The 1,072,316-nt window shown below is 39.3% G+C and overlaps 5 protein-coding genes, 1 non-coding gene and 3 pseudogenes across 13 annotated transcripts; 5 read left to right on the plus strand and 4 right to left on the minus strand.

Annotated features, from left to right (window-relative positions):
- Nucleotides 1-23,756: 23,756 nt before the first annotated feature.
- Nucleotides 23,757-735,475, minus strand: SMYD3 (SET and MYND domain containing 3). 2 transcript variants are annotated; one of them, XM_036829018.1, is made up of 12 exons: nucleotides 735,241-735,475; nucleotides 556,798-556,861; nucleotides 537,386-537,493; nucleotides 535,739-535,796; nucleotides 533,597-533,733; nucleotides 184,632-184,699; nucleotides 182,977-183,079; nucleotides 172,599-172,709; nucleotides 134,191-134,278; nucleotides 129,849-130,023; nucleotides 42,996-43,104; nucleotides 23,757-24,080 (listed from the first exon to the last, which is right to left on the minus strand). In XM_036829018.1, exons 1-12 carry the CDS (start codon nucleotides 735,402-735,404, stop codon nucleotides 23,979-23,981), a joined length of 1,287 nt encoding a protein of 428 aa, XP_036684913.1. In that variant the 5' UTR covers nucleotides 735,405-735,475; the 3' UTR covers nucleotides 23,757-23,978. The 2 variants fall into 2 exon arrangements, with proteins under 2 accessions (XP_036684913.1, XP_036684921.1); XM_036829026.1 differs by lacking the exons at nucleotides 533,597-533,733; nucleotides 535,739-535,796; nucleotides 537,386-537,493; nucleotides 556,798-556,861; nucleotides 735,241-735,475 and adding an exon at nucleotides 387,625-387,643 and having other exon boundaries at nucleotides 23,799-24,080.
- On the minus strand, nucleotides 169,773-170,127 carry LOC118901591 (annotated as a pseudogene).
- A 525-nt stretch (nucleotides 735,476-736,000) lies between the features above and the next one.
- On the plus strand, nucleotides 736,001-736,875 carry LOC118881892 (annotated as a pseudogene).
- A 13,979-nt stretch (nucleotides 736,876-750,854) lies between these two features.
- On the minus strand, nucleotides 750,855-766,598 carry TFB2M (transcription factor B2, mitochondrial). 4 transcript variants are annotated; one of them, XM_036849450.1, is made up of 9 exons: nucleotides 766,239-766,598; nucleotides 765,800-766,028; nucleotides 765,016-765,104; nucleotides 761,660-761,813; nucleotides 761,179-761,327; nucleotides 758,766-758,855; nucleotides 756,153-756,215; nucleotides 753,067-753,218; nucleotides 751,194-751,600 (listed from the first exon to the last, which is right to left on the minus strand). In XM_036849450.1, the coding sequence occupies exons 1-9, from the start codon at nucleotides 766,563-766,565 to the stop codon at nucleotides 751,423-751,425; spliced, it is 1,431 nt and encodes a 476-aa protein (XP_036705345.1). In that variant the 5' UTR covers nucleotides 766,566-766,598; the 3' UTR covers nucleotides 751,194-751,422. The 4 variants fall into 4 exon arrangements, with proteins under 4 accessions (XP_036705347.1, XP_036705345.1, XP_036705348.1 ...); XM_036849453.1 differs by lacking the exon at nucleotides 766,239-766,598 and adding an exon at nucleotides 766,116-766,228; XM_036849452.1 differs by having other exon boundaries at nucleotides 750,855-751,600; nucleotides 765,800-766,265.
- On the plus strand, nucleotides 766,533-894,756 carry CNST (consortin, connexin sorting protein). Of its 4 annotated transcripts, none has more exons than XM_036849445.1 (11): nucleotides 766,533-766,633; nucleotides 817,483-817,917; nucleotides 844,839-845,044; nucleotides 853,443-853,473; nucleotides 855,573-855,659; nucleotides 856,104-856,218; nucleotides 858,266-858,287; nucleotides 858,463-858,559; nucleotides 865,912-866,801; nucleotides 888,982-889,117; nucleotides 892,055-894,756. In XM_036849445.1, the coding sequence occupies exons 2-11, from the start codon at nucleotides 817,533-817,535 to the stop codon at nucleotides 892,258-892,260; spliced, it is 2,175 nt and encodes a 724-aa protein (XP_036705340.1). In that variant the 5' UTR covers nucleotides 766,533-766,633; nucleotides 817,483-817,532; the 3' UTR covers nucleotides 892,261-894,756. The 4 variants fall into 4 exon arrangements, with proteins under 4 accessions (XP_036705340.1, XP_036705342.1, XP_036705341.1 ...); XM_036849446.1 differs by having other exon boundaries at nucleotides 766,581-766,683; XM_036849447.1 differs by lacking the exon at nucleotides 817,483-817,917 and having other exon boundaries at nucleotides 766,540-766,633.
- A 13,871-nt stretch (nucleotides 894,757-908,627) lies between these two features.
- On the plus strand, nucleotides 908,628-910,983 carry LOC118881945 (annotated as a pseudogene).
- A 42,733-nt stretch (nucleotides 910,984-953,716) lies between these two features.
- On the plus strand, nucleotides 953,717-999,276 carry SCCPDH (saccharopine dehydrogenase (putative)). The gene is made up of 12 exons (XM_036868044.1): nucleotides 953,717-954,051; nucleotides 955,748-955,860; nucleotides 961,070-961,150; nucleotides 963,292-963,421; nucleotides 965,524-965,573; nucleotides 971,518-971,648; nucleotides 972,310-972,427; nucleotides 974,242-974,361; nucleotides 974,451-974,507; nucleotides 996,213-996,324; nucleotides 997,491-997,572; nucleotides 998,639-999,276. Exons 1-12 carry the CDS (start codon nucleotides 953,862-953,864, stop codon nucleotides 998,742-998,744), a joined length of 1,290 nt encoding a protein of 429 aa, XP_036723939.1. The 5' UTR covers nucleotides 953,717-953,861; the 3' UTR covers nucleotides 998,745-999,276.
- A 137-nt stretch (nucleotides 999,277-999,413) lies between these two features.
- On the minus strand, nucleotides 999,414-1,069,272 carry LOC118903204 (kinesin-like protein KIF28P). Its single transcript, XM_036868035.1, has 23 exons — nucleotides 1,069,224-1,069,272; nucleotides 1,062,983-1,063,177; nucleotides 1,058,618-1,058,821; nucleotides 1,048,430-1,048,465; nucleotides 1,044,072-1,044,296; nucleotides 1,042,276-1,042,430; nucleotides 1,038,775-1,038,886; nucleotides 1,037,017-1,037,084; nucleotides 1,035,001-1,035,110; nucleotides 1,032,479-1,032,585; nucleotides 1,030,928-1,031,018; nucleotides 1,029,551-1,029,605; nucleotides 1,027,843-1,027,966; nucleotides 1,026,661-1,026,805; nucleotides 1,021,153-1,021,271; nucleotides 1,020,403-1,020,510; nucleotides 1,010,436-1,010,710; nucleotides 1,008,784-1,008,918; nucleotides 1,007,834-1,008,000; nucleotides 1,007,476-1,007,582; nucleotides 1,007,068-1,007,215; nucleotides 1,006,590-1,006,780; nucleotides 999,414-1,001,902 (listed from the first exon to the last, which is right to left on the minus strand). Exons 1-23 carry the CDS (start codon nucleotides 1,069,254-1,069,256, stop codon nucleotides 1,001,750-1,001,752), a joined length of 3,063 nt encoding a protein of 1,020 aa, XP_036723930.1. The 5' UTR covers nucleotides 1,069,257-1,069,272; the 3' UTR covers nucleotides 999,414-1,001,749.
- LOC118887043 lies at nucleotides 1,015,207-1,015,310 on the plus strand. The gene has a single exon (XR_005017867.1). It is a non-coding gene; the product is annotated as a U6 spliceosomal RNA (small nuclear RNA).
- Nucleotides 1,069,273-1,072,316: the final 3,044 nt, after the last annotated feature.

Consider the following 1,072,316-nt stretch of genomic DNA (forward strand, 5'->3'; position numbering starts at 1 on the left):
GGAACCCTCCTGCACATTTGGCGGGAATGTAAATTGATACAGCCACTATGGAGAACAGTATGGAGGTTCCTTAAAAAACTAAAAATAGGACTACCATACGACCCAGCAATCCCACTACTGGGCATATAGTCTGAGAAAACCATAATTCAGAAAGAGTCGTGTACCAAAATGTTCATTGCAGCTCTATTTGCAATAGCCAGGACATGGAAGCAACCTAAGTGTCTATCAACAGATGAATGGATAAGGAAGATGTGGCACATATATGCAATGGACTATTATTCAGCCATAAAAAGAAACGAAATTGAGTTATTTGTAGTGAGGTGGATGGACCTAGAGTCTGTCATACAGAGTGAAGTAAGTCAGACAGAGAAAAACAAATACCGTATGGTAACACATATATATGGAATGTAAAAAAAAAGAAAAGGTCCTGAAGAACCTAGGGGCAAGACAGGAATAAAGACACAGACCTACTAGAGAATAGACTTGAGGATATGGGGAGGGGGAATGGTAAGCTGGGACAAAGTGAGAGAGTGGCACGGACATATATACACTACCAAACGTAAAATAGATAGGTAGTGGGAAGTAGCCGCATAGCACAGGGAGATCAGCTCGGTGCTTTGTGACCACCTAGAGGGGTGGCATAGGGAGGGTGGGAGGGAGGGAGATGCAAGAGTGAAGAGATATGGAGACATATGTATATATATAACTGATTCACTTTGTTGTAAAGCAGAAACTAACACACCATTGTAAAGCAATTATACTCCAATAAAGATGTTTAAAAATATCCCAATAGTAATAATGGTTAATATATTAGTTTACTAGGGCTGCAATAATAAAATACCACAGGTTTAAACAACAGAAATGTATCTTCATACTGTTCTGGAGACTGAAGTCCAAGATCAAAGTGCTGTCAGGGTTGGTTTCCTCCAAGGGCCTCTCCCCTTGGCTTGTAGATGCCCATCCTCTTGCTGTCTCTTCACATCATCTTTTCTCTGCACACATCCCTCTGATATTTCTTTGTATGTCCAAATTTCCTCTTATTTTAAGGACACCAGTCAGATTGGATTAAGGCCCATCCTAATAGCCTCATTTTAAGTCAGCCACCTCTGTAAAGGCCTGGTGTCCAAATACAGTCATATTCTGAGGTACTGGGGGTTAGGATTTCAACATATGAATTTGAGGGGGAGACAGAATTCAGCCCATAATAGTTAACTTCTTCACTGTCCTGACTCCTCTCTCTTAGAGTCAAATACCCTCTATTTTCTGGGGATTAGCAATGAAGAGTCTCTAGAAGGCTCATTCCATGTCTTCAGCACCCAGGAGATGGGTACTTAGTGACTGAAAATCACATATTATTGTTTTGCCTGCTCTGTGTCTTCACTACTGGACAGTGAGTTCTGATGGGCTCTGCAGTGTCTGTTTCCCAGTAGCCAGCACAGGGCCTTGCACAAAATAGATATATTTTCACTGGGTAAGTGGGTTCAGTAGTCACATAGCAGTTAATCTGAAGTTTTTTAAGAAAACCAGAACAGCAAAGAACTAGATAATATTTAACCTTGTGTAGTAGTTAGAAATGCATACTCTATACATAGGAAGTACAAACCCATAGAGTGAACTCCCAGAGCATGGTTTTCACATGTGCTTGAAATGTGATGAGTCCGTGTTCCCCAAAAACTCATGAAAATCCAGTAATAGCCCAATATTTAATGTATGAAAAAGCTACCTAAATCATAGGGGAATGTTGCACAATCAGTAGGGGCACAATCAATTTTCATATCTAATTCTTGTTTTTGTTTCACATTTGTGATTGTAAATGCATATGTAGCCATATGAACATCAACATCAATATGTGATTTCTATAGGAGATTCTCAAAAGGTAGGAAGCCTGTCTGTCTTACTAGCATTTTGCAAAACTCAGCACATTGCTATGTGCAGGGGCATTCAAATCATGAAATATCTCAGAAATTAGTCTATGGGTGATGCTTGTTATTTTTACAGGTTTTGCTTAGACTTTCTCACACTCTGTTATTCTAGAGGCACTGGTTTATTAAATGTGAGGAGTAAAATGCCTGCAGTAGAGTGGTTGATGCAGCAGAGAGAGAGAGAAGAGAAGAGAAGAAAAGAAAAAGAAGGGTGAGTAATTCCAATTCACTCATAGTGGGTCATGCTTCTTAACTCAGCTACAGGGAAATCCCAATTCATGCAAAAATAATTCTGTCTTTATTATTCCATAATCTAGGGGTGTCTATGGTGATTTGAGTCCTCCTTTTCTGAAAAGAGAAGATCAGCACACGTGTCTTAACAATACATTCCTCTTGTTCCTACTGAAATTTATATTAGTGACCACATTTGATTGCAGTATAACCTGGCTCAGGCCCCCTGCTGGGATCTTACAGACCATTGTTAATGCGGACTCCTTCAGGGGCTGTAATTTGGGACTCAATTTGCTGTAAAATTGTCCTGAGTGTCACCTTAGTAATCGAAGATCATATGACCCATGAAACACATTGAACTGAAAGATGGCACCTCTTGGAAATTAATGTCAAATTGTCTCCAATAGTAAAAAGGCCCTAGCCATTGTATATGAAGTGAATGTTGCTGTATCTGAGATGGTAAGGGGTGAAGAGAAGGGTGCTCCACCCACATGCCTTAAGCTGGGCCTACAGGGTCTCAGAGAAGAGCCTTCCCCAATAAATATCTCAAGGCTCAGCACACAGACTGGGCAGCCCAGCAAACCGTCTGGTTGATTTTGATGGCCCTTACCTTCTTTTTAACCAAAAATACACATGTGGTTTAGCAAAGGATTTTTATTCTGATTGTACGTATAAAGGCTGTTTAAATGTCAAATCTGGCCAAACAAAAGGCAGTTTGGCTGATCACTAGGGAAATGCAAATCAAAAGCACAATGAGATACCACTTCTCACCCATTAGAATGGTTAGTATTAGGAAGGAAGGGAGGAAAGGAAGGAAGGAAGGAAGGAAATAACAAGTGCTAGTTAGCAAGAATATGAAGAAGTTGGAACCCTTGTGCATTGCAGAGAGGAATGTAAAATGGTGCAGCTACTGTGAAAAACAGTACAGCAGTTCCTCAAAAAATTAAACATAGGATTATCATATGTAATTCCACTTCTGGGTATGTACACAAAAGAATTGAAAGGAAGTACTTGAAAAGAAATCTGTATGCCAATGTTCGTAGCAGCATTATTCACAATAGCCAAAAGGTTGAAACAACCCAAATGTCCATTGACTGAAAAACCAAATGTGATATATATGCAACACACACACACACACACACACACACACACGCACACTGGCATGTTTGTTAGCCTTAAAAAGGAACTAAATTCTGATACATGCTACAAGACGGATGAACCTTGAAGATGTGCTAAGTGAAATAAACCAGAAACAAAAGGACAGATATTGTATGATTCTATTTATACCTAGAATGGTCAAATTCATGGAGACAGAAAGTAAAATGGTGTTTTCAGGAGGCTGCAGGGAGAGAGGAATGAAGGGTTATTGTTTAATGGGTATAGAATTTCAGTTTTGCAGATGAAAAGAGTTCTGGAGATTGGTTGCACAACAATTGGAATGTACTCAATGTCACGGAACTTTACATTTAAAAATAGTTAAAATGGTGAATTGCTTGTTATATATATTTTACTATAATTTCTTTTTTAAAGTGGTAATTTGGTTGTCAAAATATTGGAGTTGTTTATGTGGACAAAAAAATAAACGTGTGAAATCTGCCCTGGAAAAACCTAGCCATTCAGATAGCCCCCTTGTAACTGTGTTATAGGTAAGACAACTCAAGACCAGGAGACCCTGGGGAGAAGCAGGCAGAACCATAGAGATGGAGAGAAGGGAGGGTGTCTGTCTATGTCCCTGGCATCATGTGCAGTGGTGACTTGCTCATCTTTACCTGATGGCTCTGGCTCCAGAGAAGGCCAGCCCTAGTGCCTTTGTCTATCCCAGAGGCTCTTTTGGAAACTTCAGCCAAATCAGCTCCTTTGCAACCTTATTCTACCGCAGGTACTTTTGTTGTTCCTTCTTTTCATGGTGACTCTGTTGATTCTGAATTTAGCCAAGCTGAGTGGGATGGCCTGCATAAGGGCCCTTGAATACATTGCCTTCATTCTCACATATGTCTTCCTTTCAACTCTCACCCCAGTACAAGGCACAGGCAGCAACATTCCCCCATGTGTTCTACAGCAGAGATCAGAGCCAAACTTAACCTGACAGTATTAGAACTTATAAGCCATAGCATACAGGCACTCTTAAGTGATTCTACTATAAAAAAATTTCCAATGATTTATCTGATCACTTGGAGGGACCAGATACAGTATGATAATGATCTTTTTACAAATGCGAGAGTACTTTTAATGAAGCAAAATCCCCTTGAGCGGAGATCAAGTCAATATATTTTATCCCATTATTCAAGGTATTTTATACTTTGGCTTCAACTCTTCCCACTACACTGATATCAAAAGAGACTGTGAGAAGCTGAAAAGCTGAGCAGCACTTTGGACAGCTTCATGGGAATATGGGACAAAAACTGGGTCTAGGGCTCAACAACAGGGACCTGATAATCCCCTCTACTTTGGGTTGTAACCCCAAAGGGCTATACCCTAGGAGTAAGGGTGAACTGGGGTAGACTGAAATTCAGCACAAATCATCTCAATTCTTGAAAATAGACTAAAGTTATCTAAGATTGCTACTTTGCATAGCCAAGATAACATTTTCCAATGTCTTATTTCTATAACTTTTTATAACGATGTTAACACTCAATTAAAATATAATCAGGCATACAAAGATAAAAACAACTTGAAGGAAAACCAAAAGAAACAACATATACTTCAAACAAACAGTTACATGGAGGCCCAGATAACGGCATGATCAGATACAGACTTTCAAATAAATAAGCTTAATATATTCAAGAAGAAGAAAAACAAAATTAAGAATTTGTACAGAAACTGGCTATTCTAAAACAGAACTTCTGTAACTAAGAAAGTAGCACAAAGTAAGAACTAAGTAGTTAGGTTTAATAGCAGATTAGACTCAGAGAAAGAAAGAACTAATAAACTGGAAAAAAATTAAATGAAAATATTCAGGATGAAGTGACACAGTCAAAAGAACGGAAAATACAAGAGCGGGTAAGAGACAAGGGGGACACAGAAAGAAGGTCTAACATATACGGAATTGGAGTCTCTGAAGAAGCAAGATAATGAGTCAGAAGCAATAGTTGAACAGATATTTGCTGAGACTTTTCCATAACAGACGAAAGACATCAAACCACCACTGGTTTAAGGAGACCTACCAACTCCAATTAGGGTAAATGAAAAGAAATTGCAAATTGGACACGTCACAGTAACACTGCTAAAAAGGAAAAACAAAGAGCTGTATGGAGAAAAAACATTATCAAAGAAGCAACAATAGAACAATATATGACTTCTCAACAGAAACTATGGAAATTGAAGACAATAGAATAAAATCCTCAAGTGCTGAATGAAAGTATCTGCCACTTAGAATTCCAATGAAAATATACTTCAAAATTGAAGGTGAAATGAAGCCATTTTCAGACAAACAAGAACTGAGAGAATTCATTATCAGCAGATCCACCATTAAGAAAATACTAAAGGGAATTTTTTGCAGGAAAGTGACCCCAGATGGAAGTTCAGAAATGCAGAGAGAAATGAGCAAGAAATAGGGTAAACATGTGGAAAATCTAAGTGAACATTGATGCTATAAAACAACAATCTCATGGGATTTAAAGTATTTAAATAATACAAATACACAACAAAGATAGCATGCAAATCAGGAGAAATTAAATGAACATAAATTCTAAGATTATTGCATTGTTTGGGAGGCAAGTAAAAGTACTAGGAAATATTAGACATTGGTAAGTCAAAGACACATTTTGTAAGTTTTAAGTAATCACTAAAAAATAGTATGAGGGAGAGGGCAGGCAGCAGAAGCAAGAAGAGTGACAATTCTGCAGCCTGTGGAAAGAAAACCACATTCACAGAAAGATAGACAAAATGAAAAGGCAGAGGACTTTGTACCAGATGAAGGAACAAGATAAAACCCCAGAAAAACAACTAAATGAAGTGGAGATAGGCAACCTTCCAGAAAAAGAATTCAGAATAATGAGAGTGAAGATAATCCAGGACCTCGGAAACAGAATGGAGGCAAAGATCTAGAAGATGCAAGAAATGTTTAACAAACACCTAGGAGAATTAAAGAAAAAACACCTAGAAGAATTAAAGAACAAACACACAGAGATGAACAATACAATAACTGAAATGAAAAATACACTAGAAGGAATCAATAGCAGAGTAACTGAGGCAGAAGAACAGATAAGTGACCTGGAAGACAGAATGGTGGAATTCACTGGTGCAGAACAGAATAAAGAAAAAAGAATGAAAAGAAATGAAGACAGCCTAAGAGACCTCTGGGACAACCTTAAACACACCAACATTTGCATTATAGGGGTCCCAAAAGGAGAAGAGAGAGAGAAAGGACCAGAGAAAATGTTTGAAGACATTATAGGCGAAATCTTTCCTAACATGGGAAAGGAAATAGCCACCCAAGTCCAGGAAACACAGAGTCTCCCAGGCAGGATAACCCCAAGGAGAAACATGGAAGACACATAGATATCAAATTGACAAATATTAAAGACAAAAATTATTGAAAGCAACAAGGGAAAAACAACAAATAACATACAAGGGAACTCCCAAAAGGTTAACAGCTGACTTCTCAGCAGAAACTCTACAAGCCAGAAGGGAGTGGCACGATATTTTTAAAGTGATGAAAGGGAAGAACCTACAACCAAGATTACTCTACCCGGCAAGGATCTCATTCAGATTCAACGGAGAAATAAAAAGCTTTACAGACAAGCAAAAGCTAAGAGAATTCAGCACCACCAAACCAGCTCTACAACAAATGCTAAAGGAACTTCTCTAAGTGGGAAACACAAGAGAAGAAAAGGACCTACAAAAACAAACCCAAAACAATTAAGAAAATGGTCATAGGAACATACATATCGATAATTACCTTTAACGTGAATGGATTAAATGCTCCAACTAAAAGACACAGGCTCACTGAATGGATACAAAGACAAGACCCATACAAATGCTGTCTACAAGAGACCCACTTCAGACCTAGGGACATATACAGACTGAAAGTAGGGGATGGAAAAAGATATTCCATACAAATGGAAATCAAAACAGAGCTGGAGTAGCAATACTCATAGCAGATAAAATAGACTTTAAAATAAAGAATGTTACATGAGATGAGGAAGGACACTACATAGTGATCAAGGGAACAATCCACGAAGAAGATATAACAATTATAAATATATATGCACCCAACATAAGAGCATCTCAATACATAAGGCAACTGCTAACAGCTTTAAAAGAGGAAATCGACAGTAACACAATAATAGTGGGGGACTTTAATGCCTCACTTACACCAATGGACAGATCATCCAGACAGAAAATTAATAAGGAAGCACAAGCGTTAAATGACACAATAGTCCAGATAGATTTAATTAATATTTATACAACATTCCATCCGAAACCAGCAGATTACACTTTCTTCTCAAGTGGGCACGAAACATTCTACAGGATAGATCACATCTTGGGTCACAAATCCGCCTCAGTAAATTTAAGGAAATTGAAATCATATCAAGCATCTTTTCTGACCACAACGCTATGAGATTAGAAATCAATTACAGGGAAGAAAACGTAAAAAACACAAACAAACACATGGAGGCTAAACAATACATTACTAAATAACCAAGAGATCACTGAAGAAATCAAAGTGGAAATCAAAAAATACTTAGGGACAAATGACAATGAAAACATGATGATCCAAAACCTATGGGATACATCAAAAGCAGTTCTAAGAGGGAAGTTTATAGCCCTACAATCCTACCTCAAGAAACAAGAAAAATCTCAAATAAGCAATCTAACCTTACATCTAAAGGAACTACAGAAAGAAGAACAAACAAACCTCAAAGTTAGTAGAAGGAAGGAGATCATAAAGATCAGAGCAGAAATAAATGAAAAAGAAATGAAGGAAACAAAGGCAAAGATCAATAAAACGAAAAGCTGGTTCTCTGAGAAGATAAACAAAAGTGAGAAACCTTTAGCCAGACTCATCCAGAAAACGAGGGAGAGGACTCAAATCAATAAAATTAGAAATGAAAAAGGACAAGTTACAATGGACACCCCAGAGATACAGAGCATCATGAGAGACTACTACACGCAACTCTATGCCAATAAAATGGACAACCTGGAGGAAATGGACAAATTCTTAGAAAGGGATAACCTTCCAAGACTGAACCAGGAAGAAATAGAAAATATGAACAGACCAATCACAAGTAATGAAATTGAAACTGTGATTAAAAGTCTTCCAACAAACAAAAGTCCAGGACCAGATGGCTTCACAGCTGAATTCTATCAAACATTTAGAGAAGAGCTAGCACCCATTCTTCTCAAACTCATCCAAAAAATTGCAGAAGGAACACTCCCAAACTCATTCTATGAGGCCACCATCACCCTGATACCAAAACCAGACAAAGATACTACAAAAAAAGAAAATTACAAACCAGTATCACTGATGAATATTGATGCAAAAATCCTCAACAAAATAGTAGCAAACAGAATGCAAACAACACATTAAAAGCATCATACACCATGATCAAGTGGGATTTATCCCAGGAATGCAAGGATTCTTCAATATATGCAAATCAATCAATGTGATACACCATATTAACAAACTGAAGGAGAAAAACCATTTGATCATCTCAATAGATGCAGAAAAAGCTTTTGACAAAATTCAACACCCATTTATGATAAAAACTCTGCAGAAAGTGGGCACAGAGGGAACCTACCTCAACATAATAAAGGCCATATACGACAAACCCACAGCAAACATCATTCTCACTGGTGAAAAACTGAAAGCATTTCCTCTAAGATCAGGAACAAGATGAGGATGTACACCTTCGCCACTGTTATTCAACATAGTTTTGGAAGTCCTAGCCACAGTAGTCAGAGAAGAAGAAGAAATAAAAGGAATACAAATTGGAAAAGAAGAAGTAAAACTGTCACTGTTTGCAGATGATGACATGATACTATACATAGAGAATCCTAAAGAGGCCACCTGAAAACTACTAGAGCTAATCAATGAATTTGGTGAAGTTGCAGGATACAAAATTAATGCACAGGAATCTCTTGCATTCCTATACACTAACAACGAAAGATCAGAAAGAGAAATTAAGGAAACAATCCCATTCACCATTACAACAAAAATAATAAAACACCTAGGAAACATACCTAAGGAGGTAAAGACCTGTACTCAGAAAACTGTAAGACACTAATGAAAGAAATCAAAGAAAACACAAACAGATGGAGAGATATACCATGTTCTTGGATTAGAAGAATCAATATTGTGCAAATGACTATACTACCCAAAGCAATCTACAGATTCAATGCAATCCCTATCAAACTACCAGTGGCAGTTTTTATAGAACTAGAACAAAAAATCTTAAAATTTGTATGGAGACACAAAAGACCCCGAATAGCCAAAGCAGGCTTGAGGGAAAAAAACGGAGCTGGAGGAATCAGACTCCCTGACTTCAGACTATACTACAAAGCTACAGTAATCAAGACAATATGGCACTGGCACAAAAACAGAAATATAGATCAATGGAACAGGATAGAAAGCCCAGAGAGAAACCCAGACACCTATGGTCAACTAATCAATGACAAAGGAGGCAAGGATATACAATGCAGAAAAGACAGTCTCTTCAATAAGTGGTGCTGAGAAAACTGGACAGCTACATGTAAAAGAATGAAATTAGAACACTCCCTAACACCATACACAAAAATAAACTCAAAATGGATTAGAGAATTAAATGTAAGACTGGACTCTATAAAACTCTTAGAGGAAAACATAGGAAGAACACTCTTTGACACAAATCACAGCAAGATTGTTTTTTGACCCATCTCCTAGAGTAATGGAAATAAAAACAAAAATAAACAAATGGGACCTAATGAAACTTAAAAGCTTTCGCAAGTAAAGGAAACTACAAACAAGACGAAAAGACAATCCTCAGAATGGGAGAAAATATTTGCAAATGAATCAACGGACAAAGGATTAATCTCCAAACTATATAAACACCTCATTCAGCTTAATATTAAAAAAACAAACAACCCAATCAAAAAATGGGCAGAAGACCTAAATAGACATTTCTCTGAAGAAGACATACAGATGGCCAAGAAACACATGGAAAGCTGCTCAACATCACTAATTATTAGAGAAATGCAAATCAAAACTACAATGAGGTATCTCCTCACACCAGTTAGAATGGGCATCATCAGAAAATCTGATAAATGCTGGAAGTCTAAAGGGGGAAACAAACAATAAATGCTGGAGAGGGTGTGAAGAAAAGGGGATCCTCTTGCACTGTTGGTGGGAATGTAAATTGATACAGCCACTATGGAGAACAGTATGGAGGTTCCTTAAAAAACTAAAAATAGGATTACTGTATGACTCAGCAATCCCACTACTTGTCATATACCCAGAGAAAATCATAATTCAAAAAGACACATGCACCCCACAGTTCATTGCTGTACTATTTACAATAGCCAGGTCATGGAAGCAACCTAAATGCCCATCGACAGACGAATGGATAAAGAAGATGTGGTCTATACATACAATGGAATATTACTCAGCCATAAAAAGGATTGAAATTGGGTCATTTGTAGAGACGTGGATGGATCTAGAGACTGTCATAAAGAGTGAAGTAAGCCAGAAAGAGAAAAACAAATATCGTATATTAACGCATATATGTGGAACCTAGAAAAATGGTACAGATGAACCAGTTTGCAGGGCAGAAATAGAGACACAGATGTAGAGAACAAACATATGGACACGAAGTGGGGAAAGTGGTGGGGCGGGGGTAATGGTGGTGGGATGAATTGGGGGATTGGGATTGACATATATACACTAATATATATAAAATAGACAACTAATAAGAACCTGCTGTATAAAAAATAACTAATATAAAATTCAAAACAAAATAGTATGAGGGTGTTAACTTCTAGCTAATGGAGGGGATAAAACATATAAAAAATTTAAATGAAGACAAGAAAGGAATATAGATCAATTGATACAAATGAAAGCACATAGTAAAACGATAGATTTAAACCCAAATAAATCAGTAGTTATATTAAGCAAACTAAATGCTCCAATGAAAAAATTTATGAGAAAGAATTTTTAAGAAAAAACAAAACCCATCTATTTTATGTTGTGTATAAGAGATCTGAATGATTAAAAAAAAGTTTGAAATCAAAAGATGGGGAAGAGATAGCTTTAACATTACTGGTTAATTAGAAACTGCTTATCAAAGTGCTTATATACATTTTATTCCCTAACATAGTAGTTTTTGTCATCTATGGCCTGCTCAACACTTGTACTATCAGATTTTTAAAAACCATCCAGTCTGATGAATGCATAGTAATGTTTTATTGTGGGTTAAATTTGGATTTCTCTGATTACTAATGTTGTTGAGTGCAAGATCATATGCTTTTTTCAGGCCCTTGGATTTCCTCTTTTGCCTGTTTAGATTTTCTGCCATTTGAGTTATTTGCCTTTTTTTGTTGGTATATATTAATGAGTTTATTAAACGTGCTAGTCTTTTGTAACTTCATGGCTTGAATTTACATTTTTAAGTGTGTTTTTTCATCAAATCTTCCATAGGAGAATCACATACTGATGACTAATTCAGAGCACAAACCATGGCCATAGGACAGTACCCAACATCCTTTGCTTGTCTCTAAATTGGTGTTTTAACTGAAACTTCATTAGACCATCCACTATTCTGTCAGCTCAGTTACTTCTGGAAGATAAGGGTACATGATAAGAGTGGTATATTTCATGGACTTGAGCATGTTACCATATTTCTTTTGCTGTAAAATGAGTTTCTCAGAAGCAGTGTTGTGTAGGATACTGGGAAAGTAAGACATTCTGTGAGTCCATGGACAGTGGTTCTGGCAGAGACATTGTGGAGAAGGAAGGCTAATCATACAAGTACACACACATGTATATTTTACACATATGTATATAAATATATATTTACATAAATATAGATTATAGTATATATATTTGTGTGGAATATATATATTCTATTCCAGTAAGAACAAATAATTTTACCTTCATAATGAAAAATATCCAATATAATTAATCTCAGTTTGTCTCCAGATGACTGGCTGGTCTCTCTAGGAAATGGTGGACTTTTGGGGTCTCTGATATATTTATATATATGATACACTTATATTCATTTATATAAATATAAATGATATATTTATATCATTATAATGATTATATTTATTACATATTATTATATAATGCATAATATATAATTATTACTATATAATTTTAATGATTATAATGGTATAGTGATTATAATGATTAATAATGATTCTTAAATCTTTTATTTCTTTTTCTTGCCTTATTACACTGGCTAGGAGCTCCTGTACAATGCTGAGAAAATATTTCTTGATAGAATATTTCTTTTTTTTAAATGAAATATATTTGACATATAACATTGTGTAAGTTTAAGGTGTACAAAATATTGATATGATATATTTATATATGAATGCCATTGTAGTGCTAGCACCTCTATCACATCAAATAATAATCATTTCTTTTTTTGTGATGGGAACAATTAAGATTTAGTCTCTTAGCAAGTTTGGTGATTACAATACAGTATTTTTGTCTGTATTCACTATACTGTGCATTAGATGTCCAGAACTTATCTACTAATAAAGACGAACTTTCAATGTTCACTGTTAAGTATGATGCTTGTTATATGTTTTTGTAGATATCCTTCACCTTTTAAGAATTTTCCTTCTATTATTAAGTTGCTGAGATCTTAGTTAATCATGAAAAGATGTTGAATTTTATCAAATGCTTTTTCTGCACATCCTAAGATGTTCACATGATAACATCTCTCTAATGTGTTAATGTAGTGGATTTACTGGATGTGTTATCCCTTTTATTTGTGCTAACTTTGGCTTAGCAGTATATTAAGTATTGCTAACTTTGATTTGCTAATATTTGTTTAGGATTCTTACACCTATATTCTTGAGTGAAATTGGTTTGTGCTTTTCCCTTCTATACTGTCAGATTTTGGTACTAAGGCAAAAACGTGTAAATTAGTTGGGAAGTATTCCTTACTATTCTCTTCCTTGGAACAAAATTGTGAACGGTTGCATTTTTTTCTTCCTTAAATGTTTTGGTGGAATGCACTAGTGAAACCAACTCAGCTTTTCATTATCTTTTTAGGAAGAGTATGAAAGAGTATAAAGTGTTCATTGTTATTCATTAGTGGATATATAATTTTTCAGATTTTTAATCATTTTTTTGAGACAGCTTTGGTAAGTTGTATTCTTCTAGGAATTTGTTCATTTTCATATCTTTTCAAGAATTTTGGTTTAAAGTTGTTAAAAATTCTCTTATTTAATGCTGAGGCATCTGGATTGCTGTTCCCTTTTCATTTCGAATACTGCATATTTGTAGCTCCTCTTTTTTCTTCATTAATTTTGCCAGAGGTTTGTCAGTTTATTAGTCTTTTCAAAAAATAGACTTTTTATTGTTATTGATCCACTCTATTTTGTGCTTACTTTGTGTTTTCTCAAACTCTGCTCTGATCTTTATCATTTCCTTCCTTCTACTTTTGTTCAGTATATTTTCTGAGCTTTTTCTAAGCTCTTGAGATAGGTTCTTAGCTCATTTATTTTTGGCCTAATTTTCTCTTTGAACAATACAAGGACCTTAGAACATTTCTAATGTATATATTTATGACTATTAATATCTGATTAACTATGACTGATCATACAAGTTTTTGTTTGTTATCATTCAGTTAGAATATGTTTGTATTTCGATTGTAATTTTTTCTTTGATCTTTGAGTTAATATATCATTATCATTGTTGATATGTCTATTTCCATTAATAATTCTGTTCATTTCTACTTTATATATACTAATGCTATATTATTATGTGTCTACAAATTTTAGAATTGTTGTATCTTCCTGGTAGATAGAATATTTTACCTTGATTAATGTCTCTATGTTTGATAATACCTTTTGCCTTAAAGTCTATTATATTTATTAATTATTAATAGCCACACCAGATTTCTTTTGGTTAGTATGTGCATAACATATCTTTTTCTTTTACCTTAAAACTCTTTACCCCTATGTTTAGATGTCTCTCTTTAAGAGCATATAGTTGGACTTTTGAAATCCAATCTGATATTATTTTAGTGGAAACATTTACTGTGTATTTACTCTGTTTACTAAATTACATTTAGTGTAAATACTGATATATTTAGATTTAAATCTAATATCTTATTTTGTGCTTAAAATTTCCCTCTTATTTTAAAATTTCTGCCTCCCTGCTTCCCCCTCCCCTACTCTTTTGATAAGAGATGTCTGAGTATTTTTAAAAATAATTCCCTTTTCTCTTCTAAGAGTTTGTAAGTTATACACTCTGACTCTGTCCTGTTGGTGGCTACCCTAGAAATTAAAACATGCATAATTAATTTATCAAGGTATAAAGTTAATCAAACTCTTTACCCTTGTATGGTTTGGACCATACAAGGACCTTAGAACATTTCAACATTATTTACTCCCTCCTTGTATACTTTTATTGTTATCTAGTGTTTATGTCTCATTTTTTAACCCTAGTAGACATTATTATTACTCTTTTGTAAAGATAAACTTCATTTGTATTTGTCCAAATAGTAGCCATTTTCCTTCTTTTCCATTTCTTTTTGCAACTCTGACCTTCCATCTGTGATTACTTTCCTTCCGCATCATGCACATCTTTTAGGATTTTTTTTCCAGTAAGGGACTTTTAATAAACTCTCTTGGATTTTGGTTTTATAAATTTTTTTTTAATTAATTAATTTATTTATTTTTGGCTGTGTTGGGTCTTCGTTTCTGTGCGAGGGCTTTCTTTGGTTGTGGCGAGCGGGGGCCACTCTTCATCGCGGTGCGCGGGCCTCTCACTGTCGCGGCCTCTCTTGTTGCGGAGCACAGGCTCCCGACGCGCAGGCTCAGTAGTTGTGGCTCACGGGCCCAGTTGCTCCGCGGCATGTGGGATCCTCCCAGACCAGGGCTCGAACCCGTGTCCCCTGCATTGGCAGGCAAATTCTCAACCACGGCGCCACCAGGGAAGCCCCTGGATTTTGGTTTTAAATGTCTTCATTTCACCTTACTATTGAAAGATACCTTTGCAGGGTTTAATATTCTAGGGTGACCATTATTTTCTTTCATCAATTTCATTGATCAGTTTCATCAATGGAAAACAGCATTCCATTCTTTCTGACTTCTAGTGGTGCTGATGAGAAATCACCTGTGACTCTAACTGGCATTCTTTTGAAGGTAATCTGCCTTTTTACTTTGGTTGCTTTTAAGATTTTCTCTTTTTTCATTTTTCTTAAATTCACAGTGATGTACCTGTTGTGAATTTCTTGTTATTTATCATGCTTGAAATTCATTGGATCTTTTAATCTGTGGATTAATGCTTTTATCGGTTTTGAAAAATTTTCAACCATTATGTGCTGCGTATTCTTACTCCTCTATCCTTATGGGTCTTATTAGATCAAGTGTATGGTAGACCTGATTACTATTTCCTCCTCACCTTTTCACTTATTTACTATATTTTCCATGTTTTTCTCTCACTGTGCTGCATTATGAATAATTTCTTCAGACCCATCTTCCAGTCCACGAATTTTTTCTTCTACTCCGACCAAATGGCTACCAAGGGTATCCACTGCAGTTTTCATTTCAGTTATTGTATTTTTTATCTCTAGAATCTGTATGATTCTTTTTCAAATATACTGTTTCACTTCTTATTATTCCTTATTCTCTGTAGTTTAAAAATCTATCACTTATTAATTTAAATAGTGAATGTAATTGTTTTAAAGTACGTCTATGATATTTCTGTATTTGGGATGTGAGTGTGTTGCTGCTGTTTGTTGTTTTCCTGGTACATACCCGTGTCACCTGTGTTCTTCAGTTCCTGATTACCATTGACTGGTCAGTCACTGACCTTGAAAAATGACTTGAGGGCTTTCCCAGAGGCCAAGGATGAATGTACCCTTCTCCAGTGAGGTTTTTCATTTGTTTCTGCCAGAGATTAGGGGACATTATCAGCTGAGAATCATCCCAAGTCAGTTCACAACCTGAGGCTCCTTGGTCAGCCCAGACTTTGCCTGCTTGGATAGTAAATTCACATAAGGACTAGGCTTTAGGCACTAGAGTTACAGAGTCTTCTTTTTGCCTCCCCTTTCCTTTCATTTTTAATTTATTATTCTTTTCAACATGAAGACATTCCTGAGCCTATCTCCCCTTACAATAAGTATTTAGCCTTTTGGGGTCCCAGTTCAATATAAACAGAATCTCTCTTAAGTCTTACCACTTTAGGGATTTCATGAGACTTAACTTCTGTCCCCTTTTCCCCATACAGCCTCTGAAATCCAAGTATGCGGCACTGACAAATGCCTTTCATGGGCAAGCAGCTTTGGTTCTGATATCTAATAGTTCACTAACCTCTCTGTTACAGGCTTTCATCCAAAAATTAGCCTCGAGGTTCCTCAGTGTTTCTTACTCTCTTCAGTGTTTTAAACGTTATTCTTGTGTTTTCCCCCTGGCATTTTTCACTGTTCTTGATGAGAGAGTTGTGACACAAAACTCAGCATTCCATAATCAGAAGCCATAAAGTGTCCAATCAGTTTTTATGGAATCTTATTCTAAATTATGAATGGATAGCCAGTGGTCACCAGATATTTGAGAAAAAAATATTATATGAATGATTGATAGAGAATAAAACAAACAAAAAGAAAAGGTAATTTGGTAGAAACAAATTATGCAGAGAAAAATAAATTAACCTTCTCCCCACTATCATTATCTCTTTGTCCTTAGAGAGATAAGATACTGAATCCGTAAAACAAGAACAAGATGCTATTTTAAAAGAACACTGGAGAATAAAGCAAGAGCTCTTGAAAGTTAAAAAAATAATGCTAGCAGAAGTGAAAAAATTTCTATAAAAATTTGAGACTTAAAGTGGAGAGAATCTTTCATAAAGTAAGACAAAAATAGAAAAGATAGAAAATAGGAAAGAGAGAGAGACAAGATAAGAAAATTAGAGTATTAAAATCATTCAGTAGCTTCCTAAGAAAGTTTTCATTGGAAATACAATTTGGGAGACTTACAGTCCTTATTCTACATTTACTTTTTAAAAAAATTTATTTATTTAATTTATTTATTTTTGGCTGCGTTGGGTCTTTGTTGCTGCACATGGGCTTTCTCTAGTTGTGGCGAGCGGGGGCTACTCTTCGTTGCGGTGCATGGGCTTCTCATTGTGGTGGCTTCTCTTATTGCAGAGCAGGGCTCTAGGCACGCGGGCTTCAGTAGTCATGGCACGTGGGCTCAGTAGTCATGGCTTGCAGGTTCTAGAGCGCAGGCTCAGTAGTTGTGGCGCATGGGCTTAGTTGCTCTGCAGCATGTGGGATCTTCCCGGACCAGGGCTCGAACCCATGTCCCCTGCATTGGCAGTTGGATTCTTAACCACTGTGCCACCAGGGAAGCCCTGCATTTACTTTTAATATACTAGGTAGGTTGGCATTTATCTTTCAAATTGGGGGTTGTAAATAATATTCTCTCACAGTTACAGTTAATAATGCATTTGCAGATTTTTGCTTCCTATTCCTGTGACTTTTGGATCTGCTGGCTTAAATGTCTTTCTAAGGGAGGAATGATTCCTCAGGGAATGCAAAAGTGGCTCCATTATTATGGGAACTGAGACTGCCATGTAGTCTTTTGGGGCTCTTCATGCCTCTGAGTCAACAGGGGAAGAGCAGATTACTGATCTGGTTGAACTGACTGATCTCAGTATCAAATTGCTGCTATACAATGGGGTGAAGGAGGACCATGTCTGAACCCAGGGGATTCTCTGAAGTGCATCTTAGCAGTTGTATAACTAGTTTAATGAAGATTGACGCAACCCACAAAGGCAAAACCACTAAGGATCCGGACAGTTCAGGAATGAAAATCTGAATCATTTCACCAGGTCAGCACCTTGACAAGGCAAGGTGCTGACTGAAGACAAGAAGATCATAGAATGGGTAGTAGAAGAATGAATTTTAAAATATCAACCAACTCATGAATTTTTAAGTGTCAAGAACCATGTGAGGAAGGTTGGTAGTGCTTACTTTTATAACTGGAAGCTGGATTGTCATGGAATAGAGTTCTTATGGAATGCTTTTGAAAATCCTATCCAAAGGAACTCAGGGCAAAAAATTAAAGCAAAGTCAAAAAGCAAATGCCAAGCTGAGAGATTAAATATTATAAAGGGAAAATCTCCCTAATATATAAAGATCAAGAGGAAAAAAACCTTTAAAAATCTGGTAGAAAAATGGACAAAAGACATGGAAGGATAGTTCACAAAAGATAGGCAAAAGGCCTTTAAATATTTGAAGACATCCAACTTCACTAATAAGAAAAATGCAAACTTAAACTACGTTGAGATACCATTTCTCACCTATCAGCTTAGAAGAATCCACTCTGTTGGCAAGGCTGAGGGGAAACAGGCATTATTTTTTTTTTTAATTTTTTATTTATTTATTTATTTATTTTTGGCTGTGTTGGGTCTTCGTTTCTGTGCGAGGGCTTTCTCTAGTTGCGGCAAGCGGGGGCCACTCTTCATCGCGGTGCGCGGGCCTCTCACTATCGCGGCCTCTCTTGTTGCAGAGCACAGGCTCCAGACGCGCAGGCTCAGTAATTCTGGCTCACGGGCCTAGTTGCTCCGCGGCATGTGGGATCTTCCCAGACCAGGGCTCGAACCCATGTCCCCTGCATTGGCAGGCAGATTCTCAACCACTGCGCCACCAGGGAAGCCCCACAGGCATTATTTTATAACCCCTCTCAAGGTAAATTTGACAGTACCTAATAAAATTACATATACATTTACCCTTTGACTCAGCAATTCCACTTTTAGGAAATTATCCTGAAGATACATCTCTAGCAATATGAAAAAACATAGGTACAAGGTTTTTCATTATGGCATTATTTGTAATAGCAAAATATAATCTATGTTAATATATATTATATTGATATTTATATGCCAGCGTAAATCAGTAATGGGGCAAACCCTAAAGTTGAATAAAAAAAGAAACCTAATTGGATATCAAATTGATTACATAATCACACAGGAAAATTTAATTCAAATAATTTTTAAACAGTATTTTGAAAATACAACCTTTTTTTGCCTAAGAACAAAAAGCACTAGAAAAGAATCTTAAATTTCACTTAGTAGGTTTGCTGTTAGTAATGGTTGTAGTCATAATTTCAGAACTATTTTGTGTGTATGAGAGAAGTACAAATATGGAAGGAGAAAGAGGAAGAATACCCAGGATGCTGGATTTTAATTGGTGGTATCAGTGTGAGCTCACGATTTTAAAAAGGCCTAGAAAGCAGTGACTCCCTAGGAGCAATAAGCAAACACAGTGCCTGGATCAGGGCTTCTAAATACCATTCCTTAGTAAAAGAAACCAGAGCTCCTTAAAGAATGGTTAGTTCTAGGTCTAGAGTGCAGAAGTGTAAGGTGAGCCTGGAATATCTTGCTGCACCCCAAAGCAAAAAAGTGTTTCCCAAATCACAGCAACACAGGACACAGGATCCAGCTTGAAGACGATCCCAGTAGCCAAGGCTGATACAACTTGAGCATCAAAAAGAATAATTCTGCTTATAGACTATAACATATCTGAATGTTTTTTTTAAAAGAAAAAGGAAGAGGCTTGGGCTAGACCTTTGAGAATGGATTCAATTTAAATAGATGGAGAAGAAAGGTGGTTTAGTCAGTATGAACAAAAGAAGTGATAAAGAAGAGGGCATAATTCAGGAGCTCAGAGTGTGTGTGGGGGGGAGCAGTTGGTCCAGCTAGGTTGTCAGGGCCACACAGGGATCAGTAAGTGTAAGATTTGGTGGTTTAGACCATCAATGCCAATCTGAAGATTAGACTTCGAGTGTGGTGGCAATGGGGAGCCGCTGTAAGTTTTTGAGCAGAGGAGTTATATGAGGAAATGACGGAATAGGTGTTTTGGGGAGATGACTGGCAGCTAGATGGAGGACAGGGGACAGAGGGATGGCAAGCAAGGAGGTCAGCGAGGAAGTCTTTGCAGAGGTGCTGGGGGCCTGCGAAGAGCCTGGAAATGGATAAGGATAAAAATGGCTGAAATTTAAAAAAGCATTTCAGAGGATGAATAGACAGAACTTATTCCTCTGATAAGGAACAAGGGAAGAGTCAGTGGCTCTGAGTTTCTGTGCTGAAGGGTAGAAGGACGATGATGGAGCTGAGCTAAATATGAAGAACAGAGAATTGAGTTTTGATATATTTTGAACTGGTTTTGAATATAGTGACTGTGAACCAATAGCATTTTGATGTTTACAAACCTCAAAAAGGTCGAGTGTCCCACTTTGGGCGGGGGGTACTGCTGGGCTTTCTCAGTCAGCTTGATCTCTTACAGAGCTCAGGTGAAAGCAGGGCTCTGGTGTCTTCCCAAAGCTGCTGCCAGTGATAGGATTTTGTACTGCTTCACAGACAATGCTCAGAACCATGTCCCTGTGGAATCCCAGTGGGCTACTCTCAGTGAGTATAACATCACCTCCTGGTTGGGCCAGAAAAGAATTTTCAGGGCGTAACTCGAGGCGGGGGGCTCCCACGTATGAAATTGCTCTTTCATCCCTGCAGTGAAGCTTGAATGAGGGGACTCTGTGCTTTGCGGCTGTCCTGAGCTCTCATAGTGAGCAGGCTTCCCAGGCAGCCTTCCTCCCCTGCACTCTTGGCATTCACATGGCATGGCCATAAATTATGCCCAGCGTGTTCATTTTCAGTTTAAATGTGTTCTCATCCCAGAGGAGCAACTAATGGCGTCAAGTTACTGATGTGAAAAAAGCCTGCCGCTACAGTGACTATGGATTAATGAAATAGCAGGCATGGAGGCTGGGGCAGCAATAAATTGTCAGCCACCGGTGACATGGATTTTAAATTATATTCTCCATCTCCTTTCCCCTTCTCCAAAATTATTTAGCTGTAGAGTTGTTTGGTAAATGTTTACCATTGCTTAAATATTTGCTTTCTATTAGAAGTTGGCGCAGGCTGGGCCCCTTCCTTTAAAGGAGCTTTGCTCAGAAAACTGGAGGTGGGCTGAGAGGGATTTAAAAGCCTATCATGCTTTCTCTAGGAGGCGTGAAGGCAAATCTCTTAATCCAGGATCATCACTGACTGATAACTTCCATTCAGAATACTGGCAAACATGGGGCTCTATCGGTGAACTCTGCTCATTTGGCACGTAAGTTACTACCTCTACCTTCTGTTATGGCCTTTTTCTTTTCCTAATGAGTTAAAAATTAGGAACCAATACAATTCACAGTGTTTTTGAAAGGCAGCAAGTCTATTTTTCATTAGATGAAGGACCCCAGGGAATCCATTGATGGGCCGTAGGAAGTTCAAGAATCCCTGATCCTACAAGCAAATGTGAACAAGCAACTTGCTCATGTGTATATATGTTTTTCTAGAAAGAAGGTCTGTGGGTTTCATCAAATTCATTAAATGTTCCATAACACCAAGATAGCTTAAGGGCTGCCATGGGGGACTGCATAAACGTCTACAACGTCTTTCTCTCCCAAGATCTATGCCCTTGTGATAGACTTTGTGGCCCCTCTGACTGAGTCTATCCACCCTTGACTCTGGGCCAGCACTGTGATTGGCTCTGGCCCATGGGACATAGTAAAGGTGATACAAGCAGATTTGAAAAGTGCTTGCACTTCGGGGCTTGCCTACTTACTGTTCCTGGAACCCTGCTGCAACGTCAATAAGGCTGGGCTAGCCCAATGAGCTACATGGCCCCAGTCACCCTTGTTTCCCCAGCTGACCCCCCAGTAACTGCAGACAGTGAGTGTGCCCAGCTGAGACCAGCCAAGCCAAGGTCTATGGATTTCATTAAAATCACTAAACGTTCCAGAATGCCAAAAGAGTGCAAGGGCTGCTATGGTGGACTGCATACATGGCCACAGCTTCTTCCTCTCCACACATCCATGCTCTTGCAGTGGGACTTTGCAAGGGCTGGGGTATGTGGAGCCTGGGCCAAACCAGAAGCAGTTGTCCAGCCAAACTGCTGACATACAGAATAGTGAACAAAATAAGTGTTATTTGGGGATAGTTTATTATGCAGTTAAAGCTAACTGATACAAATACCATATCACACAGTGTGCATTTTGAGGATGAGGGGCACACCTTATTCAGCCTTTATATCTCTTTTTCCTAAAAACACAATAACCATTCAATATGTATTTGTTGAATTGGGTAGAACTGGTCTCTCAAAAAGACTGAGATTCAGCCACTTTCTCAAGGTCACTTAGTAAATCAGGAGCGATCCCAGAGCATCTAACTCCAGGCCTCAGTTTCCTTATAAAATGGGCTTCAAAACACCTACCTCGTTGGGCGACTGTGGCCATTAGAGATACTGTGTGCTTTAGAGGTGCCTGATAACTTGATGGACAGTAGCCCGAGCCAAGCAAGCTGACGAAACGGCTGCAGAACTCATCAGCGTGCGGGAGATCAGGCACGTTTCAGTGATCACAGTGACCGCCAGGTGTTCACGTGGATTCCAGTTTCTAGGCGTCAGCTTTCTCTGCTGCAAAATGAGGTTGGTTCCTTCTGGCTCGACCAGACGTCCATGTGTCATTCTGACACGGCTGCTGCCGCAGTGCGGCCACGTGGCCGGAGGACGTGCCACTCCTTCTGGGGTGGTGGGGGAAGCTCCTGAGTTGCTGCTCTGGATTCTGCCGTCACTCCCTGTATCTCATTTTCTCGCTTGTAAAATAAGGTGTGGGTGACAGGAAGCTGAGAATCCTGTCAGCTGCAGGAATCAAGGGCTTCAGTAATACTACTGGAGTCTTCTCTAAGCCTGAGGGACTAAACTGCTCACAGGGTCACGGAGCCATGAAAGAAGTTATTATTTGCTAGAGGAAAAGAAAAGGTTTCTGTATTTGTCTAAAGCAGAAAGTGGAAAAGCAGGCCGTAGAATTGGGGAATAATAGCAAGAAAAAAGAAAAGAAAGCAAACCTGATTTGAGCTGGGATGTTAGAACCCTGCCTTCTGCAGGATAATGGAGCCCCATGCTATGTAGATCACAGGGTCGAACCTTAGACATAGAGATTTATAGAAGAAAATTCCCCTCCAAAAAGCATGACATACACAAAGGGTTATAAAGTGCTCAGAATGAGTTACACAAAGAGCCATGAGACGTATGAAAAAGTTTTTTTTTTCATTAAGAAGACCTCCTGTCCTTTTCTAATAAAACCTAACAAACATGACGTCTTTCTAGGATTTAGAGTAAAACTTCTTGTGTTGGAGATGATGTATCTGGAAGTGAATAATGCACACACATATCGTTTACTGCAAGCAGTGAAGACAACATCTGAAAATCCTGCTTCTTGCCAAAATGGACATTAAGTTTTTGCTTGGAAGCAAATATGAAAACATTGATTTTTATCCAACTATCCCTCCGTATATCTAAGGAGAAAGTTACAACTTATTCTGTTACGCTTTTAATAGGATTTTCTATCTTTAATGCTGCGATCTTAAACATTACCAGTGAGTAAGCAAAGAAAACAATTACCAGATGGCATTTTCAAACAAATTTTTTATATTTATTATAATCGTGCTTCTCTACAACTAAAGATTCATGTGGTGTGCAAACCATATGTCTGACTTTATTTACCAAAGTAAATACAGAACAGCATTCCCAATAGGGGAGGTTCACACAACAAACAAAATACAGTGTGTGACCTCAATAAGGCATTCAGTAAAGGTATAAGCTGTCTCTCCCTCTATGGGGGGTTCCCTCAGGGTGCTCTGATGTTGGCATCACATTCTTCTAAGAGCAGAATCAAATCTTCAATCAGGCTGTGCTCCCTGCCATGTGTCACTCTCATAATATCAAAAGCCTAAAGGGAAAAGAAAGAAGACGGATTAGAACCCCAGATTAGGCAGGTCCCTGCCTGCTCCTCGTCGTTTCCCACGACACCAGGAGCCCGAAGAAACCCAGGGTCTGCAGTGTGAGCGGCGCGGTGGTTCTCCACACGAGCAGGGAAGTGACAAGGCTGATTTTGTAACGTGGTGCTTGGAAAGCAGACTGACTTACTACTTGAGTCATGCTGGGCCTGGTGTCCAACAACAATCTTCAGGGATTATTAGAGCTTAGGTTTGGTGTAGGTAAAGAGGTTTAAGAAGAGTTACTAAAACGATTAGGTAATATTAAAGATGAGCTACTATGCTGCTATCACCTTAAAATACAATTTTCATTTTTGCATGCTGCATTTAATTCTCATCTATAAGCACTGTGATACATATAATGTATACATATAATTTTTGTATTCTTTTCATGTCATATGACATTATAACATTGGCATTTTGACAGTCCCTGCCTTCACTCCCCATGTTCAATCTTCACTAAACCTTGCCAGTTCTACCTCCAAAATATTTCTGAAATCTGGATGGGTTTGTGACTACTTCAGTAATAGCGTGTGATGGAATTAATGCTACTGACTTCCAAAGCTAGGTCAGAAAGGCCATGCAGCCTTTGCCTTGTCCACTAGTACGTCTGCTCCTGGAACCATGAGCTTCCGTGCTGTGAGGAAGCCCAAGCCACATGGGGAAGCCAAGTGGAGATGCTCTGGTTGATAGTCCTAGCTGAGTCCATCTTCAAAGTCATCCTAGCCTAGACCCAGAAATGTGCATAAAGAAGTCTCCAGATGATTTCAGCCATCAGCCAGAAGATAGCCAGATTCCAGTCTTCCCAGCTGACACTGTGGAAAAGAGGCATTATGGAAAAGAGGCAAGCCATTCCTCTTGTGATCCGTTTGAATTCCTGATTCAAATCATCTGTGAGCATAATAAAAGGGTGGTTATTTTACTCTGCTAAGTTTTGGGATGGTTTGTTATCGAGCAATAAATAGCCAGAATATCCTCAAAAATATTTTTGCAATAAATTAGAGATAAACAGTATCATCCTGCACTGCCCAAATTGGGGGCTCCCCAGCGGGGTGGGGGCACCAGACCCATTGTCTTCAATATGAATGTGCCTCGAGAGATAGGTAAAGAGACTTTGGGGCTGTTAAGCACCCAGAAAAGCACCTGCCTCGCAGTACCATGCTCCCAGCCTTGGCTGCACAGTAGTATCAACTGGGGGCTTTCAAAGGTACCAGCGTCCAAACCCCACACATGGTCAACTGAAGCCTATTCTCTGGGGGTGAGGCCTGGGCTCAGGAGATTCTAATGTGCCCTGAGGGTTGAGAACAACTGATACAGTAAGCTCTCACCAAATAATAACAACTATTTATTATTCAGTGGTGACTTATAGCCAACATAATTACTGTTTTAATGGCTGTGTACAATTTTTTTTTTAACATCTTTATTGGAGTATAATTGCTTTACAATGGTGTGTTTCTGTTTATAACAAAGTGAATCAGTTATACATATACATATGTTCCTATATCTCTTCCTTCTTGTGTCTCCCTCCCTCCCACCCTCCCTATCCCACCCCTCTAGGTGGTCACAAAGCACCGAGCTGATCTCCCTGTGCTATGCGCTGCTTCCCACTAGCTATCTATCTGTTTTACATTTGGTAGTGTGTATATGTCCATGCCACTCTCTCACTTCATCCCAGCTTACCATTCCCCCTCCCCGTATCCTCAAGTCCATTCTCTAGTAGGTCTGTGTCTTTATTCCCATCTTGCCCCTAGGTTCTTCATGACCTTTTTTTTTTTCTTAGATTCCATATATATGTGTTAGCATACGGTATTTCTTTTTCTCTTTCTGACTTACTTCACTCTGTATGACAGACTCTAGGTCCATCCACCTCACTACAAATAACTCAATTTCGTTTCTTTTTATGGCTGAGTAATATTCCATTGTATATATGTGCCACATCTTCTTTATCCATTCATCTTACAATTCTACTCTTAGAAATTTAGATCACTACCAATTTTTTGTTATGATGTAGCTCTTCTAGCATAGGACTTTTTTGCCTTTGCTGAATATTTGCTTAAGATAAATCTCTGGAGGTGGGATTCTTGGGTATGAACCTCTTTAAAACCATAGAGACTTTAGAGCTGCGGAGCACCCCTTCATTCTACTGGGTGTTCAGGATTAGGAGTGCTTTTGGCCTGTGTTCCTGGCTTTTTGGCCTCTTTAAAAATGTTCCCTTTAGCTGGGATAAAGGGAAACAGGCAGACAGACGGGGTCTAGATTTAGCTGCCGAGAGAGAGAAAAAAGGGAAAGGCCCACCACCTCAGGTTCTGGTGTCCCAGCCTGGAAAAGAACTCTGCCCATGGAGCTGGCTGTAATCCCGCACTGGCCCATCACCTGTGACATCCCAGCTGGAAACCCAGAAGGGGGCTGTGATGAGTCAGCACCGTGAGGATTTGGTTCTTAGTAACCTGAGTGGGTCTGCCCTGTGGGTGCAGAGCGTCTGCAAGCAAATCCCGAGGTGCAGTGGGGCAGGGTGAGGGGTGTTCGAGATGGAGGGGAGGAGTTGGGAGTAGATCAACAACAAATGTTTGATGCCATTCAGGGAACAAATGTCTCCTGTCTCCCTCCTGCCCCACTCCCCCCGGTCCTCTGTTGTTCTAGACATCTCAAGGTCCCAGGCAGGGGCCTGCATGAGAGTGCGATTGTAAAAAGAGACTGGAGAGGTGCTTCAAGCCCTTCATGGGAAATTCTCTCACTCGAAAGCTGCTTAGATGTTCTCTTCCCTTCCACTCGACAGAGGACCAGCTGTACTTGTGATCTGACAAAGGAGGGTGAATGGGCCAGGAGCACCACCTGAAAAGCTCTTTGCAGAAAGAGAAATAACGCTCCTCCCAGCCCCATGGACAGGTCTGCTGGAGAAAGGCCTGCCTGACCTGTGAGGGCTCTCGCCCTCCCGGCCCCTCACCGCTCTCTGCTGGGTGAGGGCTGGCCTCGTTTCTCAGGAGAACTCCCAGACCAGCTTCTCTGTGTCCTCCTGTTTTATTTCTCCAGGTTCCTCATCTGGAGAACGCTCTGTGCTTCTCAGGGACTTGATTCAGAGGCTATATGACAGTCATCTTCATACCACTCTGAAGGGTAAGGTCGATCTGCATGTTTTTTGTTTTTAAACTTTTTTTTTTTTAACATCTTTATTGGAGTATAATTGCTTTACAATGGTGTGTTAGTTTCTGCTTTATAACAAAGTGACTCAATTATACATATACATATGTTCCCATATCTCTTCCCTCTTGCGTCTCCCTCCCACCCTCCCTATCCCACCCCTCTAGGTGGTCACAAAGCACCGAGCTAATCTCCCTGTGCTATGCGGTTGCTTCCCACTAGCTATCTATTTTACGTTTGGTAGTGTATATATGTCCATGCCACTCTCTCACTTTGTCACAGCTTACCCTTCCCCCTCCCCGTATCCTCAAGTCCATTCTCTAGTAGGTCTGTGTCTTTATTCCCGTCTTGCCACTAGGTTCTTCGTGACCTTTTTTTTTTTTTCCTTAGATTCCATATATATGTGTTAGCATACTGTATTTGTTTTTCTCTTTCTGACTTACTTCACTCTGTATGACAGACTCTAACTCCATCCACCTCACTACAAATAACTCCATTTCGTTTCTTTTTATGGCTGAGTAATATTCCATTGTATATATGTGCCACATCTTCTTTATCCATTCATGTGTCGATGGACACTTAGGTTGCTTCCATGTCCTGGCTATTGTAAATAGAGCTGCAATGAACATTTTGGTACATGACTCTTTTTGAATTATGGTTTGCTCAGGGTATATGCCTAGTAGTGGGATTGCTGGGTCGTATGGTAGTTCTATTTGTTGTTTTCTAAGGAACCTCCATACTGTTCTCCATAGTGGCTGTATCAATTTACATTCCCACCAACAGTGCAAGAGTGTTCCCTTTCCTCCACACCCTCTCCAACATTTATTGTTTCTAGATTTTTTGATGATGGCCATTCTGACCGGTGTGAGATGATATCTCATTGTAGTTTTGACTTGCATTTCTCTAATGATTAATGATGTTGAGCATTCTTTCATGTGTTTGTTGGCAATCTGTATATCTTCTTTGGAGAACTGTCTATTTAGGTCTTCCACCCATTTTTGGATTGGGTTGTTTGTTTTTTTGTTATTGAGCTGCATGAGCTGCTTGTAAATTTTGGAGATTAATCCTTTGTCAGTTGCTTCATTTGCAAATATTTTCTCCCATTCTGAGGGTTGTCTTTTGGTCTTGTTTATGGTTTCCTTTGCTGTGCAAAAGCTGATCTGCATGTTTTCAAACGTATTGTAGCTCCAGCTTCCTTCCTCGCTGCCTTTCTTCCAGTCATACGTTTCCCTTTCTCTTCCCTTCCAGCTTTAAGAATAAGGCCTACTCCTCAAGAGACAAAGTTAACTGTGGCTGATCTGGAGTCTTCCTGTTCATTCCTGCTCATCCCACAGCACGGCAGGTGCCTGAGCGTCAGAAGGAGGCTTCTGGCCCTGCAGCCCTTCACGAACTGCAGAGCCACAGCCAGGAAGGGAAGCCACCTGGCCTTCCCCAGGCCTCACTTCCATACCTCCCAGCCTGCTTCCTTGCGGGAGGGCCATAAAGACCATCCGGTGCAATGTCCTCATGTCTGGCCTGAGAGGGAGCCCAGGGTGAACCCAGGGTTCATTCCGTGACTGCACAGTGCAGCCTCCACCTGCAAACAGTCTTGGTGACCAAGGAGAGGGCCTGGAGGGTCTCAGAAATGTGGCTTCTGGGACACCCTGAGGAGCCATGAGGTCTTCCTAGTCAAGATGCTGCTGGTTGTGACCTACGTTCTCGTATTCGGTGGTGGATGCAGCACCGGTAGCAAAAGTGGGGCGGGAGCAACCCCTGGGTGTGTATGTGTAGGATTTGACATACTAAGATTAGAGGATCCTATCCACAGGGGTGGCTAGAAGCAGAGAGGAAATGGGCATAGCTGGGAGCAGAGGACCACATTGAAGAGACTGGAAAAAATCCATATCATTTGTCTAGAAGGTAAAACCAAGTATAAATAGGATTAACAAGTAAACACTGTAATTTTCTCTGAGTGATGGGTTGGGTAGAAGAGAAAAGGAGAGAAAGAAAGAAATAGGATTTAGTAATGTGCAAAATATGGCGATAACTATGTTCCCTGTGTGTGTGAGCGTGTGTGTGTGTGAGAGTAATACAGCAGGTTGAGTATACAGGACGGGAAGGCACAACTCAAGACTTGGTCCGGCGGGATGTCTGGTCCTTGTCTTGGACATCACCTGGGCTCACAGGTGATCTGGGGCAGCAGTTCTCAGCAATGTAGGAAGGGAGCCCTATGTAGCTGTCAGCACAGGCTGCCTCTGCATGGTGGCCACAGCCCCTCAGCCCAGCAAGAAGATGAGGAGGTCTTTTTTTCCCCCCCAAAACAAAGTTACAGTAAATCTCTGACAAACCAGGACAATTGTTTGCTGTAGGTCTATGTCTCCCTTCTCTCAGCCCCTCCCAACTGCCACACATGCACATGTCAGAGAGAACAATTTTGATTTAATTTCCTGCAGCAATATGTACAACAGACTAAGGAAATATAAAATCAGAGCCAGCCTGTGCTGGGAAAAGCTTATCTCTTTCCATTAAATTTTATTTTTTTAATGGTAGCATTTAAAAAGAGCCTGCCTGTAATCTTCCACAGAGGACCTATTTGAAGCCTTCAAGGGGGCGTTGCTGCCCCCCGTGTACTGACTCTAAATGTCACACGAGAAATGGAAGCACAGATTGTCTGCCACATGACAGGCATGGCTCACTCAGGAGTAAAGATAGGGTCTTTGAAAGATCGGGTCCCCAGAACTGATTTCAATCTCATCACAGCTTTTTTTTTTTTTTTAAGTAATTGTAGAATTGTGGGTCATATATTAAATAAAATGAATTAAATTATGATTTAAAGTTGCAAACAATATAGCTTATTAATTTTTAATAAAAATATATTAAGCTTATCAAGGATCTCATATACTCTCTACCAAAAGCCTGAGGGAATCCAGTAATGACTTCCCCAAGAAGGATTTAAATATGGATATAAATCAGAGGGAAAAGAAATGTATGCATGATAAAAACCTCTGGAATCAGATCACAAGAGAGGAAAATGCAGGCAAGTTTTCTCACTCTGCCCACCTCAGGATGAAAGCAGAGTAGAGGGGTGGGAGGTAGTGGGCCTGCACTGGGGCATCCAAAGCAGGACATGTAAGAAGACAGACCTACAACCCATCAAGCAGCTCCAGAGCTACGACAGCCCTTCACAAGGGGCAGCAGGAAATCCCAAAGCCTTGGATGACCTTCCTGAGCTCACAGCACCCCTGCTGACTCCACTGTGCTCTACACCTTGTACAGAATCCACTGGAAGGACCTGTCCTCCTGGGAGGCAAGATTCCTTAAAGAAAAGATCTATCCATTCATACACTAAATATTGGCTAAGCAGCTGTCATGAATAAGACTTGGTCCTTGCCCTGGGAGGAGCTCTGGCACAGCCAGAAATCAGGTTTCTAGCAGGACAGTGTGTGATAAAGGGAGATGTAAGGTGCTGGGGGGTCCAGAGGAGAGACCCCCAGAAGGGGTTACAGATGTGGTGAGCTCAGGTCTGTGCCTTCCAGTGGGAGTAGCTATTCCAGAAAGAGTTGCTGTTGTGTTGTTATGTTTAACTAATCAATCGATCCAATGCATATTTATTGAGCACCTGAGAGACCCTGAAGACATCATGTCTCCTCCCTGAGCTCCGGTTTCCTCACTTGAATAATGAGGAGATTGGACTAGATAAATTCTATGGACAAACCAAGTCCCAGACACAGAGCTAGGAGGTGCAGGTTTGGTTTCATTTCAAAATGTGTTATTGATTTCTAATTTAACTCCACGGGGGTCAGAGAATTTACTTTGTATGACAGGAATCCTTTTACATTTATTGAGACTTGTTTTATGGCCCAGAATATGGTCCTTCTTGGTATACAGTTTGTGGGTACTTGAAAAGAAGTGTATTTTGCTACTGCTGGGTGGAGTTTTATAAATGTCAATTTGATCCTGTTGTTTGATGGTGTTGTTGAATTCTTCTATATCCTTGCTGGTTTTCTGTCTAGTTGTCCTGTCAGTAGTTGACAGGGAGTGTTGATGTCCCCAGCAATACTTGTATCCATAAGTCTATTGTCTATTTCTTCTTTTAGTTCTATCAGTTTTTGTTTCCCACATTTTGCAACTGGGTTGTTTGGTGCATACACATTTAGAATTGCTATGTATTTGTGGTAAATTGACCTTTTTTTCCCATTATATAATGTCCTTCTCTGTCTTTGGCAACATTTTCTTTGCTCTAAAATCTACTTTATCTGATATTAATATAGCCACTCCAGCTTTCTTTTGATGAATGGTGTTTTCATGATATATCTTTTTCCATCGTTTTACTTTCAACGTGCCTATATCACTGTATTTAAACTGAGTTTCCTATAGACAGCATACAGTTGGGTCATTAAAAAAATCCATTCTAATAATCTCTGTCATTTAATTAGTATATTTTAGGCAATTTATATTTTTTACATAGATCACTTGCATAATTAATGTGGTTATTCATATATTAGGGTTTTAAGTTTGCCATTTAAAAAAATTTTCTGTTCTGTTTTTTTCTTTTTTGCTTCTATTTTCTTTTTCTTGCATTTCCAATGGATTACTTCTTTTTTTAGAATTCTGTAATGTTTTTGAGTGTATTTGTTTGTGTGTGTACATATATATATATATATATAGACATAGACATATAATTGTCAAATATAATTGACCTAAATATTTCCACTATGTACATTTAGAACCACAGAAGACAGTGTTATAAATTTTGTTTCAACTGTCAAAGATTATCTAAAAAACTCAGGAGGAGAATGAAAGTCTATTTTACTTACCCTTACTTTTGCTTACCATGTTCTTTCTTCCTGATGTTCAAAGATTCCTGCCTTTATTATTTACTTTCTGTTTAGAGAATTCCTGTAGTGATCCTTTTAGAATAGGTCTGCTGGTGACAAATTCTCTTACTTTTCCTTCATCTGAAAATGTTTTGATTTTCCCTTAACTCTTGAAGGCTATTTTGCTGAGTATAGGTTTTTGGCTCAACAGTTCTTTTCTTTCAGTGCTTGAAAACTGCCACTTTCATCTGGCCTCCATGTTTGTTTGTTTGTTAATATTTATTTATTTGTTTGGCTGTACCGGGTCTTAGTTGCAGCACGCAGGATCTGTTTTTAGTTGCGGCATGCGGGATCTTTGTTGTGGCATGCGGGGTCTAATTCCCTGACCAGGGATTGAACCCAGGCCCCCTGCATTGGGAGCACAGAGTCTTAATCACTGGACCACCAGGGAAGTCCCTGGCCTTCATTGCTTTTAATGAGAAAGCCACTGTAACTCAAATTGTTTTCCTCCTATAAGCAAGATGTCATTTTTCTCTTGCTGCTTTTTTTAAAAATTTTTTTAATTTTTAAAATTTTTTGCTGTGTTTGGTCTTTGTTGCTGCGCGCAGGCTTTTCTCTGGTTGTGGCAAGTGGGGGCTACTCTTGCGGTGTGCAGGCTTCTCATTGTGGTGGCCTCTCTTGTTGTGGAGCATGGATTCTGGGCACGTGGGCTTCAGTAGTTGTGGCACGTGGGCTCAGTAGTTGTGGTGTACAGGCTTAGTTGCTCTGCAGCATTTGGGATCTTCCTGGACCAGCGCTCGAACCCGTGTCTCCTGCAGTGGCAGGCAGATTCTTAACCACTGCGCCACCAGGGAAGCCCCTCTCTTGCTGCTTTTAAGATATTTTTGTTGTCTTTAGTTTTCAGAAGTTTGTCTAGGATGAGTCTTGATGTGCATTTCTTTGGATTTTTCTTATTTGGATTCACTTAGTTTTTTTTTTTTCCTTTAAGTTCTTGTAGTTTTTTTTTAAAATTTATTATTTTTTTATACAGCAGGTTCTTATTAGTCATCAATTTTATACACATCAGTGTATACATGTCAATCCCAATCTCCCAATTCATCCCACCACCACCACCACCCCCCTGTGGCTTTCCCCCCTTGGTGTCCATATGTTTGTTCTCTACATCTGTGTCTCTATTTCTGCCCTGCAAACCGGTTCATCTGTACCATTTTTCTAGATTCCACATATATGCATTAATATACGATATCTGTTTTTCTGACTTACTTCACTCTTTATGACAGTCTCTAGGTCCATCCACGTCTCTACAAATGACCCAATTTCGTTCCTTTTTATGGCTGAGTAATATTCCATTGTATATATGTACCACATCTTCTTATTCCATTCATCTGTCAATGGGCATTTAGGTTGCTTCCATCACCTGGCTATTGTAAATAGTGCTGCAATGAACACTGGGGTGCATGTGCCTTTTTGAATTATGGTTTTCTCTGGGTATATGCCCAGTAGTGGGATTGCTGGGTCATACAGTAATTCTGTTTTTAGTTTTTTAAGGAACCTCCATACTGTTCTCCATAGTGGCTGTATCAATTTACATTCCCACCAACAGTGCAAGAGGGTTCCCTTTTCTCCACACCCTCTCCAGCATTTGTTGTTTGTAGATTTTCTGATGATGGCCATTCTAACCGGTGTGAGGTGATACCTCATTGTAGTTTTATTTGCATTTGTCTAATAATTAGTGATGTTGAGCAGCTTTTCATGTGCTTTTTGGCCATCTGTATGTCTTCTTTGGAGAAATGTCTGTTTAGGTCTTCTGCCTATTTTTTGATTGGGTTGTTTGTTTTTTTAATATTGAGCTGCATGAGCTGTTTATATATTTTGGAGATTAATCCTTTGTCCATTGATTCATTTGCAAATATTTTCTCCCATTCTGAGGGTTGTCTTTTCGTCTTGTTTATAGTTTCCTTTGCTGTACGAAAGCTTTTAAGTTTCATTAGGTCCCATTTGTTTATTTTTGTTTTTATTTCCATTTCTCTAGGAGGTGGGTCAAAAAAGATCTTGCTGTGATTTATGTCAAAGAGTGTTCTTCCTATGCTTTCCTCTGAGAGTTTTAGTGTCTGGTCTTACATTTAGGTCTCTAGTCCATTTTGAGTTTATTTTTGTGGATGGTGTTAGGGAGTGTTCTAATTTCATTCTTTTACATGTAGCTGTCTGGTTTTCCCAGCAACATTTATTGAAGAGACTGTCTTTTCTCCATTGTATATCCTTGCCTCCTTTGTCATAGATTAGTTGACCATAGGTGTGTGGGTTTATCTCTGGGCTTTCTATCCTGTTCCATTGATCTATATTTCTGTTTTTGTGCCAGTACCATACTGTCTTGATTCCTCCAGCTCTGTTTTTTCCCCTCAAGATTGCTTTGGCTATTCGGGGTCTTTTGTGTCTCCATACAAATTTTAAGATTTTTTGTTCTAGTTCTGTAAAAAACGCCATTGGTAATTTGATAGGGATTGCACTGAATCTGTACATTGCCTTAGGCAGTATAGTCATTTTCACAATCAGTTACCTTCTTGAATCCCCAGGTAGATTTTTTTTATGTTCAGTGGCATTAATTGCATTCACATTGTTGTGGAACCACTACCACTATCCATTTCCAGAACTTCTGTGTTATCCCAAACTGAAACTGTGTACCCACTAAACAATAATTCTCCATTCCCTTCTCTCTCCAGCCCCTGGTTATCACTATTTTACTTTCTGTCTACTCTGTCTACTCTACTCTACATACCTCATATAAGTGGAATCATACAATATTTGTCCTTTTGTGACTGGCTTATTTCACATAATGTCTTCAAGGTTCATCCATGTGGTTTCATTTTTAAGGCTGAATAATATTTCATTGTCTGTATATTCCACATTTTATCTATTCATCTGTCCATGGACATTTAGGTTGTTTCCACCTTTTAGTTATTGTTAATAATGCTTGCTATGAACATTGGTGTACAAATATCTGTTCAAGTCCTTGCTTTCAATCCTTTTGTGTATATACCCAGAAGTGGAATTGCTGGATCAAATAGTAATTCTATGTTTCATATTCTTGAGGAAGTGCTATACTATTTTTCCACAGTGGCTGCCCCATTTTGCATTCCTGCCAGTAATGCATAAGGGTTCCAGTTTCTCCACATCCATACCAATACATGTTGTTTTCTGTTTTTTTCCTTAATAATAGCCATCTTAGCAGGTGAGTAGTATCTCATTGTGGTTGTGGTTTGCATTTCCCTAATGATTGGTGATGTTAAGCATCTTTTTATGTGATTTTTGGCTATTTGTATATCTTCTTTGGAGAAATGTCTATTCAGGTCCTTTGCCAATTTTTGAATTGGGCTGTTTTGGTATTGTTATTGAAGTTTAGGCATTCTCTCTATATTCTGGATATTATTCACTTATCAGATACGTGATTTGCAAATATTTTGTTCCATCCTGTGGGTTGCCTTTTTACTCTGTTGATAGCGTCCTTTGATGCACAAACATTTAAAATTTTGATGAAGTTCAATTTGTCTATTTTTTCGTTGTTGCCTGTGCCTTTGGTGGCACATCCAAAAAAATCATTGCCAAATCCAGTCTCATGAAGCTTTTCTTCTGTTTTCTTCTAAGAGTTTTATAGTTTTAGCTCTTATATTAGGTCTTTAATCCATGCATTAATTTTTTTAAATATAGTGTTAGGTAAGGGTCCAACTTTATTTTTTGCATGTGGATATCCAGTTTTCTCAGCACTGTTTATTGAATGGACTGTCCTTTCCTCACTGAGTGGTCTTGGCACCCTTGTCAAAAATTATTTGACATATATCTGAGAGTTTATTTCTGGCTCTCTATTCAATTTCATTGGCCTACATGGCTGTCTTTATGCCAGTACCATGTTGTTTCGATTACTGTAGTTTTGTAGCAAAATTTGAAATCAGAAAGTGTGAGTCCTCCAACTTTTTTTTTTTCTTTTTCAATATTGTTATGCTGTTGGGGTCTTGAGGTTTCATATGGATTTTAGGATGGATTTTTCCAATTCTAAAAAAAAATGTCAGTGGGATTTTGACAGAGATTGCATTGAATCTATAGATTGCTTTAGGTTGTATTGACATCTTAAAATGATATTAAATCTTTCAGTCATGAACATGGAATATTATTCTGTTTATGTCATCTTTAATTTTTTTCAGCAATGTTTTATAGTCTTCAGCGTATAAGTCTTTTACCTCCTTGATTAAGTTAATTACTAATTATTTTATTCTGTAAGATGCTATTATAAGTGGAACTGTTTTCTCAATTTCTTTTTGGAATCATTCCCTGTCAGTGTATAGAAACACAACTGACTTTTGCATGTTAATTTTACATCCTCCCACTTTGCTGAATTTCTTAGTTGAAACAATTTCTTTTGTGGTATCTCTAGGGTTTCCTACATATAAGATCATGTCATCTATGAAGAGAGAGAATTTTACTTTTTTTCAATTTGAATGCTTTCACTATTATTTCTTCAAGTACTTTTTCCACTCTGCCCTCTTTCTCTTCTCTTTCTGGGACTCCACTGTTTGTTAGATCTTTTGTTATAGGTACCATGGGTCCCTGAAGCTCTGTTCAATTTTACCTTTTTTAGTCATTTTATCTCTGTTTTTTAGATTGGACAGCTTATATTGTTCTATCTTCAAGTTCATTATTAACTCATTCCTCTATCCTTTCCATTCTGTTGTTAAGCTCCAGTCTGTATATTCTGGTAATTGTATTTATCAGTTCTTAAATTTCTGTTTGCTTCTTCTTTCTATCTACTATTTATTTGCTGAGGTGTTCTGTTTTTTCATTTGTTTTGAGGATGTTTGTAATTGCTTGTTTGAGCACATTTATGATTGGCTTTAAAATCTTTGTCAGATAATTCTAAAATCTGTTATCTTGGAGTTGCAATCTGTCGATTGTCTTTTTTTCCATGAAGATTGAGCTCTTCCTTGTTCTTGGTATGGTGAGTGATTTTCAGTTGAAACCTGGACATTTTGAGTATTATGTTGAGATTCTGAATTTTATGTAAACTTTCTGTTTTAGCTGGCTCTCTGCAATATTGCTCCAGCAGGAGTATGGCAGATGACACCATGTTACTGCCAGGTGGAAGTACAAGTCCAGGGTCCTCACTTGGTTCCTTGTCACTGCGGGGCTTACACTTTCTGGTAGGTAAATTTCTGCTTGTTTCCTGTAATGTGACTTAATCATTATGCTTTCGTTTTATGATTATTCTCTTAGTTGTTATCTTCTCATTTTTTGGTTCAGAAACATACTCTTGAAACTGATATTCTCTATTTTAAGTCAGTAGGGGACAGTCATAAATATCAGAGCCAGGGACTGCCAAACAGTCCTTTGAAGGCACTACTGATGATATGGCACATCACCTCTGCATGCCCTCTTGTCCTCCCCCTCTCCCTCCCATCTGTCCACATGTTAAGGTGATGTTATGCATTTACAGGAGAGCTTTTTAACCTTGAGACCGCGGGCCTATAGAAAGTCCATGGAGAGGCTTCAGGTGGTCCCTAAAACCCCCTTCCCCACCAAATATAAAAAAAAATGTTGTGCAGTGTGGATACGGGGTGGGGGGCAGGGAGGTGGGATGAATTGGGAGATTGGGATTGACGTATTTGCACTGCCATGTGTAAAAGAGATAGCTGGTGGGAACCTGCGGTATAGCACAGGGAGCTCAGCTCAGTGCTCTGGGGTGACCTAGATGGGCGGGATGGGGGGGTGAGGTGGGAGGGAGGTCCAAGAGGGAGGGGATATATGTATACATATAGCTGATTCACTTCATTGTACAGCAGAAACTAACACAACATTGTAAAGCAACTATACCCCAATTAAAAAAAAATGTGTGTATGTTCATTTTCTCTGGTGAGTCAGTGGTCCTCACACAATTCCTAAATAAGAGCATGACCAAAGAGGTTAAAAATCATTGTAGCAGATTAAGAAATGGGAGCAATAGACTTGCAGGCTCTAAATCATCCATTTAGAGGGATGTGAAATCGGGGTGCAGGCTGGAGTAGAGAGAGACCAGCATGTGCTTGAAGCTTTCCGTGGATGAGGTGGAATAGCTAATAACCACGAGGGTATGAGAGGAGCTATGTTGGGGACTGGGCCTGAGCTCCCTATTCAGGTGCAGAAAAAGCTAAAAAGATCCTCAAAGTGTACAATGCTTCAACATAATGAAATTAGAAGAGAAAAAACATTACAGTGTAATATAAGAAATTTACATCTAAATAAAAAATGGTTATTGAGGGGGAAGAAGTTTGACTTTTTCCAGCCTGACTTCAGTTAACAAGGCACTACTAACAAAGCAGGTAGTCTAGCCCAGGGTGAGGGAGCTGGCAGCGTGCAGAGCTCACAGAAAAAAAGCAGGCTCACTGACAAGACAGGCCAGATGAGAATGGTTGCCCCTGAGGTCCAAGAAGTCAAATTAGTGGCTAACAAAATTCTTCTAAGAAATAAATGGAAAGAAATGAAAATAGATTAGAGACAGGAGAAAGCAAGAGGGAGGTACTGTGAAGGGACCCCAGGACTGTCCTGTGGCAGCAATCACAAGAATTTCAGCTGAGCCCAGGGGAGATGGGAGCCTAAACCAAATCAGAGCTGGGCTAAGAGGATTCCTTTCCTGGAGGAGGCTGGGCCTAATTGAATCTGTAACTAATTTTTGTTTCTGAAGCTTTTCTCATTTTTGTTCCAAACTCAGCCTTTGAAACCCTTATTCAAACTCTGTCTTTCATCCTGTTATTTCCAGAGTTTCTAAGAAAGAATGTCTGGGGGTGCCAGTCTAAAGAGAACATCAGTTTAAAAAGGCAAGAATATATCTTCCCTTGCCCCTCTCTGGGTTACCTGAGCCCTGAGAAAGCTCAGGAGGAGAGGCTTTCTGCAGAACGAAACTGCCCTGCTTCTAGACTCACAGGTCCTATGAACTTGCAAAAAGACGGAGGTGTGCAGGCTGTCCCTCTGTGTGACACTGTGATGTATAATAAGAAATACATACTTGGTCTTCATCCCTATTTCTGGCACTGAGTTCCTAAAGCCCTTGGAATTTCCTAAGTGATGAAAATGATCAAGGTGTCTTTATTATTTTAATACGGTGACTTTTAGAAGCACCTAAGGATGGGGGCTGGTTGCTAGGATAACCAACCATGTGATTAGAGGGTTGGAACTTTCAGGGAAGAGGAACTGGAGGTTGAATCAATCACCAATGGCCAGTGATTTAACCAGTCATGCCTCTGTAGTGAAGCCTTCATAAAAACCCACAAGGACAGAGTTTGAAAGCTTCTAGGTTGGTGAACACATGGAGATTCGTGGAAAGTGGTGAACTCGGAGAGATGCCCTATATGCATCTCTTCCATCTGGCTGCTCCTGATTTATAGCCTTTTATAATAAACTGGTGATCTAGTAAGTAAAATGTTTCTTGGAATCCTGTGAGCTGCTTTAGCAAATTAATCAAAACCATGGTGGCATCCTTGGAACCTCTAAGCTATAGCCAGTCAGTCTGAAGCATATGTGACAACCTGGGCTTGTGACTGGCATCTGAAGTGTGGAAGGCGATCTCGTGGGGCAGTGGGATCTGATACCATCTCCAGGTAGATGGTGTCAGAATTGAGTTGAACTACAGGACACCCAGCTGTGTCTGAGAATTGCTTGTTGAAGTGGGAAAACCCCTGCCACACATTGGAATTGGGTGAGCAGAACCTTACCCTGCTAGTAAATGGTCAGCATATGTCCTGAGAAGATCTGGTCCACTAGCCACATACGTAGTACATATACATATTAGCTAAAAGAACAGGGCCAGGGTGGTGCTTTTAAAGACCTCTCCTCATTAAAAAAAATCCATTCATTCAAGTAGGTACTTGATAGAACTTGCTGTGTTCAGGGCATGTGTCTAGGTTTGGTAGCCCCAGGAGATACAAAAGGTATCCTGTGGAATTCCCACTCACCTCCAGGAAATGGAACACACCCATGTGAACTGCTGGGGAGCAGTTCTATAATATAATTGTTCAACAGAGGAAACACTGTATAACCCCAAGCTCCAAATTCAAGTGCTAAAGGGACTGGGTAGTGAGGGAGTGATCAGAACAAGGGTTCCTACACAATAATAATCCTTTATACTCTCAAAACACTTGGGACTCAGCTAAACACACCCTTACACACTACCTTATCTACTTCTAAAATAACTCTATGGGGTAGGTATGATCCTCATCTTTAAAATAAGAAAATTATATTCAGAGGGATTGAGACTTGCTTCAAGTCATAAAAGTAGTAAATGACGGGACTGGAACCTGAACTCTGAATCCGAGTGTCTTCCTACTACGTGACATCTGCTTTCTGGTCGATAATCAGAACCCAGGAGACTCCGTGTCTTTTCCAGAGCCAAGCAGGAAGTTTGGGTAAGGCCATGACTAACCCCAGGCCTCACGACAGACGTTCTGATGCTGCTCCGAGGTCTTTCATTTGGCAGCTGTCAGGGTCCATATGTGGGCTTATCTTTGGTACCAGGAGCAGAAGATGCTACAACAATCACCAAGGGAGGCTTCTGGAGGAAATGAGGCAAGCTCACAAGAAGGACGCAAGGAAGACAGAATGGAACAGGGCACGAAGGGTATAAAAGGGCAATAAGAGTATCATAAGAAGGGCTGGTGATCCGCCTGGCCCACAAATATCCCATAAATCTGTATCTAGACGTCAGTGTGGGTTCGTTCATGCTTGTCTTTGCAGCTGAGGGTATGAGATGTCTCCACCAAGAGTCCTGCATGTGATGGCAATGATAAAGCCTCACGTAAAGAGCAGAAAAGATCCAAATCCCCTCACATTTCTCCTTCACATCCTCCTCGGAGTTGGCACCAGGACCTCAGCGGGATCTGAAGGGATTTCTATACTGAGTGTTACTAGAGAGTCTCAGTTATTTGCTGGGCCAGTCTAGAGCCTTGGATTCCAGTCTGGATCTAATGACTTGTTCACGTCTCTGTTTCCTCCACTAAACTGTGAGGACAACACTGGGCCTTATTCAGATTCATAGAAGCATTTAATCAACACATGTTAGATTAAATCGAACAGACTGGACCTGGCTCTGGTTCAGTGTGACTCCAAGCCTTAGCTCCTTCAGTTTTCAGATGGATACGAAAATGCCTGGCCCACTGGCCTCAGATGGCTGTCATCTGTCATGAGGGCCAGATCAGTCATGTACGTTTGAGCAGTATTAATACTTTCTAGTCCCATAAAACATCAAGGACTAATTTGATCACTTATAAAATACCTACTTGGAGGTGACCCTGGGTTGGGTCCATCATATACTTGGGAAATTTCCTCCACGTTGTTTTTCTGTCAGAACATTCACATAGTAGACCCTCAATGAGTCTTTTCTCTTCTGCCCAACTGATTGGACTGGCTGACAACCATTAGCCAGACCAGAAAAGGAAAGTTCTCCTGAGACTGCAGGAGGCTTCCAGTGTCCTTCCATCAGTCTGGTAAAGATGTCAGACAAGGCAAAGAGAACAGGAAGAGCTGAACACCTTCAGGAATCCTAGGGTTCTTCCTGTTGACCACGGGCTGATTTCAGTTAGAGATCAGGAAGAGGCGACAGGGCTAGCATTCAACAAAAACCAGCATTGGGGAATCTCCCTTTTAAGAATCCCTTAGGCATTTGTTATTTTCCTCATCTAAATGTGGATCAGGCAGCCCCTAGACACTCCCTGAGAGATCCTGATTCAGGGCCCGGGTCTCTCCACCCTTCTGCGGACAAGGGCATCGTGGCCCAGAGGACCCGGGAAAGTGCCAGGCGCTGCCCATGAGACCCCACACACCAGCTCTCCATACCCGCCACCAGTGCCTGGACCAGATAAGCACATGAGCTCTGCCTTTGGAAGCCACGGTTTGGGTGAGGGGGAGCTCTGCCAGGGTGGAAAGGCCAAGACAGCAGAGAGCCCTGGGCCCTAGTGGCAGAGGAGACTCACGGAGAGGGTGAGGACAGGCGTCACTCTTTAACACTGCATTCCAACGCGGACCCAGTTCTCCCACTTAGTTTCTCCGCACTTACTGCTAGCACTGTATTGACCTCTCGGCCTCGCTCCCTTCCTCCCTTCTTCCTCCTTCCTCCAGCAGTGACTACTTCCTAAGTCCCAGACCTCACAGCCTCCTGGGGGGCGGGGCAGCAGGTATTCCTGCTGCCCTGTGATGAGTGCTCAGCCGGCAGAGTGAGCGGAGTTGTAGTGGGGCAGGGAGGACACAACATTCCAGCTGGGCCTTAAAGGGTCAGTAGAGTTCTGCCAGGCCCAGGGGCTGGGGTCGGGGGAGGGCATGTAAGGCAAAGGAGACAGCTTTGAAAGGACCATGCCTGGGCAACAGTGAGCGGCTCAGTGTACACCAGCTGTGTGTGTGTGTGTGTGTGTGTGTGTGTGTGTGTGTGTGTGTAGGTGGGCGGGGGGAGGCTGGAGGTGAGGAGGCTGCAAAGGTGGTCTGCAGACAGGTGGTCAGGGGGCTGGGAACGTGGATTCTGTTCTGTGGGTGGGAAGGCATGGAGAAGGGTGGCCTGTCCACGGTGGAGAAGGGCACAGGCGCAGTGGTGTCTGAGCCCAGTTTGCACCAGTTAGTAGGAGTTGATTGTTAAATTTTACTGATTTTTGTGAACTGGTTGATTCGACATTGGTAGTTTAAAATCAGCAACGGTGGGCATGTTTATACCAAAGGAATCGGCAAACATCACAAATCATTTTTTTTTTTGAAGCTGGTTTTTAACATTTATGGGTACGTGTTTGTGTACAAATACGCGTGTGTGTCCATATGTGTGCTTGCACACGTGCATGCACACACGTGTGTAGTTGCTAGAAATCACAAGGAAGAGGCCTAGCAACAACCAGGAAAAAGTATTCCAGGCAGAACTACATGCGATCTTGGCACACTCACCAGCCTCAGATTCTTCATCGCTTGGGGAAACATGCCTTGATGTAACTGCAATTTGCCAACTTTCATTACCTGCACGCCTCTGACGGGATGGTTTCCTGGGAAAAAAATCCTGGAAGAAAACAAATGGCAAACAGTGTCAGTAGCTCTCCCTGGTGCAGTCAGCATAGTCAGGAGACTATGAAAGTGGGAGCAAACGCTGGCTGTGAATGCCAGTGAACCACTGAGAAGAATCAGCTTTGCCGCCGGGAGAACATGACACTGAGGGAAGAAGCACACTATTGGTCTCCTGTTCCCCAGAATGCCTTTTGCACTGGGGAAAAAAATGACAGGACTGGAATACCTCTCTAATAAACAATGAAAGAAGACAATCTGGACCTCTGCGTTTATATTTGGCAGGGGTTGTAGGGACCAGGTGCTAATCTTATCCTCCAACCTCTCCCATGAAGCTCCAACACCCAGGATAGCCTTGGACCAGAAGCTGGCCTCTCAGTATATAATTGTTAAGTAAATGAATGAAAGCTTTCAGGACTCGCCATCTAGAAACGCCCACACACTCCTTTTAACCGCAAAGCCCCCCGAGTCTCAGTGCAGAGACCATCGTTCACCACAGTGCACCTTCCTTACAGGCCCCGTGTATTTATTCTGTCATCACTGGACTCTGTTCCTTTGTTTGTTTTTGTTTTTAACATCTTTATTGGAGTATAATTGCTTTACGATGTTGTGTTAGTTTCTGCTGTATAAAAAAGTGAATCAGCTATACGTATACATATATCCCCATATCCCCTCCCTTTTGCGTCTCCCTCCCACCCTCCCTATCCCACCCCTCTAGATGGTCACAAAGCACTGAGCTGATCTCCCTGTGCTATGCAGCTGCTTCCCACTAGCTTTCTGTTTTACATTTGGTAGTGTATATATATATGTCCATGCCACTCTCCCACTTTGTCACAGCTTACCCTTCCCCCTCCCCGTGTCCTCAAGTCCATTCTCTACGTCTGCATCTTTATTCCTGCCCCTAGGTTCATCAGAACCATTTTTTTTTTTTTTTTAGATTCCATATATATATCACTGGACTCTTTGGATTCAGACACCCCATCTGTGTTTGCTGCCGTGTTGCATGTAGGAACTCTGTACATACTTGACCTCTTTCATACACAGCAGAATAGAACAGGGTGTTGCAGTGGACCGAAGAATGAAAACCCAGGGCTATGTTTCAGACCCAGTGTTATTTCAGCTCGATTCAACAAGAATGTATTATGTGAGATTCAACAAAGTGTGTACAGTTTGGCCTCTTCTGCCCCCCACATCCTCTAGCCTGAGAGTCTCCTGAGCTCCTGCTGTACGTGCAAGATCGATCCTGGGGCCGGGGGACATACTATACTGTAGATATATGATCTTTTTCCTCAAGGCCCAATAATCCCATGAGACACAAGGCAAACATTCATACCACAGTTGAAAAATATCACAGAATAGAGCATGATTTAGTGTCCCGATGAAGCCTACGTTAACTAGTAGACGGCAATGCTCAGTTCAAGTGTGTGGAATGAACTGAGAAAATGATACAGGAGTTATGAAAAAGGAGAGTTATGATGATGGGTTGGACCAGGGAAGGTTTCCTGGAAGAGGGAAAGAGGACTTAATCTGGCTCCCCAGGATCTGAGAAGGTTTGTCTCGGTGGGGAGAACAGAAACGCATCCAAACTGTTGGATGGCACGAGCGAGGGTGCATTCCAGATGCTCCCCGTCCAGAGAACATAGGTGCCTGCCTGTAGGCCTCCAAAAGATAACCCTGAGTCGTGACTTATACAGGGCTTACCATGTGCCAAGCACTGTTCTGCTCTTCATTTATGAACTCGTCATGGAACCCACATTTAGGCTCTACTGTGTAATAAAGATGAGGGAGCTTTATCAGGAGAGACATGTATGTTCTCTGATTAGTGTACTATCTTCAAACCATCCCCTCTCCCTGAACCCCAACTCTTCCCCACATGAAATGTGATATAGAAACCTTTTTCATTCAGGCTCTCAAAGAAGTGGAAAGCAGTACCTCAGAGAGAGGTATTTAAATTAATAGAAGGTCGGCCATGCTTCTTTTAAACAACTGAAAAGGGAGGGAAGGGGGGAAACAAAGGGGACACCTGGGTCCTGGATTTCCCATCGTCTTCTGAGCATGCCAAGAGATCAGTCACATCACCTCTCCCCCTTACAAAATGAACATCATTATCTACTTGTGTGGAAAGATTTAAGAGCCCCAGACAAAAGGCTTAAATATAGGACGCCACTGCCCTGTACTTAATTGCCTTGGACACTTTCCTTGAAAAGCACACCTGCATTTGGAACTTTATTTTATTGCTGTGAATGTGGCATAATTAAATTTAAAGGCCAAAATGTAATTTCATACTAATAATCATTCCATTAAGTGGATGTCTGTCACATCAGTTAGCAGAAGGAAAGAAAATCTTTGGTTCTATGGTGGCAGAGAAAGTGGTGCATAATTACTCCATGAAAGGTACTTGCTCTGGTTGCTTAAAGATATTAAAAAATGAAGTGGAGTTTAATCAGGAGAGGATGAGGAAGTGTCTGGGAGGGGGACTTCCACATAAATATTTACGGAGCAGCCTAACAGCTCTGGCAGGGGTGCTGAGTGTGTGCCTGGGTTGTTTCTGGAGGCCTCCCAGCTGACATATGGAATAAGCATCATGATTACTTGCTGGAATAGCACCCCAAGGAAAACTGGTGACGCTCACTCCTGCTGGGAGAAGTTCTCTACCCAGGGCATGGGCTTTCATCAACTTTACCGTGTGTGACAGTGATGAGAGGAGGCCTGCAAGAGGTCTTCAATCACAGGACTGTCAGGAATCAAGGCCAGGCCGAGAGGCTGAACCAGAGAAGGAATCAGGGATGCCTGAGGACTGCGAGGACTAAAACAGGAGTTTGAGTGGGAAGGTGAGGGGAAGGTGTAGTAGCTAGGAGAGGCCAGGTACTGTGCCCAGTGCACAAAGGATGCAAGAAGCCCACGGTGAGTCCCTGCCCTTGCTTAGTATACAGTCTAACTGCAGATATGAAGCAAACTGAGTTATGATACAGAGAGGACTGTGAGAGCTGCCAGGCCACGGCACAGACAATGGGTGCTCCAGAAGCAGTGGAGACCGCGGTGATCAGGGAGATTCCTTGGAGCAGCAGAGCTTGAGCTGGTTCAGACTGGAAGAGGGGATGGGCTGCTAGGACAGCATGTGGAGCATGGGAAGGACGGGTAGCTCTGGCAATGGTACAGGAGGCTGGAGACAAAGGGCCAGTGAATGCATGATCTGAGCGGCAGCGAAGAAGAGCGGGAGAGGAGGTGCACCTGAGGCCAGGCTGTGCAGCGGCATCCACGCCAAGCTAGGAGGTTTAGACTTTGCTTGCAGGCAGCTGGGCACTACAGAGGGGGCTGAGGGTGTTTCATCAGAATAGGAAACAGGATAGATTGGAAAAGAGACTCTAGAGGCAGAGAGACCTGAGTCAGGATGTGGTAATGAGAACAGAAAAGAAGGATCTGATGCAAAAAATGTCCTACAGCTGATTCAACGGGACTTGGAGACTTGCTGGGGTCTGGCAGTCAGAGCTGACTCCAAGATTCAGAAATTGAAATGCTGCCACAAAAAACACAAGCAAACTATGCAATAACAAAATCATTCAGCAAGGCATTCTACTTGTTTGGGTGTTATAAATTTTCTTTTCATGGGTACAGTGCTAGCAATCACATGGTCCAGGATGCTGGGCCTAGAATGGAAAAAGTGCCCTTGGTGTTTCTGTGGTGAGTAAGTGTATAGGAAGAAGGTGTTTAAACAAGCAGAGAAAAGGAGCAGCACACCTGCTAGTTTAATTCAGACCCATAAGCACCAAGATCTTGCTGCCATATTCTACAAGGAGGCTGAGGGTCAGGGAACTGGAACGTCTCAAGTTAAAAGGGGGTAGAGAAAAACATGGCAGGACCTATGCTGGCAGGACCTATGTTGTTGGTCTTGCTGAGGTTTTTCCACATGATGCAATTACCAATCACATTGCTTCATTACAGGTAGCAGTTTTGACATTTATATGACAGGAAAAACCATTTATTGTTAGGATTATTTTTTAGAACTGACATAAAATACATCACTGAATTTAAAACAAGAGCTTAACTTGACTGTATAAACTGTATTTTAGAGTAACCAAATAGCTATAATGTATGAATTTTAGCTGATTAATGTGAAATCTAATTCTAATGATGGAATTAGAAAAATCAGCATTTTGCAACTCTTGAAGAATCCACGAAAAAAGTATCACTAGATGAAATCAGTAGATCAAAGAATGATGGAAAATTTTTAAATGGATAAATTAGGTTGTTACCATCTGAACCCACTGATCAGCCTTAGCATCACTAAAGTGGGACAGCCAGACATTACATGCTATCTGATATGACGCAATAAGAAGGACTTTACACCACCTATAAAGGATCCTTGCCAAAAAACAAAAACAGAAACAAAGAAACTGAATTTAATCAAGCCCATAAAGTTAAATTCCATTTCATAGGAAAAACAAGTGATAGAGGAACAAATAAAAGCAACCAGCTAAATTCGAGATATGGGAAATCCTACAGGACCTTCACCCAGGATCTTCAACAGGTCAATGGCATGAAAAGAAAAAGATGGCAGGGGAGGAGAACACTCTAGATTAAAAGAGACTTAAGAGATACAACAGTCAAATGTAATTTGTAGACCTTTTGCATCTTAAAATAACTGTAAAAAGACATTTCTGATTCAATCTAGGAAATGTGAACCTGAAATGGCATTGTGGGTAAGAAAATGTCCACATTTTTCAGAGATACAAACTGAAGTATGCATGGATAAAATGATGTAATGACTGAGTTTTGATTTAAACTTCTTCAGCATAATTTCTCCTTCCAGCAATGGTGGGTTACCTTGTTTCAGACCAAACTCTGTGCTAAGAACAAGAAACATTAGACAAAATATTTATAAAAATCTGTTTGAAGGTGTCAAAGAACCACAGAGGGACAGGGGTCTGGATGTGTCAAAATGGCAGAAAGAACAGAAGCTCAAGTAGGTGATCCTTACATTTGTTGCTGCTTTTCCCTTTGCTGATTTGAAAGTAGAGGCAGATAGGCTAAACAGCTGAGCAGAAGTTTTGGCAGTCTCAAGGATATGGAGACACAGAATTTGGAGTTCAGGGCTTAGCAAAGATGAAAAGGAGCGCTAGTAAACATCCCTGACTTTCATTTGTGACCCCCACCAAAGGGCTACAATCCAGGAATAGTGGTAAGCCAGAAACAGACTGGCCCTCACAAAGACTGAATCATTTCAAACCCTGATTGGAGTAAGGTGATCTGTTTCTACCCTGACTGCCAAAAGCAAAAGTAAATTCTCTCTGAAGGAAGATAACATAATCCTGAATCTCAATTATCTCTCTAATTTTTCTATACAGTGTCCTGCATTCAGTAAAATTATAACCAGGCATACAAAAAGACAAGAACTGTCTGAAAACCAAGAGAAAAACATAGACAATGAAACAAACCTACAGGTTTGCAGATATTGAGGCTCTAATAAATCAATTAAGAAATAATTATAAGTATGTTTGCAAACTTAATAACAGAAAAGAATTTTAGCAGAAAAATGAAATTACATAAAACATAACCAATGAAAATTCTAGAACTGAAAAATAGAAAACTGAAATTAAGATCTCAATAGTTTAACATCAGACTTGTCACAGCCAAGGAAAGAATTAGAGAACTGGAAGGCAGGTCAAAAGAATATATCAGTTGCAAAAAAAAAAAAAAAAAAAAAGAATATATCAGTTGCAAAACAGAGAGATGAGGAAATGGAAAATAAAGAGGAACACAGGTCTCGTATAGGTAAACTGGAATCTCAAATGAGAGATGGGAGAGAATGGCAGAAGCAATATCTAAAGCCATAATGGCTGAGAATTTTCAAAAGTAATGAAAGCTAAGAACTGCAAAAAGAATAAAATAATTCAAATAAGGGGAAAGGAGGGGGAAGTAAGGTGAGAGATAAAATAAGTGTTGCAAAATCTTGATAATTATTGAAACTGGATAATAGATATATGAAGGTTCATTATATTCTATTTTTGTGTATGTTTGAAATTTTTCATAATTAAAAAAGCAGGACACTGGGTTTTAGTTTTTCACCTTCAGAAGTTATGGACTCTGGTAGATAACTGCCCCAAGTTTCAGAAGATTTTGGAATTTTACTTAATTCTAAGTCTTATATAGAAATGAAATGATACACACAATGAGTGGCATACAGTGGCCTTCCACACTGTCGAGACATCAGATCGACCCTACTTGATAGCTAGAAGTACAGCAGATGTAACAGCAGCTCACACTGAGCATTAAGAAGCTTTGCTCTAGGTCTTAAATCAAGTGTAGAAACTCATTGTCAAACACCATGGGTAACTGAGACAAGGAAGCATGAAAAGGCAGAGAGAGTCATAGGATGTTCCTTAGGGTCTGTTTGAGTTAAACCAGCTGCTGTATGGAAGTTATTTATGCCTTTGTGGTAGGGTAGCTTTATTTGAAATATGATACATTTTTGTTGTTGTTAGTTAAAAAAAAAATGATCCTAACATTGGGAAACAAAACCAAAGAAAAAAAGACAGACTATACTGGGAACTTCAGAACAAGGAGAACTATTTCTTACCATTTCTTAATTAATTCACACAGTTAGTCTGGAGAGGTGCTGTTCTCCAAGTGGGGTGATGAATCCTTACTTCTCCATTACCTCTACAGCTTGGTTCTGTTGGTGACAGGAGGATCAGGGCCATGAATTTGCACTTGTTTCCAAAAGAAAAAGGTCCTGGCTTCCAGCCTAGATTGAACCCTCACCTCTTGCTCCATCTGTGACATGTGCTGTCAGCCCCACAGCATTGAGAAAGATGGCTCTGCCACACACACCCCACCTCCTGCCACCTGAGTATAGGAAAATAAATTCATAGTGTTTCTTATAATCCCACCACACATTACAATGGGATTTTACAGTGTTACACTGAGACTTTGTCTCAGTGCAATGAGATTTTTCTTGGGTTTATTTTATTCCATAAAATGAGTAAGCAGGATCATTTCCTTACACAAAGAATGCATTTCTGCTTCTCTCAGTTTCCACCAAATAGGTCCTTCACTCACAAGGCAGAGCTTTCTTACTCTCAGAAAGAAGTTTGACAATTTGTAATTATTTGTATATGATCCATTGTTCGAAAGAATCTCTAAATCAGATAATAAGTACAAGAGAGCTTTTTGTTTATTTTAAATGCTCATGTAATTCAGCCTCTGGAGCAGAGGTTTTATGGTAGATAAATTAGAATGAGGGAGTTAGAGGAGATTTGGATTTAAGACCTGGTTCTTCCAAGCAGTTAGCAGAGTGACCACTTCACATCACAATTAACCTGAGGGTAAGAAAAGAGATGGGAGAATGTTTGGGACTGTCAACCACATATAAACACAAACTAGTATTATTAAGTTTCCAGGGATATTGGATGTAAGGTAATTAGTTGCAATGCACTTTTACATCCATATTGAGATAAACAATGGGAAAAAAAAAATCACTCAATTTTGTTGCAAAGTGTAAAAAGATAGCCTAATAGCACCAAAATAGTTACATTCCAAAAGCCAAAAGACCCACCTGGATCACCTGTATGTTTGCCTGTTTCTTTTTAAATGCAAGTTGAATATTTAGCAACACAAAGAGAAGCCTGGTGGGGTCTGGAGAAATTGAGAAGATACTGGCTGAGTAGCCAGGAGCTGCCTCCTTAAGGAAAGACTTATGATGCAGATAGGGTTAAGTGTCCAATTTTGAACCTAAAAGTTTGAGTTTTAGCTTTCTTTTTAGAAAAATGAACAGAGAAGACATTGCCCATTCTTATAACTTTCAACTTAGGTGTGCTTAGTTTCATTTAATGCTGATTTGTGCACAAATTTCCTCATGCTCTTTCCAGACCTGCTCATGTGCTGCCTGGCCCACTGGCAGTTTGGCTAACAGCAGGGAGACATCATAGGCCTGTCCATGCAGTTGGCCTTGCATGCAGCACAGTGGAAAGAACTGGTCAGACTCTTCCAGGCAGGCAGGATGGTACTCCACTGTATGCAAATAGTCCTTTTTAATACTCATAATGGTGAGAGTACTGTCCTTTGTCTGGCTTTTGCCTGTCTCATATCTTACAGCACTTTTTTTTTTAGGGTGTGGAATATTTAATACTATTTTGAAATATTTCAGAAAGGCCAGCCAGCATGACTGAATTATACTGTAACTCTAATTTAGTTATTAAGTCCTTAGGAAAAAAATGGCAGTGAGATTTTCATTAGAAAAGTTCCACTTGGGGATTTCCCTGGTGGTCCAGTGGATAAGACTCTGTGCTCCCAATGCAGGGGGCCTGGGTTTGATCCCTGGTCAGGGAACTAGATCCCACATGCATGCCGCAACTAAGAGTCCACATGCCGCAACTAAGAAGTCCGCCTGCCGCCACTAAAAGATCCTGCATGCTGCAACGAAGATCCTGCACACAGCAACTAAGACCTGGCACAGACAAAATAAATAAAAATAAAAATAAAAAATAAATTTTAAAAAAGTTTCTCCCTTTAAAAAAAAAAAGAAAAGTTCCACTTGTCCTGTATAATGTCTATTTGTCCACTTATATGGGCAATAAAAGACACCTCTGAAGTTCTGGATATGTACTCTAAATCCCCTAAATATCTGAATACACAGATGGTCATATCACTCTGAGATTATTTCCCAAAAGGAAGCCCTTGAGTAGAAATTTTAAAATTTATTTTCATAAATTATTTATTCATTTGGGCCTGTTCAGATTTATGAAAACTGTTTTAATGCTGTTTCTGGTAATATGGCAAGCTTAATAGCCATATTGATTATCTCACTGAAAACAATGTAAAATGCTAGATAAAATATTTTTAAAAGTAATAATGTGCTGGCAAGATAGTAAAGAACTGTCAGGCCAAAATATAAATGAAGAGGTACCCTTGAGAAGTAAGTAGGATTGTGAAACCACTGCTATACTGGTGTGCTGAAACCTCTGGCTTCATCTGCTTTTTGGAGCTTGTGGGGCAGAAGAGCAAGCTCAGTGTCTACCCAATGGTGAAGGGTCTAATAGGGAAGCTTCCCCTCTTGCCAATCATGGGAGACAGATTACATTCAAAAGAGTCACAGTAAGGCTGACAGTGGAAGCCAGAAGCCAGTAGAATGATACCTTCAATGTGCCTAGGAAAAATTATTCCTAGTCTAGTATTCTATATCCTCAAAAATATCTTTCAAGAATCAAGATGGAGAGGTAAAGGTTCAAGGTTACTTTTGGAGGTGATGAAAATGTTCTAGAATTGACTGTGGGGATGGCTGCACATATCTTTGAACATAATAAAAAACCAATGAATTGTACACTTTAAATGGATAAACTGTATGGTAAGTGAATTAATTACATCTCAACAAAACTTTAACAAAAAGAATGAGACATTAGCACCCACAAAATGAAATACTTAGGTATAAATCTAACGAAATATATAGAAGATCTATATAAGGAAAACTATAAAACTCTGATGAACAAAATCAGAATAAATGGAAAGATATTCCATGTTCACTGATAGGAAGAGTCAATATTGTCAAAATGTCAGTTCTTCCCATCTTGATCTATAGATTCAATGCAATCCCAATCAAAATTCTAGCAAGTTATTTTGTGGATGTCAACAAACTGATTCTAAAGTTTTATGGAGAGGCAAAAGACCCAGAATAGCTAGCACAATACTGAAGGAGAAGATTAAAACTGGAGGACTGACGCTACCTAACTTCAAGACTTAATGTAAAGCTACAGTAATCAAGACAGTGTGGTACTGTATTTGTGAAAGAAAAGACAAAATGGATCAATGGAATAGAATAGATCCACATAAATACAGTCAACTGACCTTTGACCAAGAAGCAAAGGCAATACAATGGAACAAAGGCAGTTTTTTTTTTTAACAAATGTTTCCGGAACAACTGGACATCCATATGCCAAAAAAAAAAAAAAAAAGAATCTAGACACAGCTCTTAACACCCTTCACAAAAAAGAACTCAAAATTGATCTTGGGTATGGTGGTGCCTTTTTAGTTACAACAACAAAGACATGATCCATGAAAGAAATAATTGATAAGCTGGACTTCATTAAATAAAAAACTTCTGCTCTGTAAAAGACAATGTCAAGAGAATGGGAAGATAAACCACAGACTGGGAGAAAATATTTGCAAAAGACACATCTGATAGAGGGTTGTTATCCTAAATATAAAAAGAACTCTTAAAACGCAACAATAGGAAAAAAACCAATTTAAAAAATGGGCCAAAAATCTGAACAGACACCTTACCAAAGAAGATACACAGATGGCAATTAAGGATATGAAAAGATGCTCCATATTATATGTCATCAGGGAAATGCAAACTAAAATAACAATGACATTATCAGTATACATCTATTAGAATAGCCAAAATCCAGAACACTGACAACACTAAATGCTGGCGAGGATGTGGAACAACAGTTTTCATTCATTGCTAGTGGGACTACAAAAGGGTACAGCCACTTTGGAAGAGTTTGGCAGTTTCTTGCAAAACTAAACATGCTAAACAGACTAAACCACAGTACCCAGGATTTGTGCGCCTTGGTATTTACCCAAAGGAGTTGAAAACTTAACATCCACACAAAAACCTACACATGGATATTTACAGCAGCTTTGTTCACAACTGCCCAAACTTGAAAGCAACAAAAATGTCCTTCAGTAGGTGAATGGATAAATAAACTATGGTACCTCCAGACAACGGAATATTATCCAGTGCTAAAAAGAAATGACCTATCAAGCTATGAAAAGACATGGAGGAACCTTAAGTGTATAATACTAAGTGAAAGAAGCCAATCTGAAAGGGCTACATTCCAACTCTATGACATTCTGGAAAAGGCAAAACTATGGAGACAATAAAAAGATCAGTGGTTCCCAGGAGTTTATAGGTGAAGGAGGGATGAAGAGCCAGAGCACAGAGGATTTTTCAGGGCAGTGAAATACTCTATATGATACCATAATGATAGATACACGTCATTATACATTTGTCCAAACCCATAAAATGTACAACACCAAGAGTGAACCCTAATGTAAACTATGGACTTTGGGTGACTGTGATGTGCCACTATCGGTTCGTCGATTGTAACAAATGTCCCACTCTGATGGGGAATGTTGATGATAAGCAAGGCTATGCATGTGTTGGGTAGGGAGTATATGGGAAGTCTCAGTACATTCCACTCAATTTTGCTGTGAACATAAAACTGTTTTTAAAAAAACTAAGCCTTAATTTAAAAAAAGGAATGAGGTTGAAATAAAGACATTTTTGGACAAAGAAAAACTGTGAATTTGTCATCTCAGATCTTAACAAAAGGAATTTCTAATTACGTACTTCTGGTAGAAGGAAAGTGAGCCAAGACGGGAAGTCTAAGGTGCAAGAAGGACTGAAGAATAAAGAGAATGCTTACATGGGTTAATCTACGAACACTGACAAAACAATTTTAGGGGGTTAAAAATATGGTAAAAATAAAACATACAATAAGCACATCATATATGTCAGCGGGGAAGAAAACAGGATTCAAGAATTCTAAAGTCCTTCTAAATCCCGGAAGAACTTACAGTGGTTACATGCATATTTACTTTATATTTCTTTAAGTAGTTCATCTATAATTTATATACCCTTTGGAAGGTAGGATATATTTAATAATAAAATAGTCTTAAATAACTGATTTAACATTCAGTTTTAATTTCTAGATACAAAGCCATTGTGTAAAGAACAATTTAATTATAACCTATGAACTTAATGATCTCAAGATTGAGTATTAAATCAAGAAGGGAACACTGTGGTTTTTAAATTTTTTTTAAATTTATTTATTTTACTTATTTTTATCTTTGGCTGTCTTGGGTCTTTGTTGCTGCGCACAGGCTTTCTCTAGTTGCAGTGAGTGGGGGCTACTCTTCGTTGCGGTGTGTGGGCTCCTCATTGAGGTGGCTTCTCTTGTTGCAGAGCACGGGCTCTAGACGCGCAGGCTTCAACAGATGTGGCACGCAGGCTCAGTAGTTGTGGCTTGTGGGTTCTAGAGTGCAGGCTCAGTAGTTGTGGTGCACGGGCTTAATTGCTCCGTGGCATGTGGGATCCTCCAGGACTGGGGCTTGAACCCGCGGACCCTGCATTGGCAGGCGGATTCTTAACCACTGAGCCACCAGGGAAGCCCGACACTGTGGTTTTTAAAATGTACATACTTTTCCTTTGTTTGGAAGGAAAAAATTAGATTTAGAAAAAATTAACAACTAGTAAAAAGTTGCACAAAGTAGTTTTAAATAGAAGATGAAATATAGTTTGCCATCAATAAGCTTAACCAAGTTGTATGTCTGTATCTATAATACAGTGTGTCTCTAACAAAACCAAGAGTGTTGCTGTTGACATGTATTCCAGAAGTGACAGGTACTTTTATTGAAATTAGCTGATACAGATGCCAAGCACTCAAGAGCCCCTAACTCTTGAAGAAGTCTTAAGCTCCCAGAGCACAGGTGTTGGGAAGAGCTGGAATGTGTGCTGAGAAGCAGAGATGTTCTCTTTTGCAGTGATTTCCAAAGGAAAATATAGTCTCTTGGGGCAGAGCAGATGGCACTGCTTAGATGTAGAATTGTGAGACAGTCAGTCTGTGGCAAGGGTTGGCAAACTATGGCCCGAAGGCCAAATCCCACCTGCAGCATGTTTTCATAAATAGTTTTATCGGCATACAGCAACACCTATTCATTTACATATTGTCTATGGCTGCTTTCGGGCTACAGAGCAGAATTGAGTAGGTGACGGTATGACTTGCAAAGCCTAAACGTTTACTACCTACCCCTTTACAGAAAAAGGTTGCAGACAGTTGGTCTAAATAGGAGTTTCTAGAAGTAAGAGGCTAGAGAGAGGATCTCATACAAAAAACACTCTACACAGACGGCAGACAGCAGAAGCAAAAAGAACTAAAGTTCAGCAGCCTGTGGAATGAAAACCACATTAACAGAAGGATAGACAAAATGAAAAGGCAGAGGACTATGTACCAGATGAAGGAACAAGATAAAACCCCGCAAAAACAATTAAATGAAGTGGAGATAGGCAACCTTCCAGAGAAAGAATTCAGAATAATGAGAGGGAAGATGATCCAGGACCTTGGAAAAAGAATGGAGGCAAAGATCGAGATGATGCAAGAAATGTTTAACAAAGACCTAGAAGAATTAAAGAACAAACAAACAGAGATGAAAATACAATAACTGAAATGAAAAATACTCTAGAAGGAATCAGTAGGAGAATAACTGAGGCAGAAGAACGGATAAGTGACCTGGAAGACAGAATGGTGGAATTCAAGGCCACGGAACAGAATAAAGAAAAAAGAATGAAAAGAAGACAGTCTAAAAGACCTCTGGGACAAAATTAAACACACTAACATTCACATTATAGGGGCCCCAGAAGGAGAAGAGAGAGAGAAAGGACCCAAGAAAATATTTGAAGAGAGTATAGTTGAAAACTTCCCTAACATGAGAAAGGAAATAGCCACCCAAGTCCAGGAAGCGCAGAGAATCCCAGGCAGGATAAAGCCAAGGAGAAACACACTGAGCCACATAGTAATCAAATTGACAAAAATTAAAGACAAAGAAAAATTATTAAAAGCAACAAGGGAAAAATGACAAATAACATACAAGGGAACTCCCATAAGGTTAATATCTGACTTCTCAGCAGACACTCTACAAGCCAGAAGGGAGTGGCACAATATATTTAAAGTGATGAAAGGGAAGAACCTACAACCAAGATTACCCTACCTGGCAAGGATCTCATTCAGATTCAACGGAGAAATAAAAAGCTTTACAGACAAGCAAAAGCTAAGAGAATTCAGCACCACCAAACCAGCTCTACAACAAATGCTAAAGGAACTTCTCTAAGTGGGAAACACAAGAGAAGAAAAGGACCTACAAAAACAAACCCATAACAATTAAGAAAATGGTCATAGGAACATACATATCGATAATTACCTTTAACGTGAATGGATTAAATGCTCCAACCAAAAGACACAGGCTCGCTGAATGGATACAAAACCAAGACCCCTATATATGCTGTCTACAAGAGACCCACTTCAGACCTAGGCACACATACAGACTGAAAGTGAGGGGATGGAAAAAGATAGTCCATGCACATGGAAATCAAAACAAAGTTGAAGTAGCAATATTCATATCAGATAAAATAAACTTTAAAATAAAGAATGTTACAAGAGACAAGGAAGACAGTACATAATGATCAAGGGATCAATCCAAGAAAAAGATATAACAATTATAAATATATATGCACCCAACATAGGAACACCAATACATAAGGTAAATGCTAACAGCTATAAAAGAGGAAATTGACAGTAACACAATAATAGCGGGGGACTTTAACACCTCATTTACACCAATGGACAGATCATCCAGACAGAAAAATAATAAGGAAACACAAGCGTTAAATGACACAATAGACCGGATAGATTTAATTAATATTTATAGGACATTCCATCTGAAAACAGCAGATTACACTTTCTTCTCAAGTACACGTGGACCATTCTACAGGATAGGTCACATCTTGAGTCACAAATCAAGCCTCGGTAAATTTAAGAAAACTGAAATCATATCAAGCATCTTTTCTGACCACAACGCTATGAGATTAGAAATCAATTACAGGGGAAAAAACGTAAAAAACACAAACACATGGAGGCTAAACAATACGTTACTAAATAACCAAGAGATCACTGAAGAAATCAAAGAGGAAATCAAAAAATACCTAGAGACAAATGACAATGAAAACATGATGATCCAAAACTATGGGATGCAGCAAAAGCAGTTCTAAGAGGGAAGTTTATAGCAATACAATCCTCCCTCAAGAAACAAGAAAAATCTCAAATAAGCAATCTAACCTTACATCTAAAGGAACTACAGAAAAAAGAACAAAGAAAACCCAAAGTTAGTAGATGGAAAGAAATCATAAAGATCAGAGCAGAAATAAATCAAATAGAAGCAAAGAAAAGAATAGCAAAGATCAATGAAACTAAAACCTAGTTCTTTGAGAAATAAACAAAATTGAGAAACCTTTAGCCAGACTCATCCAGAAAAAGAGGGAGAGGACTCTGAAATCAATAAAATTAGAAATGAAAAAGGGGAAGTTACAACAGACACCGCAGAAATACAAAGCATCATGAGAGACTACTACAAGCAACCCTATGCCAATAAAATGGACAACCTGGAAGAAATGGACAAATTCTTAGAAAGGTATAACCTTCCAAGACTGAACCAGGAAGAAATAGAAAATATGAACAGACCAATCACAAGTAATGAAATTGAAACTGTGATTAAAAATCTTCCAACAAACACAAGTACAGGACCAGATGGCTTCACAGGTGAATTCTATCAAACATTTAGAGAAGAGCTAACACCCATCCTTCTCAAACTCTTCCAAAATATTGCAGAGGAAGGAACACTTCCAACCTCATTCTATGAGGCCACCATCACCCTGATACCAAAACCAGACAAAGATACTACAAGAAAAAAAAATTCCAGACCAATATCACTGATGAATATAGATGCAAAAATCCTCAACCAAATACTAGCAAACAGAATCCAAAAACACATTAAAAGGATCATACACCATGATCAAGTGGGATTTATCCCAGGGATGCAAGGATTCGTCAATATATGCAAATCAATCAATGTGATACACTATATTAACAAACTGAAGAAGAGAAACCATAGGATCATCTCAACAGATGCAGAAAGAGCTTTTGACAAAATTCAACACCCATTTATGATGAAAACTCTCCAGGAGGTGGGCATAGAGGGAACTTACCTCAACATAATAAAGGCTATATATGACAAACCCACAGCCAGCATCATTCTCAATCGTGAAAAACTGAAGGCATTTCCTCTAAGATCAGGAATAGGACAAGGATGCCCACTCTCGCCATTATTATTCAACATAGTTTTGGAAGTCCTAGCCACAGCAATCAGAGAAGAAAAAGAAATAAAAGGAATACAAATTGGAAAAGAAGAAGTAAAACTGTCTCTGTTTCCAGATGACATGATACTATACATACAGAATCCTAAAGATGCCACCAGAAAACTAGCAAAGATAATCAGTGAATTGGGTAAAGTTGCAGGATACAAAATTAATGCACAGAAATCTCTTGCATTCCTATACACTAGCAACAAAGGATCAGAAAGAGAAATTAAGGAAACAATCACATTCACCATTGCAACAAAAAGAATAAAATACCTAGGAATAAACCTGCCTAAGGAGGACCTGTACTCAGAAAATAACAAGACACTGATGAGAGAAATCAAAGAGGACACAAACATGGAGAGATATACCATGTTCTTGAATTGGAAGAATCAATATTGTGCAAATGACTATACTACCCAAAGCAATCTACAGATTCAATGCAATCCCTATCAAATTACCAGTGGCAGTTTTTTTTTTTTTTTTTTAAATACAAATGCTCTAGTTTATTCATTTGAATTGCCATATAGCATTCCACAGACATTCTCTCCCTGGTGATCATTCAGGTTGTTTATAGGTTTTTACTACTACAAATCATGCTGCAGTGAACTTTCTTGCACATGACTCTTCATACACGTGGAGGATTCACTAGGGAATATATTTAGAAGTGGGATTTCTGGGTTGCAGAGTATGCATATCCTCTGTTTTACTTTGTGTGTGTGTGTGTGTGTGTGTGTGTGGTAACAACGTTTGACATGAGACCTACCCTCATGACAAATTTTGAAGTGTACATTTTTGTTGACTATAAGTACAGTGTTGTATAGTCACATCTCTAGAGCTTATTTCTCTTGCTTGACTGAAACTTTTTGCCCATTGATTAATAACTCCTGTTTACCCTCACCCCACCAGTCCCTAGCAACCACTATTCCACTTTTTGATTCTATGAATTTGAGTATTTTAGATACTCATATAAGTAGAATTGTGCAGTATTTGTTTTTCTGTGACTGGCTTACTTCACTTAGCATAATGTTCTCAAAGTTCATACATGTTGTCACATATTTCAGATTTCCCAGTGGCAGTTTTTACAGAACTAGAACAAAAAATCTAAAAATTTGTATGGAGACACAAAAGACCCCGAATAGCCAAAGCAATCCTGAGGGAAAAAAACGGAGCTGGAGGAATCAGACTCCCTGACTTCAGACTATACTACAAAGCTACAGTAATCAAGACAATATGGTCCTGGCACATAAACAGAAATATAGATCAATGGAACAGGATAGAAAGCCCAGAGAGAAAACCACGCACCTATGGTCAACTAATCTATGACAAAGGAGGCAAGGAAATACAATGGAGAAAAGACTGTCTCTTCAATAAGTGTGCTGGGAAATCTGGACAGCTACATGTAAAAGAATGAAATTAGAACACTCCCTAACACCATACACAAAAATAAACTCAAAATGGATTAAAGACCTAAATGTAAGACTGGACACTATAAAACTCTTAGAGGATAACATAGGAAGAACACTCTTTGACATAAATCACAGCACGATCTTTTTTGACCCACCTCCTAGAGTAATGAAAATAAAAACAAAAATAAACAAATGGGACCTAATGAAACATAAAAGCTTTTGCACAGCAAAGGAAACTATACACAAGATGAAAAGACAACCCTCAGAATGGGAGAAAATATTTGCAAACAAATCAACGGACAAAGGATTAATCTCCAAAATATATAAACAGCTCATGTAGCTCAATATTAACAAAACAAACAACAATCAAAAAATGGGCAGAAGACCTAAATAGACATTTTTCCAAAGAAGGCATACAGATGGCCAAGAGGCACATGAAAAGCTGCTCAACATCACTAATTATTAGGCAAATGCAAATCAAAACTACAATGAGGTATCACCTCACACTGGTTAGAATGGGCATCATCAAAAAATCTACAAACAACAAATGCTGGAGAGGGTGTGGAGAAAAGGGAACCCTCTTGAATTGTTGGTGGGAATGTGAATTGATACAGCCACTATGGAGAACAGTATGGAGGTTCCTTAAAAAACTAAAACTAGAATTACCATGACTCAGCAATCCCACTATTAGGCATATACCCAGAGAAAACCATATTTCAAAAAGACACATGCACCCCAATGTTCATTGGAGCACTGTTTACAATAGCCAGGTCACGGAAGCAACCTAAATGTCCATCGACAGACAAATGGAATAAGAAGATGTGGTACATATACACAATGGAATATTACTCAGCCATAAAAAGGAACGAAATTGGGTCATTTGTAGAGACGTGGATGGACCTGGAGACTGTCATACAGAGTGAAGTAAGCCAGAAAGAGATAAACAAATATTGTATATTAACGCATATATGTGGAATCTAGATAAATGCTGCAGATGAACCGGTTTGCAAGGCAGAAATAGAGACACAGATGTAGAGAACCAACGGATGGACACGAAAGGGGGAAAGTGGGGAGGGGTGGTGGTGGTGGGATGAATTGGGAGATTGGGATTGACATATATACACTAATATGTATAAAATAGATAACTAATAAGAACCTGCTGTATAAAAATAAATAAAATTAAATAAAAAAAGACCCTGTGTATATATGAAAATACATTTAGTTTATAAAAAGAATACTCTACAATGGGTAACTATGAATATGTATTAGATACGTGACTATATAGTTGTCTCTGTCAATAAGAAGAATAATGATAATTATACCAAATACTGCTAGAGTCCTTGCTACATACCAGGCACTGTTCTAACGACTTTGTTTGTTTCAGCTAAATTTATTCTAAAACAACCTATGCAAGTAAACTTTGGTAATGATGATGTGATTGGAGAGTCTCCTCTGCAAAAAACAAGTATAAAGCTGGACAAAACTGCCAAAAGCAACCACTTCAGGGCATGAGAAATTGACCAAAGTTAAACAACAAATTGAGAAGCTTTTATTCTCCAAGAAACAGCTAGAGCTTAGAGTAAGAAAAGCAGAAGTCTAGAGCCTGCTTGCCTGGGGCTGTTTGCATCCACCACCCCGACCTGAATGAGCCACAGAAGGACTGAGACAAGCTCTCCATATCACCTGGGTACCTGGGAAAGTGGACGTACATAAGGGAGACACGAGAAAGCCTGGCGAAAAGTAAAAGCCAAGGGAGACTTGAGAACTGGCTACAGTTTTGAATGCATACACCTCCCCACACACAGCAGCAGGTGGAAGGAAGCCTTACAGGTTCAAGGCCTTTGAGCAACACCTCTGCCCACATTACTGGCTGACCACTAAGCTATCCAGAACCCAGCAGTTTGCTTCTTGAATCTGTTCTCCTTCCCGTCTACCTCACTGCCTCGCCAAACCTCCCCAATCTAAGTTTTGCCTTAGATTAGCTCTGTGCACTTTGTTAACTTCTCATAATGCAACTAAAACGTTTCCAATCAATTCCAATAGCCCCTAATACACAACTCTGATTCCACTGAGTACAAACATGCCAGCAGCCTGACATTACCTCTCACCACCAGAAGCCTACTGGTGAAACCAAATTCATCACTTAACTGAAAAAAAAAGTGTTGAAAAAATGTGAAACCAATGAATTTGCCAACATGGTTGTTTCACATAGAGAACCGGGAATCCAGCATCCAAATAAACAGCAGAATACTGTTGCTACTAGCTGTGTTTCCTCTTAAGATGCCATTTGTGGAAAATATTTATCACAGTCTTCCATTTTCTCTGTGCAAAATCAAAGAGAATTGAGAAATGCCAAATTACATTGTCGTCACAAATCCTGCCATAGAGTATCTCAGCTCTTACAAGCTATTCTCCGAAGACATTATTGATGTTCTACCAAGTTGATGGAATGATATAATTTGCTAGCAGGAAGAAAGGCTGGCAAACAGAACTGTGTTCATTAGAGCAATATCTTTACAATGCCTTATTCCATTTTCATTATTTTTCAAGATCACACATCATATCACAGGGCAGAACGGGCACCTTGCTACGCCCTAGATTTTTCAGTATTTTTACAGTTGGAATTAGATTTTTTACACTTCTGCAAATTACAGCTATTCTTGCTATAAGGGGCTCTTTATGTTGCTAGGGAAGAGAACTCTCTCTAAAAGCCTATGTGGCCTTTGTTTACAGGCAGCTACCATCATTTTAGACATCATAAGTTCCTGTGGGGAGCAACCTCTTCCATAAGCAATTCATCAAGCCCAGTCCTGGTGCTGGACCAGGTCTAGAACTGACATTAAAGTTTTGCAGTAAGCACCATTTGTCTTCACTCTTTTCATCTCTCCTACTTCCTAGAAACTTTTTGTTTTTATCCAGGCTGGAGGACTCATCAGTGGTCTTCTCCGTGGTGCCTCACACACACTGCCTTCCCCAGTGCACCCCACTCCCCCAAAAAAGATCCCTCTTCACCCAATCAAAATTTGTAAGCTTCCTTTAGAAAAGTCTGATCTCATCAAGGTGTTAAAAGAAAGCCATCTTATTAGATTAAATTATAGTTGTTAATGATTGATAATTTCAGAGAGGCATTTGCATTTTGAAGGAGAAATTTTCATTAACTAGAAAGAATTTCAAATGGGTAAAATTCAAAACAATGTAACCAAGTGAATTTTCATCAGTGAGATGGAAAAGTATTTTTGGGCACAAGTACCTCACAGGATTTTAAAAAACCATGGTGAGTTGAGGTTCACAAGTGTGGTAGCTGACAACCAAGCATGGTACAGTCAAGGTGAGCAATGTGCTGGTCACACCCTCAGCCTTGCTACTGAAATGTCCATTTGATTGCTTAGTCCTGTGAGGTAAATGCAAGATGCCAGGAAGGGCTTAAAACCACCTGACCAGGCTCCACCACAGTGAATACCAACAACTACTTTCTAGTTGTCAGTATTTGAAAACTTAATACTGTGAGCTCTGTCATCTGCATTCCTCCCCTTCTACCAATCTTTCATAGGACTGGGATGCCAGATGATATTCTTGGTACATGCCTCAGAGAGTAAAGGGGTGGGAGGTGCTTTGCTTACAATTATTGAAATGAATCATAGACTGTTTAGAGCTAGAAGGCATCAGAGATCACCTACTTCAACTCCTTCAATTTAAAGATGCTGTAACAGCCTAGAAAAGTTACTCTAAGTCCACTGACTTGCTCTAGGTCTTGTAGCATGATAATGCACCATCCTTTGGGAACTGAAGGATATAACTCCTTTTAGAGATATTTTTGTAGGCAGCTCCCTAATGAGGCAAATGTCTCCATCACCACTCACCTATAAATGGAAAGCTGTTGCACAGAGGGGATGAGGGCCTTCTCAACCAAACACAGGGCAGGAATGGCACTAGAACCCAGTGCAATTTAGCATAGACCTGGTATTATTAGTAGTTTGCAACTTTTCAACCTATGGGCAAGCAAGGATTCCAATTAAAAAAAATCTTAGACCAATGGAAAATCTGTAGTCAACATTCAGTTATTTAATTGAATGGACAGAGAATAAGTGACTAGGGTAACAGGGAATGACCCCAAATCTTTTATTGAAACCCCAAATCTTTTATCGGCTATAGAATATTATTTTTATTTATATTTGAGTAGAATTGTGTGGTCTGTGTTTTGGAAATTTCCTTCAAACTAAATACTGGTGCCAGATAAGTGAGGTCTAGTGTAAAGAGAATTTCATAAGCTTTCCATTGTACCTATTTCCACCATTTTCCAATTCCACTCAACACTAATAGCTGGCTTCTCTTAGCCTCTCTCAGAATGTTGCTGCCACAAGGACTATCAATTAGCTAATGGATTTCCCTGCTCAGGGGTTTGAACTTTCTAGCTGGAAAGCAAAGCTCCTCATATATTCTTGATCAAAGTAAAATCCCCATCATTGATGTGGCATACACCCTGGGGGAGACACACCAGGAGAATCCACTTATCTATTTGTTCATTAGTTCATTCATTCATTCATTCATTCACCGTTACTGAGCACCCATTATATGCCAGGTATTATACAGATAAAGTGGGAAATAAGGCAGACAATGGTTTCTGTCCTATCACTGTGGATGGGCCAGACACTGAGAAGTACTGACAGGTCTAGTGAGTACCAGGTAGGCTTCTATAGGGGTCTACAGCAGGGGATCTAATCTAAACTGGAGGGTCAGGAAAAATTTCCGAGAAGAGGAAACATTTTAGTTGGTGGATGATAGATGAGTCAAAATTAGACTGATGATGAATATTCTGGACAGAAGGAACAGTAGGTGAGAAGGTCTTTGGGCACAAAACAACACTACATATTCCAGGAACTGATAAAAAGTCCAGAGTGTTCTGAGTACAGAATGAAGATGATATAGATAATACTGATTTGCAGTGAGGAAGAAAGGGTGCACTACTCTACCAGCCAGATCAGCTCAGTCAACCCTGGTGGTGAGTGAGGCAACATAAGACAGAGCCCGCCCTCATCCACCCACTCATGTGTCGGCTCCAAGCAAGGGAGCCTCGCCAGAGTCAGGGTCACGAAGCTCTTAGAGGGCAGGGCCTGGGGCTCAAGGGCGACTGTACCTTTCACACCTAGCTTCAAACCAGGCAGGCACCCAATAAATGTGAAGTCTACAAAAAAGGGAGAGAGGGGCACAAGCACATAATTAAAGACAGAGCAGCAGCTAAATTTTTGAAGCAGGAATTGCCACAGACAAGCCACAGTGGGAGGTGAATGTGCTCCGTGATTCTCTGGCACTGCTGCTTGAATCATTTGCATCGACACGGTTAACTTGAAGAAAGACATCTGAGCATCGTTATGGATCCACCAAAATTTGAGACTTAGCAAGAGGGCTGAATTTGAATCCAAGACTCTGGATGGCTCTCTGTTCCATCTTAACCATCTGGCCCCATTGTTTTCCACTATGGAGTAATGAATTTTTTGCCTAATTCACTGTATATTCCTGAGTAAAGTTTATTTTTCAGTTGAAAAAGTACTACACCTACCTCAAAAGCCCAGGGAATATAAACACAGGTGACACAAAAGAATCCATTCTGTAATTAGGGACATGAATTTGGTCTTTGTCATTAAGAAAAGATGCACGGAGACGGCAAGAAAGGAGGCAGCTGCAGTGAGCTATTCAGCCAGCCTCTATGTCTTTAGTGAGCTGTGTCATTAAAAAGTGATGTCCCGGGCTTCCCTGGTGGCGCAGTGGTTGAGAATCTGCCTGCCAATGCAGGGGACACGGGCTCGAGCCCTGGTCTGGGAAGATCCCACGTGCCGCGGAGCAACTGGGCCCGTGAGCCACAACTACTGAGCCTGCGCGTCTGGAGCCTGTGCTCCGCAACAGGAGAGGCCGCGATAGTGAGAGGCCCGCGCATCGCGATGAAGAGTGGCCCCCGCTTGCCACAACTAGAGAAAGCCCTCGCACAGAAACGAAGACCCAACACAGCCAAAAATAAATAAATAATAAAAAAAAAAAAAAAAAAAGGCTAAGTTGACAAGCCTTGTTTTAAAAAAAAAAAAAAAGTGATGTCCCTATCAGACAAGCAATTCCTCCCCAGCATCTAAGAACTCAGTCCTTTCCTCAAACTGGCCTTTTTTTTTGCTCATCCACAAGGGACGTCTTTATGAAACTGTTTGGGGCATTTTGCAGGGAATGAAATCAGCTGGGAAAAAGACAACGTGTTATTTCACCTAGGCAAAGAGGTCTGGCAAGCACAGCAAGAACCTTTCCAAATCCCTCTTGGGCACCAAAGTACTACTTGCAACACTTGTTAATGCAATGGATCAGTTTATCGTGCTAACTCGGTGACACTGCAGGACGGCGTACGGAACCAGCAGCAGTCCCAGCTCGGGGCGCTGTGACACACGTGTCTCTGTCGGTAACCGACGTTTATGCGCTTACTGTCTATGTTTTCCTTGAGTAGGGCTGTGGAGCAGGGCTCAGCCAGATGGATTATCATTTTCTATAGTTAATGAGTTTATCTGTCTCTTAGGAAAGAAATGGAGAGAGAGACAGAGACAGAGAGACAGAGAGAGAGAGAAAGGCGGGGGGAGGGAGGGAAACAGAGAGAATGTGTCCGTGCTCCTGTGAGCATGCTGGTCTTTTTTAGCCTCCAGCCAGATTGCTTCTGATAGCCAGAGGGTCACATGTGTTTGGAAGCCACTGAAGAAGTGACGCTGAGCAGCTTCTGCAGGACAGGCAGCCTCCTCCCCTCCCCTCTTGTTTCTTTCTCCAGAATCACTGCCTGACTCCTTTCTCTCCGAGCCGCTCCCTCCCCGCATCACCAGCTCGCCTCTCATTCTTTCTGATTAGTTCTCATTGTCAGGCCCAATGACAGTTGATTAGATTTTTAAAAACATTCTAATCTTAAACACGTATATGTGTGTGTGTTAGTGGCATATGAAATTTCTTCCCCAAAAGACTGCTCTAAGGAATTCTGTTTATGTAACTGTTCTTGGCTTTTTCTCAAAATATGGATAAAAGAGTGCTGTGTGCCTAGAGGCTTTACATCCCTCCCTCCCCTCGATTCCTTGCCCCCGCTTCCTTCCTTCCTGGAATACTGAGTACCAACAATTAGCCAAGCACTGTTCTAGGTGCTGGGTACTTTTCTAGAACAGCGTTACAATAATGTGTGGTTAACATTTTTATTTCCATTTTACATATAAGAAAACTGCAGCTCATAGAGGTTAAATAATTGTCCTAAATCACATAACTAGTACAGTGCAAAACTGGTCTGTCTCTAGCTGGTAATCGTTTTATAGTGCTATAAGCTATTTGCAGACAGGTCTCTCTCTTTGTAATCAGATCTGTAATCAAACATGCCTAATTCTTCATGCCACAGTAGACTCCAAAAATTGATTTGTTAACGATGACAACCCATGGGCAAGATCATGATCACTTTGGGAACAAGTCAAGAACGAGTTTCTAGACCTCTTCGCTTCTCAATAAGCATGGAACTTTGACATCCCATTTGCTTTGCCTTTTGGGGGTACCAAGCTCACGGGGAGCACAGGGAGCCTGTCAAAGTTACCTGCAGGCCACGACTCCAGAGAGATCTGAGAATTGTCTGTAGTTAACATACAGCTTCTTTACGAACAGGGGCCCTAGTAAACAGTTCAGAGTGCAGGAGCAGTCTGCAGGGTAGGGTTAGAGTGGAGGTGGGGTGGGCAAGAGCCGGAAATCAAAGTTCGAAGACAATGAAATCTTCGCAGGACTCCTCGCAGGCTCAGCTCGTTAATCTCAGCAGCTGCCCAGCGGCTACTGTCATCCAGTGCCATAATGATGACAAAATCTGCTTCCTTACGTTATAAATACTGTGTTAAAAGTAACAGCCTCTGATAAAGGCTTGAGTTTCAGAAGAGTCACCTCATGCCCTTTGCTGCATTTCTTGTCAGAAACCCTCTTCCACCTAGAGTCTCACTGTGCATCTTCTGGGGGTGGCAGACACGGTGCAGCACTAATTTGGCTGTGATTTCCAGACCAGACTCAGGTGGGAATGAAGAAGGTGGTAGCAATTTCCTTCCTACTGGCGAGGCTTCGGCTTCCTCCAAGCCCTCTCAAACCCCCATGCTGTCACACTGAGCGAATGCCACCCAGAGGTCCACACCTCTGCAGCATGCACTAGCTTACCAGCCCTCTTTCCTCCAAATAGGCCCTCCTGGCATCCATGAGACACACCTCTCAAGCCCTCAGCCCTGCTCGCCCCCCCATCTCTCAGCCTCTGCCCTGCCCTCCACACAGCTCTTGTCTGCAGTGACTGCCCAAGGAGGTCAGGCTGACATGCAAACTCCTAACCCTGGCCATGGGCCCCAGATGCCCTGGCTCATTCCTACCTCTCTTTCATAACTACACAGAATTTTATCCTTACTAATGCTTTTTTTTTTGCCTTAAACCTGCATTGCCTGATGATAGTTACCCTGCTTTCTTCAGGTTAATGTTGTCACGGTATCTCTCTTTCCATCTTACTACTTTTAGCCATTTGGTGTTGCTTTCTCCTTAAGCAGCATGTAACTTTGTTTTTATTTTTAAACCCATCTGATAATCTCTATGTTTTAATATTTAAATTTAATCACAATCCACTTATATTTATGGTGATACATGTGGATTTATAACCTTCTTGTCATTGTTATCTAGAATTTTGGTTTCACCTTTTGATAGAAACATGGGAAAAATAGTTACTTTGGTGGTCATTATTTATTATTTTTACTGACATTTCAATAATTTCTATACTCACTATTGTTGCATGCATCCTACAACTTCCCTCTGGGATTACTTTTCTTCTTGTAATATACATCATTTAACAATTCTTTTAGTGAGGTTCTTTGTACTTCCTAAAATATCTTTATTTCATTTTTGCTCTTGAAAGATAGTTTACCTACAGAGAATTCTTTCTCAACAATTATTTTCTTTAGCATGTTGAAGATATTCTTCCATGTGTTCTGGCATCAATGGCTGTTGTTGAGAAATGGCTGTCAACCTAACTGATATCAGGCTTTAAGATCATTTGTCCTTGATGTTTTGAAGTTTCACTACAATATGTCCAAGTTTGGATTTCTTTTATTGATCCTACTCAGTACTGGGAAGTATGCTTTAAATTTGAGGACTCATGTCTTTTAAAACTTCTGGCAAAATAAAAATTTGCTGGCTCTTTGTTCTGTTCTTTTGTTTAGAACCTCATATTAGAAGTTTACTGGAGAGTCTCCAAAATATACAAACAGCTCATACAACTCAACAACAACAAAAACAAACAACCCAATCGAAAAATTGGCAGAAGACCTTAAGAGACATTTCTCCAAATAAGACATACAGATGGCCAGTAGGCACATGAAGAGATACTCAACATCACTAATTGTTAGAGAAATGCAAATCAAACCTACAATGAGGTACTACCTCCCACTGCTGGAGAGGATGTGGAGAAAAGGGAATCCTCCTACACTGTTGGTGGGAATGTAAGGTGGTGCAGCCACTATGGAAAACAGTGTGGAGGTTCCTCAAAAAACTAAAAATATAATTACCATATGATCCAGCAATCCCACTCCTGGGCATATACCTGGACAGAACTGTAATTCCACAAGATACACGTGGGGTCAGAGTTAAGATGGTGGAGTAGGAGGACGTGGAGTTTGCATCTCCTCACAGGGTACAGCAGGGAGGCATCGGATCCGTTCTCGAGGAGCGCCTGCTGGGTGCTGGTGGAGGACCTCAGACACCTGGGGGGACAGGAGGGGGCCCCCGTGCAACCGGGTGGGGTGTGGTAGGGAAGGAGGAGGGGAAGAGGGTGGAGGCGGGATGGGACCAGCACCCCTGGGGGTGGGGGCTGGGGGAGAGGAGCTGTTTTCGCACTTGGAGGCACCCACTCATGGCGGGGGATCATCAGGGACTGGGGGGGACCTTTGGGGGCTCAGGGGGATGGAGAGGAGTGCGGCAACTGGTCTGCGGGGACTGGGATGAAGTGGGGCCTGTGCACGTGGTCCAGGCTGTGGACCTGTGCACTCTGGCCTGGGTGTGTGCCTCCTGGTGGGTGGGGGGAACTGGGTGCCAGACACTAGGTTTTGGAGGGTGGACCCTGGGTGGGGGGACAGCTGTTGGCGGTGAGGAGACGGCCTGGAATGGCAGGGGGAAGGGTTCCACGGCCAGAAGGTTGGTGGGGGCCTGGGCCACCAGGGAAGCGGGGCACCTGTGTTGACTGGCGTGCAGAGAGCAGGGCCACCATTGTGGTGCTCCTCGTTGCCCACCCTCCTTGGGCAGTGGCGGAGGCACACACCTGAGCAGGCTTGCCCACCCCTCAAGCCCCGGCAAGCCTGCTAGGGTCCCTGGCCTGAGCCCCGCCCCCGCCAAGGCTGCCTCTGTGGGCCGCATGGGTCCCAGTCCTGAGCCCTGCCCCCACCAAGGCCTCCTCTGGCTGCACAGGTCCCTGTGGACCCGAGCAACGCCCACCCAAAGGCTCTGTGGGCCATGCGGGTCCTGGCGGCACGCTTGCCGCCCCTGACAAAACCTCCTCCGGCTTTGTGGGTCCAGGTGGACCGAGCGCCACCCCCCTCCAAAGCCTCCTCTGGCTGTGCTGGTCCCTGCAGATATGCCCGTGGAAGCCTGCGCCCCAGCTGGCCCATGTGGGCATGTGTGCTCCGGGCCAGCTTCAGGAGCAGAGACTGGTGAAAGGAACACATGCAGAGCTGGGGCTGGCACAGTGGGTCGAGAGACCTACCTAGAGGTCTTGGAGGCCCTCCTGGGGAGGCAGGGGTTGGATGTAGCTCATGGGCGGGGCAAGGACACTGATTGCAGAGGCACCAGGGAATTATTATTTTATTTATTTATTTTTAATTTTAAAATTTTATTTTTCCTGTTGTGTTTTGTGGTGGTTGTTTCAATTTTATTTTTTCTAGTATATTTTTTATTTTTCTAGTTTTATTTAATTTTTTATTCTTTATTATCGTTCTGCTCTTTTTTATTTGTTGTCTTTTTGTTTTGTTTTGTTTTGTTTTGTTTGTTTTTGGTTTTTTTGCCACACAGTGCAGCTTGCAGGGTCCTGGTTCCCAGGCCAGCAATCGGGCTTGAGCCCTTGTGCGGGGAGTGCCGAATCCAGGCCACTGGGCTAACAGAGAACTTCAGGCTTCAGAGAATATTAATCGGTATGACTCTCCCAGGGGTCCTCATCTCGGCACCAAGACCCAGCTCCAACCAAATGCCTGCAAACTCCAGTGCTGGGTGCCTCAGGCCAAACAACCAGCAAGACAGGAACACAGCCCTACCCATCAACAAAAATGAGATCACAGAGAAATATGTTACAGATGAAGGAGCAAGGTAAAAACCTACAAGACCAAATAAATGAAGAGGAAATAGGCAATCTACCTGAAAAAGAATTCAGAGTAATGATAGTAAAGATGATCCAAAATCTCAGAAATAGAAAGGAGGCATGGATCAAGGAAATACAAGAAATGTTTAACAAGGAACTAGAAGAACTAAAGAACAAAAAACAGTGATGAACAACACAATAACTAAAATGAAAACTACACTAGAAAGAATAAATAGCAGAATAACTGAGGCAGAAGAACAATTAAGTGAGCTGGAAGATAGAATGGTGGCAATAACTGCCGAGGAGCAGAATAAAGAAAAAAAGAATGAAAAGAAATGAGGACAGTCTCAGAGACCTCTGGGACAACATTAAATGCACCAACAATTGAATGATAGGGGTCCCAGAAGAAGAAGAGAAAGAGAAAGGGTCTGAGAAAATATTTGAAGAGATTATAGTCAAAAACTTCCCTAACATGGGAAAGGAAATAGCTACCGAAGTCTAGGTGCAGAGAGTACCATACAGGATAAACCCAAGGAGAAACACACCGAGACACATATTGATCAAACTAACAAAAATTTAATTCAAAGAAAAAATATTTAAAGCAGCAAGGGAAGAGCAACAAATAACATACAAGAGAATCCCCATAAAGTTATCAGCTGATTTTTCAGTAGAAACTCTGCAGGCCAAAATAGAGTAGCAGGATATATTTAAGTGAAGAAAGGGAAAAATCTACAACCAAGATTACTCTACTCAGCAAGGACCTTATTCAGATTCGACAGAGAAATCAAAAGCTTTAGAGACAAGCAAAAGCTAAGAGAATTCAGCACCACCAAACCAGCTTTACAACAAACGCTAAAGGAACTTCTCTAGGCAGGAAACACAAGAGAAGAAAAAGACCTACAAAAACAAACCCAAAACAATTAAGAAAACGGTAGTAGAAACATACGTACTGATAATTACCTTAAATGTAAATGTATTAAATGCTCCAACCAAAAGACAGACTGGCTGAATGGATACAAAAACAAGACCCCTATATATGCTGTCTACAAGAGACCCAATTCAGACCTAGGGACACATACAGACTGAAAGTGAGGGGATGGAAAAAGATATTCCATGCAAATGAAAATCAAAACAAAGCTGGAGTAGCAATACTCATATCCGACAAAATAGACTTTAAAATAAAGAATATTACAAGAGACAAGGAAGGACACTACATAATGATCAAGGGATCAATCCAAGGAAAAGATGTAACAATTATAAATATATAGGCACCCAATGTAGGAGCACCTCAATACATAAGGCAAATGCTGACAACCATAAAAGGGGAAATCGACAGTAACACAATAATAGTGGGGGACTTTAACACCTCATTTACACCAATGGACAGATCATCCAGACAGAAAATTAATAAGGAAATACAACCTTTAAATGACACATTAGACCATATGGGCTTAATTGATATTTATAGGACATTACATCTGAGAGCAGCAGAATACACTTTCTTCTCAAGTGCACACGGAACATTCTCCAGGATAGATCACATCTTGGGTCACAAATCAAGCCTTGGTAAATTTAAGAAAACTGAAGTCATATCAAGCATCTTTTCCAACCACAACGCTATGAGATTACAAATCAATTACAGGAAAAAAAAACTGTAAAAAAATACAAACACATGGAGGCTAAACAATATGCTACTAAATAACCAAGAGATCACTGAAGAAATCAAAGAGGAAATTAAAAAATACATAGAAACAAATGACAATGAAAAAACGATGACCCAAAACCTATGGGATGCAGCAAAAGCAGTTCTAAGAGGGAATTTTATAGCAATACAATCCTACCTCAAGAAACAAGAAAAATCTCAAATAAACAACCTAACCTTACACCTAAAGCAACAAGAGAAAGAAGAACAAAAAAACCCCAAAGTTAGCAGAAGGAAAGAAATCATAAAGATCAGATCAGAAATAAATGAAAAAGAAATGAAGGAAACGATAGCAAAGATCAAGGAAACTAAAAGCTGGTTCTTTGAGAAGATAAACAAAATTGATAAACCATTAGCCAGACTCATCAAGAAAAAAAGGGAAAAGAGTCAAATCAATAGAATTAGAAATGAAAAAGGAAAAGTAACAACTGACACCGCAGAAATACAAAGGATCATGAAAGACTACTACAAGCAGCTATATGCCAATAAAATGGACAACCTGGAAGAAATGGACAAATTCTTAGAAAGGTACAACCTTCAAGACTGAACCAGGAAGAAATAGAAAATACAAACATACCAAACACAAATAATGAAATTACTGTGATTAAACATCTTCCAACAAACAAAAGTCCAGGACCACCTGGCTTAAGAGGTGAATTCTATCAAACATTTAGAAAAGAGCTAACACCCAACATTCTCAAACTCTTCCAAAAAAATTGCAGAGGAAGGGACACTCCCCAGCTATTCTACGAGGCCACAATCATCTTGATACCAAAACCAGATAAAGATATCACAAAAAAAGAAAATTACGGACCAACATCACTGATGAACATAGACGCAAAAATCCTCAGCAAAATACTAGCAAATGGAATCCAACAACACATTAAAAGGACCATACACCATGATCAAGTGGGATTTATCCCAGGGATGCAAGGCTTTTTCAATATATTTTGAAATATATTGAAAAAATATATTTTTCAATTATTCAATGCAAATCAATCAGTATGATACACCATATTAACAAATTGAAGAATAAAAAAACATATGACCATCTCAATAGATGCAGAAAGCTTTTGACAAAACTCAACACCCATTTATGATAACAACTCTCCAGAAAGTGGGCATAGAGGGAATCTACCTCAACATAATAAAGGCCATATATGACAAACCTACAGCAAACATCATTCTCAATAGTGAAAAACTGAAAGCTTTTCCTGGAAGATCAGGAAAAAGATAAGGATTTCCACTTTCACCACTGTTATTCAACATTGTTTTGAAAGTCCTAGCCACAGCAATCAGAGAAGAAAAAGAAATAAAAGAATCCAAATTGGAAAAGAAGAAGTAAAACTGTCACTGTTTGCAGATGACATGATACTATACATAGAAAATCCTAAAGATGTTACCAGAAAACTACGGGTGCTAATCAATGAATTTGGTAAAGTTGCAGGATATAAAATTAATGCACAGAAATCTCTTGCATTCCTATACACTAGCAACAAAAGATCAGAAAGAGAAATTAAGGAAACAATCCCATTTACCACTGCAACACAAAGAATAAAATACCTAGGAATAAAGCTACCTAAGGAGGCAAAAGACCTGTATTCAGAAAACTATAACATACCGATGAAAGAAATCAAAGAGGACACAAACAGATGGAGAGATATACCATGTTCTTGGATTGGGAGTATCAATATTGTACAAATGACTATACTACCCAAGGCAATCCACAGATTCAATGCAATCCCTATCAAATTACCAATGGCATTTTTCAGAGAACTACAACAAAAAACTTTACAATTTGTATGGAAACACAAAGACCCCGAATAGCCAAAGCAATCTTGAGAAAGAATAATGGAGCTGGAGGAATCAGGCTCCCTGACTTCACACTATACTACAAAGCTACAGTAATCTAGACAGTATGGTACTGGCACAAAAACAGAAATAAAGATCAATGGAATAGGATAGAAAGCCCAAAGATAAACCCATGCACCTAGTCTCTGACAAAGGAGGCAAGAATAAAATGGAGAAAAGACAGTCTCTTCAATAAGTTAGGCTGGAAAAACTGGACACCTGCATGTTAAAGAATGAAATTAGAACACTCCCTAACACCACACACAAAAATAAACTGAAAATGGATCAAAGACCTAAATGTAAGGCCAGACACTATAAAACTCTTAGAGGAAAACATAGGAAGAACACTCTGACAAATCACAGCAAGAACTTTTTGACCCACCTCCTAGGGTAATGAAAAAAAAAAACAAAAATAAACAAATGGGACCTCATGAAACTTAAAAGCTCTTGCACACCAAAGGAAACCATAAACAAGACGAAAAGACAACCCTCAGAATGGGAGAAAATATTTGCGAATGAAGCAACTGACAAGGGATTAATTTCCAAAATATACAAACAGCTCATGCAGCTCAATATTAAAAAAAATACAACCCAATCCAAAAATGGGCAGAAGACCTAAATAGACTTTTCTCCAAAGAAGACAGATGGCCAAGAGGCACATGAAAAGCTGCTCAACATCATTAATTATTAGACAAATGCAAATCAAAACTACAATGAGGTATCAGATCATACAGTTCAGAATGGCCATCATCAAAAAAAATCTACAAACAATAAATGCTGAAGATGGTGTGGAGAAAAGGGAACCCTCTTGCACTGTTGGTGGGAATGTAAATTGATACAGCCACTATGGAGAACAGTATGGAGGTTCCTTAAAAAACTAAAAATAGAACTACCATATGACCCAGCAATCCCATTCCTGGGCATTCACCTGGAGAAAACCATAATTCCGAAAGATACATGCACCCCAATATTCATTGCAGCACTATTTACAATAGCCAGGACATGGAAGCAACCTAAATGTCCATCACAGAGGAATAGATAAAAAAGATGTGGTATATATATACAATGGAATATTACTCAGCCATAAAAAGGAACAAAATTGTGCCATTTGCAGAGACGTGGGTGGACCTAGAGATTGTCATTCTGAGTGAAGTAAGTCAGAAAGAGAAAAACAAATATCATATATTGATGCATATATGTGGAATTTAGCAAAATGGTACAGAAAACCTATTTGCAAAGCTGAAATAGACACACAGACGTAGAGAACAAATGTATGGACACCAAGGGTGTTGGGGGGGTGGGATGGATTGGGAGATTGGGATTGACATCTGTACACTACTACGTATGAAGTAGATGACTGGTGAGTGCCTATAGTATAGCACAGGGGGGAAAAAAACAAGAAGATACGATCTGTTTGCAAGACATATATGAAGTTAACCTTAAAAATGCATTCCAATATACATTAGGTGCAGACAAATACTGTTTGATTCCACTTGTACGAGGTACCTAGAGTAGTTGAATTCATAGAGTCAGAAAGTACATCGATAGATGCCAGGGGCCAGGGGGTGGGGGATGGGGGCTGGGGAAGGGGGTAGGGGGAGTTAGTGTTAAAGGGGACAGAGTTTCAGTTTAGGAAGGTGAAAAATTCGGGAGATGGATGATTGTGAGAGTTGCAGAACAACATGAATGTACTTAGTGCCACTGAAATGTACAGTTAAATATGGTTAAAATAGTATGTTTTATATTATATGACTTTTACTACAAAAAAATTTTTTTAAAATACATGCACCCCTATGTTCACAGCAGCAGCATTCACAATAGCCAAAACACGGAAACAACCTAAATGTACATCAACAGATGAATGGATAAAGAAGATGTGGCACATATATACAATGGGATACGACTCAGCCATAAAAAAGAATGAAATAATGCCATTTGCAGCAACATGGATGCAACTAGAGATTATCATACTAAGTGAAGTAAGTCAGAAAGAGAAAGACAAATACCATGTAATATTTATATGTGGAATCTAAAATATGGCACAAATGAACCTATCTACAAAACAGAAACAGACTCACAGATACAGAGAATAGACTTGTGGTTACCAAGGAGGAGAGGCTTGGGGGAGGGAAGGACTGGGACTTTGGGATTAGCAGATGTAAACTATTATATACAGGATGGATAAACAACAAGGTCCTACTGTATCACACTGGGAGCTATATTGAATATCATGTGATAAACCATAATGGAAAAGAATATTAAAAAAAGAATGTCTCTATGTGTATAACTGAGTCACTCTGCTGTACAGCAGAGATTGACACAACATTGTAAATCAACTCTACTTCAATAAAATAAGTAAGTTAGTAAATAAATAAATAAGTTTTTATTGGAGAGTCTGAAAATATCTTTCATGCTCCTTAGCTGCTTTTTCATGTGTTAAAAAAGTTTTTTTTTCTCTCTGAGCTGTATTCGTTAAAATTTTTTAAATTAATTAATTTTGAAATATAGTTGATGTATAATGTTATGCTAAGTTTCAGGTGTACAACATGGTGATTTGACAATTAAATACATTACAAAATGATCACTACAATAAGTCTAGTAACAATATGTCCCAATAAAAGTTATTACTGCATTATTGATGATATTTCTTATGCTGTATATTACATCCCCATAACTTATTCATTTTATAACAGCACTTTGTACTCCTTAATTCCCTCCTATTTTGCCACCCCCCACCCTTCCTCTCTGGCAACAAGCCATTTGTTCTCTGTATCTGAGTCTTATCATTTTGTTTCACTTTGATTTTTTTTTTTTAATTTTTATTTATTATTTATTTATTATGTTTATTTTTGGCTGTGTTGGGTCTTCGTTTCTGTGCGAGGGCTTTCTCCAGTTGCGGTGAGTGGGGGCCACTCTTCATCGCGGTGCGCGGGCCTCTCACTATCGCGGGCTCTCTTGTTGCGGAGCAGAGGCTCCAGACGCTCAGGTTCAGCAGTTGTGGCTCACGGGCCCAGTTGCTCCGCGGCATGTGGGATCCTCCCAGACCAGGGCTCGAACCCGCGTCCCCTGCATTGGCAGGCAGACCCTCAACCACTGTGCCACCAGGGAAGCCCCACTTTGATTTTTTAAATTCCACATGTGAATAAGATTACACAGTATTTCACTCTGTCTGATTTGTTCACTTAGCCTCCAGAACCAATACCCTCTAGAAACATCCATGTCATCACAAGCTGCAAGATTTCCTTCTTTTTTATGGCTGAGAAATATTCCATTGTGTACATACACATACACACACACACCCCTCCCACATCCTCTTTATCCACTGATTTACTGTTGAACACTTAGGGGTGCATATATCTTTTATAATTAGTGGTTTTGTTTTCTTTAAGTAAATACTCAGAAGTGAAATTGCTGGATTCTATAGTAGTTAAATTTTTAATTTTTTGAGGAGTCTCCATACTGTTTTCCATAGTGGCTGCACCAATTTACATTCCCACCAACAGTGTATGAAAGGTTCCTTTTTCTCCTCAACTTCACCAAAATTTTTTATTCGTTATCTTTTTGATAATAGCCATTCTAATAGATGTGAGATGGTATCTCCTTGTTTTCACTTGCATTTCCCTGATGATTAGTAATATTAAGCATCTCTTCACATGCTTCTTGGTCATCTGTATGTGTTCTTTGGGAAAATGTCTATTCAGGTCCTCTGCCCATTTTAAAATTGGGTTGTATGGGTTTTTTTGACATTGACTTGTATTAGTTCATTGTATATTTTGGATCTTAACCCTTATCAGATGTACATAGTTTGAAAATATCTTCTCCCACTTGGCATGCTACCCTTTCATTTTGTTGATAGTTTCCTTCATTTGTGCAAAGCTTTTTAATTTGATATACTCTCATTTGTTTATTTTTGCTTTTGTTGCCCTTGCCTGAGGAGACATATCCAAAAAATATCGCTAAGACCAATGTCAAAGAATGTACTGCCTATGTTTTCTTCAAGAAGTTTTACAGTTCCAGGTCTTACATTTAAGCCTTTGATCCATTTTGAGTTTATTTTTGAATATGGTGTGAGGAAATGTTGTAATTTCATTCTCTTACATGTGGCTGCCCAGCTTTCCCAGCACCACTTCTTGAAGAGACTGTCTTTTCTCCATTTTATATTCTTGCCCCCTTTGTCATGGATTAATTTACTATATAAGTGTGAGTTTTATTTCTGGGCTCTCTATCCTGTTCTATTGATCTATGTGTCTTTTTTTTTTTTTTTGCCAGTGCCACACTGATTTGATTACTGTAGCTTTGTAGCATAGTTTGAAATCAGGATGCATGATACCTCCAGCTTTGTTCTTCTTACAGAAGATTGCTCTTCTTCATCTCATGTTACAGTCTTTATTTTAAAGTCTATTTTGCTCTATGTAAGTATTGCTACCCCAGCTTTCTTTTGTTTCCATTTGCATGAAATATCTATTTCCATCCCCTCACTTTCAGTTTGTGTGTGTCTTTAGCTCTGAAGTGAGTCTCTTATTGGCAGCATATACATGGGTCTTGTTTTTTTAATCCACTCAGCCACTCTGTGTCTTTTACTTGGAGCATTAAGTCCATTTACATTAAAGTAATTATTGATAGGTATGTAGTTACTGCCATTTTGTTAATTGTTTTCTGGTTGTTTTTGTAGTTCCTTTCTTCTCATGCTCTCTTCCTTTGTGATTTGATGACTGTCTTTAGTCTTATGTTTTGATTCCTTTCTCTTTATTTTTATTTATCTATTATCAATCTTTGGTTTGTGGTTGCCATGAGGGGTGTGTGTGTGTATATATATAAAATTATTATATGTATGATTAAGTTGATGATCTCTTAAGCTTGAACACATTCTAACAGCCCTATATTTTTACTCCCTCAGCACATTTTGTTTCTGATATCATATTTCACATTATTTTTTGGTGTATCCCATAACTACTTATTGTAGCTATGGATTATTTTACTACTTCTGTCTTTTAACTTTCCTACTAGCTTTATAAATGGTTGATATACTACTTTTACTGTATGTTTGCCTTTACCAGTGAGATTTTCCATTTCATAATTTTTTTTTATATATAGTTGTGGCCTTTTTTTCCCCACATAGAAAAAATATTTAACATTTCTTTTAAGGCCAATTGACTGGTGATAAACTCTTTTAGCTTTTGCTTGTCTGTAAAACTCTTTTTTATTTCTCTTTCAGTTCTGAATGGTAACTTTCTGAGTATTCTTAATTGTAGCTTTCTTTTTTTCTTTCAGCACTTTGAATACATTGTGCTATTGTCTTCTGGCCTGCAACATTTCTGCTGAAGTCAGGTAATTGTCTTATGGGAGTTCCCTTGTACATAACTAGTTGCTTTCCTCTTGCTGCTTTTAAAATTCTCTCTTTATCTTTAATTTTTGCCATTTTAATTATAGTGTGTTTTTGTGTAGGCCTCTTTTGCTTCATATTGTTTGGGACTCTCTTTGCTTCCTGGACCTGGATGTCCGTTTCCTTCCCCAGGTTAAGGAAATTTTCAGCTATTATTTCTTCAAAAGAGTTCTCTGCCTCCTTTTCTCTCTCTTCTCCTTTTGGGACCTCTATAATGTGGATGTTTATACACTTGATGTTGTCCCAGAGGTCCCTTAAACTATCTTCTTTTTTCATACTCTTTTTTTTCTTTTTCTGTTCAGCTTGATTTCCATTACCCTGACTTCCAGATTGCTGATCTGTTCTTCTGTATCATCGAATCTATTATTGATTCTCTCTAGTGATTTTTAAATTTGAGTTATTGTATTCTTTAGCTCTGATTGGGTCTTTTTATATTTTCTCTTTGTTGAAGTTCTCACTGTGTTCATCCATTCTCCCAAGATCAGTGAGCATCTTTATGGTCACTACCTTGAAATCTTTATCAGGGAGACTGCTTATTTCTGTTTTGATTAATTCTTTTTCTGAGGTTTTGTCTTGTTCCTTTGTTTGGAACATATTCCTGTTTCCTCATTTTGCTTAATTCTCTGTGTTTATTTTTGTGTATTAGGTAGGTCCATTATGTCTCCAAGTCTTGTCTTGGAGAAGTGGCTTTATGTTGGAGATGTCCTATTGGGCCCAGCAGCATGCTCTCCTGGCCACCCGAGCTAGGGTCGCATGTACCCTTCTGTTGTGGCAGGGCTGATTACTGTGGGCATACTGGTAGGTGGGGTTGACCCCCAGCCCAGTTGGCTGCCAGGTCCTGCCTTGTGCGGTTGTTGCTAGTCTTTAGGTCATTGTCACACATAGCAACTCTGTAAGTAGTTGTGATTTTGGCATATCTGTGGGAGAGGTGAGTTCGAGGTCTTCCTATTCTGCCATCTTAGTACCCCCCCACCTCTGAACTGCATTCTAAACAAATTCCTAAGTACTATTTTTAAATTCAATATATTTCTATGGTTTTCTAATTTTAGGGACTATAGTTTTCATTTCTAGGGTCTATAATTGGTTCTTTTCCTCTTCTCCTATCATATTTTCCCCAACCCTGGTAGATACTTTTTCTCTTTAAGGATTCAGAATATATTTAAAACTTTTATTCTATGATTTTATTTCCATATGGATTGAATTTATCTTCTGACTGTGGATTGGTTCACTTTCTTGATGTTATATTTCCTCATGTGTTTTGGAATTTTGGTGTGTAAATGCATTCTCAATGGGATGTTCCCTCTCATCTGTCTCTGTCCCTGTCTCTATTTGCACCATGTCACCACAAGTGCCCGGGCCCCCATCTTGAACAGAATCTTAAATGATAGCTCAGGGATCCTACTCTCAGTGACAGAAATATTGCAAATCCAGTCACCAAGCCAGCAGGTAGTTTGGCTCAGGTCCTGGTCAGGATCCTGTGTCTGGGATTCTATACGTCTGTAGAGATACAAGCTTCATTTAAGCCATCCTCCTAGGCATTGGTTAGCAGTCACTTTTGTCAGCCTCCTGTCATATAAGTGAGGATGCCCTCTCTCACTTATAAACAGCCCTGGTTTTAAGCAGTGAGCCTGACTCTGCTTCCCACTTCATAGAGAACATATCTAGTCTTTGATACATTGCAGGAGTCAAATTACCCGTCTTTCTGCCTGCTTTATCCCAGAGCTGGGCAGCCAGTGGCTTCAGCTCTGTACCTGCTTTGCATCTCCCTTCTTTTTCTGATCCACAGACCCTGGCAATAACATTTAAATTTCCCCTTGTTATATTTTGTCTCTTGTGGCTTAAAGCAGATCTAATAATGCCATCTTACCAAGAAATTCCCTGACTACCTTTATAACCTCATTTCATGCCCTTGGCCCATGTGTTCCAGTCACTTACTCTGGCATCTCCTCAGTTATCTGGTCAACCAAGATTTCTCCCACCTTAGGACCAGACACATGCCAGAGAGGAACAGCCAAGCACCAAAACCTCCGTGTTCCTCCTCTCCCCAAATGCCATTCTCACCTTTCCCATTTCAGCTTGAATACATCTTCTCAAAGAGTCCTTTTCTGACCACTGTATCTTAGACACTCCCCTGTCCCCTGCCAACGTATTTATTATGGTATCCAGTTAATTTTCTTCACACCAAAGTTGCAAACAGCCATAAGATCTCAAAAACAGTAGCCAAAGGCCACACTTCTGTCTTTTTGGCCAAAGTTACCTATACAACTCCCACTGACAGTAGTGCTATCTATGAATATAAAGGTCAAGATTATACATAGGAATGCCCTGATGTGAAAGGAAACATACTTCTTGGGTTGGGAAGCCTGATTTTCTTTTTGGGACTTAGATGATGGAATTACCTGGAACTTGGTATTATGTTTAATAAGCAAAGATTCTGTTGTTTCAACATTTTACAGAAAGAAAATATAATAAAACTTTGTTAGGACTAATTGGGCTGATGAAGCAACTTATTTATTAGAAATTTTAAATTCTGGATTCTTTTAGTAAAATAGAGACTGATTTTTTATAAGTCTGTATAATAACAGAGTAGTGGCTAATAGAATACTTCCAAATAGAGACTCTGCCAGGACCTACTTTAATAAATAGTGAGGAACTGCCTGTGATTAGTAATGTTTATTTGGGATAGCATGTTGTAAAGACAGCATGAATATTTCCCCTATAATTTCCTACATATTCATCATTTGCTTTTTAGTAAACATTTTTTTTCTTCTGTAGATACTGGAAATGTGAACATCAACCCAAGTCCTCTCTAAACTACCATAAATTCAAAACCAGTGAGGCCAGATCACTGGGATTTGATTTGCACAAAACTCTTGCATATTTTGATCTGAATTTGGAAGGGAATATAGTGTAGTCACTGCATGTACAGGGAGCTCTTTTACTACAACTCGATCATTGCCCCATTCTGCCAATTTCAATCAGGCAGCAAATATCAGTGAAGTGAGGAGACTCAGTGTTTCTTTCTCCTTCTTTCTCTCTCGCTCTCTCTACAGAAGGCATCACTATTCTGTTTAGTCAAAAATGAAAGGCCACGATTATAGTGCAAATCCCCTGAGAAATAATGATGAATTTGGAAGGACAGGAGAAGACATATCTACACCAGCTACTGCACTCAGGAGTCAGATGATGGAGGAAATTGCTTCTTTGTTAGTATGAGTGAACGTTTTCAAAACAGTCACTACAAGGAACTTTCTATTCAAGTACCAAATTGCCGGACACAGAATATGAGGGGATTTGGTGTACTTTTCTTCTGAACAGGGCCTTCCTTCAAATGACTGCTGATGCCAGTACAGGAAATGGCCAACTCTAAAGAGATTTCAGGTCTGCTGCAAATGTCCATTACTGGTAGCTTTTCAAAACTGTGCCAAGATGTGTCTCCTCATTTGCTTCTAGGTTCCAAAAGAGAGATGGACCAAGAGATTGCCAAGGCTCGTTACTATTGGTCTGTTTCCTGTGTGTTCTAGGGAATTCATTTTCAAAAGCTGTAAGACTTTTCATGATATGGGTTCAAGGATGCTCAGCATTTGAGATTAGTAGCTTGGGGCATAGAAAACAGATAAAGATTAGGCATAAATGTCCAATGTTTCCCTACGTAAATGAATCACGTTTCAGAAAGTAGAAATAATCTTACTTTTTTTTTTTAAGAAATTATCTTACCTTTAAATATATATACAACTCTTGGCTGTTACTGGGTAATTCAAATTCTAGGAAACCACATGTGAGGATTCTCACATCAAGTGGTTGCAGGTGAGCATGGCAGCCCCAGCTGCCCCATCCCTGCCCCACCACCCAGCCCAGGCTGTTACATCCCTGAGTAGAGGTGGTGCCGGACTTGACTTCAGTCCCTCAGCCCTGCACAGAGGAGGCAGTTTCCAGCGCAAGCCAGACGGGCCCCAGCCTGCAGGGAACTGCAGTCTGAGAAGCCTTTTGAGTGAGGAGCCTTGACTATTTAGTGTGCATACACATGCCACGTGCACACACCTTGAGCCTTCTCCATGCTCAAGTGTCACCAGCTTCTCAGCCTACCCACTCCAGAGCAAGCAAGAGAGGGGCAAGTATCAAGGGTCTCGGGCTACCTGTTTTCTCCAGGCTGGGCTTGTCCCATGTGAGGGCTGAACAAGAGCAGGGCAGGCATCCTTACTCTGCCACTTCTGGACTTTCGGTCGCTCCTGTGTTTCCATCTCTGGATTACCACTTAAAGCTTCACTCCTCACTCTCGTTGTTCGAGTCTCTTCAGATCACCATCCTGCCTTTGCTCCCTATTTTCTTACTTCTCCTACTTCTTTCTTTCACCTCCCCCCAAGGACGCAGTCAGCCCGAGTCCCGTTGTTCTCTCCCTCCCACAGCCTGTGCCACAGTGTCCCTCTCCCATCACGTCCTGCTCCCTCCACTTCCAACTTCTCTCCCTGACGACATCCTTGTGACTTTCCCACAGCCCACATGTCCATACATCCAACACCGTGCTCCCCGTCCCCCCAAGCTCCCAGCGCTCTCGCTACTCTGCAGCGCGCCCCGGCCCTTCAGGGTCAGAGGCCCTTCCACTCCTCGAAGAAACAGCAGCGTCCAGGAAGCAGGGCTGCATGCGAAAGCGCCCCCTTCAGGTCAGGTGCAGAGTGCGACGGGCGGGTGAGCATCCTCCAACACAGGTGCGCAAGGAGCACAGCAAGGAGGTCACAGCGCGGGGCCGAGGCAGCTACGGCTCGGCCGGAAGGTCCACCACGTCCTGCCTCATCCAAAGGCTCGGTTCTACACATTCTGCTTCTTACACCCAGACCCAACCTCAGATGTTCAGGACCCCAAAACTAGTTTCTGTGAACCGTCTGCCAGCAGCTCATCCACCAGAACCAGCAGGTAGTGCTGTCCTAGGCTGGAGGCACTATCTTCCACTCTAGAAGTCCCTCTCCTCTCCTTTCCAATGAAATGACAACTATAGGGGCTTGAATGCACAGAGTCTGGGATATTTATGACGAGAAGTAGATTTAGTGGCCCTGAAGCAGACTAAATGATGAGTGAGTTTATGCAGATGAACATTTTCATGCTTTGTCGGAACGCGTAAATAACGTTAATCATGGGAGTAAACTGTGCTCCGCACGTTGCTCTGCCTGCATCCTGGCGGCAGCGCTGACACGAGGCATCCATCCTGCCCTGGAATAGGTTCTCTGTGATGTCTGCTCGTGAACCAGTGAGCCAGAGAGGATTCCTGTGGCACCTCCAGCCCCGGGCTGCACCTGCCCACCTCGGGCTGCAGCGCAGGAATTCACACCAACCGCATGAGCAGCTGGCATCAACTCCAGACACCCCAAGGGGGCACCTGCACTTAATAACAAAAACCTGAGGCACCTACCAGGCAGCGGCTGGCCTAAGACACGTGCCCACTTTACCAGCCTCATTCAGGGCCATTCGTCCCTCCCCATCCTTCATCTCCCCATTGCCCCCAAGCACACTAGCCTCTGCACGAGTTCTTGAGTATCCCATATCCCTCCTGCCTCAGGACCTGCGGGCGAGCTTCTCTCCGAGGCTGGCCCATTGCCTCGGCTAATTCACATCACTTTCTCAGAACAGTGTACGTACCCTTCCCAACGCCACCTCTCTCCACCCCGGACCATGTCAGGTCCTTCCATCTTAAGCTCTCATAACAGTGTATCTTCCCTTCATAGCTCTAACACAGTGCCTAACTACATGCTGTATTTTTAGACTCATGTCATTAAGGTATGCCTCTCACACCAGGGTGTGAGCTGCCTGGTGGCAGGATTCATATATGCTTTAAAAAAAAAACCTATATCTAAGAGTGCTTGGTACGTGGGAGATAGATAATAAATAGTTAAATATTTAAGAAGCTGATGAATGAATGGTAGTAAGAATGCAGAGACCTTAGGTGAGACAGAGAGCCCTATCATGCCTGTGTAAACAAGCAGTGGACTGTTGTAGGGCATACTGGCTGAGAACAATGAAATCTATGGATAGCAATGGATGAAAACCTTGTTCTTAAAGACTATATTTTGTATAAAAGCATAGGGAAAGACTAGGATTTTTTTTTGTAATTAGTAATAAGGATCCTAAAACAAGCAGTAGACAACCCAGCACCACCCATGGGAGAATGAGAGACGCCCAGGGGCAGGTCCCCAGGACCTGGGAGGAGGGTTCAGTCTGGCTGATGAAAGAGACTCTTTCCTTGGACACTGTGGCTAAACATTAGCACTACCTTCCCGATGGGGAAGAGACAGAAACTAAGAACAGGGCACATTTGTGGTTAGTTGTACATCATTGAATGAATTTTATGTAGTTCTCATTACACAGCATGGGACTTAGTGATTCTCGGCAAATTCTTTGTTCATCACATAAAATCCTGTGTTGAAGAAGCCCTCTAGATATTATGATGTAGGGGTGCCAGAACTCACTAGGTCCAATTTGGCTTTTAAAGTCAAGTTTCTGGTGGACAAACCAAATAAACAGCCCCACTTAGAGAATTCGATCTTAAAGAAGTTTATTTTTGTCTGGGTGTGCTACATATTATACCAGAACCAATTACAAATGTTTAAAATAGCTAAACTTTTAAAAATGTGTTTGATGCTTTTATATGTAAAAGCATTTTCAAAAACAATAATAATGTCAATAAACAGAGTATCAGATTGACAAGGTAGATCACTAAGTGGTTGAAAAACTTCTCCCAGAGGATGTTGATTAACATTTCCCTCCGGCCTGGAGGGCACTGGAAACAGGCCATCCTTGGCCTGGATTTATTCAACGTCTGTAGCCACGATCTGGATAAAGATATTTATATAAGACATGTTTATCAAACCTGCAGCTGCTACGAAGTTCAGAGGTAGGGATAATAGTTCTATAATCTTGGCCATGTTACTTAATCCATTGGACTCTCCATTTCCTCATCTATAAAATGGGGATAATGATCCCTTTCTCAGAGAGTTAGTGTGAAGAATTAACGAGCTAAAAGTATGTAAAGTGAGCCAATAAAGTTAGTTATCCTCCTTCATGTGCAGAGTGGTGGCATCAGGATTAAAAAAAAGTCTCAAGTTGGAAAAATAGTCTGAAACTAACAATTATTATACCAAAATAAAAGGGGAACCCTACATTTAGTTCTCAAAAACATGACTTTAGGAAGGATCCACACGAAAACAATGGCACATGAAGAAAACAAATGAGTGGCAAACAAACAAACAAAAACAGAATATCAAAAAACAAACTTGGAATAATATCAAATCATGTTCTTCCAAAATATAACAATGTCATTTAGTCTTGATCAAGGCTTTGCTATAGCAGTCAGTCAGTCCTATCCGTTAAAGGAAGGTTGTGTGTTGTACAATTCAGTCCAATGATTCCTGGGGAACTGACTTCAGGAATGTATAAACATTGCTGTGAACATATTCCACTGTGTTTTATTTTATAATCATTTGATTTATTTAAAATATTTGAGTTACTTTCAGAGTACACCTGCATATAAGCAAAAACTTACTGAAAACTCACATAATGGGAGAGATCTGACCCAACAGTGTTCCTGGGATGGAGTTCTCCAAGTTTTCAGGGCCACCAGCCCAGCGGGCTCCTACAAGGCCACCACAGGCCTCAGCTACATGAGTCCTAGAGTCAGAGTCAAATACTAACCTCCCCTTCTCCCCAGATCATGAGCTGACTCTTTCTTCTTCTTTACTATAAATTGTAAAAATAGCTACTTGATAGTAAGACCAAAACTAATTTTATTTATTTATTTAATTTCTTGCAAATGATTCGTTGTTTTTAAGACAATTTTTTTTTAAACTTCTTATGCCTCCCAAAGCAGAAGGATTGCTATATTAGAGATGGAATTTGATCATGCTTTGGATACCCCAGGTCAGTGGCTACAGACTGTAGTCTAGGGCCTGGCTCTGGGCTCTGCAGCTTTCTGGCTTCTAAGGTGGTTCCAGTTTCTAGTGTTCCCTCATGGGTCTGTGTGTGACCTAAAATTCCAGAATTAAACAGAAAAATAACAAAAGTCAAGCTACGAAGAGGGCGGGGAACGGACTTGACTCCCCACTCTGGAAGGCCAGCATTGCTCTCTGAAATGATAGAATAAGAGGAAAAAGACAGGACCGGGAAGCCAGAGCCATGAGCCTTGTCCTGGTTCTGACCCTGGGCAAATTTCTTAACTCACTGAGATATGATCCTCTCATCTGTAAAGCAAGTTGGCTGCAGCTGGATTGTCTTCAGAATCCTCTCCAGCTCTGAAATTCTATGATCTGTTAACGGCCTTAGCACATAGGTAGATTGGCCTTTTGGGGATTTATGGATTCCCCCCAAATCCCCACCAAGAGTGGCAGAAATGAGTTAAAAATCATGAATGTTTAAGACTCACAGGGCTGGCAGTGAAGCGTTACAGTTTCTAAAAATGTCTCCTATCTTTCCTCATTATCTGATTCACAGAACCTAATTTAACGGTGAAATTCCGGAACAGCATGCCAGAACCTCCGACTGTGACATGAAAGATGGTCATCTTGGGCATGGGGCTCAGTTATGAATGACTTGCCATATGCTCAAGCACTCTGTCATTTGCCTCCAGCTGTTTGTACATTACACCGAGGCCAGGAGAAGTGCCAGTAACAAACCATCAGCAACAACAAAAATAGCAATTTATGCAAGGTTTTTGAGACACAATTGCTGCTGCTGCTGTAAAACATTTACCACTCCAAACTGGTATTTTAGGCTGAACTGTATGAACTTGCCAATTTCATAGATAAAAAATGATCAACTACCGGGCTTCCCTGGTGGCGCAGTGGTTGAGAGTCTCCCTGCTAATGCAGGGGACACGGGTTCGAGCCCTGGTCTGGGAAGATCCCACATGCCGCGGAGCAACTAGGCCCGTGAGCCACAACTACTGAGCCTGCACGTCTGGAGCCTGTGCTCCGCAACAAGAGAGGCCGCGACAGTGAGAGGCCCGCGCACCGCGATGAAGAGTGGCTCCCGCTTGCCGCAACTAGAGAAAGCCCTCGCACAGAAACGAAGACCCAACACAGCCAAAAATAAAATAAATAAATTAAAAAAAAAAATGATCAACTACCAATAGTTTCATATGGTTAAATCTACACAAAGATCCCTGATAGCTGGGGAAAGTAGAATTCTACAGGCCTCCCTCTGTGTGCAGTACAATAGAAGGAAGATAGATGACAGTCCAAACACAAAGCCAGGACATGTAGAGGCTAAATGGTTCTTATATAACAAAAGGACAATTATGGAGATGCCTTCTGGAAGTAGTGCAATTAGGTGAGGATTCAAGGAAAAGAACAAATTCACTATTTCTAGAGTTAACAAAAATTAATAGAAAAATGACAGAGTCACAAAGTTTCAAAAGTTTTTAAAAATTTGATGTACCTGATTATGAAGGCAACACAAGGGGAAACAGAGAGCTGGAGAGAAACAATGTTGTATCCTTTGAGCCCTGGATCCAGCTATGCCTGAAGCTAGATATTCCTGGACTTTTCAGTTACATGAGTCTTCCCATTACAAAACATAACTCACACATACACACAAATAAGAATTATGATATACACAAAAGCTTATGATGCTAGACCAGACTCTCTTAAAATGTTGAAATGAATCACAGAGAGGCAGGACCCATTTCATATCAAAAATTCAAAAAAGCTTAGGCTTCTAGTCTGATTCACAAATCCACGGGGTCAAGGCCCAGGTAGCTGAAAACTACAGAGATGAATTGTTTATCTAAGATTCTGGGTAAAAGAAAAAAGAATATGTTTCCTGTCAAAACAGGAGAAATGAAAGAGAAGCTTCTTACATCCATAGATTCGGCCAGTGTGTTAGTGTCTAATGCAGAGCTGAGAAGGAAAGAGTCAGGCTATTTCACAGTTAGGTCTTCAGAATATAAGACAGAAGCAAGCTTGTTATGCCCTCATTCATAGGCAAGAAGTTGGAAGTGAGGTGAACTGTGTAAAATTACACAAGCCAAGAGCTAAGATTTGATTAAAATGATCAAATTATTAGATTAAAACTATTAGAATATTCCCATATTATTCTAATAATAAAAATATTAGAATAGTACTCAATGTTCCAAGTCAATTTTGTCTCTTTTCTGAGCTGGTTAAACATTTGCGGATGTGCAATGCAGAAAGTAAAATCTGCTCATTTGTGTCCTAAGCCTTCCTGCCTACATGCTGCTCTTATAATTTACTGTTTCAGGCAAATGAAGATTGATTTTAATTTACTGCCAAAATTTGTGGCATGGGAAAAGGATAAGTTGGAACCAAAAACATATTTTGCTTTTTACCCTCTATTAGTCACCATTTGAAAATCAGCACTCAGTGTTCACCCGATTCGTGGCTCCAGACAACCAAACGAAAATTGTGTACTCTTCCCAATTCCGACGGATGATGCGTTGTGCCATTATCCTGTGAGCTAATACGAGATTCAGTAGCTGCTGTCTCACCTTACACATATGCCTTCAGAATCCAGGCTCGAGCACATTACTTGAAGAATCTGCAGCTAGGAGTTTAACATAACTTATACTCCCAAGTCCCTCACTACAGCTTCTGTATGCAGCATATGACTTGAGATAGAAGGGTAAAGAAACCAGAGAGTTTTTTTTTTTTTTCTTTCTTATCCCATCATCGAATTGGTTTTGGACATTCCTTCCATCCCTGTGGCCATCTATTACATATTGGGGGCCTACTATGTGCCTTGGAACAAGTTAGCTGCTGGGAAGACGGTGATGAGTAAGACAGTCTTTCCGGTGGTTCAGCTTCTTTGTTATTCATAGGGATGATCAAAGGAAGAGACAGAGAAGAGGAAGAATTCTAGTCCGGAGAGGTGTGAGAAAGTATTCTAAAAGTACTCCAAAGTGGGGATGCAGAATTAAAATGTACCCAAAAAAGAATGCCAATGCTCCATCCCATAGGTCGGTAATTAAAACATTAGCAGCTAATATTTGTTGAGTGCTCATTTTGTACTGTGCATTTTGCTAAGGTTTAACTCCTTTAATCCTTATTACAACCCTGTGAGGCAGGTACTGTCAATATACTCACTTTAGAGACGGGAAGAATGAGGCTCAGGGAAGCTAAGAAACCCAAGTCTAAAATAAGGGACCTCAAAAAAATAAAATAAAATAAAGTAAGGGACCTCAAGGCAATGGAGTTGCAGCACAGCCCTATCTGACTCCTATCTAAACTCTTAGCTGCTATGCTATACTGCACTAATTTACTGGTAAACTTATATCCTGCCAATTTGGGACACGTGGTATTTCTCAAGATGAGTTTTCAAAATGGGTTAAAAAAAAAAAAAAAAGCCATGTCTTCTCAAAAGTTAGAAATGAATCTGACTGAGGACAGGGCCTGAAGGTGGGCCTCTGCTACAAATCACGAGTGGGGTGTGGTCCAGCCTCTGCTGCCCACATCGACTCCCCTCCCAGCCAGCACCTGAGCACGTCCTGCTGCCGCAGCCGGGCTGCGGGCAGGTGGGAGCTCTGCTCCGGGTGCCCTCAGCTCGGCTTCTGGCCAGGGTCACTCTCCTCAGCACAGAGACCCGGGAGCTGACCAGGTCTCTGTGGGAACGCCGGCCTCAGATTAGAAGTCAAGAAATTACTCATGAGCACAGCCCTGCAATGCAAAGACATTTTTACCAACAAAGAGAAAAAAATGAGGAGAGCGACGAAGGGAAGGAGAGAGGGAAAAAACACTCGGCCAAGGCCAGACAGGGTCAACCAATTAAGCCTCCCAACTTCTGGCCAAATGTTGATTCCTTGTTCGCTGGTGACGTCAGGAATGGACTCTAAATTGTGCAAATCTATTTGAGGGGAGCGAGGCTGGCAGTGGCGATATCAGTACGGCACATGTTAATGAGAGCAGTAACAGCCAACTTGAAAATGGCCTTGCGTTCATGGACTGGTAGTATTTTCTGGTCTCTAAGAAACCAAATAAAATTAAAATGCACCATTAATAACAAAACAATACTATCCCCCTTCCCTTTCAGAGACCCATCAGTGACTGCATCTGATCAAAGCTGAATTATTAAATGTCTGTAGATTAATCCCATAACTCTCAAGGGCCTGGAGTTTGTAATTTCCCTGAAAAAACAGGCACAATCTATACCGTGAAAAATTTAATTGCACTTTAATTACCAGTTAGGCTGACTAGCAATGAGATATGGGTGCCTTCAATTCCTAACAGTCATTATGATTCCAAGAGAATTCTGAAGGGAAATAATTGAATCTCTGGGGAGTATTCTCTTCTTCTGCCACTGCCAAAATCAAAATGAGAGCAGGAAAAGATGTAAAGGGTGATTCAGATTCTTCCAGATCATAACCCAGGACGGCCCCCAGCAATAATAAACTGGCCGTTCCCAGGCAGCTGCACTACACATTTGGTAATAGGCTAAGACACAAATTGGTTTCCTGCAGTTGAGTTCTGGTACGTTAAACAGATAAAGGCTCTGGGCTGGGGTGTTTCTTTCCGTTTTTAAAATCAGATCCAAGATAGCACACTCGTTTCTTGGTTTCTCGGCGCTGGGCCCCTGTGTGGGCATGTGCCCTCCACCTCCACAGCACACGCCCACACACAGGATCCTCTCCCACCTGTTTCCACGATGTTTCAAAAACATGATTTCTAAAGGAACAAGGGAAGAAAGTAACACTATCACGGAAGTCTCTAGCAAAAATGGAAAATGGAAGAATTCAAGAGGGTACAAGTTGAGCCTTCTAACGCTTTCACTTTATCAGAGAACCGACTGCCTGGGGAAAGGGCAGCCTCCTGAGAGCTGGTGCAGGAGGTGAAGGGAGGTGAAGCCGACCACTCCTCTCCTGTCCTCAAGCCCATGTTGGCCTCCTAGACGCCCCAAGGTTCTTGAGGTGTCTGCCGTGTGTATGTGTGTTTTTCCATCTAGATTGCAGAATGCCTCGGCCTCTTCTGGGGGACACTGTCCCACGCCAGCACAAGACTTTTTATAATGGGAAGAAATGCAGCTGTGCTTTTTTAAAGTCAGGCTGGGGTCAAAATATGATCTTTCACAAGGTCTCCAAACAGCTTAGAGCTCTGTACTGACTGCAGCTGCTCTGTGCTGCCGGGTTCATCACCTCGGTGTTAGTGATCATTTGGTAGCTGGATTCCAATTTTGTCTGCCAGGTAAATGTTCAGATGTTCAGAATCATCTGCCACTTTTCTCTTCTCCAACTGTGTATCCGTTTGCCTTCTCCAAGCCTCTGTATCAAACCTGCACCAACATACAGTGCTGCACTGGGCTTGGGCGGGATTTGCATGTCCCTCTCTCAGGGACCCAGTAGCTGGGTTGAACAGCTCCCATCCCAGCCATGTGGGTCCCAATCTACAGAGGAAGCACAGGCCCTTTCTTACGGAGCCCCATGGTTCAAGAGGAGGAGGTAGCAGAGTGTAACTCTGCCATCAGTACTTAGAGGTACCCCTTCTCGGAGCGCCTGCCGTTGAGTTCCTTGGGGTGGCGGCTAGGCCCACGGACACAAGATACTCAGGTTAGGAACAAAGAGGGGGACAACGTCAGAACGCCATTCTACAGATCACCAAGTAAAGACTGCGAGCTTGTAGCATGAGGAAGCGAGACGCAGCAGACCTCCTAGCTCGGGCAAAGTGGACAGAAGGACAGCAGGGACGCCGAAGACAGGATCCAGGAAAGCCCAGCACAGAGCTGTTCTCAGGGCCACGCTGCTCAGGGATAACTCCTGAGTGGGAAGGAACGGTAGCAGAAACTCTTCCATATCCTTGACAATTTATTATTCCTAAGCATTTGGAGTAAACTATACTGAGTCTTCATTACAGGTGGCGAGCTCTCTCTCGCTGTCATCTTCACCAAGCCCCAAGATAAAGGAACCCTCTAGGTAGCTGATATGCCCAACTTACCATCAGAGCCAAGATTCTGGTCTCAGAGGAGGCAAACCTAGGTACGCAGGCTGCTTTGGGCGCTATCCTTTTCACCAGCAGAAGCCGATTTCGCCAGGTTTAACAGTTCTCCCTGCCGCCTGGGCAGAAGGAGGCTTTCCTCCCTCCATTCATGCTCTGCGGGTGGAAGCCAGGATAGCACAGCTCCTGAGTTAGAACGGCTCTTTTGAGCCAACACTGCCTCCTTTGCTGGGTACCAAGCAGAGGCCTCTCACCCAACAGGCTAGGAGAGGCTTGCGTTCACGGAACACAGAACCGAGAGTCTAGAACCCGTTCTGGAGCTCCTCAAGCAGGCCCGGCAACCTGGACTGGTGACCTGTCCCGGGACAAAGACCACCGCAACTGGGGGGCTCTAAGGGGGGGGCATCCAGTCCGAGTCTCCCCCAAATGTTCCGCACTCCATCTCCAGAACTGTAAAGGTCCTCGTACAGACAGGACTGGAACTGACAAATGAGTATGAGTGGTCAGGAGGTCATTCTGCAGCACCGCCTCCCCGTCACTCACCGAAAGATGTATCTCCACTCGAGCCACTCCTTCAGGCCGCGTGGGCCGGCTCGAGAACTGATCAACGCCCTGAGCTGCACTCCTGCTGGTCCGCTCTCTTCGGAGCCTTGAGGGGCTGCACGTCCGTGGACCTGATCAGCAGCATTAGGTGTGAGGAGGCTGGCAAGGGACAGCCATCAGGGTTTCTGTGTCTAGCCCGTAGGAGCCCCGGGGTCTGCATCAGAATGCTGCAATTTGAATGACGGAACTGACCTGGGAGCTGTGGAGAGAGGACCAGTTTCCAAAGAAGTCCTCAATGCAAAACTGAAATACGATGGCGGCAGGATGCTACAAATGGATCCAGCTGCTGAAGCCACGTGGCCTGGGAGACTGAGAAAATGCTGTTGCCAAATGGAGGCAGAGGGGAAAAAAAAAATTACTAGGGAAGATTTTTTAGTAGCTATTGAGATTCTCAGATATTCTGGCCAAAGTCCCCAGTGCTCGTTGTCCTTCCGATATTATTTTCTCGCCTCCCTTCAGGCTCGCTGGTGCATCCTCCAATTCAACAGGGCCTCCTGTCTCTGAACGGAGAACTAGTCCCTCTCGGAATTTCGAAGTGTGAAGGCTGCACTGCAGCTGTCACATTCGGGCAGGTCACCGATGCAGACGCCTCCGGCCTTCCCAGTATCCTGGTGTGACGCGAATGAACACCGTGCAGCAGGTAAACAGAGCGCTGAAGTGCAAAGCACAGCTCTAATTTATAGATCAAACACCTGCCATCAATTTAAACAGTGGCTATCTAACTTGAAAGTTGAGCAAGAGACTGAATGCCCCCTTGAAGCAAGCAATTTTGAAGCAGCAGTTCATGTATACAGATGTGTTTAAAGCCTACTTCATAATGCTGTAATTATCATCAAAAAGACAGATTCCATTAGATATCTGTTATGCTTTTAGTATCTGTACTCCCAGACAGATTTGAACAAATGGTAAAAGCCTCGGGTTTCTTAACACTATACTTTTAACATTATTTCTTTAAAGGACCGGGGCTTAGGATCTTCAGAATTTGGAAAACCATCTGATCAGAGGTGTTTGGAACAGATGATGATACAATTTGGCTGCTCCTATCATTTTGCCTTTTCAACCACAATTCTATGTCCAGCCTCTCTCTCTACCAGATACGTAACAAACTTAATATTTAGAGCAAGCTATCTTCCTAAACACAAATCAGTGAAGAGTGAAGGCATCTCTAATCACAAGCAAATAGTGGGGGCGGGGGGTGGGGTAGTGGTGGTGGGATGAATTGGGAGACTGGGATTGACATATATACACTAATATGTATAATATAGATAACTAATAAGAACCTGCTGTATAAAAAATAAAAATAAATCACAAGCAAATAATAACCATCATTTCTTGAATGTTAAAAATTAGGCGATATGCGCTACAGGTGCACCATGGATATTATTCCATTAATACTTTTGATGAACTCTTGAACGTTGGTATTATTACCTTCACGTCACAAATAATAAAAACTGAGGTTCTGAGAGGTTAAGTACACTGCCTGAGATCACCCAGCTAGTAAGTGGAAGAATTTGGATTTGACCATGGGTTGGCTCCAAAGCCCTTGTTCTTTCCTCTACATCATACTAGCTTAGAAAAAGGCCCTTCTTTTCTGCATAGATTGTCTCCAAATGGATTTTCCATTTACAGGGATATGGAACGTCCTTCTGGAAGTAGGTGATGGTTATGTTCAGTGGCTGGACATCGGTTTGACCTCTGGGACATGAGTCAGCCCAGGAACAGGATCCGGCTGCAGGCCACATCAGTCAGGCAGGTCATTTCCCTCAGTGATATTTCTTCTCCCCCCAGGAAATCATAAGAATGGATTGGAGACCTTTTACATTCCTTTCCTTAGGATTCTAAAATTCTGTATGTTTCTGAGTCATGACTGCTTTACCCTCTGCACTGATGGGGACAGGCTCGTGCTCAGAAGGACCTGTACGATTTCAGTTCCCTGAAAGTGCCAGCCCTCCTCAAGCAGGAGCTGGTCCCGTGGACTGTTAACGCCCTCCCCGCTCCACCAGGTACCTCGACTGCTGTGTGATGAGTGGACGAGGCAAGGCGTGAATGCAGACATGTCTTCGCTGTGCTCTGTGGACGGTGTGCCTCCCAGTTTCCTCCTTTCTGACCAACGTAACACCTACAGCCTGAGTCAGCCCTGAGTGAGGGAGGTACGTTGTCTGGGAAAACATGCTTGGGGTTGGGTCTAGAGAACCATCCCCTCATCAGGGTAACCTACAGAGAACATTCCCAGTCACCCGCCATGCATGAGAAACTCACCCAGTAGCAGGAATAAAAAAAGAGAGGCAGCCACTCAAAGGGGTGGGGTGATAGACAAGCACTACCCTGTTTATCAGGATATAATAATTAGCACCTCTTTTTTCTTTTTTGGTACAAGCTACTGTGAGTGAGTGAGTGAATCTGAAAAACGGGCAAGCCGGAGAGTTTGGTTTGAGCAAGGATGGAGAGGCCGCCTGGGTACGGAGGAAGATGAAGATGCAGAGTGGCAGTAATGGTGGTGAGACTGCTTCTTTCATTTGCAAAGGTCCCTGAGATAAAATTTACAAGGGTCAGGGCTTCCCTGGTGGCGCAGTGGTTGAGAATCTGCCTGCCAATGCAGGGGACACAGGTGCGAGCTCTGGTCTGGGAAGATCCCACATGCCGCGGAGCAGCTGGGCCCGTGAGCCACAGCTACTGAGCCTGCGCGTCTGGAGCCTGTGCTCCGCAACAAGAGAGGCCGTGACAGTGAGAGGCCCGCGCACCGCCATGAAGAGTGGCCCCCGCTTGCCGCAACTAGAGGAAGCCCTTGCACAGAAACGAAGACCCAACACAGCCAAAAATAAATTAATTAATTAATTAATTTAAAAAAAAAATTTACAAGGGTCAACACACAGCCTGAGAGGCGAACCTCCCTCCCCCAGGTGCAGCCTCAGCAGCTGGCCTCAGAATAAGATTAAACAAGTCCAACCCTTGAAGGAGGTAGGTTGCCCAGGCAGAAGAATCACACCTTATAGATGGCAAGAAAGGAAGCTACTCCCTAGCCTAAGGGCATTTGGGAGAAGTACATGAATAGTAATTATCTGAAAAGAGACAACCAAAAAAGATTTCAAAGGCCAAGCCCCAGTCAAACTAATCTACTCAACCTTTACAGCAAGGCTAAAGACTAGGTGGGTAATGGCCTACCCATCAAAGAGCTTATTATGATTTCTAGACGCTCCACAGAAGGGCTGCAAATAAGACCAGAGCTGGAGAAAGGCTCTGGAAACCACAAAGCAGAAGTGGGACCAGGAGTAGCTGTCCTCAGGAGAAAGGCAAAATTTAGAGTTTAGATGTCATCAGAATATTAGCACCGAAACTGTTCTTTCATTTGGGTTACCTCATGGGGCCTCATCTATGCGTAGATGAATCACCGGTATGAAATGAGCTAAAATATTAATTGTAGTTGCTTTTAGGTGATGGGGTTGTTTGGAGGAGTCCACTGTTGTACCTTTTTAAAAAAACAATGATAGCATAACTTTCATAATCAGAAGGGAAAAAAGGGAAAATAAACAGAAGTCCAACTGCTGTCCTTCAGTCCTGTGAAAGCTGCAAAAAGGAACCTAAGTCCAGGTCAGCACACTTACTGTCCAGCAAAGGAGTAAAACATGACTATTACATGAACTATTAAATACGGTTTGAACTGCAGTTCCAAGGGAAAGCACTCAGATTTCTGGGATCCTCCTGCTTTGAACAGAAACAATTTAATAATGTCATATGTAGCCATGTCCGATTGTCCAAACCACTGTCTTCACAGGAATATTAGAAAATTAAGGTGGAAAAATTTGTGAGGCAGCAGCAAGTGTAAGGACAGATACAGGTCAGCTTTTTAAAAGAAGATTCCTTCTTTCTTGATCTTCTCATTTAATTGGGGGCAAAAAGAGAACTTCCTTGTTACACCACACACTTGTTTCAAAGCCTTGTGCTTTTAGTACTGGACACGTGCAGCCCCAGAGACCTGTGGAATGGATACTACCGCAGCATTTTATTTAGACGACATGTTTGAGCTCCTGCGCTGTGTAACTGGCATTGCTGAGGAACTGCTCTTTCCAAAGGATTTGAGGTCACTTAGCTTGTACCGCCTCTGCCAGGAGCGCCAGTGAGGAAGACTTCGGGGCATTCCACCTGACAGAACTTTAGAATTCGCAGCAGGTATATTTTCCTCAGCTTCCGGATCCTTGGGAATGACCTTATACCATGGATTCCATCACTCATACACTCTCTTCACTGAAGGCTCCCAGGACATCTTCGTCACAAAAGGGCCTCGGTTAGTGCTTGAGATGGAGTGTAAACCAAGCTCACAGAGGACCAGGTTGGACGAGGCCAGAGCAAGACAATGGTCTTGATCCCTTCTCTGCATCTCCAGTTACAGCCTCCAAGGAAAACAGCTTTAAGGCAAGCCAGGCAACTGTTGTTACCAAATGGTGGGATCTTCAGTGTAAGAAACAGAAGACAGTCTTATATCCGTGATCCCCCCCCCACTATGCCCCAAGGCTCCTTCCCAGACGCGCAGGGATGAAGACTCCATTTGTGGCTAAGCATTCCCACTGACTTGCCACGGGTTGGGGGCTCTAGTTTGGGATATGCTCCAGTCTTCCTTCTAAAGTTATGAACAGATTCAAAACTTAACAATGGAAATCTGGGACCCAGCGTTGCTCCTTACCCACAACTACAAGAAGCCAAATATCCCAACCAGAAGAAAACAGGAACACAGAGAAGGCTCTTGCTGACAAATGGAACATCATGGTGGCAGAACCAGAAGAGCTGCTGGTTAGCTCAGCATGAAGTGTCCCTTCCTCCCACCCAAGGGTGCACGTGGACATCACACCTGTGTTCCCCTTCTTCCCTCGGTCACCCAGTCCCAGCGGCGTGCTCTAATTTTTCTTGAAGTGTAGCTTATGGATAACCTCCATCAGAATAGTTGGGGCCAACCAAGGAGATATTAGAGAGTTGGGGCCTAGGGAATCTGTATGCTTAATCCCCAAGTCACCCTGATGCATATTAACATTTGAGCATCACACCCAAGGAAGTACTCAGATCCTGTTGTCAACAGCAACCTGATGGGTGGTGGCAGAGGCCACTGTGTCCCTGCAGCGCCCCCTCTGTGTGGTGCTGCCCTCCTCGATGGCATTAGAATACCCCTCACGGATAAGGATGGTGACAAAAGGTAACATCTTTAGCACTCTGTAGCCTACAAAGTTTCTCCATAGCCACTGTCTCGTCACATCAACCCCTCTGAGGTATGAATTAGAATCTCTATTTTCACAAACTCAGAAATTATGTGCCCTAAAAATACTGCACAGCCTGCTGCTAAGTAGCTGAGTTGAGGCTGTGGACCTGGGTTTGGTGATTCTAAGGCCTATGATCCAGCCATTCGTTCGAGCTGCCCTTCAAGTGTCCAGTGGCTGCCCTGCACCGTTTACCTTCTCTGGGTGAGTGGGTAAGATGCGGCTCACGGTTCTTTTAAAAGAGCAGCGCACCTCTGTGGAAGAAGATGGGCCAGGGGTACCTCAAAGAGATTTGGGGCAAAGCCTTGGGGTGTGGGGAGGGGTCAGCACGTCCAGTGAAGCTTAAAGGGGACAAAACGACAGATCCAGGAGGTCCTTCCTACAGTCAGCCACTACCAGATATCTATGGCAAGAAACCAAGATTTTCTCCAAACGGATTACAATTGAGCAGAAGAGAAAATCAAGTCTGTCTCCTTGCAGACCTCAGTGGTAAACGCCCCACAGAGAGCGTTCCTTGGGGGCACAGCACCCTCACTCTGTCCAGACAGGCCAGGGGGAGTGGGGCTCACTCTGGCGTTGGCTGTAATCACGCTCAGCTAAGCCCGATCCTCAGACACACTTCGGAATGGGAGACTGAAACAGTGCGATATTCAGCTGAGCCAGTGCGAGGCCAGATATCACGTAATCCAAGGCGACCTCCACTGTGAGAGATCCCCTTTATCTGCGTAGAAAAAGCCATAGCCAAATGCCGCCAGCTGCTGCCCAGCCCCAGGGGCTCAGGCCGTTCACTGGGACACTATACGGATGCGGCATCCTTTGCACGGTGCTCACTTCCCCAGCTGAGGTCGAGGACTCAGCAACCTTCTCCGCGACCCCACGGACCTCCGGTCCATGCTGCCACTGCCGCTCTGCATGGCTCCTCCACCGGCCCACGTGGCACTTGGTCTCAATACCTCCTCTACTTCTTCGATCAAAAGACATTTGTACACATGTGGCATAAGGCCCATTTAAAAAAAATCCTCCAATGAGACTGTCCTCAAATCTACCAGAACAGGGCTGAGCCAACGTGAGTGTTTAATAAACACAACTGGAGGATGAGCAAGACATGCCCTGCTCCGCCAGCCCAGGGCGGGTGCCCAGCATCACCCAGATGCTGTGAGAGCAAAGGGGTTTTCATTCTCTGCCTCCCTAATTATTACAGTCTCTGTCTGCCACCCTCAGGCACCAGGGCCCTGCAGAGGGAGAGTTCAGCCCTTTGGTGTGAAATACAGAGTGACAGAGGCCTTCGGCTTCAGAAGAAAGGGGCTGGATAAGCAAGTACAAAAGGGAACACAGGAGCTTCCCAGGTGCCGCAGTGGTTAAGAATCCACCTGCCAATGCAGAGGACACAGGTTCGAGCCCTGGTCCGGGAAGATCCCACATGCCGCAGAGCAACTAAACCCGTGTGCCACAACTACTGAGACTGCGCTCTAGAGCCCGGGTGCTGCAACTACTGAAGCCGGCGCGCCTAGAGCCCGTGCTCCACCGCAATGAGAAGCCCGCACACCGCAAGGAAGAGTAGCCCCCGCTCGCCACAACTAGAGAAAGCCGGCGCACAGCAACAAAGACCCAACGCAGCCACAAAAAAAAAAAAAATTCTTAAAAAAAAAAAAAAAAGGGAACACAGGAATGGTATTTAGAGGACCTGATTCATATCTTCTCTTTTCCATCTTCTTTAGGACAATTTTTAAATCCATTTTTTCTCTCTCTTCCTCCCTCTCTGCCCCTTCCCTAAGCTTTTCTGTGCTTGAGCTCTCCCTCCCCTCCCGCCTCCCCCAACACACAGAAGTGCGGGTGCGCTCCTGTTTCCGAGGCTGTAGCATCTGTGCTCAGAGAAGCATACATTAGAAAGGCAGGGAAGGAAGAGGAGAAATAAAAGCAAGTATCCCTTAAACCTGAACCATCTAAATCCTACCACCAGTCTCGGTAGGATTTATCAAATTCAGCCATATCGCCAATTCTCACTGATGCTCATTCAAGAAGCTCTCACTGTGCCCACGTGCGCTTTATTGACTCTCTCATCTGTTTTTTTCCCCCAAGTCGTTCAATTAGGTGGTCGGGCGACCTTTCAGAGAAGCCTGGACGCGGGATTTCTGCTCTCCTTTTCCGCTGAAGAGAGGACGGGCACAGTGGCAAGAATGCCAAACGAGAAAAGAAACTTGGAATGACTTCCCCGATTCAGTCGCAGTCTTGTCCCGGGAGGAAACCGCACTGGCGCGGAAGCCCTGGCGGAGCCCCAGGCGCCGCGGGCCAGGCGAGGCTCCGTTCCGCGCTCCTCACTGCTGACTGCGCCGCGGGGAGCGGGGTGCGCGCCCGAATCACGGCGAGATGCCAGCCCTTCGCACGGAGGGACCCAGAGGCCCGGGGCCATGCTTTCCGTGACGCGGCGGCCTCCGCTCCCACTCATGTCCACAAGGGAGGCTCCTTGCTTTCGGCGCCGCCAGCTGATGAGCAGCGTCTGAAAGCGCCCGGGCCCAGGCCACTCAGCCCTGCTCCCGACGTGGGCGGAGACCGGGGGGAACCTGCACAGCCTTGGCCCTGGGGCGCCGCACACAGCTGGCCACTGACCAAAATACCTGTCACCATTTAGGCAAACGGCCTGAAAGAAGAGATGCTTCATAGCGGGGTATCTCCTCCATACTGGGCACCACTAAAGGTTTCCTGTATAAATGAACGGGGAGATGAAGGGGTGACAGGGCCAACAAAACGAAGTCATGGTTCTCTCAAACCGCAGGCGGAGCTTTCACTGAGGAACCTCTGACAATGAAGACCCACCAAGTGCTCAGCAGGGATCTGGATATGTCACCCTTAGGGAGGACCCCCGAGAAGCCACCCCAGACACACGAGAACACAGCTTTGCCATAAGGCAGACATTAAAGGAAGGAGTTCTACCACGACTCCTGGCAATTTGTGCCAGCACTTCCTAGCCATCACCCTTGGGAAGCCTTTTCTATTTCCCCACCTTTTCCTAGACTCAGAGCTCTCAGGGCGGCTCCCAATGACCCCCTCTAGAGGGCTTTCCACCTGCCTGTCGCCTAAGTCCTTCTCCAGTTGTTCCTGCCTGTCCCAGCCCCAGATCTAGAAGATTCTACCACTGGTAGTCACTGGGATGAGATTTCTAAGTGGCTGTATTAGTCTGCTGCGACCGTTACACCAAAATACTATAAACTGGGTGGCTTAAATGACAGACAGTTATTTCTCACAGTTCTAGAAGCTGGGAATTACAAATTCAAGGTGCCAGCTGATTCAGTTCCTGGTGAGAATCCTCTTCCTGGCTTGCAGACAGCCCTCTTCTTACTGTGTCCTCACAGCGGAGAGAAAGAGAGAGCTAGCTTTCTAGTCTCTTCTTATCATCCCATCACGAGGACCCCACTCTCATGACCTCATCTAAATCTAATACCTCCAAAGGCCCACCTTCCAACACCATCACACTGGGGGTTAGCGCTTCGACATATACAATCTGGGGGGACACAGACATTCAGTCTGTAACAGCTGCCCCTTCATCTAGTCTGCTTCCTGATCTCCAGGCCAGGAAGTGCTAACAACGTGGGATGAGGCCACCCTTGGTCTTCCCTGAACACCTCGCCCCTCCACCCACTTTTCTTACTGCCTTTGTGGCTTCTGTTGTGTGCTCACCTCTCCCATGAGAGTCGAAGCCCCTTTGAGAGAGGAATTGATGATAAAAGCACTTACTGAGCATGTGCCCACTGTTCTAAATACACTGTCACTTAATTCTTACGGCAATCTGTGAGAGAGACATGAATTGTTCCTATTTTACATCCACAGAAAGCTCAAGTTTGGAAGAAGTAAGTAACTTGCCCAAGGTCATGCCCCAGCAAAGGCTTATCTCAGACTAGAATTGAAGTCTCTCTACAAAACTCTCGGTTACTTTCTCCCCTGAAAGCAGGAACCTCCTTTTAGTTATCTTTGTATTCCTGCTCCTACTTGTAGCACCTAGCACAGTGCTGTATATGTTATATTTACTTATATACTCGTTAAATAAAAATTAAAGAATGTGCATCCTGCATTCACTCCATCAGATTTTTTAAAAGTGTACAGTTGAGTAATATTAAGTATATTCACATTGTTGTGGATGAGATCTCCAGAACTTTTTTTCATCTTGCAAAACTGAAACTCCGTACCCATTGAACAACTCCCCATTTCCCCTTCCCCCAACCCCTGGCAGCCACTATTCTACTTTCTGTTTCTATGAGTTTGATTACTTTAGATGCCTCATCTGAGTGGAATCATGCAGTATTTGTCTTTTTGTGACTCTCTTATTTCACTTAGCATAATGTCCTCAAGGTTCATCCATGTGGTCACAAAAGCAAGATTTCCTTCTTTTTTATGGCTGAATATTATTCCAACATATATTCCACTAGGTTTTATAAATGCCCTATCTCATCAAGTTGCTTTCTTAACACCCCTTCTTAATTTCACTTCACTCACAGAAGAGCTTTAATAATACAACCATTACCCCCACCAGCTGTCGAGCTCTGGCACTGTGCTAATTGATCCTCTCACTCTGTGCTCACGATAACCCTTGAAGGTCATTGTTGTGATCTGCACATGAGGAAACGGAGGGCAGGGAGGTGAAATAACATATTCAAGGTCACAGGACTTCAAAGTGCAGTAATCTGGATCTCTGATGCTCTTCCAGGCTCCTCTGACTCTACAGTGCGCCGTCCTCCATTAACCTGTACTTCCTCTCAGTGAGTGACATAACAGAAAGTGACACTGAGGACCAGACACATGAGGTGACACCAAGGATGCTCTGCCCATTGGCTGCAGAGGTGGGGTGGACCCCTGAATTCATGACTCCTGGCCCAGGGCTCTCTTCCCTGCTCACCTGCCACCCACCTCACCAGGCCATTCCCAATCTAGGTGACCTGTGGGTGTGACTTCTTCCTCAATCCAAATCCCATACCTTCCTCAAGGCCCAGATCAAGACTCACTTCTTCCTGACCAAATGCTCCCACTGACATTCCTCGTACTTTGCTTCCCTTTTGCTTTGCATGGACAAATCCAGTACATTCTCGCAGGTAGTGTTATATACTGCTTTATGATCCTCCAAGGAAGGCTGCACGCTTCCCTTCCCACCATACCACCTAACAGCATCCTGGGGGTGTGGTTGGCCCTTGATAAATGCTTTCTGACCGGATGCACCATAGAACTATGCAATTTACGAGCCTCCTTAGGGAACATCTGGCTTAACACTCTCATTTTCCAGTTGAGAAACTGGGTCCCAGAGACATGTAGTGACTTGTCTGGTTACAGAGCTAATTAGTGAAGACTCGGGCCCGGAACCCAGTCTTCTGTCTCCTGGTTGGTGCTCTCCTGCTGCTCTGGGTGCTGGGCCCCATCTAACCAGGAGACTTTTGTATTTCTCGGCATCAGAATTGTGTCCTAAGGCCCTAAGTGGGCAAACACAAGGAAAGAGAGGTTAAATCCTACATTCAGTCATTTTAAGGGGATATGAAAGTACTACTTTTTGATTTCTAGAGGGGAAGAAAAGATGAAAAGGAATACTGAACAGAGAAAAATAAAGACTAGTGAAAAATTCCCAGTTCTTATACAGATATTAACTAGCTGAAAGACAAGATAGACTCTCACGGTCCTTCTTCCTCTGCCCCCTCCCACCCCAATATTGCTTGCTTTTAAGGAAGGCCAAGGAGAATGCAATTCTCTCCAGGGTAAAGTGTGAAAATCTAGAGGGGACATTAACATTTTATGACCTCAACATTTTTAATAAATTAACTTTATTAAAGGATCGCTGGTTCTTTAGTACCTTGAAAATGAAAGGTACTACGCCTTCTAGAAAATATATATTCACCCCATTTGCAGGTTTGCTGCATTGCTGCAGCTACCCACATCTCTCTTTCCACTACAAGGAAAGGAAATCATACATTTCTGTAGCGTTTTATAGTTTATAAAATATCTGAACACATTATTTTTTTAAATGCTTATTCTGATAATAGACTTGGGGGATTATATAATGGAGGTATTATTTATTTAATCCACAAATGATTTTTGAGAGCCTACTGTGTGCTGGGCACTATTCTAGGCCCTAGGGATACAGGATTACACAAAGCAGAGGAAATTCCTGCTCTCCTGGAGATTATATTCCAATTAGCTCCCCTTTCATGGATGAGACAACTGAGTCTTAGCGGTTAAGTGATTTACCCATGGCTGCCTGGTTAATGAGCAAGAGGGCTGGGGCTTGGATCGAGGCTTAAGAGGCCAGCTCTAGCTCTCTCGGTTCCAGAATACTCCTGCTTTATGTGAACAGGGGTTTGTTTTCTCTGAAGTCAAGAGTCTCTATGTTCTCTATGTTCTTTCCCTCAACTGTGGGATACAGCTGTGCACAGCAGTTGGTCCTTAACACAACCTGAGTGACTGCCCAGAAAAGGCTTCTGTTTTTCTCTCTTAAAAGATGATATATAACAACTGGATATCTACATGAGATAGGTTGGGCCCCTACACCTCATTCCATATAGAAAAATTAACTCAAAATGGATCAAAGACCTAAATATAACAGCGTAAACTATAAACCTACTAGAAGAAAACACAGGCATAAATCTTCATGGCTTTGTATCAGGCAATGGTTTCTTAGATATGACACCAAAATACAAGCAACAAAAGAATACATAAATAAATTGAACATCATTAAAATTAAAACTTCTGTGCCTCAAAAAAAGAAAAGAAAAGATAACCCATAGAATGGGAGAAAATACATGCAAATCATATATGTGGCAAGGAACTTATCTCTAGAAATATATAAAAAACTATTACAATGTAATAATAATGTAAAAACAATAATGTAAAGACAAACAACCCAGTTAAAATACAGGCAAAGGATATGAATAGACATTTCTCTATAGAAGAAATAATAATAGGCAAATTGAAACCACAGTGAGATACCAATGCACACCCACTAGGTTGGCTAGAATCAAAAGACAGATAATAGCAAGTGGTGGAGAGGATATGGAGAAAGTGGAACCCTCATATATTACTGGTGAGAATGTAAAGTTATGTACCCACTTTGGAAAACAGTTTGGCAGTTCCTCAAAATGTTAAACACAGAGTTACCACATGATCTAGCAGTACCACTCTTAGGTATATATCTGAGAGAAATTTTAAAACGTCCCTATAAAAATCTGTGCAAATATGTTCATAGCAGTATTATTCTTAATAGCCAAAAAGTAGAAAGAGCCCAAATATCCATCAACCAATGAATGGATAAATAAAATTTGGCATATTCATAAAATGGAATATTATTTCTCAATAAAAAGAAATAGAGTACTAATACATGCTACAATATGGGTGAACCTTGAAAATATGCTAAGCGAAAGAAGCCAGTCACAAAAGGCCACCTACTGTATGATTCCATTTACATAAAATGTCCAGAATAGGCAAATATAGAGAGACAGAAAGCAGATTGCTAGCTGCCTAGGAACTGGAGACTGAGGGGATTGTGGTGTGACTGCTAATGAAAATGTCCTAAAATTGCATAAAAAAGATAGTTGCATTTTATAATCTGTAAATATACTGAAAGCCATTGAGTTGTACACTTTAAATGGGGAATTGTATACTATGTGAATTACTCTCAATAAAACTATTTAAAAAAGAAAAGATGATGCGTAACCTAGTATGAAGAAATACTGAGAGCGGGTGAAAGATGACCCCAATAGCTAGGTGTATAAGTGAGCAGGCAACTAGCCTGGGCACCACCTTACCTTTTATCTTCTGTAAACCTATAGAGAATGATCCTCTGGGGAACTTTCTGAGCCAAAAATGTGTGACAGAGTGTAGTCGGCAAATATTGCCCAGACTACCACAGAAAGTAGAAAGCTTAGAGATGACTGATTTTCCTGGCAAAACCCAGCCACTGATAAGGTTTACAACTCACTATGGTGGCACAAGCTGTATGCAGATTCACAGATCTTTCATTTGAGATTGCCAACACCTGCCTTTAAACTAGAAGAGACAGATACTTCTTTCTTCTTCCTCTCCAAATGTCACCCCCCAGCCTCACAATGCCTGGACTGAGTTTCAGAATTGTCCTTTAGAGTAAGATGTAGATTCTTGGTGGGTGGCCTCTTAGCCCACATCCCTGCCCTTCTTTCCCTCTTTACATCACAAGAGTTGGTTTCTCTCATCACAAACAGCAGTATCAACAACCCCGTCCAAATTCCACAGCTTCTTAACCAAACTTGAGCCAATCCCAAGTAAACAGTACTTGAACTTCAGAAGTCTGGGTCCACAGGTTTGTGTGAATGACACACTTCTCAGTATTTTAGCCAGGGCCCACCCTCAATTACTGTTTTTCTGTAATGACAGTACTCTACCTTATTGAGGGTAATAAATGCTTGTCCTTCTCAACAGAGCTACACACAGGACGGCAAATGATGAATTGGCTAAAATACAGCTGCCCTGTATAGAGTGATGGAACTCTAGCCATGACATATACAAAGAAACTAAGTGTCTTTCCTCATCTTCACCAGTGGGAAGGAGCTAGCACTTAGCTAAGACATCTATCTGATAAGTACCCTCCATCCATGGCTATTTTGGGGCAAAGCATGTGCCTCAGTAACTTTCTCTCTCATTTGTTATTCTGCCACAGCAGGGGCCAACGCTGCCCTTACCACCTTGCCCCAGAAGAGCCATTAATAACTTGAGGTTTCCATCAGCTAGAAACATACCTGTCATGCAGCCGCTTTACTGCATCACTCACACAAAGGTTGCCAAGGTCTGGACCGAGTCCAACAGAGTATTTTTCATTTGGGTGAAGTTGTTTTCAATGTTTTCTTGTTTCCCAGTGATTGAAGGTCAAGTCTGGAGCAGGAGACTGGATTAATAAAGCCCTGTGAGGGAAACTTCGGCAGTGACACGTTAACCCTTCATTCACCAGAGAAGAGAAAACTGCCAAGCAAGGCTCTGAGGACAACAACCTTCAAATGGGCCCTCAGTAACCTGGTGCTGATTCTGGAGAAGGCCAAGGTTTATGCATGTGTCTGTGTCTGTGATGGAGGCTCACAAGTAGGGCGTCTTGAATTGAAAACCTTGCCAGACATCACCCAAGCCAGTGTTATGGGAGCAGAGCTTGTTTCTTCCCTCAGTGATGGATGTGAGTTTCCTAGAGCTCACTGCTTTCCTTGAGGGAGGGAGGAAAGGCCTTGTCAACTCTGTGTACCTCCATGTTTTTTAGCCGTATTGTATAATGAATGGGCAGGTCTGGGGCACCCTTACCACATTCAAAGAAGCTGAAAAGGATCTTTATGTCTCATCTGACTTAATGCCTGGCTCAATAATCAGCCAAGAGGTTGGGTCTCACTTTTTAGGGGTCATTTACATGCGGAGCCCCTCTGGGTTCAGAAACTCTCAATAAATCAGTGTGTGTATAGCACACTCATTCCCAAACTTAACAGCTATAGTTTTGGTAGCCTTTAGGCTGAGAATTCGTCCTGTGTCAAATGGAGAGGCAGTAAATAGGGTAGAGCACTTTTACCCAAGTAATTTCCATGGAACCCCAGGGTTCCATGGGCAGTTAAGTACTTCACCTCTGCTTTATTCTGGGATTCTAAGGCATCGTCAATTGTAAGCTCCCCATTGATTTAACAGCAGTTTTTTGAAGGTATGGGGAGAAACATCTGATTACAAGAACAAGCAATTTGGTTTTAAATTATAAGAGCTTACATTTACCTATACAGGTACTTATAGACTCCCTTCTTCAATATCTCAGTAACAGTTTGTATCTAATCATTTTTGCCTTCAGATTCTAACGGTTTTCTGAGTCACTTTTGACCTTTAGAAGTTATCTTAAATATCACGGTGATGAATTGCTTTTTATAAACTTTTCATGATCTTGATTTCTTTTGCACCTTTAGGATAAACAACATAACTGAATCCTATAAAGGAATATTAGATTCACGTGCCTTTTCTTTTTGATAAGTTTATAGTTTCCTCTTTTCCTTAACTGAATAACATGTCACTAGAAGGTATCAACTTCCTTAAGTGTCAGCTGGAAGCTTTTGATAGATGCTTGGAGATGGAATTAAGGTTCTTCATAATGAAGGAATCATCATTTCAAGAATTGGCACACCGTCTTCTCATTTCGAAACTTCTATGATCCATTTCTTGAAATCTGGCAATTTCTATCACCTTTAACTACACTACCTGGGGTGTGGCAGAAAATTTGCCTTTACAATGCTACTTTATAACAGTCTTTTCTTTCTTTTTTTAAAAATTTATTATTTTTGGCTGCGTTGGGTCTTTGTTGCTGCACGTGGACTTTCTCCAGCTGCGGCGAGCGGGGGCTGCTCTTCGTTGCGGTGCGCGGGCTTCTCATTGCGGTGGCTTCTCCTGCTGAGGAGCACTGGCTCTAGGCGCGTGGGCTTCAGTAGTTGTGACGCACGGGCTCAGTAGTTGTGGCTCGCGGGCTCCAGAGCGCAGGCTCAGCAGCTGCGGTGCATGGGCTCAGTTGCTCCACGGCATGTGGGATCTTCCCGGACCAGGGCTCGAACCTGTGTCCCCTGCATTGGCAGGCGGATTCCTAACCATTGCGCCACCAGGGAAGCCCAGTCTTTTCTTTTTAAAAACACATTTTGTTTGGGGATAATTTTAGATTTATAGAAAAGTTGCAAAGATAGTACAGAGTTCCCATAAACCCTTCTCCAGTTTTGCCTGTTGTTAAGATCTTACATTACCAAGGAACATTTGTCATAACTAAGAAAGCTATGTTGGCATACTACTGTTAATTAAGTTCCAGACTTTATTTGGATTTTACTAGTGCTTCCGCCAATGTCCCCTCTCTGTTCTGGAATCCAATTCAGGGACAACAGTGCAGTCAGTTGTCATGTCTCCCCAGTCTCTTCTGGTCTGTAGCAGTTTCTCAATCTTTCCTAGACAGTCTTAAAGAGCATTGGCCAAGTATTCTGTACAATGTACCCGGATCTGGGTTTTTCTCATGACTACATGGGGCTTATGGGTTTTTGTAAACAGTATCAGAGGGGGCATGATAGGCACATGGGATCACTGATGACGCTCATCTACTTGGTTAAGGTGTTGTTTGCTTGGCTTTTTCCACTGCAAGTAATAGCCTTTCTTTCGTTCTTTCTTTTTTATATAACAATCTTTTAAAAGGCATTTTAAGAGTCAGTGAAAGGATCTAAGTTAAAATTTAACCTTGGTGCGCTATTTTAAGAACTCACTCGAGGGGCCATGAGATGAACAGGTCTCTGGGAAGAGTAAGTCCCGACATTCTGTGCAGGCGGGGCGGCCTCAGCACATCTGCACCCCCTGCTGGGTGCCAGGCAGGTTGTTCTGACCTGGGCCGGGAGGAGAGGGAGGCTCTGGGCACACGCACTCCTGGGTCTTACCTGCAGGACCCTGAGAATGAGCGCCTCCTTAAACCTTGCACCCTGCACAGTTCACTTGCCTCACCCTGCTTCTGACACTGATTCTAAGATTTACTCCAAGTTTAGACACGAGAATGTAGAAAGATGTGCTCTTTATTTTAGGATGAAGTGTACCGTAGAGGCTCTGGGATGTCCTGCAGTACCTTGTTTAACCCACTGCTTCTCGAATTAATTTGATCACTGAGTCCTTTTTTTCACTTAAGAGGCCTTTCTCCACCTAAACCTACGAATACTCTTGGGGAAATGAGAATAGAGGGGAAGGCAGTGGACCGGGTCCAGCCACCTGGGCTCTGGACCGGAATCTGCCTCTAGTGCCACCTGCCTGATGTGACCAAGTTTCCTCGTAAAGAAATGCTCTTCAGAGCCTCTGCCATCCTCAGTCACATTTCTGATGCGTTTAAATGGATTTCTTTGACCTCTCACTCACCCCAGGAAGGCTGTGCTTGCACTTCTGTGAGCTGTGGAAGGTCATGCTGACAGTCCTCTGGGAGTGGCTGACCCCTGTCACCATGCTGGGGAGTAAAAACCATCTAGATGGGCGGCCGAGCACTCAAAGGCTGACCCCTGCGAGAATCGTTATCAGAACCACTCGCTGCTCCACCGTGAAGGCCGGCGGGCTGCAGCTAAGCCCTGCCCTGCAGCCCAGCCCCCCATGAACCTCTCTGTGCTTTAACTGCCAGGACTCATACGCAACCTTAATAGAATGCACTCCTGTTCTCTGATACAGGATCTTTAACATCTTCTGAAGAACACTGTACCGGCAGGCTACTAGGCTGAAAATTGAGGAAGCAAATTACGATAGCCAACCTCATTTCACAGTTTTGAGTAGCCCCGATGGAGCAATCTTCCCTTTCAGAAGATCACAGCAACGTCCTGAGTAATGACGGTTCAGCCCACAAGCGGGAGACCAAAGAGGGGGATCTAATGTCAGGCTCTGTCTCGGCTACTGACGAGGACTTTTAGGACACGGGGTTATATTTTTCCTACTAAATGACAGTAGTATTTACCAGCATGTGTACATGCAGAAACAGGTGTAGAGGGCCATCCATCAAATGAACAACTCATACAGGGAGTCTCTGGGGGAAAATCCCACATTATGGGAATGGGAACCTTTTCAGCTATATGACAAGGTGAGCTTAGAGATCAACAAGGGCAGCTATTCACTTTATTTTTAAAAATCTGTCATCTTTTGTAAAAAGAAGAATGGTATGGTAGAAAAGATACGAGACTTGGAGTTGAATGGTCCATGATTTAAATCCTGTCTCCTGAGGCAAGTTTCTTAACTTCTCTGAGTTTCAGTTTTCTCATCAGTAAAATGGGGATAAGAACACAAGGACGACGGTAAGGATATCCTATCGACAGTGATACTCTAAGGATCAAATGAGGTAACTGGTCTAAACCGCTTTAGCCAGTGCCTGGCACAGAGAAGGTGAGTAGCAAGCACGGAATTTCCTTGCACTGCAAGCTTCCTTTTCACTGGGGATTATCTCATGGTTGACGTATATGGTATGGCCTCAATTCTGCATAAGCTGGATACTCCAATGCCCCAGCTTTGAGAAGGTCTCAGAGACAATCCAGAGAGGCAGGACGCCATTTAAAGCAGTCTCTGGACTGTGCAGCATGATCAGGACAGGCACCAGTGCCCTGAAGCAAGTTCAGCGGAACAACCCGCTATTACCCAGAGCTAAGGCGTCTCGCTCTCCCTCGACATTATCGAAGGCTCTTTCTCCCTCCTTCTCCTGTTCTCTCTCTGCCCACATTTTGTTAGCATTTATACTGCTCACAGGCAGGAATCAAAAGGGCAGCTAAGACTTGTATTACCCTTGTAGTCATACCCAGTCTGCTCTGAGCGAGGCGGGTTTTAAGCACAAGTGGGTAGATTAACGTGCATAGATTTCAAGGTCCAAGGTGGTCCAGGGATCGTTGCTCTGGATGGTGCCTGGTGACTAGACTGTGATCAACAATTAGCTTAAGGCTTTGATTTCTGCTAAATACAGGTGTCCTTGGGAAAGCCAGCTCATAGCTTGCCAGTCAAGAGACGCCAGCAGGGCAGAAGGATCTGAGGGTGGGTTTAGAAGGAGAGGGCTATAGGGAGACAGCAGCGAGGCCCTGGCCCCTTAGGGGCTACAGGAGCCACCAGTGGGGGAGAGGGGAAGGGGTACGAGAGGAATGGCATCAGATACGAAGGTGGGGATGCCACAGACTAAGTTTGCTGCACAGATGCGCCCAGCACCAGGATCAATGAAACTAATTCCTGAATTAACCTTCGGGGGAAGTGACAGACCTCGGTTCTTCATCCTTTCTGTTCTTCTCTCTCCAGGACTGCGGATGTAGGTGGCTTCTTGTTAGGCAGGGATGTCTCCCTGTTTTCACTGGTTTGGTCCTCTACACGGCATCTAGGAGGTGCCTTTGTAGCACAACACCTGAGCCCATGCGGTCAGGCTCCTTCGGGCCAGACCAGAAGCCCCCGGCTCCTGCCAAATATTAGCCACCCCGCAGGGTGTGACCCTCACAAGGGTCTCTAAAGCTACTGGGAAAATACCTTTTGTCAAAACCCAATTCTGGCCAATTTGGTTAGTTTAAATACTGCTGTGGCCAGGGGACAAGGATGACACCATGTGGGTTACATATAAACAGACGCCGGAGACCTAAGAGGTGAGACGGGATAAAGCCAAAGCCGTGACTCAGTCCAAGATGGCCTGGCTTACGCTGAGCTGAGCTGAGTGAGGCTGGCTTTCGACAAGGCTGGACCTGAATCCCCGCTGCTCCCTTACCTCGGCCCCTGCACTTTCCCCCTGCTGCCCGGCCTTGGACGCACACCCTGCAGCGTTCAGGGGCCGGCCCCGAGGAGTGATCTTTTCTCGCAGGACATCTTGAGAGCGATGTTTATGTGTTGATGCAGGTTAATTCCAGGCTCGTCCAAAGGCCACCGAAGGTGCTAACGCTCTGAGTCGGTGGGCTTTACGCGTTCCATCTGCTGCTGAGCACCTCGCAGTGGTGCACACTTCCAGTCGGCGGACTGGCCTAAATGTTTTCAGCTGCTGACAGATGAAAGCTGGCCTTGCTGGCGGCGTACATTCTTCCGTTCGCACACATGCTCTTATAAGGCAGTGGAGCTCAGCGCACACTCACTCATTCGCAGCTGGGGCGCCGCTACGGTGCTCGCAAGGATGCTCCAACTTGGACCCACGGGTGACTCCAGTGCCTCATTTTGTGTTTTTACTGTCACCAGTGTTAAGGAAACCTTGACAGAGCAAAGCCAAAAGAAAGGTGTGCCTTGAGAGAAGCCCTGAGAATCAACCTTTGAAGGGGCAACTTTGTCTCTGATTTGCCAAGGAACTGGGGCGTCAAATAGGAGCCTATTACCCAATTCGACCCCCATCCCAAGTGATCAGACTTTGTCAGGAGCTGGGGTGATTTTTCAAAATATTTAATAACCTGCAACATGGCGCAGTCCCTAACCAATCGGAACGATGCCAGCCTTAGTGATGGAGCAGGTCCCAGAAGGAGTGTAGTGCACCCCCCTTTTTGGTTCCTGGATGATGGGATAGTTTCAGGACAGGAGCCTGTGTAGCTGCACAGAGGGTCTGGGGCAGTGACTGCTTGCCAACTGGGAAGAAATTATTTTAATGCTATTACGAGCACTAGTCAGCACCAAGTCGAGGTGATTCTCAGGCCTATTAAGGGTTGGGGGTGAGGGTGTGGACACGAGGGAAGAAGCACCGAAGGAAGAAAGTCTCTATAACCTTCGCCTTTCTGATCACACCATGGTATTACCCATGGGAGTTTGGTCCCCGTAACTTGCTACTGGATCAATAACTTAAGAATAAGGAAGTTCTAGAGAGAATGAAACTCCCCCCAAGAGCCAAGTCTCACATTATTAGCCTGGAGGCTGGCAGGCCATCAGAGAGAGACTCAGACCTGAGACACTGGGAGATTTCTTCTCTGTCTCCGGGGAATTCAGTTCAATCCTCCAACAGACTGAGACCATCTCCTCCAGGCACCGCCAGCTTAGATTTCTACTCAAAACACATACACTTGTGTCTGGGGAAAGGCAAGCATGAAGTATATACTTCAGTGAAAAGTTGAAAAGCATGGAGGGTAAGTTAATTTTCAAAGAAGAAAGTCAGCGGCACAACACGATGGAATGCATGATTCACCTCTGCAGAGCAGACACTGATTCCCACCTGGGAGAATCACCGAATTAGTTGGCAGTTGAAAATATGATCTCTGACTTTTCATTAGATCTTACATTTTATTTTAAGACCGTGAAACAACACGGGATTAAAAGTCTTATTCAGAAACAGAAGTGGAAAGGAGAATTCGGTGTTTCTCTTTGTTCAGAGAAAATACTTTCAAAGGTACTTCATAACTAAAACTTAAACATGTAGGTGGAGGCGGGGGAGGATGCATGGCTTTCCTTGCTTGGTTCCTGTTGGATAGAGAGACAGCCTGTGAGCTGGGGGGCAACGGACACCTCCCATGTACAGTCCTCACCAGCTGCCCTGGGCCCAACCCTTGCTGACAGGTATTTGCAGAACGCTCAGGTCTGTACGGTTCCCTATGACTGGTGTCCTGGGAACAGGCACCAATCAGAAGCTGTACCTCTTGGGGGGGTGGGATGGGGGGCGAGAAGTAGTGGGAGACATCATTCAAGTATGAAATGCTCTGCCACTTACCAGATGTGGGACCTTGGGCGAGGTAGCCAGCTCTCTCAGCCACAGCTTTATAGCTATAAACTGGGGCTAATCACTTCTGCTGTTACCTAGAGAGGCAGATCTAGGTTCAGGTTTTCTCATGCCTGACACTACAAAACATAATTTTGTAGGCCTACTTTAAGGAAAAGAATGCAAAGTTAACAAATACAGGATTGAGAACAGGGTTTTAGAAGGGACTCATGCAAGTGGAGGATCCTACAATTTCAGTCTCATTAGCTCCACGGTAAGTCCACTTTTGCATACCTGCCTATCTCAGTAGAGATAAGAGATGAGGATACAAAAGTGCCTTGCAAATTGTAAGGCATTATATAAACAAATGACACTGAATTCTTCTACAAATAAATAATGTGTACTGTGTGCTAAATAGTATGCCAAGTGTAGGAGACAGAGCTACGAAGAAGACAGACATGTTCCCCCCCTCCCCTTATGGAACCCGGAGTCCAGAGGCACTGCATCATCATCTGTGGCAGGATGTCCTCTGAATCCTGAATACAGAAGTGAAGCTCTTGAATACAGAAGGTCTGACTGCTTACCTGCAACACTAGCCCCTCTCAGGGCTCTCCAAGGTCCTGATTCCTACACCCAGCTTTCTGGGACTTGGGTTCTACTCAATCTCAACCTCTGCCTTCTCCTCCTTCCCAACCATTGTCTTCTTACCGACTGCCATTTTAAAACCCCCAGAGCAACAAGCCAACCCTTCTAACCCCATATTTCCAAACGTGAATGGACAGTGGTTGCCAAGGTCAGGGGGGCAGTGGGGGTGAGTGAGATTACGGGACAGAGAACTAAGGAGCGTAGGGTTTCCTTAGAGGGAGACAGTGAAAATGTTCTAAAATTGATGGTAGTATTAGATGCAAAACTCTGTGAATATACTAAAAGCCACTGAATTGTAAACTTCAAATGGGTAAGCTACATGGTATGTGAATTACATCTCAATAAAGTTGTAAAAAACTATGAATGGAGAACCATTCAAGAAAAGTTTAGAACACAGAAAAAGACCAGAAAAAATAAACTGAAGAAAAAAAACTTGAAGAAACTGAGATTATTCAGAAAATGGGAGAGAATATTTTAAAAGACCAATTACCCTTAGATTCGAGAAGATGTTGAGTTCAAAAAAATAAGAATCGGGAGCTATGAAAAAGAAAATTTTCAAGAACGAGTTCTTATAAATTTATAAACAAAATTTCCTGAGATATAAAAATTCCAATAAAGGTCTGGAAGATTAAGTCAAGGATAACTCTCAGAACATAAAGCAAAAGGCCCAAGACACTGGAAATGGAAGGTTAACATCTGACTACCAGGACTTTCAGGACAAAAGAACAGAGAGAATAGAGGAAATGGAATTAAAAAGGAAAAAATAAAGAAAAAATTTCCCAGAGATAAAGGAAGACAGGAGCCTTTAAAATGAAAGGATCTAGCATAAATGAAAAAATACCCAGGCCTAGATATATCAATGTGAACTTTCAGAATATCAAGGAGAAGAGCAGAGCCTAAAAACTTACAGAAAGATGAAATGGTGATCAACAAAGAAACCCAAATCCAAGTAGAATCAGAAATGATAGATCTTAGAAGACAGGGTAGCAGGCTTTTAAAATAGCCATTGAAAGTGATTTTGAACTGAGAATTTTATATTCTAATTCTCCATTAAGAACAAGAGTACTAAATCTCCATCTAACATAGTGGGAAATCAAGGGACATTGCCTAAAGTTGACAGAATGAGAAATAGAGATTTTAGTATGTTGTCTGAAGTTTCACAGTTAGCCATTAAAAGAATTAAATAACCTTTATAATTTTTTAATGGAAAGGAAGAGGAAGGAGAGAGGATAGTACAAGCTAGAGCTTTATTTTTTCATAGTTAGGAGTAGACTATTTAGTTGATACACAAGAAACATAAATCAAAAAACTATTATTCAGAGGTATAAAAATAACTATCAGATGCGCTGAAAACGGAAATGTTTTTAAAGAGTTGCTCTTAAGAAGCAGCCTTGAAAGTGGGGAGGGGTGAGGCAGAAGCCTGTTGCTTTTTATTTTTAAAATGAGATATAAGGGATCAAACCCATGCCCACTGCAGTGGAAGCTCAGAGTCCTAACCACTGGACCACTGTGGAATTCCCTAAACTGCTCTTCCTAATAGCCTGGCATGAAATGTGCCTTCCTCTAATTCCAAGTCATATGTCCTAGTTCCTCCCCCTCTGGTCATGAGGAAGAGACTACCCCTGTCCTACACTACAGCCCTTTAAAGATTTGAAAACTTATATAACAGGTCTCCTTTTCCTTCTCAAAGTCTTTGCATCTTGTGGTAAAACATCTCCATTTCTCATCGGCCATTTCTCACATGATGTTGCTACAAGATTCTTCTCATTTCGGTCACTCTTAGCTAGGAACTCTCTAGACACAGTGCAATGGATGCGTGTATCCAGTCTCTTACAATTACTTACAATCATGCAACATAAGATTGCATTATCTTTCTTGGTGACTGCACTGCACTAGTCTCCTGCAACCCCCCATATATATTAGCTAGGAGTCTTTATGTGGTATGAACCAAGAAATCCAATTCAAACAGGTTGATAAAAAATGAAATTTATCAGCCTAAGTGTTGTGTAACTCAATACTACAGGGCTGAATTTGGTTTCAGGCAATTCTTGAACAATGGGACCAGGATCTGTCTCCATTCCTTGCCTCTGCTTCCTGAGTTTCATCTCCATTCTCACTCTTTGTGGTCCCAAGAGACCTAACAGCCTGCATCTCTTGTGGCCATATGCTTCCTCTATCATGAGCCATAGGAATGGGCAGTTTACTTTCTTAATATTGAGAATAGAAGTCTAAGAATAGACCATCATTGGCTCTAACTGGTCTGGCTTGAGTCAGGTGACCAGGCAAATATGATTCTCTAGCTTAAGCTAATCACGCACTGCCCCTGTGGTCAATCAATCACATACAAACTACATGGCTAGGATATTTGAGGTTCTACTAAGAAAGAGAATGGAGGAATTAATGCTAGTGGGACATCCAAACATAATCCACTACAAAACACTAGAAAAATTCTCCAGCCTGTTACTGAATTTTTAATCACAAATGCAGACTTTTCCATGTATCCCTGTTTAAGTTCATCTTGTTGATATCGGCCAAACGTTTCTTAATTAAGGAGATAATTTTGAAGTTTGGTTTATTCCCCCAAAGTATTAGTTATTCTTCTCAGCTTTGCATCCCTTGCAAATTTGATATACATAACATCTATGTATTCATCTCATTAAGTCTTTAATAAAAATGTTGACTCAGAACCAAAAAAGTGGAGCTTTGAGGCACGTGCCATTACATATTTCCCAAAAGGAGACTATCAAATCTGTTAACGGCTACAGTTCAGAAACAGCTATTTAAAAGGCATAAACAAACCTTACTAGCCCAATTTTTCCATCTATAGGAAATGTACCAGAAGACATTATCAAATACCTTGCTGAAATCAAGGTGCACTCTACCTGCAGCACTTCCAAAACAAATGCAGTCTTCTGGCTATGTTCCTTAGTGCCTACAGCCTGAAATAGGTAATGCACACTGGGACTGAAAAACCTTCACAAGATGTATCACACGCTGCCATCAGGCACACTTTCTTACACAACTTTTCTGCCTCAGGTAGGGCCTCACCGGCCTCCCGACCCATCCTTTCCTCTTACAGCGGACAGACTTCTTCTCAAGCAGCTTAGCTTGTGTCCTGGTCCAAGTGAATACTGCTGCCCCCTTTAAAATTCTAGGAATCTGTTCTTGCAGAACTTCATTCCTAATGCATAACTCTAATGGTACAATGCTGCTTTTGCTTTCTCTCCCATGTCATAGCTTTTTACTTATCAGCCTTTGGACTCTCTTTACCACCTGTGAATTTTTTTCTTTCCAGAATTTTTACTAGACTGAGTAGACTAGTACAGTGGACAACATCCTTCTGCTTTGTCCATCATCCACCTACTCTCCATCTTTTGAATACCTTCCATCCATTCCACACCCTGTTACTGGTAGGGCTGCCAGCATGTCATCTCCCTTAGTCCAGGCAGCGGTGGGCATGAGACCCAAAGAGGCCAAAGAAGTCCATCCAAAACACATATTTTAAAATTTGGAGCTACAGGAACTTCCCTGGGAGTCCAGTGGTTAAGACTCCACACTTGCACTGCAGGGGGGGACTCAGGTTTCATCCCTGGTCGGGGAACTAAGATCCCACATTCTGCATGGTGTGGCCAAAAACTTAAAAATTCAAAAAATTAAAACAAAAAATTGGAGCTAGAGGAAACAGAACCTTTTCTTTTGTCACAGAACTAGGAGAATGTGAACCGGAGGCTGCTGGAGGCCACCTTCTCTACCACATTGTGGGGAGACCACCTGGGTGGTAAAGAATGAAGACAACATAGAGGAATGAGCAGAGCAGAGAGAAACAGATCCAGGGAGAGGAGGAGGGAAGGGCTGAGAGGAAGAGAGACTGTACCCCTGAATCCTGTCACACCAATTCTGTCCCTGGCTGTGCAGTTACATGGGCGGCGAACCCCCTTTCATGCTCAGGCCGTCTGAGTTGGGTTTCTGTCACCTGTAACAAAAAGAATCTTGACAGATCCATGTAGTAGGAAGGCAGGGGGTAGCTGGAAAGACCACTCAGCCCGCCGTAGTGCAGTAACAATTCAGACCTTTATAACCGAGCAAACCTGGGTTCAAGCTGACTCAACTGCTCTTTTGGTAAATTACAACCAAAATAAAATAAATAAGCCTAAGGTTTGAACCCCAAACTCTGCCACATACTTCTCATCCTCAGTCCCCTCCCATGGAGGACAGGACAGGCTAACTCCCTCCTCACTGTGCTGGGAAGATTAGAAGGACAAGCGAGCTGCCTGGCCCACAGGAGGCTCTTAATAAATAATAGCAATTACTTTTCAGTTGAGGAAGGCTGAAAGGTAGAGGAGAGCTCTGACAGTCCTTTCACCCATTCCTCTCAAAAGATGACGCTAAAATAGCGGACAGATGCTTCTGCAGTGGCTGAACCCGATTTATCTCACTTTGGGAGGATATTACGGTGATAGTCCCCATTACAAGTGAGAGCAGATTTGTTCCTCTTTAATTCTGAAGGGCAGCGTGATAGTGTGATTGGTGTTCTTTGTGCGGGAAGAGCCATTTCCAGCAGCCTTGCATTCTTTGCAGAGTGAGCGCTGTCTCCACTCCCCTCGCTGCTCCCAGGGCCCCGCCCTCTGCCCTGGGCAAGGCCGCAGCCCGCTGCCCTCTTGCACTCCAGTTTCCTAGTCCCTGGTGGGGCCACTTCCCTTGAACATATTGCACATTTTTTCCAGCCAGTGTGCTCTCATGAGCTCAAGAGCTTTGTGCAATCTGGGCCGAAGGACATTTTTTCGAGCTCAAAATAACTTGGCTCTCTCAAAAACTGGGACCTATCATTTTCGGGGCCATTTATTCCCCACCTTTCATTTCTTTGAAGGACCTCTTACTGTTCCTTACAAGTGCTACCACCATTCTCTATAAGTGATCAAAAGCATGAGGCTTGATAAATCAGCTTTACTTGTGCAATTTAATTGAAGGTCCATTCATCTATCCTTGGAGAAGTTCTGAAAACCCAGTATGGACTTCACTCAAAATACACAAATAGCATGTGACCAAAAAAATTTTTTTTAATTACAAAACATGTATTTACATGAAATTGAAGTTGGTTTTAATCGATTCTTTTTGAGCCTTTCAAAGTTATGTCCATCATTCCCCATTTCTCAGGCCTGCCTGATTTTCTGTTGGCTCCCTACAGGGGAAAATGGGATATTTTTTTCTCTACTTTCTCTTCCAAGAGCTGAGAAAAAGGAAAAGAGAGAGCAGCTGTGTAGCTTCAGGGTCAGCCAAGCAAGAGATTGATTCAACAGGAGAAATTTAATGCATCCCAAAAGATTCCCTAGGATTTGATATCCTGCCGCTTAGGGTACAATCTATTGTAATAAGACACTGAAGATTTTCTGTCAGGAAAGTCAAAGTACTCAGTGATGGCTTGTGAAAGTTTAAAAAAAAAAAAAAGTGAAACGCAATAGGAAATGTTTTTATTCTGGAAATGCTTTCTTAAATAGGAGGATAGGAGACCATTTCTCAGAGAATATACATGGGTGAACACAGAAGATGAAATGCTTTCCTGTGCAGGTACCTAATCCCAGGGTGGAGCGTGGCTTTCATCTTGCTCCCCAGGGAGGCTGTTTACCGGGAATCAGACAAATGCAACAGACAAGAAGTATGTCCTGTGCCCCGACCTAGCCTGGGGTGTCTAGAGTCGAGGTAAGTGTGGGGATGGATGACGCTGGCCCGCGGCTGTGGGATTTTCTTGTCTGAGAGGAGGAATGTGGCTCTGGGCAATGTGCTGATCTAGCAATCCTAGCACAGGGGGAGTGGGCGGAATAAAGTTCAGCAGAGGATTTCAACACTATGACCCAAGATAAAGCAGAAGGTGGGGTCTCTGAACGATGGTCAGGTGGTGGCCCTCCGGTAGCCAGGAAAGACAAACATACAGAGCTGTGTGGCCAGGAGACAGCAGGAAGCATGGGTTTCACACGTGTCCTGCTGTGCACAGCATGTTGGGGGCAACGTGTGGGTCACCTTCCCCTCCCCAGCAGGGGTTGTACATATACCAGCAGCGCCCAGTCATCTGTGCCGCCCTTAAGTCAGGTGGGAAGACCCAGGTTGGATTAAGGCTTGGTCTGTGAAGCTGTCACCTAGGCCTGTCTGCTGTCACCGGGAGGTCTGTCAGAATCTGCAGCTCTTGTTCAAGGGCCAGAGGCCTGGGGTGGTGGCAATGGGCAGAGGAGCTGCGGCATCCAGGAGAATGGGTGGGCTCGTGGCCGCCCCTCCCCTCTTTCAGAGGGGCTGGAGGGTCAGAGCCTCATGCCAGTTCCATGCACAGACTACCCTTTATTTCTTTTTCGGAACTAAAGCCACAAAGCTGGGTCATTCTCTCGCAACTAGTGGGGTCAGGGCTGGAACCACCCAGCACACTGGTCAATAAATGTCTTTACCCAAACACACAGGTGGCATCTCCAGCAAGATGGTTAGAGCGAAAGGGAAGTTAGGGTGTTTTTAGAGGAGTGGACCACTGAAGGCAAGATGTTTTCATTTCTCTGCTGCCCCAAGTAAAGTGCAGTCAGAGAAATCACTCATCCTGCTCTTCTTTATTCTCCTACCAAAAGCCTCACACTAGCTCCAGGTTATCTGGACCTGGAAACGCGAGTAACTAGGAATGAGCTCAAGTCAGTAGTTTAATAAACACACGTGCACCTGAACTGCGGCATCTCATCATCTGCACTGTTCTCGCCTCCTTCCTCTTCCTCTTTTCTCTCCTTCGCCTTCTTTTTCCTTTTGTTGTATTTCTAGATTCTGAATTAAAAGCGCCCTTTGGAATTAAACGAAGGGGCTGATATTAAACAGGTTAAATTAAGAGTGCTTGGGCCTCGATGGGCCCCTACCCCAACTGCCAGGCGGGTGGTCACTGCCCCAGGGTCAAGACAAGGGGCCGTGACTAAGAAATAACCTCACAGAACTGGCAGCAAAGAAAGAGAGGCCCCGATTAGAGGTATCAGGTAACTCGGTATTTTACACAAACATGCACACAGAGCTCAAACTCTCATATAGGGGTTTGGCCACCAAAGATACTTTAATTGAAAATTACAGTGTGGAAAAAAAATGATTAAGTGGCTAAGGGATTACTGTCCACATCAGTAAGCAGAGAATAAAACATCTGTTCATTCACTGGGTGAAATAATTCTGTAAACCTCACCATGGAAGACAGATTGCAAACAAGGTGCGTGAACAGAACGCTAGGTGAAGCTCCGATTCTCAGGTCCCCTCCTGGCTGGAGACCCAGCTCTGCTTTACCTCTGGGGTCCTCCTCTGTGAGTCTGGCTGAGGAAATGTCCTACAGCTGATACCCCCAGCCAAGACCCTGCCCTCTAGGAATGAGCTTCACTGACAGGTATACGGACACAAGCATTCTCCTGGAGCAGCCTAACAAGGTCTGTGACACGGAGAGATGAGGCAACAGTAGAGCAGGCCCAGGTAAGTGCCGAGTGAGTGAGTGACTGCGCCCCGGGTAACGTGCACCCACATGCTCTGCTGGCTCTTGGACTAGACAGAGACCCACAGAAGACCAATTGTAAACGTCTTCAGAAGAAAAGCCAGCTTGAAAACAGTCGTAGAAGGTACTGCTATGATGAAACCTTACATTTCATCAACTTATCTGCTAAAGCTTCTGAGGGAAAAGTCAAAAAATTACTGGCAAAATCAAAACGGATACGGCTGCTATGTGATAACTGGCAATCTCTGAGTTACAAACACTTACTTGTAACTACGTCATGTACACAAACCACCAGCTGCATTTTACTGCCATTCTTCCCACCATTTTTTTTTCTGACAACAAAGCACAGAAAACGATGAGATAAAATCTTACTCTTTCACGATTTCTTCCCCTTGAGAAGGACTTCATACCCCTTGCGCACTCACGCGTAAGACCCATCGTCATTCCTGTTCTTCTGCTTCTTTCCAGGTAACTTACAAAATGTCATTCCCAGCACTATTTTTGGATAAGTAAATCAATACAAGCAAACCTCACTCTGTAAGAACAGACTTTGATCAGGAAAAGGCCCTTATATATTATGAAATGAATTTAAATCAGATATAATCAATATCATGCTATCCATTCTTAATTCTTTTGAGAAAAGAGGAACATTTTGGTGGATGGGGGACACAATTTGGTAACAGTTATCTACAGTGAAAATGTACATAACTTTTGATGCAGCAAGTTAGCATTTAGGAATTTATCATATGGATTCACCCTATGGCTTCAGTCACATCAGAACAAAAGGATGCAAGTACGTGGCCATTAATCATAGTATTGTTTGACATGGTAAACATACATGGAGACCAGAGGGACTGATGGACAAATTACGGTACATTCATGAGATGATATACTAGGTATCTGTTAAAAAGAATGAGGTAGACATGCAGGAGTCGATCTGCACAGATGTCCACACTTTGTAGTAAAGTGAAAAAAGCAAGTTATGGAACATGAGACAGAGAGCGACCCTATTTTTTCCTTCTCTCTCCCACTAAGGAGAATTCTTGGCTTCTCCATCCCTTTTCTCCTTGTCACCTTTCCTTACCCACCCACCGCGCCAGTAGGCATATTTAATAGATCAGGATTGGGACCAAGTCTCTCCCCAAGAAAGACAAGAAGAAGACAGAAAGTGAGGAAAGGAGGGAAAAGTGGGGCTTTGGAATATATTCAGACGAGTGCCTCACACATGGAAAAGTTCAGAAAGAAACTTACCATGGCTATCTTTAGGGAGTGGGACACGAGTGTGAAAGATGAGGATGATTTTTACCTTTCCGTCATTTTGAAAATGTCCTTTCCTAGGAGTATGTATTATTCTTACAACAAAAATTAACAGAACGTGTGAATATATTGAAATGGACTTGAGGTCACGGGGAGGGGGAAGGGTAAGCTGGGATGAAGGGAGAGAGTGGCATGGACATATATGCACTACCAAACATAAAACAGACAGCTAGTGGGAAGCAGCCGCATAGCACAGGGAGATCAGCTTGGTGGTTTGTGACCACCTAGAGGGGTGGGATAGGGAGGGTGGGAGGGAGAAGCAAGAGGGAGGAGGTATGTGGATATACGTATACGTATAGCTGATTCACTTTGTTATAAAGCAGAAACTAACACACCATTGTAAAGCAAGTATACTCCAATAAAGATGTTAGAAAAAAATTAACAGAACGTGTGAATATATTGAAAGTCCTCCTCGAAGCCTTAAGTACCTCCGTATCAGCCTCTGGTTCCTCAAGAAAATCAACTTTAATTTGTATTCAACATAATTTAAATCTTAGTTTTCAAAACTATGTTCAGTTTTGTTTTTGTATTTCTTTCTCCTTTTTTTTAAAAAAAAACTTATGGCCTACATTGATCATGCCGAGCAGACTTTGACGGGCTAGTCCAGGGGACCTCAGCGTGATCTGTCACACCTTCTTCAGTAAGAAAATGCTTTCCAAGTTCTAAACTACCAACTGGCAAACTAACTTTTGGAACCTAATTCGTCTTACAGCTGAGGTTTGACTGACTTGTATTTTTAAGTAAAATTTGGGAAATACCTTTACTTAATGTTGGTAGTGCTAACAGACAGATGACTGCATATATAATCACAGATACACACATAGATACTCTCAGGAGAAGTATTATGAGCTAATACTAAAGATTACACATTTTGTTGTATGTGAATTAATTCCAAATTGCTTTATGAAACATAAAGAACTTAATATTTTATGTTGCAGCATAAAAGGAACTTCTATTGAGTAAAAATAAATGATGGAGTGACAAGAAGGGAGCTGAGGGCAACGCGGTGATTTGGATAAAAATGGAATAATGGACACCTTCCCCTCTAAGGTCAGCAGTTAAGATTTAGCCAAGGTCAGCAGTGACAAAATCATCACTAGAGTCTTGACCTCAATCTAGTTGTTGAAAACAGTATATTAACACTGTAAAACTGTTACGGCAGATGGCAATCCAGTCACCTCTCAGTAACGCGTGCCTAACTGCCCGTGTCCTTGGCTACAGGTGGACAACAAGCCCACCCGGAGCATTTGCCGGGAGACCGTGTAGATGGGGGACGCCCACAGCGTGAGTTCCCTCGTGCACACCTGCGGGGTGTAAACCACTGCCCACCTCGGGATTCCTACCTCACGCTCTAAGACTGTTAAAGGGCTTGCAGGGCATCTGGCCCGTTAGTTCTTTATTTTCACTTTTGCCTGAGCTAAAGGGAAAAAAGGCCAAGTCTGTCGGCATCCACCCCTCTCATTTCTCTTAGCTCTGTTGGTCTGGATTACTGATAGCCCTTTCCTCTGCTGCAACTTTGAAAGCAAACAGTTCAGATCTCACTCGTTTGAAGTGGATCATTGCAGATTTGATTTCTTGAAATACAGAACACCACAGAGCAACTCCTTAATAAGCTCCAGGGAGGAGAAACGGAGGGAAGCTTGGAAATGTGTCACCCAGCGTAAGAACAGAGGGTAAATTTACAGAGAGATCATGACCTGCCCAACACCAGGGAAACAGAACCAAAAGTATTCCAAACAACATGGAGTACATTCCATGGACTTGGCCTCACTTACAAGAAAGGCCTCTTTGTTTGATTCAAGTTTAAGTCAGTGAAACTGCCAGTTAATTAAGGGGGTAAGAAAGTCCTTCAGAGAAGCCTTGGGGGCTATGGAGAAAAGAGGATTCAAAAGTACATGGAGAATGAGCTCCCTCAAAGGCATGCGGCTTTCTTAATGAAGCTGGGGGACCAACATATATTCCTGTGCCTGGGCGGCGGGCTCAGCGCACTTCCAGCCCCAGACGGCAGCGGGGCGAGCGGCCGCTGAGGGGGTCTGGAGGAAAGAGGATTTTCCGTCTTTGTCTCCTGGCCGGATTCCATCCGCTCACCGGGCAGCCTGTGGTTTGGCGTCCTGAGCCCGAGCCCTGAGTTCAGAGGGGTAACGCCAACTGTCCCCAACCTGCCTCTCATTGCAACACAGAGAACGAACGAAGCCTTATCTCTTTGTATTCAATTCATATTTTCTGAGAACCCACAAGATTCATCATACCTAACAGACATTTCACGCTCATGGGAAAGTCTACAGTCCCAGCCCTCAAGGCAATCTCTTATAAGTTTGATTAAAGCTGACTCACAGTCTGGATTCCGAAGCTGTTCAACCACAAGGCACTGGGAGAAACCACCTAGAGAAGTTCTGAAAAACACCCTCAGGGTCACCCTGGTGCCGTGGCTGGCCTATGGACCTCTGCCATGCACCTGGCTGGTGGGTCTATGCCATCTCTAGGCTATTCTCTGTCTGCACCGTGCTCCTGGCTTCCTGACCAAATGTATCATTTCCGGCTTCCTCCCTTTGCCCGGACTGACATCCCAGACCCTGGACTTGCTTCTGTTCTTATCGTGTTGATCCTGGTAACTTCCCAGCCCTGGTGTCTTCTGAAGCTCTTCCTCAAGTGGGGACAGATGGCGCCCTGGGCTCTGCCTCCCTCCCCTCCTTCCCTGAGGGCCACTCCCCTGCCTGTTGCCATGTTGCATAGGTCTAGACCTGGATCCTCCCTTTCCTCAGCCCCTTAGGGCTGACATCGTGTCTGCATGGTCTTCAGAGCTGGGAAACTCAGTATCTGCCTGGAATGGTGCCCCTCGTCCGCAGGGGCCTCCCCCAGCCTCCCCAGGTCCCAGATGCTTTCAGGGCACCTTCCCCGCAGTGAGTGACCTTGTTCTGTGCTGGAGGCGGCTATTGCAACCTCAGATGATGGTATATGCGTCTCTGTGCCCTTTCTTCTGGACTGATCTATCTCATCTTCCAAACGTATGTTCTTAGCCCACTGCAAACCAGGGTCCCACACCCACCAGCACCAAATTCTCAGCACTACACTTCAACACTGCGCTCCCTCCGAAAGCTCCCCTGAGTTACCAGAACCTCTAGGGGCAAAACAAGCACTGGTCTGGAGGAGCTGAGGCCGGTCAAGAAACAATTCATTACCAGTAGTTCCTTCCCCTGACTCAATGACATGTTTGAGCAGCGCTGTCTCCCTGCTCTCCTGCTTGGGTCATAAGGTGATTATGAGGTCAAATGGTTCAAGTGAAGGCACCCCAGGAACCATAAAGCCCTGAGAAATGGAAGAAACCAGTACTGCTGTCAGCCAGGTGGAGGGTCCCACACCGGTGTCCTCACCTAGATCGGCAGGGCTAAGGCCACAGGCCGCAGCCCCCAGGCTACGTCTGTGCCGAGCCCCTCTCTGCTCCCCCAAACTCTGTACTTGCCTCTGCCATGGCGAGCGCTGCACCTTATTACAAGCACTAGCTCCACGTGCAGACCGCATCTCATCAGTCCCTGCACACCCACAGTGCCTGACACACGGAAGGAACTTCACAAATGAGGAATGAACGCATCAATGAACCAAGGTGTGGTTTTACACACTGACTGAGAAGCAGATGGAACATTCTTACAAAGCAGCAGCGATCAGGATGATGTCAGGCTCTCTCGAGACTCTGCCCCAAGTAAAGACACCGTAGCCCTTACTTTAGCCCCTCCCCGGACTCACCTGTACGGCTCCATGGTCCGAATGCCGTAGAACAATGCCTCCTCCAGCAGCCCGAGGTTGATGCAGGCGTCCATGGCACAGTCGAGCACCTTCAGCTGGTAGATGTTGATATCGGGAAGCCGCTCAGCGTTGCTGCTTAGGATCGCCTGGCACATGGCCAGAACCTGTTCCCACTCTGTTATTAACCTTAGTTAAGGATTCATTGTCTTCATCAAGAAAAAACAAAAGTAAAATGAGATTCTCGAAAAGGCTGAAGAGCTCCCAGGCACAGGAGGGAAGGAAGCGCCCATTATTTTGCACAGATGAGAGCTGCCTGAAAACACACTTGAGAAACAAAAACATGTAAGTGGTGTCTCAGAGAAGGAAATTCTGTTTACATCAACAAACCATCTTCCAACCAAGCCTGTGCTTTGAGGGATTAGATTTCCAGAGAACCATTCTTCCTTCCTATTCCTACATGTATTCTCTTTAAACCTAGCCATGAAATAAATGCAGCTGTTTATTAAATGAGCTAAAGAGTAAGTTAGTTCAGTTTAAAATTATTTACTCTGTTAGCTTCTGTTTCAAAAACGATCTGAAATTAAAGAAGCTTTAGAGAGACTCCTTTTAAAAAAGGAGGACCTCATTTTTGCTTCCGTGTCATTTGAACCTTGGGCATATAAGAAACCAAAAACACAACCCCAGGCACACACTAGGGGAAACAACTTAAAGAAATCCATTTCCACTGGATCTCAAATTTAAGGTTTTTGATTATAAAACAAAAGTGATTCAAGTCTATACTTAACCAAATAAAGGTATTCTTATTTTAAACCCCCAAAGTAAAAGATAAATATTAAGAACATGTGGCTTATGTACATAAATTGCAGGCAGGGGGAAAGGATGCTTTAAAAAGGGTGGGGAGAAGACCCAATCTTCACTTCAGAGCCACTGTGACTTTCCGATTAACCGTGAGTCCATAACTTACTCTCATGGAGCCCAGTGTGACCTCACTTTTTAAAACTGAGGAGGCAGTCAGACGACTGAGGACGTGGTGTATGCAGCACACCTCGAGTCCTGCAGGTGAACTCCCTCAGAAGCACAGCTGCAGGTGAGAGAGAAGGCAGGCCCCAGGGACCTGACACAGTTTCTTCTCTTTGATGCTGTGTTAGGCACGGCCGAGGCCAAGGAGGACGCTAGGCTGGGACTGCCCAGCTCCCGCTCCTCCCTCACCTGCAACCTGTGTAGCTCCGACTTCATCTGCTGCCATAGGCTGGAATTCCACAGGGTGCAAGGTTTGCAGATTTACAGAAATGGCACAGCGTTTGACCGCAGAAGAAGCTGGATTTAAGATATACAGATTGCCAACAAACACATGAAAGGATGCTCAACATCACTAGTCATTAGAGAAATGCAAATCAAAACTACAATGAGGTATCATCTCACACCGGTCAGAATGGCCATGATCAAAAAATCTAGAAACAATAAATGCTGGAGAGGGTGTGGAGAAAAGGGAACCCTCTTGCACTGTTGGTGGGAATGTAAATTGTTACAGCCACTATGGAGAACAGTATGGAGGTTCCTTAGAAAACTAAAAATAGAACTACCATATGATCCAGCAATCCCACTACTGGGCATATACCCTGAGCAAACCATAATTCAAAAAGAGTCATGTACCACAATGTTCATTGCAGCTCTATTTACAATAGCCAGGACTTGGAAGCAACCTAAGTGTCCATCGACAGATGAATGGATAAAGAAGATGTGGCACATATATACAATGGAATATTACTCAGCCATAAAAAGAAACGAAATGGGAGTTATTTGTAGTGAGGTGGATGGAGTTAGAGTCTGTCATACAGAGTGAAGTAAGTCAGAAAGAGAAAAACAAATACAGTATGCTAACACATATATATGGAATCTAAGAAAAAAAAAAAAGGTCATGAAGAACCTAGGGGTAAGACAGGAATAAAGACACAGACCTACTAGAGAATGGACTTGAGGATATGGGGAGGGGGAAAGGTAAGCTGTGACAAAGTGAGAGAGTGGCATGGACATATATACACTACCAAACGTAAAATAGATAGCTAGTGGGAAGCAACCGCATAGCACAGGGAGATCAGCTCAGTGGTTTGTGACCACTTAGAGGGGTGGGATAGGGAGGGTGGGAGGGAGACGCAAGAGGGAAGAGATATGGGAACATATATATATGTATAACTGATTCACTTTGTTATAAAGCAGAAACTAACATACCATTGTAAAGCAATTATACTCCAATAAAGATGTTAAAAAAATTAAAAAAAATAAAAAAAATAAAATCTAAGCTAGTTCTGTCATTGGTCAGATTTGAGGTTCTGAGGGCGTCACGTGTGCTTTGAAGTAGGCCAGAAATAAAAATGCCTAATGTTGCTGTAAGAATTAAATAAGATACTGTATGTAAAGTTTTTAAAAACGCTTCACGTGTTCTCTCCTGAGCCAGGCAGAATTGTGTACCTGGGACACAGTGGGAGAACATTTAGTGTCTTGCACAAGATCATACTGCACAAATATCAGTGCCTTCCTCCTCCTTTTACTGTGCCATGACCTCCGAGTGTGACCAGCTTAAGGAAGATGGGTCAGTGGAGTAAGGCTGATGGCATTTCCCCGCCATACACCCACACCCTGCCCGACTCTCACACAGTCCAGGGCTCTCCGCCCCGCCTCCAGCTCAAAACCTCTTCCTCTGGTCCTAACACAGCATCCCCCATCCTGGACAGACGGCCCACCTGTCCTTTGCCCTCTCTCCGGCAAAATCTACCTTTTCCACCATTCAGACTCTCAGGGCACTGCTTTCCAACACATCAGTGAACACTTTTGATAAACCAATCAAGCCACTTGCGTGAGTGGGAGCTCCTATCTTTATTAACCCTCACAGGAAATATATTTTTCTTTCAGCGGGGGCCTCTGGTGTCATAATACCTTACCCCACAGGCCTGACTTCCTGGTTAGAACTTCAGGCCCCCTAACACATGGCTGAGGGCCTTTCTGTACATAACACTCTGTAATTTTAGGACGAGTCCTGTCTCTGAGGAGTTGCCTCTGGTCTCGGAAGAGGCACATTTATTGAAGAAAAGTGACTTGATGACTGTTGTACTCACCTGACGTGCATGTTTAAAGTTTGCTGCATGTGGCCCCCAGAGGCTGGGGGAAGCAGTATCTTAGTCTGTTTCGTAACAGACTGCCACGCTAACCTCTGTGGCTTTTCATCCTAGGATTAGATATTTGATGGATTGTCAGGAGGAATGCCTGTCTCTTACACAATGCCAGACATTTCTGTGGCAAGACTTTGACTCTATTTTAACATCATGTTGCATGACCTCCATAATTATTTGCCTGTTCATTTACATATGCTCCAACTCATTTTAAAGAGGTTTGAGGTGACAAGCCTTAGAAGTAAAAACCAGATGCAGCCGCTGACAGGAATACATCTACTTTATCCCCCAGCAAGCTGGGAGGGACCACATGACAACTTCCCTTCGAAACACTGGCAACAGTCACCTGGCAAACAAGGTAAACCTTTTCTGTAAAACACCTCAGTGAGCAAAAAAATGGAATAATTTTAGCTAAGAGGCTTTTCTCCCAAGCTAATGCTGACCTGTATTTGCTCATAAATTTAGTCCCTGGCATTTTCTGGGTGTTTACCACAGGTCACTCTGCTCCAGTGAGGGGAGCAGGGCGGACAGCCCACCCAAAGAGAACAGACTATCGATGACAGAACAGGCACCTTTCTGCACACTTTTCCATGACCATAAGACGATTGGGGGAAAAGAGAAAGGGGAACACAGTGAATCCACTTGGGAGTTAATCAACTCCTTGAGACTCAAAGACTGACAGACCACGGGCTCTTACAATCCTCCAGTGCTTACTGGGAGTGAGTCCTCCCGAGGTCCCCTCACTATTTACGCCAAGAAAATGTATTGTGAAGCAACTCCCATTGCCATTGCAGTCATGGTTGACTACAGTCATTAAATTATAAGGATTCCAAGTTATACTTTTTAGAGATGTAGGTTACGGGAGGAAGGGAATCCAGAAATTTGTTACCTTGTACACATAACGAGAGTACTACTTACTGTCCCACTAATCCTGCCTATAAATTTGGATTATCATCTAATGGTGGAGTGGAATTCATGCTGACCTTACCATATCTTCCTTAGCCATTACTGAAATTGTTGGCTGGGGTCAGGGATGCAACCTGTGACCACGGAACAGAATGAAGCTCTTTGGCTCGTGGAGAGGTCAAACCCTGGACATGGATTCATTAATACCAGGCTCCAACCAGTAAGGAAGCAATCCCACAAAACAACTCAATCCACAGGTAAAAGGATACTCCAATGTGCCTTCAGTTCTTCGATTTTTTTCAGGGATTCTTGAACTTCCTTCCATATTTGTTCATCACCAGTTAGCATATCAGCATCCTGTTCGGGCCAAATTAAAAGAACAGAGGAAGACAAATTCCTCAATTAAAAAATGGGCAAAGGATCTGAATAGATATTTCTCCAGAGAAGATATACAGATGGCCAATAAACACATGAAAAGATGCTCAATATTATTAGCCATCGGGGAAATGCAAATCAAAACCACAAGGAGATATCATTTCCTTACTAGGATGGTTATAATAAAAAAGATAATAACAAATGTTGGTAAGGTTGTGGAAAAATTGGAACCCTCATGCATTACTTGTAGAAATGTAAAATGGTGCAGCCACTTTGGAAAACAGTTTGGCAGTTATTCTAAAAGTTAAACACAGAGTTACTATACAACAATTCCACTCCATAGATGTATATGCAATAAAAATGAGAATATATGTTCACATAAAAACTTGTACATAAATGTTCACAGCAGCATTATTCATAATAGCAAATAAAGTAGAAACAACCCAAATGTCCATCAACCAATGAATGGATAAACAAAATGTGGTATAGTCATACAATGGAATATTAGTTGACAATAAAAAGAAATCAAGTACTGGGCTTCCCTGGTGGTGCAGTGGTTAAGAATCCGCCTGCCAATGCAGGGGACAAGGGTTCAAGCCCTGGTCCGGGAACTTCCCACATGCCGCGGAGCAACGAAGCCCGTGCACCACAACTACTGAGCCTGTGCTCTACAGCCCGCGAGCCACAACTACGGAAGCCCACATGCCTAGAGCCCGTGCTCCGCAACAAGAGAAGCCAACGCAATGAGAAGCCCACACACCACAACGAAGAGTAGCCTCCGCTCGCCGCAGCTAGAGAAAGTACGCACGCAGCAAGGAAGACCCAACGCAGCCAAAAATAAATAAATTAAAAAAAAAAAAAAAGAAATGAAGTACTAATACATGCTACAACATGGATGAACCTTAAAAAACATCATGCTTAGTGAAAGAAGCCAGTCACAAAGGACCACATATTGTATGATTCCACCCATACGAAATGCTCAGAATAGATAAATCCATAGAGACAGGAAAGTAGATTAGTAAATGGCTAGGGCAGGGGGTGGTGGGTAGGGAGAACGGGGGGGGGGGTGACTACTAATGAGTTTTTTGGGGGTGATGAAAATATTCTAAAATCAATCATGTTGATGGTTCCATAACTCTTTGAATACATGAAAAGCTATTGAATTGTACACTTTAACTGATTGAATTGTACCATATGTGAATTATATCTCAATAAAGCTTACATATATACATATATGTATGTATGTATTTATCAGGAAGGGGAACAGAGGCAAGAGGAAGAATCATTTGTCAGGAGACCAATGGATAACACTTTTTTTTTCCTTCAAATAAATTTATTTATTTATTTATTTATTTATGGCTGCATTGGGTCTTCGTTGCTGTATGCGGGCTTTCTCTAGTTGCAGCCAGTGGGGGCTACTCTTCGTTGCGGGGCGCGGGCTTCTCATTGCGGTGGCTTCTCCTGTTGCAGAGCACAGGCTCTAGGTGCACGGGCTTTAGTAGTTGTGGCACGCAGGCTCAGTAGTTGTAGCTCATGGGCTTAGTGACCCCATGGCATGTGGGAAGTTCCCGGACCAGGGCTTGAACCCTTGTCCCCTGCATTGGCAGGCGGATTCTTAACCACTGAGCCCCCAGGGAAGTCCCTACACTTCAATCAAATATTGAGTTATCAATCAAAATGAAGTTAGGTAAAAGATGAGCATAACTACACTCATGTGAACCAACGTTGACTTCTGCAAAAACTAAAAAAAAAAAAAATTTAAAAAGCAATTCAAAATGAAGGTAGGAGTTACCATTTACTCATTGTCTGTCCTCCTATTGAGTCCTCTATTTTTCCTGTATGTCCACATTTCAAGAGCTCAGTAGCCACGTGTGGCTGTGGCTACCATATTGGGCAGCACAGACAGAGAACAGTTCTATCATCACAGAAAGTTCTACTGGATGGCGCTGCTTTAAAGAGGCTAAGCAAAGGGTAAGAAATTCTCATCAGACTCTACTCAAAACCAGGTGTTCCATATCCACTAGATTCTCAGTGGATGTCAGGGAGAAGAACCATTCTAGAAAGTGATATCAAATCATGGCCACTGTGGGGTGATGGTAAAGGTGAGGGAGGGAAGACTTTTTCAAACTATATGTAGCTCCCTGGAGATTCTTACATGCCTACTAGGGGAGGTTTATAGAATGACCCCTGTGAGAACCACTGCCAGAGTAAGCCTATGTTACTGGTGGGAAGATACATGTCACTCAAGTGTGCCAGGGCAGAAAAAAACGAGGGCCACCTAGTACCACAGAAAAGAGATCTCAAGAATGGGAGAGGCAGTGGGTGTGTGTAGGAGGAAATGTGTGCATTTGTGTGAGTGTGTCTGTGTGACAGGGCTTTATGAGTCTCTGTGTACATGTGTTGTACATATGTGTAATATAATAGGGTGGTTTTTAAAAAGACACCATAAGTGGGCCCTACTTCTTTTAGGAAATTCTAAGTAAGAACCTAGTGTTTTTCGTGTATAAGAGGGAAATAAAAATCAATTGCTTTTAAAAGGTTAAACATCAATCTCCCTCTAAATACCTGCTCTAAGTCCGTCTCCATCTCCTGAAGCCACAGTTCCACTATATCACAAAAGCCTTTAGTAACTTCCTAGTGCCTCCCAGTTGAAGCCCCCATATTAAATCTTGACAACCATTCGACAGAGAAATTAAAACCTTTACAGACAAGCAAAAGTTAAGAGAATTCAGCACCACCAAACTCGCTTTACAACAAATGCTAAAGGAACTTCTCCAGGCAGGAAACACAAGAGAAGGAAAAGTCCTACAAAAACAAACCCAAAACAATTGAGAAAATGGTAATAGGAACATACATATCGATAATTATCTTCAATGTAAATGGATTAAATGCTCCCACCAAAAGACATAGGCTGGCTGAATGGATACAAAAACAAGACCCATATATATGCTGTCTACAAGAGACCGACTTCAGACCTAGGGACACATACAGACTGAAAGTGAGGGGATGAAAAAAGATATTCCATGCAAATGGAAGCCAAAAGGAAACTGGAGCAGCAATTCTCATATCAAACAAAATAGACTTTAAATAAAGACTATTACAAGAGACAAGGAAGGACACTACATAATGATCAAGGGATCAATCCAAGAAGAAGATATAACAATTGTAAATAGTTACACACCCAACACAGGAGCACCTCAATACATAAGGCAAATGCTAACAGCCATAAAAGGGGAAATCGACAGGAACACAATTACAGTAGGGGAATTTAACACCGCACTTTCACCAATGGACAGATCATCCAAATGAAGATAAAAAAGGAAACACATGCTTTAAATGACACATTAGACAAGATGGACTTAACTGACATTTATAGGACATTCCATCCAAAAAACAACAGGATACACTTTCTTCCCAAGTGCTCATGGAACATTCACCAGGATAGATCATATCTTGGGGCATAAGCCAAGCATCGGTAAATTTAAGAAAACTGAAATCATATCAAGTATCTTTTCCAACCACAATGCTATGAGACTAGATGTCAATTACAGGAAAAAAACTGAAAAAAACACAAACACATGGAGGCTAAACAATACATTACTAAACAACCAAGAGATCACTGAAGAAATCAAAGAGGAAATTAAAAAATACCTAGAAACAAAAGACAATGAAAACATGATGACCCAAAACCTATGGGATGCAGCAAAAACAGTTCTAAGAGGGAAGTTTATAGCAGTACAATCCTACCTCAAGAAACAAGAAATATCTCAAATAAACAACCTAACCTTACACCTAAAGCAACTAGAGAAAGAAGAACAAAAAAACCCCAAAGTTAGCAGAAGGAAAGAAATCATAAAGATCAGATCAGAAATAAATGAAAAAGAAATGAAGGAAACAATAGCAAAGATCAATAAACTAAAAGCTGGTTCTTTGAGAAGATAAACAAAATTGATAAACCATTAGCCAGACTCATCACAAAAAAAAGGGAGAAGACTCAAGTCAACAGAATTAGAAGTGAAAAAGGAGAAGTAACAACTGACACTGCAGAAATACAAAGGATCATGAGAGATTACTACAAGCAACTATATGTCAATAAAATGGACAACCTGGAAGAAATGGACAAATTCTTAGAAATGCACAACCTTCCAAGACTGAACCAGGAAGAAATAGAAAATATAAACAGACCAATCACAAGCAATGAAATTGAAACTGTGATTAAAAATCTTCCAACAAACAAAAGCCCAGGACCAGATGGCTTCACAGGTGAATTCGATCAAACATTTAGAGAAGAGCTAACACCTATCCTTCTCAAACTCTTCCAAAATATAGCAGAGGGAGGAACACTCCCAAACTCATTCTACAAGGCCACCATCACCCTGATACCAAAACGAGACAGAGATGTCACAAAAAAAGAAAACTACAGGCCAATATCACTGATGAACACAGATGCAAAAATCCTCAGAAAAATACTAGCAAACAGAATCCAACAGCACATTAAAAGGATCATACACCATGATCAAGTGGGGTTTACCCCAGGAATGCATGGATTCTTCAATATATGCAAATCAATCAATGTGATACACTATATTAACAAATTGAAGAAGAAAAACTGTATGATCATCTCAATAGATGCAGAAAAAGCTTTCGACAAAATTCAACACCCATTTATGATAAAAATCCTCCAGAAAGTAGGCATAGAGGGAACTTACCTCAATATAATAAAGACCATATATGACAAACCCACAGCCAACATCATCCTCAATGGTGAAAAACTGAAACCATTTCCACTAAGATCAGGAACAAGACAAGTTTGCCCACTCTTACCACTATTATTCAACATTATTTTGGAAGTTTTAGCCACAGCAATCAGAGAAGAAAAAGAAATAAAAGGAATCCAAATCGGAAAAGAAGAAGTAAAACTGTCACTGTTTGCAGATGACATGATACTATACGTAGAGAATCCTAAAGATGCAACCAGAAAACCACTAGAGCTAGTCAATGAACTTGGTAAAGTAGCAGGATATAAAATTAATGCACAGAAATCTCTTGCATTCCTATACACTAACAACAAAAAATCTGATAGAGAAATTAAGGAAACACTCCCATTTACCATTGCAGCAAAAAGAAGAAAATACCTAGGAATAAACCTACCTAAGGAGACAAAAGATCTGTGCACAGAAAACTATAAGACACTGAATAAAGAAATTAAAGATGATACAAACAGATGGAAAAATATACCATGTTCTTGGATTTCACAATCAACATTGTGAAAATGACTATACTACCCAAAGCAATCTACAGATTCAATGCAATCCCTGTCAAACTACCAATGGCATTTTTCACAGAACTAGAACAAAAAATTCCACAATTTGTATGGAAACACAAAAGACCCCAAATAGCCAAAGCAATCTTGAGAAAGAAAAATGGAGCTGGAGGAATTAGGCTCCCTGACTTCAGACTATACTACAAAGCTACAGTCATCAAGACAGTATGGTAGTGGCACAAAAACAGAAATATAGATCAAGGGAACAAGACAGGAAGCCCAGAGATAAACTCATGCACATATGGTCACCTTATCTTTGATAAAGGAGGCAAGAATATACAATGGAGAAAAGACAGCCTCTTCAATAAGTGGTGCTGGGAAAACTGGACAGCTACATGTAAAAGAATGAAATTACAACACTTCCTAACCCCGTGCACAAAAATAAACTCCAAATGGATTACAGACCTAAATGTAAGGCCAGACACTTTAAAACTCTTAGAGGAAGACAGCGGCTGAACATTCTATGACATAAATCACAGCAAGATCCTTTTTGACCCACCTCCTAGAGTAATGAAAATAAAAACAAAAGTAAACAAATGGGACCTAATTAAACTTAAAAGCTTTTGCACAGCAAAGGAAACTACAAACAAGAGGAAAAGACAATGGGAGAAAATATTTGCAAACGAAGCAACTGACAAAGGATTAATCTCCAAAATATACAAGCAGCTCATGCAGCTCAATATCAAAAAAACAAATGACCCAATCCCAAAATGGGCAGAAGACCTAAACAGACATTTCTTCAAGGAAGATATACAGATTGCTAACAAACACATGAAAGGATGCTCAACATCGCTAATCATCAGAGAAATGCAAATCAAAACTACAATGAGGTATCACCTCACACAAGTCAGAATGGCCATCATCAAAAAATCTACAAACAATAAATGCTGGAGAGGGTGTGGAGAAAAGGGAACCCTCTTGCACTGTTGGTGGGAATGTAAATTGATATAGCCACCATGGAGAACAGTATGGAGGTTCCTTAAGAAACTAAAAATAGAACTACCATAAGACCCAGCAATCCCACTACTGGGCATATACCCTGAGAAAACCACAATTCAAAAAGAGACATGTACTGCAATGTTCATTGCAGCACTATTTACAATAGCTAGGACACGGAAGCAACCTAAGTGTCCATCAACAGATGAATGGATAATGAAGATGTGGCACATATATACAATGGAATAGTACTCAGCCATAAAAAATAACGAAACTGAGTTACTTGTAGTGAGGTGGATGGACCTAGAGTCTGTCATACCGAGTCAAGTCAGAAAAAGAAAAACAAATACCGTATGCTAACACACATATATGGAATCTAAAAAAAAAATGGTTCTGATGAACCTAGGGGCAGGACAGGAATAAAGATGCAGATGTAGAGAATGGATTTGAGGTCACGGGGAGGGGGAAGGGTAAGCCGGGATGAAGTGAAAGAGTGGCACTGACATATATACACTACCAAATGTAAAACAGATAGCTAGTGGGAAGCAGCCGCATAGCACAGGGAGATCAGCTCGGTGCTTTGCGACCACCTAGAGGGGTGGGATAGGGAGGGTGGGAGGGAGATGCAAGAGGGAGGGGATATGGGGATATATGTATAGGTATAGCTGATTCACTTTGTTATACAGCAGAAACTAACACACTATTGTAAAGCAATTATACTTCAATAAAGATGTAAAAAAAAAATCTTGACATCCATGGCCATTCTTGATTAAATTTTTCTGTTTTATATTTCACTACTGGCAGCTCAAATCTTAGGCTCTAGGCAAAATGTCTCACTTGTTAGACTCTGTGGTAGGCAGACACATGCATCCCCAAAGATGTCCACGTCCTGATCCCCAGAACCTGTGAATATGTTAGCGTACATGGCAAAGGGGAATTAAGTTGCAAGTGGGATTCAGACTGTTGGTCAGCTGACCTTAAAATTAAGAGACTGTCCTGGACTACCTAGGTGGGCCCAGTGGAATCACAAGGGTCCTTAAAAGTGGAAGGAGGCAGAAGAGAATGTCAGAGCAATGTGATGTGAGGAGGACTTAACCTGCCTTTGCTGGCCTTGAAGACAGAGGAAGGGACCCACAGAGCCAAGAGTACAGGCAGCCTGCAGAAGCTGGAAAAGGCAGGGAAACGGATTCTCTCCTGGAGCCTCCAGAAAGAATGTAGCCCTGCCAAGACTTTGATATTAGCCCAGTGAGGCCTGTGTGAGGCTTCTGACCTCCAGCACTGTAGATAATAAGTTTGTGTTAAGTCACTAATTTTATGATAATTGTTACAGCTGCCGTAGGAAACTAATACAGTCCCTAACATGCTTCTGCTCTTCTGGCCACTGGGACTTGGTACATGCCCCTCCTGGTACCTGAAGGTAATTAATTCCATCACTCATCTATTCAATTAAAATTTACTGGGTGCCAACTGGGCATTGTTCTAGGCACTGAGGATAGAGCAGTGAAGACATCAGACAGTCACAGCGTTTACACTGAAGAGGGAGAAGGAGCATGGGATGACAGAAAACACACACACACACACACAAATTATATTTGTCAGAGGGAAAAACAAATAAACAGGGAAGAGCGATGGGGGGTACTAGTCCCAGGGAGTTTAGTGTGATCGGGGAAGGCATCGCTGAGAAGATGACTTATGAGTAAAGGAGGAGGTGAAGGAGCAGAGGTAAGAGTTCTAGGAAGAGGGAAAAGCCAGTCTTGAGGTGCAGAGGCAGAAGCAGGGCTGAATGTTCCAGGAATAGCAAGGAGGCTGGTGTGGATAGAGTTCCTGGGCTGTCGTTTGAGTGCATGTCATATTGTCCCCATTCCAACAGTAATATAGGTCTTATTCTTCTTTGACCCTACCTCTCCCAAACACCTACCACAGAACCATGTATGTAACAAAAGCTCAGTTAAATGCCTGTAGGATGGATTTGGAAGAAGAAAAGTAACATTTATTTGATAATGATCTGGATGACTCTTGTACATATTTCAATTATTCCTCACAACATCCTTGTAGGACATCAATACCTACAATTAACAAATGAGGCACAAGACCGTCTTAAAGCTTAAGTAACGGTTACAAATGTCCTTCTGCCCCTAGCTGCCAGGGGTAAGATTCAAATTCAAGTCTGTCTGGCTCTGGAGCCCGTGCTCTTTCTACTGTCTTCGTGTTGAATTTGAATTTGTCTTTCTCCTAGGCTTGCTTAAAAGGTGAAACTCATGTTTGTGAGACAGTTAAGTTCAACACATACTCAACTCATGGTCTCTATGGTCTTCCTAGTCTTAGCACTTGGAAAAGGGCAATAAAATCCTCCAACGTGGAACCCACAGTGGAACTTGTATTCTTCCACCAAGCAGAGTGAGACCATGGCCCAAGGCAGAGCAATTTCATATGGGAATTATATTCACAACAAAATCCCCACCATTATCTAATTAGCTGTTTTTTGGGTTGAGCCTAAGGCTTTATTTACTTAACACAAGAACAGGCAAGCTTTGAAATTGTTTCCAAACATTCAGAAACCATAGCTCTTGGGAGCACTTTATACTGGAGCTAGACAAAGCTACATTCGCTAACAGCTAGCCATCCACGCCAGGAGTGTTTCACCAAGGTGACAGTCTCCACTCGCAGGTTCCCAGCGCATCTTACCTCGTTGCCATGTCCTGACCCTCCCGTCCCATTCTGTCACTTCTTCTGTAACTGTCCCTATAACGGGGTCTACCTCCCCTCTTCCCACACCAACCAGGTAGGAGGAGACCATTCACAGGGGTGTGTGTGTGTGTGTGTGTACGTGTGTAACATATATACACAGAGAAACTACTTAGGGAAGCATAAATTAAATCTTCTACTTTTTCAATTTGCAAATATAAGAGTAAATTAGTGTGCTCTTTTTCACAGCCCCTGACGTATGAAATTAGTAAATTTATTTCATTATTTCTTATCCAAACGTATCAAAGATGCTTGCTATCAGTTAGGGAAAGAATTCCTTTTTGAACTTCAGCTTTACTATGTAAAAGGAGCTTGAATAGGTGAGTCCTGAAATTTGTTTTCAGTAGGGGGAGAACATTTTATATATATATATATATATATATATATATAAAATATATATATATATTTATATATTTATATATTATATATATTATAATATATATTATATATGTTATATATATGTTATATAATATGTATATTATATATGTTATATAATATATATAACATTATATATATATATATATAAAATAAAAGGTACTATTGCTGAGTTTTCTACAAACGATCAAGATAATTTGGACTACAAGCAAGATTCCTGAGAAGGTTCACTCTGCTGGGAAATGATGAAGAGAATGAGGAACGTGTTGGTCGCAGCAACAACAGCACTTCTGCCCTGACCCCTGTGTGTCCCTGGCAAGGCCTCCTTTGTCTGCCCTCAGCTTCCTCACTGGTAAAATGAGAAGGTGGTCTCATGACCACTTGAGCCTGGAGCAGTGCACAGCTAGTTCAGCTCTACTTCTGGTGACCACTCCCTCGCACAGCTCCAGTAAAGTCCTTTAAAAATGTGTCTTCATTTTAAACAACAAACTCATGGAAATCACTCATCTAAGGCAGGATTGTGCCAGCTGTTCTCAGAATCTTGGCAGGAATGAGTCTGCTGAATTTCTCCCTTCTCCCTTCGACCACTCAAGCTCCTCTACCTGTCCCACCCCCAGTGGCCAGGTGCAAACTCCCCACAACTGCAGTCATTGCTCTTGATATTGGATTCCTTCTCATTCGCCCCCTTTCTTTCCTCTCACAGCCCCCCGCCCTGCCCGAATCTGACCCATCCCCGGCTCCACCTTACTGCCAATACACCTATTCTTCCAAGTGGAATCTTTTCCCTTTGGATTCTGTCAGGACTAGGATGGCAGTTTCCTGCTCGTTTCTTGGATCTTTATTTCCAATCATTTCTCCTGCTTTCTTCCCATTTGTCCCTTTTGGACACAGCGTCGAATGTTCTCGATCAGGAAATGTTGTCTATCCGCCCTCTGAGGCAGCCCAGCCCTCCTGAGCCACCATAGCCACTCTGCAAACCTCTCTCTTAGCACCAAGCTGTCATTAATGATCTACTGTTTCCTCAACTAGCTCAGAACTCCCTGAGGGACCACGACCTAATCATAACTATTCCCAGTGCCATCATGGTAAGTTATTCAGTAAATGTTTGGGGACAAAGTAGATGAACGTAGAGAGAGGAGTGATCTTCTATAATCCATAGGTAACAGTACTGTAAGAAAAAAACCTTAATTCCACAAGAACAACAAGGACAATCTCAGCCAAGGAAACAGAAGATTGTTCTCTTCACTCCATACTCCTATCTTGACTTATTTCTAATATTACTATATCATGATTATGTTGGAAAATGATGTGTTCTCAATGTAACTGCTGGGATTTACCAAAGGCCCAGATACTGGTCTAGAAACTAAAGGTGACCGCTACCCACAGCATAAGAAGCCCCACGCGAGCTCAGGACCCGTGCTGTGGGACAGCAGCATCAAGGCCGTCTGGGAGGGAGCTCTGTTCACTCCCCTGGCTTCTATCTCCAACATCAGCCTGAGCCTCCCGCCATCACCTGGCAGAGAGGTCCCTGCCCCCAGCTACCCGCGGATGGGTCAGTGAGGCCATCTAAGTTCCCCCATGCACGGCTGCTAAATAAATACCCTAACTTTATTCCCTTAAGAGTGAAAAATAGGTACCAGATGATATGAGATACTCCACTACGTCAAAGGGTGTGCGTCCACACAATTACATTCAATTGGCCAAGTGCTTCCTCTAGGTTTCAAAGTAGGAAGCATCCCTGCCAGGTGCCCGTGGTTACTGTTAGAATTAGAAATCTGAGTTTCTTCAACAGGGCAAGGTTGGAGTCCAGCAAGACTGGCTGACCACATCCTTGGGAAAGTGACCAGTGGCTCTATCAGGCTCAACCATCAGAGGCAGCCATCCAGATCTACTTTGCATCTGGAACACTTAAACAGATGTGTTCACTTGGCTCACAAGTGTTTGATGTTGAAACTCTTGCACTGGGTTAATTTCAGATGGTTCACATTAAGAGGAAAAGGAGAAAGGCAATCTGCTTTCCAGTACTTCCTGTTACCCAATCCTCATGCAAACTCTAATTAGACTGGATTGGAGAGAGATGAGTACAGGCTAGGAAATAAAATTACTGAACACATAAACTTTTCCAGTAATTCAATAATTCTAGTGTCTTAAAAGAAGAGGAGGTTTGTTGTGTTTTGTTTTGTTCTGTTTCTAAAGCAAAATGAGGTTCAAATGTAGTGTCTGCACTTCAGACAGAGATTGGGAAGTCCTGAAATTCAAAACTATGAGGGAAACAAAGTATAATTTGCAGTGCTTTTGACCGAGGTACTCTAGTTCATGGACAATATACTGGGAACTAATAGATGAATATACAACATCATTCAAAAACCTTATGATGCACAGGAAACATCTCTGCTGGAACCAATTTCCACCTCCTCTGGAAAAAACTGAAAACATTTCAGATTTAACTTGAGGGGGAAAGTGGCTCTTCCATAAAGTGGAAAAAACAGTGGTTAAAAATAGAGCATTCACTATTATATCAACCACAAACCAGTCAATGGGCATTATGGACAGGGAAGAAGAATGTTCTCTCAATGAAGCATGTACAACTTGCAGAATGTTCTACTTAGCAATTAAGCAACGGTACACAATAATTGGAACTTAGTGAAAGGAACACTGGATTTAGTCCTAAAATGAATCTCTGCTCCATAGCTGTGTGATCTTGGCCAGATATTTAACCTCCCTGAAGCTAAGATTTTCAGTAGTAATAATTCTGCATAGATGCACTTTCTAACCCATTACCTTTGCACCCTCTAGAAGCACTAATGAATGTCATGAATGGCATAGTGGCCCGAGTTTTCAATAACCATCCTAGAGGGCAGGGGTCTGACTGGAGTCTGCTTTGCTTGGTGGGAGGGAGAAAAACAGTCTCAACCTAATATTAGGAGGAGGAGCGAATTACAACGTAATCAAGAACCACTCTGCCATGCCCCTGCATCTCTGCATATTTCATTCCCCCTGCCTGGAAGGCTCTTCCTCAACCGAGTCATCCAGACAAACTTCTCTCGTGCACCAAAACCCTCCAATCTTCACGGGCACAATCTGTCGTGTACCTTCCCCTGGGTTCCGTGATAACTGCAGCAATGGGTCACACTGATGCAGATGAAAAGGATGCCATCCAGATGCAGATAGAGTACAATCACCTTGCAAAGGTTCTTTCTTTCACCTACGTCATAAAATGGTGAAATCTCCGTGCCTGCAAGTGATGTGCACAAACAGTCTACAGCAGGGCTCAAAACTCTGCGTCTCCAAGACGCAGAAGCTCCAGCCTCCTGCCCCCTCGCAGCCCCCGAGCTGGCTGACCCCAGACTAGATGACTTCTTCTCAGGCTGGCAAGCCTTCTCCAGACACCCATCCTGTCACTGCCTTGGATCCAGGGGAGGAGCATTTGGGCAACCAGGAGCACTAAAGCCCAGTCCAAACAAGTGCTGATGCTGAGGGGGAGGCTCACGAAACCACCTGGGCCCCGGCAGCGCTCTTCCACTTCACCACCATTGAACTTTCTGTTACCGCTGCAGCTGTCAGCATTTGTCAATGCCCATCTAACCTGATGCCTCAGGACTCTACTGCAACTACAGATTGCCACAAGGCCATACACTAGAACCAACTGCGGGGTCAAGGTTAAATGTCCAGGAACACAGAATTGCCAGGAGGAAGGGGAATGTCCCTTCGGGGCTTCTAGGAAAGTGACCAAAGCCTTGAGTGTGCCTGAGAACCATCAGAGGCCTTTCCCAGCTACGACCTCAACACCTCCCCTCCCTCTGTGCTGGGTGTTCCCAAAGCAGTGACTAAAACTCCTTCTCCGAGAATTAAGCTCATTTGCTTATATGAGATCAGGTCAATTTAGAGGAAATAAAAAGCAGTTGGCATCCACACACTTGGGGGAGTCTGAGAGCCTACCCGTGCCAGTGGCGTTTGCTGCAAATCTGCCTTTAGTGCAACAGTGTGCGGATCAGCGTGACTGGCTGATATGCAAAGGCAGCCGAAGATTCAACGGAGACGCGGAAGCAGCAGACACTTCCTACCACCCTCCTCCATGAGGCAGACATGTCCCTGAGAATACAGAACGGGCTTACACGCAGCAGAAGGCTACTGGCTCTGTTTGCAAAAGCACATTTACGGAGACTCTGTCGCAACTCCCAGCAGAGTCCTGCCGATCTTGTTGTGTAAACACCACAAGGTGGAAGGTTTGAGACTGGGAAAAATGCAAACATTTTACAGGAAAAACTGTTGTAATGGCAACCCTCATTAAGGCGAAGTATACCCCCAAATTTCAGGGCAGGTTTTGTTTTAATGGAGATGCAAACCACAGCCCTCACCTCCTCCTGCCTGTCACACCTCCACCTCATCTTTCCTTCTTTGGGAACAGCTGCTTTCACTTTCCTCTGCAAACACAGAGGAAAACGCTCGGAACCGCAGCAGAACAGTTTCAAGTTAGGTCTAAGGGGCAGTGTTCTGAGTGCGACGGTTAGCATGACCTGGACATGGTTCCTCCAGAGACATTTATAAATAGGATGAACAACAGCAGGATGTGGGTTCTGTGCTCGTGGCATATGGGAGTGTGTGACAGGCAGCACCGTGAAATGGAAATAAGGAGGCTGGAGCCCCAAGCCCAGCTCTGTTGCTGGCCAGCTGTGCGCCCTGTAGGCTAACAATGCCTCCTGGCTCAGCTTCCCTAGGTGAGAACCTGACTAAGGTTACCATGGAGATGGAAACTAATCCTTGCACTCCAGTAGTCACCTGTGTATACAGTGTCTGTTGCGCGCGAAGAGAGACCTGAAATTCTGATGGGAGAGACTTTGGAATCTGTGGTTGTGCAACAGACTGCAAACACCTTCATTCTATTTTAAGCTGATTTTTCTCATGTATAAAATACACCAGTCAGAGCAGAGAGAGTATGCAGAGGACTGAACAAAGACTAGACCCAGCCCAGTACTGCACTCTGCCAACCAAAGAACTTGACAATGATTATTTAATCCACACATCTCCTCAAACACTTGCATGTATAACGATTAGAGTGGGCAACTTTCCAAACTCACACGAGAATACGGTATTTGCTTATCTGCTAAAGCAAGCACATCAGATTATTTAATCTGTGGTCTGAAACTGAGGGACTAGTTTAGTTGGGGTCCACACTAACGATTTCAGATAATGAGTCCTGGACAGAAGTCTAGACATGCTTTGTTAGGAGGTAATCGTAAGCGTAACCAAAGGAAATTATTTAATGTGACATCAGAATCTGTCCCTTAACACCAGTGAAGGCCATTTCTGCTAGCTTCCCCTACCTTTTCATAGCTGGCTTGTACCAGCTCTTCACCAGTTCTTACTAACACCCTGTAAGGAAGCACTGAAATCCACAGACCATGTGCCAGACGGGCAAAAAGTTCAAAAGAAATATGTCCCGGTTTGAGGGAAGAATTATCTTTAATATCTCAGTCATATTTTCAAAAAGAAAGCACTCAGAATTGCATTTGTCTCTCAGAGGAGAAACACCAGTGCTACTCCAGTTATTCTAAAACAATCCTGTCATCTGTGAGTTAATCCACACAGAGCTCTGTTCCTGGAAGCTGGCGGGAGTGGGCGGAAGGGTCATTCCAGAGGGCATCACTCATAAGCTGAGGGTCTGGCAGGGAGACCACTCCTTCTAAGGTCTGGGAGAGGAGGTGACCAAATTCCATGGTTCAGCTCTTTTTTGTACCCATGAGAGACCCCGCACAAAATCACCAGGACTCAGATGCTCTTCCTGGCAACTGTGCATGCTGTGGAAGTGAAGTGCTGGCCGAAGGCTCGGTGAGCATTCCCTGGCGCCCCACCAATAGAAAGCACACGTCTGCATTTTATATTGCAGGAAACTCCAATCTGGCCCTCAGCCAGGGGACCTTTTTATAATGTCAAAGATAAAAGCACTGACCATGTTTGGTACCCTGCCTCCACCTCCATTCTCTTGTAACCATCTCATAAACCAAGCAGGCACTACTGTTAACAGAGCCTTCCAGACAAAAGTCTGATGGAGCTTCATAAACATTACCAGATGATGATCAGAGATGTCTCCACTTCACAGGAAGAGAAAGAGGTACAGGAAGGGGCAAGTGATTCCACGGACGGCATGCTGGAAATCCTGGGGAGAACTGGAAACACACACTCAAGTATATACTCAGAATATTCCTGCTCCTAAAGAATACTCACTGAGTCATGGGCATCTTTCATTAGGACCTGGCATGTTGGCAACATCAAATCTCAAATCTGTCCGGAAATAGTATATGTATAATCTGTACACTGATGTCTCACAAGGTCCCTACCAAATTTCGGGTGTCCAAAATGTCATTTTGGGTGTACAAGATGGCCTAATTCTCTTTTCATAGCCCTTGACCCAGGGAATGCAATAATGCCAGCCACAGAGGATTTATAAAATCATTACCTCTTAATCAGTTTTTATTTTCTTTGTGAGTCATACTCTGTGGGTCAAAGTATATAGCTCCAGCTGTTTTCCTTTAACATTTCTGTTTTATTATTTGTTTAACTTCCCAGATTACTTGAAAGTAAGATTCTAATATTAGTCAATGCTCATCATCAATTAGAATATGCATGGAATTCTTTTCTGGAAGTAGACAAATATGAAAATCCCTCTTGCTCTGTACAAGTGTAGACAGAACTTCATTCAGAGAGTTTAACACATGAGAGAACCTGATTTTCATCACCAACGGGAGCTGAGCTCTTTGGGATATGCCTATTTTACATCTATCAGAGGCTGTAGCTCACTCTGGGAGGCTACAGAGCGCTGACTTTCTGACGCATCCTACCAATAACGTACAAACAGCAGATGCACCAGGAATGTGCTTTAAGGGATACCAAGGTCTCTCTGACTTTGTTCCAAACTCAGACCTATTGTTCCTCCAGCTTTGGTTCTCTTGCCTGCTGTCAGCGTCTGATGCAGTGGGTATATTTTTAGAATCACCTGAAGAACTTTTTAAAATACAGAGGCCCAGGTCTCCTCTGGGCAAATGATAGCAGAATCCCTCAGGGGCGGGCAGGTGTCTGCATTTTTTATAAGTTCCCCAGGTTATTCCACCACACAGCCAGGACCAAGGATCACACCTGGTCTTTGCTGCCTCAGTCATTGGTTCTAATCTCTTCGATCCTACTTGTCACTTTTCTTGCAAGACTCGCTGCAAGCGTTTAATGGTTTAGGCTTATTTTCCTGGTCTACTCAATCAACAGTTACATCTCCCATGCTCTCTGCTTCTGCACAGATGAGTTTGTTTAGAATAGACACAAAAAGTGACCAAGTCCACGGCACTATGATTGTCTTAAGCTCAACACATGCCAACGCTTCCAAATGTACCCTAGGGCTAGGCATTGGAACTGCAAAGATGTAGATGAGACGTGGCCTTAGCCTTGACGGGCTTATAAAGAGCCACTGTAAACATATTGTTCCCAAACACAGCATGTGAGAAGAGGGAGAGAAGCCCTGGGGTTATGAGCGCAGAGGCAGGGCCCTGTGCCCAACCAGGGTTAGGGAATGTATCCTAGAGAAGACGAGGCCTGAGCTCGCTCTCGAGGGCTACGCAAGTGTTAGCCGGGAGCAGGCAAGTGGGAGGGGCAGCACAAGCAAACAGGGGGCCCCAGGCCGCTCAGGGGTGGGAGGAGCCGGAGCCACAGGGCAGGCGTGCTGATGGGGAGGGTGGAAGCACACCTCGGGCCTCTCTTGCCCTACTGTGTCTTCGGGTACTTGCAGCTTGGGGGCTGTTTGTTCATAGCTCGAGGCTTTATTTCGGAGGGGTGGCAGGGTGGTGAACCTGGGGCCCTACTTCCAGATACATCCACAGACCTGAAAACATACGGCTGGATGAAACAGTTAACGGAGGGAAAGGGGAGAAAGTAAAGGTTTAGAGACGAGGACAAAGAGCAGGGCAGGGGCCACACAGAGACGTCGAAGGACCTGAAGTATAACCGCCGTGCTGTTCAAACATTTATGTGGGAAGTACACTGACTGAAGGTGGGAAGACCAGCTAGGCAGATATCGTAGCAGTTGAGAAGGAGGTGGCATGAACCCAAATAAGGCAATGGCCCCAGGGACAGAGGCAGAGGAGGGGACCAAGCTAAGGGAGCTGAAGAAGGCGATGACTTGGGGGGAAGTGGAGGAGACGCCAGGACCGTTGTCAAGCCTCTGCCTTCAGTGACCGAGTGCAGGATGAGGCTTCAGGTGAGATCAGGGATAGATTACGAAGGCGTTTAGAAAGGCAAGTTCCTTCTGGACACGCTGAATACGAAACGCCTGCAGGGAGCCCAGCCAGGGCTGCCCCACAGCGAGTTAGAAATACAAAACTAGACCCAGAAGTCAAGCACGGGTGAGAAGGATAGACCTGGAAGTCACTGCCACATAGGTGGAACCTGCAGATACGGGAGTGGAGGAGACCAGCCCATCCAGAAGAACCCCAACGTTTAAGGAGCAAAGGAGGGGAAGTGGAGGAGGGTGCAGGAGCGATGGGGGGGGGGAGTATTCCTAGAAGGAGGGAGGGAGGGCTCCACGGCTCGGAATGCAACACAGGGGCCAACGGGGAAGAGCCTCGCAGGAGGCCACTCGACTTGGAATCAGGGGCTCACTGATGACACCAGAGAGACAGTTTCAGCGGGTGACGATGGTGAAAGCCTATTTGAGGGAGTTAAGAGAAAACACGAAGAGACGGGGTCATTCCTTATGTGTGTAGATGACTCTTTCAAGGGGTTTCACAAACTGAAGAAAAGGAAACAGTGGTTAGAGGCAAAAGACAAGGTGGGGAAAGAGGTCGTTTTTTTAAATATTGGCAGGAGGTGCCGGGGGCAGCGGTGACTTGGCTTTGGCAAGGAGGCTGAAGAGGAAGACAGAGAAGGGTGACGCAGACATAGCTGCATGTGAAGAGGGTGGGATGGGACGGAAAGTTGAGGGACGTTATGCCTGATGGATTTTACTATGTAGTGAAATCAAGGGGGAGTAGGGACTGGGGGGCGGAACAGTGGTGACGGCTGGGACACTGTGGAGGAGCAGGAGGAAGGGGGCTGAGTGAGCACACACAGGACCGCTCGGCAAGGGGGGAGCCCTGCCGAGGGAAGGCCTGGAGCAGGCGCGGTGTCCAGCCGCAGGCTCCCGAGATCTGCGCCAGCGGGCTCTGTACTGCAGCCTCTGGAACTCAGCCGTGGGTGGGGACCATGGGGGCAGGGGTGGCAGAAAGAGGGGAGTTGAAGCAGATGTGAAGTTGCACAAGGAGGAGGGGAAGCCAGACATGGTGAGCTTTTCAAATGAGCAGATACATGACCTTTCTTCCTCCAGCTACAATTCAGCCAAGAAACCAACGCATGTTTGTTTAACCTCCAGGAATGACTGGTGACATTTCTGCAATCTAGGTTTCATGATGCTAATAACAGATTTTAGAACTGCTTGCCCATGTGTCCACTCCCATTTTTAATGCATTTTTGTTTTGTTTTGTAACAAAGCAGCCGCAGTCTTGATAATGAGTCGTCATGAAACTATTGGGAAACTATGAGCTTGTAAAATTCTTGACGGTAATTTAAGTTCGCATTTGCTTTATCCATCTCTACTCACACAATGGCGCCAGTTCACCTTCCAGAACAAAATCGGAGAGCATGATGCTAAAATAGGTGTTAAGCATTTCCCAACAGGAAACAGGACTAGAGGACCAACCTCACAGAGTCGGTATCAGGACTAAATGAAATATAACGTGTGTAAAGTGCTCAGCACAGTAACTGCTACACACACACACACACACACACACACACACACACACACACAAGCTGTATCATGGCAGAAGGTCAGACAAGAGCACACAACCCCCAGACAGTCCGAGAGAGGAGCTGTCACCTACGAGAAGACTGCGAGGAAGGCAACGCTGAATGACTGCGGCGTTGAGAAAAGGTTCCAGGCTCTGTGAGCAGGAAGCAAGCACGAAGGCGAGTCGCTGCTTGGGGCACGTGGTACAGAGTTAACAGATAACAGAAAGAACAGGGCTACATGATTCTGATTTTTCTCCCTTTCCTTTCTCCCCAAAGAAATTATTCTCAAACAGGACAGAGCAGAACAAGGTATTTTAGGAAAGTTCACATGTTTAATTCCAGACGAACTATATCCCGGGGTAATCAAAGAACTTTGCAGAGATAGTCATCAAAGTATTATTATTCTTCTGAGGAATGAGAGAAAGGGAGTGGCAGCGGAAGCCCAAAGAGGTGGCAAATACGGTCCCAAGAAAACATAAAATTAAAAGTTTGCATAATGAAGCCTCCTCCAATCAGATAACTCAGTGTCTTTCTCTGGCTAAGGCTTACTGCGACTTAAAAAGATAAAGTGGTCTCCACTAGAGGATACCAGCAGGGGAGCAGTGAGAACAAATCCAGCAGTCTGCACTCATCTTCTCACAGCGACTGTGCAAGTACACAGGGTGAATATTACTAACACCATACATTTCTACCTCAACAAGTATTTAACAAAGTCTTTCATGATATTCTGTGGGCAAGATAATAAAAATCGGAGACCTACTCTACAGCATACTGCCCATCACTAATAACAATACCGTATTGTATACTTAAAAATTTGCAAAGAGGGTAGATCTTACGTTAAGTGTTCTTATCACAAAAGATTAATATTAATAATAAAGACAGTAGAAGGAAACTTTTGGAGGTGATGGACATGTTTCTAGCATAGATTGTGGTGATAGTTTCATGGGTGTGTACTTATCTCCAAATTCATCAAGTTGTATACGTTAACTATGTACAGCTTTTCGGATGTCAGTCATATTTCAATAAAGTGGTTTTTTTAAAAAAGGTAATGAAACCTGGTTAGGATGAGAATGAATGTATATCTGCATGCAACCAGATTCCTGTCTCGCTGACCAACCAACCGTGTCTTAGGATTAACTGATGTCAACCTGGAACCACTCCTTGGTAGGAATTCTTTTCCTTATTTTACAGATGAGGCTGAATTTCAGAGAGCTGGCTAGCTACGGTTCAAAAAATAATAACCTTTATTGAGGTTTATTGAACTAGTTACTTGAAGTGCTTTATCTCATTAAATCATTTTGACAAGGTATAAGGTAAAAACCACTCAATCCCTAATTTATAGGTAAGACTGCAGCTGAGAAAGATGAAGTAACGTCCTTAAGTTCAAGTAGCTAGAGAGTGGTGGACATGGAGTTGAGCTCCTGGTTGTATAACTGACGGCCTGAGTGCTCCCTGCTAAGCTACGCCGCCTCCAGTACTCAGGCGGGTGATGTAAGGAGGCTATTTACTCTCCCCTGCTCCACGAGGCAGAACTAGGACCCTGATGTAAGTTTAAAATGGCAGGCTTGAGTTCATGAGGTTAACCAACAATCACAGGTGCCAGAGAGTGGAAGGATCTACCCAAAGACACTGAACGTGCTGAGCTCTCCACCAAAACTGTTCACATCGAGTCGGACGCCCACCGGCAGGAAGATCGCAGAGGAGGTGCCCTGGTCGGGTGGGACCTCTAAGGTCCCGTCCAATCCTGGGCTTATGGGTCCCTACGAAATAACTCTCTTATACTTCATTAATTGTAAAAACACAGATATCCAACAGGATAATGTGAATAATATTTATGCCCCTGATCAGACTCGAAAAATCACATACCTAGGTACACACCACCCCGGGTTACTTTCAAAGTCTGGCTTCACGCACGCTGGAAAATGTGTGCTTTCTCGGAAGAAAGCGTGCCAGGGGCACGGACTGCACATGAGAGGGGGTCTTCCAAGAAGGTCACCGGAACTATGCACCCCGTCTTTCTGGGTGGTTTACGTGCAGGTTTGTAAGTCTTGGTGTCGGGAACTGGGATAGGTCATGTTCAAAGCTAGAAACTGTTGGAGGAAGAAGGGCAAGAACATTCCCTCCTGACAGCCCATCATTTAAACTATTACGAATGAGCAAAAGTTTTATGTTTATGTTGTTTTATGAGCAAAAGTCATTTCAAAGCTTCCAGTAATGTAGTTACTTGGCATATCCTACAGCGCTTAACTCAACAGTAGGCAAACAGCAGTATTTATTGACTTATTCATTCATGCAATGCAAATTTGTTAAGAGCTATAATAATTATGGAAGCAGTGTGTTGGGCATTGAGGACACCACAGAAAACAAGACCGATCAGGTCTTTCTTACTTTCTTCACAAGTGAGCAAACAAGCAAATACAAATAATAATAATACGTAATGACTGTTTGTGCTACAATGGAGAGAAAGAGGGATCAGGAAATAACAAGGAAGGAGGCACCTGATTTTCACAGGGGAGTCGGGGATGATTTCCTGAGGAGGGGAGGCTGAGCTGAGAGCTGAAGAGTGATAAAGAGTCAGGCAGGCACCAGGAAGCCACGTGCGAGGACCCTGGGGCAGGAAAGCGCTTGGCACGTTCCAGCCAGGAGACGGGGCTGGGATTGGAAAGGTGAGTAGGAGCAGGACACACAGGGGTCTTGCCAGTGTCGCCCCGTCTCCCCTTTCAGCGCGTGGGGAGTGGCTGAGGGCCCTCCTGAAAACGTCCTTCTGGCTTCCGTGTGAAAGCTAAATTCTGGAGCAGCGGGGGAGAAAGAGGCAGCCCACTTAGCACACCCCTGCAGTGAAGCAGTCCAGGTAGGAGAGAACGCTGCTGAAGAAATCCCTGGAGAATCAGAGCTGTGAAGGACAGAAGTGACCACGGTCTGGTGTGGTCACGAGGTCTGGACTTGCCTCACTCTGGCGTGCCGGCCAGCAAACACAGCGGCTGCTAAACCTTCCGCAGGTTTGCAACCAGAGTCCCTGTTAGCTTCTGTATTCCCAACTCCCTTAGTCATCAAACCCTTATCTCATCTGAGAGACAGCCAATGGGCTCTCTATAGCTTGGAGTTATTACAATAAGCCCACAATGAATTGATAATCTCGGATGACTGCTCTAAACCTACTTTTAACCATAGGTGGAGGAGGGGGAAGGTAGCGATGCAAAAGAGAACAAAGTTTGGGAAATCTCCAACAAGGCCTCTCAGGCAACAGTTTAATGACTTAAAGTAAATAAATAAATAAATGTACTAGAGCACCCTGGGGCCCCAGTTCTCATTCAGATACACATCTGTTTGGCAATAGAATGAGGAAGCTAATTACTTTTCTATGACATGTATGTATTTTGTGAGACATCGCACTGTACCAGTTAATAATGATCTACCTTCTGTTGACACAAAATGTTTAAATTAATAAAAATCTAAATGCTACATCTCATAGCAAAGCATACTTAATTGAAAGGCTGGATGGCAAGAGTAGTAATTTTCTTGGGTAAAAATCATTGGGATGAGCTTATGGTAGCATGAAAAGCTCAATCAATAAAGGGACTTCTGTAGGCAAACTGTTTTCAAGCAGCTATACTTTATAGAAAGGGTAGGCTGGGCTTCTCTAATTGCTAACACAGTGGCACTGGGATTGTTACAGTAAGAAACTGAGGCTGATAGTCAGTCATTGCCCAGAATGGACAATATGAGTGATTTTACACTTAAACCTGTCTGTTCAATCTTTAAGGTATGAAATGACAAATGCAGAAAGGGCATAAACAATCCCTTAAAGCTCTCCTATGAATATTAAAAATCCTTCTACTCTTCATGAGTACACCCTTGATACTTAGATACTAAACCAACAGCACTACGAAAACAGTTTATTTTTTCCAGACTATAGAATGGTATTAGATTAGCTCAGAAAAATCCAGATAACATCTAAGGCAGGCTCCCGGCACTAAGACTGAGGGGCATACTCCAAATAAACTTGACAGGGATGTCTTGTTCAAACCCTGAAACCACCCAAAGAAAAGTCTGAAACCCAAGACGCTGTAATAATCCTGTTATTTTCCACTTATTTGGGGGTAAAGAACAAAATGGTCTACCACCTTTCTTTCATTTTTAAACTCCCCTTCTCACTTCTCTCTTTGCCACTCTATCGTGTTTAAAAAACAGAAAAAACAAACAAACAAACAAACAAAAATATTGGGACTGAAGTCCAGAAGTAAACTTTATTTCCTGTGTACCAATTTGTTTCTTTTTGAGTGCTGATGCTGGAGGACGAGGGAGGAGAATTGCTTCCTTCTGGCCACCCAGCATCTCTATCCCTGGAAACCAGCAGGACATCACGACACGCAGATGGGCCCGATATGGTAAGAATATAGGCAAAAACCTAACAGGCTTCACCCTCTTCTCATTCTTGCCTATTTCTGGCCTGCTTCCTGGGAGCTTCAGTTAACAGGGTCTTCTCTTAGCCCTTCGAGTACATGGCAGGTACTCAGCAAATGCTTGCTGATCACGTGTCATGCGAATCAGCAGATAAAGGTGAAAGGGCCCAAACCCAGAGTGGGTGATTTTAAAACACTCTAATTTTCAGGGTGAAATTCTTTTTTTAGTGGTAGTACGTGTGATTTTTAAAATCCTCCCTCCCCCACCTCCCCCCATCTAACTTATCCAGGAACCTCTTGGAATCAAAGGATTCCTGAACTTGAGGACTGGGAAGCTTCTTGGGAATTCAAGCGACAGACAGATGGGAAAGACTTTGTTCTTAGAAGATGCCCCACAGAGGAAATGTCACCATGTTTAAAAAAAAAAAAAAAAGTTCAGAAGGTCAGTACATCTATTCCAAATACCTGCAGTTTAAGTCTATTTCCCCAGGCTTAGTGACAACTAAACACTGCAGGTCACCCTGCCTGGATGCAGTCCCCACCCTTCCCTTGCAGGCCGGAGAGCCTTAGTCCCCTCATCTTTCCTTAACGTCTTATTTTTCTACAGCGCTTCTCTGAGCACATGGGAGGTTCTCCTTGTCCCTTTTTAAGTTACGTGGCTGCTGGACATGGTGAACTGCAGCTTCAGAAAAAAGCTGCTCTGGGCCTTTTGTTGAGCTGAAAAGCAGTGCTATGGATTTGCGGGTTAGTCTGCGCAATTTTTACAATGACTTTAATTGACCTTATTTGTAGCAAGAAGCGGTTGTAAAAAGTAGATAGTCACTGATATGATGTCAAACGCAGGGAATTTTTCTCATCTTCTGAGGCTGTGTGCTATTCCCACTGAGAAACTCTCCATCCATGTTGAATGCGGCCTAATTGTTTAGAAATAATTAACATGCTTTTATTTCATTTGTAGAAAACATAATTTATTAACCGGCTGCTACTTTATGTGTTTCACTTTAAGAGGCACAATAAATAAAGAAATTAGCATAAGAAGGCACTGAAAAAAATGCCAAGATTGACTAAACTCTGAAAAGAGCAAGATGATTCTAAATTAAGGATACGCAAATTTATCGCATAAAGGGATTTAATGACAAATGTGGAGATGACTTTTTATGGGCCCTTAGCTGCAGCTTTCAAATTTTAATTTCACAGACAGGAAAGCATTATCAATGCTTTAATAATTCCAGGGTTCCAATTTACATATCAAAATGAGAGACAGAGAAAGCCCACATCTTCCTTTACTTTTTAGAGTGCTCAGGGTCTGAAAATGACTTGGCAATAAAGGTTGAAAGAAAACAGCAGACATGCCGATGTCTGCATGTGAAACAATACAATATCCGAATTACCAAGAAGTACAGTTAGTTCAGAGAACCATCACACCCTCTCCTTAGCAATTAATACTCAGCACAATTGGTAAATATTCTAGTCTTTAACTGAAGCACCCAGACACAGCCCGTAAGCAGATGAGCACTGGAAACAGACCAGTTGCTATATCCCCTGGTATTAACTGGACCCGACAACATCTCATTCATTGGGGCGGTGAGGAGGGGGAACGGCTGCCATCACAAATATGCAAAAGCAGCTCTCAAAAAGCCCTTCTGGATGGAATAGTGTGAGAACCTCGCTAATTTCCTCACCTGTTTTTAGAGTGTATGATCCTCCTCCCTTGTGCAATAGTTTCTCACTCTGCTTCTACACACACTGCTATACTTTTTTCTGGCTGCTGCTGGTCAAAAGCCAACCCTCACTTTCTTCAATGGCTTCCCACCCTTCCATGATGAAAATCCAAACTCTGCTTGGCATACCTCTCCCCTCGCCCCCAATCACTACCCTTACCAGCCTTCATCCTCCAGAACACTGAACCATATGCAGCTCCCTGCTACACGATACTCTCCGAACCTCCGAGACATTTCCCGGGGTGTGTCCCCAGAAAACTCCTATATAACTTTTACATCTCAGGGCAGTGTCTCCTCCTCCGTGAAGTCTTCCCTGATTGTGCAGGGAGATTTTTTTTTTTTTTTTTTTTTCTCCTCTGTTCCCACTGCACTTAAAACAGGCTTCCATTAAGATAACTGCTGCACTGAACTGAACTGTGTGTCTGGTGTCTATCTCCACACTAGAATGTAGGCCACCTGTGGGAAGGGGAGATCTTTTTATCTTAGGATTCCCACAGTTGGTATATTACAAGCCTTACTTCATTAAACACTTGAGGAAGGAAGAAAGAAAGGGAAAAAAAAGGAAGGAGGGAAGGAAGCATTCAAGCAGGTTTGCTGAAAGACTGGAGATACATGGTGACTGTGGACGAGTGATAGGCAAAAAAGGAGACTTAGGTCCACGCTTAAGTCCTAAGCAATAGCAGAAGCCTGATTTCCTGAGGGTTAACGCTCAGGCTGGGAATAGAAAAGACCTGCTTGGGAATCACAGTCGTATCTGGGGGGGTGACTCCAGGCTCCTGGGATACCCCACAGTAGCTAGTGGTTTAATCTCTTCTTGTAGGCTTGACCTAGTCTCATCCTCCTGGTTGGGCAGTGAAAGCATTAGTGAATGTTAGCCCACGGTCTTGGACAGACATTCTAATTAAAATATGCTAAATTATCCAGACATTTATAATGAAAATATGCTACTATACACATTTTCTGTTTTAATTTCTATAGTTCTATTATCCAAAGGACTTGAGAAATTGGATAAAGACACTATTTTAAGAACTTTCAAATGAGGCGTGAACAAACAGAAATGATCTTTCAAGAGAAAGAGTCAAAGGGGAATTTCTAGCCAATTTACTCTTTAACCTTTGCCCCCATGCCCAGGTGCAGTAACCACAGTGCCTCATCAAAAGAGCACTGCCTCAGCATTAGGATACCTGGAAATCTCTGGTCCAGACTCTCCAATGTCACTCATCGTACAAGTCATACTTCCTCTCTATACAAGGAAGGTATTGAACCAGATGCCTAATGTTTCTTCCAGCTATTCAAACTGAATTGATTCCTTCTGACATACCACTTAGCCTCTGTGATATTTATGGATCTAAGTAAAAAGTATGCACTCTTGTGTCCAACTTTTAGGCTCTGAAGGTATGCACTCAACAACACGTAGGAAGAGCCCAATGTGACCATCATTTCAGCAGGTTTTGGGGAGAGAGTGTGGAGAAATGCAGGTGCTCGATATAACGTATTTACCTGGAGCTCTACAGCTACTTTTCAGAGCATGGGGCTAAGAAAGTGGAACCACAGTTGGCAGCCCCCCATCCCCAATTCACAGACCTGCACTATGTATTCTCCCGGAGCTCACCAATGGCACCAATTCCCCAGTTTCATCCCTTCAAGGAGGCAGTGTCACTGCAGGGGCCTGTCTATGACTACGCAAATAGTGAGCCCCAAATAGTTACCATGAAATTCACTACTTAGTTTACTTCTTCCCACATTACAACAGTGAGACGTTAGTGGAAGTTTGTGCGACCGAGACCTGCAGGATTCCAAAATTTTGTGAGGTCAACCACGTCATATTTTAAGGGCTTTGAGCAGGTACCATGGACCAAAAGTCTCAGCCTTCAAGTTTGCTGTTGAGCCCAGCAAACGTACTTTGCAAGTAGAACAAATAAAAGTTATTTTTGAATGGCATCATCTCCTCTTAATTTCTACTCAGATTAAGATAATTGAAGGGATTAGAATACCCCGTCTTCCCGCTCCTGACTTCTGGGACGTCCTTCCCGTTGTCACTGCTATGCTAGGTCAGCTACAGGTTTTAGGCACAGCCCTCTGCTGCCCACTCCCACTGCAAAATGAGCTGGTCTCCACCCACCTCGGAGCCCTGAAGCTGTTGCGACCACTAAAGAGGACTGTTCTCAGGCTCAGGGCTGAGGAAGGGTGAGTCACCCTCCCCTGCACTGTAGTAACAAAGAAACGGCAAGGGAAGCCTTGTCTGATCTCTGCTCCCATGGGGTTCCATTATTTGTTTCATTGTGGGCATAAGACTCCGTATGGTCACACTCAGAAAGGGAGAACAATTCCCATGTGGTAAACCCTAAAAGGAGCGTCATCTCCTTTGGGAGGGAACTTGACGAAAGAGAGTCCAGGATGACGTCTACTTTGTCCAGGGATCTGGGGAGAAGGGGAGAAATGGCCTGCACATCACTCTGTGCAGTGCCGCTCATGCGCTGCCTTCTTACTCAGTCTGAAAGTCCCCGCCCTAGTACACTTCCCCCCCCCCACACACACACACCTGGACACCCCTACATACAGCCTGCCCACACACCCCTCAGTATGAGCCATGTCAGGAACTGTAGGCGTGAACAGGGCAGCACGTGACGGAGGGCAGTGAGATACCCCAGTCTGGACACACGTCAGCTCCCCTCTCAGGACGGAGAGCCCAGGCTGGGGAGGGGGCTATGCCAGGGGGAATACAGGAGTGAAAAGCGCCAACCACTGCAACACAGTCAACACTGGAGCCGCAAAGAAGGGACAGGAAAGGGGAAGGAATCAGAGATTACGAAAGGTTGGAGTGGGAAGACTTTAAAAGCTATCAAGAAGATTATGTGAGCAGTTCGGAGAACCTGATCAGCAAATGATGGGAACTGAGGATGCTGTAATTCCTGGCACTTTCCATATAGACTATTTCCTCAGATCATTCAGTAACAATAATGGCTACCATCTCCCAAGCTAGACTTACGTTATCTAATTGAACCCTCCCAGCAGCTTTGCCAGAAATGGATTATTCTCATCTTACAAAAGAAAAAACTAAGGCTAATATAGGGAAACCTGCCAATATCAAATAGTTAGGAGGCAGCAGACCCTACATGCCTCTAAAGCATGTAGAGTTAACTGCCCTGGTACCCACCATTCAGACTTGATCTCTCTGGCTGACGTCACCAGTGTCATTGCTCCAAGACCAGAACCCAACTAATCCTATATCTAATTCTGCACTTTTTCTATAGTATCCAACTGTCTTACATAAGATATTGATTCAACAAATGGTACTGGAATAATGGGACATCTGTGTGCATAAATAAATAAATAAATCTTGTACCATATATAAAAGTTAACTCAAAGATGGATCAAACCTAAAACCTAAAACTATAAAATTTCTAATAGAAGACATAGGAGAAAAATCTTTATCCTCTTGGAGTAGGCAAAGATTTCTTAGATGTGCCATCAAAAGGCTGATCTGTTAAAAACAGATAATGAAAACTGGACTACAGCAAAATTTAAAACTTCCGTTCTTCAAAATACTCTTTCAAGAGAATGAAAAGCCAAGCCACAGACAGGAAGAAAAGATTTCTGAAACATGTACGTGATAAAAGACTTGTATACAGAATAAAGAACTCTCAAAACTCAAGAAGAAGAAAACACCTTTTTAAAATAGGCAAAAGATTTGAACAAATGTATCACCAAATAAGATATGCAGATGGCAAATAAGCACATGAAAAAAAATACATCATTAGTCATTAAGGAAATGCAAATTAAAAGCAGAATGTGATATCACTATAAATCTATTAGAATGATTAAACACAAAAACAAAAGCAAAACTGACAAAATCAAGTGATGGAAAGGATGTGAAGTAACTGGCACTTTCATTCATTGCTGGTGGGAATTCAAAATGGCGCAGCTACTTTGGAAAACAGTTTAGCAATTTCTTACAGAGTTTAACATATATTTACCACACAACCCAGGAATCCTACTCCTAGGCATTTACCCAAATGAAATAAAAATTTATATTCATACAAAAACCTGTATGTGAATGTTTAAAGTGGCTTCATTGATAACCACACCAAAAGCTGAAAAAGAACCCAAATGTCCTTCACTTGGTGAACAGATAAACAAACCGTGGGATAGCCACATAATAGAATAAAACTGGGCAATAAAAGGGAACCAAATACTGAGATTATATATTTACATGCGTGTAAAAATAACATGGCTGAATATCAAATGCATTACGCTAAATGAAGGAAGACAGAATCAAATGGTTGTTTGGATCAATTTATATGACATTCTGAAAAAGGTAAAGCTATAGTGACAGAAAGCAGATCAGGAGTTAGCAGGGGCTGGAAGCGGGAGTGGAGGCTGAATGTAAAGCGGTATAAAAGAATCTGGGGAAGGGTGATGGGGCTGGTCTGTATCTTGTTAGCGGTGGTGATAGACTGTATGCATTTGTCAAAACTCGTGGAACTGTGCACTAAAAAGAGTGAATTTTACTGAATGCAAATTATACTCCAATATTTAAAAACTAAGATAGGGAAAGTGTGTATGTTATTCATGAAATTATAGAGACGGTATAGTGGAGTGGTTAGGAATATAGCTCCTGAAGATACCTCGTTTGCAAAGTGGGAAGAAGAGCAACCACTCCCCTCATAAAATGACGGAGATTAAATGAGACGAGGTACATAATCCCCCAGTTCGCATGCCCAGCACACAGTCTAAGTGCCCCTGAAGCTCTGGCAGGCATCACGATGATAATATTCTCTGCGGAAGGGCACCTCATTCCACAGCACTCCTTGAACACCGTGTGCCATGTGCTGAGCGAGGTAATGTGCCTGCTACACAAGAATACATACTCCCATGTCACAGTAGCTGCCATCACTGAATCTGCTCCCCGAGCCAGAGCTTCTTGTACACCCAAAGCCAGGAGAAAAAAATTTTTATGCAACAATTGGAAAGGTTGTGAGTGGAATTCATGTCACCACAAATTACGGAGAGACCCTCTTCTTACCCCTGGCGTGGGCTTCTGAATAAACCAGAGTCACATGAAGCAGCCTGGGGGGTAAAGCTGTCTGCTCTCTGGGGAGAAGAGGGTGTTGAAGCGTTGTGTCCTGTGATGGGGGGAACAGCATATCCCAGGGCTAACACGGTAGCTACAGTGTTTATCTCCCAGCTGACTTTACAGCCCGCTGTGTCCACTGTGTCACGCCCAGAAGCCTCGCCCAGGCATTCACAGTGACACTGCAGCTGGGATTATGTGGTTATGAAATCCATAAACCCCTTTCCTCACTTTAACGTTAATGACAGCCAGCACTGCACCCACTCCTGGGAAACCCATTCTTCTGGTTGTTTGGAGAAGCAAGACAGGTAACACACAGTAATGTTAGGTTTGACTACTTAAAACTCACCACACGCACGTGCTCTCTCTTTCTCTCTCCTTCAATTCCCTGCCAAATCTTCCTAATCTTCCTGAAGATAATGTAATTCAGTTATGATGAAAACTTTAGAAACAGGAAACACATTCTGCTTAGATTGTTAAAACTTGAAATATAAAACAATTCAGAGCTGGCTGGACTCATCATCGCACCACGAGGCATTCCTGCTTACCATTAATTTAGCAAAACAGAGGAAGGCAGCAGAAAAAAATCTTGGTTTTCTAATGACCTTTAAGTAATTGCTCATATTTCAAATAGACTCAAGTTACCATAAAAACTTTTTCTTGGGCAGTAAACTCTCATTTCCTTTGATTACAGCTTTAACCCTACATTCCTTTACTCCTTCTTCAGACAATCATTGTTCCTTCCTTTGGTTCAACGCTGCCTCCTTTCCCCAGTCTTCCCGGTTTAACAGTGACAGCCTGGGGAAGATGCAGCACATACAGGAACCGAGGCCACTCTGGCCAGTATTAGTCGTGCCTCTGAGGGATGCTGGGCTACTTTGGGCTCCGTCACCCACAGATGCTGTGAAGGGTCTCATAGGGACCCAAGAAAGGTGACTCCATGTTACAAAAGAGAGTCCCTGAAAAGAAACTGAAATATTTACCAAAGACAATCATTAACATTGCTTTATTTCTACAAAAGAAAATGAGAGCGGGTGGACTTAGAACTGTAGCATCAAGGAATGAGAAGCTTCTTAGGGCGTTTTCTCCTATTGAAGTCTTTTTGAAATGGATACATTTTCAGAATGATTCTACTCAACTCTCCCTCCAAAGAAGGCCCAGGGATACAAGACACAGATCTCTGCTCCACAGACAGGCAGGTACTGGGTAAAAGTGCACACATGCTTGGAAGCCCTCAGGAGAATGAGATCATTGTTTATCCTCATATTTTCCTCTGCCGCCACAAGACTTGAATTCTTAGCTATGAAAAGCGAACAGCAGGCTTCCAACGCGATGTTCTAAGTTCAGACTTGGAGGTGCTCTCTTCTACTCCAAACCCGTAGTAATAATGAGTAAAATATAAAAAGAAAAACCAAAAGTGGCTTTACTAATTCAAAAAACAAGATAAACTTCTCCCTGGACCAGTAACAGAACAGAAACGCAGAGCACTCAGCAAAGCCGAAGTCAGGGCCTCAGGTCTAGAAGCTGGCATCACAGGCACGAGTTCAGTTCCAACGGTTAAAAGAGATAAAAATGCTTCACAGAAGAAAGGTGAGCAGAGTCTGCTTTAAAGCTTAAAGGCAGGGGATGAGGTGAGGCTCCCCTGGTAACAAAAAGAGGCTGAAAACATAGGTTGATGACATGTTTCCTTGGGATAAACATTTATAGAAACTATTGGACCTGGAAAGGCTAGAAGGCACAGATAGAGTCTCTCCAGGTACGGAGTCAGATGCCCATTGCCTAAGTAACCAGGTCTGCAATAGCCTCAGCATCGCTGCGGTGCAACACTTCCAAATGCCATTAAGTCTGGATTCTTTACTGGGGCCTGAGGAGCCTGAGGGAGGCACGTGCAAAGCTACCAGACAGAGCAGATGTGCAGAGAGGAGAAAAAGGAACAGAATAAAAAAACTTTCCACTAAAAATGGGCCTGCCATACAAAATTCCAGAACACACAGTGGAATGCAAGGCTAAGGAAGATAACCGACAAAAATCAAAAATCAACAGTCAGAACACAATTGCACTCCAGTAAAATAAACTATAGCATGGACTGACCAAGACTTGAAGTATGATTAGGGTGATCAAATAGATAAATAACAGAGGAGTATGCATTGGAAGTGAATAAGAAATTATGAAACGGAAACAGGTAGAAATAAAACCTAAACTGGAAGACATGGGAAAAAAATAAAAAGCAAATTTGAAATCCTGGAAATAAAAAATAGTCATTAAACCAACCCAATAGCAAAAAAAAAAAAAATCCCTAGGATGTGACTTAAGGGAACTTTAGTTTTAGAAACACGGAATAAATGCCAGAAGCTGAAAGGGGGCACCCTCTGCGGGGGCAGGACTCAGGCAGGAGCAGGAAAGAACGTACTAAAGTTTTCAACTTGGGTCTAGTACTTTGACTTCTCAAACTGTATACATGTGTAGCTTTAATAAAATTTTTTTTAAAAAATTAAAAGACTACAAGAAATAAGGAAGGATTACATGAAGGACATGCAGTCCTTGCTTTCTTCTACATGGTCTCAGTTTTATTCTTGAAATGAAGTAAACCATCAGAGAGATGAGAACATAGATGACATAAATTTTCACCTTCCTTACTTCTTTTATTAAGTTATAATGTGAAACTATGTCAATCAACCACACTGAAGAATATTATAAAAATCAGCTCTTCAAGTCATTGCGGATTCTGATAAGGGTATTGCTCATTCAGTCTCAGTGGGACCCTTGGTGAGTGCCTCGGGCCTCAGCTCCAGGAGAAACTGCTTCAGCTGAGAAGCACATATGTGTCCAGTCTTCCAGCTACTGTGCATTTTGAAATTAGTCTTTAGCTTTGGCTGCTGAGAAATTTAAAGCAAATTTGTGATTTATTTCTTGTCACCATATAGGATCATACGGCATGCATTCTGGGTTCTGACCTGCTTTTATCTTATTTTTTGTCACTCTTATTTCACAAGTCAATATAAAATTTATTGTTGTTGTATTGCATATACAGGTATATATTGATACATATATGTGCATATGTGTGCATGGGTGCCTGTAAGCCACTTCAGAATCTTTTGGGTGGGGAAATGGTATAATCAGATAAAACAATTTAGGTAAAACAAGTTGCAAAAGAGAGGAAAAAGGAAAAGAGAAAAAAAGCAACAAATATAGGCTGGATCTTGGGGTCATGACTTTGCAGGACACTGAACGCCAAGCTAAGAGTCTGAAGTTTATCCTGAAGACTAGGGATAATGCTGAATATTTTAAAAATTCTGAGCAAAGAACGGCATGGAAATGGTGCTATTTCAGAAAACTTAACGCCAAAACAGTGTGCAAAAGAGATGAAAGGAAAGAAACTGAGTGCCAGGTGACCAATTAGGGGCTATTTCAATAAACTAGGAATGAGGCAAGAGGGCTGTGAGTAAATTGACTGACATGGTGTTTTAAAAGAAGGATCATAGGTAACAGGCTTAGGAAAGAAAGTAAATACAGCTTTTTTTTTTTTTGCGATAAAGCATGTGACATTCAAGGAAGCACACTATGTACTATCCACAAACTTATGGAAACAATTAATTATCTTTGGTCTGTTCTGCTTCTACTGCCTTGGATTTTGACCTGCACAAGCCAAATCATCCCAAAACCTCCTCTAGAAGGTAAGTTTTATTTCTTCCAGAAATTAAGTTGTTGCTGATTACAAATGACAACTAACTCCACAAATGCAAATTACACCTGTTATTAAAAGGCCTCTTGCCTTCCTGAAACATGATACCATGCAAGTCCACTAACATACAGATGTGGCACGTAATAAATATTGCTTGATGCAGAAACCTGTTGAGATGAATTTTCTAGGTCCCAAGAAAAGCGGAAAAATAAGCTTGAAAACTTTAAATCTAGGAACTGAAGTAAATTTAATTTTTGAACTAATTTTTAATTTATGCTCTTTTGGGGATGGGCTAAGTTGAATTTACCTCAGTAGTATTTTTGCAAATCAAATCAACAGTATAGAGATTTCAGAAGGGATGTTTATATCACTAAATAGAACAAAATTCTCAGATAAATAGAAACTCAAAAATATAACTGATGAACTAACCGAAATCAAGTTTATATTTTCATCTAAATACATATCCTACTCATTTCCACTAGGAAACATTTCACAGAAATATGGGATAATAGAGCCGGAAGGGGCCTTAAGACCATCTTGTCTAATTCCCTTGTATTACAGATGATGGAGCAAACCAGAGAGGCTGAATGACTTGCCCAAGATCACTCAGTCTGTTAGATACAGAGTGGAGTGGAATCCAGCAGAGTAACTGAGCACTTTTTTTTTCATAATTGAGGTTTTATTGGTTGTTTTGAGGATCAGTACACAGACATTTCAATTTGTATATAATTCTTAAAATCTGAAAAATCACGTAGTTGTGATTCTTTTCTAAACAGTTATTCCAGAGACTTTCCAGTTTAAAATTTGAAGGCAAATTTTCCTTAATAGGATATCAAGTACCAATATCTTCAAATACTATTAAGCTGTTACATCATAAATACCACTAATTCACAATTTAATATCGTGTACATTACATACTCAAATTTTCAATCTTTTGCAATACATTACCAAAGTTATTAGGAAAACTGCACTACCAAGACCAAAGATGTTATGGAACGCACACAGTTCTGAAAGGGACAGCCAAGGTCAAGGGGTAGTTTTCTTTAGGAAACAATTCTACCAAAAACAACATGGGAATGGAAGTAATTTAAAATGTTCAAGACATAGTAAATGTACAATGTGACTCCAAATTGCCATCTAGTATGCTTTGTATTATAAGATATAAAAACTAATCCCCATCTATGGAACGTTAAGCTGACCCCCAAGACAATCAAAGCCTCCTTATTCAATATCCCATTATTTTCTGGTTGTACTAAAAAATAAACAACCAGCAAATGATTTCACCTCTTTAAAAAAAAACCCTTTACACTTAAAAAATGTGAGGATGTGGGACTCCCTCCTTAAAAATGTTTCTAGAGCTTCTAAAAAAACTTGCATTTACAAAATAGTTGATAAAAATATTCCTCTGGATCATGCAAGAAGGGAGACAGGAGCCACTGATAAGACATAGTAGATTATATTAATCAGACTTGGCTTTTTTTCTCCTGCTTCATCACAGGCTAGACTCACCTCATTTTTAGTTTCTCCATTTTCTCCAGGTAAATCTTTAGTTTCTTGCTTAGCCACTTCGACCTGTTTTCTCTTTGCTCCCCTTTTTCTCTTCTGTGTGCACTTTTTTGTCTGAAGATATATCCTTTCCTGCTGTCTTTTCTGGCTTCATTCCCACTTTTTCAGGAGCAGGCTTAGCTGACAACCTTGCTGATGATCTCCTCTTGGGCTCCCCATTCACCACCCACTCCGTGGAGTTGACCTTCCTCTTGGGCATCATGATGGTGGGGCAGGTGTGCACCAGGTGCCTGTGGGCTACTGCACACACCTTCCCAAAGCGGGATGCTGCCACTCCTCCCACCCTCAAGTACGTTTTTGATTATATAGCTTGGCCTGCCTCTAACACAATATTTGTGATGGCTAGCGGTATGTGTCAACTTGACTGGGCTGCAGGGTGCCCAGACATTTGGTCAGACCTTATTCTGGGTGTATCTGTGAGAGTGTTTTTGGATGAGATCAACATTTGGATAAATTGACTGAATAAAGCAGATTGCGCTCTCCAATGTGGGTGGGCCACACCCAATCAGTTGAAGCCCTGAAAAGAACAGAAGGGCTGACCCTACCACTAATAAGAGAGAACTCCTCCTCCCTGACTAGGTGGGACATCAGTTTCTTCCTGCCTTTTGACTCAGTCCAAAACACTGCCTTTCTTGGGTCTCCAGCCTGCCAGCTTTCAGACTGGAACTTAACACCATCAGCAATCCTGGGTCTCCTGCCTGCCAACTGCAGATTTTGGGACTTCTCAGTCCCCACAATCACATGAGCTAAATCCTTACAATCAATCAATCAATCTCTCTCTCTCTCTCTCTCCACACACACACACACACACACACACCCTGCTGGTTCTCTTTCTCTGGACAATCCTATCTCAAATAAACGTTGAACTCAAAGGAGTAAAGAAAATGGTCTTAACGGATATGATAGACACTGTATATCAGCTACCGAAAAGCTATCCACAGCTTTCTTCTCCCTTGCCTTCTTCTAGTGAAGAAGCTTCTAGTGAAAAGCTAAAATTCTGTTTCCTTGTCTCTTTTACACCTACAGTAGTATGTGACATAGCTCTGGCCCATAAGATATAGGTGGAAATCCCTAGGAGGATTTCCCTTTGTTCTTTGCATTTTATTACCCCTTCTTTTTTTTTTTTTTTTTTTTTTTTTTTTTTGTCTAGAGCTTGGATGCACTGACTGGGGCTGGTGGGCAGCAGTCATCCTGGCACCATGAAGACAAAAGCATATGCTAGGGCTAGCTAAGGAGGAACACAGGAGGATTCTGGGTCTGTGTTGAGACCTATGAGTAGCTGCTCCCATGTTGGACTGCTTTTCTAGAATTCTTGAGAAAAACACATCACACCTACTAAAGCCAGTTTTAGTCAGGTTATCTGTTATTTGTAGCCAAACTCTTTCCTAATATACTATTTTAGCCCAGATTTCAACTGTAACAATAAGTCAAAAGTGAACATGACCCCAGCTTTAATAAAACAATCACTTACTCAAAGAAAAAAAAACTGAGGGTCTGCCATATAGATGGCATGTAAGAGGCACTAAATCCAAAAACCTTCCCATTCCCAACCAAGGATGCTGATGGGAAGTTAGCTTGCTCCCTGCCATTCCAGGTTGTAATCTGAGGAGGAATCCCAGGGGATCCCCTATGATTCCTGGAATGTTTGTGAATGGCAAAACGGGAACACTGAAGTGGACTGAATCTTGGGGAACTATTAGCAATGGGTCCAACTTTTCCCGTTCAATTCACTTATTTCTAAAAGCTCTTTTTAATGAAAAACTAATCATGATCACTGACTCCTGCATCTTTAGAATGAGCTCATGGTCCTTTCGCATGCAGTGAAAGCAACTACCTCTCTCCATCGATGTCAGTGCCAGAAGTCACAGGTAGCTGTGGTACAGGGGAAGGAGCACTAGCTTTATCAAAAGATCTGTGCTTGGGACTTGGTGCTGCCACTTTTCCTTCATCCTCTCCCAGAGGCATATCTCTGAACCTTTCTGAGTTCTGTTTCTTAATTTATGAGTATTAAGTTCAAACGAGATAATGATTACAAAACAATTCCAACAAATGTAAAACACTCTACAAAAGTAAGATTTCACTAGATAACCTGATTGTGTGCAAACTAAGAGTAAATAGGTTCAATGTGAGGAATGTATAAGATTCATATGAGAAAAGTTTATTCATTATCTTTACGACATTTATTTTGGCTCTTCTTCATTTCTCAGAGAGTAAAAGTTGCTACATAAGTGGTCCCCATCTGATAAAGTAGTGCAGCAGAAAGGCTTACAGAAGAAATTTGAAAGAAATAAAAAGCTAGATAAAACTTGAGAGGTTTACCACTGAGCAATAGCTGTTACCAATCATCACATAATTAACCCTCCTGCCGCAGGCTCTAATAGCACTCTGGCCTTCAGTGTCCTTTTAATTACATGTTTTACACCTACATGCCCTCTAGGCTCTAAACTCCATGGATCCTTACCTGAGATTAAACCTCTTACTGCCTGGTGGGTGATAAGAGTTCCAGGAAATAAAACATATGCAGCACAATGTATTATTTTATTTACCTTTGTTTCCTACTAGGCACTGAGGGTCATTTACTTCTGGATTAATGAAATAAAAGCAGAGTTCTCTGAAAAACCATGCGGATATTGCCCAGGAGGTGTTCCAAGCTGGTTCCATACAACATACCTTGTCCTGGGTTTGACATCGGAAACAGTCACAGTCAAAGCAGTACTGGTCCCTCAGCTGCTTCCGGCGCTCCTCGCTGGTCATCAGCATATCCAGGTAGCAGATGGTGAGCTGCGGAGACCAGAGAGGGAGGGGTCACACGGCTGCTGTGATCATTTTCTTTAACCAATGGCTATTATTGTGAATCATTAAAGTAAAACGCGTTTTTATTGCACACCAAAAAAGTGTAAGTAAGAGAGAAGATACAACTTATGGTCTCTCCACCCAAATAATCACATGTAAAATTTTTAATGCATTACCTTCCAGTCTTTGTTATGTGGTGAGCACATGTGTATCATATATTTATTTTAAAGAATTGGGCTCATTAACTCTATATACTTTTGCACCTTATCTTTTATTCACTAAACAGTAAAATATCAAGAGCTGTTGTATGTTTGATATTACTAAGTTTTGGTAATAAATTTTGTAACCACTGGCAATCAGAGAAGCCAAATTAATCCTGGCAATCAAATGGGTGGCAGATTATGTAGCCAGATTGCTCTTAAATCCTAATCAATTCTATAGCTGCTTCATGGAATTTAGGGTCAACCAGATTTGGAATCCTGGAACTTAGGAGACAGTTCCCTTACTTCTGAGGCTTTCATTTATTTATTTTAAAAATAAATTTATTTATTTATTTTTGTCTGCACTGGGTCTTCATTGCTGTGTGCGGGCTTTCTCTAGTTGCAGCAAGAGGGGGCTACTCTTCGTTGCGGTGCGCGGGCTTCTCATTGCAGTGTCTTCTCTTGTTGTGGAGCGCAGTCTCCAGGCACACAGGCTTCAGTAGTTGTGGGACATGGGGCTCAGTAGTTGTGGCTCGTGGACTCTAGAGCATGGGCTCAGCAGTTGTGGCACATGGGCTCAGTAGTTGTGGCTGGTGGGCTCTAGAGCGCAGGCTCAGTGGTTGTAGCGCATGGGCTCAGTAGTTGCGGCATGCAAGCTCTAGGGCACGCGGGCTTCAGTAGCTGTGGCTCGTGGGCTCTAGAATGCTGCTCAGTAGTTGTGGTGCACAGGCTTAGTTGCTCCACGGCATGTGGGATCTTCCCAGACCAGGACTCAAACCCGTGTTCCCTGCATCGGCAGGTGGATTCTTAACCACTGTGTCACCAGGGAAGTCCCACTTGTGTAGCTTTTTTTAAAAAGGTGGAATACTTTCCCAAATAGGGAGAATTTCATGTCAGGATGCAATCACCGATGGAGGCTCCTAAATTGACTTCCTCGGACCCTTTTAAATGTTATAACTATGCCCTGCCTTGAATGGTAAAAGGTCATGGGTGAGAGGGCACACTTCAGGGACTTTTCCGGTTTCTCTCTAGCCCTAAGATTCCACTTCGAGACATAGGTCTTTAGGTAACATCATGAGGTTTAAACATTTCTCACTTGACTAGATCTCCTATGTACTGAAAGTCTAATTCAAAATTTACAAAACGTTACTCCCGATTTCCCCAATCTTTCCCTCCCAGCTGGAGCCTTCCCAAGATACTAAGTCGTCTTTTGTGTTATTCAAGCGGAAACCTCGGAGTCGCCCCTGACTTCTCTTCCTTTCACCACCCCCCAATCCACCAGGAAGCTCTGTGGGCTCAACCATAAAAATACACCCAGAACCAACCACACTCCACCCTCTCCCCCTGTTCTTTCCTGGTCGGATCCACCATCATGTCTTGCCAGTAAAATACAAGTCTCACCAGGTGTCCCTGCTTCTCCCCTTGGTCCCCTACACTCCATCCTCTAACCAGGATGATTCACTTAAAATGTCAGGTGGATCAAATCTTTCCTCTGCTCCAAATGCTCCCCCTTTTGCTTAGAGCAATGGCCAAGTCCTTATAATGGACTCCCACAGTGCAACTCACAGCGTGGGTCTGCGGTGTGGGTTACAGGTCTACGTCAAGATGAGAAAAGAAATGCAGAGTTCATATTTAGAAACTTTTACAGCAATCTGGTAAGAGAAATTTTAGATGGCTCTAATAATAAGACATTGGGCTCTTGTTTTATATGTTTTTTAAATGTCAATTTTCTAGTAATTCATTTCCATTAAGTCTTATAAAACTATTAGCCGGCAATGGATTAGGGAAAACAATAATAAAGAAACGGGTCCTCCGCGACAGGTACTGGGAGCAGCAGTGGCTTCACACCATCCAGGCCTGTTCCCTCTCCGCATCCATCTCCTCTCCCCTCCCGGCTGTCCCAGCCAGCCTGGCCTCACCCTGGGTTCACACACAGGCCTGCCTCAAGGCCTGCGCACTGGCTGTTTCTTCTGCCCTTCCCCCAGCTCTACCGCGGTGACCTCCCTCAGCTCCTTTGAGTTTCCATCAAATCTGACTTTCTCACTGAGGTCCAACCTCACTACCCTATTTACAATAACAACCCGACTCCCACCTCACCCAAGCACTCCTAATTCCCTCACCCCACTCTAGTTTTCCTTTTTCTGTAACTTAATCGGCTGGTGACATAACTGTGTAAATTACTTCTTCATTTGCTTTTACGTGTAGAAAGTAATTATGGGGGCCTGTGTGGTGGGGGAAGAAGGGGATATTGTAGGAGAGGAAGGAGGCGGGATTATCCACTGAGGGAGATGACAAAAACTCCCTAGAGCAAAACACTCCATGCGGTTTTCTTCGACTTGAAAGAAAGCATCTCATGTCTACAAAGCATGATCTTACTCGTTTGACAGCATGGTAGGGCAGAGAAGGCCATCCTCGGACAGAAAACACACCTTTGGGAGGCCTCGTTAAAGCGGTCAGTGGGGAAGAAGGTCAAGTCCACCCTGGCCGGTACCAGGGCGACAGAAGCCACCACCTCATCTGGCCGGCCATCTACAGACCCTTCACCTGTTAGGCAGCTATAACATGCTCTCCACACACAGAAATCAGAGTACCCGCCCTTTAGAAATGTACACTGACGTTACTGTACATTTACGATGTGCTGGGCACTCACCTAGTGAGGCAGCACGAGGCAGTGAAAACCAGCCAAGTCTTAGATCCATTCGGGATTTGCACCCACATCTATTGATTTAAGCCTGATGCTCTTTTTACAATAACACAGTTGCTTCTCATACCTCTGCTCGAGTGGTGGGAAGGGGAGAGGGGGGAAAGTAGGAGAGGCTGACTTCTTAAGGAGCTGCTGCGGCACCATCAGACCTAAGATCCTCAAGCCCACGCTAAGCAACAGTCAGTAACAACTGGGCTCCTGCAGCTGAGACCACAGCCACTTTTTAATTCCCTAAATCTTTCTTTTCCCTCATGATCTGAAGCCAGAGCTGCCTCTGAGGTACAAAGGGCCACCATATCAGGCAAGTTCCTCTTAAATTCCAAATAACCGATTTCTAAGCACACTTTTTGAAACAGCCCGTTAGTAAGTTTGGGGCAGCATACACATTCATCTTGAATTATCAGGCTCTCAGGGGCCCAGTTTCCTTGTATGAGATGAGATGGTAAAATGCGCTGATCTCTGTGTTCCCTTCTGGGTTAACTCTAGGACCCTAATTCTCAATCCAGACCAATGGCTCTTAGTCATCAGCCCCAGCTATCGGGTCAGATTAATCGGTAGTACTTATCGGGTGATTACAATGGGCCCAGTGTGAAGCCAACAAATCCAGGGCCTGTCACACCAGAGAAATATGCTTGACAAACCTAAGAGTTTATTACAAGGGCCAAAACTCATGAGTGATCATGCCAGGCAGTGAATGGGCAACAGGAGACTAGTTATTTCATTTAACCCCAAAAAGAGACTCCTACGGCCTCCCTCAGTGTTCTGTAACTGCCTGGAACCATTACCCGGACTGTGCAATGGCTTTCTAACTGGCCTCCCTGCTGCCGTCAGTCTACACTGCATCTTCTAGACTGCTTTAAGAGAGATCTTCCTAAAGCTCATATTTGATCATGTCATTTCTCTATGCAAAGAGTTCTGATGGTTTCTCCCTGCCTATAGGATAAGGATACACAAGGCTTCCCCAGAAGATCTTCTGTCTGCCTTTCTAGACTCCGCATCTCTCCCTACACCCTACCATCTGTCACCATTATGTACAACGCTACACACTGAAACAATGCACGCCATGCAACGTGTATGGTGTTGGCCTTCACCAGCCAACGCCCTTTCCTCCACTCTCAGCTTATTCAGAATTCTCTCCTCCTTCAGGCTTGGCTCAAATATGCCTCCTCCAATGAAGAATGTCCAGTTCCTCCCGTGCCTCTTTCACATCATTGAAGTCTGCAAAAATACACTGTATCAAAGCTGAAGTTCTCAAAGGCAAAAACATTTTTATTCATATTTTTTGGGGAAAAAAAAAGCGCCGGATTACTAACTAGTAATGACAGCTAAATCATTTTATCAACCAAAGATAAAAACCTTTATTAAAGACGCGTTGACTTGTACCAAAATGTTCATTGCAGCTCTATTTACAATAGCCAGGACATGGAAGCAACCTAAGTGTCCATCATCGGATGAATGGATAAAGAAGATGTGGGACATATATACAATGGAATATTACTCAGCCATAAAAAGAAATGAAACGGAGGTATTTGTAATGAGGTGGATGGAGTTAGAGTCTGTCATACAGAGTGAAGTAAGTCAGAAAGAGAAAAACAAATACAGTATGCTAACACATATATATGGAAGCTAAGGAAAAAAAAAAAAAGGCCATGAAGAACCTAGTGGCAAGACGGGAATAAAGACACAGACCTACTAGAGAATGGACTTGAGGATATGGGGAGGGGGAGGGGTGAGATGTGACAGGGTGAGAGAGTGTCATGGACATATATACACTACCAAATGTAAAATAGATAGCTAGTGGGAAGCAGCCGCATAGCACAGGGAGATCAGCTCGGTGCTTTGTGACCACCTAGAGGGGTGGGATAGGGAGGGTGGGAGGGAGGGAGATGCAAGAGATATGGGAACATATGTATATGTATAACTGATTCACTTTGTTATAAAGCAGAAACTAACACACCATTGTAAAGCAATTATACTTCAATAAAGATGTTTAAAAAAAAAAGAATAAAAGGATGTAAGACTCAGAATGATATCAAGATAATAAGGGCATATAAACAGTCTCTGAAAGGGGAAGGAAAAAAGAGGATATCCTAAAATTGCTCATAATAACAGAAAAATGCAGAGTATTGTGCGGGGAATGGTGTTCTTATCATAAAGTGCTAATAACATTGTTAGGTAATTCAGCCAAATAAAGCAGTATTTATGTACTCATCACTAGAAGATCACGAATCTTAAAAAAAAAAGACTCATTGACTCACTAGTTTTAATGGAGAATCTGCTCACTAAATGTAGGGCTCATTTAGTGGGAACATATATATGAAACTTTGCCATTGATCAGTGGATGTTTTAATGGCAAAGAACAAAACTGCATTAAAATATTAATGCTACTGACCGTTGCTTTGCCGTTTTACTGCAGCTCTTATGGAAAATGCAGTAAATCAATTCCAACATTAGAGTAATATCATGAAAGGTATTTGCTGGATATTGACTTTATTGCTTACTTGAAAATTTCAAGGCAAAGTGAACCCCTTTTCCCTGAAGCCCATCTTCTCATTATGTACTTTGGAGTGGATAATAAGATCAAATTAAAATTAGACTTGGTCAGGGCTTCCCTGGTGGCGCAGTGGTTGAGAATCTGCCTGCTAATGCAGGGGAAACGAGTTCGAGCCCTGGTCTGGGAAGATCCCACATGCCGCGGAGCAACTAGGCCCGTGAGCCACAACTACTGAGCCTGCGCGTCTGGAGCCTGTGCTCCGCAACAAGAGAGGCCGCGATAGTGAGAGGCCCGCGCACCGCAATGAAGAGTGGCCCCCGCTTGCCGCAACTAGAGAAAGCCCTCGCACAGAAACGAAGACCCAACACAGCCAAATAAATAAATAAATAAATAAATAATTAAAGGTGCTAATAATTTTTTTTAAAAAAATTAGACTTGGGCTTCCCTGGTGGCGCAGTGGTTGAGAATCTGCCTGCCAATGCAGGGGACACGGGTTCGAGCCCTGGTCTGGGAAGATCCCACATGCCGCGGAGCAACTGGGCCCGTGAGCCACAACTACTGAGCCTGCGCGCCTGGAGCTTGTGCTCCGCAACAGGAGAGGCCGCGATGGTGAGAGGCCTGCGCGTCTGGAGCTTGTGCTCCGCAACGAGAGGCCGCGACAGTGAGAGGCCCGCGCACCGCGATGAAGAGTGGTCCCCGCTTGCCGCAACTGGAGAAAGCCCTCGCACAGAAACGAAGACCCAACACAGCCAAAAATAAATAAATTAATTAAAAAAAAAAAAAAAAAATTAGACTTGGTCTTCATTTCTCGAATTACATTGTCACAGTTATAAATTTTTCTAATACTGGCTCTCAATTGAAAATAGACTTTGAAAAATCCTCCCTCTCTTTAAAGTCAAACCTGAGTGTTATTCATGTCTCTTCTCTTTGTCACACCCTCTGAGTCAGTCAATTTTCAAATTCTGCTAATTCTAGCTTATAAATATATTCTTCAGATCCCCCATCACAAGCCACCACCTGAATCTCCCGTCTTCAGGCTGCCACTGTCACCTCTTGCCTGGATTATGCATCATTCTCCCAATCTTGCCTACACATGGAAAAACTCATCGTGCCGTTCCTTTGCTTAAACTCTTCAGTGATGTCCCATTTCCTGTCCCCCTCCCTTCCAACAAATATTTAATGAGTGCATCCTATACACCAGGCACTGTTACAGACCCTTCAGGTGAACTGAGATCCTCAATAAGGCCCCCATGGGTTGCTTGGTCTGGTCCCTGCATATTCCCTCATCCGCTGGTCACATCTGAATTTGTCAGTCTATTGATGTGAACTGCTTCCTGTTCCTTGAAGTCACCATTCTGTCCCTGGTCCCTGTGTCTTTGTCTAGAATGCCTGCCCCTGTCTTAGCCAACTTTAACCCGCTGGATCCTTTAATAGTCTAGGAGTCACTTCTCTGGAAGCCTTCCTTATCCTCTCCCACAACCCCTGCTCCTTACCACCACCTGAGTGTCCCTGCTCTGAACTTCTAGAAAGCCCTGTGCCCATTTACACTATTTTAGTTTTCATATTCTATTACTGTGTTCTGTTCTGTGTCAGTTTCCTCAATTACACCTTGAATTCCTGAAGGCAAGGCAAGGTCTCACTCATCTTTGTATTCCCAACGCCCACCCCAGTACATGATACCAGTAAGCATGCAGTGAATTTGTTAAATGACTTAGCAAATAGAGATGGCTGGGAGAAGACAAAGACCGTTATGATCCCAAAACATTTTAGATGAAAACTGATACTTGGGGATACTGATATGCTCAATCTGTGCAAATCACATTTCTCTCAATTGCTGTGGCTCCAGAGAACACTGGCAGCCAATGGCATTATTTGTAACAGCTACAATCTCTTCTAACCAGGAAATCCCATGAGGGTGGCCTGGACTGTCCAGCTTTCTTCCATGATCCACGTTCTTGAAGACTGTCAGGTGATAACATGTGTTTCGTAGCTTAACAAAACCCAGAAGAGGCAGCCATCAGCAACCCAGCATGTGAGCCACGACTTAAACTATAATACACACATCTCCTGGTAGGAGGTGCTGGATGAGGAGACAAAAACCCAAACAAACAAACAAAACAAAAAACAGCCCCCACCCCCTGCTAGACACAAAACAGTCCCAGAACTCAACATCACAGTGAAAATCCTTAAACAGCAAAGTGTTATATGTGGTGCTGGTACGAAGGGAAATGGTCCAAAAAGTCCGAAGGATGACTTTATGTGGAGAGAAACAAAGGTAAGAAATTTCTGTTATGGTGGAACCCTGTGTAATTTTCTAGTTCTCCTTGTGTGAGGTTTGAAATGTTCTCATCTCAAACTGGCAATGCGTTGGCTTTCATGTTACTTTCTTTCCGGGGCCCATGGGACACACCTGAGGATTGGTGGTAGTTTCAAAATGGGTCTAAGGTTCTATTCCACCTCTGGTTTTGTCTCCAGCAAACCTCATTCATTCACTCAACAAATACTGACTGAGGAGTTTCTATATTACAGGCGCTATCCAGTCTTCTCTCATGCAGCCTACATTCTGGTACTTCCATCCCAAATAGCACATTTTAAAACTGGGGGTGCCCTAATGAGCAATAAAGCCAAAATGCAAAATTGATGCTATAATGCAAAATTTCTACATATCCTTCTTTATCCAATTTCACAAAAGCCAATATTTGCACAGTAAAAAGGAATTGTCCCTCTTAATTAACCTCAAAATGTCCTTTCTCCCTCTCCACTACCTCTACCACAAGGGGCCGGTTTTAAGTGTGCAGGATGTATTTTCAGTGTTGGGGTGGCTACAAGCATGAACTGAGCAGGGACTAGACACGGGAGTTCCTCACTGATGCAACCGTCGTACACAGCGAACAGCCATCCCATCTGGGATGCCAACAGCGCCCTCAGTGAGGAACACTGCTGGTCTTTACACTATGTATGCTCGATTTAACAGAAAGGCAACCCAACGAAGTGTTACTGAATGCCTCCTGGGGTGTAAGGCAAAGTGCTAGGTAGTAAAGGAGACACAGTAAGACACAACTGCCTGTCTTCATGAAGCTCACAGCTGAGTGGAGAAGTCACCAAAAGAGCCGGAATAAGTGCCAAAGAAATATTAATAACCGCTGTAAGAGAGAGCTCAGAAGAAAAGATACTTTAATTTGAGAAATCAGCAAAAGCTTTATAGAAGACATGATGTTTGAGAGGGCCTTGAGGGGTGGGTAATGTTAAGACAGGTAGAAATGGTGGGCAGACAGAGGGGGAGCAACTAAGCAGAGAAAACGTCATGCACCAAGACATGTATAATGGTAGGGCAAGAAATTTATTTTCTGAACAAGCTGGTATATAAAGGACTTATGGGGAGAATCCTCTCTTTGTTGAGAAGCCGCTTTGATAAGTACCATAGGGAAAAATATGAGTCTGCAGGGCCTGATGCGGAGCAGAATATTCTGTGTCAGGCAAGAGGAAGGATTTGCTTGTTGCTCCAGAGATGGAAAGAGAAGGACGTGAAATAAGCACCAAAAGACAGTGTTTTTTCAACTAAATGAAAAACAACCAAGGAGAAGAACTGGCAGCCAAGTCTAGAAAACAAGATATAAAGAGATTTCTTTGTTGTTTCTGAAAAGTCCAACTGTTTCCAATAGTTTTTCTGTTTGCTTGTCAAGTTACCTCTTTTTCAAAAAATTTAGTAAAACAACACCACCACCATCATTATCAAAAGGCAGCCATCCCTCAGCTCCCAAACTAATGTTGAAATTGGATAGTGGTCCCCACTTCTTACCTGCCTTGAAGTCACATACGACCCAAGGAAAAATATCTAAATTCTATATACTGTTGACAGATATCCCAGTGTACCAACTACACTGATCCTAAAAATTGGAAATTCAGTAAGTGGCTGTATAAGAGACAGCTTATTCAGTTGAAAATCAGTTTGGACTGAGCCAAATCCCTGTCTACATAAAATATGGTACCTCTGAGTTCAGGTTTTATTGGCTGAGTGCTGCATAAATGCAATAAAAGCTTATGATGGTCTGTTTTCCTTGCAATAAATATCCACTTTAGCAAATTGGAAGGTAGAAGGAAACTGGGTTCTAAAAAGCGTAAATATCTATAACCCAGAATTCCGGGTAGTAATTGTGTCAACCCTGTCAGGATCGGGTTCAGCAGCCCTGGAGCAGCCCACCTGCAGCTGCCTTGCGAGACCTCGGACTTCTCAGAAGGCTCCTCATCAAAAGAGGCTGGCTGGGCAGCCTGCAAAACTGCAAGGGTCAAGGCCAGTTCACTGCTGGAGGTCATACTTCCTGTCCCCTATTCCCTTCACATCTCTGCTTGGACAGTTACCCAGAGATGCTGACGCTGATAGATTTGTAAAGGTCCAACGACAACCTGAAAGAGTAAAACTCGTTTGCTTTCTTACCATGAAGGTAAAAACGAGTCACCTCTGAAATGCAATTAGGGACCTTGGGAATAAGTAAGCCCTTGGGATCTCATTCACAAGCTGGGCTGCCCTCCCTGCCTATGGAAGGATGACCACTTGCAGAGATGCGAGGGGCCGCTGAACTGTCACACACACAAAACACACACTCTGTCACACACACATACAACAGGAACTGTCATCATCCAGAAAAACGGTGATTAAAAAAAAAACGTTAGCTCATCTATAATCTGGGAGAGGTGATGGGTAAATCAGTCGCTGGGTAGAGGTGTTATACATCTGCTCCTTGGCAGAAGGACAACGAAAAGCTGCCCCTCAGGCACAACTGGCTTTAGGGCAGCGCCTTGCTGAGAGGGTCTCTGATGGAAAAGGAGGCCAGCCAGTGGGAAACACGGGTTCCTTACCTCCTCTCCGGCCTCAATGTCTCGGACTGCACGCAGTAAGAGGTGGGGTCCGTTGAACACAATTGAACAGTTGGGGTCACAGCTGTGATTGAGCAAAGACATACTGCAGGAAAGAAAAAAAAGGAGAGACCATCGTGGCCCAGAATATGGAATCAAATATCTAAACTTAACGACTATTGTGGGCAAAAGACACTTTAGCTTAGGGGCAGGGGGACAGGTAAGGTTGACAGTGTACCAGGGATTGAGTGCTCTAGGGCCACTAGCCCACTTCCTGTGAAGTGAAACGCTCCCCAAGACGGAGGCTCATTAGGGAAGTTTGTTAATAAAAATATTTTCTGAGTCCTTCGGGGGGGATGGGTGAGGGGAGGTAGTTGTCTCATTATACCAGCCAGTAAGGCAACCCAACATGAAGATGGGAAAAAAAAACTGACTTGCAAAGGAATAATTTCTGAGATAATGGGATACGGCAGTTAAAACCGCAGCCAAGACACCACTGAGCTTCCCACACAGGACCGCATTTGTCGATCTCCTTTGGAGGAACTGCCACCTTCACGAGAACATGCACAACTATGCTGAAGAATAATTAGGAGTACTTCCTCTTCAACAGAACGCTAGGTTATCTCGCTAACGAGACCCTCATGCATTCTGGGCCATGGCCAAGTCATTTTATTACCTTGGAGGCACATTTTTTTTTTCCATCTGGGGAGGGAATGGATTTAAGCTGCCACCACATTTACAGTTAGAAATAACTGTAAGTGAGCATCACCATGTAGAAACCACTTTCTTAGCACTTGAGCATGTTTATCAAATTTAACCATCACCATAATCTTCTGAGGATCATTTACTGATGAGGAAACTGACACATGGAAGTTAAATGACTTCCCCAAGGACACATAACTAGTAAATGGTGACTGAATTTGAACCAGGTGGTCTGAACTCAGAGCCCATGCTCTGAACTAGTCTATGTTACTGCTTTTTGAGGACCCATACCATAGACATGTAGTTGATAACATGTGAGAAATAAGAAGCTGAATTCTCAGACTCACAGTTAATTATAAGAAAGACCCTATTTGTATTAGGACCCTAATAGCATGAAAACAAAAGGAAACTAGGAGTGACCCTGGAGTGCTTGTGGAAGGACAGTCTAGTAGCTCAGTGATTCAGATCACCTCAGAGATAGCTGGAGAGAACACTTCAGAAGGCCAGAGCCTGAAAGTGTTCTCACCTCCTGGAGCAATGGGGCTCAGAGTATGCTAAGTCGAAAGACCAAATGAACCCAACTGGCGCAGTATGGCAAGTCTGGTGAAACGATCATGTGCATCAGCCCAGAAGGGTGGGGGAATAACAAAATCTCAGCCTGATGGTTTATTAGCACCCACAATCCCCAACTTTTTACCTCAAAGTTCCTGAGAACAAGAATTTAGATCTGAGGTATGCCTCTCTGTTAATACCATAGCATATAATGTGGTGATATAAAACGGTTTTTTTTTTTTTAACTTCACATTTTCCATTTTCTTGTAACTTATCATTAAGTTTCAAGCGTGGCTCTTGAACCAGCTGCTTGTAACAGCCTTTCAAACTACTTTTAAAAGGGTGAGGAGGTGGGTGGGAATTAAAGTTGCTTCTTCCAGTAAATGAAATGCCATCCACCATACCTAGGATACAGGCCAACACCAACTTCCTGCATCTCTGCATTACAGATGGTGAAAGAGTTGCAGATCACCTGTAAAAACAAGGGGGAGACAGGATTACCAGTCACCTAAGAAACTTCATAGGCAAGACAACAAAAATTTTCAAAATAAAATGTAGGATCCTTGGGACTTCCCTGGTGGCGCAGTGGTTAAGAATACACCTGCCAGGCTCCCTGACTTCAGACTACACTACAAAGCTCCAGTAATCAAGACAGTATGGTACTGGCACAAAAACAGAAACATAGATCAATCGAACAGGATAGAAAGCCCAGAGATAAACCCACGCACATATGGTCACCTTATCTTTGATAAAGGGGGCAAGCATATACAGTGGAGAAAAGACAGCCTCTTCAATAAGTGGTGCTGGGAAAACTGGACAGGTACATGTAAAAGTATGAAATTAGAACACTCCCTAACACCATACACAAAAATAAATAAACTCAAAATGGATTAAAGACCTAAATGTAAGGCCAGACACTAACAAACTCTTAGAGGAAAACATAGGCAGAACACTCTATGACATAAATCACAGCAAGATCCTTTTGACCCAGCTCCTAGAGAAATGGAAATAAAAACACAAATAAACAAATGGGACCTAATGAAACTTAAAAGCTTTTGCACAGCAAAGGAAACCATAAACAAACCAAAAGACAACCCTCAGAATGGGAGAAAATATTTGCAAATGAAGCAACTGACAAAGGATTAATCTCCAAGATTTACAAGCAGCTCATGCAGCTCAATATCAAAAAAACAAACAACCCAATCCAAAATGGGCAGAAGACCTAAACAGACATTCCTCCAAAGAAGATATACAGATTGCCAATAAACACATGAAAGAATGCTCAACATCATTAATCATTAGAGAAATGCAAATCAAAACTACAATGAGATATCATCTCACACCAGTCAGAATGGCCATCATCAAAAAATCTAGAAACAATAAATGCTGGAGAGGGTGTGGAGAAAAGGGAACACTCTTGCACTGTTGGTGGGAATGTAAGTTGATACAGCCACTATCCTCCACTATGGAGGTTCCTTAAAAAACTAAAAATAGAACTACCATACGACCCAGCAATCCCACTACTGGGCATATACCCTGAGCAAACCATAATTCAAAAAGAGTCATGTACCAAAATGTTCATTACAGCTCTATTTACAATAGCCAGGACATGGAAGCAACCTAAGTGTCCATCATCGGATGAATGGATAAAGAAGATGTGGCACATATATACAATGGAATATCACTCAGCCATAAAAAGAAACGAAATGGAGTTATTTGTAGTGAGGTGGATGGAGTTAGAGTCTGTCATACAGAGTGAAGTAAGTCAGAAAGAGAAAAACAACTACCGTATGCTAACACATATATATGGAATCTAAGGGAAAAAAAAAAAGGTCATGAAGAACCTAGTGGCAAGATGGGAATAAAGACACAGACCTATTAGAGAATGGACTTGAAGATATGGGGAGGGGGAAGGGTAAGATGTGACAAAGTGAGAGAGTGGCATGGACATATATACACCACCAAATGTAAAATAGATAGCTAGTGGGAAGCAACCGCATAGCACAGGGAGATCAGCTCTGTGCTTTGTGACCACCTAGAGGTGTGGGATAGGGAGAGAGGGAGGGAGGGTGATGCAAGAGGGAAGAGATATGGGAACATATGTATATGTATAACTAATTCACTTTGTTATAAAGCAGAAACTAACATACCATTGTAAAGCAATTACACTCCAATAAAGATGTTAAAAAAAAAAAAAAGAATCTGCCTGCCAATGCAGGGGACACGGGTTTGAGCCCTGGTCCAGGGAGATCCCACACGCCGTGGAGCAACTAAGCCCGTGAGCCACAACTACTGAGCCTGTGCTCCAGAGCCCACGAGCCACAACTACTGAGCCCATGTGCCACAACTACTGAAGCTCATGTGCCCTAGATCCCATGCTCTGCAACAAGAGAAGCCACTGCAATGAGAAGCCTGCGCACCGCAACGAAGAGTAGCCCCCGCTCGCTGCAACTAGAGGAAGCCTGCGCGCAGCAATGAAGACCCAACACAGCCATAAATAAATAAGTAAATAATAGGAATGGAGCAGGAAAGAGAAAGAGAAATTTTAAAGAATATGTGCCATGTGTTAGATTTACTTCTCTTCATTATTTTATTTATTTATTTATTTTTATAAATTTATTTATTTATTTTTGGCTGCGTTGGGTCTTTATTGCTGCGTGCGGGCTTTCTCTAGTTGCGGCGAGCAGGGGCTACTCTTCATTGCGGTGCACCGGCTTCTCATTGTGGTGGCTTCTCTTGCTATGGAGCGCGGCTTCAGTAGTTGTGGCTTGCAGGCTCTAGAGCACAGGCTCAGTAGTTGTGGTGCACGGGCTTAGTTGCTCTGCAGCATGTGGGATCTTCCTGGACCAGGGCTTGAACCCGTGTCCCCCTGCATTGGCAGGCGGTTTCTTAACCACTGCGCCACCAGGGAAGTCCCTGCAGTGTGTTATTTGAAATGTGCTGCAACCAGTTACCCAAAACCTTCTCTCTTACCTTGTCACTTAGAAACAGAATACAAAAATTATAAAATCTAAGCTGACTGGTTTTTTTTTTTTTAGCTGACTGGTTTTTAAAAAGTAAATGATAGTAACGGTAAACATCAGGTCATGAAACCATGATGCTATCTAAGGCCAAACCAAAAACATTCATTTAAAAATCTATGTGTTGATAAATAATGCTTTTTTTTGGTGGGGGGGTACAAAACTAATTTAAAGCAAATTAAACTATGTATACCACTTGTTAAATGGAAAAATTAAAATTCTGTCCTTATGTTATATGAATATTATTGATTTTGCAAATGTATTTTACTATACAAGCCAGGTAATAAATAAAATAATCTTACTTAAGTAAAGTACTTTATCACATCCCATATCACAATATACTGGGACATGTGTCCTTCTAGACCCTGGTACATTCAAGTACTGCTTCCACAACTTTAAAAGTGTCTGTCACATTTCAAGCTGTGGTCACAAATAGTGTTCACTAGACATATAGAATATTCAGTATTGACTTGCCAAGGCTAAAATCAACATCAAGGCCAATGTCATAACTGAGGGAACAGCAATCATAAAATTGTGCTTCCTATTTTACATGTTTTCCAAGGTCAAACTACCAAATGTTAGCAAATGAGGATTCACAGAATGAAGCCCCCTTAGATAAAATGTTTGCTTTCTAAAATCCACCCATATTTTCATTTTTCTAAGGGCTTTACTCACAGCAGAACTTATTATATCTTCAACAATTGTCCTTGATAATCGAAAGCAAAACAGGAATGATATTCACAAATTTGCTCATTGTTCTTTCCCTGAGGACATCACCTAGCATTTCACCTCCTTATAAGTCATCTGATGAAAAAAGCACTTACTATAGATGTCTGCCAAGTATGTATAAAAATATAAAGCCCTGGAACATGATTTCCATTGTTTAATTTCCCTCCCACATCCTGAGGCTCAGAACTACTATGATATTCTTAAATAACTTATTATAGAATATTGTTGTAGGTTTCCATAGCTCTGACGTAAGAGTCTTTTCTGTTAAAAATTGTATTTAGTCATGCTCCTATCCAAAAAGTTTATTATCACAATGAATTCAACTTTTTTCCATAGAGCATACTTAAAGATTCTTTTGTTCAACTTGAATCTCTAAAAATGTTCTCTTACATGATAATCCAGTTTCACCATTCTCTTTCCATGTAATTGGAGCAAAAATCTACCCGTGGGCAGTGCCAGTATTCCTCACTGTAACTTTTCTGAGTTCCAGTACTAAATTCCTAAATGACGTATGCTAGGTGGTGAGTATCACCTCACTGAGGCTGAATCGAATATAGCAGAGTGCGCCTCAAATCAAGTTAACTGATTTTCCATCAAGTTAATGGAGAAAAGAAAACTGCAGAAAAATATTCCATGTGAAAGATAATACTGAACACTAACCAACTGCTTAATGTAATCCCCAAACGAAGGATGAATTCAAGTGTGAGCTGAGGTTATGCTCACTATGTAGAAATTAAGGTGAATATTCTTTCCAGGAGAAAATTTGGCAGGCGAGGGTTTGTCATACTGATCGTACTTGACATCTCAGGGACTGAAACCCCAGAAGCATGTATTTCACATTAGAGCACGTGAAGTGTGCATGACTCATCTGCAAGCTGCACGGGCCTGCACCAGGGTGTTCTGGGGGCTATAGCGTCTGGAGCTGTTTCTGGCGAGCAGTGGCCACAGATGTGGGAGCACCTCAGTGGGTCAATCCTTCTGTGGCTTCCCATGCCTACCCAATCCCTGGACACTGCCCAATGACCCACGTGAGCGGGAGCCAGGAAGCAAAGGACACCAGACTAGACAGTCACAACTCTAGTTACGGAGTCCAGAGGATGCAAGAAACTAGGCTCTGAGGTTAGACAGTCCCTCTTGTGATCTCTCAAGGTGTGCTCCTTTATTTTCAGAAATACAGAAGCAAGTAAAAGAGAAAATAAACCATGGCTTCATTCCCACCCGCACCCCAACCCTTTCTCTAAGAGGTAATCAGCCCTTCCCCGCTTCCACCAGCCACTCTTACAGACAGACAGATACACAACAGATGGGTGGGACTTCAATGCAAGGACACGATGTGATTATTTGTCCTTTCTTCTGGTACCATATTAAATTAAACAGCATAATGAATACATAAATGGTACTCTTCCCAGCCTCTCTCCTGACCAGGCGCCTGAGTTGGTGATGATAAAACACCGGCACGCACCCTGCACCACTTCAGTAGTGACCTACAGAGATTCGTAAGGGAAGACCCCCTTGTCCCATTCAGAGTTCATCAGAATGTGAAGAGGAGGGGATTTGGAAAGGCAGATTAAATACATCTTTTCTTCTATAATGCGTATTGCTGAAAGTAAAGTCTGATGGACTCTTCTTGGTTAGTTAGAGGGACTCCTTAGTAGGAAAGCAATATAGAAGCACGAGCTTTAAAAAGATAGACAAGCCCCGGGCGAGGGAGAGTGGCTGACTGCTGGGCTTGGATCTGGTCCTGACCAAATCTTCCAGTCTCTTCCCGGCCTCTTCTGAAAAGTCTTCTCTCCTGGGAGGCCTCCGGTCTCAGCCAGCTGGGGAGGGAGACCCCTCGCCCTTTGCTCCTGCACGCTGTCCACATGCTCACGCCCACACTCGGCACACGATATTACAGCTATTTCTGTATACCTGACTTCCAAGAGAGTAGAACTTCTACTTTATTCTTTTTTTCCTCCTGGCTCAGACATGTCTGACACACTGCGTTCAAAAAATGTTTGTTTAATATCAGTGACTTTGTTAGCCTTTGTGACTTCTATATAGAATTGTTAATAAACCAAGGCAGGACTTCCCTGGTGGTGCAGTGGTTAAGAATCCGCCTGCCAATGCAGGGGACACGGGTTCGAGCCCTGGTCTGGGAAGATCCCACATGCCGCGGAGCAACTAAGCCCGTGCGCCACAACTACTGAGCCTGCGCTCTAGAGCCCGCGAGCCACAACTACTGAAGCCCGTGTGCCACAACTACTGAAATCTGTGCGCCTAAAGCCCGTGCTCGGCAACAAGAGAAGCCACCACAATGAGAAGCCTGTGCACCGCAACGAAGACCCAATGCAGCCAAAAATAAATAAATTTATTTTTAAAATGTAAAATATAAAATTATTTAAAAAATGTATAAATAAACCAAGGCAATCATCACCGTACAGCCAAAAAAAAAGTTCTCTTAATGTCCTCCTCTCCTTCCCACTTTTCTCTCTCTCCCCATCTCCATTCCTTCCTACAACAAAGTCAGAGTTGCAGGAAGTCACAGTGACTTACACAGACTAGGTTCTGGAACTATAAGAAGATACAAGGTCAGAACCCTGCCCTCAAGGACTCTGAGACCAGCAGGGGAGACAGCTGTATTAGTCAGTTAACAACATGCGAACTGTACTAGTGCCCAGCAGAGGGGTCACTAGCTCAGCTGGGGCAGGTCAGCGAAGGCTCACTGAAGAAGCAGATGCCAGAGGAGGTACCTGGAGTCTGGAGTCACGAGTGTAACTCAAACTTCTTATTCCTTATGTGACACAGTGGGAAAATATCAACTTAATTATAAACTCTAAAAATCTGGTTCCTTAGATTGAGGAAAACTGGCATAAACCTAATACCTACACAGACCCCTTTGACTTTCAAAAGTTAAAGGTGGTGACATCTGATAATAGTAGCTATTACAAAGTAAACACCAATAAGTAAAAGGAATAGGGGTCTAGGGTTTTGACACAGATTGTAGAAAATACCCACCACATTTCTTTCTTGGTTTAAAAAGACTCACAAACCTCTAAAATGTGTCTTCTTCTCACTCCATGTTGTGGAGAGGAGAAAAAAAGGCAGAGCAGTATTAAAGATAGTAGTACCTAAAATACCATGATTTAATTGTTTTTGCTGAAGAGCCAGGAAGGATATACTTCAATTTAAAAAAAAGAAAGAAAGAAAGCAAAGAAAAAGAACCAGAAAGGAGATGCAGGAAGGGCTGAATGCAGGCCAGGGTGACTCTCGGGAGGACAGCCGCCTGGGTAGGGATGACCTCAACGCCTTCCTCCACCACTTGCTGAGGCTGTGTGAAAATCATACTACTGAGCTCACAGTTTTCCAGCACAGAAAAGCCTTTACTAAACCCAAATGTGTAGCCTGAGAGACATCTGACATTTCTGTGGTGCCCTTTGAAGGACTTCTCATCTTATCTTGTCTACTTCTCCAGCCCCTCACCAACAAGCTATTAGTACTTTAGCTTCATTTTAAGGACGAGGAAAAGCAAGCTAAGAGAAATCCATGTGCTATCCTCTGGTACATATTCACCAGCTCTCACAAAGCAGCAGAATTTAGTTTGCCTTAGCAGAAAACTCAGGCCCGAAGGAATTATATACAGGACAGATTGGGAGAGGGGGTTAAGTGAAAGGCGAGGTCTGGAACAGTGTTGTAGCCGGGGCCTTCAGAGTTGGAGATTTATTCACTCATTTATTAAGGGCCTATTATGCACCAAGGCACCGACAGCAAGGAGCAAAAACTACCCCTTTCACCACTTTGCCTGGTGATCCAAGTGAAATAAGAATGTAAAAAACGTCACATTTCTCTCCAGTTCTGACAAAGTTTGGCCTTCCTCAGCCAAAGATTATTTTCCGGACTATTGGCCGTATCTCTTTGCAAGTCAGTCTGTCAAAATCCAAGTTGCAATGACGCAGGGCAGCACTCTAATCTGTCTGCTCAATTTAGAAACACATGAGACTGCTGGTCTTCCACGGCCCTGGGTGGCGCACTGGCCCCCCCCCCGACCCTCTGATCATTCACACGAAGGATTGCTGGGGATTACTGAAGACCAGCTGGGAGACGTAAATTAAAATGGGTGGCCTTTGAAGTTTCCACTCTTCCATTGTCTGACTGCAGCCAGCCGCCCTTACCAAATTAGTGCCACAAAGAAAGGGATACTCGCTCCCCAATACAGGCTGGAAAGATCAATCAGCTACAAAAGAGCAAGCAGCTAAAGGAAGAAGGAGAAAATGAGGCCTTGATACCTTGTCACGTGACTGTCACGGTATTTGTAGGCATTCACACAGGGAAGGATCAGAGACAGAATATGGAGAAAACTCCTCCTTCCCACATGGCCCTCCTGCCATCTTCCTCCCAAATAAGCATGATCGTGGTCTCTTGTTTCATGGATGCCTTCTGCCTTCCCACCTGATCACATTTAAAAACATAGGGAATCTGTATTTTTTATGTGGGGTGAAATGTGCTAAATTATGTGTCTGCATTTCTACACTATTGGCCAATTAGTTTAGATTAGGAAAAGCCAGAAATAAAAGAGCAGAATTTACCAGAAAGCTATAAACCTGAGGAATTGTGCAGATTTAGTGAGATAATACATGCAGGCCTCAGAATGGCTCCTGGCACACAGGAAGCTTGGTAAATAGTAGCAAGATCATTATTATTACCCAGTTCATCAACTATAAGACAAACTCGGTAATTAGTAAGATGCACCATTATATTTTGCACCACTAAGAAAAACCACTAACAAACTATATTATGCTATTAGTCGTAAAACAGATTCCAATTTCAGAGATGTGAAAGTGTGAAAAATATGAACCTTGGGATTAATGAAATACAACATCACTATGTACAGCTCCAGGTTCCCGGAGGAACGTAAATAGAGGTCTATACAGCTGGTATTGGAGGACATACAGGACGTCTGTGTCAGCACGGCCACATCAGGCCCTGAGCTCTGACCTCTCAGAACCCCTCCCACTAACAGACTGGGTTGGCTCTGGGTTGGGTGACTCTTAGCATCACCCAAAGGCATTCACCACTGTCAGTTCATTGTTTTCACCATCCTCTGAATCAGTCATCATAAAACAGACTATCATAAGTCACTCAAAACCCAAAGTACAATCCCGGTATGAAGTTACATCACTTGAGCCAAGTCAATGGTCTTGCCAAATTTGGCTATGCTCTGGAGGTGACCTAATGCACATATGTTCCCACTATCTTCTTTCCATACTCAGTTAAGCAGTGCAATTTTCCCTGGAATGGAATTTAAATTAGTTACTTTAAAATCCAAGTTCACATTTTTCCCCACCTACCACATAGCTCCCTCTAAATAACCAAGTGAAAGCGTTTATGAGGATACATTGGGTAGAGACACTGCAGACGGATTTCAAAGTCACTCATGATTATCCTGACAAGTCATACAGATAGGTATTGTATGCTCCGGAATCTTAGCTGGCTATTTTTCAAGGAGAGTACTGGCCTTCAAGACAACACGTAAGGAACTGAAGAAAGACATACAAAGACGTATACAGAAACTACACAGGACCTGAAGAAAAACAGGGCATGTTGTTTCTGCAACACCCTTGTTACCTAAATGCCAAGGAGTGGGTAATCGTCTATAGCACCAGCCAGAGTCTTTGGTGGCCAAGAGCCCACTGCATTCCTTGGTTATACAAGTATCTGAGAGTAAATTGTCCACTCAATGTTCATTTTATCACAATTTTCATATACTCTTCAGATATCTTTTTAAGAATATTTTTTCATGACCATAGACAAATCCTAACTATTAAAAATCAGATTATCCTGCCTGTGGTCTGGCCATTAAAACTCCCCACTTCCTTTGCATTGTCCTTTATAATGATCACTCTCAGAGTTGCCTCCACAAAGAAGAAACATCCGAACTTCCTAATTTGTGAGATTCAACAGTCCACCCTCATGATCACAAAAGAGTCAAGTTTTCCTTTTCTTAAGTTATACAGATTTAATTAGATTTTTTAAAATAAAAAATAAAATTCCAAATGATTCTTTCTTTCCCTCCAGCCTTATTTTGCATATACTCTCTCCTCATTTTCCAGCAACATCTAAATGCAAAACAGAACATATTCACTAAAGGAAACAGAGTTTGATAATTAAAGCAAATATAAATGAATTTGCATATGTGAGGTTTCCAACTTTGAATTCACAGACAATGAATAGCATAACAGTCCAACTGAGAATTAATCTGAAGTTTGTGGAAAAAAATTAGTCAAGTTATCAATGGCAGGAAAAGAAATTTGGTTTCAAAGAAAATAACACACAAATATCCCTAAGTGAAGATTATTACCGTAAAGCGTATCTGAAACGGAAAAATAAACCAAAGCATTATCAATAAAAGAGAAGTCCAAAAAAACTGAAATGCAAGGATCATTTTAGGAAATGGAGCAAAAATGAAATAGAAAAGTAAAAGGCATGAAAAGAAGATTAAGGAAACAGTAAGTTGACAATAAACAAGTTACAAAGACTCACAGTAAAGAGAAGTATGAGAATTACTGATTGCCAGTATGTATTTGGCTTGTCATGAAAAAAATAAAAGATTGACAAGGATAGAAAAAAGATATAATGATTTTACATGGCTGCCTGATAATAATTCAGTCCAATAAGTCAGAGAGTTTATTTTCAGAAGCAAATCAATAAAGAGGCAGCTTATAGGTAAGCGGGGAGAGTATTGGGTGATGGGCACCACTGTTACCATTGTTCTACTGAGCAGGTTGTGATACAGGCTCCCCAGATGCTCCTGCTAATGACTAAAGATAGGTGTCCCTCCCTGCTTCCACCATGGCTAGCATTCTGTGCAAAAGAAACATTGAAAGTCGACATGCTCCAATGATATGTTTCGTAGTATAGTGTAGACAGAGCAAGCTTTTACTAAGCTAAAGGCAGATAGAGCATTGGCTACACACAACAGCAGAGGGGTGTAAAAACTCTTCCTAAATGAGCCTCAACTCCCCAAATGCCCTCAACCACATATAGAGTGTCATGTCCCAACCAAAGCCTTCTTAATATATCCAACTACCTTTCCTTATGCAGGGGTCAGCACATACCTAGACGCTATATCAAGGTGAAGACTAAATATCTTTAGTTTTAGTAAGGCACTAGGATCAAAACAGAAAGGCAGTTATCAGATAGAGTAGGTAGCAATTAGAGGCTGAGCAGGAGGCTATAAGAATCTAAAACAAAGGAACTTGGTAGGCATGTAATCATGAAATCCCCAAAACATCCCAGAAAATGATAAAAATAAATACCTTTGGGTAAAGTGTTGTTTCCCCAAAGAGGAATTCAAGATTGTTAGACCTCTTTGGTCATAATATAAACTATTATCAGTGTATTAGGAGAAAGAAACAAAGTAAGGTGAGATTTTTTTTTTTTCTTCCATATTTAAATTTACTACATTGGGAAACTTGTCTACACATTGATATACTGGACTCCAACTATAAGAAATCTTTAAATAAACTAAAAATATTTTTCAGGATATTAGTCTGAGCAGAGGAGGTAGGGATAGAAAATTTAAGAAAACTAGCTCACATGTAGGGTTCAGTTTTAAAGAACGAACAGCAAAAATAACAAAAACTCTGCTTATAGTTTCTGAATTATATTCTGTGATTAGTTTGTGGCCTGTTCTTCAACCACAGTACTACACATCACAAATGAAGCCTAGAAGCTCAACACCAAGTAAGGTTAAAATGTGTTCAGTAAATTGTACCTACTAAGGCCAAGAGAACTTCAGAAACATTTTCAACAATGATTTTTGTTGAAATTTTAAAAAAGATTTTCTGTTTAATGTTTTTGGAACGCAATAATCCTCTTTACCTTGAATAATTAAAAATAAAAGAGCTAATGGATGTAATACTGATCTCGGGTGGCCTCGGCCTGCAGCGGCTTGAAGCAGGGTTTCAGTTCCCGGCCAGAGATTGAGGTCGGGTCGCGGCGGTGAGAGCGCTGAATCCCAGCCACTAGACCAGCGGTCAGTGACAAGGCCCTGGCCCTTCGGCTTTGCAGAAAAGAATCCCCACAAAGATGGAAAGTTGTGAAACAAGTAAAGTGTTTATTAGGAGGAAAAAAGAGTGTAGTATGTGTGGATAGACACACGGGCAGACTCAGGGAGAGAGTCGCGCCCTCGTGGTAGTTTAAGTCACTTATATGGGGCGTTTCTTCTGGGTTTCCTTTGGCCAATGATTTTGATTTGCCTGGTTCAGAGTCCGTATTTGGTCATGTCTCAGGATCCTCCCATGTGTGCGCGTGCATCTCTCAGCCATGATGGATTCTATCGAAGAGGCTTATGGGTAGTTAGCATCACTTACTATGGGGTGGCGCCCCCTCCCTTTTTGATCTCCAAGGACCCTTCTAGTCGGGAGGGTCTCCTTGACTTCAAGAATGATAAATATGTGGTCTCTTTATCTTCTATCTGGGCAGGGCCCAGCCTCCTCTCTCAATTGTCTTGCTATTCTCATCTTGGAGTATCGGTCCACAGGAAACCAATCTCCAGTTGCTTTCCCGGGGCGAGGCAGGGTGAAGGGAGGGGACCGACAATCTACCTTCTGCCTCAATACTTTTAAGGGAAAAGAAACTAACATGTAGCACATTAGGCATAATACCTTTACATGTTAATGCACGGATGTGATTAAATCAGAGATAAGTGGTCAAATCCTGAGAGATCCTGTAATTAGGAAAAGTATATTTCTCCTTAGTCTTTACACATTTGCCCTGGTATAAATACTTGTAGTGGTCACATACTGCTAATCTTTCCCAGACTAGTGTTTTAAAGATGCTAGGTAAAATGCAGTTGGTAACTCTTTTCCTGAGTTGCTGTTCAGTGGCAATTAAATAAATCAAAGATGCAGATCAAATGAGACAGATACAGGAGTCAATGTAGAACCAAGGCAAAAAGGTAAGCTAAGGAAAGTGGTAGATCATTCCAAATTCAATTACCAATCAGGTCATATCTCTGTATCACCTCTCACATTCATCCTTTTCTTCCCATTTCCACTACTTCTTGGACCTTCACAATCTTTTGCTTGCAACTTTCCAAGGTAGGCTCTCTGCATCCCCTCCCCCTCATCTTTTTCCAATCCATTCTTTAAACTGCCACCAGATAAAGAGAAATATGAGATCCACCTCGTGGCTGCAGAATAAAGACAAAATTCTTTAGCATGACATTAAAGGTCCTCAATCTAGCCTCCTCCCTCCTTTCCACCACACCCAGCCCTCACTGTCTGTTTCAGTTACACTGGTCTCTTTGTCATCCCTCAGTTGTGTCCTGCACTCAGGTGGTGTTACGTTTTTGTTAACAGTGTTTCCTCTTTAAACAAATTCTTCCATCATGATCTAAGTTGCTCATAATTTTATTCATCCTGCAAGATGCAGCTTAAATGGCACCTCCTTCAAGAAGCTTTCTTATAACCTATGAATTTTATTTCTCTATACTCTCATAGCACTTTATTCATACAGCACTTATCACATTCTACTTTGAATTGAAGCTAATTATGTAAAATCAATCTCTATACTAGACTATAAGCAACTGAATACGAGTTACATCTCTTAAGCACTTTGTGGCATTTATTTGCTAATATGTCTTTTCTATTTCAATAATCCCATAAATTTCTTGAGGTCATGATCCACACCTCCCTTTAAAAATATTTTAAATAAAAAATTAAATACATATTTAAAATATAAATATAATACTTAATATAAATCTATGTCAAGGTTCCATTTACCCACTGAATAAACAGAAATTACCTAGAGCTTCCCATATTGGTAGAACAGTACAATAGCTTTTGTACCCCCCCCATCTCACTCATTCCCTCTCCATCTTCCAGTGATAATCACAATCTTAATTTTGTGTTTCTTATTCCCTTGTTTTTATGATAGTTCATTCCATATGCATGTATCCCTAAACAACATATTGTTTATTTTTGCACGCTTCTGGTTTCTTATGAACAGAATCATACCACGTTTACGGTTGCAACTTGTACGTGTTTGTTTTTGTTTTTTTGGTTCAACATTATGCTCCTAAGATTCGCATGCATTGATGCATGTAGCTGTAGTACATTCATTTTCACTACTTAAGAGAACCTCCTGCAAAGGAGCTCTGGGAGGCACATATGTGAAAAATGTCCATAGTAACATCCTTTGTAAATGCAAAAACTGCAAATGACCCAAGTGTTCCTTATCAGGAGGCTATGCAAATAAATCATGATATTTTCTACACTTGCACTTACTAATGTGTCTGGCATACAGTAAGCCTCCATGAGTATTTTCTGAATAGATAAATAGACTTGAGGAAAGAAATACAACTGATTCACCATGGCCTCCTCCTCAGAGCCCAACACATGCTCAGAGGCTCAGTAAATATTTGAGATATTCATACACAAAACCATGTTAGCCCCTGAGGCTGGCACTGGAAAATACTCATAAACTGACAACTCAGATAATCTGCACTGAGCAAGTGAGAGAACAAAATGGAAACTGTGACGTGGGAATGCCTACCACAAGCTAGGCGGACGGAGTGTTACCTTTGATAGTGTTAATTCTACCTGCTTACTTTTGAGTTCCCACAAACCACTGTGGTTCATAAGTATCCCTCTCTCCCTCTGCAACCCTCCTTCTCCCCCACCTCCTCTATCTCCTTTGCTACTCCCTTCTTCTCGATGAATCTGCTCTGGTATACCTGGGAAGGATTTAGGGATGGTGGTAAGAATTGACTTTCAAATTTCCCTCCTCTGCCGACCCATCTCAAGCTCTGACTCAGTCCAATGATAATTACATTCTGTTGGGCAATGATTTGTCTCTCACTATGTCACCATTTGAACGTTGTGTACCCATTTTAAGGCAGTTGAGCTACCCTGCTTATTTCCTTTTTAACATATTTGATGTCAGCTCTTGAGCAAAACCAACCCCCTAGAAAAATGATCACCATCCCAGCATGCTATTAGTCTATTTCTCATTTTACTGAAATAGAAACTAATCCTCAGGATAACACTGCCAGTAAAGATGCCAGGGAAGACAAATTACACCAAACCAGATGAGTATGTGTTTATCTGCAGCGCTTAGTCAATTACTTTCAAAGAATTGGTATAGAAAATAATGAAAAGGAATTAAAGCCAAGACTTTAAAGACAGTAAAGACTGTCAACTACAGACAAGTTTTTCCATGAATTTGAGTATTATTAACAGAAGTTCATCTCACTTTGAGTTGCCTTCATCATTTTACCATGGTCATAATTTAGACCTGACTATTTAGCCAAAAAAAAAAAAAAAAAAAGGCAGGGGTGCCTGTGGAAAGAAAGGAAGGGAAAAAGCCATTATTCTGACACACTAGATATACAAATAAATGCTACACATCATCCTTTCCTTCACTTCTGCTTCGTCATTAAATCTCCCTCCTCTCCCTTTCCCATTGCTCCACTAGGCTCACTTCCTCTTCCACACTTCCCTTGCCTCTCTTGATAAAGACCCCTGGAAGGGGTTAAAGAGTGGCCAGTCCTTACTCTTTAACTTCAACTTTCCTCTGGGCAAGGCTTTTCCTTTCTAATTTGAGTTATGATTTCACTGCAAATAATTCAACTCTTTCTATTACACTCTGGATCTTTCCTAGGGTTGCTATATTTCTTACATGTGCTTTAGCTAACACACACCCTCTGCTCCCGATATATTGCTACTATATTTGGGTAGGTTCAAAATCCTTCTTCAAACAAAATATATCTGTCATATAAACACTGTCTCCTCCACATACTTCAGTCAAATCTAGTAGCTTCCCTGACCTTTTTGTCTGACTCTCCCAGAAATCCCCCTCATCTAACTCTCTTAGTTAGCCTGCTAAATGCAGGATATCTGGAAAAGTCATAACTTACCTTTCTAATTACTTTCTCTCTCAAAGCCTTAGGAAGTAATAAGCAAAATCTTTACTTTGGATTTAATTTCACTCCAAAATGTAGAATTGTGTGGTTAGGTAAAAATGACAGGATTCCTGCCAAAAAAAAAAAAAAAGGCCAGTCTAATGACAGAGTTCACAACAGCCAAGGTAGGGGCTCTTGATGTAATTATTACAGACACTTTAGGAAAAGAAGGGAAACTAATATTCTGAATAGCTACAGGGAGTCAGGCACTACGTGAGGTGCTTTCACTCATCCTTTTACTTATACAAAAGTTGGGAAAAGTTAATATCAACCTCACTTTACAGACGAGGAGACTAACGCTTAGAAAGGCCTAATACCGGTGTCAGGATTTGAATCCAGAGTTTTCTGATCCTCACATTCTGAAGCAGGACAAGTTAAATTTGACGGCATCTTAAGAGGGGTGCATGTAAAAGTATGAAATTAGAACACTCCCTGACACCATACACAAAAATAAACTCAAAATGGATTAAAGACCTAAGTTTAGGGCCAGACACTATCAAACTCTTAGAGGAAAACATAGGCAGAACACTCTATGACATAAATCACAGCAAGATCCTTTTTGACCCAGCTCCTAGAGAAATGGAAATAAAAACACAAATAAACAAATGGGACCTAATGAAACTTAAAAGCTTTTGCACAGCAAAGGAAACCATAAACAAGACCAAAAGACAACCCTCAGAATGGGAGAAAATATTTGCAAATGAAGCAACTGACAAAGGATTAATCTCCAAGACTTACAAGCAGCTCATGCAGCTCAATAACAAAAAAACAAACAACCCAATCCAAAAATGGGCAGAAGACCTAAATAGACATTCTCCAAAGAAGATATACAGATTGCCAACAGACACATGAAAGAATGCTCAACATCATTAATCATTAGAGAAATGCAAATCAAAACTACAATGAGATATCATCTCACACCGGTCAGAATGGCCATCATCAAAAAATCTAGAAACAATAAATGCTGGAGAGGGTGGTGGAGAAAAGGTAACACTCTTGCACTGTTGGTGGGAATGTAAATTGATACAGCCACTATGGAGAACAGTATGGAGGTTCCTTAAAAAACTAAAAATAGAACTACCATACGACCCAGCAATCCCACTACTGGGCATATACCCTGAGCAAACCATAATTCAAAAAGAGTCATGTACCACAATGTTCATTGCAGCTCTTTTTACAATAGCCAGGACATGGAAGCAACCTAAGTGTCCATCATCGGATGAATGGATAAAGAAGATGTGGCACATATATACAATGGAATATTACTCAGCCATAAGAAGAAATGAAATAGAGGTATTTGTAGTGAGGTGGATGGAGTTAGAGTCTGTCATACAGAGTGAAGTAAGTCAGAAAGAGAAAAACAAATACAGTATGCTAACACATATATATGGAATCTAAGGAAAAAAAAAAAAGGTCACGAAGAACCTAGTGGCAAGACGGGAATAAAGACACAGACCTACTAGAGAATGGACTTGAGGATACGGGGAGGGGGAAGGGTAAGCTGTGACAAAGTGAGAGAGTGGCATGGACATATATACACCACCAAATGTAAAATAGATAGCTAGTGGGAAACAGCCGTATAGCACAGGGAGATCAGCTCGGTGCTTTGTGACCACCTAGAGGGGTGGGATAGGGAGGGTGGGAGGGAGGGAGACGCAAGAGGGAAGAGATATGGGAACATATGTATATGTATAACTGATTCAGTTTGTTATAAAGCAGAAACTAACACACCATTGTAAAGCAGTTGTACTCCAATAAAGATGTTTAAAAAAAATAAAAAAAATAAAAAAATAAAAAAAAAGAGGGGTGAAGGCCTGACAACACAACGGCACACAATGCAGGCAGCTGCAAAGTCTGCTCCCACATTCCTCCCCACCTTCCCTCCTAGCACTTGCCATAAATCTCCCTTCCCCCAGCCATAGAGAACATAGTACTGTTCTCTAAAGTGATGTACTGATGAATGATTCTGTGCCTTCCCTCAGGTTGTTTCCTCTGTCTGAAATGCCCCTTCTTCTTTCTTCATCTACTCATCTCCTATTCCAGACCCCAGCTCAAGGGTCACCTCCTTCAGGAAGCTTTTCCTCACCTGGTTCCAGTCTGATTTAGATGTTCCTCCTGCATAGCAAGGTACACACCCCTCCAAAGCACTTATCCCGCTGGACCATAATTGCTCATTTATTTGATGGTTTCCCCTAGTAAGTTATAAAGTTACTCCTGGAGGGGAGGAGTCACATCTTATTCCTCTTTGTATCATTAGCATATAGTGAATGCCTGATACATCAAGGAAGAAAACTGGGACAACTGGACAGAAATCAGAGGATAGTCCAACTGGGATACGCATACAGAAAATCTGTAAGAGCTGGACTGTCCATCTCATGAACCAGCGTTCAAGCAGAAGCTAGATAATAACCCATCATGGGTGGTAAAGAACTCCTAACACCACGTGCGGAGTGGTGCAGGTGAGCTAGCACACCCATTCTAGCTCAGATGGTCTGTGGTTCCTGACGACTCCTGACCAAGTTCTCTGATGAAGATGAGTTGACGTCTCAGAAGCTATCGCGGCACAATAACAAGCAGACAGACACAGGAGTCAGAAAACCTGGGTCCTAGCCCTGACTCTATTGCGTGGCTTTAGGGAGATACGTCATTTCATCTCACTTTCCCCATTTATAAAATCAAAGGTGAAAAGAGAGTTGGGTAAAGGTGACCAACTGGATGGCCTCTCAAATGCCTTCCTACTCAGAGAAAGACTTCCTGTTCGTTTTCCCATCATTTGCTGTGTTCTTATGCGACATATGGATACCAGGGCCCAAAGCCCTCTGCCCATCTATCTTACACCAAAACTTTTTTCTCTGTCTGATGGCTCTTTTTCTAAACAATAAGGTATGATATGCATAGAAAGAAACTGAGTAAAACCTACGTATTTTATTTGAGTGCACTGGACAGGATGACTTCTGGAAAAAAAGTTAATAAAACGAATGCAGGTCAAATCCAAGTTCAAAGGGAAATCGGTATTGACTTTCAAAATTTAATCAGCTGCACTACAGTAGACACTTAGTATTCATGAATTTTACACTTGCATATATGATGCTGAAGGTACATGATACATGATCATTTTTAATTTTATTGAGAAAGATATTTGACTCCTTGCTCTAAGGCTGATGTCCACAGGAAAAGGTCCATTGCCTAGTGACTGAATCATAGGCTCTGTTATTCTTGGCTTTTGTAATGAAAGCAAAGACTTGGGTAAAATAGAACAAACTTTTTTCTCTCTGAAAATGATCCTGACATGAAAATTAATTGATAGTGTTGGTGACAGAAGTGAATCAGTCTAAAGAATAGCCAGAAATTAGCTTTATAAATTACTTTAATCCTGAATTTATGGAATCATTACATATCTGGCTTACTTAACTTTTTCAATTATACTTTACATTTTTCAGGGAGAGAAAAGGAGAATTACATGTTATATGGCATTTTTACATTTGGAGATTTGTAACTGCCCTGGGACATATTCCATATGAATGACAAAGGTCTCCTCTGTGGTATTTAGCCCCTTAAAATGGCAACAGTAAAAAAAAAAAATTCCCCCCTCCCAAATCAACTCAGTTTAGTGAAATGCTACCAGATGTCTTTGAAAATTACTGAGGGAAGGCAGAGTTAGATAAGGTTTAAGTGTTTGTAGGTATCTGAAAAGAACTGAAGATAATCACAAACTAAGGTTCATTATCTACTCAATTTTCTCTCAGGCACTACAACAAAGAAGTTTCAAATGCTTCTTTGCAGAGCTGCACAGGCTCATTCTAAACTGAGTCAACCCTGATTTCTAAGAACATAATTTTCAACCAAATGATTTTCTTGAGTTTGAGCTGCACAGGCTCATTCTAAATTGAGTCAACCCTGATTTCTAAGAACACAGTTTTCAACCAAATGATTTTCTTGAGTTTTCCACTTTCCCCCCATCAGCTGGCTAAGAGAAGATATCTGGGTTATAACTTCATTTTTAAGGAGAATGAGTCTTTAGAGAACACTTCATCTTGTCAGCATTTTGGATCTAAATTTCCTTCTCATCCTTTCACCCTACAGTATCAGCTTGCATAAGACACAAAGTAAGACGCACAGCTGTGAGCATACAAGATGGCTAAGGAGGGCAAAGCAGACAAGTTGCTAATTAGCTCTCCAAACTGGACACTCAAACATAGAAATCATCCTTCTCTCCTACCTGATATTTCTGGAAGAGTTTATGTCAGTAATGGAAAACTTAAATGCTGTCATATAATTCTACTTTTTTTCCCACTCTAGCTCGGAACAATGTTCTGGCTGTTAAGATGCATGACCTATTGCAGTAGTTTTCACACTGTGCCCTCAGGAACCCCTGGAGCCAAGGAGAGAGAGGAAGTAGAATCAGGAGAGGTCCCATGTCCCCTAAATCCATTTTACTACAATTAATCTTTATTATGAGAATGTAAGCTCCATGAAAGCAAGGATATCTACCTGTTTTCTTCACTGACATATTCAACAAAAACTTGTGAGTGTACAAGTGAAAGGATGGATGAATTGTATGCTTAAGATACCCGGACACTGTTTTGGTTGGTCTTCACAGCCACCCTCTGAAGCAGGTACAGTGGATATCCTCCTTTTACAGATGAGGCACCCAGGCAATGTAGTTTCAGAGTCTCAATTCAATCAAATACTACACCACACTATACAGCCTCCCACGTGGCCCAGCAGCTTTTTCTCATCTACTTCACAGAAGCTATTTCCCAGCACTAGACTAAAGAACGGGTGGGTGGTAGAGAAAAAATATGCCACAAAACCACTGACTTCGAGGTAAGATCCAAAGGCTGCAAGTAACAAATCTCACTGTTGCTCTGTTTTTACCACTACCTTTGGGACTTTAAGCAAGTGGTTGAATTTCTCACTGCTTTAGGTTCCCTCATCTCTCTTCATCATTTATCTTGCAAGGTTACCATACACAAAGTGATTAGAGAATCCTGATGTTGTCAGAAATACAATATTGCTAACATTGGTTCCAGAACTGTGAAACAAGGGGAAGGACTAGGTGATCACTACACTCCTTCTAAAGTTCAATGCCTCCATGATTAAAAGACTTTGTGCAGGGCTGTCCACATGGTTATTTTATTCTTGAACATCCTTTCTGACTGAACAAGCCATATGGCTTTTGGTTCGGTTGCCAGGCAGCCTGGCCAAGTTCCTATCAACGTGTCAAGCAGATGAGGTGGAGGGGGAGGAGAAACAGAACCCTGCATGTTGGTTGTGCTGAACACTAAAGAGAAAACAGAGACACAAAATCTTGGGCCAAGGTTTGACCTCAACAGCTGCAAATCCAATCATCTCAATGTTTCACTATGTTTCTAGAAACATCCATGGAGGAAAAATCACAGTAGCCTTTAATATATGATAATGCCTCCCATGGGCTTACTTCTGGTATGATGCTTTAAATACGTGACAAAACCCAAAAAGCTACAGTTTCAGATCTTGCCAGAAATTGGGATTTTACTTGAACTGTAAAAGAGTCATGGAGAGCTTACTGGGTAAGACACGAAGTCCTTCTTTATAAGCTCTTATAAAACTAGAAACTGCGGGACTGCTATACAGTTCCTGCTGCTGGCATTGTGTTCAGGAAAATAAAATGGTCCAAAGCCTGTTTTATTTATTTATTTCAATGCAGAGATACTTTTATTTTTAATTTTTTAAAATACATCTTTATTGGAGTATAGTTGCTTCACAATGCTGTGTTAGTTTCTGTTGTACAACAAAGAGAATAAGCCATATGCATACACATGTCCCCACATCCCCTCCCTCTTGAGCCTCCCTCCCACCCTCCCTATCCCACCCCTCTAGGTGGTCACAAAGCACCGAGCTGATCTCCCTGTGCTATGCAGCTGCTTCCCACTAGCTATCTATTTTACATTTGGTAGTGTATACATGTCTCACTTTGCCCCAGCTTCCCCTCCCTCTCCACCCGTATCCTCAAGTCCATTCTCTCTATGTCTGCATCTTTATAACTGCCCTGTCACTAGGTCCATCAGTACCTTTTTTTTAGATTCCATATATATGCATTAGCATATGGTATTTGTTTTTCTCTTTCTGACTTACTGCACTCTGTATGACAGACTCTAGGTCCATCCACCTCACTACAAATAACTCAATTTCTTTCCTTTTTATGGCTGAGTAATATTCCATTGTATATATGTGCCTCATCTTCTTTATCCATTCATGTGTCGATGGACATTTAGGTTGCTTCCACGTCCTGGCTACTGCAAATAGTGCTGCAATGAACATTGTGGTACATGTCTCTTTCTGAATTATGGTTTTCTCAGGGTATATGCCCAGTAGTGGGATTGCTGGGTCATATGGTAGTTCTATTTTTAGTTTTTTAAGGAACCTCCATACTGTTCTCCATAGTGGCTGTATCAATTTACATTCCCACCAACAGTGCAGGAGGGTTCCCCTTTCTCGACACCCTCTCCAACATTTATTGTTTCTAGATTTTTTGATAATGGCCATTCTGACCAGTGTGAGGTGATACCTCATTGTAGTTTTGATTTGCATTTCTCTAATAATTAGTGATGTTGAGCATCTTTTCATGTGCCTCTTGGCCATCTGTATGTCTTCTTTGGTGAAATGTCTATTTAGGTCTTCCATTCATTTTATCATTGGGTTGTTTGTTTTTTTGATATTGAGCTCCATGAGCTGTTTGTATATTTTGGAGATTAATCCTTTGTCCGTTGTTTCATTTGCAAATATTTTCTCCCATTCTGAGGGCTGTGTTTTCGTCTTGTTTATGGTTTCCTTTGCTGTGCAAAAGCTTTTAAGTTAATTAGGTCCCATTTGTTTACTTTTGTTTTTATTTTCATTACTCTAGGAGGTGGGTCAAAAAAGATCTTGCTGTGGTTTATGTCAAAGAGTGTTTTTCCTATGTTTTCCTCTAAGAGTTTTATAGTGTCTGGTCTTACATTTAGATGTTTAATCCATTTGGAGTTTATTTTTGTGTACGGTGTTAGGGAGTATTGTAATTTCATTCTTTTACATGTGGTTGTCCAGTTTTCCCAGCACCACTTATTGAAGAGGCTGTCTCTTCTCCATTGTATGTTCTTGCCTCCTTTGTCGTAACTTAGGTGACCATATGTGCGTGGGTTTATCTCTGGGCTTTCTATCCTGTACCACTGATCTTTATTTCTCTTTTTGTGCCAGTACCATACTCTCTTGATTACTGTAGTTTTGTAGTATATTTTGAAGTCAGGGAGCCTGATTCTTCCAGCTCCATTTTTCTTTCTCAAGATTCTTTTGGCTATGGGTCTTTTGTCCTTCCATACAAATTGTAAAGTTTTTTGTTCTAATTCTGTGAAGAATGCCATTGGCAGTTTGATAGGGATTGCAATGAATCTGTAGATTGCTTTGGGTAGTATAGTCATTTTCACAATATTGATTCTTACACTCCAAGAACATGGTATATTTCTCCACCTGTTTATGTCATCTTTGATTTCTTTCATCAGTGTTTTATAGTTTTCTGAGTACAAGTCTTTTGCCTCCTTGGGTAGGTTTACTCCTAGGTATTTTATTCTTTTTGTTGCGATAGGAAATGGGATCGTTTCCTTAATTTCTCTTTCTGAGTTTTCGTTGTTAGTGTATAGGAATGCCAGAGATTTCTGTGCATTAACTTTGTATACTGCAACTTTACCAAATTCATTGATTAGTTCTAGTAGTTTTCTGGTGGCATCTTCAGGATTTTCTATGTATAGTATCATGTCATCTGCGAACAGTGACAGTTTTACTTCTTCTTTTCCAATTTGTATTCCTTTTATTTCCTTTTCTTCTTTGATTGCTGTGGCTAGGTCTTTCAAAACTATGTTGAATAAGAGTGACAAGACTGGATATCCTTGTCTTGTTCCTGATCTTAGTGGAAATGCTTTCAGTTTTTCACAAAGCCCTGTTTTAAAAACAGGATGAGACTTCCTGTTTCTGGCCCAGCATGTAAGGAGCTTAGAGGTCGCCACTCCATCCTAACAACAAGCAAAAAGCTGAACAAATGAAAAATCAATGATTCTTCTCAAAACTGTCAGAGAAGTGAGGTCACAGGGCAGACTGCTGCCCCAAAACTGGAGAGACAGTTGTGGAGAATCACAACCTACAGGAAGCAGAAACCTCCACGGGAACCAGTGCTGGCACAGGAAAACCTAAACTGTAATTGACAAATTGCTGGAGGCTCAGTGTGGACAAATCTGAGACTGAAAAACTCCAGGGGACCCAGTGACAGGGGGCCCCATACCTTTGTGAGTTTTACCTCCAGGAGCTCTACCAGGTCCTCACAGTGCATATTGGAGAAAAATCCTTTCATGCTTCTGGCAGAGGAAGGGGAAAAGGAACCATTTTGAAAAACACCACGGAATTCTGTTCTTCACAAGGCCTGGCCTTGGGAGAAGCTATTTACCACAGCCTACCCCTGCTGGAGTTTTATCAGAGCCTAAATGCCCTGGGGAAGGGAAATAGCCTACTCCATCTTGGCTGAACACTTTAGCCGTCTTGTCCTACCTGGGAGGGGGGATAAAACTGAGAAGCACTGTGAAGTCCACAGCCCAGGGTACATGCTCACCCAAAGACTGAGACCTAACCACAGGGCTACAGAATGCTTCCCAGTCCCTCACACCTTATGAAAGGCCTATTTACAGCAGTTCCTTTTATCCTCTACAACATGTCTGCCTTTCAACAAAAAATGACAAGGCATAATCAAAAGCGAAAAACACAGTTTGAACAGACTGAACAAGCATGAGAACCAGAATCAGGTATGGTAGCTATATTGGAATTATCAGACAAGGAATTTTAAAATATTGATTAATATGCTAAGGGCTTTAATGGAAAAAGTAGACAACATGTTAGAATAGATGGATAATGTAAGCAGAGAGGTGGAAATTCTAAGAAAGAGTCAAAAAGTAATGCTAGAGATGAAACACAGTGTAACAAAAATGAAGAATGCCTTTGATGGACATAGCTAAGGAAAAAAAAAAAATCTCTGAACTTGAGGAAATGACAATAGAAACTTCCAAAATGGAAAAGCAAAGGAAAAAAAAAAGAACAGAATATCCAAGAATTGTGGGGCAACCATAAAAGGTGTAACAAATGTGTAATGGGAACACCAGAAGGAGAAGAGAGAAAGAAACAGAAGCAATCAATACTTGAAGCAATAATGAATGAGAATTTTCCCCAAATTAATGTCAAACATCAAACCACACCTCCAGAAGCTCAAAGAGCCCCAAGCAGGATAAATGCCCAAATAACTACTCCTAAACATACCATATCTAAGCTTGAGAAAATCAAAGAGAAAGAAAAAATCTTGAAAGAGCCAGAAGAAAAAAGAACCTTACCTATAGAGGAATAGGAAAAGAATTCATCTGACTTCTCCTCAGAAACCATGCAAGCAAGACAGTGGAGTTGAAATATTTAAAATATTGAGAGAGAAAAAAAATCACCAACCTAGGCTTTCTCAGACAAAGAAAAATTTAGGGAGTGTGTTTCCAGTAGACCCATCTTGCAAAAAATGTTGAAAGAGTCTTCAGAGAAAAGGAAAATGATGTAGGTCAGAAAATTGGATCTACATAAAAAAAGGGAGAGCCACAAGTGAAGGTAAAATAAAACTTTTATCTTTCTTATTTTTAATTGATTTAACAAACAAAAGTTTGTTCAAAATAATAACAACAATGTAGTCAATTATGTATGCTAATATATGTGATGTGAATGACAGCAATTACACAAAGAACAGGAAGGAGAAATCAGGATTATTTTGTTATTATAAGGGACTCATACTATCCATGAAGTGGTATAGAGTTATTTGAAAGTGGACTTGGATTAGTTGTTAAATATATATTGCAAACTCTAGGGCAACCACTAAAAAAAAAGTTTTAAAAGACATATAATTGATATGCTAAGAAAAGAGAGAAAAAAGTATCATATAAAATTCAGCTTTTTTTATAACTGCCAAAACCTGGAAGCAACCAAGATGCCTTTCAGTAGGTGAGTAGATAAACAAACTGTGGTACATCCAGACAATAAAATATTCAGTGCTCAAAAGAAATGAGCTATCAAGCCATGAAAGACATGGGGGAAAGTTAAATGCATATTATTTACTAAGCGATGAAGCTGATTTGAAAAGGCAACATGATGATTCCAACTATATGACCTTCTGGAAAAGGCAGAACTACGGAGACAGTAAAAAGATCAGTGTTGCCAGGGGTTAATGGGGAGGGAAGGATGAATAGGCAGAACACGTAGGGTTTTTAGGGCAGTGAATCTACTCTGTATGATACTATAATGGTTGATACATGCCATTAAACATCTGTCCAAACCCACAGAATGCACAACACCAAGAGTGAATGCTAAGGATGTGTCAGTACAGGTTCACTGACGGTAACAAATGTACCACTGCAGAGGGGGTGTCAGTAGTGAGGTTGTGCTTGTGTGGGGAACCCTCTGCACTCTCTGTACAATTTTGCCATGAACCTAAAACTGCTCTAAAAAATAAAGTTTGTTTAAAAAAGGTGATTTTCAGGAGCATATTCACTAAGCCTTGACAACCATTTTCCTCCTTCTTTCTTCTTCTTCATCACAATGATTATTTTCCTGCATCATTTAGCTATTTTTAGCAAGAAAATAATATATACATACTAAAATGTGAAAAACAGAGGAAAAAAGAAAAATTACCAAGAGTTTTCCAACTAGGACTACAATTATGGATTATTTTCTCCTAAGCTTTTTTCTAGGCATAGATTAAAAAAAAAAATCTGCTTAGCTCTGGCTGCTAAAGATCTGGCCCTTGGGGAGATAGACTTTTAGATAAGCCAACACCCCTATATCCTCCTCACCCTCAACCTCTGCTGCGCCTGAGGTCTGGGGCTCGCTCCAGAATCCGTAACTGCATATGACGGGGCGCTGCCCCTGGTTGAAGGGAGTAGAGGGGAGGATTTTATGCAGTCTCTCAAACACTCCTTCTCCTTCAAGCTCCCACATCAACCCATCCTCCTCAGTACCTGGCTTCTTTAATTTCTGAGCCTTTCCAGAGTTCTGCAGGAAATCTGCTTGCTTCTCTTTGGCAGCCATTGCTGTAAGCGCTTAGATCTCGCCGAGCCCTACCCTGTGAGTGCGGCCATCAGACCTCCGATGGCCTTCTGTCTTCACTGTTGGTGGACCAGTGTTGTAGGTGACTGCTGGTCTCATCAATTCTACTCCTCTCTCTTCCCATCATTGTCGGGTGATGGATGATTTTTGAGAGAAGACAGAGGCTGAAAGGTCTTTATCCCATCATAATTCTTAATCTTATATGATGTTCTAGTACTATATTCTCTGTATTATTATAGCTTTTTATATATTTCATTGTCTGTTAGGAAGATACCCATTTCAAATATGACTAAATGTCTCTGAAAGTCTTTTTTTTTTTTTGTAATTATGAATAAGTTGCCAAATAAATGAACTGGAAAAAAGTTCAAAATTCCAAATACCACTTTCATATGTGGAACTTCCTCCATCAGCTCCTAAGATAATGCCAGGCACATAGCTGGTGATCAATACCTGTTGAGTGATTATGAACAAGCTGTCTGGGAAAAGTCAATAGCATAGCAGCATTTATGGAAACCTGGGCTTGTCCCTGAAAATTTGTTGTACTGTGAATTGTTTCAGTCTGAGAAGCAAAATAGGTTGGCCCGTGACCACATCTGGTATGTATATGTACCTACTACGATGGGTGTTGGGCCATAAAAAATGAAGCATCTGTAACACAGACTTAGTTCATCTGGAGGGCCCACCACTGGGCTGCTTACTGTGTGACACAGACTTCCTGGGGCCCTCAGATCAGGGGCAGGCATAATTCAAGAATTTCTTCTTAATTAAAGCAACAGAGATCAAAGACCTAAACAGAGCAGTAATGACAGAGCATTAAATGCAAAGTAAACGCATCATTCCTTGAATAATTCCATTTGTGACTAATTTACCCAAATAGCCATAAGGAGAAATCAAGTTTCAGTGAAATGGTTGGTGTAAGGCAACAGGCAGGAAGAGTGGCATGAATTAACGTCTTCGTATCTCCACTGCTTATGCACCACTTCGAGGGAATGTTAAATTTTTAAGCATCTACCTTGTGGCTTAAGGGTGTTTCTTAACTTTCCCCAAACCTTGCATCCTGGACCAGTATAGTGCAGTATTTACTCATACCTCTGGGAAACATCTGTGACAAAGTTAATGTTCCCTGAACTCGATAAATGAAAACCCAGATTTCTCTAGCTCCGTAACAGCTTCTATGGATAATGTCACTTCTCCCTCAGTTTATTTCAACACTACTCCAATCTGCACACTGCTGTCAGAACAATCTTAGAACACAGTTCTGAGCGCGTTAATCCTCCCTTCAGAAACGGCCTCCTTCTGATTCCCAGCTCCTGGCCTAAAACCCTCACCTACTGAATCACTCAGATCTCCTCAAAATGAACTACTCTTTATTCCCTAACTAAGCCTGCAACTCTCTCACCTCCGTGCCTTTGCCCGTGTTGTGTCTTCTTCCTGAAGTGCCCTTCATCAGACAATTGAAATGGCAATCATCCTTCAAGGCCCCCACTCCTTTTTTAAGAAGGAATGGTTAAAACTTTTCATTTTAACAAAATCATTCAGAATTTGCCCTACGTTGAAAAAGGACACTATCTAAAACAGAGGGTGAAAGAAGTTCAAGGCCAAATAAATTTTGTTACCAATACATGTTACACAAACCACTCTTGAGGCAAAGCAGAAGGTACTCGATTTTGAAGTCAGATACATGTGGGTTTACATCCTGGCTCTGACATCTTTTAATCTCGTGACCTTGTTTAAGTTATTCAACCTTTCTGAAACTGAGCCTTCTCCACTATAGAACAGACATAAGGATATCTATGTCACAAGTGGAGATGGTAGACACAAAACACACGTTTCCCATATTCCAGTGAATAATTCTGTGCTGCCCGTGTCCCTCCTATGTTGTTACTTTGGGCCTTTTCAGGTCTCTTTCTCTTGCTAGTCACTAATGGAGGCTTAGTTCCAAGGGCTAGTGGAAGATGCCTCCACAGACTGTTGAGGAAACGTTCCCTCTCCGCATCCCTGATCTCGAGGGAAGCTGATAATATTCTACATTCGAAAACTCTGAGACTTCCAGACTTCAGGGATTGCTACTGTGTCCTGTGAAAGCAACCTCTAAAAAGCATGCAATTCTGATTGTTTTCTCAGTTAATAATGTGTTACCCTGGTAGTACTATGAAAACTGATCTATTTCTCCCAAAATATAAGTACTTGTGAATTCTCTTCATTAAGTCAGAAGGGGAGGCAAGATAAAATAAAAATAAATCTGCAGAATTTATTTCAACTAATAAATTGAGAGCCTTGGATGAATTAAAACTAACACAGGGTCACTGTGAAAATTCATCTCAGTAATTAATTAATGATTTCAGTAGACAGAACATAAAACATAGCAACAATGTGACAACTACAACCACTTCTTCCAACAGTAATGATGGGAATATTCTGCCAGAGCTTACAGTACACACGCTTTCAAGGCCTCAGCCAAGACCTCTCTCTACCATAGTCGGGGAAAAGCACAAGCAAAGTTCTCTCGTCTGAATCAGCTGAGCTTCTCAGCCAGGGTATCTGCCTGACCCTGTCCTCCCTGCTGAATTTGCCATCCTGTTGTAAATCAGTCAGCACGAACCCAGAAACGTACTCCGTTCATTTACTTAATAGCATACACCTCTTCACAGGGCAAAGAGTTTTGAGGAAATCCGAACTAACTGAGGAGGGAAAAAGGCCGGAAGTATGGATTCCTCTGCTGGAGATAAATGGTACCTATCAAATGCACACACAAATCCCTGAATAAATACCAAGAGCATTCCTCTGTGTTGTTTTAAAATTCAGACTACATTAAGAAAAGAGCAAGGTCACTTACTTTTCATCACACCACTAAGTCTTCACTCCGTCAGAACGCTATTAGCATTAATGGGAGATTTTATTACCTCTCAAAGTGTGTGTAAAAACCAAGTGTCTCTGAAAAGTATTATTTTGTTGGCATTTATCATAAGAACTATTAAAACAACATATAAAAATGTCAATGTTTCATCTGAATACCTAGTTGCACCCCAAACTGGCTATTGCACTATTTTAGTTTATTACGATCTATTAACAGAACACACACTCTAGTCTGATTAGAATGCATTATCCTTCCTGAGGGAACACCTGCAGCTACTTTGTGGTAGGCCCTTGGCTCACACAATCCGTGATCCTTAAAACGATGCTGTGGGATAGCTTTCACTAACCCCACTTTTCAGAGGACAAATCTCAAGCTTGGGAAGATTAAGAAACCTGTGCAAGGTGACACAGCTGGCAAGTGACTAAAAGAGATTCAGACTCCAAAGCCCAGCTGAAGTGAGCCATGCGCTGTCCTCTCCGTGTGGTCACCTCCGATCACCGGACCCCTTGCCCTGATGACTGCTGGTCTCCCGGGGCCTCGGGGCACCACTGACCCCTCACTTCAACAGACCCGAGTGAGCAGGGGGCACTGATCTGAATGTATTCTGACCCCAGGCCATGTCCTCGAACATCTTAATAAGTCCTGATATCAGATCGCTTTCTTGTCCTCACCTCTATCTCCTGAAAGCAGAGGTCAAGGAAATCAGATTTCGATTCATTAGGATTATGCTGTATTTTCATTCCACTACTAGGTCACGGGTACTTCAGCTGCTGGGTAAGTCTGGTTGGAGACATGCTTCTGAAGCCATAAGCAAGTTAATGTACGTGAAGCTCTACTGTCAACTCCGAAGGGTTCGAGGACAAGGACAAAGTGTTGGATGGCGATGGGATGGTGAGAAGAGCACGGATTTTGGAATCTAATAGTTAGGATCTGCGCCCTCCCCCTTCCAAGCTGGTGATCTCAGGCAAACAGGTTAGCTAACCTCTCAAAGTTCAGTTTCCTCATCTGCACGATGTACAGAATGATGCTTACACCGCAGGCTGTGTTGTTCACCAACATCTGTTCCCTCCTGTTCCCAGGCTCAGGACCGAACTAAGTTTCCAGGGCCAGGCTCGGTCATGTGGCTAAGCTTCTCCCCAGGGGAATGTAAGTGAAAGCTTGGGGAGCTACTTCTGGGTCTAAGCCTTGAGATGTGGGCTGGCCCCTCTGTGCTCTCTTTTCTCCTTCTTGATGGATAGAACCTACGACAAGCCCCTAAGGGATGGTGGAGAAACACCATGGAAGGAACCCGGAGCAGAGCCCCAGCCATCTACTGGTGAGAAACAAACAAGCGTCTTATCTCCTTCGAGCTGCTGAATTATTGCTGCATCCCTTTGTTACAGGAGCCTGGCCTTATGTTAACCAACAGAGTATTACCACCTATCACAATGCCTGGCACAAAGCAAGCACTCAATAGATAAATGATGACACCACTACTGCCTTGACTACCACGCAAAGCACCTCACTGCCCACACAGGTTGCGTGGCTCCACGGCCGCAGACCCCACTGCTGCCCTCAGCTACGGGAAGGAAGAGCTATGAGATGAGGAAGGCTTGGGGAAAAACAAAGACAAAACTTCCACCTGTAGAGGAAAGAGCTTTAAGTTGTTTTCAAAGTGCACAGCGCTGTGATAAAATAGCTATATTCTTTGCTGCTTTTGCTGGGGTGATCTTCATGTTTTTGAGGTTACAGCAGGAAAGTCTGCAGACACAGCATTAGAAGGAATTTCAGGAGGCCATATAACTGGGTGTGTCTGTGTTGTGCACAGGGTATTCACGCAATCTACAAATATCCATTAAACACCAACTGGGCACCAAGTGTTTGCTAAATGATGAAGGAATAGACATTAGTTCCTCCCTCTACTTTCACAAGAGTTTTATCCAAATAAAACCAGGTGAAGATAAATAGCTTATTGTATACACCTGGAAGGGGAAAGGAGTGTGGCAACAAGTACTCACTTCGTGAGGGCAAGAGACAGAGAACAAAAATGCCAGACTCATGTTTATCTTCTCAGTAAAAAGAGCCACATTCCACCCATCAGCTGCTCGTGTAACCAGACACTGTCCAAGTAGCATGGTGCCATTTGACGCAAGGACAATTGTCCCAGTGAGCCATGGCTAAGGAATACTTCCCTCAATAACATCCTTTGATCTGCACAAGGAACTATACTTATATTAGTCCTTCTTTGGTTCACAGAGTTGGCTACAGACCTATTTCTTACCAAATCATTCTGAAACTAAGTGCCCAGAAATGTACATTTTAAATACTATAGAACTTTCTGGATGTCAAGTTAATTCAATTTCAGAATAGTTTTTCACTTGAGAGTCATCCTGCAAAATAGACTTTGGCATCTTAACAAAGTCATCATCATCAGTACCTGTGCTTATAGATCTTTGAACAGTTTCAGTCACATTCCACACTAATCTCATGCCCCTCCCTCCAGATGCTGGCTTTTGCTAACAGGCGCCACTCTTTGTTCAGGTGTCCTCCTCTCCTCATGGCCCACACGTCTCTCAAAGCCACCTCTCTCACTGTGAGTGCCCGAGCTCTGACTCTCGTGCATTCTAGAATTGTTTTTCAGTGAGCCTAAGTCTCTTTTTAAAGCACATTTTTCAAATTTAACATCACCAAGTTCTACCCCCAAACCTATTCCTGCCTCATTCCCATCTCTTCAGCCCAAATGCTACCCCAGAAACCTGAGAGGGATTTTAATACCTTCCCCTTTCTCTCTCTTACCCATGACATCGGGCCCATCCGAGTCTTGACAATTCTGCCTTGCGAAAGTATCTTGCATTTATTCACTTCTTGCCGTCGTCCATGCCAACCTCCTAGTTAACGCCATCCTCTATCTCCTCTGACTGTAACAGCCTTGAACTCAGCTTATACTCTTGACCTCTTGGATCCGTTCTGTACGTATTGCAAACCTTTCGATGGTGTCCTACTGCTTTGGAATAAAATCTAAACTTCTTCACATGGCCTATGAGGCTCTGTTAGATCAGACCTGCCTGCTACCCAGAGCTCAGGCCTCTCCTCCTCCTCTTCTTCAGGCTCACTCCCTCACGGCAGCTCAAATGCCACCCGTGTAGGAGTCCATCCCTGACCACGAAATCTAAAGTAGTTCCCTCTTTAATTTTCTCTCTATTGCATGATAATATTTTCTTTCATTTGCTTCCATTTACCACAATTTGTAATAATGCCTTTATTTCTTTGTTGCTTGTTATTAGCATCTCTGAAGGGAAGCTCCAGCAAGGCAGGGATCCTGCTACTTTATAGCATAGGCTTGCTCTCAGTCTCTATGGACGTGCTCATTCAATCGTCACCAAAACCCTATGAGGTAAGCAAACACTAATATTATCCCCATTTTACAGATGAAGAAACCTGAGGCAAAGAGAGGTTAAGCACCTCCCTCAGGTCACACAGCCAGTGAGAAGCAGAGCCAAGCGCAAGCCCAGGCAGCCTTGCCTCAGACTGTGTGCTCAGCATGACTACAGCATGTAAACCCCCTGTATAAGCAGTGGGGCTGGCTCACTGTGGAGCTCTATAAACAATGGTTCAATGAACAATGAAGTAAAGTCTTCTAAGTCTGAACAACCAGAGCAATTGGGTAACTTTTATGTTCCCTTACCCACTCCCAATTCTATTATTTATGTTGGCATGCACTGTCTCTCCCCTACTATTTATAAGCTCCTCTAGGGCAAGAACCATATTTTATCCATCTTCATGTCTCTCATGGTATCCAATATAATGGTAGGGTGCTCAAAACTTTAATTTGTGCCGGCAAATTAAAAGTTAGCAGAAGTGAACCAGAATTGCAATAAACTAAAAGTTGCCTACGTGTTCCTATATAAAATAAGTACAACAGTCACCATTTATCATTTTAGTCACTTACAGAGTTGATTTGACCCTACAGGTATTCTTTGTGTTTCAAAATTAAAGAGCCATTTTATGGAGTGCGGCATTCTACTCCAGAGTTAAGTAGGAATCATCTCTTTTTTTTATAATTTTTGAATATTATTTTTTTTTTTATACAGCAGGTTCTTATTAGTCATCCATTTTATACACATCAGTGTATACATGTCAATCCCAATCGCCCAATTCATCACACCCCCCCCCCCAATTTCCCCCCTTGGTGTCCATACGTTTGTTCTCTACATCTGTAGGAATCATCTTTACTGGAAAAAATTTAGGTGTGGGGAAGGGAAGGGAGAACAATTTCAAAAGCCTGAATCCCCCACTGTTGGGCACATCCAGCATTTCACAGCGCGGCTGGTCCACCACAAGCCGTGCGGGGAAAGTCAGCGTGGCCTGACCCTCCAAGAGCCTTTGTTGTGTCTCATCAGCACTGCCCCCCGCTCCGCCCCTCTGCTCCTCCCTCCCTGCCTCCTCTCCCATTTCCTCCTGTTGCCTCCAACTTCTGCTAGATCCAAATTATGGTGCTCGGGGCTGAAAAGTCCTTTCCACCATATTCATAAAGAACTCTATTTCTGTTTGGTAAATAAGTTCATTTTGTGCCATTTGAACTCTTCTCAATACCCTGTAATGACCTATTTGGGAAAAGAATCTAAAAAAGAGTGGATATATGTATAGGTATAACTGATTCACTTTGCTGAACAGCAGAAACACAACATTTTAAATCAACTATACTTCAATTAAAAAAACACACAAAACTCTCTCCTGGGAAACACCTGGCAAAGGGACTACAAATTCAGGGCAGTACAGCCTAATCCGAAATACCCATCCTCTCACAATGGGTATGTATTTTTAAAGTAGATGGCCACTGTAATAAACTAGGGCTCCCTTTTATGGAATGTGCCTTTCTGCTCCATGAGAGGGTAGAAATGGTCCTTGGTGAAAAGAATAAACTCGGCTTCCTGTTGAAGGAAATCTAGATGACTGAAGGTTTGGCATTCAACACTTCTCTGTAACCACCACCATACCACCAAAGAGAAACATCTTGAGGGCAGGAACAGTCAACTCAAATGACCAAGGAGGCCAGAAGCAACAGATATTTGTGAACCTGTTCTAGAGTAAATGAATGTGAGTGAAGCGGGGGTGAAGAGGGCAGTGCCGTCCTGTCTAAAGGTGTCTGTTATGGGTGGAATTACGTCCCCCTCAAAAAAGATATGGTGAAGCCTCAGCCACCAGGACCTCAGAATGTGGCTTTCTTTGGAAACAGGGTCACTGTGGGTGGGATTAGTTAAGATGAGGTCACACTGGAGTCAGGGAGCCCCTAATGCAATACGAAAGGTGAGCCTTGTAAGAAGGATATATGAAGAGAGATGCAGGGAGAACTCCACATGCAGACGGGGGCAGAGGTTAGACAGATGCATCCACAAGCCAAGAAGCACTAAGGGTGGCCCGCCGTCACCCAGAGAGAGAGGAGTGGGCCAGCCTCCCCCTCAGAACGCTTCGAAGGGACTAACTCTGCTGACACCGTGATTTCAGACTTCTGTTCTCCAGAGCTGTGAGAAAATAAGCTTCTGTTGTTTTAAGCCACCCAGTCTGTGGTACTTTGTTTTTGTTTTTGTATTTTGCTTTGCAGCTGCAGGAAACTAATACAGTGTCCAAATTCAGATGTCTAAAAAACCTGCGTCGGCCAAACAACACATCTGTGGGCTGGATCCAAGCCCCAGCAGCCAGACGGCCTGTATTTCAGTGCTCACCATCCAGGGGGCAGTCACATTTCTGCTGAGAAACAGAAACGCTATTATAAAACTTTTTTTTTTTTTTGCCGGCCAAAATATTCAGTCTCCGGATGTTACAAATCAGCGTACGTACTTGTAAAGAGCAGAATTATCTTTCAGGGTTTGGAGGTTAGAAGCATGGGTTCAGGCTGCCTGGGCTCATGTGCTAGCCCTGTCGCTCACCAGCTGTGGGGTTCGGACGCTCTGCGCCTCAGTTTCCTCATCTGTACTAAATGGGGATGATATAACGTGCCTCACCAATGAATACACAGGGCACACTGGGCAGCCTTCTGAATGACACAGAGGAAGGAAAACTCAGCGATCCAAGCAGTGCACTTTCTTTTTCTTTTTCTTTTTTTTAACAATAAGACAAGGTTTTTTGGTTTTTTAAAATTATTTATTTATTTTTTTTGGCTGTGTTGGGTCTTCATTTCTGTGTGCAAGCAGTGCACCTTCTATCACAGGCTGGATCATTTGACTGCATTCTGCTGTGCATTATTTTCTGTTTGCTTTATTGTGAACTTGTCTAGGACAGGGCCTGTGTCTCGGGCATTTTCACCTTCCTTGCATGTTATGTGATAGACAGTCAAACACAGCTGGGGAAGGGCGGCAGGAATTTACTTCATCTCTTTGACCTCTGTGATTGTGAACTCCTTGAGGGCAAAACCTGAGTTTGGTATCATCCACAGTGTCCGGCATCAGCTAAAAGGTTACGCACAGAGTAAATGGAAGTCCTTCTGCGGGAGGGATGTCTGTGGCTGGGTCGCTCCGCTCTACCAAGCTGGAAAGGGAGCCAGAATTAAATGCTTCCTTCCAAGTTCAGTGCTTGGAGCTGAGTTTGCCTATTTCCTTTCTGCTCACCACCCACACATAACACGTAGAACAAATCAGGGTGATACTTCCGAACTGAGGACTCTGGGAAAACCTATTAAATCCAAGGCAGAGAAAACAATTTCAAAAACATGACAAATGCAGCAGTCAGTAATTCTGCAATAACCAGCAAATGCTGAGAAATGCACTTACTCTCTATGGCTGCCTGATGCTGATTGGACAGATGCCTTACAGTCTGGAGAACAAAAGCCTAGTCCAGACTGTGTGATATGGATGTTGCCCCACCAGATCGCGGGCATCATCTGGACAAACAGCCCCTGATACACCAGCCACCTGTTATAAAGTTTTATTGATACTCAGCCCTGCCCATTCACTTACATACTGTCTATGGTTGCTTGTTCAAGGACAGAGTAGGATGGTTATAACAAAGACCAGAAAACCTAGAAAGGAAGGCCCAGAAAGCCTAAAATATTTACTGCCTGGCTCTTTACCGAAGAGTCTGCCAACCTCTAATCTGAACCATCCTGCTGTGATTATACTGAAATTTAAGCCCTAATAGGACAGAAACCTTGCCTGTCTCACACAGACCTCTATCTCTGATGCTCTGAATACCTGGTTTATAGCAGGTACTCAATAAACCTTTGAGTATAGAATGAACACTTAAGCCAAACAAATGCTGAGATTCTATGACAGGTAGTAGCAACAACACACCAAGTACTAGTGGGATGCCTACAGGGCCAGGCCAGTGTCCAGAGGCTCTGTCCCCTTGGAGGGGGCAAACCATGAGTATCTTGGTGCAGCAACTGGATGTCCCTTGGTTAACTAAGTACCTAGGAGCCCTCTGGGAGCCCAGGCTGGACAAACAACCAGGATGTAATGATTACAAGAATTCGATAATGCTGGCCTGTCAGGACAGATTAAACCTAACTACGAAGAACCTTTCAAAACCCTTTTTCTATATATATACATTTACATTAGAAATGTTTTAAGGGAATAAACACTTGCAAAGCAGTTCAAATTTAAGGGTTCCCTTACACAGTTGAACCCAAAACAGCTGTCAGAAGCCAAACATTTATAAACACAAACGCTCAAGGTACTGAGGAAAAAAAAAGACTCTCAGATCTGAAAGAAAAAGCCCAATTTAACCTGCCATAACAAAAGCAAAGAAACAGAAAAATCAGACATTTCTGAGCAAGATCCTTTAGCGTTAATATTAAAAGCATGTGCAAGTTCTGGCTCCAATAAAATTGTTCATGGTTAGATTTAAAGTAAGAAAGGGTCCTTTAACTTGGAAAACGATCACATGGAACTTGTTCCATAAGGAAAGATTTTGATATTATTTTCCTCTTTCTATTTTTTTCCTCTCACTCAAAGAACCCTTGCTTCCATGCACGTCTTCAAGGCAGGCTTGGGTGGAAGACTCTCCCAGTCCTGCCTCCAGGAACTGGGGGCAAAATTCATGGTCACTGGGACCCTAAGCACTGTGGTGTCTTCTTTTTGGGAGGCCTATAGAGCTGTGACTCTCTCCTAATCCAGGCATATTCTCCCTTAAAATTTTTTGGGTAATACTGAATTACCATCTTTGAAGGCATTGGAAGTTTTAATTACTGTTATGATAGGATCACATTTAGATTTAAATAAAAGTGGCATTTGTTATCTCAGTTTCTGATGAAATATGAAACAATCAAAATATCATTCCGAAGGCTGACCTGACATAACAATTAAAGTATAATTTTAAGTTAAATACTGTATCAAAGAAATCTCAATATAACAAATTTTTAAAATTTAACTCCCTCCTAAGCCCACTTATTTCATATTTAATTCATATCCCCTATAACAAAAATACAGGTACTATGGGAAAATGTGCATGGTCCATATAAACTGTTTTTACAATGTTAAGAAAATTTACTTATTCCACAGGATGAGCACAAAATCAGACAAGGATTGACTCACTGGAGTTGCTTTGGGGAGTGCTGTATTCCATTTAGAAGGAGTACAATTTCTTTTGTAGTCACACCATGAGGGATGTGGTCAAGCGTTTCTTACAACAATCTCTAAAGCGCTGGCGCTCTGTCTGCGTGATGGTAGATGATGTCCCAATATGACCCTGCTCCCCTGCTATCAGCTGAGAACACCCGGTACTGAAGATCTAACAGACGTAACTTGTCCTCTCTTCCTTCCTTATCTTATTTTGCCACGACCTTCAGGACACTGTTTTCAGTGGTAGATTTTCAGACTCTCACCCTTAAGGGATTCTGTGCCTAGATTAGAACTAATATAAATGCATTTTCATCAAATGGAAAGAAAATAGCAAAAGAAAAGTAATGGCTAATTACAGCAGATCATTATTTTCTCAGGCATGTCAAAATGGTGCTTCTTTGTCAAAGTCCTTCACAATACTGATATGGTAAAATGAAAGGACAACCAACCACCTTTTCATGGCCAGCTAAGAAACATATTTGAGGAGATCAAAAGTCCAGCATATATGGGTCACCTGGACCCTTGACCAGACACCCACAGTAGATTTTTAAATTGTTCCACTTTTCTTCTTAAAAGAAAGGTTTAAGGTTTGACCATTTCAAACCTTCTGGGTGGGAGTGTTAATAAAATCTAACGTCTGTAAATCTCTCATATTGATATGATGGATCCTTGCTCAAGTTTTCTTCCTTATTCTGATTTTGAGTGATGTGACCTCAGCAATCTCCCAAAGTATCCAATGACTAAGACAATGATGTAAAAGCTCCACTGAAATCACAAACAAACAAAAAGCCCCAAACACCTAAAGACATAGTCTCCAAACATAATGGTGTGATGGGACAGTTTTGGTTGGAAGGAATCAGAAACCAGTAAGTAAAATAGTTTGCTCCTGGTGAGAAATGGCCAGGAGAAGGAATGGAATGACAGAAAGAATAAAGAGATATTTTAGCTTCCAATTAATCATATACTAGTTCAACTAGAAGGCAACACTTCCAAAACTTAAAGGTGTATTACATTAGGATGGACTCAGTCAAGCCTACTCTCATCCCAGATTCTTTCAGTAGACAAAGCCGCTGCCTATTTCTAAAAGGAAACTTATGCCATCACAAGCAACTTCACAACCATCCACCATGAATCTATTTGCACCTGAACCCTACAGACGTGTCTCCCCTCCTGTGCAAGGTGTGTGCACCCACCTGGGCTCTGGATCCCACCCCTCCTCTCCCTCTAGGACAGGAGTTCTCAAACTTGAGTGTGTATCAGAATCACCCGGAGGCTTGTTAAAACTGGCTGCTGGGGCCCAAACCCAGAGTTTCTGATTCAGTAGGTGTGAGGTGGGGGCTGAAGATGTGCTTTTCTAACAGATTTCCAGGTGATGTTGACACCGCTGGTCCCAAACCAGACTTTGAGCAACACTATTCCAGAACCCGTTACACTGATTATCCTCTCTTCCCAGATGCTTGAAACTCTCCCTCCATATTGCTTTTTTTCAAATTTCAAACTCCTCTCATCTTAAAATACAAACAAAAATCTTCCTTGACCTCATCGGGAATGGGAGTAGTATACTTCTCTCTCCTTTCTTACACATCCAAATTCTTAAGAGAATGTTCTCCACATATGACTTCTTCCTTTCCACTCGCTCCTCACTGCTCTGCAACCTGAGAGCTGCCTCTCAAGTTCACTGGACCCGCACAGCCTATAGTCCTGCGTGCACTAGAGTTTCCAGGTCGATGGGTGCTTCTTAGTCCCCATCTTACTCAATCTTTCCACGATGTCTGGCTTGCTCACCTGCCCAAATGGCATTCCCTTCTCCCTTGGATTCTGTAACACCTCTCTACCCTGGGTCTCTTACCACCTCTCTTGCTGTCCCTTTTTGGTCTCCTTTTTTAGGAATGTGTGCTTTTCACCATCCCCTTAAGTGTTAGTAATCCTTTGGGTCCTCTCCTTGGCCCTCCTCTTCTCGCTCTATACGTTTTGCCTGAGAATTCTCATCTGTGCTTGTATTTCAACTATCATCTATATCCTGATGACTCTCGAATCTAGACCTCTCTCCTAAACTTCAAATACATCGAACAGTCACCAACTAGACAATTCTATTTGTCCAACAGGCACCTCAAAGACATCAATGCCTAAAAGTGAACCCATTACCTTCAACCTCATTCCTGTTCCCCTCCCTTTATTTTCTCATAACATCCTCCCGCTCCATTACCTAGTCATGCAAGCCAGTCCTTAAGGACAAGCATGTCCTTATGTCTCATGACCAATCATATCCTAAGCCTGTCCAATCCACCTCCTATCTCAAAACTGGCCATTTGTTCCCATCCCCATCACCTCTGCCCCAACTTAGGTCAACATCATCCAGTCTGGACCAATGTAATGTCTACCATTCAGGTCTCCTTACTTCTAAGCTCTCCCCTTCCAGTCTCTACGTTGCAAACACAGTGATCTTTCAACCATATCTGATAATCCTCTATGCAAAATTATTCAATGGATCCCATTACCACTGAAATAAAGTTTTTAACTCTTCCATGTGGCATTCAGAGCTTTCAATATTTGGCTCTTCCCTATCTGTCTAACCTAATTTCTAGTCACCCCTTCCTCACATTTTAAGCTCTAGCAATACCAAACTATTTAATTACATCTTTGAACGTGTCACGTTCTCGCACATCTAAAAACTTCTGTATATCCTATTCCCCCTGCCTGGAAAACCATTTGTCCTTAAAATCCCTGCACTCGTACTCTCTCCTTTCCAAAACCTTCCCCAGTCCTCTTGGATTTAGGTCCCTTTCCTGCTCCCTTTCCACGTGGCACCTGCCTTCCACTAAAGCAATGATCTGTTCTTAAGGCTACCACTGCACCAGACGGTAGGGTTCTCAGAAGTAAATCTTTCAAGCTCCACTGCTGAGGGTAATACCAGGCTCAAAGTATGATCTTTACTAAAAATAAATTTTAACTAACATATCAATGACCCTGAACAAGGGGACATGTTCCTCTGGCAGAGCCACTGAAATACTAAATTTTAGACCACCAGTGTCTTGTACTTATTTCACCTCAATCTGAACGTGTTGATTTCTTGTTCACTTCATTTCTTCAAGGAACTGGGGAAGGAGACACTGAAACTGGATTTGGGGATGGTTAGGAGTCTGTTGAAAGATTTTTTGAAGAGTTTCTCTCATTACAAGAGTTTTTCTCCTCTAGTCATTAGAAGAATGAGGGGAGCTAAGGGACGCTGGTACCTGGGAATTTTCCATTTTCTGTAAGTACCTGAGTTTGTTTTCTGACATCTGAATCAAAGACAGCCAGCTCAGATTACATGTGGGCTGTATGAAACTGGGCTGTTACTCCTGCAGCTGGGCCGAGTACGACAGACTATCCACACAGCCCCTCAGGAAGCCCAACTGCTTTCACACTATTATGAGGCCAGAAATAAAATTACAAGAAATTTTAAGGCCAGTCGTAAATGCCCCAATTAACTGACTGAAACCGGTAGCCTCTGGGCACTTTCATGGTCTCCAGTGAAGGCTTTACTGCCCTGAAGAGCCCAACCGTGCACCATCAAAGAAGAACGTGCACCATCAAAGAAGAACGTGCACCATCAAAGAAGAACGGACACTCTGCACTCTCCACGCCCAGCTCTTCAGTGTGAGGCACCACCCACACCCACAGCAAGGCTGCAGCAGAGCACCCCTCAGAGAGGGTGAGCTGGGTGCTACCTCCATCCATTCTCAACAGCTACGGTCTTTTTTTTCAATTTATTTTTGGCTGCCTTGGGTCTTCGTTGCTGTGCGCGGGTTTTCTCCAGTTGCGGTGCGTGGGCTTCTCATTGCGGCGGCCTCCCGCTGCAAAGCACGGGCTCCAGGCGCGCGGGCCTCAGCAGTTGTGGCACACGGGCTTCAGTAGTTGTGGCGCACAGGCTCAGTTGCTCCACGGCATGTGGGATCTTCCCGGACCAGGGATCGAACCTGCGTCCCCTGCCTTGGCAGGTGGATTCTCAATCACTGCGCCACCAGGGAAGCCCAACAGTTACGGTCTTGCCTTAAGGGCATTTTAAAGAAAATCCGTTCAGATGGGCACAGCAAGCAAACATGGATTTGAGGATCAAGAAACAAACATAAATAGAACTAAATGAAGACACTTGCGTTTTATGTAAATGTCAATGCACACGTTGTGGGGTAAGGTGACTCTGCTGGAGAGGACACCTCATTCTCATGTTGAGTTAGTCGTAACTACAGCTGCAGAGGAAAATGCTGACAGATCTACACTAGAGAAAGTGGATCACAGCAGCCTTGGAAACAACCCACTTTTATGATGAAACCGACTCTCATATTATGCCTCCAAACACAGCTGAGGCCTGAAAGTAAGCAGAAGAGCATCCAAAAAATCTTGAAGAATCCAGATGTTCCTGTAATCGTCCACTGATAAATTTCCCAACAGAAGAGAACTTACACAAGTATGGGAAATTCCCAGATGTTTAATACCCAGAGGATATTTGCATGCAGAGAAATTTTGCACTCAGACCACAGGAAGTCACAGTCCTACTGTTTGCTGATGTGGTCAGACATCTAGAATTTTGTGCTAGCTTCGACACCCCCACTGCTACCCACTTTCTAAAGAAAATGGAAGGGATCATATTTTAAGAGAAAAATTAAAATGCACCAAAAATTAGGGGTGAAAGATAGGGATCTTGAAAATACATCGTTAAAAAGAGCTGAAGGAAGCAGGGGAGTTTAATAATTATTGATAACTAGTAATATCCACTGAACCCTTTCTGTGTGCCAGCACTGTGCTAAGAAATGTCGTGTGTTTTTTAAACTTATTCCTTGAAACAAATTTTTTAAATATCGGCTGCATTATTATTCCCACTTTACAAATAAGAAAACTAAGGCTTAGGGATAATAAGAAACTTGCCCAAAATATATGACTTAGAAACAGTGGAGAGGAGATTTGAGCTCAGTCTTTCTGATTCCAAAGCCCCAGCTCTGAAGCACCACATGAGAACCTGAAGCAAACGGCCATGGGAGACGGGACAGCAGTCTTAATATTTGAAGACATGTGATATGGAAGAGAGAAGAAATTGGCTGTGTTCCAAAGTAGGGGTTCCCAAACCTGTCTGTGCCAGAGAATCACCTCTGGAACTTAAAAAAAAAAAAAAAATTCCAAGGTCTCACCACCAGACTCTAATTCAGTTGAGCTGGCATAGAGGCCAGGGAACTGTATTTTTATAACGCTGTCCCCAAAGGACTACAACGCTCTGCTGGGCCTGAGAACTACTGCTCTGGACCTCAGAACTGGAATAAATGCAGAGGGGTTACCAAGAGGCAGGTTCGGCTTTACATTATTAAACAGACCAACCAAACCAAATCTCACTCACACACCAGCCTTAACAACCAGAGCTTCCCCAACATGGTAGCAGCTACGTCCTAGGGGATCACGACATACGGAAAAGAGCTCAATCCCTGCAAACACACACGGCTGGCTCCACTCCTGCTTCAGCCGTTTTCTAGGCGTGTAGTGGTCAAGTTATTTTCTCTCTCTGAGTCTGTTCTCTCAACTGGAAATTACGGAATATGACTTACCTCAAAAAACTCTTGTTACAAATTAGAGACAATTAGGTAAACTTCCAAGCACTGCGGCTGGCCTGAGGTGGGTGCTCAATAATGACACCCTTAATCTCTCATGAGCAAGTGACTCCTCGGCCCACTTGACACGCAGCCACCCTCTCTGGCTGCTGCAGGGGCCTCTGTCAGCATCCATTCCCCTTATCCCCACCATCACCCTTCCCGCGTGGGATGCAACGGAAGGGGCTCCAGCCTCAGTTTACTGTGGGCCCTGGTTGGCCCAATCCAATCAGCCGACACCTGGCCCCCTTGCCACAGCGATAGGCAATAAGAAGCCTAAACCAATCAGCAGATGGTGTTCCTCTGGCCACAGAGGCTGGTTTGGAAGGGAGGCTGCATATGTGCCCTAAATGGGGCCCATCAGAATGAACCCAAAGGCTTTTGTCTGAGAGAAGGAGGAGTACTTCCTCTCCCAGATTGTGGGGTATGCCAACACGAGACCTGACACTCAGCAGCTGTTTTGCTACCAAGAGCCTTTATCAAGCTATATCTAAACCTGAGCTAACTCTGTATTTTTTGAGATCTGTGTACCAATAAATTCCCTTTTACAATTTGAGTTGGTTTGAGGTTCTTTTTCTATTACTAAGACTGCAAACATTATAATTTATCCAGAATCACCTGCAAGGGAGTGGTGAGACAGAACCACTTGGATCATTTCTAACTTTACGATTCCATGACTTCTTAGACTATTTACATAATTAGTGCCTGTCGTAAAATTCACAACACTTACGATGACTGGTTTCTGCAGCCTGGAGTGCCCTGCCCCCCCTTCTCCTCCTAAAAATTCCTCCACATCTTTTAGGGCCCAACTTAAATGTGACCATGGCCCCAAGGCCTTTAAGAGAAACACTCTTCCTCTGTACTCCCACAAGCACTTTACTGTTCCTCTTTTATCCCTAATGTCGCTGTGAATTTTCCTCATGCTGATCTCCCCCTAAGTGTAGGTGGTGAGCACCTTGAGGACATCATCTCCAGGCATTATCTGCTTACAGGCAAACTGTGCAGCAAATAGCACAAATCTAGCTTATTTTGTGTGTTCGACGCCAGTACAGGGCTGGACCTGCAGAAGGCAGGCAATAAATTACTGCTGATTCATTAAATGCCAGGTGACTGGTTAGCTGGATACAGGAGAGGGGAAAAAAATGACGAAGGTTTCTGCCCTAGCCTTCTAGACGCCTTGCCTTGTGCCTCGAAGATATCAAAGAGAAGCATTTTCTATCTTGCACTGCCGATTTCCAATTACAAGTGTCCCCCCAACCCAAGCTTACAGGTCAATTTAGGTGTGATAGGGTTGTGGTGATAGATGTGGTTTATAGTCTTTTCCAACCTTATTAAACTTAATCAGAGCTTAACATGTACAATAAAGGCAAAAAATTCAAATCTTACAGATACCTTGCCTTAAGGTATGAAAATGCAGTTTTTTAAAATAAAATATTATATATGCCAAATGAAAGACATCTATTCAGTGATCTCTGACAGATGTAACGAAACTATCACCTCTTCTGTAAACTGTAAACATCACAACTCTAAATTCTAATATCATCCTGTATTACCTATGTGGGGAGATGCTCCTCCTACATTCGCTGTATTTAAATGAGAGAAGTGCTAAGAGAGAAGAACTCTCTCGTAGTCATAGTCTTAATTCAGTGTGGTCCAGGTCACTGGACCTTATGTAAAATCTCTGGATCTGACATGGTTTCAAAGGGCTATAATCACGAAGGAAACACGCAACAGTAAGTGGGAGTAGATCTGTTAATCCGACACTCCATCACATCCTCAGTGACCGGGAGCTTTCCTGCAACTCAGATTCTTTATTGGCATGCATCACCTTGGTCTGGAGGAATGCGGCCATAATCTAAGGAATGAGAGTGGTCTGTAGAAGCTGGAAAAGGTAAGGAAGCAGATTCTCCCCTAGTCTCCAGAAAGGAACCCAGCCCTGCCTACACCTTGATTTTTAGCCCAGTGTAACTTGTATCAAACTCCTGACCTACAGAACCATAAAATTACAAATGTGTGGTGTTTAAAGCTACTGGGTCAGTGGTAACTTGTTATGACAATATTAGAACACGAATACTTTGACTTTCCCATACAGGTGATTGCTACCTCTTTGGTATTTATAGCAGCTCCTTTCCAAATTGAGTGCTAATGTTTAAAACAAACTGTTAAGTTTCTCAAACACAGAGCATGGTAGTAAGTCATAGTCATAAGTTAAAGTTAGACTAGGAAAAAGAAAATATTGTTAAAATGTATCAAGGATCCAAACAAGAGGAAAATTCAGATAAGTGCCCAGATCTGAGCATCAAACATTCCTCTCGTATTTACAAAACAGACTTAAATAAGTAGATACTTTAACTTAAATGCCTTTTTCTCTTTATGTGGACAAAATGAATTAATTCATTAATTCAACACGGCATTTTACAGAGTCCCTTGCATGTACCGGGTGCTGTGAATGTCAGAGTCCTGAGGGTATTCTACCTTCAAGATTCTTACAATCTATGTGAGCAAGGGCAAGCACAGAAATAAATTCTTCACGTCTTAGCTCATCCACAGTAAAATAGGAAATTGGGGTAGAATCACACTTAAAAGTTATGTCATTATAACAAGCAAATTGAGAGCACGGCCATGTGTATTTGTGACCTACTGCTGCAGCTTAAAGCAACAAACGTCATTCCACAGTTCTGAGGCTCAGCAATCTGGATGTGGCTTAGCGGGCTGTGGCTCAGGGCGTCTCATGAGGTTGCAGTCAGGCTGTCGGCAGGGACCACAGGCGATTCAAGGATGGACGAAGGCTGGAGGGTCCACTCCCAAGCTCACTCGCGCGGTTGCAGGCAGGCCTCAGGTGCTCCCTGAGGCTCAGTTACTCGTGATGCGGCCTCTCCGTACGGCTGCTACAAGAAGGCGGGAGGCTTCTTCCCAAGCGAGGGACCCAAGAAAGAGAAGGACCAAACCAGAAGCCAAGGTCTTTAACAACCTAATCTCAGAAACGGCATACCATCTGTCATGCCATGTTCTATTGGTCACACAGACCAACTCCAGTCCAAGGTGGGAGGGGATTCTACACAAGGATGAGAACGTCTGGAGGCAGGAATCATCAGGGGCCATGTTGGAGGCTGGCTGTCACACCGTGTTCTTCCAAAACGTTTCAACAAAGGAAGCCAAAGAGCTTAACAAGCATGGCTCCAGAATGTGGTCACGAGGTCTGCGGTAGTCACGGGTCTGCTACTCTTCAGTATGTGTGACCCACCAAGGCTCAGTCTCCATAACTAAAATGTGAACGGAGTCCCAATTATTAATAACACTGGGTGGTAGCTGGGCTGCTCTTCCTGCCACTTTACATTTATTGAGTGTCTGTCACGTGCCAGACACAGCTGGAAGCATCACACCCTTATTAACTCATTTTCTCCTCACTACACCCCTATGAGGTGAGCAGAGTTTTTACCCCCAAGTGACAGCTGAGGAGACTGAAGCACAGAGAGGTTCATCCACTTGCCCAAAGTTGCATCACTAGGAAGAGGCAGTCAGGATTTGAACCTAGGTGCTTTAGTACCTGAATCCACGTTCTAAGTCACTGTACTCTACTGGTTCTCTAACAACAGAGAGTATGGAAATAATGCAAGTAAATACACTACTTATAAAACATTAGCAGTACTAAAACTTGAAAAAAAGAAATCACACTTTAAAATTTGGTTCAAAAATAGGCAGTATGATTCCACTTATATGAGGGACCTAGAGTAGTCAAATTCATAAAGGCAGGAAGTAGGAGAGTGGATGCCAGGGGCTGGGGGACGGAGGGATAGGCAGTTACTGTGTAATGGGTATAGAGTTTCAGTCTGAGAAGCTGAAAAAGTTCTGGAGCTGGAAGGTGGTGATAGTTGCACAACACTGTGAATGTACCTAATGCCACAGAATTGTATACTGTAAAATGGTAAAGTCTACGTTATGCATATTTTACCACCATTCAAAAAAACAGACATTAAACTCAGTATCTGATATTCCATTCGGAAACTCACACAAAATGAAGAATCCCATGTATTTAAGCACTTTAGATGCTTAGAAAATAGTTTAGTTGTAAAGCATGGAAAAGAAGCCAGAGGATTTGTCTGTTCTGGTTGGTTCATCATCTTTCTTTCACCCTCTTCTGGCTGCTCTTGCCCTCACACAAAAAATAAAATGTTAGAATCGTTTCCTTTACGCTTGTATCTCCCAAGTTGTATAAGCAGCAATTTTAAAGTGAAAATTGCAGCCCAATCCTAAACCCAGGAAAAATCTGCCCACACTATTAAGTGCTTCATAGCCTATACTTTAGGAACTACTCTGTGATTATCATTATTTACACTCTTCCCCAGATGTCTCCTGTGTGTTTCAAGAGTCAGAGACTGGCCCAGCAAACTGAAAGCACTGGAGTCAGGAGAGAGGGAGCTGGGAACTTGGGGGTAAAGATCCACAACAACAAACGGGCACCTGGCAGTCAGGGTTTCTTACTAAACTCCTGTTGTGGATGTGTTGGCTCGTCAGAGGGGACACGGGAAGGTTACTTTCTTCCCGGGTTGGCCCCTTGGATTAATGTTCTTCCCTCATCCTCATCCTCCGGCAGAGACACTTTCTCCTGGTGCATCTGGGAGCCCGGGGCTCACAGCCCAGGGCTTTGGCTACTTCCTCACCACCACGGTTGTCCTCCACGTTTGGGCAGCAGTTATACTTCCACGAGGTGTCTCAGGTCTCATTTCAGAAACAGGGAAGACCTTAGCCATAAATGAAGTTTTATGCCCTTAGTTAAGAGCACAAATTTGTAATTCACCAATCACTTCCCCTTATTATCCATCCATAGGCAGATCACAATATTTGGTGGTATGGAGTGAGATAAAGCAAAAGATACAGAAAATTTTTAAAAAAGAAGAAGATACTGTAAAAAGGACACAGTCTGTAAAACCCAACCTCCAAAAAAATTAAATTCTTAAAAAAATACAAATAAACAAATAAGTAAAACAAAGCATATCATTCACCTGAATGTTTCTGATGCCCACTTACCACACTAACTTTTGTGCTTGTGAACGCTACACACTGAAGGTGGCTTCGCAACCCTCAGGACAGCCTGAGAAGCCCTGAGCTGCAGAAAGGTCACTGCCAACTCCTGTACTGTCCCTGTGATTTCCGCTCGCGTGACAGTGCGTAACCTAAGCCTGTTCATGCACCTGAACGGCGGCGAAAACAGTAACAAACTCAGAGCTACTCTGAGCGTTAAATAGATGATTTATGCCAACAAGTTTGGTAAACCTTTACAGGTTAGGCAGATAGGAACTGTGGGGCTGGATGACATTTGGAGGCAGTAATCTGTACTCTCCTCTTTCTTTTTCTCCCAGGCAGCAGACTCTGCCCAGGGCCTCAGTGGAGGCGCTGGGGATGAGGGGGGCCGGGAGGTCTGAATGAACAGGGGCCTGGGCCCCGATTCTTGGTAGCGCTGACACCCTGGCAGCACAACTTCCGCAGGAGTAGGAAATGGGTAAATAGAGCCACACGCAACTTCACGTGAGCTTCCTGAGTCCTCTGTGCGGCGAGGAAGCAGCAGAGAGCTGCCAGCCCTGCGGCAGAGACGGCCGCGGAAAGACCCAAGCCCCCAACGGCTTGGCCCTGGGGTCACCCCAGGACCTCGGGAGGGAGGCTGTTCTCCACCACACCAGTGGAAAGAGGAATCTGAGCCAGAAACTGGGCAGCTTGAGAGAAAAAGTTTCAAGTGTTACTTCTTGCACACTGTAGTTTTTGGATTGAGATTATACTCATTACAATGTCTAATTTCCAACACTTAATATTTTTCTGTCAGTTAACAATGTTCAATGTAATGAATGTTTAATAAATTTTCTTGCTTTGCTTTACATATATATATATAAATAAAAGACGTCTTGTCTGACTAAAAAGAACATACGCATTATACTGCTTTAACAAAAAGGGCACTAGCAGGGCATATTCTGAAATGATTTTCTACATGCTGCAAGGTACACAGAAGATGCTCAATGAAAACCTGCTGGCTGATTGGTGATGAACCATCCAGAGCCGCTCCTAACTTCTCCAGATCCTTGAGATCAGTAGCACAAACCTGCCAACCAGGTGGCTGGAATGAGGGATGTGGGGTGTTGTGATGAATGGAACTTTTCTCTATGTAATGCTTATGGGTTTGCATAGAATAGAACTCAGGTTATGGACATTACTCTAAACACTGTGATCTAACCACTTGAGGATGGAACAAATAGATAAACCCATGTGGGCAAGACCTTGTCTATCTAGTTACATAATGCATTCACAGGGTCCAGAAGAGTGCTAGGCACGTAGTAGGAATTCAGTAAATACCTGACACATTTTGACAGATAGAAGACATAAGACCACTACCTCCAAGTATGAAATATATATATATATATTTCTAAAATATAAATATACAAGGTAGGGGTAGCTTAAATATAGCCAAACCCAGGATTCAAGAGTCCAACTAAATCATGAATAGCACTCAGAACAAGAGCTGGGTGGTTTTCCAGTATCCCCATCCAAACTGGGGACACCTCCCGAGACACAGAAAGCTCAAAGCCTGTGGTTGGGGGGCACAGGGGAGAGGGAAGAGCTATTTATCAGCCCCAGGCTTCAACTTCCTTCAGCTCTTTCCTATTGTTTAGCAAGATGCCTCTGTGCTTTGGATGAAGCAGTCTGCCCCAGATACTGAAGCCCTAACATGACCTACATTCCAGAAAAGTTCTGATTTATGAATTGGCACTGAGACTACATCAGTTGGTGCAGACCACCAGGGCGTCTGTTTTGGGGAGATGTATACACGGAGTGTTTTTCCACGGGTGCAGTCAGCTCTGGCTCTCGGGGCTTCTGAACTCAGTTCAGGGCATGCAGTTTAATCAAAGAAATGACAAAATTGGCCCGACACAACGAGACATTTAGTGAATTTATTTAACGGTGCCAAATATGGGGAGCTCCCTTTAAATGGAATAGCACAAGGAACGGGAAGAGAAAGATTGACTTGTTACAAGACATCTCAGAGCAACTGAGTCACCTGAGTGCTAATCAAAGGCAACTGGAAATGTCACTGGGCGGTGGATCCCTGGAAAACTGACTTCGCTGTGAAATCAGAAGTGTGAGCATCTTTCTTTCGGCGGGAATTTACTGAGCTTATGCTTTGTGCTGTAAGACACGGAAGACTCCATCTCTCCTCAAGAACCTGTTGAGAGATATTAACAACTAACATTTTTGGTGAGCAATGCACTAGCATCTCACACGATCTTATTCAATCTTAGCCGTGAATCAGTAGCGACAAGGGATTATTTTCCCTGAGAAAAACTGAGACGTGGGCTGGGACAGGGCAGGCAGCATGGTAAGGAACTCTCTCCAGGTCACTTAGCTATGCAAATGGCGCGGCATAAGCAAGGGCTGCAGCCCACACTCCTGATTCCCAGCGCCTTCCCAGAACCGCAGAGCATCCAGCAGCACCAGGAAAACCATACCCAACTCAAGGCAGCTGCGGTATGTGAGGACACAGGAGGAAGCACAAAGGCAACAGGTGAGGACGAGGGCCTTGCAGTCAGGGAGTGAACAGAAGGGCTGCGAGTGGGACTAGCCACTATGAGGTGCATCTCCAAGCCCTCAGCTGCCCTGAAGAGATGAGAGCTTTCTCTGGCAGGTGCTCAGACAAGAGGTCATGCGTAGGCACCATTCTGGCAGCACCCAGACAAACCAACCTCTCTCTGGTCCCAGCTGAAAGGCTGGACAATAACATAGTCTGTAGACAAGGAAATCCAAAGCGTGGCATTCCTCCAGGGAAAATGCTGCGCTGGACCTAGGCCAGGGCTGCCAACACCTGTGAGCGAGTGAATTCCAAAACGTACAGTCACAGGCTGGCTCCTCTGAGACTCGGCTCACAGTGTTTCTTCAAAAGACAAATGAAGAAGAGGAGGTATCTTTCTGCTAAGAGCCCCACTTAGGTAACATCCACCCTCTCCGAACTGCCTTTTGGGATGGTATGGAGATCATTAACCCTGGATAAAAAGTACAATGAAACATTCTTTTCTGAACTCTCACTGTTTTGAAACCTGATAGCTCTTATCAGAACATGATTCTTGTTGAATAAATAACTATAAGTCAGTGACCTAACCACGGGCTCATGTCTGAAATATAGTTTGATGTTTTCAATTTTTATGATAAATCAGTTTCATTTTATTTAAGAGCTATAATTTTAGTAAGGGACTATACGACAACCACAATGAGATAGCACTTCATACTTATTAGGATGGCTATAAGAAAGAAAGAGACACAGAGAGAGAGAAATGGAGGGGGGGAAGGAAGGAAGGAAGGAAGGAAGGAAGGGAGGGAGGAAGGAAGGGGAAAAAAGAAAAAAAAAGAAAAGAAAAGAAAAAGAAAGAAGAGGAAAGAAAAAGAAATATTGGTGAAAGACTGGCCTGGAGACACCATTTGCACATGTGTATTACTGAATAGTGAAGCCAGCAGCCCCAACAAGGGCAGGAGACCTGGCTGCGTGGCAGCTGGGTGTGGGGACCAGGCATGCCTCGGAGAGGTTGTGGGTTTGGTTTCAGATCACGGCAATAAAGTGGATATTACAATAAAGAGAGTCACATGAATCTTTTGGTTTCCCAGTGCATATAAAAGGGTCTTGGTGCTCCAGCAGGGTGTTAGGCCTGAGCCTCTGAGGTGGGAGAGCCGAGTCCAGGACATTGGACCACCAGAGACCTCCCGACTCCACGTAATATCAATCGGCAAGAGCTCTCCCATAAAGCTCCATCTCAACGCTAAGACCAAGCTCCACCCAATGGCCAGCAAGCTCCAGTGGTGGACGCCCCATGCCAAACAACTAGCAAGACAAGACCACAAACCCACCCCTGCCCAGCAGAAAGACAAGATCCAGCACCACCCACCAGAACACAGGCACCAGTCCCCTCCACCAGGAAGCCTACACGAAACACTCAACTAACCTCACCCAAACTGGGGACAGACACCAAAAACAACAGGAACTACAAACCTGCAGCCTGTGAAAAGGAGACCCCAAACACAGTAAGTTAAAATGAGAAGACAGAGAAATATGCAGCAGATGAAGGAGCAAGGTAAAAATCCACCAGACTAAATAAATGAAGAGGAAACAGGCAGTCTACCTGAAAAAGAATTCAGAATAACGATAGTAAAGGTGATCCAAAATCTTGGAAATAGAATGGAGAAAATACAAGAAATGTTTAACAAGGACCTAGAAAACTAAAGAGCAAACAAACAATAATGAACAACACAATAAATGAAATAAAAATTCTCTAGAAGGAATCAATAGCTGAATAACTGAGGCAGAAGAACAGATAAGTGACCTGGAAGATAAAACAGTGGAAATAATTGCCACAGAGCAGAATAAAGAAAAAAGAAAGAAAAGAATTGAAGACAGACTCAGAGATCTCTGGGACAACATTAAACACACCAACATTCGAATAGTAGGGGTCCCAGAAGAAGAAGAGAGAGAGAAAGGACCCAAGAAATTATTTGAAGAGATTAGAGTTGACAAATTCCCTAACATGGAAAAAGAAATAGTCAATCAAGTCCAGGAAGCACAGAGAGCCCCATACAGGATAAATCCAAGGAGAAACATGCCAAGATACATATGAATCAAACTATCAAAAATTAAATACAAAGAAAAAATATTAAAAGTAGCAAAAATATTAAAAATACAAGGGAATCCCCATAAGATTAACAGCTGATCTTTCAGCAGAAATTCTACAAGCCAGAAGGGGGTGGCAGGACATATTTAAAGAGGTGAAAGGGAAAAACCTACAACCCAGATTACCCTGCCCAGCAAGGATCTCATTCAGATTCAACGGAGAAATTAAAATCTTTACAGACAAGCAAAAGTTAAGAGAATTCAGTACCACCAAACCAGCTTTACAACAAATGCTAAAGGAACTTCTCTAGGCAGGAAACACAAGAGAAGGAAAAGACCTACAAAAACAAACCCAAAGCAATTAAGAAAATGGTAATAGGAACATACATATAGATAACTACCTTAAATGTAAATGGATTAAATGTTCCAACCAAAAGACATAGACTGGTTAAATGGATACAAAAATAAGACCCGTATATATGCTGTCTACAAGAGACCCAGTTCAGACTTAGGGACACATACAGACTGAAAGGGAGGGGATGGAAAAAGATATTCCATGCAAATGGAAATCAAAAGAAAGCTGGAGTAGCAATTCTCATATCAGACAAAATAGACCTTAAAATAAAGACTATCACAAGAGACAAAGAAGGACACTACATAATGATCAAGGGATCAATCCAAGAGGAAGATATAACAATTGTAAATATTTATGCACCCAACATAGGAGCACCTCAATACATAAGGCAAATGTTAACAGCCATAAAAGGGGAAATCGACAGTAACACAATAATAGTAGGGGACTTTAATACCCCACTTTCACCAATGGACAGATCATCCAAAATGAAAATACATATGGAAAAAAAGCTTTAAATGACACATTAGACCAGGAGGACTTAATTGATATTTATAGGACATTCCATCCAAAAACAACAGAATACACTTTCTTCTCAAATGCTCATGGAACATTCCCCAGGATAGATCATATCTTGGGTCACAAATCAAGCCTTGGTAAATTTAAGAAAATTGAAATTCTATCAAGTATCTTTTCTGACCACAACGTTATGAGACTAGAGATCAATTACAGGAAAAAAAACTGTAAAAAATACAAACACACGAAGGCTAAACAATATGCTACTAAATAACCAAGAGATCACTGAGGAAATCAAAAAATACCTAGAAACAAATGACAAAGAAAACACGATGACCCAAAACCTATGGGATGCAACAAAAGCAGTTCTAAGAGGGAAGTTTATAGCAATAAAATCCTACCTCAAGAAACAAGAAACATCTCAAATAAACAACCTAACCTTACATCTAAAGCAATTAGAGAAAGAAGAACAAAAAACCCCCAAGTTAGCAGAAGGAAAGAAATCATAAAGATCAAATCAGATATAAATGAAAAAGAAATGAAAGAAACAATAGCAAAGATCAATAAAACTAAAAGCTGGTTCTTTGAGAAGATAAACATAATTGATAAACCGTTAGCCAGATTCATCAAGAGAAAAAGGGAGAAGACTCACGTCAACAGAATTAGAAATGAAAAAGGAGAAGTAACAACTGACACTGCAGAAATAAAAGGATCATGAGAGATTACTACAAGCAACTATATGGCAATAAAATGGGACAGGCACGAATGGACAAATTCTTCGAAAAGCACAACCTTCCAAGACTGAACCAGGAAGAAATAGAAAATATAAACAGACCAATCACAATAACTGAAATTGAAACTGTGATTAAAAATCTTCCAACAAACAAAAGCCCAGAACCAGATGGCTTCACAGGTAAATTCGATCAAACACTTAGAGAAGAGCTAACACCTATCCCTCTCAAACTCTTCCAAAATACAGCAGAGGGAGGACCACTCCCAAACTCATTCTATGAGGCCACCATCACCCTGATACCAAAACCAGAGAAAGATGTCACAAAAAAAGAAAACTACAGGCCAATATCTCTGATGAACATAGATGCAAAAATCCCCAACAAAATGCTAGCAAACCGAATCCAACAGCATATTAAAAGGATCATACACCATGATCAAGTGAGGTTTATCCCAGGAATGCAAGGATTCTTCAATATATGCAAATCAATCAATGTGATACACCATATTAACAAACTGAAAAATAAAAACCATATGATCATCTCAATAGATGCAGAAAAAGCTTTTGACAAAATTCAACATCCATTTATGATAAATACCCTCCAGAAAGTAGGCATAGAGGGAACCTACCTCAACATAATAAAGGCCATATATGACAAACCCACAGCAAACATCGTTCTCAATGGTGAAAAATTGAAACCACTTCCTCTAAGATCAGGAACAAGACAAGGCTGCCAACTCTCACAACTATTATTCAACATAGTTTTGGAAGTTTTAACAACAGCAATCAGAGAAGAGAAAGAAATAAAAGGAATTCAAATCGGAAAAGAAGAAGTAAAACTGTCATTGTTTGCAGTTGACATGATACTATACATAGAGAATCCTAAAGATGTTACCAGAAAACTACTACAGCTAATCAATGAATTTGGTAGAGTAGCAAGATACAAAATTAATGCACAAAAATCTCTTGCATTCCTATACATTTATGATGAAAAATCTGAAAGAAAAATTAAGGAAACACTCCCCATTTACCACTGCAAGAAAAAGAATAAAATACCTAGGAATAAACCTACCTAAGGAGACAAAAGACCTGTATGCAGAAAACTATAAGACACTGATGAAAGAAATTAAAGATGATGCAAACAGATGGAGAGATATACCATGTTCTTGGATTGGAAGAATCAACATTGTGAAAATGACTCTACTACCCAAAGCAATCTACAGATTCAATGCAGTCCCTATCAAACTACCACTGGCATTTTTCACAGAACTAGAACAAAAAATTTCATAATTTGTATGGAAACACAAAGGACCCCAAATAGCCAAAGCAATCTTGAGAACGAAAAATGGAGCTGGAGGAATCAGGCTCCCTGACTTCAGACTATACTACAAAGCTCCAGTAATCAAGACAGTATGGTACTGGCACAAAAACAGAAATATAGATCAATGGAACAGGATAGAAAGCCCAGAGATACACCCATGCACATATGGTCACCTTATCTTTGATAAAGGAGGCAAGAATATACAATGGAGAAAAGACAGCCTCTTCAATAAGTGGTGCTGGGAAAACTGGACAGCTACATACATGTAAAAGAATGAAATTAGAACACTCTCTAACACCATACACAAAAATAAACTGAAATTGCATTAAAGACCTAAAAGTAAGGCCAGACACTATAAAACTCTTAGAGGAAAACATAGGCAGAACACTCTATGACATAAATCACAGCAAGATCCTTTTTGATCCACCTCCTAGAGAAAGGGAAATAAAAACAAAAATAAACAAATGGGACCTAATGAAACTTAAAGCCTTTGCACAGCAAAGGAAACCATAAACAAGACAAAAAGACAACCCTCAGAATGGGAGAAAATATTTGCAAATGAAGCAACGGACAAAGGATTAATCTCCAAAATTTACAAACAGCTCACGCAGCTCAATATCAATAAAACCCAATCCAAAAATGGGCAGAAGACCTAAATAGACATTTCTCCAAAGAAGTTATACAGATTGCCAACAAACAAGTGAAAGGATGCTCAACATCACTAATCATTAGTGAAATGCAAATCAAAACTACAATGAGGTATCACCTCACACCAGTCAGAATGGCCATCATCAAAAAAATCTACAAACAATAAATGCTGGAGAGGGTGTGGAGAAAAGGGAACCCTCTTGCACTGTTGGTGGGAATGTAAATTGATACAGCCACTATGGAGAAGAGTATGGAGGTTCCTTAGAGAACTAAAAATAGAACTACCATACGACCCAGCAATCCCACTACTGGGCACATACCTTGAGCAAACCATAATTCAAAAAGAGTCATGTACCACAATGTTCATTGCAGCACTATTTACAGTAGCCAGGACATGGAAGCAACCTAAGTGTCCATCGACACATGAATGGATAAAGAAGATGTGGCACATATATACAATGGAATATTACTCAGCCATAAAAGGAAACGAAATTGAGTTATTTGTAGTGAGGAGGATGGACCTGGAGTCTGTCATACAGAGTGAAGTAAGTCAGAAAGAGAAAAACAAATACTGTATGCTAACACATATACATGGAATCTAAAAAAAAAATGGTTCTAATGAACCTAGGGGCAGGATAGCAATAAAGTCACAGACTTCGAAAATGGACTTGAGCACGTGGAGAGGGGGAAGGGTAAGCTGGGACAAAATAAGAGAGTAGCATTGACACATATACACTACCAAATGTAAAATAGATAGCTAGTGGGAAGCAGCCGCATAGCACAGGGAGATCAGCTCGGTGCTTTGCAACCACCTAGAGGGGTGGGATAAGGAGGGTGGGAGGGAGACACAAGAGGGAGGGGATATGGGGATATATGTATCCATACAGCTGATTCACTTTGTTATACAGCAGAAACTAACAACACTGTAAAGCAATTACACTCCAATAAAGATGGTTAAAAAAAAACAAGAGAGACATGGGGACTTCCCTGGTGGCCCAGTGGTTAAGAGTCCACCTGCCAATGCAGGGGACATGGGTTCGATCCCTGGTCCAGGAGGATCCCACATGCCGCGGAGCGACTAAGCCCGTGGGCCACAGCTGCTGAGCCTGCGCTCTAGAGCCCATGAACCACAACTACTGAAGCCCACGTGCCTAGAGCCCATGCTCCGCAACAGGAGAAACCACTGCAATGAGAAGCCCAAGCACAGCGATGAAGAGCAGCCCCCACTCACCACAGCTGGTGAAAGCTCACGCGCAGCAACAAAGACCCAACGCAGCCAAAATGAATAAACAAACAAAGAAACAAATAAATAAATTTATCAAAAAAAAAAAAAGAGAGAGAGGGAGACACGTACCACAATGTCCATTGCAGCCCTGTTTACAATAGCCAGGACATGGAAGCAACCTAAGTGTCCATCAACAGATGAATGGATAAAGAAGATGTGGCACATATATACAATGGACAATTACTCAGCCATAAAAAGGAATGAAATTGGGTCATTTGTAGTGAGGTGGATGGGCCTAGAGTCCATCATTCAGAGTGAAGTAAGTCAGAAAGAGAAGAACAAATACCGTATGGTAACACATATACATGGAATCTAAAAAAATACGGTTCTGATGAACCTAGGGGCAGGACAGGAATAAAGATGCAGATGCAGAGAATGGACTTGAGGACACGGGGAGGGGGAAGGGTATGCTGGGACCAAGTGAGAGAGTGGCATGGACATATATACACTACCAAACGTAAAACAGATAGCTAGTGGGAAGCAGCCGCATAGCACAGGGAGATCAGCTCGGTGCTTTGTGACCACCTAGAGGGGTGGGATAGGGAGGGTGGGAGGGAGGCGCAAGAGGGAGGGGATATGGGGATATATGCGTACATATAGCTGATTCATTTTGTTATACAGCAGAAACTGACACAATATTGTAAAGCAATTATACTCCAATAAAGATGTTAAAAAAAAGAAGAAATATTGGTGAGGATGTGGAGAAACTGGAACCCTTGTGCATTGCTGGTGGGAATGCAAAGCAGTATAGCTGCTGTGAAAATCAGTTTGGCAGCTCCTCAAAGAATTAACATAGAATTAGCATATGATCCAGCAGTTCCACTTCTAGGTATATATCTAAAAGAATTAAAAGCAGGAACTCAAACAAATATGCCAATGTTCACTGCAGCACTAGTCACAGTACCCAAAAGGTAGAAACAACCCAAATGTCTATGGACAGATGAATGAATAAAGAAATTGTGGCATATGCATACAATGAACTATTATTCAGACATAAGAAGAGATAAAGTTCTGATAGATTCTACAATAGGGATGAATCTTGAAGACATTATGCTACGTGAAAGAAGCCAGCCATAAAAGGATAAATAGAATAGTCAAGTTCATAGAGATGAAAAGTAGATAAGAGGTTACCAAGAGCCGGGGAGAAGGCAATGGGGATTATTGATCAATGGGGTTCAGTTTCTGTTTCAGGTAATGAAAAAGTTTTGGAAATAAATAGTGGTGATGGTTGCACAATGTTGTCAATGTAATTAATGTCACTGAATTGTACATTTAAAGATGGTTAAAATGGCATATTCTACCACAATATAAACAACCAACCAAATATGAAACCAAAACATAAGGGAGAATACAATGTGGAAATTAAAAAAGATAACACAGAGAGCTTACTCAAAAAATATTTTTTAAAAACAGGGAGACTGTGATAATGACATACTCTGTTGTCATGAAGTTTATTTCCAAAGGTAGAAAAAATATAGGATAATGGTAATATTCACAATAGGGTTATATTAACTAATTTACATTATACTTATTCTATACCAGGAACTGTTTTAAGTGCTATACATATATCAACTCATATAATCCTCACAATAACCCCTTGATGTACCTTCTGTTATAATCCCTATTTTAAAGTTAGTGATTCTGAGATACCTAATGGTTAAATAACTTGCCCAAGGTCACACAGCTAATAAGTGGCAGATTTAAACTCAGGAAGTCTGGACCCAGAATCTATATTTTTCACAACTGAGCCTCTTGCCAGTATAAAAGACATAAGGATGAGGGCGCCCCCCCACCCCACAAAAAAGGAGGTTAAGGATAGGGATGTATAAAAAAATGATAGGTTAACTAAAGTAAAAGAGACAGATAAAGGCTGATGAAACTGACATAGTCCTCTTCTTTCAAAATCAAACATTAACTCTTGAATAAATAGCACAGGATACCACTGATCTTTTAGTCTCACCCAAGTCCCTTCCAGGAAGAGGAATAATAAAGCAGAAAGAGCACTGGACTTGAAGTTATAAAATCTGGTTTTAAATCCTGGCTCTATCACTTTACTTATTCATTTAGCAAATGTTTATCAATTGTCTCCTGGGCATGGGGCACAGCGCTGGCCAGTTCACTCAATGTTTTGAATCCTAGCTTCTCAGCCATAAAATGGGAATAATTATACCTACCTCACAAATTGTTAGGAAAGGTAAATGAAATAAGCTGTGACTGCAATCCCACTACTGGGCATACACCCAGAGAAAACCATAATTCAAAAAGACACATGCACCCCAATGTTCATTGCAGCTCTATTTACAATAGCCAGGTCATGGAAGTGACCTAAATGCCCATCGACAGACGAATGGATAAAGAAGATGTGGTACATATACACAACGGAATATTACTCAGCCATAAAAAGGAATGAAATTGGGTCATTTGTAGAGACATGGATGGACCTAGAGACCGTCATACAGAGTGAAGTAAGTCAGAAAAAGAAAAGCAAATATCGTATATTAATGTATATATGTGGAACCTAGAAAAATGGTACAGATGAACTGGTTTGCAAGGCAGAAATAGAGATACAGATGTAAAGAACAAACGTATGGACACCGAGGGGGAAAAGCGGTGGGGGAGGATGAATTGGGAGATTGGGATTGACATATATACACTAATATGTATAAAATAGGTAAGTAATAAGAACCTGCTGTATCAAAATAAATAAAATTCAAAAAAAATTTTTTAAAAAAGAAAGAAGCTGTGACTGTTCTTGACTCCCATTTACTCGCCATAATGGATGATTGAAGACATTTTCTCTCGCTTAACTCCTCAGAATAAAGATTCTTGGTAATGATCAGCTATATAAATCTTGGTGCTTGTTTTTCCAAGGAAGGAATTGTGTCTGCCAGGCTGCAGACAAATACGCACAAACAGCTACCTTGCTTCTTTTGCCCCTCCCTGTTTCTTACCCTCAAGCTAGCCAGACACAAGGCAGGGCGCTAATAAAAGTGTCAGTATATACTGTTCTATTTTTCCCAGAAGACGTGGGAAGAAGAGTGGAGAGGAAGGAGTGGGGAGAAAAAAGAACACGGAAAAAAAAAAAAGGAAACAGGATGTGAAGACAGAGATGGGATATTACTTCCTTCCCTTCCCTCCCAGCAGGGGAGGAGAGGCTGTGGTCTGTAGGAAGCTCCCACTTCCATTTCTCTCTAGAATGTCCCATAGCATCAATCATGCCCCCAAACTGAAGATGACAGGAAACTTATCTATACCCTCAAAACCAGGCCTGGGTCCAAAGGACTCCTCCCCATATCCCCCTCCCCCAGACACCACCACATGCACATTCACATTATGATTCTTTAGTTTGCAACAGGCCAAGCAGTCATTAAGGAGTTTCATTTTCTAAGATTCACTAATCAAGATAACAGAGAACTTAAATACGAGGTCAATAGGCCTTATGTTGATCACTGGTTATTCACTGAGTTCCTACTCTCTAGTAAACTGTAGGATTCTGGAAGGCAGAGAACATGTCTTACTACAATGTAACATCAGTGAGTATTTGTTAAATTCATCCTTGGTTTATCCAGTGTTGGAAAACAACAAGATCAAAGATTTCTTTGAAAAAAATATTCTACACAGATTGAATGTCTAGATAACTTAAACCGAGACTGCCTTATTTCACCTAAGTAAGATTTTACTTAATTTTTAAAGTCCCGTGGTGGCAAAAGAAAAGCCTCCCAACAAGCAGCAAATTTATTTACACTACTTCAACCAAGCCTTATGAAATGGGGCCACCGTCCTGCTCCTCTGACGGACAGGGGGGCAAGGTTAATGGAAATGGCACTCCTCAGGTCACCAGACAGAACCACATTTGGGGTCATTGTAAGCCAGTTGCAAACACTGCCTTCCAACCTATTCACCTGAACTTCATTGTAATTTGTTAGTGTGAATTAAATTACATCTGGCAAAATGTACTTCTGACTAGTGAGGAAGTTTTACTTCAAGAGAAGATGAATTGCACCCAAGAGAAAACATGCCAGGCAAGCCCATACATGTTCACCCACCTACAAGCTTGATTCCCATAAGCACCTCCTCCTCTTGCCAACCCATCTTCAACCTCATAGGGAGTATAGGTGTTTTGAAAGTTTCTCCTTGCTCTAAGTACTATAAAGAGACAGGTCTAGCTTCATTCTAGAAACCAAAAGAAATGAGGAATTCATCACATTTTGAAGGTGGGGAGATTTTACATTAGCCAACCTTGCCAAAATCTAAATCTGAGAAGCACGCTTGTTTCCCACCAGGTGATCCGTGGCTTTGCAAAGCTGTGGTTTGAAGCAGGAAACAGTTATAATCCCATACAGCAAAGGCAAACACTCTATGGGGATGACTGCAAATAGTTTAAATGTTTTTCATGATCCTCTTTTGAACTACAAATGATAGTCAAACAGAGGTCACTTCTCTGAGTAATCTTCAGAACTGCAGACCCTACAATAAACAACATTCACAGATGGTTCCCTTCCTTGCATATCAAGGCTCTTCCTCTTTGGAGCTGGCAGCTACTCAGAATAGAGCACTAAACTGACTGGGAGGAGACAGGATCCTCTGGAGGGATTTAGACGGAGGCCCTGGCAGCCCCCTTTCAGTCCTGGTTCTGAATGATGCCCTAGAAGATCACTATACTTTGTACGCCTCCCATGTTCTACACCCCATGCCAAAGCCTCTATCCTTCTTCTGACTGTATTTGCTAGAACCAAACACACCATTTTTGAGAAAGCACCAAATTCATTGTAGGGAAAAGCAGCAAGGTGGGCCCACCGAGGAGACCATGCAGATGTGAGGGAAGACTCCAGTCTGAAGAGCAAGATGACCATCTCCTTGCCAAGTAGCCCCAGTAGTTGGTCCCATTGCATGGCTCATAAAAGTCTCAGTCTGTCACCACACAATGTAAGTGTGTTGTACACCCTCAAAGAGAAAACGTGTATGCATAGCAAGGGAGAGAAGAGTGACGGTTCCAAGTAAAGAGGATTGGTGGGCAGGACTTACGAAGAAATGTTGAAGAGTTAGAGGGAAAGATGGTAAAAGGGCAAAGAAACACCAAGTGAAGACACGCACACACACAGAAGAAGAACTGGAACCTGAATAAGAAAAGTGGAGAAATTATATTATGCTGCGGGGCTCTAATTCACACTCCATTAGGCTTTGGGGCGTCCCAACAGAACAAAGTTCTTACCTGCTTTTCAAACCCATGGTGGGGCATTAGGCATATCCATGCTACCACAGCGCCATCTAGTGGAGTGGTGGGACCTGTAATGGACCTAATCAGAATTGTCTAGGACTAAGTCCATACTGAAAATATTCCAGGCAATAAATACAGGTGGCAGAACCTATTACTAAGAAATATGTACAACTTAAGTTCAAAATTTTTTATGTCCTGTGGGTTACCTCCTCTCAGAACAAGTGGAACACAACTTGACATTCCACATTCTGAAAGATCCACCCCTCCTTTTAAAATCAGCTCAGCTATCAATGACATTTTTAATGGAAAAAACATTGCTATTTTTTCTAATGATATCTATTTTAAGCCTTTAATAAAATTAGATAGAAATATATGTCATAAAACATGTTTATTATATTTAATACAAATATTTCATATATAGTCATTGAATAGTAATATACAATTTTATCGCTTATCTTTCTCCATAGTTTTCCTATGAAATTTCCTTAAAATTACAACAGTGTAAATCTCAGCGATTTATCGTACAACTGATTATACTAGCGATATTAGGACCCAGGACGTGGGGCCCCAGCAGTACTACTGACTTTTCTGTGGCGGCAGCTATGAGTTCTGGGAAGCAACATAGGGTGGTGGTGAAGAACATGCTTTGACTCCGCTCTCAGCCAGAGTTCAGGCACCACCACCTACTGAGTGACCTTGGGCTTATTATTTAATTTCTTGAGTCTGTATCATTCCTACCTGTAAAACGGGAATGCTAACATTTACTTCATTGGATTGTTGTAAGGACTCAATGGAAACAGGTACGTAAAATGGCCAGCCCAGTGCTGACATTTAGAAAGTGCTAAGTCATTCTTTTTCAGCTGCCCTTTCCTGAAGAGAGCCAACAGAGAAAGAACAAGTCTCATCTTCAGTCGAGCAACCACAGCAAGTGTCCTCACCTCTGACTTGTCTTATAAAAATACAGAGATGAGAGAGAAGAAGAAGCCTTCCAAGATCCTGATAGCCCTCACTCCAGTTTTCAGTTGAGAGTCAACCAGTTAATGAGCACTAGGGTGAAGACGGAATTCTGCCAGGCGTGGTACCTGGGAGAGTTCATAAAACACTTGACTTTAATTCATGTGCACTATAATCCTGTGGGTTAAAGGGCCATAAAAGTTGTTCTGTTTTTTCTTACACTTCAAAGGAAGCAATTTAATGGCCATGAATTACAGTTTCCTGATTACAGTGTAACTATGAAACACAACTGTTCTGGTATGATTTCCAGCCTGGCTCCCTCACCGAAGGAACTTCAAGGAAAGAATTTAAACAAAATAACCTTTCCAGGCTTTCATCCAGCTTCCTCCTGCAGGGGACTCTATCCTTGGGAGCCCAAGAACACACATGCACACAAAGGGTTACGTGGGGTTTGGGACTAGAACAGGGTAGGCCATAACGTGGAGTTGGGGACGACCCATGAAATCGGGAGCAAGTAAATACTGTTCCCTGGGAAAACCCATGTGATGACAAATGTTATCAGAAATAAAATAATGGGATAACAATGAAAACATTTAAAGGGAGGAGGGTCATATTAGGAATGGAAGGAAAGAAAGGCTTCACAAATGGGGGCTCTTCCTATCTTTCTAACCACTTATTAGCTAGGTTAAGGCAAGCCTAAGAGATTCCCATTGCCCTGAGACCCAGTAGACAAAGTATAAATCTTTTTCACAGCAGCAAAGCAAATGCTTACAGGAGGCAAGCAATCACACATGGTGGAGAGAAGACTACACTTGAAATTGGATTTAAACACTGGTTTCTCCGCTAACTAGCTGTCTGATCTTGGACAACTTCCCTGTACATTGGTTTGGTCATCTAAAATAGGGATAGTCACCTAGCTGTACGAGGGGCTGCTGTGAGGCTAAAATGAAAGGATGTGAGAAAGTCCGGCAAACCGCCTGGGAGGGCTCCATTCCTCATCTCCAGTTTTCCACAACTATCAATATGGCCACGGTTTAAGGATGCAAAGAGGCAACCTTAGAATGATACTGCAAAAGTAAAACATACGTATCTGCTTAGTACAGAGTCCTATGAAAACTGCAAAGGGGGTAACGAAAAGGCCAAGTCCCTCAAAGCTCCAGTCAGTCGTTCACTATCACTACCTGAGGTCCTCACTGAACCAGCCCTGGCGAGAGGTCAGCACACGTCCCTTGATATTTAAAGTTTATCTCCAGTCTGCCTCTATACAGAGCTGACCTCCATACCAGACGTGGCGTTTGAGAATCTAATTGTCCCCAAGCTCTGTGAGTGGGGTTTACGTACTCTAAAGACAACTGGGCAGTTAGAGGGTAAGGGAAAAGGAGAAACGGTGGGTCTTGACTGTACATTTGGGAATCAATTCTACTATAATGTTTTAAGATTAGTTTAAAAAACAAAGATTGTGCATTTGATGTTTGCATTAAAAGCACAAACATGCCCTGATTGTTAAAAGAAATCTAACTATATGCAATGGTCCCCCAAGGTAAATTTTAAAGTTGTTGGAACACACATATACTTTGTAGGGAAAGCAAGTCTTGCCATTCTGCATTATAACTGACTAGAAAGGGAAGGGGAGGGGGAGTTGATGGAGGGATGCGCGTGCGCACAGAGTGTTGGAGAGGCTGGGGTAGGAGAGGGGAGATAATACGTGTGGAGAGGGACAGGTCAGGAGTGTTCAGGCAGCCCCACCTACGTGGCTCTTCCTACCCAACGGCAGCTGAAGCCTGCTCCCCGCCTTCCCAGACGGAAACACTGGGCCGTGATATGGAAAGCCCTTCCCTCACATCTGCCTTTCCTCACATTTTTAGAAAATGTGTGAGAAAACTGCGCCATGATAAGCAACCCATGCATGATTCTGACTTACTCTGAGAAGATTTCTTGTGAATAAAAGAGATTGTGAACCAGGGAGAACCAGCTAGTTTCTATTGTTCTTGGGGGCTGTTCAAGTTTGGTCATTGCCAAAGACAGCAAGGTAAATCAAGGATATTTTAAGGTATCCTGAGGTTTGTTTTCAGGATACCTTAAAAAAAAAACAGAAGTAACCTGAATTCAGCTACAGCCTTCCCGGTGTGTGGCTCAACAGGTAAAGGCAACAGGTATGGCACACTGACCTGTCTCACATAGCAAAACACCTGTCCTTCCCGCCCGCAGAACACCGGTGGAGCACAGACAGCGTAGCGAGCTGTCTCTGAAGAAGCCCTCCACGTGCATCCCACTACTGTGTCAACTGTAATTAACATCGTGAGCACAGTGAACACACAGTGGCAGGGCTACTGGCGACTTGACAAGGAATGAGACAAAGGATCTGAAACCTCTAGAATATAAGAGCAATTAACACCACGAAATTCAAGAACAGGAACAGCCGGAGATCAAGAAAAGCAAGGGAGGGGAAGGGCTGGATTATTCTTTCCTGATCCAGAGGAAGAAAAGTGCCACGTCTTTCCCTTCCCCGCTTCTTTCCTGCTATCCCAGTTACATACTTAGAGGGGCTTTCCCTACTGGTCCAGAACTGAAGCTAAAGCCCAAAGCTGAGGACAAAATGCTAAATTCCCCATAGTCTAAGGAGACTGTTGGAGAAGGTGCCAACAGTTGGTACCAGACATCCTTCCCCCCAGGGCTTACTAAGCAGAATTCTTGCTATCAACTCTCTGTGACCACACTTGTCTTTCCCAGACTGTAGAATCTGAAAAATGTGAGTTTGTCTTTGGTCTTGTTTTCAAGATGAAGAGTGATTCCATGAGGGATGAGAGAGGGTGCTTTCCCTTCCAGAATGGAATGTTCTGGGGTACCTATAAGAAGTGAGTCTAACAGAGAACAGACTCATGGTTGCCAAGGGTGAGGGGGGGGTGGGTGGGGAAGGATAGACTGGGAGTCTGGGGTTAATATTACATATTACATACAGAATGGATAAACAACAAGGTCCTACTGTATAGCACAGGGAACTATATTCAACATCCTGGGATACACCATATGGAGAAGAATATAAAAAAGAATGTATATATGTATATTAACTGAGTCACTCTGCTGTACAGCAGAAATTAATACAACATTGTAAATCAACTACACTTCAATAAAAAAATAAATTTAAAAAAAAGAAGTGAGCCTAGTGTCAGTTCCCTGGTTAGGTGTCTACTTGAGCAGCCAATTTCCTGATCTCATCACCCCTGCCTACCTGAGCAGGGAATATGAGAAGGGGAGAGCTGATAAGAAGGCAGTGGCATAGCCCGTATGCTATCAATTGTTTTGTCACAAATACACATGTGTCCCATGGGACAGGTGGACACCACAGAATATAGCTGAGTTTAAGCCCTCTTGCTACTGCCTAACCCCAGAAGTGGCCAACGAAGCTGGACCAAAGCTTCCACATCCAGCACCTCCACCACGGTGGGAGGAAGACAGGGCGACAGGGCCCTCCAACTTACCCACATGCATGTTGCAACAGTCGGTACTTGGACTCTTGCAACAGAGGGTGATCTAGAGCAGCACACCTTCTCCATGAAAGAAAACAGCACTTGTCTTGAACCATCCCGACTGGCCCCCCAGGGCGCATGTGCCAAAGTGTATCATCAGAGGGAATGTGAAGCAAGGAAAAGAGAGGCTCCATATCCCCTCTACTCTAAGCTCCCTGAGTTTTAAGTCTAATGTGTGATGGGGAGAAAGAGATTTGAATCAGATATAAAATTGGATTTAAACTGGACTGGACTATTTTTAATAACCAAGGGAAAACCAACATAGTTGCCCAAAATCTCAGGAAGGTTCAAAAAAAAAAGGGCGGGGGAGTTAAACACAGAACAACTGTTAGCAATAAACACCTAAAGAAATAAGTAAATACCGTTAGGATTTGGGGCTCCTTAATAAAACAGATTCGTGCATCTAGCACTTTGGATGTTCATTCTACAGAGGGAGAGATGGAACAGTTAGGGGAAGAAAAGGTGATAAGGAAAGAACGGAAGATTCCACTTCTGGGTATTATCCAACAGAATTGAAATCAGGATCTCAAAGAGATATTAGCCCTGTGTTCACTGTGGCATCATTTACAGTAGCCTAGGTGTGGAGACAATCTAAATGTCCACTGAAGGATAAATGGATTTTTAAAATGTGGTATGTACATACAATGGAATATAATTCAGCCTTTAAAAAGAAGGAAATCCTGCAGTATGCGACAACATAGATAAACCTTGAGGACGTTATGCTAAGTAAAATAAGACATTCACAGAAGGCCAACTACTGCATGATTCCACTCATATGAGCTATCTAAAATAGTCAAACACATTGGACTTCCCTGGTGGCACAGTGGTTAAGAATCCACCTGCCAATGCAGGGCACACAGGTTCGAGCCCTAGTCTGAGAAGATCCCACATGCTGCAGAGCAACTAAGCCTGTGCACCACAACTACTGAGCCTGCGCTCTAGAGCCCGCGAGCCACAACTAGAGAAAAGCCCGTGCGCAACAACAAAGACCCAATGCAACCAAAAATAAATAAATAAATTTATTTAAAAAAAAATAGTCAGACACATAAAAGCAAAGAATAGAATGGTGGATGTCAGGGGCTAGGAGGAACGGCGAATTCCTAATCAATGGATATAAAATTTCAGTTATGGGAGATGAACAAGTTCTAGAGATCTGCTGTGCATGCAACATTGTGCCTCTAGATAACAATACTGTATTGTTCACTTAAAGATCTGTTCAGAGGGTAGATCTCATTGTTAACTGTTCTTACCACAATAAAATTCTTTTTTTAAAGAAAATAATGGAAGAAAAGGCAGAAGGGTAAGACAAGAAATACACTCCACGGCAATCTGTACTCAGAAGTGAGAAACAGGATTAAATTCATTAGAAGAGAATGAAACTGAAATTTTGAAAAATTTCAGTAATTAGTCAATTAACAAGCTATTACCCTATTACCAATGTCAAGGGGGTGATTTTATACCAAAAAAAAAAGCATAGTCATGGCCACTGTCCATACAACAAAGTTGCCAGGAAAAAAAAAGCCAAGCGATGCCACTAAATGAATGCTGTTCCCGGATGCTGGGTGTCTGGAGGGGGGATCATTGGTGCTGTGCTTGTGTGACAATAATGAAGTCCCTTCCCGTCTCCTGCCTTTCCTTATCTGTAAATAGCGCAAGAGAGGAGGGTCAAAACACTCAGGGCCTTTAAACTCTGAAGGTAATGAGGAGCCACAGGCTATGTTCAGTAGCTGGTCCAAGTGACCTCAGAGAAACGGTGGCAATCAGGCCCTTACGCACACATGCTCAGAGCCCGTGCGGGGAAAACATCAGTCACCACTCCCCTCTGTGATGTCTGAGGGCTCTTTCTATATTCCACAACTGCACATAAATAAGAAATAAGGGTGGGCCTCAGAGAGGCCAGCGCTCCTCTGAGCTGAGGGCTGGCTTAGCCTGAATTTCTGGGAACGAGGCTGCCCTCTCACCTCCCACTCCCTGGGCCCATGAACATTTCTGTGCTCGGAAGTCCGCCGGGATCCTGGAGGGAGTGAGGGCTGTATGAATGCCACCACTATTTTTCAAACTGTGAACAGCAAATACTAGAAGGTCTGGCAACAACAGTGCTTTGGGAGTAGTGCACCTCTGAAGTTTAACTTTCCTTTCTCTCCAGCCAACACGGGAAGGGGGCCGTTGCCAACAAACACATGAAAGGATGCTCAACATCATTAATCATTAGAGAAATGCAAATCAAAACTACAATGAGATATCACCTCACACCGGTCAGAATGGTCATCATCAAAAATTCTACAAACAATTAATGCTGGAGAGGGTGTGGAGAAAAGGGAACCCTCTTGCACTGTTGGTGGGAATGTAAATTGATACAGCCACTATGGAGAACAGTATGGAGGTTCCTTAGAAAACAACAAATAGAACTACCATACGACCCAGCAATCCCACTACTGGGCATATACCCTGAGCAAACCATAATTCAAAAAGAGTCATGTACCACAATGTTCATTGCAGCTCTATTTACAATAGCCAGGACATGGAAGCAACCTAAGTGTCCATCGACACATGAATGGATAAAGAAGATGTGGCACATATATACAATGGAATATTACTCAGCCATAAAAAGAAACGAAATTGAGTTATTTGTAGTGAGGTGGATGGACCTAGAGTCTGGCATACAGAGTGAAGTAAGTCAGAAAGAGAAAAACAAATACCGTATGCTAACACATATATATGGAATCTAAGGGAAAAAAAAAAAAAAGGTCATGAAGAACCTAGTGGCAAAACAGGAATAAAGACACAGACCTACTAGAGAATGGACTTGAGGATACGGGGAGGGGGAAGGGTAAGCTGGGATGAAGTGAGAGAGTGGCATGGACAGATATACACTACCAAATGTAAAATAGACAGCTAGTGGGAAGCAGCCGCATAGCACAGGGAGATCAGCTTGGTGGTTTGTGACCACCTAGAGGGGTGGGATAGGGAGGGTGGGAGGGAGGGAGACACAAGGGGGAAGAGATATGGGGGTATATGTATGTGTATAACTGATTCACTTTGTTATAAAGCAGAAACTAACACACCATTGTAAAGCAATTATACCCCAATAAAGATGTTAAAAAAAAAAAAAAATGAGGAGCGGCAACCCAGGGAAACAAAGCAGCAGTGTCAACACACAAAGCGAGGCGCTGGCAATTTTCTAGGCTTCGGTTTTCCATGAATGCCGAAGTCATTTGTTTAGAAAATAAGAGCCCTTCCTTTGCCCTCAGTATCCCTGTTAAAACATTAAACCACAGGGTTGACTGTGTTTTGGCCGGCAGACTGTGGGCAAATCCACTGAGACACCACAGCACCTTTTCCAGGTGAGATGGCAGAGGACAGGGGCGAAGAGCTTATTAGACCCTGGAGTCAAAGAGACCCAGGTTCAAGGACGAGCCAAGACACTTGCTGGCAATGCGACCTTGGGCAAGTCATTTAGTCTGTTGCTTCTCCTTAGCTGAAAACTAAGGAAACTAGGGTTGCTGTGAAATGCCTGACCCCCGCATAGTCCATATATAATAAATGTTAACTACATAAACCAGTGGCAAGATGAACAAAATACCTACAGGAGTGTGTAACTTTGCATTGCAATGAGATATTATACTCAAAGCCCTTAACGCACATCCGTCACGATGCTCTGGTGCTCCAGACGGTGGTGGTCAAGTCATAAACGCTCTATGGATCCTTGTAATGGGGGAAACACCACACCAACATATAGAAAGTTTAGGTGATACGTCAAGGTTGTTTTTGGTGCAGAACAGCCTGAAACTAGAGGACTTAATTAACCTACCCTTAAGTGTCCTTTCCATTCGTGGGAAGATTCTACAATCCTAACTTCAATGCATTCTCATCTAAGCTAGGAGTTTTCACACTTTTTGAAGTCACAGAAATATTTACGGATACACATGTACATGTGTGTACACACACACACATACATACACACACGTTTATACACACATATACGTGAACAGGTATCAAAGGAGAAAACAACATGGGTTTGTATGTATAACATAGTGGAAAGAATATTAGATTCCAAGTTAGACCACCTACTTCCAATACTGAGGATGGCAGGAATCTTCAGGCAAGCCTCAACCTTTCTGATCAGGTCTCAGTATTCTCATTATTTAAAAAAGGAAAGAAACATCAAACATGTTTTCTGTTTCATTAAAAATGAAAAAACCCTTCAGAATATTGTTGTGACCCCAAGAAGAATAAGTAGAATGAAGGGGAAGAAGCTACTGAGTGGTGGTGTTGCCTCATATAAGACCGTGCGTATCACAAAGTTTATTATTATCCCCAATAAGAATAAGAGCCTGAAATAATAATGATAACAATTTAAAAAATAACACTGGAAATGGTATTTGTGGGTGTTACAAGACTCTTCTCCCCTTTTTCTGGATTTCTGATGGGAACCAGAATTCAGAATCATATTTTCTATGTGGAGCAACAATTTGGTTGCAGTCAAAATCGTGAAATGAATAAAAATGGACTTTTAAAAATGGACGTCTACTCCTGTATTCTCCTTCCCTTCACCAGTTTACTACCAGGCCTCACACCAGTGATGAAGCTTCTCCATACAGAAGGTAAGGAGCATGAGGTATTCACCAATGAGAGTCGTGCCCAGCTTTTATCCTTGGGTAGAAACGTCCACTAAAGCAAGCAACCAGATCAACATGTATCCACACTAAGCAGAACTTAAGAAACTCCCTCGATGTTTTCTGCCTTTCCTACTATTTCGGTTTGCTCAAAAATGAGTTCTTACAGGGAAAATCTGAGTGCATTTTCGGCAAGCAGTTAAACTGAATTACCTTTGCTGACTTGTAGAATGAATAGTTATGACAGAGAAAATCCCAATAGGAGAAAGAACAGGAGATGGCAGAAACTTAATTTCCCCATCTTTAAATAGCCATCATAAAATATTTCTTAGATTAAAAAAAAATCTTATCCATGCTTAAGGTCTGGAGGTCTAAAATAACTTCCAAAGATAGCTGTTACAAGGCATCGGATATAAAATGTATGTCATCTATTTACTATGTATTAAAGGTCAAAAATATCAGGCTGAAGAGGGTTAAGGGAAGATGGTGTTTCCCCAAGGAAAGCTGTGTTTATCCTAGTTTATCTGTGAATCTTCTAGGAAAACTTTGGAGAATTTCTGTCACGGAAAACACGTAACTTTCTCCCAGAATCATGAGGCTAGAAGAAGGCTGGAGAGGTTATCCTGTCACCACATGTAATCCAGGGAAAGTAAAGTCTAATATTGCAACTGGACTAGAAATCTGCATTTTAAATCGGATTGTAAATTTATATATCTAATGGCATATTATAAGACAAATTCCAAATACAAACACATAGGTACAAGAAACCTCAAAATCTTCTTATCTGATTGGACTTGAATTTCCCATTTTATAGACAAGGAAATAAAGGCCCTAAGAGCTTAAGAACTTACCCAAGTTTAAGAAGCAGCCCTCAAACGTCTACTGTCTCCCATCTATTTACTGTTTCTACATTTTTTTTTTTTTTTACTACTCTCCCTGAGCTTTGGCTTTCTTGAGCTTAAAAAGCCAATATGAACACCACGGGTTGGTGTCAATCCTCAATAAGACAACTTAAAGTTTACCACTAGTAGTTTAGCAGGGTCAGAAAGTGAGCACTACATGTCTGGCCCATATGTCTGAAAAATTTAGAAAAGGAGTATGAGGAAGGGGGAGAATTCAGAAAGCCACTTAGGCCACTGTCTACCCTGTGGGTGGGAATCCCCACTCCCCCAGGCTCCAGTACAAGCTCCCTACAATTTAGAATGTTAAGAAATGGTCTAAAAAACAGCAGCAGCCTCAGAGACTGGAACACAGTAAGGTTATGTCCTTCACCTGGCCTTGGGTTGGTTGCCTTCTGACCTAGCTACCTGTTCCTAAACATAGAGTTCTTTCACTCCGTGAAAGCCACTGAATTATACCACGGTAAATTTGTACAGCGGGCCTTGGTCTCTTGCAATTAAAGTGGTCTGAAACCTACATGATCACACACCATCTGCCAGAAACTCCTGCTAAGTTCACATTTGCTCCACTACATACACTTAACACCAACTCTTAATGCCCTCAAGAGCTATACTGTTTTCCCCGCAGAAGGGTGAACACACAGTAATGGAGCAAGTCATCTGATACCCAAATGCGTCCATGTATGGACAGCAGTAAAAGCAATCAGTATTGGCCGTCACAAAACGTGGATTAGCTGCTTGCTGGATGATAGGATGCGACAGTAGTCTCAAGTACTTTCCTACTTTTTCATCCCATCCATCATTAGCAGCTGTAAGGAAGAGAAATTCCTCTTTTGTTTTTGTTTTCTTAAGGGAAAAAGCACCAAAAGGGAGAGCCTTAAGCTTCACCATGTGGAAGAAAGTGTTGAAAATCGCACAACGTAAACAAGGGCCAATGTATATTTTCAATTTAAATTATCTTCCCATACACTGTGAAAACCCATATTTGATAGCCTACTTTATAAGGAATGTATGAGATTGTAAATGAAGCACTGGAGTTTCCCCATGAGGAGACAAGAGAAAAGCTCCCCGGTGATCACTCCTAGCGTTTGCCCCCATATTTGTGCAACAGAACTTGAAGCTGTTCCCTGATTTAAACAACAGGTGGCACTGCCATTGCTACATTTTCCCTGGCAAGAAACCTTTGCAGTTTGTGATTTCACCTTCCAGGAGGCATCAACAGTTTCTGTAGTCACCTCTATCGACAGCGTGTACATATGTTCCTATGTGGTAAATGCAAACACGAGTAGGGAAACGTTGGAATTTGTGTAACTGCAGTTTTACCAATCGCCACCCTCCCATACTCATGCCCCTCCCCACACAATCATCTACACACAGGTATAATGTCCCTCAAGGACACACCACGGCAGGGAAGAAGCAGAAGGGAAATAGATTCCATCACGTTTGTTCTGATCTTCAATTACCATAGACATGTATATCTCCACCCTCCCCTGACGTGCACAAGAGAAGGGCAGCATCATAAGGTGCTGGGGCACATTCTAGGCAAATGACTGAGAAATCTAGGACCTGAGAAGTCTGTTGATTAATTCACATCAAGAAGAAACACTCTACTGTCCATTTTTCATAAGCACTTGTCTTCACTCTTCTGCACCAAAAGAGCATGGTTAATATTTAGAAGGAACAAATAGGTACACAAATTGTATTCCTACAAGGAAAACATAGAATTCAGGACTGTTCTCGAATGTGCCAAGAAGACAGATTACATTTCATAGGTTTTTTGTGTCTGCTTTAAATATGAGAAAACTGTTATGTCAAAGAATCTCATTCAACACCTATGGCTCCCTTTTTTATTCACATGCACAATTTTATTATGTAGCCGCAGTAACTATACAATTTCTAGACTATAATGTAACAGTTATTGGTTTGATATATTAAATTTATTTAATTTTGAGTTTGTGGGTTGCTTTTTTTTATTAGGACAAGTTAACAATGGAAATCTTGCCAATGAAGCAAGGCTGAGATCAAAACGACGGATGGGCAAGTCACAAGCCTAAAGGGACATGCCAGGTATGAGACAGTTTGGCATGTTTAGCTGCAGAAGTACTAAAAAGTTTATTTTTGTAAAAATGGATGAGTGGGTAAGAGGAAAATTACAAGGAAAATCATAGGCTGTACTGCAAAAAAAATAATGTGCTTCTGTTGTGCTGCCTCTGTCATATAGTATCAAATGTCCGTACTCTTGCTTTCCGAGAACAGAGAACCTGAAAATTCTACCTGAGAAGCCTTCTGGTGTACAGTTTACACTATCTTATTAATATTATCTATAAATACAAAAAGAAAGAGAGAAGAATGCAGAAAAAAGTCAAAATATATCTCCTAGAATTCAAAAGCATTATAAAAATTTGGCTTTCATTAGCAACTTTGTCATAAAGAGAAAGTACGTGTCCTAAGTAACAAACCATAAAGTTTAGCCCATATGATTTCCTGGTGATCAGGTAACATTTCATTTGTGCTTTCTGGAGGAACTGGGCTTTCATGAAACAGCATGAACTTTGAACCAAGAGGTGTGGGCTTACTCCTGACTCTACCACTTACTAGCTGGTTAACCAGTCATACTATTAACCTCTCTAAACCCTGCTTTTCCAGTGTTCAATGATAACATAACAAATCCTTTGTAAGGCTATTGTGAATATTTTAAAAGGATTATTTGTTTATAGCAGATGTTTAATAAAAGTTAATTTGAGGCCTTCTGGACTTCAGTAGGTATCTTCTTTTAATTTCCCATTAAAATACCCCTGAAAATGCATAGACTCTAGCCACAGTACTATCAACTAAAGATGACAGAAGATTCTTTACTCAACAATCTGAGGGGAGTTCCCTTTGAGGGCAGCACCAGTGAATGAATGTTCGAACTTCTAACTGGCTGGCATTTTGAAATCTAAGATCCAGAAGCCCAAGCAATTACCCCTGCTCACATGAAAAGCAGGCGTCTTGCGCTGCTCATGGCTGGGCCATCCTGTCTGTCTACTGGCAGATGCAGGTTAGAAAGAAAAAAGCATGAACACGGGTCTATACAGTACAAGGGAAAGAGAACGTAACACTAAAGTCAAAGAATAAGAGCACGCGTTTGAAAATGTTTCAACGCGGGAAACAGATGAAATGCTGTCCTCAGTGAGATGCAAGAGGGGGGCAGGGATAGGCTGAGATGAAGATGGAGTGGGGATGGGGGGGGATAGTGAGCTGGCTAACATAAAAGAAAAAAGAATATGAGGAAACTGAACTACCTTCATGGAAATAAAAATATATACTGAAAAAAAAAGTAATGGGGGCTTCCCTGGTGGCGCAGTGGTTGAGAGTCTGCCTGCCGATGCAGGGGACACGGGTTCGAGCCCTGGTCCGGGAACATCCCACATGCCGCGGAGCAACTGGGCCCGTGAGCCACAACTACTGAGCCTGCGCGTCTGGAGCCTGTGCTCCGCAACAAGAGAGGCGGCGATAGTGAGAGGCCCGCGCACCGCAATGAAGAGTGACCCCCACTTGCCGCAACTAGAGAAAGCCCTCACACAGAAACGAAGACCCAACACAGCCAAAAATAAATAAATTAATTAATTAATTAATTTAAAAAAAAAAACACTTTTCTAAGAGGTAGTAATATTTAAAAAAAAAAAAAGTAATGGGAAAACAGCTTAGCCAACGCGTGCCCATTCAGAGCTGACGTGAGGGGCTAACACTAAGAATAATGGTGAGGGGTCATTTCCAGTCTTTTAATGATATTTTTGTACACAGTAAAGAACCCACGGTATGTACTGCTTATTAATAGAACTTTTCCACTGAACACTATAATACAAGTATCTTTCCATTTTTTTTCCCTTTCTTTCCATAGAATAGAATACCAGATGTCAGTCAGGATATGAACATTTAAGGCTTTTGATACATATTGTTAATCTGCTATCCAAAGGGTTATATCAACAAGGTACGAGACTACCAGCACTGCCATTTTTAATTTTGTTATTTAATTTTTTTTTATTTCAAAAGAATATCAAACTTAAAGTTGCAAAAACAGGACAATTTATTTGTTCTGAACCCTTTGAGAGGTAGTTGCCTCATCCCCACCAAACTGTGTATTTCCTGTACACGACAACATTGTCCTACAACAGAGCCATGAAAATTAGGAAATTAACCCTGGCACATTACCGCCATCTAATCCTTAGACTCTATTTCAGGTTCATCAATCATTCCGTAACGACTTCTATGGCAAAAGGATCCAGTTCAAAGCATACATTTCCTTAACTTTCATGACTTTGACCCTTTTGAAGATTAGAGGCCAGTTATTTTGTAGAATGTCCCTCAATTTGGGTTTGCTTGATGTTTCCTCATGATTAGATTCAGGATATGCACCTTTGATGAGACTATCACAGTAATGATGCTGTGTTCTTCTCATTATAGCCTATCAGGTGGTACATAATTTCAATCAGTCCTATTACCGATGCTATTAACTTTGATCACTTGGCTAAGGTGGTGTCTTGCCAGCCTTCTCCACTGTGAAGTCACTCATTTTCCCTTTGTAATTAATTAGTATTCGAGGGTAGGGGAGTTACTTTGAGACTATGCAAATATCCCATTTCTCATCAAACTCAGACTTTAAGCATTGATTTATTTAGATCAGTAGGGGATCATGAATGCCCATTTTATTCAACGGGTTATAATCTATTACTATCATTATTTTGATGTTCAAACTGCCCCAGATTTGGCTAGTGGGAGCCCCTTTAAGTTTGCTCCTATGTCCTTTTGATATATTCCCTACTTTTCTTTGAGCACTTCCTTACAAGACATTCCAGGCTCATCTACTTTCTCTGTCTCAGCCCTAGTATCAGCCATTTGTCCAAGGAACACTTTTAAGTGTAGACAGTGTTTAGAAACCAAGGTCTAGGACTAGGTGTGCACTAGGTAGCACTGCTCACATACACAATGATTTGCATCCATGTCTATTTCTCCATCTCTCTCTTTCTACTTAATATCATGAGTTCACACCCATACCTTCAATGAACAGAGTTCATTCCAGTTTCCTCCCTCTCCATGCCTCTGTCATGCCTCTGTCGCTCTCCCCAAGTCCTGCTCCTTCATGTACTTGTGAATGTTCTCCTCACTTCCCCCGAGTTCTGACATTTGGCTCTGGGCCACTGTAGCTCTCCTCTCTCCCAGGACCCTTTCCTAACCAAGGCCCCTAATTTGCTCTGCTTCATCTAATAACTTTTACACTGAACTACAGAGAAACGCTGAGAACAAGAGACATTATGAGTTTTATATATGAGTTTGAACACTTCATGTTTGCCATTGTATTTCGGTGTGAGAATGGTTTCATGTGCTTTGCCTATTTCTCGAAATGGATCTTTGTCAATTTCCTGTTGATTAGCTTATGATCTTTGTATGGTAAAGGTACTTAATTTTTTGGCTTAACTGTTGCAAATAATTTCCTGATGTCTTCTTTAGTTCTTAATTTCTTTTACTTTTTAACGAGAACTTTTATTTTGTTGACTTAGAAAATGTGAACCCCTTGCTGCTTTTCTACTGCCTCTTGAGTCCCACTTTTTTTCTGAGTTCTTGGCATTTCTGTTATTCTCTATTCCAGTGGTTCTCAATCAGGGGTAATTTTGCCCCATAGGGGACATCTGACAAGGTCTGGAGACATTTTTGATTGTTGTTACCTGGGGAGGGGGAGTGTGATTGGCATCTAGTAGGCTGAAGCCAGGGGTGCTGCTAATCATCCTACAATGCACAGGACAGCCCACAACCAAGAATTAAACGTCAACAGTGCCCAGGTTTAAAAACCCTGCTCTATACTCTCTCCACTGCTTATAGGTAGTCTTTTGATTTCTTCCAAAACAAGATATTGGAGAAGAAAGACTAAAAAGGGAAGGATCTTTAATGTAGACAATGGTTTTCTCTAAATTTGATGTATAAATATTGGTCATAGAGCCTCCTATAATCCAAAGTCATTGTAAAAAAAAAAAAAAAAGCTGTTATTATTATTTCCACAAAGGATTCTCTTAGCTGAGGTCTTGACATAGACATTCACCTGCTTCATTAAGTCTTGAGTCTGTGTTTGCTATATTGTCAAGAATTCATATCAATTATCTGGGTACATTTGCTCTATCATAAATGGCCACAAAAAAAGGAAGGAAATGAATCATTTAATTTTTTCAAATCCTATAATGCCAAGGACCTTGGCAAGTACTAAAAAAAAATACTAATAAACATATATATTTTAAAATAAAGAGCAGTGTTAAAAATAAAATCCTTGCTTTCTTGGAACTCAGGTCCTTGAGAGAAAATATTTATATAGCAGAATAACAGGAAGAAATAAAACAAGAGTCAATTATACCTCAATAAAGCCAAGGGGGGAAAAAAAGAAATTTAACAAGCTATATAAGATATATTAGAAAGAAAGGAGATTTCAAAACATTTTTCTCTTCGCATACACAGCATGTATCTTCTTGCTTATAGAATCGTTACTGGCCTGCCAGAACAGTTTACTATCATTTTCACAAGTATCCAATTCTTAGAACCAAGGGATTTCATGAGCTCCTCTACCCAATCAGAGCAATGTCTTTGTCCCAGATCCATCTGAACAGAATCCTATCCTCCTGACAGATTTGACATCTACTTTCTGCCACCACTGCACAGGAATGGAGCAGAGTGCTGAGGCCAATAAGACTCATCGAGAGGCTAACAGCCAAACAAAACTCTATGCCGAATCCCTTTTCTTCAACACGATACCTTTAAAAAAGTACCACAGGTTAAACAGTATTTTCAGAAACTGTGATTTCCAGTGAGAAACTGCTAAACTCGATAGAGAGACTTCTTGTGGTCTTGATTCCCTAAGGAGCCGTGGGAACTTACACAATGAAGAGAATTCTTCTTAGCCTACGACATAGGTTAAAAGCCTACAAATTCTGTAACTTCTGTTTCCTCTCCTACAAGCACTAACCCTAGCTTTTGTTCAAATTTTTAACCACTCTATTTTAAATGGTTTGTCCCTTCCCTGACTTGTTACAAGAAAAAAGCCTGTGAGAATGACAAATAATTATTATTTAATAATAACAACAATCATAATAGTAGCTAACATTTATTGAATTGAGGGTTTTCTATGGTGTGACATACTATTCTAAATGCTTTACATGTGTTAACTCAATCCCATGACAACCTATGAAGTAGATACTATTATTATAATTATTAGTCCCATTTTATAGATAAGGAAACTGAAGCCCAGGGGTTTAAATAACTTTTTCTAGGTCAGAACCAGGATTGAAATCAGAAAGCCTGATTAGAAACATAGTATCAACCACTATTCTGCCTCTCTGATTTCCACCCTCCTCACAGCATTATGGTTTCTCTTTTAGGTTCATTAAGTTATATGCTAAAAGGAATGTTACTTTGTAATGGGGAAAAAAAAACTTTCTTCAACTTTTATTTTTGATTGAATCTGAAACTTCAACATTCATTACAGCATGAAACCCAGAGAGCCCCTTTTTTATAAGGCCTAACTGCATGAGCACGTTTACATAGTTGCCAGTACAATTCTTTATAGGTTTGTCTGAATCAATGGCACGTTTGATTGCAAAAATAAAAGCTAAAGAGAGCATCATTTGCTTTCTTAAGATGACAAGCAACTATTCTCAACACCTATGGCAGAAACATGTGACTATCACAAAGTAGTCACCAAATTATCTGAGAAAAAAAACGGAGTGCATCTCTCCAAACGCAGATGAAAGGCCTCTCTATCACCTTCTCTCTCCACCTGGGGCAAAGATCGGGAAGACCCTTCTGCTGCCCTTTCTGCCATCAGCAGAGTTCAGGGAAGACAGAGGAGCTCTGAAGGCTCGTGACATGGGTACAGAATTCCACTATGTCTTTCTACCTCAGTGCAAAATATAACTCCACCATGATGGGAAGTGTCCAGAATTGATCTTCCTGTGGTGGGATAGCATAGTCTGACTTCGGATCTACCCACACTATCCCACAAGCCTTTGCTACAGGGCAGCCTGTGGTCGGACAACAGAGTGTGGACTGAAGCCTAAGCTCGGAAGGACTGCAGCCTATGGGTCTGGAGTCCTACAACCACAAAGACACCTGCCTGGCCAACCAGCCACCCGATCTAGTATAAGGATCTGTCGGGTAGATATGAGGGAAAAAAGGTACAGGAGATGCGTCTTGGGAGGCAGAAAATTCACTGATCAATCATTATATTATTGATCAGCCTCAACATTCTCTGATGCAGTAATGAATCACTGTATTGATGAAAAGTCATCTCAGCTTTACAATTCTGTGGCTTTCTCAGCCATACAGGCAAAAAATTCACAGGCCAAGTTTTGTTTATTTTTTATTCTTTTTTTTAAGCAAATCTAAACCCATTCAAATGGAAAGTGGAAAAATGAAACTGCACTTTTCAGTGTGGTACTGAAAGACATAAGACATCAGTACCTCACTTTGTAAGTGTTGTATTACTTCAGTATTCTGCAGGGGACCTCTCTGAAGATTTGACTCCTGGCGAGTAAGTACGCCAAATTGTTAGATAATCAGGGTTTCCTCTCCTAGGCTTTGAATGACACTGATAGTTGAAAACATGGATTCCAGCAGCAATTGAGAGCCACTACCGCTGAACACAGCCGAAGACTGGTAGGCCTTGTAGTATTAGATAAATAAAAATCTAATAAAACAACAAAAGAATTGAAATTCATTGTCATTATCAAGACAATGCATTGCTATGCTTAAGGCATCAGCCCCTCTGGAGGTAGGCTGTAACCTCTTTGCACAAGTCAATATTATTAAAAAAAAAAAAAAAAAAGAGGTTGGCTCTCAAACATCAAAAGGTACATATCAAAGAGAAATATTTCACACACATCTATATACAAAGATGTTCACTATAGAAATATTTGTCATAGTGAAAAACGAGAGACCGAAGTCCGTTAGCAGGGGATTGGTAACATGAATTACAGTGCACACATGGATTCTGGGGCCACACAGCCTTGGTTTAAATTCTGGTTCCACCACATACTGACTGCGTGACCTTGGGCAAGTTACTAAATAAACCTCTCTGAATCTTGGTTTCCTCATCTGTATGTAAAGGGTTTAGTACAATACCGGACACAGAGTAAGAGCTCGACAAATGTTAGCAATCATTATTATACATTACTATTATGCTATGTATGTGACCATTAAAAAAAGGATAGGTCTGTATCTGTTAGCATATAAAGATGACCTTGAGTCATTGTTGCAAGCTGTAGATGAGTGTAAGGCGCATACCTCTGCGTGTGTGTGCACACGTCTCTGCGTGGGTGTGTGTGTGTGCACGCATGCAAGTGCACGTGGAAGGTCTGCAGGGACACGTACCAAATTGTAACATGGATCCCCTTGGAAAATGAGGAGTGACAAGGCGATAGAAGGCTTTCATTTTTACACTTTTCATGGTGCCAGGGTGATCCCACATCACAGTAGTAAACAGCAATCATAACAACCTTAACTCTAGATTTTCTTATCTAAATTTTAATTCTGTGAAGAATTTTCTGCTTCTTTTTCACATTAGGACAGTAAGATGTAATTTAGGAAGAGTGAGGCCACTTGTTAGCCCAGGAATTTTTACAGCAGCAATAAAGTATACCTCTCTACTTCTCTACCAACCCACTGTCTAAAATTCCCAGCCAGGATTGCCTCTCCACCTAGCACACAGGCCGATTTTTGCTCCTCTCAAACTCACTGGGTAATTGTCTTGGACTGAGTATAGTGGTGAATGAAAACAGCGAGGACGCACAAGTAATGGGAATTAAAGACGGACCTACTTAAAAAGCAAACTCTTGCTAACCACGGATCAGAGTCTCAAGAAATGATATGCTGAGAGCTCTGATGGAAAGCTTTGTTAGAATATGAGTCCAGGAAGAACTGTGGTCCTTTAAAATTAGCAATTAGAAAACAGAAGATTAGACAATATAGCAAGCTCTAACTGATCAATCAAATGTGTCTTGTTACTAGATTACGGAATTCAGATACGACAAGAGAAAGTTGAATCTGTGAAAATGACCAAGTGAAGCTGCCTGAATCATTTCCTCTTTTTCCCTGACGGTTTTCACTAGAAAAGGGTCATGCTTTGTCATTTTCCAAAGTCATTACTATTTTAGAATTGTCAAGAAAAAAGGATACATGTTTTTTCCTTTCAGTGTATAGGATGGTGCTGAGAATGAGCTGCTTCACTTCGGGTCCTGGTCTTGTTTGGAAAATAAAGCTGTGGCTTTCACTTTGAGACAAAGAGAAGCAGATAACATAGAAGAAAAGAGTCAACATGCTCAGGAGTTCAACTGCATGAGTGCAGACCCTGGCTCTCCACTTTTTAGTTACTCATGTTGGGCAAGTTATTTAACCTCTCTGGAGCTAAGTTTCTTCATCATGTAAATGAGGAAACTACTAGAATCCCCTTCAAAGGATTATTCTAAGGATCACATGAATTAATTCATGTAAAGTGCTTTAAAACAGTGCCTGGTTCTTAGTACAAACCGAGTAGCTGTTAGCTATTATTTCAGCGAGATCTTTGTGGATGGTAAATGCTGGTCATTTAGCGAAAATAAATAGAGAATAATGACAGATTAACTCCTTCAAATTACTATATGTATGACTACCACTATACTAGGTGGGAGGAGATAAAATGAGAAACTACAGAGATCATCAAATTGACAGACAGTCAAATGTCTTGGTCAGGTCATCTAGGAGTGAACTTGAGCTAAAATCAGGTCTCATATCACAGTTCAGTATATTTTCAACAACATCACACCATATTCTGCCTTCTGTGGAGTGATATGGAGGTGAGAAAATAGGAATCTCGGATACAGTAATAGATACAAAATATAGCTTAGTCTCTTTCCAGAAAAAGGAGAACCTCAGTATAATCTGTCTGAACAACAAAATGTTAAAGACTATATTGATGGACAGCATCTAGAAAGGAAATTATGACAGATCTGATCCAAGAGGAAAACAGATAAAGAAATAGAACAGATCACCTTGAATGTAAGAGCACCATCAGAAAGGATCTGTCCCCTCCATCCAAATGTTTGCCAAACAGATTCCTGACATCCCTCTATAAACCAAAAAGCAGTGCCAGTGAGTACACAGGTCAGGTCTCTGGAATTAACTGATTGAATCATAAAGGGAATGATGTTAGGTCTGAGCCTGTAGCTCAGAAGAGGCTGGCTAGGTATCCTGTACCCTCTGCTGGCCTAACCCACAGAGAGGACACAGACTCTCCAAGACTCAGAGCCTTTGGAGAGAGAGGGACTTGGGCCTGCCTGAAGCTTAGCGATATGCCATCTTGATAAAGACAGTGAGTATAATTTCTCCTTTTTGTCACCTGAGTAGATTTATGATTATATTATAGGTGGGCAGGTAGATGGGTGGATAGAGAGAGAATGAATGGACATGGTGATGTGACTAAGACAGAGCAACAGGAATTCCAATGAATGAAGGAGCTGTAAACTTTAAGCCCTAAGTGTTTGAAAGGGAGCCCTGTCCCAGGAATAAGGCTGCCCTTTCCTCAAAAACACAGAATCCTTCTAACCTTCCCTAAGTTCTACAGAAGAGGTAATAAGGAACTCTTAGATCATGTACTCTCAATTAAATCAGTGCTTTAAAATTAATTATCTGTTTATCTATAGGATATACGTAGTTTAACCACAGAACCCCGAAACACACGTTTGCCTAACAAAATTGTAGTTTTTCTGTTTATCTTTGGGAGAAGACAGGTTGGTTTTTTCTTTAAGTACATCTAGATTAATCATATAGGTAAAAATCAGAATCTTATAGGACATGCAAAATCAAGCAGATACTTAGCGCGCTCTACATCATATTCTAGATGGCCAATCCACTTAAGCAGTCTTTTATAAAAGCTTATAAGCTTCTTCAAACTTCCATTGTTGCCAGACTTGTCACACAGGAGATCATAAGGACGTACCCACACACAAATTATGTCATTTACTATGTATCATCGATGACAGAGCCCTAAGAAGCCTTATTAAGCATCTTGACTATAATTTTCAAACTTTTTTGCAGTGGAACCCTTACATCAACCAACACATTACATAAACCCCCCAAAACACAGAATCTCAAAATAAAAGTGATCTGATGTGACAGGAGGAAGACGTGTATGTGTGTTTGGGATGCGGGGGTTGGTGCACGAACATGTTGGTGTTTGTGGGGAGAGGACAGGGCTGCTTCGCCAGAATGCTTTTTGAAAATCACGGATGCAGTATAAGTTTCTCATTCCCAGACAAAATTAAACAGGTGATCACGCTCCAGGTAAGGAACTTCCTTATACATAAAAGCTTGTTTTCTCCTATAGGCTTCTAGCAACAGTATTTTATGACTCTATGATATAGGGTCCTCATAGGAAATCACATAAACAAAGAAAGGATCATTGGCACGATAATCACTACAATAGATCACACTAAACAATCCTGGTGGCAAATCACCTATCTGCCAAGAAAAGAGCTCAGACCACCCTGGAATCTCATTTATGTATTTATTATATATTAAATATTGAGATCTGAAACTGAGTGAAGAATTAACTGAGAAAATCTGTTATTATAATAGAAATAATGTTGACCTTTGGAAATAAACATTATTTCAGTTTACAAAGATGTTAAGTGTGGAAGAAGCTGATTTCAAAAGGCTTACTGCTATGAACATAAAATCAGGTCATTTTCATTCCAGCTTCATCATAGTCTGCAGGGACTAAACTGAAATCAGCCATTTTAATTCAGAAACATTATGTAGGTGGCAGAAAGCAGTGATAACCACCCTGCCTTTGTTTAAAATCTCTGAAACAAAAGGGATATTTCCTGTAATAGCATAAATTACACAGGCTCTAAAGTTATACGGAAAAGACCCTTTCACTCTTGCAGCAATGCGTAATTTTGTGGCTGCAAGTTTTTGAAACTGCTTCGTAAAACTTCCTCCTTTTTATCAGAAAGAAAGAAAGCAAAGTACCAAAAGTTCCATAACAGACGCCCAGGTAACATCACTCTACTTATCCAGAGCATGAAGTGTTAATAATTAACTGTTGGTCAGGCACACTGAGTAAGCACTCTTCTCCCAAAGGACAGTTTCCTGTCAAGATGTCACCCAGATCATGGACAAGAAAAAAAGAGAGCGGAAAACAGGCAATATTCAAATAAAGTGATTAGTTAACAGTACTGTATTAATGTTAATTTTCTGGCTTCAATATATATGTAAGATGTTAACCTTAGGAGAAACAAGGTGAAGAGTATTTAGGAACTCTGTACTATGTTTGCAACTTCGCAAAATAAAAAGTTTTAAAAAAGGCAGTGCCTGATGCCAAAAAAAAAAAAAAAAAAAAAGATGTCACCCAGAAATAACCCTTCAGATTACAGGAAGGGGCTGCAGTTCCCCACACTGCGTCTAACAACCATAAACACTGTCAGAGTTTCAGTAACCCGCCACGATCAGGTCATCCCGCACCTGGAACTGTCTCACTCCCCTCCCTCCTTCCTCCACTCACGTCTTTCCCACAAACACAGCAATAATTGATGGCATCTGCCTTTCTGAGGATCACCAGTCACCAGCTGCCTGCCCCAGCACTGAAGGATGTACAAGCTGAAAGAGACACGGCAACCAGACGGAAGAGGGATGGAGAGTTTATATCCATCCGAGCCCTGGCTCTGCCCTTGATTCACTGGACAAGTCCTTCAACCCTTCAGCAAAGCAGGGATTGTAAAAGTTGCTGCCTTTGCATTGAAATGCTAGGCGCTCTAATATAATAATGTCTATCATGGACTCTGGTCTCTTCTGTACTGATACTTGCTGTCTGCTCTCATGTACAGTAGCATAACCATTAAATCACTTCCTCGTTTTTAGGGACCCAAGGTCAGGTGGAAACAGCATCCTCAGTCTTCCATTCCAAACACTGTTACATGTAAAGACTACATACCGTATTAGAGTCCTTGACTGGAAAGGGTAGGGATTTGGAGAGTCAGACAGACCTGAGTTCAAGTCATAGCTCTGCTGCTTACTAGCTATGTGAGCTTGGGCAAGTCAACTAACTACTCTGAGCTTCAGTTTCTTCATCTGTGAATAATTAATACTAGTAGTAGTTGTAATAAACAAAGATAATGCATACTTTAGAGGATCACTGCAAGTTTCATACAAAACGTGCAACTACCATATAGCCTGGCAACTGTTCTCCTGAGCATTTATCCCAGAGAAATGAAAACTTATGTTTCCATAAAAACCTGTGCATGAATTTTTATAGCAACCTTATTTGTAACAGCCAGAAACTGGAAGCAACCCAGATGTCCTTCACTGGGTGAAAGGTTAAACTACTTAGTAATAAATGGAATACTACTTAGTAATAAACAAGGAAGAAACGATTAACACACACAAAAATCTGGATGAATCTTCAGAGAATTATGCTAAGTGAAAAAAACCAATCCAAAAGGTTACATAATATATGTTTCTATTTATACAACGTTCTTGAAATGATAAAATTATAGAAATGGAGTACAGGTTAGTTGTTGTTTGGGTTAAAGAGGGGTTGTTGTGGAAAGAAAACGGATGAAGCTATAAAAGGGCAACATTCAAGGGATCCTTGTGGTGAGGAAATGCTGTTTCTTTTTTTTCTTTAATAAATTTATTTATTTATTTATTTATTTATTATTTTTGGTTGCATTGGGTCTTCGTTGCTGCCTACAGGCTTTCTCTAGTTGTGGTGAGCGGGGGCTACTCTTCATTGCGGTGTGCGTGCTTCTCATTGCGGTGGCTTCTCTTGTTGCGGAGCATGGGCTCTAGGTGCATGGGCTTCAGTAGCTGTGGAACAAGTGCTCAGTAGTTGCGGCTCGCAGGCTCTAGAGCACAGGCTCAGTAGATGTGGCACATGGGCTTAGTTGCTTCACTGCATGTGGGATCTTCCTGGACCAGGGCTCGAACCCGTGTCCCCTGCATTGGCAGGCGGATTCTTAACCACTGCGCCACCAGGGAAGTCCCAAAATGCTGTTTCTTGGCTGTAGTAACGTCAATGTTCTGGTTGTGATACTGTACTATAGTTTTGTAAGATGTTATCCCTGGAGGAAACTAGGTAAAAAATACAGAGATCTCTCGTATTATTTATGACAACTACATGTGAATCTACAATTAACTCAAAATAAAAGGTTTAATTCAAAGAAATTTTTAAAATAATAATGCATATTTCAGAAGATCACTACAAGGATTAAGAAATATATGGAATTAAACAATACTTAAACAATAATTAAATAATTATTAAATATTATTAAATCTCCTAGCATGGCCAGTTCTTGGCAAAAACAAAGACTCACTAAATGTTCATTTCTTTCCTCTAGGAAGTTGTTCACAGTTAGAATGTGTTCTGGTGGATTTCTGTTTGTGGATCAAATGAAAATGTAACTCCATGAAAACGGTCTGATAATTATTGTATTATTGTATTATTAATTGTTTGTGACCTTTCTTGGCCTTTATTTCTGTAAATCCAGACTTTCAGGAATATTTGTATTATTTCATACCAAACAGAATCAGTCCAATTCCCATAGCAAAACTGTACAATTCAGAAACCACCAAGTTTTTTATCAAAAATGTGAATAGTGGGGCAGGCGGCAGTGGACTTTAATTCAGTTGGCCAAGAGCCACTGTCAAAAGAGAAAAACCATGGCTGAAAATCAATGTGTATGTTCTGTTCCAGACACTGAAGAAAGAAAATGGAAAGGATAAAACCTGGTTTCACATGCTCAAGAGTTCACATCTAGTTAAGGAAGGAAAAGTCTCACACACGAAGAGTCAGAGAACAAGTAAGTGGAGAACAGACCATCAGTGCAACACACCTGCCAAGAAGGGAGAGGTGAGCATGGTCCGGGGATCTGGGCATGTGGCTGGGAGGGGGCGGGGCATGTCTAAGCAGGACGTGCCACTCCTGGTACTGCCGGCTGTACCAGGTACCATGTACCTGGTACATGACCTTGGCCTCCTGAAGGACTGCAGCCATCCTTAGTACTTTGCTGATGTTGCAAAGTAATCCCACCTTTCCCAGAGATCTCTAGCCCCTTTGCCTGATCCTTGCTATATGAATTAGCTTGTATGAAGCTCCTAATTACAACACAGGAAAAGGAAAACACACACAAACGCATATGCAAAGAGGATGAAGCATCATCGTGTTCTAGCCTCAAAAATAGAATGAGGAGCAAAGTCTTTGGCAGTACAAACATTCCCACCCCTTTTCCTCCAGTTCACTGCCTCGGGATATATAATTACCAGGTGCCCTGTTTGAACTCTTCAACTCTAAATTAGGGTCTGAAATGGTCTACACACTGTCCAAATCTTTTTCATGCCAAAATTAAGGTGGTAAACATACCTTTATTTCAGTGATCAAAACCTGGCAATTTGTTACGTTAAACCCCTACTCCATAGCCATGTATTTGAGGGACATGTGTTTTCAGAATAGCATTTATTGTATAAATGCCATCTTGTCACAAGCCTTCCAGCTAGGAGAGTTCCCTGTAAGCTGCTGGTCCTGAGTAGAAATAAATGGAAGGGAATGAGGGTCACAGCCTACAGCAAAGTTCCCGGGATGACTCCTGTGCCACTCACTAAACGAGCCTTTTGACTGACTCCGACTTCAGGACAGTACTGTCATTTCATGAGGTGAGCTATCGGGCAGATGCCTCCGAATCACATTAATTGGAACCTCTTGTCTCAAGACAGCAGCATTTCAATTTCTCTGTGGATGCTTGTGTGCTACATGGTATCTGGCAGGTGTAAGAATCTCATCTCTGATTGCCTATATTCTCAATCTACTTTCTCTGCCTATTTTCGTACTGCAAGGCAATTACAGTTGAAAATTCGTTTGCAACATGCGCTCATCCATATTCAGTTCTTTCCACTTCAGGCAAATACTGCCCAGAAAAAAATAAATAAATAAAAGGAGACAGATTTGAGAAATCCAGATTTGTTCCTATATTTTGATTCTCTGATTGTCCAAATGTTTACTTGTTGATAATCCACAATTTTCTCCATGTCAAAATAAATATTCAAAAGACGTAGCTCCAAATAACTGAAGCATACATCTATCTTAAAGAGAGACGACACATGCACAGAAAAATCTCAATAAATCAGACCAATAGATGGGGGCAGGATGAATTAATTGAAAGCCCAATGATAGAGAACATTTTAAAAAATAAATAGTGTTAGTGATATCAAGCACGCTGAGGAAAACAAAGATTTAAGAGGCAGTACCAGGGACCAAGCCCAACGGGCCAGCGAAACTGGGCCGAGGAGACCCAGCGTCCTCACTGAAGCCTTAAGAGCCAGCACATCACACTGGATCTGCCAATCAGCTTCTCAGATCTTGTCTGTGAAATTATCAGAAGTCACAAGTCGGGGACTAGAATTTTGAGATTCCCCTAAATTAAATTTTCAGATGAAAGCTATCTAAGACTGCAACTAACTGGTCCACAAGATTATTCTTACTTTATTTTTAAACAGATAGGGGACACACAGTTTTCGAGGGCAGGAGCCCGCTGTGCCCCCCTTTGCCTGGCAAAGCAATAAAGTCACTCTTAAAAAAAAAAAAAGGTACATACACTGACATGAATCAAAATTGAAAAGGTTCAAAAACACATAAAAGGTCTCCCTGCCCCCAGCCCCCCCTCTCCAGAGGCATCCAATTTTATCAGTTCATGGGTTTTAAAATTTTGTGCATATGTAACAAAATGTTTATGTATTCTTTTCTTTCCTAATTTTCAAATGGGCATATACTACACACCCTATTTTCATTTTCTCTTCATGCTTAACAATATAACTTAGATTTAATTTCATATGAGGACATAAAGAGTTACCTCATTCTTTTTTATGACTTCTTAGTATTCCATTGAACGGATATAGCTTAATTTATATAACCAGTCTATTGGTAGACGTTAGGTTATTTCCATTCTTTTCATGTTACAAATAAGGCTGTAGTGAATAGCCCTATACATATGTCACTTCATGTATTTGCTAAAGTATCTATTGGAAAAATTCATAGAAGTGTAATTGCTGGGTCAAAGGGTATATGCATTTGTAATCTGAGAGATAATGTGTACACACACACACACACACACACACACACAGCTTGTTTCCCTGTACCCTTGCTAACACAGGGTACTAGCAAACACCTTGCTCTTTGCCAATCTGATTGGTAAAAAGGACATTTCAGTGTCGATTTCCCTTACACTGCTCCTATTACGAATGAGCTGAGGATCTTTTCATCTGTGCCCCAGGAGGCTGACTCCGGAGGACAGCATCACCTGGTCTCCCTTGCCTGGTGGGGTTCAGTAACCAGGAGGCACCAGGAGGGGACCGGAAGGTGGGAGCAGAGAGATGTCAGCGTGTTTCTTTCCTATTTCTGTCTCATTCCAATGCCATGTTTCTTATGGTGGCTACGTGCCCCCATACTCCCTTTGGGCAATCCGTCATCCCCTGCTGCGGTCTGAGTTCCTGGTAACACTCTTTTCTCTCTTTGTGCCTTCAATCCAAGGGATGGTAATGGCTTCCTGCCCTTGCTGGTCTGAGAGTCTCATCCTGCCTTGTGCATTCCCTTAATCTTGCCCCTTAATCTATGTCTCCTCATTTGAAAACTGTTTGCTGTTTTTGTGTTTTTTGCTGAGATATTAACATACAACCCCTTGCCTATTTTTCTGTCGAGCTGTTGGTCTTTTTCATATTGAGTTGTAGCTGTAGGAACTCATTATTCATTAGTGGAAGGGTGGGGGCAAACATTTTCTGTAAAGGGCCAGACAGTAAATATTTTTGGCTTTGTGTGCCATATGGTCTCTGTTGCAACTGCTCAACTCTGCCACCGTAAGGTGAAAGCAGCCCCAAACAAGATGCAAACGGATGGGCGTGTAAATCAAGTCCTAATAAAACTTGATTTACAAAAGCAGGCTGGATTTGGCCTTGGGCTGTAGTTAGAGACCAGCATTAGGGAATTATCCCTTCTCTAGGATATGAGCTGCAAATATTTTTTTCCCCAGTTTGGTTTTTAACTTTCTCATAGGGGTTTTGCCCTGCAGAATTTTTTAAATTTTATTTTAACATGGTGGAATTCATCTGCTATTTATGGCTTCAGATTTTTGTGTTACGCTTAGAAAAAGAACAAAGAGTTAGTAAAACCACAAGAAACTCAAGGCCGAAAGCCTGTATCTTAAACTCAGTCAGGTAGCTTGTGCTACCATCAATAGTCTTATTAATGAGACCACTCAGCCTTCTAAGACCAGAGTTTTAACAACATGTCTCAATTAGTGGAACCTAATAAAATCCTCCATGGAAGGAAGGCTGAATCATAAAATAGAGTGAGTGCCATGGCTGAGGCAAACTATCTACTCCCAAGCGCCTGAGGGGCCTCCCAGGCCACTAGATTCTGGACCTTAGAAGCCACTTCTCTACATGAATACTAAGGACCTTAGGAATCAGAAGAGTTTTCTACATCATATCCTTGTAACAATTCCAAGAATTTTCCATTGCATCATGTACAGAGGCAGATGGCATGCCCACCACCTGCTGTGGGTCTCACCATGAAGGCATCTCTCAGTGTTTCCATCTCAGACCCACACTCTCCTTCCTGTATAATTTTGCTCCAGGGTATAAGGGTTCTTAGCCTTAGTTTGTAGTGAATTTAGTGTAGTGAATTTCTGCCATCTACAAATTAAAAAACAAATACCTTCAGGAAATTTTGTAGAAGAAACAGGGCAATTAAAACATTGCCAATTTAAATACTGATTTGCATAAACTAAGATTGGTTTTTCTTGTAGGAAAAAATATTGGACATTCAAGTCTCTACCGGGATTTAATATTTTAAAGCCACAATTAGCTTTGCTTATTTTCTCCTACCATAAAGAAGCAAACACAGTTACAGGTAAAGGGACAAAACGCAAACTGGAAATCTGGAGGTTTCAACATGGATTTGCATTCTAAATAATAATACTAGCAATGAGTAATAACAATCTGAAATTTCTCAGTTGAGTTATAAAAATAATCCTTGAAATTGCGATCGGTTGCTCTGTCCATGGCAGAACAAATTTATTCATACTTAGATGCCCCTCTCTCCATATATGTGCATATGCAGATATATATATTATATGTTCATCCACATGTAAACATAGATACATGCAGATATATACCCACACCATCTCATTATCTTGCCTACAAAATATATATTAGAAAATATATATTTACAAAGGCCAACGTATAAAACCAAAATGGCCAAGGTAGATATAGGCTTTGGGGGACAAGAAAGACACAGCTCAATAATAAGTACAATACCTAGGATAATCTGAGGCAGCCTGTGAAATGTGACCATAATATCACTATATTCCTCAAAGGAATAACCAATGCTTACAAACTGGTTAGAGACCTCATGTCTCCATTCACTAATTGACTCAATAAATTTTACTAAGCGCCTCATGTGCAAGAATACCACGTGGGATTAAAAGGGTAGGAGTAATTAGTGACAGCTGAGTTGAGTCACAAGCTAACAAACATCAGTTATATGGCAGTAAAGAGAGGAGAACCCTCAAAAGAAAAGCTGTGGCCAGGAGTTTTCTCAATTGATTAGGTCATGCTGTAGTGGAAGCAAGGTCACAGGTTCAATCCTCTCTTTGCCAATTACCTTTTATTGTGCTTCAAAGACACAGCCCAGGCCTGAGACTTCTCAACATCTTACCACAAGATCAAAAGAGATTTGGGAAGAAAAGAGAGTGGCTAAGCCCAAATCCATCCCAAGTACTAGAAAAGCAACTTATACTAATTCAGGGTGAATCAGTACCATTGTCATCGTCTAAATTATAGTTAACGTCCAACATAATATGTGGCTATGTAAAATTAAGTAAAGCATCTCTCCTGGGTAGCGTAAAACTGAATTTATTCAATCACCTAACAAGACGCTATCATGAATCAGAAAAAGCATTCACTTTTCAAATGGATGTATTCTAATGCTTTGGTTTACAATTAATTTGGGGCTGTTTTGGATATTTACTGCATCACAATCTGAATGTTATTAACATGCAAAGATTAAAAAGGAGGAGGATTTATGTAGCTCCAACCTGAGGGGTTAAAGAAATAGGAAAACCACCAGGATTAAAAACTCTTGGCTTTTAATCCATCACAGTTTATTCAAAAATCAATTACTTGTGTTTTGCCACCACAGAACTAAGAAATGCTGTTGCTTATCTTTTCTCTCACACAAACATGAACTTGGGTTTGGAATGACTCTGACACAATGCTTTGCTTCTCTCAGATGAACTATCCCAATAAAGCTGACAATGCCCTCTGAACACTGCTTTCTGATACGAATTTGCCAAATTAATTCAAAATGCAGCTCCAGAAGACAGAAACACTCAGAGTTTAGCCATATTGGGATAAAGCTTTCTGGGTGTCAGGTTTCTCAGCTGGGGCTTATATTAACTCAGTAGTTACAAACTCTGCTTCCAAGAACCTCCCCAGAGTCCAGCAGGCTGGGTGGGGGGCAATCAAGGAAGAGGCGTCAGGCTCCTGGGGACCCCACTACCCTCAGTAAGCGTCTATATACTCTTACCAAAATGGCTTGGTGGGCTCCTATATCCTCTCTCATTTGAAGAAAGGGTTTTATGCTAAAATATTTTGACAACTCCTATACCAAGCTGATTCTTAAATTCTTACAGAGCTTTAACATCTTGCGGTCTACATTTCATTGATTCTACTGCATCCTAATATCCTGCTGCTTAGAGTTTTGTTTGAAAATTGTTAAATATTACACAAATGGCAAATAACTGAAAGACAGATGGTTGTGCTTTTTCCATTTCTGAAATAAAATTGTTGAAGAACTACACACTTGGAGCTATACTACTTCCTAATTAAGATATACCTATCATCCTGAGGGTGGGAATAAAATCTTTAAAGTCCCCACGCAGTGAAAAGATTTGGGGCTCCTTACTTTCTCCCCACAATGTAGATTTCAAAATAAAAACACTATACATCAAAAGAAAAAATGCTGCCCATGCTGAAATTAACCTACATCTTTATAGAGCTTCTTTCTAATAGTATATTTCTGGTTAACTTGTTCAGAGTTGACCTTTTTTTATGAAAGCAAAGTACACACATATGTGTGCCTATGCATGCATCTCAGTGCTGCTGGGGCATTAAGCATGCACGCAATAGCCTGAAATCTGCTTAGTGGGCAATTCAACAATGGTTATACTCTACAAGAAAGTAATCCTAAAGAGAGAACGAGTAAAACATTCATAACTAGAACAATAAAATACACTGGCTACATTAGAAAAATCTGAATTTCTGGTTCTGAAAGCCAGTTAGAGAGGTCATAATCTCTTTTCCAGTAGATTCAGATGGAGTTATATCTAGCTCAATTTAGGTGGTATGAAATCCTTATTTTTATAATAAAGATTTGACCAAATACATAGTTTGCATTCCTAGATGAAACTTCCAATAAGGATAGCTACTATTTCTTGGGCCCTTATGAGGTACTTTGTAACACTGTCTCTAACAGCCTCTCCTACAAAGTTAGTTTTAGTGTGTTCATTTCACAGTCAAGGAAATTGAGAATCAAAAGATTCAGAAATGCCTCTTAGGTCAAATGCCTCTTAGGTCAAATGTCTCTTAGGTCAAGTGACATTTTGAGGATGTGACACTGGGCCCATCTGATTCCAATGCCCACTTTCTCTCAACTACAACAGGCTGCTGAGGTAGGTAATCTGTGTGATCTATGGAATGCATAGCTAAAAAGACAATGGACAGCCAACTATTTTCCTCTAAAGTCTATCCTTATGCAGAACTTCCTTTGGATTTTTTATATTCTTCAATGCTAATTAATATTTCTAAGATGTTCCTCTGGATTCCAAGATATAGATTACATATTGTAAGAATGGGAAAAGTTAAGATTAGAAACAAATTAATATGACAAGAAAAAATTGGGGGGAAAATCTATAGGGAATTTTTGTAAAATAATCATAATTCAAGAACCATATGGTTGTCAGAGGAAGGAGGGTTGCACAGGGGGCTAACTGGGTAAAAGGGAGCAAGAAGGACAAACTTTCAGTTATAAAATAAATAAGTCATGGGGATGTAATGCACAGCATGCGGAATATAGTCAGTAATATTGTATTAACTTTGTATGGTGACAGATGGTAACTAGACTTATTGTGGTGACCATCTCACAATGTATACAAATGTCAAGTCACTATGTTATACACATGAAACTAATATAATAATGTATGTCAGTTATACTTCAATTAAAAAAGAACCACATACTCAAACCGTCTATAAATTCCTAGTTGATGGGCTTCCCTGGTGGCGCAGTGGTTGAGAGTCTGCCTGCCAATGCAGGGGACACGGGTTCGAGCCCTGGTCTGGGAAGATCCCACATGCCGCAGAGCAGCTGGGCCCGTGAGCCACAGCTACTGAGCCTGCGCGTCTGGAGCCTGTGCTCCGCAACAAGAGAGGCCGCAATAGTGAGAGGCCCGCGCACCGCGATGAAGAGTGGCCCCCACTTGCCGCAACTGGAGAAAGCCCTCGCACAGAAACGAAGACGCAACACAGCCATAAATAAAATAAATAAATAAATAAATAAATAAATAAATAATTATAAATTCCTAGTTGCAAGTTAAACAATAAGAACCACAGAACATTCAATGGCAACAGTTTTGCTCTTTGTATTGTTAGATTATCTATCCATATGAAAGAATTTAACATTATTAATGAACCAATTCTAAAACAGGCACCTAGTGTGATATCTTAAGTTCAAAATGTTTCTCCCCATCCTCCAAGAAGAAATGAAAGCTGTATTCATCAACCAGTCACGTCTGCTGTTTCCTTTGCATAAAGCCTCCCTTCCTCCCTTCTCTGTCAAGTGACCTCCTTAATCTTCAAGACTAAACCCAAGACTCACTTCTTGAAAGCCTTCTTGAATTCCACTCTAGTATGGAGGCCTTATTTTGTGCCTTGACCTGGGAACCCTGCCTTTACCAAAGCCTTGACCACGTATTTCCCTGCTATCTCTTCCTCTAGACTAAGTTCTCTGAGGCTGTCTCCAGGGCTCTGTATAGTTCCTGCTCTTAGTAGATGCTTAATAAATGCGTCTTGAGGGATAAAGGAAAAATCAAATGGCCTAAATGGCTTAAAACAATTTCCAGAACACAGTGGGAAACTTTTATCTATTTCTTCAGCAATTCTCACTACTTCTTTATCCTCACTCTTACCTACATACAGATAAATACATGCCAACATATGCACATAAGTACACACACAGAGACACACACACACACAAACACACACATCATCATCATCATCCATTCTGCCTTCTCCATGGACTAACACTGTCTCTGCTACCATTATTATCAAAAATAGGCAAAGAGGAATCAAGAAATCTAAGAATTTCCGATAACTCACACAAAATTGTATAATCCTTCAGTCTCACCATGCATTGCTGCCACTCAATCAAACAAATATTCATTGAGCTCATACTGCTATGTAAAGCACTAAAAGCAAGTCAATTAAGGCACTCACATATTCTGAACATGAAATGCCTGAACATCACAGATATTCAGAAAAGTCCAGAAAAGCAAAATTAGCTACTGCACATAATTAAAACATATCTTGCAATAGAACTAACACTATCAAAAAATAAGATGATTATTTTATTATGGGGGATGGCCTGAAACACAGGAAATAACTCAACGGGACATGGGGGTAACTCTCAGCCTTTGGACAGATAGTGGGACAAAAAATAAACACACATTCCCCTGCAGAGCACAGGTTTATGGTGAAAAATCAGTGCTGACTTAGAGTGGATAGTGATTTGATAATTTGATAAACGCTGTTTACCTTTAAAATGTGATTAAACAGCATTTATAATGAACATGCTTAGAAACTGATGAATGATGTATCACATGTACAGTAAAAGGATAATAAAGATAAAATAATTGTCTGAGGGGTTAGTTTTTCCCTGGCAACTTCCCAAAGCTATGACAGTATGTTCTTTTCTCAGAAACACTGGGATTAGAACTCTTCAAGAGGCAAAAATCCTGAACACAGACAGTAAATTGAATAACGATTCTCACCAAGGATTTCTGAGAAAGTAGAAGTAAAAGTAAAGGAAAACCGTCAGAACACTCAATTTAGGAAGATTCAGGGTTTATTATAACTGCTGCAGTGTCCTCAGGTGGTTCCCAGTGAGAAAGGATAGACCCTCTAGGTATGTTTCATTTTTCTCCCAGATCTCAATGATGTCTTTTTGCAGCCTCTTTTATCTATGACTTGTATTTAAAAAATGAAATCATTCTGCAAAATAAGATATATTCAAATTTTCTTTGAATTAGAATGGTTTTGTAAATAATTAAACACAGATCTAACTTCAATTGATACACAGTATATTTTTCTAAATTAGGGGGAGTTCATTGTGCAATAAAAATGCATTACTTGGGTTCAGTTCTTAGTGCAAGTTATAATGATTCATGGTTCAGTTTATAGGGAATAGCTTAAATAAGTCCACGTCCATACACACCAAAATAACATGTTCTAGATGAATACACAGCAGGAAAATGAAGATATCACATGATGTTCATTTTACTTTCAGGGAAATGGGCATAAACCTGTTAATACTTATGCCAGTATAAAGACTCTCATATGAATGGATGGTTTGGGGTAGAAATCATGTAGGTACATAAAAACAGAACTAATTTTAAGATGACAGAGGCTGTCTCATATTTGGCAGAGAGGCCAGAGGTCAGGTCACTGAGAAAAAGCTTCATCAAGTAAACTGATTTCCAGCCCTCCTCACCAGGCACAAAATTTTATGATGAAGAATTCTCTATTTGAATCAAGGCTGCAGAACAGGTAATGAGGCCCTTTATGGAGACCAGCATGTATACAACAAATTAGGTCGATAAATAAGTATATTAAAAATACTTAAATAGGGCTTCCCTGGTGGCACAGTGGTTGAGAATCTGCCTGCCAATGCAGGGGTCACAGGTTCGAGCCCTGTCTGGGAAGATCCCACATGCCGCGGAGCAACTAAGCCCGTGCGCCACAACTACTGAGCCTGCGCTCTAAAGCCCGCGAGCCACAACTACTGAGCCTGCATGCCACAAATACTGAAGCCCGGGTGCCTAGAACCCATGCTCCACAACAAGAGAAGCCATCAAAATGAGAAGCCCGCGCGCAGCAACAAAGACCCAATGCAGCCAAAAATAAATAAATTAATTAATTTTTTAAAAAAAACTTCAATAGGAAAGATGAAAATTACTTAAATATGATAAAGACAATTTAGCAAATTTCAATAGCAAACAGTGCTAAATGGTTAAGTGTTAAAGTCATTTTTATTAAAATGAGAAACAACACTGCTAAATATTTTCCAATATAAAAATGCATCAAATCAACATGTTGTACACCTTAACTTACACAATGTTATATGTCAACTATAGCTCAATAAAAATGCTTTAAATAATTATTTAATTAATTTAAAAAATAAATAAAATAAAATGAGAAACTCAACAAGGATGCCTGTCATTATCTCTTTTACTATATTGTTTTGAAGGTGAGGTTGATGTAAGAAAAATTTATATATATATAAATTTACATTTATATATATATATAAATTTTTATATATGCATACAAATAGTCTTTACTTGCAGATGATAAGATTACATACTTTGAAAATCCAACTCTAACTGAAAAAATAGTTAAACTAATAAGAGGATTTACTAAGATGCATAGATGTAAGATAAATATACCAAAAAATCATTAATTTTTCACAATAGTAGAAATAAACAGCTAGATATTTCATAAAAAATATTCAACAAAAAGTAGCAATACATATATGATACATAGGGTAAATGTAACAAGAAAAAATATAAGGTATATATGAAGAAATGTCAATAAGTAATACAAGTTAATTAGGCAGAGGGCAAACAGTGAGTGTGTTAATACAACCAATGGGCAGCCTTTCACAAAATGCATGGAGGTTAGGGCCATAAACTATAAGCCAATGTTCTTTTCACTTCAAAATGAAAGATTAGAGGTTTGGTATAGGCCTTCACTAGACCCATAGTCACGTCTAGAATTTTTATATCGTTCTTCAGAGGATCACCGAAAAGCCCTAGCCCCACAATGGTCTCTAGACAGGTAAGCCTGGTCCACTACACAAAAAAAATTTCATAGATATAATCTTAGCCAACTATGAATTCAAAGAGCATCAATGTACAATATAGCACTCCCTTGGTATCAGCCACGGATTGGTTCCAGTACCTCCCCAGCCCCCTGAAGATACCAAAATCTGTGGTGCTCAAGTCTCTTATATAAAATGGAATAGTATTTGCATATAATCGATGCACATACTCCTGTATACTTTTTTTTTTTTAATTTTTTTTTTTTATAGCTACTTTTATTTTTATTTATTTATTTATTTTTGGCTGTGCTGGGTCTTCGGTTCGTGCGAGGGCTTTCTCTAGTTGCGGCAAGTGGGGGCCACTCTTCATCGCGGTGCGGGGACCGCTCTTCATCGCGGTGCGCGGGCCTTTCACTATCGCGGCCCCTCCCGTTGCGGGGCACAGGCTCCAGACGCGCAGGCTCAGTAGTTGTGGCTCACGGGCCCAGCCGCTCCGTGGCATGTGGGATCTTCCCAGACCAGGGCTCGAACCCGTGTCCCCTGCATTAGCAGGCAGATTCTCAACCACTGCGCCACCAGGGAAGCCCCCTCCTGTATACTTTGAATCACCTCTAGGTTATTGATAATACCTAATACAATATAAATGCTATATAAATAGTTGCCAGCGCACAGCAAACAAGTTTTGCTTTTTGGAACTTCCTGAAATTGATTATTTTTTTCCTGAATATTTTTGATCTGTCGTTGGTTTAATGTGAGGATGCAAAGCCCATGGATATGAAGGGCATACTGTATATTTGTTAAGAGATAGCTACCAGGTAAACTAAGAGGAGGGCATCCTATATGGGAGGCTGGGCAAAAGGTAAGGGTCTCAAGAGCAGGCTAGATTGGGTGTGCTGTTCGAATAACCAAAGGTAGTCTACCTGGAGGAACAATATTAATCACTGTTGAGGAAGGAAACAAAAGCACATACAAGAGGTGGTTCTGAATGTCAGGTCCAATGTACATGATGAGATCATAAAAAGCAAAAGGATTCCAAGGCCAAACGTGAGGAAGATCAGGAGCTAAAGGGTATAGAGAAAGAAAACTGGATCTCTGTAAGCAGTTCAAAACCAAAATTATGAATACTGAGAGATGGATGGAGAATTTGTTATACTGTGCCAGTTCCATGGTGTGTTTGTGTGATTATGCAGGCCACACGTGGATACAAACCAACTGGGAGAGAGCAAGGGAAGTGCAGGTTTCGTGGCTTAAAGGAGGTGGGCAAGACCAAAGTTCCAACAGGACATTAACCATCAAATTATATTGTCTCTTACTGAATATTTTAATATTGTCTCTTACTGAATAACAATTCAGGATTGCTTGGGACCAACCACAGTTAAACTGATAGAATAAATTATCCAAGTGGGGAAAAGCTATGCATGTCATTAGGATCCCATGTTGAGAGCTAAAAGGATAAGGAAATTCAAGACCACAGACATACCTTGATTTAAAAATATAAAATTATGGAGAGGAACACATCCCAAGAACAATTCTTTAAAAAGATGAGATTTCTGTTAAGCACAGCTTAATATTAATTTCCTTTTTAATGTGATAGACTAGGGAGTCATGCAGAAGTCAGTATCATATCTGAAACAAATGGAGAGTAGAAGTACTCTCAAACCTTTATACAAATTATGTAACTAAGGCTAACATGAGTCACTTTCCCTTTTCAAATCAATTTCTAGCTTAGATACTTCTCTCTGACACTGGAAAAATTCAGCAATTAAACTGAAGACCAGAAAACTAATTTCTTCTCCAAAACAAAAAAACACAGCAAGCAAAATGCCATTTCTTCTCTTTTTGACCTAGATTATGCCAATTACTTTAGGTGTTTTATTTCCCATATGTACCAGGATGTTCAAATGATACATAGCCTTCTAAGAAGACTGTGCATGATTCCACAATGGTACTCTCTCTGAAACAACAAGCTTCACTTATTAATCATTCTGAAAACTGTATGCTCACAAAAACGTGAGCAAAATTGGAAGCAAGAACCTTTCAAAAATAAATAACCAACTAAATCAGATAGGCAGATTTGAAATTTTTTTTCATCAGGCACTGCTGGCATGATCACAAAATTTAAAAGACCCAGATGATTCTGCATAAATCTAACTCATCATCTTTCTTTTCAAAAGTCCAGCTCTAATGAAGTCCATAATGATCTGGATAAAATACATTTAATTAGATTATTAACTGCAACATAAAACAGCTGCACCATGCCTTTCAACATTTTCTTCTCTGAAGATCAGAGGATTGAAAAAGGGTTATAAAACAGCCCATTCATTTTTCTTGTCTTTTAAAAGGAGGAAGAAAGAGCCATTAGGCACAACCAAAGTTCCAGAAAACTTTTAACAAGTGAAATCCAAGTCTGCCATATTCTGAGACCTCACACATAGGGCATGATAATGGTACCAGGTGACCAACACATCAATGAGGTGGCATGCGATTAGACAACTTTCTAAAATTCTAATGATTTCCTATGTGATACTGATAGTATAAGACTTATTTTCTGCTTCCTGGTGTCTAGATGAGATAGACAAGAGAGAAAAAAAATCCAGGCTAATTAATTAAAATGCATTTCAGAGATAAACCTGACATGACTTTCCAGTGATATACAAGTCCACCATGAGTTTGAGATGGTGGACTAAAGACTTATCTATCCTTCCATGAATATATCTATCCACTCATATAGCTTACAGATTTATTTTAGGTTGGGAGAAATAGAAGGTGAGAAATAGGCATGCCAAAATTGCTAAGAATATCGTTAAATAAATATCTGTAGTTACCAAATATATTACCTTGACTAAGAGCACGGCCTCTGGAGCAAGCAGACCTCTCTTGAATCCCAGTTCCAATATTCATTAGCCCTGCGACTCTGGGCAAGTGACAACCTCTCTCAGTTGCAGTTGCCCCACTGAACATGGTGAGAACAATACATGCTTTAGGGTAATAACGGGGGATTAACTGTAATCTTTGTACTTTGCCTGGCCTAGAGCAGGTGTTCAATAAATTAAATCACAATCAAAAGAGATAGACACATTTGAGAGAAATTAAAGATGACTACTAGATGAATGAAGAGATTCACCATATTCATCAGGTTGGAAAATTCAATATTAACATGTCAAATCTCCCCCCAAATGATCTATATTCAATACCATTTCAATTAAAATATCAGCAGGCTTAAAAGAAAAAACCTAACAAAACTGATTCTAAAATTTATATGGAAAGGTAAACAACCCACAACAGCCAAATCAACTTTTAAAAAAGAAAGAAAAAGTTAGAGGGTGTAAACTACCTGACTTCAACCCGTACTAAGAAGCTATATGAATCAAGATGGTACAATATTGAAGAAAGGATAGACAGAATAGAGAATCTAGAAACAGAGCCAAATACATATATATATATATTCATTATATACGTGATCATCTTCCAACAAAGGAGAAGGTAATTCAATAGGAAGAGGAAAGTCTCTTCAACAAATGATGTTAGAACAACTGAATATCTGTATAGAAAAAAACATCAATCTTAACTTCACAATATGTGCAAAAATTAATTTAAAATAGATTATAAATCTTAACGTAAAAGCTAAATTTAAAACATCTATAAGAAAATCTTTGTGAATTTATGTAGTCCAAGATTTTTTAATAAGATGTAAAAAAAAATAAACCATAAAAGAAAAAATTGTTACACTGAACTTTACCAAAATTAAAACTTTTGCTCTTCAAAAGATACCATTAAGAAAACAAAAGGAAGATCACAGATAGGGAGAAAATGTTTGCAATGCATATCTGACAAAGTATTTGTATCCATACTATATAAAGAACTCTTACAATTTAATAACATGAAGAAAAAATATATAAAATGGGAAAAAGATATGAACAAATATTTCTCAAAAGAAAAATACAAACAGCAGAAAAGCTCATGACAAGATAATCAACATCATTAGCTAATCAGAGAAATGCAAATTAAAACCATAATGAGACACCACTACACACACATTAGAATGGTTACAATTAAAAGATTGGCCACACCAAGTGTTGGCAACGACGTAGAGCAATTGGAACTCTCATATCATGCTAGTGGGAATATAAAATTGTATAACCACTTTGGAAAGTGGTTTGGAAGTTTTTTAATAAAGTTAATCATAAACACCATGTAACCTAGCCACTATGCCCTAGGTATTTACCTAAAAGAAATGAAAACATAGTCCATACAAAGATTTGTATATGAATGTTCATAGCAGATTTATTCAGAGTAAATGTCCACCAATAGGTGAATAGAAAAACAATATGTGGTATGTCTACACAATGGAACACTACTCATCAATAAGTACGAGTGAATTACTGACAGTGCCAACAAAATGGGTGTATCTCAAGACCATTATGTTAAGTGAAAGAAGTTGGATACAAGGGTATATACCGAATGATTCTGCTTATATAAAATGCAAACTAAAGTACAGAAACAAAAAGGAGATCAGTGGTTGCCTAGGGCTGGGGATGGAAGGAGGGAGGGATGGACTAGAAAAGGGTTCAACTGCAAAGAAGATATACAGATGGTCATTATTATGCACATAAAAAGATGTTCAATATCATTAATCACTAGGGAAATGCAAATCAAAATCACAATGAGATACCACTTCATACCCATTAGGATAACTATTATCAAAAACAAAACAAAACAAAACCCAGAAAATAACAAGTGCTGGTAGGATGCAGAGAAACTGGAACCTTTGGGAATTGCTGATGAGAATGTAAAATGGTGCAGCTGCTGTGGAAAACATTACTGCAGTTCCTCAAAAAATTAAACACTATGTGATCCAGCAATTCCACTTCTAGGTAAATTAAGTAAAATGACTGAAAGCTGAGACTCAAACAGATATTTGTACACCAATGTCCAATGCAGCATTAATGACCACAGCCAAAAGGTGGAAATAACCAAATATCAAACTGATGAGTAGATAAACAAATTGTGGTATATACATACAATGGAATATTATTCAGTAACAAAAAGGAATAAGGTTCTCATAGTTGCTTCAATGTGGAATAATCTTGAAAACATTATGCTACGTGTAAAAAGCCAGACACAAAAGAAAAAATATTGTATGAATCCACTAACATGAAATATCTAGAATGGGCAAATTCATTGGGAAAGAAAGTAGGTGAGAGGTTACCAGAAGATGGAGGGAAGGAGAGAATGAGGAGTTATAGCTTTAGGGGTACAAAATTTATATTTGGGGTGATGAAAATTGTTGGAAACAGTGGTGATAGCTGTACAACATGGTGAATGTAACTAATGCCATGGAACTGTATACTTAAAATGGTTAAAATGGCAAATTTCATATTGTGTATATTTACTGCAATAAAAAATAGTATGAAGAAAAAAGCGGCACAGGAAATCTTCTTAGAGTAATGGAAATGTTTTGTATCTTGAGTGTGATTATGGTTTCATGGGTGTATAAAACTGTCAAAACTCATCCAATTAAATAGATTCATTTAATTGTATAAATTAAAGTTGATAAGGGAAGTAAAAGTAAAGTTGATAAGGGAAAAAAAGACACCCACAAATTAGCAAGAATATAATTTATCATGCCTTTCCTCCCTGCCTTCCCTCATTTCATCTTGCCATGCCTACTAGCCCCCAACCCCTGCCACTGCCATGACAAGCAGGAGGAAAAGGGAGAAAAATTCATTCATTCAACAAATATTTGGGGAGCATCTCTTTCATCTGTTACTCCAGTTAACAGGTTTATGGATGAGGAAACTAAGGTTTGGCATGGTAAAGTAATTTATCCAGGTCCCACAGAGAGTAAACAAACAGTAGAGCTCAATTTGCAAACACTGTCTGTGATTCAAAGTCTTCGCAGATGTGCACTGCAAAGATTTTCTCCCTATCTGTGATCTCACCAGGCCCACAGACGTGAGGGGAAATGATGCACGAGCAGGATCCTACATACAGGAGTGGAAGTGATAAGACGCAAGGCCATGACAATCTTGTGTTATCAATCAAAATAAAATGTGTGGAAAACAGATACCTCTGTTCACACTGAAGAACGTCTTGTAAAGAGTTCAAAACTTCTGTCTTTGGCAATTTCTCCTTACTTAAGTCAACATTTGAACATAGAGGTTAGGAGCACAAGCCCCAGAGTCACACTTCCCAGGTCCCAATCCTGGTGCTGTGTATTGATATGATCTCTTCCTGCTTCAGCTTTCTCAAAGGCAAAATGCAGATTATAATAGTATCCACCTCAAAAGGCTTTTGTGATGATTAAAAAAATAGATGTGACACACTTAGCATAATGTTGGGGACATCATGGATTCTCAATAAATATTAGCCTTCTTCTTCTTCCATAAACTTCACCTGTAATATCTAGGTACAGCAAGAATAGAGTTACATGCAAAAACGAAGAAGAAAAGGCAGCTTCTTAGATGGTGGTTTACATGCACTGCGTTTTTCCTCCCTCCCTCCCTCTCTCTTAATGCACCACTGTTCTTCAAATAAAGTTTTTGCATTAAAAATGTATGACGGAAACTATGAATGATAGAAGCAAACCCGTCAGTAACCTAAAGTAGGTTCTTATGGAAGAATAAATGATTCATTTCTCTTTGGCAGAACTGGGTCTTTTCCCTGCCTTTCTCTTTCTAGGGAAATAAAAATTTTACCCTTTCTCAAAAACTTGGGAGATCGCTTTTGAAAAGCCAGTGTGAGTAACCTTGAGGAAGTCTTTTATAGCCCAGTATAAACAGCTGGCAGTCTGAAGGGCCATATAAAACATTTTGCTGTTCTGTGGACTCAAATCCAAGCCCTCACAAAAGCAAAAACCATTTTATTGAGGAAACAATAAAAAATAGTTGGAAAATTTCAAGTCATGTAGTATAGAAAAGGACTTTTAGTGTAATAAAAAAATGTATAGATAATATTCCCTATAGTTAACAAAGGTAGCCACTTGCCTAGTCAAATCCTACATTTCTAATGGACTCCAAATTCACTAGTGGTAAAAGTAAATGAGAAAGGCAACAGATCCTTGGGGTATGATGTATAGCCAAGTCAGGTGGCACGCTGCTGCTAGGTTTCCAAAGTAGCAGAGTCTGGGATAATAAAAGACAGTCAGTTAGAAAAAGAAAGAAAAATAAAGAATATTCAGATTAAAATGATTATAAATATTCGACAATAATAGGAAGATTTAAATTAGAATTAATTGTGCTTCAAACTAAACAGCTATTTGACCAACTATAGGTGTTTCATCTGCTGCGACCCTGGAATTAGGATCCTTTTGCTCATATTTTATTAGCAGGTATGTTGAGCTGACCTTTGTCGTATCAGAATGTTGCACAGTCTTGAGAACCAAAACTAAAAGCAGTATCTCTCAGAAATTATAAGAAGTAATTTTAGACTTGAGGCTGAGGGATAGATGGATTTAAGAAAAACAACTGTTCCTTTCCTTTTAAGAGGTCTTTAACTTTTATAAGAAGCTTCAGGAAAAAGGCAAATAAGATAGTTATCCTGCGTCATAGTAATATTTCATTTTCGGAAACTCAATTAGGAGAACTAATGAAGAAGAAATGTGTTTCTTGCTTGTAGAAGCCAGCTAAAACTGGTAAAAAGCCTAATTACCAGCAATATTTGTTAAGCAAAATCCATTTATGTTGGAAAGGAGGCATATAAGTATTATCATGAAAGTTAAAATAGAGAAGACAGTGCAGAATACTTAAGTTATAATTTCAAATTTGGCAGTGCTAACAAACAGAGCTACTCCAGAGATCACTAAATTTACTGCTTTAAAAAAAAAAGTTTCTCTAAATAACATATTTCTGACTTGTAAATTTTAATGCATTTTTAGTTGTTGCTCCCATTTGCAGAATGAGTCATAGATCTGAGCTCTGACATAATCACTCAGCTCTCACCAAGAAAGACACCCAGGACCCATTTTATCTTCTTGTTGCTGTGCTAAGCCAGGCAGTCAGAAGCCTGGGGAGGTGGTCACTTTTACCAGTACCAGGAATAACCATCGGCTTAGTGTACATTACTGGTCACCAACCGGACATCCACTCCTTCTTTTTCATTTCTAACATAATCCTGATTTTATTCAGGTACCTACCCTCATTAGAAATAGATGTTTTAAACTTTTTAAAATGCGTACAGGTAAAATAACAGGGAAAGATAGCTGCAACAAGATATATAAGTGGGGAGTTGGGTACCATATGAGTGTTTCAGCAAAAAAAAACAACTGGAAAAAATGTGCTGATTCATGCTCTTTTAGGATCAAACGTGTGGCACTCCACATCAAAGCCACAAAAAGTGTTTTCAAATGTTAAATTTGGTAAAATAGAAAAAAACGCAACCTAACAAATAAAACCCCATACATAGTGGTTTGAGTATAACCCTCTTGATCCATTTGCAATCAAAGGAGACCTGCCTTGGCAGCCTGGCTCTGTCACAAAGATGTGCGCAGCCTCAGAAAGGAGCAGTACTGCTCAGGCGTTTTAAATCAAAGACTGAAGCAGGGAAGACTCTTAGTTCACCTCCACATCACTGACTTAGTGGTAACAGAAAGACCATCACCATGCATTGCTCATAAGTGGAAAAAAAACATCTGAAGACTATTTCCCTGAGACAATAAACAGGTCAGTCACTGATTTAGGGGACCTTTTAGTCCACCATCTGAGGGTGACTTGACCTCTCTTCAAGAAAAAATACCCATCAAGAGTAGCCTGAAAATGTGCTGAATTTAGGGCACTTATCTAAAGTGACTACCACTATACACCTCCTAAACCAGTGAAAAAGGCTCTGAGTCTTAGTTTTAAATATATTGTGACATCAGAAGAGGAGAAATATTGCTTGAGTGATGATGAACCTGATATGTGTGGCGTGTCCATTTTGAATCAAGTACAAGTTTCCTAATTTCATATACTAGTGCCCTGGACCACTAACAGAGGAACACTTAAGGTACTGTTTCCCTCAAAGACAAAAATATTTACATATTGAGATATTTCAGCAATTCATTTCTGAAATGAATGCCATTTTATTTTTCAAAGGCAAATACCTTATTTTCCAGTGCAATAACTTCTTTGAACACTCGACCCATATTCCAAAGCATCAATATGGCCTATAAAATGTCAACCAGTTCCAAACATTCAATACGGCTTTCCACAGATACTTGCTGAATGAATTAATGAATGAAGATATGTTGAAAAAAATTAATTTTTCCGATAAATTTTGAAATAGGCAACCCATAGTCAATAACTAAATGTCGGCTCAAAATAACTCTAATAAAGCAATACAAGAACTAAACTGGAAAACTTATAGTAGAACTTATCACTGCTCCCACCCCCAAACCTGCTACTCCTTTCACGTTCTTCATCTCTGTGAGAGGTACCACTACATCGAGAGATGACTGTGTCAGGAGGAAGCCAAGAACACCCCTGGTTTCGATGATTCACAGGAAGGACTCACAAGACCGCACAGTCATACTCAAAGCTATGACTTATTACAGTGAAAAGACACCAAGCAAAATCAGCAAAGGGAAAAGGCACATGGGGTAAGACCCAGCAAGTGTAAGTTTTCAAGGGTCCTCTCCCAGTGGAGTCTAAATTCCTCCAGCAAAGAACTGTGATAACATGTGTGAAATGTTGTCAACCAGGGAAGCTCGCAGAGACTCAGCGGCCAGGGTTTGCATTGGGAGCTGGTCACACAGGCAGCCTCTGTCTATTTCAGACTCCCAAAAAGACACTAGGTGCTCAGCATAAACCACAGTGTTTGTACAGACAGCTTGGCACAACTGATATAGGGAAAACCGTCCTGAAATCTAAGTTCCTGGATGTCAGGACCAACCTTGCAAGGAGGCCTTTCCAAGGACAGCAGTTCAGGCCTGCTACGTTAACTCTCTTCTGTTCAGTGACCATGCCCAAAGCCAAAGAGTAATCTCAGTGCCTACTTCTTCCTTGCTGTCCCTCATCTGTTGAAAGCCAAACCCATCAATTCTGCCCCTTAATAACTCTTGTATCCAGCCCCTTCTCTCCATCCTATCACCACTTTGGTCCAGACCTCTGTCATTTCTTATTTGAATCCCTGCAGGAACTCCCATCTATTTCCCTGCCTATGCTCCACTCCATTTGCCACAGGGCTTCCCGTGATGAAGAACCTGCTGTCTTCATCTCACTGCTCTCAATCTCCTGGGCAACAGCATCGCAGACCCTTTTCTCATGTGCCCAAGTTCTCTGTCTCATTTCTCAAGACTTTCTCCCTTTTGTACTCTCTGTTCCAGTCATACCGAATGATTATATACGATTCTCAGAAGGCATCACGCTTTCCTGCCTTGGCACTTTGTACAGAATACTTTGCCCTGTGTCCCTGGAACATTTTCTACTTTTGCCAGGGTTAAGAAGCACATATCCTTTAGCACTAGCTGAGGCATTAACTCCTCCAGAAACCCTCCCCAGATACGCTTCCTCTCCCAGGCTGGACTGTGTCGTGATACCTTGTGCCTCCCCGCCTCCACAGAACTTATTACACTGCACTGCAATGTCCAAGTCTATTTCACTTATTTATCCCCTCACGCTGTGTACTCCTTAAGGGTATGGTCTGTGCATCCTCAGTGGTCGGCATGGTAACTGACAAATTGTTCAGGTTCAAGAAATATTTGTTAATTGGTTGAATGTTACCCTTTTAGCAAGGTTCTCCTTAGATCAGCTTTATCTCTGAACCTTTGGGAGAGGACTCAACTTAGTTCTGGCACAGACACTGGGAGTGTTGCATTATTCATGTTATCCTCTTTGTACTGGCTTTGTTCAAAAGCCAGCAGCCAAATGTGTGGTCTACCTCTTGTGACTGTGTAGCTCTTCACAGCATGGAATTTGTATACTAATCCCCAATCTGCTTTCAACTTATCTTCCTTTCCTAACTTCTCAACCTGATTACTTTACTTATACTTTATCTGTTTTGTTTTGTTTTTTTAAACTTAGGTCCTTTCTAGAATAAGGCAGAATATAAATAAATATGCATAAGTCCCAGAGAGAGGAAACACACCACTATCCCATTTTTCTCTCGAGAAAGTGAGCCCTTGATATTTCTCGGCGACCCCTTCCTAGCTGAATCCAAAGCACATCTTACCAGAGGAAATATTTTCCTTCTGGTTCTCAGCTCAGCTTCATGCAATTAAGTCAGTCTAACAAAAGGCGTGCACAGGTGTGCCCATATTTTCCTCAGAGGATTTAGGAACAAAACTCAAAAAAGCGAGTCCAGATGTGCACCTTGCTTTATTCAGTCAATGCACTGCTGAAAAGCTATGTGTAAAATGAGTTGTGTAAACAGAATCAAAATTTAAATTTATTTGAGATGCTCACTTTCTAAAGGAATGCTATGGCAAATCAATGAAGTAACTCTGGGGAAAAGGGAGTAATCACCCCACAATTATACCTATTTTGTAATCCCAGATTTATATACTGAGGCTATTTAAAAATGTACTATGAGAAAATCCTCCTCAGATTCTACTGTGTATAAATACGCAATCCTTTTAATTTGTTTCATCACCTCTAAATGTAACTCAAGTTCAAAACCAGCCAGAAAAATCAAATTAACATTAAATACTGAAACACTGTTATCATTGAATTCACACCAGAAATTATTAGCACCTTAAATGTGAGAATGTGCTCAAAGCCCTGTTAATTTCTGCCCCCCCCCCACCCCCGTGACAAACATTCTTTAACAAAATCCTAAGTAAAACACTGTGCTAAGTGTCGAATGGGATTCAATGTAATTAAGGTACAGTTCTTGCCCTCAAGGAACTTTTATGCCTACTTAATGAGCAAACTCATTCTGTTCCTTCCCACCCCCCTTTTTTCATTATTACAAGAATATCTAACTATTACTGACATCAGACACTTTTTTCCAGGTTTTTTTTTCCCCTCCTTTATATCTGCTTTTGTTTTATAAACACCCAGGCAGGAGATAATTTTCATTAATTTGCTTTATAAAATTCCTAACAAATAACTACAAAGAGAAGGGAAAAAACAGTACATGCAGAGTTGGAAAAAAAAAAACCCTGAAGAAGACTCAAGGCTTGTCACCATAAAAATATCTAAATTTAATACTAAATCTTACTAGTTTTTTGTAAGGCAATTATACTCCAATAAAGATGTTAAAAAAAAATCTTACTAGTTTTAATTACTGGATGAAAACTCCTTCTGAATTAATTACAGATTTGAATTTTTAAAGCATTTCAGTTTAATTTGTCTCAAGTACAAAGACAGTAATTCAAACTGGGCTAATCAAAGTGGCTTAGTGGACACCGTAGGAGGTTTGATTTTAATGAATTAATAGATTTGTAATTCACTTCTCATCAACTTGCGTATAAACAAGACATTTTAGAAAGCATCTGAAAACTGTTCTTTACTGTCGGTTACGAATCAGTCTTAGTATGGTGACAGATGGAAACTAAATTTTTGGTGGTGAGCACACTGTAGTATATACAGAAGAAGAACTAAAATAAATGTATACATGAAACTTACATAATGTTATAAACCAATGTTATCTCAATTAAAAAAAGTTAATTAAAAAAAGATTCAGTCTTTTAATATTTTTTACATTACTTTTTTTTTAAATTATTTTTTACAAACAGTGAAAAGGTAAATTTTAGCCAGTTTATGTCCAAAATAACAGCTTCTAAATAAGTACAATCAGATGGAAACTATCTTATGAATGAATTTGACAATGAACCATGACTTACAAAGAAAAAGAAGACACTGTTGTTTAAGCTGCTCAATAAAATTTGAGCTAAATTCTAAGTTTACAAGCAAACACTTTCTAGAACATTTGATAGATCAGTGTTTTTAAACCCTTGTTAATTGTTTAAAGGTCCCTTATTTTGTTATCTGTCACACTGCATGTACTTAACCTACTCACAGGTATTTATGCTAATTCATTAGCTCCCTCAGGGTGGGAAAGGCAGACTTTATCATCTTAAAGCACTGATGCATGGCTTCCCAGGTCAGAGACAAATAAATCTTTTAGTATAATTGCACGTTGCTTTATGTGCTGCTGTCTCCCTGCTGGGAAAAATGTTAAAATATTTAAGGTTTACTATCTGGTGTGAGAGTGGTTTGATAATTAAAGTGTGGAATGGGAGAGGATGGCAGAATTTACTACTTTATTTTTGTTGGAATAATCTTTCTTGGAATTAGTAAACTTTCAGAGAGAGAGTCAATAACAGTAAAAGTTCTGGTGAATAAGAGCTGTTTAGAGTCGTTTTGAGATCACTGTAACAGCCATTTGGAGACAGGACAGTTCAATTAGGGCAGAGTTAGAAGAACTGGGGGACTCTGTATGTCACAAAGATCATGATTATTGTCAATGATAAACTAAATTACACCCTATCATCAGTGCTAAAACACACTAAGCTCTAATACCACAGCTGTTTTTACATATCTCCTCCTCCATACTTGTCCATATACCAGACAGCCAGTGGCAGAGCACAGTTTTGTTCTTAATTAGCACACTATTTTGAGCTAAACTACCTGATTGCAGGGGTTCTTAAATTCTAACGCTGCTCTGCAGACTTGTATAAATAATAGATACTCCTTCACTCACTAATGCCCTCCCAGGGCCCACAGCCTTGGGGGTCTCCAAGGAAAGTAGAGCTCAATACCATAACTAACTGAGGACAACTTACTACTGGATGTGAATCTAACGAGCAAGATTATTTTCATTTGACACATTGATTCAATAAATAACTTGATTTAAATCCACTCTATTATTTTGCTTGAATAAAAAGCATATGCATAACAGCAGCCTGGAAGAGAAACTGGAGCTTTCAGATGCATGTTATTGTATGTGCACCATGCTCAGGAGAGGTGTGGCTCAATCAGCATCATGTGGCAGGAAAACCACAAATAGTTGTAAGGCCACACACTCCAGTGCCGACTAAGCTGGTGCTGCTGGAAGAGGAGCAAATGGTCCTTAGCAAGACCCTATTTGCGGGAACAAGAGACTGTGTGGACGGTCCATGACAATGAATTTGTGCTTTGCAACTGGCTAGTCAATTCTCAACATAAGTGAATCCAACATATGTGACTGTTGAGAAAAACAATTAAGGACAGGTCAGTACTTCTTGGTTAATTGATTTTCATCTGGAGATGTGGTTGGAGGAGGGAGACTCCTGGAAACTAGGATCAGAAAGAAGTGTTTAGTGTGAAAAAAATCACTTCCAGATGATTTTGTTTATATCCAGACTCTTAAGTCTAGACACTGGAAATTAAACTATAGGTCAGCAAAAAAAGAACATCCAAGAGGTAAAAAGTTGTCATGTCACTTTGCCTTTATTAAAGGGGTGCAGTTTGCTTCCTTCAAATCAATGTTTTATAATTCTCTTCTTCATAACAAAACTTGTATTCTGGTGATACAAAGAATTGAAAAAAGAAAAATCAAAAGTAAAAATAAAACAAAACTGAACGCCTAAGCTTAATATGTCTGTGTTGATCAATGCAATGCTCAGGAGGAGGGTACGATTAGGAAGGAACATGAAAGGCTGGGGAAGAACAAGAGCAGAAGAGACAGTACCCTTCGGCCAGTCACACTTTCCTCATCTCTACTAAGAGTGTAATAATGCACATAAGTATATTGTCAGTAGTAATGAATTTCACAAGCATTTGTTAGTTACACTAATAGGAACCACAATAATAAATACCACTCATTAGTAACAAATCGAAGAATCTCCTTCATGTGGAATCAGTGTGAATGGCTCTTGGCAGGGAATCAGTTTTACAGGCATAACAGCCATACAATCTGCAAAGTCATCCATCCAGAATCACCACACCACAGAGAAAGGGCCAACATCTAACGTTCATGGTTAATGAAAAGGTGATCTCCTTATCAACAATAAAACACCAAAACCAACATGGGAAGAATCACTGACTAGGATATGTCTGAACTGGAAACAAAGTATCTCCCATCTGAAAATAAAATGAAAATGATCAACTACATAGAGTACCATTTTGACTGTTATCTCCATTTTTCAGATACTGCAACAGAGTCACAGAGATGGTAACTTGCCCAATGGCAAATTGCTAAGCAAGTGGTCTGGCTCTGGGCCCCCTATTCTTAATCTTGACACTGTAGCTGCCTCATCTTGTTCTGCCATGAAAAGAAAAATTTTGCAACAAAAATCTAAATCAAAATGTTTTAATATTTAATAAAAGAAAACAAACTATGAGAATTTGCTAGAGACATGAAAATTTTCTTCTGTGTAAGGAAAGCTTCATGTCAGATACCTTCAACTCAACATTAATATCCAACACATTTCACATAAACAAAAGGATATTGTCATGGTAATGATTATGTTCCGAAACTGGATAAAAATCTTGAAAACAAGTCTCTCTACAGAGTTAATATGCTAACCTACAATAATGCACCGTATTTGTTTTTGCAAATAAACCATGCAAAACATTTAAGGACAAATATGTTGTCAGCAATTAAACATAAGACAAGTTCCTAAATGCATGTATTATTTTCCTAATTATTTTAATGTTAGTAAGTCAAACAAACAATCTCAAATCAAGAAACAAAGCCAACATAAAGGAGAGGATGGCATTTGTAATCCCAAAAGATATCACCTCAAGCTTTTCATTATGGTATTTCAAACTCATCTCTATCCAACCCCAGAAGTATGTAGAACAGCTTTGTTGCTTCGAAACAAGAATTCAACATTCTCTGCAGGCTCATTCCTGAATCAGAGGCAGCAGTATTCTCTCCCTACTTCAGCCACCTGCTAAGGCCAAATTCCACTTGGAGTTAGCACTGGGCAGGCCCTGCATAGGGTACTGCCTCGGACCCCATCATTCTCCCCACATCCTCACGCTGTGTAGCCTCAGTTGTGAGAAGTGAATAACAACACCCCATTTCCCTATCATGCTCATGGATGTGGTGGTCACTTCTTAGGCCTGAATCTGTGCTCTGAGAGATGTTCACCCTCCCTTTCTTAACCTACTGTAAGGCAATGGGGACTTAAGAGTCACAAAAACCAGAGACACAGAAAACTGGCAAGGAGTGAACTAGCAATTCCTAAATACATGGCAATAGCACATGTCTCAGGTTCTCTTCCTTTCCTGTCCCCCTCCATCCCTGAGGGCTGCACTGATAACATCCACCTTACCTCTTTGTGTAAGATGAGGAAACTTGCCACAAGTGAGTTAAATTCTCAAAGAAGGAGAAACAGAAAGTCGTATTTTAAATTGATCAGGTCCAATTATACTTTCTTGATGTTTAGCCAGAAATACAATTGGGTATTTCTGTAGCAATCTGTAAGAGACTTTACAAATGTATCCATTTGAAAACACCCTTTACTCATTCCCATTTTATCTTTTGAAAGTTATATCCAGAATGTTTTTTTTTTAAAGTTTTAGGCTATTAGAGCACCAGAAGAGAAAGTCTCTGTCTGTGTTCCCTTCCCCTAACTACCCCAGGGATCAGGCCCAAGGGGAGTACCCCTCACCCAGGGATCTGTCAGAACTCTAATCAGAAAGTAACAGAACCAAGCAAGGCAGTGGGATAAAATGGAAAGTTAATGATTGTGTCTAACTTTACAAAGGCAGAGTCCTAATTAGTGACAAATCTGATTGTGGAATTATTTTAATGGCATGTACTTTTTATTGCTTTCAAATGCACAGAGTTAGCAGAACAAGCTACTACTTTGTTAGATAATGAAACATAAAAATTTATATGTAATCGGTACATTTTAAACTAGGGTTTAAAAGCAATTTATCTCTTAGTTAGAAAAATATATTCTTTTAAAGTCATTAATTGGCAACCATAAATTTTAATTCTATTCTTGGCCTAATTATCACAAATTTCAAGTAAGTAGGCTCCAAAACAATGAAGCTTTACTGGTTCAATTAAGAATACTAGTTGAAGGGTTTCCTAAGGAGATTACAATAGGATAAATTAACTCTATCTACAGAAACACTGGAGAATAGAATATCAAATGTAGTAGATCTGTATGTAGTAAACATGGAAAGATATCTAAGGCCTGTTAGTGAGTAAAAATAAGGATGTTACACACATACACACACACACACACACACACAAATATAATCCTACCTATCAAAACAGCACAGAACAATTCTCTATTTTTCTTATGGGACGTGTGTGTGTGTGTGTGTCTGTGTGATCTTGAAGATCACATGCCAACATGTTAGCACCTCTGGGAAGGTGCGCAGGACAGGTAGAAGGAGAGGAAATGGGGACGGAGAACAATGACTAAAGGGGGGTTTTAGCTTTGTATGGATTTTTTTAAATGAAATGATTGTGTTTACATTATTGTTTTTGCAACGAAAAATTAATTTTAAGATTTCAGATTATTTATACCTCACTGTAATTAATCACAAGCCATGACTGCTGGGTATTGTAGAAGCCTAGCGCCTAAAGGTACTAGGAAAGCATTATGGTAGATGCTGTAGAAATTCCTAAAGCGTATGACTCCATTAATGTTCCACCTTTTGAGATCCATGTCTCAGGCACAATTTCTGAAGAAGAAATCAAATGTAGTGACTGGCAAACTGATTGCGGTCTAGGTCTTTAATACCAGAGAAATATCTAGACAGGATCATACTAAATTAAGAAGTAGTCTGTACCTCCAAAGAATTTACTTTGATACTTCTGAGAATCAGACTAACTCTGAGTAAAACACATTTTGCAAATAAAAACAGGAGAAGAAAAAATTATCTTCCTTCTTTATTGGCTTGCCAAAAAAGCTATAAACATGCACTAGAAGTAAGTTATTAAAAGTTATAATAAGGCTTCTAGTAATGATGAAGTAGCTTCTAACCCTCCCAGATATAATGGCTATAAACTCTAGATAAAATATAAAAAAACAACTATCTGAAGGCACTGGAGAGTGATGAAAAGTAGGCAGAAACTGTAGGGGAGTTAACATTTGAAATAAATGAACAACACTTGGTGTTGTTTCTTGTTTTTAATGCCTTTTGACTGAAGGAAGATCTGTGCTGGGCAATGGAAACTTGAAGAAACAGAAGAAAGTGAGAAGAAACGTCCCAAGAAGCGCCACAGAGAGGAAACCCTAAATTGACTGCGTCAACTCCACCTGAATCTCTGGTTAATCCCTGAAATCCACTTGCATCAAGCAGATGACAAGCAGCCCAGCTAAGGGCAAAGGAACTGAAAGGCTCTCCTTCACAGAGTTAACAAACTTTGGAGCATGAGTTGAGCCAAGTGAATAGCTTCCTGAAACAAACAAACAAAAAAATTCAGTATTCCTCAGAGGAATATAACAGAATCCAAAATCCTATAGGAGATTCAAGATGACAGAGGAGTAGGAGGACGTGGAGTTCATCTCTCTCCATGGATGCATCAGGAATACATCTATAGATGCAACAATTCTCACAGAACACTGGCTGAAAACTAGCAGAAGACCTAGGACACTGGAAAGGACAATAAAGATCCCTGTATAACTGGGTAGGACAGAGAACAGACGGGAAAAGGAGAAGGAGAGGAAGTGGGATGGGACCTGCACCCCAGGGTGGGGGAGCTGAAGCAGAGGAGAGGTTCCCGAATTTGGGGAAACCCCATCTCCGATGGGGAAATCGATTGGGACAGAAGGGAAGTATTTGAGGCTGTCGGAAGAAGGTGAAGCGGCCAATCGGTGGCAGATGGGAGAGAGTGAGAAATACACAGACAGTCCCGGCCCTACATGCCCCGGACTGGGACGTGTGTTCACAGGTGTGCAAGGGGGCTGGGAGCTGGAGCGTGAGGACTGGAGAAAAGGCCCAGAGCGAGAACTGCTGTTGGGAAGATGCACTGACGGGACGGGAGGGAGGAAATCCACAGCAGAGAATGCCTACAGAAGAGGACCGCACTGCCATGGAAGGGGGGCGCTACTGCTGAGTCCCACGCAAGGGGAGGAGCCACTATTGTAGCCTCTCTCTCCCCACACGCCAGCGCCTGCCGATGACGATAAAAGAAGCCCGCTCAGGGCTGGCTCTCGTGGGCTGGCTGCCAGCAATAAAAAAAAGCCCCCTCAGGGCTGGGCCTCACACGCCTGCTGCCGGCTACCAGAAAAAGCCCTCCCAGGGCTGGCCCTCACACGCCTTATGCCAGGCGCCAGAACAGGCCCTCACTAGGGCCGTACCTCTTACGCCCGTGGCCGACGGCTTCCATGGGCATTTGGCGCCACTGGGGCTCCCGCGATCCAAGCAGTCAGACCACCTCTGCGCCCGGTCCTCACGGGGCAGACCCAAGAGCTCCAAGGCAGCCTCAGGACCAGACTCCTGTGGGTAGACCACATGCAGAGGTGGGGATAAAACCAAAGTTGAACCCCAGGGATGGGGCAACTAAGAAAGAAGATGGAAAATGTTTCCATCAGCAGTACAAGTTGCAGATTCAATCCCCACAATCAGCTAGGTAGACCCTGAGTCTATGGAATATCTGAGCAGACAGTGACTGCTCCCACAAATGGAAACGGTCTAGCTCTGGCAGTTGTGGCCTTCGGGGGCAGCACACATGGGAACTGGGCCACATCACAATCTGAGGGGTCCCCACAGGGCCCACAGCAGGTCCAGAGAGCAGCCCAGAGGCACAGGAGAGCCTCTTGGGGAGGCGGAGGTGGAGGTGGGCTGTGGCTCACAGCAAGTGCAAGGACACTTACAGCGGAGACCCCAGGGAAACATAATTATTACTATTAATTTTATTATGTTTTGATTCATTCTGTTGTTGGTTCTGGCTTTTTTTGTTGTTGTTTTTTCTTTCTGTCTTTCTTTTTGTTTGCTGTTGTTGTTTCAGTATTTTTTTTTTCTCTATTTAGTCTTCTGGGATCTTCGTGGTCTATAACATTTTTTTAAAATATATATTTCTAATTCTACTTTGTTTTTCTGTTGTTCTGTGTTCTTTTCCCTTATTTTTTTCTTCTTCTTTTTCTTTAACATATATATTTTTTATATTTCCATTTCTACTTTACTTCTCTGTTGTCCTGTGTTTTTTCCCTTTTAATTTTATTTTATTATTTTTTGTATCATTTTTATCAGTTTGTTCTGTTTCCTTGCTTTATTCTTCAGTTGGCACACTGCTTTGGTTTTGTTTTTAGGTTTTGTGTTTCTGTTAGTCTTGATCCTAATTGTTTGATTTCGTTTTTGAGTTCTTCTGTTTGTCTGGTTGTTCCCTTGTTTTTGTTTTATTTGGTTCTTTTTGTCTCTTTTGTGTGTGTGCGTGTTTCCTTGTTTCTGTTTTTGTTTCCCTGATTTTATTTTTAACCATTTGTCTGGGGTTTTCTTAGTCTTTTCTTTTCTTTTTTTTTAAATCCCCTTTATTGCCAGGATGAGTGACTTGCAGAGTGCTGGTTCCTCGACCAGAAGTCGGGCCTAAGGCTCTGGGGTGGGAGCACTGAGTCCAGGATGCTGGACCACTAGAGAATTCCCGGCGCCAGGGAAGATTAACTGCTGAGAGCCCTCACGGAGGCCTCTTTCTAAATCCAAACCCTGGCTCCACCCAACTGCCAGCAGCTCACAGTACTGGACGCCTCACACCAAAAAACAAGTAAGACAGGAACACAAACCCACCCATCAGCACACAGACTACCTAAAGTCATACTAAGCTCACAGACACCCCAAAACACACCACCCAACACGGCCCTGCTCATCAAAAGGAAAAGATCAGCTCCACCCACCCAGACTCAGTTCTCCACCCAGAACTCAGGCACTAGTCCCTCCCATCAGGAAGCCTACACAAGCCCCTGGACCAACCTCACCACCAGCGGCAGAGAACAGAAGCAAGAGAAACTACAACCCTGCAGCCTAGGGAAAGGAGACCTCAATTACTGTAAACTATACAAATTGAGAAGACAGAGAAATATCTTGCAGGCAAAGGAGCAAGATAAAAACCCACAAGAACAAATAAATGAAGAGGAAACAGGCAAACTACCTGAAAAACAATTCAGAGTAATGACAGTAAAGATGATCCAAAATCTCAGAAATAGAATAAATACAAGAAACGTTTAACAAGGACCTAGAAGAACTAAAGAGCAAACAAACAGTAATAAACAACACAATGACTGAAATTAAAAATACTCTGGAAGGAATCAATAGCAGAATAACTGAGGCAGAAGAACGGATAAGTGAGCTGCAAGACAGAATGGTGGAAATAACTGCCACAGAGAAGAATAAAGAAAAAAGAAAAAAATGGAGAACAGTCTCAGAGACCTCTGGGACAACAGTAAGCATACCAACATTAGAATTATACGTGTCCCAAAAGAAGAAGAAAAAAAGAAAGGGTCTGAGAAAAGTATTTGAAGAGATTATAGCCAAAAACTTCCCCAACATAGGAAAGGAAATAGTCAATCAAGTCCAGGAAGCAGAGAGAGTCCATATAGGAAAAATCCAAGGAGAAATATGCCAAGGCACATATTAATCAAACTATCAAAAATTAAATACAAAGAAAAAATATTAAAAGCAGCAAGGGAAAAGCAACAACTAACATACCAGGGAATCCCCATAAGGTTAACAGCTGATCTTTCAGCAGAAACTCTACAAGCCAGAAGGGAGTGGGAAGATATATTTAAAGTGATGAAACGGAAAAACCTACAGCCAAGATTACTCTGCCCAGCAAGGATCTCATTCAGATTCTATGGAGAAATCAAAAGCTTTACAGACAAGCAAAAGTTAAGAGAATTCAGCACCACCAAACCAGCTTTACAACAAATGCTAAAGAAACTTCTCCAGGCAGGAAACACAAGAGAAGGAATAGACCTACAAAAACAAACCCAAAACAATTAAGAAAATGGTAATAGGAACATACATATCAATAATTACCTTAAATGGAAATGTATTAAATGCTCCAACCAAAAGACACAGAATGGCTGAATGGATACAAAAATAAGACCCGTATATAGGCTGTCTACAAGAGACCCACTTCAGACCTAGGGACACATATAGACGGAAAGTGAGGGGATGGAAAAAGACATTCTATGCAAACGGAAATCAAAAGAAACCTAGAGAAGCAAAACTCATAGCAGACAAAACAGACTTTAAAATAAGGACTATTACAAGAGACAAGGAAGGACACTACATAATTATCAAGGGATCAATCCAAGAAGAGGATAGAGCAATTGAAAATATACCCAACATAGGAGCACCTCACTACACAAGGCAAACACTAACAGCCATAAAAGGGAAAATCGACAGTAACACAATAGTAGGGGACTTTAACACCCCACTTTCACCAATGGAAAGATCATCCAAACAGAAAATAAATGAGGAAACACAAGCTTTAAATGACACATTAGACCAAATGCACTAAATTAATATTTTTATGACATTCCATTCCAAAACAACAGAATACATATTCTTCTCAAGTAAACATGGAACATTTTCCAGGATAGATCACATCTTGGGCCACAAATCAAGCTTTGGTAAATTTAAGAAAACTGAAATCGTATCAAGCATCTTTTCTGACCACAACGTTATGAGACTAGATATCAATTACAGGGAAAAAAAACTGTAAAAAATAGAAACACATGGAGGCTAAACAATACGCTACTAAACAACCAAGAGATCACTGAAGATATCAAAGAGGAAATCAAAAAATACATAGAAACATATGACCGTGAAAACACAACACAAAACCTATGGGATGCAGCAAAAGCAGTTCTAAGAGGAAAGCTATAGCATTACAATACTGCCTCAAGAACCAAGAAAAATCTCAAATAAACAACCTAACCTTACACCTAAAGCAATTAGAGAAAGAAGAACAAAAAAACCCCAAAGTTAGCAGAAGGAGAGAAATCATAAAAATCACAGCAGCATTAAATGAAATAGAAATGAAGAAAATAATGGCAAAGATCAATGAAACTAAAAGCTGGTTCTTTGAGAAGATAAACAAAATTGATAAACCATTAGCCAGACTCATCAAGAAAACAAGGGAGAGGAGTCAAGTCAATAAAATTGGAAATGAAAAAGGAGAAATTACAACTGACACTGCAGAAATACAAAAGGTCATGAGAGACTACTACAAATAACTATATGCCAACAAAATGGACAACCACAAAGAAATGGACAAATTCTTAGAAAGGTATAACCTTCCAAGACTGAACCAAGAAGAAATAGAAAATATGAACAGACCAATCACAAGCACAGAAATTGAAACTGTGATAAAAAATCTTCCAACAAACGAAAGCCCAGGGCCAGATGGCTTCACAGGCGAATTCTATCAAACATTTACAGAAGAGCTAACACCTATCCTTCTCAAACTCTTCCAAAGTATAGCAGAGGGAGGAACACTCCCAAACTCATTCTACGAGGTCACCATCACCCTAATACCAAAACGAGACAAAGATGTCAGGATAAAAGAAAATTACACGCCAATATCACTGATGAACACAGATGCAAAAATCCTCAACAAAATACTAGTGAACAGAATCCAACAGCACATTAAAAGGATCATACAACATGATCAAGTGAGGTTTATCCCAGGAATGCAAGGATTATTCAATATACGTAAATCAATCAATGTGATACACCATATTAACAAATTGAAGGATAAAAACTATATGATCGGCTCAATAGATGCAGAAAAGGCTTTGGACAAAATTCAACACTGATTTATGATAAAAACTCCCTAGAAAGCAGGCATAGAGGGAACCTAACTCAACATAATAAAAGCCATACATGACAAACCTGCAGCCAACATCATTCTCAATGGTGAAAAAATGAAAGCATTTCCTCTAAGATCAGGAACAAGACAAAGGTGCCCACTCTCACCACTATTATTCAACAGAGTTTTGGAAGTCCTAGCCATGGCAATCAGAGAAGAAAAAGAAATAAAAGGGATACAAATTGGAAAAGAAGTAAAATTGTCACTGTTTGCAGATGGCATGATACTATAGAGAATCCTAAAGATGTCACCAGAAAACTACTAGAGCTAATCAATGAATTTGGTAAAGTAGCAGGATACAAAATTAATGCACAGAAATCTCTGGCATTCCTATACACTAACAATGAAAAATCAGAAAGAGAAATTAAGGAAACACTCCCATTTACCACTGCAACAAAAAGAATAAAATACCTAGGAATAAACCTACCTAAGGAGACAAAAGACCAGTATGCAGAAAACTATAAGACACTGATGAAAGAAATCATAGACGATACAAACAGATGGAGAGATATAACATGTTCTTGGATTGGAAGAATCAATATTGTGAAAACGACTATACTACCCAAAGCAATCTACAGATTCAATGTAATCCCTATCAAACTACCAATATCATTTTTCACAGAACTAGAACAAAAATTTTACAATTTGTATGGAAACACAAAAGACCCTGAAGAGCCAAAGGAATCTTGAGAAAGAAAAACAGAGTTGGAGGAATCAGGCTCCCTGACTTCAGACCATACTACAAAGCTACAGTCATCAAGACAGTATGGTACTGGCATAAAAACATAAATATAGATCAATGGAACAGGATAGAAAGCCCAGAGATAAACCCACACACATATGGTCACCTTATCTTTGATAAAGGAGGCAAGAATATACAATGGAGAAAAGACAGCCTCTTCAGTAAGTGCTGCTGGGAGAAATGGACAGCTACATGTAAAAGAATGAAATTAAAACACACCCTAACACCATACACAAAAATAAACTCAAAATGTATTAAAGACCTAAATGTAAGGCCAGACCCTATAAAACTCTTAGAGGAAAACACAGGCAGAACACTCTATGACATAAATCACGGCAAGATCCTTTTTTGACCCACCTCCTAGAGAAATGGAAATAAAAACAAAAATAAACAAATGGGACGTAATGAAACTTCAAAGCTTTTGCACAGCAAAGGAAACCATAAACCAGACGAAAACACAACCCTCAGAATGGGAGAACATATTTGAAAGAAAGCAACAGACAAAGGATTAATCTCCAAAATATACAAACAGCTCATGCAGCTCAATATCAAAAAAACAAATGATCCAATCCAAAAATCGGCAGAAGACCTAAATAGACATTTCTCCAAAGAAGACATACAGATTGCCAACCAACACATGAAAAGCTGCTCAACATCACTAATTATTAGAGAAATGCAAATCAAAACCACAATGAGGTATCACCTCACACTAGTCAGAATGGCCATTATCAAGAAATCTACAAACAATAAATGCTGGAGAGGGTCTGGAGAAAAGTTAACCCTCCTGCACTGTTGGTGGGAATGTAAATTGATACAGCCACTATGGAGAACAATATGGAGGTTCCTTAAAAAACTAAAAATAGAACTACCATATGACCCAGCAATCCCACTACTGGGCATATACCCTGAGCAAACCATAATTCAAAAAGAGTCATGTACCACAATGTTCATTGCAGCACTATTTACAATAGCCGGGACATGGAAGCAACCTAAGTGTCCACTGACAGATGAATGGATAAAGAAGATGACGCACATATATACAATGGAATATTACACAGCCATAAAAAGAAACGAAATTGAGTTATTTGTAGCGAAGTGGATGGACCTAGAGTCTGTCATACAGAGTGCAGTAAGTCAGGAAGAGAGAAACAAATATTGTATGCTAACACATATATATGGAATCTAAAAAAAAAAAAATGGTTCTGACAAACGCAGGGGCAGGAAAGGAATAAAGACGTAGAGAATGGACTTGAGGATACGGGGAGGGGAAAGGGTAAGCTGGGACGAAGTGAGGGAATAGCATTGACATATATACACTACCAAATGTAAAATAGATAGCTAGTGGGAAGCAGCTGCATCGTGCAGGGAGATCAGCTTAGTGTGTTTTGGCGACCTAGAGGGGCGGGATAGGGAGGGTGGGAGGGAGACGCAAGAGGGAGGGGATACGGGGATATATGTATTCATATGGCTGGTTCACTTTGTTGTACAGCAAAAGCTAACACAACATTGTAAAGCAATTATACTCCAATAAAGATGAAAAAAACAAAAAACAAAATCCTATAAAATATTTAAAATAATCAGGATAAAATTCAAAATTACTCAACATATGAAGACAGAGGAATAGATGATCCATTCTCCAGGGCAAAATGCAACCAGTGGAGACCAACCAAAGATGATATAGATGTTGCAGTAACTAGATAGGAATATTTTTATAACTATGCCTAAGGAAAGAAAGGATAATATGCTTGTTATAAATGAACAAATAGGAAATATCATCAGAAAGTTAATTTTTTAAAAACCAGAAAGAATCAAATGGAAATTCTAAAACTAAAAACTTCAATATCTCTAATAAAAAATTTATTGGATAGCTTAATAGCGGTGGCAAATAACAGAAAAAAGTCGGTAAAATCATCCATTCTAAAGAACAGAGAGACTACGATTGAAAAAAACTTTAAAAAGCCTCAAAGGCTTGTGAGGAAATATCAGAAGGTCTAACATGTGTAATTGGAGTCCAGAGAAGGAGCAGAAAGAGAGAAAGGGGAATAGGGTGGAAAAAGTTACTTGAAAACGCAATGACCAAAACTTTACTAAATTTGGCAAAAGAAAAAAAAACATTCAAGAAGTTCAGCAAACCACAAGCAGGATAAATACAAAAAAAAAAACAACCCACATTTAGGTTCATACTCAATCTGGTGGTAAAAAACAAACAGAATGAGAAAATCTTGAAGTAGCCAGAGAAAATCATATTACATACATACAGGGAAATGCTGATAAAATTATTCTGAGGGACTTTCCTGGTGGTCCAGTGGTAAAGAATCCGCCTTACAATGCAGGGGATGTGGATTCGATCCCTGGTCAGAGAACTAAGATCCCACATGCTACGGGGCAACTAAGCCCGTGAGCCACAACTACTGAGCTCATGTGCCTCAACTAGAGAGCCTGCGTGCCACAAAATACAGAGACCACGTGCTCTGGAGCCTGCACGCCACAACTAGAGAAGAGAAAACCCACACGCTACAACTAGAAAGAAGCCCGCATGCCGCAACGAAAGATCCCACATGCCTCAATGAAGATTCCACGTGCCGCAACTAAGACTTCGAAGAGGCCAAAAATAAATTAAATAAATAAATAACAAATCTTTTTAAAAAATTATTTTGAGCTCTCCTTAGAAACTGTGGAGGGTAGAAGGCAGTGGAACAATATCTTTAAAGTGCTGTGATAGGCAAATAATTGTCCCCCAAAGATGTTAAAATCCTAATCCCCAGAGTCAGTGACTATGTTATGTGGCAAAGAGAATTAAGGTTGCAGACAGAATTAAGGGTGCTTATCAGCTGACCCTAAAATGGGGAGATTATCCTGGATTATCTAGCTCGTCCCAATATTATTCCAAGGGTCCTTATAAATGGAAGAAAGAGGCAGACAAGAAAGAAAAAGAAATGGCAATGATAAAGCATCAGCCTGCTGGCTTGGATGATGGGGCCATGAGTCTAGAAATGCAGGCAGTCTCTAGAAGCTGGAGAAGCAAGGAAGCAGAGTTTCCCTTAGAACCTCTGGAAGGAACACAGCCCCTGCTGGCACCTTGATTTTAGTCTGCTGTGATCAATTTTGGACTTTTGACTTCTAGAACTGTAAGATAAAAAAATCTGTATTGTTCTATGCCACTAAGTTTATGGTAATTTGGTACAACAACAATAGAAAACTAAAACGTGTTGAGAGGGGAAGAAAACCCTGTCACCCGTAATTCTACACCTAGCAAAAATATTATTCAAGAATAGAAATAAAATAAAGACATTTTTATATAAAAGAAAGCTAAGAGAGTTCACTGCCTCCACACCTGCAAACTACAAGAAGTGCTAAAGAAAGTCCTTCAGGCTGAAGGAAAATGATATCAGATGGAAACTTCAAATTTCATGAGAGAATGAAAAGTACTAGAAATGGCAGTTATGTGGATAAACATAAAAGACTTTTTCCCCCTCTATATTTCTTCATAATACATATAACTATTTAAACAAAAAAGTAAAACATTGTATTGTGAGGTTTTTGAAATATGCAAATACTAACAACTGTGAACATTTAAGCATGTGTATTGTAAACCCTAAAAAATAATTCAGAGGTATAGCCAGAAGGCCAAAGGATAATATTCAAAAAAAATTTCTTTTTTTCAATTAACCCAAGGAGGGCAGGAAAGGAGGGACAGGGGAACAAAAAACAATAGGACAAACAGAAAAATATTGGTGAGATGGTACACCTAAAAGGTATAATAACCGCAGTAAAATAAAGCAGCATTTCCCAAAGTAAGCTGGTATGGACTAAATGTTTCTGCGTCTGCTAAGTTCCTGTGGTGAAGCCCTAATCACCAATGTGATGGTACTTGGAAGTGGGGCTTTGAGAGGCAATTAGGTCATGAAGGTGGAACCTTCTTAAATGGGATTAGTGCTTTTATAAGAGACACAGGAGAGAGTATCTCTTTCTCTACCATGTCAGGGTATGGCAAGAAGGCAGCCATCTGCAAACCAGGAAGTGGGCCCTCACCAGACACTGAATCCACCAGCTCCTAGATTTTGGACTTCTCAGTCACCAGAACTGTGCCAAATAAATATTTGTTGTTTCGGCTCCCCAGTGTAGGGTAATTTGTTATAGTAGCCCAAGCTGACTAAGACATAAGTGATAAGTGAAAAAAGTGTTCTATCATCGTACAAGTTTAAGAAACACAGGGATAAACAAAGTTAAACAAGTTTTTTTTTTGAGCAGAACTTCTCATCCTTTAATATGCAAATATACACTGGGACTCTCCAGGGGTTATACCACCCAAGCCCTGTACCTTGACACCATCACTTAGGATTAGTTTTTCATGGAAAATACTTTTGGCAATGCCATTATAAAGTCTCAGCCAGCAATCATCTCATTCATCCATTCCTTGCCAGTGTGGTCATTTGCATAAGAAGTGGTAAGAGACACACTGGCAGATTTAAACATGTACACAAACACATACATCCATTAAAATGTCTTAGTTCTCTACTTTTCATTCAATTAAAGAAGAATGAAACCATAGCATGAGACACCAAAAGGCAAAATAGCAAATCCATCTCTAGTTCTGCTGTGTCCATTCACAATTCCCACTATTCTTTGAAAAGCTGAAGAAAAGAAACAACTGAGCTGAGACTTCATGTCCTACATATGCAGCCAAGCAGTGTTTGTTTCTTCAGTGTAATCCACCCACTTAACCCACACTGAAAACACCCAGGGCAGAGAAACACTAGGTTAGGTTTCAGTGGCTTTCTAATAGATCCCCTTTTATTCAGGGCAGAATCAAATTTGATTCAGTGTAACTCTTCTGGGTTTAAAACAAACTTCAAAATCTTAGACTTTACTGCATGGTTGATTACTATATAAACTAATAATTGAAGACCATAAATGGTATTGACTAAAATACTAAAAAATAAGCCAAGAGTATGTCAGTCACTTGCCCTTTTTGGCTCCTTTATTTGAACTGCTTCCACTAGCATCCTATAATTTTTGCCATGGTCAAGGCAGATAAATGATTTGTCTGCCCTTCGGTTGAGGTAAAAACAGAAAAAGACACTGTGCTTCATAGTGAGTCTGCATTTATTAAATGTATTTATTGTAACACTATTTATTGGCAGGTAAGGACAGATCCACAGATGACTAAGACAGCCCTCATCCTCTAGGACTTAAGTGAAATACCTAAGCTATACACACAAACAGATAAAAAACAAGGCTGACTGTCATATGGAAGCAGATATGAGGAAACATTGTTTCCAGTCAGAGAATCAGGAGGAGCTGGTCCTTGATGAGTATTTCAGAGGTGAGATCAGAGTGGGGAAACTAAGGTAGAAATAAGAGAGCAGAGAAGTGTAGGGCATTTGAGCAAAAGGCAGGGGGGTAACCCAGTATGGCTGGAGTATACAGGTGACACAAGTGAAAGCTGTGTGAGAGAGAAAATGCTGGATATGTAATTTTGGGCCTTGTCGCCGAGCTAAAAAGCTCAGACCTTATTCGACAGGCAGTGGGGTTCACTGAAGATTATTATTTTTTTTTTTTGGAAAGGAAATATTAAAACTGTCTTTATTTGCAGAAAACATGACCCTGTATGCAGAAAATCCTAGGGAATCCACACACACAAAAACCAAGAACTAATAAACAAGCTCAGCAAGGTCTCAGCACCCAAGGTCACCATGCAAACGTCATAGTATGTGTAAATGCTAGCAATTAACAGTCCAAAAAGAAAATGAAGGGAATTCCCTGGTGGTTCAGTGGTTAGGACTCCACAATTTCACTGCCCAGGGCCTGGGTTCCATCCCTGGCTGGATGAAGATTTTTTTTAAACAATCAATTAGCATGCTTCTTCATTTACAACAAATATTCTTTGAGAGTCTATTGAGTGCCCAAAACTGTGCTAACAAGTAAGAGTACAAAACTGAATGCCACAAAGTCCCTCAAAAAGACTAAAGTCTAGTGTGGGAGCTAACTGTGTAAAGATAAATAATTTCCAAAGCAGCAGTGTGGAGAACAGACTGTAATATGGCTCTGCCCAGCAACTAAGCCAAGACTGGGATTGCCTTACCCAACTCATGCCCTCTGGGCGACATGTAACACAACATGCAAAACGGAGTAATTTAAAATAATAAAAAATAAAGAAGAGACTAGAGGAATCAATTTTTGCTGTAATCAGAATACCCATCATCTAGTAAAAGGTCATAAAATAGTGCAAAATAACACCACTAGCCTGAGAGAAGAAAGAGATTTTTTTTGTGGCAAAAATTATTGCAGAAACCTCTTTTGCACATGCTCTGGTGTTCCCTTCTTGTTCTGGTGATATTCTCATTTAAAAAAAGGAAATAATGGTTTGTCAAATGAAAACAAAAAACTAATGTTATCCCTTCTTTAAAGTTTCAAAATTAGCTCAAATAAAAATCTATATTGCCAGTGCTCAATAAAAGTGTATCTCGGCAGCTTCTTTTTAACTGTCCTCCATAAAACAAGCAGGAGATACACTCACAAACATACACACACATTTTTTTTTTAATTTGAGATAATATAAGTTGTTTTTTTTTTTTTTTTTTACTGTAAAGCATCTGGGCAACTTTTATTTGAGCCATTCAAATATTTTTTCCCCAAAACACTCCTTACTGGGCTATTGTTATCCCAATTTCACTCTTAGAAGGAGAAAAAAAAAAAGGAATGAAATGAAATGACTTAATGACTCAAATACCACACAGACCCAGATGCCCTCAATTCCCAGCGTTCCCTAAGACATGCATAGTTCATTTCTAACAACAGCAATAAAATGAACTCTTTTTTAGCTGGTTCCCCTCTACCCTACAACTATGATATTCTCTCACCTCTAATACTATTCAGTTCACTTTAGTCTTGAGAGTATATGAAGTCCATCCATCTGTCAAGTGGGACACTCAAGTCCCACTGAATTAGCCTTTCACTCATTCATTTAATATTTATTGCACACTCTATGTCAGACCTATGTTTGCTTCTAAAGTTATAAAAAATTCATCAGATAGGGTCCCTGGCCTCAGAAAAATAAAACAATACCAAGGGAGGCAGATAAGTAAACAGGCAATTTCAATACCATGGGATAAGCACTCTAATTAAAAAGAGAGAATCAGGACACTATGGGAGCATAAAAGTGTAGAAGTCTCCAACTGGGGAGTGCAAGGAAAGCTTCATAGAAAAGGAGCCAATGGGGGACGTCCTTGGTGGTGCAGTGGTTAAGAATCCGCCTGCCAATGCAGGGGACACGGGTTCGAGCCCTGGGCCGGGAAGATCCCACATGCCACGGAGCAACTAAGCCCATGCGCCAAAACTACTGAGCCTGCACTCTAGACCTCGCGAGCCACAACTACCGAGCCTGCGTGCTGCAACTACTGAAGCCCGCGTGCCTAGAGCCCGTGCTCTGCAATAAAGAGAAGCCACCGCAGTGAGAATCCGGCGCACCACAACAAAATGTAGCCCCTGCACGCCGCAACTAGAGAAAGCCCACGTGCAGCAACAAAGACCCAACACAGTCAAAAATAAATAAATAAATTAATTAATTAATTAATTTTAAAAAAAGAAAGAAAAGGAGCCAATGGCCATTGTGGGTGTGATTTCAGACATGCTCCTGCATCACTGAGAACATGAATTTTCTGAACTGTATCAAACTCAAGGACACCACCAGCCGTTCTCAAAACAGTATCTGCTAGCAGCTGCAACGTTATGGTCTCAAGGTCTCCCCTTCTAACTATGCAACCATTTCGGGCCCCAGCCAATCCTTGCTTAACAAGCACCCTTACTTCTTGCCAGCTCCAATCCTAATTCTTGACAAACAATTTATCTAACTTTGCGGTTTCTGCCTTTGTAATTCTCTCCCATTTTGTAATCCCATGGAACACAATTCAAGTGCTTCTTGAATCTGTGTTTTCCAGGGTACGGGCCTCAGTTTGGCTCAAATAAAACTCCTTTCTATTCCTATTATAGATTGTTTATTGATTATTTCCACTGACAAATGGGATCTCTAATGACTCACCGCAGAGCAGTTTAATGCCCAAATAATTACAAAAGAATGAGAGAGGTAGAATAAAGAAAGGGATGATCAAGTAAGGAAATAGTTTGGGAGAGGGTCTTTTCAGACCTTTTGGGGCAATTTGGAATATTAGTGCTGCACAGGAAAACACAACTGCAATAATCCTTAAATTATCTTTTACTTTCTTCATCAACTCTTAAGTCAGTGCCCTAGCAGAACCTTACCTTTGTAGGAAAAGTCCTTTAAGAAAGCTGGGGGATCTAGAAGGAAAGAGAACTATTATAAAAAGAAAGATTATCAGGGACTCTTTTCTTCTTGCCACACAAAGGGGGAAATCCTTAAGATACCTTGAACTTAATGTCCAAGTTCAGTGTACTCTTTCGCTACATAACACACACCTTTTTTTTACCATGTTTCTTGTCTATCTCTCAATTAGAACGTGAACTCTGTAAGGACAGGGAGCTACAAAAGAGATAGCATTTCTTACAAGCTATAAGCACAGTTAAATATAGGACTATTTTTTTTTTTTTCCTAGCTTCTGTCTCTTAATTACTAGTGTGCCAGCTGAGAATTGAATACACCTTTCCCTTTGCTAGAAAAATTTTTAAATAGATGTACTTCTCTCAAGTTGGCCTAAGGGCCAAATTGAGCTCCTGGATTTTTGAAGAGCTCCCTTCATACAGAATAAAAGCTCCAAACCAGTAACACAGCTGGTCTTGCTTACATTTCAGGTTAAGTCAAAATTATTAGCCCTTTCTTACTGGGTTCCAAGTTCCACTCCTTGATCCAAACAGATAAACAAACAAAAAAACAGACAAAACACAATGGTCACAATGTGGTATCTGCTTAAGAATCACATAATTCAATATAAATCAAAGCCAAACTAAACAAAAACCTTTGTTAGGAAAAATTATGAAAAACTTGGAAATAAGGATAACTTTGTGTCCTTTCAATGTCAGATTGGATCACTATCTCACAGGCCCAATCAAGGATTATTTAGCAGTGTAGGATACTGCACCTTTGTTTGGCTTACTATTTATTATCTATCAGGGTCCAGACTGCTGTTACTTGTTAACTTGTAGATTTTTGTCCATAGAGATGCAAATGATTGTTCTGTGGGAGAAAGATAACCCCAAAGATTACAGTTTCATTGCCCTATAAAATAATAACCCAATTTACTAACCTTACAAGCTTACTTCGGCATTCTGTAAGTGCTTATGTATACTTAGCCTCTGGATTTGGGGGAAATCAGCTTTACCATGCCGTTTGCCACACTCATTAGGCAAATGAATTTATGATGTGTTCACTTAGTATTTGTATGAGAATCTTATTTTCATGTATTTTTTGAAAAATACAGTTTGACATCTTAAAGTTTTGATATACTTTCTTCTCAGATGCCTACAGAATATAGGAAAGGTAAATTGTTACCGCCCTATCAGTGGCAACAAAAGAATGTAAATCAATTGCATTATTCATTCTTCAGCAGGCTGATTATTGATCCTATAGTGCTACTGTTGAATTATTTACTTAAAAAGTCTAGTAAGTAATTACAAATTATCAGTGACTATCTGTATTCTTTAGTGTACACTATTTTACCCCTAAAGATGCACATTAATATTTTATGATTAGAGTACCCAGAAGAATACATAAAAGAGAGTACATATTGTTGCTAAATGCTGCATCTACCTGTGTTTTCCTCCCAATGCAGCCTTAAGCTATATTTACGCTGTACTTACTAAAGAATACTGCATTTTCTCTTTTAAAACCACCCAATTTTATCTTCCAGCAAAGGCACTGTTACACTTTCTATAGTTAACTCTTAAGTACTTCAATACAGAAGTAGCACAGTGTGATTTATGTTTTAGTGAGTTTCAGTTCACACCCAAAAGGTATTAGTTAACATCTCAAGTACTTTAATGAGGAATTACTCCAGAAGTGGTTAGTTACAATCTGACACGCTCACTATGCCTCAGAGCCAGAAGTAGCTACAAAAAGGTTTCAAATATCTTTGTCTCTGGTCAACCTTAAAAGGTATGTTAATTTGCATCAAAGATGATAGAAATAATTTTTCCTTGGTGGAAACAATGAGTGTTTAAGACATGCGTATGGATAAAAACAGTTTGTAAATAGGTATTTTTGCTTTGCATGAGCAGCGTATGAGAATCTAGCCTGTCCAATGCTAGGATAACCATAGGTTCCAATTTGCGTGGTATAGTCCTGGTTTACACCACTTATCCCAGAATAATTACTAATAGCTCCTCCTTTTGTTCTCAAAAGTATTCTGGCTTGGACAATAAATAATATGGACACTGTACAATATAGCATACCCTTCTTAAAGGCCCCCTCTATTTAAAAATACGTTGGAACCTGAATGGACTTTTGTCAACCAACTAGGTTGAATAGCTGAGTCCTGAAGCTAAAATACCACTGCATCTGCCACTGGTGAATGGTCGTTGCAAGGTGCTTGTTACAGTACTAAAAGGACAAACTTCAAGAAGTTTACAGAACAGGCAGTGTGACAATTTTTGTGCCTGCTTGATAATAAATGTTCATATTTGTGCACGATCCCGTCTGAGACCTGTTTTCATTACAACACACTGCCTGGAACTGCCTGCAGGTGACAAGACCTTCAGTTTTCATTTACCTCTAACAGCTGGAGGCTACAGACATATTTCCAAATAATCAATAACAAATAAATTTGCTTAGGTCAGTTTGCAATACTGACCTAATTTGCATGACTTGAGGACGTCATGACGTTTGTCACTGTGCACATACCTCTGAAGACCCTGGAAAGAAAGCTGAATGGCAAAAATGGTGACATGAGAGGACTGTACAGTTACAAAAAAGTACAGTGAGGAAGGCAGTAAAATGCTTCAGTCCCTGAAACAACAATACGACAAGGACAAACAAAAGGAATTAAAGACTTTAAAAACTCCAGCTCTGGGAATCAAATCAACCTCCGAGCTGGAAACCCTGTGATGAGCTGGATAATAATAGACTCAAATACAGCACAAATGAAACACAGCGGAACTACTGAGAAGGTTTATAAAAGGTCATCTACGGAAATGGGGTTTTCTTTCATGTACAGGCTGAGGTGCTTCTCTCCTTCCCTCCTAGGGCTACAGAACACCTCAGAAGCAGTGCCAGCGGCATCATTCACTCACTTCTCTTTACTCTCCTCTTTGCTATTATTACCTATAAACATGACACAGCTTGCGCAGATGTGTTTTAAAGGCAAAGGTACTTCAGTACTTTTATAGCTTTGGAGCACAACACAGAGAACCAAAATGCATCCAAAAATTCCTCAGTTCCATCAACTTTTAATCACATTCTGTTATGGCAAGTGTATTAAGCTGTGTGCTGACACAAGGCCTAATCTTACATAAATATGAATATGTGTCTGTGTATAAAATCATTAAGGATATTGCCAAATACAAGAAGAGGAATAATATAAATGCAACTTACTTTTAAAAAGCAAAAAACATCAGAGATACAGCCTAAGAGGCGTTATCATTGATTTTCTTTTAAGTAGATTCCAACCTATGGGAACAACTAAACACAACCTAAAATTCCTCTCGATACACTGATCTCTAGAGCTGAACTTTGAGGTGGAGATCTTGTTCACAACTGGCTTAGGCAATAATGAGAAGCTCTGACAAGTTTTTTCTGGTCAGGACCCCAAGCAAAGCCTACCAGAGCTGCTTGCCAACTCCCACCCATGAGACCGGGATCAGCGTCCCCGGGTCTGAGGCTGTGGGCACATCCAGACAAAAGTAACCAATCATGTGGAACTAAAACCAAAGGTAAATGGGGTTAGGGAATATATAAGATCCTCAATGGCAAAATATTTCCTATTAATATTTGAAAAGAAAAATTGAGCATTTTCGAGATCTTTCTTAGGAATACCTGCTCAGCACAGAATAGCACAACTTGATGTAATACACTGTATAAAACACCTTTTTTTGTCTATCTATATGAAAGGGAAAGAGAGATCAAGAAAAACTAAGTAAGGAAAAGTTTATTGAGTATGTACATTTAATAGGCATCTTTAAAATATCTTCTTTAATTTAATCTCATTTTAAATTAGCTACTTTTGTAACTTATTTCTCAGACACACAAATACCATTATCCTCAGCTCCCAAAGAAGGGATCATTAGCCAGAATACCTTAGAAAGATGTCTTTTTCTTAAGAGTTAGTGCTTTCTATAGTGCACACGATGTCAATTTTAACCATTTTGCCAACTTCAAGATCATATAAGCTCTTGAAAATTTCTTATGACTCAAATGTTTTTAACAAAGGGATAAGTCCTCCACATATTTGCTAGAATAAACATAATAACTGAATGAAAATGGAGAGATCCTCAATATCAATACCCTCATATGAATGAAGAGTAAGAATTTCTAAGAATATCTGTCTCCCCCTGCCGCGATCCAGACCTTCAGTGGTCCTAGGGGGGAAACCACGTGACTGAGAAGCTCACATCCCCATCCATTCATGGACACCACTCTCAACTAGCCCTAAATTTCGTCTTGCAATTCTAGCCTCCCCATTCTCTCATGACTATTTCAGGTCTTTCTGACTCTCCTCAAACCCAAACTCCCCATTTACCCTGCCTGCAATTCCCAGCAGATGAATGCTCATCCTGTATCTCAGAGCAAATAGAGCTTTTGGCCAGAAGCACCCTCAAATTCTTGCCACCAAATCCACAAGTCCATTTGCCTATTTCCAGATGCATCCTGCCATTCTTGTTATAAGGGAATTAGAATCTTTTGCTACTTTTTATCACTTGTCCAATATCTTTTTTCCAACACTAGACTATAAGCTCCATAAAGTCAGTTGCGTTGCCTTTCTTAATCATCTCTATATCCCTGGATTCTAGCACATTTGGCATGTACTGATTAGTCAATAAATATTTGTTGAATGAGTAAATAAAAGAAAGATTTCCTGGTTTCTCCTTTAGACTTCAGTAGTTGCTTTTCTCCTTTTGAAACAATGGGAAAGCAATGGCAAGGAAAAAAAAAATCTGAGGATAGAGGCTCTTAGAAAGGTTGCAAGGGAAAAAAGTTTAGATAGTAGTCGTTTTCTGTGGCACCCATGACATTTTTCTCTAAACAAGCAAAGTGTTCTATACAAAATACTTTTACCCACTGACACAGCAACTCTACCTACAAATATGACATGACTGTACCTGCTTGTGCATCTTGATTTTAATTTTTAACGTGTAAAGCAAACCAACAAAACCCCTCAATTTGGCAAAGTCGAGTTCCAACATTGCTGTGATTGCAAGGTTAAAGTACCAATGATCAGGTCCACTCTGGATTCCACATGAAGATTTAAACTGGAGCCCCTCCAAATGTTAATCAAAACAGACTCCCAACTCTGACTAGACTTACAGCGAGTAAATGTTTAAATTTAAACTTAAAAAATAAAGTACTGTTTCTAATCTGTTTCATACACTGACTTTCTAACTAATGCCATACTCTTGTTCCTCTATGGATCCCTTTGGTACATGAGCTGCCAATTTCTGAAACCTCCAATGCAGACTGTCCCTATCTAAGGGAGGGGCCATGCACATTTTCAGCAGGAAATGCACATCTGACAAAGCCCAGAAATGCCACAGGAATGTAACCCATGTAAAAGCACATAAATATACATGCACACACATGTACTCTTCAGGAGTTCTCAAAAGTTGAGAGGAATGAGAGAAATTTCACAAAGCAATCTAGTTAAAATTTTATTTTACCCAAGAGGTAAGTCTGAGGAGACTGATGATCGCCCATTTCTGTTTTGAGTACGACATCACAAAACGTTTTGAAAAATTAGCTTTGTATAGGCCATAACATACTTCCTACATTGCATCCCATTTTAGTAACTTCAGAAAAGCTTGTAATTTCTACAGGAAGAGGTCACATTTTTTTAATTTTATGAATATGATGACAAATTAAAATTCTAATGAGGCAATTGTAGTTCAGGCATACAAAAATGGCGTCGGGTGGCCACAGAGCATCTGTTCTCAGACATGTCCCTGGGCCACTGGGAACCTGAATTTTCTCTGAACTGTATCAAACCAACCATGCCTGGAACAACATCGGCCAACTGCAACTTTATGGTTTCAAGGTCGCCCCCTTGTAACTATGCAACCATTTCCGACCCCAACCAATCCTTGCTTAACAAGCACCCTTACTTCTTGCCAGCTCCAACTATAATTCTTGACAAACAACTTACATAACTAACTGTGGCCTTGCAGTTTTTGCCTTTATAAGCTTCTTCCATTTTGTAGTCTGTATTCATGTGCTTCTTAAATCTGTGTCTCTTGGGCTATGGTCCTAGCAAACCCCAAATAAGTGCCTCTTTATTGCAGTCAGGTCTCTATTTCTGAAGTTTTGGTTAACAAATCTATATGTCTGTGTGCATTCATACTAAATACATATATGCTATGTCCAGAAGAGCTTTAACCACATTGTTCGTTTCAGAGGTTTTTGAATCCTTGGACTACTGTGTGAGTAATTACCTGATCTTATTTGAAATTTCAGTGCATAAAGATTATATTTTCCTAGTACAGTCCCTTCTCCTATAACTAAACATTAGGCACTGGGAGTTACATTCTCCATGTCCATAAATTATGATACTATATTTCCTAGTATGTATTTTAATTGTAAATATTTGATCCAGAGAATTATTTTTTTAGAAAGGATGTATATCCAACTCATCCATATGTCTAGTTGGAATCACTTAAACTGCCTCAAATCACTTAAACTGTTCCTTTAAGGCATCCAGAAAGGAATATTTCCAATCGTCATAAAACTTTCACAGAAGCTCGTTGAAGTTTAGCAGCTTCCAAAAACATTCCCATTTCACCTGATCATGATGTTCACATCTTTTGTACACCCATGAAAACAGGCTGATGACTATTCAACCAAAGCCTCTGGTAGAAAATGCCCCTTCATCTTCAGTAGTAGTAAAGGAGTTGAGGAGTCAAGGAGATGAGTAGACACAATGATAGACTTTTACTGACCACCTGTTCCCACTCCAAATGCCAGTCACCATACATACATTGTCTCATCCTCCAAATCGCTCAGAGTTTCTATGGTGCTGCTATTCAATACCTAACTCTGGATTAGTAGACTATTTTTTTTGGGGGGGGGCGATGTTTGTATAGGGAGATTGGGAGAAATGTGGGTAGGGAAAATTTTTTATTTCCAATTCCCAGCGGCTGAGACTAGAAGAAATCTAGTCTGTTTTTTCCCCTTGGTCCTGTAGGAGTTACACTCAGGAGTTGTTCCATCTACCATTGGATAAGGAATTATTTTCCCATCAAAGAAAAGGTAAAACTGTTTCAAATCAAGGCTTAAACTGCAGATTGATAAAATATCAAAGTTTAAAACAATTTTAGAAAAATGCATACAAACTGCAAAACTGACCAACACAGAAGCTTTTGCATGAGCACTGAATGTGTCCTAAGAGAAACCAGTTCTAGAAAAAAAAAGTTAATCACATACAAGAGGCTCTTCTTTTCTAGCCCCTCAGCGACAGCTACAAGTTGGTCATTAAATGGGCCCTGGGGAAACAGAGAGGATGGCGTGCTCTTTCTGAAGAAAAACCTGACGTCAGCCAAGAACTAAAATCAGTTCTGGCTTCACACTGGGAAAATGTGCTTTTAATTTGGCTGTGGTTGCTTTCTCCAATGGTCAAGGAGAGTATGCTAGTGATTTGTGCTTTGGCATTTCCATTGCACACTGACAGGCAGCTCTTTTGGAACACATACTTGAGTGATTTAGACAAAGCTCTGTGTATGACTGCAGCTTCACTAGAAATCCTAATAGTTCCTGGAAAAGCATGTGCTCACCGAGTGAGATATAGTGGCAGCAGGCATGAGTAATTAGCTTGGTGCTAACTCTACATCAGGAATATTAATTTTGTGCTTCAAATGCTACTTTCATCTTTAATCTCAAGGCATATTTATATAAACATCAATGTTCATAATACCTTTCATAATACCTGTAACCTTTCTATCGGGCATGGAAGACCAAACAGAGAAGAAAACAGGTGTTTTAACCAAGTTATCACTGTTCATCACCAGCAAAACTGGTAATAATCACAGAAACAGAGATACCTGGATACTTCCTCTAATCATTTAATACATTTTTTTCTTTAAAAGCATATACAGTCATTACTCATCTATGTTATACAAAATTCTGTCCTAATTATGCAGGTTATTTATTCAAATCTTACTTTAAGCATAAAAGATCAATTTAGATGAAAGGCCACGTGTGTACTATTATACTTTACTTATCATAAAATGTGATTAATTAAACTGCATAATTGTGGAGTTAATCTTACTTTTTTGGGGTTGGGGTCATTTTAAATGTTTATTTTTTTCCAAAAGAGAAAATGTTGAAATAACTTCAAAATCCTTACATGGCCCAGTGCAAACTTAAGCTGCTGTTTAAAATTATCCAAGACCCATCAGATAAGAGGAAACCACTGGAGAACCAGGAATAAACACATTCCTACTTTTTGGGGAAAAAACCCTGTACGTTAAAAATTTGAAGTTTCTAACACTAGAAAACAGTATCTTTGAGCAACAATTTTCTAGTTTATTTTTAAAATTCCAACAGAAATTATATCAGCATGAGGATAAAGTTCTAAAATGTTATCGGTGGACCCTGTGCCTATTTGGATTCATTTAAAACGTAAATAAATCTCATTTACTGGCATTTTCTCCTCCTCCCCCACCCCAAAATTTTTAAAAAAGAAGAAACACACAATCTATACAAATTTCTGGTTTATGTAACGTATGTGTGGTGTGTGCCCTGTCACCCAACATACGTTCCCCATCAGGACAGGGGCAGGACCGTCAAAACACCAAAACCCACTTGACCACAAGGAAGGGAGCTTCCAACAGGTCGGTTCCCACTGGGGAGGAGTTGTATTCTCACAGCAGAGACTTCTCTAGCCCCCATCACAGGGGCGACTGCCTGGGAGGGAGAGACCCCTAGGAGTACACAGGGGTTTTAACAGTCACGTTGTTTCTGGCCACAGGAAAAATACTACCACGAAGGCTGGTGATAACCTTATAATGCAACTAAGAAAGAAAGAGAAAGGGACTCAGATGCCAGGCTCTGAGCTGGGGCTTTCCATACGCCGCATCCTTTAATCCCCAATCTAATCCCCACACTGACTCCATGCCGGGATCACAGCCGTTGGTCCTAAGCAGCCTTCAGTATGGTACGTAATGTTCCTAAGCTTACGTGGTAAGAAATGGCACAGTGAAGGCCGGAACATCGGCGTTTCTGCTCACTGCACAACACTGCACCACCTACATCTGCGTAACTGTGACTTAGACTATATGTCTGGATACTTGGGCTTCCCCAAGTCGATCCTCTAGAGAGGGTTTTCCCTCCCACAGTCCATAACTTTCCATACTTTCAGACCTCTGGTTTGTCTGAGTTCAAAGAATCACCCTTCATGGCTCAGGCAGGTACACAAAGGTCCAGAGTAGTTGTTTTTTCTTTTCCAAAACAAAACTTACAGAGCTATTTCTGGCTGTCCCTTGGAGCTTTAAAGTCATATACACCACATGAGCCACACTGCATTTCTTCAAGTCTAAGTATCCCCCCAGAAATACCAGAAATTTGTTAACATAGCGCACCGAGCACATACCACGGTTCCCATTTTTCACATCTAATCAGCACCAAAATTGACTGAGTATATGTATCTCACCTCCACTCTGGCTCCTCCTTGCCGCACCCCACTCCCTGCCTTGGTTAGACCTTTCTCTTCTTTGGCCTTGGGTGTATTCAGGAAGCGCCTTATTGGTGAGACCCCTCCCCCCATCAACGGCTTCTCCACACTACAGCCCATGATCCTCTTCTACTCGGGCACCACCCTCTCCAAACAGCCTTTTCTGGTCTCTCAGTCCTCCCCTGGCCTTCTAAAGCCCCCTGTACACATTACCCTATCACTGACGCACAGTATTGTAATTTGATTCCTTGTCTGTCTCTCTGTACACCATGGGCTTCCCGGTGGCTAGTGCAAACACAACTTGACATGCCTGTCCTTAACAGGAAGAAAAGAAACTAAAAACATAGGTATGAGAAGAAGGAAGTACCCCACAGTCACTTAGTATCTCTTAATCTTTCTTAGGCTTTAGCTATTTAATAGTTCGTTTAACAAATACTTATTGAACTTATACTTTATGCCAGACGCTCTGCTAGGCACTACAAGTACAGAGATGATTAAGACACAGTGCCCTACGATATGTAAAGGAGTCAGACATGCAAACATAATTGTAAGAAGGTAAGGTAAGCACAAGGTTCTCTGAGAACACAGATGGAGAAGACAAATTATGCCTAAAGATTTGGAGAAGACTGCACAGAAACCTAGATGCCTGGGCTAACGACTGTCACACTGGTAGTTCACCAGCAAGAGACACAGGGAAGGGCATACCGTGAGACCAAAATCACCGGTCAAACCAATCAAGCCAATAACAGAGCCTTGGTGAACCAGCTCTGAAGGAGAAATGACCTGAAACATCGATTTCAATCCTACTGTTATTTTCATACATCCGGACCACCATTAAGACTCCTTTTAAACAAGCTAAACATTCAAAGATAGACACCTTCTATCAAACCATGATTATAGTAGTATTTCCCCAAACTTAGTGAAAATTATAAAATATTTTTCTATATGAATACTAGAAAGGCAATGCTGTGAGGATTCACTAAGCAAAACTTGTGGATATCAAACACCTCCTTCTCTACAAATGAGAAGTAAGCGGAAGCATCTTCTGTATAAAAAAAACCCCAAAATGTTAAAAAATAATGTAGAATATACATATGCACTCATGCTTATTTCTATTGGCTCAAGCGTCTAGGGCTGCTTTGTGTCTAGAGCTTGCTTTCTTCAATCAGCAAACTCTGAGCAAACAGAATAGACAATCTGAAACACTAAACCCTTAACTGGCCTTGCCAGAGGACTTAGCAGAAGCTCCATGTAGATGGTCTCTTATTACCCCCTGGTCAAGGCCTCTTTGCTAGCAAAATGTGTAAATGAATAAACAGAGAGACAAGGTCTGCAATGCCTCAGCACTCAGAAAACTATGACAGCGGGAAGAATGAAGATCTGAGGTCTCAATCCTTTAAACAGGAATAATCTTTGAGGAAATTTGGCAACCTCAGTCCACTGTATTTATGGGAATGCTTTCTAGATACTCTGATTAATACGAGTACTCTGAAGCAGGACCACAAAGACCCAACTAGAATACGCTGTAAACCAGAGCCTCAGTCTCCAAATGAGTTAATAAGAGTCTACTGGCCTGAGAAAACAACGTACGTGAAAAAGATACCAGAACCAGCTTTTGTTGAACAAAGGATTCATGGCTCTTGCAAGTGTTTATTGTCTAAACCGTACTTCCAATTACATGACAACAAGCACAGTTTATGAGAAGAGACACTTACAATAACTGCCACATGATCTGCCCATCTTATCAAAGGCAAGAAAAAGATGGGCTCTCTGCTAGTGCATGAACCCTTTTTATCCAAGTCTTTGATTTGTATGTGTTCAATCCATTTTCTCAAGCATAATCCAGGAATCTAAGGAGTTTCATAAGTACCAAGCATAGATATATAATTTAAAGTCGCCCTACTGGGCCAGTTAAACATTCTTGCATTACAAAGTATTCATTTCTAGAGTTCTTAAATATGTGGGAAATTTATAAAACATACGAAAAGATAGTTTTTCAAATAAAGAAACATCATTCTCATCTTCTTCTGTTTTCTCCCCAGGAACAGAATTCATTTCAACCCATTTCCTTTAAACCCACCGTTTTCCTAATTTGTGCAAAGCACTGAGCAGAAGTTGGGAGGGGGTGTAAACTATGGTGATTCCCTGTAGTACGCTGCACTCTGGGTGAGTCCAACCCTCTGAAGGGATAACAAAGGCAGGAAGTGCACAGCAAGCACCAGGCCTGCCGAAATGGTTCCAAGCCAGCTCACACTGGGCCCCAGGGGAGCCTCTCCACTATTCCCAGGCCACGGTTCTCTCCATGTAAGAAAGGCCCCCCCATGTTGCCAATGTGCCTGTGCAAACTCTACTGGCCTGACCAGAGTCAGCTGGAGAAGCAACAGGTCTTTATAACTCCAGGGTTCTCAAACAGACATGTCTAACTCCCCATCACTCCTTTCTTCCAACCTTCAAATCCAACTCCCCCTGCACCACACCCCAGTTCCCAACCAGTACTTCCCACTGGCGGGGCTGTGCCACTCCACTGGGTGTAGTCACACATCCCTCCCACTTCCTGCCCAAATCAGACTTCACCGTCCACCTCCTGACCTAGCATATTAATATGAAGTGAAGAAATATTTGGTGTCCGAGACCTAGCTCACCTTCTTAGGCACCTGCACTGACCTTCCTTGGAGACAAGCCTAAGTCTAGTTGGCTTTCCTTAAGAACTTATTTCTTTTTCAAGTATGCTTCTGTGATTGCAATTATATGGAATCAGAATTTTAGTCTCTATTACCTTTTATAGACACCGATTGGCATTAAGTTATACCTACTTGCTTTTCCACCATCCTTATAATTTTGTTTCTTTTTGTTATAATCTTGTTTTTCCTTCCTGTATCTACTTATTTCTAAATAAGTAGTGTTTGTTTCTTTTTGTTATAATCTTGTTTTTCCTTCCTGTGTCTACTTATTTCTAAATTACCATTAGACTCGTTTTAATATTTTATTTGTATCAAAAATATGAATAAGTTACAAATATATGCCCTCAAAAAATAATAAGCAATTGGGGGAAAACTGTATCTACACACGCATCCAAACAGACAATATAATTCAGTGCAAAGTTGTAAATCAAGAACAAGAAAGAAGACGGGATTAATTCTCAAACTACTGGTGTTCATATTCATTTGCTTGTTGCATGCCAATAAGCATATCTCAAATATTCGCTCACTGCCAACCTAAGAAAGTCCTAAGTTAAAAGCATTGTATGCATGACTTGAGTTCTTCCAGGTATCCTGCACATTCGAGAACTTAACCGTCTTAAGGGAGCTCATGAAGATCCAGAAACACCAACCATAGACTTTAGAAGAAAATACTTTCTATTTTGTGCACTTAGAGCCCACTGTCTGAACATTCAAATCTTAAAAGCTAATAAATAAGGAGTTATTATTTTCTTTTTAAAATATCTCTTTTCAAATTGCCCTGGAATATTTTGTATGCCATTTACAAAATAATTATATGCTGATAACAAAATATTAGAAAAATTTTCATGTTGAGTGACTTACTATCTATATTTTTCTGAATTTTACATTAAGAAACAAAACTACGTTCATCACTTAGAATATAACACTGTATTTCTTTAAACAGGTTCCCTTGTCCTATTAAAATAGTTTTTAAATTATAAAAAAATTTATTATACCCAACTTTTTAGAAACATTATTACATAAAGACAGGTATGTATGTGTATACACACACATCTGAACTTGAACCCTTTGATTAAAACATAAACCCATACGCATAAGTCTTATACATAAAAACGTTAAAATATTGAAAAAAAGTTCCAAAAATAACTAAAATGCCATTTGCCAAACTATTTCCAGGCAGTCTCTGAGCAAAGAAAAGTGGAATTCCAGCCAACCTCTTCCAACCAGGCTCAGTCTTCAAATAATACTAGAGATCGACAACAATTTTCAACTAACAGCTTTAGCCTGTCTGGTTTTGCGGGACTCCTGTGTTGAGAACAGAAGGCGGTAACCGCGCAGTTCGCGTGCTGGGACGCTCTGGAGACGGACACTGCCCTCAGACCCTCGTGGCCAACAGCCTCTAAACAAACGAGGTGGCGCCAAGCCTTCGCTTACCAAAATGTCTGATAAACTACTCTTCAGGCTCTTCATTGATGTGAAAGAGAATCCATATTCATCATTCACTGCTTGGTAAAGTGTCTCGAAAAAGTGTTGACAGGGCCTTGAACTGTGAATCGAGGTCCAAAACAAGTACTTAAGACTTCAGCAAAAAGTAGTTCTTATTATTAATATCCTTGGATCGAATAGGCAAATTAGTTCCTCAGAATAACATTCAATTTGACCTTTATTTTGACACAAACAATTATTCTGCCCCACGGCTGTCTGTGAAATAAACAGCTTTCTCTGAGTTATTGGTAAAGGGCTAGCAAAATTCGGCCACGTCATCTCCCCATCTGCCTCTCTGTGGCAACAAACTGATCTACGTGCAACACATGACTACAACAAATCTGTCTGTTCAAAAGAACAGAACGTGCCTGTAAGAAACAATGGAGCAAATACTGAAAACGAGCACTAAAAACTGTCACCAGTATCCACAATAATAAAGCTTTTAAACCCAAAAAGATGTAAAGAAAACCTAAAAGTGATTCTGGTTTGGTCCCTGTGGGGCTATGAAAAACTATTGTCTATTAAACACTGATTCACCGACAACTGGAGGGAAAAAAATATAAAAAATATAAATTCCAACAATTATGATGTTAATAATAATTTCATCTGCAGGAACATTCAGGAAGTTGATTAGATGATCCTAATGGGTGATTTAAAGTGAAAGGAAAACACCCTTAGCATAATTTAATAAGTTCTTCAGACTGAAGCATCTTCAAGAGTTTCATGAAAGACCTTCTTTAATAGCTCTTTCCAGGTCCAATTAACTTGTTAAATGCCAATTCTCATTACCTCATCAGAAATCTAAAGCCAGCCCTTTCTGATTAAATCATTAAATAACCATTAACAGCACAATGTCTAGTACGTATTTATGGACAGTCCAACACAGATAAGCAGTTTGTAATTTTTCATGCCAATAGATCAGAAAAGCTGGAGTTTTTCTCCAGTTAATAAAAAAAATCATAAATTTGTCTTCAATTTTGGGATGCACTAGGTTACATTTACCTAACATGTCACCCTTCCTAACTGTTTAGATTAGCATAACCTTTTTGTAGACCCTCAATACACAGTGCAGAAATGTTGATTAACAGAGAGTTCATTTACATGAAAACCCAGGTTGGTACTGAAGAAATCAGAAGGCACTTGTCAAGTGTGAGCTGCCATACCTGCCAGTGTGATGAGTAAAGTCACCCCACATATGAGTCACTCAAATGTCTGCAGACTTCTCCGCTGGGCAAGCACTACACTGACAAGCACTGCCGGCGTCAATCCTATATTAACACTCACTGTCTCCACAAATCTGCGGGCAACCTTCGCTTCCCCACCTCCCAGGCTGCGTGCTGCCCCTGAGGACTGGACAAGCCTGGCTCAAGGGACCAACAAGCACACCCAGGAGTCTGGTTCAAAGTTCAAGGTTGTGGGACTTCCCTGGTGGTCCAGTGGGTAAGACTCTGTGCTCCCAATGCAGGGGGCCGGGGTTCGATCCCTGATCGGGGAACTAGATCCCGCATGCATGCTGCAACTAAGAGTTCACATGCTGCAACGAAGAGCCCAAACGCCGCAACTAAGACTCAGCACAGCCAAACAAACAAACAAAAAAACTAGTAAAAAAAACAAAGTTCAATGTTGTGCCCACCATCCCAAGACAGAGGACACCTACCCACTGGACTGTGAACAGGTCAGCTCTGCTGCATCCTCTTTCCTTGGACTTTGATTTCTTGTGTTTGTGAGTAACCTCAGACACTGACCCTCTGAGAGGCTGACTCTGAATCCGCAGAGGAGGATCCACAGGTACTCAAACTTCCTTTGCTTACAGTATTATACACAGAAACTTCTAGTCTCTGTGTACCTTTTTTTCCCCCATGAAGCCTTACAGATATTATCATTGAGAAAACAAAATAAAACAAGATCAATAAAAAGTACTATTTAACTTACACTGTAGGTCACTATGCTGAAGCAAAGGATTTATTAAGTTTCAGTCTCTTCCAAACACCAGATAAATTGACAAAACTTATTTCAATGAATACGTTACTAATAACATTTTGATTTTTTTAGTTGAAATATAGTTGGTTTACAATGTCAATTTCTACTGTACAACAAAGTGATTCAGATATATATATATTCTTTTTTAATATTCTTTTCCATTATGATATGTCACAGAATATTGAATGTAGTTCCCTGTGCTATACAGTAAAACCTTGTTGTTATCCATTCCATATACATTTTGACATTTTTTATGGATTAAGAAGCTTGTAACGTGACGTCCTGTCAACTACTTCTTGAGATGCTAGGGTTGGTTCTGCTTAGAATTATACTTCTATTCAGAGGCAGCCAAAGATAAGACTGACTGTGAAAAAAAAAATAATTGCAGGGACTTCCCTGGTGGCACAGTGGATAAGACTCCGTGCTCCCAATGCAGGGCTCCTGGGTTCGATCCCTGGTCAGGGAACTAGATCCCACATGCATGCCACACTAAGAGTTCGCATGCCACAACTAAGGAACCCGTATGTCGCAACTAAGGAGCTGGTGAGCTGCAACTAAGGAGCCCGCCTGCCACAACTAAGGAGCCCACGTGCTGCAACTAAGGAGCTGGTGAGCCGCAATTAAAGGAGGCCACCGGCCGCAACCAAGGAGTCCGCCGGCTGCAACTAAGGAGCCTACATGCTGCAACTAAGGACCCGGAAAGCTGCAACTAAAGACCCCGCAAGCCGCAACTAAAGAGCCCACAAGCCACAACTAAGGAGCCCTCCTGCTGCGACTAAGACCTGGTGTAATCAAATAAATAAATAAATATTTTAAAAATTGCAGTGCAGTATATCTCTATATCTTCCAATTAAGGGCTAACATAAGCAAACAGGAACAAATATAACAGTATCACATTCATATCAATGGTTTAGTGAAGACAGGGTATTATCCTTTAAAAATTGTTAAAAATATTACTGGACTCTGCCGATTTATCCCTACCTCTTCCAACACAAGACCTGAAACAAAGTGGGCTCCTTAAATCTCTGCCAATACCCATCCACACATTCTACAAACAGCAGGGAATTTCCCTGATTAAATGCTACTTGCCGTATTTTTAACTTACTCTAAATCATCATAGTACTTAAATGCTTAGTTTATAGCTGTATCTTTTCATATTTTAAAAATATGGCTTATATAATTTTCATAACAATATTTTATGTGTAAATATGTTAATATATTGTTCCTGTTCTCAAATTATTTTGTGCTTACTTTTTTAAAAAATAAATAAATTTATTTGTTTGTTTGTTTGTTTTTGGTTGCATTGGGTCTTCGCTGCTGTGCGCGGGCTTCCTCTAGTTCTGGGAGCGGGGCCTACTCTTCGTTGTGGTGCGCGGGCTTCTCATCGTGGTGGCTTCTCTTGTTGTGGAGCATGGACTCTAGGCACGCAGGCTTCAGTAGCTGTGGCACGCGAGCTCAGTAGTTGTGGCTCGTGAGCTCTGGAGTGCAGGCTCAGTAGTTGTGGCGCACAGGCTTAGTTGTTCCTCAGCATGTGAGATCTTCCCGGACCAGGGATCAAACCCATGTCCCTTGCATTGGCAGGCGGATTCTTGACGACTGTGCCACTAGGGAAGTCCTCATGCTTACATTTTTAAAAATTTCTCGGGGCTTCCCTGGTGGTGCAGTGGTTGAGAGTCTGCCTGCCAATGCAGGGGACACGGGTTCGAGGCCTGGTCTGGGGGGATCCCACATGCCGCGGAACAACTGGGCCTGTGAGCCACAATTACTGAGCCTGCGCGTCTGGAACAGTGCTCCGCAATGAGAGGCCACGACAGTGAGAGGCCCGCGCACCGCGATGAAGAGTGGCCCCCGCTCGTCGCAACTGGAGAAAGCCCTCACACAGAAATGAAGACCCAACACAGCCAAAAAGAAAGAAATAAATTAATTAATTAAAAAAAAATTTCTCTAACTGTACAGTCCAAGGAAATTTCTCTAACTGTACAGTCCCCCCTTTTCTCCTTTAGTAGCTTTGCACTCCCCCTAGTAGATAAGCAAAAGATCAACACCAGCAGTTGCACTTAAATTGGCTTCTTTTGTCTTCTGAGGTCAATTCCCTATAAATTTTAATTAAACGATGGAGCAGTATGATGTTGTTTGACATTCCCTTAGCTCCGCCTGTGAAAACTCCTCCATTATCAGTTTAAACTACCTATTCCTACATGTTGGTGACTCCCCCCCTCCCCACCAAACCCTCGCTGGCTTCAATTTCTCCATAGTCTTCTCTCTACACATGAATATTTAGCTTCTTGCGACAGCTCCAGGTGTCCCATACAGTGTCTAAAGCTGAACTCATCGTCTTTCTCCTCAATATGATTGCCCCAGGCTCTTAGTGGTGGTCCCACCACTTATGTAGCTCAAGATCGAACTTGTGTCATCTCATACTCCTTCCTTCTCTCTCACTTTCTGACCCGAATCAACCTCTATGTCCTGTCAATTCTCCTTCTCTTTCTCATATTAACTCCTTATTCTATCCCCGATACTGCCTGTCTAGTTCAGATCCTGATCATTTCTCACTTGAGATACTGTAGTGTCTTGCAGCTGGTCTCCCTGATTCTGCCTTTGCAGGGTAGAACTTATACGCCGTTCTCCACAGTGGCCAGCATACTCTATCTAAGCCTTAATTTGTTCAGTTAACTCCTCCACTTCAACGTTTCAAAGGTTCTTCCTCACCTAAGCATAAATTCCCACATGTCATACTGGGTCTACAGGAATCTGGGCCCTGCCTACCTCTCCCTCTAACCTCTACACTCCCATCTTCTTAAAAAGTCCCTCTTACTTCTTTTCACCTAACATGAAGTCATCTCTTAAGACTATTTTCAAAACTCATCTCTTCCAGTGCCTTTCATGGTCCTCAGTCTTATTAGCAAGATTAGCCATCTCTCCTGTGAGCCTACTTGCCCAGACCATATTGCTGTCCCCGTATTTATCCTGTGAGCTCCCTAAAGGCAGGGCTTATATCTTACATTTATATGCCCAGCTCATAATCCAATGCTTCTCACAAGGTAGCCTTCAATAAATACTGAAGAATGAATGAACATGTGGAACTCAAAAGTGAGAGCTAAAGATCTATATCAGAAAATGAAAGTCAAAGATCCTAGCTGCTATATAATAAAGAAATCCCTACTACATTCTCTAGGGCAAATCTGTATTTTGTCCATTGTCCTCTATTTCAATTTTTACACTGCTTCTCCCATTCCTGAAGTAACCTCAATTATTTTGAGAATACCAAGACCATTGAAAGTGACACTTCTATCCTCTCTCCTCTTTGCTGCAAAAATCATTTGTATTTTCATCCACGGAAAAACGTGTCCCTCTGTGAATCAGTTTATCTATGTGAAGGAGCTCCTGACCCTCACCTATCCTCTCTCCTCCTGCATTCCACACCTTCACTTTCACCTCAGATACGGTCCTTAGGTTGATTCCCTCCTCTAAATTCCCAGAGCCAGGTCTTTATCACCTCTCACTAAGACTATTTCATTTATTTATTTATTTGGTTGTGCCAGGTCTTAGTTGCAGCAGGCGGGCTCCTTAGTTGTGGCACATAGGCTCCTTAGTTGCAGCTTGCTGGCTCCTTAGTTGCAGTACGTGGGCTCTTAGCTGCGGCATGCATGTGGGATCTAGTTCCCTGACCAGGGATCGAACCTGGGCCCCCTGCATTGGGAGCGAGGAGTCTTATCCACTGCGTCAGCAGGGAAGTCCCTCACTCAGACTATTTTAACAACCTCCTAACTAGTCTCCCCTCCCCTAGCCTCTCCTTTGAATAACCTACTCTTTATACTATCTGATCCCTACCCACAAATCTGGTCATGCTTTAAAATTGTCTCATGCGATCAAGAAACAAATGTGAACTTCTTAGCCTGAAATTCCAGGCCCTATACCATCTTGCCCCATCCTACCTTTCTAACCTCACCTGCCTTGGTGCATTCTAGAATCACACCCATCTGCCAATCACTGATCACTTCTTATCAAGCTATGGTCTGCCACATCTCTCCAAGTTTGCTCATGCTGTTCCTTTGACTTTATCCGTTTGTCAGTTTGAAAAATCCCTACTCATCCTTCAGGAAGACCCAGTTCAAATAAGCTTATCCTCTATTAAAACTTCCAACCTGCCCAATAACAAATTGTGCCTGTTTTCAGTGTTTCCATAGCATTTAGTTTATACACCTGTATGGCACACAAAATACTGAATCTATCTCTACTATAAAATGGAAACTCTTTGAAAAAAAAAGTCTGTGACTTACACATCTTTGAATATTCACTACCTAAGATAAAGCCTAAGGCAAAACGAGTGCTCCAAAAAAAAAGTAATAAAAATAATTAAGCTGTCTTCATTACACAGCAAATTCTCAAAGCCAGGAACAATGCCTATTCATCCCCGCATTTTTAGGAGCACCTATCACAGCTCCAAGATCAAGACGAACTTGCAGAATAAAAGAATGACCTGCTTTTGGGTCAAACACACAGAATAGGTAAATGAGCTAATGTGAAATATTTGGAAAACATAAATATTTCTGAAGTGATTTAAACACTTTTATTATGAAATATTTCTGGCATACAAAGCCTAGAGTGTGCCATTGACTAGGAACACAGTTATGGGTCTACTGTGAGATAAGAACTGAAATAAAGAATAATTGTTTAGAAACTTTTATAGCAACTTCACAAGGTTAACACATCCACATACACCATCCACGGGCTTGTCTTAAGGTACTGGCTGGGTCTCGTTGAACTTACGTGGTAAGTGGCACATACAGCAAGAGCTGAAGGCTAGTCACGGCTCAACAGGTCTGCATATCGGTCCGTGATAGATTGGAAGTGAAAGGAAAAAATGGTCTTTCACTAGAGACAGTGTGAAAAACACCAGCAAAGACAATAATATAACAATGTCCCATGTACCACAACCAATTTATATTCACCGTCCATATTCGCTTGAAACCTTTTCCCCCATGACATAAAATAATATAGACACAGTTGAAGCCATCTCTATGTCCTTCCCCAGTCCTTGTGTCCTGCTTTCCTCTCCGGAGGCGGCCTCCAATATGACTTTTTAAATAGGCTACTAAATCCTGTTTAGTCATGTGAAATTTTCCTGCTGAGGTTTACAGCAATGTTTCACTAAAAAAAATACTAATATTTACCCGTGATCGATGTTATTTTGAAGACTTCTGCCTATTGAACATCACTGTATGTGGAAACCTGTGTTGTGTCTCCTTATCTGTGATCCTCCAGCCACTGACAGACCTGAACTCCAAGTAAAGGGACATCTGCCACCTCAACCTTTAGAGGGAGAAAGACCTTCTTAAAACGCCCACAACTTGAAAAGAAAGATTAAATAGCACTGGGTAACAGTATAGAAAGAAAGAAATCAGTGGGAACACTGATTTCCACTAATAAAACAGGCTTTCTGAGAACACTGGGCTGGTGAGACTTAACTATAAAAGATGCATCTTTCAATGTTAGAGGTTAGCTTGGAGAAGACATAAGAGAGAGAAAAGATGCCTGACATGACAGGTGGAAAACACGCGCTTTCCACGGTTAATCAAATGGGCACTGCAAAGCCAATATACCTCCTGAAATTCAAACCTTTGATTTTTGCACGACTGCCAACTCATTTACAAAGTATCCACAGCTAATCAAACTTGTTTGGCTGCCTCCTTATCGAAACTTTACAAAACTTTAATTTCAGCCTCATGAGCCCTGCAGCTGTAAATTAATTGGATAAAATTTGCAAACATTATGCAGTGAAATAAAGCACTTTCAAAGTCTTTGCCTTGTTCAGGTGACTTAGCTGCCTAGCGCGCCAGTTTTGCTTGACGTAAGTTCAGAGTCCCTGGAAACCTTCCTAATCCTACTCTCTAGGCCTTGTGCCTATTCACGGAACCATGTTAACGCATATCCGGAAAATTAATAAACCTCAGATGGGTTTAAACACTCAGAAATATTCCTGATACTTCTTGCCATTCATTATATTAAGGCATCCTTTGCAATGGGAGAATCCTTCTCAAAAGACCACAGCAGCAGCAGATACAATCCCTGAGGTTATTAGCATGCAACAAAATATCTCATTTAAGATTTCTGTGGTCTAAAGCCGAGGCCAGGAATTAAATTTACTGAAGGTGAAATCGCTTATGCTTTGGTTTACTACAGGTATTCTCAAAACTGTTTTCTGAACGCATCCATCTCACAATGAGAGTGCAAAAATTATCACGAGTTTTCAAACAGCAAAGGGAGTAAAACTGCTCCCATGTCTGCCAACAAGCGAGCAGGTCACCAGTGCTTACATGACCCTACATCACACTGACAGAGAGAAGACAAAAGACTGTTGATTTCTTAAAATGCACAGTCCTAAATATACCAGGTACCATAATTAATTTATGATTTACGTGGTTACCAAGAAAGAGTTGAAATGTCCCCCTCTGGTTGACTTTCACAGCACGACTGCCTCCCCTTCCAAGGGAGGTCAAGTCTTTCAGCTTCTCAGAAGCTTCTGAGATGAGCTTCTCCCCATGGACGAAGACTTGGGTTTGAAACAACCTCTGATAACTAACCACTAAGGAAGTTTTGTAGATTTCGTAAGCTCTCTGAAACATTGTTCTGAACAGTAAAGTGAGGATAAAAATAGTGCTCAAGCAGGGTTGGTGTGAACGTGAAATAGGAGAAAGTAATGCAAGAGCTGGGCACAGGACAGGCTCTCAATGAGAAAACTTTTGAAATGTAAATATATCTATTTTTCCCTTCTTTAGACAATAAACCAAAAATAGAGCCAATTTATCCAACTGGTGATTGTACTTTAAAAATATGGCCCTTGCCAAGGGGTAGGGGGGTGAGGGGGATGGATTGGGAGTTTGGGATTAGCAGATACAAATACATCTTATATTATATATAAGATGGATAAACAACAAGGTCGTACTGTATAACACAGGGAACTATATTCAATATCCTGTGATAAACCATATTGGAAAAGAATCTGAAGAAGAATGCCGATATATATAACTGAATCACTCTGCTGTACCGTAGAGATTAACACATTGTAAATCAACTATAATTAAATAAAATAACTTAAAAAAAATTTATAGCCTTATACCAGAATCAAGCAAGTACACAAATTCTTAAAATTCAGTCACAGAAAAGATCAAAATATCAGGTGTTTGATCGCCATAAAAGTGACACCCCTGCCTCTGCCCTGCCAGGCGAGAACTGGATAGAGTAAGTCCTTGCAAGAGATGCTCATGACTCCCCTCAGAATTTTGGACAGTGGGAAAATTAGCTAACTCAAACAAAGTTCCTTAAATAAATAAAATTCCAACACTTGTCTCTTTAGACAAAAAACAGATGGAAACAGTACAAAAGACGGCTAATGCTCTGGCAAACTAATCATTCTTCCAAATGCCATATACCAAAGCCCACCAGACCGCCAGCTGTGGCCATGCCATGGGAACCCCCTACAGCGATTATAAGTGTATTTAACTCAAGACCATAAACACAAGACTGTTTTAAAAAAATACTCCCAAATAAACAAGTCTAGAAAAGAATTAGTTTATATCACAGAGTTATAGGTTCAAGTAGCCAACGTTAATGATGAAAAATATATATATGTATATATTTACACATGTATATTTTAGGGAGAAGGCAATCCACCCCCCACCCCGCCTTTCTTGAGCTCCTGTGGCTAGACTAATAATAAAATAGATACAATACAGATTAACAGAAGAGAAACAAATTTTAGTTCATGTGCACGAGGTCTCATGGAAATAGGACCTAAGATGTCGCCAAAGCAGGCAGTTTTTACACTTTTTAGACAAAGAAACATAAATTTATGAGGAATCAACAGGACAAAGAAACCTAGGCTTTGGATGCTTACTTAGTGAAGAATCTAAACAGAGTCTGGGCTTGGGGTAGTAAATTAAAGAAGTTAATAGGTTTGTTTATACAGGACTCTTGGCCCCAAATTCCCTATATCTGGCAATAAGGGGTATCCGTCTACCTTCAGATGCCCAGAGTATACCTTTCACATGACAGATTTATTTCCTGCTTCCAGGGGGACAGAGAGGAGGGTCAGAGTGTCCCTCTTGCATTGGCTGCTTCTTAAGGAACTCTAATTCAAAATAATCAATATGCCATTGAGGCATATTTTGGGGCTGCCTGTCCTGGGCCCCCATATATATATATATATATATATATATATATATATATGTCCTAAGAACTTTAGTGAGTTGTCAACAAGGAAACAGTCGGAGCTAAGAAGCCTGGGCAGTTTCTGGAAAATGCAAGTCCAGAGAAACTGGCTCATACACTGAAAATTATAACTGACTTTTAGAACTAGCTAGCCTTGTTTCTGACAAGAAACAAAAATCTTGGGCAAAGGAAGAATTCAAGAGAGGAATTCCTTATGCAGGCGGCTGATGCACCCATCAAAACATCCAAGTACTTACCAAGCACCTACTACACACCAAACACTGTACCAGGCGCTGCAGTAACAACAGCAACAGCAAAGTGAAACTGGTCCCTGACCTCACGCAGTTTATGGTCCAGGGGAACAACTGACAATGACAATACAAACAGCACAAGAGCTATGCCAGGGAGGGTCACAGGTTAGCTATGAATGCAGGAATCCCAGAAAACAACCTTAATTACAACCTCAACAATCACAGAGATTATGCCCTCCCATAATTAATGCCATCAACATTAACCTAGTCTCTAAAGTTCACCTCTTCTAAGCTCCTTGCTTTACTGAGTTCCAGATCTCCCTCTAAAACATCATCCAAACTGGTTCTGACATCACAGCCACTGCCTGCTTAACACACACCCTACACCTTCTGTTATAAATGCTTCTCCACCTGCGCCCTGACTTCCAGCAGACACACCCTTCGTTATTTACTAGTCAGCTACTAAAATATTTTCCGCAAACAAGAATCTGATTTCACTCCCTTTCTTAAAAGCCTCCGACAGTTCCTGATGGGTAGAGGCTGAAGTTCAAACTAACGAGTAGAGCTCAGCCCAACCAGCAAAGCAAATACTGGCTTTATTTCCCCCAAGCAAGCTGCCACAGAAGCAATAAGACTGAACTCAGTATTGACAGACCCCCCACATGCTCTATCAAGCCGCCAGTGCTTTGTACATGCTGTTCCCTTCCTTAGACGGCCCCTTCCCCTCGGCCTTGCCCAGCTAGTTCTTTCTCTTTCTTCTAATGTGCTGTCTTCTGTGTAGTCTCTTCTGTGTCATCTTCCTTGGCTCCGGGCAGATTTAACATCTGGCCCTGCACAGCTATAATACTCTGCATATGCCACAAAACTGTATTCAGTATATTGGAGTAATTTTATATGTCTTTTCTCTTCCTAGAAAAAGGCCATTTCTTAGTCATCTCCCAGAACCTAGCACGATATGCGATACAAAGAATATATCTGATAAAAATCTGATGAATAAACTAGGAGAATTACTAATCCATCCTAAATACAAGTCTAATAAAGGAAAATTACTGCCTATTAGGCTGGTACTGTACCATGTTAGAAAGATAAAATTATCCTGGGCCTGATAAAGAAATACTGTTATAGTCGTGGAAACAGCCGGAATGGGAGGCTGTTTATAAATGGATTCTTTACGATTCACCGCATCAGCCTCTAAGGCTGGCTTCACAGCCGTCACCTTGCAGTTCGCAATGCATTTGAGGTTTGAAGTTAGCTCAAGGGAAAAACAAGACTGGCTTCTGACAAACTTATTTTTAAGCTTAAGGTCAGATTTTATTATAAAAAAATAAATATAATGTGTTCTAAGAAGCAGAAGAATTTTTTTTAATCTCTCTTCAGCTGAAATCTCTGTATGGTCAAGAAAACATTAATTGTTTGCTTGCCTCCAGGAAAGTCATTAACCTACACTAAAAAAAATTCAGGTTTCATCGACAGCCTCACACACCCAGCTCTCAACAAAACATGAATAGAGCTCTCTTACCAAGTTCTCACTCACAACCGAACCGCTGATTATAGATGCCCTGGTCTCCAAGTTTGTTTTCTTCACTAAAACAAATGTCTCCTGAGGCTACAGATGCATACCAGGCTGCTGATCAGGTGGAAAGAGGCCGAGCCTCACGGTGAGGATGTCATTTTGCCACCTGGGAGCACGGAAGAGGAAGCAGAGCCTCGGGCGAGGGCACAGGAGTAAGTGCTTTCTGGCAAGGTCCCAGGACTCCCCATTAAATGCTACAGGAAGGCGGGACTCTTAGGATAAGAGTAGGAGCAGGAGACAAAACAAGGGGTGGTGATGCGTTCATACAGTCAGAGCTCCAGCTGCAGCCACAACAGGACACACATCCAAGCTGTTTCTCATTTGGCAATGTACACCTACTCCCGGGTAGACAGACTCTCAGAGGTGGCAGACCTCAGCAACAAGTAAACAGAAACTGCGAATTACACGCCACTGAGGAAGGGTCATGGGTCTAGAAATCAGAATCAGGTTCTGTCTTGGCTTAGTCTCTAGACGTGTGGCCTTGGACAAGTCAGTTAACGTTTGGGGGACTCAGTCTCTTATCTGTAAAATAAGAGTCCAATCAGATAATCGCTTAGGTCCCTTCCAGTTTTAAACTACTACAATTCCATGTAAGGATTCTAAACTATGAAAATTAAGATGTTATAATTTTAGATATTTTTCCAATACAAATTTAAGAAAGAACCTTCATTAGGATGTTTCCTCTTTCATTGTCTAAGAGATAAATCACCATATCCTCTCACAAAGAGAAACAAATATAAAATACAACAGAAATGACAATTAAGCCTCACCAAAGACCCTCACCCAGCACAGCATTTAAGCACAGCATGATATTCGAGCATGGTATTCATATGATAGAGACATGCCTGGAGCTTTCATACCCCCCTAATAGCTCATTAAGAAGTTTTAACCCCAAAAGAAGACAACTTATGTTTTTCTTAGTTAAGAGAATCCAGGTGTTTTCACCACTGATGCTCTAAGTGATCCCAGCCATAATAGCCAGTGTTCTACCAGTGTTACACCCATCTTAAGGTTTCCTAAGTTGAATGCCCTCCCTCTTATTTTGACTCAGGAGCAAATGATCTTGAAGGCAATCCACGTGGGCCAGTGCGGCTAGTAAAAGCCACACTGGGCAAGCAGAGGTTCCTTCCACGCCACACAAACAAGGAATGCCTACGGTGACAGAATTCAGTGCAGCCTGAAGAATCTTTTGCTTTTCCTTAACACGCTTCTGGATAGCTTTGCTCAAGAACAAGTTCACTTGAGCTCCATATCTATCATTCCTCTATATAAGCTCCTCTACATCAGGAGGACTGGTTTCCTTCAGGTGGGTAATGTCTCTATACAGCTCATGAGTGATCCTTCTTTCTGGGCTCCTCTTGACAAGGAGGAGTGCCCAACAGTCACCAAAACAGTGGACTTCCTCTTTGCATCCCCACAGCATTCTGCTCGTTTATGTAATATCACAATCACAGCCATCTATCTGGAGGGGATCAATGACAGTACTTTTTCCCACATTATTTTACTATGTAGGGTGAACAATATAGTTAGCAACAGGTCTGCTCAGTTTATGGCTAATACAAGATAGGCCATCAAGAGCTGCTTATTAACCAGCTCTTAATTTATACATACTGCACAGAAGTTAGTTTTGGAGGAATATTACTTGTACTATACTATGCTTAGGGAAAGGATTCTGTAGTATTCAATAAGGAGTACTTACCCTAGATAGAGTGGGTGCATACTCCCTACACACTTAAAATTGCTAATTACTAAGTCATCCTAGGATTAAGGCTGTATTGCATTTATAAACACTACCAAATTTACCCTTATGAGTTTATTCTTCAAAAGATAAGGTAAATTACCAGGCAGAAAGAGGAGCCAACCCTCATTTCCTTGTTGTTGCCAAAATTTGAGCTGTTTTCTCTAGGATTTCCATTGACTATTGTGAAAAAATTCAAAATTGGTCAATTTTGGAAGAAATTTAAAAGTGGCCAAATGTTCTAATAAATCTATGTTAAATTTTTGGTTCTACAATGACTGTACTATTGGATTACTTTATTTTGTTTCTCCCAAATCAATTCTTTACTAGAGTCTACTAAACTAGGTTAATAATTAGGTTTCTTTAAGAGAAATGACGATATTCATAGATTGCTACCAAGAAAAGGATCAGAGCTAAATAGGTCCAGTGTTTCTTCCTTCATGTGCAACGTTAAGACAAGGCTACTGAAAAATTTATATTGTGGATTATGTGTGCTTTGAAAACCCAAGCTTTGAGAAGTACTATTTTGTTTGTTTGTTTTGGTATCAAAAGACAAAACAAAGAAAATTAAAAGCTAGGTATACTAATGTACTTTTTCAAATATACCTGGAAAAGAAACTATTTCATTTAACAATATCCTGGAGAATAGCAATGCTTCTATAATGTATTTTTACAGAAATAATTCTGCTTCTTAAAGCACAGGTTAAAATACCAATGAAAACCCAACATCTCACAGTTGTTTTATAGAAAATAGAAGAGATTTAATAAAAAGAGACAATCCTATTTTTTCCACTAGAATTGCTGCCAAAGGGAATACATATTGAAAGATCAAGGCTTAGAAATGCTCCACATGGTAAACAGAATAAAACTCGTCACCAATCTGAAAAATTATATAAACAAACAGCAAATTCTACATAGATGACTACAAATTAGTAAACTGATAAAAAGTGTCACCCGGAGACAGTCTTGGTAAGAAGAAATGTTTAAAATATTTTTTTGCTCTTTGATGGTTTGTTGATAAATGATAAAATAGAGAACTTTGTTTTCACCAAGAAATCCAAAGTACATAAAAGCACCAGGATGGGTATTGTTCAGCTTATGTTAAAATGGTGCAAGGAACGACAGAGACTGTCTCTGTTGCCTAGGTCGTTAAATAAAAAAGCCACAGCTTATCACATTTTATTACAATTTAATATCTGCGTATTTGTTTCTCCCATAGACAGAGCTTCCCATGGACTAGGACATCTGCTTCTCACTCACCCTGTATCTTCAGCACCTGTACGGTCAAGACTGGCACACAGAGAGACTTTAAAAGTACGGCAACTTACAATCTCATTCTTGAACCTTTTCAAAAGAGTCTGTGGGGAGTAATAAACATATTTGCTTAGAAATGACCACCTCATTCTGCTCTTTTTCAGAATGTCCACTCCATGCTGAGTCACCATCAATAGGCAGAGACTTGGCCATCCTCTTGGCACTCCCTGTAAACCTGTTTAGGAATCCACAAAAGGAAGAGAAGTCCACTAGGCAGCATGGGGTTGGGACTTCTTGGGGATGCTGTGTAGTTTTCCAGGGTGGGACCTATATCTTAAACGTATACCAGTACTAACAGAACTCCATTATCAAGAGGAGAGAAAAAACACTAAGTTCAGATGGGTTCTGAACAGTGGATGGCATTAAGAATTTAGATAGAGAAACTCCACCTACCAGCCCAGATGGAGTAATAAGAATTGGATCTACCCTTCCACATGAAACAATAAAAAACCTGGACAAAGTATATGAAAAATATGAAAAAAAAAAAAGTTTTCATGACACTGAACATTAGGAGACGAAGACCAGGATCACTGAGAGACGGGAAAAGAACAAAAAGATGGCCCCAGTTTACTGAAGAGAGTTATGGTGCAAGAAGAGGGAAGCCTGGTGGATTCCTTGAGATAAGATGATGAAGTTGAGTGTAGAAGGAGACCAAAAGGGCTGGACCTCACAGGTCAGAACGCCAGAGAGGACAAAACTGCACAGTGGGAACTCTACAAATCTGCCAGTGCTCACCCTTCAGGACTCAACACGGTACTGATCAGTACAGGCACATGAGGACGCTACCCTAGCCTGGGGACACACCAACTGAAAGGACTGGAGGTAACAGTACCAGGCAGTCAAACAAGGCCAAAAATCTGCTCCCATCAGCCCAAGGAGAAAACCTCAAGATTCATAGGGCACTGGAAAAGGACTCAGAGAGTCTTGCTTCAGTGACTTAACCAAGACCAGACATTGATCTGGTACCATCCTGTAAATCTTGAAAGCAAGACTCCACAAAATCAGACTGTTTCCAGGTAACTTAACTATGTTCCAGAAAAACAGCTCAAGAATACTTTGAGGGAATACAAATATATCCAGCACTCCAAAAGGTAAAATAATGGCTGTCTAGCCTGCATTCAAACATTATTAGGCATAGATAGAATCAGGAAAATACAATCCATGAGGAAGAAAAAAGCTATCAATGAAATGGACCCAGAACCAACACAGATGTTAGCATGAACAGACAAGGACACTAAGAGATATTATAATTGTATTCCATATGTTCGAGAAATTAGACACGAGGAAGACATTTAAAAAGACCCAAATCAAACTCCTAGAGATGAAAACCACAACGTCTGAAGTGAAAAATGCACTGGATGAGGGGGCTTCCCTGGTGGCTCAGTGGTTAAGAATCCGTCTGCCAATGCAGGGGACACGGGTTCGAGCCCTGGTTCGGGAAGATCCCACATGCTGTGGAGCAACTAAGCCCGTGCACCACAGCTACTGAGCCCACGTGCCACAACTACTGAAGCCTGCGTGCCTAGAGCCCGAGCTCCTCAACAAGAAAAGCCACCGCAATGAGAAGCCCGTGCACCGCAACGAAGAGTAGCCCCAGCTTGCTGCAACTAGAGAAAGCTGCGTGCAGCAACGAAGACCCAATGCAGCCAAAAAATAAATAATAAATAAATAAATAAATAAATTTATTTTTAAAAAATGCACTGGATGAGATTCATGGAGGGTAACTTGAAGACACAGCAATAGAAAATATCCAAAATAGAACACAGACAGAAAAAAATAATTAAAAAAAAAACTAAAAAGGGAAAGAGCTCAGTGAGCTGTGACTTCAAGAGAGCAAATACACCTGAGAGGAAAGAGCAGTCTGGTGTCAGCACATGTGCACTAGACAGCTGTCCCATAATGTGGTCAAGGATGTGGTCTGGAGTCATAGATGACCACAAAGGTAACAACTGTTCCTTGATGAAGTCAGCCCCATTACTTCTGAACAATTAGCACTTACCAAATGACACCTTCCACACAGGGTTAGAGTGAGAAGGACTGGGGTCAAGAGGAGATGGACCAGATGAGCCACTGAGTGCTGTCGGTAAGAATGAACTGTAATCCTACGCATGAAGCACCTTGAGATTCAGACACACACATACACACTTCCTGTTTGACACTAGGCCATGGTACACATCGTAACCTTTAGAGCACAACTAACACTTCTCAATTGAGGCCACTTCCTTCACAGTTTATCTTATAAAATAGGGCTGTAACAATGAAATCAATAGGTTAAATTTACCACAATATAAAAACAACACACATAATAGATTTAGAACAGAACTGCAGCTTTATCTTCATTGGTTCCCTTGCAGAGGGAGATCCTGTAAAACTTTATGATTCCTCTTTTCACTTATAAACCAGATAAAAGAAGTACTAGTTACTTGTTAAGCACTAGACGCTGTTCTTTATCTTAAACACAGAATGCATCAAAATACCAGAGTGATGGTATTTTGATGGTATATCTCTTCTTTCAGAGAGAAGCCCTTAGCTCTGCTGTTTTACTGTCCTTCATCATAGGGAAAAAATATCAAATATTAATGAGAAACAAGGATAGATTTCATACACAGTAAATAAAACTAGTTAGCCAGGCCCATTGACAGGACTTAAGCCATCCTTTACAGAAAAATAGTATTGCTTCAATTAATTTGGTAACATATTTTCAAAGGTCAAGGGCATGAAAACAATCAGTCAGCTTAGACCTCATTCCTTGCAACAAATAGGAAAAAAAAAATTTTATGCAGGCAATATTTTTTAAATAAAACAACAAAAAATTAGATCTCTGACTCTAAAAATCAAAATTTGGTCAAACGGCATTAAGTTCCCCTTTGTTTTAACAAGAAATGAGATGGTTTTCCTTAGAAACTCTAACTCCAAAGGATAAACATATTAAAATAAACCACCAAAACCCACTGGAGCATCTGCTTTTCTATAAACACACAGGATATCTTGTGGGAAACAAGCCTCATCGAAAGCAGGACTGCATTAAATAACACACTCTACATTTGCTTGTCAGATTTTAGAACAACAACAAAACCCACAAATATTATATCTACTTTGCAACATATGTATAACTAAGCTAAAACTGACAAGTAGAAATCTAAATCATGTTATTTTAATTTTTTCTAATAATTTGTAGGTTTAAATAAATAAAGGGTATTAATTTCAACTTTCATTGCCTTTCAGCATATTTATATGGTACAACCACTTCTATTAGAAGGAAGCAAACCAGGCTGTTGACTTTCCAACTGATTTCTCTGCTGCCCCCTTCTGCTTCAACAGGACACAGGAAGCAGGTTCCCCAGATGACAAAAATATCTCGAAGCCAGGTTAACAGAATCCAAAATCCAGACTGGCATTAAGACTTGATTAACTCATTTTTTTTTAAAGGAGTTTTTCATTTTGCCACAGTACTCATTTCATGTACATCCTGAAATCCGATCCATGTGTCAGGTTATGCAAACCCAGTGCTGACAAGGCACTTATTCCGTTAAGTAGGAAGCAACTTAGGAATCCATTCTGTCATGCATGCAGCCAGCAACTTCACATTTACAGTAAAAAAATTACTCTTTAAAAATTGGGTTCCTTTATTCCTAAAAAACAGTGCAATAATAGTATTTCTCACCACTGGTCAAATGCATGTATTCTATGACAGGGTGTCTTTCTGTTAGGAACTTAGAAGCTAATAATTACGATAGCATGATTACTTCAAAGGCATAGGGCATGAGCCCTTGTTGGCTTCTCTGCCTTCTTCAGTGCAGAAACAATGGCTGATGCTCCAACAGCTGCCTTGAACCATGTAGGACCTGCAAGAAGAAAGCCAGGTGCAGCACGGCCAAAACAGACTCAGCCAGGACCTCTGAGGTCTTTCTAAAGCTGTTATTCCAGCCCTGCAATACTTGCCTGGTTTCCTTTATGTGCCTATATCTATGTCACTGTAGTTGGGTCTCTGTTTCTAGCAGCTAAGTGTTTTAACTAATACACTCTCTCCTGAATGACTCTCCATTACCCATCAGATGTCCCAAATCCTGCTCCACCTTCTGTCACATGCTTTCCAACTTCACCTCTGTCACAGGCTACACCATTTTTCCTAAGAATTCTATTCGCTACCATGCCCCAAATTTTCATAGATCAGGTTTCTCTGCCTGAAACCAGACCCCAATCCACCCACTATTGGCTTACTAAATTCCTAGCCCCCATCCTAAGCTCAAGGGTCACTCCCATGTGGTCTCTGCTGGCCCTTTCTTCCCCAGACCAAGTGAGGCTCTCCTTTTCTGTGTCTCCCTTCTCCCTCTGCCAGCATCCCACTCACAGCTCTCCTTGTTGAATTTTAATCATCTGTATATGTATCTGTCTTCTATAAAACCCTGTTTCTGAGAGCAGGGAGTATGTCATGTTCATCTCTATATCCTCAACATCTGGCATAGTGTCTGGCTCATGACCTTGACTAGAGGACCAACATCTTGATTTATAAATAATGGGTGACAGGCCAGCCAACCTTGAATGTGACTTGTTCTGTGAAATCATTATCCTCAACCCAACCTCTCCCTCCTGTGTGTCTCCAGAACACTCCACACACACTACTGAGTAAAGAACTGTGGTTAGCTATTCACATATTTGCCTCTCCTGCCAGACTGGGAGAACAAGAAAGGCAGGGACCACGTATCACACAGGTTTGGTACCAACACAGAGCACCATGCCTGACTTACAAAACTTGTTCAATAAGTATTTACTCAGTGTTGATACAGAATGACTAAATGAAGAATGGCCTTCTTTACTCTCCTGTTCACCACACTACTACAGTAGGGATACAAAATAATCAGTTAGAGTCCCTGCTTTGACTGAGCAGGGATCTCTGAACTGAGATTCCTCCCTCATGTTTGTTTGTTTGACTTTACTTTCCAGCATTATCATAAATTTTGAAACACCTCCCATTTTGTCAAGGACAACTGCTCTCCTAATTATTGTTCATTTTAATTCTAATCTTTTAAAAATGAAAGAGCACATCTCACTCCCTCTTGCGAGAACACCAGCATCACAACTAGCTGCTGGACAATCATCGAGAGGAAGACACTGGAACTCACCAAAAAAGATAACCCACATCCAAAGACAAAGGAGAAGCCACAATGAGACGGTAGGAGGGGCACAATCACAGTAAAATCAAATCCCATAACTGCTGGGTAGGTGACTCACAAACTGGAGAACACTTATACCACAGAAGTCCACACACTGGAGTGAAGGTTCTAAGCCACACATAAGGCTTCCCAACCTGGGGGTCCGGCAACGGGAGGAGGAATTCCTAGAGAATCAGACTTTGAAGCCTAGTGGGAATTGATTGCAGGACTTTGACAAGACTGGGGGAAACAGAGACTCCACTCTTGGAGGGCACACACAAAGTAGTGTGCGCATCGGGACCCAGGGAAAGGAGCAGTGACGCCAGGGGAGACTGAACCAGACCTACCTGCTAGTGTTGGAGGGTCTCCTGCAGAGGCAGGGGGTGGTTGTGGCTCACCATGGGGACAAGGACACTGGCAGCAGAAGTTCTGGGAAGTACTCCTTGGCATAAGCCCTCCCAGTCGGACATTAGCCCCACCAAAGAGTCCAGGTAGGCTCCAGTGTTGGGTTGCCTCAGGCCAAACAACCAACAGGGAGGGAACCCAGCCCCACCCATCAGCAGAAAAGTGGATTAAAGTTTTACTGAGTTCTGCCTACCAGAGCAACAGTCAGCTCTACCCACCACCAGTCCCTCCCATCAAGCCTCTTAGATAGCCTCATCCACCAGAGGGCAGACAGCAGAAGCAAGAAAAACTATAATCCTGCAGCCTGTGGAACAAAAACCATATTCACAGAAAGACAGACAAGATGAAAAGGCAGAGGGCTATGTACCAGATGAAGGAACAAGATAAAACCCCAGACAAACAACTAAATGAAGTGGAGATAGGCGACCTTCCAGAAAAAAAATTCAGAATAATGAGAGTGAAGATGATCCAGGACCTCGGAAAAACAATGGAGGCAAAGATCGAGAAGATGCAAGAAATGTTTAACAAAGACCTAGAAGAATTAAAGAAAAAACAAACAGAGACGAACAATACAATAACTGAAATGAAAACTACACTGGAAGGAATCAATAGCAGAATAACTGAGGCAGAAGAACGGATAAGTGACCTGGAAGACAGAATGGTGGAATTCAGTGCTGCAGAAGAGAATAAAGAAAAAAGAATGAAAAGAAATGAAGACAGCCTAAGAGACCTCTGGGACAACATTAAACGCAACAACATTCACATTATAGGGATACCAGAGGGAGGAGAGAGAGAAAGGACCAGAGAAAATATTTGAAGAGATTATAGTTGAAAACTTCGCTAACATGGGAAAGGAAATAGTCACCCAAGTCCAGGAAGCTCAGCGAGTCCCATACAGGATAAACCCAAGGAAAAACACGCTGAGACACACAGTAATCAAATTGACAAAATATAAAGACAAAGAAAAATTATTGAAAGCAGCAAGGGAAAAACGAAAAATAACATACAAGGGAACTCCCATAAGATTAACAGCTGACTTCTCAGCAGAAACTCTACAAGCCAGAAGGGAGTGGCATGATATACTTAAAGTGATGAAAGACAAGAACCTACAACCAAGATTACTCTACCCGGCAAGGATCTCATTCAGATTTGATGGAGAAATCAAAAGCTTTACAGACAAGCAAAGGCTAAGAGAATTTAGCACTACCGAACCACCTTTACAACAAATGCTAAAGAAACTTCTCTAGGCAGGAAACACAAGAGAAGGAAAAGACCTACAATAACAAACCAAAACAATTAAGAAAATGGTCATAGGAACATACATATCGATAATTACCTTAAATGTGAATGGATTAAATGCTCCCACCAAAAGACACAGGCTTGCTGAATGGATACAAAAACAAGATCCATATATATGCTGTCTACAAGAGACCCACTTCAGACCTAGGGACACATACAGACTGAAAGTGAGGGGATGGAAAAAGATATTCCATGCAAATGGAAATCAAAAGAAAGCTACAGTAGCTACACTCACATCAGATAAAACAGACTTTAAAATAAAGAATGTTACAAGAGACAAGGAAGGACACTACATAATGATCAAGGGATCAATCCAAGGAGAAGATATAACAATTATAAATATATATGAACCCAACATAGGAGCACCTCAATACATAAGGCAACTGCTACCAGCTATAAAAGAGGAAATCGACAGTAACACAATAATAGTGGGGGACATTAACACCTCACTTACATCAATGTACAGATCATCCAAAATGAAAATAAATAAGGAAACAGAAGCTTTAAATGACACAATAGACCAGAAAGATTTAATTGATATTTATAGGACATTCCATCCAAAAACAGCAGATTACACTTTCTTCTCAAGTGCGCACGGAACATTTTCCAGGATAGATCACATCTTGGGTCACAAATCAAGCCTCAGTAAATTTAAGAAAATTGAAATCATATCAAGCATCATTTCTGACCACAACACTATGAGATTAGAAATGAATTACAGGGAAAAAAGCATAAAAAACACAAACACATGGAGGCTAAACAATACGTTACTAAATAACCAAGAGATCACTTAAGAAATCAAAGAGGAAATCAAAAAATACCTAGAGACAAATGACAATGAAAACACGACAATCCAAAACCTATGGGATGCAGCAAAAGCAGTTCTAAGAGGGAAGTTTATACCTATACAAGCCTACCTCAAGAAACAAGAAAAATCTCAAATAAACAATTGAACCTTACACCTAAAGGAACTAGAGAAAGAAGAACAAACAAAACCCAAAGTTAGCAGAAGGAAAGAAATTATAAAGATCAGAGCAGAAATAAATCAAACAGAAACAAAGAAAACAAGAGCAAAGATCAATAACACTAAAAGCTGGTTCTTTGAGAAGATATACAAAATTGATAAAACATTAGCCAGACTCATCAAAAAAAGAGGGAGAGAACTCAAATCAATAAAATTAGAAATGAAGAAGGAGAAGTTACAACAGACACCACAGAAATACAAAGCATCCTAAGAGACTACTACAAGCAACTCTACGCCAATAAAATGGACAACCTGGAAGAAATGGACAAATTCTTAGAAAGGTATAACCTTCCAAGACTGAACCAGGAAGAAATAGAAAATATGAACAGACAAATCACAAGTAATGAAATTGAAACTGTGATTAAAAATCTTCCAACAGGGCTTCTCTGGTGGCGCAGTGGTTGAGAATCTGCCTGCCAATGCAGGGGACACAGGTTCGAGCCCTGGTCTGGGAAGATACCACATGCCGTGGAGCAACTAGGCCCGTGAGCCACAACTACTGAGCCTGCACATCTGGAGCTTGTGGTCCGCAACAAGAGAGGCCGCGATAGTGAGAGGTCCGTGCACCACGATGAAGAGTGGCCCCCGCTTGCTGCAACTAGAGAAAGCCCTTGCACAGAAACGAAGACCCAACACAGCCAAAAATTAATTAATTAATTAATTAATTTTTTAATTTAAAAAAAAAATCTTCCAACAAACAAAAGTCCAGGACCAGATAGCTTCACAGGTGAATTCTATCAAACATTTAGAGAAGAGCTAACACCCATCCTTCTCAAACTCTTCCAAAAAATTGTGGAGGAAGGAACACTCGCAAACTCATTCTATGAGGCCAACATCACCCTGCAACCAAAACCAGACAAAGGTACTACAAAAAAAGAAAACTACAGACCATTATCACTCATGAATATAGATGCAAAAATCCTCAACAAAATACTAGCAAACAGAATCCAACAACACATTAAAAGGATCATACACCATGATCAAGTGGGATTTACCCCAGGGATGCAAGGATTCTTCAATATATGCAAATCAATCAACGTGATACACCATATTAACAAACTGAAGAATAAAAACCATATGATCATCTCAATAGATACAGAAAAAGCTTTTGACAAAATTCAACACCCATTTCTGATAAAAACTCTCCAGAAAGTGGGCATAGAGGGAACCTATCTCAACATAATAAAGGCCATATATGACAAACCCACAGCAAACATCATTCTCAATGGTGAAAAACTGAAAGCATTTCCTCTAAGATCAGGAACGAGACAAGGATGTCCACTCTCACCACTATTATTCAACATAGTTTTGGAAGTCCTAGCCATGGCAATCAGAGAAGAAAAAGAAATAAAAGGAATACAAATTGGAAAAGAAGAAGTAAAACTGTCACTGTTTGCAGGTGACATGATACTATACATAGAGAATCCTAAAACTGCCACCAGAAAACTACTAGAGCTAATCAATGAATTTGGTAAAGTTGCAGGATACAAAATTAATGCACAGAAATCTCTTGCATTCCTATACACTAATGATGAAAAATCTGAAAGAGAAATTATGGAAACACTCCCATTTACCATTGCAAGAAAAAGAATAAAATACCTAGGAATAAACCTACCTAGGGAAACAAAAGACCTGTATGCAGAAAACTATAAGACACTGATGAAAGAAATTAAAGATGATACCAACAGATGGCGAGATATACCATGTTCTTGGATTGGAAGAATCAATATTGTGAAAATGACTATACAACCCAAAGCAATCTACCGATTCAATGCAATCGCTATCAAATTACCAATGGCATTTTTTACGGAACTAGAACAAATCATCTCAAATGTTGTATGGAGACACAAAAGACCCCGAATAGCCAAAGCAGTCTTGAGGGAAAAAAACAGAGCTGGAGGAATCAGACTCCCTGACTTCAGACTATATTACAAAGCTACAGTAATCAAGAGAATATGGTACTGCCACAAAAACAGAAACACAGATAAATGGAACAAGACAGAAAGCCCAGAGATAAACCCACGCACCTATGGTCAACTAATCTATGACAAAGGAGGCAAAGATATACAGTGGAGAAAAGACAGACTCTTCAATAATTGGTGCTGGGAAAACTGTACAGTTACATGTAAAAGAATGAACTTAGAACACTCCCTAACACCATCACAAAAATAAACTCAAAATGGATTAGAGACCTAAATGTAAGACCAGACACTATAAAACTCTTAGAGGAAAACATAGGAAGAACACTCTTTGACATAAATCACAGCAAGATCTTTTTTCATCCACCTCCTAGAGTAATGGAAATAAAAACACAAATAAACAAATGGGACCTAATGAAACTTCAAAGCTTTTGCACAGCAAAGGAAACCATAAACAAGACGAAAGACAACCCTCAGAATGGGAGAAAGTATTCGTAAACGAATCAACGGACAAAGGATTAATCTCCAAAATATATAAACAGCTCATTCAGCTCAATATTAAAGAAACAAACACCCCAATCCAAAAATGGGCAGAAGACCTAAATAGACATTTCTCCAAAGAAGACATACAGATGGCCAAGAAGCACATGAAAAGCTGCTCAACATCACTAATTATTAGAGAAATGCAAATCAAAACTACAATTAGGTATCACCTCACACCAGTCAGAATGGGCATCATCAGAAAATCTACAAACAACAAATGCTGGAGAGGGTGTGGAGAAAAGGGAACCCTCTTGCACTGTTGGTGGGAATGTAAATTGATACAGCCACTATGGAGAACAGTATGGAGGTTCCTTAAAAGACTAAAAATAGTATTACCATATGATCCAGCAATCCCACTACTGGGCGTATACCCAGAGAAAACCGTAATTCATAAAGACACATGCACCCGAATGTTCATTGCAGCACTATTTACAATAGCCAGGTCATGGAAGCAACCTAAATGCCCATCAACAGACGAATGGATAAAGAAGTTGTGGTACATATATACAATGGATTATTACTCAGCCATAAAAAGTAACGAAATTGAGTCATTTGTTGAGACGTGGATGGATCTAGAGACTGTCATACAGAGTGAAGTTAAGTCAGAAAGAGAAAAACAAATATCGTATATTAACACATGTATGTGGAACGTAGAAAAATGGTACAGATGAACCGGTTTGCAGGGCAGAAGTTGAGACACAGATGTAGAGAACAAACGTATGGACACCAAGGGGGGAAAACCGTGGTGGGGTGGGGATGGTGGTGTGCTGAATTGCGCGATTGGGATTGACATGTATACATTGATGTGTATAAAACTGATGACTAATAAGAACCTGCAGTATAAAAAAACAAACAAAAAAACAACTAATACTAAACTTTCTTTGGGTTATTTGTATGGAAATATGTTAATATAAATGTTTCAGACATTACATGAAATTTCTAAAAATCTTATCTGTTCTGGTATAATGTTATAAGTCATAATTCTAGTTATTACTTTAAAATGTATATCTCAGAAATAACTAAATTTCCTTGTCAATTGCATTATTATGAACTTTCATCAAATCTTTAACCGTGGTCATTTTTAAGTCTTTTGTCATTTACAGACAGTTCTGGGTGTACTCTGATGCTTTCGCAAAAATGTTCCTATAAAAGGGTTTCATCTTCAAGGAATTCATGGAAAAGACTCTGACAAGTACAGGTTTCTGGTAACTGACTATACTGCTGAACTGAATGAATAAGCATTTTCAGAACTCTAATGGAAAACTGATGAATTCATAAAAGTGCTAACAAAAGATCAAGATGAAAAAAAATTAATTACATGGGACTGAGTGAACTGATGAGGATGATTATAATGTTTGTGACTTTGTGTTTGAATAAAAAAAAAAAAAAGAAAGAGCACAAAATTCATCTAACTGTGTCTGTTAAAATAAACAGAGATTGACTTGAGATATAATGTATTTTTTGGTCTAGATACTTACTTTTCAGTTTATTCCCAGACAAGTAATATTGTTGATTATTTTTCTTTTTTAAAAAAATTTATTTATTTGTTTATTTTTGGCTGTATTGGGTCTTCGTTGCTGCGCATGGTCTTTCTCTAGTTGTGGCAAGCGGGGGCTACTCTTCATTGCAGTGCGCGGGCTTCTCATTGCGGTGGCTTCTCTTTGTTGCGGAGCACAGGCTCTAGGCGTGCAGGCTTCAGTAGTTGTAGCACGAGGCCTCAGTAGTTGTGGCATGAGCTTAGTTGCTCTGCAGCATATGGGATCCTCCTGAACTAGGGATCGAACCCGTGTCCCCTGCATTGGCAGGCAGAATCTTAACCACTGCGCCACCAGGGAAGTCCCAATTATTTTTCTTCCACTTCCTAAAATTAACTGCAGCTAACACCAGACTCTTTTAATAGATGGATAAAGACTTGCCCTATAGGGCAGTAACTACAAAATGACTGCTGTGGAAAGGAGGAAGGATGCATTCTGGAACTGGCCCTTAAATGAGTATCCAGTGATGTCACTCTGGGATAAAGAACACAGTGTTAACAATGGCATCTGGGAATATATTACCCATGACAGGAGCATCACAGCACAACAAAGAGATTTACTAAAAGATTTCTAATCAAACAAAATATAATAAGCAAATTAAAAATGTCCATGCTCAGAATAAGATACCAGTTAATACAATACCTATATCTTCTTTTACAGTAATATATATCACCTCCAGTGAGCTACCGTGATACTCGAAAATACTGAATATTTCCATTTCCAAGGGAAAATCCCCCTTTATTCTCTCAAATTTTAAAAAGAAACATATTTTATAGAATGTTTGGGAAGGAAAAACTGATACCACAGAAAGGAAGAAAAGAAAAAAGAATTTCCAGTATTTTATGGAGCCAAGGAGACACAATATCAAGAATATACATGTTCATCTCAATCACACACACCTACATCCTTATGAAAATGTATTCGTATAAGATGTTCCTAAGAATTCTGAAAACTACTCCTTACTGCCAAATGATAAACTGCTAAAGCCCCAAACATCTGTCATGTATTTCAAAAATGATTCACTAAATCCTATTACATGTTAATGAAATATCCCCAGTTGCCAAGTAATTTTCAAAAATGCACCAACTCATTAAAGAAAAAAATCACATACTTGACTAAAGGACATATTTCATTTAACTCTTACTGAACCTTGTCAATGAACTCTAGGTGGTCATTCTGATAAATCCAGCTTTATGACAGAGCTGGAACGCAGCAACCAAATGCAAGATGGCAGCGCGTGCTGTGATAGACCAAACTCAGCTGATGTCCTAACCAAGGAAATCAAGCAAACATTCTTCCTGCTATCCAGGACTATTTTCATATCTGTACTAAAAAAAACACAGTGTGGAATATAACAACTACTAACTTCAGGCAAATCCTATGGTTCCCAAAGGAGGCATAATTTTAGATCCATGGTTCATGGAATTTATTCACAGGAAGGTTCTGTCAAGAGAAAACACACTTTGAGTTTTTTGGTTTTTACTGTGATTTCCAGGGAACATCATCTCTGTAATACTCAGTGAAATGAAGTTAAAGAGAAAGATTAAAGGGGAGATAGCCGTTCTTCCCATCAATGACTCATGCAGGTCATCTCAGTCACCCCTCTCACTACCCCCTCTGTCACTGTCCATCTATAAATGCATGACGTTTTCTTTATTTTCAAATCTCTCTCCATTTAAGAGCCTTCTCAGAATCCAATTTTTGTCTTTGTGTATACCTCACTGCTAAAGCCTAGTATATTTTGCGCATAAAAATGGTCAATACATATTTGTTGAATTAATGATGAACTAGCCTACAACTGTCACTGTGAAAGCAGCAGTCACTTTTAATAAGTGAAAAATAATCTCTTCCTGAAGAACTTTAACCTATATTCTTTTTTTTTTTTTTTTTTTTTTTTTTTTTTTTTTTAAATTTTTTTATTTATTTTACTTATGGCTGTGTTGGGTCTTCGTTTCTGTGTGAGGGCTTTCTCTAGTTGTGGCAAGTGGGGGCCACTCTTCATCGCGGTGCGCGGGCCTCTCACTATAGTGGCCTCTCTTGTTGCAGAGCACAGGCTCCAGACGCGCAGGCTCAGTAATTATGGCTCACGGGCCCAGTTGCTCCGCGGCATGTGGGATCTTCCCAGACCAGGGCTCGAACCCGTGTCCCCCGCATTGGCAGGCAGACTCTCAACCACTGCGCCACCAGGGAAGCCCTAACCTATATTCTTGACTTAGTTCTCTTACTAACTGGCTAATGATGTAGGGCAAGTCACTAACCTCTCTAGTTTTCTGTTTCCCATTCCGTTAAACATGAAGTTGGCCAAGGTGATGTCTTTAAGAAATTCTTTCCAGCAGTAAAAGTCTACAATTCTATAATTTTTTTAAAGGCTACATTAACTGAACCAGTGTCTAAAAGTCTTTGAAAGTGATTAAAGAAACAGTGTAAAATTCAAAGATGCTGTGCTCTAATAAGAAGATGAAGCGGGAGCAGAGCCGATTTCCTAACACGTACTGATCACTGATTAAGTGTAACACACTGTGCTAGGCAATATGAGTGCACAGTACTGCATAAGACGATCCCTAGGGCTTCCTATCTAAAGGGGGGATGAATAAGTAAAAGACTAACTGTAATATAAGGCAGATGTCCTAAGGCTAGAGAGACACACAAACAGCATAATTTTAAAAAGAAAACCACTGGCTATGATGTCTCAAGCTAGAACACGTCTCATGGTCACACACAGAGACCTGGACAGGTCTCATCCCAGGCCACCCATGACACTGCAGTGGAGTGTGATCTTCTACTTAAAACAAAATCTGATCCTATTTCCTTTAACGGATTTCTGATGTGTCAACAATTATGAAAATTTACTCTAGTTGGTAAAGATGACGATAACAGCATATGTAAAACCTTGAATGATTTTCCTTAGTGCTCCATATATTGAAGTAGAATCAACATCCAATTTTTCTCAAAAAAATAAAAAAATCCACAAAAAACCCCCTGCAGAATGAATACAATTTAAGTCATTAGAATACAACTTTCATCATTTCAGTCATCTCAAGAACATGTACTGACTCTGTTGTCTGTCATATCAAATGAAAGACAAGGTCCTGCTGTGCCCATGTGGTAAATGTGATAACCATTACATACTAGAGGTTTCTATGACAAAGAAACCAGGGCTTTCTAGATCAACTCTTTTAGATATTTCTTATTCTGGTATAGATAGAATAAAAGAGGAGTAAACAAAAAACAAAATGAATTTTAAAAAACTAATATTAAAGAAGCGACCCCCGGGCTTCCCTGGTGGCGCAGTGGTTGAGAATCTGCCTGCCAATGCAGGGCACACGGGTTCGAGCCCTGGTCTGGGAAGATCCCACATGCCACAGAGCAACTGGGCCCGTGAGCCACAATTACTGAGCCTGCGAGTCTGGAGCCTGTGCTCCGCAACAAGCGAGGCCGCAATAGTGAGAGGCCCGCGCACCGCGATGAAGAGTGGCCCCCGCTTGCCACAACTAGAGAAAGCCCTCGCACAGAAACGAAGACCCAACACAGCCATAAATTAATTAATTAATTAATTAAAAAAGAAAAAAAACTAAAGCAGTAATATATTTAAAAAAAAAAAGAAGCAACCCCCAAGTTTACAGCAATGTTAAGAGTACAGCTGAGGACCATGATATTGATGATTAAGCGGAAACATCATAAAAGACGCTTTGGTAACGTTAAGAGGAACGAAAGAAAGAGAACAGCAACAGTGGTGACGATCATGATCAGACGTGGTGACAGGGATACTGAGCAACAGACACATGTCAGCACCTGACTGTGAAACTGAGATGACAACAGAAAGAAAAGCAGCCAGTCGGTCAATAGATCCTCAACAACAACAACAACTGGAACAACCACAATCAGAAAGGTGGTGAAAAGGAGTGAAAACTGCCAATCCGTTCTATTCCTTTTATACACAATAACTTTTGAAGAATCTGTAAAATGTAGCTGAAGAAAGGGGCTGGGGAATCAGGAGAATCAGAAGCCACCTGAACAGATTTCAGCATGCCCAGAAGCTACCAGCCAGCCATCTGGAAAGTGCTTCAAGCAGAACAGTTCCAGAGCACGAAGGGGCACTCACACATGGTGCAGCACGGTGCCAAGCTAAGTCATGAAGAAAAGAGCACTGCAGCTTGGGTTGGGCCCCACGCGGCACAAGAAGCGCAGAACAGCTTTAGACCAGTAGTTCTCACTGGGAGTGGTACCACCCCAGGGGCCATTTTGGGTGTTTTCAATTATCACAATGGCATTTGGTAAACCGGAGCCAGGCACGCTAGACAGGACGGTCTTCAATAACAGAGAATTACCCTGCATCCTGCAAGTCTTTCAAATGTCCCACTGGACTTTCTCGTAGAAGAAAAAGTCCTTCTTATAATTATCTAAATTTAGAGCCCAACCCCAATTTACTTATAGACACAAAGTTTCTTGCACATTTTAATATCTACTAAATTTTCAAAGACTACAATTTCCTTGAATCTAAATTGAGGAAGGACGGTACTTTGTTTTGTTTGAGGGATGTGTGTCAAGGGACTCACTAGAGGTTACATGAAGGGGCTGCCAGGAGAGGACTCATCTGTTCACACAAGAGGAATAATTTCTCCATCAGGGTTGAGGAAGTTCTGAACACATTTCTTTCTCTCTTTTTTAAGACTGAAAATAGAGATAATTCCACAGTACCTGTTAGCTGGTAAGGCAAAGACTGTACTAAACTCTTGACATATAAATATTCATGACCACGTAACAGTAAATTCTTCTTTGGTATGCCCTTCACTGAATTATCTCAAGTATTTCTAAAACTTAAAGTTCTGATGAACCACGTATGTGACTGTAGCTATGTCTACTCCTATTTAAAGGCACAGAAACTAGGAAACTAAGAACATAAAGTGATGCCACAATCCAAAGACAAGTTAAAAATGCAAAAAAAAAAACGAAAGAGTATCCCCAAGAAGATAGGTTCTCCAGAAGCAGGTGACCACAGCAAGTTACCTGCAGAATGACTCACGTGTTATTCGGTTTTTCTAGTACCAGAGAATTCATCACATCACTTTGGGACCCTCAACCGCTGTGCCACCAGGGAAGTCTAATGCACTGATTCTTACAGAGTGGTCACCCTTTCAAAATCAAAACTGCATCACTCAAAGAAAATTACAACCTGTATTTATTATTTATAAAGCAGCTAGAAATTTTAAGTAAAAACGATGCATTTTTGTTTTCAAAAATCCAATTTTTACTCTCCTTATAGAACAGAGAACTTGAAATCTCCTCCTAATCACAAGGAGAAAATGCTGTTTGGATTAAACAGCAATTACATGCCACTCACTGCACTTCAGATGGTTCTGACCTTTTTGAAAGAGACCAGTTTTGCATTTCCATTTCTCCTGCCTAAACCATTGCAAGGGCTTAATAGCTGGGTTCCTTCCCTCCAGCCCCTTGACTTTCTAATCTATCTTTGACACTATTACCAGAATTATCTTACTAAATCATCATAATCATGTTATTCTCCTGCTTAGAAACTTTAAATAGCTTCCTATTTACTACAGAATAAAGTCCAAACTTCATAAAAGAGCATTCAAGAACCGCACAATCAAAGCTGGTTTCACCTTTCCAGTCCCCTATATCACAACAAAGCTCAACAGCCCCAGGGCTCCGAGGAGTGGGTGCACACCGAGTCCTTTCATGGGTCCTTCCACTGGTCTGCCGCTGAAATTTAACATCAGCCTTACTCCACACATATTCTACTTCTTTCATGAAGATGTTCCTGATCCTCATAGTCAAAATTACTTGTTTCTTCCTTTGCATTCCTAACACACACAGGGTTTATCTCTAGAATGATGCTTAGTTTATCATGATTAGCATTATAGGTGGCTGCCTGCATTGCCCTCTTTCTTGCTACTGTATGAGATCAAAGATCCTGTCTAGTTTAACTGCAGATCATCAGAGGTATCTACCAAAGAACCATGTACATGGTGGTCGCCGTGCAGTGAATGCTTACTGAATGAAAGAATGAATGAATCATGCAATCACCCAATCAATCAGTAAGAAGGGGAAAAGATGAAGCTTTGAGTCAAAGACAGGGCTTTGAACACCTGCACTTACACATGTCATCACCACAGGTTTTTCAGGATGCAAGGTTAACTTACTGAAATCAAGTAAGAGTGTGTGTGTGTGTGTGTGTTTGTGCGCATGCGTGTACGCAAGAACACATGGACACACAAAATTTTAAAATCAATACCATTTATAATTGCTCAAAAATGAAATACTTAGTTATAAATCTAGCAAAACATATATAGGAGTTGTATGATGAAAACTACAAATTGATAAAGGACATCATAGAAAATCTACATAAATGGAGAGACTATCACGTTCACGGATTGGAAAACTCAACATAGTAAAAAATGTAGATTCTCCCCAAACTGATACACAGGTTTAATGTAGTTAGCATCAGAATCCCAGCAAGAAATTTTGTAGATATACACAAGATTATTCTAAAATTTATTTGGGGGATTTCCGTGGAGGTTCAGTGATTAAGACTCTGCGCTTCTACTGCAGGGGTTGCAAGTTCAATCCTTGATCGGGGAACTAGGATCCCACATGCCACATGGCACAGCCAAAAAAAAAAAAATAATAATTTTATTTGGAAAGGGAAAGGAGCTAGAATAGCTAAAACAATAATGAAAAAGAATAAAGGGAGAAGTATCAGTCTACATGATCTCAAGACACTACACAGCTTACAGTGACCGAGACTGTGTGGTATTGGTAAAGGGATAGACACACAGATCAATGAAACAGAACTGAGAGTCCAGAAATAATGATAAAGTCTTTTGGATCTAGGACTAGGCAAAGAGCTCTTAGACTCAACACCAAAAGCACTATCCAAAAGAATAAAATACTACTGATAAACTAGACTTCAACAAAATAAAAAGATGAGTTACATACTAGGAGAAACTACTTGCAAACCATGTATCTGATAAAGAACTAGAATCTAGAATATATAAAGAACACTCAAACCTCAACAGTTTGAAAACTTGAACATTTGATTTAATGCAGAAAAGGTAACTTTCCCAAAACATGTCAATTAAATCAACTCATGTAACCTGACTGAGGGAAAAGCAGCGTGAGCATTTGGCTCCCAGGCTCTGCAGTTACTGAAAATGTCAGTTGGTCCAATTCCTACAAAGTCAGGAAAGAATGAGAGTGTTTTCCATAGCATTTCACCATACTTTACTAAGTGGAGACGCTAGAAAGCTTTAAAAAAAAGAAAAAAAGAAAAGAAATACCTTCAAAAGGCCTGAATGTTATTAAACTTGCTAGCTGATGATAATAGCTCATTGCCCTTCAGTAGTTTTCAATTTTGTTTTCCTTAGTTGGGAATTTCTACAAAAAGAAGGACCTAAGGGGCCTGTTATAACCACTTTCCTGGTCTAAAACCTGATACTTGACTCATGTCATCATTATTGGCAGCTACTAATAGACGAGTGTACTATACTGGGAGCAGCATGAGGAAACATCTGCTTAAAGAAATTAAAACTTTCTCTCTTTCATGAATACATTTTTTAAAAAAACAGCAGAGAGAGCGGAGCGAGAGCACAATAAACTCAACTGCTACCAAAATAATACTTGAAAACATTTCATTATTTTAATAACAGCCAAAGCTAAGTTAGCAATTGACACCGCTATGGCTATTGTTATTATAATTAAAATTATACCCTAAGTTTTCATTTTAAACTCCATAATTAAACCATTGCCATCTCTAGGCTAAAAGTACTTCAAAAGGAACATATTATTATGATCAACTATTTAAAAATGCATGCTATTTGCACCAGAAGAACCCATTTCCATACACATGCAAAGGTAGCCCTGGGGAAATGACTAGTGAACCTTCAGATAAAATGACATTTTAATCTTCCTTTATAAACCACACCTCCTACCTGGCTTCATAAGCATGTCAGCTCACTTTGTCACTTGCTGTATTACACTAAGAAAAACGTTTTTATTTTCTCACCTTTCCTTCTAGAAGTGGCATATGACTGACATTTCAAGAGGAATAGCCTTTACTTGGAAATATTTTCCTTTAGAAATAGTACTCCAAAAGTATACTCCAACCTAAACTCCATTAAGACATAATTTAAATTGGGGCTTTTCATAAAAGCAGTTAATAAACATGTATATATTCAGCTCAGCTAGGTCATTTATATAATTTATAAATAACCTAGATAATTTATAAATGTAGGCAAAATTTAAATTATATATTTATAATATAACTTTCATAAGATAAATTAATACATACTATTTATATGCTCCTAGCAGGTCCACTAATGTGCTTCAGGATCCATGAACTCCTTGAAATTATATGCAAATTTTGTATGTGTGCTTAGTTTTAAACAGTTTCTCAAAAGAATCTGTGAATCACTGGTTTATTCCCAAATGACCATTATATTATTTAACTATAAGTAGCATCTCTGAACAGGAGACATAACGCCCTCTGACTTCTAGAGGACTTAATCATGTAGCTTTCCATTTACTTCTACACTTATATGCAATTGAAATGAGTTGGATTTACCAAATTTTCTTTTTTTTCTCACTCCTTTTTAATGACTCATTTTTAATTTCCACTCAAGCACTAAATAATAGCTACCTTTAAAAGATGCTGTTTGTACATTAAGCCGACCTAAAAATTGTGTCCCCTAGAAAACGTTCACAGTCAAATCACAAAGAAAATTGGGCACATATACTGGAGGGGCTATTTGGTCGCTGGGTAAGTGCTGAAGTAGGCAGTAAGAACTAGAAATGAAGAAGAGCTTCTCTGACTTAAAACTACATCAGTATTTGAGTGCAAAAACTTACTATCATTTAAAACTCTAATACGCTCATTAAAATCAAAAAGTACATCTTTCTTCTGCCGTGATATATTGAAGAGCTACAACAGTTCGGTAGTCTACCTGAAAGTTTCTCAATTCAAACCTTTTAAAATAGGTCTGTCTACGCTACTCCTCATGTGCTGCTTAGAGTAGGACCTTTGACTCATTCATCTTTCTATATCTAGTGTCAGACAAAGGGGCTGGTTAACACAGGCAATTAAAATAGTTTTTGATTAATTATAATACTGCATGACCTGATTAAATCCTATAATTTGAACTTTTGAAAGCTATCCAAATTTGGACAGCTTCAGTATGCTCTAAAATAATGGAGGGTCATAAATAAAATAAGTCATACTAGGGATATGTGTCAGTTTCTTCCATAGAACTATCACTTCTGGTAGCATTCCTTGAGTCATTTCATAACAAGTCAGTGGTAGTAAACATAGAAGTAATCGGGCAAAGAGCATAAACTTGCTTAAAATACAGAGACAATAAGTGATTCCAATATCAATCACCCTAAAGCTTCTTAATTAAATGAATGTGGGAATTTTCACCAAAATAATATACGTAAAAACAGAGTAGAAATACACAGTTGAAATTCTTTTCATGTTCAAGCCAAAGTGAAATTCTAAATAAAAGAGAAGCATATGAGATCACACAAGTAGAAGGAATTGCTAGGGGTTATCTCACTCAAAAGGTGTAAAGCTTTCCAAAATCATCCTTTGTTCACTTATGCAACCAGGAAAGAAAACTGGATGAGAAAAGCAGAGGGTTCTCAAATCTGGCAGTGCCCACTGATAACAATAGTACTCGGGTTTGTTAGATCAGTCACTGGTACTGGTTTCTCTATCATTCATATCCTTAAATCCTCTCAAATATGTCAGGAGTTACACGTGTTCCCAAATTACCATCTCAACATAGTTCCGAAAGACTGGAGTTGGGCATATACAGAACACTCTGCAGAGTTGAAAGCTTAGGCCAACTCTGATAAATATGCAGATCTTCCTTGATTTGTAGCTACCACCCAGCAATAGCAAAAAACCCAGGTGAGGGGTAGCTCCTCATTTTTTAGTTTGATATGTTATCAATTCTAAAAGCATAGGTTCCTCATACTCAGATCTGAAAGTTGAAAGAAAGGCAAATATCTGAGATACCTCATGGAGGAGTCTAGAGACAGCTGGGAAGAATGTATCTCCTGCTGTCTTCATTCCTACTTCGAGATAGAATCTTCTTTTGTTATTTATTGGGCACTTTACACAGAAGAAACACTGACTCTACAGTGGTAAAGAAAAGTAGCAGAGAAGTGGTGGGATGTAAGGAGGGCCTTGAGAATGCCTAGGAGTGAAGAAAAAAGATGGGAAGAGGGCTGGGATGAAGAAAAGAATGGGCTCTGCATCTCAGGCAGAGTGAACATACCAACTAGCAGGCAATTTTAAGATAAGGAATATAGTTTATCGAATGAACCAACCAACAAAGCAACCAATGAACTAATAAAATAAATAAGTGAATGAGTGAACCCATAAGTGAATGAGGTTGATGAATGGTAGGCTGGAACTAAGATACAGCTAGTCCTAAAGCAATGAGTTTGAATCTACCCTAAAAAGCAGGTAAGAAAGGCACTCCTTAGAGCTGTACAGTACACAGTATGCCCAACTGTATGCAGACTTGCCAAAACCAAGGAGAGTTCACTGAAAGTTTTTATCACTATGAAATAAGTGATTGAGGAAGATTAATTAGGAAGCAGTAGGTAAAATATAAGAAACAGAAGACTTACAACAGGTATAATAACTACAAGCTAAGCCACTACTTTGACTACACAAAACCAACATATGACATGCACATGATAACTAGAAATTTAGCATTAATAATCTCTTTAAAAATTGAGATATAATTCATATAGTATATCTGCAGAGTTATGCAACCTTACCACTATCTAATTCAAGAAAATTTCATCACTGTAGCTATTAGCAGTCACTCCCCATTCTCCCTCCCTGCAGCCCATGGAATTAACATGGTTTAATCTCGATATGAATTTCTATTTTTTTATATCTCCCCAAAGTGCATATATGGAGATTTGTACTTAAGAGTCTCAGTAGAAGATAAATGATTATTTACTAAAGAAATACTGTCAGAACTGAGGAAGTATCAAAGAAGAAAATTTTCTATCTACCTGATGTGGCATTTTTACTTTCACTTGGTAAATAACAATTTTCAAGGATCATTAAGTTTTTTAAAGTATCATTTGGTTTCCCAATTACAAAAGTTTAAGGATTTTTTCTCCCCTTTGGATATCATAACAATTTAAACATAGTGGCCAGGTCAAAAGATGGTTAAAGTAGATGGTGTACAACTAATCACCCACTGCAGTAACCACAGCCTTAGATCATAATTGATTTTTCCTCCAAGCCCCAGAATGAACTGAAGTTCGTCCAAGAATGCACCGATATTTCTCTGCAAGTCCCTAGATGGAATCAGTGGGTTATAATGTAACCGAGCAGGACCCTATGGGGCCGTCCCAGGACAGGCCTTTCCCCATATCCTCTGCTTTAGCTCCTTTCTGAAGTACCTAGATAACAGTATTTGCTGCACATTTCCTGAGTTGTTTTACAGATGTGAAAACCCCCCACCAAATGGAAGATGTTAACTACTTGATGACCATGAGCAGGCAGCCCCCAGGCCTCCTGGAGCCTTAAGGGCTGATAACATTAACCCCATTGATACCGCCCTGTTACCTCACCATCAGCCAATCAGAGAACTGTGCACAAGCTGATCCAAACCCTGAGACTCGCCCCCCCCCGCAACCCCGCCCTTTTAAAAATTGACCTGGCTTTTAAAAACCTTTGGCCAAAACCCTTCAGGGAGCTCGGGGCCTTTTAGGGCCTGAGCCACCTGTCTCCTTTCGTGGCCCTAAAATAAATCTTTCTCTGCTCCAAACTCCAGCGTTTTGGTGTTTGGCCTCACTGTGCATCTGGCACACAAACTTGCGCTAACAATAAGTTTAGCTGAATTCTTTTTTTCCATTTTAAGGTCAACTAACAATGAACTTCCATTAAATTTTGTACTTATAATTCTACTATTGGGTTTTGGGATTGTTCTTTAGTAGCACATTTTAAAATAAGCAAATCTCCAAATTTCTCTCAGAGATTATTACCATGAAGTTTAGAAGAAACCTCATTTGCCTTTATATGCCCCCGACACACATTCTTTTAAAGATGCAAAATATTTTCATTTAAAAAAATATTCCGGGCTTCCCTGGTGGCACAGTGGTTGCGAATCTGACTGCCAATGAGGGGGACACGGGTTCGAGCCCTGGTCTGGGAGGAGCCCACATGCCGCGCAGCAACTAGGCCCGTGAGCCACAACTACTGAGCCTGCGCGTCTGGAGCCTGCGCTCCGCAACAAGAGAGGCCGCGACAGTGAGAGGCCCGCGCACCGCGATGAAGAGTGGCCCCCGCTCGCCGCAACTAGAGAAAGCCCTCGCACAGAAACGAAGACCCAACACAGCCAAAAATAAAAATAAATAAATAAAAAATAAAAAAAAATAAAGGAAGTCCTTAAAAAAAAAAATTCCTCAAGTTAATGAAATCAGGCTGAACAAAAATAATATGGGGTTTTACTTATTTTCCCCATTCTATGAATATGGCCCAAGAGACTGAATTTACAAACAGGACAGGAGTTGTACACAGTTCTCATCTGCCCCATGCCCACCCTGCCTCCAGCTGCTGCCCTCTGAGGACCCACACCCCCTTTACACATGTGCACACACCAGTTGTAAAAGACATTAATATTAAAACAACTGTTTTAATGATATTTGCTTCTGGGACTGAAAAAATAAAACCCAAGCCAAAAAATATAAAGAATGTGTTTTGGTCAGTTCACCTTTTCCTATCAACTATTAGAAAAAAAAAACTATTTTCTTTTTTTAACAGTTTAGATACTTCCTACAAGGCCTACATTTCTTTGAACAGCTCTCTATAAACGAGCATACGTGAAACATTTTTTCAAAAGTGGTCAGGTCCATTACGTTTGCTGGGCACAGTCTAACCCTTTATGTCTCTTCCTGGCAACTCCAGATTTTGTAGGGCTGCAGGGTGGTTGAGAAAGCAGGGAGCCAGGGGAGGTGGCCTCCACAGGCACTGCGGCCACCAAGCCCTCGTCTGAGCATTCAAGGCAAGAGATTTTATTTTCTCCCTTCACAGCGCCTGAATACCCTGAGGGGACCTGCCATCAATAATTCACGAGCAGCAAGAAGAACATATGCTCTAATCAATAAGGAGCAATGGTGAAACTCACAGCAGGTTCCACAGGACTGATGGGGTATTATATTAATATCCGATTAAACTTCCCAGGAAGTTTAATTTTTCATAAACCAAAGACCTAAAATTAACCTTTTAACCTTATGTTTATAAAGGATCTTTCCCAAGAGCACAAACAAATGTTTTAAAAACATATCTTAACGAAAGCAGGAGGCTAAGAAGAGTATTTCAATACCTAGGAGATTTGCTCAGGATCACACAGAAAAAGAGAATTAGAACTTAGTTTACCTCATACTTACCTAAAACATTCTTAATTGGAGTATTTTTACACACCTTTAATGATTATTTTCAAATGCATGCTATAGGGGCTTTAAAATACACTCGAATTTTTCAATCACCAATTCCCTACATTCAAGAAAAGGACTTTGGAGTACTCTGCACCTTATTCCTCCTTTTCTAATAACTTCCCTGTCCGTTCATGGCAAAACAATCAAATCACATGCCTATGTGAATTGTCGTGAAGTCAAATTAGTAAAAGTCTAACTATGTATAAAATGAATAAACTACAAGGATCTATTGTACAGCACAGCGAATATAGCTGGTATTTTATAATAACTATAAATGGAGTATAACCTTTAAAAACTGTAAATCACCATGTTGTACACCTGAAACTTATATAATATTGTAAATCAACTGTACTTCAATAAAAAGAATTAGTAAAAGTCTAAATTCTCCAGATTTTGCTTATTTATGTTTGGGACCCCATAAGAAACTTCTCCCTGGGCACAATACTTCTCAAAGTTGACCTGGATCCCCCCATCAGGTGAGTAAGTCAATATCATTTATCTGCTCATCTGGAGGAACACCCAACTACATAACCCCACAGAAAGGTACTGGATGAAGATAATGAAATTTGATTTATTGCAGAAAAGGTAACTTTCCCAAAGCTTTCACAGTGGGCAGTCAGATGTTTTCATCCTCACAGAGCAGCAGCATGGTGAATAAATTGCTTCTAGAAGCTCCTGTAAAGATTTATAACTTTAGCTGGAAGAAAAGCTGGAGATTTCTTTTCCATTCCCTGACTGTACTTATAAACTACTTACTGCAGCCCAGCAAGGCTCTCCTTGCCCAGATCGACAGCATCCTTGTAGAGCTGACAAGTGGTGATGGATATACCCACCGGAGTATTACCGAGGATTTGAGAGGCTGTTACTGCCATGTGTAACAGAGGCTGTTACTCTTCGACACAATGCTGTGGACTACAATGTTTCCCCTCAGATACTCAAAATTCTGAGATGAAACCAGCCTTAAAATTCTAACCCAGCCCCATCTCAATTCAATTTCTTCTCTGGGTAACACTGAAGAAGCAATGTGTTTTTGGTATTTGAAGCTCATTTTTATGTTTGCAATAGTGTCAGTTTGACTGACCCATTATTATTAAACTACAGTTTTTAATGAAACTCCATTTCACCATAGCATCTAAAATACTACAACTGAAATTGATTAATTATACCCTAGAAGAGAGTAATAACAGACTTCCCTATTTGAAATACATAATGGGAAGCTGCTGTTTTATTTATTCTTCTAATTATATAAGAATGGACAAAGCAATACACCCTCCCTATCAACAAATTTCAAGAATCTGCTTTTAACTTTTTCTTTTTTTTCTCCAGTCAGAATTGCTATTAATGACAGGAGCATATCATAATTTAATTAGCTGACACTGACTGGCAATCTATCCATTTCTTTTTAATTGGAACCATTTCACAGAACTATCCATAAAGGCAGAGTCTGCATAACTAATAACCTTCATAAGTAAGACATTTAGAAATCTCATAGAAAGATATAAAATATTTGGACATAGTCACTATGTTGCCACATCACTGAAGACTAGGGGCACAGAATTTCCCCACAGCATACCTACATGGCTAGTTCTGAAAGCAAGAAACAGGTGCCCTGGGTAGCACAAAACTGCCAAAAAGTCAACTTGGCCACCACCTTACATAAGCATCACTTAACAATATACAGTGACTCAGAGGTGTGGCTCTGTTTGTGAGTGCTATGGAACGCATTTCAGGAGACTGAGTCCAACTAACCTGTCAAATCGAATTAAAGGGGGAGTAGCTGCATCTTAAAAACATGATGGGAAATGTGGTTACAGCCAAATGTCATTTTCACGGCCTTAAGATAAAATATACACTTAATCTGCCTGAAAATAGTTTGGAGACAATCTCTAGAACACATTATTCTGGTAACTGGTGTTAGGAAAGCATGGGTGTGTGGTGTGTATGGATATGTGACTCCTGAAAATTGTACAAGTATTTTCTTTTAGGAAACAAAGCCTGTGGAACTGAAAAATGATAAAGTAATTTTTAGGTTTAGGCTCACTCCTTTTATAAAATGTCAGGCTCCTTGGAAGTAGATTTTTTTAAACACAAATATCAATGAAATAATTGTTTAAAACATGAGTCCATTCTCAATTCACAACATTTTCATCCAACCACAACTTTGTAGGAATTGGACTAAGTCAAACTGGAGTCACCCTAGGCAACAGGGTTTTTCCCTTTATAGGATTATGGTAGTTTCACTGAGAAAGCTCCACAGGCGGTCAAATAGGCTGGCTCTCCAGTAACAGTCCTAATTAATTAGGTGTGTGTAGTGGAAAGAACATGGACTTGGGAATCAGATCTGAGTTTCAACCTGCGCTCTGCCACTGTAGCTACAATGTGACCTTGATCACTTTTCTTGACTTCTCCGAGCTTCAGGTTCTTATTTGTAAAATGAAGTCATGCTATGAACACCTAACTCACAAGGCTGTCATGAAAATTAGTTAAGTATGTAAAGTGCTCTGCAGTGAGTAGCTGCTCGATAAATAGCAACTTTTATTCTCACAATGATAATACATTAATTTTGGCTAATAATACTGAGTTGTTTAGGATCACAGTAAATAATTTTGTGCAAGTGCTTAGACAATTAAAGACACGGTAGGTATCTCAGCTTCACTGGATCAAGGACAATTTTTAAAGTGTAGTTCCTGCCCTTCATTTGTTTTGATTAGCAAAGTGTGGTTACTAAGTAACTGCTATATTCTTACCAAACATTCCTACCTTTAAGGAACCTGCAAGCTAAGGAGCACAGGCTCTGGAGTCAGATGACCGAGTATTAGCTTCTAGCTTGGCCACCTCCTTGCTGTGTAACCTTGAGTGAGTAACTTAAACTTCTTAAAGCCTTGTCTTTCTCATCTAAAAATAGCAGGTAAAAGGAAAACAGTATGGAGGTTTCTCAAAAAACTAAACATAGAGCTACCATATGACCCAGCAAGTCCACTCCTGGGTATACATCCAAAAAATAAAAAACACTAATTAGAAAAGATATATGCACCCCAATGTTCATAGCCACACTATTTACAATTGTCAAGGTATGGAAGCCACCTAAATGTCCATCAACCTAAGATGAACAGGTAAAGAAGAAATGCGTGTGTGTGTGTGTGTGTGTGTGTGTGTGTATACACACACACACATACCAGAATAATACTCAGCCATAAAAAAGAACAAAATTTTGCTTTGAAGCAACATGGATGGACTTGGAGGACATTATGCTAAGTGAAATAAGTCAGATGGAGAAAGACAAATACTATATGATATCACTTATATGTAGAATCTAAAAAATACAACAAACTAGTGAATAAAACAAAAAAGAAACGGTCGCAGATACAGAGAACAAACTATTGGTTACCAGTGAGGGGAGGAAAGGGGGAGGGGCAATACAGAAGTGGGGGAGAAAAAAGGGTTATTATTGGATTATATGAAATCATGTGTATGAAACTTCTGAAAATTGTAAAGCACTATAGAATTTAAAGAATCATTCAGTTAAAAAAATAAAAAATAAAGTGCTGAACTTATGACTATACAGACGCATCTATTATAAAATGGGCATACTGCACATAGATAAATGCTAGCAATTCTCTTATTCTTTTTATCATTGTAAATAAAGATATCTTTCCCACAAGCAGACAAAAACAAAAACAGCAGGCAATAATAACAGTACTCACCTCACAGACATCGTGAGGGTTGAATGAAACAATCCCTGTAGATTCCTTAGTACAAGGCCTGGCACGTAGTAAGTACCCCGTATATGTCAGCCATTACTATCCAATTAGTGACAATTCGGGATTATACCTGCTATAGAGGCTTGGAAAGGTCCAAGAGTCTTGCTGCTGCTAAGGAGTAGAGGTGGGAATTTTATCGCAGGTATGTCTGACTTATTATGATAATGAACAAGATGAAGGGTATACCTGGCCTCAGGGAGCTTACATATCCGGGAGAAACAGATAAGAGATTGGACATTACAAGATAGTGTGCCCTGCGATCTGACAGAAAAAATATCCGGGAGCACCACAGGGGAGAGACAGGGAAGTGAATAAACACGGGACTTTTTAGGAGACAAGAACACAGGTAATAAAAATGCTTACATGAACTCACACTTGACCTTTTCTTAAAACCAAAATTTCCAGAGATGTCCAGCAGCTCAGGACGTTTGAGTATCAAGGATTCAAGCTGCAGGTGTGCAAAGGCGCCAAAAAGAAGGAAAATGCTTATGGACTGAACTCAGTAGGGCAAGTATATGCAGGGTAACATCAGGGTTTGAGAAAGAGTCCCCTGCCAACCTTTTCAAACAAGGGGCAAAACTTCTTCTACAACTAAGGAAAAATGTAACAGCACACAGACCTGAGGCATGGTGAGGCATGAATGACTGATAGGAGACCTTTCCCGAAGGTGAGTTTTGAGGAGTAAGGAATCAAAGGGCCTGGAAGGGAAGCCGTGTAAAGAGAACTGGAAAAAAGCATTAACTGGGAAATAGGATTAACAGAAAGGAGGTAAACTAGCTGAGGAATCTAAACAATGGAGCCTCTACAGCAGAGCCACAGACCTATAATTAACCTATAATTAACAAGACAGAAAAATGCATTCTGAGAGGAGGAGAAAGAAGGATTGAGAAAGGGAGAGAAAAGCGAAAGAGGCAGCTTAACATTTCAAGCTCCAAACTGTTCCTAATCTAGTGAAGATTCATGGTGTTGTCCATCTATTCACTGAGGTAAACACACAGAGAACCCACAGACGGCCCTGTGTGGTTTTCAAGTTAGATTCGGGCCACTTTCTTGTTAATCTGCACACAAGGATGACAGTGCTTGGCACAGGACAATCTGTTCAAGAATAATTAGATTCCCCCTCACTTCTTGCCTTGGTGGCAGAAGCACCCGGTATATTTACAATATCCCATTTTGCTTCCATCTGAATCCATATGTTCACTGGTGAGGTTAAAGCTGGAGCTGCATGGCACATTTTTCACTGTAAACAAACTTTGCTTCGGCAAACCCTAAGGGAAAGTAGGGGATCCTGCTCTATTAATTTCCCACGCCTAGGAAAGGCTCACCTCCAGGAAGAGGGGCAGCTCTGCTGATTTATTGCTGGAAAAAGGCCATGCCTCAGAGGATTCATGTCATGAGCTGCAGGTACAGCCAGGGGAGCAGCCCTCATTTACGGTGAGACAGGAGAGAAAAGCAGGGAAACAGCCCCCATGAAGAATATGCCTTTATCGCATGTTGAAAGCAATGTGAATCAGGATGTGCTCCGTGGTTATAATTCCACGCTATGATTTAGAGGCCAAGACTAAAGGGTGGAGGAAAGATGGAAGGAGGAAAAAAAGATGGAGAAAACTCTTACAGGTATAGAGTGCCTGCTATTCAACTGCACAGTTCTAGGCACGCTACACAGGTGATCTCAAAGAACAGGTTACTTCGTGACATCTAAAGTTAAAAGCACAATTCCCATTCCATCCTCCAACAATCTCCTGGGATCAGCCCTTTACTTGTGCGGTAAGTGATAACTAATCCATCACAACTCTGCCATCAGGATGACGCTATGACAGAGACCCGCACCACCTAAGCAGCCAAGGGCACCTGAAGGCTTAGTCTAGTGTTCTCAGGTGGGTGCGCAGCAAGGAAACCCTACATCCCATGGCCGATCCTAGGACACATGCGTTGGGTTTAGCAATGTGGTTACCTTGACAGGAAGTCTCAGTGAGAGTGGTAGGGACCAAAGGGTGATGGAGTGAGTTTAAGAAAAAATGGGAGGACAAGAAGTAGACCAACAAGTAGGGACATCTCCTTTGAGACGTGTTTCTGTAAAGGAAACTAGGGGCAGTAGCTGGTCACGGGTGTGGGGTCAGAAGAGTTATGAAAATTAAACAAGGTGGAATTGAACAAAACACCTCCTGTTGCATTTGGATTAAATGATAAAAACAATTAGCACTGAAAAGAACCTCAGAGATCTAAATCGAAGCCCTTCTTTCTATATGAAGAAACCAAGACTCAGAGAGTGTAAATGACTTTTTGTTCAGAACACAGCCCTGATGAACATTCAGAATTTGGGAGCCCATCAGCATCACTTAGCCTGTGCTCCACCCACCACTGGCCATGCAATGCTACGTCCCTCCCTCCCTCCGCTGTGATTTTAGTTTTGGTTTTGTTTTCACTAAGATGTTTCAAAAGAGCTTGAAGACAAAGGTATCAGATTAACCAGAAGAAGTGAATTTTTTTCCTTTCAGAAGGGAAATTTTAACTCCCTTCACCAATAAAGGGATTAAGTCTGCTCTATGACAGAACTGCATTAAAAATAATGAGGCAGATAAAGAAAAGCTTTTATTATTTTAATGAATTCAAAAGCTGGAAGCATTATTGAGATGAGCAACGTGTTCATTGCCCTAATCCAATGTAATCATATTTAAAAAATTATTCTGCTTAGGAAGTTTTCTGCTACATCAGACAAAATCCAAAATGTGCCAAGTAGACAGAATATCAGAATTAACTTTAGATCCTGAGTGCCTTCAAAACAGAGATCAGTATTCTAAGGGCCATCTTTGAAAGTATCACACAGAAGACATGAAGCTTCCTGATATTCCAAGATGGTCCTACTGTCCACAGTTTAACCCAAAGATTTCTCTGTCTACCATTTAATTCATGTTCTGAGAAATGTATGATTCTATACATTTTTAAAATCTGAATCAACCATATACTTCTGTGTATAAGGAAGCCCATTTAACCTCTCTGTTCTTTTGCATCCGCAGCTCTCAAAAAAGAAATTCAGTTTTCTGACTCACCTTATCACTGGGATTGATTCTAAAGGAGAAAACACCATAGTAACTTTTAGCATAAACATAAATTTGCTACACAAATGTTTTAATCTTTTAAGTCACAGAAGAAAACATCAAAATCTTTTCTTTCCCAAACAACTTTAATGCCCAAAGAAATGTTACCCAAAGAAAGTTTAACATATAGGATAACTATAATAATACTCCCTTCTTTCTCAAAATACATCACATCTCTTGGCTATTAGGTTCTGCTACAATTTTGACACATTGAGCTTAGATATTAGTACTCAGGTAACTGGGGCAAAAATGACTTTGATGAAGCGAAGTTAATTGCATTTCACTTATTTTGAGGTTTTGTATTTTTTACTATAGCTCACTCATGCTGAACATATCATTTCAACAAAAAAAGTGAGTCACTAATCTCAGGTTCAGCTTTGATTTCAGGAAGAGCACAGCAGTAGTTATAATTAAACTTGGAAGAAGAGTTCAATTCATCTTCCTACAGATTTGTGATTAAAACCACTTACTGCAAATTATTCCAAAATTCTGTCCCAGCTATCATAAAATGACTATGCCATGTTCAACAACCCCCAAAACCTCACAAAAAATCCAATCTAGAATACAGCACATCAATCAGGCAAAATTCTCTATACCCAAAATTTGTAACAGAATATATATAAACTTAAAAATTAATATAAATATTAAATGAATGCGTGAATTTGTAATTCAGATTTTGTAATTAGGGGTCAACTACCTGGTTTATCATTTCCTAGAATCTCCCATTAACATCTTAACTGCCTACAGTCTGCTAATGCTGTTGGTCTGAGTTTCCACAGGAATAAGGGAAACAGACTATACTCACCCTCTAAGTAGCCTCTAAGTAGGGCTAGTAGGAAGGTCTGATGAAACATGTTTTACATCTATTGGTTAAAATAATGTAATACTATATTGCTAATTCTAGACATACTAATGTTTTTATCTGCATAAAGCATAAGAATAACCCATGTGGACAGACTGGGACCCAAACCAAGGATTTCTCCTCTGCAGCCATGGAGGGGACAGACTGAGACTGCTTGTCCAAGAAAGGAAAGGCCTGACCCAACCATGAAAGACAGCGGAGGTGGGGACACAGGGAAGAGGCCACAGGGAGACAGATCCAATAAAATCCTGTCCATGTTACCATGGTTATACCCCAATGGCTTATTTTCCTATCTAGAACCCTGCCAAAAAACCGAAAGATTTGGAAAATAATGTCCCCAGTTCACCAACCCGAAGGATATTGGAGAAAAAAAGGCTGGTTTAGAAGCTTGGCTCAGGCTGAAATGAAATTCCACGGAAGTTACAACGTAAAATATTCTTTAAGGGAAAATAATAGCCCTGTAACTCCCTATTTTCCATATGTCATTATGTCCTTCTCCATGCAGGATGGAGTTTCTATTTGCTGGTGAGTCTTTCTGAGACAGCAGGAGAAACACAGGGTTTGACGCCAAGCTGTTTAAAATCCTGGCTCTGCTACTTACTAAATACAGTGCAACAAACAAGTAACTTTAACCTCTGATCTTCAGTTTCCCAATTTGTGAAATGGAGATAATAAACCTGCTTTGAAAGACTACTGAAAGAATGAAAAAGTAAAATAAAATTTGAAAAGGACCTAGCCTAAGGCCTACATTCAATAGACACTCAATAATTATTAATTATTTGTTCATCTTTTTTCCACAATCTCCATTCTACCAAGAGACAGGTTCAAACATCACTTGATTAGATAAGCAAATATGTGGCTAGTTAAGAAAAATTATCTTTAAGGTCCATTTTAGCCCTGGAAGTATATTCAATACTCTACAAAGATATTTTAAGAGCCTACACTGTGTATACCCAAGGACTGAGATACATCTAGGCAGGTTTCACATTCTAGTACACTTCCTCTCCAACAATCTGCCAGTGAGAAGAACCTAGAATCTTCTGAAGAAAGTAGTCATCCTAAGGGGAAAAGCAGATGCTTATAAATTTGGTCAGAGAAGAGTGGAGCAGTAAAGAGAGGAAGAAGAAGAAAATTGTCAGACCTCAGGTCTGAGGTCAATGCCCTCAGATGTGGGGGGGAAACAACAATAAATGAAGAACTGCTTTACTGAAGTGGCTGTTTCTGGGTGCACAGTACAGCATGACTTCCTTTTGAGCCTACAAAGCAGAATAAAATCACCTGAGGTGAAGGGTTAAGCCTAATGGCTGCTGGAGCAGGACACGAAGATAAGAGAGCGTGGGTGATGGAGAGAAGAGGCTCCCAGCAGGTGGCCCACATCTTGACTAGAGAAAAGGTAGCTGAAGATGCCTTGCACCTAGAAGCAAGGATGATGAAACTAGAGAAGTGGAGGGAAGAGAGCGTCTATGAGCACATCCCGCAGGCACGGTGCACTTGACAGCCACAGGGCTTGCAGAACTGACGTGGAGGGAGGAACTTGCAGTTGGGTATGTGGAGACACAGCATCGCATTTTGTTGCTATTTTCATCCTTAACTAGTAATAACCTGGTAAACCAAGAGTTACATGCCTTTAATGTCATCTCAAACTAGGTGCTTATTAAGAGGGGAGTGGGGAGCAGAGGAAGGGAACCAATATTTTCTATGCACTTACTATATTTAAGCAGAGTGAGGCTTTTTCTCATTTAATTCCACGTAATTTCATTCTAAAGAACTGAATGTCAATTTTATTTGCTTAGATATACTTCTACCATAAAGGCTTTTGAATGAAAGCAGGTTTAATTTTGATGCTCAGGCTATATTCTTTGAATGCTATTACCAAAAAGATGACTTACCCTGGAACTCACATCAAGGATTTTTATTGATTTATTTGGAAAACATACCTACTATGTACACCAGTGGTTCTCAAAGCAGCTCTCAAAGACCCTTTCAGAGGATCTGAGAGGTCAACACTATTTTCATAATAATACTAAGATACTATCTGCCTTCTTCACACTTATCATCTCGTGAGTGGACAGAGGAGTTTTCCAGAGGGCACATGTTATGGGAGATCACGAGAGACTGAATGTGTAGGTAGATGTAAGAACTCAACTGTTGTCTACTAAGGCAGACATTAAAGAGATTTGCAAAACCATAAAACAATGTCAATTTTCTTACTCATTTTTTGTTTTTGAAAAGTTATTTTCCATAAAAATATTTTTATTAACATTTAATGGATTTATTATTTTAAATGAATTAATAAATACTTTAAATTTCTCAGTTTTAAATTCTAACATGGTAAAAATTGATAGATATAACCCATATAAAAATGTATCTTCGGGGTCCTCAATAATTTTGAAGAGTATAAAGGGATCCTGAGATGGAAAGTTTGAGAATCACTAGTGCATATCATAGTTCATCTTTCTCCGCCCTATCCTAACTACGGGAAATCAAGAAATGGTATGATTCTACCTCAGATCATGCTGACCTTGCCTGGGATGATCTGAAATCCAATTTTCTACAAAGAACAAGGAACACATGTCCTTTCTTCTTCTGCTCTTCCCAACCAAGCTGTATTTCTTTCTGAGTTATGTAGAAAGCATTTTTTAAATGAACAAGCTGTTAAATTTTGAGGGGGCCATATTTTTGCTATGAATTTCTGGGGTTTTTGTGCTGTAGTTATTGAGATTTTCTTTGGCCTAATGCATAATCAAATTTTGTAATTAGTTTTATGATCATGTAAAAGAACAAACGAACTCCTAAATGTTCCTTACTCAAAGCTGTTTTCTCTTTCTCTATAGATGCAATGTACTCTTGAATCTCACGGAAAAACAGTTTTAAAGTTTTCTCCTATTCCCTCAGCTGCTTTGGAGTGAGTCTGAGGGCTGCCAAGTCTCTTCATATGTAAAAAGACTTTTTAAAAATGTTGGCCTGTATTGTTTGGTATCGATATGCCCTTACAACCCACGTAAGTCACCGTTCAGTGTTCATACACTGTCCCCATTAGGGATTCCCTGTCTATAACGGGTGGGTGAAGAAGTCAGCCAGTGCATTTCACTCTGGGGGATCTAAAGGCCAAAAAGTTTTAATAAACTCATCACACAGTCCACTGTGCAACAGACCACATGAAGCAATGTTATTGCTTACAGTTTGTATTTCCCAACAGAGTGGTATTAGTGCCAGTACATTTCCTCCCTATTAATGCTGATACTCAGTTCCAAGTCTTTCGGATGGAATTTGAAATATCCCAAGTACTAAGCTCTACTTCTACTGGTAGCAAATTGTGTAGCGACTGATCAGTCAAAAATAGTGCCCATGGGCTTCCCTGGTGGCGCAGTGGTTGAGAGTCTGCCTGCTAATGCGGGGGACGCGGGTTCGAGCCCTGGTCTGGGAGGATCCCACATGCCGTGGAGCAACTAGGTCCGTGAGCCACAACTACTGAGCCTGCGCGTCTGGAGCCTGTGCTCCGCAAGAAGAGAGGCCGCGACAGTGAGAGGCCCGCGCACCGCGATGAAGAGTGGCCCCCACTTGCCGCAACTAGAGAAAGCCCTCGCGCAGAAACGAAGACCCAACACAGCCAAAAATAAAAAAATAAATAAATAAAAATTAAAAAAAAAAAAATAGTGCCCACAAGAACACCTAACGTGGCCAAAACTTTTTAAAGAAAACAGAATACCTCAGGAAAAGTAAACTTCCAAATGTATATTTTGGATGAAAACCTTACCCCACCCTCCAGACCCACTGTGACCCCCCTCCTATTATGTAACCACTCCCCTTGCACTCTGGTCCCCTGGGTACTCTGTTCTCCAAAGACACTAAACTCCTAAACCCACTCCAGCTCCACCCCCTTTCCCACCCTCCCAGACCCCAAGGGGCATCATTTAATTCCACATAACTTCAACCCTTCTATCAACAGCATCATCAACTCCTTTGCTTTTTGTATTTGTGTCTCATCTACCCAGCAGAATGCAACACGGAGTAGTCCACTGTGCACTTTTCTGCTCTAAGCCAGGAAAGCACAAGCGAGTGCAGGCTCCGGAACAGCACTGCCTGCACTTGGATGTCAGCTCTGCTACTTATTAACTGTAGAACATTGAGCAATGTATTTAACTTTCCAGTCTCATCTGCAAAATGCGGATGGTAAAAACAGGAGCTTATTTTATAGCATCGTTGTGAGGACTGAGTGAGTTACTACACATAAGGTGCCTGGCACAAAGTCAGCACTCAATAAATGTTTGCTATTTTTATTTGCTATAACACCTGGTTGCTAAGCTGTGATGGAGAGACTCGTGGAATTCTGTGGATTGGTGCTTCGACACATGGATGGTGCCTGGTTTACCCTTATAACTTGCACGTGACCCCGGAATCCTATCACAGGGTCCAGATTCATTCCCTCAGAGGTCCTCTCAAATCTTCAACCCTCTGCTCAAGCCCCAATCCTCTGTGTCTGCTCTTTCTCAAATGACAACCTTGCTCCCAATTTTACAACCTGCTATCAACTTCCTACCCAGCCCCCATGAACAGCATGTGTGCCCATCCTTTAAATTCTCCCCCTTTGAGAGAAACAGTCCTCCTCCTACTCGGACAACCCATTCTCCCGTGTTCTGCACTTTATCCTTCCTGCCTCCTTCCTGCTCCAGCAGTTATAACTTCTACTTCCTACCCCTTAGTTTCTTTCTCTCTCCACTGACTACTTCTCCTAAGCCTACAAACCTACTCAGAGCCTTCCATCTTAAAACAAGGTAAAACAAAGCCCTCCTCAACTCCATTCACCTCTAGCTACACTTTATTTCTCCCTTTATAGCCAAGTTGCTAAAAAAAAATCTCTACACTTGTTATCTCCGTTACCCAAATTTTCAATATTTTATAATATGTACCGTGACATCATTAAGCCCTCAATCTAATCTTGGTTTGGTTTCCAATGACCTCTTACATGCAAAGTCAGAGGATTTTAAAGTTTGTACTTTTTGCTTACTCTCCCACCCTTGAATCATTCTTGTACATTTTGGTGGCTTCACTACACTGTAAGTTCACTTGGCAAAGTGAACAATGGCAAAACAACGGCAAGGTTTTGTCTCTATATCCAAGCATATAATACAGTACCCAGACAGTACTGAATGAATCAATGAAAATAATCAGAGTCTTGGTGGCTCCAAAGCCTTTAGTGTGCTATCTCTGCTCATTTCACCGCCAGTAAAAACTTAAAAAGTGATTCAGTAAATGACTTTGTCGGCAAAGTGAGATATCAAGGAACCAAGGTTCTGCCTGATGCTACTCTATTCAGCTCTTGTTTTTTTCCTGGTGGGAAATACGTTTACTGGTATAGTGAGTGATCCAGGGCTTAAGTCTTCAAAGCCTTACCCTGGCTCACAGCACAGAAGGATGCCCAATACAAACTTCAAGGCCATATAGCTTTATCAGTAGTGTTACAATGATCTTGGAAGCTGAAGCCAGTACCCCTCCTAGTTAATCTTTCTTTTAATACAGTCTCAGGCCCAATGTTCTCTCCTTTCTTTTAAAAACAATAGGATGGTACCTAACAACATTTTGCAAGAAGCACTACAACACAGAAAGAGCTCTTCCTTTATTTTTTTAAACTTTTTTAGACTTTATACTTTTAGAGCAGTTGTAGGTTAACAGCAAAATTGAGGAGAAGGTACAGATATTTCCCATATATCCCCACCACACACACACAGGCACAGCCTCCACCATTATCAACATCCCCCATCAGAGTGGTACATTTGTTACAACTGATGAACCCACATTAGCATCATAATCACCCAAAGTCTGTAGTTTCCATTACTCTTGGTGTTGTACATTCTATGGGTTTGGATAAATGTACAATGACATGTATCCATCATTACAGTATCATACAGAGTATTTTCACTGCCCTAAAAACCCTCTGTGCTTTCTCCATTCATCTCTCCTCAATCCCTCCAACCTCTGGCATCCTACTTAATTTATGACAATGACAGTGTATTAAAGAAATGAAGTTACTACAAAATGAACATTACACTAACCAGTGAAATGAATTAATGAATTAGTTTTCTTCATTCCCAAACTCCTTTACCCTAAACAAACCATGCATCTGATGAAGAGAGTGAAAGGAACTAAGAAATTTATTTTATTATTATTATTGCAAATAGTCTGGTATTACTTTAAAAAGGAAAAGATTATTGCTTGATATTTAGCTTTTTCTCCATGGCAAATTCCAGTTCTTTGAAGATAATAAAAAACATAAAGCAGATAATCTTCATCCCTTTCATTCTATAATTTTCTTGATTCAAAACAGCAACCCAGTAGGAATAATCCACTGTTTCTATACGTTTTGATTAAATAAAAATATAAAGCTTTGAGCCCATCAACCAGCTCTTCTCTACAGTAATCAAAACCTACCTTCACTACAAAGAAAAAAGTTATCGAACCAAATAGCTTGATCAAATAATTTCTCATCAAAGCTGAGAAGGAAATATAATCATTCATTTACTGATTCATCTCTCACCAAACATTCATTACGCTAGCTGCTGGCAATACAGTGAATAAGATCCACTTCCTGCCCTCAAGATTGTCAGAGTCAGCGGGAGAGGTAGAACCCAAACTACAACATGGCAAGAATCTTACCTATCCTCAGCTATGACAGTTCTGAGTAGAGAATTTTTTTTTAAATTAATATTAAGTTCTGGGAGGTTTGCCTTGGCTCTTAACTTCAAATACTTAATTTGACTATTATGTGTTTACTACGCGCAAAAAGACTTCCTTAGGTGTGCTCATCATTTCAAGTAAATTTAGCTAAGACCCTTTCCTCAGACAGTCCTTACCCTTGGTCCCAGAAATCCAAGAATTGGTAACAAAAAAAGTGAAAGGAAATAAAACAACAACATGAAAAGGACTGTGAAAATCCTGCCACTGGATGTCGTTGATGAGGGCGACTGGCAATCCACCAGCACACAGAATCAAAATTTTTAAACAGTTTAGATGCTAAACTTAACAAAGGAACTTTTAGAATGCCATCTGCTAATACTCTAAAGCTTGTAACCCTAAGTTATTTTATTTTCCCATGAAGGTAAGTTCTACATCATGGTTAGGATCCCAGGTTAACTCACAAAGACCTATTTCTCTGATTCCTTCAATAAACATTAAATGCCTATGAGGTACTGTGTCAAGAATTAGGAATATAAAGTCAAATAAGGCCCAATCTCTGCCCCAACGAGCTTAGAGTCCAGCGGAGGAAATAATGCTTCCAGAAGAATGCTCGAAGTGTTTTCTAGAATATTCACAAGGCGTTTTGAAGAAAAGGGCCACCGAAATCAGACTGAAGAGGGAGAGCCCCAGAACACTTCCCTATCAGAGGTCATGTCTGAGCTGAATTTGAAGGTTGAACAGGAATTAGCTAGTAGGTAAAGGCAGAGAACACACCAGACTGGTGGCTGATTGCACGATGCAGGTGGGTGGCACAAAGGAGCCTGGAATGACTCAGGTGTCTGGTTTGGGTAACTGATTCATGGTGGGCACCCTTCATGGAGAAAGGAGTCACAGGAAAGATGAGGGCAAGGATGAAAAGTTCACATGCAGACCATGCAAAGTTTAAACCTCTGCCTTACATCTGTTTGGAACAGCAGGGAATTTCTATTTAGGGCTTATATCAGCGAAGCTGAGGAGTCACATGGTACGAGACAAAGGACAAGAGCTGCCCCAGGCACCCCTGCAGTGACAGTGCACAGGTGTCACCTGCCCCGTCCCCCCACGTGGCATTATGGACTCCACTTTTTTTGCCTGTTTGCAGCTTGTGCTTCGGCCTTGGCAGTAAAGCATGTCTCAGGAAGCTCTGGCTAGCCACAGTGCACAGATGAGAAAACTGAGGCACAGTCAATAACTTGCTCAAGAGCAGACACGTGGCCCTCTAGCCTCAGGGCCCAAGCTCCTCCCTAGGACACTATACTGCCTGGTTTAAGAAATAGCAGCCATTCCTTCTCTTGCGAACTCATGTTTTCCGAAGATGGGCTCTCAGCCACTAAGACACCATGTGTCGTCATCAAGGAAAGAGACGGTAAGAGGCATTCCCTTTCAAATGGTTCCTTTTGATCTCGTTCTTGGCTGCGTGCGAAAGGCCTGCGTGAATACCTGGACTCCTCTTTAGCCTTACAGGGTCATCTGGGTAGCCCATCCCAAAGGGCTGCGGTCTCCTGCCACAACAATAAGCTTGTCTTCTTTTCACAGGTCTTGCTTCCTTTTTTTTGTGTTCCGCTACAATCTGCTGTCGTGCTGAATCACACAAGAGATCAGCAACTCTATCAATCCCTACTGAAACTGCTTTGAGAATCTGCAAATCAGGCCATCTATTACAGGGCTTCTAACTTCTCGGTTGCCACAGAACCAAATGCTTCCAACCACTGCATTAAGGATCTGGACCCACGGTTCATATAAAAGATGAGCTTTATAAAAGAGACATATTGCCAATGAGATCCCAGTAGTTGAAGACTGCAGGAAACAGATGCTTAAATTATCCTGGTTAATAGGCTTCTTCTCCACTGGTTATGCATGGTAGATTGAACGGACAGTTGCAGGTGTAAACCGAGAGGTAAACAGACTTCTAAATAAGTAAAGGGCCAGGGAGCACCGGCCCAGGAAGCGCAGGTTTCAGAATGAATTATTTAATACTTGCACTGGTTCACAGTCAAGGGTACGACTGATTTCTAAGTGAGGACATCTTCTCCTGAATGCTGCGACTTTAAGGTAAAAACAGACTCATAATTCCCTTGGCTCTCTCTCTCTCTGTCATTGGTGAAAAATGAAATAGCTCCATTGGTCTGTAATTGATGCGTCTGACACTAAAATTTCATTCTCTGTACTGCCATCCTTTGAAATGCACAGTAAGGGAAGAAGAGTGTCTTGACATGCAAAATAGCATGTTTCTGACACAAAACCATTGAGATATATGTGAAATAGCATTTTCTACTGGGACAGAAATGCAGTTCTATTTCAAAGTTCACCACACATCTCAAACTTCACTTTGAGCAAACACTTTAGAATAAACAAATATACAGTGGTGAAAAGAGGAAACTGGTTTTACTTTTGTTTTTTAGAAATACCCAGGAAAGGTAGAGTGAGGTGTAAATTTTTATATTTTCTTTTTGTATACAAACTATGTATTGAAAAATATGAAAAGCTAGAAGGCGCTTTAGAATCCAAACCACATAATAAGTGCCCAATTTATTGATCTGAAGTACATAAAGATACGCACAAGCACAGACTATATAAATATATAGATATATAATCAGTCCAATACCATTCATTCTACTTCAATTTATTTTTCCTCTTCCCAACAAACTGACTAAATCAAAAAAGTTGCTCTTTGGGCTTCCCTGGTGGCGCAGTGGTTGAGAATCTGCCTGTCAATGCAGGGGACACGGGTTCGAGCCCTGGTCTGGGAAGATCCCACATGCCACGGCGCAACTGGGCCCGTGAGCCACAATTACTGAGCCTGCGCGACTGGAGCCTGTGCTCCGCAACGAGAGGCCGCGATGGTGAGAGGCCCGCGCACCGCGATGAAGAGTGGCCCCCACTTGCCGCAACTAGAGAAAGCCCTCGCACAGAAATGAAGACTCAACACAGTCATAAATAAATAAATAAAAGAACGTGAATTTCTTTAAAAAAAAAAAAAAGTTGCTCTTTAATCCACATAATACATTTTATATTCATTTAAGAAATATTTACTAGCGTCTACTTTGTATCAGACACAGTTCTTCATGCAGACAGGGCAGTGAATAAGATACACTAGGTCTTTATTCTAATGCAGCTTAATTCTACAGAAAGTGAGGTGTACAGTACCAAGAGGTAAAGAAACAAGATAATTCCACATAATGTTAACAATGTGATGATAATAAAACAGTGATGTAACAGGAATGTGAAAGGAAGTGCTATTCATGGGAGGACCAGGGAAGGCCTCTTTGTGGAGGTCGTTTTTAACTGAATCCCAAATGATGGGAAGGAGTTGGCCATAGCAATTAAAAAAAAAAAAAAGTGGTGGGGGAAGAACACATACAACAGTCAATCAAGTTCAGCTGCTTGCAACAGTAAAACAAAATGGTTTACCCAAAGAGGCAGTTCCTTTTCTCATAGCTTGGGCCTGCCATTGGAGACCCAAGCTCCCTTTAATGTTTCCTTTGCCACCCCTGGTGCGTATCTTCCCTCCTTATGCTCACCCAGAGGGCCACTCTACCACTTCACAGGAAATCAGCATCCTGGTGGGGAAGAATGGAGAAGGGTGAAGGGTGAAAGGCCCAGCCAGCCTAGTCAGTCCCTTCATATGGGAAAATAACAGCTTTCTCAGAAGCCCTGCCCATAAGCCTCAACTTACATCTGCTCTGAACACTGTACCACAGCTACTGCAAAGCAGCTTGGAAAGCTGCATGCCTTTAACGGGCCTGGGCCTTTTGCAGCTCCCAAACCTAGAACTTTGTTAGTAAGAAGAAAGCATGAATGGGTATTGGCCTGCGAGGAGCAGTGTCTGCTGTGCCTTGCTAGACAGGGCGGTGGCAGGTGCAAAGCCCCTGATATGACCACAGGCTTGGCTTGTGACATAGAAGACCAGTGTGTAGGAGTGTAGGGAACACCAGAGCACAGCCCAGGAACACGGTTAGTGAGATGAGAGCCGCTGGTACTGAGGGCCCTCAGGTCTTGGATGTGGTGAACTAGAGAAGTGTTTTTCATACACCATCTCATTTAAGTCTCCCCACAACCCCATGGGATGGGTATCACCTTTGTTTTACAAATAAGGAAGCAAACTCTTAGGTTAAGTGACTCACTTCAATTCACAAAGTTACAAAGGAGAGGAGACACAACTGCAACTCCTAAATTCAGGCTCATAACCCCGGTCCTCTTCCTCCGCCTTCATTTCCCTGTTTTAACTATGCCTCTGAATACACTGAACTGACAGAATTCATTCTTCCAAATCCATTCTGGTTATTACCACTGTCCTAGTCACTCACATTTATGAGAAATACTTCTTTATTTGTTCTAATATTTTCATTTATTTGGAATTCTAGATAGATTTCCATGTGATTCTTTACCTATCTAATATGTATGGGAAGAAAAAAAATTCTTAAACATCAAAACTGATTGTATCTCTTTCTGACATTGAGGTTTAGGGGTGCGAAACTCACATTACTGGGAAAGTAAATCTCTATACTGCTCCTTTTCACTCCAAGATACCCAGGGAGGCAAAAAGAAAAGAGTGAAATTTCAAAGCTCCTGCCAGCTCTTTAGTGCTGTGAAACATTAATGAGCTTTTAGATTTGCAAAGGTGGGCCCAGAGCCTAGGATGTTTGAGAGTTAAATTGCTCTGCATAATGAAATAAAGGTAATTGAGTTTCCCGAGGAATTGGAGAATGAGTTCTAGGGAAATGGAGAGAGCAGGGAGCTAGGGAGCCACCTGTTGTCCAACCTCACATTACACCTTGCAGGATTCCAGCACCACCCGTTTCCACAGGAGGGAAGTGGCCGCAGAGGGTGAGGATTCTGCAGGCGAATCCTGTGGGCAGGCACTGGGCAAACGCACAGAGATCACATCACACCCAGGACAAGCCATTATTTAAAAATCTGGAAAGATTAAAAGGAGATGCTGAGTCTTAAAGAAGGGCACGAGGCTGGCAGAGCTCCTCTGGTTTCTCCAGGGCAGAGACACACGGAAGAGGGGCTGTTTGCTTACACCTCTCGCCCAGAATGTTACTGCCCTGCACGCTGAGACCAAAAGACAATAACATCAGACAAGCCCCATGTTCTAGCAATCGCTTTAGGTGAACCTCATTCCTTCCCCCCGGGCACCGTGCCTCCACCCAGCACCTCCAAGCAGAGTCCTCTGCAAATGCAAATGCATCTGGCAGGGCACCTGGTGTAGTTGAACCCTGGTGGCCAAGCGTGACAGACTGTTTTCACTGTAGTGCTTAAAAAGGTCTGTTTTCCTCCAGAGACCTCTTCTTCTCTGGGCCCAACGGCTTTCATTGTAAACCTCAAATTCATGTAACTGTGTATTAAAATGCTTCTGAGCAGCCCTGCCTATGCTCTGGCCTCACCTTTTGCTGCTCTCCACCCGCCCCTGAGCACCAGGAAGACTGAGCTCCTTCTGTTTCCTCTGTGCCAGGTTACCTGCTCTCCCACCCTCACACACACAGGCTGTTCCCGCTCTTCCACGCTGCACCTGCTTTCACAAAACTATCTTCTATGGGGACTTCAAAACCCAATTCAGGCATTGCTGCCTCCAGCAAGCCTCCCCCAGCCTCCACATCTGACTCAGGTGGGCTCCTTCACCTCCCCTCCCCAACGCCCCCCATCACCCTTAGGCTACTCTATCCCAGCGCATCACGCTCTCCTGAAGTCATTAATTTACTTCCATGCCTCCCCCATAGTGGTATCCAGAGCCTAGTACTGTGCCTACAACATAGCAATTGTTCAATAAATTCTTGATGATAAATGTATGACCTAAAAGCTTTCATTCCAAAGCCTAAAAAGATAATCAGATACAGATCTGCCCTAGAAGAGTACATTTCAAATGGCTGTCAGGCAGGAATATGTCTTCCCAAATCCTGAGTTTTCCTTCAACACATAGCTATGACTCTTCTGGCCTCTCTCCAGACCCTTGTATTACTGTTCCCTAGTTAAACCAATAGCAGCCTTCAAACCAAAAGTCTGAATGCTATTTATGAAATGGTAATATTCTTTCATTCAACAAGTGTGTATCATGTGCTTCACACAGGAAGCTCTGGGAATACACTAGCGAACAAAACCGACATTAATCCCACCTCAATGGAATTAAAGCAATGAATAAATGTCTACAATATTACAATTGTGCTAAATGCTTTATGACGAAAATAACAAGGTTATTATGAAGAGTGTTAACAGCTTAGTAGGGGAACCTAATCTAGTCTGTGTCAAGAGGTGAGAGGTTTGCCAGTTATATGGATTAGGGTAGGTTTCCTTTCGAAGTAGGAGTTTGCCATCAACAGTGTCTGTGTGCATCTGTGGAAAGATGGTTATTACAGAGGTAAAAGCCTGTGTGCAGCCTGGAGGAGCTTAGAAAGTTTCGGGAACAGAGAAGAGGACAGTGTGGCTGGAGCCGAGAGCTCCCGGTATAAGTGAGTGAGGCTGAACCAAGCTGCAGCGTATCCAGCTGGCTAAGCTAAATTAGTTTTTCCTTGGTGAATCTGTCAGAGAAAGACTAACTGTTCAGGCTGCATCTGTAGGAGCAATGTATCTAAAGTGAAAAACAAGCATAATAGTGAAGTAACGCCAGACTGAAAAGACCATCAATTGAAGAGGCAGCATCTCCAAGTTGCCTAAATGAAGGGAGAGTCTTACCTCAGTTACTCCAAGAGAACCCTCCAGAACTAGGTTAGGCTAATGAGAATAAGTATATGGGGTTGGGGGTGTTTCTGGGAAAAGGAGTCTGTCAGACCCTGGCACAAGTAACGGCACAAGTTGCCTCAGACACAGCGTGGGCTAAAGCCCTATATAGACAGAAGTATTTCTGAAGATTGTAGCCAACCGATCGGAATGCTACTGCCACTCCAGGCACATTAATTCTTTTTAAACTAATAGAATGGTGTGAATGCTGTTGGATCATTTAAAATTCTTATCTCCTACTTATAAGGATCTGGAATTTTGTTTGTGTTACCTCTGTATTCAAATTTATACAAGGCTGAGGAGTCCATGATTTTCAGGCATCATTACAAAATAACCAGCACTTCCTAACAGCTGGTGGCAGCAAAAATCTGAATCTTGAGATCAGATTTCTTAGTTATGATGCCTAGCTATGAATCACCTCAAACGCTCAAGCACAATAACATGTGAGAATTATTCCAGATGTAGAGATTACTAGTATGTCAGGATTCCCTAAAAGGATATGAACTATACCATATACCTACACAGTGAAGGGCTTCAACTTCCTATTTAAGTGTTATAATTGCAATTCATGTTGAAGATCTTATGTTACTAGTATTTGCTTTATGCAAGGAAAAATTATTTTCAGCTGAAGTGGTAGGGTGCCAGCAGCTTACTTAATATTATATATATCCTAAATGGCTTAGGGGCTAAGTACATAATCCTTTCAGCTGGATGCCTCAATTACATTTATCTTATTGTAGCGACCTATTGCACAGTTAATCACCTTCATCTGTATTGTTAACCTGATGCTTTAAATATTCATACTCTCAGAACACATCAATTATTTTTTTGCCATTCTTTCATTTGAAAAGATGCTTGGAACATTAATGGCTGGTGAGATAATAGATGCCATGTTCCTGATATTATAAATTACTGTGACTTTTATACTCAGTGGCTGGTTGTAAGTTAGAAATTCAAAACCACAACTATATATGACTATAAAACGACAATGAAAATAGGAGTTCATTCTATACTTATAGGCTGCTTGACATTTTCCAGCTTGCCCTGATTTTATAAAAAGAAATGACCTTGAAAATAATTAAGCATATCAAGTGGTAAGGCTGCAGCTCACTGAAATATGACAATATGTTCATGTCTTTATAATGCTGCTAAGCATTCATGAAATAGAAGAAAATTTTATTGCTCTTTAACCAATTTATGCTTGTATTTTATAGGCTTATGCATATTCACCACAAGGCCATTCTAATCTTTGTTCACCTATATCCCTCTGAGCTTGGAAATAAAGGCAATCAGGTCTCAGCCTACTAGACTGGGAAAAAGATCAGATTTTCCAAGAGGCATAAGGGTCTGGCTGATGTTTTATAAGCCTGCATTTAATTAGAGTGCTCTCAGTAAAAACACAAATTCAGATTAGCTGCCTTTGCTCAATGTTTATTAATTTAGACACCCTTTAAAAGGGAACACGTAAGCATCTTGATAAATAAATTCAGCTGCTGTCACTTTATAAAAGGAACAAGTGCAACTATAACAACAAAAAAAATGACAGAGAGATGGAAAGAAAAGACCTATGACAGACACCTGGATGCTATCGGGCCCGCTGTGTCCGACTGAGAGTGCCCCCTGCAGGGCCGGGACGGGCTCAGGGAAGTCACCTTCGGCCACACGTCAGGACCTCAGGGTAGAGGGTACTCACAGAAGGTCCTAGGAAAGTCAGAATCTCCAAGAATGGAAGACCAAATACTCAGAGATCTAAAGAAGAGATCCTCCAAATAAAAGGAATACTCAGGAGAGAAGGTACTTTCCCTAATATAGTTCAAGTTCTCTTGGGGGGGCCTCCTCTTCTACTCCCACCCTGGCAGAGTCAATTCAGAGCACAAAGTTTAAATGTGCACACAGTGTTGAGCTGGTTTTTCCCAACAGGTCCCTCTGAAAAGGGCTTGAAGGAGGATGGTGTAAAAATAAGGCTGTTCTCTTGAGGTGAGGGGCTATTTTAGAGATTTTGTGAACAGATATGGTAGGAGGTCCCCAGAGAAAGAGAATCAGGCATGGCTCTCTTGACAGAAGAGAAGCCATTTTTGGCCTAAGCCATTTTGTGATCTAAGCCTGGTCACCATGCTTGCCCTTGAACAGGTCTCGGTAATGAATGGTCTTAAGGGAAGTGAGGGAAGACAGGAACAAAGGAAAAGCAGTCAAGAAACAGTAGTTCAGCAATAAAACAGAGTCCTAGTTCCTCCTCAAGGGATGTTCATAACAATCTGATACCTATCTTGAGCTCTGCAGGATCTAAGCCCCCCACCCAGGTGGAGAATGGTAACTACATGCTGAGACCCCAGACTGGTCAGAACCCAAGGAATGATGATTGTTTCTAAACTTCAATGACTTTAATCAACTAAAGCTTGGACTCTGGCAACCTTTGCCCCAATTCAATGCTGAATTCTCCCCTGCTCAGCCCCTTCATGACGATGCATATACCCTTAGCTTAAAGCTTCCCCAATCTAGCTGTTGTGGGAGACGTTGCTTTGGGAAAGATCTCTGGTGCTCTCCTTACTTGCTGCAAGTAGTAAATCCTTCCTTCTCCTGCTCTTTGGTTTGGTTGTGTCTTTTGCCTTGACACCCACCAAGAGGGGAACCCAGTTTTCAGGTAACAATCTGACGTTTTCAAGTGCCATGATGTCCGGCCCCAGTAAGCCAAACCCTTTATGCTTAATCCTTTCCTCTTTCCATGTGAAAAAAGTCGGGGGCGGGGGGGAGCGGGAGAAAGAGAAGGAAAGTTTCTTAGAAAACAGTCTGACTTTCTACTTAACATAGGCGGGGGCGGCACAAGTGGGACTGGGATGAAAAAAGAGTTCAGTAACCACAGTTCTCGGTGGTGTCCATGAGGAACGCACACAGATGGGAAAAAGTAACTGAGGAAGCCAGGCCCCCAGAGAAGTTGTTCCCACAACCAGGATCTTCCTGGGGGACCCACTCATTCACTTGCTCGTACTGAATGAGCATCTACCACGTGCCAAGCATACCATCCTTGCAGTGAACAAGACTGCCGATGTCTCTGCTCACATGAGGTTTACATTGTTATAAATGGTGACTAGCAATAATAATAATAATAATAATAACAGCAACAACAACAATAAATATCTTTGGGAGAGTAATCAGTGCTATTAGGAAAACATCTATCCATCAGTCTATTCATTCACTCAAAAAAGACTGACTGGGCTTTCCTGGTGGCGCAGTGGTTGAGAATCCGCCTGCCAATGCAGGGGACACGGGTTTGAGCCCTGGTCTGGGAAGATCCCACATGCCGCGGAGCAACTAGGCCCATGAGCCACAACTACTGAGCCTGCGCGTCGGGAGCCTGTGCTCCGCAACAAGAGAGGCCGCGACGGTGAGAGGCCCGCGCACCGCGATGAAGAGTGGCCCCCGCTCGCCGCAACTAGAGAAAGCCCTCGCACACAAACGAAGACCCAACACAGCCAAAAATAATAAACAAATAAATAAATAAATAATTCCCATTTAAAAAAAAAGACTGTCTGTTGTGCTGCCTGCTGGGAGTATACAAAGGGAATTAAAACACGGGCGAACTTTGGGGATCAGTCACACTTGGACAGTAAATGCGAATTAATGAGGTCGCCCAGAAAGAGTGTGTAGAGAACAAAGGAAGAGTGGAAAGGAGCCCACAAACGTGGAAGGTGGTGATGTAGGAAGTAAACTGGGAGAGTATGGTGTCTCTTAAACCAGGAAAAAGCATTTCGAGAAGGAGCCATCCATAGCACACACACAGTGACAAAGTTAAATACAAAGAGGACCCAGTACTCACTGGATTGAGCAACATGAAGACTGCTGGTGACATCAACTAGAGCAGTTTCAATGGAATTAACGGACCTGAACACCAGACTGCACTGGGCAGGTCAGCCAGTGAGAAGTGAAGGCTAAGAGTGCAGACAATTTCAGTTTTGATTGTGAAAGAAGAGACTGATTCAAAGATAAGTAGAGAAAGAGGTGGGGCAGAGGAGTTTTTCTTTTTCCCTCCCTTCCTTCCTTTCTCTCTTCCTCCCTTCCTAAAATAACCACATGTAAAGGCTGAAAAGAGAAAATAATGGAGAATAACTTGATGGAGTGAGGTCTTTGAAAGAATAAAAGAGTGGACTCTAGAAAGGAGGAGGAGGAGGAGGAGGAGGAGGAGGAGATATCCTTTCCCCTGGGAATTGAGGGACAGGAGGAGGAAAGATGCTGATGGGAGCAACGGTGGGGTGAGGAGCAGAAGTAGACAATTAAAAGTTGAAAGAATCTCCTACCTAACGCCTAAGGCCAGGTAAATTCTCAGGCAAGATTCAGTGCAAAGGTAAGAGGCCCCCAGAGATAGGAACATGTACTTTAGGTTAGGTTACTTAACAATTGGTAACAGTGAATGGGAAGTTCGAGAGAGGAGAAGGTGGGTTATAGTTTGATTAATAAATTTACTTAACAGAGGGACATATAAAATCTGTCCAACTAGGCAGAAATACTTGGGTAACACAATGATTCGCACATTTTTAAATAAACATTTCCATTTATAACTCCAAGTGTGGGGTAAAAAATCTGGAAATGTAGATATTGCCGAATCAACAAGTTCAGTAACCAAAGAGGACATCCACACGCGTACATCTGAACTGAAGAGGTGAGGAATTCAGCGAGACCAGGTTCATGCACCGCGAGGCGCAGCCCAGTTACCTAACCTCAGGCAAGCGGTTCCCCCTCGCTGTGTCCCCAGTTGTCCTTCTATTTTTTTTTTTTTTAAGAAAAGTACTATTTATTTTCTTTCAACTCCTCAGGGATACTGTGGAGATGAATGCAGCGTATATTTAAAGCTTCTGGCCAACTTAGCAAAGCACCTGAGAACATCAAAGGCCTGCACTGAACAGGAAGGATCTCTGGGCACAAGCTACCGCTCCCTTCACACTCAGGAAGATAAAGGTACGGATGTGCATAGGGTTCTTTCAGGAGCATTTCTCTCACCTGAATCATTTGTCCCAGTATGCATGACTGAAACCTACCCTAATTAGAAGAAAGATAACATCACGCTGTCTGAACATGCTTGAAGCCCTGTGACTCCCTTCTTACTTCTCACTGTGTGAAAAGGCGTATTAGTTCTTTGCTTACCCAAAATGTAAGCCTTTTATTTACCGAGTGTCAGCTCAATAAACGCAGAGTCTTCATATTTGTCTGCCCCTCTGTTAATTCTTGGAGATGGTAGGATCCTAGAGCCTGGGAACCATGTCAATCACTGTGCCCTGCGCATGTTAAGTACTCAACATAATGGTTGCTGGTGACAGTGCTTGCCTGCCTTGCTCTGCCATAGAACATGTGAGCATGTGCTCCATAAAAGCAGCAATAACTGCAGGCCAGGTGATGGGGGATAGCTGAGTCATTTTCATTTAATTTTTTATTAAGGTGAAATCCACATTACAAAAAATTAACATTTTAAAATGAACAAATCAGTAGCATTTAGTGCATTCACAACGTTGTACAAGCGCCACCTCTGCCTAGTTCTAAAACATTTTCATCACCCCAGAAGGACACCCTGTACCCATTAAGCAGTTGCTCCCGATTCCCCCTTCCCACAACTCCTGGCAACCACCAATCTGAGTTCTATCTCTGTAGATTTATCTATTTTGAACATTTCATATAAATGGAATCATACAATATGTGGGCTTTTGTGTCTGGCTTCTTTTATTTAGCATAATGCTTTTGAGGTTCATCCATGTTGTAGCAGGTATCAGCACTTCTTCCTTTTCATGGCTGAAAAATATTCCATTGTATGGATATAACACAACTGATTTACCCATTCATCCATTAATGAACATCTGGGATGTTTCTGTCTTTTGGGAATAGTGCTGCTACGAACATATGTGTAAATATATTTGTTAAGTATTGTTTTTCAGTTCTTTTGGGTATACACCTAGGAGTGGAGTCACTTAGTCACATGATAATTCTATGTTTAATTTTTTTAGAGGAACTGTTTTCCACAGTGGCTGCACCGCTTTGCATTCCTACCAGGAAATGTACAAGGGTTCTAATTTCTCCATATCCTCACCAACACTTGTGATTTTCCATTGTTTTGATTATAGCCATCCTAGTGAATGCTAAGTGGTACCTCACCGCGGTTTTGATTTGCATTTCCCTAATGACTAATGATGTTGAGCATCTTTTCATGTGTTCATTGGCCATTTGTATAACTTCCCTGGAGAAATGTCTATTCAAGCCCTTTGCCCATTTTTTAATTGGATTGTTTGTCTTTTAGTCATTTTTACGCAAGGTACTCGAATACTTGTCTCTAAACATACTGCTTTAAGCAGACAAGACGCAAAACAAGACATTAGCAGTGTAGTAGTTAAGAGGTTATGTTCTGAAATCGGATTGCTTGGGTTCACTCTGCAACTTACTACCTATGTGACCTTGACAAAGCTACCTCTCTGAGCCACAGATTCTCATCTGTAAAATGGAGACAGTAATATTAAACTTCATGGATGTGTGGTGAGCAGTAAATAATGGAATCAATGTAATATGCTTAACAATAGTGTCCAACACAAAGTAAGAACAATAAAATGTGTCAATAATTGTCGGGAACCAGCTGCAAGCTGACACAGTCCTTGCAGCTTAAAGCATGGCAAAGTCCTGCTTAATTCTTGACAGGACCTGAAAGAGTTATTAGAGAAGATAGGAGTCTTGGCCCGTGAGGTTGCTTGCGGTTTCTCTAACTATAGTTTGTCCTTGGCATGTTTCGGCAATCACAGTCTGTTCTCACGCATGTTTATATTCTGGTTCACAGAATGTTTTGTACTATAACTTCAACATTAAGGAAATACTGTCTGATGATTCTGTCTTGTGATTTTAACAAAAACATGTACTGCCTACTGCAATCTATAAAAAGAGTTTTGATGGGAAATAAAGTGTGTGTGTGCTTGTACACCATCCTCCTGACCCCGTCTGTTCTTAATCACCTCACCTGCTCTCAGGACTTGTTCCTCAGTCTAACAGCGACTGACAAATAATCAATATAGTTTGCAGGGATAGCACCCCATGTAATTACATATGTGTTCCCATAGAGTTGGGGGAAATGCATGGACCTCTTCCACATTCAGCCATGCGAGGGGAAGATGAACTCCAGGGAGGAAGTCGCAGTATTTTCCCTCCATGTTAAATATAAAATAGTCTCAAAATAATGAAAAGCGTTAGACAAAATATTGTTCTTTACACCTTTTTAACAACATAGGAAAAGCATTCTTACACTGTGGCACAGAAGGCAGAACCCACATGTGTGAAGACAGTTTAGTGACACAAACAGTAAACAAGGACCAAACCTTCTGTCCCATCATACATTCCTTAGAACAGAAAAGATGGAGAAAGTTTGCAGGCTGCTGTATTTTATAACTGTGATTTCTTTGAAATATCTATCCATCACTGTGAGCGAGAACAATAAACCATCATATACGGTTGAGAAGCATCAAGACTCTCTCCTTTCCATACAAAGAAAAACGTCATCGCACCCAGAGGAATCATGTCAAGCAATGCACCTGCTCACATCCAAAAGTCATATGCGTCTTTCTGCCAAGTCTATGTTACTGCTATTATGCTTTGCACAGTCTTTAGAAAGGAGCATTCAGTATAACATGTGACACCAATCCAAAGTCAATGTACAGGCTTCCCTGGTGGCGCAGTGGATACGAATCTGCCTGCCAATGCAGGGGACACGGGTTCGAGCCCTGGTCCGGGAAGATCCCACATGCTATGGAGCAACTAAGCCCATGCACCCCAACTACTGAGCCTGCGCTCTAGAGCCTGCGAGCCACAACTACTGAAGCCCGCACGCCTCGAGCCCGGGCTCCACAAGAGAAGCCACCGCAATGAGAAGCCCGCGCACTGCAACGAAGAGTAGCCCCTGCTCGCCACAACTAGAGAAAGCCCACGCACAGCAACGAAGACCCAACACAGCCAAAAAAAAAAAAAAATTCAAAGTCAATGTACAAAGGCCTCTATGCTCCAGTTCTATCCTAGATTTGATAAGTAACGGTTCTTCCAGGATAGGGGTTAAATATCACCTACTACATACTCTGGTCCAATTAAGTCTTCAATTTGTAATATACAATTTCATACCTGTAATTTTTCCTATCATTTTACATTGCTTTAGTAAGGAATGGAGTCCTGACTTCACGTGAATTCCTTAGGGAGCCCGGGTTTTCTAAAAGCTTATGTACGTCCTTCCCCACATCCTCCGCACCAGCAAATTAAAACCCTGACCTACTAATTAACTTGGATTTCAATCCATGAGCCCTGCAAAGGACAGATGCCAAGGAATAGAGTCATGGGTAAGTTCATATTTATTTGCAATACTAGAACAAATGAATAGGAAGGAAGGGGTGGTCAGAAATTAGTAACTCAAAGGGAAAAATGCCAAAATTAATTTACCAAGTAGAGAGAAGAGAAATTAGTGAAAGTCTGCAAAAAACTTTCTTTCTTTGAAAAACCTCTAGTAATATGACAAATGAAATGGGCAAGCTTAATAAGTGAACCTACTCTAAAAAATTATGTTCCTGGAAAAGCAAATAAATAACAATAAGTCCTGGATTAGACATCAAAATATTCTTGCTTGTCCCAGATCACAGTTAAAAAAAAACAGAATAGTACAATGCACAGTACTGGGAGTCCCAGGTTTGAGCTCCAGCTCTAAAGATATGACAGGTTACTTAAGGTCTAAAATGTACCTAGTAAGCTCATTTTTCACAGATTATTGAAATGATTTTGATTTTCAAGTTTGGTGACAACCAGAATTTGTTGCAGCTTGATTCTGGGTACTGCATTTTGTTTGTTTGTCTGTTTTCTAACCATTATAGAAGATATAGAAATCACAGAATAATATAAAGAAGAAAAAAGAGAATCTATATATACTACATATTATAATATATAGTATATATACTTTATCTTTTCCCTCTAATGCTATTTTTAATTGAGTTATAATCCACAAAGAGTAACATGTATAGATTTAGATATAATTTGACTAGATTTGAATATTGATAGGTATTCCTGTAACCTACACTCCCATCAGTACATAAAGTATTTCCATGACCATAAAAAGTATTACAATATTTTAATTTATAATACTATCATATGCCTAATTTTAAAATTAGCAGAGAACCATGGAGTAGCAATCAGAGAAAATCACATTTCAGTTTATTAGGTATTTACAACTTAAGAAAAGGAATATTTTGGGTATATTTCCTAATTATCAAAGGCGATGATTGATTATTTTGTGCCATCCTAAAGTAAGAATTTACATACTATGATTTCCTCCCTCTCAGAAATACCTCTGATAACAAAATATCAGAATGATGTTATACATACGTCATTCAACTAATATTGCACCATGGTTATTTTCCCATGTTATTAAGTAAGCTTAACGGTCTAAGTAACTTCTTTTTAGTTTTATTTATAATTCATTTAACCACTTCCACATTGCTGGACTTTTTCTTGTTTTGCCATTAAAAAAGTAAAATTACTAGTTGCACCAAATAGGATCATTATGAACTAATAATTTTAGACTCGATAAATATTTCTAAATTTGCTTTGTACCAATTATAAATCAATGTACAGAATAATAGTATTAATATGGAAGTAACTGCCTTACTAAGCTCTTGCTAACATTTCAGCATTAACATTTCTTGTTAATTTCTGCCAAATGGTATCTCCCTGTTTGCCTTTCTTTGACTATTAGTAAGATTAATTTTTTTTTCACACCTTCATAGGCTAAATTTTTTGTGGATTCTCTGTACAGTACACTATCTTGTCTATTCGTTCTTCGAGGTGAACACTAAATAATCATCTGGAAAAATGTCTCAAAAACATTTAGTTTGGAAAGACTGCCAACTTTATAATGCTTCGTCCTTCATCTATGAACATAGTATGTTTCTCTAATTAATCTTCTATCATTTCTTAAAGTTTGAAGATTTCTTTGTATTTTCCTTGTGGTATTTGTGGCCTCTAACGAGCTTATTGCAAGACTTCTCAGAGTTTTTTTGTAAGCAAAATATATAGCATTTTCCATATCACCCTCCAATCTTGTTTCTTTAAACCAGAAAATTTTTATGGTTGTGACATGGGAATGACTATTTTTAAATTATGAATTTCTGAGTACAATTTTGCCTGTTTTCTATAAGTGTTATGATTCCCTATTCTTATTTTCCAAAAACTTTTGACTTCCACTTTGGTCCAACAGTTACATTTTCTTAGTTCCCAAGCAATGGGTGCGGTTGAACTAATGTTTAATGTTGCCTATGTCGAACGAACAATCAATTTTAAAAAATGTTTCAAGGATTACTGAATAAACAGTATATTTCCTTTTTTAGGGAATATAGTTGACAAACAATATTATGTTAGTTTCAGGTGTACTAAGTAATGATTTGACATTTGCATACCTTAATTTGACATTGCATAAGTCTAGTAGCCATCTGTCCCCACACAAAGTTATTACCGTATTACTGACCATACTCCTTATGCTGGATATTACAACCCCGTGGCTTATTTACTATATAACTGGAGGTGTGTGCTTCTTAAATGCTTTCAAGGATTTCACCCAACCCCCCAACTCCCTCCCTCCTGGCAGCCACCCAGATTTATTTCCTTTATGAAAGATATAAAGTTTATTCCATTTAATTCTTTTTATCTTGAATTTTATTTATATGACATTGATATTGTACTCCCTTTCTTTTAGTTTAATGTACCTGATTCACCTTGCCTATCATTTTACTTTAATCACAAATTTTTGGGGGGGTGGGGGGGGGTGTAGTCACCTGTAAATATCTTAAAGTTTAGAGAATTTTTTTATTAATAGCAGATCTATTCTAGGAGCTAAAAGACACCTGCAAAGAACAGAGCCTCAACAACTATTAAGTTATTAATTTTAATACATCTGTTTTTTTCCATCATGCTTTCCTCTGGTAAGTACCTAATAAACTGAAATGAATGTTTTCTCTGATCACTACTCCAGGGTTCTCTGCTAATTTTAAAATAGGAATACTATAATTTTACAAATTAAAATATTATAATACCTTCTATGCTCAAGGAAATGCTTTATGTACTGATGGGAGTGTGAGTTATATGAATACCTACATATCAATATTCAAATCTCATCAAATTATATCTAAATCTATACACCTTATTGTTTGTGAATTATAACTCAATTTAAAAAAAGAGTATGGGAAAAAATATGAGTATGATTCAAGGAGTCATATAACCTGTGTAGAAGAGACACTGGTGATACAGACATAAACATCAATTTTATTTATAAAATCATACTTGACTAAAAAATACTATGTCATGGTATTTTGTGACAGGATAACTATCCTTTTGTTGCACCAAAACTTAAGGTTAGGTTTCAAGATGAATTATGATAATAAAATTAGTATTTTTCGACTGATACATGACAGTATCACAAACAAAACAAAAAGTATCCCTGAGAGAAGTTTATGAATCAAGCAAAATAATTGCTTTGGTCTTTGAGATTTAGAAGAACAATTATTCATGTATAAAAAAAAAAAAAAAAAAGGTTAGTTTTTTTCTTTTTTAAGTAACCTTTACACTGTATACTTACCCTAAACTCTAAAATCCCTTCACTACCTAAGGATTAAAATGCTATAAATATTCACATCTACCTACTTAAGTTGAACCACACTTTCCATCACAGATCCGGAAGTACTTCATAAACATCCAGGAAGACAGGGCATTACAGCATGAGCATTCATTCAATTTGTGGAAATAAAGTATCTTTCAGTCCCTTATAATTCTGCTGAATAACAATTGCTAAGGGAAGTTTCAAATATTTGTTGGAGATACTCCTGGAAAATAGAGGGCAATTTACTGGTGTGTGTGGTTGTCAAGTGGGAGAATATGTCAATCACCTAATTACCAACTATTCATTGAGGAAGGCTTTTAAATACATTGCAAATGAAACGTGTAAATTAGCCACAAATTCCAAATGTATTATACCGTATAAAACACAGAACAGAAAACTTTTTCAAGTATGTAATTTATTCAAAGGAGTTTCCATCTTAAATACATTCTCCGTGAAAAGCGATTTGCATTGACCCAAGTTACTACATCTTCCATGATCCTTTTAGAATAGATATTTATTCAAAAGCAGCACGATAATGGGGAACAAGTCTTCCAGTCTAAGCTAATGTTAGGCAAAGACACTAAGGAGATCATTTTTTATTCCACTCCAGTACCTTTTCCTTTCAATTGCCTCCTCCAGGCCCCCGCACAACCTCCATTACCAGTAACCACAAAATAATTCTTATTTTTTACATGACCCTTAGTCTCAGAAACAAAGTGCAGAGTTGCAAAATTGGAGATCAGTAAACAAAATGAGCCTCCCTCAACCACACTGATGCGTGCCAGTGTATAAAAGTCATTCCTAATTCCTCCCACTGCTATCCAGATCCAAAAAGGGAATCAAAATTTGGGGCCGTATTTGGCTTTTCAGAGCCCTCGGCAGAAAGAGAAAACATTATTTAAAAAAAAAAAAGCAGCATTTAAAACTGAACTGGGGACTTCCTTGGTGGCCTGCCAACGCAGGGGACACAGGTTCGAGCCCTGGTCCAGGAAGATCCCACATGCTGCGGAGCAACTAAGCCCATGCACCACAACTACTGAGCCTGCACTCTGGAGCCCACATGCCACAACTACTGAGCCCGCACACCTACAGCCCATGCTCCTCAACAAGAGAAGCCACCACAATGAGAAGCCTGCGCACCACAACGAAGAGGAGCCCCAGCTCGCCGCAACTAGAGAAAGGCCGCGCGCAGCAATGAAGACCCAACACAGCCAAAAAATAAATAAATTTATAAAAAAACAAACAAAAAAAAACTGAACTGATACGTGACCAAAAAGTAATTTTTTGTTATTTAAAGCAGAAATTACATACATGGTCTAAAATCAGCAACAGGAAAACATTTTCAAAGCAATGAGAGGAACAACTTATATTGGGCTTTTGACAATGATGCTGGTAAATGCTGGCTCTTCCCCTTAGGTGGTGAGGTTAGCCACTCTTGAGCTAAAAGAACACACAACATGGACCTGCCATATCGCACAGGGAACAACTATATTCAATATCTTGTAATAACCTATAATGGAAAAGAATCTGAAAAAAAAAAAAGTGTATGTGTGCATATACGTGTGTGTGCATGCATATATATATATGACTGAATCACTTTGCTGTACACCTGAAACTAACACATTATAAATTAACTATACTTCAAGCTAAAAACAGAAAAAAAAGAACACACACATAACAGATGAACATAAGGTATGAATCCCCAAATTACATACTTTAACCAAAATTGGTGGAAATACATAATATTTCTATTTAAATATAAAGTAAAAGGAAGAGAAGTTTTGAAATTTTTGTCAGGCTTATGCTTCGCATATTGTAGGAACCATTGTGATTCATATTTGGCCTGAGGGTACAAAGATCTCTGCTTATATCCATGACTTAGTCAGATCTTTCATAACATCAGATATACCTATTTCTGATATTAAGATCACTGCTTTCTTTTTTTTTTTTTTCGATGAAAATATAGATTCTTTATTTGAACTGTCTGTGATAGCCAACCAAAAAATGAAGATGAGGTAGAAGATAAATCTAAATCATTTGTTTTTTGTTTTTTTTTAAACATCTTTATTGAAGTATAATTGCTTTACAATGGTGTGTTAGTTTCTGCTTTATAACAAAGTGAATCAGTTATACATATATATATGTTCCCATATCTCTTCCCTCTTGCATCTCCCTCCCTCCCACCCTCCCTATCCCACCCCTCTAGGTGGTCACAAAGCACCGAGCTGATCTCCCTGTGCTATGCGGCTGCTTCCTACTAGCTATTTTACATTTGGTAGCGTATACATGTCCATGACACTCTCTCACCCTGTCACATCTCACCCCTCCCCCTCCCCATATCCTCAAGTCCATTCTCTAGTAGGTCTGTGTCTTTATTCCCATCTTGCCACTAGGTTCTTCATGACCTTTTTTTTTTTTCTCCTTAGATTCCATATATATGTGTTAGCATACTGTATTTGTTTTTCTCTTTCTGACTTACTTCGCTCTGTATGACAGACTCTAACTCCATCCACCTCATTACAAATACCTCCATTTCATTTCTTTTTATGGTTGAGTAATATTCCATTGTATATATGTGCCACATCTTCTTTATCCATTCATCTGATGATGGACACTTAGGTTGCTTCCATGTCCTGGCTATTGTAAACAGAGCTGCAATGAACATTTTGGTACATGACTCTTCCTGAATTATGGTATTCTCAGGGTATATGCCCAGTAGCGGGATTGCTGGGTCGTATGGTAGTTCTATTTTTAGTTTTTTAAGGAACCTCCATACTGTTCTCCATAGTGGCTGTATCAATTTACATTCCCACCAACAGTGCAAGAGGGTTCCCTTTTCTCCACACCCTCTCCAGCATTTATTGTTTCTAGATTTTTTGATGATGGCCATTCTGACCGGTGTGAGATGATATCTCATTGTAGTTTTTTTTTTTTTTTTTTTAAACATCTTTATTGAAGTATAATTGCCTTACAATAGTGTGTTAGCTTCTGCTTTATAACAAAGTTAATCAGTTATACATATACAATATGTTCCCATATCTCTTCCCTCTTGCATCTCCCTCCCTCCCACCCTCCCCATCCCACCCCTCTAGGTGGTCACAAAGCACCGAGCTGATCTCCCTGTGCTATGCGGCTGCTTCCCACTAGCTATCTATTTTACATTTGGTAGTGTATATATGTCCATGACCCTCTCTCACCCTGTCACATCTCACCCCATCCCCTCCCCATATCCTCAAGTCCATTCTCTAGTAGGTCTGTGTCTTTATTCCCGTCTTGCCACTAGGTTCTTCATGGCTTTTTTTTCCCTTAGATTCCGTATATATGTGTTAGCATACTGTATTTGTTTTTCTCTTTCTGACTTACTTCACTCTGTATGACAGACTCTAACTCCATCCACCTCATTACAAATACCTCCATTTCATTTCTTTTTATGGCTGAGTAATATTCCATTGTATATATGTGCCACATCTTCTTTATCCATTCATCTGTCGATGGACATTTAGGTTGCTTCCATGTCCTGGCTATTGTAAATAGAGCTGCAATGAACATTTTGGTACATGACTCTTTTTGAACTATGGTTTTCTCAGGGTATATGCCCAGTAGCGGGATTGCTGGGTCGTATGGTAGTTCTATTTTTAGTTTTTTAAGGAACCTCCATACTGTTCTCCATAGTGGCTGTATCAATTTACATTCCCACCAACAGTGCAAGAGGGTTCCCTTTTCTCCACACCCTCTCCAGCATTTATTGTTTCTAGATTTTTTGATGATGGCCATTCTGACCGGTGTGAGATGATATCTCATTGTAGTTTTGATTTGCATTTCTCTAATGATTAATGATGTTGAGCATTCTTTCATGTGTTTGTTGGCAATCTGTATATCTTCATTGGAGAAATGTCTATTTAGGTCTTCTGCCCATTTTTGGATTGGGTTGTTTGTTTTTTTGTTATTGAGCTGCATGAGCTGCTTGTAAATCTTGGAGATTAGTCCTTTGTCAGTTGCTTCATTTGCAAATATTTTCTCCCATTCTGAGGGCTGTCTTTTCGTCTTACTTATGGTTTCCTTTGCTGTGCAAAAGCTTTTAAGTTTCATTAGGTCCCATTTGTTTATTTGTGTTTTTATTTCCATTTCTCTAGGAGCTGGGTCAAAAAGGATCTTGCTGTGATTTATGTCATAGAGTGTTCTGCCTATGTTTTCCTCTAAGAGTTTGACAGTGTCTGGCCTTACACTTAGGTCTTTAATCCATTTTGAGTTTATTTTTGTGTATGGTGTCAGGGAGTGTTCTAATTTCATACTTTTACATGTACCTGTCCAATTTTCCCAGCACCACTTATTGAAGAGGCTGTCTTTTCTCCACTGTATATGCTTGCCTCCTTTATCAAAGATAAGATGACCATATTTGCGTGGGTTTATCTCTGGGCTTTCTATCCTGTTCCATTGATCTATATTTCTGTTTTTGTGCCAGTACCAAACTGTCTTGATTACTGTAGCTTTGTAATATAGTCTGAAGTCAGGGAGCCTGATTCCTCCAGCTCCATTTTTCGTTCTCAAGATTGCTTTGGCTATTCGGGGTCTTTTGTGTTTCCATACAAATTGTGAAATTTTTTGTTCTAGTTCTGTGAAAAATGCCAGTGGTACTTTGATAGGGATTGCACTGAATCTGTAGATTGCTTTGGGTAGTAGAGTCATTTTCACAATGTTGATTCTTCCAATCCAAGAACATGGTATATCTCTCCATCTATTTGTATCATCTTTAATTTCTTTCATCAGTGTCCTATAATTTTCTGCATACAGGTCTTTTATCTCCTTAGGTAGGTTTATTCCTAGATATTTTATTCATTTTGTTGCAATGGTAAACGGGAGTGTTTTCTTAATTTCACTTTCAGATTTTTCATCATTAGTGTATAGGAATGCAAGAGATTTCTGTGCATTAATTTTGTATCCTGCTACTTTACCAAATTCATTGATTAGCTCTAGTAGTTTTCTGGTAGCATCTTTAGGATTCTCTATGTATAGTGTCATGTCATCTGCAAACAGTGACAGCTTTACTTCTTCTTTTCCGATTTGGATTCCTTTTATTTCTTTTTCTTCTCTGATTGCTGTGGCTAACACTTCCAAAACTATGTTGAATAATAGTGGTGAGAGAAGATCACTGCTTTCTTAAATTAGATCCCATTGCTCACAATCCTTATATCATTTAAGAGTCTGTAAATTTCAAAGAAGAACAAGAACAAAAATGATAACAATTCATTATTATCATTATTATCAAAGGCAGAGTTGTGCCCAGAGGCATGGTGTCAATTTTCTAAATAAATTCTAGACTTATTAGTAGTCTATTGAATAAATAAAAGCAATTTATAATCCCAACTACTAACGACAGACTAAAATGTTCTTCCCAAACCTTGCTGAGTTTTAATTGCCCACTTACTACTCACCAAATGAGGTTAAAAGCAGCTAAAAAAGATAGCTAGTGGGAAGCAGCCACATAGCACAGGGAGATCAGCTCGGTGCTTTGTGACCACCTAGAGGGGTGGGATAAGGAGGGTGGGAGGGAGACGCAAGAGGGAGGGGATATGGGGATATATGTATACGTATAGCTGATTCACTTTGTTATACAGCAGAAACTAACACACCATTGTAAAGCATTTATACTCCAATAAAGATGTAGAAAAAAAAAAAAAGCAGCTACAGACCATCTAGTACTAGCTCTGTTCGCCATTAGTACATAATTTAAAAGGCATTCCTCCTATACTCTTTGAATTTACAACTTCAGTACTGCCATTAAGAATTTCTAAATAGTAGACATGATAGTGCCAGGCTAGACGCTCTATTGAGCAAGAAAAGTATGTTCACTCTTTAGTGGACCTCAAAGGCACAACGTAAAATCAAGAGACCACTCAGGAGAAGAATAAACATTTTCATGGCAGAAGCACATTGAATAGGTAAGGAATACACATGGAATTGCTGAAAATTAGATTCTGAAAAGGCTGTGAGTTGCATCCCAAGCAAAGCCTAGCACACAAAATGTCTTGTGACCAGACTGGTGTCCAGTCTTACTTGAAATATGGGGGAAAAAAAAGAGATAAGAAAAATATGTAGGGCCATGAGGAGAAAGTAGATGATGATAAATGCAGAGGAAAGTTGCTATTTCTAAGGATTTAGATTAAAATGGGGCAATTCAAAAATCAATCTCTCCAATTACATCTATCTCATCCAGACAGATTTTCTAAACATTCAACCTAGCAACTCTCCCAGACCTTCCACCAGTCTTCAGGGAGGGAGCACCCCCTTGTTTCCTGCTTTCAAAAGGGGTGCTGCCTCCACTTGGTGATGTTTATAAAAATGGCAGCAGTTTCCTATTTGAATGTTAATTACTGTTATGACACACAAGATAATTTAACTTGCTTCAGTAATTTATTCTTCCTTGTAATTAGATGTAGTAATTGGAAAATCTTCCAGAGTGTAACAACAGTTCCAAAGGTGAAATGGCAGGGGGAGGGAGCTTTCCCATAGGATCTCAACTATAAATCTGGAGCTGGCTGTTCAATGGGCAGTCACTGGATGAACCAGGCCAGGAATCAGAGAGGGTCCTTCTGGAATCAAGCAGGGGGCACCCACGACCTTTAGGAACTGGATGATTCAAGAGGAAGGCAAAGCCCCAGCAGATGGTTAGAGCTACCCTGTGACTAAACGGTAGTAACTGTAGTAATAAACTCAAGTTTATTAACGACTAAACTTGAATGAGTCCAGGCATGATACCACACAGTGCCTTTTTAAACCCTCTGGTCTGGGAGCTATTCACATTCAGTTCAGAGACTCTGTAGAATGAGTACAGGGCAAAAATACCACTGGGGTGTGATGGGCTCTATTCGTTTTACTCGATTTACAGAAGTATTGTAGTGCTTACCACATCATACATGCTCAATAAATATTTACTGAAATAAGCAATAGATTGTGTAAATGAATGGGTACATGCATGGCTTAGAAATAATTATAGCCAATACTTATTCAATACATAGAACATACCAGGTAACATGTTAAGCATTTTATATCTCTTTTCCTCCTCTCCCAATTTCCTTTTCATTGTACCCAAAGCTTTACTACATATCTTGACCTAAAATTCTTTTTTTTTGTTTGCTTGGTTTTTGTCTTGTTTTGTTTTGTTTTGTTTGGCTGTGCTGTGCGGGCATGCAAAATCTTAGTTCCCTGACCAGGGATCGAACCCATACCCCCTGCAGTGGAAGCATGGAGCCTTAACCACTGTGGACAGCCAGGGAAGTCCCTGACCTCAAGTTCTTTTTTAACAATATTCTATGACAGATTATTTCAAACATATACATAATTAGAGAGAATAACCCATGTACTCATCTTCCAGCTTTAATAATATTGACCAATCTTTCTTCATTTACACCCTGTATTATTAGCCTTCCTGTATTATTTTGAAGCAAATCCCAAATATCATATCATCTGTCAATAGTTATAGGGTTCATTTTTTAAAACTTCGACATAATAATTCCTTAAATATATTAACAAGAATTCCTTAATATCAGTCAGGCATTGTACCTTTTCCCCAATTGTATTATAATCTTTTACAGTTTGTATAAAATGGCATCCAAGAAAGATCTAGACATTAGGATTAGTTGACATATCCCGTAAATCCTTTTAATCTATAGATTTCCTCTCCATCTCTTTTTTAATTCTGTTGCATTTTTGCTGTTGTTGTTGTTAATGAAACAAAGTCATTTGTCCTGGAGAGCTGCCCAGTCTGGATTTTTTAAATTGTATTTTCATGTTATTTAATTCACTCTGTTCCCCTGCCCTCTGTACTTCCTGTTAATTGGTAGTCAGAGAAAGAGGTCAGATCAGATTACAGTTTGAAATTTTGGCGAGAACACTTTATAAACTGTGTACTTCATTAGCTGAGATAAAATCTCAGGTTGCCTTTCTTTGTGATGTCTATAGCAAGGGGTGCTCACCACTTGGATTCATCAACTCACTGGGGTTTGCAAAATAATGAATTCTGACTTTCCGAATCCTTCCTCTGTTGAGTGGGATTAAGTCTCCCTAAAGAGACTGTCTCATCAACTATTCGGTTAATACGAGGTACAATTTGTTAAGGAAAGCAAGTTACATACTTGATTCTTTCCTTTTATTTGTCAGTTTTCAAAATAAGGATCTGACTCCCTAATATCATTACAAAAAAAAACAATAAGGGTTTTATTTTTAACCCTGAAATTTCCTTGAGGGGAACATTCCCCGTAGCTGTGTCAGAAATCTAAAATTGTCCATTACCTAAGTATTTCTAGGGGTTGGAGTAAATAAAGATATAACCTGCTTTAGAATGGTCTGTCTCATTAGGTCCTCTTCAGCAAGCAGATCTTTTTTCTTAATTTGAACACCTCCAAGTAAGAAAGTTAAAAAATTCTGCGTCTTTATTTAAGAATATTAAATATCTAACACCTTCCTCTCAAAGTCCTGATGCAGACGCTTGCCACCTGATTTTAGAACCCCAAAGGGCAGAAGGGAATAGGGAGCAATCAATATACAGTTGTCCCTGGTATCTGCGAGAGACTGCTTTCGGGACCCCTGTAGATACTAAAATCCGGGGACGCTCAAGAATCCCTTATATAAAACGGTGTAGTATTTGCATAGAACTTACACACATCCTCCAGTATACTTTAAATCATCTCTAGATTACTTATAATACCTAAGACAATGTAAATGCTATGTAAATAGTTGCTGGCATGAGGAAAATTACACTTTTACTTTTTGGAACTTTCTGGAATTAAAAAAAAATTTTTTTTGATCCTCGGTTGAATTTGTGGACATGGAATCTGCAGATATGGAACCCATGGATAGGGAAGGCTGACTGCAGCTAGTTTCCAGCAAGAGATGCCTCCCTTTGCAAACATTCCTCAGAAGTGATATAAACAGAGTCTGTGATGTAAGGAGCCATAAAGAGACGTGATAAAAGCAACCAAATGCCACACAAGGAACATATTCTACTATGGTATGTACATCACATGGGTTCTATTTTTTCCCTAGAGATAAAGTGATCACTTAAACTATGACAATTACTATCGTCTCTCTCCCCACATGCATTTCCACACTTGAGAAGTGGTAGGAACTATAGGACTACATGGTGTGCAAACAAATGCTCTTGTGAACAGAGGAGAACTTGTTCCTAGAGGCTCCATTCCACCCAGAGGAATAACTATGCAAAGCAGTGCCTCAAGAGAGCAAGGCCGATGGAGGTTCACCGAGAGTACACTATAAACAATTAAAATACAGCTGACTGCAATGGAGGAAAATGTTTTTCCTGTATTCTTCCTATATCCCACCTTCAGACAGCCTCGTCTCCACTTCAGTGGAAAGGAGAGGTGTCCTTGAAATTATATGCAGATGTGATGTAAGCAGTCTCTCTACTTATAAAATTAATGAAAAGCATTTCAGACTATCAAGTGACATCCTCTCCACCCCTCAAAGCTGATACTGCTCAGGAACAGCAGTACATCTGACATCTTATCTGCCACATACAGAACTCAGGAAATTCAAGAAAATGTTCTGAATTATATCAATTCATGAACGGCACTATGGGCAACCAAAGATCCTCTCTACCCACGAACACAGGAAATCTCAGTATTTCTGTTCCCCAGGGTACAGATATTTTCTTAATTTGTATAATTTTATTTATGAGACAGAATTCAAGTTACAGTAAGTCCCCTACATACGAATGAGTTCCATTTTGAGAGTGCGTTTCGTAAGTCCAATTTGTTCATAAGTCCAACAGAGTTAGTCTACGTACCCAGCTAACACAATCAGCTATATAGTACTGTACTGTAATAGGTTTATAATACTTTTCACACAAATAATACATAAAAAACAAACACAAAAAATAAAGAAAATATTTTTAATCTTACAGTACAGCACCTTGAAAAGTACAGTAGTACAGTACAACACCTGGCATATGGGGGCTGGCATTGAGTGAACAGGCAAGAAGAGTTACTGACTGGAGGAGGGAGAGGAGGTAGGAGATGGTAGAGCCAAAAGATCATCAGCAATAGGAGACGAGGGCAAGCTGCAATTTCACTCACGCCTGACGTTGATGGCACAGGTTCTGGTTCCTTGCTGGATTCAATTCTATCTACCCTCTTGAAAATACCATCCAGTGATGTCTGGGTAGGACAATGTTCACATCTTTGAAAGTTCACAACTTGAAGGTTCGTATATAGGGGACTTACTGTACTGGATTATGAAACAAGGACATAGACTAAGGCGGTCTGGTTTGGGATCCATTCCCAAATATGAGTTCAAGAGGATGAAGGGCTCCTATCTTTGAGGTATAGTATTACTTCTGCTACCTGTGTGCCAAGCACCAGTTGTCTAAATAATATATCCTCCAGGTACCCACACACAGCTGAAAGCAGAGAAGCCTCATAGAGAGAGCTGAAAAACTGGATTCTAGTACTAGCATATTATTTCCTAAATAAATCGCTTAGCCACCTTACACCTTCATTTCTCCACTTTACGGAGATAACTATTGATACGTTTGCTTATTTTGTAGGGGTATTTTTGAATAACAACAACAACAAAATTCTTTGAAATCTTCAAAGAAAGAGCACAACTTTAACCTAATTATGAAGGAAACAGAAAGAAAACCTTGAACAAACACTCTCAAATCCTGCCCTATTAATCCAATTAAAGAGAGAGAGAGATCAACTTCTCAGACTAGGAAGAACCCATTACTGGTGGCCATAAACACTGTCTTCTTATCAATTCCTTAATGAAATTAAAACCTCCTCACCTCGCCTTTGCATCTCCTTCCTTCCTCCTTCTCCCATCACCACAGCCTTTCCCCAGGTACTCCTGCTATCCCTGGGACCCCATATCATTTCCATCTCCCCTATTTTAGCCTCTCTCCCTCAGCAATTATAACCTCCCTCCCACTGTCACCCATCAGAGTGAGCTGAAAGGGATCTGAGAATTCTAATCAAGCTCAGGCACAGTAAAAATGGAAAGGTGAGGCCTGAAGTGATGAAGGCACAGGCTCAGCGTCAGGCAACCGATTATTTGCAAAGCTGGGTCCTCATCCAGAGATCTGCCTCCTGGTGTAAGTGCTCTTTCCACTGCACCACACTACCTTCTACCTGGCACTATTGACTCTTACCCAAGAAAGGGATTTGAGGAATCAGCTGATGCATCCCATTGTTTTCTACCATAAGAAGGGCTTCCAGTCACAATTAGAAAAGTAAGATAAAACTGATCACATCAATCAGATTAGAATCCTCTATCTAGAGGAATCCTCCAAAGTTCAGATTTCTTCACCCTTAATCCACCTCATCCATGGAGTAAGATTTGAGGGCCGATTCCACAGTGACCCTCTCCCAATGGTTCTTTCCACTGTTCAACATGGCTAGAAGGATATCTTCTACGGGTCAAACCTAAATCCTTCCTGAATGAAGAAACAGCCCTTCGAACTATATTCAATATCCTCTGATAAACAATAATGGAAAAGAATATTAAAAAAACGAATGTCTATATGTGTATAACTGAGTCACTTTGCTGTACAGCAGAGATTGACACAACACTGTAAATCAACTATACTTCAATTTTTTAAAAAAATTTTTAAAAAAGGAAGAAAGAAACAGCCCTTGATTCTTAAATGTGATATTGAAGCACAGTCACCATAAAAGGTTGAAAAGGCACTCGACGCAAGACCCCAAGTGCAAGTGGGCATGATTAACAGAGCGAATACAAGGAACTTTTGTAAGAACAATAGCTAAACTTCTCCACAGCCTTACCTTTAGCAGGTTAAATAATCTTAGTCCCTTTAACTTTATCAATCCTTTAGTGATATATTTGGCTTTTGTCTAAGGTCGCTTCAAATTGAGTATGTTGCTTTTTGGAAGCTAGACTCTAGAACCAAGAACAGGTTAATATAAGGACCAAGGACATCCTTAATATAAGAGAAAAGCCATCAACAAAAGTATTAGAAAATTCGTATAAGTCCAGGGCAATTGATGAGACCTCCACGCAAAAGAGGCAGAATTCAAGACAACAGTACTTTTTGGATAGACTAACTTGTGAACTTAAGGAACAACCAGAAACTAAGGAGAAAACATTACATGAGTCTTAAAAACATTTCCAAGCACAAACTCAAATATAGTCAGTCCATTAGACATTATTTAATCTGACAGCTCTAACCATGTAGCTAAATATGTGAAGGTAAGCCTAAGAGATGAAAGCCAGAAATGTACTAGCTAAATCCCTTAAATAGTGACAGAACAAAGTTAGGAAGAAGTAAGGTGAAGAAATTAGGGAAAATGCAAATAGAAATTCCATTTCCTACAAGGAAATAAACAAACAAACAAATAAATATATAAAATTCCTGATTGAGCTAGGGGAGTGCGTTCAGAAAAAAATAAAATAGTATGTATACTCCTGGTATAAAGTCTTGAGAATAATAAGGCTGCTAAATTGCAAGCATCAGGGAAGTGAAGTACTAGCTCAAAAGATTATGAAAATTTAGCTTTCCAAACTGAATTTGAAAAGGAAACGGGTAAAAAGAGGTCAGTGCATCATAGGCAGGAAGGAGTTTCTATTATTTGGCTGGCTGTTTCAAATTAATATCCTGGAACATTAGCAGGTTAAAGAGCCCTATAAAAACGACAGAAAGAGAGAAGCAAATGGCGTAGAAACAACAGCGTTTACACCTTAGTAATAGAAAGGTATTACTAGAAGGATTTACAAGATACGAACATGACATATATCAAAGTCCAAAAGGCGAGCTTTAATAAATGGTGAGAAAAGGCATTAGGCATGGAAGTAAAGCCAGAGGACTTGAAATAACTCTATCTACGCACATACTAGATTATTTTAAACCAAGTAAGCCACCCCCAGATCCATGAAAGATCATACTTTATTATTCCCTAAGAGGCAGTATTCCCATTGCATCAAACCAGTAAAGGCAGTTAGGTGGGAAAACTAAGAATGAGAAGAATATAAAACACTTGTCCTTTCCCAGATCCTGTTACAAATGCTGAAAGAATCTGAAGAAATACCTTGACCCAAAGAGGTCCCAGCTTTTAAATTAAAAATGAAAGAAAAGCAACTGCATTGCCCTTTTTTTTCTATTGGGAAATACTTGGAAGATAACAGTTGAAGAGTAGTAATAGGTCAGTATGACTAACAGTTTCCAAGTCAGCACACACTGGCAGCACCAGACTCATCAAGGCTTGGCTGATGTCCTCAACACTAACCTGGTCACCTCTGAGGACGGTACTTCCTGTCATCTCCCAATCTGTACCTTAGATGTGTGATTTCTGCTTCTAAAAGTATCACACCTTGTGATGTTTGTGGCCTTGCAAAAGTCATATGTTGAAGCCTTGACTCCCAGTGTGGCTATATTTAGAGAAGGTGCCTCTAAAGAAGTAATTAAGGTTAAACGAGGCCATATGGATAGGGCCCTGATCCAATAAAATTAGTGTCCTTTTAAGAAGAGACAGCAGAGAGCTTGCCCTCTCTCACCACAAGTACACACAAAGGGAAGGCCATGTGAGGACACAGCAAGAAGGCAGCCATTTGCAAGCCACAAAGAGAGTCCTCAGCAAAAATCAAATCAGCCAGAACCTTGATCTTGGATATCTAGGCTCCAGAACATGAGAAAATTAATTTCTATTGTTTAAGCCACCCAGTCTGTGGTATTTTGTTGTAGCAACCTGAGCTAAGACACACCTACTCTATTGATGTTACTTAGTGACTTCCTAGAAAGCAGGAATGAAATCTTAAATTTATTTCTTATATTTCATAATGCAATGTTCTGTGAGGCTGAGTGCTTCAGAAATGCTTTTTTGAATATAATAATGGTTAAAAAATGCCACTGACTACAATAACACCCACAATTTTCCATAAGCACTGACAGTAATATAGCCAAGATATCATTTTCACAAGCAAACAAATGTTTCTCCTATTGAAAAGGAGATTGCAGAACACTCACCCTTTATTCACTCACTACTGAAAACTGTCAATAGCAATTCAAGTACTATAATTCCTTGACAAGAAATATAAACAACAAAATAAAGTATCTTCTGTAATGCTAATTTATATGCACATGTGTGCTAAAAATAAAACAAAGAATTTCTGTTGCAGTTTTTACATAAGTAAGATACTTAAGTTCCTTGATTTTTATGCCAATTCACCTAGATATTATCAAACTTAGGACAGTGCACTTTGGGCTTACAGAACATGAAATCATAAAATCACAAAATCAGAGAATCATAGACTAGAGATCATTTAGGTCAGCTTCTTTTTTTTTTTTAAATAAGAAAACCATAGCTCAGTGACATGAGTGCCTTATTCAAGGTGACATAAATAGATCTTTTAATTCCCAGAATTGTGATCTTCTACTATATTGTTAAGGAGTAATTTTTTTAAAGTTAAAATCATGAATCTCAAAAAAAAGTGTGAAAGATTTTATTTAATTCTTTAATTGGGGAACCAGTAAGATGTTATAACCTGTTCAAAAGAATCCAAAGAGCAAACAAATATATAAGCAGCAGTAGTGCTAGAAAAAAAGGCAAGGAAAAACTGATCACTATACATAAGGGCAATAATCTATTGCATTTACTGATCACAATTAGCTTGTCATGGACAAGATCATTTATTTGCTTTACTATCTGAATTCTACAATATGCAGAGTTATAAAACAGCCCAAAGACAATGAAAGGCAGAGAGAACTAGGTGAGCTGGACAGAACACACACTAAATTTTTTATAATTTCAAAGTCTTTGACAATTTTTCCTCACAGTCTCTTACCATCTATAAATACTATAAAACTAGAGAACAGCATGGTGGTTATGCCAAGAGATAGAATTCTTGTTTAGTTGTTTAGTCAAAAAAAGGTCCACGTTCGTTTCACGTCAGCACAAAGACTTACAGACAACAACATCTCTACCAGGTTGGCCCAGCACTGTCCACGCTCAGAACTCCTCCCCACAATGATCCTGTTAATACCGGCAATAATTCCATGAGGGCAACAGATTCAGAACAGAAGTTCCTTACCCAAGTAATGGTAACGCCTGTATGTAAACTCAGGTCTTCTGCTTCTGAGTCCCACTCTCTTTCCACAACATCACAGGTCTCCAAAGCCCCTTAAAGTCTATGAAAAGGAGGTCTAGGAGAACAAATTTTTATTGTTCTTCAGATAAAACATAAAATGAGAAAAGACATGAGAAGAAATAATCTGCTACACAAACATACAAAGAATGTATAATAGGATAAATAAACAAGTGACATGTTGATCAAGTTTAACTGTGACCCCAATTCCACAGCTCTGGTCAGAAAATCTACATTTAAGAAAGGGCAAATAAATGGGGATGAAGAGTAGAAAAAGTATAACATGAGGACTCAAAAGTGCAGTGAGGAACAATGAGAAACAATAGGTATTGTTCTTGTGTGTTGTATCTAGGCAAAGAATCACAGGACATGGACAGGAGGAGAATGGGAATCAAGGGATAATTTTTTTTTAATTTGGCACAATTTTTTTTTCAAAATACTCAGGAGGATCACTGCAGAAAACATTCAGAAGACCAACCATAACATAAGTAACTGAAAAGATTTTTTCAATAGCTCCACTGTGAAAAAAACAAACACATCTTAAAATTGCAAGCTTTGAAATCTTTAAATATCTTAATTAAAATGCTTCTGGATTCAGTTCATTCTTAAGCAATATTGATGCTCTAAAGGGACTACCAAATTTCTATCCATTTTTCTTGAAACAAACATGCTTACATTCATTGTTTGAATAGAAAACTATGAATTAAAAGAAAAAAAAGCAAGCAAGCAAGCAAACAAAACACCATAATGGAACCCATACCCTGGAGATAATAATAGTGCAAAGTGGAAGGAAAAAAATGAAAGAATATTCAATTAAGTATTAATCTCACTGAAGACCTATTGATAGAAATATTGCTGGTAAGTCTTCTTAAAAAGTCTTTGGCACACATTCCTCACATACACTAAGGATGGCCATGGTAAAAATCATCTAGTAGACCTCAGAGTTCAGTCGTAAACCTTTAACTCATTTCAATATTTTTAAGAATGTTTAATAAATAACAATTTATTTATTTACAATGAAAAGATAATGAGTGAAAGGTTCAGATAGTCATCTTCTAACCCGCATGTTCTCTCCCTGCATTAGAAGCCAAATTACAATCGGAATACTGTTTTGTCTGACACTACAGCGAGAGCAGCAAGTTGCATACGTAAAACGTTGAATAAGAGGCTATTCATTCATTCAGCAGGTGCCTGCCTAGCAGTGAACAAGACAGCAGATTCCTGGCCTTGTGGAGCTTACAATCTCTGGACTGAACTGCACAAAGAGGGTCTACTTTGCACAGGATCTGTGCTGCATGATCCTGGTTCCAGCTTTCCTTGGACTGGATTACACCCAAAGGAACACTGTGAATATTCACCTCACTGACTTTTTTAAATAACAAAATTTGTCATTTTAACCATTCCTAAGTGTTTAATTCACTGGCATTACCACTATTTCCAAGACTTTTTTATCACCCCAAATGGAAACTCTGCAATAATTCTGCTTTTTTAAAGGGCCACAGGTTACTAACATTTCTGGTTGACTTATTTCTTTTAAAGATATCTATCTTATTAGTTAGATTATAGGACTGCCTAAAGTCTGTCCCTTTAGCCTATGTGATACTTCAGCCATTGTGCTTTGATTTTATAATCGTTCTCCAGAAGCAAACATAAATTTCTTGAGAAGAGAGGCACCTCATTGCCATGCCGTTTCCCCCACCCAGACACTGCAGAGATGCACTTTCTTGTGTGTATCTTACCCAAGTCTTACAAATGTCTACAGAGACATTATTATCACATTTTCACAGATAAGGAAGCTGAGGCTCAAAGGAATGAAAGAATTTTCTCAAGGCTACTCAGCTAGTAAGGGAAAAATCCAAGAATCAGTACCAGTTATTCTATATTGGAGCAATGATGAAAGAAAGCAAAGCGGAGCAGAAAGAGAAGGAAGAAGGGAGGGAGGGATGGAGAGAGGAAAAAAGGAGAGAGGGAGGGAAGACACATGGTTGGTTTGGGTATAGAGTTACCATTAATAATAAATATTCACTAAACCCTGATTCTCAATCTGAATGCTGTATTGTATCTGTTATTAAAATACATATTCATAAAAGAAGAGACACATGAGAAAAAAGAGGAAAGAGGAAAATGATTTTTTCAAAGATACAGGAGAGGCTAAGGAAGGATTTTAAATGGATACGCTTTGGGAGATATTCCCAACTACCTCCCTATAAATGGGTCACCTCAATCACTTAGGGTGGCTGTCTTTTTCTAAAAGCTGCCAAATATTTCAAGGGCAAAATAAAGAAAAAGAGCCTGATGTACCCTCACAGTTTACTGTTGTTTGTATCATGGTAGCACTCTGTGGTTTTAAGACAAATTGAAAACTCCATCACACACTGCTTTAAAGACCAAATGACTAGAATAAAAACTCTCAGGAACAGCAAAGGCAAGATACTGCCAATTTTGTGTGCTTAAGGGAGAGGCAAATATCGCTGAAAAAGGTAGAATTCTTTCCTTCTCTTTACAATAATTTAGAAAAAAAAAAAAGAACTGAGAAATAAGAGGAAACATGGAGACAAATTTAGAGTCAGGATGTTGTTTTTTGTGGAGCCTAATTTATTTCAAGAAATTTAGATTATTAAATTCAACTATCTCGTCTGAGTAATGGTCTCAAACAAACTACTTAGTAATACAAACTAGTCCTTAAACGCATAAGCTTTGGAGTCTAAAAGACCTGATTTCAAGACCCAGCTCTACCACATACTAAGTGTGACATCTTGGCCAACTACATAACCTCTATGACTCTATTTCCTCAAAATTATACCTCATAAGGTCGATGTGAGGATTACGTATCAATAAAATGATGCATATAAAGCACCACACAGAGCCTGGCTCGCATTAAGGCTTAATATAAGTTTTAAAAAGAGCGGAAAGAGGGGAGGAGCAGCTGAAGCACAGCATGAGTTTCAGGTCTGAAAGCACAGTGATTTAAATTAATACTCAATAAGACTAAGTAAAACATATCAAATCTTCCTCTGTCCTACAGGAAAAAAAAAGACAACAGCAAAATAATAATAATAGAAGACAGTCAGTGTCATGATTTTCAATTTGTTCTCCTTCCATTATTTTTCTCTACTCTTTTTTTTTTTTTGGATTACAAGGGTCCAAGGTCAAAGTAGAACAAAAGGAGGAAAGCAAGAGAACACAGAAGGTAGGAACTAGAAAAACAGTATCAGAAAAGTGCACCAACATTTGCCTCATAATATTAGAAAAGATCACTAGGCAACATTCAAAAGGCAAGCTCCAAGTACTGGGTGACACTAGGTTTGAGTTATTCTACAAACATATGCTGAATACCCTGAACCAGTTCAGACAGAAACTGTGAGGAAGGGGGAGAAAGCACATGTCATAGTTCATTCTGGATGCCACTGTTTTGCACACAAGAGTTGTGATTTTAAGGTTCCTTGTTCTGGATCATTCATGATCCATCCTCATTTGCTACACCCACAAATAGTGGTTCTGCCTAGAACCATCACCACAAATTAGAGTGAAAAAATGCCAGAGCACCAGGCTAGTGGATAAAAAAAAATCAACATCTTTCCTTATGATTAAGGGAAGGCCTTAACAAGTTATATCAGCTTGGGTGGCCTTAACAAGTTACGTAAGCTTTTTGTTTCTACAGAAGGACTAGCATTTTTAGAACATCTTGAGGCACAAAAATCAGTTATATGTTTAAAGGGGAAGACTATTTTAAATGCATATTTACTAAATGTGAATACCAGGGGAGGACATATCTACATAGAAAAATGGGTCTGTATACAGTGCAACAAAAATATCAAACATCTGAAATCAAGAGAGATTTGGGGGGGGTGGGGAACTGAACTCTTGTCCTGAGCAGGAGGACAACTGAAAGGTCCTCATGGGTTCTCATCTTTAGTCAACCACTAATTCATTACGGGCCACTGGGAAAATCATGAATTTCTACAAGCCTCAGGTTCCTCGTCTATATCTGCCCAACACCACATTGGGTTCTTGTAAGGATCAAATACACTAACACAGTCATTCTTGAATCGTGGTCCCTGTTACCAGCGGCATCAGGAACCTGGGAACTTCTTCAACTTGCAAAATCTCGAGCCCTACCCTAGACCTACTAAATCAGAAACTCCAATAATCTGCAATTCTAATGCACTAAAAAGTTTGAGAATCATCACAAAAATATATATAAAAACAATCATGAAATCTTAAAACATTAAAGTTACAGTAGAAAAATGAAGAATGTTACATTTGTTCAAAGTTTTAAGGACTTTCATTTACACGTAGTTGGATATAGATAAGGTGTGTGTGTGTTACACCCAGATTCACATTCCAACAGCTTCTTTAGTAAACGTTACTATAAAATGAAATCTGAAATTATGAAACACCTATCAATGTTAAAATGTATATTATTTAGTCCTAACGTTAAAAGGACTGGGGGAAAAGAAATCAAATTAATAATCATCACATTTTCTTTAAAAGAGTAACCATTAGACTAAATTGACTTAAATCCAGTTATTAATAAATTAAAAAATGAATTTGAAATTACATCTCTCTTGGGTAAGGAAAAAAATAAATCTTACTGAGATCTTTACATTTGCTTGGTAACAGTAATGCATTCATTATTTTTTAAAAAGGTAAAATGTGAAGTCAAAATAAAAAGAATGTGGTTGCAAAGGATGCATTTCAAAGACAATGTAGGCTTTTCATGTAATAATTATAGGAAGTCTTTGAGGAATTCTAATAAGTAGAACTAAATTAAGAACAAAATATGCTAAGAAAACTGAGAGGTGGTATGAAGATTATTTTTTCATTCTACATTCTAGTTAAGCCCAATAAAACATGTTAAACAAAAATATTCCTTATTAGAAATATTCTTAGCTTATTTTCATCTTCATATCCCATTTATTACTTCTAGTTAAGGGAATCCAGGACTGCAGGCCCTGACAAATTGGAGACAACTTGACAGTCACATTGCTAACAATATACGTTTCTGAAGTAAATGAGATGGAAAAGTAAGGAAGGAGAGGGGTGAAGAATAAATTAACATTTAAAATACAATAAGAAATAGGACTAACTAATGAAAAGCTCTGTCCGAAAAGGTGAAATTACCAACTACTTGGAGCTTAGAACCGAACTATACTGACCTATGTACCTTTAGAACATGTTTATTTGTAAGACATTTTTTAATGTGCCCACAGATTAAAAATCTAGGTTATGCAACGTACTGGGTGAGGTGCCTGGACAAGAAAAAAAGCGCAGGTCCAGCAGTGGCCTTGTGGTTTGACCCACTATAGAGAGACAGCAAAGCTCCCCAGGCACCCCGCACACCACTATCACGTTTGTCCTTTCCACACTTCCCGCCAGCCCTCTTTCGCACAGTATAGAGCAGATCCAAGTCAACTGCCAATCACGGTCCACCAAGAAAAGCAAGGAGGACCTCCACTTACACTAGACACATCCCTCGTCACCCTCAGAAGAGAGCATCCACAATCAGGCTGTTGGTACCCTTAGCTCCGCAGATACTTCCCTTTCTTTTTCTCTTTCCTTAATTCCAGGCCTGTGTTCTTTCCTTCCTACCTCTGTACCCCCTCTCAAACTTCTCCTTTTATTCAAGGAGGGGAAATATATGGCCAAACTAGCAAAGCATCCTACATCATGCTCACCCATTCCCGAGCTGGGGAACAAAATGGATACAAATTTATCATCTATGTCCTCTTTCATTCTGGGACACATATGATTAAGAGAGGTGTATTCTTTTCAGGTATATTTCTCTACAGTTCCAGAGTTCTAAGGGTTCCTGATTCTGTCTTGAAATATATGAGATATATGTGCAATGGTGCTATATTTGGAAAGTTAAAATAAGAGATTTATTCTCCTCGAGGATGTCATTTAAAAGAAGTATCATATGGGTCTACACACTTCCTAAAGGGAAATTTAACATTTTTTGTGTTCTCTACTGTGCCACAGGTTTTTGGACATTATCTGATGAAAAGACGTGACAAACATAACCCTCTAGAGCTGTGCTATTTAAATTAAAAATTAAATTAAATTAAAAATTCAGTTCCTCAGGTACATTCGCCACATTTCAAGTGCACAAAAGATGCACGTGGCTAGTGACCACCATATTGTCCTGATACAGGTCATCTACATCATCACAGAAAGTTCTACTGGACAGCATTGTTGTCCTTTCTCCTTACTGAAGGTTTTCCACAAAAATATCTGGAGGATTACACTTGGTCCCTCTGGCACAATGAAGATGAATTCTCTCACTCCAAAGCTCTTACTAGAACCCTGCAGGCTTCTGCATGAGCTCTCTTAGAACTGCCTCGTTTTTCACCACTGCAATTTTCTACACTCTACCTGTCCCGTAGAGAGCGCGAGTCTTCCAATTCTGACTGTATTCTAACCTCTCCTGAATGTCTAGCAAAGGTTTGGGTCAAAAAAGACATCAAATTGTTGCACATATTGTTGCACATATGTTCCCAGGGCAGTGGCAGAAGTCAACTTTATGCTGCTGAAGTTTTGCTTCAGCCCAGGAGATCGAAAGGACTTGTGCTACTGTGAAGTCAGTAACAGTAAATAACTTAATGGTTTTTTAAATGAACGTAAAAAATTTTTTAATGGGTATAATGTCACTTTCAAATAACAAAAGCTATATTTGAAATAGACCTCAATTTTAGTTAGATTTCCTTTAAAGTCGGAGAGCAATACTGTAGTGCAGGCCCACATAATGTAATGTGACATTGGGCCTCTGTGACAACATGTAAATTTTCACAAACACTTAAGTGCATCTGGACTCTATTCCAGGGACCTACAAAGTAATACATCATTCTGTCAGTTGTACAGTATATTCATAAACCCAAAAGGATCCAGGAATTCTTAGACCATATCACACACACACACACTGAAACAGCATTATAATAGTTCACCTTTCTTCTAAATTTTACCTTCTGTGATTCAGTCTTTCCCTATTCTGACAAAGAACACCTCTCACTAAGTTATTACTTTGCAGGTTACTAGAATATATATCATCACATGCTTGGATTATTAAAATGGGTGGATAGTTCTTCCATGTAGCTCTGCAGCAGATTGGGAAGCTCTATGAAAACTCTGATTTTGCTAAATTTTTTAACCAAAGGATTCAGAGACTTTGTCGATATCAGTTGTTGCAGTGGTTGGCTGCCTGTGATAATAGGCTACTTTTTACCTTGAAAGAATGAAGATTTTCTCAGAATAATATATTACCATACAGAGGACAGCACTATCTTAAAAGCTAGCAAAAGTAACTTTTACTGTCATTTCTGGATCTAAAAACAAAAACAACATACTTTTAGAAATATCACTGAAATTTAAAAGATTGTTACTTCGTAACATTTAAAAGCCAAAAGATCTCAGACCTTTGGCAGTTCTTTAGGCTTGGGCAGGGGTGATATGTGTCCAGAATACACCTGACGTGATCTCCTTGTTTCTGGCTATCCTGTTCTCACCGATCAATCAGTGCTAGCTATTAAATACTCTGAAAATTACTCCGGGGCACAGATACTGAAGTTTGTCTTTTTTTTTTTCCATTATGTAACTAAGATAGTAAATCTCCAGCTTCCAAGTGCTAAATTCAATTGCTGACCTATTTGCATTTCTAATTCTAATCTACATTAAATAAATGGAAATTCCACTGTAAAAGAAAAGCACAGATGGTACTCTTCAAAGTCACTAGCCAGGGAACCATTGTTTTAAAAAAATATCTTAAAAACAATAAAGGCAAAGTTAAGGAGACAGTTACACAATTCTAAGACAAGAGTGCAAGTTCTTATAAAGTATGTTTTCTTTTTTAATTTTATTTTTGGCAATTTTTGACTGTAGCTATAATAGAACATTCTTTCTACAAGGAACAACAAATTAAAACATTTAACATTTTTGGTTACCAATGTTTAAAAGTACTGCTCAGTACAGAAGCTCGGGCAGCTCAAAAAACTAGAGTTAACTTTTTATAGGCCCTAGCAGCAAAGACATCCCAGTAGCAATAAACATGACTAGCATCCAGCTCTTGGTTTCTAATACCATTCCACGATAAAAGAAACCAGGACTCATTGAAGAAATGGTGGATTCAGGGAGTAGAGTGGGAAATATACAAGATAAGCGTGGAGCATTTTGTGATGCCAGAAAGTAAGGAAATGCTAAAAACAAACAAACAGAACTCCACAAAGGTGGGGATATGTCAAAGGGACACAGGAGGACTCAACTCAAAGAGCTCCCAATGACCAAAGATGGAACAATCTGAGGAACAGCATAAATGAAGCAGTACTGAATTATGACCCAAAGTGTAAAATAAATATCCATGAGTCCATGTATGAATAAGTAAATAAATAAATAAGGGAGAAGAGACAACATTCCTTTGCAGAAGAGTCCCAAGCGATTTATGTAAATACTACCCCTTCAAGGAGATGGGCCATAACTCTCCACTCAAGTGTGAACTGCACATAGTGACTTCCTTTCCAAGAGGACAAAGTGGAAGGGGGAAATGTAAATTTGCAGTGGAGAAACTTCACAAACACTACACTCAGCCAAGTGATCAAGGTCAACATCAACAGTAAGTCATTTCATTTTTCTAAAGAAGACACACAGATGGCCAACAGGCACATGAAAAGATGTTTAACATCACTCATTATCAGGGAAATGCAAATCAAAACCACAAGGAGATACCACCTCATACCCCGCTGGAATGACTAATATCAAAAAAGCAAGAAATAACAAATGTTGGCTAGGATGCACTTGATGGGAATATAAATTGGTGCAGCCACTGTGGAGTAGGGAGAATATTCAAAAAATTAAGAAATTGAACTACATATAATCCAGCTATTGCACTTCTGGGTATTTACCCAAAGAGTACAAAACACTAATTCAAAGAGATATATGCACCCTAAAGTTAACAGCAGCATTATTTACAATAGCCAAGATATGGAACAACCTAAGTGCCCCTCAACAGATGAAGGGATAAAGATGATGTTGTACATGTATACAATGGAATACTCTTCAGCCACTTAAAAAAAAAAAAAAGATGAAATCTTGGTGTTTGCAACAACATGGATGGACCTTGAGGGTATTATGCTAAGTAAAATAAGTCAGACGGAGAACGGCAAATACTAGATGATTTCAATCATAGGTGGAAGATAGATAGATAGATAGATAGATAGATAGATAGATAGATAGATAGATAGATAGATAGATAGATAGATAGATAGGCACGCAAACCAAAACACACAGATACAGAGAAAAGAGTAGTGAGCACACTGCACTGTATACAGAAGTCAAAATATAATGTCATACACATGAAATTTATATAATGTTATAATCAAATGTTACCACAACAAATTAAAAAACAAAAACACGATGTCATGTTGAAAGTACATACCCTGATACGATATGATGAAAGCACTTTACCTCTGTAGTCTTCTTCTCCAAAACCCAAAACTCCACGCTAATCATGAGAAAACTTCAGACAAATCTTACTTTCTTTCCATTTAAGCATCATTCTATAAAAACCTGACCGGTACTTCTCAAAACTGTCAAGATCATCAAAAACAAAGTCTGAGAAACCGTCGCAGAGGAGCCTAAGGCAACATGACGATGAAGGGTAACGTGGTAATGCGTGTGGGATCCTGGTACAGAAAAGGGACATTAGGTACAAACTAAGGAAATCTGAATAAAGTATGGAAGTTAGTTAATAACAGCGTATCAGTATTGGTCCATTGATTGTAACGAATGTACCATACTAATGTAAAGTGTTAATAACAGGGAAAACGGTGCGGGAGATAGTGGAATTCTGTACTATCTTCACAATTTTGCTGTAAATCCAAACTGCTCTAAAATTAAAAGTTTGGGACTTCCCTGGCGGTCCAGTGGTTAGGACTCCATGCTTCCACTGCAGAGGGCCCGGGTTCAATCCCTGGTCGGGGAATTAAGATCCCACAAAAAATTTAAAAATTAAAATTAAAAAATATTTTAATAAAAAAATTTAAACTAAAAGTTTATTTTGAAATTTATACTATCTTTTCAACACTAAATCATATTACATACAATTTTTGGTTTGTTTTTACAGTATTTATTTGTTTGACATTGCAATTGTGGTGAAGAGTATCAAACTGCTAGGATTTGAATCCAGCTCAACTGTCTAGATTGATTTTTACTAGCTATGTGCTTGCCTTGAACACCGTATATAGCTAACTACGGGGCCCAGCCTGACTTCAGTTATATTCAGCACAACTTCTGCTTTCCCAACGAGAGAAAATAAGATAGGTAAAGCCCAATCAGCCATGACCTTCTTACCACGGGATAACCATGTCTAGCAATGACCGGGCCAATGTGTTGCTCTGAATAACACCGGGAATAAGCAGACGGCAACCTCATCCCCATTCACAGTCAAGGCAGGTTCTCTTTCCCAAGAACAGATGTAACCAGCAAAGTGATTAATGCCTCTGAGCAAAGTGCAGGACTGATTTTAAGAACTGTCAGCAATTTCACATGATATGAACACTACCTGTTTTTTACTTCTAATATTCAGATGAGGCTAATGAAATCCTATTTTCTTTCCACAAGCAAAGCTTATTCTAAGAAAAAGGAGTAAAATGAATTTGATGAAAATATCTGAAGATACTTTGAATAAAAAATGGCCAGGGTTCATAGTGTTGTTTATTAAAAAGTTTACATGTTGTTAAGATTTACAACTTTCCTACAAATGAATGCTTCTCAAATGAATATTCATGCAGCAATTATACTGGCTTTTGCCAGTTAAGATATTCATTAAAGGCTTGTCAGCTTGGTCCAACAATGCCTCTGGTGCTTCCAAATTATTAGATCTTAGGCTACTGCCTTGAATGCTATAATAGCAACATAAAACAGAAATGAATTACCAGTGTGAATAATGAAAGGTCACAATTTTCAGCAAAAGCTCAGAATTTACTAGTGTCACCTACTTTTTAATATAAAACTATTAAGACACTTTTCCTTGATCAGATTAAATAAATAAAAAGATGAAATTAAGTGAAACTAATGGAAAGGCTGAGTAATAGCTATTCTGTAAAAAGACTATAATTAATGGGAATTAGAGGGATTTTTTTTAACTTAAAACTTCTTAATTAACTTTTTTAGAGTTAGATTAACTGTCACTATACCTAATACTAAATTTAATTTGGGGTTATGCCTCAGACTGTGCGCCACATGAGCTACTGTGCTAGAACCAAATGCCCTCTGTGAAGCCACTGAATTGAGAGCACCGAGGGAGCAGAAACCCAATCTTTGAATACACTTCAGCACCTAGCACCGGACGGATAAAGAGGAAGGTAATCAGTACACAAATGAATGTACCTGCTTGCGAAATTATTCCCAGTCAAATGTACCAGTCAGGGGACTTTGGGTATAAGCGATACAAACAAAACAACCCAGGTAATTTATGTTTAAAAAAAAAAGTATTTACTCTTAAGGGACCAGAGCAGTTGCGGGGCTCTAAACAGTAGAAACTACTGGTCAGTCACTCCCTTCAGGACACTATTCTACACATTTTTAGAATCATGCCACATAGCTCAAGAATCCGAAGAGCACATCTGATGGCTGGCTTGGGTTGTATGTTCACCAGGGATCTTGACTGACAATTATATCAAGGCTTTATCCAAAGGTGGAGGAGAAGTTATCCAAAGCAAATGTAGGGGTGCTGCTCCCAGAAGAGGGAGATACGGATGCTAGGCAGGCATGAACTCTGACGTCCCCTGTGATGGAGAAGAAGCAGGGTACGGGAATAACCAGCTAACCTCCAGGAACTGTAGTAGGCATTCTGCTTTCACACATCTAATTCAATTCTCCAAATAACCTTGTAAGGTGGGTATTATCAGCCTCATTTTACTAGAGTTGAAATTGAAGCTCACAGAGTTTAAGTTACTTAGCTGAATTTCCCAAGTTTTATATGCTGGTGACAAAAACAAACAAAAAAACTCTAGGTGGGCCAAATAAAGTAGGCCCCAAATCTTTTTTTCCCTTATTTTTTCCTTTAATCTCTTACCTTCCCCGTTTCCTACCTGTCATTCATTTCTTCCATGTCTGAAATCAGGTTTCTTTGCACCAATTCCTTTCCACACATTCCACTCTGAAGTCCCCACAGCTTTCCTACCATCCTCCTCATCTTGAATGTGAGCTCCCTGAAGGCAGACTGTGTATATTTTATCTCCATATTTCAAATGCTTAACACTTGAGTCCTCAATAAATGATTACCGAGTAAAGGACTGGCTTATCCCTTTGGAACAACCAAAATGCATGGAGGAACTGTAAATCAAAGAATTCCTCCTTGAATAATTTTGTAAAGGCTCACTATTTACCTATTCGCTTCATTGTTTTAGCAAGATTCCTGCCTATCATGTCATGTATCTACTCCTACATGGCGCGAGAGCTTAAATGCCCACTTTTCTTCCAAATGGCAAATTTTAGCTTCTTGAGAGGAAAATTCTGATATAATTCTATCTCATTTATTCACAGGGTCAATTATCTACATGCTTAACATTTTAGAACATAGTCAAGCATCAGGAGATAAAAAGAAATTCTAAGAGTTGTCAGAATAGATGGTTAATGTTCATTAATTTCACTCATATGGGAACCCTTCAGGCCTTCATTCGGAACCTACTGGCTTTTAATTTTTACACATAACCTTATTTGGAGGGGAAATATATCTGGCCAGAAGTATGTTCTATTACATTAGCCTGAAATTCAGACTTAATTCCTGAGATATTGGTTTATTGTTCTGTAGAGGTGTCTTTCGAGCCCACTCAGGACTAGACTGAATTTACTCCCTCTCGTCTGCCTCTCTGAAAAATGGTCTAAGTACTCCAGGAGGGTGGGCTCTGTGAAGATTAAAATAAAGAGGTTTTTTTATTTAAAAGAAGGTGGTGACTTTGGTGGATATCCAGTCCACTAATGCTCAGCCTAACCACATCTCTCTGTAGGAAGAGGGGAATGTGAGTGACCCTACACACTCTCATACAGCTCTGCTTTTGTTCAATTCCTGCATAACAGGAATCAGACAAAAATGGATTAAAATACCAGCTCCAGTACTATGTTAAGCCAAGTCACTTAACTTTTCTGCATCTTAGCTTCCTCCACTGCAAAACGGGGATCTTAATGTTAAAACCTAGGAAGGTTGAGAAAATATTTAAGTGATGTGATGAAATACATAACATCCTATCTTCACTTTAATTTCAAAAGGAGAACTAACACTCCACATATTAGAATTACCATTTCAGCTGAGTTTTCATATCAGACTTGGAAAACTGCCCTCATTTATCCCTGATGTGGCTTCCAGGTTAAGAGTCAGATTTTCTATTGAAAATCTTGCATGAAATAATATTCTTTATTCTTAGGACAATTGCAATTACATATGGAAGTAATAGGAAAAAAAATACAACACTCTGAAAATATGTTTTGTTAAAAACTAGAAACCATTTAAACCTAAAATGAATAAAAAGAAAAAGCTGTAAAATGGCAAAAAAAAAAAACCCAGCAAAAAACAAACAAAAAAACCACCTAATTTTATTGGTATTTCTTTCTTTCTTTCTTTCTTTTTTTTAACGTTAGGTCTTTCTGGAAATCTGAATTACGTGTCCTGTAATGTTTACATACTCTCAAAAAAATCAGAAAACTATTTTGGACCCAACCTACCATAAAACAACTATCATAAATTAAAAAACAAAAAATTGGTCTAGATGATAAATGAATAAAGATCAAAATAAGGGGTGAAATCTATACTGAAGTCAATATTCCACCATAAAACAACATGAAATCTTCTTATAAGAAGAAGGTAAAAAGAATTTTGAACTTCTCTTGAGTAAAAGCAATATGAATTCTGTGAGTAAATGAAGCAGCTGAATATATTAAACAGGCATTTGAGCATGCTGAACGTCAAATACAAGAGAGAAACTGAGTTAGTATCACATGGAAAGTTTCAGTGATACCAAAAAACCCCACACAAAACCAAAAGAGAAAAACTCTGCACAGAACTGGTACGCTTGAATGAAAGATTGCAAGTTTTATTTTTCTCTTGCTACAAATGCAAAACAAGCAAAATCAATAACCAATTTATTTCTAGATTTGTATCCATTGTAGTGCATAAAGGCAATTTGGGCACTGCCTAAACAGAACTCCTAACTCAGCATCTTCTCAGACAAGTAAATCTGTCACTCTGACCAATACATAACTAATCATACAGTGGCAAAGAGAGCACTTTGTATTGTATTTAATGCTTTAATAAAACTCAGAAAAGGTTGGGGGAACCTTAAAACATTGGCTACTTTAGAATAAGTATATTACATTTTAATATAGTTTTAGAAACTACATAATTTCAGCTGATTTAACAACTCTAAAAAGCCAAATTCATAGTATATAATCTATATTAATTTTTCAATTCACTAACAGAAATAGTGATTTGCCAGAAGTGCTGAAAGACTCAGAAGCTTTCTAAGAAAAAAAACAAAATTGATTTTCCCAAACATTTCATTGCTGGGCATTAGCAGGGAATGCCATTCTATGCCACAGCATATAAGGCAGATATGAGGACTTCAGATTACCTAAAATGAACACCATGAGAGGTCATTTCTGTATAGATAATAGATATTGGACATCAAAATTAGATTGGAATTATCATACCAAAGCTATATAAAATAAATATTTTACATGAAACATCACAAAATCTGAATTCCTGGGTATGAATCATTCCTACATCTACTCCTCTCTTTTAAATTATTCTTCATCACCATCATATTCTCATACCTATTACCTGGATGTATGTTTCTCTTACTTATTTACATTGCATCTTCTTCCATGTTTTCATGTTTACCCTTGGCCCATGCTATTATGTTAATCTTATTCTGTAAGCCTTAAGATCTCCCAGAGCTCCAAGATGGAACATTGTGTCCTCTTGTTTCCATCTAAAATACAGAATAAGGAATAGAAAAGGACAATGGTTTGGTGCTACTAAGCAAAGATCATGGGAAAACAAACCATGTCACAAGGAATGTAACCCACGGGGAAATGCCATGTATGGTAATATTTATCAGGGACACTTGTATGAAGAGTAAAATGCTGAAAAAGCAATCCAAAGAAAGGTCGAAGAATATAACAAGACAAAAAGACAACCCTCAGAACAGGAGAAAATATTTGCAAATGAAACAACAAACAAATTAATCTCCAAAATATACAAACAGCTCATTGAGCTCAATATCAAAAAAACAAACAACCCAATTAAAAAATGGGCCGAAGACCTAAATAGACATTTCACCAAAAAAGACATACAGACGGCCAACAAACACATGAAAAGATGCTCAACATCACTAATTATTAGAGAAATGTAAATCAAAACTACAATGAGGTATCACCTCATGCCAGTCAGAATGGCCATTATCAAAAAATCTAGAAACAACAAATGTTGCAGAGGGTGCAGAGAAAAAGGAGCCCTCCTGCACTGTTGGTGGGAATGTAAATTGATACAGCCACTATGGAGAACAGTATGGAGGTTCCTTAAAAAACTGAAAATAGAACTACCATATGACCCAGCAATCCCACTACTGGGCATATACCCAGAAAAAACCACAATTCAAAAAGACACATGCACCCCAATGTTCATTGCAGCACTATTTACAATAGCCAGGTCATGGAAGCAACCTAAATGCCCATCGACAGACGAACGGATAAAGAAGATGTGGTACACATATACAATGGACTATTACTCAGCCATAAAAAGGAACGAAATTGGGTCATTTGTAGAGACGTGGATGGATCTAGAGACTGTCATACAGAGTGAAGTAAGTCAGAAAGAGAAAAACAAATATCGTATGTTAACGCATATATGTGGAACCTAGAAAAATGGTACAGATGAACCGGTTTGCAGGGCAGAAATTGAGACACAGATGTAGAGAACAAACGTATGGACACCAAGGGGGGAAAGCCACGGGGAGGTGGGGGTGGTGGGATGACTTGGGAGATTGAAATTGACATATATACACTAATATGTATAAAATGGATAACTAATAAGAACCTGCTATATAAAAAAATAAATTAAATAAAATTCAAAAAAAATAGAAAGTAACAAAAAAGAACTCATGGTATAGGTTGCAGCCAACACTGTGCTTATAATTAAATTCATATCCTTAAAGACATTCATTATTAATTTACAAAGAAAAGAGGGGCTTCCCTGGTGGTGCAGTGGTTGAGAATCTGCCTGCCAATGCAGGGGACACGGGTTCGAGCCCTGGTCCAGGAAGATCCCACATGGTGTGGAGCAACTAAGCCCGTGCATCACAACTACTGAGCCTGCACTCTAGAGACTGTGAGCCACAACTACTGAAGCCCGCGTGCCTAGAGCCCATGCTCTGCAACAAGGGAAGCCACCACGATGAGAAGCCCACACACTGGAACGAAGAGTAGCCCCCGCTCACCACAACTAGAGGAAAAGCCCACACACAGCAGGGAAGACCCAAAGCAGCCAAAAATAAATAAATAAATAATAAAAAGAAAAGAAAAGCAAATATACCCAAAACATTCAAGTTAGCAAGAGGAGGGGGCCTTAAGGAAATCTTTTTGTTCTTTTGGCTGTGCAGCATGTGGGATCTTTGTTCCCCAACCAGGGCTCAAACCGGTGCCCCCTGCATTGGCAGCGTGGAGTCTTAGCCACTGGACTGCCAGGGAAGTCCCAAGGAAATCTTGAGTAAAGAAAAAATAAAATGTACAGTAAATAATGGAACAGGCAGCAAAAAAAAAAAAAAAAATCATAACTTTATTGCAATGGTACTTCTATTGGCAAAAATTTAGATATAACCTAAACCATACAGAACTATATTAATTTTAGCATATCTTTTCCTTTTTTTTTCTTTTTTCTTTCTTTTTTTTTATTGGGGTACAATTGCTTTACAATGTTGTGTTAGTTTCTGCTGTACAACGAAGTGAATCAGCTATCTGTCTACATATACTCCCTCCCTCTTGGACCTCCCTCATCCCCATCCCACCTAGGTCACCACAGAACACCAAGCTGAACTCCCTGCGCTATACAACAGGTTCCCACTGGTTATCTGTTCTACACATGGTAGTGTATATATGTAAATCCCAATCTCCTAGTTCATCCTAACCCCTCCTTCCCCCCCCACCCCGTGTCTACACATCCATTCTCTTACGTCTGCATCTCTGTTCCTGCCCCGCCAGTAGGTTCATGTGTACCATTTTCCTAGATTCCACATATTTGCATTAATATACAATATAGCATATCTTTTCACTAGGATTTCTTTTGCTTTCTAAAAACCGTATCTACAAAGAATGTAATGAAATGCGGCATCTTTAATATACTAATAAACAAAAATGCAGCATATAAAATTTCATATATAACGTGATACTTACTGTGTAATAAGAAAAAGAAAAAACACATAAACACAGAAAAACAACTGCAGTTACCTCTACAGGTTAAAACGTGGGTAACATTTAAAAATAGGTTTTGGTATCCTTGGAAGGTCCTGGAACAAATCCCCCGTGGATTTTCCATTGCACCAGGGTGGGCACCCCTAACCGTCACATGGTTCAACCTTCCACTGTACCACGAAACGATTACCACGAGAAGTCTAGTTAACATCCATCGTCGTACATAGTTAGCAACTTTTTTTTTCTTGTGATGAGGACATTTAAGATCTATTCTGTTAGCAACTTTCAAATATGCAATACAATATTAGTAACTATAATCACCATGCTGTACATAACATTCCCAGGACTTATTTTTTTAATAACTGGAAGTTTATACCTTTGACCCTTCACCCATTTCAGCCACCCCTAACCCCTACCTGTGGCAGCCACCTTATATCTCTGTCCTCTATATCCATGCAGTTCTCACCTTTCATATGAACTCTATTCAAGTTCAAATTTCTGTTTTGAGTACTATTAATTATACTTGCACATTTAGGAAAATTGTGAGATTTTTATAAGCACTGAATTAGACAGAAAATTGAACTTGAATAATTTACAGAGCAAGAAACACGTAACTTTCAAGTTTTCTGATGTGAGTGATCAATAATTGCCCTGTACCTATTTGTTAAGTCAATGCTACATTTTAAACCACTGTCTCATGTAAACCAGTTAAACCTGTACATTGCTGCATGACACGGGCTCTTAACTGTGTATGAGACTTCCCAGGTGCCTCTCCAAAACAGCTAACGGACTCATTTTTCCTTCAGGACGCCGAATGTAAAACTAAGTACAGCTATTTGGCAGCTGTTATATTTTATTAGAAAAGTTATTATTTCCCTATAAATCTGTGATTTCTAAAGTCTTAAGAGACTTGAAACCTTCTTAATATTGCCTATATCTTGATGCAATGTCTTTTCGCCTAGATGAATATCTATTTATATAAAGAAAATATAAAGGAATATTTATACAAAAATATTTATACAAAATATTTATAGAAAAATATTTATACAAAAATTCACTTGACAGGGAACTTTTTAGATGCATCTATTCTATAAAGTAAGATTATACATTTTTGCTTTGTGCCTATATGACATATAATAATTCTAGAATGATAGTCATCCTTACCTCATAGGTTAATTGAAAGCACAGCTATTTCTCTGTGTGCACCTTTTGTTTCTGCAACAGAGCTGCTGCAAAAGCCATTATAATGGCTGCAGATTCAACAAGGGGAGTTGAGAGACCACGGCTTTGTGAACAAGGCTGAGACTATTCCACTGACTTCATGTGGTGAAGTGCATTACCAGGGAGCTGATATGACTGCAAAATGTACATATATACTATTAGGCCGAAATGAATCTAAAGATGTGGATAGTTCCCTTCTCCTAACACTTCATTGATAATAGAGTTAAATATTCTGAATAGTTCATTTCTAAGGGATTACCACACTTCCCCAGTACTTAAAGTCATTTATATCTTTCAACTTATTTGGAAGATTAAGTAATAACTCCTCAAATATTCATTGCTTGTCATATTCTAAAAACTGAATTTCTGGATGCAAACACACAGGTCCTATTAGCGATAACAGAAGTTATATATTTGTACCTAGGAAAGAACATACATCTAGAAACCTGTTCTCTGCTGCTTAGAGGCAATTGCGCTGCATTTTCTCTTGCGGACAAAATGAAAAGGCATCGCTATTTATGTGGAACCATTCAGGTGTTACAGGCACTTCTATAACATCCAAGAATGCATTAGCCAAAAACAACTAGAGTCATTTTTTTGTCTCATCATCATTCAAGCTGAATTAATAATATTAAACAGCATGTGGGATGAGGAAAAATGCACTGCAGAGCAACATTAAAATCCCTTTCCACTCAAGCATAATTCATTTTGATCTTTACTACTTGATTCAGCTAAAGGTCAAACCGTATACAATGGTTTAAATGCAGAAAATATATTATTTCACTGTTGAGTATGGTCCAAGATGAAGGCAACTAATTTTAAAATGGAAGCAATTTAGAAAATATAAGTGTAATGAAAAATGTCTCTATTACAAAGTATACAGTAATCTATTTGATTACTGCCAACATTTTAAACCTCCCCACACATACTGGTGATGCCTTTAGTGCAACTTAATTTTCTTCCTATTGTGTTGTATACATTCAATGAACATCATTTTGGTAAGGGACCAAGAATAAGGTCAGAAATGTTAGTGATGATAAATTACAGACCTTAATAACTTTTGAACAGATTTAAATGTCCAAGTCATCTGTAAATCATTTACCTTGATAGATGAATGGTTAACAAACTACATAAACTAATAAGAACCACGTGTTACTAGTCTATACTACTACATGGCATGAAGCCAAGATTGCAAACGTGGTCTAATTAAGAGCAAAACTGTGTTTCGGAGCATACATAACTGAAGAAAGAAAAAAAAAGAATTATCCTATTAAAAGACTGTATAAACAATAATTACTCATTAGTTTATGGAAATATAAGCACACAAGATTTAATTAAACGACTGGCCAGATTCACAATTGACAGGCCTGTAATGTTATCAGCTTTGGGGTTAAAAAAAAAAAATAGGTGACCAGTCAGTTCAGGTGTTTGCTTGTTCACTTTTTTGTTTGTTTGTTTGTTTGTTTATACTGCAGGTTCTTATTAGTCATCAATTTTATACACATCAGTGTATACATGTCAATCCCAATCACCCAATTCAGCACACCACCATCCCCACCCCACCGCAGTTTTCCCCCCTTGGTGTCCATATGTCTGTTCTCTACATCTGTGTCTCAACTTCTGCCCTGCAAACCGGCTCATCTGTACCATTTTTCTAGGTTCCACATACATGCGTTAATATACGATATTTGTTTTTCTCTTTCTGACTTACTTCACTCTGTATGACAGTCTCTAGATCCATCCACGTCTCAACAAATGACTCAATTTCTTTCCTTTTTATGGCTGAGTAATATTCCATTGTATATATGTGCCACCTCTTCTTTATCCATTCGTCTGTCGATGGGCATTTAGGTTGCTTCCATGACCTGGCTATTGTAAATAGTGCTGCAATGAACATTGGGGTGCATGTGTCTTTCTGAATTATGGTTTTCTCTGGGTAGACGCCCAGTAGTGGGATTGCTGGATCATATGGTAAATCTATTTTTGTTCACTTGTTTTTTGCTTTCAATGAAAGGCAGTTTGAAAATTTAGTCTTTGGGGTCTGTATTGCAGATTTATACAAAGCACTGCTTGTGTACTTTATATATATATATATATATATATATATATATATATATATATATATATATATACATACTCCCATTTCTTGCTCAGGTGTGAGTCACAAGCAGTCTAACTCTACTGAATCAAAAGCAGTTCTAACATGGAGAGACTTAAGAACCAAGTTGGAAGAGGCACAGAACGAACAAGTAAAACCACAACAGGTAGTTTCCATTACTGAATTAAAACTGACAGATGACATCTTGCCCCGTAACAGTGATAATATCTTCACTAATCCATCTGCTTTGGTATTTCTTAAGAGTGGGACTCCTAGCACCAGTATTGGAATCACTCACAGAGCTTGTATAAATAGCATATTCCTAGTGGAAGCAAGAAGAACTACAATCCTGAAGCCTGTGGAACAAAAACCACATTCACAGAAAGACAGACAAGATGAAAAGGCAGAGGGCTATGTACCAGATGAACAAAATAAAACCCCAGAAAAACAACTAAATGAAGTGGAGATAGGCGACCTTCCAGAAAAAGAATTCAGAATAATGAGAGTGAAGATGATCCAGGACCTCGGAAAAAGAATGGAGGCAAAGATCGAGAAGATGCAAGAAATGTTTAACAAAGACCAGAAGAATTAAAGAACAAACACCTAGAAGAAATAAAGAACAAACAGAGATGAACAATACAATAACTGAAATGAAAAATACACTAGAAGGAATCAATAGCAGAATAACTGAGGCAGAAGAACAGATAAGTGACCTGGAAGACAATGGTGGAATTCACTGCCATGGAACAGAATACAGAAAAAAGAATGAAAAGAAATGAAGACAGCCTAAGAGACCTCTGGAACAACATTAAATGCAACAACATTCAGATTATAGGGGTCCCAGAAGGAGAAGACAGAGAGAGAGGACCCAAGAAAATATCTGAAGAGATTATAGTTGAAAACTTCCCTAACATGGGAAAGGAAATAGCCACCCAAGTCCAGGAAGCGCAGACAGTCCCAGGCAGGATAAACCCAAGGAGAAACACGCTGAGACACACAGTAATCAAATTGACAAAAATTAAAGACAAAGAAAAATCATTGAAAGCAACAAGGGAAAAACGACAAATAACATACACGGGGACTCCCATAAGGTTAACAGCTGATTTCTCAGCAGAAACTCTACAACCCAGAAGGGAGTGGCACATATATTTAAAGTGATGAAAGGGAAGAACCTACAACCAAGATTACTCTACCCGGCAAGGATCTCATTCAGATTCGATGGAGAAGTCAAAAGTTTTACTGACAAGCAAAAGCTAAGAGAATTCAGCACCACCAAACCAGCTCTACAACAAATGCTAAAGGAACTTCTCTAAGTGGGAAACACAAGAGGAGAAAAGGACTTACAAAAACAGACCCATAACAATTAAGAAAATGGTAATAGGAACATACACATCGATAATTACCTCAAACGTGAATGGATTAAAAGCTCCAACCAAAAGACACAGGCTCGCTGAATGGATACAAAAACAAGACCCATATATATGCTGTCTACAAGACATAATTCAACCATAATTCAAAAAGAAACATGCACCTCAGTGTTCACTGCAGCACTATTTACAATAGCCAGGACATGGAAGCAACCTAAATGCCCATAGACAAACGAGTGGATAAAGAAGATGTGGTACATATATACGATGGAATATTACTCAGCCATAAAAAGGAATGAAACTGGATCATTTGTCAAAATGTGGATGGATCTAGAGACTGTCATACGGAGTGAACTAAGTCAGAAAGAGAAAAACAAATATCATGTATTAACGCATATATGTGGAACCTAGAAAAATGGTACAGATGAACCGGTTTGCAGGGCAGAAATAGAGACACAGATGTAGAGATCAAACGTGTGGACACCAAGTGGGGAAAGTGATAGCGGGCGGGAGGTGGTGGTGTGATGAATTGGGAGGTTGGGATTGACATATATACACTAATATGTATAAAATGGATAACTAATAAGAACTTGCTATATAAAAAAAATAAAATAAAATTCAAAAAAATAAATAAATAAAATGCATATTTCTAAATTACCTTCCAGACCTCTGGTAATAGGATCACCAGGAACAGGGCTAAGAAATCTTTTAACAAGCTGCCCAGGAGATTTTCATGTGCCCTAAAGCTTGAGCGGTACAGTCCTATGAAGAAGGCCCAAGAGGCTCTTCATCATACCACATCTGCACTGCTGCAATGCCACCTCTAATTTCCTACCACAATACCTACTGTGTACCTGTCAGCAATACAAGACATACCAGACTCTTAAGGGCAGGATAGTGCCTTGAATATCAAGCTAAATGAATGTGTGAACATATGCATGGATGAATGGATAAATGCATGAATGGGAAAACTGATAGTATTTCTGAAATAAAATAGGAATTCTGATTCCTTTAGAGTTGGCTCTAACAAATCTATTCACAGCTAGCTCTCTAAAAATTCCAAAAGTGTTCCAAATTTTTCAGTCTAAATATTTGACAATATGATCTTAATGTCTCAAATACTGATCACAGAAAATTGTGCAGAACGAGGAAATGCAGGGCCCTGATTCTGATTCCTCAGAAACGTCACAGTGCTGCACTGCTTTCTAGCCTGCATAGTGTGCTGGCAGACACCACCGCTGTCCCCAGCACATCTGCAGTGAAAGCTGTTGCTTAGCAACAGCAATCAATGCTGTATTTCCTCTTCACAATTTTCCTGAAGATTGAGACAGTGCTCCAAGGTATTATTTTCAAATACCTTCTCTTTCACCGACCAAACACGTTTGTTAATTTTTCTGTTATGGAAAGAAAAAGAAAAGAAAAAGCCATGAATCAAATCAACATAAGGATCCAAGAAAGAAGAGTGAAGGAAGGTCAGTATAACACACTGTGCTTTGGGACTTGTTTGATGAAGAAAAATTCTTTGACAGCTCATTGACTTTATTTGCTATATCCTTTCATTCTGCCATTTTAGAATTGATTTCTGCTACCTCATGGGAGATGAAAGACATTAGCATGAATTATCATTCTAAATGCAGATCGACAAGGCACTGCCATAAAATAGAAAAAGCAAATGACTTCCAGAAACTGGTTTAATACACATCTCACATCTCTGTTCAAGCTCACATCTTGGTTACATTCTTACTAACCACTAGCTACACTTTCCAGTGTCTCTCCACTGACAGTACAACATACGATTCTTTCAGATGGGCACTGCTTACAAGCTAAATTACTTGCTGCTTACGATGCAATTTACAAGCTAAATTACAAATACTCAATACTAACACTGACTTTGGGAGGAGGCGATAAGAATTCTTATTTTAAATATATCATTATAGGCCACCAATGAATGGATTCTTCACACAAAAACAAGAATGACACCCAGGAACTTTATGTGATGCTCTCCAATAAAAAGAGTTGATAGGGGCTTCCTTGGTGGCGCAGTGGTTGAGAATCTGCCTGCCAATGCAGGGGACACGGGTTCGAGCCCTGGTCTGGGAAGATCCCACATGCCGCGGAGCAACTAAGCCCGTGAGCCACAACTACTGAGCCTGCGCGTCTGGAGCCTGTGCTCCGCAACAGGAGAGGCCGCGACGGTGAGAGGCCCGTGCACCGCGATGAAGAGTGGTCCCCGCTCGCCGCAACTAGAGAAAGCCCTCGCACAGAAACGAAGACCCAACACAGCCAAAAATAAATATAAATAAATAAATAAATTTATTTAAAAAAAAAAAAAGAGTTGATATTTGCTTAAAGCGCATGCACAGATATGTTAGTAGGCGGTGGAATCCATCGAGGTGGGTATTATGTGATAATTATTTTCCATGTTTATTGAGCACCTAATACATGCTCACATCTTTATGGGCAGCATAAAGATGAGTAAAATCTGATCCCTGTACAATCTCGTGGTAGAAACAGTCACATCAGTAAGTAATGCAGGAGCTTCCCTGGTGGCGCAGTGGTTAAGAATCCGCCTGTCATTGCAGGGGACACGGGTCCGAGCCCTGGTCCAGGAAGATCCCACATGCCACAGAGCAACTAAGCCCATGCACCACAACTACTGAGCCTGCGCTCTAGAGCCCGCAAGCCACAACTACTGAAGCCCGCGAGCCTAGAGCCCGTGTTCCACAACAAGAGAAACCACCACAATGAGAAGCCCGCACACCACAACGAAGAGTAGCCTCCGCTCACCACAACTAGAGAAAGCCCGCATGCAGCAACAAAGACCCAACGCAGCCAAAAATAAATAAATAAATAAATAATTTTTTTTAAAAAAAGTAACGCAGGGCTTCCCTGGTGGCGCAGTGGTTGAGAATCCGCCTGCCAATGCAGGGGACACGGGTTCGGGCCCTGGTCTGGGAAGATCCCACATGCCGCGGAGCAACTAGGCCCGTGAGCCACAATTACTGAGCCTGCGCGTCTGGAGCTTGTGCTCCGCAACGAGAGGCCGCGACAGTGAGAAGCCCGCGCACCGCGATGAAGAGTGGCCCCCGCTCGCCGCAACTAGAGAAAGCCCTCGCACAGAAACGAAGACCCAACACAGCCAAAAACTAAAATTAATTAATTTAAAAAAAAAAAAAAACATCATTTAAAAAAAAAAAAAAAAAAAAGTAACGCAGAAGTAATACAGAAGAATAGAGGTATTACCTCAGGTATTGGTTTAGTTACAACAAATGTCCCAGTTAATAAGGAACATATCTGTAACACAGACTAGATGAATAAGAGTCCAAAGCCTTTATTTTTTATGAAAACACTCAGTGCTGGTAAGGATATAGTGAGATTAAAATGTCATAATGAACTTCAAAGGACACAAGGCTGGTAAACTAAATCAATGTTTCTGAAGAATATTGGCAATATATAAAAAAAACTTTAAAAACTATACATACTTAAGACTCACAGACATAGAAAACAAACTTATTATTACCAAAGGGGAAAGGGGGTTGGGATAGGGATAAATTAGGAGTTTGGGACTAAAATATACACACTACTTTATATATAAAATATATATATATACATATTTAACATTTTGATATAGTAATTGTTTAAGAAAGTATTTTAAGGAAATAAAGATGTCAATAAAAGACATTTCTTTCAGGTACATTTAAAATTGTAAATACTTAAACGCCCAATATTAGAAGAATGATTAAATGAGTAATGATACACCTGTATGACAAGCACTATTAAAGTATTTTTCAGGAATATTTTATGAAAAGAAATAATTCTTATAATAAGAAGAAAAACAATGAAACAAAATAACCAATACATAAATGTATAGAAAACATAGTGGAGGAAAACATATCAAAATATTAGTAATTAGGGGTGATTTTTTTCCCTTTCTTTTCCTATGCCTTCCTAGTTTTTTCATACTGACAATTACATATTTTGTAATCAGAAAAATGTCCTAATAAATAAAATACATCAGAATTTTATTTGAACAATTAAGAGATCTTTAAATTTCAACTCAGAACTTCAACCCTCACTAGTCTCCTAAGTACTGACAAGCTGAAGTACTTAAATTTCAAAAAGTATTTTTAGATCAACAATTTTCATTTCCATAAATATAGATAAATTTAGTCAATATTATCACAGAGAACAGTTATAATAAAAGCATATAATTTAATTTAATCTAAAGAAAAGCATCCTTTATTTAACAATTCAACAAACATGCACCAAGCACAGGGCATACAAATATGGACAGGATACTCTTGAGATGTTAGGGATATATTTCAGTAACTTGTTTTCCTTCAGTGACCTTCCAGAAGATACAGGGGCTTCAGGCAAGCATTTCTCTTGTACCAGAATGTACTGACTTTTCACAAAAGGAGTTTCTAGTACCATCTGGGGCAGGTGATTATGCTACCTACAACTGCTAACCCCCTGCCAGCAGAGAGACTGAAGGGTCAAGGATGCAGAGAAACAAATAAAGTTAAGAGAACCTTGTCAATGGAAATTAGTATTTCTTTAAATCTTCCTCTAGATTTCACATTTTATATGTATATACAGATATGGAAGATTTCACATATTCTTTTTCTCAGTGACTATGGGTGCTGACAAAAGCAATTTTCTAAGTCCAAAAACTGAGAGGCAGACTTTTCATTCCTTACACCAGCAGAGAATATATCAATATTTCCATTATCACAGGAAGAAATTGGAGTTTTGAATGGTGAAGTAACTTGGTCAGGGTCACCCAGCTAACCAGCAAGAAGACAAAACTCAAGTCTAGGTCAGCTTACTTCCTAAGTCTGTGCTCCTTCCATCATAGCACATGTGACATTTGGGTAAATGAATAGGTTTCGAAAGGTATGTATTTCAAAGGAACAGCATGGGAAAAACAGGGAGCAAGATATTCTCAGGCCCACACTCCCCCCTGTTCCCCATCCAAGTCTGCTACAACAGGGCAATGGAACACTCAGCTTCCTGGTTCCTATCAGACTGGCCCTATCATCAACTGCATTTCCAGGCCAGGATAGTGGCCCTGTTCAAAGGTCAAGATCAGTCCTACCCTGACGCACCCATCCAGCTTATTGACTTCCCATGATCCCAAAAACAATTGTAATGGCCATTGGCTTTGAGTAAACCCCAGTTTTAAATCTGCATATGACTACAGAACTTTTCCTCCTGTCCTGCTGCTTTTTCTTCCTCAATGCAGTTCCTCTTCCTTCAAGAAATGCCTTTGGTGGTACCTTGGGTATCCTAGCTTATAACATCTTCTGAACTCCTGCTATCAAGAGCTCTGCAGAACTGGCTCCCATAACCTGCCCTGTTTGGTGGCTCTCCTGTAACACCAAACTCTACCTCTTAACATCAGAGACAGAAGTTGCAGTAAATTGGTCATGGTTTAATCTTCTAGGTACTAAATTAAATACATACTCTCCTCCCCACCTTCTAGAAGCAGCCAGACTTTTTTTGAAGAAGAAGTAATGGTGTTCGCCTAAATGGAACATGGTCTTCATAAAGCCAAGCTGTGAATAATGATGTTGAAAAACACAAGGAAGGGGTCTTCAAATCTAGCCAGAGAATAGATTTCACATCCTAGATCACTAATCAGTAGGGAGGTGATATATTTTTAAAAGATTTATTTGATAAAAGCATGCAAGATGGACTGACAAGGAAAGAGACAAGTATCAAATGTCATAGCAATCTAGATAGGAAGCGTCCAGTCTGTGCTTGAACATTAAACCAAGCATGGCAAGAAATCTCAAAGGAAGAACAAACACAACTCTCCATTAACCATATCTGGATAAAATAAAGGGAAAAGGCAGAGTTGAGGTTTGAAACCAATGGGTTAAAGTTAATAATAACAGCTTATTTATTGTAAGATTAATGAAATACATTAGGGAGTTAAGATAAAAACCAAGAAATTAAAAAATTAGCATGCTGTAGTAAATAAATAACCATACAATAAACATGCCCCCAAGAAGTAGGGCTAAGAGAGAAACTGTTTTAGACCACTGGGTTCTGGCTGTTCTATCCAACATTTTCCATTGTGGTCACTGAAAATACGTTTAAAATCTCCCAAAGACAACGAATGGGATATTTAGGTCTAAAAATTAAGAAACAGAACCTTCTGATTACTGAGGAATGCTAATTTAAAAACACAAACAAAGAAGGATGAAGAAAAGTCATTCTGCAGCTAAACTAACTGAATCCCCAAAATTATATGCTCATGTTTATGTTAGCAGTACTATAAAAGCATATATATTATCTAAGTCATTTTTCCATTATCTAGTAAGTTAAAATTCATGGATATACCTTATTTTCTTTTTCTCTCTCTTTTTTTAAAGATTTTTTACCTCTCTAACGAATGCTTCTGCTGAGCTTTCTATTTTTTATTCATTCAAATTAAGATGCAATGATTCACCAGTTATTACCACAATAGCCATACACATGTTGAAGAGAAGCTCATGATTATAATCAGCACAATTACTGACTGCTAGACAGCATGCCTAAACAGTGTTTGAAAAAGCAGCTTCATTTCCGATTGAGATCAGGACAGTAATAAAACAGTTTCACAGTCTCTTCACTAAATACATCTTTGTTTGCATGGTCTATGTATATTGTCATGGGGCAGGTGTTGGAAAATATAAAATATAAATATTTAAAATCCTACTGAGCTGCTGTGAAGTCAGTGGCAAAGAAAAATACAAACATGGGGGCTTCATGTATGTAGCTAAATACATAAGTAACTATGAAATCATCAAAAAGCAGCAGCACAGCCATATTTCTTACTTGGTGTTTATTATTATTCAACAGAAATACATATTTTTTTAATCTTGAGCCATTTAAAACATATGTCAGGCAACACTAAATTCATCAAGTCTTAAGCCCTAAAGAAAGCTACCAGTAATGAGCAGCAACATGAGGTTAGATTTATATTTACGAAGAAATCTTTATCCATCTGTCTTCTCCCCATAAAGTAACTTGGGTCACTCTTCGCCTTCATCATTCTCTGGCCATCTTCATGCAGCTGGGTTGACCAGCAGCAGGATACAATAGGCCTCAGCAGAATTCAGTTGCCCAAAGAAAAGTCCAATGACAAACTGGTTTTGTTGTATAAAGCCAAATGTCTTTTTTTAAAGCAGCACACCCAGGGATGAAATCCTGGGTGAGGTCAGTCCACTTACCTGACAAAACTTAAACCTTATAACTATTCGCATGAAAGTCAGTGAGCTAACCACCTCTGTATCTTCGACTTGAGAGGCGAAGCTCTTTAAAAAGGACATGAAAAATTTTTTTTCAACTAAGTTATAGTGCTTTAACTGCATATCCAAATAATCAGCAACTCAAAGGAAAGTGAATAGAGAGCAAAAGATGTAGCACTGCTGGCTACTTGAAAAAACAAAAGTCAAGAGCAAACTTCAGAAAAGGGCAAACAAAAAAATGTATTTCCACATCTGAAAGCACAGTGAACCAAATAACCCAAATAGCCCTACTGAAAAATAAGTGCATCACTACATTATTTGTATTCTCATTTTAGAGGAAAAAAATATATTAAACATACTTAGGGACAACTGGGGAATCTGAACATGGACTAGGTATTAGATAAAATATTAGAGACTTCTTATTCATTTTCTAAGGTGTGATATGGTACTGGGACTATAAAGGAGAACGTCCTTATTTTCAGAAGATGCACAGCAAAACATCCAGGGTCAAGTGTCATGATATCTGCAACTGACTTCCAAATGGTTCATCATACACACACACACACACACACACACACACACACACACACACACACACACAGAGCAAATACGACAAAATACTAACAATGAATCTAGGTAATACACTTCCTACCTTATCCCTTCATCTTTTCTACATGATTGAAAGATTTTATAATTAAAAAAAATAAAGAAAAATTAAGGTATATAAGAAGTTCCATTAAAAAAGAGAAAAATGAAAAATAAAATTCATCATTCAGATGACAAGAAAGAAAAATATCATTAGATGACTGCAGTGAAGCAAAAGCAGCAAACCAGAAGAGTTAAGTAAACTCTGAGGCTGGCTCTCTCACTGGGGACATTTGGCTAACACAGGGACCCTGAACTTCCATTTTGACAGCAGCCAGGATACAAAGCACTAGGAACTGTGCCTGGGCCAAACTCCTGAATAGACCTGGGTTCCCAAGGGTCATACCCTTAGAGTGGATTCGAATAAGCCTATCCCACAGAAGGGACAGCAAGGAAGTTGCCAATCTAGACTTTAGCACTGGATAGAGTGGGATAATTTTTTTCCGGAGAACTCATAGCCATACCTTGACAATTGGTCAAGTATGAAGCCTAAATTAACATTCTACTTCTGGCCCAAGAAGCCTCAAACACAGAAATTAATCTTAGAGGGATCCAGGGCTGTTATTGCCCTAGTGAGCCACCAGAAAAAAAGCAAATTCACTCTGGATGAAAACACCTTCAAAACAGACCTCAAAGAATTTCGAAAGGACATGAGCTTACAGTTTTAAAAAATATATCACAAAACAAAGAAACAAAAACTAGTGAGGAAGACTCGGCAGAAATATCATATAGCTGAATTAAACTCACAAAGATCTCATAATTGGGGTTGTCAGAATTTAAAGTAAATGTTTAACATGTTTTGAAAATAAAAGATTACAAAAAAATTTTAAATTTAAATTAAAAAAAAGAATACAAATATGAGGAAAAATAAAAACATTCTTTAATGTCTAAACGAAAAAATTTCTAGAACTGCAAATTATAATTAAAATGATAATTAAAAATTGGCAACAATCCTTAAATCCTACAATGTCTAATGTTAGCAAAGATTTGAAACAACACGAACTCTGATACACAGATGGTTAAGTATAAATGTATACAGTCCCCTTGGAAAATAATTTGACAGTATCTAGTGAAGCTGAGAAAAGCATACTCATGGCCCAACAATTCCATTACAAGTTATATACCCTAGAAAAACTCCTGTATACGTTCAATAGGAGATAAGTTTATAAATGTTCATGGCAATGGAGTGTGTAATTGTTAAAAACAGAAAGCAAATAAACTATGATAAACTCACATAATAGAAAACTATACAGTAGTCAAATTGAATGAGCTACAGCTACATTCATCATCATGGATAAATCTCAGAATACCGGGCCAAAAAAGAAAGTAGAAAAAAAATTAAACAAGGTTAAAACCATATAAAACTAAACTAAAATATCAATTGTAATACATATGCAAAAAACTATAAAGAGAAGCCCGTGAATGATACATAAGATCTGAGGTAGTGGTTACATCATAGGACAGAGAGGACGTTAAGATAAAGGAAGTACAGGGAACTTCAAAGGTAGTGGGAACATTCTATTTCTTAGGCTGATTGATTGCTATACAAGTTTTTGTTTACTATTATTTGTGCCTTATACTTATGTTATAAACATTTTTGCTATGTGTTTAGTAATAAAAATTACTTACCAAGACAAAAAAAGCAATAATAGGCATGGGCATGCTGGCCAAAAGCACAAAGTTATACTAGTACTGCATGCGAGAAACATGCCTTAGAATAAAGGAAAATAATAACATTCAAGATGATCATGGCAAACATCCGTGTGCTTCAAGAATATATTGGATACTGTGGTGAGTAAATGACCAATCTACTCAAGTAGACCTCCATCCTACGGAGCGCCAACAGCCTTCCTTGAGTGCCTAGGAGATGTCAAGTCTATCCGTAATAGAGGCTGGGCTTAAGCTAACTAATTTAGTCTTTTGTTTTCCCCTCTATTTCTGTTCATTCAGTTTCAACTCTAATGCTATCTGTAGATGTAATTTTTGGCATTTGCTATGTTCTTCTAAACCTAGCCTTACCCTTATATGATGGGTATCTTAAAATACCATCTTTCATCTTATATGATGAAAATCTTAAAATTTCCTAGGTGGACACCACCCCTTTCCACATCTGTTGATGAGGATATGACTTATATTCTGTGTGACACTGTCTCATCATAATTCATGTTAGAGCTGAATCTGCTATTTTGACTGTGATGTTTTGGCTAGCAGCTGAACAGATGGATAGTTTTTCCCCAGTATGAATATTTGCCAACAATTGGAAGGGTGTAAAACTCATTCTCAAAGAAACCCAAACATAACCATGAGGAGTCTAACAAATAATTAAAATATCCACTGTTGCAGATAGAAGTCTTCACAGAATCACGATGTGTATTTAGAAATGGTGGTATAAAATGACAGTTAATTAAAAGACCACTTTGGTATTGTTGTTAAATTAATGCTACTAATAATCATAATAGACCTTGGAATTTGTATGGGTATTACATTCATATTCATATGGTTCTCATGGTTTTACAAAATAGATATGGAGGTATTATTAGCCCGACTTTATATAGACAAGGAATAAAGCATAGGGAGACACCCATGTTATCACAGAAAATGGGCTGACTTCAGAAATCAGACCTGGGATTTGAGCTCATCTGTGCCTCATTAGCTGCATAACTTTGAGCAAGAACTTAATTTCTCAGAGCCTCCGTCTCCTTGTTTGTAAAACAGGTGCAATAATAGCTAATTCACAAGGTTCCTATGAGAATTACATAAAATTTATAAAAGTTCCAAACAAGAGTAGCTGTCATTGAGTAGGTTCTTAATAAATATATCCTTCCATTTAATAATGAAGTCCCAGTTGACAAGAAAAAGTCCAAATTTTCATCTTTACTCCCTTCAAAAGAAGTCTGAGGTACCTGAGATTTAGGACAAGACAAAGTTTACACCTAAAACGTCAATATAAACTGAAGGTTGCAAGGAACTCTAAACTTGCTATAATCACACTTCAGTGGCTTCTCACAGACATCCTGAAGGAATAGACAGACTCTAATAAGTGGGTCATTAAGTAGTTTCCAAGGGACACAATTGCCCTATTAGTAATAATCATGATTCATCTGATACTAAATCATACATGCTCTAATATCGTTATTTGACATTAATATATGCATATCTTTTCTATACAGTTAAATAGTATACTCCATATCACATACAGACAGCCCTTGACATTCATTCATAGACTCCCTGTTTCTGATATTGGGGATTTGTAATTTGTAGAATCCTCCCTGAGCTTCAAGCAAACACCCCTCTGCCCAACTCCTCTGGTTCCCAGCAGGGGATGGCAGGCAGCAAGGGTTCAGAAGAGAGAGTCCCCGGTAGCCAGGGATGAGGAGAGAGGTAGGCACAGTGAAGCAAGAGTCTGCAGATGCATATCCACCCACAAATGTCTCACCAGGCAAAGAAGAAAGAAGTGTAGCCAGGGAGTGAGACCGGGGGTGTTCTCAGATCAACTATGCAGCCTGAGTTTCCCGTAAATATCTCAGAAACCTTCCAGTCTCCAAGATTTTAATTTCTTGTCCCTATATTTTCCTGCTTGAGGGTGACATACAACACTTATTTATTTGCTCATTCTGACACTTTGAAGAAACACTGAAAAGGGAGTCACAGTTATTAGAGACGATGTCCAGCACCCTCTTGCTTCTCTTATTGACCTAACCCTATGCTGGAGCTACTGAAGGCACTCAAAGATCTCACCTAACCTTGATGTCACTTCAGCAGGCCTGGCCCGTCCATGTTCCCCTTCTCCTCCGTGCAGCATACCAGTTCCTCTTATCTGATAAGCACACTTGATTGGAACTGTGCATTCTGATTGGCCCTTTAGTATATGGAAAACTTCAGTAATTATAATATGCTGGAATTGCTAAATTCTATAATTTCATTAGATGAACTTAATCAAATCACAGCATTCAGTTTGACTTGTTTCCAGAATCACTTTTGATTATAACCTGAAAAGGACTGAAAAATTCTTTTAGTTGTAAAGACCTCTCATTTGTAAGAAGATTTTAATCCTTTCATTTCTAGAGCATTTATTCAAGCATCTTTCATTGAATACATAGGGTTTCTTTTTGTACACTGCTACTAGAGTACTAGTAGCTAGAGTGAACCAGACCAGCAAGGGCCCTGTCCTCATGCAGCAGAAAGACAATAAACAAGTAAATAAGTGGACAACATTTTAGACAATGCTATTGCTCCTAAGAGAATAAAATACAGTAGATTTAATGGGGAGCTCCTTTAGATTGAGTGGTCAAGGAGGTCTTTCTGAGGGGGTCACATCTATACTGAGACCCACAGACTTAAAAGCATCCCAACCAGAGAACCAGCAGTTACAAGGGCCTTGAGTCAATAATAGCTTGGTATGTTAGAAGGACAGAAAGAACGCCAGCGTGGCTGAGGTCAGTGATTTAGGAAGGGTGCGGAGCAGTATGTCAGAGAGCTAAGCTGGGGTTATATATGTTAGTACTGACTGGCATGAGGAATTCAAATTGTATTCTAAGTGTAACAGGGATTAATGAAAGGTTTGGGGAGGAAGGAGCAAGTACAGCCTAATTTACTTTTTAAAAGATCACTCTGGTTGCTGTGTGGAAAGGTTATAAAGGAGCAGGAAAGGAAGAAAGAAGAGCAGTGAAATCTGGAAAAAAACAGATTTTAGTTGTATTCTGAAGGAAGTGCTAACAGGACTCACTGATGGATTAGACCGGGGGTGGATAGTGATAGAAAGAATTAATCAAAAGTGATGACTACATTTTTGTCCTGAGCAACTGAATGGAGGGTAATATTAATCACTGAGGTGAGAAAGAGACAAAGAGAGGTAGGCGGGAGAGGAGGTGAGGGAATAAAGAGTTCTGCTCTGGTTCTGAGATGCCTTTCAGATATCCAAGTGGAGCTTTCCAGTAGGAAGCTGGATACACGAATCCAAAGTTCAGTGTAGAGGTCAGGGCTGGAGATACAAATTTTGGAGTATATTCACTAAAAGAGGGCATTTAAAGCCATGGAACTAAATGAGAACCCTTTAAGGAGACAGTTTAGTTAGAAAGAAAGGGAGAAGAATGCCCAGAACCGAGCCTTTGGAAATTCCAATATTTAAAGGTTGATAACAGCAGAAAAACCATCAACAGTTATTGAAAAGAAATGGCTATCCAGTGACAGAAAACGAGGAGAGTGTGGGATGCTGGGAGCCAAGATGTGAGAGTCTATTAAAGAAAAGGGAGTGGTCAGTTATGTGGAAGGCTGCTGAAGAGTCAAGAGGGCAGAGATAAGACACTAGATTTGTAAGATTAAAGTCTTTGGTAACCTTATTATTAGTAGAGTTTCAATGAAGTATGAGGAATGAAAGTCCCCTTAGAATGAGCTGATAAGGGCACGGAAGGTGAGGAAAATGGGCGGGGGTCGGGGGGAGACTGACTACATTCAGACCTTTTAAAAAGTTTCACTACATCGGCCCAAACATCCATATTCCCTTTGAGTAAGTTGTTGAGTTATCTGAATTTATTCACCCAAACTTTATCCAAAAGAGTTACCTAAAAACAAAAGGTTCTAGGGCTCCACGTATCTACACTTCATGCTTTTGACAAAGGAAGGCAGAGAGAGAAAGAAGAGAGGCAGATGCTCTGAAAGCCAGGAAAGAATCAGAAATGATAAAGTAAAGGCATTTATTTGTGTCTCTTTGCAAAAGCAAGATCTGTTGCAGCAAAACATATCTTTCTTTGGGATGGGAAGGCTGCTCTCATCTTTATATACACAGTTCTTTGTTACCTTATTAAGAGCAATAGGGATTAATGTGATGTTTAAGAATGGGGACACTCTCCACTGAAAACATCGGCCAAAAATAGGGCCAAAGCAGAGAATTCCAACCAGACACAATACAATTTTAGTCCCCTTTCAAAAATTAAATAGTTTGAATTATTTATTTTTGCTTGGGATATGTTTCCTCACTGTATCTAAAGCCACCCAGGTATAAAGACATGCCTGGATAACCAAGAGAACCAGTAGCAGGTCCTAGAAAAGAGGGGCCAATGCAGACCACCCTGTAAATTGTAACCACATCAGGAAAAAGAGTTTCCCTGTGTTTAGAAACATAGCAGTAACTGTAAAGAATGTAAGTCAGAAGAAGTGTGTATATGTGAATGTGCACATGCACTCAAAATAGGTAACAACAGAAGTCATTGTAAGAAATGGAACATATTTAAAATCCCCTTCCTCTGTTTCCCATTCAAATCAACCTGCTGAAGTCTAATTGTAAAAAAACTCTTACCGAATAAATGATGTAGACCCACAACACATATACCTCTTTTATTCAACCTCTCTATCCATATTTTTCTTCCAAATCTAATCAGGAGTTTTGAGGATGGATTAGGATCAACTACAGTCTTCACTGTCATAAACATGGGCAAATTAGCAGCATTTTGTAAGTATTAAAAGATTGCAAGGGGCTTCCCTGGTGGCGCAGTGGTTGAGAATCTGCCCGCCAATGTGGGGCACGCGGGTTCGAGCCCTGGTCTGGGAGGATCCCGCATGCCGCGGAGCGGCTGGGCCCGCGAGCCACAATTGCTGAGCCTGCGCGTCCGGAGCCTGTGCTCCGCAACAAAGGGGGCCGCGGTGGTGGGGGGCCCGCGCACCGCGATGAAGAGTGGCACCCGGTCTCCGCAACTGGAGAGGGCCCTCGCACAGAAACGAAGACCCAACACAGCCATAAATAAAAAAAAAAAAAAAAAAGAGATTGCAAGGATAGACGTACCTCATAGGACACACAAAAAAAGTTTTAAGATTCTCTTCTACCTGGAAATGGGAAAACTCTCTAAAGAAAGTTTGAATCTGATTTTCTCCCATTTCCAATCATGAAAGCCAATCTATGTTTCAGTCACCTTTCACAAGATAAGTCTCCATAACATATTTATTTGCTCTTTTTTACACTCTCTGGCCCCCATTTTGTTCTGGAGAGTTTCCCCTTACCTAATACAAACTTCTATCCATCTGCTCTACTAAACTGAACTGAAAGTGTAGCATTTTGATGCCCATAAACAGTTTGGACTCTGTCCTCACAGAGCAAGTACTAAGGAACTAATAACTATGAAAGCCCTGGTACTTGCCTTTTGTGGATAGTGAACTCCTAAGTGTATTGCAAATGCAATTTCATAGCCTTTCCATTAACTTGGAAGAGGATCTTTTCTACTAGGCACACTGCATAAGTTAAGAAAAAAGTTTTAATTTACATAAAGACCAGTTAATGATGATGCCATGTACTGCAGATTTGTTTAGTCTACATGGGATGTACGGTATATTTTCGTCAATGACTACTGCAATGATAATGACAAACTGTATAAAAATTATATTAAAAGTATACAAAAATTATATAAAAATCAAACATTCCATAAGTAGTACAGTTTGCTTAGAGTCCATCTTTGAATGCTGATTATAAAACTGATAAAAGGTTTCCACTCAAGTCATGGAGTGACTTGTAGCACCATCACCATTTGTGCTACCATCTATACCTGCACAGTACAAATCTTTGATGTGTCCAATTTCTTTCAACTATGACTTATTTAGAGTGGAACTGGGAAGCACAGTGATTTCTAGTCCTTCTATAACTTTATTGTTCTGATTTTTTTAATCCATATTTGGAATAAAGAAACTCTGTTATAAGATTATCAAACTAACCTTTGAATAAACTGGAGGCACACAAATATTCCAAAAAGGCAAATATATATATATATATATATATATATATATATATTTTTTTTTTTTTTAAATATGAAAAACAGCAAAGCAAGTAGTATCTAGTAATCATGATCACTGAATTTTAAAGCTCAGGAAGATCTTATAAATCATGTAGTTCATCTCCCTTCATTTCAAAATATATTCTTGGTTTGTTTAGCATCTGATTATTAGGTGAAGTTATTTGTTCTCCCTAATTTTCTTTAATATTAATAATTAATACTTAATAACCACATAGGATAATTATTGACACATTAAATTTTATACCTCAGCAATAATTCATGGAGAACATTAACCAAGCCCAATTTCCCATATATATATCTCATGGTAACATGTTAGACCCTGAGGAGAAATGGGGTAATACTTTCATTGGAACACATCACAATACGTGATTAGATGCACTTTCCACTTTTTCTACTATTGGAAAACAATGTTTCTATTTTAGGAAATGTTGATTATATATTCTACCCTTCTATGCTTCCTTACCATCTAATGTATGCAAGAGCCCTCAGAAGGACTAAATAAAGCAACGGTGGTGGTGGAAGAAACTCCATCCTAAGATGGAAAACTGGGCTGGAGAACTAGGTTCCTTTGGCACTTTATTAACATTTTGAACTCAAGCAGATGACCTCTCCACCCCCTTTAGCTTTATACATAAAACGAAAATAATACTAGTTTATACTTAATCATTCAAATAACTTTCCAAGGTCCCTCCTACCTCCAAAAATCTATGACAAATGTATTTATAAACTAGATTTGACATCACATGCTGTTATTTACACTTACATAAAAATATTTCCCTTACTTCAAAGTTTACTTCAGAAGACCCTAAAGCAGGGCAATTCAATTGGCTTCCATGTTTAACAAGAATGAAATAGTTTCTCTTATAGGACTCTTAAGTTTATATCATTTTTAAAGGAAGGCCAAGTTCATAGAATATTGAACGGGGTGGTACTGTTTCTATCCTAACTTCAAATATTTTGAGGCAGAAGAAAATCAAATATGTGGTTCTGAGTCCCACACATCCTTTCTTGCATTTTCAGTACTAGCCGGTGATTCTCGACCTGCTCTCATTCCCATCTCAGGGCCTCCCTGTATTTCCGGCTGAATGGCAGTAAAAAATCCCAAATGCTCATAAATCTTAATATCTAGATCACATCTTTTACAGCAGCTGAAGTGGCAATTTAGGTTTCAATGGTTAAGAAGTTCAAAAACCTCTATTCTACTGATATTCCTTTATATATTTCTCAGAGAGAGAAAAACAAGATGTGTGTTGTCTGACAGCAGTCACTTCATCTGATTTTATGAAAACAATTAAAACTCCACCATCCAGATACAATATTTCTTCAAAAAGAAGTAAGGCCTCTTTTCAACTACGGATATTATTTCAGATTCCTCCATTGCTTTTAGAAGTTCCTGTTATCCTTGGAAATATCCATAATAAAACCAAAAATGAAGGAATTAATGAAGTGGGATTTTTCAGCCAGATTTTAAATTTTCAAATAAATTTAGAAACTATATTAACATCATTTAGAGTAAGAAGAACAATTTAGTGGCCTGAAATAATTTCCACAAGTAAAGCACCAACATTCTTTTTTATATTCATTAATAATGACAATTATTCTAAGTCTGCAATTAGTAGTTCATTAATTTAAAAGTAAAAGTCATTATAGGAATAATGTTAGAACATCTCCTAATAAATTATCTTTGCTTATACTCCAAAATTCTACACTATCTTTTTACTGAGAAACTCTACATCTGGTTTTTGTTCATCTTATCATCCTGCTAAAATTCTTTTAAATCAATTTCTCTCACTAATTAAAAATAAAAGGGATTAGTGTCAATTTAAATGAAATAACAAGCAATAACCTGCTGAGTAATTAGCTTAGGTTAATAATAGGTGTTGCATTGCTTCAGTCTATCTGCCACAGAACAAAATAATACCAATAATGTATATAATCTTAAAAATTTTTTTAATGTTAAATCTACAGAAAAATGATTAAAATTGCCCCTTATCCATTTCATAGAGACGTTGCAAAGTTACATAACACACCTTTCAATTATTTTGAGCTTCTGAGAAATTTACGTAATACTGAAACTATCTCAATGTCTATGAACACCTACAACAAACTTATACATATTTTTAGTCCTAAAAATCTGGGTCTGGGTTTTTCCAGGTGTTCAAACAGATGAATCCCCCAAAATGAGGCATTCACATCAAAGTCACTGTCTAGACACATAAAATAATTGCAATATCATAGAATTTAAACACTAATTTGAGAAATTTCTTAGGATTTATAAATTTGAAAATACACCAAGCCTTTAAGAACCATTGCTTTTCCTACATGGTGTTTTCCAAATATCCATGCCACTCTGCATATAATGTTTTACATTTTTCCAATTGTTCCCAATGATCAATTCGTTAATTCTCACACTATTATGATCTGTGGGTTAGTAATATCAATTCTTTTTTAACAAGTACGAAAACCAAGCTTGAAAGAGAAAGAAGGGGTCATTTATTTCCAATTCGTACCCCCCTAGAAAGATTTAAAGTACTTTGCATAAACACAATTAATACAGTAAGTTAACAATTTTTTTGAAGGTACACAAAGAAATCAAAACCTGGAGGGAGGTCCAGATCAACATGGTGGAGTAAGAAGATCCTGAGCTCACCTCTTCCCACAGACATGCCAAAGCTACAACTACATATAGGACAACTATCTCTGAGAACAACCTGAAGACTAGCAGAAGATTCTCTACAACTAAGGATGTAAAGAAAAGGCCTCATTGAGACAGATGGGAGGAGTCTCCCGCCTACAATATGACACAGTCTAGGCAGAACCCACAACCTTGGTGTGGCAACCCACAAGCAGGAGGGATACCACAACCACAGAGGTCCCCCCTGGGAAGTGAGGGGTCTAAGCCCCAGACTGGTCTCTTTGACATCAGTCTTGGCTATATTTTTTGGATCTGTCTCCTCAAGCAAGGGCAACAAAAGCAAAAATAAACAAATGGAACTACATCAAACTAAAAAGCTTTTGCTGAGGGAAAGAAATCATCAACAAAAAGAAAAGGCAACCTACTGAATTAGAAAAGATATTTTAAAATCATATATGCAATAAGGGGTTAATATAAAAAAATATAAAGAATTCTTACAACTCATATCAAAAAAACAATCTAATTAAAAAATGGGCAGAGAACCTGAAGAGACATTTTTCCAAGGAAGACGTACAGATGGCCAACATAAACATGAAAAGATATTCAACACCACAAATCATTAGGGAAATGCAAATAAAAATTTATTACCTCACACCTGTCAGAATGGTTATTCCCCCCCAAAAAAACAAGAAATAACAAGTGATGGAAAGGATGTGGAAAAAAAGGGGACCTTCTACACTGTTGGTGGGAATGTAAATTGATGCAGCCACTATAGAAAACAATATGGAAGTTTTTAAAAATGAAAAATAGAACTACCATATGATCCAGTCATTCCACTTCCAGATATTTATCCAAAGAAAACAAAACACTAATTTGGAAAGATATCTGCACACTTATGTTCACTGCAGCATCATTCACAATAGTGAAGATATGGAAGCAACTTAAGTGTCCACTGATAGATGAATGGATAAAAATTATGCAAATTATATATATAATGGAGTATTACTCAGCCACATAAAAGAATGAAATCTTGCCATTTGAGACAACATGATACACCTAGAGGATATTATGCTAAGGGAAGTAAGTCAGACAGAGAAAGACTCATAGGAGGAACAAACTGGTGGTTGTCAGAAGACAGGCAAGTAAGGAGTTGGCTGAAATAGCCTGAAGGAATTATGAGGCATAGCTTCCAGGTATAAAATAAATAAGTCATGGGGATATAATGCCCAGCACAGGGAATACAGTCAATAATATTGCAATAACTTTGCATGGTCACAGATGGTTACTAGACTCATTGTGGTGATCAATTTGTAATGTATTAAATGCTGAATTACTACACGGTACACCTGAAACTAATATAATATTGCATGTCAACTATACTTCAACTTAAAAAAAGAGAAAAAAAAGAAATCATAAGCTAAAGAAAATGAGAGAGGGAACAGCAAACCAGGAGTTAGGCTGGAATACAAAACACATGCAAGGCAGGTTCAAGTTTGGAAAGATACAATAATAGGTCCAAGATACCACAGAGAAGTTTTAGAGCAGAGCTGGGGATAGCTTCATTGTTTATGATTCTCAGGTTACCATTACATCCCCAGGCAAAGTCAGCTGCAAAATATATCCTCACTCTTACACCGTTTGGCTTATTTTTATCATTAAAGAACAGTATCATGATCCTTGTACCTTTCTTGATTAAGAAGACATTCTTCTAGAGCAGCATTATCCTAGATAACTTTCTGAAATAATAGAAATGTTCCATGCCTGCGCCATTAAATATGGTAGCCAGTAGCCACATGTGGCTGTTTAACACTTGAAATATGGGTAGTGCAACTGAAAAACCTGATTTTAAATCTGATTTTATTTTACTTAATTTAAACTTAAGTAGCCAAATGTAGCTAGTGGCTGTTGTATTTGACAGTTTAGTTCTAACGCATATATGCATGTGTATAAATTTCTTTGTCATGGTAGTATCTTTCTCAGTTACTTAGCTTCCTAACTCAGACGTATTTTTCATATGAGGTATATTTTCACCTAAATACTTTAATTTAATTACTTTTCTAACTAATGCATTTTATTCAAGAGAATTTTTCGAATTATGAACTCAGTATTCTCTTACCTCGTGAGTTCCCTGGGTTATTGCTAAGCACGATATTTGAAGCACACAGATTCTGGTCCTCATTCATTCCTGAAAGCAGTCTTTCATTCTCTTAAACTATCAATCATTCTTACCCTTCTCTCACTGCAGCTGACATTCCACTTTCAAAGAGGTGTGCTTTCGCTCCTGTTTCTTGCTTTTTTGATATGGCTTGTGGACACTTGCAGAGTGTAATAAAGACGCTGTCCAGAAAGCAGCTTCTGTGGTCATGGGCAGTTGACAGCAGCAGCAATACATGGACTTATTTTATAAAGCAAATACATATCCCTACTACAGGGAACAGTATAGCATACAAAATGCAGCTGTAGTATTTTTACAGTGCTCAGACAAGCATCAACATAATAATTCTAAACTCCCCATTAAAAACTGATTTTTGGGAGTTTTACTGAAATGCACATCCACACACATTGATACACAGAAAAAAGAAAGCACGCTTTAAATGGCAAGGGAAAAAAAATCAAAATAAAATCTTAACATATTTCATAATATCCTGGAGATAATATCCCCTACATTTCAAAACTGCCTTAGTCATCTAGGGCACCAGTTGTTCATCAGATACAGCACTTGACACATAAAGGCATGGCATGAATGACAATTACTGTTTTGGGTACAAATCTGTACAGATCACACACAGGATCCAATATCAGTCAACTTCCCATAGCAAATCAATTTTTTCAAAATAAAGGGTACACTCAATGTTTATTTTCTGTTAAGGATGGGAAATTAAATGAAAGGGGAACAAGTGACATTAAAATCCTTATGCCCTAGTTTAATTTTTCCATGGGAGCAATGAGCAGATTTTATTAAATTTAACCTAATTTTGCTATGGCAACAGTTGTATCACATGAGATCAGAGTCCAGGAGAAACACAGTATTTACTCTCTTATTCTAGCACTTTGATCTTTCATAGTTTGACTTAAAACCCATAGTTTTTAATGCCAATGAGAAAAATATAGGAAGAGAGAGAGAGATTTAGGATGATTAGAACATTTACATTTATAATAAATGTAATTCATGCCTCTTCCTTTGGAAGCCCTTTTGTGACATGAAACTTACTCAGTGGTTAGGGGGTTAATGAACGAAATGGATCACTGGATTAAAAATAAAAGTCACTATTAAAAAAAATGCGACATCAAGAGAATTAGGCACTACATAATACTGTAACCACTGAGAATTCTCAACAGTAAAATAAACCCTTGTAGTCCTAGCATTTTCATTAGTTTTCCAGTAGCGCTGGATGCAGTGTGAATTACAATGAGGTAGAAAGCAATGGCTGCTGCCTTTAAAGAACATACACTGTACAGAGGGAAAGTACTCCTTCAAGCCACACTTGGATGGTTATTGGCCTCTCTTACCATATGTGTCTTAAATTTTAATACCTTAAATTATCTCATGTGAGGGAATATTGCATTTATCCTGCAAGATGATAAATGCTAAATAGCTAACATAGTGAACCATGCTGCAATGTACATTTTAACTTAAGAATATAGAATTCTATATACCAGTTAAAACTTGTGCACAATTTGGAATTAGAATTATGTTTAAATTATGTGTCTACTTAAGCAGATGCAAAAGTAACATAAAGAGTGACTGAAACCCATACAAAGGAAAAAAAATCAGGTTGTATTACCTATGAGACCATTTCAGTTCAAAAGGAGAAAGGTAGGGAGGGGGTGCAGAGATGCACCAACTACTGAAAAGTGACACTAAATCAGATTTTACAGCGCAGATTTATATTTTACCCTGCATAGGTTTCTATTCTCCCAGTCCTAAAAATAGGACTACTTTTGAACTACTAACTTGGAAAAAAATTAAAGGTCAAATATCTCATTAACAGATCTGCTCTTAAGGGTTAAGGCTCAGACAGGAAGATCACAGAAGAAAAAAACAAGAGTTAACACTTTAATCCACTGTAATTAGAAAGTGTGGATCCCATAACCACACTGCCAGTTTGTGAGTCACCCACAAACCTAGTTTGTGGGTGACTCACAAACTGGAGAACAATTATACCACAGAAGTCCACCCACTGGAGTGAAGGTTCTGAGCCCCATATCAGGCTTCCCAACCTGGGGGTCCGGCAACGGGAGGAGGATTCCCAAAGAATCAGACTTTGAAGACTAGCAGGATTTGATTGCAGGACTTTGACAGGACTGGGGGAAATAGAGACTCCACTTTGGAGGGCACACACAAAGTAGTGTGCACATCAGGACCCGGGGGGAAGGAGCAGTGACCCCATAGGAGACTGAACCAGACCTACCTGCTAGTGTTGGAGGGTCTCCTGCAGAGGCAGGGGGGTGTCTGTGGCTCACTGCAGTGACAAGGACACTGGCAGCAGAAGTTCTGGGAAGTACTGCTTGGAATGAGCCCTCCCAGAGTCTGCCATTAGCCCCACCAAAGAGCCCAGGTAGGCTCCAGTGTTGGGTTGCCTCAGGTCAAACAACCAACAGGGAGGGAACCCAGCCCCCTTTAATCCCCTTGTCTGCTGATGGGGCAGACATATTTAGAAGATAAACAAAATTGATAAACCTTTAGCCAGACTCATCAAGAAAAAGAGGGAGAGGACTCAAATCAATAAAATCAGAAATGAAAAAGGAGAAGTTACAATGGACACCACAGAAATACAAAGCATCATAAAAGACTACTATAAGCAACTCTATGCCAATAAAATGGACAACCTGGAAAAAATGGAGAAATGCTTAGAAAGGTATAACCTTCCAAGACTGAACCAGGAAGAAATAGAAAATATGAACAGACCAATCACAAGTAATGAAATTGAAACTGTGATTTAAAATCTTCCAATAAACAAAAGTCCAGGACCAGATGGTTTCACAGGTGAATTCTATCAAACATTTAGAGAAGAGCTATCACCCATCCTTCTCTAACTCTTCCAAAAAATAACAGAAGAAGGAACACTCCCAAACTCATTGTATGAGGCCACTATCACCCTGACAACAAAACCACACAAAGATACTACAAAAAGAAAATTAGAGACCAGTATCACTGATTAATATAGATTCAAAAATCCTGAACAAAATACTAGCAAAGAGAATCCAACAACACATTAAAAGGATCATACACCATCATCAAGTGGGATTTATCCCAGGGAAGCAAGGATTTTTCAATATATGCAAATCATTCAGTGTGATACACCATATTAGCAAATTGAAGAATAAAAACTATATGATCATCTCCATAGATGTAGAAAAAGCTTTTGACAAAATTCAACACCTATTTATGGCAAAAATTCTCCAGAAAGTGGGCATAGAGGGAACCTACCTCAACATAGTAAAGGCCATATACAATAAGCACACAGCCAACATCATTCTCAATGGTGAAGAACTGAAAGCATTTCCTCTAAGATCAGGAACAAGAAAAGGATGTCCACTCTCACCACTATTATTCAACATAGTTTTGGAAGTCCTAGCCACGGCAATCAGAGAAGAAAAAGAAATAAAAGGAATACAAATTGGAAAAGAAGAAGTAAAACTGTCACTGTTTGCAGACGACATGATACTATACATGGAAAATCCTAAAGATGCCACGAGAAAACTACTAGAGCTAATCAATGAATTTGGCAAAGTTGCAGGATACAAAATTAATGCATAGAAATCTCTTGCATTCCTATACACTAACAATGAAAGGTCAGAAAGAGAAATCAAGGAAACAATCCCATTCATCATTGCAACAAAAAGAATAAAATACCTAGGAATAAACCTACATAAGGAAGTAAAACACCTGTACTCAGGAAACTATAAGACACTGTTGAAAGAAATTAAAGATGACACAAATGGATGGAGAGATATACCATGTTCTTGGATTGGAAGAATCAATATTGTGCAAATGACTATACTACCCAAAGCAATCTACAGATTCAGTGCAATCACTATCAAACTACCAATGGCATTTTTTACAGAACTAGAACAAAAAATCTTAAAATTTGTATGGAGACACAAAAGACCCCGAATACCCAAAGCAATCTTGAGGGAAAAAAACGGAGCTGGAGGAATCAGACTTCTTGACTTCAGACTATACTACAAAGCTACAGTAATCAAGACAATATGGTACTGGCACAAAAACAGAAATACAGATCAATGGAACATGATAGAAAGCCCAGAGAGAAACTCACGCACCTATGGTCAACTAATCTATGAAAAAGGAGGCAAAGATATACAATGGAGAAAAGACAGTCTCTTCAATAAGTGGTGCTGGGAAAACTGGACAGCTACATGTAAAAGAATGAAATTAGAACACTCCCTAACACCATACACAAAAATAAACTCAAAATGGAAGAAAGACCTAAATGTAAGACCAGACACTATAAAACTCTTAGAGGAAAACATAGGAAGAACACTCTGACATAAATCACAGCAAGGTCTTTTTTGATCCACTCCTAGAGTAATGGAAATAAAAACAAAAATAAGCAATTGGGACTTAATGAAACTTAAAAGCTTTTGCACAGCAAAGGAAACTATACACAAGACGAAAAGACAACCCTCAGAACAGGAGAAAATATTTGCAAATGAATCAACAGACAAAGGATTAATCTCCAAAATATATAAACAGCTCATGCAGCTCAATATTAAAAAAACAAACAACCCAATCGAAAATTGGGCAGAAGTCCTAAATAGACATTTCACCAAAGAAGACATGCAGATGGCCAACAAACACATGAAAAGTTGCTCAACATCACTAATTATTAGAAAAATGCAAATCAAAACTACAATGAGGCATCACCTCACACTGGTTAGAATAGGCATCATCAGAAAATCTACAAACAACAAATGCTGGAGAGGGTACGGAGAAAAGGGAACCCTCTTGCACTGTTGGTGGGAATGTAAATTGATACAGCCACTATGGAGAACAGTATGGAGGTTCCTTAAAAAGTAAAAACAGAATTACCATATGACCCAGCAATCCCACTACTGGGCATATACCCAGAGGAAACCATAATGCAAAAAGAAAACATGCACCCCAATGTTCACTGCAGCACTATTTACAATAGCCAGGTCATGGAAGCAACCTAAATGCCCATCGACAGATGAATGGATAAAGAAGATGTGGTACATATTTGCAATGGAATATTACTCAGCCATAAAAACGATCAAAACTGGGTCATTTGCAGAGATGTGGATGGACCTAGAGTCTGTCATACAGAGTGAACTAAGTCAGAAAGAGAAAAACAAACATCGTATATTAACACATATATGTGGAATCTAGAAAAACAGTATAGATGAACCAGTTTGCAAGGCAGAAAGAGACACAGATGTAGAGAACAAACGTATGGACACCAAGGTGGGAAAGCAAGGGGGGGTGTGAATTGGGAGATTGGGATTGACATATATACACTAATATGTATAAAATAGATAACTAATAGGAAACGGCTGTTTAAAAAAGGAAATAAACTGCTACAAAAAAATTTTTTTAGGAAAAAAAAAAGGAAAGTGTCATAAGCCCTACACTAGTTTCTGTCCTAATCATCCTATATTTAACCCCTTCCAGTTCACTGAAATTGAAGAATCATTATCAATTTCTGCTGGAATATGAATAACACATTGTCTTCAAGTCAGATGACGATGCCCTTCCTATATACTTACTAATGTGTTATTCACTGAGGAAGATGCAGAATTATAAAATATAATCCCTGCTCTCAAGTTACTTATAGTCTGCTTAGGGATACATAACCATACATGGCTATGTAGGAAAATTAAATACAATTGTGGTCCTCAGATGGGCAACAGCAAGGCTCTGGGGGAAATATACATACAGAGGGAGCCATCTCCACTCATCAGGTTCATGGCAGTGCCACATCCTATCAGAGCTCCCCACTAAGGAAGGAAGTGAAATCACTGTTTGGTTGTAGTCAACATCGAAGTTTATCAGAAGAACAAAATATTTGCTGAACTTAAGGTCCTGAGTCTTTGTGTCTTGGGGTTTGTTCTGGTCTTGGTTTCCTATTTAAATTTTGTTTTCCTGTCCTGGATATTTTTAATGTACCATATGTACTTTTACTGTAGGCTTTCTCAAACCCTCTATGGAACAAACTGGAGCACAAATATGATTAAACAACCAAATGAAAAACAAATAAATGAATAAATTTTAAAAATTTTGTTATTACCATCACCAAAAACAAATGGATATCTGGGCAGGAAAACACGGTTAAATTAGTAATTGACTGAGACCTTGGCTTTCTATGTTATCTATGATTACATGGTTGAACTTGCACTTACAGAGTTGGAAAAACTGTAGCTGTAACTTTTCATACAGCATTCAGAGTAAAGTCTGACCATGAAAGAATCACCTTTGCAATACTGAGAAATAAGGTCCTCAGTGGGGATGAGGACCACCACTCAAGGGTGGTGTAGAAATGTCATAAGGCTTACTCAGAATCACAACATTTTTCAAACATTTTCTACTTTAAATCTCAAGTTTTTACCTCTTAGATACAAGTTGCTATTATTTTGATGAGATGTTTCATTTATAAACTGTTTCACTTCTCTCTCTCTTTGGGGGCTGGAGATTATCCCGAGGGTGTTGAGCGTCTGCTCTTTTCTTAATATAGTAGAAACTATATACTTTAGCATGTTCCAAAGTATTTTTGTTCCCAATCTTTATTCTAATTTTTAAGTTTCGCTTTATTTGGAGATGAAGCCATAAGAAAAAAATAAAAGCTAGTAGCTGTTTAATTCCTTCAGCAACTTTATAGATTCCAGGTTCTTGGTCTGTTTGGCCGTAGCAGAATTTATGAAAATCTAAAACATTAATGATGCCTGAAAGGCAGGCTGCCACACAGAGATGAACACATTGCCTGGTCTGATAGCAGAATTATAGAAACGTGAAACCTCAGCATTTTGAAGATCATTGAGATATCATTTTTGTATGCGTTCAGAATATTTCACAAATAATGTTTAGATGGAGTTCATATAAACCCAATTCATATGAGAACGGATATATTTTTTCTGTATAGAAAACTGTTGTTAACTAGACAGTAAAAATAGATGTTCAAATGTTTATAGTAGGCAACAGAAAACACTGCGGAAAAATTCAGTAAAAGCAGTGTAAGTAGTGCCTCCTCTCCCTTTTTATAGTACGGAAAAATATGAAGCACAAAGAATGTGATTATATATACAGAAGATCTGCTCTTATGGTGTATATTTTATATCTGCCATTACAGACCAACATAGCATCTTTCACTGTCAAATTGAGTTAGCTGTGGAGCATATCATGGATGGCTTTAAAGCTATTTTCCATTAATAATAAGGCATTTAAAAATATGAAAATAAATTATTACAGTATATACCACTGGTGCTTTCAGTTTGCTGTTTTGCATGAATTAAATCCTATTTATAAGGTAGCATTATTGAAAGTGAATGGAGGAAAATGATCCAGAAAATCAGGACTTCTTTCACATTCACAAATTGGAAGCCTCGTTCTCTGCAATGAAGTGAGTCAGCACTTCAGAATTAAAAATTCTACTCTGCAGCTAGTCTCAAGGTGCATTTTAAATGGGGTCACTCAAGAAAGTGAAAAGTGCAATGCAATTGCATTTAAGTGTCCTTGGACTCTTTCAGGTGTGGGAGTTGAGTGATGAGTAGCTGATTCGTGAACTGTAGCTAACCCCTTTTATAGCGTATTTTAGAGTTCAATAAAATAAAGGAGGGAAGTGTTTTGTGTTAATGTTTCCTGTGTGTTAAGAGATGATAATAAAATATTTTTTTTACATGGAAACTAATTTAGCAGAGATTCTCTTAATATATATTTTCCTTTTTATCTATTATTATCCTTCTCCTAAACCACAAGGCTAGGCAAAATCTGTAACAGTGGTCGATTGAATCTGTGGTTGCCTGGACATATGCTTTAAATTTGACCCAAATTACGCATATGACCCAAAAGTATGCATGGACAGAGTATAAAGTTTTTATTGACGATAGGCTACATTTCAGGTTGTATTTCACATTAGATTGAGAGGTGAGTTGGCTCTTACCCTTAAAATAATCACCTTTTACCTCCAAATAAGAGGGAAAAAAACATTTTAAAACCTTGAAAATGTTTCTTTCTGACTTAACTCTCAATCTGTTGTGTTCTCTGTCCATGAACTAAGAATTCTTTCTGCACCAACTTTTCAAGGTAGGAATCAAAACAATATTGAAATAGTTAAAACTTTTCCTAAGAATTGCCCCATGATTTAAAAAAGAAAAAATTCAATATATGGACAAACTAATAGAATAAATATAGCCAAAGACTGACTTTAAAAGTAAAGTTCAGAAAAACTCCCAGAATATGTATGAAAAAAGACTAAGTAATGGATAATTTTGGAAATAAAAGACTTTGAGGTTAACATCTAGGAAGATCAAGATCTTTTTATTAGGATTTTCAGAAGCAGATAATAGTCAAAACAGAGGGGAGAAAATAATAAATGAAATCATAGAAGAATTCTACACAAAGCCGATAAAAGCTATACCAGTCTTCAGATTGAAAAAACTCACTATGTGTTGGGTCAGATTAAAAAAAAAAATCTAATAGTCAGATATTACTCTTCTCAGTTATAATTCCATGGATTAAAAAATGTGTGTGTGTGTGTGTGTGTGTGTGTGTGTATCCCTACATACTTCTAGAGAGAAAACAGTAAGTTGCAAAAGATGCAAGAACTACACTAAAATTACATTTCTCATGAGCCACACTGGATTCTAGAAGATAATGGAGCAATATTTTCAAAGTTCTCAGGGAAAATAACTTTAGCCAGAAATCTTTTGTCGTCAAAACTATCTATTAATTAAGGCAACAATAAAAAATATTCAAATATGCATGGTTATAAGCCATTTAATACTATCCATGATTCCTATATGAAAAATAAATATTTGGAGAGTTAACTTAAATGAAATGACAAAGAATCTAAGAAAAAAGATAGCTTGAGATGTCAGAAACAACTGCAGCAGACTGAATCCACTTGACCTTGATTCTTGGAATATTTTCCTTTAAAGAAGACAGGATTAATGGCATTTCCTCTTCTGTGGGTCTGTTCACCTTGCCACCAAACTTAGTTCTATGCTTAATAATATTTATATAATTAGAATATTGTAAATGCTGTCTATTGGTTTTTTAGCCTCCTAAACTCAACTAATGAGAAAGTACAGAGGACTGAGTTCTAGTTATGGAAAAGAATTTAATAGTTTATGGCAATGTAAAATAATACTATAAGAAAAATCAAGAAATGTAGGAACATATTATTTAAAACTATGATGGTAGCCATCAGAAGAACAAAAATAATACATTTTAGAAGTGTTTGGTTTTTTTTTCAGAGAGTGATGTTGGAGGAAGGAACATTTTCATTTTATACTTAAAAAAAAAAACTATGTGCATATATTACTTTCCTAGTTTTAAGAAAAGCTTAAAATTTAAAGGGCACTTTCATCAATAGGGGATTGTTAGACTATAGTTCTTCTTTATAATGCAGCAGATAAAACAAATGATAGATACTAAGGTATTGCTGAAATCAATATTTTTAAGGGAATAAAATAAATTAAGTTGCCATATGGTATGGACGGCATGACATAATCTAGGTTAAAATGCTTTGATGTTTACATATATTCACGTGAAAAAAAGTCTAGGAGGCTACAGGGCTGCTCTCACTTCTTCTTCTAGTTCTACAGATATTTAAAGGTTTACAAGGGCTTTTAATAATCACCTTTGCAGTTGTAACAGTCAATAAAGACATTTTGAAAAATGAAATTATTTGAAGCCCAGAGAAGGGGAATGACTTGACCTTGACCAGATCAGCCAGGAAGCAAGTGGCAGAATCAAAACTAAAATCCAGTCAGTACTGGGGTTGCCAAGGCTTGGGAAATTTTAGCCCGCCTCTCCAAATTTCCATCAGCCTTCCTAAGCCACCCCTAATACAAATGAAAACAACAACATCAACAATAATAATGACAAATATATGTGTTAAGTTTTATGTAAAGTGTGAATAAAAGTATCTTCAGGGGAAAAATAAGTCTATATCTCTGACATCTTGGTGTGGGATCGGGATGGTAGGGAAAGGCTTAATGAAGGAGGTGACAGCTGGGTAAAGCCTTGGACAATGGGCATAGTTTGTGACAGACCAAGGTGAGAGCAGAGCTGTGGTCAGAGTTATGCCAGGTACTGCAAGGGCACCAAAAAAGAACTTGTGTGACAAATGCAGTCTTTTCTGTTACTATTCATGTTTCTTATGAAATAAAACCGCAGGTACCATAAGATCAAGGATCCCACCACAAGGACAAAGACAAAAGCCAGGTGGTAAAGGGGAAGAGAAGAGAAAGATCATACTAAAAAAATTTTTTGACTAAAGAAAGCCATAGTAATTGAATGTAAAGCTTAGCCCTGGCTTTCCTAGCAGCTGGAAAGAAAGTGAAATCATTGTCTGCTAGCAGTCAACATCTCAGTTTATCAGAAGAACAAAATAATGGTGTGTGCTACACCAAAGACATTAGTAATATGCTGTGGGAAAGCAGGAGAATGCTGTAATTCTGACTAGATGGTCAGGAAAGGCATCACAAAGGAGGTAGACCGTGAACTGCATTGAGAAGATTTTGCCTGGCAGAGGGGACAAGCAGAAAGAACATCATAAATACAGAGATGAAGATTGGACAGCAGATGGATTATGAAGCAGTCATGTCATGGGATAACTTAGCTTCACAATCTCCCCTTTTCTAGAAACGTGTACCAAATGCTCATTTCTGAGCTATATGGCCCTGCTGACTGATGCCTAACCCAAACCAGTCCAAACAGATTCCCATTCTAGGGTACAAAGGTTTGAAGCAGAGACACTCAGAGACAGGACACTGGTGGAGTGGTCACATCTAAGGGGGCATTCCAGAGGATGTGCAGGTCCACGAGTTCTGGCTTGGCTACCATGGAATTTGTTTGATCTCATGAAATAATCCAAGGTTCTGTCAACTAATTCCCCTTTGACCTAAGCTAGCCAGAGTTGGTTTCTGCTACACGCAATACCAAGTCTCTTAATTAACATACTATCTTGGGGAAATGGTTATGGCTGCACAGGAAGGAGAGTGAAGTCATGTGGTAGGAACTGCTGGAGGCCTTGAACGCTGGATCAAGGTGAGCTGTTAGTCCAAAGGGCAGAACTCAGGTCTGGTTTATGAGCCAAGTTTTCATGTAATATGGATCCAGGAACACAGTGTCTTTTGGTTCCACTAAGCCTACAGCATGTATCTTGACTGCAAAGAAAAATATCTTGCATCGCTTTTTAACCAAAATTCAAGTGTGCCAGATTAGAGCTGCGCAGCTCCGGGATGATCCCAGTCATACCACACTGTAGGGCAGATCTGCTCACACGTCCCTTTCCTTTACCCTTTCCTTTTCTCCCCTTCCTTTCCCTTCCCTTCATTGATTGAAACATCTAAGTTTCAGTAAGGTTTCTGATTTAAAGGAACACTATGGTGCATCCTCCTGTATCACAAATAATTACATCCTTAATTGACTTTGTAAGTCAAGGACATTTGTGAATGAGAATCTTCTCTAGCCAGACATACATATGGAAATTTATACATACCGAAGTCCTATATCTAATGAACTCATTACTGGGACTGTGCTGTGAAGAAAAGAGAAATAATGGCCATCTCTCCCTCTGATTATGTGTGGTTATCACAAGATCTATAATTCGTAACAAAGGTTTACTCCAGGGAAGTCAGTGGCCATGAGCCTGGCTGACCCAGTTCACATGGGAACCAACCATTGATATGGCATGTAAAAAAGGACAAGCAATTCAAGAGATGACAAAGCCTGGGAGGTTACCAGAAAATGAAATTGGAGAGTGGGAGGTGACAGCCAAGTTACTATGCTTCCCTTACCAATTTAGCATCCAAATGAGAAAAGAGTCAAACATACAGCTTCATCCATGACAAAACTGGGTAATGAGCTTTCCATCAAATGTAAGGGACCAGACTGAATTAAAGAGCAATCTTTTTCACTATGCAGGCAACAAATGGCTAAATAATTAGGGAATGGGAGGGCTTCTACTTAATAACCTAAGGGATTTAGGGCCTTCACCTTCTTAAGATCATGTCAGCACCTGTGCAGAGTAGGAATTACACACCAGTACAGCATTCTCATTTGAGCTGGAGCATTAATATTGATGAGATGCTCTGACCCGAGAGAGAAATGTGACATGAAATCAAAGGAATTTATTTTCCAACAGCTTAAAAAAATAAAAGTAAAAAAAGACAATAAATCAGGGTGTGATGCTCACTTGAGATGGAGTTTGGGTGGGGACTGCAGAGGGTAAATAGGCACTTTTATTTCTTCCTGATAAAATTACCTTCTTGACGTTAGCACCCAGGGTGGCACCAGGCTGACAGTGGTATACCCGAAATGAACATGCCAAGAACCAGGAAGCTGCCAACAAAGGAGAAGAGGCCAAGACCAAGACTCCAGTGAGCTAGGAGATGTGGAACTTGAAGAAGCCCCATTGATTTAGTGAAAAGAAGGTGATTTCCTTGATAAACAAGGGCACTTCCAAAACTGTACATCTCCAATTCATAAGCTCCAGCCTACAATTATGATTACCAATCCTGTTTATTAAAAAATAAAAACATTTAAATTATAAAGATATTCAAGTATACTTATTACATATAATGTACACATAAAGGAAAATAGAGAATTTTAAGTATAGTCTATAAAATTTATTGTTCAAAGGTATTCTTTACATTGAATAAATATAAATATAAATGTGCTTATTATATTGAATTGGACATTGCTCTAGTTATTCAAATGAGATCCTACCTGGAGTACAAACATACATTTTTCTACTGGACAGTCCAACTGAGTCTATTTGAGTAGCTAAGGTTCCTGTCATAGTGGAAAGAGCACCAATCCCAAGTAATGAGGTTTCCAAGTGGAGTCATTATCATAAGTGGAGAAATTCAATCCATGCTCCATATTACTTCAGAGCCAGTATAACTTATGAAGAGTGAATTATTCATGTTATATATTATATACTTGTTATGATCAAAAAAGCTTCATATTCATAAATGAATTCTATCAAATGAAATAAATGGCACTTACTAGGTACTTTATAATGTGCATTAATAGTATAACTATGATTTTTACTTAACCCCCACAGGAGCCCTATGAAGTTGCTATTTTTAGCATCCTCATTTTACAGATGTGGAAATTAAGGCATAGAGAAGATGTCCAAATGACACAGTGTTTCTGCCAAAATTTGAGTCCAACTTGCCTGATTCCAACATTTTACACTGTTGAATATGATTATAGTATCTGAAGTAGGGATGAAGACATCTAAATTCCAATTATTCAGATAAGTAAATGCTTTTATGGAGAAAATAACATTCGGCATATGTCTTGGTTAGTTACAGATGTCAAATACCCAGATTACACATCCAACCACTAAATGTACTAATAGGCCAAATGCTAAAACAACTTCCTTATTAGGCTTGAAGGTTATAGAGCTGTAAACACACTTGGCTCCTGATCTGAATTCAGGCTGCTACTCCGCTATGTCAGTTGTGTTGTATGACTTTGCACTGAGCCCCCAGAGGAACCGCAATGAAAAATTAGCTGCTCAGTATAACAAATTGCCAGATGCTGGACTCCAGCAGGTAATGATATTTCAAAGTACTTGTGCAGCTTGGGAGGAAACATCTCGAGCCCCAGATCTCGAACTTCATGTGTTACAAGTACAATGCTAAAAACTCAAGTTTCATTTCTTGTGATTAAATACATGACCTTAAAAGGCTTTTTAAAGAAAACAAAAACTACTGTAACACTTTTTATTTTCTAGCTAAGTGTCACCTATTTTCTTCACAGGGATAAATTCAAGTGGGTTACAATGTCTGCTTTGAAAATTTTTAGTAGTCTTTTCCTCCTAAAAGAATCCAGGGGGACTTCCCTGGCGGTCCAGTAGTTAAGACTCTGTGCTTCCAATGCAGGGAGTGCGGGTTCAATCCCTGGCCGGGGAACTAAGATCCCACATGCTGCGTGGCATGGCCAAAAAGTAAAATAAAAATAAAATGTTTTAAAAAAAAAGAATCCAGGTATTCTAGAATCTGGATGATTATTACCTGGGTTGGGTAGCTGCTATGAATAAATGCTACCTCAGAACTACAGTGTTTTCATGAGCAAAGGGAACACACCCTTTCCTGCTTTTACTCTGCCTAATCACCAAAATCCCTCCCGCCAATTTGCCGAAACCCAAAGTTGCAGGAAGATTCATTCTCTTGACATAAGGTTTGGGTCTCAATTTAAATAGTTATCAGGGAGTGAGGGTATCTCTTTTTGTTTTGTTTTGTTTTTTGTTTTTTTGTTGTTGTTTTTGGAGGGTATCTCTTTTGATAACAAATTCTGAAGTAAAAGATTAGGACACTGAGTCATTGAGAAAGTGTTTGGAAGTAAACTGTTTCATAAAACTGAAAAATAACCACAAGAAAGCGACGCTGGGGCCAGTAAGACAAACACTGATGATTTAAAGATTTTGCCCAGACTGTTCCCTGACCACATAATCAAATCATGCCCTCTAACCAATGTAATATACACAGGAAAAGTCTGGTCACAAAACAGAAGCTGGGCTCTGACACACTGATTTTGGATTTTGAAAAGATTTCACAAGATTTAAAATCTTCCTGTCTCATCCAAAAGTTGCTCTTCTTTCCAACTGAAAACTTCTCCAGAGACAATATTTTATTGGAAAGTAATTTTGATGAAATCAGGCCAATTAGTACACACAAACTAATTCCTCTAAGTCTGGAAACTTAACTTCAATTCAGATCTAAGTGCCTGCTTTCACTAGTTCACAAAGGCTGCCTCTTCTGCACGGTTTTCCTGATAAAGCTTAGCCTGAGTCATTTGTCCCACTATCAACTACTGATCAGTATTTAAATACTTCTTTTCCTAAATCAAAGCTGCTCCTGGGCTTCCTTGTGCTTATGTTCTAATCCTCACGTGACAGCTCTGCATTCAAGCTCCGAAAGCCTGGACTGTAGACCCACGTCTCTGGGCAAATTATGTAACCAATCTGGCCTCACCTTCCTCATCTAAAGAACGAGGAAACCATCTACCTGCTTCACAGTGTTCTTCTGAGGATCAACTGAGATCATGAACAAGATGTGAAAATTGTAAGTGCAACAAAACATAGGATGATATCACTATTATTGTTAGGCAACATTCCACACAAGATGTAGAAAAGACATAAAATTTACATGAATTTTCCCCCAGGTTTTAATTCATGAAAAAGTGCCCATCATTACACTTATATAGCACCTTGGATAATCCAAAAGGAGCCCGCTGGTAACATCAGAAATAGTCAATAGGGTTATAACACTGACAAAATGGTAGCATGTGTCCAATTGAATCAGAAATTAAATTACAATTGAAGTTCCATTTCTTAAGGCTATTTTCATGCATTTATAATTTTACCAAGCAAAACAAGAAAAAAGTAAGTTTGATAGATACTTTTAAAGATGACTATGAAACTTTAGACTGTAAATACAACTGTCCTAAATCAAACTTTAAAAAGGCAGCCATCTGGCACCAAAAGCAAAGGCAACAAAAGCAAAAATAAACAACTGGACCACATCAAGCTAAAAAGCTACTTCACAGCAAAGAAAATCATGAACAAAATGAAAAGGCAACCTACCATATGGGAGACAATATTTGCAAATCATGTATCAGATAAGGGGTTAATATTCAAAATATATAAAGAGCTCCAACAACTTAACAGTAAAACAACAAACAACCTAATTAAAAAATGGGCAGAGGATACGAATAGACATTTTTCCGAAGAAGATGTAAACAGACAGAGATGGCCAACAGACACATGAAAAGGTACTCAACACCACAAATTATGAGAGGAATACAAATCAAAGCCACAGAAAGATATCTCATACCTGTCAGAATGACTATTATCAAAAAGACAAGAAATAACAAGTGTTGGTGAGAATAAATAAATACATATACATATATTGGAATGTTACTCAGCCATGAAAAAGAAAGAAATCTTACCATTTGAGACAACAGGGATGGACCTTGAGAGCATTATGCTAAGTGAAATAAATCAGACAAAAAAAGATAAATACTTTATGATCTCACTTATATGTGGAATCTTAAAAAAAAAACAAAACAAAAACTGAGCTCATACATACAGAGAACACATTGGTGGTTGCCAGAGGTGGAGGGCTGGGGGAGGACAAAATGGGTTAAGGGGGCCAAAAGGTACAAACTTCCAGTTATAGTATAAATAAGTCAAGGGGATGTAATGGACAGCACGGTGGCTACAATTAGTAATGCTGTACTGCATATTTGCAAGTTGCTAAGAGAGAAAATCTTGAAAGTTCTCATAAAGTCTGTAAGGATGTACAGTGACAGATGTTAACTAGACTTATTGTGGTGATAATTTACAATACACACAAATATTGAATCATTATGTTGTACACCTGAAACGAATATAGTGTTGTATGTCATTTATACCTCAATAAAAACCAAAAATGGTAGCCATCTTTGAATAATAGTTAATAGCTTTAAGAGATCAATAAACTAAAATGAAAAGCTGAATGCCAACTACTTTAAGCTCTTCTAAAAATTAAAGACACCCTACATGTAGTTCTGGAAGTTTGTTTCAGATGTGATTTCTTAATTCAAAGAAAATCAATAGGTAGAACCAACACAGATTTGAGTTGGGAGTGGGTAGTCTATTTGTATTGGAGGTGAGGATTGTGTTGCTGGATTTGAGGTTTGGGGGTGAGGGAAAGGAACTTCACAGAGGAACAATTTTTTTCTCATAATAGAAAGTAACCTGGGCTGACTTCAAATAGTAGTGCCTTAAGATATTTATAGGTAGGTTGTAGATATAAGACACCATCCATAGAATGTTATCACTTTGTGATTGGAGCTCGTCTCAAGTGCAACAACAGCCAGCCTGCATCCCTAAAAGGGCCCTTGACAGTGTGCTATCTCAGTTGACTTTGAAGGGTTTCCTCCTCTATTCCCATTTCCCTACCCTACTCTACATATCATTCAATAACAAAAGATAACACTTACACAGTGTCTGCTAAGTGCAAGGCACAATTCCAGGTATACTATATCAGGTAGGAACTATTATTATACCCATTTTTCAGGTAAAGAAACTGAAGCACAGAGAAATCAGTAACTTGCCCAAGGTCACACATTCAGTGGTAGGAACAAATCATACGTATAATTACACTGACTCCAAAATATAATGAAATAAATTTGTTCTCTGTTAAAGATTTCTGTTTAATTCTGCTCTAAGTAGTACATTCTATTGTTTTAGATTCATTCCCTTTATTGAAAGCAGATTTCTCTTCAGATTAATTTAGCCAGATTTTACTACCTACATTAAACCTACAACTGGGTACAAAGCAACTGATTTTAATGAGGCCTTGGTTACTGTAAGCAACGTAGTGTATAAGGCAGAGGCATCTTTTCATAAATACTCCTTTCATAGAAGAAACAAAGGCATATTTCAAAAAAGAGAATTTGTGTATTTCAGTTATAGATTGTGTCTGAAATAAGTATATTCATACATGACTTATAAATCATATTTAAGTATGCACTAGCAGAACAAAGCCTATTAATCCATAGTAAATAAACACTCACAGTTCTATTACAATACATGGAAGTCATCAAGCAGACAATACTTTTTTCATTAAACCCTGAATCATTGTGTCCTGCCAGCAGCATGAAATAAATTAATGTTTAATATTTAATACTATATGATGGTAATACTGAACCAAATATGTATTTTAAATTTTATGCTATTTGACATTTCAATTTTAACTCAAAAGTATTTCTAAAAGGGTTGAAAATCTGTGCCTGAAAGTAATAGTTTAAATTTAATAAGTGTTTCTGGCTTTTTAATGCCACCTTACAGTCATAGGATTCTATCCTTTAATGATGATTCAAATCCAATTTCAGAAAAAGTGAGGCATTTTTAGCATTAAAGATATGATAATCTTCAAACAAAGACATCCATAAAATCAAAAAATATAGAAAGGTCATCAAATGACCTGTGGGATTTAAACAATTACGTACAAAATGATCAGTTTAGCAATCAAATTTTTTAAATGGTTAAATCTAAAGATAGACAAAGCACAAAACACATTATTAAAATATGAATTGACCTTAAGCGAAAACACAGCTTTGCATTTAGTATATTTCACACTAGCAATTCTTCCTAAAAACAGCAACAGGAAGATGCAAGAGGGAAGAGATATGGGAACATATGTATATGTATAACTGATTCACTTTGTTATAAAGCAGAAACTAACACACCATTGTAAAGCAATTATACTCCAATAAAGATGTTAAAAAAAAAACAAAACAGCAATAGGGACCAAAACAAATCAGTTCACTGTTGTCTAAAAGGAAAAACAGATCATTTTCTCTTCCTATTAAGAAAGAGAGGAAAAAGTTCTTTAAAATATGTGGCATTCTGTGCAGATGGGCACAAACAGCAGCCTGGGTCACACATACATCACATCCCTTTGGTATCACTAGGCTTTATTTCGGTCGATTTTCAATCACGAGGAAAAAAATGCAATAAATCTGTTTATAAGAAACATAAAATGTGTAGAAGTGAGGAGAAAATAAGCTGTTGAAATTTCAATACCTACACACCTCTTCCTGTATCCAAATTTTAATCCAATAATACAATTCTGCTACTTCTGCTCATTTCCCATCTTCTTTTGTTATTACAGAGGACATCTAAATGTAAAAATATTTCATGGGTTTAAGCAACAAAGTTGTGAACAAGAGAAGGAGAATTAAGTATGAGGGCAGAAGCGGGGGAGTGTGTGGGTGTGTTTGCACGTGTTTTCTTCTTAGAGTCCGAAATCCCTTTGGATTATTAGTGAAGCTCAGACAGAACTTTAAAGCAAATACAGGGAAATGACAACTAAAGTCCAACTTCATAATGTATAAGAATCCCCTGTCCTAAACCTTGACACGCCTTGAGAAGAGGGAAATGTGTTCTTTATTTTTCACTATTTTACTAACAATTATTAACCATTTGATATGTGTCAGACACACTCCTGGACACACTTCCATATTTTACCTCATTTAATCTTTTTTTTTAAAAAAAATTTAAAGCATTTTATGTACTTTTTAAAGGTTACTTTCCATTTACAGTTATTACAAAATATTGGCTATATTCCCTGTGCTGTACAGTAAATCCTTGAGCAATTTTACACCCAATAGTTTGTATTGGGTGGGCCCAAAAGTTCATTCGGGTTCTTCCAAAAGACTGTATGAAAAAACCTGAACGAGCTTTCTGGCCAACCCAATACCTCCCACTCCATCACCCCTACACTGCACCCCCCAACACTGGTAACCACTAGTTTGTTCTTTATTTGTGAATCTGCTTCTTTTTTGTTACATTTACTAGTTTGTCGTATTTTTTTAGATTCCAAATATAAGTGATATCATACAGTATTTGTCTTTCTCTGTCCAACTTAATACTTAGCATAATGTTCTCCAAAGTCCATCCATGCTGCTACAAATGGCAAAATTAGGTTTGTTTTTTTCTATGGCTGAGTAGTATTCTATTGTGTATATTAACCACATCTTCTTTATCCATTCATCTGTGGATGGCCACTTAGGTTGCTTCTGTACCTTGGAAACTGTAAATAATTCTATGAACTTTGGGATGCATATATCTTTTCGAATTAGTGTTTTTGTTTTTGTTTTGAATATATACCCAGAAGTAGAATTGCTGGGTCATATGGTAGTTCTATTTTTAGTTTTTTGAGGAACCTCCATACTGTTTTCCACAGTGGCTGTACCAATTTACATCGCACCAATAGTGACAAGGGTTCCCTTTTCTCCACATCCTTGCCAGCATTTGTTATTTGGGTTCTTTTTGATTATAGCCATTTTTGACAAGTGTGAGGTGATATCTCACTGTAGTTTTGATTTGCATTTCCCTGATGATTAGCGATGTCGAGCATCTTTTCATGTGCCTGTTGGCCATCTCCATTTCCTCTTTGGAAAAATGTCTATTCACTTCTCCTGCTCATATTTTGATCAAGTTGTTTGTTTTCTTGATGTTGAGTTGTATGAGCTGTTATATATCTTGAATATTAATCCCTTATAGGTCATATCATTTGCAAATATTTTCTTCCATTCAGTAGGCTGTCTTTTCATTTTGTTGATTAACTCATTTAATCTTGACAACAATCCTTCTGATGTGGATTTTATTACCCTTTATTTCTGATGAAGAAACAAACTAAGAACACTAACTAATTTGCCCATTTTAGATCGACCACAATTTCAACTCTGGCCTTCCTTTCAGTTAATAAACATTTCTTAGTACTTTCTGTACGTACCAGGCCCTATGCTTAGCTCAGTAACTATTCTACAAATCCATCTGTCTTTTACTGCACCACACAGCCGGTCCCTGACATCCAGCATGGTACCTAGCCCACATTAGGTTCTTAGTGAAGGTTCACTGAATTATTTGGTTAAGTAAGTTACTTGTCTCTACAACATAAGCATTTAAAATAGATATCTGGATCCAGGGTGATTTTACTTTAAAATAGCTTGCTATTCAACACTAAAATGCATATTTTCAAAATAATTTTTAAGAAGAGGAATTATTTCACTGATTATGAGCAGCCAGGCAACCCACATCAGATGGCAAATACCTGTACTTCAAACTTACACGGAGAAGGAAGTGTGGTGCAGTGTGATACGTGCAGCATGACGCACATTACCTCAACCTAGTGTATAAATAAACCATCACACAGTCATCATCTAATTATTTCAAGAGTGTGTGATTTGCATACCCAATTCAGTTACAAACATTACATGGGCATAGTCTTCTAATGCGTTTTCACAGACTCAAGGCACAATGCACAGTGTTGGCCAAAAAAGCAACATAAGGAAACCACACAATGTGAAGATTACTTTGTAGTCGGACATCAAGGAGTTTGAATGCTACCTCGGCCATTTACAAACTATCTCATCTTGGGCAAGTTACTTTAGTTCTAAGCCTCAGTTTCTACATTGTAAAATGCAGATGATTACAACCGCACCTAGCTTACCCTTCAGAGATTATTGAGGACTAAATGACATGACATACATAAAATATTTAGCACATGCCCAGGTCAGAGTTACGGTTCATTAAATGTTAGCTTTATATTAGAATAAGAATTAAGCTGGGATGAAGTGAGAGAGTGGCATGGACATATATACACTACCAAATGTAAAACAGATAGCTAGTGGGAAGCAGCCACATAGCACAGGGAGATCAGCTTGGTGCTTTGTGACCACCTAGAGGGGTGGGATAGGGAGGGTGGGAGGGAGACGCAAGAGGGAGGGGATATGGGGATATATGTATACGTATAGCTGATTCACTTTGTTATAAAGCAGAAGCTAACACACCATTGTAAAGCAATTATACTCCAAAAAAGATGTTAAAAAAAAAAAAGAATTAAGGAAGCTGGGAAGTAAATTTTCTGGTAGGTCTGGGGTTGAACAGACTAGACACCTTTCTACTCTCTAACCTTTAAAGCTTCGTAGTATGTAGGAAAATGCCTGTTCCTGAATCAGCTGATCTCCATAATGTAGGATTCCAGAAAAATCACCTCATTTATTTTTCTTAATTTAACAGCATCCTGCTTAAAACACAAACACACACCTTTTCATACTACCATTCAAAATAACTGCTTATAACTTAAAGAAAAAAACCTTATAATAGTAAAAATGGGAAAAATTACTGATTTCTTTCTAAATTATTCTATACTCTCTCAACAAATTTTGCCTTTTAATTCTATAAAAAAAACACTAATTCCTTCCAAAGGCATGATCAAACCCAAAGATTAGTGATAAACCTTAACATTTAAAAAAATATGTCTCAGAAAAAGAAATTATATTAGCCACTTATTCATATATTAAATGAAAAATGTGTAAGATTGTAACTGGCTTAGATAATTATATTCCTCCTTATTAGGTGGTACACAATTAATCTTTTATCTCCAAATTACTAATTACTTTGATGTAAGATGCCTATACAACCAACAGATATATTAAGCTTTTAATTTCTAAGTCTTAGCCAAAAGACCATATTGCCCCAGTAGAATAAAAATAAATGTTTTGTTTTGTTTTTTTAATTTTATAACCTACATATAGGTATGAGGAAACTCAGGTTTAGAAAACAGTCCTCTGAGGGAAGCCAGATAGATGGAAACTTTTCCTGTTAGAAGCAAAACCCATTGTATCTTAACTAATCACTCATTTTATTCTATCACTTGGATATTCATCTCCTTTTGAATTAGTATATAATTATTCTGGATACAATAATTCAATACAATCATCTTCCCAAGGGCTCATTTTAAGTATGTTTTTGAACAAGCAGTAGAAGACAGGAACAAAGTACAAGCTATAGAAGGGCTAAAAACTAATATTATTGCCTACACAAAAAACAAAAACCTGCCCAAACGTGGCACAGGTACACTAAATAAGCAGAAGTGATAGGTCTTGACAGCCTGGGAAATATTTAGTTAGTAAAGTCAGACATCTAGGCATTCAGCTCAGTCACCAGAGTGAAGATTAGTAAAACTGAGACAATAGCTCGGCAAGAAGTTGAGAGAGCACGCAGTAGGAAAAACTGTTCAACAGGATAATCCTTGAAGACTGGCAGTTATTCTGAGGTAGTACAGAAAGAAAATTAAGCAATTAAAAAGGAAATCAAACACCTCCTCTCCAATCTATCTTTCACACTGCTACCAGATGTGAAGCATAATTCCCATCATGTCATTCTCCTGCACAAGAAGGTACCAACCTAATCTGTAATACACTGATTTTCAAACCTTGCTTCATGAAACTCCAACTGTTCTGCTGAGGAGCAAACATGATGTTAATGGGGGAGAGGATTCGCAGGGAGGGTGGGAATCCAGCGTCTCTATCAACCAAAGCAATGCCATTTTTCTCTTTCGTATACACTGGGGTTTTGTTGTAAAAATGTGAGAAGAAAATTCTGCTGGTAAATAACAATTGAAAATGGTTGTCTTGATACAGTTCCATCTTCTCTGGCTGGCACTGGGGACATCCATAAACAGATGCTACTCTACCTTTCAAAACTTCTTTCTCACAACTTTCCCAAAGACTCCAGCCATTCCAGTCAACACGACTGGGTTCTACAAGTTCCATGTACATTACCTCTTCATCCATTAACCCCGTTGTCAAGAATGCCTTTGTGCTTGCCTTCGCGTACCTTGTTCAATTCAACATATTCTACACAATTTCTGTGGACAAAATGCTTTGTTAAATTAGACATGTCCCCACCTTTGAGTAGCTTTCAGTCTAGTGGACAAGAAAACAGACAACACAATTAACCCAATATGAATAAGAAAAGGGCTTCCCTGGTGGCGCAGTGGATAAGAATCAGCCTGCCAATGCAGGGGACACAGGTTCGATCCCTGGTCCGGGAAGATCCCACATGCCGCGGAGCAACTAAGCCTGTGGCCACAACTACTGAGCCTGTGCTCTAGAGCCCACGAGCCACAACTACTGAGCCCGTGTGCCACAGCTACTGAAGCCCGCGCACTTAGAGCCCGTGCTCCACAACAAGAGAAGCTACCACAATGAGAAGCCCACACACTGCAACGAAGAGTAGCTCCCGCTCACCGCAACTAGAGAAGGCCTACGTGCAGCAACAAAGACCCAACACAGCCAAAAATAAATGAAAAAAAAAATTTTTTTTTAATATATAAATCAGAATAAAATCAACATTAAAAAGAAGGCCAAACTCCTACAGCTTCTGAGGGAAAATGGGAAAAAGCCATTTTTTTTCTAGTAGAATCAGAAAAGGTAAGGATATTTGAACTGGACGTTACTGGATGTGGATACAGAATATAGTCAAGAGTAGAATTCCTATAGCATAAACATACAGAACAAAGTTTGCCAAAGTACCTGGCATATTCTGGGGATGTACAGGAAGGTATGTGACTGGAATAGACTGGAGTACACTAAACTGGAAAGAAACCCTGGAATGAGTTCCTTAAAGGCCTAGAATGCTTGGTAAAAATAATCCCTAATTTGACAAAGCATTTTATAGTTTATAAAATAGTAATTTAAAGCATAAAAATATAATAATTTTAAGCATAAAAATAATTTATGCTTTCATGTAAATTATTTCCATCAATCATCAGAGCAATCCGACCAAGTTAGCAGGGAAATAATTATCAACCCTATTTTACAGATGAAGAAACTGAGTTAAGTAAGAACACTAATATTTACTAAACATCCACTATGTACCAAGCAAACCCTCTGCAAGGTAAATAGCAAACATTATGATCTTCTGAGATAAAGAATTGTTATCACCCCAATCTTATAATTAGGAAAACCAGTTCAGAGAGGCTGACAACCTTGCCCAGGGACATGTGACTAGTATGTGACAGATTCAGGACTGGGACCAGGTCATGCTTCCAACTTGTGCTGTGCCATCACGGGAGGCCAATTTTTAGAGGCTGTTGAAGACAGCGGTATCAAGACCTGACTGTTTTTAAAAGGACTCTTAGAGCATTTCAAAGGGTAGGTTAGAAAAGAAGGAGGACAGAGGGAGATTACCAAAGTAATCCAGATGAGAAACCTGGGCCTGAAATAACACAGAAGCAGTTAGGATGGCACAGCAAATGAATGTAAACATCAGCCGCAAAGTGGCAGTGAAGCCAGAGGGTTTGACTGACCCCAGTCAGATACACGGATTACACCCAGGTCCCATGACTGCCTCTTAAGGTCTGGCCTTGACTGTTCTTTTTCTAGATTCTCACTACCCTTCTCGTGAGTACCACACGGTTAAGCATTTGTAAGATGTCATCAAATCTAAAATGCCAATGATTTTAAGATGCATTATTATCTATGTTAAAAGAAAAAATGCTGTCGAAGTATAACATGCCATTGACTTTAAAATGCACACTGATTTCAGGCAAAACAAAATGCGAAAAAAGATCTGCATCTTAGAATTAATGAAACATGGTAACTTTTCTATATTTTTTCAGTATGACTTTATTCTCACACCTCAACAAGACCATGCCTTTCAAGGAATAGTTTCTTAATGCCAAGGCCTTAAATGCAATGCAGGGCTTTGTAATCATTCTGTGGGGACCGCAGGCACTGTCTTCACAGACAAAGAGCATGCAGTCTAGACCAAGTCCTTCTCGGTGCACAACGTTGACGGGCTTCCTGAATTCCTGAGGTCTGAGACCTAACTGGCTATTCCTCATTACCTGTCAGTGACTCTGCAGTAACAGGTAACATGAGAGTAAGCATTTACCAAGAATGACGAAGATGGAGGTGGTGGTGGAGGTCCTGGTAGTAGTGACCACAAGGATGATAAATGCTATTTATTCAGTGCTTGCTATGTGCCAAACCTTCTACATGGACTCTGTTGCTTAATTCTTGCAATTCTATGATGCACATAGTACCAGCGATCTTACTACTGTAAGAAGAAAGTCAGTTTCCAACTGGTAATCTTGAAGAAATAAAAAACTAGAGGAGAGTGATTTTTAAATCAAAGGTACATATGAAGAGAAATACGCCTAACAAAGAATCCTGTTAGCTTTTGTTTATCCTGATTTTGTGAAACATTAACTCAACGCGTTAATTGTTCTTGCATGGTTCTTTATTGACGATGAATCAGACTGACATTCCTGGTCAGCATATATTTCTTTCTTTCTTCTTTTTTTTTTTAAAGAATAAACCCTCATTTCATGAATATGCGCCAGCAGAAAGAGACAAGATAGACTCCAGAGAACCTGCAGTCCTCATTCTTAAAGAACACATATTTCAGGGATGATAGCTCTTAGGATATTCACATGTTCAGCAGACCTCAATATAAACACGAAACAACAATGAAAAGTCAGCAAATCAGCAGGAGGAATAAACATGTCAGAAACATGATGGCATTCAGTGACCACCACGTACCTTAATAAATGAGCTCATCGTCCAGCTTGTGTTAAGTCTTCTCCTGTGGGGCATCTTGATAAACCAAAGAATCAACAGAAAAGACTCCCGCAGTGCTTGCTTTCTTAAGTAGGATTATGTGAAAGTAACTGAGAATTACTGCCATCCCTTTACATTGACAATCTTCCAATTAATGAGAAAATGGATTTTTTTCCCCAAAGTATTGGGTTTGAGAATCTTCTGTTCTGCATTAACTAATTTTTCGCAAATGTTTTTAATGCTTAAGGTACACATATTTGCTATTTATAAAAACGCAGATGCAGTTGACTCACCTCCTTACAATTTTGAGTTTGTTCCTCAAGACACCACGAACTTTTCAGTTATGCAGAATCATGCAGATCCCCCCCGAACAACTCTTCCATTTTAGTCATCCTTAACAGCCATCTCATAAACTTTTTTGCTCACCATATATCAACGCTTAAGATTCCTAAAAAGTTCACATTTTTTTAAAGGACAAGGAGAGAACTCTACTGGGAATGCCATGCCTTTCCCTCCCCACCCCTTCTTCTTTTCAACATCAGGCAAGTTTATATTCATCCTACCAGGACGAGCTCAAATATCACTTCCAAACTGCTCTAACAGAATTAACAGTTCTTCCCTCTGTACTCCCCAACTATTTGTTCATACTACTATTAGAGTACTAATACATTTATTAGAGTAAATTGTTTATATCCCAGATAATGAAGTCTATGAAGACACAAAACATCACTTATTCATCTCTGTATGTCCAAAACATACCTGAGCCAGGGGTAGTTATTCAATAAATTTTGGCTGAATAATTTTATTAATGTGACTCAAAGTCCTCAGTAATAATTTTATTTTATTTAAGGAAAATATTGTAATATTAGTCTTTGAAACAGCAATGAGAAAGAGAAAGTATCTTTTTAAGTAGTAGAAACACAAAATGGAGTATAATCCCAAGTCAAAATATTTTTCTTTTCTCATTCATTTTCTATGGTTTCTTAATTCTCTTCCATTAAACATCACTTGGGGAGATTTTTATTTATGAATGGTTATATCTAGTTTTATGAACTGACAAATGTTTTGCCCCAGAGATATGAAATATATATTTAGTACTGAATAATGCAAAATTCACTTTGCAACTTTTTGTGAGAATATTTGTCTGCCTTTTAGAGATGAAATAAAGCAATATTAAAATGTATATGCATAGCATGAATATAAATCAGCATAGAGATAGGTGAATATATGCTTGGTCAAAGGGAAAAGATGGACCACAATTATAAATATAGCCTAGATAATCTAAAAAGGTAATTATCATACGTTGACATACGAACTGAAATTTTATCAATTGATAAGACACCTATAAATCTATATTCTGAGCCCCATTCTAAAAATAGAAAAAATATGGTTTATGTTATTTGATTATTCCCAGTCCATAGCAAATCTCTAAAATCTGACATGAATAATGCTTTGGGGAAACATTTTCAAATTTTCATTTGAACATACTTGACATCATACTTCTCAAATACCAGCAAACTGCTCTTGGCATATTACTCCTTCTGCCACTATACTTAGTAGATACACTTAATGATGTAACTATAACCTATATTAATAACTCAAGAAATACTGAATTGAATGACTTCTATGTTATCACTATAAGAATTAGTTTAATATTGTGATGTTGATATTATATTCTTATTTTCTAGATCAGGAAACTGAGGCTCTTAAGTAAAATAACTGGTGGCAAGTGATGGAGCTAGAATTAGAATCCAGATCTAATTTATACATTCATATTCTTTCTCCCATACTACAGTATGATTCTTGCATTTATTCTGTCATATATTATTCTTGAATGAGCCTACAGTGTTGGCTTAACATTTCTAGTAACTTACTTGTAAAACTGAATTCCTACATAGCAGAGAGCAGGGGAGCAAGGCTGAGATGGCAGGTCCTGGCTCTCTGTACCGTCAGAGACGCTTCAGGCTGTGTTCCCATGGGATGTGATTGACTCTCAGGCTGCCTGTATCTGTGATGAGGCATTTTATTTCACAGGGTTTATGGGCTAGTCAATAAAATTTGGATGACTCTGGACTGGATGGAAGGACTTTCAACCTGAATTAGTGAAAATCCAGAGTTGTAGAAAAAATTTTTAAGTCATTATATTGCTTTCAATAATATGCAGTAATTTAGCTATTTAAAACGAAAAAATAATCATGTTCATCTGGAAAACAGTGTGTACGACATCGAGCAGTAGTGGCTTGAAGCAGGAGCCCCAGAATAAAACATTGGGTTGAATGTCAAAGTGCTCACATCAGTGTTTTTGCTATACGACTATGTTCTTTCTAGAAAAGTCAGGCATTATAAGACGCCCAGGCGTGAATCTTAGAATAATAAAACTAAAGGAAGAATACATCAGAGGTTTGTGAAATTTAGATATTACAGAATTAATTAACTACTGGAATCACAGAAACTGTAAAAAATAAGTATGTAACGTTTTAAGCCACTAAGTTTGTGGCAATTTGTCACTCACAACAGAAAACTAATAAAGATAGAGAGGGAGATACTTAAATGGTTAAAAAGAAAAACCTTAATGCCTCCAATAAAGCAGGCTTTTTCAGAACACAAGGGCTAGGCAGAGGTACCTGTCTGTTGTCCAGACCACAGAGCCACTTCCTTGTTCAATGAGTAACGCTGCCCTGTGTTCCTTCCTGACACCACACTGGTCCAGCATGTCCAGACCCTAAAGCACTACCACGCATGGATCACAGACCTCACAACAGTCCCTATGAGCATTGCAGGGAGCATGGTACCTACTGCGCTTTCAAGCAGTACCCTGTTCTCTTCCGGGAAGACCCATGCTCTCTTGGATCTAAGGGGCCCCAGTGGACTTGGCTCACAACAATCCTTTAGGAGCCATTAAAGCCAGGATGGGAGACTGCTGTGACCCGTCCTTACGAGCATGGGGTTCTAGTCTACAACTGAAAAAGAAGGGTATAAGACAAAGACAGGCTCTTAATTTCTGCAATATATTTAGCATTAAACCCAAAAATGCAGAAGAGTGAGCAAGCAAACACACAGTATGGAGAGAAAAAAGACAGTGTGGTTATCATGGAAAAAGAACACTATAAGAAGTCTGACGTGCTCTGCCAGCAGCAGCCCTGCCCATGGGCTACAAAATGGGAGGCTTAGGACGTCTTCAGGCGTCTTCCAGGTCTAACAGTCCTACATTCTTCAGTCTTAACATAAGAATATTTAGTTCAACAATTATAGTAACAAGCAGCTACTAACTTAGAAAAAAAGTGTACTAAGACGTCAAGAAAACAACCATTCTATCTGCTAAGAGTACTTATTCTCAGTAACTCAGATCAGCAGGCAGGGCTCTGAATTTTAGCACACATTGTATTCTTAGCATTTGAGAGCCTAGTCTTATAAATGTCAACCCATGTATCTTGGCTGCAAAGAAAAGGCCATTCAAATCCTCTAAGGTAACCTCCAGCTAATTTATATATGTATATATTCCTTTGTTATTCTACTTTAAGTTTCGTGTCCAGAAGTCATTATTTCACGTACAGTTTCTTACTATAAATATAACTGTGAAATACCGACATTTCATATGCAAGCTATGAGTAGTGCTGGTTTATTGTTATAGCCAGCTAGCAAAAAAATAGGCATAAATTAAAGTATTACATTATAAAGCCTACCAAGTAACTAAGATCAAAGGAATGCACATGATATTTCCAGGCTTTTTCCGGCATATGCCAACAAAGAACAGTCAGTGAGGAAAATAACTTTGGTTGAAAGTCCTATGCTGCCATGTCAGAAAAAAGAGAGCTAAACCATCTACTTTCCATCGTTCATCTTGTGTCACTAGTAGTCTTTATCATTCATTAAAAATGGTTAAATATTCCTACCTAATTTTTTGGCAATTCTCTACTATAGCTTGGTATTAAAAACCTTACATCTGGACTGTACATTTCAGTTTCTATTCTCATTCCAGTTTACAGAGAAGTAAAAAAGTACTGTATTTGCAACTTAAGCTGGTATTAAACTGACCCCTGCTGGCCTCATCTTTTCTGCATTTGTCAGATACGACAACACCCAACTGCATCCTATAGTTGAAACTGCATTTGATCAGATTCCCATATCAAAAACATGACAAAGGAAAAGAACGGCTACTCCCACAATTTCAAGTGGAAAGATGCCTGCTTCAGTCTGGCTATTTTATTTGCAAAGACCTAGCAATTAAAATCACCCTAGTGTTCCATAGAAGTGTTTCCTAGAACCTACTGATTTATTCTACAAATTCATTCATTTAACAAACACTTACAGATTTCTGGAAGAACACAGAAAAGCAGAGATACTTAGAAGTACAGCACCTGCCCTCCAGGTACTCACAGGCACTTACCAGTCATTAAAAAGATACATCTGAGAATTAAATTCTAGCATATGATTGGATACTACAAAAGTAAGAAGGAAGTAGGGCTACCATAGAGCTGGTGGTATAGCCTGCCTCATGGGCTTGAGTTCACTTAAGATTCTTTACTGAACAAGCCCAGGAAAATTTTATCTCCTTCTTCTTTAGGAACCCATTGTACTTCATGAATAATAATGGCTGCCATTTACTAACGATCTCCTATGTGCCAGGGACTGCGGCTAGGTGTTTTCCAGACACTATCATATTCACCTCACTTGATAACTCTATGAAACAGTTATATTTATGCTTATGCTTAGTTCATAGATGAGGAAAGCTGTATACTACACTACAATGTTTTTGTTTTAAACAGATGTTTCTCCTCTACAAGAAAATGAGCATCTTAAGCATAGGGGATCATGTCATTGTCATTTTTGTACCCCCACAACCTAGCACATCTGCAGTACCTGGCATATAGTATGTACTCAAAAAAATGTCTGCATGATATATGAATGGAGATAATATTGAACAAATGTGGCTTCTAAATGCATACTATGAGCATGACCTGTGCTTAAGCTCATAGTATGAGAAAGTAGTGGAGGAAAAAAGAGGAGGAAAAAAGTTTTGATTCCTGAACATAGACACCCATACTCAACTGTGGCAAGAAAACGAGAAAATCCCAAGACATGAGTTAAACAGAACGTTATGGAAACAGAGCTTAACACTATCCAGTTAAACACCAAATAGAAAAAGGACTCCAGCATCAGAAGATGATGACATACACAGGTGCTGGACTTTAACAGAACCTGAAACCTATTAAGAGGAGGGAAAAGAAGAAAAGAAAAAAGAAGAAAACCATGAAAAGAAGAGAATCATGAAAACAAACACAATGTAGAGTTTCAAAAATTCTACTATGTTCCCAAGAAGTTAATGTATGTTTTCTTTTCCTACCTCCCCTTATTTTTCAACATCTCTTTTCTTGTCACTTAGAGACAGATGAAGATAAATGAAGTACAGTGGTTAAACTTCTTTGTTTGGATACAAATGATCTTGTGCATCAACATTATTGTTATGTAAGCACTTTTAATACTGCTTCTAGCAGATGAGACTTCTGCTTCAACATATGTTATGGGGAAAAACGGTAAAAATGTGTTCATGACTAAAATAACTGAACAGTCAAAAACCACGTAGAAAATACTATACATGAATCTGGTTTGTTGTGCTTGTTAATGATTTAAGGTAAAATCGAGGATGCAATCTCTCTCCCCAAACAGGAATGAATAACCCCAGATTCTCAGTATTGTAAATACTTTCTATGTTGTCCTACCCTACACCAAACCACTGTTGCAAAATCATTCCTTAAGAGGGACTGGAATTTAACCCCCTCTTCCTGCACCTTCCCTGGTACAGTAAAACATGAGACAGAGGAAGTAGGGTTCTTCTCAACAACGGCCACCGTAAAAATCTAAAGTTTACTGTGGGAACATTAGCTCCCAGAAAATACAAAGCAGTGGTCAAGCTTATGGGTCCTGGGTTCAGATCAAAGTTCCACAACTGTAATCGTGGGCAAGTCCCCTACTTTTCTAAATCAAATATAGTAAGATTACCTTTGTAAAACCAAGCTATCACATGCAAAGAGCTTAGCGTACTACATGGTACATAAGTGTTCAATAAGCATAAGCTATAACCATTATTACAACCCCTATATGACTTCCCTCCTAAAGTCTTGCCTTCGACTCGATCTTAACAAAGAGATAGGACTTCTGAATCCTCACTCTGGCTAAGCTGGGCTCTGAATGTATTAAATGAGTCTATTTTACCCTCCTTCCTTCCTTTCCCCTTCTTGCCAATAATCAGCACCTCAAGAAATGTTCCTCTGCTCATACATAAATGAAGCTCCTGTTCATATATAATATTTATGATTATGTCTTATTTTGGTAACTAGAGGTCTCAAATTAACCAATGTGGTCCAAATTGCAATATTCTGCCCCACTGGTCCCTAAATGACACCATCTTCTGTGAGCCCAGAAAAAAATATAATGGTCACACCTACAAGATCAAAAGCACAAGATCATTTGTACATAAAGCTTACAGCACTCACAGAAATCTACAAGGTTGTCTGCTTGCCATATCTTTAGAATGTATATCTCCCACTCTTCACACTATCCAGTCATAAACAAAGACCAGAGCACATTCCAGATTTCAGACCCCACGACAACTGTAACTATACACAACCTTCAGATATACCATTCACAACAGTCTATTTTCCAATAATTGATTAAAAAATAACAAAAGGAGGTGTTTATATCAGATTCATGTCAAGCATTTAAATCCAGGACATCAATATTTAAATAAAATAGCAAACCAACCAGTAGAAAAATTGTTTTAAACATAAATTACTCTTGAAGAAGAAGACTACATGTACTTCTTAGAAATGAAATTTTGCTAGAGAGGTGCATTCCACGTCACGTGCAGCCTTAAGCACTTCCTCAGAGACAGTATCAAGAGTGGTGGTGAACATGCCGCACACTGGCATATAAGGCTGTCAGATGCTGCATGTCAGCAATACTTTAGCTGTTAGCTTAAGATTTCCCAATAAGGAAATGTTGCAGTACTTCTGCATCTAGCATCTGGTACTGTGTTGTAAATGCAGAACAAAGAGAGCAGCAGACTCAGAAGTCTTTCAGCTTCCTTTTGGCCATCTGCAGCATATTCCAAGAGTCACCTGGTCTACAAGATGAATTCTCCTGATATCATGAGATGCGAGCAAATCTTCCATCATCTGGGGTTTCTGACTCTAAAGTGAAGTCTCTCCCCCACAAAAAGCTTAATGAAGAATAGGAATAAAACCTTGCCTTCTAACACTTGCAAGCATTTTTTTGTTTGTTTAACCTGACCATCATAAATCACCAACCTGCCCCCAACAATGCCTCTTACAAGCAAGTATTTTCCACCATCTTGGGAAGTACAAATTGACTGAAATTTTGCCATACAAATTAATTCCCCAAGTTTTCACTCAGTGTAAATTTGAGTATAACACAAGACCGATACAAGTTCTGTACTCACATTCTGAGACTGTTAGTGCTTGTTTTCTACCAACTCCTTATATAGAGAGTTGAATAGAAAAAATAGAAATTTGTATGTAGTAATAATGTACCAATATAACTATGAATATGGAGACACTGTTTCTGATCATCTCAGTACATTCAGCACCTAGCAGATGGCCTGGCACATACCAGACACTCAATATTTGTTGACTAAAGAGTAGATTTGTTGCCTCTCAAATGTTTGGTAGTCAGACTTTTTGAATTACAAATTCAAATGGGAAAATTTGTTATCACTGACCATCATTATAAAAGGGGAATGGTACATCTTTGGAAAATACTTGATCCCAAGACATAATAAAATCACATTTTAAAAAGCAACAATCATTTTAGAACTCCATGAATATTAATTAATAAGAAAATATTAATAAAGACAAACCCCAAAAGTCTGATATTTACAGTCCAAAGCTATTCTAACTTAGAAATGTTTTTCTCAGGTAAATGCTATTTTGAGTAATGATTAGGTCAGAGGAACTCAAGATTTCATTTTATAGTTTCATTACAAGCTTATGATCTAATCACTAATCTAATAGTTTATAATAGTTTATACTTTCCACAAATGTATTTGGCATCCTACCTGTTGAGTCAGGACAGCGGAAGAACTTACTTCCCTGTCCAAACACGGCTGGAAGATCTGGTTCAAACTCCAGTTCCATCCCTTGCTAAGTGACTTTGAGCAAGTTATACTAAATCTATCTTTGCTTCAGTTACCACTTTCTTTGCTTCAGTTAGCTTTGCTTCTTTGTGTTTCCTTGGACCTGACCCTGCCGCATTTTGGAATATTTAAGTTTGTTGAATATTAAGGGCATATTAAGGGATATTCGAGTTTGTTGAAACCCGAATACAAAGAGAAAGCCTCAATAATCAGTTTTGAAACCCAGAAACCATGATTTTAAATCAACCGCAAGACAACGTTACTGAAAGCCAGGTCTTGTCAGGAGAGACTGTGTTTTCTAAATTCTTTAAACTTCAGTTTTAACAATTAGGGATGAAGAAGGCACAAGAACCTCAGCACTGGTGGTGACCTGATTCCCTGAGCATTGCTGCACATTAGAACCACCTGGGCCGCCTTCAGAACTTTTTTTTTAACATCTTTATTGGAGTATAATTGCTTTACAATGGTGTGTTAGTTTCTGCTGTATAACAAAGTGAATCAGCTATACATATACATATGTCCCCATATCCCCTCCCTCTTGCGTCTCCCTCCCACCCTCCCTATCCCACCCCTCTAGGTGGTCACAAAGCACCGAGCTGATCTCCCTGTGCTCTGCCGCTGCTTCCCACTAGCTGGCTATTTTCCATTTGGTAGTGTGTACACGTCCGTGCCACGCTCTCACCTCGCCCCAGCTTCCCCTCCCCCCACCCCGTGACCTCATACACCTGACTGCACCCTCACCCATGTTGATTGGTCTGGGGCGAGGCACTCAGGCATTGATAATATATTTAAAGCACCGTCAGGAGACTCTGATATGTAGCCTGGCTTTGGAATGACAGCTCTAAGAGAAACCTCCCATTTGATTCAAAACTGTGACCAACACAGAACAGGAAGGAAAACCCGGCAGTGCCCTCCTGGCCCCCTACAGCCATGTGTGTAGACTGTGCAGAGGATCTTGTGACCCTGTGGAGGAATGTGGAGACTCGGGCAGGATGGCTGCAAGTAGGAGACTGGGGCCAGAGTGGACAGATCAAGAGAACAGGGGCCAAGGCCAGTCAGGGACCAGACTATGTAAACCACCAGGAGCAGAAACCAATAGGTCCAAAGGACAGCCACGTTCCCACAGTCACGGAGAGCACAGGAAGGAGAAGATGCCAAGGGTTGAGCACTTACCTGAAAGAAGCTGCGCTACCCAAGAGAAACGAAACTAGAAGAAACAGAAGTACCATGACTTGCCAAGTTTGTCCTAGTTGTGTGCATGCCTCCACCCTACCCCTACCCCATCCAGGCTGAGGTGGAGGCAAGTGAGGAATTATAGAATAGAAAGAAGCCATTGTTATTAAAATTACCCCAAAATTGAAAAAAAGCAAAAGGTGAGAGAGCCACACGTTCTTTCAGTGTCATATTGGGGTACCATTTAATAGGCTGACCCAAGGTTTATTTAATTCTCTAGAAGAATGTCCCTGCATTTGACTTTGTCATGTACTTTTCCATTAGAGTGCAGACACTGCGGAACTGCAAGTTACTTGTAGGTTTGGGTCCAAGAGAAATAATAACCCTAAAAGTTATAGTTTTACTGACTGTAGAACATTACCAGTTTTGTCTCCAACCTAGAAATCTTATTATATATATATATAAATGTTTGTATATATGTAGACATAATAAGTATATGTAGATACAATATGTATATGTAGATACAATATACATAGACATGATATGTGTGTGTGTGTGTGTGTGTGTGTATATATATTTTAATGTTGGAACCAGCAGTAACCTTTACAGGTTCCCTTGTTAATAAGTTAATAAATCACTGACATATTTCTTTCTGTATTTCTGTGAGTCAAGTTCTAACTTTTTGAAAATTGTACTTTGATACTACATTTTCTTTGCAGATCTAACAGTGTTTGTGAACCTACCACCCAATGACCCCAATCTCAAATGGATATTTTACAAGATAATTCAAGTAAAGTGCTTAGCACAGTGCATAGCACATAGTAAATGCTCAGTAAATGTGCTATTATTCATAGCTGCTAGTAGTAGTTGGAAGGGATTTTACGTGGCCTCTAGCAGTGGCCACAGACTCACCAACAGGATTTCAAAGCAATAATCGAGGGTGACCCAGGTCAGTAGTTACATGGAAGCCTCCCTCAGTTGGGGCCACTTGCAAATATTATGAATATAGAGAGCCACTCTGCTCAAAATAATTTCCAAACTATCAATGCGGATGATGAGAATCACCTGTATATTTATCACAATAGGTGTGTGGGCCTATGGGGAGAAAACAATGATAACTTAGCAAAATCAAGTACACTGATCTAAAAGAAGCCATCTGCTTGGTGACCAAAAGTGCATTCTTCCATACTTTAAGGGGATGTTTGAATGATATTCAAAACTTATGCGATTGATCCAGTTATAGAAGAAAAAGCAGTAAAGTTAACTATATTGGTATGTGAGCAGAGAGGAAACTGGTTAAGGGAGGGAGCAAAAGCTCCCAGAAAGAGAATATATGGTTAATTTCTTAAATTATAAACTCCAAAGGTATGATTTTTCTACAGGAATTTTCTTCACAAATGAAGTGCACCTGTAAAAACAAAAGCTTGTCTAATGTTAAAACCGGGCTTATAAGAAACCTCAGGACTTAACTTTGACTTTAACTTAGAGGGTGAGAGTTTCAGATACATCAATACACTGTCAAGGCCATAGCCATTTGGTGATTCTTCATTCCACTGCTTTTCTTTCAAGTGTCACGAGTTCAGTTTTCCTAATATTAATAAGCAATACCACAACTACCAAGACAGAAGGAACAAAAGCACACACACCTCACAAAATAAAGAAAACTCTATAGTATTCTCTTTTTTTTTTCCCACTCCATCTTTTTCCTTGCCCAGATTTGGGGGGTGGCGGGGAGAGGGGAAATCTAGCTTTATTCTGAAGTAAACACACATAATTAGACACACAATCTTCATAATTTACCACCCTGATATCTTCATCATCAACTACCCTATCACCAAATACAGAGCAGTTGAAAGAAAAGTAATAATAAATCTGAGGTCATATACTTCTTTTTAAACAGGCAATTTTCCACTTTATAAAATAACTAACTTCCCCTGTTTAAAAAGTAAGACTATTTGTTGTCTTATGATGGTACAATTAAGCAAGCTTTTAAGCACAACAGAAAATATGTAGGTTAATAAGTGATTTTAATCAAAAGAAAAGAAAGATTTGACAATTATTGGTGTTTCCATATACTATAGAATATTGACTGTATGGTCAAGATGAGCATCAGTTACAAATTATGTGTACAGCTTGCTAACAAATTAGGAAAATGTTCCCCTTTGGTTTCTTTTCTGCCTACTTGTAAAATAATATTCACACACAAATTTACAACTCAAATTTGATGTCTTATGAGTACATGTTGCAGACCATGCTCTGAGAACTGAGAGAGTGAACTTAGTTGCACGGAAAGTATAATTTGCTGCTGGCTTTTAGCCAGAAACACTAGACCAAATGTTTAGAGACTGCGAGGCATCTAACAAGCCCAGTGCATGTGTACTTCTCAGTACTAGCTGTTGCTGTTTATATGTGGACCTCCAAATAAAGGGCAAAACAAATTTGAAATTCATGCATTTTAAAATGTATTTATTTTATTTACAGGGGACAGAAAAGGAAGCAACTTGAAGGCCCTTTGGGAACATTTGTAACAGTGTTGACAAGAAGTCCCAATGATTTAAGCAACACTAATAACCATATGTCTGTACCTATGTTCAGCTGTAATTTACACATTACGTTTAAGTTTTTATTTTCATACTTGAGAAAACATGCCAAGTATTCAGTATTTATTATCAGAGTTAACTTGCAGAAAGAGAAAGCTAATTACCATAGAAAGAAGAAAATATTCGTCTTGGGAAAAAATGAATTTGATTATCATACAGGTAGGTAGCAAAGGAGTCATTACTACCTCCCACAACTAATCAATATGTCTGTACCTTAAACTTACCATAACTGTCACGTACTAAAAAGATACGATCACTATATGGGCAAATATATTGCTAATAAAAATCTACTCCAACATACTAGTCACTCCATCACAGTACAATATAATTTTTGCAGGTATGTGCTATAATAAACCATGTGACACAGTAAACGGTATGACATATTACAAGTCTCCCTTACACAAAGTACTGCGAGCAGGTATTGTCAACCTATTACTTGAGATCACTCGGGGGTAAAAAGGTCAGGCCCAAACAGCAGTCTGCAACCTTATAAGGGGCTGAGCAAAGACAGAGGGAGATCAGGCAGGGAGAGTGGGGGTGAGGGGAAATGATAAAACAGAAGGAAAGAAGTCAATGGATAACCATTTTCAAGAAAGTAATTTTAGTTGATGTTAGGTATTAAGATTGAAAACTGAAGCCTGAGTTGAGAAAACCTGAAGGCGAAATCGAGGAGGACTACAAAGAAAAACAATTCAGCTGCCACACTTGGTGAGTAATTGCCTGTCTTTCTTACCACATCTGTACTAGGAAAGCACTGCGGACAAACTAGAACACGTTTGTGTTCTCACCTTCTCAGAAATCTCACTTCATCACTAATAACCATCTCCTCCACTTACCTTAAAATATGCATCCTTACTGGCCCCCAAGTTCAAAACTCTTTAAAACAACCAACCAATCAAAAAACTATTATTACCTTTCTAACCCCCATCCTATTCTTTATTTCTTATTCATAGCCCAATTTCTTAAGATCCAGCACTCATGACTCTGAGGTGCTCTAGCAAAGCTCACTAAAGGATTCTTTACTATTGAAATCAATTAACACTTTTCAGTCTTCATCTTAATTGACTTCTCTACAGCGTGAAACTGTTAACTTCAATCATGTCATGTTTTTTCTCCCTTGGTTTCTATGACATCTTTCTCTCTAGGTTTTCCTCTGACTCTTCGTCTCAATCAATCACCTTTGCTGGCTTCTCTTTTTTTTCAATTAGCCTCTTAAATATTCCTGTTCCACAGGGTTCCATCCATACTGTTCCTGTCTTCATTGTTTCCACCCCCTCCCTGTATTATTTCTACCTCCACAGAATAAGCGATCATCTCTCTATTTTTTGAGAATATATACTATATTCTCAAGTCTTAATTTCCTATTCAAATCACTCTTGAGATTCAGTCGCACATATCCAGATCCCTTAAGAACACATCCACCTGGATGTCCCACAAGCATCTCATACTGAACACATCCAAAATGAAATTCACGATCTACACACGCAACTCCCTCTCCTCTTTCTCTCTTCCCCTACTGTCAACTCCTCTGGCTGTACTCACTGTCTTTCTGAGGTACCACCACTCACGCCTCAAGTCTGCCGAGTTAGAAAGGTGAGCACCCTCTCTGACTCCTTTCTTTCTTTCTAATATGTCCACAGCGGGCAGTCCCCAAGCGCTAGCAACTCTACCTTCTTCAAATGTTCATTACTTCCCTCTTCCTTTCGCGCAGCCATGGCTACTACTGCCAGAGTATAGGACCACATCATTTCTTTTTTTTTACCCTTTTATTTTTTAAATTTTTTTTTGAATTTTTGAATTTTATTTTTTATATAGCAGGTTCTTATTAGTTATCCATTTTATACATATTAGTGTATATATGTCAATCCCAATCTTCCAATTCAACACACCACCACCACCCCCCTCGCCACCACTTTCCCCCCTTGGTGTCCATACGTTTGTTCTCTACATCTGTGTCTCTATTTCTGCCTTGCAAACCGGTTCATCTGTACCATTTTTCTAGGTTCCACATAGATGCATTAATATACGATATTTGTTTTTCTCTTTCTGACCAGAGTGACCCTTTTAAAAGAGACATTAGATCAAATCATTTCTCTGCTCAAAATCCTGCTTTTTTTTTAAAACTTAGATAGCTTCATTAATTCAGAAGCTTGGACTGACTGATTTCCCCATTGTTTAGAACAGTGCTTGGCACATAGGAGTGTGAAATAAATAGTTGTCAAATGAATGAATAGAAGTACAGCAAAAGAGGTATGTATATGACATAGGGGGAGCCCAAAGGTAGAAACATGAGTTCCTCTTGGGTAAAATGGGAAAGGGGGCTTCCCTGGTGGCGCAGTGGTTGAGAATCTGCCTGCCAATGCAGGGGACACGGGTTCGAGCCCTGGTCTGGGAAGATCCCACATGCTGCGGAGCTACTAGGCCCGTGGGCCACAACTACTGAGCATGTGCGTCTGGAGCCTGTGCTCCGCAACAAGAGAGGCCGCGATAGTGAGAGGTCCGCGCACTGCGATGAAGAGTGGACCCCTCTTGCCGCAACTAGAGAAAGCCCTCGCACAGAAACAAAGACCCAACACAGCCATAAATAAATAAATTAAAAAAAAAAAAAAAAAAACTGGGAAAGGCTTCACAAAGCAGTGGATGCTTGAACAGATTTGTGGAATAAACACAAATCGGTCAGGTTAAAGTTCTGAGAGGAAGGCACCAAAAACCAATAGCATGACTCCTGTAAAGGCAGAGGGAAACAAAGAAGCATGGTGCACTCTGGAACTGCATGGGATCCAGGAGAGCTGAGATGGAAAGTGTAAGTGAGCAGAGAAGACTGAGCTGAAGAGGCAGGCAGGTGCTCCACTGCTTGCTGGCTCTCCTTGCCTCTTGCAACTGTCCAGACCTTCAGGACCACATCATTTCTTGACCTGATGACTGCAGCAGTCTCCTGGTCTGTTTTACTCTCCTTCCAAACATCCTCCAAGCTGAGAAAGAAAGAGCTTTCTGAAGTGCACATCTCACTCACCAAATCCCATGTCCTTTGTCAACTTAAGAATGTGTAAATGGGTCTCCCTCAAGATAAGGCCCAACTCCTTGGCTCCAGCCTCTCGTTAGCCTCATTTCTAACCAAGTCCCTGCCTCTTGCGCATACCAAATTGCTTGCCAGCTTCCCCAAAGCAACATCTTGTATATCTGTGCCTTGGTATATGCTGCTTCTCTGCCTGATAACTTTTGTCCCCAATTTATCTAGCTGCAAAGACTTTCCCAGAGCCTTCCCAGGCACCTACAGCCTGAGTGTAATGCCCTTCCCATGTGCTCTAAGGGCAAGAGACCCCTATGAATAGTAGACAGTACTGTGACTTCATATTTGAGGAAATGAACCAATAGTTTATCGGCTAGCATAGCAGGCACTCAATAAACGGCTTTCAAAGAATGTAAGATGATACCCAGTGATGAAGAAGAAGTTGCTTTTCCTTAGTATTTCATTCTTCATCTTGATTTTTAGGGCCTAGAGCTGATATTCACAACTGTTAAGTAGCAATAGAGGAATTAAAACATGGGCATCTTTTTTATACTTCTTGTAGATACAAGCTATGATGTTCACCTGTAAAATATGTCATCGCTTAATTCTTATAATTCCTTTTAATAAAGGAAGTTTAAAAAAAGAAAAAAAGAATGCAAGATGAACAAATAATAATTTGGCTTGAACTCCGCAGCTGGCATAATGGCTGTAACACCTGAGAAGTCTATGTCAAACTGTATTTATTCAGAACTTCAGAGTCATATATTTCTTGTTATTTTTAAATACTAATAAAAGGTCAAAGAAGGGACCAGTCTCTAGGCCTTAATAACAAAGTTGTCTTGATGGAAATATCATATACACTTGAAGGAGTTCATGTGCCCTCCAAAGGGTCTGACTACCCAAATTATCAACCAGACCACTGGCTACAGAGGCTGTCTTACTCATCTCTGCATACCTAAGTCCCTGACACATAGTACCACTCACAAGGTCTGATGAAGGCCTAATGAATGACAGATCAAAGAAACATATAGAAACAAACAGGGCCTGCCCTGTTGAAGAATTACTAATTTCTAATTTCCTTCAAGAAATTACCTACAAGTGGTCAGTCTTACTGAGTCTTACATTTCCAAGAAGTATTCAGCTCAGTATTCACTTATTCAACAAATATCCAGTGTCAACTATATGCCAGCTACCATGGTAGGCACATGAATTAGCAGGGAAAGCAATGGAACTAGAAAGAGTACTCTTTCTTTTTTCCAAATCCACCTAGATATTTAATAGTTGTGAGATCTATGTGCCAACCAACTAAGCTCTCTGCTTATAAATGTCTTCGTATATAAATTGAGAGGAATACATCTATTTCACAGGGTTATTGTGGGAGTTAAATGAGATAATACATAAACCCAATATGGTGTAAACATATTAGTTATCCCTATATTCACTATTAATCAGCGGTCCCCAACCTTTTTGGCACCAGGGACCAGTTTCACGGAAGACAATTTTTCCACAGATGGCGGGTGGGTGTGTGTGTGGGGAGACGGTTCAGGCGGTAATGCAAGCAATGGGGGAGCGATGGGGAGCGGCAGATGAAGCTTCACTCGCCCGCCCGCTGCTCATCTCCTGCCGTGCAGCCCGGTTCCTAACAGGCCGCGGACCAGTACCCGTCGGCAGCCTGGGGGTTGGGGACCCCTGCTATAAATAAAAGGCAGTAATATTTTATGTATTACTTCACATAAGACAAATAAGACAGGGATTAATATTCCCACGTATAATTTTTAAAACCAGCACCAGGGAATCTAAGCAATTTTCCCAAGACCACTCATGCAGTTAGTCAGTGGCAAAGTTCTTTGGTATCAAGTATGAAACTGTGATTCTCTTTACTTATTGTCTCTTACAAATCTCACTGGCACCTAATTATGAAAGACCCTACACCAAAGAATGGGACTACAGCTGAGAAAGCATAGGTCTTCCTAACATAGTAGCTGAGGGGTTAATGAGCAAAGAAAGTGTTTAAATTAACTGTTTTCTTGTTAAAGAATAACAGTTTTCTTACCCGACACAGGGTAATGCCAACTAGAAGAGACACCATAAAGTTTTTATAGTCAGGGAAAGGTCCCCAATGTCATAAGTTTTGCTTTAACAAGAAAATTCTAATATTAAAAACTGTCGGGTTGCCATGGTAACAATCTATTTGCAATCATGATGCTGGTATTATTCCGTTATATTTCTCTCAAGGAAAAGTAAACTAGATGTAGCAAAGGAATTTAATGAAAGTATCTGCTGGACCAAAAGCCAAGATATGACCATTTTTAGGCAATACGACATGATTTAAATATACAGCAAGAGATCCTCAGGTTACAATAACAGTTCCATCAATAAAATTAAAAGATTTTGACCTTGACACGATTACAAGGTATAGCTATATTATCTCAATTCTATGAGTAAGAAAAATAAATCATTAAACAACTGAGATGACAGCCACGGAACAAGAAAGTCAGAATTCATCAAAAGGAGAACAAAAGCAATCCTCAAAGGAAGTATGAATTATCAAGACTAAATTCCTCACAGAAAGCTCGAAGGTTTCATTTTGTGTGTATGTGTGCATGTATGTGTTGGGGGAAGGGGTATATTTTGAACTCTAGGACATCCTTGGATGATTTAACCTTCTACTTTTATTTAGAAAATGTCAGAAGGACATATTCAAAATAAATTGATTCTAAATAAAAAAAGGAAGGAAGTTATCATTTTTGAATGGTCTTCAAAATTAGACCATTTTGAAGTCTGGACACACAGACTGCCTATGCAGACAGGACAATTTCCACACAATCAGCAAAGCCTCAGCCATGACTATGAAAATCATATAGATTTTCTCTTCTGTAAAAGCTTTTCTAATACTTGTTTCTACAACAATCCAAGAAATGATAACATTTTCCCCACAACTTTAGCTGTGAACAAATCATTTCTTGTCTATTTGTAATGATTTTACAGAACAGCATATGCGTGCTCAATGTCCTCAAAGACAACCAGCATAAAAATTGCACTCCCTCTGCTTCAACAATAAACTGGTTTTGTAAGAAAATACCAGCATGCAGAATTAAATTTTTTTCTTCATTGGCCAGATCTTTACTTAACTTCAATAGTCAGTGCAGATTTGGTAATATATATTTACATTCTATATACTATTATAATATATATTTATCATATATAATATAGCATCAATTTTTACAAATATAAATATTCATATATAAAATAACTAGTTTGTTTTCTGAAATACAATCCTGAAAACTATGTGTAATCAAATTTTCTATATAAGCCATGCTTTCTCTCTACTTTCAATATAAAATTATAGAATGTGTCTCCAGCCTCCCTGAAAAGGACTGGCTAAAGACATCTTTTTAAAAATCACAGTTAGGGAATTCCCTGGTGGTCCAGTGGTTAAGAATCCGCCTTCCAATGCAGGGGACGTGAGTTCTATCCCTGGTCAGGGAACTAGGATCCCACATGCCATGGGGCAAATAAGCCCTCGTGCTGCAAAAAAAGATCCCGCATGCTGCAACTAAGACCGAGGCGGTCAAATAAATAAGTAAATAAATAAATATTTTTAAAAATTAAAAAAATAAAATCACAGTTAAGATTTCAGAAAACTTCATAAAATCTAGTATCTTAAATTTTATTAAATTCAAACAAAATATTAACAACTTAAATAACAACTATAGCTAGCACAGATTACATACTTTTGCTTATTGTTCTTAAAGATTATGGAGATTAAGGTTAAGACCAAAGGTTTCTAGGTTGAGGAACTTAGATGGAGGATAATAACATTAAATGGTAAAGGAAATATACGAGTGAGTACAAATTTGAGGGCAAGTGCTAGATAATCATCCATGCTCTAGAAAGACTGAATAATGAGGTGGGGATATGTGATAAACAGTCGGAAGTTGTTAACAGAGGGTTGGAACTCACGAGGGCTGTCTGAAATATTGACGAAGATTCACTCACTGGTGAATGAGCAATAACTGAATGTACAAAAGAGGATGATACCCCTTAGGGAAACATTGTGAAAAAGAGACTAATAAAGAGAAACAAGGATAAACCTTGAGGGGGACCAAATATTTAAAGGTCAGTAGAATTTTAAAAAAACAAGGTGACAAAAGTGTCTTGAAAGTCATGAGAGGAGGGTTTCAAGAAGAGACCAGTCATACGCCTCAAAGAGCTCAACAGAACACAGCAACAGAAAAGGCATACTGGGATCTGCATTTCAGATGTAACTAGGTTGTATTAGTGAAGTCATTTTCAGTACAGTAGCTGAGGCAGAAACTAGCTAGCCTCAAAGGGTAGAGTGAGAAAATGGAAACAATGCATCAAACATTGCTATGTTCTACATGCTTAATACTAAAATCAGAATCCTCAACAAATAAAACTTAGTGTTTCTGGATTATATAATAACCATTCTTATGTGAAAGAAACAATAGCAGATTTGTTTTTGTTTTTATAAATTTATTTATTTAATTTATTTATTATTTTTGTCTGTGTTGGGTCTTCATTGCTGCATGCGGGCTTTCTCTAGTTGCGGTGAGCGGGGGCTACTCTTCATTGCGGTGCGTAGGCTTCTCATTACGGTGGCTTCTCTTGTTGCGGAGCACAGGTTCTAGGCTTGCGGGCTTCAGTAGTTGGGGTGCACGGGCTCTAGAGCGCAGGCTCAGTAGTTGTGGTACATGGGCTTAGTTGCTCCGCGGCATGTGGGATCTTCCCCAACCAGGGCTTGAACCCATGTCCCCTGCATTGGCAGGTGGATTCTTAACCATTGCGCCACCAGGGAAGCCCGCAGATTTGTTTTTAAAGGCAAAAACTTGAAATTAGTGACTTGTACTAGGAAGCAGCAATCCATCCTTTTTTTTTTTTAATCCTGGCAGTATAAATAAATTTCTTAGCAAAAAAAAAAAAGAATATTTTCTCATGCATCAAATGTCAAAATTTAGTTTATTTTTTCTAATGTGTAAACGCCATAGATCCATTGCAACAATTAAAGGATGCTCTGAATCTATCTGAGATTAGTAATGCTTTTAATTAAAAGATTTTTCCTTCCAAGACTTCCATTTCAGTCCTAAATATGTGTTTTCTCTGTTCATCCTTGTCTCATAGGACAATGATCTTCATATTTTAGAGGGAGACAGATTTACTTTTTGGTTCCTGTTAACAGAACATCTTGGATTTAATTGCCAATATTATTTATGAATTACAAGTGTAGGAGTGTTTTTCAATATGATGAATATTCCGTCATCTGTAATTTTTAAGAGATGCCAAATATGAAGAGGAATAGGATAGTACAGTTGCTCTTTTCCTCTCTTGCTACACCCTCTTCTGGAAAGACAATAAACAACATAGGCTTTTTCCTTTGTCTATTTAAACCTGCAGGTTCAGAGACAGTTTTGTCAAAAGTCAAAGAGAAATAGGAAGGAACTTCTAAGAGAAGTATTCCTAAAAGGCAAGAACATGCTTACAGAGGTAAAGTATAATAATTAGCACCTATTACTGCAGGCAAAAAGTGGGGGGAGGGATAAAATATAACTGCATAGTAATATCAAGCACTACAAAGGTAGTAAATGGAAAAAAATTTTAAATATTGAATATTAATTTTCTCCTATAACCAAAAAGCATAGTAAAGCTTACAAACTCAACTAATGCCTAATGGGCTGATTTAAATTCAAAGTACTTGAATGTAAAGAAGAAAGCTGAGAATACTATAGGGGTTCTCCTGTGTTTACAGTACAATTTCAGATATCACATAGGGGCTGCCACATTTAGTTCCAGGTATTCTCACAAAATATCAGAGATGATATGGAAGTTTTGCTCTAAAGGTAAAAGATATACCCCACCAGGTTAAAACATTCTACACCTAATGGCTTTTAAAATAAGCCTGTTCAAAAAGCTATCATAATGTTGTGACAATGACTGGACCATCAAGAATATACAATATTACCTGTATATTAGACTCTACCATGTAAAGAAGGAAGAAACATTTCTACTTTTAAAAGCCAGAGAAAATGTCTAGGTCTGCTTAGAATTGTCATGGCCTCAATTTCACAGAGAAAGAGTCAGTCTCAAGGTTTTATCATGCAAAATTTCAAGATTTAAAATGCAACAGAACTAAATAACATAAGAAATTAAAATTAAAATTACAAAGAGATATTTACAGCATTTATAAGATGAACAAGGATTAAAAAGAATGATAATATCTCATGCTAGCAAGGCTGTAAAAAAACTGCACTCATACAGTGTTGATGGGGTATAAGTTAATACAATATATACTGGAATACAATTTGACAACATATATAAAAATGCAAAACATGCCTCGGGAAATTCATTTCTATTCACTTATCCTATGCAAAAACAAAAAAACTTTATTGTATAAAGATATATGTATACTGATGTTCCATGCAATGAAAAAAAAAATGGATATAACTCAAAAGGGTACTGGTTAATTACATTTTGCTATGTTTCATACCATGGAATAGTATATAACCATTAAAAGAAAATTATATATGGTATGCATGCAGGAGTGTATATATTAGATATAGATACAGACATAGACCCAACAGCAGTCTGCTGAATGATGGAAATGGTGGTCTCTAAGAAGCAGGGTTTCTGAGGCACTTGAATTTCTGATCTGCACTTTTATTGATTATTTTAATTTTTTTATAATGCACATGAAAGTTTTTTAAACACTTGAATAAATGTTTGAAATAAGTGATGAAATTTATTACCACAGTTGAAAAATACATATTTGCATATATTACAATGACTTTTGTTTGTGTCAAAGGATTAAAGATACTTAGAGATATGAAAGGTAATGTGTTGACTATATTCTACCACTGTTATTACACAAGAGATGAAAAGAAATACACAAAATTTTCTTCTTGGGAATACTGGTGAGAAAAGTAGTCCAGCAAATGTTTAATATATTACCAGCACCAAGATGCTATCAACCTTCAGGGTGGTGGGGGGGGAAATGGGTGGCAAGGTATGAATTTGGGGTTTTTAAATGCCTCTGTGCTTTCCAGGTGTTAACACCATGGGCTCTGCAATGAGAGATACATGGTTTAGGGGCCCAATTCTGTCAGTGAACCTGGGCAGGTTCCTTCATCTTTCCAAGCCTCAGTTTACCTCCTACAATACAGGGATAATAATAGTATTACCCCCATAAAATTGTTGGGAAGATTTAAAAGATAATATATGCAAGGAACAGTTCCTGGCATATGGCCAATATTCGATCTGGGCTCTTATCCTTCTCAAAGCACACCAAGTTTTTTTCATTAGCAATTACAAAGACCTCAGGAAATAGAAGCCTGAATTTTATTGCAGAAAAAATAGAAACGAGGGATGTTAACTTCAGATTGGATAACAGAAAACACCCAGCCAGTCAGTGGAATTCATTTTAACTCTATAATGTTGCCCATCCTAAAGACAGTTGTAGCTTTCCAGAGATATAAGTCCTCTCTGATTATTAATACCAACCCTGACTTCGTGACAGGTATTAAAATAATACCAGTTCAAAATGTACACATAAAAAACTGAATGAAGAACAAAACCCAATCTGCCTGTTAAACATAAATGAGAACTTGAGGGAAAATCTTGACAAAGTCTTATGAACAAATAAACTATAAAGAGATAGTGAAAAAAGAACTGAAACTGTTTCCCGCGATCAAAGCACATACATTTCCATCATTCAACAGAATGAAATCAACAAACATGTATTAAGCAATTCATTGCCCTCAGGAATATCCAGTTCTACTACAGGAGCCAAGATAAACCAACAAGTAACTGTGATACAAGAATTACGAAGCTCCATAGGAGCCTGTCAAAGAGATAGCATGCTTCTTGCCAGGCCAAGGGAGAAGCATACAGGTATAGTGGGAATGCTTTTCAGGTATGAGTACAAACAAGATGGTCACAAATTGAGATTCATTCACCTAGCAAGTTTGAAGTAATGAAGCTATGTTTTAATAAGCTGCATGCACAAACTTTATACTATCTATCGAGAGTCTATTTTGTGGAAAATATTGTAACATGCTATAAGGGAACACAATAATATTTCTGATACACCCTAAGCTTTACAATCCAGTTGAGAAACAAATGATACATATTGTATTGTGAATTCCCCAAGGGCAACTGATGTGTCTTTTTTATCTCTGTATTCCCATCCCCTTGCACAATGCCTGCAAAATTACTGGCACTAAATAAATGTCTGGCAAATAACTGAATAAACAAATGACTATAATACAAAGCAGAATATTATATGTGCTGCTGATCATCAGTATCAGAGAAGTTTAGCAGAGGGACACAGAATTTTTAATAGGGCAAGCAAGGAAGGTGAAGGTAAGTACCATTTTTGTCATCCAGCATTCATCCCCATATTCCTCTGGTAATCATCTCTTCCCCTTTATCTGTCTCCCTGGTCCCTTGGAGCTAACTGCAGGGGTGGGCATGTGACCTAGGCTGAGCAAATCGAAAATACTACATCCTCCTGGTTACAGAAAATGGTTCAAAAATGCATTCCTGACCCAAGCCATGCTAATTAGATACAATCATCACTAATCTTGGGAATTTTGCTTAAGCAACCAAAAACACAAGTTCTTTTTCATGCTGGATTTGCAGCTGAGAGGATGAAAACTTAGAGCCTGCGACCACTGTCTTGCCACCACAAGGGGAGAGTCTATCTGAGAACGGAGGCATCTCATGGAAAGAGAGTCTAGCAATGGAGAGATACCAGATCCTAATGACAGCTCTTGAGCCTCTGGATTTAGCAGTGCTTGAGGAGGCATTTTTCAGTTCATAGCAAACAAATCCCTTTTTTGCTCCATTCAATATCAAGCCAGATTTTCAATCATATGAAACTGTAAGAGTTTTCGTGCAAAGATGGAATTGGAATTGATCACTGAAGAATGTTTTCAATAGGGAAAGAGGTTCCAAATGGAAAGAACTACATACGCAGTAAGGAAAAGAAACAAGAAGACTACTTCAGTTACAATGATTTAAAAAAATCTATAGCTCAAGTTTAAGTTTAGATTAAGTCTGAATGGGTTGGGGTTAGCTGAGTGGGCTGAGTATAGCAAACTGGAGTGCTCACACTTCACTAAAAGTAGTAGCTGCTGCCCAGCTCAAGCAAATCATTGTCACGTGGGAAATAACCCAGTACAGCCACATCCATCTCCCTCCCTCTCTCTTCCTCTCTCCCCTCCTCCCCCCTCCCCTTCAAATACACACACACACACACACACACACACACGCACGCACACGCATACAGATAGTTGGTTGTTTCTCTGAAGAATTTCAAAGATGTAAGGAACTAGGGCAAACAATTTATAAAAATACTTTTATTAATATATGTATTGAGAGTGATTTTAAAGTGATTTTGTAGGAGGAAAGTAATTGTTTGGTTCATATACTGTAGACTAGAATCCAGTTGGAAATATCAAGTTCAGGATATGCAATGACAGTCTACTAACCTAAAAATAAAATATAGCACCACAAAGTTATTTTTTAAGTATTTTAGATCAACAGATACTTAGCATGGAAAAAAGCATAATAATCTTACTGGTAAATAAAATCCTATATCACACATATAGTATTAAATAATGGTACTATATTTCAGATGAAACTAGCAACTAACAAAACAGGACATAATATAAAATACATTTGAATGAATTCCTATAGGCCACATATACAAAAGAAATACAGTAGTAAATATCTGTACAAAGCAAAATAAATTTGAAAAAATTCCTATGGAGGTAACCATGGTACATGTAGAAATATATTTCAGTTAAAAAAAGAAACTAGCTCAAAGCATACAGAAAAATAATGAATCTGAAAAAATACCCCTGTAATGTGCATACATGCCATAAAATCACACATTGCTCTGAATATTAGTAAATGACAAGCAACAGAAAACTGAACATGTGATCTAAAAAAAGACTTCAATGGACACATAAGCAGAAAAAAATCAGTGAGGAAAAAAGTATCATAAAGATTTTTTCCTTCACCCTCAAAATGAAGTGAATCACAGCCCAAAGCCTAAAGGCCACCCACCCACCCACCCATGCTGCTGGAAGTGGGAATATTCTCTTCATCTCCAGCATTCATAGTTAGTCACAGTCATAATTATCTTGAAAATACTACTATTTTACAGCAAGATCACTGTAGAGACCTGTGACATCAAGATGGAACTTAATGTTCTGTCAATGCCTCTGTTGCTTTTGAGCCCTTGGGTACAAATTAATAAGTTTATATCTGAAATAATATAGGAATAGTCCACTGATAAATCTCTGTGGGTTGTGACTTAATTGTTTACTTAGTGAGACATGAAACTTTCATCTTGGTTGAAAATTATTATATTCCTGAGCTCCATCACTGAGCACAGCCTTGCTTCAGCTCAACCCAGAACCACTGAATCTCTACAATACGCACATAAGATGTGGTGTGGAATGAACTCTGATACAATTATTTGGAGTAAGAAACAAGGATAATTTTACAAATGTATATCTATTCCTAACATTATAATTCACTTTTCCTGAGGTTGCTTCAAGCTTTTATGAGAAGTGTCATAAATCTCACAAAAATTGCTGAGTCCCAAAGGGTTCAGAGCTCACATTTTGAGGAGCACAGACTTCATTTACTGAAACAATGATTAAAGATTCCATTTCACATTCGTTTCTAAAATCTTATAAGATACAAAATTGCCTCAAGAAAAAAGTTAAACTCAAACAACAATTTCATAGAATTATAGAAAACCTCATTTCAGCACAAGCCTCAGCATAAGGGCTTCCTTGTTATCTCCAATATAACACAAATCACCCTTTTAACATAAAATACTAGGGGTCATGGTAATTTCACAGCTTTATTACATTAGAAAAAAATTTTAATGGTCGAGTCAGACTGCCTCCATTTTATAATATGCATATAAGGGCTACTTTCTCATACAGATGTTAAGAAATGAGTATTAAAGAAGGATGATAAAGGAAATAAAACCATTTGAAAAAATAATTTGAAATTAACATATAAGCTTCCATAGTCATATGTATTGAAGGAAAATTCTAACTGAAGTTTGACTTTTATTAACTACCACAGAATTTTTAATTAGAAAATCTATGAACTTCCTTGGCAGTCCAGTGGTTAAGACTTCGACTTCCAATGCAGGGGTGCAGGTTCTATCCCTGGTTGGGGAGCTAAGGTCCCATGTGCCTTGCGGCCAAAAGACCAAAACATAAAACAGAAGCAATATTGTAACAAATTCAATAAAGACTTTAAAAATGGTCCACATCAAAAAAAAAAAAAAAGAAGAAGAAGAAGAAGAAGAAGAAGAAAGAAAATCTAATATGAAGGAACCAAAAATACTTTAAGGCCCCTTTCTTTAATAAGTATACAAGGTTAGTTTGTCCTATGATTTTTCAACTATTATCTTGTCTTAACAAGTGAGTACGATATTTAACAGCCCAACCCTCCTCTTTAATATGCTCCTGATACCTAATGGCAGCATTCAACCATGACAAACCATGTTACTAAAGTTCTCATTCCCTTCAAGCTTGTAAAGAGCTAGACTTGGTAAGTAAGCCAGGTATTCACACCACTGATTCTGGGAACCTTCTCAACGGCACCACAAAATGTATTTCTGCGTTGCGTTGAAAACATGCAAGAGAATATACCGTCAAGCTTTACTTTACCTATGCCATTATTTTCCTTCAAAATATTTTTTTCAAAAACTTTATAGTCTTAACGCTCATGAAAAAAACTATATTTTCTATATACAAATATGAACATTTATGACCATTCAAGCAGCTCCCTATTCAAAATAGAACAATTTGGTTTACATCTCCAACACACCTGCCAGCAAGTGACTCCTTTAACAGCATGATGGAGCCGCTACCATCATGGCTTTTCAATGGACATGGCTTTTTAATGGATAATCACTTTAGTTAGTGCCTTAGTACAATAAGAGATCACACATATACATAAAGATAAACCTACACTTCCAATTTAGTAAGGTATAAGTAATCCCCAAATTAAATTTGTGCACCACCTTTAGGGATAATACTGTAAAACAATGCTTTACAAAGGATTGACTAAAGCAAATGACTGCTCAGATAAGACCATTTTGACTTCCTTCTTCATCCTGGATACTTTCATTATAGAACATAACACGGTCACCAAAGTTTGTAAAATCCTAAATCACCATGACTCTTGTAGCTCTTCATGAAATACTTTAAAACATACTGGCTGATTTTCAGGCCAATGAACTAACATACCAATTTAGCTAGAAGTAATCCTGAGTTCAAATATAGGGGAGGCGAGGGATTTTCTTCTAAGAATGAGAAAGAATAAGTTTTTCATTAGGAGCAATACATCCTGAGAAACAACTTATCATTTTAGTAAAAATACCAAAAGCCTAATCACTCAACTACTATTCCGAAGTAAAAAAACAAAAGCCTTCACACTTTGAGTCCGCATAAAATATAAAGATAGCACCAGTGAATTTCTTTTTTTTTTTAAGATCCATTCAGATCTAAGACAGACCAATGGATTTTTTTTTTTTACTCTTTTTTATTTTCTTATTTAATTTTTTTTTGGCTGTGTTGGGTCTTCGTTGCTGCACGTGGGCTTTCTCCAGTTGCGGCGAGCGGGGGCTACTCTTTGCTGCGGTGTGCAGACTTCTCGTTGTGGTGGCTTCTCTTGTTGCAGAGCACGAGCTCTCGGCGCGCAGGCTTCAGCAGTTGCAGCATGCAGGCTCAGTAATTGCGGAACGCAGGCCCTAGAGCGTGCGGGCTTCAGTAGTTGCAGCGCGTGGGCTCAGTAGTCATGGCTCGCAGGCTCTAGGGAGCACAGGCTTCAGTAGCTGTGGCACGTGGGCTCTAGAGCACAGGCTCAGTAGTTGGTTGTGGTGCAGGGGCTTAGTTGCTCCCCGGCATGTGGGATCTTCCTGGACCAGGGCTCGAACCCGTGTGCCCTGCACTGGCAGGCGGATTCTTAACCACTGAACCATGAGGGAAGTCCCACCAGTGAATTTCTAATTGCTAAACTGAATGCTGAATTTATCCCCCCTTAACATCTCTGCACTTCCATATACGTTGGCCATCTCCTTTTGGAAACTGTTTTCTCTCACGGATAGCAAACAACCTGAGATCATCAAGGCTCCTGAGACACCTAGGTTACTCTTTCTCTTCACGTCTTTTAAAAGATGCTTCTCAGTTTATTTTGAAAAACAAAAAGCAAAATAAACAAAATTCTACAGCTAAATTTCCCACTTGAGAACGTGCCTGTCATGAATTAGGGGATTCCACCAGGATCAGGAAGAGCAAGTGGCACATGGAGGGCTCACCTAGGGGAAGTGAGACTCACTGGAACAGCCTCAGGTATAAGTTTCAAGGAAAATCTTAAAGCAACTGCTCCTAACCAAAAATAGTCAGATTCATTAAACTTAAACCAGAAGCAAAAATCTCCTTGGATTGCTTCCTCCTCTGGCATCCAGAGCCACAGCAGTCTAGTTCACAGTTCTGGGGTCTGCACTGACCTATATGGAACAGCAGCTGCTAAATTCTAGGAAGTCAGCACTGACTCTTCCACCTGCAACACCTTTCATTAAAGGCCTGAATCAAATGATCCCCCCACACCTGATCTACATCTCAGGACTACTACCGTTAGTTTAGTCTGCAGAATATTCTGAGCAACTACAACGTATGGAGTTTGGCATGTAAAATGTTTTAAAAAGAAGATTAAGGCATAGTCCTGCTTTCAAGGAACTTTCAATATAATTATATTTAAGTTATTTGTATATTTCTTTTATGTCTCCTACCAGACAAGTCAGAAACTAAGTGTTAATTACCCTTCTTTTTCCACAGAGACAGTATACATTTGTGGAGCTGAAATTTACTAAGCTGGCTCTTTCCGACCCAAAATATTCAAGTAAGAATCCCACGGCTTTGTTTTGACCCTACCTCTCCACTTCTCCAATATTTTCTAGAAATAAAAGGAGCTTAGGAATGACAAGTCAAACCAATTTTTCCCCACTTCATTATTGTCAGTACATAACACTAAATACCACAGTGACATACAAAGCTGGGGAAAGGGGTTAGTCCCAGAAGAATGCCCTCCTAACCAACTACAATAGCAGTCTCTAGCAAAACAGCCTACCAAACTGACAAATCAAAACAACAATAGCATATGATACTTCAGAGGAAGAATGGTTCACATTTAAAATTTATGATTGCACAAAGGCACTCTAGAATTTTATGTTCAATGTACTGAATAAAAAGCAGCTGTTAGGCAAAGAACGATTAAATGACTTCAATGTGAAAGAATTAATCACATTTTCTTATACTTGGGATTCTGCTGACACTGAAAATAAAGATGGAAAGGACTGCAACGTCAACATTCTAAAAACAACATCAAAAAAAGCACCCAAACTGGCATTCATCTACAAAAACATAAAATTACTTCCTTGCCTAACATTTTAGAAGCTTAATTACACTAAAAAATTTTAAAGCATTCATTCTATATTAATATAATAGAACATCGAAGCTATTTCTAAAATCAGTAAGTATTTTTAATTGTTCAAAATTATTTAAGGTTCAGAATTCCCTGGCAGTCCAGTGGTTAGGACTCCGTACTTTCACTGCCATGGCCTGGGTTTGATCCCTGGTGGGGGAACTAAGATCCCACAAGCTGCACAGCGTGGCCAAAAAATATATTATACATATATATATTGTTTAATCCCTCCTGGCTGGAGGGATAAAATGATAGACATGACTGCTCTTATTTTTTTAATCCACTTATATTTTATACTTCAACTTTCTCATTCCTGTCATAATGGACCATGTCCAAGGAAGTTGAGAAAGACTTCCTAGAAAAGGGGGCATTTGAAGTGAATCTTGAAGAATGAAAAGGAATTTGCCAGGAAGAATGGAAAGAGCTGTACATGCAAAGGTTGGAATTAGGAAAGGAATCTTGACTGTTAGGGGAAATGATAAATGGCAAGAGTTTAGAGTACTCTGAATCCTACCCAAGAAATGCTGATAACTATCACTATATATGTGAATTATCACAGTCTCTGAGCCACTGTATTATTTTGTAATTGAAAACATGAAGTTGTTTTCAAAAGAACTTTTAAATACCAAGATCATCTAAGTCTAAACACTCCTTGCCATGTAGAAAATACCCTTCTACTCTAATAAGCTGAAAGAGTTCTAACTATAACTATAGAGCATAATGCCTTGCTTCCACAAAATGCAAAGGACTTTGCAAGCTTCTCTTTAGTGACTCTGAGGAGGTAAGAAGTGACAAAGATCATCCAAACATCACTGATATGAGGAAAATATTTTCAGCACAGAAAACTTATGTTTAGCAATTGCTCTAAAGAAAAGCTAGAAGCCCGCCTGACAACCATGAGCAAACACATAGGTATCTTCCAGGAATGGAATTCCAAAATCTGATCACATCCCTGTAATTCTCTAATTATCAAACCCAGCAGTGTTGACAAAGCAGAAGCCCACTCAACTACTGCTGATAATTAGTATTCAAAGCGAAATTTCCTCTATCAAGTCAGAATGACTTCGAGATAGAAGCACACTACCTTAGGATCCAAAGGAACACAATGATTTCCACCTCCTTGCTTACACATTTACACACACACACACACACACACACACACAGCAGCAGCCATAACCAGGCTTTGCTGATTTGTCACACTGGCTTTGACAACCTCTCCTTGTGTATTCTCATATACACGGGCAGCTTTACAAATTGGCTCAAAAATACCTTAGCCTGTCAAAAATAATTCCGTATCCAGAGGACTTACTTGCCCTGCCTACCTATGTTTGCTACTGTCATAGCAACAATGCTTCAGATATCATCAAGCTTTGGAAGTGTGAAGAAACACACTGACAGTGCAATAACGTGAAGGCGGAAAAGCAAAATGCAGGTGACAATGCAACAATGTAAAAGAGCGAAAGCATGCATTGATTGAATCCCTGCAACTTGCTGGTTACTATGCAAGGTGCTAAGAAAATGGTTACACCCCTCAAGTTACAGTCTATCCAAGCAGTCATCCAGTTCCAGGAAAGCAGCATGGGATGAGGCCTGCAGAGTCCTCAAATGCTATACTTTAAAACCTTGATTTTATTCAACAGGCAGTAGGAAATCAACATTTAAAGCAGGGGATACAAACGATCAGATTGGTATTTTAAAAATATATTTCTAGGGCTTCCCTGGTGGCGCAGTGGTTAAGAATCCACCTGCCAATGCAGGGGACACGGGTTCGAGCCCTGGTCTGGGAAGATCCCACATGCCGTGGAGCAACTAAGCCCGTGCGCCACAACTACTGAGCCTGTGCTCTAGAGCCCACGAGCCACAACTACTGAAGCCCGTGTGCCTAGAGGCCATGCTCTGCAACAAGAGAAGCCACCACAATGAGAAGCCCGCTCACCACAACAAAGAGTAGCTCCCACTCACTGCAACTAGAGAAAGCCACACACAGCAACGAAGAACCAAAGCAGCCAAAATAAATAAATTAATTTTTAAAAAATTTTATATATATATATATTTCTGAAGGCACTATTAAAAATGGGTTGAGATCCAGGGAAAGAGAGGCAAAAAGATTAGTTAGAGCCAAGTAGGCAAGATAAAAAGACTTAACTAGGCCAGAGGCAAAAAATATATACAACGAAAAGAACAGAGTTAAGAGATATTTCAAAAGCAGCATAAGCAGGGCATATAGAAGGCAAGAGAGAGGGAATATTCAGAAGCATCCCTGACGCTTCTGGTGTGGCTGACTCAGGAGACTGCCATGCTAAGAAAAAAGATAGAAAAGATGGAGAAGCAGCACATCCTACTGAGGATAAGACAAGAGTTTAAGTATCGGATGAATCTGAAGTTAAAACAGATCATGCAAATGAAGATTTTTATTAAGTAGAAAATATGGGATTGGATCTCAGAGGAAATGGCAAGGCTCAGCAAGTCAGGCCATGGCAGTGGAATGCTTGTCATTCAACAGGTAAAAAGAGAACTAGTGAATGATAATTTTTTTTAAAAAAATGGTATGAGACGTAGAAGGAGAATCAGCGGCAGGTCACGCCACAGAAGGCAATTAAAAGATTTCTAAAATTTGGACAATATCACACCTTAAGATCTGCATACTTGAGGTTTAAGTGGGTACTGTTCTATAGACTCTTGGACAAATGGAAAACAAGAAAACCCACAGTCACCTGCTATTACAAAAGACTTCTGAGGCACCAAAACAACATACCTTACCAACTTTCGCTCTAAACTTGAAACACCAAGAGCCCATGAACGGCTGTGAAGGATGAAACAGGGAGACTTCCCTGGTGGTCCAGTGGCTAAGACTCCGTGCTCCCAATGCAGGGGGCCTGGGTTCGATCCCTGTTCAGGAAACCAAATTCCACATGCCACAACTAAAAGACCACGCGTGCCACAACTAAAAGATCACACATGCCGCAACAAAGACCCAGGGCAGCCAAATAAATAAATAAATATTAGGGAAAAAAAAGGATGAAACAGGGCCCAGGACATCAACCAGCAAGTCACATGGGCCTCTTCAGATGCTGAGTTGGCCCTGTTATTTCAATAAAATACTGCCACCCATGATGGGGGAGGAGGGTAGGAAAGAAAGTGCTGTAAAGTGTATTTTTAATCCTGTTCCTAATTCAACTGATCCTGATGAAATAGCTTTGCATAAATAGTGCCTTGATAAATCTTTTCCTATAGCATCAAAACAAAAACAAAATGTTAATTAAAACTTGAAATAGCTCCCACAATTGCCAAATTTGGTCACACATAGTTTCAATGCTTTTACTTGACAAGTATTTGTTCAAAAACAGTATTTCTAAATTATTTGCCTATGTTATTAATGTCAGGTATAAATTTTAAGGGCAAATAAATACCCGTAACAGAAAAAACAGGTGCCAAAGAAGCCAAAGAGGATTTTATTCTTTATTGCATATATACTCTTTTGCATTATAAAATGGTTTAATCCATAAATGCAAACATTTATATAATTACAAGAAAAAAAACACATCCAGTAACGGCTTGAAAACAAGATAGAACCAAGCTGAAGGCTCTTGAATAATTAATGTTTTAATATTCAGTACTTCAAGGTTGTGGAATCTAGATTTCAAAAGTTAGCTTAACTCCATGCAAATTCCATTTCAATCAGCTTTATTTTCACAGAGTTGTGGCAGCATCAGCTCAGAAATATTTGATATGAAAAACCCACCCTCCCCCGACCCTCCCTGCCAGCCCTTTTTAGATTTGAATATATGAAGCAGAGACGTGTAAGACAGGATGCACTACCTGTATGAGAACAGAAGGAATCCTAATTAAATAATTTAAAGCTTTGCCTATAGTAATGCTTTAGTATTAGTGATAGAAATCTTATCATACATATTTCCATTTCTTTCACTCTGGTTTTGCTCCTAAGGCTTACAATAGTTCATAATTAGAGCTTTAACACAAAACTAACATAACACAGAATGCAGTATGGTGGGATGGAGAAAATCTAAAATCATGATAATCAGGTTAAAGCTCTGGTTCCTTTATTTAAAAACAATGTGACCTTAAGCATTCCATCATCTGCAAAAGGAATAATAACAATAACTCAGAAGGTTGCTGTAAGTAATAAATGTGATTATATTTGTTAAAGTACTTTGTAGAGTAAAAAAAATTAAAATAAAAAATAAAATTGGGTGAGTGCAGCACTAGGCAGCTTGTGATAAATCTCTCATTTATCCCTTGATCTGTTAATGTAAGACAAAGACCAGTGTCTAAATACCCACTGGCTTCCTGGTAAATATGGGACAAAAAAATGAGGAATACAAAACAAATCCACATACTGTCAAGTATGTAATACAGCAGTTCTGTTTATAACAGAGTTGTCTGAAGGGAATGTATCCAGATGGTTTGGAAAGTCACCATCATTTAAACATAGCCATACAGAGTCCCTGAGACGGAAACTCATCATTATAGAGACAATCTAATCTAGTTTCCAATACTGTTAAGAGTAATCCTACGGTGTAACTTATTCTTAATTTTCTGGCTTTATACTGATAACCTTCAATATAAGGAATAGAGAGGGGTGGTGCCAGGAAATGGGGAGATGGACAAAGGGTACATACTTTCGGCTATAAGATGAATAAATTCTGGGAATCTACTGGATAGCATGGTGATTATAGCCGATAATACTGTATCATATTTAAAAATTGCTACATGAGTAGATCTTAAATGTTCTCACCACACACACAAAAAAATTTGGTAATTATGTGACGTGATGGAGGTGTTACCTAACCCTACAGTCAGAATCATTCTGCAATATCTAAGTGTATCAAATCAACACATTGCACATATTAAACTTATACAATGTTATATGTCAATCACATCTCAATAAAGCTAGAAAAAATATATAAGGAATAGATATTGTTGAAAAGTTGTTTGTAACGTTAAGTTCTGTTTGCTCTATCACATTTTTACTTCAACTTAGAAACTAATTCTTGAGCACTTAGGCATCAACTAGGAGAAAGAGCGTTTGAGCTCAAAAGACCTAAATTTTAGCATCCATCCTGTCATTGGGTGACTATTTTATTAACCTTCTCTGAGCCACAACTGATGCATCATGGAAAAAGGGAGAGGGAAGGAAGTGGGGAGACTACGGAACTGGATAGTTTCTGTGATCTTTTCAGGCCTAAAATTGTACGGTTGTACTATGCTTAAGGAAGGAATTGGGTAACATGACTCCTATTCTCACAAAGTTTACAATCTAACTGGGAATGTAGAAAATGAAGACATATAGCTAATAAAAAGAGAGAATATTCACCATTGTCAAATGATTGGCATAGAAAATACCAGTGGCTACTGATTTTACAACAAGGAAGGATCAATCCTAGTCAGGTGGATTTCATCAAAGAAATAAGCTGGACTTGGATAAGAGAGGATGGGGAAAGATATACTACATTCTTCCATTAGGCACCATGAATACGGCAAACACAGAGCACTTTACATATCATCAAGCCCTACCTTATTCATGGAGATAACTCATCCTGACATGTGTTTCTAATCTGGAGTGAAACACTTCCAGGGACAGGAAGCTCCAAGCTATGCCAGGGCAGCCTGATACATCCTTGGACCACTCTAATGACAAAGCTCTTCCAGATACTGAGCTATAGTCAGCTTGCCCAATATGACAGGGCTTTCTGTCCTTCCTTCATCATACTTTACAAAGAACATTTATCTAAGTACGTCTCTTTAAATACGTAACACTAGGTACTGAAGAAAAATTTAATGAAAATTGACCCTTTCAGATAGTAGTTGGGCTATTTTCTCTCTTGATCAGGCCACATTTTTTTCATCTGACTTAGAGAAGCCATCTCCAAACTTACCTGCTTACCTTTATAATATACCACCTTGTTTTCTTCATCATATAGCAATGTCTGATTTCTGCCATCAAAACTATCACTCTGTTTCTAAAAATAGTAAAATTTAACAGAGTAGTTTATCACAATTTTTCATTACTATTAGTGTTATACCCCTAAAACCTTTTTTTTCCTCCCATGAGAGGTCCTTCTCATTCATAACAGAAATAGTCAAATCACAAAGTAAAATCTGAAGGCAATATCCATTATCTAAGCAAAAGATCTGAAGACTCAAACAAAAAATTTCTGAACCCGAGTTACACAGCCAAAATAATTCTACTAGGAAAATGTGTCTTGGGTCTTCCCTGGTGGTGCAGGGGTTAAGAATCCACCTGCCAATGCAGGGGACACGGGTTTGATCCCTGGTCCAGGAAGATCCCACATGCTGTGGAGCAACTAAGCCCATGCGCTACAGCTACTGAGCCTGCGCTCTAGAGTCCGCGAGCCACAACTACTGAAGCCCGTGTGCCTAGAGCCAGTGCTCCACAACAAGAGAAGCCACCACAATGAGAAGCCCACGCACCACAACGAATTGTAGCCCTCGCTCGCCGCAACTAGAGAAAGCCTGCGCGCAGCAACAAAGACCCAACGCAGCCAAAAATAAATAAATTAAACAAATAGATTTTTTTAAAAAAAGAAAAATGTGTATTTACATTTCTTTTCAAGGCAAATGAACAAACTATAACATCTGTAGTTAAAGAGAACAAAAACAAAAGACTAAGAATGATAGTTTAAGTATGTAAGACATTAGTAAAGTACACATTTTTTCTATTTAAGAATTTTATTTCTTCCTAATCCTTAGTGAAATACTACATCTCTTCTACTATATTACTGAATTAAAACATTTTAAATTTACTGAATCAAATGTTTTGAGGATAAAAAATAATATATTCAAAAAACAATTATTGTATACATACTATGCTTACAAGTGTCATTGGCAATGTAAAACTGTAGAACCAGTGGCTTGTTAGAAGGTAACAGATAAAATATTTCCTATCTTTTTTTTTAATTAGAGAAGTTTTTGATAAGACGTGCTGTCTCCTACTGTGTACAAAAAAATCTTCTGGCTTACAAAAAATAATTTAAGGGTTGGCAAGCAATGGCTCATGGACCAAATCTGATCCACCACCTGTTTTTGCACAGCCTGCAAGCTCAGAATGTTTTCTTACATTTTTAAAAGGTTGGGGGAAAATAAAAAGAGGAATATTTGGGTACAAGTAAAAAATATATGAAAATCAATGTTCTGTGTCTGTAAACAAAGTTTTATTGGAAGACACCCACGCCCGTTCACTTATATATTATCCATGGATGCTTTCAACTATAATGGAAGAGTTAAGGAGTTGCCATGGAGACCATAAGTAACCCTCTCAGCGTGCATTACAAATCGCCAGTAATAATTCCTTTTTGCTTCTTGGCTTACAAAGTGTAAAATATGTGGGCTTTTACAGAAAAGGTTTGCTGAACTCTGGAATAATTAATATAATGATTCATTATTCCCTGAAGAATTTATGATAATAACAGCTTCTGTGATTCTGAGCTATCAACTGAACTTCTTGAATTTTACCATAATAAAGATTCCTTTTTACCTAGTGTTGTATATTTACAGTAATGTAATAATTTTAAAATATATTTAACAAAGAATACACCATAAAACAGAAAAGGTACAGTTTTCATGCATTATTTAACTAAGTCAACAATTAAACACCTACTGTATACAATGAAGATTTCTAGGGATTCAAAATAAATAAAATGTAATTCCTAGCTCTAAGAAAGTCATACTCTAGTAGGGAGACATAGTACTCTAATAAAGGTTTTTGTCACTAAAGGGAAGGCCAAAGCAATGAAAGTAACCTCTACCATTTCATAATGACATACTGTCATTTTAAAAATATTACCTCTATATGAATTAATGGCAAGTTATACACTCAAGTAAATAAGGCAACAAGGCTTGGCCAACACGTTTATCCATTAATAGTTTTAATCAAAGCATTAGCCTTATGTACATAATCAACCTTGACCAACATACATGTAAGTAAAAATGCTGATTAAGAATTTACTAATTATCCTTCTGAACTTCAGAAGTTACTTGGCATCTGGTCCTTAACTATGAAAACAGACACCAACTCATCATAGGTTATTTGCACATAAAGGAAGAGAAATAGTAACTGAATGGTTAATAATGAAGAACATAATAGATAAATATCATCATTAAAAATACACGTTTTGTTTTGAAATCTCAAGTGTCCTACAAATGTCACTTTACTTGGAAGAACATTTCTGAGAATAACTGTCCCTTGAATCTACTCAGAGATTCAATCTATTGTAAAAAATAAATAAATACATCATAAATGCATCAGCTTTTCATAATTAGAATGCCAGGGTGTGCATGCAGTTAAGAATGTTGGCTGTTTGCCTGCTTTACTTAAAACCAGAAGAAAAGTATAATCCCAATAATGAAGTCTTCTAGCAACTGTTGTGAGCAGACGAGAGAGATGTCTCAACTAGCAACTACCTCCAAATGTAGAGACACATGTACCCCTGTGATTGGAGGTTAGTAATCCTGGTGTGTCTCCTCGCTTTTAGTATTAAATATTTAATGGCATATTTTTCCTTAATGGAATCCAGGCACATCTGATCAGTCACTGGGATCATTTAGTAATGCAGCCAAAGTTATCATACTGTCATTTCATATAAGCTTTGTAATTAGATAATTCATCACTTTACTAATTCAAAAGATTGCTTTCTTTACTACTTTATAGCATGCTACGGTAGTGAAATTCAACTAACCTGATCAACAAAAAGGCTCTAAAATTTGGTCCTACATGAACTTGAAACCTCCAAGTGGCAAACATACACACTCCTGACCTTTCAAAACAATAGTGGTAATATCTGTCCCACAAATTAGCCTAACAGCAACACTGAAGTAATAAAGCACCAGTACATCCAGAATGAGAGGGCTAACTAAACAAAAAATTTAAGATTAAAAAACTGAATATATCATAAACAAATTTGTTCTTGCCTTTTACGGAGGTACACCATTCTTTGGCAAGTAAAAAGACCCAGTAAGGGTTTATTTAGTAATTTTTTCCTCCATGATGACTTATATACTTTACTAAAATTATGAGGCTATGGCAGAATATCACAAAGACTATTTATTAACACTCTAATGGCACGTACCAGGCAAATGCAAGTATAATCTTAAATATATTATCATTTGTGTCTTATTTCTAACATATCTCAATCAAAAATATTAAATTACTATTTATTTTCATCCTATGAATTAGCAGATTCTCGTTTTAACCCACTCTCCACTGTTTCTCCAATAAACAAAAATTCTCCCCCAGTGAAAAAGAATTTACTCAGAATGAAACTGAATGTAAACTTTAAGTATCATAGCACAAAAAGCACCTAAAATTCTCACTTTCAAATCTATACAACCACAGTGTACATTGCAAAACCAGCTCCCCCTAATAGCATTAAAAATTAGAGTTCAGAAGGCAAGCTCTGGAGGTCGCAGATGTGCCCTAAATAACAAAAATAACATTGTACCAGGAAAATTATTTTGTTTAAAAGAAAAAAAGAGGGAACATCTTCTCAAACAGATGTGAAATTTCTAATCAAAAAATTTTGTTGCAGTTATATAATATTATCGAGTTAAAAAGTACTTTGCAGAGGTCTGGCAGCACTAACAATGATATCTGTTTCGTGGTCAGGAAGGTCACTTTTATTCTTGTTGCTTCCAATTTAATGTCGGTTTTGAAACATTTTATGCAACTAGTCCATTTTCTATTTTTTTTTGTTCAGAGCTTATCACATTCTAATCAGTCTACCAAATGCATTTTTAGAAAAGAAGTTTTAAGTCCAGAAAAAAAAATAAGTATATTGTTCTAGAACTCTGCACAGTGATCGCTAAAAAATATACTCTATGCATAGAAAATAAGCTCAGAACTAAGCCTACTGACATTAAATTTAGAATAACCATTACCAATAATTACCAGTGTATGTTTGGGGGGATGGAATAGAGACATCCCATGTCATTTCAGTGAACTATGACATGACAACTAACAAAACTCTTTAATTTAATTTCATTCTTTTAAGATTCATGTGTGAGAAACATTTCATTCACCATAGTAAGCTTGCTTTTATATTTCCTACATGAAATCCCAAGAAACTACTCTGAAATCATGGAGTTGCGATGAATGTAGGACATAGTAAATGATTTCTTTCCCAATAGCTATGGGCTGAAACCAAGCCAGTTACTAAGGGAAAGGTACTATTTTCTGCCTGCAAAATTTTTTTCTCAACAAGATAGGTAATTCTTAGCACGGGCATGGGATACCAGCACTGGGCACAACTGTAAGCAACCACCTGAGACTCTGGTTTACAATCAGTTGCAGATTACACTCTTGGCTACATGACAACACAGGGGGACATACAACACTGAAGTTTTATACTAGAATACAAATAAATATGGGAAATAGGCACAGCAGTAGTAGAAATTAATAACGTGTCAGACACTCTAAGTACTTTAGAGTTAACCCTCACTTTAATCTGTAAATATTATTATTATTATTCCCATTTACAGATGAGGAAATTGAGGTTGAGAGAATTTCACTTACTTGTCTGAAAAAGCAACTTAGCCATCATACTACTATTCAACCTCCCATTTAAATTTGCCCTCTAACTGTAATTTTCTCACCTTTTAAAGTTTATAGTCATCATTATTTGTATATACATTCTCTATATTTGTAGCAAATGTTTCGAACTCTATCAACAGATTGAACCATAGGAGTTGTCTTGCCAAGATAAAACCATTTTGAAATCTAACCAGAAATCTTATTTCAAAATAGAAGTGGAAGGAAAAAAGTTGGGGAGTGGGAAGGAGAAGGGGCCTGTGGAGATGGAAAAATACATCTTCCCTTCTCTAAACAATCTGAAAAAGAGCCCACAGAGATGAGCCTGGCCTCTATTTTTGATGAATATACAAATAGTCACACGCCTCCACTGTGCTCACTAACAAGTATCCCCAGTACATCTCCCACCCTTTGGCCACCTTCATTATTGCCAGTGGCGAACCACCACTTTCCTCATACCCTTATGCTTTTATTTCCATTCAGCCACACCCCCAAGTAACATACAATCTAAATTAAAAAAAAAAAATCTTATGCAAATAAAGCTTCAAGCAAATCACTCCCACATTTCCATCCAACCAGATCATCACTCTTCAGCTCCCCAGCTACAGAAATTCTAGAGGTACTACTACCCTCGCTAATTTTCTCTTACTACCTAAAGCAAAACAAACATTTTAAGCATCACGCTTTCATTCAAACTCTTTTTGTAATCACTAAATATAACTGAAACATGTATTCCACTGGTTACAACTGCCTTTTCAAATCTTCTCCATAGGAAGTCAATATATTTTTCTTACCCGGGGGTTAGAGGAGTCAGTACTCCCTCGCTCCCCGCAAGTATTTCTAGACCATTCTCTATAATTGTTTCCCAACACCATCTTCTCTTCTGAAATTCATGCCATTAATTTCTGCTTCCTATGTGAAGTCCTCCTTGATATCCTCCCCTAGAAAAATTTCTCCTTCCTACTTAATTTTTACAACCAGGCAATAAGTTCAGAAGTCAACAGGATTTTTTTTTTTTTAAACATCTTTATTGAAGTATAATTGCCTTACAATGGTGTGTTAGCTTCTGCTTTATAACAAAGTGAATCAGTTATACACATACAATATGTTCCCATATCTCTTCCCTCTTGCATCTCCCTCCCTCCCACCCTCCCCATCCCACCCCTCTAGGTGGTCACAGAGCACCGAGCTGATCTCCCTGTGCTATGCAGCTGCTTCCCACTAGCTATCTATTTTATATTTGGTAGTGTATATATGTCCATGACACTCTCTCACCCTGTCACATCTCACCCCATCCCCTCCCCATATCCTCAAGTCCATTCTCTAGTAGGTCTGTGTCTTTATTCCCGTCTTGCCACTAGGTTCTTCATGGCCTTTTTTTTTTTTTTTTTCCTTAGATTCCGTATATATGTGTTAGCATACTGTATTTGTTTTTCTCTTTCTGACTTACTTCACTCTGTATGACAGACTCTAACTCCATCCACCTCATTACAAATACCTCCATTTCATTTCTTTTTATGGCTGAGTAATATTCCATTGTATATATGTGCCACATCTTCTTTATCCATTTATCTGTTGATGGACATTTAGGTTGCTTCCATGTCCTGGCTATTGTAAATAGAGCTGCAATGAACATTTTGGTACATGACTCTTTTTGAACTATGGTTTTCTCAGGGTATATGCCCAGTAGTGGGATTGCTGGGTCGTATGGTAGTTCTATTTGTAGTTTTTTAAGGAACCTCCATACTGTTCTCCATAGTGGCTGTATCAATTTACATTCCCACCAACAGTGCAAGAGTGTTCCCTTTCCTCCACACCCTCTCCAGCATTTATTTCAACAGGATATTTTATACAGCAAACTACTATCTCTAAATCCCAATTGCCAGTTGCTCTGTGTGTGTGTGTGTGTGTGTGTGTGTGTGTGTGTGTGTGTGAATGTGGGGATGGGAGTGGGAGGCTAATACTGGTAATAAGGAAGTGGAGAAAAAAGGAACACTTGGAAACATAACTGGAAAAAAGACTGCACAATAATGTGTTCGGATCAGTGAAGGGGGACGGGGGGACATTTTCCAAGCAAAACCAAGTCCTGAGCAACAGAGGCACAAGAGGCACTAAGAACCTAGTCCAACAGGAAATATACATTATTTTTCAACAGAAAACCCCAGAGTGTTCAAAATATAAATTGCTAACTTTTGAGGAATTAATCATGGTCTTCTATGAGAAAAAGCTATCAGCTCAGCAGAGAAGAAATTTGCTCTCAGGATTAAGAAACTTTTCATTCTCCACCAACCCCTTTCCTTCCCAGGCAGTACAAGTTTGATAAATATATGCATATCCCCAAGTAAAACTTTTGACTTGCTGAGATTCTTTGCCTTGGTAGATAATTTTCAGAGTTAGAATTAACCATGTATTTTGATAACCCTGGACAAGAGTGCTGCAAACAAAAAGAAAAACAAAACAAAACAAAACTTGCATAATTTGATCAGTGAATTCACTAACAGACACCTCTCTCAGGAGGCCAAGAGGCCTGATAGCAAAAGAGTAATTGTAAGGAATGTTTGGAAATCCAAATAAAGGAAAAGAACATCTGTGTGAAATCTATCAGATATAAAACAAGTTTGAAAATTATTGAAACCAAGTGATGGAAACATGAGGAGGGTTCATTAGAATTGTCTCTCTACTTTTGTGTGTGTTTGGAAAAGTCCATAATCAAAGATTCAAAAAAAATAAGATAGAAACAAATATGGAAAAGCTCTCAGAATTCCTCGTCTTAAATGACAATTAGAGGAGCCAAAACACAAGCTTCACATGTCTAATACCTGCACAGAACCTGAATGAACATAAATGAGTGGGAGGAAAAGCAAAACATAAAACAGGCTTTTCTTTTTGAGGCCAGGTAAAGCCAGCTTTCTTTGAAGCGTGAATTAAAAAGTTAGTTCCTTAAGGTGAGAAAGGCAGGTCAGCATAGAACCACTCCTGACAGTCTGCACGTGTAGGAGCAGCAAAAGAAAGCAGCACTCTCTGAAGTGCCCATTTCTTCTCTTTGATTAATTCTATGCCAGTAAGATGGGGCGGGGGCAGTAGATAGGGATAAAATTCCCTGTCCAGCATTCTCCACCCACTTGCAACGTATTTGTCATGATCTGCGTCATCACACACTTGCAAAGTTATAAGCTCAGGGGCTCATCCCTAAGCTTTGCAGGACACTGATTAGCTTAATTTAAGACTATTCTATTCTTTTTAAAAAATGAAGGACAGGGAGGGGGAGGGGAGGAGGAGGGGAGAAGGAGGAGAGTTTTCTCTTTTAAGGACAAATGTATAAGCAGAAAAATAACTACAATCTATAAAATATAAACAAAACTTTTATAAGGAAGTACAGGAGCCATAGGTTAATGCTGCTTTCCTCTGATTATTAACCAATATTTTAAGGCAGAAATAACAGCTCTGAGTCCAATTCCCTCATACACTACAAAAATGTATATGTTTTACTTTTGTAGCAATAACAAATATAAGTATGTGGGAAGAAGGAAAGCACATTATTAAAATTTTGTCTGCTTAATCATAATGACAGAATTTCCCCCTACACAGCACAAAGAAAAGTTCATTGTAAGATACATGAGATTAAAATTATTTTAAAAGAAACAAGAGAAATAAGATAGTAATTTACAATTTACACTAAGCAATGAAAGTATTTTTAAATAGTTATTATGAACACTAATAACTCCAGTAATTAGCACTTGAACATTTTTCAATAGGAAACACTAGAAATGAAGTTACAGTCATCATAAGGTATATTTTTATCTTTCAGTATGTGTTACGTTGTATAGCATGTAACATCAAAAGAGCTTGTGTGCACTGTATACACAGCGTTACTATAGGTTGTAATTTTCAGAAGCATATGAAATAAACATGAGAAACTTCTCAGATGCATTATAAACAACACTTACATTTTGAAATCAATTTTAATTAATAGACAAACCAGAATGTAATGCTAAGATGATATTATCAGAAAATCGTAAGAGCATACCCTAAAGAATAAAACTACATTTGGGAAAAACAAGAATAAATCTGTAGCAATCACACTAATCACATTTAAATTCTTAGAAAATAAGCAGATTATAAAACATACTTTAAAAATATTCACAAGATAAATATATCATTGGATGTGTGAATATAAATTGTAAAATTGACAAAATCACCCTCAAATGTAAAATTTTACTTATTATTAAAAATATGATCTATATTTAAACAAATCCAAACACATAATATGAGAAAGTAAGGACGGCAAACACATGAGAATAACAAAGGATATATTGGTTCCTTTCTCCCTATCCCAGGGTAGATATCAAGAATCAATCAGGGACTTCCCTGGTGGCGCACTGGTTAAGAATCCGCCTGCCAATGCAGGGGACATGGGTTTGAGCCCTGGTCTGGGAAGATCCCACATGCTGTGGAGCAACTAAGCCCGTGTGCCACAACTACTGAGCCGGTGCTCTAGAGCCCGTGAGCCACAACTACTGAGCCCACGTGCCACAACTACTGAAGCCCACACACCTAGAGCCCGTGCTCCGCAACAAGAGAAGCCACTGCAATGAGAAGCCCGCACACCACAACAAAGAGTAACCCTCGCTCGCTGCAACTAGAGAAAGCCGTGCACAGCAACAAAGACCCAACACAGCCAAAAATAAATAAATGAATAAATAAATTTAAAAAGAAAAAGAAAAAGAATCAATCAGTGCATTCTGTCTCTCTGGGCCCAAACAAACCCTCAGAATCACTTCCAAAAAGAGCACTCAGGTACCCATTACCAAGAGACCACAATGAAATATTAAATTATACCTATTTTCTATCCCTAATCTAAGATTTTCGTGACTTAAAACATTTAAACAAACGTTTTGGCAATTTGGGCAATTATTTTAAAATCAGAAATGGTTATATTTTCATATTATTTAAAATTCACTTAATCAAGAAATGGATTCCAATAATTTCTTTCACTTCAAGGAAGTCTCCATTGCTGAAACAACCACCACAAAACTAAATGGACTCAATGGCAAACTTAAATCCATTCATAAAAAATAATGGAATGTTACTTTCTTTTGAGAAAAGAAAGCACACTCTTTTGAGGGTGTGCTTTGACAGCTGACAATGAACATACTTGGGCCATTAGTAAGAATACTGATAAAGCAGAAAAAATAATACTCTTTTCAATATAAGCAATACATTCTCCCATTCTCTACTCAGTAAAGCAGGGGACTGATAAAGGCATGAAGGGTCCTGGATTTTCACGATCAACAACGAAATAAGGAGTAAAGGGTTGACTTATGGCATTAGCAAAGATACCAAAGTTAACACTTACCTTTGCAAAGGCTTCAAAAATGTCAAAGGAAGGTGGCAGCTGAGAAGCATCCTGTATTTCTTCTCTCATGAAATGTTGAAATGTCAATGCAAGTTGCCTGAGGCCCTCTTTCTTATCTTCAGTCAGTTTGTTAATATCTTTTTTAAAGAGAAAATAAATAGTACAATCACACAGTGAACTTTCAATGGATAATTTTCAGGTATTCAATGGTAGCTGTTAAGGCAGATATTTCCTACCCTAGATTCCATTCTGACAGAGATCAAATGCATCTTTTTATTTTTTGACAACTACAGATCATTATCATACGTTATCAATCAAATTCTGCCAAACGTTATCTACAAAATAAGATCAAACACCTACCAAAACAAAATAAATACACACACAGATGAAAAAACATTAAAACCAAAATCAGTAATGATGTGTGTTAGTAGATTTTCTACATCCTCCTGCACACATGGCAGGAGGCACCTGCACTAAATAAGTGCACTAAATATGGCACTAAATAAGCACCATAAATGCTTATTTAGTTAGTGAATTTAAGTAGACTTTTCCATGAAACAATTTACAACCAGGTCATAACTAACTGATAAACAGTATCATCTCAAAGACAAAAAAAGCAGAAAGCAAGAACTGAAAAGTTCAGTTAAATTAAGTTCAAATTGGTGAAATTGGTCAAGTAGAAAGTACATCAAGAAAAAAACATGAATCAACCAAAGAAATCTCATTTTCAAGTTCTTTTCAGGTTGAATAAACAAGATATGATACTGCTTCAACCCAAACAGAAGGAGAAAGTTCCAAAGCCAATATCACCCCTTTAAAAACTCAGTTTCATTTACACCACAAAGGGGTGTGAAGACTAGGAGTGCACAGTTCAATTAATAACGTTTGAGAGCACTTCACTTAAGGCAGCGTGTATGACACTGCTACTGAGCAGGGCTAATGTTCATAGTAAAACTCACTGCAAGAGATGTTATTTACCTAGCAGTAATATAAGAAGAAAAAAATGACTAGTTCTCTATTAAAACTTGAAAAGATAGATCAAGATGAAACTACAGCATAACTCTGTTGCTCATGTCAGGTCTACATATTTTCTTTAAATTACTTGTTCAACAGAACAAATTAACCCAATGATTCTTTAAATAATAATTTATTATCATTGGCACTTAGGATTCCATAACCATAAATCTGTACTAGATGACCTTATTTGTCTCCATCCAGAAATATTAAACTGTGTAGCACATTTACTCCATGAGCTCTTGCTACTTTTGACTTAAAAGTCATTTACAGTTTCAATGAAGAGGATCTGTGAACTGTGCCAGTAGAAAGAAACAGAAACCCTACGTTCACTTAACACTCAGATTTGCAAGGCCTCTCAGTGTTAAGGAGGTTGGCCACCGCCATGGTAGTTCAGGAGAAGAACAACGCTCAGCGCTGTCAGAGAGCCTAAGTGATCGGTACTTTCTACTTTCCTTATTATCTAAATGTTCCCTGGAGCCCCCATTCACATTACTGTTCCCTAACATCAAAAAGAAACCAAGAGGGCTTCCCTGGTGGCGCAGTGGTTGAGAATCTGCCTGCTAATGCAGGGGACACGGGTTCGAGCCCTGGCCTGGGAAGATCCCACATGCCGCGGAGCAACTAGGCCCGTGAGCCACAACTACTGAGCCTGCGCGTCTGGAGCCTGTGCCCCGCAACAAGAGAGGCCACGATAGTGAGAGGCCCGCGCACCGCGATGAAGACTGGCCCCCGCTTGCCGCAACTAGAGAAAGCCCTAGCACAGAAACGAAGACCCAACATAGCAATCAATCAATCAATAAATCTTTAAAAAAAAAAAAAGAAACCAAGAGTGGGAAGAAGGGAAAGAGGAGAGAAAAACAGAAGTAAAATTTATTCTGTCAGCTGGACAAAGGGTTATACTCCCCTCACTGCCTAACCTGGACACCTCTATGGCACCTCACAAACTCCTCTAGGGCCAAAGCTACCCTGGAATAAACTAAATAAGCTAATGTGTCTATATAAAAGCATGAAAAGGTTTGCTGCCTCACATAATAAAGAGACAGAAAAACAAAGTTTAAAAAAAAAAAAAGGCAGCTCAGCAAATAAATGACAGAACTTTTAAGATGCTGATAGAGAATCACTTACTTGACTCCAGATCATAAAATGAGTAAAGTTTCTCCGATTCAGAGGGTGTTTCTTCCATCTATGAAGAAAGGGGGAAAACACCAAAAACAATTTCAAGTGCTCCAATATATAAATGAATATGTTTGCATATCTTTAAATATTCAAATGCAAGTCCGTTAAAAAGATAATTTTCTATATTATCCTTCTCATCATTCTTAGAGTTAAATTATTCAATCAGTCACAACTTTAAAATCTGTGTTGCAAACTGACCCACCAATTTAATTTCCAAACACAAATTCTTTTACAAGAAGTTTCCATTCTTTTCTTTTTTTCCCCAATTCTACCACAGACTTGTATCACTGTAAGGGTTTTACTACTAATTATTATAGAAAAGCAAAGATGGATGAATAAAAATAAGAGTTTATTACAAACTGTGCAACCTTGGGCACGCTACTTAAACTTGAGGTGTCAATTTCCTTATGTGAAACACAGGAGTAATAATAGCACTGAGTTGTTGTGGGATGAAATAAGGTATATCATGTAAAGCAATTAGCACAGGGCCTAGAAACAGTAAGTGCTCAACAGAAAGTAGCTATCATTACAGTTACTTTCTCTTAGATTTTGATTCCGTAGGTCGGGGTGAAGACTGAGAACTAGAGCCCTGGGTGATTCTGAAGCAACCCATTTCTGCTCTGACAGTGGTTCTCTATCTTTTCAATACTAATAAAGTAAAAAAAAAGTTCAGACTCAAATATAATATTATTATACTTTTAATATCCAGTGATTAAAGAAACGCATAATGACAAAGTTGCTCTGAGTTTATTAAAGCTTTGAAATAAATTTGTGTATTTTAGTTCAACACAATATGTACATTTAAAAATAGTAGTAAGTAAATGTGACAGATGTTGTATATTCAGTCCAAAGACAATGTCAATTTGGTATTCTAAATCCATTTTTTTTAGTATAGATGTAGTTGATATACAACATTGCATCAGTTTTAGGTATATACTTTTACATTCCTAAATTCCTCTATGAAATTTTATTGCCAAAAGAAGTTAACAGACAACAGGACACAAGAGAGCTGAAGCCTGCAATAAAGAGATATTCATTCTAAAGCCTGGCAAAAAAAAAAAAACAACCCAAAACTGGAAGGTGTCACCAGAGGGGGATTTCAGGGAATCCACTAGCTGCTTTGGCAGAGTAGGGAAAGGGACTGGAGAAACAATTTCAGTGAATGTTGGCTTAAAAAAAAAAAGAAAAGAAAAAAAGGTAAGTACCCTTCCTTGTAAGATTAATTATCATCTAATTAAAATCTCACTTTAAGAGGCAACCAAAAAAATTATATACTTGCCCTGTGCATTAGTTCTCAGTAGAAAAGTAATAAAGGCAATGTAACAGGCATCACTAACATCTCATGCCCCAAACATAGGACTTTATGTTTCTATTCACAGGAGATCACACACAGGGCCTTCAAAGAGGGGCGGTGCACTTCATCACTGCTGTGATTAATAGGAAAACAACAAGTCTTGTCTTAAGACACTCCCTGGAATAATCCACCTTCTACCTTGACGTGGATTTAAATTCAGTCTTAAATATGAATAATACATGCAATTGCAAGTGCTTATGTTAAATTAAAACCCAAGCATATTTCACAAGTTTTATACTCACAAGTTTGAAAACAACTCTGCCAAGAAGTCGGACAGAGTCGGGAGGATATCTGGGTTTGCAGCTTTTAAGGCATTTGCATTCTCGCTTGTGGTCCTGCCAAGCTTTTTTCTGTTAATACAAGAGTGAGAAGGGCATATAAGACATAAAAATTTAACTTTCATTTACACTGGTTTTGAATGTTGTGAGTCATCAACATTAATTTCAACAGCCTAAATACAACTGCAAATAGAAAATGAAAGCAATATTCTAATACTATTAATGATCCAGGATTCAGTATGCAATTACCAGGCATGGACATCAAGAACCTCCATTTCACCTCTGTCCTTCAATTTGTCCCTTGGTTATTACCTAACTGGTAGAGTCCAAAGAAAGAATCATTATGTACTTCTTAATAATTTATAAGATAGCCTTTTAGGTGATTAAATAGGATTCAATAATAGACAGTGATTTTGAATACAAAAAGAAAATATCACTCCAAATTAGAAAATAAAACACATGGTTCAAAAAAATCAAAACAGGGCAGATAGCTTTCTGAATTTCTGCGCTATTATAGTAAGTATAGAAATATCAAGAGGGCTAACATAAAAAATAAAAAAGCTTTTTGTTTTTTTAAGACAAGATAGAAAGGGGTTATTAGCTAAAATGACCAAATGTCATTTTTACCCAGGACCATCTTGGTTTATTTATGGTATACTGGCCTAATTATTAATAGTGTCCCTTTCCATTCTGAAAAGTGTGGTTTGGATGATAAATTATATAGTCACTTTTCCCATTATCCTAGCCATGTGCTAGTGGGGCTGAAGAGACCACAGAGCCAGTCACCAATCTCGCAACACTAGGAATAAGAGGACTAAATGGATGGACATTATCCTTGAGTCCGGCGTCAGAAATGCCATGACTCCCTTTACATGGGATTACTTCTATATGGAAGTAAAATCCAGAGTATCCAATATTTAACCCTGGCAAGTGGAAGACAGCTAAACCAAATATCTAGTATGTTCTTTTCCAAATGAGAGCTGGAAGTTCAATCACTCCCAAATTCTGGGCCTATAAAATCCCCATAGAAGAGGTTTCTCTTTTCCACTTACAGCACAACATGCAGCACAACCAAAATAGTAGCTGCAGCTACTTTGAAACTATGACTCAGATTCAAGTTCAAGACAGCATTTTGCTCAGAAAGACTGCCTGTGTCAGGTTGCTGGGTGAAGGTGTGGTCTGTCTGCTGCTATTTCCTTGTAAACCAAATCTTGGAGACATTGTTTACAAGGGGTACTTCTTTTATCAACTCTATTCACAGTTGCCTCATTTCATTCCTTCATATCCACTATGGCAATGCTCTTAATGTGATTTTTTTTTTTTTAGTATTTATACTTTACTCATTTCTAAATAAAACTGAGTTGCTTTCAAAGTAAAGATGAGTATGAAATAAGGTTGTAAAATTAGAAACAGAAAATGTAAAAATTATGAAAAAAAAAGTCCTCTAGCATTTACTTAGCATTCTACAATGTTAGACACATGACTAAGCAATTAAAAAATATTTCATTTGATTTTCACAATAATCCAAATGGTAGATATTGTCATCCTTATATTAAAGATGAAAAAAGTAAGGCTCAAGAGCTGGGATCTAACTACCAAGCTACATAAATATAAAGGGGGAGAGTATAAATTCTTAGTAAGCTAAACAGGAGAGCTAAGTAATTATCGTGCTTGTGTGCAACAATTATTTGAGCTGCCTCACAGGCAAGGCAAAAAGAAAGCATAATGGCTTAGGTAATTCTTATCTGACGTAAGAGAAAAACACATAGCTTTACCAAGTATTAAATCACAGGAGGAGTTTATTCCAAGAATGCTAATCAGCAAACTGGACAATGTCTTTGACAATAGTTCACAACACAATGGCCTTTCATAGAGCTACTTTAATGTCAGTAGAATATAACTCAGTGAAAGAAAAGGTTTCTATTGTTCAGGGGGCTAGTCTTGGATTAACAATCAGCAAGTACCAATGTGTTGTAAGATCCCTAAAATAAATATGGTTACATTGCCAAATAAGTTTGAAAAACACTTCATACTGTAGACCCTGCTTAGAGACTTGAAATATATTTAGCTTACTAGAAGTTCTAAAATGCTGTATTTAAGAGACTTGTATAAATAAGTTAACACAGTTTCCCATGACTGTTATTGCCATCCTTTGGGAAGTTAGGTTGGTATATACTGACTCAAATATACCTATACACTTTCTTTCCTTCAGCTCGTCTTTGAATGAGGGTGAGTTAAGCAGACAAATTCACGATCATTCTCACTGACAGGAAACTACAGCGTGGACATTTTTGATTACTGATTGAAGGGTGAACCATAGTTTTGGTGGAAGAATTTTCATTTGGTATTGAAAGTAAGTGTCTACCTGAAAAAGAATTGTACCTAGTAGAATAAGGCTGAGATAATGGATCAAATGATCTTAAGAGCAGATTTTAATTGATACTTAACTATAAGGGATCATCTATAACTCTCTTGTTAAAACCTCTAGTTTTGAGCAGCTCAACCTCCTGGAAGCTTACCAGGGAAAAGGAACTACAACATGTACCCAAGGTAATGAATCAATTGATCTGTTAGATGACATTATTTAGAATGAAACTTCCAAATTTTAGAAAACTCTTGTCAAAAATGACTTTATTTCTTTAACATAATTAAAATTGAGCTCTTATTTCTCAACAGTAATTAGAAAGTAGACAATATGTTTCTTTAGGCTATTCCTCCATCACTGCATGAAAACATCAGACATACTTACCTTCCCACTGGCTTCAGCTAAAAAAGATGTTCATTCTTCATCTAAAAGCCAAATCAGATCTATATAAATATGGAAAGTAATCATTCCACTTGAAACTGGCCTGTAATAGTGTCAACTTTACAGCCTACTTCGTTTCTTACCATGATATTAAAAACCATGTTTTTAAAACATTAATTGTTAGGGTCGCATCTTACCATAAGGCTTACTAATAGAAGCATACCACAGAAAAGGTTTACAAAGATATTTTGTAAGCCACTGCATTTGACTTTGAAGCAAAGCTTCACAATCATACAAAAACAATAGGCATTATCTTCACTCTACAAACTTTAACCTTGGTCAAGACCTCAAGGGACACATTATATATCTACCACTTTCTCAAAGGTAACCCCTTGACTTACTTTTTCCTATTTTCTTCTATTACTGCAAATACAGGATGTAATTAAGATTTTGTTCACAATACTGACTGTAATGTTTTCTGTTCTCATAGTTGAAAATTAACAATGATGTACAATAAGCACAAATTAGCATGAAAGACAAAGGAAATTAAAATAGTGCATTAAGAAACAAAGACAATGAGGGACAAGCATTTTAGATGGGGAAATAAAAAGAAATTAAGATGTCTTTGATTCAATTCTTTGATGTCAATTTGATTCAATGTATAAGCACATGTATGACTCAAAAACAACTTCAGATTCTATACATTTTAGTATGTTTTACAGTATTTATATTGATTTGGAACATAAACTGATTAACTAAACCCAGCGGTTTCCAATGGGAGTAATCCTAATCTTGGGAGTTGTTTGGGAATTTTATGGGGGTGTTTCTGTTTGTCACAATGCTTGGGGAGCACCATGGGCAGCCACTGGCCAGGAACCAGAGATGCTAGACATCCTGTGTAGGATACTTCCATAGAATAAAGAATTGTTCCAAATCCAGTAGGACATTTAAATGTCCAATCAGACGTTCTATAAAGGTGACAAACTTGTTTATAATTATCTGAGCCTAGAACTAAACCTCCTTTCACATATAAAAACAAAGACTTTGTTTTTACATAGCCTTAATAGCACAGAATTCTCTATGTAAATCAAGGGAAAACTGCATTTTAAGGACTTTAGCTAAAATTACTCAATATTTCATAAGGGAATATCAGGGAAGCCAACACCAGTTGCAGTATTTCTGTTAACCAATAAAACACATATTCTGATCTGCATTTTGTACTTCCCTTTTCACAGTGACTCTGTATAGGTACAAGTATGTGACTTCGTAATTATGTCTTCTGGTCTAGTCACGCCTGAGCATTTACACACTAAAGTACATATTATTTTAAGTTGTCTAATGATTTTTCTCCTTTATGTTCCAGTTATGGCATTTATATTGATATTGAATTTTGAAATATGTAACTAGGTAGATTGCATTACCTAAAAACTTTTATTTCAAGATAGTAGAGAGGACAATAAAAATAACTGTCATAGAAAGATGGAGTTGGGTCTGAGAGAGCTGAAAACCCCAGATCTAGAATAATGCTACAGTTACACACCACACACATACATAACAAAAAATATTTTTAAATAGACAGCCTAGGACACAACCCAGAGAGTCTCACAGTACCGATGACACAGAATCAGGTGTCTAAATTGTTTTTAATCACTGCAGGGAATTCCATGTGTAGCTAAGATTGAAAAACCACTAAGCTAGACAAAATTTAAAAAGGAGGTCACTATATATATACTAAATAGATTAAACAACAAAATACTATTCTACACTTATGATTAAACTGTTGCCCTATAGGAATTAACATTTTATAATATTCAGGTGTGAAAAGAGTTTCTAAAGCAGGACATAAAACCCAGAAACCATAAATGAAAAGATGTACACATTAAACTACATAAAAAGAAAATAACTTGTATATCAGAAGGAAGAAAACCTAATACCACAAATATGGTTGAAAGATAAAGGATAATTAGGAAAACAAAATTTTAAATATGTATGTAGATAGTGTTAAATGTCTCCAAAATACAAAGAGGTCTTATAAAATAACTAAGAAAAGGGTGAATATTTCCATAAAAATAGAAAAAAAAGTGAAGGACATGAAGAGAAAATTCATGCCTAAAAAAGAAATGCCAGTAAACAAAAACTAAAAACCAAACAAGTGATCAAAGAAATGTTAATAGAAACAAGATAACATAGGTGACCCACTAGTATAGCAAAGATAAATGAAAATATTAATTCAGAAGTTTCTAGGGTGTAGGGAAGTGGGGACTTTCTAACCTTGTCCTTGGAATTATAAGTTTCCCTAATCTTTCTGATGGGTGTTTGGTAGTAAGCATCAGGATTTTCAATGTCCATTTTCCTGGCACCGAAATAATATTTATAATGCAATTAATCCTAATTTAAATGATGTACATAAATAAGCTTAAGAATGCTCATTGTAGATTTGCTAAAATACTGGAAATTGTCAATAATTTTCCAGCTTTTCCTATAAGAAAAAGCTACTTTTGTTTTTCTCTTTATACTTTCCCAATACTGTTATCTTCGACTAATATCATGTATTATATTTATAAATAAAAGCAAAACATAATTATCTTTCTTATATCTAATAACTGTGATTCGGGGAGAAGCATTTTTATATGAAAAAGAAAGCAAAATCACTGTTAATAAACAACTTCTTAACGTTTGTTTATTTTTGGAAAACCTGGTTGTAACTCAAAAAATCTTTTAAATGTATTAATTTTTAAATGTTAAAAAAATGCTTCAAGGAATTCTTTTGTAATACCAATGAAATCTTTTGTAACGCAAAGACTTAGTAAACTTTTAACAATTTTTAAATATTATTTATTTTTAGCTTTGTTTATGTCTGGTTTTCTTAAATAAGTATACTACCAACTAGGTGCAGTATGCATGTAACAGGTGTTCAATAGATATCTGATGATTTATTCTAAAATCAGTACCATTTAGGAGATATAATTTACTATATATTTACCATTGTTTATTTGAAATTAAGGCCATGCAAAAAGAAGGTCAGGAAAATCCATAGCAATTCTTGCTTTGGCAAGTCTGAGACGGTCTTGATTGCTTAATTATGAAAGGAGAAGATTGATGAGATGTTACAATAGAAAGAGAAAATCCATTTATTTCTTCTTTCTTACACAAAATAACCTTTACACTATTATTGTAACATTTCCCTCCCTGCCTTGGATACAAAGCCAGTACGGCTCAATAACCCATTTAAATACTATTTAACATTGAATTTTGGTTGGATTAAATACTCATTTTAGGGCAGCTTATTATTTTGTGGGATGGAATGTGGGAAGGATCAATACACATAAAATCCAGTTTCAGTAAAACACATCTAATTCACAACCAGGACTCACTAGACGTTTATTCTGTAAGAGAACTGGATTCAATCATATCTAAGGTAGCCTCTCAATGATAAAAATCTATGATTCTGTAATACCCGTTCATAACAAATAATCTGAATTATGTCAAAAAGGCTTGAAACCTCCCCATGTTAGGCTTACAGAGAACTGAAAATTTGGAATGGTATTTTCCTCAGATTTTGGGATATTTAAAAGAAATTGCCTTAAAATATGTAAAAAAGAAACAAATTCTTTTAAGCCAGCTTATTCAACAAGTTCATTTTGTGATTAATAACCACTATTAGTTGAACATTTTCTATGTGAAATATAGTCATGATTTTTTTTAACCACATGTTCATGACTCACTCCGCTCACAATCAATCATCTACAGAGGTCTGTTATAGGCAAAATTCAGGAAAGTTGAGTTGCCATGCAACTTGCAGGAAAGAAAAGAGACCCAACAGCTTTCCATTCACTTACAGGCTGCTTAATAGCAAATAAATAATATCTCCTTCTGTATGCTTCAAATGTACTACACTAATGAATTACAGGTTGACAGATGCATGAAGACCTGAAAAGCTGGAATCTGGGAAAAGAAAACTGGAAAGCTAAGCACGCTGGCTAACAAGCTATAGTTGACCGACAGGTATTGATTAAAATCTTGCATAAAATCTCCTTAGAGCACACTAGAGACCTAGTGATAGACATTAGACTTAGCACTTTAAAAGCTTTCTGGATGCTGTAACAAATGTAGAACAAGAGTGCCTTCCCACTAGCCTTAATCAAATTAGACAGATAGGGCCAAATATAAAGACAGAATAAGGCAGGAGGATGGTTATAGGGCAAGAAGTTGACAAAAGAAACAAGAATAAAGTATTACTCCTTAGGAAAATGGGAATTACAGTTTCTTGGTTAACCGACGAACCTTATAATAAATAAAAACATTAGATTCCCAAAGTAAGTCAATCTAGTACAAGGTTCAGGTCAAATCCATTTTGCCACTTGTTTTTGTAAAGTTTTATTGAAACATAGCCAATTCATAGTATTACACTCACTAATTTCATACTATGACAACAGAGTTGAATAGTTATGACAGAAATCCTATGGCCCACAAAGCCTAACATGTTTATTATCTGGCCCTCTACCGAAAAAGTTTGCCAATCTCTGATCTAGTAAGAGGTCATATCAAGATGGAATGACCTAATTGATACATTTTAGCTGGAAGGGCAAAATAAATCATTCACCTCTATGGACTTCTTTGCAAGAAACTTCCATGCTAGATTGATCAAAATGTCAACACCGAGTTCTAGTGGAACATGGCAGATGGGGCACATGCATTTTATCTCCCCAACACAAGTAATTATCAAGTTTTTAACTCCCGAAGTGAACCAGAAGGGCCATCAATGGATGAGGTGTTTAACCTCGTTTCCGTTAAGTCAGAAAGTCGGGGTAAGAGAACAGGCTACAGAAACAGGGCAAAGGAGGCTGCCTCAAGGTGGCAGGTAATGTTGGAGGCAGTTACCTTCAAAGTCTTTGACTCCTGCCAAACAGAACTCCAACAAGAATTCAGAATTGAAGACTACATATGGGACAGAGAATGGGATTGAAAAGTGAGTGAAAAAGAGACAGTTAACCAGAAGTCTGTATACCAGAGAGTCCCAAAACACCTTCTTACTTTTGGCACGATTTTGAGTAAGCAGTGGAGTGTTAAAATGGAGACTCTAGTTGAATGTGACGCTAAGAATATCACTGATCTAGACCATTTCTTTAGCCTTCTGTTTGGTCTTCCTTCCCCAGTGCTTACCATCTTATAATGGTTCCCTCAAACAGCAGTCTCATTCTTTGAGTGGCTGAAAGGTTGTGATCACTTTATTACAGAGGAAGAAATAAGATCTATGCACACTTAATGGTTCTGCAGTGAGCAATATTTTTTAAAAAATGTATTGAGATATAAATTACATTACAATAAATTGGACCCATTTTAAGAGTATAGTTTTATGTAACCAACACCAAAATTAAGATATAGATTGTCATTACTCCCACAAGTTCCTTTGTGGGCCTTTACTTTCAACCCCTCAATCCCTGGCAACCAGTAATCTGGTCTCCATCATTACAGACTAGCTGTGCCTGTCCCAGAACAGTACTACTTCTTTGCATCTGGCTTTATTTCCTCCGTATAATGTTTCTGAGATTCACTCATGTTGCTGCATATATCAATAGTTCTCTTTTATGGCTGAGTAATAGTAAATTGTGTGTGTATCTATGTGTGTATACACACACACACACACACTACCTAAGAGTAGAACTGCTGGGTTAGTTGGTAAGTGCACATTTAACACTTTTAGAAACTACCAAACTTTTCCAAAGCAGTTGTAACATATCACATTCTCACCAGCAGAGTATGAGGTTCCAGTTGTTCTTCCTTGTATGCACTTGGTATAGCCAGTCTTTCTCATTTTAGCCTTTCTAGTGGGTATGTAATGGTATCTCATTGTGGTTTTCATTTTCATTTCTCTGATGACTAATGATGTTAAGCATCTTCTACTGTATATCTTACTGAAGGGTCTATTCAAATCTTTTGTCCATTTTACTGGATTATCTTACTACTGAATTGTAAGCACTGTCTAAAAATTATGGATACAACTCTTTGGTTGGATATATATGCATTACAAATACTTTCCCCAGCCTGTGGCTTGTCTTTTCATTTTCTTAGTGATGTCTTCAAAGAGCAGAAGGGTTCAACTTTGCTAAAGTTCACTTTATCAATATGTCTTGTATAGTGAGTGCTTTCTGTATCCAGCCTGAGAAACTTGACCTACCCCGGGTCCAAAGATTTTCTCCTAAGTTTTCTTCTAAAAGTTTTATAGCTTTAGCTTTTAAGTCTGTAATCTATTATGAGACTTTGGTGGGGGAAAACTGTATTTATATCATTTCTTTTCCATGTGCATATCTATCACAATTTGTTGAAAAGACTATCCTTTCAACATTGAATTACCTTGGCACCTCTGTACAAAATCAACTGGCTATACATGTGTGGGGTTGCATTTATATTTTCTGTATATTATGATATTCTGACATCTTAAAAACCTTTCTGGCTGGAAAGAGAGACTGCCCATCCCAGAGCTAGGCAATTCTTAGAGACAGCAAAAGGCTCAGCAGGGAGCATGCCTTTGATACGCAAACTAACCAATCCAGAGCCCTACCTCCCTCCATCTGCTTTAAAATTCGCAGAGCCAGGTACCAGGAAACTAGAGGCCACTCCTATAGCTCAAAGCCCTCTGGAATTATTCAAATTAGCCAATCCTAAACTGTTTACCTTACCCTGCCTTGCCTTTCCTGAGGAAAACTTTTTTTTTTTTTTTAAGTTTTATTGGTGTATAGTTGCTTTACAATGTTGTGTTAGTTTCTACTGTACAGCAAAGTGAATCAGCTATAGGTATACATATAGCCCCTATTTTTTGGATTTCCTTCCCGTTTAGGTCACCACAGAGCATTGCGTAGAGTTCCCTGTGCTATACAGTAGGTTCTCATTAGTTATCTATTTTATACATAGTATCAATAGTGTATATAGGTCAATCCCAATCTCCCAATTCATCCCACCCCCCTTTGTTCTCTACGTCTATTTCTGTTTTGTAAATAAGATCGTCTATTCCAATTTTTTCAGATTCCACATATATGTGTTAATATACGATGTTGGTTTTTCTCTTTCTGACTTACTTCACTCTGTATGACGGTGTCAAGGTCCATCCACGTCTCTACAAATGACCCAATTTCGTTCCTTTTTATGGCTGAGTAATCCTGCGGAAACCTTAATAAAGGCTCTAGCCTCAGTTTTCCCCTTTCTCCTCCTTTCTGCCTTCAGACCACCCTGAGGTTTCCCGCACATGATGCTGTGTGGCAATCCATCCTTCCTGTTTCTAGGATCTATGAGTATAATAAACTTTTTCCTGAGTCTCTCTGAGTCATCTCTTGTGGCCATAGCTAACTATCACATAAAAGAACACAGAATGGGGCTAATTTCTAGACTCTCTATTCCAGGGGTCCCCAACCCCTGGGCCGCGGACCGGTACCGGTCCACAGCCTGTTAAGAACCGAGACGCACAGCAGGAGGTGAGCGGCGGGCAAGCGAGCGAAGCTTCATCTGCCGCTCCCCATCGCTCACATTACCGCCTGAACCATCCCCCAACCCCATCCATGGAAAAACTGTCTTCCACGAAACCAGTCCCTGGTGCCAAAAAAGGTTGGGGACCGTTGCTCTATTCTATTCATTGCTCTATACGTCTATCCTAACACCACTGGCTTCATTACTGTAGCTTTAGAGTAAGTGTTTAAATCAAGTGGTCTAAGTCCTCCAACTTTGCTCTTCTTTTACATAAGGGACTCAGTTTAAGTCTTTTGCATTTCCACATAAATTTCAGTCAGCTTATCAATCGGTGGGACTCTGAATGGGACTGCATTGAATCTGAATCTAGAAAGTGATATTTTAAAAATCACATGACTTTTTACTGATTTTGAATTTTTAAAATCATTATGCAGGACTTAATTTTGTGTTCTAGAACAGCATGTAAATATCATTAACCTTGACAATATAAATGTAAAGGTACAGCTGGCAAATTATGGAAAATAGAGTGATAAGAGAGGAAAGAGTGGGAATACTAATATCTTCACCTTAGAAGTAGGAAATCAAAAGATACGATCTACAATTGATAAACACAGATGGAGGCTTGCACGTATTATTTAAAGTTACAGACATGAGAAAAAGAAATTGAACCTAATAGACATATAACAGTTATTGCAAATCTAACACAGCCAAAGCAGATTTTTCCCACCTAAAACTGGGTCTATTATGCTATTACATGGGGGTCTTGTCTTCCCCATGTCAGTAAATGGAATCATCATCTACCCAATTGCTAAAGCCAAAAACCAAGGAGTCATTCTTTTCTTTTTTTCTTTTTTCGGCCATGCTGCGCAGCTTGTGGGATCTTAGCTCCCCAACCAGGGATCAAACACGTGCCCCTTGCGTTGGAAGCGCAGAGTCTTAACCACTGGACAGCCAGGAAAGTGCCCAGGGAGTCATTCTTGATTCTTCTCTTTCCCTCTCCATCCCCATATTCATTCTCCTTACATTTTTTCATGCAGTCCCAGCCCCCATTCGGAGCAAGTATATCCAGTTGCCTATTCAACATCTCCATGTATGTTTAATAGGCACAAACTAAATATTTGTAAATTAGAATTCTCTTCTCAGAACCTACTCTTCAATAAGATTTCTTTAAGTCACTAAATAGCACCACCATTCACCCAAAGTTGCTGAGGGAAGAAACTTAAAAGTTCTATCTCTGGGACTTCCCTGGTAGTCCAGTGGGTAAGACTCCGCGCTCCCAATGTGGGGGGCCCGGGTTCGATCCCTGGTCAGGGAACTAGATCCTGCATGCATGCTGCGACTAAGAGTCCGCATGCCGCAACTAAGTCTGCATGCCAAAACTAAAACAAAGAGCCCACATGCCACAACCAAGACCCGGCGCAGCCTAAATAAATAAATAAATAAATAAATATTAAACGGAACTCCATTTTTTAAAAAAAGTTCTATCTCTGACTGTTCTTTTTGTCTCACCTCTTACATCTAATCTATTAGCAAACTTTCAGTTACATCTGCAAAATACATCTCAAATCCAATTAATTTATTACCACCTCTACTGCTACCACTCTAATCCAAGCCATCAGAGCTCTTGACTAGATCAGTACCTGCATATGCTGAGTTCTCAACTTGAATGAATGAATGCAACCATGAGCAAATTCAATCAGGTCTTCCTTCAAAAGATACCCCAAATCTAACCAATTCTTTTTGCTGTTGCTACTCTAGTCCTAGCCACCATTATATGGCAACCAGACTAGTGTAATAACCTCCTAACTGGTTTCTCAGCCTTTATCCTTGCCCTCCTATAACCTATCCCCACAGCAGTCAGGTAAATGCCTTTAAAAATCTCAGACCATAATACTGATCCCCGCTCCCCTTCCCGGAACCCTACAGTAGCAGCCCATCACACATGGAACAAAATGTTTATTTTCAGCCATAGTACACGATGGTCTCATAACCTGGCCCCTCCTGTCTCTCTAATCTATCTCCTACAACTCTCTTTGTTGCTTACTCTGGTCCACCATACTGGCCTTGTTGTCCTTCAGTGAACACACCATATTCATTCCTGCTTTTACGTGCGATGTACATCAAACCTGAAACTCCCTTCTCCAATCTTCACATGTCTTATTTCTTTCAGATCTCCACTCAAATGCCACCTCCTGAGAGGTCTTAGGTAGACAGATAGACAGATATAGAAATAGTTATCTCACTATAGACATAGATATAGATATGGATATGGATATAGATATATCTCTTTCTCAATATCTATATATTAGATATATAGAAAGAAGTTAAATATAGATATGTATATGTACATATGTGTGTATATGTATACACACCCACATACATATGTAAAAATAGCCTCCCAATCCCTATCATTTTCTCTTACTCCCTTTATTTTAGGCATAAAAATAAGACAATATTATATATCTGTCTCACAAGGAAAGTGAAAGCTCCATAAAGGCAAGGGTTTTCTGTGTCTTGTTCAATAATATTGTACCCAGAGCCAAGAAAGTCCTGGCATCAGCACTAATATTTGCTGAGTAAATTAATGGAGGATGAATCCATTATCAAGTCCTTCAGTCTTAACTCATTGGCCTCACCTCCAACTGCTTTTTTTCCCTATGATTTATTTTTTTAAGACATTAATTTTTAGAGCAGTTTTAAGTTCACAGCACTGAGAGAAAAGTACACAAAGTTCCCATATACCCTCTGCCCCCCACTCATGTACAGCCTCCTCTGTTATCAACATCCCCATCACAGTGGTGCGTATGTTACAACTGATGGACTTAGGTGGACACATCATTATCACCCAAGTCCATAGTGTCCACGAGGGTTCACTCTTGGTGTCAAACATTCTATGGGTTTGAACAAATGACATGTATTTACCATTATCCAACTCCTTTTTTCCCCCAAAGAAGTACAATTTAAATTTATTAATAATTAGTTTTTTTAAATTCTGAGAACCAGGTGTGTAATGAACTAGAAAAAATGTTTTTGACAAAGTCTCAGTTTTGACCACTAAATGTCTCTATTTTCCAGCTAACCAGAAGCAACTATAACTCAAAAACATGCAGAACACATAATTTCACAATACTCTGTAAAAAGCAGGGCAAGAAAGTTATTTTAGCATTATTTAATTGTAAGTCATTCAGTCATTTTTTGTTTGTGGTGATATTTGGTAAAATAATAAGGATACACACTCTGGTAAAAGATTTTTTTCATGTGAATTTGTGAATCTGTTTACCTCAAACTCCTCTTCATTCCTCTAACATGACAAGCTTTTTTCCTCTTCAGTGCCTTTACATTCGCTGTTCCTTTTACATTAAAAAAAAAAAAAAAAAAAAAAAAACTGTTCCGAGATCTTTCCGTGGCTGGGTACTTTTAGACTCCAGCCAAATGTCACCTATACAGGAAGCCCTTCTGTAACCATCTGTGCAATGGCAAGCTCACGCTCATCCAAATCACACTCACTCATATAATCATGGCATTTGTTACTGTCTCCTCACTCCTATAAACTTTACGAAAGCCAGGACCTTGTTTACTTGTTCATTGCTAACTGCCCACCACCCCAATCCCAACTCAGAACAGTGACTAGCTAGCAGGTACTCAATAAATATCTATTGGATAGACTTTGGATGAATGGAGGATCCTGATATAGCTATATAAAAAGACAGAGAGGAAGTAGATGCTGACACAGGTGAGCTAAATTCTGTTGTCTATCAGAGCAGGAAGTTAATAGATAATGCCTACACTGATGAATTAAGACATATTAAAACCTTAAAAATGCATTCCAATATACATTAGGTGCAGACAAATACTGTTTGATTCCACTTGTACGAGGTACCTAGAACAGTCAAATTCATAGAGTCAGAAAGAACATCGGTAGATGCCAGGGGCCAGGGGGTGGGGGTGGGGAAGGGGGAATGGGGAGTTAGTGTTAAAGGGGACAGCGTTTCAGTTTAGGAAGGTGAAAAATTCGGGAGATGGATGATGGTGAGAGTTGCACAACAACGTGAATGTACTTAGTGCCACTGAACTGTACAGTTAAATATGGTTAAAATAGTATGTTTTATATTATGTGACTTTTACCAGAATAAAAAAAATTTTTTTTAATTATCTCTCCCTATTAGAATTTATATTATACACAGGCAAGGATATTTGTCTCTTTTTTTTTCCCATGGATGCACTCCTGAGTGCCAGTAATAATCACTGGCTCCATAATTTTTGAGTAAGAGAAGAGGATTAAGAAAGTGTCACAATCTAGAAATGCAGCAGACCCAGCTTGATGGCTCTAAATAAACAATTGTTGAATAAAAAAAAAAAAAAGACATATTATTATGTCTCACTTGTATGTGGAATCTAAAAAAAAAAACAATTATATTGGGACTTTCCTGGTGGTGCAGTAGTTAAGAATCTGCGCTCCCAATGCATGGGCCTTGGTTCGATCCCTGGTCAGGGAACTAGATCCCACATGCATGCCGCAAACTAAGAGTTCGCATGCCACAACTGAGTAGCCCGTGAGCCGCAACTAAGGAGTCCACCTGCCACAACTAAGACCTGGCGCAACCAAATAAATTAATAAAATAAATAAAAATAAAATAAATTTAAAAATTATAGATACAGAGGACAGGTGTTTGCCAGAGGCAGGAGACGGGGGGGAGTGGGGGAGGGGAGAAATGGGTGAAGATGATCAAATGGTTTATAAGAATTAAATAATTCCTGGGGAGGGCTTCCTTGGTGGTGCAGGGGTTAAGACTCCATGCTTCCAATGCAGGGGGCGCAAGTTCAATTCCTGGTTGGGGAACTAAGATCCTACATGCCATGCAGCGTGGTCAAAACAAAAAACAAACAGACAAAAAATTCCTGGGGATGTAAGGTACAGGTTGGTGACTATAGTTAACAATACTGTATTGTATATTTGAAAGTCGCTAAGAGAGTAGATCTTAAATGTTCTCATCACAAGAAAAAATATTATAATTACGTGTGGCAATGGATGTTAACTAAACTTACTGTCGTGATCATTTTGCCATATGTACACCTATCAAATCATTATGTTGTACACCTAAAACTAATACAACGTTATAATCCCATTTATATTTCCATCTAAAAAAGAAATATTACTACGGACAGGTTATTTAGAGATGATGTAATTTTAAAAACCGAATTCAACGATTATCACTGATGAATGTATTCATTCATTCATTCACTCAACAAATTATGCTGCATCTGCAGCAGTGATCCATGCACAGAGCATACCCTCAAGGAGCCTGACATCTAGCTACAGAAACAGGCAATTAACCCCAAAATTAACACAATTAAATTTCTGTATGATAAAGAAGGGATACAAACTAGTCTCAGGGGGTTAGGAAAAAGGGAGTGACATTTAATCTGAGTTCTAAAGGATAAATAGGAGCTCAGTAGCTAGGGGGAGAGGTCTGCTCCAGACCCAGGGACTTACACAGCCAAAGGCCCAGAAGTAAAAACGTGGCAAAGTCTTCGAGTTTGAATTTCACCCTGAGGAAAGAGAGGGCCAGGGTTTCAAGCTGGTGAGTGACAGATCATGCTTACATTCTAGAATAAAATAATCACTCTGGTTCCTGTGTCGAAAAGAGAATAGAAGCTTGTAAGAGTTTAAAGACTGCAGCTAACCTAGGAAAGAGATCATGGTAACACGCACAAGAGCAGTGGTAGAGAAGCTAGAGAGAAGTGAACCAATTCAGATCTTCGGGTGGTAGAATCAGCAGGACGTGGTGATTAAGGGGATGCAGAGCCAAGAAAGAACGTAAATCAGAGATGATGACACCCTGGCAACTAGGACTGCTGAGTGGCTGGTGAGATCATTCACTGAGGTTGAAAAATGCGAAGGAAAGCAGGTCTGGGGTAAGAAAATGCACTCAGGTATAAATATATGGCATTTCAGATACCTGTGCAACACCCAAATAGAGGTGCCCCGTAAAGATATGGGTCTGGTGCTCAGGAGAAAGGAGGAGGCTGGAGATGGAGAACTGAGAATAATTAATACACAGATGTCAATTGAAGCCATGGGAGTAGATGGGATCACTCTGCAGGCAAATGTAAAGTGAGAAAAGAAAAGCTCAGGCCTGCAGACATTAGCAGAAGTCAAAAAGTTAAATATGATCAAATAATTTTAACCTTTATACAATATTCCCTTTTTGTTTACAGTTAGATACAAAGCCAACTTCTCTACAGAGCACCCAGTACATGTTCTACCAGCCTGAAGCCTGGCACAGAGCTATTTATAAAAACCAAGAGCTTGGCTTTCTTCATTATCATCACTTTGGCTATGATACTACAGAAACCAACTTATTAAATCACGCTGTTAAGTGCTTACTAATGTGGAATTCATCAAAAATGAATCAAATCATTCTACAACTAAACATAAAATGCAAACTCAAAAATATGATTCACATTTTTAAAGAGGCCTATAATTATCAACATAAAATAGAGCCTCTTTCTGCTAATACAGTACTTTTTAAAAGTATGTAAACTGCCTTTGGATGTGGTACCCAGCTGCTTATTTTGCTCTGCAATTAATTCAATTAGAAATGTACATATTATGAATCAAAGTACATCCAGCAGAGATGAAATAGTAATTGGTGAATTTGGTTAAAAGTGGCTTACTTGTTATCTATATTACAAATTTTGAGAATGTTTTTTCATAAGAAAACTTAGCCTGTTCCTCCTCTTTGATGTCATAATCATCTGTGATATGCTGATTATGCCAATATAGAAATAAGACTGGGGGCTCCCCTGGTGGCGCAGTGGTTGAGAGTCTGACTGCCAATGCAGGGGACACGGGTTCAAGCCCTGGTCTGGGAAGATCCCACATGCCGCGGAGCAACTAGGCCCGTGAGCCACAACTACTGAGCCTGCGCGTCTGGAGCCCGTGCTCCGCAACAAGAGAGGCCGCGACAGTGAGAGGCCCGCGCACCGCGATGAAGAGTGGCCCCCGCTTGCCGCAACTAGAGAAAGCCCTCGCACAGAAACGAAGACCCAACACAGCCAAAAATAATAAATAAATAAATAAATAAATAAAAATATTTTTAAAAAAGAAAGAAGACTGGATCCAATATATAACCCCTCTATTACATTATATGACACCTCATAACAAGGTATATACAGAGGAACACAAACAGTTCTGTACATAGCAGTAAATATATACATGTATGTGTATACTATGTATGACGCATAGACTAACAGTTTGGTGTGTATCCTCCACTCACAAAACAAACACAGAGAGACTACCTCTGGAAAGAGAAGTAGGAATGGGGAAGAATGCTGGAGAAGACTTTTACTTTTTACTCTGTATTACTCTATATTGTGCCTAATTTTTATAATGCAAATGTCATCCTTGTATCACTTACGTTTAAAAATGAAGTGTGAAAACTGGATGCACCTGACACTTCCTTATGAGCACAGGGGAATTATACCCTATAACACCTCAGCTTCTGTGGACAGCTCTCGATGCTATGGTCCCACACATCAAACGCTAAGCTACTGACAAAAGTAGGTCCCCCTAGGGTAAAACGTATTTGGATTTGTAAGCTATGAATTCGCAATCTTCTATATCAATTTCCATTCCAAGTGCTTTTGTTCATTACTGTTCATAGTTCAGTCTGTCAGTTTAATTTTGTGCTGCTTTGTAGGTATTCACAATAATTACAATAATGTTTAATGCTGTACCTTAAGGGTGAGCTTAACAGAGCAGTTTAAATGCATATGTTCTGGCCATTCTTTGACTCCCATCCCATCTCTACACACACACCCTATCCCCCGCACACATACAAGCAGGCCCACTAGCTGTGTTATATACGATCTTTCATCTGACTAGCTATTTTCCCATTACCTTCTACAGTATATCTGACGATGACATTGTTATTGATGCCACAGTAAACAGCTAATATATGTGGTAAAAATACATGCACTATAATGAATCAAAATGACATACCTACCCACCAGACTCCCTCTACTCATTCTAATCAGATAATGGTTTTGGTTTTTTTTTTCTTGAGTGTACTACAAAAGGCGGAAGTAGCCCTGGGGAAAACAGTCATAAACAAGGGAAATAAAAGTAAATGTTTAGTTCATTGAGAACAGAAAGGAAGCTCAACTAGAAAATCTGTATCAAATAATATAATTCATTTGGTTCTATATGTAGTCTTCTTAACTTGAAGTTCCCTGAAACATGGGTGGCAAGTGACACAGACAAAAACCCTCCAATTAGACTTTTTATTATGACCTAATTCATTAGAGCATAATTAAATTTCTTATTAAATGATTAACCATAAGGTTACAAGAAAAGGTCATGTTGAATGTTAATTATACATCCTTTAAAGAATTTCAAAGATGTTAACAGCAGTACTCTCATAGACTGTCAGTTGTTGCTAATTAACTCAAACTCTTGGAAGCCAATTGAGCATTCTCTTTAAAAATTCAAAATGCATATATCCTTTTACTAATCAATACAACGGGGAAGAATTTATCCTACAATCAATTTGCACAAGTGTGCAAAAATGTGCACGAAAGGATGCCTGGTGCAGTACTGGCAATACCAAATATTGGGAAAAAATTATGCATTCATTAGTGGGGAAATTATGATTGTGGTGCATTCGTATGATAGAATGAACACGAGGATACAAAAAGAGTTCTTCTAGATAGATTATTAAATGAAAAAGAAAATCAAGGTATAAAAGAATTTGTGCCAGAACAACCTGTATCTGTTTTTAAAAACAAAAGATAAAGATACATGAATGTGTTTGCACCAAAAAAATGCTGCAGAGATGCATAAGAAACTTAACAGTGGTTAGCTCTGGGAAATGGGACTGAAGTCAAGAGGACAAGAAGATGGAGAGGAGTAAACATTTAACTTTTCTTCAGTGATATATATATATATATATATATACACACACACACACACACACACTATATGGATAGAGTTTATGTATATATTATGTATATATAACTTTTACCATACACATATATGATTTTTAAGTTGAAGGACAATAACAAGTTAAAATAAATAAAAGATTATGAAGAAACAGAAATAGTTCAACAGGCATAACGGAGAACAAATTTCAGAGTAGAGAACTTACATACAGCAGAACCCTCTTACCTGACACTTAGCACTACAGTATTTGGCAACTCTGCATTGAGAGCATCGCATCAGCTTTTCCTTCCTGTTAAAAAATAAAGTTCACATTAGGAAATGAATGAGAATCATATATGGCTGAAGAAGAGAAAACATAAGTCAAGGCATTGACACCAATATGTTCTGCTCACTCTATCTGTACGTTCCATGAGATTTAGATTTTCACAGTGATGAAACATCTTCTTTCACCTTCAGTGTGAGACACATACATAATAACTAGTGTTCTTTTTTTTAAATTGTGGTAAGATATATATAAACATACAATTTACCACTTTAACCATTTTTAAGTGTATAGTTTCAGTGGCCTTAAGTACATTCACATTTTGCGTAACAGTCACCACCACTAATGTTCTTTTTAACATAAATTTAATGAAAACACAGAGGTTCCCACTTAGGCAAAAAACTTCACTTCATAGAGTTCTTTTTTTCATAGAGTTTTTAATGTCTCCATATGAATTAAGACTCTAGTCTATCTACTAACTGAAAGTATCCTACACCATTCAAATAGAAAAATTTTTACAAGTTTAAATTTATCATATAGTTTAATTATAATATACTCCTTCTGGGAAATGATTTTCAATTTCCATTAAATTCAATTACTACTTTCAACTTGCTAAATTGAGATGCACCAAAGTTATGTCCTCCCCAAATCGCCTGAGGAAGAAAAAAGCCAAAACAAAGAAAAACTTGGATTATAAAATAAAAACAATAAATCTGATGATGAAATTCATAGTAACAAATATCAGACAGGACTGTAGATACTTTCAAGGCAGCCAAGAGCATTAAAAGTCAAACTATAATATTAACATCAGTGACAAAACAGGAACAAATCTTTCTAAGCACTTCTGATGTGCCAGGTACTGTTCAAAGTTCTTTACATCTATTGACTCACACTTAACTTCAGATAGTCCTGTAACTAAGCAGTTTTATTATGCCCATTTTAGAGATACTTCAATACATTTTCAAGAGATAAGAAGCAGATGACTAAGGAAACACACCATAAAGTTCAAGTGGCAGGTGACATTGAAAGGGTAACAACTGAACCCTACAGAGAATCAGAACTTGAATATACCAGGTACCTCACCCACAGGAGAGCAGGAGTGAGATATGGAGCATATAACATGGGGAGAGGTTAAAAGTCTAAATAAAGCAAAGTCAAAACACCTCCTACCCCCAAGTGTAGAATTATAGGTGTCAGATATCAACATCCCAGCCAACAACCCAAACCCAAGCAACCTGGTCCTAAAGTTCTTGCTTTTAACCATCACATTATGCTACAATTCTTAGACAAAACTGGATAAAAACAAAATCCACCCATAGACTATTTTTTTTAATTAATTTATTTTTTTTTTTAATTTAAAAACTTTTTTTATTTTTGGCTGTGCTGGGTCTTTGTTGCTGCACGCGGGCTTTCTCTAGTTGCGGCGAGCGGGGGCTACTCTTCATTGCGGTGCACAGGCTTCTCACTGTGGTGGCTTCTCTTGCTGCGCAGCACGGGCTCTAGGTGCGTGGGCTTCAGTAGTTGTGGCTCACAGGCTTAGTTGCTCCATGGCATGTGGGATCCTCCCGGACCAGGGAACGAACCGGTGTCCCTTGCATTGGCAGGCGGATTCCTAACCACTGTGCCACCAGGAAGTCCCGTCATAGACTATTTATGAGACACACTTCAAATAAAAGGACATACAAAAGTGGAATGCGAAGGATATGCTAGGCAATATTAACATTAATATTAAAATTAATTAAATACTAATAGAAAATCGCCTGTGTAACTATATCAATATCAGAAAAAGAGACATTAAGGTTAAAAATATTACTAGAGATGAATAAGGTCAATACACAAAGATAAAAGGCTCCAATCACCAGGTATTAGGCACCTAGTAACAAATGTATGCAGTCTAAAAATACATAAAGTAAAAGTAACACCTAAAAAAAAAATGATCAATACACAATAAATTAATACAAGTAAGGCCTTTAAAATAGTGCCTGGAATATATTAAGTACCATACAAGTATTAGTTATCAAGTCTTTTTCAGGAATTCATAGATCAAGCAGATAAAGAATAAGGAGCTCTATAATTTACTTGATCTCATGCAATACACAGACCCTTGCACCTTTTATATTAATGTGTATTCACCCACTGGCCATTTACAAAATATGCCCACATATTAGGCCACAGAGCAAATCTAAAAATCCCAAAGAATCAGTATTATACAGATAATTTTCTCCAACCATAAAGGAATTAGATTAGAAATCAGTAAAAAAAATAAACCCAGTAAAATCTCATATTTATAGAAATTTAAAAGCTTATATAATTCAAGGATCAAAGAATTGTCACGGGGCTTCCCTGGTGGCGCAGTGGTTGAGAATCTGCCTGCCAATGCAGGGGACACGGGTTCGAGCCCTGGTCTGGGAAGATCCCACATGCCGCGGAGCAACTGGGCCCATGAGCCGCAATTACTGAGCCTGCGCGTCTGGAGTCTGTGCTCCGCAACAACAGAGGCTGCGATAGTGAGAGGCCCCCGCACCGCGATGAAGAGTGGCCCCCGCTTGCCGCAACTACAGAAAGCCCTCACACAGAAACGAAGACCCAACACAACCATAAATTAATTAATTAATTAATTTAAAAAAAAAAAAGAATTGTCATGAAAATTAGAAAATATATTAGATTAAATAATGAAAAAAAATCAAAACGTGAGATAAAGCTAAAGTAATACTTAAAGGAACATTTATAGCTTTAAATGTTTATGTTGACCGCAGTGGTATAATTTTTTAATCTCCTTAATTTTCCCCATAAAAAAATGACAGAGCAAGTAGGAAATAGGAAAACCTAACCATCACTCCCCACCCTGGAAAATATCTACAACAAACCCAAAAATATTAGCAGGAAAAAGAAAACAAACACACACACACACACACTACTAGCTTCAAGACTTGAATTAAATCAGTATATTTGTGGGAGAAAACAAAGAAGGCAACTTCCAATAGACCTGAAAACAGAAGAAGCCCCAAACTGCCAAAAGATCCCTAGCAGAAAGCCTGTCAAGCCAAACTGAGAACTGCAGCCAAGATTGGGATAGTATGCTTTCTGCAGGAACACTCCTGAGGATGAGGTCCCTGGGGCTCCCCTGAATCCTGCTTGCCTTAGACCTGGCTCCTCAGATTTCCCCTCATTTCCTTTTTTCTTGTCTAAGTTATTCAGAGGCTATTTCTGTTGCTTGCAAATAAAGATCCCCAACTATACAAAGTGTTTCATCTCGATTTTTAAAAATAATAAGCAGAATCAAATACCCAGGAAAATCAGTGATGAACCGGTAGCAAATCTAAAACTTCGTCTTCTCCCTCCCATAGCTCTCAACCACAGGCTTTAATGAATTTTAACACAGAATTTCAGCAAAATAAACAGCAAGATGATTCAAAGTACTGGGATAATTCAGCTGCCATTTGATGTGTGGAAAAAATTCCTTAACATGAGTTATTTAAATGTTTGGGGTTACTTTTACATATCAATAACCAAACAAATAAATGTAAGTTTCAAGTTTCAAAAAAAAAGATCACTCAATCCAAGAGAAAAAGTAGTGTGTCTGATTAGAGGAACCACTGAGGCTTTGAAGAGTTACTGCTTTCTCTGTTGAGTAAGGTCAGATAATAGCCTCCTGGTAAGGTTTCCCTGCAGAGAAAAACTTGGGCAGCAGTGGGAGAGGAAAATAAGTATTAGAAACATAGCCACCAGACAGTTCATGAAAACATTCTTCTTCTCTTAAAAAAAAAATCAATACATCATTTCCAACTGAAAGACAAACTCACGTTTTTCTTTAAAAAATCAGAAATGTACATGTCAAATAAAAAACAGAATTAATTAGAAGCCCTAAATAAAAAGGATCACTTATTCTAGGTGGTAGCTCCAGAGGCTAAAACAAGAAATAATGAATGGAAGTTAGAGAGGGACAGATTCTGTCTAAAGGTAAAGATCGTTGTGGCAACAGCAACTGTTCAAAAATCAAAAGAAATGCCCTGAGAAGGTGGAGTTCCAGGTCATTTGACATGTTCAAGGAGAATCGGATAGGTACATTTACAGACATATGTAAAGGAAATTCCAGCACTGCAAAGGAGCATGAATTAAATAAGTTTCCTTCTAATTCCAAAATTATTTGGTTCTGCTTCTCCTGTGTAACAAAAAAATATAAACAAAATTTGAAGATAACAAAATTTGTGCATATTATAAGGTCAAACATGATAATCTCACAGGAGTAGAGAAGTGAGCAATATACAATTTTCACAGACTCCACAAACATCCTGTTTGCAAAGCGATTATTTCAAGAGTCCATCCAGAACTGGAATTTCTGAATAAAAAGGAATCTAAAGAAACAGGTTAGGAATGTATCAGTAACAGAAAGGTGATTTTTACCTCTTTTTTCCCCTCCACTTAAGACACAAATAGTAGCAGTCTACCTCTAAATTAAAGAAGATATTAAAATTATTGTATACTAAAATAAATGGAAGTTTTAGGCCCCCATCCCAAAAAAGCAAAAAGGGTTCCCTTATCACTTGTTCATATAAACTCGGATATGTTACTGAACACAATGTCAAATCAGAGAAAATTCTCAGCTTGCTCAGCGCTCCAGATATAGTGATTCACGGAGCATAAGTTAAGTCCTCTCTTCCAAGTAAAAGTTGGGTCATAATTAGTTTCTCCAATAGCCTAGGCAACTGAAGTGTGGAAAGGAAATTAAAATAAAGCTAAATTAATTGTTCTGCTGGTATACAAATTAAAAAGTCATACAGTTGACCCTTGAACAACATGGGGCTTAGGGGTGCCAACCCTCTGTGCAGTTGAAAATCTATGTATAACTTTACAGTTTGGCCCTACATACCTGAGGGTCTGCATCCACAGATTCAACCAAACTCGGATGGTGTTGTACTGTAGTGTGTATTTAGTGAAAAAAACTCTGCGTTTTTTTCACTAAAACATAGTGAAAACTAAAACATAGTGGACCCACGCAGTTCAAACCCGTGTTATTCAAGGGTCAATCGTATATGGATAAAGGGGAAACCACTGTCTCTAAGAAATCAAAGAGGAAAGGGGATTAATTGGCTCCCTCAGATCCCAACAACTGGAGTACTGTTTAAGGGAACATCTCTCTGTCCTTCTTGGTTATCAGAGGGCAAAAGTATCCTACTGTTTAGAAACTCTGCCCTAAAATCATATGGCCAGTTGCCAGGTAGACAGAAAGAAGTTTCCTGGAAAGGATACAGAAAATGAACAAATTCTATCCCAAATTTCCCCCAGCCCTGGCATGTACAGAATCCATTTAAAACTTCCTATAGAGGAAAAAAATGCATCTACAACACATTCATAGATAATATACTTATCATACAGGGTTCTTTCCTAGTAACATGCCTCGATCTCCTAGAAGTCTCCCAGTGTGTCTAGCGGTTGAATCTCTCCTTTAACAGCCATCCTCACGATGGAAGGAAACTGGCTCACTGTTGACCAATCAGATGCAGGCGAAGGCTCAGACACCACAGGGAAGCCAGGCGACCCTGCCACTGGCTGAAGCACACTCATCTGGATGGAGCACAGCCCAGTACAATCAGAAGCAACCCCAGAGCCCGGGTGTGCCTTTGCAGCCTCCTCATTCAAGGTGAAGATCCCTGCCCAGTGATCTTTTGCACCCTGAATATCTCAAGGACCAAATTTTACTTTGTGGCGGATCACTGAGGCAATTTATTTTGTGGCTGATTTCTTTGGGAAGAAATCTGAGCTGAGAAAAAGACCAGAGCACACTGAGTAAAGCCTGTACCACTTATAGGTGCTAAGGAAAGAGTGCTGACTTAGGGGATGTCTGATTTAGTACCCCAGGCCTTTATACGAGTTTTAAGAAAATTCCCTGAATAGAATTCCTATGAAAGTATTTTTTCACATAATTAAGACCCAAGATGCTCTATGGAGTATGAGAAATACTGAATGTCATGATGGGCAAGCTCTTAAAAATAAAGAATAAAAACTCTCCATTTGTTTTTAAATGGAGAAAGCTAAAATACCTAAGTGAAAGAAGTCTAAATACAATTTTTAAAACAAAAATACCACAGAAATATTTATTTACAGAATTTTTATGTTTGTTAATATCTTTGAAACCTCAGAATCCTGATTCATTAGAAATGTTAATGTCATGTAACCAAGTACTTGGCTATATTTCCCCCTGGAAATTTCTGAAGTAAAAGAAATTCTACATTATGAAAATGAGATTATCCCAAATAGAATCATGTTACTGTATTCAAGGGTAGTGCAACACGTACTCTGGCCAAATAAAATACACTGGAAAATGATAAAGAACTCCTTTAGGCATAAATATTCATAATAATATATTAAAGGGATCCTCCATTTTTGTTTGGAGATGGTAACTGTGTGGGTTTGGGCCCAAAGGCCTGTTTAAAAATTAAAGAGATTCATATCCACCATCCACCTAACTATCAAATGGTTTTTAATACAAAGCAGCAGATGTGATCAAAATAATATATAATAGATTCATAACACAGGAATATAGAAAGAATTGGTTTGGACTCCTTTTTCTATATTTCCTATCACTTTATTTCCTATTTCTAATATTTAAAGTACAAAACAAGAAAATGCAATGGATAATATTTCAGGGAAAATGAATCTGCGACTCACAGGCACCATAACTTCATGGGAGAAGCACAAGTAATTTAAACCCACATTAGCACTTAGAGAAAAGCACAGCAAAGTATTTGAGCCAGTTAGTCAAGAGAGGCAGACCCTCTTACTCGGGGACTTCCCTTTTTCACTGTCCTTGGTCTCTTAAAGCTATTGTACTGGTGGAGACTAATGCTACCTGATGAACACAAACTCAGTAGTTAAATCAACAAGTGTTTCAGTGACTGGCCACCGTGTAAGGTGTAAGGTCCTGGGTGGGTGAGTGTGAGGAGGGTATTACAGTCACTGTTTCTAGGAGCTCATGGTAAAGGAGGACAGATCAACACATATCACTTGCAGATGAGCTACAATACAAACCGTGTTTTGAAAAGTGGCACAGTCTACAGGGCCCTAGTTCAGAAGAAGGAAAAGTCACCTTTCTGACAGGTAAAGAGTGAATTGGAGAGGATGTTATAAGGGAAAAGGAGACACCATACCTAGGAGGGAAAATATTTTAGCAGTTTAGAGTTCAAAATCTGTAGTCCAAGTGCTATAGTCTGAATGTTTGTGTCCCCCTGCCCTAAATTCATGAGTTGAAATCCTAACCCCCAAAGATATTAGGAGGTGGGACCTTTGGGGGGTGCTCAGGTCTTGACGGTTGAACCTTCATTAATGAGATTAGTGTTTTTATAAGAGAGACCCCACAGAGATCCCTTACCCCTTCTACCACGTGAGGACAAAGTGAGGAGGTGCCAGCTATGAACTAGGAAGAGGGCCCTTATCAGAATGTGACCAGGCTAGCTCCTCGATCTTGGGCTTTCCAGCTTCCAGAAGTATGAGAAATAAACTTAGGTTGTTTATAAGCTACACAGTCTGTGACATTTTATTACAGCAGCCTGAAAGGACTGAGACACCAAGTCCACTCCCTACTAGCAGTGTAACCTTGTAACCTCTCTTAGCCTCAATTTCCTCCTCTGTAAAGTGAGAATAAGTGACTACTCATAAAACTGTGTGGGTAGACTGTATGAGTAATCTACATAAAGTGTCTGCTAATAGAGCGTCTAAGCATAGAGTTAAAACTGAGGATGCTAAGTATATTTTCAAAGTGCTCAAGATAATTTTGCCTATTTCTATGCCATATCTGAAAATCCCACACCTCTTCCATGGTTGCTAAAAAAGCAAGATCCACATGTGCCACAAATCTGGTCACCTCCTTGCAAGCACACAGAAAATTCACCATTTTTTTTTGAAATCCACATGTTCCCATAATACTTGGCTAATTTCAAAATTTGACTAGCATCATAAGTGTTTCACTGCTCAATCACGTTCACTAAGTTTGTATTACTACTATTTTTAATTTGATCAGAATGATTACTTCAAAGTGGTCTGATTCAAGAAGCTAAAAACGTTTTATGAAAGTTTCATTTGTGGAAATTAAAGTCAGAGAAGGCTGTTACATCTTCAGTAATATTAAAAGGTAATTACAACTCCTAATATTGTTTGCTTTATGTAAAATAATGTCTATTACAAGTTGAGAAAATTAACATTTTTACAAGAGTACAGATTTAAATTCTCCTCATTATATGATATTTCTCTACAAAATTGGATATTGTGTGCTGTGGGTCACTCTAACAGCTAAGAATTGAAAACTGGTGACTTAAAGGTGTTTCTTAGGCAGAGCACACGTAAGTAGACTGAAGAAAGCTGTGACCAAAATGAATTGCTGAAGAGGGATTTTTTCTAGTGACAACATCTTTGTTTCTAAATAGGAAACCTCTTTAGCCTAGTCGAGTAATACAACTCTGATAAGTCTAAGAGATATTATTCGATTTCCCCTAAGTCTTCTTGAAATCTAAATTTTTTAAGTGAGGAAGAAGAAAAAACCTGACTTTGCTCGAAACTGAAATCAGATCCACTTTAAATATGTTAAGTATTGCTATTATAAATATCACACAGCATACACATAAAAATAAAAGTACCATGGGTAAATATCAAAGAAGGTACAAGAAAATCTGGTCAACATTTCGTGAATATACTATAACCTAAGCCTTCAAAATGGCACAGATGCTCACCTTGGTTTCAAATGCAGGGTATACTTTATCACTATGAATGATTATCTATCATGCTACCTCTAATTAGAAAATGAAGCTATATCAGCAGCATGTTTCCATTTTAACTTGAACAGTGAGAAATCCAGAAGTCAAATCACTATCTAACTATATTTATCTGTTCATTTCAGAGGCCTGGAAGCCATTTTTTTCCTTCTGGCTGCTTAAAAATTTGCTCTTCTGTTTTATAATTAAGTACATTACTTCGTTTAACTTTTAACTATAAATTTCCTCAAGTCCTCCTGGAAGTAAGCATTAATGAAATCTCAAATAACTCATTCTCAACTCTGGAGAATAAAATGGGCCTTTAAGTTTATAAAGAAACACTGTGCTTGACCTAATCCAAAATAAAGAAACCTTAAAAGATGAGTCCTTAGGAGACACAGAATAAATGTTTCACCTGCCAATGCATTATAATTATTATAAATTCTTAATGATTTTTATAAGGAGAACGATCACCAGCTGATAGCCGTTGAATGAGAGTTACCAGGGGTCGTGCAAGGGCTTTCATGCCTGTGTTGTCCTCCTACGGCGAGCAGGTACTATGGCCGATATAAGGTTCTCCCACGGCCCCCCAGTGTTACCCTCACATACTCTACTTATCAAACACCCTTATGAGTTTGATAATATCTTGTGATGAAATGCAGACATCACCCCAAAAACCTTATGACTACAAGTCATTTGCAACTTAGTATGAATTACCTTAATCAGATAATCGTATTATTTTTCTCTAGACACTTAGCTGCGATTTCTGGGAATAGGCATTTTGCTTAGAGCAGGTATAGAAAGGGGAGAGAACTACCAGAGTGTTGGACATCCAAAAGACCTAGGGAGAAAAGACATCAGGAACTGTGACAATGCACCAAAATGGAAATTAGAAATGTACAAGAAGACAATTTCATTTGCCCTGAAATTTGGACTCCGGCTCAGTATGCAGACAGGTATGGAATAGAGAAGGTAAGCTGAGCAGAAAAAGTTCTAGGAGAACCATACTTTAATCCTGGCTGCTTCATTTATTGCTCTGCAACTGATAGTAATAAATATACTTCTCTGTCCCTAAAGTTGTAAGTTATTCTAAGTCTATAATAACAATAATAATAAAGGCTACACCTAGAATGTTGAATGGATTTTTTTCATATTACATATACTTTGTGAAATTAAGTTCTTGTAATGTGTGAAAAAAAAGAGTGAAAAGAAATAGACCAAATTGTTGAAACTTTTCTTTGAGTGATATGAATTGGGGTGATTTTCCCTCTTTTTTCTCTTTTCCAATTTTATATAATAATATTATTTTACTTCCATAATCAAATAAACATCAACTTTAGTGAAAAGGCAATATGTACTATTTAATGGCTTTAAATTGCTCTTGGTCTAAGGCAGGACACAGAGAGAGACAGAAAGATCAACAATTTATTCCAGTGTTTGGAATAGTAAGCGCAAATGTATGCTTTGTTTACACAAAATTTAAATGAAATTATACTTTATTAATTGAATTTATTTTTAACTGGCATTGCTACAATGGTAGTGTTAAAAAGTAAATTTTTTTACTCTGATATATATGAGAACCTGATAATTTAAAATAATGATATCTATCATACTATATTTAAAAACTAATATTTCTAGATTTAACATCTTCCAAAATATAAAAAGCAATCATTTCAGAAAAGGAACAATATGAAAGAAAGAAAAAGTTTTACCACATGAAACTTGGGCTACTCAGCCTCTTTCTGAATACAAGTTTCAACTTCAACTGATGCTTCATTTTTTATTATTCTCTCTGACTTATTTAACTTGAAGTTAATCCATATAAAGTAAAATTTCTTTATTCTCTTACATTAACTTTCACTTTGATTTGGAGTTGGCCAGTCAAAACACGTTTTTTAAAAAAATTCAGATGCAAATGGAAAAATCTTTGAGATACGAGAGAAATCAAAGGCTGTTTCCAAAAATGACCCTGTCATTCATTCACCAATTCATTCTTCAACAAAAAAGTGCCAAGTCCCTTCCAAATGCCAAGCACCTGATTGGGCACATGGCAGGCACTGTCCATTGCTTACCCAACAACCACTTCACTCTTCCCTGACAAGGGTACTGTGATTTGTTGAAATAGCAGAGATCTCTGGATTTCAGGAAGTGTAGGTTGCCGACTCCAGGGGGATAATCATCACTGGTCTAAACTAGTAAAAATCTCATGCCCCATGGCCACTAGTTGTTCTACAGACCCTGTTACCCAGTTCTGGCAAATGACTTGTAAAGGGATACTGCTGACCCTCATTATTTATGGGTTGTTTATCTGAAAATCTGCCTACTCACTAAAATTTATTTGTAACTCCAAATCAATACTTGCACCATTTTTGCAGTCATTCGTGGATATGTGTGGAGAGGCAAAAAATTTGAGTCACCCAATGCACATGTTCCCAGCTGACGTCCAATGAAGTGACATTCTGCTTTCTTGTTTCAGCTCTCATACTGTAAACAAGAACCCTTTTCAAGGTCTATCTAGTGCCACACTTCACTCATTTTTGTGCTTTTCACTGGTGATTTCGCTATTTTAAATGGCCAGCTAGTACAGTGCTGCAGTGCTATCTAGTGTCCTAAGCACAAGAAAGCTGTGATGTGCATTACCCAGGAAATATGTGTGTTAGATAAGCTTCATTCAGGCGTGAGTTATAGTGCTGTTGGCCATGAGTTCAATGTTAATGAATCAACAATATGTATTAAATATGGTATCTATAAACAGAAACACACACAAAACAAGGTTATGTATTGACTGGTTGATTAAAATGTGCCCAGAGACTTATAGGAACCTAACTTTGTATATCCCCTAGGTGTGATGGTTCAGTTTTGGCTAATTCAGTGTTTGTGGTGAATAACAAGAATCAACTATATTTCTAATGAGAGACATTTTGTCCATTTCAACTTTCTTTGCACAAGAGGCAACAAGAGAACAAATACCATCAGACAGAAAGACCCTGATAACATCCAACAGCCAGCAGCTACCAACCTCCAGCTTTTGGATGGGAAAAATAAGTTCCTATTTGTTTAAGCCATTACAGTGGAAATGTATATATAGAGATATAATAAAATGATGCCTCCTTTTCAATAAACACACAGTATAGTACTCCTGAAATAAAACAATAAACATATTCTACATTCCGAAAAACCAAGTCCTATAAATGCTGCTTACTGTGCATTCTAGTCAAATGGAGTAGCTTATGTTTGGCACCACTTTTATTTCTACCTTTTGAGGTTAAGGTCGACAAACCTGCAATATTATGAAGTAACATTTAATTCTTAATAAACTTTGCACTTATTTTTATCATGTACTTATAAATAGAAAAATACATTCTCAAAAATCATTTTATTTGACATATAAGGTAAGGAACATCTGACAAATATATACTGTCTGATTAATATATAATTATGTATGAATGTGCGTGTATGTATGTGTATATATAAAGATGTAAAGATATACCACAATTTATTTTGCCATTCTACATGGATAGAATTGGCATCATGTCCATATTGATGGACATTTGGGTCGATTATTTTACTCTTATAAACAATGTTACCTGCATTGTACACATATACAATGATTTTCAAAACTATTTGGTCTCAATCTGGACTTAACGTATACATACTACTATATATAAAATAGATAATCAACAAGGACTTACTGTATAGCACAGGGAACTCTACTTAATAATCTGTAATAACCTACATGAGAAAAGAATCTAAAAAAGAATGGATATATGCATATATATAACTGAATCACTTTGCTGTACACCTGAAACTAACACAACATTGTAAATCAACTACACTCCAATATAAAATAAAAATTAAATTAAAAAAAATTATTGATGGACTCCTAAGAGGTTTTATTTATGTGGGTTATCTCTATTCATATTTACTATATTAAAGACTAAAATTAAGAAAATTTTAATATATTTATTCATTCATTTAAAATAATAATTCCATTACATGTTGATATAAATAATACATTTTAATGAAAATAACTATATTTTCCAAAACAAAAATAAGTTAGTGAGCAGAGTGGCACTGTTTTACATTTATGCAAATCTCTTAAATATATGGCTTAATAGAATGCAGCTGGATTCTCATTTATGTTTCTAAATTCAATCCTTGAATAATCGGTTATCATGGAGCTTCTGGAAAACTCCACTGTATACTCATGAGGGAATGAGAGTGAAAAAGGCAAATACTGTCTTAATATTACTATAAAAATAGTTTTCAACTTAGAGATCCTCTGAAAGTACCTTGGGGACCCCCTAGACATTTCAGGACCCCACTTTGACTTCTGCTGCTTCAGAGTACATATTCGTAGAAGTAGAATTGCTGAGTTGTAAGAATGCACATCTTGAGATATTTCACATATTGACAAATGGCTCTCCAAAGTGGTTGTAGGAATTTACACTCCTGCAGCAGCCTAGTGAGAGTTCTCTTAAATCCATATCTTGTCAGCCCTGTTGACAGTCATTTTACTTTCTGCTAGCCTGATGGGGGTGAAATATTATCTCACTGTGCTTTTACTGGGCATTTTCTTAATAAATAGTCACAGTTTGAGCACCTTTTCAAGTTCATTCACCATTCATGGTTTCTTTTGTGTGAACTGACTATTCATATCATTTGCCCATTTTCTGCTGGGTTGTCTTTTAAAAAGATTAAACCTACTGAGTTTGATCTCTTGTTGGATGCATGATTTGTAAATTAATTTCTCACGGACTATGTCTGTATTTATTCCTCAATTAGGCACTATAAGAGAATACAATATAGTAGTTAAATCATTGACAATGAAGCCATATGGCCTGGAACTGGATTCCAGTTTATCATTTAGTAGTTGTCTCTCTAAACCACTGAACGAAAGTGGGAATAATAACAATACCAAAATTACTTGGTTGTAATGAGAATTAAATAAACAGTGGAAAACTTATTGTGCTTGGTTTATAGGAAATACTCCTTATTATCATCACATTATTATTATTACTTTAAGAGATTTTTTAATGTAAACTCTCAAAAGACGTTTCTAGATATTATTTGAATACCTCAAGTGCTGGGTAGAAATATATCAATATATTAAAAAGTTTAACCTTCTAGACTTTCAGAATTTTATAAACCCTTGAATGTCTATAAACACTTGGAATATTTTTCCCAGTTATTTTCAAGTCCTTCATACATCTAACTATGAAAAATTATTGAAAAAGTATAATAGCAGTATAAGTAGAAGTCATTTACTGAAATATTCATGGATATAATGAAATGGTAGTTACTTCTTAGCTTAAAAGCAACCACACATGAATACAATAATAATGAAACCAGTGTTTCTGGAAAAACTGTTGATCAACATGAGTTTTAAATGTTCTAGAAAGTCAACATCTGACCCAAATAAGTAGAAAACTTTTACATATTTTTCTCTTATCTCAAAAAAATCAGAAATAATACAGTGGCAACTTATACTTTTATTTTTCTACAAAGATTATAAGAAAGGCTGAGAAAATCTTAACACATCAACTTCCCTCTCCTCTCCACTCATTAGGTTAGTAGTAAAAAGTCTTTCAACACAGAAGAGAAAAGATAATTAAGTCTTTTCAGGTAAGCTGACCCATTTCACTAAAAAGCAATCTCCCTGTTTATAGCTCATTTACAATAATCTTTAGATGATGGAAATTTATAATTGATCAACCTTGACTAAACTAAAAGAATCCCAATGGCAACAAATTATAACATCTATTTTCCCCCAGAGGAAATGAGAAAGAAAACAATTTTTGAAATGTCATTACTCAAATGGTTTTTTAAAACTATGTGATATTTAAATGGTAAAATTTAATTATCTTTTTTTCTGATATAAAGATCTTTTGAAAGCCAAATCCTTCCTATTGTTACTGCTCTTTATTTTACTGGGCCCATAAATATCACTAAGGACCATTTTGTACAATGAACTATGGGAGGTTCTGGAGAAACAGGGATCATAATAAGATACAGTTCTTGCTTTCAAGGACTGTTGATGCTACAACAGAAGCAGAATAGCAGGAACAGCAATAATGCTTACTATACACCTATTATGTGGTGTCAGGGACTGTGCTAGACATCTGTAAGATAGTAGTTGGAGAGTGGGAACCCTGAAATTGAAGTAACAGAAGTAATAGTTATTGGTCACCACCGGTTCTAGGGTATGGCCACAGGAAGAGGTAGCTAAACTGTGATAAAGGCAAAGATAATTAGAAATGGGGATGAAGAGGCCAGGTGCTGGGTGGATATTCGCTTCAGCAAAAATGACACCAAGAGTAATGATGAGGAAAGAAAAAGTGAGCCATGCATGTAAAGGAATAACCGGAAGGTGAGGTGATGGGGATATAATGGCAAATGCTTCAAAGGACCTGGCAATTTCGAGGGAGAAGAGAAATGGTCTAAGAGCAGCATGGTCTTAGTACCTCTCTAGACCCTGAGGTACTTAGGATATGAGAAAAAATAGCCACTACTTGGGAGGATAGGATGCACTGTCCTTAAAAGGCAGTCAGACTTCAGTTAGAGCAACAAGAAGAGAATATTGAGAGAAGACCTTCAGGATATAGAGGTTTTGCTGATGATAAAGCACACTCCAGGTGACAGAGAAGAAAGGATGGGGGCCAGTGTTAAGAAAGGGTGAGGAATTGAGTGAGATTAAGGTAGACACGGAGCCATATGGAGTTAAAAGTCTGGTACTAACAGATAACGTTGGATGTTACCTGATTTCAAAGGCCATGCTCATTCTACCTACATTCTACTCTTAAAATACACTTGATGCAAAACGACAAATGTTTTAGTCAAAATATGTAACAAAAATCCAGGAAAACTCAAGACTAGAAACAAAGAGCTGTCAGAAGGCAGCTCACTAAAAATGATCAACGAAATCAGAACTATAGAACGGATGAGAATTTCTGAGTGAGTAAGGTTAAAAGGGGATGGTGGCACTCCAGACTATGGGAACAGCATTTAAGATGTACAGATGTCAGCTAGAGGACAATCCTTGCGAGGATTTAGAGCCATAAAAAGAAATAAATATTGATACATGCTACAGCATGGATGAACCTTGAAAATATTATGCTAAGTGAAAGGAGTCAGTCACAAAAGATCACATATTATATGATTCCACTGATATGAAATATCCAGAATAGTCAAATCCATAGAGGAAGAAAGTGGACCAGTGGTTGCCTGGGGCTGGGTGGGGACAGTGGAGGATGGGGGAAGTGGGAAGTGCCTCTAATAGGCTCAGAATTTCTTTTGGAGTGATTTAATTAGAATATTTAAATTGATTGTGGTGATGGTTTCACAACTTTATGGATATACTAAAAATCACTAAACTGTATACTTTAAATGAGTAAATGGTACAGTATGTGAATTATACCTCAATAAAGCTGTTACAGAAAAAAAGACAACCAAGAGTGATTCCTCTGATTAGTTCAGCTCTATTCTAAAGTCTGAGAAGGACAGAGATTGTTGGGGCAAAGAAAACTCTTCACTTCTAAAGTGAACGTAGCCCTTTGCTTCCTTTAGAAAGGGAAAGAAACAGAACGTCCACACAATGGCTAAATCCCACCTGGGCAGATTCTAACCTCCCCACGCCCAGACCTCCTGCTGTAGAAATGGGTCAAGCTTGTTCTACCCTTCACGCTCCCTGAAACATTTTTCTCACCTTCTCTCTCCCTCCACAGCTACTAGAGAACAGAGCAGACTTTTTACCTGACATAAAGAATACATGCAAGATAGATATGAGTTTAGGAAGTCCCAAGAAAGGCTCTCAAAATAAAGGGTCTAAATGCAATCTGAATAAGCAGATGTCTTAGTTTTGTTAGAGATGAAAGCACTGAAAGAGTTAGTGAACCCAGGATATGCTTACATGCAAAAGAGGAGTTAAGTAATTCATTTAAATTATTTAAATATAACATAACAGATACAGGTAATAAAATAAACATAGGATAACACTGATGAGATTTAAAGACACTGCCTGGTAAAAGAGTGGGGAAGAGAGACAAAGTATATCAATGCTTTTCTGTAAAATACCATAGACAAACTGCAATCAAGTCAAAATCAGAAGACTTAAAGATATTCTTATACCATGAAGGAAGACCAGTGAACACAGATTGATTGATAAATGCACTGAAGGCTGTGGATTTCCTTAAAAGATGAACTGCATCTGGTACCTCTTTATAATCCCATCAATGTCCCGATCCCATCAATGTCCCTCACATTACCTTGCACATTTTATACAGTGAATAAATATTTGCTAAAAGAATAAGTGCATTTACATATAGAAGTACTTTCAACTAGACCACCAACACCAATAATGGTTGAAATCTTTAAAAGAAAATCGGCAAATTTTTCTAAAATGATTTTCCTGGAGGTCAAGAGGCAAGTTTCAGATCGAATAGTCTAATTTTAGCCCTTTGTGCTTCTCAAACCTTGTACTCTTTCAAAGATAAAAGCAAAATGGTCTCTACTTCATTCAGATAAACATCCCAACAAACACAATACGGTTTTCAAAATTTTGTTAAATGTTTAGTTTAAGGGCAAACTCAAAATTCTCACCTGGTAATCATGCAAACTACTTACAGATAAAGTGTTCTAGGGGAAAAAGTATACACCACCATGTTTTTCCCATCCTATTACTTATATAGCAAGTTTGAAATTTTATAAAATAAGTTCAAAAGTGAAAATATGTGCACATATAGAATAACACTTCTTTTTAAAAAGCCAATAACAGAAACATTAACAAAAATGAAAATTAGGGAATAATTATCATTTTTTAAAAAGGAATTCCGTATATTCACTTTTCAAAAAGATTTACTGGAGTATTCTATTAAATGGGACTGTTTCTACTACACTTAACATTATTAGATTCATTTAATTTTATTTGCACTTGTCATGCCAAGACTATGTCTCCAAGCTAAATGTGTCCGCCTCTACATGTATCATAAACACAAGTTCTGGCATTCTTAGGCCAGAGGTCAGCTAAATAAGCAACTCACAGAATGGGTCCAACCTCTCCTCAAGTGAGGTGCCCCTCCTCCCCTCGGGGGTGGGGCCATACAGAGGGAAGGCAAAAGGACCTTACAGGCATGAAAGATGCTTAAGGAATCACTAACCTGGCCTCTGTCTTCACAGCAAGATCTACCAGCTGGGAAGACAACTGAATGAGATAGGAGATCTCAGCAATCACTGAAAGAAGACTTCCTAATAATAACCTCCTCCCAAAATGACAGAAGGTGACAACTGCTGGTACCAGCAGCCTGGTTTCATTTGGGAGCTTAACAAATTCCCCACAACTACCAAATCAGAATCTGCATCTATATGCAGATTCTATATCATATCTATATGATATCTATATGAATCAACTCGAGGTGATTCATATTGCATAAAAAGTAGAAAAACACTGGTCTTACCTACAAGGAATAGCCATATCTGAAATGGAATTGTAAGCAATTATTTTGGATATAAAGCCTCTTTGGTTTCAAAATATATTATCTTTGAAATGGTAGGCAGCAAAGTCTAACATATCACATGAAATAAAAGCTGTCATGATGCTTTTTAGAAGATGGTCAAAAAATCAAGATGATTTATCCCTGGTCTATAAAATTTAGTACAGAACACACACACACACACACACACACACACACACACACACTACATACAATATTATGTTATACCAAATTAAGTCAAAAAGAGACTGATCAGGAGAAATACAGAATTATAATCAATCCAATTACTTAACAAATTACCTAACCATTTGAAAATTTAAAATTGGTAGCCATCATTTTACATAAATTTGTTTGAAAAAACACTGATAAAGGAAGGTCTAATTTACTTCACCAACATGAAGCTTCAAATTTAAAACATACAATGTTTCAGTGACGCATGCAATACAGGACAATTACTGGTAAAGGTGATAGTACAGCCTTTTAGTAGACCTAAAAAGTACCCAGACTAAAAGAAAAGAGGTACAAAAATCCTACCAGGAATAGAAGGAAAATTCATGATCAGGGGAAAGGCAAGGAGGAATAAAAGCAAAAGTGAGTTATAAAGTGCAATAGTGCTCCCAGGACTATAGACAGCATGTGAAACAATTACTATTTTCTTAATAACATGTTATTCTAAAAACTTTAAATTGATTTTCAAGGCCAATGGAGCAATTCTGAAATGAAAGTGATAAGTAAAAAGAGAAGATGCTTTTAAAATATGCCTCACAGTGAATTTCCAAAGTACATCTGTCTTTCCCAAGACACAGCTGCCATGAAGTCTGGCATCTCTAAATATTAAACTTATAAACTAAAGTAAGTCACAATGGAGTCCTCCACTCACTGGGGGACTATTTCACTGAGTTATATTTAGTGGCTTACTCATGTGTTCTTTACCTCATCCCTCTCCATGTCTTTATTTCATTGGCATCTGGTTCAGGGCCAAGCACATAGCAGGTGCTCATTAAATATTTAGTGAATGGATGAATGATTCAGATAGCTTAATCTAATGATAAAATTTATAAGAAATATATATAGGTTTGTACACACACACACACACACACACACACACACACACATATAGTTTTATATATATATATATGAGTTTGTACATAGAAAAAAACTGCCAACCCAACAGTCAACCCTCATTCCACACTGAGGACACTGCAAACATATATCACACGTTATGGGGAAATGACTATAAGAAAAAGTAGCAAAACTTGAAGCTTAGTATTATCATCTTAGTATACAAAACATCACTATCAAATGCATTTTGTCCTCCTCAAAGGACAAATCTTTCAAGTGAAAGTGTATGTGAAAGATCACCGTCAAGTTCAGTCCAAGAAGGACCCCTAGACAGGCATGCCAGCTGCTGCTCGTTCATACCCATCAAGGATAAGCATCTCATTCCACTCATCTTTCTTCCCACTCCTCTGCCCATGTGTCCCTACTTGGTTAATCTACCAGAATTAACAAATAACTCCTTTCAGCAAAACTCACTCCTCTTCTTAGACCACAATAAATCCCAACACCTTTGTTTCTACTGACCTGTCATACACATTCCAAAGTGTGCTAGCGTTTATTCTTTTCTTGTTATCTACAATACACAAAAAGAATGTGAAAGATATGGCAGGAAAAAAACTATGGTTAAGGAAAAGATAAAGGCATTTTAAAAAAATTAAATGATCTGCAACAGTGGGTTTAATTAGTGTCTGAAAGTAAACACCTAGGAGTTCCTGCAGATATTTAACAGACGAACCTAATATGGAGTCAAAAGGAGAGAAGGAGGGTGGAAAACATGTGGCTTGCTTTCACTATACATGTATCTCATATAAAATATTTTCTTCTGGGTCAATTGGAAAATAAAATGTATCTATTTTAAAGCAATATCATGACATGGAAATATTCAAGAAAATTATCCTGAGAGATAAATCAACCTTCAGATATTTTTTCTCCCATGTTATATGTACTCTTTGATTTTCATGGTTTTTTTTAATAGCTTTCATTTTTGAGCACTTTTAGGATCACAGCAAAGTTGAGAGGAAGGTACAGAGATGGCCCATATACTCCCTGCCTCTCCCACATTCATAGCTACCCCCCTTACCAACATGCCCTCAGCACCACATTTGTTACAAACTTTACATTTGTTACAAGATACATTATAATCACCCAAAGTCCATAGTTTACATTAGGATTCACTTTGGTGTTGTACATTCTCTGGGTTTTGACAAATATATAATAACATATTTCACTAAAGTGTCATACAGAATATTTTTACTGCCCTAAAAGTCCTAGGCTCCACCTATTCACCCCTCCCCTCAACTCAACCCATGGTAACCACTGATCTTTTTCTGTCTCCATAGTTTTGCCTTTTCCAGAAGGTGATATAGTTGGCATTGTACAGTACAGAGCCTTTTCAGATTGTCTTCTTTCACTTAGCAATATGCATTTAAGTACCTCCATGTCTTTCATGGCTTCACAGATCATTCCATTTTAGCAGTGAATAATATTCTATTGTCTGGAGGCACCACAGTTTATTTATCCATTCACCTACCGAAGGACATCTTGGTTGCTTCCAAGTCTTGGAAATTATGAATAAAGCTGCTATAAACATCCACATGCACATTTTTGTGTGGACATAAGTTTCCAGTTCCATTGGGTAAATACCAAGGGGCAAGATTGCTGGATCATGGTAAAAGTATGTTTAATTTTGTAAGAAATTGCCCAACTGCCTTCCAAAGTGATTGTGCCATTTTGCATTCCCACTAGCAGTGAATAAGAGTTCGTGTTGCTACACATCCTCACCACCATTTGGTGTTGTCAGTGTTCTGGATCTTGGCCATTTTACAGGTGTGTAGTGGCATCTCATTGTTGTTTTAATTTGCATTTCCCTGATGACATATGATGTGGGATAGCTTTTAATATGCTTACTTGCCATCTGTATATCTTCTCTGGTGAGATGCCTGTTAAGATCTTTAGACCATTGCTTTTTTTTAGGTGTTACTTCCATTTATTTATTTATTTATTTATTTTTATTTTTTATACTTTTTTTAATTTTTGGCTGCATTGGGTCTTCACTGCTGTGTGCGGGCTTTCTCTAGTTGCGGCAAGCGGAGGCTACTCTTCGTTGTGGTGTGCGGGCTTCTTATTACGGTGGCTTCTCTTGTTGCAAAGCACAGGCTCTAGAAGCGCAGGCTTCAGTAGTTGTGGCACGTGGGCTCAGAAGTTGTGGCTCGTGGGCTCTAGAGCGCAGGCTCAGTAGTTGTGGCACATGGGCTTAGTTGCTCCACAGCATGTGGGATCTTCCCGGACCAGGGCTCAAACCCGTGTCCCCTGCATTGGCAGATGGATTCTTAACTACTGCACCACCAGGGAAGTCCCTAGACCATTTTTAAATCAGATTGTTTTCTTATTGTTGAGTTTTAAGAGTTCTTTGTATATTTTGGATAACAGTCCTTTATAATATATATCTTTTGCAAATATTTTCTTCCAGCCCGTGGCTTATCTTCTCATTCTCTTAACATTGTCTTTTGCAGAGCAGAAGTTTTTAAATTTAATGAAGTCTAGCTTATCAAGTATTTCTTTCACGGATTGTGCCTTTGGTGTTACAAGTTTAATCCTATCCTGTCTTCCAGGAGTTTTATAATTTTCCATTTTACATCTAGATCTATTATCTATTTTGAGCTAATTTTTGTGAAGACTGTAAGTTCTGTGTGAGATTGATTTTTTTTTTGCCTGCAGATGTTCAGTTTTTCCAGCACCATTTGTTGAAAAGATTATCTTTGCTCCATCGTATTGCCTTTGCTCCTTTGTCAAAGATCAGTTGACTATATTTATGTGAGTCCATTTCTGTGCTGTCTACTCTGTTCCACTGATCCATTTGTCTTTTATTTTGCAATAGCATACTGACTTGATTACTGTGGCTTTATAGAAATTCTTGAAGTTGGGTAGTGTCAGTTCTCCAACTTTGTTCTTCTTCAATATTGCGTTGGTTATTCTGAGCCTTCTGCCTCTCTATATAACTTTAGAATCAGTTTGTCCATATCCACAAAATAACTTGCTGGGATTATAACTGGGATTGCATTAAATCTACAGGTCAAGTTGGGAAGAACTGACATCTTGACAATATTGAGTCTTCCTATCTATGGACATGGAATGTCTCTCCATTTATTAAGTTCTTTTTTAGTTTTGTAGTTTTCCTATATCATTGAGGATTTTTGCATCTATCTTCATAAGAGATATCTGTCTGAAGTTTTCTTCTCTTATAAGGGCTTTACCTGGTTTTGGTATTAGGGTAATGATGGCCTCACAAAATGAGTCAAGAAGTATTCTCTCTGCTTCTATCCTCTGAAAGAGATTGTAGAGAATGGGTATAATTTCTTTTTTAAAATTTGGTAGAATTCATCAGTGAACCAAAATGGGCCTGGTACTTTCTGTTTGGGAAGGTTATTAATTATTGATTCAATTTCTTTAACAGGTATAGGCCTATTCATTGTGTATTTCTTGTGTGCATTTTGGCAGACTGTGCCCTTCAAGGAAATGGTCCATTTCATCTAGGTTATCAAATATGTGGGCATAAAGTTGTTCATAGTATTCCTTTAACATCCTTTAATGTCCATGGGATCTGTAGTGATGCCTCCTTTTTCATTTCTGATATTAGTAACTTGTGTATTCTCTTATTTTTCTCTTAGTTGGCCTGGCTAGAGGCTTATTGATTTTATTGATCTTTTCAAAGAACCAGCTCTTGGTTTCATTTGTTTCCTCTATTGATTTCTTGTTTTCAATTTGATTGATTTCTTCTCTAAATCTTATTATTGCTTTCCTTTTGGTTACTTTGAATTTAATTTGCTTTTCTTTCTCTAGTTTCCTAAGGTGGAAATTTATATGACGGATTATAGATCTTTCTTCTTTTCTTATATATTCAATGCTATAAATTTCCCTCTAAGCAGTACTTTCTCTGCATCCCAAAAATTTTAATAAGTTGTCTTCTCATTTTTGTTTAGTTCAAAATATTTTTAAATTTCTCTTGAGATTTCTTCTTTGACCCATGTGTTATTTAGAAGTGTGTTATTTAATCTCCACATATTTTAGGGTTTTCCAATTATCTTTCTGCTATTGATTTTTAGTTTAATTCTACTGTGGTCTCAGAGCAGACACTGCTACGACTTCTACTCTTAAATTTGTTAAGGAGTGTTTTATGGCCCAGAATATGACCTACCTTGGTGAATGTTCCATGTCAGCTTGAGAAAAATGTATATTCTACTATTGTTGGATAAAGTAGTCTATAAATGTCAATTGTATTCAGTTGATTGATGCTGTTCAATTATGACTGATGAGTTCAATTATGTCCTGATTTTCTGCCTGTTAGATCTGTCCATTTTTGATAGGGGGGTGTTGAAGTATCCAAATATGATAGTGGATGCATCTGTTTCTCCTTGCAGTAGTATCAGTTTTTGCTTCACATAGTTTGAGGCTCTGTTGTACATACATGTTAAGAACGGCTATATCTTATTGGAGAAATGACTGCTTCATCATTATGTAATGCACTTCTTTACTCCTGTGGAATTTTCTTACTTTGAAGTCTTCTTTGTGATATTTATAGGACATTCCATCAGAAAAAAGCAGTTAACACTTTCTTCTCAAGTGGACACAGAACATTCTCCAGGATAGATCACACCTTGGGTCAAATATCAAGCCTCAGTAAATTTAAGAAAACTGAAATCATATCAAGCACCTTTTCTGAGCACAATGCTATGAGATTAGAAATGAATTACAGGGAAAAAAACGTAAAAAACACAAACACATGAAGGCTCAACAGTACATTACTAAATAACCAAGAGATCACTGAAGAAATCAAAAAAGAAATCAAAAAATACCTAGAGACAAACGACAATGAAAACACGATGATCCAAAACCTATGGGATGCAGCAAAAGCAGTTATAAGAGGGAAGTTTATAGAAGTACGATCCTAACTCAAGAAACAAGAAAAATCTCAAATAAACAATCTAACCTTACACCTAAAGGAAATAGAGAAAGAAAAACAAACAAAACCCAAAGTTAGTAGAAGGAAAGAAATCATAAAGATCAGAGCAGAAATAAATGAAATAGAAACAAAGAAAACAAGAGCAAGGATCAATGAAACTAAAAGCTGGTTCTTTGGGAAGATAAACAAAATTGATAAACCTTTAGCCAGACTCATCAAGAAGAAGAGGGAGGGGCTTCCCTGGTGGTGCAGCGGTTGAGAATCTGCCTGCCAATGCAGGGGACACGGGTTCGAGCCCTGGTCCGGGAAGATCCCACATGCCACGGAGCAACTAGGCCCGTGAGCCACAATTGCTGGGCCTGCGCGTCTGGAGCCTGTGCTCCACAACAAGAGAGGCCGCGATAGTGAGAGGCCCGCGCACCGCGATGAAGAGTGGCCCCCGCTTGCCGCAACTGGAGAAAGCCCTCGCACAGAAACGAAGACCCAACACAGCCATAAGTAAATAAATAAATAAATAAAATTTTTTTAAAAAAAGGAATCTACCTTTAAAAAAAAAAAAAAAAAGAAGAAGAGGGAGAGGACTCAAATCAATAAAATTAGAAATGAAAAAGAAGTTACAACATACACCACAGAAATACAAAGCATCCTAAGAGAGCACTACAAGCAACTCTATGCCAATAAAATGGACAACCTAGAAGAAATGGACAAATTCTTAGAGAGGTATAACCTTCCAAGACTGAACCAGGAGGAAATAGAAAATACGAATAGACCAATCACAAGTAAAGAAATTGAAAATGTGATTAAAAATCTTCCAACAAACAAAAGTTCAGGACCAGATGGCTTCACAGGTGAATTCTATCAAACATTTAGTGAAGAGCTATCACCCATCCTTCTCAAACTCTTCCAAAGTTTGCAGAGGAAGGAATATTCCCAAACTCATTCAAAGAGGCCACCATCACCCTGATACCAAACCAGACATAGATACTACAAAACAAGAAAATTACAGACCAATATCACTGATAAATATAGATGCAAAAATCCTCAACAAAATACTAGCAAACAGAATCCAACAACACATAAAAGGAACATACACCATGATCAAGTGGGATTTATCCCAGGGATGCAAGGATTCTTCAATATCCACAAATCAATCAATGTGATACACCATATTAACAAATTGAAGAATAAAAACCATATGATCATCTCAATAGATGCAGAAAAAGCTTCTGATAAAATTCAACATCCATTTATGATAAAAACTCTCCAGAAAGTGGGCAGAGAGGGAACCTACCTCAACATAATAAAGGCCATATATGACAAACCCACAGCCAACAGCATTCTCAATGGTGGAAAAACTGAAAGCGTTTCCTCTATGATCAGGAACAAGATAAGGATGTCCACTCTCACCATTATTATTCAACATAGTTTTGGAAGTCTTAGCCACAGCAATCAGAGAAGAAAAAGAAATAAAAGGAATACAAATTGGAAAAGAAGTAAAACTGTCACTGTTTGCAGATGACATTACACTATACATAGATAATCCTAAAGATGCCACCAGAAAACTACTAAAGCTACTAAAGCTAAGCAATGAATTTGGTAAAGTTGCAGGATACAAAATTAATGCACAGAAATCTCTTGCATTCCTATACACTAACAACAAGAGATCAGAAAGAGAAATTAAGGAAACAATCACATTCACCATTGCAACAAAAAGAATAAAATACCTAGGAATAAACTTACCTAAGGAGGTAAAAGACCTGTACTCAGAAAACTATAAGACACTCATGAAAGAAATTAAAAATGATACAAACAGATGGAGAGATATACCATGTTCTTGGATTGGAAGAATCGATATTGTGCAAATGACTATACTACCCAAAGCAATCTACAGATTCAATGCAATCCTTATATTTCTCTCCCTGATGATTAATGATGTTGAGCATCTTTTCATATGCTTATTGGCTATTTATATATCTTCTTTGGAGAAATGTCCATTTATTTTAATTGATTTTTTTGTTGTTGACCCTTCTCTAAAATGGTGGTAAAACTAGTACCTTCCTAATGGAGTTATTTTGAGGATTAAAAGAATTAATATATGCTAACTGCCTAGAGCAGTGCTTAACACATACTAAATGTTCCTTTCATGTTGGTTATTATTATTGTTATCACTTATAACAATTTCTTCATGTGCTATATGCTTCCTAGTGACTCTATTTTAACTTCTCTGAGGGAATTGTGAAAAATAACCTTGATCTTCAACTCCCAATTCTACCAACACTGGTCTTTGCTCCATATGTTCAGTTTTTCATTTGTTTAGTGTTCATTTATTGAACACCTATTATGGATCATATTTTTTGAAAGAATCAGAAAATGCAAAGAAAAAAAATGATGGTTCTTATTTTCAGAAAGTCTGGAGAGAGAGATACCAAAATGATAATTGTAGAATAATGAGTGCTTTAATATAGGTGTGCAAGCTGTGGTGAGAGCCTAGGATTCAGCCAAGGCTTTATAGCCAACCTGAAATTTGAAGGATGAGTTGGGTCATGCACAATGTTGGGGTCACTGTTCTGTATGGTGCAAGAATATGTTTAAATGCATAGTAAGATGAGAATTATAGGGCTGCTCCCCTATGTAATGCTGAGAGGGAGTGGAAGTGTAGTATCAGCAGGAAAGCGAAACACCTTTCTTACTTCTGAACCTTTAATGCTCAGAACATTCTTGTTGTTCCCCTTCTTAACATGCCCATGTTTCATTATGAAATGTCTTTCTTTTCATTATGAAATATCTTTCTTTGTCTCTAGTAATATTCTTGTCTTAAAGACTATTTAATATAGTTGCCACTGCACTCTTGTGGTTACTGATTTGTTTTATTTTTAGCCTGTTTGTATCTGAATGTATAGTGTATCTTCTCTAGATAGCATACAGTTTGATCTTGCTTTTTTTAATGCATTCTGACAGTAGTTCCCTGTAGATTTAAATGTTTATTAGTTCATTCACATTAATATAATTTTTGATATAGTTGAGTTTATGTCTGTCATTATGCTGTTTGTTTTCTGTGGGTCTCATATCTTTTTTATTCCTCTGCCCTTTGTTACTGTTTTCTTTTTCTTAAAGTGAATGTATTTTGAGTGTACCATTTTAATTTGCTAATTTTTAAAAGTCATCTTTTTTCAGTTATTTCTTCTGGTAATGGCTCTAGGGCTGCTTTGTCCAATGACATAGCCACTAGCCACCTGTGGCTTGTGTGCCCTCGAAATGTGGCAAGTCTGAATTGATATATGCTTAGGTGAAATACAAACTGGATTTCAACAACGTAGTATGAAATGCAGAAAGTAAAATATCTCATTGATAATTTTTATATTGATTATATAAATAAGCCTCTAGCAGATTTTGAAAAATAAATGCTTTCTAACTTGTTATCTGCTTTTGGTCTATTTTCAGTACTCAGAAATGTTGTAATTTTTAGTATAATTTTGTCCGATTTTATACTTGTTCTGTGTAGCGTTGAATTACTGACTTCCTCATGTAGCCATAACTAGAAGTTTCTCCAGAACTGTTACTTTTCCTTCAGGTTTTTCTTTTTCTGAGGAGACCTCCCTGTCTCATACTACTTCTTTGCTTTAGATCTCTCTGCTATGTGTTCTGGTAACATCCAGTACTTCTTTTTATTGTCAGATTAATTGTTGCTTTATGCTAGATTATAAACTCCAGGAGGCAGGTACCTTTTTAAATATTGTATTTCCCTTGCATACACAGTGTCTGGCACATAGTAACAGAATTTGTTGAATGAATTTATGTTTTTCTAGCATTTGAGTCTGTTTTGATATATGTTAACTTAAATTTTGTTGAGGATACCTTGGAAGACAGTAAGAACTGCCCTTTATGAAAGGCCAAGTATGAGGCTACTTACTACATTGAATGTTTTGCATATATTATTAATTTTACTTCTTAAAATAAAGTTAGCAGTATTGTCTCCGTGTTATAGACAAGAAGTCGGAAGTTGAAAAAGCTAACTAAATTATCCTAAATCATATAACTATTAAGTGTGGAACCAGATTCTAATCAAGAGTCTGACGCCCTTACTATATACTTGACGCCCTTACTATATACTAAGTGCTGCAATACATTGCCTCACACAGTGTTTACAAGAGGTATTTATCCAGTGGTTTCTTTTCATTTAAAGGCAGCCTCTAAATGCTGATGGTAATTTCTGAGCACTGGTCCTTGGCATTGTGCCAGCCAATCTGCTTGCTGTACTCTGCACCTGCCTTCCTTATGGGTCCTTCGTGAAAGTCATGTGATGTGGGTAGTCCCCTGCTCACCAAGCCCCAAAGGATATTAATTTGCTAGTCAGTACCTCCAAGACTCTTGCTTGTTGTGTGGTTCTGCTTCCACGTTCTGCCCAGAAAGAGTTGATCTTTCTGATACCAGACCATTACAGTACAAGGATCCCCATAAGGGGATCAGGAATTATGTAATAACGTGGACAGTTCTTCCCATTATTTCTCTAGCTGAGCATATTCTGTGTCCTCCGTAACACCAGTGACTTACTTCTTTATCTACTCTAGCCCTCTTTGTTCCTCCTGCTTCCTAGATAAAAATTATTAAGCTATCCAGGCAACAAATTATCTCTGGTTCTTGACAACCTCGACTCCAGAACAGCCTTCCACTTCCTTAGCCAGTTGTCCCAAATCACCCAGCACAAACCCAGAGCCCATTCTGTGAGCCCCCTAAGCTCATTCTCCTGGGTAGAGATGCCCGGTTTCCCAAGACGTGCACCCTTCCTTGTGGCGAAGCCGATAAAGCTAACTGGCAGTCTTTGGGCACAACTTTACACCCACAGATAAGGTGTGGATGTTATTACTCTCTTGCTACTCACAGTATGGTCCATGGACAAGCGGCACCAGTATCATCTGGAACCTTGTTAGAAACGCAGAGAAGCCCCCTCCAGACCTAGTGAATTAGAATCTGCATTTTTAACAAGGTTCCCAGGTGGTGAAATAGTGAAAAACACTATTCTGCTGGATTCCTATTTCTACTGGTCCATGTCTATTTTCTTTCTTGTTCATGGAGAATATTATACACAGTTTGGTGGGGGAGTGCTATTTGTACAGTGTTCTTCATTGAATCACTTCACTTAGGTTATTCTTTATCTTTTCTTTCTTTTAGGGGAAACATTTCTGATGTTTATCATAAGTAACAGAGGCTAGCTCCTTTTTCTCCAAGGAACATGACTTGATTTATTATGTGAGGATTTGAGGTAGAAGCAGAAATGCAGTAAGGCATTTGCTCTTAATATTTATAAAAATTTTAAAGTTTATAGAGCCATGTGAGTTTTAAGCACTGAGGAGATATTGAAATATTTAGGAAATCTGTGTATTTTGTTTCTCTGTCTCACATGTTTTATGCTCATTATTTACGCAGATCAATTTTCAAATCTTTGGTATTGTGTTATCACATAGAGTTTAAATAATTTAGCTATTAAATTCAGTTTAAAAGACATTCTGGAAACAAACAATAAATAATCAATATTTGAGCACATAGGAAAACCTAGTCTTGTAAGATTTTGTTCAGTAAAATGTCCAGACGGAAAATATCAATGCTTTGCCCTTCAGAATCTTAAACAATTTATTTTCTTCTTCTTATTTTTTTAAATGTGTGAATGAAAAGTTTCTTTATTAGAAATTTGGTCACGTTTTTATCATGCTGCAAGTCTTGGGCAATATTATATATGTCTCATGGGTGAAATATTTCTAAGGTGAAAAGAAAATAAGCCCAGTTCAGCTACTACACATAATGTCTTTTGACAGCTAATAAATAGAAGAATCAATTAAGTACCTTCGTCTTTTATTACTGAGTTGTTGAAGTATGGTTTTCATTATCATTTATTTTCTAAACTAAGGCTTTTTAAGGAAAGTAAGTGGTGATACTTTTGTAGACACACACACATACGTTACATATAAAATTTCTATCAAGTATACTCTTATCTTGTTCATCAGTTACATTTTCTTCCCTTTGTATTCATCTCTGCTTAGAACATTATGGGAATTCATTTCTAAATTTAGTCTCAACTATAAATAGAACTGGAACTGGAAGGTCTATGGGATCTGACCTAAGAGGAAGATGAAAAAACACATTATACTTCCCATTTCTAGTTCTGCATGTAAAGAGCATAGAAATTATCACTCCATTTTAACAAAAAGTAAAAAGCTAAAGACACTGAAAAATCAGCAACTCTTCTTGGATCTGTAAGAGAGGTAAGGAGACAGGGCAACCTACTGTCTCCAAAACTGAAGAGACAGACAAGTGAATCCACGGAGTCACAGCTTTCCAGAGCAGAAATTCATGAGCAGAAACCAATCCTGGAGTAGGAAAACCTGAACTGTAACAGATGAATTGATGGGGGCTCAGTGTAGACAAATCTGAGGGTTAAAAACACCAGGGGAACCTAGTCATGGGAGGGAGTCCATACTTTTGTGAGTTTTATCTTAGGGAGCTTGACCAGGTTCTCACAGTAAATACTGGAGAAAAATTCCCTCATGCTTCTGGTAGGGGGAGGGGAAGAGGAACCATTTTGAAAAACACCAGAGCGCTTTGTATTTCCTAACAAGGCCTGCCCTTAGGAGAAATTAGTTTATCATATCCTAACCTGCTGGGGTATTACTGGAGCCTAACTGACCAGGAGAAAGGGTAATACCCACTCCAGTCAGCTCTAGCATTGCACCTGACAGAAGGGAAATACTCATCTCCAGTCCTTTCTGCCTTCCATGTGGGAAGAAGGAAATACCCAACTCCGGTCCACTCTAGCCATTCTCTCACCTAAAGAAACAGAACAAAAACCTGATTAACACTTGTGATGTTCACAGTCCAGAAGCACTGGCTCACTAGAAGGCTGAAGCCTAATCATAAGACTGTAGAACACTTCCTTTCTCCCCACAACTCACCACCTCATTACTAAGGGTCTATTTACAGTGGTTCCTTTTACCCAGTATGTCATATCCAGCTATCAAGAAAAAAAATCACAAGGCATACCAAAAGGGGACAAACACAATTTGAAGAGAAAGAGAAAACTTCAGAACCAGATATAACAGAGATGTTGGAATTATCAGACTGGGAATTTAAAACAGCTATATGCTAAGGGCTCTGATGGATAAAGTAGACAACATATAAAAACAGATGGACAATGCAAGCAGAGATATGGAACTCCTAAGAAAGAAACAAAAGGAAATGCTAGAAATAAAAAATGCTGTAACAGAAATGATGAATTTCTTTAATATTAGTAGACTGGACATGGTTGAGGAAAGAATCTCTGAGCTTGAGGATATCTGAATAGAAAGTTTCCAAACTGAAAAGCAATGAGAAAAAATAGAACAGGAAATACAAAGACTATAGGACTACAAAGAGTATAACATAACTGAAATGTGAATACTAGAAGGAGAAGAAAGAGAGGAAGGAACAGAAAAAATATTTGAAACAAAAATGAGCATTTCCCCAAGTAATGTTAGACAGTGAACCTTAGATCCAGGAATCTTGGAGAACACCCTACAGGATAAATACCAAAACACTATACCTAGGCATATCATTTTTAAACTACAGAAAATCAAAGAAAAAAAATCCTGAAGAAGCCAGAGGAAAAACACACGTATAGAGGAACAAAGATAAGAATTTACATCCAACTTCTCAGAAACTATGCAAGCAAGAAGAGAGTGGAGTGAAATATTTAAAGTGTTGGGAGAAAAAAACTCTGTCAACCTAGAATTCTGTACCCTGTGAAATTATCATTCAGAAGTGAAGGAGAGGACTTCCCTGGTGGTGCAGTGGTTAAGAATCCACCTGCCAACACAGGGGACATGGATTTGATCCCTGGTCCAGGAAGATCCCACATGCTGCGGAGCAACTAAGTCCATGCACCACAACTACTGAGCCTGTGCTCTAGAGTCTGCAAGCCACAACTACTGAGCCTGCATGCCACAACTACTGAAGCCTGCATGCCCTAGAGCCTGCACACCCCAACTGCAGATCCCATGTGCTGCAACTACTGAAGCCCGCGCGCCTAGAGCCCATGCTCTGCAACAAGAGAAGCCACCACAATGAGAAGCCCGTGCACCACAATGAAGAGTAGCCCCCACTCGCTGCAACTAGAGAAAGCCCGTGTGAAGCAACAAAGACCCAACGCAGCCCCCACCAAAAAAGAAAAAAAAAAAACCCAAAGTGAAAGAGAAATAAAGACTTTCTCACACAAACAAAAATTGCAGGAATTTTTTGCCAGTAGACCTGCCTTGCAAGAAGTTCTTTAGAAGAAGTTAAAAGTGCTTCAGAGAAAAGAAAAATAATATATAAATAATATAGTATTGTTACATCTAATAAAGAAAGAAAAAGCATTGAAGAAGGAATAAGTGAAGGTAAAATAAAAAGTTCTTTTTTTCTTCTCCTTCATTGATCTAACAGAAAACTGATTGTTCAAAATATATGCTTATGTTTATATCATATATGTATTTATTTACACATAAGTGAAATGAATCATAGCAATGATACAAGGGATTGGAGGAATTAGGATTATTTTCTTATTATAAGGTACTTGCACTACCCATGAAGCAGTATAATATTATTTGAAAGTGGACTTGGATTAGTTATAAATGTACATGGCAAAGTCTATGGCAACCACTATAAAACGTTAAAAAAAAAAAGAGTAGGAGATAAAAAAAGGCATAAAGAACAAGGGCACCAAATAGAAAATAGTAACAGGTGTCGTAGATATTAATCCAACTCTGTCAACAATCAGTTTGAATGTTAATCATCTAATGTGCGTCAATTAAAGACAGATTGTCAGAGTGGATCAACAAAACAAGGCCCAAGTATATGTTATCTACAAGAAACCCACTTTAAATATAAAGACACATGTAGATTAAAAGTAAATGGATGGAGAAAAATATACCATGGTAACACTAATGAAAAGAAAGCAAGAATAGTTATATTAATGTCAGACAAAGACATGGGAAAGGAAATAGCCACCCAAGTCAGAAAGTGCAGAGAGTCCCAGGCAGGATAAACCCAAGGAGAAACATGCCGAGACACATAGTAATCAAATTGACAAAAATTAAAGACAAAGAAGTATCGTATATTAACGCATGTATGTGGAACCTAGAAAAATGGTACAGATGAACCGGTGTGCAGGGCACAAGTTGAGACACAGATGTAGAGAACAAACGTATGGACACCAAGGGGGGAAAACCACGGTGGGATGGGGATGGTGATGTGCTGAATTGGGCGATTGGGATTGACATGTATACACTGATGTGTATAACATCGATGACTAATAAGAAACTTCAGTAAAAAAAAAAAAAACAAACAAAAAAACAACTAACACTAAACTTTCTTTGGGTTATTTGTATGGAAATATGTTAATATAAATGTTTCAGACATTACATGAAATTTCTAAAAATCTTCTGGTATAATGCTATAAGTCATAATTCTAGTTATTACTTTAAAATGTATATCTCAGAAATAACTAAATTTCCTTGTCAATTGCATTATTATGAACTTTCATCAAATCCTTAACTGTGGTCATTTTTAAGTCTTTTGCCATTTACAGACAGTTCTGGGTGTACTCTGATGTTTTTGCAAAAATGTTCCTATAAAAGGGTTTCATCTTCAAGGAATTCATGGAAAAGACTCTGACAAGTACAGGTTTCTGGTAACTGACTATACTGCTGAACTGAATGAATAAGCATTTTCAGAACTCTAATGGAAAACTGATGAATTCATAAAAGTGCTAACAAAAGATCAAGATGAAAAAAAAAATAATTACATGGGACTGAGTGAACTGATGAGGATGATTATAATTTTTGTGACTTTCTGTTTGAATTAAACAAAAAAAAATCCCACAAGGACTCAGAGGCAAAAAATATACAAATCAATTTTCACTGCAAAGTAAAGGAGCTGTTACAGTGGAGGATTACTGGACTGAATGTCAATATTATGACATAGTATGAGTGTGTTTCGTGTTTGGTAATTGCAGTCATTGTTGCTTTTGTTGTGGTCACCCATTTACAATGCTTGGTGTCAGTTTATTTATCTCTTGTAAAAATAAAATCCAGTGTGTGTGTGTGAAAAAAAAAAGACAAACAAAAATTATTAAAAGCAACAAGGGAAAAACGACAAATAACATATGAGGGAACTCCCATAAGGTGAATAGCTGATTTCTCAGCAGAAACTCTACACGCCAGAAGGGAGTGGCATGATATATTTAAAGTGATGAAAGGGAAAAACCTACAATCAAGATTACTCTACCCGGCAAGGATCTCATTCAGATTCGACGTAAAAATCAAAAGCTAAGAGAATTCAGCACCACCAAACCAGCTCTACAACAAATGCTAACGAAACTTCTCTAAGTGGGAAACAAAAGAGAAGAAAAGGACCTACAAACAAACACATACCCCCAAAAATTAAGAAAATGGTAACAGGAACATACATGTCGATAACTACCTTAAATGTGAATGCATGAAATACTCCAACCAAAAGACACAGGCTTGCTGAATGGATACAAAAACAAGATCCATATATATGCTGTGTACAAGAGACCCACTTCAGACCTAGGAACACATACAGACTGAAAGTGAGGGGATGGAAAAAGATATTCCATGCAAATGGAAATCATAACAAAGCTGGAGTAGCAATACTCATATCAGATAAAATAGACTTTAAAATAAAGAATGTTACAAGAGACAAGGACCAAATTACCAATGACATTTTTTTTTTGCAGAACTAGAAGAAAAAATCTTAAAATTTGTATGGAGACACAAAAGACCCCAGATAGCCAAAGCAATCTTGAGGGAAAAAAACGGAACTGGAGGAATCAGACTCCCTGACTTCAGACTACACCACAAAGCTACAGTAATCAAGACAATATGGTACTGGCACAAAAACAGAAATATAGATCAATGGAACAGGATAGAAAGCCCAGAGATAAACCCACACACCTATAGTCAACTAATCTATGACAAAGGAGGCAAGCATATAAAATGGAGAAAAGACAGTCTCTTCAATAAGTGGTGCTGGGAAAACTGGACAGCTACATGTAAAACAACAAAATTAGAACACTCCCTAACACCATACACAAAAATAAACTCCAAATGGATTAGAGACCTAAATGTAAGACTGGACACTCTAAAACTCTTAGAGGAAAACATAGGAAGAACACTTTTTGACATAAATCACAGCACGATCTTTTTTGACCCACCTTCTAGAATGGAAATAAAAACAAAACTAAACAAACGGCAAATGAGACGTAATGAAACTTAAAAGATTTTGCACAGCAAAGGAAACTATAAACAAGACAAAAAGACAACCCTCAGAATGGGAGAAAATATTTGCAAACGAATCAACGGATGAAGGGTTAAGCGCCAAAATATATAAACAGCTCATGCTGCTCAATATTAAAAAAACAAACAACCCAATTAAAAAGTGGGCAGAAGACCTAAATAGATATTTCTCCAAAGAAGACATACAGATGGCCAAGAGGCACATGAAAAGCTGCTCAACATCACTAATTATTAGAGAAATGCAAATCAAAACTAAAATGAGGTATCACCTCACACCGGTTAGAATGGGCATCATCAGAAAATCTACAAACAACAAATGCTGGAGAGGGTGTGGAGAAAAGGGAACCCTCTGGCACTGTTGGTGGGAATGTAAATTGATACAGCCACTATGGAGAACAGTATGGAGGTTCCTTAAAAAACTAAAAATAGAACTACCATATGACCCAGCAATCCCACTACTGGGCATATACCCTGAGAAAACCATAATTCTTAAAGACACATGCACCCCAATGTTCATTGCAGCACTATTTACAATAGCCTGGCCATGTAAGCCACCTAAATGTCCATCGACAGACGAATGGATAAAGAAGATGTGGTACATATATACAATGGAATATTACTCAGCCATAAAAAGGAACAACACTGGGTCATTTGTAGAGACATGGATGGACCTAGAGACTGTCATACAGAGTGAAGTAAGTCAGAAAGAGAAAAACAAGTATCATATATTAATGCATATATGTGGAATCTAGAAAAATGGTACAGATGAACTGTTTTGCAAGGCAGAAATAGAGACACAGATGTAGAGAACAAACGTATGGACACCAAGGGGGTAAAACCCCGGGCGGGTGGGGGGGTAGTGGTGGTGGTGGTGTGACGAATTGGGAGATTGGGATTGACATGTACACACTAATAGGTATAATATAGATAACTAATAAAAATCTGCTGTATTAAAAAAAAAAGTGTTGTCAAGGATGAGGAAAAATTAGAACCGTCACACATTACAGGTGGGAATGTAAAATGGTGCATCGCTTTGGAAACAATTTGGTAGTTCCTCAAAATATTAAACATAGAGTTACCATATGATCCACCAGATTATAGAGTGACAGCTAATGGTTACAGATTTTCTTTTAGGGGGAACAAAACTGTTCTAAAATTGGTGATGGCTGCACAACTCTGAGAATATATTGAAAAAGACTGAATTGTACAATTTAAATGGGCAAATTGTATAGCATGTGAATTGCATATTTTAAAAGCACTAACTTAAAAAAAATTAACTCACTCATTATTATATAGTTATTAACTGGCAGAGCCAGAATTTGAACCCAGGCAGCCTGATTCTGTGCTCTGGATACCTGCATACTTCACAAAGTTAAAAACAGAAGCATTATACTTAGCTCATCTTCAAAAAAGGACTGCACCTAAATATCTAAACCAAAGCAATAAATTTTAATATAAGCATTCTTCTATTAATGTAATATTTTTTTAAAAAGCTAAGTAGCATAAGAACAAAATTTATGATATAAAAAAATCTAAAGGAAAATTATTTCTAACTCCTTTCTGTACTTTGGTGACATCCTATGGTAAAAAATGAAAGCTAGCTTTAGCTGTTGAAAGAAGATGATTTTTCCATATGGACTCTGTTTTTCTTAGTTTTAGTTTTACTTATTTCATATAAACAGAAAACAAGGAAAATCTAAACAGTTATATTATTCCTCCCTAGTGTCACATCGTAAAAATGTTATCCTGTGTTCTTCAGGGAGGGGGTTAGACTAGTAGGCAAATGATATTTGTATTTTGATTGCTCTTTTTAGCGTTTCCCTAAAATATTAGACAAATTAACTCATATAACACAGGTGTGTAAGTGATGAAACCAATGATCTCTAACACATCTGAAAACTGAGGAAGTACTGATTTCCTTGAAGAATGGAATCCAAACGGCTAGTACTGACCAATACACACTCTGAGATCCCTCCCTTGCACCTCCTCTCCATAATGAAAGGAAGTTTAACCCCACTGTACACAAACCTGACTACACAGACAAGACCTGATGTCAGAACACCAAAGAGAGGGCCTTGCAGTATGAACATACAGCACCAGAATAACTGATATTTGGCAGATGCAGAGCCTCAATCATTGCTACCAACCTTTAGAATCCTGCTTTGAACTTCACTGCATCACAGTCTTTTGATGTAGAGATTAGAATATTTCCAAACAAGAAACCACCAGTATCAAGTACTCAAGCCTAAATCCTATTGCTGTAAAGAGACTGAACAATAAACAGCAGTAACCAACTCATTAATTTAGCTATTCTTTATCATGTAAGAGTGACAATTTGGCCACCTGTTGGATAGAACCACCTGGGACAACAGCCTTAACACCAAGAAAGGGATTCAAACTCCCTCCATTTTAATGCAAAACAGAAGACTGAATTTCTACCATTATCCCCAAGCAAACAATCTATAACCAAATAACATGGATTTTAAAATATAAATGTTTGAGATGAAACCAACTAAATATATTACCATACAAATCCATACATATATGCAAGTACATGTATAGAAATAAGTCATTTTTCTCCATCCCTGAAATGTTCAACACTGGCCAGATAAGCAACCTCAATACCAACATCACTCATACATTCCTATGGGGAAATATTTTTTCTATTTCCTTTCAGCCTGAGACAAATTTACTCTTTGCAGAGTCATCTGAATTGCCCTGAGGGTTTCTCTAAAAGTAGACAGAGCCAAAGCACTGGCTGTCAGTGTGCCTTTGAAAAGTTCCCCCATTTTCACAAATGGACCACGCACATCACCCCTTCAATGAGGACCACCGCCGTGAGGCAGGGAAGGGGGCCGCAATCACTGGCTCTGTGTTCTGCCACCACCTGAAAAATACAAGCAAGGACAACACATGCCCAGAGCCTGCAGATGTCAAGACACCTACGTCAAGTACATGAGAGGGTAGAGGAGCTTTTAAACCTGATTTTAAAAGTACAAAGTAAGTAAAATGTATGAGGTAGTCTACCACCGCGGTCCCCAACCTATTTGGCACTAGGGACCGGTTTCGTGGAAGACAATTTTTCCACTGGCGGTGGGGGGGGGGACGGGGGGTGGATGGTTCAGGCAGTAATGTGAGCGATGGGGAGTGGAAGATGAAGTTTTGCTCGCTCGCCCACCGCTCAACTCCTGCTGTGGGGCCCGGTTCCTAACAGGCCGCGGACCAGTACCGGTCCATGGCCCGGGGGTTGGGGACCCCGATCTATCAGGAAAAAGGAAGATGTCTGGTGCAAGTAAGAGCTAGGTGAAGAGTCTGTGTGGGAGTGAGGGTTACTGTATCTCACCATGGAGGGAGCCTTAGGAACACACCCCAAAATACTGGGGAGCCTTAGGAAAATACCATTTACTTTAAGATTGAGATAAAAGTAGGAGTTGCTTTTAATGCATCTATTTCATAGAGACATACTGTCTTCTGCCAATCAGGCGTTATAGGCATTTTTGTGTCTATATCTCACTGATACAGCATGTCTCCATTTTTCTCAATCCTATATTCTTTAGAAATTTTAGTTTTACCTTCTCAGCTAGTTAATTATTTATTATTCAAAAGTGATTGTTCGCACAGGCTCACTTACTAATTACACCTCGAACTATAAAGCCCTCTGAGCTTCTGCTCCTCTTTATCACCCTATTTGGATCATCAGAAAGCTTCTGAATTAGAAATGGATTAATGTCATCATCATATATGAATACTCCATTTTGTGCATATTGGACTAATTCAGGATAGCTTTCATAAAACCAAAGAATAAACTATTATGCAATCTTAGTTTATTTTGATATTTATAAGATAACCAAAGCTTTCATATAGTCAGCAAGTATAAAAACTATACTTAGCCAAGTGAATAAATAGATAGTAATAATATTTCTTTGCAAAGTGTGGCTTAAGACAAAGTAAAAAGTGTGTCACTGTGACCTCAATTTTCCAGAGATTGCTAGGAATCCTTAGAATTTGTGCTCTCTTGGGAAAACTGTTCAATTTCTTATCTGCTTGTTGGACCATGAATTTTTAGGACATAGTCCAATCATATACTAGCTCTCTCATCTTCTTGACTACGTGACATGGTTGATTCCTTTGCTGTCTGTGCTGGAAAACTGTCTCAGAAGATAGGAGCTATTCTAGCACAAGCCCTAAATCCCTCACTTACTCATTATCAAAAATAATAAATGTTTATTATTGCCAGGCCCCTAAGAAGCTCATGATCTAGTAGGAAAAAATATATATAAACAACTGTAAAAGGTATGATAAAAGCTATAACAGAGGTATGTACAAGGTGCAGTGGCGATGAACTCTGCTTAAGAAAAGCGTTACAGGGCCTCCCTGGTGGCGCAGTGGTTAAGAATCCACCTGCCAATGCAGGGAACGTGGGTTTGAGCCCTGGTCCGGGAAGATCCCACATGCCGCGGAGCAACTAAGCCCGTGTGCCACAACTACTGAGCCTGTGCTCTACAGCCTGCGAGCCACAACTACTGAGCCCACGTGCCACAACTACTGAAGCCCGCGTGCCTAGAGCACATGCTCTGCAACAAGAGAAGCCACTGCAATGAGAAGCCCGTGCACCACAACAAAGAGTAGCCACCGCTCGCCACAACTAGAGAAAGCCCGCACACAGCAACGAAGACCCAACACAGCCAAAAATAAATAAAAATAAAAATAAATAAATTTATTTAAAAAAAGAAAGAAAAGCTTTATAAATGAAATACTTGGCATGGTTCCTAAAGGATCAGTAAGGTTCTCCAGCAGGCTGACAAGAAAAAGGAGGATATTCCAGGCATCAGGAAAAGCACGTGCAAAAGTACAGTGGCATGAAAGAGCACAGTCCATTCAGAGAACCATGAGTAGCCTAGAATGACTGCTGCACACAGCATAAACAGGGGAACACTGGGGGCTGAGGTTAGTTAGATAAGCAGAAGCCAAAAGGAGCAGGAGAACAGAAAACAAAAATTGAGAATGAGCTATGCACAAGGGAGGAAGAAAAACAGGTGACATCACTCTCAGAAGCCAAGGAAATGGAGAATTCAGTCTGGACACAGCTGTATAAAATAGATGGAATCAAACTAGATCTAATACCCAGCCCTCTTGCTACTATTCCTAAAAGACTGATTCACATATGGTCAACTGCCTAGCACACCCAGTCACACCATAAAGGAGTAATCTTGAGATGGCTATAGATTTTCTCTTGTGATTTCAATTATACACATACACATATTTAAATAAACTACCATTGAAAATGGTACTGTGAAAGAGAAAAAAAGATGAGAAAGACACATACCTACCCCTAAGATCTTATATCCTACCAGGCTATAAAGTCATTTATGGATTTATAGCAATACGTCATCCTGTAAACTTTATTATAGAGACTAGATATGAGACATTCCATGTCCATAAATAAGATGTATTAACATCAGTTTTAAAATTATTTGTGTTTATGGATTAAAGACCTAAATGTAAGGCCAGATACTATAAAACTCTTAGAGAAAAACATAGGCAGAACACTCTCTAACATAAATCACAGCAAGATCTTTTTCGATCCACCTCCTAGAGTAATGAAAATAAAAACAAAAATAAACAAATGGGACCTAATTAAACTTAAAAGCTTTTGCACAGCAAAGAAAACCACAAACAAAACGAAATGACAACCCTCAGAACAGGAGAAAATATTTGCAAAGGAAGCAACCGATAAGGGATTTATCTCAGCTCATGCAGCTCAATATCAAAAAAACTAACAACCCAATTAAGAAATGGGCAGAAGATCTAACTAAATATTTCTCCAAAGAAGACATACAGATGGTTAAAAAGCACATAAAAAGATGCTCAACATCACTAATTATTAGAGAAACGTAAATCAAAACTACAATGAGGTATCACCTCACACCAGTCAGAATGGCCGTCATCAAAAAATCTACAAACAATAAAATGCTGGGGAGGGTGTAGAGAAAAGGGAACCTTCCTACACTGTTGGTTGGAATGTAAACTGGTAGAGCCAGTATGGAGAACAGTATGGAGGTTCCTTAAAAAACTAAAAATAGAGCTACCACATCATCCAGCAATCCCACTCCTGGGCATATATCTGGAGGAAACCATAATTCAAAAAGATACATGCACCCCACTTATCATTGCAGCACTATTTGCAATAGCCAGAAGATGGAAGCAGCCTAAATGTCCATCAACAGAGAAACAAATAAAGAAGACGTGGTACATATATACAACGGAATATTACTCAGCCATAAAAAAGGATAAAATAATGCCATTTGCAGCAACAGGGATAGACCTAGAGATTGTCATACTGAGTGAAGTAAGTCAGACAGAGAAAGACAAAAATCATATGATATTGCTTATATGTGGAATCTAAAAAAAGGCTACAAATGAACTTATATACAAAACCAAAATAGAGTTACAGATGTAGAAAATAAACTTATGGTTACCAGAGGGTAAGGGGGGGAGGGATAAATCGGAAGATTGGGGTTGACACATACACACTACTATATATCTATATAAAATATAGGTATTTATATCTATATAAAATATAGGTATTTTATATCTATATAAAATATAGGTATTTTATATCTATATAAAATATAGGTATTTTATATCTATACAAAATAGATAACTATTATCTATTTAGATAACTATTATCTATTTTATATAGATATATATAAATATTTATCTATATAAAATAGATAACTAATAAGGACCTACTGTATAGCACAGGGAACTCTACTTAATACTCTGTAATGGCCTATATGGGAAAAGAATATAAAAAATAGTAGATACATGTATATGTATAACATTCACTTTGCTGTACACCTGAAACTATCACAACATTGTAAATCAACTATACCCCAATAAAATTTTTTTAAAAAAGAAAAAAATTATTTGTGTTTAGAAACATAAAATTCAAGGATAGAAATGAAAGATTCTGATCTAAAAATCAGTACATTTTAATTATTAATTTATATAATGCTCTCATGGCATCCACATATTAAAAATTCTTGACATTAATAAGCCATTCAACAAAACTAATATAGTATTGTAAGTCAACTATACATCAATAAAAAATAATTTTAAAAAGGCATTCAACAAGATCACTAAAATTACATTCATATTTTTAAGCGACAATTTTCATCTTTGCCTTTTATCCCCTTAGATTGCTTTTTTAAAAGAAATAAAAGGCAAAGAAACTCCTCTAAGATCAAAAGCTATATATTTAAGGCACATAATCCTAAAAAAAAATGTTCAATTGCTAAGTGACTAATTTTAAGATATGTCATCAGTTTAAGAAGTCATTCATTCATTTATTCATCTAACAATTATTTATTAAGCCAGATACCATTTAGGCAGTTAGGAATAAGCACAGAACAAAGCAGAAACAGTACCTGCCTTCACAAAGCTTCATCTTAAGCTGGAAAACAATTTAACAAGGAACTAAAACACATTATGTTAAGCACTTTTTATAAATAAGCTTTGCAGCTACACTAGCAATGACTTGCACTTCAACTTTTCATTTCAAATCCATTTCCTAAAAGTCCTTGAGATATTTAGGTAACTTTAAGAAACAATAACATGGTTGACATTAGTCATTAATTGTGCTATTTTATGACTTCTAATATTGATACAATATAGTTTCCTAGCCACTTCCAAATTCTTGCCCCTTTCAAGCTACTGCAGTTGAGATGGAAAACTTAAGATTTTTTTTTTAAACAAAGCAAAACAAGCAAAACAAACGATACTAGCCATGTAATAAAAGACCTAATACACTAACTTTATTCATTTAATTATCCTGGGCAGGAAAAAAAAAAAAGGACTACGAATTACATGGTATCTGTGCATGTATTCTTTGGAAAGTACTGAAAAATAAAAACATTCACATGGAAAGAAATGACTTTATTCCCACCATTGCCTTTTTTCAGAAACACTTGAAATTCATAAAATTTCACAAATCTGAAATTTGTAAATCAAAAGAAACTGGAAATACTGAATATGATACTATCTTTTTAAAAAGTGTTTGGGGCAGCTGAATATCACAGTATCTTAAGACTTATATTTTCTTAGATTAATTCAATGATCACTTTCAAAGCAAAGCTTTCTTTCAAAGCTAAAAAAAACATTTCTAGGTAACCAAGAAGAGCCATTAAAATGGAAAACACTGATAATATTAAAATCTAAAAATAAGGTATGTAATAACCATATAAAGTTTTAAAACATCCCAGTAATACTGTTTTCAAAGCCCAGAAACGTATTATATTATATTATTATTATAATGCATTCTAGCCTAGGATAAAATAACCTCTCTAAGCAGTACATACTACCTTCATCCATCCTTTCTTTTTCCGACAGAATGGCAAAAACAGAATTCCAATATTTTTATTGTAATCATAGGAACATTAATTCAATATATATGGAGTTAACATATCAAAATACAGATGTTTATTCATCCTATTGAGTAAATTTAAGATTACATTTGCTGATTACCTATTTTCCAAATTTATGAAATACCATAATGAAATGTGAAGCAAAACTGTTCAAAACCACTTAAACTGAGTCCTGATGTGCTAAAATGATTAACAACACCATCTTAAAGATGATCCCACATCTGAGCACGTGATACCTCTGTGATTTCAGGGCACAAATCCCTCTATCCATCAAACTAAATGGAAGGTTGGAAAGGTTAATAGAGACAGAGTATCTGTAATAGACTTCCACATTTCATTCTCTACTCAATATACTCCAACGGTCATTGAGCTATTTGTAATGTTCTTATGAATCAATGCTCCCTTCACATTCTAGATAGAGACAAGAAGCCGCGGTGTGAAGCGATAAAGCTCACCTTTGCAAATCCTCATCAAGCTGTTCTGATAATTAAATCTATGTGAGGCTTCATAAACAATTGAAGTGCAGGCACAACTTTAATTAAAAACTCAAATGGCACTGCTAAACACCTAAATAAAACATGAACAAGAACAATAGCCACCTGCAAAGAGCAATGCCAATTTCCAGCCTCTGTTGACCAAAAGAGATTTTTCTCTATTCACACAGTCACCCAGGCTGTATGATCCCTGGGCTAGCAGTAGCAGTCAATAATTTAAAATCATGGAAATACATTTTGAATGTATACTTACTTTTTTTATGAATTGCACAGTAGCCGTAGAAAATTGTTACAGACAGAAAAAAAATGAAGTTCTCTCATTGCTAGGCTGGCACCCAATTCTACCCTAATTTTTCACAAAGATTCACCATTGAAAAAAACCCAGATCTTCACATGGCAGACTGCTGATAAATCAGGGTCAATTTACTCTACTTGTGGCTGATTAAGGGTAATCCTGGGACTACACGGCTTTTTTTTTAGTTCATCCCTGACAGAAGGAAAATTTCTAGAAGAGTGAGACTACAGAGCTGGTTGGATAAGTCACAGTCCAAGACAGAAGGTTGTAGGGTCAGAAAGATTTGTGCTGGAGAGCAACATACACGGCCTGGAACATACAGTTCCTTTTGTTTTCCTTTATTTGCCTACCTTGAATTCAAATTTCCCTGGTGCTATGTTGACTTTGTTGGTTTAAGTGACAGGGCCAAAGTGTAACCTCTTTCCATTTATACTTTGTCTCCCCTCAGGGTCATATAATCCTGATTGGTCTAGTCAGCTCCGTGTAGAGAGAATATAAAGGATTTGGGTCAGAGACACCAAGGCTGAAGGTTTAGCTCCATCTCTTGCTAGCTGTGTGATCTTGGAAAAGTTAGTTTTCCTCTGTGTGGGTCCATTTTTTCACTTATTAAATGAAGATAATAAAATTTCTCACATGACTGTTATGAGAAAAAATAAGATGACATATGTGACAGTTCCAGGTACCCAGAAAATAATATATGTTAGTTCCCATCTCTTCTCCCTATTTTAAATACAGCCTATATTCCAGGACCCTCTTGCTACTGCTCTCTCCTTCTGAGAGGTGGATAATCTATGCCCTATCCTTGCTACCTTCAAACAGTAATGCAACAGAAAGTGTAATCAACTGAAAGAACATTTAACTAGGAAACAACCCATAAGCCCACTGACAGGAGAATGAATAAAGTGTGATATATTCTATACAGTGGACTATCATACAGCAGTGAAAATGAATGAACTACAGCTACGTGCAATAACAGATTAATCCTGAAAATGCAGAGTACCAAAAAAATCCCGTAAGACTACATTCAGCAATGATACCACTTTATAGAGCTCAAGAAATAAGAATAAATATCTATGTTTAAGCATACATACATTTGTGATAAAACTAAGCATAGAAACATCTCAGATACCCTGATTCAAAGTCAACGTTTTCACAGAAATTTATTCATGTTTGAATACACACTTAAATTGGAATGTATACTGGACTATTCATGGACGCACCAAACACAAACAACCTACTTCTGTTCTAATATTGTTGACTGTTTTTAAATAAAGCCAGCAACTTACGCTACCTTTCATTTACCTACCTTGAATTCAAATCACGATGATGGCTCTAAATGGAAATTTTTTGCTTTTTGTTATAAAAGCTTTCCACATACTGTGGCAACCACAGCTGTTGATGTCAGCAGCATCATGGCAACTGTGAAGGGTCAGCAATTTAGTTCTTTCATATTGAGGTCTCAGCTGTAGATCCCGTCTGTGCTGACTTCAGGCTGAAGGGAATAAATTTCCTCCAGCCTGAAAACTGAAACATATGCTGCGATAATTAAAGGTTTCTGGAGCCAGTTCAGCAGTGCTAGGGATGCTGAAGCCGGTGACCTGTGAGCACACCAGAGGACTTTACACGGGGCACCCACCTGCTAAACAAAGGACACCTCTGAAGGCATGGCACTAAGGCCTCCGTATCCAAAAAGGCAGAAAGAAGTCAGTCACACTCCCTATTTTCTATACCTTATAGCAGACTCGCTCCTACTGAAACACAGCGTGGTGGTTTTGCAAGTCCAGCATTTTCTCTTTGCATCCCCTTTACTTACCTAGACCTGCACTGTCTAATACTAGCCACATGTGGCTATTTATATTTAGACTAATTAAAATTCCATAAAATTTTAAAATTCCTCAGTCACACTAGCCACATTTCAAGTGCTCAAGAGCAACATATGACTACTGGCTGGTTACCATACTGAACATTACAGAAAGTACTTGTGGACAGTCCTGATCGAGACCCTAACACATGTTTAAAACAAACCAAACCTCCACCAGATTGCTGAACATAGAAATCCTAGAGTCAACCAGAAAATGTTGAGGATTAGTGACCCCGCACAATTATCCGAGATTGTTCACAGGCTTGGACACTTGAGGCTTCTCTTGGATGCTGTCTGTAATTCGCCCATTTCATTGTTTAGTGTTGCCCAGTGATTAAAAGAACGGACCCTGGAGTTGGATGATTGAGTCTGACTCTAAACTGTGACTCTCTGAGTTAATTACTCAACCTGTCTCATTTTTCTATATGTAAAAATGAAGATAACAATAGTAATAACTTCATAAGTTTGTTTAAAAACTAAATGATACAATACTTATAAACCTATTAGTACCACGCCTGGTACATGTTAAGAGCTCTATAATTGTTAGCTATTAACCATTATTATCCCGCCAAAAGGGAGGAAAAGGAAAGAATATGATGAATTTTATCCATTAAAATCTATTTAGAACTCTGGTAAAGATCCTCTATGAGATGGGCTTCCCTGGTGGCACAGTGGTTAAGAATCCGCCTGCCAATGCAGGGGACACGGGTTCGAGCCCTGGTCCAGGAAGATCCCACATGCCGGGGAGCAACTAAGCCCGTGCGCCACAACTACTGAGCCTGAGCTCTAGAGCCCACGTGCCACAACTACTGAAGCCCGCATGCCTAGAGCCAGTGCTCTGCAACAAGAGAAGCCACTGCAATAAGCCTGCGCGCCGCAACGAAGAGTAGCCCCCGCTCTCCGCAACTAGAGAAAGCCTGCGTGCAGCAACAAAGACCCAACGCAGCCAAAAATAAATGAATAAAATAAATAAATTTATTAAAAAAAAAAAAAGATCCTCTATGAGAGAAAATCAAAATACATGATCTTTGTAATTTTCTGCACTGTATATTTACAATTTAATGATTTCCTTTCTCACCTTTTAAAGTCTGCTCACTACTCTCACAAGTCTCTTTCACACACTGTGTGCATAATGCTATGTGTCAAGAGCTACTCAAAGCACATATATGTGGCAGCTCACAACAGTCCCACAAGGTAAGTAACTCAGTGGACCCATCCCTTTTCAGATGAGAAAACAGAGGCACTGAGAGGTTAAGTAACTCATGCAAGATCCTACAGGTAGTAAGCGGCAGTGGCTGGATTGGAATGCAGGCAATCTGGATCCAGAGTTCCTGCTCGCAGCCATCATGCAATATTGTCTCTATATGCTGAAAGCTCCCTTCCCAAACAAACAAAGCATCTCCAAACTAGCTGTTAGGTAATATTATCAGAAACAGACACCTTATGTAATGGGTTTGGCAATGAGAGGCAAGGGGAGACTCTCCTGAGATTTGGATGCGACCATAGCAGTAATCACTGTCCTGTCTTCTAAACCCCCCGGCAAATGTGGATGGAATCAACCTCTTCTTCTCAGAAGGGTTGGCACTGATCCCTGGGAGGTGTGGTAGAAAGCTGTGAGGGTCGTTTGGTTTTCACTATGACTGGGGGGCACCATAGGCATTCACTCTGCAGGAGACAAGGGTGCTTACATCCTGCAATATATGTCACAATCCCACACAGCTTTCAATGTCCAACTAGCACATTTCAGTCTAGAACCAAATTCCTTTTTACATATGGGCAGAAGCAATTCTTGTATTGTTTTAGTATACTTAACATGCAGAATTTTCCAGGATTGCTATTAGTAGGTAAACTGAAGAAAATTAGTACTTTTTTGTCCAAAACTTTACCAAGAGTTTTTCATCATTTCAGATGACAATGTCATGCTATTTGAATCACCAACTCAATACATTTCTATCACTCTCAATTAGAGCTGCACATTTACAGTAATTCTTCCATGAATTCTATTAGTACATAAACATTCATATATGGTAACATACACTATTTTATGATAATTTTCCATTTATTTCTTCTTTATATTATCATTAGGGCATTATGCTGGCATTTTGAAATTATGTGCAGAAGTGGCTATATTAGCTAAGATTTTTTTTCCTTCAGGATAGTAAGTGTGTGTGTGTGTTTCAAAATACATGTTTATAAAAAGGGGACATTGTTCTGTGAAACAAGCTGGTGGTACACAGAATGAAGTCATGTGATACCCACCTTGCTGTTTGCTATCAATATTTTACTATCCTCAGAGCTCCATATCCCCAACACCAGCTTTCTGACTGCCCAGGATAAACAAAGGAAAAACTAAAACTTGTAAGTTCTCCACAGAGTCCTGGACCCTCCCTATGCTAATCCCTACCCTGAAGCAAGTCTGAGGAATAGAAACTACTATCCCTCCTCTTTCTTTTATCACTGCCCTCCTGGCTGAGTCAACTTGGTTTGAATTCACCATTCGTAGCACATCCCCAAGAAGCTACAGAAAGGCCCAGGATGATCTCAGACTGATCACCATCAGATCATCGCAAACTTTCAGCATCTTTAGCCACCCGGTGAATAAGAATGACTTTCACAATCCCTTGGGTAGTTCCTACAGCACTCTCCCAGCTTGAATATAGTTTACTAATGTTGCTGATATTTCCATCACCAAATCAAAGACACAACACAGGGCTCCGATTTCATTTCCCTGACCTACCAGGCATCTCTTTAGTTTCTTACCTCACAGCTTCTAATGAAAACAAAACAACTGCATTGCCTATTCTTTTATTTTCTATTTATTCTTTAGATATAAAACCTTAAAGCTCTCTAATACTTGATCTCTTCTCAATGCCTTCTACTTGTTTCCTATAATTCAGCCAAAAAATAGGGCAGGCATTAAAAAAAGATCCCAATAAAACTAAATAAAACATATTGAATGACAACTACTTAACATGTATTATAAAAGAATACTTGCTGGGTTTTTTGGAAAAGGGGTGGAGAATTAAAATGTTTTCTGAATTTGCAGCATTCCTAAAGTGAACTAGAAAGAAAGGAAGAAGAGAATGACATAGTGTGCAGTTTTACAGTTTTGCTATGTACCAGACCTTCCCAATTATTTGATAAGGAAGGTTACCCAAAATTTTTAGGTTGAAGAAATCAATACAGAGAGGTTAAACAGTTTGCTCAAGGTCAAGGTCGTGTATAAAAACACCTCCACCCCGACCACCACCTCAGTGCTACGATTATAAACCCTGTTTGTCTAATTCCATTATACCTTGCTGCCCCTTCACAATAATCATTAAACTAGTGCTAACAACATACCAGGAACTGTGCTATATTTTTTATTTAATATTTATAATAATCCTAAGAGAGAGGTACCAAATTTAGCCCCATTTTGCAAATGAGAAAACTGAGGCTAGAGAAAATAAGTTACATTGCCCAAAATCACATAGTAAATAGTGCAGCTTATATTCAAACCCAGGCAGTCAGACTCCAGAACCCATGCCCTTAATCATTAGACTATACTCTCTGCCAAGACTAAAATTCACTAGGCAAAAACTGAGTAAAGAGCTAATTTTCACCAGTAAAGATTACTAATGGAATTACAACAATTCTATTCCCAACAGGATGGTTTATTTAACAGGAGCTACATTCATGAGGATGGATTAGCAAATCAAAATTGGATTGTTTAAAGTGCACAAATGATTAAAACTCTTAAAAATCATAACTGTTAACCTTAAGGATGAAATATCCTCTTTTGATGTGCTAATGTAAATACTGAACATGAAGTGATTAAAGAATAATTCCCTATAATTGCTATTTATGGGTGGAAAGGGAGTGGTTGATATTTAATGGTGCAGCACAGAAATGTCTCCCTATATCTACCCCATTGGAAATCCATTTTTCTCCTTGGACTCTAGGCCCCTCCTATCCCTTGAGCAGTCAGAAAGAAGTAGCTACAAAAAGCAAAACAGAATAGGCAGTCTCTTGAGAGAAAACACAAGGGCTAAGGTATCACACACTGTTATTTATAAGACCAACAGTGAGAAATGTGAAGGATATACTAATATATTAGAGGAAAGCAAAAGATTCTAAATAAATCATTTTAGTGGCATTTAAAGATTGTTCTTAGAAAATATGTAAGGAAAAACTAAAAACATTATCTAATAAATTAACAAAGCCCTGAAGCAAGTATCAGATATCCCAAAGAGAACCATTCTCTTCTTCATACAGGTTAAGGTTCAGCACAAGTTTTCGAGAAGAACTGAGAGATTTATAATGTGTTGTATCATGTAAATAGTTCTCACTGTCATCATTCTGAAGGTTTTTATGTATATATTTTATCCATATAATATACATGTAGACAGGATACATACATATATATTTTTCACATATATTCATACATATACGTTCACAGATATATACACATATGTAAATGGAAATATATGTCTGAATCAGGTAAGCCTAAATATTGGAGTCAGATTTCTGAATCTACATTGGGCAAATCCTGGTGAGCAGCACAGCATTTGTAACAAAATGCTGTCTTAATTTACGGCTGACTACTTAGGTTTAGGTATATTTCATATTACTCTAATGAGGATAATATCCAAAAGAGGATAATAAAACTAATAAACCCTTGGAACTGTTAACACAGATATATTCTCAGTAATTTTTAGCCAAAAACTCCCATGCTAATTTGTGATCTTTTCTTCTCTAAACTCAGATAGGATTTATTGCCTCTAGGCTTAGGATTCCACAGCTGGGAGAAGTGAGACCTGTCTTATAAAAATAGGGATATTTCAGAACCTGGAGAAAGAAAATGGGAAAGTTCATCAAATTCCCACCAAATATGGCTGACCGTCTTCCCAATTAACCGTTTTTGCTCTTCTCCATGACCGCTTCTCCTCCCTAACCTATGCTAAAATTTTAGTGGGCACTACAACTCGTGTTAATATTTTCATTTTAATACTCTTTCTGAAGATGTATTATCTTGAAAGCTTTCTGTTGGTGGGAATTTGATATATCAGAGCAAACCAATGGATCAGATATCTGGGGGCAGCTGAATCTTTTAGCTCCTTGGGAAATCATGCCAAGTATGTGAGTATCTTCTCTGCCCATTCATAAGACCAGGTCTGGACAGGATCACAGATTCTTGGAAATAAAACTATAGTTCAGGACTTCCCTGGTGGCGCAGTGGTTAAGAATCCGCCTGCCAATGCAGGGGAGATGGGTTCAAGCCCTGGTCCGGGAAGATCCCACGTGCCGCAGAGCAACTAAGCCCATGCGCCACAACTACTGAGCCTGCGCTCTAGAGCCCGCGAGCCACAACTACTGAGCCTGCATGCCACAACTACTGAAGCCCATGCACCTAGAGCCTGTGCTCCACAACAAGAGAAGCCACCGCAATGAGAAGCCCGCGCACCACAACAAAGAATAGCCCCTGCTCGCGGGAACTAGAGAAAGCCCGCAAGCAGCAAAGAAGCCCAGCGCAGCCAAAAATAATTAATTAATTTTTAAAAAAGACTATTATAATAATAATTTTTTTAAAAACTATGGTTCTTCATGCATCCTTTCCAACCTGTTAAAGTGAATTATTTATGAATGAACCTTAGATGATGGTGATTCCGAATTGACTATAGTCTGAATTATCACTGACTGCAGTGCACAGTAGGAAGTAGGTGCTCAATACATGTTTACTGCATGGCTGTGAGGTCACTGTGCCTCTACTGGTTCTCTTTACTTCTAGCCCCAAACTGTAGGAGCAGTCTCATGCATTCTAGAATCAACTTATGTTTGTTGTACTCTCTGAGAAACTTCTTCAACTTTATCTTCTAACCTTTTTATTTAGCTGCTCATATTAGTTTCTTATTGCTCTTAAAACAAATACCATAACTGTATTCGCTTACAGCACTGTATACTTATTATTTTACAGTTTGGGAGGTCAGAAGTAGCTCTCGTTGAGGTAAAATCAGCTGTCAGTAGGCAGCGTTCATTCTGGAAGCACTAGAGGAGAATCTGTTTCCTTACCCTTTTAAACTTTTTTGGCTTGTAGCCCCTTCCTCAATCTTCAAAGGTAACAGTGTAGTATCTTCAAATCTCTCACCTTGATCTTCTGCCTCCCTATTCTATCCTTAAAGAACTCTTGTCATAAAACTGGGCACACCAGGATGATCCAGGAATAATCTCCTTATTTTAAGGTCAGATGATCAGCAATCTTAATTCCCTCCACATTCTTCATTACCTTTTGCCATGTAAGGTAACATATTCATAGGTTCCAGAATTCGGACACAGACGTCTTTAGGAGGCTATTATTTTGCCCACTACAGTTCATTTCTGCACTTGTGATTTAATTTCCAGGAATATTTGTTTTCTGAGTTTTTTTTAAAACAGGGTTATGGTAAATTTTCCCTAAGGATAACACAACAGGTTTTTGTTGCTTCATTTTGTTTTCTTCCTCTTGCATTTTCTTTTCCAGAAGGTTCCTTTTTTTTTTTTTTTTTAAGCTTGTTTTCTCTCTGTCTTTCATATTAACACATTTCCTCAAAAGTCTAATGATCTTTGACTATCTCCTCTATGGTAGAGTATTTTTTTTTAAATTTATTTATTTTTGGCTCAGTTGGGCCTTCGTTGCTGTGCACGGGCTTTCTCTAGTTGTGGCGAGCAGGGGCTCTAGGCGCGAGGGCTTCAGTAGTTGTGGCGCATGGGCTCAGTAGTTGTGGCACACGGGCTTAGTTGCTCCGCGGCATGTGGAATTTTCCCAGACCAGGGCTCGAACCCGTGTCCCCTGCATTGGCAGGCGGATTCTTAGCCACTGCGCCTCCAGGGAAGTCCCTATGGTAGAGTATTAAAAGCTGTTTTGAAGCTGAGCGAGCAAGAGCAGACTATTGAGTAGAAGGCTCCATTCTAGAGCCGTGCTGTCCAGTAGAAATATGTAATTTTAAGCTTTCTGGTAGCAACACATTAAAAAGAAATAGGTTAAATTAATTTTAACAGGATGTTTTATTTAACCTAGTATATCAAGAATATTATTTCAACATGTAATCAGTATAACAATTATTGAGATGTTTTACATTTTTTTCTTATTAAGCTTTTAAAATATAGAGTGCATTTTACTATCTCAATTCAGACCACCTACATTTCAATGCTCAGTAGCCACATGTTGCTCAGTGGCTACCATATTGGACAACAGAAGCCTTGAGTGATTTGGGGGAAAGCCTGATTATTGGATCTAGGGTTGGTCAAAATTCCCCAGAAAAACAGAAAAGTGTCCTCCCATATCCTGCTGTGGGAGTATAAGCCTATCTGCCATTGCTCTGGGATTCAAGTGTGCAAAGGATGGGAACCCAGTACCAACTTTCACTTACCCACCCCGTGTTCGGCATGGCACCTCACCCTCAGCTATGCCTGATGTACCCCACCAGGGGCAGTTCCCAGGCTACGCAACATGAGGGAGAGCTCCAGGGGGTCCAATTTATTCTTTGTTATTCTTTCAACAGATCTTTAGCATCTTTCAAGATTCTTTCATACGTTCAGGATGCTAGCAAACACTCACTTTCTGTAGTCTGTTTACACTTCAACATTTGTTTCCCATCTAAGTAAGCCTCTGGCTTCTTAAGTCAGCTTCTAATATTGCTGGGGGTTTTTTCTTCTATATTTTACATTGTAGTATGTTTATGCCAAGTCTCCCCCCCTCTCCTTAAATATCTTTTCTTTGTTATTTTAGTTGGATTTTAAGAGGAAGCTAAAGTAAATGCCGGTATTCACTTAGCCATTTTTAACGGTTCCACCCCCTTTTGACTGCAGTTTCCAATGTCTCTCTTGGTGGTCGTTGGGCCTGCTGATTCTGACTGTGGTCACCAGAACTCTGTGATTAACCTTCCCTCAGCCCGGGTACTCAACCCTTATTGACTCACTCACTGAGTCCCTTTCCTGTTCCGAGCACCGAATACAGGGATGGACGTGCCCCCTGGCCTCTCAGTCCAGCGGAGGAAGATTTACATAGGGATAAGCAGCTGTGTGTGCTTGCAGAGCACAGAGGAAACAGCTGTCCAGCTTCCCAAGGCAAGCTGCCTTTCTCCACTGCACATCTGGCCTTGTTTTCCTAGCACCGCTCGTCTCATTTTCTTTTTATTCCCTCTTTTCATTCTTTGAAGACTTCAAATTTGCAAACTTTTATTTCAGTCTCCTACTCCAGGTCAGCCAGCTCCTCTCCCAGCCCACAGTGTCTCACAAGCTGATCACTTTTAGATTCCTCTGTCTACCTGAGCCACCTCCCAGGTCTCTGACATCATGCACAACCTGGAGGCATGCCAGGCAAGGCTTATTCACAGGCAGAGAGTAAGCCCTGGGCCAGTGGTGTGACCTGCTTCACTGTGAAATCAGTTACTCTCTTCATTCAAAGACTGCAGAAAATGTTTAAATGTCCATCCTAATAATTTATATGCTTTTTAAAATTTAAAATATCTAACATAAAATTTGCCATTTCAACCATTTTTAAGTACAATTCAATGGCCTTAATTACATTCACAATGTTGTGCAATCATCAACATTATTTCCAAATTTTTCAAATCAACCCCCCCCCCACTGCAAAAATTCTGTAACCATTAAGCAATGAGTCCCATTTCCTCCTCCCAGCCAGGCCCTGGTAACCTCTAATCTACTTTCTGTCTCACTGAATTTGCCTGTTCTACATATTTCATATAACTGGAATCATACCGTATTTGTCCTTTTGTGTCTGGCTTATTTCACTTAGTCTGATGTTTTCAAGGTTCATGCATGTAGTAAAATATAACAGAACTTCATCTGCTGGTTTTTGATCTAGGCATACTAATATGGATAGTCATACTAATTTTCTCTTGAAACATTTTTATGGTTTTCAGTGCAAAAATGAATTTTTTTCTCCTTTTTCTTCCATATTATATGACCTTAGTAACAGCTTTTTTTTACTTTTCCCAGTGGATACTGTTATGCTTGTGAGCTTATTGATTCATGCTGATGAACAGTAATTTCTTGCAAGGTATCCTGGCATGTAGGGTTCATTTTTCATGTGATCTGCATAAAAATAGTGGTGGTGAATATTAATCAAGTAAGAATGCAGATTTGAATGCTAAACTTCAAAAAAAGCTTAATTAGAATGCACAAGTCACATTAGCCATCCCTCTGCAGGAAAAGTATGTTCCATAGTTCTGTAGCTTGTTCCAACCTACAAATTCATAGGTGTCACTGTACAAATAAGAAATTGGGGGTGGGTGGGACAGAACTGCTGTTCTCATATGACATTCTCAAGATTGTTAACTGTAATAGGTAGCATATTTTACACCAAATTAGAATTGTTTTCCCAAGGACAAAAATATGGGTTTATTCAACCAGTTAAACCAAGTTTACTTGTTGAAAAATGTATATGTCAAGGTACTGCGCTGGGTGCCACATATGAGATACAAAGAAATATAAGTTCTCCAGGAACATCCAGTCTAATGAACTTATCTGTGGGAGGTTTATACCCAAACAGATGCAATTCAAGACATAAATATATTTCTCACAAACATCAGAAAGTTAAACAGCAACACAGAATTAAAGAATGCATCAAGAGCGCAGTAAAAGTGATATCAAAGGATAAAAATAACTAAATGAACTTTGTAGACTAGTGGTATTTAATATCTTTATTTTAAATAGTAAAACCCTTCTGCTCGCCAAATGAAATCTTAAACTTAAACCTGGTATGTTAAAAAAAAAGTGAGAGTCAGCTCTACCCACCACCAGAGCCTCCCATCAAGCCTCTTAGATAGCCTCAACCACCAGAGGGCAGACAACAGAAGCAAGAAAAACTACGATCCTGCAGCCTGTGGACCAAAAACCACAGTTACAGAAAGATAGAGAAGATGAAAAGGCAGAGGGCTATGTACCAGATGAAGGAACAAGAAAAAACCCCAGAAAAACAACTAAATGAAGTGGAGATAGGCAACCTTCCAGAAAAAGAATTCAGAATAATGATAGTGAAGATGATCCAGGACCTCGGAATAAGAATGGAGGCAAAGATTGAGAAGATGCAAGAAATTATTAACAAAGACCTAGAAGAATTAAAGAACAAACAAACAGAGATCACCAATACAATAACTGAAATGAAAACTACACTAGAAGGAATCAATAGCAGAATAACTGAGGCGGAAGAACGGATAAGTGACCTGGAAGACAGAATGGTGGAATTCACTGCTGCAGAACAGACTAAAGAAAAAAGAATGAAAAGAAATGAAGACAGCCTAAGAGACCTCTGGGACAACATTAAACGCAACAACATTCGCATTATAGGGGTCCCAGAAGGAGAAGAGAGAGAGAAAGGACCAGAGAAAATATTTGAAGAGATTATAGTCGAAAACTTCCCTAACATGGGAAAAGAAATAGCCACCCAAGTCCAGGAAGCGCAGACAGTCCCATACAGAATAAACCCAAGGAGAAACACGCCGAGACACATAGTAATCAAAGTGGCAAAAATTAAAGACAAAGAAAAATTATTGAAAGCAGCAAGGGAAAAACGACAAATAACATACAAGGGAACTCCCATAAGGTTAACAGCTGATTTCTCAGCAGAAACTCTACAAGCCAGAAGGGAGTGGCATGATATACTTAAAGTGATGAAAGGGAAGAACCTACAACCAAGATTACTCTACCCGGCAAGGATCTCATTTAGATTTGATGGAGAAATCAAAAGCTTTGCAGACAAGCAAAAGCTAAGAGAATTCAGCACCACCAAACCAGCTCTACAACAAATGCTAAAGGAACTTCTCTAAGTGGGAAACACAAGAGAAGAAAAGGACCTACAAAAACAAACCCAAAACAATTAAGAAAATGGTCATAGGAACATACATATCGATAATTACCTTAAACGTGAATGGATTAAATGCCCCAACCAAAAGACATAGACTGGCTGAATGGATACAAAAACAAGACCCATATATATGCTGTCTACAAGAGACCCACTTTAGACCTAGGGACACATACAGACTGAAAGTGAGGGGATGGAAAAAGATATTCCATGCAAATGGAAATCAAAAGAAAGCTGGAGTAGCTATACTCATATCAGATAAAATAGACTTTAAAATAAAGAATGTTACAAGAGACAAGGAAGGACACTACATAATGATCCAGGGATCAATCCAAGAAGATATAACAATTATAAATATATATGCACCCAACATAGGAGCACCTCAATACATAAGGCAACTGCTAACAGCTATAAAAGAGGAAATCGACAGTAACACAATAATAGTGGGGGACTTTAACACCTCACTTACACCAATGGACAGATCATCCAAAATGAAAATAAATAAGGAAACAGAAGCTTTAAATGACACAATAGACCAGATAGATTTAATTGATATATATAGGACATTCCATCCAAAAACAGCAGATTACACGTTCTTCTCAAGTGCGCACGGAACATTCTCCAGGATAGATCACATCTTGGGTCACAAATCAAGCCTCAGTAAATTTAAGAAAATTGAAATCATATCAAGCATCTTTTCTGACCAAAACGCTATGAGATTAGAAATGAATTACAGGGAAAAAAACGTAAAAAGGACAAACACATGGAGGCTAAACAATACGTTACTAAATAACCAAGAGATCACTGAAGAAATCAAAGAGGAAATCAAAAAATACCTAGAGACAAATGACAATGAAAACACGACGAGCCAAAACCTATGGGATGCAGCAAAAGCGGTTCTAAGAGGGAAGTTTATAGCTATACAAGCCTACCTCAAGAAACAAGAAAAATCTCAAGTAAACAATCTAACCTTACACCTAAAGAAACTAGAGAAAGAAGAACAAACAAAACCCAAAGTTAGCAGAAGGAAAGAAATCATAAAGATCAGAGCAGAAATAAATGAAATAGAATCAAAGAAAACAATAGCAAAGATCAATAAAACTAAAAGTTGGTTCTTTGAGAAGATAAACAAAATTGATAAGCCATTAGCCAGACTCATCAAGAAAAAGAGGGAGAGGACTCAAATCAATAAAATCAGAAATGAAAAAGGAGAAGTTACAACAGACACCGCAGAAATACAAAGCATCCTAAGAGACTACTACAAGCAACTTTATGCCAATAAAATGTACAACCTGGAAGAAATGGACAAATTCTTAGAAAGGTATAACCTTCCCAGACTGAATCAGGAAGAAACAGAAAATATGAACAGACCAATCACAAGTAATGAAATTGAAACTGTGATTAAAAATCTTCCAACAAACAAAAGTCCAGGACCGGATGGCTTCACAGGTGAATTCTATCAAACATTTAGAGAAGAGCTAACACCCATCCTTCTCAAACTCTTCCAAAAAATTGCAGAGGAAGGAACACTCCCAAACTCATTCTATGAGGCCACCATCACCCTGATACCAAAACCAGACAAAGACACTACAAAAAAAGAAAATTACAGACCAATATCACTGATGAATATAGATGCAAAAATCCTCAACAAAATACTAGCAAACAGAATCCAGCAACACATTAAAAGGATCATACACCACGATCAAGTGGGATTTATCCCAGGGATGCAAGGATTCTTCAATATACGCAAATCAATCAACGTGATACACCATATTAACAAATTGAAGAATAAAAACCATATGATCATCTCAATAGATGCAGAAAAAGCTTTTGACAAAATTCAACACCCATTTCTGATAAAAACTCTCCAGAAAGTGGGCATAGAGGGAACCTACCTCAACATAATAAAGGCCATATATGACAAACCCACAGCAAACATCATTCTCAATGGTGAAAAACTGAAAGCATTTCCTGTAAGATCAGGAACGAGACAAGGATGTCCACTCTCACCACTATTACTCAACATAGTTCTGGAAGTCCTAGCCACGGCAATCAGAGAAGAAAAAGAAATAAAAGGAATACAAATTGGAAAAGAAGAAGTAAAACTGTCACTGTTTGCGGATGACATGATACTATACATAGAGAATCCTAAAACTGCCACCAGAAAACTGCTAGAGCTAATTAATGAATATGGTAAAGTTGCAGGATACAAAATTAATGCACAGAAATCTCTTGCATTCCTATACACTAATGATGAAAAATCTGAAAGAGAAATTAAAGAAACACTCCCATTTACCATTGCAACAAAAAGAATAAAATACCTAGGAATAAACCTACCTAGGGAGACGAAAGACCTGTATGCAGAAAACTATAAGACACTGATGAAAGAAATTAAAGATGATACCAACAGATGGAGAGATATACCATGTTCTTGGATTGGAAGAATCAACATTGTGAAAATGAGTATACTACCCAAAGCAATCTACAGATTCAATGCAATCCCTATCAAATTACCAATGACATTTTTTACGGAGCTAGAACAAATCATCTTAAAATTTGTATGGAGACACAAAAGACCCCGAATAGCCAAAGCAGTCTTGAGAGAAAAAAATGGAGCTGGAGGAATCAGACTCCCTGACTTCAGACTATACTACAAAGCTACAGTAATCAAGACAGTATGGTACTGGCACAAAAACAGAAACATAGATCAATGGAACAAGATAGAAAGCCCAGAGATTAACCCACGCACCTATGGTCAACTAATCTATGACAAAGGAGGCAAAGATATACAATGGAGAAAAGACAGTCTCTTCAATAAGTGGTGCTGGGAAAACTGGACAGCTACATGTAAAAGAATGAAATTAGAATACTCCCTAACACCATACACAAAAATAAACTCAAAATGGATTAGAGACCTAAATATAAGACTGGACACTATAAAACTCTTAGAGGAAAACATAGGAAGAACACTCTTTGACATAAATCACAGCAAGATCTTTTTTGATCCACCTCCTAGAGTAATGGAAATAAAAACAAAAATAAACAAATGGGACCTAATGAAACTTCAAAGCTTTTGCACAGCAAAGGAAACCATAAACAAGACGAAAAGACAACCCTCAGAATGGGAGAAAATATTTGCAAATGAATCAACGGACAAAGGATTAATCTCCAAAATATATAAACAGCTCATTCAGCTCAATATCAAAGAAACAAACACCCCAATCCAAAAATGGGCAGAAGACCTAAATAGACATTTCTCCAAAGAAGACATACAGATGGCCACGAAGCACATGAAAAGATGCTCAACATCACTAATTATTAGAGAAATGCAAATCAAAACTACAATGAGGTATCACCTCACTCCTGTTAGAATGGGCATCATCAGAAAATCTACAAACAACAAATGCTGGAGAGGGTGTGGAGAAAAGGGAACCCTCTTGCACTGTTGGTGGGAATGTAAATTGATACAGCCACTATGGAGAACAATATGGAGGTTCCTTAAAAAACTAAAAATAGAATTACCATATGACCCAGCAATCCCATTACTGGGCATATACCCAGAGAAAACCGTAATTCAAAAAGGCACATGCACCCGAATGTTCATTGCAGCACTATTTACAATAGCCAGGTCATGGAAGCAACCTAAATGCCCATCAACAGACGAATGGATAAAGAAGTTGTGGTACATATATACAATGGAATATTACTCAGCCATAAAAAGGAAAGAAATTGAGTCATTTGTTGAGACATGGATGGATCTAGAGACTGTCATACAGAGTGAAGTAACTCAGAAAGAGAAAAACAAATATCGTATATTAATGCATGTATGCGGAACCTAGAAAAATGGTACAGATGAGCCAGTTTGCAGGGCAGAAGTTGAGACACAAATGTAGAGAATGGTCATATGGACACCAAGGGGGGAAAACTGCGGTGAGGTGGGGATGGTGGTGTGCTGAATTGGGCAATTGGGATTGACATGTATACACTGATGTGTATAAAACTGATGCCTAATAAGAACCTGCAGTATAAAAAAAACAAACAAAACAACTAATACTAAACTTTCATTGGGTTATTTGTATGGAAATATGTTAATATAAATGTTTCAGACATTACATGAAATTTCTAAAAATCTTATATTTGTATTTGTATGGAAATATGTATGGAAATATGTTAATATAAATGTTTCAGACATTACATGAAATTTCTAAAAATCTTATATTTGTATTTGTATGGAAATATGTATGGAAATATGTTAATATAAATGTTTCAGACATTAAAAAAAAAAAAAAAAAGTGAGAAAAAGGCTTTTTTATTACTAGAAGCCAGACTTCCAGACCCAGCTCTGCCAACTAACTATATGACCTTAGACTATTTACCTAAATTCTAGGTCAATTCCCTCATTAACAAATGGAATTAATAATGGGATTGTTGTAAGGATTAAAAATAATGCAGTATGTAAGGCATTTAAAAGCGTCTGGAAGTACTAAATACATTTTTACTATTAATACAGGCATAACTCATTTTATTAAGCTTTGCTTTATTGCACTTCACAGATACTGCATTTTTTACAAGGTGAAGGTTTCTGGCAACCCTGTGTTGAGCACCATTTTTCCCAAAGCACTTGCTCACTTCATGTTTCTTGTGTCACATTTTTGTAATTCTCACAATATTTCAAACGTTTTCATTATTATTATATTTGTTATACTGATCTGTGATCAGTGATCTTTGATGTTACTATTGTAATTGGGGGTACCACGTACCTTGCCCAGATAAGACAGTGAACTTGATAGACGTTGTACATGTTCTGACTGTTCTACCAACCAGCTGTTCCCTGTCTCCCTCCCTTTCCTCAGGCCTCCCTATTCCCTGAGACACAACAATATTGAAATTAGGCCAATTAAAAACCCTACCGAGGCCTCTAAATGTTCAAGTGAAAGGAAGAGTTGAACGTCTCTCACTTTAAATCAAAAGCAAGAAATGATTAAGCTTTGTGAAGAAGGCACATCGAAAGCTGACAGAGGCCCAAAGCTAGGCCTCTTGTACCAAACGGTTAGCCAAGTTGTGAATGTAAAGGAAAAGTTCTGGAAGGAAATTAAAAGTGCTACTTCAGTGAACACACAAACAATAAGAAAGCAAAACAGCGTTATTGCTGATACGGAGAACGTTTTAGTGGTCTGGACAGAAGGTCAAACCGCCACAACATTCCCTTAAACCTAAGTCTCATCCAGAACAAGGCTCGAAATTTCTTCAATTCTACGAACACTGAGAAAAGTGAGAAAGCTGCAGAAGAAAAGTCTGAAGCTAGCAGAGGTTGGTTCCTGAGGTTTAAGGAAAGAAGCCGTCTCCATAACATACAAGTACAAGGTGAAGCCACAAGTGCTGTCGTAGAAGCTGCAGCAAGTTATCCAGAAAATGCAGCTAACATAATTAATGAAGTTGGCTACACTAAACAACAGATTTTCAATGTAGATGAAACAACCCTCTATTGGAAGAAGATGCCATCTAGGTCTTTGTTAGCTAGAGAGGAGAAGTCAATGCCTGACTTCAAAGGACAGGCTGACTCTCTAGTTAGGGGCTAATGCAGCTGGTGACTTGAAGTTGAAGCCAATGATCATTTACCATTCTGAAAATCCTAGGGCCCTTAAGAATTATGCTAAGTCTACTCTGCCTGTGCTCTATAAATGAAACAACAAAGCCTGGGTGACAGCACATCTGTTTACAACATGGTTTACTGAATATTTAAAGCACACTGTTGAGACCAACTGCTCAGAAAAAAAAGATTCCTTTCAAAATATCACTGCTCACTGGCAATGCATCTGGCTACCTAAGAGCTCTGATGGAGATGTACAAGGAGATTCATGCTGTTTTCATGCCTACCAACACAACATCTATTTGCAGCCCATGGATCAAGGAGTAATTTCAATTTTCAAGTCTCATTATTGAAGAAATACATTTTGTTAAGGTTAGAGCTAGTGATTCCTCTGATGGATCTGGGTAAAGTAAACTGAAAACTTTCTGGAAAGGATTCACCATTCCGGATGCCATTAAGAACATTCGAGATTCATGGGAAGAGGTCAAAATATGAACACTAACAGGAGTTTCGAAGAAGTTGATTCCAACACTCACAGATGACTTTGAGGAGTTCAAGACTTCAGTGGAGGATTGGTGGAAATAGCAAGAGAACTAAAATTAGAAGTAGAGTCTAAAGATGTGACTGAATTGCTGCCATCTCATGATAAAACTTTAATGAATGAGGACTTGTCTTACTGATGGGCAAAGAAAGTGGTTTTGTGAGATGCAATCCACTCCTGGTGAAGACCGCTGAAATGACAACAAATGATTTAGAATATTACATAAACTTAGTTGATGAAGCAGCAGCAGGGTTTGAGAGGACAGACTCTAATTCGGGGAGAAGTTCTACTGTGAGTAAAATGCTATGAAGCAACACTGCATTCTATAGAGAAATCATTCATGAAAGGAAGAGTCAATCGATGCACAAACTCCACTGTTGTCTCATTTTAAGAAACTGCCCCAAGCCACTCCAGCCTTCAGTGACCACCACCCTGATCAGTCAGCAGCCGTCAATATCCAGGCAAGACCTTCCACCAGCAAAGGACTCAGATGATAGTTGGCATTTCTTAGCAACAAAGTATTTTTTAATTAAGGTATACACACTGTTTTTCTAGATATAATGCTATCATTGCACACTTCATAGATTGCAGTATAGTGTAAACATAACTTTTACATGCACTGGGAAACCAAAAAAATTGTGACTCACTTTACTGTGATATATTTATTTTATTGCAGTCACCTGGAACCTAACCCACAATATCTCTGAGGTATACCTGTACATGTCAAGACATGGTCTTGTAAAAGTATGATATCCCACACTGAGATAAACTCTATATTCCTCAAATCCATTCTTCTTCCATTTTTACATTGTTATGTCTAATTGGCAAGGGTCAACTCTGCATCACTGACTGACGAGTCATCTAAATTACTAATTATAGGAAGAAGTTTAATTTATATCAAGATTATATTCAATATTTCACTGTGATCAAATAAACGAAACTACCAATAAGGCTAAAATAGATGTACATGTTGGTGTATCTTACAATAAAGAACAGTAAATGGCTTGACAAATTCCTTTCCTTTTGTAAAGATTCCTTTACGAATATGTGAAGACCAGTATAAGTTATCAAAAGAATCTGAATAAAAGGATATCGAGAGATGCCCTTTATATAAAAACACTAAACCAATAAAATGTAATAAAATGATAAAATCAAAAAGGCAACCTCCAAGTCCATGAGAGAAATGGGGAAAACTATGACCTTAAAACTAAAGTTTAAAGTGATTTTATTTTACTGAAAGTCAGAGAGCCCCACGGTCTGTATTAAAGGCAATCTTACAGGACTTAAAATACTAAATAAAAAATACTAAAAACAGGGGCTTCCCTGGTGGCGCAGTGGTTGAGAATCTGCCTGCCAATGCAGGGGACACGGGTTCGAGCCCTGGTCTGGGAAGATCCCACATGCCGCGGAGCGACTGGGCCCGTGAGCCACAATTACTGAGCCTGCGCATCTGGAGCCTGTGCTCCGCAACGGGAGAGGCCGCGATAGTGAGAGGCCCACGCACCGCGATGAGGAGTGGCCCCCGCTTGCCGTAACTAGAGGAAGCCCTCGCACAGAAACAAAGACCCAACACAGCCAATAAGTAAATAATAATTAAAGGTGCTAATAATTAAAAAAAAAAAAACAACTATATGCCAACAGTGCATAAGGGTTCCCTTTAAAAATACTAAAAACAACTCTAAAGAATTTAGACGTACCTGAAAATAACAGAGGATAAATAAAGGCAATAATATAAAAAAGAGATTTTTAACTCTAAAATGGAGGTAGAGGAGGCTGCTGCTCAGGGAGAGGAAAGCTGGCGCACAAAGCCCCAATTATCAAGCGCAAAGTGAGAAAGACAACACTGCAAGAGAGGTCAATGCCCCTCCAAAGGAAAACGGGGCTGGGGTTAAAAAAAAACTTCACTGGCTGCACGATTTTTCCTAGAGTCAGTGTTATTGCACTACACCAATGTACTTACCTATGTCAAGAAACAATGAGATTGGGCTTCCCTGGTGGCGCAGTGGTTAAGAATCTGCCTGCCAATGCAGGGGACACGGGTTCGAGCCCTGGCCGGGGAAGATCCCACATGCCGCGGAGCAACTAAGCTTGTGCTCCACAACTACTGAGCCTGAGCTCTAGAGCCCACAAGCCACAACTACTGAGCCCACGTGCCACAGCTACTGAAGCCTGCACGCCTAGAGCCTGTGCTCCACAACAAGAGAAGCCACTGCAAAGAGAAGCCCGCGCACTGCAACAAAGAGTAGCCCCCGCTCGCCGCAACTAGAGAAAGCCCGTGCACAGCAACAAAGATCCAACACAGCCAAAAATAAATAAATAAATAAATAAATTTATTTTAAAAAAAAGAAACAATGAGATTATTTAATGTTTTAAATTCAATAAGAAGCTTTTGAGGCCCTATTATCTGTTAAGCATATTCAAATATAATATTTCATTTCAACAGAGTACAAAAGAAGTTCAGATTAAGAAACAATCATTTAATTCTGAGCACTGGGAAAGATGTCACAAAGAAGATAGCATTTGATATTAGACATGAAAGACAGAAAGGATTTTGACAAATAGGAATGGGCAGCAGGAAATCCTAACGGAAGGAACAAAAAGCAACATCTAAAAAAGAAAATGGAGAATATGCATGGGATATAGACTAGGAATGGTGAAATGGAAAACTAGAGACAGGAATGAATGACATGGTGGAAAGCCTTTGATGATGGATCAAAGAATTTTAGGGCAATCAAAAACCAACAAAAGGGATTTCCCTGGTGGTGCAGTGGTTAAGAATCCGCCTGTCAATGCAGGGGACACGGGTTCGATCCCTCGTCAGGGAAGAGCCCATATGCCACAGAGCAACTAAGCCCATGTGCCACAACTACTGAGCCCGCATGCCACAACTATGGAAGCCTGTGCGCCTAGAGCCTGTGCTCTGCAACAAGAGAAGCCACTGCGATGAGAAGTCCCCGCACCGCAACAAAGAGTAGCCCCTGCTTGCCGCAACTAGAGAAAGCCCGCGCACAGCAACGGAGACCCAATGCAGCCAAAAATAAATAAATAAATAAATAAATAATTTTTAAAATAATAATAATACAGAGGGAGTCTTACTAAAAAAAAAACCAACAAAGGTTTTCTACAAAGGAAAATGATATGATTAATCTCCCTACTGTATATTTAACCTGATTACAATGGATTTTTTGCAGGGAAAACTAGGAAGGAGACCTCATTATGAAGTTGTTTATAATGAATGAATGAATAAATAGTTGGAAAGGACTTCAGACATTGCCTGTTCCCATTCCATCATTTATCAGGCTCAGAGAGTATAACATACTTGTGGTCAGCTACAGAATTATTAACAGAGGCTATAAGGTTTCCACACAAGGAAATGATAAACACCCTCATATTTAATATTATTTTAAGGACAAAGATAGCTATTTTTAATCGCCAAAATTTATACCATCACTTCCTTAATGAACTGAAGCCTGCTGTCTGTCTGTCTTTTCTTTCTTTCTTTCCACGTATATTTATTGAACCCCTATTAAGTGTCAGGTGCTATTCTAGAAGATAAAGAAAATATTTACTCCTTCCCCAGTTGGATTTAAAATTCGACAGAAGAAACAAGACAAAAAAATCAAGACAAAATATGTCACACAGTGATAAGCATTATGGATAAAAATAAAGTATGGTCAGAGGGAAAATAAATGCAGAGTGGAAGGTATTACTACTATATAGAGAGTAACAAAAGAATGCTTTTCTCATAAGATGACCTGCATGAGGTGAAAGCCTGAGTCATAAGAATATCTGAGAGAAGAGTGGACCACAAAAATGGAACAACAAACACAAAAACCCACAGCAGGTAAACACTTAGCCTGCCTGAATGAGGGAGGGAGGAAGGAGGAGGAAATGAAGTCAAAGAGTCAGAAAGTCTGAGATCATGTAGATTTTACAGGTCACTGAGAAGGTTTTACACTGAAATCACCTCAGAAACAAGGCAAACCAGAAGACAATGGAACAGCTATAAAGTACTGAAAGGCAAAAACAAAAAGAAAGAAAGCCAAGCCAGAATTCTATACCAAGCAAAAACATCATTTAAAATGAAGGCAAAATAAAAATTTCAGACAAACGCAAAGATAATTTGGTACCAGCAGACCTGAAACTTAAAAATTTTTAAGGGAGCTGAAGAAAAAGAATATCCGATGGAAATTCATATAAACACAAAGATATATTAGAAATGTTATATATGTGGCTAAAGAATAACAAACTTTGTTTCACATTTTAAAATTTTACTTGAAAGGTAAACTTATTGTTTAAAGCAAAAATGACAATATACTGTGGGGTTCATAATACATACAAGTAAAATTTATGATAAAATGGGAGGGGGAAATGGAAGCATACTATTTTAAGGTCCTTACATTATATGTGAAGGGTGTAGTATTATTTAATAGTTGACCATGATAAGTTAGAGATAAATTTTTTAAATCCCACAGCAACAACAACAAAAAGTAAAGTATAGCTAATAAACCAAAAGAAGAGATAAAATGGAATATTTAAAAATACTCAATTCAAAGGAAGGCAGAACAAGAAAGGAAAGGAACAACAACAACAGAAAATAAGTATACTTAATAAAACTTGGCAAGAAAAATGACTACCAAGCAACATATTTAAGCTAGTCTGGCTTAGTGTATCTATTGGGAAGAAAGGTGAAAACCAACATCTTGACTAATGGATATAAATGTCTACCGGTAGGTTTCACAGACGATATACTGTAATATGCTCATTTTACATATTCCCTTTCAATCTGTCACATTGTGCATGGTTTTCAAAATCAAGAGATTTTTTTTTTTTTTGCATTTTTTTTTTCACTTTATTTATTTATTTACTTATTTATGGCTGTGTTGGGTCTTCGTTTCTGCACGAGGGCTTCCTCTAGTTGCGGCAAGTGGGGGCCACTCTTCATCGCGGTGCGCGGGCCTCTCACCATCGTGGCCTCTCTTGTTGCGGAGCACAGGCTCCAGACGCGCAGGCTCAGTAGTTGTGGCTCACGGGCCCAGTTGCTCCGCGGCATGTGGGATCTTCCCAGACCAGGGCTCGAAACCGTGTCCCCTGCATTGGCAGGCAGATTCTCAACCACTGCACCACCAGGGAAGCCCAAGAGATATTTTTAATTAGCCAACTAGTTTACAGACAAACATTCTCATTCAAATAAGCTTTTGGAAATACTAGGCATCATCAAATAAAATTAGCAGTTGAGGGGACTTCCCTGGTGGCACAGTGGTTAAGAATCCGCCTGCCAATTCAGGGGACACGGGTTTGATCCCTGGTCTGGGAAGATCCCACATGCTGTGGAGCAACTAAGCCCGTGTGCCACAACTACTAAGCCTGCGCTCCAGAGCCCGCAAGCCACAACTACTGAGCCCGTGTGCCACAACTACTGAGCCCACGTGCCTAGAGCCCATGCTCCACAACCAGAGAAGCCACCGCAATGAGACGCCCGCACACCACAACGAAGAGTAGCCCCCGCTCGCCCCAACTGGAGAAAGCCTGCGTGCAGCAACAAAGACCCAACACAGCCATAAATAAATAAACAAACAAACAGCTAGCAGCTGAGGATTTATAAGAAGAAACATAGAACCATTATGGATCTCATGCACTATATGGTTCCTTGATCAACATTCAAAAATCACATGAACATATCTTTTTGCAAAATTATGCTTTCCTTATTTCATACTGTGATAATAAGGATCAAGGAACAAATATATTAGAATTCATATTGGCAGAGGCAAGCTGAACAAAAAAAAATTGCTTTTTAAAAATAAACAATTGTCTTGTCGATGTTAATTTATCCTATTTCATTGGCAAAAACCACAGGCACAATGTAAAACTGGTCACAGCAAGAGCAGCTCTTTCCAAGAGCCAGTCCAGACTCTGAGCAGGCCTGGACAGAGCACAGGGGAAGAGAGGCCCTGTGGTGGAGAAGCCCACCAACTCTTTGCAACAGAAAAAATGCACAACTGCTCCCTGACTCATTTATGGTCCCACTCAGAGAAGACTACAGCTCTCCAGGTACTGGAGATATGACACTACATAGACAACAAAGCCCACAGAGTGCCTCCACCTCCTCAGTTTGGCTTGAAACTGTAATATCTTCTACATCTCAACAGCACAGATCTGGAATGCCACTGCAACATAAGCTGCTGGTCTACTCAGCACTCACCACTCCCTAGATTCTTACAGCTTTCTACTGCTGGCCACAGCTACTCTCTGCCTGAGAGTGTTCGAGGAAGACTGTTGAGGGCAGGCCAGAGTATCAGGGAGAAGCCAGCCACCAAAGCTGGGCAGGAGGTGGTGAATAAATGCTCCAGCTTCTTTGCCCTCAGGTGAGAGAACTCTGAGATGGGTTCTATGCAGCTTCACAAAAGCCCCCAGTAGGACTGAGATCCAGCTGCTGAGATCCAGTGGGAGCCCCTTCACGAACACACCCTAACACTGGCTTCCTTGCATTTCATCTCATTCCCCACACCCACTCCCCCCCAGGTGCTTCCTGGGATCATCTCTCAAATTAACTCCTTGCACTCAAATCCTTGATTACAGCTGTACAGTGCTGTCATCCTGTCCTACAACAAGGCATGACTTTAGTTTTGTTCAGTTCTACCTTTAAGCCTTTCAGGAGTGTTTTAAAGTTTGCTTCATATCAGTTTCACACATTTTTGAAGTTTCATTCCTATTTTATCTTTTCTGCTGCTATTATAAATGGGGCCTTCTCTTGCATTATATTTTCTAACTAGCTATTGCTTATGTATGAAGGCTTTTCATTTTTGTATGTTAATTTATATCCTACTCTCCTATTGAATTATTTTACTTTATGAGTTAGATTTTTTAAAACACTTATTAAGAAATAATTTACATATAAGTCACTCCTTTTAAGTATATGATTCAATACCTCTTAGTACACTTATAGAGCTGTACAGCCAAAACCACAATCTAATTTTAATTAATTATTTATTTATTTATTTATTTTTGGCTGTGTTGGGTCTTCGTTTCTGTGCGAGGGCTTTCTCCAGTTGCGGCAAGCGGGGGCCACTCTTCATCACGGTGTGCGGGCCTCTCATTATCGCGGCCTCTCTTGTTGCGGAGCACAGGCTCCAGACGCGCAGGCTCAGTAGTTGTGGCTCACGGGCCTAGTTGCTCCGCGGCATGTGGGATCTTCCCAGACCAGGGCTCGAACTCGTGTCCCCGGCATTGGCAGGCAGATTCTCAACCACTGTGCCACCAGGGATGCCCACGATCTAATTTTAGAAAGTTCCATCACCTCAAAAAGAAACCTTGTGCCCATACAGAGTCACTCCCCATCCCCACCTCCCAGTCCTAGGCAACCACTAACCTACTTTCTGTCCCTAGAGATTTGCCTACTGTGAACAATTCATACAACTGGAATAATACAGTATGTAGTCTTTTGTGTCTGTTTTCTTTCACTTAACATAATGCTCTTTAGGTTCATTATCTGAGTCAGTTTTACCATTGATTCACTAGGGATTTCCAAATAAAATACCATATAAGGGCTAAGATGCCTCTAATTGTTTTCTCTTGTCAACTACATTGAGTTTGTTTCTGACCTTAGTGGGAATACTGCTAGTGTTTCCTGTTGAAGTAAAATGCTGATTATTTAATAGTTTAACTCTGACAGGACAAGCATGTTCCTATACAGGTCACTGTCCACACGTGTGTTAACTAGAAGCCACTGTTTCTTCACCTACAATAGGATAATATGTGTGCCCTATCTACATCTCAGAAATCCTAAAAAGAAGATAGATACGAAATGCTTTGTAAACAACTAAACTTTCTATACATCTAAAAACCTGTGTTAGACTAGCCACTAAAAATAATTTAGAGGGCTTCCCTGGTGGTGCAGTGGTTAAGAATCCGTCTGCCAACGCAGGGGCCATGGGTTCGAGCCCTGGTCCGGGAAGATCCCACATGCCACGGAGCAACTAAGCCCGTGCACCACAATTACTGAGCCTGCATTTTAGAGCCCGCGAGCCACAACGACTGAAGCCCGTGCACCACAACTAGTGAGCCCACGTGCCACAACTAATGAAGCCCGTGTGCCTAGAGCCTGTGCTTGGCAACAAGAGAAGCCACTGCAATGAGAAGCCCACGCACCACAATGAAGAGTAGCCCCCGCTCGCCGCAACTAGAGAAAGCCCGGGCGCAGCAACAAAGACCCAACACAGCCAAAAATAAATAAAATAAAATAAATAAATGTATTAAAAAATAAAATAAATTTAGAAACTACTGAACTCCTTTGAAAGTATATGTTTTTAGCAACTGACCAAGGAGACAGGGAGAAAGAGGTTAGTAGAAAAGAAACAAGGAAACCAGATCCTTCAGCCTTGCAACTGTGTATAAGAAGGAGGGAAGCTAATGTCACATTGAGACACTTTGGGTTTTTTGTCTTCCTCACAATGGTACAGTCCCTTTTCCTTGTATTCTTCTGTAAACCAAAGAACAAAGTAATAGATAACTTGTAATCATGATAGGTATTTTCCCCAAAACACACCTTTAGGTCAAATTTTTCTAAAACGAATTTTTTTTTAAATAAATTTATTTATTTTATTTATTTTTGGCTGTGTTGGGTCTTCGTTGCTGCACGCAGGCTTTCTCTAGTTGTGGAGAGCAGGGGCTACTCTTCATTGTGGTGCGCGGGCTTCTCATTGCAGTGGCTTCTCTTGTTGCGGAGCATGTGTTCTAGGCGCGCGGGCTTCAGTAGTTGCGGCACGCAGGCTCAGCAGTTGTGGCTCACGGGCTCTAGAGCACAGGCTCAGTAGTTGTGGCACACAGGTTAAGTAGCTGTGGCGCACGGGCTTAGCTGCTCCACGGCATGTGGGATCTTCCTGGACCAGGGCTCAAACCCGTGTCCCCTGCACTGGCAGGTGGATTCTCAACCACTGCACCACCAGGGAAGCCTAAAACGAATTTTTTTAATGCCACAGGGAAGGTTGCTTTTTAAAGGAATGTTTTCAAAAGTAAGTCAATCATGTTGTACAGCTAAAAGTAATACGTTATATGTCAATTACATCTCAATAAAACTTGGGGGGAAAAGTCAGTCAATACCCATGTCATTAGACAGTGTGACATATGAGATGTAAGTGAATGTTTACCAAGGGTTACATTTAGTACCTATGATGGGCTGGACATTATTACAACCAAATGTAGTTTTAAAAGGGGGAGGGGAAAAAGTAAAGGAGTTTGCATTTTCAAGAAGTCAGACTTTAAAGGTGTATCTGAAAGGTTAAAAGATTCTTAAATCTTTAACTTATTATATGGGGATTCCAAGAACAAACATGGAGATGGGTATATCAACATGACACAGGAAGTAATTGAAAATATTTGCTTTTCTATCCAAGGGAACTTTCAAATAAATTTAAAATTTTTTATAAGTAGGTGCTAAAAGCCAATATCATTATTAATGCTTATTTGTTAAAGTGAGGGGGAGGGAGAGCCAGTTCAGTTAGCTCTCCTAAAAATGCTAGGACTGATTTTTTTTAGTCCTAGACAAAAGCAGTCTGTAAAATCATAATTCTCGCATTTTTTAAGAGTACCTTTAACCTAGTTATGTAAAGTATGTAGTGGTCAGGAAGTCAAACAACTTATTAAATATTTACCTTTAAGCTAAATTCAAATTACTCTCAGAATTCTGAACTTCACCAGTATACAGTCGGGTGTTTTTCAGTGGAAAATAACCAAAAGCATCAATCAAACTGCATGAACAAAAAAAGAAAGCCCAGAGAGAGGGTAAGTTGCAGAGTTGATTAGCAATAATAACAATAATAGTAACAAAGCAAATACAATGTGCCAGGTACCCCCTCTCCATTTTCCATGTATCATTGATCCTCTCCACAACTTTCTGAGAGTTATTATCCCCATTTTACAGATGAGGAAGTTGAGGCAGAGTGAGGCTGCGTTACTTTCCTTGCCCAGAGGGACACAGCTAGTAAGCGGCGGAGCTGGCCTTCAAGCCCACGCATTACAGTCCAGAGCTGCGCTCCTAACCGCTAATGCTCTGCTGCTCTTCACACTTTCTCGGGCCGCAGCTCCTTTCTCTTCAATTCTCTTGGCTCTGCCTTTTTCCACAGATAGCCTGAAGCTCACACTGGCTCCCCTCAGAGGTATTATGGCTGCCAGGAGCTCCTATCGCTAAAGACTACCCTGTTCTCATGCAAAAGGAGAGTCAGCAAGTATTCCTTCTCACCAAACAAAAGCTCGGAGTCTTACTTTAATTGGACACATCTAGTTGTTGTTCCCACCACAGAACCAACTACTGGAGATAAGGGGTGAGGTTGCCCTGCATTATCTATACCAGTAGGAACCCACCATGGGCAGGAGGGTGAGGGGCGTCCCCCTACCCAACCTGAACAACCACTGTGTAATGTGTCTGGGTTGGAAAGAAGGTTGAATAGAAACCACAACGTCCACTGCAATCAATAACACCCTTGGGTGACACGATCCCATGAATGGAAATCACTGTGTAACCACACACTATAATTTACTAAAATTCATCAAACCTAAGGTGCTATGGATTGTGTGATATGCCATTATTAAATATACTACTAAAACTGGTATAACACTGCCAATTATAATTGTAAGAGGCTGTAAAATTCATCCTAATTTCAGAGATAGTAAAATGTGGGGGAAAATGTTCATCTTAAGAGTCAAATAATATGATAAATGAAACCAGCCAGGGTTCAAAAAATCTACAGCTGCTTCCCCACATATATCTAACATGAGTCTAGTCTGACTGCACACGCAGGCTGAGAAATGGAACAGGAATCAATCCTGCTGCGGCCAGAAACTATCGTGAATAGTAACTAAGAGCTGTCAGAAGTTATCACTCCTCAACCCCTCTATCAGACACCCCAACAGGCCAGGACATGCCCACCATATGCCAGGCCCAGTGTGTGGGTCCTGTGAGGGAACACGTCTTAACTCCAGCCTGAAGGATATGATAGGCTGGTAGGGGAGATAAGGCAAGTACTAAATAATTATACAGAATAATTAGCAGAATGAGGTCATGTCATTAAATGGGTTTCAGTAAAATATAGGAGTTCACAAAAAAGGAGAGGAGTAACTGGATCCTGGAAAGTTTCAGGATCAAGCTGGCATCAGACCTGTCTGAGCATCTGTAAGAGACGAGGATCTGCTTAACAGAGGGAGGCGTGAAGCAAGAGAAAATAACAAGGATATGGGCAGGTTCAGGACATACTGGTAGAAAAGCAAGTATTTTATTTCACTAAAGCAAAGGCACAATGGAAAATGAAGCTAGAAATACAGTTTGAAGCCAGAGCATGGTAGGCAAAAAGAAGCACTGAATGTTTTTAAGGAGAGAGACGACATGACCAGAAAGGTGGGGGGGGGGAGATCCCCTAAAGAGCTGTTTGGAGACACTAGATTTAAAGGGCTTATGGGACATCTTGGTGATTTTTCTCACTTACTGGAAGTGCCCAGAAGCCAGCTAGATATGAGTCAGGAATGCAGAAGAAAGATCTGGACTGGGAATTTTTATTTAGGAGTCATCAGGACCAGATGACAGTCCTATGAAACAAGACATTTCCCCAAGAGGATGTGACACATAAGCAAAATAAAAAAAAAAAAAAAAAAAGGAACCCAGAGAAATAATCTGAGGAACATCACCATTAGTGGGAAGAGCAGAAGCGCTCACAAAGAATAAGGAGCAGCAATCATTTAAGTGGAAAGAAAATCAGGAGAGCGGGAAACCAGCACGTGAGAAAAAGAGATGTCAATACTGACAAATTTCACAGCAAGATGGAGTAAGAAACACATCCCCAGGGATTTAGGCTGTTGATGACCTGGCTGAAAGCAGTGTAAGTGGAGTGGCAGGAATGGGGGTGGAGTGCACACTGGGAGGTCAGAGAAGACTGCCCTTGAGCTGAGCTGAAGTCACCCAGATGAACAGGGAAAGTCATCAGGTGGAAGGAAAGGAAAATAGCATCTGCTAAGGATGAGCTGGATCCAATTCCAAGATGTTTATCCTAAACAAAAAGAAGCTGTAAAGGACACATAAAAAGATTTTCAAATTTAGCAAGAATAATAACTTGTTATTTTGAGCAAAATAATCTTTTAATTACAATGGTAATTTTTTGAGAAAAAGAAACCGATCAAAAATCTGGCAAATACACTGCTCAGCAAAATTTGATGAAAAGGTATGTAAATGAGGAGGTCACACTTTTTGTATGACCAATTTCTAAAAGGAGCAAATTTATGTATATCTGCTATATAAAGTACTTTCCAATTCTGCCACAATCTGTTCAAGCTCAATTTAGGCAACGAAACTTCAATCTTAATCTTCATTTTTACTCAATTCTTCTTTTCTTAAGAAGGAGCCATTAAAAAAACTCAATTTTACCTTTACCTTTTTGAAATTTAGAAAAATCAGTCAGTTCCTAAAAAGCCATATTTCTGGCTACACTGCAGGAGAAAAAAACGTAGACAGCACAATATATATGTAGGTTTTTGACCTCACTGTATGACTACAGATGCAACACAAGAGTAGTAATGAAAAAGTTATGTCCAACTCAGAGTGGACTGTAAGTGTGAAAGTACTATATCCACTAGCATTTGCTCCAAGGAAACTATCAGAGCCATTTATTATCAACTGCATGTACATAGCAGAACTATCACTTATGTGATGCCCTATAAAAAGATAGACACAATTCTTAATTACATCCATTCTTTCATTTCAATTACTCTGGAGAGTGATTACATATTTAACTTAGCTATCTTTAAAAAAATAAGTTGCTTTAATGAAAGTATTTCAGACAGCTATGCCACCATACATCAATTAGAAAGTTAATCATTCTCCTTGTTCTCACAAAAAGATTTTAAAGGAGGTGGGGAGGTGGTAGTACTCAGTGCTTTTTAAAAAGTCAATTAGAGGGCACCCGGTAAGAGAGAGATCATCCAGGAAATAAAGTTTATCAAAAACTCAAAATCTGTAATATGCATAGTCAAGAAATAGCAAGAGATTCTCTTTAATGCATTTACTCATGTTCACTTCAGGAGAAAACTTTCACTTCACTGTGTCAGGTTTAGTTTTCAATATGCTGTGAGACTTCACTATGCAATAAATGACTACTCTAGCATTTTTCTTAGAACATTTCTAAGAGACAAAAGGTAAACAAAGTCATAATCTATGACTAACAAAGCTCAAAATTAGCTCAAATACATTACAAATTAAACTATAAATAAGAAAATTTTCATATAATAGAATCTAAGATATTACCAATCAGCAAGTAAATCATGTGGTACAACTGCAGCACACATTTCCCTCATCCTAGATTCATTAATAATAAAGCAACTTACGTCTATAGATGAGTATTCCCTCTTAAAATGTAAACTCAGTATGATTTTTTGTAGGCAAATGTGTCATCACTAGCATTTTGCGTCAGAGGTGACTTTCAAAACATACACACAACCTTATCTTCCACAGATGTATCGGCCTTCCTGTACATTACTTTGTACATATTTTATGCCATTCCTCCACTACCTTCCATAATCCCGTTAGTAATCCCACACACTTCTCTCAGGACAATTCAGACCACACAATAAAATGGTATTGTGCCCCAGCTATATTTCACAATCTCATTCAACTAAATAAGATCAAATGAAATAAGGCGTATGAAAGTGGATTTTGCACAGTCTACGACATAGAAGACATTTAATAAACACATGTAATCTGAATTCAGCACAATCCCTCTGACACCAAATCATTAAGAAATAGAAGGTTCACAATTAACATCAAATAGACTAACATCACAGCGACAATATAAGGGCAAATGGAACACATCAAGAATGGAAAGTGGAAAGAAGTAAAAGAATTTGACGTAATTGCAGATGAGACACAGGAATAATGTAGAAGATTCCCAGATCTATCATCCTTCAGCTCTATTCCGTGCTCATTCCACTGAAGGACAAAGAGAAGAGCACTCATTTGCTTGGTCTTGGCTACTTAATTGATAGCAGACTATTTCCTAAATCATATTCCTACTCTGAAGGCAGCCTTCTATTTTACAATGATCCTGCTGTATGCCTTCACGGTCATCATTACAAAACATTCCACAGTCTTTTTTTTTTTTTGACAACTTTTCACTGTTTGAGTTATCATAATCACCCCCCCCCCAATCATTTACTGATATGATAAGAAATAAATCAAGTATCAAGATAAATTGATACTTCATTTTTGCCCCAAAACATGATTCTTTATCTGGGGTCAACAAATAAGCTTTGGTGAGATCTGCTTATCTGAAATTATTGCAAAACATGTATGTATACTCTTTTTTTTTTTTTTTGCCCCGCCACGTAGCTCGTGGGATCTCAGTTCCCCGAGCAGGGATTGAACCTGAGCCACAGCAGTGAAAGCCCAGAATCCTAACCACTAGGCCACTAGGGAATTCCCTATACATACCTTCTTCTACAAAGAGGTTTCATAAGTTATTTTCTTATTGCATGAATAACACCACAGAATAGACAAAACAAAGCAGCAGACCTTTAAGTGAAGGTATTTTATTTATACTCCAAAGTTTCTTTTGTAAGAGTAGTCTGTTAAGCAACAGGCATTCTGAGAAACTGTAGTACTAGACAATGTACAACCAGGACAAGACCTACCACTCTTCTCTGAGTTAGGAAAGCCATCAGGAACTACTGAGAATTCCAAAATGGCTTTAGTGGGTGGAAGAAAAGTAACAGTGTTGAGGTGCTGAGATTCCAAACAAGAGAAGAATTCCAAACAGAAGGCGTGAAGAGACTGGAGAAATAAAACCACATTGAATAGGATGTCCCACATGACAGCGAAATTTCCTCTACTACAGTTTTTCCTACATTCTCCAAATAACTGCAAGTTATCAAGGGGACAGACCTACCTTAAAAGTCTTTGTACCATGGGTACCGGCTCGGCACATGTCACACAGTTGCTAAACATTTCATGAGTCAACAATGCAAATAAGAGCTGGAAGTAAATGCCAAGTTGTAAAAAATTTTTAGGCCTGAAGCTTTTAGTAATAGTTACATGTTCAAATTTCCTGCACACCAACTTGAGAAATAAAACATACAGACCCTAAAATATTTGAGAGGGAAACTTACTTATGAAACCTTGTTTTAATAAAACTATATAAAAATAGTAGAGGATTGCAAAAGAATCTAATCTTCCTAAAGTGAACAGAAATTTACAAATTTAAATCTCTTAATTGGGGATGGGAGCTTTATTTTTAGAATATCTCAGTCATCAGACAGCAGTTAAATAAAAACCTACATATTTTTCCCTTTAATTTTTTATTTTAAAATAATCTTAAACTTACAGAAAAGGTGAATAGTACAAAGAATTCCCAAATACTCTTCACCCAACTTCCCCTAATATTAACATCTTACTTAATCATACCATAACTATCAAAACTAAGAAACAAAAATTGATGCAATACTATCAAGTAAACTACAAGCTTTACTCAGACTTCACCCAAATACACTTTTCCACTAACATCCTTGTTCTGTACAAGATTCTACAGTGCATTTAGGATGTATCCTCTATCTTTAGTCTCCTCGAATCTGTGACAACCCCTAAATCTTTCCTTGTCTTTGACATTTGATAGCTTTGAAGAGTAATGATCAAGTATTTAGGGTCCATCTGATGTTTTCTCACAATTAAATTGAGGCTATGCATTTTGGCAAGAACACCACAAAGGTGAGGTGCGCTTCTCTTGCTTAAGGCGGTATTTGCCAGGTTTATCCACAGTAAAGTTACTCTCTTTCCCTTCTAATTAATATCTTGGAAGAGACACACTAAGATTCTCCAAATATCCTGTTTCTTATCAAACTCTGATCCACTAATTTTAGCATCCATCACTGGATCCTGCCTGTGACAATTACTACTATGGTATTCTAACGATGATTTTCTACTTCCCTTATCCCTTCTACATTTAGAATTCAAATTCTTCTATATGCTACCTCCCCACTTATTTATTCATTTATTTTATTTTTTATATCAGTATGGGTTCATAAATATTATTTTATTCTGTGAGTTATAATCCAAAACTATTGTGACATTTTGTGGTTCAAATTGTTCCAGCTTTGGCCACCGAGAGCTCTTTCAGGTTGGCTCCTGTGCCTCTCAACATGCCCGCACGCTTCTTTTGAGAACTTCCTTAGTTCTGGTACCACAAGATGCTCCAGGCTCATCTTGGATTTTCTCTAACCCACTCCTGGGATCAACCACTTCTTGAAGGAACCCTAGTTCCTTTAATTGGAGAACGGTATTTAGAAAACAAGATATGGAAACCACGTGTACTCACTGCCACTGGGCTATCTGTGTTCTAGACCCTTTCAGTGGACAGTGGTAAGAAATACTGTTGACCTTTGAACAACATGGGGGTTAATCCTCGTATAGCTATAGCCAGCCCTCCGTAACCTCAGATCCTCTGCATCCTCAGATTCAACAACCCCGGACCATGTAGTACTGTAGTATTTACTATTGTTTTTTTATAAATTTATTTATTTGTTTGTTTTATTTTTGGCTGAGTTGGGTCTTCGTTGCTGTGAGTGGGCTTTCTCTAGTGGCGGTGAGCAGGGGCTACTCTTCCTTGAGGTGTGCAGGCTTCTCATCACAGTGGCTTCTCTTGTTGTGGAGCACGGGCTCTAGGCGTGCGGGCTTCAGTAGTTGTGGCACGTGGGCTCAGCAGTTGTGGCTTGTGGGCTCTAGAGCACAGGCTCAGTAGTTGTGGCGCACGGGCTTAGTTGCTCTGCGGCATGTGGGATCTTCCCGGGCCAGGGCTCGAACCCGTGTCCCTTGCATTGGCAGGCAGATTCTTAACCACTGCGCCACCAGGGAAGTCCTGTTTACTATTGAAAAATATCTGCATGTAAGTAGACCCATGCAGTTCAAACCCATGTTGTTCAAGGGTCAACTGTCTATGTATGTATAATACCCCCCCCACACACACATACATCTATATTTATCTCTATATCTATTTACATATATACCTAAAATATTCAGAATGAATTCTTAATGATATTTCTGATTATACTCCAACACCACAGGGTTCATTCTAATCTGTCACTTTCCTTATTTGTAATTTCTCTGACAGTCAGAAAACTGAATCTCCTTACCTACTGTACCTATTTTTTCAACCCTAGTAAACATATATAGTTTCAGAATTGCTAATCCATACTTCTGTGAGAAACAAATATGCTAAAAATATTACAGTGCTTGTGTGCAGCTCTTTTTTGTCTTTATCCTTCCAATATCCAGTCAAAAGACTATTTTCCAACATTAATTAGGATAGTTCTTTTCCTTCCCTCTCTCTTTGGTGAAGTTGTGTTATTCATTTGTTAAGTTCATTAGTAATAGTTTGTATTCCATTTTGGTTTTCCCTCACATCCTGGTTGTTTTTAATTTACATAGAGTAAAATATACTCTTTGAGGTATACGGTTGTATTTTGGTAAATGGATAGAGTCATGTATCCAACACCACAGTCATAATACAGAATACCCCCAAATTCCCTCATATTGCCCCTTGGAATCAACCCCTTCCCCATCTCCAACCCTGACAACCCCTGATCTGTTTTCCCTTCCTATAGTTTTACCTTTTCCAGTTTAATTTTTTAGTGGTTTACAGTCTATCGATTGTGCTTACGTTTGATCTGCTGATACCATTCCATAGCTTTTAGAGGCTCTGTTCTGTGTTTTTTCTACTCGTTTTTCTCTTTTTTGATTTTCTTCTCTTTTTAAGTAATTTCTATTGGCCTATTCACAAGCTCACTGATTCTTCCCTTGGCTGTCAGAACTACTGATAAGCCCACCAAAGGACTTCTTCATTTCTGCCTTTTCTCACTTCTAGTGCTTCTATTTAATTCTTTCTTGCAGTTTCTATCCTTCTGCTAAAACTACCCATCTAATTTATCATATTGCTTAATCTTTTTCATTAGAGCTTTCAATACAGTAATTATAGTTATTTTCAGTCAGATAGACCCAAAATCATATCTAAATCTGATTTTGTTGACTGCTCTGTCTCTTGGCAGTGTGTTGGGGTTTTTTGTTGCCTTTTTGTACACCACCTAATTTTTTGGTTGAAATTTGAACTTATGAAGGAGATTAGCAACCAAGATAGCAGTTTTTATGCATAAAAAGCGGCATACCCTTTTCTTTTGCTATGCCTTTCGGGTGGGGGGGTTAAGGTAATCTAGTCAGAAATCAGGCTAGGTTTGAGATGTATTACAGATATGGTTACCCTCAGAGCACCACAGTCTTCGAATTCCTCTCCCGGTAACTTGTGTTTACAGTGTTTAGAGTGGGAACTCGTTCTCAGTGTCTGCCGCACTCTCAGCTTTAGGTCTTCCCTTTGTGCTGCGCCTCAGAGAAGTCTGCATGGTCTGGTCACTCTCCCAGCAGTATTCCACTGTTACTTGTTACTTGATGCTTCCCACTCTGGTGAGAGGAGACAGGAATAGGGATTTCCTGTTGTTCCGATTAAGCATAAATCTTAGACAGTCACTGTGTCCCTGGGTCTCAGGAATGTGGCCTTCTCAGTGCTCCTGCCCCTTACCCAACGGTGGTTCTGAACTCATCATGCCACCCAAGGGTAGCTTTGATTCTACTTCCTACCCTCAAGTGCAATGGGTTTTTACCAGTACCCTAAAGGCAACAGTGATTTTTCTGCCCTTCCCCTGTTTTTATTCGGTAGAGGAGAAAGGAAAGGTAGGGAAGAAGAGTACTGGCATAATTTCTTGCTTCATCTACAGCAGCTGCTCTTCTCCGCAATCCCTGCACCACCCGAGGATGCTTTTTCAGGAATCTCACCTGTCTTTTGGGGGAACACCTGGTAGAGTTCATAGAGAAAAAAGGCTGCCAAGTGGATATAAACTCTACCTATATGTGCAGCCTGCAGAGTCTCCACATTCAGCATCCATCAATTTCTTTATTCTAGCTAAACTCTTACCAGTGCCCTGCAGTGGCTGCCCCAGGTAAGCAAGTGCTCACGTCTCTCTCCGTAGGCACCTGTTTCTCCTTAGACCTCAAGCCAGTTGGCGGCCCTGTAACCTAAGCTCTCTGATGTATTCCAAAAATATCATAAGCTTGCAGCTGTCTGGCCTGCTTTTGGGGGGGTTGGGGGGGTGGGTCATGTTTTAAGGGTGGAAGAAATGCTCTTTCTGCACAATTTCGTTTTTATTAATGCATGAACTGATTTGCTAAAAGATAAGACTATGAAACCAAATTTAAAGCGCATTGAAAAGTCAACTTAAAAGCAACATTCCAAATTCCAAATTAAAATACTCTAATATAATATTTAGTCTTAAAACCTAGAGAGTTTTGGCTGTTCACCGATGTGATTTTTTCCAGCTGTTTGCTGATATATCAAGAAAACTCTATTTCCCTAACAATAAAATAATTCAAAACTAAATTACAATAATGCATTTAGACATAAACTACACTAAGGATTCAGCCTAATAAAAAACACATAACAGCTGATAATGATTTCTTAAAAGCATTTACTTTACATTTGACAGAATGCTTTGAGAACACCAATCATGTATTCATAGTCCCTATAATTTTGTTTTACAAAATATTTCCTCAAATCTCTTGGGAGATTACTACAGGGTTAAAATCTGCCTTAAGATCAAAGATCAAATAGAGGAAAAAACCCTGTAATTCTCCATAGCAGCTCATTGATCTTTCCCATCTGCTATTCAAAAAGAAGGTGTACGTTAAGTTTGAAAAAAGAAAACCTTTTTAACTAGAAATGACAGTAAACTGATTCTGGCAAACGTTCAGAGGGAATTTTTTCTTTATGAGATCCAACTCCCTTTTGCCAAAATATAAACGATGTCAACAATAGGAAAATAAAGTCTAGTCAATAAAGTACTGTCTCTTATTTATATCTTTCTTCCTGCAAATATATCACATGATCAGATTTCTATTATAAAACCACACATAGTGAATGAATTTTCAACCAAGAAGAGGACTTTATAAGCACAAGCTTATGGGTGAATGATGAGAGACAGCTGGAGCAAGACAGTGAAAAATGTAGTTAACTCAGGCCCAGAGAAATTACTTTCCTGGTATAGGCCAACAATTCGTGAGCTTCCCTAGACTTTCCTTTATGTTAAAACCTAGAAGCTCTGTCCTATATCTTCATCTTGGAAACAATCAAGAAATTACCAGAAGACAAACGACATGGCACATTTTTTAGAACAGAAGAAGCACTTTTTGTCTCACAGGCTGTATCTACAATTGTAGCCTTTGATACCCACCAAAGTATTCTAGAAGGGGGTCTGGTTCTTTCCTAATGTGCCTTTACCTTCTCTCTCCTCTCACAATTATTGAATTGTACATTTAAAGTGGGTGAACCTCATGGTATTTAAATGATACTTTAATAAAGTTGTTTAAGAAAAAAGAAAAGAGAAATAATACTGGATCCATGTTACTGAACCAATGAGTGAACCTACAAACAATCCCCATTTTACCTCCTATATACAGAGGTATAAATAAAAGACACCTCAAAAAAAGACAGAGGGAGGAAAAAAATAGTCTTTTCAACAAATAATACTGGGATAACTGGATAGCCACATGCAAAACAATGAACCCTTACCTCACCCCATGTATGAAAATTAACTCAAAATAGATCAAAGAACTAAATGGAAGAGCTACAACTCTTATAAGGAAATGCAGATATAAATCTTAGTGACCAATGCATTAGACAACACTTTCTTAAATATGACACTAAATGCACAAATAACAAAAGAAAAAATAGGTAAGTTGGACTTCATCAAAATTAAAAACTTCTGTGCATCAAAGGACACTATCAAGAAAATGAAAAGACAACTCACAAAATAGGAGAAAATATTTGAAAAATCATATATCTGATAAAGGTCTTCTATGCAGAATAATGAACTCTTACAATTCAACGAAAAAGAGACAAATAACCCGATTTAAAAATGGGCAAAGGATTTGAACATTTCTCCAAAGAAGATATAAAATGACCGATAAGCATACGAAAAAATGCTCACATCATTTATCATTAGGGAAATGCAAATCAAACCACAATGATATACCACTTTATACCCACTAGGATGGCTATCATAACTTTTTTTAATGGAAGTAACAAGTGTTTTTGAGGATGTGGACAAATTGGGACCCTCATACAATGCTGGTGTAAAATGGTGCAGCCACTGTGGAAAAGTTTGGCAGTTCTTCAAAAAGACAGAGTTACTATATGACCCAGCAATTCCACTCCTAGGTATATACTCAAGAGAAATAAAAAGATATGGCCACACAAAACTTGTTCACAAATGTTCAGAGCAACATTATTCATAATAGAAAGTGGAAAAAAAAACCCAAATGTCCATCAACTGATGAATGTATAAACAAAATGTGGTGGTATATGCAGACAATGAAATATTATTCAGCCATAAAAAGGAATGATATCACAATATATACAAATATCAAATCATTATGTTGTACACCTAAAACTAATTTAATGTTATATGTCAATTATCCCTCAATTTTTAAAAAGGAATGAATGAACCTTGAAAGAAGTCAGTCACAAAAGACCACATATTGTGTGATTCCATTTAAATGAGTTGCCCAGAATAGGCAAATTCATAAAGCCAGATAATAGACTAGACCAGGGGGTAGGGAAGAGGAAAACTGGCAGCTATAGAGTTTCTTTTTGGAGTGATAGAAATTTTCTAGAATTAGATACTGGTGATGTTTGCACAACGCTAAATATGCTAAAAACCCAATTGTACACTTTTAAAATGGTTAAAATGGTGAATTTTATCTTAATTTTATAAAAATAATAAATGGAGGAAGGGGTGATGGTAGCCAGACTGCAGACTCTCTGAGCAGAAATGCCTTCACCATGGCTCTTTCCTGGGACCAAAATGAACACCCCGTCCCAGGAGAGTGGGCACACCTTAAACCACTGTCAAAGCTTTAAGTAGACATGAGTTAATTAAGAATAGGAAGTGATAGCCACAGGATCTAACAGGTGGTAGGAGTTCACATTTACTAATAGAGGGAGACATGAATTTGGATAACCAATAGTATCCATGAAGGGGAGCACATATACCATCAGTCCCACATGTAGAGGGAGGAAGGCAGGGTCCCTCAGTTAGCAACTGCTGAACTATTCTGTAGGAGATTAGAACAGAATTTTCGCATAGCCAGCTGCAACCCATTAGTGGGTTGTAAAATCAATTTAGTAGGGCACTTTTTAAGTGAGCTAAACAAGGGTCTAAAGATGAATGGAATAAAATATATCCCAGATCACAGGTAGTAAGGTGTTATGTACTAATTTCAGTTATAAATGTATATGTTTGTACTAACTCAAGATATAAAATAAATTTTTGTGAATTCTAATTCCAAAAAATATCTGAAAAAAACTAGTGTACAATAGCTAGTGAAAGTCTTTGTTGCAGACCATTAACAATACATAGGTATAAAACAATCAATATTTATAAACGTGCTTTGATTTTCACCATCATCAGAGCCCCAAACTTTGCTTTACAACTGGAAAAAATACTAATAGTTTTATTGTCCCTTTTGGGAAGAGTTTAATCACTCCAACTTGTTATATTCATTTGTTAAATATTTATGGTAATACTAAATCTGAAGATAATTCTGTAAGTTTTTCTTCTTCAGTGTACATGAAATAGATGTTTTGGTGATCTAGAGAACTGGTAATCTCCAGGTTTCTCAAACAGAAGTCTACTAGTGAACAGAGGTATTAAATACTCAAGAAAGTTTCTCTCAGATATTCACAAATAGTGCTTTTTGTTGCTTCTTATAGTCGTGTCTAATAAAAGATAATTCAAAAAACTAAAAGGCTGTATTTTATAATTATTCTATTATGTGCACTTCAACTAAAATTTTTACTTTTTAAAAGGGTTTGTTTCGCAAATTGAAGATAGTATTCACTACAGAGGATTGGAGATGCAACCTCAATTCGATTTTATTTCAGAGTTCAATTTTTATTTCATAAATTGAAGAATGTTCTTGTGATATGGCGTCTCACATTCAGTTAATATTTGGAAGTGAAAATACATTAGTTAGTAAATAAACAAGCTCTGCAATTCTTACAACACAAAAGGAAGCAGGCATATGGGGTGCTGGTGACACTATGGTGTTCAGTTTGTAAAAATTCATCAATCTGTATGCTGTGTGTGTGTGCGTGCATGTGTGTGTGTACATATATATAATTTATATACAATTTACATAAACGTTGCTTTCATATATTGGGTATATATATTAAACATATGTATTATATATGTATAAAAATAGTTCAATAAAAGTTTTTAAAGAATTGATGGGTTTATAAACAAATCCTTTCTGTGGGTGTTTGAGTTTTTTGAAGAGTATATTGTTGCTGTTGTTTCGTTTTTTGGATGGGTTTATTTTCTAATTCTAAATTTTTATCTTCAGATATAAAGAAAACGCTTCTGGCTCCACAGTTCTAGTCAGCAAATCATCTCCACAAATGACACATGGCAGTTTTGACATACTTCATGTAGGTCAAACAATAAAGCATAATCAGGTTTTAGACCCTCTAGATGGGCACTGCCCAATAGAACTTTCTGCAATGGTGGAAATGCTCTATATCTACAGGAGCCACTAGCCATTACATTTTAAATGTAGGTATGTGGTTAAAGTACTAAATTTTTAAATTTAAATCAATTTAAATTTAAATAACCACAAGTGGCTAGTAGCTATTATACTAGACTCTGGGGCTCTAGATAACACCCAGCACTTTCTGCTTTGCAGACACCAAGCTGAGCTTCACTTTTATTAGCCATAGAACATACTGAAGTACCAGACTCACTCTGACTACTACAGGCACAAGAAGTAAGAATCTCTAGACATTTCTCCCTCACATGTGAAAAACATCCTTCTCTTTCATTAGTATCAAAAGACTACAATGAATACGTCTATAAATTTAAGACTAATATAATTAAAACAACCTAAGAAACCACTAAAAAAAACCCAGCTCCCACTAATTATAAGCAGAAGGCTACGGTAGGCACATACAAAACAAAGGACCTCTTTCACACAAGGAATTAATTGATAGTTATGGCTTGAATATGTTAAGTAAGGTTATAAATCACTAAGTCTAATAAGACCTTTGAGCTGTAAAACTTTCAGAATGGTAAAATTTTCCCAGGGAATGAGAGTTAAGAAACATTAGTCCAAATCAGTATTTACCAAAGTATGTTTTGAGGAATAATAGCCTAGAATAAGAAGCTAAATCTGCTGCCAAAAGACTGATCATGGTTAAGCTGGGAAATGCTGGACTGAACTAAGATAGAATAGCTTTTGGGGGACTTCCCTGGTGGCGCAGTGGTTGGGAGTCTGCCTGCCAATGCACAAGACACTGGTTTGATCCCTGGTCTGGGAAGATCCCACATGCCACAGAGCAACTAAGCCCGTGCGCCACAACTACTGAGCCTGCGCCCTAGAGCCCGCGAGCCACAACTACTGAAGCCCACGTGCCACAACTACTGAAGCCCGCATGCCTAGAGCCCGTGCTCCACAACAAGAGAAGCCACTGCAATGAGAAGCCCACGCTCCTCAAAGAAGAGTAGCCCCCGCTCACCACAACTAGAGAAAGCCTGCGTGCAGCAACGAAGACCCAATGCAGCCAAAAAAATTTAAAAAAAAAAAAAAGCTTTTGGGAAGACATTTTTACATATCCTTTAATAACATAATGTCTCCAAGAGGTAGATTATTGAAGATTTATGAACTTATCTGATCAATAATCATGGAAAATAAAGCTCTAATCAGTATTTCTCAAATTTGCCTGGTTATAAGAATCACCTGGGGGGCTTCCCTGGTGGCACAGTGGTTGAGAATCTGCCTGCCAATGCAGGGGACATGGGTTCGAGCCCTGGTCTGGGAAGATCCCACGTGCCGCGGAGCAATTAGGCCCGTGAGCCACAACTGCTGAGCCTGCGCGTCTGGAGCCTGTGCTCCGCAACAAGACAGGCCGCGATAGTGCGAGGCCCGCGCACTGCGATGAAGAGTGGCCCCCGCTTGCCGCAGCTAGAGAAAGCCCTTGCACAGAAACGAAGACTCAACACAGCCAAAACTAAATAAATAAATAAATAAATAAATAAATAAATAAATAAATAAAAAGAATCACCTGGGGTCAAATACACAGATTTCCAGGCCTGGAGATTCTGATTCAACAGGTCTGGAGTAAGGAATCTTACTCCAGGTAAATCTTGTGGTCCAGAAAGTTTGTGTATCCAAGAAAAATCTGAAACAACATATACACATACAAACTTGCACTGACCATCACAAACACATGCAACCAGAGTGCATGCTAAAAACAGAAAATAACAAGTGTTGGCAAGGGTGTGGAGAAACTGGAACCCTTATGCACTGTTAGTTGGAATGTAAAATGGTACAGCCACTTTGGAAAACAGTATGGCAGTTCCTCAAAAAATTAAAAATAGAACGACCATATGATCCAGCAATTACATTTCTGGATATATTTACCAAAGAATTTAAAGAAGGTTCTTGAACACCCATGTTCAGAGCTGTACTACACACAATAGCCAAAATGCGGAAGTAATCCAGGTGTCCATCTACAGATGAATGGATAAACAAAATGGTGTGTGTATATATACAATGGAATATTATTCAGCCTTAAAAAGGAAGGAAGTTAGGACACCAGCTACAACGGGGATGAACCTTGAGGAAATTAAGCTAAGTGAAATAAGCCAGTCACAGAAGGACAAATTCCATATAATTTCACTTATATGAGGTACCTAGAGTAGTCAAATTCATAGAGACAGAAGGGAGAAGGGGAAGTTACTGTTAATGGGTACAAAGTTTCAGATTTACAGAATGAAAAGAATTCTGGTAATGGATGGTGGTGATGCCTGCAAAACCATATGAATGGACTTAATGCCGCTGAAGCACATGCTGAAAAATTATTAAGATGATACATTCGATGTTATATATGCTTCACCACAACTTAAAGAGAAAAAAAAAAGACAATCAGGATTGTTTGGTTACACAGCTAAAGGTTATTGCTAGAAGCAGCCTAGAGCCGCCTGACTGCCAGGCCACTCTCCTTATCACCACATCCCGTCAGTAAGAACAGATAGCCAGATAAAAAAAAAAAAAAAAAAAAAAAGAATAGATAGCCAGGTATGGGTCGGAACAGAAAGTCATAGGTCCAGCATATCCTGGGTCTGAGTAGATTTCATTTTCTCCAGTTCTGCTAATTTAGAATTTGTAATAACTCAAGGAAAAACTTCAGTCCACCCAAATTATCTAACTATAAAGTGTTTACTGACACACAGAGGATATACGTAACCTACCTGAGAAATCAAACTTCAGTACTTCCAGTGCATTCATTATGTTTCTAGTCTCAGAGTCTACAGCTACCATTTCTTGAATTATATTATGGGAGTAAAAACAAAAGGTTGACTGTTACCTAAAATTAAATCTCTCCACACGCTTTTTAAGTTATTCCAGCAATAATGCATAATTTCCCACTGTTACTACTGAGTCCGGTTTGCATTTTATTAAAGATATACCAACAAATGTTAAAAATGAAGCGGCTATATTATATATTCTAAAATTTTTAATATCTTCACATGAAGACAGTCATTACTACTTTGTGCTTTTTATGTGAAATTCTGATAGAAATTTTATTACCACAGGATCAGTCAGGATTTTATCTTCTTTTAACCCAAATGTAACACATGAGAAATAAAAATTTGATTGGCAGATCATCTAATTTTACCTCAGACAGATTAAAAACCTACTTTAGAAATTTTTCAAAAAGTCAAAATAGAGTTTGGGAGAGGTTTATAATGATCAGCCACCCTATAATTCTGCATTCTTTTCCACCACTACCCTTAGTGCCCCAAACACCAAATGTCATCCATATATCCTGCAAAGTAAACAGCCCATCCCAAACAGGGTGGAGGTATTCTCAATTTACCCTCTGGCTAAAAAAAGTTAAACATTATTTCTGCAGGCTGTCATGGCAGTTTTCAACAGCATTCTGGAAGGAAGGGAGGAAGGGAAGAAAAAGTTTTCACTCTGACAAATAGCCATGTTTATGGGGAGTTTTTTAAACTGTAAAAGAATGAGGGACTTCTCTGCAGTGGTTAAGAATCTGCCTGCCAATGCAGGGGACACGGGTTCGAGCCCTGGTCCAGGAAGATCCCACATGCCGCAGAGCAACTAATCCCGTGAACCACAACTACTGAGCCTGCGCTCTAGAGCCTGCGAGCCACAACTACTGAAGCCAGCGTGCCTAGAGCCCGTGCTCCGCAACAAGTGAAGCCACTGCCATGAGAAGCCGGAGCACCGCAACGAAGAGTAGCCCCCGCTCGCCACAACTAGAAAAAGCCAGCGTGCAGCAACGAAGACCCAACGCAGCCAAAAATAAATAAATAAATTTATTTTTAAAAAAGGCAAAATAGATTTTTTTTTAATTGTAAAATAATGAGAAAAACAAACATAAGATAATAATGCAATTACCCAGAAAGACAACCACTGTTAATCAATACACACACAAAATATATATCCGATTTTATTTTTTAAGACCTGGGATACAGTTTTGTAATTTACTTTTATAACTCAACATGATTATTTGCCCCATGTCATTAAATATCATTAAAAATGAATACTAATAAAAGATACATACCTACCACATATTAAGTCCTTATCATCTGCCAAGCACTAGACTTAGCACTCTCCATGATACCCTGTGCTCATTATACTGATGAACAAACTGAGTGTTAAATATTTAGCGATATTTAGGGTCACAGGACAAATAATCACAATAGTACTTTTTTTTTTATTGCAAAGTCAAATCTATAGAAGTCTTTTCAGGCAGAACCTAGTGAGGTGGGAACTCTCCTCAAATCAACGAGTGCATGTCTATGAAAAAAAAAGTTCAAAGTGCAAAAACTAAATTAAAATAAGAATGCAAACATATTTAAGATGAAGTTGAAAATCTCGACTTTGATGTGACTAAGAAGGAAAGCCTCACATTTGACTACTATATACTGTAAGTAGAGAGGGGTAATTCAAACAACCTGCAGCAGCATCATGAGTTTTCACAGAAAAAGTTCACAAAATCCCTTTCATAATTACAGGGCTGGACCCTTCTCATCTGTGACCATCTTTCTGAATGCCCTGGTATACCCCTTCCTTTGTATTTTCCTAAGAGAGGAAGAAATCCTTTCATGAATGGAACAATACCCTTGGTGCCATGTGTTGTAAGGCTATCCATGCCTGCTGCTTGGTTTCAGGCCATTCGGGATTGTGCACACCTGTTAGTGGGAGAAACATGGTCCTCCAATCTGGTCATATTATGCAGAAGCAAATCATAGGTAACCCTTGATCTCTGTTTTGTGCCTCTCCCCTTGGCCTGCCATTCATATGAACACACATATTACAGACCTATGAGGAAAAAACTTTCCCCCAAGACTTTGAAAGAGCTCACTAGGAAACTCACAGAAAAATCTCTAAAAAGAATCATTGTAGGTAAAATTCATTCTAAGGTGGTTCTTTCTTAGCTCTCATTCATGGACGTTTACTTATTAAAGTACCAAAATACCTTTGCTTCAAGGTCACTTCACCTACAGGGCAAAGTCATGGTTTGTAACAACGCTGCAGAACCCTGTGAGGAAAGTACCACCGGTCACTCCTTTTCTGACATCATTGAAACTTCAAAATCTTCAAGAAATTGGAAAGCAATCTAGTGGCTCAGTAGAAACACCGAAACAAGGACAAAGAACAGCTTCTTATTTTCCCTAAATAAACAAGACAAATCTTAGCATCTAAGTAACTCTTAAATCCTACAGAGAATATACTCCCTATTCTCTATTGCTGAGCTTTCTCCTCTGAAAAGGCAAAGAAGACAGCCACAAGTCTGACATTCAAGACATTTAATTGTGTGAGTAAAAGTGGCAATTAAGTGTCAAGACATTTAATTGTATAAGTGTCAATACATTTAATTGTATAAGTAAAAGTGTCACTTATGAAATAAAAATACTTAACATTTAGTGGCTGTTTCCTTTCAATAGGCACTGCCTAAGCGTGTTGCACACATTAACTTATTCAGTACCCACAATAATCACATAAGGTACATTTTATTGTCATTCTCTTTTTGCAAATGAGCAAATCAAGGCACACTTGCCAAATAACCTGCACAGCTAATTAAAGTCAGAGCCAGGATTTGAACCCAGGTAGCCTGGCTCTAGAGCCCATAGTCTTAACCTCGAGGCTATAATGCCACCTTGAGTGGATCAAAATAGACTATAAAAGCTTACTTTGTATTTTCAATTAAGAATGAACCAAAGCTGAGTTTCCAAGCCACTCTCACTTGTCTATAATCTGTGAAATAAAATTTGAGAAGTAATTCATGGAATAGTTGTGAGGATTCCATGAGTTAGTGCACACAAACATTTTTGAAGTGGGTATTAAACTAGACCAGAGGTTTACAGCTTCCAAATGAATGTATGCTTTAGCTCACTGGTGAAGCAGAATCATTAAAGCAAACACTGGTTTTGGTTTTGGGAGATGAAGCAGGGCAAAAAGGGAATGGATGGATGATCATGGGAGATCAACTCAGGCAGGAATCTAACGCCTTGGGAAGGAAGGTTAGTTTTCCCACTGGGCACCTAACCCCTGTGTCCACCTAACCTCAGGCTACCTTCTCTATCCTCTAGGATTCTTGCCTACCAACTTCTGTGAGTTTGACTTTTTGAGATTTCACATATAAATGATATCATACAGTATTTGTCTTTCTGGGTCTGGCTTCTTTCACTTAGCATAACGTTCTCCAGGTTCATCCATGCTGTCTCAAAAGGCAAGATTTCCTTCTTTTTTATGGCAGAATAATATACCCACAGCATATATGTATTTTAAATATATTTTTGTTGTAACCCTGGAACTGTAGATTTCACTCATTAACTTAATGAAATACGTCTACCAAACAATCTAACTGCTAAGCATGTCCTCACTGTCAAATCAATAAACCAAATCTAACTTACTGTCTGTCAGAAAAGCCTGACTTCATTTTTAAATTCAGATAAATATGCTAATCTGCCTTCTCAGTAAACCCTGCTACTCCCCGCCCCCTGCCCCCCCACCCACATACACACACGCAGCAATCAAGCCCAACTCTAAAAGAAATAAATAAGGCATGGAAATCTGTCATGCGTTTGTTACCAAAATAAAATAAGGCTCTGCCCCATCTATGATTCTGGCCAAAGCTATCTTTGCTTTGCTATTTACAAATTCTCACTCAGGAGCCAAGAACTGTTAAATGGCCCCTTCACTGGGAGAACCAGATGTTTTTACTTCCTAAAGCAATCAACTACTGAAAGATTCATGCTAGGTGAGAAGCATGAGTGACTGTCTTTGTCAAGCAGGAGAAAAGCAATTTGTGAAGGGGAAGGTAGGAAAGGAGACTCAGCCAACCACAAGTGCTCTCAGGCAACCAGTTTCAGGAAAGTAAATATGTGCATTGATCAACTAAATACCATCTAAGCTCTTTTTGCATGCAAAATCCCTGGAAAGTTCCCAAGGAAGGCCAGGTGTATATATACTCCCGTTCGAAGACTAGAAATCTAAGAACAGCTCCAGAGTGGAACTCAAAATTGAAAGCCAGACACACAAACTAAAAGCCATCAGTCATGGGGCTTCCCTGGTGGTGCAGTGGTTAAGAATCCACCTGCCAATGCAGGGGACACGGATTCGAGCCCTGGTCTGGGAAGATCCCACATGCCACAAAGCAACTAAGCCCGCGAGCCACAACTACTGAGCCCGCACACCACAACTACTGAAGCCTGTGCACCTAGAGCCCGTGCTCTGCAACAAGAGAAGCCACCGCAGTGAGAAACCCGCGCACCACAACGAAGAGCAGCCCCCACTTGCCGCAACTAGAGAAAGCCCGCGCGAAGCAACGAAGACCCAATGCAGCCACAAATTAATTAATTAATTAATTAATTAAATCTATTTTTAAAAAACTATAAGTCATTATGTCCTAAGCAAAGAAGCAGAAACAAGATACAGGGCAGCATGGTGAAAGCTCTAGGATATGTAGGTTCAACATAAGGGTACAGACATTGGCCTCTGGAATCATAATGATCAGGGTTTGGATTCCAGCTCTACCACTTAAGAGCCCTGTCACTTTAAATAAATTCCTTTATCTCCTTTTTTTTGTTGACCTTTATTGAGATATAACTGACATATAACATTGTATAAGTTTAAGGTGTACAATATAATGATTGAATATATGTACATATTATGAAATGATCACCACAATAAGGTGAGTTAACAAGTCCATCACCTCACACAGTTACAATTTTTTGTGTGTGTGATGAGAGCTTTTAAGATCTACTCTCTTAGCAACTTTCAAATATACAATACAGCATTGTTAACTATAGTCACCAGGCTGTACATTAGATTAGATTTTGTATCCTGCAACTCTACTGAATTCGTTTATTAGTTCTAACAGTTTTTCAGTAGTGTCTTTAGGATTTTCTATTTAGAAGATCATGCCATCAACAAACAGAGACAATTTTACTTCTTCCTTTCCAATTCAGATGGTTTTTCTTTCTTTTCTTGCCTGATTGCTCTAGCTAGGACTTGCAGTACTATATTGTATAGGAATGATGAGAGTGGGCACCCTTGTCTTGTTGCTGATCTTACAGGAATAGCTTTCAACCTTTCACCACTGAGTATGATGTTTGACATATGCCTATCAATAAATGTGGTACATCACATTCATAGAATGAAAGACAAAAATCATGATCATCTCAATATATGAAAAAAAAAAAAGCATCTGACAAAATTCAACATCCACTCATGATAAAAATTCTCAACAGGGACTTCCTTGGAGGTCCAGTGGTTAAGACTCCAGGCTTCTGGGCTTCCCTGGTGGCGCAGTGGTTAAGAATCAGCCTACCAATGCAGGGGACACGGGTTCGAGCCCTGGTCTGGGAAGATCCCACATGCCGCGGAGCATCTAGGCCTGTGAGCCACAACTACTGAGCCTGCGCGTCTGGAGCTTGTGCTCCACAACGGGAGAGGCCGCGACGGTGAGAGGCCCGCGCACCGCGATGAAGAGTGGCCCCCGCTCGCTGCAACTGGAGAAATCCCTCGCACAGAAACGAAGACCCAACACAGCCAAAAATAAATATAAATAAATAAATAAATTTATTTAAAAAAAAAAAAAAAAAGACTCCAGGCTTCCAGTTCAGGGGGCACAGGTCCGACCCCTGGTCAGGGAACTAAGATCCCACATGCTGCTCTGCGCAGCCAAAAAAAAAACTCTCAACCCACTGGATAAAAAAGGAATGTATTTCAATATAAATAGGCCATACATGACAAGCCCTTTATCTCCTTAAGGCTCAGTTTCCTCATCTATAAAACAGGAGTGATGGTCATCATGTCATGATGATGATAATGATGATGATGATATGATAACTATGTTACAAGTAACCGTGCTTCACTGAATTGCTATCAAGGTTAGATAAGATAACGTGAGGCACTTAGCACAAAACCTAGCATGTAGTAGACACTCAATAAATGCTAACAGTTATTTAGGTTATGAGTAAGAGGGCTATTAACAGCATCAAGTCAACTCAGATAAAATGGAGACATTATTTTCAACTACAAGCCTGTCCTATGTCTCTAGAATTGACTTCCATGAATCTAAACCCAATCAGAGCACAGTTTAAGGAGAACTTAAGAATTTTCCCTTCTTTCTATTGACCTGAGGGATAAACAGCACTAATAAGATTCTGCTATTTTTTAAGCCATTCTCAAATCTTTATCTGAATTTCAAATTGTGTTTAAGGTGCCCAGAGTCCAACAGTATATGACACAGTTAACAAAGAAAATGAACTCAAGAGAGCTAAGTTAGAAAACCCCTACAGGTGTGAAGAGACAGTCTTTTGCAAACCAAGAGATTAGGAATTTAATTCGTGCAAGTATGGAGGGGACTTCCAGTCATCTGTCTGGGAGAGCTTAGTGCAGATAAGAACTTAATTTGACTGAATGACCTGGACTTAATTCCACAAACATTCTCATTTCTGAAATGGGCCTGGAGCTTTACCTTTAAGTCGACATCCAAAAAAAAAAAAATCCTAGAAATAAAAGAATTAACTTAGTGACTCATAAAAAGTAAGACATTACTAGACATCTGTTAGGACTGAACAACATATGAACATATAACCAATGAAATGCCTCACAGAACAAGTTCATTCACAATCACAAGCAGTTAATTCCATTTCATACTTTTAAAACCTTTCTAGAACTGGTTTGCTTTTTAATCTTTACCTCCCCATTTACTAAGGTAAATCAGAGACCCAGGATGTAATTATATCAATTGCCTCTAAAAACAAAGACCAATACTGAAAGAACAAAGAGGATACTGCATAGTCTCTCAACACTTTTGTGGAAGCAGAGCCCAAAATCATGGCTTATGTTATTAGCAGACAAACTATGAAACAGAGTATATCACTACATGTAGCAAATAGCAAGTAGGCAGAGAATCAAGGCATAACAGTGCTACATCCATAAGATAATGTGTTACCTCATTTGTCCTAAAGGCAACTCTAGAAATAATTGTTTATCTAGTAAGAAAAGGCGTGACAATTTACCATATATAAACAACATAATCCTTCAAAGAATGTCAAAAATTAAAAGGCTATACTATCCAATAAGTTCTGTGATCTGGGAGAGAAAATGTACTAATCTTTAGTAAATGATACTTTCACATTAGAGATATTATCAAGAGGTGCTGTTTATCTAAACCCATTCAAGCTAACTCTTTGATCTCTGCCTATGAGAAGTTTCATTTCTAGAAATTCAATTAAAACTTATCTAAGATGTAGATTGGTATCATATGGAGATAAGTTTTATGAACCTCTGTAAGTTGAGGCATCTGATGTCACTGCATTATTAAAAGGAATTTTCTATTACTGCAGTAACACAGAAATTTAGAAATGGCATCCTAGGTAATTTTATCACACCATAACATAGAGAAAGTTCTATATTTTAAGATATACAGCTTTCAAAACCAAATCCTATAAATGAATATTCTATTGAAGTGTTAAATGCATTATTATCATTATAGGGTTTCTTTTGGAAACTAGATTTAATTGTAAGGTAATGTGTGATGTTTTGTCTTTTTCTGAGAAATTGGGTGGGTGATTAAATAAGTGAATTAGGGTGTGCAGTATACTTTTTTTGGTTCCATAAGCTTTATTAATGTTAAGTAACAAAATGCAGTATGAAAAAAAGAACACTTGTAAAATCAATACCGTGATACAAATTGCTTCAAGACAGAAAAATTGATTATTAGCTATAAAAGCCAGAGGGAAATTTCAGGCTTATGACAAGATGAAAACAGTAAAATAAATAAATAAATAAATTTATATTTGAAAACAAATCTAATCCCCATAGTTTCTCTCTCAAAAACATCAGAGAGAGAGACCGACTCACTCACTCACAGGCCACATACCTGAAGTTGTTGTACCTGTCTTTTAAGATTGATTCTCTCAATACAAGGATGACTGTCTTTCCAATATTTCTTTTTCAACCTTAGAGTCTACAGAAATACCCACATAAGAAGAGGGGGGACATGCACACATCATAAATCACAGGGGACAGGTCAGCTTCACACTTAGTCAATTCTTCATTCAACATGCTTTCCCAGTTCAAGGCAGCCTCATCTCCCGTGGGGAATTAATTGTCACTTAATCATCACGTGGATTACTGAGCTCTACTCTTTTACACCCAGCTTTGTAAGAGAACTGTTTTCCTTGTTTTCTTCCCACTTTTTTCAAATAGAAAAGTTAAGGGGAAAAAATACAATGATCACTAATATATCCTTCCCCCAGATTCAACATTTGTTAACAATTTGCCATGTCTACTTCATCTCTCTACACATACATAAATGTGTACGTTCTTTTGGTCATCCATTTGAAAGTTGCATAAATCATAACTCAACCCTAAAATCTCCAGCACGTGATTCTTAAGATTAACATCTCTTATATGATCACAAATTATTACCCACACAAGAAAATAAACAATAATTACATAATATTATCTAGTATTCAGTCTGTGTTCAAATTCAACCAACTGGTGAAAAGAACATTTGTTTTAACTTCCCCCTTCAACCTAGACCCTGGATCCAATCTAAGTTCATACATCACAACTGGTAACTATGTCTCTTTAGCTTCCTTTAGGCTGGAGAATTGTCTCTCTCTCTCTCACACACACTCACACACACACACACACACACACACACACACACACACACAGAGTCTGCTTTTTATGACAATGACATTTTGAAAAGTTCCAGAAAACTGTCTTATTAAATGTCATGCATTTTGAACGTACGTGACTGTTTTCCTCTTGGGGCATTTACCTTGTTTCTCTGTCCCCTGTGTTTCCTAAAACCTTGAATTTGGTACAGGCTTGATTACCGTCAAGTTAAACACTTTTGCAAGAATACTTCACGGTGGTGATGTTCTCTCATCCATCTATACCTGTTGGGGGAATTCTTCTGTTTCTAAAGTAGAGCTTTGCTTTTTATTTTTCTCTCTCCTCCCCCGCAACCCCACCACCTTTTTGGACTACCTCCATGGATTAATGGATTGTTACCTATTCAAAATGTTAAAATCAATTAGAGTTATTATTCTTTCTTAAATACTCAAATTGCCCCAAATTTGACAATTAGGAGCTTCTTTAAACTGCTGTTTTTAAAAACCTGAGTCTTAATACAGTATGATTAAAGTCATGTCTTTTTTTTTAAAGGCTTTTTCTCTACTGAAGATCGTCTACTCATTTATTCAAATTAATTCAAAAATATCTCTTAAGTATTTACCATGTGCCAGATGCTTTTTTAGGTGTTGGGGATATATTAATGAACAACAGAGTCCCTACTACCATGGGGCTTACATTATTATTATTTATGAAGACAAACAATAGAAGGAAAAATAATTATGTAATACATCAGATGGGGGTAAGTGCTTAGGAGAAAAATAAAGCAGTGTAGGGGATGAAGAATGATAGAGAGTTGATATTTTAGAGTAGAGAGAGCCCCTCCAATGAGATAACATTAGGCAAAGACCCAAATGAAGTTGAGAGAGTCGCTTGTAGCATCTGGAAGATGAGAAACCCAGGCCATGCGAACAGAGCAAAGGCCCTGCTTGGAGTGTTTCAGGATCAGCAAGAAGGCTGTGTGGCTGGAGTCCAGTGAGCTGGGGGTAGTTGCAGGATATAAGATCAGAAAAGAATGGATCCTGACATCCGCCATATATAAGCTTATAAACATGACTTGTTTTGTTTTGTATTTTACCATAAAGTAACAATTTTTCAAGCAAGCGACTGAGCAAGGTTCTTGTAGTAGTTGACAGGTAGCCTTAAAAAAATATGAACATGGCCTAACTCCAGGAACTTATGAATGTGACCTTATTTGGAAAAAGGATATTTGCAGATATAATTAAGTTAAGGATCTTGAGATGAGCTCCATCCTGAATTATCTGGGTAGGCCCTAAATCTAATGACAACTGTCCTTACAAGACGCAGAAGATGAGAAGACAGAGAGAAGGGAAGGCCACATGAAGATGGAGACAGAGACTGAAGTTATGCAACCACAAGCCATGGAACACCTCCCAGCAAGCTCTGTTACAGAAACTGACAAACTGATTCTAAAATTTATATGGAAAAACAAAGGACCTGAATGATTTTTACAACGAACAAAGTTGGAGAACTCACACTATCTGACGCCAAGATTTACTGTAAAGTTAGAGTAATCAAGACAGTACATTACTGGGCTTCCCTGGTGGCGCAGTGGTTAAAAATCCGCCTGCCCATGCAGGGGACACGGGTTCGAGCCCTGGTCCAGGAAGATCCCACATGCTGCAGAGCAACTAAGCCCGTGCGCCACAACTACTGAACCTGCGCTCTAGAGCCCGTGAGCCACAACTACTGAAGCCTGCGCACCTAGAGCCCGTGCTCTGCAACAAGAAGCCACTGCAAGAGAAGCCTGTGCACCACAACAAAGAGTAGCCCCTGCTCGCCACAACTAGAGAAAGCCCGTGTGCAGCAACAAAGACCCAACACAGCCAAAAATTTTTTAAAAAGACAGTACATTATTGACATAAAGACAGATATATACATCAAAGGAACAGAAATAGTACCCAGAAACAGACTCCCATATATTGTCAAGTGGTTTTCTACAAAGGTGTAGTGGATTGAATAACGTGCCCCCAAAATTCATGTCCACCCAGAGCCTCAGAATGTGACCTTATTTGGAAATAGGGTCTTTGCAGATGTCATTAGTTAGGACAAAGTCATACTGGATTAGATGGGCCCTAAACCCAGTGACTGGTGTCCTTATAAGAGCACACAAAGAGGACACACACAGACACAGAGGAAGAAAGCCATGTGACAACAGAGGCAGAGAGTGGAATCATGCAACTATCAACACAAACCAAAAATGCCATGAATTGCTGGGAAGCCACCAGAAGCTCAGAAGAGTCAAGGAAGGATTCTCCCCTATAATGTTTAGAGAAAGCCCTGCCAAACCTTGATTTCAGACTTCTAGCCTCCAAAACTGTGAGAAAAGGCATTTTTCTTTTAAGTCATCGAATTTGTGTTAATTTGTTAAGGCAGCCCTAGGAAACTAATACAGTTTTAGTTTGTTGTTGTTGTTTGGTTGGCTGGTTTTTATTGAGGTAAAATGAACAAAACATGAAGTTCACATGAGCACGAGTTTTATAGTCAGACTGGCCTGGGTTCCACTGCCTCCTCTCTCACTTCCTATACCTTCCAGAGCAAACTGCCAATCTGAAACTCATTTTCTTCCCTATGAAATGGGGATACAGTCTAACCGGCCTCGTGGCTGTTAGGATTCCTTGATATAAAGCAGTGGCTCTCTACTTTAGCATGCATCAGAGTCACGCTCGTAGAGCTTGTGAAAACATCAATTGCTGGGTCCCACTCACAGAGTTTCTGATTCAGTGGGTCTGGGGTGAGGCCTAACACATGACATCGCGAACAAGTTCTAGCTGCTGCTCCTGAGACCACACTTTGAGGACCAATGCACACAGCCTGGGATAAAACAGATGTTCAAGAAATGCTACTCTCTTCTTCCTCTACTCTTTCCTTTCCAGAAGTCAAACAGTCATTACCCTATGAAAAGAAAATATATTTGAATACATATTATGCAATCAATCCTTTAGCAAGAAATGTCCATCCCTAACACACCTACTGTGAGAGACTAGATATACAAAAGAACAATAGGCAAACCATATATAAAAACAGAACTCTGACCTACAACCTGCAGCAACAAGCCCAGGAAGCCAACCCGTTATCCACAGTGACCAGTGCAGGAACCCAGAATGCAGTCTCTAACAACCAGTCCGAGGAAGCCAAACAATAACTTCTGCAACAATCAGCCCCAAATGGCCAGGAGTTGATTAATAACTGACAGCTTCCCTCATTTTTACCCCTACTTCAACTTAGGACCAACACAGAAAACCAAAAATGTCTGGTTTTACCCCTAACCAATCGCATAGGATGTCCTGCTTCTAATTAGCCTGCCTACAGCTTCCCCATACAAATAGTCTCCAATCCAGGCATACCTGAAGCCTCCCTTCTTTCCACTATCAAGGTTTCCCACTCTACTACCTGCCTTTGAATCTCTGACAATTCCAAGTGATGGTGGCTGATTCCCTTGCTACAGCAAGCCCTAAATGAATAGCCATTGGCTGTCCTCATTTGGATGGCCTTCATTTACTTCCACAACTAGGATAAAAGAAGTTAAGATCCTCATTTTACTTTTGTGGTGTTTCTGCTCTGTAACATAAAAATTCCTTCTTCTAAGACAGTATGATATAATGGGGGGGAGAGGTGCTGCTTTGGAACCAGAGAGACCTGGGTTTCAAGATCTGACTCCTCTAGCTATGATCTTATAGAAATTCTATAATTTCTCTGAATATCAGTTTCCTCACCGATGTTCCCAACTGAGGCAACAATAACCACCTACTGCTTATCGCCCTAAAGAGAACACCAAGAGGAACAGTGCCTGGCACAGAATAAGTCCTCAATGAAGTTAGATGCTTTGATTAGGCTACAGTTTTCAGCACGGAAACATTTAATCCTGTGATTCAATAAACCTGCTGCTATTAGGGTTGGGAGTTATTTTTTGTTTTGTTTTTAAGCTATATTATTAGCAATACAGTACCAAGTCCCTCATCTTAGAAAGTAAAGGACGGCATGGATGTGGTGTTCTGACTACAAATGACAGAAAACCAGCAAAACCAGTTAATGTAAAATCTCACAGACAGATCCAAAGTACATCTAGGACTGAAAAGGGCTGAATGTGAACTAATAAATAACAACTCAAGAAACCAGGTTACTCTCTCAGGAAATGCTTTGTTTGATCATTCCTGTTTTTGTTTTTTAATTATTTATTTCTTTTTGGCTGTGTTGGCTCTTCGTTGCTGCGTGCCGGCTTTCTCTAGTTGCCGCGAGCAGGGGCTGCTCTTCATTGTGGTATGTGGGCTTCTCATTGCGGTGGCTTCTCTTGTTGCAGAGTGCAGGCTCTAGGCGTGCAGGCTTCAGTAGTTGTGGCATGTGGGCTTCAGTAGTTGTGGCTCGCGAGCTCTAGAGCGCAGGCTCAGTAGTTGTGGTGCACGGGCTTAGTTGCTCCGCGGCATGTGGGATCTTCCCGGACCAGGGATCGAACCCGTGTCCCCTGCACTGGCAGGAGGATTCTTAACCACTGCGCCACCAGGGAAGCCCCGTTTTTCTTCTAACTGGCTTCCTCTGCCCACACGTGGCCCATAAAAATAGCCACCCAAGATGGTAATGATCTATAACTTGATAGGGATTCGGTTTAAACACATGTATGCGTTGGTCAAAACTCACCTAATGGTACACCTAAGACTTACACATTTCACTGTATGTTTTATTCTCTTTTCATATCTGTCTCTCTCTCATCAAAAAGAAAACCAGATTCAATTCTGAATCCCCAACACTAGTACAATGCCTAGCATGTAGCCAAATCTCAATAAACATTTCATTATTAAACAAAGGAAGACAAACTTAAGAAATTGAGAAATTTTACTTATTGGAATTCATTCTGATATATGTTAAAAGTTCTCATTTTAATTCATGATTACATCCTAATCAATTAATATAAACAGATTTAAATTTTACTTATTATAAAGAGAATTATATTTATAAGCAAACAATTAGTGACAATTACGGTGCAAACTGCTCTGGGTACATGACACTACCACCACCTAGTGGAAATAAATGCACACTACCATGATTGGAAACTCCTTAAGGAAGAAACAGAATTTCCAAATGGGTTGAGGGGCTGTGAGCAAACACATTTCAACCACATTCACCATGCACCTGCTAGGTTCTGGAAATTATGCCAGGTTCCATGAGGACAGGCACAGCTCATGTCTGTTTTGATCAATGCTGTATCAGCAGAGCCAAGAAGAGTGACAAAGTACTTTGTTACCTTTTGGTAAATATTTGTTACTAGATTCTAAGATTAAAAGGAGACTGAGATATGATCTTCAGGAAAGGCATCTGAAGTTAATGACAATCTCAGTATATGCCAAAAATGCTTATGCAAAACTGTAAAGCCACTCCTGACTTTTAACCAATAGCAAAATAGCAGTAGATGATTTTTTTCCTTAATATAATTGAAAAATACAAAATGCTCTATCAGTCCATAACTTTCTAATGTTTCATTTGAAACACTATTGAAACGCTAAACCAATGAAACATTAGAAACATTTCTGTTGAAGTCTAGAAGGAAGAAAGCTCATCATACTGATCTAGAAGTACTAGCCAATGCAAGGAAAAAAATGGTAAGTTTTTAATTTATCAAACATTTTTATGGTGATTGTCAGACACTGTTCTAAGCACTTTATAAATATTAAATTATTTAATTCATATACTCTTCATAACAATCCTATGAGGTAGTACTATTATTATCCCATTCTACAGATGGGGAGATCGAGGCACAGAGAACACAAGTAACTTGCCCAAAGCCACGCAGCTAGCAAGTTAGGGGAGATCAGATTACAATCCAAGCAGTAGTGGTTCTATGCTCTTCAACACTATGCTATATGAAACGATACTGCAAAGGAGAAAGCAAAAGCATCCATAAATACAGATGATACAACTGAAGCTAGAAAACCAAAAGGGAAAAAAGGTGAACTGCTGTGAGAAATGAGAATTTACTAGAGTAGTTGATTACAAAATCACATAAAAAATCAATAGTATTCCTATATGTTAACAGTAAAAACTTAGAAAATACATTTTTTAACAAAGATGCCATTTACACTACTGACCAAAAAAACACTAACTGAAAATAGGAAATACACAGTTCCTATCTGAATAAAAAGTTACAACTTTGCTAGCTTATCCATGAGTATGAACTCCACATTTACGGGAAGTGAGGTATTCAAGTGGCATGGACTGGCTCAGAGGGCTCCTCCAGCACTAGTTGTCAGAGTAGGAAGCAAACCAACCGGAGAAAGAACCACCCCTCCCCCACCTACCTGGATCAGGTGATCACACGATCACAAGGGAAAAGTACATGAGCCTTGTCAAGTAATTGACTTATGCCCAATCTCTCAGACCAACCCATACGAAATTTAATCCCTTGCTTTACCAGTCCAAGGGCATGGACGGGATATGGAGTACTTTTTCGGCAAAGTATCAGTAAACCTCAACTGTGTTCACACAACAGTCCACATTTTTATTACCTAAGTAAGCACCAAATCTCGGAACAAGGAGAGGGAGAGGGAATCTGATGGAACCAGTAGATCTTCCCATTGGCTCCTATTCCATGAAAGACCTTGACTAAAGTTGCGCAGTTAATGCCTAGATGAAGGCAGTGGCTTCCGACCAGCTGACTCACATTAGGTTCTAAGTGAGGAAAAACTGTTCACAGGACAAAAATACAAATCCTGAATAAATACACAGAAACATGCTCCCCGGAAAGTAAGGATCATTCAAACATGAAATGAGTTGAGAGAAACCGGGGTTCTCTCTAGGAAATATTTTTTATAGGACAGATATGCAATCATAAAGAAACTGTCATGCACTGAGATGGGGAAAATGCTTTCACTGTCAAGGACACCCCCATAACTAATCAGTCAGCTAAGCAACCAATCAATAATTTATTGAATTCCTACTATGTGCACAACTCTGCAGCAGTTATAATATTAAGTAAAATGTAAGATACGGTTCCATCAAGAGAAGTATTTATTAAAGGGGTGGGGAGACAGAATAAACACATGAAGAGAACAAAAGCAATACATGAAATGGATAAGGCAAACTAGTAATCGAAGAATTTCTCTCTCTGCTTTCCCACATATGTATTAGGAATAATAATACAAGAAGCAGTCAATCAGAACAGAATTTTATCTCCTCCAACTTTTAGAAGCTGAAAGGACTTGAAGCTTGTTAAACACACACAGGTAAATAATCCATAGCAACGGTAATAACTGATCAGAGATTATTGAAAACACGCTAAAACCTCAAAGAAATCTCAGTAATGTTTATTCTCCTACCTCAACAAAGCATATTCACTAACTAATTTAATTAATCGCTACAATATACACAAGCCACTGTGCTAGGCTCCTACTGAATGAGCCAAAATGAAACAGATGAAAATACTCAAAGAGTTCTTATATAAAGCAACAGGACTGGAAGCAAGTTCTGAGGGCAGCTCTTTAACAATGAAAGAACTGGGACTGAAATTCTTGAGTCTGTAACTGAAAATAGCACATTTGGCTGTCTGGTCACCTCTATTTATACTGCTAGGATAAAAACTGATGATGCGATTAAATCAATGTCCTCCCATCCTTGCGATAACCTACTTTACAATACCACAAACTTATAATTGAGGAAGTGCAGGTGATAGTTCACATTAATTCAATTCAACAAATATGTACTGAGTCCTAATACTATGCTCAGTGCCTGAAATGTGAAGGTGAATAAGACATGGACCCAGTTTACTGTGTTTTTAAATAAAGATACAGTCAAGTCCAAGTTCTTGATCTACAAGAGCTCATGTTACACGAAGCAAAGGAATAATCTCCAAAATATACAAACAGCTCATGCAGCTCAATATCAAAAAACCAAACAACCTAATCAAAAAATGGGCAGAAGACCTAAATAGACATTTCTCCAAAGAAGACATACAGATGGCCAACAAACACATGAAAAGACGCTCAACATCACTAATTATTAGAGAAATGCAAATCAAAACTATAATGAGGTATCACCTCACACCGGTCAGAATGGCCATCATCAAAAAATCTACAAACAATAAATGCTGAAACTCTTATGCATTGTTGGTGGGAATGTAAACTGATACAGCCACTATGGAGAACAGAATGGAGGTTCCTTAAAAAACTAAAAATAGAACTACCATATGACCCAGCAATCCCACTACTGGGCATATACCCAGAGAAAACCATAATTCAAAAAGACACATGCATCCCAGTGTTCACTGCAGCACTATTTACAATAGCCAGGACATGGAAGCAACCTAAATGTCCATCAACAGAGGAATGGATAAAGAAGATGTGGTACATATATACAATGAAATTACTCAGCCATAAAAAGGAATGAAATTGGGTCATTTGTAGAGACATGGATGGACCCAGAGACTGTCATACTGAGTGAAGTAAGTAAGAAAGAGAAAAACAAATATTGTATATTAACGCATATATGTGGAATCTGAAAAAATGAGTATAGACGATCTTATTTACAAAGCAGAAACAGAGACACAGACGTAGAGAACAAACGTATGGATACCAGGGTGGGTGTGGCTGGATGAACTGGGAGATTGGGATTGACATGTATACACTATTGATACTATGTATAAAATAGATAACTAATGAGAACCTACTCTAGCACAAGGAAGTCTACTCAATGCTCTGTGGTGACGCAAATGAGAAGGAAATCCATAAAAGAAGGGATATATGTATACATATAGTTGATTCACTTTACTGTACAGTATAAACTAACACAATATTGTCAAGCAACTATACTCCAAATAAAAAAAAAACGATTAAAAAAAACAAAAAAAACACAAATGACTTAGAAGATACAAAGCAATATGTAAGAATAAAAAAAAAAAGAACTCATGTTACAGAGTTCTTACTCTTCGCTGGGGAAAAAATGGTATGTCTTTAAAAAGTAAGGTTCCTTGAAACAGTCGTGTTTTTCCAATCATTAAGTGCCTAACCAAGAGGCTACAAAGCTGGAAAACCACTACACCTGACTTGTAATAAATGAATGGAATATGAATTGGAAATAAAATTAAATACCTCTAAAACTATAATGCTGTACTGGTTCAATGTAAAACCATGACATCCTACATCAAGAAATTTTATTTACACAAAATCTATTACGCAAAGCAATATATAAACAGCTAATATTTCACTGCGCTATTACCAAGTGTAAATTGGTTTCCAAGTAAGAAATGTGCACTACTAAAAGCTTTGGGAACACTAAGCCTCCAAATCCTGTAGAAAAGGCAGATACAGCCTTGAGGCAAAAATGCTAGGAAGTGATAGAATACCTTCTTTACAATTTGCAGCTAGGTTATTACCCATGATAAATTGATAACCATTCATTAACTTTGAGAGCAACAGACAACTGGCAGGCTATTTCATGCCTCAAAGAATTTACGGCAAAAATGACAGGTGACTTTGAATTCAGAAAATAAAATGGACTCTTGGAAATTGTTACTTCTTTTAAATAAACTTGGAGGCAGATACAGGTATTTGCTACTGATAAGAATTAAAGGTCATGATTTTCCACATCAGTGACAAAAAGATTAATGTTTATCATTTGCATCAGTCTGTCAATCAACAATATATACATGAATCAGGTATTTAAGGTATCAGGAGATAGACAATTCACTCTGGGTCATAAAAGGGAAGAATTAAGCAAAATACACATTAATAACAATCAAAACAGGGTACAAAAAAGATTTAGGAATTATGTTTGCAGATTCTCCTTGGCTGGCACATCCTTGCCACCTACCACAATGTTGGTGTTCCCTAATTAGGGTTTATGTCTGGTTCTATTTTCTTCTAATTCTCCCTGTTTCCAAACTGATCTATAACCAAGGCATCAGCTATCACTTATATGCCACAATCTCCAGGATTAAAGTGATTGTCAACCCTGGCTGCATATTAGCATCACCCCAGCAGCTTTTAAAACATACCTCCCACTACTGGGCATATAACCTGAGAAAACCATAATTCAAAAAGAGTCATGACATTGATGTATCCAGTCCTCTTCATCTTTTCCTCAGTCTTTTTCTATGAGAAATAATTCTGCAATGAAATCTTTTTGAAATTTTCTAAATGTGAGTTCCTAGAAGTAGAATCGTTTAGTCAATTGGCATATGTATTTGAAATGCTGATGTTTATAGTTATTGCGAAAATGCCATTCATGACTTGACCAAACTTACTACTTCCCTCACTTTGGAAAATACCTTTTTGACTACATTCCAAAACAACAGTGCTTGGCAAACATTTATGTTATATGAAAATCTGATTAAAGAAATTGTTCTATTTGTATACTTTAATTACAAATAAATAAGTTGAATTTGGGTACCTAAAAAACAACAACAATAACAAAAAAGAGCCATTTACCACAATGTTCATTGCAGCACTATTTACAGTAGCCAGGACATGGAAGCAACCTAAGTGTCCATCGACAGATGAATGGATAAAGAAGATGTGGCACATATATACAATGGAATATTACTCAGCCATAAAAAGAAATGAAACTGAGTTATTTGTAGTGAGGTGGATGGACCTAGAGTCTGTCATTCAGAGTGAAGTAAGTCAGAAAGAGAAAAGCAAATACCATATTCTAACACATATATATGGAATCTTAAAAAAAAAAAAATGGTTCTGAAGAACCTAGGGGGAGGACAGGAATAAAGACGCAGACGTAGAGAATGGACTTGAGGACACGGGGAGGGGGAAGGGTAAGCTGAGAAGAAGTGAGAGAGTGGCATGGACATATATACACTACCAAATGTAAAACAGATAGCTAGTGGGAAGCAACCACATAGCACAGGGAGATCAGCTCGGTGCTTTGTGACCACCTAAAGGGGTGGGATAGGGAGGATGGGAGGGAGGCTCAAGAGGGAGGATATATGGGGATATATGTATTCAATTTGTTATACAGCAGAAACTAACACAACAATGTAAAGCAATTATACTACAATAAAGATGTTTAAAAAATAAATAAATAAATAAGACATACCTAGCTGGGTCCCTATCCCACATTAATTAAACTGGAATCTCTATGAGTAGCACCAGGTCATGGTTTTGTTGTTGTTTAGTTTCCCTAGCAGGCAGTCAAGGTCCAGACCTACTGCTCTTCTAGATCCATCACGCCACCCCTCCTGATGACCCTCACCTGAACATCCCACAGGCAACTCAAACTTGTCTCCTAACATACTCTTCCACCAGCACTAAGCTAGAGCATTTTCTTCTCTTCTTCCTAAACCGACCCCAGGAGCATTCAGCAGTCCTTCCTCCAAGCTTCCACAGAATTCTGTCCATGCCGCCATTAAAGCATTTATCACCATTTATTGTAACTGACTGTCTATCACCCCTGTAAGACTGGATTTTTTTTCATTTTAGCACCCAAAGCATCCACAACTGGGTGGTACCAGAGGATGAGTGATAGCCAAAAAGACTAACCCAGTTTTTATAGTCAGTTCTAAGAAGTAACTGCAAGACTGGAAAACAAGAGAAACGGCTAAGGGATGATTAACCAGGTAAAACGCAGGGTGAGAGTCATGAAGGAGGACACAGAGGGAAGGGGATGGTACACCTGAGGCTCAGCTTTATTAGCCTCCACCCCGTAGACTGAATGGACCAGACTGATTAAATCTGACCCTGTGCTGGAGCGAACAGTCTGAAAAGTCTAGCTCCCCAAAGTAGATCATATGTAAGTTCTTTTCACCCTCATTGCGATAGCCTTTAGGTGGAGCCTTCACTGTCTTCTGCCTACACTTTTAAAGCAGCACCTTAATTCATGCCCATACTGCCCATCCCTTGCCACCCCAGGCTAAGACTGACCACAGAGTTACCTTTTAAAAGAGAAATCTCCTCCTATTACTCCTTCATTGGAAATTCTCATGTAGCTCTCAGAGAATGAAGTCCAAATTCTCTACCATCACCTTTGTAAGGCCTTTCTCAACCTGGCTGTAACTAATCTCTTCAGCTATTCTCCAACCATAATCAATGCTACATTCACACTCGATCAGCTCACAACTTAGTTCCTATACACAAGCTGTTCTTACAGTAAAAATGTCAACCCATTACCCACCCATCTTCCAAATTTTACAGATCCTGCAAAAATCAGCTCAAATGTTACCTCTTCAGTGAGGCTATAGCAGATGAACACATTCATTCTGATTTTTTCCAAAACTTCTTCTGGAGGCCCTACTATCTGACAGCCACTGGTATAAACCAGTGGTGCCGTGTTCAAACTTGAGTTATGACGGTTATAATGATGTATTAAATAACACTAGTGATTTTATCTTCTCTGTCAGTCTATGCATCTCTTGAAGATAAGAACCATATTTTCTGGTCCAGCTCTTTTGTTTTTCTTACTTCGGTCCAAGAGAAGCCGAGCATGCCAGGTTATGTATGCTTAGTAAAGACTCCCTTGAGGTCAGTTCATAACTGTGGGGGGCCCTGGATCAGGCTACGAGGACTGATACTGGTCTGAGCCCACATGTAGAATACAAATAGTGAAAATGAAGAAGGGTTAAAGATCTTCCTCCCAGATGAAAAGAACAGAGGTAAAAGTGACAAACAGGGCAGGCAGAGATGAAACTGAGGTATGGAAAAACTGAAGACTAATTTTGAACTAACATCATGAATACAGTTCATCAATGCATCACTTCACTGGAACAGGGCCATAACCTTCAAGGGGCAAAACCATTCTAAATACATTATATTGGGCTTCCCTGGTGGCGCAGTGGTTGAGAATCTGCCTGCCAATGCAGGAGACACGGGTTCGAGCCCTGGTCTGGGAAGATCCCACATGCCACGGAGCAAATGGGCCCGTGAGCCACAATTACTGAGCCCGCGCGTCTGGAGCCTGTGCTCCGCAAGAAGAGAGGCCGCGATAGTGGGAGGCCCGTGCACCACGATGAAGAGTGGCCCCCGCTTGCCACAACTAGAGAAAGCCCTCACACAGAAATGAAGATCCAACACAGCCATTAATAAATAAATAAAGCACACCTAGTATAGTGTAATTAAAAAAAAAAATTGATAAATACATTATATTAATCTCTGTAATCATCCTACAGCCTAACCTAGTAACTAGGAATGGATGCTGCAAAAATATGCTGAATTAATTAATACTTTTGCAAGCAATAATTACATACACATGTATACAATGTGTCTTCATATGACCCACAAGGTAAAACCAAAGACATTAGAAACACTAATTTTAGAGCAGGATGTTAGAAGAGATCTAATCTAAAACCAGTGACTTGAGATTACTAACATTCATCATACAATACGTATCGAAAGACTAATTTATTCTACCGTATACAAGTCATATGCAATACAAAGGCTGGACCGAAATATAAAATCAGGAGCTTTGAACATAAACTGTCATGTGGACGGAGCATCAGAGCAAACCATTCTGCAGTAAAACAAACAAACAAACAAACAAACAAACAAAAACCAAAGCAGTCAAGCAGAGAGAAGCAGAGGTGAAAAAATGCAGGATAACATGCCTGGGATCTTGAAGCCTTTCCAGACCCTAGTTTCAATCCCTCCCCAGTCCCTAATTTCATGCCTCCCTGAAGGCAGAGATGCACCCCTGCCCTTCAGTTGTGTGAGACACCCTGAATCCTTTTAATATATTTGTCTTTGCTTAAGCTAGCTCGAACTGGCTCCTGTTACCTGAAAACAAGAAATCTTACACCAAACATTAAAACCACAAGTGCTTTGCCTCTGCTGCCTTGATTACATCCAAAAACTTCATTGCCAAAAACAACTACTCCTTTTATAACTCCTATTTCATTTCTTACTCATCTTTCCAACCACCAATGCATTCAATTAGCAACTAATGAGCACCTACTTCATGCCAGGCACTGCTAGGACCTGGCAACAGAAAGATGAGGACGCCATGGTCCCTGCACTCAAATTCATAATCTAGTGGAGTACTTCTGTCAAAATGTGAGTCTTGATCAATTTGTAAAATCAATTTAGTGGGTCCCAGGAAGCACATTTTAAAATTTTGACATATGTGAAGATAAAAATAGAGATAAGTGGTAAGGTTAAATATCGTTTTCTATAACTTTTCTTTCAGCTACATGTGTGTTTGTAAGGGATAGCTATATAATATGTATTTCTTACTGAGTCATGAACAAAGAGTTTGAAAAATACCAGTGAATCTGTATTTCCTAATAACGTCAACAAATATCAGATAAAAGTTGTGCCCTAGAGAATCCATTAGTGCTTAAATTAATAAAAAATAATTTTAATTGGCATATCCTTAGTTTGTGTTGATTTTACATGCTTGAAAACAGTTATTGGTTTGCCTCAAGTACATTAAACATTCCTCCTTGTTTAGTTTTAATTAGCTAAGCAAATCCTTTTCTCTTTGCCTTAAACAGTACAAAGAAAGTTCAAATCAGCATGTCAGAATATTATAAACTCTTAATTAGCTAAGTATAAATTTAGCAAGTTTCTGCCATACTTACAATGAATGCTGACTGGGCGAAACCCCAATCATCATCAGGGCAACTACTGAGTTACAAGAGATGACAAGTTACCCTGGAAAAAGAAGACCATGAGGCAGAAGATAACGGAGTTCAAATATTATTAAAGGCCTACGATGACTCTAAATTGTCTAAGGTAACTTCTGAAAAACATTAATTGAAGAGAATGTAAGAAGAATACATCAAATAAGACTTGGGCGTATTCTGGTATTTCATGTATCTTCCAAGTGACTTGAGGCTAAGAATCTGATTTCATTTCAAGGAAAATGAATTCAAACATTAGAATTAGTAGTCTTTAGTTTATTCTCTAATTTAAAGACTACCAATCTTTATCAGATAGCAGAAGTTATGATACCCTTGATTAGTTAACAAGAATCTTTCCTAAACACACAGTACATGCTGCTCCAGGAATTATACAGAACACCATAAATATCGTGGAATGTCATGAAATATTGATATGTTAAAATTCATCATAGTCAGTCTCCCAAGGCAATAGAAATAAAAGCAAAAATAAACAAATGGGACCTAATCAAACTTAAAAGCTTTTGCACAGCAAAGGAAACTATAAACAAAATGAAAAGACAACCTACGAATGAGAGAAAATATTTGCAAATGATACAACCAACAGGGCTTAATTTCTAAAATATACAAACAACTCATACAATTAAATAACAAAAAAACAAACAGCCTAATCGAAAAATGGACAGAAGACCTAAATAGACAATTCTCCAAAGAAGACACACAGATGGCCAACAGGCACATAAAAAGATACTCAGCATCGCTAATTATTAGAGAAATGCAAATCAAAACTACAATAAGGTACCACCTCACACCAGTCAGAATGGCCATCATTGAAAAGTCTACAAACAACAAATGCTGGAGAGGGTGTGGAGAAAGGGAACCTTCCTACACTGTTGGTGGGAATGTGAACTGGTGCAGCCACTATGGAGAACAGTATGGAGGTTCCTTAAAAAACTAAAAATGGGAGTTGCCATATGATCCAGCAATCCCACTCCTGGGCATATACCCAGACAAAACAATAATTCGAAAAAATACATGTGTGTACATATATATATATATATATATATACACACACACACACACACAATGGAATATTAGCCATTAAAAGAATGAAATAATGTCACTTGCAGCAACATGGATGGACCTAGAGATTATCATACTAGCGAAGTCAGAAAGAGAAAGACAAATACCATATGATATCACTTAAATGTGGAATCTAAAATACGACACAAATGAACATATCTACAAAACAGAAACAGACTCACAGACATAGAGAACAGACTTATGGTTGCCAAGGGGGAGGAGGGGTAGAGGAGGAAAGGACTGGGAGTTTGGGATTATCAGATGCAAAATATTTTATATATGTATAGGATGGATAAACCACAAGGTCCTACTGTATAGCACAGTGAACTATGTTCAATATCCTGTGATAAATCATAATGGAAAATATGAAAAAATATACATATATGTATAACTGAGTCACTTTCCTGTACAGCAGAAATTAACACAACATTGTGAATCAATTATCCTTCAAAAAATTTTTTTAAAAATTCATCATAGGGCTTCCCTGGTGGCACAGTGGTTGAGAGTCTGCCTGCCAATGCAGGGGACACGGGTTCGAGTCCTGGTCTGGGAAGATCCCACATGCCGCGAAGCAACTAGGCCCGTGAGCCACAACTACTGAGCCTGCGCGTCTGGAGCCTGTTCTCCGCAACAAGAGAGGCCGCGATGGTGAGAGGCCCGCACACCGCGATGAAGAGTGGCCCCCGCTTGCCGCAACTAGAGGAAGCCCTCGCACAGAAACGAAGACCCAACACAGCCAAAAATAAATAACTAAATAAAAAAAATAAAAAAAAAAAAAAATTCATCATAAAAACTTAGGACAATTTTAACAGCAGAAAGTGATCATGTCACAAGCATGTGTCTGTAGAAAAACAAAAACCTATCATACAAAAGCATAGCAGTCTATTTCCATGTTTTTCCGAAAACATACTTGCTATTTATTCATTCATTTTGTTAGGGAGAAGTATGTAACTGAAAGTTAAGAAAAATATGTGTAAAAAAACTACAATTGAGAAAATGTCCACACAAACATATTTTTTTCTGACACAGAGAAAAGTACTGCCATTATTTGATTTTTGCTGTGGCACATACTTCTCAGCTCACAGAACACCCATGTTCATGCATTCATTCTTATTTATTCTAAATTAACTGCATGTCTGCCTAATTCTAGGGACATAAAGATGAAGGTACTCACTGTTTAGAAAAGGAGCAAACACATAAGCCTAACTAATTTAATTTGGAAAGTGCAACAGAGGAGGGTACCTAATGCAGTGTGAGGTGGCAGAGAGAGCAAGGAAGGCTTCCATGCAGCAGGTGAATCTAAAACAAAGGGTAGAAGGTACCCAGGTAAGGGGGGGGGGTGTGTGTGTGTGTGTGTAGATGTGGGAAGCCTGGCATTTTGAGTACAGCCCTAGAGAGAAGAATCAGCCTGCTGGGTGTGGAGGAACACAACAGAATCGCCTTCAGGCAACCCGGTCTAGCTGAAACAGGTTCAGGACAGAGACAATCAGATGAGCCCAGAGTTGAGGGAAGGATCAGAACTGCAGGGCTACAGAAACACACTAAGGAGTTTGGACTTGATGTTACAAGAAATCAGGATCCAAAGAAACTTCAGATAGCTTATCCTGGTGGCTAACAGAGGATGGACTGGTGAATAAGAAATCAGGAGGCAGCAAAACCACCTTTAAGAGGCTGTGGCAGGATGGCATTCAAGTGAACTAAGGGAGGCGTGAAGTATGACAGTGGTAGTAGGCACGGAAAGAAGGAGAATTCAAGAAAAACTCAGTAATATAGACAGTAAAAATAGCTGGACTTGATTGACTGGAATGAGAAGAAAGAAAAGGAAAAGGTTAAGAAATGGTTCAAGATGAGGCAGGGAGGGGCACGTAAGCACATAAGGATTTTAAACCGTAAATTAAGAACAATAGCTAGGGCTTCCCTGGTGGCGCAGTGGTTGAGAATCTGCCTGCCAATGCAGGGGACATGGGTTCGAGCCCTGGTCTGGGAAGATCCCATGTGCCGCAGAGCAACTAGGCCCGTGAGCCACAATTACTGAGCCTGCGCGTCTGGAGCCTGTGCTCCGCAACAAGAGGCCATGATGATGAGAGGCCCGCGCACCGCGATGAAGAGTGGCCCCCACTTGCCGCAACTAGAGAAAGCCCTCGCACAGAAACGAAGACCCAACACAGCCATAAATAAATAAATAAATAAAAAGAACAATAGCTAGAGTGGGAATAAAAATGGGTACAAGGTGACAAATTAGGAAACGATCATAGCAGTTTACGTGAGGGGTTATGGCATGATGGTATGATGGTTTTGACTAGGGTGAGGATAGTGGAGATACTGAGATAAACATATATTTAAGAAATATTTCCAAAAAATTTTAAAGTTAAGAAAAGAAATATTTCATTGCTAAAATCAATAGGATTCACTGGTTATCAGACTTATGGGGCAGAGAGAGGGAGAGAAAATGTCAGAGATGTCTCCCAAGGCATCACAAGGGCAAAATGGTGGTAATAATCACTGAAATAAACAAAGTGGGAGAAGAAGATTTAAGAAGGAAGACTGAGAATACAGTATTTTAAACATGTTCAATTCCAAGCACCTCTGAGATATCCAAGAAGAAATATCAAGCAGACAGCTGAATATAAAGATCTCTCAAAAGAGAGGACTCTTTACACTGAAATTATAATTTGGGGAACTACTAGTATATAATTAATTGCAACAATACCTGAGATCACCAGAGGAAATGGAAGAATGTGGATTGAAAAGATGCCCTAGGAACAGGCACTGAAAAGGTCTAAAATCTAATCTTTAGATGCTAGTGGAAGGGAGAACCTACATAGGAAACTGAAGTGGAGTCTTTGATTGTAATGGAGACATTTGCTCGTGGAAAAGAGAAGATAATGCACTAGGTAGCCTTAAGAGACAAGAGGCTAAGGTAGAGGGGTGCCGTTTTATTTTTTGATGGAAGACAATGTAACATGTTTAAGTGCTGATAGGAATGAGTCTGTATAGAGAGAAAGGTTAACAATATGAGAGAGAAATGACACTCAGTAGTATAAATTCCAAGATGGCTGGAAAATGGGCTCTAGCACCCACATGGGGGGATTAGCCCCTCCTCTCCCAGATGATGTCTGGCTAAACAAAAGTTTGTGTGGCTTTAGGACGGTGGTTGAGGAAGCAGTCCACCAGATTCTCAGTTTTTCCAGCCCACTGGTTATGGTTAATCTGGACCTACCACTAAATTGGTGACCACTGAGGTACAAATGGTCCCGTGTGGCCCTTTTTTTTTTTTTTCAGGGATCTGTGAATGTTTATTTATTGTAAGTAAGGTCTTATTTGGTCCTGTATGTTACAGCAAAAAAAGACGACGGTTTTGTTATATAATCTTTTTTTAGCTTGATTTGGGGGATTTGAGATTGTCATTTGGTATATCTTCTTCCTTCAGGAAACAAATTCCTCGAAAGTGAGAAGCACAAAATGCAGGGATAAATTAAATGAAATGAAAGGCTCTCAGCTAAACCTCTTATTTTTGCTTTCCAGATGCCACTATCCTTCACGATGGTAATAAGGAGAAGATGGAAAACTACCCTCAACAACAACCAAAAAAATAGTAATTATGTGAAGTGGAGGATATGTTAAGTAACCTTACTGTGGTATACATTTTGCAATATATACATGTGTCATAACATTGTACACCTTAAACTTTCACAATTTGTCAATTATATATCAAAACAGCTGGGGGAGGGGAAATGCCCTAATACCAACTGATGGATTCTTGTCAAAATCTGTCTCATCAAACCCAATGGATATGGCAGGAGATGGTATTCTACCAAATCATTTGGATCCTCTATCTAACAATGTGAATTGTTTCAGGAAAAATGGACTAATTCACAAACCTGGTAAGTAATGCATTTGTAGGAACTCTACACTGCCCTCACTCTGTAGATGAATGAAATATGATAGCATCTACTTCTGGAACTGTGCCAAATACACTACTAATAACTCCTCCTATGGCACAGAGATTCAGTGCTGATAATAAAACATAAATTAATGAAAGAAGTTCAGGAGTTTGGAAGAAATATTGAAAGGACATCTAACACTAAAACACTGGGAAGTTGGTATCATTCCATTATTTAGGCCAAGAAATACACAACATTTGACAAACTAGAGTTTTCATATACTGTAGGATGGCTCCTTTTTACCTTGACAAAAAACACCCAATATGCCTTTTTAAAAATTTTACATACTGTTAAATTCACTATTTTGACATACAGTTCTCTAATTTTTCATAAATGCATAGATACAGAGAACAGTTCCATCATCCCCCAAATTCCCTTGTGGTACTTCTTTGTACTTATTTAATCCCTCTCTCCATCCCTTATCACTGCCAGATGGCTTTTTTGGGACACTGTGCTATCACACAGTACCAAGGTCCACAAGCACAGTCATCTGCCTTTGTTCATTAAGTCACGACACATGGCAGCCTTTTCATCCTAAACCCAGGTCACTGCCTACCCAATGGCCCATTCAGTACCTCCACAGTCCACCACTAGAGCAAAGGGGAACTTCTGGAATCCCAGCATGACAAGTCCATACCATGGAGAAGCAGGAGTATTGCCATATTTAGCCAGTCTCTTTGGCCACCCACTGGAGGGGCCTCTGCTACTGGCCATCTGCTCTCCACCATCACCACCACCACCTATCAAACACACCTCCCAAACAGGTGCAGTCTTACCAACTACTTCTTTAATCCAGGTCTTTTTCCTCTTCCCACAATTTCCCTTGGTTGGAAAAAGCCCTAAAATATTGTTAAATTTCACTATCTCATAGTCTAAGCTTGGGTGTTAGTATATCAAAAGAAGCTAAAGGACAGATGCAAACTATTATATATAGAATGGATAAACAACAAGGTCCTACTGTACAGCACAGGGAACTATATTCAGTATCCTGTGATCAACCACAATGGAAAAGAATATGAAAAAGAATATATATGTAAGTGTAACTGAATCACTTTGCTGTACAGCAGAAATTAACACACTGTAAGTCAACTATACTTCAATAAAATTTTTAAAAATTAAAATAATTTTTTTAAGAAAGAAGCTAAAGGAATTCATAAAAACGGCTGATTCCAGACTGCGGAGGGAAGATACTAGACAAACCTAAAACATTTTGTTGTTGCAGAGTAAGTGTTCCAAAAAATATGGAGGAAGATCAAAAATACAGGAGCCCGCTTGAAGGGGCCCCATAGTTAAATCTATGATAATTTCAGCATCAAAACAAACAGAACAGGGCTTCCCTGGTGGCGCAGTGGTTAAGAATCCGCCTGCCAATGCAGGGGACATGGGTTCGAGCCCTGGTCTGGGAAGATCCCACATGCTGGGGAGCAACTAAGCCTGTGCGCCACAACTACTGAGCCGGCGCTCTAGAGCCTGTGAGCCACAACTACTGAGCCCACGTGCCACAACTACTGAAGCCCACACACCTAGAGCCCGTGCTCTGTAACAAGAGAAGCCACTGCAATGAGAAGCCCGTGCATGGCAACGAAGAGTAGCCTCTGCTCTCCACAACTAGAGAAAGCCCGCGCACAGCAACAAAGACCCAACGCAGCCAAAAATAATAATAAAATAAATTTATTTAAAAAAAAACAGAACAGTAATCGATCATACATAATCCATTGAATAAAATAGGTTTTTTACGTTTTTTTTTTTTAAACAGTGGTTTCATGAGCAGTGATGGGGGGCCTCTGTGTTTTGTTTTGTTTTGTTTTGTTTTTAAATTTATTTATTTTTATTTATTTATGGCTGTGTTGGGTCTTCGTTTCTGTGCGAGGGCTTTCTCTAGTTGTGGCAAGCGGGGGCCACTCTTCATCTCAGTGTGCAGGCCTCTCACTATCGCAGCCTCTCTTGTTGCGGAGCACAGGCTCCAGACGCGCAGACTCAGTAATTGTGGCTCACGGGCCCAGTTGCTCCGCGGCATGTGGGATCTTCCCAGACCAGGGCTCGAACCCGTGTCCCCTGCATTGGCAGGCAGATTCTCAACCACTGCGCCACCAGGGAAGCCCGGTTTTTTACTTTTTTAACTTATCAGTAAGAGTCCACACTGATATAAAAAGATAAATAACTGAGAAGGGGGCACTCTTCTTTGAAGAGAATAAACACTTATAAATGTGGAGGGAGTGAAGGAATTAGAAAATCATTATTTTACAACCATCACAGTAAATTTTGGTTCAGGCAAGAACCAATCATAAAGAGATGCTAAATATATGCAGAAAAGAAAATGATAAGGAATAGATGTTTGCATGGTCTCAAAGTGTCTTCCCCACAGACTGGCTTACTAGTTACAAGGAGAAAAATAGTAACTACTCAACCCAGGCAGTACCTTGACCAGCTGATCAAAATTTCACCAATGAGCAGCACATGGACATTGTGTGCCTCCTGATGTGACACCCTGAGAAGGACACACCATAATTTATGTAGTGCTCTGGCTGGGCGTGAAAAAGCCAAGTCTTATCATGAGGAAACACCAGACAAACCTTATTTTAGGAACACCCTATAAAACAGCCATCTTGCATTATTCAAAAATATTAACATCGTAAAAATATTAATGTCATGAAAGACTCAGAAAGGCTGAGGAACTATTCCAGATCAAAGAAGACTAAAGAGTCATAACAACCACATGTAACATGCGATTCTAGACTGGATCTTGGATCGGAAGGAAAAAAATGCAACAAAGAAATTATTGGAACAACTGACAAAATTGGAAATACGGACTACAGATACAAGTATTGTATGAATGTTAAATTTCCTTGATTTTACTAAGTGTATAGTGGTGATGTAAGAGAATATCCTTGTTCTTAGGAAACACACACTAAAGTATTAAGTAAAGGGCCATTATGTATGCAGTCTTCTCAAATGGTTTAGAAAAAATAGTGTGTGTGTGTGTAGATAGAGTAAAAAAAGAGACATGATAAAACTAATGTAGCAAAACGTTAAAATTTGCTGAATTTGGGTGGGTAAAGGACATGTGAGAGTTCTCTGTACTATTCCTTCACTTTTCTGTAATTTTAAAATTATTCCAAAATAAAGCTTTTTAAGTGGTTTAGCCAATTTTAAAACATATTTTAAAAATAAGAATGCATTTACACTTTGTCTTTGATTTCACCATAATTAGCAAAATAATAAAATATACCTTCCAATGGAAAAGATCTAAAACTCAATGTGATATAAAGCGTAGATAAATACTTTATAAGAGGGTTAAAGCTTCAGCTAGCACAGCAATTATGCACTGGTGCTCAGCTTACTGTTTCACTTGGATTTCATTTGGGGCTCATCAGGGATCCCCTGAGTAAGATTAAAACACTTTATCTCTTATCTATAAATAGATCATTACATTTGGATAAAAAAGAAGTTCTATAAAAGTGTAGGAAGACAGCTCATAAAGTCAACTAGGTTAAGAACTCCACAGGCACCAAATTTATCTCTTAATCTCATTAGCCTTTAAAATCTAATTAGCAGGAAGCCCAATTCAAATATAGAAAGTGGAGGACATTCAGACCACTCTTGGGAAATAAAAACTTAAACAAGTTGTTACTTATGAAGTCTTATGCTATGGATGATTCTATAAAAACTATATAAGCACTGAACCAAAATACCTGATTTTAGTTTTCCAATGATTCCTGACACTCTTTAAGTAATAAAAATATGGGAAGAATATAAACTAAAGGTTAATTACCCAGCACAAGCCACAAGAGCCTCAGTAAAACACACACACCATGTTTCTACAAACCCACTCACCTAGCACTCATAGAGAAGTGCCATATGTAATTACAAGAATCAGAGGCCTTCAACCGTATGAAAAAGAACCCAGAACAGTGACAGGCAGCCCTTTCTGCAATTTAATGAGTGGATTTTTAATCACAGTAATATACAGCATATGGTTAAAAAATCAAAGAGTACAAAGGGCTCCCTTCTCCTGTTCCCAAAAAGCAATCGTATTTAACCATTTCATTTTAGGAGTTTTCTTGCAGTTACTCTCACTTTTCTAAATAATTCACTTTTACCACTATTTCTTCCTTTATCAACTATAGTTATCCATGAGATACATCTGTTAGGATATGATGCTTTAGTCAACTTACACTTCTCATAAACACCCCTCTCTCTTCCTCTCAATGTATATCACTAATTTTAGTTCTTTTGTTGGTTACTTTTAAGATATACTTCCAATCTCATTTTCTGTTCTATCGAATACAAAATATTCTGACTCCTCCTTCAAAACAAGACTATCAGAACCTATATCCATTCTTCTACATCTCTTCCCATCTTCTCTCAGCTCTGCTTTTTTTTTTTTCACATTGTTAAGATTTAAAACTCACATTCCATTATATAGCCATAATTAAATGAGTCTTCCATGCATTGACTGTAGCAGTGGTTCTTAAACTGCCATGTGAATCACAGTCACCTGGAGAACTTGTTAAACACACAAGACTGATGGACTTCACGTGGTGAGTTTCTGATTCTACAGGTCTGGGGTACGGCCTGAGTCTTTGCATTTCTAACAAGTTCCCAGGGGATGCCGATGCTGCTGGCCCAGGGACCCAACTTTGAAGACCACTGGTCTAAAGGATGACTCTAAAGGCGAAAACCAATAAAGAACGTTGCTCAACAAACAGCCAAATAATACATTAAGATTACATTTCATTCTCTATGGTTGTAATGTCATGACCCTATTGCTACTAGAAAAAGAACGTTCCTAGTGTCACAATTAAATACAATATCCTTTCTGCCTACTACCAGTTGCTCCAAAGCACACCAGGTTTTAATTTGACTCATATTTAGATCGCAATTTATTGCACTATTTCCCCCTTTGGAATTTGTTTTCCTTTATGTTTTGTGTGCGTGTGTGTGCACTTTTTACTCATTCCATTTATAGCTTAGATTAAAAAAACTAATGGCCTTCTCTTCTAATTTGAACCAAATGCATGCTATAAGCAGTCATTCTGGGATTTCATTGCACTGTAGGGTAGTCTCCTGGAGATCAGGGTAAAGGTTGGGACTGGAAAAATACATTTGAGAGTCATCAATTTACAGGCAATGTTTTAAGAGACAGTCAAGGGTTATCACTAGGGTATAAACTTGGTAACAGATCTGTCTCAGATTCTTTACCTTCGGTATCACAGAATGACAAGGAACACTTGCAGATTAAATATACAATCTTACTTATTATTGACTCCCACCTGTCCTTATCCCAAAAGGAGAAGAAAGTGAGGTTCCTGGTTAGAAGAAATGTCCCACAATCTCACTAACCAGTAAAGGCCACACAGAAGGGAGGAAAGTAGGCCACCATCTCTGCAACCTGTCAGTCACCTATGACACTGACTCCTTGAGCCTCTTTTGGTCAGATGAGAAACAGCTCTTCTGTACAGTGAGGAGGTCTTAGCAGGTGAGAAAATTCCCAGGTGCTCCAGAAAAACGCTCAGAATTTCCAGCGGCCAACAAATGTGTCCAAAAGCTTCCCTCTCTATCCCCCTACACCATATACACACTCATCTAAAGTTCAAACTAACACTTAGAATACCATGAGCAAATTTTACCATGCTCACAATTTTAGAACCACAGATTCTAATTTGGTCAGTCACTTGGTGACCACCTTAAGGGAGTCTCATTATATCATACCTAAAAGCCAAGGAAAATGAAGGCCTGGAAGGGTCGCCTCTGCTATAGAAGGTATTTAAATGCATGAAACTGGATGAAATTACCTAAGAAAAGAGTGCAGGAAGACAAGAAGACCCAAGACTGTACCTGAGGTACTCCATATTTCACGGGCAGGCAGAAGAGGCAGAATCAACAAAAGAGACTAAGAAGTAGATAGTGAGATAAGAGGGAAACCAAGAAAGTGTGGTATTATGTGCAAGTCAAGAGAATTAGGTATTTCAAGAATAAGGGAAACATTAGCCATCAGGGAAGTGCAAAATCAAAACCACAAGGAAATACACTTCTAACCCACTATGATGGCTACAATCAAACACAGATTACAAATGCTGGCAAGGATGTGGAGAAATCAGAATCCTCACATATGCTGGTAAGAATGTAAAATGGCACAGCCACTTTGGAATACAATCTGGCAATTCTTCAAATGATTAAACATACATGATTCAGAAATTCCAGTCCTACACATATACCCAAGAAAAATGAAAATGTCCACACACAAACTTGTATTATGAATGTTCACAGCAGCATTATTTAGAAGAGCCAACAGGTAGGAACAATGCAAGTGTCCATCAACAGATTAATGGATAATCAAAATGAAATCTATACATACAATAAATATTATTCAGCCATAAAAAGGAATGAAGTTGATATATGCTACCACATGGATGAACCTGGAAAACATTATGCTAAGTGAAAGAAGCCAGTCATAAAAGACCACATATTATATGATTCCACTTACATGAAATATCTAGAAGAGGCAAATCCATAAAGACAGAAATTAGATTAGAGGTTACCAGGGGCTGGGGAAGGGGGAGTGGAGAGTTACTACTTAGTGGTTACAGAGCTTCAGTCCAATATGATTAAAACAGTATTGGAAATAAATAATGGTGATGGTTGCACAATATTGTGAATGTAATTAATGCCACGGAATTATACACAAAAATGGTTAAAATGACAAATTTTATGTTATTTCAACATAAAAAAAAAAGCTGGACAGCTACAGAAAAGTGGTTAAGAAAAGGCAAGAATGTAAGCAGAGAACCAGGAAGCTATTAGAGTTACTGTGGCAGAAGATACTGTGACTTGAATGAGGGTAACCAGTGAAGATAGAGAAAAGTATGTGGATTCAATATCTTTGAGAGGTAAAACCAGCAGATTATGCTAGTGGACTGAATGTAATGGAGCATGGGAAAGAGAAAGATGGATGGGGATTGTACACTAGGGGCTACTCCCAGTAGTACGGGCATTAAGACCTGGGGGGCAGCTCCCTAGGTCTCCCTAGGGTAGCACTGGGTTTAGCCTTGGCAGATGTAAGATGGGGAGTGGTACAATTCTCCAAAAATGATGCCTTTTCAACTACAAGGCAATATCAAGACTTATCAGATGTTCAGACTATAATGAAGACAACAGATGAAGCCCACTCTAAGATATCTATACAGAAAAGCCTGTCCAAAGTTCCCCCTTTTCACAGACATTATGTGGCGCCTGTCAGAACACAAAACCTCCTCTGAAATATTCTTGCAAAACAGTGATCAAGTCTTTATCCAACTATCAATTTATAATTTACAGGGAAAGAAGAACATATTAAATGACAGTTTGGGTATACAATCAGAAAAAAAAAAACAGATTTGGGGAAACCCTAGAGGCAAAAAAAACCCCATTTCCTCGAAGAATAAACTGCAAGGAAAAGAAAAAGATACAGAATGAATCAACAGAATTAAGAACCAATATCAAGAGGGGATGGTTGCACAACACCGTTAAAGTACTAAATGCCACTGAATCGTTCACTTTAAAATGGTTAATTTTATGTTCTGTACATTTCACCTAAATTTTTTTTAACATCTTTATTGGAGTATAATTGCTTTACAACGTTGTGTTAGTTTCTGCTGTATAACAAAGTGAATCAGCTATACATATACATATATCCCCATATTCCCTCCCTCTTGGGTCTCCCTCCCACCCTCCCAATCCCACCCCTCTAGGTGCACCAAGCTGATCAAGCACCAAGCTGATCTCTCTGTGCTACGCGGGCTGCTTCCCACTAGTCACCTAAATTTAAAAAGTTTTAAAAATCCAATATCAATCCATTACAATGTCTTCCTTATTTGGATCCTGATTTAAACAAACAAAAAATGACACAATTGGAGAAGTTTAAACACTGAAAGAATGTTTAGCAATATTAAAGAATTACTGTTAATTATTTATTATGACAAGATTTTGAGTACTCTTTCAAAGAGTCATATAGCTTAGGGTTACATATTAAAACATTTATAGGTCAAATGATTGATACTTGAGACTTACTTCCCAAACTGAAGGGAAGTAGGAAGAGAGTGATCCAATCACGCACTAAAACTACTCATGAATGACAGCCTAATGAATGGTGGCTTATTTGCACTGCAACCTCTCCAGTATCACTTCCGCAGAAGCAAGGCACTCGTATTTGGTAAACTTTTCCATCCCTTAAATTGTGCGGCTCTAATCCTACCTGCTTGCCTCCTGACGCCAAGAAAGGAAGGCAGCATGAATTCCCAAAATATCTCCCCTCTGCCTCCAGACATCACCTGTATCTGTACCAAACTTGACTCCCACCCAATCTAATGTGCCCCCAGAAATCAGTCTTTTAGTCTCTTGTTACTTGACTTCTCTCAAGGATTTACACACTGTGAACCATTCCCCCTCCTTGAAACTCTACTTTCTCCCGGCATCTATGACCATCTCCTTATTATCTTTCTGTCTCTTGCTGGCTCTCTTCTTCTGCTACCCTTTAACCATATAATGTTCCCTTAGGCTCAGTCACCACTCCTAATCTCTTCTCACTCTGAGTCTCCCCGGACTAATTCATCCATCCCCATGACCCCACAAGTACCCATATTGAGCACACGACTGTAACAATGCCCAGCAAAATTTGTTGAAATAAATACACCTACACAAGCAATGTAGAGTTGGCAAAAGAAGGCAGTGACCAAACACAGAAGTAGTACCAGAAAGCAGACCTATTTAATGTAAACGATAAACTCTAATAAAAATATATAAAGGAACATAATGGGGAAAGAGGCATCAAAATCTAAAGAACTTAGTTCTTTACGTGCAAAGAACTTAGTTATATGCTGGTCTTCACGGGAAATGAACGTACACAAAGGATAATTTCAAGTAACAAGCATATCCTTTCATTATAGCATGTTTTTTTTCCCCATGACATAAGTGAGTTCAGATGCTTTATTATGCACCAGGGACACTGCTCAGCTTAAAGACAACTGCATATCTGTCTTCGTTTCTCAGTTCCTGTGCCCTGCATGCTTTAAACATCCCAGAACCTTTTTTAGCTGAAAATGATTTAAATATAAGGATCATTAAGTCCTTGCCAAAATTATAGGAGGGTTATTAAGTTGACTAAGTCATGTTTTTTATTACAATCACCAACTCTAACCACTTCATTAAATAACACTCTAGCTGCCTGATAATCATGAGGACTTATCATAAAAAAGATGAAATTATTTAAATTTCACACATTTTCCACTTCAATCAACCTATAAGTATTTATCAAGGAACTACATTGTGAAAAGCATTGTTTCTAGGGTTAATTAGTATTTCCATATAACTCCAATTGTAATGAAGGTATTAGGAGTCATTTTAAACTAATCAAAGATTATTTCTCACTAAGTTGGTTATTATTCTTCCCCAGTTGGATTAGGGCCTCCTTCTCTAACATACACATCTGTGACTACTCCAATATCCAGTAATCACCCAGATTCCTGAACTGTACTTATCATCTGTACCACAAGAATTAACATTAATGATAGTCTGTCATTTGTTTTCACAACTGCAACATAGGCTCATTGATGAGGTCTGGCACTTGATTTTCCCTTTTCTTATATCCTGCCTAATATCTCACATAGTTCTTAGCATATAGGGGCATTTACTAAAAATTTATTGATTAAATTTATTGATTAAATTTATTGATTAAATTTAATTTATTGTAGATTATTATTGTAGATAATAATCTACACCCCTGTCAATATTTTACTCATTTCTTTATTCAAATATTTACTGAGTAGGTACTATGCCAGTCGCTGCACTAGGAACTAAGAACTCTTCTAGAGAGAGATCAAGATGGCAGAATAGAAGGACATGGAGCTCACGTCCTCCCACAAACACATCAAAAATACATCTAGGGACTTCCCTGCTGGCACAGTGTTTAAGAATCTGCCTGCCAATGCAGGGGACACGGGTTCAAGCCCTGGTCTGGGAAGATCCCACATGCCACAGAGCAACTAAGTCCATGCGCGACAACTACTGAGCCTGTGCTCTAGACCCCACAAGCCACAGCTACTGAGCCCACGTGCCACAACTACTGAAGCCCACGCACCTAGAGCCCATGCTCCACAACAAGAGAAGCCACCGCAATGAGAAGCCTGCACACCGCAACGAAGAGTAGCCCCCGCTCGCCGCAACTAGAGAAAGCCCGCGCACAGCAACAGAGACCCAACACAGCCAAAAATAAAGTAAAAAAAAAAAAAAAATACATCTAATGTGGAACAATTCTCACAGAATACCTACTGAATGCTGGCAGAAGATCTCATACAACCAAAGCAGCAAGAAAGATCACCACATAACCAGGTAGGACAAAAAAAAAAAAAAAAAGGAATTGGGACAGGACCTATATCCCGTGAGGGAGCCATGAAAGAGGAAAGGCTACCTCACCTTGGGAACACCCTTCACTGGCTGGAAGATCAGCCAGGACAGACAGGGAGCTTCAGAGGCTCAGAGGAGAGTGCAGCAGCCAGTATGCAGCAGGCAGAACACAGAGAGACCAGCACAGACAGTCCATGCCACCACCCTGCACTCTCCAGCCAGAGAAGCATGGCTGCTTGGGCACACAGGGCCTGGGTGCTGAAACTTGGGCTTCAGCAAACAGACCCAGGGAGAGGTCTGGGGTTGGCTTCATGGAGACAGCCTAAAAGGTCTGGAGTGAGGTCCAGGGCCGCAACTCCAGGTGTGCGAAGGACAGAGGTCAATTCTGCCATCAGACCCACAAAAGCCAAAAAGAAGAGAACTCAAGAATAATACAAAAGAAAACTATCAAACCTCAAAAGGAAAAACAAAAAGAAAGGAACAAAGATGAAATACAAAGTCAACTGGAAAACAAGGTTTAAAATGGCAATAAATACATATCAATCAATAATTACCTTAAATGTCAATGGACTAAATGCTCCAATCAAAGGAGAGAGAGTGGCAGATTGGGTAATAAAAACAAGAGGCTACAATATGCTGCCTACAAGAAACCCACTTTAGGGCAAAGGACACACACAGATTGAAAGTAAGGGGGGACTTCCCTGTTGGCACAGTGGATAAGACTCCACACTCCCAGTGCAGGGGGCCCAGGTTTGATCCCTGGTCAGGGAACTAGATCCTACAAGCATGCCGCAACCAAGAGTTCGCATGCCACAACTAAGGAGACTGCATGCCACAACTAAGGAGCCCATGCACTGCAACTAAGGAGCTGGTGAGCCATAACTAAGGAGGCCACAAGCCGCAACTAAGGAGCTCACCTGCCACAATGAAGGAGCCTGTGTGCCGCAACTAAGGAGCCGGTGAGCTGCAACTAAGGAGCCCTGGAGTCGCAACTAAGGAGCCTGCCAGCCGCAACTAAGACCGGTGCAACCAAATAAATAAATAAATATTTTTTTAAAAAAGGGGATGGAAAAAGATATTTCATGCAAATGGAAATAACAAGAAAGCCAGGGTAGCAATACTCATAGCATTCAAAATAGACTTTAAAACAAAGCCCATAAAGAAAGATAAAAAAGGACACTACATAGTGATAAAAGCATCAATACAAGAAGGGGCTATTACACTCATTAACATATATGCACCCAATACAGGAGCACCTAAATACATCAAACAAACACTAACATACATAAAGGGAGAAACTGACAGGAATACAATAATTATGGGAGACTTTCATACATAAAGGGAGAAACTGACAGGAATACAATAATTATGGGAGACTTTAACACCCCACTGACAACAATGGACAGATCTTCCAGAGAGAAAACCAATGAGGCAACAGAGATCCTAAATGACACAAAGAACAGTTAGAGTTAATTGATATTTTCAGGACATTACATCCCCCCAAATAAAAAGAAAGAAAGAAACCCAGAATACACATTTCTTTTCAACTGCACATGGAACATTCTCTAGGATAGACCACATACTAGGACACAAAACAAGACTCAATAAATTTAAGAGGATAAAAATTATTTCAAGCATCTTTTCTAACCACAACGGCATGAAACTAGAAATCAACCGCAGAAAAAGAAACAAGAAAGAAACAATTACATGGAGGCTAAACAACATGCTGCTAAAAAACCAATATGTTAACGATGAACTCAAAGTGGAAATTAAAAAATACCTTGAAACAAATGACAATGAAAACACAACCATACAAAACTTATGGGATGCAGCAAAAGCAGTCCTAAGAGGGAAGATCATAGCAACACAGGCCTTCCTCAAAAAATAAGAAAAATCTCAAATAAACAACCTAACTTACCACCTAAAAGAATCTGAAAAAGAACAACAAACAAAACCTAAAGTCAGAAGAAGGAAGGAAATAATAAAGATCACAGAGGAAATAAATAAAAGAGATTTAAAACAACAATAGAAAAAAATCAATAAAACCAAGAGCTGGTTTTTTGAAAGGGTAAATAAAATCAACAAACCTCTGGCCAGGCTCACCAAGAAGAAGAGAGAGGACCCAAATAAACAAAATAAGAAATGAAAGAGGAGAAATAAAAACCAGTACCACAGAAATACAAAAAAACCATAAGAGAATACTAAGAACAAGTATATGTCAAAACATTAGACAACCTAGAAGAAATTGAAACATACAGCCCACCAAAACTGAATCAAGAAACAGATAACTTGAACAGATCAGTCACTAGAAGTGACATAGAATTGTAATTAAAAACAAAAACAAAAAACTCCTTGCAAACAGAAGTCCAGGACCAGATGGCTTCACCAGGGAATTCTACCAAAGACAGAAAGAAGAACTTATACCAATCCTTCTCAAATTCTTCCAAAAGACTGGAGAAGAGGGAACACTCCCAAAGTCTTTCTATGAGGCCACCATCACCCTGATACCAAAACCAGACAAAGAAACTACCAAAAAAGAAATTACAGGCCAATATCTCTGATGAATACAGATACAAAAATTCTCAACAAAATATTAGCAAACCAAATCCAATAACAAAAAAGATCATATACCATGACCAAGTTGGATTCATCCCAGGGTCACAAGGATGGTGCAACATATGCAAATCAATCAATGCGATACACCACATCAGCAAAAGAGTGGTCAAAAACCACATGATCATCTCAATAGATGCAGAAAAAGCATTTGATAAAATTCAACATCCATTCATGATAAAAATTCTTACCAAAGTCAGTATAGAGGGAACATATCTCAATATAATAAAAGCTATTTATGACAAACCCACAGCCAAAATAATACTCAGAGGTGAAAAGCTGACAGCCTTCCCACTAAAATCTGGAACAAGACAAAGATGCCCACTCTCACCATTTCTATACAACACAGTATTGGAAGTCCTAGCCACAGCAATTGAACAAGAAAAAGAAATAAAAAGTATCCAAATTGGAAGGGAAGAGACAAAATTGTCACTATAAGCAGATGACATGATACTATATATAGAAAACCCTAATGACTCCACAGAAAAACTTCTAGAACTGATAAACGAATTCAGCAAGGTAGCAAGATACAAGATTAACATACAGAAAACTGTTGCATTTCTCTACACTAACAATTAACTATTAGAAAGGGAAAGGTAAATAAAAATCCCTTTTAAAATCACAACAAAAATAAAATAAAATACTTAGAAATAAACCTAAGTAGGTGAAAGACATATGCTGAGAACTATAAAACACTGATAAAGGAAATTAAAGATGATTCAAAGAAATGGAAAGATATCCCATACTCTTGTATTGGAAGAATATAGTGAAAATGGCCATAATACCCAAAGCAATCTACAAATTTAAAGTGATCCCTATCAAATTACCCATGATACTTTTCACAGAACTAGAACAAATAATCCTAAAATTTATATGGAATCATAAAAGACCCAGAATTGCCAAAGCAATCCTGAGGAAAAAGAACAAAGCTGGAGGCATAACCCTCCCAGACTTCAGACAACACTACAAAGCTACAGTAATCAAAACAACATGGTACTGGCACAAAAACAGACATATGGATCAATGCAATAGAATATAGAGCCCAGAAATAAACCCACACCTATGGTCAATTAACCTTTGACAAAGAAGGGGGTGTTGGGAAAGCTGGACAGCTACACGTAAATCAATGAAGTTAGAACACACCCTCGCACCATACACAAAAATAAACTCAAAATGGCTTAAAGACTTAAATATATGACAGGATACCATAAAACTCCTAGAAGAGAACATAGGCAGAACATTCTCTGACATAAATCATAGCAATGTTTTCTTAGGTCAGTCTCCCAAGGCAATAAAAGCAAAAATAAACAAATGGGACCTAATCAAACTTATAAGCTTTTGCACAGCAAAGGAAACAACAAACAAAAGAAAAAGACAACCTACGGACTGGGACAAAATATGTGCAAATGATGTGACCAACAAGGGCTTAACTTCCAAACCATACAAACAGCTCATACAATTGAATATCAAAAAAACAAACAACTAAATCAAAAAATGGACAGAAGACCTAAACAGACAGTACTCCAAAGAAGACATACAGATGACCAACACATGAAAAGATGCTCAACTTTGTTAACTATTAGAGAAATGCAAATCAAAACTACAAATGAGGTATCATCTCACCCTGGTCAGAATGGCCATCATTAAAAAGTCTAAAATAATAAATGCAGGAGAGGGTGTGGAGAAAAGGCAACCCTCCTACACTGTTGGTGGGAATCTAAATTGGTGCAGCCAATTTACATTTATTATGGAAAACAGTGTGGAGGTTCCTTAAAAAACTAAAAATAGAGTTACCATATGATCTAGTAATCCCACTCCTGGGCATATATCAAGAGAAAACTCTAATTCAAAAAAGACACATGCATCCCAATGCTCAGAGCAGCACTATTTACAACCGCCAAGACATGGAAGCAACCTAAATATCTCTGGACAGATGAATGGATAAAGAAGATGTGGCATACACACACACACACACACACACACACACACGTAATGGAATACTACTCAGCCATAAAAAAGACAGAAATAATGCCATTTGCAGTGACATGGATGGACCTAGAGATTATCATACTAAGTGAAGTAAGTCCAGGGCTTCCCTGGTGGCGCAGTGGTTAAGAATCCGCCTGCCAATGCAGGGGACATGGGTTCAAGCCCTGGTCCAGGAAGATCCCACATGCTGGGGAGCAACTAAGCCCGTGCACAACTACTGAGCCTGTGCTCTACAGCCCACAAGCCACAACTACTGAGCCCACACTCTGCAACTACTGAAGCCCGCGCACCTATGGCCCATGCTCTGCAACTGCAACAAGAGAAGCCACCGTGATGAGAAGCCTGCGCACCGCAATGAAGAGTAGCCCCGGCTTGTCTCAACTAGAGGAAGCCTGTGCACAGCAACGAAGACCCAATGCAGCCAAAAAAAAAAAAAAAAAAAAAAGAATAAATAAAATAAATTTAAAATATATATATGTTACGTGAAGTCAGACAGAGAAAGACAAATATATGATATCACTTATATGTGGATTCTACAATATGATACAAATGAACTTATTTACAAAACAGAAACAGACTCACAGACATAGAAAAAAACTTATGGTTACCAAAGGGGAAAGGGGGAGAGGGACAGATATATAAAATAGATAAACAACAAGGTGCTGCTGTTTGGCACAGGGAACTATATTCAGTATCTTGTAATAACCTACATTGGAAAAGAATATGAAAAAGAAAAAAAAAATATATATATATATACACACATCTGAGTCACTTGCTTTACACCAGAAACTAATACAACACTGTAAATCAACTATACTTCAATTAAAAAAAAAGGTTTTTAATTAAAAAAAAAAGAACTCCGCCAATAATAAAACAGACATAGTTCCTCATAAAGTTCACAGTATGGTAGAAGACATGGATAAAGGAATGGAAAATACCAATATAATGCAAAGTGTGCTATGACGGTAAAAATACAGGAAGCACCTAAGAGGAGCACTTAACCCATGTAAGGAGGTACAGGAAGGCTGCTGGAAGAAGAGACCTGTAAGGTGAAATGTGAAGGATATTGTATGATAGCAATTAGCCAGGCAGAGGGTATAAGGTAGGGGAGGAGACGGACCAAAAGAACAATACAGGCAAAAGCCAGAGGCAAGGAAAAGCATGGACCACTTATGGACCTGAAAGTAATTCAATTTGGCTGGATTACAAAGGTGGAGGGGAAAGAGGGTCAATAGATACAGCTGGAAAGGTAAAGAGAAGCCAGCTAATTTTCCTTACAAATTAACCCAAGAGCAATGGAAAACCATAGAAGAAGTTGAAAACAAGGGAGTGACATGATCAGACTTTTATTTTTAGAAATATCATTCTAGATGTAGGAAAAAGGAACTGTAGAGAGCAATATTGGAGGGAGGAAGACCAGTTGGCTGTGCACTGATAAAGGAAGAGATGATCATGAGAGCTGAACTAAGGAAGTAACAGCAGGGGTGGAGCAAAGTGGAGAATTTTAGAGTTATTTATGAAATGGAATAATGAGAATCTGGTAATGACTGGATATTGTGGGCGAGAGAGAGAGGGAAGAATAAGAGATGATACACAGGGTTATAGCTTGATCAGTTGAGATAAGAATAGAGGAGGAGGTTACTGGTTTGAGTTAGACATAAGGAGTTTGAATCCAAGAAGAAATGAACAATAGTTTACTTGAGATATGGGTATGGAATTCAGGGAAGGCACATGGAATACAGATAAAGATTTAAAAGTCATGGGTTCCCAAGAGTTGAAACAATAAGTCCACACAAACACTTGTACATGAATGTTCTTAGTAGCATTATTCATAACAGATGGAACAACCCAAATGCCCAACAACGGATGAATGGATAAACAAAATGTGGTATATTTATGCAATAGAAATTATTCAAGTATAAAAAGGAATGAGGTAATGACACATGATACAACATGGAGACACCTTGAAAACATTACACTAAATGAAAGAAGTGAGACAAAGAGCTACATATTATAAAATTCCATTTATATGGAATGTCTTAGAATTGGCAAATCCATAGAGATAGGCTCCTGGTGGCCAGGTACTGAGGAGGTTGGGGAGTAAATGCTGAAAGGTACAGGATTTCTTTTAGGGGTGATTAAAATGTTCTGGAATTAGATAGTGGTGATGGTTGCACAATTTTGTGAATATACTAAAAACCACATAATTGTACTTTTAAAAGGGTGAATTTTATGGTATTTTAGTTGCATCTCAATTTTTTAAAAAAGGAAAGAACAAAAAATGTCATGGGTAATTGCTCCTTTATGGGGCAGTCCTCCTGCACATAACAACTATAAACTCTGGGCAAAATATAAAAAACAACTACCGAAGGCACTGGAGAGCAACCAAAAGCAGAGAGAAAATCACAGGAGAAGGCAGGAGTGTGGGGAGGTGGGGAATGGGGGTTATACTTGGAAGAAGGGAATGGTCCTGGGTGAATTTCCAGGTCAGCTGGTTGGTTGGTTGGTTTGAATGACTTACTCTGAAGGCAGGCCCCAGTTTGTGCTATGCAGGACAGCTGAAACCATGATAAAAGTTGTCTTAACTTACTGGCTTGAAACACCAGAGTCTGGGGCAACTATAACAGCTTGAAAATGAAGGAGGGAAACCAAAAAAAGAGAGACCCAGAGAGAGAGTGTGTGCCCCAAATTCTAAGTATAAACTCTACCAAAGTTTTTGGCTGACCCTCCGACTACACAGGGATAGGGCAAGCTGCAAGCAGCCCAACTAAAGCTAACAGAACTGAACAGAGATTTCAGCTGCTGCTCACTGCAAAGGAAAGAGTCTAGAGCTTGAGTCCAGCTATTGTAAGTATGATCAAAGATGTGAAGATTTCATAGTCACAAACATAGTGATGGTATGCGAAGCCTTAGGAGATGAGTCTGCCCAGGGCCCTCACTTATATAAATAAATAGGAAAGAATTTCATATTATAATCTATGATCAGTTGATAATGGCCTGCTAGGAGGAGAAAGGTATTAAGAAAGATTGTGAGGCCAATTCCAAAATACCATAGGAGGTTAGTCACGTCTGCTCAGAGAAAAAGGAGTGCTAGCATGCATGACATGTATCTGACATTTCTGATCTAAGAGATCAAAATCATGATTACTGTACACCCGATAAAGCTAATACAGAGGCCTGTACACCGTGGACTTGCTCTTCTTTGATGACCTGACCACCCCTATGTGTTTTAATGCTTCCTGCTTTCTGCTCTTTGATAAATAGCAAAGTCTGGGACGGGACAGAAAACATTGTTTTGGTTTACTTCTCCGAAACCCAAATGTAGTGCACATAGTTTTGTCAGACCATTTCTTCTCTTAAAATACACACATACACACACATATGTGTTTGTGTGTGTGCAGTTAGGTAGATATAGCTATATAGATATATGCATGCTTGTGTTTGCGTGTGTGCATGTGTGTCTGCTTAATGTTGGCTACAGTGAAAATAAAGAGAAACGTACAAATTCAAGTTACATTTTGAAGGAATAGCTGACAACACGATGTTTAATTGAATGTAGAAAATGAGACAATTCTCTTTAAAGATTTTCCATACTTTCTACAGCTTGATTATTATTAAAGAGTCATACAAGAGTTTCTGATCAATCCGGTCTTCTCTGATGAATCTTTTCCATTCCCTTATTTAGCATGTATCTTAACGTTTTAGTTAATCTTTTTACACTGCTTAGGTTCTGGTTAATAAAGAAAACCAGTAAACTAAGTCTAACTTGTTTCACATCTTGGAGACTACTTTAGCAGTCTGGGTCCAGAATATATTTAGAGTAAATCTGATTTATTATGGTATTACTTATTTTATTATATACATATTTTTTAAACTGGGAGAAGTACCCTGGCTCCTTATTATTTTTGTTGATGGGTATTCTGTTCATCTCAGAGAAGAAAACTCTTTTATGACTAGCTCTATAAATTACCACTCTAGGCTTATTTCAGAACCATTCTTCTAAAAACATTTGCTTTTGGCTCAGAATATTACTTTCTAATAGGTCTTGTAAGGTTCAAAAAACATTTTTCTGTACTAAAATTGCCCCCCTTCCATAGCAGACAGACGCGCTCTACACTGACAATCCAAAACCCATTTACGCCTTATATGATTGGTGAGTTTGGGAAGCTGGACACACAGGGCTCAGTCCCTTTAGAGTTCTTTTCGGGGGCAACTCCTCCGTGTCATAAGCTGCAGAGAGGCAGGTTCTGCCCCTCAGGGGAAAGCCTATGGTTGTTCAGCGTTGCCAAGAGACTAAGTTGGCCTCTGCTGCCTAATCCTGTGGAGGCCAACTGTTGCCATATACCAAAGCCATGTCTTCCAAATGCTCTATCACTAATAAGGCTGAGATTTTGATCTTCAAAACAAAACAAATCTGTAGGGCCATCAAACTCACTATACCTTAAGCCTACCAAAAGCTCCCAAGACTTATTTTTAACCTAATCCTATATATAATCATAATTAATACCTAAACAAATAGAATAGAATACAAAATATTCTAATTCTACATTAGGGTGCTTTCAGCTTTTACTTAAACTTTACAATCTGTATCTTTCCCCCACAGATTAAGACAGACATTTGTTTTACACAGTTCTTATAGAAATTCAGGAGTAATGAGGCTTGACTACTCTCTTTAAAAATTGATACTAAACAATTATTAACAGCAAAACTTAATTCTACATATAGAATTATAAAATGTAGGTACTGGGTTTTTCTTCTTTTAATCTCTAATATGTATAGAGGATTCCAACATTTAAAGCACAGGTCAACAACTCTTCGAGGTTAATGGAGAGAAAAGGGTAGACAGGGAAAGGTGGCGGGGGGAGGATGCTGTCTGCAGGTCATTCTCCCCCTTCCTTTCCACTATCTCCCTTTTCCTTTCCTCCACCCCCTTTTCCAAGAAAGTGCTGTTTTATGAGGCAATTCAGTCAAGTATCGGGAAGAGGAAGGAGCTGAGCCTTGGACCTAGGACTGGTAAGAAAGAAGTAAGAAAATGGCCTTATCTGTGCTATCAGAATTTAAGGTGCTGCCTTTGGTACTTTTGGCAGAGATGGTCAAATCCTCAACTACAACCTTATGGTGATTTATGGGGTGTGATTATGATTATTATTTATAGGATGATTTAACAGTTTTTACTGTGAATTTGTACTTAAATTGATTTTATTCATGCTCAAAAGTCATAAGTTACCTAGATTTCACTGTTATTCTATGACAAGTAATACTGATACAGAAGGATAATACTAGTATATGATCCTAAAGCTATTTTTAATAACCTTACCAATAAATTAATAGTGGGGTTCATGGTAAAGAACCTGGGCATTTTATTCTGTAATTACTCATGTACCCTACATCTTAAAAATATCTTTCTAATTTTTTTTAAGATTTTTTTGATGGGAACCATTTTTAAAGTCTTTATTGAATTTGTAACAATAGTGCTTCTGTTTTATGTTTTGGTTTTTTGGCTGTGAGGTATGTGGGATCTTAGTTCCCCAATCAGGGATCGAACCCACACCCCCTGCATTGGAAGGTGAAGTCTTAACCACTGGACGGACCACCAGGGAAGTCCCCTATCTTGCTAATTCTAACGAAGCACTCACTTCCTGTGAACTCCATTCCTCTAAGCATTGCACATATACCATTATTTTATCCCTGTTCTACAAACAAGGAAACTGAGACACGGGAGGCTAAATAACTTGCCCAATGTCACAACATTAGAAAGTGTCAGATTCAGGATTTAAACTCTGTCCATAGCTGATGTTCAATTGGTGCTTCTCAGACTCTGAAATGCACACAAATCACCTGGAAATCTTGTTAAAATGTATACTCTGATTAAGCTGGTCTAGGGCTGGGCCTGACATTTTACATTTCCAAAGAGCACCCATGCTGCTGGTCCACAGACCACACTTGTAGTAATAAGATTCTAAATCACTTCACCCTGCTGCCCAACTACCCACTAGAATAGGATGATACTGAACTTAGGATCTAGTGACCTAAGCAAAAAGGCATTTATATTCTAAATTCAAGTACTGAACCAAGGTGCTGTTTTCAATCTATGTGAAGAGTTTCAGTTTACAATGAAGTTCTAGACCCAACTAAAGTACACTTGATTTGTGCAATGTCTTTTTTTCTACTCTTAGGACAAAAACCTATTTCTCCCTATTCCCATGCAAATATACAGAAGAAAAACAACTCTTTCTTTGGCGGGGGTGGGGGGGAGTGAGGGGGGAGCAGACAAACTCTTTCAACTTGGCATTTGACTGAACATTACACATGAAAGCAGACACATAATTAAGACATGAAACTCTTGACTACTCAATTCTCAAATACGCCACAAAAAGCTGCAAAGACAGCTTGTCTCTGGATTCCTCCAGCTCAGCAACTTTTTAAAGGAAGGATTACAAAAAGATTTTGTTCCAACTAGTCATGCTTGTCTACTAAAAACAACATGCTTTAAGCCCTTACATTTAAAGACATCTCTGACGTGAACTGAAACAGATTTGCTTGTTTGAATCTACACCAACATTAAAATATGGTTAATTACTAATATACTTAAACCTCATTTCTCTTTCTCAAAATGAAGCTGTTTCTAAAAATTATCTTGTACAGTCTCTTTTAAGGACTACTCAGAGTTTTCTTTGTTCATGCATTCTATTTTGCCTCCTTATGTGATATTTGAATAAATGTAATTAAGGAATTTATTAGATTTTGAAATTAAAATCTGGTCTTATTAACCAAGTTAACTATAATAACTTTCTCTAACAGGTCACCCTTTTTTAAAAAGGGTACTTTAAAAAAAATCCCTGCGTTCTAAAATCACCTTTCAACATGAATATATTCTAATGCTCTTTTTGAAACCTACAGAAACTACTTGAAGAAAAGGGTAGAAGGGACTATTTTTTTATGGCATTCCTACAAGCAAGTAGGCACAAGCTTGGCAATTAGGCAGACCCAGATCTATATTCTGGGTTTATGTTCACTCTTAGTCACTGTGTGACCTATGGGCAGGTTTATCTAAACTTGCTATGTCATAATTCTTTATTTTGTGTATAGTAGATACTCAATTACATAGTTATTTTTGCACCAGATATTATAGAACCCTTTATAAAAGAGAAAATTAAAGCTCATGGAATTTTTGCAACTTGTTGAAGGTCACATAATAACTGAAAAAGCTGGAATAAGTCCAGCTCTATCCGACTCCAAAGCCCAGGATTTCTCCTGACCCAGATATTGCATTTCTAATGTGGAGTTATTGATTGCTTAACTGAGATAAGTATTTCTCACGCACTGAGTGGATCTTTAATTTTAAAAAGGCTACACCTATACTGTATCACAAAATCCACCTACATCTACAGTATTGGTACTAAGACAACCGATTATCAAATATCAACTAACTGGACGGAAAAAACATAAAAGTGAATCTCAAGTAAACTAATGCATACGTATGTTGCTGAGGACAAAGATGACTGAGAAAATGAGCTATTAGGCCCTCCCAGTTTTTTATTCTAACAAACATCTGTTGAAGACCTACTATGAGAGCATAGTGCTAGGGACTGAGTTATATTTTACCAAACTTTATGAGAGGGATTAAGACTAAAGATAAAGACAATTTAAAACAAGAAAAATAAACTAACCTAAACCACACTAAGACTATATAATAACTAATGTTTTAAATGATAGGCAATTTAATTTAATTGCATCTCAGGACACTCACCTAAAAGTACAGCTAAATACTAAAGCTCTTCTGTATAAAAGTGTTAGCAGGTGAGAAAGTGTCTATGGACATGCAAGTGCTCAGGTGTACACACTTGTCCTCTAACTTGGAGGCAGTACAGGGTCATAGTTCACAGCATGGACCTGCAGTGGTCACAAAGACCTGAGTTTAATACCCAGCTCTATCACTAACAGCTGTGTGACTTTGGTCAGGTAACCTCTTTAAGCCTCAGTGACCTCAACTGTCAAATGGGGATAAAAATCGCACTTACTCAAAAAAGTTATTCATTTAACACACTTCCACTGAAGGTATACCTTGCCATCTGGCACTGTGCTAGGCATTGTGGATAAGGTGTGAAAATACATGTAATGTGCTTGGCATGTGTCAAGAACAAAACACAGGGATTTTTATCTGTTTTGTTCCCTGCTGTATCCTCAGTACCTAGAATAATGACTGACAAGTAGAAGGCTTGAAATAAATACTGCGATAAATATTGAATAAACTGTTTAGTGCCAGGTGGGTCAGAAACTATTCCCTCCGCCATGACCCTTGTTTAGATTCAGCCTTCTTAAGCATATATATTTGTAAGCATCGCTGAAAGTTCAAGTCTCTTCATTTGGGTTTAATAAGATTTAGAAGTCTAGCTCCTAAGACTCCATGTGAGATTTTCCATCACATGCTTAAAGTATTTTTAATTGAACATTTTGTACAATAAAACATTAAAACCATACAAAGAAGTATAATGCACCTTCATGTATTCATCAATCAGCTTCAACAATAAGCAACCCATTTTTCACTGTATTAAGATGTTTCCAAAATCTTAGCAAGGTAAGACTAATAAACTACTTATTCAGACATAACTATCAGTTCCTCGTCTAACAGAAAGCGGGAGGTGTGTGTTTATGCTCTCTCACACAACTGTGACTTTCACATCAGCTCTCTTATAAAATGGCACTGCACAGCAAAAATAAATTTTACTAGCAATGAGCACTCACAGAAAACACAGCAATCAATCCTCCCCTGCGCCTCTCCATTCTGCTATTTTGGGCCTTTCTGATAAAATGAAAGCAAATCTCAGTGTAATCCAAGTAAGGTTTTTTTGTTTTTGTTTTCAAAAGATCCCTTTAAATCTCAATTTTAAAAGTAGCCAACAGGGAAGCAGTGCTACGCATAAGATTATGGATGTAATAAATCTGCTCCAAATACTTTCAGGTCAGTATGTCATCTTCTTTCTGAGGAGCTCAAAAAACTTCCATAACTTCTCTCATTAAAGTGATTCTCAGTTTGCCATGAGAGGTGACATGACATTCTGGGTCAGGCCAGGACATATAATCTTTACACGGATGGTCTCACTCAAGGGTGTTATATGTAAAGCCACGGCAGTCCTCCTCACCAACCCAATCCTCAATGTTACAGATGCATACTACGCACTTTGTATCACTTATAAGTTGATTCATCACGTATCTAGATCCATCACATACACGAGCATCCATGGGATAGAAGCTCCCTCAGATTTTTTTCACAGCTACAATTGCTGCTGGAAGCTACCTCATCCCCTTTCCTGGCCTAGATCAGAGCCAAGTATAAGGAGGAGAAACCAAGGTGGGCTCTCCACAACCCTCCCTCAGAGGCACAAGCACCCATCCTCTCACATGTCCTGGGATAAACAGCTACTCAATCTCAGTACAGCACCTTCTTTTAAAGAAGTGGCCATCCCCTGAAGTAACAGACATAGAACTTCAGCCGGTACAATTAAGGTAACGAGCTACATATGTTTTATAAACACAGTAACCTAGGAGACAGTGAGAAGCAAGTATTACTCCAATTTCAAGTGCAGGGAAATCAAAGCCATATACTCTCAATAGCAGAAACGTCCAATAAGATCCTGGAAAACCGCCAGCCAGGAACAAAGACAAGACATTGCACCACAAGCAAGGGTGGACCAGGGAACCTCTAAGATTCCCAAGAGTCTATGGTTATAAGAAGATTTCCCAAAGAGATAAAACTAGTTACCCCAAATTTTGGGTTACTGCTGACTTAGACCATAACATTCTTATATAACCAGATTGATCTCACTGCCCCTCTCTTGAACCTAAACAAAACCCAGTTGTACACCTAGAAAAGATTTACTGTTCACAGCAACAAAACTGATTTTCTACTGCACCCAGATGACTTCTTTTTTAATGTTCCTTTTTAAGTTAAGGTAATGAAAGGAGGAGTTCCCCCTTGATGATATGTATACCTCAGTTGATGTGCTTTAACATTAAACTAAGAATTAACCTGTTGAGAAGTCCTTGAAATCTGGTATTCTCATAAAACATTCACATTAATTCAAGCAAAACATTAAAGAGCATTATATAATGAGTCATATTAAACTGGTGATGAAAAGAACAACCATTAAGACACCCAGAGCATCAGTTTAGCACAAGTTATCATTCACAGCACGAAAATATGTTTTAAGACTAACATCAAAATACTTACTAAGCCCCCAAAGGTACTCTATTCTTCCCTTAAATACACAACATTTACCAAGGCATTGTTGTATGCAAACACAAAGATTGCTTTCTCTAAAAATGAAACTAAAGAACTTCTTTGTTCTTTGGAAGAACAGCCACTAAGTTATCTCTATTGCCGACCTAAAGGCTTAAGGGACCATTTATGGGAAGGAGGGTTGTGTAATTATGTAATTATGTTCTCTCATACACCTGTGAATCTCACATCAGCTTTCTTACAAGAGCATGGAGCAAATAAGATGGCACAACACAGAAAAATGTATATATACCAGCAATGAGCATTCACAGAAAACGTAATAACCAGTACCTCTCTCTTCTTTTCTCTCTCTCTCTCTCCCCCTTTCATCTATTCTGCTATTTGGGGGTCTTTCTAATAAAGACAAAGAAAATCTCAATGCAGTCCAAGTAGTTTTGTGGTTAATTGCAAATAATATTTCATATTTTAATAAGTGTACCATTGTTTTTTCACTATTTTAACAGACGCCATTCAGCAAAAAAAATTTTAAGATACTGAAGAGCACAAAAATACATAACTTTCAACCTAAATTTCTAAACTATTAGACTAGCTACACATTACGAGAAAGGGTTTTATATATTCAATCTTGTCTGTACACTTTTTTCTAATCTCTGAGAGATTATTTTATTGTCAATTTTATTGAGTCACAGAATGTATAATTACTGTTGACATCTGACAAGTTTCAAACAGAAATGAAAAGCTTAATTAGTAATAAAGATCATGGGCTCTGACTTCAGGTAGAATTAGCTGCATGACTTGAGCAAGTTAAAACCTATCTAAACTTTAATTCCCTTATCTATAAAATGGGGATAATAACAATACCTACAGAGACCTCATGAGATTTTGCAAGATTATATAAGATAATGCACATTAAAACCCTTGGCATTGTTCCTAACACATCAAGTACTCCAGAAGTGTTAACTATCATCATCCTCTATACTTACTACCATCATTACTACTATCAGTCACAAACAATATCTTAGGCATTCCACTGGATGCTGGACACTTTATCATACGTTTTCTCATTTATTCCTTTCAGCAACCTTGTAAGGTAGTGGTGGTGGTGGTGTTGTTATATTATTATTATTGACCCCATTTCATCAATGAGGAAACTAGGTTTAGCTAGTAATTTTCCAGGTTCATACAATTAGTAAATAGCATAACCAGAACCTAAACCAGAATCTATCTAACAACAAAGCTACTTAACAGATATGACATAAGTATTAAAAGGTTCAAATTCCTCTAGAATGGGTAATAGCAGATTCATTACCCACAAGACATTATAGGTGACATTCATCTACAAGTAACTACACTAACTTCTGAATGTTCCAGCCAAAAACAGAAAAACCCAATTCCAACTCTAGATTTATTAATCAACCTTTCATTTCTAAAAGCTATTTCAGAGATGAGAGTGATGACTATGATAATATATCACACTTATACAAATTCTTTGGTATATTAACTAATTTGATCTTCACTACAATCCCATGGATATAGGTAGGAACTATTATCTCCATTTTGTAGATGATGAAAATGAAAGGTCACAAAGCTGACAAATAATGGAAGAAGGACTCAAACCTAAGTCCTCTTGCTCCAAGTACAGAGCTATTTTTTTTTACTACACCATGTAGATAGACAGATGAATAAATATTAATTAAAAACTAATCTCAAAAAAGAGTAACTGCCCCCCCCAAAAAGGAGTTCACACATCATACTCATTCTTAGCAGTGATCAAAGCCTTAAAGACAATGTTGCAGTTCTCCAAATGACAACATTTAAAGAAAGAAGAAGCATAATACTCTTCAAAAACGATGACCTATAAGGAAGGCAGAGGATCCGTCTCCAAGATAAGAAAATAAATAAAATTATCTACCTGTACTAAAAGAAAATACAGCTTAGAACTATACTGAGGAATTTAATTTACATAAGGAAGACCCGTCAGAATTGGTATATATTGGCAGTACTACAAGACATAGTTCTTGCATCAGAGCTTCCAGAGGAGACAGAAAATTATATAATAAATATTGGTTCAAATAATCAACTAAAATACAATGTAGTATGTGGGATAAAAAATATATGCTATGAGTACACGGACGAGAGAGCACCACTTGAAACAAACAGGGTACTCAAACAATCTGTTGATGTACAGAAAGAAAAAGAAAAAAAATAAGAGATGCCCCAAAATACAAGAAAAATAGTTTCAGGAGGTGTCAGTCTGCTGTAGAAAACCAGGCTCAGTTTCTAACTTAGCCTCCACTTAACAGTCTTTTACCATTTCCTATGCCTAATAGCGACATGAATCACCTGACCTCTCAATAAATCGATCTTCCACAAGTGCACTGCTCACTAAATCCTGCTCATTAAGGGGTGGGCTCCAAATTATAATTAAATCAAGTTATTTGCTCTGTGACCGATAAATTAATGATTAAAGATAGTTATTACATGGCCATTTTAGATTTTTTATTTTTAAATAAATTTATTTGGTTTTTTTGGGCTGTGTTGGGTCTTCGTTGCTGCGTGCGGGCTTTCTCTAGTTGTGGTGAGCAGGGGCTACTCTATGTTGTGGTCCACAGGCTTCTCATTGCAGTGGCTTCTCTTGTTGCGGAGCACAGGCTGTAGGCACGTGGGCTTCAGTAGTTGTGGCATATGGGCTTAGCTGCTCCGCGGCATGTGGGATCTTCCCAGACCAGGGTTTGAACCCGTGTCCCCTGCATTGGCAGGCGGATTCTTAACCACTGAGCCACCAGGGAAACCCTACATGGCCATTTTAAAATAGACTTCTAGAATCATCTGCCAACTTGAGTTGTGTTTGTTTATTTACCTATTTATCTATTTATTTATTTATGGCTGTGCTGGGTCTTCGTTGCTGTGCACAGGCTTTCTCTAGTTGCAGTGAGCGGGGCTGCAACTATTCTTCGTCGCAGTGTACAGTCGTCTCGTTGCGGTGGCTTCTGTTGTTGCGGAGCACGAGCTCTAGGCACGTGGGCTTCAGTAGTTGTGGGTCGCGGGCTCTAGAGCGCAGGCTCAGTAGTTGTGGCGCACGGGCTTAGTTGCTCCGCGGCATGTGGGATCTTCCCGGACCAGGGCTCAAACCCGTGTCCCCTGCAGTGGCAGGTGAATTCTTAACCACTGCGCCACCAGGGAAGTCCCCTGAGTTGTATATCTTGACTGAAGACAACAGAAGATCTGATATTACCATAGATCTCCAATATAAAAAGGTCAAGTTCAGGAAATTCAATCAAAAAGCAAAGTTAAGACAGATGAAAGTGAAGTTTGCTAAGAAAAAAGTCTGAGTAAGCTCAGAAAAAACAGTAAAAATTTTAATCAGGCTGTTACTGAGATTTGCTGCAGATATTCACATTCAAATAATATTTATTTGGCCCTAATATTATCAAACTTCAGTGCCAATAAGACAAAGTATGCAAAGGATAGATTCCAAAAGGAATGTGTCCTTATCCTGCAGGTAAGCAGGGCTTAAAATTTGGTGGTATCACCCACGTAGTCTGATAAGAATGTAGATTACTGTGCCTAAAATAGTAGATATTTTGAGGAGAAGCACAGAAAAACAGATTTTAAAATAAGACCCACTTCCAGCTAATTCTGATGGTTGTGGGTCATGCTTTGAGAAACAATGCAATATTCCAGGCACTGTACTAGGTACTCTCGAGTGTATTCTTTCATTTAACCCTCATAAAGATCACGTGACATAGCTATTATCCTTACTTTATGAATGAGGAAACAGAAGTCCAGGGGTTAAGATTAAACAACTAAAGAGAAAGGAAAAGGACAAGAGAAATTTGCTTGGTTAGACAGCAACTTGAGAGTAACCTAAAGAAGCTAAAAATCAAAAATTCTACAAATCATTAAAAAATAAAAATAATACTAGATCAGAGAGCTTCATTATCTTGTGTCACTCAAAGATGTGGAGAAGTGAAAGGTCAATATTAAAAATTATAAATAACCATTAAATAATTATTTAAAATTACCTCTGAAGTTGGCTGCGTGTAGGCTGAGGTGGAGAGTAAAAGTACACTGGTATGAAGTTATCTATGCTTAAAATTTACTTTCTTTGAGCTTTAAGTCATCTTTTATAGGTGAACTAAATACTCATCTATGAACATTTATTTTGATAAAAACTTTTTGGTGACTACATAGAATTATAGTTTTGATACTAAGAACTCAGCCTGTGTCCCAAAATATACTAGCTGTCTTAACCAGTAATACCAACTGACAGAGAGTGGTAATTAATTAAGGGAAGAAGAAAGTTTCAGAGTATCAGGAAAATGTGTCCGGTGTTACCTGTAGACACAGTGCTCTGACAACCCCGCAAATCTCAGGAACTGAGACGTTTATGGAGCATCCCTGTGTGCTCAGCACTGTGCTCGGCCCCGGAAATTCACAGAAACGTAAGCCTCCTCAAGGAGGCTAAAACCAAATGGAAAATAAAATCTAATAATAGCCAAATTAAGAACAAAATTATGTAACATTACCTAATGCCACAGATCAATGAAGGAAATCAATGAGAAGCGGAGCAAGAACACTCATTAAGTCTGAACGCCTATTATAGACTAAATACTTTTACAGGTGTTATCGCTTTTAATTCTAAGAATACCCTGAGAGGCAGGGCTCAGGATGAAGAAAACAAAGTTCAGAGCAGTTAGGCAGCTTCCCCCAACTCACATAACTAGCAAAGACAACACAAGGGAAAGCACCTACGGGAAGGTAAGTATGACTGGTTCACAAGGCACTGAGGAAACCAGTCCGACTAAAACAGAAGGTACAATGGGTAAAAAAGCTGGCCAGAGTTGGGCCAGATTAGAAAGGTCCACTATTTATGTTTGATGAGATAAGAACCAGTCATTAAAGGGACATTTAAGGGAAACTGTTATGTTAGTACTTCAGAATAGAACAAACTTTATTAGGGAAGATCTATAAAAAGATATAATCAGCTAAGACAGGGGTCCCCAACCCCCGGCTGCACAGCAAGAGGTGAATGGCAGGCAAGTGAGCAAAGCTTCATCTACCGCTCCCCATCGCTCACATTACCGCCTGAACCTTCATATCCCCACCACCACTCCGGTCCGTGGAAAAATGTCTTCCACGAAACCGGTCCCTGGTGTCAAAACAGTTGGGGACCATCGAGCTAAGAAACGGCTCTAGGAAGGAGCTGCCCCTCCCTGCCAGAGCAGGCCTGGCAGCATCAGCTATGCCATGGTGTTGCCAGGAGCTGGCTGACACAGCTAGGCAGTGGTGTTCTCTTGTTGAACATAAACAATTCCACAAGCATCAACATCAGACAAAGCTACTCTGTGGCCAGGATGGATCAAGACAAAAAACAAGACCTCTCTGTAATCATGTCTGAACATGGATGAAATGTGAACAATGTCCAAGCCACAAAAATGATCAAACATTCCCTATCCTGGCTAACACAGGTGATTGCTGCTTCTTTACCAATCACAGCTTTAGCCTAATTTCATTCCTCCAGCACAATGTCCAAGCCACAAAAATGATCAAACATTCCCTATCCTGGCTAACACAGGTGATTGCTGCTTCTTTACCAATCACAGCTTTAGCCTCATTTCATTCCTCCAGCACAATGTCCAAGCCACAAAAATGATCAAACATTCCCTATCCTGGCTAACACAGGTGATTGCTGCTTCTTTACCAATCACAGCTTTAGCCTCATTTCATTCCTCCGGCCTTCTAGTAAGATTTCAACCATGGAATTGCCCCACTCTTGACAGCATCCAACTCTGAGCAAAGCCCTACTTCCTTGAACCCTCTCCAAATCACCTAACACAAGCCAAATCCTGTAATAAATCCTTTCTAACATCCTCTGAGACACCCCACAATTCCCCCATGATCTGTAAGTTTTCTCTTTGCAACAAGTTAATAAACCCCACTTTGTTCAACTACTAGTGTGTTGGTGGCAGTGGGAATGGAGGAAAGAAAAAGACATTTCCAGGTAAGAATGAAAAGAACTAGTAACAGACAATTAAAGAAGAAAAAAAAATCAAGACTCATACACCACTTGGAATACTGAAATATTATGAACTTGAGTGGATCTAGTTAAACTAGCTCATTTTTTATGGACTGCATAAAAGATAAAGGAAGACAGAAAAATATTTAGTAGGCAATTTAGAGATTAAACAATAATGATGTCTGGGTCCCACCTCCAAAGACTCTGATTTAATAGACCTTGAGTGTAGCCTGAGCATCAGGATGTTTTAAAGCTCCCAGGTGGTTCCAATGAGCAGACAAAGTCAAGAATCACTATCAGGAGGATGCTCATGGCTGGGAGGAAAAAGGAAAAGCAATGGGAAGGGTGAAAGAGACCCAGGGAATTACTGGGGCAAAAAGCTAAAATGAAAAAACTGGCTTGAAGACTGAACAGAATTCCAAGGTACAGAGACACTGCACTTAACAAATGATACGCAGACACAAGATAGCAATGTGAAGATAGGTTTAGATGACTGGGAAACATGGTCGACTAGTAAAGACAATTTTCCGCATTAGAAAAATCTTCGAGTGGGAGACTTTCAGTCCTCTGAGGCTGCCTGCACGACAACTACACCTACTAGTACAAACAGATGTAACCAGGTACAGCCTGTTATAGTTGTGCACAAATAGAAGTGGATTCCTCCAGCCATTTTTCCTACCTGGTGTTCCCACACTGCCATCTAGTGGGTCAGAATGGCAAGGAGCTGATTTGAGCTGGAAGTGATTTCTAGGTGGCTGTGAACTCATTTGGTTACAAGGCAGGTGGAAAAGAGCCTGAATTCAAGGGTTTAATCTTAATGTTTCCCTCTGTTTATTTAGAGTAGAAGACAGGCTTAAGGTACAGGGTTTCTTTTGGAGATGACGAAAATATTCTAAAATTGACTGTGGTGATGATTGTGTAACATTTTGATGTACTTAATGCCACTGAATTATACAGTTAAAAATGGATAAGATGGTCTTTTATGTTATGGCACTTTAAATGGATATGGTATATGAATTATACCTCAATAAAACTGTTACAGAAAAAGGAGGAAGAGGCTGCAAATACAGAAATGATCTCAAGAACTGTAGAAAACTTTTAAAAGGATGTCAGAAATCATTCAATCTCTTCATTTCAAGCCCCCTTCATTTCAAAAAATGTAAAATTGAGGCTCAGAGGATTAAATTACTTACCTTACATAGACAGTAAAACCTAAACCCGAAAGAAGGGGATCTATTACCTTATTTAATAGCCCTCTCTTGTCTCCCAGCCCTGAGAACTGATTTTTCTGAAGCTTGGTCCTCAGCAGGGCTATCTTTTGCTGCATAACTTATTACCTGTAAGTCTCCCCCACACCAAAGTCTTCAAATAGCAGTAGTATCACTACTACTAGTATCATTATTCCAACAATTCAAGCTCAAAATCCTGCACTCATCCTTCACTTCTCCCTCGCCTGACAATCAGAGAATTGGGTCAACTCTTCTCTCAAAAGGACTCATTTTATTGCCAAGCTCTCTACCACCCTCTTAACTCAGGCCTTCACTACTTCACACCCAAAGTAAAGCAAATTTTCTCTTGTCTAGAATCCCCATCTTCAGTCTTTCCACATCTCTCCCCAGTCCCATTCACCAAATCAGTACTCCAGCACAAATCTAAATTTTTGTACATTTCACATTGCTACTCAAAATCTTTATGAGCTCAATACCTACAAAATAAAGTGCAAATTCTTTAGCGTGACCATCAAGGCCTTCTGTATTCCAGAATCTATTCCAATCTCATCCCCTATAACCTTCTACACAAACCACTCCAATGCAGTCAAATTGGTCTACTACAGAATCTGTATGCATCTCTAAATTAGTTATACCCCCCCAGTTACTATCTATGCCACTTATGTTAACTATTAACCTGTTTGTCTTTTTCCCCCTTTCCTAAAGGTTCTCAGTTCAGGCTATGCAACAGACTTACCTATAGGGCTTTAAAGATGTGGCCCAAACATCTGGATATTTTTCAAAATTCTACAGGTAAATTTTTACAAGGAGTGAAAATCAATGATTCACAGACTATAAGAAGGTCTTCTGTAAAATGGTTAAGATTTCAGCACCTAAACTGAATGCTAATATTATAGTTATTATATTATTAGTTATAATATCTAATATAATACAGTTATTATTTAGGTAATAGTTTCTCTGGGCAATTTAATTTTTTATTACCTAAATATCCAAGCATTCTTTTCTTGATCACCTGTACAACATAAATCTTTCTAATTAACATCTGTTTCCTAACAAGAGGTAAACACAGTAGCTGAAACATGCTAACAAGAATTAAATTTTGATATACTCATCAAATTAATGTGAGAAACATTGCAACCATTCAAATTAAAAATGCAACTTAATACATGCTTGTCCTACATATGACAAACATTTAAATGTGAACAGAACATGCTAATGTAAATATCCAGTTTGAAATTCAACAGCAGAGTTATGGATATCATAAGTAGCTTGACTGAACCCAGCTGTGCCAATTTCACCCTAGCCCTTGAATTTAAAGATGCAGGAAGGGAGTCAGTTAAGATGAAAAAGAAAGAGAGTAGTAGTCAACCCAGACGGCACATTATAGCAACCTGGAGAGTTTTTTAAGTTTCTATGTTCAAGCCATACTCTCAACCAATTAAAACAGAACCTCTGGGTGGGACCCATGCATCAGTATTTTTAAAGCTCCTCAGCTGCTCCCAATGTGTAGCCAATGTTGAGAACCTATGAATCAGAAAATCTCTCACAGAAAAATCTGAAGATCAGAACTGTTCAGAGACTGAGACAAAGAGGGAAAAAAATCCCAGAAATCAAGTATTACTTTATAAGTAAGTTGCTTTGTCTTATTAATTTATGAATGATTTTTATATACTAAGGATATGTGCCTTTTTATGTTGCAAATATTTTCCTGTTTCTTGGCTTTCCCATTATAAGACAGTTCTCTGACATACACGTGTTTTTAACTTTTATGAAGTCAAATCTGTTGATCTATCAATCTATCTTTACTCCTTGTGAGGTTTCTCTTATTTTTGCCTCAATGGTTAATAACAACAACAACAAAACAAACCTGAGAACTTTATAACATTATAATTCTCAACCAAAGTAACGAATTAAAAAAAAATCAATATTAACCTAGGACTATAAATGTCCTTAAATGTTTAAAACTGAGCATGAATAGGCCACGTGCAAAACAGTAAAATGGAAACAAGCTAACTTTATTATTATTATTTTGGCTGCATTGGGTCTTTGTTGCTGGGCGCGGGCTTTCTCTAGTTGTGGCAAGCAGAGGCTACTCTTCGTTGCGGCGCACGGGCTTCTCATTGCAGTGGCTTCTCTTGTTGCGGAGCACAGGCTCTGGACGCACGGGCTTCAGTTGTTGTGCCTCGCGGACTCTAGAGTGCAGGCTCAGTAGTTGTGGCGCACAGGCTTAGTTGCTCTGTGGCATGTGGGATCTTCCTGGACCAGGGCTTGAACCTGTGTCCCCTGCATTGGCAGGCGGATTCTTAACCACTGAGCCACCAGGGAAGCCCAACAAGCTAACTTTAAAAAGGATACTTTCTTGATTTTTACCATATTCAAACAAGTAAAATAATGGCTTTATCTGACAATTTATACTTTTAAAATAAAATGTCTAAGGTGTTTGTCATATCGGTTATCTGCCTTTTCAGGAACTATTCAGATATATACCCATGCTCCTGGGAAAGCAACCATTTGAGTTCTAAGATTAGAACGAGATATAAAAGACAAGGTTATTGCACACAGTCACATTTGTTATTTTCATCCTAACAAGTAATTATTATAGCAAAAACTGGGGGGAAATCATTTGCACAAAATATTTCATAGTAATAAATACAAGTAAATCAACAGGCACAATTTTTCCCCCAGGTCATCACAAATTCAAGTTCAACTACCAGTTTCAGACATGATTTTTTGACTCTTAATGTGAATAACATGATCATTATTAATACGGCACTGTTGGGAATTCCCTGGTGGTCCAGTGGTTAGGACTCCGTGGTTTCACTGCCGAGGGCCTGGGTTCAATCCCTGGTCAGGAAACTAAGATCCCACAAGCCACGCAGCACGGCCCCCTGCCCCCCCAAAAAAAAGGCACTGTTACCTTATCAGTTTGTCCAATGCTCTTTCATCATGGTGAGTTTTATATAGATATTCATGGCAAAATTTAATTTGAGTGTTTTTTTTTGGTTCAGATTCAAAACAAAAGTTATGGTAAATGTCATAGGTTGAGAACAGTTTGGAAAGGAGTCATGAAGGTGATCACTCAGGGATATTAAGTTTTAGTAGCAGAAAACCAAGTCCCTCCCTATTCTGAAAAATGTTTGTGTGCTTTTCATGCCATTGTCCACCAGAGGGAGCATCATATCTAATTAAGACTGCTCGCAGAACTCTCAGACGGAAAGGGGAAATCATCTAAAACATTAACCTGCAAAAATTTTAGATGTAGTGTATATAGATTTAAAAGTAAAATATAGAATCCCTCAAAATAATCGCAAATGTAATATTTATCCAATAACTGGGCTGCTGAGAAGTTAAAGTTTAGAAGTACTTACAGGACTTCCCTGGTGGTGCAGTGGTTAAGAATCCGCCTGCCAATGCAGGGCACACGGGTTCGAGCCCTGGTCCAGGAAGATTCCACATGCCGCAGAGCAACTAAGCCCGTGCGCCACAACTACTGAGCCCACGTGCTGCAACTACTGAAGCCCGCACACCTAGAGCCTGTGCTCCACAACAAGAGAAGCAACCGCAATGAGAAGCCCGCACACTGCAACGAAGAGTAGCCCCCGCTCGATCCAACTAGAGAAAAGCCCGTGTGCAGCAACAAAGCCCCAATGCAGCCAAAAATTAAAAAATAAAAGTACTTACAGAAATCAGTTTGTCTCAGCTTAATGTAAATACAAGTTACATAGATATCTTGAAATTATGTACAGAAATGTATATCCTGACTCAGTAAGTCTGTGGTGCAGCATAAAACTGCATTGCTAACAAGCTCCCACTTGATAAAGGTGCTGCTGGTCCAGAGACCACACTTGGAGCAGCAAGGACTGAAAGACAACATAAACTGAATTTCCAAACTCAAATGTTCAACTCTTACATAAAGTTAGGGAACCGATTGTAAGGAGTGGGATCCCAAATATGAGACGCAAACATTTGGGCAGATACTCATGAAACTTGGTACCCTGAACTCCCAAATTGTGTTGAATTCCTTTTACCAGTAAAAGCACTCTGAAGGTGTTGGTTTCCCTTTGCCTGAAGAACCTGCAAAGGCCTGCCCTATGCCTTATGAAGGACTACTGATCCTCCTCAGGAACTACTTACACCACCTCTGAGAGTTTCTAGATCTACGGCCAGACTCGAGTCCTAGTAGGGCCCCAAGGATAAAGCTAAAAAATGCGATCCATTCGGAGGTGCATAACATACCAAAAAAACTGCAAGGTTTTGCCAATTTTATATCAACAAAAACTTGGGGAACACATATGGGAAAGGATGCTAAGAGTGTTGGAGTGTTGGATTCAGGTGGAAAATAATGCTGGATGAAGATGACTTTATTGATATGAGTGGATTTATCGATATGGAGCAGAGACTGCGGATTCAACAGGTTGGCTCAAGCAGCTGGAAATGGCTCTAACAGTCTGCTTGGTTGGGTGACTGAAAGCTGAATCTAGAGGTGACCTACACTAAATGAAGTTGAAATGTCAGAACTTTGGTACACGGAGAAGGAAGTTATCTGATGGCTTAGGGAGATGAGAATGCTGAGTGGATTTAATACCCAAGACCTGCTTACCCACCCCTTAACCATGTCCCTGGGAGGACCCAGAAAACATTCCATTCACCAAGCTAAGAGAAATACCTTCATGAGAGGAGCCCTGGCCTCCCCTAAGAGCTCCGTGGTGGCTGTTCTCCATAGGCCAGGAATAAAAGTGGTAACTCCTGACATCAAACTGGGCCCCCTGAATTGAGGGGGGGATGGTGGGGGTCCCATGGCAGCAGAGATGATAGTACTTAGTCACCAAAGATAAGGTGGGAGTGGATACCATAAAGGCAGCCAAGACAGTAACCAGAAAGATCTGAACTGCAGAGACCTTTGACCTAGGCTAATTAATCACGGTGTCCTTAGAAATGAAATGGAACGGCAGTCTACTAAAGTCTCACTTGATTAGTGTAAGTGGAAAAGCTCTGGGTCTGGCAAACAGAAGTATGACTTCAATAACCAAAAAAATGAAGTGCTGTAGTCCCTCCACCAATTCCCAGATTTGAGCCATTTCACAGACCCAGAGTCCCCTGAATGAAGGGGAGGGTCAGGTCCTTGAAGAAGAACTCTACTACAGAGCCAAATATGGATAGTATAAATTTTCCTCCTAGGCTTTCCAAAAGCAATCTACAGCCATTTACAAGGATGACTTTGCACTATGAAGAGGACATAATCCAGACTTCAGGCGGGGGCGGAGGGGGGCCAGGGATTACTGGACACTGGCTCTGAACTAAAGTTAATTCCTGAAGACCTAAAATACCACTGTAGTCCAATCTCTCAGGAACAGGAGCTTATGGAAGTCAGAGGATCAACGGGATTTGGGCTCAGATTCATCTCACAGTGGGCTTTGTAAGCCCCCAAATCCATCTTGCAGTCATATTCTCCAGTTCCAGAACGCATAGTTGGAATAGAAATCCTCAACAACTGTCAGAGTCCCCTCTCTTGTTCCCTAACCCATAGAGTAATGGCTATTAAGGCATAAAAGTCCAATTGGAAGTCAAACTGCCTTTATCTACCTAAACAGTGAACCAAAACCAATACTGCATTTCTGGAGGGTGTAATGCTACCATCAGTGATTTGTGAGATGCAAAAGTGGCGATTCCACCCACATCCTCATTTAACTTGCCTACATGGGCAATGTAGAAGACAGATTGGTCTTGGAGAATGACATTGATTACAGGATATCAAAGTTATAGAATATCAAAGGGAGACTGTGATTCAGCTGTAAGAAGAATGAAATCACCCAAAGATGGGTAAAGGGATTTTGTATACTCTTTGTGGAAGAGGGCTAGTGTTTTCAGTTGTGCAAAGAATAGTTAGGTGGGAGGGAGAGCTTACACTTGTCTCTTAAGTACCTTAAGTATGGTTAAATAAGGTATGTATAGTTGACAAGGGACTGTGGTGGCTTCTGCAGTTTATCAACACAGCAAACTGGAACTACATTTCCGAAAATTCCCTCTCTGTATGATTCTAGGTGAAGCTTGGCCACAAAAGACATGGGTGAGATTTGGAAGGCAGAAGTGCAGCAACCTTCACTATATTCTGACAGCTTGTGTAGGGTACTGCTGCAGCTTGTGTGCACTGTCGCTGATCTAATGGCTCGCCTTGTTGGGCTGGGGCAGCAGCCAGACCCTCTCTTCCGACAGCTCCCGCTGTATCTCTTCCTGAACCTTCTCCAAGGCATGGGGCCCAGCACATGAACAGTTCTGTGGCAAAGGGCATTAGCAATTTCTGCAGGCCATCAGTGTCACTGAGGGGGAAGGCAGTGACAGACAGATACAGGTTCCAATTGTCCTATTAGTTCCAGTTGGATTCCAATTTGTTCTTGCTTTCTCCCACTTGATATCAGCTTACCTTCCTGCCAGCTCTGCTGACTTCTAGTGTCTCCAGGCCTACCCCATAATGCAGAGGCAACAGAACCTCTATCAACTTATGTAAAGTCTAATCTCTATTATCCTTATGCTTTGTCATTCAACAGTTCTCCTTCTCTGATCAAACCCTAACTGATACAATCCCTTCCCACAAAAACTGACCAGCCCCAGAGAACAGCCTTAACAGTTGGGAGACACCAGATGACCATATATATAGTCACCTACTGGGCAAATGCTCAGACTTTTTTTAAACCTAAGACTTTTTGGTGCCTTGATTTTAAATATGATTGGCCAAGAATGAGCAGACACTTAAGGACAGCTATTTTTCCTTTCCTTTTATTTTACTTTTTATCATAGAAAATTTCAAACATTCCCCAAAGTAGAGAGAATAGTATAATATACCACCCCCACAACCAGCTTCAGAAATTATCAACACATGACCAATCTTGTGTAACTTAAACCCCACCAACACCTCCTAACTACATCATTTTAAACTCCCTGGCGGTCCAGTAGTTAGGACTCCGGGCTTTCACTGCCAAGGGCCCAGGTTCAACCCCTGGTTGGGGAACTAAGATCCCACAAGCCACATGGCACAGCCAAAAAAAAAAAAAAAATAGCAAACACCAGACAACCTGTCACTTCATCCATTATTCATCTCAAAAAGATAAAGCTTTCATTGTTTTTATTTTTTAACTTTTCATTTTGAAATAATTTCAGGCTGATTAAAAATAGGTTGCAAGGAATAGTAAAGAATTTCCATATGCCCTTCATAAGGATTCCCCCAATGTTAATATCTTACATAACTAAAGAACAATTATCAAAATCAAAAAATTAACATTGATTCTATACTATTATCAAATTTATGGGGTTTATTCAAATTTCATCAGTTGTCCCACTAATGTCCAATTTTTGATCCAGGATCACACTTCGCACTCAGTTGCCACGCTTCCTTGATCTCCTTTAATCTTGGAGTTCTTCAGTCTCTCCTCGTCATTCACATCCTTGATACTTTTGCAGGGTACTTTTATTTTGTAGACTGTCCCTCAATTTGGTTTTCCTTGAAGTTTCCTCATGATTAAATTCAGGTTACACGTTCTGGCATCTATACATCACAGAAGTGATGCTGTGTCCTGTTCAGTGTATATCATGAAGCACATGATGTCAGTCTGTCCTGTTACTGGTGATACTAACTTTGATTCCCTGGTTTTGCATTGTAAAGTTACGGTATTTTTCCCTTGTACTTAATAAGTATCTAGTAAGAAGACTCTTTGAAATTGTGTAAATATCTATTTCTGATCATATCCTTGCCCACTTATTTTAGCATCCATTGATGATTTTTGTCCAAAGACACTGGATTAGATTCCTTCTGAGATCCCATCCAACTCAAACATTCTATCCCATGATTTTATTAACATCTTAAATTAAGAATTTCACCTTTATTTGGTGAAACTTGGAAACTTTAGACAGCAAGATTGCATTGGGGGAGGTAATTTGCATAAACGCCACACTGATTAAAATTTCACAACACTGAAACACAGATTTATTTCATTGATGCTCTTTACCTAAGCAAGCAAGCTGGAAATATAAAGAGACTTACATACAAATTGTTTCTATAGTCTCTCTTAAGTAAATGTATGGTGGGATACTAATAACTCTAGAGGAAAAAATCCTATGAGTCTCCACAGATGAAGAAAATGCCTTTGGCAGAACTCAACACTTCTTCTTAATTAAAAACTCATGAGAGAGACTGGGAGTCAAGATGGCATACTAGGAGGATGCAGAATTCATGTCTCCTCACAACTAGGGCACCCACCAGGCACCGGTGGGGGACCACATACACCTAAGGGGTTGGGAGGAACCCCCAGCGACTGGCTTGCGGGATCTTGGCTCCCAGGCCGGAGGTCGGGCCTGAGCTCCTGTGGTGGGAGCTCCAAGCCCAAACCGCTGGACTAACAGAGAACCTCAGACCGCAGGAAATATCAATCGGAGTGGAGTCTCCCGGAGGTCCTCTTCTCAGCACCAAGACCCAGCTCTATCCAACTGCCTGCAAACTCCAGTGCTGGACATCTCAGGCCAAATGACCAGTAAGACAAGAATACAGCACCACCCGTCAAAAAATTAAAAAATGAAATGACAAAAAAATGTTACAGACAAAGGAGAAAGGTAAAAACCTACAAGACCAAATAAATGAAGACAAAATAGGCAACTTACCTGAAAAAGAATTCCAAATAATGATAGTAAAGATGATCCAAAATCTCGGAAACAGAATGGAGAAAATACAACATTTAACAAGGATCTAGAAGAACTAAAGAACAAACAAAACACACAAACAGTGATGAACACAACTACTGAAATTAAAAATACGCTAGAAGGAATCAACAACAGAATAACTGAGGCAGAAGAACGGATAAGTGAGCTGGAAGATAAAATGGTGGAAATAACTGCCAGAGAGCAGAATAAAGAAAAAAGAAGGAAAAGAATTGAGGACAGTCTCAGAGATCTCTGGGACAACATTAAATGTACCAACATTTGAATTACAGGGGTCCCAGAAGAAGAAGAGAAAAAGAAAGGGTCTGAAAAATATTTGAAGAGATTATAGTCGAAAACATCCTTAATATGGGAAAGGAAATAGTCGATCAACTCAAGAAGCACAGAGAGTACCATACAGGATAAACCCAAGGAGAAACACGCCAAGACACATATTAATCAAACTATCCAAAATTAAATACAAAGAAAAAATACTGAAAGCAGCAAGGGAAAAGCAACAAATAACATACAAGGGAATCCCCATAAGGTTAACAGCTGATTTTTCAGCAGAAACTCTGCAAGCCAGAAGGGAGTGGCAGGACATATTTAAAGTGATGAAAGGGAAGAACCTACAACCAAGATTACTCTACCCAGCAAGGATCTCCTTCAGATTCAGTGGAGAAATTAAACCTTTACAGATAAGAAAGAGTTAAGAGAATTCAGCACCACCAAACCAGCTTTACAACAAATGCTAAAGGAACTTCTCTAGGCAGGAAACACAAGAGAAGGAAAAGACCTACAATAACAAACCCAAAACAATTAAGAAAATGGTAATAGGAACATACATATCAGTAATTACCTTAAATGTAAATGGATTAAATGTTCCAAACAAAAGGCATAGACTGGCTGAATGGATACAAAAACAAGACCCTTACATATGCTGTCTACAAGGGACGCACTTCAGACCTAGGGACACATACAGACTGAAAGTGAGGGGATGGTAAAAGATACTCCATGCAAATGGGAATCAAAAGAAAGCTGGAGTAGCAATTCTCATATCAGACAAAATAGACTTTAAAATAAAGACTATTACAAGAGACAAAGAAGGACACTACATAATGATCAAGGGATCAATCCACGAAGAAGATATAACAATTGTAAATATTTATGCACCCAACATAGGAGCACCTCAATACATAAGGCAAATGCTAACAGCCATAAAAAGGGAAATCGACAGTAACACAATAATAGTAAGGGACTTTAACACCCCGCTTTCACCAATGGACAGATCATCCAAAATGAAAATAAATAAGGAAACACAAGCTTTAAAAGACACATTAGGGCTTCCCTGGTGGTGCAGTGGTGGAGCATCCGCCTGCCAATGCAGGGGACTCGGGTTCGAGCAGTGGTCCAGGAAGATCCCACATGCCACGGAGCAACTAAGCCCGCAGGCCACAGCTACTGAGCCTGTGCTCTAGAGCCCGCGAGCCACAACTACTGAAGCCCGCACGCCTGGAGCCCGTGCTCTGCAACAAGAGATGCCACCGCAACGAGAAGCCTGCACACCGCAACAAAGAGTAGCCCCCACTCGCCGCAACTAGAGAAAGCCCGTGAGCAGCAACAAAGACCCAATGCAGCCAAAAATAAATAAATAAATTTAAAAAAAAAAGACACATTAAACAAGATGGACTTAACTGATATTTATAGGACATTCCACCCAAAAACAACAGAATACACTTTCTTCTCAAGTCCTCAGGGAACATTCTACAGGATAGAACATATCTTGGGTCACAAATCAGGCGAGGGTAAATTTAAGAAAATTGAAATCGTATCCAGTATCTTTTCCAACCCTAATGTTATGAGACTAGGTATCAATTACAGGAAAAAATCTGTAAAAAATACAAACACATGGAGGCTAAACAATACGCTATTAAATAACCAAGAGATCACTGAAGAAATCAAAGAAGAAATCAAAAAATACCTAGAAACAAATGACAATGAAAACACGACGACCAAAAACCTATGGGATGCAGCAAAAGCAGTTCTAAGAGGGAAGTTTATAGCAATACAAGAAACAAGAAAAATCTCAAATAAACAACCTAACCTTACACCTAAAGCAATCAGAGAAAGAAGAACAAAAAAAACCCCAAAGTTAGCAGAAGGAAAGAAATCATAAAGATCAGATCAGAAATAAATGAAAAAGAAATGAAGGAAACAATAGCAAAGATCAATAAAACTAAAAGCTGGTTCTTTGAGAAGATAGACAAAACAGATAAACCATTAGCCAGACTCATCAAGAAAAAAAGAGAGAAGACTCACATCAACAGTATTAGAAATGAAAAAGGAGAAGTAACAACTGACATGGCATAAATACAAAGGATCATGAGAGATTACTACAAGCAACTATATGCCAATAAAATGGACAACCTGGAAGAAATGGACAAATTCTTAGAAAAGCACTACCTTCCGAGACTGAACCAGGAAGGAATAGAAAATATGAACAGACCAATCACAAGTAATGAAATTGAAACTGTGATTAAAAATCTTCCAACAAACAAAAGCCCAGGACCAGATGGCTTCATAGGCAAATTCGTTCAAACATTTAGAGAAGAGCTAACACCTATCCTTCTCAAACTCTTCCAAAATGCAGCAGAGGGAGGAACACTCCCAAACTCATTCTACGAGGCCACCATCACCCTGATACCAAAACCAGACAAAGATGTCACACAAAAAAGAAAACAACAGGCCAATATCTCTGATGAACATAGATGCAAAAATCCTCAACAAAATACTAGCAAACAGAATCCAACAGCAAATTAAAAGGATCATATACCATGATCAAGTAGGGTTTATCCCAGAAATGCAAGGATTCTTCAATGTATGCAAATCAATCAATGTGATACACCATATTAACAAATTAAAGGATAAAAACCATATGATAATCTCAATAGATGCAGAAAAAGTTTCTGACAAAATTCAACACCATTTATGATAAAAACTCTCCAAAAAGTAGGCACAGAGGGAACCTACCTCAACATAATAAAGGCCATGTATGACAAACCCACAGCCAACATCGTTCTCAATGGTGAAAAACTGAAACCATTTCCTCTAAGATCAGGAACAAGACAAAGTTGCCCACTCTCACCACTATTATCTAACATAGTTTTGGAAGTTTCAGCCACAACAATCAGAGAAGAAAAAGAAATAAAAGGAATCCAAATTGGAAAAGAAGTAAAACTGTCACTGTTTGCAGATGACATGATACTATACATAGAGAATCCTAAAGATGCTACTAGAAAACTACTAGATCTAATCAATGAATTAGGTAGAGTAGCAGGATACAAAACTAAGGCACAGAAATCTCTTGCATTCCTATACACTAATGATGAAAAATATGAAAGAGAAATTAAGGAAACACTCCCATTTACCAATGCAACAAAAAGAATAAAATACCTAGGAATAAAGCTACCTAAGGAGACAAAAAACCTATATGCAGAAAACGGTAAGACACTGATGAAAGAAATTAAAGATGATACAAACAGATGGACAGATATACCATGTTGCTGGGTTGGAAGAATCGACATTGTGGAAATGACTACACTACCCAAAGCAACCTACAGATTCAATGCAATCCCTATCAAACTACCAATGGCATTTTTCACAGAACTAGAACAGAAAATTTCACAATTTGTATGGAGACACAAAAGACCCCGAATAGCCAAAGCAATTTTGAGAAAGAAAAACGGAGCTGGAGGAATCAGGCCCCTAGACTTCAGACTATACTACAAAGCTACAGTAATCAAGACAGTATGGTACTGGCACAAAAACAGAAATATAGCTCAATGGAACAGGATAGAAAGCCCAGAGATAAACCCACACACCTATGGTCAACTTATCTTTGATAAAGGAGGCAAGAGTATACAATGGAGAAAAGACAGCCTCTTCAATAAGTGGTGCTGGGAAAACTGGACAGCTACATGTAAAAGAATGAAATTAGAATGCTTCCTAACACCATACACAAAAATAAACTCCAAATGGATTAAAGACCTAAATGTAAGGCCAGACACTATAAAACTCTTACAGGAAAACATAGGCAGAACACTCTATGATGTAAATCACAGTAAGATCCTTTTTGACCCATCTCCTAGAGAAAGGGAAATAAAAACACAAATAAACAAATGGGACCTAATAAAACTTAAAAGCTTTTTGCACAGCAAAGGAAACCATAAAAAAGATGAAAAAACAACCCTCAGAATGGGAGAAAATATTTGCAAACGAAGCAACTGACAAAGGATTAATCTCCAAAATATACAAGCAGCTCAGGCAGCTCAATATCAAAAAAAAAAAAAAAAAACAGCCCAATCCAAAAATGGGCAGAAGACCTAAATAGACATTTTTCCAAAGAAGATATACAGATTGCCATCAAACAGATGAAAGGATGCTCAACATCACTAATCATTAGAGAAATACAAGTCAAAACTACAATGAGGTATATCGCCTCACACCAGTCAGAATAGCCATCATCAAAAAATCTACAAACAATAAATGCTGGAGAGGGTGTGGAGAAAGGGGAACCCTCTTGCACTGTTGGTGGGAATGTAAATTGATACAGCCACTATGGAGAACAGTATGGAGGTTCCTTAAAAAACTAAAAATAGAACTACCATATGACCCAGCAATCCCACCACTGGGCATATACCCAGAGAAAACCATAATTCAAAAAGAGTCATGTACCACAATGTTCACTGCAGCACTATTTACAATAGCCAGGACATGGAAGCAACTTAAGTGTCCATCGACAGATGAATGGATAAAGAAAATGTGGCACATATGTACAATGGAATATTACTCAGGTATAAAAAGAGATGAAATTGAGTTATTTGTAGTGAGGTGGATGGACCTAGAGTCTGTCATACAGAGTGAAGTCAGAAAGAGAAAAACAAATACCGTATGCTAACACATATATATGGAATCTAAAAAAAAAAAAAAGGTTCTAATGAACCTACGGGCAAGACAGGAATAAAGACACAGACGTAGAGAATGGAGTTGAGGACACGGGGAGGGGGAAGGGTAAGCTGGGAGGAAGTAAGAGAGTAGCATTGACATATATACACTACCAGATGTAAAATAGATAGCTAGTGGGAAGCAGCTGTATGGCACAGGGAGATGAGCTCGGTGCTTTGCAACCACCAAGAGGGGTGGGATAAGGAGTGTGGGAAGGAGACGGAAGAGGGAGGGGATATGGGTATATATGTATGCATATAGCTGATTCACTCTGTTATACAGCAGAAACTAACACAACACTGTAAAGCAATTATACTCCAATAAAAATGTTAATAAATAAATAAGTAAACTCATGAGAAAATGTAAATGAATGGATACCTCCTTAACATGATAAAATATATGTACCTGAGTCCTAAAACCAGCACCTTAATTAGTAAGGAAACCCTAATGGCCAGGAACAACACAAGAATGCTAACTATCTTCATGACTATTAAAACATTGTTCTGGAACCATTACTCAAAGTAATTAGCCTACAAAGAACACTTAGAGGCATAAAAATTGAAAAAGAAGAAACTACGTGTTTGAAGATGACATAAGAGTACTCCTAGAAATTAAATTATCTGTAATTAAAACAGTGTGGTACCTATGCATAAATAGACAGATAAACCAATGGAAAAGAGTAGAAAGTCAAGAGTTAGACCCAATTAGTATATGAACTAGAATATGATTACTGGAGCCAATCAGTGGGACAAAAATAATCTTCCTAATAAACGGAACAACTGGATATCCATTTGAAAAAAGATAAAATTAGATCCATTCCTTACACCATACATAAGAATAAACTCAAATGAATCAGAGATCTAAATGTAAAGATTTAAAATATACAAATTCTAGAAGAAAACATGTGAATTATTCTATCACAAGAAAAGTTAAAACACAAATGACAACCAGAAAGAAAATATTTGCAATATTTCTCAAACATAAGACTAATATCTCTAATATACAAAAAAAGTTTTAAATTTGAAGGAAAGAACAAAAGTCTTACAGAAAAACAGGCAAAAGATATATAAAGACAATTCACAAAGAGATATTGATATAATCATGGCCTTTAAACATATGAAAAGATGTTTAACTTTACTGATAATACAATTTAAATGCAAACCGAAAACTATACTGAGATACCACCGCTCACCCATCAGACTGGTAAAAATTCAAAAGCTTGACAGTACACTGAGTCTGCAAAGCTGAGGGAAACCAGCACTCTCATACTGATACACTGCTAGTGGAGATGTGAAATGGTGCCGCCCCACACACAGGCATTTACACGTTCACCTAACAATCCCACTTCTAGGAATTTACCCTGAGTATATACCGGCAACAATATAAAAACACCAATGCACAAGGTTATCGATTACAGCACTATTCACAGTTGCAAAACACTGGAAATTACCTAAATGTCCAAGCATAGGAAATTAGAAACTGTGGTACAAACATAAAATGGAGTACTTTGGAGCTATAAAATAGAATAAGAAAGATCTCTGTAAATACGATATGGAGTAGATTTTTTAAGTGAAGAAAGCAAGTGCAAAAGAGCAAATACAGTATGCTACCTTTTGTGTAAGAATGGAAAATAATAAACACATATATTTGCTTCTCTTTACCAAAGAGAGAGAGACAGACAGAGAGAAGATAAACCAGAAAACAATGAAATTGCTTACCTACAAGGGGTGGGAGGGAGGAACAGTACAAATATGGGAGAGGGGCTAACACTTCTCTTTTTCATAGTTTGAGTTTTAGAAGCATGTGGATGTTCCATATATTCAAAATACAAAATTAAATCAAAAAGGATGAGGGGGAAAAACTAAAACTGAAAGCAAAGTGAAACAAATGAACTCAATTGTATTTCTTTCTTTTTTTTTTTTTTAATTTATTTTTTTGGCAGTGTTGGGTCTTCATTGGTATGCGCGGGCTTTCTCTAGTTGCAACAAGCACGGGCTTCTCATTGCAGTGGCTTCTCTTGTTGCAGAGCACAGGCTCTAGGTGCGCGGGCTTCAGCAGCTGCAGCACATGGGCTCAGTAGTTGTGGCACGCGGGCTCTAGGTCGCGCAGGCTTCAGTAGCTGTGACATGCAGACTCAGTAGTTGTGGCACACGGGCTTAGTTGCTCCACAGCATGTGGGATCTTCCTGGACTAGGGATCAAACCCGTGTCCCCTGCATTGGCAGGCGGATTCATAACCATGCGCCACCAGGGAAGTCCCTCAATTGTATATCTAATAAATACCAATAAATATAATGAAGGGAAAAAAAAGAAAGAATGTAAAACGAACACAGTATTTAACTGTATATTCTCAGTCTTTGGCAGAGTAGAGGGGAAAGGGAAATTGTAAACAAATTCTGTACTGTTTCAAATAGGGTCTTTTTGGTAACGATGTGAGCAAAGCAATTCTGAAACAATTTTAGATAATATATAGAGTTGAACAAATGAGTAAATACATTGAGGCTTTCGAGGGCCAGAGTTCTCACTGAGCCAGAAAGGATATACAACTATGGAATGGGGAAAGGCAGGAAAGAACCCTGAGGAGACAAGTCGGAATTGAAAGTACTGATGTGAACTCATGATTTCTAAAATATGTGTATGTATATGTATACGTATGCATATTTGCATGAACCTGCATATGTCCTCTGTCCTCTGAAAGAGTCAAACAGCAAAAACATCCCAGGGGCAGTGAGAATATCTAGCACTCAGATCTTGGGCCCTAATATTATTCCTCACTAAAAGAAACCAGGAATCCTCAGAGAAATACTGATTCCAGAGTTTTGGCAGGATGGGTACAGGATGTGTCTAGAACATCTGTTATGCCAGAAAGCAAGGCAGTGTTAGAGAAAAAAAAAAGAGAGAGAGAGAAGAGAAGGAAAGAAAAGGAAGGGTAGGTAGAAAGAGAGAGGGAGGGTGAAAGTAAAGAAAGAAGGAAGGAAGAAAGGAAGGGAGGGAGGGAGGAAGGAGGGAGGAAGAAAGAAAACTTGGGGGCATATCACAAGCACACAGGATCTACCTTGAAAGGTTTCATACTAAAAAAAGATCTGGGACAATTTGAGTTCCAAAACAATCAGGTACCTAATTAATTCTAAACCACTGAAAAAATGGAAATTCGTGAGTCTATACTGATAATAACAAGATAACTAATAAGGAAGGAGGACAGGCTCTTATGGTAGAATGCTGAACTGAATGTCAACTGGTAAGTGTGGAGGAGTGCTATAGTTGAAAAATTAGCATTTTGCAACTATTATACCAAAGATTCAATCAATAATCATCCATGGATGCATAAATCTCAGGGGAAATTTTAACGAACAGGATACTTCCATGATCTTACAACGTCTCCCCACAAACTGGTTGGGGGGAAAAATAGTACACAGCGGCAAAAATAGGACAACAGCTTGACTGAGTGATCAGTTTAATACTATCAATGAAAGGACCTTGTTAACCTCCAGATGTGATACCTAAAATAAGGAATGTTCTGTTAAAAAGAAAAAAATGTCTGCTGCAACTACTGAAGCTCGCGCCTAGAGCCTACACTCTGCAACAAGAGAAGCCACCACCATGAGAAGCCCACACACTGCAACGTAGAGTAGCCCCAGTTCGCTGCAACTAGAGAAAGCTCGCGTGCAGCAACGAAGACCCAACGCAGCCAAAAATAAATAAATAAATAAATAAAATTTGAAAAATAAATAAATGTTCAAAATGATCTTTAAAGTAATTCCAGGTTCTCATTTCATATTTTCTGCACACATAATACTAAAACTAAATTCCAGTCCATGATACATAAAAGAGATATGCACTTAGGAATCATTTAAACATTTGATTATATATGTATAGTCTCTAATTCCTTTTCATCTTATTCAGATGCTCAAATATCCGTTGGATAACTGTTTACTGAGTACTTACAGTAGGCTATAAGTCATTTCATTTACCCTTTTAAATCTCTGCTACGCGTGTGTGATCAGCAGACCAGCAGCTTTAGCATCACCTAGGAGTTTGTTAGAAACGCAGAATCTCACACGCAACCCAGACCTTACTGAATCAGAATCTGCACTTTAACAAGATCTTCAGGTGATTCTTATGCACATTAAAGTTAAATAAGGGCTCCTCTAAGTGACTTAATAGATTTATTTCTAGCTCCTACTAAATCTGGTGCATGTAGAGTGATTCCCCAGAGCAGCTCTCTTCCATGCCATGACTCATACTTCTTTGTTTTCTCCATCTCAACTCACCGCCTCCACAGTCATCAAGACAAGGTAAGAGAGAGCAGAGAACATGGCACAGGATATTTTATGGTAGACCTGGAAATGGCTTGTGCAACCTCTAGCCCAAACTCCATTGGCCAAAACTGAGTCACAAGGCCCCAGTCTAACTGCAAGGAGGCTCGGAAATGTAGTCACCTTATGTATCCACCGAGGAAAATGAATAAAGTTTACTAATGGATACTGTGGTATCTCAGAAACACCATGGAAAAGCTGAATAACCAGGCCTGAGCAAAGTCAGAGCAAGGAGAATTATGATGAGGACCATTAACAGAAGTTCTACTTCTCTCAGTTCAAATTCTAATGCCAATGGCCAGCCAGTAAACTGGCTCACCTGGCTCATGTTTTATCAAGAGGTTCACTCTTGGTCTAATCAGCTGGCAACTCAAAGAAAAAAAAAGCAGACATAAACTGGCAAAAATTTCAAAGTCATCTTCATCCCAAGCAGCACCACCCTTTTATACAATTCCAAATGAAACAAAGACTTTCTCAAAGTTTATTCAAATCTTTAATTACAAAAAGTGATACAAACTTTGAAAAATACAAAATATATAAAGTACAAAAGGATATCTTCCCCCCTCCAAGTCCCATCCTCCAAAAGTAACCATATTAGAATTCTGGGGTGTTCTTCCAGACCTCTTCTACACACACAAGTTCATACACACAAAAATTTTATTTAAAATACATACATTGTTCTACAACTTTATTAACCCAATAATGTGTTACTGACATCCATCCACATCCATTGTAGAAAGAGATGCACTTCAATCTTAACAGCTACATGGATTCTACAATATGGCTGCACCGTAACTTAACCAGTCCCTATTAATGCACATTAAAATTCTCTTGGGCTTCCCTGGCGGCGCAGTGGTTGAGAGTCTGCCTGCCGTTGCGGGGGACACGGGTTCGGGCCCTGGTCTGGGATGATCCCACGTGCTGCGGAGCAACTGCGCCCGTGAGCCACAACTACTGAGCCTGCGCGTCTGGAGCCTGTGCTCCGCAAGAAGAGAGGCCGCGATAGTGAGAGGCCCGCGCACCGCGATGAAGAGTGGCCCCCGCTCGCCGCAACTAGAGAAAGCCCTCGCACAGAAACAGAAACGAAGACCCAACACAGCCAAAAATAAATTAATTAATTAATTAATTTTAAAAATAAATTAATTAATTAATAAAATTCTCTCTCCTGGGCTTCCCTGGTGGCGCAGTGGTTGAGAATCTGCCTGCTAATGCAGGGGACACGGGTTCGAGCCCTGGTCTGGGAGGATCCCACGTGCCACGGAGCAACTAGGCCCGTGAGCCACAATTGCTGAGCCTGCGCATCTGGAGCCTGTGCTCCGCAACAAGAGAGGCCACGATAGTGAGAGGCCCGCGCATCGCAATGAAGAGTGGCCCCCGCTTGCCGCAACTAGAGAAAGCCCTCGCACAGAAACGAAGACCCAACACAGCCAAAAATAAATATAAATAAATAAATAAATAAATAAATAAAAGATTACTATAAAAAAAAAACCTCTCTCCTTTTTTCTTAACTACCAAAATGCTATACTATCCTTGTGCAACCATTGTTATTTTCATTTGTCAGAATCCCAAAAATAGGGTCAAGAAAACATAGTGCTCAATTTTGCTAGGTGCTACCAAATTGCCCTCCAAACGGGCATACCAATTTACATGCCTACAAATGTCTGAATGCTCTCTAGTTCATATCTGTGCTTACAAGGAACATAATAGACACTTTTTTAGAGTCATTATGAGAATTAAGTACTATTTAAGGTAAAGCGCTTAAAATCATGCCTGTCATTGCTTAGTAAGTGATAATCAATATTAGCTATTGAATAATAATTTTCAGTCATCATATACTGTGGTAACAAGTAAATGGAAAATGGCTCTCTTACTTTCCCTTAATAATCAAGGTTAATCACCATCGCACGTCCCTTGACTCTTAAACAACCAGAACCGGCCAGAGTTAGAAGATGGGAAGCAAACGTTGAGCAAGGCATCCTAACAGAGAGGCACTAACTTGCTTTGGTTCCTGATCCCAATATATCCTGGCAGGTTACAAGAAAACCAGAACCAAATATTGTTCATGGTTTACAACATACACTAGAGAACAAATCTGAACCTTTCCAAATGTCACAAAAAACATGTACAGTGTTTTATAACAGTGGTTCTCAAAGTATGGTCCCGGGACTCCAAAGTCCTTTCAGGAGGCCCACAAGGTCAAAACTATTTTCATAATAATACTAAGACATTTTTTGTCTTTTTTATTCTCTTTCTCTCACAATGTACAGTGGAGTTTTCTAGAGGCTAAGTGACTTGTGATTTTACAATACACTAAATGCAGGAGCAGTTGTGAGAATCTGAGGGTGTTCTATTAAGCCAGACATTAAAGAGACACACAAAAATGAAAGCAAGCGAATTTTCTCAGCAAATTTTCTTTTGTTTTGCAAATACAATCTGTGTCATTAAAATCCTTGTCAAAATGCAATGATTCATTATGTTTAAATCCAGTCGTCCCTTGGTATCTGCAGTGGATTGGTTCCAGGACCCTCACAATACTAAAATCCTCAGATGCTCAAGTCCCTTATGTAAAACAGCATACTATTTACATACAACCTACACACAGCCTTTTATATACTTTAAATCATCTCTAGATTATTTATAATACCTAATACAATGTAAATGTATGTAAATAGTTGTAAACAAAAGGTAAATGCTATGTAAATAGTTGCCTTTGCACTGCAAATTCAAGTTTTGCTTTTTGGAACTTTCTGGACTTCTTTTGTCCCCTGAATATTTTTGATCCATGGAGGGCTGACTGTATATAATTTCAAAACTTATCAGTTTTAATATTTTAAGCAGTAAAATCAATAAATATAACCACACTGCTTGCATGGGTATGTTTTGTTTAAACCCCTGCAGGGCCCTAAATAACTTTTTTTTTCTTAAACCCTCCTATGAAATCTTTTTCTATAATTTTTAAGAGGGTAAAGTGGTCCTGAGACTGAAGTTTGAGAACCACTGGTGTATGAAATCAGCTGCCTCAAATGACAGCATAAGTCAAGAGCAGTCAAACCATAGGTATTAGCCCGCTGCTTCAATTCTCTTTCTGTGAAGGTCAGAGCCAACCTTGTAAGGAATACCACGGCTTCACAGAAGATTTCAGTGGGTCTAAGAGATGGCAGTAGAAGTAGAAAAGGCAAATCCAAGTGCAGGAAAAAATGAGTGTTCCAGTGAGAACAAATCAATGATCCCTCCATGACAAAAGGGTCTAAAATAAAAACCTGATACCAGCTGGCCAGGATCCCAAACATGTGCTGCCATTTGGGGAACTCAGGATCCCTAACAAACTGGGCACTCTGTACCAGTAGAAGCCACAATAGCCATGGTGAGAGGAAGTGTGCACTGTTAAGTTCTAGGCACCAGCCTCCATCCCTGTCCCCATGGTTGCTCTGTTCTTGAGCCCTCGAAGAAGCACCAGGCTGTCTGAAGAAGGAGAACTTACTGCTATCCACAAAGCAGGTCATCCTGCCTGATTAAGAACGTCCTCTGCTGTGGCATTCACATGGACCAAATGTTTTCAGGCTCAGGGCTCTGCCATAAAGCCCTTCACCAAACTTCCGTGCAGAAGAAAAGGAAGAAGCAAAAGAAACAGGAATTATAACTCCCACTTAAAAAGAAAAATGGAAGTCATATCCAAAGAGTCCTTTCCCAACCCACCTCATTATCAATCCTTCTACTTTATTTTACTCTAAGTCCTTGACCCTCCAGTAAGCCCATTAGCCATTGTCCAGGAATGTGTAAATCCTGATTTCAATGCATCTCTCAAAATTCTTCCCTTGAGAAGATTCTGCTAGTCTTGCCACCTTCCAAGCCCATCCCCCCAGGAAGAGTCTGCAACACTACAGCTGCTCACTTGCACCTGGTGCTGGGATACTTCACAAAATCAGCTGTAAACCCAGAGAAGGTCTTTTATACGTTATTTGAACAGAAGTGAGCGCCTCCCTGTCTCCACTTGGCTCTTTCTGGTCAGCCCTTAAACCCCGGGTCAGGAAGCCAAAATGAGAATTCTGCCTTTGTTGAAACTATTCCAATGCCTAGCATTCTTGGTAATTTCACTTATTTAGAAGATTCATCTAACACCTCAGCCTCTCAGTTTCCTGATCATTCCAACATTTTTCTTATTCCCTACCTCAGCCACTTTCTGCATACCCTAAACCCTGTTGTACCAAATCACACACTACCTCTAAAGCATATATGTGTCAAGTCATCCCATCCTCTGACCACTCCACCATTTCTTTGAGCACATCAGGTCCTCTAATCCACTGCTTCCACCACATTTCACTGTCCATCACCTTCCTCATGACCTCGGTCCCTAGCTTAGAAATATGGTCCATGATTACACTCTTCCTTGCCCACGACTTCAGGTTCCTGCTCCCTCCCTCCATCCATCATGGTAACCACGCAGTCCTGGGTGAGCCCAATTCTCATAGTCAAACTGCCGACCACTGGGAGAAAAAAGCACTAGTCTGCTAACTGCTCTCACTGTAAATAAATGAACAAAAGTTTTAAGTGGACCCTTGGCACTTCCCAGCAACCCCACTATATTTTCCTAAGCAATTCACTTTTCTCTCCTAGTAGAATATTTCAGACCTTCTCCTCTCTAAGATTCTGTCACTCAGCAACCACCTCCCTAGTTGTCCTCAAGCCTTTCAGGCACTGCTGTTACCTTCTCAGGCACCTCTTCTTCTTACCCCAGTATAAGAAGGTATTCCCTCCTGCTTCCACCCCAGGTTCAGTCCTTGGCCAAGATGGATTACATCATCTCACCAGTGTTCTTTTTTTGCCCTTTACTGCCTGATCATATTTACCCACCCTGTAGCTCAAATGTAGTTGCTTTATTTTCTATAATTGATCTAATCTGTCTCATGAACATGGGGCTGTTTTTTCTATAATTAATCCAAGCTTCCTCAAGAACACTCACCCTCATAAATAGCCAAAAATGTAATATTTGCCAAATAACATCTCAGTCTCTTCCAGTTAATATTCAGACACTTCAGTTTAACTCCTTACCAGAGCTGGTTTAAACAGTCGCTTTCAGGTAAATATTCCTCCAAGTGGGGCTTATGGGACATCCTTATGGTGGCAAGACCTCAGATCTTGACGTCTCTATGGATCCTCACTGGTCTCTGCTGCAAGGCAGTGATCAGGTCCTATGGCTGGACTGGTGCCATCTCACCTTTTGGGATGTCACGCTGCCTCCCATCTCTGGTATCCATGATACTGACCTAGAGTCACACAGTCCTTTGTCATGATGTCTGCTGTTCCACCACGCCTCTTAGCTCGTCCACATCCCTGAAGTGATATGAGAGCACTTCAGAATCCCCTGCTACCACAGACTCATACAGCCAGGCACTTTCTCTTACCACTGCTATGCCCTAGCCCCCAATGTTGGCACAGCACCAGCCTACACAGCTCTCAAGATTACAAATAAGGAGCAGAGCCAAAGGTCTTCTACTTTTTTTTTTTTTAAGGTCTTCTACTTTTTTTTTTTTTTTTTTTAAGGCCTTCTACTTTTGATTGCCCCATCAACCCATTTAATACCCCCACCCCAACCCCAGAACTTTGGCCAGACAAGGAAGGTCAGAACATATATTTCTCACAATCTGTTTTCCCAACCTCTATCCCCTGCTTCCCATAAGCCACCAGGGCTGAAAAAGATGGACTTTCCACTTCCAATTCATTCTCCTTCCTCCTGGGAGGCACTAAGCCTCATACTCAGCTTTAGTGATGGAGGAAATACCCTCTTTACCCTACAGAAGAAACTATCATTAGAGTTTGCCATGGAAACTCTTGATATGGAAACTGCAGGCAACTTGGAACTTTAGAAAACCAAAAACAAACATAGAATGCTTTTAACTTCCCCAAAATATTATCCCTTCACAACTCCAACAGTTAGCATCTCTTGTGTACTAGGTCCCAGAGACATAAAGATTAGACTTAGGTCACTGAAGTGGGGAGACCTACAAACAAAATAATTACAATGGAATTTTATGTGCTACATATACCAAAACAAACAGAAGACACAAATAACCCTTGTCAATCTTCTCCAGCTCCATCAAATTAAAAATGTGTGCAACAGTAGAAAAAGGATAATATAAATTATTTCAGGTCACAATTTCATTGTCATTTAATCTTTCTCCAATTTATATACCTCATTCTTTCCCACTCACAACACAAAAAACCAGAAGCCAATCCTTCATGAAAGGAAAAAAGCAAGAGAAGTCATGAAGCAGGTTTAAATTTCTCTATTAATAAAAATAAATATGTAAGAACTAAAGCACTAATCAAAACAGCCCAAGGCCAAAGGAAATCAGGTAGAATCTTATAACAATAAATGATCTGGAGACTAATGAAGTAATTACAATAAATACCTGTTCTTTTATTTTATTTTGGTCTCCCCCACTTCCCATGGAACTGTTGTTATTCGTTACAAACTAATATTTTCATTCCATTTCTTAATTCAAATGGAAGGCAGCAAAAGGACAAAAACAACTAGAGAAGAATTCTGCGAGATGTTCATACTACAAATTAAAAGCTTACTAAATGCCAGGCACTGGGGTTTACAAAAATTGAAAGACATCTGCTCTTAAGGACTTCACAGCTAATAAGTAAAGAAACAAATTTTACTTACAAGGTGATAAGGAACACAGAATTGTATCCCCCCAATGATGAGCATTCAATATTGGTAGAAAACTGCATAAGACAACGCACCAAAGTTTGATTTCTCTAACACTATCCTCAGGCTGTAGTGATTCCCAACTAAGCACTTCAGAAACACAACAACCACTGAAGCAGAAGTGTTCAACAGAGCTCCTACTACTAGGAGCACTAGTTCAGCACTTGTGAACTATGTCCTAGCAATCCAAAACTAAGTGCAAATATTTTGTGTGTGTAAAGTACTAATAAACAAGTGTTAGTCCAGTATAAAAATATCCATTTGTTTGTTTTAGTTTGTTTTGTTTGGATCCTTGGCATTTACTGATATTACCTTTCCTATGTTTATGTTTGCTGATTTCCCCATTATAATATGAATATGGTGGGAAGTAGAACCTGCCTCCTTTCTTAAAAGCCGAGAAGGCCAAATACTCACCTTCTCAACTTCCCTTGTAGCTAGGATGCAGGCAGTGACCCAAGCTCAACCAATCCAAGACACCCACTGAGAACTTTGAATCAGGAGCTAATATCCGGAGTTCCCTGGTTGCCTAGTGGTTAGGATTCCGGGCTTTTACTGCCACGGCCTAGGTTCAGTCCCTGGTCGGGGAACTGAGATCCAGCAAGCCTTGCGGCACAGCCAAAAAATTAAATAAAAAAAAAAAAAAAGAAAGAAAAAGCTAATATCACAAAGAAGCATGGTTGAGCTGGCAACTTTCCAGCAATAACCAGTTTCCCAAGCAGCAGTGGCGGCGGCAGTGGTGGCAAGAATAGCAGCAGCAGTAGGGTCCAGTGTCATAGTGCTGGCGATACATGCTGCAGAAGCCAGTATTACCAGGCAGCATAAGAAGGAACGTACTCTCCAGGTCCCAACCCCATCTACTTCTGAAGTGCAATTCTGACTGTGGAACTCCCTTGGTTCCTGCCCATTTTCAGAGCTGGGTTTCCTCTAGACTTTAAAAGGATGCTGAGAACTCCCCAAAACTCTTTCATGAAATTCCTTTTTTTGTTTAAATCGTTACAGTTCTTGTTAATAAGAAAAATAAGTGATAGCAGTAATGGAACTGTATGGTAAATCAAGAAGTATGCCACATACAAAGGGCTGGGTTTGTGCAGTCTATTTGGAAAATGGACAATTCCATGTTCCATGTGAACTCAAGTTCAGCTCTGATAATTCAATTAATAATTTGTCATCGTGTATTCATTCCAAAACTTTTCTATTCCAACTACTAAATAACTTGGCAGTCTGGTTTTATCTGCAAGATGATCCACATCTTCATCAATTAATGTTATAAGACTTAAGAAAATGCAAGTTCTCTGTTCTGGACTACATTCAAACTCTAGAAACACCTCCAAAGGATTTAACAGGATGAACATCCCAGCTTTCTCTCTAATTTGCTTGAATGAGAATCAAAGGTCTATAACTTCCAATGTTGAAGCCTTCAGCATTTCATTCCTTGAAAGGAATGAATTGTTTTCAACCATACAGTTTACAAAAGCTTCAAGGTGTTCTCTCCTCAATGAATTTTTTTTGTTGTTGCTGTTATCATTACTTCAGGAAGCAACAAATACAATTAAGTAACTTTAAAATACGAAATTAAATAAATTCCTCTATTATGAACCAAATAAGGACATAGTACTACTAATGGTCAAGCTACTGATTTGAGCTTTGCACTTACCCCCTCACCTCCATCCACCCCAATCCCAGACTAATAGGTCTGGAAGAGCAGTCATGGAAAAAAATCATCCCGGCCATCTCAAACAGAGCTCTTCTCCTTGACATATAATAGGAGCTCAAGAACAATTGTTGCTTGAATACAATTCCTATGACTATGCATACATATTACACATTTCCATAAATTGCTCTCCCATAGCACTTTACATTGACCCAGTGCTTACAGGCTTATAAAACACTTTCACATGAATTCTTGCATCTAGATAGGTGGTTAAGAGTTAGACCTGCCTGCACAGTCATTAAATGCAAAGCACACCATGGAACCTCAGTAACTTATGCTTCTACAGCACAGTACTGCATCTCTATTTCAACCCTTCAGATACACTGTAATTAATTATCTCGCTCACTTATCTGCTCCTTAAGGATTCTTAAGGACGTCCCGTTCATCTTTGTATCCCCAGGCCAAAAAAACCTGGACCACTGGAAGTGCTCCGTGAACACCAAGATTCTTCCGCGTCCTGCGAGCCCCGCACTTTCTTGGCGAGGCCTCGGCTGTCAGCCTGACTTACACCATCCGTGCTCCCACTCACCCCCACCTCCGCCAACTGTGATTTCCACAACGGCACCAATGAAGCTTATCGCCCGAGACACAGACTTTTTTGTTCCTCAGCAAAACTACCCACAGCCCAACGTTTCCCCTTAAGTCTGCCCACCGGCTCTCTCCAGTTACTACGACGGCGGGGTGGGGTGGTAGCGGGTCCAGCTCTGACCGGCAGAGCTGCAGGGGCTGCGCCTGGGGTCCCTCCAACCCCCGCCGCGGCAGCCCAGGGGACGGCCAAGCGGAGTCTGTCAGCTGCGAGGCGCCCCCGGGAGCCGCGCATCTGGGGAAGTGCGGGGCTGGGCATCTTGGCAGCACCGCCGAGACCTTGTGCAGCCACGGCCAGGGGGAGTCCCGGGGAGGGCTGCCCCCCCCCCCGCCACGCCCTCAGCACCCCGGACCCCGCACTGCTCTGGACTCAGGTGGGCGAGGGAGGTACGTACCCGAGGAGGCAGCGGTCGCAGACGACACCACGACTCCCCTTGCACACCGTGTACGCCAAAGGATCCGAGCGGAAAAGCAGCTCTCCGGGGCGCAGCGGCGCCAACGCGCGCAGCCCGTTTCCCCTGTCGGCGGTGCTGAACTTTTCCACCTTCGACGGCTCCATCCTCGCAGAGCTCCCGCAGCTGAGGCGTCCGCCGCGTTTCGCAGCTGGCGTCTCGCGGGCTGCCGGGAGCCGGGCGCCTGCGCCTTGCGCTCACGTACCCCGAGGGGCGGGGCGGGCGCGGCGGAGCCTCTGAGCATGCCCAGATGGAGTCTCGAGGTTGGTCCCGCTGGCCGGGGTGAGGGCGTTGCTGGCCTTCCCACCTGCTCCCCCGGCCTTTCGGACCCGAGGCGGCTCCGCGAGGAGAGGCGGTGTTTCTCCCCTCCTTCATTTTATTACGATAATTTTAATGCAGACGAGAAGTTGAGAGCACAGTGCAGTGAACACCTGTATACCCTCCACCTAGATCAAACAGTTCTTACCATTTTGCGGTTTCTGCTCATTTTCTCCCAGTATGTTTGTACGCATGTGTGTATGTACGTGTGTGTGTTTATAAAAGTTGTTGAACCACTTGAAAGTAAGTTGTTGTGTTGAACCATTTGAAAGTTGCAGACGTCATAACGTTTCATAACTAATACTTTACATCATGACATGTCATAAATACTGTAGCATGCATTTCCACAGAATAAGAACAATATGCTATGCAACTACAACGGACAGGGACTGGACGCCGGAGCGGCGGCGCCATGAAGTCCCTCCCCCGCCTGCTGCTGCTTCTCCTGCTGCAGTTCCCCGCCAGCCTCTTGCTCCGAGGAGATCCTGGTGGCTCACTGGCAGCGGCTCGACATCTTACAGAAGATGAAGAAACAGTGGAAGATTCTGTAAATGAAGATGAAGACGATGAAGCAGTGGTGGAAGATGATGAACCCACCTATTTGGCCGAAGATAAAGAGGAAGAAGATGTATCTGGTGAACCTGAAGCTTCACCGAGTGCAGATACAACCATCCTGTTTGTGAAAGGAGGGTTTCCAGCAGATAACATTGTGAAGTTCCTGGTAGGCTTTACAGACCAGATTTTATTGTTGAATCTCTAGACACCTCATTCCGTTATCTTCAGGAGTACCAGTGTTACATCCAGAATTTCACAGCTCTTCCTCTGAACACTGTAATGCCGCCCCAGAGACAGGCAGTTTTTGAGTACTCCTTCATTCCTGCAGAGCCCATGGGTGGAAGGCCCTTTGGTCTGGTCATCAATCTGAACTACAAAGATTTGAAAGGCAACATTTTCCAAGATGCTTGTCTTCTATCAAACAGTTACAATTATTGAGACAGAAGATGGGTTAGACGGAGAAACAATCTTTGTGTATATGTTCCTTACTGGTCTTGGGCTCTTTGTTGTTGTTGGCCTTTATCAGCTCCTAGAATCTAGAAAGCACAAGAGACCCATACAGAGGTAGAGATGGGTAGGTCAAGTCAGAATGATGTTGACATGAGCTGGATTCCTCAGGAAACTTTGAATCAAATCAATAAAGCTTCACCAAGAATGTTGCCCAGGAAACAGGCACATCAGTGCAACAGTTCGGTCTTTACTTAACCTGCACTAGTGTTTTTCAACATGATGGGAATTAGTGCAGAGAAGCCCTATCACCATAGAAAGCAACTACTACTTATGTGTGGACTGAGCAATCAGAGTCAATAATATTGCTGAAAATCCACTGCATTTATTTTTCTAAAGTAACAAATCTGGGGACTTCCCTGGGGATCCAGTGGTTAAGACTCTGCACTTCCACTGCAGGGGACACAGGTTCCATCCCTCCTCGGGGAACTAAGATCCTGTATGTCACATGGTGCATCCAAAAAATAAATAAATAAATAAAGTAACAAATTTGAAGTTTTTTAAACCATTAAAATCTATGTGTGTGCATGTGAGCAGTTGGTCTTACCAGAATCATAGTTAACTACCTGAAGCATGCCTTTAGAATACTAAATATAATGCTATTGTCTCTTCCTTTTGGATGTTTTCTGACATTTTCCCCCAAAACTCAATATTTGCCCAATATGATTATAGACGTCCTGCCTTGGACTGTTTTTAAAGAAAACAATGTTTTTTTCTTAGAATAGCTCAAATCCCAATTGATGGCACACCTTCGCATGTTGTTGCTGTTTTACAACTAGTATTCTAAAAGCACAAGCAGGACTAGCTGCTTTTTAGCAATAGAAGTGGTTTAGTATTTTGCTGCTGTTTACTATAATGTGCACCTTCAGAAACCTTCCCAAATGAGTTCAAGGAATTTGGGGATCTCTAGCACCAAAATTGGGAAACATGAAAATTCTGGGTTTGATATATAAAGCCAACTTCTCTCTTTTAAAAAGAAATGGGCCTCCCTGGTGGTGCAGTGGTTAAGAATCCGCCTGCCAACGCAGGGAACACGGGTTCGAGCCCTGGTCTGGGAAGATCCCACATGCCGCGGAGCAACTAAGCCCATGTGCCACAACTACTGAGCCTGCACTCTGGAGCCCATGAGCCACAACTACTGAGCCCAAACACCTAGAGCCCGTGCTCTGTAACAAGAGAAGCCACTGCAATGAGAAGCCCGCTCACTGCAATGAGGACCCAACACAGCCAAAAATAAATAAATAAATAAATATTTCAAATAAAACAAAGGGAGGGAGGGAAGATGTAGGGAGGGATGGGGGGAAGCAAGGGAAAATGGTACGTTTGTGGGAAGTGAGTTGTCCATTGTCCTATTTCTGACCCAAGAGATAGCTCTAGAATGATTTTAGACCACTCTTTTTTTTAAAAATAGATCTTTATTGGAGTATAATTGCTTCACAATACTGTGTTAGTTTCTGCTGTACACCATATGCATACATATGTCCCCATATCCCCTCCCTCTTGAGCCTCCCTCCCAGACTCCCTATCCCACCCCTCTAGGTGGTCACAAAGCACCGAGCTGATCTCCCTGTGCTATGCTGCTGCTTCCCACTAGCTAACTATTTTACATTCGGTAGTGTATATATGTCCATGCCACTCTCACTTCGCCCCAGCTTCCCCCTCCCACCCCGTGTCCTCAGGTCCATTCTCTGTGTCTAAGGTACATTTCTCTTATAATTAGTGATGTTGAGCATTGAGCATCTTTTCATGTGCCTCTTGGCCATCTGTGTGTCTTCCTTAGTGAAATGTCTATTTAGGTCTTCTACCTATTTTTTAACTGGATTGTTTGTTTTTTTGATATTGAGCTCCATGAGCTCTTTGTATATTTTGGAGATTAATCCTTTGCCTGTTTTTTCATTTGCAAATGTTTTCTCCCATTCTGAGGGTTGTATTTTTGTCTTGTTTATGGTTTCCTTTGCTGTGCAAAAGATTTTAAGTCCCATTTCTTTATTTTTGTTTTTATTTCCGTTACTCTAGTATTTTGTTTTTTAAGAGATCATTTTTCTCTCCTTAATAGAAGCATCTTGCTTTAGAAAAGTTGCCTTGGTCTACAGACTATGCCAAATTCCAACTAATCCTAATCTGTTAAAGAGTTGGATAATTGTTAATGGCTAACCAATTGCTTTTTATCTAATCTTTGGGGTATTTTGGTTGTTGATTTTTTTTAAGTTAATCTGAAGAACTCCAAAATTTTAAGCACTTAAGATCTCAGAACTAAAATTAATTGGACTTCATAAAATTCCTCTTAGTTACCCTTGCCCTAGGTAGTAAATTAAATTTGGCATTATTGTCAGATTGGATAAGTAGTACAGTAAAGTAGTATGAACAAATAAGAGGCTTTTCCCCTCTGTCTTTAAGCCATATTCTCCCACATATATTTTGTAAGGAAGTGGTAAACGAAGAAATTTTTAATAAATTTTAAAAATATTTATTTATTTACTTGTTTGCATTGGGTCTTAGTTGTGATGTGCCAGCCCTCTAGTTGTGGCACTCGGGCTCCAGAGCACACAGGCTCAGTAGTTGCAATGCACGGGCTTGGTTGCCCTGTGGCATGTGAGATCTTAGTTCCCTGACCAAGGATCAAACCCCTGTCCCCTGCATTGAGAAGGCAGATTCTTAACCACTGGACCACCAGGGAAGTCCCAGTAAATGAAATTTTAGTAGCTGTTTAGTTCCTGATCTGTCTTCATTATATTGAACTGACCCCTCTTTATTATAATCCCCACCTGCACCCATGCCCACACAAAAAACAAGAAAACAGAACACAAATGAAAAACCTTTCCAAGTTGCTTAAGTATTTAAACATCTGAGCCAAAGCTGATGACAATAAAACAAGTTACTGTATAGCTGTTAATCACTTTGCAAGTAGGACTAAGGACTAAGGTGTCAAATTAACTATATTGGCAATGCTGAGCTATAAACTTTCTATACATGTAAAAAAAAAAAAACTACAATACTATCCATCTAAGAAAATTACTCTATAATAACAAGAAAAAAACATATTCACTTTAAGAATGGCTTTGGTAACTTTTTCTTAAAAAGCCGGGATTGCATTTTCTTTTTCATGACATTGACTCTTTCAAGATTCAAGCTGGGGCTTCCCTGGTGGCACAGTGGTTGAGAATCTGCCTGCCAATGCAGGGGACACGAGTTCAAGCCCTGGTCTGGGAAGATCCCACATGCCGCAGAGCAACTGGGCCCGTGAGCCACAATTGCTGAGCCTGCGCGTCTGGAGCCTGTGCTCTGCAACGGGAGAGGCCGCGATGATGAGAGGTCCGTGCACCGTGATGAAGAGTGGCCCCCACTTGCCACAACTAGAAAGGGCCCTCACACAGAAACGAAGACCCAACACAGCCATAAATAAATAAATAAATAAAAATTAAACTTTAAAAAAGATTCCAAGCTAACAGCCACTATGGAGAACAGTATGGAAGTTCCTTAAAAAACTAAAAATAGAATTACCGTATGACCCAGCAATCCCACTACTGGGCATATACCCAGAGGAAAACCACAATTCAAAAAGACACATGCACCCCAATGTTCATTGCAGCACTATTTGCAATAGCCAGGTCATGGAAGCAACCTAAATGTCCATCGACAGACAAATGGATAAAGAAGATGTGGTACATATATACAATAGACTATTACTCAACCATAAAAAGGAACGAAATTGGGTCATTTGTAGAGACGTGGATGGATCTAGAGACTGTCATACAGAGTGAAGTAAGTCAGAAAGAGAAAAACAAATATCGCATATTAACGCATATATGTGGAACCTAGAAAAATAGTACAGATGAACTGGTTTGCAGGGCAGAAATTGAGATACAGAAGTAGAGAACAAACGTATGGACACCAAGGTGGGGGAAGCAGCGGTGGGTGGGAGTGGTGGTGTGATGAATTGGGAGATTGAGATTGACATGTATACACTGATGTGTATAAAATGCATGACTAATAAGAACCTGGTGCATAAAAAAATAAAATAAAATAAAATTCAAAATTCAAAAAAAGAAAGATTCCAAGCTAGGATTCTTGTTAAAATGTTCAACATTCTGTATTTGCCTATTGTTTTCTCCTAGTGCCATTTCACTTGTTCCGCTATTCCCTGTATTTCCTGTAAACTTCAGACTAGATCTAGATGTTAGAAACTAAAGGTCTGATTTGATTCAAGTTAAGTGTTTTTTAGTAAAAACACACTACAAATTATATATTGTTCCCTTCTTATTGCATCACATCATATCAGAGTGTGCGTAATATCAGGTTGTCCACTATTAATAAAACTAAGTTTGATCACTTGGTAAAAGAGGCGGCTGCTAAAACTCTTCATTGTAAAGGTACATTTTACCTTTGCAATTGGTAAGTAATCTATGTGGTGATATTCCTGCACTGTAAGAATAGCCTGACTTTCACAACCTGGAGAGGCAAACTTTTGGCACTTCCTGAAATAATCTAGAAGTGGCTGTGCTGTAGTGGAAAGAGCAGTGAGTGAGGATTTCAAAGACATGGATTTGAGTCCTAGTTCTGCTGTGTGACCTTCAGCAAAATTTCCAAGCCTGTTTATTAACTTTATAATGAAGATAATACCTTACAAAGTGATGAGAATAAATCCTATGAAAGTATTCTGAAAAATCTTTAATTCACCTTACAAATGTAAGGAATCATTATTCTGAGTTAAAGCTTTTACATCTGTAAGTATAGGATAATGCCTGAGCACTCACCAGCACTACTAGTATAATCATCTCATAACACTGCTTAGCATTAAGAATGATACATCGAAGGAACTCAGAAACCGTTTCCTGAACAAAATACCACGTCCTAAGGAGTTCCAGAGAACCAGGGGCTAATTCTACCATAGAATATTCCCAATTACTAGAGCATGTGAAAAGAGTTCTCCAGGGGAACATTAGGCTGGGCTCCATACTCAGAGACGGGATGACCTACTCTTTCCTATTCTGGGATGTGGTTCCAGCTACCCGGACATGATCCCATTTTCTCTAATGTATGTCTTGTTCCCAAGACCCAGAAAGTCAACTGCCCCAGATCTTAGAGGAATGTGCCATTCCTTCAGTCTAACTTTCTCCTAGTCTGTGCATATATATGTTTCTCATTTCCCACTGGTTGGAACTTGGATGCAGGGCTAGTGGTGAGCCATTACCCACCATAAACAAAAAGGCAATATCCCAGAAAACGATGGAATGAGAAAGGAAGAGCCCTACACCCCTGACTGTTCACCTGGTTGTACATTTCCATAGGAGAGACAGCTTGGTTAAATAACCCTTATTTTGGTCTGTGTTAAAGAAACAAAACCAATGTCATCATCTTTAGCCTCTTTTGTACCTAAAGTGTAATACCTGGGCTCTGCCCATCTGGCCTTCCCACTGCAGAGTTATGGAGGCCTTGGGGAGCTCTGGCTGCTAGCAACTACTTTGAAGTGCACCAAAAATAAGATGGATTAATGGATAAATAAAGAAATGGGTAAATATATAGATATGTAGAAAAGCCAGTATAGTACAGTAAGTCCCCCACATATGAACGAGTTCTGTTCCAAGAGCACGTTCGTAAGTCCAATTTGTTCGTTAAGTCCAAAAAGCTAGCCTAGGTACCCAACTAACACAATCAGCTATACAGTACTGTACTGTAATAGGTTTATAAAACTTTTCACACAAATAGTACATAAAAAACAAACACAAAAAATAAAGGAAACATTTTTAATCTTACAGTACAGTGCCTTGAAAAGTAGAGTAGTACAGTACAACAGCTGGCATACAGGGGCTGGCTGCAAGTGAAAAGGCAAGAAGAGTTACTGACTGGAGGAGGGAGAGGAGGTGGGAGATGGTAGAGATGAAGGATCGTCAGCAATAGGAGACGAGGGCAAGCTGCAATTTCACTCATGCCTGATGTTGATGGCACAGGTTCTGGTTCCTTGCTGGATTCAATTCTATCTACGCTCTTGAAAAAATGATCCAGTGATGTCTGGGTAGTAGCTCTTTTTTCTCATCATAGAGGACACGGTAGAACTGGATTGCATTCTGAACTGCTGCAAACTTCGTGTACCTTTCTACGTTTGGGTCCTGTGCCTCAAAAACTAACAGTGCCTCCTCAGATAAAGAAAATCCCCTTGCCATTTCCTGCGTCCTGAATCTCATCAGTTCTTCAGTTACTTCTTCCTCTTGTCTCTCTTCGTCCTTTCTGTGGGCCTCCAATTCCATCAGGTCTTCATTAGTAAGCTCCTCGTGTTGCACAGCAAGGAGTTCAATGAAGTCGTCCTCTTGCAGATCTAGCTCCAGCTTCTCACTGAGGGTCACTAAGTTGCTGAAGACCTCTTTGGACTCCTCATTCACCTTCTCAAATCCATAAAAATTGTGAACAAACTTTGGGCAAAGGTTCTTCCAAACCCCATTTATGGTGACAGCCGTAACCTCACTTCAAACAATGTCAATGTTTTTTATGGCCTCGTAGATGTTACAGTCCTTCCAAAATTGTCGCAAGGTTGCTCCTGATTCATCACTCACCTTTACTGTCTGACAAAAAGTGTGACTTAAATAATATTTCCTTGGACTTGAGGACATGAGGAGGGGGAAGGGTAAGCTGGGACGAAGTGAGACAGTAGCATGGACATATATACACTACCAAATGTAGAATGGATGGCTGGTGGGCGGCAGCCTCATGGCACGGGGAGATCAGCTCGGTGCTTTGTGACTGCCTAGAGGGGTGGGATAGGAAGGATGGGAGGGAGACGCAAGAGGGAGGAGATATGGGGATATGTGTATATGTATAGCTGACTCACTTTGTTATAAAGCAGAAACTAACACACCATTGTGGGGCAGTTGTACTCCAATAAAGATGTTAAAAAAAAAAAAACCCAAGGTCAGCAGAAAAAAAATTTTTTTAATAAATAATTTTTTTTCTTTAATCGATCTTTATTGGAGTATAATTGCTTCACAATACTGTGTTAGTTTCTGTTGCACAACAAAGCGAATCAGCCACGTGCATACACTATAACTCCCTGTTCCATAGGTTGGATGAGCAACATAGTATTCAGTGGCAGGTGCACTACTTTGATGTTGGGATTAAAGCTGCACGAGAATGCAGCGTGGCCCAGAGCACTGTCCAGCAGCAAAAGAATGTTGAATGGGACATCCTTCTCCAAGCAATATTTCTCTACCTCCAGGATAAAGTGGTGGAAAAACCAGTCCTGGAATATAGCCTGTGTAACCCAAGCTTTGGGTAACTCTTCCACACAACAGGAAGAGAGCCTTTGGCTATGTTTTTAAGGGCTCTTGGGTCCTCTGAATGATAAACTAAGAGAGGCTTCAGCTTCATATCGCCAAAAGCATTGCCACCAAACAACAGAGTTAGTCTAACCTTTGCTGCTTTATAGCCTGATATCAACTTTTCCTCCTTACTGATGTAACTTCGGTCTGGCATCCTCTTCCAGTATGGTCCTGTCTCATCCACATTAAAAACCTGTTCAGGTAAATACGTGCCTTCATCAACAGTTTCTCGAAGCGTTTCAGGAAATTCCTGGGCAGCTACCATATCCGCACTTGCTGCCTCACCACTTACTTTTACATTGTGAAGGTTGGCTCTAGCCTTGAACCCATGAAATCAGCCATGGCTGGCATTAAAAGATGCACCCTCTGATTCTTTGCTGTGTTTCTTCTTTAAGTCTTCATACAGGCTTTTAGCTTTCCCTTGGATCAACATTAAGCTGAGCAGGACTCAACACTGATGCTGATCCTGCATCCACACGCTGAGAAGTTTCTCCATCTCCTCCATCACTTTTCCATGCTTCTCCGATATTATTGTCGACATCATCGGCACACCAGACTTCCATGTTCCATGATCTTGTCCTTGTTCTTTAGAATTGTGCTCTATCACAGTTAATAACAACATATGTTACTTTTTCTGGATTTTTTGTTGTTTGTATTTATCAGCTTTTAAAAATTTATATTTTTGTTATTTTTTTTCTTATTCCAAATATTCCCTTTTGTACTTATATTTGTTTTTTAAAATTTTTTATTTTATTTTATTTTAATTTATTTTTGGTTGCATTGGGTCTTCGTTGCTGCACGCGGGCTTTCTCTAGTTGCGGCAAGCGGGGGCTACTCTTCGTTGTGGTGCACGGGCTTCTCACTGCGGTGGCTTCTCTTGTTGTGGAGCACAAGCTCTAGGTGCACGGGCTTCAGTAGTTGTGGCACGTGGGCTCAGTAGCTGTGGCTCGCAGGCTCTAGAACGCAGGCACAGTAGTTGTGGCACACGGGCTTAGTTGCTCCGTGGCATGTGGGATCTTCCTGGAGCAGGGCTTGAATCCGTGTCCCCTGCATTGGCAGGTGGATTCTTAACCACTGCGTCACCAGGGAAGTCCCCCTATATTTGTTTTGTTTTGTTTTAATATTTATTTATTTATTTATCTGTGCCGGGTTTTAGTCGCGGCTAGCAGGATCTCCATTGCTGCGTGTGGGATCTTCGTTGCAGCATGCGGGATCTTTTATATAGTAGCGGCATGAGAACTCATAGTTGCAGTATGCGAACTCATAGTTGTGGCATGTGGGATCTAGTTCCCTGAGCAGGGATTGAACCTGGGCCCCCTGAATTGGGAGTGTGGAGGCTTAGCCACTGGACCATCAGGGAAGTCCCTCCTTTTGTACTTACATTTGTATTCATTGTTTTGTATCCTTTTTCTTAAAAGAGATACCATTACCCAAAAGAACTGAAAGCAGGGACTCCAAGAGATACTTGCACACCAATGTTCACAGCATTACTCACAATAATAGTCAAAAGGTAGAAACAACCCAAGTGTCCATCTACAGATGAATGGATAAATAAAATGTAGTATATACATACAATGGAATATTATTCAACCTTTAAAAGGAATGAAATTTGATTATGTTACAATGTGAATGAACCTTGAAAACATTATGCTAAGTGAAATAAGCCAGACACAAAACAACAAGTACTGTATGATTCCACTTATATAGGGTCCCTGGAATAGATATGTTCATAGAGACAAAAGTTATGGGCCAGGGGAGAGGGGGGAATGGAAAATTAGTTTAATGGGTTATAGAGTTTCTATTTGGGATGATGAAAAAGTTCTGAAAATATATAATGGTGATGGTAGCACAACAATGTGAATGTACTTAATGCCAGGGAATTGAACACTTAAAACGGTTAAAATGGCATATATATATTCTTACCATTTTATTTATTCCACAGTTTTAAAAGGGGCCTCCCTAAAGTTGTTTAAGCCTTAGGCCCACAAACTTGGATCTGTTCCTACCAATGGAATAAACAATTCCATAATAACACAAATATAACATTCTAAAATGAGAATCACATATTCAGTAACAGAAGGGTTAAGGGTTTTTTTTTTTCCTCTTAATAAACGAGATTCATCAAACTATTGGAAAATGGGAAGTTCTGCTTTTCAGAAATCCTAAATGATAAATCACAAACATCAGATTCCAGATTTTCTATACAAAGACCACTCAGAAACTAAAGATGGCTGACTCATACTATTCTTTAAAGTTGCCTAGGAGGGGGCTTCCCTAGTGGCACAGTGGTTAAGAATCCACCTGCCAATGCAGAGGACATGGGTTCAAGCTCTGGTCTGGGAAGATCCCACATGCCGAGAAGCAACTAAGCCTATGCGCCACAACTACTGAGCCTGCGCTCTAGAGCCTGCGAGCCACAACTACTGAGCCCGTGAGCTACAACTACTGAAGCCTGAGCGCCTAGAGCCCGTGCTCTGCAACAAGAGAAGTCACAGCAATGAGGAACCCACGCGCTGCAACGAAGAACAGCCCCCGCTCACCACAGCTAGAGAAGGCCCACACGCAGCCACGAAGACCCAACGCAGCCAAAAAAACCCAAAAATAAATAAATAAAATAAATAAATTTTTAAAAATGCTGGTAGATATATATTAAAAAAAAAAAGTTACCTAGGAGGGACCACATTATGGCTTAGACATATTACAGAAACAGAAGTCCAGAATCCCTAGGCACTCATTCCTATCCTGCACTCAACAAATTCTTGCGGAAGTTTCTTTTGTATGAAAACAGTAAAAGAAAAAGTTTATTTTAAAGAGAACTGGAGGATGTTATGAGAGTTTCATGATATGTAGTAGAGATTTCTATACCGTAAATAATAAGGAAATCCTGGAGCTGACCTTTTTTCTCAAAGTTTTGGAGAAATCTTCTTTGGAGAAGATTTGATGTTTCCAATAAAAATCCTTACTAATGTGCTTTACAATTAGCTTTCACCAGGAATCTAAGTTGAAATTCAAAAATATACTCTACTTGTTCCATTACTTTCATATCCTCATTTTAAATGAGCAGATAAAAACCAAGAAGAGCATAGAATGCTGTGCCTTATTCCCCATAAACCCAAACTGAAAGTTTAACACACTATTAGCAAGAGGTAAATTAAGTAGTAGTTATAATTTTTTTTTTTCTTTTGGCTGTGCAGCGAGGCATGTGGGATCTTAGTTCCCCGACCAGGGATCAGGATCGTATATGCGCCCACTGCGGTGGAAGCGCAGAGTCTTAACCACTGGACCACCAGGGAAATCCCTTATAAATGTTTAATACAGAATTACCCAGCAGTTTTCATAATAAACTGAATGAACATTTAACCAAGAATTACTGGATTATTTTTAAAGTCTATTACATATCTCATCAGGTAACTAGAATTCCTCTTTCAAGCCTCAGAATGGTGCAAATAATATACTCACAGGTCATGGAATTAAAGAAACCCTTCCTTTTATACTAATCCAAAGGTCCACACTTGTGGCTTGGAGGTCACCAGCCACAGTCATCACTTTAGGAGCATGCTAATTTTTAGTAGTTAAACTCAGAAGAGTCCCTGTATTAATGTAGAAATGGGATGTTATTGATGAGTGTTATTAAGATAGTATTTATATTAGGACCCTGGATTAAAAGTGACAGAATTCCATCCCAAACTAGTTTAAACAAAAAAGGAAATTGATTGGCTTCAGGCATTTGCTTGGCTTTGGACACGTGCATGGCTTCGGGTATGGCTGAAGTCAGGGGTTCAAATGTTATCAGAATGTTGTCTCCCTATTTCCATGTTTTCTCTATGTTGACTTCATTCTCTAGAAGGTTTTCCTTATGTGGTGCACAAAGGAGAAATTTTCTTCCCTATAGGAGATACACTTTGGACAACACACTGTCAGATAATTACACAGAATATCACAGACAAGAAGGCCACATAGTTAAACCCTTCTGTTTTGCATGTGCAAAATCAAGACCCGGATAAGTAACCTGCTAAATGCCATTCTACAATTTAGTGATACAAGAACAAATGGTAATATTCCACAGTAACAAAGAACATTTTTTTTTACCCTACTAATGTAGAGCATACATGTTTTGGTCCCAATCACTTTCTGAATTTATGCTGACTGCATTCTTATATATTCTAGAGAAAAACATCTATTTTCTTTATAAATTTATTCATTTTATTTATTTATTTTTGGCTGCATTGGGTCTTCGCTGCTGCACAGGCTTTCTCCAGTTGCGGCGGGCGGGGGCCACCCCTCCGTTGTGGTGTGCAGGCTTCTCATTGCGGTGGCCCCCCTTGTTGTGGAGCACGGGCCCCAGGCGCGCAGGCCTTAGTAGTTGTGGCACATGGGCTTCAGTAGTTGGGGTGCATGGGCTCTAAAGCAGAGCGCAGGCCCAGTAGTTGTGGCGTGCAGGCCCAGCTGCTCCATGGCACGTGGGATCCTCCTGGACCAGGGCTTGAACCCATGTCCCCTGCATTGGCAGGCGGACTCCCAACCACTGCGCCACCAGGGAAGCCCCAAAACATCTATTTTCTTATCAATATTTCTTATCTACCAATATTCCAAAAACGGACACACAAAAACTTTCTAAATACCACTGAAAGGGTCTCCTGTTGTAATAACTCAAGTTCTTAGCTCTCCTAGCAATCTTAGAACCAACATGATCTTACCTGCACACTCTGGAGCCGGTGTGCCACAACTAGAGAACCTGTGAACCACAACAAAAGATCTCCACATGCTGCAACAAAGATCTCATGTGCTGCAACAAAGATCCCACGTGCCGCAACTAAGAACCAACGCAGCCTAATAAATAAATAAATGTTTTCTTTAAAACGAGTTGAGGACTTCCCTGGTGGCACAGTGGTTGAGAATCCGCCTGCCAGTGCAGGGGACACAGGTTCGATCCCCGGTGCAGGAAGATCACCGCAATGAGAAGCCTGCACGCAACGGAGTGGTGGCCCCCGCCTGCTGCAACTGGAGAAAGCCCGTGCAGCAGTGAAGACCCAACGCAGGCTCAGTACTTGCAGCGTGAAGGCTTAGTTGCCCCGCGGCACGTGGGATCTTGGTTCCCCGACCAGGGATCAAACCCACATCCCCTGCATTGGAAGGCGGATTCTTAAGCACTGGACCACCAGGGAAGTCCCCATACTCGACCCTTTATCTAGGCTAAGAGCAAAATGTGGTTCTCTCGTATTTTGATCCCATTCCTTTTCTTAAGAACATCAGTTAATCCTTCTGAGCTATATTTAATATGTCTTTCTCAGCTGACTTCATTCTTGTAACCTAGTAACATGTTTAAATGTCTCATCTTAAAAAAAATAAATTAAGAAATATAGGAACCCATCTCCCAGCTCTGAATTCTCTTTTTTCTTGCCCTACACAGCCAAGGTTATTACAAATCATACACTCCCACCATCAGGGTTCTGCCTCCACCCCCTATTTGAAAGTGGCCTGACCTAGTGATTGCTAATGATATTGGCTGTAAATTTTTAGTTAACTTAATTGGCCTTTCCAGAGGCTTCGGTTCCTATTGACGCCTCTGGGTTTTTACTGTGTAACAAGGCTACCTTTAATTCCAAATTCTTGGGGCACCTGACTGCTACCATGAGCATCTACCCCCACATACTAAGCTTCATTAATTACTCATATCTTTTAGTGAACACACAACTGTAAATTCCTTTTTTTTAAATTCTAGTTTTTTGAATGCAGAATGAAGAGCACAGAGGTCTCTGGCTACCTATATATGAGGGAGTGGGGGAAGATAATGCATTACACCAACACTTATAACTACCACCGTCAGCTTCTACACTAAACCCTTTTTCGTAAATGATTTACTCCTGACAAGAACCCTAATAGATGCCACTATTACCCATTAGGAAACCAAGGCCTTAGAAGAATCTATGGTGAAATAAATGTTTTAGAAAGTTAATATAGCAGTAATAAACAAGATGGATTGGAAGATGAGAGAGAGGTAGTTAAGAAGTTCCAGGAGAAATTTAGGCCTAAGGCATAGGATTGAGAAGACAGAATGACATTATAAAGATTAGGTAGATTATGTAATGGCAGGATAGGAATTACAAGAGAAAAAAGCATTCAGGGCTTCCCTGGTGGCACAGTGGTTAAGAATCCGCCTGCCAATGCAGGGGACACGGGTTTGAGCCCTGGTCCAGAAGGATCCCACGTGCCGTGGAGCAGCTGGGCCTGTGCGCCACAACTACTGAGCCTGCGCTCTAGAGCCCGTGAGCCACAACTACTGAAGCCTGTGGGCCTGGAGCCCGTGCTCCGCAACAAGAGAAGCCACCGCAATGAGAAGCCAGCAGACAGGAACAAAGAGCAGCCCCCGCTTGATGCAACTAGAGAAAGCCCCCGCGCAGCAACGAAGACCCAACACGGCTAAAAAAAATTAAAAAAAAAAAAAGGATTCAGAGTTTCTAGCTGGACTGAATTGTGAACCAAGGACAATAGTAGGGAAGTCGGGAAGAACTGGTTTGGCTAAGTGTTATTAAAAACACACACCTTACAAAGAGTTACTTACTAATAATATGCCTTAGGTATTATGAAGTGTTATAACAGCAAAGAAATCTAACAGAGGAGATTAGATGTCTCAGGTAAAATCTAGTAGCTTCTTCAAAGAGCTAAGAAAATAAATATTCTTAATTCCATTTAGGTTCATGTAAAGGTCTAACTTCAGATGAACTTTCTTGATGGAACAAAAATGCACGAGAGTTTTGAATAACATAGACTGAATTACTCACTGAAAGTACACTGACTATAAGTGACGGAATTTAAAGTGAATAAGTTAGGGTCAATTTTATGTTTGAACAGATAGGCACAAATTCTTATTACTTAAAATATTTTAATTTCTAAAAAAATTTAAACCATATTAAAATTTAAATAATTTCATTGTACAGTACTTGATAATACATTTCAACAAACTGAGAAGTAAAAAAACCCACTAAATCAGTTTACTTTCCAAGTTTAATTACGTACAAACTCTTCTGCTCCCCCAGGAGGATATAAAAATCGACAGTGAAAATGAATATTTAAATATAACGTAAGATATTTGGCCAAAAGAATTTCTAAAACTAAATTTCATCTGCTAATACCCTATAACTACCAGTATGCTTATAGTAGATAGGAATTTAAAACAAAACAAATCCAATTTGATCAAATCCACAATTAACTGAAGTTTTCCTTTTATTCAGTTTGAATAAAATAGCAGCCATTATTTTATCCAATACAGTAATGGTATCAACGGCACAAGAAATGATCTGCCTAGCTGTGCAAAACAAGAACAGTTATCTTCTGTTGAGAGGATGTGAGCTTTTCAAACTCGGTTCTTTTTCATTTGTGCCATAATTTCCAAATAAATAAACAGCTCCGGTTAATGTCTTATCAGTCCACTTCTCTATATGATCACATCTTCCATGAAGTCATCATATAGCCACTTATAGTTATCATCTTTGTAACACTCTATGGTTTCAAAAAGGTGCTGAAAGTCTTCAGGGTACATATCTATTACTTTCACATCTTTATTTTTTTTAATTTGCTTCAATATATGCATTGCATCAATTGGACTCAATGAACTGCAAAATAAATACAAAGTAAATGTGCTTAATTCTTTATCATAACAACTGTCAGTTAATATTGATAGAGGCGGCTTCTAAGCCCAATTTAAAATGCCTAACTTATTATATATAATTAATCTTATTCAGTTTAATAGCCTGCCTATTATATATAGCTTTAACTATGTCTATTCCTAAAGTTTCATGGCTTGCCTGTAATGAAAAGAGCTGATTTAGGCTTTAACATGTTCTAATCAATTCTTAGGCAAAATTCTTTAACACTGCCTAAGGGTTTAACATTGCCCTTAAAAATTTTCTGCCTACCTTTCATCTTTTAATTCTCTTTGCAAAAATATTCTTAACTCCATTTAGGTTCATGTAAAAGTTTAATAAGTACAAACAGCAGAAACTACTGTTTGTTTTCAGAAGAGGAAATAATTTTCACATTTTTATGTAACAATTACTGTGAATAAATTATAAAGCACAAAACTGCCTTATTCTATTAGCCTAGCAAGAAACCACCAGTGAGCCTCTGACAATAACAAGTAAACAACTGTACTAAAATATTTTGGTGGAAAATATTTCCAATACTTTTTGACTGTGAATGGAATCTTGGTCACAGCTGTAAACATCCTTTCAATCCACAGGCTCTCCAAGGCAATTCTTAACATTTTAAACCACAGTTTATCATATGGATTCCTTAATTTCCTACACTCTTGGTATTTTCATTCAAAATAGCCACTATCACAAGGTGACAAGATGAAAAACAGATGACTTTTACTGGTCGACTGCCACTTTTAACATTTATTTTTACATAAATATTGTTCAATCATCAGCTCATTCAGAGTTATACATGAAATGATGATCAAATTAATTAAAATGATTATTTATTTTGCCCACCCTCTGACAGTACTTTGAATGACTATGGGCTGATGAGTACATGGTAAAATGCGTAACTTACAGAACTGTACACATCAGCCCTATGTAAAAATTACATAGATACAAAGCAGGCAGTAACAGTATAGTTCTTATAAGGCTTTAGGTAGAAACACAGAATTTGATCCAGACCAGGAGGACTAGGGTGGTATAATGATCTGTGCCTACTTTGGCTAGGAAACAGAACCACTAACGACAGGCAATGACAAGAGGTGGATGGTGGGAATGCTACCACTAATGCTGGGGCAAGCAGCCAGTTCTTCATGTAGATTAATCCTGACAAAGATAAAACAAATTGTAGGCATCCCTGGTTGTTTTTCAAAGAAGAAAAAAAAAAAATTAAGCTCAGGAGATTATGTGGAAAATACATTTTCCTCAAAATGTGTACCGGCGAGAATGAAATATTTTGTAGAGACAAATAGATGAGTGAAAACATGGTACCTCACTGTTAATGAAGATATAAAAAATATAAAAAACAAAGCTCTAACGTGAAAGTACAATTCGCACATTAAGTTGCTACTTTTATATTTGCTTTTATTTTTCTTACTTACTGTAAATGGTCTATTAGCTTGGCACCACGTTTCATAAAACACTGCCTTAACATGTGAAAAAACACATCGTAGTTAAAAGGTGTTAAGGTTCCCGTAAATAAATCTTTATGAGGAGTCAGTTGAATAAAACACAGGTTTTGTTCTAATGATTCCTGGAGAGAAAGGAAAATAAAATGTGTTATTCATAAAATATTGCCAGTGCAAGACATTGTTCACTTACACATTCAAGCTACCTTTTGGAAGAGGCAATCACAATACACCCTGCGTGTCCCTATAGGTTCTCTTTGGATGTGACAAGAATGCAAGGCCCCAACTGCCTCTTAACCTGGGCCATTCCTCAGGGTTGATTGCAGTGAGTCACCTTGGGGGATGAGATAATGTCTCTCTATAGACTGACATTAATGTTTGCTAAAGAGAGGTGGGTTCCCCCAGCTCTGTGTTCCTCAGCTGCAGTGCAAACCCACTGCATGCACACCACCCAACTGCGCAATATCACATTATTCCACAGGACACAGGAGTCTGTGTCTTTGCCCAGCACCCATGAAACAGTAACAGCTTATTAACTTGTAAGCAGGGAAAAATGAAATCCTAAACGTGACACTAGCATATGCTGAGTCTCTTCTGTATTTGAGGCATAACACCAGATCCTAAGCATAAAAAAAATTATTGCCTTATAATTTTTACTTGGATTTTAAAAAAATATAGGGTTAGCAAACTATGGTACATGGCCTGCCTGTTTCTGTATAATATGAAGCTCAGAACAGTTTTTACATTTATAGAGGATTCTTAAAAAAACAAACAAACAACAACAAACCCACAAAGAATATGGGACCTGCAAAGCATAAAATATTTACGCTCTGGCCCTTTACACAAAAAGTTTGCCAACCTGCTTTAGTATATAGTATTATACAGATTAAAATAAAAACTGTATGTGACTTGATGTAACATTAAGATGTTTTTTCCTCTAAAATTATTCCTCAGAACAGAGGGAGCCTTATGTTTGAGTTCTTAGGAAATCTCAGATATTAGCTAGTAACCCCTTATTTACTTTATAATAAATACCTATGTATATACATATTTAAACATAAATACTGTTTGTGGAAGACATGTTGGCCAAAAAAAATTTCAATCAATTCTGGTTTCTAGTTTTGAATTCCTGTAGCTGAAGAAATTAGTAAAAAGGAAGGCAATAAAATTTTAACATATTTAGCAATTATCAGTTAGGGAGGGGAATAACCTCACAATTGATAGCATTATATGTTGTTGTTAACAAGTCTTTTAAAGGTGACTTTATTTTTTATTTATTTTTAAAAATATATTTATTTACAGTAGCTGTGGCTCACAGGCTCTAGAGCGTAGGCTTGGTAGTTGTGGCGCAAAGGCTTAGTTGCTCTGCAGCGTGTGGGATCTTCCTGAACCAGGGCTCGAACCCCTGTCCCCTGAACTGGCAGGTGGATTCTTATCCACTGTGCCACCAGGGAAGTCCCTGGAAGGTGACTTTAAACAGCATCTTGTAAATAGATTTGGAGTTACAGATATAGGTTTACTTGATAAGTAGGGAAAAAACAACTTTCCTGATGTTCAATAAATGGTTATATGCAGCTTAGGAAAAAAGTTCCAGTGACAGCACGAAAACATGGCTTCAAAAAAGTATAAACCTCAAACCACTTGGATGGAAATGAAGATCATGTGCTTTAAAAAAACTGTTAAATATCTAAAAGTGCTTCTATAACAATTATGAACACACTGACATCAGACATGTGAAATATCTGAATAAAATTTTCTCATAAAACATAACATTTGGTTATTTCATTTTCATCCCTAAAGGTTTATGCATTTATGTCGGCCAAAAAAATGTTTTAGCTATTGACACTGTCATTGAGAAAATGGGAAAGTGTCCTATATGCAGGGTTATTAATTTCAGGGTCATTTGGATAAATTCCTACTGGTATCAAGCCAAAATGTATTACCCCTGTTCTGTTTTGTGAGGCTACATAAATTATGTTTATGGATAGTGAAACAGAACTAAAATCACAATGACCACTGATTATTCTAAAATCAGAATATTTCTAAATTGATAATTTTCCTTTTTTCCTTTAGTGGCAAGAGCGAGAAAAAAACCAAAGTAGTAAGCAATGGGAAAGTCAGACTGAACTAATATGCTGAGATTAGGGAATCATTAGCATTTAATCCTGAAGTGGAACTTCTGAATTGAGTCCGAAAATTGTTTTTAAAACTTCAGCTACTTTATTACAACTTCACTATAAGTAGCCCTATATAATCTAAATGGAGGATCACTCTGTAACATTATCACTTTGGTTCTTTATGAAGGGAAAAAATAAACAAAAATTAAAGCCCAACCCCTAGGGTAAGAAACAAGATGTACCTGTTAGTGAAATAAACCATTATAAGTAGTAATATTACATATCTGATTTATTAATAAGGTATAAAATCTTGTTTTCAGTTTATCAAATTAGATGAATAATCATTTTAATATTCATGCGTTTTCCAAATTTGAGAGGTATCTTCATTTCAAAAGTTAAAAATAGGAGTCAGGGGCTTCCCTGGTAGTGCAGTGGTTAAGAATCCACCTGCCAATACAGGGGACATAGGTTCGAGCCCTGGTCCAGGAAGATCCCACATGCCGCAACTAAGCCTGTGCGCCACAACTGCTGAAGCCCGTGCGCCTACAGCCTGTGCTCTGCAACAAGAGAAGCCATCGCAATGAGAAGCCCGTGCACAGCAACAAAGAGTAGCCCCCGCTCACCACAACTAGAGAAAGCCCGTGTGCAGCAATGAAGACCCAATGCAGCCAAAAATAAATAAATAAATTTATATATAAAAATAAAGTCAGAATCTGTGTTTAAGCCTATTACTATGCTAGCATTCATTGTATAAACAGCTGAAAAATATAACTCCCTTCCAAAATAATTTGACTATATTAAAAACAATAAGATATGTTTAAAATATTTTCTAGATATTCTAAAATTAAAAATTTAAATAAATACAGAATACCAGATAATGTAAAAGAAAACAAAGACTGTTACATTAGAGGAAAAAAGGGAAAGGTATTCATTCGTTCTTACCCTATGCTTTTGCTTTGCCAGCTGCCCATTTGCGGTATATGTGCCAAATGATAAGCAAGACTCCTTGAGTGAAGATAAACAAAAAGAAAACATTTCTTTCAGTTCTCTTTGTGCAAAGTGCCCCACATTATTACTGCCTTTAAAAATGTCTTGCCTGAACAACAGAATGAATTAAAGCCAAGTCTCCAGTCTAACTGAATGTAAGAAAAACAACATGTGACGGTTAAATCATACACATTTCTCTCTCGTGTTTTTTGATAAAGAAAAGGGGAGTCAAAGGTCTATCCAAATACTGGTAACTCTATTACTTGCTTAGATAAAAGAGAGTTGCACTTAATGTAATTATGCAAATACATTCTAAAGTTATTTTTAATAGCCAGCATATTACAGTCACAATCAGTTTAGGGGCTATCAGATCAATTATGGGGAAGTTTTTGCCCTACCTTAGTGAAAAAACCACTGATATGAATATGCTGGGACATGTAAGGAGATAGACAAATAAAGAAACGTGTCAATTTTTAAAAGGATCATTACTTCCTTGTATCTAACTTTTGTACATACAATTTTGTATGTGAAGCAATTTTAAAAGATGACCCAACTGAAAAATTATTTTGTGTGTGTGTGTGTGTATGTGTATGTATATATATATATATATATATATATATATATAAATACATATACACACATTAAATTCCAAAATAACAGCATTTGACACAGACTTAAAAGACTAAAACTTATAATATTGGATGTAAGGTTTGAAGGCTACTGTCAGAAACGATAATTTATTACTAATTGCAGTGGCAATTGATGTAGAATGAAAAATGCAATTGTTGCTCATCTGTGAAACTCCCAGCAGTTCCAGGAATGTCACTAAGTGGAGGAAGGCAAAGCAGCACCAGCAGTGGGCACTGCAGCTTCCCCCCACACTTGGTCTATCCACAGCAGTTTAGGGCACTGCAGTGGGCACAGAGAAGACCTCACTCCCATCCACCAAACCCACAGGAGAGGAAGACCTGCAAGACCTTGGGAATTGAATTCAACAACGGACCATCCAGTAGTAGATATATAATGGACAAATGTTAAAAATGCCGGGTCCAGAAAGACCTCTCCTTTCTGGAGGTTAGTAAATGGCAAAAGTCAACACAGGGCTTTTGAAAACAAATACTGAAGAAAAAGATAACTATCCTGAAAGCTGAAGTCCTCAGAGGGCCTTCTATGAAGAAACTAGCCAAAAGCCAGGAAGAGAGAAGAGCTGAGATGAAAAGCCAACAGAATGAGAGGAGATCAGTGGGGTTAAGAAAGGATTTTAGGGAAACCAAGAACTACAGTACCAAGATTACAATATGTAGTATAGGCAGAAAGCAGGGTCAGTGCCATGAAGGCTAAATGTGAAAAAGATTTCTGGGAATACAGAAAAAGGATGAGAGTACAACAGATACGAAAGACAAAGAACAGAGAGATCCAACCTAAGAGCCTGATACGTTTTAGAGGAAAAAAACCAGAATCAGAACAAAAGCTAAAATCAAATGAGATAACGTTCTAACAACTAAGTATGCACTGAAGGTCTTAATGTGTTCCTGGACAAAAGCAATGAAGAGACTACATGGAGAAACACTCTTTTAAAATTAAACCAATATATCCTTGGAAGAACAAGGGCTCATAAAATATACAAACATATTCCTTATAAAAACAATTTGATATATACTCTAGTCTACTAAAATAAAAAAAAGAGAATGGGTAAATTATGGTATGAAAGAAATGGTATTTATTATTTTTTTCTTATGCTTTTAGGCCTCTATTAAACATGGCAGACACACACACACACACAAACACAAAATGGTAGACACTAGTCACATGTGGCTACTGAACATGTGAAATGTGTCCAGTCTGAATTGGTTGTAAGTGTAAAATATACAATGGATTTTTAGTACACAGAAAAGAATGTAAATTATGTAATAACTAATTTAAAAATATTACACACTGAAATAATATTTTGAATTGAGAAGATTCAATAAAACATAATATTAAAATTAATTTCACCTGTTTCTTTTTTACTTTTCATAACCTGGCTACTAAAAAAAATGTAAAACTACATATGTGGCTTGTATTGCCTTCCTATTAGGCAACTCTGATCTTGCCTAAGGAAATGAACTAAAAAGGGGAATGCTCTATAATGAGGTATTAAGTAGTCATTAAAAATTTAAGAAAAATGTTTAGATAGAAGGGAAAAAAAATCTTATAATGAACTATTAGCTATTAAATGAAAAAATAATATAATCTCCTCTACACAAAAAAGAAAAAAAAAAAAAAACAGGAAAAATAAAAAATTGAAATTATGCCACAAACATCAATAGTGACCTCTGAGTGGTAGAACTGTAGTGATGATTTTTAAAATTCTTTTCTTTCTTTAACATGTCTCACATTTTTATAATGAGAATATATTATTTTTATAATGAGAGAAGTATATAAATATTTGTGACAGAAAAACATCAGTACAGTGCTCTATTATCTTAAACACTTGGGAAAAATAATAAAATTAATCTGGTCACAGAAATACAGGCTCTTTGAAAAACCATGAAGTTCTTTGTTGAAATTTAGAAGGATTTTACTCACTGTATGCAAAAGCTTAATCCCACAAGCTATTTGACAGAGCACACTTAATGCTTGATACAAGCCTGGATTTTGGGGATTTGCCATTATTTTCTAGTAAAAGGAAAATAGAAGTTACATGTTATACATAGCTATAGCCAATCAGTCAAAATCATATGTCAGATCTTAATACCTTAATGATATCTACAAATGAAATAAAATTAGAATTAAATGCAGAATCTTAACCATTTCAAAGAAGAGAAAGTCTTCTTAAACTTTCATATTGAAATATATCATCATGTACACTTAAAATATAATGTATTTGAGACTGATTTCCTTTAACCATATCACCTATCAGGGCAAATTCTCATTAAACAAAAAGTGACACAGAAGTGTATAATTACTGTGGTGAAGGGTAAGTGTGATAGAAACGTGCATTAGCTGGGCTATTAAATTTTGAGTCAAGAATTACTTAGGCTGACACTTGAGGATCAGAGGTTACCTCACTGAATGAAAGGGCACTACAGAGAGAGAAAACCAAATGTGAAAAGGTCCATGGTAAAAGAAACATTAGAACATTCTACTAGTAGCAAGATGAAACCTGACGAAGCATTTCCTATTTCTCTTCCTTTCATTCCTTCATGTATGCACACAGCCTCAAGGCTCTGAGTCCCCTGCTCTCTTCCAGGGACAGTCACTATTTACTTACTATTTGGATCTTGGTAAGCAGATCATCATTTCATCTCTTGCTTTCATCTCCCGCCACCCCCCCATCTCAACCCAGAGTTCTCTTATATACAAATAAGCATTTCCAGTTATCTTGGATTATAAGATTAAGAACATGAAGCATTCTGGGCAGCAAAGAAACATAACTCTCAAGGACTTCAGGAAGCCCTTTGATTTCAAAGAATAAAAGGTCTAAAACCCTATGTTCACTACGGCGTTATTCACAACAGCCGAGAAAGGTATATAACCTCAGTGTCCACTGGTAGATGAATGGATAAAGAAGATGTATATGTTTTACATATACATATACACACACACATACAACTCAGACATAAAAATGAATGAAATCTTGCCATTTTTGACAACATGGATGGATCTAGAGAGTATTATGCTATGTGAAATAAGTCAGACAAAAGAAGATAAATACTATATTTCACTTACATGTGGAATCTAAAAAACAAAACAAATGAACAAACATAAAAACAGAAACAGAGTCACAGATAGAGACAACAGAAGGTTGCTAGAGATGAGGGGGTGGGGGAATAAGTGAAACAGATGACGGAGATTATGAGGCACACTCTTCCAGTTACAAAATAAATGAATCAGGGGGATGAAATGTACAGTGTGGGAAACATAGTCAATAATAATATAATATCTTTGTATGATGATAGATGGTAATATATAGACATGTCATCATTTTGTAATATATAGACATATCAAATCACCATGTTGTATAGCAGGAACGAACACAATGTTTAGGTCAATTATATTTCAAAAAACAAACTCATAGAAAAAAATCACATTTGTGGTTACCAGAGGCAGGGGTGGAGGGGAGGGGGAATTGAATGAATGTGGTCAAAAGGTACAAACGTCCAGTTATGTAGTGTACAACTACATAATTAACACTGTGGTATGTTACATATGAAAGTCGTTAGAGAGTAAATCCTAAGAGTTCTCATCACAAGGAGAAATATTTTTTTATTTTGTGTCTATACGAGAGGATGGATGTTCACCACACTTATTATGGCAATCATTTCATGATGTATGTAAGTCAAAACATTGTACTATATACCTTAAACTTATACAGTGCAACATGTCAATTATATCCATTGACGGAAACGGATAAACAAAAGGTGGTGGGGTGGTGTCTAACTATATAATGGAATATTATTCAGCCTTAACAAGGAATGACATTCTGACACATGCTACAACTTGGATGAACCCTAAAGACAGTATGCTAAGTGAAATAAGCCAGACACAAAGTGGAATACTGTATGATTCCATTTACATGAGGTACATAGAATAGTCAAATTCATAGAAACAGAAAATAAAACAGTGGTTACCAGGGGCATAGGGGAGGGGGGGAGATGGGGAATTAATGTTTAATGGGTACAGAGTTTCAGTGTGGAATGATGAAAAAGTTCTGAGAAGAGATGGATGGTAATAATAGTTGTACCACAATGTGAATGTACTTAATGCCACTGAACTGTACACTTAAAATAGTTAAAATGGTAAACTTTATGTTATATATATTTTATCACACAAAAAACCTTTTAAAAATAATACCTAAAGAATGCTCTATAAAATTTAAAAACAACCTTAGTACTCTCAAATGTCATGAGCCCAAATTAAAATCACAGAGATTAAGACTACTCTGAGAAAAATCGCAGAACATTTAAAACAAAAAATTAGGTACTTGTTAATAACCTACCCGGCATTCCTTTTCAGTAATAAACAAATTTAGTTCTACTCGTCCGTATTTATATACAGAAGTACAGGAATACAGGTCATGTAAAAGTTTCCAAAGTGCATTTCTCTCATTTTTAGGTGGTAAGATCCCAATTGCTTTTAAAGGGGCACCTGTTAAGAATACAAGCAAAAATATTTAAATAAATTCTTAACACTTTTTTCCTACGACCATATTTTACTGAGTCAAATTAGGTTAACAAACTGTATTACTTTAAGGTTATTTCGATCAAAACTAAGCCTTAGCATCTTTCCTTGATCTGGAACTTGGCTTCCACAAAACTGCTGATTGTATCTAGGTGAGGGAAAAGCCATATTCAACTTAAGAGCAACCACCCATAAACTGTGTAATATAAACATTTACACAAATCTCAACAAACCTGGTGTACTGCTAGAGAAAGCTGACAAATTATAAGGTACTTGCTTTACTGAATGACAAAAATCACCTTTTGACCAAGGCTGTGCTTCTATTCCCAAATACTGAAAAAGCATATCTGAAGTCATAATGGGAGGTGTTAGTATTCCACGACTTCTAGGATCCAGTTTAAAGAAGTCACAGTAGACCACTTCTAGTCTTCCATTCACCTTTTTTCCTAAGGACTAAAGAGAGACAGAGAGAACATGTTTAGAAATTTCAGTGTTAGGCAGACCTTGTAACAATTCCAAGATCTACTTCAAAAAGTAATTCTTATAAAAAATATTGCTACCTCAATAAAGATGCAAAGAAAACATTACTAACATACCCTAAAATGTAACAGTTAATAGAAATCAATTAATGTCTGAAAAGTGAATACAATATTACCAAGAAAAAGCCCCCAAAATAGAAACCTTCAACAAATTATTACATATCCTTTTACTTTCTTTATCTAAATGGCTTCCGTTATTCAGAGCTGTGATTCATCTGCTAGTCAAGGGAAGATGTTTTAACAGAAAATAACAATAAAACCATTAAAGTGAAAGGCAGATAGATTCAAGAGAGTATTCCTTTTTTCCAGAACAGTTTAGTTAGTCCTTCACCAAATGAACTTAGCTCACTGTGTAGGTCACTCTCCATTTTCCTCTTGTTCATTTACTTTTCTTAAAGACAGAGCCAACTATAGAAGGAAAGCTCCCTGCACACTAGAAGACGTCCAATATATCTCAATCTTTTGACTGCCCTAATGTGCTCACCTGGCAGTAGCACTGGAGAACTTAGTAGTGAGAATAAGTGTTAGCTATAGACCCTACAAACTTAATTCAAAGTTACAAAAAATCAAATAGAAGAGAGCAATGTTTTGGTGTGCACACTGAGGTTCTCATGCACAGAAAATTCTACTGGTATTTATCAAGGTTTCAGTGAATTTGCAATTTAAAGTTATGAGTTAAAAAACCTAAGTTTTCTTAACCGTTTGAATTCAACCTATAAATATGGTTCTATTCCTAAATTTAGTAAATTTTAATGATTACTTTCAAGGGGACCCTTGAAAAAAACTAGTGAAAGGAACAGACTGGAGGTGGAAACCATATATTTTTGGTCATGTTAATTTTGAGATGCCTATTAGGTGATTCAAGTGGAGATGCAGGTAGGAAGTTATAGACCTGAATACTGAAGTCCAGGCTGAAGACATAAATGTGCTGAAATAAGACAGTTTACCACAAAAGCTGATGTCCCTTCAACTGAACACATACAGATATTTCTGCAGCAATAGTCTTCACAATTCAAATGAGATATATCACGATTTATTATTATTTTGGTTTTTTTAAAGATATTTTATCTTTTTTTAAAAATTGAAGTGTAGTTGATTACAATATTGTGATTTATTATTATTACACAACACAATTGGCAACATGTGTATCTCTAGCACATCCATATAGGAAAACAAACCGTTCCTGCTTGAAACATTGTTAATGTGAAGTCCCAGGAATTTTATCAGAGAAATGGAGTAGGGTGAGAGGGATTTTTTTAAAAAAAAATAATTAATTAATTAATTAATTAATTTCTGGCTGTGTTGGGTCTTCATTGCTACGTGCAGGCTTTCTCTAGTTGCAGCGAGCAGGGGCTACTCTTCGTTGTGGTGCGTGGGCTTCTCATTGTGGTGGCTTCTCTTGTTGCGGAGCATGGGCTCTAGGCACGCATGGGCTTCAGTAGTTGTGGCACGCAGGCTCAGTAGTTGTGGCTCGCAGGCTCTAGAGTGCAGGCTCAGCTGTTGTGGCGCATGGGCTTAGTTGCTCCACAGCGTAGGGATCTTTCTGGACCAGGGATCGAATGTGTGTCCCCTGCACTGGCAGGTGGATTCTTATCCACTGCACCACCAAGGAAGTCTATGGGATTTTAAATTTAGATTAAAATCCAGAGTCAAGCATTATCCTTGAAAATAATTTTGGTTCTTAGGAGCAAAATTGTGAGCCTTTGGGAGGCTAGAAGCACTGTCTGCTAAGAGCACCACCTCAAGGCCCTGATTCAGGGCCGCAAAGGTTCTACATAAATGATTACTTCTCTTTTATTCTTGCAAATATACATGAATTCACACAAAACTTTGAATGGCTTTTCACTTTACAATGAGTGACAGAATGTGTACTAATGGCTGAGCTCAAGTTAGTGCTGAGAGGGGGGAGGGGGAATAGGGAGTTAGACGTTTAAATTTTGTGCTTATGTTAACAGCTTCAGAAACATTTTATGACTGATATTCCTGTAAGAAATACTGTAAGGAATTCTCTAGTCCCCATTCACTCTATTTCATTGATTCAACTGTTTTTAAATTGATACTGTTATCCTGATCTTATAGAAAAGCAACCATTGTGTTACAGGATAACAAACTGTAAACAGAAGGACATTTTAATACCACCTTAATTATTTTGTGAACATGCAGATTAATCTTTAAAAGTACCCCCCTTTAAAGACCAAGATAAGAGCTATCTTGTTTTTAATTTCCGGGTTGAAATTACAGATGGCTATGTTTACTAAATCACATTTCATGATCTTGAATCTTTGAATAATTTTATGGGTTCTTTTTCTCTTCATGTTTTTGGAATTCCAGCAGATTTAACATCAATTAAATAATCTGAATGCAAAAACCTTGAATTTTTTCAGTTGTAGAAAAACAACCATCTAATGTGATAGTTATATTTAAAAAAGCAGGATTTTGTATACATTTTCATCATTTTTTGTTGTCATCTTGCACTTTCAGATAACACTATTTTACATGGTTTCAGGAAGTTGGCACAGAGAAGTATAAGTTTCCTGAATTGAATCAAAAGATTTATAAAGGAGGGAAGGAGAGAAAGAAAAAGAGGCTGGCAATGATGCAAGGAATTTCCACTTTACTGTTATGTGAACTTGTCAGCTATACATGAAGCCAAATTCACTAAAAAATCCATTTGGATAATGCCTTTACTCCATGCAATTTATTCTGAATACACCAAACTTTTCTTGCCTCTGAAACCCTAAGTCCAGAGTTAACACAGTCCCATTAACCTAATCTTAGCATTCCAATTAGATTCTAAGCTCACTTATCCCCTTCTAAGAAAGAAGAGGCACAGCATAGCCTGCTAGAACGAGGAAACAAGCCTAGAGATACCAGTTATACATTTTGTTCAGTCACCCATCTGTAGCAGAGCTAGAACCAGAAAAAAAGTCTCTGAATCCATCTTTCAGTCATTCAACAATCATTGATACTGTGTTCTAGTCACTGGGGCTAACAAGATACGGCATAGCCCCTAAAAGTGATTGTTTAAAAATAAACTGTGTGCTTAATTTTACTTCCCTAAACCACTCAAAGGTAGCTGATTGAACAATAAATTATTTTTAGAAACAAAAATATACCTTCAATTGTGGAATAAAAGTCTTGTCACTTTCAAGGGCAATCACTTTGGCACCACTTTCAAGCAATGCTCGCGTCAGGATTCCAGGACCTAGTGTATTAACAGAACGAAAAGTTTATTTGCAAAAGAAACAACATAATCTTTTTCAATATCAAAGAAATTAGATGTTTTACCTGTATGATATAATTTTAATTCTCACAACATTCCCAAAGTGGATATTACACTCCTGATTTACATATAAGGAAACTGCGGATTAGATACAGTCACTTGACTCCACCATCACAACTGGAACGTGGTGCTGCTTGGCTTTGAATCCATTCCGTCAAAGACTGCAAAACCTGCGCTCTTTACAATGTTTCACTACCTCTCAAGAAAAAACAAACAAACAAACAAAAAAGTTGCCTCTAGCTTACCACTTACTCATAGACTCTCTGGATACTTTATCATCAAAGATATTGCCAAACCTAAACAGAACTGACTCTCCATGATAGGAAATGGTGCTTAAAAAAATTATTTTTCAAGAAGTCTATAAATGTTGTGTTCCCAGCATCCTGCTGCAGTCTATAGAACATGCACGAAAGGTTAAGATAAAAGTTCTTCTGGGAAGGTGGTGAAATCTAAGAGCATGTTTTATCAAAATATTTTGTAAAGTGCAAACTGCTACAGAAATATCTTGTGGAGCGATGATTAACAAAGGCCACATAAGCTGCTTAAAGGAAGGGGCCATGTTTTACACAGTCTGCAGAAGTGAACATCCAAGAAAATGAAGTCCCCGAGGGTCTCACCTGGATTGCACTCCAGGAATAGCTGGCAAGATTTTCGTTTTCCCCGTAGGATCCGCACCAAGGTCTCAGCCACTCTCGGGCTGGTTATGTACCGCTTGGTCTCTGAGCGGCATCTGTACACACGCGAGGACGATTTTCCGAATCCCACACTGGGCATCAGGTGCGGGTAGTAGTCAGACAAGCCACGGCGGTTCCCCGCCGGGACGTCCATCCGCCTCACCGCTCCCGACTTCAAAATGCAAAAGCGCGCAGCGCGGGTCAAGGCTGACAGCATCAGCCGCGAGGGAAGTCCCACCCCTGGGACCCACATTCTCACCCTCTAAGGCCTGTCCCAGTGTTACCCAGGGTTGTCACATCGTCGACGAACTCCATACAAGGCAGCCCACGTGCAACAACTCCCGGCCCCGGGTCTAGGCCGGCGGAAGTAAACACTCCAAACCTTGAGGGCGAACGACCTCTCCATCTTGCCTTTGCCGTCACTTCCGTTTCCGTACCGGCGCAGACGCCCGAGGACTGTGAGTGGACGGCCGAGGAGAGAGACGGACCATCCAGGCGGTGTCTGAACTCGAACTCTATGGTCGTCCGTCCTCTGCGCCTCCTCTCTAGCCAACCGCGCTCTATGCTCCGCGGTCGCGGGCGGCCGGCCACCAGCCAGCCAGCCGGGAGGGGTGCGCAGAGGGAGGCGGGGCGGGAAGGCGAGAGGTGTCTCCTCCACTCGAGCGGCGGGAGACCCGAGCAAGCTCAGTGACAGCTGGTCGGCCGCCATGTCAGCAAGCGGGGCTGGAAGCGGATCCGGCGCCCGGCGGTAGCCCTCCTTTCGTCTCCGGTTCCCAGGTGAGGAGAGGAAGAGCGGGACGCAGCTGGCCGGCCGGCTCGCGACTAGGGTAAAGCCTTTGGGAACCCCCTCATTGCTCCCCCGGCGCTGTCTTTTTCCGGCAGCGCCGCCTCTGCCCTCTCGGTGCGGTGGAGCCCTGTTCCCTCACCTCCTCCCTTTTTGCGCTCTCCTGTTTCCCTCTCTTCTGTCGCCGCCGTGGCCTCTTCCTGCGCAGCGCGCCCATTTCTCCCTCCCTAGGGCACTCGCGCCAGGAATCGTCCCTCGCCCGGCTCCCCGCGGAGCCTGCGGCTTCCACGGCGCCTCTGTTCCTTTTTGTCCTGTTGCCCACAGCCGTGTCTCTCCACCCCTGTGGGTGGTTTTATTTTCCTTCATACCTGTTTTCTTCCCCTCACCAGTTAGGTTGCCAAGAAGCACCTAGTGTCTCCCTTCCGTTCCTCCCTCTGGGCCAATATTTATCTTAGTTTTTATTTTTATTTGCGCGTTTATAAGATTTAAAGTTAAGATAAAAAAATAAGATTGAAAAGTTTAAAATTCCTTCCAGAGCTTGAAAACATTAAGGTCTTAGGATGCTTATTTTGTTGCCTTTGTAAACTTGGTCAAACACATTGTACCGTGGAATACAGTTTAAAAGACCGATTCCAAAGACTCTAAAAATAGGATGCTCTAATGGAAATTTTGGCAGTCATTTTACCTATTGGACAGTGATAGAAGGCTCAATTCTTTGAGAGCGATTTCAGTATTTAAGGATTATACTCAGAAAGAGCTTTACCCATCACCCTTTCCACCAAGGCAGGAAACTGCAGCCATTCAATTTCCTATTTTAAAATATGTACAGTCCTTTCTGCGTACCTTACTGGGAGCGTAATTGAGCTTGGCATTTTAAACGCACAAGAAAAAGGTTCCTAAGGAATGTATCGCCTAGCAAATAGAAGTCTGAAGATTTATTCGGCTGATGAATATCAAATGGATAAAAAATTGATGGCCAAGTATGGCCTTTTTCGGGTTGTAAATTTAAGACACCGTAGAAAGTGTCTTGTCAACTGTTGTGGAAGCCCTGGGAACCCTTTGGTCTTAATTTTTTTTAGTTCTTTTTTTAATGCAGTTTCCCCATTGACAACTCTAGAAGTTATTCTTGCATCCTCTGAACGCCTGAGAGAGCTCCACACCCCCGATCCTTTTACTGAGCTGTCTCCCCATCTCTCCTTATAAAAATATTTCTGTACATTCAGAAATACACTGGATTTTTTTCCCCAAGAGCCCTTGAGGCCTAAATATTTTAAAAATCAAAGCAGAAAGATCTATTACGGTAGAGGAAGAAATGGTTCACTCATAGAACTGTGTTGTTGAATTTCTCACGTTTAAAATATACTTTAAAAAATTGTGGTAAAAAATACCTACCTTAAAATATGCTTTCTTATTTTATAATATTTGTGGACCAAAGGTAACCTACTCAACCCTAGAGAAATTAATGTCGTTTTTAATTTTGCTTTTGAGTGGTGTTACATTCTTTTGATTTTGGAAAAGAGAATTAGGTTATGGTAATTATTTCCCTTTTTATAGTGTTAATGGTTTGTTTGTGGTTGATGATGATTGAATAATAAAAGAGACAGAGTCTTACACATTTTATTTTTCTGAGGTCCCAGGTGCTAGAAATGACAGAAATATCCATTTCCCTTAAAAATGAACCTTATAATTAGCATTTAGACCTACTTTATTAGAAAAACCTTGTTTGTATATTTCCCATCTTATTTTCTTAAGAGGTGTAGTTTTTGCATCCTGTGCTATTTTTGCCTTTTTGAAGTAATGTAATATCTATTTAGTGGTGTCAGGCAAAGTGATTCTACTATTTTTACACTATTCTTAAGTTATTTTTTTTTATTATCCCAGTGTAATTGACAGAGAAGTCAAAATACTGATTTTTCTTTTGACTTTTATATGGCAGTTGTAATTGGGAAATGCCAAGTGATAGTTTGCTATCAGAATTTAGGCTGTGGGTCTACAGTAGTGCTGTCCAGTAGAAATATAATACAAGCTATATGAGCAATTTAAAGTTTTCTAGTCACATTAACAAAGTAAAAAAGAAGTAGGTGGAATTAATTTTAACATATTTGATTTGACTTCTATATATGTCATTTCAACATGTGATCAGTTTTAAAAGTTAATGATGAGAGGTTTTACATTCTTTCATACTGAATCTGCAAAATCTCATGTGTATTTTACATTTACAGTACATCTGAATTCCAACCAGCTACGTGTCTTAGCTGGTGGCTAAGACCTTATTGGGCAGCACATGTCTATAGGATTACTGTGTGATTCTTAAGATACCTTCTTACCCTGAGAGTCTGGGGTAAATTCTGTGGAGTAAATTTAAAAATCTTTTTCCTAAAGTGCTGGGATATTCAAACTGAGAAGATTCTAGCAGGATGAAAGTCCCAAAAAGTCTCTTCCTCTTTGTGTTGACTGTGTTAATACTGAGGAGGATTAACAGGTGCCCTGTGCTTGTTTAGTGAGTGTCGTAAGATGTATAGAGCACTCAGTCACTATTTCCTGGTGTGTCACTGTTACAGTTAATTACATCTGCGTGTCAGCAATGTCTCAAGACACTGTATGAGTCTTTGTCTACTATATCTGTTGGTATGAAGTAGGGAGAACTTGAAAACATATGAGAAGTTTGAACTTTATGGTGAACGGGTAGAGTACCCACTGTTGGAGGCTTATTTTCTGAATCGGTTTCAGGTATGGCTAAGGGTTCTGTAAATGCGCTTCTATATATGATGTTGTTATTAAAGGAAAGATAAAATCTTTTTAGCAAAAACTAGGAAGGAAGAGGGTATGTTTTTTGGCTCTGAAACACTGGGAGCCTGAGTAATAGCAGAACACACACGTGTGTGGTGGTTTGGTTAAACTGTAAAGGGAATATGTCAGTTTTCTAGAGAACGCTACTGACATACTGACTAGAAATGTGTTTTAAGTTGTGTTTGCAACAGATGTGGTGATTTGCACCATCTCTTGTTCAGAGCTGTTATAACTTAAAGATAACCCTCTTTGAAAGGTAACTGCAGCTCACTGACTTCAGTGGGGATCAATAGGACCCATCATCGTTCTTATCTTGATGTCTGTATTCTGATAAACTTACCTAAATACTATTTTAGCTGTTCTTTTACATTTACATTTAATGTCAAAATTTACTTGAAGGCCTAACTAATATTCAGTATAATTTAATATGAGCAACATGCCTCCTCCACAACTTTTATGGTATAAAGAAATCTTAAATTACCTGATCAGTAACAAACTCCCTCTGTAAAACCTAGTCAGTATAAACCTAGCACAGTGTTGGCAGTGTGTGGAGTGTTAAAGGATCAAAGACAGATTTGGGGAAGGGGATAGTTATTGGATGTTGCTTGTTTCGTGAGAGGTGCATACACATTATGTAGGAAAACAGAGCATTTTCATTTGTCTTTAAATATAGATAGCTATCCATTAACACCATTTTAGTTGGATAAGAGAGGGAATACGTTGTTTTGTTGCTACAAATAAGTCTTAGTAAATTTTTCTTTAGTTATTTAAGGAAGAATAATTGATAGTCTGGCAATTTTCAGTTTTTAAAAAGGCTCGATTTAAGTGGTCTCTACAAGGATTATATTTTTATTGAGAAGTTCTGCACTCAATATGTCTATCTGTCTTGATACAGTTATGAGTGTGTTCTTCTGTTTAGGGCCTTGAAGAGTCACATGAATATAGGCTTTTCCTTATTTATGTATCATTCCTTTGGGGGAAATTATATTTCCTTTTAACCAAGGAATACTTTTTTTTTTAATGCATTTGAAGTAACTATTTTGTAATATCCTTTAATAAAAAGTAAAAAAAATCATATCTAAACAATCTTCAAAAAAAAAGAAATACATCATTAAAAAGTTCTGAATCTTATAATAGGTTGAGATTTCTTAAATTGTTTTAGTCACAGTTTTCAGATTCTGCTCTTTAACATATTTGGAGATGAGAACTTTTTGCCTTTATATCACCTCCTCCCTTCCATCTCTTAGGACTTCCCCCTTTTTCATCATCATTAGCCATGTGGAAACGAAAAATAGTGTGTGTTTGTCAAAATACTGACAAATCAAGATTATTTTTCCCTTTGACTGTAGGAAGAATTCTGAAGGAGTAAGTGACACATTTAGTCAACTTTATTGACATTTGGGCATTTGATATTTTAATTGACAGTACCTAAGAGATTTTAGTAATTAACAATATTTTGTAATTGTTGTACCTATTAAGTTCTCTTCTGAGAATACTAACCTGATTTTCTTGGAAAACTACTACCTGAATAAATAATTACATTTTTTCTATGTTTGCTGCTTTTTGAAAACCCAGTGAATTAGGTGGCTGTGGATTTGTAATTTGAATGAAGGCAAACTAATATTTTGAAGCACCTTTTATATTATAGGTTTTTAAATAAATAATTTCCTTAAAATATGTGAACTTTATAATAAGATAAAGAATGCTGTTGTTCCTGGATATTGGAGAGCGTACCACTTGTATTTTTATTTTATGCCTGCATTGTTTTTCTTCTTCACTATTTCTCTCTTCTGCAGGTATTACCGCTGTACAACAAAATCTTAAAAAATAATTATTAAATGAACTGAAAAACATTGCTTAAGATTTTTCAACAAGGACTTATTTTTGTGAACATGTGTTTTATTTATTGAAGCCTAGTGGTGTTTTGTTTTGTTTTTTATTTTTCTCCCTTATTAACCACCAAAGATTAGTTTAGATTTTTCTTTTTTCCACTGTGGACATGAAAAAGTTTACTTAAATCAGGTCTCAAAAGGATTCATACCAAGTAACAGACTTGATTTCCTCTCTCATGTTCAACTCAAAAGAGGAGTGGAATTTTGTAGAAACTATACTGATTAGAAAATTATGAAGTTTAGTTTCCTGAAAAAAGGCTTTATATCCATTTGTGATTTCTTAATCCAAATTCAGTCATTAGGCTTTATTTTTTTCAACAATTTACAAAGTAATCACTAGGTTTCTTTTGCTCCAGTAGTTTAAGAAAACAAAGCTGTTGTGGAGTTGTCAGGCCAGTTAGAGTTTATAACTATAGCATTGCATAAGCACTGTAAAGAGCCAAGATTAGAAGCAATGTTATGTGACTTCCTTATTTTCATCATATAATTAAATGTTTTATAAGATGAAATGGTTTGTCATCTTAGTCTTACAGTTGAACTCTAGTTTAAAATTGACCTAATAGGTCTTATGTCCACCAAAGTTCGTATTTTTGCTAGCCAGAGAAGGATCTATTTCAAATTAACCTAAAGTGTTTAATTCAGGAGGTAACTTTTTATTATATCAGGTACCCTCTTGGTTAATTATAATTTTGTGGATTTTGATGCCTATAGGCTTTTTGTCCTCTTTCAGCTGTATGCCTGGGGAAAACCTAGGGATTCCCTAGTAAACCATGACAGGGCTTTGACCTTTTGAGTATATGGCTTACCTTCCCTGACAGCCTCAAAGAGTATACCTATGTGTGCAGAAAACTTATGAGCAAAAATTCTCCTCCGGGAACACTTATCTGTGCTGATGAAACAGATATTCTAAGAATGTCTGTCTTAAAACTACAGTTTCCATGTACTTGTATAATACTTTGTATAAAACTATGTATTTTGTATAGCCTTTGCTGGAGAGTTTCCATTTTGTTACAGTGCTTCAGAGTACGTAAAAAGATATCCAGAATAATATCTCCTATAGCTTATTCTGTCTTACCTCACCTTTTTGTTTTTTCCTAACCTGTCTTCCATGAAAAGTTCAAAAGTCAGAACAGGTCATGGTTTATTATAACCTTGGGGTGGGGGTGGGGTAGGAGTGCCACACATTTTACACCTTTCTTTTTTCCTCTCCTTCTTCTCTATTACAAAAGCAGTAGTGCTCCAGAGAGAAAAAAAGGTGGATAAATTTTATTTTTATAAATTTATTTATTTTTTGTTTATTTATTTTTGGCTGCATTGGGTCTTCGTTGCTGCGCACAGGCTTTCTCTAGTTGTGGCGAGCAGAGGCTACTCTTTGTGGCGGTGCGCGGGCTTCTCATTGCGATGGCTTCTCTTGTTGCAGAGCATGGGCTCTAGGCACACGGGCTCAGTAGTTGTGGCTTGCGAGCTCTAGAGTGCAGGCTCAGTAGTTGTGGCGCATGGGCTTAGTTGCTACGTGGCATGTGGGATCTTCCCAGACCAGGGCTCGAACCCGTGTCCCCTGTATTGGTAGGCGGATTCTTAACCAGTGCGCCACCAGGGAAGCCTGATATATTTTAACTTAAGGAAAACATGGTTATTCAAAAATCAGAGTTTTTTCCTATAATGAAAGTTGAACAGAAGCTTTAATTTAGCAGTTAGAATCCATTGATCACTCTCATCATACTTTTGATGTCTGGTGGATTTGCCAGGAAGAAACTTTGAGTACAAGTGTTACCTATACTGCTCACTGCACAACAGGCCAGTAAATCGGGAGACAAGTTCTTGGGGTAAGGAATAGTGAGTGACTTTATTCAGAAAGCCAGCAGACTGAAACGGTGGTGGACTAGTGTCCCAAAGAACCATCTTCCCCCAGTTAGAATTCAGGCTTCTTTATACTAAAAAGGGTGGGGGTGTGGTTGGTTGCTGCAAACTTCTTGGTGCCAGAGTCCTTTGTTCTTTCAGCTTTCCAGGTAGGTCCAATCACAGTGTTCCTATAAACCTCCAACAAGACAAATGTTATTTTCTGTTCTGCAACTTTTTATCTCTACGTGAATGGAAAAGTCTTTTACCTTTAAAGGTCAGAGTCTTGAGAATGGCCTATCCTGTATATTTTAGGCTATAGGCAACATTCTTAACTTGTGGCAAAAACAATAGAATACAAAGGTTAAAGTAGAAGAAACAGATCCAATATGGTGTCAGACTTGTTCTTCCCTATTACACAAGGTAACTTTGAGTGCACCGATACTAGACTGTGCTAGAATATATATATGTGTGTGTGTGTATATATAAATACATATATATATATTTATTTACTTGGCTGCACCATGTGGCTTGTGGGATCTTAGTTCCCCAACCAGGGATTGAACCCAGGCCCTCGGTAGTGAAAGTGCCAAGTCCTAACAACTGGACCGCCAGGGAATTCCCATTAGAATATATTTAATAGTGTCTCTTTTGTCATATGTGTTTTCTTTAGGGAATATTCTCCACTGAAATAAAATATCTTCGGGGGAAAATCGTATTCTATCAACAGTCTTTCAAAGTATTGGAAGGTATCTTCTTCTGGGACAAATTTTTTCTCTCTTGGTTTTTTATTCTTTTCTTAGAATTTCTTACCTAGAATAAACTACCTTACTCTGGAATTTTTTCTTTTCCCAAACCCCCATCAAAATACTTTCTCTTGAACGACTAATTATAAGAAAGCATATTCACTTTTACACCTGTCTCCCTTCCTGCCTTTCTATTAACTTTTGGTATGCTGGAGATATAAATTAGTATGTCACTGTTGTGTCAAACAGCACAGTAAGAAATAATATCGTAAATATTTATTTAGATGTTTTATTATAGGAATAGAAAACAGTATCTACCTATTTGACATGGATAAGATATAATTTTGGGACAATCAGAGTTTTTTTTGTTTTTTTTTTTAATTTTATTTATTTATTTTTGGCTGCCTTGGGTCTCTGTTGCTGCGCACGGGCTTTCTCTAGTTGTGGCGAGCGGGGGCTACTCTTCGTTGCAGTGCGCGGGCTTCTCATTGCGGTGGCTTCTCTTGTTGCAGAGCATGGGCTCTAGGTGCGCGGGCTTCAGTAGTTGTGACACGCGGGCTCAGTAGTTGTGGCTCGTGGGCTCTAGAGCGCAGGCTCAGTAGTTGTGGCGCACGGGCTTAGTTGCTCTGCGGCATGTGGGATCTTCCCGACCAGGGCTCGAACCCGTGTCCCCTGCATTGGCAGGCGGATTCTTAACCACTGCGCCACCAGGGAAGCCCAACAATCAGAGTTTTTAACGTCAGGCCCAAGAATAGACTTCAAGGGGTCTGTGAGCCCCCTGAAATAACATTCATAACTTAGTGGTAGTATATGTGTATTTTTCTGAGGAGGGAATTCTTAGCTTTCATCAGATTTTTCAAAGGTCCATGACCCAGAAAAAGATAAGAACCACAGAATTAATTTGAGCTTGGTTATAAATCTCTAATCCTTATCAGCAGCTATAGTTTTATAAGGATTTCTATATATAAGCATCATTTTTTAGTAATATTTTATTTATGACAAATAATTTAATAGATTATCTTATAGGAAAAGGCGTACTGATTCTTTTAAAAAACAAATCTTCCTCAAATACCTAACTTAATGTTTTGTATACTTTTAGACATTTCTCAAGTATCCTGCAGGTTACTTTGTTTTTTATCATTTGTTTGCCATCTGTGCATTTTACAGAAAGATGATTAATTCTTGTGACTGAATTTTTCCTGGAACTTCAAAGAGTTGTTCATAGAGTAAGGATTAGGATAAAGGAAAGCTGCATTTTGTGAGGATGCCCTACCCAGTGAGAGGAATGAGTCCATAGGTAGGTTGATTATACACACATGCTCCTGATGAAGTGGAAGAGGATAGGAAACGGAAAGATTATCCTTGAACAGCAGAAAGAAACATTCTACTACTGAGATAAGAGGGGGAAATACTAGTTACCAACTAACATCTGGTAACCTCTGTTTACATGTGGCCCAGTTGAGACTGCTGAGCTAGGAATACAAAGAGGACTGGGGGCCACTGGTAAAGGTTTAGTATAGCTTTGGGGGATGTGGTCCTGGGAGCTCTATGAGGAAGGCTGTCTGGCCATCATCGAGGCTCCTACCGGAGGTTGGATGGATACTGTTTTTACAGAGTTACCAATCTGCATAGTTGTGATTTTCTTTAGCAACAGATAGCAACTTGGGTATAAGAGCAGAGAATGGTTAGGTTGATCAGGGCTGGGGTTTTATAGGGTGGGTGCAGTAGAAGTATGAGAACTAAGGAGGTAGCTAGAGATGATCCATGAATTCAGTGCTCAGTAGGAAAGAAAGTAATGCCAGGAGGAGGCTGACTAATGTAAAAAAGAAAAAAAAAGGCAGGAGTCTGAAGGTTTTTTGTTGTTGTTGTTGTTTTTAAAATAATTTTATTTTGTTTACTTTTTTTTGTTTTTGGCGACGCTGCGCCGCTTGCAGGATCTCAGTTCCCCGACCAGGGATTGAACCCTGGCCATGGCAATGAAAGCCCGGAATCCTAACCATTAGGCCACCGGGGAACTCTTGAGGCTGGAGTTCTCGATGTGGTTGAACTGGGTAATGGTAGCGGGGGTAATGACAGTAGGGGATTGAGAGTTAAAAATAGGAATAGAACCAGATAATGGGATATTGGTAGTGGCATATTGGAGATATTGAGACTTATCTGAAGGAACAGATTGTTTTGATGCTCAGTAAAATCTAAGACCAGGGTGACAGTTGCTAAATTCACCAGACAGTAAGATGTCATTATAGAACTTTGAGACATGGAAAAATATTCATTCCACAAGTCTATCAAGTCACTGTCTTTCTTATGTAAAACACGAAGATAGTGTGTTTTCTTTTGTTTTTTAAAATTTTATTATTTTTTAAAATTAATTTTTACTGGAGTGTAGTTGCTAACAAAGGTAGTGTTTTCTGAACAGTAATCTGCCTCTGGCTTGCATGATGGATTGAAAAGGCTATGTGAGACAAGAGCCTTAATTAAAAGTAAACATATCAGCCTAAACTCATTTTGAAATTTCATAACTTCTGAAAAGATAGAATTAATACATTTTTGCTTTTTGTTCAAAAGAAGAATAGAGAGTAAACTAGAGAGCTCCTGGCTTAGGTTTTATAACTGAAATAGTGTTAAAATTATGTTTGATACCGTATGGGTTATGTTCTTTTTCCTAGTTGAATTCATAGGTTAACTTTAATTTACTGATAATCCATATGAACCTATACATTACAACATCCATATACACTTCAGTGAATAATTTTGAAATATGGTGGTTTGTCAATGACCTTGAAGCTAGCATTAGTTCCTGTTAGTTTATTGGCTAATGTTTGAGCCCATAGGTGATCAGCATTGTACTAAGTACTGTGGGAAATGCAGTAAAAATGAGCCCTTTCATCAAAACATTTGATGAAAAATACAAGTCCCAAATACATATAAGTAGTTTTTTAAGAAAGGGAAGAAAACTTACATGAAAACCTTTTTTGGTTTAGTATAATTTATAATTAATTCACTAAATATTTTGTAGAATTTGTTTCCTCATTTTACCAGAATTTTAAATGCCACCTTTTTGACTTAGGGTTTGGTAAACATATAGGGAAAAGTTATGTAACAATTCAGATGAGTTCATTTCTAAGATCTGTAGCGTTCCACCATAGAGGTTTCTACTTTGTGCCCTTGAGAACTGGCTTTGTAGGAACTTCTGTTTCTGTAGGTTATTGGCAAATATATCCAGTGACTCTTTGATGCTCTAAAATAGTTAGGGTCTTAAGGCAATGGGAATCCTCTGAAATGGTGGATAAACAAACCTTCCAAAAGAAAAACAAAAACAAAACAAAACCCCACACATTTATTGCATGAGATAATACATGTTAAAGTGATGGCCTTTCACAGTGTTAAGCACATAGAGCAGTTAGTAAATTGGTTGTTTTGTTTTTAACTTGCTAACTTTGTGATAACCTTGTATATATTTGGATTATTTTCTTTGTAAAGAGGTGAACAATATTGATATATAGATTAACTGTGTAGCATTCTTTGGAGTTTTAAAAAGTATTGTGTCCTTGGTTCAATGCTTTAAAAATTTTTTGAATAGAAAAATATTGTATGTTTAAATATATGCAAAATGCAGAAAAGTACAAAAAAAATTAACTTGTACTCCCATCAGCCAAGAGCAAGAATTGTGAACATTTCTGTATATTTACTTTCAGTGTCTCTGGAGTGTGTGTAAACATAGTTGAGATCATATTTATGATTTGTTTTAGATTCTATTTCCCTCATTTTATTATAGATTCATAATGTACATATTTTGTGGTGTTGTAATATCTAGGGTATGAGCTAATTTACTTAATCATTCCCCTATTATTGAACATTTAGATTGTTTCCAATTTTTCACTCATTGCCACAATGACCTTGGACAAACTATCTGGCTGCTTAGTTTTCCCATTTGTAAATGGGAGAAACAGTACTCCTTCAAAGGAATTAAAAGGATTAACTGAGGTAATGTGTACAAAATACACAGAACAGTTGCTGGAACAGAATAAGCTTTTAAAATAATGCCTTGCTGTTCATGTTTGTGCATAGAGAATCCTCCCCCTCTCCCTTTTTTCTTTTTTTGCTTGCTATTCAGAATATTTCTTTAGCATAAACCTTCAGAAAGAAACCTAGTAGGTCTTAATTGCTTTAATAGTCTTACTACATATTATGAAATTGTTTTCTGATAAATTTTGCCAATTTATATTCAAATTGAACAGCATGTGACAAGGCATATCTCAGTAGAAGATTAGTAAGGAATAAAGTTAGATGGATTGCTGAGAGATTGTATTAAGGTTTAGGAGTTAGGACTTGAACTGGATTAAGGGCAATGTGAGTTGAAGAGGCAACTTCAGTAGACCTATAGCTATTTCTTATACTTTTCCCATCCAACCAAGCTGTCACACTCATTTTCCTCTAAAAACTCCTTGTCTTTTATCTGTACTGAAGTCTCTATCCTATCCCACCTCTCCTTATTTTCCATCTATCTAATTTTTCTTTCTTAATCTTCTTAATCTTCTTCTCAATCTTTTCTCCTCTGTCTTTTCCTGTCCGGGAGGCCTGCCCAGCTAAAACAACAGAGCAGAGCAGAGCAGGGTCTGTTTTCTGCTGACAGGCTCACTCAAGAAAGAAAGGTGACTGAGACAGTTAAGATCAGGTATTACCAAATTTACCAAACAGATAAATCAGTCTCCCTCCCCAGAGATGAGTGAAGGAGTACATCAGGAACGAGGGAAGTTTCTTCATAACCCTCAATATTTGTAGTAACCTCACCACATTCTTAGTGATTATGTATATTAGCATATATTCAATGCCTTTTAAAAAGTTTTTTCTGAGTATAAAAATAATGCAACTTACAACTCAATAAATAATAACCCAATTAAAAATTGGGCAAAGGATCTAAATAGACATTTCTCCGAAGAGACGAATGGCCAATAAATACATGCCCCCACCCCCCTCTGCCCCCAACATATGCTGCACTGAGCCTGGTGGTATATATTTAGTAGGCTCTCCATAAATGTTAATAAAGGGTGTTACCTTTGCCTTCTGGGAGCCATGGAAACTTGGCCTTCAAAATACAGGCACGGGCCAGAGTGCAAACATTTGGAAGTCTTGTTCTAACCTGGAACAAGTAAAGTAACAGTTTTATGTTAAAAACTTTAAAATATTGATTTTCGGTTCTTGTTTTTTTTTTTGGCGGCTTGTGGAATTTTAGTTCCCCAACCAGGGATCGAACCCAGGCCTTTGGCAAATGAGAGCGTGGAGTCCTAACCCCTGGACTGCCAGGGAATTCCCTTGATTTTGGTTCTTACCTTTTTAGAAACTATCCTGCCCTCTGTTTTTGATGGGTCATTGCCAAGTTATAGCTTTTTTTGAAGATTGCTAAGGTGGACATCTTCCTTTTAGTAAAGAAAAGAGCATGTACTAAAATGATTCAGGTGCAGATGTTTTTGTGGTTAAAACATCTTCAAAATTGACAATTCTTATGAAATAAAGATTTAAGCAGTACCAACAAATCCTGTTGTACTATTATTATGACTTTGCTGTTCATCCCTCTGCCTTATAGCCTCTTCCCTTTCCTACTTTTACCTCCTTATTCAAATTCTCTTTCTAGACCTTCTGACCATTCTCTGGGTCTGTTTTTTGTTTGTTTGTTTTGGTTTTTTTTAATAAATTTATTTTATTTATTTATTTATTTTTGGCTGTGTTGGGTCTGCGCGTGGGCTTTCTCTAGTTGCGGCGAGTGGGGACTACTCTTTGTTGCTGTGCGTGGGCTTCTCATTGCGGTGGCTTCTCTTGTTGCAGACAGAGCATGGGCTCTAGGCGAGTGGGCTTCAGTAGTTGTGGCATGTGGGCTCAGTAGTGTTGGCTCTCAGGCTCTAGAGTTGCAGGCTCAGTAGTTGTGGCGCACGGCCTTAGTTGCTCCACGGCATGTGACATCTTCCCGGACCAGAGCTCGAACCCATGTCCGCTGCATTGGCGGGCTGATTCTTAACCACTGCACCACCAGTGAAGTCCCTGGGTCTGTTTTTGAACTAACTTTGGGCCCAGGTTACTCTGAAACTCAATAGTCTGGGTGATACCCTGTAATCTATCTGCTATTTTATACCCATCATTCAAATTTTTAAAGTATATCTCCACTTTCACTTGGACCTCTGAGGTTACTCTACTATTATTTTAGTCTTTTATTTTGAAAATTTCAGGAGAGTCGTATTAGTAAAATAATATATTTTCTTAATTTCAGTAAGAATGGTCATAATTCTTATTGGAACCAGTTTTATTCCATTTATTTCATAGATTTCATTTTGTCTTTTAAATGGGCATGGAAATATCTTTTATGTTTTTCTATAGTAGAGAAATCCAGTCTAGAATATGAGAAGGTGAAGCTTTCAGGTAAAATTGTAGTTGAAAAAAAAAAAGGAAAGTCTAGGTTAAAATAAATCTGACCTTGGTCTAGTTCCATTTGTCTCATCTCTATTTTTGAAAGTAACATAAAACAGTTCTGTATGTTCTTGGCATATTTAAATCTTATCCTTTAATTTGCATAACTTGAGCAGTAAGGATTTATAATTACAGATTTAAAATTTTCTGGATCAGAAAGTAGAGTGTGCCCATTTAATTTAATCTTTGTTTTTTGTACTAATTCATGCTTTTTTCGAATTTGCTGACTTGCCGTTATATTTAATCTTTCAATGACAAAAGTACTCTCTGTTTTGGCGTTTCCCCTCTATTTCTGTTTCCTACCAGATAATATCTGTGGGGTTTTTGTTGTTAAATATATTTTAAACATTATCTTAAGTGATGTAATCATTTTTTCTAAGTCTATTTCCTTAGGTAAGAGGTAGTGAAAAAGAGACGTTAGTGTTTTAGTTCAATTGAACAAGCATTATTTAGCGCCAATTATGTGCCTAGGACCGTGCTGTGGTAAGGGCTGCAAAAGAAGTAACACATACATTCTCTTGCTTCAAGCACTTGAATTCTACTTGGGAAATAATATACATATATGGAATAGCTTGTGAAAAAAGCCTAAAGCAATAAATAAGCAAACTTGGAACAGCATCCACTAGATACTTTAAAAAATACAGTGCTTATTTCATTAAAAAAAAATCTTTGTGAATGTTTTAGCATAGATTCTGTGTAAGCTATTGTCCCCATCTATGATTGGACTTTTCTAAGGTCAAATAATAAATTTGTATTAAATGTATTGTAAATTGTATTATTACAGTTTCCTTTCCTCCTCCTCCTCCTTATTTGTCCAAACTCTTCATCTTCAACACCTAGCTCAAACTGTACCTTGTGTATGGCCATCAGAGGCAGCATGGACTCTGGAGCCAGTCAACCTAGATTTGAGTCCCAGTTTCGACAGCTGTTTGACGTGATGAGTGCTTAACCTGTCAGTGCCTCAGTTTGCTTACCCATAAAATGGAGGTGCTAATAATATCAAAGCTGCCTAAGAGGATTGTTGTGAGGCTAAATGAGTCAATATGTACAGGGCACAGAGTAAGCACCATATAAATATTTGCTTTTATTCTCATACTTTGTTTTTAATGGTTATTCCTAACAACAAGTGTAATCATTCTATGAAGACGTCTATTTGAACCTAAAGATTTTTTGGAATTTTATATATATATATATTTTTAATGAATTTATTTTTATTTATTTATTTTTTCGCTGCATTGGGTCTTCATTGCTGCGCGCGGGCTTTCTCTAGTAGTGGCGAGTGGGGGCTCCTCTTTATTGTGGTGCATGGGCTCTAGGCATGCAGGCTTCAGTAGTTGCAGCACACAGGCTCAGTAGTTGTGGCATGTGGGCTCAGTAGTTGCGACGTGTGGGCTCTAGGGCGTGCAGGCTTCAGTAGTTGTGGCTTGCGGGCTCTAGAGTGCAGGCCCAGTAGTTGTGGCACACGGGCTTAGTTGCTCCGCGGCATGTGGGATCTTCCCGGACTAGGGATCGAACCCATGTCTCCTGCATTGGCAGGAGGATTCTTAACCACTGCCCCACCAGAGAAGTCCCAGGAATTTTATATATTCTTAAATTCTGCTCTGTAACATCTGTTTTAACATACAAATAGTTAAATAGTTCCCACCTCAATTTTTGGAGTGAATTGATGTTACCAGAAAATGTTCATTTATCATCCTGTGACTTTGCAGATCCCTGGTCAGCTTTTGCTCTTTCCTTTTTTTCTCTTTACTTTTTCTGTTAAATATTTATTCATTATACCTGGCTGTCTAGGTTATACATGTGTGCTCTCCACTAGCTTATAAATTCTTCTCAAGGAGGCATTCTGTCTTGATAATGATGACAAATGACAAATGTAACAATTATTGAACACTTACTGTCGTGCATCTTGCTATCACTAGAAAATTCATGATTTCATGATTAGTCAATAAAACAAACATTTTAATATTGTGATTCAAGTATAAAACATGGCTGGAAGTGCCATCCAACATTATTTCTACTCAGTAGTTTGGGTGATATCCTATCCACCCACTATTTTATACCCATTGTTTCTACTCTTAAAAATCTACCAAATACTTAATTGTTCTCAGGGTTTCCAATAACAGACTTATATGCCGAAGGAGAATGTTCATTCAGCAGACAGTCCTTGAGTGACTACTTTACATCTAGCACTAGCCTAGGCACTAGGAAGAAGTTTTTAAAAGTGGCAGTGTATGGTAATTAACAGTGCATACTCAGGCTCACATAGATCTAGGTCAAATCTCAGTTCGGCTTCTTACTTGCTGCATAAGCTTTGAGCAAGTTGCTTATCTTGCTTTCTGTTTCCTCATCTGTAAGATGGGAAAAAAAGAAGGGTTTCCATGAGAACGAAATGAAATAAGATATGTAAAGTGTTAGCATAGTACCTGGCATTCATTAAATGTTCGAAAAATAATCACATATAATCAACAGCTGTTTTAGGAGAACGGGATGGGGGCAGTTGTCCAGTGGGCTTGAATTTTAACCGCCACATTAGGACAGAAAAGGAGGCCTTAAGACTGAACCAGGGAACCTGAACAGGGCATTGGTATTGAGAGCTGCACATACAGCCAGGACCCTGAAGATCTCAGTTCTCCAGTGATGGATTTGGGGGGGAGGGGGTGTCTGCCTAGGAGCAAAGAGATAAGCAGTTTTTCTGTCTCTGCCTTGACATTCTGTTGAAGAGAGTGACTTCTCTCTGTTTATATTTGTGTTTGTAACCATGAGTCTGTTAACCCTGAGGTTTGGGGTTCATATTAATGCTTTCCTCAGTTGAGAATTAATATAAAAACTGGCCCTGGTTGGTAACATAACCAGGGATACCTGGCAAAAGCAAAAGCACTCTGGTCGAAGTGATCCTTAAATCAGCCTGTGCAAGATCCCCACAGATAAAGCCCTTCACCGCAGAGGAGCTCATTATCCAAAATTACAAAATAATCTGCTGTGATCAGGAGTCGACAGAAACAAACAATAGATTTAGACTCCTAAGAATGAGCATTTTCTTTATCCTTATGATATAATTATATACTTATAATATTTATCTTTAATAAAATAAATATTAAAGTGGGATAAAAATGGAAAAGGAAAAAGATACTATCAAAAAATTAAAGCTATTTTAAATAGTACTGTATGACTTCTAAACATAAAAATCACAGAAACTGAGCAGACAAATTAAGCAACAAATTGTATACAGTTGAAGAAAGAAGTAGTTATCGGATGTTATCTGTGAAGTTTGATTTGGAACTCAAGCCCCCAATCTCAATACAAAAATATAAAGGGAAGTTATTAAAGAGAAATTAAGTGATGTAGGTCAGATAGTAAGGAAATCTAAAGTACATCTAATAGGAGTCACAGAAGGAAAGAGGAACATGAATGGGGGAAAGACAGTATGTAAAGGTAAACTGATTGTTTACCAGAATTGATGAAACCTGAGTACTTAGATTTGGAAATCACACAGAGTCCTAAGCAGAACAAATTAAATTTCTACTTAGAATACATGGCAAGAAATATTTCTGATTAGGCAGTTGATTTTTTTTAACTGGAGCATAGGATTTCATGACTGTCTTGACTGATGTCCAGGGACTATTTACAAGAGTGTTCTTAATTTGACTTATGGATGGCCTTAGAAGTTTCCCACAAATTAGATCTCATTTCATTCTTACAAGGAAGAAAATAAGTCTCATAGAGTTGAACTAATTTGACTAAAATTACACAGGTGGTAAGTATAGGAGCCCGTTTTTGAACTGAGGAGGGAATGACTCCAAGATCAGAGCTTCCGTTTGTCCTGTCTCTGGCCTTCATTCATGTTTTGAAATGGAATGTCTCATACTTAGGAATGATGGGGAATTAGATTCTTTTTTTTAAAATTTATTTTAAAATTTTTGGCTGCGTTGGGTCTTCGTTGCTGTGCGCGGGCTTTCTCTAGTTGCGGCGCACGGGCTTGTAGCCAAGCAACAAGTGGCTTCTCTTGTTGCAGAGCATGAGCTCTAGGCGCACAGACTTCAGTAGTTGTGGCATGCAGGCTCAGTAGTTGTGGCTTGCGGGCTCTAGAGCGCAGGCTCAGTAGTTGTGGCACACGGGCTTAGTTGCTCCACGCATGTGGGATCTTCCCAGACCAGGGCTCAAACCCATGTCCCCTGCCTTGGCAGGTGGATTCTTAACCACTGTGCCACCAGGGAAGTCCTGGAAATTATATTCTTAAAAATAGTTATAAACTAGTGAATTTCTAAATTTTTTTATTATGATGTAACATTATTAGTTGCCTGTTTTATTGATGTTTTCCTTATATTTTAAAGAAATAACCTGCCATCTTTTGAGGCCTGTTTGTAGATTTCATTCTTGATGTGTAAATATGAAGGCTTTGTAGCATTTATAAGCATATTCAGTCAGAAAAGAAATGAATGCATAAAAATACTGAAATTTTCTTTTTTTTTTGAGTAAACTAAAAATAACACCTAAACATGTTACCATAATCATCTGGACATTATTTTGCCACTTACCAGCATAATTTTTTACTTACCTTAGTTTAAAGGCCAGAGAAAAAGGTAAGAACAGTTGTAAAGTTTTTCTCTGATTTCAAAGGCTAATTCATTGGAGCCCAAAGTACAATTTCTAGACATATTTATTTATCTTTCTAAATGGATTCTATTAACTTTTTATAATACTTTGCATACAGTAGAGCTTCAAATACTTGATTGACTCCATGACAAAAGGAGCTTTTTTGATTAGTCACTTTATAAGTATTCCTAATTGAAGTGTTATTTTCTAAAGATTGAACATATTTTATATGCATTTAATTTTGAGAACATTGGTGTCTTTCTGTAGGTTTCTTTATAGCATAAAACAATTAGTTCATAAAACATCCACTTACGTTCTGATGCTTTCTTGAGTAATCTGCCCTCAGGTGGTATTTCTGTCCAGTTTTTTCTTTGTAACTGTATGCTTTTCTTCCTCAACCAATCCCATTCAGGGATACAATAACAGCTACATAGCTATAGCCAAATAAATCTAATTTTAAAGAATTTTAATCTTCCTACAACACCTTTACAAATAAATTCCTCTCAGAAAATTCTGTTTCCAGAAAAAGATTTCAGAAAAAATATTAACACAGTGTAACAACTCTCACTATGTAAACTCTTCCTTGCATTATTTTCATATTAAAAAATCTTCACTGGGTCTGGTAGAAATCTGGCAAAGAAAATTAAGCTTTACACAAGTGTTGTGGAGTTTGGTGGGGAATGTATCATTAGAAAAAAAGGCACAAAGAGAGATGCATAAAATGTATAAGGAAAATTGGCAGTATGATGGGGGATATTTTCTGTCTTCTGATTCTGTAGTTTGATGCTGCCTTTCTCACTGTCAAGAAGTTTGCAGCTGTAGTAGGATACATTTAAACAACCAAGTAATTTTCAAAGACTCAGAATATATTTTCTGAAAGATTGTGATAGATGCAGATACAATATGCAGGTACTGACAACATTTATCCATTGTGGTTGTTATCGTTTCCACGGATCAGATTGGTTGAGGAAGAAAAGCATACATTTGTGTTCTACCACTCTGTATATAAATATTTATAGGTATGTGTGTATGTGTGTGTTACATATATATGTAACACACATACACACATACACATACACATATACTGACTTTTGCTGAACCATTTCAGAGTACCTTGCGTACATATCTTTTACTTCTAAATATATCAGGTGAATATGCTAAGAACAGGACATTCTCTCACATAACCACAGTGCAGTTATCAAAATCAAGGAATTTAATGTTGATATAATAGTGTTACCTATTCTGTAGTCCATATTCAAATTTTGACAGTTGTCCTGAGAATACCATTTATAGTTATCTTTTTTATCCCAGTACAAGGTCCAACACAAGATCATACATTGCATTTAGTTGTCATGTTTTCTTAGCCTTCTTTAATTTGGAACATTCCTCAGTCTTTCTTCTTTATTGATGTGATATTTTTGAGGATAGGGCAGTTATTTTGAAGAATGTCCCCCAATGATTAGATTTAGGTTATGGTTCTTTGGCATTAAACACCAAAGAAAGTGTAATCATGTCCTTCTTGTTGAATCACATCAGGAGGCACATGTCAGTTTGTCCCATTTTTGATGATCTTAACTTTAATCGCTTGCTTAAGGTGGAGCCTCTCAGATTAAACTTGACCCCATTAGTTTTGACATCCCTTAACAATTCTTGCTTGAATTCGTTAATTCTATGATGGTTGCAAAGTGGTGATTTTTTTCCATAATGATTATGCTTTCTATGTTTATTAGTTGGTATTCTACTGAAGAAAGAGTTTTGTCTTCTCACCTATTTATTTATTAATTTATGAGAGAATGAACTGATGGCTTCTTTATAAAGTTTTTTTTTTTTAATTTGTATTTTTATTTTTTTCTGTGTTGGGTCTTCATTGCTGTGTGTGGGCTTTTCTCTGGTTGCGGCGAGCAGGGGCTACCCTTCGTTGCGGTGCGTGGGCTTCTCATTGCGGTGGCTTCTCTTGTGGAGCATGGGCTCTAGGCACTCAGGCTTCAGTAGTTGTGGCACACAGGCTCAGTAGTTGTGGCACACAGGCTTAGTTGCTCCATGGCATGTGGGATCTTCCCGGACCAGGGCTCGAGCCCATGTCTCCTGCATTGGCAGGCGAATTCTTAACCACTGCGCCACCAGGGAAGCCCGAACTGATGGATTCTTATTTAATCAGCAGGCTATGATCTATTATCTTGATGCTTAAATTGTTCTCTATTTTGCCATTGGGAGCCCCATCAGGCTATTTCCTTTTTTGTCTTTTTGACATTTCCCCATCTTTATGGCTTTCACTTTCTGGCACCACAAAGTATTCCAGATTCATCTTGTGCTTTTCTTTCCTCCCATTCTTGGAATCAGCCATTTCTCAAAGGATCAGTGGTTCCTTTCAATGAAGGATGGTCTTTCAAAAACGAGGTCTCAGTTGAAATTATTGAAGGCCACACATAAAGATAGCTTTTGAATAATTACTGTTACTGACATATACTTAATTTTTTTAGTATCTTAATAGTTGATGATCTTTCGAAGCAAATTGAAACTTATAAAATATAAAATCTATCCACTGAACTTGTCAAGTGAGTAATGTGCACAGATGGTATAGGGACATAGTTGAAAATTATTTCTAACTTTTGCTCTATCCTTAGATATAAATTGAGGCTATCCTTAAATACAAATCAGAGCCAAAAAAGGCAAGGTAATTCTGTGACTTACCAGTAGTAATAATTAAGGAATTTCTTTACCACTTTGCTTAATTTATAAGGTAAAGAATTTTTAATTTAACCAGAACATACCACCCTCTTAAACATTATCTCTGCACAATTTCTCCTATTTGAAAGATGTAGGGTACGGATTTAAAACAGTTTTAAAACCTGGGTTTGAATCGTGACTTAGTTTCTTGCTAGCTGTGACCTTGATCAAGTTACTTAAACTTATTTGCCTCTCTTTCTGCATCTGAAAAATGGGAATATTTTTATGCTCGTCACAGAGGAGTTCTGAGCATTAAATGAGCTAATATAAGGTACAGTGCTTAGCATATAAAAGGCAGTGTTAAATGGCAAGCAACTAAAGGTACTAAGTGTGAGATTTTTGTAGCACACTCTTTTCTTTCCTTTTTGTTGAATGCTGTTTTCATATCAAAATATCTTTCTACTTCATAGTCCATAATACATATATAAATTTATACCCCTTAGAGGTTAGTTGTAGATCTCAACTAACCTGTCAGTTATAAATACTATTTCATACAAGACTGGGGATTTGGGTCTTAGGTGTAAATTACAGTTTAATCTCTTATGTGTTTTTCTCTAACCTTTTGGAAGTTAGAGAATTCTAAACTTACCAACTAATAGAATAATAAAGATAACGATGAGAAAAAACATAATAGTGAAATAGGATAGAGAAAAGGATAATAGAAATAATCAAGAATCACGATGATTTTGTCTTGTTAGAAACTTATTTTTAAACAAGAGGCAGCATGAGTAACATGAATAGATCCAGTTTAGATTTTGTTGGGATGGATCATGGAACAAATTATAAATACTATTTTTGTATTTTGGTAGAACTGTATAATACCTGTCAGGAGAAAGAGGAGAGAAAAAAGGATATAAAGTGCGAAAGGGCCTTCAGGCAGAAATACTGGGAGGACTAAATTAAAAACAGCAATGCAAGAAAACTGACTTTACTAGGATTTTCCAGAGAAAGCCCTTGTAAAAATAGCATTTCACCTTTTACCAGTTCCTTCAGTTTTCAAGAACTGTTTTTCTGTTGCAGTCCCAAGAGGATATTGTATTTTACAGTTTTACATTTCTCAGAAGCTTTCACAAGATGATATTAATAAATTTGGCCTTTGGTTCTGTTAGATTATAAACTGTTCTTTAATAAACATTTGAAGAAACATTACTTTTACTTAGCTATTACCTGATTCCCTTTAAAACTATATTATTTTCCTTCACTTGTGTGAACCAGATAATTTAGGGAGAAAGGAGAAATATTTTGCAGGCAAAAAGTTATGAGATATCTGTTAATATCATAGGCAAAACTATATTTACCTATGATTAACAGTATTACTCCAAAGAGGAACACACCAAGACACATTGTAACCAAAATGACAAAAATTAAAGATAAAGAGAGAATACTAAAAAGCAAGAAGGGAAGAGCAACAAGTAACATACAAGGGAACTCGCATAAGGCTATCACTTGAGTTTTCAGTAGAAACTGCAGGCCAGTAGGGAGTGGGATGATATATTTAAAGTGATGAAAGGGAAAAAGCTACAACCAAGAATATTCTACCCAGCAAGGCTCTCATTCTGATTGGATGGAGAAATCAAAAGCTTTACAGACAAGCAAAAGCTAAAAGCATTCATCACCACCAAACCAGCTTTATAAGAAATGTTAAAGGAACTTCTCTAGGCAAAAAAGAAAAGGCCACAACTAGAAACAAGAGAGTTGTGGAATGAAAAAGGTCACCAGTAAAGGCAAACATACGGTAAAGGTAGGAAATCATCCATGCACAAAGCTAGTAGGGAGGTTAAAAGACAAAAGTAGTAAAATCATCTGTATCCATAATAAGCAGTTACAGGGTACACAAAACAATTAGATGTAAAATATGATATCAAAAACATTAATCGTGAATGGAGGAGAGTACAAATGCAGGGTATTCAAAATGCATTTGAAATTAAGAGATCAGCAACTTAAAACAATCACGTATGTATATAGACTGCTATACAAAAACCTTATGGTAACTGCAAACGAAAAATCTATAATAGATACACATACAGAAAAGAAAAAGGAATCCAAACATAACACTGCAGGTAATCATTACATCACAAGAGAAGAGAACAAAAGAAGAAAGGGGGAAAAAAATAACCCATGAAAACAAATCCAAACAATTAACAGAATGGCAATAAGAACATACATATTGATAATTACCTTAAATGTAAACAGACTAAATGCTTGAAACAAAAGACACAGACTGGCCAAATAGATACAAAAACAAGGCCCATATATATGCTGCCTACAAGAGACTCATTTAGATCTAGAGACATATACAGACTGAAAGTGAGGGGATGGAAAAAGATATTCCACACGAATGGAAGTCAAAAGAAAGCCAGAGTAGCAATACCTAATATCAGACAATATAGACTTAAAAATAAAGACTGTTACAAGAGACAAGGAAGGACACTATATAATGATCAAGGGATCACTCCAAGAAGATATAACAATTGTAGATATATATGCACCCAATGTAGGAGCACCTCAATATATAAGTCAAATAATAACAGACATAAAAGGAGAAATCAACAGTACCACAATAATAACAGGGGACTTTAACACCCCCACTTACATGAATGGACAGATCATCCAGACAGAAAATCAATAAGAAAACACAGGCCTTAAATAACACATTAAAACAAATGGATTTGATTGATATTTCTAGAGCATTACACCCAAAAGAACAGAATAAACATTCCTTTCAGAAATGCATGAAACATTCTCCAGGATAGATCACATGCTGGGCCACAGAACAAGCCTTGGTAAATTTAAGAAAACTGAAATCATATCAAGCCTCTTTTCCAACTACAACACTATGAGACTAGAAATCAACCAAGAGAAAAAAACTGCAAAAAACACAAATGCATGGAGGCTAAACAATATGCTACTAAACAACCAATGGATCACTGAAGAAATCCAAGAGGAAATAAAGAAATACCTGGAGACAAATGAAAATGAAAACATGATGATCCAAAACCTATTGGACACAGCCAAAGCACTTCTAAGAGGGAAGTTTATAGTGATACAAGCTTACCTCAGGAAATAAGAAAAATCTCAGATAACCTAACCATACACCTAAAGGAACTAGACAAAGAAGAACAAAACCCAAGGTTAAACGTAGAAGGAAAGAAGTCATAAAGATCAGAACAGAAATAAATGAAAGAGTAAAAACACAATAGAAAAGATCAATGAAACTAAAAGCTGGTTCTTTGAAAGATAAACAATACAACATCCCAATACTGAACCAGGAAGAAGTAGAAAATATGAACAGACCGATTACCAGTACTGAAATTGACTCAGTAATTTTAAAACTCCCAGCAAACAAAAGTCCAGGTGAACTCCTTCACAGGTGAACTCTACCAAACATTTAGAGAAGAGTTAATGCCTATCCTTCTGAAACTTCCAAAAATTTGCAGAGGAACACTTCTGAACTCATGAGTATCACCTGTATCACCCTGATATCAAAACCAGACAAAGATATCACACAAAAGAAGAAAATCACAGGCCAATATCACTGATGAGCATAGATGCAAAATTCCTCAACAAAATACTAGTAAACTGAATCCAACAGTACATTAAAAGGATCATACACCATGATCAAGTGGGATTTATCCCAGGGATGCAAGGATATTTCAGTATCCACAAATCAATCAATGTGATACATCACATTAACAAATTAAAGAATAAAAGCCATTTGTTCATCTCAGTAGATACAAAAAAAACTTTTGATGAAATTCAACATCCATTTATAATAAAAACTCTCCAGAAAGTGCGTATAGAGGGAACATACCTCAACATAATAAAGAGCATGTATGACAAACCCACAGCTAACATCATACTCAATGATGAAAAGCTGAAAGCTTTCCCTCTAAGACCAGGAACAAGACAATGATGCCCACTCTTGCCACTTTTATTCAATATAGTTTTGGAAGTCTGAGCCACAGCAATCAGAGAAGAAAAAGAAATAAAAAGAAGCCAAATTGGAAAGGAAGAAGTAAAACTATCATTGTCTGCAGATGACATGATACAATACATAGAAAATCTTAAATACGCTACCAGAAAAATACTAGAGCTCATCAATGAATTTGGTAAAGTTGCAGGATACAAAGTTAATATACAAAAGTTGGTTGCATTTCTGTACACTAACAAATATCAGGAAGAGAAAGTTAAAAAAAAATCTGGTTTAAAATCACATCCACCCCCCGCAAAATACCCAGGAATAAGTTTAACCAAGGAGGTGAAACCTATATGCTGAAAACTATAAAACATTGATGAAGGAAATTGAAGATGATTCAAAGAAAGAGAAAGATAGCACATCCCCATGGATTGGAAGAATTAATAGTATTAAAATAGCCATACTACCCAAAGCAATCTACAGATGTAACATGATCCCTATCAGAATACCCATGATATTTTTCACAGAACTAGAACAAATAATACTAAAATTTATATGGCATCACAAAAGGCCCCCAGAGTTGCCAAAGCAATCCTTAGGGGAAAGAATAAAGCTGGGGGCATAACCCTACCAGACTTCAGACAAAGCTATAGTAAAGTGTGGTACTGGCACAAACACAGACATATAGATCAGTGCAACAGAACAGAGAGCCCAGAAATAAACACACACACCTATGGTCAATTTATGACAAAGGAAGCGAGAATAGACAATGGAGAAAAGGTGGTCTCTTCAGCAAGTGATGTTGGGAAAGCTGAACGGCTACACATATACCAATGAAATTAAACCACTCCCTCACAGCATATGCAAAAATAATCTCAAAATGGTTGAAAGACCTAAATATAAAACGTGACACCATAAAACTCCTAGAAGAACACATAGGCAAAACATTCTCGGACGTAAATCTTAGCAGTATTTTCTTGACCAGTCTCCTAAGGCAGAAGAAATAAAAGCAAAAGCAAACAAATGTGACCTAATCAAACTTAAAAGTTTTTGCACAGTAAAGGACACCATCAACAAAATGAAAAGATAACCTACAGACTGGGAGAAAATATTTGTAAACAAGTGACCAAAAAGGGGTTAATATCCAAAATAAACAAACACCTCATACAACTCAATGTCAAAAAAAAATCCAGTCAAAAAATGGGCAGAAAACTTAAATAAACATTTCTCTAAAGAAGACATACAGATGGCCAACAGGTACATGAAAAGATGCTCAACATCACTAATTATTAGAGAAATGCAAATTGAAACTACAACAAAATATCACCTCACACCAGTCAGAGTGGCCATCACCAAAAAGTCTACAAATAATAAATGCTGGAATGGGTGTGGAGAAAATATACTGTTGGTGGGAATGTAAATTGGTGCAGCCACTATGGAGAATAGTATGGAGGTTCCTTACAAAACTAAAAATAGCATTACCATATGATCCAGCAATCCCACTCCTGGACATACATACGGAAAAGACGAAAACTAATTCAAAAAGATATATGCACCCCATTGTTCATAGTAGCACTATTTATAATAGACAAGACGTGGAAGCAATCTAAATGTCCATCGACAGATGAATGGATAAAGTAGAGGTGGTATATATATATATACACACACACACACAAACACACACACACACATATACATACACACAATGGAAGTTTACTCAGCCATAACAAAGAATGAAATTAGGCCATTTGCAGCAACATGGATGGACCTAGAGATTATTATACTAAGTGAAGTAAATCAGACAGAATGACAAAGATCATGTGATATCTCTTATATTTGGAATCTAAAAATGATACAAATGAACTTATTTACAAAAGTCTCACAGACATTCCAAATTTATGGTTACCAAAGGGGAAATGGGGGGAGGGATAAATTAGAAATTTGGGATTAACAGATATGCATTACTGTATCTGAAACAGATAAACAAGGACCTACTGTATAGCACAGAGGAAACTATATTCAATATTTTGTAATAAGCTATAATGGAAAAGAATCTTGAAAAGAATGTATATATACATATAAATATATATATATACATACTAGATCACTTTGCTGTACACCTGAAGCATTGTAAATCAACTATAGTTCAGTTAAAAAAAAGTATTTTTCAGTGACTGTTGTTTTTCATAATATTAATGGTATCCAATATAGTTTAATGCCTTTTGAATTTATAGACTTCTTTTGGTTAAAGTTTAAAAGATAATTGTAAACTTTTATATCAGTCAGATATGCAGTTGTTAATCTTATAAGTACTCCATTACTGACAACTTGAAGAAAGAGGGACCTATATCTGGAGGTGATGGATAGGCAGCTAGAGAAGCTATGACAGGGAAGAAGGTGCCTGGTAAATAGAACAATCCCTCCTCCTGTGTTCTCTCTTTCAATACACTGCTGTCTCCCATATCTCTGGAATCAAAGTCTGAGAGGTATCCTGGATTCCTTACTGTCTCTTACCTTCCGCATCTAGTCAGTCCAAACTGTTAACCTGTCTTGTTTATATTTGCACCACTATCATTCTAAGTGTGGATCTCACTGCTTATCTCTTTCCTCATCTCTAACCCAGTTTCTCCTCTGATCCATCATGTGTCTCACCATCAGATTAGTCTGTACATAGCACAATTCTGATACCTTCTTATTCAGAATCCTTTTCTGACTTGTTAACCCCATCCATACAAAGTCTCAATCAGTAGTGCTCAAATTATGGTCCTTGGTCTGGTGACAGTCCACCAGATAGTTACCTGTCTGCATGAAATCCTTACAGGAATTGAGAGTGTTGAGACACTTCCCTGATATTTCAACAGAGTAAATTTCATCTGAATATAATAATTTTTAAAATTGGGTTTGTGTTTTATGTCTTTCCCCTCTCCTTTTTTCTAGTAAATGATTCATGGCCTACTTGGAGGAAAAAAGTTGGTCTTTCACAGCCGGTAGTATGAGAAACACTGGTTTAAATTCCTTTGTCATCACAATGTAGCCCCGCCTTAATTTATCAGTCTCACCATTCACTACTTTCCTAGAGTACTCCTATTCCAAAGTACAGTGTTTAGTGTTCTTAAAACACACCCTGTGTTTGCTCACCTTTTAATTTTGCTCATGCTTGTTTCTTCTCTTGAAGTTGTCTCTCCATGTACTTAGGATAGGGTGCAAGTCGAGTGGAAGGACCACACAACCTGGGAGCTGGATTACAGGTTATTCATATGTCCTGTCCTCTCCCTGCTATATCACCCTTCTAGGCTGATGGTATGGACCAGAGTTGAGGATGAGCAAGGCAGCTCAACAAACTGAAGGTGCCTGGAGCCAACATTCGCCCTAGTGGAGAAATGCAGGGACAAGTACACCTGACCAGTGCTGTTGTCCGCCAGTTAGTGTACCTGACAGCTGTGCATTCCATCTGTGTTTCTTGGGCAAAAAGCATGTAGGTCTTGGAATGGGTGTCACCATGGATGGCTGATTTACAGTCCACCAACAATGCACAAGGGGTCCCTTTTCTCCACATCCTCACCAGCATTTGTTATCTCTTTTCTTTCTTTTTGAATTTTGAATTTTATTTTATTTATATTTTTATAAGCAAGTTCTTATTAGTTATCTGTTTTATACACATCAGTGTATACATGTCAATCCCAATCTCCCAGTTCATCCCCCCACCCCACCCCACCACTTTCCCCCCTTGGTGTCTATACCTTTTTTCTCTACATCTGTGTCTCTATTTCTGTCCCGCAAACTGGTTCATCTGTACCATTTTTCTAGGTTCCACATATATGCGTTAATATACAATATTTGTTTTTCTCTTTCTGACTTACTTCACACTGTATGACAGTCTCTAGATCCATCCATATCTCTGCAAATGACCCAATTTTGTTCCTTTTTATGGCTGAGTAATATTCCATTGTGTATATGTACCACATCTTCTTTACCCATTCATCTGTCGATGGGCATTTAGGTTGCGTCCATGACCTGGCTATTGTAAATAGTGCTACAATGAACATTGGGGTGCATGTGTCTTTTTGAATTATGGTTTTCTTTGGGTATATGCCCAGTAGTGGGATCTCTGGGTATATGCCCAGTAGTGGGATTGCTGGGTCATATGGTAATTCTATTTTTAGTTTTTTAAGGAACCTCCATACTGTTCTCCATAGTGGCTGTATCAGTTTACATTCCCACCAACAGTGCAAGAGGGTTCCCTTTTCTCCACACCCTCTCCAGCATTTGTTGTTTGTAGATTTTCTGATGATGCCCATTCTAACTGGTGTGAGGTGATACCTCACTGTAGTTTTATTTTTTTTTAAATTTATTTTATTTATTTTTGGCTGCGTTGGATCTTCGTTGCTGCGCATGGGCTTTCTCTGATTGCGGTGAGCAGGGGCTACTCTTCGTTGTGATGCGCAGGCTTCTCATTGCAGTGGCTTCTCGTTGCAGAGCATGGGCTCTAGGGCGCGCGGGCTTCAGTAGTTGTGGCACACGGGCTCAGTAGTTGTGGCTCGCGGGCTCTAGAGTGCAGGCTTAGTAGTTGTGGCGCACAGGCTTAGTTGCTCTGTGGTATGTGGTATCTTCCCGGACCAGGGCTCGAACCCATGTCTCCTGCATTGGCAGGCGGATTCTTAACCACTGCGCCACCAGGGAAGCCCCTCATTGTAGTTTTGATTTGCATTTCTCTAATAATTAGTGATGTTGAGCAGCTTTTCATATGCCTCTTGGCCATCAGTATGTCTTCTTTGGAGAAATGTCTATTTATGTGTTCTGCCCATTTTTTGATTGGGTTGTTTGTTTTTTTAATATTGAGCTGAATGAGCTGTTTATATACTTTGGAGATTAATCCTTTGTCCACTGACTGACTGGCAAATATTTTCTCCCATTCTGAGGGTTGTCTTTTCGTCTTGTTTGTAGTTTCCTTTGCTTTGCAAAAGCTTTTGTTTCATTAGGTCCCATTTATTTATTTTTGTTTTTATTTTCATTACTCTAGGAAGTGGATCAAAAAAGGTCTTGCTGTGATTTATGTCAAAGAGTGTTCTTCCTATGTTTTCTTCTAAGAGTTTTTTAGTGTCCAGTCTTACATTTAGGTCTCTAATCCATTTTGAGTTTATTTTTGTGTATGGTGTTAGGGAGTGTTCTAATATCATTCTTTTACATGTAGCTGTCCAGTTTTCCCAGCACCACTTATTGAAGAGACTGTCTTTTCTCCATTGTATATCCTTGCCTCCTTTGTCATAGATTAGTTGACCATAGGTACGTGGGTTTATCTCTGAGTTTTCTATCCTGTTCCATCGATCTATATTTGTTTTTGTGCCAGTACCATATTGTCTTGATTACTGTAGATTTGTAGTATAGTCTGAAGTCAGGGAGTCTCATTCCTCCAGCTCCATTTTTTTCCCTCAAGACTGCTTTGGCTATTCGGGGTCTTTTGTGTCTCCATACAAACTTTAAGATTTTTTGTTCTAGTTCTGTAAAAAATAGCACTGGTAATTTGATAGGGATTGCATTGAATCTGTAGATTGCTTTGAGTAGTATAGTCATTTTCACAATAATGATTCTTCCAATCCAAGAACATGGTATATCTCTCCATCTGTTTGTGTCATCTTTGATTTCTTTCATCAGTGTCTTATAGTTTTCTGAGTACAGGTCTTTTACCTCCTCAGGTAGGTTTATTCCTAGCTATTTTATTCTTTTTGTTGCAGTGGTGAATGGGATTGTTTTCTTAATTTCTCTTTCTGTGTTATCTCTTTTCTTTTTGATGATGGACATTCTAGCAAACGTGTGGTGATATCTCATTGTGGTTTTGATTTGCATTTCCTTAATGACACTGGGCACTGGGCATATTTTAATGTACCTGTTGGCCTTTTGTAAGTGTTCATTGGAGAAGTACCTGTTCAGGTCTTTTGCCCATTTTTTAATTGGATTATTTGGATTTTGCTATTGAGTTGTATGAGTTCTTTATATATTTTGGATATTAACCTCTTAGAGTAAACACTTAAGGACAGGTTGTGTCTTGTCTGTCTCCCTCTTCCCCCACTGTACCTAATATGTATAGCTTCTTCATAGTAGACCAGATTGATTACATTAACCTGAGGCTAGCTCAGTTAAAGTACTTTACTTCTGAGGTCAAAATTCAGTCTTCTTGTAGTGATTTATTGGCGTTGTTTTGTGTCCTGATACTAAACCTTTAATGCTGACCAAATGTGCGCTTTTGATCAGGGGTCCCCAACCCCTGGACTGTGGACCGGTGTTGGTCCGTGGCCTGTTAGGCCACACAGCAGGAGGTGAGCAGTGGGCGAGGCAGTGAAGCTTCATCTGCTGCTCCCCATCGCTCGCATTACCGCCTGAACCATCGCTCGCATTACTGCCTGAACCATTGCTTGCATTACCACCTGAACCATACCCCCCAACACCCTGTCTGTGGAAAAATTGTCTTCCACGAAACTGGTCCCTGGTGCCAAAAAGGGTGGGGACCGCTGCTTTTGATTACAAAGAGCACTGGGTGAAAAACAATGAATTAGCACATAAATTGTATAAACAGTTCAAAACTAATATTCTCTTGTATGTGGGACAGGAGCTTCATATTTCCATTCAAAGGGCAACCTTATATCATTGTTTTTCAAGATAAGGAAAGGCAGAAGAAAATATGTTTGCCAGTAGCTGTACTTTTTTTTTTTTTAAAGGAATTCCTTTATTTTTATTTCTTATTTATTTACTTATTTATTTTTGGCTGTGTTGGGTCTTCGTTTCTGTGCAAGGGCTTTCTCTAGTTGCAGCAAGCGGGGGCCACTCTTCATCGCGGTGCGCGGGCCTCTCACTATCATGGCCTCTCTTGTTGCGGAGCACAAGCTCCAGACGCGCAGGCTCAGTAGTTGTGGCTCACGGGCCTAGTTGCTCCGCGGCATGTGGGATCTTCCCAGACCAGGGCTCGAACCCGTGTCCTCTGCATTGGCAGGCAGATTCTCAACCACTGCGCCACCAGGGAAGCCCCTGTACTTTTTAAGTAGATTACAAGTGATTGCAGCTCACAAAATAATACCCTAGAAAGTAGATATTTGTTTTAGACTTAATGCAGTAAAAGACAAATAATCGAGAATTTGGGAACTAATAACTAGAATCATCACATGTTAATGTTTGGAGGAATTTTATATCCCAGGAAATGAGATGATATCAGAACTCAAGTTTTCTGATTCACTAAATCAGTATGTTGATTTTCTTATACAGGCACAAGAATTTAGTCTTGTATCTACGTTCGAAAAATCTCAAATTGCTAAGAGGAAATAAGATGAAATTCGAAACTGACTTTAACCAAAAAAGTGGCGTTTCAAAGATAAGGTGTGGGACTTCCTTGGTGGTGCAGTGGTTAACAATCCACTTGCCAATGCAGGGGACACGGGTTCAATCCTTGGTCTGAGAAGATCCCACATGCTGTGGAGCAACTGAGCTTGTGTGCCACAACTACTGAGCCTGCGCTCTAGAGCTCATGAGCCACAAGTACTGAGCCCATGTGCCGCAACTACTGAAGCCCGTGCACCTATAGCCCATGCTCTGCAACAAGAGAAGCCACCGCACTGCAATGAAGACTAGTCCCCGCTCGCTGCAACTAGAGAAAGCCCACATAGCAACGAAGACCCAACACAGCCCCCCCCAAAAACCCAAAGATATGGTGTTCCTAAACTATGCAGAACATAAAAGCTTAGTGAATAGCATTTGCAGCAGGTTAAAATGAGGTGCTATTACTTAAAAAAAATTTTTGGTGTACATTTAAGTACAATTACAGTATAGATCAGGATTTTAAGAATTCATTTTCTTTAAGTGAAATAAACCTGAGGCAAGTATTTTACCAACTGCATTCAGTTGTCTGCATACAGAGGTAGGAAGAAGAATGTTGAGCTGTGCAGAGGAATACAAATGAAGATAGGTGTTGAGATGGACTGAAGAAATCTCTCTCCTTCTAGTACCCTGAGAAAATTCCAGCATTTCTTTTGATACTTTGAACTCATGTAGAAGGTTAGGTAAAAGAGTCTCCTTTTAGCTGCTTTTTTGTGGTTTGTTTGCACCATGAGATTGATTTGAAGGCAGTGTATATAACCAAGTAGAATGGAGACTACGAATTTGTAGTGAACTAATTTCAGTGGGCCCTCAGCAGCAGCCCTAGAAACTTCCACTGGCTATTTTAAACCTTCTGTATGTTTCCCAGGTCCCTGCTTCCAATACCCCTTCCCCCCATTCAGCAGATATCCTACTCAATGTTTCCCTGAGAAAGATATATTACTAAATGGAAATGCCTCTAACTTAACTCCAATGTAAATACTATCCCTCACCCCACTTCTGTCACAATCCTCTGTCTCAATGGAAAATGTGCCCCTTCTCCTGTGTAGGGATAGTCCCTCTGCCTGTGTCCTGGATGCCTTCCCACTCCTCAGTCTTTGCACCATTATTTGTTCAGCACTCTCTCTCCTGTTATCCTTAACTTCTCTCTCTCAGCTGGGCCTTTCGTTTCATGTTATTAAAGATCCACACAAGTGATTTTTCTGATATGTAAACCAGATGATGCAACTACTCTGATTAAAAATCTTTCAGAGGATCCCTTCTGATACAGTATGATTAATGATTTGGAGCTATGGTTTTATTATAGCTGTTATCTAACTTTTTTGTTTGTTTTTGTTTTTTGTTTGTTTGTTTTTTGGTCTGCCTCTCCCTCCAAAGTACAGCACAGCATTAATTCATTTGTTAGAAGTTAAAAGCAGTAAAATTTATTTTCAGAAATTTTGAATGCAATTTCATGATATCCATTTCTGTCATTGAATTCAGTGTCAGTTCTGTTTCTTGTCTTAGTAGCTGCAAAATAAACCATGGGACTCAGAGATAGCAGTTATTTATTAAACACTGAAGAGATTTGAGGTAAACAAACAAACAAGACAGATGGACCTTTTAGCAATGTTATCAGGTCTTAAGTTACCCAGGACTGTTGATATTGGCACAAATATATAGGTTGGTGTGCATATGTAAAAGACAGTATATGATTATTATCTTAACACTTACACTAATTTAGTTATGACTTAGTTGTTTGGGGATATAAATTTTCATCCAGTCTAGTATTTATTCTGAAACTACCAAAGAGAGGAAATATAAATCAGTGTTATACAATATGTAGATATTATAGGTAAAGATTTGTTCATCATAGTAAATTATGCTTAGATAGGCCTAGTGATTAGATTTAAAAAACAAAATAGATTTTAGGAAAGTTACTCTTTGCTTTCCCACTTAGCAGCTCAGTTAAATGAAATTTTCTTGAATTGGTTAAAAAGTTATTAGACACCTTTTGTAAAGTTTAGCTTTTATTTATTTTTTTAAATTTAAATTTTCTATTTTTTGAGGTATAATTGATATACAACATTATATTAGTTTCAAGTGTACAACACAATTGTTCAATATTTGTATATAATGTGAAATGATCATCACATAAGTCTAGTTAACATCTGTCACCATACATAGTTATAGAATTTTTTTTCTTATGATGAAACTTTTAAGATTTACTGTTTTAGCAACTTTCAGATATACAATGCAGTATTAGCTATCGTTGCCACACTGCATTACTTCCCCATGACTTATTTTATAACCGGAAGTTTGTGTCTTTTGACTTCCTTCACCCATTTTGCCTACTCGTCACCCTCCATCTCTGGCAACCACCAATCGCTTCACTGTATCTATGAGCTTGTTTCTGTTTGTTTGTTTTTAATATTTCACATACATATGAGATCATATGGTATTTGTCTTTGTCTCTCTGGCTTATTTCACTTAACATAATGCTCTCAAGATTCATCCATGTTATCACAAATGGCAGAATTTCATTCTTTTTAAAAATGGTTGAATAATATTTCATTGTGTGTGTCTGTGTGTGTACACACATTTTCTTTATCTGTTCATCTGTTGATGAGCACTTGGGTTGTTTCTAAGTCTTGACTAATGTAAATAATGCTGCAGTGAACATGGGGTTGTGGTTATCTTCTGACGGTCGTGATTTTGTTTTCTTTGGATAAATACCTGGAAGTGGGATTGCTGGATCACATGGTAACTCTATTTTTTATTTTTTGAGCAACCTCCTTACTGTTTTCCATAGTGACTGTACCAATTCACATTCCCATCAACAGTGCACAAGGGTTCACTTATCTCCATATCCTCACCAACACGTTATTTCTTATCTTTTTGCTAATAGCCATTCTGACAGGTGTGAGGTGGTATCCCGTCATTTTGATTTGTATTTCTCTGATGATTAGTGATATTGAGCATCTTTTCACGTTCCTGTTGGCCATCTGTATGTCTTTAGAAAAAATGTCTATCCAGATCCTTTGCTCATTTTTAAATTGGATTATTTTGCTATTAAGTTGTGTGAATTCTTTATGTATTTTGGAAATTAACCTCTCATCAGAGATATATGATTTGCAGATTTTTTTCTCTCATTCAGTAGGTTGCCTTTTCATTTTGTTGATGATTTCCTTTGCTGTGTAGAAGCTTTTAAGTTTGATGTAGTCCCAGTTGTCCAAAAAATCATTACCACGACTGATGTCAGGGAGCTTATTGCCTATGTTTTCTTGTAGGAATTTTATGGTTTCAGGTCTTACATTCAAGACTTAATCCATTTTGAGTTAATTTTTGTGTATGATGTAAGATAGTGGTCTAGTTTTTTTCTTTTGCATGTGCCTGTACAGTTTTCCCAAAACCATTAATTGAAGAGACTGTCCTTTCCCCATTGTGTATTCTTGGCTAGTTTGTCGTAAATAAATGTGTGCATGGGTTTATTTCTGGGTTCTCTATTTTGTTCTATAGATTTCTGTGTCTGTGTTTATGCTAATACCATACTACTTTAATTACTGTAGCTTTCTAATATAGTTTGAAATCAGGGAGCATGGGGCCTCCAGCTTTGTTGTTCTTTCTCAAGATTGCTTTGGCTATTTGGAGTCTTTTGTGGTTCCATACAAATTTTAGAATTGTTTTTTCTATTTCTGTGAAAAATGACATTGGAATTTTGATAAGGATTGCATTGAATCTGTAGACAGCCTTGAGTAGTATGGCCATTTTAACACTATTAACACTATTAACACTGTTTAACACTATTCTTCCAGTCCACGAGCACAGAATGTCTTTGTGTCTTCCTCAATTTCTTTCTTCTGTGTCTTACAATTTTCAGTGTATAGGTCTTTCACCTCCTTGGTAAAATTTATTTCTAGGTATTTTATTCTTTTTGATGCCATTGTAAATGGGATTTTCTTTATTTCTCTTTCTGATAGTTCATGATTAGTGTATAGAAACAGATTTTTGCCTTTTAATTTTGTATCCTGCAACTGTAGTCATTTCTTAGTTCTAGCAATTTTTGTGGTGGAGTCTTAAGGATTTTCTATATATGGTATCATGTAATCTGCAAAGAATGTCAGTTTTATTTCTTCCTTTCCAAGTTGGATGCCTTTTATTTCTTTTTCTTGCTCTGGATAGGAATTCCAATACTATGCTCAATGAAAGTGGGGAGAGTGGGCATCCTTGTTTTGTTCCTAGTCTTCGAAGGAAAGCTTTCAGCTTTTCATTGAGTATGATGTTAACTGTGGCCTTGTCATATACAGTCTTTATTATGTTGAGGTATGTTCCCTTCATACCCACTTTGTGGAGAGTTTTTATCATAAAACGATGTTGAATTTTGTCAAATGCATCTTCTGCACCCATTGAGATGGTCATATGATTTTTAGTCTTCATTTTGTTAATGTGATGTATCACGTGATTGATTTGTGGATGTTGAACCATCCTTGCATTCCTGGGATAAATCCCACTTGATTATGCATGGTGTGAGATCCTCTTAACATATAGTGGAGTCCAGTTTGCTAATATTTAGTTGAGTATTTTTCATCTATGTTCGTCAGGGATATTGGCCTGTGATTTACTTTTCTTGTGTTATCCTTGTCTGGTTTTGGTATCAGGGTAATGCTGGCCTCGTAAAATGAGTTTGGAAGTGTTCCCTCCCCTTGTATTTTTTGGAAGAATTTGAGAAGGATTGGTAATGATTCTCTGAGTGTTAGGTAGAATTCACTAGTAAAGCTGTCTGCTTTTGGACTTCTGTTTGTTGGGAGGTTTTAAGTTACTGATTCAGTAAATCTCCTTATTAGTAATTGATTTTCAGTTTTTCGTGATTTGGTCTTGGAAGGTTGTATGTTTCTAGGAATCTATCCATTTCTTCTAGGTTGTCCAGTTTGTTGGTTTACAGCTGTTTGTAGTAGTCTCTTATGAGCCTTTGTATTTTCGTGGTGTCAGTCATAATGTTTCCTGTTTCATTTCTGATTTTATTTGAGTCCTCGTTTTTTGTTGGTGAGGCAAGCTAAAGGTTTCTCAGTTTAGTTTATCTTTTCAAAGAACCAGCTCTTGGTTTCATTGATCTTTTCTATTATTTTTCTAGTCTCTATTTCATTTATTTCTGCTCTGATCTTTGTTATTTCCTTTCTTCTACTAATTTTGGGCTTCATTTGTCCTTTCTTTCCCTTCAGATGTAAAGTTAGGTTGGTTGTTTGATATGTTTCTAGTTTCTTGAGGTGGCATTTATCATTATGGACTTCCCTCTTAGAACTTTTGCTGTGTCTTATAAGTTTTGATATGTTGTATTTCCATTTTTGTTTGTCTCAAGGTATTTTTGAATTTCACTCTTGATTTCTTTGTGGGTCCATTGGTTTTTCGGTAGCATGTTGTTTCCTCTCCACATATTTGTGAATTTTCTTCTTGTAAGTGATTTCTAGTCTCATACCACTGTAGCTGGAAAAGATGTTTGATATGATTTCAGTCTTTTTTAATTTGTTAAGACTTTTTGTGGCCTACCATATGATCTGTCCTGGAGAATGTTCCATGTGTACTCAAGAAGAATGTGAGTCTGTTGCTTTTGTTTTTGTTTGGTTTTTTTAATTAATTAATTAATTAATTTTTGGCTGTGTTGGGTCTTCATTGCTGTGCGTGGGCTTTATCTAGTTGCAGTGAGCAGGGACTACTCTTTGTTGCACTGCACAGGCTTCTCATTGCAGTGGCTTCTCTTGTTGTGGAGCATGGGCTCTAGGTGCGTTGGCTCAGTAGTTGTGGCGCACGGGCTTAGTTGCTCCACTGCATGCGGGATCTTCCCAGACCAGGGTTCGAACCCGTGTCCCCTGCATTGGCAGGCGAATTCTTAACCCCTGAGCCACCAGGGAAGCCCTGTCTGTTGCTTTTGGATGAAATGTTCTGTATATATCTGTTAAGCCTATCTGACCTAACATATTATTTAAAGATGATGTTTTTGGATGATCTATCCATTGATGTAATTGGGTTATTAAATTTCTTTACTGTTACTATTGTATTGCTATATATTTCTCCTTTTAGGTCTGTTAGTATTTGCTTTAAATGTTTAGGTGCTCCTATGCTGGGTGCATAAACATTTACAAATTCTTTATATTCTTGTTGTATTACTCCTTTATCAATGTATAATGCCCTTCTTTTATTACAGTCTTTGTTTTAAAGTCTATTTTGTCTGATATAAGTATAGCTATCTCAACTTTCTTTTGGTTTCCATTTGCAGGGAATATCTTTTCCTATCCTTTCATTTTCAGTTTGTTTAGGACCTATGTCTGAAGTGAGTCTCTTGTAGACAGCATATAGATGAGTTTTGCTTTTTTTTTATCCACTCAGCCATTCTCTGTCTTTTTTTTTTTTTTTTTATAAATTTATTTATTTATTTATTTATTTTTGGCTGCATTGGGTCTTCATTGCTGCACGCTGGCTTTCTCTAGTTGCGGTGAGCGGGGGCTACTCTTCGTTGCGTTAGCGTGGGCTTCTCATTATGGTGGCTTCTCTTGCTGCAGAGCACAGGCTCTAGAGTGCAGGGTCAGTAGTTGCAGCACACGGGCTTAGTTGCTCCGCGGCATGTGGGATCTTCCCGGACCAGGGCTCGAACCCGTGTCCCCTGCATTGGCAGGCGGATTCTCAACCACTGCGCCACCAGGGAAGTCCCCATTCTCTGTCTTTTGATTGGAGAATTTATTCTATTCACATTTAAAGTAGTTATTGATAGGTATGTATTTACTGCCAGTTTGTTCATTGTTTTTTGACCGTTTTGTAGTTCCTCTGATTTTTTTTCTTCTTCTCTTGCTTTCTCCCTTTGTGGTTTGATGGCTTTCTTTAGTGGATATGCTTAGATTCCTTTCTCATTATCTTTTGTGTATCCATTATAGGTTTTTGCTTGGTGGTTATCATGTGGCTTCCATATAACAGCTTCTACTTATGATAGTCTATTTTAAGTTGACAACAACTTAAGTTTGAACACATTCTAAAACTCTCCGTTTGTACTCCCCTCCATGTTTTTTATGTTTTTCATGTCACATTTTTCAACCTTTTTTCTTGTTATTAGACACCATTTTACATGAGTTCAAAAGTTATACTCATTTCTTCATTCTAAAATCTTTTAGAAATTAATAAATATACCCTTGAGTTCCAGTTCTAGAGTAATTTCAGTTATTGTATTTTTTAGATCTAGAATACCCATTTGGATTTTTAAAAATTCAAATATAGTGATTTGATTAAAAAGCAAAATAAACTATTTGCTTTTGTCGCTATATTGTCAATTCTTTTGAAATTTTCTCACCTATTCATTTAAGTCCTTGAACATTTTAATAATAGTTGTTTTAAAGTTTCTTTAAGTTAACTCCAATATATGAATTTCTTGTGAACCTGCTTCTGTTAGCTGCTTTTCCTCCCAGTTTTTTGTCACATTTTTTACTCTTGTATGCCTGGTTATTTTGGATTATATCACAGGCTTTATAGATGAAAACTTGTGGAGGTAATTTGAGCCTTTGTTGGATTTCTTCTTCCAGAGGAGATTTATTCATGTTGCTGGCAGGCAACCAAGTTAGGGCAGATCATCTTAATTCAACCAGAAATGAAAATCATTCTACTGGGCTTTAGTCCCTGTGAAAGCTGGTCTATTTCAGACTCACTGTTTCTTCTGGGGAGTAGCTGTTTTAGGTCCCACTTGAAAGCCTAAGCCTCCCTTCTTCTTGGCAAGTCCTAAATCCCGTTGTTTGTGCCAGCTCTGTAAGTCTGCTAAAGGCTCTGCTCAGCTTTTTTGGCTTCCAAATAGAAGCTCTCTGCCAGCTTCTCTAACTGCTATCAACAGGAGGGTTTGTCTGAAATGAGCTAGTCTGCACTTCCCAGAAGCAGAACTCATTCATCTTTTCTTTTCAAAAAATATTTATTTTTAATTTAATTTTATTTAATTTTATTTTATTTTACATGGGATCTTCGTTGCAGCACAAGGGATCTTCATTGCGGCATTCAGGATGTTTAGTTGCGGCATGAAGGCTCTTAGTTGCGGCATGTGGGTTTCTTAGTCGTGGCATGCAGGCTTCTTAGTTGCAGCATGCAGACTCTTAGTTGCGGCATGCAGACTCTTAGTTGTGGCATTCAGGCTTCTTAGTCGTGGCACGCAGACTTCTTAGTTGCAGCATGAGAACTCTTAGTTGTGGCATGCATGTGGGATCTAGTTCCCCAACCAGGGATCAAACCTGGGTTCCCTGTATTGGGAGCACAGAGTCTTACCCACTTGACCACGAGGGAAGTCCCTTTCATCTTTTCTTAATATGTTTTTGCACATGTTCAAAAATGAGTGTATATATATATATATATCTATATATATATATATCTCCAGTATATGTTCATATAGGTTATGAACAAATATGCATATAGTGGGTATGTGTGCAATTTCTTTGCTCATTAGGGGTATGCTATCAAAGTATGAAGACTCTTGTACTTTATTCCCTTTAGCTGTGATGTTGGTTCAGTAAATACTTGTGATCGGCCTAGTAGAAATTATTCTGTGTGTACAAGGGAACATGTCAAATTCTTGATGATGGTCTCTAATGGGGATGTGATATAGATTAATGTGTAAACCTAAAGAAATGAGTTCATCACATTTAAAAATTACAGCAAGTAAATAGTCTTATTGGTGGGTTTTATTTTATTTTGCCTCAACCTGTTTTCTAAACTCTATATATCTGAAAAACATTTCAAGATACTAGAAATTTTTCATGTTGCTGTCTCCTTAAAGCTAGCAATTTGGTGTTTACAAAATATACATATGAATATAGTTGATTTTTTAAATTAATGTAAAAATTATTATAGTGGTCAAGGGTATAGGCTGTGGAGTCAGGTTCTTTGAGTTTGAATCCTGACTTTGTCATGTACTAGCTCTGTGACCTTGGCCTATTTATTGAATCTTTTTGTTGCTGTTTCCTTCTCTATAATATGGATATAATTATAGAACTAATTTGTAGGACCTGTGTGAACATTAAATTATATATATTAAATTTATAAATATTTAAATTTATAATTTTAAATTATTTTAAATTCATAAATTCACATATATATTATATATGACTGAAGTACTGCCTGATACTTAGTAAATATTCAATAACTGTTGACTACTGTTAATAATTAGCATTTTATTCAGATAATGCTATTTGGTCAGGCCTCTTAAGGGAAGGTTCTAATGAACAGTTTGCTCTTACCACTATATTAGCAAGAATTATCATTTTAAAACAAAATATATAGATTTTTATGTATATTTAATGATTAAAATGTAGATAGATTGCCTTATGTTACTAGTTGTATAGCAAAGTGCTCAAAGTTTAAAAATTATTAAGACAGTTTCCATGAAGATATATAGTATATATGTAATAGTAAACATAATTTTTGTTTTAAAAGTATTTTAAAAGTTATGGTCTGAACTGAAAAGTATTTTCAAGTTCTTAGATTCTGTTGGTTGTGGCTTCAAAGTATGGTTGCAATAAGTTTAACAACAAAGAAGTACTTAAAACCAAAAAAACACAACTTATGCATGACCCTAGTGAAATGACTCCTTCCCCTAAACTGTGGTTCTCTCAATGCATGTGATACTAACTCTGTGGAACTAACTGAAAAAAATGCTTGTGTTGCTACTGTAATTTCGTATGCTGTGATTTGCCCACCCTTTATCTTCAAGTGATATAGAAGTTGTTAATTTCTAGGAGCATTTGAATTATAAAGTCAGTCACACTGAAGTAGGCAAATTTTATAATTAATGATTGTTAAATGAAAAAATTGTTAGAAATTATTGCTAAAAATACATGTTTCTGGATGCCTGAAGATGTCCTTGCATTCACACTATTTTAGAGATTTACTTCTCTATTGTTTCTTTAAGTAAAATTTATATATGTCTGTATATAAGAGAGAGGAAAGAGAGGAGAGGGATGACTCTATTTATCTTTGCACTGCTTGGATATACCCCCACTGAGGCTTTTGACGTGTCATTTCCGTTTATGTAATGGATTTTGAACTCAAAGTCTCTGTTGATGTGTAAGCTATCTTGAACTGAGTCCCATTATGAAAGGGAGGATTGAAGAAAATGAAACAAATTATGCTTCCTTTTATTCAACTTACCTGCCCCAAGGTTGTTTTGGGTTTATGAGTCACATGATTTGTTAGTTCCTTCATATTTTAAGAGTACTTTCTCTGCATAAATAAAATCCATGTTTGTTGTATTCTCCCTTAGAATCATTACCTTCACATTTTACAGTAATTGATTATTTATTTTTCTTGTTTTTCTTTTTTTTATTCTTGTAGTTGTGTTGTATACTTTGTTGCATTTTTATTATTTAAAAAAATTTTTTTTATTGAAGTATAGTTAATGTACAATGTTGTGTTAATTTCTGCTATATAGCAAAGTGACTCAGTTATACACATATATACATTCTTTTTTATATTCTGTTTTATTTTTATACAATTTTTTCATTTAACAATCATTAATTATAAATTTTGCCTACTGACTTTATGACTCAAATGCTCCTAGAAATTAACAACTTCTGTTATCACTTGAAGATAAAGGGTGGGAAAATCACAGCATATGAAATTATAGTAGCAACACAAGCATTTTTTTCAGTTAGTTCCACAGAGTTAATATTTTATTCTTTTTATATTCTTTTCCATTATGGTTTATCTCAGGATATTGAATATAGTTCCCTGTAGTATATAGTAGTATAGTTCCCTATACAGTAGGACCTTGTTGTTTATCCATTCTATATGTAATAGTTTGCATCTATATACTTTGTTATATTTTTATCCTCCTTCTTAAGACATAAGTTTTCTATGACCTTTTTTTTTAATTAAGAGTAAATTCCTTAGTGTGAAATTGTGTTTTTTATTCTTATTAAAGAAATACTAAAACAATCTGGCTTACTTTTGTACATACTATTATATAGAAATTAAACTATTTAGAAGATTTCTATAAGGCCATTTTACTAGTTATAACTACCATTCAACATTTCTGAAGTACCAGGAATAATTTGAATATGGCAAAGTACCTAAAGATGGGGACGACATGATCCTGAAAATAGGATATAAACAAGTACTAACAAATTAATTTTAAAAACTTTTAGTATTTATTTCTTTCATTAGGTATTTACCTTATTTAATTATAGTGATAGTAATGTCTATACCCGGAAAATGTCGACAGCCTAACTAGTATTAGCAAGAAAGAATCCTGAATGGAGTGGTTCACTATGAGCCAGGACTTTGGCTACAGTGGCACTATCAAAGCAGTGTAATGGAGAGCAACATTGTGTAATAGAAATAGAATGTGAGCCATGTACAGAATTTTGTTTTCTAGTAACCACATTAAAAAAGGGTTTTAAAAGGTGAGATTAATTTTAATAGAGTTTGTTTAATCCGTTAGATCAAAATATTATTTTAACTTGTAATCAATATTTAAAATTATTAAAGGCCTATTATTTTTACATTCTTTCTATTCCTAATAAGTCTTTGAAATATGCTGTTTATTTTACAAATATAGCACATCTCAGTTTGGACACATTTTTTGTTGGAAATGCTTGATCTGTATTTAAATTTCCTAAAATTTAGGTGAAAAAGCAGGTTCACATACCCAGTTTGTTTCAAACATGCATAAGTTTTTCAATAACTGAATCAATATGTTTTAGAATTTAAATTAATTAAAATTAAATAAAAGTAAAAATTCAGTTCCTTAGTCTCACTGTTCATATTTCAAGTACTCAGGAGCCATGTGTGGTTAGTGGCTACCATATTGGTTAGCATAGGTATAGAATATAGCTGACAACCAGAGATATCAACTAAGGGACCCTGAATCAAGCATAGTATTTTAGCTAAATTTTAATGTGAGGTGAATGATATAAATTAGCAAAAATTATTTTATTGAGATTTGGGGGATAACATGTTAAGTGAAGTTTATGTCTGAGTTTCATATGATCTGCATCATTTTCAGAAAAAATTTGGAGATAATTACAAACTTCTCTAGTGCTCAGTTGGTGGTCCTTAGGATGAGACTGTTAATTCCTAGAAACTGCCTTATTGCTGTGGTCAGTGCTCATTAGTGAGGTGTGAAATCTACCTAGTAGACCTTGATCAGCATTTAAAGAAAATAAGAAATAGTGTTGAGTAGAATGGAGAATGTATCAGAGTGCTTCATGTGTGTTTAGTTTTGAGAAATCTTTGTTTCAGTTACGTATACGTATTTTGTATGTACATGATTTCAATGAAAAATGAATTGTTTATTTTGGGCTGCAAAATTTTTGAGAATCATTCTTCTGGGGTATGCTTTTTATTGCTGGTATACTGAATATTGCCTACAGGTACATATGTCTAAACAAAACCTTAATCACAGAAAACTATAGATTTAGCAATGAGATATAAGTAGTATTGGAACACGTCAAGTGAGTAAGATGACAAAATGTAAAGTGATATGTAGTTACCATCATAAACACAACATATGAGTGTGGTGACTTTCTTCCTCAATTCTGAGTTAACTGTGAGTAGCCAGATTAGAATTTAGGGTTAACAGAATACGTTATTTGCTAACTATCTTCTTCTAAATTTTGGCTTGACTATTAAGTCATCAAATTTAAACTTGGGGTTGCATCTTAATTCTTAAGAAGAATCTTGCCTTCTTTTGAAGGTAAAAGTATAGTATTTAGGCCTAATTTACTTGGATTACAGAAAAATGGCACTCAGAATCTTCTTAAAGCATTTTAATAAAATAATTGTGTAATATTATATATTTAACCATTCCTATACATTAATTTTTTAATTTCAGTAACACCTGATGTTTAATGTCACCACATAATGCATTAAGATGTATCAAAAATGAAGTCAAATCATACCTGGGAGTGAGATTATTTTTTTGACAAAATGTAGATTTCTCTTTGTTAGTCTGTTACTTCATTATATTTGAATGTTCTTCCTCAAAGTTTTGTTTTTCAACTTTTGTATGAGCCTTACTTGAATAGTTTGCTTGAAATTCTTCAGCTTGAATAGTTTGCTTGAAATTCTTAAGCGTACTGAGTCAACATGTCAAATAACTTTTATACAATGTACATATTTGGTATGCTGTTTTGCCACAAGAGGCTGGAAACTTGGGCAGCACTTACTATCATGCTTTTGAAAGGCAAAATATGCCTGAGTCAGTGCTGTGCAGTGATTGTACTGTGTCACTGTTCTTTTTCTTTCTTTTTTAAAAAAATTTATTTATTTTATTTTTTGGCTGTGTTGGGTCTTCATTGCTGCACGTGGGCTTTCTCTAGTGGCGGCGAGCAAGGGCTACTCTTCCTTGAGGTGTGTAGCCTTCTCATCACGGTGACTTCTCTTGTTGTGGAGCACGGGCTCTAGGCATGCGGGCTTCAGTAGTTGTGGCATGTGGGTTCAGTAGTTGTGGCTCGCGGGCTCTAGAGCGCAGGCTCAGTAGTTGTGGCGCACAGGCTTAGTTGCTCTGTGGTATGTGGTATCTTCCCGGACCAGGGCTCGAACCCATGTCTCCTGCATTGGCAGGCGGATTCTTAACCACTGTGCCACCAGGGAAGCCCTCGCTGTTTCTTTTGTGATAATTGGTACAGCCATAGGGACTCTTATAGAATAGACATACAGTTTAGATATAGCAAATAACTTAGAATGCCTTTTCTACTGTACTTCTAACCTCCAGGTCCCATATAATGTTAGGGCATATTTAAAAATACTATGTATCAACTGGGGCTTCTTTCTGCCTGTGATTTTTCTCTTGCATAGGTGCTTTCATATAGCGAGATACAGGTGTACATGAAGATGAACCTTTTTAAATGCTGTTGTTATAGCATCGAAGGAAAGGAAAGAGGAGGAAGAAGAGACAAAAATAGTATTTGTTTATAACTGTTTCCAAAAATAGTATTTGTTTATAACTGTTTCCAAAAGCAGTAGGCCTGTACTAATTTCAAATCCCATTAAGAATATTATCCTACTGCTTAAGTTAAAGTGTTCCAATTGAAATGTGTTAGGAATGCAGATAGAAGCCAAATATGGTGTAATAGGTTCCTTTACCTCTCAGAGTAGGGGCAGAGGAGTGTATAGAAATCCATGTGCCTTTCTCCTTTGAAGACAGAAACTGTAGAAAATAAGCCCTCTACTCCTTCATATATATGATAAGTATAAGGCCCAGAGCTAGACATTGTGAAGAATAAAAATTATCTATGGCTGGGTTATGGGTATTCAAATGGCTTAAATCTGGTAGGACACATATGCAAATATATACAGTGCAGAGAGTTGTATTTGGGAGGGGCTCTATGCGTGGTACAGAGTGCCATAGAGGAATACATTATGTCTTTTGGAATGGAGAAGTCAGGGAAGACAAACTGGAGTGACTTTTGAGCCAAGCCATGAAGAATTGGTCAGTGTCTATTAAGAATAATTACAGGAGATTCACACCTGTAAGTATTAGTATTAGAAAGTAGTTTACAAAGTAGCCTTTTGAGAATTAAACTAATTACATCATCACAAAATAATAGGAGGCAAAATGTCTTGAGGCCCAAAGAAAGGAAGACCTACTTTACTGGTAATAGATATTTAACATAAATAGTATATTAGTATGTCTTTTTAAAAAAAAGTTCTCAACAGAAGAAGGTGGACTATTTAAGAAATTGTATATTGTGTGGATCTAGCAATTCCCAGGGAAAGAGAGAACTTCCAGGAACTTGAACTTCATGTTTATTAGAGATGTGTCCTCTGTTGTAGGGTAGAGATTCTTCACTGAGGTATACCACAGCTGGAGTGAAATATTCTTTAAGTTATTGATACTTTTACCCCATTGTCCATAAAGCATAATTGTTAAAGAGTACGGCCTCAAGATCACAACTGATCCATGTTCTATTTTTGAACTTACTAGCTGACCCTTGATGGGATATGAGACTTGGTTTCTTCATTAGTATGATAGGACTAAAAATTACCTATCTGCTAGAGTAATTGTGAGAATTGAATAAGAGTATTGGTCTGAAGAGTTTAACTGGTACATGATACTCATTAAAGTTGCGAAGTGTGATCTGTAATTTTATACTCACCAAGGAGGCTTAATCACTAATTTCTTTTTTTTTTTTTCTTAAATATTTATTTATTTATTTGGCTGGGCCGGGTCTTAGTTGCAGCACATGGGATCTTCGTTGCGGCATGTTTAGTTGTGGCATGCGGGCTTCTTCATTGCAGCATTCGGACTCTTAGTTGCAGCATGCATGTGAGATCTGGTTCCCTGACCAGGGATGGAACCCGGGCCCCCTGCATTGGGAGCACGGAGTCTTACCCACTGGACCACCAGGGAAATCCCTTAATCACTAATTTCTAGACATCCTCATCATCTGAAATGGTGCACAGAACAGACCATTAAATATTCCAGGAACTTGCTGAGATATCCCTTATCATAAATTAATACTTCAGCATTCTCAAATGATGCTGGTTAACATTAGTCTATCATCAGGAACCTAATTATTTCCAGGAGGTCTAGAAAAACTCTGTTTCTGAACCTTCAGTAAGGCTACAGACCTGCTTGAATAGACCTACTGCTGTTTAAGGCCAATCTGTTAAGATTTCTTGGGCAGTAATAATGGCTAACTTTTCTTGAGCATTTACTGTGGGCCAAGTACTCTGCTAACTGCTTTACCTGCCATATTGTCTAAGCCTCACAAATGACTCTTCGAGGTAGGTATTACAATTCTCCACTTTCACAAAGAGAAAACTAAAGCTTGGAGATGCTAGGTAACTTGCCTAAGGTCACCACACAGTTTGTTAAATGGCAGAGCCAGAATTTGACCCTTGGTCTGCCTGTGTTCTCAGCTATTATGCCGAACTGCACAGGATTCAAATCAGGAAGACCTGGTTTCAGATCCAGTTCCACTTCTTTCCAAGAATATGATTTTAAACAAGTTATTTTTGCCTCTCCAAGCCTCAGAGTCTTCATCTAAAACACAGTGTGAACACTCCCACGTAGGCTTGTTTGGAGGATTAGAAATAAGGTATGTGAAGTGCCTGGCACGGCTTCTAATACATGACAGAGACTCAACAAGAGGCAGCTCTTATTGTTTGGGGCTCTGTAGATTGCTTTCTTCCTTCCCCCTTGGCATGAGATCTCTGTGTCTCTTTCAGGTAAAAGTAAAACCTTTATATTTTCAACTGCAAATACATGCTAGAAAATAATTTGGTTATTTAAATTAGAAAACAACTGAGGCTGTTGCCAGTTTTAAGGACTGACATTTTTCCTACATAGCCACATAAAATTTTCACTGTTTTTATTGTGATAAAAAATATGTGACAGAAAATATGCCATTTTTACCATTTTTAAGTATATAATTCAGTGGCATTGATTACATTGAGACTGTTGTGTAACCATCACCCCTGTCTCTTTCCAGATCTTTTCCATCACCCTAAGCAAGATCTCTGTAACCATTAAGCTGTAACTCCCTCCCCTGCCCTCAGCCCCTCTAATCTAGTTTCTATTTCTATGAATTTGCCTATTATAAAATTACACATAAGTGGAATCATACAGTATTTACCCGTTTGTGTCTGGCTTAATGTTTTCAAGGGTCATCCATGTTGGGGCATGTATCAGAACTTCATTCCTTTTTATGGCTGAATAATATTCCATTGCGTGAATATATCACATTTTGCTTCTCTCCTCATCCGTCAGTGGCATTTGGGTTGTTTCCACCATATTAGCCACATGGCACTTTTAAAGTCTCATTTGAATTTGGATTCTCTCATAATAGAGATCTTGAAGACACTTTATTAAAATAATAATTACTGGGACTTCCCTGGTGGCGCAGTGGTTAAGAATCCTCCTGTCAATGCAGGGGACACGGATTCGAGCCCTGGTCTGGGAAGATCTCACATGCCATGGAGCAACTAAGCCCGTGTGCCGCAACTACTGAGCCAGTGCTCTAGAACCCACGAGCCACAACTACTGAGCCTGTGTGCCACAACTACTGAAGTCTGTGCGCCTAGAGCCCGTGCTCTGCAACAAGAGGCCACCACAATGAGAAGCCCGTGCACCGCAATGAAGAGTAGCCCCTGCTCGCCGCAACTAGAGAAAGCCTGCACGCAGCAACGAAGACCCAATGCAGCCAAAAATAAATTAAATAAATAAATAAATTTATTTTTTTAAAAATTTACTTTTCAATTAAAAATTATACTCTAGTTAGAATTCATTTAGGTCTAAACTAAGTTATTATAGTCAAGTTAAATCATTTTACTTTTCATATTACATACCTCTTAGTGGAGCTATATAGTATATACTTTAAGGAAAATGATACCAGCCAGATTTAGATATTTTTATATTTGACAAGCAGTACTTTTATGTCTGAATAAAATAAAATATTCCAGTTGCAAAATAGTTGAAAGCATGTGATACAGTCAGTGCAGAGCTCATGTTTTGTTTTATACTTTGTTTTCCTGTTTTTTAAAAAATTTTACTTTACTTAAATATATATTTATTTACTGTATATATTTACTGACTTTCTAAAGAGCAAATAAACATTTCTATTTATTCGTTTGAAGAATTTACAAAATTCTTTATCACTGAGTTTTTCTCAAAATTGCTGAAATATTATATTTCATTCAAATCCAAAGTAATACTTGGCAAGCATAAAAATATCTAAATCTGGCTGGCATGATTTTTCTTAAAATGTAATATGCTTTTGGATGAGAAGAGAGTGTAAAACATGACTGATACAAGGCTTAAAATCTATTTTGTATATCTTTAAAATGTTAGAAGGATTCTTGGAGTAGATTGAGATTTTTTTCCAAGTCTTAAACTAAATAGCCTAGAGTTAATCATGGCCCTCTTTTTTTTTTTTTAATTGTATAAAAGGAATCTGTTGACAATTCTAAGGTACTTTTCAGGGCTTATTTTTAGGAAGTAAGGATGTAATGAGAATATAGTATAAATATATGCTACCTGAATTTTCCCCCATATACTTTTTAAAAAATTTATTTTAAAACTATTTTTAAATGTTTTCATTTGTAAATATTGCTGCTGTTTGGCCATATAACAACTTACACAAGTAACTTTCACTTGTCTGTTAAGTATCCAGGGATAACATGAGTGATTGGTTTTAGCAGACAACCTTATTTAACCATTAATTTCTTTCTTCAAGGCAGTGGTCCCAACGTGATGCACATTAGAATAATCTAGAGAACTTCAAAAAATATATCAGTGTTTGGGCTCGATCCCCAGAGATTTAGATTTCAGAGGTCTGTGATAGAAATTTGACAAGCTCCATAGGCAATAAACATGCAGCCAGGGTTTAGAACCATTGTATTCAAGCAAGAACTAGGTGAGATGGGGTAGGGTTGTAAGTGGGATAGAAGTAGTAGGAATAAGCCTTAGTCATTTCTCTCTTCCCTACTTACAGTAAAACAACCCAGGAGAAGAGGAAAATCAAAGATCAGTGAAAATCCAGAGTTTAAAAAATGAATGTTTTTTCTTTTTGTTATTGTAGACATTGAAGGACTTTAATGAAACTTAAACGGTTCAACAAAAGATGCTCTAATGGATGACAGCGAAACTCCTACATATAATCTGCAGATAGAACCACAAGATGGATGTCATCCTGGTGATGGTGTGGAAAGTATTGTAACATGCTTGCCCTCTGCATCAGATGAAAATGAAAATCAGCTTGATGGGGATGGGGATGGGCATGAGCTTCTGACCAGCAGTGACAGTGCAATGGGCAAACCTGAAGTGTTTGAGCCGGACAGTCTCAACAATAATGAAAGCTGCACATCAAGCTGTGAGGTGGCTGCAAGTGAGAACTTGGAAAACACTGCTTGTGAAGGCCCCAAAGATGGACAGGACTTCTTGAGAAAGGACCCAAAAATACCTGGAAAAAGAAGTTCAAGAAGCAAAAAAGGCACTGTTAAGAAGATACCACAAGGTATTTTTAAAAAATTATTTAGACTATTGTTTAAGAATAAAGTCTTCCATCCCATACTGTGTGTATTGTCCTGCTTCTTGCTTTTCTTCTCTTAATATATTCCAGAACTAGTTCTGTGATAGCACATACAGATACAGCTGTGTGGTATGCCGTGCATGTGATGTATGTCTCTATAGTGTTCCATTATATGGGTGTACCATAAAGTATTTAACCACTTCTTTATGGCTGTTCCCAGCATTCTGATGTAATAAATGTGCTGAAATTGACATTCTTTGTACCTGTCTTCTCACTAGGTGCTTTAAATATATCTATATATAGCCTCCTTCCTTTATATATTAGACCATTTTCTACCAATATCAGCCTTAAAAGTTTCCTTCTTTCATCACTTTGGCTTTGATTTCTACCCTGTGAGTTTATGGGCTAGTACAATCTTACTCAACCTCTTTATAGGATCTTTCCATCTCACTTAGTAGATGAGTGGTAAACATTAACATGTAATAATATACATCATCTAACAATGTTGAATAAGACATCTAGCTTTATATTACTTTGGTTACAAAGTAAATCACAGTATTTCTCATCTGGCTTGTAATTTGGCAGTTAAAATTTGGAGCTGTGGACTTTTTTGCCTGAATCACAGGGCACCCTTGGGAAGAGGCAGCCTCTGGTTATTTTTGATCAGAACCATTTGTCTCTAGAGAGTTCTTGACACCCTAGACTGGGACTCTTTAGTGTAGCACCACTTTACCCACACTAGCAGCTGCTCTAGTGAACAAAATGGAGTGTCTCCTCTCTTCTGCTTCTTTGGCTGATTAGAAACATAGCCAGTCTGTCCATATCCTATTTTTTATTTGTATTTGTTTATTTGCAGTAAAATATGAAACTTTCCAGTTTCTACAAATCAATCCTTGTTTATTCAATCGGGCAGTTTGATAACTTTTTAATGTAACTCATTAAACTCATTTGGCTTTCCAATTAATGGATCCCTTTTTCTTTGCTTTTCCTTAGTAGACTTAAAGCAAATTTAAAAAATTTTTGACAAGAGATATGAAAGCATTTTCTTAAAAGAACTAAGTGTAAACAGATGATATATACAGTGCTATCTGTATATAAATTGATTTATTCAGTAACCATAATTCAAGTGCTATTTGTTCCTTTCTAATCTGATCTAGTGATGTTTTTAAGAACTGAGACCTAGTTGCATATATGTAAGGGTCAGTCATAGCTTCAAGATTCATGGCTCCTTTTATTTCTTCTTTCCATGACCTATTCCAGTTACCCTAGGTGTGATTATTTAATTTCAAGTTATTCAGTGATTATCAGTGAGCAGATATGTATAAAATTACTGTCCCCTTATGCATTTGAAATATATGATTTATAAAAGGGGCAGCCTTTATACAGATTATTTTAAAAATTATTTTATATATCTTTAATAAAATGAGTTTAAGAGTGTAAGAAAACTGAATTAGGAGTTGTACAACCTAAGTTCAAATCTTACTTCTGGTTCTGGGTCACTTGGTGAGACTTAACCATTCTGTACTTTAGTTTCCTCATCTGTGTAATAATGATGTTCGTCTACATATATCTATAAAACTCCTTTCTGAGCTGTGAATTTCTCAGATTTCTGAATAGAAATGGTATAGTCTAAACTCAATTAAAATTTGGTAATTCACCTCCAGTGTATCTATAGAGTTTTTCATGTGTAAGCGGTACGTTGGTACATTTTTGTTTTTAATCATCATCTTTAGCTGGAGTACTGCAAAAGCCCCCTAAAGGTGTCCCCCATCTTGTTTCTTGCTAATCCATTCTTCATGTCAAAACTAAAAATGCACAGAGTTTATGGTTAGAGATCTATGGGCATATTTACTCTTTACTATTTAATTCTAAGATCCTAAGTAAATAAAGTTTCACAAAATTAGCAGATAAGTACTTTTCTAATAATAGAGTAGCTTCTCAAATGTGAAATGAAATGACATATAAAACATGATATTCAATTCCAAACCAGAAATAAGTTTTTTGTAGGTGGGTGCCCTCTCAACAGTTTTTTGGAAACATACATTAAGGTGAATTTATTCACTGTTAATGCTTACCTAGTTTAATTTGTAGTAATTTTTAATATATCCAAAAGCTAGTACTAGGGGAAAAAATTGGAGCAATAGTATTAGGGGACATCATTATTTACTGGTTTTCTGGAAGCAGCATTTCTGTAAACCTGCTAAAACCTGGAACTTGTCCCCAGGAAAAGTCCAGTTGGCATTAGGTTACAAGAATTTTTTTTTTCTTAAGAGAATGGAGCAGGGTTTCAAGCTGCATTACATCACGTTTTCACTGTGGTTAAATCTGGTGTAGCTTTAGGTAAATATCCTAAAAATGAATGAAAATGAATCAATAATATTTTAAAATTTTTTATTGAAGTATAGTTGAAACCAATAAATTTTTAACAGCTTGACTGAGAGATAATTCACATACTATCTAATTCACTCATACGTTTAAAGTATATAGCAATTCAGTGATTTTTAGTATATTCACAAAGCCGTGCAATCATTACCACAGTCAGTTTTAGAACATTTTCATCACCACAAAAAGAAATCCCTTACCTATTAGCAGTCATTCCCCATTTCTCAGACTCTGCCCTTAAACAGTCTATGAGAGCTCTCATGGGCATGCGTTTGTCAAATTCCCTTGGAGTTTCGTGAAGTTCATTTCTTGAAATGCTTTTTCAGGTCTGCTGTATATAAAATCTAAATATTGAGTTTAGGATACTCAGACAAATGTGTATCCTAACTAAGTAAACCTTTTATATGAAAGGAGAAAATAAATAATGGTTTTTGAGTTGAGGACAGTCTGGCTGGAGGCAGAGGTGCTTAAATAATCAGGTAAGCTTGTAGAGCTAGACATTGGCTTAGTGTGGCTCATTAAATTTCCTAACGAATAATTAGAGCTCTGCTTCTTTAAGGGCTCAGCAACGCAAACAAGCTGTAAGAAGTGCTGTTCTTTCCACTCAAGAAAAGTGCCCTTTGTGGCATATGAGAAGAAAATAAGGATAATCTTTTGAATGTTTATGTCAGAGTCTGCTATGATGGCACATTCCTACTAAAACACTTTAAACATGACTGATTTAGCTAGTGAAAGTAGTGGTCTTTCATCCTTGTTTGAGTCCCATCCCCCAAAACAGTCCTGAGGTATTAATAGTAATTTTCAAGACGCTGCCTAAAATTAAGTTGTGGCTGTTTTGATGTCTTTCCTTCTTTATATTGACATTGAAAAAAATGCCTTCATTGCTGTAATTTCATATTATGTTTCTTTGAGCCATTGCATAACTAAATTCCTCAAATCACCTGCATATGCTCATGCATATCTTGGCCATAAGTTTGGAAAATGGATCAGAAATAAATTTTAATACATGGTTTTGTAGTTCCTATGCTAGACTCTCTGTGCTTTGTTCCTTTTTTTTTCCTTCCAAAATTTCCTCTCTCAAAGGTTCAAGTCAGTGCCATGAAAATAGAGAGAAGAGTGCTCAACATTTAAATATCTTCAGTTGCTGGCTAAACACATTTAAGCAGTTAAAAGGAAATATTCCTTCCTTTTCCTCAACACTACGTACTAGTATTATGAGAGATAAAGTTGAAAATGAGCCAGCTTCCTTCTGACCTGACCTGGGGTCAAAGGGATATCTTATGTAATTATAGCATAATTACCATTTGCTTTGCATGGCACATTCTCCTCCTGTGCCCTCAGGTGGCAGCCTCTGCCCTTAGAGGGAGCAGCACAGGTCTGTGGTTAGGAGCTCAGGCCACAGTCAAGCTGCCCTGTGACCTAAGGCAAGCGACCTGACTCCTCTCAGCCTGGCTCCTTATAAATTAATGGCTAAGGATGAAATGAAGCACTTAGTAGACATTCCAAGTGGTAGCACTGTTTTCTAGATTGGGCGTTGTTGTCTGATAGGATAATTATCTTTGTCAACTGAAAGGAAAAAAAAAAAAGCACAACCTAACAGTTGAGAATTAAGTTTTATTTGGCGACAAAACTGAGAACTTAAGCCCGGGAGACAGCCTCACAGATAGCTCTAAGGAACTGCTCTGAAGAGGTAAGGGAGGAGCCAGGATGCGTAGGAGTTTTTGCAACAAAGGCCAGGTAGTCGGAACATCAAAAGATCGCTGTTAACTAAAGAAAACCAGACATCTCAAGGAATTTAGCGCTTTTCTATGAATGGGAAGATGCAAGAGTCTGGGCTCATTGAAATCATTCCTTTGATATACACCTCAGCTTTCTGGGGCCAGTATCCTGTGCTTTCTTATCCTGAGTCTCCTCTGGGTGCATCATTGGGGTGGCTGCAGTGGCTGACTGTTAGAGGGTGGGCATCCTCTTTCCATCCTGACTTCCCTCAGGGCTCACCTTCTGGGCAGCTGCACTGTGATGGCTTGATGGCTGCAATATCCTTTGTTTACTGATATGGCAGGCAACATTTTTTCTTTAACATCTTACTAAGTTCACTGATTCTTTTTCCTGCTTGCTCAAGTCTGCTGTTGAATCCCCTTAGTGACGTTTTCATTTCAATCACTGTATTTTTAAGTCCCAGAGTTTTTGTTTCACTTCTGTTGATAATTACTATCTCTTTAATTGATATTCTTATTTTGTTCATAACATTGTTTTCCTGATTTCCTTCAGTTCTTTGTCCATGGTTTCCATTAGCTCTTTGGGCATATTTAAGACAGGTGATTTAAAGTGTTTTTCTAATCCAACATTTGGGCTTCCTCAAGGATGCTTCTGTCAGTTTATTTCCTCTGAATGGGCCATACTTTAGTGTTTCTTTGTATGCTGTGTGACTTTTTGTTGTTGAAAACTGGACACTTGAATATTATAATGTGGTAACTCTGGAAATTATATTCTCCCTCTTAAGGTTGGCTGTTCTTGATTGAAGTCATGGTTTGTATTCCTTTTCCATTCCTTATGGCTCTATGCTTAGGTCCTTCCTTTAACACTTAGCCAGGCCGTTTACAATTCTGCCTCAGCCTTCACTTCCTGCTGCCACTGAGCTTATTCATCCAGTGGGGAAAGCTTAAGGTGTTCTCCCGTCCCTTCTAAGCATGCATCCTGGCCTGGGCATATGTGTAACTTTCTAAATTCCCTAGTATATGCCAGCGCTTTTGAATGCTCTGATTTCCCAAAGAAACTCTATCCCTGGCCTTTGCTCCCTGGTTTTTAGCAGTCTATTGTATGCCTCAGTTGTGAATTTTTTGCCCCAGATGGCTGCAGATTTTTTGATCACCTGATAATGTAACAAAGCAAGGGCTTCTGTGCCCCCAGCAGAAACTCCGGCACAAACTCTGAGAGCTGGTGTTTGCAGTAAAATAAGGGTTTTTTGCAAGGCACCAAGTGAGGGAGTGGGAACCAAGTCTTAGATCCAATTCAACTTGGTCTTTAAGTTATGGGGTTTTTTTGTTTTTGTTTTTTGTTTTGTTTTTTTTAGGGGAAGAAAGAGAGGCTGGGATTGTCATTTTGTGACATTTCTTAGTCAGTGTTTCAGGAGTCAGTATGTCTCTGGTTTACAATTTTCAGGCCAGGTGGTCCACAGCTTCGGGAAATCTATTAGCTTATCTTGCCTTAGAGAAACAACTTGAGTTTGTATGTTAATGATGATATCTATAATAGTAATTTTAGTACATTAATAATACTGTTATAGGCAACAGCAATTTTAGTCATCTGACTGGTATGTTTGTGTTCAGTTAGCACAGGATTGAGGTCAGAGAGGACAAGAAAGGGAATGAAGTTTTGCATAGAGAGATTGATCTTAAACTCAGCAAGAGAACTTGGTTTTAGGGGCACTTGGTATAAGTAATGCTTGCCAGCAAAGCCTGCTGCTTTTCTGCTCTGAGGGGGTTCTGAGTTAGGTGAAACAGAGGTGAACACCTTGCATCAGTCCTTCAGGTAGTCCCAGACAGGTTCGAATAGACAAACAATAATTTTCAAGTAAGATCTGCCCTGCTTCCTTTGGAACCAGAGACCAGCGTCCCGTATAGGGAGGGTGCTGCTGTCTTCAAGACTGCTGCGGAGCTGGAGAGGGCAAGGGTTTTAATATGCCACGAATCTCGCCTACCAGTTTTATAATGCCTTTTTCTTGATTCAGCATTCACTTTGTTGCTGTATACCTGTGACTGTTTTTCCAGGGTTCTGACAAAGTTGATTTCGGTAGTTCTAGTTTTTTTGTTGTTTTTTTTTTGTTTTTTTAAATATTTCTATGAAGGGATGGGGGTTTGGAGCTGCCTACTCCATGATTTTGCTTATATCACTCAATGCCTTTTAATTTTAGGGTTTCCAATAGCAAGAGCTATGCCCAGATGCATAGATTTAAAATGCTCTGAAGAATACTACTGTTTCATATTTTTGTTTGATAGCACCTTTTTAGATAGGGATGCTGTTGATTAAGAAACATCACCTCAATCTTTGGGAAGTGATATTATCTTTGTTTTAGAGATGGAGGGGGCAAAAAGCTTAAATATTGAAGCCTCATAAGGATACAGTGGTTGAGAAGGAGTTTAAATGCAGTAGAGCTCCAGGAAAACAGTTTGGTAGTTCCTCAAAAAGTTAAACATAGAACTACCATTTAATTCAGCAATTCTACTTCTAGACATATACCCAAGGTAATTGAAAGTAAGGACTCAGATACCTGTACACCAGTGTTCATGGCAGCATTATTCACAGAAACCAAAAGGTGTTAACAACCCAAATGTCCATTGACAAAATGTATGAAACAAACAAAATGTATGGAAAAAAACCATATATATGGAAACATTCTTCAGCCTTAAAAGGAGTGATAATCTGATACATGCTACAACATGGATGAGCCTTGAAGACATTATGCTGAGTGAAACAAGCCAGACACAAAAGGACAAATATTGTTTGATTTCACTTATATGAGGTACTTAGACTAGGCAAATTCATGGAGACAGAAAGTAGAGTAGAGGTGTCGACTGAGAAAAAAGAAGGCAGAACCTAGCAGTTGAGAACGTTTAATTTGGCAGACTTTCTGAAGACCTAAACACAGGAGGCAGCCTCTCAGATAGCTCTGAGTGGCTGTTCCCAAGAGGTAAAGTAAAAGCCAGGAGATACAGCAGTTTCTGCAACAAAAACCAGCTAGTCAGAACATGGAAAGATGACTGTTAATTAAAGAAAAACCAGACATCTCAAGTTAATGAATTTAGTCCTTTTCTATGTACAGGAAGATGTGAGAGTCTGGGCTCACTGAAATCATTCCTTTGATATGCATCATAATTATCTAGGGCCAGTATCCTGCTTTTTTCCATCCTGAGTCCCATCGGGGTGCACCACTGGGGGGCCGCTGCAGTGGCTGGTGATGGTGGCAGGCAGCTCGTTGGTCTCCATCCCGAGTCCCCGCAGGGCTCACCGTCTGGGCAGCTGCAGTGGCTAATGGCTTGATGTCCGCAACATCCTTTGTTTACTGATGTGGCAGAGGATTCCAGATGTGGAGCAGGAGGGGAATGGGGAGCCAGTGTTGAATTGGTACAGAGTTTTTGGGGTGATGAGAAAGTTGTGGAAATGGTTAGTGGTGATGGCTGTACAACATCGTGAATGTAATTAATGTCACTGCATTGTACAGTTCAAAATGGTTAAAATGGTTTTATGTTACCTATTAAAAAAAAAAATCACCAAAACAAATTCATAGAGTTCCAAACTCACTGGTATGGACATACAGAGTTAATTTGATTGCAGCTTGCTGAGTTTTAAACAAAAGTTCTTGAGTATTTGTTGAGCACTTACTGTATGACTGCCACCATGATGCATGCTTTGTATGAGATATCTCATTTAATCTTCTCCAGAGCCTTACTAAGTACCACAATTAGCCTCAATCTACAGATGAGGAATCTGAAAGCACAGAGATAAGTAACTTGCCCAATATCATATTGCTCACAAGTGACACTCTCAGGATTTGATCCCAGGCAGTCTGACTTCAGACTGAGCCTGATTGTTAAACCATGCTATTTGAATTTTTCTGAATTTTAATGTGTGTTTAAAGGAAAGTTCTGTTTCATGTTTGACTCACTATACTTTGCCTTTTCTCTGAGTATGTTGCCAGCCGTGCTTCTTCAGAACAATTCCTGCTTGCCAGCCTCAGCAAGATGAAACATAATCAGAGAAAGGGGTGATGGTTCACTCTGAAGGAAGTGGTGGAGTTTGGTTTGTTTCAGCAATTGTCTCTGAATCCTGGTATAACTTTTCCTCAGATTTCGTTATTAGATCTAGCCTCAATGTAGTGAAAGGGACCTTCGACAACTGGGTCAAGGAAAGTATTTTTATGAAAGCAGTGAATGTAGTATTTTTTCCTAATACTTTTCTTCAAAAAGCTCAGTGTTCTTAGTTGAAAGAAGAGAGGTCATGGAATAGCAGTGTCTCTTACTTTATTTCTTATCTAAATGTAATTTCTGAGAAGAGTCTGTACAGGGCAGTATCCCCGTTTAACAGGTAGGAAAATTAAGAGGTTGACTTGCCTAGAGTTGCAGAACTAGAAAGCAGTCGATTTGGGATTCAAACCCAGGCACCTGACTTCAGAGCCAAGGCTCTCATTTAATCTCTGATGAATTTCAATTGCTTCGTCTATAATTTCTAATACCTACTTTATACTGTTGTGAGAATCCAGTGGCATAGTGAATATGGGCTTGTAGTATACTCCATGGTACCTACTCAAATTTAACCAACTTTTTTCCCAAGAAGTATTTTAAGTACCTGCTCTGTGTCAGGCACTGTGCTCAGTATTGATGTCACAATGGTTAATCATACCCCTGCCCTATAAAAGCTGACAGACCAGGCAGAGGGAACAGCATGAACGAAAAGCAGATTGTTTTCTAAAGCCCCACAAACCTGCATGTAAGATAGCCTCCTTATACTCTTGAGTAGTAGTATGCAGTATATGAAATGCATTAAGCCTTCATTTTTAAAAATTGAAGTATAGTTGTTTTACAATGTTGTGTTAATTTCTGCTGTATAGCAAAGTGATTCAGTTATACATGTGTATACATTCTTTTTTTCATATTCTTTTCCATTATGGTTTATCACAGGATACTGAATATAGTTCCCTGTGCTATACAGTAGGACCTTGTTGTTTATCCATTCTGTATATAATAGCCTACATCTGCTCACCACAACCTCCCACTCCATCCCTCTCCCAGCCCCCTCCCCCTTGGCAACCGTAAGTCTGTTCTCTGTGAGTCTGTTTCTGTTTCATAGATAGGTTCATTTGTGTCATATTTTAGATTTCACATCTAAGTGATAGCGTGTGGTATTTGTCTTTCTCTTTCTGACGTACTTAGTATGATAATCTCTAGTTGCATCCATGTTGCTGCAAATGGCATTATTTCATTCTTTTTCATGGCTGAGTAGTGTGTGTGTGTGTGTGTGTATGTGTGTATACATACACCATATCTTCTTTATCCATTCATCTGTTGATGGACATTTAGGTTGTTTCCATGTCTTGGCTATTGTGAATAGTGCAGCTATGAACATAGGGGTGAAATGCATTAAGCCTTTAAATAACCCTTCTCCCATCCCCAAACATCCCCATCAGCTTAGTTTACATGATTACTTTCACTATTTTATCCTAAGTATAGTCATTGCTGCTATCTTTACCTAGGCCTTGATATCTTCTATGTAGCATCTTTTCAACCCCCATTTTGCCTGTGATAATTTTTCATTATCTTGATTAATTACTACCTAAGGTATGAGATTTTTACCTTTAAATTATCTAGTCATATCATTCTCCCTGTCATGCAGAGAAACAGTTAATATCCCTTCAGTATATTAACAAATGGCAGATCAATGCTAGATTATTAAAGAAGAATACTATGAGTAATTATGTCAGGGTGCATTCCTAATGTTTTAGGGTAAAGGATACTAGTACTGTTCTCCCACAGGTGTGTCTCTTGACAACTATCAGAGACAGATTCTAAACTGAATAAAATAACTCTGTGTCAAAACTGACACAAAATTCAGGTGATATGATGAATTGAACACAATCTCTCAGTTAAGGTAATTCCTCTAATCTCTGGCCCAAGGCAGTTACAAGTAATTTTTTTTTAAATGTAAAACCTCAATAGGTACATGTAAACTATGATGCCTATTTTAGAGCTTGATGAAGTTGACAGATATTAAATTAAATGAAGGCCTATGATTGACTGTCACCACCTACATATACTTATAAATAGAATCACCAAATTGCTTAATGGGGTGTTTTAACTATAGCCCATTTGACGTTCACAGATGAAGATAAATAGAATTTTTTGCTCCCGTGTGGATGTGTAGATTCATATCTAGTAAAAGAAAGCTCTTTTATATTGAATGACAATTTGTAATTAAGGTGAAATTATATGTGCTGATACATGTTTTGATTTGGCTTTTCTCAGTAACTATAAATATATCTTTACCAGAAAACTTTTAATATATTTAGAAGAAATTTTTGTATTAATTGATGATATATTCTTAATTTTTTCAAGCAAAACTTTTGTAAGACCACATGACATGAGAAGTAATGACATAAAAATTATTTTGAAATCTACATGGAAAAATACTGAAACTTCCATGTTATGTCATAAATGCTTGATTACTATTACTTTAAAATGTTTTAGTACATTATAAAGGTATCAATTCACAATATGCTAATCTTTCTGAGTACTCATGGTTATGCTAGTGTTTATTTTCTTTATTGTCTTTATTAAAAATAAGTTTAATCATGTTCAAACTTATATTGGTGACTAATAAATAAGCAATTTAATACTCCAACGTAGTTTTTATAATTCCTGTTATTCACCATGACATTAGCAATATGAGCTTCATTACCTTTATTTACACTTTGCTCTGAATGTTTTCTTCAAAATGAAAAAAAAAAAATGTAAAAGCACACTGTCTCAGAAGTGCTTTATGATTCCTGTGACCTTTTTAATTCAAGTGACAGTAAAACCTCTTTTCAGGATAAGCTTTGGGAGCACACCTACCTTTTACATTCACTATCTCATTTAATTCTCACAATAATTCTGTAAGTTAGAGAGCGCCCAGATTACAGATCAGGAAACTGCGGGGTGAAGAGATTGACAGATGTGCCTCAGGTACAGCTAATACATAGTGGAAGTAGGATGGGTGCTTAGGGCTGCCCTGATTTCCCTGTCATTCTTCTTCCAACTCTTTGGGAATAGATAGTTTTCTCAGTATGAGTTCTTTATCCTAGTAATGTGAAATTAATAAGGACGTATTTTAAGTAGTTTAAAAATCGATTATCTAGAATATGGCTAAATACTGTTTTCCTATTGAATATTTTGTGTGCCTAAGGCAAAGTATATCCTTGTCATTTAATAACATGTATAATAACAATTTATATGTTTCTTTAAACCATGATAAAATTATTATCCTTAAAGCTTGACAACACTGGAAACAGAAACCTGCTTTTTAGTATGGAATGTGGCAGAATTCTTGCAAGGCCATGCACTTATTTTCTTGCATGAAACTCTGATATGCCACTGTTTATGCAATCTACATTTTGTGCAAAGTTAGTCACAGTGGTTAAAAAAATACAGTGTGTGTGGGAGGGCAGTTAGAAGATACTCGCATTAGACAGGTACCCTTACCTTCAATTTTCTTAAATAATTGAATAACCTTGTATACAGCAGTATTTTACATTTCATTTAATTAATTAATTTATTTAAATTGTACATATTTAAGGTGTACAACATGATGGTTTGATATACATAGTGAAATGATTACAACAGTCAAGCTAGTTAACATATCTCCTCACATAGTTACCGTTTATTGTGTGATGACTGCAACTGAAATCTACTCTCAGTATATTTTCAGTGTTCAATACAGTATTATTAAGTATAGTCATCATGCCTGTACATTAGATTTCTAGATTTATGCATCCTACATAACTACAACTCTGTACCTTTTGATCAACATCTCCCCGTCTGCCCCCACCAGTCCCTGGGAACCATCATTATACTACTTTGCTTCTATGAGTTTCACTTAAAAAAAAAATTTTTTTTTTTTTATATTGCACATGTAAGGTGAAATCATGCAGTGTTTGTCTTTCTCTGTCTAGCTTATTTCACTTAGCATAATGTCCTCCAAGTTCATCCAAGTTGTCACAACAGGCAGGATTTCCTTCTTTCTCATGGCTGAGTAATATTCCATTTTATATGTGTACCACCTCTTCTTCGGCTGTTCATCCATTGACAGACACTTGTATTTTTTCCATATCTGGTCTATTATAAGTAATGCTGTAATGAACCTGGGGGTGCAGATATCTCTTTGAGTCTTGATTTCATTTCCTTTGGGTATATACCCAGAAGTAGATTAGCTGGATAATATGGTAGTTCTAGTCTTACGTTTTTGAGGAATGTTTGTCCTGTTTTCCACAATGGTTGTACCAATTTACATTTCCACCAACAGGGTACAATCAAATTGTTTTCTTGCTATTCATTTGTTTGAATTCCTTATATATTTCGGATATTAACCCCTTTTCAGATGGGATGGTTTGCAAATATTTTCTCCCATTTCATAGGTTGTCTCTTCACTTTGTTGATTGTTTCCTTTACTGTGCAGAAGCTTTTTAGTTTGATGAAATCCTGTCTTCTACTTTTGCTTTTGTTGTCTGTGCTTTTGGTGGCATGTCTGAAACATTATTGCCTAGACCAATGTCAAGAAGATTTTCCCCTATGGTTTGTTCTGATTGTTGTATGGTTTCAGGTCTTACATTTAAATCTTCAATTCATATTGAGTTGATTTTTGTATATGTAGTAAGATAAGGGTCCAATTTCATTCTTCCACATGTGGAAAACCAGTTTTCTCAGTACCATTTATTGAAGAAACTATCCTTTCTCCAATTGTTTGTTTCTTGCATCTTTGATGAAGTTCATAATTGTGTGGATTTATTTCTGAGCTCTCTGTTGTGTTCCATTGGTCTGCATGTCTGTTATTATTGCCAACCATCTTATTTTGAATACTAAAACTTTGTTTGTAGTATTTTTTGAAATCAGGTACTGTGATGCTTCTAACTTTGTTCTTTTTGCTCAAGACTGCTGTGGCTATATGTGATCTTTTGTGGTTCCATATAAATATTAGGACTTTTTTCTATTTCTTTGAAAACTGCCATTGAAATTTTGATAGGGATTCCATTGAATCTGTAGATTGCTATGACTAGTATAGATATTTTAAAATTCTTCCAACCCATGAACATAGTATATCTTTCTATTTTTTGTGTCTTCTTAGTTCCTTTCATCAATATTTATTGTTTTCAGTGTACAGAGCTTTCCCCTACTTGGTTAAATTTATTCCTAAGTACTTGATCATTTTAAAGCTATTGTAAATAGGATTTTTCTTCTTTATTTCTTTTTCAGATGGTTCGTTGTTAGTGTATAGCAACGCAACTGATTTTTGTATGTTGATTGTGTATTCTGCAACTTTACTGAAATCATTTATTAGTTCTAACAGTTTTTTAGTGGCATCTTGAGGGTTTTCTAAGATCATATCATCCGCAAACAGAGACAGTTTTACTTCTTCCTTTTTGAGTTTGATGCCTTATATTTCTTTTTCTTGCCTAATTGCTCTGGCTAGGACTTCCAGTACTGTGTTGAATAGGCGTGGTGGGAGTGGGCACCTTTGCCTTGTTCATGACCTTAGAGGAAACTATTTTAACCTTTCACTGTTGAGTATGATGTTATCTGTGGGTTTGTCATATATAGCTTTTATTATGTTGAGGTTTCCATCTGTACCTTCTATGTCAAGAGTTTTATCAGGAAAGGATATTGAATTTTGTTAAATAACTTTTCCCACATCTACTGAGATGATCATATGATATTTATCCTTCATTCAGTTAATGTGCTGTATCACATCGATTGATTTCTGTATGTTGAACCATCCTTGCATTCCAGAAATAAATCCTGCTGGATCATGGTGTCTGATCCCTTAAATGTGCTGTTGAATTCAATTTCCTAGTATTTTGTTGAGAATTTTTACATCTGTATTCATCAGAGATATTGGTCTGTAGTTTACTTTTCTTGTAGTATCTTTATTTGGCTTTAGTATTGAGGTAATGCTGGCTTTGTAAAAATGGGATTGGGACTGTTCCCTCTTCTTTGATTTTTGGAAGAATTTGAGAAGGATTGACATTAATTTTTCATTAAATATTTAGTAAAATTCACCAATGAAACTATCTGGGCTTGGGCTTTTCTTTGTTGGGAGGTTTTTGATTACTGATTCAATCTCCTTACTCATTACTGGTCTGTTCATATTTTCTATTTATGATTCAGTCTTGGTAGGGTGTATGTTTCTAGGAACTTATCCATTTCTTCTTGGTCAGCCAATTTGTTGACATATAAATTGTTCATAATAGTCTCTTATGATCCTTTTTATTTCTGTGGTATTAGTTGTAATGTCTTCTTTTTCATTTCTGATTTTATTTATTTGAGACTTCTCTCTTTTTTTCATAGTGTAGCTAAAGATTCGTCAATTTTGTTTATCTTTTCAAAAAACCAACTCATTGTTTCATTGGTCTTTTCTATTGTTTTTCTAGTCTGTATTTCATTTGTTTCTACTCTAATCTTTATTGTTTCTTTCCTTTTTGTAACTTTGGGCTTAGTTTGTTCTTTTTCTAGTTCCTTGAGGTATAAGGTTAGTTTGTTTATTTGAGATCTTACTTTTTTTGTAATGTGGGCATTGATCACTATATAGTTTCTTCTTATTGTGGCTTTTTCTGCATCACGTAAGTTTTGATAAGTTGTGCTTTCATTTTCATTTTTCTCAAGATACTTTTTACTTCCCTTTTGATTTCTTTTTTGATCCATTGGTTGTTCTGGAGTGTGTTGTTTAATTTTCACTTACTTACGAATTTCCCAAATTTCCTCCTGTTATTGATTTCTAGTTTTATAACATTGTGGTCAGAAAAGACACTGGATATGATTTCAGACTTCTAAAATTTGTTAAGACTTGTTTTGTGGCCTAACATATGATCTATCCTGGAGAATAACTTGATACGATGCTGTACTCTATTGCTGTTAGATATAATGTTTTATATAGTTCTGTTAGGGCTTTTTCTGTAGTGTTCTTCAAGTCCACTGTTTCCTTTTCATTATCAGTCTGTATGATCTATTCATAGTTGAAAGTGGGGTATTGAAGTCCTCTACTATTATTATACTGCTGTCTATTTCTCTCTTCAGTTTAGTTAATATGTGCTTATATATATTTATATATGTGCTTGGTTACATGTCTGTTTACAATTATCATATCCTCTTGGTAAACTGACCCCTTTATCATTACATGTGACCTTTGTCTCTTTTGACAGTTTTTGACTTAAACTCTATTTTGTCTGATACAAGTACAGCCACTCCTCCTCTCTTTGTTTATCATTTGCATATAATACTTTTTTCATCCCTCACTTTCAGCCTTTGTGTGCCTTAAAGCTAAAGTGAGTCTCTTGCAACAATTGTTGGATCTTGTTTTTTAAACCATTCAGGCACCCTATGTTTTTTGATTAGAGAATTTAATCCATTTACACTTGAAGTAATTATCAGTAGGTGAGGATTTACTATTGCCATTTTATAAATTGTTTTCTGACTGTTTTGTAGTTCCTTTTTTCCTTTCTTTCTGTCTTCATTATTTGATAATTTTTATAGTGGTATGCTTTGATATCTTTATCTTTTGTGTGTCTACTGCAGGATGTTTTGTTTTTTTTTGGTTACCATGAGGCTTATATAAAACATCATATATATATATATATATATATATATGTATACACACACACATAATATTGTATTTTTAGCTGATAACAGCTTAAGGAATTCCCTGGAGGTCCAATGGTTAGGACTCTGCACTTTCATTGCTGAGGCTTGGGTTCAATCCCTGGACAGGAAACTAAGATCCCACAAACCGCAGAGCATGGCAAAAAAAAAAAAAAAAAAAAGTAGTTTAACTTCTCCTCCCCCGACATTTTATGTTATTGATGTCACAATTTACATCTTAAATATATGGTTTATCCGTTAACACTTTGTTGTAGCTATAGTTACTCATAATACTTCTGTCTTTTAACTTTTATACCAGAGTTAAAAGTGTTTACATCAATCATGTGATACATCACATTAACAAAATGAAGAATAAAAATCATATGATCATCTCAATAGATGCAGAAAAAGCTTTTGACAAAATCTGACACCAATTCATGATAAAAACTCTCCACAAATTGGGTATAGAGGAAATATACCTCAGCATAATAAAGGCCATACTTGACAAGCCCACAGCTAATGTTATACTCAACTGTGAAAAGCTGAAAGCAGTCCCTCTGAGATCAAGATAAAGACAAGGATGCCCACCTTTGTCACTTTTTTTCAACATAGTATTTGAAGTCTTCCATCAGACGAGAAAAAGAAAAGGAATCCAAATGGGAAAGGAAGAAATAAAACTGTCACTGTTTGCAGATGACATGATAACTATGCATAGAAAATCCTAATGATGCCACCAAAAAACTATTAGAACTCATCAATGAATTTGGCAAAGTTGCAGGATAAAAAATTAGTACACAAAATCTGTTGTGTTTCTATATACTAACAACAGACTATCAGAAAGTAAAATTAAGGAAACAGCCCCATTTACAATTGTATCAAAAAGAATGAAATACGTAAATCTAAGGAGGTAAAAGACCTGCACTGAGAAAGCTACAACACTGATGAAAAAAACTGAAGATAACACAGATTGAAAGATATAACATGCTCATGGATTGGAAGAATATTGTTAAAATGACTGTAGTACCAAAGCAATATACAGATTCAGTGCAGTCCCTATCAAAATACCAATGGCATTTTTCATAGAAATAGAGCAAATAAATCTAAAATTTGTATGGAAGCACAAAAGACTGAATAGCCAAAACAATCTTACGAAAGAAGAAGCAAGCTGGAGGTATCATGCTCACTTATTTCAAGCTATTCTACAAATCTACAGTAATCAAAACAATATGCTACTGGCACAAAAATAGACGCATATACCAGTGGAACAGAATAGAGAGCCCAGAAATGAGTCCACACTTATATGGTCAATTAAAGACAAAGGAGGTAAGACTATACAATGGGGAAAATTTAACCTCTTAAATAAATAGTGTTCAGAAAACGGGACAGCTACACGAAAGAATCAAACTGAGCCACTCCCTCACACCATACAAAAATAAACTCAAAATGGATTAAAGACCTAAATGTAAGACCTGAAACCATAAAACTTCTAGAAGAAAACATAGGCAGTACACTCTTTGTTATTGGTCTTAGCAATAGTTCTTTGGATATGTTTCCGCAGGCAAGGGAAACAAAAGCAAAAATAAGTAAATCAAACTAAAAAGCTTTTGCACAGTGAAGGAAACTATCAATAAAGGAAAAAGGCTACCTACTGAATGGGAGAACATATTTCCAAATGATATATTTGAGAAGGGGTTAATATCCAAAATATACAAAAAACTCATACAATGTGAATCAAAAAACCAAACAATGCAGTTAAAAAATGGGCAGAGGACCTGAATAGACATTTTTCCAAAGAAGATGTACAGATGGCCAACAGTCACATGAAAAGATGCTCAAGACAGCTCTGCCCACCAGAGCAACACCCAGCTCTACCCACTACCAGTCCCTCCCATCAGGAAACTTTCACAAGCCTCTTAGCCTAATCCACAGGAGGGCAGAGAGCAAAAGCAAGAAGAACTACAATCCTGCAGCTTGTGGAACAGAAACCACATTCACAGAAAGATAGACAACATGAAAAGGCAGAGGGCTATGTACCAGATGAAGGAACAAGATAAAACTCCAGAAAAACAACTAACTGAAGTGGAGATAGGCAACCTTCCAGAAAAAGAATTCAGAATAATGAGAGTGAAGATGATCCAGGACCTCAGAAAAACAATGGAGGCAAAGATCGAGAAGATGCAGGAAATGTTTAACAAAGACCTAGAAGAATTAAAGAACAAACAAACAGAGATGAACAATACAATTACTGAAGTGAAAACTACACTAGAAGGAATCAGGAGCAGCATAACTGAGGCAGCAGAACGGATAAGTGACCTGGAAGACAGAATGGTGGAATTCACGGCCGAAGAACAGAATAAAGAAGAAAGAATGAAAAGAAATGAAGACAACCTAAGGGACCTCTGGGACAACATGAAATTCAACAACATTCGCATTATAGGGGTCCCAGAAGGAGAAGAGAGAGACAAAGGACCCGAGAAAATATTTGAAGAGATTATAGTCGAAAACTTCCATAACATGGGAAAGGAAATAGCCACCCAAGTCCAGGAAGCACAGAGAGTCCCAGGCAGGATAAACCCAAGGAGAAACATGTGAAGACACATAGTAATCAAATTGACAAAAATTAAAAACAAAGAAAAATTATTGAAAGCAACAAGAGAAAAACGACAAATAACATACAAGGGAACTCCCATAAGATTAACGGCGGATTTCTCAGCAGAAACTCTACAGGCCAGAAGGGAGTGGCATGATATATTTAAAGTGATGAAAAGGAAGAACCTACAACCAAGATTACTCGACCCAGCAAGGATCTCATTCAGATTCGACGGAGAAATCAAAAGCTTTACACACAAGCAAAAGCTAAGAGAATTCAGCACCACCAAACCAGCTCTACGACAAATGCTAAAGGATCTTCTCTAAGTGGGAAACACAAGAGAAGAAAAGGACCTACAAACACAAACCTGAAACAATTAAGAAAATGGTAATAGGAACATACATATTAATAATCACCTTAAATGTGAATGGATTAAATGCTCCAACCAAAAGACAGGCTTGCTGAACGGATACAAAAACAAGACCCATATATATGCTGTCTACAAGAGACCTGCTTCAGACCTAGGGACACATACAGACTGAAAGTGAGGGGATGGAAAAAGATATTCCATGCAAATGAAAATCAAAAGAAAGCTGGTGTAGCAATACCCATATCAGATAAAATAGACTTTAAAACAAAGAATGTTACAAGAGACAAGGAAGGACACTACATAATGATCTAGGGACCAATCCAAGAAGAAGATATGACCATTATAAATATATATGCACCAAACATAGGAGCACCTCAATATATAAGGCAACTGCTAACAGCTATAAAAGAGGAAATCAACAGTAACACAATAATAGTGGGGGACGTTAACACCTCACTTACACCAATGGACAGATCATCCAAACAGAAAATTAATAAGGAAACACAAGCTTTAAATGACACAATAGACCAGATAGATTTAATTGATATTTATAGGACATTCCATCCAAAAACAGCAGATTACACTTTTTTCTCAAGTGTTCACGGAACATGCTCCAGGATAGATCACGTCTTGGGTCACAAATCAAGCCTCAGTAAATTTAAGAAAATTGAAATCATCTCAAACATCTTTTCCAGCCACAACGTTGTGAGATTAGAAATCAATTACAGGAAGAAAAAAAAAAGGTAAAAAACACAAAACACATGGAGGCTAAACAATACGTTGCTAACTAACCAAGAGATCACTGAAGAAATCAAAGAGGAAATCAAAAAATACCTAGAGACAAATCACAGCAAAAACACGATGATCCGAAACCTATGGGATGAAGCAAAAACAGTTCTAAGAGGGAAGTTTATAGCAATACAAGCCTACCTCAAGAAACAAGAAAAATCTCAAACAATCTAACCTTACACCTAAAGGAACTTGAGAAAGAAGAACAAACAAAACCCAAAAAGTTAGTACAAGGAAAGAAATCATAAAGATCAGAGCAGAAATAAATAGAAACAAAGAAAACAATAGCAAAGATCAATAAAACTAAAAGCTGGTTCTTTGAGAAGATAAACAAAATTGATAAACCATTAGCCAGACTCAACAAGAAAAAAAGGGAGAAGACTCAAATCAATAGAATTAGAAATGAAAAAGGAGAAGTTACAACAGACACCGCAGAAATACAAAGCATCCTAAGAGACTACTACAAGCAACTCTATGCCAGTAAAATGGACAACCTGGAAGAAATGGACAAATTCTTAGAAAGGTATAACCTTCCAAGGCTGAGCCTGGAAGAAGTAGAAAATATGAACAGACCAATACAAGTAATGAAATTGAAACTGTGATTAAGAATCTTCCAACAGGGGCTTCCCTGGTGGCGCAGTGGTTGAGAATCTGCCTGCTAATGCAGAGGACACGGGTTCGAGCCCTGGTCTGGGGGGAATCCCACATGCCGCCGGGCAACTAGGCCCGTGAGCCACAACTACTGAGCCTGCACGTCTGGAGCCTGTGCTCCGCAACAAGAGAGGCCATGATAGTGAGAGACCCGCGCACCACGATGAAGAGTGGCCCCCACTTGCCGCAACTAGAGGAAGCCCTCGCACAGAAATGAAGACCCAACACAGCCCAAAAAATGAATAAATAAATAAATAATAATTAAAGGTGCTAATAATTTAAAAAATAAAAAAGAATAAAAGAATATTCCAACAAACAGAAGTCCAGGACCAGATGGCTTCACAGGTGAATTCTATCAAACATTTAGAGAAGAGCTAACACCCATCCTTCTCAAACTCTTCCAAAAAATTGCAGAGGAAGGAACACTCCCAAACTCATTCTATGAGGCCACCATCACCCTGATACCAAAACCAGACGAAGATACTACAAAAAAAGAAAAGTACAGACCAATATCACTGATGAATATAGATGCAAAAATCCTCAACAAAATACTAGCAAACAGAATCCAACAACACATTAGAAGGATCATACACCACGATCAAGTGGGATTTATCCCAGGGATGCAAGATTCTTCAATATACACAAGTCAATCAATGTGATACACCATATTAACAAATTGAAGGATAAAAACCATATGATCACCCCAATAGATGCAGAAAAATCTTTTGACAAAATTCAACACCCATTTATGACAAAAACTCTCCAGAAAGTGGACATGGAGGGAACCTACCTCAACGTAATAAAGGCCATATGCAGCAACCCCACAGCCAACATCATTCTCAATTTGGAAAAACTGAAAGCATTTCCTCTAAGATCAGGAACAAGACAAGGATGTCCTCTCTCACCACTATTATTCAACATAGTTTTGGAAGTCCTAGCCACAGCAATCAGAGAAGAAAAAGAAATAAAAGGAATACAAATTGGAAAAGAAGAAGTAAAACTGTCACTGTTTGCAGATGACATGATACTATACATAGAGAATCCTAAAGATGCCACCAGAAAACTACTAGAGCTAATCAATGAATATGGTAAAGTTTCAGGATACAAAATTAATGCACAGAAATCTCTTGCATTCCTATACACTAATGATGAAAAATCTGAAAAAGAAAGTAAGGAAACACTCCCATTTACCATTGCAACAAAAAGAATAAAATACCTAGGAATAAACCTACCTAGGGAGACAAAAGACCTGTATGCAGAAAACTATATGACACTGATGAAAGAAATTAAAGATGATACCAACAGATGGAGAGATATACCACATTCTTGGATTGGAAGAATCAATATTGCGAAAATGACTATACTACCCAAAGCAATCTACAGATTCAATGCAATCCCTATCAAATTACCAATGGCATTTTTTTACAGAACTAGAACCAAAAATCTGAAAATGTGTATGGAGACACAAAAGACCCTGAATAGCCTAATCAGTCTTGAGGGAAAAAACAGAGCTGGAGGAATCAGACTCCCTGACTTCAGACTATACTACAAAGCTACAGTAATCAAGACAATATGGTACTGGCACAAAAAGAGAAATATAGATCAATGGAACAGAATAGAAAGCCCAGAGAGAAACCCACGCACCTATGGTCAACTAACCTATGACAAAGGAGGCAAGGATATACAATGGAGAAAAGACAGTGTCTTCAATAAGTGGTGCTGGGAAAACTGGACAGCTACATGTAAAAGAATGAAATTAGAACACTCCCTAACACCATACACAAAAATAAACTCAAAATGGATTAGAGACCTAAATGTAAGACTGGACACTATAAAACTCTTGGAGGAAAACATAAGAAGAACACTCTTTGACATAAGTCACAGCAAGATGTGTTTTGATCCACCTCCTAGAGTAATGGAAATAAAAACAAAAATAAATGGGACCTAATGAAACTTAAAACCTTTTGCAAAGCAAAGGAAGCTACAAACAAGAGGAAAAGACAACCCTCAGAATGGGAGAAAATACTTGCCAACGAATCAACAGACAAAGGGTTAATCTCCAAAATATATAGACAGCTCATGCTGCTCAATATTAAAAAAACAAACAACCCAATCCAAAAATGGGCAGAAAACCTAAATAGACATTTCCTCAAAGAAGACATACTGATGGCCAAGAAGCACATGAAAAGCTGCTCAACATCACTAATTATTAGAGAAATGCAAATCAAAACTACAATGAGGTATCATCACCTCACACCAGTTAGAATGGGCATCATCAGAAAATCTACAAACAACAAATGCTGGAGAGGGTGTGGAGAAAAGGGAACCCTCTTGCACTGTTAGAATGTAAATTGATACAGCCACTATGGAGAACAGTATGGAGGTTCCTTAAAAAACTAAAAATAGAATTACCATATGACCCAGCAATCCCACTACTGGGCATATACCCAGAGAAAACCATAATTCAAAAAGACACATGCACCTCAATGTTCATTGCAGCACTATTTACAGTAGCCAGATCATGGAAGCAACCTAAATGCCCATCAACAGACGAATGGATAAAGAAGATGTGGTATATATACACAATGGAATATTACTCAGCCATCAAATGGAGTGAAATTGGGTCATTTATAGAGACGTGGATGGATCTAGAGACTGTCATACAGAGTGAAGTAAGTCAGAAGGAGAAAAACAAGTATATTAACGCATATATGTGGAACCTAGAAAAATGGTACAGCTGAACCGGTTTGCAGGGCAGAAATAGAGACACAGATGTAGAGAACAAATGTATGGACACCAAGGGAGGAAGGTAGTGTTGGGGGGTGGTGGTGGGATGAACTGGGAGATTGGGATTGACATGTATAAACTAATATGTATAAAATGGATAACTAATAAGAACCTGCTGTATAAAAAAATAAATAAAATTCGAAAAAAAAAAAAAACAATTGTAAGTCCTCCTCCCTGACCAAAATCTTGATTCCTCAGTTTCCTTCTCTATAGGGGAATTTCTTGGGTATCTTTCCAGAAATATTTTAAAATTCTGGCACTGAGCACTAGCTCAGATCTTAGGGTATGATCTCCTTGCATTCTTTTTTCCCATACACAAATGAGGAGTATACAGTACTCTTGTGCTTTTTTAAAAAAGAAAGAAAGAAAGAAAAGATGCTCAACATCACTAATCGTCAGGGAAATGCAAATGAAAACCACAGTGAGATATCACTTCATACCCGTTTGAATGGCTTGTATCAAAAAGACAACAAATAGCAAGTGTTGGTGAGGACGTGGAGAAAAGGGAACCCTTCTGCTCTGTTGGTGGGAATGTAAATAGGAACAGTCACTATGTGAAATCAGTATGGAGATTCCTCAAAAAAGCAAAGGTAGAACTACCATATGATCCAGCAATTCCACTCCTGGGTATTTATCTGAAGAAAAGGAAAACAGTAATTCGAAATGATACATGCACCCCTGTGTCTATTGCAGCATTATTTATAATAGCCACGTTATGGAAGCAAGCTAAGTGCCCATCAGTAGATGAATGGATAAAGATGATGTGTTCTATACACACACACACGTGCACACAGATACATGCATATACAGTGGAATATTACTGAGCCATAAAAAAGATTGGAATCTTGCCATTTGTGATAACATGGATGGACCTGGAGAGTGTTATGCTTAGTGAAATAAGTCAGAGAAAGACAAATACTGTATGATTTCAGTTACATGTGGCATCTAAAAAACTAAATAAGTGAACAAACCTAACTAAAGAGAAACAGAGTCATAGATAGAACAAACAGGTGGTTGACAGGGGAATGGGATGGGAGGAGGAGAGAAATAGGTGAGGGAGATTAAGAGATACAAATTTTCAGTTACAAAATAAATGAGTCACAGGTATGAAATGTACAGTGTGGGGAATATACTCAATAACTACGTGATATCTTTATAATGATGACAGATGACAATGAGACGTATCATGGTGATCAGTTTGAAATATATAGAAATATCGAATCACTAGGTTGTATACCAGGAACTAACAGTATTGCAGGTCAATTATACTTCATAAACAAAAAACAAACTCATAGAGAAAGATCAAATTTGTGGTTACCAGAGTTGTGGGGTGGTGGGAAGGGGAATTGGGTGAAGGTGGTCAAAAGGTACAAACTTCCAATGACAGGATAAGCAATTACTAGGGATGTAGTGTATAACATGATAAATATAATTAACAGCTATATGTTATATGTGAAAGTTGTTAAGAGAGTAAATCCTAAGAGTTCTCATCACAAGGAAAACATTTTTTTTTCTATTTCTTTAATGTTTTATCTATATGAAATAAACTTATTGTGGGATTCATTTCGTGTTTTATGTAAGTCAAATTGTTAGGCTGTACACCTTAAAGTTATACAGTGCTGTATGTCAATTACATCTCAATAAAACTGGAAGAAAAAAATTTTAATAAGTAAATAAAATAACAGAAAATGGATCTAGCAGGAACCGTGACCATTATGCATCTATACTGTCTAAATAACTGAGGTAATCACATGGCGTGTTTTCATTTCCATTATTTAACAGGACCCTTTTTAGACCTCCTTTAAATAACGGAGTCATAAATTCTGTCCTTTATCCTTACTTTGGAGAATCCTGCCCTTCTTTGGCCATATCCTTCAAGGGTTTTATTTAAATTCCCTCTACAGAAAATGAGCATTATAAAATTCAATTTTTCAAAGAGGAAATATGGAGTAATATTTGATAAGTATGTGGGAAGAATTTAATGAAAAGTATAGAATTTGAGAGGTTAGCCTTATCACAGTCTATATGAAATTAAATAACTTGGGCACAGTAGTGTGGCTGGAGAAAAAGGAAAGAAAACAGTATTTCTCTTAGTCTCTTTGTAGTTCTCTATACAAAGCTTATGTTCCTACATTGGCACTACTACCATTGTGGTTAGAAAATTAGAAGGCAGAAGAATCATCCATGTTTTCACAAATACTGTTCCTGCAAAATAAGATGGCAGGCCATCTCCAGGCCTTGTACTTCCAGAGTCCAAATGACATAAAATTTAGAAGAAGAGAATTTTCTAAAATATAAGGAATCACTGTAGGTGATTATTTGTAGAAAGCACAGCACTTGGAATTTTAATGCTGAGTACGCTACTGGATATAACTGCAATACTGTGGTAAGTAAATTAATCCCTGTGCTGTAGGAGTTATGATCTAATAAAGATAAGACCCTTCACCAGTCACTATAATGCAACCCCGTCTAACTATGGTTTAATGCAAGACCATAGACCATATATAGGATTTAGAGGAAAGTAAGTTTACTTCAGGCTCATGTTATAGAGAAATATATGAATTTTTTTTAGGGTAGAACTTAACTAGACAGATGGGAGGAAATTTTTTTCTTTTTTAATTTTCTTGGCCGCACTGTGCAGCATGTGGGATCTTAGTTCCCCAACCAGGGATCGAACCTGAGCCCCTTGCATTGGAAGTGCAGAGTCTCAACCACTGGACAGCCAGGGACATTGGGAAGGAAAATTTTTTAACTGTTAGAATTTGTAATTGGTCAGAAAGGCACAGAGTATTAATACTAGGGAGATATAGAATTGGCCAGCTTGGCTAGAGCAGTGGATTTATTTAGAAGGCAGTAGAAGACAGGGTTCTGGGCAAACTCCCCAACCTTTTTGGCACCAGGGACCAGTTTCGTGGAAGACAATTTTTCCAAGGTCGGGGGGAGGGGTGGTGGTTCAGGCAGTAATGCGAGCGATGGGGAGCGGCAGATGAAGCTTCGCTTGCTTGCCCACCACTCACCTCCTGCTGTGCGGCCCGGTTCCTAACAGGCCGCGGACCGCTATAGGTCTGCAGCTCGGGGGTTGGGGACCCCTGCTCTAGAGGGTTGGCAGGAGGCAACTTCAGTCATGGTATGCACACGCTAAATTACTGAGAAAGATCCTTTCCAAGGCGGACTAGCTGAAAGTATGTACAGATGCAGACAGTCTATTCAATTTCAATATGAAAATTAGAACTGATGCTGAGATTTCAGTGAAGGGTGAAGTTATAATGTGTAACATTTAAAGTTTTAAACTTTGGTGTGTCATTTCAGGAGCTGTGGGCCAAGGATTTATTCACTGATTTTTTTTCCCCAAGTTTGTGTTACTTCTTTTTATTAGGAAAAAAGCTTCTGTGGCCATTAGCTCTGGACATTTGAATTCCTTCTGCTCTGCTGGGATCCAGAAGTAGTTCTAAAGTTATCAGACTAGAGTTTAGAGAGGAAGGCTTAACTTCTTAAGCCTTTCATATGATAAACACATTTACCTTCCCATTTAGTTCTTTCATTTTGCGTAAGACATGACTTCAGATTATAGTTAATTCATTTTTCCTTTGGGAGAATCAAGTTTTTGGTCAGATTTTAACCTACATACTTTTCTTTAGATCTCTCTTTTTTTATATCCTTAATTATAATTCTTAATTAAGAATATAAATTATATTCTTAATTTATAATATATTATAAATAAAAAAGTTATATAGATCTAATAGAATTGCTTCTATTAACTAATCGCTAATAGAAACAATCAGATGTCAGCACAATCTTAATTTATTGAGGAGAATAACTTGTGGTTTCTGTGGGTTTTTTTTTTTTAATGTAATTAGCTTTATTTGAAAATTTTATGGTTAACAGGCATAATTGTTTTAAGGTGTTCTACCATGATGGAAATTTATCCTAACATAGGCATTTTATTTACCTCTCAAAGGACTTTCTTCAGGAGATACCACACCCTTTATGCAAGAAAATATATTACATGCAGCCATACATGCTGTTAGTGATGAAGAGTCTGCAGAAGTAAATGCTAATGATCAACTAGAAGCCCCGAAGCTGGTTCTGCAATCTCTGTTCTCACTTATACGGGGTGAAGTTGAGCAGTTGGATTCAAGAGCACTTCCCCTTTGCCTTCATCAGGTATCATGTTAAACCCTTCACTTTCAGCCTCACTGAAATTCTGGGACCAATATTTGTAATAATCTAAAATCCTATTCTCTGTAATTGATTCTACCCCACCTGTCATTGGTGAGTCCAAGAGGAGGTGACCCTGGATCAGTGGCTGGTAGGAAATTTGGCATATCACTGACTCGTGGCCACATATTGGCTTGGATCATCAATCTACAGTTCATACTGTTGCTAACTTCTTTTGCTTAGTGAATAAGCCGTGTAAAAATAAGAGTGAATGTAGTGAGTGCTTAATAAGTACCAACAAGGTACCAAAAACTAAGCTAGACACTAGGGAAACAGATTATGTAACAGAGCATGTCCTTAAGAGAGGCACTGTGGAATAGGAGAAACAGTTTGTAGATAACTAATTGTAGAAATCTGTACAAAGCATTAGAGTAGATATGTGTTTAAGGTTCAGCAAAAGCACAAAATGCATGATTAACTTTGTCCTTTGGACATTAGGTGAAAAAAAGGTGATTCTTGAGCTGGGTTTTGCAGGATGTGTAGGCTCTCACTAGATGAACAAAGTGAGCTGGTACAGAAAGAGAGAACAGTCCCTGCAAAGACATGACTGGGATGTTGTTAAGAAGATTAAGATGTAAAAGAGACAGGAATTAAGACTGGTAGCTTGTGTCATTAAGGCCTTACTTTTAGAGGCTGAGAGCCTTTTTTTTTTTTTTTAATTTATTTTATTTATTTATTTTTGGCTGCGTTGGGTCTTCGTTGCTGTGCGCGGGCTTTCTCTAGTTGTGGCGAGCCGGGGCTACTCTTCGTTGTGGTGCACGGACTTCTCATTGAGGTGGCTTCTCTTTGTTGGGGAGCATGGGCTCTAGGCACGTGGGCTTCAGTAGTTGTGTCACGTGGGCTCGGTAGTTGTGGCACACGTGCTTAGTTGCTCCGTGGCATGTGGGATCTTCCCGGACCAGGGCTCGAACCCGTGTTCCCTGCATTGGCAGGCAGATTCTTAACCACTGTGCCACCAGGGAAGCCCGAGGCTGAGAGCTTTTAATTATGCAAGTGCCAGAATTTGAATTTTAGAAAAATAACTCTTTTGATGATTGGGAGGGTAAGCTAGAAGATGGAGAGCCTGGAGACTGAGAGATCTTTAGGACAGTGATGAGGAAGATACACAAGAGATAATTCTGAAAAGATTAAGATATTTATGAGCTGTGTTTTATTTTCTTTTAAAATGAAAATAATTTGTATATGGGTGTGGAAAAAGCTTCACTTTTTATTTCACTCCTCCTGTTTCATTTAACTTTTGCAGTGAGCAGTGAATAATTTTTAAAAAGTAAAACAGCTTTTGTCCTAAGGCAGGAAAACATATATTCTTACAAATTTATGTTACCTCCTTGCTGGACTTGAAGAATGCCTTTGAGAAAATGTGTACTACTTTTTGACCTCTAATGTGTTACTGACATATATGGTATATGTTTACCATAGTTGAGAACTGTAGTTGAGAACCACCAATATTAAGGCAGCTTTCTAATCTTTCAGCCTTCCTTGAATTTGTACAGTGGATTGAGTTTGTAAAGGGTATTTGCATTAACTGTTATTTCATTCTCCAAACAATCTAGAGAGGTAATTATTATCACCATCTTTACAAGTAGGGAGGCTGAGACTCCCTCACAAAGCAAGTTCCTTATAATTCTAGGGCTACAATTTGTTAATTCCATTCAATGAATCTGTTTTGGGGACAACTTGGGAGAAATTTGAATATGGACTGTATATTAAATAATACTGTTGCATCAGTGTCAGATTTCTTGAGATTGATAATGGAATTGAAGATCATGTAGGAGAGTATCTTTATTCTTGGGACATACATGTGCAAGTAGTATTTAGGAGTGAAGTGACATAATGCCTGCAGCTTAAGATATTTCAGTGGGAAAAAATATGTAAGGGAGGGAGAGACAGAGAGAGAAAGCAAATTTGGCAAAATGTCAATAATTGACAAATCTAAGTAAAAGGTATATGGCTGTTGATTTTACTGTTCTTTGAACTCTTCTGTAGAATTTCAATAAAAACTTGGGGAAAAGGACATTTGGAGTAAATGGAAATAGCAAGTGTAGTCAAATCTTTTCAAGCAGTTTATGTCACTGGGCTATTACATTAAAGGTAAGAAGAATGCTCTTTTCTACAGGCAGGTGATCCTACAGCTGAAGCAGATCTAGTAGAAAATCACATTTTTAGGCAGGAAGACGATAACAGTCTTGATCAGATGAAGATTATTTAATTTTTTTTATGTCTCAAAATAAAATTCTACCTTCATCCCCCAGGAACATGTCAGTTTGCTGGGTCCCGTATGTTATGCTTCTTATATATCTCAGCAATCTGTCCTCTCCTAGCAAAGGAGCTTAGAAAGTATAGTGGGTTTTTTTTTTTATGCCACTTTTTATTTATTTATTTTTAAAAATTATTTATTTACTTAGGCTGCGCTGGGCCTTAGTTGTGGCACGCGGGATCTTCATTGCGGCATGCACGCAGGATCTAGTTCCCCAACCAAGGATCGAACCCGGGCCCACTGCATTGGGAGTGCAGAGCCCTACCCACTGGACCACCAGGGAAGTCCCTATAGTGATGGTTTTAAAGTATGAGCTTTGGCTCTACCACTAACAAAGTAGCTCTTAGTTTCTTTTGCTGTAAAGTTGTAGAGGACTCAGTGAAATAATGCAGTAAAAGTACTTAACATAGTACTTGGTACACTTAACATAAAAGCTAAATAAATATTAAGCATTATAACTATATTTCTCCGTCACTAATTCAAACATTGCTTGTTGGAAGGAGATGCTGAAGCCTGCAGTAAGCTGAGACGTCAGGGCAACAGGATTCAGCGGATGGCTGCCTTCCTCAGCCCAAGAATACAAAATATCCTGGCACCTCCCAAGGGAGACACAAATCAGGGAGAAGTGGCGTGACTTTTTCTTGTTTTCATTATTTAGTAATTCCCAATATCTCATACTGTGCCTTTCACTTGGATTGACAGTTGTTGACATTTTGCCAGATTTTCGTTTTCCTCCTACCCCCCAGCCCCTCTCCACGCACATATTTTCCACTGACGCATTTTAAAGTAATTTTCAGGCGTTATATCAATTCACCCTTAAATATCAATACTTGTGCATAAATTTCCCAAGAACAATGATACTCTCCTACATAACCTACAATGCCATTATCAACCCCAAGAAATGAGACATTGGTTTAATATTATTTAACATACAGCCTATATTTGTTTCCCTCCAGTTATTCCACAAATATTCTTTATAACTAGTTTTCCCCAGATCCAGGATCCAGTGAAGGAGCACACATTCGGAAGATTCTTTAGTCTTTGGTAATCCAGAACAATTCCTTTTGTTTTGTTTATTTGCTTGTTTGTTTATATTTTTATAACACTGACACTTCTGAAGACTCAAGAATTCTTGTAAAATGTCCCATAATTAGGATCTGCCTGATTATTTCTTCATGATTTGATTCAGGTTAAAATATATTGGCCAAGGGGCTTCCCTGGTGGCGCAGTGGTTGAGAGTCTGCCTGCTAATGCAGGGGTCACGGGTTCGGGCCCTGGTCTGGGAAGATCCCACATGCCGCGGAGCAACTAGGCCCGTGAGCCACAACTACTGAGCCTGCGCGTCTGGAGCCTGTGCTCCGCAACAAGAGAGGCCGCGATGGTGAGAGGCCCGCGCACCGCGATGAAGAGTGGCCCCCGCTTGCCACAGCTAGAGAAAGCCCTCGCACAGAAACGAAGACCCAACACAGCCAAATAAATAAATAAATAAATAAATAAATAAATAATAATTAAAGGTGCTAATAATTAAAAAAAAATATATATATATATATTGGCCAAGAATTCTACCTAGGTAACATTCCATACTCAGTTCTCTCTTGAACTCACTCCAATCTGGCCTTTGTGCCAACTACTCCAACAAAATTGCATTGTAAAGGCCAGGCGTGACTTCCATGTTGCGTGCCCATGCGAATCTAGTGGTCAGTCCTCAGTTTTCATCTTACTGGAAGTATTAGAATCTCTGACAAGTTGACCACATACTCTATTTTACAGCATTTTCTTTTTCTGCATTTTAGGACCCCTCACTTTTGGCTTTTACATCTTACCTCACTGGACATACCTTCTCTGGCTCATTTGTTGAGTCCTCCAAGTTTTACTAATTCTTAAACATTGAAGTGCTTCAAGATTCAGTTCTGAACTACAGACTTAAACATCCAGCTTCCTGAGGCATCTCATGGGCATTTCAAACTTAAGATGCCCAAAATCAAACTTTGATTTTTTTCTCCAAAATCTTTTGCTTTCCTAGTCTTCCCCTTTTTGTTAAATGGCAACTCCATCCCTCCAGTTGCTGAGACCAAATATTTTGAAGTCATCCTTCACTTTTCCCCACATCCAAATCCAATCAGCAAGTCCTGCCACTCTATTTCAAAATATATCCAGATTCTGACAGATTCTGACCTCTTCTTACCTCCTTCATTGCCACCATCTCAGTACAAGACATTATCAAATCTCACTTGGATTCTTGCAGTAAACTAATTGTAGAAACCTCCTTGCTTTACCTTTACTTCCATTTAGGTTTTTTTCTCTCTACACAGCAGTCATTGTGATTCAGATAAAATGTTACATCAGATCATGTTACTTCTCTGCTCAAAGCCATCCACTGACTTCTCTTCGCATTCAGAGTAAAAGCCAAAATCCTTACCATGGCCTACGAGATCCTACATGATTTGGCCCTGTTACCTCTTAGACCTTAATTCCTAAAACTCTCCTTCTTGTTCACTCCTTTCCAGATACACTGGCCTCCTAGCAGTTCATCAGATATACCAAGAATGTTCCTACATCAGGGTCTGTGGTACTTCCTTTCCATCCTTTCTTGGGAAGCCACTAGATGATGTACTCCAGCAAAACAAGGGAGTAAACCAAGGAACAGGAAGATTGAGATATAGGAAACTGGGGATGCTACCAGGAGAGAGGTGAAGGGAATCTCTAGGTGAAGGGAGATTCTAAGAAGACAGCTTTGTACCAAGAAGGAGAGAGTAACCACTTCTGTTTGAGCAGATCAGAAGGGTCTGGGGAGGAACTTTTATATCATTTTCCTATTTCTGAATATTTGCGGTATCTGAACGTATTGAGGGAAGATTTAGACTCTTGGTGGACTGTTTAGAGTCGTATAAGTGATAAGTGCATGGAAAACTATTTTTAAAAAAAAGGGGGGGGGGGAAAGAAACTCCAGGGAAAATAAACAGTTTTCAGGAAAGGAAAAATAATGAGTTTACTACTTGGCTTAACTCATAATAAGGTAAACATTAAATGTTTATCTACCTATTACTACAATATAATAACATGGTATAGGTGAATATGTGAGAGAAAGTGTGTGTCGTATATGTTTGTAGGGTTTGGATGGGGGAGGAGGAAAAGACCCAATCCTCATTTTCTAAAACTGAAAAAATCAAAGAAATAGCAAATATAAGCATAATGTTTAGAGATACAGCAAAAAAAAAATTATTTTAAACAGATAAGAGAAATCTAAGTGCTTGCTCCTGAAGAAAGGAGAATAGGGCAAGAAGGGTAGGGCCTTTTTTAACACACCTCATGGAACTATTTGACTCCTTAAACCATATACATGTGTAATCTTGATAAAAATAAGAGCTAAAACAAGAAATTTATAATTCAGGCATAAGGTGAGAATAGCATCTAGGTTAAGGTGGTGACAGTGTAAATCCAGAGGGGTGAATTTGAAATCTTGATGGAAGGACTTGGTGTAGATAGTAAAAAAAGGGATGAAGAGGAAATCAGAGATGAATAATGCTAGGATATCCAGTTGAAAGGAATGGTAGTACCACTAACAGAAATAAGGACGTATGGATGGGAAGAGTTAATTAGGGGACAATTATATTATTTTTAACATGATATTATATGGATGAATATATGCTAAAGGCCATTTGATATAATGACTACGATTACTTTAGCTATACTTACACTTTCAGCTCTTGGAACTCTTGAAGATTCCATTTAAAAATTATTTTTCTTGGGTTTGAGTAATCTTCCTACACTGACTTAGTTAATATGACTGCAGGTTAGCTTTAAATATGTAACTGAAGTCATAAACTTAGAAGTCTCTCATATAGAAGTAAGAAGAAAAAGATCAAGTGCTGTACTCTGTGCTCAGTGAGCTTATACTGAAACTCAGACTCAGGCAGGATATGGCTCCGCTGGGATCCTTGAAGCCACTCTGTGAGACTATGGCCGAAAAAATACACCTTCCTAATTCCCTTTCTTTTTGTTTCTGGTAGGTAAACGAAGCCTGAAACCAGGAGAACCTTAAAATTATTACCATCCCAAAGTGATTTTCAACTTACTTCTTCACATGATTCTACTCTGCCTCTCTCACTTCTGGTCCAGAGTCAGACTCGAAAACCATTTTAAGCACTTACTGCTATGTGCTGGGCACTGTGCTAGATGCACATTCCCTCACTTAGTCCTTACAGCAGCCCTGTCTCAGAGTTGTAGGTATTATTGTCCCTGTTTTACAGATAAGGAAGCTGAGTTTGAGACATGAAATGACATGTCCAGGGTCACACAGCTGGTAGTGGCAAAGCTTGGACTAGAACGCAGTCAGGTTATTCACTTTCAAACCTCACGTTTTTCTGCTCTACCAGGCTACCTCCCAGATCTAGACATATGGGGCATCAAAGAAAATCACATTTTCTTTTGCCCTGCTAGACTTGCCAGGGGTAGGTTTTTATAGGGGAAATGATCTGTATATTTATTTTTCAAGCTGCCCTTTCACCTTGGAAATGCCTTTTATTTTTGAGACCTTGGGTTTCATGACCCTGTCTTTTTTTTTATATATTTAAATTTATTTATTTATTTTTGGCTGCGTTGGGTCTTCGTTGCTGCGTGCGGGCTTTCTCTAGTTGCGGCGAGCGGGGTCTGTTCTTCGTTGCGATGCGCAGGCTTCTCATTGAGGTGGCTTCTCTTGTGGTGGAGCACGGGCTCTAGGCGTGCAGGCTTCAGTAGCTGTGGCTTGCAGACTCAGTTGTGGCTCGCTGGCTCTAGAGCGTAGGCTCAGTAGTTGTGGTGCACGGGCTTAGTTGCTCCGTGACATGTGGGATCTTCCCGGACCAGGGCTCAAACTCGTGTCCCCTGCATTGGCAGTCAGATTCTTAACCAGTGCACCACCAGGGAAGTCCCATGACCCTGTCTTTTTGGTTGCACTTATGGTACTAGAACTGTCATGGAAATCTGAAAGCTAATGGATTAACAGTTTACAAAGAGGTGATTGAGTCCATCTATATTGCTATGTTGCTCCTGGAAGAATGTTAGCTATATAGAATAAATTTTAAGCTAGGCAAATATTTCCTTTAAAACTATCCTTTTTCCACTGTGGGATTTGGGAAAAACCATTCCTTTTTATTGCTAGCTTATAGGTTTGACAAGTGCTTTATTGCTCTTTGCCTTGGCAGCTACCTGGAAAATGGAGATAGTGATCTATAAATGGAATACCTTTTTCACTAGAGACTTACTAAAAATCAGTGGAAACTGTTTGAAAGTGTAAAGTACTTAATGAAATATTTTAAATATGACAGTAGTCAATTTATGCAAATATTTCTCAGTGAATACTTTCGGTTTTACTATTCTATTTATAAATGCTATATCTAAATAAAGATCTAAATAAAAGATCCCAAAGTTTTTAGAATCTAAGAATTTTTAAATTTAAAGGTGCTCTAGAATGAATATGCTAAGTGATAAGCCTCAACTGGGTCCAGATCATGAGTCTCTGGACCCCACCCTCCCATCCAGTGCCCTTTATACTGTGCAGCACTTTGTATATATTCCAAACATCATTGCTCAACTATTAGCACTTGGTCTGTCCTTTTCTGAAATATCAAAAGAGAATGAAAAATCAGTGTCCCATGAGGTAGTTTGTGAAACAGAAATGAAATGAATAGGTTTTAAGATCTCATGTGACATGACATATTTCAACTTTTTAATTTATGATAAAGTCATCCTTTCACTCATGTTATACTTTTATAAGCCTCAGTAGCATTTCCCTCATTCTTTAGAATTCTTACTTCTAAACTCTAATGAATCAGTGATGTTTGCTTTGACTTGAAATAGAGTAGGAAGAATGAGATTGTATATGGACCAAAGAATGTCTATGTTTGCTTTTCTTGAGATAAGTGACTTCAGAAATGTGTCCTGTGCCTACAGTCAGATTTTTTCTGAACTGGTGAATGTAGTTAAATAAGAGTTTTCTTAGTTCAATATCAAAGACTTTGAGAATTTCAAGGTCTTCGTTTCTTCTAAATTTGTCTTTTCATCCAAATGTTAATTTAATTTCCTCTGTTTTTTATTTGTTTTTAACAGATAGCAGAGTCCTATTTCCAGGAGGAGGACTGTATCCTTTTCTTAATTACAAGAAGAAATTCACAGATTTCATACAGAACTGCCCATTTTTAAAAACTGAGATTTACATACAATGAAATGTATAATCTGTTGTTTTCACTGGGTTTTAATTGTATGCACCAATGTAACCATCTCAGAAAACAAGATGTAGGGAATTTGTCACTCCAGAAAATTCTCTAGAACCACCCAAATTTGACCTCCCATGAACAAGCCCTAATTTTACCAAAATCTAAATATTTGTGTGTTGGGGGGAGGGGGGAAAGCATGTTGCCAAAAAAAAAAAAAAACCCATTGAATTTTTTTTCTTTTGAATTAAACAGAAGTACAAGTCAAGTAATATCCGTACGTTAGAGTCTGTCAAGCATATTATACATAGTAAATCTCATAACTGTCTTATTGTAGCTATATATCAGTAAAGGGAAGATTGAGTTCTTCACTAGTAATAAACAGAATAAATGTTCTCAAGGGAGACTGCAATGTTAACTTTTGTATAGGAAAGATTTATTCCCTTAGCTTTTAAATTTTCCTCATTTGAAATTGTTTTTCAAAGATGGCCCAATATATACTCTAGAAAGAATGTATCCTAAGTATCTCTATTTCCCCATTTGTGTGATTTCTTTTTCCTCCTAACCTTATGGACTTTCACCACAGATTGAGGGATAAGCAGTTATCATCCTGAACCCTATCTAGTAAACTACTAAACGAAACTTCAGACAGTGGCAGTTCATTTCTAAGTATGTAGGAAATCAAATTCTTATGGAAGGGAAGCTAGAACTACCCAAATAATGAGTATGATGTAGTGCAGTGCAGATCAGCATCAGCATCCCTGGGAGCTTCTTAGAAATGAAAATTCATGGGCCTTAGAATCAGAGCTGCTAGGGATCAGACCCATGAATCTCTATTTTAGCAAGATTTTCAAATAAATTTTTTTTAAAGAAATTCACGTTCTTTTATTTATTTATTTTTTAATTTATGACTGTGTTGAGTCTTCGTTTCTGTGCGAGGGCTTTCTCTAGTTGCGGCAAGTGGGGACCACTCTTCATCGCGGTGCGCGGGCCTCTCACCATCGCGGCCTCTCTTGTTGCGGAGCACAGGCTCCAGGCGCGCAGGCTCAGTAATTGTGGCTCACGGGTCCAGTTGCTCCGTGGCATGTGGGATCTTCCCAGACCAGGGCTCGAACCTGTGTCCCCTGCATTGGCAGGCAGATTCTCAACCACTGCGCCACCAGGGAAGCCCCAAATAATTTTTATGTTCAGTAAAGTTTGAGAAACATTGGTATACTTTTAAGCCATGCACAGAGGAAAATGGAATTGTCTCTGCTTCTCCCTGGCCTATTTTATGATTCCTGGCATATCTTTAAGACTACAAATGAGAGAGAGAATTAAACCTCTGGGTGATCATGGGAAGGACAAAAAGCTAAAACAGTGAGATTTTTCTCTTCCTTCTTTCTGGGTCAACATTTAGAACATGGCCCAAAGGAAGGTAGACAGTTGGACAATTTATTATGACCTCATATGATGCTAAATGTGTGATACAGATGGAGAAGGCAGCAGTTTATAAGAAAATCTACCAAAAAAGTAGAAGCACATAATTATGAAAATCACTGTGGCAAGTTAATTTTTTTTTTTTAAGTATTCAGTGAGAAATAAGTAAAGGATCACAGGCAGTTGAAATCAGAAACAAACATTTGACTAGAGGGTAACATAGTTTCTTGACAGAAGGTAATTTAAGGAGAGGAAAAAAAAGGGGGGGAAACACTTAGATTACAGGATTCCACATGGGTCCTATTTCTAATTAAATTATATTTAATTGACTCTCCTAAAGATATTATTAGCAAGCAGGCATTCCTTGAACATTAAAACCTTCTTTTTGTTTCTACTGTTTGCTGATAGAATAGAACCCAGGTAGCTACTGCATGATATGCTACATTAAAATTTACCTACTTCAAAACCAAGAAACCTCACTTAAGTTTTGTTTAAATTTAAAAGTATTTAGAGTCCTCTCATTTTTTGGCAACCTTCAAATTTATCAACTGATATAGGACATTATTCTTTAGGCTGGATTTCTATTTTCCTCAAATTTTCTATTCAGATGAGAAAGCAATGAAATTCATTCAGCTGGAACGACTGTATCATGAGCAATTGCTCGCAAATCTTTCTGCCATTCAAGAACAGTGGGGTGAGTACAGACTAACAGAATGTTGAATTATCAATAATCTAACAAGTTGCTCTCTAGAAAGTTAACATATTTGACCTAGTTTTAGGAAATAGACATTACTAGTCAAGTTAATGTTGCAAAGAAAGTAGCATTTTTACCACAAGTTTATGTCGTTGTAAGAAAATTTTTCTCTTTGTATTTTGTTCTTCATATCAGTGCCAAGAAAAGAACACTTGCAACTGTTTGCATTTCTTCTGATCCCTTTGTATGTCCTATTGGCTAATTTAGTCTCCGGGATAATATTTACTTAGAATGAAAAGTAATCACTTAGCTATTTCTGTGTTAACTTTGGGGTTGAGAAGATACTTCTGCATGATGATCTTTATCAGTGGTGCCAGTTAACTATTTTTTCCCTCCTAAACATGTTTTGTAACAGCCAGTGACTAACAAATATTTTACATTTAGAAACAAAATGGAAAACTGTACAACCACATACAGTTACATCTTTGAGGAATTCAGAAAGAGGATTTAATGGTGAGGATTTTGAACGGCTTGCTAAATTTTGTACAACACATCAAGAGTAAGTACTTCAGTATTTGTTTACAATGAGTTGGAATAGAATATTGAAGAAGCACTGTAGCATTGAATATTTGAAATACAAGATTCATTTCTTTGTTTTGTTAATGCTTTCAACTGGAGAAATTAAAATTGATAAAATGATTAGGTTCCTTTCTCAGCTTTTATCTGTTTCTTACACTAAACTCAGTGAAAGGTCTACTTTACAAAATTCAAAGCACCTTCTAATTAGAAATTTTTAAATGTAACTTCTAATTTTGACTACTTTTTGGTTAAGAGATTAGGCCATTCAGATGGAAAAATTTGTGTTAGGATTTTTTATTATAATTGTTTTTCAATGTTTGTATGTTTGTCAGTGTTTCTAGGTTAGAGTAAAAACACATTTTTAAGAGTAGTCTAATACTGGAAAGCAAATGCACTATGGTATTTAACCAAAATACTGTAGAAGGAAAACTCCATTTACCAGATAATTTTAAATTGTTTGATTTGTATCAAAGAGTTGGATTTTTAAAACTGAATATAGTAATAATAAAGCACTTAAATATATATATTTTTAATTCATTATTTGAAGACTCAGAATTTTAAAGGTGAGGGGACATGATAGTGATTAAACTAGTGCAGATTTCTGGGATGTACAATTTTCTTGTGTTAGTCAATTTGAACCTTTGGAACACTATTTTTATGGATTTTGCATTATAACCTAATTTCTTAGTGAGTTAAATAGGTTAACTTTTGACTTTGTAGAGCTTTTAAACAATGGAATCTTTTAAAATAGATAAAGGAGATTGTTTTCTTACCTTCAAATTTCAATATAGACACTTTTTCTGCCCTTCCCATGGAACTAATAATTTTTTAATGTGTTACAAATGTTTTAATTATTTAAAAACAAATATTTATTGAACCTAATATGAGCATGACTTTTTTTTCTTTGTTTTTCCTCTTTTTAAATATAAGGTAACTTGCCAACAGATAATTTAAAAGCTAGTCACATTGCTTCAGATCACTAGAGAATTTCTGGCTAATGAATAGTGGATGGTATAGTAAACAAAACCCCAAGTTTTTATGCTTTAAATTTGATAATTTCCAAAAATTATACTCCTAAAATTTTTAATATAAAAAATATTTTTGAGTTATACATACATTAAAGTACCCAGCTTGATGAATTTGTACATGTACAGATACATAGTGTAACTACCAGTCTGACCAAGATACAGGACAGTCCAGCCCCTCAGAAAGCTCCCTAATTTGTGTACAAAGTCAGTACCCATCCCGCAAAGTAACTACTGTCTGGGTTCTATAACAGTGTATTTGCCTGTTCTGTAATTTAATATAAATGTAATCACACAGAGTAGATTTTTGTATCTAGCTTCTTTTGCCCATGGTTATGTTGGTGTTACATATTGTTACATGTTATGGTAACTTGCTCTGCTTTACTGCTGTGTGGATTCATTATATGACTGTGCAGCAATTTATTTATCCATTATATTATTAATAGACATTTGGTTTGTTTCCAGTTTTTGAATTGTATGAATAAAATGGCTGTGAACATTTTTGTGTATGCTTTTGGTGAATATATGCATTCTTTTATCTTGGGTATTTCCTAAAATATAGTATTTAAAGATTACTTTTGTTATCCTTTTCTATGGATAATGCATATAAAATTATCTTCCACCATAATTTTAGACTATAATGGCATAAACTAAAATTTTAATAATATCTGTGAAATGCTCTTGAAATACATTATTAGCAAAAGGTTGACATTTTCCCCCCTGAATCTCAGTATTTATAGCTTCTATGGAGGTTTTCTGTGGAGGTTTTCATTAGTTATTGGCCATCTAAGGAGATTAACACATGAGATAGCTGCACTTTGAACTATGTGAACCAGTGGTAATGTTTCAGCAGTGGAAATGTTCTGTGCTAATATTAGAATCCAGAGAAGCTCTATTTTTTTTTTTTTTTTTTTACAGCCCTTTCAGTGGCATTTGTTTGGAAGCATATTGCTGCTGTAATTTTTTTTTTTAATTCTTTTTTTTCTCTCTTTTTTTCTACAGTCCTCTTTTATCCAAACATAAGGTAAGAGATTTTCTTTGAAAATGTCTATAGGAAAAATGTTGTATCATGTTTGTTGTATGGACTGTTTTAGGAAATAATGAAACCTTTCTCAAATTATTTTCAGCTTTGTAATTAATGTAACAGTTTCCTCCAAAGTTTTTTTTTTTCTTCTTCTTCTTTTTAAAAATCTTTTTAGATGGCAGCTGTACAGAAGTCCCTGGGAAGGAAATGCTTTACGCAGTTAATAGTATCTGAAGATCCAAAGGAAAGAGGAGCTACAGCCAAAGAGCCGGGTATGTTTTTAAATTACAGGGGGATATAAAGGATATGCCTGGCTCTTGTAATAAATATTCTACAAGTGTTAATCTGAGTTGCTGTGAAGGAGTTTTTTTGCGTATACCTCTCCTACACAAATAGCAAAGCAAGATTTTTTTACGTTGTGTAATTCTATTTTTAGATATCTAGTAGTAGGAATGATAAAATCTGAATTCTTATAAAAACATAAAATTATTTCATGTTTTCAGTAGGTGGTTATATGTGTCTAACAGAATATGACAAGATTGTACAAATAAGCTCTGAAATAGAATTGGTTTTAGTGTATTCAGACATCCCTTTCTGTTAAAAAAAAATCAATTTTTGTACAAACTTTATCAGAAATTTTTTCTGTAAATCTAGATATTATCAAGATAAGCTCTGTATCCTTATAGTTTATCTATAGTAATTTATTCTCTTCCTTTTTTTGTTGACTAACATATGGTATACTTTAATTTGTATATATATATTTCTATAGCATTCATAGTATATTTTATAGCACTGTGTCTTATGTCAAAAGTTAAAGATTTCTAGAAATTTTTTTTCTTACAGTAGTAATGTATGTTCATTATAAAAAATTTAGAAAATAAAGATAAATAAATATGTTTTAGGGCATTTATTTTTCCTTGTTTATGATTTTAGTACTAATTTATATTCCTGGGCTTTATGTTCCTGGGTCTGAGAGCCCTGATAGTAAACAGGCAGCATCAGGTCTTTTGACTTGAGTTGCCTGAAGAGGTAAGATGATGACGATGATGCCTGCAATTTCACTTGCTTTTTTCTCTTTACGTTTTTTTCCCCCAAAATCTTACTTTATCCCCTCTTCTCTTATGAGGCAAATTTGGGTTGCCTTAGGTCAATCCTACTATACTCTGTTCTTCCTGTCTCTTTTTTCCAGTCATTTTTATTTTGGAAATCAGAATACAATGAGCTTCATAAAAATCTTAGGGGAAAAAGTCACAAAATAGTCACCTAGTTTGGGTGTGAATGGGTCTCTTTGCTGTGCACATTGGGAAGAAGGCTGTTATTACATGCTGATTGTTTGAGTCTGACACTGCCCAGCACTAGCTTGGCACTACTTCTAGCTTGGGCTCTACTGAGAGATAGGTGGCACAGACAGGAAACTGAGATACCACGTTTAAGCCACTTGCTTGGTGCTTTGATTCACAACTAGAACCTGGGTCTTCTGGTTTCTAATTAAATTACAGCATACTTCTGCTAAGTAAGTTGTGTGGATCAAAGACTTTCACAATGAAGACATTTCATTAATAGCCATTTTATGGGGAGGGTGTGGACTAAATTCTGGAGAAAGAAATCTTGCCAAGTCTGATAAAATAATATCTTTTAAAGAAAAATGTCAAATCTCTCATAATGAGCCTACTCAGATTGGTTATTCTATGAATAAATACATAGAAATGTAAGAAAGAATATGGGAGAAAGAGAAATATGAAAATATTACTTTAAATGATTTGTATTTAATATATTGTCCTTGTTTTACCCCATATTCCTTATTTCTAATGTCTTACATGTTCTACAGTGAGACTTTCCCTTTTCTTTCTCTCTACATATCTTGGTCTTAAGCTCCTTATATAATAAGTAACTTGCTTTTTTGTGTGTGTGGTGGTTAAAGACACTGTTTCTGGAACCAAACTGGTCTGGTTTGAATCCTCTCTCCACCACTTAAAGTTGTGTGACCCTAAGGGACTTCCCTGGTGGTCCAGTGGTTAAGACTCCGCGCTCCCAATGCAGGGCGCATGGGTTCCATCCCTGGTTGGGGAACTAAGATCCTGCATGCCACACGGTGCGGCCAAAAAAAAAAAGTTGTGTGACCATAAGCAAGTTGCCTAATTTCTCTGTCACTCCCTCTCCTCAGCTCCAAAAGGTGGACATTAATAGTTCTTACCTCATAGGATTCTTATGAGGATTAAATTAGTAATTTCATTAAAGTTTAGAACAGTACCTGGCACAAGGTAAGAAATATATGTGCTCACTGCTCCCATTACTCTTCCTCCACCACTTCCTCCTCATGTTATCACCACCCCCTACTACTAGTATTCCATTAATGTTCTCTATGTGTTATTCATTGCTACTTTTCTAATTAATCTACCATTATTAAAGTCTTCAAGTAATTTATGGAGTATTTTTATATTTTCAAAATACTTTTATGTATATTATCTCATCTTTTCCTCCTAACAACCAATTTAAGGTAAGCTAAATCATTTTAAGAAACTCAAGGAAGGTAAGTGACTTACTCCGGAACAGAGCTAATTAGAACACAAAGCTAAACCCTATTTTTCTGACCCTGAAGCCCATGCGTTTTTATTAATTTATATTTTAATTCATTTTTATTAAGTAATATTTTATATGTAAAAATAATATGAAACATACATACACTTTAACAATTGATAGAAAAATGAAGACCTGTGAACCTTGTACCCAACGAGGGACTAAATTGTCAGTTCTGTTACAGCTACCTTTGTGTTCCTCTCTATCCCATCACCTGCTTCACTCCATCTCTGAGGTAACCATTATCCTGAGTTTTCTATTTATCATTCCCTTCCCATTTTTAAATCAACTTTATTGAAGTACAATTTCCGTACAATAAAATGTACCCATTTTAAGTGTATAATTTGATGAGTTTTGACAACTGTATACACTCATGTAGCTACTACCCCAGACAAGATATGGAACATATTCATCTCTCCAGAATCTTTCTCCCAGCCCTCTTACACTCAGTCCCTCCCACCTCCAGTCCCAGGCAACCCTGTGCTGTCTCTTATTATCAGTGGGTTTTCCCTGTTTTAGAATGTAATATAAGTAGAATCGCTCAGCATCCTTTTTTTTTTGAGAGTCGCCCATATTGTTGTATGTATCATTAATTCATTTCCTTTCATTGCTGAGTAGTATTCCACTTTTTGACTGTACCACAATTTGTTTATCCATACACCTGTTGATAGATATTTGGGTTGTTTCCACGTTGGAGATATCATGAATAAAACGGTAGGAATTTTTTTTGTAGATACATGTTTTTATTTCTCTTGGGTAAAGAACTGAGGGTGGAGTCATTGGGTCATAGGGAAGGTATATGTTTAGCTTTCTAAGAAACTATCAAATAGTTCTCCAACTCTGTTGTCCTATTTTATACCCCCACCAGCGATATATGAGAATTCCAGTTGTTCCACATCCTTGCTGACGTTTAATGTTGTCAGTCTTTTTTTTTTTTAAGTCATTTTAGTGGATATGAATGTCATTGTGGTTTTAACTTGCTTTTCCCTGATGACTGAGTGTGTACATTTTTAGTTTTGAATTAGCCTCTGTAGAAGTTGTACTAATTTATACTATTACTGACAGTTCAGACTTAATTTAGGCACATTTCTTTCCATCTGCTAAAATAGATATTAACATTGAAAATTTCTTTTTCAAGCCTGATATCACTCAGATGTTTTTACCTGATGATAATTAATGAGATACTCAGAAAATATAAGAAATGTGTTAATTCATGAATGCTTTAGTCTCACATCATGTATTGTATAGGGGATTTTTCCCTAAAGAGAATTCATGGGGGAATGGGAGATAAGAGAGTAACGCAAAGGTATGTGCATTTGTAGATCATGTGTTAGAACTTAGGTTTAAGTCTAACTTCTCATTTTAGAACTACCTCTTTAATTTGGTATTATTAAGTATTTGTCATACACTCAGCTTTTATTCCATTTTTATTTCATCAGAGTAGAATTTTTTTTTAGTACATCTTAAGTCAATGCAATAGGGATTAGTAAATTTACCTCACTAGATCTTTGGGTTCAGGAGAGCCAATTAACAGAAATTCATTTTAATATTAACAGAAACATTAACAATAAGTTTTATACTATGATACATACTTGTAGAAAATTCAGAAAATATTTTTGGTTAAACATAGTGGATCAAACATTTACTTCCACTTTTTTTTTTGGAACACTATTAAAATATCTGAAGGGAATCCTTAAAGGCAGAAAGCCAGAAGGACAGAACTGGCAAGGAACCAGCAGCAGATATGACATCCAGAAAATTTTGGAAGCTGGGAAGCAGATAGATGGGTGACACCTGGCTTAACATACCAGAGAAAGCCAAAAACTAAGTGTCTACAGGGAAAAGGTTGATTTCTGCTTGGGAAGGTTTGGGAATTGGAAGCACAGAGGGTACCTCTAAATTTAAGGGTTTAAGGTTGGGCTAAAACACTGTACAAGAAGCATTTAGACCTTTATATTCCCCTTCTACCGAATCGGAGGCCTACTGGAAGCTAGACACAATACAGCAGTGCCTTCAAAATTGCGAGAGAGAATGATTTCTAACCTAGAAAACTTTACCCAACCAAAGTTTTAGTCAGGGGTGAAGAAGTAAAGACTTTCAGATGTGAATAATCTTAGAAAGTTTACCTTCCATGTACCTTTTCTTAGGAAATGTTCTACTAAGAGAGAATAAACAAAGAGGAAGACCTGGGATTCAGAGAAAACAAGGTTTCCAAAATAGAACCAAAATGAATTCCTAGTATCACTGGGAAAGGAAATTCCAGGATGATACCTGTGTAGCAGCCCTGGAGAGGAGTTCCAGGTCAGGGACTCAAGAAGGATATGTTTTAAAACTAATGGATTGCCTGTTGGTACATATGCCATAGTTGTACATCTGTCAGAGTTTGAAGACACATAGGTAAAGTTTTTTTTTCTTAATGAAGTAATGAGGCAGTTATCAACACCAAGGAAAACAAAGCATAAATGAGAAAGGAAGACGTATCAGAGTACATAGTGTGGGTCAGTTGTGAATAATATTTACAAAGCCATAGTAACATAAACATTTGAATATTGATTTGCCCCAGAATTGTGTTGAATTGTAATGGGAGCTAGAGGAGGAGAAAGAAAACATCATTGTTGGGGAGAGGAACCATGAGAACTAACTCTCTTCCATAGTAGGAAGTCAGTAGGTGGTCTCTAAAACTGAAAAGTCAATAAATAACAATGTAAATCTTATCTAGAAATGGAGGGTAAATATGAGAGGAAACAGCTAAAGGAATTGAAAAGTGGCTGCACCTAAAGAGCAGGAATCAGACAGGTGGGAGGGTGAGGCAGCAGACTGTTTTTCATTACCTGTAAAGACAGGTTTTAAGTTTTTCCCCAAAAGCCTGATTTGATATAACAAATTATAAAATAGCATATATTATGTCTGATTTGGAGACTGAATATGTATTAAAAATATCACTTAGATTTTATATGGCATCAAACAAACTATAGCTACTCTCCTGATCTAGTTTGAAACTCTTGCCCTTTGCATCTTAAATTACTACTTTTTTTCATATTTTATATTGTTTCTAATAGTGGAATGAAGCAACTGTTTTCAGGCCAGTATTTTATAAGTAATACATTGTACCTATGCGTAGTCTTTATTACACACCACTTAAGTGGTATCTTGCTTCATTAGAAACAGTACTTAAAATGATTGTATTTTGTCTAAGTAACTATAGTCAGCCACGTCACTTTCTACTCATGTAATGGCATCTCAGGCTGATTCTCTAACTTTTCAGTCACTTAGAGCTATTAAATAGTCTCATTTTGATTCTTTATGACTTAGTCCTATTCAATTCCAAACTTTACCATAACACTTAAATCTCATTTTATTCAAAGCTCTTCTCTGTCCACCAGCTCTGCAGGGGCTGGGAGCATGGTCTGCTCTCTGGTGAAGCTAGCTAGATTAGTGCATAGGATGGAATCCAGGCTATGGGGACGTGTGGTGGCTCCGGCAGGACCGACTGAGGAGGCGCTTACTTCCAAGTTGCTCTCCTAGACATCTGTGGTCCTTTAGGTAACTGGCCCTCAGCTAGAGACAGCACACCCCGTTCCTCTGATGTGGGGCCCTCTCCGCCCTGTGTTTATGCTATTTACTCTCTGAATTCTATGGATGTGTTTTGAGGGCCGTCTTCTGAACCTTTGGGTACTGGGAACTTGTGGAGGAGAGCTTGGCCCCCTTTCCATCTGGCTGGGGCCCTCTTTGCTCTGACGTCCTGCATCTTAACAGAGAGGCAGACCAGCAAGCTCAGTGGTGAAGCAGACAACCTAATGGGAATTAAAATGTCCATGTGTTTTTTTTTTGCAGTCTTCCAAACTTTGAATGATTCCTTGGGGTGGGACAAGACAAAGAATGCTGTACTCTCCCCAAAAGAGACCTATTTTTCCTTGTCCTCTCCTCATCTGATGTTCAAGTTAAGGCCTTGGGGGAGGTAATACGAACTCTAATAAGCTCAGCAGTGCAGAGTTGAGGTGCCAGCCTCCATCCCTGATTCTCTGAAACCAGAAAATGGCATTTAAGTTCTGTCTTTTCTTTGGTATGGTACGTGCTGCCATTGCCAATTGGTAATTATTAAAGTACCAATAAATGAAAAACCAGGTAGAATATAATCATCACTATATTTCATCCTTGATTTTAACCTTTGGCCCATGATTTGTATAAATTAAACAATATATGACACAAGAAAAAGTTAAAACTCCTGTGGTAGTTAGGAATGCTTAATTGACCAAAAACTGAATCATGAGCAAGCTTCCCTCTTATCTACTAGTTTATGCATTCAATATATATTTTGTGAAAGTTTTTAATGGTTTAGTTTTAAAGTGAAAGAAAAGTATTTTAAATTGTTTTATTTAAAATAGAAATTGAAAGAAATATTAAAATTCCAAACCCATTTCTGCCTGGTACCAAGACTTACGCCTTATACCACTACCTTTGACTGCCTCCCTTTAAGAAGTTACAAGTAATTTTCCAACACATTAATTAAGGATGTTATTATTAAGGATATTATGCTTAAATAAATTTGAACAGAACAGACTTATGTTCCTTAGTTTAGTTTTAATAGATCAGAACCAGTATTGTTTTTCTTACACTTTAAATTATGTATTACTATGGTTCATCATGTAAAACTATTTATTTAATATACCATGTCTTAAATACACTGAAAATAATTTTTCTACACTTTAAAATATTCGTTTAAATATATACAGCCAATAAAGCTCAGAAGAATATCTTCTAAACCTTTGAAAAAATGACTTTTTCAATTATAATGAAGACTAAATTATATATTCATATTTTAACATGTTTTTGAATAATCTCTGTTAATTTTTATATCTAAAGGATTACTTACTAAATGTTTAGGATGTTTCCTCTACCTAAAGACACTATTATCCATCAGGTAGAATTTCCATTTCAGAGGTTTAGAATATCATTGTGTCCCACATATTATTCATGTCCTTTCTCTTCCCTCCTGTACAAAGTTCTGTTTTGAATCTTAAAACAACTTGTTTTCCTTCGTTTTCAGAGAGTGAAACTTGTCTTGGCATGGAATCAGGAAAAGAAAGCCACCATAAAAAAGAGACCCGAGAGAGCAGTCCCTGCTGTAATCAGATGGACAGGCAGGCAGATCCCCTGAGCCTTCCGGTAACTGCAGGGAAGGGCCACACGGAGGAGCCGCCCTGCAGCGCTGAAGCCACACTGGAGCTCCACGCCCTGCCCTTGGAGTCGGCAGGGAGCAGGTCTGGGCTACACTCTTCAGGGAATGCTTGTGAGGATGACAGCCGCTTGCAGCTGACTCCGTCAGACGCCAGCCAAGATGTGGCCGAAATAGAGGGCATTGCTAAGGATCCTAAGGTTTCCAGCGAGTCAGTGCTAGAGCCACTGATTTTACCAGGCTCTGACCATATACCTCCTGCGTTGATTTCTGAGGGTAAATACTCACAGACGCAAAGAAAAGAACTCCAGTTGCTACTTCAGGATGCTTCTGAGGCGTTGCCCACAGACCAACTTGAGAACAATGAATTAAATGAGCTGCAGCAACCTGATCTCACAGACAGTGATGGAAAATCACCACAGGGGCAGACTGACTCAGAGGGCTCTGAGAGTGTACTTTGCGAAAATAATCAAGTATCTGATTTAAGTACAGTGCTTCCAGAGGTGTATATGGCCCCAGAGGAACAGGGAGATAAACACGAACAAGTCAGTAAGGAAACAGAAGACTATTTGAACAGCCTTTTAGAAGGATGCTTAAAAGATCCTGAAGATTCCCTTTCATATGAAGATAACCAAGAGGAAGACCCTGATCTTCAAGATCTTTCTCCTGAAGAAGAATCTTATAGTCTACAGGAGAACCTGCCTTCTGATGAAAGCTGTCTTTCTCTCGATGATCTTGCAAAAAGGATAGAGATTGCAGAGGTAAATTTGAGATTTAATATAAATATGATTTAATATAAAATACGATTAAAAAGATGAAATTTGAAAGCACATATATGCTAAATATTGCCTTGTTTTTGTAAATTTTCCCTGGCCTCAAACATGAGGGGGAAATTTAGTTAACATAAATTTTTAATCATTATGTATTATCATGATGTTTATACCTCAAAAATTATATTGCATGCCTCCAGTATAGTAAGCATTATGTACCTCATTTTTCATATTCTTATGATTTTTATTTGGCAGTCCTGGGAATTATTAACAAGATAAGATTAGTTACATTCTTGTAAGGAAATCTTATTTTTCTTCTCATGCATCTAGAAGATAAAATATATACTCACTGTTTCTTCTTATTATTAATGTATTTTAAAATTCTTTCAAACAGTATAACAGAATGAAGGAAACATTTTAAAATACAATAAGAGCAGGAGATACTGAATGGATTTATAAGCTCTAGGTTTGAACAAACTTAATACTTACTACTTGACTAAGTCAAATATTACAAAGAATTCAAAGTTTTAAAGTTTCTCTAAACAGTAATTAAGCTAGTCAAAAACCAAAAAAGGGGGCGGGAGAGAATATCAAGATGACCATCCTCCTTAGTTTGATAATACAATTTTTTAAAGTTCAGGGGGGGAAAAAAAAGCCATACCAAAACTATAGCGCCTCAGGAAGGCAGCCTGACATAGTGGAAAGAGCAGAGTCTGGAGAGCCTTAGTTCAAATACTGACTCCACCAGTTACCAGCCTTATGGAGTTACTATCTAACTCTCTAATTCTGTTTACTTCTCTGAGAATTAGGATGCTAACTACTTTTCTTCTTCATCTTGTATTTTTTTCCAAGTAAGCTTTTAATTAAATTTATATCCATTGTTTTCTAATTCTGCATTATCACTGGAAAAAAAAAAAACCCATCAAGTAGAAAATGGAAATGTAACAAAGACAAAATAGACAACAGAATACATATGAAAACGGAACCCTGTGAAAGCTTTCTAAGATGATTACTGTTACATGACTAGCTTCCTTTATTGCTATTTATAGTCAACTCTCCATCAACTATGATTTTTATTCTTAATTTTTTTCTTGACAAAATTCGATAAAATAGTCATTCTTTTGTTTATTTTAACTAGATCTTTTTATTGCCATTTATAATCAATCCTCCATAAACTGACTTTTCTTCTTAATTTTTTCTTAAAATTATTTAGTAGTGCTTAATGAGTGCAGAGTTTCTGTTTGGGGTGATGAAACTTTTAGAAATAGTTTTGGTGGTGGTTATACAACATTATGAATGTAATTAATGCCCCTGAATAGTGCACCTAAAAATGGTTTAAATGACAATTTTATGTTATATATATATATATATATATATATATATATATATATATATATATACACATATTTTTAAGAATAGTAAAAAAAAAAATTTAAATAGAGCTAATAGTATAACACTGGACCTTCTCTTGTTTATTTTCATCAGACCTCTGGTACAGGGAATTATCAAAGCAGAAGTCACAACCATATTCAAATCTAGCTGTAATACCAAAAAGTTACCATTATCTGACTGCTTATTTTCAAGTTGAATCAAGCTGACCTTATGTATGGTCTAATTTTACTTTTTTAAGTATAAACTGTGAAGAAGGACCAGAGTACTCCTGTTGAGTCTCCCTGCCTTAAAGGGCGTTTATGGTGGGGAATTACTGTTAAATTAACATCGTACTACAACTAAATGGAATAGTCCTTTCTCAAACCCGTAATGTCGGTTTTTCCTGTAGATAACACCTAGCTAGAGGTGGAAATTATATGTATGTACATTTTAAAGTTGTCTTTCCTGTGAAGTTACTTTTTATACATGAAGGTCCCCTTTCCTAAAAGTCTATTGGTCTGTTAAGTTATACTGTTTTAAAAACCCCAAAAGCTACATATGACTAACAAAACTGGTTTACTTTCCTATGATAATGCTAAACAGATTGTTTCTGAATACTTCCTTCTCTGTTCTGAAAAATATACCTTTACTAAAATCTGCCTGTGTCAGGAAAAGTTTTTAAAATTTCAAAACTGGAAATCACTATGCTTACTACTTCCTTAGTACGCTAAGAATGAAGTTTTGAGCTAAGTAAAATGTCCAGGTAATAGTGGGTTTGCTTATAAGTACAAACTTCTTGTTAATCCAAACACTGTTTATTTCGTGCTTTCAATGAAATTGTATTAGGGATATCTTCATGTGTCAGGTGCTGAGGATACAGTGAGGAATCAGATGCAGTTCTTGGCATCTGGGGACTCTCTGCTGCCACATTTGTCCATACTTTTGTGACTGTAGGATACAGAGCATAATCTCTTAATAACTAAATAATGTTCACGAATAATATTTTTCCTGCCCTCAGGAACCACTGAGGCTTGTGAGCCTGCTTTCCTCCACGTCACTGTGCTATCCTGTGAGTCCTTCTCTCCCAAATCTATCGTTTCTTCCTGTCAGTGACTCTGCCCCTTACAGATTTCCTTACTGCTTGTCACTCTTTCTACCACTGTGTTTATGGTAGAATATAATAGTACGTTCTCTCATTGCCAGTTTTCCCCTTTTTTCTTGTATCTCTGCTTTCATTTTCTTGTCACTTCTGCATTGCTCAACTCTGGCTTCAGGAGAACTTGGCCTTGATAACCATTACCAGCACGGTGGAAGTGTCTGTTGTGTTTTTTTTAAACAATTAGTTTCATCACATAAAATGAAGTATTTATATAAAATCATATAGAGAACTGAAAATATGTACACTAATTTAATTCATTAATATAGAGACGTGTGGGGGACGTCCCTGGCAGTCCAGTGGTTAAAACTCTGGGCTTCCACTTCAGGGGCCATGGGTTTGATCCCTAGTCGGGGAACTAAGATCCCACATGCTGCATGGCACGGCCAAAAAAAAAAAGAGAGACATGTATAAATGAAACTTTTCTAGGTTTGGGAAGCTTTTTCAAAACCAGAGTAATTTTGCTAAGTAAAACGATAGCTTAATATCTGAAGCATTGGTGTTCTTTCTTATGTAAAAAAGGTGACATACTGTCATCTAAAGTATAACCTCTACTGTTTTAAAAAAGCATCAAAAACATTTATGCTCATTTCATAGATTTTTGTTTTTTTAATATTTTATTTATTTATTTGTTTATGGCTGGGTTGGGTCTTTGTTGCTGCGCACAGGCTTCTCTAGTTGCAGTGCGCGGGCTCCTCATTGCGGTGGCTTCTCTTGTTGCGGAGCACGGTCTCTAGGAGCGTGGGCTTCAGTAGTTGCAGCATGCAGGCTCAGTAGTTGTGGCACACGGGCTTAGTTGCTCCGCGGCATGTGGGATCTTCCCAGACCAGGGCTTGAACCCGTGTCCCCTGCATTCGCAGGCGGATTCTTAACCACTGTGCCACCAGGGAAGTCCCCATTTCATAGATTTTTAAGAAAAAAAGTTTATCACATGTGGAGTGTCAGCAAGTTAGAGAGATTCACTTATTTATCCCTTCGTTAAGTAATTTTTATATGAGTAACTTCTGTGTGAGTGCCATGATATTACAGTTGCAGTGATTAAAAATTCAGAGAAGGATGCTATATGTATGAAGCCTCAGTCTAACGGTTGTCTGATGGCAAGTGTTATCTGTTTGCTGAATTTGAGTATCCCAGTTTTTAGAAAAAGATGAAATTTTATCCCAATACCCATAATATGCTGACATTATTTTAATGTCAGAATCCAAACCCCTTTTACCCAGGAACCTAGTAATGCTAATAAATCATTGACTTGCTGTGTTCTGGAACCTGGGAGGGTTGCATTATCTTCTCTTTAAACTCTTTAGCTGTTCCTAGCATCAAAACCTTAGAGAGGAAATATGCTATACAAGTTCAAGTTGGCATTAGGATCGAACCTCATATTGCTAATAAAAGTCCACTCAGCGTACAGTAGGCTGTTTGTTACATGTGTGGGGGTGAAGGATTTGTTTTGTTTTCTAAATAAGTAACACGTCAAGCATTGGGTAAATCTTACAAAAGGTAATCTATTCACATTGAAAATAATCATAGTATGTAATTCAGAGATCCCTTTGTGAGCAGATTTTAGCAACATGATGTGCCATATGGAAATAAACCACTCATTTTTCTTCATTTAACATATGTGTGTGTGATCTGTTTGCAGAGATGTCATATGTTCAGAAAACTATTTTAAATGCTTCAGATTCAAGTGATTTTTGTTTTTAGAAGTAATATCCTAATGTGATAGCTGGAGAAGAAGCCACTTTACTACTGCTTGGGTTTTTAAAAAGCTTTTAATCTGAAAGAGGGCAAAGTATGTTCCCTGCCCCTCTGTCTTTATTGGCAACATTTACTTAGATATCTTCAGGTCTACCTGTCTCACAAGAAACAAAATAGGGGAGGACATAACCTAGAACTTTCTGACGGGGAGAAAGATGAGAGCCCAAAATTTGGTTTTGTCTTCAGAGAAGCTGTCTAATCTAAGTGACTTCTGTGCAATATTCATCTCTGTCTCTTGGCCGAGATCAGGAAAGTTGAGTTACATTAAGACTAGCCACTGTGGGATTCCCTTACCAAGTTAAGATGGGAGTCTGGGACTAAGCAGTAGGATTTTATGAAATCATATAGTTAACTGTTCTTCGGATCTTGGACAAAGGAGGGTCTTAGAAACAGCAATCATGGTGTTCTTGAATGGCTCTTTTAAGGGGAGCAGGGGGAGTCCGGCTTCCTCACAAAAGAGGAAATACAGTCTTGCAATAACATAAGAGGGTTCATGGAAAATGTTTGACCCAGGACTTATGTAAGTGTCTAAATGAACCCCAAAGGATTATCCAGGGATTACCTATCTTTTCTTTGTGCCAGATGGTCTCGTCTTTGCCTTTCTTTTTCATCCTGCCCTCTAATTAATTAGTGCTTCTCTTATTTGTCATGTCTCTTGCACCCAGCTCCTTTTCTTTTCCATTTAAATCATTCTTTCAATTTACATATTTACTGCCTCTTCCTGGACTTTTGCAAGATCTACTTAATAAGTTTCCCCATTCCTCGTTTCCCTCTCCAAGCGGTCTTACATTAGCACTGTATAAACTTAGGGTCTCAAACTGATACCCAAAGGGGCCAGTCAGACAATAGTAGTAGATGAAATGACTTAGTTGTAGGTGATAGGGAGAATAGAATGTTCCCATGCCTTGTCTAGAAGGCTGAACAGCTTTTTGAAATACTGTAGATGAAACCAAACACACCTGAGGGTCTGGGTCTAACACATAGACTGTTAATTTAAACCTCTGCTATAAAATAATTTTTGCTTGTCAGTCTCTTCCCACGACTCCATTTGGCTCCAGGATAAAGGCTGTACTAAGTGGCTTGTTATTCAGGACAGTTGGTAATCTGGCCCACTTTACCTTTCCAACACCATCTCCTGCTGTTCCTTTGTTCTTAACCTATACTGTGGTCAGCCTGGCCTCCCTGCTGCCTTCCAGATACATCTCACATATTGTCACCTCTGATCTTTACCTTCTGTCACAGGTGATGAACTCTTTTCCACATATTATTTCTTCTCAACCCTCAAGATCTAGTTCGTGACTTTTTAGCACATAGAGTGCCAGACACAGTGCCTGCCATGGTCAGTACTCAATAAATGCTAGCTGCTGCCATTATTTTTTGATCACGGAAGTCCATAATGAGGGAGGGGCTTGAACACCATTCCTCCTAAAGTCCTGTCTACCTGTAATATTCCCTTGTTATTATAGGACACACACATGCGTGGGCGCATTGCATTGGACACTAAATTGCAGACTCCTTAAGGGCAGGGATCTTGTTGAATACCTTCTTGTATTCTCTACAGAGCCAACACAGCCACCTATACACAGTAGACCTTCCTCCCCGCCTCCTCCTTTTTTCTTTTCTTTTCTTTTCTTTTTTTTTTTTTTTTGACCTAGTTCACTTAGAAAAATAAATTACATTTATGGACAGATTTGATTATTTTAAGGGAAATAGCTATGTTATTCAAATAAGTATAGGCTAGGTGCTGTCTTTATATAAATTGCTCATCTATATATTCATTTGCTCTTTGGCACATTTCTTGAGCACCTACTGTATTGTAGAAACTAAGGAGGCACCAGTGAACACAGATCAAGTACCTGCTCTCGTCACACTTACTCTCCAGAGGGAGAGACACATAATAAATGAGTTCACATAAAAGCAAACAGTACAGTTTCATATATTGGTAGTGGCTCTGAAGAAATCTCATCAGGGTGAAGGGGTGTAGAGAGACTGAAGTGGTGGGTAGGATGGAGGAACAGGCTCTATTAACCAGGGTGTAGGGGAAGGCAGTGGGAAGACCAGCAGGAGGGCCAGCACATCTGGAGCACGGTGAACAGGAGAAAAACAGTAGGAAGCTCAGGTGGAGAAGGCAAGCTGGAGCTTGTTCCTGTAGGGCCTCATAGACCAGGGTAAGGAACTGGAATTAAATTTAAATGGTGGTAGAAGTTTGAAATGGATTTTGAACAGAAGATGTGACTTGATTTGTTTCCTGCCTGCTCTATGGAGACTAGCAAAATGCAGGTAGGGGCCAAAGAAAGGCAACCAATCCAGTTATTGCAATTATTCAGATGAGATATAATGAAGGACTCAGTAGTGATGGATGTGGTGAAGATATATTTTTGAAGGAAGAACTAAAAGGATTTGCTAATGGATTAGATATGGGGTATGGTGGTGAGGAGCAGTTTTGAGAGGAAAAGAATCAGGAGTTCTGTTTTAGAATCTACCTATCTAAATGATTTACTGGGGGTTAAAAAGTGGGATGGTATCCTGATATTCTTACCATTTCTTTTCCTATTTTATACTTATTAAATTGTCCCTTTAAGCAAATAAAAACTAGTTACAAAAACATGAGATAGTACCTAACCTAGAAACTTAGGTACATTATAAAACTCATATTTTTATTTTAGAAAACTTTTTTCCTTTTTATTTATTTACTTTTAACACCTTTATTAGAGTATAATTGCTTTACAATGGTGTGTTAGTTTCTGCATTATAACAAAGTGAATCAGCTATACATATACATATATCCCCATATCTCCTCCCTCTTGCGCCTCCCTCCCACCCTCCCTACCCCACCCCTCTAGGTGGTCACAAAGCACCGAGCTGATCTCCCTGTGCTATGCGGCTGCTTCCCACTAGCCATCTATTTTACATTTGGTAGTGTATATATGTCAGTGCTACTCTCTCACTTTGTCGCAGCTTACCCTTCCCTCTCCCCATGTCCTCAAGTCCATTCTCTATGTCTGCGTCTTTATTCCTGTCCTGCCCCTAGGTTCTTCAGAACCATTTTTTTTCCTTTGGATTCCATATATATGTGTTAACATACGGTATTTGTTTTTCTCTTTCTGACTTACTTCACTCTGTATGACAGTCTCTAGGTCCATCCACCTCACTACAAATAACTCAATTTCGTTCCTTCTTATGGCTGAGTAATATTCCTTTGTGTATATGTGCCACATCTTCTTTATCCATTCATCTGTCGATGGACACTTAGGTTGTTGCTTCCATGTCTTGGCTATTGTAAATAGAGCTGCAGTGAACATTGTGGTACATGACTCTTTTTGAATTATGGTTTTCTCAGGGTCTATGCCCAGTAGTGGGATTGCTGGGTCATATGGTACTTCTATTTTTAGTTTTTTAAGGAACTTCCATACTGTTCTCCATAGTGGCTGTATCAACTTACATTCCCACCAACAGTGCAAGAGGGTTCCCCTTTCTCCACACCCTCTCCAGCATTTATTGTTTGTAGATTTTTTGATGATGGCCATTCTGACTGGTGTAAGGTGATACCTCATTGTAGTTTTGATTTGCATTTCTCCAATGATTAGTGATGTTGAGCATCCTTTCATGTGTTTGTTGGCAATCTGTATATCTTCTTTGGAGAAGTGTCTATTTAGATCTTCTGCCCATTTTTGGATTGGGTTGTTTGTTTCTTTGATATTGAGCTGAGCTGCATGAGCTGCTTGTAAATTTTGGAGATTAATCCTTTATCCGTTGCTTCATTTGCAAATATTTTCTCCCATTCTAAGGGTTGTCTTTTCATCTTGTTTATGGTTTCCTTTGCTGTGCAAAAGCTTTTAAGTTTTATTACGTCCCATTTGTTTATTTTTGTTTTTATTTCCCTTTCTCTAGGACGTGGGTCAAAAAGGATCTTGCTGTGATTTATGTCATACAGTGTCCTGCCTATGTTTTCCTCTAAGAGTTTTATAGTGTCTGGCCTAACATTTAGTTCTTTAATCCATTTTGAGTTTATTTTTGTGTATGGTGTTAGGGAGTGTTCTAATTTCATTCTTTTCCAAGTAGCTGTCCAGTTTTCCCAGCACCACTTATTGAAGAGGCCATCTTTTCTCCATTGTATATTCTTGCCTCCTTTATCAAAAATAAGGTGACCATGTGTGCGTTGGTTTATCTCTGGGCTTTCTATCCTGTTCCACTGATCTATATTTCTGTTTTTGTGCCAGTACCATACTGTCTTGATTACTGTAGCTTTGTAGTCTGGTCTGAAGTCTGGGAGCCTAATTCTTCCACCTCCATTTTTCTTTCTCAAGATCACTTTGACTATTTGGGGTCTTTTGTGTTTCCATACAAATTGTACAGTTTTTTGTTCTAGTTCTGTGAAAAATGACACTGGTAATTTGATAGGGATTACATTGAATCTGTAGATTGCTTTGGGTGGTATAGTCATTTTCACAATGTTGATTCTTCCAGTCCCAGAACATGGTATATCTCTCTATCTGTTTGTATCATCTTTAATTTCTTTAATCAGTATCTTATAGTTTTCTGCATACAGGTCTTTTGTCTCCTTAGGTAGGTTTATTCCTAGGGATTTTTATCTTTTTGTGGCAATGGTAAATGGGAGTGTTTCCTTAATTTCTCTTTCAGATTTTTCATCATTAGTGTATAGGAATGCAAGAGATTTCTGTGCATTAATTTTGTATCCTGCTACTTTACCAAATTCATTGATTAGTCCTAGTAGTTTTTGGTAGCATATATATGTAGGACTCTCTATGTATAGTATCATGTCATCTGCAAACAGTGACAGCTTTACTTCTTTTGCAATTTGGATTCCTTTTATTTCTTTTTCTTCTCTGATTGCTGTGGTTAAAACTTTCAAAACTATGTTGAATAGTGGTGGTGAGAGTGGACAACCTTGTCTCGTTCCTGATCTTAGAGGAAATGGTTTCAGTTTTTCACTATTGAGAACAATGTTGGCTGTGGGTTTGTCATATATGGCCTTTATTATGTTGAGGTAAGTTCCCTCTATGCCTACTTTCTGGAGGGTTTTTATCATAAATGGGTGTTGAATTTTGTCAGAAGCTTTTTCTGCATCTATTGAGATGATCATATGGTTTTCCTCCTTCATTTTGTTAATATGGTTTATCACATTGATTTGCTTATATTGAAGAATCCTTGCATTCCTGGGATAAACACCACAGATCATGGTGTATGATCCTTTTTTTAATTAATTTTTTATTTTTTATTTTTATTTTATTTATTTTTTTATACAGCAGCTTCTTATTAGTCATCCATTTTATACACATCAGTGTATACATGTCAATCCCAATCTCCCAATTCATCACACCACCACCCCCAACCCCCCACCGCTATCCCACCTTGGTGTCCATACATTTCTTCCCTACATCTGTGTCTCAATTTCTGCCCTGCAAACCGGTTCATCTCTATCATTTTTCTAGGTTCCACATACTTGCGTTAATATACGATATTTGTCTTTCCCTTTCTGACTTACTTCACTCTGTATGAGAGTCTCTAGATCAATCCACATCTCTACAAATGACCCAATTTCGTTCCTTTTTATGGCTGAGTAATATTCCATTGTATATACGTACCACATCTTCTTTATCCATTCGTCTGTCGATGGGCATTTAGGTTGCTTCCATAACCTGGCTATTTGTAAATAGTGCTTCAATGAACATTGGGGTGCATGTGTCTTTTTGAATTATGGTTTCCTCTGGGTATATGCCTAGTAGTGGGATTGCTGGGTCATATGGTACTTCTATTTTTAGTTTTTTAAGGAACCTCCATTCTGTTCTCCATAGTGGCTGTATCAATTTAATTCCCATCAAAATGCATAAGGGTTCCCTTTTCTCCACACCCTCTCCAGCATTTATTGTTTGTAGATGTTTTGATGATGGCCATTCTGACCGGTGTGAGGTGATACTTCATTATAGTTTTGATTTGCATTTCCCTAATAATTAGTGATGTTGAGCAGCCTTTCATGTGCTCCTTGGCCATCTGTATGTCTTCTTTGGAGAAATGTCTATTTAGGTCTTCTACCCATTTTTGGATTGGGTTGTTTGTTTTTTTAATATTGAGCTGCATGAGCTGTTTATATATTTTGGAGATTAATCCTTTGTCCATTGATTCGTTTGCAAATATTTCTCCCATTCTGAGGGTTGTCTTTTCGTCTTCTTTATGGTGTCCTTTGCTTTGCCAAAGCTTTTAAGTTTCTTTAGGTCCCATTTGGACCACCAGAGGTGGATCAAAAGGATCTTGCTGTGATTTATGTCAAAGAGTGGTCTTCCTATGTTTTCCTCTAAGAGTTTTATAGTGTCCGGTCTTACATTTAGGTCTCTAATCCATTTTGAGTTTATTTTTGTGTATGGTGTTAGGGAGTGTTCTAATTTTATTCTTTTACATGTAGCTGTCCAGTTTTCCCAACACCACATTTTGAAGAGACTGTCTTTCCTCCATTGTATTTCCTTGTCTCCTTTGTCATAGATTAGTTGACCATAGGTGCATGGGTTTATCTCTGCACTTTCTGTCTTGTACCATTGATCTATATTTCTGTTTTTGTGTCAGTACCATATTGTCTTGATTACTGTAGCTTTGTTGTATAGTCTGAAGTCAGGGAGTCTGATTCCTCCAGCTCCGTTTTTTTCCCTCAAGATGGCTTTGGCTATTTGGGGTCTTTTGTGTCTCCATACAAATTTTCAGATTTTTTGTTCTAGTTCTGTAAAAAATGCCATTGGTAATTTGATAGGGATTGCATTGAATCTGTAGATTGCTATGGGTAGTGTACTCATTTTCACAATGTTGATTCTTCCAATCCAAGAACATCGTATATCTCTCCATCTGTTGGTATCATCTTTAATTTCTTTCATCAGTGTCATATAGTTTTCTGCATACAGGTCTTTTGTCTCCCTAAGTAGGTTTATTCCTAGGTATTTTATTCTTTTTGTAGTTATTAATTTCTTAATTGTTATTAATTTCTCTTTCAGATTTTTCATCATTAGTATATAGGAATACAAGAGATTTCTGTACATTAATTTTGTATCCTGCAACTTTACCAAATTCATTGATTAGCTCTAGTAGTTTTCTGGTGGCATCTTTAGGATTCTCTATGTACAGTATCATGTCATCTGCAAACAGTGACAGTTTTGCTTCTTCTTTCCCAATTTGTATTCCTTTTATTTCTTTTTCTTCTGTGATTGCCGTGGCTAGGACTTCCAAAACTCTGTTGAATAATAGTGGTGAGAGTGGACATCCTTGTCTTTTTCCTGATCTTAGAGGAGATGCTTTCAGTTCTTCACCATTGAGAATGATGTTGGCTGTGGGGTTGTCGTATATAGCCTTTATTACGTTGAGGTAGGTTCCCTCTATGCCCACTTTCTGGAGAGTTTTTATCATAAATAGGTGTTGAATTTTGTCAAAAGCTTTTTCTGCATCTGTTGAGATGATCATATGGCTTTTATTCTTCAATTTTGTTAATATGGTGTATCACATTGATTGATTTGCTTATATTGAAGAATCTTGCATCCCTGGGATAAATCCCACTTGATCATGGTGTATGATCCTTTTAATGTGTTGTTGAATTCTGTTTGCTAGTATTTGGTTGAGGATTTTTGCATCTATATTCATCAGTGATATTGGTCTGTAATTTTCTTTTTCTGTATTATCTTTGTCTGGTTTTGCTATCGGGGTGATGGTGGCCTCATAGAATGAGTTTGGGAGTGTTCCTTCCTCTGCAATTTTTTGGAAGAGTTTGAGAAGGATGGGTGTTAGCTCTTTTCTAAATGTTTGATAGAATTCACCTGTGAAGCCATCTGGTCCTGGACTTTTGTTTGTTGGCAGATTTTTAATCACAGTTTTAATTTCATTACTTGTGATTGGTCTGTTCATATTTTCTATTTCCTCCTGGTTCAGTCTTGGAAGGTTATACCTCTCTAAGAATTTGTTCATTTCTTCCAGGTTGTCCATTTTATCGGCATAGAGTTGCTTGTAGTGCTCTCTTAGGATGCTTTGTATTTCTGCGGTGTCTGTTGTAACTTCTTTTTCATTTCTAATTTTATTGATTTGAGTCCTCTCCCCGTTTTTCTTGATGAGTCTGGCTAATGGGTTATCAATTTTGTTTATCTTCTCAAAGAACCAGCTTTTAGTTTTATTGATCTCTGCTATTGTTTTCTTTGTTTCTATTTTATTTATTTCTACTCTGATCTTTATGATTTCTTTCCTTCTGCTGACTTTGGGTTTTGTTTCTTCTTCTTTCTCTAGTTCCTTTAGGTGTAAGGTTAGATTGTTTATTTGAGATGTTTCTTGTTTCTTGAGGTAGGCTTGTGTACCTATAAACTTCCCTCTTACAACTGCTTTTGCTGCATCCCATAGGTTTTGGATTGTTGTGTTTCATTGTCCTATGTCTCTAGGTATTTTTTGATTTCTTCAGTGATCTCTTGGTTATTTAGTAACGTATTGTTTAGCCTCCATGTGTTTCTGTTTTATACATTTTTTTCCCTGTAATTGGTTTCTAATCTCATAGCGTTGTGGTCAGAAAATATGCTTGATATGATTTCTTGAGAAGAAAGTGTAATCTGCTGTTTTTTGATGGAATGTCCTATAAATATCAATTAAATCTCTCTGGTCTATTGTGTCATTTAAAGCTTGTGTTTCCTTGTTAATTTTCTGTTTGGATGATCTGTCCATTGGTGTAAGTGAGGTGTCAAAATCCCCCACTATTATTCTGTTACTGTTGATTTCCTCTTTTATAGCTGTTAGCAGTTGCCTTATGTATTGAGGTGCTCCTATTTTGGGTGCATATATATTTATAATTGTTATATCTTCTTCTTGGATTGATCCCTTGATCATTATGTAGTGTCCTTCCTTGTCTCTTGTAACATTCTTTATTTTAAAGTCTATTTTATCTGATATGAATATTGCTGCTCCAGCTTTCTTTTGATTTCAATTTGCATGGAATATCTTTTTCCATCCCCTCACTTTCAGTCTGTATGTGTCCCTAGGTCTGAAGTGGGTCTCTTGTAGACAGCATATATATGGGTCTTGTTTTTTTATCCATTCATGAAGCCTGTGTCTTTTGGTTGGAGCATTTAATCCATTCACGTTTAAAGTAATTATTGATTTGTATGTTCCTATTACCATTTTCTTAATTGTTTTGGGTTTGTTTTTGTAGGTCCTTTTCTTCTCTTGTGTTTCCTGCCTAGAGAAGTTCCTTTAGCATTTGTTGTAGAGCTGGTTTGGTGGTGCTGAATTCTCTTAGCTTTTGCTTGTCAGTAAAGCTTTTGATTTCTCCGTTGAATCTGAATGAGATCCTTGCCAGGTAGAGTAATATTGGTTGTAGGTTCTTCCCTTTCATCACTTGAAATATGGCATGCCACTCTCTTCTGGCTTGTAGAGTTTCTGCTGAGAAATCAGCTGTTAACCTTACAGGAGTTCCCTTGTATGTTGTCATTTTTCCCTTGTTGCTTTCAAATTTTTCTTTGCCTTTAATTTTTGTCAGTTTGATTACTATTTGTCTCGGCGTGTTTCTGCTTGGGTTTATCCTGCCTGGGACTCTCTGCACTTCCTGGATTTGGGTAGCTATTTCCTTTTCCACGTTAGGGAAGTTTTCCTCTATAATCTCTTCAAGTATTTTCTTGGTTCCTTTCTCTCTCTCTTCTCTTTCTGGGACCCCTATAATGAGAATGTTGTTGCGTTTCACGTTGTCTCAGAGGTCCCTTAGGCTGTCTTCATTTCTTTTCATTCTTTTTTCTTTATTGTGTTCTGTGGTAGTGAATTCCACCATTCTGTCTTCCAGGTCACTTATCCGTTCTTCTGCCTCAGTTATTCTGCTCTTGATTCCTTGTAGTGTAGTTTTCATTTCAGTTATTGTATTGTTAATCTCTGTTTGTTTGTTCTTTAATTCTTCTAGGTCTTTGTTAAACATTTCTTGCATCTTCTCGATCTTTGCCTCCATTCTTTTTCCGAGGTCCTGGATCATCTTCACTCTCATTATTCTGAATTCTTTTTCTGGAAGGTTGCCTATCTCCACTTCAGTTAGTTGTTTTTCTCGGGTTTTATCTTGTTCCTTCATTTGCTACATAGCCCTCTGCCTTGTCATTTTGTCTATCTTTCTGTGAATGTCTGATACTTTTAAGGTGCTGTTGGATTCTGTTTGCTAGTATTTTGTTGAGGATTTTTGCATGTATGTTCATCAGTGATATTGGCCTGTAGTTTTCTTTCTTTGTGACATCTTTGTCTGGTTTTGGTATCAGGGTGATGGTGGCCTCATAGAATGAGTTGGGGGGTGTTCCTCCCTCTGCTATATTTTGGAAGATTTTGAGAAGGATAGATGTTCGCTCTTCTCTAAATGTTTGATAGAATTCTCTGGAGAAGCCATCTGGTCCTGGACTTTTGTGTGTTGGAAGATTTTTAATCACAGTCTCAATTTCAGTGCTTGTGATTGTTCTGTTTATTTTGTCCATTTCTTCCAGGTTGTCCATTTTATTGGCATAAAGTTGCTTGTAGTAATCTCTCATGATCCTTTGTATTTCTGCAGTGTCTGTTTTTACTTTCCTTTTTCATTTCTAATTCTATTGATTTGAGTCTTCTCCCTTTTTTTCTTGTTGAGTCTGGCTAATGGTTTATCAATTTTGTTTATCTTCTCAAAGAACCAGCTTTTAGTTTTATTGATCTTTGCTATTGTTTCCTTCATTTCTTTTTCATTTTTTTCTGATCTGATCTTTATGATTTCTTTCCTTCCGCTAACTTTGGGATTTTTTTGTTCTTCTTTCTCTAATTGCTTTAGGTGTAAGGTTAGTTTGTTTATTTGAGATGTTTCTTGTTTCTTGATGTAGGATTGTATTGCCGTAAACTTCCTTCTTAGAACTGCTTTTGCTGCATGCCATAGGTTATGGGTCGTCGTGTTTTCATTGTCATTTGTTTCTAGGTAGTTTTTGATTTTCTCTTTGATTTCTTCAGTGATCTCTTGGTTATTTAGTAGTGTATTATTTAGCCTCCATGTGTTTGTATGTTTTACAGATTTTTTCCTGTAATTGATATCTAGTCTCATAGCGTCGTGGTTGGAAAAGATACTTGATACGATTTCAATTTTCTTAAATTTGCCAAGGCTTGATTTGTGACCCAAGATATGATCTATCCTGAAGAATGTTCCATGAGCGCTTGAGAAGAAAGTGTATTCTGTTGTTTTTGGATGGAACGTCCTATACATATCAATTAAGTCCATCTTGTTTAATGTATCATTCATAGCTTGTGTTTCCTTATTTATTTTCATTTTGAATGATCTGTCCATTGGTGAAAATGGGGTGTTAAAGTTCCCTACTGTGATTGTGTTACTGTCGATTTACCCTTTTATAGCTGTTAGTGTTTGCCTTATGTATTGAGTTGCTCCTATGTTGGGTGCATAAATATTTACAATTGTTATATCTTCTTCTTGGATTGATCCCTTAATCATATGTAGTGTCCTTTTTTGTCTCTTGTAATAGTCTTTATTTTAAAGTCTATTTTGCCTGATATGAGAATTGCTACTCCAGCTTTGTTTTGATTTCCGTTTGCATGGGATATCTTTTTCCATCCCCTTACTTTCAGTCTGTATGTGTCCCTAGGTCTGAAGTGGGTCTCTTGTAGACAGCATATATACGGGTCTTGTTTTTGTATTCATTCAGCCAGTCTATGTCTTTTGGTTGGAGCATTTAATCCATTTACATTTAAGGTAATTATCGATATGTATGTTCCTATTATCATTTTCTTATTTTGGGTGTGTTATTGTAGGTCTTTTCCTTCTTTTGTGTTTCCTGCCTAGAGAAGTTCCTTTAGCATTTGTTGTAAAGCTGGTTTGGTGGTGCTGAATTCTCTTAGCTTTTGCTTGTCTGTAAAGGTTTTAATTTCTCCATCAAATCTGAATGAGATCCTTGCTGGGTAGAGTAATCTTGGTTGTAGGTTTTTCCCCTTCATCACTTTAAATATGTCCTGCCACTCCCTTCTGGCTTGCAGAGTTTCTGCTGAAAGATCAGCTGTTAACCTTATGGGGATTCCCTTGTGTGTTATTTGTTGTTTTTCCCTTGCTTCTTTTAATATTTTTTTCTTTGTATTTATTTTTTGATAGTTTGATTAATATGTGTCTTGGCGTGTTTCTCCTTGGATTTATCCTTTATGGGATTCTCTGCACTTCCTGGACTTGACTAACTATTTCCTTTCCCATATTAGGGAAGTTTTCAACTATAATCTCTTCAAATATTTTCTCAGTCCCTTTCTTTCTCTCTTCTTCTTCTGGGACCCCTATAATTCGAATGTTGGTGCGTTTAATGTTGTCCCAGAGGTCTCTAAGACTGTCCTCAGTTCTTTTCATTCTTTTTTCTTTATTCTGCTCTGCGGTAGTTCTTTCCACTGTTTTATCTTCCATGTCACTTTAGCTGTTCTTCTGCCTCAGTTATTCTGCTATTGAGTCCTTCTAGAGAATTTTTAATTTTAGTTATTGTGTTGTTCATCATTGTTTGTTTGCTCTTTACTTCTTTTAGGTCCTTATTAAACGTTTCTTGTATTTTCTCCATTCTATTGCCCAGATTTTGGATCATCTTTACTATCATTACTCTGAATTCTCTTTCAGGTAGACTGCCTATTTCCTCTTCATTTATTTGGTCTGGTGGGTTTTTATCTTGCTTCTTTATCTGCTATGTGTTTCTCTGTCTTCTCATTTTGCTTAACTTACTGTGTTTGGGGTCTCCTTTTCGCAGGCTGCAGGTTCGTCGTTCCCGTTGCTTTTGGTGTCTGCCCCAGTGGCTAAGGTTGGTTCAGTGGGTCGTGTAGGCTTCCTGGTGGAGGGGACTGGTGCCTGTGTTCTGGTGGATGAGGCTGAATCTTGTCTTTCTGGTGGGCAGGACCGCATCCAGTGGTGTGTTTTGGGGTGCCTGTGACCTTATTATGATTTTAGGTAGCCTCTCTGCTAATGGGTGGGGTTGTGTTCCTGTCTTGCCAGTTGTTTGGCATAGGCTGTCCATCACTGTAGCTTGCTGTCGTTGAGTGCATCTGGGTCTTAGCGTTGAGATGGAGATCTCTGGGAGAGCTTTCACTGTTTTATATTACATGGAGCCAGGAGGTCTCTGGTGGACGAATATCGTGAACTCGGCTCTCCCACCTCAGAGGCTCAGGCCTGACACCTGGCCGTAGCACCAAGACCCTGTCAGCCACACGGTATCTAAAAAACGTCTGGGAGAAACCGCAGCAAGGCCAGCTTCTTAGCAGTTGCAGCGGTAACAGGAAGCTTATTCTTCCCTATGGATGGGGCAACAAGTCGTCCTGCAGTTGCGAGGTTGCCTCCTTGGTCCTAAGGAAACTAACTTCTTGTCACCCTCACTATGGACTAGGCGCCGACATTGTGGTAGAACCACGCATGCGCCCTTTTTTCCTTTTTAAATTAATCTTTGAAAAATTCAATATCAATGTACTTCATCATCATTTGTTTTTTACTCTCCATATTGTGGTGTTCTAAGATGAAGCATTGTAGGGTCAGAGATCACCGTCGTGTTATTTCCAGAAGATGGCTTTCCTCCATTTAGCCACCTCCTCTTGCTCCTGCTGTGACTTGTTATATTAATTTGCTGTAGTAGTAGCCATGACATTAATCTACTTTCGGATTATTGAATGACACAAAGGATCTTTCATCTCACCTTCTCCTCCCCAGTGTCTCTAGACTGACAGTTTTAGCCATTAGTTTAAGTATCTCTTAATTCAGGTGATGTGTATGATAAGGATTTGTTGCTATAAAGTGTTTTGGAAAGACAAAAGAAACTTATTAGGTTTATTTGAAAGTTCTGTTCATCTAATTTTAATTGTAATATGTATTATAGCAAATGACACTAAGCAAAATTTTAATAATCATAGAAAATAAGATCTTTTCACATTAGGGAAATGGCAAGAGGTTTAATCTTGAGTTAGTATTCAACTCTGCCCGTAACTGGTGCTACAAATGTAAGCAAGTTATTTAAGCTCTCTCAGCTTGGCCTCTTCATCTGTAAAATAGGACTGGTAATGCCTGTATAACAGAGTTGTAAAGATTAAGTATGAAATATTATGTAAATGTCTTTACATAAAGTGCAGATTCACTAAATCATAGTTCTTATTATGGAACCCAAATCTAAAGAACCAGGCAGAGAACCATGACTTGTTCCTTCAGTGAAGAATAGTACCTGAAAATTTGACATTGAATGACCAGAATTTCATTCTCTACAGTGAAATTGCTGGCATTTAAGCTGTTTATAATATACTAATATGATTTATGAATGTTATTTCTCAAGTTATCTGGAAACCAAGCAAAATTTACCAACCTTGAGTTTCTGGGTTGAGTAAAGCCTTGATCAGTAAAAGAATATTATTTGGTATCTATTTTCTCCTTTAATTTGAGGAGGCAGATCTAACAGCAAGGCCTCTCTGAATGTTTTCCTTGTCATATTATGATTTTCTGTGCCAGCAGAGTTGCAGAATAATTTTGTTTTTTACAAATAGTTCATTATTAAAGTGCTATTTAAGATGATCATTGGTATTTGAGGGGGAAGTGCAGAAGAGCTATTTATTTACAAATATACAGGGCTAGGTCGGATGGATGTTTCATTATTTGTTTTAATTCTGCACTTATTCATAGAGTACCACCAGTAACAATTACACTAATTACAGCTTAGACATTCTTTTTGTTCTCAGTGTAAAGCTTGGTATACTTTGTTTTGGTAGGAAAGGAATTTGGTAATTTAAGTGGGAACCTAAATTTAGTTTTGTTTTTTTTTTAACTTTTTTTTTTTTTTTTTGGCCGCACCATGCGGCTTGTGGGATCTTAGTTCCCTGAACAGGAATTGAACCGAGGCCCTCAGCAATGAGAGCGTGGAGCCCTAACCACTAGGCTGCCAGGGAATTCCCTAAATTTAGTTTTTAAAGCTTTATTTTTTGAGATTTAAAGTTTCTTAACCTTTTAATATTGACATTATGTTAAAAAATTAAAAGGCATAGAAATGTTTTTTAAGAGTAGTTTGGAGAAGACACATTTCTATGTGCCCTAACTCAACTTCCCAACCTACTTAGAAACACTTGGCAGTCTTTTGAATGAGACCCTAGACTAAGACCATGACTTTGTTTTAACTTACTTGCCCTTCTACCATAAAATTAAGGTAAACTCTACCAAAGTCATTTCTTTTTGTTTGACTGTCTTGGTATGATAAGTAGGAATTTCTGTACTAGGGGTAGGTTCTAAGACCTTTGCCCAAAACTCTTGTCAGAACAGAAAGGACCACACCCACCTGTCTTCTAAGAGTTTCCCCCTTGGCTTGCATCTCCTATGCCTAAACTTGGTCCCACCATCCCTATAAACTATAGGAAAAGAGAGCAGTTAAAAAAGAAAGATCCCTGGAGAAGATCCCTGAATAAGACTGAAAGGAAATAATGGAAAATAACACATTCCTTCACTTCAGACACTGGAGCAGCCCTGCTGAAACAAAAGATTCTTGGTGGGAGAGAAAAAGGAAAAGCATGTAAAGGCTGTGGATAGATTTTTTGCCAGGAGTTAAGGGTTGAGTGGGGAGGGTGTCAAGATAAAATGTTGGCTCATCCCACACAACTTTAATGTCTCATACTCTTACTTCTTCCCTTTTTCAAAAATTTGCCAAAGTTCATTGCCACCCACAGTAAATAAGATGAGGCCACTTGGGAAGTCTTGTATCCCTTAACTATTTGACTTCTGGAGCCCAACACACCGTATTAAGGCAAGCAGGAGCTAAGGTAGGGGCCTAACAGCTGCTGCACTAGGACTAGCTTCTATGTCTTGGAAGCACATTCTGTGTCTTTCCAGATGATTTTGAGAGTTTCTCTTGGTCTTTCAACATCCATTTATTCATATTTGCAGTGTCTTTTGATTTATTATTGGGTCTGTCTCTTGAATTTACAGATTCAAAACTCAGATCACAAAGACATACAGTTAACAGTAATGCAACTCTGGAGCTTGTCTTTGTAACTATTCTTAATAGGACTGTTTTTTCTAAGTAGTTAAAGCAACTTGAAAACACCTATGGTGGGTGAATTCACTCTTGGTAAATGTACTATTTTATGGAGTGAAATAGATAGTGAATGAATCTATGAAAACTCCCTTTTTTTTATATTTACTAAAAATTTAAAAAGTCAATGATATATCTTTAATAGTAATATACTCATTAAAATTAATTTCCATTTTCCATGTCTTGCTCTTTAGAAACTTATTAGGATTTCTTTCCCTTCCTCAAGTACCCAGTTTCAGCAAGGTACTTGTAAAATCATTTTTCTTTGTTGTATGAAGATGGTCTTTAATATTGTTGCTTTCTGATGAAAGATTTGAAAAACTATTCCTTTGCATAATTTGTACTTATCATTTTAATGTCACTAAAGTATTTTAGCTTTCTCAGAAGAAATACATCATCTGAAATACATATTTTCTATAAAAAGAATAAATTGCTAACTTATTTTTTTTTTGAGATAATGGTTTCTATAGACCCATGGTCAGGGAAGCCCAGTAGAAGACTATATTCAGTTATTTGGCCCCAAAAGCATTGAGTTATAAAAAGAACTAATAGAATCTGTAATGTTTATGTATAGCTTATTATCAGAGATGGCTGGCTGGAACTAGAAGTCATAATAAGTATTTTATACCATTGATCAGATAAATGACATTACAGGAAGTCCTCAGCTTACAGTGATCGGATACCAGCAAGCCACTGACATCAACAGTGTTAGGGCCACAATGCCCATCTATGTCATCACCTACAGCTTGTTCAAGCAGGCAACTCACAAGTCAACTTTTGTGAATCAACCTACTGCCTAGGGGGGCCTATGGTAAGGCCTCCAGCTTCCCAGTTGGCTCTACCAACTGATTCTGTTCTCTTTCTCCCTGTGCCTCAGAGTCTTTTAACTCCTAAATGGCAAGGGTTTCTGTTTTGTCTTTGTTCCTAAATAAAGGGTGGGGTGGAGGCAGAAGAGAGGTGTCCCAAGTGAAAACCAGAAAGACAGCATAGAAAGGGGTAGAGGGGGGACTAAAGAAATAATAGACAGCAGTCTTTTTCTATTTCTTTTCTTTTTCTAAGGACCAAATATTGAATATTTTAGACTTTATGGTCTGTACTCAATTCTGCCGTTGTAGCAGCCATACACAATATGTGGATGAGTAACCTTGGCTGTGCTCCAATTAAATTCTATTTGCAAAACTAGGCAGCAGGCCTTTGGCCTAGTGGCCATAGTTTGCCACCCTCTGCATACTACAGGGTAATATGTCCCTAGTAAACTGGGTCTGAGAGATAGTCTAGAAGAGAAGTCCTTAAGATATTTAGAGCACTAGAACATTATTCAGTAAATGTGTAGTTTCTCAGAGGAACTGGGGACAACACTCATTTTGATGTTAAAAGTTGGTATCGAATATATTTTAAGTCTCACATGTTCATTTCTTAAAAATTGCTGATGAATGAAAAAAGCAGCCTCTGTTATAAAGCAAAACCCAGGACTAATGATTAAGCAAAGAGAGGCCGTAAGGAATCATTTTATAGATGACTTAACAGGGAAGCGGAGCTATAAATGAGGATAAAGTAGGCCTGATGTCCAGTTCATGCTGTGTCACACGGCCTGGCCCTGGAATCAGTTCAGAGCTTTAGAAGAGCAATCAGAGTTTTAGATATGTGTATTTGGCAATATCTGAAGACAAGAGAAAGTATTATTCTGTTAGATTTTGATGACTGTGATTTTTTTCTATCGGAATTGGTTAAACCTCTAATAGGACTTCAGATACCCCTTGAACTGAATTAGCCTTCTTACCATTACATGTAAAACATCACTGATATGTCCCACCATAATATAACAAACAGTGCTTATAATCTCTGACAGGTTGTTCATGCTGAAGGATTGGTCTCTATATTAAAGAAGAGGAATAATACTGTAGGAGATCATCCTGCCCAGATGCAACAGAAACCATCTAAGCGAAGAGTGAGATTCCAAGAAATAGATGACAGCTTAGATCAAGGTAAAGTGCTCGGACTATGTCTAGCACAGATTTGATCAGTGTTTGCTGAAAGAATGAATTAATGTACAATAAGGTGTTTGGTAACAGGATTTGTAAAGAATATGTGGACTTAGTTGCTTTATCTTCCGTAAAGAAACACGGAGGATCAAACTATCATCAGTTCTTAAATAATTCCTAAGCAATTTGTTTTGCTCAAATAAGTGAGCAAGTTGCAAAATTCATCTCATTGCCTTCCTGTCCCACAGATAGTCCTCAATTTTCAGAGCTTATTTCAGTTTCTTTGTTTCGTGTTTTGTTTTCTGGTTTTTGTTTTTTGTTTTTTAGTGAGCCTGCTATTTTTGTCTTCTTTTCAGTGGCAGTTCATACTCCTTCTTGACTGATGTGGAAAATATTTATGGATTACAAATATTTTCTCTTCGCTGATTTCTTCTTGACTCTATAGAAAGAGGTGTCTCTCAAGAGTACAGTTTAACACTGTTGCTATTGTTTGATTTTTTTTTTTTTTTCCCTCCTGGGCTTATCTTTAAGGTGGTGGTTAAATTTATCTAAGGCCTAGGTAAATCAGAGTGAGTAGAAATATAGCCAAGAACCTGTCAGTATGCTTTTCATGTTTATAAAACAACTGCATTGTTAAAATAACAGTGTCAACGTGTAGATACGCTTTCTAAATATGGCATAAAGTGATAGCAGTAGAGGTTTCTAAATTTTTACAATTGTAAAGCTGGTAGGAACCTTGGAAATAATCTGTCCCACCCCTCATTTTACCTGTGCACCTTGCTTGTAGCTGTCACAGTCCTCTGCAGATCAAGTGCTCAATTCTTTGTTTGTACCAATTGGTATTGAATCATTGCATACATAGTAGGGGGAACCCAGGATTTAGAACTGACAGTCCCCACTTCCCTTAGTAGCCATCTCGTCTTAACACTAAGTTATGTAACTTGTGCTCAGTAGCCGCCTGTGCCTCTTGGCTTCCATGTTGGACAGCACAGCTCTAAATACTATCAAGGCATGTAGATAAAACGAAATAGATGTTTTAAAATAAATTGTATCTAAATGTTTGTATATAAATATATGAGAATGAAGAAATACCCAGAAAAATACATAAACTAGATTGTTAACAAAGATAAGAAGGTGGATGGGAATCATGCCAAAAAGAGAGAAGATGGTAAAACTACTGAACTGACCAAAAACCAAAAAAACCCCAAGAAACACAACATGAATGATATGATCCTTTTTATTTGTGTGTATAAAAATTATACTAAGTATAAATTATTAAATCTATTAATGTCTATTAACTATTAAAATCTATTAAACTGTAAATGTGTAAATCACAGGACAATACAATTACATAATCCTGTTTCTATAAAAATCCTGAAACCACATGTGTTTGATCTGGAAGGATACACACCATATTTAACAGTGTTTGCCTCTTGGTTGAGAGGGGAATATGATTGGGTAGGAGTAACAGGGAGAGTCCCTTAGACTCTTAGATACTTTCATGTTTAAATTTTTATGGGGAGAATATATTCACATATTACTGTAAAATCTTCCAAATAAATTCTATTTGGTTTATATTGGGTTCTGTAAAATTTGTTTTTTTAATCATAAAAGTAATATACACTAATCATGAAAAAACTTAGACAGTAATGAAGTAAAAAGTTTAAGGCTCTCAACCCTCCCTCCCTTGGGGGTTTTCCCCAGGTATTGACTGAAGTTCTTACCATCCTTTCAAAATGCATTCTGTATATATGCATGTATATGTGTGTACATACACATGTGCCCTTTTTTTTTTTAACATGAATGGTTCATTATATACCGTTATGTCACGTCTTTTTAATTTAACCATCAATCTTGGACATCTTTCTTTGAACAACATATTAAATTTACTTCATTCTGTTAAACAGTTGCATAGTATTCCATGATATGAATCTCCCATAATTATTTAACTCTTCCATTGTAACTAGAATAACTAAGTTATTCTCAACTTTATGTTATAACAAACTTTGCTGCAGTGAACGTGCTTGTAAATATGATACTGTGTTTTGTGCAGATCTGTAGGCTTAATTCCTGAAAGTGGATTTGCTAGGCTAGGTGATCAGGACCCTATGGACCAGTTGGCCTCAGGCAGCCCTTCCTTGTTTATACCTGTTGTCCCAGCACTGCATTCACTTAACACGCTTTCACTCTCAAAAGTGCCCCAGGCAGGATGATAAATTAATTTAAAATGTTAATAGATACTGCCAGATGACCTTCCAAGAAGGTTTTGGTACACCCTCCTCATGCTGATCATAAAAGTCTTAGTCTTTTCCAAATATTTTTTATTTTTCTTTAATTATGAGTGATCATTAAGACTTTCAACCAGAGAATAGTTATTTTCTTCAATATAGAAAGACTTATGTGGACATTTTTATTAAAAACAAGCCTGCCAAAGTTGTTTAAGAAATGAAATTACTGTACTAGCTAGAACTTCATTATTCCACTGAAAGATAAAATTGAGTATTACTAAGATGCAAGATCCCACTCAGACATTTTTGTTTGTTTGTTTAATATCAAATTGACTTTGCTTTAAGGTGGTCCCATGATGTGAACTCCAAAGATACCATAATAGTGAGGTTATATATAATTTGTACTCTAAAATAATGCTATGAGCACATCAGAGAAGTATTGCCATTTTTTTCTTCTTTTTTTATGGAAATGGTTATATTCATTGTATAAGTGAGCTAGTTTTAGTTGTAGCATTCACAAGCTCCACAAGTATATATCTTTATGGTAACTGATAGGTCCTTGTATAGTCATTGGTGTCCTAGCTTCCTGTCAGTGACTATCCATAGAGGGCTAATATGAGAAACATCTGGTTATCTTAATCAGTGAGCAGACAGCAGATACTAGGCATTAATTTTGTGTCAGTTTAACCTTACTCTGTTTTCCTGTTTGCAGATGAAGTTGGAGGTGGTTCCTGTATTTTACTGGTCTTGCTGTGCATAGCAACGGTTTTCCTCAGTGTGGGAGGAACTGCATTATACTGCACTTTTGGTGACACGGAGTCACCTGTTTGTACAGACTTTGCAGACAACGTGGACTTCTATTACACTAAGTTACTGCAGGGAATGGCAGGACTTAAACACTGGATCTACCTCTCCTAGCAGCATTCAAGAGGGACAGGCATGCTGGCCGTGAGAATCAAAGAGTGAAACTTTTTAAATAGCTTTTATTTCAAGAGTTCTGTAACATGCGCCTCCCTTCCCCAGTGAGGAACCACAAACATCAGAAACAGCAACTTTAACTGGCAATACAGAGGAACTCAGAATAATCCACATAATGATACAGATATTGATCTGAGCACTGTGGATGGAAGGAATAGTCTTTGGAGAGCATGTCCACCTCCTCCTCGCTGCTTCCTAGTCTAATGAGCTACAGAATTAAACAGGGCAGTGTTGGAGCCAAACCATTTTGGGCTACCTTGTCAGGCTAATGGCTAAGGACACTTGTGGTTTATAACCATTTGTCCAAAGACATTGCTTCCAGCCATCATGCAATAAGTTTGTGTGTAATGAAAAAGAGTAACCTTACAGTTTCAATGTCTTTTTTTAGTTCACCTTGGGAGCTATGTAACTTAGGCTTTGTGCACTCTCCAGATTTCCATTTGTGAAATGATTATGTTTGTGTGTGTGTGTATGTGTATTTCAAACAGTTATCATAAGCAAAAACCCAACGTAGAATAAGAAAAATTATTCTTTCAACGTGACTATAGATGTGCAGCCACAAAACTTTCAAGAAGGCTTAACTGTGGAACAAATGAACTGTACAAATCTTGGCCCTGAATTAAGAAACTGTGACAGATCTGTGACAGTTAACTTGATTAACTAGCCAGAAATTAATCACTGGCCTAGAGGTGAAATTAAAGAGCTCCCTCTGAGTGTCAGGCAACCAGTTTCATCGTGGATTCAGTGCTTCCTGATATAATAAATGTTGGATTCATCTCAATTCAGTAAATACTTATTGAGCACCTATTATGTTCTGAGAATCTAAGAACCCTTCTATAAAGATAAATAAGGTATTAGTTCCTGCTCTAGATGTTTTAATTCTGGCCTTATGTAAAATAAACTAATACTTTGGCAAATGAAATTAAATCATCATATATAATTCAGTATTAACAGATCATACATTCAGATGCTTGAATGTACATTCATATCATGGGCTTGATTTAGACCTAATGTGAGGTCATTAAGCGAAAATTCAATCATATCTTAAATAGGCAAATGTCTGATTTTTATTTAAATCTGTCAATTTCCTTTTCTAGGTTACAGTGATCTAACAATTAGGAAGCCTTGCTTTGGCTTTTTATATCATTGGCAGCATTCTAAAAGAAACAAAACACATGAACTATAGTTTTTTGGCAATGATTATTATTTCATGTTTTTCTGTTAGGATCATTTGAAAGAAAAAGAGAGAGTTTCCTTTCTAGTTGTTACTGGCTGGTACAGTACCTCCCTTCGTGTTTCTGCTTATTTATTGAGACTTATGATTTTTAAAGGGCTTTTTATAGAGTTGAAATTGTGTCATTTAGCATGCATCTGGTTATCCCAATGCTAGATATTTAATTACTGTATACTTAGTGTTTTGATTTTCTATAATTTCAGCTCAATGTGGTTTTAGGCTTGTTTATTTTTAAATTGATGTTTTATTTTTACTTATAATACTGTTTGACTTGTCTGTATCATGTCAGCATAAACTATAATATTTTCAAGGATTATAGATCAAAGATATTTATTTAGACGTGTACAAGATACTGAAATCTAGATTCCTTATACTTAAGGCTGATTTTATTAGAAGATTATTTTAATGTTCTATTATAAATTTTAAGAATTTGTATTCAAATTGTATGTAAATATGTAAAATGTTGATGGTACTATATTATGTGGTTCTGTAAAAGACATTCACAAAGTCTACTGTGAGGGGCATCCCCATCAGAGACAAACCTCTTCTGTTTTACCCTCATGATTTCTAGTTACAGAAATTTGGTGATGCTGATTTCTGCCGGTTTTATGTCAAGATAAGTCAAAGTTTCCCTCCTGTTCACCTTTTTAGGTCACTATCGAAGTTCTAAAAAATCTATATGTCATATTTTCCTATTGGCCACCAGGGCCATTACTTCTGAAACTGAAGATTTCCTGGGAACCTTCACACTGAGGTGAGAGAACTGAGATAATACTTTGGTACTCTGTGGAGTCCAGCTGAGTCTCAGAAAAACCACGTGGGTCCTCACTACTTCCCAGGGAGGGTGAGGTGAGCTCAGGAGCATATTGATGTCTTGATTTAAAATAAGCATGAAATCTCAACTAGAAAAATTAGGGCAACTTTTAAAAATGTAATTGTCATTTATTGCATGAATTGGAGTAATTCTATCTGGTGATGAGAGAAATTGTTATCTCTTGCATAAAAAAATCATCCAGTTTTACTATAATGTAATTTTTTCTGTCATTTGAAAGCACTGACAACTATTTGTAACTAATCTTCCTTAAGAACTGTATTTGAGGGTAACAGATCAAGCTTGTAATTTAAAATCTATACCAAAAAAATGTCTCAGAGAGTTTATTTGAACCCCTTGGGTACTGAGAAAAACCGCTTTAAAGTGAAAGTAAAATAATTTCAGAAGTTGGTCTGATGCCACGAGTAGATTACTTTGGGTAGTCTAATAGGTCCCTACGTAAACACTCCTGTGCTTCTAAAACACCTCCCCATCTGCCTGAAACAGCAACCGAAATTCACTCTAAAAATTCATTCCTTTAGATTTAAAAATCAAATCCCTCTGGGAGGTTTACTATATTGAGCTGTGAATTTGTGTATTATGCTAAGAGGATTTAAAATTAGAAGGTAGGCCTTATTTTGAAAGGACAGATGTGAATTGGATCTTGCTGGAATGGCAGGGTGGAGAAAAGGGTAGGAATTGAGAAATAAAAGAGGAAAGGTGGGAAAAGAACAAAGAAATCTTTTACCTATTACCTGTTTTGCTGAAGCTGACTTTGTGACATTTAATCCCAATCCAGAGAGAGACTGAATATTTGTGTTCCCACTGACGTGACCTGTATAACTCTATTCATTTCTATGGGCTCAGTTAATATTAACTCACCCTTGTATACTTAATTATGAAGTGTATATAGTGTTTTCACGTTTATTCATTTGATGCTTAGATCAGTAAACACACATCCCTTAAATCAGGTCTTGTGACTCCCGAAGCCATTATACTTTCTCTTCTATCATGTTGCCTCCATCCTCGAAAAGAATAAGAGTGATCTAGGGTTTATGGCACAAGTTCTAGTGCCATCTGCTATTTTAATAACCTCAAAGATAAATATTTGGTGAGCCTCATGTACTAAGGAATTTTCTTTAAGGAACTCTAGTAGCTTTTAAATCTCTCTTGGTGTAGGCTACTGGGCATCTCTTCTTCCTGGTCCTGAGAAGAATAAGTCCTAAAATCAACCTCTTGTCTATTGCCCCGAGAACAGTGCAGAACCATGAGCAACAGTGTTTATTACTCTCTGTACCTTGACAAACATTGGAATGTCTGCAGTGTGCCAACCACTGAGCTGGGTGCTGGGGCTCTCGAAACAAGAAATGGTACCAGCTTAAAGAAGTTAGTGTCTGGTAAGTTAAATATATTTGTGAAAGGGGAAAAAAAAATGAAGAACTGTAGGATACTACTACTCATGGGGATAGAAACTTGAGCTCATTCCTCCCTACCATGTGTCATGCTTTACTAGGAGGAAAAGTAAAATTCTCTCTAGGCCACCTGCATAGCAACTTGATAGACAGGAATATTTTCTCCCAGCCAAAATTCTAGTGAGTATGACTTTTTGCTTCTAGTTAGCATTTGTGGCATTAATAATGGGTGGGCTTTACAGGAGTAGAAAACTGCTTGGCTAGAGCCTTCTTCAAAATTGAAAGTCTGAATAGCACTAAATAGCACAAATGAAAACTTTCTCACAGAACTCCAGGTCCAGATGCTTCTCCAGTAAATTCTAGCAATCATTTCAGTAAGAAATAATACCCATCCAACAAAACACTCTTTAAAGAGGAGAAAATACTTGCTAATTCATTTTATGAAAACAGTATTGATCCACAGACCTGACACAATCCCTATCAGAATTGCAGCAATTTTTACAAGTTGACAGGCTGATTTTAAAATGTTTGGAGATGCATGTGCCCTAGAAGACAGTCAGTGAACTTGTTAGAACAAAACTGGAGGACTTGTACTTCCTGATTTCAAAACCAAATGCTGCAATAATCAAACCATGTTATGGCAAAAGGAAATCCACGTGTATGTGTTCAAATGATCAGAAAGGTGCCAAGGCAATTCAAAGGGGGAAAGGAAGTCTTCAACAAATAATTGATGGAACAACTCTATATCCCACTGGGGAATATAATTAACTTAGACTTTTGCCTCACACAACACAAAACTTAACTTGAAATAAATGGATCTAAGTGTAGAAGCTATAAAACTTCTAAAACAAAACAGGAGAAAATCCTTGCAACCTTTGAGTAAGCAAAGATTTCTTAGAACTCAAAATACACAAACCAAAAAAAAAAAAAAGGATTAGCTGGACTTTTAAAGCACATGCTCTTTGAACATGGTTAGGAAAATGAAAAAGCTAGCTGAAGATTGGGGGAAAATTCACAATACGTTTATCTAGTAAAGGCCTTGTATTCAAAATATGTAAAGATCTCATGCAACTCAGTATTATGACAACCCATTTAAAAACTTTGAACACCCCTTTCAAATAAAAATATATATATATATATACAAATGGCTAATGAGCACATGAAAAGATGCTGAATATCATTAGTCATCAAGATGCAAATTAGAACTGAGATACCACCACACACCTGGTAGAATAAAGTTTAAAAGACTGACACAACCCCAGGAATGAAAGGGTGGTTCAGCCTACAAAAGTCAATGTAATACCTCACATTAATAGAATAAGGGGGGAAAACTGTATGATTATCCCAACTGATGCAGAAAAAAAATTGACAAAATCCAACATTCTTTAATGATAAAAAAAACTCAATAAACTAGGAATAGAGGGGAACTTCCTCAACACGATAAAGGGCATTGGTGAAAAACCCACAGCTAATAATATATCTCTCCCAAAGAATCCACAAGAAAGATGCCAGAGCTAATAAATCAGCAAAGTTGCAGCATTACAAGATCAACCCACGAAAATCAGTTGTGTTTCTCTATACCAGCAATTAACATTACAGAAAGGAAATTAAGACAGCAATTTCATTTGCAACAGAATTGGAAAGAATAAAATACCTAGGAATAAATTTAACCAAGGAGAAGACTTGTACACTGAAAACTACAAATCATTGATTAAAAAATTAAAGAATATCTAAATAAATGGAAAGGTATCTTGTGTTTATGGATGGGGAGACAATATTGTTAAGATGTCAATAATACCTAAAGTGATCTACAGATTTAATGCAATCCCTATGAAAATTCTAAGAGCCTTTTTGGTAAAGATGGAAAAGCCAATTATCAAATTTATATGGCATTGCAGCGGGACCCAAGTAGCCAAACAAGTCATGAAAAAGACAAAATTGGAGGACTCACATTTCCCAATTTCAAAACTTACTACAAAGCTTCAGTAATCAAAGCAGTGTGATGCTGGTGTAAGGATAGACCTATAGACCAATGGAATAGAAATGAGAATCCAGAAATAAACCCACACCTCTTTGGCCAGTTTATTTTCAATGAGGGTGTCAGGTCCATTCAATGAGGAAGAATTCTCTGTTCAACAAATAGTTCCGGGACAATTGGATTTCCACAGGCAAAAGAATGAATTTGGACCCCTGCCTCACACCATATACAAAGATTAATGCAAAATGGATTGATGATCTAAATATGAGCTAAATCCACAAAACTCTTATAAGGGGTACATACAACATTCGGGTACATCTTCATGACTATGGATTTAGCAATGGATTCTTAGATATGACAACAAAGGCACACAACAAAAGAAAAAACATAGGACTAAACATTGTTTTTAGGACTTCCTAAAAAAATTTTTTTAAATTTGTGCATCAAAGGAAATTATCAAGAGAATGAAAAGACAACCCACAGGAAGGGAGAACATTTTTGCAAGTCAGATATCTGGTAAGGGTTTAATATCCAGAATATGTAAAGATGACCTACAATTCAACAAAAAGACAACCCAGTTTTAAAATGGACAAGAGACTTGAATACACATTTCTCCAAAGAAGATACACAAATGACCAATAAATACATGAAAAAATGCTCAACATCTCTGATCATCAGGGAAATGAAAATCAAAACCACAATAAGATGAATGAAATGATACATACTACAACATGGGTGAACCTTGAAAACATGCTGTGTGAAATAGCCAGGCACAAAAGAACAAATAGTGTGATTTGACTTGAATGAAATATCTATAATTAGCAAATTCAAAGAGACAGGAAATAGAACAATGGTTACCAGGGGCTGAGGGAAGGGGGAAAGGGAAGTTATAGCTCAACTGTTACTGTTTCTGTTTGGGGGATGAAAAAATTTTGTAAATAGATAGTGGTGGCAATGGTTGCACAACATTGTAAATGTACTTAATGCCACTGAATTGTACACTTAAAAATAGTTAAAATGGCAAATTTTATGTTAAACATATTTTACCACACATGCATGTGCACACACACAAAAAGACACTACCAAGTGCCTTTGTTGGTGAGGATGTGAACCAACCAAATTCTCATACACAACTAGTGGGAATATGAAATGGTACCAACTGCTTTAGAAAACAGTTTGGCAGTTTCTTATAAAGTTAAGTACACATCTCTGCATGACCCAGCAATTCCACACCTAGGTTCTTACCTAAGAGAGATAAAAATGTGTCCACACAAAAACTTTACACAAATGTTCATAGCAGCTCTATCCATAATAGCCAAAAAATGGAAACACCCCAAGGTTCATCACTAATATAATAGAATACTATTCAGCAATAAAAACGAACAAACTATGGATACACAAACATGGATGAATCTCAAAATAACTGAGTGAAAAGAAGCCAGGAACAAAAGAGTACATATTGTATGTTTCCATTTATATAGAATTTTAGAAAATACAAACTAATCCATAGTGACAGAAATAGATCAGTGTTTCCTTGAGGGGCAAAGGATGGTGGGAGGATGGATTGTAAAGGTCACAGGGCAACTTCTGAAATTGATAGAAATGTTATGTATCTTGATTGTGGTCATAATTTCATGGGTTTATACATCTTTCAAAATGCATTGTACACTTTACATAGATGCAGTTATGTACATAAATTCTACCTCAATAAAATTGTTATTAAAAAAGAAGTTCAGGGCTTCCCTGGTGGCGCAGTGGTTAAGAATCCGCCTGCTGATGCGGGGCACACGGGTTTGAGCCCTGGTCCAGGAAGATCCCACATGCCGTGGAGCAACAAAGCCCGTGCGCCACAACTACTGAGCCTGCGCTCTAGAGCCCACATGCCACAACTACTGAAGCCCGTGCGCCTAGAGCCTGTGCTCCACAGCAAAGCTACCGCAACAAGAAGCCTGCGCGCTACAACGAAGAGTAGCCCCCGCTGGCCACAACTAGAGAGAGCCCGCGCGCAGAAACAAAGACCCAACACAGCCAAAAATAAATAAGAAAATAAAAATAATTTTTTAAAAAAAGTTCAGTTTGTAGCTACATGGCATCTCAAGGTATCATGAGGGGCAAGAATACTTTATTCCCTTTCACTGTTGTTGCTTAATTGGGCTAAACAAAAATGTTTGGTGACGTCCAAGTACTACCGCTCATTTGTACAAGACCTAACTACTCAACCAGCTCCTTATAAAGTGTCACCTTATAAAGTGTCGCAATGAGGTCACTAGTTCAAAATGCCTTGATTTCAGTCCTAATTCTGTTCACAGCTTTTGGATCTCCCTAGTTCCTTCAGAAATGTTGAGAAGGTGATTTAAATCTATGCTCTTTTTCTACTTGATGCAGCAGTTCAAATTTCAAACCCAATCTAATTATAGATATTCTGTAAGGACAACCTGATCTCCTCTGGCCGGAATGCAGTGATCAGAAGTGAGGTTTTGTGGTTTTATTGCTTTTCTTAATTGCCTTGGATCAAGGGTCAGGTAGGAGACATGCACTTAGGGAGCAGAGAAGGTTCACATCGTTCATCAGAATGACGACAGCCCATAAATGGCTGGTTCTTATTTTCTAAGTACAAGATTGGGGGTTGACAAACTAAACAAAGAAGAAAATAATCCTTGCCTAAGATTCTGGTCTGGACAGGAACTTGGTCCAAAAGTGACTGTAAATATAGGCAGTCTTTTATTTTTCATTGCATTTTTTCTTGATTGGAAAAACTAAATTATTAAGATAGGAACAGTAGTAGTTTGGCCATTGCTGGAGGGGAGACTAGGATATAGGATAGTTTGGTGGTAAATAAAAGGCAAAGAAGGGAGGCAGTCCCCAGAGTTGGAATCTGGATGATGAATGAGATCACATCAACTAGCTGTTTAGCCTCCTTTCTGTACTTCAGTTTCCCCTTCTACACACACACACACACACACACACACACAGAGATATATGACTGCATTGTGGCGCACAGGCTTAGTTGCTCCGCGGCATGTGGGATCTTCGCAGACCAGGGCTCGAACCCGTGTCCCCTGCACTGGCAGGCGGATTCTTTACCACTGCGCCGCCAGGGAAGTCCCCTCTTCTATATATTTTTAATGTAACTTCAAACTTTAAAATCCTCTGATTCTTTGAATAAACAAAAGCTTTCCACTTTCCGTCACTGAGAAAGGACAACTTGGATGTCTGTATTTGGTGGATAACTGCAATAGTTGCATTAGGGTGGATAGGGGTCCTTTGAAGCTGTGCATGGGAGGAAGACGTGGAGTATACTAATCGATTCATAGACTTTGAAGTACCCACTGTGCCCAAAGCCCCTTCGGAGGAAGAGACTGGGCCAGGTGGTTCCTTCTCAACAAGGTGCTAAGCTATGTGTTACATCATCCTGAAACTCTGGCCACAGTTGTTTAGATCTGGGGCTTGGTGCCCTAGACTGATGCATTTCTTGAAGCCTGAACATGAGGAAGGATAGTGATCTGGACAAATTTCTAGTCTCCAAAACAACATAGAATTGGGAGTTTCAGTAAATAGTATCTGCCTCAGCAGGTCCTCTCTCAGCTCTTTTGAATTTGGGGTCCAGAGTTTGTATCCAGCCCTGGCAAATAGGAAGGAGGAGAAGTCGAGCAGACATCAGGGAGACCGCATGGGCTGGAGTCCCACAAACAACAGAGCCTCTAGAGCAGAGAGCTGGGATGTCCATCTGGCTCTTGAGAGTCACCAAGACCCATCGCCTAAAATACACTCCGTTTCCAGAAGGCTTGGCACTTAGAAAACATTCTTTATTATAAGTGCTCCTTATACTTGGTGACCTGGGAAAAGGTCTCTTCCCTGCAAATGAAGAGAAACCAGCTATGCAACAGATCTTGTGTGTAAGCATTGCCTGGCTGTTTAAAACCATATTCTTTTAGAGTTATTAGTCAGTGTAGACACTGTTGTGTCAGAAATGAAGCTGGGATCCAAGAAGTTAGAGTGACTTCCTTAAGGTCAAGATCAAGAGAGTTACAAAAGATTCTCCACCTGTGAACATGAAGTTGGAAATATCTATAGAGCATTTCTCCTGGGGTTGCCACTGGATCCTCCTCCTACTGTTTTTTTTTTTTACCTACAAGTTTGTACCCTAGATCACTGTCACTCTGGGTCTTACATGTGGAAAAGACAGCAGAGGCAGTTACTCCATACTGCAGGCCACAGGCATGGAGCAGTTGGTGTGTGGCCATCCCGTGCTTGTGTAAGGGACTCTGGGGGATCCTAGTGAGAAGGCAGACCGCCTATACATAGCCTAAGGATGCCAGATAAAATACAGGATGCCGGTTATTGCACGAGACAAACTTATACTACAAAATTTTGTTGTTTATCTGAAATTCAGATTTAACTGGGCATCCTATATTTTTGTTTGCTAAATCTGGAAGCCCTATCAGTGCCACAGCATAGTACAGACACTGAGGACGAAAGGGAGCAGCTCATCAGCGTGAGCGAAGCAGAGGGGCTTAGACACGAGGAGCTCTGGGGAGCAGCCTTCAGTCCCCCTTTTCTGGATTCCCTAAGCATCTGCAATGTCTCGGTGTAAAACAGAAGACAGAGCATCAGCACAGCTATGAGACCAATGTGTCTACAGAGGGTCAGAATGCGACCAGAATTTGTTGGCATTTATGTCTGTAGAATTTAAAGCGTTTTCAATCCAAGACAAAAATGAGAATTTAATCAGAGCTTAGAATGTAATTTTAAAAATTAATTTAGTACTTTACCTGAAGTGAAAAACCTTCCAAATGTGGTTCTGTGTGACGGTTGTCTTATGGTGCCCATGTCAGTCAACCTTCCAAACTCACAGAATTGTGTTTTACTCCTGGTTTTCAGATGTCACCAGCTATTAACACAAATATGATATGGTCTCTACTACTCATTTTGTTTTAGCTCCTAGGTCATCTTGTTTTTATTCACCCCTTGTTCCAGATATATGATTGCTGGCTGTTTCTAGCTGAAACTAAATTATTCATTTCCTCCTCTCATGAAAAAAGACGGCTTTTCTGTTTGGTGTATTCACAGGCTTAGCTTTCGATTGCCACTGCTTTTCACCAACAACTTTTAGCTCCTCTGCCTTTTTATTTTCAATCAGTGAAACCAGCATCTTATGATGAGAGCTTTGGTCTTCTCTGTCTGATCTTCTCTTCAGGACAGCCAACTCCATTTTCTGTTTAAAATGATTACTCATAAATAGAAGTTCATTAGCATTAGCTGTGGCCAAACTCCATCTGGTCGCTTCCCTTCTGCTCAGAGTGATGAATTGGCAAAAGGACAGGAAGGGGAGGGTGCAGGGGCAGGTGAGGCTGGTCCCTGCAGAGCCACAGCCTGTGGACAGATGCCAGGCTCCTTGTGCGGGGTGAGCATCTCTGTGTCTCACCCTCCCCAGAGCTCCCTGACCACTGCAGATCTAATATAGGACAGAGTAAATGCCATGTTTGCCTACACGTCTGCAAAGCAGCCTGGATTTGTCAGAGGAAAAAGTAAGAATAGAGGGGAAGGGCTTCCTTGGTGGCGCAGTGGTTAAGAATCCGCCTGCCAGTGCAGGGGACACGGGTCCGATCCCTGGTCCGGGAAGATCCCACATGCCGCGGAGCAACTAAGCCCATGCGCCACAACTCCTGAGCCTGAGCTCTAGAGCCTGCGAGCCACAACTACTGAAGCCCGTGTGCCTAGAGCCCGTGCTCCGCAACAAGAGAAGCCACTGCAATGGGAAGCCCGCACACCAGAACGAAGAGTAGCCCCTGCTCTCTGCAACTGGAGAAAGCCCGCGTGCAGCAATGAAGACCCAACGCAGCCAAAAGTAAATAAATAAAATAAATAAATTAAAAACAAACAGCACCAGCTTAAAAAAAAAAGAATAGAGGGGAAAACAATGAAAGATAACAGAATTTGAGAAATCATGCATTTTGAGTGTGTGTATATATGGTTTTTTCCCCCATCTGGTTAGTTACTATTCAGTCTAGCAAGGCTTAAGCACTTAAGGGATCCATCATTTAAATAATAATACATTTATATGGGTAACACTGAAATGGTGAAAGAAAAAAAATCCCAGATGCAGGCCTGAAAGAGGACAGAGTCTGGGAAGAGGTGAGAGGTACCTGTCCGCAGAAGCCTTCGTACAGAAGGTGCTCACACAGCCAACAGCCCTTTGCCCAGAACCTGCGTTTCCCTTCCCCAAAGGCTCAGGGGCAGTGCTCCTGGGGAGCCTCCCACAGCAACCTTTCTGTGGCCTCACATTCTGAGTGTTGTCTCAGCTACAAGGTGGGAAATGCAGTCAGCCACCACATTACTTCTTGGGTTACGTGTGGGTTAGGACCCCCCGTTGCCCTTCCCTCCTTAAATATTCTAGCTCCTATTTCTAATGGTATTGTTTTTCCCTACATTATTTTCTATAGGATTTTTTTTTTTTTTAGTTCTTTTGTGGAATACTGTAGTAAAAAATGAAAGGAAAAATTCTCTTATTCCAATAAGGATAAATTGAGACAAGTGAGAAGCCTCAGAAGACCTCAACAGGGGAGAAGCCCCAGTCTTCAATTAATTCCTGGATGCCTTTCTGAGACTTCAGCTCTTGCCTCGCATAATTACAAGGAGGAATGTTTTGTGGGTACACCAATCTGAGTCTGAAGACCCCTTAAAAACACATGGTCCACTGGAGAAGCTGGGGCTGGGAGCTGGGGCTGGAAAGGACACAGAGCCTGTCTTCAACAATTATTAATGCATGTCACCAGAGTCAGTTAAGCCAACGAGAAGCCAGGCATTGGCAAGAAAGTCTTTTTTCTTCTTCAGTAATGTACAGATGGTGACAAGGAAGTGAGGTGCATTATTTTTCATATTTTCATATTTTCTAGTAAGTTACAAACAAAATTATTGACATGCTATTTTAATGCATGTCATCTTTCCTGCATCACTGAGTCGCCTCGGGTCGTTGAAGCTGATCATTGGGGGAAAGCTTGGCTCTCGCCCTTGAAAAAAATGTAGGGCTGGTGGCTTGGAGACGGCCTTCCTTACAACACAGTGAGGCTGACAGCATGGCAGGTGAGGGTTGAGCAGTGCCAATCTGGGGTGAGGAGCGACTGGCACCCAGATAGCTTCCAAGATGGACCCCATGCTGGAGGGATGGGGAGCTGGGGAGAAGAGGCTTGGAACAGGCAATGAGAATTCTCAGAGGCACAGAGGTGAACCTGGCTTGCACCCGGTGAACTCCCAGACAATCAGAGCATGACTCCCCTCTCCTCTCCACCAGTCAAGGGCTTGCAAGTTGCAGGCTCCCTTACCAATCAGAGCCAGGCCTTCCTCTCCTCTCTTTTCCTCCAATCAGGGCTTACACCCTCCCCCTTGCCCACCAATTCCCCTGCCAATCAGAGCCAAGCTTCCTACTCTTATCTTCCAATCAAGGCTGTGGACAAAGAAAGAAAGTCCTTTCATCAAAACCCACATGAATTCCTTCATCCTCTACATGGATGTTAAATCTCTGCATGAATGCTGTACCTCCAGGTGTTTGTTGTTATGTTACTATGTTTAGAGGAAAGAAGAGGAGAAGAGCAAGGAGAAGGGAGGGCAGGGGAAATGTAGGGCAATTTTTAGGATTTAAACTTAGTAGGATTGTTCTGTTTTTTAAAGTTCCATATGTGTGTCTTGAAAACAAGGAACCCCCCCTCCCCAAGTGCAGATGTGGCTTCAAGCTCACTGTATCAGAAGGCCCCAGATTCTCTGGGCTTTGCCTACTCGGCATGGTCCCATTCTGGACCACGTGCTCAGCTATCTTATTCCCCTTGTCTCCTCCTTCGAGCCCTTTGGGTTGATGCTGTTTGGGAGTGTTTGCTTCGGCTCCCATCCTACTTCTGCAGGAACCTTGTCTTTCACGTTCCCCTTTGCTCCCATAAAACCAGATTAATGGAAGGCCCACCAGACCACTTCACTGGTCAAAAAGAGTCTGAAACATCACAAGAATAAATCAAAAACATACGCTTTAACTCAAATGTTCCCGGGACTTTTGACATTACAGGTAAAGAACATTTTTCCTAATCCATTAAGTAGAATTTATTGCCCTTTGAAATACAAATCTCTTATTAAAGAAATCAGTCTAGTGCAGTCTCCCAAGTCATTGCCTAATAATATGCTTGTGCAAGTGGAGTTTTATTTGGGAGGAGCTTGATGAGGACAAGGGACGAACAATGTACAGGTTACAGACATTTAAAATTTAAAATTTTTATTCTAAGAAAACCAGTCTTATAGGTGCTTTGGCTCCCAGGACCCTGGCAGGCAGAGATCTGTAATTGTGAAAAAGAATCAAGGGTTTAGTGGACAGTCATCAAAAGTCACTAGTGGTATGTGACTCCATATGCTAATGACATGCCTTAGACTACATTAATTAAAAATGTACTTTATAAAACCAGGATTGGGTGGTGAACACAGTGGTGTGCTGCCAGAGCCTGCTTTGAAGGAAGACTTGTTGCCTCAGCTGCTGGGGGTACTGTGGTGAGATTACCTGGTGACCCAGCTCCAGTTCTAGTTGAGCTACAAAGATTCCTGGAGATAGTTGCTCAGGGTAGCTCTGTGGGTTTGTTTCACAAATAAATTCCATGGCAAGCTCACATTGTTTATCCTCAAATAAGAGATTCCACAGGCTAGGCCTTGACGGAGAGGCTGCTTTTCTGCATACAGGTTATAGGCATTAGGAATTGCCTCAGCTTCTGAGAGCTGACTCTCCAAGATCACACACCTAGCCAGGGGGCCACATCCAGTGATGGATCAAAGCCAGAGGTCCTTGTGGGTTCTCCAAGGCTGTGGTTGAGCCTGTACTCAGGTCCACTTCTCCCTCTGCCCACTCCTGCTTTGGTCCCCTCTCTTCCACAGGTGTTGATCTTGAGGACACTCCTTTATAAACATCCTGCCCCCTAAATTCCACTTCGGAGTGTGCCAATTCTCTGCTCTGTGCTGGTTATAACACACTTGCAGAGCTGCCTTCAGAAACTGGACTAAGATTTTGTTCAATCTACAAATCTCGCTGTTAGTCAAAGCTGCCTGAAATGAAATAAGCATCTTGTGAAGGTGAGGAGATCTTCAAAGAGGAGATGTTCAAAGAAAAACACTGTTGGAAAGATGAGGGGGATGTGAAGGGGTGAAAGCAAGAATCCTAAGGGTGGATGGACTGTATGTCCTTTAGGTCCCTTCCTACATCAAGATCTTAGTATCTGTATTCATTTGCTAGAGCTGCCATAACAAAATACCACAGACTGTACGGCTTAAACAGCAGAAATTTATTTACTTACTGTTTTGGGGTCTAGAAGTCCAAGATCAAGGTGTCAGCAGGTTTGGTTTCTACTGAGGCTTCTCTCCTTAGCTTAGCAGGTGGCTGCCTTCTCCTGGTCTTCAGATAGTCTTCCTCCATGTCTGTGTCTGAATCTCCTCTTCTTATAAGGACATCAGTCTTAATAGATTAGGACCCACCCATATAACCTCATTTTACCTTAATCACCTCTTTAAAGGCCCTATTTCCAAATACAGTCACATTCTGAGGTACAGGGATTAGGACTTCAACATAAGAATTTTGGAGGGCCACAATTCAGTCCATAACAAAATCCCAAGATTTTACTCTATCCCAGATATATAGTACCCTTTAGCATACATCCAGCCCAGTGTTATAAAAGTTCAAATTCAGTATTTAGTTACATAAGACAGAGTTGGCCAGGTTATATTTGAAGGAACCACAGAATTTAAACTGCTAAACAAGTAGCCAATCGTAGCCTTTTAAAATGATGTTGCCTTCTTATCTAGTAGCTCTGAGTATCATTATATCCACTCTACTTCATCCAGGAATCTTAGCACTGGCCAGGCCAGCCAGTGTATTTACACCAATGTATACACACAAACACAGACTCTACACCCAAGAAGGGACAAGGGGAGTTTTTGGACATAACAGGATAACTGGATTTTCTGGGGGTAGTATCTGAGTATAAAAAGAAAAAGGCTACTATGATGGCTTTACCTCTTGTATTCACTCACTATTCGTTTATTCATCCCTTCAAACACTAATCATTGGGTTCCAATTACCTGGTAAGCATTGTGCTAATTGATTTGGGAAAAATAACCTTGTAAAAATCAAAATCCCACCTCCAAAGAGGGAATATTTTGGTAAGACAAATAAGCTGTGCTGCAGTAATGATGGTGCCATAAAGCGTGGGCTTTGTCATCAAAAGGACTGGGCTCAAGGCCCAGCTCCACCCTGGGTCAGCTGTGTGACCTTGGGCAAGTCACTCAACCTCTCTAAGCATCAGTTTCCTCACTTGTGCAATGAGGATAAGAATAACACTTACCAGTTGGCATCTCCAAGTGTTGGGATGGGAAGTTTTAGTCCCTCTCTTCCATAACTGCCATGAGCATCCTCCAAAGCCACCTTGAATCCGTATGAAATCTAAGTTAAAATCAGCATGTTTACTTGGCATCTCCCCCTTCCAGTTAGATTGCAGCCCTGAAGCTCCTCCTATATAGAAATCTTTGAGCTACCAGTTTGCCTCATATACTGTGAAAATTAAACGAGGCAATGCATGCAGTATGCTTTCTCGTGTAAATGTCCAGTAAATGTGAGCATTGTTAAGGCATTTTTCAGAAAGTAACATAAGGGTAACGTGATCAACTCATCCCAGTCTCTCCAACCTTCATCTCAGGAACCCTCCTCAGTGCCAGACAAACCTACATAAGAATGTCCAAGTATGTTACTTGTAAATGATGTAAGGATTCAGTGGGATAAAGGGTCACTTTTAATTTTTTTAAGAATGAGGACTGTTCTGTGGAAGATGTAAGATTTAATCTGGTCTCTGAAGCATGGCAAATCCAAGTGGAAAGAATAACATCAACAAAGCTATGTAGGTGGCGTAGGGTAAGGCGTGTTCCTGTAACATGTGGGTGCCCCTATCAGATGGATCTTTGCTGGGTGAGGTGGGAGTTAAGGCTAAGAGTGAAGATTGGAGCTGAAATCCCAAGTGTTTTTTATAAGATAGGCTGAAAAGGTTGAGGTTGGTATTCTGTAGTCAGTGAGGAACTACTGACTAGTGAAAAGTTTTAAGCTGATAATTGAGTTGATCAGAAGTGTTTCAAGGAGATGGCTCTGGTAAGAGCCTTTGGTAGCCATTGGGGTCATGGGCTGATTTGGAGCAGAGAGAGGTCAGGAGAAGGAGACCCGTAGGAAAGAAGCTAATGAGATTGTCCAGAGAAGAGAGGATGAGGACCTGAGCTAAGGCAGTGACCGTGAGACTGGCAAGAGGGCTGTAGATGGAGAAGCCCACCAGGAAGACGTTCTCCTATGGGGCTTGGTGGACAATTGGTGGAAGAGAGCAAGAGGGGAAAAGGAGTCAAGTATGTCATGGTCACTCTAGCCACAAACAGAAGAAGAGGAAGTAAAGAAGAGGGGCTTAGAGAAAGAAGGAGACCTTGAATTTGTTATCAGAGTTATTGACAGAATTGATGAGGTGGCCAGACATTCAGAAGAAGATGTTCAGCAGACATGGAAACTGTCCATGATTCAGGATTGAGATGTGAGTTGGAAGCCAGCCCTAGAGATGTGAGCCCCCAGCTGGGGCAGAGAAGGAGACTACTGGTAGTGGTGGTGGAGGGGCACAGGGGGCATACGTAGTCAGAGCAGGGAAACAGAGGGCGTAGGAAAAGCTGGAGATGGAGAAGAGGACACAGACTTATCATCCATCCGTCCATCCATCCGTCCACCCATCCATCCATCCATCCATCCATGCAGATGAGGGGTGTATTAAAATCTGCCCCAACAGTCCAGAAGTTCAAGCTCACTGGGAAAGGCTGACAGGGAGGAGCCTGCCAGAGGGCTGTGGGGGCCAGAGCAGAATGTCTAACTTCAGGGCTCCAGGCTGTGTGGACAGAGAGCCTCCAGAGATCAAGAAAATAAAACAAATCAAAGGAACAAGAAGAATCAAGTCTGGAAAAGATTTTTGAATTAGAAAAGCTGTGAGGCTAGAAGTCAGATTGCAAAAGATAAAAAATAAATAGGTGGTGAAAACATGGAGAGAGAGAACATTGCTAGATTAGCAACTTTTTTTTTTTTAAATTGAAGTATAGGTGATTTACAATGTTGTGTTAATTACTGCTGTACAGCAAAGTGGCTCAGTTATACATACGTACACATTCTTTTCATATTCTTTTACTGTATAGCACAGGGAGAGCAATTCTTTTTTTAAATGATAATACCCAGTTTGGGGAGGGGGGGTATCCCCAGGGGATGCTCAGAAAAGGCAAACACACACAGAGCTGGGAGAATATAAATGTGTGCAAATCTTTTGGCTCATAATCTGATAAAATATCGAAAGTCTTAAAAATGTTGACATACCCACATAATTATATTTCTAGGAATTTATTCGCATAAATAATAAACGATGGACACATTTATGATGGCAGAAAATAGTAGACATTAGGAAGAGCGCTGGGATGGACCTCTGGCTTTCCCATATGCAGCCTCCTCACCAGGCTGCCCTCAGCCCGCGCGCCAGCCAGCTCCGTTATAGCGACCTGCAGCCCCTGCGTCGTGATTAGTGATGATGAACCAGGTTATGACCTAGATTTATTTTGTATACCTAATCATTATGCTGAGGATTTGGAAAAGGTGTTTATTCCTCATGGACTAATTATGGACAGGACCAAAAGGCTGGCTTGAGATGTGATGGAGGAGATGGGAGGACGTCACATCGTAGCCCTCTGTGTGCTCAAGGGGGGCTATAAATTCTTCGCTCACCTGCTTTATTACATCAAAGCGCTGAACAGAAATAGTGATAGATCCGTTCCTATGACTGTAGATTTTATCAGACTGAAGAGCTACTGTAATGACCGGTCAACAGGCGCCATAAAAGTAATTGGTGAAGAAGATCTCTCAACTTTGACCGGAAAGACTGTCTTGATTGTTGAAGATATAATTGACACTGGTAAAATGATGCAAACCTTGCTTTCCTTGGTCAAGCAGCTTAATCCAAAGATGGTCAAGGTTGTGAGCTTGCTGGTGAAAAGGACCCCTCGAAGTGTTGGATATAGACCAGACTTTGTTGGACTTGAAATTCCAGACAAGTTTGTTGTAGGATATGCCCTTGACTATAATGACTACTTCAGGGATTTGAATTATGTTTGTGTTATTAGTGAAACTGGAAAAGCAAAATACAAAGCCTAAGAGAGAGTTCAAGTTGAGTTTGGCAACATCTAGAGTCCCATTGAAATCACCAGTAAAATTATTAAATCTTCTAGTTCTGTTTTCAGCTGCTCAGTAGAGCTTATTGCATGTATCTCCTAAGAATTTTATCTGTTTTGCATTTTAGAAATGTCAGTTGCTGTAGTCCCGAACTCTTTATTTGCACTATGGGCCTACGGACTATCAGTTCCCTTTGGGTGGATTGTTGTTGGACTCGTGAATGAAAATTCTCTTAAACCACATCACTATTGAATAAAAATATTGAAATTATATCTGTGAGAAACATTTAAAGAGAAGAATATATTAGTTTTTTAATTGGTATTTTAATTTTTATATATTCAAAAAAGAACAGAAGTGATTGAATGTTGTTGATTACACCACTGTGTGTTTAGAAAAGTAAGAAGCATTAAGTTTCATGTCAGTGACAGCACTTAGAGGTGCTGTTATGTTGGATAAACCATATATCCTGGAATTATTTTAGTAGGTTTCAGTAATGTTAACTGTATTTTCCCGCTTGTTCAGATTATTTCCAGTGAAGCTTTGTCAAAAGTTCCTTTTAAATGCAGATCAATAAATTCCAAAAACCTACTACTTTTTGAATTCTTGAATGTAAAAATCCTTAAAATGAAGGCTGTTTCTTTAAAAGAAAAAAAAAAAGAAAATAGAAAACATTAAATATCTAATAAATATTGGTTAAATACAGCCATTTTGAGATAGCAATCATCAAAATATATATTTTAGCAACATCATATGACAAAATGTCCGTGATACATTAAATGGGAAATTATAACATAGTAAATGCAACATGCCACCAATTTTATGACGATGTATATTGTACACCTACACCCCCACCACCACCACACACACACAAGAGTTTAGGCATCAACAGAACTGTTAATGAATTTAAAAGTGGTTGTCTCATGGTAGTGGAATAATAGGTGACTTTTTTCCTTCTGATACTTTCTGTATTTTCCAAATTTCTCCAATATACATGTAATGCTTTTTAAACAGAAAAAAAAGTTTGAACTGAAAAAGAAAGAGGAGGTAACTGGAAGGAACAGCAAGGTCAATGGAAGTGTGGGGATAAGAGAAGGCGTGTGGGGCGGAAGGACTGAGGGTGCGGAGGGGAATGATCGATGCCCTGTGCTCCCCAGAGGAGGAGGGAGAGAAAGAGACCAAGGGCCCAGAGACAGGCACTGACTACTGCAGAGAAGAGAGGTGAGGGTGAGGGGACAGGTAAGAAAGGTTAGAAGGTGCCTGAGGTCATTTTGAGTGACCTAGATCTTCTCCACCGAGTGAGTGGCTGGACGGGTGACGGGCAGGGGAAAGAAGTAGGTGGAATGTGGGGAGTCTTCCAGACATGGCTCAGCGGTTGGCCAAGAATCCCTCAAACCCTCAAGAAAGTAAGTAGACCCAGTTATGCAAATTTATGACCTCCTCCAGAAAGGTCACCTCCCCAAGGGAGTACCCTTGGTCTTAGAATCTTATCCACTTATTGGTTAGCCCAGGGAGCTCATTAATCAGCATTCTTAATTGGACAAAGTGAGAGTGAGAGTGTCATCTCTCATTAAGCTCGGCCTTCCACCGAGGCATCCCAAAGAGGGGCTCCGTCCGATCTGTCTAGGGCAGCACAGAGCCAGTGACTGCTTCTCATGCCAGAAGTTCGCAGAGTCAGAACAAAAACATGGCCTTGCCCCCAGACTGCAGCGACTACCGCTTTCCAGCACCACCCTGCGTGGCCAGGCAGTTGTTCTCCAGGAGAAGCAAATTCACAGCAGTAAGACCTCGAAGTAGCTTAGCAGCTAGACCAGGCCCTCCCTCTTGGCCCCCTCATTTCCTAATTGTCACAGTTGGCATGAGGATTATTTAGTGAATACTTTGGGTTGTGGGAATATTCTTTCATTTATTCATTTACTCAAATATTATTACTCAGTACCTAGCATTTTGGACATTCAGTGGTCAGTAAGATGGGAAGTCCCACTTAAGGTTTCCAGCATGGAAATGATTTCTCCCTTCCAGTTCTATCACTTCTTCTTTCTCCCATACCATAGCTCCAGAGCTGCCTCTTCCAGTGCAAACCAATGAGGATTCATTCCTCTCCAGTGCCTGGGTCAGTAAGTTGTGTTGAATGCTATTTACCCTTATGCAAAAATAAATGAAGTGGTCATTTCTACTGTACAGCAAAGTGACTCAGTTATGCACACACAGGGAACTATATTCAAATATCCGGTGACAAACCATATATATATATACAAAGAATATATTCATATGCTTTTCCATCATGGTTTGTCACCGGATATTGAATATAGTTCCCTGTGCTATACAATAGGACCTTGCTGTTTATCCATCCTATATATAATAGCTTGCCTCTGCTAATCCCAGACTCCCAATCCTTCCCTCCCCCACCCCTCTCCCCCTTGGCAACCACAAGTCTATTCTCTATATCTGTGAGTCTGTTTTTGTTTCATAGGTATGTTGATTTGTGTCCTATTTTATTTTATTTTCAAAGAATTTTTATTTTGTTTTTAGATTTTTTGATGTGGACCATTCTTTTTAAGTCTTTATTGAACTTATTGCAATATTGCTTCTGTTTTATGTTTTGGTTTTTTGTTCCCAAGGCATGTGGGATCTTAGCTCCCCGAAGAGGGATTGAACCCGCACCCCCTGCATTGGAAGGCAAAATCTTAACCCCTGGACCACCAGGGAAGTCCCTGTGTCCTATTTTAGATTCCACATACTTCAGTAAAATTTAAAAAGAAAAAAAAAATTAAAAAAAAATAAAGTGTGCTGTAAAACTGAAAAAAAAAAAAAGTAGATTTCATGAGAGCTTTGCAAGGCAATTTTGGAATGAGACCCAGCGAGCCCACCACAACTCTGGTATATAGCACCTTCCATCTGGAGTGTATGCCACCCTAGGCTATATATCCCTAGAAGGGAGCCTGGGATGTTTCCATTCATGTTGGCTGAATGAATAAATGATTCAATAAATATATGCTTATGTGGACCCGGCACACATGACCTTGCATTTCGTTTATTTTTCTATGTCTCCTCAACTAAATTGGAGGTTTCTTTAGGTCTGGGAACCTGGCTTGTTTCACCTTTGTAACCTGGTCTCTGCCTTCCCAGTGGATATTTGTTAATAATCATGACAGTCCCTCTGGAGTTGAGGGACTCATCTTTTTCCTGGGGTGTAGGCACCAGCTCCATCTTCCAAGGCAGCCTCTCTTCTCTCCCCTCTTGTCCCTCACACCCCTGCAGGCAACCTCAGATGTTACCCCTACAAGCTTGGGCTTACGGGAGTGTCCTCCTCCAGGGCCATCTGTGTCTGGGATACATGTAATGAGCCTCTCTAACCACTAGAGGGTTGGTTTAACTTGAAACACAGGTATGGCTAATGGGTAGGATGGTCTTTAATTTATGGAACAAACCAGGATACTTTGGAGCTGGTATAATTATACCAGGACTGTAGATGTAAATAAGGGTTGTCCCAGGCAAACTGGGACATACGGTTACCCTACTAATGAGTCCAAGGGCCTGGAAGAAAGAAAATGACTGCTTTGAGGAAGGTGGAAACCTTGTAAGTCTGTGACTAGGGCAGCTCATTTGCCCGGGAGTAACCCCTGGGGGCCTTCCAAGTAGCTTACAATTGCCTGAGGACCTGAAATCAGAGGGAGGATATTGTCTGTAAGTACTGAAAGTGTGGAATAGCTTTTCTCAGAGGAATTTCACAGCTCTTTGTGTTTACAGTCTCATCTTTCCCTGCTTTGTCCCTGGCAGGGAAGCAGGAGTATTGCACATAGGGCGTTTATAAGGTTTCATACTGTGCAGACATAAACCCTGGAGCGCTTCTGGGGGACAGTACATGCCAACAAAGGTGTCCTAGTCTCCAGACAATGGCTCGGAAGTAGTCTACGTAAACATACCTGCCCCTCCTGGGCAAGGATGGGGTGTACCCCGAGGCTGGGCCGCTGGGCCTGGGTTAGGAGCTCTGCCTGTTATGTTCTCTCAGTGCAGGAACCAGCTCTGCACAGGTGTGAGTTCCAGGCTCCCCACTGCACCCAATCGACTGACCCATCTTGGCAATTGTTTGAAGAACTGCAATGAACGTGGGATTACAGTTATCTCTTTTCGATACTGATTTCATTTCATTTGGATATATTCCTAGAAGTGGGATTGCTGGATCAAATGGTACTTTTTTTGTAATTTTTTGAGGAACCTCCATACTGTTTTCCATAACAGCTGCACCAATTCACATGCCCACCAACAACATACAAAAGTTCCAATTCTCTACTTCTTTGCTAACATCTGATAATTTTTTTTTTTTTATAATACACATCCTAACAGGTGTGAGGTGATGTCTCACTGGGGTTTTGATTCGTGTTTCCGTGATGATTAGTGATGTTGAGCACTTCTTCATATGTCTGTTGGTCATTTGTATCTCTTCTTTGGAGTAATATCTATCCAAGTCCTTTGCTCATTTTAAAACCAGGTTATTTGTCCTTTATTTTTTTTCTTTTTGCAATTGAGTTGTAGTAGTTCTTGTGTGTTTTGGATATAAGATTTTTTTCAGATATAAGGATTGCAAATATTCCCTCCCATTCTGTATGTTGCCTTTTCATTCTGTTGATTGTTGAAGAGACTATTCTTCCCCATGGTGTCATCTTAGAACCTCGGCGATTATCATTTGGCCGTGTATGTGTCAGTTTATTTGGGGGCTCTTTATTCTGGTCCATAGGTCTATCTGCCTATTTCTATGCCAGTACCATACTGTTTTGATTGCTGTGACTTTGTAATGTTTTGATGTCAGGAAGTGTGAAACCTCCATCTTTGTTCTTTGTTGTCCAGATTGTTTTGGCTCTTTGGGGTCTTTTGTGGTTCCCTATGTATTTTAAGAATGTCTTTCCATTTCTATTAAAATGACATTGGAATTCTGATAGATGTTGCAAATGAATCTGTGCATCACTTTGGGTAGTATGGAAATGTCAACAATATTGTCTTCCAGTGTATGAACATGTAATGTCATTCCAATTAATGTGTTGCCTTTAATTCTTTGAGCAATCTTTTGTAGTTTACAGTGTACAAGTCATTTACCTCCTTAGGGCCTTTTGCCCCTGCCATCCCTGGATCTTCCAGAATCAGGGGTGAGAAGGATGGGCTCATGAGGAGAAATTTACCTCCCTCCCCTTTGTACCTGCTCTCTGAATATGTCTAGCAGAGGTGCACTGGGCCATGCTCTTCACCTCTGCTTACAAGTGGGCCCCCTGCTGGGAATTCCTCTAAGACTTAGGTGTTGACATTACTGTTTGAGTGTCCCCAAGGCCTCACATAATGCCTGGCACATCTGCATAAGCACAGGAAATACCTACAGATGAATGAACAGATCAGGCCAGCAAACGACTCTGCAGCAAGGAACAGCCAGGGGAGAGGCAGTAACATCTTCCTTCTCTTTGGATCTCTAGAGGTGCACTGTACAGTGTGGCAGTTACTAGCCAGATGTGCCTGTTTATAATTAATTTAATTCAATCTATAATTAACTCAATCTATTATGATAAAATAAAGCATCCAAATTGCTCAGTCTCACTAGCCACATTTCAAATTTGTCGATACAGTTGGAATTTCAGGTTTGTAAACTTAGAGGTGAGAGCTATAATGGGCCCATAGAAGTGAGAAGTTGAAAGGTGATTCCTTCAGGATCTTTCTCTCATTTGAAGGTTTGAAACTGTGATCAATGTCTTGTTAAAGGGCTCTGACTCCACAGAGCACAGGGAAGGTCTGAGAACTTGCAGAAAAAATCAGGGTGATACTGTGTGACCTACCACAACCTCTTAACCCTCTGCCTTTTCTTGCCCTTTCCCCCTTCCCTCTCTCCACTAGTAGCCACTAAATTGTTTGTTCTCAATACCTGTGAATCTTTTTTGTTATATTCATTCATTTGTTTTATTTTTTAGATTCCACATATAAGCAATAACATATAATGTCTTCCCCTGTCTGACTTATTTCACTAAGCACAATACCCTCCAGATCCATCCAAGTTGTTGCAAATGGCAAAATTTCATTCTTTTTTATGGCTGAGTAGTATTCCATTGCATGTATATACCACATCTTCTTTACCCATTCATCTGTTGACGAATACTTAGGTGGCTTCCATATCTTGACTATTGTGAAAAATGCTGCTATGAACGTTGGGGTGCATGTATCTTTTCAAATTAGTGTTTTCATTTTCTATGGATATATTCCCAGGAGTGGAATTGCTGGATCACATGGTAGTTGTATTCTTAGGTATTTTAGGAACCTCCATACTGTTTCCACAGTGGCTATACCAATTTACATTCCCACCAACAGCGTACAAGTTTTCCTTTTTCTCCACATCCTTGCAAACATTTGTTATTTGTGGTCTTTTTGATGATAGACATTCTGACAGGTGTGAGGTGATATCTCATTGTGGTTTTGATTTGCATTTCCCTGATGATTAACAATGTTGAACATTTTTCATGTGCCTGATGGCCATCTGTATGTCTTCTTTGGAAAAATGTCTATTCGGGTCTCCTGCCCATTTTTCAATCTTCTATGAGTTGTTCATATGTTTTGGATATTAACCTCTTATCAGTCATATCATTTACAAATATTTTATCCCTTTCAGTAGGCTGTCTTTTTGTTTTGCTGATGGTTTCCTTTGCCATGCAAAACTTTTAAGTTTAATTAGGTCTTATTTGTTTATTTTTGTTTTTGCTTCTTTTGCCTTATGAGACATATTCAAAAATGTATGCTATGATTTATGTCAAAGAGTGTTCTGCCTATATTTTCTTCTAGGAGTTTTATGGTTTCTGGTCTTACATTTAGATCTTTAATTAGTTTTGAGTTTATTTTTGTGTACGGTGTTAGGGAGTGTTCTAATTTTGTTCTCTTACATGTAGCTGTCCAGTTTTCCCAGCACCACTTACTGAGGAGACTGTCTTTTCTCCATTGCCTATTCTTGTCTCCTTTGTCGTAGATTAATTGACTATAAGTGCAAGAGTTTATTTCTGGGCTCTATTCTGTTCCAGGATATATGTGTCAATCTTTAGAATCTACTTATATGATGAAAAAACAAAAACATAAACATATAATACTTTCTAAAGCAATTTGAGGGTTTTAAAAATTAAATTTAAAATTATACTTAGTAACTAATATTACTCTCCTATTTCTGCACCAACAATACACTTAAGACATTCAGTTGTAACTCTGCCTGCTTATCTGTATTTCTTCCTAGACTGTAAGATATGGGAGGAGAGGGATAATGTTTGTTAGTTTGCTGTAACATTCCCAAGGTTAATAAGTATTTTTCACATTGTATCATTTAGAAAATATCTATAAAGATCTGAATCAATATACAACAATCTTTATTATATTTTCCATGTCACTTTACATCAGAACCCTGAGGCGGACAACTGTGAGTCTACGTTGAGATCTCTTCTTTACCTTTTCTTTTTATTTCAATGAAATTATTTCCTGCCCTTCTGTGCAATCCCTATAACCACACATTACAGGGGCTGCAAGTTATTCTCCCTTAACTCCATAAATATTCAGGGAAGTCTCAGTAATCAGTGAGGATTTCCAGTCATTTTATAACATGTTTCCTAAGAGCAAATTTCTGATTATTTAGGTCACAACTAAAAAACCCAGAAAGGAATCTAGAGACTTTCACTCATCCAAAAATTCTAATGGTTTTGTAAGTATCAACACTCTATAATAGTTTTTTTTTTGCTTGAAGTACTTAAAGAAGTTTTTGGCTTCTTTACAAGACTTGAATAAAATAGAATAGAGAACCAAAAGTGTTTCCAAGAACTTGACCATCAAAAATGGCAGCTGGGAATTGTTTTATCTCTGCAGGTTGTTTTGGAAGGTCCTAAGTGGAAAATATATACTGGCTTTCCTTTTTTTTTTTTTTAATTTATTTAATTTATTTATTTTTGGCTGCATTGGGTCTTCGTTGCTGTGCGCGGCCTTTCTCTAGCTGCAGTGAGCAGGGGCTACTCTTTGTTGCGGTGCGCGGGTTTCTCATTGCAGTGGCTTCTCTTGTTGCGGAGCACAGGCTCTAGGCACACGGACTTCAGTAGTTGTGGCTCGCGGGCTCTAGAGCACAGGCTCAGTAGTTGTGGCACACGGGCCTAGTTGCTCCGCGGCATGTGGGATCTTCCCGGACCAGGGCTCAAACCCATGTCCCCTGCATTGACAGGCAGATTCCCAACCACTGTGCCACCAGGGAAGATACTGGCTTTCCATAGTATGAAATTGCAAATAACTCTTTAAATTATCATGTATGTATGCCTGAATAACGTGCCCTTTGAAAGCAAGTCTTAGTTAGGGAGATGAACTGGCTGTTACAAAAGAAACAGTATGAAGGATTAGTCACTACAAGACTTGATGGTGGACTGGTTGATTTTGTCAATATGCAGTAGCCTGTGAGTGGGAAATTACTAGTTTGGGACTTTAAATTTTCAGCCCAAACGTGATTAAAAAAGGCTTTTATGTGTTTTTCAGATCACTCTTAAGTGTTTTTTAATTTTTTTATAGTAGCAGAACATAGCTGTCTCTAAAAACCAGACCCATCTAATACTTTTGGTTCCAGAATTAAGAGGTGAGTGAATTAAGAGCATAGCTAAGTCTTACATGAAATTTAGAGCATTAATTAGGAAAAAGTATCACCTTTAAATTTCAGCTGAATATATATGGAAGCACTTAGATTGATCTGAGCATTGAGACTGCATACTGGATAGTTTGGGTTTCATGGCTCTGAAACCAGCAGGCAATGGTGTGGGTTATTACCCTGGTTGGAGTGATTGATCCTGCTACATAATGGTTATAAAGGGGTGTGTATCTGGAATCCAGAAGATTTCCAAGGGATACTTCATCGTACTTCTTGTCTAATTAGTGAAGACCCCTGAATCTAATGTAGTTGGAGCTACCAAGAAATTTCCACCAAGTAAATAATCATAAATAACTAAAATGATTTGAGGGCAAGAAAGAGATGGACTAGGTAGTGGAAAAATGAAATTAAAAGCACCAACATCTCAAGACTAGTTTTAGGCATTTAGAAATAGGCACACTCTTCCCTTTCATTTTAAGTGGCATATATTAGCCACTACTTCCTTTCTTCCTAAATATTACATGTAAGATGTGTTGGTGCACTTTTACCTTATAATTTTATCTCTGATTATCATAGAACAGTATATTTTCGTTAGAAAAAAAAAAACAAAAACATAGCCATCACCCAGAGATGGCTATAGTGATTGATTCAACTGTGGATCTCTACCTTGAAAAGAGAGTTTCAGGACATCTTCATGTAAATGAGGAATGGGTTGTGTTATTATAGATCAACGCATGCTCTTGTTGATTTTGCCATTGTTCAAAAGTTAAAATATAAGTCATTGGGTTGAACTGTTGGGAAAGAATGGAATTTTGGCAATGACATCAATTCCAAAATCCTTCTGTGCTCACCCTTCTGGTGGAAGGACTGTAAGCCTGGGAATTACATATCTCAATTCCCTTGCCTCCAGATCTCTGGATGGGATCTTAAGTTCTACCAATGAGATAAACTTGCATGACGTTCAGAAGGTAGAAAGGATGTGGATGTCCTATTAATCTTCCTGTACTAGTGGTGAGCAGAAGTGTGTGTTTTTGTTTGTTTGTTTTACAGTCCAGGTCTTTTATTTTCTTTACACCAGCCATGCCATGAATTCACAGGGAATGGATTCTAACAGCTCAGGCTCCTTTCTATTGGTTCTCACGAAGTGTGCCTTTCTGGGGGGAGCAGGCCGGTGCTTCAGCTGAACCCAAAAATCTTTCTCTTTTGCTTCCTTCTTTTTCTGGTCACTTTCTTTCACATGTTTCAGGAAGGTATCTCGGCTCTCAGGGTGCTTAATATGCTTTATCACACATTAATTCTCTTGGAAAGAATCTTGCCCTTAACTTGTTTGTTTACAACAATGGCAACAGCATTCCAGGTAACATCGTAGACTCATCCAGATTTGCCATGGTGACATTTGTGGGGCATTGCTTTTTGAACAGTGCTTATTCCCTGATGTCTACAATATCAACTTTATTGTAGATTCGCAAGTATGTGGCCAAAGGAACAAATCCATGTTTTCTAAAGGCCTAGAGAACATATAACAGGTGCCTCTCCTCTTTCCCTTTGTTTTGGTCATTCTGGTGAATTACTGGAAGATGGCAGTTCCCGCCAAAAGACCAGAAGTGTATGCTTTTCTAAAAGTGAGGTTTTGGGGTTTTTTCCCCAGCGACTTTAGGTCATTTTTCATGCACTTGCCCTGGCTCTGCAAGCCAGGAGTAGTAATGGTGACAGTGTCTTGACAAAGCAGGGAGACGAGAAGCAGCATCTTACCGATTCTCTGGCTAAAAACTCATGAGTAAAACTGAAACTTACAAATTCTCCCTTTGGCTTTTATTTCTTTAGTACCTAAACAATTTTATAAATGTCTGATTCCCTGTATTTGATACCTGTTGCTGAAAAACTGTTAATATGTCTTTTTTCTACAGTAAATACTGATTGATTCAGGTAGCCAATCTACCAGTAACTCAGCCAGTGTCTCCTTCACTACAGATTGATACAGTTTTGAAATTTGGAATATTGGATGGTATTTCTAAAATCTATACCACTTTCATGAATATATTACTGAATTACATAGGAAAATACAGCATATCTCTATCTGAATATTTAATGTTACCAATTATTTTTGTTCCATGGGAAAAAATTTAGTTTCTAGAAAATATACATTAACATAATCTTTAAAATATCAAATGAGGATTTATTCTAGCTTACAGTCTTTCTGTGAGCATTGATCTCAATGGAACAGTCAGCTTTGCATCTGCCAAGTTAAGTTTTTTAATTGGCCAATTCCTGATTAATTTGCATCAGACAAACAAAATAAATAAGAAGTTTCATTAGACATAGCAATATAAAATGAATAATCAAATAAAACAATTGAATTAAAAATTAAAATAAAATAGGTTTTGATGATGGCCATTCTGACGGGTGTGAGATGATACCTCATTGTAGTTTTGATTTGCATTTCTCTAATGATTAATGATGTTGAGCATTCTTTCATGTGTCTGTTGGCCATCTGTATATCTTCTTTGGAGAACAAACAATAAATGCTGGAGAGGGTGTGGAGAAAAGGGAACACTCTTGCACTGTTGGTGGGAATGTAAATTGATACAGCCACTATGGAGAACAGTATGGAGGTTCCTTAAAAAACTAAAAATAGAACTACCATACGACCCAGCAATCCCACTACTGGGCATATACCCTGAGCAAACCATAATTCAAAAAGAGTCATGCACCAAAATGTTCATTGCAGCTCTATTTACAATACCCAGGACATGGAAGCAACCTAAGTGTCCATCATCGGATGAATGGATAAAGAAGATGTGGCACATATATACAATGGAATATTACTCAGCCATAAAAAGAAATGAAATGGAGGTATTTGTAATGAGGTGGATGGAGTTAGAGTCTGTCATACAGAGTGAAGTAAGTCAGAAAGAGAAAAACAAATACAGTATGCTAACACATATATATGGAATCTAAGGGAAAAAAAAGGTCATGAAGAACCTAGTGGCAAGATGGGAATAAAGACACAGACCTACTAAAGAATGGACTTGAGGATAGGGGAGGGGGAGGGGCGAGATGTGACAGGGTGAGAGAGTGTCATGGACATATATACACTACCAAATGTAAAATAGATAGCTAGTGGGAAGCAGCCGCATAGCACAGGGAGATCAGCTCGGTTCTTTGTGACTGCCTGGGGGGGTGGGATGGGGAGGGTGGGAGGGAGGGAGATGCGGGAGGGAGGAGATATGGGAACGTGTGTATATGTGTAGCTGATTCACTTTGTTATAAAGCAGAAACTAACACACCATTGTGAAGCAATTATACTTCAATAAAGATGTTTAAAAAAAATAAATAAATAAAATAAAATAAAATAGGTTTATAGGTAGGTAAGTAAATGCATAGCTACATGGATATATAGATCTTTGTATAGATTTATATACTAAATACCTTCTGAACATCTCCACGTGGCTCTCCGAGAAACTTCTCAAACTTAACATGCCTAAAACTGAACTTCTGACCTCTTTCTCTCACTTCAACCTAAAATCAGCTATGACTTTCCCCATACCTATCTTTTTAGTTGCTCAGGACAAAAAACTTGGTTTCGTCCTGAGGTAGGAGATAGATGGGTCCCTGGGTTGAACAGCTGGAGTCTGTCAAGTGGAGTGAATTGGAGCTTTGTTTGCCCTGACACAAAGGAGCTTTGTCCTTTTCAAGGACAAAGTTAGTGGCAGAAGCTGAGCTCTGCTGGAGTAAAGAGATAAGATGACCACATCTATCACTCCTGAGGTCAAGGAGACATCCCTCAGTGCACATGCACAGAAAGACTCCTCAGTGGTCAAAAAGGGAGAGGGCGTTACCCCATAGTAGGTGCTATTAATCTCCCATAGGCCCTTCAGCTGGAATCCATCTTGGGTAAAAGATGTGCACATGTGTCGGGCAGGACACTGGGAGAGGTCATATGTGGGAAAAGAAGCGAGGTAATTGGCCAGAGGAGAACAAAGACTGGGAAGAACCCCCCTATATAAGTGATTTAAATCACCTCTCTGGCACTCTCCTCATTAGGTAGGATGCCCGTACTCTTCTCTGGGTGTGTATTTCTGCTTTGCTTCTGCTCTAAATTAACTGCATCTTTGTTCTATTTGCATGCACTGTGCTTCCAATAAACTCTGTGCCTGCTATACAGTGTTTCTTTGTGGAATTCTTTCTTCAAAGAGGACAAGGACCAAGATCCTCTCCCCTGCCAACATCAATCCTTGATGATTTATTCAAATACACACCTCAATCCTCCAATAAATCCTCTCAGCTACCATCATCGATTGCCTGGAATATGCAATAACTTCCTTATAGATTTCACCTGATTTTGTCCTTGTCATTATAAATTTGCCCTTTAAAAATTCCACCCAGGGTGATCTGGTTAAATAGAATCAAATTATATCAGCTCCCTGTTCAAAAAGTCAGCTTCCCCCTGACTCACAGTAAATGCAATAGCTGGTAATATAGCTTTATGGGGAATCTAACACCTATGCCTCCCTAACAATATCTTCCCAGTAGCCTCTGCGTATTGGGACTCCTTCAGACTGCCCTATTGTTTCTCAAACACTAGAGCATTTGCATTGGCTGCTTCCTCTGTATAGACACTTTTCCCTGAACTATTTGTATGGTTAGTAACCTCATCTACTTTACATCTATTTTTTTTTTTTGTCTGAGTTGGGTCTTCATTGCTGCGCTCAGGCTTTCCCTAGTTGTGGCGAGTGGGGGCTACTCTTCGTTGCGGTGCACGGGCTTCTCATTGTGGTGGCTTCTCTTGTTGTGGTGCACGGGCTCTAGGCATGCGGGCTTCAGTAGTTGTGGCACGCAGGCTCAGTAGTTGTGGCTCGTGGGCTCAGTAGTTTTGGCTTGTGGGCTCTAGAGTGCAGGCTCAGTAGTTTTGGCGCACGGGCTTAGTTGCTCCATGGCATGTGGAATCTTCCCGGACCAGGGCTCGAACCAGTGTCCCCTGCATTGGCAGGTGGATTCTTAAGCACTGCACCACCAGGGAAGCCCTACATCTATTTTTAATGTGATGTTTTTACTGATTCAACCCAGACTTTACTTTTTAATGTCTCAATTTTCTAGTAATAATGAATTCAATTTCCCGATTTACTCTTCACTATCACACTTATTCCTCACTAATGTAGTTTGCTTTATTTACTTATTAGCAATCTGCTTCCTCTCCACTCCCATTAGAATGTAAATACCGGGCTTCCCTGGTGGCGCAGTGGTTGAGAATCCGCCTGCCAATGCAGGGAACACGGGTTCGAGCCCTGGTCTGGGAAGATCCCACATGCCGCGGAGCAACTAGGCCTGTGAGCCACAACTACTGAGCCTGCGCGTCTGGAGTCTGTGCCCCGCAACAAGAGAGGCCACGACAGTGAAAGGCTCGTGCACTGCGATGAAGAGTGGCCCCCGCTTGCCACAACTAGAGAAAGCCCTCGCACAGAAACGAAGACTCAACACAGCCATAAATACATAAATTAATTAATTAATTAAAAAACAAAAAATTGACCATACAGAATTGAAATTAATTGCAAAATGTTTAAAAAAAAAAAGAATGTAAACACCAGGAAGACAGGAATTTCTGTTTATTTTTTACTTTTCTCTTTGTGTCTTGAGGCAGTGCCTGTTCCACAGTAAACACTCAGGGATGTGAATGAGTGCTTCCATCACAGGCTTGGGGCTACTCCAAGGGCATCCCAGTGCTCTTCTCAGACCACCATTCTCATCTTACATGGGTCTTGGCCGTCTCCTTCCTTCAACTCAAGCTGTCACATAAAGTTCTACTTCTGGGAATACATTCTTGCCAGATTACTGTGCCACTTGGACTCAAGGAACATGGTCTGCTAAGTGGAAAGAAAACAGACATTTAAAAAATAATAATAATAATCAAGAAAGAAACTTCACCTAACCCAGAATTCACTTAAGAAATCTTGCTGAATCTTACAGGATGAGGCTACTCTAGTGGTACCCACCAGCCATGAAATCAGGAGCCTTAAGGAAGCAATGCAAAAGAAGAACAGAGTCCAAGGCCAAAGTGAGTTTAACACTTTGCAAGGTCTTGACCTTTTCTCATCTCAGCATCACCAAAGTGCCAACCCTCCTACGGGGCTGCACAGCTTCTCTACCCTTAAAGAAAACACAATGAAATAAAATTATACAAAAGGAGTAAATACTTATTCTAAAAGCCACCTTAAAATTTTAACGTAAGAGATGAATTCTCTATTTGACCATGCAAAAAGTGAAAGCCAGGTCATCCCTAAGAAAAATATTTGTTTGTTTTTTTGTAATAACAAAAAACAGAAAATAGAAAAGAGTGATCAAAGACAGCATTATCATTTCATAACAGTAACCTAATGTTGATGGCATAGTTATTTTATTAAAAGTTTTCTATTAGAGGACAAGTAACTTTTGTTCTATATTTTAAATTTCATTTTATTTTATATTTGGATAATAATATTTTGTCATAGCTTCAAATTTTACAAGGAAATAAAATTAAAAAATCAGTATTTACAAAAATGTGTTACAGCCATTTCAGTATCATATCTAATTACTGACACAATAATCTTATGTGGTCAGTTAATGCTTAAATTTTAATAAATAATTATGAACATAAAATGTTAGTAACTGTGTGATTGTACTTGTGTAACAACCAAAACAATATAAATAATGGTAAGAATTTCTTAATACATGTCTACTAAATCAAAGAAATATTGAGCCAATATGACTAAAAAAAAATCTTATATTAGTTCCAGCTATAAATGTATGTTAACAATTACATCAAATGCATTGAGTAACACTAGTATATTTTTGGAATTGGAACATTATTGTCAGCCACAGAACTAAAAGTCTGTTTCCTTAAATTTTCCTATGATAAAATTACAGTAGTTTTTGCAGCAAAAAACCCCCATTAACTTACGGTATCATTTTTAAAATCCGTTTATTTCAATAGAATTAAATAAAAAATCAGCAAATACTGTGAAAGGATTAGATGTAAGTGGATGTTGGGCAACGTATAGATGATATATATATATATTTTTAAATTAATTAGATCCCAACCGGATAGGAGATGGCCTAGAATTTACCCCTTGCTCCTGGGAGACCCTGCTGGGGTCCAAATGCTGGGTGAGCCCAGCATGTCCGCAGTAGGTTCCCTAGGACAGAGACCCAGGCCTGGAGATAGCACGCGAGGTGCCACCTGCAGCATCGCCGTCTGGGAGAATGGAAAGGGAGAGAAGCCTCTAACAATCTGCGATTACCCCAAAGAGGCCTCGCTTAGCCAGAAGTTACTATTCTACCCTGGAATAGTGTCTTACCACCAGAAGAAAAGGAGTAACGTTAATGGACCGTTTTACTTCCCAATTCTACTGAGAGTGAGAACTTGAGCAATACATTACGTCAATTATATGGACAAGAAAGGAGCCACGTTTTCATGAAATGCGAGGGGGACCTTCAAGATGGCGGAGGAGTAAGACGTGGAGATCACCTTCCTCCCCACAAATACATCAGAAATACATCTACATGTGGAACTGCTCCTACAGAACACCTACTGAACGCTGGCAGAAGACCTCAGACTTCCCAAAAGGCAAGAAACTCCCCCCGTACTTGGGTAGGGCAAAAGATAAAAGAAAAAACAGAGACAAAAGAATAGGGATGGGACCTGCACCTCTGGGAGGGAGCTGTGAAGGAGGAAAAGCTTCCACACACTAGGAAGCCCCTTCACTGGCAGAGATGGGGGGTGGAGGGGTGAAGTTTTGGAGCCACAGAGGAGAGCGCAGCAATAGAGGTGCAGAGGGCAAAGCAGAGAGATTCCCGCACAGAGGATCGGTGCCGACCAGCACTCACCAGCCTGAGAGGCTTGTCTGGGAGGCTCTGGGAGCTGAGGCTGGGAGGTGAGGCTTGGGCTTTGGAGGTCAGATCCCAGGGAAAGGACTGGGGTTGGCTGCGTGAACACAGCCTGAAGGGGGCTAGTGCACCACAGCCAGCCGGGAAAGAGTCCAGGAAAAAGTCTGGATCTGCCTAAGAGGCAAGAGACAATTGTTTTGGGGTGCGCAGGGAGAGGGGATTCAGAGCACCGTCTAAACGAGCTCCAGAGATGGGCGCGAGCCGTGGCTATCAGCTCAGACCCCTGAAATGGGAATGAAATCCTAACATTGCTGCTGCAGCCACCAAGAATCCTGTGTGCAAGCACAGGTCACTATTCCCACCCCCTACGAGCCTGTGCAGCCCGCCACTGCCAGGGTCCTGTGATCCAGGGACAACTTCCCCCAGAGAACACACAGTGCGCCTCAGGCTGTTGCAACATCACGCTGGCTTCTGCTGCCTCAGGCTCGCCCTGCAATACAGTTATAACTACCGTACCACCCCTACCCCCGGCATGAGTGAGCAGAGCCCCCTAAGGAGCCGTTCCTTTAACCCCATCCTGTCTGGGCGGGAACAGATGCCTGAGGGCGACCCACATGCAGAGGTGGGGCCAAAACCAAAGCTGAACCCCAGCAGCTGTGCGGACAAAGAAGAGAAAGGGAAATCTCTGCCAGCAGCCTCAGGAGCAGTGGATTAAATCCCCACAATCAACTTGATGTACCCCACGTCTGTGGAATACCTGAAGAGACAATGAATCATCCCAAAATTGAGGCAGTGGACTTTGGGAGCAACTGTAGACTTGGGGTTTGCTGTCTGCGACTGATTTGTTTCTGATTTTTATGTTTATCTTAGTATAGTTTTTAGTGCTTGTTATCATTGGTGGATTTGTTTATTGGCTTGGTTGCTCTCTTCTTTTTATTATTATTATTTTTAAAAATTTATTATTATTTTAATTTTTTTTTCTTTCTTTTTTTCTCCCTTTTCTTCTGAGCTGTGCTGCTGACAGGGTCTTGGTGCCAGATTATGGAGGGTGGTGTACACTCAATAAGGATCTTATAATGGTCTAGATTACCTTGTCAGTCAAGTGAGTAGGGGGAACGGAGCAGAAGGCAGGGGTTGTGCCGATGGTTTTAATATACCCAGCACCTAGCTTGGTGCTTGTACCTAGCAGATGCTCAATAAATGATCATTGTGTTGAAATAACTTAGCACTTTCAGATGTGGGGTCCAGGTGAGTGCTAAAGATACCCGCCAAATGCAAGTCTCTCATCCTTGTTCCTTCTAGTTTTTCTCTTGAAGCAACCATCTTTAACAGTGGTTTCCAAAGTGTGGTCTTGGGCCAGCAGCATCAGCATGACCTGGGACCTTGTTAGAAATGCAGATTCTCAGGCCCCACCCCAAACCTATGGAATCAGAAACTCTGGGGATGGGGCCCAGCAATGTGTTTCACCAAAACCTCCAGGTGATTCTGATATACGTTCAAGTTGGAGAACCACTGAAGTAGCACCATGCATGCCCACCCTGAGAAGTTCTTTGTCTGTTATCTGTACATTGTCCATTAAAAGTCATTAGGCCTTTAGTCTCCAGCAAGCAAATTGTTCTGAGATTTTTCATCATGATTTTATATGACGGTTGTTACTGAGGATGGTTCCAGCTGGCTCACACATCTATCGTTGCAAAACTCTTTGCTAATATTTCCCTAGGCCTTCCTGATGTCTTCTGTTAAAAAAAAAAAAAAGCCATTTGGCCCATTCAGTTTGAATTGTGTATGCCCCAATATTGTAACATAGTTCTCCTAACTGTTGCTGTGGCTGGGCCATCACGGGGATACTAATAGGTATCCAGAGGGTGCTTCCTAGGAAATCTAATTGGTTTGATTCAAACATGTTTCATTTGAGGGAAACCAATCATATTAGTCAGGGTTCCAGACAAACAGAAGCAGTAGGGTGTGTGTGTGTGTGGAGAGATAGAAAGAGAGAGAGGGAGATTTTAAGTAATTCACTCACTCAGTTGCAGGGACTGACAAGTCTAAAATCTGCAGGACAAGCCAACAGTCTGGAGATGCAGGGAAGAGCTGATGTTACAATCTTGTGTCCAAAGGCAGTCTGGAGGCCAAATTCCTTCTTCCTCAGGGGACTTCAGTCTTTTTTCTTAAGGCCTTCAACGGATTAGATGAAGCCCAACAGCATTCTGGAGGGTAATGAGCTTTATTCAAAGTCTACTGGTTTAAATGTTAATCTCTTCTAAAAATACATTCATGAAGTATTACTCAGCCATAAAAAAGAATGAAATAATGCCATTTGTAGCAACATGGATGGACCTAGAGATTATCCTACTAAGTGAAGTAAGCCAAAGACAAATATCATATGATATCATTTACATGTGGAATCTAAAAAAAAATTTTTTTAAAGATAAAAATGAACTTATTTATAAAACAGAAATAGATCCAAAGACACAGAAAGCAAACTTATGGTTACCAAAGGGGAAAGTGGACAGGGGATAAATTTGGAGTTTGGGATTAACATATACACACTACTATATATAAAATGGATAACCAACAAAGACCTACTGTATAGCACAAGGAACTATACAAATATTTTGTAATAATATATAAGAGAAAAGAATCTGAAAAAGAATATATATATATATATATATATATATATATATATATATATATATATATATATATATATGTATTCCTGAATCACTTTGCTGTACACCTCAAACTAACACAACATTATAAATCAACTATACTTTAATAAAGAATAAAATAAGATAAAATTCAATTCAATTAAATTGAATTTAAAAAATACATTCACAACAAAATCTAAACTCCGGTTTGACCCAAACTAGATACTGTAGCCTAGCCAGGTTGACACATAAAATTAAGCATCAAACCAACAAACAATTGGGAGACCTAAGTTTCCCACCCTATTTTTTCTACCCTGAAAAATATTTTAAGTGTTTACCTGAAGTGTCATGTGGCCAAGAATATATTCTGGTTCAGTGAATATACCACCCTGATAAGCTTCCAATGTATCTGACTTCCTTTTCCCAGCTGGGCCCAAACTAGTGTCTGGACACTTGTAATGAGGAGATATGTGCGAGTTTACCAATCTCCCTTCACATTTCGTCTTGCTAAGCATTAGCAAGGGTTGGGTGGCCGAAGTGTTCTCAACTGGGGTGATTTTTGCCTCCACTGCCACCCCAAAATATCTGGAAATATTTTTGGTTGTTGGAACCTGGGGGCTGCAATTTGCATCTAGTGGGTAGAGTCCAAGGATTCTGCTAAACACCTTACAATGCACAGGACAGGCTTCCACAACAAAAGAATTCTCTGGCCCTACATGTCAATAGTGCCAAGATTGAGAAACCCTGATATAGACTGAAAGGAATAATAAAAGCCCAATAAACAAACTAAGTTTACTTCCCTGAATGATGTCCTTTTCATCTCTCTTTCCTGCTAAAGAGCTGGAGCCCAGCATCCTTAATTATTTTACTGGCATATACATCTCTTTCTCCAAATGCATGATATCAACATGTGCCCATTTAAGGGTTACTTTGAACTTAAGTAAATTTTGGTGTTTTTCCAGGTTCCCAAATGAACAGGAATAAAATTTCTCTGTACCTACTATTTGGAGCAACAGGCACATAAAGAGGCAGTAGAAAGGGAGTGGCAAAAAACAAAAAATGAATTCCACATGTGTTAAGCAGAAGACAAGCACATGCTTGTGATCAGAACCCCGAGACATCGCTCTTGCTTTATCATGTCGCTTGGCTTAAGCCATGATCCTGTTTGACTCCAACTCTCTGCTTACTCAGTACCTCACCTGTGCAGCTGAACGTGGCTGAGTAAACAACCCCAGCTGATCAGTCAGTCTCTCTTTAAATTTATGATCTCAGGAGGGTGGCCACACTGTCTGTCCCTGGACCATTATTAGCTCTCCCATCCTTCCAGACGATCCATTCATTCTTGATTCTATTTCCCAAGTCTCACTCTTGTATGGAGACTTGGTTTCCTACTTCACTGCAAAAAGTCAAGTAATCAGAAGGGAATTTGCACAAGCTCTCACCATTACACCTGCCCATCTACCTGCATTTATGCCCCAATACTATAATTCCTCCCCTAATATCACTAACACACTATCTGGGATTCCCGTGTGCACTAGGTTCCATCCTGTCTTTTATTCAAGGACATCCCTCCAGCCCTTTCGCCTTTTCTCTCCTGCATCATCAGTTTTTCTTGCTCTACTGGGTCATTTGCGTCACTGACAAACAAACAAACCAAACCAAGCAAGCAAACCAAAAAATCTCTCTTGATCCCCTTTCTTCCACTGGCTATTATCCTTTGTCTCTTTTTCCCCTTTACAATAAAACTGCTTGAATTCACCCTGTAAGATGTTCACTCCCTTCATTCTCCAGAAGCTGCCCTTGTCAAGATCCCACCACGTTGCTAAGCCAGTGGGCATTTGCTCAGTCCTCAGCATCATTTGGCTCAGTGAACCAGTGTCTTCTCCTAGAAATCGTTTTCTCAGTTGGCTTCCAACATGCCACACTCTCCTGGTTTAATCTGTACGGTTCTAGTTCTTTCTCATTCTCCTTTGCTGATTCCTTTTCACCTTCTTCCCCTCTAAATCAACACTGTCCATTTGAACTTTCTGCAATTACGGAAATGTCCTCTATCTGGATTCGCAAATATGGTAGACACGTGTGGCTATTAACCACCTAAAATGTGGCTGGGGGTGTTCCCTGGTGGCCTAGTGCTTAGGATTTGGTGCTTTCACTGTGGAGGCCAGGGTTCAATCGCTTGTCAGGGAACCATCCCACAGCCCACATGCTGTTGCAGGAATCTCAGCTTCTGTATGGTGCGAAATATAAATACAGAGACAGAATTTAGAAGGAAAGAGAAAAATGTGGCTTTATTTCTGTGCTAAGCAAAGTGGGGCCACAGTGGGCTAGCGTCTCCCAAAACTGTGCGCCCTACCCTGGGGAATCGGAGAAGATTTTACATGTGGGGCTGGAAGTCTGGGGTATATGATAAGGATCAAAGTAGTGAAGGTCTGGCGTTCTTTTTCTCCTTGCATTATTTCAAAACAGTCATAGCTGGCGTCAGGCAGCCCGGTAATTGGGGCCCCGCAGCCTGGAAGTTGGATCCATTTGTCTCTGGCTTATCCACCTGCAACCTTCTTTCTGAAATGCAAAAGCTACAGGGGGTGATTTGTTACAAGGGAGCGTGGGGAATTTACATGAAGTTAGGGAGTGACATGTGCAGGATGTAACCCACCCAGAGTTAGGGGTGACAGGTGCAGGATGTAATTTACATAGTGTCAGAGAATGATAGGTTAGCTTTGTGAAGTACAAATCTAGTTACAGACGTTAACTATTAGTAACAGTTAAAATAAAACAAGGAGTGATTAACTCCTTCAGGCCAGGTTATGTTTCTTCTCTGGCCTGTTCACTGTCCACTTTACTTTCCTTGTTCTCAGGAGAGGAAAAGCTTCATCTCTATTTTTGCTGCAATAATGCCCTGTGGCCAAAATACAAAAAAAAAAGTGGCTCATGTGATGGCAGAACGGAATTTTAGATTTAATTTAAAATTTAATTGTAATAGCCACATGTGGGTAGAGATTATTGTATTGAACAGGACAGCTCTAGAGAATGGAGTGTCCCAGGACTCAGTTCTTAGACCTTTTCCTTTTCCTTTTCCTGCCTATACTCATGCTCTAGGTAATATTATCCAGTCACATAGCTTTACATACCATCCATATACCAATAACCCCAAACATATATCTCCAGGCAGATCCTACCCCTGAGCTCCAATAGAGAATATCAAATTGCCTACTTGACAACCCTCACCTGGATGTTGTATAGACATCCCAAACTTAACATACCAAAACTGATCCCCTAATGTCCACCACTACCCCACGCCAACACAAACCTTGAGCCCTTTTCAGTCCTTCTCATTTTAGTTCATGGTAACCCCAAACTCGCAGCTGCTCAGGCCAAATATCTTATTCATCTTCAGTCTCTCTATCAGTGCTCCCCATCCGCATCCAATCCATCAGAAAATCCCATTTACTACCTGCATTTTGACCACTTCTCAGGACTTTCACTGTCAACATCCTAAGCCAAACCACCATCACCTCTCACCTAGGTTATTGCAAAAACCTTGTAGCAGTTCCCTGAGTCTGCAGTCGGTCTCTGTTTAGTGGATTCCCAAAAAAGTAGTCAGAATAATTGCTTAAAGACAGGCGTAGAATACCTCTTCTGCTCAAAAGTGACTCCTGTCTCACTCAGAGTAAAAGTCAGATCCTTACTTTGCCCTAAAAGCCCCTATGTGATATGACCTCCTATCGTCTCTCTGACCTCAGATCCTTCTACTGTCCCCTCATCAATCTGCTCAGACTACCCAGTCTTCTCACTGTTCCTGTAATGCACCAGGCAGGTTCTCACCTTAGAGCCTTGCTGTGTTCCTTTGTCTATAATGTTCTCCCAGATACTGCATAGCCAGCTCCCTCTTCCCCTTCAGGTTTTCCCTCAAAGCCTCCTTCTGAGTGAGGCCTTCCCTGATCACTCCATCTAAAATTTCACACAGAACCCCACCCTGACTATTCACATCTCTCTTCCCTGCTTTATTTTCCTCCTTGGTATTCATCACCAACTATCTAACATTCTGTATATTTTATTTATTATCTTATTTATGTCTTCCTTACTAGAATGTGAGTTTCATAAGGGCAGAGAATTTCATCTGGTTTGTTTTTTCATACTGCTGTATCCCTCATGCCTAGAGCAGTGTCTGGCAGATAGTAGGCTCTCAGTGAATAAGGGTAAAAGAAATGAAGGCAGGCAGGCAGGAAGAAGGACATCTGGGGTTGGGTCAAACTGGTAGTGCTTGTGTCATCAGATGAGTTTTGGATGCTGCATCAGTAACAATGCTGTGGTTAACCATATTGGAGTCTGAAGCCAAAGCAAAAATCAGAAACACTGGCCCTGTCTTTATTTTAAATTTTCGTATTTTGTTCATCATGGATTTATTTGCATTAATTTTTATTTAAAAAAAATAAAAATAAAAAATGGAATAAAGACCTAAATGTAAGACTGGATACTCTAAAACTCCTAGGGGAAAACATAGGCAGAACACACTTCGACATAAACTGCAGCATTATTTGTTTTGATCTGTCTTCTAGAGTAATGAAAACAAAAGCAAAAATAAACAAATGGGACCTAATTAAACTTAAAAGCTTTTGCACAACAAAGGAAACCATCAACAAAACAAAAAGACAACCTACAGAATGGGAGAAAACATTTGCAAACAATCTGACTGACAAGGGATTAATTTCCAAAATATACTAACAGCTCATACAATTCAACAACAACAACAAAAAACAACCCTATCCAAAAATGGGCAGAAGACCTAAATGGAAATTTCTCCAAAGAAGACATACAGATGACCAACAGGCACATGAAAAGATGCTCAACATCACTAATTATTAGAGATATGCAAATCAAAACTACAATGAGGTATCATTGTCCCTCCTTTCTTGTTTGTAGAAAAAAATCTTTAGTCTCCTAGGCCTTCCCTGAGTTCCAAAGAGCAGTTATTAATTAGGGAAGTGAGGGAACAGAAAAAAAACCGGAAAAGCAGTCCAGCAAGAAAAGTAATGATAGCTTAAACAATTCTTCAGGGATGAAGCAAAGTCCTAGTTCTTCCTCAAGTGATATATGTATATAACAATCTGATGCATACTTTGAGTCATTCTGCAGAAATTAAGACCCTCACCCCAGTGGAGGATGGTGACTACATGCTGACCACAAGTATGCAGACCCCATACTTCTGGTTGGAACCAGAAAGCTGATGATTAAGATTCCCAAAACATCACCCTGTTACCTCAACACCAACCAATCAGAAGAAAGTCCATGACTTGCAACTCTCACCCCAAATGTTGCCTTTCAAAACCCTGCCCTGAAAGCCATTGGGGAGTTTGGATCTTTTGAGCATTAGCTGCCCATTCATACTTGGCATCCTGCAATAAACACTGTACGTTCCTTCACTAATAATACGGTGTGAGTAGATTGGCTTTGCTGCACACAGGCAAGCAGACCCAAGTTCAGTTCAGTAACAATATGAGAGTTAAATGTGTAACTTGCAGAGCTGTAAGTATTTGTAAAGTGTCTGGCATATAACTGGTGAATAATAGATTGCTATTATTACTATGAGCCCACTGCAAATGCAGAATGAATATTGTGTCTAACTGCCCATCCTACCAGGAACCTGGCACTGTGATGTGTAGGGTTTCCTAACAGGCCAGTGTTTCAAATTTTGGTCTTTGTAATACAAGGCTCAAAGGTTGATTGGAGAGCTTGTGTTCATGACAGCTTAATAAAATAAGTCGCTACCTCCTGGCAGCAATAGCAGTGTCTAAAATGGACTTGCATTGTTCCTAACATGTAGTAGGCACTCAGTTTCACACAAGGTTACTCTTGGGGAGTGTGTTTTTTATTAAGTATCATATGCACTAAATATTACAGATAGCAGTACAAAAATATCAATACAGTACTCTTTATAGATGGTGTGCTGGTTTCCCGTGGGCCTCAGCAGGAACGTCACATTGTTTGCTGAAGATGAGAAGAGTCTGTGAGACTTCTGTGCTGGTACCTGATTTCTCTGAAGGCTCAATCTTTTCTTTTCTTTTCTTTTCTTTTTTATGTCTTTATTGAATTTGTTACAATATTGCTTCTGTTTTATGTTTTGGTTTTTTGGCTGCAGGCATGTGGGATCTTAGCTCCCTGACCAGGAATCAAACCTGCACCCCCTGCATTGGAAGGCAAAGTCTTAACCAATGGACTGTCAGGGAAGTCCCAGCCTCAGTGTTTTCTGTGTTCAAGGGTGGAAAGCTGTTTGACTTGTCAGTTGGCAGGTAGATATGAATAAAATGTTTCTGAAGGATTATCAAGTTTTTGTGCATATTGGAAGATTAAGATATTGTGTATTGCTTCATGGGATGTTGTCTTTACAATCTTTGGTTTTTAATTTAGAAATAGGTAAATTGAGAAACACTATTCATGATTCCTCAGGTCATTAACTGAGGACAGCATTGCCTAACCAAATTATACCACTTATAAGATGATGCACATTCATTTCACAAGTGAAAATTATCACTGCTTAAATACATATGTGCTTTGTTACATTTTTATCAAATAGGGCCTTTTCATCAGGGCTTATTATCTTTTTAGCCAAAAGGAAACACAGGGGTTAAATAATTTGCCTATAACAAAGTGAATCATTCACAGGGTCAGGAAAATTAGATTCCTCTCTCTATTAAACTGATTTTTAATTTTATCAAAGAGCTTTTTCCAGACTTCTCTTGCTTTCTACAATATTCTTGATTCTTTCTCTTTTTTTTACAATACCTCTAGTGGTATGCTGGTAAATATTAACAATCTCTAGGGGAAAAGTCCTCATTTCTAGTGTTTGCCAATTTCCATGATATGAATACTCCCACCATGGCTGATTTCAAATTACCAATATGATTTCAACTGGCTCAAAAAATTTCTGAAAATTTAAAAACTGGCCTCATTGCACCACTAGCTACTTTGTTTGTTAAAAATAATAAAGCACAGATTTCTGAGGATTTGTACAAAGAACTTTTCATTAACAAACATTTTTAGTTTAAATGTAGAAAAAAGGAGGAAATTATACATAAAAGTAAAGGGAAGAAAATAGCTACTTTAATTGGCAAAAAAAAAAAAGACTTTGTTTCTTTTGGTTTCCTATAAGATCAACCTAAACTAATATGTTTTCACTGAGTCATGCCAGCAGGATGGGGAGAGATTGGTAGAAAGACTGGATATCAGGAGATGGGCCTGTGTTGTATCATTTTGCAGCTTTCAGTATGCTCAGACCACAATGTGTTCTAAATTTGGTAGCCTGTGAAGGAATTTCTGAGTTGGATTAGCTGCTTTCCTTGCTTTTTGTTTATATTTAGAGGCATGGCATTATCCACCAGAGCTCAGCAAGTAATTCTGGCAATCATAAACACTTCTAAGTGACTTCCCACGCTTCCCCCTTCACATTTTTTTTAAACATCTTTATTGGAGTATACTTGCTTTACAATGGTGTGTTAGTTGCTGCTGTATAACAAAGTGAATCAGCTATACAAATACATATATCCCCATATCTCCTCCCTGCTGCGTGTCCTTCCCACCCTCCCTATCCCACCCCTTTAGGTGGACACAAAGTACCGAGCTGATCTCCCTGTGCTATGCAGCTGCTTCCAACTAGTTATCTACTTTACATTTGGTAGTGTATATATGTCCATGCCACTCTCTCACTTCATCTCAGCTTACCCTTCCCCCTCCCCGTGTCCTCATGTCCATTTTCTATGTCTGCGTCTTTATTCCTGTCCTGCCCCTAGGTTATTCAGAACCATTTTTTTTTTTAGATTCCATACATACGTGTTAGCATATGGTATTTGTTTTTTCTTTTCTGACTTACTTCACTCTGTATGACAGTCTCTAGGTCCATCCATGTGTCTACAAATGACTCAATTTCATTTATTTTTATGGCTGAGTAATATTCCATTGTATATATGTGCCACATCTTCTTTATCCATTCATCTGTTGATGGACACTTAGGTTGCCTCCATGTCCTGGCTATTGTAAATAGAGCTGCATTGAATACTGTGGTACATGACTCTTTTTGAATTATGGTTTTCTCAGGGTATATGCCCAGTAGTGGGATTGCTGGGTCGTATGGTAGTTCTATTTTTAAGTTTTTTAAGGAACCTCCATACTGTTCTCCATAGTGGCTGTATCTATTTACATTCCCACCAACCGTGCAAGAAGGTTCCCTTTTCTCCACACCCTCTCCAGCATTTATTCTTTGTAGACTTTTTGATGATGGCCATTCTGACCAGTGTGAGGTGCTACCTCATTGTAGTTTTTAGTTTTTTTTTTCTATTATATATATATATTTGTTTTTAATGTTTTTTTGGAGTATAATTGCTTTACAATGGTGTGTTAATTTCTGCTTTATAACAAAGTGAATCAGCTATACATATACACATATCCCCATATCTCTTCCCTCTTGCGTCTCCCCCCCTCCCACCTTCCCTATCCCACCCTTCTAGCTGGTCACAAAGCACCGAGCTGATCTCCCTGTGCTATGTGGCTGCTTCCCACTAGCTATCTATTTTATATTTGGTAGTGTATATATGTCCATATATACACTACCACTATCTCACTTTGTCCCAGCTTCCCCTTCCCCTTCCCTGTGTCCTCAAGTCCATTCTCTAGTAGGTCTGCGTCTTTATTCCCGTCTTGCCCCTAGGTTCTTCATGACCAATTTTTTTTTTTAAGATTCCATATATATGTGTTAGCATATGGTATTTGTTTTTTCCTTTCTGACTTACTTCACTCCGTATGACAGACTCTAGGTCCAACCACCTCACTACAAATAACTCAATTTCGTTTCTTTTTATGGCTGAGTAATATTCCATTGTATATATGTGCCACAGCTTCTTTATCCATTCATCTGTCGATGGACACTTAGGTTGCTTCCATGTCCTGGCTATTGTAAATAGAGCTGCAGTGAACATTGTGGTACATGACTCTTTTTGAATTATGGTTTTCTCAGGGTAAATGCCCAGTAGTGGGATTGTTGGGTCGTATGGTAGTTCTATTTTTAGTTTTTTAAGGAACCTCCATACTGTTCTCCATAGTGGCTGCATCAATTTACATTCCCACCAACAGTGTATGAGAGTTCACTTTTCTCCACACCCTCTCTAGCATTTATTTTTTGTAGATTTTTTGATGATGGCCATTCTGACCGGTGTGAGATGATATCTCATTGTAGTTTTGATTTGCATTTCTCTAATGATTAGTGATGTTGAGCATCCTTTCATGTGTTTGTTGGCAATCTGTATATCTTCTTTGGAGAAATGTCTATTTAGGTCTTCTGCCCATTTTTGGATTGGGTTGTTTGTTTATTTGATATTGAGCTGCATAAGCTGCTTGTACATTTTGGAGATTAATCCTTTGTCAGTTGCTTTCTTTGCAAATATTTTCTCCCATTCTGAGAGTTGTCTTTTCGTATTGTTTATGGTGTCTTTTGCTCTGCAAAAGCGTTTAAGTTTCATTAGGTCCCATTTGTTTGTTTTTATTTCCATTTCTCGAGGAGGTGGGTCAAAAGGATCTTGCTGTGCTTTATGTCATAGAGTGTTCTGCCTATGTTTTCCTCTAAGAGTTTTATAGTGTCTGGCCTTACATTTAGGTCTTTAATCCATTTTGAGTTTATTTTTGTGTATGGTGTTAGGGAATGTTCTAATTTCATTCTTTTACATGTAGCTGTCCAGTTTTCCCAGCACCACTTATTGAAGAGGTTGTCTTTTCTCCATTGTATATTTTTGCCTCCTTTATCAAAGATAAGGTGACCATATGTGCATGGGTTTATTTCTGGGCTTTCTATCCTGTTCCATTGATCTATATTTCTGTTTTTGTGCCAGTACCATACTGTCTTGATGACTGTAGCTTTGTAGTATAGTCTGAAGTCCCAGAGTCTGATTCCTCCAGCTCCATTTTTCTTTCTCAAGATTGCTTTGGCTATTCAGGGTCTTTTGTGTTTCCATACAAATTGTGAAATTTTTTGTTCTAGTTCTGTGAAAAATGCCATTGGTAATTTGATAGGGATTACATTGAATCTGTAGATTGCTTTGGGTAGTAGAGTCATTTTCACAATATTGATTCTTCCAATCCAAGAACATGGTATATCTCTCCATCTGTTTATATTATCTTTAATTTCTTTCATCAGTGTCTATTGCTTTCTGCATACATGTCTTTTGTCTCCATAGGTAGGTTTATTCCTAGGTATTTTATTCTTTTTGTTGCAGTGGTAAATGGGAACGTTTCCTTAATTTCTCTTTCATATTTTTCATCATTAGTGTATAGGAATGCAAGAGATTTCTGTGCATTAATTTTGTATCCTGCTACTTTACCAAATTCATTGATTAGCTCTAGTAGTTTTCTGGTAGCATCTTTAGGATTCTCTATGTATAGTATCATGTCATCTGCAAACAGTGACAGCTTTACTTCTTCTTTTCCGATTTGGATTCCATTAATTTCTTTTTCTTCTCTGATTGCTGTGGCTAACACTTCCAAAACTATGTTGAATAATAGTGGTGAGAGTGGGCAACCTTGTCTTGTTCCTGATCTTAGTGGAAATGGTTTCAGTTTTTCACCATTGAGAACGATGTTGGCTGTGGGTTTGTCATATATGGCCTTTATTATGTTGAAGTAAGTTCCCTCTATGCCTACTTTCTGGAGGGTTTTTGTCATAAATGGGTGTTGAATTTTGTTAAAACCTTTTCCTGCATCTATTGAGATTATCATATGGTTTTTCTCCTTCAATTTGTTAATGTGGTTTATCACATTGATTGATTTGCATACATTGAAGAATCCTTGCTTTCCTGGGATAAACCCCACTTGATTATGGTGTATGATGATTTTAATGTGCTGTTGGATTTTGTTTGCTAGTATTTTGCTAAGGATTTTTACATCTATGTTCATCAGTGATGTTGGCCTGTAGTTTCTTTTCTTGTGACATCTTTGCCTAGTTTTGGTATCAGGGTGATGGAGGCCTCATAGAATGAGTTTGGGAGTGTTCCTCCTGCTATATTTTGAAAGAGTTTGAGAAGGATAGGGGTTAGCTCTTCTGTAAATGTTTGATAGAATTCACCTGTGAAGCCGTCTGGTCCTGGGCTTTTGTTTGTTGGAAGATTTTTAATCACAGTCTCAATTTCAGTGCTTGTGATTGGTCTGTTTATATTTTCTATTTCTTCCTGGTTCAGTCTCGAAAGGTTGTGCTTTTCTAAGAATGTGTCCATTTCTTCCAGGTTGTCCATTTATTGGCATAAAGTTGCTTGTAGTAATCTCTCATGATCCTTTCTATTCTGCAGTGTCAGTTGTTACTTCTCCTTTTTTCATTTCTAGTTCTATTGATTTGAGTCTGCTCCCTTTTTTTCTTGATGAGTCTGGCTAATGGTTTATCAATTTTGTTTATCTTCTCAAAGAACCAGCTTTTTCTTTTATTGATCTTTGCTATTGTTTCCTTCATTTCTTTTTTATTTCTGATCTGATCTTTATGATTTCTTCTGCTAACTTTGGGGTTTTTTTGTTCTCTAATTGCTTTAGGTGTAAGGTTCAGTTGTTTATTTGAGATTTTTCTTGTTTCTTGAACTAGGATTATATTGCTATAAACTTCCCTCTTAAAACTGCTTTTGCTGCATGCCATAGGTTTTTGGTCATTGTGTTTTCACTGTCATTTGTTTCTAGGTATTTTTTGATTTCCTCAGTGATCTCTTGGTTATTTAGTAGTGTATTGTTTAGCCTCCATGTGTTTGTATTTTTTACAGATTTTTTTTCCTGTAATTGATATCTAGTCTCATAGCGTCGTGGTCAGAAAAGATACTTGACATGATTTCAATTTTCTTAAATTTAGCAAGGCTTGATTTGTGAACCAAGATATGATCTCTCCTGGAGAATGTTCCATGAGCACTTGAGAAGAAAGTGTATTCTGTTGTTTTTGGGTGGAATGTCCTATAAATATCAATTAAGTCCATCTTGTTTAATGTAACATTTAAGGCTTGTGTTTCCTTATGTATTTTCATTTTGGACAATCTGTCCATTGGTGAAAGTGGGTTGTTAAAGTCCCCTACTATTATTGTGTTACTGTCGATTTCCCCTTTTATGGCTGTTAGCATTTGCCTTATGTATTGAGGTGCTCCTATGTTGGGTGCATAAATATTTACAATTGTTATATCTCCTTCTTGGATTGATCCTTTGATCATTATGTAGTGTCCTTCTTTGTCTCTTGTAATAGTCTTTATTTTAAAGTCTATTTTGTCTGATATGACAATTGCTACTCCAGCTTTCTTTGATTTCCATTTGCATGGAATATCTTTTTCCATCCCCTCACTTTCAGTCTGTATGTGTAACTAGGTCTGAAGTGGGTCTCTTGTAGACAGTATATATGCGGGTCTGGTTTTTGCATCCATTCAGCCAGTCTGTGTTTTGGCTGGAGCATTTAATCCATATACATTTAGGGTAGTTATCGATATGTATGTTCCTATTACCATTTTCTTAATTGTTATGGGTTTGTTATTGTAGGTCTTTTCTTTCTCTTGTGTTTCCTGCCTAGAGAAGTTCCTTTAGCATTTGTTGTAAAGCTGGTTTGGTGGTGCTGAATTCTCTTAGCTTTTGCTTGTATGTAAAGGTTTTAATTTCTGTCGAATCTGAATGAGATCTTTGCTGGGTAGAGTAATCTTGGTTGTAGGTTTTCCCCTTTCATCACTTTAACTATGTCCTGCCAATCCCTTCTGGCTTGCAGAGTTTCCACTGAAAGATCAGCTGTTAACCTTATGGGGATTCCCTTATATGTAATTTTTTGCTTTTCCCCTGCTGCTTTTAATATTTTTTCTTTGTATTTAATTTTTGATAGTTTGATTAATATGTGTCTTGGCATGTTTCTTCTTGGATTTATCCTGTATGGGACTCTCTGCGCTTCCTGGACTTGATTGACTATTTTCTTTCCCATATTGGGGAAGTTTTCAAGTATAATGTCTTCAAATATTTTCTCAGTCCCCTTTTTTTTTCTCTTCTTCTTCTGGTACCCCTATAATTCGAATGTTGGTGTGTTTAATGTTGTCTCAGAGGTCTCTGAGTCTGTCCTCAATTCTCTTCATTCTTTTTTCTTTATTCTGCTCTGTGGTAGTTATTTCCACCATTTTATCTTCCAGGTCACTTATCCATTCTTCTGCCTCGGTTATTCTGCTATTGATTCCTTCTAGAGAATTTTTTTTAAATTTTTATTTATTTATTTATTTATTTATTTTTGGCTGTGTTGGGTCTTTGTTTCTGTGCAAGGGCTTTCTCTAGTTGCGGCAAGCCGGGGCCACTCTTCATTTCGGCGCGCGGGCCCCTATCGCAGCCTCTCTTGTTGCGGAGCACAGGCTCCAGACGCGCAGGCTCAGTAGTTGTGGCTCACGGGCCTAGTTGCTCCGTGGCATGTGGGATCTTCCCAGACCAGGGCTCGAACCCGTGTCCCCTGCATTGACAGGCAGATTCTCAACCACTGTGCCACCAGGGAAGCCCTAGAGAATTTTTAATTTCATTTATTGTGTTGTTCATCATTTTTTTTTTGTTCTTTAGTTCTTCTAAGTTCTTGTTAAACGTTTCTTGTATTTTCTCCATTCTATTTCCAAGATTTTGGATCACCTTTCTATCATTACTCTGAATTCTTTTTCAGGTAGGCTCCCTATTTCCTCTTCATTTGTTTGGTTTGGTGGGTTTTTACCTTGCTCCTTCATCTGCTGCATATTTCTCTGTCTTCTCATTTTGCTTAACTTACTGCATTTGGGGTCTCCTTCACACAGGCTGCAGGTTCATAGTTCCCATTGTTTTTGGTGTCTGCCCCCAGTGGGTAAGGTTGGTTCAGTGGGTTGTGTAGGTTTCCTGGTGGAGGGGACTAGTGCCTGTGTTCTGGTGGATGAGGCTGGATCTTGTCTTTCTGGTGGGCAGGTCCACAATGGTGGTGTGCTTTGGGGTGTCTGTGGTCTTATTATGATTTTAGGCAGCCTCTCTGCTAATGGGTGGGGTTGTGTTCCTGTCTTGCTAGTTGTTTGGCATAGGGTGTCCAGCACTGTAGCTTGCTGGTCGTTGAGTGGAGCTGGGTCTTAGTGTTGAGATGGAGATCTCTGGGAGAGCTTTTGCTGTTTGATATTACGTGGGGCTGGGAGGTCTTTGGTGGACCCATGTCCTGAACTTAGCTCTCCCACCTCAGAGGCTCAGGCCTGACACCTGGCTGTAGCACCAAGATTCTGTCAGCCACATGGCTCAGAAGAAAAGGGGGATAAGAAAATAAAGAAAGAAAGAAAAATAATAAAATAATTAAAATAAAAAAATTATTAAAAATAAAAAAGTAATTAAAAAAAGAAAGAATGAAGAGAGCAAGCAAACCAAAAAACAAATCCACCAGTGATAACAAGTACTAAAAACTACACTAAAAACAAAACAAAAAAACAACAAAAAAAGGACAGACAGAGCCCTAGGACAAATGGTAAAAGCAAAGCTATACAGACAAAATCACACAAAGAAGCATACACATACAAACTCACAAAAAGAGAAAAAGAAAAAATATATTTTTTTTTTAAAAAAGAGAGCAACCAAATCAATAAACAAACATACCAATGATAATAAACTCTAAATACTAAACTAAGATAAACATAAAACCAGAAACAAATTAGATGCAGAAAGCAAACCCCAAGTCTACAGTTGCTCCCAAAGTCCACCACCTCAGTTTGGGTGTGATTCGTTGTCTATTCAGGTATTCCAGAGATGCAGGGTACATTAAGTTGAATGTGGAGATTTAATCTGCTGCTCCTGATGCTGCTGGGAGAGATTTCCCTTTCTCTTCTTTGTTCGCACAGCTCCTGGGGTTCAGCTTTGGATTTGGCCCCGCCTCTCGGCGTAGGTAGTCTAAGGGTGTCTTTTCCCCACCCAGACAGGACGGGGTTAAAGTAGCAGTTGATTAGGGGGCTCTGGCTCACTCAGGCCGGGGGGAGGGAGGGGTACGGATGCGGGACGAGCCTGCGGCGGCAGAGGCTGGCATGACATTGCACCAGCCTGAGGCACGCTGTGTGTTCTCCTGGGGAAGTTGTCCCTGGATCACGGGACCCTGGCAGTGGCGGGCTGCACAGGCTCCTGGGAGGGGAGGTGTGGAGAGTGACCTGTGCTTGCACACAGGCTTCTTGGTGGCTACTGCAGCAGCAGCCTTAGCGTTTCATGCCCATCTCTGGTGTCTGCACTGATAGCTGTGCCGCCACAGCTCGCGACCATCTCTGGAGTTCATTTAGGCGGTGCTCTGAATCCCCTCTCCTCATGCACCCCAAAACAATGGTCTCTTGCCTCTTAGGCAGTTCCAGACTTTTTCCTGGACTCCCTCCCAGCTAGCTATGGTGCATTAGCCCCCTTCAGGCTGTGTTCACACCGCCAACCCCAGTCCTCTCCCTGGGATCTGACCTCTGAAGCCTGAGCCTCAGCTCCCAGCCCCCACCCGTCCCGGCGAGTGAGCAGACAAGCCTCTCGGGCTGGTGAGTGCTGGTCGGCACCGATCCTCTGTGCGGGAATCTCTCCACTTTGCCCTCTGCACCCCTGTTGCTGCGCTCTCCTCCATGGCTCTGAAGCTTGTCCCCCGCCCACCCCCTGTCTCCACCAGTGAAGGGGTTTCCTAGTGTGTGGGAACTTTTCCTCCTTCATAGCTCCCTCCCAGAGGTGCAGATCCCATCCCTATTCTTTTGTCTCTGTTTTTTCTTTTCTCTTTTGCCCTACCCAGGTACGTGGGGAGTTTCTTGCCTTTTGGGAAGTCTGAGGTCTTCTGCCAGCATTCAGTAGGTGTTCTGTAGGAGTTGTTCCACATGTAGATGTATTTCTGATGTGTTCGTGTGGAGGAAGTTGATCTCCACATATTACTCCTCCGCCATCTTGAAGGTCTCTCTTCCCCCTTCATATTTAGCCATAACTGCCACACCATGTCCTCAGGTGGGTCATGCCCATGTCTGCTTTCTGCCTGCTGGGCCCCAAAGTGCTGTAGCACAACCTGCACAGTGCAAGTTGGTTTTCTTCTTTTTTCAGCTTCAAATGGACCCTTAGAACTACCTAAATGTTCATTTGTCTCTTTCTGGTTTACTTCATCAAAGATGAACAAAGCCAGATATGAGTTAATGTGTAAGGACGGATTTTAATCAGTAATTTATTATTGCAATAGTGAAAAGAGTCCAGTGTGAACTGAACTCAGTAGAGTTGTCTGGATATTTTAAAGGGAGCAGGAGGGAATAGGGAGGGAGGTGAGCAGGGGCTCAGTAGAGTCAGGGAAGTGAAAAATTACAAAAAGTGGTAAGCGGCTGGTCCATCTGTAACTAATCTGGGCTTGCTAATTGGTGCTTTCTGAAGTTAGGCTCCTACCCTCCCACAGAGGCTGGCAGACAGAGGCCCCATCCTCAGGTGTTGGCTGGAACAAATGGTAAATTATTTTGGCAGCCTTGATTTTTCTCCTGCAGACACTTTAAGGGAGTGTACTGTCATCCTAGGGCTGCATCCTTGAGCTCTTATAAACTATGTTAGTGTTTGTTCAAGTCTTTATAGGCCAAGGTTGAGGCCTAGTTGTGAAGAGGGCTCAGAGGAGCTTGGCTAGTGTCTGCTCAAGGAGAAAATCTTTGTTACCTAGCAACCACTCACAGCTGATGCTCCAGGAATTCTCCCTTCTCAATCCCCTCCCCCCACTTCCTACCCTTCACCCCTGAGCCTCAGAGGGCTGGGTCTCTGACTTTGTGAAGATGGTGGCCAGCAGCCTTGTTTACAAGTCAACCTGTCTTCCCTAGTAGAAGAGGTGTCTTCCCTTCTTCTTTGTACTAACCTTGGGGCTGAAATGAACCTCTATGCTGGTCCCTGGAAAGAAGGAATTCCTTGGAAATCCTTCAGATGGAGGATTACTATAAGAAGAGCCTGAACCCTCCTACACTGTTGGTGGAATATAAATTGGTGCAGCCACTATGGAAAACAGCAGGGAGGTTTCTTAAAAAACTAAAAATAGAGTTGCCATATGATCCAACAATCCCACTCCTGGGCATATATCTGGACAGAACTATAATTTGAAAAGATACATGCACCACTATGTTCATAGCAGCACTATTTACAATAGCCAAGACATGGAAACAACCTAAATATCCACTGACAGATGAACGGATATGGTATATAGATACAATGGAATACTAGTTAGCCATAAAAAAGAATGAAATAATGCCATTTGCAGCAACATGGATGGACCTAGAGATTATCATACTAAGTGAAGTAAGCCAGAAAGAGAAAGACAAATACCATGATATCACTTATATGAGGGATCTAAAATAGGACACAAATGAACTTATTTACGAACAGACTTGTGGTTGCCAAGGGGGAGGGCGGGTGAGGGAGGGATGGATAGGGAGTTTGGGATTAGTAGATGCAAACTGTTATATATAGAATGGATAAACAACAAGGTCCTACTACATAGCACAGGGAACTATATTCAGTATCCTGTAATAAACCATAATGCAAAGGAATATGAAAAAGTATATTTATATATATGTATAACTGAATTACCTTGCTGTACACCAGAAACTGACACAATACTGTAAATCAACTATAGTTCAATAAAGTAAATTAAAAAAAAAAAAAAGAGCCTGACGTTCTGGGACTGCTCAACACAAGAGCAAATCCTCCCAAGACTCCTGTCACCATAGATTGGTTTTGCCCGGTTTGGAAATTCACATAAATGCAATCATACAGATGTGCTCTTTCCTTGCCTGACTTTCTTTGCTCAAGTTAATGTTTGTGAGATTCATTCGTATTATTGTGTGTTACAGAGGACCAAAAAACCTGCCCTGGTGGCAACAGGAACCTGGCCTCAGTGGCAGGACTGCAAATGATCAGGGGTGATTCCCATAGCTGCTCCTCAACCCCCTTCTGCAAAGCCAGCTCCTGCTCCTTTTTTTTTTTTAAACAACTGATGCCTGGCATGGCATACTTTTTTTTTTAAAATTAATTAATTTATTTATTTTTGGCTGCATTGGGTCTTCGTTGCTGTGTGTGGGCTTTCTCTAGTTGTGGCGAGTGGGGGCTACTCTTTGTTGCGGTGCACGGGCTTCTCACTGCAGTTGCGGAGCACGGGTTCTAGGTGCGTGGGCTTCAGTAGTTGTGGCACACGGGCTCAGTATTTGTGGCTCACGGGCCCTAGAGCGCAGGCTCAGTAGTTGTGGTGCACGGGCTTAGTTGTTCTGCGGCATGTGGGATCTTCCCGGACCAGGGCTCGAACCCGTGTCCTCTGCATTGGCAGGCGGATTCTTAACCACTGCGCCACCAGGGAAGTCCCTCCTGCTCCTTTTTAAAAAGTATGATCATAAAAGTAATATATACTTGCTGTTAAAAAACAGAAGTTTATACAGTATAAAAGGTTAAAAAGTGAAAAGTATAAGTCCCTTTCCTCTTCTGTAATTCATACAAACCCACTTCTCAGTAATTATCACTATTACTATTAACAATAGCTAACAATTATTGACTAATATGTGTAAGGTATGTTTTTAAGCATTTTACAGTTTTTTTTTAATGTAAGGTTTTCTTTTATCATTCACAAAATACCATATCCATAGATTTACTTTCTGTCATATAGCTGAATGTGTTAAGTGTTTGGAATTCCATCCTTACATTTAAAAGTCAACTGGATTGCCCAGAAGTTTAGATGAATTTGTTTTGTTCTTAATCTTTTCCACGTTGAAGATGTAAGTAGGTCATCTGAAAGCATCAGGTTTGATTACAACCACGTAATGCATGTCTTTCTTAAGGTAAGTATTGGTGTTACACAAATGGTTCTTATTCAGAAGCAAAGATGACAGGTGGAAGGAAGGAAAGGAGGGAGAGTTCTGTAACTTGCTGAGACCTGGTGACAAAGACAAAATAAGAGAAGCCGAGGATGGCAGCTAGTGAGGAGCTACCTTCTAAGCACACTGCGTGGGCCAGCTTGCCCCTGCCCCTCCAGTCATGCTGGTGAGGGTCTCTCTCTTCTGGGGTTCTAGCTGACCCCGAACTGCTCCCAAGGAGATGAAGTGGGACTCGGGTGCTAAAGAATTTGTTCACACATAGGTGTTAAAGCTCAAAAGCTACTGCCTAGCTGCCTAGCCTGGGTGAGCGCTGAACACTGTATGTGGGAGTGAACGTCCTAAAGCTGAGAACTAGTGACCTCAAGCCACCTACCAGTTATCTGACAGCTCTGCACAGTCAAATTCTCAATTAATCAAGTGAAAGAGAGTAAAGTGCCAGATTCTAGGCCCATTTTTTCATTCTAAAATTAAGGGATGGTGGGAAGCGCAGTATCTCATTATTACTTTTATCAGGGAACAGATAAACACAGGGAGTGATGTAGAACACACGGACAACAGGGATTTGAGAGGAAGCAGGGGCCGCACTAGGAAGTGAGCCCAGCACCGCGCTACCACCTGCAGTGCCCAAAGCACCTCTGCACCCAGCGGAAAGGAAACTAGACAGCAGTTTGCTACATCCAGCCACAGAGGAGCCTCTAAAACGGCCGGTGAAAGAAGGGAACCGGTTTGGACACGGTGTTGAAAGAGCAATAATAAAGCATGTGAACACAGCAGTGTATTCAATTTATCTCCTATGTGCACACCCCACCAACAGTTCACATTATTCTTTTATGTTTTGTTACAGCTCTTTTTTAAAATTAAGATTTGTCATATATTCTTCCAACATTTTGTATGCATACTGCCAACTAAAAATTGTCACTCACCATCTGGTTCTACAAGAATGAAGTCACTAGCCTCTGTAGTCACTGATCTTCAACACACTCTGAAAGAATTTCAGGGCAGAGATCAGGAATGAGACACTGTGCTCTGGGAAAACCTGGCAGAACAGGCCTTCAGATAGTCAGATATTTTTAGAAGAAGATTTTATGAGCCCAATTTCTTGCATCTTCTCATACCTAGAAAAGCACTAAAATCATTAACAGAGACATCTGTTCCTCATGACTAACAGCAACCTTCTGGTGACAAGCAGCAACCTTCTGCCAAAATGTGTGCTTGATTTGATCCCCCCTTCACTAAAATCACATATATACTGACCTCCCTCCTTCCTCTTCGGATCAGTTCCTCAGAGCCATCTGAGAGGCCGTGTCCCGGACTATAGTCCTTATTAGGCCCCAAATAAAATTTAACTCACAACTCTCAAGTGCATTTTTTTTTCAGTCAACAATATACACATGTCATTTTCATGTTTTTAAAAAAAAATTATTTAATTAATTTATTTTTTGGCTGTATTGGGTCTTCGTTGCGGTGTGCAGGCTTCTCATTGCCGTGGCTTCTCTTGTTGCGGAGCCCAGGCTCTAAGCCCACCCGTGGGCTTCAGTAGTTGTGGCTTGCGGGCTCTAGAGCACAGGCTCAGTAGTTGTGGCGCACGGGCTTAGTTGCTCCGCGGCATGTGGGATCTTCCTGGACCAGGGATCGAACCCGTGTCCCCTGCATTGGCAGGCAGATTCTTAACGACTGTGCCACCAGGGGAGCCCCATTTTCATCTTTAACAAAGGATTTATGCTCTCAGATTGTTAGGAAACTTGTTCTTTTCACTTACAATATATCTTGAACAATTTTCCATGCCACTATACATGGACCTACCTCATTCATTTTACATGCATAGTTTCTATTAAGTGGATAGGATATCGTGCTTTATTTAACACATCCTCTAATGAAGGACACTGCAGTTGTTTCAGTTTCTTCTTATTACAAACAATGCTGCAATGAGCATGCTTGGACAAATATTTTTGCAAACGTGCATATGTGTAAGATTATTTTTTACTGATAGTCTACTGCACTAGAATGTAAATTTCATGAAGGCAGAGCCTTTGGTTTGTTTATTGCAGTACCCTCAGTATTTTATTCCTAGTGTCTAGCATGTAACAGGTGTTCAATAAATTCTTGAACACGTACCATTTTATAACCACCAGAGGGACAAAAATTCAAAGTCTGACAATTCCCAGTTTTGGCATAGATTAAACAACAGAGAATTCTCATATCCTGCTGAGAGTGTATGTAAATCTGTACATTTGCTTTGGAGAGCAGTTTGATTACATCTCAAATGTGCATATTCTAGGACTATTTTAATTCTTAGATATGTATTAAAATATTCCCTTGCACATGTGCTCAGGAGACATGTACAAGAATGATAAAACCAAACTGAGGCAAGTGGCCACCTAGGGGGTGGGGAAGGAAATGTGTTCAGGGATGGGTACCCAGAAGCCTCACTCCATGGAATATTTTTCTTAAGTTGTGTGGTGGGTACATATTTGTTATTGGCTTTACCATTTTTGTGTGATTAATATATTTCATAATTTAAAAAGCATCCATCTATTCATATTTTAATGAGGGTTATTAATATAACTTTACTTCAAAATCTGGCCCTGGTTTCTGGATCTGGTACATATGACACACACACTGAATGTTTATTGGATGAATAAACAAACACCTGTCCCTCTCTCAATCCTTCTATATCTAAGCTCTACTAATTGAAATCAAAGTCAAGTTCCCTTGGAAGACTCCCTCTTCAGTGAACTGTACCCATGACTGCACACGCAGGGGTCCCTGGCATAGTTGGGCATCATCAACAGCACGTAACCTAGCATACGCCTCTCTTGTTTCTTCTGCCCTAGAGATAGTGCCTCCCCTCATTTGCCACATGTACTGCAATTAAACTATTTATCCCCCAATTAGGGAATCATTGTATTCCCAGGATCTATTTCAGAGTTTGACACACATAAGCTCTCTGGAAATGCTTGATGAATAGCATTAAATGAGATGACATATTTACATGCATCTGATACAAATGCACAAAATTCTTTTTAAATTCTATGTTGGGGTTTCCCTGGTGGTGCAGTGGTTAAGAATCTGCCTGCCAATGCAGGGGACACAGGTTCGAGCCCTGGTCTGGGAAGATCCCACATGCTGTGGAGCAACTAAGCCCGTGCGCCACAACTACTGAGCCTGCGCTCTAGAGCCCGCGAGCCACAACTACTGAAGCCCCTGCACCTAGAGCCCATGCAACAAAGAGAAGCCACTGCAATGAGAAGCCGGCACACCGCAACGAAGAGTAGCCCCCGCTCGCTGCAACGAGAGAAAGCCCGCGTGCACCAACGAAGACCCAACGCGGCCATAAATAAATAAATAAATAAAATAAAATAAACTGTCTTAAAATCACTATTATTAAAAAAAAAATTACATGTTAAATTTTACAATCATTTTAGATTTACAGAAAAGTTAAAGATAGTACAGAGCGTTCTCTACACCTCTCACCAGTCTTCCCTACTGTTAACATTTAACTCTACTTTGGTACCTTTGTCACAAATAAGAAACCAATATTGGTGCATTGTGATTAGCTAAACACACTTCATTTGGATTTCACTAGCATTTCTTTGATGTCCTTTTTCTGTTCCAGGGTCCCATCCAGGATGCCACATTACATTTAGTCATCATGTCCCTTTAGGCTCCTTTAGTTACTGACAGTTTCTCCTACCACCCTTGTTTTTTCACGACTTTGACATTTTGGGGAGTATTGGGCAGGTATTTTCTAGAATATTCAACATGGTTAGAATGAGGTTATGAGTTTGGGGGAGGAACCCGACAGAGATGAAGTATCTATCATTCTTATCACATCATATTAAGGATGTGTGCTATCAACATGATGTATTGATGATGTTAACCTTGATCATTTGGCCAGGGTAATTTTTACCTGGTTTCTCTTTCCCACCCCTCCTCCCCCTTTCCACATTCTTCTCTTTAAAGTATGTCACTAAGCAAAGCCTATATTCAAAGGGGAGGGAGTTAAACTCTTCTCCTGGAGAAGGTCGTAACGACACAAATTATTTGGAATGCCTCTGTACTGGGAGATGTGTCTCTTCTCCCCCGTTTATTTATGTATTCACTTATTCATTTATTTATATTAAAACGTTTTTGACTATATAAATAAAGACTGCTCAAGAAACTTTTGATTTCTTCTGCATTTCGAGGACGTCCTGAACCACCATTCATCTTTACCTCACAGCTCAAAGGCACGACAACTCTGGGAGTTTCTTTCCGGCGGAGGTTCACCATTAACTGTGTGTCGCATCACCAAGGGGGTCCCGGAGGTGACGGGCACCGAGGCGGTGGAGGCGGGGCCTACGACAGAGGGCGGACCCCAGACTCCGTGTCCACCCTCAACCTCCACCTGGCTCCGCAGACACCCCCTTAGACAACGTGCTTCGAAAATAAAAAAAAAAAAAGGGGGTTTCAGCGCGGGAAGTGCTCTCAGCCGTCAGAAGGTTTTCGTGAGCTCTCTCCTTGCGTAGCTCCCTACAACCTTCGGGAGAGCGAAAAGATTCAACGCCTGGGGCAGTCAGAGCTATGCAGGACCAACAACGGGCGGAGGATGGGCCGCCGCCTGCTGCCGCCAGCCCCCCAAGCACACAGGCCTCGCGAGCCACGGCCGCCAGCAGCAGTGCGGCGTACACCGCAGAAGAGAAGGAGGCGTAGCGGCGCTGCCAGAAATAGGCGGCGTGGGCGGGGCCTCGGCGCAGCGGCGCGCGCTGGCCTTCGGGAACGCGGCGCGCAGGCAGCGGAGACCGCAGCGGCCGCGGAGGAGGCGGTTGCTGTGCCGGAGCTTGGGGTCGCTGCTTGAGGCGCAGGCGCCGTGGACTCATCCCGTTCTGGTCCTTGCATCGCTGTGGGCTCGTAATGGCGACCCAGCAGAGGCCTTTCCACCTGGTGGTGTTCGGCGCCTCTGGCTTTACCGGCCAGTTCGTGACCGAGGAGGTGGCCCGGGAGCAGGTGTCCCCGGAGCGGAGCTCCCGCCTGCCCTGGGCTGTGGCGGGCCGTTCTCGGGAGAAGCTGCAGCGAGTCCTGGAGAGGGCTGCCGTGAAGCTGGGTAAAGGGGGCGACTGGGACGGGGCCCCGGGACCCCGGTCTCGGCCCCACCGCCGCGGCTCTCATCCCCAAGCCCCCTTCTCCCGGCTGAGGGGTTTCGGTCGCCTGAAATGAGAGGTTCTCTCCCTGGGTGCCCCTCGAGCTCCCCAACGCTGTTAGCGGCCAGGAGGAGGAGCACGGGGCTCCTGATGGCGTCAGAGCTTCGTTCCGTTCCCTAAACAAACAAGAGAGAGAGAGAGAGACATCTCCCCTTGAATTTCTCCCATAGTTAGGGAATCCCCACTGGCGAAGTAGGAACTTTAGTTTTTCCTTTCTCTGCTCCGTCCCCTTCTAGAGCAGGGGTAACCTGGTGGGCCTGGAAGTCTCTTGATGTCTGATCGGGTACAAAAGTAGAGCACTGGTTCCTTCAGGATGGTTTGTGCTCTCCCTTTGCCTTGTGTTTTGGAGATGGGAGAGGAAGCTTAGGAGTTTTGCGGAGAACGTTGCTGTGGCTTTACTTTTTAATTTAATTTTTACTTGTAAGCATTCTCCAGCAGTCCCACTCTTCATCCAAACATTTTTTTGGTGTTTTTGTTTCGGCCGTTTACTTACTCTTTCGGCATTCATTCAGCCTGTTTTTATTGAGTGGTCTTTTAAATGTCAGGTGCTAGTCTAAATGCTGGGGATACAGATGTGGCAGAGAGAGACACACACACACAGACCCTACCCATGTTCCCCGTGGTGGGAACATCTAAGTTAGGAGTCAGTCGCCTTTAACTTTGGCTGTCAGTTTTCCACCCTACTGCCCTGTCATAAAGACAGACAGCACCTATTAGAGTTTCGGGCATACTTCGTTCTTCTCCTTCACCTTCATCTCACTTCCTTATAATTCCACACAGAGCCCTGTTTTTGGAACCTGTTTTGTTTGTGGTTGGTACAGAAGATACCATGTAGGCTGGACTCTCATACAGCTCTCCTGCTGCCACTCCCAAGTACAGAATCTTGACCAAAGAGCTTTTTGGTCTTTCTTTACTTGTCCAAGAGAAATACCTTCACGACTAAAATATATGCTTCCCTTTCTTCTTTTCTGTTCAACGAGACTGTACAGGTATAGCCTAGTTGCCTACCATTTGTAGTGCCCAGATCAGGTTATTGCAGGAAATACACCTTGAGCCATGAAACCTGCATTACTCTATTGATTCAGTTTATTCCAGTTATTTCCTTATTATGAACCTGAGTGTTCTTCCCTAGACTGTTTTTTACCTCAGTCCTCTTTTGTTTCATTATGTTGATGTTAACTCCCCTCCTCATAATTTTATCGTTTGTAGTTGTTCAATCGTTGATGAGAAACTACTTTTACAGTATAATAGTATAATTCTTCCTGGAGAGGAGGTCAGGAAAATCGTCTTCTCAGTATCTGAAAACTTGTAAAATTGGCATTTTGCATAGAGTTGTCATTTACACATTCCTTATCTTAGATTTTCTTTTAAAGTTTAGTAATGTGTTTTATTAACTCTTAGTTTTAACTCCATTTTCGTCATAGTTTTTTCCATTTTTTTAATTACCTGGTTAAAAACAGTTTTATCTTTTGTTTGAGAGGGAGAATTAGCTTTTAGTATATTTAGTAAATTTGCCGTCACTGGTTATTTTGAAAAGAAGGGCTGGGCGATCTAATACTGTATCGGGATTTGCTTAAAACAGTTTATTTCTTATTTTAGGAAGGCCGACACTGTCATCTGAAGTTGGAATAATAATTTGTGATATCACTAATCCAGCCTCACTTGATGAAATGGCTAAACAGGCAACAGTTGTCCTCAACTGTGTAGGACCAGTAAGTAATCTGCCCTTCTTTGAATCAGAACAAACAGTCTATTCATTTCTAGCAGAATCTGGTATTTTATATTCCAGAGAAACATAAGGACAGGGGACAGAAGAATTGATTCAGGGCCTTAACCCCGTTTGGGGAGTTTTTACTTCTCATGAGAAGCAAATGGATATGACCAAAGTCTCCTGAGAGAGAGAGTGACACTAGACTCCAGGAATGTGTGCTGGTTTATTTAGTGGTTACAGCTATAATTGCCAGACTTTTTTTTTGTGCTGCATGCCCCTTAACTAAAAAAGTTTGAGCATGTACCCATAATTTACTTTTTATTTGTTTTTAAATTACATTCTGTATTACTGTACCAGTACATATGTTAGTGCATGTACAAAGAAAGATATTAAAAAAGGATTTGTTCATTTATTCAGTAAATGTTTATTGAGTGTTTATTATATGTACACTGAACTAGTCTACGGACATAATGGTGAATAAGACAGAAAACCCCTCATGGAGCTTACAGTCCAGCGGGGAGACAGAAAAATAATGTTATAATAGTAAGTGACAGGTGCTTTGAAGAAAAATAAAACAGGGAAGGGAGATAAGAAGATTGGCATACCAGTCTCTATGAGATGGATGGTCAGGGAAGGTCTCTGTGAGGAACTGAAATTTGCATAGGGACCTGAATGCAGTGAGGGAGTAAATCCTGCGAGTATTTGAGGAGAGGGTGTTCCAGGAAAGAGCAAATACAAAGGTCCTGAGATGAGCATGTGCTTGGCCAGACTGAGGGATGTGAGAGAGGCCCGCATGGTTGGGCGTGAGCAGGGCAGAGAGGTGGGGAGTTAGACTGGAGAGGTACCTAGGAACTAGGTGGTTAGGTCTGCAAGGTCAAGATCAGGGTTTGGGTTTCCTTCTAAATATGAAAGAGCCATTGAATGGTTAAAAGCAAGGGCATGACTTGATTTACGTATTTGAAGTTCTTTGGTTTCTGAGAGGAAAAATAGATGGTAGGCAACCAACAGTGGAATGGGCCAAGCAAGCCAAGCACAGGGTAGGAGTGTTAGAGGTGGTGAGAAGTGGTTGAAAGCGGATATTTTGAAAGGAGAACCTCTAGCTGCTGCTGTTGGACTGGATATGAAAGAGACACTTGTGGTCTGTGTAACAGGGTGAACGTTGGTGACATTTATGGATCTGAGGAAGCTTCCTCAATTGTCAAAACATTTGAAAACTAAGCATCTAGAAAATTGTTGATAATTTCATCAAAGGAAACCAGAAAGGTTTTTGATTGTCATCAAATGAAATGTATTTCTATTGTTTATTTCATTAACTAGTTTAGAATGTGGTCTGTGGTTCGTTGCTTGAATCACTGTCTTATATATATCCCCAGCCAGCTTGTCCCTCCCTCCCAAGTACTCTGGAGAAACCCCAGCCCTGGTTATTCCAGCTCGCTGCTTACTCTACCTGAACATGTGTAACCCAGTCTGGCTGGAGAAAAATGCATCCCGATGCATTAGCATACTTTTAGCATTCCACCCCTTTCTTCCTTTTTCCTCACTCTTACCTCGTGATTTTCTTCCTTCCTTCTTTCCTTTCTCCCTCCCTTCCTTTCTTTCTTTCCTTTTTTTTTTTTTTAAACTATGAACATACAAGCTGTCAGAAGAGAATTTATATCACCAGATCTTCCTATCTGCATTGTATCCTGACTCTGCCTTATCTCCTTTTACAGGGAAAAACTACCCCTGCTTCTCATGGACATGGTATTCAAAGACTTTATATTTACAGGTTTACAGTTACACATATTCTTATTCTCATCAAATTTTGCCTCTTGATTGGATTATTTCTCTCAACATACAAATGTGGGATTATATCTCCCATTTAAAGAAAAACTTCTCTGAATTCTGCATGCTCCTCTAACTACTCCCATTTTTCTGTGCCCCTTTTTAGCAAAACTCCTTGAAAGAGTTCGCCTTACTTACTGTCTCCACTCCCTCACCTCCTCCTCTATCTAGTCTTGTCAGGCTTTTATCCATACTCCTTAATTGAAACTACTCTGCCAGCATCCCTGTCCTATCGAATCCAGTCGTCAGTTCTCAGTCCTCATCTTAATCAGACCTCTCAGCATTTGTGACAGTTGATCACTTTTTCCTTTCTTCACTTGGTATCTGAATTCTTGCCCTCTCCTGGTTTTCTTTTTCTCCACCAGCTTTGTCTCGGTCTCCTCTGTTGGATCTTTTTATCCTCCTGTGAATGCCAGAGGTCTCAGAGCTTAAGCCTTAGAAACTCTTTTCTGTTTATATTCCCTGGACCATTTTTTAATATTATTATTATTGTGGTAAAATATACATAACATAAAATTTAGCATTTTAACCATTTCTAAGTATACACTTCAATGACATTAAGTACATTCACAATCTTATATAACTGTCACCTCTTTATTTCCAGAACGTTTTCACCATCCCAAACAGAAACTGTAACTGGGCCAGTATTTTTTAAACTTTGTGAAATCAGTTCAGTACGTTAAGATTAGGCATTGAAAAGAAAAATCAGACAGACTGAAATAGAAAATAGGGTGAATTACACGTAATACAGGCAAGTACTGGTTCATGAAGCTTTTGTGTCAGATATATTTGTGGGTGGAGCTACTATGTGTAATGAATTTCTTAGGGTGGGTTGTAGTCAGAAAGAATTGAAAGCCATGGCTTTCAATACCATCTGTTTGCTGATGATGCCTACATTAATTTATTTCCACTGAGGAACTACCCCTTAAACTCCAGACTGGTGGATCAAATTACCTTCTGGATGTTTCCAGTTGGATGGTTTATAGGCATCTCTAGCTTTCTGCCCCCAAAACATGCCTCCTCCCTAAGCTCTACTTGGAAGGTCGTTTTCACTTTGTAATATGAATTATACTCCCAGGGGTAGACTCCAGTTTACCAGTTTTGGTGTCATAATTTGTTTCTTTGAAGGTATTTTTTTTTACCCATTTCTCTATTTTGTGAGGGCCTCTTTAGTGAGAGCTAAATGATAGCTGTAAAACTAGTCAGGCATATGTAAACAAGTATTATGTCGAAATATACAGAAAATGACTGAATGAATACTTGTAAGCATTATTCTTTATTGTCTCCTGTGCTAGGAAGTGGAGGGGGAAAAACTGCTGTTGAGAGAAAGATGATGAATCTGATTTTGGATGTGTTGAAACTGAGGTGTCTGCTAGATATTTTTGAATTAAGACAGGAAATGGGTACTATATAGTGGAATTATTTTTTTAAGCAAGTGAGGAAGTCAGGGTGACGAGGAAATAGAGGAGAGAAAAAGAAGCCAAGTGAAATTCGTTTTGCCCCATGTCCTGTGCTCTTGCGGGTCCTGAAGTTTATAACAGAAGCCACAGATGAGGCAACCTCATCAGTGAGCAGCTCTGGAGATAGGAGTTGGACGTCATCAGCATACATGTTGTAGTTGAAATCCAGAAAGTTGGTGAGATTTTTCCAGGGAGAATGTCTAGGGAGGTGATTCTCCACCTCTAACGTATGTAAGAGTCACCAGTGAGGCTCATTTAAAATGCAGGTTACTGCAGTCTACCCCAGAAAACTTATTACTGGAGGGAGTTGGGGTGGGACTGAGTAACCAGCATGTTTAACGAGCGACCCAGCTGATTCTGACCCAGGTGAACTACGGGGCAACTTGAGGTATTCGGGGGTAAAATAACCAAAGGCCAAGGAAATTGCTAAGTGAGTTTCAAATGGATATGTGTAAAGATTACCCAAGATGATCCATTGGGTACAGAAAGAAAATAGAGCTTTGACTTGTACTTATTTTAATTTCAACTTTATGTCCATTTTATGTATGTTTAAAGTGTATATTTTATTAGTATAGTAGTCCACGTATGTCATTTGTAAATAAATTCATACAATTTAGTAGATGATGGATTTAGAATGTGAACTTGGGTCCTGCTGCCTTGAAAGCCCTTGTTTGTTCCGCTGTACTACGTTGCCTCAGAAGTTAAGTGCTTCAGTAATTTTGCATGGTTGGTGAATAGCAGAGGATGAACTAGAACTTAAACACACTTCTCTAGTCCTGTAATTCCAGTGTCATTTGCTGTTTTTAAGAAGGGGTAGGAGGACGTGGAGCTGAGGCTGTGGAGTCAGGTAGAGAGGAGCCTAGGTGACCCACTTGAAGAGGTCAATCCCTGTAGTGCCCTGTCTTTTCTTTGAAGTGTCCCTTTACCTGTTTCTTGAAGGCTAGAAGAAGCAGACCATCTCCTTTCTCCATCTTTTGCTGTGAGGAATGAGAGGAGCAGAGGAGTTTATGCTTCCGCTGACCCTTCCCTCACAAAGGGAAAATTCGTCATGCTTCCTTTGAAATGGGACTGACTCTGATGTATTAACTATTATAGAAAAATTCTTAAATTTTAATTCCTTGAGTTTGAGCAACAAATAGTTCGGGAGATCCAAAATCATACAGGCTCAGAATAGCTACTTTGTACAATATTAAACTTATCCCCTCCAAACCTCTTTGTCCTTTCTTTATTTTGCTAATACTGCCATTAGTTGTTGGTCCCCATGTCCAGCTAATCAGGAAGTCCAGTCATTTCTGTCTTTTAAGTATATCTCACTCTTAGTATATCCTTCCGCTTCCTTAGTTTTGTCCTTCATTTCTTACGTGCCATGAGTTTTGTTTTCCAATACCACAGGCAGAGTGATATGTCTGTGTTATAAACGTTCCACTACTGTCCTGTTTAAAATACTCTAGGAGGGCTCAGCAATGCAGAAAAGATAAAGTTCAGTCTTGATAACATGGCACTCAGGGTCGTTCCTGATCTGGCCCAAGTGCTTCTTTCCAGATTCATCTCTTACCACTTCCCTCTCCACTACTCTGTGCTGCAGCTATCCTGAGTATCACCCTTTTTTACACTTTTACATATAATTTTCCCTTTATTTGGATTTTCTTTTTCCTGGCAAATCCTTACTGTTCTTCAGAATTCAACTCAAATGAGTCACTTCTTTTGTAAAACTTCCGACTTTGTCTTCAGTTAGAGGTAATTCCATCATGCTTTTATTTACACTGTGAGAGTCAGTAAATTGCAGTTTACATTATTTTCTCATTAGGCTACTTTATTAATATTTGATTTCTTAATAGTGAAGACTGTACTTCCAATACTCAATGGTATTCCTTCATTTAAGCTTGCTAAGTAAGAGTAAACTGTTGGTTTTCTTTATTCCCCCAGTACCGATTTTATGGAGAACCTGTAGTAAAAGCATGTGTTGAAAATGGAACTAGCTATATTGACATCTGTGGAGAACCTCAGGTATGTAAAATGGAAAAGAAGGAACAAAATTAACAATACAACTTTCTGTTAAAGTGAAAAATATTTAGTGTAATTTTGCAGACAGATTTTAGAAGGTGATGACTCCGTAGCATTTAGAGATGGTATTTCATTGAAAGCTTGAAGGAGAGCATGATGGTAAGGTCTTAGCTTCAGTTTTCTTGAATTTTTCTTCCCTACATCCTGATTTCTTCCATGGCTTTTGTGTATAGGATGTGTTGATTTATATTGCTACTGCATGCTGTAAACAGAATTAATTAAAATAAAACTTGCTCAGAGTCATGCAACCATTAAGTAGAAAAACTAGGACTTGCATTGAGGTTTGCCTGAATTAACACTGCAGGAAGTGGAGTGTTAATAAGCACTGAGCTACACTAGCTCCTTTATAACTGTAACCTCATATGTCCCTATAGTCTCTGCTGAGTACCATCATCAGTGTGCCGGTATATACATACTTAGAGCTTATCAGTTGGTGATGTATATTGGAAAGTGTTAAGAAAGTGTAAATTACCAAGACTGATAAAAGAAGAGGTAGGAAATATGAATGTAAAAGAAACTGATTCCTATCTTATTTAAAATATTCTAGAGCAAAGAAAATGGTGGAAAGCTTCTAAGTTATCTTATAAAGTACCATGAACGTGGCATCAAAACCTAGTAATGATCCAGAATATATATAAGTCAAAAATACAAACTTAAATAACCCAATTTAAAATGGGCAAAGGGAAGAAAAGAGGCAAATCACCTGTTCAGAATTCCACATAATTCACGTAACTCCTGTGCCCTCGAGGAGGGGGAGCTTCACTCCTCCCTCTTTATGTGTGGGCTGCACAGTCGCTGCCTTCCAGTGAGTACAGTATGGAAGGGGGGGGTGGGAAACTGTACAGTGGAGCCACCAGACAAACGCTGCCTCAGCCAGGTATTCAGGGTCAACATCACCAGTGAGAAATTATGTTGATAGTATGTACTCTTTTTTTTTTTAATGATTTACAATATTGTGTTAGTTTCAGATGTACAACAAAGTGTTTCAGCTATATATATATATTTTTTCAGATCCTTTTCCATTATAGGGTATTACAAGATACTGAATATAGTTCCCTGTGCTACACAGTAAATCCTTGTTGTTTATCTATTTTATACATAGTGGTGTGTATCTTTTAATCCCATACTCCTAATTTATCCATCTCTCCCTCCCTCCCACTTTGGTAACCATAAGTTTATTTTCTATGTCTGTGAGATAGTATGTACTCTTGATATGACATCAGGAAATGGCACTTTACCCTGTCTTCCTCCCCAAAACCTGTAACTCTAGTGTAGTCATGAGAAAATCATGCGATAATTTCCAATAGAGGGGCATTCTACAAAGTACCTGACCACTACTGTAAACGTCATCAAAACCCAGGAAAGTCTGAGAAACCATCACAGCCCACGGAGCCTAAGGAGGCATGACAACTAAATGTAGTATGGTATCCTGAATGGGATCCTGGACAGAAGAAGGACATTAGATAAAAACTGAGGAAACCTGAACAAAATAGGGACTTTAGTTAGTAATAATGTATCAGTATTGGTTCATTAATTATAATAGATGTTAATGTAAAAGATGTAATGATAAGGTTAACTGAGTGTGGAGTACCTAGGAACTCTCTAGTACTCAATTTTTTTCTGTAAATCTGAAACTGTTTTTTAAAAAAAACAGGCAGAGAATTTGAACAGACACTATTCCCTTCTTGCGTTCCCTCCTTTCCTACCACTCTTTCTACTTACATATGTGCACAGATATATGTCTGTAATGATGTTCATCTGGAAGATGTGATTCGCGGTAACTTTTTTTTGTTTTCTTTGAACTTTTATATATTAATTTTTCATAATAGGTATTACTTTTGCATTTAAAAGTCATTCTAAAAAATGAATTAAGTCAGATCTGCATACCTCTCACATCACCTGGAACATAGTAGGTATGTTTGCTGAGTAAGTGCCAACTCTTTGACAGTTAATATTTTGCTGCAGAGCCATCTTGGTTAGCATTTTCACAGTTTAATTGCTTTGTTTTTAAAGGTAAATCATTTAATTTTGGTCTAGATGTTTCTCCATAACTCTGATTCAGATCTTTTGTCTTGAATCTTTAGTTTCTGGAACTAATGTATTGGAAGTATCATGAGAAAGCTGCAGAAAAAGGGGCTTATATTGTTGGAAGCAGTGGCTTTGACTCCATTCCAGCAGATCTGGGAGTAATATATACCAGAAATAAAATGAATGGTAATTATTGATCAAGAAGCAATAATGGAATTTAAAATAGAGGTGTTTCATGTTTGTAATTGTGGTGAACTAAAATCTTCTTGAGAAAAGGAACAGAACTATTAATGGGTAGTATTAAAACACATACTTTGTTTTTAATATAGCTGTACTTGTTAGAAAATGATATTGACACTATTGTTTTTTGAGGTATGGATAGTACTATAAGTGTTCTAAAGGAAGGAATTCTCCATTAGAATTTAGTTGTGGTTATAGCTATAAAATTTCTGGAAAAAAATTTTTGGCAGGCATTATAAATTCAAACTTGCTTTGTTTAGGAATTAATACATCTTAAAGTATAATTTATACACATACTATAATTGGAAAGTTTTAATTTTTTTTAACGAACAAAGCTAGAAAGTATTGAACAAGGTTTTTGACATCTTTTTTAGCTCATTTATAAAATGGAGACAATAAGAATGGAAAAAAATCACTATTATAGTAAAACAGTGGAATGTTATACATACATAAAAAGTGTTCCTTTATAAAATGACCTGAAGCAAGTAAGTCCAATTCTATATAAACCATTCTAGAGCTTAAAAATATGGAAAGTGTTCCAGTTTATATTAGAAAGGTAACTCTGAAACCAAAGCTCAACAAAGGTAACGTGCATGCTCGCCATTTATTGATTTTAGATTTTTAGAAATTGAGGAATAGAATACTTTCTTAACACAGTGAATGTCAGAAAGCAGTAGCCAACATCATACTTGATGATGAAACGCTGGAACCATTCCCAATAAAGAGAAGGGCATGAATTGAACATCTTTAAAATATTTATTTAGTTTTCAACCCATGGATCTGGTATATTTCCATTTATTAAAAAAACTTACTAAAAAAATCTCCATTTACTGAAAAAGTTTAGACTATTTTTCATGGTGGTCCTACATGTTTCTTATTGAGGTTATTCTTAAATATTTAATAGTTGTTATTTTGAATAGGTCCTTTTTTATTTTTAAGGGAGAAATATTACTTTAAGATTTATTTTAAAACTTTTTTTCAGACACTGAAACCTAGGAGTCAGCATTTAACAAATACCCCAGCTAATTGTTGATTCAGGTGGCTCACATTTCATTACATACTGCCTTAGGCGATACATGTTATTTCTGTGCACAGGGTTAGATCAAAGAGCCATGTATCCAGGCCACTTTCTCTTAACAACTCTTCAGAATCCTCTCCAGTGAGTTAGAGTTTAATGATCTATTCTTGGTTTTTGACAGTGTCAGATAAGTGATATTTATGTGGCTTTAGTTCTTTTCTGCTGTAACGTCATTGTGGATGGTGTGGTTATTTGTTACCTTGCTCAGTGTCAACTTTCTAAGGCCCCATGCTTTAATTTTCTCTTGGAATTAAAACTAGGAATACTGTCTCTTAACAAATTGATATATTTTATCAGATTTTGAGAATTAGCTAGCCCATTATGTTTTTCTTTTGTCTCACTGCTCTCGATAAGCTCAAAGATTAATTAAATACTTAACCACTATACGTATGTATTAGTCCTCATGGTTAATATAATTGATTTCTCCCCTTTTTTTCTGGCCTTGGTTTTCTACTTTGTTTTTACTCATTATATTTTTATTTCATTTAAATAGCCTTACTTTAAGTATTTAATAAGCCATCACAAAGGCCCATTTTGGTAGGGTTTCTGTATATTCATTGTAAGTCACTACTAATGAGTCTTCTTGAAAGCTCTCATATTGGAAAATAGAATAATTCCCATAGATGTAGTTTTGAGAACTGATGGCCTTCTAGAATCAGTGAGCTAAATTGTTGCCTTATTGGAAGAGATTTTTTGCAATGTCGGTTGGAATACTAGAAAAGATTTTGTGAGTACCAGCAGTTAATTTATACTAAACTACTATTTTTCTGATAATTTATCTGGCTCTTGCTGCTCCTTAAATCTGTTTACAATAACCTAATAATACCATTATAGCACAGATATTCCTGATTAAATCACTGTAGGCCTAATAAAAATGTTCCCTAAATGAATAGGAATAGCTTATTATTACTTACCCTGGGTTAATAGATTTTTATTTGATTTTACTTTTACCATTTTCCTTCTCTTTTAGGTACATTGACTGCTGTGGAAAGTTTCCTGTCTATACATTCAGGACCTGAGGTTAGTTTTTGTTTGTCACGTGTTTTCTTTGTTAATATTAAAAACATTTTGGAAATGATACTTGCCTGTTAAAAAGGTTTTGATTAATTAAATTGTATATACAGTTGTAATTTTTAGTGTATGAAAGTCACTGTTTAATTTTAAAAAGTAAAGATTGCTGAGAGTTATTTTGACTTAAAATAGAATTTGTTTAAAACTGCACAGTTAATTATTAGAATGAGTTACCATCATCCTAACACTAAAGATCTATCATTGTTATGTGATGAATGTTGTCAGCCTAGAAAATTATCACCTTAGTGCAAATCAGTGCATTTTTATTATGTGCCTAACTTGGAGTTAGGTGCTGTTGTGGCCGTACAAGAAATGTATAATGTAAATGTAATCTTACTGAATTTATGGTCTACTTGGGAGCATAAGATAGTTGCATTTCTGGGAAAGGACCATGTTTTGTGGTAGTAGTTTTACTGCCAGTAGTGTCTAACCCAATTCTCTGTCTGTACTTGAGGCTTCATAAGTATTTGTTCTCTTTAAAAAATATTCAGTATTTCAAACATTGTGTAGTGCAAGTATATATAGTAGTGCAAGATAGTGTGACACATAAATGAACAACATGCAAACCCTTAAAGAGGTAATAATTTAGACGAGCAGGAGACAAAAATTGTTATTAAAGAGGTCAGATGGAATACTATAGGATTCTGAGAATGGGGAGTTACATCTAGCTGGGAGGCCAGAGATCAAGGACTTTTTGGAGAAGCTGGGATATGGAATTTTAAAGGTTGGTGCTGAGCAGATGTGGATAAGGGAGAGGAAATAGTTTAATAAAGATGTAACTGTGGGATGGAGTGGAGCATGTTTAAGTAATGGTTTTATTTGTCTGGATTGTAGGTTCAGATGAATAAACATGAAGATCTATATAAAACTTGCTAAAATTTGTGGTTACAGATAATATCCACTAGAGTATCAGAATAAAGGGAAGTGACAGTGGGCCTGAGTAATTTGGGAATGCCTCATAGAAGCCTTATTAAATTGAACCTTGAAAAGTGAATAGCATTTGGAAGGTGAGAGGCAGCAACCTAAACAGAGGCTCAGAAATGAGAAAGAAGGACATGCTTGGAGCTCTAGGGAACATGAGTTAGAAAGCCAACTCAACCTGGTTTAAACCAACAAAACAGAAAGGAATTTATTGATTCATGTAACCAAACATCTGCAAGTAAACAGTATGGCTGGATCTGGATATTCAAATGGTATTATCGGAACTCATTTTTTTCTCTTCCTCTTCCTGTCTCTGCATTACTTCTGTGCTCCTCAGTGTAGGCTCTCACAATCGGGGGGGAAGGTGCTGGCAGCCCCAGGTATGCATTGTCCATAAGGTTCATGACTTCCCAGGAACAGCTAGCAGAGTTTGAATATTCAAAGATAGGGAAGATTAGTCAAGTATTGGGTCATTTGGTCATTCTTGAGCCAAACAGTGTGACCTGGGGTAATGGAGTAATAAGATTGCCCAGGCCTGGGTCATGGGCCTCTGGAGAGGGAATCATAGGGCCAAGCCCTTCTCAACAACACGTAACAAACTCCCAATAGGAAAGAGAGTGTTGTAAGCAGAACATAGGATAGAGGAATTAAGAATTCCCTGCAGGAAATTAGTGCAGGACTGACAAAAAACAGATGTCCACTACAGGGAGATAGTGAGAAAACAGAGCTAGAAAAGAGGCTTCTTTTGAAAGAGGATCAGGAGATGATCTGTAACAGGAGATGATAATAGTGTCTCCTTCATATGGTTGCTCTGAGGATTAAATTAGTCAATGAATATAAATCAGAACAGTGTTTGGCACTTTACAATCACTCAATAAATGTTATTAAGTCCTATTGTTATAAGGACTCAAAGTTGGGCCTTAATCAGGACCAGACATTTGAAAACATCGAAATCAATGCAGCTCCTTCTCATTCCCCTTAAAGCAAAATACAGAGCCTTAATTTCACAAGGATGGACAGAGATAACTCCCTTGATTCTGTGCATCCCTTGGCACAGGATTGTTCTCCTCCTACTCCTTATCCTACTTTTCCCCTTAAGCTTTGTTACTTTACATAAAAAATTGAATCTTAGACTATGTATTAGACCATAAAGCAAGACTCAAAAGAATTTCGGAGAGTTGGAATCATATACTCAAGGACAGTGGTGTCCAGTAAATCTTCCCGCAGTGATGAAGGTGTTCCGTATGTGCTATATAATGCCTCCCATACCAGGTAGTGCAGCTCCAGAGCAGGGTCAGCCCACGGCCTGCTCTTATATGGCTGCAAGCTAAGAAGAATTTTAATATATTTAAAGAGCTATAATAAAAAATACAATATGCAGCAGAGACCAGATGTACCCTGCACAGCCTAAAATATTTAGTTTGACCTTTTACAGAAATAGTTGGCCACCCCCCCCATTCTAGAGTATGTTTTAGACTATAATGAAATTATACTAGAAATCAGTGAAGAGATAATAAGAATTCAATGTCTTCACTTCTTATAGGTTGTTAGGATTTTCTGTATACTCTTAAGTCCTTTTTGGTAGTTTGTGTCTGCATTAGTTTCTTAGGACTCCTGTAATAAAGTACCACAAACTGGGTTGCTTAAACAAGGGAAACGTTGTTCTCACAGTTCTGGAGGCTAGAAGTCCATGATTAAGATGTTGGCAGGGTTGGTTTCTTCTGAGGGCTGTGAGGGAGAATCTGTTCCATGTTTCTCTCCTAGCTTCTGGTGGTTTGCTTGCAATCTTTGGTGTTCCTTTGTTGTAGATGCATCACTCAGACCTGTCTTTCATCTTCATATGATGTGCGTGTGTCCAAATTTCTCCTTTTTATAAGGACACCAGTGGTCTGGGGTTGGGGGCCCACTTCCTCCAATGTGTATGACCTCAACTTAACTAGTTACATCTACAACAACCCTGCTTACAAATAAGGTTACATTCTGAGGTACCGGGGGTTAGGCCTTCTACATATAAATTTGGGGTGGGTACAAAATTTAATCCATAACAGTGTCTTTCTAGGAATTTGTCCATTTCATCTAGGTTGTTTAATTTGTTGGCATACAGTTGTTCATAGTATTCCCTTATACTCTTTTTTATTTCTGTAAGGTTGGTAATGCCCCTTCTTTCATTCCTGATTTTAGTAATTTGAGTTCTCTCTCTCTCTCTTTCTTTTTCTTTCTCTCTCTCTGTCAGTCTAGCTAAAGGTTTTTCAATTTGGTTGATTTCTTCAAAGAACCACCTTTTGGTTTCATTGATTTTCTCTATTGTTTTTCTATTCTCTGTTTTATTTATTTCCACTCTAGTCTTTATTGTTGCTGGATACAACAGTAATATAAAAATCAGTTGCATTTCTGTATACCAGCCACAGTTAGAAAATGAATTTTTTAAAAAGAGACCATTTATAGTAGCATTAAAAAATCAAGTACTTAAGAATAAGGGATGTAAAATGTACAAGATTTCTGTGAAGAAAACTATAAAATGTTATTGAGTGACCTTAAAGAAGACAAATAAATGGAAGAATCCACCATATTCATGGATTGGAAGACTCGATTTTGTTAAAATGTCAGTTTTCCTTAAATTAATTTATAATCGCATATAATTCCAATCAAAATCGCAAACAGGTTTTTTTTTTTTGCTTGCTTGTTTTGTTTTAGTGTGCAACTTGACAAACTAATTCTAAAATGTATATGGAAGTGCAGAGGGTCAAGAATAGCCAACACTTTCTTAAAGGAGAATAAGGTAGAAGGATGCTCTTGAATATCAAGACATTATTAAGTCAGAGTGTTACATTGGCAGGGAGATATCGATAGGCCAGCAGATTAGGATAAAGAACTCAGAGTAGTTTGTGCATATATGAGCCCTTGATTTATGGTAAAGGGTCTTTTTCAGGAGATGATGGGTATGGGGAAACAATGAAATTGGACTCATACTTTGCACTGTGTACAGAAATCAAGTTTGGGTGGGTTATAGACCTAAATGCATAAGGCCAAAGAGTAAGCTTTTAGAAGATGACATTTCATGGCCTCAGGGTCAGGAATGGCTTCTTTTTTTCCAGAAATATATTTTATTTTGTTAATTTATTTTTATTGAGGTATAATTGACATATAACATTGTACTATTCAGGTGTACAACATAATAATTCAATATTTGTTTATATTACAAAATGATCACCACTAGTTAGCGTCCATCACCATACTTAAGTTTTTTTTCTTGCGATGAGAACTTGTATTTGTTTGTTTTGAAGTAACTTTTCTTTATTTGGAATCTGATTATCAGCAGCTCTTTATATGTTTATTTTTTAAGCATATAAACAATTTTTTAAAATTTATTTATTTATTTATTTATCTTTGGCTGTGTTGGGTCTTTGTTGCTGCATGCGGGCTTTCTCTAGTTGTGTCGAGCGGGGGCTACTCTTTGTTGCAGTGCTTGGGCTCCTCACTGCGGTGGCTTCTTTTGTTGAGGAGCATGGGCTCTAGGCGCATGGGCTTCAGTAGTGTGGCACACGGGCTCAGTAGTTGTAGCTCACGGGCTCAGTAGTTGTGGCTCATGGGCTCTAGAGCACAGGCTCAGTAGTTTTGGTGCACAGGCTTAGTTGCTCTGCGGCATGTGGAATCTTCCCGGACCAGGGATTGAATCCGTGTCCCCTGTACTGGCAGGCAGATTCTTAACCACTGCGCCACCAGGGAAGTCCTAAGAACTTTTAAAATCATCTCTCCTGCCAAATTTCTAATTTGCTATATAATATAAACTATAGTCACCATGTTGTACAGGGAATGACTGCTTGAAAAAGACACGGAAGGCATTAAATATAAAAAAGTGGAATACATTTAAAATTTTAAATTGAGTATGTCTTTTTATATCAAAAGACACCATTAAGAAAATGGAAGGTCAACAGCAGAGTAGGAGGTCCTTCTAACACATGGTGAATCCTAACATCACAATTTTGAGCAAAAGAAGCCAAACTCAAGGAATATACATTATATGGTTCCATTTCTGTAAAATTTAGAAACGGGCAAAACTCACTGCACTGTTTAGAAATGAATACTTAGGTGGTAAAACTCTTAAAAAACAAGGAGTTTTCTTGATTACCACAAAGGCAGGACAGAAGGAGGGCCTTCTGGGTTTACATAGATGTTAGCTTCATAATTACATTAAATTATACTTTTATGTCTTGTGCACTTTTCTTTCTATTTTTCAACAAAATAAAAGGTTTTTAAAATGGAATGTAATTTTTGCCTTTTTGATGGCTTATTTGTATGAGAAGATACTCTTAACGTTTTTAAAAAAACAATTTTCTCCTGATTTTTGGAAATCTTTGCAAATAGGTCAAATTGGCTAGGTGCAGATTGAGGATAGTTTCACAAATCAAACTCCTAAGACTTTTAGCTCTGATTTAGTTTTAACAAACAGAAGAAATTAATCTGTACCAAAATGGAAATTAGGTTGGTGTCTCTCTACCTTTCAGTTTCATCAAAGCTGTTATATGAAAACCTGAATCTTCTGATGGTTTTAGTGTTTCTTTTTTTCTGCTTAAAGCAATCAGTGATAAATAGTTGAGTGAAAATGATGAAGTGAAACTTATTAAAAAGAGCATAAATAATGGTAGGAGGAAAGAAGAAAGGGCATATGTTTGTAAATATATAATATATAAATAGGGTATAAATAGTGAATGTGATCAAACTAATGAGTTTCACTGCTGTCTAGCCAGTCGTAAAAATTTATCTCAAGATTATTAAATAAGGGATTATGCCTTGCTCAAATAGAGGTGAAATGTTCTTTGTTATCAGTTATAAATTACTTGGTTTTACATTTTAGTAATTATCCCTTAAGACATGTTTCTTCTAATATTTTAATTTTATTGGAGTATAGTTAATTTACAATATTGTGTCAGTTTTAAGACAAGTTGCTTTAACTCTTGAATTATTTTGTTAGGGGTTGTGCATTCATGATGGTACCTGGAAGTCAGCGGTTTATGGTTTTGGAGATCAGAGTAATTTGAAAAAACTACGAAATGAGTCCAATTTGAAGCCTGTCCCAATTGTTGGTCCAAAATTGAAAAGAAGGTATATTATCTCAAAATCTATTCTTCAGATTATCTAACCATATTGTTGTCTATCTGACTGTTAATAACATATGCTACTAAGAAAAGCCTGGAGACTTTTATAGTGAGTTCAGGATTGTTTTCAAAGATAAATAAAATATAATTAATATGTTACCCTAAGTTTAAGTACTTCATATATAATAATACATTTGGATTTTGGGAAAATTCTGGAAAAAATCAATTTTATGACTTCACTATCAGTATCAAAATTAAACATCAGTTAAATTTCATGCAGTAAAAATGTGATGAACTTATGTATATTAATCAACCTATTAATAATATTTATATGTGAGAACACTAAACTCAGAGTTTGGCTGTTGAAATGAGTGTTCTTTTTATCATTATCTAGGGAAATTGATGGGGTATAAAACATGGTTAAACTATATGTGTTAAGTGCCCATGGTGTGAAGAATACTACATTGTTCCAACTTGTCACTTGTTTGGGTGCAGGTGTAGAGAACAAAGGACAAATACTGAAGTAAATTTTAATTAAGAGCAGATCTGCCATCTTTACTGTTATTATTAATTGCCTCAAGAAGAGTTAAGGTTTTTATTCAGAAATTTACCAGTTGAAGTTGTGGTCACTGTAAATGGAGAAGATGCAACATGCCTCTGTCTTGCAGGTGGCCAGTTTCTTACTGCAGAGAACTCAACAGTTATTCCATTCCTTTCTTGGGAGCAGATGTGTCTGTTGTGAAGCGGACTCAGCGTTACTTGCACGAAAATTTAGAGCAATCACCTGTAAGTGTATATGATTTATTTTTTAATAAAGAGTATTCTATGTTTGTTTCAGTTCCCCTATCATTTTAATGTAGGATTTTTATGTTTATAAAGCAAAAAAAGAAAGAGCTAAAATAGTGCATGTTTCAGTTTCTGGAAGCATAAAGAATTAGTAGTGTAGAACATTTTACATTTTATGGGGGTGGTAATAGCCTTCTCCCATAATTCAAATCTGACCTTCTGAATACCTTTTTAATGTAACACAATAGCAGCAAGTTCAATATAGGAAATCCTGGTATCGTAAACACCCAACAGTCCTGTTCAGAGTTTCAGCTGCTAATACTCTTTCTGTTGCTTATGGAGGTGTCTAGGTTCTTCTCTCTTATCTCCTTGCTACCTCTAGAGAACTATCCTACTCCATTTGGTGAGGGAAGTAATTATTCCCACTGCTGAGACTTGAAGAGGAAACTATCTCAAGTTAAAAAAAAAAAAAAAAAAAAAAAGAGTATTTTCTTATAGAAGAGGTTGTAAGTGGAGTCTACACTCTATAATGTATAACTGTTAAACTCAGGTATATTGTTACGGACTTTTTATATATAGATTATGTGGACTTTTGTGTTCAAGTAGGGGGAGCTAATTACCTTTTGCAACAATTTTTTTTTTAACATCTTTATTGGAGTATAATTGCTTTACAATGGTGTGTTAGTTTCTGCTGTATAATAAAGTGAATCAGCTATACATATACATATATCCCCATATCTCCTCCCTCTTGCTTTTCCCTCCCACCCTCCCTATCCCACCCTTCTAGGTGGACACAAAGCACCGAGCTGATCTCCCTGTGCTATGTGGCTGCTTCCTACTAGCTGTCTGTTTTACATTTGGTAGTGTATATATGTCCATGCCACTCTCTCACTTTGTCCCAGCTTACCCTTCCCCCTCCCCGTGTCCTCATGTCCATTCTCTACGTCTGCGTCTTTATTCCTGTCCTGCCCCTAGGTTCTTCAGAACCCTTTTTTTTTTTTTTTGGATTCCATATATATGTGTTAGCATACGGTATTTGTTTTTCTCTTTCTGACTTACTTCATTCTGTATGACAGACTCTAGGTCCATCCACCTTACTACGAATAACTCAATTTTGTTTCTTTTTATGGCTGATTCCATAAAATATTCCATTGTATATATGTGCCACATCTTCTTTATCCATTCGTCTGTTGATGGACATTTAGGTTGATTCCATGTCCTGACTATTGTAAATAGAGCTGCAGTGAACATTGTGGTACATGACTACTTTTGAATTATGGTTTTCTCAGGGTATAGGCCCAGTAGTGGGATTGTTAGGTCGTATGGTAGTTCTATTTTTAGTTTTTTAAGGAACCTCCATACTGTTCTCCATAGTGGCTGTATCAATTTACATTCCCACCAACAGTGCAAGAGGATTCCCTTTTTCTCCACACCCTCTCCAGCATTTATTGTTTGTAGATTTTCTGAAGATGACATTCTAACTGGTGTGAAGTGATACCTCATTGTAGTTTTGATTTGCATTTCTCTCATGATTAGTGATGTTGAGCATCCTTTCATGTGTTTGTTGGCAATCTGTGTATCTTCTTTGGAAAATGTCTATTTCGGCCTTCTGCCCATTTTAATAATTTCTTTTTAAAAATGTCCTCCCAGTGTCTGATTTCTGAACAAGCTTTTGTTATGACACATTCATAAAATGGAAACTGCTTTTGTTCGATATTTATGGCTATAGAGTAAGTTATTAGTAGCTAACATTCTTGTATTACTTGGTCTAAGAAAGTAGGGAGTAACATCCTGACTTTATATTCTTCATCTAGGTTCAGTATGCTGCTTATGTAACTGTGGGAGGTGTCACCTCTGTTATTAAGCTGATGTTTGCTGGACTTTTCTTTTTATTCTTTGTGAAGTTTGGCATTGGAAGGCAGCTCCTCATAAAAGTAAGTAATATTTCTATGAAATTAGACCTTTAGAAGTATTTTCCATGAATTTTTGAAAATATCACTAAAGGTTTTTTTTTTTCCTTTAGTTTCCATGGCTCTTCTCCTTTGGTTATTTTTCAAAACAAGGTCCAACACAAAAACAGGTAACCCTTTGCTTTGTATCCAGGTCTCTAAAATAATATTTTTCTTTATTTCATTTTTACTTTTCCTCAGTGTAGTGAAAATAACAGCTAAGACCTGATGAAGCACTTACTGTGTTTCAGACACTCTTTTATGTTCTTTACATAAATTAGATTACTCAGTCTTTTTGAACACTCCTTGAGGTGTTATCTCCATTTTACAAATGAGGAAAATGAGTCACAGAGAGGCTAAGAAATTTGCCAAAATCCTATAGTGAGTAAATGGCCAAGTTAGGATGAGAACCCAGCTATCTGGCTCCAGAAATTATATTCTCTTTACTTCATAGAGATTTCAAATACTTTTACTCTTCAATTTTTCTCCTTCATTACCTCCTCCTTTTTTACGTCCTCTCTCCCCCTCCCCCAAGCTTCCCTTCCCTTTCCTCTTTCACATACCCTGGATCCCCATGGTAGATAAGTTGAATTACCATCTGTCCGGTACCCTCAATATAACTGCTTCAGGCACTTCAGATTTCACGTGTAAAATCTAAACTTCTTTCCACCGAACCCTCTTCTTCCTTCTGTATTTCCCATCTCAGTTGGTGGCACTGTCATCTGCCCAGTCCTGAACGTAGGCATCATTCTAGATTTTTCTCCAAATCCATCACAACTACCTTAGTTCAGGCTCTTATCCCTCTTCTCTTCTCTCTCTCTCTCTTCCTTCTAATTGTGGTAAAATACACATGACATAAAATTCCCCATCTTAACCATTTTTAAGTGTTCAGTGGTATCAAGTACTTTCATATTATTATACAACCATCACCACCATCCATTTCCAGAATTGTTTTCATCTTGCAAAACTGAAACTCCATACCCATTAAAAAATAACTCTCCTTTCCCCTTTTTCCCCAGTTCCTGGCAAACACAATCCTACTTTGTGTCTATGAGTTTGACCACACTAGAACCTCATGAGTGGAATCATGCAGAATTTGTCCTTCTGTGATCAGCTTATTTTACATAGGATAATGTCCTCAGAGTTCATCCATGTTGTAGCATGTGTCAGAATTTCCTTTCTTTTGAGGCCAAATAATATTCCATTGTATATAGGTTTGTTTCTCAGTATCTTCAGAGGATTGGTTCCAGGATGCCCCACAGGTACCAAAATCCGTGATGCTCAAGTCCCTTATATAAAATAGCATAGTATTTTCATATAAGTTATAGACATTGTCCTGTATACTTTAAATCATCTATAGATTACTTTATAATACGTATGTAAATACTATGTAAATAATTGTAAATGGTATGTTAATAGTTGGTGGCATGAGGCAAATTCAAGTTTTGCTCTTTGGAAATTTCTGGAAGTTTTTTCCCGAATAATTTGGATTTGACATTGGATGAGTCTGTGGACACAGAAATCATGAATATGGAGGGCTGATTGTATATACCATATTTTGCTTATCCATTCATCTGTCCATAGACACTTGGGTTACTTCTACTTTTGTCTATTTTGAATAATGCCTTTATGAAATTGGGTGTGCAGATATCTCTTCAAGACCCTTCTTTCAGTTCTTTTGGGTATATTCCCAGAAATTCAATTGCTGGATCCTGTGGTAATTCTATTTTTAAATTTTTGAGGAACCAACAAACTATTTTCCACTGTAGCTGCACCATTTTACATTCCCACCAACTGTGCACAAAGGTTCCAATTTCTCCACATCCTTACCAACACTTGCTATTTCCTTTTTTTTTTTTTTATAGTAGCCATCCTAATAGTTGTGAGGTGATCTCTCATTATGGTTTTGATTTGCAGTTCCCTAAATGATTAGTGATGTTGAACTTCTTTCCATGTGCTTATTGGCTTATTTGTATATCTTATTTAGAGAAATGTCTATTCATGTCGTTTGCCCATTTTTGTACTGTATTGTTGAGTTCGAGGAGCTCTGTATATATTCTGTATATTAATCCCTTATCAGATACGTGATTTGCAAATATTTTCTCCCAGTCTGTGGGGTTGTCTTTTCACTCTGTTAATAGTTCAGGCCCTTATCTTTCAGCTGAACTGTTCATAACCTTCCTATGATTTCTTTCTAATTCATCTTCCCACTGCTGTATAAGAAATCTATGATGCAAATCTGACCCTGTTCCCAAGGATGGTTCAACATATGCAAATCAGTCGGTGTGATACACCACATTAACAAAAGAGAAGACAAAAATCATAGGATCATCTCAATAGATGCAGAAAAAGCATTTGATAAAATTCAACATCCATTCATGATAAAAACTCTCACCAAAGTGGGTATAGAGGGAACATATCTCAACATAATAAAAGCCATTTACCACAAATGCATAGCCAACATAAAACTCAACAGTGAAAAGCTGAAAGCCTTCCCACTAAATTCAGGAACAAGACAGAGATGCCCACTCTCATCACTTCTGTTCAACATTGTATTGGAAGTCCTAGCCACTGCAGTCAGACAAGAAAAAGAAATAAAAGATATCCAAATTGGAAGGAAAGAGGTAAAATTGCAGATGACATGATACCCTATATAGGGAACCCTAAAGACTCCACACAGAAACTATTGGAACTAATAAATGAATTCAGCAAGGTAACAGGATACAAGATTAATATACAGAAATCTGTTGCAGTCCTTTACACTAACAATGAAATATCAGAAAGAAAAAGTCAAAAAAAAATACCGTTTAAAATCTCATCAAAAAAAAAAACTAGGAATAAACTTAACCAAAGTGGTGAAAGACCTATATGATGAAAACTGTAAAACACTGATAAAGGAAATTGAAGATGATTCAAAGAAATGGAAAGATAGCCCATGCTCTTGGACTGGAAGAATTAATATTGTTAAAATGGCCACACTGTCCAAAGAAATCTACAGATTTAATGTCATCCCTATCAAATTACCCATGACATTTTTAACAGAATTAGAACGAATAATCCTAAAAATAATATGGAACCACAAAAGATGCAGAATTGCCAAAGCAATCCTGAGGAAAAAGAACAAAGCTGGAGCATAACCCTTCTAGACTTCAGACGATACTACAAAGCTATTGTAATCAAAACAGCATGGTATTGGCACAAAAACAGACAGTTAGATCAATGGAACAGAATAGAGAGCCCAGAAATAAAACCACACACCTATAGGCAATTAATCTTTGACAAAAGAGGCAAGAATGTACAATGGAGAAAAGACAGTCTCTTCAGCAGGTGGTGTTGGGAAAGCTGGACAACTTCATGTGTCAATGAAATTAGAACACTCCCTCACACCATATACAAAAATAAGCTCAAAATGGTTTAAAAACCTAAATATAAGACACGATACCATAAAACTTCTACGAGAGAACCTGGGCAAAACATTCTTGGACATAAATCATAGCAATATTTTCTTAGATTTGTATTCCAAGGCAAAAGAAATAAAAACAAAAGTAAACAAATGGGACCTGATTGAACTTAAAACCTTTTGCACAGCAAAGCAAACCATCAGCAAAATGAAAAGACACCCTACGGACTGGGAGAAAACATTTGCAAACAATGCAGCCAAACGAGTTAATGTCCAAAATAAACAAACAGTTCATACAACTCAATATTTTAAAAAATCCAATTAAAAAATGGTCAGAAGATCTAAATAGACATTTCTCCAAAGAAGACATACATGTGGCCAAGAAGCACATGAAAAGATGCTCAACATCACTAATTATTAGAGAAATGACAAAACCACAATGAGCTATCACCTCACACCAGTCAGAATGGCTGTCATCAAAAAGTCTACAAATAATAAATGCTGGAGAGGGTGTGGAGGAAAGAGAAGCCTTCTACACTGTTGGGAATGTAAATTGGTGCAGCCACTATGGAAAACAGTATGGAGATTCCTTAAAAAACTAAAAATAGAGCTACCATATGATCCAGCAATCCCACTCCTGGGCATATATCCAGAAAAGAGGAAAACTCTAATTCAGAAAGATAAATGCACCCCAGTGTTCATAGCAGCACTGTTTACGATAGCCAAGACATGGAAGCAACCCAAGTGCCCGTCAACAGACAATTGGTTTGAGGAGATGTGGTGTATATTACTCAGACATAAAAAAAGAATGAAATATTGCCGTTTGCATCAACGTGGATGGACCTAGAGAATACCATACTAAGTGAAGTAAGTCAGACAGAGAAAGACAAATATTACATGATATCACTTATATGTGGAGTCTAAAAATTGATACAAATGAATCTATATACAAAACAGAAACAGACTCAGACATAGAAAACAAATTTATGGTTACCAAAGGGGAAAGGGCGAATAAATTAGGAGAAGGGGATTAACAGCTACAAACTACTATACATAAAATAGATAAGCAACATGGATTTACTATATAACACAAGGAACTATGTTCAATATCTTGTAATAACCTATAATGGAAAATAATGTGAAAAAATATATATATACACATATAACTAAATCACTTTGCTGTACACCTGAAACTAACAATACTGTAAATCAACTATACTTCAATAAACAATAAAATCTGACCCTGTTATCACCTTCTTTAAAATACTTCCCTGGCTTATTGCTTTGGCAATGACTCTTAGAGCTGGGACTTTATATATCAGAATCACCCAGGGAGATTTTTTCAAATACATGTTTTGACCCTGGCATCTGGACATTCTGATTCAGTAGGTGTGGAGTGGGGCCTCGAAGGATAGGTCAGTGGTTCTCAGCTTTGGGAGAGAGCCCAAAACAGATGACCAGAGATGTGGGTTTGATTGGTGTGGAATGTGGCCTGGGCACTGGGCTTTTTGAAAACTCCCCAGTAATGTTAATGCACTGCCAAGGTTGTGAATCACTGATGTGGAGGTAGGAAGGTTCTGGGTGAGGTTTGGGTTATTTTGGTTCACACTCCTAGAGCACCAGTGACTGAAGTCCATCTCTGCAGATGTGAGGCCCTTCATGAGCTAGACCTGGATAGCAGATAGGCTTTTTTTTTTTTTTTATGCCAACTCTGATTAATTGGTAGTAGCATCCTAGAGACTGTGTTGAAAATTGTCTCATACTGAATGTGTCAAGCCTGAGAGGGTAACGATCAGATAGCATGTGTGCCTCAGGCAGGGGAGGAGACAAGTACAGCCTGTGTGTCTGACTTTCTTCACACCACTGACACGTTAATGCCACCCTGTTCCTCTTCAGTTGTATGTTCTAGCCATGTTAGACTGTGATCCACCATGCTACTGCATCCCTTCTCGACTTTTTCCCCTGAAAGGGGTTCTTGAGTTAAAAATTAGGAACCACTGGTGTAGGAGCAGTGTAAGTGTGAAAAGAAGGAAGAGCTTACAATGGTCCTGATTCCAGTGCTGAAACTTACTAATCGTTATATGGGTTCTTAACACTGTTCAGATATATCAGGGCCAGAAGAATTGGTTACTCACTGTAACTAATTCACAAGAGCCTGAGGTATATAAGCCAGAATGCAATTACTTAACTTAATCAGAAATATATCTGTTACATAGGTAAGATAATTTCAGGACAAGGCATTGTCCTGCTTACTTATTCTCTCCATTTAAGCAAATTACAGAAGACAATTCACTTTTTTTTTTTTTTGGTGGAATCAGTCTTCACAAGAGATGGACTACAGTTCAGGTAGCCTGGAAGAGTTATCCTCTCCCTTAGACATGTTTGGACAGGAAAAATCAATAACTTCTCTCCCCTTTTGTTTCCTCTTTTCCTTTCTTCTCTACTTGCCAACACTAATTCTGGGAGATTTAGTGTATAGTGAACAATCAATCAGGCCTTGAAAGGCCTGGATGCCATCCTATTATTTGATTTTTTTCATCCTATTATATTAAGATAATCTCTGCTCGGATCTCATGAACTCACTCACAATTTATAATGTAATGCTCAGGCATTTATAAGGCTACATGTTGTAGGATGAAGTGAGGGAAATGGGAAGGAAAAGTGGTCATGCCTGAGAAAGCTGCCAAATATCTTTGCACCAAGGAAGTCCACTTGGTTTCTTTTGTGAAACTTATCCAACTTGGCTTCCTCCTATTTTTATTTGGAATTCATCTTCTTTGGTATTGGCCTTTGACAGCATATGACCTTGTACATACATGAGTAGATGAATCTATTGCTACTTTTAAATAATAGTTACCTAATTTTGATAAATGTACTGAAAAGCTCCTATCTTTTTCTTTATTTTTTATTCAATTTATTTAATCTAAAAAAAATATCCAGTTCATTGATTTCTTCCACCCCTACCCCCTGCCTCTGACAACCACCTATCTGTTTTCTATATATATATGCGCACGCACACACACACACACACACACACACACACACACACACATATATACACACTGCATTTTCTTTATCCATTAGTGGACATTTAGGTTGTTTCCACGTCTTGGCTATTGTAAATAATGCCGTAGTGAACATGGGGTTGCATATATTTTTTTCAAATTAGTGTGTTTGTTTTCTTCAAATAAATATCTGGAAGTGGACTTGCTGGATCATATGCTAGTTCTGTTTTAAATTTTTTGAGGAACCTCCATACTCTATAGTGGCATTCAATTTACATACCCACCAACAATTCACAAGGGTTCCTTTTTCTCCACATCAACACTTATTTGTCTTTTTTGAATAATAGCTATTCTGACAGGTGTGAGGTGATATCTCATTACAGTTTTGATTTGCATTTCCCTGATGATTAGTGATATTGAGCATATTTTCATGTGTCTGTTGGCCATCTGTATATATTTTTTGGAAAAATGTCTATTCCATTCCACTGCCCTTTTTTTTTTATAACTTTTTTTAAAAATATTATCATTTCAACATTTTTTTAAGTGATTTATTTATTTATTTATTTATTTATTTATTTTTGGCTGTGTTGGGTCTTCGTTTCTGTGCGAGGGCTTTCTCTAGTTGCAGCAAGCGGGGGCCACTCTTCATCGCGGTGCACGGGCCTCTCATTATCGCAGCCTCTCTTGTTGCGGACCACAGGCTCCAGACGCGCAGGCTCAGTAGTTGTGGCTCACGGGCCTAGTTGCTCCGCGGCATGTGGGATCTTCCCAGACCAGGGCTCAAACCCGTGTCCCCTGCATTGGCAGGCAGATTCTCAACCACTGCGCCACCAGGGAAGCCCTGCCCATTTTTAATCAGGTTGTTTGGGGTTTTGTTGATGTTGAGTTGTATACATTCTTTGTATATTTTAGTTATTAACCCCTTATTAGATACATTGTTTGCAAATATCTTCTTCCATTCAGTAGGCAGTCTTTTTGTTTTGTTGATAGTTTCCTTCACGGTGCAAAATTCAATTTAATGTAGTCCCACTTGTTTGTTTTTGCTTTTGTTTCCCTTGACTGAGGAGACATATCCAGTAAAATATTGCTAAGACCAATGTCAAAGAGCATACTACTTATATTTTCTTCTAGAGATTTTTGTGGTTTCAGGTTTTACACTTAAGTTTTTAATCTACTTTGAGTTTATTTTTCTATATGGTGTGAGACAGTAGTCCAGTTTGATTTTTTGCAGTAGCTGTCCAGTTTTCCCAACACAATTTATTAAAGAGGTTGTCTTTCCTGTTGTATATTCTTGCCTCCTTTGTCGTAGATTAATTGAACATGTAAGTGTGGGATTATCTCTGAGCTCTCTATTCTGTTCCATTGATCTATGCGTCTGTTTTTTGCTGCCAGTACCATACTGGGTTTTTTGGTTTGTTTGTTTTTGTTTTTCGTTTTTTTCGCCATGCCACGCAGCTTGCGGGATCTTAGTTCCCTGACCAGGAATCAAACCTGTGCCCCCTGCAGTGGAAGCATGGAGTCCTAACTGCTGGACCACCAGGGAATTCCCAGTACCATACTGTTTTGATTACCTTTGTAGTATAGTTTGAAATTAGGGAAGATGACACTTCCAGCTTTTTTGTTCTTTCTCAGGATTATTTTGACTGTTTGAGGTCTTTTGACTTCAAAATTAAGAATTATTTGGTCTCGGTCTGTGAAAAATGCCATTGGTATCTTGATAGGTATTGCATTCATTCTCTAGATTGCCTTGGGTAGTATTGTCATTTTAACAATATTAGTTCTTACAATCCACAAGCATGGTTTATCTTTCTATGTGTCGTCTTCAGTTTCCTTCATCAGCGTCTTATAATTTATAAAGCATTTTACCTCATTGGTTAGATTTTTACTAGGTATTATTCCTTTTGATGCGATTGTAAATGAGATTGTTTTCTTAATCTCTTTCTGATTGTTTGTTGTTAGTGTATAGAAATACAACAGATTTCTGTATATTAACTTTGTATCATATCCTGCAATTTTACTAAATTCATTTATTAGTTTTAATAGTTTTTTGGTGGCATCTTTAGGATCTGTTGTATGTAGTATTGTGACCTCTGCAAACAGCAGCAGTTTTACTTCTTTCTTTCCAATTTAGATTCCTTGTATTTCTTTTCTTGTCTGATTGTTGTGGCTAGGACTTCCAATACTATGTTGAATAAAAGTGGCAAGAGTAGGCACTCTTGTTCCTGATGTTAGAGGAAATGCCTTCAGATTTTCACCATTGAGGATGATGTTAGCTATGGGCTTGTCATATATGGCCTTTATTATGTTGAAGTATGTTCCCTGTATACCCAGCATGTTCCCTGTATACTCTGTATCACAATGATTGATTTGCAGTTATTGAATTATCCTTACATCCCAGGGTAAATCCCACTTGATCATGGTATATGATTCTTTTAATGTATTGTTGAATTCAGTTTGCTAACATTTTGTTGAGGATTTTTGCATCTGTGTTCATCAATGATATTGGCTTGTAATTTTCTTTTGTTGTGATATCTTTGTCTGGTTTTGGTATCACGGTGATGCATGTTCATAGAATGACTTTGGAAGCATTTCTTCCTCTGCATTTTTTTGGGATAGTTTGAGAAGGTTAGGCATTAACTTTTCTTTAAATGTTTGGTAGAATTCACCTGTGAAGCCTTCTGGTACTGGACTTTTGTTTATTGGGAGTTGAGGGTTTTTTATTTTTTATTTTTTTATTTTTTAACATCTTTATTGAAGTATAATTGCTTTACAATGGTGTGTTAGTTTCTGCTTTATAACAAAGTGAATCAGTTATACATATACATATGTTCCCATATCTCTTCCCTCTTGCGTCTCCCTCCCTCCCACCCTCCCTATCCCACCCCTCTAGGTGGTCACAAAGCACCGAGCTGATCTCCCTGTGTTATGTGGCTGCTTCCCACTAGCTATCTATTTTATATTTGGTAGTGTATATATGTCCATGACACTCTCTTACCCTGTCACATCTCACCCCACCCCCTCCCCATATCCTCAAGTCCATTCTGTAGTAGGTCTGTGTCTTTATTCCTATCTTGCCACTAGGTTCCTCATGACCTTTTTTTTTTTTTCCTTAGATTCCATATATATGTGTTAACATAATATATTTGTTTTTCTCCTTCTGACTTACTTCACTCTGTATGACAGACTCTAACTCCATCCACCTCACTACAAATACCTCCATTTCGTTTCTTTTTATGGCAGAGTAATATTCCGTTGTATATATGTGCCACATCTTCTTTATCCATTCATCCGATGATGGACACTTAGGTTGCTTCCATGTCCTGGCTATTGTAAATAGAGCTGCTATGAACATTTTGGTACATGCCTCTTTTTGAATTATGGTTTTCTCAGGGTATATGCCCAGTAGAGGGATTGCTGGGTCGTATGGTAGTTCTATTTTTAGTTTTTAAAGGAACCTCCATACTGTTCTCCATAGTGGCTGTATCAATTTACATTCCCACCAACAGTGCAGGAGTGTTCCCTTTTCTCCACACCCTGTCCAGCATTTATTGTTTGTAGATATTTTGATGATGGCCATTCTGACCGGTGTGAGATGATATCTCATTGTAGTTTTGATTTGCATTTCTCTAATGATTAATGATGTTGAGCATTCTTTCATGTGTCTGTTGGCAATCTGTATATCTTCTTTGGAGAAATGTCTATTTAGGTCTTCTGCCCATTTTTGGATTGGGTTGTTTGTTTTTTTTGTTATTGAGCTGCATGAGCTGCTTGTAAATCTTGGAGATTAATCCTTTGTCAGTTGCTTCATTTGCAAATATTTTCTCCCATTCTGAGGGTTGTCTTTTGGTCTTGTTTATGGTTTCCTTTGCTGTGCAAAAGCTTTTAAGTTTCATTAGGTCCCATTTGTTTATTTGTGTTTTTATTTCCATTTCTCTAGGAGTTGGGTCAAAAAGGATCTTGCTGTGATTTATGTCATAGAGTGTTCTGCCTATGTTTTCCTCTAAGAGTTTGATAGTGTCTGGCCTTACATTTAGGTCTTTAATCCATTTTGAGTTTATTTTTGTGTATGGTGTTAGGGAGTGTTCTAATTTCATACTTTTACATGTACCTGTCCAGTTTTCCCAGCACCACTTATTGAAGAGGCTGTCTTTTCTCCACTGTATATGCTTGCCTCCTTTATCAAAGATAAGGTGACCATATGTGCGTGGGTTTATCTCTGCTTTCTATCCTGTTCCATTGATCTATGTTTCTGTTTTTGTGCCAGTACCAAACTGTCTTGATTACTGTAGCTTTGTAATATAGTCTGAAGTCAGGGAGCCTGATTCCTCCAGCTCCATTTTTCGTTCTCAAGATTGCTTTGGCTATTCGGGGTCTTTTGTGTTTCCATACAAATTGTGAAATTTTTTGTTCTAGTTCTGTGAAAAATGCCAGTGGTAGTTTGATAGGGATTGCATTGAATCTGTAGATTGCTTTGGGTAGTAGAGTCATTTTCACAATGTTGATTCTTCCATTCCAAGAACATGGTATATCTCTCCATCTATTTGTATCATCTTTAATTTCTTTCATCAGTGTCTTATAATTTTCTGCATACAGGTCTTTTGTCTCCTTAGGTAGGTTTATTCCTAGATATTTTATTGTTTTTGTTGCAATGGTAAATGGGAGTGTTTTCTTAATTTCACTTTCAGATTTTTCATCATTAATGTATAAGAATGCAAGAGATTTCTGTGCATTAATTTTGTATCCTGCTACTTTACCAAATTCATTGATTAGCTCTAGGAGTTTTCTGGTAGCATCTTTAGGATTCTCTATGTATAGTATCATGTCATCTGCAAAGAGTGACAGCTTTACTTCTTCTTTTCCGATTTGGATTCCTTTTATTTCTTTTTCTTCTCTGATTGCTGTGGCTAGGACTTCCAAAACTATGTTGAATAATAGTGGTGAGAGTGGGCAACCTTGTCTTGTTTCTGATCTTAGTGGAAATGGTTTCAGTTTTTCACCATTAAGGACAATGTTGGCTGTGGGTTTGTCATATATGGCCTTTATTATGTTGAGGAAAGTTCCCTCTATGCCTACTTTCTGCAGGGCTTTTATCATAACTGGGTGTTGAATTTTGTTGAAAGCTTTCTCTGCATCTATTGAGATGATCATATGGTTTTTCTCCTTCAATTTGTTAATATGGTGTATAACATTGGTTGATTTGCATATATTGAAGAATCCTTGCATTCCTGGAATAAACCCCACTTGATCATGGTGTATGATCCTTTTAATGTGCTGTTGGATTCTGTTTGCTAGTATTTTGTTGAGGATTTTTGCGTCTATGTTCATCAGTGATATTGGCCTGTAGTTTTCTTTCTTTGTGATATCTTTGTCTGATTTTGGTGTCAGGGTGATGGTGGCCTCGTAGAATGAGTTGGGGAGTGTTCCTCCCTCTGCATATTTTGGAAGAGTTTGAGAAGGATAGGTGTTAGCTCTTCTCTAAATGTTTGATAGAATTCGCCTGTGAAGCCATCTGGTCCTGGGCTTTTGTTTGTTGGAAGATTTTTAATCACAGTTTCAATTTCAGTGCTTGTGATTGGTCTGTTCATATTTTCTATTTCTTCCTGGTTCAGTCTCGGCAGGTTGTGCATTTCTAAGAATTTGTCCATTTCTTCCAGGTTGTCCATTTTATTGGCATAGAGTTGCTTGTAATTGCTCATGATCGTTTGTATGTCTGCAGTGTCAGTTGTTACTTCTCCTTTTTCATTTCTAATTCTATTGATTTGAGTCTTCTCCCTTTTTCTCTTAATGAGTCTGGCTAATGGTTTATCAATTTCGTTTATCTTCTCAAAGAACCAGCTTTTAGTTTTATTGGTCTTTGCTATTGTCTCCTTCATTTCTTTTTCATTTATTTCTGATCTGATCTTTATGATTTCTTTCCTTCTGCTAGCTTTGGGGTTTTTTTGTTCTTCTTTCTCTGATTGCTTTAGGTACAAGGTTAGGTTGTTTATTCAAGATGTTTCCTGTTTCTTTATGTAGGCTTGTATTGCTATAAACTTCCCTCTTAGAACTGCTTTTGCTGCATTCCATAGGTTTTGGGTCGTCGTGTCTGTATTGTCATTTGTTTCTAGGTATTTTTTGATTTCCCCTTTGATTTCTTCAGTGATCACTTCGTTATTAAGTAGTGTATTGTGTAGCCTCCATGTGTTTGTATTTTTTACAGATCTTTTCCTGTAATTGATATCTAGTCTCATAGCATTGTGGTCGGAAAACATACTTGATACGATTTCAATTTTCTTAAATTTACCAAGGCTTGATTTGTGACCCAAGATATGATTTATCCTGGAGAATGTTCCATGAGCACTTGAGAAAAAGGTGTATTCTGTTGTTTTTGGGTGGAATGTCCTATACATATCAATTAAGTCCATCTTGTTTAATGTATCATTTAAAGCTTGTGTTTCCTTATTTATTTTCATTTTGGATGATCTGTCCATTGGTGAAAGTGGGGTGTTAAAGTCCCCTACTATGATTGTGTTACTGTCTATTTCCCCTTTTATGGTTGTTAGTATTTGCCTTATGTATTGAGGTGCTTCTATGTTGGGTGCATAAATATTTACAATTGTTATACCTTCTTCTTGGATCGATCCCTTGATCATTATATAGTGTCCTTCTTTGTCTCTTGTAATAGTCTTTATTTTAAAATCTATTTTGTCTGATATGAGAATTGCTACCCCAGCTTGTTGTTTTTGGTATCTATCCCCAGTGGCTAAGGTTGGTTCAGTGGGTTGTGTAGGCTTCCTGGTGGAGGGAACTAGTGCCTGTGTTCTGGTCGATGAGGCTGGATCTTGTCTTTCTGGGGGGCACGTCCACGTCTGGTGGTGTGTTTTGGGTTGCCTGTGGCCTTATTATGATTTTAGGCAGCCTCTCTGGTAATGGATGGGGCTGTGTTCCTGTCTTGCTAGTTGTTTGGCATAGGGTGTCCAGCACTGTAGCTTGCTGGTCGTTGAGTGAAGCTGGGTCTTGATACTGAGATGGAGATCTCTGAGAGATTTTCACCGTTTGGTATTACATGGAGCTGGGAGGTCTCTTGTGGACCAGTGTCCTGAAGTTGGCTCTCCCACCTCAGAGGCACAGCCCTGATGCCTGGCTGGAGCACCAAGAACCTTTCATCCACACGGCTCAGAATAAAAGGGAGAAAAAATAGAAAGAAAGAAAGAAAGAGGATAAAATAAAATAAAATAAAATAAAGCTATTATAATAAAAAATAAGAAAAAAATTATTAAAAAATTGATTAAGAAAAAATTTTTTAAAATTTTTAAAAATGTTTATTAATTTTTTATATTAAAAAATAAGAAAAAAATTATTAAGAAAAAAATTTAAGAGAAAAAATTTTTAAATTTTTAAAATAAAAAATAAGAAAAAATTATTAAGAAAAAAAATTTTTTTAATTTTTTAAAATAAAAAATAAGGAAAAAATTATTAAGAAAAAAAAAATTTTAAGTAAAAAAAAAAAAAAAAAAAGGATGGACCAAACCCTAGGACAAATGGTGAAAGCAAAGCTGTACACACAAAATCTCACCCAGAAGCATACACACATACACTCACAAAAAAAGGAAAAGGGGAAAAATTAATATATCCTGCTCCCAATGTCCACCTCCTGAATTTGGGATAATTTGTTGTCTATTCAGGTATTCAGCAGATGCAGGTACATCAAGTTGTTTGTGGAGCTTTAATCCGCTGCTTCTGAGGCTGCTGGGAGAAATTTCCCTTTCTCTCCTTTGTTCGTACAGCTCCCGGGGTTCAGCTTTGGATTTGGACCCGCCTCTGCGTGTAGGTCGCCTGAGGGCGTCTGTTCTTCGCTCACACAGGACGGAGTTAAAGGAGCAGCTGCTTCGGGGGCTCTGGCTCACTCAGGCGGGGTGGGGGGCGGGAAGGGTACGGATGTGGGGCGAGCCTGCGGCGGCAGAGGCCAGCGTGACGTTGCAACAGCCTGAGGCGCGCCGTGCGTTCTCCTGGGAAAGTTGTCCCTGGATCACGGGAGCCTGGCAGTGGCGGGCTGCACAGGCTCCCGGGAGGGGCAGTGTGGATAGTGACCTGTGCTCGCACACAGGCTTCTTGGTGGTGGCAGCAGCAGCCTTAGCGTCTCCTGCCCGTCTCTGGGGTCTGCGCTGATAGCCGCGGCTCGCGCCCGTCTCTGGAGCTCGTTTAGGTGGCGCTCTGAATCCCCTCTCCTTGCGCGCCGTGAAGCAAAGAGGCAAGAAAAAGTCTCTTGCCTCTTTGGCAGCTGCAGACTTTTTCCCAGGCTCCCTCCCGGCTAGCTGTGGTGCGCTAACCCCTTCAGGCTGTGTTCATGCCGCCAACCCCAGTCCTCTCCCTGCGATCCGACCAAAGCCCGAGCCTCAGCTCTCAGCCTCCGCCCAGCCCGGCGGGGGAGCAGACAAGCCTCTCGGGCTGGTGAGTGCTGCTCGGCACCGATCCTCTGTGCGGGAATCTCTCCGCTTTGCCCTCCGCACCCCTGTGGCTGCACTCTCCTCTGTGGCTCCGAAGCTTCCCCCCTCTGCCACCCGCAGTCTCCGCCCGCGAAGGGGCTTCCTAGTGTGTGGAAACCTTTCCTCCTTCACAGCTCCCTCCCACTGGTGCAGGTCCCGTCCCTATTCTTTTGTCTCTGTTATTTCTTTTTTCTTTTGCCCTACCCAAGTACGTGGGGAGTTTCTTGCCTTTTGGGAGGTCTGACGTCTTCTGCCAGCGTTCAGTGGGTGTTCTGTAGGAGCAGTTCCATGTGTAGATGTATTTCTAATGTATCTGTGGGAAGGAAGGTGATCTCCGCGTCTTACTCTTCCGCCATCTTGCCCAGACCTCCCCAAGGGTTTTTTAAATTACTGATTCAGTTTCATTCCTGGTAACCAGTCTGTTTATATTTTCTATTTTTTCTTGATTCCATCTTGGGAGATTGTACATTTCTAGGAGTTCATCCATTTCTTCTATATTGTCCATTTTATTCACATGCAGTTTTTTCAGAAATCTTCTATGATCCCTTGTGTTTCTGTGATGTCAATTGTAACTTCTCCTTTTTCAGTTCTGATTTTGTTTATTTGAGCTCTCTTTCTTTCTTGATGAGTCTGGCTAAAAGTTTATCAATTTTGTTTATCTATCCAAAGAATCAGCTCTTAGTTTCATTGATCTTTTCTATTGTTGTTGTAGCCTCTATTTCATTTATTTCTGCCCTGATCTTTATAATTTCTTTCCTTCTACTAACTTTGAGTCTTGTTTGTTCTTATTTTTCTAGTTCCTTTAGGTGTAAAGTTAGGTTATTTACTTGAATTTTGTTTGTTTGTTTGTTTCCTGAGGTTGGCTTGTAGTGCTGTAAGCTTCCCCCTTAGAACTGCTTTTCCTGTGTCCTATAGATTTTGGATTGTTGTGTTTCCATTTTCATGTGTCTCCAGGTGTTTTTTTGATATCCTCTTTCTTCATTAAGCCATTTGTTGTTTAGTAGCATGTTGTTTATCCTCCACATGTTTGATTTTTGCAGTTTTTTCCTTATAGTTGATTTCTGGTTTCATAGTGTTGTGGTTGGAAAAGATGCTTGATATGATTTCAGTTTTCTTAAATTTACCAAGGCTTCTTCTGTGGCCTAGCATGTGATCTATACTGGAGAATGTCCGTGTGCACTTGGAAAGAATGTGTATTCTGCTGCTTTTGGATGGATTGCTTTGTATATATCTATTAAGTTCATCTAGTCTAATATGTCATTTAAGGCCAGCGTTTCCTTATTGATTTTCTGTTTGTGTGATCTGTTCATTGATGTTAGTGAGGTGTTAAAGTCCCCTACTATGATTGTGTTACTGTCAATTTCTCCTTGTATGTTTGTTAAGATTTGCTTTATGTATTTAGGTACTCCTATGTTGGGTTGTTGTTTTATCCTCTTGTTGGATTGGTCCCTTTCTACTTAGTAATATCCATCTTTATCTCTTGTTATAGTCTTGGTTTTAAAGTCTATTTTCTCTGATATAAGTATTGCTACTCTGGCTTTCTTTTCATTTTTTTTCACATGGAGTACCGTTTTCCATTCCCTCACTTTCAGTCTATGTGTGTCTTTATATCTGAAGTGAGTCTCTTGTAGGTAGCATATATATGGGTCTTGTTTATGTATCCATTCAGTCACTGTACGTCTTTTGAGTAGAGCATTTAGTCCATTTAAATTTACTGTAATTATTGATAGGTATGTACTTACTACCATTTTGTTAATTGTTTTCTGGTTGTTTTTGTAGTTTTTTTGTTTGTTTCTTCTTTTTCTCTCTTCCCATGTAATTTGATGACTATCTTTAGTGTTATGTTTGGATCTCTTTCTTTTTTGTGTGTGTGTATCTATTATAGATTTGTGGTTTGGGGTTACCATGAGGTTTATATATAGCAACCTGTATATATTTGTGATTGTTATAAGTTACTGATCTCTTTAAGTTTGAACACATTTCTAACAACCCTGCATTTTTACTCCCCCCTACCCCATGTTAATGTTTTTGAAATCTTATTTTACATCTTTTTATTTTGTGTATCCCTTAACTACTTACTGTAAAAATAGGTGATTTTACTACTTTTGTCCTTTAACTTTTCTGCTAGCTTTACAAGTAGTTGGTCTATTACCTTTACTATATATTTGCCTTTACCGATGAGATTTTTCCTTTCATAATTTTTATATTTCTAGTTGTAGTCTTTTCTTTTCCACTTAGAAAGGTCCCTTTAATGTTTCTTATAAAGCCTGTTTAGTGGTGCTGAACTCTTTTAGCTTTTTGCTTGTCTGTAAAACTTCTCTTTAAATCTGAATGATAGCCTTGCTGGGTAGAGTATTCTTGGTTGTAGGTTTTTTCCTTTCATTACTTTAAAATGTGTCATGCCACTCCCTTCTTCCTGGCAAAGTTTATGCTGAAAAGTCAGCTGATAGCCTTACGGGAGTTACCTTGTACGTAACTGGTTGCTCTTCTCCTTCTCCTTTTAAGAGTCTCTCTTCATCTTTAATTTTTACCATCTTAATCACAGTATGTCTTGGTGTAGATATCTTTGGGTTCATCTTGTTTGGAACTCTCTGTGTTTTCTGGGCTTGGATATCTGTTTCCTTTCCTAAGTTAGAGAGGTTTTCAGCTATTTTTTCTTCAGATAAGTTCTCCCCCTTTCTCTCTCTTCTCCTTCTGGTACCCCTGTAATGCAAATATTAGTAAATTAGTACATTAGTACCTAGAGGTATCTTTAACTGTTCTCATTTTTAAACATTGTCTTTTCTGTTCAGCTTGGATGATTTCCACTACTCTCAGTTTACTGATCTGTTCTGTATCTTTAATCTACTGATGATTTCTTCTCATGTATTTTTTATTTCAGTTATTACATTCTTCAGCTATGTTTGGTTCTTCTTTATATTTTTGAACTCTTTGTTAGACTTCTCACTGTGTTCATCCGTTCTTCTCCCAAGCATCTTTGAGTACCTTTATGATCATTATCTTGAACTCTTTATCAAGTAGATTGCTTATCTCCACTTATCTTAGTTCTTCTGGTGTTTTATTTTGTTCTTTTTTGGCACACATTCCTCTGTTGCCTCCTTTTGCCTATGTCTCTGTTTTTTATTTCTGTGTATGATATTAGGTAAGTCGGTTACATTTTGCAATCCTGGAGAATGGCCTCCTGTAGGAGACTTTCAGTGGGGCCTAGCAGCATACTCCCCACTGGTCACCGGAGCTATATGCTCTAGAGGTGCCCCCTATGTGGGCTGTATGGGCCTTTCTGTGGTGGCGGGGCTGACTACTGTGGGCACACTAGTAGGCAGAGCTGGCCCCCAGATGGCTGCCAGGCCCTGCCTCATGCCGAGGCTACTGTCCCTCTGGTGGGCATGGCCTGGTCCTGGAAAGGCTGGCTGCAGGGCCCTGGGGGTCCTGGGCTGGTACCAGCCTGATAGTAGGTGTGGCCAAGTCATGGCATGCTGCGCCAGGTATCCAGGGGGCTCAGGCTGGTGCCACCCCCCTGGGGTGAGCAGTACTGGATCCCAACATAGCTGGCTGCAGGACCCAGGGAGTCCCAGGGCTGGTATTGGTCTGCTACTGGGCAGGGAAGCACCTGGTGCTAATGAGATAGAGGGAGGACCCCAAAATGGTGCTTGCCAGCACCAGTGTCCTCATGGCAGAACAGGTGCCCCCAAATGGCTCCCATTAGCATCTCTGTCCCCAGAGGGAGTCCCAGTTCCCTTCTGCCTCCCCGGAAGGCTCTCCAAGATGAGCAAGTGGGTTGACCTGGGCTCCTTTCATATTCCTACCTCTGCATTGGATTTCAGAGCATGTGAGATTTTGTGTGAGTCCTTTAAGAGTGTAATCTCTGTTTCCTATGGCCCTCTAGCCCTCTGTGTGCAAGCCCTGCTAGCCTTCAAAGCCAGATGTTCTGGGGGCTTGTTTTCCTGGTACAGGACCCCCGGGCTGGGGAGAGCCCAGTGTGAGGCTCAGACCCCTCGCTCCCCGGGGAGAATGCCTGTAATTGTGATTATCCTCCCATTTGGGGGTTGCCTACCTGGGAGTTTGGGTCTTGCCTACACTGCATCTCCGCTTCTCCTACCCATCTTGTTGTGGTTCTTCTTTATATCTTTAGTTGTTGAAAATCTTTTCTGCTAGTCTTCAGGTTGTTCTCATTGATAGTTGCTCTGTACATAGTTATAATTTTGGTGTGTCCAGGGACTTCCTAAACTCCACCATCTTGGTCATTCCTCTATTTCTAGTTTTTTGATGGTAGCCATTCTGACAGGTGTGAGGTGATATCTCATTGTGGTTTGATGTGCATTTCCCTCATGATTAATGATGTAGAGCATCTTTTCATGCACCTATTGGCCATCTGTATGTCTTCTTTGGAAAAATGTCTTCCGATCTTCTGCCCATTTTTCAGTTCGAGTGTTTGGTTTTTGCTAGTGAGTTGTATGAATTCTTTATATTTTGGGGGTAATAGCCACTTATCAGATATGTGATTTGTAATATTTTCTCCCATTTAGTAGGTTGCCTTTTCATTTTGTTCATGGTTGCCTTTGCTGCACAGAAGTGTTTTACTTTGATGTAATCTTACTTGTTTATTTTTGCTTTTGTTTCTGTTTCTGGTGTCAAGTTCAGAAAAAGCATCTTTAATACCTGTGTCAAGGAACTTACTGCCTATGTTTTCTTCTAGGAGATCTATGGTTTCAGGTCTTATATTCAAGTCTCTAATCCATTTTGAATTAATTTTTGTGTATGGTGTAAGAAGCAGTCCAGTTACATTTTTTCAACACCATCTGTTGAAGAGACTGTCCTTTCCCCATTGAATATTCTTGGCTCCTTTGTCATAAATTAATTGACCACATATGTGTGGGTTTATGTCTGGGCTCTCTGTGCTGTTCTATTGATCTATGTGCCTGTTTTTATGCCAATACCATACTGTTTTAATTACTATAGCATTGTAATATTGTTTGAAATCAGGGAGCATGATACCTCCAGCTTCGTTCTTCTTGCAAAGATTTCTTTGGCTATTTGGAGTCTTTCCTGGTTTTATATAGACTTTAGGATTTATTGTTCTAGTTCTGTTAAATATGCCATTGGTATTTTGATAGGGATTGCATTGAATCTGTAGATTGCTTTGGGTAGTGTGCACATTATAATGATGTTCTTTCAATCCATGAGCATGGACTGTCTTTCCATTTATTTGGGTCTTCTTCAATTTCTTTTGTTAATGTAATGTAGTTTTCAGCATGTAGGTCTTTCACCTCCTTGGTTATATTTATTCCTAGATGTTTTATTCTTTTTGATACATTTGTAAACAGGATTGCTTTCTTAATATTTCTTTCTGCTAGTTCATTAATGCATAGAAATGAAACAGATTTTTGGGTGTTGATTTTGTATCCCATGACTTTACTGAATTCATTTTAGTTCTGATTTTTTGATGGAGTCTTTAGGGTTTTCTATACATAACATCATGTCATCTGCAAATAGTGATGGTATTACTTCTTCCTTTCCAATTTGGATACCTTTTATTTCATTTTCTTGCCTAACTGCTCTGGATAGGACTTTCAATACCATGTTGAATACTATCGACAAGAGTGGGCACTCTTGTCTTGTTCCTGACCATATAAGAAAAGCTTTCAGCTTTTCCCATTGAGTATGATGTTAGCAATGGGTTTGTCATGTATGGGCTTTATTATGTTGAAGTATATCCACTCTATATACCCACTTTGCTGAGACTTTTTATCATAAATGGATGTTGAATTTTGTCAAATGCTTTTTCTGCATTTGAGATGATCATATGATTTTTATCCTTTATTTTGTTAATGTGGTATATCACATTGACTAATTCATGGATGTTGAACTATCCTTGCATCCCTAAACTAAATCCCACTTGATCATGGTATATGGTCCTTTTAATATATTGTTGAATTCAGTTTGCTAATATTTTGTTGAGGATTTTTGCACTTACGTTCATCAGTGATATTGGCTGTCATTTTCTTTTCTTGTGGCATCCTTGTCTGGTTTTGCCTTTAAATAATGGTTTCTCCTTTCTGGTACTCACCTTACTTTTCTATGTAATAAACTTCTCTATTAGAATGTGTGTGTGTGTGTGTGTGTGTGTGTGTGTGTGCACGCGTACACACGCACAATTCAAAACCCTCGCCTCTTCCTCAGTAAATTTAATAATGCTCTCTGCTAAACTAGTCCTGCACTTCTTATTCATGTCTCATATTGTTATTAGATCTCTTATATGTATATGTGTGTGTGTATGTATATATATATTTCCACACACACTAAACTGTAAGCTCCAGGAATGCCTTTTCTTTTATTTTAATTTTATTAATACTTTATTTATGTCTCAGGACCTAACATAGTGTCTGACCCTTGGTTGATACTTAATAAAAATTTGTTCACCATGGCTTTGTTATTTTATTTCTAAATTTAGTGATTGTGACAGATGCTTGGATAGATCTTCTATAATTTAATTTTTGAATCTAATTTTTACACTTCTAAGTGGAGCAATTTTATATCTATACCCTAGGCCCATACTGCCGTTACTTGTTGACTATTTTTGTCTTGTCGCCTCAAACAGATATCTAAAGCCAGAGTACCATATTCTATCCTCAAAGAAAAACTACCTCCAGCTTTTCCTCTGAAACTGCCTATTCTGGTGGTGCTGTTCTTCTTTCAGCCACAACCTAAGACTCATCTTTATATCAGCTTTATTCCTCACTACCTCCCTCCTCTCAGCATCACTCCAGTCAGCAAAACTTGTTGTTCTTCAAAGAATTATTATTTGCTCCATTCTTAAGTAAAGGATGGCAGGATATTCTGGCAGATAGAATATTGATTTTTTTATTTATTGAAAATATCTTATATGAAGTATATTAGTAGGTTTTATTGTGTTCAAGGAGGAGATGACATATTTATTTAATAAACCCTTTGCTTTCTTTTCCTCAGATTGATGCCTCATCATTTATGTTGACATTTTTTGGTCAAGGATACAGTCAAGGCTTTGGTCCTGATAAGAACAAACCAAATATCAGAATTTGTACTCAGGTGAAAGGACCAGGTACTTCACATGTGACTTAAGAATGCTTGGGAGTTTTACATTGTCTTAAGCTATAAAGTGGTGTGCTATTACAGCAGTTATTGGTATCATTCAGTTTTATTGTTGTGTCCCTCTCTCTGTTTTTTTTTCTTTCAGTATGATTCAGTAATTCTGAATGGAATTTTTAATACTAAGAAGACAAGGGGCTGATTGATATTTATCTGTTCTATTCTTATAGTCAAGGGTCACTTTAAAGCAGTGTAGTTATAACATAATCAAAGCTGTGATCCAAGCTTTCTTTGGAGTCTGGATCACTCTGACATTGTTTGTAAAGTGTGTGCACACGTGCATTTTTCTGGGCAAGGTAAAAGTTTTGATAGATTGTTAAAAAGAACTATCACTCCAAAACATTCAGTAACTTATGCTGTAAATTTTAGAGAACTGTACAGAGACAATCCCACTTGTGAATTATAGTATAAGTTTAATTACCATCATTCCTAATAGATCACAGGGGGTCTGTTGTGCAGTTTTAATCAAGCGCAATAGCAAAGATATCTTTGCATCTTGCCTTTTTTTCAAATTTCCACCTGGGTTTTTAAGATAAGCTATGTTTTTATTTAACATGAATATAAACACTAATGTTCTCCTTGTTTATCGACTTCTTTTAAAGTTACTTCTTAAAGTTAGACTTCTTTGAGAGTTACTTAGTTGTTCTTTAAGAAATGGAGTCTTTTTTTAAAAGTGAAGTTTGATGTATTTGATTGATAAAGATCAGTACAGTATATGAATAGAGAAACAAGAAACCTGGGATTATTGGTAAGAGTTTGGACTTGAGCCGGCTGCCTGCATGTGATTCTGGCTCAACCACTACCTAACTTTGTGAATTTGAATGAGTCTCTTAACCTCTCTATGCCTCAGTTTCCTCATCTGTAAAATGAGTATAAAATAGTACTAGCCTAGTATGATTGTTAGGAGAATTAAATGAGTTTAATGGATTTAAAGCACTTAATACAGTCCCTAACACTTAATAAGTACTATATGAATATTGTTATTTTTGTTATTACATGAACAGAGTATTTATTGAGGAAATTCTGTACACCGATACTTAGATATAAAATCTACCATTTGATTTTTGGGTGTTGTTGAATGCATATTTTATGAATATTTTCTTTTTTTGTTATCTGCAGAAGCTGGCTATGTGGCTACCCCCATAGCCATGGTCCAGGCAGCCATAACTCTACTAACTGACGCCTCTGATCTTCCTAAGGCGTAAGTCTGGTTTTCTTCAAATTTGAAGATATCTTTTTCATTTATGTTATATTTTAGTTTATCTTGGTTCAGTTTTCAGTCGCTGGGTTTGTACATAAGCATTTACAGTACCTTTGATCCAAAGATAGAGGTAAACTTAATATTGTGAGAAGGACAGTTCCTTATTGGCCTCTAGGAACAGTGCAGAAGTAAATGAGAGGAGACAGAAAAGTTTGAGAGCCATGCTTCATTTCCTCCTGAAAATAACTCAGATCCAAAGTCAGCTACTCAAAAAAAGGTCCCTGTAGTTAAATGTTATTGGCAGGAGCCCCTAATCCATGCTGAATGATACCCAGTTGGCAGTGGGAGCCTTGACCCCAAGCATGAGTTGATTCATGGCATCCTGGCTAGACAAGTATCAAGTGAACTATCTTCCTGGAGCATATAGCTGTTACCCTAAAAGTAGGCCAACTTTACAAATGAGCATAGGCTTGCAGGCTTAGAAACAAATAAATTTAGGTTTGACCTGAAACAATAGTTAAGTAATAAACATAAAAATTATATAAAGTGAAACCTAATTAAATTTTCTTCAAATATTTTTATACCCTTTGAAAATATTTAGCATTTTCTAAATGTTACCCATTACATTTAAAGAAACTTCTTTTTCATCCAAATTGTCTTGTTTATGCTTTAGTAATAATTGATTACCTAAATTTATTTTGCCCATATGCATATTTAATCCTCCTGAGTCTAAGGGCTGACTTTATAAACAGCAGCTGTTACTTGGGTTAATAACCCTCAGTGTGCCCCTTCCAGCACACACACCAGTATCATGGAAACAGTCTCATTAGTCACTGAACCAACCTAGACGGGTTTGCTGAGTACTAGTTTACTCTTGAATAATAGCTGCTTGCTCATTTGGCTGATTTTAGGAATGGAACCAAAACCAGTCCATGATGGAATCAAGAATCAGGTTTTCATAAGCTCTGCACTGATTTGATAGCTAGTCCTCCAGTAAATCACACTAGCAGAGGAAAGGGCTGGAGCTGGGCTTTGTGCACTGTTTCATCTTGTTATTGTCTTACAGGGGTGGGGTCTTCACTCCTGGAGCAGCTTTCTCCAGAACAAAGTTGATTGACAGACTCAACCAACGTGGCATTGAATTTAGTGTCATTAGCAGCTCTGAAGTCTAAACATTTGAATAATTAACCGAAGTCATAAAATGCATGAATTAACAGCTTTTTAATTTGATATTTGAAATTCTTCTATAAGCCTGTCTGACTATATGTGGAAAAGATTGTCAAATCTAAAATATGTATACAGTAAAAGCAGGGAATTGTACTAGCTTACCCTAAATTTCAACTCTTAGCTGATTTTTGTGATTTTATTGCTTGTGAGAAAAAATTAATATTTGACTGACTTTTTCATTGAAGAATTCAAGGTCAGTTTTTTAAGTGAGCTGGAAGATCAGAGGATGGGATGGGTGGCTCTATCTGTGTTGCTGACACGCCCAGGCTGGTGGTCATGTAAGCCGGCAACTGCTGTTTTCCTTGCCATGATATTGAATGGGATCTCACTTCCCCATGAATTTCTCTGCGTAGTGTAGGCCTTTGCCAAATGAAACTGCAGTTTTTGCTATTTTAGCCTACTTTTTCACCCATCCACACTGACTGATTTTGGACTCTTACCTAAGTTTAATAATAAAGGATTGTCAATTGAACAGTGGTTCTGTGTTTGGACGTGCCTGTGTATTTGAGTAGTGGTAGAAATGTGCTTCCTAAGTGGTCTGTGTACTGCTAATAATTGGGCTTATCATTCATTTTTCCCTGGTTCTGTACCTGTGTGCCTTAGTTTTAAGGATATAGCTGGTAAGTTTCTATTGATTTTCACTGCCTAAGCAAAATTTTTCTCGAATTTACTTTTTATATTTTAACCAGGTTTCCACTGAAGCCCAAAAATAAGGCAAAGGACTTTTCCTTTTGTAATAAGCATATAATAAACACACATAAGTGTTCTGTTACGTTCATTATGTAAAGAGGACAGCCATTGCCTTCATGGAATTTCTACTCTACAGTGAGAGGCATGACATTGATAGGAATCTTATTCATGTTGGGAGGCCCATCTGTGCTGCCTGTACAGAAGAAAGAGGGTCTATTTAACTTGAGGAGGGAGATCCTTGGTGATAGTACTGTCCATCCTAACTTTGCTTCCTCTGCCCAGGGCTGGTTGAATCGGGTCTCAGCTGTGCACTAATTTGTGGGACCTTAGAAGAGGTTTTATCATCTCTAAAATCAGGAAGATGGACAAGAGCAAGAGATCTCATGACTAGCTGCATATCCGAACCACAAATAATATAGGTTCCCCAGCGGACCCCAGCAGTTTGCATTCGGGAGGTGTGATGTTTGGGCCCTAGGAATCCGTGGCTTAGATCTGCACTTGGGAGCTACTGGGTGAGACTCCATGTGCATCTTTCCACTTTCGCGATGCATGCTGTGTTGTGCTCTAGTGTTGATGCTGATATATGACCACCTGTGTGACCCTGTCCTCGAGTTTGAGGTACAAGTGTCTCATCCTGATATTCTTTTTAACCCTCCAAGGCTCCACCTGCTCACTCGCAGAAAGTATATTTACTTGCCTCAAGCAATAAGTCTTAGTCCAAGAGGTAGAAGTCGTTCCTGCTTCCCATGGCCTCACTGCTATCCTGCCTCAAGGACAAAGGCTTTCCTAGATTCTGTGATGCTTTGCTGACCCTTGTCCCTGCCATCACCAACATGGAGCTCCACACTTGGGCTCCAAGGTTACAGGTTATTTTTTAGTTCATGTGCATACACTCAGCCAGGACCTGAGCTACAGGCAAAACCCAAGCCCCTCCCATAAGCCCTTGGGCCCTGGTAGTAAGCTGAAATCACCAGCCCAGATGCCTCTGCCTTCCCAGGGAGACTCCTCTTGGAGCCCTTGATAGCCTCTCCTGCCAGTAGAGTTTCAGTGCCCCTAACTTTATATTTTAGGGAGCAAGTGTTGGAGTTGTCACCTCTATTGCCTCCTTCCTGTGCTTATGCAAATCAGTCAGACTGCTCCTTGGGACAGTCCTGCATATTAAGGCCCCAGGCCTGTGGTTAGGAACGCAGTCCCAGAGTCAGCCTGCTGCTTACAGTGCCTGGGCAAGCCTCGTTTGTTTAACCTTTAAAGCCTCAAAATGGGGAAAGTAATAGGGCCAAATTCATAGAATTCTGGTGAAAATTAAATGAGCTCACAGATGTTTAGCACTTAGATTAGTGCCTGGCACACAGTAAGCACTGGATAAGTCTCTGTTATTGCTGCTATTGTTAGTCTGTCTAAGGCCGCAAAAGTTTTCTTTACAAGCCTTTCCCCAGAGCACTCAGTGCCCGTGGGTCCTTAACTAAGACTCATCAATCAGTTCTTTGTGGAATCAAGATCTCTTCGAGATTGACTAATTCCCGGCAGATCTCATAGTAAATCTTAATCTCTGCCACCCCAGGCCCTTGCACTGAACGGGTCCCACAGTACAGGCACTAACGATGCTTAATGAATTGAACCTATTTCAAATAAACCTATGAAGACAGAAAATAAGTGGAGGTAGAATATCAAATTTGTTCAGAACAAGGATACAAAATGAGGGGCATGAAATAACCATTCTCTAGGTGAGACAGCAAGAAACTTATCAAAAGAGCTTTTATTTGAAGTTTGGAGCTGTTGATCTTGAAAATATTTAACGGCAGGTGCTTATCAATTCCTTCTGTGTGCCAAGCACATTCTAAGTGCTTTATATTCTTTTATATTTGTTAACCATCTGCAGTAAGTACTGTTACCGTTCCCCTGTTAACAGATAAGGAAAGAGACTTAGAGAGGGGAAGTCCTTTGCCCCAAACCACACAATTGATTAGTGATGGATTCAACCCCAGGCAGTCGATCCCAGAGCTCAGAGTGCTGACCATTCACCTTTCATATTTCCCACCTCACCTTCACCTGGTTATGGATTCATTTTTACATGATTTTAAATCAAATTGAAGAAGAGGAGTTTTGCTTAAAAGTGGTATAATAGGTTGAGTGAGTGGGAAATGGGTTGACTAGGTTGAGTCCACAATTCAGCTCTGAGAGCCAAGTTAATTAAGCTTATTAGCTGCACAAATAATCTTCAGAACTCAAAGCTCAAATGTTTTCAGTTGGTGTATCCTCACTATTCCATATGCAATAAACATTCTCTCTTCTTTTTCACTATAAGAGCAACATCATTTTTCAGTTTCCACAAGCTGGATTCAAGTAGGTCCCCAAAGTCCTTTAACATTTGTGACTGCTGGTGTACAAATGGTCGAAGCATTTGATCGTCTTCCTAAAAATAAAGAAGAAAACAATATTGTTGTCAAACCCAAGTTCGTGTGCCCGACGCACAGTGAGGCCAAACAAACTGAAATGGCGGAGTTTGGAGCAGAGAAACACTTGTATTAGTCAAGGAGGCACCAACACCAAAGATGGGAGACCTAGACTCGTCTCAAATCCATCTTGCTGGCTGGCCAGGGGCACAGGGTTTTAAAAAAAAAAGTAAAGGGTAGGGGGTCTTCATGATTTCAGCTTTCCTGTAAGACTTCCCAGCACTGTCTTGGGACTCGTTGTGTCTGTCATTGGTGAATGTGATTGATCTATGTGTTCCTGCAAAGCAAACTAGTAAATCATGGTCTTGTGATGCCTTAACTTCTTTTTAGGAGAAAGCAAAAGCAATGGTTGAGGCATTTTGTTATTTACTTCGTGATGGTTCAGGAGTTTCAGTTAATTGACCTTCCCAGTGTCATCAATTTTAAGTCCACTTGGGCCCAGCCAGTTGAAGCCACAGGACATTATCTCCACAGTTTGGGGTCATAAGTCAAGGCATTACTTTAAGCTAACAATCATGGAAAAGATTATGTTGGGCTTGCTTTTCCATCGTTTCTGCGTTCCCTCACTCGCCTAGTTAGTAACGGCTTGAATCTGCTCTTTGGAACTCAGGGAAGGTCTAGGAGACAAAAGACTTTCTATAAACAAGAAATGGGGGACACAGAGGGGATTTTGTACCCAGGAGGGCCCCGCAGCATCCTGCTCGGTTTCAATATTAGTGGACTCACTTCATTACAGTAAAAGTACTGTGTGTGTACATGAGTGGGGTGCCCAGCGAGTTCTCCCTTTGGGCCAGAAAGCTGCATTTGAAAGCTGCTACCTGAGGCGACAAGTCACCTAGGAGCATGTCCTGTTTCAGGAAGGCTGCCTAAATGACCCTTTACTTACTGCCAACAGGGAAAATTGGTGAGATAATCCAAATATTTGAGATTGGTATGGTATATATTCTTTTAATACTGTAGAAGTTCTGAGGTTTGCACAGGACCGTGTTGGGTGGGGATTCTCCCAGTGAGAGTTGGCTGATGTGTGCCCTGCCGCATAGGAGCAGGTATCCCTGAGCAGGGATTGCAGGGCCCACTGTGGGCCAGAGCGCCAGTGAGCAACGGTGGAGGAGGTGGCGGTGCTCACAGAGATGCGAGCAGGCAGGGGCCGATAGTGTGTCGTGGCATCTCGTTTTAGTTTCTGTTTCCCTGATGATTAGTGAGATGCCTGCTCAGATACTTTGGCCATTTTTTCCAATGTGTTTTCCTACATGTTGTCTTTCTCTTATTTTAAAAGTATGTAGTTGTTTATATATTCTGGATACTAATCTTTGATGATAAATAATACACATAGATTCTCCCAGGTTGTGACTTATAACTTTATTTTTAGTGTGTTTATCACACTGGTTTTTCCTTCTTTTTTATTGTGAGGTGTACAGACAAAAGAGTACCCAAAATGTATGCATAGGTACAGTTAAAGTGAACATACCTGCTCAAGAAAACACACTGCCTCTCGAGCTCCTCCTGGTCACACCCATTTCTCTACCCCCAGAAGCAACCACTAACCTAAATTGTGTGATAATCATTTTCTCGCCACCTAGAATGCAGCCCTAAACAGTATATTTTGCCTGTCTTTTGGCCATTTGTGCCATAAGTTACTTATCTTCTGTGGGTGTACATTAAGATGTTTCCGTTTGGGGGCTATTATGGAAGATGGTGTTAAAATACAGCCAGTGGGGCTTCCCCGGTGGCGCAGTGGTTGGGAGTCTGCCTGCTAATGCGGGGGACATGGGTTCGAGCCCTGGTCTGGGAAGATCCCACATGCCGCGGAGCGGCTGGGCCCGTGAGCCACAATTACTGAGCCTGCGCGTCTGGAGCCTGTGCTCCGCAGCAGGAGAGGCCGCGATAGTGAGAGGCCCGCGCACCGCGATGAGGAGTGGCCCCCGCTTGCCGCAACTGGAGAAAGCCCTCGCGCAGAAACGAAGACCCAACACAGCCATAAATAAATAAATTAATTAATTAATTAAAAAAAAAAAATACAGCCAGTGCATGAATGCTTGGGTTCCTACAGAATTTTTCAGCTGGTCCATCATCTGAACTACAGAACAGAAAATGACTTGAGTGACTGTTTTCCCAGTTCTCTCTCAAGAATGGTGTGTAACTAGTACCATTCTAGATAGGTAGGAGAGAAATTAATTCATTACATACATAGGATGCCTAGAAAGGTGGTTCTCAAACTTGAGTTTAAGGCAGAATCATCTGGAGGGCTTTTAAAGCACAGATTACTAGGCCTCACACCCAGAGATTCTGATTCAGCAGGTCTGGGAGGGGACCCTGGAATTTGCATTTCTGACAAGATCCCAGATGATGCGGAAGCTGCTGGTGAGAAGACCACACTTTGAGAACCTCTGCCTCAGGGCATGAAGGTGCAGAGAAGTGCAGAACCAGTTTACTCTGTGGAGAAGAGGAGTTGAGTTGCAGGCTTACAGGATAGATGCATCTTTGACTTTTATTAGATAAATGGCAAACAGTTTTTTAAGTGGTTGTACCGATTGATACTCCTTCCAATGTGGCATGAAAGTTTCTGTTGCTTCATAGCTTTACCAAAACTTGATATTTTCAGACAGAAATTTTTGCCAGTGTGGTTTCTTTATAGTAGCATATCACTGTGGTTTCAATTAGTGTTTCCCAAATTATTAAAGAAGTTAAGCACTTTCTCATATATTTATTGGCCTTTTTGATTTCCTCTTTTGTGAAGTTCCTGTTTGGGTCTTCTGACCATTTTTTCCTACTGGGTCAAAATCTATCTCTGTTTTTCTTTTTGGTTTGTAGTAGTTCTTTATTTTGGATATTAGCTCATTATATATTAAATGTGTTGCAAATGACTTTTCCTATCGCTTTCGACTTTATTTTGGTTTCTGGACCAAACTTTACAATCTTAATATAGGTGAGTCTATCAATCTTTTTCTCTAAATCTAGGTATTTTTCTTGTCATGTTTAAATCCTTTTCCACCGTGAGGTCATGAAGACGTCTCCTAAAGTATCTTCTATAAGGGGTTTACCTTTCACATGTAGGTCTTTAATTCTCACCTAAAATTGACTTCCAGGTATATAGTTTTAGATAAGACTCTAATTTCATTTATCTTCATATGTATTCTTAATGCTCTGAGCACTGTTTATTGAAAAATCTATCCTTGCCACACTCATGTTTGGTTCCACCTCGGTCATATATCAAGTCTCTGAGTGAATCTATTTCTTGGCCTTCTTTTCCTTTGGTTATCTTACCTGCATTTGAGGCAATACCTTACCGTCTACTACAATAGCATTAAAATAAGCCTTGATATAGAGTAGGGTAAGTTCTCTACCTTGTTTTTGAGCCTTGGATTGTCTCCGCTAATCTTTGCTTTTGCGATTCCATCTAAATTATAGGATCATCTTGTCGGATTCCATTACATTTTATTGGGATTATATTGAATCTCAGGAGACTTGACAGATTTACAGTAGCAGATCTTCCAAACCATGGAGCCATGGCATGTTTCTCCGTTTTTTTAGATCATCTTTAACATCTCTCAAACAAGCTTTAAAATTTTCTCCATAGAAGTCCATACTTTATGTTAGCTATAGTCCTAAGTACTTCTTACATTTGATGCAATTATAAATGCTATCTTTTATTTTAAAAATTTTGTTTTATTGCTGTTATATTCAAACATAGTTAATTTTTAACTATTGATTTTTGTATCCAACAACCTTGTAATTTATGTATAAATTCTTTTGGATTTTCTATTTACATAAACATGTCATCTTCAAATAATACTAGAGGCATCATGGTGTAGTGGGAAAGAGTATAGACCATGGAGCAGCCCTGGGTTTGGAGCTTGGCCCTGACACTTACTAGTTGTGTGTCCTTATGTAAGTTACTTAACCTCTCTTGTGCCTTAGATCCAACAACTGTATAATAAAGCTAATGATAGTACCTACCCATCAGGTTGTTGCGAGAATTGAGTTAGTAAATGAAAAAGCACTTAGTAAGTATTACATAAATGTATACTATTATTACTATTACCTTTTTTTCCTTTCCAATTCTTATACCTTTTATTTCTGGGCTTGCTGCACTGGCTAGAACCTAAAGTCCAATGTCAAACAGAAGTGAAGATAGCTGGCATCGGTGATTTACCGTTAAGATTATGCTTGCTGTGTGTTCGTTTAAGATTGCCTTTATCAGATTAAGGAATGTCCATTTTAGTCCTAGTTTGCTAAAAGTTTTTATCGTGGTAGGATGCTGAATTTTATCACATGCTTTTTTTGTATATATTGAAGTAATCATGATTTTTCCCCTATAATATCTTAATGTGATTAATTATATTTATTTGGTTTTATAATGATAAAGCGAACTTGCATTTCTGAGATACTCTGTACATCATAAAGTGAAGGAATATCAGTGCTGCAGCGGCCACGGCTGCCTTGAACCAGCCAGATGCACACTAAAGTGAAAAATGGGAGCAAAGACGGGTGGAGCCCCGAAAGCAGCAGACTCACAGTGTTCTAGGCCTCAACCCGCTCTTCGGCTTAAACACACCCGTGTCCCCACGCTCGGGAAATGCAGTTATATCAGACAGCTGCATTTAATGGAAAGAAATTCCTTTTGCTCCCAGGATTCTGGTTACTTACAGGAGGTTTATGATGTCTCAGTTTGAGAAACTGCCCTCTTGCCACATTCATGCTTTGGTAGAACACCTTAAGAGCTTTGGCAAATTCTCTGTCACAGCTGGCGTGCTGGGTGCGCATCTGATTGACCTCTCTGGCTGCTGGCAGTTGTGCTGTCATCCCAGTTAACTTCAGGGTATTGGAAGGCTTATGTGCTGAGGTTGAAAGATAACATTCATTTATTCATCTATTTATTTATCCAGATATTTATATATTTAATTATCTTGGTGCATTTTACTACATCAGCATTTATCAGGCACCAATGTGGACCCATTCAAAGAAATCTTACAAGGAAAAAGGAAAAAAAGTTCCCCCCCCCTTTTTTTTAAACTGAAACAAGATATTAACTCATTTAAAATCTCATTTCTTAGAAAGAAAATACACATCACAAATGTAGGAGTTCAGAGAAAAGCTAAACACCAAGACTTGAGCGGCCTCTTACCTTGTTGAGTGGAACCAGTTTTCTCAATAGATTCTTTAAGAAACACATTTTCCTCTCTGAGCACTCTGTTAAGGTTTCTGAGCAGTTCTGTCTCCTGTTCTAACTTGAGCAGCTTCAGATAAAGTTCTGGTATCTGGTTTGATGTAGCCTACAAAAAACAGGTCAGTTTAGCCTTTTGCTGGATTGTTTGCATACGCTTGGAGACTGGCAGTTGTTCCTACCATGTGAAAACTAGGTGGGGTGGGGGGGTGTGGTGACCAGGGTTTAAGACCCTCAGGGTTCACAGGAATAAATCAAGAAAAAGGTTTCTTAATGGGAAGGAACATTGATGATCCCCAAGCAACTGTCATCGGAGATATTTTTAGTCATCTGTGACATCTATTTTTAATGTCACTTAAGTATACACACCTGGCCCTTATCCATCACAGCGGATATTTTCTTGGTGTCCACCATGATGTGGCCTTCACCTGTGACCATGAGGCCTGGCTGAGAGCAGCTCAGTTCGGCACAGCCTTCTGTAGTGTGGAGGAGACACCATCAAGGAAAGAAATGTCTCAGTTGTCCAGCCCCCCTGTTGTGTGAGGAGATTTAAGCCATATGATCACCTGTGGACTAAAACCCAGAGGCCCAAGGGACGATAGCTCTTGGCCACTGCTGTCAAGACCCCGACCACCTCCCTCCATCTCCCTCCTCTGCAGCCCTAGGTATACAGACATGATATCTGACTGAGGAATGCACCATGCAAAAGAGGAAGTAAACATGGTACCTTGAAGACCCCATAAATCAACAATGAGAGCATTCGTCTGTAAATAATTCAGAAACTCCTGAGATGCATTTAAGGCTGTAAATTGGACAGTCTCTTCAATTTGGGGATTCACAATTTTCCATACAGGCTTGGTGTATAAAGTGTTTGGAAAATCATAAATTCTGTACCTGAGACAAGAACAGAAAACATAACTTAAAACCATAAGGGATACATTTGTAAAGAAAAGTATCAGGTGAGCCAAAGAATTATAGCCTGCTTTGGTTAGTTGATACATTTGTAAAGAAAAGTATCAGGTGAGCCAAAGAATTTAGCCTGCTTTGGTTAGTTGATAAAAGGTGACCTATAATTGATTCTCGTGATTGCCACCAACATCTCAGCTATTCAATGTGGGTATCATCGTTACATAGATAATATTAAATGTCTAACAAAAAGAGAAAAGGATTTTGATAAATACTTTGCACTTAGATAATCTAAAATTGTTAATTTTCCACATGAGGTTGCAGTTTGTTTTTGTCCTTCAAAGCCTGCCTTTTCTATTGCTCTGTCTTTTAATATCCTTTTAGCTTAATTAGTTTAAGCATATCTGGTGCCTCTGCCATATTGTAATACAGTCCTTTTGTTTCCAACTAAATAAAATAAACCCAATCGGCCTACTTAGATAACACAGTTTTACTGGATAGCCTTTCTGATAATTGAAATTTCTGACTCTTTGCTTCAGTTGCTTAGGAGGATCAGTACGCACTGATCACTTTCCACTGACCTGGAGGGGCATGCGGCTTATGTGTCTGTTGAACAGTTGGAGGAAATAGTCATTTGGGGGTTGAACAAGCAAAAAAACTTAAGAAAATGACATGATAGCTCATTCTTAAAACTTGAGGAAAGACTCCCTCCCACCAGGGCCCACAAAGTGGGCAGTTCGTGTTCAGCAGCTCTGCGGGGCAGGCTGGTACCCCATCTGCACACCCCGCTCTGCATCTTCCTTTAGCCACTTGGTGCCAAGGCACCGTACAATGCGAATCTGGAAATCCATTCTCTTGCCCAGCAGCTCCAGTGGGTCAGTAACCACATCCTCCTCACCACGTGCTCTACAAACAGAAGAGGTAAACATTGTCACAGGTTAGCCTGGGTCCAAGCAAGTTAGGACTGTGATGTCAATGGGAATTACATAGACTCCTAAGAGATGGCCAGATTCTCTGAAGGAAGGATGGGTAATATTACCAGCTGTAGAATTCACTCATTCAAGAGACATATAACAAAAGCCCACTCCATGCTCTAGTACTTCAAGGTAAGATATGGACCGTCTCAAGGAGGAGACAGGAATATAACAGCTTCTTGCAGTAAATGCACCCAGATGTGGGTGCACCCAAACTAGCATTGAAGATTTAGGTAGGTTCCCAGTGGGATAGAGGGGCTGCCACCCAGAGAAAGCCAGCTGGCTGCCCAGATGCAGCGTCTCCGGGTGTCATTTACCTCGGTGAACTCCTCATAGTCTAGGGTCAACCCCAGGCCCACAGGCTCAGAAACCAATAGGGACAGCTTTCCAATAGGGGATCTCTCTCACATCAACGAGCTCACAAAGATTGAAACCTGTAAACTAGAATGCTACCTTATTAATTCAGAGTGGGAAATATAACCATCAGGCAGCCTAGGAGCCCAAGGTAGCAAAATGACCAAGAATTTGCTTAGAGTCCCAGTGAAGACAGTGAGTCAGTGGTCATCTTGGTCTTTTAGTCACAGCACTTTGTAGTTTTCTTGCTCCCTTCTTCAGCCTGTTTCCTCTTCAGAAAGAGAAAAAGATTGCATCGGGTACCCATGAGGACCCTGGCACCCAGACCAGACCTCCTGCCAGCCTCTTTGCTTAGAATTGCTAAGAGACTTTAGCTTTTGTAAAAACTCCCTCAACTGCCTTTGGCCCAAAGAGAGAAAACAGATGAGACACCCTGAGGGGACAGTAAAGGTAATGGAGTGGAGTTAGAACAAAGGTTGGATAACAGCTCAGAATGAGGCCACGGAAGGAAACAAAGACACCACAGTTCCTTCCTTGAGAAAAGGAACAAAGATACCAGAGTCTGTGCAGGGAGATAGGCTGAGCTACAAAATGAGCTTTCTGCTTCTGGCTCTTGGGCCTCAGCAGCAGGGATGAGGACTAGCACTGGAAAGAGCAAGTGGGTGTGGTGGGTGCCAGACCTCACGGGCGCTCCGGGGCGGGCGGGGGGGGGGGGCTGTGAGTAGAAGGTCCTACAGCACCCTTGGCTTCTCTACCAACCCGGGTCTTTTGGTTCATGTCCATGTTTCCTTCTACTACACTCCTGCCTCTTTGCAGGATATCCTCCTCACCCCTTTGGTCCCCTAGGGCAGTGCTGAGCTGCTCAAAGGCTGCTGGACACGGGATTTTAAATATTCTAGGTCAGCTGCTTTGGCTGCCATGGCAAAATCAGAGTTGATAAAGCCAAATTATGAATGAACGAGTTCATTCATTTGCCTCACGAATGACCTCTTCAGGGTACCAAGCTGGCCACCCCCTCCAGGAGAACTCAGGTGTGCTATGAGTTTTCTGTGTGACCGACCCAGAACTAGACAGGGTGGCGGAGGAGATACCCACTGTCCTGTCGGGGAGCAGGGGCCTATGTGGATATGCAGCACTGCCTCTTCTAGCCCGTCACAGTTCAGAAACTCCACTTGCTCTTCGAACTTCATGCAGTAGGCAAGTGACTGGAGCCAGATGTGAGCTGAGCCCAAGTGGATGACCTCAGCAGGATCCCAGAAAGGGTCGTCTTCCTGAGCTACGTGGCTATCTTCTCCATCCAGAAAACGCTGGTAAAGTTCCTCCATTAGGAATTTCCTATTGATAAACTTGGCTTTTGACCAAATCCACACCTGGAAGCACAAAGGTAGGTCGCCAATATTTGATTCCATCTGCTGCTCTAACGATTCATTTCTATGATTTTCCCCAGCATGCTGTCTCTGATGGGCTGGATTTCGGGTACCCAAGACCAATAACACTCTCCTCAGACTTAGCTTTGGTGAGGTCCTTCAAGAGCACTACATTCATTCCTGACCTATTTACTTCAGCGGTGCTGGATCCCAGGAAATGACTTAGAGGAAATGATGGAGGTAGAAAACAGACCCTCCCAGGAGAAATGAAGGTTTGGGCTTGTTGTACACAGAAGAATGACCCTCAAAGATGTCCATGTCCCAGTCTCTGGAACCTGTGAATATGTTACCTTATGGCAAAGAGGAATTAAGTTTGCTTATCAGCTGACCTTAAAATAGGGAGATTAGCTTGTATTATCCAGATAGGCCCGGTGTAATCACATGGCCCTTAAATGTGGAAGAGGGAGGCAGAAGAGGAGGTCAGAGAAAGAGAGATGGTGATGGAAGCAGGGTCAGAGGGATGCTATGTGGATGACTTTGAAGATGGCCATGAGCCAAGGAATGTTGGTGGCTCTAGAAGCTTGAAAGAGCAAGGAAACATACTCTCCCCTCAAGCTTCCAGAAAGCAAAACATCCCTCCTGACACCTTGCTTTTAGCCCAGATCTGTGTTGGACTTTTAACCTACTGAACTATAAGATAATAAACTTGTGTGCTCACACCCAATGAGCAGAAAATCTAGGACAAGAGCCTGGCACTGTCTGTCCCTTCAGTAAGTGAGGGTTACCAGGAGGAGTGGCCAACATGGAGGAGTAGGAAGTCCCTGAGCTCACCTCCTCCCATGAGCACACCAAAATTAGAACTATTTATAGGGCAACTATTGATGAGGAAGACCTGAAGATGAGTAGAAAAGATCTTCTACAACTAAAGATATAAAGAGGGAACCACCACAACGAGACGGGTAGGAGGGGTGGAGACACAGTATAATCAAGACCCATAACCCCAGGTAAGCAACTCACAAACAGGAAGATAATTACAATTGCAGGGGTTCTCACCAAGGAGCGAGGGGTCTCAGCCCCACATCAAGCACCCTAGCCTGGGAGTCCTGCACTGGGAAGACAAACCTCCAGAACGTTTGGCTTTGAAGGTCAGGTGGGCTTACTTTCAGGAGAGCTAAAGGGCTGTGGGAAATGTAGACTTCACTCTTAAAGGATGCACCCCAAATCTCACACATTTAGAGACCCAGGGCAGAAACACTAATTTGAAAGGAGCCTGGATCAGACCCACCTGCTGATCTTGGAGAGCCTCCTGGAGAGGCAGGAGGCAACTGGAGCTCACCGGGGGACATAGGTGCTGGGGCAGCCATTTGGGGGCCTGTTCTACCAAGAGGACACTGCTGCTGACAAGCACATTTTGAAGTCCTCCCTCTAGTGTGTTAGCGCTGGGACCTGGCCCTGCCCACCAGCCAGTCAGCACCAGTCCTAGGATACCTCAGGCCAAGCAGGTAGTGGAAGGGGGCACAGCCCCATCCATCAGCAGGCTGCTGCCTAAGGACCCCCTGAGCCCCCAGCTGCTAGGGGACCCAGCCCCATCCACCAGAGGGCCCAGGACCCAGCCCTGCCCACCAGTGGGTTGATAACTCCAGGAATCACTAGGCCCCCACCCTGCCCACCAGTGGGCCAAAACCAGTTCCAGGACCCCCAGGACCATACAACCAGAGACCCCAGGACACAGCCTCACTCACCAGCAGTTCAACAGTCCTGTGGGACCTGCAGGACTCTGCAGGCATCAGGCCAGCACTAGCCCTAGGACCCCCCTGAGCCCCAACCCCACCCACCAGCAAGCCAACAGCAGTTCTGAGAAACTTGGGCATCTGTAGATCTGCCTCAGGATCCAGCCCCACTCACCGGTGGGCCGACACCAGAGTTGGGACACCCCAGGCCCCACCGCCAGCCATGTCAGGAGACAGCACCACCCACCAGCAGGCAAGCATGCAAGAGTAGATCTGAGATCCCTGGCCTTGCAAACAGCCACCCCAGGGCCCAGCTCCACCCACCAGTGGGCCAGGACTAGCCCCAGAACCCTTGGGGCTCCACAGCTAGCCACCTCATAACCCAGCCCCAACCGTAAGTGGCTGGCAACCTCTACAAAAGGCAGGACCTGGCAACCAACCAGACTGGGGGCCAGCCATGCCTACCAGACCACCCACAGTAGTAGTCTAAGTAATTATCATAAAGATGCTCAAAGAAATCAGGAGAAGAATGGAGGAACACAATGAGAATTTTAACAAAGATTTAGAAAATATAAAAAAGAACCAAATAGAGCTGAAGAATACAAAAACTGAAATGAAAAAAATACACTAGAAGGAATCAACAGTAGATTAGATGATACAGAGGAACAGATCAGCAAATTGGAAGAGAGAGTAGTGAAAATCACCAAAGCTGAACATAAAAAGAAAAAAGAATTTTTTAAAGGAGGACAATTTAAGAGACCTCTGGGACAACATCAACCATATTAACATTTGCATTATAGGGGTCCCGGAAGGAGGAGAAGAGAGAGAGAAAAGGGCAGAGAACTTATTTGAAGAAATAATAGCTGAAAACTTCTCTAACCTGGGAGAGGAAATAGGCATTCAAGTCCAGGAAGCAAAGAGAGTCCGAAACAAGATGATCCCAAAGATATCTACAGCAAGACACATGGTAATTAAAATGGCAAAAGTTAAAGATAAAGAGAGATTCTTAAAAGCAGAAAGAGAATAACAACAAGTTACATACAAGAGAACTCCCATATGGCTATTAGCTAACTTTTCAGCAGAAACTTTGCTAGCCACAAGGGAGTGGCATGATATATTTTAAATGATGAAAGGAAAAAACCCTGCAACCAAGAATACTGTACCCAGAAAGGCTATAGTTCAGATTTAAAGGAGAGATAGAGTTTCATAGACAAGCAAAAGTTAAAAGAGTTCAGCACCACTAAACCAGCTTTACATTCATGATAAAAACTCTCATCAGGTGAGTTTAAAGGGAACACATCTCAACATAATAAATGCCATTTATGACATCCACAGCTAACATTGTACTCACTGGTGAAAAGCTGAAAGCCTTTCCTCTAAAATCAGGAAAAAGACAAGGATGTCCACTGTTACCACCTCTAATTAACATAGTATTGGAAGTCCTAGCCACAGCCATCAGACAAGAAAAAGCAATAAAAGGCATCCAAATTGGAAGGGAAGATGTAAAACTGTCACTATTTGCAGATGACATAATTTGATACACAGAAAACCATAAAGTCTACACCAAAAGATTATTAGAGCTATTAAATGAATTCAGTAAATTTGCAGGATACAAGATTAATATACAGAAATCTGTTGCTTTTCTATACACTAATAATGAGCTATCAGAAAGAGAATTCAAGAAAACAATCCCATTTACAATTGCAAAAAAGAGAATATAATACCTAGGAATAAACTTAACCAAGGAGGTGAAAGATCTATACTCTGAAACTATAAAACATTGATGAAGGAAATTGAAGATGATTTAAAGAAATGGAAAGATATCCTGTGTTCATGGATTGGAAAAATTAATACTGTTAAAGAGTCCATACCTACCCAAAGCAATCTACAGATTTAATGCAAGCCATATCAAAATTGCCATGACAGTTCTCAGAACTAGAGCAAACAGTTCTAAAATTTATATGGAACCACAAAAGATCCCCAAATGCCAAAGCTGTCTTGAGAAGAAAGAATGAAGATAGGGGCATCATGCTCCCTGGCTTCAGACTACACTACAAAGCTGCAGTAATCAAAACAACATGGTATTGGCACAAAACAGACATATAGATCAGTGGAACAGAATAGAGAGCCCAGATATAAAACCATGCACCTATGTTCAATTAATCTATGACAAAGGAGGCAAGGATATACAATGGAGAAAAGACAGTTTCTTTAATAAGTGGTGCTGGGAAAACTGGATAGCTACATGTAAAAGAATGAAATTAGAACATTTTCTCACACCATATCCAAATGTAAACTCAAAATGGATTAAAGCCCTAAATGTAAGTCTTGAAACCATAAACCTCCTAGGATAAAACATAGGCAAAACACTCTTTGACATAAATCGTAGCAATATTTTTTTGGCTCTGTCTCCTAAGCAAAAGAAACAAAATAAAAAATAAACCAATGGGGGACTTCCCTGGTGGTCCAGTGGTTAAGACTCCCCACTTCCATTACAGGGGGTGCAGGTTCCATCCCTGGTCAGGGAACCAGGCGCACTGCGTGACATGGCCAAAAAAAAAAAAAAAAAAAACCAATGGGACATAATTAAACTTAGAAGTTTTGCACAGCAAAGGAAACCACCAACAAAATGAAAACACAACCTACTGAATGGGAGAAAATATTTGCAAATGATATGACTGATAAGGGGTTAACATCTAAAATATATTAACAGCTTATACAACTCAATATCCAAAAAGCAAACAACCTCATTAAAGAATGGGCAGAAGAGTGCTCACTTTGGCAGCACATATACTAAAACTGTTACAATACAGAGATTAGCATGGCCCCTGCGCAAGGATGACACGCAAATTCATGAAGTGTTCCATATTCTAGAGTAAAAAAAAATGCACAGAAGACCTAAATAGATATTTTTTCAAAGAAGATATACAGATGGCCAACAGGAACATGAAAAGATGCTCAACATCACTAATCATCAGAGAAATGCAAATCAAAACCACAATGAGAGATTTTCTCCCACCTGTCAGAATGGCTCTCATCAAAAAAATCTGCAAATAACAAGTATTGGCCAGGATGTGAAGAAAAAGGAGCCCTAGCCCACTGTTGATGGGAATGTTAATTCACACAGCCACTATGGAAAACTGTATGGAGGTTCCTTTAAAAACTAAAAATAGAGCTACCATATGATCCAGCAATCCCACTCCTGGGCATATATCCAGAAAACAAACTCTAATTCAAAAATATACATGCACCCCAATGTTCATAGCAGCTCTGTTTACAACAGCCAAGACGTGGAAACAACCCAAAGTGCCCATCAACAGATGATTGGTTAAAGAAGATGTGAGGGCTTCCCTGGTGGCACAGTGGTTGAGAATCCACCTGCCAATGCAGGGGACACGGGTTCAATCCCTGGTCCGGGAAGATCCCACATGCCGCAGAGCAACTAAGCTCGTGTGCCACAACTACTGAGCCTGTGCTCTAGAGCCCGTGAGCCACAACTACTGAGCCCATGTGCCGCAACTACTGAAGCCCACGCGTCTAGAGCCCATGCTCCAGAATGAGAGAAGCCACTGCAATGAGAAGCCCGGGCACCACAACAAAGAGTAGCCCCCGCTCACAGCAACTAGAGAAAGTCCGCGTGCAGCAACGAAGACCCAACACAGCCAAAAATAAATAAATAAATAAAATAAATTAAAAAAAAAAAAGATGTGAGATACACACACACACACACACACACACACACACACAATGGAATATTACTCAGCCAGCCATAAAAAAGAATGAAATTCTGCCATTTGCAACAATGTGGATGGACCTAGAGGGTATCATGCTTATTGAAATAAGCCTGACAGAGAAAGACAAATATTGTATGTTATCACTCATATGTGGGTTCTAAAAAATAAAACAAATGAATATAACAAAACAGAAACAGACTCACAGATATAGAGAACAAACTAGTGGCTGCCAGTGGGGAGAAGGAAGGAGGAGGGGCAAAATAGGGGTAGGGGATTAAGAGTTACAAACTACTATGTTTAAGATAAATAAGCTACAAGAATATATTGTACAGCACAGGGAATATAGCCAATATTTTATAATAACTTTAAATGGAGTATAATATATAAATATATTGAATCACTATGTTGTCCACCTGAAATTAGTATGATATTGTAAATCAACTGTACTTCAATTTAAAAAAATAACTAAAAAGAAACAGAGTCATAGATACAGAAAGCAAACAGGTTGTTGCCAGAGTGTAAGGGGGTGGGGGGAGGAAATAGTTGAGGGAGATGGAGAAGTAGATACTGCCAGGCGCAAAATAAACGAGTCTTCGGTATGAAATGGACAGTATGGGGAAGGTAGTCAATAATTATGAAACTATCTTTGTATCTTGATTGATGGTAACTAGACTGATGATCGTTTTGAAATGCATAGAAATATCAAATCACTATGTTGGGTACCAAGAAGCAACACAGGGTTTTAGGTCAGTTATACTTTAAAAACAAACAATCTTATAGAAAAAGAGTTCAGTTTTGTGGTTACAGAGGCAGGGGTGGTGGGAAGAGGAACTAGATGAAGGCAGTCTAAAGGTACCAACTTACAGTTATAAGATCAATAAGTACTAGGGATGTGTACAACACGATAAATGTAATGAACACTGCTGCGCGTCATACAGGAAAGCGGTTAAATAACGAGAGTAAACCCTAAGAGTGCTCATCACAAGGGAAACAATTTTTTTCCTATTTGTTTAATGATGTGTCTATATGACATGATGGATGTTCACTAAACTTATTGTGGTCATCATTTCATGATGTATGTAAGTCAAATCATTATGCTCTACACCTTAAACTTACACGGTGCTGTATGTCAAGTATCTCCCAATAAAACTAGAAGGAAAAAAGAAAGTGGTTACCAGGTAAGAGTAGCAATTCCTTCTGTGAGCAACTTGGAAAAACCCAAAAAACTAACAGGTAAGTCACTCTCCCTCGGAGTGTTATGTATCTTCATAAAATAAGGACATCCTCCAGACGTAAAAAAGACTCCATTCTTTTTCTGTTTGCCCCAAGCAACGGTGAAGAACACAGTACCCCATCCCCAGAGGCGTGGTGAAGTCTGCACGAGACATTGGCTGTGGCGCACGCAGCGCTGGAGCCGAGCACAACAGGAATTCTAGTCACGTGGGTTTTTAGAGACCTTTAGGCTAGAGAACTAAGAAAATGGGGATCCAGGTAATGAAAGCAGCCCACCGCCTCATTACTGTGCCCTGCGGCGGATAAACTGACGTCACCTGGGCAGGTCAGCGAGGCCCCTGCGCAGACCCCCGCAGCCGGCCTGGGGGCCTGGCGCAGAGCGGATCGCTGGGCTCTCGCAGCTCTTGGGCTGGTAGCTGCACCCGCAGCACTGGCGGTTAGAAAGCCCTCCCAGCCCCCAGCGGCCCTGGCTGCTCCCGGGTGGCTCTGACAGTCGCTGCCCTGCCCCTGCGGCGGCGGCGGAGCACTCACGGTGCACGTGGTGCAGGGGTGAACGTCGACACGATCGACCACCAAAAAAGCGCCCCTCGTGTCCATACCTGGAACCCACCGCTGCTCTTCACCAGTCTTGCCTTTTAGCCTTCAAAATCACACACACACGAACGATCCAAGAAACTACCAGAGGTTACTACCAGCGTTTCACAGGGCTTTTGAGGAAGGCAGGGCTTCATTTGAGGAATGTAACTAGTACTTTTAAAAGGTGAAAATGGACAGACTTGAAGATGACAGATCAGTAAGATTAATCTCTGCATGAGAAAAAAGAAAACTAGAAAAAAAAACACCATAAAATGAATTAGTGCATAATCCCTTAAAAGAGAACGCAGTACAGTTGATGCAGAAACATTCCCATCAAACAGTTATCTGTGGCCGTGGCGGGGATGCCAGGTTGAAGCAAAAGAACAGCATCTCAGAATGTGCCCAGGCCCTCAGCTCTCCCACGTGGCACACTGAGTAAAGTGTGAAAACATCATCTTGAGTTCTGTTTCTGGTAATGGCAGGCTGTTACTCAGGTAACCCCTCTGCTAACAAGAAAAAAGGCTGAATGAAATATTTTTTCAAATCACCTTTAAACTGTAATAAAAATAAACAATAAAAAAAGGAATAACATTGGGGGAAAAAGTTCAAAAAAAACCTAAAAATCTCCTTAAAGCAAAGTCTGACAAGATAGTAAGAAACTGCCAGAACAAATTCTAGGGTAACACCTGACCCCAGAGAAGCGTATGGAATATTGGATCACCAAAGCTTCTTTGCCCTGATGGCATTCGCCAGATTAAACAAAACAAAAATCACATACATATTGAAGGTTCAGTTCCAAAGGCCTCATGGGACTTGGCATAGAAGTCAAGGCTGACTTCCCAGGATGTGGGGTCTTACTGAGACCCCTGAGAGCTACACTGGGAATGTGAGGTGAGCCAGCATCAAACATGCTGCTATGGATTGAATGTTGGTATGCCCCCAAAATTCGTATGTTGAATCCTAACCCCCAATGTGATGGTATTAGGAAGTGTGGCCTTTGGCAGTGATTAGGTCATGAGGGTGGAGCCCACATGGTGGGATTAGTGCCCTTATAAAAGAGACCCCCAGAGAGCTCCCTTAGCCCATCCACCATGTGAAGACACAGCAAGAGGACAGCCATCCACGAACCAGGAGGTGGGCTCTCACCAGACACTTGGACCTGCCCTTGCCATGATCTCGCACTTCCAGCATCCAGAACTGTGAGAAATAACTGTTTGTTGTTTAGCGCACTGGTCTTTGGTATATTGCTGTAGCAGCCTGGGTGGACTAAGACATGTTTCTGCCTTCTTCCAACCCTAGGGGATGGAGAGGAGGCCACCTTGGTGCTGGTCAGAGGAAAAGAAGAAAAGGACAGGAACACATCTCAGGGGTTGTGGCTCAGGAACAGCCTTGCTCACGTGTGCCTTCTGGGCACCCACAGTTCGATCCGTGGTCTTGGTGTCCCCAGCACCCGGCAGACACAAAGCCCCTTGACCTGGCTGATGAGTACTCAAGCGTTTACCATGTGAACAGATACATTCATAAACTTTTCTCTGTTTGTCATATTTCACAATTTTAAAAAGTTTTTAAAGATTGGTCTTGACCCAGAAAATTTTGGCAACTTTAGGGCAATGAGCAGAAAAGTTAAACCTAGAGAAGCACCAGTTAGTTGTTTGGCGGAGCAGATCATCCAATGGCGGAAAAGTCCCCAGCCACAGCCAGCCCCTCCTCCAGAGGCATGTTTGCTACAAGACTCACAGCTAAGGAGGCATGTGTACACCGAGGACTCGGAGGGAGCAGCCCACCCAAAGGTCACCTGAGACTTAGGGGCACATCCTCTGAAGATGCAGTGAGGAGTGAACATTTGGCTGGAGGGCTGCTCTGAAGGCATAAGGGACACCAGCTATAGGCCCACTCTTTTCTGTTAGGCAGAGGGAAAGGAAAGGGGTCTTAAGTGCCTAAGAAGGGCCTTCCTGACAGTGAGCAATGTCACAAATGGGAATGGACCAGCCAGTGGAGTTTACGGCCTCTTTGGGCGTCTTAATGAAAGTGCGGATTTTCTCATTGCTCAGAATGGCAGCTCTGTCTCTCTCGAGCACTCACACGAACAGCAGTATCAGTTGGACACACTCTCAGGCTCCCTTCTGGTTCTAAAGCTCTGGAGTCATGATAAAAGTAAGCAGAAAGCGTGGGTGGGAAAGCCTGTGGGTGGGAAAGATCCCAGGTCTTGGTGCTGTCGGGGAGAGATGCCGAGGAGGGGATCACGGAGAGGGTCCCCTCTCCCCAGAGTCTGTCCCCCAGAACCCCACTCACACTTGGAACATGTCTGGCCCCTTCGCTGGGTCTCCACAAGCTGTAGCAAGTAAAACTAACCTGCGTCCCTAGGAAAGCTCCTCAGAAACCCTTGCGGAGTCTCACACCTGCCCCCAAGGGGCAGCCTCACCTGATGAGTCCTTTGATTGGTCGCCTTTACCATGACCTCTTTTTGTAGGTCATGGCCCCTGGAATCTGACGACGCTAAGTTCTTCACTTTCAGCTCCATGTTAAGTCCCTGATAAGAAAAATACTTCTCACTAAATAATCCTACTTTTATCAGCCTATACCATCTTTGAAATTTATTTTTCATTCTCTCCATACTCAGGCTTTCGAAAAGAAGATGGTCCACCTCTTGCTCCTTGGAATTCCCGTCAAGAGAAAAGCCAAAGCACCAGAATTTCTCAACGGTATTCTGGAACTAACACGTGTAGGCCTCACCAAAGTGACTGAATCTCATGCAAGTTTCCCGATGATTGGGATCCTGTGTCACCAGAGAGCGAATGCCAGCCCAGGCCTTCTCTGTGGCAGAGAAGCCACCAGGGTGCCTGCACCCAGAGAGGGCCTCCGGAGGACAGTCTGGGGTGGGGTGGCCATGGCGAGCTAGTGTTGGTCTGGGGTCCTGGTGGTCCCAGAGCTGTGGGGGCCAGAGGTGGAAGGAACAGACTCGAGGCTGGGACTGGGGAGGCCCGGGTGTTGGCTGAGGCCCTGTCACTAGCTCACTGTGGGGTCTTGGGCAAAGCACCCGCCCTCTCCAGGCCCACGTTTCAGGCGTGTCTACACCATGAAGCCAGTGCAGGGCAATGGGAGTGAGGGGTGCATTGAACCTGTTCTCTGAGGTCCTTTCTGGAGCTGGGATTTTACCATTTTCTAGCCTTACCTTCTTCAGCTCTTCACTCATCTGATTTGCTTCTGCAACCAGTGGCATCAGTTTGATGTAGTCCTGGAACACAGCCAGGACACTGGGGTCTGCCTTGCCATCCCCACTGTTCACAGCACCTAGGAAAGATCGGAGAGGAAGGGAAAGTCACTCACTGCTTCTAGGATACTTTTCAGCCACGAATAAATGTACACACTCCTTGGTTCCTTCATTCAGTTGTTCATTCAACTGTTCACCAAATATTTACATTTTAAAATTACAAGCATGTAAAAGAATAGATACATGTATATGCATAACTGAATCACTTTGCTGCATACCTGAAACTATCGCAACATTGTTAATCAACTATACTCCAATATAAAATAAAACGTTTAAAAAATGACAAGCATGTAATAAAACAAACAAACAAAAACCAAGAAAGAAAACTAAGTGAGGAGGAGAGGACACTGCCTGGCTTTACTTAAGCAATTGCTCATCTTAACCCAAGAATCTCGGCAGCATCGTGACAGGAGGCCTTCTGCCTCCAGTTTCCCATCTTGGTCTCAGGCTCCTTGACCCAAGGTGGCTCCACACTGTCCAGGGAGGAGGCTGGGGCAGGAAGAATACAGTTGGCTAAAGGAAGGTCTGGGGATTTCTCGAGAACCGCAGCTGGCACAGAAGCAACCTGTTCTTACTTCTGCTTGGGGTGGCTTGGAGGAGGGGATCATGGAGATGAAGCGTGAGCCAATCCCCCTGCCAGACCCAGGTTGGTGCTGCCTTGTGCCAGGAGCTCTCAACTATTTAGGGCTTCCGTGCCCTGAGGTCTGACTCCCCAGAACTGCCCACCAGCCGCCTTGCTGAGGACCTACAGTCTTTGCTGGCGCTGAGCACCTTCAGCCCAGCGTCTGGGGCTTGTTCGACCTCATTGTGCTGCCAGCCCTGGGCTGGGAAGGCAGGTGTGCCGTCAACCCTGTGAATAAATAAATGAATAGACGGGGTATCCAGGCTTGGTATTATAGAGTCTTGTTTCCTTGTTTTTTGGTCAGGAACTTGCAGAAAATGAACAAGGAGGTGAATTTCAAATCAATTTATTTTGCTAAAATTCTGAAGAAAAAGCTTTGGTATACAAAAAAGGGAGGAACTATTTTGCACATATGTAGGCACACCCCACGGCTCTCCAAGCATGGGTTTATAAGGCAAGTGCAGGCAGGGCGCGAGGGCTGGAGAGAAGGTACCGGCACACGTGAGACGCTTCTCGTTTGGGAAGCCCAGCACAGCCAGAGACCTCAGTGGAGCCCAAGCTCACGTGGCTTCCAGGGGCCCTGGTACCATGGCCTCCCCTGAGGGGTGTGAGCCAGGACCTGGAGATGGGAGGGGAGGTAAGGTGGTCAAGAGCCTCCATCTGAGGCGAGGGAAGAGATGGACAAAGGAAGATGCCAGAGCTCCTGAATGCTCCTGCAGACGAGGAATCCCAGGTTGTTGGGCAGTGGAGGCTGGGCTGAGAGGATAAGGGGAGCCTGTGACTCAGAAACCTAAGGCTGTAATTTATTCTAGGCTAAGATCTGGATTTTGTTCATCACCGTCTCTCCAGCCTCCCAGTCAGCATCGTTAACTGTTGGGCCGTAGCTTCTATAGGCCCAGAAGGCCCCTGGGTGGGGCTGGGAGGTGAGTGGGGAGCACAGACCCCAGCCTGCCCTGCCCTGGGGGGAACCCGATGTCCAGGCATGGGGCTCCTGGGGCAGGGTGTTTTCAGACAGAACAGAGCAGGCCGTGCCCACATTTGGGCCCTAGGTCATGCACGTGTGCATGACTAAGCTTCTGTGTGGGAGCTGATCTGGTTAATCTCATTCATCATTCATTCAACAAACACTTACTGAAGGCCCATTGCTAGGCCATTATCAGACTCTGGGGATTCGGAAGTGCACCCGCTCTCGTCAGCTCTGTAAGGACAGGGCACTGCTTTGCTCACTGCTGGATCCCCAGGGCTTAGAACCACATCTGGCACATAGTAGGAGCTCAGTAAATACTTGTTGAGTGAAGGAATATACAAATGAATGGGTAAACAAGAGAAAATAAAATCCCAGCTAGAGCTTATATTCTCAGGTGGACAAATGAATAATAATCAAACTAATATATAAAATAATTTTAAAATGTGATGAATGCTAGGAAAGAAATAGAGTTAAGTAAGAAAGAGTAAACAAACGAAGCCAAGAAAGGGGAAGATCTATCTGAGGAGGTAATATTTGAGCTGAGAGATGAAAGATGAGAATGAGCCGAAGATGAAAAGAAAAACAAGCAATAAGTGCAAAGGCCCTGAGGCAGAAAGGGCTTGATGTGTTGGAGGAGCAGAAAGGAGACCAGTGAGGTTCAAACTGGGGAGAGGAGAGTGGTGTGAGATGGGGTTGGAGAGAGAGCACGTGGTAGATCACACAGGGCCTTCAAGACCGTGGCAGGGAGCTTGGGTTTTATTCTAAGAACACTGAGAAGTTGGTGAGTATTTTGCTGCCCGAGCGTATCATGATCTGATAAGTTCAGAGAAGACTACACTGTTCAGGCAGGAGAAGATGATGGTTTGCACTGAAGTGGTGGCACAGGAGGCCGGAGAAAAGGCAGACTGGATGAAGAAGTGAGGGAAAGGAGGAGGCCTAGATTTTTGCCTTGAGCAGTTTGCCAAGATGATAAGTCCTGGGAATGAGAACAGGCTTGGAGTGAGTGGGGAGTCAAGGCTCTGTTTTGGACACTTTCATGTTGAGATGTCTGTGAGTCATGCAAGCAGAGATATCAAGAAGGCAGCTGAATCGGGGTATCAAGGGACAGCAAGAAGACAGAGGAGCTGAGGGTTGTTAGCACAGATGGCACTTAGAGCCACCGAGAATGATGAGAGCAGAGTGGGGAAAGCATCTATCTAGAGAAGAGTCCCAAGGTCCAAGCTCTGGGGCTCTCCGAATTTCAGGATGGGTTAGATGAGGAGGAGCCAGGAAAGGGAATGTGGAAGAAGTGGCCTAGAAGAAAACCAGGAGAACATACGGTCCCAAGAGTAAAATATTTCAAAAAGGAGAGAGGGCTCAACCGTGTAAGATGTTGCTGAGACCTTGGTAAGATGGGTGCAGACAAGTGCTGGATGTGGAACGTAGAGGGATCAGGGTCAAGGCACGAGTGGGACAGAAGCCAGACTGGAGATGAGAAAATGGAAACAACTTCCTAGTTTTCTATAAAAGGGAACAAAAAGAAATATGGCAGTAGCTCGAGGGAGATGTGGGTCTAAGTAGGACTTTGTTTGTTTTTATGGTGGGAGATAGTGGAGCATGTTTGAATGTGATAGAATGATCCATGGAGAGCATTTAGTGATGCAGGAGGGTGGGGGGAGGGGGCTCTTCAGAGACAAATGCTTGAGAAGCTGAGAGGGATGGAATCCAGGGGACAGATGGAGAAAATGGGCAAACATATTATGTTCGCCCACCAAGAGAAAGGTAAAAATAAACCCTGTGGTATTGAACTGGAATTGGAGGTATAACTAACTTATGGTTTTACAGAGTAGGTGAAGCTATAATATGTGTGTGGGAACCATGTATCTATATAGCAGTTTGCACACATAGTCCCAGATCTTGATTTATAAATGTCCTTCTCCACCAAAAGGAATCAGGATCCTTGGAGAAATGACTGACACCAGAGCTGGGACTGAGAGCCCACGAAACAAACCTGGAACATTTTTTGATGCCAGAAAGTAGGCTAGTGTTTAAAGAATGAGGAGGAATGTCAGGAAGACACAGAATCCAGCTTGAAGGGGCTCCCACTGGCCAAATCCAGGACCGTTTGCACATCAAAATGAATTATGAAAGCAACAGATCATAACTTATGGAGTAAAACAGGACTCTGAGTTCACAGTGACATAAATAAATGAATAAACAAATAAATAGGAGAGAAAACATTTCTTATAGTAACATTGTTTCAAATAAAGGTAGAAAAAATGGTGGAGCTAGAAATTCACCATTTGACAAAAATCATACTAATCATCCAATGATCAAAGGCTGATAAAATTAGTGGATGAAAGTGTGATGAGGTATGGGATATCTACATATCAAAGTCTCTCCCCATAAAATATTTATTAATTAAAAAGATAGGATTAGTCAGTTTACCGTGGAGAAACCTGGCAGACACCCCCTTAACCAAGTGATCACAAAAAATGGACAACCTGACACCATGTGCCTTCTGATGTGAGGCACAGAGGCTACAACATCACTTTGCTGGCATTCCTGCCAAAAATGTATCACCCCAATCCCATCAGGAGGAAACATAATAAAAGCCCAAACAAAGGAACATTGTACAAAGTGATTGGCCTTTACTCTTCAAAAATGTCAAGGTCCTGAAAGACAAAAACAGACCTGGTGAATTGTTCCAGATTTAAAGAGACCAAAGAGACATGACAACTAAACGGGGTCCTGGATTGGACCCTGGATCCAAAAAATTTTTTATAAAGGAAATTATTGAACCAATTAGTTAAATATGAGCAAAATTCATAGATTAAATATTAGTATTATATTGATCTTAATTTTCTGATATTGATAATTATACTGTAGTTTTGCAAGAGAATAATGTTCTTTTCCTTAGGAAGTATACAATGTAGTATTTAAGGATAAAGGAGCATCATGTCTGCAACTTACTCTGAAATGGTTCAGGAAAAAAATTATATATATATGTGTACATATATATATATACACACACATATACATATATAATAAAGCAAATGTAGTAAAATATTTAAACAGGAAATCTGAGCAGAGTGTGTTTGAGAGTTCAGTGCACTACTCTTGAAACTTTTCTGTACCTTTCAAGAAATGTCAGAGTTAAGAATAACCCACAAAATGCTTGCCCACCTTGGCAAGGGGCTCCAGAGAACTGGGGCTAAAGGCGTCTGAGCTCGGAGACAGGCTGGCTGACTCTTGGCCTAGATGCTTTGGAAAGTGTGCCCATGAGAGGGCCACATGGTGACCACAGAAGAAAAGGTTTCAGGGGCAAAAGGGAGAGCTGTCAAGAAGTCATACAAAGCATGGAAATGGGGCCAAAGGATGAATTCCCTTTCCTAGCAGAGCCCGTGTAAGGAGCTTCTGGTCCCCCAGGGGGCTGCACAGGGGGCAGGGGGTACCCTCAATACTGACTACTGATTAGGGCCAGACTCTGAGCCGTTAGATGTTAATTTACAGAAGACTGTAAATTTAGAAGACTGGCACCCTGAAATGAATTTTTGTCCAGGAGAAGATTATCACCCTGAAGGCATGAATTAGCTCTGCCGGACCCAGCAATCCCATTTCAGCATCCTCCTATCCCAGTGTTGCATCCACTCTCTACTCCTCTAAACAAATCTTCGACGTGTGCTCACTCTGTATGAAAATCATACCTTAACTTTCTAAACATTGTATTTTGACACAATAAAAGATTATTTCTTAAGGAAAGCAGGAGAGCACACAGTGAAAGCAGCTGCTTTCACATCCACCCATGGAAAATGCCAGCAGTCAGGCCCAGGCTGCTCACCGAGCTTGTCCACACTCACTCCCTCCGAAGCCGCTCTCTCCAGCTGGAAAAAGTCATAATCAAATCTGCTCAAGTCCTCACTGCCTCGCTCTGAAGGAAACCCGATGTAGAGGTAGGCGCTGTTGGATCCCAAAATAAGTCGGTCCTAGGGAGGAGAGAGTGGGCTCAGAGGGAAGAGGCCAGAGGAAGTGAGGTCAGCCTGCTCCTCTGTGTAAATCCTGAGACCCTGTGAATCCCCCAAACAGGGAAGAGACCCATAAACGAGGAGGGAAGAGGGGACCTCTTGCTTTTTCGTGCTTTCACTGACTCCTTCCTTTATTCCACACTCTCCACCAGGCGCTGAGAGTCGGTGGGGACCAGGCAGACCCACCCCCCCTCCGGGACTTGATGAACTAACGATGTAACCACAGCGATGTAATCACAGAGCGTGCGGGATGCTGGGAGGAAAAGGGCGGGCTTTCCGCGGAGTGAATGGGGCCTAATTTACACTGGGGATTAGAGAAGACCTCTTGGAAGGTGCACTATTTAAGGTGACACTTCACGTGTGTAAAGTTTCGGAGAGGCTGAGAAGGCCGCTGCCCACCAGAGCCTGGCACGTTTTGAGCATCCAAGGGGTCGTGTGACCGAGGGAAGCCCAGGCAGAGCAGTGAGGCCAGAGAGGCAGGAGATGGGCCGGCTCCCTCGGGTGTCCTAAAAGGGAGGTCATCGAAGGATTTCCGAGAAAGGGGTGGCCTGCTGCAGTGTGCTTGTCTAAAAGGCTCTCTGTGGCTACAGGCGGAAAAGGGACTGGAGAGGGGCCTGGAGCCCCTGTGCTGCTGGGACTCGGGCCGGGGTGGTGGCAGGAGACGGGGAGAGCCCGGTGTTGGCAAGGTGCTGGCAGTCCCTCTTCATGGCAGGTTTTAAAAATCTAAAATGTCATACAGGGCTTAGAGCTGGAAGGATTTTGGCGATCACCTAGTTCACCCCTCTCTGCTTTATAGGCGAGGTCCAAGGAGGTGAAGTGACTTCCCCAGGACACACGGGGAGTTAATCTCAGGTCTCCTGAGCCCACAGCTGTGACCTTGTCATCACTGTGACACGGTAGCAGAGGGACATGAGGGCCTTAGCTCCCAGCACTGCCTACCTCCCTCCAGCTCTCTCGGACAAACTTAGGAAACCCTGTGGCTCCACAGGAGAGTTTACCAAATGCTGCAGCTTCGTCTTGGTCGTGATGGGCACCCCGTTAACGATGACCTTGCATTTGCCGTGTGGAGTCACCGTCACCTTACCATCCGAATTTGTGAAGGAAGCGTGTTTATCTGAAATTCTAAAAGGATAAGACTGTGTCTAAGAGACCAAATAAATTACAATTTTAGTGAACAGTTTAGATCGTTCTTTCTCATTTGCACAATCAGATAAGCCCTACAGCTGCCAAGGAAGCCCTGTGGGGCTCCTGTGTGCTGGCTCAGTGGGTGGAGATGGAGAGGTGGGTGCGAGGGAACCTGCCTCCAGCGGGGAGATGACAAAGCTATCATTTCTTAGTAGAACCACCCCTCCTCCACCCCCATACTAGAGCCCCGAGAAGTGTGAGGAGCCAGGAGACCCAGGGTCAAGCTAGAGCCCGCAGGGATGCACAGGCCGGTAGGACTGAGAGGAGGGGAAATGGAAAGAAAGGTGTTTCAGAAGAGACACTTGGGAAGGTGACTTAATAATGCGCCCACATATTGCTGAGAAGTTTAGGTCTGGTTCTTGGTCTTTATCTATACAAATCCAGACCTGAGATGTTACAGGATTTGGGGTCAGTATCAGAGGTGTCAGATTGGCTGCCCAACAGACGTCATCTCTGTGCCCTGAATGACCGGCTTCCTGGCTGTTCTGGAATGTTCCTGGACTCCTTGGCTGTCATGGAATGTTCGGGAAGTCAAGACACGCAACAACCACCCGGAGCCCTTGTTGGCCTGGGGCTCAGGGGTCCTGTGGGAAGGTTTGACCCTCAGCTCATCTGGAGTTCAGCCTTTCCAGACCTGTGTGTTAGACTAGGGTTGCTGCAAGAAGTGGTCTGGAAAGGGAGATGAGGGGGTCCCCAGGAAGAATCAGGGCAAAGGGCCTGGAGGCCAGCGGTCAGGATGAGTTAGTGCCCACTGGTCCCCCGCCTCCCCTCTCCACCCCCCTCCCAGCCACCAACACACACACACACACACACACACACACACAGGCCCCGGGCGGGCTCAGGAGGGCTGAGGTATGTCGGGGGGACTGGTCAGTAAGGTCCCTCTTTGTAGGGGCTGACTGAGTCTATTGGCTGGAAATCTGTGGGCAGTCAGGACACAGTGGTCCTGGAAGAGGGAGAGAAACCCTGGAGCCGCAGCCTCCCCAGGAGAGAGGCCCCACTGTGAGTTTACGAACCCGCCTTGGGGTTCCACAGGGGCTCCTGCGGGGGTCCTGTGGGGTCCTCAGGGAGGGGATCAGCTCAAAGTCTGGGCTTTGCCTTAGTCCGGTTGGTGAGGGCTCTGGGCACAGTGATCCGAGGACGTTTTGCTCTTGGTGGTGGGACCACAAAAGGCATGGGCCACCCGTAGGGGGCCTGTCCTCCTAACTCTCTTCACTTCCTGCCCGATCTACTCATGTCCACTTGTGGAGAATTATTCCCTTTCTCCCAAGCTCAGAGCCAAGGAAACAAAGTGAGCGCGGCACAAGGGATTTCGGTGACAGAAGAAAACCCTCTGAAGGTGATTTTCCATAAGCGTTAGAGTGGGTCCTGAGGAAGGTCTGGTCATATCTTGTCCTTGGTTGTCCGGCAGGGTCTGTGGCCTGGCCTGACGACAACTAGATGAATTCTGAGGGTCTCCTCTGGATGCAGTGGTCCCAATTCTCTAATGCTGGACAGAGGTGCTGGGTCACGTCAACTTACCCCAAACCTTGAAGAGTGATGGCATTTGAAGCTGCCTGACCAGCATCACACGAACCTGAAAAGAATTAAGGTAAGTTGTTTTCAAATTTTTTCAGGATTTGACATTAGTAAGTTAACATGTTTGATGTTTGGGAAGTGCCATTTCCTCTCCAATTAGATCATGTGGAGGGATTTTTTCACTGCGATTTTCAGTCATGATGGTACATGGACATCACCTTGCCTTGAGGATAACTGTTCTACTTTCTACCTTTTTGTGATGTCCCTAACTTTTTGTTTGTTTGTTTAGGAAAATATTTTTTATTTAAGAATGTGTCATTTATGTTAACATTTAATGGATTTATTATTGTTATTTTAAATGAATTTTTATTAATTTTTATTGGAGTGTAATTGATTTACAATGTTGTGTTAGTTTCAGATGTACAGCAAAGCGAATCAGTTATACATATAAGTATATCCACTCATTTTTAGATTCTTTTCCCATATAGGTCATTACAGAGTATTGCGTAGAGTTCCCTGTGCTATACAGCAGGTTCTTATTAGTTATCTATTTTATATATAGTAGTGAGTATATGTCAACCCCAATGTCTCAATTTCCTAACTCTTTTAAAGTTCTACCTTCTTCATGGGAATTCTGGAAGAAGAAGCTGTTGCATCTGGGCCTTAGGAGACCCACTGAAGCCTGGCCACAGGGAAGGCCCTGGTCTGTGAAGCTCTGTTTCTGTCCAGTGACTGAGTCCAAGGACAGTGCTGGGATCATCACACCAGCCTCCTGGTGCTGCCCCCTCATCCAGCCCCCACTGCCGCCCTGCATGAGCCTCTCCTGTCCTGCGTGTGCACAGGGCTAGGGTGGGAAAGCCAGATGGGACTAAATACGGGTGCCATTTTCCAGTGGATGAATGCATCAACAAAATGTGGTACACGCATACAATAGAATATTGTTCAGCCTTAAAAAGGGAGGAAATCCTGACACAGGCTTCAACATGGATGAGCCTGGAAGACATTATGCTAAGTGAAGTAAGCCGGACACAAAAGGACAAATACTGTAAGATTGCACTTATACAAAGTACCTGGAATAGTCAAATTCATAGAGACAGGAGGTAGAATGGTGGTTGCCAGGGGCTGGGGGAGGGGCTAATGAGGAATTATTGCATAAAGGGGACAGAGTTTCAGTTTGGGAAGACAGAATCAATCTGCAGATGAGTGCAGGTGAGGGTTGCACAATGATGCAAAGGCACTTAATGCCAATGAACTGTACACTCAAAGATGGTTAACATGGTGAATTTTCTGTTATGTGTATTTTACCACAAAAAAAAATCTAAAAGAAAAGAGGGGCAAGAAGCATGAGCATGATCAGGGCGGGTCTAGAGGAGTGAGTACCAGCTTCAATGAAGTACTTGAGAACCCCCGTGAGCTGCGGGTCTTCATTGACGTTGAGAAGGTGCGGGAAGGTCTTCATCATCTGTTGCTCCTGGAGGAGAAACAGAGAGAGGGTTTCCTCACCACACAGGGCAGCACAGCACAGACGGCAACGTTCCTTCCTCTCCACTGCTCCTCAGAGCCATTTGTCTGTGCATCCCGTCAACTCACCCCATAAAGCAAACCCAGAGGAGGAAAGTGTGACCAGGGGCTTCACTGACAGGGCGGGTGCGATCCCGGCAGGTCAGCGGTTGGGGGCCTGCATTCACCCCGTCAGGACTGTTGCAAAGCACAGCCGATTTCCGACTCTGTTCACCATTCCCAGCTGCTCTTGCATGGTTCCCTGCACTTTGGTTTCTACCCCTGCCATTTCTTCAGGCCCCCGGCATCCCCAGCTGTCAGGAGGCCCCATTCTGGTGCCCCACCTGGGTAATTCTTCCCAGGTTCCACTAAACCACCTGCCCTACATCTCATTCCCCCAAGTCCTTTGGCGAGCTCATCACCCCTCAGGTGTTGATGGCAAAATGGGGCCTATTGCATCGCCCTCTCTTGGTTACCAAAATGCACTTCATTTTTTAATACAGGTATTGATTGGTATTGCGGTTATAGAGGTTTGATAGTCAAACAGAACTGGAATAAGCTATGCAGGCACAAGGAAAGCTTTTCAATCCTGAAGTTCTCATAAAGAGTAAAGAGGATGAGAGTCCTTCTGGTTCTAACTGACCATACAGAACAGAGTCCTAGCTCTTCACTCTGGATCCTACTTGACCCCTGCAGCCAAGAGGCACAAACCCAGGTACCCCTTGCGCAGGATGGTACTTTCCTGGCCCTTCTGGCCGCTGGGTGCAGCCATATTACACCCACACCTCTAGAGCTCCTGGACCCTAACTTAACCTGACCCCCGCTGCCACAGACCTCCTCCCGACTCCACTCCTTCCGCCTGAGGCTCACATCTGTTCTGGCGTCATGAGCCCTTTGGAATCTGGACTGGACCCCTCCCACCACTTCTAAAGTCCTCCAGGGCTGGCCCATGACTTTGGAGTTTGTCCAGAGCCTCGTGGCTTTGGGGAGGAAGGTCATGGGAGGCAGAGAGGACAACTCCCTGGCCCAGGTACGAAGTCCACACCCCAGCCCATTTATGATCTGGAATTGGAGGTGAATGCCAGATACGTGGTTCAGGGTCACAACTCATAGACCCCAGAAGACAATCATATTCCTCAGATCCTCCCCAAATTCTAATTATCCACAGCTTTGAATTCTATCCTCAGCCTCATGGCCTCTTTGCTTCCTTCCCTTTCATGCCCTGTCATTCTCTTCCCAACTCTGCCAATAATTTAATTAAAAGTCATACGTCACAGATAACATGTCACATTCACATATTATACATAATACACCTCACCCCGATTGTCCACCTGGCATCACCCCAGGCATTGGCACATGTCTGGGTAAGGGGCAAGGCCACCCACCCCCCGCCAGGTTGTCAGCCTCGGTAGGTGGAGGTGGTGAGCTCACCTGGGCAATGGCCACGAAGTGCTGCTGCCATTCGCTCCGGGCCTGCTCCAGCTGGTGCGCCCAGCTCATCTGATCAGTGGGAGGCCTGAGCCAACAGGCTGGCAGCTCTGGAAGGAGGGAGATACTTTAAGCAACTTAAGGCCAATTTAAGGTCTGCAGTGTCAAAGGTGAGGCACAGAATGTCTCAGTCAAAACATGGCACTCTCAGCAGGAGTGGGAAATAGAACTGCACTGATTGCACTTGGCAAGTTCTATAAAGACTACGATCTTCACAGCAGCACTATTCACAGTAGTCAAGACGTGGAAGCAACCGAAGTGTCCCTCCGCAGATGAATGGATAAAGAAGATGTGGTACATATATACAATGGAAGGTTAGCCAAAACAAAGAATGAAATCATGCCATTTGCAGCAACATGGATGGACCTAGAGATTATCATACTAAGTGAAGTAAGTCAGAGAAAGACAAATACCATACAATATCACTTATATGTGGAATCTAAAAAAATGGCACAAATGAGCTTATTTACAAAATAGAAACAGACTCACAGACATAGAAAACAAACTTATGGTTACCAAAGGGGATAGCTGGGAGGTGGGAGGGGGAAAAACTAGGAGTTTGGGATGAACATATACACACTACTATATATAAAATAGATAAACAACAGGGACCTACTGCACAGCACAGGGAACTATACTCAGTGTCTTGTAATAACCTATATGGGAAAAAAATCTGAAAAATAATATATATATGTATGTGTAGGTGTATAATTGAATCACTTTGCTGTATATTTGAAACTAACACAGGGCTGCCCTGGTGGCACAGTGGTTAAGAATCCGCCTGCCAATGCAGGGGACACGGGTTCAAGCCCTGGTCCGGGAAGATCCCACATGCCGTAGAGCAACTAAGCCCGTGTGCCACAACTACTGAGCCTGCGCTCTAGAGCCCGCGAGTCACAACAACTGAGCCTGTGCTCTAGAGCCCGCGAGTCACAACTACTGAGCCCACATGCCTAGAGCTCATGCTCTGCAACAAGAGATGCCACCCAGCGCACCACAACAAAGAGTAGCCCTCGCTTGCAGCAACTAGAGAAAGCCTGTGCGCAGCAACGAAGACCCAACATGGCCAAAAATAAATAAATAAATAAATTTAAAAAAAGAAACTAACACAACATGGTAAATGAACTATACTTCAATAATTAAAAAAAAAAAGACTAGGATCACCTCTTAATTCATAGCAAACTAGAGCAAGGAGGTCCTTTGTAGGCGGAGCACTGAAGCTCAACAATTGTTTTTTTAATCATGTGGGCATGTGAGAGCATTTCAGGGTATTCCTGTAAAGTCAGGGGATTCAGGAAGAATCAAAGATTTATCTTACCTTGTTTTTCATGTGCTCCATGTCTGTGCTTATGAATAATGGGAATTAGATGCTATATTTAGGTATCTAATCCGCATGTCCGGATTTTAGAGGTACGGAGATTTGTGACAGAGCAGAGTCATGCCTGGACCAGACGTGGGCACAGCCTCTAATCTAGGAGGTGCTTTGTTGAGGCTGAAGCCTTAGTGAGTCAGGACTTGGGAACCCAGAGATATGCCAGGTGGTGCCAACCTGCCCTCGAGCGGAACATCCATGGGGGCAGCCAGGTGTGTGCATGTGGGAGCAGGTTGTGGTCGGGAAGTGTTGCCGCTGCCAGACGGAGAGCCCGTGTGGCACGAGGGAGCCCGGCCGGGCGAGGGGAACGGCTACCAAGGGCCGGACGATGACAGTGGGGCACACTCCACTGAGAGCACTGAGCGCAGGGCTTTCAGACCTTCTGTTCTGGCTGTTTTGATGCTGAACACTTTTACCAGTTCTACTTCAACAGTTTTATATTTTGCCCTTTCCATCCATACCATTCTAAATTGTTCACGGGCATAAAATTACACACACCCCATGCTGCCATGCTGAAATCTCAGGCCTTCACTCAAAGCAGTGGTCCTCAATAACTGCACAGTGGGCCGCCTTAAGGTGGGCGCTTTAAGAACCACTGCTGCCCCCGGGATGGATTAATTGGTCCAGGTGGCGCACAGTCACCAGGTGACTGTAACATGCAGCCGGGGCTGAGCAGAGTCTTAGAAGAGGGTGCTGGGGCTAGTGCTTCTTAGCTCCAAACATCACTTAACTGCATGAGGCCATCAGCCGAATAAACGCCATACGGCCACCGTCCAAATCTGGTAAGGAAAAAGTAGTCCCGGTGGAAAGAATAACCTCAAAATAAAAATGGCAATTAAAAAAATGAGATTAAAATGACCATTTAAAAAGGACAGGGCCATTATTTCTTATAACTGCTGTGAATCTACATTCAGGCCAAAATGTCCTGGACAAAGGCCCAGGGGTGCCCCAACCTGCCCTAGGGCTCCCCTAAGACTCTACCCAGGGGTTGGCCCCCAGGCCTGGGCCTGGCCACGGCCCCTCCCTTCCTCCCTCCCGCTCCCAGCCTCCTGGCTCCTGGCTTGGACCCGCGCTAACTCTTGACTCGGTTTACCTGCCATTCTGGAGTTTCCACGTCCAAGCAGCAGTTTGTTGTTCTCTGCCCTGGACTCTCTCATCAGGGTCGAGGTGTTGACCACGGCTTTGTTCCGGATCTTCTTAGCCCTGTGCAAAGGTGGACACACAACCAGGCCCTGGACCTTTTGCAGTTGGAGCAGTACCACCAGATCACTGTCTGGAAACTGGGCTCTGGTCTCAGAAGGTCAAAGTGGGAGCCTTTCATGCCCAAGTGATTCGAAACTCCACCGTGTAAGGTTCCAGTAAACCATGGAGACCAGAAGGGACTCAGAGATATGCATGGTTCAAATAAACAGGAGCGGCCCAGCCGAGGCCTGGAGCCTGCCCGCCATGTGTTCGGGCCCTGAACACACTGCCCCAGCTGGGCTGACTTGGTTAATGAAAAACTCTCTTCAGTCACTGCTGCTGCTGCTGCTATAGGACCACAAACCCTGGAGGCTCCCAGTGACTCTCTGCCATGTGCTCCAGGCCAGCAGTGGGCTTAGAGATTACCTAGTTCACTCCCAGCTAGTGCGGCATGGGGTGTACTCATGCTAAAACATGACTTGCTCTGTATCTGAAATTCAGACTTAACTGGGCGGCTTATATTTTTATTTGCTAAATCTGGCAACCTCACTCCTTTCACTGAGGAAGAGGGTTTCCAAGGCAAAGCCCACAGTCGCACAGTCCACGGCAGATCTGGGCCTGGAGCCCAGGGCCCCTGGGGACCATTTTCTCCTTCCTCTGCATCACGCAGTGTCTCACGTAAAAAGTGCTAGCAACAGATTTACATCTGATAAGCAGAGAGAAAATGAACATTCTAAATATTACTAAATTCAAGATCTGAGTGGTACAGATGCTGGAAGAAAATGTCTACTGGAGTAAGATGATACTGAGACCATGCAGTGAAGAATGAGAATGCAAGTGTTTGTGACTAAAATGCAAGGTCCCCTCCCTGAGAAGAGGCCAAGGGAAGACCAGAAGGACAGGCGATTACTTGGGGACATCATAGCAACTACCATTTTTGAGCTTCAGCCCCATGCCAAGCAGAACTTAGCCAGAAACGGTTCATGAACGATCTCAGGTGGTCTTCACCACACCCAGAGAGTGAGGTATCACCTCCTTCAGCATGTGAGGTCACCGAGGGCCAGCGAGGTTCAGGTCCCATAGCAGGCAGGGCCAGATTCTGACACACAGGCCCGTACCTATTAGAATAGGAACCAAGCCCATTTCACATGCCAGCTGCAGCTGCCTGGAGCACAGGCTGAGAATTCCAAGCTCCTGAATGGAGCTGATGGGAACACTGCAGAGGTGGATTCTCAAATCTGCCACATGAATAGGATGCAGGGGTGGTGGTGGCACGCGGTTTCTACCCCTGGTTAGAGGCTCCTCCACAGCGTCCTGCAGGGGCTAATCGAGTGGGCTTGTTTCCCCGGCCAGTCCGAAGGGAGGGAACCAGCAGTGAGAGCCCCCCTCTACCCGCACAGGGAGGAGGTGCCTGTGACCTGCTGTGTGGGACCTGGAGAAATGAGAAGCAGCTCAGGGAAAGCTGCAGAGCCAGGGCTGGTTCCCAACTTTGGGAGTGCCTCTGACGTGCTCATCTTTATTATTAGCACAAAAATGCCCTGCCTGTCACTATGCTCTACCTGTGTCCCATACGACAGAAGGGGAATCTGTGAATGGTCATGCTATGTGGCAGGAAAATGCAGGGGGACAGATAAGTAACCACATCAGGATTGGGATCAGTGCTTCCTCCCATGGATTTCATCCCACGGCTCCTTCCCCATCCAGGGCTGGAGTGACAGAATGACAGGCTCAGGAGGGTCCTGAGCCCCCAGTTCTACCTCCTTTTATTTGTTTTATTTTCTCTCACTCTTCTCTCACAAATCCTTTTGTTCTTCCTTCTTCTGGACCCCTTCCCAAGACGCCAACCCATCGAGTATAAGGGTACTAGAAGAATTTGCCAGATTTAGAACCTAGAACCACTGTGGATAATAAATATTCATAAACGTACCTTTCAGCATATCTTAATGTTGATAAAGTTTCCTCATAGCAGATGTCAGCCGGACTTATGGCTGCTATCTGTAAAAAATAACCTTTTCAGATTTTGTTTTTCATATAAGGTTTTAGAGCTATTGTTGTCGATATTACACAACTAACAGTCATGGAACATCTTGTAATTTGTGGTACTGTTCAAACTTTACAACTCAGACAGAAAACTCGGGCTTAGAGAAGAATAATGTGCCAAGGTCACTCAGATAATAAATGGCAGAGCTGGGAACCGAACCAGCCCTGACTTGACACGTGTGCAGCTAACCTCTGTTCTACGTGTCCCTCAGCACTGAGTCCCCAGCAGATTTCCTCGGGGATTTAAATGACCGTTGAACACTGGCACTGCAGAGACCAATCAATAAATCATTACTGAGTAGCCACTTGTATGGTTTCAAGTCTGGCTATTGACTTCGGCTTAATTGTTCTAGAATTCAAATGAGAAAACAAACTTTTTGATGAGCTGGAGGTGGGCAGGGTCACTGAGGGTGAACAGGGGGGAGTGTGACTGCCCAGGCAGCAGCTTGTAACTTATGGTCCTGGAGGTCAAGATTCAGAGCATAAGGGTCTGGTGAATAATCCTTTATCTTTGTCCAGCTTTGCAGCTTTTAAAGCTTGTTCATTATATCATCCCATTTAATCACCACAGCAGTATTTCCAAGGCGATATTGTTATCTTCACTTTAGGAAGGAGGAAAAGGAGGTCTCATGGTAAGTATGCTGAAACTGGGATTGGAGCCATGGAGACCCAGGAGCTTGGATGTTGGCTTTGTGGAACCTCTTTTTCATTCGCCTCCTGAGATGACCGGTGACCACTCCCCCAACCTCCCACCCACCACATACTTTTTGCTAAAGCGTCATAACACCTCAGCCAGGGCCTCGTCTTGCAGACCTGGAAGTCATTCTCTCTCCTGGGAGAACTTGCCCACATATGCTCAGGCCTGTTAGATTTGATTTTGTAGTTTAACGTTCAGAGGAGTCTTATGGACCTTCTTTTAGTCCGGGCTCTTGGGGGATGGCCCAGTGAGGCCCACAGGTACTGACAACCAGAAAAACTTTAAACAAAATGTTTGAAAAGAGTTAGGCAAGAATAAATGATAAAGACAGATCCAGCAGCAAGCGTTTCTCTCCTAGTCAGGACGACAGACTGGAGGCCAGTATGAGGCTGGAAGCAGAGCTTGCCCAGTTCTGTTCCTTCCCTAATCTGAAGCTTGAGAGCGGAGCTCCCTGACTTAACACACTGCACACAGTACCACTTGGCAAACTTTCAATAATAGAGTCTGGAGTCTTTTGCTGAGATGACACGATTTGGCTACTCTCCAGGTTAAACACCTGCCCTGTGTCTAAAACAGTCAAAAAATTTTCCAGTCTTGCCATGGAATGACTGCTGACTTATAATAACATGACATTGTTAGTGTTAGTTTTAAAACTGTATTCATTTCTTCCTGATAATAAAAATAATATATATTTCTGTAGAGAACCTGAAAACTACAGAAAAGAGTAAATTAAAAAATCAAAATTAGCAATATAGACACTTTATTCAAACATCGCCATGGAAAGAGCTCCGGGAGTCATGAGATCATAGGTCAGAACGTGCTATATCAATGTAGAGTGCTGTGTTTAGTGGTCCACAGAGAATAACTTTAATAATAATAATAACAACAGCAATAATGACAGCTACATGAGTCTAAACAGTCTAAAATGTGGTAAGAAAATCACTTTACCAAAGTAGTTCTGCTGTTCCCACCCAGAGCTGACTGGAGCAGTTTGGTCAGAACAGAGTCTCTGTAGGGAATGTGCAAGACTTTCTTCCCCATGGCTCCATCAGCCAGAGCACTGAATCAAAAGAAAATATAAAACAACAAAATTTTTTACATGCATCAAGAAGAAATCTGCTTCCCTGTGGATAAGTCAGAAACACCCCTCAAATCCCCTTGTCGACCCCATATACCAGAGACATGACTCTAAGGAATATCCAATAGTTGAGACACCTTCTGTACAAAGATGCTGAAGTTAAGACAGCAGCACAGGCTGCTGGTTCCATCTCCAAGGTCAGCACTGGGGAAATCATAACAGAGAGGGAAGCCCAGATCTGAGGCACTAACACACTAAATCTTTGGAGGAAAACCCAGAGCCTGCAGGCTATTGTAAATTTATGTATAGGGAAGGGTTGTGATCTGAGGAAGAGGGTGGCAGGCTAGCAGGGTGAAGATAGGAATGGAGAGTGGGTTTAAGTCCTTTTCTTGCCTTTCTCTCATACTGCCTTAGGAAGATCCCATAGCATTAGGACCCCATAGGACTACAGCATCAGAGTAACAGTGAATAAGAGAAATAACAGCTCAGTTCCTGCCCTGCTCAGGGCACTATAGAGAAAGTAGTGTTGTCACTGAAGAGAGTGGGGAAGAGGAGGGAGGAAATCCCATCTCTGTGAAATTATAATCACAAACAGAGAAAAGAAATCTAAAAAATTAATCCATCAGATTTAGAAAAGAAACAAAATGAGCATCTAGAAAGGAATAGATATAATAATTGAAATTTAAAACACTATGGATAGGTTCAACAGCAAATTAGACACTGCCATAATGGGAATTAGTGAACCAGATAGTTCAGAAGAAATCCAGGTTGCAGCCTGGAGATATAGAGATGGAAAACAAGAAAGAAAGGTTAGGAGACATGGAAGACAGGGTGAGAAGATTCAGATAGTTTAATTGAAGTTTCAGGAGAGAAAAGAGAAAAAAAATGGGTAGAAGCAATATGTGAGAGATAATGGCTGAGAATTTTCTAGTATTGATGAAAATCACTATCACAGAGCTATGGAGGCTAAAGAATTCCAAGAAGGATAAATAAAGACAAACTGACACTCAAATGCAACATAATGAAATTGGAGAACATCAAAAAAGAAGAGCTTAAAAGCAGGTAGGGAAAAAGATTATCTTCAAGGGAAGAGCAATTAGACCAAGAATAGAAACCAGGAGAATGTTATCTTTAATGAGCTGAAAGAAAATACTGTCCATCCAGAATTATATACTCAACAAAATTATCTTTCAAAAATAAGGTAAAATAAAGACATTTCAACCAAACAAAAATTGAGTTTGCCATCAGCAGATGAACACTAAAAGAAATTCGAAAGAACATACTTCAACCAGAAGGAAATTGATCTTACAGAGCAACTCTGATGTTTAAGAAGGAATGAATAAAAATAATAAAAAAGGAATAAATGTGAATGAACACTAACTGTATAAGACAGTAATGATAATGTCTTTTGGGGTTAAAGAAGAATAGAATTAAAATATATATCAACAATAGCATATGTAAGATGGAGATACTCATATTATCCAGGAATAGGATAAAGTGTTTATTATATTTAGATGTTGACGAACAGATTAAAGAGCCAAGGAACAGTAAGCATATATTGAATTTTGACATATAACAGAAGTAGCATAGAAGATCACTGGGGAAAGGAGAGGCTATTTAGCAAATGATCTGAAAAAATTGGTAATCTATAAGGAAAAAATAACAAAAAGGATGCCCACTTTACACTACTACACACCAACTCCAGATGGATAGGAACTTAAGTATAAATTTTCTTAAACAAGACAAAGAAAATGCAAAAATGCAAAACATAAGCAATAACTTCTGCTCAACAATAGACACCTTTAAAAAAGTGAAAAGTCAAGCTACTGACTGGGAGAAGATATTTACAATACATATACCTGAGAAAAGAGTAATAAAAATAGTTTAAAACGTCTGCAGATCAATCAAAAAGACAATAACTCAATAGAATAATCGGAAAAACATAAGACCAGGTATTTTGAGAGGAAACATATTGCTAATAAGCAAATCAAATGATGCTCAAGCTTGTTAGTAACCAATGTTATCAAGACCATAGTAAAATATGTTTATACCCACTTAATTGGTAAATATCAAGAAATTTGACAATACCAAGCCTTAGAAAAGATGTGGATCAATGGGATATGTTATATATTGTTGCTGGGAATATAAATTGATCCAACTACTTTGGAGAACAATTTGTCACCATCTCGAAAAATAAGGTATTCACACACCTTATATATAAAACCCCAAAATTTCAATTCTTTGTCTATACCAAAAAAACTTTGAAATATTGATACCCAGTGATTTGTACAAGAATGTTCATAGTAGTACTGTTTGTAATAGCAAAAAACAAACAAAAACCTGGAAACAACCAAAATGCCAATTAACATGAGAATGAAGGAATAAATTGTGGCATATTCCCACAATGGAATACTACACAATAATGAAAAAGAAGTAACAACTACTACTGTAACAACATGGATGAATCTCATACACAGAACGTTTAGTAAAAGAACAGAAAATAAATTAACCAGAGCCACACATAACATGGATAGATATTGTTAATAATGTTGAATCTAAAAGCAAACTCTGGGTATGTACTTAAGAGGAATGAATAATTATTTTCCCCTAAGTACATGTACAGGAAAGTTGATAGCAACTTTATTCATAATAGTCAAAACCTGGAAACAAACTAAATGCCCATACAAGAGGAGAATGGATAAATAGTGGTATATTCCTACAATGGAAAACTGCATAGCAATGAAAAACAATTAATAATTGCTAAGTGAAACAGCATGGATTAGTCTCATAGACACAATCCTTAGTGAATGAAGCCAGATGTAAAAGACAATATCCAAAACTCAGAAAACTCAATCTAGGTGGTAATTACATAGATATATACATATATAAAAATCCATTGAGCTGAACATTTAAGATTTGTGCACTTTACTATATGTAATTTATACCTAAGTAACCTTAACAAGGCAAGATCCAGAAAGCAATATAATATTTTACCCTTTTACGAAATTCAAAAATCAGTGCTACTAATAAATAATAATGTGCACAAGCGATAAAACAAGAAATGATAAAAGAAAGAAAGAGGGAAGGAAGTAGGGAGGGAGGGAGATAAACATAAAATTCAATATGGTGGTTACCTCCAAGGGGAGAATAGGAGAGGAATACCAACTGTTTCTTGGGTTGGGTGGTGGTTTTATTAGTGTTTGTTATTTCATTTAAAAGCAATTAATTAGTTTAGAATAAAATCTACAGGAGGGCCAGGAATGAACCAATGATGATAGTGGGTCATGAACCAAGGGTCATGATTAATCTAAATTTTGATATTTGAGTTTATTTTTATGGCACAAATAAATACCTATTCACTGATTATTTACCTGATAACATTTCCTAAATTGGTTAAACTTAAGTTAACTCGTGATCCTTCCCTCAGTCTGTCACCTTCAGATCCTGAAGATTTCTGCCTTTCACTTCCAGCTAAATCCACCAAATTAATACTGGATTGTTTGCTGAGGTCTCTGTCTAGGAAAACCTGTAGGAAAGCAACACAGGTCATGCTATTAGAGTGGTAGCAGACTACACAAGAAGACAATCTATTTCACATTCTAAAATATTTTTTCTAATTGTATTTCACCCTCAAAAAAGATGTAATAAAATTTGCAAGTTAAAATGCCATCCTCTTTATAATAACATTTTACAATAACATTACTAGGCTCAAATGTCTCAGTTGCCCCTTCCCAATTCTGCAAAGCTAATTCCAACGATATATTAGATACCAACTATTGCCCTAGTATTTCTGTGATCAATAAGTATTTTAAATCTACTGTGAAATCTGCAAAATAAGTAACTGTTCAGGATGGTGTAGTCACGTAATAGAAAGAACACTACAGATTCCCTTTCTGTCATGTAACTGAACAAATGATTTAACTTTTCAGAGTTTCAACTTTCTCAGTTGTAAAATAGGGATGATAGCATGTTATTGGGATGTTATGAGGGTAAAAGATAAGAGATGTAATGGTTCTAACCATGTCTGGCATACATTAATAGGTGTTAATATTGTTACTGACACCAATAAACAGAGTAAAATCATTCTTTTCCAGTTAATTTTGTCTCTTGCCTCTAAAATATCAAGTTTAAAAAATAGCAAGGCAAACCATATTTAAAGTTTATGAATTGCAGGAACATTGTAAAATTAAGTGAATAATATTTAAAAGTTTACAAGGTTCTTTAAAATGCAGAATGCTATTTAAACTTCTCAGCATTCCTATGAGGATAACTATTCATCTCATTTTTACAGAACAAGAAACTGAGACTTAGGAAAGGTAAGTTACTTCCCAAAGTTTCAGAGCTGGTAAACAGAGTCATACATGGTCTAGTGTTTTTCCACTATTCCTGGTTAGAGCAGGACAATCTTTATTTATTACTATTTTATCTATTACTAGTGCTGTGGCTTAGGGGATGGAGGTGGTAAAATTGTAGCTAAATGTTTAACCAGGCTTTGTGAATAACCATGTCTGAATCAAATTGTCCATAATTGTAGAGATCACTCGGTGATATCCACCAAGGTGAATGGAGGAGAAAAGTGTGCTCTAGTTTATCAAAGATTCTAGTTAGTGGGGCGTTACATGGATTACCTGATTTCAAAGACTTTATCTTTGTACTTCCAAATATCAGAAAGACACTTCAGTATCTGGTGGTCCCCTAGGCTCATGGATCTGAAAGTTGGGCATTATTATATTGGTGATGCACACAAGGCCTACTAGTAGAATTCTCCATGACAAACCACAGACCCACTCTCATATCTCCACAGTTTGATCAACTTGGGGGTCAAAACCTGTTTCCCAGAGCATGGAATTTACTTGAGGGAAAGCAGTCTTTAGTCCCAGGGGCATTTCTGGGATCTGGTACGTCTTACTGCCACCCCTCTGTTAGTAACGGGCTCACTTAGGCTGGGGTTGGGGGGCATGGATGTCGGGGGAGGGAGGCAAGAAGACAAGTGACTCACTTTCTCCTGCTCCTGACCCTATAGTCTATGTTTGGAAAGAGCCACCTTAATCCATAGATCAAATCTAAAAAGATTCCATAATACTCACCAGCCCATAACGCTACTGGGAACCTTTCCCTGGACCCCTTTGGAGGGAGGTGGGGACAATGGCATCCACTTGAATCTCACCTGCTTGAACTGAATGGTGATGACCATGTGAGACCGGCTGCTGCTGGTGTTCATGTTGGTCGAAGCTGTGGTCCTTATTTTTGTTCCTTGTTCCATCAGTCTTTCAATCTGGGCATAGTTCTCACAAGGCACTGACTTTAGACCATCCACATAAAAGCCCAGTTGTTGGTCTTCCCTTACTTTTAGCCCTCCAGGTTTCTTGGTTTTGGACAGCAAATCTCTTACCTGTGGAAAAAAGAATAAATAATGCAATATTCAGGAAGGCAAGGATTTTTGTTTATTTCACTGTCACAGCTCCTAGAATATATTAAGTGCTCAGTAAATATGTATTGGATAAATGAATAAATGTTTAAGTTCTGTAGGTACCAGACCACCTCATAATTTAAATAAGTAAGGAATAGAGAAATGACAAGCAAGAAAATATGGAAACCTGTTGTAATTAGTGAAATCAGAAGCATATTTTTCTTTAGAAATTCAGTTTTATTATGTTCAAGTACTTAGAGCACTTCAACAAGACTGCGAGGTCCCTGAGGGCAGGGCATGTTTCTTTACTAGGACAGTAAATCCTAACATGGTTCCTGACATGTGGTAGGAACTCAGTGACTGCTTGTGGAGAGGATAGTGTAACTGAAGCTAAGCTAACAAGTAATGTTTAATACACTGAATATGGAGTATTGGCAGAACTGCTTTTGTAGCATGAAAAAACATTTTAGTCGGTATCTACAGTTGTCTGACTTTACATAGGTGATTCTAAAGCTTTTGTGCTTGAAAACATTGTTCTCGGATTATCCTAAACATTCTCCTAGCAATCTTGTTAACTCTTGTAGTTGTTTCACAACTCCTTTGTGAATAATATAAAAATAATGTTCCCACCCTCTTTCTGAATTATCACAAATTTTTTTTTTTTTTCTCCTTTGTGATGAGAACTCTTTTTTTTTTTTTTTTTTTTTTAATTTTTATTTATTTATTTATTTATTTATGGCTGTGTTGAGTCTTCGTTTCTGTGCGAGGGCTTTCTGTAGTTTTGGCAAGTGGGGGCCACTCTTCATCGCGGTGCGCGGGCCTCTCACCATCGCAGGCTCTCCCGTTGCGGAGCACAGGCTGCAGACGCGCAGGCCCAGCAACTGTGGCTCACGGGCCCAGTCGCTCCGCGGCACGCGGGATCCTCCCAGACCAGGGCTCGAACCCGCGCCCCCTGCATCGGCAGGCAGACTCTCAACCACTGCACCACCAGGGAAGCCCCTATCACAAATTTTGTATTACAAAGTAATGAAGTCTTACTTTCCTGAGAACAGTGATAAATGAAACTTAAAATAGTTAAAAGTTAGTAACATTCAAAGTACCTAATGTTCTGCCTAGGTTAAATCATGCTGCAACAAATGCCACCACTGTGAATATCTACTTCCAAGGGAAACTTATTTAACCCAAACAGTATTTGCTACAGCCAAACCTAACAAGAGACTGTGGGTAATTCTTTGGATCTTCTTATTATTGGAGATTTGTGTGATGTCACACTTAGACCATGGTCTCAGGTGAAAGTCAATGTTGTCTCTCCCCCAAAAAAGCCACTTCTGCCAAAGCACAGTAGGTCGAGCTATGGGAGCCTGGTAGAGCCAGAGCCCCTACAGCAGGTAGTTGGTGTTATACGATGCAGGGAGATCTGGGCTGGGAATCTGACCTGAGTTCTTAGTTTTGGTTCTGCCTCCAAAGTGTGAGAGCTTTGGAAAGTCTCTTACATTCCCAGTTTTCTCCTCATAAGAGAAGAGTGATGGATAAAATGGTCTCTAAGATCTCCCCAAGTATTCTGTAGCTTTAAGGCCTAGAGTCAAAGCAAGATCACAGATTGAATTCAGGAAAGCAAATTAGGACAGTGGACAAAAAGGCCAGAGATAAGAAGACATCAGAACGGAGGCAACTCTGCCTTAGATAGGAAGCCTTTTCTATAACTTCCACTGAGTGATTATAAATTGTAGGAAGCGGCATCTAAGGCTGAAGATGTGTCTGAAGAAGGCTTATTAGAAAAAAGGTAAGTAGGTTTATCTAAATGGAATATGGAAGTGCCCAGAGACAAGGGCAGATCCTGGTACCGGATCCTCCAGGTTGTACCTGGAGATTGAATCGATGGTTATCACGAGAACTTCCTCACTCACCTCAGCTCTTGTGAACTCTCCTAAGTCTGTCTCTACCTGGCACTCCTTCAAATATGACTTTGCCGCTAGAGAAATCTTCTAAAACCCCAGTCTGATTCTCTTATTTCCCTGTTTAGAACCCTTCACAGACTCTCCATTGCCTCCCAGACAAAGAGCCTTTGCCTTTTAGCAACTGATGTTTAGCTCCATCTCCGGATGCTTCCCTGTTCTCACCTCCCCACATGCTTCCAGCTCTGGCTACACAGGACCCTCACTGTTCCCTTAAACGCCATGTGCTTTCACGTATCCTTGGACTTATTAAATACGAATCCTCCTGCCTAAAGTGCCCCCCAGCCCTCCTACTGCCTCACCAAACTCATAAATATCTTTCAAGGCCCAGTCTAACTCTGTTGACAAACAACACCAACAATCCCAGGCATTATTAATTCTCTCTCTTTTATGCCTTTCTTTTCACCATTCATGCAGCATATGTAATATATTTTATTACTATTTGCAGTGGATGTTATATCTTCTACGAAACTTCTCCATGGCAGGAATCATGTCTTAGGTTTTATTCATTCTCAGAGTCTAGTATGATGTCTGAAACATGAAAAGTATCTAATAAATGTCCCTTTGTTGAAGTACTGCTGGAAAATACCAGAGACTCATAGAAGGTGAGACATGAAGAAGTATTTAGGATGTCCAATGTCCTTATTTTAGAGATAAGAAAAGAGAACTCCAGAGAGATTATCCTCATTAATAGGTATCAGTAAGGGACCCACAATGTGATGCCATTTCCCCCCCGTTCCTTTCACAAGAACTTCGTAATAAGGGAAGTGAAGTTGTCCTCCTGAAGTTATTGGTATGAAATAAAGGAGCTATACTGTCTCCCAAGCCCATCAACTTGAAAGAAATAGAAACTGAATCTGTGACCTTAACATAATAACCCATTTGAATTTACTATCAACCTTCAACAGTGATAAATGGCTCATGGAAGCATATGAGGAAAAAAATGGATATTTTCTCTCCTTAATATAAAGAGAAAAACACTGACAGATTTATTCCTTCAGTAATATTTATTTAGTAATGATTAAGTGCAAGGCTTTGGGATAGTGCTTGGGGTTACACAAGAAATCTTGGGGTATGAAACTACCCTTAAGAAACTTACAATTATAGATACCTCTGTCAATTTACCCATTCAGCAAACCTTAGGGGCATCCATTCTAAACCAAGTATTATACTAAGTATTGCCAATAGAAAGGTGCAATTATCTGTTCTGGAGATACAAATATGTAAATAAAATTTTACAGTATGATATAAGCACAAAGAGGAAAGGTTGCTCAATGTCTAGTGTTTGATAAGCACTACGCTAGAAATTTAAGATTCAGTGCATCTCAAAGTGTAGTGTCTTATTTTAAATTCTCTACTTTATAAATAAGCAAACTGAGCTCTGAGATAAAGTGATATCCCAAAGTCACAAAGCTAGTAAATGAGAGAGCTGGGATTTGAAACCAGGTTCTAACTATGATCAGGCAAACTATGGCCCATGGGCCAAATTCGGCCCTCCACTTGTTTTTGTATGATCATTGAGGTAAGAATGTTCTTCACACTTTTAAATGGCTGAAAAAATCAAAAGAAAAACATTTTGTGACGTGAAAATTAGGTGGAATTCAAGCTTCAGTGTCTGTAAACAAAGGTTTATTGGTATGCAGCCACGTCCACTCACTTACATATCCTCTGTGGCTGCTTTTGTGCTCTGAGGGCAGAATACAGTAGTGGTGACAGAGACTTTATGGCCCTCAAAGCCTAAAATATTTACTGTCTGGACTTTGAAGATAAAGTTTGCCAACCACTGTACTGAAGCCAGACTGACTGAAGCCTTAGGATGTATAGAGGAGCTGACATCTGAGCTGGATTTGAAGTTTAGTAGTTTCTTTAAGGCCAGAGAAAGCAGGAAGGGTATTCCAGGTAGGGGAAGATAGATGTAGGAAAGAATGACATATTCTGGAAAGGAAGAATAGTTCTATGTGGCTGAAGAATAGAATGTGTGGAGACACAAGGACATAAAATGAAGTGGAACCTACCTAAAATGAGGTAGGTTAGGGCTGAATAGTTAGGGCTAAAGAGTTTTGACTTTATCTGTAGGATAGGTGAGGGGGAGCCTCTGATATTTATTAAGCTGCAGAGAGTCAGTCAGATTTGTGTGTCAGAAAATATAATCACAGTTACCTGTTCATTGTAAATTTCCAGCATGCTGAATGTAACCTGTATAAAAAAGGGCATAAAGTAAATTAAGATTCTCTTGAAACAGTCATCTTTGAAAAAAAAAAAAAAGTACTATGGAAACAAGATAAATGTACAACAAAGGAAAAAGCTAAATATTAAATATAGTAAAGCTCTTTTTCACAAGCAATAGGAGATTCTCAAATAATTTTAATGATATGGAGGAAGTTCTTCATATAAATTAAAAACAGATACAAAACATTGCATGTGTGTGTGCCTGTGTGTGTGTGTTTCAGTCTCAATTGTGAAGAGTAAAAGGTTGTTCTTTATTGCTCACTCTCTGATCTGAACATATGCAGAGAAAAAGATTGGTCTTTACCCTACTGTGCTTTTGGAGTAATGCTAGCCAAGCTTACACCTCTTAAACAGGAGATTGGAGGAATCTGAATGACTCTAGTCTAGAGAAAAGGCTCTAAGATACTGACATTTTGCCACCACAATCCCGCACCCATGAAAAGCTGGCTTGTCTGTTAGTCACCCTGTAGTGAGTCCTGCCAGTCAAACCTTACCTCCCCAGAGCTTCCAACTAGCTTCAGAGAGCATCACATTTTAAGATGAACAAATGGGAGGGGAGATCAAGATGGCAGCACAGGAGAACGCTAAGCTCACTTCCCCTCATTAACACATCAAAAATACGTCTACCCGTGGAGCAATTCTCACTGAAAACTAATTGGAAACCAGCAGAAGGATGCTTACAAAACCAAGGCTATAAGAAAGATCCACACAGAATCGGGTCGGAAGGGAAGAGAAGCAATCAAGTCGGGACCTGTGCCCCTGGGAGGGACACAGAAGAGGAGAGGTATTACACAGGCTTGGAGATCCTCCTGGGGAGTGAGAGGTTTGAACACACAGTGGGCAACCCAGCCCTGGGGTGTGACACCGGGAGGATGAGTCCCCCTCGCTGGTTTGAAAACCAGTGAGACCAACAGAGGGCTGTAAGAAACCTAGACTCCACTCATGAAGAGTGTGCACACACTTGCTTACTCCAGAAACAAGGCAGAGAAAGCAGATTAAAACTGCATGGGACTCTGGCCAGTTTCCTGCAACTGCCCTGGCATGCCCCAGCCAGAGTCACGCACCTGCTCCAGCCCCTATTGCCCCAGCACTGCTGCCCTCTGGGGTGAAGGTGCTGGGAGGGGGAAGAGCACACACTTAAAAGCCAGCTTCGACCCAACCCTAAAGGCTTCTGCTCCAGTAACTTGAGGCTCGACCCTGCCCCCTATGGGGCAGTGACAGCCACTGAGAAGCCCCAGGTCAGACCTGGCTCTGGCCCTAGCTCCTTCATCTCCAGAACTTCCCAAATAAGCAAAAACTAAAAGAGTTTATCAATACTAAATCGACCCTAAAAGAAATGTTAAAAGGCCTTCTCTAAGTGGAAAAGAAAAGGCCACAACAACTAAGAATCTATAGGAAAGGAAAAATCTCACTAGTAAATGCAAATATATAGTAAAGGCTGTGGATCAACAACTTAAATAAACTAGTATGAAGATTAAAAGACAAAAAAAATATAAAATAAACTATAATTATAATAAACAGTGAAGGGGTAAGCATGAAGATATAAAATATGACATCACAAACACAAAACATAGGGGAAGGGAGGAAAAAATGTAGATTTTAGAATATGTTTGAACTTAAATGACCACCAGTTTCAAACAAGTAGATATAGGTTAAGATATATGAACCCCATGATAACCACAAGTCAAAAACCTACAATAGACACACAAAAACTAGAGAGAAAGGGACACAAGCATACCACTAAAGAAAATCATCAAACCACAAGGGAAGAAACTAAAAGAAGAACTAACAGAGAAGAACTAAAATTTAAAAAATGGTCAAGGATTAGACCATGTTTTTTTAGGTTACACATATGAGTGAAATCATATAGTATTTGTCTTTCTCCATCTGTAATGCCTTCAAGGTCCATCCATGTTGTCACAAATGGCAGGATTTCATTATTTTATATATATATATGCCCTCATCTTCTTTATGCATTCATCCTTGATGGACATTTAAGTTGCATCCATATCTTGGCTATTGTAAATAATGCTGCTATGCAATTTGGGGTGCATGTATCTTTATGAATTGTTGTTTTCATTGTTTCTGGATAAATATCCAGGAGTGGAATTGCTGGATCATATGGTAGTTCTTTTTTAGTTTTCTGAGGAATCTCCATTCTCTTTTCCATAGTGACTGTACCAATTTAAAGTCCCACCAATAGTCACAAGTGTTCCCTTTTCTCCACTTCCTCACTAACACTTATCTCTTGTCATTTTTTTTGTTTGTTTGTTTGTTTTTTCTGGCCATGCCACACAGCTGGAGGGATCCTAGTTCCCCAACCAGGGATCAAACCCGGGCCCATGGCACTGGAAGCCTGCATCTTAACCACTAGACCACCAGGGAATTCCCTATCTCTTGTCATTTTTGATGATAGCCATTCTAACAGGTGCAAGGTGGCATTGAAATGGAGCAGGACCCTATGGTCATTGCCCACTATGTCTTCATCCTGCTTTTTGTGTGTGGAAAAAGTTTAGTCAAAGAATAAGTTTAATCAGAGAAGTGAGATAATGCAGAAACAAAAGAAGGCAGTCTAGGATTGGTTCAAGATGGCGGAGTAGAAGGACATGCTCTCACTCTCTCTTGTGAGAGCACCGAAATCACAATTAACTGCTGAACAATCATCGAGAGGAAGACACTGGAACTCACCAAAAAAGATACCCCACATCCAAAGTCAAAGGAGAAGCTGCAATGAGATGGTAGGAGGGGTGCAAGCACAATAAAATCAAATCCCATAACCACTGGGTGGGTGACTCACAAACTGGAGAACAATTATACCACAGAAGTCTACCCACTGGAGTGAAGGTTCTGAGCCCCATGTCAGGTTTCCCAACCTGGGTGTCTGGCAATGGGAGGAGGAATTCCCAGAGAATCAGACTTTGAAGGCTAGCGGGATTTGATTGCAGGACTTTGACAGGACTGGGGGAAACAGAGACTCCACTCTTGGAGGGCACACACAAAGTAGTGTGCACATCAGGACCCAGGGGGAAGGAGCAGTGACCCCATAGGACACTGAACCAGACCTACCTGCTAGTGTTGGAGGGTCTCCTGGAGAGGCTGGGGGTGGCTGTGGCTCATAGCAGGGACAAGGACACTGACAGCAGAAGCTCTGGGAAATACTCCTTGGCATGAGCCCTCCTGGAGACCACCATTAGCCCCAGCAAAGAGCCTGTAGCCTCCAGTGCTGGGTCGCCTCAGGCCACCCCACCCATCAGCAGACAAGCAAAGTTTTACTGGGCTCTGCCCACCAGAGCAACACCCAGCTCTACCCACCACCAGTCCCTCTCATCAGGAAACTTGCACAAGCCTCTTAGACAGCCTCATCCACCAGAGGGCAGACAGAAGAAGAAGAACTACAATCCTGCAGCCTGTGGAACAAAAATTACATTCACAGAAAGATAGACAAAATGAAAAGGCAGAGGACTATGTACCAGGGGAAGGAACAAGATAAAACCCCAGAAAAACAACTAAATGAAGTGGAGATCGGCAACCTTCCAGAAATAGAATTCAGAAAAATGAGAGTGAAGATGATCCAGGACCTCGGAAAAAGAATGGAGGCAAAGATTGAGAAGATGCAAGAAATGTTTAACAAAGACTTAGAAGAATTAAAGAACAAACACCTAGGCGAAAGAACAAACAGAGATGAACAATACAACTGAATGAAAAATACACTAGAAGGAAATCAATAGCAGAATAACTGAGGCAGAAGAACGGATAAGTGACCTAGAAGACAGAATGGTGGAATTCACTGCCACAGAATAGAATCAAGAAGAAAGAATGAAAAGAAATGAAGACAGCCTATGAGACTTCTGGGACAACATTAAATGCACCAACATTCACATTATAGGGGTCCCAGAAGGAGAAGAGAGAGAGGAAGGACCCAAGAAAATATTTGAAGAGATTATAGTTGAAAATTTCCCTAACATGGGAAAGGAAATAGCCACCCAAGTCCAGGAAGCGCAGAGTCCCAGGCATGATAAACCCAAGGAGAAACATGCTGAGACACATAGTAATCAAATAGACAAATATTAAAGACAAAGAAAAATTATTAAAAGCAACAAGGGAAAAATGACAAATAACACACGAGAGAACTCACATAAGGTTAACAGCTGATTTCTCAGCAGAAACTCTACATACCAGAAGAGAGTGGCATGATATACTTAAAGTGGTGAAAGGGAAGAACCTACAACCAAGAATACTCTACCATGCAAGGATCTCATTCAGATTCGATGGAGAAATCAAAAGCTTTACAGACAAGCAAAAGTTAAGAGAATTCAGCACCACCAAACCAGGTCTACAACAAATGCTAAAGGAACTTCTCTAAGTGGGAAACACAAGAGAAGAAAAGGACCTACAAAAACAAACCCAAAACAATTAAGAAAATGGTCATAGGAACATACATATCGATATTTACCTTAAATGTGAATGGATTAAATGCTCCCACCAAAAGACACAGGCTTGCTGAATGGATACAAAAACAAGACCCATATATATGCTGTCTACAAGAGACCTACTTCAGACCTAGGGACACATACAGACTGAAAGTGAGGGGATAGAAAAAGATACTCCATGCAAAAGGAAATCAAAAGAATGCTGGAGTAGCAATACTCATATCAGATAAAATAGACTTTAAAATAAAGACTATTACAAGAGACAAAGAAGGACACTACATAATGATCAAGGGATCAATCCAAGAAGAAGATATAACAATTGTAAATATTTATGCACCCAACATAGGAGCACCTCAGTACATAAGGCAAATGCTAACAGCCATAAAATGGGAAATCGACAATAACACAATAATAGTAGGGGACTTTAACAACCCACTTTCACCAATGGACAGATCATCCAAAGTGAAAATAAATAAGGAAACACAAGCCTTAAATGATACATTAAACAAGATGGACTTAATTGATATTTTTAGGACATTCCATCCCAAAACAACAGAATTCACTTTCTTCTCAAGTGCTCATGGAACATTCTCCAGGATGGATCACACCTTGGGTCACAAATCAAGCCTCAGTAAATTTAAGAAAATTGAAATCATCTCAAGCACCTTTTCCAACTAAAACACTATGAGATTAGAAATCAATTACAGGGAAAAAAACCCATAAAAACCGCAAACACATGGAGGCTAAACAATATGTTACTAAATAACCAAGAGATCACTGAAGAATCAAAGAGGATATCAAAAATTACCTAGAGACAAATGACAATGAAAACACAATGATCCAAAACCTACGGGATGCAACAAAAGTAGTTCTAAAAGGGAAGTTGTTTATAGCAATACAATCCTACCTCAAGAAACAAGAAAAATCTCAAATAAACTATCTAACCTTACACCTAAAGAAACTAGAGAAAGAAGAACAAACATAATCAAAAGTTAGTACAAGGAAAGAAATCCTAAAGATCAGAGCAGAAATAAATGAAATAGAAACAAAGAAAACAGTAGCAAAGATCAATAAAACTAAAAGCTAGTTCTTTGAAAAGATAAACAAAATTGATAAACCTTTAGCCAGACTCATCAAGAAAAAGAGGGAGAGGACTCTAAAATTAGAAATGAAAAAAGAGAAGTTACAACAGACACCACAGAAATACAAAGCATCCTAAGCGACTACTACAAGCAACTCTATGCCAATAAAATGGACAACCTGGAAGAAATGGACAAATTCTTAGAAAGGTATAACCTTCCACGACTGAACCAGGAAGAAATAGAAAACATGAACAGACCAATCACAAGTAAAGAAATTGAAACTGTGATTAAAAATCTTCCAACAAACAAAAGTCCAGGACCAGATGGCTTCACAGGTGAATTCTATCAAACATTTAGAGAACTGCTACCACCCATCCTTCTCAAACTCTTCCAAAAAACTGCAGAGGAAGGAACACTCCCAAACTCATTCTATGAGGCCACCATTACCCTGATAGCAAAACCAGACAAAGATACTACAGAAAAAGAAAATTACAGACCAATATCACTGATGAATATAGATGCAAAAATCCTCAACCAAATACTAGCAAACAGAATCCAACAACACATTAAAAGGATCATACACCATGATCAAGTGGGATTTATCCCAGGGATGCAAGATTCTTCAATATAAGCAAATCAATGTGATACACCATATTAACAAATTGAAGGAGAAAAACCATATGATCATCTCAATACATGCAGAAAAAGCTTTTGACAAACGTTTTACCCATTTGTGGTAAAAACTCTCCAGAAAGTGGGCATAGAGGGAAACTACCTCAACATAATAAAGGCCATATACGACAAACCCACAGTAAACATCATTCTCAATCGTGAAAAACTGAAAACATTTCCTCTAAGATCAGGAACAAGACAAGGATGTCCACTCTCGCCCCTATTATTCAACATAGTTTTGGAAGTCCTAGCCACGGTAATCAGAGAAGAGAAAGAAATAAAAGGAATATAAATTAGAAAAGAAGAAGTAAAACTGTCACTGTTTGCAGGTGACATGATACTCTACATAGAGAATCCTAAAGATGCCACCAGAAAACTACTAGAGCTAATCAGTGAATCTGGTAAAGTTGCAGGATACAAAATTAATGCACAGAAATCTCTTGCATTCCTATACACTAACAACGATAGATCAGAAAGAGAAATTAAAGAAACAATCCCTTTCACCATTGCAACAAAAAGAATAAAATACCTAGGAATAAACTTACCTAAGGAAGTAAAAGGCCTGTACTCAGAAAACTATAAGACTCTGATGAAAAATCAAATATGACACAAACAGATGGAGTGATATACCATGTTCTTGGATTGGAAGAATCAATATTGTGAAGATGACTATACTACCCAAAGCAATCTACAGATTCAGTGCAATCCCTATCACATTACCAGTGGCATTTTTTACAGAACTAGAACAAAAATCTTAAAATTTGTATGGAGACACAAAAGACCCCAAATAGCCAAAGAAATCTTGAGGGAAAAAAACGGAGCTGGAGGAATCAGACTCCCTGACTTCAGATTATACTACAAAGCTAGAGTAATCAAGACAATATGGTACTGGCCCAAAAACAGAAATAGAGATCAATGGAACATGATAGAAAGCCCAGAGATAAACCCACGCACCTACAGTGAACCAATCTATGACAAAGGAGGCAAGGATATACAATGGAGAAAAGACAGTCTCTTCAATAAGTGGTGCTGGGAAAACTGGACAGCCACATGTAAAAGAATGAAATTTGAACACTTCCTAACACCATACACAAAAATAATCTCAAAATGAATTAAAGACCTAAATGTAAGACTGTAAAACTCTTAGAGGAAAACATAGGAAGAACACTCTTTGACATAAATCACAGCAAGATCTTTTTTGACCCACCTGCTAGAGTAATGGAAATAAAAACAAAAATAAACAAATGGGACCTAATGAAACTTAAAAGCTTTTGCACTGCAAAATAAACTATAAACAAGATGAAAAGACAACCCTCAGAATGGGAGAAAATATTTGCCAACAAATCAACGGACAAAGGATTAACCTCCAACATATATTAACAGCTCATGCAGCTCAATATTAAAAAAACAAAAAACCCAATCAAAAAATGGGCAGAAGACCTAAATAGACATTTCTCTAAAGAAGACATACAGATGGCCATTAAGCATAGTCAAGGATATTTAGTTCCTCTCCAAGGGCTGTAGATAATATTCTGAGCCATATCCTTTGAGCTGTCTTATACATACTAAAAAACTCCACCAGGTGGAAGAAGTTAACTGCATGATGACCAGACTGTAGCCATGACAAAAGCTGCCACAATTCTGAGAACTGGCCTCAAAAAAATGGGAACAAACCGACCCTGGAACTGAAGATTAACCATACTTAAAACAATCAAGATGATGCTGATCAGATCACCACACGACCAATTTCAAGATGTCAGAGCTGACACTACTGTTTCTACATGTAGCCCCCTCTCTCCTTTCTCTGTAAAAGCTCTTGCCCACTGACTGTTGGTGGCAGTCGGCCTTTGGACAGGAGTCCACCCTCCCCCACAGGTTGCCAGCCTCTGAAATATAAAGCAAACTTTCCTTTCCACCAACCTTGCCCCTTTGTTGGCTTTTGAGCAGTGAGCAGCTGTACCCCATTTTTGGTAACAATTTCTCATTGTGGTTTTGAGTTTCTTTTCCCTAATAATTAGTGACGTTGAACATCTTTTCATGTCCCTGTTGCTCATCTGTATATCTTCTTTGGAAGTGCCTTTTCAGGTCTTCTGCCCATTTTTAAATAGGGTTTTTTTGCTGTTGAGTTGTATAAGTTCTTTATATACTTTGGATATTAACCTCTTATTGGATATATGATTTGCAAATATCTTCTCCCATTCAGTCGGTTGCCTTTTCATTTTTTAAAAATAGACCTTTATTGGAGTATAATTGCTTCACAATACTGTGTTAGTTTCTGTTGTACACCAAAGTGAATCAGCCATATGCATACATATGTCCCCATATCCCCTCCCTCTTGAGCCTCCCTCCCATCCTCCTATCCCACCCCTCTAGGTCATCACAAAGCACTGAGCTGATATCCCTGTGCTATGCTGCTGCTTCCCACTAGCTATCTATTTTACATTTGGGAATCTATGTATGTCCATGCCACTCTCTCACTTTGTCACAGCTTACCCTTCCCCCTCCCCATATCTTCAAGTCCATTCTCTAGTAGGTCTGTGTCTTTATTCCCGTCTTGCCCCTAGATTCTTCATGACTATTTTTTTTTTTTTTAGATTTCATATATATGTGTTAGCATACGGTATTTGTTTTTCTCTTCTGGCTTACTTCACTCTGTATGACAGACTCTAGGTCCATCCATCTCATTACAAATAACTCAGTTTCATTTCTTTTTATTTGTTTTTTCATTTTAATGATGGTTTCCTTCTCTGTGCAGAAGGTTTTTTGTTTTATTAGTCCCATTTGTTTATTTTTGCTTTTCTTTCCCTTGCTTTTGGAGTCAGAGCCACAGAAACATTGCTAAGACCGATTTCATAGAGGTTACTGCCTATGTTTTCTTCTAGGACGTTTATGGTTTCAAAACTTACATTCAAGTCTTTAATCCATTTTGAGTAAATTTTTGTGTATAGTGTAATATAGTGGTCTAATTCCATTCTTTTGCATATGGCTGTCCAGTTTTCCCAACACCATTTATTGAAGAGACTGTCCTTTCCTCATTGCATGTTCTTTGCTCCTTCGTCATAAATTAATCATCCATATGTGTGTTTGTTTATTTCTGGCCTCTCAGTTCTGTTCTATTGATCTCTGTGCCTGTTTTTGTGTCAGTACCATACTTTTTTAAAATTATTATAGCTCTGTAGTATAGTTTGAAATCAGGGGGTGTGATGCTTCCAGCTTTGGTCTTCTTTCTCAAGATTATTTTAGCTATTTGGGATCTTTTGTGGTTATATACAAATTTTAGAATTGTTCTACTTCTGTGAAATATGCCATCGGAATTTTGATAGAGATTGTATTGAATCAGTAGATTGCTTTGGGTAATATGGACATTTTAACAATATTAATTCATCCAGTTCATGAACACAGGATGTACATCCATTTATCTGTGTTTTCATCAATTTCTTTCATCAGTGTCTTATAGCCTTCAGGCACAGCTCTTTCACCTTCTTGGGCCTTCTATGCTAGGGCACGTAAGAAACTATGCTGGGATAATTAAGAAACAAAATAACATTCTTTATTTAGAAGTAAAAATAAATTAATTAAGATGATAACACACCCACAACCTTGGTAGGAGAGGGGAGCAAAGGGAACCAGAGACTTGAGTTAGCTAAGGTTTTGTGTTATAAGCCTCAACAATGATCCCTTGCTATTGTCAGCATTCCTGTTTCTATGGTACTCAAAATGCCTTTTAAAAATATCTCCTTGGGTTTGCCTCCATAGAACCAGAACAATTCAACATTTTATTTAGCTACAACTTGATTTTGTAATCATGTAAAGGTTTTGGTATGGAAAATTAACATTATCCTAAAATAGAGATGCTGATAACTTTCATTGGGGGCAGAGAATTTCCAAAATGAAAAAAAAATTCCTTAAATAAGGGATTCTAGAATAATACATACCTGGTATTCTTGATTTTTCTCCCGGTTCTCAATTGCTTGAAATAGCTCTTCACACACATTTGGAATGATACCCTTGTTTGCCCCAAACCCAATCATGGAATAGCTTTTTCCAGAGCCAGTTTGGCCATAAGCCAGGAGAGTAGTATTATAGCCTTGCCAGGTACTGTCCAGAATTCCCCTGCCAAGATCGTGGAAAACATCTCTCTGGAAAGAAGACCACAGGCATCAAGTTCAGCACTGACTTTTCACAGTACTCTTAAAATCTAATATTCTGGTTTTAGTGAGTTCCACCTTAATTAGTATTATATGACTTACTTGAAATATAACTCAGATGCTGTCTTAGAACCAGTGAAATAAAGCTGGCAACCAAAAAGGGATTTGTCAGTTTGGAAAACGCTGATCACCACAAATCACCATGGATATTCAACTAGCCAGTATTCGTCAGTAATGGATTTGAGTATTTTATAGCCTTGACAAAACATGGGCTAGGTCTTTAAAATTCATCAATTAGACAAAAATTTCAAGGCACCAAGGGACACAGACCAGTCAAAGTGTTTTCTACTTTCTCTGTATTCTTTAATCCAAACAACGTTACAAAATTCCTACACTAATTTTAACTCGCTGCTCCTGAACCTTCTTTCTTTCTTTCTTTCTTTTTTAACAAGACCTAGTGGTTCTGAAGCCAACACACACATATATATGTGCACCCTTTTTTTTTAAGTGGCAGACACAGATGCTTGTGCCCACAATTGCTTGAAAGAGAAGATGCGGTCTGGCTTTTATTATCTATCATCTGATTATCTATTATTATCTATTATGTTATCTATAATATGAGAGATATTATCTGTTATTGCCATAGCCAGGAATAATTCTCTTATTTGAGGCTGTTTCAAAGTGTATATTCTTCTCTGTTCTCTAACATCAATAAAATAGTAAGTAAGCATTATACACTCCATTTGTTGCAATGTATACATTTGTGTAATTTATATAATTTTTATTTCTGAGAAAGATGCACATACCAACGTAGTGTGATTTATATAAGGACAATAGGCAATAACCAATTTTCTTACACTACTCATTTCTCATGAGAAAGGAATAAAAAGTATTACACTATAAGTGTTAGGGGAGCTCTAGGCTTAAAATGTGGAATCTGGCCAGTGGTTTCCCAGAACGTTGAGACCATACTTTTACCAGAAAAAATGTATTTATGTAATAGATACCCACTCTACCTTAGGAGCTATTAGCTGAACCTAAGGAGTGCTCACTAAGCTTAGTAAAGTAACTGGTTTTGCTATCATTTTTTCCTCTGTGCTATTTGGAGATTTGGGGGAAATGCTTTTATTGCCAATTTTTATGAATTGAAAACTTCAAACAAGCAACATAGAATTTTATTAAATAAACAAAATCTTAGAGAATAGAATCATTCTGTAAATTTTGTTAGCTGTAGAGTTTTCTGTATAGTTTTCCACTGAAATCTCTTTTGGATGTCAGTGATTTGCATATTAGGTAAGCCAAGAATTCACAGAGCTACATTTCTAGTTTCTTCCTATTCTTCATCCTATAATCAACTATACGAAACATTTTCCTACACTACAGTATGTAAAGCTATAATTCTGCAGTATCTTAATAGGTGGTCAACAAAAGATAGGGAGGATGAGAGGGAAAGCTGTTGACAAAGTTAATCAAGTCTCTTTACAGCACAGTTTTTGCAGTCTTTTAAAACTATCTTTTAAAAAACTGAGAATTGACATATAACATTATACTAGTTTCAAATGTACAGCATAATGATTTGATATATGTATATATTGAGAAATGATTACCAGAATAAATTTAGTTCACAGAGTTTTTGTTTGTTTGTTTTTTAATTTTTTGGCCATGCAGTGTGGCTTGTGGGATCTTAGTTCCCTGACCAGGGATCGAACCCGGGCCCTCAGCAGTGAGAGCACAGAGTCCTAACCACTGGACCGCAAGGGAATTCCCCCAATTTTTTTTCTTGTGATGAGAACTTTTAAGATCTACTCTCTCAGCAACTTTCAAATATACAATACTGTATTGTTAACTACAGGCATACCTCAGAGATACTGTGGGTTCAGTTCCAAACCATCACAGTAAAGCAAATAATGCAATAAAGTGAGTCACAAAAAGTTTTTGTTTTTCCCAATGCATATAAAAGTTGTGTTTACACTACACTGTAATTTATTAAGTGTGCAATAGCATGATGTCTAAAAAGACAATGTATACATCATAATTTAGAAATATTTTACTGCTCAACAATGCTAACCATCATCTGAGCCTTCATAATCTTTTTGCAATAGTAACATCAAAGATCACTGATCACAGATCACCATGAGAAATAGAAAAATTTGAAATATTGGGAGAGTTACCAAAATGTGACACACAGACACGGAGTGAGCAACGTTGGAAAAATGGCACCAATAGACTTGCTTGATACAGGATTGCCACAAAACTTCAATTTGTTTTAAAAAAAAGAAAGAAAGAAAGAAAGAAAAGAAAAAGAAAAAAACCCCGCAATAACAACACTGTATCTGCGAAGCGCAATAAAGCAAAGCACAATAAAATGAGGTCTGTCTGTATATCACCATGCTGTACATTACATCCCCAGGACTTATTTACCTTACTGGGAGTTCGTAGCTTTTGATGACCTTCACCCATTTCACCCGTGTCCCACCCCCACCCCCCTCAAACCCGACACCCAACATTAACCCCTGCCTCTGGCAACAACCAACCTGTTCTCGGTATCTAAAAGTTCATTTTTTAAAAAGATTCCACATGTAAGTGAGATCATATAGTATTTGTCTTTTTCTGTCCAACTTATTTCACTTGGCATAATGCCCCCAAGGTCCATCCATGTGTTGCAAATGGCAGGATTTCCTTCTTTTTATGGCTGAATAATATTCCATTGTGTATGTATGTATATGTATGTATATATACATTTTCTTTATCCATTCATCTGTCGATGAACACTTAGGTTGTTTCCATGTCTTGACTATTGTAAATAATACTGCAATGAATATGGGGGTGCAGATATCTTATCAAGATAGTGATTTCATTTTCTTTGGATAAACACTCAGAAGTGGGATTGCTGGATCACATGGTAGTTCCATTTTTAATTTTGAGGGGAACCTCAACAGATGAATGGATAAAGAAGATATGGCACATATATATAATGGAATATTACTCAGCCAAAGAAAGAAACGAAATTGAGTTATTTGTAGTGAGGTGGATGGACCTAGAGTCTGTCATACAGAGTGAAGTAAGTCACAAAGAGAAAAACAAATACCGTATGCTAACACATATATATGGAATCTAAGAGAAAAAAAAAAAGTCATGAAGAACCTAGGGGCAAGACAGGAATAAAGACACAGACCTACTAGAGAATGGACTTGAGGATATGGGAGGGGGAAGGGTAAGCTGTGACAAAGGGAGAGAGTGGCATGGACGCATACACACTACCAAACGTAAAATAGATAGCTAGTGGGAAGAAGCCGCATAGCGCAGGGAGATCAGCTCGGTGCTTTGTGACCACCTAGAGGGGTGGGATAGGGAGGGTGGGAGGGAGGGAGACGCAAGAGGGAAGAGCTATGGGAACATATGTATATGTATAACTGATTCACTTTGTTATAAAGCAGAAACTAAGACACCATTGTAAAGCAATTATACTCCAATAAAGATGTTAAAAAAAAAAAAAAAAAAAGAAAAAAAAAAAAGAACCTCAGTGACCTATGGGACAATCTCAAGCATACATGTAACTAGAGTCACAGAAGGAATAGGAGAGACCAAAAATACTTGGAGAAATTTTGTTTGAAATTTTTTCAAAATTTGATGGAAATCACAAACCCACAGATTCAAGAAGCTTAATGAGCTCTGTCCAGATTGAAATGACCACTTTTCCTTTGTACCCCGTTGTATCCCATACATATTGTTACCACAGAAACTGTAACATTTGAATGCACTTTTTTGCCTGTCTCCCTACAGCAAATTGTGAGCAACTTTAAGGCTGAATAATGCACGGCATATGATAAAACCAAAGTTCTCAAATGCTGAGTGCCGTGCAATTTTGCTTATCTCAGAGAAGGAAATATAATTGACTTGACTGACATTGCTTTTTCAAAATATGTCAGTACGTTGGAAAATAACTGACTTGAGTGTCTAAATATTTATTTAGGCAATAGCTGTACTTTTGGACCTCATGTTTAACATGAAAAGGAATAAATTTAAAACCAAACTCTCATATGGAAGCATATATTGTAGTATGCTTGCATTAAAATAATTGTACCAGTATATTGTTAACACTTTATTGAAAAAAAAACAAACTACCATTGAAGTTGTTTTAAAGCAATTTACCTGGCCTGCAAATTTACTGCTAGGATCAGCTGAAATAAACACACCATCTTTATCCTTTTGAAATCCATTGTGAGACCAATATGCCAGGTCAAAAGTAAATGTCTTCGTATGTTCTGGATTCTTAGGGTCTTGTATAATGGTAGTGGTCCTGGAATGCATGGAAATCACACATTTGCTCCCAGAATTCTTCTCTCTCTATAGTCAAATTACAAATTCAGAGTCAATCATTACAGTTTTTCTGCCATCTGATTGTTTTGCAGGTCTTTACATCTAGTAAGAAATTAAGCCAATAACTTATCATTTATTCATTTTGTTCTCTAATTATGTTATTCTTAGCAGCTATTATGACAACAGTTTCTCTTATACTTCCTCAGAAATTTTAAAAGGCTTGTCTCTAGTCATATTAAATTTCTGAGAATAGCATATCTAACACTCAGCTATACTAATAGCATAAACTATAGCATCAGAGATCCTTTTCCAACATGACAATGTAAGAAGCTCCACTGTCCCACTCCCCAGCAAAATTGGTGAAAATTATTAATGAAAAAAATGAAAATGAAAAAATTTAAAGCCTCTGGAAATGGTTCTAAAAGCAAACAGCCAATGAAGAAAGATCTATTCAATAAAATCTATCAAAACTTGGTAAGAAAGGAGAGTCTGTGTTGTTTAAGCAAGACTATTCCTTCCCTCTCCATTGCCAGCTCAGCAAAGCAGAGATGACTTCAGATTGCTGGAGCTAAGAACACAGGGTTCCCTTTCTCCCCAGATCCCAGTAGGAGGGATTTATTCCTAGGAGGAGAATATCAGCATTTCTCACCCTGCCCCCATCTACCTGTGGCTGAGGCTAAGTATAGGAAAGTATAGGTGAGAGGTGAGAGTTCATTCTTCTACCCAGTTTCCACTCATGGAACGGAGATTCTACTTTGGTTGCAGCATGCTGAGAATACTGGGGTGCTGATCACCATTGCCCTGGCTCCTGAGGTAGTGGTTCTATACCAAAAGAGACAAGCTGAGAGGGTCACAGGCTGCTGTTCCACATTCACCAAGTGCTGGGCTTCTAGAGCAGGGGTGTCATACAGAGTAGCTTGCTGTTGTCCCCACCCACAAATCCAGAGTCCTGGTTTAGAGATCTTGCCTGGGCAGATAGCACCTAATCTCTTCCCAAAGGAACTGACTTCATTTGCCCCCTTAGAGAAGTTCAACCCTAAGGGCACTCTTAAGAACAGAGGCAGCTGTGATGAAAGGCAATTGGGAGATTCAAGGAACAGGTTAAAGTACAGGTCCTCTAGTTTACAGGGGAGGAACCCACCTGGACACTGAAAAAAATATCAAACACTGATCTCAGAAGTTAAACTTTTCAAAAGAACCAGAATTTGATTGAATTAGTTTGTAGAGCAATTTATGCCCAAGGTCATTGTTGAAAACAACACAGCAATCAATCAACAATCAGTGGAGTTTGCAGTTTGGTGTGGTTAAGAGGGAAAGGGAGCTCTACAAAAACTGTTACCACCCCAGGGTAACCAGGGCATACCCAAAGCTGTGTCTTCTTGAGGAGCAACAAAAAAAGTAGGGGTTGGGGGGCGTGTTTGGTATTTTCACCATTAAGCTTCTTTGCCATAACATATTTGCTGCACACATTTTCACCACAAACATTTTTGGTGCATAACTAACTGGCCATAAAGCAATTCTGCCATGCCAGATAAAATTAAATGGTTGACGGTTTGCTTTCAATTGGTTTAAATGCATTAGCATTTCTTCCTGTTATCCATGTTACTGATGGATTTAACCACCAGTGATGATGATTTATTTGTTCTAAGAGTTGTTTTCTTATTTTTTTTAATAAGGTATTTAAAAATTTTTTTGTGCTCCCCCCACCTTTTTAGGTTTTCATTTTCTCTTTTAAAAAAAAATTATTTATTTCGTTGCACTGGGTCTTAGTTGTGGCAGGTGGGCTCCTTAGTTGTGGCTTGCTGGCTCCTTCATTGCGGTGGGGGGGGGGGTCCTTAGTTGTGGCATGCGAACCCTTAGTTGTGGCATGCATGTGGGATCTAGTTCCCTGACCGGGGATCAAACCGAATTTGAATTGGGAGTGCGTAGTCTTAACCACTGTGCCACCAGGAAAGTCCCTGTTTTCTTATTTTGAAACACACTACGTTAGAGAAGAAAAAAGCTGAGGGCCTCAAAGGCACAGAGTTGAAACATTCCCCAGAGAACTTTGGAACACCCATCAAGGGACATGTGACAATATGCCAAGAACAAACAACAGTGTAGAGGCTTTCACAACACACCAAAGCTCAGTTATAAATACATATCCTAGTGTTTGGGAACTGATACCTGTCTTAATGAAGGAAAAAATTTTAGTGAAAAAGAAAAAAGTTCAATGCCAAATGAGGAGACTAATCAACAAGCAAAAAAAAAAAAAGCATGATACTATAAATGAAAGACTTCAAAGATAAGTGCTTTAGGTACAAGCCACAAAATAAAATCAGTTATTTGTGCAGTATTGCTAAGAATCTACACATAACTTAAATGCAATCAAATATTTTGTATTTTGAAATAGTCTTTTAATGTTCCTCTTTTCTTTTTCATTACTTTATTTTTTTATGGCAAAACTACCCTATGGCCAACTAGTTATATGGTGAAAATATTTGCGGCTAAGAAGTTTACAGCAAAAGTACCTAGAACCTGGTGGGAGATAAGACTTAAGTAAAATAATCCAGCCAATCACTAAACAAATAAACAAGCAAATAACAATACCAAGCTACAGAGGGGCGGGAGGACCAGTACCCAGACTTGTTACAATATATTATCTAAAATGTCCAGTTTCCCTAAAAAACTGTGAGGCATACAAAGAAATAGGAAAGTAAGACCTACACATTGGAAAAAAAGCAGGCAACAGAAGTAACCAGATGCTAGAGTTATCAGAAAAATACTTAAAGTAACAATTATAAATATATTCACAGAACTAAAGGAAACCAGATTAAAGAACTAAAGGAAGGATTATAAAGGAATAGTATAAACAATTGATTACATTAGATAATTTAGATGAAATGGACAAATTCTTAGACACAAACTACTGAAACAGACTCAAGAAGAAATAGGCTATCATCTGAATAGACCTATAACAAATGAAGAGATGGTAGTAAAAAAACAACAAATAAAACTACTCATGAAGAAATGGCTTGACTGCTTAATTCTATCAAACATTTACAGAATTAATACCAATTCTTCATAAACTCTTCTAAAATATAGAAGAGGGAATACTCCCCAACTTATTTTTATGAAGCCAGTATTACCCTGATACCAAATCCAGATAAAGACATCACAAGAAAATAAAACTACAGACCAATATCTCTTATAAATATGGATGCAAGAATCCCTGACAAATTATTACCAACGTGAATCCAGCAACATATGAAAAGAATTATACACTGTAACAAAATGAGATTTATCCTAGGGATACAAGGTTGGTTTAACATCTGAAAATGATTCTATTGACCATGTTTTTTATTTTCTATATTTATGAACTTTGACATCCCTGGGGCCTGGAGAGATTGTCCCTCCCAGGGTTAATGAATTCGTAGAGATAGCAAACAACTTACCTTTCATGCAAACCAACCAATCCAAAGTCCACATCCCAAACACCTCCTTTATCTAACTCACACACCAAGCCAATATTTTCCTCACCTTACATCACTCAGGGCCAGGTACCTGAAAAGTAGGCTGCACGCATGGAAACTACTCAAACTGTCCAATCCTAAGATTGCTCAAACTTGCCTACCATGCCTTGCCCATTCCTTCCTGTGGAAACCACCATAAGGCTGTGGGCCATGAATTCTTTTCTCCAGCCTTCTGACCAACTTTGATACTTCCCCATGTGGCTGCGTGGAATGCTCCTTTCTCTTGAGAATTATAAGGCAATTGTCACTAAATCTGTCACCTTATTATACCTGATTAAAACAAATCTTGGGTACACTTTAAAATAATGATTAATGTACTACATATCAATAAAATAAAACAAAAAAAAATCACACATCTCAAGATGCAGAAAATGCATTTGACAAAATCCAACACCCTTTCATGATAAAAACACTCAACAAATCAGGAATAGAATGGAACTTCTTCAATCACATAAGGGGCATCTATGAGAAACCCACGACTAATATCACACTTAATAGTCAAGGCTGACTATTACCCCCTAAGATCAGGACGAAGACAAGGATTTCTACTCTTGACATCTCTATTCAATATTGTATTGGAGGTTCTAGTCAGGGCAATTAGGCAGGAAAAAGAAACAAAAGGCATCCAGATAGGAAAGGAAGAAGTAAAATGATTGCTCTTTGCAGATGACGTGATCTTAGAAAATCCTAAGGAATCCACTAAAAGCTATTAGAATGAGTTCAGTAAGTTTGCAGGATGTAAAATCAATATACAATAATCAACTGTATTTCTCTACACTTTAAATGAACAATCTGAAAAGGAAATTAAGAAAATTTCATTTCTAATACTACCAAAAAGAATAAAATCTTTAAGAATAAGGTTAACAAAAGAAGTACAAAACATATACTCTGAATACTACAAAACATTGTGGGAATTTAGAAACATTGTTTCTAAAAATTAGAAAAACACCTCATTTCATAAATCAAAAGACTTGGCATTATTAAGATAATGCTCCCCAAATTGATGTACATTCAATGCAATCTCTATCAGAATCCCACCTGACTTCTTTGTAGAAATTGACAAGCTTATTGTAAAATTCATATGGAACTGCCAGGCAACCAGAATAGCCAAAACAATCTTTAAAAAGAAGAAAAAAGTAGGATTCACACCAACTTCACAATTCAGTACAACCAACAGTGATCAAGTGTGTGTGGTACTGGCACAATGACAGACATACAGATTAATGTAATGAAGTGGAGAATCCAGATATAAACCCAAACATACATGATCAACTGATTTTCAACAAGGCTGCCAAAATGGAGAAAGAATAGCCTTTAGAAGGAATGGTGCTGGGAAAACTCAATGGCCACATGCAAAAGAATGAACTTGGATCCTTACCTCATATCATATATAAAAATCAACTCAAAATGGACCGAAGCCCTAAATGTAAGAGCTAAAACTAAAAAAGAAAACATAAATCTTCATGACATTGGATTGGGCAAAGAGAGATATAACATCAAAAGCACAATTAAAAAAAATGGACTTCAAAATTTAAAACTTTTGCATTTCAAAGGATGAAAAGATGACCTTTTGAATGGGAGAAAACTTGCAAATCATATATCTAGTAAGAAATTGTATTAGAATATATAAAGAACAGTTCAATATAAAAAGATAATCCAATATAAAAATGAGCAAAGGATCTGCACAGACATTTCCCCAAGGAAGATATACTAATAGGCAATAGTACATGAAAAGATGCATGACATCATTAGTCATCAGGAAAATGCACATCAAAACCATGAGATACCACTTCACACCAACTAGAATGGCTATAATGAAGTAAAATAACAAGTGTTAGCCTGGATTAGAGAAACTGGAACCCTCATACACTGCTAGTAGTAATTTAAAATGGTGCATCTGCTTTGGAAAAGTCTGGCAATTCCTCAAATGATAACATAGAGTTACTATATGACTCAGCAGTTCCATGCTTAGGTATATAACCAAATGAAAACGTGTCCACACAAAAACTTATAAACAAATGTTTATAGCAACATGATTCATAATAGCTAACAGGTGGAAACAACCCTGACACCAAATAACTGACGAATGGATGAACAAAATGTGGTATATCCATACAATGGATTATCCAGCCATAAAGAAATGAATTTTTGACATATGCTATAACATGGATAAACCTTGAAAACGTTATGCTGAGTGAAAGAAGCCAGTCATAAAAGACTATATAATTCCACTTATACAAATTGTACAGAACAGGGAAATATGCAGAAACAGGGATTAGTTTAATGGTTGTTTAGGACTGGGGGAATAAGGATGATAGCTAAAGAGTACAGATATTCTGGGCCTGAACCAAGATGGCAGAGGAAAAGGATGTGCTCTTACTCCCTCTTGTGAGAACACCAGAATCACAACTAGCTGCTGGACAATCATAGAAAGGAAGACACTGGAACTCACCAAAAAAGATACCCCACATCCAAAGACAAAGGAGAAGCCACAATGAGATGGTAGGAGGGGCACAATCACAACAAAATCAAATCCCATAACTGCTGGGTGGGTGACTCACAGACTGGAGAACACTTATACCACAGAAGTCCATCCACTGGAGTGAAGGTTCTGAGCCCCACGTCAGGCTTCCCAACCTGGGGGTCTGGCAACAGGAGGAGGAATTCCTAGAGAATCAGACTTTGAAGGCTAGTGGGATTTGATTGCAGGACTTTGACAGGACTGGGGGAAACAGAGACTCCACTCTTGGAGGGCACACACAAAGTAGTGTGTGCATCGGGACCCAGGGGATGGAGCAGTGAACCCAGGGGAGACTGAACCAGACCTACCTGCTAGTGTTGGAGGGTCTCCTGAAGAGGCGGGGGGTGGCTGTGGCTCACCATGGGGACAAGGACACTGGCAGCAGAAGTTCTGGGAAGTACGCCTTGGCGTGAGCCCTCCCAGAGTCTGCCATTAGCTCCACCAAAGAGCCCAGGTAGGCTCCAGTGTTGGGTTGCCTCAGGCCAAACAACCAACAGGGAGGGAACCCAGCCCCACCCATTAGCAGTCAAGCGGATTAAACTTTTACTGAGCTCTGCCCACCAGAGCAATACCCACCACCAGTCCCTCCCATCAGGAAACCTGTACAAGCCTCTTAGATAGCCTCATCCACCAGAGGGTAGAAAGCAGAAGCAAGAAGAACTACAATCCTGCAGCCTGTGGAACAAAAACCACATTCACAGATAGATAGACAAGATGAAAAGGCAGAGGGCTATGTATCAGATGAAGGAGCAAGATAAAATCCCAGATAAACAACTAAATGAAGTGGAGATAGGAAACCTTCCAGAAAAAGAATTCAGAATAATGATAGTGAAGATGATCCAGGACCTCGGAAAAAGAATGGAGGCAAAGATCGAGAAGAAGCAAGAAATGTTTAACAAAGACATAGAAGAATTAAAGAACAAACAAACAGAGATGAACAATACAATAACTGAAATGAAAACTACACTAGAATGAATCAATAGCAGAATAACTGAGGCAGAAGAACGGATAAGTGACCTGGAAGACAGAACGGTGGAATTCACTGCTGCAGAACAGAATAAAGAAGAAAGAATGAAAAGAAATGAAGAAAGCCTAAGAGACCTCTGGAACAACATTAAACACAACAACATTCGCATTATAGGGGTCCCAGAAGGAGAAGAGAGAGAGAAAGGAGCAGAGGAAATATTTCAAGAGATTATCGTCGAAAACTTCCCTAACATGGGAAAGGAAATAGCCACTCAAGTCCAGGAAGCACAGCGAGTCCCATACAGGATAAACCCAAGGAGAAACATGCCGAGACACATAGTAATCAAATCGGCAAAAATTAAAGACAAAGAAAAATTATTGAAAGCAGCAAGGGAAAAATGACAAATAACATACAAGGGAACTCCCATAGGGTTAACAGCTGATTTCTCAGCAGAAACTCTACAAGCCAGAAGGGAGTGACAGGACATACTTAAAGTGATGAAAGGGAAGAAACTACAGCCAAGATTACTCTACCTGGCAAGCATCTCATTCAGATTCGATGGAGAAATCAAAAGCTTTACAGACAAACAAAAGCTAAGAGAATTCAGTACCACCAAACCAGCTCTACAACATTGGTAAAGGAACTTCTCTAACTGGGAAACACAAGAGAAGAAAAGGACCTACAAAAACAAACCGAAAACAATTAAGAAATGGTCATAGGAACATACATATCGATAACTAGCTGAAACGGGGATGGATTAAATGCTCCCACCAAAAGGCACAGGCTTGCTGAAGGGATACAAGAGCAAGACCCATATATATGCTGTCTACAAGAGACCCACTTTAGACCTAGGGACACATTCAGACTGAAAGTGAGAGGATGGAAAAAGATATTCCATGCAAATGGAAATCAAAAGAAAGCTGGAGTAGAAATACTCATATCAGATAAAATAGACTTTAAAATAAAGAAGGTTACAAGAGACAAGGAAGGACACTACATAATGATCAAGGGATCAATCAAAGAAGAAGATATAACAATTATAAATATATATGCACCAAACATAGGAGCACCTCAATACATAAGGCAACTGCTAACAGCTGTAAAAGAGGAAATCGACAGTAACACAATAATAGTGGGGGACTTTAACACCTCACTTACACCAATGGACAGATCATCCAAAATGAAAATAAATAAGGAAACAGAAGCTTTAAATGACACAATAGACCAGATAGATTTAATTGATATTTATAGGACATTCCATCCAAAAACAGCAGATTACACTTTCTTCTCAAGTGCGCATGGAACATGCTCCAGGGTACATCACATCTTGGGTCACAAATCAAGCCTCAGTAAATTTAAGAAAATTGAAATCATATCAAGCATCTTTACTGACCACAATGCTATGAGATTAGAAATGAATTACAGGGGAAAAAACGTAAAAAACACAAACACATGGAGGCTAAACACTACGTTACTAAATAACCAAGAGATCACTGAAGAAATCAAAGAGGAAATCAAAAAATACCTAGAGACAAATGACAATGAAAACACAACAATCCGAAACCTATGGGATACAGCAAAAGCAGTTCTAAGAGGGAAGTTTATAGCTATACAAGCATACCTCAAGAAACAAGAAAAATCTCAAATAAATAATCTAATCTTACATCTAAAGGAACTAGAGAAAGAAGACAAACAAAACCCAAAGTTAGCAGAAGGAAAGAAATCATAAAGATCAGAGCAGAAATAAATGAAATAGGAACAAAGAAAACAATAGCAGAGATCAATAAAACTAAAAGCTGGTTCTTTGAGAAGATAAACAAAATTGAGAAACCATTAGCCAGACTCATCAAGAAAAACAGGGAGAGGACTCAAATCAATAAAATTAGAAATGAAAAAGGAGAAGTTACAACAGACACCACAGAAATACAAAGCATCCTAAGAGACTACTACAAGCAAATCTATGCCAGTAAAATGGACAACCTGGAAGAAATGGACAAATTCTTAGAAAGGTATAACCTTCCATGACTGAACCAGGAAGAAATAGAAAATATGAACAGACCAATCCCAAGTAATGAAATTGAAACTGTGATTAAAAATTTTCCAACAAACAAAAGTCCAGGACCAGATGGCTTCACAAGTGAATTCTATCAAATATTTAGAGAAGAG

Source organism: Balaenoptera musculus, chromosome 1 (genome assembly GCF_009873245.2).
Source record: "Balaenoptera musculus isolate JJ_BM4_2016_0621 chromosome 1, mBalMus1.pri.v3, whole genome shotgun sequence".
NCBI lineage: Eukaryota > Metazoa > Chordata > Mammalia > Artiodactyla > Balaenopteridae > Balaenoptera > Balaenoptera musculus.

Coding starts and splice junctions, on each gene's coding strand:
- SMYD3 (XM_036829018.1), bottom strand. CDS start 735,404: ATGGAGCCGTCGAAGGTGGAAAAGTTCAGCACCGCCGACAGGGGAAAC. Junction 535,797..537,385: donor GCAGAGTTGTTTTCAAACTT/GTGAGTATAAAA, acceptor CTTTCTTCATAG/ATGGAAGAAACACCCTCTGA. Junction 184,700..533,596: donor TTTTTGAAGCCTTTGCAAAG/GTAAGTGTTAAC, acceptor TTGTTTTTACAG/GTGATCTGCAACTCTTTCAC.
- TFB2M (XM_036849450.1), bottom strand. CDS start 766,565: ATGGCGGCCGACCAGCTGTCACTGAGCTTGCTCGGGTCTCCCGCCGCT. Junction 766,029..766,238: donor AGAGGTCGTTCGCCCTCAAG/GTTTGGAGTGTT, acceptor TGCATTTTGAAG/TCGGGAGCGGTGAGGCGGAT. Junction 761,814..765,015: donor CTTTTATTCCACAATTGAAG/GTATATTTTTGT, acceptor GTCTCTCTTTAG/TCCTTAGGAAAAAAGGTGAA.
- CNST (XM_036849445.1), top strand. CDS start 817,533: ATGGATGACAGCGAAACTCCTACATATAATCTGCAGATAGAACCACAA. Junction 817,918..844,838: donor TGTTAAGAAGATACCACAAG/GTATTTTTAAAA, acceptor TACCTCTCAAAG/GACTTTCTTCAGGAGATACC. Junction 855,660..856,103: donor TGCCATTCAAGAACAGTGGG/GTGAGTACAGAC, acceptor TTTTACATTTAG/AAACAAAATGGAAAACTGTA.
- SCCPDH (XM_036868044.1), top strand. CDS start 953,862: ATGGCGACCCAGCAGAGGCCTTTCCACCTGGTGGTGTTCGGCGCCTCT. Junction 955,861..961,069: donor TCCTCAACTGTGTAGGACCA/GTAAGTAATCTG, acceptor TTATTCCCCCAG/TACCGATTTTATGGAGAACC. Junction 965,574..971,517: donor CTATACATTCAGGACCTGAG/GTTAGTTTTTGT, acceptor TTATTTTGTTAG/GGGTTGTGCATTCATGATGG.
- LOC118903204 (XM_036868035.1), bottom strand. CDS start 1,069,256: ATGGACTTCTGTGGTATAAGTGTTCTCCAGTCT. Junction 1,035,111..1,037,016: donor ACATTAAGATATGCTGAAAG/GTACGTTTATGA, acceptor ACCTTTGCACAG/GGCTAAGAAGATCCGGAACA. Junction 1,026,806..1,027,842: donor AGACGAAGCTGCAGCATTTG/GTAAACTCTCCT, acceptor TCTCCTCCCTAG/GACCGACTTATTTTGGGATC.